General features: G+C 38.1%; 2 protein-coding genes, 1 long non-coding RNA gene and 1 other non-coding gene across 6 annotated transcripts; 1 reads left to right on the top strand and 3 right to left on the bottom strand.

Annotated features, from left to right (window-relative positions):
• Positions 1 to 118,723: 118,723 nt before the first annotated feature.
• Positions 118,724 to 645,730, bottom strand: LOC136792029 (uncharacterized). 2 transcript variants are annotated; one of them, XR_010835137.1, is made up of 8 exons: positions 645,678 to 645,730; positions 476,575 to 476,665; positions 363,954 to 364,066; positions 343,265 to 343,363; positions 341,060 to 341,099; positions 192,439 to 192,533; positions 130,652 to 130,750; positions 118,724 to 118,815 (listed from the first exon to the last, which is right to left on the bottom strand). It is a non-coding gene; the product is annotated as an uncharacterized lncRNA (long non-coding RNA). The 2 variants fall into 2 exon arrangements; XR_010835138.1 differs by having other exon boundaries at positions 192,439 to 192,530.
• A 16,903-nt stretch (positions 645,731 to 662,633) lies between these two features.
• On the bottom strand, positions 662,634 to 662,764 carry LOC131764698 (small nucleolar RNA SNORA70). The gene has a single exon (XR_009337909.1). It is a non-coding gene; the product is annotated as a small nucleolar RNA SNORA70 (small nucleolar RNA).
• Positions 662,765 to 773,910: 111,146 nt separating this feature from the next.
• NRSN1 (neurensin 1) lies at positions 773,911 to 792,677 on the top strand. The gene is made up of 4 exons (XM_059075594.2): positions 773,911 to 774,153; positions 775,935 to 776,007; positions 781,513 to 781,710; positions 791,023 to 792,677. The coding sequence occupies exons 3-4, from the start codon at positions 781,522 to 781,524 to the stop codon at positions 791,419 to 791,421; spliced, it is 588 nt and encodes a 195-aa protein (XP_058931577.1). The 5' UTR covers positions 773,911 to 774,153; positions 775,935 to 776,007; positions 781,513 to 781,521; the 3' UTR covers positions 791,422 to 792,677.
• Positions 792,678 to 804,706: 12,029 nt separating this feature from the next.
• Positions 804,707 to 962,733, bottom strand: DCDC2 (doublecortin domain containing 2). 2 transcript variants are annotated; one of them, XM_067006670.1, is made up of 12 exons: positions 962,656 to 962,733; positions 961,660 to 962,048; positions 957,211 to 957,265; positions 918,648 to 918,724; positions 918,384 to 918,515; positions 913,948 to 914,094; positions 911,573 to 911,627; positions 909,428 to 909,613; positions 901,795 to 901,957; positions 828,989 to 829,089; positions 811,206 to 811,505; positions 804,707 to 810,392 (listed from the first exon to the last, which is right to left on the bottom strand). In XM_067006670.1, the coding sequence occupies exons 2-12, from the start codon at positions 961,950 to 961,952 to the stop codon at positions 810,294 to 810,296; spliced, it is 1,608 nt and encodes a 535-aa protein (XP_066862771.1). In that variant the 5' UTR covers positions 961,953 to 962,048; positions 962,656 to 962,733; the 3' UTR covers positions 804,707 to 810,293. The 2 variants fall into 2 exon arrangements, with proteins under 2 accessions (XP_066862771.1, XP_058933569.1); XM_059077586.2 differs by lacking the exons at positions 909,428 to 909,613; positions 962,656 to 962,733 and having other exon boundaries at positions 961,660 to 962,180.
• Between the last annotated feature and the right edge of the window lie 17,404 nt (positions 962,734 to 980,137).

Below are 980,137 nucleotides of genomic sequence, written 5' to 3'. Positions count from 1 at the left end.
ATGGTTGTACATGTTGATAGGCAGAAAAGAAAAACAGCCATTGACAAATTAGACACACTCAGAGCATATTATTTCACCCCCAGTGATAACTGTACACTTTTCCTCATAGTTTCTGGGTCAGTAGGCTTGCAGTCCAAGAGTATGGAACACAAAGTAATTTAGAAGGTAGTTAAACATAAGAATGTTTTTAAGGAATTTCTGCCTTCTCTGAGATAAAATACATATATACATGTATAAAGAATGCAGCATTGAATATTTATGCTCACTTTTCATAATTACTGTGAAATCATACACAGTCCTACAGTGATCCCAAAGTGAGACTGGGAGATACGGGACACAAAGTCTCTGTATATGTAAATCCTGTTTTAAGCCAGAGGTACAGGGATTGCTTATATATGCCAACAAAATCTCCACATGTAAGCAGAGGAAGCTCTTCACTGTTATAAAATGTAAATCCTCTCTTAAAAAAACAACTGACTTGAAGTGCTTTTGTATCTGTGGATCATGCTGTCAGGATTTTAGTGTTCTAATAACCTAATTCTAATGAGTTCTTATGATTTATTCAATAAGCATGAAAGGTCTTTTATATGATCGTTACCTTGATGGCTAATACAGTAGGATAAGTATTCCAGTTAGTTATACAGTTCTACATAGAGATATTATTTAGCTCTCATCTTTGAGTAATCAAAAAATGTTTTAATTGCAATTCCATATTAAATAAATCAGTTGTCAAAATTATTTTTATTTCTTAGTTTGGAAATCTCTGTTTAAAATTTGCCAGAAAAATCTGTAAAGTATAATCTCTCTTCAGTTAGATAAAAGTCATTTTAACTGTAAAGCGTGGTCACGCAGATCAAGTAATAGTTATGGATTCCATTTCTTTCCAAGGAATTAAGTTAATACCTTTAAATCTACCTAAAAACCTGCCACCAGATTTATAATTAGAACGTTACTTACATAGAGAGCTGTTTCTAACTTACATAGAGAGCTGTTTCTAATATCACATTTTGTTTTATATTCCATAATTAGACAGCCAGTCCCTTATTGACAGGTACGTAGGTGATTTCTAACCTTTGCCATTTCAAACTGTATAACAGTGTCCAAATATTTAAATTTTTCTATCATTTCTTCCTTGATGAAATAGTTGAATTTTATGGTATGTAAGTTGTATCTTAAGTTGTTAAGAAAGAAGACAATAAACAAAAAAAAGTTAAGTCAAGGTTGTTAATAGTCTTGTTTCCCATGTCTTTATCAAGCTTGTCAGCAAGACCTATGGATAACTGACAATATTTTTTAACTTATCCCGATAATTCTATACATTTTTTGCTTTATATATTTGGTTTTATCTTGACTTTTTCTTTTCCTGGTGTTTAATGAACTAGCAAAGGTTAAAAATAAGCTTTAGATCCCTTCCTGTTTTGGAAAGGTCCTAGGAGAGCATTAAGTAGATGAAAGCTGAGATTTCATCCAATTGGCTGGACTGAAAAATCCTAACTGTTCTACAGTATATCCCAGGGATGAGAGTCAGCTGGAAAGTCACAAATGTGGGCCAAAAAATAATGGCAGCAAACAAATAAGGAGAAAAGGAAACTCTCCACACATAAGCCCTAGGGAGATTGATAGAAGAATGGAATGTCTATGGGCGTCTTTGACTTTGAGAGTCAGCACCACTTGCCCCTTGAATCTAATCTGATCCCAGATGGGGAGTTTTACTTATACTTGCTTCCAAGTTGCTAAGAGGAGACACTACAAGTTTCAGTGGTTTTTTTTAAAAAATTACATTGTGTGCTGGATTCTTATCAAAGAATATGTTAAAATATATTGGAATCCAAGAGGTGATGACTCTTGTATTAGTCTCAATTTTCACTATATTTGCAAAAGGCATACCAGTAAATTTTCCTATATTTTAATAAAGTACTTAAGAAAAGTCACTGAATTTGGGGTAAAAACAAGTGAATTCTACCATTGTGTCTGCCAAGAAACATCACTGTAGGCATATTAGGGTATAGTAAAATACGGTATTTAGTTTGATCAGGGTCTCAAAGTAGGGACCAAATCAAATCCACCCACAGAGATGTTTAATTTGGGCAGCATAGGGTTTGTGGAGGAGATATGGGGATATATGTATATGTATAGCTGATTCACTTTGTTATAAAGCAGAAACTAACGCACCATTGTAAAGCAATTCTACTCCAATAAAGATGTTTAAATAAAAAAGAATATATTTAAGCTATTATAAATTTAAATAAGAAATAACATTTTAAAAAATTAAGTTCAATTTGCCCTTAGACTGACATGACATTTCAGCTGACTGTGGGCACTGCTGCTTCCAAAGTGCTTCATAGCTTCTGCCACTTCTGGCCCCTGGTGATATGTGGATTTCCTACCTCCCATTTATGTGCGGGATCTGTTCAAAAGGATAGTGGTAAGAGCACCGGACTCCATGAAACACATAACCAGTACAATTAATGAGGCAGATGAGATTGTTAGCTCTAATTCTTCTTTCCCAGTACGTGTTTTCTGCCCAGAAATGTCTTGATGACATCCCTCTGTGAGTAGGCTTTGAATTTAGGCATATGACACGCTCTCCCAAATAGAATGACACAGTCATGATGGTTTGCTAATGCTCAGCCTAGACCTCAAGAAGCCTTGAGTGTTTTTCTTGCTTTCTTGTACCTCTGTTATTACTATGATAACAGTATGACTGGGCTAATCACCAGTCTTAGGAGGAGGTAGCATACAAATGAATATGTTATGAATGTGTATATAAAAAATATTCACGTGTTCAAACTCACTAGAAGTCAAGCAATGCAGGTTAAATCCCTGAAAGACCACATGTATATCAAATTGGAAATTTAAAAAATGCTGTATGCCCAGTGTGCTTAGGTTTTGGAGATGGGAGTGAGTGAAGATAATTGTGCTAATACATGTTTTTGCAGGAGTGTAGATTACCTCCACCTTTCTGGAAAACAACTTGGAATACAGTATCAAAAGCAGTAAAAAAATTAATTAGAACTTTTTACCTAACAATTCTACATGGAAGAATTTTTTCCTAAAATAGGATTGTACAGACCCCAAGTACACAAATCTTCATCACAGCTTTGTTTGTAGTAGCAAAACATTAGAAACAACAGTAGATAATTGAATTTAAATGACAACGCAAAAGCATAATTTAATTCTATAAAGCTATTAGGAATATTGTTATAGAAGTACATGTACTGACTCAGAAAGAAGTAGAGAAAGAAGTATTTTAATTACAAGGAAAAGAAAGTTAAGAAACAATATCCAGAGTACTATCTCACTTTTGTGCAAAAATATTCAAATACATTTTTATATAAAATAAGTCTATATGCAAAATGTGAAACAGGTGATAGCAATTTTCTGATTTATGCTTATCTGTATGTTCTAGTTTTTTTGTCACTATGGATTGTGTAATTAAAAAGTAAATGACAAATGCATCCCTCCCCGGCCCCCGTTAAAGTAGTTGATTCAATATTTTAGAGAATCTAAAGTACAGATCAAGCCTCCTGTTCACCTGTAAATTAAATCTTGAATTCCATTTCTACACTGTTTTTTCTGTTTTCAGAATCTCTCTTCCTTTGTGGCTGTCTCTATTCTTGATCCTACTCTATTTTATGTTTCACTGGAACTGCCTTGGGTTACTTGGGTCTTGGTTTGCCCTACTGCCATCACGGCTGAAATAAAAAGGTGAAAAAGGCAATGTAGATTTTTAAAATTCACCATTATAATCACAGAAAAAGTTTTCACTTATCATGTTCTTTTTCTAAATACTCATATTTCAACTTTTCCTAAATTATCCATGTTATCCTTACAATAATTTCATCATCTACAAAGAAGAGCCTTAGAATGATCATAAATTTAGCAATAAACTTTTGGCAGTTTTAATCATTGAATACTTTTCACACTTCTTATTGACTGTTGTTAACATTATGAGGTCAAAGGAAAAAATCCGACTCCGCTAATGATCTTGAAAATAAGGAAATTCTTTTCACAGTTATATTTGGATTTCTAATAAGAGGTACTGAGTCAAAAGTTTTCAACAATAAAACAATGAACAAGAAAGGCATAGTGTCTGCCTTCTCAAAGCTTACCTACTGTTAAAAAAATCCAACCCTGAAAACCATTGTAGAACAGTATAAATGGTAGGGTTCCATAAATAAACTGGGGTTCCATGAGAGCACTGAGGAGGGGCAACTGGCCCACTATCTAGGGAGGGCTTCCCGGAGACTCTTGATTAAGAACTTAAGTTGGAGTAGTTATGGCTGGTGCAGAGATGTGATAGTATCTCTCACCAACACTTCTAACAACTCTTCTGAAACAATGATCCCCTAATGGACAAGCAAAACTTAAGTGAACAGGATCATATGGAAGAAAAGCCATATCTATATATACAAAAGATGACATATATCAATTCACAGTACTGTATATAAAATAGGTAATCAACAAGGACCTACTGTACAGCACCAGAAACTATACACAATATTTTGTAATAACCTATAAGGGAAAAGAATCTGAAAAAGAATATATATATATATATATATATATATATATATATATATATACACATATATATATATAAAACTGAATCACTGTGCTGTACATCTGAAACTAACACAACACTGTAAATCAACTATACTTCAAATAAATAAATAAGTTTTTTAAAAAAGAAGAGACACAAGTGAGATCTGTTGCTATCTGTTGCCCATGTGAGGATAGAGCAAGAAGGCAGCTGTCTATAAAGCAAGAAGAAGGCCCTCACCAGAACGTTCCATGCGGTTCCCTGATCACAAACTTCCCAGTCTCCAGAACTGTAGAAATAAATTTCTGTTGTTTAAGCCAAAAAAAAAAGAACTGCCTCCTTGAAATTTTTCTACTTCTATGCCCTTTGCAATGTTAGCTATTGCAACAGATTGGTATCATATAAAATATGATCTAACTTTAGTACAATCTAAAAAAAAATTAGAGTCTCATTTCAAAGGTCTTATTTTAATAAGATTTTCTTTTTGCAAAATAGAAGAATGTACTTCAATATCCCATCTAGCTAAAATAAGATTAAAAGCCATCCCAAACTCTTTGTTACAAATCCATCTACTGAATGTATGTATGTGTGTGTATCATACAAATCTGCATTTATATGCCATAAGTAATTTTCCTGTTAACTCTCTCTCACATAAATTTCTTTCCATTTTTATTTAAACAATTTCTGAAACAGTATAGATCACTCTGTTTCTATTTCTAAGTTAAACGACTTTGTACTGGATTCTGCATACGATTTACTGCTTTTAGTTTAAATATGTGAAGTCATAAGAGAGATTGTTTACCCTCAAGATTTTGCATTTTAAGTCACTGATAATCTAAATTCTAGGAATGGAAGGGAATTGAGAATTCACTACCTTCTCTTTATGTAGACATCTACATTAATGTTCTAGACTGATAGTGTCTTTTTTTCCCTTTTGCCTTTTCCAATTCTCCTGGGAAGACATTTTCATAACACATTAAAATAACATGAAATTATGTTTCAAATACATTACACTGTATTCTGTTATGTCTAACCTAAGTCCCTCCTGATTCATTTCAAATTCGCTTCCTATTCTGGTCTTAATAGTAATATGTCACCTATCTACATCTTCTGAATCATCCTCCTTTACATACTTGAAATTTTTTTTCGTAATCACCATCCTCCAACAATAGTTTTGCCCTTTCCAGGCTTAACAGAGGCTAAAGTGCTTTCCTGAAAGATAAGGGAAAAAAATCAACAATTAATCACATTCATTTTTCTCCCTTGGTTGTACTCCATAGGTCAATCTTGGAACCAAAACAAGGTACTATACATTAATTCAATTGTGATCATTAATGAATTGAATGATATTAAGACATTCCAGTTCATGTCAAATTTCTTACATATCACTATATTAAACACTCATTATCAAATTTCCTATAACAACACCACGTTAAATTTATCTTAATTCATGGCTTCCAAAGCCTGGTATTTTAATCATAATTAAAATCAAAGTTTTTTTCTACCCCCAAATTCTGTAGTTTATTTGCCTTCTATTAAAGAAGAAGTATCATTATAGTCCAAAGACTACTAGACAGAGAAGAAGGAAACAAATTCTACACAAGACCCTTATCTTAGCTGGGCCTTAATTTCTTCTGTAAAATTTTAAAATTTGAACTACATAGATTTATTGTCCCATGTTCCTCCAGCTCCTACCCCTTAGATATTTTTAGCTTAATTGATGTGCATTTATGGGAGTCATAGAACAAAAATATCCAATGGCTTGCTGTGAAGTGCTACTTGATTTTTTTCTCACACAGGAAATTTCTCTTGTCAGTTAAAACTAATGAAACTAGTGAAAGGATCCAAAAATCAATTGTTCTCTAAGCTATCATCTTCTAATGATTTGACAAAATTTTCCAATATGTTTTTAGGGGTGGTAGCTGAGGTAGCAAGCCCCTAATTTTCAAAGCTATTGTTCGGGTAACTTAGAGATAGATTTTATTTTATTTTATTTTTTAATTTTTGTTTTATATTGGAGTATAGTTGAACAACAATGTTGTGTTAGTTTCAGGTGTACAGCAAAGTGATTCAGTTATACATATATGTGTATCTATTCTTTTTCACAGTAAACTCTGCTCAATACTCTATAATAAACTAAATGGGAAAATAATTTGAAAGAGATAGATTTTAGATGTGTTAGTTTTTATATGGGGATATTTATCTGAATTTCCAGAAGTTGCTCAAGAAGATATGGAATGCATATGTACAAATGTCCTAATTGCAAAATTATCTATACTTACCAAAAAAAAAAAATGGAAATCAACCTACTGTCAGATAAAGTGAAATACTAGGCAGGTACTCCTTAAAATAATTTTCAGCAACTCTTAGGAATAAAAAGATATATTTAAGATACAATCTTAAAATGAGCTAAAGTAAGATGGAAGTATCTAAATATTTAAACTGCAAATTTAGAAACATATTAAATACATTTGCTGAATATGTAAAAAGAAAAAAAGACTAATGAATTAAAGTGAAAAAAATAACACTTTTCTAATTGCAAATTTGTCTTTACTCATGCTATATATTTGAAATTATTGTGCTTATATCCTGGAGATACCTAAACAAATTTCTGAAGAACTATAATGAGAAAATATTGCATAATATGAAAATAAGAAATCTCAGAAACTGTAGCTAAGCATACACAGCTTCTTCCTCTTCAGAATGCCCTCTTAGCTGTATTCTATTTAGTAGAATACTTCTAAGTTTGGGGTTAATGAATATATCATGAAATAATTTAAGTTCTATCCCTTTAATGTTTTTGATTATAATTTTTTCTTCCTTTTATATTCCTTTTATGTATATTTCGCAGTCTTTAGAGATGGGGATAGAATGGTAGTTTTCAAACAGTAGCTAGCTAATACAGGCTCCCAATTATAACCCAGAACACAATTCCCTTCAAGGAAAGACGTCTCTCTCGGCAACTGCACTCACTCTCTTTCAAAAAGAAGATGCTGAAGGCTGAATAGGTGTAATTGAAGAGGAATGAAATGTTTTTAACTATTAAAATTTATTTCTGGCTTACAAGGTTTAATTAAATGTTTTTGCACCTCTTCAATAATTTGTTTCCAACATTCAGATAGTCAGTATTTATTCTACTAGCAATTGGCAGCCCAACTGTCCCGAGGTGGGCAAACCGAAAACTTGTATATTCTTCTAGGTATTGGAGAATTGAAATATAAAGAGAACACACACACACACACAGACACACACACACACACACACACACAGAGCTTCCTTTGACCAATGGTGGCTGTATATCCTTTGCTCTCTTCTAATACCTGATATATTAAGAGCCTCTTTTTTGGGGTGTGTTCTCAAATGCATTTGTCACAGAAAATTGGCCAATAAAATACATTAATATCCCTGTGATGAAGCAGCTACTGACAAATTCAGAAGACTTTCTTCCAGGAAATATATAGTTGAGTAATTGAAAGATGTGATAATCTTTTCTCACTCCCAGTTTGCATGAAAATTGTTCCAGGAAAAATGGGTTCAGGTGTAATCATGCCTGTCAGAGTCTTCCCATGGGAAGTGCGGATTCTCAGTGACATTCTGATACATGGGGGGACATGGAGATGGATCGCAGTCAGACCTTGAACTTCAAATTAGGGGACAATGGCTCTGTAGAGATACCAACTAATTTTCTCCCTACAGGAATATTGTGCAGGCTGACAGGCCAAAAGCATCCATTATTTTTAATTGGAGAGAAAAATGACACAGTTAGAGTGACACACCGCATATCCATGGCGCAACTTTGTGATGGAGAGGAAATGTGCTAGCAAAGTGGACTTTCGTTTTGTATTCAGTTCCTTTTCACACCAGTGGGAAGAGGTGAGGGGAGAAATGTCTAGATGTCAGACAGTAAGTGAGAAGGAGACTGCTGTTTCTCCGAAGAGGTAATTAGGTGGACCTTTCTCAACCCTGGACCAGGGAGTGAAGGCGCCTTCCAGGTAACAGTGCCCTTTGTTCTGTTTTCAAGAGTTACAGACCAATGTATGTTCTCAAAAAAGGAACTTCCCCCTCTGTGATTAAATATTTATCACAGCAAGAAGCTAGTAGTCGGACCAAGAACTTCCAATTAGCCACAACAGAGGGTTATAAGAGACTACAGAACAAGTATCAATATTGTAAAAGGGAGGAGCAGGTCAGAGCAGTGAGGTCGCAACTCTATTTCTCTCCATAAACCCATTACAAAGGATATTGTTTGTTGGTAAACATCAACACTCACTAATCTTCTGAAATATTAACAAGCTTTTGGTGGTGTGTGTCAATTAAAATATAACTTATGTATAAACTCTTGGTTTCCAGGTGGTCTTGTGAGTAAAGTGCAAAAAAAAATAAACGCCTTCTAAGATGAGACCCATCAATTTCAATGCTACAATATTTAGATTTGTTCCTCACTAAGAAAAAAGTTGGCTTAATTTCCAGGCAAAGATAAGCTCCCTGAAGGCAGGTGTTATACTTTTTTATGGATTCCAACAAGTACTCAGTGCCCAGATGAACGAGAGTTTTAGACATAGGTATAATGACAACATTATAGTCAACCATCCTGAGTCAAAGAAAAGGCAATATTCATTTTCACAAAAACACCATCTTTACATTCTTCAAGGATACAAAAATAATATAAACAGGACAAAATGACCAGCTAGTGCCCAGAAAAGAAAAGTACCACATAACCACCCAGAAACGAACTGGCAATTTGGTAATATTACATTTCAGAGTTAGAGTACAGCTGCATATACATGATGGAAAGTCACTAAAAACTTATATTTTAAGGGAGAAATCCAGATGTTTCACACCCCACCTGTCAAAAGTTTTAGAATTTAATTTTAGAGTATAATTGCTTGGTACATGTTAAGTAGGTCTATCTAGCATAAGTCACAGTGTATCATCATCTGTAAACATGAGAGTAATATACCCTACCTCACAGAGATAGTCTAAATAATAAAGAAGATTAGATGTGGTCACACTAGTACTATGTCTGAAACATAGGCATTCAATGAATGTTCGTTTACTCCCCATCCTCCTTCCCATAGCACAGATCTTCTTGCTTGGATGTTTCATTTTACAAAACTATTTTTCTATAAAAATGAGTTACATTAATGATCTATTGATATTAGCCTGCCCTCTAATTGCCAAAAATCTGGCATGTCATCTTACACTGATTTGATAACTCAGCAAGTATTTTCTCAATTTTCTGGACTTTTCTATATAATATTGGGCCTAGCATGACCAATTCAGATATAGAAAGTTACATGTTAATAGTAAAATGATGATAATAATAATATCTAATTCATCTAGTTTCAGGCCCCAGTTCCAAATAATGGCTGACACTAGAATTGTGTTCTTCATTCTATTTCCCCATGTTGTAGTTCAGGGTTAATTTTGTTAAATCTCATATGTCACACAGAGAAAACATGAAGTCTTAAGGAAGTTTATTCTATTTATTTTCATTTTAGTATGCTTCTCACAAGTTAGATGGTAACTCCCAGCTATGTTGTCAAACTATGCCCCCGCATGAAAAATTTCAACTTGGAACTGTTATGTCTGTCTGGTTATTTATGTTAAAATAATCGAGTGTTATTTTATATATGTTACTAAATATGTAACTTTCAGAATATATTAAATATATGTATAAAACATATTGCTAATTAAAGCTAATCTATGCCAGTCAGTTATTAGTTATTCTTAGCTGTTAGCGTTGTGTCTAAGGAATAGCCTTTCCCTCAAGGTGAAGTCCCATGCACCAAGGGCAAAGGATTCTCCAAAGTACAGACCAGTTTATATGACTCTTCTGTACCTGTTTACTAATAAATGTTACTACATTTGGTAAAATTTATAATAAGAGCTCCTTTTTTTAATAAGGTACTGCCCTCCTTTTAACTATGGAGTTTACCAGCATCTACCAAAAACATCAGATAAATTTTTTTTTTAAATTGATATTGGCTAAGCAGTCAAATTGACCTAGGTTAGTATACAACAGAGACAGATATATTTCCTACTTCTTTTGCTTTTCTTACTCATCAACATTTTTTATTTTTTCCTGTTTATTTTGTGTAAAGAGCAGCACACATATTATGGTGATGAGGATAAGTTAGCATTTTTCCTGTTTAATTGGCAACACGATGGTTAACACAGTTCCAACAAGCACCCCTGTTAATGTGCAGTTGGCAGTTTTGTTCATCAGCCAGTAAGTCAGTGAGTCAAGGAGGGGGCAGTGGAGCTTAACTGCTGCATTTGGTAAACAATTGGAGGAACAGTACATGTGTTGTGGAATCTGAAATGTCTCTTGTTACCAGTCCTGCGTTCATGTGATTTCTTGCCCTCAGCGCATGGAACTTCACCTTGAACAGTAGATGAGGGTGAAGTTGAGATGCCTTTCAAGAAAGAATGTACAATTTAAATAAATTTAAATAAAAATAGCCTTGAAGTCACAATGCATTCCACTTAACTAACAAGTCACTATTGATCCCCCCCAAAATTTATATACGTAGTATTTCATGGAGTGTATAAACTGAAACTGAACTGACATATTTATCATTACGAAATACTGCAGGTTGGAATAAAGCTCTAATATTTCACCCGTTTCCTGGTTATTTGAAAATGTGAAGGATTTGTATGAGTTATAAGATGAGCTCTCAGGATCTTCACTTAGGAACGAACCACAGTGACTGCCAGAAGATCATTTATACGGCCGCCCTCTCCTTCTGTTACTGCACTTGTCTGTTCTTTATAGTGATTTTATCTGAACAAAATGTTTAAGGTGGGTAGCATTGCTTGAATTTAGGGATGTCGTCAAAGTTATATGAAAAAAAGAATAGCTGGAAGACCCTGATAGAATGTAAAATGTGGAATTTGTTGTGTGTGCATGCATTCTCTGAGTGGGTGGCCCCATAATAAGCCATGCAAGACCCGTGTTAAGCCGGCTCCCAGAGATCAATGCCGTGACTGCAGTCATCCATCATCTCTAACTCAGGCAGGATGCAATCAATGGTAATCCATCTCTCTCCCATTGGATAATTGATTTTTTAAAAAATTTGTGGGATTGATCTTTTTTCATTTTAAGACACTGTCATTGCATAATACAGTAGTTTTAAGGATTGAGGGGGAAAGGGTTTAGTTGTTTCAATAAAATTCTAATGGCACTAGGTTTAATCATACTCTCATTCATGATTAGCCCTGGGAAAAGTTATGAAGCTTGCATCTTGGGTATTTTCCTGTGTTCCCATTTTGGCTACTTCTCCCTCTTATGAAACCATGCATAACCCCTTTTAGATGCTTACTAAGTGTTCTGTTTGTATCAATTAATTCACATTAAGTTTTTTGCTATTAAAGATGTTCCCAATCCTGGCAACTCTCAATTTCCAGACCTGAAGCCACTTATTTCTCTTTACAAACTAATCTAGTCCTCAGCCAAAGACCCAAAGGGTACCTCCGCATAGACTGCCCTGCTCCCCACTTCTCCATTTTCTTTGGTACCATACTCCACAAATTCCATGGCCTTCCACAGTCCTGACCTCAGATTTCTGCCTGCTTAACCTGCTTAACTTAGGTAGACTTAGCTTAGGTACCTTAGTTAGACTCCTGATTTCTGTGTGGGCCCCATCTTCTTGTGCCATGGTCGAGAAAGTTCCCCAAGACAGAAAGTCCTATATTAGTTAACTGTGTTTTTGAAAAAAGATTTATAGCCATAGTAGCTACCATGAGGTGTAAAACTTTCTGCAAGGAAAATGGGCTTTGATTTCCTTTAGCAGTAGGTTTTAAGGGAAAATCTTGTTACCATTTTGGGGATGGAGATATATATATATATATATATATATATATATATATATATGTATCTCAGATATACATATGGATATATAGATTATATATCTCAGATCTCTCTATATCTATCTATCTATCTATAAATATCTCAGATATCTAAATTGTAATATTCTATTTGTAAGTAATTAGTAAAGTAAGGATAATGCAAGTATATCGGTTAGTATATCTTGAATTATCTCAACGGTATCTCCTTCCTTAGCATAAAACAAAAATCCTAATGGCTATGTTGATATAATCAAGCTAAACTGTGTTGGTCAGGGATATCAGATTACCCATAATGATTTGGACCAACCAAGACAAATCTCTGGGGCTGAAGGGGGCCCCACTTCCTCTGAATGTATGTACTCCCTGAATGAGAAATGACATCCGAAGGAGAGTTGAGGTACTGGACGTTGGTTTGGCAATAATGTTTAGTACAAAGAAGTGTGTATATCTTCACGCTGAAGAACTGAAGAAGTAGGAAGTGTTTTCCTGATCTAGAGATGAAGGAGCAAGCATATTATTGTTAGCTTTTGTATTAAAAAAATAAGCATAATGGTACTTAACAGTAAATGTCATGTCATTAAATTGAATGCTTGAGTTGACATATATAAACACTCATTTACTACTACTATGAATCACAGAGGAGAAAGTAATTGTTAATTAAGATGACATTGTTATAGGTGTTACTGAATTCTTGCAAACACGTTTAATGCTTATATTATTATATAGACAATGGCATTTATGCCCTTCTTGTTAGGAAATCCATATTTTTTTCTTCTTTAAGAAATTACTGCCCCAAATTGTGAACTCTACTTCCATTTTAAACCTAGAAGTAGAACACAGATTTATTAGGTTGCAGAACAAGAGATAGACATAGAGTACTGAGGCAAGATGGGTAAGATTTGCAGCATCAAGAAAAGAGACATGGGGGCTTCCCTGATGGCGCAGTGGTTGAGAGTCCGCCTGCCGATGCAGGGGACACGGGTTCGTGCCCCTGTTGGGGAAGATCCCACATGCCGCGGAGCGGCCGGGCCCATGAGCCGTGGCCGCTGAGTCTGCGCGTCCGGAGCCTGTGCTCCGCAACGGGAGAGGCCACAACAGTGAGAGGCCCGCGTACTGCAAAAAAAAAAGAAAGAAAAAGAAAAGAGACATGGAACTTATTCCTAAGGCACGAAGCAAGGCTGGCAGCCAACAAATTACAGACCATTCTAGAGAGAAAACATTACTTTCTGAGAGGTGCAAAGGTGATACATAAAGTAAACTTTTGTTTTTTTTTCCGTACGCGGGCCTCTCACTGTTGTGGCCTCTCCCGTTGCGGAGCACAGGCTCCGGACGCGCAGGCTCAGCAGCCATGGCTCACGGGCCCAGCCGCTCCGCGGCACGTGGGATCTTCCCGGACCGGGGCACGAACCCGCGTCCCCTGCATCGGCAGGTGGACGCTCAACCACTGCGCCACCAGGGAAGCCCCATAAAGTAAACTTTGAACGTATTCATTATCAAAGATTAAGAGTTTGATGTCACTAGAGAAAGGAGGATTGTGACCTGGAAAATTACAGGCCCCAAGGATAAGAACAAACTTGGATAAAATAGTCATGGTCTTGGGATCCCACTGTCGTTTGAACAAATGATTTCATTCTCAATGTGCTACTCATTAAAATTGAATTGAATTGGTACAGTTTTCTAAGGTACGTTTGGCAAGATCGTTCACAGATATGGACATATGTAAATGTACTCAGTGGCAAAAGTCATCCATAAAGAATTGATTGAGCACCTATGAGCACACATCTCATGAGTACATTCCGTGGAGCCAATTATTGCATCTAGAGGAATACCACCACTGCTAATATCTTACAAATACCTACCAGATTCATTTAGGTTAACAGTCACCCAGAAGGGTATGGATATTAACATTTCTTTTCATAAGACAAACTATTCCAAAGTAATTATATGTTTAACGTTCCATTTCTACCTTATTCTGAGTACATTCAAGTACCTGCAGGATGCTGGAGAGCTGTAAGACACTCTAGTATATTGAGGAACAGAGCAAGATGGTGTTGATAGGCTCAGAAGCCATTTTATTAATGCTGGATCTACTCCTCCTCCACCTTTCAACCCCCCTCTTCCGAAGTATTTGTGGTCTTCCTGTGAGAGTATCATAGTGCCTTTATCTAGAAAACATTGTGTGTCATTTACTTCAATATTTATATCTGCTTAGCTCTGCGGAAAATTCTCTAGGCACTCTCTAACTCCCTTCATAACTATTTAACATTAGTTTTACCTCTAGTCTCAAAAATTCTATGTTAGAATTCAGCAAAACCTAGCCTAAATTCTCCAGCTGCTGCCCTGTGCAGCTGCTTTAACCTCCATAGTTGTGTGATCATTTGAAATACCATCCTTGGGCTTCTGTTTCATTTAGAAAGCAAAAATAATTTTACTAATTATCTTATAAGGCTGTTATACAGTTCAAAGAAGTTAATGCATAGAGAATTCAGAATATTACCAGTCATGTAATAAGTGCTCAACAGGGATTAATAAAGCAGTTATATTATTTATCATCCAAATGGAAATAACTTTGAGATTAAAGGGGTACAGTTCATAACATAGAGGGACAACAGGTATAAACTGGAACCATGCAGAGCAAATGTGGATATATGGTCATCTTTTTATTTGCTGTATTTGTCTAAGAAACCATGTCCTTCAATGTAGCATTTATGATTCAGCACTCCCAATTCAACTTGTTTGAATCTATCTAATACCTATTTTCTTTCCCAGTATGAATGCCCATGTATGGTAGTTCTTCTGACTTGCTTGCCAATAAATAGTCACCTACTACTTAATGAAACCCGTACTATTCCTACAGTGGGAGACTTCAGACAGGAGATCACAGAGGTTTGAAGTAGCCATGGTAGAGACTGGGCATAGTCTGGGCCTCCAAGCCTGGATTTGAACATATTGAAATCCAGAATTTGAATTTATTGAAGGAAAAAAGAATTTGAACATATTGAAGGAAAAAAGAGGGCATTTCTAAGGAAACAATGCCTTGGAGTATGTACTGATAACAGTGCACATTGTATAATCACAGAGTAGACTGATAAAAGTAAGTTCTGTGTTAGCAGGGAGATATGTTTTTCCAGGTAAGGTGAAGTTTGATTACAAAGGGACTTAGTAATGAAACAAAGTTTGGGATTTAGTGCAACAAGGAACATATATTTTAGGTGTTTCGATCTGGAGAACGGCATCATGACTGTGTTCTAGAAAGTTGCAGCACTGCAAGAAGACAATGATTGAAACAAGAAGCATGTTTCTTATTAAAAAGGCATTTTGTTACCTCAAATCTGGAATCAAGGGCACTGAAAAGTATTCTTCTTTTGTGCATTTTCTCATAATCTACTTTCAATTAGTTTTTGCCCAATTATTTTGGGGTTATCCTTACTGCTTATTTTCATGTGTCCTGTTAACTGATACAGCACAAACTTTGCCCTTAGATTCTCAGCTCTGCACATTCGTGTCAGGGAAGAGTGCTAGAAAATAAAGATGTTAATTTTATAAGTTCAGTGTAGCTATTTCTTCAATACTCAATTTAGGGAGAGAATTTTACACGAAAGTACTGTTTGAATATCCATCTGGTAAGTCTTTAGCATTATCTAATTTCTTTCCACTGTGTATGGCGCTGCTGAGACACCTCAGGGACTGTTTGTATAACATCGTTGCTACAGGCCATGGAAAATTCTGTGCACTGCTTTCCATACATGTTTGGTTACAGCTGGTTCTGGTTTGTGTGTTTTGGGGTTTTCCAATGCAATTACTGCCAACTTCATATATACCAAATGGATCTGCCTCTTTCTGTTTCAACTAAAGGCTTTTAAACCATAGTTTTAAATGTGAATACACTGATGAAAAAAAAAATGCCCAGATAGACTGAAGGAAACTCAGAAAGACATAGGGAACCAGACATAGGGAACCTCAGAGTAATGTTTTCCCAAGCAGAAACTACCAATAATAATAATAATAATAAGGAAAAGGTAAAAAAAAAATTCTTTTCCAAGTTCAGGGTTCTATTAGACTGTTTTTTTTTGTTTTTTTTTTTTGTTTTTTTTTGTTTTTTTTTATTTTATTTTTTGGTGGTACGCGGGCCTCTCACTGCTGTGGCCTCTCCCTTTGCGGAGCACAGGCTCCGGACGCACAGGCTCAGTGGCCATGGCTCACGGGCCCAGCCGCTCCACAGCATGTGGGATCTTCCCAGACCGGGGCACGAACCCGTGTCCCCTGCATCCGCAGGCGGATTCTTAACCACTGCGCCACCAGGGAAGCCCTAGACTGTTTTTTGAGTGTGTGTACTTTCGTCTCAAGTGTTTCATTGGAGGGAATAATTATTTCCCTTTTCTGCGGAAAGAACTGTCCCACCAGGAGCATGATGTATTCTGCCCCGACCTGACAGATCCATCCAGTTCTTACTAGATCAGTATGGGCCTCAGTCTTGCAGTCACTGTGGCTTTCTTTCGATCTCAGTAATTCTCAGATTGACTCCCCATAAATGCAGTGAGGAGGAGCCAGTTATCCCACACAGCCACTGGCTTGTGATTACGTATACAATTATTATAAGAGAGGTGTGCAGCATAGCCCCAGGGATGGCACTGAAAGAATTGGCTTTTCTCATCATTATAGTCTCAATAAAATCAGATAGGACTCCATCAACTGGCTTTTGAAATGAAGGTTTTATATCACTTTATGGAAAAGATGTGCAAAATGCATGGCCACTGACAGAGAAAGTCTATGCTTTCCATATATGCTAGCACGATATTCCATACATGACTCTATTCTTCCCTAGGCTGAAGAGATTGCTGACAGCAGGTGCAATGCTACTCAAATGTATTGGCCCTTTCAATGCTTTTGAAAGAACACCTGCAGGCATATGACAGATTTGTGCTTGGGACACATTCTGTACTGTTTTTCTTACATGCATGCATGTAGCACAAGCAAATGCTAAACAGTTACACATTACCATCCCAGTTAGTATGCCAATGATACCGTCTCTTTCTTAATAACTATAGAGCAGGCATTAAACCTGCTCACCTCCAGATTTCCAAATAAATATACCAATTGACTATAAAAATAGAAAGAAAAAAACTTTGAAAAGAAAACAGAGAAATCCAAATGCCAAGAAATTTAAAACATTTCTGCGGGATCCACTTTGTTCAAGACAGTGTTGAATTGAGAAGTGGGCTGTGGCTCTTATGGGAAGAACCTGTGTAGCAGGGAAGCGAGAGGAGGAAAACTCAGGAGAATGCTACTGATATTTCTGAACAATGGTTTTTGAAGGCTTGAAGTGTAAGTGTAAGTGTGTGTGTGTGTGTGTGTGTGTGTGTGTGTGTGTGTGTGTGTGAGAGAGAGAGAGAGAGAGAGAGAGAGAGAGAGCGAGAGAGAGAGAGAGATGTCAGAAGAAGCTGTGTCCTGGGGTCAAGAGGAGGCGACCGTTGTGAGGAAGAGTATCTGGGTCCCATCAGGGACTCTGGAAACCAATTCTGGTTCTAGATACATCAGGCCTGGGGGCTACGGAGGCACTTATCGCATGTTTACACCTGCCATGGCTCTTTATTCCAGGCAAACATAATGATTTTAGCAGGGCTGGCTGTGCATGAAGGAAGCATGCCAGGGTAAGAAAGAAAAAAAAAAAAAAAAGACACGGCGCCAGTCCAGAGAAGAAACGTTTCCACACAAGAAATAAAAATTGACAGCATGTGCTTTTCATTAGGCTCTCCCTCCCTCCCTCCCTGCCTCTCCGCTTGCTGGATCACTGACCAGGTACAGGAAATACTGTGTTAATTCTAAACCTCACACTTCTCACATCATTTGGGACTGATTTAGGTTTTATGTAAAACCTAGCTCAAAACTGCATAAGAAAATAATTATTTTTGAAGTTGACTAAATACCTAATTCTGTGCATCTAAAAGCTTCTGAGGTTAACAAATATTAAGCTATTTGGAATCAGCTGATAATTTTAAAAAATTAAAGTTACATTTCACTTACATACTTTCTCAAAAAATAAATTCCAGGGGCTTCCCTGGTAGCGCAGTGGTTGAGAATCCGCCTGCAGATGCAGGGGACATGGGTTCGTGGCCTGGTCTAGGAAGATCCCACATGCCGCAGAGCGGCTGGGCCCGTGGGCCATGGCCGCTGAGCCTGCGCGTCTGGAGCCTGTGCTCCGCAACGGGAGAGGCCACAAAAGGGAAAGGCCCGCGTACCGCAAAAAAATAAAATAAAAATAAATTTTAAAATTCCATACAGGTTAAGACATTAAATACAGAAAAAAACCCAATAAAACAGCAGGGGAAAATGGAGATTAATATTTAACTTGGGGGAGGAAAAAATCCTTTGTAAATATGAAAGTGAAAGGGTTAACCAATTGGAAAATATTGGTAGATAATAACTACATAATTGTAAATACCATAAATCATCTCAATATCTTTCTCCAAACTAGGAAATATTTGCTCATATCTGACGAAAAAAAATAATTGATCCCTTCAATATATAAAGAACTGGTCCAAGGTGAAAAACAGGAAATGCATGAGAAGAAATACTAATGGCCTCTAAACACACACACACATTCTCCTAACATGTAATTAAAGAAACAAACTAGAAGTAAAACACAATATATCATTTCTTAAAGTGGCAAAGATATTTCCTAAATTTCAGTAGGGTTGGACAGAGTGGTAAAGGACCACTTCTGAGGGTACCAATTTTTCTATGGAAAACAAATTGGTCCTATCATGGAGATCATTACAAATGTGTACATCTAATCAGGTACGAGCACAAAATTTTTTGTAGCAGGACTTCACCAAGGCATTGTTTATATATAGAAAATTTATACCAGATGCTAATGGTCACAGATTTTCTATTAAACATTGGTCAAAAATCCATACAGAATATTTAATTATTAAGATCATTTCTTAACACAAGTTTTGATGATGGAACAAAATTAGGCTCAAATTCTGAAATTAAAAAATCAGAATAAAAACATAATTTTACACCAATTTTTTAAAAGAAGAAAAATATGAAAAATAAAATTGCACAAACCTTGCAGGGAAATAGTATAGTACTGTGTGTTAGTAATGATGACATTCTAGATTACTCCTTTGATGTTAGACATACTTATTGATTTATCCCTTCCTTATTGACATACACACTAGGGTTTTTTGTCACTCAGAGTCTTTAGCACCATGTTGTCCAGAGCACCAGTGTGTCCAGGAGTCACAGGTGGTCACTGAGCATTGTAACGGTGACTAGTCAGAAGGAGATGTGCTGTGACTTAAAAATATATGCCAATTCCAACGACAAAGCATAAAAAGTGCAAAGTATCTCTTTCATATAAGTTAATATTGACAATATTAAAATAACATTTTTTTACACGGCAGGTTAACTAAAATATATGATTACAATGAACTTCACCCGCTTCTTATTTCCATCTGGCCATCTGAAAATGTACAATGACTGGTGTGGTTTGTATTGTAATTCTAGTGGACAGCACTGTTAGAGAATTTGATGATGTTTTCTGCTCACCTCCCACCTCTATCCTATACCATCTCCAACATGTTGGCATTCAAAGTAACTTTCGCCTTAGGGTAGGCTCTGCAGCTAAGGAGATAGACACAGGGTGTTGGACAGGCAAGGGTTTTAAAATTAAAATTACTTTTGAGAAGTTGTTACCCCCCCCCACCTCAGTATTAGGAAACGTTGTTTCATGGAGTTGCTCAAGAGAACGCCAAGTAGAAAATCCTGGAACACAAGCATCACTCTGAATTTACCTCCACAGCGATTCATGACTTTATGAATTTTTACTTTTTAATATCTAACTTGTTGTCTGATGCTGGGCAAGTCATATGCCTCTGGAACTCAGGGGTTTTGGGGTTTTTTTTTTTCCCATCTCTAAAAAGAATTTTAAAAGCTCTTCATTTGTAAAACAAAACAATGAAATTCACATAGTTGCTGTGAAAACTAAATGAGCAAATGAATGTGGATGCTTAAAAAGAGTGATTAGCATACAGTTAAAAAAACTTATCTTGTGCTACCTCTTAAATTTTATTAAATATACTGATAGGGGCTTCCCTGGTGGCGCAGTGGTTGCGGAGTCCGCCTGCTGATGCAAGGGACACGGGTTCGTGCCCCGGTCCAGAAAGATCCCACATGCCGCGGAGCGGCTGGGCCCGTGAGCCATGGCCGCTGAGCCTGCGCGTCCGGAGCCTGTGCTCCGCAACGGGAGAGGCCACGACAGTGAGAGGCCCGCGTACCGCAAAAAAAAAAAAAAAAAAAAAAAAAAAAAAAAAAAAATATATATATATATATATATATATATATATATATATATATATATATATATATATATACTGATACACGTTGGGAACAGACTGAACATAGTAAATAAACTGATCAAAAGTTAAGAGTATGTTTGTGGTATCAGAAAGGTAGCCTAAGAGACTTTAACAGTTGCAGGCCAGGGAATTGGACTGCCTAGTTCCGAAACCAACTCTGGATCTTAACAGCTTTCATCTTGAGCAAGTTATGTGAAGTCTGTGTTTCCTCTTCTGTGCGATGGGGTAATGCAACTCACAGGGGAGGTGGAAAAATGAAAAGAATAAATGCTTAGGACAGTTCCTTGGACAGTTAAATAGTTTAACAATTGTTATCTATTATTATCACCATGATGGGGAAATTTGCCAACAAATTCCCACACCTTCAGATAAAACAAACTAACAAAAATCACAAAATATTTGCAAATATCATATACTCTATGCCCAAAGTAAAATTCTTCCTGGGGATTAATGATCCTCACAGTGTTTCTGAAGGCAGGAAGATCCGTAGCCTAGAGCAGTGTTTCTCCTGGGTTACATTGTGCAGATAAATGCCCGCCCGGGGACCTCGTTAGAATGCAGACTCTGATTCAGTAAGTCTGGGTGGAGTCTGATTGAGATTCTGCATATTTAAATCAGCTCCCATGTGATGCTGAGGCTGCCTGTTTTCCCACTGCATTCAGAGTACCAGGGGCTAAAGCAATATTATCTGCTTTGACAGCAAGAGTAATTGAGGTGCAAGATCACAGAACCGATATCAACGTAAGTGCATGAAAAAACAATCCTTTTTGTTTTTTACATTGACTATGAGCATAGGCACAGATTAGTTTCTTTCTCCTTTAATTGAATTCATCTCATTAAGTTTGACAGGGGTCAGACAACATCCCCTTTATAGAGATTATGATTCTGAGCACAGACAGTTTATGACAATTGCTCTGGGTTTCATGACAAATATAAAGAATAAACAGGCCTTTCAAAATGTAGATTTCTAGAATAAACAATTGTCCTAACACTATATTTTGAATGGTTCCTTCTGTACTGAGGTTTTAATAGGTACTAGTTATTTGGTTAAGAAAATTCCCTCTTTTAAAAAAAAATACATCTTTATTGGAGTATAATTGCTTCACAATACTGTGTTAGTTTCTGTTGCACGGCAAAGCAAATCAGCCATATGCATTCACATGTCCCCATATCCCCTCCCTCTTGAGCCTCCCTCCCATCCTCCTTATCCCATCCCTTTAGGTCATCACAAAGCATGGACAGCCCATCTCCTAAACTGCTGCTTCCCACCAGCCAACTATTTTACATCAGTAGTGTATATAGGTCGATGCCACTCTCACTTCGCCCCAGCTTCCCCCTTCCACCCCATGTCCTCAAGTTCATTCTCTATGTCTACCTCTTTATTCCTGCCCCACAACTAGGTTCACCAGAACCTTTTTTTAAAATATATTTTATATATATGTGTTAGCATATGGTATTTGTTTTCCTCTTTCTGACTTACTTCACTCTGTATGACAGACTCTGGGTCCACCCACCTCACTACAAATAACTCAATTTCATTTCTTTTTATGGCTGAGTAATATTCCATTGTATATATGTGCCACATCTTCTTTATCCATTCATCTGTCGATAGACATTTAGGTTGGTTCCATGTCCTGGCTATTGTAAATAGAGCTGCAGTGAACACTGTGATGTTACTATGCAAGTAACTCAAATTACAAATAAGTATTAGATAATATCAGAGGCTCTTTAAGCATCTCCTTTAATCTTTTAATATGGAGAGTATAGATTTTTCTAATGCTTAGCCTCCCTACAATTCTTTGGAAAAACTTAACTTTTCACAACATACATACTGCTGAATTCACCTTGCCAGTATTTTGTTTGACTGGCAAAGTACTTGTTTAGTTTTGCTATCAAGGTTATAAAGACCTTATAAAATTATTTGGAGGTATTTTTCTCTCTCTGGATGAATCTGTACAGGATTACTCTACTGACTGTCATCTTTCTGGTCCTCTTCCCTTGATAGGAATTTCTTCAGTGTCCTAGAATACTCTGAAGTTCACAGACTTTTGTTAAATTCTCTACTTTCAGAAAATTTGCATTTCTAATAAATTTCAGTTACTAGTAAGTATCAGGTACAGTGAAACTTCATGCCAAGGGCTGGCATGATCTCACGGACAATGAACACATATGAATGAACTTTTCGATAAACATACATTTTGTAAAGTAGTAAATTATAATCATATAGTTTTATTTCTCACTATTGCATTGATTTTAATACCTGCATGATTGATCTGTGCCCTTCTGGATGTTACATGTCAGATCTCTTAACTATACCAGAGAAACCGTCACAGACGCAGAATCGTCATATCTCAAAAGGATAAGGGAAGTCAGCTGCTGAAGGGAGAAATAGCCCAGGATTCTCGGCTCCTGGACCTTTTATAACAATTATAATTGCCATTATTTATTAAATTGGCCATGTTCTACAGACTTGATGCTCATTAACAATCTTATTTAATCCTCACAATAACCCTGAAAGAAATGATTGTCCTTCTCATCCTACAATCTGAACTTCTGCACAGTAATTTCCTAGGATCAGGTAATGTATGAATGAAGGAGTCAGGTTTCCACCTCAGGTCTGGCTGACACCAAAATTCAGATACATTGCACAGTGGTGTTCTCGCCCTTATAATTTTAGTTTCCAATTCAGTGCAGACAGCAGTTCAGGATTCTCCCAGAAGCCCAGGAATCTCTATCTTGTCCCAGATTCTGGAGAAAAGGGTCATAAACTAGAATTTTTCCCCAAGTCTCTTAATTCTTCATATCCATCTGCACAGCCTCACAGTTCATCTTATAATTATTGTTTCTTGATCACTTTAAGCCCACAAACAAACAAGTGAATAGATTGCTTAAAATCAGGTCAGTTTGCTCATTCACTAATTCAAGTTCATGTTTGTTCATTTCGCACACATTTCTATCTAACAAATTCTCCATGTTTGAATCCTACAGTCTTCCCTCCTTTATCATACTTAAAATGTTGAAAGCTGACAAATACATTTCTTCTGAAAAGAATAACAACTACATATAAAATGACAAAAGAAGTCGCGTTAGAGAACTAAAATAATTTCAATATGTAAAACTCATTTAGAATACATGCTTGATCAAAATGAAAAAAGGTATTGGTTCTACCAAGAAAAATGGCTTTAAACACCACAAATATTTAACCTGTCTTCTCAGTATTGTGTTTTTTAATTTCAAACGCCACTGCATTTGTATTCCAGCTAATTTCCATACTATAAATGTCAGTCAACATAGGCAGATTATGCCTAAGAATGATTTAAAAAGAATCTTAACAACAGTAAAAGTCATGTCCGTATTTTCATTATGCATCTGAGCCTCCAGATTGTAAATATTCCCTCTGAGCTAATATTTTAGAATTCAAGGTCATATACAGAAGATTTTTTTCCTTGCTAATTAGAAAATAGATTACTCCACTTGAAATTATGTAGGTGGAAATTCTTCCCTGAGGAATTTATCTCTTTCAGATGTGTTTGATCATGTTCAATATTTTTTTAACTATATTATATTTGCTTTTCCCCTCTCACCTACCAAATACGATGCATAGAATGCTTAAGGATTTGACTTATTATTCTGACATTAGTAATAAAGTTATATTAAAAAGAATGCACTAGAAGTCTTTCACCTGCATACAATTTTGCTTATTAGATTTGCTTGTTATTTCACTTGTCAAATTTCACAACATCTAATGTTCCCTCTGTATATTTATAAAAATACTTTACTGCACATGAGCCTAATCACTATGTAAATTAGGTAATTATTTGGTGAATATTAACGTTCTTTCCCATACAAAATAATACATATATTTTGAATCTCCTTTCCTTGCTTTTGGGAGAATATAGCAATTAAAATAGTTATTGAACCCTTATTTGCATGCAAATGAGGCAAGCACAGTAGCATATCAGGATGTGCAAAAGTATATTTAATTTTCAATTTCAAACGTATTTCTTATTATTTAGACTACATCATTTTCAATGCAGTTATCTTCTGGCATGTTAGAATCATGTATCATAAAAAGCTTTTCTGGTAACTACTTGCTAGCATACATGGGCCTTTAATCTTTCTGGATTCTCCTATGGCAAGACAAAATAAATCTCCTTTAAAAGAGAGGAAAAAATCAACATGTTGCTGAATTATATGAATAATAGATGGCATACAGTAGGTATTTAATATTATATTGAATGGATGGTTTGAAAGGTAACTTAAAGTAATAATAAAGTAAGTATAAAGTAATTATAAAGAAATATGCTGATGTTTCTCCTATAAAACAATCATAAAAATATTGTTGAACATAGAACTATATCTGAAAGAAAATAATAGATATGTTCCTGGGTAAGTTGTGAGACCATCAAATAAGCTAAGACTTTTCTGGTAAAAATGAAAACTGATGTTACTGGTATGTCTAAAAAATATACATGATATAGAGACAATAAATAAGTGTTTAGATTCCAAATGTTATAACTGCATAGGAATGAAGGTAACTCTTGATAGTTAAAGAAAACAGTTATGACAGGAAATAAACAAAAGTAGTACAATAGTAAATGAGTGATGATTTGAGAAATGTTATACCCCAAGGTATAGTGAATGTAAATATATTCAAGATGGGTATAACTTTTAGATCGAACTTTCCATAATTAGCTACTAAGGGAAAGTTTTGGGTGTGTCCTTCACTCTTTAAGGCTGATGGCGTGGAGTGAACACACCCACACGCATTCTGTAGCCGTAAATCAGACACCAAAATCTGGCTGTTGAAGTTCCTTGTCTGGATTTAGTGCAATATTCCTTAGATTCTTAGACAGAGACAAAAGAGTAAGAGTTAATAAAAAATAAAAATATGTTTCAAACCATAATTTTTTTTTGGAAATTGGGTGTGTGTTATGATTAACTCTCATTGTAATGGCAATTACTAAAAAGGATAAGAAATTATTTCCAATAATCAGTCATAGATGTGTCCTCTGTTTTGTGTCAAACTAAACATCATTCATTCATTCATTCATTCATTCTACCTCTTACATCATTCTCTGGTCCTCTTCTGTGAATGGAATGCTTTTCTTTGACTTAGCTACTTTGGTCCTCCATATGACCTTATTTCTGCACCCGTTCTTAGTTTCTGTGGCCAATCAAAGCCTGATTGATACCCCTCCTGTTCAGCTTAAAGGTGTCTGTCTTTTTACCAGCTTCTGGAAGACAGGGTTCAATCCAAGCTCTGACTCTTTTTGCTCACTGTTATGTAACCAGAGCCTGGCATGCAGTCAGTGTTGACTGAATTAACTGCTGAATTTCAGTTTAAATAAATTGAAATCAGTTATGTTTAAGTTTGGTTCAAGAGGTTAATAGTTGTGTTATCCTAGCTAAGTCATATAACTATTTAATGTCTGTTTATTGCTTCACAAATGATTATGAGGAACAACAAAAATGCACAACTGAGAACAATATGGAGATGTTACTTTAATCCCACAGTAATAATGCACAACGTAAAGGTTGTTATGAAAGTAATCCAATGCAACTTACTTATTTTCGGTTGGTCTATTTGTTACATATTTTCCTTCTTTTTGCTGCAGTGAATTTGAAATAGAGCCCATACTGTGCTTTTAGCTCTGCATAACTAGCAGAATGTTAGAAACGGTTGTTAACATCAATGCATGCAACCATACTTATTTCTTTCATGTATATAAGACTGTTTCACAGAAAAGATTCAACAAATTGATACTACTAGTGTGCTGGTACAAACAAAAAGTTTCATCTCCTAGAAGGGATATTTCCCAACAGCTCACTCTATAAAACCACAGTTGATCGTCTAATTATTGTGGAAGGACCATGGGCTTGTTAGACAAGTTCAAGGACAGCAGGGGATGCCTTGAAGCAGGATTCCCAATTTGAGAACCTGGAGAAGGACTGGTCTGTGCAAGAAAAAGTCTATGAAAGTTGAAGGTAATGAAAATCTTCAAGACTGTTGTTGGGTCTATTCCCAGAACTTCAGTTTTTCAGTTATAAAATAAGTTTGGAAAGTTTAGAGACAAGAAAGAAAGAGCTAACCTGGGGCAAACTGAAAGAATAGGGATGAAAAAGGAATGTTCTCTGAAACAACAAATGATAGCAGAAAATACCATATAGGAATGGAAATGATTTGCCCTGAATTGTGTCCTCCTCAAAATTCATATGTTGAAGCCCTAACCACCAGTGTGACTGTACTTGGAGATAAGACCTTTAATGACATAATTCAGTTAAATGAGATCATAAGGATGGAGCTCTAATCCAATAGGATTGATATCCTTATAAGAAAAGGAAGGACTATGACACACAGATGAAAGGCCATGTGAGGACACAGCAAGAAGGCAGCCGTCTAGAAGCCAGGAAGAGAGGCCTCACCAGAAACCAACCCCGCCAACATCTTGATCTTGAACTTCTAGCCTCCAGAACTTTGAGAAAATACATTTCCCTTGTTTAAACAACCCAGTCCCTGGTATTTTGTTATGGCAGCTGAAACAGACTAATATAGAAAAATAAAATTTAATTTTTCTAAGTTTAAAAACGAAGAATTCATGTTTCTGGATAATGCACTAAGAATAACAACTTATTGTCAGGTGAAGGTAAGTAAATGAGGTAATACATTTCAAACCATTTTATATAACAGTAGAAAGAAAGAGAATACTGGCGTGCAAGAGGTTTCTCAAAATATTTTTTTTCTCAAAATACGGAGCAAAGACATTTTTTCATTTTTTCTATAGTTTTCCCTGATCTTATATACAGCTCAGTCTTTTCACAAAGTTTTTAGAGCCCCAGGATGCACTAAGTTTGGTAATCCACAGATCTCAGGTCCCGTTTAGGCTATGACAGACAGAATCAGAGAGATCGCTGTCATATCATTTACCTTCTTGGGTCTCAGTTTCCTCATTTTGAAAGAAGTGGGATTAGATTAACATTACTAACGTGTGAATGAATTTTATTTCCACCCGACGACAACAAAAATCTATAACATAGTATATCTGAGGGACGGTGGGCCATGCAAAGTTGAATAGAATTCTCAATTGCAGAACTTCTCAAAGCATTTAAACGCTAATGTGCTTTCCAGACCTCTAAGAAGAGGATCCAGGATGCAGTGTTCCTCAGTGTTCTTTGCTCAGACAACACCAGGAAGTGCTTACCAAGATCTCTCCCAGGTCTCAGATTATAAGGTCCTGTGACCATGGTTAGGTTCACATAAAAAGCCTCCTCGCGGTCTTTAGCTGTCACTCTCTAAGAAAGAGGGAAAATGAAGGCTCTTTTAGGAAGTTGACACCCCAGAAAATATATTTTAAGAGGCTACAAGTATGCTGTACACCCCAGAGAATGATTTCAGGAAGAGTTTGGTAGAGGATTGGAGATGTAGCCCCTAACTCCAGACACTACTCTTTCCAATATCAAGAACTTTTCTGTTAGCCACGAGAAACGTCCCTATTTCAATTTATTAATTTTAACATTTCTTCTTTATAAATATATAATGTGCTATTTCTTTTTATTCTGCTATTGTTGTTCTTTAGCATGGAATAATATATTCAGGTAGACAATGAAATGGACTCCAAAACTATTTGGAAGGAAATGCAAGTAACAGTGGGCAAGTGACAGTTTATAAATAGGACTTCATCAGACAGCTGTGGTACAGCCACAATCCCCAAGCATCATGAACAATGTTCCATTGGAGGAATGATTACTGGCCTGCATCATTATTCTCATCCTGGAGGTATAATAGACAACAGTCAAGTGCTTCCTTAGGATTGATGCTGAGCACTATAATATAGCTCACTTCATTTAATCTACATTAAACGGTGCACAATTTACTAGGTTTTCTTACACTTTCTTTTCTTAGCCTTCGTAGAAATCACCTCAGATGGACTCATTGACCGTCGATCATAAATCAGCCCTTTATTGGTGAAGAGGTGAGGTGGGTTAACAATGGATTTACTTGTAAATTGAGACGAGATAAATCTTTGCTCCCTCAAGGGTAGCGGTGTATTTATAGGTTGGAAGGCAGTACCACTTTTCAAAAAGCGCTTTATTGGAAGTTAAAATCTTCAAGACCTTGGGTGTTTACGATCTCTGAAGCTTGTGTATCTGCAGAATTGTGGTAAAATACACTAATAAAATAAAATAGGTTGTTGCTTTATATTTGCCTGTGTTACCACTTGAAGTACGTGTACAGGTAGAATAGAGGCTCCATAAAATAAACTCATAAGCTGAAACTTAATTCTTTGGGGAAATCTGCCACTTTTATTTACAGGTCTATAAGCCTAGCAGATAAAAATAACTAAGAGAAAATATTGCAAATATACTTCATATCACTCCGCAGTCAAGGTCCCTGTATGATCTGTAAGCATTTCCATCCCATAAACTGTCTGACAATCATTATTGACTTGAATGTGTGAAATTACCTCTTTGTTGCAATAATCTAAACCTACTTAGAGGATAAGAGAAATATGGGATAGGCTGAGTCTTTAAGGTGGTTTATGATTATATTACGACACACTGAAATGTTCTTCTTGACCACAAAATGACAGAATAATTATTTTAGAAATTTGCAATATAGAAAGCAAATAAATTTGGGATATCAAATAATAATAGAGATTTCAGAGCAATATTAAAGTCCACATTACATTAAAAAAAAATAACATGGAGAGTTTCTTCTAACAAGAATCAAGCACTTTAAACATTTTGAAAGAACTGACTAAATCAGTTTTGGACATTCTGATCTATTTCCATTACATCTAAGTTAGCTTTTTGGATATCCTAAGGTATTTCTATTCCACCATAATGCATACAAACAAAAACAACTTTGGTAGAATATCAAGAATTTGAATATTAACTGATCATTAAATACGTAATATGTTCTGCACAAATACACCACACTGAGTCATTTATTCACATACTAATGAGTTGAGCTGTGATATCAGGTGGAAGATTGACAACTTGCTCCATGCTGGCAAATCTCTAGAGGGTCTACTTGAATCTCAAACTTACCATTTAGAGCTGACTTCCTGATGTACATACACTCTTGGTTACCTACTCCACCCACAGACTTCCCATCTCAGCTGATGGAAGTTCCATCTTTCTAATTGTTCAGGCCAAATACCTTGAAGTTACTCTTGACTTTGCTTTTTCCCTCACACACATATTCGATGTGTGTCAGCAAATTCTGTTTCACTTTTAAAACAGGATCATAATGTGCTGCCCCCTTGGTTCAGCCACTGTCATCTCTTACCTTAACTAGCATGGCTTTCTTCTTGGACTCTTTGCCCTCCTCCCTCACCCACAGATAGAGTAACCCTTTCAATGCAACAGATGAAGTGATCTTTATAAAGCCTAAGTCAGCTCATGTCTCTCCTCTACTTAAATGACCCTGGTGACTCCCCACGTCACTCAGAAGAAGCAGCCAGTGAACTGTCACTTCTTTATCACTCTGACCTCATCACCGACTACCCTTCCCTGGTCCCTCTGATCCAGTCACTCTGGTGTTCTTGTTCTATGTCATGTAGTTTCTGGCATTTTGCACTAGATTTTCCCTTTTCCCTCAAATATCTAAATGGTTAAATCCCTCAATCTTTGCTCAACTGTTACCTTCTTAATGTGGTCCATGCTGATAATCATATTTTATTTTATTTTATTTTATTTTTTATTTATTTTTTTTTTGCGGTATGCGGGCCTCTCACTGTTGTGGCCTCTCCCGTTGCGGGGCACAGGCTCCGGACGCACAGGCCTAGCGGCCATGGCTCACGGGCTTAGTTGCTCCGCGGCATGTGGGATCTTCCCGGACCAGGGCACGAACCCGTGTCTCCTGCATCGGCAGGCGGATTCTCAACCACTGCGCCACCAGGGAAGCCCTGATAATCATATTTTAATTACTGTTTATCTTCATGCCAGATTGCTCTTTTAATCTTTGCATAATAATTACCACTTTCAAACATGTTATCCTCATTTATTTATCATTTACTTATTATGTTTACTGTTCATTAGCTTTTTCTTCTCATTAGAACATAAGCCTCTTGAAGGCTCAGATTTCTTTTTCCCCCTCCGCAGGTTGGAGGAGCTTCACTTAACTTGTGCTAAGTATTTAAAACTTCCCTTTGCATATGGTAGGGGTTCAACATATTCTTATTGAAAGATAAAATGAATACTGAAACTATTTAAATCTAAGAGTTGTGCTCCAAAAACAATAGAATTTTTTTACCACTATCTTGCTATAACAAGGTTCAATCCAAAAAATGCCATATACCTCTAGAAGAAAAGTCAGAAGTTTGGATTTTTGAAGATGTTCGCAAACATAGGCTCATAAAAATATTATAAAGGATCAAAAATTGATGTGGTCTCATAAAGACAATGAAATCCCCAAAGGTGTACACAGATCCATGTAATGTAATGGTGCAACCAGAAGAGAGCTCATGTCTTCTGACTCCTTGTTCTTCTGACCATTCCATCACACTGGTGAGGTAGCACTCACAATGTGGCTGTCCTGATCTGTGTTTCTGGGAGTTTTTGTGCAGGTCTGAACCTCAGTTGAGATTAGTTTCTAATCTACACGTCTTCCTAGAGCTCGATAATAATGAATAGCATTACACTCCACCCAAACCTTTTCAAGCCAGAAGTCCTGCTAATCCTGTTTTCTTATTTTATCCATGCATGCATTCCCCCCCAACCAAGAAAACATTTAAATGGTAAAAAAGTCCTGTTAGTATTTTCCAAATTTTTCTTGATTGAACTCACCAATGCCACTCTCTTTGCTAGTTCCCTCATTCAGAAAAGAGGCATCTCTCTCCTAGCTTTCGGGAAAGAATACACATCTTTTTTTCTTCCTTCCTGTTACATGAAAGGGGCCCGTGTGTTTTCCCAATCCAAGGTGACTTCCTCTGTGGACAATATGGATTCCACTCTTCCCTTCCTCTCAAGTACATTTTGCTGTGGTATATCCCTTCCTCTCTTTGGTATCCTCTTCCTCTCAACTGATCTTCCCCACTGGCTTTGAAACAGGTGTCAATCCCTTTTTTACTACAAACTAAAATAAAGTCAAATAACCACCTTTTTCTAAACTACATCCTTTTCCATTTACTACCATATCTCCTTTCTGGAAAAAGTTGTTATGCACCATCTGTGTCTTCATTTTATCACTTTTTGCTCTTTTCTCAACCATCTCCAATCGGGCTTTTACCCTCATCACTTTTACATATAGCTCCTGCTATATCATTACACAATTTATATGTCAAAAATCAAACAGATATTCTCCATTTTTTAACTTACTGGATTTTTCTTATTTAGGATTTTGTTAAATATTGAAAAAATTAAAAATATGTATTAATATGTATGAAAGATATTTAATAGCAATATACCCAACACAGAGTTTATGAAATACAATTCTACCATGATATGTGAAGTCTGCATTGCCTCTCTCCTTACATGCATTATCGAAAAAAATTAAACAAAGCAGATAGTCTAATATTTTTTTTTTATAAAGACTTACTTTCACTGGTCAATTGTAAGGAATTTCTGGTGATTATGTTTTTCTACTAAGTAATCTTACGGTGTTCTTATTTTTAAGCTACTTGTATCAATAATATATTCATCCTGCTTTTTTTGAATTTAATAATACTTAGCATTGCAAAAGCCTCAAATTATATTTTTTATTGACTGCTATTATGTGACTAGTATTTTTTAAAATCCATTTAGTTAACTTGCTTCAGCTGAGCTGAATGAACCTGTCCTCAGACTAGATGACAAATCAGAAGCTTCTTAATAAATGAATGAGGTGCTGCCCTCAGGGAGACAATTCCTATTCTTCCTATTTTAAAATACAGTTTTCTCTAATGAGACTAACATTCTAGTTTAATTTCATTTCAAAACCATTAAAATTCTATTCTGTCTGTATGTTGCCAGACATCTGGGGTGAAAATTGGGGGAAAAAAACCTCATTCATATTTTCCCCTTGAATACAGAAAGAAGATGAGCACTTTAAAAATCAAATTGCCAAATCAAATTCACAACATTCAACCACATATTTGGCAGGGTTTGTAGACATTGCTGCCATGGAAACAAATAGCAAGACAATGCACAAAAAATATATGTAATTCCCTGTATTAATCAGCTTTTACTAGGTTATTCTATAGTAAAAAATGTTATTTCTGTGGTAATAAAGACCCTGAAAATTCAATACCGTACAACAACAATAGTTTCTTTCTTGACCACAATATGTATTCATCATGGGTTAGCTGAGATTCTGCTCCCCGAATTCTTCATTCTGAATACATAAGGCTTGGCCTCTACCAAGTTATGTTGGCTTCACAGAAAAAAGAAAAGAAAAAAGAAGCACACAGTTGCTCTTAAGACTTTCGGTAGAAAGTGATATATGTCAGGTTCATTCACATGTCACTGGCCAAAGCCAGTCTGACATCCATGTCTCAGGGAGATAGACTTCTCTCACAAGAAGGGAAAGAACGTAATGGGGAACAATAACAAAATCTGACACACATTGCCCAGTGTAGAAGATTATGATTACTACTTCATGGACACAAAAAAATTTGAAGTCAGTTTTTTTCCCTGGAGGCTGAATCAAAAAAGTGGGTTCAACTAGCAGTGCTGCTGGTAATATTTAGCTCATTTTTATCAAGTAACGTTTGTTTACTCTGTGCTGGGCACAGTGCTAGTGCATTCCATTTAGTATCAGTCCTGGTAAAATGATATTCCTATTTTTTGGTGAGGACACTGAGACTTTAAGACTTAATTTCCAAGTCAATTGTCTAAGGAAATACAGAAAATAAATGATAGAGTCTGAGATGATACCCAGGCAGCCTATTTTTCTTAACCCATCTGAAACTTAGCAGGTCATAAAGACAAAAAACTAAAGGAATTGAACAAGGTGATTTCTAAGTTATCTTTGGTTCTAAAAATCTATATTGCTGTCACATTGATAACATACATTGCTTTTCAAATGAATGAATTTGGAACTTACCGGGTAAATATATCTTTGACTAATTATAAAAACACAAGCTATCTCTTCTGAATCCACTCTGATGCCCAGAAATAAACTCAGTAGGCCCGGTGAGAAAACAACAGTGATTTACCAAGTCTAGAGCATCTTTCATACATTTCACTCATGGGCACATTTCTAGGCAAAAAAGAGGAACTAAATAAATCTTTACGGAATAGAATGAGAATATGAATTAATAAATTAATTCATGATGGAATGTATCCCTTTCATGTCCCAGATCTATTTCTTTAATTCAGTAGTTATTGATAAACTAATCACTATTTAACAACTTCATTGTTTTTTCTGGTTTTAGGAGTCTTTATTATATTCAGCTTCCTAGGCCAAACTAATACTACTCAATGCCAAAATATGTTCAGAGAAGAAATGAATTATCAGATATGGGAGGTTTGCCAAATACATATATAATTACTATTTCCTTATATCCAAATACATATATACCAATATGCTATATTTAGAACCATAAAACACCAAAATATATGGAAGGATTAATAGCCATTAATAGCAACATCACCATAGTAGTTATTCTCTATCATTTTCTAGCAAATAACTGAGCACTAACAGGCTCAGAAATAGGTCTGAAAAAGAGAATCTTTCAGAAAAGTTATGCCCGAATAGCTGTAATTATTGGAAAACCAAGAGTCAGGTGACAGAAATGTATAAAAGTAAATTAAAAGCTTTATCTATAAGGAAGTTGGATATAAAATTTAAAGAAATAAATATAATTTCTTTAATATTTCATATAAATTATATTTTATATAAATGATATATATTTATACCTAATTTTTATATTTTATGTATCAAATCTGTATTACCTATAAGTATTATACATAGAAAAATAGAAAATATACATAATAGGAAGAAACAAATGGAAAATGTAGTTAAAGAAATTATATCTATTTACAATAGCATCCAAAGATAACAAATATCTAGGAATCTAACAATTTCTTTGAAATGCTTCTACAAATAAAATAAAATATATTAAGATATATAGAGAGATAAATAATATTTAAGAAGAGGACAATATGTTTAATAGTTTGGTCCTTCTGAAAGTCAATGAAATGCAAATCAAGACCAAAATGCAATGCCATTTTATGCCAACCCAACTGGTAAGAATTAAAATTGTGACAATACAACCCTCAGTTAACATAATACTCAACTGTGAAAGCTGAAAGCTTTTCTGAAGAACTGAATAGACATTTTTCCAAAGAAGACATACAGATGGCCAATAGGCACGTGAAAAGATGCTCAGTATCGCTAATCATCAGAGAAATGCAAATCATAATCACAATGAGATATCACTTCACACCTGTCAGAATGGCTGTCATCAGAAAGTCTACAAATAACTAATGTTGGTGAGGCTGTGGGGAAAAGGGAACCTTTGTACACTGTTGGTGCTAAAGTAAATTGGTGCAGCCACTGTGGAAAACAGTATGCAGGTTCTCCAAAAGACTAAAAATAGAGCTATCATATGATCCAGCAATTCCACTCATGGGAACATATCCAAAGAAAACAAAAAAACTAATTCAAAAAGGTACATGCACCCCAATGTTCAAAGCAGCATCATTTATGATAACCAAGATATGGAAGCAACCTAAGTGTCCATTGACGAATGGATAAAGAAGATGAAAAAGAATGAATTTCAGCCACTTATACAGGCCACTGTGGTACATCTATGATATAGAATACCATTCACTAGTAAAAATGAATGGACTATTGATTGACACACACAACATCCTGGATGAATATCCAAATAATTATTTTGCATTAGAAGAGTCAATCTCAAAAAGTAATGGACAGTTTATGTACATATAATCTGTATTTTAAAAACATTTTTTGGAGTATAATTGCTTTACAATGTTGTGTCAGTTTCTGCTGTATAACAAAGTGAAAAATATGTATACATATATCCCCATATCCCCTCCCTCTTGCATCTCCCTCTCACCTTCCCTATCCCACCCCTCTAGGTGGTCACAAAGCACCGAGCTGATCTCCCTGTGTGAAGCTGCTGCTTTCCACTAGCTATCTATTTTACATTTGGTAGTGTATATATGTCAGTGCTACTCTCTCACTTTGTCCCTGCTTACACTTGCCCCTCCCCATGTCCTCAAGTCCATTCTCTACATCTGTGTCTTTATTCCTGACCTGTCCCTAGGTTCATCAGAACGTTTTTTTTAGATTCCATATGTATGTGTTAGCATATGGTATTTGTTTTTCTCTTTCTGACATCATTCTGTATGACAGACTCTACGTTCATCCACCTCACTACAGATAACTCAATTTTATTTCTTTTTATGGTGGAGTAATATTCCATTGTATATATGTGCCACATCTTCTTTATCCATTCGTCTGTCGATGGAGACTTAGGTGGCTTCCATGTCCTGGCTACTGTAAATAGTGCTGCAATGAGCACTGTGATACATGTCTCTTTTGGAATTATAGTTTTCTCGGGGTATATGTCCAGTAGTGGGATTGCTGGGTCATATGGTAGTTCTATTTTTAGTTTTTTAAGGAACCTCCATACTGTTCTCCATAGTGGCTGTATCAATTTACATTCCCACCAACAGTGCAACAGGGTTCCCTTTTCTCCACACCCTCTCTGGCATTTATTGTTTGTAGATTTTTTGATGATGGTCATTCTGACTGGTGTGAGGTTATACCGCATTGTAGTTTTGATTTGCATTTCTCTAATGATTAGTGATGTTGAACATTCTTTCATGCGTTTGTTAACAATCTGTATATCTTCTTTGGAGAAATGTCTATTTAGATCTTCTGCCCATTATTGGATTGGGTTGTTTGGTTTTTTTTTTTTTTTTTTTTTGCGGTATACGGGCCTCTCACTGTTGTGGCCTCTCCCGTTGCGGAGCACAGGCTCCGGACGCGCAGGCCTAGTGGCCATGGCTCACGGGCTTAGTTGCTCCGCGGCATGTGGGATCTTCCCGGACCAGGGCACGAACCCGTGTCTCCTGCATCGGCAGGCGGATTCTCAACCACTGCGCCACCAGGGAAGCCCTGTTTGGTTTTTGATATTGAGCTGCATGAGCTGCTTGTAAATTTTGGAGATTAATCCTTTGTCAGTTGCTTCATTTGCAAATATTTTCTCCCATCCTGAGGGCTGTCTTTTCATCTTGTTTATGGTTTCCTTTGCTGTGCAAAAGCTCTTAAGTTTCATTAGGTCCCATTTGTTTATTTTTGTTTTTATTTCCATTTCTCTAGGAGGTGGGTCAAAAAGGATCTTGCTGTGATTTATGTTAAAGAGTGTTCTTCCTATGTTTTCCTCTATGAGTTTTATAGTGTCTGGCCTTACGTTTAGGTCTTTAATCCATTCTGAGTTTGTGTATGGTGTTGGGAAGTGTTCTTAATTCATTCTATGTACATATAATGTTGAAATGAAAAAAATTACAGAAAGAAAAATGATTAGTGGGTTCCAGTGGTTAAAGAAGAGGCAGACGAGAAATGGTTGTGGCTGTAAAAGGGCAAAATGAGGCTTCCTTGTACTGAAGGAAATGTTCTGTATCTTAAGTATGTTAATATCTGTATCTTGGCTGTAATAGTGTGTTATAATTTTACAAAGTGTTACTGTTGAAGGAAATTCGGTAAAGGGCATAGAATATCTCTCTCTGTTATTTCTTATCAGTGCATGTAAACCTACAACTATCTCAAAAGTTTTAAAGTTTAATTTAAAACAACTGTATTCAAATTAAATAAAAAGTAAATGGTATAGGGGCTACCCAGGTGGCACAGTGGTTGAGAGTCTGCCTGCCGATGCAGGGGACACGGGTTCATGCCCTGGTCCAGGAAGATCCCACATGCCACAGAGCATCTGGGCCTGTGAGCCATGGCTGCTAAGCCTGTGTGTCTGGAGCCTGTGCTCCACAACGGGAGAGGCCACAACAGTGAGAGGCCCGCATACCGCAAAAAAAAAAGTAAACAGTATAATTATCCCAATTAAAAGGAAGATATTGTTAGCTTAGATAATATAGTGAGACTCAACACACGGTACCTATAAGAAACCCAGTTTAAATATAAAGACAGAAATGAGTTAATGTTTTAAAATGGAAAAATGTATGTCATCCTTACTCTAATCAAAGAAAGCTGAAGGTGTTACATTAACATCAGACAAAGTGACTTCAGAAAAAAGAATATTGTCAGAAATAAATTCATTTCATAAGGATCAAGAAGTCAGTTCATCAGGAAGACATAAAAGTTATCAATGCTTATGTAACTAATAACAGACCTTCAAATATAAAGCAAAAGCCGATAGAAATGCAAGGAGAAATAGAAAAATCCATAAATACAATAACATTACAATACACTTCTTTCAATAGGTGATTGAGCAAGTTGTTAGAAAACCAGTAAGGATGTAGAAACTAGAACAATACTCTCAACCCAATTTACTTAATTATTAACTTTAGAATACTCTACTTGATGATAGAAAAATACACATCATTTTCAAGTGAACACTGAATATTTATCAAAAAGAACTTATCTTGGACCATAAAACATGTCTTAAAATATCACACATGATTTGAATTATACAAAATATTTTCATTAACTACAATAGGATCATGTTAGAAATCATTAAGAGAAAGATAGTGAAACACTTCCTACATAATTAGAAACTAAACAATGCAGTTCTAAATAACTCATATGTCAAAGAAGAAATGAAAAGGGAAAGCAGAAAGTATTTTGAATTGAATGAAAATAAAGATACAATACATCAAAATATGTTATGCCACTAAGTCAATACTTAAGGGAAAATTTTATGGTACAAAACGCCTATACTAGGAAAAAAGAGGTGTCAAAACAATTATTTCAGTGTCCACCTTAAGCAAATAGAAGAGAAACAAACTGAACCTAAAGTTAGCAGGAGTGATGAAAAATACAGATCAGAACAAAAATCAATAAAAACAAACAAAAGAAAAGCCACTTGAGAAAATGGATAAACTTCTAGCCATATTGATAAGGGAAAAAATTAAAAATTACCAATATTAGGAATGAGAAAAGTGCCACTACTAAAGATTCTACAGATAATAAAAGAATAATAAGGGAATAGTATGAACAATTTAATGCAAATAAACTTGACAATTTAGAAAAATGGACAAATTTTTGAAAAATGTAAACCGTCAAAGCATATTCAAGAAGAAAGAGATAACCTGAACAGCCATGTATCTATCAGAGAAATTGGAGATGTAGCTAAACCTTCCCACAGAAAATTCCAGGCCCATATGGACCCAACATTGTTTTATCAAATATTTAAAGAAAAAAATAATATTAGCAAAACCAGAGATATTACAAGAAAACTACAGTTTTTATTTTTAGCAAAATTATTAGCAAAATTTTTGCAAATGGAATCATAGAGAAAGAGGGAGAGAGAGAAAGAGAATAATACACCAATATCAAGTGGGATTTATCCCAGGAATGCAGGGTTGATTTGACATTTGAAAATTAATCAATATAATTCTCATATTAATAGACTCAAAAAGAAAACCCATCTATCTCAATAGATGAAGAAAAACCATTTCACAAAATCTAACATCCATTTTCTGATTTAAAAAAAAATCTCAGAAAACTAGGAGTATAAGGAATTTCTTCAACCTCAAAAAGGATATCTATGAAAAACCCATAGCTAACATCATACTTAATCAAGAAACGTTAAATGCCTTCTCCCTAAGATCAGGAACACTAATAAAAAAAATCAGAACTTGAATGTTTAAGAAACACCATTTAAAATAGCAAAAACTATTAAATAGTTAGGAATAAGTCTGGAAACAAAGCACATATCTGAAAAGAGGTTAACATCCAAAGTGTATAAAGAATTCATACAACTGAATAGCAAAAAACAAAAACAAAAAAACCCAAAAACCCAAAACAAAAACAAATAATCTGGTTAAAAATCGGCAAAGGACCTGAATAGACATTTTTTCAAAAAAGATATTCAAATGGCCAAGAGGCACATGAAAGGGTTTCTCTACATCACTGATCATCAGGGAAATGCAAAACCACAAAGTGATTCCACCTCGAATTTGTTAGAATGACTATCATTAAAAAGATAAGAGATAACAAGTGCTGGTGAGGATGTACAGAAAAGAGAACTCTTGTACACTGTTGGTAGGGATGTCAGTTGGTGCAGTCACTATGGAAAAAAGTATGGAGGGTCCTCAAAAAATTAATAGTAGAACTACCATATGATCCAATAATTCCACTTCTGGGTATACAGCCCAAGAAATAAAGTCACTGTCTTAAAGAGATATCTGCTCCCCCATGTTTACTGCAGCATTATTTACAATAGCCAAGTGTCCGTCAATGGATGAATAGATAAAATAAATATGGTATACACATATAATGAAATATTATTCAGCCATCAAAAGAAGGAAATCCTGCCATTTGTGACAGCATGAATGAATCTTGAGAATATTATGCTAGGTAAAATAAATTAGACAATAAAAGATAAATACTATATGATCTCACATGTGGAATCTAAAAAAGCCAAACTTACAGAAACAGAGAAGGTTGGTGGCTGCAAGAAGTTGGGTTTGGGGAGTAATGGGTGATGGTGGTCAAAAGATACCAATATCTAGTTACAAGATAAATAAGTTCTGGGGATGTAATGCACAGCTTGGTGACTATAGATAACAATACTGTATTGTGCATTTGAAAATTGCTAAGAGTAGTAGACCTTAAAGTTCTCATCACAAGAAAAAAATTGTGATTATTTGAGGCGATGGATATTAACTAAACCTACTATGGTAATCATTTTACAACATATACGTATATTAAATCATTATTTTGTACACATTAAAGTTATACAATGTTATAGGTCAATTGCATCTAAATAAAACTTGGAGGGGGGAATGTGCAGTTTATTTTATGTCAATTACATCTCAATAAAGCTGTGAAAAAAATGAAAGTAAGAAAAGGTAAATATATATTTGGGAGGATGCTTACCCCAGTAGAGAGAGTTAGATGTATGCATTGTGAGAAGACCTTAAAGTTAACTGCATTTTATTGGTAAGATCCTAGTTTTTGTGTTAAGTGGTATGTTCATGAGTGCTTGTTATATTATTAAAAATAATATAATGATTAGAAAATACCAGGACAGAATGATTTAATGATAAGATTACATTTTAAAACAATGGTTGTAATGTTTAATCTGATTCTTTCCATGTCCTTTTAAAAGATAATAATAATAATGATTATTATTATTTCCAGAGTCTATTCAAATGTTGTTAAAACTTCACAGTAAATTAAAGCAAGAAATTGTTCTGCATTATCTTGGAGTAGAAGACTATTTTTAATTCTATTTTAAGTTTTGATCTAGAGGGAAATAATAATCCACTCAGTTTCCTCAAGGATATGCTTTTAACTATTTTGGCAGTTATACTCTGGGATATTTTTGTGTTTAAAAATGGTCAAGTCTGGTACAAGGAAAATGTCACATGAAAAATCACTTTTAAAAATGGGTTGCAGGATGCTGTATCTCACCTATGACCTATGCCATTTCTTGTGCATTCAGACATGAAACTTAACAATCTAGTCTGCAAAGAGTAGCTTTAATGCCCTGACTTTTGGGAAAGGTGAAAAGATATTAGCCTTGTATTGCCTTATTTTTTCTTGTGGTGAAGGGTGGAGTGATGTATAGATGTGTGATGTTTTTCCGAGGTTTCTGGCAAGTATCACACCTCTGACCATGATCTCAACTAGGGAACTTGAGCCAAATATTCCCCCATTGGTATTTCTCCTCTAATATATGGGCTTGTAGCAGACCTTAAATCATGATTTGGTAATGTATTTAAAGTTATGACTTTAGTCCTGAAATGCTCAGTTTTTGCTAGAAAGATAATGAAATAAACTAATAGCTATGAATTCTTCAAAACAGATGTTGGTGGAGGGCTTTTCTCATTGCACAAATCCAGGCAGAAATTCACCTAGATTACAATCTGAAAGATGGCCCTGGAGTTGTATAACCATTCAGCCCTCAATGGTTAGAGAAAAGCTTAAGATATATCAGAAGTCAGTATGTAACCTTTAGTAATCAGCATGATTACTAAATTTTACTCTCCAGGAGTAAAATTAATTGTTAGTTATTCAAGAGATCATTCCATGAGTTTTCTGATTTTATGAATCTTTATATTTGGCATTTTTAGTGAAATGATTTGGTAAAATTATTTCCTAACAAGTTTTGAACACATAAAAGTAACTACTGTTCATAATTTTGAAAATACTTAAAATCTTGCACAAGAAATCTTGGAAATAAATTGCCATTTTGTATCCATCAGTGTTGCCACTTCTTTCCACCATTTTTCAAATAACAAGTGACAACCTATGTTTCCAAAACAAACAAATAAATGAAAACAAAACAGAAAAAACCCAGCAGCTGAGAACAGAGCTATGAAATGGGACACAAGAGGTTTTCAACACTCTCTAACCTTGCCTGCTCCCTCCTTATACCATGTATATCCCATCTATCAGATGGCCTTCTGGGGGGAAGAGTGCCTTGATCTTTACAAAAGTCACAGAAAAATATTAGTGGAGCAGATACAGTCTCCTCTGATACAACTGTCCCTGTGCCATATTTGACATTCCTCTGTATGTCTAATGCCTCATCACATTTTTAATTATTTCATTGGGATAAGCAAGGAAATGCTTATTTCTAGAGGCAGAATTACTATATATAATCAAATTTATAATTTTTATGGCATTAGCTTTATGTTGCCCAATTGCCCATCAGAAAAGTTATAGTTCATTGATGGTAAGTGAAAAATCAGTTGTCTTTAACTCTAACCAGCACTGAGCCTTGTCATTTTTCCCACTTCTATTTAATTTCTATAAAATAAAATCCAGAGATGTAGGTTATTAGGTACCTTGGTCATGTGTCTTCCACTACAACGTTCATGAAAAACTCTCTAATTGACTAGCATTTGAATATGAATTTCGGTATTATATATCAAAGTGTAATGGAAATATTTACCCAGAGTGTTCTAACACTAAGCAGAAATTCTTCGTCTAGGAGATCAAGAATTCAGCTCCTTTCTCTCTTTGTCAGCTTGAATTCTCTTATTCTTTAACATGATAACTTCTACTTTCCTTAAGAAATACTTTTCAGTATTGACTGATATGGCATAAGTGAATATGCATTACTTATAGGAAATCTGATAGCATGTGCTCCACCTACTAATCTGATAGCAATACACACTGCCCCACAGTGACGAAAACTCATCAGCATATTGCAGAGAAACTGGTGTTAAAATTCAGCAAGTCTAATAAAAATTCATTAGATTAAATAATAAAAATGAAAATAATATTCAGTAAGAAACTAAACCTTAGTCTTTAAACTTCTCAGCAAGATTGATAAATTAGAATGACATGAGTAGGGGAGAAGCCACAGAAAAGAATGACATTAGTTAGATTCCCTTTCCACTAGAATTTTCACTTAAAAAATATTCAGTGAAAAATTTATTCACATGTACACAGGAATATCTGCCTGTGTACACACACACACATACTTTCTCAAAACTCCAACTATTATCCACATAAGTTTTTTATCTTTTGTTTGACAAAACATATATCCATCTTTTTTCAGTGCAGTTCTAAGTCTTGGTTAGCTTATATACTTGATAAGCACTTTAGATAGGGATGGCTTAAATATTTATATATGTCCATACCATTTATTCTCCCATGTATTTAACATAAATCTTATTTTTGAAATTAATTCCTTTTGCTCCAGCTACCTTTTTTTTTTCTGTGATGTCTAGTTTTTTCAGCAACTAGTTTTACTAATCAATTCTGCAAATTCTATTTATCAGTTAAATTGCTAAGTAAGGTACTATGGATAATTGGCTCAAAAGTATCAGAAGTATCACTATAATCAGAAAGTATGGCTCTAATTATATTCTTGACAGTCCAATCTTTATTTAAGAAAGGCTGTACCATATCTTCTATGATACAGGACCTTGCAGTATTTACCAAACAATTTAGGTGGATGGATGAGAAGTTTAATTCAGAAATATCCATAAACAGGCAAATTTTTCCCCTTCATTTCTCATATTTCTAAAGGGTTCATTATTATTAGAATTAAAGCAAGGATACACCTTGCAATTTCTCTGGTTCCTTGGGTATTTATACATGGCTAAGCATTCGTATTGCCCCAGAGAGACTTTGTTTCTCAGGTTCCATTTATTGATAGAAATTTGGGAAAAAGATAACTAGGCAACTATATTCATTTAGAGAACTAGGTAATCGGCCACCAAAGTTCAAATATTCTTGGATTGTTGGCATTTCTTGTGTTTTAAGAAATAATGATCAGTGTCCCACTTCTGGTATAACCAAGAACACTTCTATAGGATCTAATCCTACTGCAGATAAGCATTATAAACTCTGGGCAATTTTTTAAAATAAATAATGATGCTAAAAGTAAACAACAGCAGACAGATTCAGGAGTAAAATTTTGGAAAAAAGGGATAGCTCATATGATTTTTAATTCTAAGGCTTTTTGTCAAAGTTAGCTGCATACATAGCAGCTAAAATTTTGATAGAAAACCTAGGAATTTTGTGCCTTGAAGAACCAGAGAACAGAATTTGAGGCAACTAACAGCTATTTAAAAGTGAGGGGGCACAGATGTAGAGAACAAATATATGGACACCAAGGAGGGGGAGAGTGGCAGGGGTGGGTGGGTGGGATGAATTGAGAGATTGGGATTGACATATATACACTAATATGTATAAAATAGATAACTAATAAGAACTTGCTATATAATAATAAATAAAATTAAATTAAAAAATAAAAGTGAGAGGGATTCAATAATGTTGAGAACTAGAGAAATATATCCCTATATTTTGTATATAAACTCTGCCTAAATTAGTATCACTCCTGAACTACCTATGCTTCTGATAGCCTCCAGATAAGGATAAAGAGACAAAACTAAACTGAGATTTGAGATACAGAATTTGGAATTGAATTCTAGAAGTAAATCACCTGCTAATATAACAAAATTTTAAATGTTTTCAAATGAATAAAACAGAGTCCTCAACCTTCACAGCATATCAATGCTCAAAATACAATCCAAAATTACTTTGTATATGAAGAAACAAAATGATTTCACCCATTTTGAATAAAAAAGACAATCCTGAGATAATCTATATGTTACAATTAGCAGGCAAGTATTTTTAATAGCAATTATAAAAATATTCATGGATATAAATGAAAGTATGCTCACAATGAAATAGAAGAGAAATAGAAACTATAAAAAGAAACAGATGGGCATTATTTACATGAAAAATACAATATCTGAAAATTTTTAAAAAGAAACCCAACAAATAATATGGATGAGAGAAAGTCAGTGAACTTGGAGAGAAAAAAAAACAGAGAAAAATTGAAAAAAAACAAAGCCTCAAGAGTATGTGGAACTATATCAAAAGATCTAACATACATGTAATTGGAGTCCCAGCAGAAGACAAGAGACAGAATTGAGCAGACAACGTATTTGCAGAAATAATATCCATTATTGTCTTCATTTGGTGAAATATATAAATTTAAAGAGGAATGAGGTTTTGCAAACATCAAGCAGGATAATTATGAAGAAAACCATGACCAAGGCACATCATAGTCAAAACACTAAATGCTAAATATAGACAAAATCTTGAAAGGAGACAAAGAAAAATAACACGTTACCTATAGAGGAACAATAACATGGATTTATCCTCAGAAAATATACAGGTGAGGAAGCAGTGAACCAACATCTTGAAAGTTATTAAAGAAAAAAATGAATTCTATATGCCAAAAATTATCCTTTAAGAATAAATGTGAAATGAAGCCATTTTTAAATAAAGAAGAAAAACTAAGATAATTTATATCCAGCAGCCCAGCACTACGAGAAATGCTAAAGGAATTCTTCAGAACAGTTTAAAGAAAACATTACTACATTGTCCTGTGGGGCTTGTATTTTCATGTGTATGTGATATATATGACAACTATAGCATAAAAGATGGCTGCACAATTTCTCAATTTTACATAAAATGGTATAATATTAACATTAAGTAGAATGAAAAATAAAGAATGTTTACTGTAACATTTACAGCAACCACTAAAAATAATGTAAAAAGTCAAGCCAAAAAGGCCAATAGATACATTAAAATGAAATTCTAATGATTCTTAAATAATCCATAAAATGCAGGAAAGGAAGAACAAAAAAATAGAAGTAACAAACAGAAAACAAATAGCAAAGGATATATATAAATCACAACTATGTCAGTAATTACATTAACTATTAATGGACTAAGCACTCCAATTAAAAGTCAATGATTATCAGAATGGATAAAGAAACAAACAAGATTCAACTACCTGTTATCTACATGAGTTTCCCTTTATATATAAAGACATAGATAAGTTGAAAGCAAATGGATGGGAAAAGGTTATGCCATGCTTACAGTATGCCTAAGAAGGTCGGAGTGGCTATGTTCATATCAGATGATCTAATTTTTAAGAGAAAAGTATTTCTAGAGGTACACAGGGAAATTCTTATAGATAACAGATAATTGTTCATGTGCTTAATAACAGAACTTCAAAACATATGGAGAAATTGACAGAATTAAAGAGACAATTTCACACTTACCATTAGAGATTTCAACACCGTTCTCTCAGGAATTAATAGGACACCTAAACAAAAACAAAAACAAAAACCAATAGGTTGTTTTAGTAACAGTGTCACCTACCTTGCCCTAACTGATATTTCTAGAACACTGCACCCAACAACTAGAGAAACATATTCTTTTCACGAGCACTTAGTATGTTCACCAAGACAGAAATTATGCAAGAAAATAAAGCAAATCCCGATTAATTTAATTAAATCATGCAGAGTATGTTCTCTGGCCACAAGGGGTGTAATTATAAATAAAAAACCATAAAATATTTAGGAGAACCACAAATCTTTTCAAATTAAACAAGACACTTCTAAATAACCCATGGGTCAGAAAAGAAAGCACAGATGAAATTTAGTAGTATTTCAAACTGAATGATAATGATTAAGCATATCAAAATTTGTGGTATACAGCTTAATCAGTGCTAAAGGAAATTACAGTTTAAAGTGTTTATATTAGAGAGGAAATAATAATCACTCTATATCAGAGATAAAGGAGAACTCCAACAGAATGAGATGAATTTTAAAACTAGTATTTGATTGAAGTAAGAACTCTAGAAAGACCAGATTCCACGTGGTGGAAATCAAGATAGCATCTGAACCCTACGGCCAAAATTCAAACAAGGGTATCAAATTGATCCAGGACTCCTTTACCTGCATCATACTTGCCATGGTCATAAGAGATATATCAGTATATATCATACTTGCCATGGTCATAAGAGATATCAGATATATCATAGGATACTAAAAGGATTTTAGTATTCTTTCTCTTTTTCTTTTTCCATTTTTTCTCCTTTGGAGGTCAGTGTTAGTGACCCTGGGAACCACTGCAAGAAAAGGCTGTAACCAAAGAAACAAAATCTCAAGAAGAATAAATCAGAAACTGCTTTTAGACTTGATTTTTCTGACTTGGAAATCTTATTTCTGTAATATTTATTTGCTCAATTAATATGTGTAGACAATTTTGTAAATTTTATTACCGGATGGTCTTTTCATAAGTGAGTATTTTTTGTATTCCTCATTTGCTTATATTCTAAGAAATTAGCATGTAAAAAAATAAAATGGGGCTAACTGGGAGAGGGTAAGGTGGATTATAGTTAACAGTTCCTTTAATAGTAGGCTTATTTTATATTTGTTCTAAGTGTTTTACATGTATTACTTAATCATTCTACACACACACACACACACACAGAAAGCCTGTAATACTATAGAGTTAGGTAATATAAGCCTCCTACTTTTACACATGAGGAAACTGAGGGAGAGATTTAAAAGTGACTTGCCCAAGAATACATAAATATTAGACGGTACCAATGAAATTCCCTCTCAGACAGTTTAGTTCAGAGACCATATTTTAACCACTATAATATTACATTAAAAGGATGTCTGTCATAAGTTTTGACATTTTGTGAAGAGCAAGAGAGTAACATTCAACTATTGGCCTCAATAAACTGAACCAATAAACCAGATCTCAAATTCCTCTGTTTAGAAAATCTCTGTTGTAAGTCTTGGGATGAGTCACCCCACCCTCTACACTGATTTCTTTCCCACCAAAAAGAATTGAGCTATTTCAGTAAATGGTTATTAAATACCTGAGGTGCATAAAATTCTAACATTCTCAAAACAATAATTAGTATATCATTTATCTAGATTTTTCATTTGATTGCTTCTTATTTAACTATTTTGCATTTCTGATTTTGTATTCATACACAGAAGAGTGAACCATGGTAATATAAATATAAAAAGTCTTCTTGTAATGGACTCACAAAACTTTTGTGGGAAAGGAAGCTGAAGATATTAGACAAAAATTATGGTTTAATAATCATTGGTTAATTTATTCTGTTAATCCTATAGTTCTAAATAAAAGTTTCAATATATAAAGTACAATGATAATAATGGAAATGGAAATACAAGAAGCATTTCTAACAGTGACATTGAACAATATGCATTATTTTATTCATGACCAGCATGAATTCAGGCTCAGAGGCCATGGCTCACGGGCCCAGGCGCTCTGCGGCATGTGGGATCCTCCCAGACCGGGGCACGAACCCGTGTCCCCTGCATCGGCAGGCAGATGCTCAACCACTGTGCCACCAGGGAAGCCTGGGAAGCCCTTGCATGAATGTTTTTAGTGCTTATTTCATACTGATTCTTACAGTGAACAGAGAAAAGTCTACCAGAAGCAAATGAAGACAAATTACAGAAGCACATATATTTAAATGCCAAAGCCTACTGCAGTTATTTTCCCAAAGTGAAAATCTGTAACACCTTCACAATGTATGCAGTTTTAAACTGTCTTTGTTTTAGTATGACATAGTGGATTATTTTGACCCATGTGTTTCATTAAATCCAATTGCCTTTGATATTTCAGATTGCAAGATTTCACTTAGGACTATTTGACCTTATACTATTTTATGTTCCCGAATATACTTATATATACTGAATCATGGTAAACTATATAATTTGATATTTTAAAAATGTTTTTTTCTGTCATAAATGCCTCCAGAATCTTATTAACCATAGCAGACCTTCTTTGCTTTTTTGTATATAATTGTTCATATGCTTTTGAAGCAACTTCTGCTACATAGCATTCAAAAGCATGCGGCAAAGTAAGTGATAGGCAAATATTTTGGAAATTGTTTGTTAAGGTTGGGGGAAGTCCCTGATTAACAAAAGAACTTTTGAAGACATTCCAGTAGCCAAGTTCAATTTCAAGTAAAGTCATTGAAGTGCCCAAAATACCAAAACATTTCTTTGCTGATACTGTCTGTTCTGTCTTAGAGTGGGATTTACCTGCTACTTTTTCTGTTATCAGTATCCAGCCATCTTCCCTCCCATTTCCTCTCTGGGCAGTTTGCTGGCCCAGCTCAATTAAAGGACAAATCCATTGCAGTCTGCAGTGTAGGAATTATAATGAAGTCAGCTGTCAAACTCCTATCTCGCAGCTGCCCCTCTGTGGGTAATCTGATGGCCACTTGTCAGCTGTTTCACCCAGTCAAACACAGACAAAGGGTCTCTGATGGCCTGCTTTATTCTAATCAATCTACACAGAGGCAGATGTTGAAATCCCAGCAGGAAAAGGTGTAATTTGATTTAGCATTCAGAACTGCCTTCTCCTATTGATAGATCCCATCTCTCTGAACTCGATATCCTTTTGCAACTATGGGGCAGATAATTTTGTGTTTATTTATTTTCCTCATTCTGTCATTAAAAATAAGGCTTTAGAATGTTATTTCAGAGTATAGGACATCCCCCAATGGAACACAACAGAATACCATAAATTAACTGGTCTCTCAAGGTGGAAGGAATCTAAGTGACTTAGGTTTTGAAGATGTCTCTAATTTTCTAAATATTCTAAAGTGAGCCAGAAGAACCAGTGAGCTATTCATTCACTTGTGCGTGGTTCTTTATTCTCTGTCAACCAGAGTTGATATTAGAAAGAAAAAAATTGACTTTTTTCTTAGAATAATTAGGCAGAAAACATAAAGCAAGACTGTATTAAGAGAAATAAAAATAATACCAATTATAATCGCATTAATACCAATTATAATCTGTTTTCCATTCTCCAACCACAAAGATTGTAGGGAAGTTACCTGTTTTCTTAATGAAGGATTTCTCTTTTTTAAACAATAACTTAAATCAACATACACACTATTAATTGTACCCAAACTTTAAAAAACATGTGATTTTAATTATACAGTTACTACCTCTGTCACTCTCTGTCTAGCCATTGTATTTTCTGACTTCTCGAATAAGATACATATATCTAGGAAAATCTAGCTTCACACAAAATGGTTTGTCGTTTTATTACTGAATATCTACAATTTCCATTTCTTTATTAAAAAGTTTTTTAAATTTTATATTGGAGTATAGCTGATTAACAGTGTTGTGATAGTTTCAGGTGCAGAGCAAAGCGACTCAGCCATACATGTACATGTATCCATTCTCCCCCAGACGCCCTACAATTTCCATTTCTAATGCCTTTCTTAAGGTGGTGAATTCTTCTTAATGTGACTCAAATATTGACTACATGGAAGTAATTTTTTTTTTTTTTTTTTTTTTTTTTTTTTTTTTTTTTTTTTGGTACGCGGGCCTCATCACTGTTGTGGCCTCTCCCGTTGCGGAGCACAGGCTCGGGACGCGCACGCTCAGCGAGCATGGCGCCTGTGGGATCTTCCCGGACCGGGGCACGAACCCGCGTCCCCTGCATTGGCAGGCGGACTCGCAACCACTGCGCCACCAGGGAAGCCCCGGAAGTAATTATTAAAGACATGATCATAAAATAGACTGGGGGAGCCCGGCCATTTATCTTAATATCTGCTTTAAAATGGGAATAGGAATATTTGTGATTTCACATTTGTGTTCTTTTATATTGAGAAAGAATGCCTTCCCTAACCCAAGCCCTGGTATTAATTTATTAAATCAACTTCACCAAGCATTTTGTTTAGATTAATTTTGACTCAAGTTGTCAAGATGTAAACTTTATTTTTATTAGGTCTTTAAAAGTCAGCATAATACCTAAATTCTGATATACAAAAGGAGTATGTATTTTTCCCACATATCAAGTTGCTGAAAGACATTTTTCAGTGACTTGGTATTAACTGTGTAGTGGTTTTTATAATTGTTTAAAACATCAATATCTAAGAACAGAATAATATTCTAGAATGAAGCTCAGCCCCAAGTATTGCAATTGCTGATACTGAAAGAAATACAGAGCGATACTGTAAAATTGTAAGAAAATAGGGCCAAATCTTTGGTGACAAAACATTCAATGACATTTAATAAGAAAAATCACAGCTAGTACTAGACAAAATGAGCTATTACAGAAAGCAGTGTGATTTACAAATTTGGAATTCAATACTACAGGTCTTCTCATATTAAAATAGTTTCAACTAAAGCTTTACTATGTTTGAAGATCAAGATGGTGTGTGTGTGTGTGTGTGTGTGTGTGTGTGTGTTTACATCAAACTTTAAGAATGACAAAAGTTTGATGTCAAAATAGAAAATGAGAATGTAAGCATTCTGCCATTCCTGGTAAAATAACTATCTGTCTGGCCCTGAGCACAGTTCTGAGGTTGCTTTGTTCTGAGGGAAGAGTAGGCTGCCATAAAATAAGAATGAAAACCTATGACTGCCTTTGGGTTTGTGTATGAAAATGGTGGTGGCAGGATGAGGGAAGGGGGTCTGGTCCCATATTTTTTGTGTATTATCCTAATGTTGGGAAAAATAAGGAGATTCTTTGAGATAACTGCCCCCCAAAACACACACAAAATTATATAACACCTTCTCTTTGGAAAATTTATATATTTAAAAAATATCTAGGCAGCTCAACTTTCTTCTATGTGCATGCTTCTCAAGGTTTGTTTGGGACTCCTGGGAATTCTCAAGATCCTTTTAGGGTGCCTGTGAGGTCAAAACTATTTTCATAGCAACACTAAAGTGCTATTAGTCCTTGTCACTCTAATTTCCCATGAGTAAAAGGAGGAGTTTTCTAGATAGCTAATGAAGTGTACACTGTGTATTCTGTTTTTAAAATTCATCAATTTTAATTTCTAATATAGTAAATACCAGTGGATATTACCCAAACAAACAGAAGCTCTTTGGTATTCTCGATAATGTTGAAGAGTTCTGCTAGAGGCTAAATTGTGTCCCCCCCTCATAATTCATATGTTGCAACTTAACCCCCAATGTGACTGTATTTGGAGATAAGGCTTTTTAGAAAGTAATTAAGGTTAAGTGAGCTCCTAAGGGTAGGGTCCTAATCTGATAGTATTAGTGGCCTTGTTAGAAGAGAAAGAGGGAGAGAGCTTCCTTTCTACACACACACACACACACACACACACACACACACACACACACACACACACACACACACACACACCAAGGAAAGGCCATGTGAGGTCACAAGGAGAAGGAGGCCATCTAGAAACCAAAAAGAAAGCCCTCACCAGAACCTGACCATGCTGGCACCCTGATCTCAGACTTCCAGTCTACAGAAATGTGAATAAATACATTGCTGTTGTTTAAGCCACCCAGTCCGAGGTATTTTGTTATGACATCCTGAGCAGACTAAGTGCAAAGTGGCCTTGAAGCCCCAAATCCTGAGAACTGCTGATCTATATTAATAAAGCTATGATATTGGAGCCCCCCTAGGCTCAAAGGAGAAAACCCAAATTCATGATTTTCGTTGCAATTATGTCTTTGAACAAAGTGGGTAACATGTTGTGCTGACAAGTGTTTTAAAATGCTGGAGTCCTTTTGCCGTAATAACGTTATTATGAGAGAAATACTTAATAGTTCCCCACTACTCCAAAATTCTTGACTCTGTATTCAAAGCCCTATGCTTTCGGGACTCTATCTACTCAGTCAACAGTATCTTCTACTTTCCCTCAGCATTGAACCTTTTCTTTTTAGAAAGTAAATCTCAAATTCCCTTGGGTACACATTGCTCATACTAGTCTCTGTCCTTGTCTCATACAATATGCTCACTGTCTATGTCAGATCTTATCTTTTCAACTTGAAGAACTTTCTTCACTACCATCCATTATGTGGATAATCACAAGTTTTCTTCTGAGGAACTCAGGAGTCATAGCACTAAGCATGGAAAGGAGATGTCATCTACCATATTTCAAGAGGATCATATAGACACTATTTTGGGGAAAAAAGAATCTGAGAAGGTGCATCTTTTTCACCAATTTACTATGTATCATACATAGCTTTAAAGTACTACTCCTTGTAATCTAAAACATGTTTTCTCAAAAGTACACAGGCACAATTGGGAAAGTTTTTTAAAATATATGCTTTTCCCTTTTGCATCTGTGTCAATTTTCTCCACAGTAAAGCTTATACCATCCCTCTGCTTGCAGTGATGAGAATAAGGCTATGCAAAGTAAGGTATTCAAATTTGCAGTCAAATAATGAAATTGAATCCCAGAATTCATAAAGGTCAAAAAAAGACTGTCCAAATTGTTTTATTTCCTCTGTGTTATTACACTGTGAGGATAATTTTGTTGTGCCATTGTTACATAACCTAGGTTCTCCCATGATATTGTTCACAGTATATCACTGGACTTACTTGAGGATTCAGTGAAGAAAGCCTGACCATGGCTTACCATAATGATGAATTTGATACTGGTAAACACTCATTATAAAAAAGCATTCAGTTAATAAATGCAAATTTTAGAACATCTCACTTCATTTTTTCTAGATTTTAATTCCTTGTCTATTATGTGTTGCAGACATCTCTGAGACAGAGGCCCAAGGTTGAAGTTAAAAGCAAATTTTTACTTTGTTATGATTATGAGGGTGGAAATAGAGGGGCTACCAAGAAATTTGTTTTATCTGGATAATAAGGTCTTTCACTAGAGGATGTGACATCACATACACACACACACACACACACACACACACACACACAATTAAAGGTGAATTTTGCTGCTGTTTAAATGGTATCATGCAAATGGATCAACTAAATATTTTCATTTCAATTTAATTTATCCAGAAATAAAGTAATCCTGAAAAAATTGAGTGGATCATTTCTCCCATCAGAATGGACATCTATACAAGGTTGGATAAAATAATAACTAATATTTATGATATGCCTTCTAATGCAAGAACATCAAGAAGTTTTCATCATTTCCTTTATTTAATCCTAACAAGAATCTGATGCTATAAGAGGCTAAGCCCAAGGACTGGGTTCAAATCTCAGCTCTTCTACTTACTGGGCCAGTAATCTTAGACAAGTGTATTTAACTTCTCAATGCCTCAATTTTATTTTCTATAAAGTAGGATAATAATGATAATAACCCTGACTTCATTGTGTAGTTGAGAATATTAAATAAATTACTATATCTAAAGAGCTTAAAGCACTACCTAGCTCACAGTAAGATAAGAACATTAGCTCTTATTTTCTCATTTTACTAATAAGAATTTGAGACTTCAAAGGGTTAATTAACTTATCAAAGTCTGAAAACTGATAAATAAATAAATCCTGGAGATCTAATACACAATACAGTGATTATAGACAGCAAAACTCTGTTATAAACATTAAACTTACTAAGAGACTGGATCCTAATTGTGCCTACCACTAAAAGAAATGATAGTTATTGATGCAGTAGAGGTGTTAGCTAATGCTACAATGGTAATCAGATTGCAATATAAAAGTATCAAATCAATATGTTGTACACCTTAAACCTGTACAATGTTACATGCCAATTATACCTCAATAAAAAAATTACTCAACTCATGTGCTTGAATCGGAATTCAAATCCAAACAGTATAATCCAAAATTCATGTTTATTCTCTGACACCTCTATTCTAAAGAGCCTCCCCCAGAAGTGAAACAGAAAGAGGGGAAAAGTTAGAAAAGCGCTCTTACTTAAGGAATCATCAGAAACAGTCAAAAACAAAATTCAGCCACAGGTGTGTGACACTTCACTCTCTCAAGAATTCAGTGAGTCAAAGCAAGTATTATTCTTCTCATCTCACAGATCCTGAAACTGTAACTAAAAAATATTCACAACTTGCTGAATGTCAAATGATAGTGGATAAATCTCACCTAAAACCTGATGGGAAATTCAGGACTATAAATACGTGGAGATCAAGACAGATAGACACTGATCTTGATCTTGCATAGGATGGATTCTTGCTATCTTTAATATTCTTTGCTTGATTGTTAGTTTTAAAAACCAAATTAAAGAAGATTTTCTATTGAAGCAATAATAATGTTGGTATTTTCTAGAGCAGAAGTCAATAAACTTTTTTCTGTGAAGGACCAGAAAACAAACATTTTAGAATTCCCAAGCCAGGACAGATAGTCTCTGTTGCAGCTACTCAACTCTGAGTTTATAGCACCAAAAACAGCCATACATAATATATAAAATAAATAGGCATGGGTGTATTCAACTAAAGTTCTATTTACAAAAACAGGCATCATGCAAGATCTGGCCTTCAGGTTGCAGTGTGCTGATGTCTGATCTAGAAAATGATTGATGTTAATTCCTTACCAACCGTGACGTATAATAAGTTCACATGCAATACATGTGAATGGACATATTAAGGTTAAGTAAAATGTAATGAGAATAGCCTTATTGTACACTTGGTGAATATTTATTGAATACTTACTATGTGACAGGCACTTTCCTAGGTGGTGAGAAAAAAATTGGTAAAAAGATGACAAGGTTCCTGTTCTGGTGGAATTCATAATATGAACGCTCCTATTAGATCAATAAGTAAATTAAACACATGCAAGATAATTACAAAGCAGAATAAATGAGTGCCATGGAGGAAGTAAACATAATGATGTGTTAGAGAATAATCGAGTGGGTGGGGGAGTTTTGCAGATGGGGTATTTTGGGTATTGTAGTGAGGGAACTACTCTGTAAGGAGGTCAGCGGTGAGCTGAGACAAGAAGACAAAGAACCACGGGAAGAACCTTCTAGGCAACAGAATCCTTGGCAGAAAAAAACCCTTGGTATGCTCAAGTTACAGAAAGAAAGTTTGTGTGAGTGGATCGCAGGAAAAGTGGTGAGAGCAATACAAGATACATGGGAAAAGGAATATTCTGAAGTGCCATGTTGGAACTTTGTGTTTTATTCTACAGATATGAGAAGGCATCAAAGAGATTTAAGTTGGAAACCAGTATGTTCTGAATTTTGTGAAAAGCTCACCGTGGTTTTGTAAGAATCATGGCTGGAACGAAGGTCATGGTCAGATATGGATGACCAATAGTAGGATTTGCAGAATCTTAGGTGAGACAGGAGGATGGCATGGACTGGAGAATAAGAAGACTGGCTAAACCTGAGACTTATTTAGGAGGTAAATTTCACTCCTTCTAAAGGGATTCATGGGAAATCTTTTGGATAGAGAAAGTCAGCAAATGGTGGTGCTATTTACTGAAGTGAGGCAGGAAATACTTAGGGAGGTTATAGATGCAAGAGTTCAGATTGGTAAATGGTACGTTTGTGATGTTTATTGGACATCCAAATAGAGTTGCCCAGTAAACAGTTGGGAAATTGAGTCTGAGACTCAGGGAAGAGGTCAGAGCTGGAAATAGAGATTTAGAAGTAAGAAGTCTTTTCAGATAATATTCAAAGCCATGAGGCAGGAGGGAATATAGAAGAATAAAGAGGATCTATTCCAGAGCCCTGGGGACAGTACAACAATTAAGTAATATTTGGGGGGCAGGGGTGCTCTGGTTCAAGATGGCGACATAGGAGGGTCCTGGGTTCACTCCTTCCACAGATATACCAAATCTGCAGCTACATTTGCAACAACTTCCTCTGAAAATAAAATCTAAAAACAGTCTGAGCAATTTCTACTCAACAGGCAAACGAGAGAAGGCCCAACTCCAGGGGGATAAGAGAGCTGGGGATACGATCTCGCCATAAACCCCATCCCCCCACAGACACCCACAATCAGGAGGAAACTCAAAACCTGTAGCTTCTCCCTAAGGAGTGAAGGGTTTGAACCCCACACTGGGCATCCCAACTTTGAAGACCCAAACCTGAGACACAAACCCTCAAAACAACTAGCTTTGGAGACCAATGAGGCTTGTGTCTACAAGACTATAGCAAACTGAGAAATGACTTGTTTGTGGCTTCACCCATCCCAGGACCCAGCACAGAGGCAGCTGGTCCAGAGGTGTCCAGACTTGGTGTGAATAAGGCTCATGTGCTAATCTTAAACCATCGGCAGAGGGCAGGCATCTAATTTAGCACATGTCTGGGACCTGCTGGGCACCATCTTCATGGCCTCCCTCTGCTGTGCTTCAAGGCACCAGTATTTCCCAGAGGGGAGCTTTTACAACTGTCTGGTGCCCAGGTTTTCTGAGGCTACCACTCAGGGGACGCCCTTGATGACCTGGCTCTGTAGGCAGGAGTGTTGGGTGGAGGGCTTGCAATCCTGAAGTCCAAGGAACTGTAACAATCAGAGAAACAGGTCTTGGCCAACTACCACCTCCAGGGCACTGCACAGACAGCAGAGTCAAACACACCCCCGGTCTTTCTGTGAAAGAGGCCTCTTTGCATGGCACATGTCTAGGGATCTACAGAAGTGCTCTCAGGGAGCGGAGGCTGGGAGATGCAGCCTCTGAGCTCTCCCACACTTTGCTCCATTTTACCAGTATCTCCCAGAAAGGAGCTTATACCCTTGTCCTGCTCCTCAATGTTTGCAGCTGCTGCCAGGGAATAGCCCCATACTGTCTCGCTCTGGTGGCCAGCAGGCTCTGCACTCATGGGTCCCACAGGACTGCAACCAATGGAGAAAGAGTCCTTAAATGGCTATCCCCCAGGGCCCAGCAAGAAGCAACAGACCCACGAACTCAGTCTTTCTGTGAAAATAGCCCAGTAGCTTATCAGAGCTACTCCAGAGCACCAGTATCTCCTGGAGGGGAGCTTTTTCATGCATCCCGTAGCCCAGGTTTTGTGGCCACCACCCAGGGGACACCTCCAGATCATCAGGCTCTGGCGGCCAGGCTCACGCTTGCAGTCCCACAAGACTGTTTATATTTGCATACTTTACGAGTTGCTGCCTGAGGGTCTGGCAGTTTCCAGAGGCAACCAGGGCAAGATTGGACCACCAGGCTCATCTCCTACAGGAGGCCATTCCTCCAAGACTGGGAGACATGCTTATTTTGTCTAATACATAAAAACCAACACAGAGAGTCAAGAAAAATGAGGAACCAGAGGAATATGTTCCAGAGGAAGGATCGAGATAAAGCCTCAGGGAAAACAACAACAACGACAACATAATGAAACAGGAATAAGTAATCTAAGAAATATTTTGAGAAAAAACATTAGCTAAGGAGACGGAGAAGGAGATGCTGGAGAGGTAAGAGGGAAGCCAAGAAAGAATGCTTTCATGAAAGACAAAGACAGAAGTGCGTCATGAAAAAGGGATCAGCCCCTATGGCAAAAGCTGCTGAGAGGCCATGCCCAATAAGCATAATGAAATATATAGTTCAATTACGAACCTTAATGGTCTTTGAGATCCTTGAGAAGAACACTGGTATAAGTGGCCGCTGGAAAGTATGGGAGAGAGAATGGAAGATAAGGAAGTGAATTCAGAAGTTCTCTGTAAATAGGGAATTGGCATTTGAAAGGAGGATGCCACAGTCAAGGTTGCTTTGTTTACTTTATGATGGGAAACGCTGGAGCATGGGCGTACCTTGATGAGAATGATCCAGTAGAGAAAGGAACATTAATGACACAGATGAGAGGATCCCAGGGCAGAGACTACAGAGAAATAATGGTATGGCATAGAGAATAAGCTACATTTAGAACACAGCATACAACTTTCTTTTTTTTTTTAAGCTATTTTGAAGTTTATATTTCGAATTGGGATGAGAGAGAGAAAGGAGAATCAGAAGAAAAAAGGTTGACTTGTACAATATTTTAAAATAAATACTGTTCAGTTTCAAACCGTGGGCTAATGGAGTTCTAACCAAGAGAATAACAGCCTTACATGCTTGAATGAGAAAATAAAAATAATCTGTTACTAACATAACACATACTGCCACATTATATTACCTGCCAAGTAATTTTTCACGGTACTATAAAATCAATTTGTTTCCCAAGTAAGCTAGACATCATCTTCCTTTACAAACACAAATGGTGTTCATATGTTTATATATTTTTTTTATATCATGGCATAGACAAACACAGGTCACATCTATATTTGAATTAGGACAAATTTGTGGAAAATATCCAGAGCCACTTAAATGCTTCATAAGGAGGACATTATGCCAATATAAATTACAATTATGGAGATGATCAATATTTATGTTGCCTCTGCCAGTTGCCTGACTACATTCTGTAGCATTCTGAAAGAGGGGGCTTATTTATAAGAATTGCTGTCTGCAGCAGGCTATTGAGTGAATCACAATCATCATATCATGACATTAATGCAGGCTGAGTGATGATGGGTTTTCACTTCAGTGATGATAGAGCTGTGGATGGCCCAGTTTCAACAAGCAGAGGAAACTCATTACCTTTATTTATCAGATGTCCTATGTTGTCACCTTTCTACGTGAAAACTCTGCTTTCCAGGTGAATTGGATAAGAAGACAATTGAAAAATCGACAGGGAAGGCCTTTTTTGTTGTTGCTATTGCTGTTGTTTTATTTCTAACTAACTAGATAAGACACTGTTTGCGTTTTTATTTGCTTTTTGTTTGTTCAAAAAGCTATTTCAACTTGTTTGGTATAAAATCAGACCAGATATATTTTTAATATTACTCACATTTGCCCTAAGAATTTGAAGGTGAGAAAGATCCAGAACCCAAGGTGGTGCCACCCTGTAGCCCTGGAGATGACACAGAAGTAGGGTCTAAAGAAGAAATCAGGTAGGGACTTGCACTAAGCCTAAAGGGATGAAATCAGGCTTTCAGAGCCTCAGGGCAAACCAACCACAAGCATATTTACTTGTTAAAGTTATGGAGTTAGGAATGTTGATAGGGAAATCACTGAGAACATTTTTTCCCTCAGGCTTTTCCCTCACACTTAGGTTGAAAATCCATCTATTGCTGGTAGCTGAAAGGACAGTGTATCCCATGCATACAGACATAATGTAGTGGAGAAAAAGCACAGGATTTAGCATCAGAACACATAGATTTGAAAATCAGCTGCAGCTTTATTAGATGTGTGACATTGTATGTTGGATGTGGTCGCTCAATTTCTTCATGGTTAAGAATCTCGGTTTCTTCATAATTAAGATGGGTACCATCATAATGCATTAGCATAAAGGTATACACCTAAGAGATAATGAGGTTTCAGGTCCAGACCACCACAATAAAACAAATATTGTAATAGCCACCTCAATATTTTGGTTTCCCAGGCATATTAAAGTTATGCTTACACTGTAGTGTAGTGTACATACCTTAATTTAAAATGCTAACCATTATCTGAGTGCATCATAATTTTTTTGCAAAGGTAATATCAAAGGTCAGTGATCATCATAACAAATATGATAATAATGAAAAAGTTTGACATATGAATATTAGCAACATGTGACACGTGACATGAAGTGAACAAATGCTGCTGGGAAAATGGCACCATTAGACTTGCTTGGCTCAGAGTTGCCACAAACCTTCAATATGTATTAAAAAAACACCTGTCTGTGAAGCCCGATAAATGAAGTGCAATAAAATGAGCTGTGCCTGCACTTTCTATAACAGTTTAGGTTATAGATACATGCATTCTGCTTTCAAGTTTCAGGCCTGTCACAGACACGCTGCCTCACCTTGGGAGAGTTTCTTGATGTCTCTGAATTTCAGGCTGTTCAATGTAAAAAGAGGATTAATATCACCTTGCTCACAGAGCTGCTGTTGTTGCAAAGGGCATAAAGAAAATAATGGATGCAAATTGCTGAGCTTTGTATCTTCCAGATACTTAAATCCTCAATAAATGTTCAGCATTCATTTTCCCCCCAATTCTACCCATTTCTACCACTCTAGAAGCTACCAATATAACCAGTATTTTCTCAAGCTTGTGAAGTGGACTCAGTGAGATACTATAAATTAAAGTACTTTGATTAGAATATTAGGGAAGTGGGTATAGCTCCCACATACACAGAATGAGCTGGTACAAGTAGTGTATGTGTTTTAAAAATAAATAAAAATTTCATGTCCATCAACAGATGAATGGATAAAGATATGGTATGTACACATACAATGGAATATTACTCAGCCTCATTAAGAATAAAATCTTGGGCTTCCCTGGTGGCGCAGTGGTTGAGAGTCCGCCTGCCGATGCAGGGGACACGGGTTCGTGTCCCGGTCCAGGAAGATCCCACATGCCATGGAGCGGCTAGGCCCGTGAGCCATGGCCGCTGAGCCTGCGTGTCTGGAGCCTGTGCTCCGCAATGGGAGAGGCCAAAACAAACAAATAATAATAATAAAATCTTGCCATTTGCAAGGACATGGTTGGAGGGTATTATATATAGTGAAATAAATCAGACAAAAACAAATACTGTATGTCTTCCCTTATTTGTGGGATCTAAAAAACAAAAAGAACAAATATAACAAACAGAAACAGACTCACAGATATAGAGAACAAACCTAGTGATTACGAGAAGGGAGAGGGTCAGGGGAGGGGCAAAATAGGTGAAGGGGATTAAGAGGTACACACTACCAGTCATAAAATGTAATAAATAAGTTATAAGGATGTGATATACAGCACAGGGACTATGTCAATATTTTATATATTTTATAATATTTTATAATATTTTATAATAACTTTGGAGTATAATCTATAAAAATATCAAATTACTATATTGTACACTTAAAATGAATATAATATTGTAAGCTAACTATACTTCAATAAAAATAATAAATACAATTTTAAAAAGAATAAATATTTTTCTTACTTTTTAAATAATACATATTTGCTGTCAAAAAGCTTTGTCTTATCCATTTGGGGTTTGTTTTTTGCATTATCTCTACTAATTTTCTGAGCTTAGCATTTTTAATTTTGTGTATCTTGATTATTTTTATTCCCCCATTATTGAGTTTTCTCCCAACATTTGCCATTATAGTAAATATTATTAAGCATAAATTTCTGTATATATATATATATATATATAGAGAGAGAGAGAGAGAGATAGATTATACATATACATCTATATATATACACCTATTAAGGATGAATTCCTAGAATGGACATATTAGATCAAATATACAAATACTTTGAACATCATTAATTTGCCTTTTAGAGAAATGCCAGTATTGCTCCCCTACTAACCTCAGTGTATCTTTCAAGTTCAGACACAAACCTCCAGGGTCAGCTGTAGTCTAAATGTCCAGAACAAAGGGGAGAAAAAGTGGAATAGATGTATGTTAATATCACCTTTCCCTTTACTATCACTTCAGATTAATTTTAGCCATATTTTCAGATTCCACATATAAGCCATATCAAATGATATTTGTCTTTGTCTGGCTTACTTCACTTAGTATGATAATCTCTAGGTCCATCCATGTTGCTGCAAATGGCATTATTTCATTCTTTTTTAATGGCTGAGTAATATTCCATTATATATATATATATATATATATATATATATATACACACACACACACACACACACACACACATCTTCTTTATCCATTCTTCTGTCGATGGATGTTTAGGTTGCTTCCATGTCTTGGCTTTTGTAAATAGTGCTGCAGTGAACATTGGGGTGTGTGTATTTTTTTGAATTAGGGTTTAGGGAGACAGTTCTTTAATGACGTGAAAATTTTCTGGGCTAACTTAGGATTTTGTTTCCTCTCTTTCCACTGTTACCTCAATATCACTCCACAATGTGTTTGAGACCCCCTGTTCCAATAAAGTAGGATACAGTTATACAAAAACATTACAGTATGGAATGACTGGAAATCTGTATTATTTTCCTGCTGCTGCTGTGAGGGATCACCACCTTAGTGGCTTAAAGCAACATGAATTTATTATCTTATAGTTCTAGAAGTCAGAAGTCTGAAATCAGTCTCATGGGGTTAAAATCATGGTATCCTCAAGGCTGCATTCCTTTCTGGAGGTTCTAGAGAAGAATCCATTTCCTGGCTTCTTCTACCTTCTGGAGGCTGCCCATATTCCCTGGCTTCTGGCCCCCTTCAATGCCAGTAATGATGGGCTGGGTTCTTCTTACGTCATATTACTCTGACCTCTTCTTCTGCCTCTCTCTTCCGCTGTTAAGTACTCTTGTGATTATCTTGGGCCCACCTGGATAATGTAGGATTATCTCCCATCTCAAGGTCAGTGATTGGAAATCTTAATTCTACTTGAAACCTTAAAAGTCTTCTGTAGATTCTGGGGAATAGGACATAAGCATCTTTTGTAGGGGGGGAAGCACATTCTTCTACCTACTACAGAGTCAAAATGGCACATACACACACAGAAAATTGAATTCCATTATCTATAAATAAATTTAGAGAGTTTTCTTTGCCTCCTCAACTTTAGATAAGATAGATTTCCCTTTTGCAGTACTTTCTTTGTGTCAAAACTAGGACAGCTGAGTTGCATTTTAGCTAGATCCTCCAATCTCAAGTCACTTGCTAAATGACATACCCAAAGTGAAAGAAAAGAGGAAATTTATATACGTCCTGAAAATGACCCTTTTCTGAACATTGAGTTTCCCTTTTATTTACTGACTTTAAAATGCATTGGAAAGAAAGATGATACTATGGACTAGGAGGGTATGGGAGATTCCAAACAAGTAATACTGTTGTAAAAGTGAAAAACTTCCATCTTATTAAATGTGTTGTGAATTTTTTTATACATGAAGTAAAAGGTCACGAGTCTCACAGAATTAATTATGGAGCAACACACACACACACACACACACACACACACACACACACACACACAAAACCAAGAGAAAAGGAAAAGTGAACGTCTGTGTTCAATTAAAGTACTAGGCAGCGCTACCAGAGTGGTCATCTTTGTGTGAGCGAATGATCGATAATTTGATTCATGGGAAGAGCACTATAAAGAAATAAATATTTTTGGTGGAGATAAAAATAGCCGATCCACTTTTACATTGTGGTTTTCTTGTTTGTTTCACTGGTGATTCCCCAGGCGTCCCATCCAGACTACCACACAGGTTAAAATGCTCTTTAAGTATCTTTGAAAAAGCTTCAGTGCCTTCCCAGTTGCATTTCAGTTGACCGACATGTCATGTCACATGAGATGATGTGACATTTGGACCTCTTATGACTGAGGGCCATTCATTAAATTGCTTAGCAAACTCTATGTTCCTGATTCTCTAAATTAACCAAATATTAAGGCATGGATGGTTCTATGAGTAATTTATTAAACCTGGCTTTAACAAGTAAGATAGTGTCATACTGAGTAGTAAGTAATCTTTCTATAGTCCACGTCAGAACATCCTAGATGGTACCATTCTTTAGCATTCTAGGATAGCACCTATCCCAGCATTCTTAAATCCAAATGCAGACCCATTGTCAGTTTCCTTTGAAAATTCTACAGCAGTCAAGACAATTTTTGAGTGTTCTATAAAATCAAATAGATTCAGGATCAGAGGGCTTTTTTCCCTCCATATCCAAAGAAAGATATAGTTATGCCCAATGGCTTAGACCATGTTATTCTCTTTTATGACCTCCAGAGAAGTTGACATTTCTAAAACTATTTACAGATATTACATAGTGTACATTTCTCCCATTCTCCTTAACTCGTTATTGACCTATATTCAGCGTGTACGTAAGATGCAGATCATTTTTTATATGTGTGTTGCTCTTTATGAAGGACATCCAAAAACTAATGTTTAAAGTGATATTGATGTACAGTCTAAGAAATAGTGGCAATTACAGAGTTGAGGCAAAAGTCACATATCTGTACTCTGAATAGTAATTTTTGTACAAGATTTACATTTCTATTTGTAAAGTTTAAATTCTAGAACAAACAGTAAAATTTGGTGAGCAGTATACTTTCAGTAATTCCACAAATTCATCCAATGACATGTTCTCAGGTAAAGAAGGATGTCAGTGTTTCTTTCATGTGGAAAATACTTGGGGGCATAGGCTATCAGGAGCATAGAAAAACATAGCAAACTTGTGTTCATATTGTTTTGTTTCGTTTTCTTTACCATATAATGAAAATGTCTTGGCATTTAAATCTAAGACAGATTGATAATTTAAAAGTGCCTTAAAGTAGTTATTTAACATTTAGCATCTGCATAAGCTCCAGAGTAAAGTCTGTATTCAGAAGCATCCTATGTTTCTTGAGAGGGGGGCTTGCATTTCCTGAATGTATCCCACCAGCTAAACAAAAACCCACCTTGTTTTCAGAAAAGATGTATTGAACAGTAGTAAAAATTAGTGACGGGCCAAGATAAATTCTGGATGTGCTTTTTTTCATTGCAAATTACTCCTGACTTTCCTCCCTTGCAGTAAATTCAGGGTATAGTTAAAGAAACCCTGTGTGGACTTTGGTTTTGTCCACTGCACTCACCATCTTGTGTTGGGAAGTCCCACGTCTTTAGCATGTCAGACATTTATTACCGAGGTAAGGTCTGTCCATGAACATGGGCCTGTACAATCTAAAGGGGCAAGACCTTGGAGTTATGCCCTTCCACTGGACTGAAAATGCAGCGGTGAGATGCAAATACAGTCTGAACTCTTGCTCAAGAAACCATTTGATTGTGTTGAGTATGGCAGTAACTTGGTCCAGGTTTCAAAGGTCACCCTGGTTGGTAAATTCCACGTACTGAATGTGGGCTGAGTTCCTGCTACTCAGATGTGTTGATTGGATGTCCCTTGGAGAAGTAATAAGGGACAGCATTACCATGTTTTAGTTTTGAGATATTGGGAAGCGAGGAAGGTTAAAGAAATAAAGGGAAAGGAAGACAGAGGAAAAAACACATGCAAATGTCAGTTTTTAAGGTATTTAAAGTGTAAATAATGAATATGGATAATTTGGCTGTTTGCACAGCCTCAGTAGATGCCACATAACTTACTGACATTCAGCCAGTCCCTATCAGTATAAAGTCATAAGAAAAAAATATATATCTTGAGGAGTTAACTGCACAAATGCCTGCAAACTGTAAGCCATACCTTGCACTGAACAGCTTTGCCCATTAATCTTCAGGTTTTGAACGGAGTTATGACTAGCTAAAAATTATCCTTTCATTGAAACATAGGGAGGGCTGCCTTTAACACCTCTTATCCTTCCTGAAATATAGGTATGCTTTCCAGGAAGGATGTCTCACATGTGCAAACCTGGGTCAAAAAAGTAGGTAATTTGAAATGGAAAACTGTACGTGTGTATATTAATAAAATCATACCCTTGAGTTGTGTATGTAAGTTGTGGTTGAAATTCCAAACTGAATCAATATTTTAAATTTCAGTAACAAAAATGCTACAGCCTTTGGATTCTATTCCTTTATGTGTTCATCTATCTATCATCTATATCTGTTTCATCTCTCTCATATCTACTTGCTACTAGATCTAAATATTCTGTGCCTTTAGTATATTAACTTACAAATTAATATCACAAGTTATGTCTGAGCTTCACAACAATCTTGTAAGATAGTTATTTCCTCATTCATGAGGAAACTGAGTCTCAAAGAAGTCAATAACTCGCTGAAGCTCACACAGATAATCAGTCCCATGATTCAAATATTCATTCCAAGCCATGTTGAAAGCCGTCTTCCTTCCACAAAGGACAGCCTGGCCTGAACCAAAAGAATGAAAAGATAAGTCTCTTCATAAATTTACCTAGACTTCAGTTCTCTTAGGGCAAATTCACTTTTTATCTCGATTAATTCAGATCAGCTTTTTGTGAAATCAAAATTCACAATAGAGTTGCCAACTAATTCCTATTTGTGTCATGCTAGGACAATCTGGCCTAAGAGGCTTATGATATAAAATTACTATATTGTTAAAAGACATTTATGAAATAGATTTTCCCTCCTCCCACTCCGAGTGGAGAAAAATGACGTGCCATCAGTATCGACACGCTCTTCCTATATACCATTATTCCTGGACCAGCTTGAAGGGAGGATACAATAAAGGTTCATTTGTTACATGCCTACAACAATAGATAGGTTTAAGTGGCCTTTCTCTGTTATTGCATTCACAGCAGATTTCTTACTGTGTGATGTAACATGATATACACAAGCAAGGAGCAAAATTCCCAATGTGGCTTATCTTTTTTCTGAAAGTGATATTAAGCAGTATTATGTTTCATTACTTGTCTCAGTTTCTTATTGTTTTGATACACTTCATGGTAAATGGTGAGCCATTGTTCATTCCCAACTTGTTTTTAATCTGAACACAGAGAAAAAAATTTGGCAGCCCTTTGTATGCCTTATCAGAATCACTCAGCCATTCAAATGGATTTTTAAGACACTTGTCCCTTTCCATATTGTGTATTATATTAGTTTGTTTTCCTGAATCTGTATTGTGTACAGGTTTAACTCTAGAAAAAAAAATACTCTGGAAACAAATCATTTCCCAAAGAATCAACTGGGAAATCTTTATGAATATTTCATTAAAATTATTTCTATTCTGAAAACCAAAACAACATAAATTATCAAATAGTATGATTTACATCTTAGTACAATCATTTTCTCATGCTGACTGTCAATTTTCTTTTTAGAACCTCTGACTGGTAAATATTGTTAAAAGCACATTTAGTTTAAATCAGAATAGGTGAAGTACAGCTTGACAAACATTTAGAGGAAGTTGATCAATGATACCATCATATATAATGTAGGTAAAAGTCCTTTGCAAGGATAGATCCTTTTTTCCTTTTTTTTAATTGAAGTATAGTTGATTTACAATGTTGTGTTAGCTTCATGTGTACAGCAAAGTGATTCAGTTATACACATATATATTCTTTTTAATGATCTATTCTTGAACTTCAGTTATTATCTAAACTTGCTGCTCAATTTGATTATGTAGAGATGGCAAGAGTAATTGTATTAACAAAACAGTAGACTGTATTTACTGCTGCAACCCTCTGACAATGGGTTTGCTTATATAAATAAGTCCAGACATGCTGGGCTCAGGGGGATCACTGCCCATAAGTGATCAGTCTTCAAGTGGAAAGAGCTGACAACAAATGCCAACCTCTCTTCCCCTCTGTTAAATCAATATTCTCGAATAGAAAGTTAAAACTCTACCGATCTGCCTAGGAAAAACTTCTGCAGCAAAAGCTTTACTGTTGAAAATGATGAAGTATGGGTTAGCAACATTCACACACCCATGCATTTTTCATTTTCAAGGAATCATAAAATGCAGTTTATGATTTTCGTCACCTGGCACTGGGAATTATTCGTGTACTGCATACATGTATATCTAGGAAGTAAAAAAGAGTTTGAAGAACACTGATCAAAATACAGTGTTACAATACTTCTTATACACCAAACTAAATGTCTTCGAACATCGTATTAACCGTCAGCTTCAAAGAAGGATAAAATCAAAGCTATTCACATTGGCATAAAAATGAATATATATTTGCTTGATTGGTGTCTCTCTGGTCAAACAGATGACTCAGCCTAGTGTGCCAGGCACCCAAAGAGGAGGACTGATCAAAGGACTGTGTTTTGGATCGGTTAGCCGGGTGGTGGTGGTAAAAACTTCTACAGTTGGAAGGAGAGTGATCAAAAGTGAATTAAAGAGCTAACAGGCAGGAAATCAAGGCACCAGTTACCAAAGAGCCAAAACGAAGAGAGCTTCAGTACAGAAAGCAGAGAATGAAAACAGAGACCAGAGTCAAGTCCAGGCCACAACAAACGGGTGTTCCCCGCGTCTACTGCACAAGAGAGAGCCATTTGCCTTGTAGACATAGAGTGATTTGTGTGACATGGGTATTTTGAGCCTCCCACCCAAGTCCTGGAAGGGAAGGAGAGAAGCTTCTTCTGCATAAACTCAGTCTGGCAGTCATGGTCACGCGCACATATGGGAGAGGATGCTCAAACACGCTCACTAGTGCTTGCCGGGGCATGGCTGTGCCCTGTCCTCTTACATACTCTCAGTGCTGCCTGTTGTCATCTGTCTACCACTCTCCAAAGCCCAATCTCCACTGGACAATGGGAGGGTAGAGCCAGAAGCATCCTACTACTCATCGTTTGTCTGCCCTGATATCCAAGGTCAGGTGAGCAGGTAAGATCATTTGTGAGAACTTATGGTGGCTATCCCCAAGGTTGGAAGTGACCCCAGCACAGAGCTGTTGAGGATGATCCATAATATACTAACTTAAAAATGTTTTGTTTGAGGAAAGGGGCATCTTATGACTGTATAAACTAGCGGAGACTTGAGTCAAGTTCATGGTCGCTATATCCAGGAATAGGCCAGAGGTCCCGATACTGATAGAAAAGATGGTAGTAATGGAATATTAGGCATACATTGCCAGGAGCAACTTAGATGTGAAAATCCTTCCCTCAAGGGCTTTGCGTCTCAGCTCTGCACACTGCACGACTCTTTATTTGTTTATTGTTGTTTTATTTGCTGCTCTTTAGATGTGCTTTCTCTTACCCCCAGGGCTTTGACACATAGGCTTCTTTCTACTTGGGGAGTTCCCTCTGCAACCCCTCTCCCTTACTTCCCTACATAGATTGTTTTCGTTCTCTACTTAACAAACACATACACATTCTTTAGGCTTCAGCTCAAACAGACTGTTCTTGGGGTGAACCTCCCTGACAGGTCATGGAGGTCTAGGACCCTTCTTATGGGAACACAGAGTCCTATTCCTTTCTTCCTCATCAGTTTGTCACCACATGTGTACTGAGTGGGATGTTCGTGATTGAGATTATAAGGAGTTGCAATTATTCATAATAACAAAGTCAGGGCAAGATCAGGAGACTGCATGGATGGGAGTGGGGGAAGGACAGATATTTGGAAGTCAAAGAATGAAAGGCCAGCCTAAAAGAAGAGTCACCTCTGTGGATATTTAAATCACCAAGTATGATGGCAAGACGTGGGACATAAAGATAATGAGAAAGGAGCTCAACTTTTCATGGATTGAAGTGTAGTAACTTGAGAGGGAGTATATGTCTGCAAAGTAGGGGAATGGTGGGTATTGTCTGATGGCAGGAGAGTCCAAGATGAGCGACTGCATAGAAGAGAGAGGGGAAATGGTCTGAAAGTGGCAACAAGCAGCAAGGAAGACACCTGTCCCACCAGTAGACCCCACAGGTATGAGTGGCATGGGACACAAACCATGAGAAGCTTTGAAAAGGTTGAGGGAAAGTAGCTTTGTAAAGAGGCAGGTATCAGTTAGAGCAAGAAGGTGGAATGAATATTCAGAGAAGAGGTAAAAGATACATGGGATTTTTACTCATGATTGACTTAGGGTTCCAAAAGCTCAGTGAATTGAGTTTACAGTTTGGGAAATGATAGAAGAAGTGGTCAGAAAAGGCTAAGTTTGGAATAATAGGATTCGATTTCAGGGGATGAGGGGTGATCTACAGTCCTGAGCTTCTTTTGGTGACCACTATGAGCAGGACAAGAAGTGTGATGAGATTAATCCATTAAGCCTGCTGTGCCCTGAATTGCCCCTTCCTCTGTATCCCTGTTACATCTTTCACGATCCGCATTTTAATCCTCATCGCATTGTGATGAAATCAGTATGTTTTCTGCCTCTCCATAAAACTGTGGTAACATGAAGATGGGAATCAGGCCTTCCTGATCCTTTGTATCTCTATCATCTGCCATTTTTATTTGCATATTATATGCCCCCACAACCCATTTAAAATAATCAGATAAAATAAGAACTAATACAATTGGATAGACCATTTGATTCATTCTCTTGCCTTTGAGTTGACTAATACCTGAAGTTTCTAGTGGCTAGAAGATTATTTTCCCGAAAGAGGAAAAAAATGGATACATCTTGACTTACTATTTAAGATACTTAAATGTGGAAATGTAAACAGTAATTTGTTTATTCAACAAATATTTATTGAGTGTCTACTGTGTACCAGGCATTGTTCTAGGCTCTAAAAAAATATAATTTGTTAAACAAAAGAAAAACATGGCTTTTACCTTCATGGACCATAGTCAGGAAAACACAAATGTATGAAATAATTATGCAAATAAATGCTGAGTTATAACTATGATAAGAGCTATATAGGATAGTTTATGGAAAATTACTTGGTGTTTGGAAGTATTTATCAGAAGTTATAGGCTTGTTTGAGGATGGCGGGGAAGCATCAGTGAGGAAGTGGTGATTTAATGAGTTTTGAAGGAAGAATAGAAGTTAACAGACCGAGGAGATGGTTGAAGAGCAAGCACCGTGAGGCCCACAGAGCAGAGGAAAGGTCACCAATCAGGCAGACCTTGGTACGACAGTGAGACTTTGGCCCTTTATCCTAAGTGCGGCGACGACCTGTTGAAGCCAACTCTTCATAAAAATATGATCACAGGAGTTAAAATTTATCCCCAGTAAAGATCTACTTGATATAAGTTAAGATGGTAACATGTTCCACATTTTTATGGTACCAAGGACTGTGTTGGGCTCTAGAGGTAAACATGTGAACAGACATGGTCCCTGATATACAGAAGTGCACACTCTTGTGCGAGGGAAGACACGGAAACATTTATAATCACAATATTCACAAGCCTTTGTCATAATAGAAGCCTACGTAAAAATCACAATGAACAGGAAAGATTACGTCTGAGACCCTGAGGTTTGCCAAAGACGACTCTGAGCACTCGGTCTCTGGGGAGGACTTTGACAAATCAACAGGGCGTTTTCCAGACAGAGAGGCTGATGCAGCAAGGGGGCTGCATGAGCAAAGGAATGAGCAGACAGGGCAGCATGGGGTGTGCCTGCGTGGGAGTTGGCAGGAAGTGGCTGGAAGTGACTTAGTATCCCGAGAGCAAGGAGTACACAGTGGGTGATAGCAGATGAGGCTAAAGGGTTGTACGTGGGCAGACCGTGATGGGTGTTACCTGCCATAGCAGGAAGCTTTTCCTAAAACAAGCAAACAGACACAAAAGCAAAAACAAAAAACTGTTGAAGCAACATAGTTGGAAGGAAGAGGCAGGTCAAGCAAGGTGATCAGTTGTAACAGGGCACATGGATAGTATAATGTTCCTTCCCCTTAGGCAAAGTTGCTGCACATAGGACATACGTTTATTTGTTCTGGGAGCTTCAGAGCCTTTCTGTGTCTTATTCTGCCTTCTCTAGCTTCCTCTCTATATTTTTCCCCACTCCATCCTCTCAACGTAATTAACTCCTACTCATCTTTCAAAACCCAGAACTCTCTGGGGCTTTGGAAAGAGGTGTAGAGTGAGAGAGGATACAGCGTCTCTACTTGCGTTTCTTTATCCCCTCTGAATGCTAATTTCACATCCCTAATTTGTTCACAGAACACCTGAAATTCTTCCATTGTACTCCTATAAATAGCCACCCATGGGAATTGTAATGGCTTCGGAACACAAACACTGACTTCTGATTGTCTACCGAATGGGTGTAGGGGCATGTCTGTGATCAAACTGCTTCCCAAAGGTTACAGCGGCTGCCTTCACAAGTGAACAATGAGGCGCAGAGGTATATGGGGAACTCTTGCAATTGTTAAAGGCGTATAAACTATGTTAAAAAAAAATAAAATACAAGCTTTCCGTCTTGAGACGTGTAACTTCCTTAACTTTCAGTTAGCTTCATACCTTAAAGGCAGGAAGGAAGAAATGCAATATTGGCAAAAAATTCACTAGAATTGGCTGGGAATGATGTGTTTCTGGCACTCTGAGATACTTAACACCTTTCAGAATAGAGGAAAAAAATCGCTTTGAAACGTTTCAGCAAGGCGCACATGGAGAATATTCCTGATCAAGACAAGCTGTCAGCACTGTATTTTACCACTGGTGCCCCGCTACCCATTTCCTTCGCTAAATATACTGGGTTATTCTCTCACGCGGGGTCAAAAGTCTAAGAGTCAGCTCTGGTTTCTGCCTGCCTCAAGTAAATTTATTTGCAAATGATATAGGAAAAGAGGTTTATTTTTTTCCCCAAAGAAACAAACATAAAGATATGCTTGGGCTCCTATCAGTATTTAATAAGGCAGGTAAAGATAGCACTACATTGGCATCATTTCAAGGACATACACATCAGCTTAAAAAATAGATTCAAATAAAATGAAATGTTTCTGTTACCTCAGTCAGGCTCACAGTACCTCTCTCTTTTAGAGAAGTATCCTGAAACATTTTGTTCTACTGTAGTAATATTTTGATGTCTTGAGTGTACTGTGATTTCTTTTCAACAGGCATACACCTTAACAGAGTCAGAACTTAAACAGAGTGTGTTGGAGTCCATTCATTGAACTAGACCACATTTGTTAGAATGATTTGTCCAGAGAGTGCGAAGCAGCGCTTCAAATCTGAGCTGATAGATTTAGTCCAAACCATTAATGCCAAACTTTTGGAAAATGATAAGCAGGTCCGAGTAGTCAAATCAGACTGGACACAACTTGATCTGTTTTGATGAGCACTTGCGATTTAAAGTAAAAAGAATGTTGCACATGGTATCAGCAGATCTGGATGTGAGTTTGAAGTTGGTTCACTTATTAGATGCTTAATTTTGAGCAACTCATATAACCTCTCTGAACTCCAGTATTCACAGATGTAAAATGGTATAATAATACCTATCTCAGAGTGGTTTTGTGAAGGTTAAATTGCTTTATTTTATTTTAAAATTTGTTTTATTGAAGTATCATTGATTTACAATGTTGTATTAATTTCTGCCGCACAGCCAAGTGATTCAGTTATACAAATATATACATTCTTCTTCATATTGTTTTCCATTATGGTCTATCACAGGACACTGAATACAGTTCCCTGTGCTATATAGTAGGACCTCCTTGTTTATCCATTCTATATATAATAGTTTGCATCCGCTAATCCCATTAAATTGCTTTAGCATAGGGAAGTGTCTAGCAAAAGCTTGGAGTACGGTAAACTTTCAATAAATGATTGTAGAATCAAAACTGGATGAATTCAACCTGAATGAATGAATATTGGGACAAAACTGAGACAAAAGTGAAGGTCAATGGCTGAGAAGGGTGACCAGCCCAGGCCAAACAAAGTGTTAAAGTCCTGATACAGTGTTTACAGAATGCCCACTCTATCTCCAGGTAAGAAGAGTCTTTCCCAGATCTGACCTTGAGTTCTCTGTGTCATACTGGGTCACTCAGAGCCCAGGGAGCCTCCCCACACTCGTGAAATTATTTGTTTCCATAACCAAGAGAAGAGTTTGCATGGAAAAAAGAATTATTGCTTCAAAGCTTAATCGAATGTAATTCAGTCTTACTAACAATGACTGAATACTTCCTATGTTCAGGGACTATATGAAAACCAAGTGAATATGCATGTCAATAAATGTTTAACATAATGTTGTACAATGCAAAGAAAGTTTATGCTAAAACAGAACAATAAGTAAAGTTTTATTTGTTCATTGAGATAAAGAATGAAAGAGAAAGGTTGGGCTTTTTCTTGGATGCTATTATGTGTGGAGAGCAGAGGTCCACATATAGGGAGATGTTCAAGAGTAATTAGAATTAAGAGTTTGGAGCAACTGAATGGAGACACAACATCACAGAAAAGAGCTTGTCCTAGGCAGTCATTTCCATTGTGTCTTTGGTGCTCCTAGCTCCCATTTTTACTCCGCTTTTCCCTTTTATTTATTTTTTCTCTTTTTCACCTAGAATTCCTAGACAACAAATGCCTGCATTTGTATCCTGCCCAGGTCTCTGCGATCAGAAGGGAAACCTATTCTATAAGGTCAGGAAGATTAGAATTAACCCCAGGGAGAATTTGTACTGCATAAGAAGAACCACTGGAATGGAAAATGAAATGAAACGGTACTTCATAAATCTCCACAAACCCAGTGGTTCTGAGTGAAGGACAGGTTGGAACAGGATGCTTTCTACCATGGCCCATGGGTAACTGGCTGCTTCTGCAGAAGTAGCTCAGCCCTGTGCTTTCCTGTAATGCTGGTTGCTAAAAGGCACTGGCTTTCTTGGAAGGAGAGTAAGGGTCATGCGGAAAATGAAGCCATTGAATGCTCAATGGAATTTGCTTCCACCATTTTTAATCAGCAAGACCCCAGATTGACTTGAAAGCCATAATTGTGAAGAGGTTTCCATAATGGGGTCAGAACACGGTGGGTGTCTGTGGCCTCCTGGGTGTCCTGGAAGGCTATGTATTGGGAGTTGAGGGAGGCAGAGAGAATCCACGTAGACAATCCCTCCTGAACGTTAATTCCACTTTCCAACTTTGTTCACGTAATGCCTAACACAAAAAACCCCTTACGTTTCTATGATAACAGGCTGAGATTCAAACAAGCCTTCACTTCCTGCCCATCACTGCAGTATCCATGTATTTCATTAAACCACTGCCACTTTTTCTCCAGAGGATTCTGGGTGAAGTGACAGCTAAATATAATGGAGCATAAATCAATAGGCAAACATCTGCTCCAGGGGCCTCTGGAAGGAAAGGTGAGGAAGTTTACATACACATGTAGACGCTCTGTAGCAAGACTGAATTTATCGCAATGCTCCCCACATCCATTTGAGAGCCCAAGAAGCGAAAAAGTCACTTCAATGGGAAAGAGGAAACCCTGCTTCTTCAGTGTCGGACCTTCAAATCTTTACAGCAGGGAGCATTTCATTAAAGTGATTCATAGTTATCTAGCAGAAGAAGTAATTTTGTGTTTGGGGTAAAAGAACATAACCTAAGACATATATAAAGAATCCTATTTAACATAAGAATAAGCTATTAAAGATCTGTTCAAACATAATCAAGGTTCTACTAAGGAAAAATAATACATGAGATTGTATGACTACAGCCCGAGCTTGAAACTCAAATCTCAAAGTTTATGTTTTCTTTCCTTCTTTTTCCTTCTCTCCTGGTCTCTCTGCCCCCCCTCTCTCTCAGAAAAGAAGACAATGCAGGTTTTTAAACTACAATCCTCACAATTAATTTATGATTATTTTTCGGTGATATTGTTAAAAATATTGTACATTTAGCTTTTATTTCATTTCATCCGTATGCTAAAAAAAAATCACTCTAAGCATGAGAGATTTTTCTTTCTGGAGTCTTGAAAATGAATGTTAATCCAATGGAAAATTGCAAACATGATACAAGGTAAAGGTAATACATCTTAACGCATGTTGTGCTGGTGTGCTGAACCATATGAATTGGGCCTGCAGTTTTATATACTTCAGGTATAAAAGCCCTCTGTACATTTGCTAGGAAATATGGAGGCAATTCAAGAGGGTGCTTTGCTGCAGAGCATGTATTTTATGTGCTTGTCTCCCTAAATCTTGCCAATAGTTACTGGTTATAAACCTTAGGATGAATTTGCAATAGAATTTTCTGTCTTTACTAGAAAATCAAATTGGCAAAGCTCCTGGCTGGTAAATAGTGTTTGGGGATTACCCAATCTTAGGGTTGGAAATAACTTTGGAGTTCATACCTATGATTATTTATTTTAAAATCAGGAGTATGCCAATATTATAAAGGAGAAAAAATAAAAGTCCTGCAGGCTACATATCATAAACAAGGTAAAAAGCTTTGTTTCACATTCCCAAGTTGAGCGATGCACACCTATTTTTACTATTATAACTGCCTTGACTCTCACAACCATCATATATACGTAGACTCTTTGGTAGAAGCTCAGATTTAGGGGGTACACCTTGGTTCAAATCCAAGGCTGTCAAATCCTGAAGAAGTTATTATTCTCTGATTTGTGAAGTATGAAACTTATCAGCATGATTTTTGTGGTTGGCAAATGTGATATAATACAATATGTGATGTCCTGATCCAATGTGGACCATCAGTAACTGTTGGTTCTTATCTCCTGCTTAGAAATTGTAATTATGTGATGTGGTGGGTGTGTTAACTAACCTTATTGTGTCAATCATTTCACGATATATATGTGCATCAAACCATCACATTGTATATCTTAAATATACACAATGTTATATGTCAGTCATACTTTAGTATGGCTGGGGGGAAAAGACAATAAATAAATAAAAACACCGATTTCACTTTATAAAAAGGAAATTAGTCACACTTGGTCTCAAGTCACAAAAAGGAAACAGTTCAACAAGCAAATGTTGGGCTTGTGCTAGAAAAATGTGCTATGTGCTAGGGATATAACTGTGAAGAAATAAAAATAAAGAAGAATTAACATTTATTTAAGAATGCTGGACAGTAATCTAGACATTCTGCATATATTAAGTCCTTGCCCTTCGGGAACTTACAATTTGGTGGGGATACAGGTGAGAAAATTAGCCCATGTGGTGCAGTATGGCGAGGGCTAAGGGAGAGTTTGCTCAAGGGCCTGGGGCAATTCATCAGAACTCAGGAGGAGCAGGAAGATTTCTTAGAGAAGAGAGCATTAGCGTGACCTACTTACGGGAAAGAGAAGCCCTTACTTTCTGAACTTTTGAGTGATAAGATTAGAAGCCTTAGCATTAGAAGCAGATTGCACACTGCCCAAATAGTCACTGGATCATTAGAGTAAGAAGACAAATTGTGTGTGGGGGGGGGCTGTCTGTGTCTGTGTGCATGTGTGTGTGGTGGAGAAATAGATAGAGAATAGATAGAGAATGCCCGACTGGCAGTCAATGGTATGGCTTCATATGGACGAAATACGTCCTGTATAAACCAACTAAATAACCACTAAATGAATGAATGAATAAGAGAAGCCCTAGTAAACAAAAAATTACAGTTTTGGAAGAGAAAATAGGTAATATATGCCATTTGCAGAATGATCGCCTGTTCTGGAAGCAAGGCCCATAAAGTCATTTAAACATCATGAGAAAGCTAATGAAGCCCATGGTGAATGGTATTGCTTTTCACAATTCTTTTGTTTACTCCCCACCCTTGCCATGGCTTACCTGCCCTATTTTTTTTTTACATCTTTATTGGAGTATAATTGCTTTACAATGGTGTGTTAGTTTCTGCTTTACAACAAAGTGAATCAGTTATACATACACATATGTCCCCATATCTCTTCCCTCTTGTGTCTCCCTCCCTCCCACCCTCCCTATCCCACCCCTCTAGGTTTACCTGCCCTATTGTCTTTGATCTTGACCATGATATGCTTTGGCCGATAGAAGTCATCATACTTAGTACCATGTTTAAAAGTAGAGGTTTTGGAGTCAACCTTCTCTGAGTGATACCTTAATTCTGCCACTTCCCACCAGGTAACCTTGGGCAAATTACTTGACTTCTCTAGACCTACCTTTATTTTTTCTTCCCATTTTCACATAACAATAGTAGTTTTTCATAGGATGATGAAGATTTTGATAATGCAAATAAAATATTTAGTACAGTTCCTGGCAAATAGTAAATTGTTTAAAAATTAGATAATCACAACATGATAACTCTTCTACCTCTACCTCAAGTGAAATTTTCAGAATATTTCATCCAGATTTCTTGAGTCCATTATATTTCTTGTGATATTTTTGTGCCACTATAACTTTTAGTATCCTTGAGATGGTGGCACCCTGAGGAAGTGCCTGGATTTCTACCCTTTAATTTTGGTTAGCCTGTAAGAGCCTGGAAATCCTTGGTAATTTAAACTTATTTAATAAAAACACAGACCTACTAGAGAATGGACTTGAGGATATGGGGAGGGGGAAGGGTAAGCTGTGACGAAGTGAGAGAGTGGCATGGACATAATATACACTACCAAATGTAAAATAGATAGCTAGTGGGAAGCTGCCGCATAGCACAGGGAGATCAACTCGGTGCTTTGTGACCACCTAGAGGGGTGATATAGGGAGGGTGGGAGGGAGGGAGATGCAAGAGGGAGGGGATATGGGGACATATGTATATGTATAACTGATTCACTGTGTTGTAAAGCAGAAACTAACACACCATTGTAAAGCAATTATACTCCAATAAAGATGTTTAAAAATGCTAAAATCAAGTAATAGTTAGATGGACTCTTGAGAAGACCATAATCTCTGAGGTTCATTTTGGATTGCTGCTGCTTTAGAAACTCCGCAAAGGAGAAAAAAGTGGCTATTGCTTTCTCCAATGGAAAATTTTCCTCTGGCAAATATACTCTGGAATTGCATAGCACCATTTAATTTCACACAATGTCAGAGAGAAATAGCACTAGCTCATTTGGCCCTCCATAAGAAACTACTTTTTCTAAGATCAGGTGTCTTAATGATTAAGGCTTTTTATTAATGTATATTTCTAGGCAGCCTCATGGAGCCACTACAAAGTCAGATTATGTTTCAGAAACATGGGTGTCTTATAATAAAGATGTTTCCTTCATGAGGTAATGTTCCTAAATATGTGCTGGCTAATCCGTGATCCACTAAATTCATGAGGTAATGGGTCTGAAATACATTCCATAAACCACAGAAATTTCTTGATGGGAAAACTGGACATAGACTATTACATTTCTCTGTATGTTAGGGCAGTCAGAATGACTAACACTGATTTTATTTTTCTCTTTTCCCATTTTCTTTCACAAAGATAGACAAAATTTACACTACCAATTATTTCAGAAGAAAAAGTCATTTATAAAACTCTTCCCGCAAAAAAAGGAGAAACAACAATTTGACAGTTTGAAATGTGGTACAAAGTATGTTGTGACAACCTCTCCACTCCACATGCACACATTTAAACCATTAATATGAGTTCTTATCTGTTAATTCAATTACAGAAATGAGAAAAAAAATTCTTAACTTTGAAGGAAAAAACATTAATATGAACTCAAGACAACTGATTTAAAAATACATATATTTTTCCTTAGAAAGAGTCACTCCCTTACCAATGAATATTCTTTCTGGAGGCACAAGAATGAAGGTACTTTACACACAAACCTATAAACACGCACACACATATACTTCAAGACTCTTAGTAACCAACTGGTTTAAACCTTTCATTTCATAAATGATGAGATAAAGAGCTATAAATGTTAAGTGCCATCTGTGGTGGTTCTGAAATACATCCATAATTTATTTTTTGTAAGCTTCCCTCAAGAGATGGAGCCTAATTGTTCTGTTATTTGAGAGTAGAACAAACTTAGTGACTTCCTTCTAAAAGAACAGAACGTGGCTGAAGTAACAGTAGAGGAATTTTGAGAGTAGGTCACAAATGGCAGTGAAACTTCCTCTGTGTTTACTCTCCTGGATCGCTTGCTCTGGGAGAAGCCAGCCACTTAGTCTGTGTCAGTGAAAAGTCAATGGAATGTGATGAGCAGAATTCCAAGATGGCCTCCAAGCTTCCCACCCCCCGTGTAACATAGGCTCTGAACTCAGACAGATCTTAGTTTAAATAAAAACTCTACTGCCTATTTTCTTTTTGAGTTTGGTCAAGTTCCCTTAATATTACTGAGGCTCAATTGCCTCATCTTTAAAACTGAAATAATACTTAAATCTTCAGTATTTTACCAGCAAGATAAAGCTTATAAATGGCTTTGCATGGAGTTGAAGTTCAGTGAATACTAGTTCTTTTTTCTAACTGGGTGTTCTCTCCATTGTCGTTGTAAAATCCAGAGTTAATAGTCAATTGCTAATACAAAGACATTTTGTCAGTCCTAAGATCTCTGACAAAATTGCTTTGTGTAAGCAACTCGTATTTGAAGATAATGTTAAAGGACTATGACAGAAATCAGAAGAAGGAAAATTGTAAGAGATCAATATGCATATGAACAAAAAGACAAGTCACCATCACCATCTTGAAACGTTTCAGTATTCCTTTGAGTATCTTTTATAATCCTGGGTTGCTGAAGCGAAAGGAGCCAGGTAGTTCAGGCAGAGCCTAAGCATCACTTGGGCATTGCTTGTGACAGAGCATCACTGTTTCAAAAGGAAAAAATTGTTGCAGAGGAGGTAGAACACTGTGCTCTCATTTTTCCCTGTATCTCCTATCTGTTGCTAAGACCTTCATCCCTATCTTCCTATCTTTTCAGTGATCTACACTTTTCGGAGAGATATCCTGGAACAAAAAAATAGATAAATGCCAGGCAGTCTACTTATATATTCCTTCACCTAATAAATCATGTCAGTAAGATGTATCAAAGATGACCCTCAAGGAGTTTATATCTAGTCGAGAAGGAAGTTATAAATAAAAGTAAAAACCATGAGATTGATGATTAAATCCCAAATGAGTGGTTATTTTGAAATACAATATTCTCTAAAATCTTAATAATTTAGTTATTTGTCTTTTCTTCAATGCTGGAAATATGAAACTCTCTACACTATACATAAAGTCAAATTTTCTCTCTTTTGGTTTATACTATAAAAGAAAATTTTGCTTAACCAAATGCCAAGTTTTATAGTTTTGAATTTAATGTTTAGTCTTATGATCCATTTTGACTTAATTGTTTGCATATAATATAAAGTAAGTGTGAATATCAAATTGTTCCATCACCATTTGTTGAAAAGCTACTTTTTCTCTATTGATTTATTGGGCAACATTGCCAAAAATCAAATGACCGTGTATATTTGGGTCTGTTTTTGAACTATTCGGTTTCATTGATCTATGTGTCTATCCTTATGCTAATACCATATGGTCTTGATTACAGTAGCTTTATTGTAAGTCCTGAAATCAAGTAGTGCAAGACATCTAATTTTATCGATCTTGTTAAAAATTATTTTGGCTCTTCTAGGTTCTTTGTATTATCAAGTAATTTTAGGAATCACATTGTCAATTAATTATGCAAAAATTATGTGTCGATGTTGATTGGTATTTTTTTGAATATAATTATCACCATGGGGAGAACTGTCATCTTAGCAATATAGAGAATTCCAATCCATAAACACAGTCTATATCTTTAATGGTTTGAATCTTCTTTAATTTCTCTCAGCAATACTTTAAAATTGTAAGATACATGTATCACACATTTTTTAAAGGTATCCCCAAATTTTTATGTAGTGATGCCATGATAAATGCTTTTAACTTTAGTTTCCAATTTTTCATTGCTAGTAAATAGAACTGCAGTTGATTTTTATATAAAGAGCTTATATCCTGTGACATAGCTAAACGTACTTATAAGTTCTAGTAGCTTTTATTTAGTAGATGATTAGGTTCTTTGCAAATAAATACAGCTTTATTTCTCTTTAGAATCTGTATACCTTTTATTTCATCTTCTTCTCTTATTGCCTTGGCTAGCCCCCCAGTACAAAGTTAAAAAGAAATAGTAAGAGTGGACACCTCTGCCTTCTTCTCAGTTGTTGGTGGAAAATATACAATTTATCACCTTTGGGAACGGAGTTAGCTGTAGATTTTTTTCATAGATACCCTTTATAATGTTGATGGAGTTCCCTATTCCTAGTATAGATATTGAATTTTATCAAGGCTTTCTGCATATTTATTGAAATAATCATATGATTTTTCCTTTTAGTCTATTGATATGGTGAACTACATTGGCTGACTTTTCAAATATTGAACAAACTTTGTTCTCCTGGGATAAACTCCATCTGATCATTTTATGTTATCATTTTATTACATGATTTATTACATGATGTATTATATTATCATTTTATTTATTCTGCATGCAATTTAACTGTATTTTCTTAAAATATTTTTTTCTTTATTTCTGAGAGATATCTAGTTTTATTGCAATGTATTTGATTTTGTCAGAATAATTCTGTCTCATTAAATAATTTGAGAAGTGTTCTATTTTTTTCCAATGTTTTATTTTTTTTAGAAAGAGTTTGTTTAGAAGTACAGTGTAGTGTTGTTTCTCCCTTAAATTTTTGGTAGGAATTACTAGTGAAGCCAGATGCCCCTGTATATTTTTTGTAGGCAGCATTTGTTTGTTTGTATTATGAATTATATTCCTTTAGTAACTATAGGACTATTCAGATCATCTATTTCTTCTTGAATGAAATTTGATAGCTTGTTTCTTTTACAGAATTTGTCTATTTTTTCTAAATTACTGTATTGTCTCAATTGTTCATAATGTTGTTCATAATATTCCTTTATTGTCTTTTAATGTCTGTAGAATCTATAGTGATACCTTTCATTTCATTTCTGATATTAGTAATTTTTGTCCTCTCTCTTTTTCTCTTGATTTGTCCAGCCAGAAGTTTATCAGTTCCACTGATTTTTTCAAAAATAAGTTTTGCTCTCATTGATTTATTCTATTTAGTCTAGAAAGCAGAAGTTTTCATTTAATTAATTTCTCATTTAATCTTCATTATTTTCTCCATTCTGCTTGCTTTGAGTTAAATTTTTTCATTTATTTCTACCTTCTTAAGGTAATCTCTTAGGTAATTATTTTCAGATCATTATTTTCTGTTCTCAGGAAACATTTGATGATGTAAATTTCTCTCCTCTTTTTTTGGATTTCCTTCCCATTTAGGTCACCACAGAACATTGAGTAGAGTTCCCTGAGCTATACAGTAAGTTCTCATTAGTTATCTATTTTATACATAGTATCAATAGTGTATATATGTCAATCCCAATCTCCCAATTCATCCCACCCTCCCTTTCCCGCCTTGCTGTCCACATGTTTGTTCTCTATGTCTGTGTCTCTATTTCTGCTTTGCAGATAAAATCATCTATACCATTTTTGTAGATTCCACATATATGCATTAATATATGATATATGTTTTTCTCTTTCTGACTTACTTCACTCTGTATGACAGTCTCTATTTTTATTTGGTTCAAATTTTTTCTTAATTACCCTGTGATTTCTACTTTGTCTTATAGGTTATTTAAATTGAATTAGTTGATTACCAAACAGTAGATGATTTTCTAAATATCTTTTCTGTTATTGATTTCTAATTTCATTGTGATCAGAGAGCATATTTTTTGTGTTTGTGTAACTACCATCTTATTGAATAGATTGACACTTGTTTTATGACCAAGTATATGGTTTATTCTAGAGAATATTCCATGTGCACTTGAAAGGTGTGTGTCTTTTCAACTGAATGTTAATATTTGAGTTTAGTTTTTGAGACAGCTACTCTTCCCATCCCTAATGCTTACTGAAACATTAAAAAAGGATGGAGTGAGATGGAGTATCTGGGGAAAGAAGAATTTTATAACTTTAAAACAGGAGCTGATGTACTGTTAAAAAAAAATCCACTGGCTAATTTAAATGGGACAATCCCTGACTAAAAGTTAGGTGGGTAGGTGGGGATATTTTTTCATCACTTAATATTACAGGAGAGAGATATATGAAAGAAGACTTGATGGAAGAACATTGGAAATTGTCATTGATAACATATGAAGGTCATTCTATTATATGCTCTATTAGTTTTCTATTGGTGATGTAACAAATTATCATAATTTGGTGGCTTAAAACAACAAAAATGGAAACAGTTCTATAGGTTAGAACTCTGACTTGGGTCTTGCTAGTTGAAAATCAAGGTGTCAGCAGGGCTATGTTCTTTCCTGGAGGCTTTAGGGAAGAATGTATTTCCTTTCCACCCAGGAGGGCCCCCTACATTCCTTGGTTTGTGGCTCCATTTCTCCATCTTTAAGGCCAAAAACATAATATCTCTTTGACCATTCTTCCATCGTTACATGTCCTTCTGACCACAGCCAGGAAAGGTTCTCCACTTTCAAGAACTCCTGTGATTAGACATTGGGGATGCTCAGGTGATGCAAGAAAATCTCTCCATCACAAGATTCTTCACTTAATCACATCTGCAAAGTCTCTTTGCCATCATATGCACAGGTTCCATGATTAGAAGTGAACATGTTTGGAGAGTCTGTTATTCCTCTTACCATGCACTTTTTATATTTTTTTCAAGATATAGAGTGTTTTAAAATGGTGCTTCTAAATCTGGTTTGTTGTCAAATCTGTGCCTCCATGCAGGAATGCCAAAACCAGTTAAGCAAATGGATTTCCTTGGACTGTAAATGTGATGTCAAAGAATGCAAAACGTGACAGATTGAAAGGAATTCCTAGATCCTTTGGCCATAGGTGCTCCTGACATAAGGCTTCACATATAAATAAAAAAGGAGGAACTGTGCTGGAAAATAGCTATTACAGATAAGCTAGGGACGTGTAGCTGGGCTGCTGTAAAGCCTGCCATGAAGAAAGGCTGTTGACACTCACACAAGAGGCTCTGTCCCAATAAACTCTGTTTAATCCCTGGTTTCTGTGGCTCTCCTTCTCTTCTCCTCTTCTCCTAAGCATCATTTTGTAATAGGGGAGGGAACTGAAAGAGAAATGTCTAGAAAGTCACAGGGAAGGTGACTAGCACACTCTGCATTTTGAATCCCTTCACAATGTTTTTATTCTTCTTTAGAATGCGTTCTCATTGTGGGAAGTCTGGTCAAAAATCTTCCACAATGTTTTTGTCCTTTTCCTACCTCCATAATCTGCCCAGTTCAGTAATTCATCTCCATATGGGCAAGACCATTACTTCCTAACTAATTTTTTGTATATTTTTCTGAAGATAGAGTGAATACAATGTTGTAACTCATGGAAAATACATTAATATCCTCCTATATGAGCATGTTTATATGACTGAGATAGAAATAGTAGGAAAATATTTCATTCCCCACAGTTTCTTCATATCATTTATGTATTCGGACTCACCTTTCCTTACAGTAAAAATAATTAGAAGTGTTCATAAAAGCTCAAAAGTGTCTGTTATAACAGAAGCTGTTGTTTGTTGTCTGCCAGCGGAAAGTGTGTTTTCAGGGACATGCATATATAGGGAAATCTGTTCTTGCTCATAAGTGCAATCTTGGATATATGCAAATAGAATCATGAACCAATGGCTCAGTGCCTCATGTGGTTTTGTGTGTCCCACTTTGACTGCCAGTCTTCACAATTACAGTCCAGCAGGACCAATGATTTTCTGCTGTTCTACAAAAAGTTCATCAGTTATGTGCTTACATCCATCAAAACTTAATCTGATTATGGAATAGTATATTTTCTGTTATTACTCTTTTCATGTGTATTGGGCTATTTAGTGCCTATACTTCTTACTCTTCATGCCCATCCCATATCCCCTAACACATGTACACATGTTTAGAGACAAATACACTTAATAAATGCAGCTGTTTTCAGATTGGAATTGTAAAGGAAAATCAGATGGTTTAATAATCACAGTGTTGAAAGGACATTGCCAGGGAGAGACCTTCAAGATGTTGGAGGACTAAGATGTGGAGATCACCTTCCTCTCCAAAATACATCAGAAATACATCTGCATGTGGAACAACTCCTACAGAACACCTACTGAAGGCTGGCAGAAGACCTCAGACCTCCCCAAAGGCAAGAAACTCCCCCACGTACCTGGGTAGGGCAAAGGAAAAAAGAGTAAACAGAGGCAAAAGAATAGGGATGGGACCTGAACCGGTGGGAGGGAGCCGTGAAGGAGGAAAGGTTTCCACACACTAGAAGCCCCTTTGGGGGCGGAGACTATGGGTGGTGGAGGGCTAAGCTTCGGAGCCATGGAGGAGAGCACAGCCACAGGGGTGCAGGGGGCAGAGCAGAGAGGTTCCCGCACGGAGAATCAGTGCCAACCAGCACTCACCAGCCCGAGAGGCTTGTCTGCTCACACGCCGGGGCGGGCGGGGCCTGGGAGCTGAGGCTCGGGCTTTGGTCGGATCCCAGGGAGAGGACTGGGGTTGGCGGCATGAACAGAGCCTGAAGGGGGCTAGTGGACCACAACTAGCTGGGATGGGGAGTCTGGGAAAAGGTTTGGAACTGCCGAAGAGGCAAGAGACTTTTTCTTGCCTCTTTGTTTCCTGGTGCACGAGGAGAAGGGATTCAGAGGGCTGCTTAAAGGAGCTCCAGAGACAGGCGCGAGCCGCGGCTATCAGTGCAGACCCCAGAGATGGGCATAAGACACTAAGGCTGCTGCTGCTGCCACCAAGAAGCCTGTGTGCAAGCACAGGTCACTGTCCACACCTCCCCTCCCGGGAGCCCGTGCAGCCCACCACTGCCAGGGTCCTGTGATCCAGGGACAACTTCCCCGGGAGAACACACGTCGTGCCTCTGGCTGGTGCAACGTCACCCTGGCCTCTGCCACCGCAGGCTCACCCCACATCCATATCCCTCCCTCCCCCTGGCCTGAGTGAGCCAGAGCCCCCGAAGCAGCTACTCCTTTAACCCTGTCCTGTCTGAGCAAAGAACAGATGCCCTCAGGTTACCTACATGCAGAGGCGGGGCCAGATCCAAAGCTGAACCCTGGTAGCTGTGCAAACAAAGAAAAGAAAGGGAAATCTCTCCCGGCAGCCTCAGGAGCATCGGATTAAATCTCCACAATCAACTTCATGTACCCTGCATCTGTGGAATACCTGAATAGACAACGAATCATTCCAAATTGAGGAGGTGGACTTTGGGAGCAAATGTAGACTTGGGGGTTGCTTTCTGCATCTAATTTGTTTCTGGTCTTATGTTTATCTTAGTTTAGTATTTACAGTTTATTATCTTTGGTAGATTTGTTTATTGATTTGTTTGCTCTCTTCCTCCTTTTTAAAATATATATAGATATATATTTTTTATTCCTTTTTCTTTTTTTGTGAGTGTGTAGGTGATTTTGTCTGTATTGCTTTGCTTTTACCATTTATTCTGTGGCTCTGTCAGTACGTTTTTTTTTTGTTTGTTTGTTTGTTTTAGTATAGTTTGTAGAGCTTGTTATCATTGGTGGATTTGTTTTTTGGTTTGGCTGCTCTCTTTTTTTATTATTACGTTTTAATTTTTTAATACTTATTTTTATTTCTTATTTTAATAACTTTATTTTATTATTATTATTTTTTCTTTCCTTCTTCCTTTTTTTCTCCTATTGTTCTGAGCCATGTGGCTGATAGGGTCTTGGTGCTCCAGCCGGGTGTCAGGTCTGTGCCTCTGAGGTGGGAGAGCCCAGTTCAGGACACTGGTCCATCAGAGATCTCCTGGCTCCACATAATATCAAATGGCAAAAGCTCTCCCAGAGATCTCCATCTCAACACTAAGACCCAGCTCCACTCAACAACCAGCAAGCTACAGGGCTGGATGCCCTATGCCAAACAACTAGGAAGACAGGAACACAACCACACCCCTTAGTAGACTTGTAGCCTCAAATCATAATAAGGTCACAGACACCCCAAAACACACCACTGGATGCAGTCCTGCCCACTAAAAAGACAAGATCTAGCCTCATCCAACAGAACACAGGTACTAGTCCCCTCCACCAGCAAGCCAAAACAACCCACTGAACAAAACTTAGCCACTGGGGGCAGACACCAGAAACAACGGGAACTACGAACCTGAAGCCTGCAAAAAGGAGACCCCAAACACAGTGAGTTAAGCAAAATGAGAAGACAAACACACAGCAGATGAAGGAGCAAGGTAAAAACCCACCAGACCAAACAAATGAAGAAGAAATAGTCTACCTGAAAAAGAATTCAGGGTAGTGATAGTAAAGATAATCCAAAATCTTGGAAATAGAATGGAGAAAATACAAGAAACGTTTAACAAGGACCTAGAAGAACTAAAGAACAAACAAAAAATGATGCACATCACATTAAATGAAATTAAAAATTCTCTAGAAGTAATCTATAGCAGAGTAACTGAGGCAGAAGAACGGAAAAGTGACCTGGAAGATAAAATAGTGGAAATAACTACTGCAGAGTAGAATAAAGACAAAAGAAGGAAAGAATTGAGAACGGCCTTAGAGACCACTGGGACAACATTAAACACACCAATATTCGAATTATAGGGGTCCCAGAAGATGAAGAGAAAAAGAAAGGGACTGAGAAAATATTTGAAGATATTATAGTTGAAAACTTCCCCAGTATGGGAAAGGAAATAGTCAATCAAGTCCAGGAAGCACAGAGAGTCCCGTACAGGATAAATCCAAGGAGAAACACACCAAGACATATATTAATCAAACTATCAAAAATTAAATACAAACAAAAAATATTAAAAGCAGCAAGGGAAAAACAAAAAAATAACATACAAGGGAATTCCCATAAGGTTAACAGCTGATCTTTCAGCAGAAACACTGCAAGCCTGAAGGGAGTGGCATGACATTTTTACAGTGATGAAAGGGAAAAACATACAACCAAGATTACTCTACCCAGCAAGGATCTCATTCAGATTCAATGGAGAAATTAAAACATTAACAGACAAGCAAAAGCTAAGAGAATTCAGCACCACCAAACCAGCTTTACAACAAATGCTAAAGGAACTTCTCTAGGCAGGAAACACAAGAGAAGGAAAAGACCTACAATAACACAAAACAATTAAGAAAATTGTAATAGGAGCATACATATCGATAATTACTTTAAATGTAAATGGATTAAATGCTCCAACTAAAAGACACAGACTGGCTGAATGGATAGAAAAACAAGACCCATATATATGCTGTCTACAAGAGACCTACTTGAGACCTAGGGACACATACAGACTGAAAGTGAGGGGATGGAAAAAGATATTCCATGCAAATGGAAATCAAAAGAAAAAATAGACTGCAAAATAAAGACTATTACAAGAGACAAAGAAGGACACTACATAATGATCAAGGGATCAATCCAAGAAGAAGATATAACAATTGTAAATATTCATGCACCCACCATAAGAACTTAGGAGCACCTCAATACATAAGGCAAATGCTAACAGCCATAAAAGGGGAAATCAAAAGTAACACACTCATAGTAGGTGACTTTAACACCCTACTTTTACCAATGGACAGATCATCCAAAAAGAAGATAAATGAGGAAATACAAGCTTTAAATGATACATTAATCAAGATAGACTTAATTAATATTTATAGGACACTCCATCCAAAAGCAACAGAATATACTTTCTTCTCAAGTGCTCAGGAACATTCTCCAGGATAGATAATATCTTGGGTCACAAATCAAACCTTGGTAAATTTAATAAAATTGAAATCATATCAAATATCTTTTCAGACCACAACACTATGAGAATAGATATCAATTACAGGGAAAAATCTGTAAAAAATACAAACACATGGGGCTAAACTACTTAATAACCAACAGATAACTGAAGAAACCACAGAGGAAATTTTAAAAATACCTAGAAACAAATGACAATGAAAACACAATGACCCCAAACCTATGAGATGCAGCAAAAGCAGTTCTAAAAGGGAAGTTTATAGCAATACAATCCTACCTCAAGAAACAAGAAACATCTCAAATAATCAACCAAACATTACACCTAAGGCAATTAGAGAGAGAAGAACAACAACAAAAAAAAACCCCAAAGTTAGCAGAAGAAAAGGAATCATAAATATCAGATCAGAAAAAAGAAAAAGAAATGAGGGAAACAATAGCAAAGATCAATAAAACTAAAAGCTGGTTTTTTGAGAAGATAAACAAAATTGAAAAAACATTAGCCAGACTCATCAAGAAAAAAAGGGAGAAGACTCAAATCAATAGGATTAAAACTGAGAAAAGAGAAGTAACAACTGACACTGCATAAATAAAAAGGATCATGAGAGATTACAACAAGCAACTATATGCCAATAAAGTGGACAACCTGGAAGAAATGGACAAGTTCTTAGAAAAGCACAACCTTCCGAGACGGAACCAGGAAGAAATAGAAAATATAAACAGGCCAATCACAAGCACTGAAATTGAAACTGTGATTAAATCTTCCAACAAACAAAAGCTCAGGACCAGATGGCTTCACAGGCGAATTCTATCAGCAGTTTAGAGAAGAGCTAACACCTATACTTCTCAAACTCTTCCAAAATATAGCAGAGGGAGTAATACTCCCAAACTCATTCTACAAGGCCACCATCACCCTGATAACAAAACCAAAGATGTCACAAAGAAAGAAAACTACAGGCCAACATCACTGATGAACATAGATGCAAAAATCCTCATCAAAATACTAGCAAACAGAATCCAACAGCACATTAAAAGGTTCATACACTATGATCAAGTGGGGTTTATCCCAGGAACATAAGGATTCTTCAGTATATGCAAGTCAATCAATGTGATAAATCATATTAACAAACTGAAGGAGAAAAAAACATATGACTATGTCAATAGATGCAGAAAAAGCTTTTGACAAAATTCAACACCCATTTATGACAAAAACCCCCCAGAAAGTAGGCATAGAGGAAATTTACCTCAACATAATAAAGGCCATATATAACAAACCTACAGCCAACATTGTTCTCCATGGTGAAAAACTGAAAGCATTTCCACTAAGGTCAGGAACAAGACAAGTTTGTCCACTCTCACCAATATTATTCAACATAGTTTTGGAAGTTTTAGCCACAGCAATCAGAGAAGAAAAAGAAATAAAAGGAATCCAAATCGGAAAAGAAGAAGTAAAGCTGTCACTGTTTGCAGATGATGATACTATACATAAAGAATCCTAAACACTGTACCAGAACACTACTAGAGCTAATCAATGAATTTGGTAAAGTAGCAGGATACAAAATTAATGCACAGAAATCTCTTGCTTTTCTATACACTAATGATGAAAAAAATGAAAGAGAAATTAAGGAAACACGCCCATTTACCATTGCAACAAAGAGAATAAAATACCTAGGAATAAACCTACCTAAGGAGACAAAAGACTTGCATGCACAAAATTATAAGACACTGATGAAAGAAATTAAAGATGATACAAACAGATGGAGAGATATACCATGTTCTTGGATTGGAACAATCAACATTGTGAAAATGACTATACTACCCAAAGCAATCTACAGAATCAATGCAATCCTTATCAAACTACCAATGGCATTTTTCACAGAACTAGAACAAAAAATTTCACAATTTGTATGGAAACACAAAAGACCTTGAATATCCAAAGCAATCTTGAGAGAGAAAAATGGAGGTGGAGGAATCAAGCTCTTGGAATTCAGACTACACTACAACACTCCAGTAATCAAGGCAGTATGGTACTGGCACAGAAACAGAAATATAGATAAATGAAACAGAATAGAAAGCCCAGAGATAATCCCACACACATATGATCACCTTATTTTTGATAAAGGAGGCAAGAATATACAATGGAGAAAAGACAGCCTGTTCAATAAATGGTGCTGGGAAAACTGGACAGCTACATGTAGAAGGAATGAAATTAGAACACTTCCTAAACACCATACAGAAAAATAAACTCAAAATGGATTAAAGATCTAAAGGTAAGGCCAGACACTATAAAAGTCTTAGAGGAAAACATAGGCAGAACACTATGACATAAGTCACAGCATGATCCTTTTTGGCCCAGCTCCTAGAGAAATGGAAATACAAACAAAAATAAACAAATGGGACCTAATGAAACTTAAAAGCTTTTGCACAGTAAAGGAAACCGTAAAGAAGGTGAAAAGACAACCCTCAGAATGGGAGAAAATATTTGCAAATGAAGCAACTGACAAAGGATTAATCTCCAAAATTTACAAGCAGTTCATGCAAGCTCAATATCAAAAACACAAACAACCCAATCCAAAAGTGGACCAAAGACCTAAACAGACATTTCTCCAAAGAAGATATACAGATTGCCAACAAACACATGAAAGAATGCTCAACATCACTAATCATTAGAGAAATGCAAATCAAAACTACCATGAGAGGGCTTTCCTGGTGGCGCAGTGGTGGAGAGTCCGCCTGCCGATGCAGGGGACACGGGTTCGTGCCCCGGTCCGGGAAGATCCCACATGCCGCGGAGCGGCTGGGCCCGTGAGCCATGGCCGCTGAGCCTGCGCGTCCAGAGCCTGTGCTCCGCAGCGGGAGAGGCCACAACAGTGAGAGGCCCGCATAACGCAAAAAAAAAAAAAAAAACTACCATGAGGTATCACCTCACACCAGTCAGAATGGCCATCATCAAAAAATCTACATACAATAAATGCTGGAGAGGGTATGCGGAACAGGGAAACTTCTTGCACTGGTGGTGGGAATGTAAATTGATACAGCCACTATGGAGAACAGTATTGAGGTTCCTTAATAAACTAAAAATAGAACTACCATACGACCTCGCAATCCCACTACTGGGCATGTACCCTGAGAAAACCATAATTCAAAAAGAGTCATGTACCACAATGTTCATTGCAACTCTATTTACAATAGCCAGGACATGGAAGCAACCTAAATGCCCATCGACAGACAAATGGATAAAGAAGATGTGGCACATATATACAATGGAATATAACTCAGCCATAAAAAGAAACGAAATTGAGTTACTTGTAGTGAGGTGGATGGACCTACAGTCTGTCATACAGAGTGAAGTAAGTCAGAAGGAGAAAAACAAATACCATATGCTAACACAAATATATGGAATCAAAAAAAATGGTTCTGAAGAACCTAGGGGCAAGAAAGGAATAAAGACGCAGATGTAGAGAATGGATTTGAGGACACGGGGAGGGGGAAGGGTAAGCTGGGACGAAGTGAGAGAGTGGCATGGACTTACATATACTGCCCAATGTAAAATAGATAGCTAGTGGGAAGCAGCAGCATAGCACAGGGAGATCACCTCGGTGCTTTTGACCACCTAGAGGGGTGGGATAGGGAGGATGGGAAGGAAACGCAAGAGGGAGGAGATATGAGGATATATGTATATGTATAGCTGATTCACTTTGTTATAAAGCAGAAACTAACACACCATTGTAAAGCAAATATACTCCAATAAAGATGTTAAAAAAAAAAAAGGACATTGCCAGGACATAAGTTGAATTCCTATAGTTCAACACTATAGAAAATTAGAGGCTACGTGTTTAAAAGCTAACTGGTTGCCAATGATCTTTGTTCTGTAAGCTTGTTCAGATGTGGTGCATTAAAAGGAACAAAAGTTTGAGAACTATTTGTAAAAACTCAAACCAACTGTAATTAAAATTAATTGAGAAAGTATATGTCATTTTGTACTCTACTCTTTACTAGAGCTTCTAGGTGCAGGTAGTAAAATTAATATATGATTTTATTTTTCTTTCTACCCCCATGCCTTTTGCGGAAATTCTGATTCGTGGACATTGCCATAAGACGGGAATAGAGGGAGGAAGGAAAGTTGTTGACAAATGCTAAATCTATTGAAACTAATCCACAGAAATAAGGTGATGTGTATTTAAATATGTCTTTCCCTCTGAAGAACACTTTATACCATCATCTTTGAGATGGATAGATTTGTGTTAATGACCTGGTGCCTGGATCCAACAGGTAAAATGAGATGAGCACATTTACTTAGGGGGCCAGAGTGTATTTCCAACGGTATTAAAAGTCCATATGTTTCTTCTCAGGGAAAAAGACATCATCTATCTACCTCTAATTTATCTGTCCCTCTACCTATCTATATCTAGTTATCTATCTAGATATAGATAAGATTATATAGTCCAAATATATACAAAGTTAGAGATATGTAAATAATTAGAGATAATAGACACACACATATGTAGATAGACAGATAGAATAAACACACACACACATACACATGCCTTTTTAAAATATAATTAATTTGCTTACATATGGGACATGCCTAGACTAGGGGAATGTGTATATGTATATGTGTACTTGGTGTGTGTGTGTAGTGAAACATAGATGACAATTTTATTTCTGTAGGTTTAAAACCTATTTCTGAATAATAAAATGAATTAGTCACCCCTGTCCTTGAAAGACTAGCCACTCACTCATTATGGCTTCACATTGGAATTTGATCAAAGAAAGAAATGTTACCATAATTTCAGTTAATTGAAATAGCTAGTGAGTGTCTCTGTGTTGAGGAAATACCATCAGAACTCAGGAGTCCAACAACACTGGTCTTTGTAAAATGGTTTTGAAAGATGGATCACATGTCTTAATATAGAAGCATACCTAAAAACAATTGCACAGAGCTTTGAATCAATAAGAAACAAGGACAAAATATAAACGATAAATTTGGGGTGGATAAACTGCTGAGACCCATCTCCAGAGGGCAATATAAATAAAGCAACACAAAATTTCCCTGAAAGTTGACAGAATCAGGGCAAAATACAGATTTTTGAAATTTATAAATTTGGTAAAAAATAATTCAGTGGAATGCATAGACACACAAACACAAGAAGTGTGACTATAAAGTAATGAGATCTATTTAACCAATCTCACATACAAATGCTTTTCCATTCAGATGCTATAAATTGAAAAGTGTCAGTTTTCCTATGGACCATTATGGCACCTACCTATAAACAGGCACTTTCTATATTGACTTGGCTATAAAGGATGTTGACTTGCTCTACTTTCTGGTTTCAAATGGAACAATTATGTATTTTTCAGTCAAGCTTAAAATAGGTCACACTGAAAGTTTAATGAGATTTCTTCTCATGAAGAACTTCTCCCTCAAAACTTCAAAGCCATTTTTCTAAACAAAGAAGAGGAAGTATTCTTTATACCTAGACATTTGTATTCATTTTCTTAATGAATCAATTATCCAAATGTTGTTCTCCATATGAGGCCAAATACTTGGATGCTATTCTTTCTTTTTTTATGCTTCACAGAAGCAAACCATTTCTAGTGATAGTTGTGGGTATAGATTGTGAGTCTTATATGGTTTAAAAAAAAAAAAAACCTTTGGATTTTCTTCCCTTAAGCAAAGCTTTAACATTTCTGAAATTCAGTTTATTTGAATGTCATAACAACCTTTGACATTTGACTTTTACCTGAAAAGAATCGTGTGAGTCTGCATTTTGAGTCATTCACTTCTGGATAAATGGCAAGACAATATCCCTGGTAAATCTAATACAAGAAAGTCATATTCCACCACCTGTGATTATATTCAGGAAGTCTGGTATTTAAACAGTTCGAAAACTAATGTCCACTATCAAATAATCAGATAACTAGGCAAATTAACAATATCCTCTAAATTACCTCCTAAAGCAACTGTAATATTTATTATCACTTAAATTTGCAGAAGAGATGTTCCTACATTTGCTTTTTGATGTTTATCCCAATATCCAGGATCACTAGTGTTAATAAGTGGAAATCTCTCATAATCTATTAGTTCTTTTCAACTGTTTGGTTTGAGAGTAGGTACCAAACTTTTAATGTTCCAGTTATTTTTGCATATTTTTAAATTTTATTGATTTTAATACTACAAGCCTTTCTGTATGTTTCTTTACTAAAGGCAGAGATATTATATGTTAAAATCGATGTAGGAAAGAACCAAGAGGATTTATTTCAATGGGATATCTTCACTGAAAACCACTGACCATCATTGTGGTATTTGCTATTATTCAGTTGGATCACTTTTTTTCTAAATTTTGCTTTGGAAAAATACTGGATGTTTTAGAAGAAGGATGGAGTTATTATCGAGAAATTGCTAAGATACATATTCAGCAAGTGTCAGTAGCCTAACAAGGGTTGTACTTCTTCAATGATACAGGAATCCTCAGGAAAGGTGCAAAGCAATCTGCAGATGCATCTGTGAAGAGAGACAGGGAACCCTTTCTTCTTTAAATAGGAAATGAGTTGACTAACTATTAAAAGTCCAGCAATTTTGGTCAAAGCTTTTAATCATATCAGTCATATATGGTCTGAAAATCAATTCAAGTAGTAATGCCCAAAAGTCTGTGGACTGTTTCTTAACACACATTAGTAATCCCAAGTATTGTGCAATTAAACCAGAATCAACGTTGGTATAGGGCTTGGGTAATACACATTATTGCTTGCTTCATGGTTTAAATCTTGGATCCATCATTTACTGCTGTGTGGCCTTATTCAACTACTACACTTCTCTGTACTTCATTTTCCTCATCTATAAAATGGGTAATAATATCCATTTTGCTAGAAGGATTCAATGAGATAACATGTTTTTCAGTGCCTTAGTGACTATGATCTAATACAATCTTCCTACAGAGTATTCTTAACATGACAAGCACACATCTGCTGTAAAAACCTAAGTCATTTCGTCTCATGCCACTCAAGATTCCTCAGTAGTCCCCCATTACTTTTAGAGTGAAAGCTAAAGTCCTTAAAATGGCCGACAAGATCCTCTGTTCTCATTCCTGGTCTGCTATTTCTTTATCTTCATTTCCTACAACACTCTTCTGGCTCAAGCTACTCCAGACACCCGCTGTTCTTCTTGATTCTTATAAACATTATAGCCATGCTTCTGCCTCAGGGCCTTTGCACTCTCTGTTCCCCCAACACACCCCCCATGAGATAATCTTCCTCCAAATAGCCACATAGTTCACTTCCTCTCCTCCTTCAACACTTGGCTCAATTGTCACTTTCTCACTGTGGCTCCATTTAAAAGGACACACTCACCCATACCCCTCTTGATTCCCTTTATCCTGTTCTATTTGTTTCTGTAATACCTGATACTCTCTAACATACTATATAATTGATTCATTATGTTTATTATCTGTTGTATTTTCCCTCACTTGAGTGTTAAATCATGAAAGTGGATTTTTTTTGTCATCTTTGTTTACCGATTCATCCTAGAACAGTGCTCAGCATAAAGTAAGTACTCAAAAAAATTTCGATGAATGAATATAAATGAATAAGTGGTAGTGCGTTTTTGTATTATTATATGGCTTATTTTACCTTCTTATGACTTGGTTCACTGCCATCTCCACTGCCATTTTTTTTCCAGGCTGTGGCATATGGCAGGTTAATCATTCTCCCGAAGTTGGAGCAGGCTGGTCAGGAGTCCATGCAGGCACTGACCTTGGAACATAATCAGTCCCCATTTATCTGCATTTACAAAATAGCTGCGCAGCAGTATGCCTTTGAGTGAGCATTCAGGAGGCTTCCAAAGAACACTGCTTTCTTTTGTCTCGCTGCAGGGAGAAAAGGTCTCAACAAAACTCAGTCTTGCCAAGTGCCACAAGTCCCCTCCTTTTCATGCCCTGGGATATAAAGTCAGCTCAAGATCCACTTTCAGCCACAGCTGACAGTGCCTGGGTCCCTGTGTCTCCACCAGACACAGTGACCATTGCCTGTGAGTAGAGCTTCTGATGGACTAAGCCCAGCTTAACTGCTAATGAGTAGAATTGCATCATGGTTGCAAAAAAAATGCTCCCGAATGCGTCTGGACATGCAAAACATGTTAGAGCATAGGGTAAATAGTGAAGAGTTTTAAGAGTACTTTCTCTGAAATAAAATTCTATAATTTACCTCTCTCTTCCTCTTTCTTTATCCTATAAATACAAAGAGTGTAAATTAGCTTGAGGGAGATGACAGATGGTCTCAGAGAGAAAATGTGAACAACAGTTGCTTTGTTTTTGTTAGGGCAAACAGAATGAGAGACGCTAACACCACAGCATGTGAAGGACAGGTACGTATGGTTGCTGAAGAATGATTTACAATATTCTAATAAGTTTCTTTGGGATTAAAAATAGATGGTTGTACATGGAATCTAAATAGCTCTGCTCTTAAGTAAAACTGAAGAATAAGCAAAGACACCTTACCCAGCAAGTGGGTTGGAGAACATACCTCCCTAAGTTACCACTTTACCACATTTAAAAGCATGGAAGAGAACATGACTGTGTATGAATAACAATATATGAAATTAGTCCAATAGGATAATTCCCGTAAGTAGGTGGAACTATAAGTATAAGATAGGTACAGCTCAGTGACTGGCATGTCAAATTTGTGACTAACACACCGAACCCATCCATATGGCAAACTGTTTATTAAGCTTCCTCTATGGGTGGCACTGGGCTAAACTTGGGGGAAAATAGGAAAACAGCCTTTGCCATTAAGGGAGTCATAGTTGAATGTGTGAGAAAGACAAGAAATGTAATGATTTACCATATACAGTCGATGTTTGAGTGACATGAGCTTGAACGTGCAGTTCCACTTATATGCCTATTTTTTTTTGAATAGTAAGTACTACAGTACTACACCATCTATGGTTGGTTTAATCCTTGGATGCTAAACCCTGGATACAGAGGAATCACAAATAGGGAAGGCCAACTCTAAGTTGTACTCCAATTTTTGACTGCATGGAGTGGCGAGAGGGAGGGCACACATGACCCTGCCTCTCCCCACCCGCCTCAGATGTTCAAGGGTCAACTGTGATGTGGTTATGGTCAATGAGAAAGGAATGTTAAGGGAACATAAAGAGACATTGAGGGCACCAATCTCAAGCATGAAGGCAAGCACAGTAAATATTTCCAAGAGGATGCTATAGGGCAGCAAAATCTTGAGAAATGATAAACTAGAGTTGGCTAGATGGAGAAGGGATTGAATGAGAGAGAATAGGATTAGCCAAAGGAGTTTGAGCACAAAGGGGTGAGGGCAAGAGAGGGTAAGCTAGAAGGTACACAAAAGGACAGGAGGCAGGCAACAGACTGGAAGATTTTTACCTCTATTCTAAAGAGTTTGGATTCTCATGGAGAGCTACTAGGAGAATTTACACAAGGGCAAGACGCAACTATTACTGTTTCAGAAAATAATACCGCTGACAATACCGAAAATTCAAGCAACAGGATAGATGATGGCTTAATTCACTGAGAATGAGAACTAAAGAGAGAATACTTCCTTGGGAATGGCAAAGCAGAAGCAAACTGATGCTGAGTTCAGTTGGTGTCATGTTGAGTTTAAGTACAAAGGGGAATGTTTAATAGAATTGGAAAGGTTGAGTTTGAGCTTAAGAGAGAAATAAAAATGTGAGAAAGAGAGTCGAGATCATTAAGTACTTCTTCACAGCACATATGGTCTCTTGACACATTATTTCCTGTCTTCCCCCACTAGAAGTAAAATCCATGAGGACAAGAACTTTGCTTATTTATTTCTGGATTCTCAGCATCTAGAACCATACATGAATTACAATGGGTACTCAGGGAATATTTTCTGAAAAGATTATTATTCGGAATTGTAGTTGAAGAAGATGTGTGTGGCTACGATCACATCTTATCTGGAGTGGAAATGAACGTGGACATAGAATGGAATTCTAAGTCAAACACTGGGTGAGCACCAAGGAATTAGGAGAATTAGGAAATGATGGTGTTATAGAGGCCAATAAAAGAGACTGTGGAAAACTGTTTTAAATGTCATAGAGCATTAAGAAGGAATCTATTAATGGCTTTCTAAAGAGGTCCAGTGTGGCTCCAATGCAATAATTCCTAAAATTGAGGAATTAAATGAGGTGAAAGTATCACTACTCTAAACAGACACACGAGATAGAGAAGGGAGAGAGCAAGATGGCCCGGAAATATTGGGTCAAGGAAAAATTCCATGTCTACCTATTTACATTTTTATTGGGAACTGTTTAGTTACAGTTAAGGGCTTAGTAGTGAAGTAGCGATTGAAGATAGGCAGAGTAGCCACTAGAGGAAGAGATCCATAGAGGGTTTAAAAACAGGTCTGTCTTGCTGCTGGCTGTATCCTGGGTTCCCTGCAAGCACTAGCTACATATAAAACACTCTGTTAATCCTCATCAATTGAGTGACTATACTATTGAGTGACGTAAGTGAACGTACGAGGGTCCGGATCAGGAAGTAGACAGAATAGTAGCTTTTGGATAGGAAGGGGGCTCATCTGTCTCTTTGTCTTACTTCTTCCAGGTGATCATGGCTTGACTCCTACATACATTTGTTCCTTTTTTTCCTGGATATTAAGGGGCTAATCGCTTTTTGAGACTTCATCTCCCCTCCTTCTCCTAAACTCATAGTTTTGGTTCTTTCTTTACACAAAATCACCTGTTTCCACCTTCCTTCTCCTCCAGCTTAATTTCTTCAGTTCCACTAGGCTCCACCAGGCTTTGCATCACCCATTTTATTTTACTTACATGTGAACATGTAAGCAAAACACATCTTCCTCACCTCGAGGAAGACAAACTCACCCACACTCTACTGGCTTCCCTACCCCACTTCTGAACACTGAATTGATTATCTGAGATTTCTAGGCAACCTTTCTTGTTGTTTTGCAATCAAACCCCTCCCTGTCTCTTGTAAATGCACATGAAACCCTCACCCTCCTTTATGAAGTTATCAAAGACTCCTCACAAAACACCCACTCGATGCTATAACTCATCTGCTGTTTTTATGAGTGGATTAACTTCAATTTTTTTTTCCATGGAGACACACAGGACTATGACATTTACTAGCAGACATACTAGCAAGGGTACACCTGGGAATGTTGCTCGTTTTCTTGAACACATGCAGTAACTTCTCCCTTTTTCTCCCACTCATCATGGATGTCAATAAGAACAATGCTATGGAGACAACGCTAAATTATCTCTAATCAAATACTTTTCACAAGCCTCAACATAACTATTAGTAACAAATACTTTTGAAAAACAACACCAACATTCCAGACTCTGTGAGTAGGTGAGAGCACAATTAAGGCAGACTTGAGTATTTTAAAGAGTAGACAACTTTACTCTGTATGGCTATAGATTATACCCTAAATCCTGCCCAACCATCTTATCTATTTGAATTTCTAGCAATGAGACAATTTCGAATAAATTGATCACTAATCTCATAAGCAATTCAAAGCTTATGCCTTGTTCTTGACTGAAGTACAGTGTGGATAATGTTGATTTATATTACAGAAGTTATATTGGTTATCTATTATTGCATAATAAATTACCCTAAGACATAGACATTTAAATCACCTTTTTCAATTGCCTTGCTCGGTTTCCGTGTATCAGAAGGAATCTAGGAACGGCTCAGGGCTTTAGTTCAGATGAGGTTTTAGCTAAGCTGTCAGCTGGGACAGTGGTCACGTAAAGGGTTGACAGAGGCTGAAGATGTGCTTCAAAGTGGATCACTCCCAGGCCTGGTGAGTTGGTGCTTGTTAGCAGTAAGAGGCCTCAGTGCCTCATGGTGCGGACCTCCCCTTTAAGACAGCTGGAGTTCCTGGAGTGAGTGGTACATGAGAGAAAGGCAGAAGCCTCTATGTCCTTCATGTCTGGCCTGAGGTCCCATCTCATCATTTCTGCAATGTCTCATTAGTTACCCAGATTGGCCTTATTCCCTGTGGAAGAGGGTTCCACAAAGGCATCAATACCAGGAACTGAAAATTGTTGGGAATCCTCTTGACTGTCATGGAAGAGGTCTCCCTGCATTTCATTTATCTGCTTTTCCTACTAGGATTTCCCTTATAATAAAGATGCCTTGTTTACCTCAAACTCTTTTCACTCTCATAATTCTTACCTTACTGCATTTACAATAATTAAGCTCAATAAAGACTTGTCAATAATAAGAAAAAATATACATATATATGTACACATATTTTTTAGATTTGCCTTGAAGTATTTTAGAGAGAGCTAAAAGTCCAGACTGGTTTTCATTTCAGCCAAGTCAGAAGGCTGTATTTACTCCAAATGCCCATGCATTATTTCAAGGGCATAATGGATATTGCAGAGACTTCTAGTCCTCCTCCAAAAAAACTGGAACCCCTGCTGGGATGGGGCCAGCAGATGTGCGATCCTGACAGGAGGGACTGCGTTGTCTTTCTGGATTAGATGTTCGTTAAGGGAAAGCGGGGTAGATGAGCTATACACTCAGGATTTACCACGAATGCCTTCCAGACCCACAGGAATCTTCTCCACTTGTTTTTCTCCACTAACCTTAAGAGACTTAACAACTGTCCTGGGAAGTCTGACATCAGTTCTGAATCTCATGATGGAGAGATTTTTGTCATTTAATTTTCTAACCGACTTGAAGCAGCACAATGGCCTCACAAAATCTTTTTTGAACACCTGGTTACGTGAGTTCATCTGCCCTGAACACAGACATGTAATCCAGAAGAATGGCTGCAAGCACATTAGAGCAGGGTTCAGCATTACCCCCACCCCCATCCCATTGCAGTGACACTGTACTGTAACAGGCCAGCAAGGACTTGGAGCCCAGGGGCAAATCATTTAATGCAGGGAGTCTCTGTTTCCCCCTGCCTTGTAAAACTAGAAAGATGATGGCTGACATGTCTCACAGAACTCTTGTGACAAATGACTAATAAAAACCCAAGCAAAAGCACTCTATAAGTACAAAACGGTATTACATGAAGCATGCTGTGACATGATGAGATGATCTAAGGGACCTAAATGCTTTCAGGATATTTAGTAGATTTTGGCAATGTCCTCAATGTCATTAAGACCTGAGTAACCATGTCTTCAAGAAATACGTCCTGTGGTTGACTCGGGTGCAAGGCTCTTCTACCTCATCAGGATCTACCTTGACACTTTTCTGTGGCAGGATGAACACTGATTGGGCTGGGTTACATGCCGCCAATGCCAATGAAACATGGTGAGTCAGGTAATCAAAAGAAAAAATCCAGGCCAATGTAGTCACACTGATAGACTTTGGTTCTGATATCATTTTACTCTGCCCACATGACCCCTTCTGAATTCTGTTTTGTGAATAATGACACTTTGGATTTGCCTAGTAGAGAAGACTACCGGCTCTCAACCAGAATGTTTTCTAAACTCTTCTGTATACAAGGTAACTCTTGGGTGACTTGGTCATGCACCTTTATCCCCCATAAACAAGGGCATATTTATTGAGTGAAGATATCAAAACAATTTCTATTGAGCAAGCAGAATGGAAGTGGGAATCTATAATCATATTTGATTTTGTAACACCTTAACATTTGCTTATAAATATACTTTTTGACAACACATTTTTACTAAATTGAAATTTATTTCATTCTGAAGGATTGGAAGAGGATTAGGAAGACGGGAAGGGATTGTGTTAAATCTTCTACAATAAAAGGAAATTGTTTGAAAAGAAGCCCAGTTACATGAAGGGACATCAAAATTGGAATCCCTGTTATGTCAACTATTAACTGTGCAAAATGGACAGGTGGTTTATCATTCTAATTCCATCAATAAGAAAAATTAGACATGAATATTAACACCTACCTGTGTATAAGGATTGAGTGAGATAAATCTGGGTCTCTGTTTTGTGCATTTTGAGGTCAGCAGTGGATTACGGCTGTTTAAAAAAATTACGTGGGCCTATCTAAATGTGTGATTAAAATTTCTCAGAGGTATATTGTGTGGTATTTACAGTAAGACAAGAATGTATTCTAAATTGATCCTTGATCACATTTTCATTCTTTTAAACTTGTTCTACGTCATTTTCTCTGTGATAATAACTATAATTATATCCATTCCTCATTATAAAGCGACTCCTTTTTCTTTCTTGACATTCTGCCCTCACTGGCTAATAATGGTGAAACTATCCTTGAGATTATTTATAAAATTCAGGAGAGCACAAAGGAATGTCATATGCAGTCTGCATTGTATGCATTATTCTAGTTTTCTTACCTACAAAATAAATTTGCCAAAATTAGCATTTGTAACATACGCTAAGTCCCTATTTCTACATGTGTTGGCTTCTGAGGCTCAAGTCAAAACTCTTAATTTTGACCAATGCTTCATTGTCTGTCCTTAAAACATCTGGGAAAATTTTACCATTCTTCTTTCTTCTGTCCCCTTAACCTTTTCAGTTATTACTGGAATATATTTTTAATCCCTTTCCCTTCCTTTTGTTCTCATGCCTGGAATCCTTCGTAGAGACTTTAGATGGAAAACATTCCACTTACAGTCTAGCTTTTCATAGTTAAAATTAAATTTTTCATCAATGGGAGAAGTGTTGGAGATTATTCAGACTTTTAGGGCTTTGGAGAGTGAATTTGTAGAAAAAAATGCTTCATATTTGCTGATAGATTAAAAAAAATGTGTCTGTAATCAACAGATCTTCTATACGTAATTTATCTTTTTCTTATGCATTGTCTGTGAAAGATGATTTTGTGTTTACTGACACATTTTCAAGTGAAGGATTTTATAAGAATGTTCCTCTATTCTTCCATTATTTTACCAAATTGCATGTCAGTTTGGCATTTTCTCTCTTATAATCTTAACGTTTCCTTTATTTGAAGTGATTGTCTAGTTCATGTAAAACTATTTACTTTGTTTATTTTAATTACTTCAAAGAGAAAGAAATTCTAACGTAAAATGATCTTTTTCTATATCTCTTACAGACTTAAAATGTACTCCACTACTATGAATACCTTCCCCTACCTAGCTCATATCACCTCCCCACTCCTACACCATGGTCCCCTAGCTTATTGAATGCACTTATAGCATTCTTTTTCAGTCTGTATTGTAATCACGTTGTTTTTCTAATCTGCTTTCCATAGTAACCATGCATTCTTTGAGAACATGAGCTCTTATTCAACTCAATTGCCAGCACATAGCTTTGTGAATGGCCATAATTACTTCAATAGATATCAATGTATAGATAAATAAATATCAGCTAATTTTTACTTATATTCCAAGATAAAGTTTTATTTATTGCCATCATTGTCTTTACTCAATCTAAATAACTACATAAACAAAAAAGTGGTAATATACAAGTTCATCCTTAGACTGATACCCAATACCCAAAGTTTAGAACAAGTTCCACTATATAGTTTATTTTTTAATTCAAAACATTTGTTCCTGTATTATTTAACAGTCTTTCCAAAGAAACCTATGAATTAAATGTCAATTTGTCACATTTCTATTTAGGTATCTTTAAGATACTCTTTAAATCCCAGCAACTAACCTTGGTGAAAATTAATTAAATTACATCCAAAACATTATAAAATCCTACCATTTAAAGGCACCTTAGAGTTCATCTAATACTCTTTTTTAAAAAAACTGCTAATGAAACGTATTTAGATTGATCAATGTTTATGCAAACAAGAAAGATAGGCAGAACATTAGTTCACTTCACTCACTTCAAAGAGAAGATGTGGAAATAAACTAGAACACATCTGAGTTTTCAGAACTGAGTTCATGTTTACAAGACTAAGAAGTCTGGGCCCTAATGTGATTTAGTGGTGATATATTAGTCTGGATAACAATTAAATCTCAGTAAGTCACTTACCGTACCGGAAGTTTATTCTGGTTCACACAAATCTGATGTATTTGGCAGTGGCTTTTCTCCATTTCAGGCTTTGATCCAACATGCATCTTCCAGCATGGATATGACAGTGTAAGCAAACGGTATAGGAGGCATACCAGCTATTAATCACCTTGGACCAAAATTATGTCCGTCATTTTTGGTTCCCCGTATTTCGCTAAATCTAGTCACATGGGCCTGCCAGACCTTACCCTACCAAGTCATTCGTTCAAGTCACACCACACTTTAAATTCATTATCTTCCTGTATACATAATAGACTGACCTTTCTCCAAGAAGCCAGTACAAACACCATCCACTCTCTGCATCCAGTTCAAAGAGCAGGGTCACTAATTGTGCCCAGTAAGGAGAAAGAGACCAGAAATGAGAACTCACAGGTAGTCTTTACTATAGATTGTTTTGATCAAGTATGCTACATTGAATGCCTTTCATGATCAAACACTATACTAGGTGGTGAATCAAAATTTTATAAATGGCAATTCAATTATCTGTGGAGACTAAGAACAAACAAACAAAACCAACCATGGCATTTTTTTAAAAATCAGTTCTCATAAGGAACGTCAGTATTGTTGCTCTGTACCCTTAGAAGGACTAGATATAGTCAATCAAGGTTTAATATCTGTTGAGTGAGGACTTCTGGCTTGCTTAACTGCTTTATTTTTAAATTTTTTTCAATTAAAAAAAGGTGTACATTTTTATGAACAAGAAAAGAGTGAGGTCAGTTCACTAGCCATGAAATGATCCTTTCATCTCCCATTCGAGTGCTGCTATCCAAAATATGAGAATGAAAGAAGCACAATTAAAATTCATACCTTTTTATGAAAACTTTGAAATAATAAAATTATACAAAGTAGCCTAAAGATAATTTGCTATGTGGTTTTTGCTTCCCTTCTCTTTCCATTGGATCCTCAGAATATCTGTATAAAAACCACAGGCTGCAAAATGTAGCAAAAGATGGCCCTCCAGCAGTGAATGTTTTAAGGTTTATCTTCTCTGAGCTCTTTGAGGCTAAGTAAACATGGTTAGCAATGGAACATTTCTAAGCTTACATTTGACTAAGACCTAGGCTTAAACCAATTAGCAAAATCATCTATACAACAGTAGGATCAGGAAAAATGATTATAGGGCCATTTGACACCTCTTTAGGAAAACAACAGTTATTAGCCCAAATCCATCACTTAGAATTTTTCTAAGGATAACATGTAACACCAAATAGCTCAATCAGAATTTTCAGTCTAACTGTTTCTTATTTAAGGCATAAACTATATTTTTAAATGTAAAAAGGACTCCAGTATTGACTTGAGAAAGTGCTTAGTTAATTCAGGTGATTATAGTGGCCTTTTATACAACCCAAGAAAATTTTTTTGTCACTGCCTTTGTTTACCTATATGTAAAAAGGAATTCTTTTAGTATAATTTTTTATTTTTTTGAAAGCATAATTGGGAAAAATATATAGGGCTTAATTTCTAATAGCACAAAGTTCTAAGGACTTTGAAAATAAAAATAAATTAATTTAGTAATTTATGCTTTGTCTCATTCTACAAAAAAATCACATAAAATAGAATGGAGGGAGCTTATGACAGAAACATTCTGAAGAAATATTCAGAACCAAAAAAGATAAGAAAATGAGGATAAAAGTAAAACATAATATACCCAGGGATTATGTTAGTGAACCATCACAGCCTCAAATTTGGGTCTGTGCTTTGCAGCAGCCAACAAAAAGAAAAAAACATATACAGTTAGTGCATGTAAGTAAATTATTTAATTCAAAATGAAAGAAAGTAAGGAAGAAACAAGAAAGAAAATCAGTCTTCTCAGTCCTAAAGTATTTTCTGGAACTGACAGCTGGAAGAATTTTCTCCTTTGGATGTATGTACATGCAGGAGGATTGGATTAAGTCTTTTGAATACACAGATGCAGAAAACGGATTTACAGATACAGCGGTGGAAGGGGAAGCTGGGACGAAGTGAGAGAGTGGTATTGACCCTACCAAATGTAAAATAGCTAGCTAGTGGGAAGCAGCCTCATAGCACAGGGCGATCAACTCCATGCTTTGTGACCACCTAGAGGGGTGGGATAGGGAGGGTGGGAGGGAGACGCAAGAGGGAAGAGATATGGGGATATATGTATACATATAGCTGCTGTACAACTTTGTTGTACAGCAGAAACTAACACAACATTGTAAAGCAATTATATTCCAATAAAGATATATTTTTAAAAAGTCTTCTGAGGGCTTCCCTGGTGGCACAGTGGTTGAGAGACCGCCTGCCGATGCAGGGGACGCGGGTTCGTGCCCCGGTCCGGGAAGATCCCACGTGCCGCGGAGCGGCTGGGCCTGTGAACCATGGCCGCTGAGCCTGCGTGCCCGGAGCCTGTGCTCCATGGCAGGAGAGGCCACAGCAGTGACAGGCCCGCATACCGCAAAAAAAAAAAAAAAAAAAGTCTTTTGAAACTTTTTGGTAATACATGTGATGTTAAGTTTCCCATGACTTTTCCTTTTAATGTTTCATGATTATAGTTATAATGTCTTATACCGTCCCATAATCCATTTATTTAACAACCATTGATTGCCTATATAATTAGGGCTCAGTGTTAAGGGAGAAACGGTGAGACACACCGTCCCTGTCCTCATGGTGCTCACAGCCGAGTAGAGATATGGAAATATAGGCAATTAAATCCTATAATGGGAGAAGCCAATCAAAGAGGAAAAAGGAGGAGAGTGGTGATGGGAAGTATCTTCTAAGCCTCTGGGCAAAACCTGCAAAGGCGCTGACGGGAGAAAGTCATGGCCATTGCCAGCAACTGCAAGTCTGCACAGGGGGCGTGGAGAATAGATAGAGATAAGACTACAGACATGAGCAGGTAATTATGAAAGACCTTGTAAACTATGTTTAGTCATCTGGCCTTAGTCATGAGGACAGTGAGCCAAAGTGAAATTTAATCAAAGTGATTCTGTGATTTACAAAAAAGGAAAAGAAAAGAGAAAAACCAACCAAACAACAAAACATCACTACAACAACACTGAACACCAATCACGCCATTATGATGACTTTTAATTTTTAAAAATGCTTATGAAGTGTCAGGGGGACAGGGGAATTTAATGCACGTTCCATGTGACAGTGTGTCCTTTTATCAGCCTTAACTGAGCAGTTGGTTCCTACTCCAGGAGAGACTGGATTGCAAGGGACACAGCCAGTTCCCTTGCAGTCCTGAGTCCCTTACAAGAGATACACAGTCTACCATCCTAGCAAAGGTCACACGTCTGGCATGGCTGCTTATGTCAGCAAGACCGGTAAAAATGCCCCATGGGCCAAGAGCATCTGTTTGTCTTCATGACTTGTGGTAATGTCAGATGCTTCATATTCCCTGCCTTCCCGTGAAGAAAGACAGTTCTCTGCTATTTAAATTATAGCAACAGCTTTACAAATGTTCTGCAAGTTCTTTGTCATAGGTGCGTTCTCAATGAACCGAGGAGAGAGCTGTGCTTTCCTTAGAAGACGTGGACTTACAAACTTCTCTGTGTGTCAGAAGAAAGGAAGAAGACATGTCTTCTAAATGCAAGCTTTCACTTTTTCCAACAAGACACCCAGGTCTCCTCGACATGGCAACCCCATCCCTGCCTAGACACATCTACCCACGAGAGAAAATTCTCTCTCGGAGAGCTGGAATTTAATTTCTTTACCCAAAGAAAAATTAAACTACTTAAGTAATAACATTCAATAACATTGTCTGCCGTCTGATACTACACAGAAACAGGGCAATTATGCTTCGCCTTGGGTGGCTGATGAGGCCACTTCCAATTTCAGGCATTATCTAACGATATCCTTGCCTGTAACTAAGTGCATTGTTATAATTATTAACCATAAAGAAAATGGAGTGTATGTATGGGGGAAATAGTTTTAATTATTTAATATGATGGTATAACAACACAGCCTTGCTGTTCCCATTCCTGCAAATTCACATCAAGCAACAAACACGCTGTACATCCATAGCTTGGTACCTCTCTGCATGGCCTCTAAAGTCTGGAAAACCATATAATTATCACTTCAAGTGAAGAGGGCTTCAGAGTGTAACTGCTAGCAAGGACGTGCTAAAATGAAAGTTAAAACATTCTGAGGGACCAGAGAGAGGATTGTGAAGTGTCGGGCAATGGAACCACATCACGAATTTCAACGCTTAAATCATTCACTAATGATCTATTTTGGTAGCTTTCTTTTCTTTTATAGACACTGTTTCAGAAAAGTCTTAATTTCTTTTTTGGCTGATAGAGTGTGGGGAAGTAGTCATCGTTAATAAGGTGGTTGTGTGTGCTAAAGAGAACAGGAAATAGTGTAGAAGCACTTAACTTTGAAACCGGTAAGCATGGTTCAAACTCTACTACAATCCTCTCGATGACCTCATAAGTCACAAAGCTTGAGAATATCTCTCCAGGACAGCGGATTTCCAAATACAGTCTGTCCCACAGATATGTGACGTTAAGCTATTTTGCTCATGCAAAACAACTGCAAATAACAAAGCTGTGCATGTTAGAAAAGGCAAACTTAGAGGATGTCCTTGTTGTCCTCCATTACTGCCAGGTATGTCAAAAAGAAATTAGGATTTGATTTGTTGATCTTCATTGCTCCAGTGGGCAAACTATCTCCAAGAGGTAAAAGGTACTGCAAAGCAAATTTTCCCTCAATATATGATTGATTTTATGTTTTAATTTGAGCCTGTGATAACCATTTATCATAAATATTTTGTAGAGAAGTTTTCTGTGCCGGGTGGGAAGCTGCATAGAACACTTGTAGGGCCTCTTCTAATTTTATACAATCTAAAATTGTGTAGAATGGAGAGGGGACAAAGAGAAGGACTAGCATAATAATCTCTTAGTGAGTTGAAGTCTATTTCATTGCAATGAGTCTTTGAAGGATGATAACTTGACTTCCCCCTCTGTACCTCTGCTCCTTCCTCCTATTACACACTCGCTAATGGTTTCCAGTGGCAGAAATCCAAGATACAGTAATCCTGTTTGTTTGATGACTAAACATCCTTTTATGCCTGGAGGATCAACTCTAACAGTCAAACAAACTAAATTAGTGCCTAATGCCCAAACCAGGGCACTCTCTGGACTTTAAAGAGTGGCCCAAATCACCGACATTCCCAGCTTGATTGGTGTCTCCCTGGAGGAAAAAAATCACTTTTGTTTCATTTTAGTTCATTCTGACAAACTTTGGGGGATTTAATTGACCAAAAGGGCACTGAATTTAAGATGCATGTTGAGGTTCTTGGGTAGCATGAATCCACAACAAGTGTCCATACAGGCCATGAGCTGACATATGTTTCTGAAAATGTTTTGATTTGACTTGATTTGCATTTGGGGTAAGTGAAGTTGAAACAAAGATGAAAGTGTAAGCTGTTTGGAAAGAAGGAACTAGGTCTGATCTGATTTTACCTAATGTAAATGAGCCCTTCAGGGAGAATATTTTAGTGTTATTTATTTGTCCTGCTCATGGCCTAGCTAGAACTTATGCTGGCCAAGCTAATGTTATTTCATGAAATCTCCCTCATACTATATGCAAACCTTTCATTCATTCAGATTGCTGTCCCTCCAAACCTACACGAGATAACTTTCTCTCTAGAAATGTGACTTTGCAGGGAAGGCCTGACCTTAAAAGGGATTCTGTTGCTGCTATTTATTATGAGAAAATAATACCAGACTCGTTGGTTGTCGGTGGGTCTAGTAGATGAAAATAAACTCCAGAATTACAGAAGAGAGGATGAGAGGAAGCCAAAGACAGACAATTTCTGCTTCACAATATGGTTTCAGGCAGACTTTCATGATTCAATCCTAATACGGAGAGTAATGATTTATGAAGTGGCAGCATATTGAATGGTATCCCTTTCCCTGCTCTTAGGTGTTTTGCAAATTCCCATAACTCTAACCACAACTGACTTTTTAAATAATGAAGACCACGTAGACAGGAATAATAGTATCATGGCTATTAACATAGTAAGACCAATATTCAAGGAAAACTTGTATTTCATATATCAGACTTTAATTATTGTTCTTCTTAATATGGAATCACCAATATTTAGAAGAGTATTCTAGGTCATTTCTTGCTCTACAGACTCAGTACTTCACTGCTATTAAAAATGGGGACTCCAATTGAACTTGTTCTAAATTAATCTGAAATTTTTATTGAAATGGAAAACAATGCCTGATAATGAACTTCTGGTTCTCTTGCCAAGAATAGAGCATGACCAGGAAGTCCCATTTTTATCACAGGTAGCCCCGAATGTCACTTCCTACCCACATTATGTCATATATTATGTATGGAATATAACTTCTTTCAATAACCTCAACTCTCACTGTGCCGTGAACCATCTTTAACACTCTAGAAACACATAGCATCCAAAACAGCGCAGGTCTATTTTGTTTTGTTTGTCTCCTTCTATGCTGGTCTGAATAATTTATTCATTTTATAAAAGAAGAGGGAGGTAAAAATTAAGTCAGAGTAATTTATCTAAGCATCACATTCACCCATAATATGTGGCTTCTTAATTTCCAGCCCAACATTTGTCTTTAATTGAGAAGAAAGAATACATATGTTACATTACCAGATCAAGTTACTCTTTTTGTTTTTTCTTTATCCCCATCCATTTTGGAATAAATGTTATTCTCTATTCATTCTGATATTAGATTAAGTGGACAAATATAAAAACCTACTAGAAATTCTTCTCTGACCTAGGAGATTGAGATAGGGAACTCATAGAAAGATGGAGTGCAAAAGAGAAGAATTGAAATTCTGAGCAACTTTTTTATCTCTTTAAACTGTAGGAAATATTTATTCTAAGTACATAAGATTGTTAAACAATTATAAATATCATTTGATTATTACCACTTGCAATAGAAGCCAAACTGAATTACATCAGTCCCTTTCTCTATTTAGGTATCTTCTCTATTATCTTACAGGCAGCTTCAGCATATGTGGATGTATCTGGTTGAAGACCATTTACCCAGTCAGATCCTGGAGTTAATGGAACCATAAACTACTATTTTCCTTTATTTTAAAAATATTTTTTAAAATATCTTATTTTAAAAAGTAATGTTTCTCATAGCATAGCCTTCTTGATTCTCCTTCTTAAGAAATAATATTAAAATTTGGACTGGTTAAGTGCATGTAAGTTAATTTTAACCATTAGTTGGAATTCAGATATTGAGTTTCTAGTAAGTGATTCCTTATGTTCATATGCAACCTGCAATGCCGTTTCAATTTTGGTTGTTGCACAATCCTGTTTTTGTGTATTTGGAAAGCAGAAATGTCCTCAAATCTTTTAGATGATCAACCAAAATAGGAGAGCGTTTTTAAACTATGACCTGACATTTCAAACTATTAAGTAGCAACACAATAATCCTAATTATTCAAATAATATCAATAATAAATATTGAGTATAAAGAGAATTTTAGAAATTCAAGAACACCTATAGCAAAGACATTATGCCTAAGTCATAATCTATTCATTTTCAGAGACAGAAGGATAAAATCATAGTTCTTCCTTACCTATGATGGCTAAATACAATTGAAGTAAAAAGATATTCAGAGTTGTTCATCAGATTAAAAAACAAACAAACAAAAACAAAAAAAAAACCCTCACTCTGAAATGTGTCCAGTCTCCCATGATTTACTTCGAGAAGTTTTCTGACAAAGTAAATCACCCAGGTCAAAAAGTCAAACTGTTGCCTGGACTCTGAAGAAATATGTCATAGTAAAGAAATGATGGCCTGATTTGTTTCTTTTCCTTAATCAGTTTGAGTAATCTGAAGACAGGTGGTGTTGCCAATAGGGAATTTCCTAAGCCAGGTTCTCAAAAAAATATCCAGTTTAGTTTTTCGCTGCTGTTGTTGTTGTTTTCTCTTTTTAAAAGAAGGACCCCCAACAAGGGCAGATATTTTCATTGGATTCCTATTCATGTGCTACGTTTTTGGGCCCCATTACCCTTCTTGTCTCCTTTCCAGGCCATACACCCTCAATCTCATTTCTTGACCTTATTTAACGAAGAGAAGAAGAGAGGAGTCAAGGTAGACAGAAAAAAGCATCATTTGCATAGATGGAGCGATGCCTCTGAGAAAGGCAAAAGAAAAGTGTATGAATTTCACTTTCCAGAGCAGGTCTTGAAAGATGCTGTGTACTTCTAGCCAATAAATAGAAGATTGATGGTAAAAAACCACAAACCAGTTGTGGTTTTTGAGGGAAACAGGTAATGGGCAAAGAAATTTTTGATATTGTCATGGTCTGTACATTTGAGAAATTCAAGAGTTTTCTTTATTTTGAAATTAGCTGTTAAACTATTGAACTGTGTTTCTTGAATGTGATACAGAGATTAAAATAATAGAATATCATTTATTAGCATTACAATTGTAAAAGAAGACTCTGAAAAGGTCTATTTTTTAGTAATATCAAAGCTCATTTGTTACATGGCACAGATCTTATTTTTTAAAGGAATACTTTGTATTGTATATTATATAATTGCTTGATTTTTTTCATTCAGAATTTTGTTTCATTTTTTAATACCTTGAACAATGCCTTTTACATTACGTTCAATAATTACATATTACTCTACATTTTAACATTTTTTATGAGAAAGCTTTAAAAAAAGCATGGACCTCAGTGAGTCTTCTTTATTTCTACTAAAAGCTACCAAAATAACTTAAATCAGCACCATCCATTTATATAAAATAAAACATAAAGTCCTTTCTTGTTTTCTTGGTCCTCATCCAAAGATTTGGGTTTTTGTCAAAACAATATTAAGGAAAAAAAAAAACCACACACACAATAATGTATCTTCTGTCATTGTACAAAATATATAAGTACTATAAGTTCAAATTAAATTTAATAAGCAGGCATACAATAAAATGGACAACCTGCAAGATATGGACAAATTATCAGAAAAGCACAACCTTCTGAGACTGAACCAGGAAGAAATAGAAAATATAAGCAGGCTAATCACAAGCACTGAAATTGAAACTGTGATTTAAAATCTTCCAACAAACAAAAGCCCAGGACCAGATGGCTTCACAGGCAAATTCTGTCAAACATTTACAGAAGAGCTAACACCTATCCTTCTCAAACTCTTCCAAAATATAGCAGAGGGAGGAACACTCCCAAACTCATTCTACGAGGCCGCCATCACCCTGATAACAAAACCAGACAAAGATGTCACAAAGAAAGAAAACTACAGGCCAATATCACTGACGAACATAGATGCAAAAATCCTCATCAAAATACTAGCAAACAGAATCCAACAGCACGTTAAAAGGATCATGCAACATGATCAAGTGGGGTTTATCCCAGAAATGCAAGGATTCTTCAATAAGCACAAATCAATCAATGTGATAAACATATTAACAAATTCAAGGAGAAAAACCATATGATCATCTCAATAGATGCAGAAAAAGATTTCGACAAAATTCAACACCCATTTATGACAAAAACCCTCCACAAAGTAGGCATAGAGGGAACTTACCTCAACATAATAAAGGCCATATATAACAAACCCACAGCCAACATCATTCTCCAGGGTGAAAAACTGAAATAATTTCTACTAAGATCAGGAACAAGACAGGTTGTCCACTCTCATCACTATTATTCAACATAGTTTTGGAAGTTTTAGCCACAGCAATCAGAGAAAAACAAGAAATAAAAGGAATCCAAATCAGAAAACAAGAAGTAAAGCTGTTAATGTTTGCAGATGATGATACTATACATAGAGAATCCTAAAGACTCTACTATAAAACTGCTAGAGCTAGTCAATGAATTTGGTAAAGTAGCAGGATACAAAATAAATGCACAGAAATCTCTTGCATTCCTATACACTAATGCTGAAAAATCTGAAAGAGAAATTAAGGAAACATTCCCATCTACCATTGCAACAAAGAGAACAAAATACCTAGGAATAAACCTACCAAAGGAGACAAAAGACCTGTACGCAGAAAACTATGACACTGATGAAAGAAATTAAAGTTGATACAAACAGATAGAGAGATGTACCATGTTCTTGGATTGGAAGAATCAACATTGTGAAAATGACTACTACCCAAAGCAATCTACAAATTCAATGCAATCCCTATCAAACTGCCGATGGCATTTTTCACAGAACTAGGAAAAAATTTTTTTAATTTGTATGGAAACACCAAAGACCCCAAATAGGCAAAGCAATCTTGAGAGAGAAAAACGGAGCTGGAGGAATCAGGCTCCCAGACTTCCGACTGTACTACAATGCTACAGTAATCAAGACAGTATGGTACTGGCACAAAAACAGAAATATAGATCAATGGAACAGAATACAAAGCTCAGAGATAAACCCACGCACATATGGTCACATTATTTTTGATAAAGGAGGCAAGAATATACAATGGAGAAAAGACAGCCTCTTCAAAAACTGGTGCTGGGAAAACTGAAAAGCTACATGTAAAAGAATGAAATTAGAACAATTCCTAACACCATACAGAAAAATCAACTCAAAATGGATTAAAGGCCTAAATGTAACACCAGACACTATAAAACTCTTAGAGGAAAACATAGGCAGAACATTCTATGACATAAATCACAGCAAGATCCTTTTTGACCCACATCCTAGAGAAATGGAAATACAAACAAAAATAAATAAATGGGACCTAATGAAACTTAAAAGCTTCTGCACAGCAAACGAAACCATAAACAAGATGGAAAGACAACCCTCAGAATGGGAGAAAATATTTGCAAATGAAGCAACCAACAAAGGATTAATCTCCAAAATTTACAAGCAGCTCATGCAGCTGAATACCAAAAGCACAAACAACCCAATCCCAAAATGGGCAGAAGACCCAAGTAGACATTTCTCCAAAGAAGATATACTTGCCAACAAACATATGAAAGAATGTTCAACATCACTAATCATTAGAGAAATCCAAATCAAAACTACAATGCAGTATAACCTCACACCAGTTAGAATAGCCATCATCAAAAAATCTACAAACAGTAAATGCTGGAGAGGGTGTGGAGATAAGGGAACCCTCTTGCACTGCTGGTGGGAATGTAAATTGATACAGCCACTATGGAGAACAGTATGGAGGTTCCTTAAATAACTAAAATAGAACTACCATACAACCCAGCAATCCCACTACTGGGCATATACCCTAAGAAAACCATAATTCAAAAAGAGTCATGTACCACAATGTTCATTGCAGCTCTGTTTACAATAGCCAGGACATGGAAGCAACCTAACTTTCCATCGACAGATGAATGGGTAAAGAAGATACGGCACATATATACAATGGAATATTATTCTGCCATAAAAAGAAATGAAATTGTGTTATTTGCAGAGAGGTGGATGGACTTATAGTCTGTTATACAGAGTGAAGTAAGTCAGAAAGAGAAAAACAAATACCATATGCTAACACATATATATGGAATCAAAAAAAAATGGTTCTGAAGAACCTAGGGGCAGGACAGGAATAAAGACACAGACATAGAGAATGGACTTGAGGACACGGGGAGAGGGAAGGGTAAGCTGGGAAGAAGTGAGGGAGTGGCATGGACATATATACACTATCAAACGTAGAATAGATAGCTAGTGGGAAGTAGCCACATAGCACAAGGAGATCAGCTCAGTGCTTTGTGTCCACCTAGTGGAGTTGGATAGGGAGGGTGGGAGGGAGGGAGACGCAAGAGGGAGGAGATATGGGGATATATCTATATGTATAGCGGATTCACTTTGTTATAAAGCAGAAACTAACACACTGTTGTAAAGCAATTATACTCCAATAAATATGTTAATTAATAAATAAATAAATAAATAAATTTAATAAGCAGGCATATATATATCTAATATGTATACAACAATATTCTGGATATTGTTATGGTTGTAGGAAATATGCACTTTCAGCAAATATTGTACTTTTTTAAAAGACATTGAACAGTTAAAAGGAGAAGCTATATGGTACCTTACATTTTATATAAGCTCTATTATTTGTGGTTTGTTAAAAGTGTCAAGACTATAAATTGCTTAGGAGTATGAACACATATATATAAACAGATATTCATTTTATGTATATTTTAACATATATGTGCAGATATATACTCATATATATATATCTTATGTATGAAATATTTTCTATAAGATATATTTTATATATATGATTTTAACACAATACTGAAAACTAATACTTTCAAAAAGCATTTAAATGAAATATTTGTAAAAATCTGCACGTAAAACTGTTATTAGTTTACCAGGTGCTCATCTACATAAATTGGGATAAAACAAATGTCTTGACCTGACATGTTTATTTCATTCAAGGAGGTCTAATAATTGAGCTGTGAAAACTTAGAACCATTTGGTTTACTCTATTTACTTTCTGTCCTTTAAAGTCTGACACTGTCCTTCATCTGAATGAAAGTTCTATTGAACTTATCTTTCTTTTAAAATATCCTGGCATCTTAGAAGCGTGCTTCACAAGCAAGTTTTCTATTACAGTACTTTTTTAGTATCAGCAACAATATGAAAGGTACTCTCCATGATTGAAATGAATTAAGCCATAATTGTCCTTGGTTTTCATGTTTTGATAAAACCATTGAATCAAATACCTTGGAGATTTCCTTAGACGTGAGTTTGTGTTTCTACTTCAAGTGTCTGAAGTTAATAGAAGCAAACACAAAGAAAATTAAGGGCAACTGCAGAAAAAGCAATAAAAAGTGAGTTTAAAGGGCGCCTGAATTTGCTGATAAAAAGTGAAAATATCAATCATCTATATTTTTGTGTAATGCTAAATATCAGTAAGTTAGTTCCAACCTGGAGTCACAAATTATTGAGCATTAAGTGATCATTGAATCTTCTTAAATATGTGGATATTTGATATTATATAAACATGTAACGTACTTTCCACCTAAATAGATTGGAGTGTAGCAATTATTCATCGTACTGTTACACTTTCCACTAATTTCACTGCATTGAATATAAAGTGCTTTACTGCTATTTCTGTAAGAGGGTCTCAGTTAAAAACTGCACTTATAAATTTGTTTGAGATGACTTTTAAAGTGGTTTTGAAACTACTGAAGTACATATCTAAACATCTTACCTCTTGGGACTTCCCTGGTGGTCCAGTGGTTCAGACTCTGTGCTTCCAGTGCAAGGGGTGTGGGCTCGATACCTGGTCGGAAAACTAAGATCCCACATGCTGCAGAGGCAAAGAAAAACAGGAAGAAACATCTTACCTCTTGGTCCTTCTCATCACTACTCCTTGTCACCTGGATTAAACTTACAGATTTATACTACCCACAGACACAAAACTCTGACAAGAAGTCATTACTCTAGTTTTTTTTTTAAGTACTCTATGAATGTATCAACTGGTGTAAATGAGTTATGACTTTAAAATCTCATTTAATGATGAGCTCTGTTGTTCAATGCTAAATAATAATTTTAAACAAATTCTGTACTTTTAAATCCATGATTTTTGCATCAGGTAAATACTTTTAAGACGAATGAAAATTTGTTTATGCATCATGAAGATTATAAATTAATGATAAGAGAATACTTGGAATTGATAGGATATTGACTGAATTAGTAAAAATTAACCACTCTTTTTAATAAGAGAACAAACATCAAGGCTGTATGTTCATACTGCCCATGCTAATAGTTCTAGATGTTGAAAGGGGAGTGTGAGTGCATGAGAGAGCAGGGGGATGGAGAGAGGGTTAAAACACTTGTATACTATGTAATGGTAAAAGGTTAAAACTAAAGTTTTCATTTATTCACCAGTGTTTTGATACATATGGTTACAAGTATGCATTTCTAGTTTCTATATATCTACCTTTCATCAGGTCCAAAACATGAATCTGAAATTCATTTCAGTGTTTGGCTTCCTAGCAAAATGTCTCGGTGATCTCTGCCGGGCCACACAGAATGCTCTCTAGGGATCATTGTACCTGTTAATGGGCTGAATTGCACCCTCACCCCCAAATTCATATGTTGAAGTTTGAAACCCCAGTCTCTCAGCACGTGACTCGATTTGAAGATAGAGTATTTACAGTGGAAATTAGGTTAAATGAGGTCTCTAGGGTGGGACCCAATCCAATATGACTAATGTCTTTATAAGAAGAAGATATTAGGAGACAGATACACAGAGAGGAGACCTTGTAAAGACACAGGGAGGAGAAAATGGTTGTCTATAAGCCGAGGAGAGAGGGCTCTGAAGAAACCAACCCTCGTTACACTTTGGTCTTTGGACTTCTAGCCTCCAGAATTGTGAGAAAACAAATTTCTGTTGTTTAAGCCACCCCATCTGGTACTTTGTAATGGCAGCCCTAGAAAACTAATACAGTACCAACTCCAAATCTAAACCAAGGCAGGTAGAATTATGCAGGAAAAGAAGAGTAGAATCTTAATAAAATCGTCCCTATGACATAAGTTTTTCTGAGCGTTAAGACATGAATAATTTTCTTTTTGGTTTATGTTATGTCTTCTCTATGATATTGTACTAAAATTGTAAACCTACCAAGGTTCTCTAATTATTGCTTCTAAAGTATTCTTCTACTTGTATATTAAGGTTTCGGTAAGAAATGTCCTGATATTGATTGCTTTGCACCACTATAGCTTCAAAGCTTGGAATGATGCTTAATATAATGATTTTTTTCCTGACTCTACTATAATGCAAAAGAAATAGGAATACCTGCCATGAAATCAAAGGAAGACATTGATTTATGCTCTGGGAAGAATGAATTGAAAATTAAATAAAGAGAAAATAAAATTTCCTAGACCAGGAGCAAATGGAAATTGATTTAATTTAGTGAAAAGAAGTCACTGCTTTGAGTAGTCAAGCAAAGCATTAGGATCTTGCTGACTACCAGGAAAGGACAAATTAGAATTGGAAGAAACTATGAGTATGTAGCCTCCAAATTACCATAGTACTTTTCTGGTAAATTTCCCTGTTTTACACAAAACATTATGTAACATTTCAGGGAATCATGATGTTTCCACCAGTAAAGTATAATGATATTAAAATATTTTCCTTGTCTTGTCTTTTAAAGAAAGATTAAATTATATTCTATCTTGCAGGCATATAACCCATGCGTTTTTGATAGTGGTGTGTGGAACCTACGGACATTTCAGCTGTCTATGGTTTTCCTCATACCTTTTGACTCCCCTTAAACAAAGCTTCATTCTTAGAGCCATGGATTGAAATATTTAGAGAGTGAGAGATGGAGATAGTCATAGGTAGGGGACAGACTTCTTGCTAGTAGAAGACTGACACCATGCACCACTTTTAGATTGACAACAAAAAAGGGTCAGAGCAACCTGGAAGTCTGCCAGCTGTAAGAAAGTGACACCACTGGAGGCTGAAGAAATTTATATTTAAATACCCTCAGTTCTGAAGAATTATGTGGTAGAATCAGAAGGGAAGTATAGCAGGTAAAATCCTGACGACTTGAACTTTTAAAATCTCATCTTGGAGGAAAATTGCAAAAAGAAACTCTATGGGACTTAGCATAGCACAAAATGTATTGAAGAGTTGGCATCAGGTGTGTGGTGTAATTTCAGACGGAATAGGGCAGATGTTGGAAAATATACATGTGTTTCTATTTGAAAGCCACCTCCAAACTCTTTGTTTTGCAGTAATTCCCCCTGAGGGGAAATGGCTAGTCTCATATCAATCATTTCAGGCAGGAAAGGAGGGAGGAAGGCTTGAAGTGGTGGATAGGAGGATTGCCTCCTGCCCTAGCTAGACCCAGAAGACACATCCCAACAGTTGAAGTCACTTCTATATTTTACTTTTGTTATTCCCCAGCCTCCTTTAAAGTGGTCTTACAGATTAGCTTAGTGGAAGCTATGCTTTGGGCAATTAAGAGACTAGTTGTGTCCATACCTGGGGTAAAGCAATTTCTGGCAGACCAAGTGGCAGAAATATCGAAAAATTAATCTACAAGGGTTCAAAGTTAAATGCTTTTGCAGATTAGGAGTCTAAAGTGACAACTGACCACCATCATGGCCTTTGAGAGCTCACAGTAGTCACTTCTCGAGAGGACTTGGTAGAAGAATGGGCTTCCAAAATCTATGGGACAGAAGCTTGCAGCATTACTCTTTGGGTATTACAGGAAGAACTTCCTAAAGGCCTCAGAGAGACCAAACCTCATCAGCTTAAACTTTTTATCTGTACATGCAGATCATCCAGCTCCCCAAGAACTTAGAGAACAGAAAACAATTTACCCTCCATTAAAATGTAAAAGCAAAGCACAGTCAGTTTGAGCCAAGTGTCCTGGAACAATGAGACATCATAATAACTTTAGTAGAGTTATTATTTGTTTGTAAATGAAGAAACTGTTAAAACAGGGATGGTCAGCCTGATGGAAGCATGGAAAAAATGCTCGAAATGAATTGACAATAGTTCCCATCTGAGGACTATCTCAGTTACAGAAAATCTAAGTCAAGATTAATCTTATTATGGTGTCATTGACAAGATAATTTCTACTGTGAAATGAGTATATCTGGTTATGTTAGCCTGATTTACTCAGGCTGTTTATTAATATTTAATACACTCAGAGCTCTTTGTTCCAAACATATGCTCACCAAGCAACATTTTCATTATATTTTGGCTTCTCATACACACTCACTTCATCAGCAGCTTCAAAACTTCTTTATATGGGAAGATATTAGGGGGTAGTGAAGTAGTTGAAAGTATGGAATTGACAATGAAAATCAGGCTGGGCTTACATAATGGGCACATCTGAAGAAATTTATTGTGTTTCTAATTGGGGAAGTTTGCAGAATGACTAATAGCAACTGTTGGATAAAGCTGTCCAACCTGCCCTTATACATGGCATTTTTTTTTTTTTTTTTTGCGGTACGCAGGCCTCTCACCACCGTGGTCTCTCCCGTTGCGGAGCGCAGGCTCAGCGACCATGGCTCACGGGCCCAGCCGCTCGGCAGCATGTGGGATCTTCCCGGACCAGGACACGAACCCGTGTCCCCTGCATCGGCAGGCGGACTCTCAACCACTGCACCACCAGGGAAGCCCTATACATGGCATTTTTGGCACTGAAATTATTTATAAAGAGAGAATGGTTGGTCCTGTCCCTTGACACTACATATCTTATTTAGTTTTACTTTTTTCTTCTTGGTGCTTATTACTCTTTAGCATACTATACATTTTACTTAATAATCTGGCATTTTTGATCTCCTGCATTAGAACACTGGCTCTATTAAGTCAAGGACATAGTAGATATTCATAAATATTTTTAGTTAATCTTGTAACCATATACCTATTAGCAATAGGTGTTATCTTTGCTATGGGGAGCCTAGGACAAGGGATTCCAAATATTTTGTTTTCAAATAGGATCTATCCTATTGTGAGATGTGCTGTTGTCCAGAATGACCTTAAAACCTTTGCTATTCAATGACCTTAACAGCTTGGGCTGTTACAACCCATCTTTTGATTATATAGACATATGTTTAATTTTGTAACTCCAAATACTATATTTATTTACTGACATGTCTTAATTTCTTCAAGCCGAAGTTTTTTTTCCGCTTTTTCTCTGTTTCATTCTTATTTTTATTTCCTTTAAAGGCATTATTATTCCATATTATATTTGGAAGTATATCTCTTCTCAACCAAATCTCATTTTTCCTAATAATTTTGAGGGATAATGTTTCTGTTATAATTTCTCAGACACTTCTTATTCTTTTTGCCTTCTAATTAGCCAGGAGTTTAGTTTGTTTAATCTCACAGGAGGTTCTCAGAATCTGTATATCTCAATCTTAATCTGTAACTGCTAATTTAGTATTTAAAGAACAAGAAGTTCTGATGGAAATGTATAGGAATATAAACATAATCCCTAAGTCTTCTCTAGTTCGCATAAAGTGGCCGTTTCTCCAAAGAATTCAGATATTAAAATAGCATCTCCTTTTTCACCTCCCCACAGGAGCTTAAATCCATGTTAAAACATCCTTAAAAACTGAAAATCACCTTGAGCATTTCTGTTGACTGGAAACACAATATCTCCTAAGTAGTCCATTTCATTGTCAGTTCTGAAAGATAGGAAGTTCTCAATATCGAAACCAACTCTGTCTCTTCACTCCTCAAGCAACTCTAGTCTGGCTCTTGCCCTCACCATTCCTCCAAATTGGCCACCTATGACGCTTATGACAGTAAGTCCAGTGGATCTAGGCCAGGATCATCTTACTCTCTCAGCAGCATTTGACCCAGTTGGCATTCATGACTTCTGGAGGGCTTTCTCTGTTTTTCACTCTCACTGTGCCACTTTCTCTTGGACATTTGCCTATGTCTCTGGGCATTGTTTCTCAGTCTCCTTTGCCAATGTATCTAACTTAATTCCCCCCCAAAATAATTTCCAGAAATGCTTTGAACCACCTGAAATATATACCTAAATGTTAGAGTTTTCTTTTGGGTTAGAAGTAATTTACTTAGAAAAGCATCTAGTATTGAGCCTGGGACATACAAAGCACTCAATAAATTAAAATGACTCATTTTTCCACTTTGAAAGGTAACATTCATTAGGATGCATATTCTATGTTTGTTTTTGGACTTGATTGAGTGATATTTAATATCTGCAAAATTCTGAAGTGTCTTTTTGGCTAACTGATGCTTAAGGAAGGATATCATTGCTGGTTAATGTTTGAAACAGATTCAAGATACACTTACTTAATAGTTTTCTCAATTTTCAATTATACTCACACTTTAACCTGTAGTAATTAAAAGGAAAACAAATTCTTCTGTAATGAAGAAAAACTATACAAGCTTTGTAATCTACAATTGTAACCAGATTTGCTTTAATGGGTTATATGTCTTGAGAAGATAGCTTAATGCAAAGTATGTGAAAGATTTAAAGGTGAAGCAAGTTCCCTTGTCCTTTTCTTTAATAAACACCATCACAATTGACCTTTAAAGCTTATAAAGCTATAAGGAAACACAAGGGCAGATACAATAATCTGCCAGACCTATTCGAAAATATTTAACAGATGGCCAAGGCAATCACTCTTCCTTTATCCAAAGAAATTTCAAGTTGATTTTAATTCTTGTGCTGGTACTTCATAATATCAAGGTTTTTCTTATACAATAAATTGAAATAGGAAATGAACTGGAAAATAAAAGAACCATTTCCTTTGCTGGTCTTGCAGAGGGTTTGAGGTAAATAGGACAGGAGCTTCCTGTGCCATAAAGAGGTGAAATATGCAAGCAAGCGTCCATGTTTGCTGGTTCTGTAACGTGCCCAAGAAATGATCTCAGCACTGTTCACAAAGGTGTGGGAATTAGGGCTGCCTTTTATTTGACCTCAACGTTTTTGATTTGCTATATTGTCATTTAGTCTGTGAAAACGTTCAAGCTAATCTTTCCAGGCTCTTATAATCAACTAGAGTGGTATTGATTTTCCTATCATTCCCCTGCCTTTGGAAATCATGAACGGGTATGAATGTGCACACTCTTATAGATGATCTAAAGCTATTCAATATGTCCTTAATTATAAATAGCTCTTTCTAAATTTACTACAGTTATAAACATCATATACTGATATATACTACATATTCTCTCTCTTATCCACCCATGTGCATTTATATTCATAGTTTTATAGTCACATATGCTACAAATTTCACTCCCAGATGTCTCACTGCCATATCTATTTGGTGCTTACCCTCTACACAATCTGAAGCCATTAATAGACACCTGGCTATAAATGAATTGCACACACAGCTCCCTGAGAAACCGTGAAAGGAAGTAAGAGTCCCTAAGCTGGCTTCAGCTCATTTGTTTTCAAATCTTTCAGCTATGGGTAGGAGATATCACTCAGCATCTACTAAATGCAAAGTTGAAATACAGCACAATGAACATTCATCTGCCCTTCACTATTTTCACTAACAACAAATATTTTGCCATTATTGCTCTCCTTCTATCTGTATGTTTTAATACTTTTGTTGTTAATGGTGGAGGTCAACCATTTGGAAGTAATTTGCAGACATGATGACAATTCACCTCTAAATACTTTATTATGCATTTCTTGAGAATAAGAACATTTTCCTACAAACCCACAATACAAAGAAAACACCATTAAAATTAATTTAACTATATCTATGTTATTCCACAGTGTTGAGACATGACATGACTTTTTTGAAGACTTCAGGCCAACTTTCATGCAGATTTTCCCATAGTCTGGCTCTCTTTGACTGTTTTCTCATGACTGACTACATTTATACTAACTTTTTTTTTTTACGAAAACACCATATAGGGTATGCTGTGTATTTTTTGTTTGTTTGTATTGCCTTACATCACATGACACTTAAGTTTTATTTCCCGATTGGTGAAGATAAATTTGATCACTTGGTTAAGGTGGCACTACAAGATCTGTCCATTGTAAAGGTATCCATTCAATTTATAATAAATCCTCCAGAACTTGGTTTTATTTGATGTACCCAAGTCTTAAGTTTTTCAATAAAGAAAAAAATCTCCATAAAAAATTGTGAGTGATATTTTTAAACCCAATGAATATGCAGTATCCTAACATCATTTACCCAATGAATTTAGCATCAACTGATTATCTTTATCAAAAGATAATTCAATTTACAAAGTTAATTCATTTGCTACAGTTCAGCACCAACTGTATATATATACATATATATATATGCCAAATAAAATGATTAAATATGAAGTTCTTAATCTAAATCTCTCCATAAAATTATCCACTCCAGGATCATCTAAAATACCGAGGCCAACAAACACATTTAGACACATTTAGTTGTTTGTTGGCATATAAACGATAGGTTGGGTAAAGCTTTGGGGACCAGAGCTACATTGTTTATGGACCAGTGCTAATTAGAAATTAAGCATCTGCAAAATACCAGTTTATCAATGGGAAAATACTGTTAACATTTTGAAATTGCTCAGAAATTACCTGGATTGTTTTTCTATCTCTCTGACTTTCTCAAGCCCTGTCCGGATTGTTTATTTAATTGGATAGCAAATGAAAGCAGAAGGGGGCATTTGGAAAGCAGAATTATGATATCAAAACCCATCTATAAATCTTTTATTTTCTTTCACTTTTTTTGTTACACCCAGTGTGACCCAGTAATCTATTTGGAATCAGAATTAAAAGAGCATTTGACAGTTGTGAAATGTATATTTAAGTTGATACTTCTGATTAGTTGTACAACTTGTCTTGGACAAATTACCAGATTAACTACATTATATCTTCAATACTGAGGTTTTTCCACGATTTCAAAATTGGGGTCTTCTTCAAATACAAAGTTAGGAAATGCAGGCATGTCTCCCTTACTGTACACTTGCTTAAGCTTAAAAAAGCTCCCTCTCCACCTCTGGCTGATACTCCAGGCCAATGTCAACAGATCCTCCAGATGCCTATTGCTTGGATTTGTATTCTCTAATCTTGTCCATGAAGATGAATCTTCTATATAGGATCATTTTTTTAATTAAATGCCATGCTCTAACACCAATGTCACTCTGCAAATGGACTGACAACGCCAAGGGAATGACAGAAGACACTTGAAGAGGCTCTGAGGAACAATGGTGCCTCTATTACCTGCACTCAGTCCCCGGCTGCCAGAGCCACTGCAGCTGCCCTGGATCACCCCACCCGCCTACCTACCGAGGCAATGCATTATGGGCCGCCACTTTGGTTTGTAGATTCTCATAGGAAAGGAAACGTCTGGGAAACAATCAACTTGAATTTTTTCACTGAGGCATTTTTAAGAGAGGCATTAGAAATAATACCAGAGGGCTTCCCTGGTGGCGCAGTGGTTGAGAGTCCGCCTGCCGATGCAGGGGATACGGGTTCGTGCCCCGGTCCGGGAAGATCCCACATGCCGCGGAGCGGCTGGGCCCGTGAGCCATGGCCGCTGAGCCTGTGCGTCCGGAGCCTGTGCTCCGCAACGGGAGAGGCCACAACAGTGAGAGGCCCGCGTACCACAAAAAAAAAAAAAAAAAAAAGAAATAATACCAGATGCACTCTCTTACCCAAATTTGAAAAAATGAGAGACACAGTGGAAAAACACTTCTTACACAGGTCTGGTCAGCACTCCTACTAGGGAGGTTTAACAGTCTTAGAGAAAGCAAGTAAAATTATGAAGGAATTTGAGCAATAGGAAATTACACTGAAAAATGAAAGTGACACCTACGATTTTGGAAAGTCAAAGACAAAGTGACGTTATAAGAGCAACACAAAACATTATGGAGGGTACCAAAGTCAAGAATACTAAAAACATTTGCAACATGGCAAAGGAGGTAATTTTAGGGTCTGTAAAATTTCACATAGTTGCAAATAAAAAACTGAGAACACATTTCCATCTAAAGACTTATAGGCTGAAAATATAAATTTAAGAAGTTTGACATAAATTAATGGGTGACATATTCATATCTGAGGGTAAATACAAGCTAAGAATATTTGAGAAGAACTAAGTGAAGGGCAACTACCTTTTTTTCTCATTAAAATAAAAATTTTCTTCTATTTGCAGAGATAGGCTCCTAAAAAAGTAACACCAGGGAGCAATGTAACAAACCTTATAGTTCTATATTTTAGACCATGCAATTTCTTATTTTTGAGATTTATATTACTTCTGCTTTCAAAAACACCACAATAAAGAAAAACCACAATTATACTTCTGTGCGTTGATTTCCAAATTATTATTTTTCTAATTTAAAAATAAAACATTCATTTCTGAGAATAATAATAAAGAGGATTAATGCATTATCTCACATCTAAGTGGTTGCTACTAACATTTAATGTACTTTTTTCCATTTTTTTTTTCTAATTACTTACTTTTATACTTGGTTCACACTGTATTTACTATATTTGTAGTTGTATACGCTATCTCATATATATTTTTTTTAATTTGTGAGGTTGGAGTCTATTAGAAGAGGAACATCTATCTATATCACATACTTGGGCTCTTGACAGTAAAATGAAATAATGTAACAAAAACTTTACTAGGCCAATAAAATAGGTCTCCTGGTAAGGTGAGCTTTCAAAATCCTGCCAGAGCTTCTCCGTTTAGCATCATAGATAAAAGGTCATTTGTGTGCAATTTTTTTTTGACTCATTCTAAACCTGCTGAATGATCTTTTTAAATTAATGTAAATCTGTAAGGCGTCACTTTTCTGTAGCTTAGCCAATGTCACCATTCCTAATTGTCCTTAGGTGGCATACCTCTCAGCAGGCACAAGGTAGTTTTTCTTTGGCTTTGGGGACCTTCTGGGAAGGAAGCTGTAAAACTGACTCTGAGATTTGGTGACTGGGTTGGGGTGGCCATGACTGAAATCTGGGGGCAGGAAAGAACAATAATGGTCCCAGAGAAGAACTCACTGTGAGGAGAGCAGAGCCATCTGGGTTTTCTAACAGGTTCTGGAATTTCATGGAGAAGACTTGATAACAGGGTGTGTCTGAAGCTGGTACAAACAGAGGGCTCAGCTACGCTACCACAGGATCATGTTTGGGAGATACCAGCCAAGCCTAAGTGTGAACCAGAAATTCTCTTTCTCTCACCCAATTTTGCAGCACCACCAGGGCCTGTGCAGAGATCTGGGCTGCCAAGGGCATTTTAGTACACCCTGCCCCACACACAGCACCAGGATGGGAGCTGTGTAAGCAAGACCACTGTCATTGATTCCAATTTCATTTTCTCCTTCTCTTCTCATTTTTGAAAACAGGTCTTTAAATTGAATATGACTCTAAGAATCTTTAGACATTTCAGATAGTGGCTTGAGATGCACATCTTGGACTGTCTGTTATAACAGCCAATTATTAAAGGTGGAAAAACAAATGCAAACAATTCAAAAAAACAATGTCACTGATATATCCAGTGATGCAGATTACACAATTCTCCTCAGGCGTGAAGGAGAGACAAGAAGGCCGATGGCCCTAAAGTGTTGCCTTTGTCCAAATTACTATTGTTCCTGATACAGAGGAGACTAACCAGGTAGAACCATCTGACATCATGAAAGATGTACCCATTCCCCAGCTGATATTTGCAATTTTTTAATTTTGATTTTTTAAACAAAAGTTTAACCTTTAAATGCACAGAGGTAAAACTGTCTTTTAATCCTATTTTCTCAGCATTGTTAACTAATTAATATAATTCCATATGAGGAGGAAGTCCTTATATTTTAGTTTTTAAAGGCATAAGCAATTATTGCTACCGTGGTCTCTATTTTTACTACTATGCTCTTCAAGTCTGCTTGAATGAGAATACATATTTGCCAAAATCTGAACACTGTTAATTTTTAATATTCACTTGACTTATTCACACATTATTGGTCACAGCTTGACCAATGATCTGTTTATGTTTTATTTAAGGGTAAGATTATAATCCACCAAATAGCTCATTGTGACCTTTGCTTACTGAATTATTGCTTTGGTAAATGTAACTCTCACTTTTCAGACAATTAAGCAAAGGTTTCAGAAATATAGAATCTCCCCAATCAATAAGGCTTTGAACATTAACTAAATTTTAACTGTGACAAGTAAAAGATTAATATGTTCCAAGGTCCACCTCCCCACTAGTCTATATGAATAATTATTTTTTTAAGGAAAAAGAAAAGAAACTCCTTATGCATTTAATCAGGGTAGACTAGCCTATTTGGAAGCTGTCACTTGAAACAGATGTGGTGTCACTTTTCTTGAATGGATGAAAATGTACCCCCTAAATAAATGATAAACAGGAACCAGCAGCCGCAAAGTGTAAAGAAGAGGGTGAGGGGGTGGGGTAGCCATAATATAAATAAATAAGTAAATAATCCAAAGGGGTTTTTACCAAGTGCAATGATAAATCTCTCTGGGCTATTGTTGTTGGGTTTATTTGGAAGACAGGAGGCATCATTTGGGGTGCTCCTTGAACCATGTTATCTTTACCTGTACTCAGTTTGGCAATTGCGTTTTTACTTCAAGGACAGGGAAAAGGATGGAAGAAATCAAAACAAAAGAGGGCCATAAAAAAGGAGACAGTGCTCACAAGCTTGAGTTATTGCTAGCATCATAATAATGTCCTTTTCAGCTAACCTTTTCACCAGGCGAGGATCCAGGAACCGAGAGTCTGGGAATTTTGCATCCATTGCTTCTTCAACTTGCAAAGATGGAACAGTCAGGATGAGTTACTACCTAGATAGAAAGAAAAATGAAATATTGAAAGCTGCAGAAAGTGGTAAAACTAATAAATTATATTATATCCCTGTCAGCTATTTTCTTACTATAAACTCTGGGATTGAAGTAGATGTGTTTAAAGGATAAGTGAACAAAAGGGACTTCAAAGAGTTGAAAATGTTTATTGGGAATGTGATAGCATCACATATGGGGAGAGATCTCTTTTCATTTGTGAAAGCATCCGAAAGATCATGTTCATTTTTTTCCAAAATAAGGATTAGTTTAGAGCATTAATATCATTTCTCTTGTCTTTGTTGGGACTGTAACTCAGTACCAAAAGTAGACAAGTCAGGGAGCAGCAGAATGGGAAGTACATTAAAGTGGGATCTTAGCACTAGTGCTGTCAATGAGAATGCTATTTTCCCAGTAACCATTACATAACATCCAAACTTCCATCTTCTGGTCTACCATCGAGTCAGGAAGCACTTCAAGACATGATCACAACCAGGACTCTTGTGAGTTCTTGGTTATTAATCTGGGCTGTGAGTACGAAGAGACAGGGCAGACTCTCCAAGGTCCTCCCAACTTCGGGATGCCACTTGGCTCTCAACCATGGCCATACTTTTAGGTTTTGTAACGGCAAGACCCCTTGGTACTTCCATGCTCCAAAATCTCTTCCAGTTACGGTGGCTGCATAACAAACTATCCCCAAGCTTAATGTCATAAAGTAACCATTTCTTATGCTCATGGATTGTGTGGTTCGGGAGTTCAGACAAGGTACAGCAGAGATAACCTCCTCTGCTCCATTATGTGTGCCTCAGTGGAAGACCCAAGACTGGAATTAGAATCATCGGAAGGCTTGCAAATTCCCTGGTGGGGTCCAGTGGTTAAGACTTGGGCACTTTCACTGTGGTGACCTAGTTTCAATCCCTGGTCAGAGAACTAAGATCCCGCAAAACGCAGAGCACAGCCAAAAAAAAAAAAAAAAAAAAAAAACCCATCAAATCATCTGAAGGCTCATTCACTCAGTGTCTGGCTGTTAATGTTGACTGTGGGCCAGGAGCCTGGGTTCCTGTCCCTGTGGGCCTCTCCATTTGACCTCTCTAAGTGAACTAGTCTGGGCTTCCTATCAGGATAGTGGCTGGATTTCAAGGGCAAACATTCCAAGAGAAACAGAGAGAGCCAAGAGGAAGTCATATTGCCCTTTCTAATCTAGCTGTGCAAGTCATGTATTGTATTTGTAACATGCTCTATTTAATGGAAAAGTCGGAAGCCTGCCTGGGTTCAAGCAGGTGAAGGGGAGGGGGAAAGGAGGCTTCACCTCTTCGTAAGGAGTAGCAAAGTTCTGGAAGAGCATGAGAGAACAGAAATATTGCTGTGACACTTGGGGGAAATTCAATCTGCCCCAATGAGGAAACTAAAGTGCAAAATAGTTGAGATGTACTCAACGGATGCATATCTGGGAGGTGGTGGGGCAGAGAACCAATTTCTCTTTCTTAGACTCCAAAACCTTTCTTCTTTCGAATACACAGCAGTGAGGAAATACAAAGCCCAGCTGAATGGGAATTGTTCTCATTGGGGAAGTGACATCTTCAGGGAAATAAATGTTCATAAAGAGACAAAACTGAAAACACACTGAGCTACTTCACAAAATTGACATCATACCTGCCTGGCCTGAAGGAATTAAATATTATTTGAATGTGTTCTTGTAAATTTTAGCCATGAAGCTTTTAACTTTAAAACTCTTGCATTTGAAATTGGTAGATATTATAGCTAAGGAATCTGAAGATGTAAACTGTATTATTGACTTTAATATGTAAATACGAAAGGACTACTCAAGGTATATATAATAACGAATCAGGACCTGAACAAAATAATGTGACTTATGAGATATTTGCCAGTATCAAAGGGATGCCATTGGACAGAACAAATATTTCTGCTGTTACTCTAACAAGCTCAAATATAAAGCATGCTGAATTAAATCTGACCTTTAAAAAACTGTTAGTGATTATAACTGTTAATATTATATATGTTGAAAGACATAAAATGTTTTAATCAAGTTAGTCTACATAAATGTTATACTATGAGGGCAATCACTCTATTGAAAGTACTATAGCTAAAGAAAGAATCAGTATTAAGAAAAAATATATTTTTTAATATATATTTATATATTATATATAATTATTATAATTATATAATTATAATTATATAATTATTATATATAATATATGTAATTATATATAACATATATATATATATATATATATAACCAGGGAATAAGAGATACATTTAATAGAATGACATCTTAGCCTGGCTTTTCCCCAAGCAGAGCAGGAGTCAAATTCTTGTATGCAGTTAGTTTATTTGGGAGTGTGTTGCAAGGAAGCAAGGATGCAGAGAGGGAAGTAAAAGAGCTAGCAGGAAAAAAGAACACACGGGTGAGTTTCTGCGTTAGTCACCCAATCCCAACAGAAGCTTCTGAGGACTCTAACAGACCAGATCTCTCATCTCTATGCCTGGAGAATGAAAGTCCATCCCTCTGTGGACAATGATGCAAACGGCAATCACTCCTGGGTTGCACATGCTGAGAGCAGAGCAAGTCCCACCAGTGTCCCGCCCCCTTTATATCCGAGGAGCCACAGGGCAGGGAGTGAGAGGGAAGCAGCAGAGGACGGAGGCAATGTTTACACGGTCCAAACATCCCCGTGCAAGACTAGAGTATTAAAGTGTAATTGATATAAAATGAAATGCACAGACCTTAACTTTTCAGTTCAAGGAGTGTTGACTGTTTTATATACAAGTGAAATCATCATTCTAAACAAGAAATGATTGTTACCATCACCCTAGAAAATCTCCTCAAGTCTCTTTCTCATCAGTTCTCTCAAACGCAAGGCAAACACTTTATGATTTCTATCACATAATATTGAGAGATTAACTTAAATTTGTTAGTCTGCTTTATAACAATATAAATGTAATAAAAATATATAATCCAATGTATGACATTTTTCACTCAACATGTTTTTGAAGTTCATCCCTGTTTTTATGTGCATAAGTTGTACATTTCTTTTTATGGTTGGGTAATATATTTTTTGTTGGAATATGCCACAATTTGTTTTTCCATATTTTTTTTGAATTTTGAATTTTTTTAAATTTATTGTTTATACAACAGATTCTTATTAGTTATTTATTTTATACATATTAGTGTATGTATGTCAATCCCAATCTCCCAATTCATCCCACCACCACCCCCATACCACTTTCCCCCCTTTGTGTCCATATGTTTGTTCTCTACATCTGTGTCTCTATTTCTGCCCTGCAAACCAGTTCATCTGTAACATTTTTCTAGGTTCCACATATATGCGTTAATATACGATATTTGTTTTTCTCTTTCTGACTTACTTCACTCTGTATGACAGTCTCTAGATCCATCCACATCTCTACAAATGACCCAATTTTGTTCCTTTTTATGGCTGAGTAATAGTCCATTATATATATGTACCATTTCTGCTTTATTCATTCATCTGTCGATGGGCATTTAAGTTGCTTCCATGACCTGGCTATTGTAAATAGTGCTGCAATGAACATTGAGGTGCATGTGTCATTTTGAATTATGGCTTTCTCTGGGTATATGCCCAGTAGTGGGATTGCTGGATCATATGGTAGTTCTATTTTTAGTTTTTTAAGGAACCTCCATACTGTTCTCCATAGTGGCTGTATCAATTTACATTCCCACCAACAGTGCAAGAGGGTTCCCTTTTCTCCACACCCTCTCCAGCATTTGTTGTTTGTACATTTTCTGATGATGCCCATTCTAACTGGTGTGAGGTGATACCTCATTGTAGTTTTGATTTGCATTCTCTAATAACCAGTGATGCTGAGCAGCTTTTCATGTGCTTCTTGGCCATCTGTATGCCTTCTTTGGAGAAATGTCTATTGAGGTCTTCTGCCCATTTTTTGATTGGGTTGTTTGTTTCTTTAATATTGAGCTGCATGAGCTGTTTATATATTTTGGAGATTAATCCTTTGTCCGTTGATTCATTTGCAAATATTTTCTCTCATTCTGAGGGTTGTCTTTTCGTTTTGTTTGTAGTTTCATTTGCTTTACAAAAGTTTTTAAGTTTCATTAGGTCCCATTTGTTTATTTTTGTTTTTGTTTCCATTACTCTAGGAGGTGGACCAAAAAAAATCTTGCTGTGATTTGGGCCAAAGAGTGTTCTTCCTATGTTTTCCTCTAAGAGTTTTATACTGTCTGGTCTTACATTTAGGTTTCTAATCCATTTTGAGTTTATTTTTGTGTATGGTGTTAGAGAGTGTTGTAATTTCATTCTTTTACATGTAGCTGTCCAGTTTTCCCAGCACCACTTATTGAAGAGACTGTCTTTTCTCCATTGTATATCCTTGCCTCCTTTGTCATAGATTAGTTGACCATAGGTGCATGGGTTTATCTCTGGGCTTTCTATTCTCTTCCATTGATCTATATTTCTGTTTCTGTGCCAGTACTATACTGTCTTGATTACTGTGGCATTGTAGTATAGTCTGAAGTCAGGGAGTGTGATTCCTCCAGATCTGTTTTTCTTTCTCAAGATTGCTTTGGCTATTCAGGGTCTTTTGGTTCTCCATACAAATTTTAAGATTTTTTGTTCTAGTTCTGTAAAAAATGCCACTGGTAATTTGATAGGGATTGTAGTGAATCTGTAGATTGCTTTGGGTAGTATAGTCATTTTCACAATATTAATTCTCCCAATCCAAGAACATGGTATATCTCTCTATCTGTTTGTGTAATCTTTGATTTCTTTCATCAGTGTCTTATAGTTTCTGAGTACAGGTCTTTTACCTCCTGAGATAAGTTTATTCCTTGGTATTTTATTCTTTTTCTTGCGACGGTGAATGGGATCATTCCTTAATTCTCTTTTTGATCTTTCATTCTTAGTGTATAGGAATGCAAGAGATTTTTGTGTATTAATTTTGTGTCCTGCAACTTTACCAAACTTATTGATTAGCTCTAGTAGTTTTCTGGTGTCATCTTTAGGATTCTCTATGTATAGTATCATGTCATCTGCAAACAGTGACAGTTTTACTTCTTCTTTTCCAATTTGTATTCCTTTTATTTCTTGTTCTTCTCTGATTGCCATGGCTAGGACTTCCAAAACTATGTTGAATAATAGTGGCGAGAGTGGATATCCTTGTCTTGTTTCTGATCTTAGAGGAAATGCTTTCAGTTTTTCACCATTGAGAGTGATGTTTCCTGTGGGTTTCTCATATATAGCCTTTATTACATTGATATAGGTTCCCTCTATGCCCATTTTCTGGTGAATTTTTATCATAAATGGGTGTTAAATTTTGTCAAAAGCTTTTTCTGCATCTATTGAGTTGATCATATGGTTTTTATTCTTCAATTTGTTAATATGGTGTATCACATTGATTGATTTGTGTATATTGAAGAATCCTTGCATCCCTGGGATAAATCCCACTTGATCATGGTGTGTAATTCTGTTAATGTGTTGTTGGATTCTGTTTGCTAGTATTTTGTTGAGGATTTCTGCATCTATATTCATCAGTGATATTGGTCTGTAATTTTCTTTTTTTTTAGTATCTTTGTCTGGTTTTGGTGTATGGTGGCCTCATAGAATGTGTTTGGGAGTGTTCCTTCCTCTGCAAATTTTTGGAAGAGTTTGAGAAGGATGGGTGTTAGCTCTTCTCTAAATGTTTGATAGAATTGACCTATGAAGCCATCTGGTCCTGGACTTTTGTTTGTTGGAAGATTTTTAATCACAGTTTCAATTTCATTACTTGTGATTGGTCTGTTCATGTTTTCTATTTTTTCCTGGTTCAGTCCTGGAAGGTTATACCTTTCTAAGAATTTGTCCATTCCTTCCAGGTTGTCCATTTTATTGGCATAGAGTTGCTTGTAGTAATCTCTAATAATCTTTTGTATTTCTGCAGTGTCCATTGTTACTTCTCCTTTTTCATTTCTAATTCTATTGATTTGAGTCTTCTCCCTTTTTTTTCTTGATGAGTCTGGCTAAAGGTTTATCAATTTTGTTTATCTTCTCAAAAAACAACCTTTAGTTTTATTGATTTGGGTATTGTTTTCTTTGTTTCTATTTCATTTATTTCTGCTCTGATCTTTATGATTTCTTTCCTTCTACTAACTTTGGGTTTTGTTTTTTCTTCTTTTTCTTGTTCCTTTAGGTGTAAGGTTAGATTCTTTGAGATTTTTCTTGTTTCTTGAGGTAGGATTGTATTGCTATAAACTTCCCTCTTAAAACTACTTTTGCTGCATCACATAGGTTTTGGATTTTGTGTTTTCTTTGTAATTTGTCTCTAGGTATTTTTTGATTTCCTCTTTGATTTCTTCAGTGATGTCTTTGTTATTTAGTAATGTATTTTTTAGCTTCCATGTGTTTGGGTTCTTTACATTTTTTTCCCTGTAATTGATTTCTAATCTCATAACGTTGTGGTCAGAAAAGATGCTTGATATGATTTCAATTTTCTTAAATTTACCAAGGCTTGATTTGTGACTCAAGATGTGATCTATCCTGGAGAATGTTCCATGTGCACTTGAGAAGAAAGTGTAATCTGCTGTTTTGGGATGGAATGTCCTCCAAATAGCAATTAAATCTATCTGGTCTATTGTGTCATTTAAAGCTTGTGTTTCCTTATAAATTTTCTGTCTGGATGATCTGTCCATTGGCACAAGTGAGGTGTTAAAATCCTCCACTATTATTGTGTTATTGTCAATTTCGTCTTTTATAACTGTTAGCAGTTGCCTTATGTATTGAGGTGTTCCTAGGTTGGGTGCATACATATTTATAATTGTTATATCTTCTTCTTGGATTGATCTCTTGATCATTATGTAGTAATCTTCCTTGTCTCTTGTAACATTCTTTATTTTAAAGTTTATTTTGTCTGATATGAGTATTGCTACTCCAGCTTTCTTTTGATTTCCATTTTCATGGACTATCTTTTTCCATCCCCTCACTTTCAGTCTGTATATGTCCTTAGGTCTCAAGTGGGTCTCTTGTAGACAGCATATATATGGGTCTTGTTTTTGTATCCATTCAGCAAGCCTGTGTCCTTTGGTTGGAGCATTTAATCCATTCACAGTTAAGGTAATTATTGATATGTATGTCCCTATTAACATTTTCTTAATTGTTATGGGTTTGTTTTTGTAGGTCCTTTCTTTTCCTATGTTTCCCACTTAGAGAAGTTCCTTTAGCATTTGTTGTAGAGCTGGTTTGGTGGTGCTGAATTTTCTTAGCTTGTGCTTGTCTGTAAAGCTTTTGATTTCTCCATCGAATCCGAATGAGATCCTTGCTGGTTAGTGTAATCTTGGTTGTAGTTCTTGCCTTTCATCCCTTTAAATATATTGTGCCACTCCCTTCTGGCTTGTAGAGTTTCTGTTGAGAAATCAGCTGTTAACCTTATGGGAGTTCCCTTATACGTTACTTGTCATTTTTCCCTGTTGCTGTCAATAATTTTTCTTTGCCATTAATTTTTGTCAATTTGATTACTATGTGTCTCGGTGTGTTTCTCCTTGGGTTTATCCTGCCTGGGACTCTCTGCGCTTCCTGGACTTGGGTGGCCCTTTCCTTTCCCATGTTAGGGAAGTTTTTGATTATAATCTCTTCAAATATTTTCTTGGGTCCTTTCTCTCTCTCTTCTCCTTCTGGGACCCCTATAATGTGAATGTTGTTGCATTTAATGTTGTCCCAGAGGTCTCTTAGGCTGTCTTCATTTCTTTTCATTCTGTTTTCTTTATTCTGTTCTGCATCAGTGAATTCCACCATCTGTCTTCCAGGTCACTTATCCATTCTTCTGACTCAGTTATTCTGCTTTTGATTCCTTCTAGTGTATTTTCATTTCAGTTATTGTATTATTCATCTCTGTTTGTTTGTTCTTTAATTCTTCTAGGTGTTTGTTCTTTAATTCTTCTAGGTCTTTGTTAAACATTTCTTGCATCTTCTTGATCTTTGCCTCCATTCTTTTTCCAAGGTCCTGGATCATCTTCACTATCATTATTCTGAATTCCTTTTCTGGAAGGGTGCCTATCTCCACTTCATTTAGTTTTTTTTCTGGGGTTTTATCTTGTTCCTTCATCTGGTAAAAAATCCTCTGCCTTTTCATTTTGTCTGTCTTTCTATGTATGTGTTTTTCCTTCCACAGGCTGCAGAACTGTGGTTCTTCTTCCATAATTTATTTATATATTCCCTCATTGATGGCATTGCATTTTCCACTTTTTAGGAATCAATGAATAAGGTTGCTATGCAAATCTTTGTACAAGCCTTTTTGTGGACATTTGAGGAGTTTTACATGTGATGATGCCATTTTATAGTCCTACTAGTTGTTCCACATTCTTGCCAATTATCTAACTGTAGGCTGCTATGGAAAATACCATAGACTGAGTGGATTAAACAACAAACATTTACTTCTCACAGTTCTGGAGGCTAGGAAGTCCAAAATCAAGGGGCCAGCATTTAGTGTTTGGTGAGAGCTCTCTTCCTGGTTTGCAGACTGATGCCTTCTTGCTGTATCTTGACATGTATCTTCCCTGTCTGTTCTTATAAGGGCACTAATCTAGTTCATGAGGGCTCCACCCTCATGACCTAATTACCTCCCAAGGGGCTCCACCACCAAATATCATCACATTAGGGATCAGGGCTTCTACATACACATTTTGGTGGAACACAAATATTTAATTCATGGCATCAATGTTGTGTATTATCTGTTTTGTTTCATTTTGTAACAATACTCATTCTAGTAGGCTTAGAATGGTATATCCTTCTGGGATTAGTTTGCATTTCCCTAAAGAATAACAAAGTCAAACACCTTTGTAGGTGTTAAATGGCTATTCCTTTATCTTTTGTGTCATATCTGTTCAAGTCTTTGCCCATTTTTAATTGACTTGTGTATTAGTTTTCTATTGCTGCTATAACGAATTATCAATACCATAAAACTTAGTGACTTAAAACAATGCAAATTATTACCTTTCTAAACTCTGTAGGTTAGAAATCTGACACAGGTCTCATTGGGCTAAAATCAAAGTATTGCAGAGTTTTGTTCCCTTCTGGAGGCTCTAGGGGAGAATCCCTTTCTTTGCTGTTCCAGCTTCTAGAGGCTGCTCATATTCCCTATCTTATGGTCCTTCCTCCATCTTCAAAGCCAGGAATGTTGTGTCCCTCTGACCATTCTTTGAAGTCACATCTCCCTTTCTCTCTGAACTCAGTACTGAAAAGATTCTCTGATTTTAAGAACACTTGTGATGAGATTGAGCCACCCCAGATAATCCAGAATAATCTCCTCCTCTCAAAATCCTTAATTTTTATCACACATTCATTTTGCCATGCAAAGTAACATACAGGTTCCAGAAATTAGGAAGTGGGTATCTTTTGGGGGACTCATTATTCTGCCTACCACAAGTCACTTGTTTCCTCATTATTGATCTGTAGGAGTGTTCTATATTTTCTGGATACACACACACACAAATACACATGCAAACACACACACACACACTGTTTTTCCTCATCTGTAGTCTCTTTTGGTGAGCAGAGAATTTTGATTTTGATGAAGTCTAATTGATAGATTTTCCTTTCATGTCCTTTTCATTTTTGTACTTTTCACATCTTTAAAAAAATTTACTTACTGCAATATTGTGAGGATATTCTCCTATGTTTCCTTCTAGGAGCTTTATTATTCCAGCTTTGATGGTTAGGTTTATGATTCTCCTTGAATTAGTGTATGAAGTGATACACACTTCATAGTTCTTGTCTTTCATAAAAATATCTAGTTGTCCCACTACTGTTTATTAAAAGATTTCCCACTAAATTGAATTGGTGCTATGGCCATAATTTAGTTCTGTAGGTCTCTCCGTGGTCTGTAGGTCTGTTACATTGATCTCTTTGTCTATGCTGATTCCATTGTCCCACTCTCACGTGACTGCAGCAGTGCAGTAAGGTTTTTTGTTTTGTTTTGTTTTGTTTTGTTTTTTTTGTGGTACGTGGGCCTCTCACTGTTGTGGCCTCTCCCATTGTGGAGCACAGGTTCCGGATGCGCAGCCTCAGCAGCCATGGCTCACGGGCCCAGCCACTCTGTAGCATGTGGGATCTTCCTGGACCGAGGCATGAACCCGTGTCCCCTGCATCAGCAGGCGGACTCTCAGCCACTGTGCCACCAGGGAAGCCCTGCAATAAGTTTTGAAATCAGGTATGAAAAGCCCTCAAGTTTGTCCTTCCTTCAACAATTGTAGTTATTCTAGGTTGTTTACATTTTGATGTAGATTTTAGAATCAGCTTGTCAATTTCTACCAAAATCACACTGAAATTTTGATTGGGATTACAATGTTTCTGTAAAGAAATGTGAGAAGGGATATATTGAAAATATTGAGTCTACAGATCCTTGGATATAGTATTTCTCTCCATTATTTAAGCCTAAGAGCAAACATCCACTCTTTTTACCAAATTTGGGAAAACACTTCCGATATTTCACTATTATAAAGTTAGCTGTAGGTTTTTCATAAATGTCCTTTCTATTAAGGAATTTTACCTAATTCTGTAATTTGCTGAGAGGTTTTAGTATAAATGGGTGTTGGATTTTATCAAGGGCTTCTTAAAGCATCAGTTGAGATAATCATAGGGTTTTTCTCTTCTGTTCATATGGTGAATTACATCAATTTATTTTTATAATGTTAAACAAACCATACACTTCTGATGTAAACCCCCCTGGGAATGATACATTATGCTTTTTTTTCCGTATTGGGGGATTTGATTTGCTGTTATTTCTTATAGAATTTTGCATCTGTATCATGAGACTTTCTGATCTGAAAGCCTGAAATACTTTTCTTTGCCTGAATTGTCATTATCAGGCTTTGTTTCACAGTTACACAAACCTCATAAAAATGAGCTGGGAAGTTTTTCTGTCTCCTCCTAAAATTGGTATCGTTTTTCACTTCTTAAAGTAGAAACTGAGATAGTTGTTTTTACATTTGTCCTCTTTGCTAGTAAATATACTTATAGCTATAAATTTCCTTCAAAGCATTGTTTTATTATCATTCTACAATTTTTGATATGTTGTATTCTCATATTCATTCCATTTGAAATCATTTTGAATATCTCTTGTGATGTCTGTTCTTGACCATAAATTATTTAGAAGTAATTTTGCTTTAATTCCAAATATTTGGGTATCATCTGCATCAGTGTTTATACAATGTAAATATATTTTGAGCCACAGATATAAATTTATATTTTCAAATATTCATATTAAAAAGTTCAAACAAAACAAAATTAAATCTAGTAATATGTTTTATTTAAGTTAATATCTCTAGCATAAATCATTTCTACATGTATTAAGTGTAAAATTATTTAAAAGATAATTTACATTTTTTGTACTAGGTCTGTAATATTTAATGTGCATTTTACCCTTACAACACATCTCAATTTAGCTTAACCACATTTTAAGTGCTCAAGAGGCACATGTGGCCACACGTTACCATATTAGACAGCATAACCCTAGCAAGGTGGAATTCTGCTTTTTCCTAGGAGTCCCCATCTTAGGTCTCTGTCTCTGCTAACGTACTTGATTTAGAAATATTAAAAGAGAAACTAAGGTCTGCACAGATCCAATTTCCTATTACAATATCTGTACAATACACAATTTAGTAATCTTAGACCTGGGTTCTATTTGTGAGTGTAGAAAATTGAGTAGTAACTTCAAGTGGTCATTTAACTTTTCTGTTCTCAGTTACTTTAGCTGTTAAAAGATAAGCCACCTTCTTATGTTTCAAGGCATTGCTGGACAGATTAAATAGAATAGCAGATGTGAAAGCAACTTCTAAATGTATAAATATATCTTATATTCGCACATGTATTATTAATATTTTTTCAAGTTCTTAGACGATGAGTGTTTGATAACCAAAACATCACTCTCCCATGCAAATGCTCACTCCTTTGGCTAAAGTCTGTATCAGTATATGGGTAGTAAAGTGAGAAAGCACTGACATAACATGTATACCTCACTTCAGGGATAAAAGACATTTTCATGTTTTGCTTTCTTTGTGCAACTGAGCTCAATATTCAGTATGCATTTCTCTTTGATGTTGTTGTCTTTATATATATATATATATATATATATATATATATGTATTACACATTCTCAGGAAATATCAACAACTTAACCGATTCCTGGTTTATCATTTCTTTGAGGAGGATTTATCCTAAATGAATACTTGAAATGAGCTACTTTCTAACTGTATAAGAGAAAAAGAAACAGGGAGTCTCATATATAATGTTTGCACATGATTAAAACAAATTCTTCACTTCCTTAGGCCTCATGACTTTCAACCCATCACTCTTCATTACACTGAGTTCCATTTTTATGTGCTTTTATATTAGAAAAAGAAAGAGTTAGCGATTCCAGTAGCTCAGTATCACTTTCTGCCTTCTTCTTTCATCTTGGTGGAGAGCAAAAACATTTGAGGGTCGTGTTTATTGAGTCACCCTACATAAGGCATAAGAGGCTCCAACAAGTCATATTTGCAAGTAACATGCATATTGTTCTGGGGCAGCATTCATTTGTTTCAACCTCCTCACCTTCCACTCTCTGTCCTCACCACACTCACATAGCCCTTGGGTTTTATTGAGTTTAATGACTGCTCTTAAATGTTATGGGAAAGAGAGCAGAGTCAGGAAAAAATAGGTGCCATAAAAAATGTGCAAGCAAAGTAGCGTTGTCACTAGTACTGCTGGAGTGCAGATCACAGCGCGATGGCCTCCGTGTAAGTCTTTCCTGGGCCCAGTAAAAAATGAAAACAACATTGTAATAAATTAGCTGGAACTACACTTCCCTAGGGTTCAGTGACAGCATGATAAATAACCCTATGCATGTACGATCTGGCTTTCCCTCTGCCAAGGTTTTCTACCATAATATTTTCAGGCCTTAAGTCATGGTCATCAACATTTGATTAATACAAGGAGGGAAAGTTAAGATAACACTAGGGTGTATTTCCTTGGACAATGCAAGATATTAACAGCATAATATTGTATCTGGGTTAAGTTTTTATTGGTCATTATAAGGATGATCATTTTCATATATAATTAGTAGTTGAAATGTTCCAACCTTTCTCATAAAGTAAATACCTTGAATAAACCTAGAGGCACCTCTTAAGTTTGTTTATCTCTGATTTTTGAGGTATATTTCCTGGACCTTATTTTCTAATTTTTGTGAAGAAGGTACTTAAACCTCGCAGCATGATTTGTGTGCAAAATTTATTCCTCAGTACATTTTCCATTACATATATATGGAATATATATGTGTATAAATATATAAATTATGTATATAATACAACTGTGTTTTATAAATATATATATCACATTCACTTAACCCGAATCCATCAAATAAATTCAGTTATATTTGTATAACTTTCACAGGGAAGGAATAACTTAGCATGTAACTTTTCTAGCTAAACTACTATTGTTAGAAATAAATCTGTATTTACTAATTCTAGTCCAGTCATTTTTTCTTCTGATGAATAAAAGGTAAGCCAGAAACATTTCTTTGCCATTAATTATTGCACTAGAGAAAATGAATGATCAAGTAAATAAAAATAAAACTGACTTTTACTGAATGCAAAGCTGGATAAAACAAGAATACAGGGCTTCCCTGGTGGCTCAGTGGTTAAGAATCTGCCTGCCAATGCAGGGGACACGGGTTTGAGTCCTAGTCTGGGAAGATCCCACATGCTGTGGAACAACTAAGCCCATGTGCCACAACTACTGAGCCTGCGTTCTAGAGCCCACGAGCCACAACTACTGAGCCCACACACCGCAACTACTAAAGCCCGCGTGCCTAGAGCCCGTGTTCCGCAACAAGAGAAGCCACCGCAATGAGAAGCCCACGCACCGCAATGAAGAGTAGCCCCCACTTGCCACAACTAGAGAAAGCCCGCATGCAGCAACGAAGACCCAACACAGCCAAAAATAAATTAATTAGTTTTTAAAAAGAATACAAATTTTGTTTTCATTTCTTGAGAGATGGCTTCCATAATTAACTCCAATATACTGAGGTAAGTTAATCACTATATGTACATGTAATTTTTGTCTTATTTGGTCTCCTCTTTTAGGCCTTAAAGAATATCATGAAATCAGATTCTCATGATTCTTTCTACTTAGACTGAACGTGTTTGTATATGTGTGTGCACAGCTGTGCTGTGTGTTTCTGTATTTAAAGAGAGTAATAAAGGCATCTATTATGTTTTCAATACTTACTATATACCAGGTACTGTTTTAAGAGTTCTGTGTTTTTTAAATCTTATTTAATTTTCAAAATGACTATATGGGTAAATACTATTATACCTTCTTTTTAAAAACGAGGAAACAGGAGCAAGTAATAAGTTTGCTGAAACCATTCAGTGAGAAAATGGTAAGACCAGAATTCAAAACCTGTAAGTTTGTCTCGGGAGCTTCATCTCCTAACCAGTGTGCTATACTTCAAAAAGAAAGCAAAGGCAGAGAAAACAGCATAATTATATCACATGGCCTTTCCCCTGAAATATACTTTCTTTATTCTCAAAGCTAGGTATAACTGGATTTCATGGAACTCTTATAAATCATGCTCAAGGAGAGATCCTTCTGATTAAATTCACCACATTTCCATCACTCCTTTACGATGCCCATTCCATTTTATTTAAATAAAAAGTCAAATTAAAATTGGACAGATCTGAATGATCATAAAAATTGCCACAGTACATCCAAGTTTTATTAACATGGAAACCCATTGTATACTGAAAATTTATTTAGTATAAGAAATGATCAGCAAAGGGGAGTTTCTTTTGTCTGACCCAAAGCAGGATCTGCGTTTATTCATCTTGCAGAAAAACAATACTTCACCAGATAGGAACCGCATCTTATTCATCTTTATAGCTCCAGGACCCAGTTCTGAGTATGACACCTAACAGGCACTCATTAGATATTTGTTACATCAGACATGCCTAATTGGCTCCAACATATTCATCAAAATATTTTATTTCATAATTTGGGTCATAGGAGATTTCACATGGAATAAGTAGTCTTCAAAAGACTTTGGGTTGCAAATGACAAAAAAAATTCTTGCTCTATCTAAAATAGGAATTTATTAGAAAGGACACATGGGACTCAAGATCAAAATATACTGGATTTTACCAGGCACTAGAAACAAACCAGAGTGGCCCCAGGAAGCCCAGTTGATTCTTTCTTTGATCACATGATCTATCACTGCTGGTTCTTTCCTCAGAATCCCTTCCTTCATCTCTTTCTTCAAAGCCTATATTTTTCTGCTACTTCATACACATGACAGAAAACTGTAATCCAACCCTATCCCTACATGAGCTCCCAGCTTTAGTGCCACCAACTAACTGACTCAATCTCTCCATGGTCCAATTCTAAATTCCTGGGAGCAAGAATTCAGTTGATCTAGCTTGGGTCAAGAATCCACCTCATGGTTCCCTGGTTTCCTGCTACTCAACAAGAGGCCATGAAAAACAGGTTCTGAAAGGTGAGGGCAGGCAGCTGCTCCAAAAAAAAGACAAGTGTGAGGGTGTGAAGATCATATATGGTGGAGAAAAAAATATCATTTTTAATACCTTTGTAATCACCTCAATAGGAAAGTACTAGGCTGGGATCTTTACTAAGTCATAAATGTGAAGTCATTTTGCAAGGAAATACAATTATATCCTCACCTGTAATTTCCATTTTCAAACATTCATACATTGGAATCTACACAATACCTAACTTCAGAAAATTTAGGGAAGACTCAACTAAATATTTATTTGAAGAACAAATATTCTAAATTCAGTGACGTAGTAGTGTGTTGCTTCCATTTTCATCCGTTTATCTATGTGAAACAAAATAAATATAAGACACCAAAACACTTTGGTCATTCAGTTTGGACCTCAGGTGTCGTTATTCAATATAGATCAAGCCAGCGTATTCACATGAAGAAGAAAATTATGCAAATATTAAATCAAGATGCAACCTTTTAAATCTGTATTTTAATTTCAATAAAACTTGAGATAACAGGATAGAGATAGCTAAAGATTGTGTTTGCCATTCTAATTTCTTTGAAAGACATGCCTCTTATTCTGTGATCATGTCCATCCTCCATTTTATGTGTGAGTTAAAATGGATATGCTCTTAGTTCTGTCTTTTCATATCACTACTTGGTAATTAAAAGACTGCAGGGGCTTCCCTGGTGGCACAGTGGTTGGGAGTCCGCCTGCCGATGCAGGGGACACGGGTTCATGCTCCGGTCCGGGAGGATCCCACGTGCCGCGGAGCGGCTGGGCCCGTGAGCCATGGCCACTGAGCCTGTGCTGTCCGGAGCCTGTGCTCCGCAACGGGAGAGGCCACAGCAGTGAGAGGCCCGCGTACCGCAAAATAAATAAATTTAAAAATAAAAAAATACAAGATTGCAGTATTAAGTAGGCATTGCATATGTTATTTTTGTTGAATTTACTTGTTAGTGATGGGAAAAATAAAACAACTATAGTTATAGCACAGGTACATTAAGTTATAGCACAGGTTCCTGTGTACCTGTACACAGGTACATTAACACAATAAAATCAGAAAATAGATAGTAAAGGGGTAATGGCAGAGAAAAAGTCAAGAAGGGAAAGCATAATTTGAAATGATGACAACTGAGTATATATTTTGTAGCTCTGAAGTTTGTAGGAGTCAGAAGAAACCTGTTTTCTCACTCTCATTGTCACACTCTGGTAGGCAGGATAATGTTCCCCAAAGATACCCAGGCCCTAATTCTTGGAACCTGAGCACATGTTACCTTACATGGCAAAAGGGACTTTGCAGTTGTCATTAAGATTAAGGATCTTGAGATGTGGATAGTCTGGATGGGCCTGATCTAATGAGTCCTTAAAAGTAGAGAAACTTCGCCAGCTGCAGAAAATAAAAGCAATGACAGCATAAGAATTCAAAGCCCTTTTGCTGGTTCTGACATGCAGAGGGATACATGCAAGGGCTAGAAAGAGGCCTCTAGAAGTTAAAAAAGGCAAACAGATTCTCCCCGCGATTCTTCAGAAGGAATGGAGGCCTGCCGACACCTTCGTTGTAGGACTTCTGACTTCCAGAACCAAGAGATAAATAATTTATGTTGTTTTAAGCCACTAAGTTTGTTGTTATTAATTACAGCAACAATAGGAAACTCATACAGACACACAGTTGCAAACTTGTTCATAGAAAAAAAAAGTTTTCAGTTTCCCTGGTCCTGAACTCCAAAAGAAAACATTATACCTAGAAGCTTTATAACAGGATAATGATCCCAATTGCAATATTGAAAAAAAAGTTTTGCAGAAGTAGTCTTCATATGGCATTCTTATTTATTTATTAATTTTAATATTTTTACTTTATTATTTTTATTTTTAACAATAGCTTTTTAGGAAAAAAAAACACAGTAAGAAGAGCAAGGGATTTGGTTCATAGGAGAACCTTTAGCAACGAATAGTTAACACCCCTAACTTAAAAACAAAAACAAAAACAAGCAAACAAACAAAAACCCTACATAGGAAAATACCATTCATTTGTTACAATAAAAATAACCAAAAAATAATGGAAAGACTGTACTCTCCAGAAGGATCATGATTTTGACATCTGGATGGTGCCTTTTTTTATTTGAATTCCCTGGAACATCAATTACAAAGAACACGTTTGCAAAATGGCTTCAATACAAGGCATACTCAGATTTGTATCAGCCAGTGTGCCATTAAGTATATGCGACACTAAGATACAGGAAGTGTTGTAAATCTCGATCTAAGAGACTAAATTGACAGAACTACAACTTTTCTATTCTTTAAATTTTTAAGTGCAGGCAGCCCTCGCTTTGCACAAGAGTGAGGTGCTGTATAAATGGCGGTACGAGCTGAAACCATGCAATGTGATCCTGATTAGCAATGGGAAAAAACACAACTGTTCTATTCCCTCTAAAAATTGTGCCAAAACATTAAAACTCAATGTCAGTTATAAGTATTTAGAGGAATAAAAAACAGTAAAACTAGGGCTTCCCTCGTGGCGCAGTGGTTGAGAATCCGCCTGCCGATGCAGGAGACACGGGTTCGTGCCCCGGTCCGGGAAGATCCCACATGCCGCGGAGCAACTAAGCCCATGAGCCATGGCCGCTGGGCCTGCGCATCCGGAGCCTGTGCTCCGCAACGGGAGAGGCCACAACAGTGAGAGGCCCGCGTACCGCAAAAAAAGAAAAAAAAAAAAAAAAAAAAAAAAACCAGTAAAACTAATATTTACTTACTACATTATAATTTCACACATTAGAAACACTGAAAATTAGTGCTTTAGTTCTTTGTAAAAAGCTTATCAAGTTAGGCTTCGTGGACCATACAGTTTCTGTTGCAATCACTCAGTAGTTATGTTTCATTGTAATGTGAAGCAGCCATAAACAGTATGTAACATATGTGGGTGTGTGCCAATAAAACTTTACTTACAAAATACAGGCAGTGGACCTAGACCATATGTGATCTGGTCTACGCCTCTGACTGATAACTTGGAAAGAGCAGACACACAAAGCTACAGAGAAGTTACTTTAGGAGTTAATCAAATAAACTTCATTCTGTAGATGAATTAGATGAGGTCCTGAGAGGTTGAATGATTAGCTTAAAGTAACAAACTAGGGGCAAAACCAAGACTCAAACCTGTAGCTCCTGACTCCTAATATATATTCTTTTTGCTTCACTGTATTGCCTTTACTGTGCTGGGAGTAATAGAATTTATTATTAAATTGTTGAAATATGTTAAAAAAAAGGAGTCATTTGAACAGTGCTTGCTTTCTTCTCATAGTATAAATTACAGTAAGGAGTAAGGAGAGAGCATCTTTTCTAAGCTTTAGCAAATTATCACACTCGTTTCCATGTTTTCATCAGCTTTCAACATTTTATCTTTTGCTTACAGCAGCAGGAAATAGCTCTGAGTTCCTTTTCTGTGAAGTTTTATGTTGGTGTCATTTGCTCTGGGACATTTTTACCCTTTTTGTCACAGTCACTTTTCTTATTTATATCAATGAGTTTGCCTTCATGAAGATTTTCTTGTTGTGCATCTAGAGCCTAGGCAGCTTATCTAGAGTCTACAGCAGCAAGGTCAACATCCCTCGGATCTGTGTCTTCAAGTACATCACTTATGTTTGATTCAAATTTCACTCCCAATAATATCACGTTTTTTTCTTTACTGAACCTTCATTTTTGTTGGCAAATTTTCAACTTCAGGTACCAATATTTGTACCTTGTCACTTGGTTTTAGCACTGAGAGATAAGAAAGAAACACAGCTACATGCTTTGCTGTCTGTGTATGAACCGAACAATACCTGTGCAGGGACCAATCAATAGACTTTTAAAGAAGTGATGCAATCGGTCATTACCAATGATGCTCATCTGTTGTTTACATACGAGTGATCTGTGGGCTGAAGAGCTATCAGCAAAGTTTGTACCTTATGCAATTGCTTACAGTTAATATACTGTGGTAGTTGATACTTGAATATGCCATTCAAGTACTGGTGTTATTTAGCTAAACCCAACTAACTGAAATCCATGCATATCACAACCAGGCAAAGCAAGGATTGTCTGTATTGGGATCTGAGGACATAAAGAAGCTGAACAATGAAAACTGTTCAATTTTAAAAAGACAAGAGGGAGAGGAGAAATGACTTTTTAAAACAACAAATAATAAAGTTTTTAAAAAGACATTAAAGAAAGTAAACTTGTTATTGAACAAATATAGATAAGTCCATTCAAAATGTGATTGAGAAGTACTAGGAAATAGGAGATAATGTAAAAGAAACATTCTTTTCTTGAATATAAGTGACAAAAGGAGATCCTTAAAGAAATCAATACAGCAGGCTACAGAGAAAAGGATTGGGAGATAATGCAGCCAACAGATGCACATAGAACATAAAGACAGTTTTATAAAGGCAAAACATGCTAGAATTTTTTCCATAAAGCCCTTGAATTATGATAAATGTGAGTGCTGTGTATATATATATATATTTGGAAAACCAACTGTGCCTTCTGCTTTAGTTGCCTTTTTTGCACCGATAATTTCTTAAACAATATTCTATTTCTAGAGCATAACTCTGTCACCATAGTGTAGCCAAGCTTTTCTTTGACAAATCAAGTACTAAATAATTCATTGGTGCTCTGAGGGGAAAAATATCCACAGCATACTGCTACAGAAAGTTCTCCTTCCTATAAATAGAAGAGCTTAACAGAGATATGCAGAGGCATGTCCTCTGTGAGTACACGCGCCTTCAAAATGAACCAGGGTGGAGTACTTACAGTAGGGAGGAGCTAGACTTCCTGGGCAGCTGTCTGTTCATCTTATTATAATATTTTGCTGCCATTGTTGTTTACCTGTGGTTAATGGCATTACACTGGCTTAATTAGCTGGGCATAAAATATATTCTTTCACTAAAGAAAACTTAATGGTTTTTCTAAGAACCAATAGTAATTCATAGGGCTTATTTTATGCATTTCCAATCTTTTATTTCAGATAGTTTCCTTATTTTTTTAATTGAAGTATAGTTGGTTTACAATGTTGTGTTAGTTTCAGGTGTACCGCAAAGTGATTCAGTTATATATATATATATATATATATATATATATATATATATACACACACACATATATATTATATACCTATATGTACACACATATATTATATACATATATATATAATATATTCATTTTCAGATTCTTCTCCCTTATAGGTTATCACAAATTATTGAGTATAGTTCCCTGTGTTGTACAGTAGGTCTTTGTTGGTTATCTATTTTATATATAGTAGTGTGTATGTGTTAATCCCAAACTCCTAATTTATCCCTCCCTCCCTTTTCCACTTTGGTAACCATAAGTTTCTTTTCTATGTCTGTGGGTCTATTTCTGTTTTGTAAATAAGTTCATTTATATCATTATTATACATTCTTAAAAGAGATGGGAGACTAAAGGATGGTAGGGAGAGAACACATGTGCGTGAATCAAAAAATAACTGTGAGACAGGATGGTTGTGATGGCTCTTTCCAAGGATGAAAATATATTAGCTATGGGAATATGCAGTAAAAATATGGATATCATATATAAATCACTGATGAGGACATGAAAAAAGTAAAAACCTTTTTAAAAAAGATTTATCTTTTCTCAAAATCTGAAGAATGGAGTCAGTAAAATCTAATTTTATTTTAAAAGAAATATCAATGTTTGTTAGACAAATGCATCTATCTTCCTCTCCCATACCAGGTACAAAACAAATTGAAGGAATAATGTAAACACTCATAAGGTATTTATGTTGCATATCTCTAGGGATCTTGGCATGCTTGACAAAATTCATACAATTAATTCTTCCTCTATCCCTATGAGATAGGAAGCTAACAGATATTATTAGACAGTAACACAACTAATGTGCCTATGTGGAAGGAGGGAGTGAGTCTTCAGAGGAGCCTGGGCCTGCTGGTTTTCTGCCTTTGGGGGAAGGAGAATGGATGCAGGGAAACTACTCTTTCCGAAGCCACCAGTCCCTTCCCCTGCACAGGGAGTTCTTTTGCCTCTAGTTCTTCAATCACTAAATTTATTTGAGTAACTCCCTAAACTGAATACAAAGTCTTCAAGTAAGTAAACTTTCTGGCTCTCTTCTACTCACTTTCTCCCACTTCCTAAGAGCAGATTGTCCCGTAGTTTTGAGTCCCTTTGTCTGTAACCAATTTCCAAGCATTAACTGTTACTAAATTGTACATCTCAAGCTCTGTCTCCACAGGCTCAGAAGGAAATCCAGACCCTCTTAATTTTATCTGCACTATTTCTGCAAACCCACAGCAGGTGTCCCTCTCATGTTGATTCCTTGCAAGTTCAAGTCTTTTCGATATTCTATTGAAGAACTCTTTTAAGTTTCTATACATTTGTATTGCTACTCCCTCACCAATGGACCATGGAAATTTGGCTGTAATAAGGAACATCTGCATATAATACGTTATGTGATACTCAGAATCACCTCTGCCTTGACTTTGGCCTTGAAAGAATGGTGGTGTTAATTATCTTAACAACTGAATCTCTCTGGTAATAATATGTAATCTAGAGCTTACGTTACATTTACCATGTGTTTTGCAATGTACTAAGCGCTTTACATTCACTACCATATGAAATATCAATATTTATGAGGACGGTTTTTTTATTACATGCATTTCCAGCTTAAAGAGACTTTGAGTTCAGATTGTAAATTGTCCACAATCCCACAAAAGCAAATGTGGACTAGAACTCAAGCCCATGATTCTTTCACTGTAAGTCGTGTGTTCTGAACCACTAAAATTTAATACTACTAAAATTGTGTGCTAAACAATTATTTATTAGATTACTAATAAATAATCTCAAGGGGACAAGAGAGAGAGATTCAAAGTTGAGGTGTTGGGATTAGCTGAGTTATATGCCATATTTCTCATAGTTTTTCTTTGTTCATTTTCATGAAAAAGTTATATTTTTACAATGTAACAGAATGAACTTAAGTTTCACAGTTTGTGTAGCTGCTTGAGTATATTTTTGATAGTCCTATCACATTTCCGACAGATACATTTGCTCCCTACCCCACCTGCAACTCAAGGCCTTGAAATATTAGAAACAGGTTTTACCTCGTTGCAATGTGTTTGAGGTGACAGAGGGCACATAATGAATAAGTAGAAAATGTAGGAATATGGCCCCATCTTCCTGTCATTCTGAAGAGGGCACAATAAGCTCCTAATGCTCTCCTATCAAGAAAAGTACACCATACTTGTGTGGTAGCATTGTTCCAGCAATACATAAGGGAGTATGTGTTGTTTTGCTCTTTTCTTCCAATACTGAAGTTGAAGCTTTAGGTAAAATATGAGAATGATATTATCATTATGTGAGGAAAAAGAGTATAGTTGATATCAAGGTTTCTCTCACCATTTAAGTCATGAATAGAATATAAGCTAGGTGAATTTTGACTGTGCTCTATAATTTATTTAAATATACTTTTACTCTTCTGGAAGTCTTAGGGGTTTATTTGCAGAATTATTGTTTTGTAATATATACAGGTAATGCTGGGGTATTAAGAACTCTTCGTTTAGAGCTTTACAGAAGTTTAATTTCATATAACAAGAATATGAAGGATCACAGACCTGCTGGGTTCCAGTTTTCAGGTGTACATTACAATAAATCAAACCAAGGATGGGTAAAGTAGGCTGCAGGGTGTTTGCCAAAATACCCACAGCCATTTTTCAAACACTATGAGATTAACTCAAACAGAAAGATGTTTACCAATTTCCCTTTTGCTCTATCTTTTATGTCCTTCTGAACTTTATTGAAAAATGATCTGTGTGTTGCTGGTTCTTTTTGACTTTATTCATCTCAATTTCATTGGTTTATTTATAATTTTAAAGAGCTCAATTTTGTCTGAAAAAATAGCAAGTTATTATATGCCTCAAAACATAATTTTACATATTCAACTACATAATTTTCATGGTGTTTCCTCTTACAAGATTTTTATGTTGCAGGATCCCCTTCTTTTTTAAGGCTAAATAATATTCCATAATATGTATATACCACATTTTATGTCCATTCATCTGCTGATGGACATTAAGGTTGTTTTCACATTTTGACTATTGTAAATAGTGCTGGGATCAACATGCAAATGCTAGTACTTATGTGAGATCCTGATTTCATAAAAAGGAAAATCCTGCAATATGCTGCAACATGGATGAACCTGGAGGACATTGTGCTAAATGAAATAAGCCAGCCACCAAAGGACAAATAGTGCATGATTCTACTAATATGAGGAATCTAAAATAATCAAACTCATGGAAGCAAAGAAGAGCATTGTGTTTCCAGGAGCTGAGAGGAGGGGGAAATGAGGAGTTGCTAATTGATGGGTATAAAATTTCAGTTCTGCAGATGAATAAATTCTAGCAGTCTCCTGTACAATGTCATACCTATATATTTTTAAACTGTATTATACACTTACAAATCTGCGAGGTAGGTCTCATGTTAACTGTTCTTATCACAATCAAACATTTTTTAGAAAGATTTTTGTAACACAAGAAGAGCAGGTCAAGTAGGTCAAACTAATCTACTAATTACTAATTAATACTAATTACTAATGAGTAATCATACATGAAAATAAATAATAAGGCATCACTGACAGTATAATATAAATTATTTTAAATTTATTCAAATAAAATTTACTGATCAATTACTATGTGTTCTTTGTAAGACACTAGAAATATGAAGATGAAAAATTAGTCATTGGTTTAAGAAGTTTAAGGTGATACACAAATCACAGCAGATCTTCAAGGAACGAAGTCATCAGTTATGCTTGGTCAGAGCCAGGGAAAGATGACAGTGTTGTTGATAATTGAGTCTTAAAAGCAAAGAATAGCTTATCAGATGAAAGAGGGATTGGAAAGTAAAGAGATTTCTAAACTAACTAAAAAGACTTTTAAAGGGATGAAGACATGAGATGAGTAGGGGTCTTCAAATGATTTAGTATGCTTGGAACAGGTGTAACTGAGACAGTAGGAAATGAGGGTGAGGGAAGCAATAGCCATGACTCCTAAGTGATGAATGAATGGGAACATGCTAGATCTTAAATTATTACGGCAGGCCAAGGAATTTAGTATTTATTCTGTGGTGATAAAAAGGCACTGAAAGATTAAAACAGGGGTATGTTATATTAAGGTTTTTTTATCAGTAATAAAATTACAGCAGCAATATGAAGGGTAGATAGATGGCAAAAATGACCAGATCTAGGGATACCCTTCAACTAACCTTTGCAATAGTCTAGACAAGAGATGATAGAGGCTTGCATGAAAGTAGCAGGAGTCCAGATGGAGGGAAAAAGTAAGAAATCAAAATTATTTAGTAGTATAATTTGAGAGGAATTAATAACAAATTATATGTAGCTCATGAAAAAGGGAAAAAGATGAATAATGGCTGAATTAACTGCTTTATAAAAAAAGCAATAGAGAATCAAGGACAAACATGAGTAGGAACTATCATTTTAAAGGACATATAAAAGGGGAAGAATAATGGAATAATGGCCAGAAAAACAGAGGTAGAGACAGAGAGAGGAGAATCATGAAAGAAAACATGTTCAAAAATCCAGGAAAAGGTAAAAAAAAAAAAAAAAAAATCCAAGACTTAAGAAAACTAAGTAAGAATTCAAAAGTATCCATTGGTTTTAGCAATTAAGAGATCATAGATCATCGATTTAGCAGCATTGGTGAGGATAGAAACCAGATAAAATGATGGGAGACATATGAGATTTACACTTGTGGAGAGAGCAAGCATAAAGGTAGGAGAATCTTGTCTGTGGAGGGGGAGAGGGAGGCGATACCAGGAGGAGAAATACCATTTAGACAGTAAGAGTGACTTCATCATGTTCAGCATTTGAGAACTGAGCCAGAAGAAAGGTAATAGATTAAGATGGGGAGACAGAATATGAGAAATAGTCCAGGAGAAGCTGGATAGGAATGAAATAGAGTGTAGTTGGAAGAATCAGCCTTGAAGAGGGTGGGGGAGAGACTGAAGAGGAAGTCACAGGGCTCTCTTGATGTGTAAAGGCAAGAAGGTGAGAGAGCTCTTGCCTAAAGGCCTCTGTCCTCTGCCAAGGTGTTTCCAGGTTGTCAGATGAAGGGAGGTGAGGAGGGGAGAAGGTCTGATCAGAATGGTTGAGGTTTAGAACAACCACTGCGAGAGAAAGCAGGGAAAATTAATGAAGGAAGCACTGGCGGCCTGACTGAAATCTGCTTTAATGAAAGTATAGTAATATTTGTTCATCCATGTATATATTAACATATTCAACAAATACTGACTGAGCATCTACTATGCCCAGGGATTGTCTGGGTGTTAAGGAATTAGCAATGAATAAAAATGAATTTTCAATCGCATGGAATTGGAGGGGTAAATGAGAAACACAGTACCTAAGTAAACTATATACTATTACATACTCTGTCATAATTCTCTGGCTTTTTCCTAATTGGGATCACAGTTTCTGTCTTTGCAGGTTGATGTTAGCTCTAAGTGAGCTAATTTATTGTGAATGCACTTTTTAAAAAGGGTTTCACAAATGATGACCCATGACCCAGATCCTGAAAACACATGCTGTCATTGATGAGCGGACCATATGGATACAAGAAAAATAACAGAAGAGAAAAAAATGCATTTTCACCACAGGATAAAACATGTACAGTATTAAATTATGAATGTGTTTTAATATCAATAGGGTGTTTTGTGTGTGCACACTAAGCTTTGCATGTGCCTGCAAGAGATATGACTATAGCTCAGCCACTGTGGAATAGGAGAACCAGGATCTGGTCAGGGATACAGGCGCCTGAACAGATAATTCTAACACAATGTGACGTGTGTTTTGGGAGGGACCCAGAGAAAGTACTATGGGGCCATAGAGGGGTGACTTGTTCTCCCTGGTGTAGCCAGTGAAGGCCTTCTAGCTAACAATACGAAGGCTCCTGCTTGAGTAATGAAAGGAGTTTCACAGAGAAGAAGTAAGTCAAGAGACAACAGAAACAATTCACATGCTCTTTTTCCACAGTAATATTATGCAAAGATAGGACATTAAAGTCCTCGGTGATAAAACTGACATTTCTTGCAACAGTCTTGGTCCAAAAGAAAATGCAGTTCAGTGGTGAATGTCAGTTTCATCAACATGCCTCAGGCCCCGTGGGTGTTAGTTTCTTACTTGACTACATAAAAGGGAGGGGACCAAATAAAATAGTATGAAGGACCATCCATCAAGAGCACAGTTCTGTTAGGAGACAAATTTTGATTGAATTTCCTCAGCAGACTATTCAGGTCTCCATGTTCATCAAAGGATTTCATTTAAGTTACCATTAAAGTAAAATTAAGTTGGTATTAACCTTGTCTATTCAAATGATGCCACTGCAAGGTAAACACACCATTCTGACGTGCACGAAAATGAAATGATAAATTGATCCACGTACCACTTGGAATGGATGGAGTCCTTCTAGTGAGTGATTACCTGTGGTATAACTATATTGATTGTGTTTGTACATGTCAAATGAGGCTGGCAAGGATGAACTTGAAGAAATCAATCTTGGAAACTGCTAGGATAGCAGCCTCCTACATTCACAGGTACTAAATCATGAACTTAAAAAAAAAAAATGAGCCAAAAACCTGCAAAAGTTTGTAATCTCTTCCCCAAACTATTTGACTTAGCAAAGGATCCCTTTTCAACATAAAAGACAAATATGTGCTCAAATAATGATTTACGGAGGACAAATAATTACAAGAGTTCATTTGAAGACTCACACTCTTCAACTCGTGTCCCCTTGATGTTATGAGAAGGAGTTATTTATTTCTATTTTTATTTATTTTCTTATAATTACAAAAAGTACATTTGGATACCCACATTCTTCTGTCCAGTTCTCCTGGTATAACAACGAGTTATTTCTACACTTCTTCCTATATGCTGGACTTCATATTTATGAAAAGAAATGTGTGAAAACAAAGGTGGCAACGTTTATATTTTTATATTTTATTGGGACCACTCCAGAGTAGGTGGGGATAGCCACGCATGTGTACACATGGGCGTGGACACACATCCACACACAAACCACATCCACGCACAAACGTTCATGTGTGATAATGTGTGTTATTCAGTAATAGTCTGCTGGCAGAATAAAGTGTCACTCCCCACCTGCCCTCTTACAATGTTGGAATTCACATTAAGAGAGTCTGAGAACCTGGGGGACGCCCACCCACGTGAAATAAGTTTGCATGTATTCTGGAGGAAAACTTCCTAAGGACAGGTTTGGAGTGAGGACTGATATCAGAGCAGATACAACAACACAAGGCCCCGGTCCTGAATACCCTCCACCACTACTGAAGCATGCCATCCCCTTGGTTTCTGAAGAAAGGCTTATGAAATCTGGGGTTAGAATGCCCAGACAGGAACTTACTGACCCAAATCTCTCCCTTATGCTAGAGAATGATGTTTTCATGTTTCCTTAAAAAGGAAAGACATGCATAATGTCTAGATCATCTGACACAGCAGCCTGGCAGCGGCGATTCTTCTTCCCCAGGGTGGTGAAACAATGGGCCAGTTCAGGGATGAGAAGGACTTTACATCACAAAGAGAACATCACCTATTGGCATGTCACTTTCATTGCTTTTAACTCATTGCTTTTAGACGCTTTAGAAAAACACTTATCTCATGAATCTCTGGTTAAAAAGAGTTCACTCCTTTTATCCTCCTTTACCAGTTATTAATATAACTGTAGCAGTAGTTATAGAAAAATGTAGAGAATAGGATGTTTTTATATAATGAACTTGCCAGTGATTCCTGTTTGTCAACATCATGTCATCTGACGCAACATTGGCTTAAAAAGCCAAATCATAGAATAGTCACTCTTCTGTGAACCAGCCTTTGAGGAAGCTGACACACAGAGACTTTGCTGGTGGCTACATGGACCACCTGCCTTTAGTGGGCCACGGATGTTAGGGACTGTAATATAAATACAGGACGTTAGCATGTTCATCTCCTTAGCTATATATCTCAATTCCTACCATGATTTTATAATCATATCTTTCTCAACTTTGGCGCTGAAACCGATGAAGTACGTGTAGCTCATCACGGGAGTAGACGTTTTTCTCAGGAGTGATACAGAGTCTGAGATACAGGGATTCTGATTCTGTAACTTAACACAGGGCTTTTAGCCAAGGATATCTTAAAGGCAAATTACAGGAGATACACCTTCTCCTTACTCTCTCAAATACTGTATGTATGAAATCCAGATGAAATGAAATTTGAGAGCTTCCCTAAAGGGGAAAATTTAACAAAAAGACATTGCTGCATATGTGAGGATAGAGGGAGGATGAATCTTTCACCACAATAGAGGATGTCTTGCAACATTCTCCCCTGACTAACTTAGAAAAAAGAAAGAAAGAGATGTATATTACTTGGTTTTACCAATTTACAGGCCTACTGATTAATCCTAACTTAATAAATAATATTGCAATGTAAAATAATGGTTTGAACGCTTAGAGGCTTAAAGATTTTTCTCTCTCTTCTTTTCCCTTTCACCTTAATGAATATTATAGATACTTTAAAAGATGACAGCTTCCTCAATGAAGCAATGCTCATATGGGCCAGATATCAGGTACATTTTAAAAAATCATGTTATCAATAAAATTCAGCCAAACAGCTGAACCAAAGTTTTCCAATTTCAATTTTTAGATCAACAAGGGTGTGAGACTCATTTTTGTTTTTTAGGTAGTAATGTATATAATTAAATTATTGTGACTATGGATTTTTAATTTGGTCCAGCATGTTGGTATGCTTAAAATGGGGTTGGTTTATTTTTAAAAGTATAGTAGAATGGTAGCTTTAAGAGAATAGTCTGTGTCTGAATCTGTACACATTTTGTAAGTGAAATTAGTACTGAAGCCTAACCTTCTTGAAGGCTGCTAGAGAGAACTGATCCATCTTGGAGGCATTGTTGATTCACCTCTAGGATAAAATCTTGGGCTGGGCAAAAAGAAAATAAAATAAAAATTGAGAACCCACACTGAGCAGTAAGGTCAAAGAGCCCTAAGAAGCAGTCAGTGTGGCATGAAATGGAGGTTTCACTTTCCTTTCCACTTGGATAAGGATAACAACACCAGCAATATATTCTCATTAAATAATGATATATTGTAAAAGTAATTTCCAAATTGTAGAAAATTTGCAAAATGCATAGAAGCATTAAGAAAAAAATGAAAATCACCTCTAACCCATTGCCTACCAGACAGGGAATGTGAACATTATGCATTCTATATCTGCCTCCAGTGTTTCTCTATGCTTAACTTCCACAGAATTGTAAAAACTGTGGAGTGTTATATTCTGCTCATTCACTAAAAGTATTATGGAAGCATTTCCCATACCACTGAAGATTAGATAACTGAACGCTGAATCTCAAAAATAAAGAGAGAGAGAGGTGATTAAGGGCACTGCTTTATTAAGTAGTGAATTTTGCATGTGTTTGTAGTGCATTTTGTGTGTGTTTGCGTGTTTGTGTGATGTTTAGGGAAAGTGTCATATTTAAGGCAGGCATTGTGTGAATCTTGTATTTCATTTTTAGTAGAACCTCAGCATTAACTCAAAAATAGATTTAGGACCATAGAGGTCAGTCATGTGGAGTATAGGATAATCCTTTTGTAAACAGAGGTCCCATAAAAATCCATTTCACTATTATAACATACCACATCTAAATTAGAAATATCGATAGTTACCAAACACTTTTTGGTACTGTTGCATCTATAAAGTCCTTTCTGCACATGAGTATAGGTATTTTTCCCCACTTGGCCATCCCCACCTCCTTGTTCTGTATACTCCCATGTCATATTTTTACATATAGAAAATAGCTCTGGATTGTCCTTACATGCTGAAGCTCAAATTGCTTGTCCTAAAAACCAAAATGGACCATTAACATTAATTGCATAGCTACATCTTTTCCAATAATCACGTCTATTGCCATGAGTAACTGTAAAACCAACTTTACTGTTAAAAACTTGAATTCCACAACTCAGTGTCATTATAGTTGAATCGGCCATAGGTTCAACGGCTTCCATAGAAAACCCACTGTTTCTACCCTCTTCTTTAGTTCTTCTCTAGATCTCTTCCTCACTTTTTTCTGCCACACTTAGTCCTCCTACCTTTTTCATACCTCCTGCCTTTCTTGTTACCTTCATTTTTCATTTATTCCTTTTCTCTTTCCATTTTTTCCTTTTTTGCACCATTAGTCCGTTAACGTAGTTGCACTTTCAAATTTATGGAGGTGCACTGAATGCTCACTCCATCCGCACAGCTGTGTCTTCTTCTGCAACCGAGAGGCAGCCACTTATTTCACCAGAGTTACAGACATGACTCTGACCTTATGAATGGCCATATCAGTGCACCAAAGTCTCTATTACAAACTCAACTTCTCTTATCTGGACAGAACAACAGATGAACCGAAAACCCTACCAACCTTGGAGAGCCTTCAAGGTGCTAATGTTTGACAGCAATAAAAGCTTTAAATGGTTTGGGGACCATCGGTCCCCACTTTGTAAAGTACTCATGAGGTGGAATTACGATGACCTGCTACTTTGATATGATTTCCAGTTGCCTCAAGCTCTCTGCACTCAGTTTGACCTCCTTTGCTATCTTTGACACTGATCTATTCCTGAGATTGTAGCTATAGGCTTTATGTGTGAACCTGAGATTAAAGGTGGAAATAAAAGTCACCATAATGCCACTACCTATAAATTTAGGGGCTGGTATTGCAGTCCTTTGTACTAATCAGGGTGGCCACTGATGTGTCCATTTGGAAAACAAGATCTTCAGGGACTCAAATTGTGATGAAACTACTGCAGAAGATTGTGGGGAGAGGAGGAAGAGACGGAATGGTTGTGACATGAAAGACTGCTCCTGAATCGTAGAAGGAAATCAGAGGGAGATGCTAAAAATGACCACAAGCACTTTGTATTTGATACTGGCTTCTCCAATACATTCAGCTTGAAACGACCAGATCCATTTTTTTCCTTCTCCTATGGGACTTGCTAAGATGCCTGCCTGAGTTTCATTTCCATGACTCTTTCCAGTCTACTTGCTTTAGCTTTTTCCTTCTATACCCCAGACACGGTATAGTCTGGCATATTTTTATTTCCCTGTGTGTCATCATAATTTATTACTTTCTCCTGTGCCCTCTGTGCTTTTTTTTTTTTAACCATGATTAGCAGTTTGCAAAAGGTAGTAAATTTTTCTTGTTTTTTATTCTCTTGCTTTCTTCATCTTTCACCCTTTCTTCCTCTTCGCCTTTTTCTGAGACTTCCTTCAGCTTCTCAGAATAAAGGGAAAACTGCATAATTAAGAATGTGATGCCAGTAGGAAAATACTATTATACCTTCCAGATTCGAAAAGGAGGAGAGAGGAAGGCAGCACAGCAAGTCTGATAACATGGGAGCCCTATGTTTCAGGCAAAGTGGCTCCTTTCTCTAGCTAATTTCTACTTAGAAACAAAAGTTTTTTCAGAGAATGGGGAGAGAGAGATGACTGAATGATGCTCCAATTTGCATTTCTGTTCAGTAATATTCTTGTTCAACTGACTAGAGAAAGGTTTTTTTTCCTTGTTACAAATGGGAGTACCTGTTTAAAAATAGTTGGATCAAATTTTATTCACAATTACTATTTTTCTCAAACTTGTCTCATAACCAGAGAAATAAATTCTAAAACTTATTAGGTTTCTTTTCTTTTCCCCAAATCTGCACTAAATAACTTGAGGTAAGAAAGAAGATGGTAAGAAAGAACATTCTTTCCAATGTCAGAAGATGTAGGTTATAATCTAAACTCTGTCATGAACTGCATGATATTAAGTAAATCATTTAAAGTTCTAAGTCTCTATTTCTTTTCTTACAAAATTAGGAGTTTGTATTAGATAATCTGTACTATCCCTTCCAGTTAAAGAAAAAAAAGTCTTCTTTTACATTTACAATTCAAAACCCTTATATCAGGAGCTGAAAGTGGACTCCATCTGTCTTAGGAAAGCCACCCGACCCCCTCTGGGACAACAGTGCCTAGAGAAGCTTCATCACAGGGGCTTTTTGATGTTTTTGCTGACCTGAATGAATTGGAATAGAGAGACTGTGATTTTGCCACAGAAATCCTAAGGGGATTTCTGTAAATTATCCATAGGCTTTGTAAGCACCATCATCTAAGAACCACACTGTCAAAGGCTTATGTTTCTCAGACTCTTTGGGCTGCCATCTGCAGTGGCCGAGGGAAGTCTAGAACAATCACTGGTGGTTTGAAAATATTCTGGTTCTTTACTGCCAAATTCTGCTGCATCATTCCATAAGGAGTTGCCACTGTGGCAGGGGACTGGAAAGGAGGATTATGTTAGTAATGATTTTAAAAAGAGGAAATTTTTTTGAACATCCAGTTAAAGTAGTGATTCCTCATGAAACTAGAGGAATCACTAGTTTCTTTCACGCCTCCTTGAAGGCATGAAAATAATTTTGTTGTCTGTATCTCCTGATGGGTAAATTCAGCATCAGGCACACATATTGATGACTGGGAAATGCTGAACATTCTGACATTAAAAATATATATATTTCAAAGTAATGGTGTCCTGAAAGTGTTAATCTTTTTGTCTTCAAATATTCAATATACCATTCATTCTGTGGAAAAGAATAAAGTCTGCTAAGCATTTGCTTATTACTTTGATTTAACTTTCTTCTTCCCTTTCTCTCTCCCTCCACCCTTTCCTTTCTTTCTTCGTTCCTCCATTGTGAAAGGATTCAGGACAGATCTAAGTGAGATGGTCCGGGCTGAAACGTCCTCTCTTTGAGACATCCTACCGCCTCCTGCACGCCCCTCCCCCTTCCTCTTCCCCTCTTCCCCCCTCCAGTTTTTTCTTTGTTACTGAGTTCTGGCTTTGCCTCTTCCTGGAAACCTTCATTGACAACCTCACCTGCTAAGACGTCTTTCTGTGTGTTAACACAACATCCCAAGCTTACCTTTTCCGGTAGCACTAATCAGACTCACAACTAATATTATGGCTTCATTTGTAAAAACTGGGGACCTATATCCCTATACAAAAGTGGCTTCTGGAATCTGCTTGATATGACTTCTGACAACACTGGTAACATTGTAGTAGAAAGACTTCAGCCTGGTCCACTCATTTTCCCGTTTTCTCCTCTATCAGGAACACCATTTTCCATGCTCCACAATGTATGTGTTAATGCATAGTCTTGCTAGTATCCAAACATTTTTATAGGACTTCCCTGGTGGCGCAGTGGTTGAGAGTCCGCCTGCCAAGGCAGGGGACACGGGTTCCCGCCCCGTTCCGGGAAGATCCCACATGCCGCGGAGCGGCTGGGCCGTTGAGCCTGCGTGTCTGGAGCCTGTGCTTCGCAACGGGAGAGGCCACAATAGTGAGAGGCCCGCGTACCGCAAAAAAAAAAAAAAAAATTTATAGCAAAACAGAAACTTCACATTTTCCTCCCAATTCCCTTATTCAATTCTCCTTTTTCTATCTGGCTCATAAGAGATAGTGAAGATGCTGCAGAGCTGTCTGCCCTTTCAACCTTTATGCAAGACAGGTCACTAATTGTCCTGAAGATGAAACACAAATTTCTATGCCTGGATTTCTGGGGGTATATTATTTAGGGTCATGCTACTGACTTCTCCTGCTATAAATAACTGCTCTTTCCTTTCTAGGTACATAAGCATTCAAGCTTCCCTCTCCCATGTCAAGATGTTTACATTCTTTTGTTTCTTCCCATCGTTTAAACCTCAAGTCCTGAGAAACTTTCAGCAGTCTATTCAAGAAAGTAATTAGAAACACACACACACACACACACACACACACACACACACACACACACACACACACATAAACCCTGAAGTCTCTCTGATGGACAGGTTTCTGATATACTGGAAAACTGCATTAAAGACTTACTGAAGCCTGTGCAGAAGAAAATAAAATAACAATAGCCAAAAGGAAATCACCTCGTTGGGTAGTTTAGGCATATACTTATCGAAAGGATGGAATAAAACAAGGTTTTTTAAATCTTTCTTTTATATTTATTTTTGCACTGTAACGTGACTCACATTTCCCTTTTGAATTCACTGATAATTGTGAAATATATTCTCACATCAGATCCTGCCACAGTAAAACACACAGCTGGAAGAAAACATTTATACAAGCTACTAGAAGGATTCTGCTTATTCAAGTCATGTGGTATTGCATAATGAATTCATTTCTAAGTATTCTAATATTGTATAATAAAATGCACCTGTAATATAAGTTAAAACATTTATAATAAGATATACATTGCAAGAACCCCTTGACATTTCAAGTAAACAAAAGATACACATTTGCCACTTTTTTAACAAATGGATGTTCAAACCGTGTATTTTCATGGATATGCTAATTATTGTACTGTGAATAGCCAAAAATTGGTTAAAAGATACTTTTCAGATGTTAAATCTGTGCAAATACATGATCGATCGCCCAGAGAATTTTAAAAACCCAATGGCCAAAGGCAGAGATAGGAAAAATATCACACTCTAATTACTTTAATAATGAACTGAAGATATATATGTCCTGTGAAACACTAATACAAAACGTGTTTTTTATTACATTTCATGAGCCTATTCTGATATTATTGGAATCTCATGTGGGCAAACTGCCTTTAATTCACAAATGTGGGAGCACGTCTGCTTATTGAAACACTGTCAAGAAAGGTAAGTGGGTGAATGTATGTAGTACCAAAAGCGAGATAGTCTTGAAATTTACAAAGTAGCTGTAAAAATATGGAGTAGTGTTAAAAACAAATATCTGTATCATCTATGGAAAAATATTACTGAGTACTTTTAATCTTTTATTTTATATGTTGAAGTGTTTTACATTAACCAAGCTGTAGGATTAGGTGAAGGAAGTCTTTATGGAGCATTCATGATGCAAAATGTTATCACATAGAAGATCTATCTATCTATCTATCTATCTATCTATATCTATCATGTACCATCTATCTAGTAGTCTTTTTATTCACCCATCTATACATCTATCTATTCCCTCATACCTGTTCTTAATTGCAGGGGTTGTAATATATTTATTAAATTCATATTCACTGGCAACATGCCTGTCACACAGAAGGCCCTCAACAAATATGTGTTGAATTGAACTGGAAACATGCTTCCTGTGCTGGTTTAACTAAATTATAATCCCAGATATTCCAACAGGCTCCATCTTGTATGAGACACTAAAATGGAAATGCGGACTGGTATGAATTGACCTAATACTACTTGACCAGTTATTTTCCAATGTCCTCATGGTTAAGTTAAACATCACCTGATATTAACTCAATTTACATGAGAACAAAGGGAACTTTCACCTCATGACTTTCATTTTGGCAAGTGCAATTTCCACATCCTTTTTTTCCCACCCCATCATTTGTTTCTCCAACACTCAGGAAAATTTCGCTTCTCCTATTTTCAAAACAATGACAGTCACTGGTTTGGCTTGTTACAATTTTATATCTTCACTGTGTGCCTGAAATTCAACACAAAGTAAATAAATTCTATTAGCACAGGGTTATGTTTATCATCCTAGTCATACATGTAGGGAAGTGTTACAACTCACAGTGAATGTTGCTGGCATGAATACAGACACTACAGGAAAGAGATGTATTTAAAGTGACAGGTGCTTTACACCTTAAGCTTTATCAGGACATACTGGGGAAAGTCCCCTTTTAATTGCGTTCATTGTCCTGACTTGCACAATAATTATTTTCCCTATAGCTACCCCTGCAGGCCACTAAAGCAAAACTTTATATCAAGTAAAAATCACCAAGGGCTTCCTGGGATCTTCGAATACTATAATTCTTGGGTCCCATGAATCACTGGTCTACAGCTGGATAGCACAGCAGTCAGAGCAACAGAAAAACTGGAGAATAAATATCTTTCTCCTCTTCCACTTAACTAAGAAACCCCATTCTTTTAACATAAGTTGTGGGTATTAGATAGTTTTTATACTTGCTAATAAAAGAAACTCCACTATGTCTGTTGAGATTGAAGTGTAGAAGATAACTTCATCTCCATAGTGAGTGAACAGCCAGGAATAGGCATCAGCAAACTATGGCTCGGGGCCAAATCCATCCCTCCACCTCCTTTTGTATGGCTCACAGACTAGAATTTTTTTCTTTTCATTTGTAAAAGGTTAGTCAAAAAAAATATATGCGCCTTTAGAACTTTTAGATGATTACATTTAATCTGGCTCTAATCTACGGTTTAGACTCTTGACTAGGGATTAGCACATTTTATTTTTTTATGTAAAGGGCTAAATGTTGAATATTTTAGGTTTTATAAACCAGGTACATTTGCATATTCTTCTTTTTTTTCTCACAACTCCTTAAAATGTAAAATAACCAAACAAAAATTTTTACAAGGAGGCCGTACTAAAATAGAAATTACATTTGTAGGCCACATTTGGCCACCAGGCAGGCCCTGACCCTAGTGGATGGTTGACCCATAAGATAGAATGAATCATCACATAGAGAAAAGTACTCCACCAAGAATTCTTCCCACCAAGATCACCTGCCTTGGACGATTGTGAGAAATAAATGTCTACTATATTTGAGTCAGGATACATGTTTAAATCTACGTATTACAGTAGCTAGCTTACCCTAACTAATACAGAAAGGACATCTAAGGCAACACTTCCCAAGAGGTGACAGTTAACATAGATTTGAAGGAAAGAAGGTCCTGCAGATATTTGGAGGAAGACTTGCAGGACATTTGGTCCTGTCCAAAATGTTCATAAGACATTTGACCCATGCCAAAAGGTCTTTGATATTTGATCTTGTCCAAAACTATTTGTCATGGACCAAATATGCTCATGGACATTTTGGATAGGACCAAATGTCTGCTAACCAGAAGAGCATTCCCCCTGAGTCAGGAACACAACTTAAAGTTTGAGAAGCAGAAAGGAGGTAAGTGAGTTTGCACTCAAATGATCAAGAAGGAAAATATTAAGATTTGAGGTCAAAGAATAAAGGGACAACTACATTTTGTAGGTCCTCGTGTATCATTGTTTGGTTTTTACTCAGAGACAAATGGGAAGCCCACTGGAGACTTTCAACTTGTGTAGTGACATTAAAAGACTCTCATTTTGGGCTTCCCTGGTGGCACAGTGGTTGAGAATCCACCTGCCAATGCAGGGGACACAGGTTCAATCCCCGGTCCCGGAAGATCCCACATGCAGTGGAGCAACTAAGCCCATGCGCCACAACTACTGAGCCTGCGCTCTAGAGCCCACAAGCCACAACTACTGAGCCTGTGCATCACAACTACTGAGCCCACATGCCACACGTCACAACTACTGAAGTCCATGTGCTCTAGGGCCTGAATGCCACTACTACGGAGCCCACGTGCTGCAACTACTGAAGCCCATGTGCCTAGAGACCATGATCCGCAACAAGAGAAGCCACCGCAATGAGAAGCCTGCTCACTGCAACGAAGAGTAGCCCCCGCTCGCCGCAACTAGAGAAAGCCTGCACGCAGCAACTTAGACCCAATGCAGCCAAAAAATAAAAAATTTTAAAAATTAAAAACAATTTTTAAAAAGGCTTTCATTTTAACAGCTTCACCCTGGCTGCTGTACTGAAAACACACAAAGGGGATTAATGGTGGAAATGGGAGACTAGTTAGGAGACTATTGCGATCATTCAAGTGAAAGATGATGGAAAGTTGGAATAAAATTGCAGCAATGGATAAGGTAGAGCCCACAAGATTTGCCAGGATTGATGGGGCATATGAGAGAAAGAAAGAAGCTTGACATGACTTCATATATTTTGTACTGGGTGAAGTTGATATTTACTGAATTGAGGAAGACTAGAGAAGGAGTAGTTTTGAAAAATATTAGGGGCTGAGATTTCTACATGTTAAGAGTGAGATGTCTATTAGACATCAGATGGAGATGTCACATTAGCAGCTGTATATATCTATAAAAATCTGCGGCTCAGAGGAGAGGTTCACAGGATGCCTCTCTAATCTACTGCTTTTCCTGAAGTACTCCTATGACAGTTTTTAATGCATAGGAATATAACGTTTTGTTCGCATTATTTTCTTCTACTTCCAGTTTGGTTACTCATTGAAGAAAAGACTGATTTATTTTTAAACAATTTTGGGTCCTGTATAGCGTGCAGCACAATCAATGAATGTTTTTCAAATGAATAAATGAGTGTATCTAGCTGAGTCTACAAACACCACAGACAGTGGGTTCCTAAGTAACTTTCCATACTTGTGAAATATAGTAATTGTCTACACTGCTTCTATTCTGAAACATAAAACACTTAAATGTTTTTGTGTGTGTGTGTGTGTGTGGTACGTGGGCCTCTCACTGTCATGGCCTCTCTCGCCGCGGAGCACAGGCTCCGGACACGCAGGCCCAGTGGCCATGGCTCACGGGCCCAGCCGCTCCGCGGCATGTGGGATCTTCCCGGACCAGGGCACGATCCCGTGGCCCCTGCATCGGCAGGCAGACTTCCAACCACTGCGCCACCAGGGAAGCCCAAACACTTTATTTTTTAATGGGGAATATCTAAGATCTTTAGAAAATACTGAAGAGCATATGTCTAAAATAGTCATAAGCTCTCTAGGTAACTGTAATGCTAACTAGAGTTTAGGACTATTACTACAGAATTGTGAGTACAATCATACATTTTCCTTTGTGAAAGTATTAATAAAGATTATATTCAATATCCTAAGTTTCATAGGTAACTACCAACAATTAAGCATTTTATTCCCACTCCCAGCCTAGAGATCTATTTGTGAAGGTTACGTCTACTTAAATATAGAAAAATAGCCTGAGTTATGTTATTTTCAAAGAAAAATAATAACAAATTGAAAAGCAGAAATCGTCATCATGCAATGTCACATAAGCCTTAGTATCTGCTGAAATAAGTTCACAAAGTGTGTGGGTTACCTATGGGATATATTTGTTTTGTCAGGGACAAAATCGACGCTGTGTTTCACAAATGAATTATATATGACTTATAGCTTTCTTCAGAAAAATAAATTATAACAGATATTAGATGATACATTTGGATTCACAGATTCATTTCAGCAAGCTTTTTTTCCCTAGCTTCCTAGAAAACACTGCCAGGGGCCTTTGTGATGTTTGTTGCCATTTGCACCTGTAAGAATATTGTAGTAGGTGGAAATGAAGCTTCTTGTTTTAAATAGATTAAGGAGTAAGAAGGGATCTTTAGCAGGTTAAAGCAATTACTTAGTTTTCCTGGTTGTGACAGATTTTCATTGTTCCCAAACTTAACCCTCCATGCAGAAGGGAAGAGCATGATTATTTATTTTTTGGCTTGAGCAACGTACTCATCTTTCTTTCCCACCCTCCACACCCCCCAGAGGTGTGCGCACACCCACACCCACATCCCCACACCCCCCGACACGCGAAAAATCCAAACAGCTTGCAAACTAGCCATTCTTCAAATCTATTTGTAGTTTGTAATTTTAAAATACTTTTTTTTTTTTTTTTTTTTTTCCGCATTACGCGTACCTCTCACTGTTATGGCCTCTGCCATTGCGGAGCACAGGCTCCGGACGCGCAGGCTCAGCGGCCATGGCTCACGGGCCCAGCCGCTCCGCGGCATGTGGGATCTTCCCGGACCGGGGCACGAACCCGTATCCCCTGCATCGTCAGGCGGACTCTCAACCACTGTGCCACCAGGGAAGCCCTAAAATACTTCTGAGGTAAAAAAAAAATGTTTTTCTTTTGGCCTCGTCGCACATCTTGTGGGGTCTTAGTTCCCCAAGCAGCGATCGAACCTGGGCCCTCGGCAGTGAAAGCGCAGAGGCCTAACCACTGGACCACCAGGGAATTCCCAAGGCAAAAAATTTTTAAATCATTGATTATTTACTTATATCCTTAACTTATGGTTCCCACTCATCACAAAGAAAGGAATCTATCTCAAAGAATACTGACAATAAATAGAAATTCTACCAATTTATTCATATTCCTAGAGTTTTAAGCTAAACGGTACTAGTAGGTCTAGCATATGAATTTACTGTATTTCACTTCTAACATACAGAAGTTTCAGAGTTACCCATCCAGATGAGTGATGCTTTAAATTTAGAAATTAAAAAAATGAATTGATTAGATCATAAATGAAACAAAGGGCAGGATAAATAAATAAATAAATGGCAGGAAATAAAAATTGAATATAAAAATCCAATGAATATGACAATGATAACTCAAGACATTAATATCCCAATCTTCCCTAAACTGAATTTTAAAAAAGTATTTTTTTCTTCATTGCCAGTGGTCTGAGCAGAGCATAGTGACAGAATAACATTTTCCTTTTCATTTAGTTAGCCACATTAAGTTTGCGACAAGGCAGATGGCGAGGGCACAACACACACTCAAAAACATCCTGCAGTTCCCTGTCAAACTAACAGGTGAACAAAAGAAGGTAAGGGTAATTCTTTTCCAATTTTATTGAGAAATAATTGACATACATCCCTGTATAAGTTTAAGGCATACAGTAAATTGTTAGATTTACATATATTGTGAAATGATCACTACAAAAGGTTCAAATAACATCCATCATCTAATAGAGAAACAATAAAAAGAAACGAAAAAAAAAGAAAAAAGAGAAGAATAGTTCTTGTGATGAGAATTCAACAGTGTTAGGTATAGTCATCATGTTGTACGTTACATTTCCAGTACTTAGTTATCTTATAACTGGAAGTTTATACCTTTTGTCCACCTTCCTCCAACTCCTCCTCCCCACATCCTTCACCTCTGGTAACCACAAGTCTAATTACTTTTTCTGTGAGGCTATTTTTTTTTTTTTTTGGTTTGGTTATTTTAGATTCTACACATAAGTGAAATCATACAGTATTTTTCTTTCTCTTCCTGACTTATTTCACTTAGCACAATGCCTTCAAGGTCCATCCATGTTTTTGCAAATGGTAGGATTTCCTCATTTGTTATGGCTGAATAATATTCCATTGTATATATATTTCACAACTTCTTTATCCATTCATCCATAAAAGGACACTTAGGTTTTGCCCATGCTTGGCAACTGTAAATAATGCTGCTATAAAATGGGGGTGTAGATATCTTTTTGAGTGTTTTCATCTCCTTTGGACCCCTTTATCATTATGTAATGACCTTCTTTAAACCATTTTTAGTTTAAATTCTCTTTTGTCTGAGAGACAGAGTATAGCTACTCTTGGAAGGGGGGTTGTTTTTGTTTTGTTTTGTTTTGTTTTTGGTTACCATTTGTTTGGAAATGTCTTTTTTTCATCCCTATGTGCATCTTTAAGGCTAAAGCAAGTCTCTTGTAGGCAGTATATCATTGGATCTTGTTTTTTTATCCATTCAGCCATTCTAGGTCTTATGATTAGAGAATTTAATCCATTTTTGTTTAAAGTAATTATTAATGTGTAAGGACTTATTTTTGCCGTTCTGTTCATTGTTTTACTGTTGCTTTATAGATACATTGTTCCTTCTTTCTTATCTTGCTGTTTTTTTCCGTGTTTTCTGTCTTTTTGGTATCAGCTTTGACTTCTTTATCATTTTATTTTTAATTGTGGCAGGTTTTTCCCTTGTGGTTACCATGAGGCTTGAGGCTAACATTAAAAAATCTTAAAATCATAGCACCCTACTTTACGCTGATAATGATTTCAATAGAATTTCTAAACTTTGCACATTTTTTCTCCTGTCCCTGAAATTTTAGGTTATTGCTGTTACAATTTTCATATTTTTATATTGTGGAACTAGTAATAGATTATTATAGTTATGGTTATTTTCACTACTTAATTTAAAAAAAATTTTAAACTAGAGTTTAGTGTACCACCATTGCTGAATTATAGAATCTAACTTTGAATATATATTTACCATTACCAGTTAGTCTTACATTACCTTTTTATGTTTTTATGATGTTAATTAACACGTTTTCACTTCAACTCAAAGAACTCCCTTTAGCATTTCCTATAAGGCAGCTCTACAGTAATGAACTCCCTCAGATTTTTTTTTTTTTTTTTTTTTTTTTTGCGGTATGCAGGCCTCTCACTGTTGTGGCCTCTCCTGTTGCGGAGCACAGGCTCCGGACACGCAGGCTCAATGGCCATGGCTCCTGGGCCTAGCCACTCTGTGGCATGTGGGATCTTCCCAGACCAGGGCACAAACCGTATCCCCTGCATCGGCAGGTGGACTCTCAACCACTGTGCCACCAGGGAAGCCCTCCCTCAGTTTTTGATTGTTTAGGAAAGTTTTTATCTCTCCTTTATTTATGAAGAACAGCTTACCCAGGTATAGTATTCTTGGTCAACAGTGTTTTCCCTTCAATATTTTAAATGTGTTATCTCATTTTCTAATGACCTGAAATGTTTGTGTTGAGAAATCCATCAATAATCTTAGGGAGTTCCCATGTATGTAACTTCTCTCTTTTCTCTTGATGCTTTTAAAATTCTTTCTTTGTGTTTGTCTTATGACAATTTCATTATAATGTGTTTCCATATAGCCCTATTTGGGTTCACCATACTTGGGGTCCTTTGGGCCTCATGGATCTGGATGTTCATTTTTTTCTCCCAGGTCTGGAAAGTTTTTAGCCATTACTTTAAATATACTTTGTCTCTTCCTTCCTTCCTTCTTCCCTTCCTCCCTCCCTCCCTTCCTCCCTTCCTCTCTCTCTCTCTCTCTCTCTCTCTCTCCTTTCCTCTCTCCTTTCCTTTCCTTCTTTCTTCCTTCCTTCCTTTCCTTCTTTCTTTTATCTTTCTTCCTTCCTTTCTTCCTTCCTTCCTTCCTTTCTTTCTTTCCTTTCTTTCTTCCTTCCTTTCCCTTTCCTTCTTTCTTCCTTCCTTCCTTCTTTCTTTTCTCCCTTTCTTTCTTTCTTTTTTTCTTCCTTTCTTTCTTTCATCTCTTTCTTGAATTCCCATAATGCAAATATTGTTTCTATTAAGCGTATTCCATAAGTCTCACAGACTTTCTTCACTCCTTTTGTGGTTATTGTTCCTTTGACTGTATAATTTTAATGTTCTATCCTACAGGTCACCAATTCTTCCTTCGCTTGGTTGAGTCTCCTTTTGAAACTTGCTACTAAATTGTTCAGTTCAGTTACTATGTTTTCTAACTCTAGGATTTCTGAATTTTTTTGATGGTTTCTATTGCTTTGTCATATTTCTCATTTTCTTCATGCATTATTTTCTTAATTTCATTTAGTTGTCTGTGTGTTCTTGTAGTTCATTAAACTTCTTTAAGAGAATTATTTTGAATTATTTGAGTGACAATTCATAGATATCCATTTCTTTAGGGCTTTATTAGTTTCCTTTGGTGGTGTCATATTGTTTTTTCTTTTCTTTTTTTTTTTTTTTTTTTTTAATCTTTGTTTCCTCAAGTTGGTATCTGCACATTTGAGTAACATGGTTCCTCTTCCAAATTTTACCGGTTTGCTTTGGCAGAGACAGATCTTTACCAGTCAGCTCAGTTTGGGTTTCTGGATGTGCTTGAGGGTAATATCCTTGGGCAGGTGGGGCCTACTATTATAGTCTAATTTTGGGTGAGGCAACTGTTTGAGCTTTGAGTATGGGAACGGGGGTGTGTGCACCTGACTGAGAACTGTTGGATAAGACTGCTGGCTTTGTTCCCTATCCAACTGAGGCTGTAGGATGGGCCCCATGCTTGCCTGGATTCTCTGGTCAGTCTTATTAGATGACCTAGATTAACTAGTAAATGGACCTATGAATTAGCTTCCCTTCCTGATAGGACAGCAGGACAAGACCCGAGGCCTATACAGCTCATTGTTTGAGGCCTTGAATTAGGCGAGAATGTGTGGTGGACTCCCTGGTTTTGCTCTGCAGATGAGTAAAGCCAAAGGCTGTGCTTTCTGTTCAAGTGTCATTGTAAGCAGAGCTGTCGAATGGGTTATACAGCTTCCTCTGTGCTCTTTAGGTTCCTTGGTCAGGCAGGCTGAAGGCTACATTCAGTAATAAAAAGAGCTGGAAACTAATTTCCTTGCCTGGGTGCAGTGTGAGAAGCAGCTCTAAAGCCTGTAAAGCTCTTTGTTGTGTTAACTCAGGCCAACCTGCGCACCAAATTCCCTGGCCAAAGAGGTCCACTGGCTTTGCTCTGCAAACTCTTGGCTCTGCCTGACCTTCTCTTAGCTCAAGTGCCACTGGGCAACACAGCTTCCAGGTGTTCTTGCCAGCCCTTTTGGTCAGATGGGACTGGGAGCCACAGAAGGTGTGGCTTTATCTTAGATTCCCTTGCCCAGGCAGGAAGGGGAGGGGTCGCTCCAGGTAACTCTCAATTTTCTGAACAGGCTCTCTGTTTAGGAGAGGCCAGGCACTATCCTCAGCCTGTTCTATGAATTAATTCCTCTGCCTGGAGTAGCATGAGAACCCTCCACTCCAGTTACCAGCTTTGCTCCGGAGGCGATCAACCCTGCCGGCCTACCTCTTGGCTCAAGCATTTCTGGACTACACAGCTTCCATGTGCTCCGCCAACACCTCTGGTCAGATGTGTCTGGGAGACACTTTCCACAGCAGTCAGGGCTATGACTCAGCTTTTTGCCTGGGTGTGGGCAAACCAGGCTCTAGGGTTGGCAAAACCCCTTCTTTGAGAATCCCTGAGTTCCTTGGTCAAAGTGCACCACGAACTTGGTTCTGTAGGTGAGCAAAGCCGCTGGCTGGGATTACTGCTTAGGCCCTGAAGGTATGAAGTCAGTCTCTCAAGATGTGTATGCTGGTTGCTGTAAACTCATGCCTCCTTCTCTGTCACAGTCAGATTCCCAGTGATTGAGCCCTAAGAATGCCCCTGAAATCCCCACAGGGTCAGATCAGAGTAGGGGCTCCCACAAAGAGACCCACAATGTTGGTGGAGGGAGCTGGTTGTCCCCACTAGGCTATCTTTTCCCACAGGAGGAACAGGAGTTTTAGCAGAGCTCTCCATGGGGTGCTGAGTTGCTCTTGGGGAGATGCAATGTGGTCAACATGTAGTTGCTTCTCTTACCCTCTAATGCAGTCTGTCTTGGTCTCTGCTCTGCATGGGGGGAGGGTGCTTCAGCCTCACCCTAACATTCTAGGATTCTCTCAGTGGTATCTTGTTCTTGAATAGTTTTAGTTGTTCTTCTTTGAGAGGTAGCAAAATCAAGAATGACCTATGTTGCTATCTTCGTCAGAGTTAAAGTTTTAAGGACAGTGAGATAAATGACATTTAATGGGCAGGATGTCTCATTGCCCACACAGCTTCTCTTTGAAACTGGAAGATGTTCAAGTGTCTCTAAAATATTTCTTCACATCTGAGAAATGACTTACGTGATTAAAACCTGGATCAGTTTTGTCTCTTAAGCTACCAATAAGCTTACTCTTTTTCAGATGCACAAATTTTACCCATGGTAACTGAATTACTGTGATATTTCTTAGTTTACATTTTAAATGTAAAAAGGACTAAAGAGTGAGAATGCACTCCAAAAAATGAACAGAATCCATGATTCTGATTCAAGCCTAGATATGATACAACTCTATTTTCTATGAACATCACCTTGATAGATATGGATGTTCATAGAAAATAGAACAAAATTCACTTATAACAAATCACACAGTATATTTAAATGTATGAATGAAGGCTTGTAGCTAACAATCATTTCTCTTCATTCATATTACAAACTGATCTAGAGATTTAGAAGAGTCTTTTTACACATTCTCTTCTAAAATGCAAGGGCTAGGAAAAAAGGAGACACAAATTGGTCACATGATTAAGATTGAACCACAAATATTTTGGCCCTTGATTCTTAGCCTCTTTTTTGATACTGTCATTCAATCTAAAAGCAATTTAAAAAGCCATGTCTAGGGCTTCCCTGGTGGCGCAGTGGTTGAGAGTCTGCCTGCCAATGCAGGGGACGCGGGTTCATGCCCCGGTCTGGGAGGATCCCGCGTGCCGCAGAGCGGCTGGGCCCGTGAGCCGCGGCCGCTGGGCCTGCGCGTCCGGAGCCTGTGCTCCGCAACCGGAGAGGCCGCAGCGGTGAGAGGCCCACGTACCGCAAAAAAAAAAAAAAAAAAAAAAAAAAAAAGCCATGTCTAGAACAAAAACTGAAAATTGCCAATGCAAATCAGTGGTAGGAAACCTAGAAATTATTTTCAGCTCAGTTCATCTAAGTGTATAAAAATATTTTTTCAAACATTAATCAACAAAAAGTGACTTTGATTCACAAAAGACTTGAAAAATGTAAAATATAATCAACAAAGACCATGAATAACATGGGGCTTTCCCCCTCTTTTCATAATTAATTTTACAATGATGAGTATATAGTTGATAAATGATATTATATAATTTTATAGCAATCTATGTCATAGCCCTTGGCTCAATATGACTTTATCACAATGTAGAAAACTCACATGCCTTAAAGTGCTCTGCAACCCTTTCCATGTTCTTGGTCAATCCATGCATCTAAGCAAGACAATATCATCCCAAAAGATGTGAGCTTCAAGGAGGTATTTCTCTGCACCTGAAGCAATATCAGCAGACACTGCCAGCCAAGCGCAGTGGGGCCACAAGTCCTTCCTTGAAGGGGGTCTGCATGGCACAGCTCTAAGCCTATTACCAGCAATGTATTATTTTATTATTTAAAAAAATTATTGAATGCCAACTATGAGCTAGATACTCTGTGTTCTACATGCACTATCTCATTTAACACTTATAAAAACTCTATGATCTACAATAATTTTTTGCTCCACTTTACAGATAAGGAAACTTTGACACATTAGACTTCTAAAGGACACATGAATGGAACTGGGACCTAGGGACTCTTGCTGTAGATGCAGAACTTTTTAACCCTACAGTACAATTACTTTCCAAAAAGAATGCAAAACATCATGTAAGTCAATAAATCATCCAGAATGTCCCAAATCTATTTTGGTTCAGTGTGCTTGTTTCCATTTAGAATGTATTAAGGTGAGTTACATTTGTATGAAAAAGAAAATTTTCCCTAATTGTGCTATTTAACACGAGAGGGTGACCCTTGTAGTGGTTAATGTTTGATGTCAAAGATAGGACAAATACAAATAAATACATAGAACCTCATGTGAAAACAAGAAGCCAATATCTCCATCCAAATGTACTACGCATGTAATGAGAGCTTTAGAAGGCAGAATGATGGACGGTCCCTGAAGTAATGTTTTATACTTTTACCTCACCAGGTGATTGATAGGAGATATGATACTCTGAGTAACAAAACAAATATATCCTAATAAAATTGAGCTTTAAGGATCTAACGCTCAATGAGATATCATGTTTTAATGTAATAATTTAAAGCATATTGCCATGTATTTTGTAGGTGCTCAGAAATATAAATCCAAAATGTACTATACATTTATTCCCATTGAGAATATTTTGTACAAACTTCAACCAACATATTTTGTTATAAATATTAAGGGCTAATTTCTAATGTTATTAGAAAATAAATTATCTAGACATTGAGAACCAACAGTGTGTGGACTACTTTCTCACATAATATGACAAATGAACCAACACTAAAGTTATTGAAACCAAGAATGAACAAAATACATGTATTGGGTATAGAGAAAGCAGAAAGGGACAGGTTACCTTAATGGTTCATTACTCTTTCTGAATTTCTAGAATAAATGGTTATAAATGATATTAAATAGATAGAAAAAGTATGAAGTAGACAAAGCTTATTAGATCATTATCACCCATCAACAACCACTAAAATGCACTTATTTCATCATAAATGGTTTTACAAACTTACCTAAAGAATTTAATATAACAAGCAATTTTTAAAAATAGAATAAAATAAATGCATTTGAAAAGACTTGATATGTTATAACCACCATATTCCCAAATAAATTATTTTCAAGATTTTTACATACAACTCTACTCACACCATCCTTAAAATATATTTTTACATCATCATAACTCATTCATATACAACAATAAAATAAGTAACATAGTTACTCCAAAAAAATTAAAAATAGAGGTTGAAGGTGATATAGACTTAGAAGGATCTCTTAGACTCTGTGGGTGTATGTGTGTGTGTGTGTGTGTATCTCACATACACTTCCTTGGATGCCTACAAACACTACTCTTCTGAAAAGATTCATAATATTGTAATGTGCTAATGCCAAGTGTATTGAGAAATCAAAAACAGCCAGGAGATGATGATGGTTAAAAGGTACTTTGGCACCCAAGTGATTTTTTTTTTTCTCGGTATGCGGGCCTCTCTCTGTTGTGGCCTCTCCCATTGCGGAGCACAGGCTCCGGACGCGCAGGCTCAGCGGGCATGGCTCACGGGCCCAGCCGCTCCACGGCATGTGGGATCTTCGCGGACCGGGGAACGAACCCGTGTCCCCTGCATTGGCAGGTAGACTCTCAACCACTGCGCCACCAGGGAAGCCCTCACCCAAGTGATTTTAATGAAAGCATGAAAGTTTTACTTCTAACCTTCCCATCAGGACTTGCTCCTAAACATTTTAGCACATGTCTATGACCACCTTGTACTTCTCCTTCGAACATTTGTTAAATACATAATATGAGCATTATTTTAAGAGAGAGAGTGAAGAAGACCGGATACTTTCGTCTTTTATGTGCACATCCATTCTCTTCCCCTTACTCATTTTCCAGTCCTTGATGTACATCTTCCAAGCTTCCTTTCTGTTTCCACCATAATCCTGCAATGCTCCACTCTCTTCTGTGCATTCAATTCCTATTCTTGTACATCTAGGTATCACCTGAATTACTTCCAAATCAAATCCTATCAAAAGAATATTTGGTAATTTCTCAGGAACCTTCCAGTCTAAACACATTACTTCAACTTGCTCTCTCCCTTGAGTATCTACCTAACAAGTGACATCCTATCCTCTGTGTTTCTTTCTGAATCAATGTCCTTCATCATAAGTTTCCCAAGGATAGAGGCTTTTTTATTTAATTCATTTTGCATTACATTTAATTCAGTGGTGCTAATTCTTACTGTGAATAGTAGAAAGTATACTGAAGTTCTATTTCCTAAGAGATCTGAATTTGGGTCTCAGTTATACATTTTTAAAAATAGTAATTCAGTAGTGAGCCAAAGAATTCCTTTGAGATCAGAAACATCCTATTTGTCAATTTAGAATAAAATACCTAAGTTCTTTTCCCCCTCTCCATGAGCTCATATTTTCTGCTGCATGGTATGCCTCCAATTTGCAGCCAGGCCTATGAAAATGCCACATTCATATTTCTAAACACACCCAAAGATTAGAATAGAAGAGATTTGTGGATGACAAAACACTGCTGTGTGGATTAAGCTCTGTGGGCATGACTCCACAGAAGCCTGCACAGCTGATAAGGGTGGAAATTTAATTTCTGCCTAAATAGAGCCTTAGTGGGAGAGCATATCTCTGAAAACTTCAGAGGTAAAAAGCTGGTGATTATAATTTTACCAAGATGGCCTTTTTATTTTGTATTCCAACTAATGTAGAGTAAAATGTCTTTAAATGGGTTATTTTCATTGTAGGTGTCCATCCGGAATGTATCACGTCTCCAGTATTGATCTGTATTGTTGAAGAAAACTCCCAATTTTCTCAGAAATACACTTTTTGCAATTTGGCAACCAGAAGCTACAGAAAAGAAGGTTGTAAACAGAAGTATAGAAGTCAGTTAAACTTTCCATCTCAGAGTATCATCTATCCCATCACCACCATGACAATTTCATTCTCCTAATACTGAGTGACCTTTTTCTTTACATCAAAGAATAAGATATATGAAATGTATAAGAATATGAAGCAGGTAACAGTAGAGTGAGGGTGCTTCATTTTCTTCTTTCTTTTTAAGAATTCTCTTCCAGCCTAATTGCAAGCAATTTCATGCAATGAAAAACAATTTTATCTCTAACATGCACTGATTCATGTACCAAAAAGGTGGTCAGATAAATGGTTCCAACATCACAGTAAATGAAGCTAAAAGAATAGGTAAATGGATGGGGTTGAAAGACTTAGAAAGTCTGCCCTGAGCTTAGCTATTTATTTATATGCTCACAGTGTGAAATTAATGAAGATACGTTTGATGGCCAATTTTCCTATTACTCTGAAATACTGTAATGTAGGTAAGTATATAAAAGTGTTTTAAAACACTCTTACTGTAATTCATATCTTGTCTTTTCAGGAAATAAATTCAGATTTATTTGTTTCATTAATGAGAAACCCCTAATTCCATTTAAAACTGTGCAAAGCATATTCCAATGATAAGGTGTATATGGCAGTTTTGCTCCACAGAAGTTTAATTCCACCTCTTAAATGGAAGAATACTTAAAATGCGATTGTTCCAACATTTCGTGGCAAACAGTTTTCCTAAGCATTGGCCCTGTTTCTTCATCACTGCATTTAAGTAAGTTCCCAACTTTATTAAGACTTCTGGCTCTTTGTTGCCAAGAAGAAAACCCACTGAAATGGCAAACAATGAGCGTTGGGTTTTAAAATAAATTTGGGTTTGCTTATTAGGCTATTTAAAATTTGGTTTGGAACAAATCAAACATTATTCAAGCTTCGAGACAGATGAACTGTGTCACAGTATCCCTTTTTATGAGCTTTTCAATTGAATTATTGCCTTTGGATTGGAAAAATTTATTTTCATAATCATTGCATTAACTATTCCTTTTATTTTGATGAGTAAGAAGTAAAACAGTGAAATTCAGCCTGATTACTTCATTTTTTTTTCTCTAAAAATCTTTTTGGAGATACTAAATGTAGGGTAAATTGTTATCCGTGAGGAAGTAATTGATATTGCCTATCTGGTTTCATATGCCAGAAGACTGTACATTAGCTACCAATGAACTGTGAAATACTTCCTAAGGAAAATGAACAGTGCATTCCTTTGTGATAGTTTGGTGTGCCTCATTGTAAGTGGATACAAAGTACCAAGCACTTAAAATTTCACTCTGTAGAGATAATTAGTGTCATGTAAAAATTAAAGATGAGAGGGTAAGGTGCAGGATGTTCTGTTCAAAATTGTCACTAAACCTATCGTAAAACTCGGCAAATGCTGCGTAAGGTCCAAGGGTCACATACCTGTAAGATGTTTTGAGAAGTCATCCAGTGTTTGAGCCTTAAAAAAATGACTTATTTTCACTCTCTGCACATTAGCTATATGAATCTCTTCTCTATTTTAAAAAATTAAATAAACCAAAAAGAAAACATTGTATCATACTTTGACCAACCATTCTATCTTTAGTCTTTGAAATCTCCGCGTTACCGTATATTTAACCCAAATCTCTCAGGTAGCATATTTTGTCCATTTCTTCTCATGCTGGAAAATAGTTAGTCACCACCATCAATTAGCTAACATAAAGCTATTATGAAACCACTTTTTAAATAACCTTGTTTCCAAACTAAATAATCCCAATTCTTTTAATCTATCCTTAAAGGTCCCATTTTACACACTCTAATCATCTCTGTGGCTCTTCTCTGGATTCCCTGCGAGTTCCCAATGTCCTTAAGAGGCTTTGGAACCCAAAACTCAGTAATAATTTGTCTCTCTTTCATCTGTTGTCAAGCGGTGGGAGCTGTGGGTTTGGCTTCTCCTATGACCTAGATTGTAGACAACTTAAGGGTAAATACTATGTTTCTTTGCTGAAGGAGCATTTTTGCTGATAGTAATTTCTTACAGAATTAAGTATCACGAAGCTAACACGTTTATTTTTTGTTTTGTCTTATTTTGTTTACTGTAGTACTCTATCATTATGAAGAGAAGAATCATATCATGGATCTTATATTATATAAACTTATTTAGGTAGTCTGAGCCCTTTGCTTATTTTGATCTGCCATATAAAAGTCAAAGACTATCCAGTCTGTTTATAAGATTCCAGACACAAGTTCTTTATAACAATTGTCAATTATGACCTTAAGTTTTATATTTGTCTTTGAATTTATTAAAAAGGAAAGACGTATTTGGAGTAAATATTTGGCAACTTCTTCTTAAAATGGAAATGCATGATCTTGTCAAGATCTATGTGATCTTGTCAAAGCTATAATAAAGATATTTAAATGGGAAAAAAATTCAAAACATTGATTTCTTCTTGAATTATGTACACTTGTATTAAAACTGGCTAGTTGGAACACATGGCAAAAACCAGCACACAACCAGAAGTAGCATTTAATAATTTTTGAAAAAAGACTAAGAAAGAAATAGATGGCCTATTGAGCATGGAATCTAGTCTCTAAGTGTAATAACGGCAAATCATAGAAGATAAAATGATGAACAATGAATTACAGAGTTTCATAAAGAATTTACTCCAGAAAGAACTTTGGAGGAATGGACCAAAAAATATTGGCTTGTGTTAAAGGCATGAAAGGAACAATGATAGCAATACTTTATGCAACCTAAATTGTTTATTAAAAGTACTTTCAGGGCTTCCCTGGTGGCGCAGTGGTTGAGAATCCGCCTGCCGATGCACGGGACACGGGTTCGTGCCCCGGTCCGGGAAGGTCCCACATGCCGCGGAGCGGCTGGGCCCGTGAGCCATGGTTGCTGTGCCTGCGCGTCCAGAGCCTGTGCTCCGCAGTGGGAGAGGCCACGGCAGTGAGAGGCCCGCGTACCGCAAAAAAAAAAAAAAAAAAAAAAAGTACTTTCAAAACATATTCACAGAAAGCAGAGCTTCATTGTTTATCGAGGATATTTATAGATTCTGAATTACATCAAGGCTATGCAATTTATTCATTAAACATTTAAGTATTGAGTACCAATGGTATGGCAGGAACTATACTAGATTTTGGAGATATAGCAATAAACAAACAAAACAGACAAAATCTCTGCCATCATGAAAGTTAAGTTCTACTTACAGAATAATTTAATAAAGGAGGAAAAAATAAAATTCATTAGTAGGTTGTATATATCAAGAAGAAAGGAAAAGATAAAGCAGGTAGGAGAAGTTAGGAATGCCAGGGATGGGCAGGTTGTTTTTTTATATAAGGTGGTTAGGAAAGGTCTCTCTACTATGATACCATATTAGCAGAGACCTGAAGGAAGTGAAGGGAATAATTTTTTTTTGAGCTCTGGGAAAAGACAGTTTCTAGCACCGGAAACAGCAAGTGCAAAAACTATGAGGCTAGAATATAATTGGCATGTTCAAGAATCATCGAGAAATGCAGTGGGACTGGAGAAGAGTCAGTAAGAGAAAGAGAGAGAAAGAGAGAGAGAGAGAGAGAGAGAGAGAGAGAGAGAGAGGATTCGAGAGCAGAGTGAGAGTGGAGTCCAGATCAGACTGTGCAGGATTTTTTAATCCCGTGATGATGATTTGGGTTTATACTCTTAGTGAGATGAAAAGCCATTTGAAGACTTTGAGTCAAGGATTGATACAATGTCTTAACTGTCAAAATAACTCCTTTGGCAACTGTATGGATTATAGACTATAGTGGGAAAGTGTAGAAGCATTGAGGCCAGTTTCTATGACAACAGTTTAGATAAGAGGTGATGATGCTCCAGACTGTGGTTCTAACAGCAAAAGATGTGAGAAATAGATCCTGGAGATGCTTTGACAGGGTTTTCTAACAAATTAGGCAAAGGTGCGAGAGAAAGAGCAAAATCAAGGATGACTCTAGTTTGGGGCTTGACCAATAGTATGCCAGTCTCAGCCTATGGATGGTAATGCTCTCGCCTAGGAACGCCTGGGTCCGTATTACTCATAGTGAGTCCCCACAGACATTTCCCCTATTGGGGCCAATATTGTTGTTATGATCACAAGAAGCACTTCTGCAAAAATTCTTCGGGGAACTTTGAGGAACAATCTTTATTACTCACAGGTTCTGGAGGGTACAGACATGCTCAAGGGTCATACAGTGATCCCATGGGCAGAGACAGAGATTGTGAACCTGAAGCTCTGCCTTAATTAGGGTGTGAGGCTGGGAAGTCTGGGGTTTCTCAAAGTCATTCATTATTGGCTAATTTGAAGCAGACGAGAAGGAATTAGGGTGTGGGAGAGTGGAGGCAGGGTCACTTGAGCAGTCAGTTATTTAGGACAACCAGCGTTTTCTGAAAGGAGAACTTCATGGGTGGAGGCAGCCTGGTTCCTTATCTGGTTGTTTTATTAGTAGCTGTGTCATACAGATGGAAATATGTTTATTCAAGATGGATATCTTTTGGAATGGGTGCCTTGATAATCAAAAACTTAATATCAGGCTCTTATACTGTGATCAACTTAAAGGATGAAGGTTCGATTCACTGTCATAAGGAAGACTGGGTGAAGATCGGTCCTTCCTTGTTGTAAATCAGCTGTAGCTACTTGTATTAATTTGTTCCATTCCATTGATCTACCTGTCTATCCCTCTGCTAGTACCACAGTTTTGGCTGCCGTAGTCATAAATGTCTTAACATTGTGCTTTCTGATTTCTCCAACATTATTCTCCTTTTCCAAAATTGCTTTAGCTATCCTAGTTCCTTTGCCTTTCCAACTTCATTTTAGAATAAGTTTATGTATATCTTCAAAAAACCCTGTTGGGATTGTGTTAACAATTGCATTAAACCTATAGATCCACTTGAGATGTATTATCATGTGTATCACATTGAGTCTTTCAGCCCCTGACTATATTACTTCTCTCAATTTATTTAGGTCTTTGATTTTCCTCATCATTGTTGTATAGTTTTTACTATACAGATCCTATACATATTTTGTTAGATTTATACCTAAGTATTTCACTTTCTTGAAAGCTATTCTGAATAATATTTTAATATCAGTTTATAACTGTGCATTGCTAGAATATGGAAATATGATTGTCATCTTCAAATAGTGACAGAAAAGTTTTTCTTTCTGATCAACGTACCTTTTATTTTATTTTATTGCCTTATTGTATTGGCTAGGATTCCAGTTTTATGATCAATACGAGTGGGGGGAAGAGACATCCTTAACTTGTTCCCTATCTAAGGAAGAAAGCATTCATTCTTCAAACATTAAGTTTGATGTTAGCTGTAGGGTTTTTGTAGATGCTTTTTATTGGGTTGAAGATGTTTTCTTCCATTCCAAATTTACTGAGAGATTGTATAATGAATGGGTGTTACGTTCTGTAAAATACTCTTTCTGCATCAATTGATATGATCAAGTGCTTTTGCTCCTTTTGAATCTTAATTTGTAGGTTACTTTGTATGATTTTTAAAATACTGATACATCCTTGCATTCTTGAAGTAAGTTCCACTTGATATTAGTGTATTACTCTTTATACATATTATTAAATTCAATTTGCTAATATTTTGTTAATAATTTCTGTGTCTATTCTAATGTGGGGTATTGTTCTGTAGTTTTCCTACGTTTACTGTCTTTGTCTGGTTTTGATATCAGAGTAATGCGGATCTTATACCATGAACTGGGTGCTGACCCCTTCTCTTCTGTCTTCTGGAAGAGATTGTATACAATCAGTGTTATTCTTTCTTTAAACATTTGGCATGAAAATCACTTTAATAACCTTGTCCTTGATTTGCTTTGCCTGTACACCTCCTCAATTCAGTCTGCCAGAGTGATCTTGTATGTTCAACATTAGTAGAAAAAAAATTTGGCATGACTATGTTTTTAAAAACCATTCTGGCAGAATGAATTAAGTGTACAAGCAAAGCAGAATTAGGGACGAGGATACTGAAGTTATTTTCCTGAGAGATAAAACTGTCTTGGACAAGTCTCTAATAATAGGAATGGGAATAGATAAGTGTGTGTATATATAAAGCCTAGGACACATTCTGGTACATAATAGTCAATCGATGTTAGTTTCTTCTACATTTCCCCTTAGCTTAACTTTCCTGGAAGAAATATAAAGAAATCAGACTAATCTCCTAAGTTACAGATTAGCAAACTAGCCTGTGGGCTGCTTGCCTGCTTTTGTAAATAAAATTTTATTTACTCTCATTTTATGTGCATTGCCTATGGCTGCTTTTTTGTTACAGTAGTGAAGTTGAGTTACCACAGATACCACATGGCCCATGAACCTAAAATATTTATTATCTAGCTCTTTATGAAAAGAAGTATCATCTCTGCTATAGATCTAAGTCTAAGGATGTGAATGACATGATTTTGGTAACTTATTTGCAGTGGGTTTTAGCAGAAAATGTCCTCCAAAATAAAAGCCAACATCCTTATGATTTCTCACAATGGCATACTCCAACACACTATCTCACTCCCACCCTTTGACTTCATTGCTTATTACTCTAGCATCATTCACTCTATGTCAGCTTCCTTGTCCTTCAAACATCCAGACACATTTCCTTTCTTGGGACCTTCCTCTGGCGATTCCTTCTGGCTGGCATCTTCTTCCCTCAAATGTTCCCATGACTCGTCCCCCATTTCCCTCAATTCTCTGCTCAAATCACCTTCTTCATTTCTTCTTGAGTTTCATCCTGACCACCCTATTTTCGTTAGATTGAGGAAACTCTGGCTTAATCCCTAACACTTTGAGACCCAAATCTCCAGAACATTTAAGTTTCCATAAACCCATTAACAAATTACAATAAAAATGCTATGTACAATGGATGCCTAGATTTTATTATCTTCCAGTATAAATCTAGTCATTTCAAATTGTTTAAACTTCCCCCTTTGCTGCACAGAACATAAATTCTGCAAGTAGTATGAAACTGTTCAAATATGAACTGATACTAGTGAGAGAACAATTAAGACATGGTCTTGAATTTTCCCTAGCCATATTTTCTAAAACTCTTCTATTGGTAGTTCTAAAATATGAATTGAACTTGTAGTGAAGGAAAAACTAGGATAAAAAGGCCAAAGGGATCCATGATGTCTTTTATGTACCAAAGGACTATTCTTTCATGTGACACCTGACACATAGTTGACTTACTTAAACAGTTAGTTTTCTTCTTCAAAAATCACCACATTAGGAAAAAATCATTCCCACCCCTACATCATCCCCGAACTCTACACATGTACTATCTCCTTTAGTTAAATGTCAGTCTTATTCTGCAAAGTGTAGCAATGCCATGATGTTTCTATCTGAGAATCCCAGTTGAGGAATAACAAGAAGGGAGAATGGAAGATTTGAACAAAAATAAATCATAATTTCATTATCTCAGTTTGGACTTGTTAATATTTCTTGATTTCACCAAACCACCTATTACAATGTTGGCCTCAAAAAATGATACAGTGAAATGTTTTTATGAGGACATCACTTTTTCTACAACCTAGTCTATTTTGTTTCAATGGTGATTTAAAATAGGGTAACCATGTCCTGATGGGAAAAGAGATAGTCATGGGGGTTGATATCATTGAAGCAAGTCAGTCTGTAGCTGGGTTTTCTCTCTCCTTTGCTTGAAAACAAGAGGAAGACAAAGTCGGAGAAGGGCTGGAAGGATATTATCTAAGGCAGATCACACAGCAGAGGATAATGTGCAGCAGGAAGTCAAGTATGCTTTTTGCAGAACTGCACGGATAGGTAAAATAATATAATAACATCTCACATTAATAACTACACTGCAGTTTACAAACATTTCATTACCTCTCTTGTTCTGGTAGCTCCCAAAGTTATTAAATTTACAAACACCTCCCAATGTTTCTTCTCTAAAAACCCTTCCACCTGGTCTCTTTCAAAGTGATATCATGTCTCCCTTTCTAATATTTTTCATGTTTTCCTCTTCCTTTCCTTTCCTACTTCTATTTACCATACTCCAGAGCTTCATCAATTCAAACGCGGATTTTGGCAACAGCTAGTTAGCTGGTTTCCTTGATCCCAGTCTCCTTTCCACCCCAACTGTAATCGCTCTTTTCCATTTCCATTAGGTTTAAATTAAATTAGATAACTTACATGAAGTGTTTAGCACTGTGCCTGAACTTAATAAATGTTAGTTATTTTTTATCATTCAGTTTAGCACAAAAATAGACAGCTATAATAGGATCAGTCACTGCTTTGCCTATATGTATACATATATTGTATTCATCTTTATATCTATATAGACACATAAATACATATATCCATACACATAACTACATATATATACACATACATATATACATATATATATACATATACATATATAAAGAGAGAGAGCGAGAGAGAGGCTCTTAAACAGAAATCCATTGCTTAGCTTCAAGGGCTTTGCACCCTCTGAAATTTATGCATGCATCCATGTATATATTTTCACTTTTATGCATGAGTGGCCCCCAGACCTAACCCCAATCACAGCTGCATTTGCCAACTCTAACCAGAACTTCTAGCTCCAACACTAGCCTCAGTTCCCACACTGCATCTCAGCCCAAAATATGAATTTCAAATCCCAAGTGGCTTCCTGCTTTAAGTCAATAGCATTCTGTCCAGTAATAAAGGGTCTGTGTGATCAGCCTTGCCTCCCTAGCCAACCTGATTTACATGACACATCTCCCCACACCAAGGATGCTGGTTCCCTTCTCATTCGGTGCACAACCTCTCCCTCCCTCCATTTCTTTGTTCATGCTCTTCCTCTAACCCTGAGTAGAACCATTTTTCTGCTCCCCTCTCTTCAAACCCAATCTATTCTGTGAGACTGACCTCAAAGTGCTTCCCTCTCATAGGAACTTCTCTTACTTCAGTCCATACTGATCTTTTTCTGGTGAAAATTCACCACCCATATTAGGAGTATAATATTATTTATACACTGGTGAGAGGGCCTGGTATGCCTTCTAAATAACTAGAGCTGGACTAAATAATTGGGACTGATGTGTGAGAAAGTAAGTAAATATAGAAGGATAAGATGAGGAGCTGGAGTGATCATTTGCTTAAAGCCTTACAAATGCACGACTGACTGTATTGGTAGCTAGTCTAGGCCAAAGTGAAATATTATTCTATCACCCACTATGCATATAAAATTCTATATGGAATCAAATAACTGAGAAGAATAGAAACTTTTCTCTGTGCTGAGAATGGAACATTTTACTTACATCATATCCTTTAAACCTAATGGTGATCCCATAGTATATTATTATTATTATACTATTTTTATACCAATTTAGGAGGTGAGAAAACCAAGTCTTAAAGAGAGACCTAAGCAATGTCATACATTTTGTAAGCAGTGGGGCCGGGACTAAAACTCTAGATTTTCTAACTTTAAAATCTATGCTTCTAATAGTGGATCTTATCCACATACCTTTCCAGGATGCACAAATGATTGCAACACTGCATTCCGTTCATACATTGGTTTACTATAAATTCAATCACTGATCTTTTTAATTGGTCTGGAAACATCTCGATGTAGAGGTGTTTACTCAAAACAGAGATGTCCTGAGATGCTTGCTTAGTACCATCCTGATTCCCATGGGCTTTGGTGATAAGTTCCTGCCAGATGTCCTCTCACAGAGGCCCTTTGCCACCTTTTATTATCCTGAATTCTATTGCCTATTCAATAGGGACACTTCCTCCTGAATGTTTTGACTTTGTAGTATTTTGTTAAAATGAAGGATTTCTGTTATTTTGACTGATTTCTGATCTACTGTTCCGGGATGCAGGGAAAGATAGAAAGGAGTAAAGATTTCAAGGAAAGCCCAGATCAATCTAAAAATGTTCAGTATTCATGGAAAGTAATAATTACCACAAAATCCTTCGTTTTCACAAGAATAATATGTGAAAACTTCAAATCAAAATTGAAGGAAATAGAGGAGACTAGAATAGGGAAAGATTATTAAAAGGAAGAATGAGAGAACTTTTTTGCTTTTGTTTTGTTTTGTTTTACGTTGTGCTTATATGATGGCATCAAGAATTTCCCCTTTTTCAGCATCCTTCAAGGGGAGACAGGGAGAAGGAAGGATCTGCTTGGCACATAGGGTTATTTTATTACTGACATTGTTTAGAATTGCTGGTGCATGATGATAATAAAAACAGATCTATTTTTAGTAAGGTTTCCTATTGTTTTTAAATTTTCTGCAGACAACGTTACCCCCTTATTGCCTACACTGGGGTGGCTCACTGCCCCTAATCTTCCCACCATATGCCACTGCCTGTTTAATGCTAGAAGAGGTCAGCACCTCACTATCATGTCTCAAGATTACTTGAACAAGCAGGTCTACATCTTTTGTATAATACAGGAGAATCCAAGGGACACACATATAACAAAATGGCCCAATACAGGTAACCACTTAAAGGTACGGAATTCTATAATATTTTACATATATATATATATATATATATATATGCATTTAGAAATATTTAGAAGTAATTTTCCATTGGAAATTTTAAGGTAAATGCCCTAGGATTCCAGTATTTTCTTATAATTCACACTATCATTGAGTCTGCTTTACTCTGGACGCTGGAATATATGGAAACAACTTTGGCAAAGGGCAGAAGACAAGGTTAATTGCGTATTTCTCTTAGTAGAATGATTCATAGAATTTAGGGAGAGAAAATGTGAACATAGCAACACCCTCCAACCCCACGCACTGTTTCTGATCAAAATTAATGAGTTGTGATCAAGTTGGATAAATGAGTAGCTAGCTAATTAAAAAAAAAAAAAAAAAAGAAGTTTTCACTGTTCCTTCCAAGTTGGAAAATACATCTACTCAAAGTTCACCAACTCTATCCAAGAAACTGTCAGCCAGGATTATCAGAATGGCCTCTCAAGACTTAACCCATTGCCTGGGAGTCCAATGCATGACCTTGATCTCCGTGGTAAAACAACATCTATAAATAATGCATTAAGCATTTTCACATGCAGGCTGAGTAACATTCTCCATATTTGCTCATGAGTTCACGCTGCTCTTCAGGATGCTGCCTCAGTTTTAAAGGTTACTAAACCTTTAAAAGGTGATTACATGTTTTTTTAAAAAACGAGAGCATAGTGCCTATGAATCCCACAGCCTAGGGAACTGTGAGAGGGAAAAAAATAACATTCCTGTAACATCAAGTTAAACGTTTGCCAAGTCTGTTTTGATAAAAAAACATTTTACCTTTTTACTACATTATATGCAAAATGAATTAGTGGAATCAGAGTAGGGCCATTTCTCGCACAATTTCCCTCAGATGGTTTCCACTTGGTGTAGGGTATTCTGGGGCTCTGGATTAGCTGACCAAGAATATTTTACAGAAACTGAATTTGTCTCCCTCCAAATCCTCGGCACATCTCCAGATTTACACAAGCACAATGAAAAGGGGTCTTCATTGTATCAGGAGCTTTTGCTTTGGTTTTGTTTTCCTTCCAATCATTCTACTCACTGTTAGTGGGCGATTCACAGAGGGCTCTGAGCTTGCATCTGATGGTCTCTTCTAGAAAATCCAGGTTAATGTTGCATAAAAGCATAGACAGTCTGCTGGAAGAAGCACAGGATTTGAGAAAACATAAGCAACTGGCATGGCTGAATTTTCTTTTCTCAGAAATACATTTTTACCTTCTCACATAAGCTTAGATTTTTTAGCTCAAGAAATTTCCTTTTGTAATTAAACTAAATCTGAAAAATGGTAACAAACAAAGAAACAAACCAGAGGATCCCCACCCCCCAGAAAACCCCCCCAATGTGTGAGCTTTCAATATCGTTTAACATATTTTTTTTTTCCTTACCAGCTCTAATTGTATACCAGCTTTTCTGAATGAACCCTGAACAAAATGAACAGATTTTATTTGCATGTTTTATTCCATATTATTTGGGACAAGAAAAGGTTGTGTGTGTGGGAGATGTAAAATGGACTCCCAAACTGGGGTGTGACTGCCATCTAGTGTGATGTACTGTAACCCAGAAGGGAACAGGAAGAGTATCTGTGGGACAAGCCTATTGGAAATTGTCGAGGTTAGAGGAGGGGCGAGACCGCTGCATGGAAGAAATATCGCCCACACCAGTGGTGCAGTCACCATACAATGAATTCTTTTGCTGCAAAAGCATTAGTATGTGGTCAAACAATACAAAGTAGTCTATTTCTTCCAGCAAAATGGAAAAACTCTGGTCAATTTTAAAAGCAAGTTCTTTATGAGAAGGCACGTCCCAATTGTAAAGGTTGTTAAACAGCAGGAAAGATTTATTCAAGGGAGAAGCATCCCCATCCTTTGAAAACAGTCCAGATACTCATGTGTCCACAGCTTTCTGTAAGGATGGTCACGTTTGCACACAGCTAGGTAGACAGTTTTAATGACACCTGAGTTTCCCTTCAAGCCCTCTGATTATATGAAATGAAAATGTTTGTCATTCATGCCCATAAGCAATTCATAAGGTATTTGTTGCTGACAGATGTATGGCATTGGTAAAGACTTGCTGTACAGGATTCCAAACGTTAAACCTAACCGCAAAAAAGCATAGGACATGGTACGTGAAACCCTGGTTAAATATTTTTATTTATTTTTGCTTCACATGGCTCAAGAATACACATAAAAAGACAGAAAGATGAGGGAACAAACATTATCCTTCTATAATGTTTTACAATTCTCCTCCCTTTTCAAAATCTTGTCCTGTTCTGACACAGATTCAATCAGGTATTAGCTGGTGCCTTTGTAGCTGATACTCAGCTACATGGTGCTGATACTCAGCACCATTTCTTCTACTCATCATAGGACAATTCTTCAAGGCTTTATTTCACTAACTATAACTCCCCCCCCAACCCTACTAACATACACACATATCCCCTCCCACCCTGTCCTACAACGGTTTGTGACCTTATAAGCTAAGGACTTTAGTGCCCTGGTTATATTAGAAATTTAAGACTCTAAAAGCTCAAAAGGCAGAAACCTGTGGGGTACGAGAGCTAATTCGGAGAACAGTAAGCGTAAAATCTAAGCTCAGAGGAATTACCTATGTCAAAGTAACCTAGAACTGCAGGGTATTTTTGCTGGTTAAAAAATGTGACCTGTAACTCCAGGTATCTTGAACTAAAAACAAAACAAAACAATACGAAACAAAACAAAAAACACTGCTATCCCACACTGGACCCAGAAATGCTGAAGGAGGAAATAACATTGCCAGCCATGTGCTTGGTAGATAAAACGTATCCAGGAGGACATGCTGACATCATAGCCCAGACTGACAGAATCTCCAACTTCTCAGGCCATCTTTTAGATAGAAGAATGTAGAGGGGATTGCCCAGATAACCATTCTCAAGTTTTTGTAGCCACCTGTGTTTAAGAGGGGAATTCAGGTAAATTTCCTGTTGGTGTTCTCTGCCTGTGAAACAGGAAAGCAATAGAGAGAGGCGGAGCTACCTAGTGAAAGGGGACACAGAGATACTACAGAGTGAGTTGAATGTACATCCGATAGCATTTATAAAAATCAGGGAGCAGATTTAACTGCCCTACATATTTTTTATAGGAGTGGTATAAAGGTTAAGCTCCTTTTCATCCGGCAAGTAGAGAGAGGCACAAATAAATGGTGTGTCTTGGATGATAACTTAATGATCTGCCCCTTGCTTAGATTAAACATAATATACAGTTGATTATAAAGGTAAATCTGTTAATTCATCATTAAACATAGATCAGAAATAAATAACATCATAATCCTAGTTAGCACAGGGTTAAAATCTACCTGTTTCATCAGAGACCCTCAAGTTGAAAACTGAGCTCCCCTGAAAGAAATCTACCCCTTGTCTTCTAGCACCATAGCCCAGATTCCCTGTTTCCCTGCCTCATTTTTTCCTGCCGCTCTGTATTTGTCCTTTAGCATATGACGTGAATAATGCCACAACCTGGAGAATACACAGCCCTCTGGTAAGGACTCGCCCAGCTTTTCTAGGATTAATCACAGACTAAAACCCTAAATAACATACTGATATATTAATTCCATTAAAATCTAATTCAGTGGCAATAACTTTTAGAAAACCAACAAAGGGCTTATGAAGAACAAAGTGAGAAGAGACCAAAAAAAGTAAATCAATGCTCTGACTGGAAGTAAATCAGAATTAGAGACAAGAGTATGAAATAAAATAAAGCAGGCTAGAGTCCCAACCTTTGCTACAAAACTCATATATTCTTGTGAGGTCTACCTTTGAATCTATACATATATACTTAAGCAAATAATACTTGAGAGCTCTTAGCTGATGAGAGGCTTTCAAGTGTTAGGATGCCCAATTCAATATTTTGGAGCTCCAATAACACCAAAGAGATTCCATTTGTGCTTTCGAAGACCTTACGTAAGAGTTTCACTGTGGATATTCACTAATTCAATTCCTTTGAACTCTTCTACATGGGCAGCACTCTTCTAGATTGGGGCGTGAAGGAATGAAGAAAACAGACCATCTCCCAGCTCTCACCAAAGTTGTAGGGATAGAGAATACATGGAATAGCATTGAAAAACACCGAGGCGGCAGAGACCAAGGCATTCCTTTGAGAAGGTACAAAGGGAAGATGATGTTAAGACAGAGGGAGAAGACAGCCATCTACTAGCCAAGGAGAGAGGCTTGGACCAGATTTTTCCCTCGCAGCCCTCAGAAGGAACCAACACTGCTGCTACCCTGATCTCAAACTTCTAGCCCCCAGAACTGTGGACAATAAAGTTGTGTTGTTTAAGCCACTCATTTTGTAGAACTTAGTCGCAGCAGCCCTAGATTGAATCTGGTATCTGATGCATAAAATACAGTCCAAGACTACCCCAGTAACCCGGAGAAAGACATCCCAGGAGGCTGGGACAAGATGAGCCAAGGGCCCTAGGCGGGGACTCACGGAGGACTTGTGAAGGCTGACTCAAGATGGCCAGAAATACTACCCACATCATTCCTATATCCCCAAAGTTCCCATTCCACTGGCTTCTATCCTGATTTTACACGAGACAGAAAACCTTCAATCCCAAATTGTTTCCCACTGGAAATCATCCCCCCACACACACACACTGTACACATACAAATTTGATATTTAAAAGAGTTTGGGACATGGACAAAAACAAAAATGAAAAAAGAAATGGGTGAGATAAGATATTTCTGAAAAGGTTTTTTTTTTTTCCCCCATTATATATGGCATTTGGCTACCTCTAGTTAATGCCAAGGTTCTAGATAAAAAATGGGAAATTCTGTAAAATAGGCAGCAGCAGCATTTGATTTCATTTAGCTGCTGCCTCTGTTTTGACATTTCACCAAGAAACAAATCTTAACATAAATATTAAATGTAGCAAAATTTTAAAACTAGAAGAAAAATGTTGTCCTTTTTTGGTCCCATAAATTGCCTATGTCTCCTCTGTGTGTGTGTGTGTGTGTACATGTAAAAACCGGCACTAATTTTCCCTGGTCTGATTAACTTAGTCTGTGATACTACCAATCACAAGTTTGTAAATCTGCTGCACAATGCATTGAAAGAGTGTTTGTGTAAGACACACATGTTCAAGTTCTCACGGAACCATCCACTAATATTGTGACTTTGGGCCACTTTTTCCTTCTGAGCCTCAGTTACTTCATCTGTACAAGTGTGAATTTAAAATGCACACCCTGCTTATCTTAAAAGTTGATTGTGAGATCCAGATGGTACTCTGTAATTGAAAGTGTTTGGTAATAGCAATAATGTGATATTGATAGCAAGTCACTGGGTCACTATCCTTTAGAAGCATATTAAAAAATGCTGCCAGTTTCAATTTTCAAGCAGCAGTGCATTTCAATATCCTTCTTATTGATGGTATCAGAACAACTGTTTGTGCTGAGCTCTGCGTTCTTCAAGAAATGTCATGATGTAAAATAAAAAAGCATTATCTCGATACATATAGTGCTCCATGCTATTCAAGAGTGGATCAGTAGATTTGGGTAAGTATCAGAAAGCTCTGCATTTATCAAAAAACAAAAACAAACCCCAAAACAACCCTCCAGGGTTTTATACATTCAAGAACACCAGTTACCTGACATCACATCTCCCCCAGGGGATGTATGAGTGAAGAGCAGAGAGAAGATGACAGTGTCAGCCTGACTGGAAGTCCCTCCACAGGGAAACAGGAAAGGGGAGGTGTTTCCCCTGTTCCCAGATAGAAACCATAATCTTTATTTGCAATGGATGCAACATAAAGAAAATGGCCAAAGACAAATCCTTCATTATCACTCAGACCTGTTTCTCTCCCAGCTCTCCCCATCTCAGTCATTGTCACCCCTACGTACTCAAGTACTCAAGCCAGAGATCTGGAAGTGGTTCTCAGCACTCTCTCCTTTATCTGACAGGTTCGATCTATCATCCCAAACTGTGATTTAATCTTAAAATCACGTCTTGATCTGGCTCTCTCTGTCCATCTCCATGCCACTGTCACGGTCCAGGTCCAGCCCACTGTCATGTCTCACCTGATCTACTGAAGTAGCGTCCTAACCAACCTATGGCTCCTATTCTTGCTTCTCTACAATCTATTCACCACACGACAGCGAGGATGATTTTCTAAAATATAAATCAGATTATGTTACCTCCTGATTAAAATCCTCCAAGGGCGTACTGCAAATCCTAACCACAGCTTGCCAAGCCCTCAGTCACTCATGACAAAGCCATGCCTATCTGTGTTTTTGTCTCCTACCACACTCCCTATTACTCATTGTAACACAGCCACACTGGCCTCCTTTCTCTTCTCAGAGCCAACCTCCTGCTGGCCTTATGGGTCTGGCACTTCCTACTCCCTTTGCCTTAAGTGCTTTTACATTCATGCATCTCTATGAGACAGGATCTTTCCTGTAATTTCTAGTTTCTGTTCTAACGCCATTTCCTCAGAAACACCTTCCTCATGATCTCAAGTAGTCCCCCTCCCACCTCTCATTCACTGTCTAGCCTATCACCTAATTTTATTGTCTTTAAAGACCTTATTCTATTAAAGTTTCTTGTTTATGAACATGCTTATCATTTATCATTCTCACCCTGGAATCCCTTCTCCACCCCCATGGCATATTAGAAATTAAATTGCACGAGAGCAAGGACCTTTGCTGTCCTGTCCCATGTTCTGTTCCTAACATGTTGATGCATAAATGAAAAGAACAATATAAGATGGAAAGATCTGGGTAGAGCTACCTGGGTAAAGGCGTAGCCAAGGGAGACCAAGGGGAGACATCCAGTGCAGAAGAAGAGAATGAAGGTACATTGGTGGATGAGGTTTCATACATGTAAGGAGATAAAAACTTAATAGGAGTCGGGATTTATCCTGAGAGGACAAGATCCAGTTCTTTCTCTCAGATAGAAGACATGGCTGCAGCCCCAAAGAAATCTGCTTTCCGTAAGAAGAAGTGATTAAATTTTGCTACACTTGAAAAGAACACTTTAACCAAAAGGAAGTTTCTTATTGATTGGGATATTTAGATGTCCCTGACACTGGCCCCTGAATTCTCAATGTGTGGTCAAGAACGAATCATAGCAGAGAAGATGATTTTACCTTTTCCTTGATGACACCTTTAAACAGGACCTAGGCGAAGAGAACAGCTGTGTCAGCGGGGAGTTCACCAGCCTAGTCCAGCTGTTAAGGCCAGGGATGTGAATTCAATCAGTGAATTATAGGATTTTATGTTAGAAGGAGCCGTAAAAATCATCTGGGCCAACCCCTGCCCATACTACAAATAAATCAACCAACCCATAATTCTAACGAGGAAAAGAGCCCAAGAGGTTGACTAAATCTCTTCTTTCTGCTTGCTAATTTAAGACTGTTCCCACACTTCATTCCATGAAGAAAAAGCCAAAAACCTTGCTCATCTTCCTTCTCTACCTAACAAGGTCCCAAAGTGTGACATAAGCTGGCACACGGCACGGTGGAAATCACTTCTGCGGAGATCTGCCAAATGACTTTTGAGTGTCTCACTCTAAATTCAGCCAAACCCAAGGAAGTTCTTTGACAGGTTTCTCAGGCCTCAGGCCCTTTTGTGCTGCACCCTTTCAAAGGCTCCTCAGAATACATCCGTGAAGGCACAAAACATTGGCAGGATGGAGTAGCCAATCTGTCCGTATATACCAGGTGGTAATAACACTCTCTGATTCGTTTTTCATGCTTAATCCAGCTTTAAGGGTTTTCAGATACAACAATTCCTCTTTGTTCCCAGCAGTTGAGGTTGTGCATACAATAGATTCAACATTAAAAAATATCCCTCAGACACTTCCTGTGTCACCTGCACAGAGTCTTCGGGAGATCAAGGCTTCTGTCTGAGCCCTGGGGAATGTCTCCTCTCTCCAAGGAAACACATCAAAGGTAAAAGCTCCCTCCTCCACAAATAATCAAAGAAATCCAAATATAAGCAGAAAGTGAAATGGGAAAGTGAGATGCTGCTCAATGCATGAATCACACGTGTGCTTGCAGAGCATTCCATCTCCCGCTTTGTCTTCTCTCCCGTGGCTTCTGCCCACAAGGTTGACTAACACTGAATAGTGACCCTGGCGTGTGATGCATGGGGCTGTCTGATTCGTCAGTTTTCAACTGCCTGGTGGAAAAGCTGAGCTCTTCGTCTCTACCACCATTCTCCTCCCTCTATCTCTTTCTGCTCTTCTCAGAATATAAGAAATGCAAGAATTTCTTATTATCTTAAGGATCCTTGTTGCCTCTTTCTCGTGGTGTTTTGTCTGCTAGAATCTGACTGAGAAATGCTTCTGTTCCTCCTCCCCATTGGAGCCCCCAGAAAACTGGCAGTCTTGACACTTTTCTGACATTTCTAAACAACTCAGGCTCTTCCGGCCAACTCCCAGTGGCTCTCTAAACCTTTTTAATCCTGTAGAATGCAAACTAATCTACAGAGAGAAAGGTGCCAGGCCTGGTCTGGCAGCTGGAGTTACGAATGTCAGAGTGGGGAAAATGATAAATACACCTGCCACAGAGAAAGGGAGAGACGTGGCCAGGCTCAGCACCACAATAGGGTTATTTAATGTACAGAGATAGGCAGGACACTCTCCAGTACCCTCGAGTGCAAACTGTATGGAGACGATTTGTTCAGAAAGAAAAATGACAGCTATTAATAATGCGCACAGTCTGGAGGTGGCTGTGTTTGGGAGGACAGGGAGATAAGGAGCAGAAATCCTGTGTCCCCTCAGATCACTCTTAGCTTTTCTCTGTTTAATCCAGGGCTACAGAAATCACTAGTGCCTCATGATCTATACATCCATGCTGTGGAAGAAGAGGCATGGTTGCCTCTCACATAGAAGCAACTGGATTAAGTTAATATCAGGCTGGTCCAGAAGCAAAAAGTTGACATTGGGAAAGAAGGTGTCTTTCTGTATTCCCGACTTCTCCCTGGTCAGGAGTGGTGTGCTGGGCAAAGCCTTGAGTTTAGAGTTAGATGTGAACTGCAAATTGTGAAAATGTTTCTACCATCTTTTTTTTTTTTTTTTTTTAAGTCAATCAAGCATGCCAGGTCTGTGGACTAATAAAATATTTCCACTTAAGGTATGGATGCAAGACTTTATGTGTGCATACATACACACACACACACACACACACACACTCACACACACACACACACACACACACACTACTCTACCAATAAAAGGCAAATCTGGAGATAGAGACTTAGGTCTCAGGAAAAAAAATCGCAAATGGAGGTCTGCAAGCTTGCCTTAACCAATTTTTCCTAAGATTATAATCTCCTAGAGGACAGAGACCATATCACTTTACTTAATTTTAGACCCCCAAACATGGAACCATATACAGTTAAATAGTTGTGAAATTATTTGGATGACAATGACACTAGTGACAATATAGCTTAAACTGTTAAACTCAAATGAAATTATGACATAGGCAATTTAATCAGTTTCTTAGAGCAAAATGAGATTGACTGATACCAAAACGAATAATGACAGATGGAATACTGGGAACTAGACTCTTAGGCACCACAGGAATATTGAACTTAAATAAAAAGCCAGTCTTTCCTTTCCCCTCAACACAGACAAATCAACTAGATCTTCATAAGGAATCAGAGAATTCCTGATTCTCTCATTCAGGAAGGAATATGATAAGGAAACAATAAGGAAGGAATTGTTTTCCTTCTTTTCTTATAAAGGGACTATGGCCCCAATCTTATCAAATTTACCGAGGTTGAAAATAATGTAGTCTAATGAATAATATGCATCCATTTTCTTTCAAAATGTTAGCCTCACAGGAAGCTAATAAAAAAAAAAAAAGGTCAACTGATTTCCTATAATACTATTTCTCATAGAAAAATCACAAGCATGTCCTAAGGTTCAAAAGCATAACTGCAAGCTATTCTGAAGCTTACACTACAATCTTAAAGTAATACATCTTATAGAACATTTTGTAATAATGTAAATATTGGCCACCGATAAAATTTTCATTTGATAATTATTTTTCTTTGACATTAAGGTCAATATTTGTCAATGTTACAGCCACAAACCTCAAAGGAAATATGTGTCTGACACTTTATATTTCTTATCTAAGCATCCAATGGAACAGCCAACTGACCAGTGAGTTCAATATAAACCAACATCTGAGGTCGTATGTTTGTAATTATTACAATTTTTAGAACCAGACGTTGGTGAGTTTTGATCAATGTTAGACCACAGGCAACTGAGTTCTTTCCAGACCTTTCCATCTTTGAACTCTTTCCAGAGATAGTTGGGAAAAAAAAGATCATATTGACTTCATGCAAGGGAGAGAGAAAATCTTGGAAAAAAAATACATTTAAAATAAATAATATTTTATAAATATGTATAAAATTTATGTCTCTATATATACAGTAGATAGGTATATAGATAGGTAGAGATATACTCATATATAACTACTATGGAAAATGACACTTAGTGCTTCCCAAGTCAGGCTTGATTTTATAAGTTTCTGAAAAAACAGACTGAGCTTGAGAATTAAACAAGAAATGCTATCTTATCATAATAACATTTTATCCCCCATGATCCAGAAAAGATGAAAGCCATCAAGTAATATACAGGACTCTGCCTTTAAAAAGTCAGTTAAGACAGCCTATGAGAACTCTTATCTCCGAAGATGATTCTGTGAGATTTTCAGGGCATTGTATCAGATTTATATGAGATATTTATTAAGGAAATATTATAAAGTTCATCAAACTCGATTTAGAGTTATTGAGCACTTATTAAACACCCAAATTAAGTACCCAGAACACCTGCATTAAGCCTTGAAAACAAAATTACACCAGAATACTTTAGAATCATCTTGATACCTCAGATACATGTCTGATGCGTTGATATTTAAATGTCCAAACAATATATACTAACCTTAAACAAATCTATCTCAGTAATATTATTTGAAAATTAAACAGAAAAAATGCACTTGAGGTCATCTGAATAGCTCAGTGGCCCTCTGTCTACTGAGACAAATTTTTTAAAGTAATTAACAAAATTTTAAATCCAAGTTAGAAGTACATGACTTTCACTGCAGAAATGATAGTGTTCTAGGAACTCAGAACTGACAATTAGCAGTACCAAATACTTAGTTTTGATTTATGAGTAATAACATTCTTGAAAAGAATGTGTTATTATTTCCCTACCTGCTTCTTGAGTTTTATATCTCCTGCAGACTCCATATATTTCTACTGTACTTTTTTTTTTTTCCTTTCCGGTACGCAGGCCTCTCACTGTTGTGGCCTCTCCCGTTGCGGAGCACAGGCTCCGGACGCGCAGGCTCAGCGGCCACGGCTCACGGGCCCAGCTGCTTCGCAGCATGTGGGATCTTCCCGGACCAGGGCACGAACCCGTGTCCCCTGCATCGGCAGGCAGACTCTCAACCACTGCGCCACCAGGGAAGCCCTCTACTGTACTTTTATTAAAGTGATTCTTTTCTCTTTTTTTGGCTGCTCTGGGTCTTCGTTGCTGCATGGAGGCTTTCTCTAGTTGCAGCGAGCGGGGGCTACTACTCTTCGTTTCAGTGAACGGGCTTCTCATTGCAGTGGCTTCTCTTGTTGTGGAACACAGGCTCTAGGCATGCAGGCTTCAGTAGTTGCAGCATACAGGTTCAGTAGTTGCGACTCGTGGGCTCTAGAGCATGGGCTCAGTAGTCGTGGCGTAAGGGCATAGTTGCCCTGCAGCATGGGGGATCGTCCTGCACCAGGGATCGAACCCATTTCCCCTGCATTGGCAGGCAGATTCTTAACCACTGGACCACAAGGGAAGTCCCTATTGAAGTGATTCTGATTAATGAAATCTTGTGAAAAAGATCGGAGCAAATAATCGTAAGACAAAGTGGTATTTTAATAGAGTCACTACTTCCTCCTAACAACATATGAATTTGAGTATAAACTTATTTCTTCGTATTAAAAATAAATCATCCCGGGCTTCCCTGGTGGCGCAGTGGTTGAGAATCCACCTGCCGATGCAGGGGACACGGGTTCGTGACCCGGTCCGGGAAGATCCCACGTGCCGCGGAGAGGCTGGGCCCGTGAGCCATGGCCACTGAGCCTGCGCATCCGGAGCCTGTGCTCCGCAACGGGAGAGGCCACAACAGTGAGAGGCCCGCGTATCACAAAAATAAATAAATAAATAAATAAAATAATAATAATAAATAAATCAATCATCCCTCATGTAAGATACAAAAGTTTAAGTAGAAGCAACAACAATCCATGTCAACTGTTTGAAATTTACAAAACATCTGATCTTGGAATGTCCACTACAATAAGCAAGTATTACATGAATTTGGTTGAAGTTCATTCATATTCATAAAATATGGTTCTGTGAAACCTGAGATTATACTGAAATAGTCTATTCAATTCAGTCTAGCATCATAGTCATTAAGCAAACATATTATCCTTAGTAACACATTATAGGAAGCAACAATAACCATCTGTATGAAATTAATAATTTTATAAGACCAGGAACATAATTATAAACATTTTCTATTAAAGGCACGGGTCAATAATTCAAAGACCATTTTCCATATGTAGATAATACTACGATAGCAGCAATTATTTGCTTGGCCATTAATCGACTCTGACCTAGGGTTATTAATCTTTCATTTACCCTCCACTCTTACTTACGTAAACGTGTTATTTTAAATGTATGAGAGACCACTTTCAAGCATTAGAACACTCACAATTGTTACTTCCCAAGTGTTGATCTGCATTTGTAGGTATGTAATCACTTTTTAACCTACCTTGTCATTAAACTGGGATGACCTTGGAATGGGCTGCTGAGGCTCTAAAGAGGTTTAAGAGAAAGCAGTACCATGGGAAGATGCCTTTGGTTTAATACTAAGTGCAAAAGGAAAGTACAACTTGCATGAATTATTATTATAACTATAGTAACATCTTAGGCATGGGAAATATCTGAAATACCTAAGAACTGCTTCATTGTTGTGTTGTTAAAACTGTATAATTTCCATTTTCTTCATTCTGCTTTTCAATATTGCCAGTTTTTCTTACTTAGTGTTTATTACTTTATATATTTACTCTCTTTTTTGGAAACGCAAAAGTAAAAGGGCTTCCCTGGTGGCACAGTGGTTAAGAATCTGCCTGCCAATGCAGGGGACATGGGTTCGAACCCTGGTCCAGGAAGATCTCACACGCCGCAGGGCAACTAAGCCCGTGCACCACAACTACTGAACCTCATGTGCTCTAGGGCCTACGTGCCACTACTACTGAGCCCACATGCTGAAACTACTGAAGCCCGCACGCCTAGAGCCCGTGCTCCGCAACAAGAAGCCACTGCAATGAGAAGCCCGTGCACCACAACAAAGAGTAGCCCCTGCTCGCCGCAGCTAGAGAAAGCCCGTGTGCAGCAACAAAGACCCAATGCAGCCAAAAATAAATAAATAAATAAAATAAAAATTTAAAAAAGTATATAGTGGGGGCTTCCCTGGTGGCGCAGTGGTTAGGAGTCCGCCTGCCGATGCAGGGGACGTGGGTTCGTGCCCCGGCCCAGGAGGATCCCGCGTGCCGCAGAGCGGCTGGGCCCGTGGGCCGTGTCCGCTGGGCCTGTGCGTCCGGAGCCTGTGCTCCACGACGGGAGAGGCCGCGTCAGTGAGAGGCCCGCGTACCACAAAAAAAAAAAAAAAAAAGTATATAGTAAGGATATATCATTTATATTATATATACTATGTAATATATATATATGTATTTTTAAGTATAAAGTAGTTTACTGTGTTTCAGTTTTCCTGGTTTCTGGACGATTTTATTTTCGACCTTCAGAAAACCTCATTTAAAGTAACAGTTAAAGCAGTTGGTTTCAAACATCTCCTTAAACTGGAATAACAACAAAATGTTTCATAGAATTCAACAAATGAGAAGAATTTAAATACCTCAAACATCAGAACCAAATGGTACAAATAAAAATGTCTAAATTAGTTCCTGAAACCAAAGGACAAGATAATAAAGGAAGAACATCACCTTTTCTATGGAATCATCAGACCCCGAGAGAGATGGTCCACTTTTCCATAGAAACAGTTAAAGAATAAATAAGCAATCATAGCAGCATGATGGAGAGTCAGTTATGTGCTTTAAAATCTATGGAGTGATAATGCTAATTCAATATGAAAATCTTCCCAATTAGCCATTTCAGTAAAATAGCAAATTAACCAATCTCTTATTATAGAAAGTGCCATTTTCACAATTTAATAAAACACAAATCTATTATGGCAAATCAGGTTAATGTGGAAAAATGCCATAGACATTTTAAAAATGAGACTTTGTAATGTGCTAACGAGCCCTCCTAAAAAAGTAGGTCATTTTGGCTCTGCTGTGCCATTGTTCTAAAACTAGTCTAGGAAGAAATATAGAGTAATAACATCTAAAACATAGAAATAAACACTAATTTGTGAAGTCATTTAGACTCACAAACCTCTTTGCATATTCTTATAAAATATTTCTTTCAACAACAAAAATGTTGCTCACAGCCTAGGACTTCGAAGGAGAGAGGATGGAAAAAGTGTCCTGTCTCCTCTGTAACAAGGCGATCACACAGCAAGTATCCTCATCCTTCTCCCATGTCCCCAACTATCTTGCTATCTCGTCATCTGTTAACTATGCACTCTTAACAAATTTGTTTTATGTGCCCATAAAGGCAAGATATATGTTTGGGGCACCAGCAATGCAGGGGTTAACAAAAACAACAAAAAACAGGAGGTAAATTTCAGCTTTGATTAACCTGTCAAAGCTTTTGTGATCTAAAATAAGGCTACTTTTATGTTACCTCATAGATTTGGTGCTATATAGTTTAATGTTATTTGTTTCATATTGGAAGAAAGAGGATTAGCATGTACTCATTGTACTTGGCCTTTAAGGTGGTGACAAGTCTGTATGGAGAAACAAGAGAGAATCAGAGATATTTGGACAGAAGTTATAACAGGCTTTGTGATAGACTAATATAAAAGGTGGAGAAGAATACAAAGTGAAAGATAGTTCTAAGGTTTTGAGCTGGGCAAAATAGTGGAAGTGTCTCCAGAAATAAGATGGAAGAAAGGATCAGAGCAGAACAAAAGATAAGTTACTTTTGAGCCCTGTTTAGTTTGAAGAGACCACTAAGTAGTATTAAATGATTTGGTCCCAAAGAATAAATGTAGGACACCCCAAATTCTGAGTCTGATGGTGAGACAGAGGGGGTCATTTTTATGTGTACACGGCCAATCAAAACATATAATTATGACTTGTCCATGACTAACTCAAATCTTTCCAAGCCTCTGTGCCGAATGATCTGACAGTATAATATTAAATAAAACAATCATGGAGACCAACATATTGCATTTTGTTTATGATGGTGTTGTTTGGTTTGGTGTCTCTTTCATTATCCTAGAGATATTAACCTCTAATCTTAGACACTTGTGAGGATAAGTGATCATCTCAGGTAATTAGGCCAAGTCACTGAACCCTTCTGTCATACAAATAAGCAAAGAAAAACTTGTTTGGCTTTTTTGTTTTATTTTTCTTTAGTAACTTTGACCATTTTTATCATAAGAGTAGCATAACCTTCTAATTAATTAATTGAATGTACCGTATTGGTTGATAGTGAGAAGGTAAGGAATAAAGAGTGAATTCATGGGTGGTTAGTAAATTTTAATTATTGGAGTAAGTTTTTAACCTCCATTTTGAATTCTGACTTGATCAGTAGATTTCAGGCCTCCAGTAGGTAAAGTATGAAAAACAGAATGCTCAGGAGTCATGAAAATGCATTTTAATACTGACAGTAGCTTACCAATGTTCAGTTAAATCTCTATACCCTGTCAGGGGCTCTAAAATACCAGTGTTGCTGAGGCCAGTCTTTAGGTTTTCATGTCCATTAATCCTTTGTAGTCCTACTGTACTCGCTTGAAGGGAATTTAGAGTGCATAATCCAATCTTATTTTTTTAAAGACATGATGAAACTGATGGTCAGAGGCTAAATAGTAAGTCCAGGACTACACGGCTAATTAAAAGCATGGAGCAGGGCTTTCAGTTTGAGCTCCAGCGTATAAAGAGCTTGTAAATTGTCACTTCCAATCTATCAACAAGAAAAAAGGTGAACTAACTGAAAATCAATGACTTTTCTTGAACAAATCTGATAACTGTGGTTCCAGGACAAACCATCACCCCGAAATCTAAAGAGACAGATACGTCAAGAGAGATACGGCTTCTGAGCTTGGCTTAATCTGGAGCAGAAGCCACTGGAATCCTCATTTGGTAGGAACATTTGAATGACTATGACTATTTTGTTAAATCGGTAGAGATCGAATTCAGACTAGTGTGAGAGTGAGACATTCCTGGGGGTAGCAGTCTTAGGGAGGTCCTAAATTTATGTGAGCTTTTATTTCAAAAACTCCACTGAGGTTTCATGGTAAGGAACTGAGAAGGATCCCCTTATGGCCCAGGCTGGGGGAAGGGAGGAGTAGTAATCTTAAAATCCACATATTCTATGCCCTAACAAAAGTCTAGTCTCCAGAGGGAAGGGATTCACCACAGGGCAAGCTTGCAACCTTAACCCCAGTTCAGAAAAGGGAATCCTGCTCCAATTCCAGCCTTCCTGTCTCACTCAGAGAACAAAAATGTCAACAGGGTACCAGATGTTGAGGAAATAGAGACACTGCAGTCAGAGAAAGGGGTAGGAGAATGGGGGGAATAAAAAGCTACATTCCTGGAGGAGGAACAGCAATACTTGCGAAGGTTTCACCTCTGAGACACAAGCTCACGAAAAGGTTGAGACTTAATAAGATTATAGCATGCCCCTCCCCCCTCCACATTTTAGAACATCAACAAGACTCTAATATCATAACAGAGGATTATAGCGGAAAGATACATAGTTATAGTTGGAGGTTTCAACATCCCTTTGTCAGTAATTGAAAGATCAAGCAGGCAGAAAATCAGTAAGGTTCTAGATAACCTGAATAAAACTATCAATCAACTTGATCTAATTGACATTTATAAAATACTCTAAACAACAACAGAATACACATTCTTCTCAAGCTCACATGGCATATTCATCAAGATAGACCACATTCTGGTCCATAAAATGTAACTTAATAAGTTTAAAACAAGAGAAATCATACAGAATACGTTCTCAGATGAAAACAAACATAAACCAGAAAGGCTTCAAGGACCTACAAGAGTTTCTTCTAGGCCCTTTGTTCTTCTGAAAGAGAATAAAGTTGGAGGACTCAACTTGCCCAATTTCATGACTTACAAAGCTACCAGAAACAAGACAGCATAGTATGGGCAAAATAAAAGACATATTGGTAAATGGAACAGAATATAGAGCCCAGAGAGAGACCCACCCAAGTATAGTCCACTGATTTTTGACAAAGGCACAGTCAATGCAATGAAGAAAGGATCGTCTTTTCAACAAACCTCCCATGCAGAAAAATTCCAAATAATTTTGGTAAATGCTCACGCCTCAAAGTGTTGGCACATAACTCCCCACCGCTTCAGATGCACTCCAGGTAGTGACTTCCTTCCAAAGAGTACATTATGGAAAGGGCGCAAGAAGGGACTTTACAGTGGAGGAACCTGACAAATACTACTTCAGCCAAGTGATCAAGGTTAATATCAACAGTGACAAGTCATGCTGAGAACAAGTACCATTGATATGCTGTAGGAAGGACAGCCTTCCTCTGTGATCTTTGTTCTCTTGTTTAAAAATGAGAAACATCAGGAAAAAAAATTGAGATATTTCACAAAACACCTGACCAGTAATCCCCAGAACTGTCAAGGCGTTCAAAAACAAAGTATGTCTGACAAATTTTTACAGGCTATTGGAGCTTAAGAAACATGATGACTAAAGGTAATTTGATATCCTGGAATAGAAAAGGGACATTCAAGAAAAAATAGTGATATTGGAATAAACTATGGGTTTTAGTTATAAAGATATAGCAAAACTGGTACATTAGCTGCAACAAATGTACCATAGAAATATTAACAACAGAGAAAACTGGCAGCTGGGTATACAGAAACTCTGTAATATTTTTGCAACTTTACTAACACAAACAAACAAACAAACAAAAAAAGGTATAGCCAATTGCCTGATTCAGCTCATTTGTTTTTTTGGAAAATACTAGCCTGACTCACACTAGTCTGCTCTACTCATCCAGGTTTGTTTTTTTTTTTTTTTTGCTAATGTGACACATTGCTTATGTGTCAATGTAGCAATTTGTATTTGTTTGATATTACATTTTATTCTTTCCTGAGTGCTGGGTACCTATTGAGTGACTACTCAATAAATATTTCTTGAATGCTAGCAGATTGTCCTTCCTTAAGTTCCCAGGGAAAAATATTATTTTAAGGAAAAAAAGCTATAGGCATCAATAAAATGAAACCTGTTCACCTCTGCATCCATTTAAAAGCAGTTTTTTAAAAAAGATTCCTCTTATTTGACAAAAGAGAAAGAACGAAATTAATCTCTATTAAAGATAAATTCCATAGAGGACAGAAACCATCATTTTCTTTCACAAAACTTTTTGGTCTTTTCAGAATTAAAAAAAAAATGCATGGGACATTTTAAAAGAGAAGAAAGCAGAAGAACAATCCATGTAAGTTTATAAATTTGCTGAGTTGTAGAGTTCTTGAAAGCCTTTCCATTACAAAATTAATCCTGGGGCAGAAAAGAATTCCAGATTCTGGAGCTCATGTCTGAGAAACTTATTTTTCCCTGGGGCTTAATTCTTTTTTTTTTTTTTTTTTTTGCTGTACGCGGGCCTCTCACTGTTGTGGCCTCTCGCATTGCGGAGCACAGGCTCCGGACACGCAGGCTCAGCGGCCATGGCTCACGGGCTTAGTTGCTCCGCGGCATGTGGGATCTTCCCGGACCAGGGCACGAACCCGTGTCTCCTGCATCGGCAGGCGGATTCTCAACCACTGCGCCACCAGGGAAGCCCCCTGGGGCTTAATTCTTAAGGGGTCTCAAAGAAATAGGACTTCAGGGCATACAAACACAGAATTATTGAATAATTCAAGTTTCAAAGCTCAATATGCAGATGACATTTCAGGATTATCTGGCCCCAAATTTCATATGGACAAGAGACTAATCATCTGTTGCTAAGTCTCACTTAACAATAATAAATTCATGAAGAGTTTCTATTTTGCCAATCTGGAAAAAAAATAGAAAAATGACCTTCACTATCCTTCATCTGCAATAAAATGTGGGAATACTGCCCTTTGGAAGGGGCAGGAGTAAGAAAGAAACCACGAATCTCTTTGTATCACTAATGATATTAGAACAGCTTGCTTCTATTTTAAATCCCCAGAGATCTTGCTGGGATCTTTTTCCTCCATAGCTTACTTCCTTTTATCACCATTTCCTTTATGAGAATAGGATATGTACTGAATGGACCCAAGCATGAAAGGTAGTTTTCAGAATGGATTAGAAAATTCCCAGTCTATATGATACATTGTTATTTTTATTTCCTAGTTATATACTTAACATGCTTATATTTAAACATTTTATAACTTCCTCTTTTAAAGCCCTCTCTTTTAGTGGTTAAGTACCTTGAAGCCAAGATCTTACATTAAAGGAGAATCTAATTAGACCTTTCAATTCAGACAGGCTGCTGAACTCTTTTAGCTCCACTATAGAAATGTACAGTAAGACCTTTTTTTGGTCTCCGTGGTGAAAATAGTAGTTATCTTCAAGGAAAAAAAAAAGGAAAAGACATGAATTATCCCCCCTCAATCTAAGCACAAGGAGCAGGCAGGTGACCCTGCCTCTTTGTCCTTCTACATAAGAAGGAAGGTGGTTTTCAAATTTTGAAGACAACTACTAGGAGTGGGGGTGGGGAAAAAGTGTGTTGTTGCTGCATTTAAACCCTTAAATACATCACATCTAAAATGCCTTCACACTGAAAGCATGAAAATTGCAGTAACTACTTCAATAAGCAAGTAGTTTAAATATAATTTCTGGCACCATGTATATGTTCACAGAGAAAATGAGTTAAGAAAGACAGAACGTAGTTTTACAAAAATGAAAGCATAAAATGCTAAATATGCTTGCAAATGTGTATCCATGAAAGTAATGTCATTTAAGAAAAAGAATTAGCTATTGACAAGGAAGCATATTTCTTCCTAACCGACATTTGGCATTAAGCTAGCTTTGAGAAAGAGGGTAGAAAAACCTTATAAGAGAAATTGCTATCATCAATATCAAATGAAGCATGTCAAGCTTGCAGCCAGGAACTAGAAAGGACTTGGGATGCAAAGAGGGTAGGGATGAGGGGAGAGAAGACACCCTCTCTAAGGTTAAATCAGAATGGCTTACATCACTTCTGAATGAAATAAACGTGAAGATGACACTCAGAAAGCTGATATGGTGGATAATGAAGAGTATAGAGAATGCCCCCCCAAACACAGACTCAAAGAGTACCGGAGCTACCATACAAACTTTGCACCTTACCCTGTGACCCTTGGCATTATTTGGGAAAAAATACAAAAGGCCAGATTCTGTCTTTACTCAGGGTGACTACTGTAGGATGTTAATAGACTAGGAGTCTCACACAACAACTCTGTAGTCATTACCTCCATTACTGTGTTGGGCAGTGAAATCCTGGCAGAGTGTTGACAAGTTATGTTTCTCTTCATCATATACTTGAATGCTGGAGAATCATGCTTTTAAAAGTTATCCATAATTGTTTCAAAGCAATAGTGTACTTTAAAAGGGCAAAACTACCCCTCATTATCTAAGCCAGATACTCATAAAATTCTGAGAATCAAATTGCTTTCAGTGCTTGATGATCACCCTTTGAAAAGTAGTTATATGCCTTTGGATTAAAAGCCCTCACTTTGGCAAATCATTTCTCTATTTTCTTACCTCCCTAGAAATTAGAGGATGAACTAAAGAGATAAGGAGGAATCTAGTGTTAGAACATAGATCTATCATGGGCAAAAGGAAAAGCCAAGTCAGGAGGATACCAGGAATTCTTGAATGATCCCTCAACCCATTCCTTAATCCTCATGGTTTACAAACTTAAAGCAGAGACTTTATAAAAATAAATCTTACTGGAAGCTTGTCATATAGAACAGATAAATAAGAAATTCAATTGAGTCAGGTGAAATGGAATATTTAGAGGGTGGGGTGCTGTGCTGAGGTGAAAAGACACTTCTAAAGATCTGGAGACTAGTAGGAGCATATTTGAAAACCACCTCCAAGTTCCACCCTAGCAACACATCTCTACCTTTCCATTTCCTGTTGGAAATTAGCACCTACACTGGCACCACAGGTTCCTTGTGATAGGATGGTCTGTGGAAAAAAGCTCATTGACAAACTCCAAATACATCCCAAAGTATTTTGTTCTGGTCCCAAAGCATTTTGTCTGGATATTAAAAGATGCTGAAGCCCTAAAATAAGATTCTTCAAACAGCAGTATACCAATGTAGACAATCAAGATATGTCCATTGTCTGTAGCCAGCTCCCCTCCTAGAACTCTGACATTTATGACTAACATATGATTTGAATTCAATAGTGAATATTGGAGTCAGGAAATTCAGACAAAACAGAAGAGGAGGAGACAATAGTCATTTCCAGTGGGGGCTAAAAAGGTGCCCAATTTTTAAGTTGTCTTGGCACAATAGAAAGAGCACAGGATTTAGTCAAAACACCATGGTTCATGTCCTGATGTCAACACACAATGGCTGAGTGATTATTTACAACTTATTTATTCACTCTGAATTTCAGAGTCCTTATTCACATGAAAACAAGAGTAGCACCAACCTTTTAGCATTGTTTCAAGGAAAGGTGAGATAGCATAACCAGGGTCTAGGATTCTATGCAAAGTACACATTCCTGAGAACCTCACATCCTTTACCCCTCACATCATATAAGACTAATACTTACAAAGATAGTCTCTATTTTGAGTTGCCTACTAGTGTGCTGACCTGATGATGCAATACTACAAAACACAGTTTAAAATTCACTTGATCCAAAGATTTGGAACTTCTGATACTTACTGGATTTTCAATTTGGAGAGGTTTGCAAAATTTCAAAATTTTTTTATAAGACTTAATTAGTAGTAATTAATTATTACTGTTATAACAATACATCAATTTTTCACAAAGTTTAATCACACAGAACCTACTCATGCTTTTTTAATTGTGGTTGCCATCATCACTATTATTATAAGTATGAATTCAGGTGAGTGAATGCTATTTTCACTTGCTCACTTTCCTCTAGACTCAACATGTCATGGTTTCTAGTATTATGGGGAAAGAGGATTAGGCTATGTAGGGGTGGCTTCATGATAAACATTAACGCTTGTGGACATACTATTTCTTACATTAGTTCAATCCATTTAAAAAAATTCTTTCCAAAGGTAGAATTTTCCTGTACAAAGCATAAAGTGGGCAAACTAGTGTTATTGGAGATGTAAGTAGGGTAAGACAAACAGCATGTAAGCTCAAATGTTCTCCTTGAGGTGTTACAGAAGTGTCTTGTTTCAATGTGTCTGCTTAAGCTGTTGGTTTGGAAGACCACCTGTGGAAGACCTTGCCTTAAGCAAGGAATCTTTAAGAAACCAGAAAAACTTTGCTTGTTTTTCCACGTGTTTATTTTTGTTTTTGCTGTCATGGTTATCTCTCCTCCATGGCATTATAAGACACTTCCAGAATGGAAGCGGATATATAGAAGAATAAACTAAAAAGGACGTGCTGTTCTCAGAAGTAAGAAGTTAAACAGCTTTCTTTGTCACATGGCCATAATTTAAGCACCACAAAGATTGTTCTGTTTAGCAACTTTTTTGGCAATGATCAAAAACTCTGAAAAAGGTCTAAATCATGTAAAAGAGAAAACACTAGAAAGACAATGCTCAGGTGAACCAGAAAATTATTTTTAAATGTGTCATTTAATTTTATAAGGTCAGTGACAAAATCTTTACATTCTTTCAGAAAACACAATTTATTGCTTCAAAAATGTTCATGTGATTCCTGAAAAGAAATTATTAATGCATTCATCCAAATACCAACAATGCCATTTCATCCCATAGAACAAACAAAAAAAATGTACAATCTATTTCAGCAGAATCTGGGAAAACTTGATGTCTTTTTTCTTTCAAATGAGGAAATTTGGAAGGGACCTTCAAGATGGTGGAGGAGTAAGACGTGGAGATTATCTTCCTCTCCACAAATACATCAGAAATACATCTACATGTGGAACAACTCCTACAGAACACCTACTGAATGCTGGCAAAAGACCTCAGACTTCCCAAAAGGCAAGGAACTCCCCACATACCAGGCCATGTGGCTGACAGGGTCTTGGTACTCTGCCCAGATGTCAGGCCTGAGCCTCTGAGGTGGGAGAGCTGAGTTCAGGACATTGGTCCGACAGAGACCTCCCGGCCTCAAGTAATATCAATCAGCGAGAGAGCTCTCCCAGATATCTCCATTTCAATGCTAAGACCCAGATCCACTCAATGACCAGCAAGCTACAGTGCTCGACACCTTATGCTAAACAACTAGCAGGACAAGAATACAACACCACCCATTAGCAGAGAGGCTGCCTAAAATCATAATAAGGCCACAGACACCCCAGAAACACACCATAGGATGATGTCTTGCTCACCAGAAAGACAAGATCCAGCTTCATCCACCAAAACACAGGCACAAGTCCCCTCCACCAGGAAGCCTACAAAACCCACTGAACCAACATTACCCACTGGGAGCAGACACCAAAAATAACAGGAACTACGAACCTGCAGCCTGCAAAAAGGAGACCCCAAACACAGTAAGTTAAGCAAAATGAGAACACAGAGAAACACACAGCAGATGAAGCAGCAAGGTAAAAGCCCACCAGACCAAATAAATGAAGAGGAAATAGGCAGTCTACCTGAAAAAGAATTCAGAGTGATGATAGTAAAGATGATCCAAAATCTTGGAAATAGAATGGAGAAAATACAAAAAACGTTTAACAAGGACCTAGAAGAACCAAAGAGCAAACAAACAATGAAGAACAACACAATAAATGAAATTAAAAATTCTCTAGAAGGAATCAATAGCAGAATAACTGAGGCAGAAAAATGGATAAGTGACCTGGAAGATAAAATAGTGGAAATAACTACTGCAGAGCAGAATAAAGAAAAAAGAATGAAAAAATTTGAGGACAGACTCAGAGATGTCTGGGATAACATTAAATGCACCAACATTCCAATTATAGGGGTCCCAGAAGAAGAAGAGAAAAAGAAAGGGACTGAGAAAATATTTGAGGAGATTATAGTTGAAAACTTCCCTAATATGGGAAAGGAAACAGTCAGTCAATTCCAGAAAGCACACAGAGTCTCATACAGGGTAAATCCAAATGCCAAGACACATATTAACCAAACTATCAAAAATTAAATACAAAGAAAAATATTGAAAGCAGCAAGGGAAAAACAACAAATAACATACAAGGGAATCCCCATAAGGTTAACAGCTGATCTTTCAGCAGAAACTCTGAAAGCTAAAAGGGAGGGGCAGGACATATTTAAAGTGATGAAAGGGAAAAACCTACAACCAAGATTACCCAGCAAGGATCTTATTCAGATTCAATGGAGAAATTAAAATATTTACAGACAAGCAAAAGCTAAGAGAATTCAGCACCACCAAACTGGCTTTACAACAAATGCTAAAAGAACTTCTCTAGTCAGGAAACACAAGAATGGAAAAGACCTAATATAACAAACCCCAAACTTTTAAGAAAATGGTAATAGGAACATACATATCGATAACTACCTTAAATGTAAATGGATTAAATGCTCCAACCAAAAGACATAGACTGGTTGAATGGATACAAAAACAAGACTGCCTACAAGAGACCCACTTGAGACCTAGGGACACATACAGACTGAAAGTGAGGGGATGGAAAAAGATATTCCATGCAAATGGAAATGAAAAGTAAGCTGCAGTAGCAATTCTCATATCAGAAAAAATAGACTTTAAAATAAAGACTATTACATGAGACAAACAAGGACACTACATAATGATCAAGGGATCAATCCAAGAAGAAGATATAACAATTGTAAGTATTTATGCACCCAATATAGGAGCACTACAATACATAAGGTAAATGCTAACAGCCACAAAACAGGGAATCGACAGTAACACAATCATAGTAGGGGACCTTAACACCCCACTTTCATCAATGGACAGATCATCCAAAAAGAAAATAAGTAAGGAAATACAAGCTTTAAATGATACATTAATGGACAAATTCTTAGAAAAGCACAATCTACCAAGACTGAACCGGGAAGAAATAGAAAATATAAACAGACCAATAACAAGCACTGAAATTGAAACTGTGATTAAAAATCTTCCAACAAACCAAAGTCCAGGATCAGATGGCTTCACAGGCAAATTCTATCAGACATTCAAAGAGCTAACACCTACCCTTCTTAAATTCTTCCAAGATATAGAAGAGGGAGGAACACTCCGAAACTCATTCTACGAGGCCACCATCACCCTGGTACCAAAACCAGACACAGATGTCACAAAGAAAGAAAACTACAGGCCCATATCACTGATGAACATAGATGTAAAATTCCTCAACAAAATACTAGCAAACAGAATCCAACAACGCATTAAAAGGATCATCACCACGATCAAGTGGGGTATATCTCAGGAATGCAAGGATTCCTAAATATATACAAATAAATCAATGTGACACACCATATTAACAAACTGAAGGAGAAAAACCATTTGACCATCTCAATAGATGCAGAAAAAGCTTTCTACAAAATTCAACACCCATTTAGGATAAAAACCCTCCAGAAAGTGTGCACAGAGGTAACCTACCTCAACATAATTAAGGCCATATATGACAAACCCATAGCGAACATTGTTCTCAATGGTGAAAAAATGAAACCATTTCCACTAAGATCAGGAAGGAGACAAGGTTGCCCACACTAACCACAATTATTCAACATAGTTTTGGAAGTTTTAGCCACAGCGATCAGAGTAGAACAAGAAATAAAAGGAATCCAAATCAGAAAGAAGTAAAACTGTCACTGTTGGCAGATGACATGATACTAGACATAGAGAATCCTAAAGATGTTACCAGAAAACTTTTAGAGCTAATCAATGGATTTGGTGAATAGCAGGACACAAAATTAATGCACAGAAATCTCGCATTCCTATACTCTAATGGTGAAAAATCTGAAAGAGAAATTAAGGAAACACTCCCATTTACCATTGCAACAAAAAGAATTAAATACCTAGGAATAAACCTACCTAAGGAGACAAAAGACCTGTATGCAGAAAACTATAAGGCACTGATGAAAAAAATTAAAGATGATACAAACAGATGGAGAGAAATACCATGTTCTTGGATTGGAAGAATCAACGTTGTGAAAACGACTATACTACCCAAAGCAATCTACAGATTCAATGCAATCCCTATCAAACTACCAAAGGCATTTTTCACAGAACTAGAACAAAAAATTCACAATTTGTATAGAAACACAAAAGATCCTGAATAGCCAAAGAGATCTTGAGAAACAAAAACAGAGCTGGAAGAATCAGACTCCTGGGCTTCAGAGTATACTACAAAGTGACAGTAATCAAGACAGTATGGTGCTGGCACAAAAATAGAAATATAGATCAGTTGAACAGGATAGAAAGCCCAGAGATAAACCCACGCACATATGGTCACCTTATCTTTGATAAAGGAGGCAAGAATATACAATGGAGAAAACACAGCCTCTTCAATAAGTGGTGCTGGGAAAACTGGATAGCTACATGTCAAAGAATGAAATTAGAACACTCTCTAACACTATACACAAAAATAAACTCAAAATGGATTAAAGACCTAAGTGTAAAGCCAGACACTATAAAACTCTTAGAGGAAAACATAGGAAGAACACTCTATGACCTTAATCACAGCAATATCCATTTTGATCAACCTCCTAGAGAAATGGAAATAAAAACAAAAATAAACAAATGGGACCTAATGAAACTTAAAATATTTTGCACAGCAAAGGAAACCATAAACAAGATGAAAAGACAACCCTCAGAATGAGAGAAAATATTTGCAAATGAAGCAACTGACAAAGGATTAATCTCCAAAATTTACAAGCAGCTCATGCAGCTCAATATTAAAAAACAAACAACCCAATCCAAAAATGGGCAGAAGACCTAAACAGACATTTCTCCAAAGAAGATATACAGATTGCCAACAAACACATGAAAGCATGCTGAACATCACTAATCATTAGAGAAATGCAAATCAAAACTACAATGAGGTATCACCTCACACCAGTCAGAATGGTCATCATCAAAAATCTACAAACAATAAATGCTGGAGAGGGTGTGGAGAAAAGGGAATCCTCTTGCACTGTTGGTGGGAATGTAAATTGACACAGCAACTATGGAGAACAATGAGGTTCCTTAAAAAACTAAAAATAGAAGTACCATACGACCCAGCAATCCCAGTACTGGGCACATACCCTGAGAAAACCATAATTCAAAAAGAGTCATGTACTACAATGTTCACTGCAGCTCTGTTTACAATAGTTAGGACATAGAAGCAACCTAAGTGTTCATTGACAGATGAATGGATACAGAAGATGTGGCACATATACACAATGGAATATTACTCAGCCATAAAAAGAAATGAAATTGAGTTATTTGTAGTGACGTGGATGGACCTAGAGACTGTCATACAGAGTGAAGTAAGTCAGAAAGAGAAACACAAATACCTTATGCTAACACATATATATGGAATCTAAGAAAAAAAACAAAAGGTTCTAAAGAACCTAGGGGCAGGAGAGGAATAAAGATGCAGATGTAGAGAATGGACTTGAGGACCTGGGGAGGGGGAAGAGTAAGCTGGGATGAAGTGAGAGAGTAGTATGGACATATATTCACTACCAAATGTAAATTAGATAACTAGTGGGAAGCAGCCACAAAGCACAGGGAGATCAGTTCAGTGCCTTGTTTCCACCTAGAGGGGTGTGATAGGGAAGGTGGGAGGGAGAGGCAAGAGAGAGGAGATATGGGGATATATGTACATGTATAGGTGATTCAGTTTGTTATAAAGCAGAAACTAACACACCATTGTATAGCAATTATACTCCAATAAAGGTGTTAAAAAATAAATAACTAAAATAAAAATTTTTTAAACTGTAGAAATTTATTTACCCTAGGAAGCCAAAACATAATGCCACATGAAGGCTATGGTTCAGTCAGAAGGGATAGTAAAAATGAGAGGAGCCAGGCTGAGTGGTAAAATTATAAATATATTATGGTTAATATCAATAGAGATATATGGCATTTTTCAGCTTTTTTCAGTTTTGTGCAATGCATATCCATTTTCCTCCCATTTTAGGTCTGAGTTGTAAAGCCAGCTCTATAGAAGATGATTATATCCTTCAAGGGTCTATCTGAAAAATGAGTATAGTAGAACCAGTTCGAATATTATTCATGGAGAAAATACATATTCTATTCTCTAAAAGGACCCTCCTCATTCACCCTCTGACCCCTCTCCTATGCCTCTGGTTCCTCCCTTACTCTCCAGCCATACTGGCCTCCTTGCTCTTTCTCAAACACTCATGTTATGTGTCATTTTAGAACTTCTTGCATTGGTTCTTCCATCTTCCTGGAAATATCTTTCCCCAGGAATATGCAGGCCTAAATCTCTAATTCTTTTACCTCCTTGAAGTCATCTTTCAACGACGTCTAAACTGAACACCCTGTTGAAAACTGAACCCCTAGCCCAAGGACAATGCTCTTAGTCAATTTTAACAACCCTCAATATTGTTTTCTTTTTTCCATAGGTTTTCTAACCTTCTGATATATTGTATAATTTGTTATGTGTTGTGTTTTTTGTGTCTGGTTCTCTCATGTAGAATGAAAGGTCTATGAAAAAATTAAGGTCACTGTAATTCACCATATTAACCAACTAAAGAAGAGAAAATGTATATCGCTGAAATAGATGCAAAAACGATTTGACAAAATCCAACATCAATTCTGATTTTTAGGAAACTTGGAATAGAAAGGAATATCCTCAACATGAAAAAGGGACATCTATGAAAAGCCTACAGCTTATATGTTATTTAATGACAAAAGATCTAATTTCCCCCCATCATCAGGAAAAAGACAGGAGTATCCACTTCTATTCAACATTGTGTTGAAGGTTCTAGCCAGTTCAATAAGGCAAGAAAAAGAAACAAAAGGCATCTATATTGGAAAGGAAGTTGGAAAATATTTTTTATAAAGAATAAAATCTTAGGATCTGTAGAAGAATAGCAAAACAACTAATGTCTGAGTGAATGGAATCCCAAGAAGAAAGAAGAGAACGGGGCAGTAAAATATTTAAAGTAATAATGGCCAAAAACTTCCAAATTTGGGGAGAGACATAGATTTACAGATTTAAGATGCCCATCAAATTATAAACAAAACAAATAAAATGAAAATGACACTTAGATATATCATCTGCAAACTGCTACAACCAAATCAAACAGAAGATATTAAAGTTGCCAGAAACACATAATAACAGGTGACCAGTGATGTAAATAATCACAGCCTTCTTTATTGAAACACTGAAGACCAGACATCTTCAAGAGCAGAAAGACAAAGAAAAAAAGAAAAAACCCTGACAATCCAGAATTCTATACCCAGAAAAAAACTTCAAATATTAAGATAAAATAAAGATATTTTTATACATTAAAACTAGGATAATTTATTGCCAACAGATCTGCAGAGCAAGATGTGATAAAGGGAGCTCTTCAAGCTGATAACAGATCTCCTGGAATGAATGAAAAGCACTGGAAATAAATGTATGGATAAATATAAGGTATTATTGTTTTCCTCTTAATTTTAAAAAATATATGTCATAGTTTATTCATATTATGATTATTATGAATAAACTTCTATTTCACAGGATGGCCTTTCTGCTTATTTGTACAGCCCATAATGCCAGGAGTAGCAGTTTGCACTTTAAAACACTTTTTTTTTTTATGAAAAGCCCATTCCTAGACCAGTCTAGGAATGATTGATAATTCCCAATAAGACAAACAAACAAGCAAACAAATAGCATCCCTAGGGGAATTCCCTTGCTATCCAGTGGTTAGGACTCCACGCTTCCACTGCAGGGGCACGGGTTTGATCCCTGGTCAGGGAACTAGGATCTCATATGCCGGGCAGCGTGGTTGCAAAAAAAAAAAAAAAATTAGCATCCCCATTCAAAGTTATATATGTTTGTTTGTTTAAGTCTCTTTAGCAACATAGTTTTCCCAGAAATGCTTAAAGGCTTTTTTAAATGGACTTTAAAAGAAAAAATAGCTTTAAAAAAACCCCAGAGAGATATATGTTTGTACTATCTAGTATCTAGTGGTTTGTAATGCTGGCTGCTGTAATAAATAAGCCATTAAATCTCCATGCCTTAACACAACACAACTTCATTACTCAGTCACTTAAAGTCTGATTGTTTGGGATAGGGAAGATCTACCCAATCATTCAGGAAAGTAGGCTGACAAAGGCTCTTTCATTTTCAGCTAGAAGCTTCTAAGGTCACCTTTGCCTTCACATTCAGCTGGAAAATAACATGACAAAATTCAGGTTGTTCTTCCTCTAAAGTGTCCACAAAGTCATGATTTTTTTAAAGAGACTAAGGAAAAGAAAAGAAAAGAAAAAAAGGCATGGGAAAGTTTTGTTTATAAACGACGAAGAATGTCAAGCTTTATAAGCTGCTCTAGGCCAGAATTTCCATAATAACCCATCTCATTCATATCCATTTTTAATACCAACAATGCTTTCCCAATCCAATTAGTCTATATAATTGAAAGTGCTCATATATATGAGGTAAGCAAATAGTCATTGGACAGTGGGGAAGCCAGAATGATTAAAATGAAGGGCATAACATGAACTAAGCAATAAGTAAAAGACAAATTAGACCAGGTCTCAGATATAAAGACAAATAATAAATGTGATAAAGAAGAAAATAAAGCATGAATATATTAAATAACTGTGAGATTTTAGAAACAGGAGACTCTTTCATTAGGGTAAAGATCAGCTAAGTCTTTGAAACTTAGGAGTCAGTAGATTTTTTTTTAATATAAAATAGGGTGTAATGTAAAATTGGCCTGTATCAGCTATGTTCAGTCTTCAAACTCTTTTTTTTATCTCTCTTTCCCTTTAGGCAAAGTCTTTTTTGGTAGCCTCTGAAGTCCTCAGGGAAAATCTAAGCCTTCAGGGGCTCCATTTAAAAAACACTGACTGGTATGTAACCTGAGGTCATCTCTGTAAATAATGGCTACCAATCATTTTATTTTTGGTAAAATCCCACTCATATTACAAGAACCCACTTTAAAATGTACCTTGTCTCTGACGCAGCTCCAAAACCCAGGTAGAATTCACCACTCTCCTTCTGTCATCCTATTGCACCAGGTGTGACCACTAGTGTGACAACATCGTTTTGTGTATCTGTCGCTGGTCTAATAGAATTTTAGCTCCTTTACCAACTCTATTTCCTCCATGACAAGCACAGTCTATAGATCTGTAAGTGTTAACTGAAATGTCTGAAACTTAATTGAATTGATTTGAATTGACTTGAATTGCACTGAGTAGAACTGAGTTGACTAACTGGAACAGAATATAAAGAAGAACTAGAAAAAGAATACCGATTTGCCTAAGAAAGGGTGTAAGCTCAGCTACAGCAGAAGCAGTGCAGAACTGCAGTGATAGAGGGTTCTGGATTTCCTTGATAATCTAGTAATGAAGCACTTAGATGACAGGAGGAAAGGGACAGGATTTTAAATATCACAAATCCCAACCTGTGCCTAACTGGTTTCAGTATTAATAGTCTGAGCTGATGATTGGATATTTGTATATAATTTTTATGCAATAAAAACCACACAATGAGAACTAAAGTTCATTCTATGCATTGAGAATTACAGATCTCAGAATACAGTAAGATTGGTGCCTTAATATTAGGGAGAGTGGGAAAGTGATGAGAAATTTGTGTCAAAAGTGGGGAAAGACCATATTTCCAACACAGAAACGTGAAAAAAAGGAATACTCCAGATAATGTAGTATAGCAATGAAACTGCAGGGAAGGAAAAAGAAAACGGTAAATTATAGAACATTTTTGAACACCCCCTATGCCAGGCAGTTTTCTGAGGGTTGCAGCAACAAATTACCCCAAATCTGGTGACGTAAAATAACAGAGATTAATTCTCTCAAAGTTCTGAAAGCCAGGTGTCTGAAATATTGAACCTATTTTGTATTCTTGGCATAAGTGACACTGGGTCATCGTGTATTATTATCATTAATGTGGTATTGAGTGTGTTTGCTAATATTTTCTTTAGAATTACTGAATTAATATTTGATTCTGTTTGCTAATATTTTCTTTAGAGTGTTTGGATTAATATTAAGGAGTAATATCAGTTTGCAGTTTTGTCTTTGTACTGTTTTTATCTGGTTTGGGTATCAGATTTATTCTTGTCGCAAAAGAAATTTTTTTAATTGGGTAATTTTCCCTTTATTTCCCCCCAGTGCTCTGGAATAATTTATAGAGTATTGGGAATATCTTTTTTTTTCTGGAAGAATTTGGTAGAATTTCCCTGTGAAACCATCTTGTCTTTTTTTTTACAGCATATTTTCTTAACAACCTTTTGTCTTTTTACTTATTTTCTGTGAATTTTCTGTGTCTTATATTGAGAGTGGTGTATTACAATCTTCTATTAGCAAGACAGACAAAGGGGAGGTGACCGAGGTACCTTAGACACAAAGTGTCATGGAGCACCAAAAAATTTAGTAATCAAGATAAATAATATTTAATGCAATATTTTAAAAAATCAAATCAGCAAACTGAAGCCTATGGGACAGACTTCCATTTTTATGAATAAAGTTTTATTGGAATCTGGGCCAGGATTATGGTGATGTGAGTGACTCAGGGTTGTAAAAGTAAAGAGTTAGGTCTTGTCTTTATTTAGCATTTTATATTTAGTCATCATAGATTTTAAAAATTCATTTTGATTATACTAGTGTAGATCTTATAGACGTTTACTGAACTCTACTACACTCTCACGTGATTCACCCTAGTCTAGCTAGGTCTTCTAATCTCTCTACATCTCCTGAAATTTTTGCTTCATAAAGGTGGTAAATGTTTTATTTAATTTTTGAATAAAAATTTTTTTCCCTTTAAGACTCTTGTACTTTGAAATCCCTTCTGCAGTTTTTGCTCTGATCTTCCCAGTTACTTTTTTCCCCAAGATTCAGACTGCATTTATTTTTTCTGGTGATCACACCAGGTCACACTCAGGCCCCATAACTAGTATTTCTTCTCTGATCTCCTTGGGTTTTTTCTCAATCTGTTCTGCTGGCCATACAGAGGGCAAAGATATGGAACTTGTCTTTCTTTTCCTCTTTTTACATGTAATTATTTTGCTGTTTCCACTTTCTATGTCTTCAAATAATTTTAAGAGTGTAGTTTTGTTTTGAATTTTCATATATGTGAAATTATTTCATATTGTTGGGAAGGAGATTTGGGGAAGTTGTTTATTATACATCCAGTATGGCCTGAAGCTACCTGGATTATATTTATAATCCTTTATATTCATAATCCCTTATAATGGAATATGTTCCCAAGTGATATACAAACTAATCAACAACTTCAAAAAAATATCAAGAATTGTTAACCTGAAACAGCTAAAGCTAACTGAAAAATGTAGCTAAGATCCTGGTGTCTGAAACTATGCAGTACAGGTACCATTTCCCTATAACAGAATAATGAAGAGACATGCAGATTGATGTTTGATTTTCTGGTTAGGGCATGGATTTTGAAGGTGAATATATTATTAAATTTTTCTAAAAATTTAAATTAAAAAAAATTTACAACACCCAAGATAGATGAAAATGATACAGCTTCCTGAACAGTTGTTTTACAACACACTTATCAAATCAAATCAATAATGCTAGATGGTGAAGTTTCACTCCCTTCTACCCTCCTTTCTTTCTGTCTTTCTCCCTTCTTCTCTCTTTTCCTCCCTCCTTCCCTCCCTCCCTTCCTCTCTCCCTCCCTTCCTTCTTTCTCTCTCTCTCTCTCCCTCCCTGCTCCTTTCTCTTTTCTTTTATGCTTGATGAAGAAACACATCCCATAGCAAAACATTTGTTCAACCTTGTCATGGTTTCAGAACCCTTTTGATGGCCTCATTACAAGGGTTCTAGAAACAATTGTCTGATTAAAATCAGGCCTGGAAGTAATTTGTTTCCATTGGGTGAACAATATTTTTTTCTCTGAGCCTGGTTTAACTCTGCTGCTCAGAGTGTTTGGGGCAACTGTAATCAATAACTATCTACTTCCACTATGCGGAAGAAAATAGGAAAGTAACAGAAAAATAGAACATTGAAATGGAGACAGGTTTTCGAGAAAGGAAGAAAAGAGATAAGGTCAGTAAAATTTATTTTCAGAAGCTTTTTTGTTCTGGTATTTGCTTATCAAAAAATGGACAATTTGTAATAATTATCTTAGATTGGCTTTCTATTGTGTATGGTTTTTAAAATGTACTATCTCTGAAATAAATATTACTAACTTTTTTTGTCTTATTTAACTTACAAGATTTAGAACAATATCCATTATTCCTTTTTGGCTGTGGGTGTATCTGTTTTGTGGGAAACACTGAGGTCAATTATCAGTGTATTCCTACCCCTTCTAAAATTTTTCAACCACATCACCATCACCACTATCTTCAAAAAAAATTCTATATATGTCATTACCTCACCATCCACACCACTCTAACCACAATCAAATAAGCAGGACAATGCCATGGTCATTAAAAAAAAAAAAAAAAAAGAGGAGACTGTTTTTCATCTTGAAGAAAAGAAGAATCTATTGCCAAATGGAATATTAAGAACTAATCTATCATATCATACAATTACAAGGTAATGTCAGGCATTTTTCATGAAGGGGAGCAAACTAGATAAAAGACATAATAGAAAATGATTTGAAGGTCATGTGCCATGTAGTGAAGGAAAAGCGTTGTGCAAATAACCAGAGCACAAGGTCCTTAGACAAGTTGACTTTTTCACATTTCATTTTCCCCCCTCTAAAATTAGGAAGTATAATTACTTTGGTAAATATTGTCCAGACCTGTAAATTTGTGTAATTTCAATAAGTCTGTTGAATTTGACTTCATATTTTGCGATAATTTACTAATTCACTCAATTCTTCTTCCCCCCAAAGCTTTTTTTATGTCTATGATTCAGTTCACATATATATATATATATATTTTTCTTTCTCTACCCATCACACTGTAGTTGATAAATTCTAAGTATAGCGAGAGCACATATTATATATAGTGCACTTACCTAAGTATTCTCAAGAGTACAAATTATATGCTTAGAGTTATGTTCTTAAAGATCAGAAATCATAGCTTTTGATGAGTTTTATCTGAGGAATCTGAGAAAAGAAAAGATCACTAGGGAAAACTGATATCCATAAACATTCTCTAACTTGGCTTGGGATTCTACCATATCCATGAAACACTTTGTTAATGTCATTAGCAACAACTTCATTTTACAAGTCAGTGGACACCTTTTCAGTCCTTATTGTAACGGATGTGGTTAACAACTATCTTTATTTGAAAATGATGATGCTAATAAGGCCTAGCTCTCCTGGTACTTCTCTTGTTAATTCTATTCCCTGACGCTCTGATGACCCCTATTCCCCAGGCTTCTATTTTTGACCGATGCTTGCTTCTCACCTCCTCATGGACTGCTTGTTTCAAGATTTATACATGGGATTTGTTTTAATCGGTTAGATGACAAACATGGAGACAACTGCCTCTGAAGGAAGAGTTTATTACTTACATTTCCAAATAGAAAGGGGCAGGACCACATAGGGAGGCACCAGAATTTGCAAGGGGGGAGAGGCAGGAGTGAGGAGATCAGAGTTTTACTGGGGTTAGTCATGGGCTAAACAGCTTAGGATTGGTTAGTTTCAGTTATTCTGATGGGCTTTTGGGCATCAGGCTCTTTGTCCCTAGTTGTCTATATGTGGCCCTGGGTTGATTTAGGGCAAGGGAAATACTGCCTTGGTGTGTGAGTTAGCTAAGGAAGTGGTTCAGAATATGGACTATAGAATACAGGAGATGTAAACATCTTTAGCTATTAGCTTGGACCTGTAATTAATTAATGGATACCAAGTAGACAAATATAGAAGCTAAGAAAGCACAGGTAGAACACTGCTATCTTGTCTACTTCACTTTTTGTTAATTTTTTTTTTTTTTTTTTTTTTCGGTACGCGGGCCTCTCACTGCTGTGGCCTCTCCCGTTGTGGAGCACAGGCTCCGGACGTGCAGGCTCAGCGGCCATGGCTCACGGGCCCAGCCGCTCCGCAGCATGTGGGATCTTCCCGGACCGGGGCATGAACCCGTGTCCCCTGCATCGGCAGGCGGACTCTCAACCACTGCACCACCAGGGAAGCCCTGTTAAATTTTTTAACACTTATATTCATCTCTTAAATCTACTAGATTTTGCAAGCCCCCCCCTCTCTCTTTCTCCATATATATATATATGGAGACATATGTTAGATACATATTTTAGATATCTGCTTGTGAATGTAAATGAACACCTTAATGCCAAGAATTCAAAATTGAAGTTGTTATCCATGCCCTCCAAACCTGAGCTTTGTCCTCTATTCCTTACTTTGGTTGTTGCCATCATTATGCATCCAATCACCCAAATCATAAATCTGAAAGACAGCATTGCCTTTTCAATCTTCCTTATATGTATGAGAAATCATCAATCCCTTCTGTCTTTATCTCTTAAATATTTTTGGATTCTATACAATGCTTCCAATTCATGATCCTTTAATTTATCAGCCTGACTGTTACTGTGTAACCTTGTCAAAGGTCTCTCTCCTTCTGGTCCCAGAGGCTATGGACCCTGTTATGTCCCTACTGACCATTTTTAGTGGCTCCTCATTACCTCCAGGCAAGTCCAATCTTCTTAGCATAACACAGCTTTTCCTGGTAACACATGTAATTATTTTTCCCAGTCTTATTTTCAACTAACTTTCCTTTTGTACTTTATGCTCAATGGCTAAATACTTCTGGTTCCTTAAAAATAAAACAAAAACAAAAAAATCGCTATGCTATGTTATACCTGGCTACTGCTAGCCATTCCACCCCTCCTTGCTTTAAATGTCTCCTACTCCCACCCATCTGTTTAGCAAGTTCTTTTATTTAAACCTCCTTCAAAACCAGCTCAGGCATTAACTTCTTTTGAGAAACATCCCTAACTCACTGTTTTCCTCTGTACTACTTCATCGTTTTGTGCTTTTTATTGCAATTCTCCTAATGTGTGGTAAACATGCTTACTGCTTTCCACCCCTAGCTCACTTACCTGAATCTTCTTAAGGGCAGGACTGTTATATTGATACATCTATATCTTACTGACTCCTAGCCATAGTTTGTTTCCTGAATTAAACTAAACTGTATTTGAAAAATTCCAGAACACGCCTCTGATTGGGGCTTTCAAAAATAAAATTTATGGAGCTGTTTTGGTCCCATTGAGAAGCAATTTTTCCTGGTAAGTCTATAGTTAGCAGTCAAGTTCAAATATTTTTCTACCTTATATGGTTTTTTTCTTTCTTTTCTGGTTCTACTATTAGACAACTGTGGGATCATGTACAGTTTCTCCAAAGTAAAGTTCTGCTTATTAATATGTAGTACATTTTACACTAAACCAACAGTACCCAAACATCTCCCTCTTACAAAATGTATACAGAATGAGAAAAAATGCTAAAAAATCAGTGTATATGAATAATACAAACAAGAATTGAAGAATAGGGTGTTATAATGGACTCTAAAATCCTCTCAAAACATGATTTTATGATTTAAGAATCCCCTTTAGAAAAAAAATAAGGAAAAATTCACATATAAAAAGTAATCAGGTTTGAAAAAATACCACAATAATGTACTTATTTATTTATTAAATACATTCAATAATGTATTTTAAACTATGGGCATCAGTTACCATGTACTTACTTCTTTGGAGTATAACTAAATTTGCTTTTTATCTTAAGTTTTATTATTAGGTAAACAAGTCAAATATTCTTACCAACAATAAATTCCTTGACCCAGTATTCCAAAAGTTGCCTTTCTTATTTATTCTCTCGTTAGGTAATCTGTCATCCCCTCAAGCTGGATATTTCTAAAAAAGGTTTCACTGCAGTGAGCAATGTGTTTTCTTTAAATGTATATAGGACAAAATCATGACAGATAAATTGACATCTGATAATAAAAATAAAGTTGGATAGTCTTAATATTAAGGTTTCTTAATATTACATGGAAAACATGGTAGTAAATCATGTTTCCTGGATTCCTAATTCCACTAGATATTAAAAATAAGAGAATCAGTGTTCAGTATTTATAGTATAAAAACAAATGGAAACATAATAGTTCTAATTTTTATTTAAAGATATCCCCCCCCATATATCATAATATTGATTCTGGAGTAAGGCAGTTGAATTATGCTAACTACAATGCTACCTTAAAATATATTCATTTCACTAAAAATCAAATGACCAGTTAAAATTATTTTAAAATTTAACAGACTTCTTAAGAGTAAGAACATTAAATGCTCAATGATACAGCTAGGCAAAGACTTACATTCTGTAAAATTATAAAAAAAATAAGTCACTAGATTTTGGTAATAACAAACCAGTCCAGAAGGTCTAATATCTGAATGGTAACAGTTCCCTAAGAGAGAACAACAGAAAAAAAAAAAAACCAAAACATGAAGTGGAAAAATCATTCAAGAACTTTTCTTACCAGTAGCAAATCATTGAAATTTTAGAATTCCAGGAGTAAAGGGAATAGATTTCATAAAGTTTTACAAACAAAGTCATGATCTAATGATCAAGAATCAGAATGACTAGTTTTTACTGGCACCACTGAAAGCAAGAAAACTCTCCAAAATGAGGGAGTAAACCAAGAACCAGTGTAAAATGGAACAATGACAACAAAAAAAGAAGGATGCAACCAAGAAAAAAAAGGAAGAGAAGAAAATATCCAGTACACTAAAGATGGGAGAGCCTCGGGTGAGCACTGAGTACTAGGTGTAGAAGACAACCAGTTGCAATTGGAGCAGTATAACCCAAAAGATAGGCGTCATGATGTCCTCTGCTTGTCGTAGTCTTTTTAACTTGATAATGCTACTGCGGAATAGGCTTGGCCAATATACTAAACTAGACCAATAAAGAGGAGGGCGTGAAAGCCCTTCATTTAGGGACACCAACAGAGTATGGTGAAGTATGGGAGCAAAAAAAGTCTTCAGATGTTGCTATACAGTAGTTCTGAAGAGCAACCAGTCCAAATAAAAGGATAATTGATGTTGCCAGGAAAGACATTTTCACTGAAAAAAATTATGAAATAATTGTCTAGCTGGTAAAATTAAAATTGTGGTAAATTACAGTGACAGGCTAAGCTGTGAGAAAATATACAACACAATATCAAAAGACAATGGTTTAGTGTCTCCCAAGCAACGATCCAAGAATACTCATCACTATAAGTATAGAAAGGCAATAGGCGAACTTTCTTAAATAAGAAAAACTCTCAGGGAATATAGCATACATAAGCACTTTGCAGAAAATTTGGAAGGGGGAGATAATGAAATTCATCCAAGCAATAGCTAAATAAAAGCATAAAGAAAAACATAAAAAACTGAGAAGCTGGTAGGGAACGTGAAATCTTTTAACTATACAATCATACTGAACAAGTATAAGATTTATGACTACAGAATAGAATGTTACAAATACAAGTAGAAAAGTAATTTAAAAACACTAAATGTGAAACTACCTTCAAGATGGCAGAGGAGTAAGACGTGGAGATCACCTTCCTCCCCACAAACACATCAGAAATACATCTGCATGTGGAAACACTCCTACAGAATACCTACTGAACGCTGGCAAAAGACCTCAGACCTCCCCAAAGGCAAGAAACTCCCCCACATATACCTGGGTAGGGCAAAAGAAAAAAGAAAAACTGAGAAAAAAGAATAGGGACGGAACCTGCACGTCTGGGAGGGAGCTGGGAAGGAGGAAGTTTCCACACACTAGGAAGCCCTTTCACCGGCCGAGCCAGCGGGGTGGTGGGGGCGGGGGGAAGGCCGGGTGGGGGGAAGCTTCGGAGCCACGGAGGAGAGCACAGCCACAGGAGTGCGGAGGGCAAAGCGGAGAGATTCCCGCACAGAGGATCACTGCCGGGGCGGACTGGGGCTGGGAGCTGAGGCTTGGGGTTCGGTCCGATCGCAGGGAGAGGACTGGGGTTGGCAGCTTGAACACAGCCTGAAGGGGTTAGTGCACCACGGCTAGCCGGGAGGGAGTACGGGAAAAAGTCTGGACCTGCCTAAGAGGCGAGAGACCATTGTTGTGGGGTGCACGAGGAGAGGGGATTCAGAGCACTGCCTAAACAAGCTTCAGAGACGGGAGCAAGCTGCAGCTATCAGCACAAACCCCCGAGACAGGAATGAGACACTAAGGCTTCTGCTGCAGCCACCAAAAATCCTGTCTGCAAGCACAGGTAACTGTGCTCCCCTCCCAGGAGCCTGTGCAACCCGCCACTGCCAGGGTCCTGTGATCCAGGGACAACTTCCCCAGGAGAACACACGTCGCGCCTCTGGCTGGTGCAACGTCATGCCGGCCTCTGCCGCCACAGGCTCACCCCGCATCCTTACCTCTCCCTCCCCACAGCCAGAATGAGCCAGAGACCCCTAGTCAGCTGCTACTTTAACCCCATCCTGTCTGAGCAAAGAACAGATGCTGTCAGGTGACCTAAATGCAGAGGTGGGGCCAAATCCAAAGCTGAACCCCAGGAGCTGTGAGAACAAAGAAGAGAAAGGGAAATCTCTCCCGGCAGCCTCAGGAGCAGCGGATTAAATCTCCACAATCAACTAGATGTACCCTGCATCGGTGGAATACCTGAATAGACAACGAATCATCCCAAATTGAGGAGGTGGACTTTGGGAGCAACTGTAGACTTGAGGTCTGCATCTAATTAGCTTCTGGTCTTAATGTTTCACTTAGTTTAGTATTTAGAGTTTATTATCATTGGTAGATTTGTTTATTGATTTGATTGCTCTCTTCCTTTTTTTTTATATATATAGATGTATATATATATTTTTTCCTTTTTCTCTGTTTGTGTGTATGTGTAAGCTTTTTATGTGAGATTTTGTCTGTATAGCTTTGCTTTTACCATTTTTCCTAGGGGTCTATCTTTTTTTGTTTGTTTGTTTGTTTTTTAGTATAGTTTTTAGCACTTCTTTATCATTGGTAGATTTGCTTTTTGGTTGGGTGGCTCTCTTCTTTCTTTTCTATTATTGTTTTTCTTTTTTAATTATTTTTTATTTTAGTAACTTTATTTCATTTTTTTCTTTCTTTCTTTTTTGCTCCCTCTTCTTCTGAGCCATGTGGCTGAAAAGGTCATGGTGGTCCAGCAGGGTGCTATGCCTCTGAGGTGGGAGACCAGAGTTCAGGACATTGGTCCACCAGAGACCTCCCAGCTCCACATAATATGAAATGGCAAAAGCTCTCCTAGACATGTCCATCTCAACGCTAAGACCCAGCTCCACTCAATGACCAGCAACCTACAGTGCTGGAAACCCTATGCCAAACAACCAGCAATACAGGAACACAACCCCACCCATTAGCAGAGAGGCTGCCTCAAATCAAAATAAGGTCACAGACACACCAAAACACACCACCAGTGTGGTCCTGCCCACCAGAAAGACAAGACTCAGCCTCACACACCAGAACATAGGAAGCAGTCCCCTCCACCAGGAAGCCTACACAACCCACTGAACCAACCTTAGCCACTGGGGGAAGACACCAAAAACAATGGGAAATACGAACCTGCAGCCTGAGAAAAGGAGACCCCAAACACAGTAAGTTAAGCAAAATGAGAAGACAGAGAAACACAGCAGATAAAGGAGTAAAGTAAAAACCCACCAGACCAAATAAATGAAAAGCAAATGGGCAGTCTACCCGAAAAAGAATTCAGAATAATGATAGTAAAGATGATCCAAAATCTTGGAAATAGAATGGAGAAAATACAAAAAAAAAAAAAAAAACAACGTTTAACAAGGACCTAGAAGAACAAAAGAGCAAACAAACAGAGATGAACAACACAATAAATGAAATTAAAAATTCTCTAGAAGGGATCAATAGCAGAATAACTGAGGCAGAAGGATGGATAAGTGACCTGGAAGATAAAATAGTGGAAATAACAACTGCAGAGCAGAATAAAGAAAAAAGAATGAAAAAATTTGAGGACAGTCTCAGAGACCTCTGGGACAACATTAAACACACTAACATTCGAATTATAGGGGTCCCAGAAGAAGAAAAGTACAAGAAAGGGACTAAGAAAATATTTGAAGAGATTATAGTTGAAAACTTCCTTAATATGGGTAAGGAAATAGTCAATCAAATCCAGGAAGCACAGAGTCCTGTTACAGGATAAATATAAGGAGAAACACGCCAAGACACATATTAATCAAACTATCAAAAATTAAATACAAAGAAAAACTATTAAAAGCAGCAAGGGAAAAACAACAAATAACATACAAGGGAATCCCCACAAGGTTAACAGCTGATCTTTCAGCAGTAACTCTGCAAGCCAGAAGGGAGTGGTAGGACATATTTAAAGTGATGAAAGGGAAAAACCTACAACCAAGATTACTCTACCCAGCAAGGATTTCATTCAGATTCAATGGAGAAAGTAAAACTTTACAGACAAACAAAAGCTAAGAGAATTCAGCAACACGAAACCACCCTACAACAAATGCTAAAGGAACTTCTCTAGGGAGGAAACACAAGAGAAGGAAAAGACCTACAATAACAAACCCATAACAATTAAGAAAATGGTAATAGGCACATACATACTGATAACTACCTTAAATGTAAATGGATTAAATGCTCCAACCAAAAGACATAAACTGGCTGAAAGGATACAAAAACAAGACCTGTATATACGCTGTTTATAAGAGACCCACTTCAGACCTAGGGGCACATACAGACTAAAAGTGAGGGGATGGAAAAAGATATTCCACGCAAATGGAAATGAAAAGAAAGCTGCAGTAGCAATTCTCGTATCAGACAAAATAGACTTTAAAATAAAGACTATTACATGAGACAAACAAGCATACTACATAATGATCAAGGGATCAATCCAAGAAGAAGATGTAACAATTGTAAATATATATGCACCCAACATAGGAGCACCTCAATATGTAAGGCAAATGATAACAGCCATAAAAGGGGAAATCGACAGTAACACAATCATAGTAGGGGACTTTAACACCCCACTTTCACCAATGGACAGATCATCCAAAATGAAAATAAACATGGAAACGCAAGCTTTCAGTGGTACATTAAAGAAGATGGACTTAATTGATATTCATAGGACATACCACCCAAAAACAACACAATACACTTTCTTCGCAAGCGCTCATGAAACATTCCCCAGGATAGATCATATCTTAGGTCACAAATCAAGTCATGGTAAATTTAAGAAAACTGAAATCATATCAAGTATCTTTTCCGACCACAACACTATGAGACTCGATATCAATTACAGGAAAAATCTGTAAAAAATACAAAAACATGGAGGCTAAACAATACACTACTAAATAACCAAGAGATCACTGAGGAAATCAATGAGGAAACTGAATACTACCTAGAAAGAAATGACAATGGAAATACGATGACCCAAAACCTATGGGATGCAGCAAAAGCAGTTCTAACAGGGAAGCTTACAGCAATACAATCTTACCTCAAGAAACAACAAACATCTCAAATAAACAACCTAACCTTACACCTAAAGCAATTAGAGACAGAAGAACAAAGAAACCCCAAAGTTAGCAGAAGGAAAGAAATAATAAAGACCAGATCAGAAATAAATGAAAAAGATATGAAGGAAACTACAGCAAAGATCAATAACACTAAAAGCGGGTTCTTTGAGAAGATAAACAAAATTGATAAACCATTAGCCAGATCCTTCAAGAAAAAAAGAGAGAAGACTCAAATCAATAGAATTAGAAATGAAAAAGGAGAAGTAACAACTGACACTGCAGAAATACAAAGGATCATGAGAGATTACTACAAGCAACTATATGCCAATAAAATGGACAACCTGGAAGAAATGGGCAAATTCCTAGAAATGCACAATCCTTCCAAGACTGAACCAGGAAGAAATAGAAAATATGAACAGACCAATCACAAGGACTGAAATTAAAACTGTGATTAAAAATCTTCCAACAAACAAAAGCCCAGGACCAGATGGCTTCACAAGCAAACTCGATCAAACATTTAGAGAAGAGCTAACACCTTTCTTTCTCAAACTCTTCCAAGATATAGCAGAGGGAGGAACACTCTCAAACTCATTCTACAAGGCCATCACCACCCTGATACCAAAACCAGGCAAAGATGTAAAAAAAAAAGAAAACTACAGGCCAGTATCACTGATGAACATAGATGCAAAAATCCTCAACAAAATACTAGCAAACAATCCAACAGCACATTAAAAGGATCATACACCATGATCAAGTGGGGTTTATCCCAAGGATGCAAGGATTTTTCAATATAGGCAAATCAATCAATGTGATACACCATATTAACAAATTGAAGGAGAAAAGCCATGTGATCATCTAAATAGGTTTAAAAAAAGCTTTTGACAAAATTTAACAGCCATATATGATAAACACCCTCCAGAAAGTGGCATAGAGGGAACTTTCCTCAACATAGTAAAGGCCCTATATGACAAACCCACAGCCAACATCGTTCTCAATGGTGAAAAACTGACACCATTTCCACTAAGATAAGGAACAAGACAAGGTTGCCCACTCTCACCACTAATATTCAGTATAGTTTTGGAAGTTTTAGGCACAGCAATCAGAGAAGAAAAAGAAATAAAAGAATCCAAATTGGAGATGAAGTAAAGCTGTCACTGCTTGGAGATGACATGATACTATACATAGATAATCCTAAAGAGGCTACCAGGAAACTAACCAATGAGCTAATCAATGAACTACTAGAGCAGGATACAAAATTAATGCACAGAAATCTCTTGCATTCCTATATACCAATGATGAAAAATCTGAAAGAGAAATTAAGGAAACACTCCCATTCACCACTGCTACAAAAAGAATAAAATACCTAGGAATAAACCTACCTAAGGAGACAAAAGACCTGCATGCAGAAAACTATAAGACACTGATGAAAGAAATTAAAGATGATACAAACAGATGGAGAGATATGCTATGTTCTTGGATTGGAAGAATCACCAATGTGAAAATGACTATACTACCCAAAGCAATCTACAGATTCAATGCAATCCGTATCAAACTACAAATGGCATTTTTCACAGAACTAGAACAGAAAATTTCACAATTTGTATGGAAGCACAAAAGATCCTGAATAGCCAAAGCAATCTTGAGGGGAAAAAAACGGAGTTGGAGGAATCAGGCGCCCATATTTCAGACTATATTACAAAGCTACAGTAATCAAGACAGTATGGTACTGGCACAAAAACAGAAATATAGATCAATGGAACAGGATAGAAAGCCCAGAGACAAACCCATGCACATATGGTCACCTTATTTTTGATAAAGGAGGCAAGAATATACAATGGAGAAAAGACAGCATTTTCAATAAGTGGTGCTGGGAAAATTGGACAGCTACAAGTAAAAGAATGAAATTAGAACACTTCCTAACACCACACACAAAAATAAACTCAAAATGGATTAAAGACCTAAATTTAAAGCCAGACACTATAAAACTCTTAGAGGAAAACATAAGAAGAACACTGTATGACATAAATCACAGCAAGATCCTTTTTGTCCCAGCACTTAGAGAAATGGAAATTAAAACAAAAATAAACAAATGGGACCTAATGAAAATGAAAATCTTTTACACAGCAAAATAAAACATAAACAAGATGAAAAGCAGCCGTTAGAATGGGAGAAAATATTTGCAAGTGAAATAACTGACAAAGGATTATTCTCCAAAGTTTACAAGCAGCTCATGCGGCTCAATATCAAAAAAACAAACAACCCAATCCAAAAATGGGCAGAAGACCTAAACAGATATTTCTCCAAAGAAGAGATACAGATTGCCAACAAACACATGAAAGGATGCTCAACATCATTAATCATTAGAGAAATGCAAATCAAAACTACAATGAGGTATCACCTCACATCAGTCAAAATGGCTATCATCAAAAAATCTACAAACAGTAAATGCTGGAGAGGGTATGGGGAAAAGGGAACCTTCTTGCACTGGTGGTGGGAATGTAAATTGATACAGCCACTATGGAGAACAGTATGGAGATTTCTTTAAAAACTAAGAATAGAACTACCATATAACCCAGCAACCCCACTACTGGGCCTATACTCTGAGAAAACCATAATTCAAAAAGACACATGCACCCCAATGTTCATTGCAACTCTATTTACAGTAGCCAGGACATGGAAGCAACCTAAGTGTCCATCAACAGATCAGTGGATAAAGAAGATGTGGCACATATATACAATGGAATATGACTCAGCCCTTAAAAGAAACAAAATTGAGTTATTTGTAGTGAGGTAAATGGACCTAGAGTCTGTCATGCAGAGTGAAGAATGTCAGAAAGAAAAACACAAATACCGTATGCTAATACATATATATGGAATCTAAAAAAAAATGGTTATGAAGAACCTCAGGGCAGGACGGGAATCAAGATGCAGACATAGAGAATGGACTTGAGGACACAGGGAGGGGGAAGGGGAAGTTGGGACAAAGTGAGAGTGTGGCATGGACATATATACACTACGAAATGTAAAATAGATAGCTAGTGGGAAGCAGCCGCACAGCACAGGGAGATCAGCTCAATGCTTTGTGACCACCTTGGGGGTGGGATAGGGAGGGTGGGAGGGAGATGTAAGAGGGAGGGGATATGGGGATATATGTGTAACTCATTCACTTTGTTATAAAGCAGAAACTAACACACCATGGTAAAGCAATTATAATCCAATAAGGATGTTAAAAAATAAAAAAACTAAATGTAAGAGTGCTGATGTCCCAGTCCTTAATTTTATTTCACTTCTGCTAATTAAAACTAAATAATGTGTAAAAACATAATATGACTTCAATTTCTTAATATTTTTCATGATCTTTCACCTTTACACTTTATACAAATAATATCTCTTGTAGCAAAAAGGGAAAAAACGGTTATTTGGAAATTGGAGATCCTAGCCCTTTTATTATACCTTATTTTTGTTGTTGATGTTAAAGGCAAGTAAACTGATATATACCACATTTTATTTTTTTAAGGCATGTTTATTATCATTTGTTTTTTTTGAAATTATTTCTATTTATCACTGCAGCCAACTATTTAGCAAAACTCTCTTTCTGGAATCACATGTTAGCAGTGATTACTCCTAGAAACCTGAGGAAATTTATTGGTTTCTTTGTGTTTTTACATATTTTTTAATACAGGGATCATGGGTCTGGGTCATTGTCATAAAAAGTTAAGCCACTATTTAAAATTTTTATTTTACAAGTCTGAGCTTGCAGAATATAGTGTAAAAAGTAGACTCTTAAAACTTAAAGCAGAAAACTCATATACTCCATTTTTTGAACAGTGATAAAAAATTGTGTGATATATGACAAAGAGCAGACAACACAAATTTCAATGAAACTGATCACTTTGGAATGGAAGTCTGTGTAATCAGGCAGGACTTGAAAATAAGAAGACAGCATTGGTTAGGATATTAGTTTTTCTCCAAGAACGCTTCTCTGGAGTATATGTGGGGTGCCCACCTTGAGCTATGTTTTGAAATATTCAGAGTTTGATGGAATCTAATTTAATAGGTCCCCACTGGCATCAGGAGCTGTCAACACAAAACCTATTCACTAGTAAGGGAGAATATTTTTGACCTTCTCTACGGAGAATGAAATGTTTCTGGAATGGCAAAAGGGCACCTATTCTTAGAGAAGCCCTGTCAATTAGAGTCCTCCTCTGACAGTGTTGAGAATATGTGAATTCAACGAAGTTCCTCAAGACCTTATTCTGAGTAAGTGTGTCCATATGGTGAGGTCATATCAGCCACACAGATAAGAGACACAGCTCCTCATTTCCATATGTTCCTTCAGGGAGATAGAGAAAGTTGACCAACAACCACCGAAATACCTACCTGTCATTAATTTGAAACAAATTTCACTCGTGTTGACAAGGACTGAGAAAACTTTAACAGAATTGCATATCCCTAAGCAGAAATGCATTATCAGTGTGTCTGATAGGGCACTGTTTCCAGTTATCAAATGCATCGTTTATATAGTTGATATATTATGCTGTAGCTTACTTGCCTTGCCTAGAGCCTGTTTTATAAATTCAGCCACTGCGTTCTCTTTTCCACCTGTAATATGTTGCTCAGATAGCATCATTCCATCCCCCCAACATGTAATATACTCCGCCTCTCTGCTGCCTATTTAAATTCTTTCCACCTTCAAGGGTCTGCTTGAACCCTAGGAAATTATGCCATTTCCCGATTCCAGCTTAGACTTATACCTTCCCCTTTCCGACCCCACATTATATCGGCTGTCAAATGGGTTAAGTGTTTGGGCTCTGAAGTTAGATGGTCTAGATTTAAATGCCAGCACCTTATTTACCATCTTGGTGACTTCCTCAAGTTATTTAATGTATTTGTGTTTGTTTCCTCATCTGTAAAATGTAGCCCAGAGTTGTCATGATTAAATGAGATTATATCTGGAAAGCATTGCTGTTGTTAACCACCATTTGTAAACTGAGATACAATTGACATATACCATTGTCAAAGTTTAACATGTACAATGTATTGATTTGCTACATCTATATATTGCAATATGATTAGCTAACACCTCCATCACATCACACAATTATCATTTCATTTGGGGGAACTTAGGAACTTAGGAACTTAGGAACTTTGAAGTTTATAATAAAGTAGTGTTGACTATAATCACTATGCTGTGCATTAGATCTCCAGATCTTATTTATCTTCTAGTTGCAAGCTTGTACCCTTAAAGATTTACTCAGTTCTCCCACCACCCAGCCCTGGTAGCCACCATTCTGTTCTGTTTCTATCACTTCTGCTGTTTTTTATTCCATATATAAGTAATCATACAGTATTTGTCTTTCTTCGTCTGACTTATGTCACTTACCATAATGACCTGAAGGTCTATCCATGTTCTTGCAAATGCAAGACTACCTTCTTTCTCATAGCTAAATAATATTGCATTTTATATATATATATATATATATATATATATATATATATATATATATATATATAATGCATGCCACATCTTCTTTATCCATTCATCAGCTTATTGACACTTAGTTTGTTTCCATACCTTGGCTATTGTGAATAATACTGCAATAAACATGGGAGTGCAGACATCTTTTTGATATCCTGTTTTTATTTCCTTTGATATATACTCCAAAATGCGATTTCTGGATCATATGGCAGTTCTATTTTTCATTTTTGAAGAACATCCACCCTGTTTTCCATAGTGGCTGCATCAATTTACATTCCCATCAACAGTTCCCCAGGGTTCCTCTTTCTCCATATCCTTGTCAAAACTTATCTCTTGTCTTCTTGATAATAGTCATTCTAAAATGTGTGAGGTGATATCTCATGGTTTTGATTTGCATTTCTCTGATGATTAGTGACGTTGAGCATAATTTCGTGTGTGCCAGCTTAGTTTTCCAAAAAGGATTACAAAGTTCCTGGTGTCAAAGTCATTTCTGATGTCTAGCACAATGATAGGCACTAAGGAGGTATTAAATAAATATTGATTCATTTGTTTTAGCATGATGTTTCAAAAAAAGTACTGAACCAGAAAAGAGAAAAACAAGCCTTATTTTTCCCCTAGATTGCCACCAATCAGTGGCAAGAATCAATGATCTTAAAAGAGTGCCTTCTTTTCTGTACTTCAATGCCCTCACTGATAAAAATAAAGGAAGTCTAAAATTTTAAGATTCTGTACACCACAAGTCTTCTTTTATGGATGATAGTTTACATACAGAGGGAAGATACCAGAGAGAAGTCTTTTTGGTATCTCTTTTGTCTAAATGTAAAACTGTACCCTTCTTTTTTACAGTAAAAAAAAAAGTAAACAATCTTTAGGTACTCAATATCAAAGGAACACCTACCCCCCAAAGACGACTCTTCCTCATCAAGTAGGGCTGAGTGTAAAAAGTTTAACATATGTCAAAACATGTCTTGGAGACTGTCCAGAGCAGTCTGTAAAATTCTGTGAGCTTTCAGACTCTAGGCAGCAGCTTCTAACATGGTATGTCCTGGCTATGTACATATGCATTTTTTAAAGCTCTGCTTTAAAGGCAGGTTTATCAATAAAATTTCTACCAGAAAACAGTTTTGAAATTTTAATCTCTTCCTGAAATAAAAGGTTTCCTCAAGGCAGGCCTGGAATTGATTGTGTCTGAATGCCATCCACTTTCATCATAGAAGAAATTGTATTACAGCTGCTAAATCCTAATTTTGCAAAAGTTAAAAAAATACAGCTCTGCATCTCTCATCATCAAAAGCAGCATAATTTAAGCCTTTATTGTGTCAGTCATGAATTGTCTCTCCTGTAAGCTCACAATGTCAAAATATTCTTTCAGATTAATGAGGATCCTCACAATTACAGAGTAGGAACCGTGATGGTGCACGGTACAGCCTATGCATGGCAGAAATTACCCTGAATGTTAATGCATTAGTCAACAATTACAGAGGAATTACTGCTGTCATCAAATCCAAACAGGCCTACAACTGGAAGATGGACAGTTTTGCCATCTCTCAAAGTGATTCTGGGTAGAAGGTGAACTACCACAGGGGGATCCTTTTATTTCTTTTTTACATACTGTATGTAATACCTTAGACTGCCTAGGGAATTAGCAAAAAAGTTTTGTTTGGTTTTTTTTTAAGACTTTACTCCTCTACAGAATGCAATGTTTTTACTAACTAGTTTGTACATACAGAATTGAAACATGTATCCGATTCTCTTATGTAAACTCAGCACAGTTTCCTCATCTCTCTCATTTGGATACTTGTAGTGTTTGGCACATGCCATATAGATTCTTAGTGGGGAACTAGAACAAGAAACAGTTCTGGACTTTCCCTGCTTCAACTCATCCTCCATTCTGTTTCCAGGTAAGGCTACCTTTTAAAAATAAGTATGATTTCACTTATATGTGGAATCCAGAAAGGTCATACTCATAAAACCAGAAAGTAGAATGGTGGTTGCCAGGGGCTGAGAGTAGGGGAAATGGAGAGATGTTGGTCAAAGGGTATAAAGTTTCAGTTATACAGAATAAATACATTCTGGGGATCTATTGTACAGCATGGTGACTATAGTTAATAACACTCTATTGTATATTTGAAATTTGCCAAGAGAGTAGATCTTAAGTGTTCTAACCACACACTCAAAAATGGTAAGTATGTGAAGTGATGGATATATTAATCAGCTTGATTGCTCTAATCATTTCACAATGTATATTATTATTAAACCATCATGTTGTACACCTTAAACATACACCACGTTTTTTCACCAATTACACCTCAATAAAGATGGAAAAAAAATAATATGAACTTTTCATTTTCCTGTTTTACACCATGGGCAAAGTTCAAATTCTCCAACATGATAACTGAGTAATCTATAAGTCACCTCTGCAGCCTCCCTTCTTTTAGGAACGTGTACTCGATGTTGCATGACATTTCCTTCTATCCTGTGCCTTCATGCATGTTATTTTGATAGTTGAAAACCCCTTTCCAACCTGGCAAAGCCCCATTCTTATGTTATTGCGTTTGTGACTATATCTCTGACTACTTTCCCCCAAATGTGCACTCTCCTAACACTCACTACATTGAATTAATGTGATTGGCATCTGTCACTTTTTCCCTATAGAACTGCTCTGTCCAATGCAATAGCTTGCAGACACATATAACTATTTAAATTTAAATTAAGATGAAAAAATTAAAAATTTGGTTTCTCACTTGCACTAACAACATTACAAGTACTCAATAGGCACACGTGTCTAATGATTACCAAATTGGATGGTGCAGACAGAAAACATTTCCATCATCATAGAAAACTCTATTGGACAGTGCCATTTTAGAATGTGAGAGTGGGGACCATTCTGTTTCTCTTACTGTCTAAACAGAAAAATGGGAAAATCTATAGTGAGTTGAATGGTGACCCCAAAAAGATATGTCCAAGTCCTAACTCCTGGTTTCTATGGATGTGACCTTATTTGAAAATAGAGTCTTTGCAAATGCAATTAATTTAAGGATCTCAAGAGGAGATCATCCTGGATTTATGATAGACCCTTAAGCCAATGACTATTGTCCTTATAGAAAGAAAGGAGAGGAAGAGTTGAGACAGAAAAACACGGAGAAGAAGGCCTTGTGAAGATGGAGGCAGAGATTGGAGACATGCACCTACAAGCCAAAGAACGCCAAGGATTGTGGGCAATCACTAGAAGCTAGGAGAGAAGCATGGAACAGATTCTAGCTCAGAGCCTCCAGAAGGAACCAACTCTACTGACATCTTGGTTTCAGACTTGTGATATCTTAAACTGTCAGAGAATAAACATCTGTTGTTTAAAACCACCCAGATTGTGGCAATTTGTTACAGCAGCCCTAGAAAACTAATGCATCTAGTCTCCTCATAACAAAGGAAAGTGTTAAGGACACTGCAATTGCAGCAGAGGGAATCAAATGCAGGAAATCATTTATAAGAGTGGCTGAGAGTCAACAGAAAGCAGTGAGGAACTGTAGATCAGCAGTAGCAGGAAGCCATCACCACACCAGACTGAAGAGATGAAGGGGAGAGAAGAATTACTGAGAAGTTTCTGGAGCTCAGGGGCTAAGGGTACCTGCCTCAAGCAGGCACACAGCAATCCTGAAGCCATGGAGGACATGTATTGGCCTTATTAAAATATGGCAAACTCAAGGTAAACTTATATAATTACATATCATTTCAGTTGACTTGATACAGAATAGATTATCATAATAACAATTTTCAAATTCATTTGTTCTTTTCTTTGTCCCTCCTTCTTAATAACACAGTAATTAAGGATAAAATATATTTTATTTTTTACACTAATTTCTCCAGGTACTCTCCAAAGTTCAGATCAAAGGACATTCCCCATACCTTTGAACATTCAGAGTATGGTGTTTAGAGTGTGGTATAGTTCTGATATTCTTTTCCAAAAATTCCTCTAAAAGCAAACAAGCAAACTTTCTCTTCCTGCACACTCAGTGCCTAGCCAGGTCTTCTGTGGCCTGCCTGACGTCATGGCTTTGGAACTTGATTGACCATCATTGACCATCATTGCCTTTTTGTTCCCCATACAGTCCCTTCAGTCTATATCAAATCACCTTACTTTTCCACCACTGTGGTCCCCTTAATATCACCATGTTCACACATTGAAAATGCTTTTCATGCTTTTCTGTCAGAGATCTTTGCTTCCGCTCCAAGATATTCTTCTAATTATTGACCTTGCCTTGCAACTTTAAATTCCCCAAAGCTCTTATTTCTATTTAAAATGTCTTCTGTGACTATGGACCAGTGCTTATTTAGGTAAGTGTGTGTTTAGGGGAGAGAATGATTTTTCTTCCAACCTTCTATCACCCAGTCTACTTTAATTGTCTAACTTTGAGGATCATTTGTATGTGTATGTGTAAGAATTTTAAACTCATGGGATGTTGTGGGATCTAGACATATCCTTGAGTAATGACAACAGAAGTAAGTGGTGAACACAGTTATGAAGGATATGGGGTCTGCAGATAGATTACCCTGGATTCCAATCTAGCTCTGCCATTTACTTGCCATAGAATCATGGACAATTATATAAGCTCTCTCTGTCCTAGTTTTCTCATCTCTAAATATGGATAATTAAACTATTTTTCACGCAGATTGCTTAGATTAATCTAGATAATATTTGTATAATATATAGAACACAGTAAGTGTTTAATTAATGTCACCTATGGCAGGGAACCCCAACCCCGGTACTGGCCCACGGCCTGTTAGGAACTGGGCTGCAGAGCAGGAGGTGAGTGGTGGGCGAGCGAGCAGAGCTTCATTTGTATTTATAGCAGCTCCCCATCGCTCTCATTACCGCCTGAGCTCCGGCTCCTGTCAGATCAGCAGCGGCATTAGATTCTAATAGGAGCGCGAACCCTACCGTGAACTGCGCACGCGAGGGATCCAGGTTGTGCGCTCCTTATGGGAATCTGATGCCTGATGATCTGAGGTGGAGCTGAGACAGTGATGCTGGCGCTGGGGAGCGGCTGCAAATACAGATTGTCGTTAGCAGAGAGGTTTGACTGCACAGACACCATAATAAATCAATCGCTTGCAGACTCATATCAAAACCCTATCAATGAGTAGAAAGTAACAATTAAGCTGCATCTCATGGCAGGCTTTATAGTGGGAATTGAGTTGATGTACTTCAATTGTACAGCTGCATCTGGTGGCAGGCCTTAAGTCAGAGTCCGACACTTATTTTAGTCTGCGCATGGCCCGCCTATTATTTTATTTACCACTTCCATCTGCACCTCTTTCCAGCACTGTGCACTTGTCTCAGTCACAGTTTTGGTAAGCCCACAAGCTAACCCTAGCCAAAATGAGTAAAAAACAAATGTCACTGAAGAGTTTCTTTGAAAAGGGGGAAAGACCAAATGATGAGACAACAGAAGACTCTAAGACTGCCCACAAAAAGAAAGCTGCATTTAAAAGAAAATACCAAGAGTCCTACTTAAATTAGGGGTTCATTCCTACCGGTGAGTCACATTCTCCAAGCCCATTTTGTATAATATGTGTTGACTGGCTATCCAACGAAGCCATGAAACCTTCAAAACTGCTTCACCACATGGAGACCAAGCACCCTGCATTAAAAGACAAGCCTTTGGAGTTTTTCAAAAGATAAAAAAACTTGAACACAAAGAACAGGAGCAATTATTGAAGGCCACCACTTCATCACATGTGTCTGCCCTGAGAGCATCATTCTTACTGCCTAACCACATTGCTAAAGCTAAGAAGCCCTTTACTGTCGGTGAAGAGTTGATCCTTCCTGCTGCTAAGGACATTTGTCGTGAACTTTTAGGAGAGGCTGCAGTTCAGAAGGTGGCATGTGCTCCTCTTTCGGCTAGCACCATAACTAGATGAACTGATGAAACAGCAGAGGATACTGAGGCACAATTGTTAGACAGGATTAATGAATCACCGTGGTATGTAGTCCAGGTTGACGAGTCTACCGATGTTGACAAAAAGGCAACAGTGCTTGTTTTTGTGTGATATATTTTTCAGGAGGATGGGCCTGAGGATATGTTATGTGCACTTTTGCTGCCAACTAACACCACAGCTGCAGAACTATTCAAGTCTTTGAATGATTACATACCAGGAAAATGGAACTGGTCGTTTTCTGTCGGTATATGCACGGACAGAGCAGCTGCCACGACTGGATGGCTTTGTGGTTTCATTACTCAGGTCAAAGGGGTCACTTCTGAATATGAGTCTATGCATTGTGTCATCCATAGAGAAATGCTGGTTAGCCAAAAAACGTCACCTGAACTTAACAACGTTTTGCAGGATGTGATTAAAATGATCATGCCCTTAACCCACATCTGTTCGTGCAGCTCTGTGAGGAGGTGGACGCAGAGCGCACACGTCTTCGCTTATACACAGAAGTGAGAAGGCTTTCTAAGGTAGATCACTGGCCAGAGTTTTTGAGTTACGAGAGCCGCTCCAGAGATTTCTTTCAGAAAAACAGTCACCACTGGCAGCACATTTCAGTGACACAGAATGGGTCACAAAACGTTGCTTACTTTTGTGACATATTCAGCCTGTTCAACAAACTCAATCTGTCACTTCAGGGGAGAACGACAGCTGTGTTCAAGTCGGCAGATAAAGTGGCTGCATTCAAAGCCAAACTGGAATTATGGGGGTGAGGAGTAAGCATTGAGATTTCTGACATGTTTCAAACATTAGCAGAGATTTTGAAAGCGACTGAGCCAGGGCCTTCTTTCTCCCAGCTGGTGCATGATTGCCTATCTCAGCTTTCAAAAGAGTTTGAGCATTACTTCCCAACCACAAAAGCACCTTGAACTGGGAAGGAATGGATCCGCCACCCATTTGTGAATAAGCCAGTTGAATTGGCTTTGTCTGTGCTAGAAGAGGATCAACTGCTTGAGATCACAAATGACGGTGGCCTTCAAAGTATGTTTGAGACAACTTCAAATCTCCATACGTTCTGGATTACAGTCAGGGCGGAATATCCTGAGATTGCCACAAAAGGACTGAAAAGCCTGCTTCCATTTCCAACATCCCATCTTTGTGAAACAGGGTTTCCTGCAGTGATAGCAACCAAAACGAGATTACGGAGTAGACTGGACTTAAGCAACACACTTCTGGTGTCATTGTCTCCCATCACCCCAGATGGGACCATCTAGTTGCAGGAAAACAAGCTCAGGGCTCCCACTGACTCTGCATTATGGTGAGTTGTACAATTATTTCATTATGCATTACAATGTAATAATAATAGAAATAAAGTGCACCGTAAATGCAATGGCCCTTGAATCATCCCCAAATCATCCCCCTCCCCAGTCCATGGAAAAATTGTCTTCCACAAAACCGGTCCCTGGTGCCGAAAAAGTTGGGAATTGCTGCTCTATGGTACTATTCTTCCTATTATTATTATCATTACTATTATTATTAGGAATTAGGACAAGAACCACGGATGATCATGGAAAGAGGTAAGCTGCAGAAACATGATGAGGGCTACCATTTGAAAGATGGAAAACTCATGAAAGGTGTGAAGGAAAATACCCCAGAATACCTTGGTTCTGAGATGTAGACATCAAAGAGGTTTAGGAGATCTAACCTAATCATGTGTAAGGCCCTATAACAGGCTTTTAAAAAAATATATGTTATCACAAGCAATCTTCACTACAAGCCCATGAGGCAGAGATTCACACCCTCATTTTACACATGAATAAACTGAGGTTCAGAAAAAATAAATATGGCACAACAGAAAACATGGGGCTTTCTATCCAGGCAGACACACGTTTTTATCCTAGCTCTGCTACTTACCAGTCATGTGGTGTTGCGGACATCACAATAACTCTGAGTCATAAATTTTTCATTTGTAATTTGTCAATAATACTACACATACCGCAGAGTTTTGCAAGAATTCAATGTGCTTATACGAGTCTTTGAACAGTGCTTCACGTATTACATATAGCCTCTCAATAAATGATAGTTATTTTTATTGTTGTATTATTACAACCATTAATACATAAGCTAGTTTACCCGCTGTCCTGGCTAAGAGGAATCACCTAATTACATGCTGCCGCAGAATCCTGCACAGCTCCAAGTGGGCAGGAACTGTATTTATCCTACTCACGATGCCCATCTTGCACTTCATGGGCTGAAAACTTATTGCATATCTGGCTGGCTGGCTTTCAGAACTGCGATCTGATCAGAGAAGAATGCCATTTTATATGGCCATAAAATGAGTCATAGAATGGAGCCGTGCTCACCATGAGCGTCAGTGTCATTGGGGACTGCCATACATCTTCCACCATGAGCAAAATGCAGAGATTTCAGAGGAAGAAACTGAGCATATAAATGTCAAGGAAATTGGACCTAAGAGATCCATCTGGAAGTGTCAGTGTATATTTTAAGACATTTTTAGAATTGTTTACAGTTCTTGATTTCTTCCATCTTTCTTCTCTGTGTGTCTGTCTAGCTCAATAGTTTATCACTCTTTCCACATCATGTTTCTACTCTCAGGGAGGTCTTCTGTTCCCTTAGGTATAATTAGCAATCCCACAAAGGAAATATCTGCTTTATAACAAATGCCACATTGTATGTTTGTGTCTGTAGGGAGTTGACCGTGAGAGAACTAACATTCAGAGCAGACCCATTCCAAGCAGGCTCCACTTTCACAACCTAAATAAAGGCTTTGCAACTTCAACCTATGATTCATTAGTTTCCACATGTACAAGGGAAAGAAGTGCACTCCTTATAAGCAGGTGAGCATCTACTCTAGTTTAACTGGGATAGTCCCAGTTTTCTGAAATAGTTCCAGTTATACCTATTGTTCTAGAGCAATTATTAATGGTGCCTCTTTTTACTCTTTGTATCGTATTCAGGATGACGTATTTAGGATGACAAAATTTATGGTCTCCCTATTTATATGGAAATTCATAACCAGGTCCTTCTAAATCCATTCTAATTTATCTCCTCCACACCACGATATAAAACCCTGTGATTATCCCTCTGCTGATCTCCATCCCAGCTTGTGTTATTCGTAGGTCGGCACTGAATCTGCACCCACTGGAATATCCCTTTACTTCCCTCATGGCTGCACACCTTTTGTCCATCCTTCATTGTCCTTCTTTTTCCTTCATCCTTTCCCACATCTTCCCTAGTTTTACTACACCGACTCTCTCTGACAATGTGTTACAGTAATTTTTGTTGGTACCACACAATTTGCTTTTGATTGCACGTGGTTTTCCATTTTTCTACCTTTTTGTTTCTTTACAGAGTGGTTTCTGAAGTAGCAGAAGTTACAGAATCAGAGAAAGTAGAAGGGCATTTGAGATTTTTCAGTTTAGCTCCTCCAATTGAAGAATGAGGAAATGCATTCAGGGATGCTGAAAGATTAGCTCGAAGTCTTAGAGTTTACCACAGAAAGAGTTTAGCTTAGAACACTGTTCTCCCAATTTTCAGTCCAAAACGTTTTCCTCTTTACAGTCCTGTCCTATTTACTACTGTTAACTGATTTAATTATCTCATACATGTTTTTAAATATAAAAGTATGTTTTGTCTTTCAGTTTCTCAGAAAGAGATTCGATGCATCACCCCCAGGGCAAATGCGACAATCAGGCTAGCCTCACAAGTAAATGAAAAAAAATACATGGTGTGAGGTCAATAGTTTCAGCTCCTTCCACACAGTCCAAGCACATTCTCAATGGCTTCCTGGCACTTAGAATTCTACAATTTAGAGAAACCTTTTTTTCATGTAAGATGTGCTAGCCAACAGAAGTACACATGAGAAAGATAGCTAATTAAAACTTACTCTGCATTTATATGTGGAAATTCTGCTTTATTTAATTCTTTATTGAAATTTTGAAGGATTGGTGAAAGAAGAGATCAAAATAACATTAGGGCTCTGTGAGAGTAGGAAAAACAGGCTTCCCTAAGGAATCAAAGAGTACCAAAAGGAGAAATCTGGGCACATGTATAACAACGCAAGAAATTTATAATAAAGTCCAACTCTGAAGATAACTATCCATGTAATTTAAAGAGAAACTATCCATTTTCTGCATTGATTTCTAGGTTAAGCATGTTTCTCTCTTGTTAGAATGGGTTTTCTTATTTGTATAACTCCCTTCTTAAAAAGGAAGAATGCATTAAATTTGAAGTATCTTTTAGACCAATTTAGAATTAGCAAAGGATAACCCAATAACAAAATGCCTGAAGTTAAGTAAATAAACAAACATTTTACACTTGCAGATTTAGAAAGCCCTGCAAACCAAATGACTTGGGAAATGACTTGGGAAACATTAATTAATAACTTTGGGAACAGCAGATTTCTGCGATGCTTAATAACCATGGAAGACTATACAAAGCCACAGAATCAGGATGTGGGGAAAAGTGAAGAGAGAAAGGGCTTAAGTAATAGGCAACATTTGTTTGTAGCCTTCTCCTTTTATGGAATGCATTCGGGCTCTAAATAAGTTTTCTCTTTCCTTCATCTATTCAGTAACTACTGGTCTCTCTTTAGTTCTATGAGAGACACTGCTGTTTGCCTACTCAAAATCTTTTCTTTACCAATAGAATTAAAATTCTGTTCAATTAGTAGAAAGTGGGGGATGCATTATGTTCAAAAATGGCAGGCTCAAGAGATGAACATATTTAATCTAAGTCAGTCATGTGAGTCCTGTTTCCCTTTTCCAGTTTTGGGTTTGAAGTGGGCACATGGCTGGGTTTTAGTAATGTGACCGCAGGTTATATGCTATGAAGATTCTCTGGGAAAGATTTTCTGCCCCAACTGAAAGAGAAAAGCCCCTTTCTTTCTCTCCCTCCCTCCCTCCCTCCCTCCTCTACCTGACTGCATGAGCAGAGAACATTGATCTCCACTTACCTTCGGTGCTCAGGCCTTTAAATTACACCACTGGCCTTCCTGGGTCTCTAGTTTGTCCACAGTAGATCGTGGAACTTCTCAGCCTCCATAATCATGTGAGCCAGTTCCTTTTAATAAATCTCTTTCTAGATATGTGTGTGTATGTGTGTTTGGGTATGTACATATATACATACAGAGAGATATAAATATAGACATAGATATAGATGTGGATGTGGATGTGGAGATGGAGATAAAGACAGAGATAAGAGATATACTATTACTTCTTTTCCCCAGAGAATCCTAATACAGATTTTTGGTATCAGGATTCGTTCCAGAGGAACAGAATTTTAAGGATGTTTTCTTAATTGGTTTTGGGGTTTCTAGAATTAGCTCTCTTATCTGATTAGATTTAAAGATGCTAATGACTCTATTTCCAGTAGTAGAGAGAGCACTGAAAAAAAAACAAAAAAGAGAGAGACAGAGAGAGAAAAGCACTGGAAGGAGTCCCTCTTTCCTTCCTGCATTTGGACTTTGACATGAGGTGATGTGATGCTTGGTGCTCTGGTGACCACGTTGTAATTGTGAGGAAAAAGCCAAGAGAATGACTTCTTCCAAAAAAATTTTGACTTGGGATACAGTAATTCTAATTCAACATGGCTAGTTTTTGGTTGACAAAAATATCAACCCTGGAACTGCTGGCCACATTAGGCAAATGCCACTCTTCTGCATAAAATCTTTAGTGGTTTCCTAACTCATATGGAGTAAAAACCAAAGTTTCACCATGACCTGAAAGACCCTACATGATCTGGTCCCAGTTATCCATTTAACCTCAGCTCTCATTTGCTTTTCCCTTGATTACACTAGTTGACTCATACAGAATTCCTTGCAGTCCCAGAAAGCAAGCCTTAGTGCTTGTTTATTTACTCTTACAGATACCTGTGTGGCTTGCTTCTTCACTTACTGAAGTAGAGACATTTCCCTTAATGATCATAGATAAATAATCACTTCACTTACTACTCTCTTATACTGATGTATTTTTCTTTTTAAAATTCATCATCAATTGGCATTGTATATGTGGATATATTTATTTCTTTTTTAAAAAAATTTATTTTTTAAAATCTTTATTAGAGTATAATTGCTTTACAGTGGTGTGTCAGTTTCTGCTTTATAACAAAGTGAGTCAGTTATACATATACCTATGTCCTCATATCTCTTCCGTTGTGGATCTCCCTCCTTCCCACCCTCCCTATCCCACCCCTCTAGGTGGTCACAAAGCACCAAGCTGATCTTCCTGTGCTATGCGGCTGCTTCCCACTAGCCAGCTATTTTACGTTTGGTAGTGTATATATGTCCATGCCACTCTCTCACATTGTCCCAGCTTACCTTCCCCTTGCCCGTATCCTCAAGTCCATTCTCTAGTAGGTCTGCGCCTTTATTCCCATCTTGCCCCTAGGTTCTTCATGACCATTTTTGTTGTTGTTTTTTAGATTCCATATATATGTGTTAGCATACGGTATTTGTTTTTCTCTTTCTGACTTACTTCACTCTGTATGGCAGCCTCTAGGTCCATCCACCTCACTACAAATAACTCAGTTTCGTTCCTTTTTATGGCTGAGTAATATTCCATTGTATATGTGCACCACATCTTCTTTATCCATTCAGCTGTCGATGGACACTTAGGTTGCTTCCATGTCCTGGCTATTGTAAATAGAGCTGCAATGAACATTTTGGTACATGACTCTTTTTGAATTATGGTTTTCTCAGGGTATACGCCCAGTAGTGGGATTGCTGGGTCGTATGGTACTTCTATTTTTAGTTTTTTTAAGGAACCTCCATACTGTTCTCCATAGTGGCTGTATCAATTTACATTCCCACCAATAGTGCAAGAGGGTTCCCTTATCTCCACACCCTCTTCAGCATTTATTGTTTGTAGATTTTTTGATGATGGCCATTCTGACCAGTGTGAGAAGATAATCTCATTATAGTTTCGATTTGCATTTCTCTAATGATTAATGTTTGGGGCATTCTTTCATATGTTTGTTGGCAATCTGTATATCTTCTTTGGAGAAATGTTTATTTAGGTCTTCTGCCCATTTTTGGATTGGGTTGTTGGTTTTTTTTTTTTGATATTGAGCTGCATGAGTTGCTTGTATGTTTTGGAGATTAATCCGTTGTCAGTCGCTTCATTTGCAAATATTTTCTCCCATTCTGAGGGTTGTCTTTTCATCTTGTTTACAGTTTCCTTTACTGTGCAAAAGCTTTTAAGTTTCATTAGGTCCCATTTGTTTATTTTTATTTTTATTTCCATTTCTCTAGGAGGTGGGTCAAAAAGGATCTTGCTGTGACTTATGCCATGGAGTGTTCTGCCTATGTTTTCCTCTAGAGTTTGATGGGGTCTGGCCTTACATTGAGGTCTTTAATCCATTTTGAATTTATTTTTGTGTATTAGGGAGTGTTAGGGAGTGTTCTAATTTCATTCTTTTACATGTAGCTGTCCAGTTTTCCCAGCACCACTTATTGAAGAGGCTGTCTTTTCTCCACTGTATACTCTTGTCTCCTTTATCAAAGATAAGGTGACCAGATGTGCGTGGGTTTATCTCTGGGCTTTCTATCCTGTTCAACTGATCTATATTTCTATTTTTGTGCCAGCACCATACTGTCTTGATTACTGTCACTTTTTAGTATACTCTGAAGTCAGGGAGCCTGATGTCTCCAGCTCCGTTTTTCTTTCTCAAGATTGCTTTGGCTATTCGGGGTCTTTTGTGTTTCCATACACATCGTGAAATTTTTTGTTCTAGTTCTGTGGAAAATGCCAGTGGTAGTTTGATAGGGATTACATTGAATCTGTAGATTGCTTTGGGTGGTGGAGTCATTATCACAATGTTGATTCTTCCAATCCAAGAACATGGTATATCTCTCCATCTGTTTGTATCATCTTTAATTTCTTTTATCAGTGTCTTATAGTTTTCTGCATACAGGTCTTTTCTGTCCTTAGGTAGGCTTATTCTTAGATATTTTATTTTATTTTTTGTTGCAGTGGTAACTTGGAGTGCTTTCTTAATTTCCCCTTCAGATTTTTCATCATTAGTGATAGGAATGCAAGAGATTTCTGTGCATTAATTTTGTATCCTGCTACTTTACCGAATTCATTGAATAGCTGTAGTAGTTTTCTGGTAGCATCTTTAGGATTCTCTATGTATAGTATCATGACATCTCCAAACAGTGACAGCTTTACTTCTTTTCCAATTTGGATTCCTTATATATCTTTTTCTTCTCTGATTGATGTGGCTAAAACTTCCAAAACTATGTTGAATAATAATGGTGAGAGTGGGCAACCTTGTCTTGTCCCTGATCTTAAAGGAAATGGTTTCAGTTTTTCACCATTAAGGATGGTGTTGGCTGTCGGTTTCTCATATATGGCCTTTATTATGTTGAGGAAAGTTCCCTTTATGCCTACCTTCTGGAGGGTCTTTATCATAAATTGCTGTTGAATTTTGTCAAAAGCTTTCTCTGCATCTATTGAGATGATCATATGGTTTTTCTCCTTCAATTTGTTAATATGGTGTATCATGTTGATTGATTTGCATATATTGAAGAATCCTTGCATTCCTGGGATAAACCCCACTTGATCATAATGTATGATCCTTTTAATGTGCTGTTGGATTTTGTTTGCTAGTATTTTGTTGAGGATTTTTGCATCTACGTTCATCAGTGATAATTGGCCTGTAGTTTTCTTTCTTTGTGACATCTTTTTCTGGTTTTAGTATCAGAGGAATGGTGGCCTTGTAGAATGAGTCGGGGAGTTTTCCTCCCTCTGCTATACTTGGAAGAGTTTGAGAAGGACAGGTGTTAGCTCTTCTGTAAATGTTTGATAGAATTCGCCTGTGAAGCCATCTGGTCCTGGGCTTTTGTTTGTTGGAAGATTTTTAATCACAGTTTCAATTTCAGTGCTTGTGATTGGACTGTTTATATTTTCTATTTCTTCCTGGTTCAGTCTCAGAAGGTTGTGCATTTCTAAGAATTTGTCCATTTCTTCCAGGTTGTCCATTTTATTGGCATATAGTTGCTTGTAGTAATCTCTCATAATCATTAGTATTTCTGCAGTGTCAGTTGTTATTTCTCCTTGTTTTGTTCTAATTCTATTGATTGGAGTTGTCTCCCCTTTTTGCCTGATAAGTCTGGCTAATGGTTTATCAATTTTGTTTATCTTCTCAAAGAACTAGCTTTTAGTGTTATTGATCTTTGCTATTGTTTCCTTCATTTCTTTTTTATTTATTTCTGATCTAATCTTTTGATTCCTTTCTTTCTGCTAACTTTGGGGTTTTTTTTCTTCTTCTTTCTCTAATTGCTTTAGGTGTAAGATTAGGTTGTTTATTTTAGATGTTTCTTGAGGTAGGGTTGTATTGCTATAGCCTTCCCTCATAGAAATGCTTTTGCTGCATCCCATAGGTTTTGGGGTCATCGTGTTTTCATTCTCATTTGTTTCTAGGTATTGTTGATTTCTTCAGTGATCTCTTGTTTATTTAGTAGTGTATTGTTTAGCTTCCAAGTGTTTGTATTTTTTACACTTTTTTTCCTTGTAATTGGCATCTAGTCTCATAATGTTGTGTTTGGCAAAGATACTTGATACAATTTCAATTTTCTTAAATTTACCAAGGCTTGATTTTTTACCTAAGGTATGATCTATCCTGGGGAATGTTCCATGAGCACTTGAGAATAAAGTGTATTCTGTTGTTTTGGGATGGAATGTCCTATAAATATCAATTAAGTCCATCTTGTTTAATGTATCATTTAAAACTTGTGTTTCCTTATTTACTTTCATTTTGGATGATCTGTCCATTGGTGAAAGTGGGGGGTTAAAGTCCCCTATTCTGATTGTGTTACTGTCGATTTCTTCTTTCATGGCTGTTAGCATTTGCCTCATGTACTGAGGTGCTCCTATGTTGGGTGCATATAAATATTTACAATTGTTATATCTTCTTCTTGGATTGATCCCTTGATCATTATGTAGTGTCCTTCTTTGTCTCTTGTAATAGGCTTTGTTTTAAAGTCTATTTTGTTTCATATGAGCCTTGATACTGCAGCTTTCTTTTCATTTCCATTTGCACAGAATATCTTTTTCCATCCCCTCACTTTTGGTCTCTATGTGTCCCTAGGTCTCAAGTGGGTCTCTTGTAGACAGCATATATACAGGTCTTGTTTTTGTATTCATCCAGCTAGTGTATATCTTTTGGTTGGAGCATTTAATCCATTTACATTTAAGGTAGTTATCTATATGTATGTTCCTATTACCATTTTCTTAATTGCTTTGGGTTTGTTATTGCAGGTCTTTTCCTTCTCTTGTGTTTCCTGCCTAGGAAAGTTCCTTTAGCATTTGTTGTAAAGCTGGTTTGGTGGTGCTAAATTCTCTTAGCCTTTGCTTGTCTGTAAAGGTTTTAAAATCTCTGTCAAATGGAAATGAGATCCTTGCTAGGTAGAGCAATCTTGGTTGTAGGTTTTTCCCTTTCATCACTTTAAATATGTCCTGCCACTCCCTTTGGCTTGCAGAGTTTCTGCTGAAAGATCAGCTGTTAACCTTATGGGGGTTCCCTTTTATGTTATTTACTGTTTTCCCCTTGCTTTTAATATTTTTTCTTTGTGTTTAATTTTTGATAGTTTGATTAATATGTGTCTTGGCGTGATTCTCCTTGGATTTATCCTGTATGGGACTCTCTGCGCTTCCTGGACTTGACTATTTCCTTTCCCATATTAGAGCAGTTTTCAACTATAATCTCCTCAAATATTTTCTCAGTACCTTTCTTTTTCTCTTCGTCTTCTGAGACCCCTATAATTTGAATATTGGTGTGTTTAATATTGTCCCAGAGGTCTCTGAGACTGTCCTCAATTCTTTTCATTATTTTTTTTCTTTATTCTGCTCTGCCTTAGTTATTTCTACTATTTTAACTTCCGGATCACTTATCCATTCTTCTTCCTCAGTTATTCTGCTATTGATTCCTTCTAGAGAAATTTTAATTTCATTTATTTTGTTGTGCATCATTTTTTGCTTGTTCTTTAGTTCTTCTAGGTCCTTGTTAAATGTTTCTTGTATTTTCTCCATTCTATTTCCAAGATTTTGGATCATCTTTACTATCATTACTCTGAATTCTTTTTCAGGTAGACTGCCAATTTCCTTTTCATTTATTTCGTCTGGTGTGTTTTTACCTTGCTCCTTCATCTGCTGCATATTTCTCTGTCTTCTCATTTTGCTTAACTTACTGAGTTTGGGGTCTCGTTTTCACAGGCTGCAGGCTCGTAGTTCCTGTTGTTTTTGGTGTCTTCCCCAAGTGGGTAATGTTGGTTCAGTGGGTTGTGTAGGCTTCCTGCTGGAAGGGACTGGTGCCTTTGTTCTGGTTGATGAGGCTGGATCATCTCTCTGGTGGGCAGGACTGCATCTGAGGTTGTGTTTTGGGGTGTCTGTATCTTTATTATGATTTGAGGCAGCCTGTCTGTTAATGGTGGGATTGTGTTCCTGTCTTGCTAGTTGTTTGGCATAGGGTGTCCAGCACTGTATCTTGCTGGTCATTGAGTCGAGCTGGGTCTTAGTGTTGAGATGGTGATCTCTGGGAGAGCTTTCAGCAATAGATATTACATGGAGCCAGGAGGTCTCCCATGGACCAATGTTCCGATCTCCACTCTCCCACCTCAGAGACTCAGGCCTGACACCCAGCCAGAGCACCACAATGCTGCTAGTGTTGGATAGTCTCTTGCAGAAGCGGGGGTGGATGTAGCTCACCGTGGGGACAAGGACACTGGCAGCAGAAGTTCTGGGAAGTACTCCTTGGTGTGAGACCTCCTGGAGTCCGCCATTAGCCTCACCAAAGAGACCCCCCCACCGAACTCTTGACATGTTATTTATTTTTAGGTGAACTGTATTTTCTTTGTCCCAGGAAAGTACATTTTACATATATTATCTGGGAATAGTTATTGACAACATCCCACTTAACTCTCAAGAATACATTGGTTTGATCAGTGAATTGTATGGTTACCTTTCTTATTTTGAGAGAACTCCAGTTAAGCATATACTACACAGAGAAAGCACCTGGAACTTCAAAGGGGTTCAGTTACTTTCCCTGTGCCCCAGGGAAATGGGATACAACTAGGAAGGATGAAGATGGTAAGTTTCTAAGCCTCAACTGTCTACGTTCATTTCAGATCATATTGACACTGAGGAAGAGTCCAGCTATTCCTATACAGTTAAATGGTCAACACTGCTCTATTGCCATCCTCATCTGAGATGAAGAGTTTGTTTTGGGTCCACAAGGTTGGCAATAAGTAGTTCTCATACCTCATTTTAAGAACAAGAAAAAAGTCATCAAGCTTTGGTCATTGTAACAGGTCAGGGACAAGTTTTCATTAAACAAGTGGCCATTAAGTCATCTTCATGCTTTCTGAGGGGAAGGAAAGTGACTTAGGTAAGTGGACATGGTTTTATGAAGTGATGAAATTCTGGGAGGAGAAAGAGGTAAGTTATGAGAGCAGAGTAAGCAGATGAAGACTTAGTTGAAGGAACTGAATAAACAATATAAGGTCCAAACCAGAGGGGTTAATATTTTGAATATTTAATAAACCAGAGTAACTTGAGCTCATATGATATTGTGAATGGATTATCTAGAATGATATCTCTACAATATGTAAAAATAGTTGTGCTCTTGGACAAGCAGAGAAATAGTGGAGAATGTGAATGAAGGTTGCTGATAAAGAAGGAAAAAGTCATGAGGAGTAGTTTTCACACTAGCAAACCACCCCTTTTTAAAAAAAAATCTGGGGAGGAGAGATGGTGGCTGTGAAAAATGGTACAAGGCAAGCCAACAAGCTGAGAACCAGCTGGGGCAGTCCCATTTCAAGGTAGCCCTAGAGGTGCCATTTAATTACAGCTCATTACACAAATAAATGCTAACTGGAGGGAGCTAACATTTCATTTTTTCCTCATGTTAACCAAACCAAATGCTCGGCACAGCTGGAAGGTGACTGTCATCCAGGAGGGATTCTTTTACTTAGTCTTTAAATACTACCACAGTAGATTGCTCAAGTAACAGTTAATAGCGACAATTCTAGAAAATTCCTAGACTGTAGATAGTGCCTGATTCTTCCACCTCCTGAGATATATACTAGTGGCCTAATTAAGTACATTAGAAAGTCAATTAGTAGAATTCTTAAGAGCATGAGCTTCAGCAATAGAGACCTAAATTCTAATTTCAGCCCTGCCAGTTTCTGGCAACCTGATTCCAGTAAAAACAGCATAAGTTCTAAGATTCTCTTTTTCCCCATTTAGGAAGTGATTCTAGGGGTGTTGTAAATATGAATTAAATACAGATAAAATCCTTAGCCCAAAGCCTGATCTATAACACAAACTCAAGAAATGATAGCTATTACTATAAAAACTAACTTCAATTATGATACTTCATTACATGAGTCACTTCAGTGATTTGCTATTATACTTGGGAAATATCCAAAATCCTTAATAAGTCCCTTCATGCCTGGCACACCACATATCTCCCACTCTCCCTCAATGAGCTGCATTATTTTTTTTTCCCATTCATTTGGTGTAACAACTTCTTTCCCCATGTCAGTGTTTTTGCATAATTCCGTTTTTCTTTCCAGATCAGTTTCCTGCCATTCGTCTCTGGAAAGCTGATCTTCCTCCTTCAATTCTCATCTAAATGTCACTTCCTCACAGAGGTCTTGATTCTCCCAGCAACAGTTTCTCATCACCCATCGCAGCATTTATCGTTATGTAAAAATACATGTAATATTTGTAGTCTTTTAAAAAAATATACACCTATCCTGTCAGCCTGTAAGTTCTGAGAAATCCAGGACTTGCTTCTCTGTGCACCAGTGCAGCCATGGTGCCAAGCACAGTGCCTGATGTACAGCAGGTACTCCACAAATGTTTGCTAAATCAACAAGCTCACAGACCTGGGTCACTAGAGCATAATTCAGGGAAACATTAGTTCTAACTTTTATGGTCTGAAGGCTTACTACAGTTTCTGAGTGCCTGAGTATATTATAGGTGGGTTCAGAGGGGAAAATGCATTTTATTATGCTTTGGACAAGGTACATCCCAAGCATCCAATTATTAAAACTTTGGTCACTGTCGCTTCTGTGTGTTTACTATGATCTTATCATTCTAAAACTACTAAAATATTTTTGTTTTATATATTTTACTCAATAGTTCTCCTGTTCATATATGTACATGTACCTTTTTGCATATATGTATGGAGAAAAAGAGAAAGAAAGAGAGAGAATGTGTGTATATGTAAAACTCTCAAAAAGCCACAGAAATAAACAAGAAAGTTAGTGGTTCCCATCACGGTTATTTTTATTCTAAAGGGTATGGAATATCTCCTTTCTCTGTTCTGCTCAAAACACACTGTGGCTCTCTGTAAACACTATTTAGGCAGCATTAGAATCTTATGACACATTCAAAGCTGTAATACACTTTCATATAGCTTCACTTTCTTGGCTTTATATGAATGGCCCATGTGGGAGGGGGGTGTTCTTATTTTCCATTACTAGATGCCACATACATTGTAACAAAGAACACAATTTTGAACACATTTCCAGAGAGACCCTCTCATCTCCTATTTTTTCTATTGCGTAGTCAAAGAAAATTGCACACCCAGTTGAAAAGTGTCGGTGATTCTCATCCTCATTCATTAACGACGGTATATCGCAAAGAAAGCAATATATTATTCCTTTAATATTGAGCGGAACCACTCCCAAAAGCGAGAACAGGAGGAGAGACAAGAGAATAATAATGTTCACCCAAAGGCATATTCGCCATGAAGCAGAAATCATACATGCAGAGATGGTGAACAATAAGAGGGACAAAGCAGTGGTTAGTTCTGAGAAAGGAATCAAAAGGATCACACCATTTCAAAGTACTGTCACAGAATTAATCATTGAAGATTGTTAAAGATGCTGGCTAAGAACCCAAAGCCCCCAGTCCACTGGGTCACTAACAATCCTTGTCAAAACTGAGACAAGAGAAGACTGAACTTGGTACATTTCCATCCCACTCCAGTGGAGTAAATTAATCCTCCCGGTGAAACCAGTTCTCTTTTTTAAAACATCCTTGTTGGAGTATAATTGCTTTACAATGGTGTGTCAGTTTCTGTTTTATAACACAGTGAATCAGTTATACATATACATATATCCCCAAATCTCTTCCCTCTTGCATCACCCTCCCTCCCTCCCACCCTTCCTATCCCACCCCTCTAGGTGGTCACAAAGCACCAAGCTGATCTTCCTGTGCTATGCGGCTGCTTCCCACTAGCTAGCTATTTTACGTTTGGTAGTGTATATATGTCCATGCCACTCTCTCACATTGTCCCAGCTTACCTTCCCCTTGCCCGTATCCTCAAGTCCATTCTCTAGTAGGTCTGCGCCTTTATTCCCGTCTTGCCCCTAGGTTCTTCATGACCATTTTTGTTGTTGTTTTTTAGATTCCATATATATGTGTTAGCATACAGTATTTGTTTTTCTCTTTCTGACTTACTTCACTCTGTATGACAGACTCTAGGTCCATCCACCTCACTACAAATAAGTCAATTTCGTTTCATTTTATGGCTGAGTAATATTCCATTGTATATATGTGCCACATCTTCTTTATCCATTCATCTGTCGATGGACACTTAAGTTGCTTCCATGTCCTGGCTATTGTAAATAGAGCTGCAATGAACATTGTGGTACATGACTCTTTTTGAATTATGGTTTTCTCGGGGTATATGCCCAGTTCTGGGATTGCTGGGTCATATGGTAGTTCTAATTTTAGTTTTTTAAGGAACCTCCATACTGTTCTCCATAGTGGCTGTATCAATTTACATTCCCACCAATAGTGCAAGAGGGTTCCCTTATCTCCACACCCTCTTCAGCATTTATTGTTTGTAGATTTTGTGATGATGGCCATTCTGACCGTTGTGAGATGATATCTCATTGTAGGAAACTAGTTCTTAAAAGCACTTTATTTATTCTGAGCAAATAACTTAGCAGCTTAAATGTCACTATGTGTTACTACTTCTATCAGTACTGTATTACTAGATTTCTACCACTGGTACTACAACTACTTCTACTACCAGTACTACAGCCACCATGTAGTGGCACGTACATAAAAGGTACTCAATGCATGAAAGTGATACACACACACACACACACACACACACACACACACACACACACAGATATTTGTATGTATATAACTAACAGTATTTCTCTTGTCCACTTTCTAAAAAGGCATTTATATGATAATAATAATAACTAGTATTAGCATAATGAATTACAGAGCATAATTATTACCTTATTTGAGGTAATACTCCATAAAGCAGGCAATGCTGATTTTATGCAAACAGAAAGGATGTCCAAAAAAAAATACCAAGATATTCTGGTTCCAAGTTCAATTCTGTGTTCCTGTTCTGATTACCCCTTTTTAAAGAGGCTTCCTTTATGAAGTAGGGAGGAATTGAGGAAACAACATAATATCTTCCCACTACCAAATACCTATGAAAGTGTAAACACAAATACTTTTAAATTTGCCCTTTATCTCCATCTCTAAAATTGCAAAAATAAATGTCAGCCTGAGAATTGTGTTTCCTGACATACTTTTAACCCCAGTCAGATAAAAACATTAGTAGACATAATAAATAAGAAATTAAGTGTGGGGAGCGAAAACAGCATGTGAAACAAAATATGAAGGAAAGAAACATTCACATACATTATGCAAAAACTTGATATATAATTGAAGTGAAATTAGAAAGCAATAGGAAAAAGATACATGTTGCCAGGACAACTAGTCCTACAGATGGAACAATTAAAATTTGATTCTTACCTCAACCATACAAAAATTGTAATATACGTGGTGCTAAAACTAAATGTGAAAAGCAGTTATTCAGCTTTTATCAGAAAATAGAAAAAATATTGTATATATGTGGCCAGGAAATGATTTTCTGTTAAAAAAAGACATAAAAATTAAAACTATAAAGAAATACATTTGACTGCCTTAACAGTAAAAACATTGGTGCATTTTAAAAAGTAGAAAAAAGATAAGCTACCATTTAGAAGAATGGATCTGCAGCTGCCTAATCAACAAAAGATTAGCATTCAGATTACATAATTATCTTCTCCAAATCTGTAATAAATAGACAATCACTCCAATTGGAAATGGGAAATCTTTAAGAATAAGGAATACCTGGCTGAGGAAACCTAAATGGTCAAAAGAAACAAAAACATGCTCAATTCCATTAGTAATCAGAGAAATGCTAATTAAAATACTTAAAAATAATTTAGCATCTACCAGAATGACAAAAATTAAAAATATGTTGAGAAGATATAGAGAAAGGGAGGTTTCATACTGTGATAGTGGGAGTATATACCAGTTTAACTTTCCTGGAGAACAATTTTTCAGTATTTAGTAAAGTTAATGATATGAATGCTCTGCTCCTATATTCTACATCTTCATATGTATCTTCTAGAAACATGTATATATGCACAAGGAGACATGTATAAGAATATCTACAGCAGCATGGCTTATAATAGGAAAAGTAATGGAAATAATTTTAAATAATCAGTGATAATTTTAAAATCTCTGATACACATACATAGTGAAATGCTAAATAAAATTTAAATGATTGAAAAAATACAGGTATTAATATGAGTAATATCAAAAATATAATATTGAGTAAAAAATGTACAGGAATTCATACAGTATATATTTATTTTTATAAATTTTGCCAACCAATACTGTGTGTTATATGTGGATACTTATTTATGTAATAGTAGTTTGGAGAAATGTATGACAATAATGAGCACCAAATTTAAGGTGGTCATATCTCTGAGTAGGGAAGAAGAGATTCTTACTGGATATATAAGGATCTTCAAATGTTTCTGGAGTATTTTGATTCTTAAATATAAATTGAGCAACCATGGCAAAACATTAGATTTTGATAGATCTGGGTAATAGGTATATAGATGTCATTTTTAAAATTCCCTATAATTTTCATATATATGAAATAAATCCAAATATAAAATGGAACAAAGATTTAAAATATCATAAAATAAGTTGAACTGATATCACAATAAAATAGAATGCTCTTTTATATTATTAAATATTAAAGTATCTAAATTGTACTGTGCCTGTCTAATCCTTAAATATTTCATAAGGAAATGCATTGTGTAAATTTGAATTACATTAAATATATGGTTATTTGGTTTCTAGGGGTAAAATTCCATTAACTTGATGTAGGAATGTCAACATGCAAACTAGTGAATTACCCATGGCTTACAGTACTGCAGATGAAACCTAATGGCCATAACAGGCAACCAGTATACCACCTATATCCCAAAACTTGGGTTGATGAATTGGAAACCACTATCAAAATAATCATAATAATTCTTACTAGATCAAAGGACAAGTGTATGAATCACATTGTGCTGCTAGTCCCTTTAATAACCTGTATTCGAATTTCACCCAGGAGCTCTGAATTCTTCTTCTTCAGTGATGTGGATCCCTTTCTTTTGTCCACAGCCTTGGAGCTGGTGGTACCTGGCCAGTGGCATTCCATATGGGTTATCTCAGGGAATCCATGCAATTTCATTTTCTTGAAAACTTTCAGAGTGGCTTTGAAGAAGTATGGCCACAGCTCTTCAGAAAATAGTATTTATCTATCTCATTGACAATATACCAGCTCTTAGTTTTCAATTTGATCTTTAAATCATCATATCTAATCCTCTGAGCAACATCCTATGTATTTTTATTGCCATCACTTAATATAAGAAAAAACTGTGGCTCAGTCATATTACATGACTTGCTGAAGAAATGACAGAGTTTTGATTCAAATGCAGATGTTATAATATTGTTATCCAGAGATTCCCTTATACTAGACCACTCTCCTTAAGGGTGAGGGATAACAAACTGTTATATCAATCTGCTTGGGCTTTTAGGAGACTCGTAGGCCAAACTCATACAATATTATATATAATGAGAATCATCAAAATTGTGTATTTTAATCATCTAGTATTTTCTCATCTTACCCTTATATTTTCATTTTAAGATTGCAAATATTACGCAAAGCCTAAATACAGGTGTTACATAAACATAATTTAAAATAAAAGCCTCTGAAAATTCCCCTGATCAGAAATAACCACTCTAAGTAATGTGATGCATGTAACTACAAAGCTTTTCATGAGTATTAACATATTTATCATTACTATTACTGTCATATTTTACATATGAATCAAAAACATTATTTTTCAACTTGGTATTTTTTCAGTTATCTTGGGCATATTTCACTTGTTCACACATTACCTACTTTTTTTTTTATTTTCAAGGACTGTGTAGGTTTTCATTATTTAACCAGTTTCATATTGATTTATATTTAGATTTTTCTCATTGGTTCCTTTACAAAGGAAACTACAACAAACTTTCATGTAGATGTCTCCTCAAACACTTGTGGGAATGTTTATATAGAATAAAATCCCAAAAGTAGAAATGCTAAGTATGAGGGTGTAAACAGTTTAAATTTTTATAAATACTACTAAATCACCCTAAGAAAAGACTAGCCCGTCTCATGAGTATTATACTTCTAAGTAAGTTTTAAAATGCTTCAGGTCTTGTGAAATCAAAGCACTAAACAATTTTGCAGCTCATGATCCTCAATTATAAAATGGGGAAAAGAAGTTTGACACATCTATTTCACAACATTACTATAAAGACAGATAGAATATTATGCATGAAAGCATTTTATATAAGTTTTTATTTCAAAACTCAGTCTTTTAATTAAAATAGAGTTCCTGCATATGGTAAAAAGTACCTGCATATGTGTAAACAATACAAACGAGTTTTATAATTAAAAGTAAATATTCCTTCCACACCAGATGCCCCGTCCATTCTGTGAAGGCACAGAAATGTTCTGTTTAAACACAACATAATCATGTATATGTTTATGTATATGTATATGTATATATGTATCTCTCTGTGTATGTATGCATAGAGAGAGAGAACAAATTAGATGATGTTTTTGATGAGTGTGGCAGATTGTTCAACATCCATTTTAAATTCCTGATGTGCAGATGTGCAGAAGCTACGAAGTGAAAGCTTATATTCCCTAGAACTCCTTACAACTAGCATTTCAGATCTGTTTTATTCCCCAAGAGAATGATGCAGTGGGGTGAGACTTCCAAGGAGAAAATGGGGCAGAGGTGAAGCTTTTATGCTTTTGTGTTTGTGGAGCAGGGTCATGGAGGCCTTTGGTTTTTCTTGGCATCTTTAGCAGAGATTTCAGTACTGTACTAAGTAACTATTTCATAATCGTCAAGAGTCAGGGCACGGGCCAGCTGTCTTATTGATGTGGCGTGTAGTCCTGGAACTGGTAATAAAAATGGAATGCCATTCTCTTCACCTTACCCTGATCATGGTGGGGACAGAGTAATATGGGTGCACCATTGACTTCCAGGGTAACAAGCCAATGGAACTTTTTAAGTTCTTATCTTTTTTTCATCATGTGTACCACATATAACCTCACTCAGTGTTTATCACTACTCACTGTTCTACATGACATTTTTTTCACAATTTTAATAGCCTAATCTGCTTTAATTTAATCTGCACTGATGTAACTCTCTCCATCTTTTCATCTCCATAGTTATAGAGTCATTTGGGTGTTAAGAACATATTTTTATAAATATGTTATAGTTCAAGATGGTTTGTTTGAATTATACCTAGTATTAATTTTCTATTACCTCTGTTATTCTTCTATTCAGTCTATGTACCGATTTTACAAATCAACAATTGTTATTTTTATTCTAAGATCTCTAAGAACTGCTTGTTCTTTTTTTATAGTAATTTTAAATTAAATATTATTAATTTATCTATAAGCTACATTACATTTGCAATTTTCTTCCTTACCTCCCTAAGATGTTTGTTTTATTTTATTAAATTGTAGTTTACATTTGGTAAAACCATCCCTTTTTATAGTTCAATTCGACAAGTTTTGACTAATACTTACGTCATTTAAGACATCCATCACTTCAATTAAGGTACTCATTACCTGAAAAAATTCCTTCTTCTGTTTCTGAAACTCTTATCCTCACTCTAGTTACCTGATGACCACTGATAGTTTTGCCTTTGCAAGAACATCATAAAAGTGAAATCATACAATATGTACCTTTGAGTCAGGCTTCACTCACTCAGCATAATGCATTTGAGATCGCTTTATGTTTTTTAATGTATCAGAGATCTGTCACTTTTTATTGCTGAGTAGCAGTTCATTGGATGGATGTATCACAGTTTGTTTATTCAGTCCCCTGTTATGGGACATTGGAATTGTTTCCAGTTTGTCTTATATGAGTAAAGCTGCTATCAATATTTTGGAGGCAGGTGTCTGTGTGGACATAAATCTTAATCTCTCTTGGGTAAGTACACAGGATTGAGATTGCTGGGTCATATGGTAAGTGTATGTTTAACTTTCTAAGAAGGGTTGAATGTTTTCCAAAGTGTTTGTACCTTTTTACACTTCCATCAGCAATATATGAGCATTCTAGTTGCTCCACATCCTTATTAGCTCCTGGCAATGTTGGTTTCTCACTGTGGTTTTAATTTGTACTTTTCTAATGACTAGTGATGTTCAGCATCTTTTTATAGATTATTTATCATCCACATATCCTTTATAGTAAGTGACTACTTAAATCTTTTGTCCATTATATTATTAGGTTTTTTTTGTTTTTCTTTTTATACAGAAGGTTTTTATTAGTTATCCATTTTATACATATCAGTATATATATGTCAATCCCAATCTCCCAATTCATCACACCACCACCCCCATACCACTTTTCCCCCTTTGTGTCCATAGGTTTGTTCTCTACATCTGTGTCTCAAATTCTGCCCTGCAAACTGGTTCATCTGTAACATTCTTCTAGGTTTCACATACATACATTAATATACGATATTTGTTTTTCTCTTTCTGACTTACTTCACTCCGTATGACAGTCTCCAGATCCATCCACATCTCTGCAAATGACCCAATTTCGTTCCTTTTAATGGCTGAATAATATTCCATTGTATATAAATACCACATCTTCTTTATCCATTTGTCTGTCGATGGACACTTATGTTGCTTCCATGACTGGGCTATTGTAAATAGTGCTGCAATGAACACTGGGGTGCATGTGTCATTTTGAATTATGGTTTTCTCTGGGTATATGCCCAGTACTGGGATTGCCGGGTCATATGGTAATTCTATTTTTAGTTTTTTCAGGAAACTCCATATTGTTCTCCATAGTGGCTGTATCAATTTAATTCCTACCAACAGTGCAAGAGGGTTCCCTTTTCTCCACACCCTCTCCAGCATTTCTTCTTTGTAGATTTTCTGATGATGCCCATTCTAACTGGTGTGAGGTGATACCTCACTGTAGTTTTGATTTGCATTTCTCTAATAATTAGTGATGCTGAGCAGCTTTTCATGTGCTTCTTGGCCATTTGTATGTATTCTTTGGAGAAATGGGACTCTCTGCACTTCCTGGACTTAGGTGGCTATTTCCTTTCCCATGTTAGGGAAGTTTCTGACTATAATCTCTTCAATATTTTCTCGGGTTCTTTCTCTCTCCTCCTTCTGGGACCCCTATAATGCGAATGTTGTTGCGTTTAATGTTGCCTCAGAGGTCTCTTAGGCTGTCTTCATTTCTTTTCATTCTTTTTCCTTTATTCCATTCTGTGGCAGTGAATTCCACCATTCTGTCTTCCAGGTCACATATCCATTCTTTTGCCTCAGTTATTCTGCTATTGATTCCATCTAGTGTATTTTTCATTTCAGTTATTTTATTGTTCAGCTCTGTTTGTTCTTTAATTCTTCTAGGTGTTCGTTCTTTAATTCTTCCAGGTCTCTGTTAAACATTTCTTGCATCTTCTTGATCTTTGCCTCCATTCTTTTTTGAGGTCCTGGATCATCTTCACTATCATTATTCTAAATTCTTTTTCTGGAAGGGTGCCTATCTCTACGTCATTTAGTTGTTTTCTGGGGTTTTATCTTGTTCCTTCATCTGGTACATAGTTCTCTGCCTTTTCGTCTTGTCTCTCTTTCTGTGAATGTGGTTTTTGTTCCACGGGCTGCAGGATTGTAGTTCTTCTTGCTTTTGCTGTCTAGGTTGTTTTTCTTATTGAGTTTTGAGAGTCCTGTATATATTCTGAATACTAATCTTTTAATCAACGTGTGATTTGTATACATAGGATTTGTCTTTCCTATAACTTGTCTTTAATTATATTAGAGTACTTCAAAAAGCAGACATTCATATATTTGACAAAATCCAATTAGCAATTTATTTCCTTTATGGTTTCTGCTTGTGGTGTCACACCTACGAAATATTTGCACAGCCCCAAATGACACGATTTTCTCCTTTGTATTCTTATGGCTTAGATTTTACATTTACATCTATGATCCACTTTAAGTTAATCATTCTTTTATGATGCAAGGTATGAATTGAGTATAGTTTTCAATATGGTTATACAATCTCTCTAGTGCCCTTTGTTATTTCTTCTTCATTGAATGTATATTTGTTGAAATCAGACTTCTCCCTAATATTTTAACATCTTGTTCTTATTTTCTTAATAATTGTTTCCTCCAGTGTAAAACACTCTTTTTAGTAAGTTTGACATTCTCTTTATTTGTTCTGGCTTTTCATTAATATTTGGTGAATTTTGGTTATGTTTTTATCTCTGCATTGAGATTTTTCACTAGATTGTCTGCTGCCATATCTGTACAGCCTAATTTGATGAGGTAAGTATCTCAGCAGCAGGTCTCCAGCTGTGTCTATTTATCTCAGACATTGCCGTCCTCCTTCGGGTTTTTTTTTTTTTTTTTTTTTTTCATTTTTCCACCACAAGCTTCCTCACTGAGCACTTTCCCTTGATGAAAGACATTCTAATCATTGCTGATTAACCCTGCCTCATGTTCCCCTGGGTTTCCCTGGTTCTCCTCCTAATGCCAGCTTCCAGTGCCTCTAGGCATAGGCAACACTGATGCTGCCTATACTTTGGTGACTGTATTCTCCTGTCTTCACCTCCACATGTTCCCTCTATGAGAAGAAAGTGTATATACTCTTACAACAAACTAATCCTGGAGAATTTCATAATGCCCAGTAGACTGGTGCAAATCCATGTGTCTCTAAAAGAGGATGAGGAATAACTATACAGAGATCTGAAAGAAAACCTGACACCAGAAACTCATTCACACATACCGTCAACAGATAATCTAGAAGCCACAAAACCCCTTGTGCTTCATAATTCCCTTTTGGTTTTATTTATCAAATTTGATGATACTATATCAAAAGCAGATAACTATTATTGCTTTAAATTGCATGTAAATTTGTGTAGTAATTATCAGTGCTGACCTAAATAATTAATATCTGCTCATCCTGAGCTATGTTAAATTACTGCACAGATGACATAATTTATAAACTTAATTTCTAGTAATAAGATTATAATTAAATACTTATTGATCATGTAATGTTAAGCTCTTTACTAAGAAACATTGTACACGTGTTTTCAATTCTTATTGTCTTTAATTAACATAATCAAATACTTATTTAATCAAAAAGCAACTTATTTAAAAGTGTTTGTTAGAAAGAGAATCAATATATTAAGAAATAAAATTACATGAAACTGTGTATTCCTGATAATTGTGATATAACTAAAGTAAAATGCTTATATTCTGAAACTGTAAGAAAATGTTTGACAAGAAACTCTTTCCTCATTTTTTGCTGGAAAATCAACAGATTTTCTGCAGTGACATACTATTCAAGAGTTATTTAGGTGATGTTAAACTCATGAATAAGGTTAATCATACAAGAAAATGTGATTACATAGCATTATGATGTTTGTACATACTAAAATAATTAAAAGCTAAAGAAAATTTAAAACAGATTTTATTTCTACAAGAGACTAAACATTTAGCTAAAAGAAAAATACCTGAACACTTGATTTTTGTAGCTTTCATTTAAATGAATGGAGAAAAAACTGGATTATCATTTAATAGTTCTGTATAGAAAATGGAATTTTCTGTACATTAGAGCACTCAAAAGAAGTTTTGCAATCTCAGTACAGGCCTAACTAGATTTGCTAACATTACCAAACCCATGCATTATATCCTGAGGTGTTCATACACATGAACACTTCACATTTGCTGGGACAGTTAAGAAAGCTTGCAGAACATATAGCACCGAGTTTCTGACTTTACTTTCAAAATTTTACTTTCTCAGGAAAATTGCAATCACTTGAATTAAGAAACAGAAATGGAGACCAATTAAGATTTCTTTCCAAAAGAGCTCGAAAGTCAACAAGTTCAAATAAAGAGGAAGTCAGAGGGCTCAGAGGGCTTCCCTGGTGGCGCAGTGGTTGAGAGTCCGCCTGCCGATGCAGGGACATGGGTTTGTGCCCCGGTCCGGGAAGATCCCACATGCCACAGAGCGGCTGGGCCCGTGAGCCATGGCGGCTGAGCCTGCGCATCCGGAGCCTGTGCTCTGCAAAGGGAGAGGCCATAGTAGCGAGAGGCCCGCGTACGGCAAAAAAAAAAAAAGAGGGAGTCAGAGAGACTGTGACAGCAACACATTGAGATGATGATCTCTCTCTTCTGGCCTGAGGGCCTGTTCCACAAAGCCATGTATCAAGGACCTCATATTCTGAGTGAAAGATGAGAGAATTCCTCCAATACACCGCAAAGAACAGACCTGAATTACCTTCCTCCAAGCAAAGAGTACAAGTGAGGGATCTGGAGAAATATATTCCTGGTCCTGAACTGCAAGAAGAAATTATAAATCCTCTTATTGGTGATGGAAATAACCCAGACCTCCTAGCTTGATTAATTCCATGTCAGCCCTATGCATAAATGTTTTTCACTTACTTAAAAAAAAATCTGGTCTTTGATGTCAAAGCAAATTTCAGCTCAGAAAAATGCTGAAGGGACTAATCCTGATGTTTGCCAGTTATTTGAGATAGCTCCATTTTTAATAGAAATGGCGTTTAAAAATTATGAGTTAAACACTTCAAAAACATGTCACCCTGAATCTCAAACCCTCCCTTTTAATTTCTTTTTCCATGCTTTCTAGATCATACAAGCAACAGTAGTTATGAGTGCTCTTTGTAGTTAGTTTCAAATGGTAACAATTATTATTGCTTAATACAAATTACTAGTCTCCCTGCAACTATCTTGTCCTTCAGCAAAGTTGTCTTGCTTAAATCTACATTTAGGTTTACACTTTAGAAAACTAATAACTTCCATGAAAATTTGTTGGCCCTATATTATTATTTTTCTTTCAAAACAATGACCTAATTCTTTATTCAAGTTCATCAGAAGATGAATACTAAAGATATATTAATTTCATAGTTAGAAAGAAATGTGTTTTCTCTGCATTTCTATGAAATGAGAATGAACATACAAATTCGTCAAATAAAAGCAGAAAAATGGCTTTGAATTAACAGAAAGATGCAACTTTGTTTTATAAGCTTTAACCTCCAATTACTGTTATGGGCATGCACTGGTAAATAGATGAAGAAGTAAGATTCACAGTGACAGACTGGGAAAAGAGGAATAATCCTACTAATTCAGAAGACATCTGGGCTTATTCAGACAACAGCAGTCAACATTTAGAAAATGTGTATGAATTTCTTACAGATTTGTCCAGCTCTATCAGAGTACTCATTTTATTGAAGACATTTTAGACTTTAAACTGTAGAGTAAGCTTCTCAAGAGTCAAATTCTCTTTGTAATTGACAAAATCTATTCATCTAGATTGTATTTTTAAAAGGAAATAAAGAATTATAATATAAGGATCAACTGGTGTTTGAATAGCAAGCAAGTTCCTCAAGATATGCTAAATGAGTATGAATTAAAATCAGGTAAGTTCTAATTCTCTTCAAAATTATATTTAAAGTTAATCTTTTTTCTCAACAATAAACTTGTTTTATTATTTGGAACCTGGACACTTGACAATTAATATTGCGATATATACCATAGCTAAATGACTTAATATTTTGACAAATTCTAAAAGAACATCTACTCTATCTCATGCCATATTCATTGAAAAACTAATCACTATCCCTGCACTATCTTCCCCATACTCTCCAAGCCAGAGTGAAGGTGGGTAGGGCTCTGAGAGGAAAGGGGCAGTTCTAATATTCTATTTAGGTCCTAGGTTTGATCCAAGTATTCCATCCCATGCCAGGAAGTCACAAAGCTTTCCAGTCTCCTTCTTCTGTCTTTTTTTTTCTTTTTTTTTTATTAGGTCCAGTTTATTCTTAACTTCCCCTAGTTAGGCTAATTTGGCTGTCCTGTGTGATTAATTACTGTACTCATAAGTAAATATCCTGTGCCACATCAAATTTCTTCATATGTACTGTGTGTGGTCCCCCTGCATTCAAGTAGAGATATGTATGTGTGGTGACTGAGTAAAAACATACTCTCTCCCACCCCCTCATTTTTTTATCACACAAAACAATTCCAAGTGAAGATGTATTCCTGGAACAGCAAAGAGGAAAGATTCAGTGTGTTACAAAAGCATCACAATTAATGGCATTTTATACTCCCCCAAAGTGTTTTTATTTGAAAACGTTCCTTTTGTGTGTTGTCAAAATACCTAATTAGAAGTTGAAAATAAGAGAATAACCTGGCAACCTTTCTTGTCCTTTCCCATTTTTAGCCAGACTTTTGAACACTCAGTGACTGCCGAAAAAATATTTTAAACTAAATGGACGGAATTAGACCGTTGCGAAATATTGACACCAATGCCAATACCGACGATTACATTAATATCCATACAGTTCAGGGGACTATAATAAACTGAGAAGGACAGGATCATCTTAATAATTCTGGATTGACTCAATGGGAAAGGAAATCCAAGTTGGTGTCTTGACCATAAGTTATCATTCATCGCAGAATAGAATAAATTAAAAGCATACAGAAGTAATTCCCCCTATATCTAGTTACAGGTGTGAGTCTTACCTGTCGAGAATGAAATGCACCTGTTTCTTTGCACAAAAAAACTTCTAGTTGCACAATAAGTGATGTGACAGCAGCCAGAACTCTGACAAACTAACTATTGTTAGACAAAGAACCATCATTCTGGAAAAATAGCAAGTCCAAATTCTCTCCCAAGTGTACCCAAACAGTCTAATCTTCAGTTAAAAAATAAAGAAAAGGTTTGTCGTTGGGAAGTGTTGGTCTATATTCTTTCCAAGTCTACCAAAATATGTGTGTGTGTGTGTGTGTGTGTGTAGTCTATAGTCTTCAGTTAAAAAAGATTTGCCAATGGGAAGTGTTAGTCCATATTTGAAATAAAAGAATAAATAGTAAAGTATGAATTTAAACATTTCACAGACTGTATAATCCTATCAAAATGGAGAGATGGAGAATTTATCCTGGGCCTCAAAAATTTTAAGGGTGCAAAATCATATTTATTAGCTGTCCACAAAGACTGCATCCAGCATTTGAAAACTTGAGGCTCTACTTCACTGGTCTGTAGAGACTATTTTTCTTCCAACATCCTAGAGACTACATACAGCAAAAGAACTGCAGTAGTAAACGATGCCATCAGATATCAAGTTCCAGGGGAAAGGGAGAGATTTTTGGCAATAATTTTGAGTAAAGGAAGTGACATAAGCCTAAACCTTAGATCAAATGAGTATCCTAAAATACTGAGAGATTGATAGCAATGCATAATCCACCTTAAACTGTTAACGATCAGTTAATCCTAAAGAGCTGAAACAGAGCTATAAAGAACCAAAAAAACAGATCTTTTATGAGAGTGGGAATATGAGATTGTAAGTAGCAATAGCAGGGGTATCAGTTTAAGACATACTTTTTGTTTGGTTTTGTTTTCATTTATTTTTCACTTTAATGATATAAAGTAGCCCAAGTAATCGCATTCTGATAGGATAAATTAGCCATGGAAACTAAACCACAGTTATCACTTCCTTATTGGTTACACGAACAGCAATGTCTCTCAGAGGACGGGGTGAGTGGCGGAAGCAGGAATAAAATACGGGGCCCAGCCTTTGAAGTGCGCATAGGAAGTGTCAAATAGAAACCCCAGCTGAGTTCAGAGAAGTTGGCATCTAAGCAGAAAAGAAAGGAGGGAAAAAAGCAGATTTAAAACCATGTTTCAGAAAGAATTTTGTGCATGCTTACTGACCCATAAAACTGACTGGATGAAAATAGGTCAGAAACCTACTACATTTCTGGGAGGAAATACACTAGTTTGCCAAAGAAATCACAAGCCTTAGTATACATACATGCATACATCCATACATACATAGAATCCCTTTGACACTTTGAGAACTGAAACAATCCATAGGCTCCTACCATTCCACATGGGAGAAACAGGCTGAGAAAGTTGTGCAATGTGCAAAGAGGTCATATTCCCCAACATCTATTTCACATATTGCCAAAGAAGATAATGGAAAAATAAAAACATCTGAGAGTATACAGCCAGGGTTCCTGGAAAGAAATGGACCAGGGAAGGAGCTCTTCCAAGAGAGAAAAACAGGACAGAACCAAGATACATCGCATGCTCACTGGGAAGGGGTCTTTACAGTTTCTGCCCAGTGTGATTTCATAATTGCCACGGGGCACTGACAACTCTATCTCATTTGTCCTCCTTCCCAGTGGGATTTTTGGCTTTTTGTTGCATCCACCTCATCCCTATTTTAAAATTATATACATTTTATTATGTAACAGGGAGAAGCACAGATATTTTGCCATATTTTACCCACGGGCCTCAGGAGCAAAGGTACAACATGTGGACATGATGACGAAGCTATGGGACTACCCGGAGATCTGGGACTTGAGCTAATCACAGTTACTGAATGAGACTGGGTTATCTCCCTTTAGGGCGGGGGGTGTATGTGTTCCATGTGTGGGAACGGAAAGTGAATGAGTACTGAGTAACCAAAGGACAGACTGCCAGAGACTTAAGATTTATCAAATATCTCTATGCTTCTCTACATTCCCAGCCCTTCTGGAAGTTAGGCTGGAAATATGAAATTCTGGCCAAGGTAATATGAAGGAAGTAAGTGATTTCTGATCTCAGACACTTAAGATATAGTTTGTCCCTTCCTCTCCATCTTCCCTTGCCACAGTTAATTGCTTTGGAGGCTGTGCGTTCTGTCCGATGTGGCCCAAGTCCCCTCTTGGAAGAGAGCTACCCAAGGGAGGGGCTGCGCCAGCATCTAATTCTGACATGACTGAGAATTAAACTTTTATTGTGTCAAACTCCTGAGATTTGAGTGCATGTCTGTTGCATTAATTACCCTGACTAATATAATAAGGGGACACAAACCCCCAAATTTTAATGTGAAATCCCCTAATTTTTCAGGCATAGCAAAGCATCACAATTCATAATTGAAATTAGACATCTATCATCCATCTATCCATTCTTCTATGTATCTGCATTTCAATCAGACCTTATTCAAAGGCCAAATTTCTACTATGTCCATATAATCTTGGCCAAAGTGCAGTTGAGTCTCAGTTAAGGTTAGCAAGAGTAGCTCAAGAATAATTCTATTATTGACACCATTCTTCCCTCAGGAGAAATGACCAGTCTTGGGTTCCTCGCTGCCCACCTAATCTGAAATAAGAGAAACCAGCTCTAGCTAGCTTACTCAGAAAAATTATATATTAAAGTATATTGGGCAGCTTATGGATCCTTTGGGGAGACAGAACAGTTATAGACATTTCACAGCAGAGACCAATGCCCCAAATCACATGGTAGAACTAGTTCAATAGAGATATCACTGCTCCTCCCTTGAGCACAGACCTTTCAGCTTCTACTACCAACACTGAGAATGTTGAACACGTAAAGGTACTTACTCCATGACTCTCTGCTGCTCTGGAGCTTAGAGCTGCCACCACTCACACAATACCTGATTCTTTGCTTTACTGGCTTTGTCTCCGAAATCTAGCCTGTTATCATCCCTGAAACGTGAGGCTGGAAAAGTGAGTAAATGCCTTCCCCAAAGAGCAGCAGAGACCCGACACTGGGGGAATTTCCCAAACACATGAAAGATGTTCAGGCGCAGGTAGCCAAAAGGAATGACCAATTTCTACTATAGCCTCATACATACCGCTACTGTGGACTATAAGAGGGATATAATAGACACTTAATAAATATCTGTAAATGGATGAAATAACAAAGAGTGACCAGGATTGAAGTATTCGTTTATTGCTATTCACACAGCATCATTTTAAATGACACAGGAGTGATTGGATGGTATAGCATGACCACACAGCTCCCCTGAGTTCAACAGAATTATTCTTTCAGTCCCATCCAGTTCAAGAGTGGTCAAAGCAAAGCTCCAGAGAACAAACCCCAACTGACACACTCAGCGCCATCCTACAGACTAACTAAGAAGAGGAGCTCAGAGCTTAATAGGACACTGAAGAAAACTGACTAGGCTTCCACTATCAAAGTGAAGTGGGGAATTAGAGCAATTTTCCTGACACTCCAGGCAAAAGTGGGCAGTTTGCCTGGATGATCTAGGTCACTGCTTCAAACTCTAAGATTCATTTTGCCCGTGGAGAACTGTCCTATTAGCTCCAGTTACCACAGAGTAACTAACTGAGAATTATGCTCAGGGTAAAAACAGCCTCATTCCTAACAGCCTCCTTTCAACTATGCTTAAGTGTCCATGATTTTTGGTTATATTGATCTAGGCTGGATTTAAACGAGCAGCTCTTTGAAGATGGACTACAAATGCCACACGCTCTTAACTTGCTATTATATTTAAGGCAGAATGTGTCAAATCAAACGATAAAAAACGAGGGGCCAATTCTCTTTCGGGCTGCCTTGAAGGGTTCCCCCGTGATTATGGTAGGAATGAATCACCCACAATGCTATTTAGGTTAGTAACGCCATTATAATAAAGTGTGTAATTTAGGTTAGTCTCCATTATGTCAGGAGAATTGCCACATATTCACCTCCTTCTCCGACTTCTCAGCTTTGCCCCTGTGGCTTACTCAGGGCACTGTTAATTGACACAATTAAGAGTGAAGACCGATTTAAAGGACCCAGAGGAGCCGCTGGGAGAGGGAGGTTTATGTACTCAGGAGAAGGTTTTATATACTCTGTAATAACTTCCTTCCGGATGCCCCAATTCTTCTCTCGATCAGTGAAAAGGCCAGGATGGGGGGTGACCAACAATATTAGCATTACAATTTGGTTTCACTCATTTTATTTGTATTTATTTAAATCAAGGACCAACTTGGGTCTGGTTCCCTTTTAGAGGTAAGGATGTGGCTATAGACCTGTCTAGTTCTCATCCACTTTCCCATTAGTTTTCTTTCTCATTATTTTTTGATACTATAATAACTTATAATAAAGTGTCAACCCAAACCAGAGCATTTTCAAAAAGAGTTTTCCCATGCTGAGGAAGGAAAAAGATACAATGGGCTAAATAAAGTTTCTTCATTAGGTAAGGAAAATTCATGTCCATTCCCATTAAGAGAATTTAGCTCACTGTTGAAATTCTTATTTACCAAGCAACCACTTGATCCATCTAGCTTAACATCTTAACTACAGAAATGAAAAGTGCCCGGAATTAAGTGGTTGTTTTTCACATGCAGAGTCAGAGAACAAAAACAGGGACCCACATCTGTACTTATTTTAGTTCTGTAAGTCTTGCATCTCTTCTTAGGAGATCAGCACTAGCAAATTGCTGTTAACTGGGATAATTATACAGTTCTCTGAGCAGCGAACATAATAACACTATGAGTGTCCAAGCGTTTGAACAATTTGGACTGATTTTGTATGGTGTATAATTTACAGTAGAGATTTGGAATGTCTTCTTTTTTTTTTTCCTTTTAAGAACAGCTTTCATCCTTTTGCTCTGGATCATTATACATGGAGACACGTATTCACAGTCAAATTTGATACAAATAAATCTAAACATCTGCAAAACTAGGATAATTTTATTGGCATTTACACAGTGCTGTCTCGGGCCATTTCTGGTTGTGATTGGCAGGGCCCTGGAAGTTAGCTGAAACTCACCCATGTCAAAATACGATGTTTAAGTGGGTAAACTGACATCAAGCTCTTAATGTAATTGTTAAGAAATAAGTCAGTTAGGAAATGTGAATGAGAAAGATCATCTAAAAATGGTATAAAGAAATGCTCCAGTGTATAAAGTACTTAAATGCATGTAACATACTGAGCTATACATAAGATGTGATTATAGGGTGTGGTGGCTCGCACTGCAGTCCCAGCTACTCCAGTGTCTGAGGCAGCAGGATGCTTGCGCCAGGAGTTCTGGGCTGTAGTGCTCTCTGCCAATCAGGTGTCCCCACCAAGTTCAGCATCAATCTGTCACCTCCCTGGAGAAGGGGAGCACTAAGTGGCCTAGGGACAGGTGAACTGGCCCATGTCGAAAACGGAGCAGGCCTCAAGATGTGATTGTAGTTGCAGTAAAAAACAAGGCAACTGAAAATTTTTAAAGTACATTTCAATAAGCTTCTTTCACTTGCTTATTCGTTCAGTCATTCAGCAAAAAAACATTTGCTTTGGGGAAAGAGGGGGAACCCTAGAGAGCGCTGGAGTCTACATGGCTGAACCAGACCTTCTGTCCTCAGGAAGTGCAAAGATTAGTTTCTTGGCAAATAACACATAAAAGGCAAACACAGTAGCAATCAATATTTCTAGGATAAAGTAGAATTTCACCCCTTCCATAGCTAATCAATTTATATTAATTGTTCTATTAGGTAATGATGCTCAAAGAAATCCAAGTCACATAGAAAGTATAGTATACAGATAAAGAAAATGACAAGAATATCACACTGTCTGCAATTAATTCACTATACCATTGTGTTAATCATAGCAACTGTTCTAATGGCCTAGCCTACTTACTAATAAAAAACTAGCTAACCAAGAATTTAGGCATAATTGTAATGAACTTATTGAATATTGAGTTATTGAAAACTTATTTTTCACACTGGATTTATCATTTCAATTTCATGAAGATTAACTTCAAAAGTTAATTTCTTAGAATTATTGTTTGTTGCTTTCTAAATCCAAAAATAAATTTCTGGAAATAAAGAATATCATCAGCCTTAGAAATTGTAATCAATATCTAATGCCTCCTTTTTTCCAAAGCAATTCTAAGATTTAGAGACTTAAATGGAGTATAATAGAAGAACATAGAGTTGAAATTGATTGCATCACTCAATGAACATGAAAAAAAGCTGATAGCGCAAGAAAAGGATGGGATGGTATTTCCAAATCTTTTACTAAACATTTCAGATAAGCAAAAAAGGCATAAAGAATTATGTAATAAATATTTGTGTATCTACCACTGAGCTTAAGAAATATTACAGTTGTAGAAACCCCTGATATAATAGTCTATGATTGCATTTTCCTACCTTCCTACCAATTACTAACATTTATTTACTTCTTTAAGGTAAACAAACTTGATTTTTTTAGAGCAGTTTTAGGTTCACAGAAACATTGGGTAGATAGTACAGAGAGGTTTTCATATATCCCATCCCCACACATGCACAACCTCTTTCCCCACCAGAGTGGTACATATGTTATAGTTGATGAACCTACACTGATACAACGTTTACACCCCAAATCCATAACTCACATTAGTGTTCACTCTCGGTTTCATACATTCTGTGTTTTGACAAAGGTATAATGGCATGTATCCACCATTGTAGTTTCACACAGAGTAGTTTCACTTTTCTGTGTAAATATATGTATATTTATTTACCTCTGTGTTCTGCCTATTCATCCTTTCTCCCCTCAACCCCTGGCAACTACTGATTTTTTAAACCCTCTCTATTGTTTTGCCTTTTCCAGAACGCCATACAGTTGGAATCATATAGCATGGAGACTTCTCAGACTGGCTTTTTGCAATTAATAATACACATTTAAGTTTCCTCCATGTCTTTTGGATTTTCTCCATAGAAGATCATGTCATCTGTGAACAAAGACATTATTTTCTTACTTCCCAATAAGCAGAACTTTTATTTCCTTTTAGTTCCACTGCATTAACTAGGACTTCCATTATGATGTTGAAAAGGGGTGGCGAGAGAGGACATCCCTGTCTTATTCCTTATCTTAGTGGGAAAACTTGGCATTCTCACCATTAAGTATATTAGCTGTAGGTTTTGGTAGAAGTTTTTTGTCAAGTTAAGGAAGTGTGCTATATTCCTAGTTTGCTGAGAGTTATCATCATGAGTGGGTGTTGGGTTTTGCTAATAGTTTGCTTCTATTGATAGAATCATTGATCTCTCTTCTTTAGCCCTGTTAATATGATGAATTAAATTAAATAATGTTTGAATGTTGGTCCAGCCTTGCATACCTGGGATAAATCCCACTTGGTCATGGTACATAATTTTTTTTTTTTTTAGAAGATGTTGGGGGTAGGAGTTTATTAATTTATTTACTTATTTTTGCTGTGTTAGGTCTTCGTTTCTGTGCGAGGGCTTTCTCTAGTTGTGGCAAGCGGGGGCCACTCTTCATCGCGATGCGTGGGCCTCTCTCTATCGCGGCCTCTCTTGTTGTGGAGCACAGGCTCCAGATGCGCAAGCTCAGTAGTTGTGGCTCACGGGCCTAGCTGCTCCGCAGCATGTGGGATCCTCCCAGACCAGGGCTCGAACCCATGTCCCCTACATTAGCAGGCAGATTCTCAACCACTGCGCCACCAGGGAAGCCCCATAATTTTTATTATACATTGTTGGTTGGATCTGATTTGTTGATATTTTGTTGAGAATTTTTATATCAATGGTCATGGGAAATATTTCTTGTCTTGTAATGTCTTTTTCTGGTTTTGGTATCAGGGTAATGCTGATCTCATAGAATGAGGTAAAAGGATTCCTTCTGCTACTATGTTCTGAAAGAGATTGTGTAGAATTAGTGTAATTTCTTCCTTAAATATTTGGTAGAATTCAACGGTGAACTTACCTGGGCCTGAATCTTTTTCTTTTGAAAGACTGTTAATTATTGATTCAATTTCTTTAACAGATATAGCCTTATTCATGTTGTCTATTTCTTCTTGTGTGAGTTTTGGCAGGTTGTGTCTTTCAAAAAAATCGGTCCATTTCATCTAGGTTATCAAATGTGTGGACATAGAATTGTTCATATATTCCTTTACTATCCTTTTAAAGTCAATGGGATCCTTGGTGATATCCCCTCTCTCATTTCTGATATTAGTAATTTGTGTATTCTTTTTTTTTTTTCTTAGTTGGCTTGGCTAGGTGCTTATTGATTTTACTGATCTTTTCAATGCTGCAGTTTTTGTTTTTATTTATTTTTTCTATTGATTTCCTGTTTTCAGTTTCATCGATTTCTGTTCTAATTTTTATTATTTTTCTTCTGCTTATTTTGGATTTAGTTTGTTCTTCTTTTTCTAGGTTCCTAAGGTGAAAGCTTAGATTAATGATTTTATATCTTTCTTCTTCTCCAATATATGCATTCAATGCTGCAAATTTCTAAGCACTGCTTTCACTGTATCCCACAAATTTTTATAAGTTGTATTTTCATTTTCATTTTGTCCAAAATATTTTTAACCCTCTTGAGATTTCTTATTTGAACTTGTTAGAGGTATGTTTTTTAATGTCCAAGTATATTAGGATTTCCCATCTATCTGTCTGTTATTAATTTTTGGTATAAGTCCATTGTGTTCTGAGAGCAGGCACTGTATGATTTCTATTTCTTTAAGTGTGTTAAGGTGTGTTTCCTGGCTAAAAATGCAGTCAAACTTGGTGAATGTTCCATGTGAGCTTGAGAAGAATGTGTACTCTGCAGCTACTGGATGAAGTACTCTATAGATGCCAATTATGTCCAGTTCATCGATGGTGCTGTGGGCTCAGCTGTGTCCTTAGATTTTCTCCCTTCTAGATCTGTCCATTTCTGACAAACATGGGTTGAAGTGTCCCACCATAATGGTGGATTCATCTGTTTCTCCTTGCAGTTCTATTGTTTTCTGCCTCACATATTTTGACTCTCTGTCATTAGGTGCATACATGTTAAGGATTGTTATGCCTTCTTGGAGTACTGGCTCCTTTATCATTATGTTACACACCTCTTATCTCTTCAGAGCAGAGCTCCGAAGTCTGCTCTATCTGAAATTAATATAGCTCTTCCTTTTTACTTTTGACTAGTGTTAGTATAGTATAATTTTTTCCATTTTTTTTTTTTTTTTTACTTTTAATTGTTATATCTTTAGATTTAAAGTGGGTTTCTTGTAGACAATCTATAGTTTGGGCTCGCTCTTTGATTTGAACCATTCTGACAATCTCTCTTAATTGGTATATTTAGACCATTGATATTTAAAGTAATTATTGATATAATTGGAGTAACATCTACTATATTCATTACTGTTTTCTATTTGTTGCCCTTGTTCTTATTTTTGTCTGGCACACTTTTTCTGCCTTTTGTGGTTTTAATTGAGAATTTTATATGATTTTGTTTTCCTGCTTTCTTAATATATCAATTATAATACTTTTTTGAAAAACTGTTTTAGTGGTTGCTCTAGAGTTTGCAATATACATTAACAGATGGTCCCTGACTGACGATGGTAGGGCTTATGATTTTTTTGACTTTATAATGGTGCAAAAGCGATACGCATTCAGTAGAAACTGTACTTCAAATTTTGAATTGTGATATTTTCCCTGGTCTGGTGATATGTTGTACAATACTTTCTCATGATGCTGGGCAATGGCAGCAAATCACAGCTCCCAGTCAGCCACGTGATCATGAGGGTAAACAACTGATACACTTACAACCAGTCTGTACCCATAACCACCATTCTGTTTTTCACTTTCAGCCATTACAGCATTCGTAATATTCATATTAGTTCTAGTTTTTTTTTTTAGTTCTAGTTTTTTGCTATTACAATACTGCAATGACCATTCCTGTCTGACGATCTTTATATATAGAGAAATGAACAGTTTTCTATGAGCTGCTCTTTAAACTTTGGTAAAGGTACCCTTAGGGTTAGATATAATGTCTCCATGAGGCATGTGTGCATAAGTGCTTTAAATGGAAGCAATTCATTTCACCTTCCACGTTATTTTTCTCCTAAAGTGACCTGCCTGAGAAGGTGCTTATGGTTGAGGTGTGGTGCTGTTTCCCCTTTCGAGTATCTCCTTTCAAAATCACCCTTTTCTCATTTTACATAAACCTATTAGAATTGGTAAGATAAACAACACAGACAATATCAAGTGCTATTGAGACTGGAACAGTGGAAACTCTCATAAATTGCTGATAAATATGAAATTGTATTGTCACTCTGAAATATGGCTTGGCAGTTTCTTAAAACATCAAACATATCCTTAACATGAGGCCCAGCAATCCCACTCCTATGTATTTATCTTAGAGAAATAAAAATGTATGTTCACACAGAAACCTACACAAAAGAGTTTATGGCAGCTCTATTCATGATTGCCCCAAATTGAACAGAACCCAAATGTCCTTCAATGGATGAATGGATAAACAACTGTGGTACATCATACAACTGAGTACTACTCAGCAACAAGAAAGAATGAACTTATATAAATCTCAAAGGCATTATGTTAAGTGAAAAAATATCTCAAAATGTTACATATTATATGAATCATTTATATAACATTCTGCCAGACAAATATGTAGCGATGGAGACCAGATCACCATTTGCCAAAGGTGATGTGAGGTATGGGAGGAAGAGTGTGACACAAGGCATCAAGGTAACACAGAGATGCTTTTGTGGGGGAAGGGCTGATGCAACTATTCTGGTTCCTCACTGCCGTGGTGTTTACATAAATTCATACCTGTGTTAAAATTCACAGAGCTGTATGCACAGATGTTTCTGTATGTTAATTTACAGTAAAATAAACTAAAATAAAAACCTGTGTATTCATTCAGAATCTCACCATGGAACATGGCTCTAAAACATTGCTCTAAAATATAAAAGTCCCTTGAGTACCAGAAGGACAGTTTGAAACATTGTGGTTTATTTAGAGGAAATCAATAACTCTAAAGACTATATTACATAACTTTATGCAGGTTATGTGGTTCATGATGCTTTACTTTCAACAAAATTTTAGGGGAATCGAATCCTTTTGTTAGTTAATTTCTGTCTAAAAAAATCAGTGGTAGATCTCCATGTGGTTTTTGATATGTAATAGAGGGAGTTCAAGTAATTAAGAGCTACAAGGAAATTGTTTTCATTCTCATCTATTTATTTAGGTGGACAAAGTTTCTTAGCTCTTAGATCTATAAAAATGAAACAGAAAAAAACCCACATAGGAATAGAACTGATGCTAAACCCTGGCTTAATTAGAACACCTGCTCTTGTTTGCCACTGTCTTCTCATATCTATCTGAGAATTTGTTTCTTGATTTCCTTCATCCTTTATGTTTGTTTCCTCAAAGTTATTTTCTCAGTGTTTTTCTCTACTTATAGTTAAAAGTGAGGCATTAAGAAGACTGGAAGCTTTGTGTATGTTCATGGATCGTGGAGATTTTATTGGCGTAATGAGTTGTATCATGTTAACTCCAGCATAGGTATGTTGTAGCCTTAAATTAACCTCCAGTACTTCACGATATGACCTCATTTGGAAATAGGATCTTTACAGAGGTAATCAAGTTAAAATGAGGTCATTAGGGTAGGACCAGATCCAATATGATTGATTTCCTTATGAAACAGGAAAATATGGACACAGAGACATACACAGAAGATGTACAAAGACACAGGGCCATCCGTAAGCCATGGAGAAAGGCCTGGAATAGAGTTCTCTCACAGACCTCAGAAGAACCCAACCCTGCCAGCACCTTGAGTTCAGACTCCTAGACTAAATAAATGTGAGACAAGAAATGTCTTCTGTTTAAACCACCCAGTTTGTGGTATTTTACGGTCCTACTGCCAAAGTGTGGGAAGAAGTTTGGGGCTTCTGCTTCTCATGCAAATTTCAATAACTCTCTATATATTTATTCCCAAATTTATCCTAGTTAATAGGTACCTGGTACTGTTAAGTCCTGAGCCTTTTGGGGGCAGGATTCTGTGATGTAAATAAAGTGATTTCTTGGCTTTCCCCACTGCCAGCTTAGAATTCAGCTTTTTTGGAGCTGCTAATTCCATTATCACAAGTGTGATGCTTCCTGGCTTTCAAAATGTTAATGCTATTTTTCCCTCTCCCATTTTCCTCATCCTAGTAGGTTTATGCCTTCTTTCAAAACACACTTTTAATTAGAAGTATCAAGTTCCATTATTTCATATGACCTCAGCTACACATTAGATAAGATATTTGATATATTTTGGTGGATGTTTTGAGTCAGGAGACATTTTTAGGATGACTACTCAGGCGTATGGCTGGAAAAGGCATATTGTAACCATAATACTTGCTTATGTTGATTAGAAGATATTAAATCATCTCTGTTCCAGAATCTGTTCTTTTTTAAGGGGCTAAGGTTGACCTAATGATAATTACATTAAGCAGGGTTTGCAATCAGATGTGCTTATTTTACTGCAATACAGGTTGAATTACTAGATAGTTACATATCTAGACATCCACATGGAGTTACACTGATTTCGTAGAATAGTTTATACTTATATCTTTAGCAATAGATGGAAACTGAGTGTTGAAATGTGACTTCTATTGCAGGTTCTGCCGTTTACTAGATGTGTGCTGTTATTACATGCACTTTATCTAAAGTTTGTTTCTTCTTCCATAAGCTATATGTATATTAGTTACCAAAATAATTCTATACTTCTGTACTTTTAATTGAAACAACAGCCACCCTTCATACCTAAATTATTCTCTAGCGTCTAAAATATAAATATGTGTACCTACATCAGTTAGAAAGTAGCTTCCTATATAATTCTGGTTAGTTTATTTCATTTTAGAAAAAATAGAACACTCTAACTCAAGATCCCTTCTCTAACAAAGAAATCTTTTCAAGTTTCTTCTTCTTTTGCAAAGAACTCTTATTGTGGAAGCATACAGATAAAAAATGGCGAGTTTTACAATTTTAAAGCGTATAATTCAGTGATTTGAAGCACATTCACAATGTTGTGCAACAATCATAGAATGGGCCCATACGCTGGCAACCTAAATCCGACAGAACTGCCAATCAGTTCTTTGGCGAGACGGGGCTACCAGCTGTGATCTGCAGAGAGACAGGGCTGCTGGCTAGGGTCTCTGCTTTGGTGCAGCTGCAAACAGAAAGGCAGTCTGGCAAGATCTGAGCACTGGTTGCAAGAAGCCCTGCCCTGCTTCTCCACCCCTATCTGATCGCCAGTGTTGAGTGTGGCAGATTCCCTCAGTGTGAACACCATGAATCTTGACAGAGTGGGTCTTCCAAGAAGCATCCTGCAATGATGGGAAAGTTTATGTCCACCTTGGACCATCTTTCCCACTGGAGAAATCACAGGTCTAGGGGTGGGGCTCTTAGTGTGGGGTTGCGCCAGCCTGGGGGAGGGGCCATGCAGGCAAAGTGAAACAGCTTCTCTTACCCTCAAGTCCTCCTCAGTCTCTGTGGTCCAGGGATGTGCTTCAGGCTCACCCCCAGGGTCCCGGGATTTTCTCAGTAGTGGCTTACATATGGATAGCTGCTAATCATTCTTCTTGTGAGGGATACTGAAGTCAGGAACAAGCTATGTCATCTCCACCTTAATTCTCACCACCCTTGCATAGCTATATACTTGTTCTGCCACAATGACTCCCCTCACTCCACTGTGTCTATGCTTTCACATGGCTCCACTGACGTTATGTTTAAAAAGATCATGTCACCTTTCTGCTAAAAATCCTGAAGGGCCTCACATATTACCCTGAGAAAAAACCATGACCCTTGTTACAGCTTGCAGGACCATATGTGATCTGACCCACACAGTTTCTCTGACCTCACTTCCTACTACTTTGTGGCTTGATCACTGTACTCCAGGCACACTTGCCTTCTTGATTTTTCCTAAACACTCCAGCCCAGGTTCTGTCTCCGTAGTGCACGACCTCCAGATATCCATGTGATTTACTGCTGTAGTTCCTTCATATATCAACCTAGATGTCACCACATAGAGGACTTTACTGACCAAGTTATCTAAGATAGCACTCTCTTCATTCTCTGTTCCCTGCTTTCGTCTTCTCCATAGTACTTATTATCTTACAGACTGTTCCTCTGTTATCCACCTACCTCCATGAGATGGGACTAATCCATGAGAGTAACGCTCTAAAGATATTCTTGGAAATAATTAATATAAGAGTAGAAAATTTGACAAGGAATGATACATAGGTTTAGTTTCAATCGCGTTGAACGGGACACGAGCACTGCATACATTTTTTTCTTTTCTGGAGCTCAGGAAAAGACCAGCTGGATACAGATTTAGAAGATATTAACATAGGTGACAGTGAAGCCATAAATGTGGACATAGAGTACATAGTTTGTCATTGATAAAACCATTAGCTCAAAGTTAAACAATTGTAGACCTTGGCATTGACCCTAAGCAGTACGACGCCTCTGATGGACATGCCCGATTAACTTGGCAATTGAGAACATAGAGGCTACGGGACCCACAGTCAAGAGCGCTTGGGGTCATTTAGACTGAACTTCAAAAAATGTGTATCTTGTTAATGTCTGCTAGCAGTGACAGAACACAGAGAAATTTAGAATTCTCAAGAATGCTAAACCATTTGTCTCTTATCTTGTTCCACCTTCCAAATACGAAAAAAAAAAAAAAAAGAGAGATTTAAAAAAAAAAGAATTGGATCTTATACGTAGGAGATTTTGATCTGTACAATTGGGACAGAATGCTGAGTTCTGCTTCCTGTTGCCCCAGAATTAGTGAACAGGGTCCAAAGATGAATACAAAGAGATGATGATTACTTCTACATTCTGAAAGCAGTCAACATTAAAAGGTTCAGACAGTTCCCTACGACTTAAACACAGGCAGTCAAAATTATTCTGCCTTTGCAGTCATTTCCCCATTAATCTCTTCTAGCAAAAGTTCTAAAATAGGAGGAAATTCAAGGATATATAAGGAGTGGTGAGATATTGGCTTAGAGGGGCAGTCCTGCAGCTTTTCTCTCTTTTCCTGCATGGCTGTAGGATGGAGATGTATTTTTATCCTCTCCTTACAGCCAAGTAAGAAGGCTTAAAAGAAAGACTAGCATCTCATTCCTGATTGTTCATTCACTTAGGAGGAGACTTCTGATCTGTCTTCTGTCCTTTTGAATGGAGGAAGAGGTAAGGAGTGAGGATGAATGGCTGAGCAGAGAAAGCGGGCCACAGTGAAATAACCTGCAATTTTACAAGTTTTGAGTAGTCAGGTAGAGATTCTTTGTGGCTTAAATAGACATAGACGAAAGAAGACAGTCTTGAGCAGCCCAGCCAAGTCTAGACATGTTCAGTCCTATATTTTATAACCTGGGCAAACAGTGTTTCCCAGAAGTATGCAGCTATAGAACACCTGGCTAGAAAAGGTAGGTGAGGAGGTATTGCTGAACATCAAAAATGAAGAGTTTTCTTAAAAGCCCATCACAGACCAGTCCATGAGATGCACCGCAAGATGGCTCAAAGATCCCAGGAAATGGTCAGGCTCTGGATACGCAGAGTCTGCATACCTGTGTCAGGAGCAACCAAACAAGATAATCACAGCACTTGCTAGTAAAAAGATATTTTATGCTTTTATTTAATTATCTACCTTTCCTTCACAACATAAGAAAAAGGGACACAGAAAAGAGAAAGAAGGGAAGTGATAGAACAGGCCACACATTTACCCACTGCTAGTCGTCTGCTAAAATTTTATCAGCAGGCGTGGAAGGGGAAGAGTGAGTGTTAACTAGACATGAGATTGAGTCAAGTAGATTGAAAGAACTTTTTTAACTGTGAAAGAGTGGCTGAGATGTCTTAGGGTCAATAGGATAGATTTTTTTCAATCACAGTTGAAAACAGTGATGGAGAAAAAAATTAAAACATTTTATTTTTGTATCTGGTTGTATAGATTTTTCAAATATTGTATTATTGTGGGTTTTAAAAACATTTTGGGGGCTCTTTATTCCTTCCTGAAAATCAGTTTCCATCTGGCATACTTTTTCTTAAATCTGAAAAACTTCCTTTAGAAGGTCATGTAGTGCAAATCTTTTGGCAACAAATTCTTATAGTTTTCTTTTATATGAAAGTGTATTTTTGCCTTCATTCTTTAGAGATGTTTTCACCCTAAAGGCGGCATTCCACTAGCTTCAGGACTCCATTTTCTTGAGGATAAATCAGAGATCATTTGAATCACTGCTTCCTTTTATGTAATGTTTTGTTTTTCTCTGGAATCTTTTAAGACTTTTTCTCTATCTTTAGTTTTTAGCAGTTGACTGAGATTGCCTGGGTATTTTTTGCTTTGTATTTATCCTACTTGGGCTTTGCTGAACTCCTTGAATGTTTAAATTTATGTCTTTCAGCATACCAGTACCAACACTACCAATACACTTTCCTGTCAAGCATTGCCTAATATTGAGTTTTAAATATTTACTTTTTGGATTACTAATTAAAATATCTGTGAGAGAATAGGACTAAAAAGGCTGTCTGGCCATGTCCTAAAGAAGGATACTTTATTGATTTTTACATTCTCTCAATATTATAATACCAAAGAACAAATATTTAAAACTCAATACTGGACAAGGCTGGATAAGGAAGTATATTGTTACTGTATCTAATAAAGATTATTTCAAAGCTCTCCTTTCAAAATAATAATAATGATTAATTATAATAATAGTAGTTAATTCCCACTGTATACTTTGATTTGCCAAGTAGTGTTCTAAATGCTTTATATGTATCAATTTGTTGAATACACAAAAATATCACAAACAGGCATATATTATTATTGACTCAGTTTTGGAAATGAGAAAACTAAAGTATAGAGATCCCAGGCCCAAGTCCACCAGGTAGTAGAAGAGCAGAAATTTACACTCAGGGAGTCTATATTTACAGGGTCTATATTTAACCAAAAGCTTACATTGCCCTGATATTTTCCTAGCAAGTGATTAAACATCTAATCTCAGTAAAAGGAAGTTTAGCTCATATTGTTTCCAGCATAATTTGACAGTTTTAAAGATTCTCCCCCTCGAGTTCCCACTGAGAACACTAATTTGAGACAAAGAGAAGTGGGGAAATAGAGGCTGTGTGCATGTGTATATTTTCCGAATGGCGGGATAAATGGCTTGTCAAGAGTTAAAAACAAAATCAGAACGTTCTTACTTTAAAGATCACTTCCATCATCAGATCTTACTTTATATGAACATCAGTTCACTGGTATAAGCCCTTAAACCAAAAGAATCGCTTAGACCTCAACAGATATTGTTGTGTAAGAGCTGTTATAGACAGTGTGCTCCTGGATGGGGAGCCAGTGACTGCAATTTTAAATGGTGATGTGATTTTGGTGACTAATCTTGAAGTGTGTGTGGTGGTGACAAAGAAACAGGTTAGTAAAACTCTAACAAAATAGAAACACCACCTTGTGCACTATGTTTTACAAATAAGAAATTCAGTCTAGAAGGCAACTTAAATCTAAGGACTCTGATTTGATTTAGATTCAACCCTTTTCCAACCTGAGACTTATGGCAAAATAGTTTTTAGAGAAAATGCCTTTATCATTAAGAATGTGGAAAATGCAAGTCATGTATAAGCCCTCATTTCTCCAAAGATGAATAGCCACTGATGAATGGCGAATATACACCTTAAATAATAACAAAAAAGTAGCCCACTTTGCTCTACTCTAAAATACTTTGAGATTTATATTTGTAGCAACTTGGGAAAGGGCTTATTTTAGAATCATAGAGCGAGAAAGGAACTTGACCATCACTGTATTTACTTTAGAGATGAGGAAATCTTGGTCAAAGTCACATTAAGCATGAATTAATCTATTCAACAAACACTGGCTAAGCTTCAATTATGTGCCAGATGCATATAATCATATACGTTAGACTGTGAATACATGAAAAAAGTAAACAATGAATTCACAGAATAACACAGAGATAGGCTGAGAATTCAGATCTCTGGGTGCCTAGTCCAGTGCTTTATCCAGAATAAAAGTGGCTAAGATAAACAAATGGGTATCCAGAGCTTTCCATAGAAAGCTATCTGGTAGGACTTGATTTTCTTTTACTATCTCAGTTAAACGTCAGTATTACTTTTTGAAAGCAGCACAGAAAAAGGCAACCATTTGACTTTTAGGGAATACATCTAGGGTTTCAAATATCCTTGGTTCAGAAAAAGCAGTTACTTCCTACCACATAATCATGTTTTATCACTTCCATTAATTCTGGGGGCTTGTATTATTAGGTTTCAGAAAACTGTTTAACATGCTAATCGTTGTTTTTAAAATGTCGGATAAATGGCAAACATTCTATATATTCTACGCAATAAGAAATAACATTTTCCACAGAGCAAATGAGAGGTATTATCTGAATTAAATGATCAAACCACAAAAGGCAACAGAGGTTAACTTTGCACAGTGTGTTTCCAATACCATTTGAAAGCTAACACAAATTCAAAGGACCAACTTCAACCTGAAAATGTTCCCAAATACTCCATTCCCCAAATATACACGCAAAGTTATTGAAATCAAAATAATTATTAATGCTGAAACTTTTTAAAAGTAAGGATATTGACTCTTTAATAAATTAATAAGTACATAATAAAACATATTTAATAATGCTTGTTCAATAGAACCTAAGATTATTTAATTATTCTGTTATAGTTGAACAAGTAAGAAAACTAACATTTTTCTCAAAGTTGGTAGAATGGTAAGACCAACACGGAGTAAAGTTTTAACTATAGAAAGAGGCTACAGAAAGTCACATTGTACTCTCTAAAGTTATGAATATGAGTTTTACTTCATTCCATCAGTAACTTAACCCATATTTATTTACCTCTATCTCTAAAATATAGTGGAAGGTGCTGTGGAGGGTAAATGGATGACTCAAATATAAATATTTCCTTCAAGATATTTAGAGATTAATAGTAAAGATAGAAAATATATGTAAATTAAAATACCAGTATACTTGGGGAGGGGGGAGGCATTGCTATGTAAACAGCAACAAATCAATGGTAAACAACTATGTTAGGATTCTGCCAGGAGCTATCAGTTACTGAGTACAGAATGCGCTTCCTAATTGTTACTGAAGGGAAGAGGAATTTTTTAGGGGAGAGGAAATTGTTACCCTTTTTTTTTTAAAGAAACCTTTGTAGGGGAATAAAATTGAGAGAGAATGCAATAAAACTTACCTGACAGCAATACATTCAGGTAAGTAAGAGGGTGTCTGACTTCCCTGCCAAGCACTGGTAACGCTTGAGAATAACCATGGGTCAACTCTAATATAGGTCTGAGGGAAGACTCCAGTGGCCTTTATTAAAACCCAGCACGTGGGGCTTCCCTGGTGGCGCAGTGGTTGAGGGTCCGCCTGCCGATGCAGGGGACACGGGTTCGTGCCCCGGTCCGGGAAGATCCCACATGCCGCGGAGCGGCTGGGCCCATGAGCCATGGCCGCTGAGCCTGCGCATCTGGAGCCTGTGCTCCACAAAGGGAGAGGCCACAACAGTGAGAGGCCCGCGTACTGCAAACAAACAAAAAACTCAGCATGTGATAATGGAAAAGGACTCTCTTCAATGAGGGTCTCACTCAATGCTCAAGAATTACCCAGAGCTCTTGGTTAAGAATTATCTAGAAGGATTTCTTCTTTTCTAGTACCCAAATATTCTTGACTGGACTGAGTATTCTGTCTTTTCAATGATTCTTCTCTACTTGGTGAAGGTATGTATGTGACTGAGATAAGAACAGGGAGTAGACTCTTGATTGAACAAGGATTCCACAGTACCTCAAAGCAAGTCCAATATGGGTTGCTCTCGATTAGCAGCTTACTTGAGTTTGAGAAAGACCATCATTTTCACTGCCATAAAGAGAAAACAAAAAGAAAAACAAACAAACAAAACCACACATGTCTCTTGGCATTCTAGGAACTGACCAAATTAATGACAGAAACCAGAAGTTTCAGCAGACTGCTCTATTCTATCCGCCGTTCTTGCTCTAGACTCTCCCCTCAGGATCAAACTCTCTGGAAAGCCCTTCAGAGCAGATCAGGAACAGAATCAGGAATTCATTCATTACTTTAACTCTCTTTTTATCCCTTCATTTATTCTACAAGCATTTACTTGGCAGCAGTTCCCAGAGAAAGTGGGCCTTCAGCTGACTTTTCAAGAATGTGTGAAAGGCAGCTGGATTTTGTAGTGAAGAATTTCATACAGGGTATGGTCATGTGAAATGCATGATAAATTTAAGAGACCACAGGTAATCTGATATGTTTTAAACCACAGCCATGTTGTATGTGTTGGGAGTTATGTATCAGGTTGCAGCAACACCGAGCTGTTATGGGCCTTACTGCTGTGTTAGAGCGTGGGCTTTCTCTTGAAACTTAGAGACTCATTGAAAGATGTTAACAAGAGAGAGGCAGGAACAATCTTCCTTTTTTGAAAGAATTCCTCTAGAAAAGCCTGAACAATAACTAGTCCTCAATAAATAATTCTTGAATGAATTAATGAATGATGAGGGTCATAACTAATTCAATGACAAAGAGATAAAAAGACAATTATAAAGATAACAGAACAACACATTCTTTGAAACTTGAAAAAAGACTGAAGTGTGGCTTGAAAAAATGAGAGAAATCAAATACAGTAAGTCCCCTACATATGAACGAGTTCCATTCCAAGAACACTTTTCTAAGTCCAATTTGTTCGTATGTCTGACAAAGTTAGCCTAGGTACCCAACTAACACAATTGGCTATGTGGTACTGTACTGTAGTAGGTTTATAATACTTTTCACACAAGTAATACATTAAAAACAAACACAAAAAATAAAGAAAACATTTTTAATCGTACAGTACAATACCTTGAAAAGTACAGTAGTACAGTCCAACAGCTGGCATACGGGGTTGGCATCGAGTGAACAGGCAAGAAGAGTTACTGACTGGAGGAGGAAGAGGAGGTGGGAGATGGTGGAGCTGAAGGATCGTCAGCAATAGGGGACAGAGGGCAAGCTGCAATTTCACTAATGCCTGACGCTGATGGCACAGGTTCTGGTTCCTTGCTGGATTCGATTCTATCTACCCTCTTGAAAAAGAGATCCAGTGATGTCTGGGTAGTAGCTCCTTTTTACTCATCATAGATGACACGTAACACTGGATTGCATTCTGAATGGCTGCTGCAGGCTTCCTGTACCATTCTACGTGCCGGTGCTGTGCCTCAAAAACTAACAGTGCCTCCTCAAACAAAGAACCCCCCTTGCCATTGCCTGCATCGTGAATCTCTTCAGTTCTTCAGTTACTTCTTCTTCCTCTTTTCTCTCTTCGTCCAATCTCTGGTCCTCCAGTTTCATCAGGTCTTCATTAGTAAGCTCCTCGTGTCTCACAACAAAAAGTTCAATGAAGTCGTCCTCTTGCGAACTAGCTTGAAATAAAGATACTATACTACTGTACTCTATACAGTACTGTACAGTAAAGTACACAAAAGCACAACCACTTGTAGAGGATGCACGCACGTAACAATGCATGCCAGACACGTGAACTAACTTATGTGATTGGACATATGAACGCACGTTCGCATCTTTGAAAGTTCGCAACTTGAAGGTTCGTATGTAGGGGACTTACTGTATGTCTATGTGAAAAATAAAAGAAACAAACAAACCGTGGACTTACTGTTTAGGGCTTTTTAACCATACTCACCCATATGGACACATACGTGTGTATTTTGGACACACAAATGCTGATGCTATGCATTTTTTGAAGCTACAGGGGGATCTTGGGTACTATAGGACCTATTTAATTTAGCCTACATAGCCTTTCTACAACACCTTACATGGATTTGACATTTGAATCGTGTCCCCAAAATTTCTAGCAAAATTGGCATATTGTCCCAGCAAAAACAGCTGCTTTGACTCAAACAGTTCATATAAAAAGCAGCAACACAAACTTAGTAATAGCAGTTAAAAAAAAAAAAAAGCCACAAACAACCCACAAATGGTAAGCAAGGCTCAGTCTATTTTTAACATTTGTTTTAATATCAATGGCAACACATTTTTAAACAAATAATATTCTTGTTTTCCCTAAGTTATTTTCAAATGCAAATCTCTAGAAACACTCTGAGGCAAGCCTTTGGGATCTTTCAACTTATAAACTCCAGCTGCCTTTAAAAAAAGTGATTTAATCTTACACTATTTGCCTGAACCTCTTCTGATTTTAAGATGTAATTATATTGGACCAGAGTCATATTACAAAAGAAAAACTCTAAGAGGATTTTGGGAAAGGGAGATGAAATGTTTAAAATTAATTTTTTAGTTCATTTGGAGGACAGCTATATAGACTGAAACTGTCATAGCACTAAACTCTGAACAAGTAATCTCACAGTATATTTGCAAACCTGAAAAAAAATTCCTACTGTAATTCATTTTTAGTTTTGGAGGAGATGGGAATGGAACATGTTCAGTTATTTATTAAACTGTTTTTTAAACATTTTACCTCGGTATCAAATGTTGCATTCCTATATTTTATATGGCCAGGTTTTATCTAGTGTAGTAGAGAATGCTAAGCATGTATATAGAGAAATTTCAACCAACATTTGGTTAGATAGAAATTTATTACTTACTGATAGATTATAAGACTCCTCAATCACCTTCCTTGTAATATTTTGCATTGTTTAAAACTTTTTACTGTGAAATAATTTCAGAATTACAGAAAAATTGCAGACGTAGTACAAGAAGATCTTTTAGACCCTTCAACCTGTTTCACCTTATGTTAAAATCTTATATAACCATATCACAATTATTAAGAAAAGGAAATTAATGTTAATACAAATCTTATTCAAATTTCACTAATTCTCCACTAATGTTCCTTTACTGTTCCAGTATCCCATATTGTGTTTAGTTGTAAACATCATCAATAATATCAGTATACATCATGTATCCCTTGATATGATGTACTGCAAAGGCCACCATATCATTTTTGTGCTTTTTTTTTTTCTTTTGAGAAAAATGCATAAGCTCAATCCAGTCAGGAGAATACATCATTCTTACCCAAACTGAGGGACATTTGAAAAGAATAATTCTGCAGTGCTCTTCAGAAGCAACAAGGTCATGAAATACAGACTTTTATGCCAGTTGCTTTATAATATTATCTCCCCTAACTTCCTTAAAAGTCTGAGAGTTATAACTATCTGTGTTGCAGTTTGAAAAACTGAGGTCAAAAAAGGTTAATTTCATTCCTGAAGTATAAAGCTAATAAGAGGTAAAGCCACAATTAGCAACCAGGTCTATAAGATTCCTAAACCACTTACTTTTAAATTATATCAAGCTATTCTTTGAGACAATATTTTATTGAAATTCTGTTTAAATAAAAATAAAACAACACCCCACACTTTATATTATAAAAATTTTATTTTTCAGTGATTCTAGTAAATTTGGGGAAGTTGTCTATTTGCCTGGTAGCTGTGAATAAAACAGATGTATTTCAACAGCCAGCCTAGAAGGAAACTGACCAGTTTTCATAGTTATAAATTTTCCAGCTTCCTCATGTGGAACGGTGATACAATCCTTTATTATCTAAGTTCTTCTGTTGTACAAATTCTATCGATGTAACTACTTGAGATCAGCTACTAAATCTGCTTGGGGACAGGCTGACCAATTGCCAATACCGCTGAAGCCCTGGGCATGCTTTTGTCTAAGAAGTGCTGTGTTCCTGAATTCAAATAAACTCTTCTACTGCATCATTATGAAGTTTTATTTACAGTGAATTGCCTTAAAAATTTACATTCTAAAAAATAATCTAAATTTTGAAAAAAAATCAATAAGATGGTAGATGCACAGAAAGAGAAACTAGAAATAAGAGTATTTGCAATCAATTCTTATTCCTAAATCAAATTATTATTCATTTACCCTAATCCAGTGTTAGACCCATGATCATATTTGTTTAATTAATAAACTTTATTTTTAGAGTAGCTTTAGGTTCATAGCAAAATTAAGTGGAATGTATAGAGATTTCCCCCACACATGCAAACCTCCCCAACTATGATGGTATATTTCTTATAATCAGTGAACCTACATCAATATATCATTATTACCTAAAGTCCATACTTTATATTAGGGTTCATTCTTGGTGTCATACATCCTATGTGTTCGAACCAATGCTTAATGAAATGTATCCACCACTGTAGTACAGGACAGAAGAGTTTCACCATCCTAAAAATTCTGTGCTATGCCCGTTCGTTCTTCCCCCAGCCACTAATAACCACTAATTTTTACTATCTTTGCTGTTTTGCCCTTAAGAATGTATTATAGTTGGAATTATACAGTATGTAGCTTTTTAAGATTGGCTTCTTTCACTTAGTAATATGCATTCCAGGTTTCTTCATGTCTTTTCATGACTTGATAGCTCATTTCTTTTTAGCACTGAAAAATATTCTATTGTCTGGAGGTACCACAGTTTATTTATCCACTCCCCTACTGTAGGACATCTTGGTTACTTCTAAGTTTTGGCAGTTATGAATAAAGCTGCTATAAATGTCTGTGTGCAGGCTTTTGTATGGACATAAGTTTTCAATTCATTTGGGGTAAATACCAGGGAGCACTATTGCTGGGTCATACGGTGAGAGCATGTTTAGTTTTGTAAGAAATTTCCAAAGTGTCTTCCAAGGTGACTGTACCACCCATGATCATATTTTAAAATAACGAAAGCTCTCTATGATAATTATTTTCCCATTTTTAAGATAATCCAAAAACTCACTATAAATGTATGGGTTGTTTTTATTTAAAACATATAAACACCCAGCTCCACTCAAAATCAATTGGATCAGAATCTTTAAAGGGTGACATCTAGGCACTGATGTATATTTTAGAAGTTCCTTGATTCTATTAGGCAGCCAGGACTGAGAATCCTCGATGTTTATTATCTGGGCAGCCACCTAATCATCCCACAGCACTACATGAATGCAGTGCTGTCATTGCATTTGTATTTATACTTATATTTGTGACAAATGACCTATTAACATGATGATATTTAACTTTTCATGCATTGGTAAGTGTAACTGGCTATCATTAAGCTGCTCTGTTCTATTATAAAAATGACAATTGCATAAAGGCAGCCATTTACTCATGTTGAATTATTTTTCCAGTTGTAAAAACAAAACTTCTTTTGCGCTAGTCATTCACAACTAAAAAATATTTTCATGGAAACCACACTGTAGTTTAACAAATGACTTTTTTAAAAAATTAGACTTGTAATCACAAGAACAGCACAAAGGAAATATATTGCTCTTTAATTGTTCCTGGCAACTGAGAAAGAAACAGAGAAAGATTTAATGTGAAAATGAAGAAATTGTGGCAAGTGAAGCCCAAATGACCTTTTGAACATGCTGTATCAATAATATTTCACAATATATGAAAGTGGAGGAGAACTAAATCATTGAACATCCCGTGGTTATACAGACATCTCCATCTAAAAAGATCTTGTTTGTTAGCAGTTAGTACTATCTAACTTGAATGTAACCTATCTATATACTAACTTGTAATAATCTGTTACTAGTGAGTGCAAGAGTATACAACAAAGACACTAGCAGGGATAGTACGGCGCGTTCCTTCCTGTGACATCAGGAATTCTCTGATGACCACCGTTAGCTCACAGACTCCCCAATGGCCTCGAAAATACTTCCTTAAGCGCCCAGCAGTTTAGAATACCCAACCAAACTTCCTTTTGTCCTTCCTTCACAAAGGGCCAAACTTCAATCACGCTTCCTGGCTCTCTCCCCATTCTTTCTCACAGGTGTTTCTCTTAAAATTCTTTCATGTTCATCTTGGCTTCTGCCCCTTAGAGGACCCAGACTAACACATGAGCCAAAAAGAAACAAAACACAGCTTGATGGTTGAAAATGAAGATTTTTTTCCTTCAGCAGACATCATTGATCACATTAATTGGATGACAGTTTTAATAGCAGGCTGTTGATTTTCTTTGTAAGTAAACATGTTTTTAAACCATCTTACTCACTACTAAAAATAAGGAAGGGTTTTGTTTTTCCTTTAAAACTGGTGTGTATGCCATTCAAGTCTGCAAAGCTGCCCCAAGGAAACATTAACTTGCTACAATTCTCTGTAGCTGAGGGGACTAGGGGGAATAAACTTCCATAAGTTTATCAAACTGACTTCAAGCAAATTGCTTTCCAGTTCAGCTACATTACCTCTAGAGACAAAGCCACGGATCAGGCTGAATTCTCTCTAGGAGCATTACTGTGAGCTGTGCATGCTCATTACGACTAGGAAACACAATCACTACCAACTGCTAATGTGTGCTTTTACTAAATGCACCAACTCCACCCAGTCTTGCCCATTCACCACAACCATCCCAGACCAATTAAAAGAGAATCTCTGGTGGGGAGTATCCAAGCATCTGTCAGCCCAGGTGACTGAAATTTTCAACCACCTTTAAGGTCCATTACCCTAGGTCGAAGACATCTGTTCTCAAACTTTATCAAGCATCAAAATCATCTGGACACTTTTAATACAAAGATTGCTGGGACTTGGCACCCATTTCTGAGTAACAATCTAGGTAAAGAATTTTGCATTTCCAGAATTATCTTAAAAAAGAAGGGGAGAATAGATATCTGGGAGGTGAGTACTTCCGTAATGTCATATGAACATAAAAATGATATTGTTTTGTGTATTTTGTGGCACACTGGAATAACTGAACATTTATGGGGCCTGGGTGGTGGCCAGCATCTACTGGTACAGGCTCTTCAGCCATCCAGGCTCTGTCCATGCACGAGGGGATCTGAGTTCTGTCCATGCAGATAGATGATGAAGCTCTGGATTGACAACTGGAAATGTCTGCTACAAAAATGTGCCAAGGCGAACCACTATACCCTAATTTGTATGACCAGTCCATCCTTTAAAGGAAAAAGAGGTTCATATTCAGCAACTTTAGCAAATGTCAATTTATGTGGGAGCTGGTATGATAAAGAGTTAACTCCTAATGGCTGAGCTGCCTCTTCTCTCAGCAAACTTCATTTCAGAGGGTCACTAGTGAATTGTCTACACACATATTGGCTATGTTAGCATTTTAATCTGATCTGACTTCAATCATTCTTTCTTATATACTATTTCCTTCAGATTTTTTTTTCCTATGAAGAGATCTCACACAATTCCCAGCTCACACCATGTGGCATTAGAGTTTTAGAATCACTGCCAGTAGATTAGCTGAGTGACTGACCAAGGGAACACATACCAGTATAAAGCATTCTAATACCCCTAATTCTCCTCTTACCTTCTGCACACGGTGCCCATTTGGAATGATTGCAATGTTTCCCATTTTTGTAATGGTTGAATCTGAAAGGGAAGTGGGCCCTGAAATACCTTAGCGCAGAGCAATTTTAAAAGATTTGAAAGCTTTCCCCTTCAAGCCACAAAATGTTCTGAAAGCTTCTGATCACTTGACTCTATTCTATCCCACATAGATCTGACCAAGCTGCCATTCCATAAGCCCCCATATACACTGAAAAATATCTGTCTTTAATCATTAAGACGTTCCCTATTGCTTCAATGACTCTACTGCTCCTATAAAAGCTTAAATTGTTTTCACTTGAGAAGGTCCAGGCCTGTGAGTTCCTTTGCCAAAAGAATGGGGTCCATCAGTAAAAATTACATAAAAGCAATGGTTTGCATTCAAAATATGTCTTATTGTATATAAATAAAATATAAAGATCTCCTACGTATACTGGTCTCCTTTGTTGGGAAAAAAAAAAAAGAGCCATAGTAGTTGCCATAATCTTTATGACATTATTGCTGTTACTCTCTCAGTGACAGTAGAAGGCTCATTGCTGGGATGACAAAGTCACAAAGCCACACACTCAACACCCTTTGGTCTGTGGCTACCACTGCAATTCCCAAGGCCTATCATAGGGTGAAGTGCTATGTCTTTGTTTCTCAGGCTGCTTACATCTTTGCCCAAAATTGGCCACCCTGGCTCTAACTGCCATCTACCGAGAGGGCTCCTCCAACTTCTCTGGGCTTTTATAGGGTATCAGGAGCTTTTTAGTAAACGTACTCATAATCAAGGATTAGCACATTCTGTATTAGCTAGGATTGTTAGATCTCCATGACCACACAAAGTTTAAAAGCATATATACTCGTGTCATCATTCTCTTCCTGATTTCATAAAAGTGAAGTTATAATGTTTTGTTGTTCATGAATCAGACTAATTCCTTTCATACACATTGGCATAACAGTTCTTTTATTTAATGATTGATAAAGAAAACATCACACTCCTTCAATTAGAATTAGTTCAAGTTCGTTCATCCAATCGCCACTCAGCAAGTATTTATTGAGTGTCCACTGAATGCAGACTCTGCCTCATGTAGCGGGTACAGCAGTGAATAAAAGAGTCACAGTTCTAGTACTCAACAAGCTCACATTTAGCTAGTAAATTGATTTATAAAGTGCATATTTAATCATCTATGTTTCTCAATGAGGCTCCTGCTATTATGGAATGAATTTATTTCTGACAGTTTTCTAACTGTGGTGGGGAAAAGCAAGCAAGTGAAAAGAATCTTCCCCTAGCATTCCGAGGGTCCAAAGACTCTTGTTTTGAGTCTTCTTTACTTTAGCCTCATTACTCTCCTTTAATTTCTGATCCTTGGTCCTCAATTCAGCAACAGGAAGATAGTCAATTCATCCCCTATTTCTGCCTATCCCCTCACTAGATGGTGAGCTCCATTCTTGAGCACAGAGAAACGATGCCTCACGCATTGTCCCTTCCCATCCCTGACATTCCTCCCTTCTCACACAGCACATACAGGAGTCCCCGCCACTGTGAGCGTCTAAGACATGCTGGATGAATAGACAGATAGATGGTTGAGTGGGTGGATGCCCGGCTGTGCCCTGGGAGGGTGTCTATTGGACTCTGGCACTTCATTGAAGTGACTACCGCAGCTTACTTAGTCCACATGGCTTCCTCATAAATCCAAACTTATTTCTTCAGGCTTTGAAGGATTCTGTCAAAGCAGAGTACTCAGGCTCTGTGCCAGGTTACAGGGAAGGGAGGTCATATTTTGCCATGAAACAAGACTCTTCACAGAATCTGGAAGGCAACTCAGAGAACATCCAGTTCAATCCCATAATTTATAGATGAGAAAAGGAACCATGAAAGGTGAAGTGTTCTACCTGAGATTATGTTGCTGGTTAGACACAAAGCAATGACCAGAACCTGGGCTTCTTCACTTGCAGCCCAGGGATCCTCCTAGTGCACAATATGGACCACATCTGTAAACAAGACAAAGTGAGGCAACCTCACAATTGTCTTCAACAACTCGCTATAGACATGAATGGACAGATGGTTCACCACGACTCCCGGATGCCAGCCAGGGGTCTGGGCGGAAGGAGAGGGTACCTTGAGTTTATATTTGCTTAAAAGGCTACAGTATGTTTACCCAGAATGTGTAGCACGTGCTGCATCTTTCTATCAGCCTTGGTTATGCAACTGAGACTGAAATTCTGGGTGGCCATGTCCTCGGTAGTTGTGTTTGGTGCCCACCCATAGAAAATTTTTAAAAATAGAACAAAATAACAGCCCTAAGAAAAACTTGAGGTTTGGGAGAATCAAGATGTTCCTGAAACCATGCCAGATATTCCTTAATTAAAAAATAAGCACAAGTTTTAACACAGTGGGGCGCTTGAAATAAAGGGAGCAATGGTACAGAAGAGCATTAAGAAGAATCATTGCTTCTGTTAATGAATGGCATTCCCTTTGTTATCTAAATTGATAGCGAAGTTGTATTGTATTTTTTGTTGTTGTTCACTCAACATGTGTCACCCACAGATGGAGTAGTTTGTATGATTTGAGAGACAAATAGCAAACTCTGCCAGCCTACAAACTAACTTACTACAGCAAAAGAAAATAACTCCCTTGTGCTTAACAGGCCGACCTTAAAAGTGCAAATAATTTGGAAGAGTTATGTCATAAAATTGCATCATTATACCATCAGAGTTTATAACTTAGTGAACACACCTTTCATGAGATGACACAAAACAAAATTGCCAATTCTCTCATTGGTACAGTGGGCTTCTTCTGTTTTCTTTTTTTTTGTGGTACGCAGGCCTCTCACTGTTGTGGCCTCTCCCGTTGCGGAGCACAGGCTCCAGACGCGAAGGCTCAGCGGCCATGGCTCACGGGCCCAGCCGCTCCGCGGCATGTGGGATCCTCCCGGACCAGGGCACGAACCCGCGTTCCCCTGCATCGGCAGGCGGACTCTCAAGCACTGTGCCACCAGGGAAGCCCCAGTGGGCTTCTTCTTGTTCTGGGCCTGCCTGACATCCCCAGATCAGCGAGTTCCATATTGTATATGTAATATGTTACAACACACTCTTTTCCCAGATAACTCTTAAAATGCTTCCAGTTATAAGTGAAAGGATGATATCTAACTCAAACTGGCTTCTTGCCTCTGTATTCATCTCAGAATTTGGTCTTTGTAACTGAAAGGTGAAAAGGGCAAGCAAGCATCTTGCCCCCTGTTCTATCCCTGAACAAAGTCATAAGTGACTCTTATTGGACCAAATTCCAATACATGACCTTCCCTAAACCAATTACTGTGGGCCCGGAGGATGGACTGTTCTGATCGGCTAGAACCGATTGTGGCCAACAACCAGAACTGAGGTGATATGACTGCATGGAGGCAGAGATGGATGTTCGCTGCCATGAGCACCACAGAGTGCACTATACTCTATGCTGTAAAGAGACAGGAGTTAGCATGGTGGATGGGGGAATAAGAGAAAAGAGAATCAGTTCAGAACATGGGGCAGTGCCTGTAGGGGATGGATACAGTCAGATCCAAAATGGGAGTTCTGGGGACTTCCCTGGTGGTCCGGTGGCTAAGACTTCGCACTCCCAATGAAAGGGCCCAGGTTCGATCCATGGTCAGGGAACTAGATCCCACATGTGGCAACTAAGAGTTTGCATGCCGCAACTAAAGATCCCACATGCTGCAGTTAGAGATCCCACACAAGCAACGAAGATCCCGTGTGGCACAACTAAGACCCAGCACAGCCAAATAAATAAATATATAAATAAATATTTTTTAAAATAAATAAAATGGGAGTTCTGTAGTGCCAGATTAATGTATCTCTCAGTGGCAGAGGAAGGGTAAATAGTTGCTTTTAGTTGAGAGAGTTTCAGAAAGAGGGTTGACGAGGTCATGCATTTTCTTAGGGCACAAATGCAATAATTTACAGATATGTTCTGCAAATCTCTTGCTCGAAGTTATCAGTAGTGGATGCAAAACATTCATATTCTCCTTCCTGCTTTCTTTCCATATGACCACAGCTCAAACTGAATAGGAATAGGATTCTACAGGATATTCACAATATTCTGGGTGGGAAAAAAAAACATAAAGAAAAAGAATTAAGTTCTTTTCAACCTATTGACATTACTCTGATGCCTATTTTACTCTTCAAATATAACCGTTTAAGATCATAGTCATAATTTTCTTTAAAATTAGATGTTCATTTGTTTGTTTTGTATCCAAAATTTTTAGAGGTTGAGCTTAAAAATTACTGCTTCTTTTCTTTCTTTTTGTCTTGTAAGGTGATCATGTATCCTCCCTTCCCAAGTCTCTCTACAGTGGATCTCAATATACCATAATGTGATAGCATTTTTATGAGGCTAATTCAGTGTAAGAAATGCTGCAGATGGAAATTAGCAGCACAAAATAGTAACAAGTGCACTGCATTTGGAAAATGTAAAACCTAGAATTCCACCATTAACCGTGAACTTTGGTCAAGTCATTCATTTCTCGGGGCTTCAGCAGTGGTTTCTTTCTAAGATGAGGTAAGAATAATATCTTTACCTGTCTAAAAGAGGAGAAGTACTAGACAAGATGATCTCTTGATTCCCACTTAAAATGAAAATATCTATATTCTTGGGGAAAAGTCAACAAATGACACTTGCGAATGACATGGTAATAATCCTATGATATTTTGAAATGTTAGTATTAACATAAGTGGGCTATTGGTGTATTCATTGACGGTAAACAAATATGACAGCAATGTAAGTTAGCAAAAGGGCAGCTTTCATTTTGAGATTTTGTGTCCTGTGTCTCAATCAATCATTCTTCAGTTTGGAGATCAGTTTTAGTTGTAACTTTTTTGTGATATGTCAGTATATAAGATAAAAAATGTAGTTGTTACCAGGACCAAAAACTTACACCAAACTGATAACCTCTCCACTACTCTATAAATGCACTGAATATTTAAAATTAATATATTAGAGGGCATTGCTATTAGCTTGATTACTCTTCCTAGAAAACTGCTTTTGTATTTAACTGTTTCCTTCATAGTCCTAAAACATGTTTTCAGTGTTAGGACCTATTGTAGTAATCATAGTTTCAAGCAGATTTTTTAAAAACAAATTGCATGGAAAGCCGTTTATTGGAGAAGCGTTGAGGGCAAGGGAACTAAACAAGTGTGTTTCATAAAGTTGCAGGGATTCAGCTAGTGAGACTTGTGGATTGCATTAAATGGCCACCACTAATTAAATTAGTGCCTGCACTAAAAGCTAATTTATAACACATGTATATGTAGATAAACATTCATTCATATATGAGTGCATTATTTCTATACACTGAATACTCATTATGTGCCAGGCACTGTGCTAGGAACTGGTTACAAAAGAATGAGTGAACAGAGCTTCATGGAGCTATGAGCAAATGTCAGTGACAGTACAAAGAAGGATGAGAGGGCTTCCCTGGTGGCGCAGTGGTTGAGAGTCCGCCTGCCAATGCAGGGGACACGGGTTCGTGCCCCGGTCCGGGAAGATCCCACATGCCGTGGAGCAGCTGGGCCCATGAGCCATGGCCGCTGAGCCTGTGCTCCACAACGGGCGACGCCACAACAGTGAGAGGCCCACGTACAAAAAAAAAAAAAAAAAAAAAAGAAGGATGAGAGTATTCTACCTAGAGAAGCCTGAAAGACTTCATAGACTTGGGTGGGCATCTTCCGTACATCTGTGCTAGCTAAGTGGTGACATTTCCCAGGAAACAGTGCAGAGCTGGAGGATAAGAAAACAGAGTGCAGAATATAGGGGATAACCTAATTTTAAGGAGCTAGTGGAAGAAAAGAGTTAGGAAAAAAATTAGTGAAAAAAAGTACTTTTGGAGAGGTACAAAAAGAATCAGGAGGCAGCATTGCTCAGTGACCAGGATGGACAGAATTTCAGGAAACTGGTCAACTTGTAGAAAAGTCCAGTAAGATAATGTCACAGAACAGTCCTCAGGGATTAGCACTCAGGTGGGCATTGGTGACGTCTGAGGACAGATTCCACAGAGCGGCTATTTCACTGAATGCCATTCTGGGCAGCTCTCAGGAAAAGGCCACATTGAGGTCATCAAAATATTTTCAAACATTGTAGTACTCGGGCTTCCCTGGTGGCGCAGTGGTTGAGAGTCCGCCTGCTGATGCAGGGGACGCGGGTTCGTGCCCCGGTCCGGGAGGATCCCACATGCCGCGGAGCGGCTGGGCCCGTGGGCCACGGCCGCTGAGCCTGCGCGTCCGGAGCCTGTGCTCCGCAATGGGAGAGGCCACAACGGTGGGAGGCCCGCATACCACAAAAAAAATAATAAATAAAAATTGTAGTACTCAATGTCCCACCACCAGCTGATCCTGTCTGTCTCTTTGCGTCATAGGGTCTTGACTGTTTGCACTAGTCAGTGGAACATCTATGATACACAGTATCTTCCTTTTCGCCTTTCAACTCAATTTTTTCCTTCTCTTATAAGATACTGAAAGACACTTCTATTCCCTGACAAGGCCTCCCGAGACTCCTCTTCATCTTCAGAGGAAGGAAACGGATTGTATTGATCTACCTGTCTATTTCTTCATAGGCTTGCATGGTTGGTAGTTTGTAGCCTCTCTTCTCTCAGTTTCATCAACCTGTGAAAAGACAACTAAAACTACTGGCCACAATGAGAACAAAGATAGTTTTGTTCCTCATTCCCTGCCAAGGAATGGACTTTGGTGGAGGCTGAAAGAAAATCACTGGCTGTGTCAGCCACATCTTCAGCTGCTCTAACTAAGAGACTCCACATGAAATCAACAGCTTGAAGAAGGTAGACGTTTATTTTTCTCACAATAACCAAAGGAAAAAGTTCTAGGTGGAGAGAGGTCTGTTCTGGACAGTCAGTTAGGGACCCAGGTCTGTTCCTCTTTGCACGAGCAAGAATGTTTAGTAAAGCTGAGTCTCAAGCATGTCCAGATTCCAATTCATGGGGCGGGGAATGGGCATGCAAGGTATTAGAGAGCAGGTCTGTAAAATGAAACATCATATTGAATCTGAATCAATCACCTAAAACTTAGTCATATGACAGAGAGCAGCAAGGAATATCCCAAGCTGGGCTACTACATTCCAGCTACAATTCCATGGATTTGTGGAAGTAGCAATCAACTGCTAAGAAACAAGGGCAGAATAGATTCTAGTGGGCAATTATCAACCTCTGCCAAAGTATGTCCCTTTCCCTTTATAGTTTACATGCTTATTGGAGAAGCACGCAAGGTTAAGAGGTAGTTATAAACAGTCTGTTAAAGGCTATGACAGCTGTAAACACAACATGGATGTTAAGAACAAAGTAATGGATCCAACTTGGCCTTTGGGGACCCGGAAGGCTTCTAAGAAGAGGCATTTATATATATAAAAAGAGAATCCGGAAGGGTAAGTAATAGTGATTCTAATTGCGGGGTGGGGCATTGTCAAGGGTTTTAGGAAAACAGCTCAGCCGGAAGACAAGTCATGGTGAGCACTGTGGGAAAAACACAAAGAGTGTCACATGACTAACATAGAACATTTTACTTAAAGAAGGAATTGCTGGACTATAGACAGCACAGGGGAAATGGTGTCAGATGAGATTGAGAAGCTAGATTACAAGGGATGTTATAGTACCTGTAACCTTATAACCAGGCAATCAAGATTTCACTTGAAAGACTATGGGGAAACATATATAGGCCAGACAGCCTCAATCCCTGAAGGAAGGGAGCACAATGTCTTTCTTTTACCTCCAGACTATGATATCATTCTTCAGGTCTCCTACCCTCACTAGCCTCAGGTCACACTGCACACAGGTAAATCATCTTATGCTCATTTGGCCCATAAGAGAGGAAATCCTCATATTTTCTCATTTATAGCTCTACACTTACCCCTGTTGAAGCAGAACCCATATAATTTGATTCCAAGTAGGAGAAGAAATAAATCCAGTTCTACTGGACTTCACTTTGAATGATAATAATCACATAATATCTCAGTAAAGTGTATTCTTTTTGTTACATCCATAGAAAGTTGATATTCATAATCTGAGTGGTAAGCCTCCTTTGTATATACCCCTTGCTTCCGGCTACATTCTCATAAAACCTATTTTAATGCATTTCCTCAGGGCTATAGGCAAACAATACAACGCCAGCTTTTGATAGGGCTATGAAAGCGGGAAGAAATTATGCTGTATAAAACCAGAGGGCAAAGTGAAAAGCAGCAGAATGAAAATAAATACTCGGTTGTATAACCATCAAGGTGTTTTTACGTTGTTGCGTTATCTTTTAATCTTTGACTTATCTATTTAAAGAGGAGGACTGCCGTATTAGATTGGCTTATTCTCTCATTATTTTTATTAAAGCACAATATATTTTCCATTTTTATCCTTCTTTACACCTACTGCTATAGGGAATGTTGAAGGTAACCTTGAATTCTGTTTTGTCCCTTTAAGGAGAGATAGTTAACTTCCTGTGGAGGTTTTGTAAGGGAGAATAACAAAGTTTGCTTTGGTTCCTTGAGCAGTCGTAACAAACGCACACATAGGTGACACTAGACCTCACTATGCCTAACTCACATAAGCCCCTTACACATCCCATCCTCTAGAACACCCCTCCCTTCCCTCTGCTTGCTGCTTGGGCTTCCGTCTCATCAAGTAGCAGCCTTTTGAGCTGTAAGTCACTCCTTTGAGCTTCCTGACCGTGCGCCATTCTCAGTCACACCTGGACCTACTTCAGGTCCAGAGTGAGGTCTTACACTTGGGTCTCCCTAGAGCCTAGGTACCCTAAACTCAACATCTGCAGAATGGACCACATCCTTCCATCCACCACTTCCACCAAACAACCAATTCTGCTTCTCATTGGCTACATATTCATTAAGCCTAAGATAGCCAACCTTCTCATTTAAAAAATCTTGTAGTCAGAATCTGCCTGACAATGGATGGCATCTTAAAAATACTGCTGCAGGGCAGAAGTCTTAATAAAGTTGACCTTTGAATAGAAGATTTTAGTCCTAAACGGTCATATTGTTGAAGAATCTTAACTGGCATAATATCTCTGTATATAAAGTAGATAACATTCCTCAAAAACTGACTCTAAACTTTAGGATAATATACTCCTGTTACCTGCTAATTTATTTGACAAAAATAAAGTCACATTCAATAATAAGTCAAAATCATTCTAAGTATATTTCTAATGCAAAACCAATTTTAAAATTAAATGTTAACATCCCACGAAAAGTCAGAAGATAAAAATACTAAAACTAAAAATATGATGATCAGCAGATGAGGAGGTGGAAGTAACACATCATAAGCTTTCGTGATTTGACTTTAGTTTTCCACCTGCTTACAAACCTCATTTACACTTCCAATTTTAGTAATTATTTTGCATTCTTGTTTTTCACTGTCTGCTATCATTGCCATTCGGCTTTCCTCAGACTATTTTGACCTCAGTCAATCAATCAATCATTCAATGTCTTTTAAAATGTCTCAACAGCTAAACGGGGCATTACACGAGAGGCCCAAATAGATCCAAGAAACTAATTACTCCTATGCTCAAGATGTATTTTAGAGTCTTTGAGAGATAAGTTATAAACACATTCACATTTAGCATCCTAGCCCACACATGCAAATGCTCAGTAAATGTCTATTTCATAATAGAAATTTTATTGGTAGATAATGACAGCAATAAATTAATACTAACAATAAAATACATCATATGATAATGTCTCATGAGCAGTGCAGATCTCAAGAACTGTTGGCTTCCATAAGAGGGAGAGATGTCTGTAGGCTGATCTTATCTGAGGTTACCTGGGCTTGAAGGTGAAGTGCTATGATAGCCTAAATGATGTCTTTTTGCTCATTTGGAAAAGGCAACCCTTCCAGTAGGCAGATGCAACCCTAGACTGTCTGGCTTGCCAAACAAAGCATAGGCTGGATTTTAGCTCCTTTCCCACATGCTGGTCCAGATGATCTTGTTCAGTAAGCATCCTGAACAACTATAAATGTCAGCTCTGGAAAGAGGAGAATGTGTGCCTGAGAAGACACTTAATACTTTTCCTTGATTAAAAATTTGCTTTTCCAAATTCCTCTCCCGTTTCTGCAATTGGGCATAATCCTTATGTGCTTAAAATGTTAGTCTCTTCATGCTTGGATCTATCTTACTCATGACCCAGCAAAATGCTTTAGATGTTATTTCCACTTGGAAGTCATATTTTGCCCCCTACTTTCTGCCTATTTAACTTACAAAGTCATTGTTGTCTCTCCAGGGAGAATATAAAATTAGAGTAAAATATGTCTTAAAGCATGCACTTCATATCCAATCATTCACTATGTGCACAGGTATTCATTATTATCTCCTTTAATCTTTTCAGCCACCTGTGAGGTAAGTGTGACCAGGAGCTCCATTTTACAGAAGAGGAAGTTGAGAACCTGGGAGGTTCTGTGACTGTTTAGACTCCTTGTAGGAGGAAAAGAGGACTGGACGTGAACCCTAAGGTTCTGAATCCAAGTTCCTGAAGGTTAAGTCCATGAGACTAGACCCTTTGTTTGTCTCCTTTACTTTTGAATTCGTATGTCCTGAAATATTTATCAAATTCATATTTAATAAAAATGCAATGCATTCAACACCTAGTTTTTAGTCCCTACTATCTGGCAGTTATCATTTTAGACACTAGGGATATAGCTGTAAGCAAAACCAATAAAACTCCTTAACCCTCCAGTAGGGAAGATAATAAATAAATTAGCAAGTAAAGTGTCTGGCATGCCGGACGTTGACAGATGTTATGGCGATAAATCAGAAAAGAGGGACAGTGAATGTGGCTGTGTTGGCTCTTTGTTGCTCCGCACAGGCTTTCTCTAGTTGCGGCGAGTGGGGGCTACTTTTCGTTGCAGTACACCGACTTCTCATTGCGGTGGCTTCTCGTTGTGGAGCATGGGCTTCAGTAGTTGTGACACATGGGCTCAGTTGTTGTGGTTCGTGGGCTGTAGAGCACAGGCTCAGTAGTTGTGGCACACGGGCTTAGCTGCTCTGTGGCATGTGGGATCTTCCCGGACAAGGGCTCGGACCCATGTCCCCTGCATTGGCAGGCAGATTCTTAACCACTGCGCCACCAGGGAAGTCCATTTGTATTAGAAGCATTTAATGCTCTAAATTTTCCTTTCATTACTACTTTAGCTGCATCTTACAAAATTGTAGTATTTTCATTTTAATTCAGTTTGCAATAATTTATAATTTCCCTTGAGTCTTTTTTCACCCTTGGATTATTCTGAAGTGTATTATTTAATTTTCATGTGTTTGGAGATTTCCCTGGTAACTTTGTTATTGTTTTAATTCCATTAGAATCTGAGAACATAGTTGGTACGATTTAAATTTCTTTTACATTTCTTAAGTTTTATTTTATGACATAAGTTATGTTCTATGTTGGTGCATGCTCCACATATGCACTTAAAAATATGTATTCTGATATTTTTGAGTAGTGTCTGTAAATGTCAATTATATACAGTAGGTTGATGGTGTTGTTCAGTTTTTCTCTATTCTTGATGGTTTTTTGTCTACTGGTTCTATTACTGAGAAAGGAGTGTTAAAACCTCCAACCATAGTTGTGGGTTTATCTATTCCTCCTTTCAGTTTTGTCAGTTTTTGCTTCATGCATTTTGAGGGTCTCAGGTGCAAACACATTTGGAATTGTTTTGTCTTCATAGAGAATTGATTCTTCAAGTATTACATAATATCTCCCTTTGTCTGGAGGACACAGTGAGAGTACAAATGTAACCAGTGACAACCTCACCAGTGCTCTTAAAGCCATAGCTCTACCCAACAAAGAGGAAAGTTCACTTTTCTTGGAGTTTTGGTTCTTGGGGTTTCCTGTAACTATCACTGCCATTTCTGACACACATAATGGAGGAAAGAAAATAAAAGAAGAAGTGGGTTTCTTCACTATGAGAGGAATCTTCTTTTCCATTTCTTAAGCCACAGCTAAAGGGCTTTCCTAGTTCTCTCTGCACCATTGTTAACTTCTGGTTTTCCAGTTGATTTATCTTTAGGGCAGAAGATACCAGAGTAACAAAAATTGGTAAATTCACCAATCTGGTGGTCCTTCAAATTCTGGCATTCTTCCTAATCTGCCTGCTGCTATTTACTTTTCACAGTCCTCAAATAACTCTTCCATGCATTTTGTCTATGTTTTATAGTTGTACTCAGTAGGTTGACAGGAAAAAGTGTGCTTACTCCATCTTACCTGGAACCAGAGCCCTATGTGTTTCCTTTACAATTATATGATTACTCCTGGAAGGCAAGACCAATGTGTTATTCCCTTTTCATTCCCCTGGTATCTAGACTAGCTCCTGGGACATGGTAGTGTTCCCTGTAATATGTGTTGAATAAAAAATATATATTTCATTAACGGTAAATAATGTATAGTCTAGAATATCAGGCAAATGTCAACTCAAATTAAATTTTCCTTGTAAAATTATGATTTCTTTGAAAACTCTCCAAGCCAGCCAACAAATGCATTTATTTATTCAAAATGTAAAATAACTCCTCTTACCGAATGAAAAGGAGAATGGGCAGACTTCCCACAATCTTGGAAGATTACATGGGAGTCTAAATATGCAAAGTTGAATCTAAGAACTAACTAACATGATTTTGAATGCATAGAGCAGTGGTTTTGTCAGAAAGGGGGAAAAAGTAATATACCAGAAGAGAAAGAGATAGCTGATATCACTGGTTAGGAGGGCAGAGTCATATTAAATCAGCTTACCATAAAGTTGAAAATACATTCTTACTAAGTGTTGTAGAAGAGCATGTCATCTTAAATGTGGGTTAACTGTTGCCTAACCAAGTCAATGAGGTTGGAATCTTTCTGATTGTATAAGCTACGTCATGAACAGCAGACCAATTCTCTATGGTTATTTCTATTATGGTGTAGTCCAGAAAGAGTTTTTATGGTGACTCATTTAGAATTAAACTAAAGTTCACTAAATATGATGATCATATGGGACATGTATTTTATTTTATTTATTTATTTTTGGCTGCGTTGGGTTTTTGTTGCTGCGCGCAGGCTTTCTCTAGTCGCGGCGAGCGGGGGCTACTCTTCGTTGTGGTGCACGGGCTTCTCATTGCAGTGGCTTCTCTTGTTGCAGAGCACGGGCTCTAGGTGCATGGGCTTTAGTAGTTGTGGTGCGTGGGCTCAGTAGTTGTGGCTCGTGGGCTTAGTTGCTCTGCGGCATGTGGGATCTTCCCAGACCAGGGCTCAAACCTGTGCCCTCTGCGTTGGCGGATGGATTCTTAACCACTCTGCCACCAGGGAAGCCCCAGGACATATATTTTAAAATGTCTAAAACTAAAGTCCTGACATAACTTCATAAATTCCTATTTACCTGGTGCACATCATTATTTGTGTCTCTGATGACATTGTTATTTATCTGACTATAAATACTGAGCTTACAGAATAATTCAGAGTGATTTTTTTAAATTAAAAATAAAATTCAATAATTATTCATTTGTGGGCTTACTGGAAGTTCCAGATTACTCTATGAAAAACCACTAATAATAAAATGAATTAAACATACTGTCCCTGAAATTGTCTATTCATATATTATATATTATTTAATATAATTGTCATTCATATATTCAATAATTTTAAGTACCACACATGTACCAAGAAAAGCATGAGGTATAGTTCCTTTTAGGATAAAAATAAACAAAACCAACCTATGTTCTTGAACCCCTCTGTAGGAGTGTATGTCACCTTCCCACAAGTGATATACACAGAATGCAAAACACTCTCCACCCCTCTCCTCCAGGACGATCATCTTGTAAGAGAGGCTGGAATAACAGATGCATCAGCCCAACCAACAAGGTTTAGTTCTTCACTCTCCCTCAGATTAAATAGAAAAGTAAGATTATACATGTGTGTGCATGGGTGTCAGGCATGCACATCGCCCAACCCTTCCTCCATTGAGTAATAGGCACCACATCAAATATTCAACTTTGTTCTGTAGCTCTCATTACCAGTCACTTTCATATTTTTTTGGTCAAACCAAATGCAAGGAAGATTACATGAGAGGGAAATAAGATTAGGGGCGAGGTTTGGTGGTTTGGAGAGCCAGAATCATTATTTTTTCATGTTTGCTGCATAAGAGATTTAACTGCAATTTCAAGTTTAAAGTACAGTGGCATAAATTACATAACAGAAATTTGATGTGTTAAATGAAACACATAGAGAAAGATACTGTTATTGCTCAAACTCCTTGATTATCTTTTAAGTGTCCAAAAAAAACCATCCTCACCTCATCTAGAGATTGGGAACTTAAAATAACCTTAAAATAACCTAACAAAATTAACTCTAGAAAAAAAATGTGCTGAATCTAAGTGGATTTGTTGAGTAATGGAAGAACAGCATTAGAATCAGGTTGGGTTTAAATTCCTACTTTGCTACCTCACCAGCATCTATCTCTTCAGCTTCTTCATAGAGAAACTGAGAATAACTATACCTCCATCAGCTGTCCTTAGGTCCTTTCAAGGTTTAAATGAGATAATGCAAATAAAGCTATTTTCACCTTATATGTCACATAAAAGCATTCAGTAATGCAAATTGCCAAGACAGTGTCTAAGAAAAGAAAGGGAAGAAAAAGGAAGATATTTCTAAAAAAAAAAAAAACAGAATTAAAATGTCCCCGTTTACAAGAGGGTGGAGTGTTAAGCACCCTCATCTCTGATATGTAAGGTGGCTTAATCCCTTCTGTTTAGAAATAAATATGGGTTCAGACTCTATGAAATGCATTGGTAAGCTCAAAAAGAAGTTCTGACCACAAAAATAAAAATTTTTCCCTTAAAGTTAGGAAAATAAGTGAGCCGGCACTGGTAAACACACATATTTTTAGAGTCAGCTTTAAGGTTTAGCTGTGGGATTAGCATTCCTATTTGGTGGCAGATGCAAATAACAAAATAATAGCACAAATCTCTGGAGTTGGGATGGGCGACAGTTCTAGTTCCATTTTTCAATCTATAAACAGAAGTATGAAAGGCATCTAAATTATTCCACTTTAAATCACTAATTTCGAAGTGCAAGTCATCAAACTAAGATTTGAACTAAATCTACACACCCCTCAAGAAGAGATTTCCATTTCAGAAGTGAATATAAAACGCGGCACTGCCCTAGGACGTTTCCCTTCCCTGAAACGTCTAGTATTCATCTTCCACAACCACAAAGTACCAAAGAAGTTGCTAGCTTATTCTCTGCAAGATTTTTGGAAGAATTTCCTGGCACATCGTGTCCTATCTTGAGGTTTGCAGAAGGGAAAGGACAGCTTGACAAAACCATGTCAGGGAAATGTCATTTCACCAGCAAGCCAAAGGTCAGATTATAATTTAAGCAGCAGTTGGCTTGTCAAGGGTTAGAACACTCCCTGGCTTCATCTCATAAGCAGAGAGAAAATCAATCCATTAGCAATATTCAAATAGAAAGTTTAAGTCAAGACAGAAACAAGTCAACTTGTTGTGCCTTCTTTTTTTTTCTGATTGGTCAGCAGACATCTTTGTAAATGTTCTGTTGATGACATAAGATTTTTTAATGTTAGTTTTTTTTAATGTTAGCAACTTTAGACATCTGATTTTTTTAATGTCGTTTTTTCTCTCTCTGATTTCAAAATATATGGAAATCTGGGAAACTGAATGTACACCTGGACCCCAGGAAACTCCCTAGCAATGACTATCCAGATGTTGATTTTAATGACTCCAAAGTTCAAAAACAACCCAAATGATTTGCATACAAAAACAAAGCCCATAATTGCTTACATAAAGATAACTTCATAGTTGACTGCTTGGTTTGATTAAGAATCCATGGTTCTTGATGCTAGGACTCTGAGACCCACCTCTGGTTCCTAGAATCTGAGCTGACCTAACTTTCAACTTTAACCCCACTGAAGAGAGCTGCACCTTTGCCTACCAGTTTATTATTAGAATTCTCTTTTGGCCTACGTGTTTTTGTTGTTGTTACTGCTGTTATTTCATATGCTATTAACCTGACTTCGCTAGTCAGCTTAGTATTTAGCAATGTTAAAATATTACTCAGGTTTGTTGACCTAAATTATAAGAATAATACATTCCTATTGCAAAGAAAAGAATCTAACCAACCAGTAGAGTCAAATCCCCAGACAGCAAATCTTAGTTACACTGAATTCAATCTCATTTTAACCCCTCGCCCACTAGTGCCACATCTCCCACGGACTGCTTCACAGCTTCCTACCTACGTCCCTGGGGCCTTGGGGAGCCCAGGCTTTTTGTTTTCCACACAGCAGCCAGAGGGATCTGTTCAAATCTAAGTCAGATCGTGCTACTGTCGTGCTCAAACACTCCCATAGCTTCCCACCGCGTTGAGATGGAATCTAAGCAATCCTTAGAGAACCAGCGCCCTCCTACGCTCTCTGCTCACTTGACTCCAATCATACTCACCTTCTTGCATTTCCTTGAGCTCGCCCACACTTTCCTGGCCCAGGGTCACCACCCTCGCTAACCTCTCGCCTGGGACATCTTCCCATTCAGGTCCCTGCTCACAGAGGCCTGCTTATCCAAAATATCAATCCCCGTCACCCTTTCTTCTCTTATCTTGCTTAACGTTTTCCTAACAGCATTCATTACGGAGACTGTATTTCATATTTGTTTGTTATTCGCCTCCTTCCTGAATATGAATTCTACAAGAGCCAAGACTTGTTTATAATTATATCCCCAGCACTGGGCTACCCAGCACCTTACAGGTGGAGGCATTAAATATTGACTGAATGAAACTCACTCCACAAGATAACCACTATTAACACTTTCGTGTAGATCCTTCCAGATGTTTTCTACATACACGCAAACTGTTTTTCAGAAACAAATGCTTTCGATGCCATTGCTTTCAGAATGCCTGTGTATATGCATGTGTATTTTCACACACACTCTTTACATAGATTTCCAGGAGCAGAAGTCCCCAAGTTCCCCTCTGGCCATTTCAGACTGTCTTGTATCTCTGCCCATGTTCCAACCTTTCACCTGCCATATTCCTTCAGACCCGCTCCATCTCCTTTTGATGTTCAGCTTCGTCAATATTCATTGTCTCTTTTCTATTTCCTGTTGATATGCCTTGATCTTAGTTTTCTTTAAGAAAAAACAGTACATTTTTCCTCAGATCTCTTCTCCTCTCTGCTGTTTTATTACTTTTCGTCCTGTAACTACAAGCACTTGAGACAGTGTATCCTACATTTTTGGTCTCCTGTTTCCCACAGCTCAATTGCTCCACAGGCCCCCCTAAACTCTGCCTTCTGCCCACAGGAGTCTAATAAAGCTGTTTTCCAAGCTCACCAATCACTTTCTAATTGCGAAACCCAAAAGCTTTCCCCAGTATAACTTCCTAGATCTCTGATGAGCACCTAAAAATAATTACTATGACAATCCTTTTCTGGCCTCATGGCAGGCTTTGCACTCTAGGATGGCCATGATTGAATGAGCCTCACCACACCCCACTTCTTCAAAATGAGTATTCAATTGCCTGCAAGTTGGTTCACCCTTTTCCTGGAAAAGTAGCAGAATTTAGCTGATCATATATCAAAACCATTTGACCCACAATTCCCTGGAATTTGGAAATAGTTCTAGTCTGTCTTATACCCAAAAGGACAAGTATCAGGTACTCGAACAAAACTATATAAGCAGTAACTTTCCCATTTCTAATTAAATAGTCTTGTGATAAAAACGGATCTAATTGATCCCTCTAGTTCAAGTCTTTAGGGTTTTGGAGTTTCTCTGTCCCCATCCCATAAATCGATGTCTAGTAGTAAGCCCTAACTTGTATCCTAGCTACTTGGGCCCAGCTTCCTGTTTTGTTTCTATTGGCCCCTGTTTGCTGTGGAACTGGGTTCTATTCCCCTTCTGGCTTTTTCATTTAAGTGGATTCCACTATTACACGCAGTATGCTACTAATTGTTAACACTAATTCTGAATCTGTGTCCGCTTAGTATGTCCCCAGAGTGAATCTCTTTGATCTAGATGCCTGTACACATTTGAATCTCCAACTACATGTTTCTCGAGTACATGGAACTTGACTATATTATTCATGACTGTATCCCCTTTGCATCACTGCTATCTGGCCTTTAATAGATGATAAATTGACAGTTCTAAATGAGTAAATAAATGAATGCTCTAAAGGGAATGTGCCATATTTCTGTTGGGATTTTGTTCTGCTTTTCAGCTCCCTCTTAGAAAGCAACACCTCATTCTCAGCTTCGCTAAGCTTCTGCTCACGTCTGGCTTATTTTCCTTCCCTTGTTTCATTTCTGCTTTTGTTCCCCATGTTCAGCATGGACAGCTTCATCCCGTGAGGTCTTCTAACTCCCCTTCAATGCTGCTTCTCTGTCAATAAGACTGGAAACAATTAGAAAGAGTCACACCTATTGCTACTAGGGACATCAGGAAAGGGATGGTTTCTTGCATTACTGGTGGAAATACGTAGTGTTACTGCTATGGAAAACAATCCGATCAGACAGCATCAATTAAAATTAAAAAACATACTCTCAAACCAGCAGTTCCAAAGTGGGAAACTCTGCCACAGCAATAAAAGTAGCAATACATAAGATGTCTGTATAAAGGGGCATTTATCGCAGCACTGTTTATAATGGTTTAGAAAACTGGAAATAAATGCCCATCGTAGGACAAATGATTTAATACACGATCCTATGTCCATATCACGGTATGACCAGGAATTCATGCTATTGCAGATTACTTGAAAGGATTGTTGAATGAGAGAAGCAAGCTGTAGAAAAACTTGCATAGGATGATATCACTTCTGTAAAATGAAACAATTACCAACTCTTTCCTATATATATATATATATATATATATATATATATGCATGTATATATGCATGTGCATATATATGCATATTTTTATTGAATTATATGAGTACAGAGAAAAATACAGATAAATTCCTCTAAGATGTGAACACTGAAGCATGGGTTACCTGGGTATGAATGGGCTTGAGGACAGTGGCATTGATGTGAGTGGAGGAGGAAAGTAAGATAAAGAAAGGAACAAAGTCCTCCCCACAAAAAAGACTGCTTTTTAAAAAAACAGATAAATGTTCACATTCATCCATTTCTATTAAAAAAATAGCAAATATTTTGATAGTTCCTACTCTATACTAGGCATTGTCTTAGTGCAAAATATATTACATTTATTTAATCTTCTACCAACTCCATGAGGGAGATACTATTATAAACCTCATTTTTACAGGTGATGAAACTGGAGCACAGGAAAATTAAGAGACAAGCTAAAGTCACACAGTGAGAAAGTGGTGGTTTGAATCTGAATCCAGACAGTCTGACTCCAGAGACCATATTCTTAACCATATGTGATGATGCCTCTTAGGATATGTGCAGTGTATAAAGAAAAGAAATTAAAAGTAATTCTTAAAGATGCACACACAAAGTGGAAACTAAAGGACTAATATTGCTTTTAAATTGAGCATTTCAATAAACCAGACTAATCTTTTCCTTTATTTGGAACTGACTGCATTTTTGTAAGTTTTATATTTAGCTATTGTTTTTAATTTTTGCATCTTATTTTATTTATTTTTTATACAGCAGGTTCTTATTAGTTCTCCATTTTAACTATCTTTAATATGAGCTAATATTACTTTGCAGCTTGTGAGTTCTGTTCTGAAAGGATTACCTCCTCCTGGATTGTATCAGTTACACCTAAAATGATCTTGGTCCTGATACTCATCAAAAAAATGAAGTATCGAGGATCTCATTTCAAGAGCTGTCGATGGAAGAGATTAAGTACTTGTTACAAGTGCTTTTTAGATATGATTCTCTTCCGCAGTGAAATATGGATTATCTAAAAGGTCTTTTTGGTTGGAACGAAAGAAACTTCTTGTGATTGATGCAAGTGTCTATAATATGTTACCCTCCATTTGATGGGGAGGGACCAAGGTGAAGGAAATATTACTCTCTGAAATTGAAATTGGTAAAAATCAACATACATAACCATCACAAGAAATGACTTACTACAAGAAAAGAGTTTGAGGCTTGAGGTCCAGGTACAAACTTGACTCTAGTTTACTATGCAGAGTCTGAGTTCTTCCCATGCAGGACCTGCCTACAAAGTGATACTCCTCAAGTTCTCAATTCAGTCAAGTAAGCTTCAGAGCTCTGTTTGTTTTTGTTTTTGTCCTACTGAACTTATTTAAGCAGCAGTTTCTTCTTAACCAGAGGAAATTCCTGATTTGGCTCATATTGTGAGACCCATCTTCCACTTCAAATTTATACTTTGACATTCTGTTCCAAATCATTTTTCGTGTGTGTGAGTTTGTTTGGCCTGAATTTGTGCTCCGAAGTTTAGTCACCTCTGAGTAAGCTGACTAATGGAGATTCTGGACTTGCAGAGAGGGGAAAACATCATTCCTGTGTCACCTCCCACGCCTTGTCCTGTATCCAGCCTTCTTCCCACAATTTGACATCTGTGAGCTGCAATGCCTCACAGCGAAAGGCCTCTGACCACGGAACTGTCTGTCTTTAAAGATACATCTTGATCTTGACATGCATCAAAATGCATATTCAGGCTTTAGAAGAGTGATGCCTAAGGTTATTCTAAGTGATGGAAAGGAAGAGGGACAAAATGAAAGATTCTTTCATTCTTAAATAGATTGAGTATGCATCTGAATGCCTGGAGGTGAACTCTGATTGACAGAGAAGATATATATTGGGACAGAGGTTAAAGGTGGACAGAGAGGTTTCAGAATTGTCAATGTAGTCATTGTCACTAAAGCATTCAGCCAAAAGAGGCCACTAAGATGTGTGGAGAAAGGGAAGGAAGCTAGTGGGTCAAGGACAGACTTTTCTGAAAGAAGAAGAAAGATTTGCTCAAAGAAAGAAAGATGAATAGAAAGAAGTAGCCTCTATAATGAATGCTATTGCTAAATAGGAAGGAGTGGGATTTGCAGGATAATTGGAAGAATGGGAGGATTGACATTAGGTGACAATCAATGGTTCTTAATTAACACTACACTGAAGAGTAAGGATGATGGAGGCAGAGAAAGAGATGATTTATACAAAATAAGGTCAATCCCGTTAAAAGAAATTATAGACGTTGTAGATGGTCAGGCACACTGTGCTAGTTTTTAGTTTTTTTTAATTTCTAAGTATTGAGTTTATGTGTAGAGGAGCATATACGCACAGAACAGAAGCTATTTACATCCAACCAATAATCTGCCTTCATAAACAAAGCAAGCTGCCATTACTAAAACATGAAACAATGGATAGGTGGCCTTATGCCCACGATCCAGAGGTCATCTCACTGAAAGGCTCTTCAGATTACAGACACTTACTGTAGCCTGACCCTGTCCCATCTGTCATGACTTTACTCTGCACACTGGGTTTTCCCCTACAAGTGGAAATAACAAACCTGAAAATCTCAGTTTATAAATCCATGGATAAAAACAGATTAAAAACATAAAGAAGAGAAAGGTTAAGCCTGTTTAAGAAGAGAATTATCATAGATGTTAAAAAAAAAACTTCACATATGCAATGGGAAGAATATGAATCAGCTCTTTATGAAAAGGCAGAATAGTGAGAGGTATAAGAAATAAAAAATGACAGTGGAGTTTGCACCACTACATTAAGCTAGCAATTTAGGCACTCAGATAGCAGGATGGAGACAGGATGATGAGGTCATCTGAGGGACTGCTATCTGACAGAACCAAGAAAGAGGGAAGAAAAAAAAAATGAGATTGTCTGCAGAATATATGGTGTTTTCCTCTTCTGATCATCAAAAAAGGATAAAGAGATGCTGAACATTGAACTTCCTAGGAAAGATAGTATAAGGTAGAAAAGACCCAATCTCAATGTATTTAATAACCTTTGAGTGTTTTGTGAGTTTCAAGGCAAAGTACTGAAGACACTTAGAAAGGTTAAAATTTAAAATCACAGAACTACTAAGCTATGTGAATTGTCCTATTAAAGCGTAGAAATATTCAGGTATGAAAATGAAAATCAGAATTAGATGAACTTACATGGTAATTGATGACAAAGGAATTGGTATTTATTTTGTGCCTTGTTAGTATATTATTTCATAGCTCACTCTTCGTTAGCAGTGAGCTAATCAGTATTTTCTCCAGTGCAATAAACAGCTCACAGAAGCATTCTGATATTTCTATTAGCATTTTGGCAGCATAATATTGGATAAGAAAGGACTTTGATGTGTAGAAAGAGGTTGGGTTTTTTTCCATAATTTTTCTGGTTTGGGTTTTGTTTTTTTAATCTCCATGACCTCAGTATCTACTTCTGGGTCAAGTTCCCTCTTTACTCAAGCACCCTGCTATCACTCCATCCCGACCACCAATACTATCTAGTGATAGTTTCCAAATTTTAGGCACAGATTTTCAGCAAGAAGGAACCAAGTAATGAGAACTATACCTAGGAATTCCTATTTCAAGAGTTATACCCTAGCACACAACCAAAAAATAGAAATTAATGTTAGAAATATTTACTGGAAAGGGCCTTGAAAAAACAATGGTGCCTTTACACATCCAGAGCAAACTCTTGTTGCAGGAAAGCCACAGTATAAGATTAAGAAAGCCACCGTATAACATTAAAAAGGCAATTAGAAAAAATAAATCATCAGTGGCCAATGTAGAGCCAGAATTTCTTTAAAGTTGGTTTCCTCAAGAAATAGACTTGGAGATGGGATAACAGGCTTATTAGGGCAGAACTCAGGAATAACACCTACAAGGGAGTGAGAAGAGAAGAATGAGGAAGAAGGAAAGGATAACAATGATGCAGTTGAATCAGAGTCTTCACTTTATCCCATGGGAACATTCAACCTGGGACAGCCCTTTCAAGATGGCCTGAATTGAGGGGGTAGGAACACTGAATGCCTGCACTGAGCAGTCACTGGATGTAAAGTGTTCTCGGGCAGGACAAGGCAGCTCTTTTTGGACCTAAGGTAATTCCTGCAATGGACTCAGATGTGAACAGTCTGTGGAAAACACTCCCAGAAGCTAAGGACATGTGTGCTTCGTCACACGTTCATTGGCAGACAGCAATGTTCACTTAGTCCACCCCTGTGCCTCTCCAACCAACTTTTGTATAAGCTCAATACATCTGGAAATAACTCCTCCCGGATTTATGTCCCTCTCTCTTCCTGGAGATTCTCACAAGGGGGAATTTAGTAGAAGGAAGTAAAGTCCTTGCTGCTGCACCTGATCTCGGCGCCATAATTAATACACATCATCTCCCTCTTCTACCACCCATTCTAGAGTCTCTTCACCCTTGACCAACACCTCTGTTGGCTTAAGGTTGCTTGATGCTCCAGACTGTCATCCTTGCAAGGTCTACGACGGGTCACAATGTCCTTCTCAGTGTGGCTGCTGCACTGTCCATTTACTTTCAGAATTGGTCAGGGGGATACGCTGAGATGCTCCTGTAGATTACTTTGATGGCAAGCATTTCTTCTTACCCCAGTTGTGTTGCAGCAGCCTTGACTCTTCCCAATAAATGGAGTCAACCACCCCTACTAGGGTGGTAACTCACTCTCTCACTTGCTGGCCTCTCAGCACAAGGGCTCTGAGGGACAGGTGGCAGCCTAGCCTATAGTTGATGCATTTCCTGGTAGCAGTTTCCTATCTGGGAGCAAGGACCTTTCCCTCGAAGCACAGCTGCAGCGAAGGGAAGCACAAGCTACCCAGGTGGCTCACGGAGACTGATGGCGAGTGAGGCCACTCCTACCTCCAACTCTCGGTTCCTGGACCCATATATACTACCTAGTGGGGACATGGCACCGTATAATTGTTGTTGATTTAACTTGTATACTGTGCCCAGACGGCACTCTATTGTTTTAGGGTATCTTCTCATCTGAACTGCACATCCAGATAGCTGTTACTTCACCCCATCAGACTAATGGCTTCTAGTTGGTGTGGTATGTCATGGAACCAGCGCCCCACCTCCTTTTCTGAAAAGTGAGTTCCTTGGTCCCAATATAATGCTGGGAACCCATGTTAGTGGAAGGAACACTCAGTAAGCCCTTGAACAGTGGTGCTGAGACCCTATGGGTAGTCAATGAAAACCCATATTTAGAATATGTGCCAATTCCAGTCAAGATGAAACACTTTCCCTTCCACCTTGGAAGAGCTCTAGGTGATCAACTTGCCACCCAGTGGCTGGTGGTCACCTTAATAGATGATGCCATATTAGGGGTTCAAAATTACTGAACTGTTGAACATTCAGAAATAGGATTAACAGATCAGCCTTAATGAGGGGACTCCCATGCCGTAGGGCTCATGCACAGCCTTACTCTCTATTGCCCTGAAGTACTCTGGTCATGCATTCATGTCCCAGCATTCCCCAGTATGGCAGCTTCTACTCCAAAGACCAAGAAATCAACACGATGGTTCTGCCACACCCAAATATGAACATGCCTATTATAAATTTGGGTGCTGGGAAAATGAACACTGTCTGTTTCTATGAATCCAGTGAACTTCCTATGACCTGAACCTAAGCCAGGACTCCACTTATTACCCAGCCCCCACCCCCTCATAGTCAACCATTTCTCAAAATGTTTTCCCCCGTTACTTGAGTATATGACCATAGGTACCTTTGGGGAATATCTGGTACTGTATTTACAAGCTGAGATTTTGCAGGGTTCCCCTCCTGGGAATCTGGACTCTCTTTCAGTCAATGGGCTCTGGATTTAAGAACTGGATACTTACAGGAGGCAAGGGATCTTGACTTTTTATTGGAATGGCTGCCCTAAGTCTCCTGATCACCCTTCCTTTACCTTTTTTGATTGTATACACTGAACAATACTTATGCTGGCTGATCATCTAGTTCACCCTCAGAAACGCTATGTTTTACTAACCACCTCTCTAGCTTTCTGCAGGACGTTTCTTTATGGCTACCACTCCAACCTCATTGCTGTTTATGATAAATGGACCCGCCTCACTTACAACAGATAAACACTGCTACCTGGCCCCTCATTTGGGGATCCTATCATCGTCATTGCTGTCAGGGAGCCCAGTTCTTTAACAGTATCTCCTATCGTATCATCCCTATGGACAGCCACCACTGGGCTGCTCAGTGACACTGATGCTTCTCTCAGAAGCTCATTCCTTGTTGCTCTGGAAAATGGAGTAGACTGTGGGCCCTTCCACAGAACATTATCAGCTGATGAGTCATCTGCTCCTACATAGTATGCACATTCTGGAATGCCCACTACTGTGTGCCTTTTAATCCCTTCTTTTGCTGTCTGCCACAGCAATACTGGAACTTTTATTTTGCTTCCTTAGGCCATCACCTTCTTAAAATATCCAAAAGCCATTCTAGCAGCATATCAGCACTGTCTCCTGGTACCCCTGTCTTAAAAGAAAGTGCTCACTTTGATCAAATACTCAGAATGCAACCCCATATGCACTCTCTTGGCACATCCTGGTATATGCTAGCTCCATCCTGCAGGTCCTTCAGAGCATGGACCACTTATCAGATCAGCATTGCCTCAGTTAGGTAATTTTTGACTTAATCCTAGTCAATGGTGGCCAAGAGGAACTGTGTGGGCAGATCCCGAGGGGGTATACCTTGGCTTAAAAGGCAGAAGTCATTGCATTGTCTTCAAGAGAAGAGGGAGAGGCACTAGTCTTAAAAAACACGAAATGGGCCATTTCTGCAGGCCTAAAAGATTCAGAAGTATCTGAAGAGTCAGAAGTTTGAGTGCACTGGCCCATACATTCCCATCTCAAATCTCAGGTTGCTGCCCCTGCCCAGTCAGGGCCCTCACTTGGCATAGCAGACTTCTTGGGATTTAGAATTCAACTTTCTCTAAGACACAGTTACTCTTATAATTGCATCCTGGATCTGATCTTCAGTTTTTCCTGCCCCTTTCTCCAGAATATGAGAATCTTCTAATATATTGCCAAGGAGCTCCCCTAGCTATCACTCTTTGCTTTAAGCTGATAAATCTCCCTCATCCTTGTTTCTTCAATGCATTCATAGTCTCCAGAAACAGCCATCTAACCTTATAATTCCTGATTCCCTGGAATCTCTCAAATGCCTGGGATATTTTACATGTCCATGCATCTCTTCCACTAGTCTCCCATCCGAGTTCACCAGTTCGGCACTGGTGAAAGTTTGTAGAATACATCACTACTTTCTAGGAGTGGTCGATATTCTATTTACCTGGAGTAAGAGAGTCCCTGTTATCAGCAGGCTGGCAGACAATCGAGCTCCAAAATCTCCTTTAGATTCTGTTTCCTAGGACCACTCCTGGCACTATGTGTCTTAAGTCGGTTTCTGGAGAAACACACACTGAGATGCAGATTTGCATTCAGGTGGTGTATTGGGGTGTGCTTTCAGAAACACTTGTAACAGGAGGAGGGAAGCAGGATTGCCCAGAGAAAGGACTTGCACTTAGATGTAACTGCAACAGCAGATTCAGGTGATCTCACAAGAGGCTCTGATGCTGGGTGGTCCTACTGAGATGTTTCTAATAGAGGCAATGAGTCCCAGAATTATAGTCCTACACTGACCAGTTACTGAATGGGGCCTGCTCTTGAGTGAAGGTGCAATATTAGGCAAAACTGCTTCTTTTGGCTGAGGGCAAGTCCCAGGGTAGGAGTCAACTGTGAACTGACTGCAGCAGGGGTGTCAGCAGCGCCATTCTTCAGCCGCAGGGGAAATGAGTGCCTCATACCTCAAGAATGGACCTCGGAAGCACAGCAGATTATCCACTATAGCGTCAAAGCCACAGGTAACATCCTGAAATAAGGAACACCAAGTAATCTGTGCAGACCGTGCCCCAGACTGATGGCTGTAGCCTGAAAGAATTTTCCCACTGAGATCCTATTTGACATCCCTCTAGGTCAAACAGTCAGGCAGAGCTGCCTTGACTGACACCTTTTCATAGAAGAAAGTTGCCAATAACTTGCCAGAACAGGGTATATTTTCTTCTGTAGCAAGGTTCTTCCACAATAATTAGAGTCAGCATGGCATAAATCACAGCTGAACAATGGTTCTGAACACATCTTTATATGTTAGGAGCAACCACCTGGTATATTGCAGGACTAGTGAACGTCCTTGCTTCCTCTGATCTGGGAGATTTAATGAATTCCAGGGGCTTCTGGTAGAGTTGTAAGCCTTTAGCAAGCCAAATGCTCCACATAATTAAATGTAGATTGAGGAGAGTTCTGCCTAAAAATCAGAGTGAAACAGCATAACATATGGCCTGCGTGTCAAATTTAAAAGGATATTTGTAGAAAGAAGTGTGCCTATCTGGAGGCAAATGGCCATAAAGCCCATGAAAAGAAAATTCTGGAATAGTTTCAAGGTTAAAACTCAATGCTGCAAAGGTGATCCAGAGTATTAATGCTGAAATTTCTCTCTTCCTTTTCGATCACTTTTGCGAATCTACATAAGCTTCATATGTCGATTCCGTGAGTTTAAAATTTGAAATTTGGAATGAGTACCCCATAAGGAAAGGGGAAGAAGAGCCAAGTTTTCAACTCAAGGTTAAGTATGTGCTTATTTGCAATGCAAAATAATTGATAACAGAAGACAGAGAAGTGAAGAGAAAAAAGTATCTCACTTAGATTTAGTGCAGACATTTTCACTCATGTAAAAGTATACTTATCACACATCTCTGATTAAGGAACATGCAAACAAACAAACCAAACAAAAACTTTCAAAACGTTAAGTAAAAACTCTCAAGTACAAATGGTTTTTTTCTCATCACTGCAAGCAGGGCGAACCTTCTTGTGTGATGTAGAACGGAAGTCCGCTGTCTATCCGTTCCTGAAGCTCCTCAATCCAATGCCTCCTCGCTTACTCTCAGAAGATGACGTCAAGCGTATACAGCACTTTTAGGGGAAAAAAACCGAACCTACTGACTGGAGTTCCCTCAACTTCTTGTTGCTAAACCTCTTTCCCACCTGTTATAGTAAAGGAGAGTTCCTTCAGCTGTATACCGCCAATCTTTCAACCTGCAGTCCTATCCCATCCCCTACAAAATTCTCAGAAAGTTTCTGCTAGTGATTATGCCTTTTCTTTCCTGTGCTCTTGTTTTTCTCTTCTTTCTCCACTGGAACATTTCAATCAGCAAGGTAACATGTGTTACTTGCACTATGCTAGCTGCTTCTATATTTTCATCCTAAATAAGACTCTCCAGTTTAACTCATACAGTTTCCATTCTCACCACTGAAAATGCTCTTGTTGATATTACCAATAATTTCAATGTTGCTAAATTATCTTTTCTGAATTTGCAGTAGATATTTTTTCCCTGTTGACTAATCCCTACTATACGGCCAGGCCACGCAAGATGGCTGTTCTCTTGCTCTCTGTACATCCCCTACTTGACCAGTCCCTGCTTCATCTACCTCCTACTCACATAACTGACTTTCCCTCTTAATTCTAGAGCCTGGCCCAGGCTAGTGGTTGTTGTAATCTTTAGATCAGAACTATCTCTACTATGACAGTTTATCAAAGGGACATGCCCCCCAGCCCCTCCCCCCGCTGATTATCCTGGTAACCAATGAGCCAACCTGGCACCAATTCCCTCTATAATTCGTAATCTCCTTCCCCCGACTCCACCCCTGCGAAGACTGCCGCCATGCCCTGCCCACCATCTGATGCATATGGTGGGGTGTCACTCCAGAACCTGGCTTCAGACTTGTAAGATCCCCAATATCCATTAAACCATTAATGTCTCTGTCACTGACTCCTGGCTCTTTCTTCGGTTTCCAGGATGGGCAAGTACGGGGCTTGCAGGCCTGCAGGGTGCAGCCCAACATCTATTTCTTTGACTATCATGTCTCTCCACGCTCTTGATCCCTTTCTTCTCTGGCCACTCCTCGTCTACCCAACCTTTAAGTGTTGGCATTCCCCAAGATTTGTCACTAGTCACTTTTCCTGTCTTACCTTTTATCATCTCCTTAAGTGAGTTTATTGTCTTAGATAGCTATTTCTGCATAATATATAATAATAAAATATTAGTGGCATACATCTTGCCAATGAATCTGTAAATCAGTTGGATTCCAGATAATCTGGACTGGACTTGACTTGGTTTATCTTCAAGGGGCAAGTTAGGTCCAGGTCTGCTCACATCTTTCACACTCCTTGTACCAGCAGCACACCAAGGCTAGTGAAAGGCTATTGCACAATAGGGCAAGCCCAACTGCCTAAGCACATGTGCCTGTGTCACATTTGTTAACATGCCATTGGCCAAAGCAAGTCACATGGCAAGCCCTAAGTCTGGGAACAAGGAAGTAAACTCTTTTTGTGGTGGTGCGGAGGGGAGGAAGTAGCTGAATAGAGACTTAATCTCCTACATTAATCATGTATTTATGACCAATGACTCTCAATATATATATCTTCAGCTCAGAATTTCCTCTTAACTTCTGAGCTGTATATGGAGTTGTCTACTTGACATCTTCAACTGGTTTTTCCACAGATACTTCAACATTAACATATTCAAAATTCATTAGCTCCCTTGTCAAATTTTATCTTCCTTCATGATTCCCTAACTTAAAGAATAGCACCATCATTCACCAAGTTGTATGATCCAGGCAACTAGGAGTATCTTTAACACCTTCTTCTTAACTACGCCCAAGAAAATAGAATTAATCAACAATTGACATTTATTTTAAACCCAAAATATCCTTTTTTTTTAAATCTCCAGGCCCACATACAACTTAAAGATACTATCGTCTATTGCCTAGAGTATAGCAATAGCTTCCTGACTATCCAACCCCACATCAAATTTGTCCCACCAAACTCAAATCCATTCTCAACAATACACCCTGATATTTTTTCAAACAGGACTTATTTTCACTGATCTTGCCCACTGACCATACACACACACACACACACACACACACACACACACACACACACACACACACTTAAATACCTTCAATAACTTCAACAGCCTTCTCTTATGTCTCTTCGTTTTACTTTGTGTCCCAGCCATACTAATCTTTCTTCTATTTCTCAAAAAGTTCATGTTTCTTCTCCTTCAGGCCCGTCATCCATATTATTTCATCTTTTAGAATGACTTTTTTTCACTGTTTTTCCCAGCTATTTGTTCAACCTTCACACGTCATCTCAGAAGTCATTCTACTTACTGTATAATCTCATAGCATTCTGAACTTCTTCAGACTCTTAAGAAAATTATGACTAAATTACCGATTGTGGTGTTTATTCCACCCCTACCCATCTACACCCTTCTCCCAGAATTAGAATCTAAGCTTCATGTGAGCAAAGACCATGTCTTACTTGTTCATTTCTGTAACCTTAACACCCAGTTCCTGGTACTTAATACATAATTAATAAATAAGTATTTGTTGATTTATTGACTAAGTAAATAAATCCTAGATTATCACTGAACATTAGTGTTAAAATGATCCTTAAGAGGACCTTAAAATAATCTCCTTTAACCCTCAGGCTTATGCCTGAATTCTCTGTGAATTCTTCCTCTGCATAATTCTGAGATTAAAGAAAGTTTCCAATATCCTTGAATCAGTTAGTTTTTGCACATTTAGAGTCATGAAACACTTTTTAAAAAAAAGTTTTTTGTCCATACTATCTACAGAAAATTGAAACCCATACTTCCTCAGAATGTAAAAGTTAAAATCAGTGTTATTAAGCATAAGTCCTTATGTCCGTGATATTCTTAGAGTAGCAGTGCTATGTAAATTAAATGAAAAAGTAATATCACTAAGAGAATCAGAAGACAAGCCACAGACCGGGAGAAAAATAATTGCAAAACACATAACTGATAAAGGACTGGTATTCACAATATACAAAGAACACTTAAAACTCAATAATGAAGAAATTCCCTGGTGGTCCAGTGGTTAGGACAGGGCGCTTTCACTTCGGTGGCCCAGGTTCAATCCCTTGTCAGGGAACTAAGATCCCCCAAGCCATGCCGTGGGGCCAAAAAAACAAGAAACAAAAAAACCTCAATAATAAGAAAATAAACAACCCTATCAAAAAAGGGATAAAAGACCTGAGCAGAAACCCCACCAAAGAAGATAAACAGATGGAAAATAAGCATATAAAAAGAGGCTCAACAGAATATGTGATCAGGGGATTCCTGATTAAAACAGCAATAAGATACCACTACATACCTATTAGAATGGCCAAAATTCAAAACAGTGACAGTAGTAAATGTAGGCAAGTATGTGGAGCAACAAGAACTCCCATTTATTGTTGCTGGGAATGTAAAATGACACAGCCACTATGGAAGACAGTGACATTTTTTTAATGAAGCAAAACATATATTAACCATACAATCCAACAATCATGCTACTTAGTATTTACCTGAATGAGATGAAAACTTATGTCCACACAAAAACCTGCACACAAATGTTTATAGCAGCTTTACTCAGAATTGCCAGAACATGGAAGACTTCAATCAATAAATCAATACACAAACTGTGGTACATCCATAAAATGGAATATCATTCAGTGACAAAAACAAATGTGCTATCAAGCCACAGAAAGAAATGGATAAAACTTAAATGCATATAAGTAAAAGAAGCCAATCTGAAAAAGCGGCATCCTATATGATTCCAACTATATAACATCTGGAAAAGGCCAAACTATGAAAACAGTCAAAAGATCAGTGGTTGCCAGGGGTTTTCTGGAAGGGGGAAAGGAATGATTAGGTGAAACATAGATGATTTTCAGGGTGGTGAGTTTATTATGTATAACACTATAATGGTGGATATATACCATTATACATTTGCCTGAACCTGCAGAATGTACAACACTGAGTGAACCCTTATGCAAATTATGAACTTTAGTTAAAAATAATGTATCTGTGTTGGCTCATCAATTGTAATAAATATACCACATTAGATGTTAATAATGGAGAAAACTGTGTGAAGATGGCAGTTGAGAGGGTATATGGGAATTCTCTACTGTCAGCTCAATTTTTCTATAAACCTAAAACTGTTCTAAAAAATTTCCTATTAATTCTTAAAAGAAAAAGGATACAGAAAACACTCATATTGTAAATAATCTGTAGTTAACATAGGAAAATAAAATATATTCTTTAGCTCCTAGCACCTTGATTGCTGTGTTCCAAATGGACTTTATAATTCGTAGTGTATTGGGCATGAACACTGGATGTGGGAAAACACAGTGTTTGTTGAAGTTGGTTAAAAACAAAAGTAATACAATCTTCATTCTCTACTGTTGACAAATAAATTAAGGATAGGATGCTGAGAATTTGGTCATTAATTTACTTTTCAGATGACTGTTTAGTTTCCTAGTAGCAGTCTTCACCCAGTTTTTTCTTGCTCCCATTGAATTCTTCCATAAGAGAGTGGACAGATGCTTAGCAGCTGTTGCTGCATGTCAGGAAGCAGCTTTATAACTCTATCTCCCAGTGAAATAAATACAAAGTGTAGGTTATAGAAGTTCCAGTTCTCACATCAGTGGTATGTGCTGGGAATGCTATAATGGCTACCACCTGATACATGCAGAGGAAAGCAAGTACAAAAAATGTTCCATGCACCTCATGCTTTTCTGAAAAATGATAGCTTTCCCCCAAGACATACGGAAACAACTGCTTTCCTGAATGTGTAATGTCTCAGGGTACAGACGAAGCCAGTAGGCTTGACAGATAACAGCAAGGAGAGAAATATATGAACATTTCTCTTTGGGCCAAGAAGCAATAATGTGTCTTACTAGAGTTACTGCCTCTATTAAAATGAGATACAATATATTAATTGTATGACTACAGGAGATAGAAACAAGGGCTGGAGCAAAGCTCCAAAACAGCATGGAAACTGTCACTTCCCCAGTTCAGCCTTCTCTAATTAAGCCCCAATGGGGTCGCCTGTTCATTTCAGCAATGGGCACTTCTCAGGATAAATGATATTTAAATACACAGAAAAATTCCTGTGTCCACATTGGTTATCAATTCAAATTCTTCAGATGGCAGTGACTGCAAATTGGTACACACTCCTCCAATGTCTGTTTACCAGCAAGCAATTGTGAGTTAATGAGCAATTGTGAGTTAATGCCTCTTCAGAGCAGACCATGGCTGTAGTTAAGACCCAAGTCATCAAAGGGCAAGAGAAACCCAAGCACCAACAATACGGAGCAATAGAGACAATTCAGTTTGGCAGGAACTAATACCAGAACTAGAATGGCAGCTCTCTGTTTGCCATTTTTGTAGTTTTCAATTCAGCTGATTTAGGGAGTTTCTCTTTTCCTAGAAAACCCGCAGCCACGTCTAATGTCTTTTCTGTGAGGACTCACGGAATGTTGAGAATATGCACGCGCACATTGTACTGGCTCCCGTGTGGCCGTACCTCTTTGCTCATCCGCATCTACATTTGTCTCCTGTCCTTGCATTTCTCTACCTGCTTCCAGGGTGAATCTAGTCTTCCTCCTCAACACCAGTGCTCAAACACATTTTAGTGCTCATTTCTCTTTTCCTTTCTATGACCTTATTAAGTTTCCAAAGACAGGAAACAAACAAAACTGTGTCTCAAATTGAAAACCACAAAAACTGGCAAAGCATGTCATAATGGATACTTATTTTGTCCCATTTTTTTTCAAATCTTGAATTCTTAAAGGTAGAAATTATTTTTTCCAAATGAAAAGTCCATGAACATACAGATACAGAGTTAAAACTAGCTAATTAGATGATAAAGAAAGGCTACCAGTTCCAGCAGAAAACAATCTTACGAGGATTGATTCAATAACTGTGATGTACAACTGGGGCCATATCTGACTTCAGCCAGAGGTGAGCTGCTGATGGAGAAGAAAAACCCACACACCCCATTCACCTGGTCATTTTCATTCCCCAGAGCTTTGCATACTTCCCTCTGCATTATTAATAAAACAAGTGAGTCCTAGGAGGACATCTATTTTACTACGCTATTATTCCATAGGGTGGTGTCCTAGGTTAATAAAGCCTCATTAACAGTTGCTAGCAGAGCCCCTCAAGCTTTTCAAGAATTCATTTTACAATAATGGAAAGAACATCACAATTTCCCCCCATATCCAATTTCAAATGCCCTAAAGCAAAGAGTAAGAAGTTAGAAACACAAAAAGGTGTATGCTATCTTTTGCAATGTCAAAAACAATCATTCTAGGGGTCACTGTTAGTTACTGAACAACCAGTGTAGGCTTAAAACGGCTGCCATTTTAAAAATGCATATTATTTTTTTCTTTGTCCCGCACAGCACGGCACTATATCAGACAGCTTATGGGAAGAATCCACTGCTTTTGCCTTGGATTTTCTAAATTTCCCACAAAGGTAACAAGACACTTTTTCTTGAAGCCTCCTAACATATGCACAGTGGGGTTGTTGTGCTATATAATATTGTTGCCATTTTTTAACGCCGGTACCATATTTGTTAGGGTGAATAAAATGCATATTTGCATATGTTTGAAACTTTCATCAAGAGAGACTGATGATTATTAACACATGTTGACTCAGTAATTAAGAGGTAACTAGGTCATTAAGAACTCATTAATCTTCAGTTTTTTTTATCCCACAGGATCATGTGAGAGGGTGGAACAGGCAAAAAATATGCTTTGCCTTTCCATTGGAAATGAAATAAAACACTATGATAAAGAGTCTGGAACGTGTGGTACTGGCACAAGAACAGAAATATGGATCAATGGAACAGGATCGAAAGCCCAGAGATGAACCCACGCACATGTGGTCACCTTATATTTGATAAAAGAGGCAAGAATATACAATGGAGAAAAGACAGCCTCTTAAATAAGTGGTGCTGGGAAAACCGGACAGCTACATGTAAAAGAATGAAATTCAAACAGTTCCTAACACCATACACAAAAATAAACTCAAGGGACTTTCCTGGTGGCACAATGGTTAAAAATCTGCCTGCTAATGCAGGGGACATGGGTTTGATCCCTGGTCCAGGAAGATGTCACATGCCACGGAGCAACTAAGCCTGTGAGCCACAACTACTGAAGCATGACTGCCTAGAGCCCATGCTCCACTACAAAAGAAGCCACCACAATGAGAAGCCCGTACATCGCAACAAAGAGTAGCCCCTGCTTGCCGCAACTAGAGAAAGCCCGCGTGCAGCACCAAAGACCCAATGCAGCCAAAAATAAATAAAAATTTAAAAAAAAAAGAATAAAACCTCAAAGTGGATTAAAGACCTAAATGTAAGGCCAGACACTATAAAACTCTTAGAGGAAAACATAGGAAGAACACCCTATGACATAAATCACAGCAAGATCCTTTTTGACCCACCTCCTAGAGAAATGGAAATAAAAACAAAAATAAACAAATGGGACATAATGAAACTTAAAAGCTTTTGCACAGCAAAGGAAACCATAAACAAGATGAAAAGACAACCCTCAGAATGGGAGAAAATATTTGCAAACGAAGCAACTGGCAAAGGATTAATCCCCCAAATACACAAGCAGCTCATGCAGCTCAATATCAAAAAAACAAACAACCCAATCCAAAAATGGGCAGAAGACCTAAGCAGACATTTCTCCAAAGAAGATATACAGATTGCCAACAAACACATGAAAGCATGCTCAACATCACTAATCATTAGAGAAAGGCAAATCAAAACTACAATGAGGTATCACCTCACACCAGTCAGAATGGGCATCATCAGAAAATCTACAAACAATAAATGCTGGAGAGGGTCTGGAGAAAAGGGAACCCTCTTGCACTGTTGGTGGGAATGTAAATTGATACAGCCACTATGGAGAACAGTATGGAGGTTCCTTAAAAAACTAAAAATAGAACTACCATACGACCCAGCAATCCCACTACTGGGCACATACCCTGAGAAAACCATAATTCAAAAAGAGTCATGTACCACAATGTTTACTCTGATGAACCTAGGTGCAGAACAGGAATAAAGACGCAGGCATAGAGAATGGACTTGAGGACATGGGGAGGGGGAGGGGGAAGGGTAAGCTGGGACGAAGTGAGAGAGTAGCATGGACATATATACACTACCAAATGTAAAATAGATAGCTAGTGGGAAGCAGCCGCATAGCACAGGGAGATAAGCTCGGGGCTTTATGACCACCTAGCGGGGTGGGATAGGGAGGGTGGGAGGGAGATGCAAGAGGGAGGGGATATGGGGATATATGTATACATATAGCTGATTCAGTTTGTTATACAGCAGAAACTATCACAACATTGCAAAGCAATTATATTCCAATAAAGATGTTAAAAAAAAGAGTCTGGAATGTGGATGTCTGTTTCGTTCAGTTTATATTTCAACTGCAGAACTACTTATTACTTTAGACTATGTACTTTCATTTTGTTTAAAAAGATACATCTTCTAACAGTGGACCAGATATAAATGTTTTGTTAAATATGTGTTAGACTTGGCAAAAAAGTTATAATTTTTCTTGGTTTCATCCGTACTTGAGTAATAATATCACTCTATTTTTTGTCAACTCCTTGTCCTTCTTCGAATGCTCTTCACCCTTGCATGCTTTTTGCCTCTTTTCCCATTTTATGGAAGTCCTTTCCTCTTCCAATCTCTCTCTCTCTTTTTTTAAATTCCTGACTACCTCCAACTTCTCACCCAAAATGTAAGGTCATTGTATTGCTTTAAAGTATAAAATCTTATTTCCTGGAGCCTTGCACAACTAAGTCAGAGATTTCTTAGTGTCAAGAACAAAGACTTTCATTTTGTAAAATAGTCCTGAGTGATCCTCTTTCTTAAAGGAGAGTTACAGCATTTTGCTGAAGGCTCAAAGCCATTTAAGCCAGACAGTGCAGTAGAAAGAAAAACTCCCAGTATTTTCCTGTCGAATGTTTTTTAATGAAGTAATGATTTTGGAAGATGAGAGCCTGACAGCTCAGGAGACAGAGATATTCTGATTAGCCAAAGGGTGAGCATCACATGGGTCAGCGGCAGGACACCAGGCTTACTTCTGTGGCTTGAGGCAAGTCGGCCCGAGTGAAAGTGCACTCTGTCTCTTCACCCAGCTGCGTAGCCCAGGCTGCCCAGCCACGATTAGTACCAGCTGTGAGGGCGAGCTTTCCGACGGAGAGGTGGCTCGAGTCAAAGTTGCACCGACTCCCCAGCCTGATGCCACAAAGCACCATTCGCTTATAAAATCCCTGCGTTCCTACCGTCCTAATCAAGCCCCAATCAAAGATACACCCAGCAGCACGTTACTTACTTCCTTGTCATCTCTTTTGCCCAGCATCAACAATGAAACCACAAATCAAGTCTGCCCAATGTGCTATTTTGATCAAGCCAAAAAAAAAAAAAAATTCATTGTGATCTTTTACTTCGTAGCTCAAATTTGATTTCTGATGGAGACAATGTTCTCTAATAAACAGACATGATTTTACAAACATTATTAAAAAAAGCAATGCCTAGTGGTTTCTTAATTCACACATTAGACAGTAGTCTATGGAAATAATTAATTTTTACAGAAAATTTATCAAAAGCCCCTGTATCTCCCACCTCCATCTGAACTTCCATGAAACGCCAATGAAAAGACACACAAGGACAGTCAAATACAAGGTCTTCGTTCTACTACAATGTGGATCGCACCACCTGCAAAATCATATACAGCAGCAGCCACTTTTCCGGAACAAGACCAAATTTGGTATCACCACTGTTTCCTTAGGGTGAGAAGTCCTGGTCTGAGTGTTAAATAACCAATGAGTATATCTCATTTGGAAGAAAACCTGAGGCTGTGTCAGGATGGCAAGCAGGAACTTCGGTGTACGTGAAAGTGACTGTAAACCACATAAATACATCCCAAGAAATCCACCACAAATGTATTCCTAAATTAATTCCTCCTTAGCTGGATCTTCCCAATACGTTTATAGGTACCCCAACACCAGCCAACATGATGGGAAATGTGATGGAAGGAGAGTCAGAATAGAATATCACACTTTTTCAAATGTTATGTGATTATGTGACCATGTAAAATTTCCAGGGCCCTTCTCAAGGCTATAGAAAGTTTGGTGTAAGAGAAGGCCCTAAAGATTAAGCTTCTTAATTTTACAGCAGATTTCCTTCCAGTTCTATGATATGTTGGGAAGTTCTATACTGAGGTCATTCTAAAAATTTCAACCCAAATGTGACATACCCGTTGACCTTTCAGTTGTACCAGAAATGCTTGTTAAGCCAGGCTCTGTTCTAGTTATAAAATCCCTAACACTTATATTTTATAATCTAGTGAAAAAGCATCCAAATATGAATAAACAAAATAAATCATTTCAGATGGTGTTAAGTGCTGTGAAGACAACAACAGCAAGAACATGAGGCACATTCTCAGTGGGGGGATTAATTTCTCCAGGATGATGATCAGGAAAGATGTCTGTGAGGAGAAGAGTGTAGAGAAGGAGGCATGGCATCACATTACCTAGAACTTTAGAGGCCACGTTAAGAAATCGGCACTTTAACTGCCTAGGAAGTTGTATATTTTAAAGCAGGACGGTGATGCAAACTGATTGCTCTAACTTCAGCATGAAAAACATCAATATACCTCTATTTCTTATGTCTGGGTGTTTCCCCTTGATTTCAATTATAATCCTTCTAGATAACATCCTTCAACCAAAGGAGCCCACTCAGCCCTTTGAGTCCAGCTGTCTCTAGTTTGGATTTTAGTCCTATTGCAAAACCAGGCCCTGTTCTGACACTGCTGAGAAATTCCTGGGTGGCCAGAGAACCAGTAGATGAAGAAGGACATGGCAGGGTACAGTGCTGGCTGGCATCTGTTCCCCATCAAGAATTTTGGCAAACCCAAATTTGTTTGGAGGGAAAAAGCAGTAATTGCTGTTCAGACTTCCAGACAAATGTGACATACCCAGAGATCCTTACCTAACGCCAGAGGAGGGGTCAGTGGTTTCCATATATAAATTTTCTGTTAAAAAATCAAAATGTAACAAAACCTACAGAACAACACAACTACAATACACAACACTGTGTATTCTTCATTTCAAAAGATGTCTCAGAATCTCGCAACAGCACACAGTTATCTTTATAAACATTAGTGTCAACTAAAAGAATGCTGGGTTCATGGAAATGCATAGGTGTAGAGTTCACAATCTCAGTGTAACTGTAATGACAGCCAACCAAACAACTCCTAGACATTTGTATAAATAAACTGAGCTTTTCCAAACTTACAGTTCCGGGATTCGTGGGAAATCAACAGTTCTGCTGATAACTGCAAGGGAGAGAAAATGAAACGTTTTAATCTGCAAATTGCATATGGAAACAAAATAGACTCTGAAACCTTAAAATATCTAGATTTTGGGGAGTGGCAGTGGTGGAGCATGAGTTGGTCTTAACAAATTGCACCCTTAGTAATACAACAGGAAAGATCACATTGAGTATATATTAACGAGACGTAAAATTTGTTCAGGGATAGAATATTCAGCTCCAGCCAACAAAAACCCAAGGCCAGATTAGAGCTGAAGGCCAAAAAGGCAAAATGCAGGCTCCCTAAAGCCAGAGTGGAGAATTGGGCTGAACAATATGTATAAAGAATTGATGTTTTATACTCTCTGTACGGCAAGTTAATCCTATCAGGAGTAAGTATTGATTTACATTTCACATCTAACTTTCCTAGCTTCTGTCAAATTTAATGAATGTTGATGCAGATATTGATTTCTCTAGCAAAAGGAAATTAACAGGACAATGTCCAATTTTGACCTTTATTTAATGAGCCATGTATACATCAAAAGCCTTTTAGAACATGTTGTTGATCAGCCAAGGAGCTGCAAAAGCAGTCTTACGTACCAAAAAAAAAGAAAAAAATTCAGGCTTTTTAACGATCCCTCAAACTCATAATTACTGTAGAGACAGGGCTCAACAGAAATACAAAAGGGGGCAGTTCCCTTGCCACAATCTCAGCAATGAGAAATCTTCAGTGGCTTGCAGAACGTGGAAAATGGGATATGTCTACTTATAATTCAAATACCATCTTTTACAAGGCCCTGAGGGGAGTTTATTTAATGGCAATCCTGAATAAAACCTCTGGCTGTGTACCTTGATGTCTAAAAATAAGTCCCAGTGCATGTTTGTTTAAATCAGTGCTACTGGAAAAGGTTGACTTTAGTTTTGATGTTCTTTTGGGCAAAAATTCAATTGCAGATCACTGAAAAGAAATCACATATATTCTGTTGATCTGCTGCCTGTAATTATTTCATTTCTTTTCTCTCCAGTGTGTGCTTTGTCTAGAGGATTGGGATGCATGGAAATAAGCAAATAAATGTCTAGATCCTCTGAATAAATGTCCTTAACTAGGTATAGAAACTAGAGTTTTGATCAAATGTTCCATTTAAGGTCATATCTTGTTCATGTGAACTTTAAGAAATGTCCATACTTTGTAGTATATTGTAGAATTGTAGTTTTTTTGGTATCAAACTGCTCAAAAGCAATAGCTATTACTAAATCTTGAATATGGTTTGCTAGGAAAATATGTGTGATAATGGTGTTTGTTGTAAAAAGATCCTGATAGCCCAAAGTGTAAGTTATTGGTATAGGACTGTAAGGAGGTCTATACTTTTTGTTGAATTTATAAAGTTTGAAGCTCTTTGCAACTGTCTAAACAACTCTCCTTGTTTAAATTATGGATTTCTCAAACTCAGCAGGTTCAAGGAAGGGCAAATGGAGCTCAGAGACATGATGAAACTGGCCAAAGAGAAAAGAAATAGGAAGTAGAAAGGAGACCAGATCCAAGTGAACTAGTCACGCATAATGCAGGGACACACCCGGCATCTTATGAAAGGAGGGCCCCTGTTACTTGCTTAGCGGAAGTGTTCAAATGAATTCCTTGACTACTGAACAACTCTAGTTTCTTTAAAAGTTAGAAGAAAAATATTCAAATTGTATATGGTTTACAGATATATATCACCTGAAATACTACATACTTGTAAATTAAACTGTGCATAAACATGTCCTTTCTTTCAATAAATCCATTTGGTCAGTATATATATATATTATTCTGAATACCAAGCTACAGTAGAAAGTGGCCTAGTGAGCCTTTTATAAATATTTCTGATTATACTGTAAGCCTGATTATATTAAGGAAACTATTGAGAAAATCCCTGCTTTATTAGGTTCTCTCAAGTATTTTTTTCCTAATATTTTAGCTGAAGCCCAATCACAACATTTTAAATCTGATTTTTGGACTATAATCCATATAATACATGTAGATACAATGGAAAACAGAACGGAAGAGAAGGACATTTTTTGCAACTTCATGTAGCAAATAAATTTTTTAAATGTTATAAGAAATTTCTCTTAAATAAAAGATTTATAATCAAGACATTGACCTGATTTCAGGATCAAATCCCATCTCTGTCCTCTCTCATATCCAATACTTACTTTAGCTGTGTAAAAGAGTTGAGGTCAGTGATTCTTGACGAAGAAATTCCAGTCTGTATCTTGAATCATATTCTCTTCAATTAGATTCTATTACATTTCCTAAAATGGAGATTAAAACAATATTTCTATGTGGGTGAGAGATATTAAGCAAATTATCAAATGAAGTTGTGGAATGTTTCTCTTTAGTCATATTAAAAACAGGTTAGGAAGTCATAGGGTATGGTAGAATTGGTCTCTCCTGAATCAGGGAGTGGGCCACATGACTTCTTGAGATTCTTTCCAGTTCAGTGAATCCATAATTTTATTTCTTAAAAGCACTAGCAATGTGTAAAGACCCTTTTAGAGCTATGGGATTGGGAATGATTTTATTTTTATACTAATGATATATTGTAGTCACATGATGTTCTTCCCTCTAAGGATCTGGGAGAGCTTTCTTGACATTTTCTAATTAACTTTTTTTGCATTTCTCAGAAGCATGCATAAGGCATATGTTATTATCCACTTTGTAGGCACAGCAAAGTTGAGTGCCTAGGGATTAAAAAAAAAAAATAGAGTGAACCTATACTTGTAAAACTTGAATACTCAAATTAACAAAAGACTTGCTGTACTTCTACTAAGAAAGAATTTACAGAGAAGGTAGCTGCTCATAATCCTATTTTTTTAACAGGAAAATTAAAAACTCACATTTTTGAAGAGAGTATCTAGAATTGTATGCATGATACTGGCTCACTATATGTAGCACAAGGATTTGAGAGTGGTTCTGAAAGCAGCTTTCAGGAGAAAAACCCAAATCAAAACCAATGGATGATCCAAGTTATATGTAGTAAGGATTCCACTTATTTCAACTAGTCATTTTGTTGTAACTATAAAGCTATATTTTTTAAAAGTCCTATCAAAATGTATTAATGAGAAATGAATGCATGGAAAAATGAATGACAACATAAGGCTGAATTCTGGTGAACAAGGTCTATTTTTACCTGGATGTGCCATACATTGTAACTCGAATGATGCATTGGGTTGGCCAAAAAGTTCATTTGGTTTTAAGTAAAAAACACATTTTTCATTTTAACAAAGAACTTTATTGAACAACGTATTCACTGACCAAATAAAATTTTTTGCCAACCTAATAACTCATCCTCACAAATAACCCTAATGGATGTAGAAATTGAAGTTCAAACAGTCAAATAATTCTTCAAAAATCATGAGTGTTTATAGACAGAGATGGTTTTTGCCTAATTTTCTTTCTGTCTTCCAAATCAAACATAAAATTTTCAAATTTTTTGTTCCGTGGTGTAGCATGTAGTCATTAAGAAATATGTGTGTTTTTAGTTATATTCCATAAAATTTGAGGTAAAAATGCTACAAAAATATAAGACAAAAAGGAAATTCTCCCATTTTTCCATCTCATTTTGTCTACTTGTTTTATGTATTTTGTCTTAAAGAATGGAGCAAACTTCTGATTGAAGAAGTGTATAATAAGCAACTAAGAATTATCTGGGCTTGAATCCAACAGAATCATAAATCTTCTATCCAAAATCAAAAGGGCCTAGATTTTGTATTTTTGTTGTGGTGAAAGAGGGAAAGACACACACATGCACACAGATCAACTGAGACAGAAAGGAGATAGATAGATAGATAGATAGATAATAGATAGGTAGATAGATAGATAGATAAATAGATAGATAGATATGGACAGGGTGGGGGGCATAGCAGTAAGGAAGGAAAGTTCCACTACAAGTATGGTTTAATAGCTTCTATAAAACCAACCCTGCTTGAGATAACAATTATAAATTCTGGAAAAAACAGAAATCAACTGCTTGAAGGTACCAGAGAGTGAACAGAAAGAGACAAAGAATGGGAGCAGAACATTTGAAAGAAGGGAATTATAGTCAGTAGAAATGTGTCCCCCCCCCAAAAAAATATGTTCAAGTTCTAATCTCCATACCTATGAATGTGACCTTATTTAGAATTAGGGTCTTTGGAGATGCAATCAAGGTAGAATGAGGTCATACAGCAATGACTGATTTCCTTGAAAGAAGAGGGAAATTTGAACATGAAGACACACATGGAGAATGGCATGTGATGATAGAGGCAGCAATTGGAGTGATGCATCTACAAGCCAAGGAACATCGAGGTTTGCTGGCAACAACCAGAGCTAGGAAAAGGTAAAGAAGGATCCTCCCCTAGAACCTTCAGAGAAAGCAAGGCCCTCCTCACACCTAGATTTCTGACTTCTGGCTTCCAAAGTAAGTTTCTTTTTTAAGATACCATGTTTAAGGTAATTTATGTGACAATAAAAGTAAACTAAAACAGGAATGATACTGTCTGAATTTCTTATTTTACATCTTTCATCCTGAGAGTAGTCTCCAGTACTCAATGTTGGATAGCTCTAATTCCAGTAGTAAAACCTCAACATTGCTGGACTGACAAATCAGAATAGTGCTTGAGGCAACCACATCGCTTGAAAGTGAAGGCATTAATTCTAGAAAAGAAAAAGTCAGAGAAGGGGAGCCTCAAATTATATATATATATATATATATATACTCTAAGTCTCTGACTGACCCTTGTATGATTCAAATACATGCACTGTGCAAGCAACAAGCAGACCTGGCAAGACTAAAAAAAAAAACTGCAAGGAAAACAAAACAAAATCTTCAGTTTGAGTTAAGCCAAGCTAACAGTCTGCAAAAACAAACACAGAACTCTTTAAAGGAACATATAATAGGCCCAGAGTTTCAATGACATGTCATTCATAATGTACAGATACAATCCAAAATGTCTCAACATAAGAAGAAATAGGAAAATATAAGCCATTCTGTACAGAAAAGACAATGAATAGAGACCAACTCTATTTGTAGATGTTGGAATAGCACATAAGTAGCTATTATTAGTATGCTTAAGACTACAGTATAAAAGAAAATCTGCTCATATTGACAGAGAATCTCAGCAGAGATATAGAAAGTATAAAAAAAGAATCTGATGGAAATTACAGAACTGAGAAATATAATATTTAAAATTAAAATTTCACCAAATTAACAGCAAAATGGAGATTACATAGGAAAGATTTCCATTTGAAGTCAGTACAATAGAAATGAAGAACATAAAGGGGGGGGGAGACCAAAAATGAGCAGCACTTAAGTGACTTATGAGATGATTCAAAAGAAAAGAAGAGAGAAATAATGGAGTAAAAAATGTTAGAAGAAATAATGGCTGAAAATTTATAAAATTCAATGAAAGACATAAAATTACAGATTCAAAAAGCTTAGCAAACACCAAGCAGAATCAACACAAGGAAAATCTCATTTAAATACATCCTAGTCAAACTGCTGTATTTATTTTCATATAAATTTAAAATAAATATTTCAATTTCTATAAAAATATCTGCCTGGATTTTGATTGTATACTTTGAATTTTTAGAGATAATTGAGAAGAAATTAAATTATAACAATTTTGAGACTCAACACATGAACATAGTACACAATTTCATTTATTTAGATTCTCTTTAATTTCTCTCAGCAATATTTTGGAGTTTTCAGTTTATAGGTCTTTCATGTGTTCTGTTAAATTTAGTCTTAAATACTTTATATTTTTATATATTTCAAAGTTTTTATTTTCACTTCAATTTCCAGGACATTGGACATTGCAGGCATATTGAAATGTGATTATATTTGTGTGAACTGGTGTCCTGTCACCTTGCTAAAATACATATTACCTCCAGAAAGCTTTTTGTAGGTATTTTATGATTTTTCTAATTAGAGAATAATATTGCTGCAAATAAAATATTTTCCAAATTGGGTGCCTTTTTTTTTTCTTGCTTTACAGAACTAGATAGGACTTCCAATACAGTGGTGAATACAAGTGGTGAGTGAGATATCTTTGCTTTGTTCCTGATATTAGGGTGAAAGCATTCTGTCTTTCACCATTATATATGATGTTAGCTCTAGGTTTTCATACGTGCACTCTTTCAAGTTAAGGAAGTTCACTTCTATTGTTTGTCTGCTGAGAGTTATTACTTTTTAATCACAAATGTATATTGAATTTTGTCAAATACTTTTGCTGTCTCTACTAATACAAGTATTTTTTTCTTTTTTAGTCTCTGAATGTGATGAATTAAACTAATTAATTTTCATATGTTGAACTTTGCATTTCTAGGATAAATCCTATTTGGACATAAAGAGGCATCACTTTTATATATGGCTGATTATGATTTGATAATTTTAAAATAATTTTTAAAATCTTTTAAAAGATGGGATATAGGTCTGTTGTTTTCTTTTCTAGTAATATCTTGGGTCTCATTTTGTTTGCTGGGTAATTCTAAACTCATAAAATGAGTTGGAAAATTTGCCATTATCTTTTATATCCAGGAAAACTTAGTATAGAATTATAATTTTTTATTTTAAAATATTAGGTAGAATTCAACAGTGTAATTATATAGGCCTGAAATTTTCTTTTTGAAAAAGTTTTAAATTACTAATTCAGTTTACTTAATTTATATAGAGCTATTAGTGCTATTTCTTTTTTTTAAATTTATGCTATTTCTTCTTGAGTAAACTCTTTTGGTTTGTGTCTTTCAGTTAATTCATCTTTTCATCTTAATTGTGGAATTTATGGGCACAAGATTGCTTACAATACTCCAGTTTCACCCTTTTAATATTTGTGTTTTCTGTAATTATTCCTTTCATTCCTTATATTGGTTGTTTATGTTTCTCCCCTTTTTTTCCCTTCATTAATTCAGGTAAAGTTTTCCAGTTGTATTGATTATTTTCTCAGAACAAATTTGGCTCACTTTGATTTTTCTCTATTGTCTTTCTGTACCATTCCATTGTGTTTTGTTTGTTGTTTGCTTTTACCTTTATTATTACCTTCCTTCTGCTTAATTTGAATTTAAGCAATTTGCAAATTTCTAATTACCTTAATTAACGAATTTCTGGACCAGTAAATGTCACCTTATATGGCAAAGACTTTGCAGATGTAATTAAGTTAAGAATCTTAAGAGAGAGGGAGATTATCCTGGATTATCTGTATGAGTCCTAACACAATCACAATTGTCCTTATGAGAGAGAGGCAGAGGAAATTTTACACAGACAGAAGAGGTGAATGTAATATGACCTGGAGGCAGTGATTAGAGTGATGCAGCCACAAATCTATGAATGCTGGAAGTCACCATAAGCTGAAAAAGGCAAGAAGCAGATTCTCCCCTAGAGCCTCTGGAGGGACTACACTGATGCTGACATTGATTCTTGGTTCAGTGATATGATACTGATTTCAGACTTTTGGTCTCCAAAACTGTGAGAAAATAAATTGCTATTGTTTTAAGCCACCAACTTTGCGTTAATTTGCCGTAGCAGCCACAGGGAGCTAATACACATGGTATATCTTCTTTCATTTTACTTGTAATCTATCTATGTCTCTTTTTAAAAAAAACTGGGTTTCCACTAGGTGGCACAGAGTAAGGTCTTTATCATTCATCTAGTCTTGCTTTTTAATTGTGCTATTTACAACATTTATATTTAATGTAATTACAAATATAGTTGGGTTAAATCTACTACATGCTGTGTTCTATTTGTTCCATTTATTATGTATCCTAGTTTTGCTCTTCCATGCCATAGAATAACTTTATGATCTATTTTTTCTTCTTCTTGCTTGTAAACTATATCCCTTTGTTTCATTCCCTTCAGTAGTTGCTCTAAACATGTGCAATCTATCATTTTAATTTTTTAGTTTACTTTCAGATGTTATTTTACATTATTTCACATAAGATGTCAGAACCACTACTGACTTCCATTCTTTGTGAGATTATTGTCACATTTCATTTCTATATAGCTTATAAAATTCCATTGTTATTAATTTTACATTGGATTATTAAGTCTGTTTTAAAAGATTAAAAATAATGTCTTTATATTTACTTGCATTTTTTAATATTTCAAGTGTACTTTAATTTATTGTGTACACTCAAATTTTCATCTGGATATCATTTATCTTCTACTGAATAACTTTCCTTAATATTTTTTGCAGGTTAAGCCTACTGGCAGGAACTCTTCTCAGCTTGTTTTCCAAAACTATTTTCTTTTATCCTAATTTATGGAACATATTTTAAGTGGACATAGATTTTTCATTTTTTTCTTTTAGTAATTTCATTATATTGTTCTATTTTCTTCTGGATTAAGAAGACTTGTGGTTCTTATCTTTTAAATTGTGTCTGTAATGTCTCTTTTTTTCCTTGGCCACTTTCATGATTTTCTCCTTACCTTTTGTTTTCTTCTTCCCCATTCTCTTTATTGTCTTTTGCAACTTCAAGTCTCTAAATTTGTCCACTATTCTACAGCTCTTTGAAGCTCTGCTCTATTTTTTTTCCTGACATTCCTCTGTGTGTGTGCGTGTGTGTGTGTTATAGTTATTAAAATTCCTATAACCATTTTCAAGTTGACTGATTTGTTTTGCTGTGCTGTGTTCAGTCTAGTTGTAAGCTAACTGAGGAAATTATTCATCTCTAATATTGTTTTTCATTTCTAGCATTTCCATTTGACTCCTTTGTATAATTGTAATCTCTCAGGTGAAATTCCTCACCCGTTATGCATATCGTTTATCTTTTCTACTATATTATATAACATATTATTATGTCATTTTAAATCACTGTTCCAACAACTCGGTCATTTCTAAATATGTTCCTGTTGATACGAGGGGGTTTTGCTTGCCTTTTTTGTTTTGTATTTCTCCTAAGTTTTTGTTGGATGCTAGACTTGATGTGTGGAACAAGCACAGCAGCAGAGACTGAGAAAAATAGCATTTATTCTTGAAAATGAGCATGCCACTTCTTTTGTCAAGTCATTAGTGTACTTGATTGAGTCATTCTAGTCTGTAGTTGGGGATACGTACAGTTTTATTATCGCCCTAGTTACTTTTAGTCTTCCACAGACTTTAATTCCTCTAGTGATAGACTACTGCTACTTCTGCTTACCATGAGGCCTGGAGTGTTAAAGAATTTTCTTTGTATTCCTTCTCTACCCTCAGATTTCAGCAAGGTCTTGTCTCCACACTCTTGCCCTTTCCTCGGGATATATTTCTGTTGATTTTTACTTGGTGTAGGTCTGTGGTAGGAGTAGGGTATTTCTCCATTCTTCTGTTCTACCTTCAGCCTTCAGCATGCCATATACACCTGAACATCAAAAGGAGAGCTTTCTCAGCATTTCTGTTCCTTCCCTACTGGCAAACAACCTCTTCCTCAAATGCAGGGTCTAGAGAGTGGACATTCTACTCACAACCCATGTCAGTCAAACTCTGCTCTGTAGTGGTGGGAATCTTTAATGAGAGTGATTTTCCTGCCCTCTCCTAGCAACAGAAGATCTCTGCCTTGTACCAATGCAGGATCCTGGGTACCAGCTGTTTTCCTGTTACTCCAGAGTAGCAGATGTTTTTGCATCACATCAGCACACTGTGGAGATTGGTTTCCTACATTTCCCTCAATGATAGCATACCTATGCCTAAAACCAAGGTAGAAACTGGGAAGGTAAGAGGATATCTTTCCCATCCTCCAACAGCAAATAGTCTTTTTCTCATGTCCAAGCAGTGTCCAGGGATGGGTTGCAGCAGCTGATCATCATCCTGTAATCATGTAAGCATAGAAAGCTTCTCCAGGTAGTACTTTTACATCCTTAAACCTACACAGGACCTGCACATTTGTACTATAAAAGATGTTTCTCTCAAGTCTCCTGACTGTAACCCAATTATCTTATATGATCACTCAGTGGAAGCCTGTGGTTAACGGCTGGCAGTGGGTACAGACTCCCCTTTTGAGTGGTGTTTCTGGTGATTTTAAAGTAACATTTTAACCCATACTCAGTCTTTAATAATTAGTTGACATTTTATTTGTAGTTTCCTTGCCCACTTTTGTTCCAGTTCCCCCATCTTCCCATGCTTGCCAAAGGTAAAATATTCATGTGACCCATCTCTCCTTGGAGGGTCTTAACACCTTTTAGAATTTAGTCTACCTGGTTGTCTTGTGATTTGGGCTCTATGATGAGCTAAACAATATGAATGTTCAAGATTAGATAGGTTTTTCTTATCATTAAGATAAGAGTGATGCTCTCATGTGGCTTTCTACACCCTTAGTGTAAGTGGGAATCTGTGTAACTATTAAACATACACATTTAGGCTTATATTTTTTTTTTCTGTTTGCATCGAAAGTAATCTATAACTGTATCAGCAAGAATGGGCTGTATGCCCAAAATATCAATATAAAGACTATTGTCTTTAAACAACAATCACACTACATGTCCATTTTAGGAAGGCAACAGATAGGCTCAAATTTATTTTCACACTGGGATTCAGGCTGTCAGGGCAGACTCTATATGGAATTTTTAAAATTTATTGTGACAGAGAAAGTTGATTTGAATATGAATAGTAAAGTGAACATAACTTTCATCACTAGACAATGGACTCAATCATTTTTTCATAAATCCTGTTATAATCTTCATAAATCTCCAAGTTCTTCTGAAACTATAGCTAAAAATCTTAGTCAAGGTTCTGGTACTTAGAAGGGATTAAACTAGATTAACATACTTCTTACAGAACTTGGTCTAAAATCAAGACTCATTTACATCTGGGTGTGTGTTACAAACTTAACTATATTATTGAGTTTACTAAGGGGAGTACAGACTCTAGTTCTAATTAGATGATGTTTTAACTGGATACTTAGTTGGGTGTATATTAGGTTCGGTTCTTTTCTCTGAGGATAAAGTTGATTAGGGAAATCATAAGAATCAAAGAAGATTCTCAGGACGTAAAATAGCCCATTTGGGGAAAAAAATTAAACTTCATTATTTTACTTAGAAAAGAAAAAACTGAGGAAAAATTTAGTGAAAGTCACTTTAGGATCAGAAGGGTCTTTACTCATCTATTCTCCCATTTCCGGTGAGGAGACTTTACTTTGTGAAAAGATAAAATGGGCTCCTAAGAAAAGATCAGAAATTTAGGTTAGAAGTGAGAAAAATCTGTCAGTAAGGGCTTTTAATCCTTGCAGTGAATTTCCCATTTCTGGAGTTTTTAATGCTAAGATATTATCTCATCTGTTTGATTCTTTTAAGTATTATCTGCAAGGGTGGATTCTAGCTTCATAAGATCCTCTTTTATTCAAATATTTTATTTTCTTATTGGAAAAAATAATGCACAGCTTGCTTTTTAATAATGCTTTAAGATTTTTTTTAATTTTAAACATTCATGTTCTAATTTGATTATTACAAACTTTAGACAATAGGTTTAAAAGTTATTTCTTCTCCCCTTTTGCAGATAAGGAAACGTAAGACAGAGTTTATATAGCCAGTAAGTGACACAAATGGGACGAGAATATGTTCTCTTTGAGAACAACGACCTTAACTCAGTCCTTTACTGTAGTACATTTACAGTCTAATGTTAAATCTTGGAAACTAAAAAGAATGATATCTATATGAAGAATTCTAGTAGAGTGTGTGTGTGTGTGTGTGTGTGTGTGTGTGTGTGTGTGTGTGTGTGTGTTGACCAAAAGAAATACTGGATTTACAAAGTATTATCCCAAATATCCTTTCCATCTCATGGGTTCTACTGTGAAATGTATCTCAGATTCTGTATTCAAGAGTCTTCCATTCCAACCTCATAGATTTCTATCCCATGTATTTCAACAAGGGATAAGAGGTTAAGCTTGGAAGTAGTGCTTATACCGCCATTGCTAATGTTTTTCTCAGGACTCAATCAGACAATTTTCGTGGATCAGGCAAGCCCTGAAAGCCCATCACCGCTTAAAATATCTCAGTCCATTACTTTAAATCCTACTGTGATTTATGTATTTGCAACCTCCTAAACCCAAATATTGTTGAATTAAACCACAGGAGATCAAAATATTCAGTATTCTGGCAATGAATTTTAAGATTTTTCCTTTTTTCCACGGGGTTTACAACCTTAAAATAACAACTCCCCTCTATTTTTTTATTTGCTTTACCTAAAAACAAGAAACCTACAAAAAAGAAAAAAGAAAAAGCTCTTGAATATAAGACTTTGTGTCCTAGCAGAGTGACTGAGTGTGGCTGGACTGGAAATATTGCCTTTGCTCTTATGGTGTTTGTGTATTGAGTTCCTGGCAGTATAATCCTGGCATTAGAAAAAAAGAATTCCATCTACAGAGTATTTTTTCAGGAATTATCAGTGCCAGCCATGGTTTTAAGTTACACGTTAACAGTGAAGAGGGGAGACGTTGCCCCAGATGGTGGATGTAAAATGTGCCATAAATTTTAATGAAGCAAATAAGTCACTAATAACCCTACTGCTAACACTGCTATGTTTGGGGCCGACCTTAATATAGGAAAATTAAAAAGGCACATGCAGCCCTTAAACAAGTGCCTAAGAAGCCTAATATGATTTACTAATTCAGCTATTCACACTCTGATTGCACAGCCTCTGGTCATCTGCTCAAGTACAGCTGCTTCATGTAAAATAAATAAATAAATAAATAAGTTTATTGACCACCAGATGTCCCAGCCTGTAATGTGTGCTGGTAGATTTCAGGTCACCCAAAGTTCAAGCAGATTTCCTAAATATACATATGTTTTTGGTAGCAACACTACCTTGGAAACCATACATGTATAATTTTCTTTTTCAGTCAGAGCCTGGAGATAACTTCATGCTTCCTTTAAGTTGTGAGATCTCAACCCATGGATTTCTTTTGGTGAAGCAAAGTCTAACAGATAGACTGTTGGTGAAGGATTCTGGGAAAGGGCATATGGGACTTTTTTACTTTTCATTAAAACCCTGGCAGAGATTCCTGAAGCTAGGCATCATTAAGTTTTTACCAACCCAAACAATTAACTTGGACATGGTAACTGCGTATCATTTTCTAGTTGAGGTAACTGATGCCCAGGGAGGTTTATATGATTCAGCCAACAACACATGGAGCATAGAGGACAATCCACAATCAAATGCAAATCTCTTAGACCAGATAATGTTATAATGTACGTATGTAGGATGCAGATCTAATAAGGTACTAATCCATCTATGCATTATTATCTGCACACACAAATAGGAAAAATAAAGCATGAGATAAAAATGAAATAATAATATTTTAAAATATCTTGCTAAGTGTTACAGCTTCACTATTCTTAGTTAAAATCTTGAGGCAAAATGTATAGTTAAGGCAAAGCTCATACACCATTAACCATGGTGGATAAGTATATTTTAAATAATCTTCTTTGTAATATTAATTCTGAGGTACCGATTTCTCATCGGATATAATTATATCATCCTTTCCTCCTTCTGAAGCAGTTGGTGAAGAGCTCATAGGAAATAGAGAAGTGTCAGCACTACCATCTCTTACTGTTTGCTGCAATTATGTCATCTGTATTATTTTTGACCCATACTTCCTCCTCAGGACTCTTTTTATGCCACTTGCCCATTCCATGAGGATTTAGTTCAGTTAAAAGACGATAATATCATTTAAAATCCCACTTAACTAAAGGCATGCAAATTGCAATATATCACACAGTTTTGAAAGCCAACACCTGCATGAAGAAACCACCGGTAGTTCCTCTGTGGGGGTGGATGCTTCCTCCTGGTACATCGCCTACTCTGAAATACACGAGGCACTCAGCAGACGGATGGAATGGGGGATCCAGAGTAAATATGTTCATATATTGAGTACATTTCCACTGTCTCACCTTATTCCTTTCTTATTTTTAAATAAAAATATACACTGAAGCTCTATTTTTTCTCACATTCAACATGAAATATTATCACCTCAGATCATAAACTATCTCAAGGCACCATTACATTCATTAAGACATTCACAGTCCTTAATATAATGCCTCGTATCTGATGTTCTGCCTCTTCTAATAAAATATTCTTGTTTGCCAACATGTTCCAGTTACTCTCCCAAAATATTCCAAAATGTCATGTGATGTTTAATGACATATTCCTGAGCTATTTAATACAGATGAGAAACAACATACACCCAGAAAAACATGAGCATTATTATGGCAGATTTATGTAGAGTTTGGTCATTTATGTAATTTATGTAGATTTATGTAGACTAAGATTTTAGTGAAATATGAATGAAGAAGATTTTAGCGAAATATGAAAAGGAAAGCTCAAGTGCATAAATGCATAGGTTTGTATGCTTGAACTTTGAATTCTGTACTAGGAGACTCCAATAGAATGTTTGTTTTTTAAGCAGGACTTTTTTTTAGCCCATATGACTTCGTATTTTGACTGTAAACTTGTTTATGTATTTAAATTATTTTTCCTTTACCTTTGGTCCTAAACAAGAGAAAAAGTCATTTCTCCCACACAAGAGGATGATCCAAACTGATGCCCTGTTCTACCCACATCTATCCATAAACTCTGAGACTAAAGAAAGGCTGCTCCTCAATAAGACTTTTACCAAAATTTAGAACCATGTCCCATGGAATTTAAAGTGTCATGCTTCAGACTTCTGTCAGGTTTTCTATTGATTACATTAACCCTCAGTGTGGAAAGCAAAAGGAAATTCCTATTGTTCAGTAACTATTTTGTATATTAAGATATTATTTTCAATTATTTACAATCTTTCACATCCCCCAACCCGTCTCTCCAAACTTTTTTTCCCTTAAATATTTTAGTTAAATTTCACCAAAGCACAAATGTCCCAGGATCCTTCGTAACTGTTTAAAGATAAAAATATTGCTTGTTTCTGTATAGTATGCCAATGAATACTCAGAACTATGCAGTTTTCTAAAATGTTTTACTTCAAACACAAATATTTCAAAGGATGACAGATGAAGATTTATGCTATATTTTCAAAGTAAAAATAATTTGTAATGTAAAAGTTATTTTTAAATAATTTTAATAAAATTAATTCTAAATCTGGGTGATGGGGGGTTGAAAAACATGTTAAAAAGAAAACTCTCCTATTCTGAGATATGAAATTTTCAAGTTAATGTTTCAATAACAGATTATCTAGTCTGTCATTTACCTGCCTTATCCTCAGTCAAGAAAGTGAGGAATACAATGCATTTCAAATAAAACTGTGCTGAAAATCCAGTCATTGCAGATCTAAGTAGAACTGCTATCAGAAGCTGCAGGGATAGAAGGTTTTAAATATGGTTTAGAAATTTTTCTGAATTTGGAGCCAGGCGAAGATGACCCCACAGAATTGGAGGAGAGTATGCACTCCGGCTTATTCATGGGGGGTTTCTCACACCTTCCCCTTAGACATGTTTAATTAGCCAAGGCCTGTTGTGTTTATTTGGTAGATTTGGATACAAATGGAAAAAAGGTCTTTTCATCTCTTTTTATCAGCAGTCCCCCAGAGCCAAGGCAGGTGTCTGTGGGATTAAACATAATTACAAAGGGAGAGGGTGAGAGAAGAAGGGAGCTAGATAATAATTCCCAACAGAGCTGGAATTTGAGAATGGGAGCAGGTGCTGCAAGAGGCCCCATGTATCCAACTAATTTAAGCCACGATGTTGTGTAAAGGCCCACATATTCATCCTTTCAACAGGGAGGGCACTGGCAGTCTGTGAGTACAAAGACAACCCAGTCGGAGCGATGCCAAGATGGCCGGCTTCAGCACCATGGCTACCAGGGTAACCAGACCCTGCTTCTCACTGCTGCCTTTGTTGGGTGGCAGCCACAGGAAACAAAGTGCCACTTCTTACCATTGTACAGGCACATGCATAATCATCCTCCTTTTGGCTTATCATCGTGAATTAGCAATTACTCTATTATTAAATGGAAGAGCAGCAGCAGGTGACAAAGCACCACAACTTCTAGTTTATATTTCTGAACCACTTCATTTAGTTTTTTTCAGTTTTGGATTGACCTCTTCAGCTAGTGTATTCCTACTGTGCAGAAAATTCTATGATCCCATAGAAAATCAGTTTTCTTTCTCCATTTGGAGGGTCTGACCCATGATTCTACTGAAGGGGGAAAGAAAGCACTGAAAGAAATATGCACAAAAAGGTCCTTCTTCAACTAAGAGAACACCTGGACCATATGAAGGAGACACAAACCCTAGAGCTCTCACCGCCTCACTGTGCCAGGGCAGCTTCCCATCACAGGCTGGCTCATCCAAGCCACCGTGACTCTGTCTGGACTCTTCATTTAAGATCCATTATTTACTGAAACCTTTGAGATAATGCCACTTTTTATCTGGTTGTACCCACAGTTCTCTAGCATTTACAGAATGAGAGCGGAACTAGGCGATTTTAGTTCTTATGATTCTGTGCTTTCCAAACCCAATGAATGGAGAAGAATTTTAATAGTAACTGATAAATTATTTCAATCAGTCTTGAGAGAAGGAAGTTTTTTGTAGACTTCAAAAAGAAGAAGGAAGACCTATTTTTAAAGCTGGGTACAATTTTTTTTCAGACCTGGGAGGAATTCTTGAATGTTAGTATTCCAAACTGTAATAATAAAACAGAGGGAATAAAGTTATTTTTCCAACGTGTCACTGGGTACCATTTATTTCATAGTGGTATATATTACTATGTAATAGGAATATTTTACTTATACAAGCAAAATACCTGTTTTGATATTTTGTTTCCTGTCAGCTAGGAAAAATAAAATCAAAGGATTGATATTTTCAATGTATACAATTATAAAATGACTTTATTGTCTAATTATACATTTCATATAGGCACCCAGGTACAGTCTTTTTCTTTTTATATGTCATCTAGTACACTGTTAATTACCTGAAAACACAGTTCGTGGCTGCTCTAAGCCCAATGGTAATGTCAGAACTTATAGTTTGATGAACATATATATTTCGGACACCAGGAGGGAGTCTCAATCTGGGCTCATTATTAGCACTTTGGCATCTCAGAATACATCAGGGCATGCTAGGAAAAGTGAGGATAAATCTCTGAAGGATTAAAGAGCCTTTTTTGAGGGTACTGAGTAAAGGCAGACATTTCTGGAAAGCAGGTTCTGAGAATACAGAGTAAATTAAGGGTATCTTTGCACTTCTAAAACAAAGTCAATGGAGAAAAAAATTCACTCTGAGGGAACTGTTAGAATGTACTGATTCTATTCAAGGATACTAATTGGGTATCTGTGGGAAGAGAGGGAGACAGAGAAGAGATTATCAAGGAGGAAATTGTTTTTCAAATTAGCCCCTGGGAGATTTGGTACCAGGATTCTAAGCAGTACTCTATGCAATAAAATTAAAATGAGTAAAATCATAGAGCTCATGAGCTACTTGGAGTTCTAAAAGAAATAGAATGAAAGGCATCTCAGTGTGGGACCTGATAAAACGTTGTAATAATGTTGGGAGAGGGTCCTTCTGCTATTTTAGTGATGCCGTCATTAGGGGCTGGATTAGGCCATCTGTGATAAGGTTAACAGCAGCGATGAAGAGAAGAATGAAATCTTAGGGCAGTGTGATTGGAGCAGCAGCCAAGACTATGAAAGGTCAATTAACACAAAGCTTGGAGAAGCCCCATGAGAAACTGAAGTAGCAACAGAGAGGAAAATACCAGAAACCTAGTACAAAGAGGCTGGCCACAATGGGGTTTTTTCAAGAAGGGTTGGCTTAAGGTTCCAGAAATTAATCTAGAGGGGCTTAAAGACAGGGCAATTTTGGTTATTAATTTTACCCTAATTGTACCTACCGCTTGGTCAGCTCTGAGAAATTCTGGTATCTAAAACAGTAATATGCATGGCTTGTCTATGCTTATATAAAGTATAAATTATTTATGAATGCTTTCAAAAGGAAAAGGAAAGATTTGACAGAATGAGCCCTATCTTATTCCAGGAGAAAAAAATTTGATATGCTTAATATTTAAATATCATGAACAGTGATCATTTTATTTAGAGTCTCTGTAAAGCATTTATCTCAACCTTGGGACCAGATTGAGGGCTCTTCAGAAACCTACCTACTGAAGGAGATGGCATTGTTAAATTATTTCAGCCCTTATCACTGAGGTGAACTGAATCTGGGAGTGAGTCTCAGACTGGATCAGCTGGCAGGCAGCTAAAGAGAAAGTTGGACTTTCAAACGGGAGGGATGAGGATTTTTAGAGGTATTTATCCACCCTCAATTCACCCACTTAAATCAAAAACTTGAATTTAGTAACAGTTTCAAGCTTCTTGGGTAAGCGGCTATCAGGTGTGGGTATGGAAAGCATAAGCAATGATGAGAAGTGGAGGAAAAGAATGACCTGGGGCCACGGCTGTAGGAGTCAGCTCTGGGAACATTCTAAAATAACTCTGTTCATTTGAAACACCTCAGAGTCTGGATCTGGGTACAAATGTGTGCATCCGTGACGTAAGATGGCACTTGCAGGGAAAGCAGGGGGACAAAGCATGTCTAGTCACCAAATGGAATCATGAAAGGGGATTCAGGGAGGGCCCCGTGTAAAGCTTTTGCCACTGAGTAGCTCCGCCTTTATGGATCTGTAGCAGGTATCTGGGGGTGGACCTAAGGCTGCCATTACACAACAGAGCCTGCAGCCTGGAAGGTGATCCAGAGGTGAGGCAGAGGAGACTGAAGGCAAGCTGGGATCTGCTGGCTACTGCCTATCTGCTCACCACCGGATCTCAATGAAATAACCTTGCTTGAGTGATAGCTCCTTCCAAACCTGGAGTAACATTCCCTTTTTACTTTTTACTTCTAAAATAGAACCAAGAAGGAAAAAGGATTCTAGAAAATAAAGTTCACAGCTTAACCACACTGATATACCACAATCTAGCAGAGTCCATTCCCTGGCAGCATGACACATACACACCTCTTTTAATCATACTTAACTTACAAATAAAGAGAACAGCAAAATCCGTCTAACATGGTGTCTTCCTATTACAACCAAAACGCATTTATCTTCTACCCAAAAGCATAGACAAAGTCAATTCATCCATATTTGGATGATGTTCATTTCTCTTCCAGCTGAGTCACACACCAGTTTTGATATCTTGTAAATTAAATATTGAGATATATGTTATCTGCTAACATACCTTAGATTAGATAGTCACCATTTCTACAACTGATCGTGTGGTCATATTTGGTACTTACGATGTTCTTTCAACACCCATTCCTTATTCTCTTTGGCCTCAGAAAACAGCTTAGCTGGTCATGCTTTCTTTGCTGTGTGGGATGATCTAAACCTTCATTGCTAATGAATCTGGCCATTTGCAGTACTGCCTGCATTGGGCTGTGCTTTACAATTAACTTTTGTCACAAAGCATGGTAATAATAACAGGTGTTCCAGAAGTATTCCTCTGTTGCAAACATATTCCTCCCTGTGTCTACTGTGTACTAGCAACTGAGTTCCCCCTTAATAAGATCAGTGGTCCCAGCCTCACACCTCATAGCTTGTGGTATGAGGAGCCCAAAAGAGCCAGGTGGCAGACTCAGCTTCCAGTTTAATGGAAACAGTATGTGCCCTCTGGTGAAAGCATTTCTTCCTTGAAAACTAAGACCTTTAAATCAGCACAGCCCAAAACGGTGGGAACAGGAGACAAAAATTTTGCTAGTGGCTGATCATCAGTAAAAGTGAGAAGAATCACTCGCATTCCAGTTGATTCCCAGGCCAAGGCTACTGGCTACTGGAGAGAGAGCACCATAAATAGGCTGCCTATTCAGAACATGTTCTGCAGCCTTGAGGACATTACCCAAAACAGCTGGCACTGTAACCCAGTCTTTAAAAAGCCATTTCATAATTCTAACTCTTCAGCTGATCCAGGTGATGGAAGACATGGAAAAATCAATGCATTCCATCAGCATAAACCCATTGCTGCACTTAAGTCTTCTGGCTGGTCAGACTCAATATTTGTGGAATATGATGACAGCAAATAAGGTATTCTGTAAGTCCACAGACAGTTTCTTTGGGAGGAGTGTTTGAACATGAACAGGAAAGGCAAATCCATATTCACAGTAAGGATCTAGTCTAGTAAGAACAAATGCTGCCCCTTCCATGGTAGAAATCAACCAATACAACCAACCTTCAAACAGATGGCTGGCTTACACTCTGTGTGCCATACTGGGGGCTCAGGGCTGATCTTTGCTGTTGGCAGTTTGGAAACTCACCAGTGCCTGTAGCCAGAACAGCATAGTGGAATAGCTGTTTGTGTTGCAGAGTTTATACAGTCTTCATCCCTGCTTCCATGGCCACTTTTTTCACAAGCTCACTGTACAAGGATAGGGGTGACTGAGGAAAGATGCTAACTGACACTCACAGGATGAGTCGCTTTGTCCAGAATGTTCAAGCATCTTTTGTTGATGTTTCTCTTTATGAGCAATTACAAGGGAACAGATACCTTCAGAGTCTGTGCCCATTTGAAAAGACCTAGTCATAGACTTCTTCCCTAGACCTCTTATTACTGATTTTCCAATCATGTTCCTTCCTAATTTTTTTTAACCATTTGGCCAAATGGTTAAATACTGCCCATGAATTAATGTGGATCTGGACATCTGGATATCTCCCCTACCAAGAGAAACCATGTGAATTGCTAGAAATTTTGCCCACTGGAAGAACTTACCTTCTTCACTGTCTTTTAAGACCTCCCTAGTATACGGCTATATTGCTTCAAACACCTACTTTAGGACAGATTCAGCATATCATGTAAAATCATGTATAAACCAGGACCCAGGTTTTTCTTCTTTAGTCAGCTCATCCCAGGGAACTATCCATGAGGCCATAGGTGGCTGCTGAGACACAGAAGGCAAAGCAGCACCAGTAGAAGCCTCGGGAATCTGAACCACTTCAGCGCCTTCAGGGACTGTTTGAGCCCCGTCTCACTATCAACCTGACAGTGGGGCAATTCTATGCACACCCGACTCTATCCCTCAGTGAGTCACGCAATTCCACTTCATTCTGGACATCTAGGTTACAGGAAAACTTAGGGGCCCTTGGAAAAATGTCTATTTTCTGATGGGTCCCAGTGATAAGCCACAAGCTCTTTCTCAAAAGAATAGTTATCTGCTAAAGACGACATGGTTTTGTTCTAAAATTTTAAGCTTGTACAGAGTCATCTATAGGGACTTTCCATACATCATACCTCTCTTCTACAGACACTTCGAGAACCACTGAGTTGGCTGGGTCACACAGTCCAAGAGACAGAGTGGCTTACATAGCAAGGGGAACCTGTGAAGAAGCCCTTTCTTGCTTTGTCACACTCAAAACTGGCATTCTTTCTATTATTCCCCAAAGCGTATGTGGCTTCCAAAATCCAGAGGCTCACTAAGCATTACATCTTTTTCTTAGTTTTAAGAAGAGTCAGACGTGGAAACTTTTCCTTCATCTTGGAAAGAATATTAAAACATGCCCCAGATATTTCACCAAGCTGCCAAACACTTGAATTTCAGTGGGATTTATTTCTCAGCATCTGACACACATGCTTCTTTCCTTCCAAAATATCCAAGATAGTTGCTACTTCCTAATTTTGATTCCTATCAACCTGATATCAATGGAGGGTCTAATATGAAGTCTTGTATGGAGAAGTGATCAGTGCTCTTTTGGGTGAGATTACAAGAGAGGGCTGGAGTATTGATGTAGCTCTAAGATAAAACAGTGAAAGTTTATTTCTGGTTTTGTAAATGAAAAGCAATATGCTTTTTATGGTCTTTTACTAACATAAAAAAATCCAACAATTCAATAATTGGCTACCCGATATCAGGAGGTGTGTTCCTTTGCTTCAGTAAAGAAACCACATATGCCTTAAAAATCTAAAAATAGAGTTACCATATGATCCATCAATCCCACTCCTGGGCATATATCCAGAAAAGATGAAAACAATGTTCATAGCAGCACTATTTACAGTAGTCAAGATATGGAAGCTACCTAAGTGCCCAGCAACAGATGAACAGATAAAGAAGATATGGTGTATATTTATACAATGGAATATTACTCAGCCATAAAAAATGAAATAATGCCATTTGCAGCAAAATGGATGGATGGACATAGATATTATCATACTAAGTGAAGTCAGAGAAAGATAAATATCATATGATATCACTTATCTGTGAAATCTTAAAAAAATGATACAAATGAACTTATTTATGAAGCAGAAATAGACTTACAGACACTGAAAACAAACTTACAGTTACCAAAGGAGAAAGGGGGGGGTGGTGGGTAAGGGTTAAATTAGGAGTTTGGGATTAACAGATACAGACTACTATATATAAAATGGATAAAGAACAAGGACCTACTGTATAGCACAGGGAACTATATTCAATATCTTATAATAACTTATAGTGGAAAATAATCTGAAAAAGAATATGTATAATATATATTATATTAAATATATATTATATTTTATATATATTACAAAATATATATAATATATATAATATATAATATATAACTGAATCACTTTGCTGTACACCTGAAACTAACACAACATTGTAAATTAACTATACGTCAGTAAAAATTTTTTTAAAAAAGAAAAAAATAGAAACCACATATGGAACAGAGATGAAATTAGAGTCACAGCTTGATTAAATTTAAAAGAATCCACTGTAATTCTCTAAGATCAGTCTGGGTTTTGCTCAAGATGAACAGGTGAGGTTCAATGGAGATGCGATAGGAATCACAACATCCGCACGCTTCAAATCTTCAATGGTGGCCTCTTTGTCCTGATTTGTAAACTTCGATTTTGTTTCTGCCTTCACACCCTCCATTGCTGCTTCTCTTGTATGTACTCATTCTAACACAGCCCTTCCATGCTCAATATGCCCCTGATTGTTCTAAACACTTACCCCACTGTCTGAGCATGACCTTCTTGTACGGAGCATACTTCTTGTACTCAGTCTTGAGACTTTTGTTGGTTCGTAAACTTGGTAGCTTCCCAGGTGAAATCTGAAACTGGTCCCTGTAAGGAAGGCAAGGAGAGACTGAAGAAAGAGGCAGACCACTCTGGATTTGTAGGTGGCATGTGTAACAAGCAAGGGAACTTACATATGAGGTTAGTCTTGGGTGGCTGCAAGGTGAGTAGATCTCCACACCCACGTGTGAGAATCTTAAAGTTTATGTAGAGGCCCTAACTGCACTCAGGCACTTACACCGTCCAGATGGTCTCAACAATACCTTACTCTCTCAAGGCTGCGTCCCTGGAACAGTTCCCACTGTGGGAATGGTGGACAGAATGTACATTCCAAGCAGAGGGGGAGGGGTGAGGAGACTCTGATTGACCAGGTTTAGCTCACAGGTCAACCAGCGGGCACTCACATCCTCCAGATTACCTCCTCCAACAATTCAATAGGAAACAGAGGACCTATATTGTTACCTTCCAGGTTTACCATTTATTGTGTACATAACTTGCTTGAATTTGTTTTGTGTTACTTTCTTTAAAAAGAACTATGTTATCAAGACTTCAGCTTGTACCTGCAACATAATGTGCTCAATAAGTATTTATTAAATTAAGACATTTGTGAAGAGGAAGGATAAATTGTGTCTATATTGGGGCAAATTCAGAGAGTAGATCAAAATACACTGATGGTCGCCTACTTATTAAGATACAGTGAGACAGGGTTAGTTCCAGAGTCAGGGTAGATGGCAAACGAGCCAAGCAGAAACGAAGTAATTCTGGCTTTACAAGCTCGATCCCTTTTCCTATCTGGGCCATTCCTACATAGAAGTCACAAAAACATGAGAAATGCAATGAGATCAAGTAATAAGATAAAACAATATTTTCAGGGATAAGTTAAGAACATTTGACTTGTTTCCTCCTTACACACACATACAGACACACTGAACAATGTAAAAAACAATGAAGTAGCACAGACTAATCATGTAATCATTATGAAGAAACTTTTAAGAGTGGCAATTAATAATTATGTTGGGACAACATGCATAAACCTAGCTGCCCCAGGCAACCAGGACATAAGATCAGGAGGTAACAATCACCTGTGATAACACCTAGCATTCTCAGAGCTTATCAGGTTATATTTGCAAGATAGGCCCAGAGGGCTCAGAGTCAGGAAATAATCTATTACAAGTGATTAACATATTTACCCACATCCCTCAAGATGTACTTGCCTGTATTGTTTTTGAGAACTGCACCCCTTTTCCTCTTTACTTTCCCGTCACTTTCATGTGTATCTCTCAATTTATTTCATATTAATTTTCCTTTATTCACTATTGTTTCATTTTGTTCCTATACTTCCACAAACTCAATTTTCTTCTCCATCCCTCCAGGTATTCCTTAGAGCTAACACTGAGACTCTTGGGGTAGAATTTCTTATCATCTGAAATATAAATTTGCATCTTAAAAAGCAGAAATAAGTTCAGGATCTTTTACTTCTCAGGTATAAGACTATGAAGAAATGGTATATATAAGTCCTCCAATTACACAAAAGGGAAATAAAACCACCAGACGTCTTGATATTTTCAGCAAGTTGGATTCCTTAATGAAACATACTTTTGGAGCTAAAATAAACCTTAGAACTTACCTTGTGCATCTTTATTTTCAAATTTCACCCTTCTAGTATCTCACCTTAGAAATGTCATTCCAAAAGGAAGCACAGTTTAAAAGAGCAGCTTTTAACTGACATAGCATATTTGGAGGAATTGCTGAGCTGTGTAACATGGACTGTTTGCTTAGGGATTGCCTTGGTGTTTCATTACCAGGGGACTGAAATTCAGCTCAGACTTGGAGCACAGAAAATAACAGAATTGTACCATTATGGGGATGCAATCACTTAAGGGAACGTGCAAAGGTAAAATTTAGTTCAGGGATTCTCTGCATATCAATCACATTCATCTGTCATTCTGCTGTTTAGCCTGGGATGATTGCTTAATCTTCAAATTGCAAGCTAGCAGTGACATGGCAATAGCAGAGCTAAAAGGCAAAATGTAGGAGTATGAATGTGCAAAACTTCAGAAAATGCATCATTTCATCTTCTCTATTACTGAGATTTTTTACTGCAGGGTATTTTAACAACCCTATGATATGTGATCATCAAAGTCTGAAAGTTGACTTTTTAATTAAAGTCACCACCAAAGACAATTAAGCTCCAATTAGTAAACTTTCCGGGCTTCCCTGGTGGGGCAGTGGTTGAGAGTCCGCCTGCCGATGCAGGGGACGCGGGTTCGTGCCCCGGTCCGGGAGGATCCCACGTGCCGCGGAGCGGCTGGGCCCGTGAGCCGTGGCCGCTGAGCCTGCGCGTCCGGAGCCTGCGCTCCGCGACGGGAGAGGCCACAACAGTGAGAGGCCCGCGTACCGCAAAAAAAAAAAAAAAAGCTACGTAAACTTTCCTTTTAAAGTAAAGAATATTATAGGCTTTTGTTCCACTTAAGTTTTTGTGAATGCCTTTTTCTTTTTTTTGCACGTTTTGATTAATTTGCTTTATCTGCTATTGTTTAAGGAGTTCCATGAGTAAGCAAATATTTACCTTCTACCTCCTTTTGCCTAATCACTCTGATAACAGTGATTCCATTTGAAGCATTATCTATAAATGTAAGATGCAAATACTGACTTCTGTTTTTCTTGACATATTAGATTTTTTTCCCACACTTATGGTAATGAAACTGCAAGGTTTTGTGAAATGTCAGAGCATTTGAATTGGGTTTGATTCACTGAGAGATCACTGGATCTTTCTATCACTTACAGATGTCCACTGAAAACCCTAACAAATATTTTCATTAGTACGCCCCGCTATTTCCTAGATTAAAAAAATATATAGATGATACAGCTCAAACGCATCCATGTACTGAAAAATCAATCCACAATACATGTTCTACTAATATTGTATTATCAGCATTTTAGTCTACAAATTTAACAGTTAAATCTGTTTCTAGACTCTATTCTCTGCTACCACGGCAGTCCTATGTGGAAATCATAACCATTTTGATTTAAAATATATTTATAAATTGTTATAAAAACTATATAATAAATTGAGTATATTATCAAGCTCTATAATTGTTTATAGATACATGTATTTCTTCCATACCTGAAGAAAATTCTTCAGAATCTGCAACTTAACTAACTACTGTATGTAATGTATCAAAAGAATCTGATTTTTAGGATTCTCTTTCTCTCAAAATGTTTTTCCCTCCAAAGGGAAACTCTTAATTTGAAAAGCTATATTTAAAAATAATATTAATTGGTTATAATTTTAAGGCTAAACCGATAAACCATTTGAACATTTAACTATTTCTCTGAAACAGTATTTTTAAGAATGTTTTATTACTGAAAATTTTTAACATATACCAAAGTAAATAGAATAGTATAAAGAACTTTCTGGCATACTAAATATTCCATCCCTATATTGTACCATTCCTGCCCTAGCCCTGGAATAAGCCTTTTGTCGAAGGAGCACTGGTTCCTTTTATTCCTTTAATCGTAGACTATAACCTAGAAATCAAAATACTACATTTCATATGCAAATGGGACTAATTTTAGACTTTCTATTCTGATCCAATGGTTTCTCTGTCTATTCCCACACCAATACCAAACTGTTTTAATTATAGAGGCTTTACCGTATGTCTTAATTTCTGGTAGGTCTAGATGCCACCTATCAGTAGCTCTTCTTTTTAAAGGTTTCCCCAGATATTCTTGTATATTTGCTTTCCCAAGTAAATTTTAAAATTAACTTTCCTGTCTCCAGAAAAATAAGTGTCATTTTTATCGGGATTACATTCAATTAGTTCATTAATTTATGCAGACAAATAAGCATCTTTATGATAATGTTTTATCTTCCTATATTACACAAACTCCTATGGAATATACGCTATTCTCCTATATTCTTTCTTATATTGTCATTCACACAGCAATGGTCATGTGTTGCCCATAGTGTTCTATTTTAATCATAATTAAATTCTTATTTATAAGTGTTACTCAACTCCCCAAAATAATCAATGTTTTGCTAAACTTGTAGGCAAATTAACTTTGTTAAGCCTATCTTCATCTTTCTAAACATGTATTTTCTTTCTGTTGCTAGAAATAAAGTTAGTCTTGACATATTTAAAAAATACTAATGAGGCAAGGTTTTGATATTTTTTATGCTTGTATTACACCAATAAGCTATCATTCCTTAGTTCCTAGCAGCCTGACCATTTCATCTCATAGAAATTGTACAGTTATTTTCTCCTTGATAAGAAAAATCCACTTTGGTAACAACAATGTTAAGTTCCATCAAGAGGAAATTAAGGACTTCTCTGGTGGCGCAGTGGTTAAGAATCCACCTGCCAATGCAGGGGACACTGATTTGAGGCCTGGTCCCAGAAGATCCCACATGCCGCAGAGCAACTAAGCCCATGCGCCACAACTACTGAGCCAGCTCTCTAGAGCCCGTGAGCCACAATTACTGAAGTCTGTGAGCCTAGAGCCCATGCTCCGCAACAAGAGAAGCCACTGCAACTAGAGAAAGCCCACACACAGCAACGAAGACCCAATGCAGCCAAAAATAAATAAATAAATTTGTTTAAAAAAAATTTTATAAAGGAAATAAAAACTAAAAAGAAAAAATATTTTTCTTTATTAAGTTTAATAAAATTTAAGAATTAATCAACTTTCACCTCTCCTTTTCTACTTCTTAGTAAATAGTGCCAAAGAACTCTTTGAATTGGATGTATCAACTGCATGGTTTCTCCTAATTGTTACCATAAACGCAAAGTTTTTTGTTGTTGTCGATTACTTGCCTTGTTTCCACGAAATTATCATGTCCTTCACTATTACAATGTGCCACACATTATTTTGTGACAAATAAAATCAATAGTCACTACATATTTTTTAAACTTCTGTTTTGTGCCTACCTATATATATAGGAGGAACCAAGATGGCCTACAATATGTTTACTATATGAAATTGCCAATACTTTATCATATGAATTTACTATTACACCATAGTTTACCTAAAAACATGAAAATATCATAGGCTTTGGATTAATACATATATATAAATGAGTTCATAAAATATCTAAAAGGAAAATATGAGGTTACATGGAAAAGAAGGGAGAGAGTTGCTCTAGGAACCAGAGCTAAGTTATTTATTGAAATAGAGTGTTCAATTTGGCTCTGAGCTTTCATGAAGTTAGAGCATATAGGGAAAAAAAAAAAAAAGCCATCTAAAAAACCCCCTCACTGTCAGAACTCTGAACTATACATTGTCAGATGCCCTTTGCAACACTAATCAGCACAGAAATTTTTCATTAATCAGAATGTTCAGTAAGATTATTTATCCCATTTAATTCTACTTTTAACAGAGGGGTGAAAGAGATAAAAATAGTGTTAGTTATTATTGTTGAAAATATTTCTAAACCATTTTAGTTCCTTGACCTAAAATTAATTAAACAGTTTGAAAATTTTAAATCTTTGTTAAATTACTGACGGTCATATACAAACACCAATTCTCTTTGTAGAGTAATAATTTCATGGAAAGACATGTCAAAAGACTTTTTCATCTTTATTATTAAAAAGCATAATTACTGCTTATAGACTTGTTACATTAAAATTGCATGTTAAATTGCATTTTTGGAACTATTTAAATGAAACAAAATATTATCTGGGTCCAGAATGTACATATCACTGCAGCTCTCTGGCTTATTGCGAGTTCATAGAATGAAGGTGAACTTATAGCAAGCTCTTCCTAGACAGTCCACATTGCTCGCTTCATTTCTATTGTCTTCCATATCTCAAAATACGTGTGTAACTGAGGTTTCTGATTAATTTACTCTGGTTATTTGATGTCTTAGAAGATATTTCATCAAGATAGGATAACGAACTGTCTTCTTCTAAGTATGATCTTGCAGTGATTCTTGTAAAATTTATGGTAATAGACAACCTTCATGTCCATTCCACCATACATAATAAACTCAGATTGCCTTTAATGTATGTCAAATACATTTAAATTTTATGTATGTATGTATTCTGAACAATGAAAATATACTGATGAGAAGGCTGCAGTTTCTGCCAAAAAGAGAACTTCTTTTCTACTGGGACAAACAGTAATACAAACATTAGTCACAATCAAAGTGCTTAGTATTTTAATAAAAACAACAATAATAGCTTTACCTCTAGGAGTGAAGAAAACTTCCCAGAGTAGGCGATATTTGATCTGTTTTTATAGGACTATTAGAAATTTACCGGGTGGAAAAACATAGGGAAAGATATTTGAGTTAGAAGTCGTGAAAAATAAAAAGAAGTAATAACAAGAAAGAGTATGAATTGGAGCGAACTACAAGCAATATGGTGACTTCTCAGATACGGAGTTTAAGGCAAGGTGGAAACTGAGTCTCAAAACATCATCACTGCTTGCGTTGGTTTTGTACTGTGTCAGCTGAACTAGACTGGAACGGCATATGCTGCAGTTCCTCTCTCTGATGGCTGTGGGTTAAGGTTGACCACAAGAGAAACGTGCATGAGATTTGGAATGAAGAAGTGAGGAGGAGGATATTGGGCTCTGCGGTTGGGTTGGGGTGAGAGCTGCTGCTGCAGGTCAAGTATGAAGTTGCTGATTTGTTTGATTGTCTGACTGCCATGAGGCAGCATCCACATCTGCTCCCACCTGATCGCCTCCTTTAAGACCTCAAGCCCTAAATCAGGCACATGTGCAAAGCGCTTTGGCCTCTTCTAGAAGCCATCTTTGTTGTTGGGACTGGATGCGTTAAGAAACACCTGCAGGTTTCAGTTTCTCCTTGTGAGTTCCAGTTCATCTCTTATCTACCCCAGTTGTTTTTTTTTTTTTTTTCCACTGCTGGCTTCATTGACCTACAAACTCTTCAATCGCACTGCCACAGACAGAGCCAACAGCTTTTCATAAACTTCTTCACAGGCTCCCAGTATTACATAAGATCTAAAATAAAGCCTTTATATCACATCACTCATAGTAATTTTGCTTCCCTGGTTGAACCCCAGGTGATGCACAGCACTTCCTATTATTTAAAATTTACAAATAAGGTACCAAATGTCACTTTTCTTTCTGAAAAAGTCATAGAAATCAGAGTGATTTTTTGTGCATATTTTTCAATCTGTGGGGGGAGTAGTGAAGAAACATCAGAATTCATTCTAGTTGGAGAAATAAAGTGCTTGATTATAACTAGAAGAACATCTCCATGAAAAAACCCATTCCTCCTTGCAAAGAAAGCAAAGGGGAACAGCTTGGAATCAGATTTGTTCACACAGATTAAGACTGGAAATGCTATCTTTATTCTGGGGTTAGTACAGAACTGGGGTTTTAGAGTTGAGGGCTAATTCTCTTTTCATGAGTATATCTCTTCACATGTACAAAGTAATAAATCATGCTATTAATGATGCTCTTAAAAGTTCATTTTTTGATCCCATCTACTGTGAGGTCCCACAATATTCTGCCATATTGGTTGCCTCAATCCAAGGGTAACTAGCAAACTGCTGTGCAAATGTTTAATAAATCTGATAAATTAGTTTGTTTAATGTAGCAGTTGAGTACTGAGGATGGGGTATCTTTGATACTGGATCAAAACATCTGCCTTTCTGATACACAAACTTAGCTAATAACTAACCTCAAAACCTACCTTTCTGTTTCACAGGTTTATTTAGCCCAAGAGTGAAAGACGAGAAGTACTACTTTAAGACATCTGTCTCAGATTTAGAACAATATTTACCCACACTTGTTGTTTTATACCTTGAGAAATAAATAACTATTTGAACTAGAAAAAGATAGAAGACTGGCTAAGCCTTACTCCTGATAAGACCATATGATCGTGTGTGGAGGACGAGGGCAGTGGACGACAGCCTCAGGAGGTTCAACTATTTGTCCTTGGCCTGCATACTGGCAAGGAAGAAACTGCTTGTATTGACAGTAGACATACAGACAACCTAGCTAAAATGATTCCAATCAAATTCACTGCCTTATTTTGCTAAGAAAGAATCAAGAACACAATTAAGAAATCAATGATGATTATTGTATGACAAAACAGTGTCTGGCCAAAAAAACAATCTCTGAGGAAAGAAAAACTTAATCTACGAATGGGCATAACTCCCCTAAAGCTAAATAACTTAACAAAATACAATTTTAAGGCCTCTCTTACAAATAACTAATTTCACTCATTCCCAGTAGAATAATGACTCTGTTGTAGAGATAACAATGTCTAGCTTCTTTTAAGATAAATATTTCCAAGCAGAGCATAGGGAATTTCAAACTTAAATGATGTGCCCAAGACTTTCTTCATTAGCAGTCCATACTTTCTCCCCCAAAGAATGGGATCCACAGCAGATAAGGTATTGATACACCACTGTGAATATAGCACTGAACTAATAATCATGAAACAATGGAATCAGAGGTGGAAATATATATTGACTGCATGAATATATTCCAGAATAAGCACATGAAAGCATTTTCTTTTTTGTACTCTCTGTGCAGAATAGTTTAAGGATAGGTTGATGAAGTTGCATTAGGACTAATAGGGTATAAGAATAGTTCTGTTCATCCAGTATAGTCTCTGTGAAGAACATGAGGTTTGGTGCTTTTCTAAAGGGATATATATGAAGGAGAAATGATTTCCCTAGATCACGATAAACATCAAAAAATTTTGAAATTTACACTGTCTTTTACTTAAAAAACTTCTACTTCTATTCCGTTGCCATAAAAATTTGGGATGTAGCTGCAAATATTTCCATTGAAATGTTATTTATAACATCTAAAAATTTTTTATATCCACAAATCTCACCTATAGGGGATTGTTTCAATAAATTATGATAGATAATATAAAATTATAGTCATATATTAATACCTGTTACTAATAAAGTGATAAAATATTTTCATAATATACTGTTAAAGAAAAATGTCATTTACTCATCAAACTATATTGTGTGTATATATGTGTATGTGTGAGAACAAGAGAGAGAAAGAGAAATCTTGAATTATACACCCCCAAATTGCAGGATTTTTCATTTTCTTTTACTTTCAGTTTTTAAAAAATGTTTCACAATAAATGTGTTGCTTTCCTAATCAGAAATTTAAAAATTATAAATACGCTATGTGGTCTTCCCTGGTGGCACAGTGGTTGAGAGTCCGCCTGCCGATGCAGAGGACACGGGTTCGTGCCCCGGTCCGGGAAGATCCCACATGCCGCGGAGCGGCTGGGCCCGTGAGCCATGGCCGCTGGGCCTGCGCGTCCGGAGCCTGTGCTCCGCGACGGGAGAGGCAACAGCAGTGAGAGGCCCACGTACTGCAAAAAAAAAAAATAAATAAAAAAATAAATAAATAAATAAATGAAAAGAAAGAAATACGTTATGTAATTTTTTTTTTTTTAATGAGTAATAAGCATAGAGGATGACCCATGCAGAATTTTAGATTTGGGAGGAATTTCACATCTAGAGGTAATGTCTTTAATGTCCCCTCTTTTAAAGAGAATGCCTCTCAATTACGCCTTGTCAGTTTATTGTCCCCATTCTCCTCTCCAGAGCGTTCTTCAGTTTGTTTATGTCCAGGTACTTTGTTTCATATTGACTGTGTGCTTCTTACTGCAACATACAGTGAAGTGGCTCTGGGATGGATATGGAACAGAATCAGGGATGGCTCAAACTAGTGACATCTTTTTCAAAGGTAACGAGGCTGACCAGGTAGATAAGGCAGTTCTTTGGGGTGAGGGGCTGGAGGGGGAAGGTGAAGAGGGAACTCTTGAGGGCTTGGAGAGAAGCTAATCAAGAATAAAATTACCAATGAAAATAAAAAATTTCAAAGAATGAAGGAAAACTGATTTAAAATAATATTGTCCCTTAGCTCTGCCTAATGGGTCCTGCTGTTCTGGGTGGCACTCTCATCTAACCACCAGGGAACTGGGGTTCAAGGAGCGATCAGATTGAAGACAATCGGCATTCAGCCTTGGCGAGGAGCAGGGACAGAAGGTTCTTTGTTGAGTGAGGCAGCCAGAGAGTACCTTGTGCTGAGCAAGATCTGGATTAGGGGCGTGCATGCTCGCTTGTCACAAATGTTTTATTGTGTGTCTGGGCAAGTCATTCTCACTTGTTAAGGAACAGCGAGGGTTTTGTTCCGCATGGGCTTAAAATAAACCAGAAAAATCAGAGGGGCTTAGGGTAAGGGGGGAAAGAGGAGGAAGAGTTCATGTTTATGGTTTATTTTTGTTTGGTTAGCTCTTTAAGCTTTTGGAATAGGCAACTTCCTGGGGATTTTAAGTCTTAAAGTCTTCATTCTTCATTAGCTCCAATTTTAAAGTAACTTGTATGTTGATCATTTAAAAACCAAATTGGAATAAGAAATGTACTTGTTATCTCAGTATAAATGTCGTGTTGGTAAAGTGCATCGCATACCATCAATGTGTCTTTACCCTGGCATACTGCGTGAGCTCAGTGAACACAATGGGACTAGTGACAGACAGTATTTTGAGTATGTTTTTCCTTAGGTTTTTTATTATTTCTTTTTTGCCCATACCTTCTTTTGAAAATATAAAAATCTCACAGACTCCTTTGTCTGAAATACCATGAATGCAATGAAAAACATATCAAAATACTGGAAAACTATGTTTTTTTTTTCAAACGTCCTATTTCCCTTCCTCCATTCTATCATTTCCCCACATCCACCACCTCTCCCCAGAGCTGTGTGATCCCTATTGAAAACCATTCATTGTTTGCACATAATCAGAAAACCTAGTTTCTAGCCCCGGCCCTGTTTTCACTTAACTGCCATCTGTACTTGTGCAAGTTACTTATTCTCTCTGGGCCTTGATACCCTTCTTTGTCAAATGTGAATAGTCTAACCCGCCTTCCTGTCTAAAAGAGTTACTGAGATTCAAAAGTGATAACACATTTTAAGACACTTTGTAAATAAAGAATAAGTAATAGTAGTAGTAGTATGAAAAGGCTTCAGCTTTGCTATTGCAGTATAGCTAATATACACAAAAGCACACACATCATTAAAAAAATGTCAGAGGGAAAAATTTGTGAAGATAATTACTTTAGAAGAAGACTTTGGTTTGCTGTGAGTCTACCTCCCACCCCAGGAAGGAACAGGGGATAGTGAGGCGTACTATCTCCTTTATCTCTGGGCAGGTAAGAAGAGCATCTAGGGGACAACTCAGAACAGCTTAAATGTGTTTATTGCTTTTGGGAGAATCACAGGATCTGATGCCAGGCTTAAGCCTAAGAAAACTAAAGCAGGCTGCGGAAGGGGAAAGAGATGCCTGCGTTAAGTTTGGTGAAAGTTGGGCAGGTGTTTGCAATGATCAGACATAGGCCAGCCGTGAAGAAGAGACAGACCAGGTGGGCTGCTCTTGCTTCCAATACAATAAGATCACTTAGAGGGATGGTGTGCAGGAAGTGCTTGGTACGTCACTGGAGGTTCGTATATGTTAATTTGCTACGAGCTGTTGAAAGAACCAAAGGATCCACTGGAACAGAGATGTACTTTCCAAATCAAGGCTTTCCTTGACTCACAAGGCTCCCAGTAATGACCATTGCCAACAACCAACGAAAGTACATCAAGAGGGAAGAGATTAGTTTTCACCACCTATGAGACCCAGAGAAAAGAAAACCATCTAGCCAAGTGTTATAAGATTGTCCTGTTTATCCCAATCCTCTCTTCCCAAATTTGACACTGGAGGGATCTGTTATGTCTACTAGCCAGAGTCAGTGAGAAAGGGAACAGAAGGCTGAAATCTATCCCAGTGCCTTTCCTGAAGCCAGGCAGCCACCAATCAAATGTTAACAGAGGGGAGATAGCTCTTTTAAAATAAAGACCAGGGGCTTCCCTGGTGGCGCAGTGGTTGAGAATCCGCCTGCCGATGCAGGAGACACGGGTTCGTGCCCTGGTCCGGGAAGATCCCACATGCCGCGGAGCAACTAAGCCCGTGAGCCATGGCCGCTAGGCCTGCGCGTCCGGAGCCTGTGCTCTGCAACGGGAGAGGCCACAACAGTGAGAGGCCCGCGTACCGCAAAAAAAAAAAAAATAAAAAAAAAAAAAAATAAATAAAATAAAGACCAAAGCATTTATTAATATTTTGGCCTGGACATATTTCACTTACTGAAGCAACACTGTGTCATATATATATATGTGTGTATATATATGTCTAGCTAAGACTGAGGACAGAAGTCACAGGGTTCCCCAAGTTTCCATCCATGGACAGTGGATAACCATCCCTCTGCTCTTCTCACCCTCAATAAATGTTAAAAGGGCAAAAGGAAGACAAAATAAAATTGTATCTTGATTATATTTCTAATTATCCATATCCCATGTACTGCTTATAATGTGACCTTCCCAGTACATCAACTAGTATTAGAAATTTTTAATAAACTGTGAACCTCAAGAAACTTAGGCTGGGTCAAATGTCAAGCTCTCAAACTCAAAACTATTAATAAGCAATCACTGAGCACCTGCCTTATACGAAGAACTCTATTAAATATTGTCAAGAAGCAAAGAAAGAAAGGAGAAGACAAATCCTCTGTCCTTGGATGAGTTCATAGTACAACTGTATTGTTAACACATATAACAATATTGCATGTTGAGAACAATTGCACAGTGACCTATTAGTTTTCTCAAAATAATAGACTTCGGTAAATCTGTTGTAAAAATCAATCAGTGAAATGAACTTGGTGTTCCTTGGAAGGCCCAAGTTTGACTTTTCTATGCTCTGCAGATCAGAGAATAAGGATCTTGGAGCAGCACCATGTTCACTTTCTGTCTGACCCTTTTATTTCAGGCACACTTACGTGCACATCCTGAAACCAAACCTCTGCTTCCCAGGAGTCATCTCATGCAATTCCCCGTAGTTGTTCCAGAAAATGAAGATGGACATCCTGAGAGTCACGAAAGGTGGACAGGTGGGAGCAGGGAAATGGAAAATACAGACTCTGTCTTTACCTACAGACCTTTTCTAGAATGGGCATCACTATGTGGCTTTGTAAAAAATGCTAGCTAGGCATCTCATACAGAAAGATGGCATAAATGTGGGACCTGCTTAAGACAATGGTGAACCAGTTCAAAGAAGAATTCTTCAGAGGAACAAAAGACTGTCAGTACATCAGGGAAGAAATGATGCCCTTTGTTAGGGGTTGAATTGTGCACCCCCCCAAAAAAATTAGTATGTTGAACTCCTAGTCCCCAGTACTTCAGACTATGACCTTTTGGGAAATAGTCATTGAAAATGTAATTAGTTAAGTTAAAATGAGGTCATATTAGAGTAGGATGCCTAATCCAAAGGCTGCTGTCCTTTTTAAAAAGTGAAATCTGGACATGGAGACACACAGTTGGGAATATTGGAATTATGCTGCTGCAAGCCAAGGAATTACCAGAAGCTAGGAGACAGGCCCAGAACAGAGGCTTTTCTAGAACCTCCAGAGGCAGCATGGCCTTTCGGTTGTCTTGATTTTGGACTTCTAGCCTCCAGAAAAATAACACAATACATTTCTGTTGTTTAAGCCACTCAGTGTGTGGTACTTTGTTACAGCAGTCCCAGTAAATTAATACACCCTGTTTTTAGAATGAGCTCACAAAAGTAATGAAAGCATTTCAACATATAGGCTACAAGGGCATAAAAATAATACTTTAACACAATAATAGAATCTAATCCCCAAGGAAAAGGCAGACATATTTAACATATATTAGTACTTCAAACTCAGATGTCAATAGAAACTAAAATAAAAAGGATGTGTTCAGCTCTGAAGTGCTATGTGCTTGTGACATCACATTCAAATGTTCTATTCACTTATCTGTCTCCCCACCTAGTCTGAATATGCCTTAATAGAAATCCTGCCTAATTTGTCTTTATAATCCTTGCACCTTGCACAGAACCCAAAACAGTTCAGTCAGAATTGAACTAGAGGGAATAATCATTATCAGTAACCTGACCACCAACAAGAAAAACATTATTTCAGTTAATCTGTGACGTTAAACCATGCCTGTGTATGCATTTCCTTGTTGTCATTTAAATTCGAAATACGTACAGTGGGTATGGATTTTAATCTACCATACTCAGGTGCAAAATAATATCACATTACATACTTTATTTTCTAACTAAACGTATTTCTGACTCTAAAATCCTGTCTCGATGAAGGAAAATTCAATCATGTGCAGCTTAGAAGAGTGCTTCCTCTATCCTAGGCTCACTAAAGACGGGGCTGGGCGTGGCCCACCCTGAGCACGGGGCCCGGGCATCTGACTGTTACGGTTGCCTTTGTGTTGCTCATTGGCTGGTTCCTCAGGTGGCCTGTGAAGAAGGAAACTCCGCACCTGTGTCAGTGCTGAACACCACAGACTCATGGCAGGCTTGCCGCCCAGGGGCTTGGGATCCAACCTCCATGAGCGCACCCCCAAACATTCTCTGTCTCAGGGTGCCAGGCTTCCTTGCATGACCTTGTCAGAAAACCCTTTCCAGCTTCAGCATCCCTCCTCTCCTGCAGGGCCAGGCAGCCGCTTCTGCTCTCACCTCCAAGCCCTTTCCCATCTTTGCCCTAAATGGCCAATCCTGGGCTTCCCTGGTGGCGCAGTGGTTGGGAGTCAGGGGACGCGGGCTCGTGCCCCGGTCCGGGAGGATCCCGCATGACGCGGAGCGGCTGGGCCCTTGAGCCATGGCCGCTGGGCCTGCGCATTCGGAGCCTGTGCTCCGCAACGGGAGAGGCCACAGCAGTGAGAAGCCCGCGTACCGCCAAAAAAATAAATTAATTAAATAAAATTAAATTTAAAATAGAGGTGTGGGGCTTACCTGGTGGCACAGTGGTTGAGAGTCCGCCTGCCAATGCACGGGACGCGGGTTCAAGCCGCCGTCCGAGAAGATCCCACATGCCTTGGAGCGGCTGGGCCCGTGAGCCATGGCCGCTGCGCCTGCGCGTCCGGAGCCTGTGCTCCGCAACGGGAGAGGCCACAGCAGTGAGAAGCCCGCGTATCGCAAAATAAATAAATTAATTAAATAAAATTAAATTTAAAATAGAGGTGTGGGGCTTCCCTGGTGGCGCAGTGGTTGAGAGTCCGCCTGCCAATGCAGGCGACGCGGGTTCAAGCCGCGGTCCGAGAAGATCCCACATGCCGCGGAGCAGCTAGGCCCGTGAGCCATGGCCGCTGCGCCTGCGCGTCCGGAGCCTGTGCTCCGCAACGGGAGAGGCCACAACAGTGAGAGGCCCGCGTACCGCGGGAAAAAAAAGGGCAATCCTGCGGAATCCTCACCTCTTATAGATACCAAACCAAAGTCAGTTTCATTTTCTCTAAGAGAGAAGTCAAAAGAAAAGGCTGGTTCTCATCAATTAGTTTCCTATTAATTCACCGTGTTACATACTTTGTATATATGTGCAGCTTTCACCACTAAACAAATCAACATTTTCACAGACATTCAAGTGGTTAGCAGTTAGACTGTCATGTATGGCCTTGTTTAATATACTCCCTTCTCCCTTGTAAAAAAATAAGTCAAGCTTTCCTGCATATATAATGGTAGCTAGGAAAACCAATGACAGCGTCTGGACTATCGTACTGGACAGTGAGATGGATTTACCTTAAGAAGAAGTGGAGACTTAAAGACCCCTCCTCAGTCATTCTAGTCTGCAGTTTCCCTGAACGAGGCCCATGTATGTATTTCCTTGTTTCTGTCACACACTTTGGAGGAACACGGGTGCATGTTCCTGGGGGACACACATTGGGAGCACCTTTCATGGCCCAGACCAAAAGCTGCTCTCCAGATATGTGCAGCTCTACCTGCACCATATCCATGAACATACCCCGTATAAACTGCAGTTGCCTCGAGTTCACATGAAGTAGGAAAATCAATGAAAGGAAAGCCAAAGCATAACTTGGAGAAACCCCTCCAGTCTCCACTTACTATTTCTAAACTTTTCCTTCTAATGTAATCAAACATTGATGAATCCGGCTAGTGTTTCCATACCACTTTACTGTCCCTGCCCATGTGGTCAACCCAGGGAGAAAAGAAAAGTACAAAATCCCTCAGTTGCTTCATTTCTCAAATGAGCCCAGCATTGCGGCAATGTTCATTACACCTTGACAGCTGACCCTCATCATACATCTATGACCTATTAGAGAGTTTTCAAGAATGACCTCCAGGCTCTTTTTAAAATCTGTAAAATCGTGTGTGTATGTGTGGGTGTACACACATGCATTCATACGTATAGGCACACGCACACAGACTCCATTTCAAGAGTGATGTGCAAAGAATCGGCCCCCATCGACCATTTTATTACTGTTTGCACATTTGGTACGGAACAACCATGAAGGCCCCAGCGTCTGCAGCAGCTCCGGCAATTAGCTCCGAATGAAACAGTCATAAATAGTAATTAGCCATTCCCTCAGTCATGTCCTAAAGCCTTTAAAAAATCCACAGAGAAATAAATGCATTCTTTTCTAAAGACCTATTATAGGCGCACCACCCCCTCACTCCACCATCATTTCACAGAAGCTGACAGCAAGAGTGGGACTCCTGCCGCTCCCCAAATGACCGTGGATGTGATGGGGTCCAGTGAGGAAAAGCAAGCAAAAAGGGGCAGAGAAAAGAGATGTTACAGAACCAAAGGTCTGTAGAATATTCACCAACGTAGGGAGATGTGGGTCTGCGGGAACCCAGAATATTCAACACAGGAGGACAGGATCCTAACTAGAATTATGTCCTACGTGGCTCTACCTCTGCCTCCACTGTGAATCTAAATGCTGCAGGAGAGCTTCATGAATCCTCCCTTCACTCAGTGGTGAAATCTCTCAGCCCTAAAATGAAGCTGATAGTGGCACACCGCTCCTTTAGTCAGGACACTAGCTCAGAGAACCTAAGAGGAGGTCTCATATTAGTGAAGCTCCGTCTCCTGTCTTAAAAGCGTGGATTCTGAGGCCTGAATCTGTGTGTTGTTAGGGAGTTTACGATCGTGACAATTAAGCCCCGTCATCCAATAAGCAGACACAGTCCATTCTGTGATGTGCTGTGTAGCCTGGATGGGATCATTCTAATTCTCATAGTTGGAGGTCTGAAATGGGCCTGGAAAGTTTATCTGGCTTATTCCCTTAGCTTATTCAGTTATGTCTCTTCTCTTCCATTTCAGACAGATTTGTGTACAGAAAAACTATGAGCTCAGCCTCTTAGTACAAGCCATCTAGACCCTGGACTGATCATCCATGGAGGACTTAATCCGAGTGGAGAACCTTGGTTCAGGCATTACCAGTGGCCTGAACAAAGACTTGCAGTGTTTCTTCCATTCCTGAGATGCTACAGTGTTGCCTACCATGAAGACTTTTTTCCCACCTTACACTGTTAGTTCTCCAGTTAACCAAACTGGAGTACTCAGTATCCCCTGGACACATCTTTTCTGAGTGTCCCCCCCCATACGCATACATACCAATCGTTCACAGCGCTCTCGGCTGTAGAGCTACTCCACCCTTCTAGGGGCAACCTGATGGAATTATAGAGGTTCCAGACAGGCCCGTGTGCTTGAACCCTTGCTACTTACTAGATGTAGGAACTTGGAACTCTTCTTTGGTTCCTCTAAGCCAGGAATCCTCAAGCCTGGCTGCACATTGATACAACATGTCAGGTCTAAATAACCGTAATCATAACCACAACTACACCCCCAATACTCAGACCCTAAAGCAGACTCCTAAAATCAGAAGGGGTGTAGGGCTGGGTCCTGGCGCAGATACTTTTCAAAAAGTACTTTATGTGATTCTCTTCTTACGTACACTTAAGGTCCTGACCACAGTTTGAAAGCTCAATTTTGCTCCCTTGTAAATCAGTGATAACACTGACCTATTTCTGAGGGTTACTGTGAATTTTTAATTCTGCAACATGGGTACAATGCCCATGTTAAATATATGATCAGAGAACTGCGATTATGTTACTATTATCCGCTTTGCTTCTAACGCATTTTATCCAGGACCCCTGCAAACTGTTGCAGTGCAGTGTAAGTTACGGGTGTATTTGACTCTGAATTTGACAGCGTACCTGCCTGCCTAGCGCTAGGCCAATATTAAGCCTAGGCTCCATGAATGAACCATTCTATCATCTGGAATGTTGCCTACCTTGGCTCCTAATACCCAAATCCACCTATCCCTCAAGACCTACATCAAATTCCACTTCTCTCCTCAGCAGATTTTTTCCCATCAGAACTCAGAGCTTTACTACTATAGATCATTCACCTGGCAACTAGTTATCACTATCCTTCCTCGTGATCTTATGTTATTTTAACTTGTTTGGCTATTTTTTGTTTATATCTTGTCTCTCTAGACAGACATTCTATTTTATCTTTTTTATATCCCTCACAGGGCCTAATATATACAATATGTGGCACATATTAAGATAAATAAATAAATCCTCTGGTACGGGGGAAAAGAAGTTTAATTTTAGTACAAATTGAAATGGGATAGAAATGGCAATATTAAAAAAAAAAACTTGAGCAAACATTTTAATTTCATGGTAAGTAATTATACTTTCTTTGTTGGTAAACACATTACGGGTGCCAGCTGCCAAAGATAGTAAAACCATACAGCAAAAGCTACAGAATTTGGAGACATGGATTCTAGACCCAATGCTATTAATATGTAATTTGAGACCTTGAGCAAGTCAAGTCATCTTTATGGTTTTCAGACTCTGTAAGAGGCAAGGGTTATATGCCAATCTGTAACGGAGCTTTCAGCCCTTACATTCTAAATTCGTGACCCTAAGATTTTTAAATACAAGTGGTGTGCTAAGTTACAGACATTGAGGACCTTCCAATAGATAACATTATTCCCCTGAGGATGGAGGATAGAATTTTGTGAAAGTAAGAATTCAGGGAAATAATGAAAGCCCAGCCTGAATAAAGAAAAGGAAACAAAGAGCTTGGAATGAAGCATGATTTGTGGGTCTCTACTGCCCTCCTCAGAGAAAAGCATGGCAGTGGGACTGCAGGCACTTCGACGTGGGGAGGGAGAAAGAAGCCTTTTCTGCAGTCAAGATACACCGAGGAAGACTTTCTTGGAAAAACAGTATTCAGGATGGATTAAGCCATTTCTGAGATAACAACATGCCTGAGAGTCAGATGTACTCATTTGAAAGCTAATCAAATCATCTTGATAATTATTCAAACCAACATTGATGAAGCAATTGCTATGCTGCTGTCAAAAGTAAAAGGGACTCTATTTAGGAACCCTCTGTAACCTTATTTCTCCCCCTCAGATTAGCTGCCCCATTTCCCCATCTGGTGACTCTTCTAATAAGTGCTTTAAATTTTTGATTAAAGCCACCATTGGCTCCTCACATTTTTTTTTTCAAATGTAGTGTATAATTTAATGGTTTTTAGTATAATTCACAGATATGTGCCACCATCACCACTGTACTGGGTCATTAAAGTTCCTCCCTGGTGGAAGTGAGCCCACAGATGCATCCTTATCTCTGCGAGTCTCTCTTTCTCCTCCACAGGAGGAAGGGAGGCCAGGCCATTTCCTCCATCCTGCCTTTGTGTCTGTCATACTCTTTGAGTGGATTTTCTTCTCATCCCACCTCTGTGTACAAATGTAAGTCATCTACAAAGAGCCACCTCTAAAGTCACTTGTCTGTGAAATCTTCTCCAACCCTTCCTGTCAAAATCAGCTTTGGAGATATTCAGTTAAACCATTAAATGTGGAGGACTGAATAAAAATATTCACCTCCTTTCCAGCGCGATCCCTAAACCACACTAAAATGAAAGTAAAGGAATAAAAAGTCAAAACCCCAAAGAAGAAAGAGAACAGGACAGAAGATAGTATCATTGGAGAAATTCTGACTTCAATAAAAAGAAGAGAGCTCTGTCAGAGAATTTAGTGGAAGAAACAATGATAAGGAGAACATATGTGGGGGGAGGGTTGCTGTCTACAGGGAAAAAATATAAAGAAACTAAACTAAATATAAAGAAACTAAATATAAAAAATATAACGTAACCAAAGAATATATTAAATGGTGACAGCATGTGAGAATGCAAGAATAATAAATCCTAAAATATCATAATAGGTGGCTTAATATTTTTAAAGTAAATGAAGAAATAGCTGTTATACATATATTTTAAAAGATACAAAATAAATGCCAGAAAATAAGTAGCTAACAAAACAAAGGGATTGCCTCGGGGGAGCCAGATGTTGATGTTGCTTTTCTTGTATGGCGTTATATGAGATTGTATTAAACTAGCTGCCTGTAATACCTAAGTAAAAAAAATTTCATGTTAAAAGGCAGGTAGAACATCTACTCATCACTCCCTTCTATCCTATTAGACACTACTAGACCTTTGTTGGTACCTTCCTTTATAAGTGTCTACTTTGTAACACTAACACTCACTAAATGAGTATACGTTCTTTAAAAAGAAGTGTCCTGCTTTTATTCTGTGTTCCTTCCATGCCTCCTCCCAACTGGCTATTGGAAAAGCAAGCATCCATTTTGGGGAGTTGTCATATTGGGAACGTACCTGTTATTGAAGGTGTTGCGATTCTAGACATCCTGCAACATGTGGGGTATTCCTACACAACAAAGAATTACTCTGCTCCACTTTGAGAAATAGCAGGTAGTATGATATTAGACTTAGTTTCCAGTCAACATGCCAATGATGCTGAAAAGGCTGTCATCTGTAATTTACTGTGAATGAGTTGAATAGCTCTTTTAGATAGGGTAATACATATATTTTATTGGAACTCAGGGTAACAAGAAAATAATGAAAGTACTGTGTAATATTTCACTCCCACCCCCAGAAGATTCTGAGTCAGTAGTTCTGAGTTACAACCACAGAATCTATATTTGTGTAAAGGTCATCAGAATATTCTAGTGCTGTCAGGTCTGGAAATCAATACCAATTTAGAATTCACTGCTAAAGGAGGATGAGAATAGGAAATGGGATAAAGAAGAGAATTTAGAGTCCCGAAAAGAAAAACTGCCATCCTATTCCATTTGTCTAGAGGTAATACTCACTGTCATCTCAATTTGCCAACAGGTATTCTTTTTCAGCATTTGAGTTTTCCTCAGTTACACTTACAACAGTCGTCATACATACAGGGCCTATAGCAAGTTTCATAGTTGAACTTAGCTAGAGCTATATTTGATATAAACACCCCCCCCATCTATTGAGACAATAAATTTACTTTCAAATTGCTAAGAAAACATGAGTTTTGCCACTAGCCTACAGATTTTACAGACATCTGGGGACATGGACACTGTTAATCCATGAATAATTATGTCTCTCTTTTAAGTAAGCTGTTCCTTAGAGTTCTATAATAAAATCTGTAACTTCCAGCCTTAAAGTATTTGCCCACAGGTAATATTAAAATACAGCTCAAAATGAACTCCAGCCTCAGCTGTGAGGACCTATGTGGTGTTATTAAATATTATGCTGTCTAGTCACCAAATAGCGACGGCATGGCCAAATATCTGAATGACTACTCCGTTGCTCTATCAATCAAACTAGCAAAAGTTAAACAGCAATCTAATATTTTCACCTAGCAAAATAGCCAATATTATTAAAATTAGAATATCTTGTGTCAATTACATACACAAAAAAGATTATACAAAAGGATTTTTCCTATTAGCAAACAATCTAAATATTCCACAATAGGAGGATGATTAAATGAGTAGGCAGACAATTATTTCGCCATTAAAACCATGTTTTCAGGGCTTCCCTGGTGGCGCAGTGGTTGAGAGTCCGCCTGCCAATGCAGGGGACGCGGGTTCGTGCCCTGGTCCGGGAAGATCCCACATGCCGCAGAGCGGCTGGGCCCGTGAGCTATGGCCGCTGAGCCCGCACGTCCGGAGCCTGTGCACTGCAAAGGGAGAGGCCACAACAGTGAGAGGCCCACGTAGCGAAAAAAAAAAAAAAAAAAAAAAAATCCATGTTTTCAAAGATTGTATATAGACTTGGGGAAATAGTCATTATAAAATAATTTTATAATGCAAGGTATGAAAATCCATATATTGTATCAGTCAGTTTCATAACACATATATAAGCATTCATATATATAGATGTGTATATATATATATATATATATATATACACAAACATATATTACAATGTAGCAATCAAGCAGTATTTCTGGATGGTGAGACTATGAGCATTTTTTAAAAATATTTTTAAAAATAAATTTATTTTATTTATTTATTTTTGGCTGCTTTGGGTCTTTGTTGCTGCGCACGGTCTCTTCTCTAGTCTCGGTGAGCGGGGGCTACTCTTCACTGCGGTGAGCGGGCCTCTCATTGCAGTGGCTTCTCTTGTTGTGGAGCACGGGCTCCAGGTGCGTGGGCTCCGTAGTTGTGGCTCGCGGGCTCTAGAGCACAGGCTCAGTAGTGGCACATGGGCTTAGTTGCTCCGCGGCATGTGGGATCTTCCCTGACCGGGGCTCAAACCCATGTCCCCTGCATTGAGCAGGAGGATTCTTAACCACTGAGCCACCAGGGAAGCCCTGAGCATTTTTAATTTTCTTTATACTTTCTTTCTGCTTTTATATTTTGTACCATGACAATTCTTTATATATATATATATATATGTGTGTGTGTGTGTATATATATATATATATGTATATAGATAGTTGACTTACAATATTGCATTAGTTTCCAGTATACAGCAACGTGATTCAGTTATACGTGTATATGTGTATAACAATATTCTTTTTTTTTGTTCCATTCTTTTCCATTTCAGTTTATTATAAGATATTGAATATAGTTCCCTGTGCTACACAGTAAATCCTTGTTGTTTATCTATTTTATATATGATAGTGTACATCTGTTACTCCCATGCACCCAATTTATCCCTCCCCCTCCTTCCCCTTTGGTAACCATGGGTTTGTTTTCTATGTCTGTGAGTCTGTTTCTGTTTTGTAAATAAGTTCATTTATACTATTTTTTAGATTCCACATATAACGGATATCATACAATATTTGTGTCTGACTCACTTCACTTAATATGATAATCTCTAGGTCCATCCGTGTTGCTGCAAATGACATCATTTCATTCTTTTTTTAATGTTACATATATTTTTTAATCATAAAAAATAAACTGAGTCGTGTTACTTGCTCAGCAACACTTGCAACCCCATGGGCAACACTCACCGAGTGGGGGAAGGCAGTTGCTTAGGGCAAAGGCTGCAATTCCAGAGAGACTGAAGGGCTGATTCAATTAGAAAAGAAAGAAAAAAATCATTACTTTTCTTTTTCCTCTCTGAGATGTTTTTTATGTTTATATGTTCAGGATAGAATAAAATATACCATGTGGAATACTAAATCAAGAAGAAATAGAACCATTTTACAAGGGTGTGTTTTGAAATTATTATTATAAGTGAACTTGTTCTCAGTGCATTGAGCTTTGCAATAAAACAGCACCCTTCTCTCTCTGTGTCTCATGGTTCCCCTGCTATCTTGCCACACTTCTGAACAGTAAAATAAATCAAATTATCCCAACAAAAAGCAGAGTATTCTCCAAAGAGAGGCCCTGTGTCCCTCTCTTTATTCCATACTGTGCTTGAATAAAGCACAAGAGACGCTCGCATTGAATCCGTTTAAATATTAAGCCTTTGGAAATACCAGGCATCTTCCCCTTTCCAAAATCACGTACAATTCCCATTAATGTTAATAAGAGCTATGTGAAGGGATGAGGAAAAACCATTCCCATTATGTTTTATTACATTTTTATTTTATGAACTGGTCTCTTGGATGATAAATCAGTGCTACTGCAAAACCATAATTCTTTGGGGAAAACCTCCATGAAATTTCCCTTCTTTGTGCTATTCTGATGCTGTCAAAAAGAAAAATCTCAAAGACTAAACACAAGCTGAATGCTTTTGACCTGTAGTGACTATTATACTGTGGATGACACTCCAATAAAATGCCAACTGCATTGTTCATAATTAGCAGCAACTGCAGTTTTGCTAAAAAGAAAAAGAAAAAAGCTGCCTGAGATAATTATTGCATTTTACAAATATCCACTCAGCAGCTGGCAATTAGATAACCCAGAATCAAATTGTGCCCACCAATAGATAAATCTCAGGCACCTAAATGCTTTAGAGTCAGCATTTGGCGGAAGTCTAATTATGGTGACACGGCCCAGCCCCGTGGCTGGCCACACTGGAATGGCCTTATCTGCCTTTGCTCAAAGAGGACTCATACCTCAGTTCACTAATCTTTATCATTTCCAGGTGGCAGATACTCCACTGGATTCATCCATTTCTGTACATTTCTTTGAATTTCATGCCCAGCCTTACCTCTGCCCAAGGAGCTACCTGAACTTAAAAAAAAAAAAACAACTTCCTTTCCTTTTTTCTTACCCTGGCCCCTTTTCTCCATAAACACTTTTTCCTAAAGTTCTGGTCCACATGGTTCCCCCTCTTTTTAAAAAAAAAAATAAACTTTATTTTTTAGAGCAGTTTGGGATTCACAGCAAACTTGAGCAGAAAGTAGAGTTCCCACATACCCACTGCCCCACACAGCACAGCCTCTTCCAAGCCAGAGCGGTACATTTTTTACAATTGACGAACCTACACTGACACATTATTATCACCCCAAGTCTATAGTTTACAGTAAGTAGTAGGGTTTACTCTTGGTGTACATTCTATGGATTCTGGCAAATGCATAATGGCATGTATCCGCCATTATAGTATCATAAAGAATAGTGCCACTGTCTTAACAGTCCCTTACGCTCTGCCTATTCATTCTCCCTTAAACCCTGGCATCCACTGATCCCTTAACTGTCTCCGTAAGTTTTGCCTTTTCCAGAATGTCGCATAGTTAGAATCATAGTGTGTAGCCTTTACAGATTGACTTCTTTCAATTCATAAGACCCTTCTAAGTTTTCTTCATGTATATTCATGGTTTGATAGCTCATTTCTTTTTAGTGTTGAATAATATTCCATTGCCTGGAATGATTTTTCCAGCTCTATTGAAATATGATTGACATACAACATTTTGTAAGTTTAAGGTGTACAACATGGTGATTTAATGCACATATATATTGCAAAATGATTATCAAGATCAAGTTAGTTAACACATACGTCACCTCACATAAATACAATTGTGTGTTCGGAGGTAAGAAAATTTAAGATCTTAGCGACTTTCTTAAGAGTTAAGATCTTAAGACTCTTAGCGACTTTCAAGTGTATAACACAGTATTGTAACTATGGTCTCTACACTGTATATTAGATTCCCCAGTGTACCACCGTTTACTTATCTATTTACCTACTGAAAAATACCTTGGTTGCTTGTAAGTTTTGGCAATTATAGAGTATCTGTAAACATTCATGTGCAGGTTTTTGTATGGACATACCTTTTCAATTCATTTGAGTAAATACCAAGAAGTATGACTGGTGAGTTGTTCAGTATGCCTAGTTTTCTAAGAAACTGCTGAATTGTCCCTCAAAGTGGCAGTACCACTTTTGCATTTCCTCTCTTTGAATGAGTTCCTGCAGCTCCACACCCTCCCCAACACTTTGTGTCGTCTGTGTTTTGGATATTGGCTATTCTAATAGGTGTGTAGTTGTAACTCGTTGTTTTAATTTGCAATTCCCTAATGACGCATAATGAGGTGTCTGTTCAGATCTTTTGCTCATTTTTAATTTTTCAGGTTACTTTCTTATTGTCGAGTTTTAAGTGTTTTTTTGTGTATTTTTAAAAACAGTCCTTTATTGGATATTTCTTCGCATATATTTTCTCTCAGTCTGTGGCTTGTCTTCTCTCTCTTTTGTAGAGCAATTTTAATTTTTAATGAAGCTCAGTTTATCAATTATTTCTTTCATGCATTGTGCCTTTGGTGTTGTATCTAAAAAGTTATCACCATAACAAAGGTCATCTAGGTTTTCCCCTATGTCATCTTCAGGGGTTTTCATGGTTTACATTTTACATTAAAGTCTATGATCCATTTTGAGTTAAGTTTTGTGAAAAGTGTAAGATCTGTGTCTAGATTCATTTTTTCTCGTGTAGATGTCCAGTTATTCCAGTACCATTTGTATCTTTGCTTCATTGTGCTGCCTTTACTCCTTTATCAAAGATCGGTTGACTATATTTAAGTACGTCTATTTCTGAACTCTCTACTTTATTCCATTAATCTATTTGTCTACTCTTTCACAATGCCACATTGTCTTGATTGCTGGAGCTTTATGGTAAGTCTTAAAGTCCAGTAGTGTCAGTAATCCATCTTCATTCCTCTCCTTAAATATTGTGTTGGCTATTCTGGGTCTTTTGTCTCCCCACATAAACTTTATTTGTTTTATTAATTCTTATTGGAGTATGGTTGCTTTACAATGTTGTGTTAGCCTCCACTGCACAACAAAATGAATCAGCCATACACATACAGATAACCCCTCCCTTTTGGACTCCCTCCCATTTAGGTTACCACAGTGCATTAGGTAGAGTTCCCTGTGCTATACAGTATGTCCCCATCAGTTGTCTATTTTATACATAGTATCAATAATGTATATGTGTCAATCCCAGTCTCCCAATTCCTCCCACCCCACCCCTTTTCCCCTTGGTATCCATACATTTGTTCTCTATGTCTGTGTCTCTATTTCTGCTTTCAGATAAGATCATCTATACCATTTTTCTAGATTCCACATATATGTGTTATTATACGATATTTGCTTTTCTCTTTCTTACTTCACTCTATATGACACTCTCTAGGTCCATCCACATCTCTACAAATGACCCAGTTTCATTCTTTTTTATGGCTAAGTAATATTACATTATATATATATATACACCACATCTTCTTTATCCATTCCTCATTGATGGACATTTAGGCTGCTTCCATGTCCTGGCTATCATAAATAGTGCTGCTATGAACACTGGGGTGCATGTGTTCTTTTGAATTATGGTTTTCTCTGGGTATATGCCCAGTAGTGGGATTGTTGGGTCATATGGTAGTTCTATTTTTAGTTTTTTAAGGAACCTCCATACTGTTTTCCATAGTGGCTGTATCAACTTACATTCCCACCAACAGTGTATGAGGGTTCCCTTTGCTCCACACCCTCTCCAGAATTTACTGTTTGTAGGGTTTTTGATGATGGCCATTTTGACCAGTGTGAGGTGACACCTCATTGTAGTTTTGATTTGCATTTCTCTAATAATTAGCGATGTTGAGCATTTTTTCACATGATTGTTGGCCATCTGTACCCACATAAACTTTAGATCACTTTGTTAATATCCACAAAATAATTTTCTGAGATTTTGATAGAGATTGCATTGAATCAACAGATCAAGTTGGGAAGAAATTACTTCTTGAAAATAGTAAGTCTTCCTATCCATGAGTATGGAATATCTTTCTAGTATTTAGGTCTTTGATTTCATTCATCAGAGTTTTATAGTTTTCCTCATGTAGATCTTGAACAAATTTTGCTACCTTTATACCTAAGTGTTTAATTTTTAAGGGTGCTAATGTAAATGGTATTGTGTTTTATATTTCAAATTCCTCCTGTTCACTGCTGGTATATAGGAAAACAATTGACTTATGCATATTAATCTTGTATTCTGTGACCTTGTTATAATTGCTGTTAGTTTCAGGAGTTTTTTTTGTTGCTGTTGATTCTTTCTGATTTTTTTTCAAAAGCTCTTTCTATATCTATTTATATGATGATGTAATTTTTCTTCTTTAGCCTGTTTATGTGATTGATTATGTTAATTAATTTTCAAGTGTTGAAACAGCCTCACACAGCTGATAAAATTATACTTCGTCATAATGTATAATTCTTTTTATACATTGTTAGATTTAATTTGCTAATTTTGTTGAGGATTTTGGCATCTGTGTTCATGCCAAATATTGGTCTGCATTTTTTGGTAATATCTTTTCTGATTTTCATAATAGAGTAATTCTGGTCTCATAAAATGAGTTAGGAAGTATTCCCTCTTCTTCTGTCTTATGAAAGAGATTGTAGAGTACTGGTATAATTTCTTCTTTAAATGTTTGGTAGAATTCACCAGTTAAATCCATCTGAGCTTGGTGCTTTCTGTTTTTCAAGATTATTCATTATTAATTCAATTGTTTTAAGAGATATAGTACATATATTTGTAAGACATAAAATTTATTTTGTACATAAATAGAAAATACTTTTGAACAAATTGATCTTATAGAGAACTCCTTTTAAAAAACTTCACAGTACCTAATTACCTCCTCTCTTTCCCATAATCCACCTGAGGACAGTGGAGTCCAAATCATGGCTTTCCCACTTACTAGTGATGGGGATTAGTAGGTGTTGAGGGGCAGAAACTGGCAATTAATTTAACCTCTCTGAGGCTTAATTTCTTCATATGTAAAACTGCAATTATACTTTCCCTGCAGGGTGTTTATGAAAATTAAGTGAGATGGCATACATAGAGTAGCTAATATAATCCCTGGAAGATAATTGGTGCTCTGAAAATACTAGTTCTCCTTCCACTTTTCTTATGTCTTCCACTTTGAATTCACTTTCAAGAAATTAAATTGTCTCTTTAGATGACTGTGTAGGTTCTTTGTTTCAGAAAATAGAAACACTGTAATTCAATGTCGTTTCCATCTCAGGTTTAACTACTGATAAACTTGGAGCCAAATCTATTGCCCAAGTGTTTTAATCTACTCAATTCTTATTCCTGCAAGACTCCACTTCTTCTGCATCATTTATATGGATGAGAATTAGTTTTCCATTAAATAATCTCACTCATCTCAAAATGTTAAATACAAAAATGCACGTATCAATTTAGGTACAAATCATATATTATGCAGAAAGCATTGCATTAAAGCAAAAGAAAATTTGAGGTTTACTCCCAGCTCTAAAACTAACTAGTTTATATGCTTAGGTACATAATTTAATATGAATCGGCCTTAGTAAAATTAAATGATTTGTGGGACCGTTTAAAATTATAATATGCAATTATTCTGATCTTTAAATACAGACACACTCAGAATAGACATTATGCTCTATATAATTTTCTTACTATGTCAAATTTTGAAGACAAAAATTTAATGTACATCTCAAGAAAATGTCTACTAATATTTCTTTCTTGAGCATGCTTTTACATAGATGAAACTAGGGTAGTAAAGACATTTAAGTCTCCACAACTAATAGGACTTGATCTTTGAATGAAGAAAAAACATTCTTAAAAATCTTTTTTTTGAGAAGATTTGAATTCCTATTTAATCTGTCCAACATCTGTGTTTTGTTAAAAAACATTGTCCAATGGAAGGAACAGTGGATTAAGCAACAAATAAGAAAGTACACCTGTAGTTAGAACAAAAAAAAGAAACCTACATAAGGCTAAGGTATTATTTTTACAAGGTCTCTCAGTAAACTGCCAAACATTTTTACACACTTAAATAACTTCATATTTTAAAACCTAAGCTATTTAAATCTTAAATTATAATACTATTTTAATTATTTTGTGAAAATATGTAATAATTATTTTCATAAAAATGGTAGTAAAATGAAACCATTTTAGCATTAACTGATGTATGTTTCTAATGCAGTGATAATTCATGAAAATTTATCCATAGTCTTTTTCTATATTAATGTATAATATATTTTCATGTATTGGCATAGTTTACTTAGACACTTACTAATCCCATCTTGTTAATATAGGTTTCTTTGTCTTGTTATTTTGTCCTGTAGTCATTTTCCTTTGTTATTATTGTTGTTAGTTATGCAGGCAAAAATGAAATAAACTTATCAGGGTAAAAATGCATGTATTTATTCAATTCCCTGTGTCAGCTCCCCTAATTTAGTAAGGAAAGCAAGCATTTGCGAATATTGTACATTAAGCTACAGATTTTTATTTGTTCATAACGTGTTAAGTGTCTTCTATGAGCAGTGTAATACTATGTGCCCACACATCACTTCTTCCCCTTAAACTGAGACCAGTACATGGTAGTCCTTTAAACAGACCATCCATCTGATAATATGGCTCTCCCCATCCTTTCTAGTGTACATTTTTCTGGCTATAAAAGCAAAGTATCCATTCATGCCTATAATATATTTTCTCTTACTAGAATCTATTTTTTCATTAGGTGGCTATTTACAGGGAATGAAATATTTCAATAGCCAGAGAGTCCTCATAAATTCTTAAAGACAGTGGCCTTTCTAATATGCCACCTTAATTGCATAACTTTTGTCTTTTTTAATCATTATACTTGTCTCATCTTCTCAAAATGTCCTCTAATACCTTTTTTTTTTTTTTTTTTTTTTTTTTTTTTTTTTTTTTTTGCGGTATGCGGGCCTCTCACTGCTGCGGCCTCTCCCGCCGCGGAGCACAGGCTCCGGACGCGCAGGCCCAGCGGCCATGGCTCACGGGCTTAGTTGCTCCGCGGCATGTGGGATCCTCCCGGACCAGGGCACGAACCCGTGACCCCTGCATCGGCAGGCGGACTCCCAACCACTGCGCCACCAGGGAAGCCCCCTCTAATACCTTTTTAAAAACTTTGTCAGAATAACTGGAATTAAAAGCACAGAAAACACCAGACAGCATATCATGTTTTACCAGAATAGGCTAACTTCAAATCTGACTTTCTGAGAGAAAAAAAAAAAAGATAAAAAATATTTTAAATAGTGATCCTTCTTCTCTGATATGTATTATGCTAACCATATTTCAAGACACTTGAACTGTTTCAAATATAAATGAAATGCTGGCATCGTTAAAGTATGCAAATTTAGAAAAAAGGAAACCCAGGGTTAATTCATAATCCACCCCAAAATAATGTTTTTAAGGGGTCCATATGCTACTTCCTATGCTAAATGTCTTGCTTCACATGTGTTAACATCCTGTTTTCATTGCAGGATATCAAATGCAGGCAGTGAACTGTATCCATTTTCTTCCTCATTTGATATTAAGAAATTTAGAAAAAGCGTGTTGGAGAACGCTGGCTTAGACAGCCAGAAACTTGGCTCTACCAGGACTCTGGCATTAACTGGCTTTATAATGTTAACATGTCACTTCACTTTTCTGTACAATTATAATATACTCAATGCTCTGTGCTTGTAAAATATAAGCAGTGCTTGAAAAAAGTAAAGGACAAACAGGATAGTTTCTTCCAGATGAGAAAGAGAAGCTCTAATGAAAAACTATTTCAGTTACATAATTTTTTGGAAAGTCAAAGGCCCTCAACAGCAAGGAAAGACAACCCTAAAAAATCCTTAGAATTCTCAGCACAGATGGCAAACCACAAGAACCTAGCCTGACATAGGTTTTGCATGAGAACTTCAGATCTGATTCCCTCAAGCTGATGTTCCCAAATCAAAATGTATGACTGAGTTGTCCTTGTTCTTCACAAAATCAGGGAACTCTAAAACCTGGAGGTTTTTAGGAAGTTATTAAAAAGTGGGTAGTGAGAAGGGTAAACAATTTGTCTCAATTTGCCCAGTGACTCTCCCGGTTTTTGGACTGAATGTCCTATATTTCAGGAAACCTAATTTCCTGAGGTTTTTCATTTTCATTTTGGGGTTTTTTTTTTTTTTGTATTTTACTATGTAACCCGGAAGAGCAAGGACCTAGATCATTTAAATTTTATTGTTAATTTGCATATCAACATCCAATTCTGTATATGCTAGTGTCATGTGGCTCCTCTCAGGCTCAATACCTAATTTTCTGCCACTAAGAATACTCTGCCCCATTCTGCCTGCTCCTCCCCCCACATATACACATCACAACCCTGCATGTGCATTCCTAGTTGACCATGAATATACAAAATAACCAGGATTCTTAATTGAGGAGGAACCTAGCACCCTGGCTGAACATACCGAACCTAATTTTCAGTATTAGGTAATAATGGAGTTAGAAACAACAACATTGAAAGGTAATACTTATTATTTTAACTTTTTCAAGCCTATTCCAGGGCATTTTGAAATTATAAGATATTATATCTGAAAACAGAACAAAATAGCTGGCTCCACATAAGATGAAAAGGTGAAATGAAGGTATCATTAACAATTTTTACTACTACAAGTTTGAGGCTTCTTACAGTGGCTTTACTACCTTGTTAGAGCAAAGCACACTGAAAGGATTGCTACAAACTGTGATGGCAAGGGGAAGAACTGGAACCATTGTCCTGGTAGGTTGAATAATGGTACCCCCCCAAAATATTCAGGTCCTAAGGCCTAGAAACTGTAAATGTTACTTTATACAGCAGAAGGGACTTTGCAAATGTGAATAAATTAAGGATTTTGAGATGGGAGGATTATTCTGGATTATTCAGGTGGGGCTTAAATGCAGTAACAAATGTCTTTATAAGAGAGAAGCAGTAGATTTGACACACAGAAAAACAATGTGACACTTCCGGCTCTGAAGATAAAGGGTCCAGGGGAAAGGAGTGCAAAGAATGTGGCTTTAGAAGATGGAAAAGGCAAGAAAACACTATCTCCCCAAGAACTACCAAGGGAATACCTTGATTTTAGCTCAGAAAAAAACTGATTTCAGTCCTCCAGAACTGTAAACACACAATAAATACATGTTATCTTAAGCAACCAAGTTTGTGGTAATTTGTTACAGCAGCAATAAGAAATTAATACAGAACATGCGATTAAAGCAGGTTATAATGTGACAGGGCTTATGAGGAGGATAATGAAATAGGCCAAGAGTTTTCAGGCTGAATAAGAGTAAGACACCAAAATCTATTTTTTGGACAATGCTGAATTGAATACAATAGTAAAGTGAATAAATCAACTTCCAGTTGATTCTTTTGAGCAAAGAAATTAACAACAGAAAAGCAATGGTCCATGCCACAGAGATATTGGCAGTTAAACTTTATTTGAAAGTATCTTAAATGTCTAGACCATGAATATAAATGAATCAGACATTCATGATACAGAAAATATATATAACAACTGTAATGAATAATTTTGCAGAAAATCATTAAAGACCAGGAAAAACCATCTTTTTCATAGATTCTGGGCAAATCCCTTGTAAAAAATAAAGAAACAAACAAATAGCAGAGCTCCTTTTCCTTGAAGTACTCACCAAAAACAAAGCACACACACAAAATATTAACAATCATAAAAACAACAGACCTGATGGCAACAGAATTCTCTTTACTGGCAATACTATACTCTATTAGCTAGAACTCTTGCCCCTTTCTAGAAGGTTTGTGCTCTTTTGATTAATGGATCAAAGGCAAACATGAGGAAGGCTAAAAGTAAACTTGGGCTATATGTGTGCTTAAGCAAATGAAACAAAGTTGAATAAGAAATTTAAGAAAAGTCCTCCTTATTGCTGGCCAATATAGATGGACACATTTGTCTAGGGCCCCTTCTATGCTAATAAAAATGCTTCCATTCTCAATTATATATGATAATGCAGGATTAAGAAGAGAAAAGATATGAAATCACCAATGAAATGCAAATTTCTATTTCAGTAAAATGACACCTTTTCATCTGCTACCTTCCTTTTTCCCAGCCTGGTTAGTTTCAATATGACTGGTTAGATACATCCTTCTGCTAAAGACAATGAAAATCCCAGATTAGCAAAAATATATATGATTTCTTTTTAAAGCTTAAAAGGGTTGCCAAAAATAAAGAATTACTAGTACAATATAAAAGTAAAGCTGAAAACTCAGGGAAATAAACAGAGTTCTGAAGTCAGATATAGTCTAAAAGCATTTTTCAAATCTAGGTAAATTTAGTTTGTATTTCTATAGTCTTTCATAGTACTTGAGAGAGAAGACAAAGCTTAGTGCCCTCCAAATGGTGGTTCTAATAAGAGGTACTCTATTATAAAGTTGAGATCACAAAGAGCTATACCCTCAGTGTAAGTGTGAAGCAGAAGTAAACCTAGATGGCAGTCCATTTTCAGGAAACAGCAAGAAAATTGCCTTGGAACTAGAACCTGGAGTGGGGTCTTGGAGTCAAGTTACAACCTGAAAGGTCATAATTACAAGTTGGCCCTCAAAAGGATTTGCAGTTTTAAATCACATAGCCTGTATCATCCAAGATAATCTCAAGTCATTAGGTAAATCAAGGATATCCCATAACGTTTACCACCCCAAAGTACCAGGCAGAAACAAATGCAATAAATCATCTGCAGAAAATATAACACTTTAGCTATCAAAAAGACTCAAAAAAATTTTTCCTAGAAAAATGAGTGCCTCAATCAAAAATTAGAAAGCCAAGAAGAAAAAGTTGCCTTGACTGATAGCCCACAGAAACAATAGACAAAGGGAGGCCCTGCAAAGATTTTAAATATTGAAATAATCAAGGATAAAATACACAATTATTTTACTTGATAACCTCTAAAGAAGTAAAAGACAAGTTTAAGATAATGTTTAATGAATTAAAAATATTCAGAACATAACAAAATAGATCCTCTAGAAAGAAAAAGTATAATAACTGAAATTTAAAAGTGAATGGACAAATGTATAGCTGTTAGATAGAATTGAAGAGACAATAAATTATAATGTGGGCTTAGTAGGAAGTTATCCAATGAGCAACATTAAAAAAGCAGAAAAATGAAAAAGAGAACAGAAGTTAAGACACGAAAGTTGAAAGACAAAGGTGTAGCATATATTTAATTGAAGTCTAGATGAAAATGAACAGTAAGTACAGCAGAGGCAATATTTAGATACTGGATACTAATTTATGAAAGACATGGACCCATGGATTTGGAAAAACCAACGAATCCCAAGTAGGGTATTTAAAAAGAAATCTACATCAAGATTTATTATAATACAGTTTAAGAACAATAAAGAAAACAAGAAAATCTGAAAAGCTCCCAAGTGAACAGACAGATTTCCTTTAAAAAAGTGACAGGGCTTCCCTGGTGGCGCAGTGGTTGAGAGTCTGCCTGCCGATGCAGGGGACATGGGTTGGTGCCCCGGTCCGGGAAGATCCCACACGCCGTGGAGTGGCTGGGCCCGTGAGCCATGGCCGCTGAGCCTGCGCGTCCGGAGCCTGTGCTCCGCAACGGGAGAGGCCACAACAGGGAGAGGCCCACGTACCGCAGGAAAAAAAAAAAACATCTAGTGTGAATTTAAAAGCAACAAAATAGGTTTATAATACACAAAAGCAGTAGCATATAATATGGGAAGAAATAAATGGATTCAAAGTGTAATAAGGTCCTTGTTATTATTAACATTAGACTCTGATGTGTTAAATTTGTGTGTGTGATTTTAGGATAACAACTGAATGAAGAAAAAGTATGTAAAACCTCCGAACTAGTAGAGAAGGGAAATGGAACAAGAATAATTAATATAAAGAAAGTAGAGAAAAAAGAACCATAGCATAATTTGGACAAAGAGAAAGGTATATATGATGGAATATAGAGTAATACCTTATATGGGACTCTAAATAAACCAGTAATTTTATATATATATATAAAATTTATATAATTACAATCTTAATTATATAAGCAGACTAAATGCTCCAATTAAAAGATAAAAATTGTCTGATTATATTTTTAAAATCTAGCTATAGGCTGTTATGAGAAACACAACTAATACTGAAGAAAACATAAAGTTGAAAATAAAAGGACAAAAAAATATGCTAGACAAATTTTGACCCCCCCCCAAAAAAAATTAGTGCAGCTATCGATATATTGTTAAGAGATAAAATATATTTTAAAAAGCAGTAAACATTGCTATAGGTAAAGATATTCACTGAATAATAAAATGTTCAATTCACCACAAAGATAGAACCATTATAAGTAAGTGTGCACACAATAATGTTGTTTAAAAGTATATAGAGAAAAAACTGACAGAAGTCTAAAGAGAAATAGAAAAATCCACAATCATAGTAAAAGACAGAATTTAACACACTTCTCTCAGTAATTGGTAAAATAAGCAGAAAAAAAAAGTTTATAAGGCTATAGAAGATTTGAAAACAATCACCAAATGATTCAATGTAATTGATAATTAAATAGACAGTATTTTTTAAATGAAAAAAAAAAGCTAGAGCTACTGTACAATCTGGGGCAAAACATTTTCTATACAGGAAATCACTAAGAAATTAATATCCATATTATTTTTTAAACTTCTACAAGTAAAATTTTAAAAGAAAGATAATACAATAGAAAAATAGGTGAAAGCCTTGAACAGCTAGGTTGCAAAAGAGATGGCCGCAGTGGTGTCTCCCCGGAAGCAATTCTGATATCTGCTTTGGGCATCGTTCCTGATGGGATAGACTCCAAGCCAGGTATTCTGGCCTTATTGGAGATTCTATGAACCTAATGTTCTTTAATAAATTCCTTTTATGCTTCAACTAGCTAAAGTAGGTATCTGTTTTGGGTTTGTTTGTTTGAATACAAACTCTGAATGGCAGAGATGTCAACACGTGATCTGTACAGCAAAGATGAGGCACCACTGACTCTATAAACTTACTTAAGGTGCAAGTTTTACCTTTAAGTTTTATGACCACTAGCTGATACCCACCTTGCCATCACCTTTCCAAGTGCCAGCAGGCACTAGTTCCATTATTTTGTCTGATTTGACTCTTCCCTTGCCACTCTTTCTAACATTAGTGCTCCAGTTTCTCCAGTATGCCAACAAATTCAGAACTGAGCACCTCACAAGTCACTTTGTGGAGACATTAACCCTTGTTGAAGCAAAGATTGTATTTGCTAAATCCCACTGATCAGCCTTCATGGTGGCCAGAGAGGCATCAAAGTATGGGAAAAGGAATTGCTAAGATCTATTAAACAGAGACCATTTCAGAATAGAAAAACATCTGAAAGTCCCATCTTTTCCAGAGTATTATATTTATATTTCCTGAAAGATAAGAACCATAAGAATCACCCTATTTCTTTTAATAACTCATTTTTTCCAGACACAAACTTGATCTTTTGACCCCAAATCCATGTTCCCCAGAAATACTACGATTGACTATAATAATAGAATGTTTGTCCTAAAAATTCCATGCTCTGCACTATGGCCTTACCTATTTTGTTCAACCCAGAAAGCCTACGATCTTGCCTACAATTAAATCTCATTGACTATTGACAGTACTGTTCTCTAAACATGATGAAATGATAGTTTAAATATAGTGGTTAAATTGACCCACTAGAGTATACAGGTCCTCATTAAAGCGTGAGGTAGGCAGAACTAAATTCACATATGACAAGCCCCTCAATCAGTGACATCTTTCCTACCTCCAAGGCTATACAGGCACTTAGATCTGCGACCACATAAGGTGCTGTGCCAGCCTCCTTCCATTCATCTTCCATCAAGTGTATGAACCCTGTTCCCGATTCCTTCAGAGCTCCGTCCTAATTGCTGTCAGCTAATTCAAATCACAATATGTGCAATAACTCTCTACTATATATATGACACATTCATTCTGGAAGCTTCAAAGTTAAGCAAGATGTAGTTTCTGTGTAATCTCTTTTCTATGCTCAGGAAATTCCCTGGCAGACTCAGTCCTGCTGGCCAAAACAGGCTGTTATTATACCTCTGGTCCTGGATCAAGTGAATGAACAGAAATCTTGTTTTCTCAGTCCAGCTGTCTTTCTAGGTATAGATATTGGCTAGCAGACAAGATAGAACAATGTGACCTCACAGGTACATGGAGATTTTGACCTTGTCTGTGAGGGACAACTTGTATTTATGTAGACTCAAGTTACACTCTCAGATTCTTTCTGAGTACATACTTGGATTATGTATACACTGGGATTCTTTCCTTCATGTCTGCACATTTTGTCTGTGGCACAAATCTTTCCCAAACACCAACTTGGACTTCTGCTCAGGTGGGTTTCAGGAGACCATTTGGATTCTACCTCTAATTAAAGTTTGCAGGGACTTCCCTGGTGGTCCAGTGGTAAAGAATCGCTTTCCAATGCAGGGGACGCAGGTTCAATCCCTGGTAGGGGAACTAAGATCCCACATGCCGCGGGGCAGCTAAGCCCACATGCCACAACTATTGAGCTCGCGTGCCTCAACAGAGAGGCTGCGTGCCGAAACTAAGACCCGACGCAGCCAAAAAAATAAAAATAAAAGAAAGAAAATAAATAAATTAAATACATAAATATCTAAAGTTTGCATATGGTTTTCCTCATTATAATGGCATTACTACAGGGAAGACTCCTTTTGCTCTGTTTTTTGGGGGGGTTTGTTTTTTTTAATTTTTATTGGAGTATGGTTGATTTACAATATTGTGTTCGTTTCTGCTGTACAGCAAAGTGAGTCAGTTATACCTAGACATATATCCCCTCTTTCTGAGATTCTTTTCTCACGTGGGTCATTACAGAGTATTGAGTGGAGCTCCCTGTGCTGTACAGTAGCTCCTCCTGTTGCCCTGTTGACAGTCCAGCAGATCCTGCCCAGTGCAGTCACTGCTGAAACCTTCATCTTACTAAACTTTCCCTGTGTTGTCAAATTCATAAAATGGTTTGATCAAAAGAACAGAAATATTCTACCCTTGCCAGGTGGTTTCTGTCTTGCTTTTCTCTTGTTATTATTGTTCTTGATGTATTTTTGTTGTTTAAGTTGGAGTTTCCCCCTTCTATTTTTCCTTAAGGTGGGGCTGAACAGTATAGTTCCCTTGAATGTATTAATGATCTTTTAACTTTTGTTTATTTCCACCAGATAGTCTGTATGCCTTTCACTCCCTACAAAGTATATTTCCCTTCTGAGTTTCACTTCTGATCAATTCTCTCAGTTCAACAAACCTCAGTCTCTGAAAGCATCTTTTTATTCTTTATTGTCTCTCCATTAGAAAAGAGTATACGGTGGTTTTTCTCTGCATGTCCTTGCCTCATTTCTTTTTTCACAATATTATTTTGATACATTAGTTCAATGCTAGTAGAAAAAAGATACCTTATTATTGTAATCCACTTATTAAACTACATAAACTATCAACTCCCCAATTTATTCTTCCAAAATATAGTATACTCTTAACAAGCCCCATGTCTTTCATCAGGAAGGAATACTTTCTAACCCCCATCTACTGTTTCTGGTTTCTAAATGTGTCATGTTCCTTTCAGGGTTTTCCACTGTCTTTTCCATTGCTGTGTCAGAATAAATTCAAGCTTTCTTGCTGTTTGGTGGCTGAAGTGCTCTACTTGGGAATGTTCTCTGGGTAGGATCAAAAATATCCTGCAGATTAAACACTTTGGCTTCTTCTTTAATTAGGATTTTACTCAATTTTTGTTTTTTCTTTTTTTACATATCTGTTAGAATCCGCTGGACCCCAAAAAGAGCAGCCTTTTTTTCCTACCCAGGATCTGAACAAATTATGAAATAAGACAAAGATATGATAGATGAAAGAGCAAAGTACTATATTTCCCCAAATCGAATACCTCATGGTTTGTAAGGCATTTTGCAATTTCAGAAATGACAAGTATGACAAGTACATAATAATTGTTGAAATATGTGGGCACCTGTATTCCCAATAAAGGATAGGCTGTAGAACGTGATTTCTATCTTTGGGAAGTTGTCCCCACTAATAATGAATCATGGAATCAAACTCCTGTGCAGTCACAGGCCAGGCTGGCCTAGAGCAGGCATCCTCCATGGAGAAGGAGGATTGGTACAGCCCAGGGAAGACTTGTGCATAAGGAGCAGGTGACACTCATCCCTTACTGACAATCTACTCCTTAGAGTAGAATGCAAGCAGAAGAGGCTGGGCTCTGCATGCCCATTTTCTCCTTTCCATCTCAGCAATCTAATTCCTCCCATCCCTGGGCCCAGGCAAAGAATGACTGAAGTACAAGCGAGGCCAGGGGTGTCCCAGCAAGAATCGCCCCTTCCATATGGAAGAAAATATAAGGAATGAGGAATAAGCATTTCTGCCCTGTCCCACCACACTTCTCTCCCCCCACCAAAAATCCTGTAATTTTCCATACAAACCGCCCCCAAAGAGTCTCAGCAACAAGGCAGACACAAACCAAACAAGCCCCTAAAAGAAGTCCTGAGGCTGCAGTGACCAAAGATTGTTATTTAGAGACACAACTCCAACTCCCCATAGAAATGTATGAAAGGCAGTTACTCTTTCCCCAAAAGGGGGCATATATTACCACCACCTTCCCTGATTATTATGTCCTTGCCACACCACAATCTTGGACTCAGTTCTCTGTATAAGCTTTCATTTCCAGACAACCACATGACATTTCACAACAGTATTAAATTTTGTCTCATGGAAGACTACCACAATTTTACAGGCTGAGTAACAAAAGTATAAGTTACTATACTAGTCCACAGAAAGAGTTATGATGATTTTGTTACAAGAAACACAGGGAAAGCCAAACTCTTCATGCAAAATTCTTTCATATTTTATATGTCTTTCTGCATTTCCATTTTCTATTTAAAAATCCATCTATGTATTTTATAATCTTTTGACTGACTACAATCAAAACTATAGAGTATAATACGTCATTTGATTACACAATAAATAGCATCTCCTATAGATGACATTAGAAACTCAAGGACATTACAAATACTTTTTATCATTTTGTGTTAGTTTCCCCATTTTAGTATAATCATAGCCATATAGCTTCTTTAAATCCTTATTTGTTCCAATTGGCTGTAATTTTCATTTTTCTGATGCTCAAATTTTGAGTTTGGCCACGAATAGACGTCTTTTTTTGCTAGCCTCTTTGCCCTTTTCAACACAACACACACCAAACATCTCTGAAAATATCTTTGCTTTCTTGCAATAAAGTATTTCAGGTCCATATGTATTTATTCTGCCTGAAGATATAGTATTACCTATTCTCCCAGAAGTTCTAGTTGCCTTAGTAAGTGAAATTAGTGCTCAAAAACTGAGGGTCAAGTGTGGCATGAAGTTGGAGTTTCCTCAAAAGACTAAAAACAGAACTACCATATGATCCAGCAGTTCCACTCCTGGGTATATACCCAGAAAAAATGAAAACACTAATTTGAAAAGTTACATGCACCCCAAGGTTCATAGCAGCACTATTTACAATAGCCAAGATACAGAAGCATCATAAGTGTCCATCAACTGATGAATGGATAAAGAAGATGTGGTGTATGTATATGCAGTGGAATATTACTCAGCCATAAAAAAGAATGAAATTTTGCCATTTGTAGCAACATGGATGGACCTAGAGAATATTATGCTTAGTGAGGTAAGTCAGACAAAGACAAATACTGTATGATATCACCTATACGGAAAATCTAAAAAAATAAAGCATATAAATGTATATAATAGCAAAACACACACAGATATAGAGAACAAACTATGGTTACCAATGGGGAGAGGAAAGAGGGGAAAGGGCAAGACAGGGGTCTGGGATTAAAAGATACAAACTACTAAAACATTTCTCCTGACTTGGAAAGGAAACGAACCCTGGGGACACGAGATAATTTGAAAGCAAAAGTGCCTAATAATGTACATGGAGTTCCTCTATTCACTTAATGAACGACAGCAAGAAATCACAGAATACACTACAATACCAGCTCTGAAAGTTTTCTCCTTGAAGCTCCGCTGTCTTTCCCTTCCTTTTTTTCTTCTTTTACTACTTTGTCATAGGCATTTTGATTATTGATGTCAGTCCAGTTACAATTACATATTTGTCTTTTATTTAGATATCTGCCATTTCCATTGCAAGTCATTTCAGATATTTTTAATGCATCCCCAAAGTTTTCTTTCTTCATGTGTACAAGCAAAAAGAATTTAGAATGTTACAGAAGTAGATTTTAGTGTAAACATATAAAAATTGTAATGGATTAAAACATGCTAAATCAGGGGTTACTGCATACTTGCTGCAGAAATAAAATATTCAGTCATCTCAGAAAAGTTAAAACTATTGAAATACAACCTAATTTATCAGGAAGGATACACTGGAAAGATTCTGAATTGTAGCATCAGATAAAGAAGCGTGATGTTCCCTCTTAAGTAAACACTGACATCTCTGAGAGCTGATTATTTTTGCACCAAGTAACTTGAATATATTTGGAAAAATCATAGTCCCACAAGGTCAGAACATATTACGATAAGGAAAACAATTTAGCATGTATATTTCAAAACAGAGATACTTCTCCCAAGCCTCTCCTTGGTGTGGAAATGTACCAAAGTTATGAATTTGGGCTGAAAAAGGGGTGCCTCTTGTCAGGTATGTTTTTTCACATGTGCAAATTGTCCAATGGCCTCTGCCCTGGGAGAGGGCATTAACTCAGGCCATCGTGCATTCTATGTTACAACAGATGCGGTGAACCGGATGTATTCCTGAGTTATATATATATATATATATATATATATATATATATATATATATATATATATATATATACATATATATATATATATATATATATATATATATATAGAGAGAGAGAGAGAGAGAGAGAGAGAGAGGGAGTATGGGTGGTGATTTAACACTTAACTATTTCTCTTCACCTTCTGCTCAGCAGTGCAAAGTTGATTGGCTCTTATGATTTCTCTTCTTTGCCATGTTGGGGGATGGCATGCCCTTCCCTCATGCAGCTCCACCACTCTTAACATGATCTGTATGTAGGAAATCTCAGTATACTCCAGAAGTTACGCTAAAACTCTAAACCTTGCCACTTTGAGTAAAAGATCATGTGTTAGGGACTTCAAACTCCTGCCACATCATTTCAGTGACATAGTTTGAAGGAGCAAAAAGCAAAGGAATACAAAAAAGGATTTTCCTCCTACTTGAGTGCAATTAAGTAAAAAGGGCATATGATGCTATTAAAAACTAGAGTCCATTTATTTGACAAACGTTTGTTGATCACTTTCTAGGTTCTGAGGATACACTGCTAAAGCAAACAAATGAAGATCTCTCTCACGAAACTCACATCACATAATGGCAACAATGGATCCCTAGTTTTACTAAAGGAGGGTTTTTTCTTATGCTTTTTTTTTTTTTTAACTGTTTTTTAGCTTGTTTCAGATAGGATACGAGGTAGAAATATTTTTATTTTGCTATCTTTAATACGTCACTTGTGATATGTTTGTTTTTCTGCTTCCTTTTAATACAATGTCATGCTAAGTGGATTATAAAGCAGCCCAGCTTATCTGGGTTATGTTAGCGGACTGCATTCACTGTACAACTGTGGGTATCTGTGGGCACACACTGGTTTACTGTACTCAACCCCCAGCCCTACACATATACACATCTCCTCATATGTGTAGACAATACCTAGGACTTGTCTGGGCAAATGATAAGAGTTTAATGTAAATTCCTAGGCTTGATACAATTAGTATATTGTCTCTTGACTAAATTTTTGTATTACCCAAATCCTTTTCCATAATTTCTAATGTCTATCCAGGCTGCCAAATCAAGGAAAAGAATTAGTACCAGGATTTTTATTAATAGAATATCAGTCTTCATGGTCTCTGTTCTCTCTCCTCTAATGCAAAAAAAAAAATTTTTTTTTTTTTTTTTTTTTTTTGCGGTACGCAGGCCTCTCACTGTTGTGGCCTCTCGCGTTGCGGAGCACAGGCTCCGGACACGCAGGCTCAGCAGCCATGGCTCACAGGCCCAGCTGCTCCGTGGCATGTGGGATCTTCCCAGACAGGGGCACGAACCCGTGTCCCCTGCATCGGCAGGTGGACTCTCAACCACTGCGCCACCAGGGAAGCCCCCCCCCCGCCAATTTTTTTTCAATTCAGAAAGAGATATTATATTTTTACCATATGAATTCCTCTAAGCATCCATTTCTAAAATTGCTCTGAGACCTGCTTTCCAGGCAGAGAAGCTAGGAGCTCACTGTGAATGACACAGCAACTGTCATTTATTATAGTCTTTGAGGCTAACTACACATGCCCCTTCTTTATCAGAACAGTGGCCATATCTACTATAAAATTCTTATGGTCCTTGTCCATTTCTGCCCTGATTGTTTTCAACAGCAATATGTGCTCTGCTTCTGCCACCATCTTCTATGACTTTACCACACCCAAAGTTTGAATCACCATGCTGAACAAGCACAAGCCTGTATTTCTTTCATAATTGCCTTTCATTCTGTAAACTGTGGGATAAATAAGACCACGATAGGTCATAAAGAATATTTAGGACTCCTACTGAGATAAAACATTTCTGATAGGAACATATTTTGCATTCTCTCCACTTAGACCATGAATTACTCCTGAATACATTCCTGTTACTAAAGTAATTGATTTACAAAATAGCTTTTATGTAGCACATACAAACTCACTCTTTTGCCAAATATGAAAGATTTTCAAATGCAACAATTTGGTGCAACAGAGAGCCTGCTGAGCTGATAAGCAAATACAGCTATCTGATTAATTGACTCTGACCTCATAAATATTATACTTTGGGGGCTTTAATGGAACTTCCTGAGGATAAATTGTATGGTTCACCTCATTCATTTATATCTCTGGCTGACAGATGTACATTATAAAATGTCACTGAATACGCTGGCAATAAACGAGGTATAACATTAGCATCTTGATTCTGTGGTGGGATTTTTATGGAACACTTTTGTTAAATGATTCCAACAGTAGTAAAAATATTACAATATTATTCACTATACATCGTCCTTTCTATTTTAATCAGTCTTCCAGCAATTCACATTGATCTTCTTTGCTTATAAGTAAAATTTCGGCATTTAGAAAGTAGGTTTCTCTTGTATTGTGTGCTATCTCTCCCACATAATTAACAAGTGTCGACTGCTGGTAGCAAGAAGTTTTAGGCATACTGGTTGTTGTACTATTAAGAGTCTTCATTAATAAATAATAAATTACATAAGTAAAGAATATGATATAAAATTTCAAGTTTCAATATGAGGCAAAAACTCAAGAAATATACCACAAATTGATTATCTTGCTGAGAATTTAAAATTTCAATCTCATAATAATTATGATGGTATTAAAAACACAAATGCTAAAAATATAGATAATAAAAGCAAGGCAATTTTACACAATAATATGACATTTTTCAGTTTTATTGAGAAATATTTGACATACATCACTGTATAAATTTAAGGTGTACGGTGTGATGGTTTGATTTACATATAGTCTGTAATAATTACAATAGATTTACCTAACATCCAGATTCTCCCCAAATGATGAGAACTCTTAGCCTTTACTCTCTTAACACCTCTCCTATATATCATATGGCTGTGTTAGCTATAGTCATCATGCTGTGCGTTACATCCCTAGTACTTATTTATCTTATATGTGGAAGCCTATACCTTTTGACCACCTTCCTCCAAGTCTCCCTTCCCCCACCTTCCACCACCTCTGGTAACTATAAGTTTGATGTCTTTTTCTGTGAGTTTGGTTGTTTGTTTGTTTGTTTTAGTTTCCTTATATAAGTGAGATCATAGAGCATTTGTCTTTCTCCGATTTATATGTTCTTATCATAACGCCTTCAAGTTCTATCCATGTTGTCGTAACCAGTCGGATTTCCTCATTTTTTATGAGGAAATCATAAAATTATATATATATATATCTCACAACTTCTTTATCCATTCATACATCAATGGACACTTAGGTTGTTTCCATGAATTGGCTATTGTAAATAATGCTGCTATGAAGATGATGTTACAGATATCTTCTCCATTTAGTATTTTGATTCCTTTAGATATATTCCAGAAGTGGAATTGCTGGTAATATGGTAGTTCTATTTTTAATTTTTTGAGGATCATACTGTTTTCCATAGTGGATGCACCAATTTACAATCCCACCAACAGTGCACAATGATTCCCTTTTCTCCACATCCAGGTCAGCCCTTGTTATCTCGTGTGTGTGAGTGTGTGTGTGTGTGTGTGTGTGTGTGTGTGTGTGTGTGTGTGTTTTCTCTTGTGTTTTTGATGATAGTCATTCTAACAGGTGTGAGGTGATATCTTTTTGTGTTTTTAATTTTCATTTCCCCTAATGACTCGCATGTTGAGCATCTTTTCATGTACTTCTTGGCCTTTCCTATATTTTCTTTGGTGAAATGTCTGTTCCAGTCATTTACACATTTTTAGTTAGGTTATTTGTGTGGTTTTCTTAATTGAGTTGTTTGAGTTCTTTGTATAATTTGGATATTAGCCCCTTATGAGATGTATGGTTTGCAAATATTTTTTTTTCCATTCCATAGGTTGTCTTTTCACCCTGGGGATGGTTATTTTTGCTAAGCAGAAGCTTTTTGGTTTGATGTTGTCCCACTTACTTATTTTTCATTTTGTTGCTTATGCTTTAGGTATCATATCCAAAGCATCAGTATTAAGACCTACGTCAAGGAGCTTTTCTCCTGTGTTTTCTTCCAGGAGTCTCCCCATTTGAGGATCCAAAGCAGGCAGATCTGAACCCACCAAGTTTCTTCATCAGAGTTACCCACTACTTGGTTCTGCAGGTGAGCAAAGCCACTAACTGAGATTACTACTCGGTAATGCGGGTGGGAACTCTGCCAAGACCCAAGCGCTCGTTGTTGTAGCCCCTCCCCGCCTTCTCTGTCATGCTCAGATTCACAGTGGCTGAACCCTGCAGACTCCCCCCACCCCCATAATCTCTGTGGCAAGAGATTAGGACAGGGGTTCCCCACAAAGCAACCCCAATACTGGTGGGACCCTGGTTGTTCCCCCCGGGTTCTCTTTTCTCACTGTAGGACTCAGAGGCTCAGCAGAAACCTCTCTGCATGAAGTTGCACTGGCCTGGGGGACGGGCAAAACAGTCAATGTGTAGCTGCTTCTCTTACCCTCAAATGCCAACTGTCTTGGTCTCTGTGGTGCAGAGGGGTGCTTCAGACTCACCCCCAGGTTCAAGGATTCTTTCAGTCATATCTTGCTATTAAATAGTTGTTAGTTGATCTCCTTATGAGGGGGAGCAAAGTCAGGAATGACCTACTTTGCCATCTTGATGATGTCACTCCAATAATACAACATACTTCAATGTAACAGTATATTTTCCGTTATTGTACGAACATCTCCAACGTTAGTACATGTTTCTCCCTGAGAAAAATGTATTTTACATGTGCTGTGTACCTATAAAATATGCAAATTACAGTGAACATTAATCTTGCCAATGAAAGGATGATTATTTTAAAGACAACTTAGCTTCAGGAAAAGGCTAAAAAGAGAACTAGCGTATCCGTCAAATGGAGCAATTTAATAGTGTACTTGAGATGTCATTATTCTTTTTTGTTTTGGGTTCTTGAAACCCAGGGAAATAAAAGAAATTCATTTTCCAAAAGTAAAATAGGAAAGACATTCAGTCCTTTTCATGAGTAAAAATATTTATGAATTTGAATATTATAGACAAAATTTCTATTTGCTAACATGGTTATCACCATTCTTTAAAGGCCTCAATTTCCTTTATTTTGTCATAGTTGCCTATATATTATTTCATTTTTTACAAATCTGGGTTAAAAACATATTTAACCCTATTCTTCAAGTGAGAGGCAGGTATATAGGAAAGTTATGAAGCTTGAGTATGGTTTAAAGAAACCAGTGATTGAACTGGTTATTATCAAATTCAGGATCTAATTCAGTCAACTGAATATGTTCAGTCCACTCTTTTATGTTAACTGAAGCCCAGCTAAACAAGTTAGTACAAGCCTCTGAAAAACTTACAAGTTGAAATGTAAATAATTTCTAACAATATCATTAGTGAATCTGCATTTGGATCCTTCATAAAAAGAAAATGGAAAAGCATGTAGTGCTGGCCACAGTAGAAACAACTACATTCATTATAAGTCCAAATAAATGTGGCAATGAAGCTCCCAGACCCTGCTAATGTAAAGATTTAAAAGTAACTAAAATTTATGCTAGGGATGTATTTCCAGACTTCCTCAATTAACTTTTATACATTCTTCAGATCTTTATTTCTGTCCCTTCTGCAGGGAAAACTTCCTTGATCCTCTCTTCTCTTTATGTTACTGTTACTTCCCTTTTTTTCCATGTATGCTTTTACATTCATGAGTGTGACTATTTGATTAAAATCTACCTTACCCACTGGACTGTTAGGCAATGAAAGTGGGGACTAAGCCCGTTTATTGTATTTCCAGAGTGCTGGGCTAATCTTTTGAAAATTTAAATGTATGTTACATTTAAGTAAAAACTGATTTCTCTCAGATATTTGTGAATATAAGTTCTGTGCTCTATAATTATATTTGGTTTTAATTTGCTAGAAATAACTCAGATATTTTCATTCCCTAAGGTTTCCAGGTGGGAAAAATAGTATTCGATGTAGGAAATTTTTATTTTTTATGAAATTCTGTTATGTCAATATGTTCATATTTTTTACAACCCTTTGACTGATTTCTCTCATGACATACAAGCAAAATTTTTGTTAATATTTTTAAAAATGTATTTTATATTTTGACTTCATTCGTTTTAAAGCTTTTAGGTGAAAAGCACATATTTGACATATTTGATGAAAATCAGCAAATTGATCATTAGGCAAATTGACTTTCAATGAATGGATTTGAGGAAAATTAACCTGCTTCTTATTTCTAGTATCTAGCACAAATCCTAGCAAAATAAGTGTGGTTTTATTTTGACTTGTGAAGTTATATTTAAACAATAGTTTTTACGACATAGGAGAGATCTTTGTCGAGCTCCTTTAGATAGGTACTAGCTGAGTCACTTTGGAATGATCTATTAACCTCCCTCAATCTCTCTTTCTTTGCTTGAAAAGGTATACTACCAACTCCCTTTATCTCTCTCAAGAAGTTTGGGGGGATTAAATAATGCATATGCAGGACTTTTATAAACTGTAGAGTAATATAAAAATATAAGGGAGTCACAAAGCAGCTGAATCTAAAGGGTCATTTTTATGACCCATCTATGTATGTAAAATTTTTCCACACGAGTTATCTCTAAGTCTGAATGGCACATTCATTCTTGAGGGCTTTGGGAGCTAATCCACCAGAGGTCCAAGGTTATGATGGTTTCATGGGTATTTCCAGAGCGTTCATCAAACTCCTTTTTCTTTAGAAAAGCAAACATACCATTTTTTTTCTAGAATTCCTCTAGGATTGTAATCTACAGAGGGTACCCACTGCAAATCAGGACCAGCCGATTTGCAATCGGGAGGAATCAATTTGTCAAGCAGTAGGAGGAATGTCTAGAGCCAAATTAACTAGAGGAGCAGAGCTCAAGAAGAAAAAAAGAAGGGTGTTTTTCCTTATACATTCCTGTTTTTTTAACACTCACAAGGAGGGAAATGGCATCTAGGGATTCCTCCCCTTCTTAAAGTTGCAGACAACCTGCTTGCCTTCTGTTAGGCCTCTTAATTGGTCTAGAAATTTGAACTTAAACAGCAAGATAACAGTTATTTTCTTATCTCAAAATATGGCAATGAAATAAAGGATGTCCCAATTCCTTGACCTCCTTTGTGGGTGGATGTTGTTGGTGGCCTTATGTCACTATGACTGGAAAAAAAGTCAATTTAGTCCATTTAATCCCCATTTTACAGATGAAAACAACGGAAGTTAGTGAGCTTAAGCACTTGGTCAATGGTTGAACAGCTAGTAAACTTCGGCGATGGGATTCAGCCCCAGGGCTATGCGGCTTAGAAGGCTGTGCCCTAACTCACTATAAGAGGTAGGTGGTTGGTAGCCTCCCCACAAATTCTTTCCTCTTCAAAACCAATAAAAGAATTTCTCAACCATTAATTCACATGTAACTTAACATACTTCCAAATTATTCTTTTCTATTAACAGCCACCCATAAAAGGTAAAATTTACTCTTCCTTTCAATATAATACAAAGATACAGTACAAACAGACACTGTAAAGGCAAACATCAAATACACAACTGACTCCTGATTATTTATTTAACATCTCTATTGGAGTATAATTGCTTTACAGTGGTGTGTTATTTTCTGCTGTATAACAGAGTGAATCAGCCATATATATACATATATCCCCATATCTCCTCCCTCTTGAGCCTCCCTCCCACCCCTCTAGGTGGTCACAAAGCACCCAGCTGATCTCCCTGTGCTATGTGGCTGCTTCCCACTAGCTATCTATTTTACGTTTGGTAGTGTATATATGTCAGTGTTACTCTCTCACTTCGTCCTAGCTTACCCTTCCCCCTCCCCGTGTTCTCAAGTCCATTCTCCACGTCTGTGTCTTTATTTCTGTCCTGCCCCTAGGTTCATGGGTATATACCCTGAGAAAACTGTAATTCAAAAAGAGTCATGTACCACAATGTTCACTGCAGCTCTATTTACAGTAGCCAGGACATGGAAGCAACCTAAGTGTCCATTGACAGATGAATGGATAAAGAAGATGTGGCACATATATATACAGTGGAATATTACTCAGCCATAAAAAGGAATGAAATTGAGTTATTTGTAACGAGGTGGATGGACCTAGAGTCTGTCATTCAGAGTGAAGTAAGTCAGAAAGAGAAAAACAAATACCGTATGCTAACACATATATATGGAATCCAGCGCCATGTTTTGATTTCCACTGTGACCTATTAAGTCAGATGGAAGGGGAAGCAAGGGAGAAAGGAGAATGGTTTTGATCCCAATGGCAAGACAGTGAACTACTGCTACTCCCCCTCCCCTCCCAAAGCTCTTCATTTACCTAGGCCACTTTGCCTAATTTCTGAGTCCACACTGGAGTCCCCTAACACTTGTATCACCTTACTCAGTTCTACTTTTTATTAGATCTGTGTCCTTGGGCTTCTGGTTTCTCATACATAAGATGAGAATGATAATATTATATAATGTTAGGATTGTTGTGAGGATTAAATTGATCAGATAATAGTGACTGGCATTTAGAAACAGCCCCCCCAAAAAGCTACTACTATTATTATTGTCATTGTTAATAACCTAATTATTATAATCAATCAATCAAGAGACGGAAGAGGGAAAAATGAGAGCAAATAAAAGGAAAAGAAAGAAATCTGTGTGTTTTAATAGATAAATAAGAGACAGAAGATAAAAGACAATACTTGGTGTTCTAGGTATTGCCCCTTTCCAAGCTTATCCCCTGCCATTCTCTTCTTTGATCCCTTTACTCTAGCCATACTGACCTAACTGCTTTTCCAAATACGCCTTGCTTTCTAATACTATTAATCCATTCCTTCTCTTTGAAACAATATAATTGTACATTTTATAATTCATGGAACAATTATTGACAGGCTTGACAAAGTTTATACAGAAGTGTGGTTATTTATGTGTACATTTTATATACTCTACTATGTTTTAATCCATTAAAGAAAGAGACTCATTGTGTTTTTTTGTATCCTCTATGGCACCCACAAACATTTATCGGATTGAATCAAATTTCCACAATCTTGCTTTATTTCTTTTTATGGGGAAGCAACTAATCAATAACATGGTTTTTCAAAATTTCTCTTAGAGTTAAAAACAAATACAATCTTTTTTCATTCTTTTACCCAATTTTTATTTGCCAATACAATCGCTTTGGAATAAGACAGGGCACTTACTCATGTAATGGAAAAATCAGTTCCCAATGCTGGATACATTTTAGAGCCATGTAGGAAGCTTAGAAAAGAATACTGATGCCCAGTATATACCCCAGAATAAATAAATCAGAATCTGCTTTTGTGTTTGTTTGGAGGGGGCAGGCAATGTGCAGACATGGATTTTTCTTTTTTTTTAAGTTTCGCAGATCATTTTAAGGTTAAGCCAGAGTGAATCACTGGCTTAAGGCCACGATCTTATAACTTGAAGAGAAACAGGTAACCAAGCGTTGCCAATCTGTATTCAGAAAATCAACTTCTTTAACCTCACCAAAAGAATGACTTGGAGCCTATCCCATCAGCAGGGCAAGGTGGTAGAGCCAATAAGCTGAACACTGATGTGATTAACAATTTGTAGGCTTTGTGGTCAATGACACATTTTGCCTAGACACAGAGATCACCACTGAAACCAGAGTAAGCAACCTGAGGGACAAATCCCTTCTAGTCAAATGATTATTAATGGTGTGGGATAAAGAATTTGGCTTTGAGGTCAGGTGGCGTAGAATTTGAATTATAAGCCTGCCACTTATTTTATGGGCAGTCTCTTTGCCTACATGAACCTTAACTTTCTCACATATAAAATGAGAACAATAATACTAACTTTAAAGAGTGGTATATTTTTAAGAAAATATATATAATTTGGTGACGAGTCCTAGCATATTAATTTCCTAAAACTCTGGCCATGGCCTCTGAGAATCAGCTTCCTTCAAATCCTAAAACACAGTAGACGATTCTTAAGAAATACATTTACTCAGGGCTACAGTGAAATCATGCTGACCTTATTTTATAAAGGCAACAAATCATGGCTTGCTATTAGTGAGTTTCATCCTTGAACTATAGTTCTATCTGTTAGCCAGAAACTCCTGTGTTTATAGGTTGGCCTTTAAAAGACACAGAATTACTCATGTCCTTAAAAATCCTGGACTTGCATCAGCCAGAAACTTTGAGATTCATTTCTTCCCACACGCACACCCATCCTCATTTTCAGTCTTTTATCCCATATTCCCTTATCCATGACACCTCTGGCAGGATGCCTGGAAGGAAACTCATGACCCATTAAGTTAACTTACCTCAGGAGTAGTAGACAAACAGGCTTAATTTAACCCAGAAGATTCCAAGAAAGAATAACTTGGAAACAGAGACCAGGCTGAGCTAATACACAGGCTGCCTTGAGAACTATCATTTATAGCAGGTTGTACAGCATTCAAGCACAGATTAGCTCACTCTGAAGGCAATGAGCCGGGAGCCAAGTTAATTATAAGATAACCGGTAAGTCTCTGCTGTACATATTGCAGGGAAATTGGTCAGCCATAAAAGTGTATTTCCACTTTGCTCCCCCGCAAGCCATGATGAGCAAATCTGTGACTCAAAGGTGATGAACATGTGCAGCTATACTTGCAAGACCTCCCCGCCAACTTCCCCTCAAAAGAGAAAGTCATAAAATTTTATCACCTTTACGTAAATCTGAATCCTTAATTATCTCCAATCTTTATGCATCGTTTTGGTATGGGTGAGCATCTGTAAATGTACTTTTAAGAAAATAGGAAGGAAATCAGGTTCTTCCTCAAATATGTTGCTCCAATGACTTATTTCTGCGGCCCAATTTAACACAAAAGCAGAAAATGAGAAAATTAAGAAATATGAGTGAAGTGGAATCTAAGAGAAATCACAGAATCTGGTGTTACTAACAGGCTGTCTGTTTCAAATCTTTCCATGTCACACATCTGCATCCATCACTCCAGAGCTGGAAGGGAATTACTGTGAGAAAGAACCACTTGGGAATTTTATTTTGTTCGTTTAACAAGGAAAACCAGTGTCTAGTAATAAGCACGATCGTAACTGACCTATTGCTTTCTTTATCTTCAAACTTCCTGGTACAGTAATTAAGTTTTCTTTCATTCCTTCTTGCTCCTAAACAGTTCCTAGGTCAGTAGTGAAGCAAGGTTGGAGGCACAATCACTTTGAAGGGAAAAATGTCCTTTCCTGAACCAAAAAAGGCTGCCATGGGGCTACAGAAAGGCAGGGGTGGGAAGAGAAGGACACATAATTTCTTCTTTCTACTGTTAACTTACAGTTAACTATCATTTTTCACAGTCTTTTCAATAACTTCCATGGGTCTAAGATGAAGCATTGCCCATAAATATACAACAGTTTTCAATTGTGAGTTGTAACTGTAAAAAGAGGTAGAGAATAGTCATTCATTCTTTCATTTAGCAAGTATTTGTTCAGTCCGTGTTATGAGCCAAGGATTCTGTTAGATGCAATATGAAGACACAGAACACATAGACCCCCAAAGAGCTCATCGTCCAGAATGTAACATAGAGATGCATAAAAATGATTTCGAGATCATGTGACATTTTTATAGCCATGTGGTATTATGTCTAATTTCATCAAGACCACACTAAAGTAGAAGAGAATGTAAATCTAGCCACAGGCATGAAGGGATTCAAATATAAAAGTTAAATATATTGAGCACTTGAATTGAGATTTGAAACAGGAGTTTGCCAGACAGCTTGGGGGAAGGTATTATAGGCCAACAAAGATTATGGAAATGAGTAGATGAGTAGTAGCAGCAAGATAAAACTTGAGGGTTAAAACATGAGGCTAACAGCAGAGACAGGGGCTAGGATTTGGATTTTCTCCTCTAGATGATGGAGAGTCACTAAAGAATTTGGAGCAAGATATAGCAAAGGCAGATTCAAGGTTGTCAGGGTTAAGCTGGAAGCACAGGAGAATGTTGATTGGAGGGGAGCAAAATGGAGGTGGGAAAAGTGTTGCAGTGGTCCAGGTGGGAGGATGCTCGCAGTGCCACTGGAGATGGAGAGGAGGGTAGGAATATGAAAGGATGCAGGAACATAGGAAACATTGGGTATGAGGGCAAAGCTTTTTGATTTGGGCAAATCTAAGAGAAAATTCATTAAGTAGTTTCCAGGAGCATGTGGTTCAACTATTGACTAGCACTAACTGAAAGAGTACACGATATCTTACAAACCACATGGTGGTATTATGAGATATACATATATATCCAAATATACAAATTTAAATATTAAATTTTCTCATCATCTAAATTCCAAATCATAAGATAATTCCAGATGGAATTTGCGTTGAAGATAATGGAGCAAAGGGGGTGCAAAAATGTGAGGCTAGTTTGACTCTCTCCTTTTTTTCCCCTACAGCCCCTGATATTCCCTGTAATAGAAAGTGTTTGTGGGTGGGGAGATTACAATCAGAAAACCTAAGTCAAGAACACTGCTTTGTACAAATGAGCTCTCTTCTTTCCCACACATACTTTTTAAAGTTTATAATGAAGTGAATGAGTCTCTCTTGCAAGAAAGAAATTGTCATTAAACTGTCAAACATTGTAAATTATAGTATACTCAAAATGTAACCAACATGGACTTAATCTAGGCCCCGTGGAAAGAAACATAAGCAAAACATGACTAGCATTAAAAATATAAAAGTAAAGACACTGGAATTCAAAGTAAAGTATAGCACTTGATAGATCTTAAAGACTACTTGTATCACATGGAGAATCTCCCCAGGTACTGATATGCTTGTTAACATTTTCCACCATCAGGACTGTACTTCATCAAACCAAGATGCCTTCCTCACAGCCTACCCATAGGACATGTTTCTATTCCTAAAATATTCCTCACTCTTCCTGGAACCTAAAATAATCTCCATTTCTATATCTTTACAGCTTCTGACTGTGATGGTTAATTTTATGTGTCAACTTCTCAGGAGTTTTCAGATGAGATTAACATCTAAATTGGTAAACTTTGAGTAAAGCAGATTGCCCTCCATAATGTGGTTGGGTTTCACCCAATCAATTGAAAGCCTAATTGAACAAAAAGACTGGCCTCCTTGAGCAAGAGGCAATTCTCCAGAAGACTGTCTTCAGACTTCATCTGTACCATTGGCTCTCCTGGATCTCCAGGCTGCTGGTCTTCCAACTGGAACTTTACCATTGGCTCTGAGCCTGCTGGCCCACTTTGCATATTTTGGAACTGCCAGCCTCCATAGTTGTATGAGCCAATTCCTTATAATAAATCTCTTTCCATATATAGATACATCCTATTTGCTCTGTTTCTCTGGAGAAAACTGACTAATATACCACCCCAAATTCATTTTTCTTCCTAAAACATCCCTTTTCTTTTGTTTATCACATAGTTAGCAAGATATACCTACATCATCAGAATAGTAAACAACATGTTAAAGATAGTTGTCATGAAAACACACACACACATTTATACATGACAAAATATGCAAATATCTGATCAACTTAATTTGCAATCAGATTACTGATATTACATATAAGAGGCAAAGTCATTCCTAGTCAGATTCCTAGTCATTCCTAGTCAGAGTGCAAAATAAAGTTTTCTTCAGCTTTCTTCCATTTTTCTCCTTCAACCTACCTCACTAACCACTACTGTTCGTGCCTTTAGGTTCCTGCCAGCCCCTAACTGTGAAACTTCAGCCAGTTCTCCTCTATAATAAGAACTTCTTATCAGGCCTTCCTAATCCATAATCCTGAGTCATCTTTTCCTCTCCACTCAGTACATCCAAAAAGTCATCAAATCCCACTGATTCCTTCTCACTCCTCGGTTTGTCCCTTCTTTGTATAGCACTTTAAATCCAGCAACATTTAATCCCAGGCTCTGAGTCCACCACTAGAGATGACACTAGTTTTGATAAAACTGAAGACCCTTTATGGCCTGGTTTTGGTTTAATTGAGTAGTGTGTACATAAGAGTATGAATATGAATGTGACTATGTATTTGTATATTTGCTATATGCATGGTGAACTTGAATTTCATATCACAAGTGGGTGAAGAGGAGAATTATAACCTGGCTTGTTCAGATAAAGCAAATAAGAAAACATTTATATAAGTCTGTTAGGGGCTATTCATACAGAAGAAGAACCCGTGAAGAATTCATGCAAAAGTGAGAACAGCTTTGGTCAGGATCATGGATGTTCTTTCAAATGTTGTTGTAATTGTGTCTGGAAGGAGAGCATTTTAGATCTTGAGAGACTTTCTCAGGTTAACACAGAAAAACCCTACAAAAGGCCCCCTGGTATCTTTTCATAACACAGAAATGGTGGCATACGAATCCCATGCCTTGCTTTAGGCAACACCATAAATCAATGTCAACTTCAGGAAAACAAAACCAAAGAAGCATCTTGCCTCCCTGTCCCCAGACTGTTTTCTTAACAGTGCCACCTGCATTGCTTCCTTAACTACAGCTGACCTCTGCGATCCAGACCACACAGAAAAATGTATTACATGATGTGGAGCAAAAGGAGGGAGGGAGAGCCAACTAAATCCCTGGAAAATAAAGCTGGCAATAGTCTTTGTACCGTGAAACGCAGAGCATTACTTTTCCCAGAGACCTCGGGAGTCCTACTCGTGTTCAGGGAGGGCTGTGTGGAACCCCAGACCCTTCACCCCAACCCAACCATAGAGGCTCCACTTTTTCTGTTTTTAAACATTGTGATTCCATTTAATTATTATCTAAAGAGAGAATTCACCCATTTTTTAATGGAAAATATTGATACAACACATAACATACTGAGTCAGGACAGGTGGGTGCTAGTCTCGTCATTGAGACTTAATCTTTCAGCACCTGCGTTTCCCATTTATAGGTGGAGGTAACATTAGGTTCCTTGCTTTCCATGAAGGTCAAATGAGCCAATGCTCATTAAAGGTCTTTGAAAAACTGGAAGATACTATACCAACATAAATGCAATATTTTTAGCATTAAGCTGACTATATGTTACCTATTTAACAAAAACTATTCCACAGCGAAGCTGCAAGCTAACCCTTAGCTCATTCTCCTTCACAATATCAAAGACATTGTAGACTATGCAGACCCCCTATCTAGAATGTTAGCCCCCTTGTTCTGCAGTTTTGCAAAATTTCTGTTCTCCTTGTTCCAATATGTTTGTTTTAGCAGCAGAACTCTTTTTTTTAAAAAGTGAAGCTCATGTGGAACATCATTACATTAAAAAAATAAGAACAAAACAGGCTAAGCCAGTTAAAATAGGAGGTGAGGCCCAGTGGCTCCAGCTGACCCTCCTGCCCAAGCCACCGTGGGGCACATCTGAGGGATCCCAGGGCTCCGCTAGTCAGCATTGAATGACTCCCTTGGCGCGTATTTGTGATGACAGCACACCTCTCAGCTGTCTACTTTGACACGGAAGCTTCATCTTGTCCCCTAGATAATTTTATTCAATGCTTTCCCATTTTGTTCGAGAGGCAGTGTGGGTCACTTGGAAATTTGTAGTGACATTTTAATTTCAATGAATTTATTTTAAGTATTTACTTGTCAATTAATTAATTTAAATTTTGCCCTTCTTCTTACAGCTTGAGCTTTGATCTGAGGAATTACTTTTTCTCCTTTGCAAGAAATATTGACAGGTCCAAAAATAGAGGTGCCCAACTCCTACAGATAAAAGATGTTCAGGTAACTCAAGCTAAGCCAATCAGACTTTTTCTCTTAAATCTCAAAATTTTGAGCTGAGTTGCATGAGACAGATAAAAAAGTAACGGTAAAATGCATTCATCTGGGTGATGAATCCAAATAAGTCTCTTGAATCTCGGGTTCTTGAGGCCAGAAATCTTGGGCCAAATTGGCTCCTGCTGTGTCTGACTTATTTCCAAGGCTGTTCTCCAGCATTCATAACCATCCTATAAGATTCTTATTATCCCTCTGAGTAAATCCCTTTTGTTTAACTTAACCAGACTTTTTGCTTGCAAAACAAACAAGCAAAAACCCTAGCTTAAATTTACATCCTTAGAAGCAGCCGCATAGCACAGAGAGGTCAGCTCGGTGCTTTGTGACCCCCTAGAGGGGTGGAATAGGGAAGGTGGGAGGGAGGGAGATGCAAGAGGGAAGAGATATGGGGATATATGTATATGTATAGCTGATTCACTTTGTTATGAAGCAGAAACTAACACACCATTGTAAAGCAATTATACTCCAGTAAAGATGTTAAAAAAATAAAAATAAAGTATAGAGGAGGAAAAAAAATGTACACCCTTAATAACCTTCCAATTACACTAGACTACATTTAACTAAATAAACTCTTAAAGAACCATCCATGTACCTACAGTATTCTGCCATGTGCTTATTAATATGCTGATGTTGTATGGGGTATTCTCCATATATTTTCTAATTTAGTTGCCACACAATACTATGAACAGATATTATTTTCTCAGTTTTACAGATAACAAAGTCAGGTTTGGACAAGTCGTATAATTTTTCTAAGCTCATATAGCTAGAGAGCAGCCTAGAAGTTCAAAGACAGATTTATTTGGTTTCTCAACTCTGGTTCTTTCAACTTACATACTCCATCATGAGTTGAATTATTTGGCTGAAGAAACGTTTCACTCAGTGCCTTGACTATACTTTGGGGTTCTTACAGTATCCATTCTAGTTATAGGAATAATAAAATATTAATTAGTGTATAAATTTGTTTGCGTTTCTCTGTGGAGAAGGATATGTGAATGTAAATGCATATTTAAAGCAACAGTGTTGTGGACAGAGTACGAACAACAGCTAGGATACATCACATCTTACGTTACCTCCTATATATGTTCCTAGTCAAAATGCACTTCAGCTAGACGCTTATTGATTGACCTTCATTCACCTCTCCTGGAGGTCAGGAAGCACCTTGGTGTTTTCTTAGTAATTCTGCTGGTATGGATCAGATCCTGTTTGGTCTCAGCCTTCAGACAGGAATATTTCATCTATTTCCTTCAAGGTTTTGGCAAATATGTAGCATTTCAGGTCCAGTTTAATTTTAACTCGATCTTTTCTTTACTTATTGTTATTTAGGAAATGTAATACTGTAGACAGAAAGAAGTCATCAAAAATGTTAGGGAATGTTTCTTCCCTCTGACCTTTGAGAGCTGCAATGACATGTATTAAAATTTGATCTGAAATTTCTCTAACCTACTGTCTTACCTCATAGACAAACAAGGCCATATAGCATTCACCTTACAAATATGAAAAAAATCCCCATTTCGTGAAAAATGCATCTGCATGTAACACATTTTTAGGTTAAACCTAGCAGAATTACCTCCATACACACAAAACACAACAGAATATTTGTATGTGTCTGTGTGTATACATACACTCATATAGCTTCAGGGATTACAATTCATTTAAAATATTCCTAAGTTCTGTTAATATGAAAATATTTCTCTCTTCACTCACCAATTTGTTCATTTTTTCCAATCAATATTTATTTGTATATATTCAAATAAATACAAATATATCACATACTATGTGCCAAGAATTGTATTAGGTACTGGGTAAAGGGGAGAGATACTGTCCCTGAACTCTAGAGTTTGTAGTCTAGTGGCAGAATAGGCAATGTGTAAACAAACAAGTGAAATAGCGTTTACAAATAGCTGACATGTCCTGTGAAGGAAACAAAGTGGTAGAGGACACTGCAGGAAGGAAGGTTGGCTCAGCTAGGTTGCTCATTTTACACTACTTGTTCCCTCATATATTTGTTCTGCAAATTGTTCCCTAATATATCAAAACCACAATGTTTTGGCAGAGAAGTACACTGAAATGAACCAGCGAAGGGTGCAAAGAGGAGCATTCCAGGAGAGACAGAAAAGACCTCATCATTTTCAAAACTCCCATTAGTCACTAGGGCTGGAATAGTGAGCAAATGGAGAAGGCAGCACGAGTGGAGTTGGGCAGGAGCTAGGTCATCCAGGGCCTTGATCAGGTGCTTGGATTTAATTATAAGGGAAGGCTAATCAGGAAAGTGAGAAGGGATGATTTATGTTTTTATGTTTACTCTAGCTTCTGGGTGGAGAATGGATGGCAAAAGATACCAGGTTATTTCAGTAGACCTGACAAAAACAGTGCGGCCTTGGATAAGGTGGAAGTGATAGAGATGGAGAAAAATGGCAGGAGGGATGGAGAGAGGAAGGGAGAGGAGAGGAGAAGAAAGGCTTTTCCTTGTTTTTTTTTAATAAGTAAAATAACTTTTGTGAAAATTTATGTGAATAATTCATTCTTCTGTGTGTGTATCAGATAAAAGAATAAGGGAGTAAAAACATAACCCAAATTCTACCACCCTGAATCAGATACGTTTCTCCATACTCAAACAATCACACAGAAACATTTGCAAATACTCACAAAGACACACAACTTAATGTTAGATACACCTTTTCCCACTTTGCTTTATTCACTGTGAAAATCCCTCCAAATTACCTTCTGTACTTTTTACTCATTTTTAATTGGGTATATGATAATTGTATGATATGGTTGTATTGCAGTTGATTTATTCCTTCCCCATAGATGGCTTTTAACTTTGTTGATAGGTTTTTTAAAATAAATTTATTTATTTATTTATTTTTGGCTGCGTTGGGTCTTCGTTCCTGCACACGGGCTTTCTATAGCTGCAGAGAGCGGGGGCTACTCTTCGTTGCGGTGCGTGGGCTTCTCATTGTGGTGGCTTCTCTTTATTGCGGAGCACAGGCTCTAGGCGTGCAGGCTTCAGTAGTTGTGGCTCGCGGGCTCTAGAGCGCAGGCTCAGTAGTTGTGGCGCACGGGCTTAGTTGCTCTGCAGCATGTGGGATCTTCCCCCACCAGGGCTCAGCCTCGTGTCCCCTGCATTGGCAGATGGATTCTTAACCACTGCACCACCAGGGAAGTGCTATTCATAGTTTTTTGCCACTATAAACAATGCTGTTTGAAATATCTTTATTATATATTGGTGTTTTTATTTCTATGTTGGAGATTCTAAAGAGTAGAATTGATGGGCAAATAGTTCCATATTGCTTTGCAAAAAAACTGTTAAAATTCCCATTTCTATTAGCAATATATGAGAATAAACTTCTCTCCACAAATCCGCCAATCATCACTATTATTTGTTATTCTCTCAGCCATCTACACCGTCTTCATATGTGGAAAAACTTCATATAACAGCCTCTGTACACCAAATACCCCAAAGCCAGGCTTTCAATGAGAACCTAGTGACATAAAGACTGGATTATGTAAAGACTCCTTGCTGGCAAGGGTGGAAAGAATTCTGGCTAATTTGGAGAGAGAGTAATTCAGTGAAACTCAACTCTGGTTTTGGATATGTTAAATTTAAGAGGTCTTTGTCATTTCCAAGTAGAGATTACCAGTAGGCAAGTTGGATATATGTCTAGAGCTGAGAGGAAAGGTGTGGGCTAGAGGTGAGAAAGCCAGCAGATGGATGATATCTAAAGCTAAGATAATAGAGGATATCATTTAAAAAGTGTGTTGAAGACAGAGAAGAGGTAGATATCAAGCCTGAACCTTGAGGAACCCCAAATTTAGAAGTCAGTCTTGGGGGAGAGTCTGCGAAGCAAACTTTGGAAGAACCACCAGGGAGGTGAGAGGTAAAAGGCCACTTGAAAATTAGGAAAGATAACCACTGCATATTCTTTTAGCAGATCCCATCAAATGAAGTTTGAAAAGTGTTCACTGCCTATGGCCAAGGGAAGGTCTTGGAGACACTGGCAAAGAGCAGTTTCAGGTAAACCTTGGGGGAGAAAACAGAGTGACATGTATTGATCAGGGGATAGGGATGAAAGTGAAACACTGGAGGAAGGATTCATTGAAGGCTTGAGCCTTTATCTCCTCATCCCGAATCTTCAAAGTCCAGAAGGGAGGATGTGCATAGAGTAAGTTTAGAGGAAGGTTCACGTTAAAGGGACTCTCATTCTTTCCCCTGTCTGCGTTTTTGGAGAAGGCTACTGTGACAGGTGACCATGTGGTTAATGGCGTTGTGATAAAGCGAGGGTCTAGTTAATGGTGTTGTGATCAAGAGAGGTTAATGGCATGGTTAATGGAGTTGTGATAAAGAGAGGGTCTAGTTGGCCTCCTGGGCCTTTTTTAGTCCCACTGTGTTGGACAAAATGAATTTAGGGCTTGCAAACCTGCCATGCAGTCAGTGAGGTTGAAAGAACAGAAAAGCATGAAAGGTTCCTGTAGGGTGAAACATCTAGACCAGGATTTGGATAAAAAATAAGGCAGAAACTTTAAGAGATCTGTAATCTCAATGAGAGCTGAAAAAAGGCAAGTTAGAAGGAAAGGTAAGCTGGACTCTGGCCCGGCCTAAATAGTTTATATAGTCAGCTTTGCTACAGGAGACATACATGTTCCTAATAATCACCATGCAATAAAAATCTCAGGGCTTACTGGGAAAATGAGGTTTGGAGTGACACTCAAAAAATTTTATCACTGATACATAAAAATAAATACCGGGACCTAGTTAAAATGAAGGTATAGTTTACACATGTTAAATAGTTAAGAAATAGATAAATACTACAATAAATATGAAAGTTTACCTTGAAAAATACCTGAAATTTGCCTTTGGAAGTGGGCATTGGAAGAGTTACAGCTGTGAGTTATTGGAAAATAGTGGAAAAACAAAAAGTTGCAATAGCAGATGAGGATGGGAGTGGCTCCTAACACATGGGGTAAACTGAGGCAGCTGCGACCTGCTTGAGGTGTGCGCATATATGTGTGTTGTATACTCCTCTAAGGGCTCAGTTCTGCTTGGTGCAGTTTTCAGAATTCCCCTAGTCCTTCCTGCTCAAGAACTTGAGCATAAGCAAATGGAAGCAGGATTTATGCTCAAATTATTCCCTAATATATCAATTGTGCTTTTAAAACAAGCATTATAGCAGAACTGACTATACCATGAATTTCTCAGCTACAGACAGTAGCACATGTCAACAAAACAATTAGAGACAGGAATGGCTTACCCAGGCATTAGCAGTTGTCAAGTGGGCACATTCCAGGACCAGCAGTAGAGTCTGGGGCCTTTTCCCCATAATAAGGCCATGTAGACATTTTTGGTTTGTTTCTTTGTTTGTTTGTGGGCGATAAGATTTATTTCTATGTTTTTCAATTTTTCTAGAATGATCCTTGTATACAGAATAAAATTGAAATATAATTGACATATAACATTGCTTTATTGAGATATAATTGATATATAATATTGAGTAAATTTAAGGTGTACAACATGACGATTTGATATATGTATACACTGTAAAATGATTATACCACAGTAAGTTTAGTTAGTACATCTATCACCTCATATAACTAAAATATGTGTGTGTGCAGTGAGAAATTTTAAGACCTACTCTCTTAGTAACTTTCAAATATACAATGCAGTATTGTAAACTATAGCCACCATGATGTACATTACATCTCCAGAACTTATTCATTTTATAACTTGAAGTTTGCCAACCTTTGCCAACCTTCACTCGTTTCCCCCTTACTGTGCCCCATCCCTAGCAACCACCTTTCTACTCTTCCCTTCTTTGAGTTTACTTTTTTGTGTGAGATCATAGAGTTATCTGTCCTAAAAGTCATTCAGACTTAAAAGGTTTTTCATACAACCATTTTCTATCTTAGAGAGGAGCAGGAGGAGGGGAGAAATTAGAAGTTTGAGTAATTATGTAAAGGGATCCAAAGTGACTGTAGTAGAATTTATTAGACCATTTATACTTTTGATCCAAATATAATCTCATTACCCCACTCGGTGGGGAGTAGGTGTTGGGGGCCTGAATAAAATTAGGTCATTATAGAGAAATAAAGGAACTACAATATTACTATGTGCTTTCTTTTTTTCAAAAGCATGAATGGGGGTAATTAAGTATAGGCAACAGTTTTGCTAATTTGCTATAAAGAGAAGTTGAGAAATGGACAGATGATTGCAATGAAACATGACTTCTATGGTAGCATTTTGAGGATAGTTGTTTGTACTTTTCAAAGGAAGACTATCCATGTGACTGTTTTTTTCTTTTTCAGCAACTCCAATAGAAGCAAGGGGATGATTTCCAAGTAGCAAAAGATTTTGAAAGCGAATCCAACCCCACTTCCTGGTCCTGACAGATACAGGGTGTGAAAACAAACAAACAAAAACACTCCTTGAAAGGATTCAGAGGACAGGAAAGGGAAAGAGATTGTTTCAAGAAGTAAATGACCGTAAAAAGGACTTTGCTGTTCACTGATGACCCAGAGGCGGCTATGAGAGGGCGGTCGAGGAGTGGAGGCGATGAGCCGAGAATTGGGTCAGATTCCATCATGAAGCGCTACAGAGGGAGAGGGTGCAGGAGCTAAGTCTGGGAAACCTGGCACTTGTGGTGGTGATTATGGTGAACACAGGTCCAAGACTTCATGAGGTGTACTGTGTTACGGTGCTGCAGTCTTAAGTGCTCTGCTCAATGATACGGCAGCTTCCATTCAGGAAGGAGAAAGAACTAATGTTCTTGAACACTTATGTCCTCCAGGTCATGGTCTTCGCTTGTCATTTTTTCCCCTCTGATTCTAACAACTCTATGAAGGGGGGATTATCTCCAGTTTACCAAATGAGACATCTGAGACTTAGAAAATTTAAATATCTTGTCTTGATTCACTCAGTCAATAAACAGAAGAGCTGATATTCAATTTCAACTATAATAACCAAAGTCCATGGTATTGCTTGAACATTCATTATGCCCTTTGTCCCTCCTCCATCACATAACCTCCATTAACAAAGACCTTGTTAAACATGAAAACTGTTGCAAATTCATGGAGGAAAAAAAAGCAAATGAAATATATTTCTTGCTTTGATCTAGTATTTACCACTGTGTTTTATACATAGAAAACAATTTATTTGTTTTTTTTTTCTTTATGGTGAATGAACAACTGGATAATATGAAAAAGAATTAATATTCATTCAGACATCATAGATTAGAAGATCCTTATTGGGAAGACTGTGATCCATTTTGGGGAATGTAGTGCAATGAGAAGTTTTACAACCACTAGAATGTTAGTTGTCAGGGCTTAAGACAGCAGCTGTGATAGAGTTGATTCTTAAATATTATTTGAGTTCATGAACTAGTAAATAAACAGGATTGAGTCCACCCATTTCTACTTATAGGTTATTAGACTTTCAGGCTCTCTGAACCTTTAATTTCTTAAACTTGTGGAATAAAGATAGAGAATGCCTTACATAGTGTTCAAGTGCATTCTACAAAAACAGGTAAAGAAGAAAAGGACAGAAACTAGCATTTATTTAATTGATATTTCAGACTCTTTGACAGGCAATTTTCCCTACTTTATATCAATGAGGTATGAATATAAAAGACTTCCCCAAAGTTTGTACAAGCAATCATTTATTAAATCATTTGTACCTGAGCTTCTATTGAATAGTTATCTGCCTGAATGACATGAGAGGATACTCTTCAAACTCGAATGACATATTTAGGATGAGTAAGAGAAAACATCATAAAAACTAAACCTGGGTACATATTACATCAAGAAGTGGAATAGGAAGTCCATACTACTGCATTAAGAAAGGTGATAAGAAATTACTAATGACGGAATCACAAAGCATCTACCATGAGTAGCTGATCCCAGTGAATCTTTATGGTTAGTGAATAAGAAGAGAGCCATGTCCTCTCACGGCTATTCAAGCAATAGAATCCTGGGTTGAATAGCCAGAGGTCTGAACCAGTGGCACTACAGCAGAGCACACAGGTAATTTTTTCCAAGGTTGTACAGAAAGTCAAAGATAAAACAAGAAATGTAATTTAACCCTCCTTAGCTACAATCTAATTTTATATCCTTCTATATGCATTACCAAATTCATATTCTCCCAGGAGGTTTTGGGTTATTTCTATCCTGCACTCCTGTTTTTAGCATTCAGTTTTGCTAGAATTCTATAACCAGTGCACAAAAGTAGGACAAATTGTGCCAAAAAAAAAAAAAAAAAAAAAAAAATCTCTGTTCCAAGGAGCATATCACCTAAAGGCACAAATAATTCAGGGGAAGAAAAATGAAATAGCTATGTAGTAGCAAATAGTATAAACGTAATTATATTTAGACTGGGCACTTGAAAGACAATTTCTCAGGAGAGGAAGTAAATGATTAGCAAATACTAACTGAAGACTTGTGCTGTGTCCAGAGGATGGTACTCACATGTTTAAGGCAAACGCTCTTGCATATAAAGAGATGATTGCAGCAGCACAGAATCAGTAGTCCTTTTCTCTCTCTCCTTTCCCCCAGCTTTGGAATACTCAGCCTGGGTCTGGTTCTAGCACTAAGAAACTTCAAGATTCAATGGAACTATCAGTACTGGTATGAATACCAGAGAGAATGATGATAATCTATAGTATTTGCATCATGCTTTACAGTTTCAAGATTTTCTCACTTCCATTTTTTAATGCGAGTGTCACAAAAACATTGTGAGTTAGATAAGGTATATTATGGATCTTGCCTAAAAATATAATTGAGATTTGCCTCTGTGTAATGAATTCTGAATTGCAAAACCAGAGGTTAATTCTAGGAGCCCTCATTGACCCCCTCTCACTTTCTAAACCACACCACCCACTGTGACTATTCATAAAGCTCGTCTTGGGTACTTACCTTCTCAGCATCCATCTGAATTTATAAAACCTCCAGCCTACAAAACTATTATCTTTTGTATGGCCTTCTAGTATATTTAATTATTTTATATAGTTATAATTGTACAGTATATATCTATTGATTCTCATTTTTTATGTAATATATTGTATGCATTTTCTGTGTTCTACACAGTATTCACAGTTTTCTTTCTAATGCCTCCATCATATTGAAGCTGGCACATTTTCTTGCATATTTCTCTATTGTTAGACATTATGGCTACTTCTATTCGTTACAGCTTTTTTTATTTTTTCATTTTCAAAAGCTTCTGTGACTAGTTTCACAAATAGTACTCTTTTCTTTTTTTTTTTTATTATCTCCTTAGGAATTTGCCTAGAAGTTGGGTTTTAATAACTTAAAACAGCACATGTAATTTTTATAGCTCTTATATCTATTGCTAAATATCTTTCCAAAAGTACTGAACCAATTTACATCATGAACAGGAAATATGAAATTCCAATGTATTGTTCATTCTGTGTGTGCCTTTATTCCATAACCCAATGGATAAAAATTAACTTAATTCAATCCATCAAACATTTATTCAAAACCAACTAAATATTTTTTAAATATTCAAAACCAACCAAATATTTTGCTAGACCCTGGTAATGCAAAGGTGAGTAATAAAGGCACAAAGCCTACTCTCAAGGAGTTTTGGATAATTTGCTGCAAATAATTCCAGAGTACACAGGAGGCAGGAATTATGTCCAACCAGAACACATATGTATTTAGTGAACAAATTATTTTAATAGGATTTGAGTGGTGATGTATCTTACAGCTTTGTGTGATTCCATCTTGAGTATGTCATTCTGACTCAGTTGTCAACACTCTCATGAACAAGCCATAATCATTCGTTTATGTTCCACATCAAACTTAAAAAAACAGATTCATCAGCTCTTCCTTGTGTATTTCCCAGATGAATCCATTGATTTGGAGCCCAGGCAGTACATCTTTTCAAAATTTCAGGTAACACATGTCATAATTCTTTTATGGCTCTTCCTTTACACCAAAAAAAAAAGTGTGTCTATGAGGAAGAAACACTGGAGCAGAATTAGGAAACTTTGCTTTAGTCCCATATCTGCCACTAAGTATGTGACCTATGGCAAGATATATAATTCGTTTGTATCTCATGAAAAAAGTGATTAAAAAAGACTTCCTGTCTACTCCATGACTATCCTAATTTGACTATTACCCCATTTTAAGATTTCTCTACTACCATATCTTAATCCAGATTTAATCCCAATTATGGAGCCCCAGTTCTTCAGTCAAGATTCAGCTCTGATAGCACCAACTTCAAGAAGTCTATCCTCTACAATTCCAGGCAGCAGTGATATTTTTCCCCTTCCATCCCACCCTCGGCATTTGGTAATGTTATCAATAAACTCGGCATTTTCTTGTGAACTACTTTAAATCATTCTTAAACTGTTTACTAATTTTATTGCTCCTCTTCCTTGTCCATATCTACTTCCTCTACCCCAAAGATCGAAGCAGACGATAAAATTTTGTTAGGCCTACAAGATGTGCCGTAGTACCAGAAACATAGTAGGTACTCAAATAACATTTGTCAAAAGTGATTGAAAGAAACCAAAGGACTCAAAATTTAAATGAACTCGATGCTGAAGAAGGAACTCCAGAAAAGGGAGGCTAACATTCTGCCTACAATCTCCCCTCTTGGTATTCTGAGATCCTCAAAACTATGCATATATGAGGGAAGCAGAAAAAATCAAGCAGAAAGCACCAGAGGGAGAATTAAGAAGTGAGCGGCAATCTGGGCAGAGCTGGGCAGATCAGGTTGGAATTCTCAGCCAGCCAAGATGAAGGGTCAACACTTAGGGCTCTAAATTGAAACATCCCAAGAGGGCAACAAAGTACGATTAAGGGCTATGCTTTAGAAGTAAGGGCACACTAGAGAAAAAACAGCCATGACAAATCCTGAAACTCAGCCTTGGTTGGATTAAGGTGATTTTGCATTAGAACTAGAATGCTGAGAAAGAGGGTGAAAACAAATATTATAATACTTCTTAAGAAGGGGAACATTATTCCCAGAAACCAATGCTTTTTTCTTAAATCCAATCGTTGATAATTAACTAGTTACATTGAATTAAACTTAAATAATCGAAGTCTAATTTATATAACAATAAAATACACAATTTAAACTATACCATTTGACGAGTTTATAAATGCATATTCCTATATAAACATCATGGTGACCATGAAAGAGAACATTTCTGTTTCTTCATAAAATTCCTTTGTTATGCTTTGTAGAAAATTCCACCCATCCCCACTTCCAGGCAACCACTGAAATAATTCCTTCCATTACAGTTTAGTTTGATCTGTTCTATAATTTCATATACAGAATAATATGGTGTGCACTGTTTTGTTTCCTATCTTTGCCGTCATGTTCCTTTTTATCACTGAGGAGCATGTATCATCTGAGTATTGCACAATTTGTTTTCCATTTAGTTATTTTTGAACATTTCGGTTGTTTCAAGTTTGGAGCTGTAATAAGTAAAGATACTGTGAACATTCATATTCAAGTCTTTTTATGAGTTTTTTTTTTTAAATTTCTCTTTGATAAATACCTGGGAGTGGAACTGCTGTCACCGGTAAGAATATGTTTACTATATAAGAAAGTAGTAAAATATTTTCCAGAGTAGCTTCTAGCCCCAACTAGCAACAGCTGCTCTATACTCGTGCCTAAACTTGGTATATCAATCTGTTTTTGTATTTTATTTCAGTCATTCCAGTGAGTGTACACTGATATCTCATTTTGATCTTACTTTGCATTTACCTAGTGGGCATTTTTCAGGGACCAATTGGCCATTCACAGAGCTTCTTTTCTGAAGAACTCCCCTTCCCATTTTTTATTGGATTGTTTGACTCCTTATTATTGAATTGTGGAGGTTCCTTGTGAGATACATGTATTGGGAATGTTTTCTTCCAATATGTTGCTTATCTTTTCATTTCCTTAAGGTTGTCTTTCAAAGAACAACATCACTAATCATCAGGAAAATGCAAGCCAAAACCATGATGAGTTATCAGCTCACACATGTTAGAATGGATATTATCAAACAAAACAAAACAAGAAATAGCAAGTGTTGATGAAGATGTGGAGAAAAGGAAATCCTTGCGCACTGCTGGTAGGAATGTAAATTGGTGCAGCCATTATGGAAACAGTATGGAGGCTCCTCAAAAAATGAAAAATAAAACTACCATATGATCCAGCAATTCCACTTCTGGGTATTTGTCCAAAGGAAATGAAAACACTAACCTTAAAAAATATATGCATCCTCATGCTTCCTGCAGCATTGTTTATAATATCCAAGACATGGAACCAAACTAAGTGTTCACACCTATGGATGAATGGATAAAGAAAATGTGGTATACAGATGTACAAAAGAATATTATTCAGCCATAAAAATAGAAGAAAATTATGTCATTTGCAACAACATGGATGGACCCTGAGGGCATTATGCTAAGTGAAATATGTCAGACAGAGAAAAATAAATTTTGGCTAATTTCACTTCTACATGGAATCTAAAAAATCTGAACTCATAGATACAGAGAAGAGAGTGGTGGTTGCCAGAGGTGGGGATTGGGGGAGTGGCCAAAATGGGTGAAAGTGGTCAAAAAGTAAAAGTTATAGTTATAAGGTAAATACGTTCTGGGGGAGTAATGTACAGCATGGTGACTATAGTTTACAACACTGTATTGTATATTTTTTAATTGCTAAGAGAATAGATATTAAAAGTTATCACAGGAAAAAAATTTGTAGCTATGTGAGGTAATGGATGATAAGTAAACTGTTGTGGTACTCATTTTGCAAGACGTTGATTATGAAATCATTATGCTGTACACCTTAAATGAATACAATGTTAATACAATTATATCTCAATAAAACCAAGGACAAATGAAATATCCTTTTAAAACACAGCAATTTTAAAATAAAGATCTAGGTAATATAGATATAGATTTAGATGTAGATATAGATTAGAAAGCATACAAGTGAGTATAAGCAACAGGAGGAACAGAGGAAAATATCTACGTTTAATTGAAGAGGTAAAAGGGAGCAATATATGAAGAAATACTAGCTGACAATTTTTCAAAATCATCTGAAGACCTTAAGTCACCATTTCAAAAACCTTTATAAATCTCAAGCAGGAAAAATACAAGGGGAACCACATGAAAGCACATCATACTCAGAATGGTGAAAAAGAAAAAAGAGAAAAGAAAAGCACAACCAGAGATAAAGGAAACAATTCCTTCAGAGGAGTACTTATCAGGCACAGAGTGGACTTTCCACCTGAAACCATGGAAGCCAAAAGCAGTAGAATGGTATTGTTAAAAGTGCTGTAATAAAATCTTACCAAATGAAAATTCTATACCAGCTAATATATATCCTTTAAAAGATAGGAAATATGAAAGGTAAAACAAAGTTTGTATTATACAAGAAAATCATCATGTTCTTGGGGTAAGCAAGGATTTTTTTAAACAAGGCTGCAAAGCACTAACCATAAATAAAAGGACTATGAATTGGACTACATTAAAATGAAGACTTCTGTTCATCACAGATACCATTAATGAGTAAAGATGCAAGACATGGAATGGGAGAAGGTATTTCCAACACATTTACTCAACTAACATTTATACCCAAGATTTATATCCAAACTCAAAAATCAACAAAAAGGCACACAAATCAATTTTTTAAATGGGCAAGGATCTAAATAGGCAATTCACTGAAGAGAACACAGGATTATCCAATAAATATAAGAAAATATTATCCTCCCATTAAACATTAGGAAAATGCAAATTAAAATCACAGTGTGATACCACTACACACACTCAGCAGAATCCTTGAATGGATAAATAAATTTTGGCATACTTATGCAACAAACTACTACGCAGCAACTAAAATGAGCAATATATTGCAATATACAACAATCTGGATAATTCTCACAGGATTAATGTTGAGTAAAAGAAGTCAAACAAAAAAGAGTGTTAATGATTCCATATATAAACTTAAAAATCAGGCAAAACCAATCCACAATAATGTAAGGCAGATTAGTGGTGATTATGGCAGAGAGGAGTATTGACTGAGTCCTGGAACAAGGATGACTTCTGGGGATCTGGTCTTGTTCTATATTCTTCTCTGGATGTTTATTTTGTGGGTGTAGACATATGCAAAGTTAATCAAGCTGTACATTATGATCTATTCCCAACATGTGTGTTTTGTTTTAATAAAAATGGCAACAAAAAGTGTAAAATATCCAATTTTAATGTATCGTAATCCAACACAGGCATGTAGCAGGGAAAGATTAAAAGAAGTAAAAGGAACTTGTCAAACACACATTTATTTTCCCTATGAAGATAAAATGAAGGAAATATATCACAATAATAGAAGAGAATGTGGTGAAAGTACTTTGGAAAATATTTCAAATTATTTGTGAATACCATCTATTATCACTGTTATCACAATGCAAATGTTATTTCTATTAGAAAGATAATTCTTCACCCTCCCAAGCACAGACTGTGTAAATTTTCTGAGACTAATATTGATCTATTGAGTGCTTAGAATACATCAGACTCTATGATAAGCATTTTCAGTACATTACCCCAATTTAAAGTCTCAAAAACCCCATGAAGTAGGTACAGGTACTATTATCAGTGCCATTTAACATGTGAGTAAATTGAAGTTTAAACAGGCTTAGTAATTTGAGCACAGTCATGCATTAACATGCAGCAGACCTAGGTCCTTAGGGCAGTGCTTGTCAATGAGTGTATTGAAAGCACTCAGCCAATAGATGTCAAAAACATGAAAAGGTTTTGAACTATCATCTATGCCATGCATTTAAAACAAAGTGCCTTGCTTCTCAAAGGGAACCCTTAAAAATCTAATGCAAAATTGGGATGAACTTGAAGTTGAGGATGATTATTATATAGTTCATTATTTTATATATACATATATACTTATATATATATAATGCAGTATATGTTAGACTATTGAGCTCAGTAACCATTTTGTTTTCATAATCTGTTGACTCATTCATGCTGCATCTATCTATTGTGCATCTGCCATGTACCAGAACAGGGAATATGATGGCAAACAACAGAGACAAAATTTCTGCTCTCATGGAGCTAACAGTTGGGGGGAGGAGACAAATAAGTAAGTAAATAAATAAGATGAGTTTAGAAAGTGATAAATGCTATTAGCATATTGAAGGATTAGAGACTACAAGCTTATTTTGTTTTGTTTTTGCGGTACACGGACCTCTCACTGTTGTGGCTTCTCCCGTTGCGGAGCACAGGCTCCAGACACGGAGGCTCAGCGGCCACGGCTCACGGGCCCAGCCACTCCGCGGCATGTGGGATCTTCCCGGACCGGGGCACGAACCCGTATCCCCTGCATCGGCAGGCGGATTCTCAACCACTGAGCCACCAGTGAAGCCCTACAAGCCTATTTTAATGAGGATGCCTAAGGAGAAACTCTCCAATGGGGCAACCTAAATGACAAGATAGAGCCAGCCAAGCAAAGACCTGGAGGATATGCATCCCAAGAGAAAGGAGCAGTGGGTGCAAAGTGTCCCTGTTGTGCTAGGTGACTGTGAAGAACTCTGAGAAGTCCAGGATGCCTAACACATAATGAGCAGAAGTGCCCTTTAATATTCACATTTTAAAAATATTTGTTTTGAAATGTACATAGAAGGTTATCTGTATTCATTCTGACTTGAAAGTCAAGTTTGCTAGTATTACTAGCAATACTCAGGCTCTGCTGTGTTATGAGCAGCTTATCTCTGGCCCTAAACTTGTATACTTCACTTAGCAAAGCAAAAGCCCTGAAATTTGCTGTACTCATGGGTCCAGAAAGTCAGCTTAGTGAGCAACTATTTTTATTGGAGGATGTCTCTTGGAGTATAACTCCCCCTAAGCAGTTTATAAAAGTAGTACCTCTAACCACATAAATACTATCCCTGAGCCTATTTTTCAAACTTCAGTGTGGTACCTGGTATCGTGTTAAAATGCAAATAAATTCTGGTTCAGCAGGTCTGGGTGGAGCCTGACATTTGACATTTCTGACAAACTCCCAGGTTATGCCTGTCCTGCTGGTTCTTGAAACACAATTTGAGTAAGAAGACCTTAGAAGACTTCTAATAAATAAAAATTCCTTTGTCTTCCGGCGATATTTAAGTGCCATAGATATTTTAATACCTATCAGAATGGGGCTCTAGGCAATGGCACAGATGGTCTCCTTCTTAATCTGGCTCTGGTTGTGATAATTAAGTTAAATAACATAAGTAAAAACATTCTCCACATGATAAATGCACAATTAATGTTATTTTTATCTAGTGGAAAGTTAACTGCCTCAAATAAAAACTAAATTACTTATGATGGAACTATTAAAATCATGTCTCTTAAACGCACTGGACTTCTCATGTCTTTATGTACAAAATGGGATCTGTTAACATACGGTGCACTTTCTTTGTGTTCAGCACTATGTTAAACACTGAGAGGACAAAAACAGTTCTGCAGAACAGTCTCTGCCCTCCAGGATCTCCAATACAGTTGAAAGACTGAGAAAAATAGAGAAAATAATTAGCTGCTAATTAGGATGATAACACATTAATTACTATAGGGGATCAGAGGCAAGTGAGATCAATGAGGTCTGGTGTTGACTCCCTGTTCTACATCCCACTATGGGCAGACCTGACGAGGGCAAGGAGACTATGCTAAGCCTCTGGCTACTTTGATTTCTTTATTCCAGCCCAACTCACAGAGCACAAGGACTCCGAGCTTCCATCTTTCCCCAGAGTGTGGTTTCCTGCTTGCAGCAATGTCTGGGGAAAAGATGAGGCAATGCAGATGTGTAGCTACACAATCCATTGACCAAACAGACCTCCCAGAAGGCAGTGGAAGAAGCTACAGGGCTGCAGTTCTGCGCATACACACACACACACACACACACACACACACACACACACACACACGTAAACATATTAAGACTCTTCATTATTTTGCTCCCTTTCTGCTTCCATCCAGGTTTCCACCCAGAACTGATCTTGGGGCACATTCAATGCTTCATATTTCAGATCATCTTTTAGTAAAAAAAGAGGTTTGATAGTCTACCCTGTTTAGCATCCCTACAGTTCCTCTTTGACGACAATGCAAATACTAGTTATTTTCCTTCCAAGGGTGAGCACACTGTAATATTGTCAAAGTTATGCAAAAAGAGAAGTCCAATAATTACTTTTCATCTATTGTTTGGTTTAAACTGGCTTTTCTAATGTTCTTTTACTTTTATGGGGTGTGTGTGTGTGTGTGTGTGTGTGTGTGCGCGCGTGTGTGCGTATATGCACACATGTATGTACACACATATTTTCTCCTTGGATTTTTAAAGTGGGTCTACCTATTTCTAGAATACTATTTGAACTTGAATATAATCATACCTTTTATCAATAATATATATTATTGCTTATCATCTTACCTTCCAGTACCTGGACTAGTCAAGAAAGTCTCCATGAAAGATACAGACCTTGAACTAAGACTTAAAAGATAGGTAAGACTTCATGGGGCTTCGCTGGTGGTGCAGTGGTTGAGAGTCCACCTGCCAATGCAGGGGACACGGGTTCGTGCCCCGATCCGGGAGAATCCCCCATGCCGCGGAGTGGCTGGGCTCGTGCGGCATGGCCACTGAGCCTGCGCGTCCGGAGCCTGTGCTCCGCAACGGTAGAGGCCACAAGTGAGAGGCCCGCGTACCGCAAAAAAAAAATAGGTAAGACTTCAGAGGGCCAAACTGGGGAAGGGAGGTGTGACAACATTCCAGCTAAGTAGAACAGCAGGTGTTCAGCTAGAAAAGGACATCTAATTAAAGCATGTAATACATATTGAGATCAAATAAAGTATAGGTTTAATAAAATATATGAGGCTATGAAGGGGAAGATTTTAATTGCTGGCAACAGTTTGGACTTGACTCAGGAAAAAAAAATATCCTGAGTGTTTGATTTCAGGGAGTGACATGACATAAATGTTTATGAAAAATAAAACCTGAATTTATTAAAACTTAAATTTTGGGAGTTAATTTAGGTATGATATAACTTGGACCCAGAGTAGAGTTTAAAATTAGATAAGGGGATAATAAAGCAGAATGAAATGAATTACTATACATCCTTACCTATTTCATACAACTGGTATGCAATGTCGCTATGTGGATGTTGCACTTGAGATATCCAGCAACTTCATAGGTACTTCTAGGATACCTTACTTTCCATATTTCTAGAGTGAAATAAGTTAAATTTATAAGTTGCTCAAATCTTCAACAGACAACCCTTGAGTGCATGCATGCCTTTGGGACTAGAATGTCACAAACATCTCAGTTCTGAAGAATCCAAGACAAATCTGTAGTTTGGGATAGTTAGATAGCCAGATAGCCAGATTCTTTGAAACACTAGATGCAGAACTTGGACTAAATGCATTCTCAGCACCTTTTGGCTATACATCCTTCCATCTCCCATTGCCAGAAGACCCTCTGCGAGAACCTTGATTTTTTTGTACACTACCTTTAAATGTAAGATATTTAACAAAAACTCTTAGAAATGTGTTTCCAGGGCTTCCCTGGTGGCACAGTGGTTGAGAGTCCGCCTGCCGATGCAGGGGACACGGGTTCGTGTCCCGGTCTGGGAAGATCCCACGTGCCGCAGAGCGGCTGGGCCCGTGAGCCATGGCCGCTGAGCCTGCGCGTCCGGAGCCTGTGCTCCGCAACGGGAGAGGCTACAACAGTGAGAGGCCCGCGTACCGCAAAAACAAAAACAAAAACAAAAACAAAAACAAAAAAAAAATGTGTTTCCAATTTAGCGTTTATCTGCCACATCAAGTGGTGAATCTAACTCTTGCCACTTCCTCCCTTAAACTTTTCATACAACACCACCAAACCATTTGCAATTCACTACATACTCTTCTAGACTCTTTCTCCTCCATACTTTCTATCCTCCTCACCCATTTGCCTGGAATTTCCTTCCCCATCGGCTTTATGTCTCTAGTTCCTATTGAATAATTCATCTTTCCTAAGATAAAACACACTCCTTTTTAATCTTTTTTTTTTTTTTTTTTTTACCTTCTAACTCCTATTGGTCAATTCATCCTTTGGAATTCATCTTAGCCCTGACATCCTCTGACCTTCCCCACTGCATTGCAGGCTACAGATGTTGCTCTCTCATATCTATGCCTGCATATATATATACCCATGAAAGCATGGAACCACAACAATTGAAATTACCTCCTTGTGAATCTCCTCCATTGTGAATTCCTTAAGGGAACAGTTTCTTTGTATTCCCAGCATATAATTGAGTACCAAGCAAATAGTCAGTGCTCAATGAAGATTTGATGATTGAAAGCCTAAATGAGTGCTTGTGTTCATTGTTATTACTAAAAATCATTACCATTGTAAATATGAATAGCAGTCCCATCTAGCCTCTTGAGTCAAAATTTGGAACTTCAATCTCATAGTGAAATTGCTTTAATTCTTATAACACCTTCATATACAAACTGTAGAGTTCCAGCAGAAGTTCCATCCCCTGGGATTTTGGACAACTATGTAAAATAAGGTGATCTAAGTATGAATTTCTCCCCAGGAATACTTTCCAATAATCTATGAACATATATCAATCCCCAAGAATAATTTCAAAAACTAGAAACTTCAGATAGATACATAGATTAGCACATACATTTCTGAAGATACTAGAGAGGCAATACAGTGCAGTGGTTAAGATTCAGACTGTCTTAGACTCGTGACTGTCTGGATTAAAACTGTCATTCTCATAATCACTATATAACATAGCCAACAAGTAACCTAATTTTTCTATGTCTCAGTTTTTTCCTCTCCAAAATGGAAGTAGTAATAATATCTAACTCCTGGGATTGTTATGATTCAATGTGTTAATACCTAGTCAAGGCATTTAGAATATCATCTGATCAAGAGTAATCATTCAGTCAACATTTTGGGGAGAGATAGTGGTGGTGGTTGCAGTATTATTATTCTTCATGTAGAAAAGTACATTGAAAACCCAGCAATTTGGAAAGCAGAGTATACCTGTGGGTCCAGGGTCAAAAGGAAATGAAGTTAAATACACTGACATTTAATTATCTTAAGACTATATTGTGACAGGTTATTGATGCTCATCATTATTGATTATCTCCTCATAGATAAGTGTGAAACAAGAGAAGCAAGCATTTTGCCTAATAGGAACATATTCTTAATGTATCCAAAGGCTATTAAATATAGCAAAAATATATAAATATAGTCTTAAATGCTGTGAGTCATTTTCAAGGTTTGAAGCCAGAAGAATAGCAATATCATGAATTAATGAGCTTTCATAGTAAAAAAAAAGTGTTGTAATAAGTTGTAAGTGAGATATCTGAAACAATTTTGAGATAGGACAACATTCAGAGTAGAGGTAATGAGCAAACTATAAACAACCAACTATCTTCAGGACTTGCATTTCTGACCTTTCTCCATTTCACCAAAAGGCCTGTTCTCCACCTAGCCTTAGTATGCTGAAAACTGCTTATAATTAGTCCAGCATTTTCCAGAGATATCATGCTCATGTTCCTCTCCTCTACTTGAAGCATGTAGTCTGGGGCCATAATGATTTTGCTGAATTCTTCTACCAAATGTTGATCTCTCTGAGGTCAAGGACCTTGGCTTATTTACTTTGCATCCTCAACTACTATAAAGATTTTAAAAACTATGTATTTGTACTTAGAGTTTTCCTCAGGGCTACATTTCACACTACTTTTTATACATTTTAATTGAGTTGTTTAGCTGTGTGGTGCTATCATCAAGGATTTACTGACTATATTGATATTTGTGCTATAAATCATGGTGTCTTCCCTTGAGGCTTTTAAAATAATTGAGAAGACAGAACGTACACAGAAAAACAACTTTGGATCTTCATATAAAAGTTCTAATTATATTATGGTCATTTAGTAAGTCATTGATTTATCCAATAAAAATTTAGAAAATACTAACCATTTGCTAGGCACTGTGAGATCTGAGAATAAAGAACAACAAGCAGGATTCCTGTTTTCATAGAATTTATATCCTAGTGAGTGAGGAAAACAATGAAATGAGAACTTCCCATAAAATATGAAAAGTGCCACAATAGGGAAAATACAGTATGCTAAGAGGACACATAGAAGGCACAACTAAGCAAACCCAAGGGCAGATCTTGGTTTTGTTAGGATTAGATTTGCTGCATGCAGCAGAGACCTAAAAGAATAGTGATGTAAACCAGAAAGTAATATATTTCTCTCTCATGTAAGCATCTGAAGGTAGGCAGCTGTGCAGCAATGCTCTATGAATCTGTCGTGGAGTCAGCCTACCTTGTCTTGCTACTACCATTCTTAGTGTCCTATCTCAAGGACCAAGATGGCCGCTCAGGTGATAGCAATCATGTGCACATTCCAGCCAATGGGAAGGATAAAGGAAATAGAGGGTGGTTTTTAGAAGTAATATAACACTTGCATTGGGCAGTAACATGACCCCACTGAGCTCCAAGAGAGATTTACAAGTATCAGTTCAATTTTGACCAGTTAATATTAGGGTTTCTATCACAAAGGTACAGTCAAGACAAATGTGATTTGAAGGGTATTTAAAATATATTTGGAGGTCATATAAATGTAATAAAATATCTCAAAATACAATCTGCAATGAAATATTACCTTTTTTAGTTTAAAATGTTAAATATTAAAATTCAACTATAAGAAAATAAACAACCCAATTTATTTATTTATGCGGGCCTCTCACTGTTGTGGCCTCTCCCGTTGCGGAGCACAGGCTCCAGACACGCAGGCTCAGCGGCCATGGCTCACAGGCCCAGCCGCTCCGCGGCATGTGGGATCTTCCCAGACCGGGGTACGAACCTGTGTCCCCTGCATTGGCAGGCGGATTCTCAACCACTGCGCCACCAGGGAAGCCCCAGCAACCCAATTTAGAAAGGGGTAAAAGATTGAACACCTTACCAAAGAAGATATGCAGATGGAAAATTAGCATATTAATATATGCTCAATTATTTGTCACTGGGGAAATGCAAATTAAACCAATGAGATACCACTACGCATCTATTAGAGTGGTCAAAATCCAAAAATATAGCAATACTGATTGCTGGCAGGACACAGAGCAACATAAACTCTCATTTATTGCTGGCAGGAATGAAAAATGATATAGCCATTTTTGAAGACAGCTTGGCAAACTCTTGTAAAGCTATACAGTCTTACAATATGACCCCTCAATCACACTTCTGGACTGATTGAAAATTTATATCATACAGAAATATTCATGTAAAAGTTTATAGCCATTTTATTCATAATCACCAAAATAGGAAGCAAGTAAATGTTCTTCAACAAGTGAATGAATAAACAAAGTATGGTACGTCCATACAATGAAATACTACTCAATGATGCAAGGATTGTGCTGTAAAACTATGCAAAGACATGATGAATCATAAATACATGTTTCTTTGTGAAAGAAGCCAGTCCGAAAAAGCTACATACTTTATGAGCTTATTTATATGACATTCTGGAAAAGATAAAACCATAGAGATAGAAAAGAGATCAGTCTCCTTTGTTGGCCATCCCAATTATGACAAATGGATAGACCTCACCTTTCATAGCCCCTTCCTCCACGATCTCAATCATTCCTTGGTACTCAGTCTGTGTTGGGTCAACACTCCCAAGGGGTGATGGACTTTACTGTCGTAGACGGCGGGTCCAGCTTTCTCAGTAATGCCATTCACTGAGTGTGCTTTGTTCACTTTTTCTGTGCTTACTTTGTTGCCTTTGCCTTTGGACAAACTATACTCAACTATGTGCCCCAGTTCCAGGCTATCAACATCACCAGAGAACTCACTGTATTGGAAAAGATTTCCTTATCATGATTGGCTGGCTGTTTCAATAAATCCAAAGTTATCCTTCAAAGTTGCCACATAAGCCTCTTGGAGTTAGAATTATGACCTAAAAGTCGCACACAAGTTGTAATCTCCTATCCAAGCCTCTGTTTCATATAATATAAAAAAATATATGACATATAATATGTTTACATATTATCATATAACTATAATATATATAATTATATGCACATAGTTATATAAACAAATGAATGAATAATTAAATAAATGGGAGAAGACAGACAAATCGCCCATGCACAAGAATTCTAAACTATTTATGTAGATACTCTGCCCTCAGGGAGGTTGGGATTAATCCCCCACTCTTTAAATGTGGCTGTGCACAGTGACTCTCTTCCAAAGAGTACAGTATGGAAAGAGGGGAGAAAAGAGTAATTTTACAATGGAGAAATCTAACAAACATGACCTCACCCAAATAATTAAGGTTAATATCAACATTGTTAAGGATGTTGATAGTATATATACTTGGTATGATGTGACAAGAAGGACACTCTATCTCTGTGCTCTTTCTCCTAAAAACCCATAAACATCATCCACTCTAATCATGAGAAAAACAACAGACAAATTCCAGTTGAGAGACATTCTGCAAAATACCTGACCAGTACTCCTCAAAACTGTCTAGGTCATCAAAAATAAGGAAAAACTGAGAAAAATCACAGCAAAGAGTTTACTAAGGATACATGAGGACTAAATGTATTGTTGTATCCTGAATGGGTTCCTAAAACAGAAAAGGTACATTAGGTGAAAACGAAAGAAATCTGAATAGAGTATGGAATCTAGTTAATAATAAAGTATCAATATAGTTTTATTAATTGTGACAAATGTGCCATATGGGTAAGATATTAATAATAAGGGAAACTGAGCATAGAGTGTACAAGAACCCTTTGTACTATCTTTGCAATTTTTATGTAAATTTAAAATAATTTTTAAATTAAAAGTTTATTTTTTAAAAAGATAACTAACAACCTTAAATAAACTACTACTTAAAAGTAATTTAAATATTTATACCACTAAAAAGTGAAATAATTTTGAGTTTTCTATATATCTATGACTCCTATTAAACACTCAAAAATGTTTATGAAGTTTCATAATAAGTAGTTATGTACTGTTTCATTAAATTCTATTTAGGAAACTATTACATTAATAAATACAGTTAACAATGATAGCAGTGATATAACCTTGAAGATAATTAGAGAAATTTGGCCAAACTGCCCAAAGGTTTAGGATTAGCTTCATGAATGGTTATGTAGCTTACCACATAGCGTGTAATGATTTCTATTATCACTGGTTGAGGTGTGGGTACTCATATAACCATAATGTGATATTTTATTACAGTCCTTAATGGAAACATATTTTTTATAATTGAACCGTTTTGTCTGCGTGAGAATATCACACAGCAGAGGAACTGAATATTTCAAGAATCCAATGAAAGTTCAGTATAAGATTTTACAAGGGACTGCACGTTTGAAACACAGAAAGGGAAGCATGCTAACTGGGAAATGAATTGCCAATTGGTTTTCTCTCCTGCTGGTCTCATAGGACATACAGCAAGCTGAGAAAATCCAGTTGTACTCTTGCCAAAGAATCTCATATGTCAGAGAAAAGAAGCTCTGTAGGATTCTGTTTCAATGGCAGAGGTCAAAGTATGCTTTCATTATAAGCATGTGTATATATATGCAGTATAAGGAGGGAAATGTTAAAATGAAAGCATAAACTCAGAACTCTTTCATCTCAGGATATTTTTCTATATTACACCCTAAAAATAAAATGCTCCCATATAAAAATGTGAAATCAAGACTTTAGTACATCTGCTTTAACAAGATTTATATCTACTATTAATTGTATGCCACACAAATATCCAAACTTTCATACAAGTCTGAATATAAGCCCATTTTAAATATGAGTATTACTATTGGATTACTTACCTTACCCACTGGGGATATTGATTTAAAGATGTAAAATTCTTCAAAGTGATCTACACACTTAAGAAATTCTTTTGTAAAATCAAATTTGAATTCAATTAGGACCTGACATATTGGTGATGACGGAAAGTGCACAGATGCATAGGAATCGTCTATTCAGAGGTATTAAGTGAAAATCTAGGATTGGATGCCATCATATCGGGAGGAACCATAGCTAAAAGAAAGCCAAGTACAGATCCTTAGCAAAATTCATCTTTAAATGATAGGAGAAAAAATAAAACCAGAAAAGTAAAGAGAGCTGTAACTTTGAGAGTGGAAAGAACAGTCAAAATTTAAAACTCAGTTCCACTATTTCCTGAGTGTGAACATTGACCCTTTGACTCTGTTTGCTCATCTGAAAATAAGGAAAATAATTCTTATTTCACCAGCTCAAATATAACGTTAATATAACATATGTAAAGTGCTTAGCTCAGTTCATTTGTTAGTTTCCTTCCTCATGAACACTTATTTTCTTGAAAATAAAAGTGAATCATGGAAACCAATACAAACCAATAAAATTTTTTTAAGTCATTGAATAACAGAATTCAGGGAAACAACATTGATTCTCTAAGAAATGCATGTTGTTTCCATGGTGCATTTTATGCAGGACCAACTTTACTCACAGCCCACAAATTTTGACTCTATACCAGTTTTCTCAGGGTTAGCTTTGATCTCACTGATTGAGAGTTACATTTAATGAGGAAGGTGTCGTTGTAAACAGGGAAAGGATATTATACTTTAAATTCAGAAATTCCTCAGAGGGGCATCTTTGTTGCCAATGATTTCTGGTCATTTTGTTGGTCCTATCTGAAAATATATATCCAAAACTAAAACCAACTTGGCAAAATTCAGGAAATCTAAATATATTAAAAGAATCAAACTAAAGGAACTGGAAAAGAAGTTAAGTAACACAATATGTCTCTGTAAAGGATGTAAAAATTCAGCTGCTCTTGGATTTGTTAAATGCCTGTTTTTCTTTTAAAATACTTTTGGGAATAGGCAAAACCCAAAAGGTGTTTTACTAAGCACTTTTTCCGTTCATGTAGAAATGTCCCAGAGGAAATTTAATCTCCATGTTTCTAATACTTTCACACTTAACATCAAAGAATTGTTTTGTAAGAGTTATTTGATATATTAAGAGGATTTTTTGAGCTTTTTTCCAAGGCTTTCAAATTGTTTTTCTTGGAAAAAAATGTAGTCACATTTAAGCAAGGGGATACTAATTCATACACCACTAAGTTCAAATTCAGTTCAAAGCTCTGATGCCAAATTATGCAAAGAAAAGTCTTTCCTAGTTAAAAAATAATAATTCCTTTATTATAACATTTCAGCTAGACACCTCTACTTTATAGCAGATACATTTTCTTTATTACTTTATTACTATACTAATTTCATATACATCATTACAAAAAGAGCTAACTCCTAGTATAATGGAAGTGAGAACATTGCATGTTCTGCTATGTTGTTCTCATGAATTGAAGATGCATGAATGACTTCACACAAATTTGCAGAAAGTTCAAAAGGGTGAATGGAAGAGAATGGGAACTTTATTAGTAAATACCTGGTTAAATACCTGAAAGTTACTAAAGTTCTCTTCACCGGGAGCAAAGAGATTTAATCCTTGTTTTAAAAAATCATTATGACATTGGAATTTTCTAATCTTTAACCCAGAAATATCCAGACACCATCACCTGCTATTTAGACTACAGAAATAACCTACTGGTTAGTCTCTACAATTTTTATTTCCTCTGTTCAGTTCATTTTTCATACAGCCACCAGCTCTCTTACCCACCACAACCTTTAGTCCATTCTTCATAGAACAGCCAGCATTATTTCCTTAAAATTAAAATCCAATCATACATCTGATCCACTTGAAGACAATCAGAGACTGCTGTAGACTGATATTTGTGTTCCCCCAAAATGCATATGTTGAAGCCTAATCCCCCATATGATGGTATTTGGAGGTGGGGCTTTGGGGAGGTGATTAGATCATAAGGGTGGAGCCCTTATGAATGGGATTAGTGCCCTTATAAAAGAGAATCCACAGAGTTCTCTCACACCTTCCTTCATGTGAGGACAATGTGAACCGTCACCAGACACCAAATCTTCAGGTGCCTTCATTTTGAACTTTCCAGCCTCCAGAATTTTGACAAATAAATTCCTGTTGTTTATAAACCACCTAGCTAGCCTATGGTATTCTGTTACAGCAGCCCAAACAGACTAAGATAGTGACTATACAGTTTCAAAAAAGCTAATACAAACACTGAATTCCTTGATGTAGTATACCCCTCTATTACAAATCCAAAGCCTTGCTGAGCTTCTTTGGGATGAGCCAGGAAGAAAGCCACTTCCCAAATCAATGCCTTTGCACACGCTTTTCCCTCTGCCTGGACTGTGCCTCCCCACCCTTTTGCCCCAGTCAACCTCTACTTGTTATTTGAGCTTTCTTACCAATGTCTGCTAAAGAGCAGGCACCATCATGCATACTGCTTCACACTCACTGAGCATGTCTTCATAATACCTTAAAAAATTGTGAATCAAATTTGGAGCTTTTTCAGTGTTTAAACAATTGAACTGAGTTTAGCTCCTGAGCTCCATTTTGATTCACTGAAGAAAACTTAATCTAATAATATCCAGATTAACCAAAGTTATTTCTCCATCTCTTTTAAGTAAATCCCTAGGCCTGTAAACCCCATTCTTCTTCACCTGTGCCTATGATCAAACTCCCAGGGGCTTACCTTATATTCAGGTATTGATGGCAGAGGATGTCCACTTCATCTTTTTGGTGAAGAAATTCATCTTATTGACTGTTTCTTTAGCAACTACTATTCCCTCTGTACCAGTTCCACATGGTCATGCAGACTATTCTGAGCTTCCTCCTGGTCTCTATGGCTAACCATCTGGAGAAGTCTCTCTGCTTCCTGTCAAGATCTGTTTCTGAATAATACAGCAAATACAGCCACTGTTATTATAGTGTGTGTGTAGGAGGAGGATGTCTCACATATCTGTCCAATAACATCATGTAGCCATTTTACTCTACCCATATTGCCACAGAATGGACATAACTTTTCTTTGAAAATTACAGTCTTCTTGGCCTTCTCCCTGAGAGGAAAGGTCACTTGTGTTCTGGGATATCTGCTAATTTATATGAAATATTATCCTTACTTCCAAAACATAGGGCTGTACCCAAATAGGTCTACTAGAATTGTGCCCCTTTCTAAGTGATAGGAGAGTTACCTAAAACAAATTGTTCTTCATGTTGGAAAAAAAATATGACATACTCAAGACCACTGGATCTTTTAAAAATTTCACGAGGATGACAGACCCCAGAATTTCTTTGTAGTATTTATTTCCCAACCCCTAGTGTACAAATATCTAGAGCAGTTGCCACTTGCTCCTTATTGGGTATTACGCTGTATTATCAACAACATAATACAGTGAACCAACATGATGTCCTGTGGAATAGAAAAGTGACCGTGGTCCCAGGACCAGATTATGACACAGGGTTGGAAAGCTGACATAGCCTTGTAGGATAGGTATTGTTGGTCCTATCAGCTGGAAGCAATCCCCTCCCTAAGATCTTTATTAACAGATATAAAGAGAAAAATCATTCACTAAATCAATAGCTGCAACAACTGGTCATAACCATATACAAGGGGTTATATTGATTTGATCCAACAACAAAACCACAACTGAAGCAGCAGCTGTAATTGAAGTAACCAACTAAGTAAGTTTACAACAATCCACCATAATTTTCTAAGATTGATCTGTCTTCTCCACAGGCCAAATAGGTGGGTTGAATGGGGATATGATAGGGATCACTATTACTATTTCTTGATGATGGCACAATCTCTACCATTTCTGCAGAAATGTGGTTTTATGTTGGGTTTAGAACTTTAAGGGTAGAGGCAGTTCTAGTTGCTTCTACTTGGTCATTCCTATCCAAATAGCCCACATTCCATGTTTCAGGGAACCAACATGGGGATTCTGCTAGTTTCTGTGCATGACTATTCCAATTATACATTATGGAACTGAAGAATTAACCACAGAGTAGAACAGGGGACCCACTGGACCCACTCTGAGATGGCCACGAGCCAAAATTCCAATGATAACTTGACCTCCATAAATCACTATTGTGACTAGTGTAACACAGTGATTTCTAGCAATTGTTGAAAAGTTAGATTATTTTCCCTTCACCCTAGTAAGTAACTACAGGTCCCTTTGTGGAAGTCTAGGAGTAAGATAAACATCAAAATTTTGGCAGTGTAGTGAGGTTCTTCCTCAATGAGATCTGGTGTCCCCTTCATTTAAAAAGCTCTCAGGCACCAACTGGCTCAAGCTATTATTAGAACTAATAAGTGAGTTTGTCAAGGTTGCAAGGTATAAGAATGGTACACAGAAATCAATTGTATTAAAATATATTAGCAACACAACATTTAAAAATGATTCTTATATCCTTCAGATCCATTCACACACTTATCTCCCAGATTTTCTTGATATAAATTGGCAAAACCATGCAATTCTTATGGTGTATATAATACTTTTTTTTCTTTTTTAAATCTTGCCCTCTGGGCTTTGTTGTACCTCAGTCTACTTATCGGTCTACAAGCAAGGAGAGAAAATGAAGGTCGGTACTGAAGACAACCAGCAGTTCCTTGCAAGGCAACTACCATAGGGGAGGTCACTATAAGTTCTTTAGGCAAGGATTGACTAATTAATTGATAAATTGATTCATTCAATTTGTGTGGTATACAGCCATCTCTAGGAATAGACTTGAGTTGGTTTTCAGAAATCTCAACCTTGTGATTGTAGAGGAAAAAGGTTTCTTTTTTTTTTTAATTTATTATTATTTTTTTTTTTTTCGGTATGCGGGCCTCTCACTACTGTGGCCTCTCCCGTTGCGGAGCACAGGCTCCGGACGCGCAGGCCCAGCGGCCATGGCTCACGGGCTTAGCCGCTCCGCGGCACGTGGGATCCTCCCGGACCAGGGCAGGAACCCGCGTCCCCTGCATCGGCAGGCAGATTCCCAACCACTGCGCCACCAGGGAAGCCCCGGAAAAAGGTTTCTTGAAGGGCAATCACAGAAGCTTTCAAGTCTCTTATGGGAATCTTGAGCTGGGAATTAAAAGCACTGAGCTCATCATTTTCCCCTAAGTTTCCCAGCACACTTAGAACCAATCAATTTACCCCATCATACTTCTTGTTTTCACACACACACACACACACACACACACACACACACACACACACACACAAATATTCTATAACATCAAATACCTAGCCAACCAAAGATTTTCCTTCAATAGGCACATGATTACAGTGTCTAGAGATAATAATAATTTGTATAACTGCTTTGCCACTGAATGTCATGAGCTAGCAATGCCTCCTTCATCTATTTACAAATAGAGTCATGAATGTTTAAGTTTAATCTGACTAAAGAACTAATTCCACATGGAAACAACCTAAAAGCCCATTGACAGATGAATGGATAAAGAAGATGCGGCATATGTGTACAATGAAATATTACTCAGCCATAAAAAAGAATGGAATAGTGCCATTTGCAGCAACATGGATGAACCTAAAGATTATCATACTAAGTGAAGTAAGTCAGAAAGAGAAAGACAAATATCATATGGTATCACTTAAATGTGGAATCTAAAACACAACACAAATTAACATACCTATGAAACACAAACAGACTCACAGGCATAGAGAACAGACTTGTGGTTGCCAAGGGGTAAGAGAGTGGTGGGGGAAGGATTGGGAGTTTGGGATTAGCAGATGCAAACTAGTATATATATCGGATGGATAGACAACAAGGTCCTACTCTGCAACATATTGAACTATTTTCAATATCCTGTGATAAACCATAATGGAAAAGAATATGAAAATGAACACACACATATATGTATAACTGAATCACTTTGCTGTGCAGCAGATATTAATACAACATTGTAACTCAACTATACTTCAATAAAATTTTAAAAAGAAACAATTCCAAATAACCCAGAAACAATTCATAGAACTTATGCTTCAGATCTGTCCCTTTGGAACCACTCTTGTTAACAAATTCTGTATCAGTCAGAGTACAATTAGAGAAGCAAACCACTAGAACAATTTGATCTTCTGCAAATGTGGGAGCTGGTTAAACAATCTCTGTAACGTTTTTGTCTTCAAGCTTAAGTCTATAAGGCAGATAATTAAGAAGGGAAGATGAATGTAAAATGAAAGAGAACAAGGTCAAGCTGGAAACCATAAGTAACAAAATCTGTATTAGTTATTTATCACTTCGTATAAAACTGCTCAACACATAATGGCTTAAAGCAAAGTGGATAATTATTTCTTATCTCACACAGTTTCTATGGGTCAGAAATTCAGGGACGGCTTAGCTGGGTCTCTTGTGAAGTTTTGGTCAGATGTGAACTGGGGCTTCTGTCATCTGAAGGCCTGAGGGGGCTGTAGTACCCACTTCCAAGATGGCTCACTCATATGATTCAGTTGCTTTCAAGCTGTTGGAAAAGAGAACTTATTTTTCTCACCACAAGATTCTCTTATAGGGCTTCCTGAGTGTCTTTACAATACATCAGCTGGCTTTCCTTAGAGTGAGTGATTCCAGAGAGAAAGTAGGAGAAAGTCAAAATACCTTTTATGACTTAGTCTCTGAATCCATGCATTAACAGTCCTTCCGTACTCTACAATATTTATTAGAAGAATCCAAGTCCTGCCCACATTTAAGGGGAGTGGAATTAGGCTCTCAATTTTGAAGAAAAGGGTGTCGAAGAATTTGGAGAATATTTTAAATCATCACATAAACTTACTAGCAATTCCTCTCATATGTTTACTAAAATGAAAGAAAACATATGTTCACAAAAAGAGATCTATGAAAATGATCATGGCCGTTTTATTCAAAATAGTGAAAAACTGGAAAGAGTTCACACATCCATCAACAGGAGAATGAATAAACACAGCTTCATGCAATGTAATACCACTCAGCACTAAAAAGAAACTATTGATTATGCAAACATATAAGAATGCTCAAAATATTATGCTAAATAAAACAAGCCTTATACATTTGATTTCCTGTGTATGAATCCATGCATATGAAGTTCTAGAACAGGCTAAAATATACTATGTAAACAAATTCAGAACAGTGGTTGCTTCTGAAGATTGGAATATGAGGACATACCGTGAAGTGGCAGCGAGGGAATTTTCTGTGATCATTATGATGCTCTTGAACTTGACAGTCAAGTGTCTTACACTAGTGTCTGCATTTATCTACACACATAGAAAGGAATGCTTAATATTCAATATTTCACCATATAAAAATTGTACTTAAAATATAAATAAATATTAAACTCTTGATAATGATATTCATTCATACATGTTTAGATGTGAAATATTCTGCTGTCTGTAACTTTCTTTGACATACATAAAAATAAGATGGAGTAATGGATGGAGAGATATAGGGCTGGACATATATGTGGTAAAACAAACATCGCAAAATATTAATAGTAGAATTGTCATGTGGAGCAGACCTGACCCCAACCTGCAGCTTGGAGGACAAGCTAGCCAAGCCAGGACTAAATTAGCCAAACTTCATCTGCACTCCAAGTGAGAATGATTATTAAGTCTCCGAATTTTTGGATAGTTTGTTACATAATGTTATTGCGGTAAGAATTAACCAAATTGCCAAAGTAACAGTTTTCCCACATTATCACTCTATAGAGAAGTGCTTGTACAAAACTTTCTTTGTTATGTGCTGTGCAGAGAAAATTAACAGCCATAAACCATGCTTCATAGGACCTTAAGTCACGGAGACATAAAACAAGCGCATGGACAAATGAGTAGCAGGTATGAAGCTAAGGATATGAACACATTGGATATATTCCTAAGTGACAGAAGATTTAAGCTACTTACTTTACTGCAGAGGAAAATCAGCATCTGATAAGGTTTGATTGAATTTGAAAGCAACCTATAATCAGTTTGGGGATGGTTAGGTAAGAATGAACGTATGACCTCCCTATTGTCTTCATTATGATTTTGTAATTCTATGGCTATATTGTTGCTCAACCCAGAGACAGCCTGCCTTAGGGAGTGCGATATTAAATTATCTTCAGCTCCATGAGCTGCAATGGTCAAGATGTATCCAAACTGGAGGAGAACCTCTGAGGAGTTTTAGAGAAAAAAAGGAAAAGGAAAAGCTTTTGATTTTGATTCATGTCCAGAAACACATCCAATTATATTTAATTAGCCCTTCAAATTAATTTTGAAAAATTTTTCAATTATTTTATGTGCTGCCTCCTCTTTCTATATATTATCCTTCTTCTTCTAAGATAGAACCCCATAAATAGACTTTGGGCTGAAAAGTTGCAAAGTGCGTTTCTCTCTCATTGTCCTTTGAAACCAACACTCATTTGAAGGCTTTTAAGGAGTCTGTGAGGACTCTTGACCCTGGCCCGCAGGCATCACCTCCAAGGCACGTCCATCTAAATGGACTCCTTTTCCTCAAGGGCAATCAATCATTCATTATCACTGGCAGTCTCTCAGCCAACTAACTGAAAATAAAGAGGAGCATTTTTACTGCTACAATAAAGGCTGACTTCCTATCTCAGACCTCTTTCAGTTTGGGGGAAAAGTAAGATTTTTTAAAAGTCTCTATGCTTTACGGTCCACATCCCCTACTATGAATTCAACTGAGGGTCTCCTGAGAAGAGAAGATCACGCAGTTTGTCAATCCTTTGACAAGAGGAGGAATTAAACCATAAAGTGCAAGACTGAGGCAGGGTTGGGTCCTAGGCCAAATTACGAAGTTGAATTTGAGTGTCTTTTCCTTTGACTTTCCAGTTTCTGCTGTTCTCCTTAAGCTCTCATCCCCATGGCTCCTGGTATCCTTGCACATGGTCGATGATCTCTTGTGCTCCCTTTTCTCTAGGAGTCAGGCAAGCCCCTCCACTGCTAAGACTCCTTCCATATCAATGCATCTATGAGGTTTCTCTTTCCTACTTAACCTTACACTACACATTTTATTGTTTCTTTTATTATCTACTGTTGCGCATAATTTACAAATTAAAACACACGTATTTATTTTATCTCTAAATAAATCCATATATGTGGTGTAGAGGAAAGAATAGCTTAGACATCAGATACACCTGGGATTGAATTTGGGTTTTACTAGTAGCTGTGTGATTTTGAACAAATAACTTTTTTGAACCATGTCTAAAAAAGATCACTTTCTATACACTTTGGGATTACAATCTCTTTCCAAGTTTTCTATGAATTCCCAGCAGGCTGATACACTAGTTGATTACCTTACCTGTAATTCTGAATTCTCCCTTTACTAAAATAATTCAGTTCATAACATGTGCATCACAAAAAAGCTTCATGTGTTAACTGACACATCATATGCAAATTGCAAAAAAAAAAAAAAACTGGAAAGCAACACAATGTTTAAAAGACCACTTTCAAGTCACAAATAACAGGAGGCCAAACAGTACTGTTTAGAATACTGAAAACAAAGGACCACGGTTTGACAGGAGATGCCCTATTAACATTTAATAAATATTTAGATTACAATAAAAAAAGAAATGGTCATCTTTGAAGACATTTGCAGACCCTTTCAGTGTTATATAATCTTAGCTAATACATGCATTAAAGTTTGCTCAAAAGTGTTTCTTCAAATTCTAATTAAACTGTCAGTGCAATAAATGATAGAAGGGGCATAAGGCCCCTTCTCAGCTCCATTGATTTTATAAGCACTAAATTAAAACACCACTATCATTTTTGCCTTATGCTTATGAAGGTCATTACAAATTCAGTCTCATAAAGTAGAATTTAATTAAAGATAATGAGACAAAATATTTGAACAAATCACATTTTGTTCAATCAAACATAATAGATTGGTGGAATTAAATTTGTAAATTGAAATTTCTTTTTACCTAAAATGTATGTACTACCCATCATACCTGGAAGAAATATCATAACCTATGGGATGATTTCCTTCTGCTACATGTGAGTTATCTTTTCCAACTGCTAATTATATTTTGGCAAAGTATGAATCATGCATAAATCCTACACTGACTAGTTTTTAACAGAAGTTAAATCTGACTGGATTATCAATCTTCATGCAATTTAATATCAGAACAAAACCTAGGAGGAAAACATCATGAAAATAAATATTTTAGATTCTCTTCTCTCTCTAGGTGCAGAGCCTTCATCCAAAATGCTTTACTCAAAACACAGGAGGGTTAATATACCATTCAATCCTGAGGAATATTATAATATAGTTTTTTAGAGTCTCATAAGTATTTTTCATAGCTTGCAATATATTTAGAAAGTCACGCTTTTTTAAAAAATTCAATTTATTCTGGCATTTTTTTGGAAATATTTCTCTATAGTTATGTAATCTATATGTCATGTTACTGTTGTGTACTCTAATAAATTAAAGCACTTATTTGATATATTCTTACGACATTCTATTGTTTTTGATTGATAAGGAATATCAAGGTATAGAATCATACCACTGAGACAAAGCAAAGAATTCTAACTAGACAATTTCTAGAGAAGTCATTCCACACAAATCCCTTCCTGCTTCACCCAATAAAAAATAATAAAGTAATAAAATAAGCCTCAATTCTTGGAAATTTCAGGAGAATTAGATATGAATGAAGTTTCCAGCTATCTGAGCTTGTTTTGAAGTCAAATAAATTAAATGTCTCTTTTTGGTAAAACACTATGTTAAACATACACACACAAAAGATGAGTAAGATATAGACCCTGCCCTTAGCCATCAGAGATATATAAACAAATATTCAAAGTAAAAAGCAGACAAAATTTCGCCTTGAAGTTCAACTATACAATAGGAGGTAAAGAGGCTGCAGAGTAAATTACAACTCTGGGGAGTAATTTGAAAGTTTATCTTATTTTATTTTTTTATTCATGCTGGTGGCTTTTGTTTTTATAAGGATCTTTGGAAATGTATTATAAAGTATTCTGGAAACAAATGACTCAGTGGAATCAGTATGAATGGCAACGACTGTAATGTGAATTAAAATAATTCTTAAGGACCACAGGCAGTTACAGAAATAATTGCCCATACACTAAATGGTCCCCCGATTGTATAACTTATAAATTATCACGTCTGCTTTTCCTATCTCTTTCTTGTCTCTCACCCAGTTCAAAGTATCTTTCTTTTGCTACCAAACAATTCTCCTACTTCCTTCTAACATACCATTTATAATAGGAAAAATTTAATACATTTAATAAAACATTCTAATAGTTTAGAGTCTCAATTCCAGCTGAGACAGAGAATCAGGTGAGGTGGTTTAGGTTGTTTCTTGTTTTGCAATATGGATCTCCCTTCTTACTCCTTAAGTATTTCCGATTCAGAAGGTCCAAGGTAAGGCAAAATGATCTTTTGGGGTTTTTTTTCGAACTTTTGTGCAATTCAGATCTGAGCCACATGTGAGAGTTACTGCTCTATTAATTTTAAGGCATCTGCTTTAAAACAATTATACAATATTTAACTGAAAAAAGGAAGGTGACCTTTTTTGACAAATCTGAATTAATGTTTTCTACCTATCCCTAAATTATTTCACCCTAACCAGAAATGCAGCAAGGGTATTTTCCTTTCAGAAGTCCTTGTTCATAGAATAGCAACCCCATCATGTGGTATTTTGCTGAAATTGCTTCTAGAGGCATCTTAGGTTTAAGCATATTTTCATATCCAAAAGCAAATTTTTTTAAATTATTTATTTACTCATTCAACATTTATTGAGCAGACATTATACAGTAGGCATAATACTAGATGCTCAACAAAAAAAGTTCAAAATCAATACTTTAATCTATTTACATCTGTGTTGAAATCTATACAGTGTCAAAAATAAAGCTGTTTGACCCCATGATATTAATACAATCCTATTCAAATTACCAATCAGATTCTTTTCATTAAAATCGATGGTTTGTGGCAGTTTGAACTCCCTAAAAAGTTTGTTTAATCAGAGCTAGGGCAAGACTAGTTGATTAGTCTACCAAGATGACTTATTACACTAATTATGGGGTCTCATCCACTCCTCTGTCAGAATATATTTGGTCATTACCCAGGAAACTTCCAGAGAACCCATCAGAACAACAACTTTCAAAACTGTATTAACTGACACTGAAACCCAAATCAAAACTGGGTTTGGTTCCTTTTTAACTGAGTTTTTCTCCAGTGCATCCAAACATTTAAAAATAAATATTTTTTTAGATAAATGACTTTACTACTACCAAAAGTTAGAAATGCATTGAGGTTTGAGTCTGATGTACAGATCATAAATGAAAAAGGATTACTCTTTAAAATTAGGCATTTGTGCTCTTTACTAATGCAACATTATCATGGTCTTCTATGCACAATGACTATTGACCACAATGCTCTTTATTAATGATAACCAGAGCTCACAGAAAAGACCATTGTCCTAGGAAAGAATTTTTGCACATTTTTGTAAGTGCACTCCTTGGTTTTCTTTCTAAAACAAGATCATTCCATAAAAATTGATATTCTGAGACATACAGTTACTTTAAGAATTTTAAGGGGGTTTAAAATTAGAAAGCTGAAGATGCGAATTTTAAAATTCCCTTTTGTTGGTAACCACAACTACAAATTCCCAATAACACTGTTGAATTTATGGTTACATGTATCTCTTTACTAGCCAGTACTTTTATGGTTTAAAGCAAGAGTGCCTTTCTAAAAAGTTGTCTGTAAATTGCATTTTACAGTCAACTCAGAAAATTGAAAAAAAGATCATGTCATTCTTATTTAAATTTTACAAGGGTAGATTTTGTGAATTTAGCAGATACAGGAATAAATGATTGAGGACTAGAAATTTTAGCTACAAGGATATGTTACCAAAATGTTCACTAAGTATCTGGCATTGAAGCCCAGGATCTTCCAAAATAATTATATATTCTAAATGTGCAAAGTATATGACTAGACCTGCCCTGTGAAATACAGTGACTACTAGCCACAAATAGATATTGAGTGCTTGAAATGTGGCCACTGTAGCTGATAAATTGCATTTTAATTTTATTTAATTTCAATTAATATAAATTTTAATAGCCACATGTGACCAGCTGCTGCCATATTGGATACTGCAGGTCTAGAATCACATACTGTATTTAGTTGCCATTTTATCTTTAATATCCTCTAATGTCAGACTTTCTCAGCCTTTTTCTCCTTATGATATTCATATTTTTGGAGAATATATTTGGTGGACTATCTTTATAGCTCCTTATCCTGACCTAAAAACTCTTTTCTGGAACTTATCTTCAAACCAAATTTGTAGGAAATGTTTACATCTGTGAATCCTGAGACCTTTAATACCAGTCAAATGGGCAACCAATCCATAATGGATGTTACAAGAGGTACAAGCATAAATAAAAGGATGTCTCTGAATACTGAGAACTCCTGAAGTCAAGGAAAAGCAGACAGAGTGTCAATTTGAAGTGTACACTCCAAGGTCATGGGAGACTGTGGAGTAGCTGTTGATACAGAAGACAGACAAAGAAAGGAGCTGTGAGATCTAATAAAGCCTCATCATATGGGTAGGAAGGATTGGTAGTAAGGAAATGATACAGTGCTTAATTTCAACAGTTTATAACCTTAATAATGAAGCTGTAAGGACCACAACTCTGTTATATGACCAGCTAAGATAGGGAGCTAAAACAGACATATAAAAGCCATCAAAGAAAATGATATCATTAATCATTTTTAATAGTCTAGAAAAGGCAATTGGTATTTCTGTAAAAAGCTAGAAAGTAGATGAAAAAATCAGGATATGTTTCATAGAGTAACACTAGGTGTGACTTCAAACAAAATATATTGTATATATTCCTATATCTGATTCTAACTACTATTGTAAGAGGTTGCATTATGTTATTTGTACAACTCTGTGAATATACTAAAAACCATTGAATTGTACATTTTAAAAGAGTGAATTTTGTGGTATATAAGTAATATCTTAATAAAGTTGCAACAGGATAATATATAAAAATAAAAAAATAAATCTGCAGGGGAAAAGAAGCCTCTCTTCTCAAGGGAGGATGGTTTGGGGACTGCAGGTTGAAGTAGATATTTGGGAGAGCCAAATTTCTCTGTTCAATGAATGGAGAAGAAATAGAAAAGTTAGCAGAAGGAGTCATCACGAAGATGACTTTGGAGAAAGAGGTGAGAGAGAGGGATGAGACAAGGCCTTGCACAGGTGTAACGGTGGGATTTGAGAGCCCTCAAGGACAGGGTATCCCAAAAGGACTTTGCTGCATAAGGAATACAAAGAGGGGATTTTTAAGTTGTTTACCATGATGTTTTCTATGCACCTGTCTCTATCTTTTTCAGTCTTGCAGTGCTCTAGTAAATGTTACATTTCTCACGAATCCTTTTCCATCAATGTGGATTCTTTGGGGGGAAATAATAAGGGGACTATGTCTGGGTTAAGGCGAATACATACAACGTGGGGAAGCTGGAGCTGAGGACAAAGGAGATGCTGGAGTGTAAGTATCTGGGAATTAGCAGAAATTCCAGGGAGATTTAAGACTTTTGAAAGCTGTAGAATTAGGGAGGTTCAAGTTGATATCCCCAAGTGGTAAACGGGAACTAGGATCATACCTGGGATACAGATGGAATGAACAGAAAAGTGCATTAAGGTACATATATGATACAGTGAAAGGATGAAGTTGGAAAATAGTAAAGCCCAGAGATGATCTAGACCCAAGAAGAGTAGATGGAGCTGCTTGGCTGCTGGCAGATGGAAAGACTATAGACTCACCTTCCTCTTAATCTCCCCTGACCCTTGTGAGTGTCCTATAGCTCAGTGATGAGGGGCTAGAACTATTGACTAGAGTGCATGAGGTGCTTCAGGTGATAGAGGGCTATCTTCTTTTTTTGTATTGTGGTATAATATATATAACATAACATTTACCATTTTAACTCTCTTTAAGTGTACAATTGAGTGACATTAAGTACATTCAGATTGTTACGCACCTATTACCACTATTCATTACCAGAACTTATTTCTAATAATCCGATACTGAAATCCTGTACCTGAAAAATAATAACTCTCCATTCCTTCCTCCCCTCAGCCTGCTGGTAACATCTATTTTACTTTCTGTCTCTATAAACTTGCCTATTGTAGGTACCTCATATAAGTGGAATCACACAGCATTTACCCTTTTGTGGCTAGCTCATTTCACTTAGCTTAGTGTTGTCAAGGTTCATCCATATTGTAGGGTATATCAGAATTTCATTCCTTTCTAAGACTGAATAATAATATTCAGCCTATCTTTTTAAATGAGGCTCTACCATGGCTGAGTTCAAGCTCTACTGCTTGGCTCATTGATCCATTTTCTACTTTTTCCTGTGAATGGGACTCCTCCTTATGTTACTCTACTGCCTACACAGGAATCAATGTTACTTTAGGAAAATCAAGTCACAAATCAGGTAGGGCCATCCTAGACACATGCCCATCAGAGACTAACTCTATTTCTTGTTCCTCTTCCTATATTTCTCAATCAATTACTTTTACACAGAGAGACATCTGATATGTGAACTCTCAAGAAAGAATAGAAGGTTCTAACAGAACCTGTCTCATTGAATTTAAGCTACTTTGCCTCAAGGAGATTAACTCCTAATGCCCTACAGTCCATGCTCAGAGCACACCTAGTGAGGACACATCAGTTTCTCAGGTGCCGAAAGTCTACACAGGGTCCACAGGGAGCAGCCTGTGGCAGTTGGAGCTCTAGATCCTGAACTCCAGAAAAGAAAAGAATTTAGTCTCAATTCAAGAAGGAAAAGACCCTAAAGGACCCAAAGCAGGAACACGTGGAGGAACTGATGCAGGGTTGAGGATGCCTCAAACTCAAGGGAAAAACAACCTGCCCCAAGGGGCTCAGTAGACACCCTGTGAACAAGTTCCTTCAGGACCTGCCACAGAAGTAAAGGCTTCTTGAGAGAGTCACTTTGGAAAGTGGATGGGGGAGCTTTTTCTTTAGCTATATACCAGGTAAAAAGCAAATGAAAGGAGGGTCCTCTTCAGGAAACCAGTTAAAGGTCATTCTTTGAGCAAAACCCAAGCCCCAAAGAAAGCAGAGCTGTGTTTTTGCACAGTAGAGGACAAAAGTTCAGGAACCCTTGACAACCATTGACTAGATCCCAAGAGAAGAAACTGGGACTTAGCCTGGACTTCATACCTGGGAGGAAATCAGTACAAGGGGAAACTCCAGGCCCAGGAAGAGCCTCTAGAGGGGCATTCTTGAGACTACAGGGATCTCTCCCATGCAGAGCAAAGGAGAGTGATGAGTGCCCTATCATGTATACAATAAACTGTCTCTGATGGCCACAAATATACAAGCAGGGGCAGAGACAGGGACAGAACCCTCACAAAATCATAAGATTCAAGGATCAGCAGATATATCCAAGCTATCTCTTTTTAGGCGCCATGTCTCTGCCAGGATAAGGCAAGCACACCAAGTACCTTCAGCCTGCCTCAATCCTGCTCAAGGTGCTGCCTTCAAGAGAGATGTGTCTTCTATTCAGTCAGGAAACATTTCTAGGAAAGAGTCCTTCCAGGAAGCAACATTTTTAACTAAGAAAAAAATCTAGTCCCTGCTAAGAAAACATATTATCTCTCATGTAAGTAAATGAAACAGCACTCAATTTCAGCAGTTCATCATTTTAATAATTAAGCTTTATGATCATAGTTGTTTGTTACATGACTGGCTTATGAGAATATTACATATGAATGTATATGTGTGTAGATATGTGTGTATCATATTTACATATACATGAACCTTTAATTATAAATATAAAATATTTAAATTTCTTTCTATATCATGTATATAAATCAATATTTAAATATACTTATGTACATAGAGATTCTATATGTGTATATATAGAGAGAGCAAAAGATTCAAATATAGTATGTGTGAATTCAACAAAAATAACTACATTAACTATGTTTTTTTTTAATATAGCGAGATCAATTGAATTTTAATGAAATGTTACAAACTGGATGGGAAAAATCAAGAATCCCTAACTATTGCTATGCAAAAGTTATAAATGCTTTGGTTAGAGAATGGATTATGTTAGAGAAGTCCTCTCCTCACTTTCCAATTCCAGATGATTTGGAGGTGCAGGGTGGGTTAGAGACCTGGGAGAGTTGAGTTGCTCTGTATATTAAAGATGATGAAAGGCTATTTGTTTCTGAGGGAGCTTAGTGTGCCATGGCTGAGCTCAAGCTCAACTTCCTGTGGCACGAATTCCATCTTCATCTTCCTAGGTGAGCTGGTCCTCACTTTCTGTTACTGGACTACTGACAGGAGAATCTATTCTTATTTCCAAAATGGAGGCATGATCAGGTAAGGAAATCCTAGGCTCACATCCAGTAAAAATTGACTCTATTCTCCTGTTCCTCTTTTGACACTTCCAAATCAGTTTTGTTGTCTCAGAAATACACCTGAGATAAGATAGAGTATGACTAATGTGATCAGTCATAATTGAGATATATTGTGTCAAATACAGAGAAGATTTCAAATAGTATGAAAAATGTTTTAATTTCTCATTAATAATGTTTATATTGATTACATGTTGAAATGGTAACTGGGCTAAGTAGACTAAATACCTTAGATAAATTTTCCATATTTCTTTTTTAAAATTTTTGCCTGCATTGGGTCTTCGTTGCTGCGTTGCGTCTTAGTTGCAGAGAGTGAGGGCTACTCTTCGTTGAGGTGCACGGGCTTCTCATTGTGGTAGCTTCTCTTGTTGCGCAGCATGGGCTCTAGGAACGTGGGCTTCAGTAGTTGTGGCACACGGGCTCAGTAGTTGTGGTGCATGGGCTTAGTTGCTCAACAGCATATGGGATCTTCCCAGGCCAGGGATCGAACTAGTGTCCCCTGCATTGGCAGGCAGATTCTTAACCACTGTGCAACCAGGGAAGCCCCTTCCATACTTCTTTATATATATATATTTTGTGTGTGTGTGTGTGTGTGTGGTACGCGGGCCTCTCACTGTTGTGGCCTCTCCCGTTGCAGAGCACAGGCTCTGGACGCGCAGGCTCAGCGCGCGGGCCCAGCCGCTCCGTGGCATGTGGGATCTTCCCGGACCGGGGCACGAACCCGTGTCCCCTGAATCGGCAGGCGGATTCTCAACCACTGCGCCACCAGGGAAGCCCTATATTTTTTTAATGTGACTGCTGGAAAAATTTTAAATTAAATAGTAGCTCTGTTTTTATTTCTATAGGACAGCACTGCAATAGATGATTTATAAAGTAAAAACTACAAATAGCATAACATAACAAAAATATATCTTCACAGCTAATCTAATTAATGAAAACTTACATAACCTTTAGCTTTTAGGCTAACAAGATACAAAAAAATGTTAATGCACGTTATTAGCAAGGACAAGGTAAAATAAATGTTCTTACATATTAGTGATGAGATTATGAATTGTTAAAATCTTCTGAAAAAAATGGAAATACATTTAAAAGCCTTTAAAATATTGGTTCCCTTTTAATAACTAACTCTACTTCTAGAAGGTACTACAAGGAAATGATCAGACTGATATACACAAATTTATGTACAATGTTGGTTACAGTATTATTTATTTAGTGATGTATTACAATAATCTGTATGGTGAAAATAAGGAACTATTTAAATAAAATAGAGTTTGTTCACATGATAGAAATATTGTTCATATTCTGGTCATAGCACCTTTGTAATACTAATTTAATAGCAGATGTTCATGCATTGATATACAAAGATATAATCATGCTGATATGTTAGTGTGATTAACATTTGGTTTTTTATAGAACATACATTTTTGTTGTTACAGATTTTCTAAAAAAAAATAATTAGCATGAATTACAGGAAGTAAAGAAAAAAGAAAACAAGATGGGTTAGGTATTCGCTAGTTTCATTCATCCCCCATATTTTCTCTTCCAAATGTCCTAAACTTAGAAATGTCTTAAACAGGTATGTAGATGATTTCCATCATTTCCTTTAAACTCATTTCCTTTTTCCCTCTCACTTTTAACCTACCAAACCAAATTATTACTGAATAACATTTTAGCCTCAGATAAGCTCTCAAATATTTCTTTGAAAACATGAATGTTAATTTTAAAATGAATGTTTTTCACCTCTCTTATCTAGATGTTAACATTTTCTATTTTTTATATAAAAAAAATCACCTCACTAAATTTACATATTTATCTCCAACTTTCATCTTAATTCATATTCATTTTATTTATTACTCACTGTATACCTGATAAAATTTAACTAACATGTTTTAAAATCTCTCACTAAAAGAAAAAAAAAATCCCTGTGGCTTTAGATAAGTGTTTGAACATAAAAACTGATTTAATTGACTAAATATAAAAACTCGGTTCAATCAATATTGGCATTGAGAAACAGGTCAGGATTTTTCTGACTTGTCGCTGGTGTTGACCATGAATAAGCTTACATTTCTGGTTCTTGTTTTTTAATTGATCATTGTTTAAGAGTGGAAAGAAATGTTTATAGTCATCTGGGTTGTCCCTCCCATTTTGCTGACGTTGGTTCTAGCAGAGTTGATCATCACGGCCATACCACACAAGCCCAGACTTAGAATCAACTTACTGAGGCAGAGGGCTTATGGACTCAAAGGATTATTTCAAAATCACTAAGATTCAGGGCTTCCCTGGTGGTGCAGTGGTTGAGAGTCCGCCTGCCGATGCAGGGGACACGGGTTCATGCCCTGGTCCAGGAGAATCCCACATGCCGCGGAGCGGCTGGGCCCGTGAGCCATGGCCGCTGGGCCTGTGCATCCGGAGCCTGTGCTCCGCAACGGGAAAGGCCACAACAGTGAGAGGCCCGCGTACCGCAAAAAAAAAAAAAAAAAAAAAAAAAAAAAAAAATCATAAAGATTCAAATTTTCTACGTGAGATGACCAAAGGAGGGGTATGAGTTGATTCTCAGGATCCCCAAAGCAGCTTAGAATGAATAAAAATTGGAAAAGCACAGATGAACGTGTATTTGCAGACTTTTTTGATTGTTGTGATGATAAGTACTCGCCTACAACTTTGTGCACAATTTTGTTTATGAATGACATTGCTCTTGAGGAATACACAGTGTGGGCTTTGGTACCATCTGGCACTGAATGGCCAAAGACAGCTCCAGCCCTGCAAGGGATGTCAAGCAGTAAAGCAGCAGAGACCGATGTTAGTCATACTGGCATCCTTGACAGTTGGCAGTGTGTTTGTAAAATATTAGGCACTCAACAAATGCTGTTATTATTCCTTAATACATAATGAACAGTCCTATATATAGTCACATAATAAACAGTACTATACATAGTCAACAAAAGTATGATATTCAGGAAAGTATTCCTGAGCCCTCAAATTGGTGGAATGAGTGTTTACCCCAATAATTAATAGCTATATTTCTTAATTAGTTGAGGCACTTTACATAAAATAAAATCCACTCATTTTAAGAGTATAGTTCAATGGGATTTGACAATGTATATACCTATGCTGAGGATATGGGGAGGGGGAAGGGTAAGCTGTGACGAAGTGAGAGAGTGGCATGGACATATATACACTACCAAATGTAAAATAGCTAGCTAGTGGGAAGCAGCGGCATAGCACAGGGAGATCAGCTCGATGCTTTGTGACCACCTAGAGGGGTGGGATAGGGAGGGTGGGAGGCAGGGAGACGCAAGAGGGAAGAGATATGGGAACATATGTATATGTATAACTGATTCACTTTGTTGTAAAGCAGAAACTAACACACCATTGTAAAACAGTTATACTCCAATAAAGATGTTAAAAAAATTTTTTCTTCAAAGCACCAACTAAATTTCACCCCAATTATTTTGTTGGGTTATGATTTAACTCCATTCAATTCAAACTGTTTTCTAATTTGTCTTGTCATTTTCTCTTTAACCTATGGGTTATTTAAAAGACTGTTTTTTACTTTCCAAACATTTTGTGGTTTTCCAGATAGCTTTCTGTTTTTCATTTCTAATTGAATTTTCTTGTGGACAGTATATACTCTGTGTGATTTAAGTTCTTGTAAATTTAGTGAATTTTTTTTTATTGTCCTGAACTGAGTCTAGTTTCCCTAATGTTCCATGTCCCTTGAAAAACATGTGTTTTCTGCTCTTGTTGTACTTTTCTATAAATATCAGTTAGATCATGTTGGTAGTGTTGTTTAAGTTTTCTATACCCTTACTGATTTTTCTGTTGACTCAAACCTCTGTTACTGAGAAGGAGCATTTAAATCTCCAAATATAATTGTGGTTTCATCTCTTTCTCCTTTCAGTCTTCCTAGTACTAGTTTCAGAGTGACTGTACCGTCTTTGTTCCCATCAGCAATGTATGAGAGTTACAGGTGTTCTCTATCCTTGCCAGCATCTGGTATTGTCAGTATTGTTTATTTTAACCACTTTAAACACATACAATAGTACTTCAGTTTGGACTGAAGTGGTTTCAATTTGGATTTCCTGAAAGGCTAATGTTATTGAACATATTTTCAGGTGTTTATTTGCCATCTTTATATCCTCTTTAGTGAAGTGTCTATTCATGTTTTCTGCTTATTTTTAAAATTAGGTTGTATATTTTCTTATTACTGAGTTTTGAGAATTCTTTAAATACTCTGAATGCAAACTCTTTGTCACATATGAGATTTTAAAATATTTTCCCCCAGTCCCTAGCTTGTCTTTTCATTCTCTTAACAGTGTTTATCAAGAGCAAAAGATATTAAATACTGATGATGTATAATTAATTAAATTTTTATTGGTTATGCTTTTGATGTCATGATGGGATAAAATCATTTTTTAAAATAAAAATGTATAATGATAAATGAAATAAAAAGAAAAAGGAAAGAAATTCTTCTATATTTACTTATCTTGACACACTACATTCTTATATGTAAGTGCAGGTTTTTACATAGTATCATTTTCCTTCAGCAGGAAGAATTTCCTCTGACATCTTTTGTAATACACATCTACTGGTGATAAATTCTCTGAGCTTTTATTTTCCTGAAAAGTTTTTATTTAAACTTCACTCTTTAAGACTATTTTCACTGAAACAGAAAATTGTAGATTGTTGGTTTTTTTTTTTTTTTTTTTTTACTGTTCTACTACTTTCTGCCTTGAATTTTAAAATAAAATGTTTACAGGCATTCTTATCTATTTTCCCTTGTATGTGATGTGTTTTTTTTTTTTCTCTGATTGCTATTAAAAGTTTCATCTTATTACTGATTTTAAACAATTTAATTGTTATGTGCCTTTGGTTTCCTCTGTGTTTATGCTGCTTAGGTTTGGTGAGTTCCTCAGATGTGTGGCTTGGTAATTTACACTAAATTTAGAATGATTTTAAGTCAATATTTTAAAATGTTTGACCCTCTTCTCTTTCTACAATTCCAATTCCAATTATATGTATTTTGGCTTCCTTCACATTTCCCATACATCACTGAGCTCTATTTTTTTCCCCTTTTCTTCTCCCTGTGCTTCCTTTTGCATACTATTCTCAATGACACTGTTCTCAAACTCACTGATCTTTTCTTTTTTCTTTAGTAGCTAACTTTTTCTTAAAAACATCCAGATTATGCATTTCACATACTGCATTTTTCATTTCTAGAAACTCCAATTGGGTGTTTCTACTACTTTTAATTTCTATCTTCATAACATTTGTGTTTAACTTTATACTTAATTAAAATAACTGTTTTAATGCTAATTCCATAATCTCTGTCATTTCCAGGTCTGTTTCTACTGACTAGTTTTTCCCTACTTTATGGAAAACTTTTCCTGCTTCTCTGCATCTCTATTTTTCATTAGATACTAGAAATTGTGAACATTACACTGTTAAGTGTTTGGACTTTCTTTCTTTATTTTAGCGAGCATGGCACTTTGTCCTGGTAGTCAGGTTTTAAAGTTTGTTTTCATGATTTGTTTTGGAATTTTTTTTTTTTTTAACATCTTTATTGGAGTATAATTGCTTTACAATGGTGTTAGTTTCTGCTTTACAACAAAGTTAATCAGCTATACATATACATATATCCCCATATGTCCTCCCTCTTGAGTCTCCACCCTCCCTATCGCACCCCTCTGGGTGGTCACAAAGCAATAAGCTGATCTCCCTGTGCTATGCCGCTGCTTCCCACTAGCTATCTATTTTACATTTGGTAGTATATGTAAGTCCATGCCACTCTCTCACTTCGTCCCAGCTTACCCTTCCCCCTCCCCATGTCCTCAAGTCCATTCTCTATGTCTGCATCTGTATTCCTGTCCTGCCCTTAGGTTCTTCATAACCATTTTTTTCTTTTTTTAAGATTTCATATATATGTGTTAGCATACGGTATTTGTTTTTCTCTTTCTGACTTACTTCACTCTGTATGACAGACTCTAGGTTCATCCACCTCACTACAAATAACTCAATTTCATTTCTTTTTATGACTGAGTAATATTCCATTGTATATATGTGCCACATCTTCTTTATCCATTCATCCATTGATGGACACTTAGGTTGCTTCCATGTCCTGGCTATTGTAAATAGAGCTGCAATGAACATTGTGGTACATGACTCTTTTTGAATTATGGTTTTCTCAGGGTATATGCCTAATAGTGGGATTGCTGGGTATGGTAATGATACCATATGGTATGATAGTTGATACCAAACTATCATATCGTAGTTCTACTTTTAGTCTTTTAAGAAATCTCCATACTGTTCTCCATAGTGGCTGTATCAATTTACATTCCCACCAACAGTGCAAGAGGGTTCCCTTTTCTCAAAACCCTCTCCAGCATTTATTGTCTGTAGATTATTTTGTTGTTGTTGTTTTTTGTAGTACGCGGGCCTCTCACTGTTGTGGCCTCTCCCGCTGCGGAGCACAGGCTCCAGACGTGCAGGCCCAGTGGCCATGGCTCACGGGCCCAGCCGCTCCGCGGCATGTGGGATCCTCCCGGACCAGGGCACGAACCCGTGTCACCTGCATTGGCAGGCGGACTCTCAACCACTGCGCCACCAGGGAAGCCCTGTCTGTAGATTTTTTGATGATGGCCATTGTGTTGGCAGTCAGTTTTTAAGACCAGTTAAAATAAGGTAAAAGTAACCTTTACTCTAGGGATAGTTTGGCCCCGTGACCAGGGTGTAACCCTCCGTTGTCTCTAGTGAATGCCCCAAGTGTTCAGTGAGGTGTCTCCACTCTGGCTAGTTGGAACTCAAGGCTCTTCTAGCCCTGTGTAAGCCTTAGGAATGTTTCAACTTATTCCTTCCTAGTACTTGTTTTTTTGTATGGTTTTGTAAAGTTTCAGTCTGCAGATGTGTAATGAGGTATCCTGGAACATTTTCTCTGCAAAGCTCCCTCCTCTTCAATACTCGGAGCCATCTCAACCTCCTCAAACAGAACTGCCTGGTGTCCAGTATCTGCCAATAGCTGGTTCAGATATTTTGCTCAATTTTCTAGCTGTTTATGGCAGAAAGACAAGCGGAGTGACACCAGCTACTCTAACCTGGCTGGAAGTGGCTTCCATAGATGGTTATTTTTGGTGCAAGAAAAATATAAGGGTTTGAGGAGTGCAAGAAAGCATGATACAGTTTTTTAAAAGTAAGACATATAACTCCATAACCACAGCAAATGAGTCAGTCTCCTAAAACTAAAACTGGAAAAAAACCTAGTTAATTTATTTGCCTATTCAGATTAAAAGAAATAATATAGCAATTTTGAAGTTTTTTCAAGAGTTTACCCTTGAAATATGGTATTCCATCTGGTATCATTGAAAAGAGAGCCTTTGTTAAGCAGTATCAAATTCCAGGAACAAAATTTATTTCACTCTGAAGGCACGTAATTTAGAACTCCTCTTATGAAGTGATTTTTGGGCTTGTGTGGTAACTGTCTAAAAGCATTTACACAGTCAAGGTTTGCAAAAATCCTGCACGGCATGGCAGTCTCCCTCTCTCCACTCCCAGCAAGAATGGGATTCTGAGTGATCACAGACACATGGCATGGATGCATTTCAAGTAACAAAATGGACACCGTATTTATTTGGTTATGAAGCATTTGTCCTGCTACATGTTCTATCTAAGAAAATAAACACATCAGTGATCATATTTCAGTCTCCTTAGGGTGAAGATTGGAGAGAGGACATAAATGTGCAGACCTTCAGGCTTTTAAAATGAATGTCATTTATTGCCCAAAATATAAAAGTATTTACTCTTACCAAATTATTTCATTCTTAAAAAATATCCTGTACAAACTGCCTCTAAAAATAGAATATATTTTCAAATAAAACTGCAAGACTGTGTTGGACAGTCTACTTACAAATCACTAGCATATTTAAGATGTTTGCTTCAAAGTGTTTCCACTGATTTTTCATTTCACCTTTTCTTAATGGTAAATTATTAATATTTTTATAAAAATGGTTAATGCTTTCTGGCCTCATAACTTTTTGTATGGTTATCTTTTCCTCGTATTTCAAAAATGCATTAAAATTTAATTTCACATTTGCCATGTCATTGTTCAAGCTGACATGCCATTAAACACAGTTTTTATTTATTTGTATTACAGGATTTAATCTGGCTTTCCATTGTGAACACGAAGAAAAAAATAAATGAAATGATTTTCTTACTCCCCTCAAGAAAATAAAATTTCATATGAAACAGTATTTAAGTAAAACAAGCATTGTGTTTCTCTCAAATATACCAGCTGAATAGGAATAAATACTGTGTCCTCAGTATAATCTACAATAACCTTAGAACCATTTTCCATTGTCTGAATACTAAAAATGGATTAGTCACAGCTTGGAACTTGGCTAAGTATAGCCCAGTTAAGTGTCACAGCATGAGGAGGTCTGAGAAAAGCCAGGACCTGGGACTGGCCCAGCCCACTGGAGAAGACAAATTATAAAAAGATAGTCTCACTACAGATGCTGAGAGAAAGCCCACTCTGGCAGGAAGTACTATGTTCACCAGAGGCTATGGAATGCAGTGGAATCAGGAAATCTCACATAAAGCCATGCAGCTGCCAATGCAGGAGGCATGTACAGGTAGAGACATCAAAGTCAAGGAATACGAGAGCAGATTAAACAAATGAGAGCACACATGCCATTATCACTGACTTCCTTTTGGAAACTGCATTTGCTAGCACCACCAAGAGAAATGCAGAGGCAGAGTTGTAAAGATAAAAACCCAGTTATGTGACCCGGGGCACAGAGTAAGCCTGGAGCCCAAGTTGGAACTGCAGCAGCTATAAAAGGTAACTTTATGTTGCACCCTACAGTGGAGGTTAATTAAGTTGTTAAAATTACTGCCATGTAACGTGGGAATTAACCCTACAGACTGGGACAATTCAAGGTGTTGTGGCCCTGCTGTCACGAAGTAGAGTGCACCAGGATAAATACAGTCAGTGTTCTACTACTGACCTGAAATAAACAGACTGCCAGATATTTCCCCAGCAAAGATGGGTTTATTGAGGATTGACAGAGAATTGCAATTTGGGGTCTGCCATGCGATCCACATGCAAATCCCCACGCTGCAAGGAAAGAAAAATGCTTTTATAGAGAAGTAAAGGAAGTTGAAAGGAGTATAATAAACAAACAGTCCATGGCTTTTCATTGGCTGAGTCCTTGATGGGAAAAACGAGTCTTGTTCCTGCTGGGCTCTGCTACCATCAAGATATGAGAACTCTCCCAACTCTATTTAATTGAGTTTTCTGTTTATAAACTTTTTACACTATTACTTATTAATATGTGTTACCCAGGCCAGGGATATATAATATCTTTCATTCAGATCCATACAATCAACTGCAAAAGTAACTTACTGTAAAATAAGATGGCTCATCATCCTTTTATGATGTCCCTTCATAAATTAGGTTTGTATGCTACAGAGACAGTACCAGCTAGCGGAGGTAGTTGCTATCAGTAAACTGCCATCTAGCTCGGTTGCACAGACAAATAGTGGGGCTTTTCCCAGGAACAAAAATTATATTATATAAAAACAACAATAACTTTCATATATGGAGCACTGATTTGAAAAGCCACACACAATGCCACAGAATTTATATTTCAATATCATTTCAATCCTCATAGCTACTTTTGAAAGAGGTAGTACTCCTAATTTAGAGCATGCAAATGGGACCTAGGAAAGTTAAAATCCTGTCAATGGTGACAAAACCATCAAAAGGAGACTCAGGATTTAAAGTTGACCTTATGTTTAAAATCCAAAGTTGATTCTCTTAAAATCTATGCTCTTCACTCCTTCAAAATAAATGAATAAGAGAATGAATGCATAGAGTCTATCACATATTAATGTCTACTGAATGTCTTGTCCTTAACACAATCTAAATGAATTTTAGATTAGAGCCAGAGCAAATAAACGGTGCCTTGAATATAACTATTAAAATAATATATATTACCTGGTCAGTAATTTAAAACACTTAAAATATTATGAGCCATGAATGGTTCAACCCAGAAATAGCAGCACTATCCATTCTCATGTTAAGTAGAACTAAGAGTCAACTCTCTAAGAATTTTGGATTTATTGTCACTAAATTCAAAGGTTCTGAAACTGTACTGAAAGGTCAATGAATGCAGCATCCATGCTATGTCACCACAAACAGAAAAAGCCAGTTCATCTGGAAGTAGATAGAAATAACTCTTCATCACATTCTTAGGAAGGTACCCACCAAAACATTAAACTCTGTCCCTAAAATGCATGTTATTTTTTGTGGCAGCCAGAGTCCCTCCATCATCAACCCCTTTCTTTATTGATTTAGAAACATCAATGCTCAGAGAAACAATTAGGTAAGAAATTTGGGAGGTCAACAGTGGTATATTTCATTCTGAAAAGTGTCATCTCCCAAGACAAAGTGCTGTAATGGGAGTAGAACAGGAAGAGTTGTAGTAGCATAGTGCACTAAGAATTATAGTATTACAAGTCCTTTATTGCATCAATGTTCAGAAATCCCAACAATGGAATGAAATAATCCAACTTAAAATTTAGAGAACCTCACTTGATGGAAGCCTTCTGGAAACTAAGGATTAGATGAAGCTATACAACTTGGTCTATTGTACAGTTTGACCAACACAGAGTGGAATAAAGCATGACTACATACTCTTTATTGGCGTACACTAAGTCTAGAAAGCTATTTTCTCATGCAAGTTTAAGGTGAGTAAAAAAGAATAATAACAACATGTGGTCAGTGAAAGTTTGAAGAAGAGCAAAAGTGGGATTATGAAAAAATAGGAGAAAGCATAACACTGCAGGTTATTTCTTTAAAAAAAAACACCAAACCTTTTTTCCATTCTCAGTAAAATGCAAAAAGCAAAGGTAGATGACAATGAAAATAGTGTCATATTGCAATGTATAGTAAGAAATATATATTTGGTCTTCATCTCCATTTCTGGCACAAGAGCTCCTAAAACACTTGGATTTCCTAAGGGAAGAGGGCAGTAAGGTATATTTTATTACATCAACAGGTGACTTTGGGTAGCTTATATAGGGGAGCTGGTTACCGGGGTAGCCAATATGTGATTATAGAGAGTTAAAACTTTCAGTCCCACACCCACCCCCACCAAACCCAGACCTCCTGGGAAGGGGGAGGGGATGGAGATTGAGTTCAACCTTCAATAGCCCCTCCATAAAAACCCAAAGGACAGAATTCAGAGAACTTCCAGGTGGATGAATACTTGGAGATTTGGGGAGAGTGCCACTCTCAGAGAGCATGGAAGCTCTGTGCCCCTTGACCATAGCTTGCCCTATGTATCTCTTCCATCTGGCTGTTCCTGAGTTACATCCTTCTATAATAAACTGGTAAGTAAAATGTTTTCTCTGAGTTCTGTAAGTCACCCTAGCAAATTAACTGAACCCAAGGAGGGAATCATTGGAACTTCTGGTCTATAGCAAGCAGATCTTCAGAAGCACAGGTGATAATGGACTTTCATCTGGCACCTGAAGTGGTGGGAGGGGGGACAGTCTTACAGACCTAAGCCCTTAACCTTTGGAATCTGACAGTATTTGGAGGTACATAGTGTCAGAATTGAATTGAATTGTAGGACACTCAGCTGTTATTGGAGCATTGCTTCTTCTTTGGAAATCCCCCTCCATACACACATACACTGAAATTTTAAATAAATAGATGATAGATAGAAATACACATGCATATGCACACACATACACACACACACACACACACAAGGAGGGGGAGAAGAACTATAAGAACTGATGAATCTGAGTGAGTACCTGACGTTCAGGGGCTCCTTGTATTATTATGTTAGCAACTTGTCTGAAAGCATGAAATTACTTTCAATTACAAGTGTTTTGGTTTGATTTTTAGTTATAAATGAAGTTGTGGAAACATGCTTAACAAACATTTGTGGAAACAAATTATTAAAAATACCTTCCCAAAGTGAACAGATGTTTCAAATGTCTAAAAATAAAACAAGAAAGGGAACCAAAAGATTAAAATGTCAGATGTAGTTCCAGTAAAAGCAAACCTGATTCAGTGCAAGAAAATATTTTAAGAGATGGACTAGTGGCTGTTCCTTATAAGAGTACGTTCAGGACGTTTATCCCATCCAACACAAATTTTTAAATAATAAGTTTAATTACTTGTAAGACAAATAAAAGAGGTTCATATAAAACAAATGAAATATGAAAGAAGATGTGGAGAAAGCTCATACGGTTGAAAGAAATAGACCCTCAAATTTAATTTTACAGCAAGAACTTCAGGAGGGTAGATAGTGTCATCCCAGATCAGACTGAAGATCTGTAGAGCATATACGAGACACCGGAACAAACAGAAGCATATTGAAAACAGATGTCAAAGCACAGTGTTCTCAGTGAAAGAATAGCTATTATTTGGGATAAATAGATAGAAAAAAAACTTCATACCCTGGGTCATCCAGGAAGCCAGAGCTGATGGTATAATGGAATTTTCTTCATTGGCATTCTGCATCCATCTGGTGTTAACTTCTTGTATTTGCTGAAACGATCCAGGGTTGATCTATCACAAACTTTATCTCAAGCAAAATAAGAACTATTACTACCTAAAGTATTCTACCACGCACACACCCATGTCACAGTGGAGAACAACAGAATATTATACGTTAACTAAGCACCTTAATTTTAATAATCACTTTTGTATTCACTTCCAGATCCTCTAATATTGATAGCACCGCTCACTATTAAAGAAGTCAATTAAAGATTAATGGAGCTAAGAATGGGCATTAGCTTTTCTATTTTCTGAATATTTATCTATCTTCCATTTACTGTTTTTTGATTTTCCCTTAACATGAAGAGTATAGATCCTCTATGAAAATTTAAAGATCAAGTCTTAGTATAAAATCCTGAGGATCAAATCATCAAAACATTCACACAAAGGAGAGGATCTGATCAAGCTCTATATGGAGATTGCTTTTGTTCAGATGAAGGATAAAGAGTTAAGGGTCGAGTTCTTAAACAGTATTTAAGGTAGGTGTTGTGATGACTTATATCTTGAATTTTTAATGCATCCATTCTTTCTCTTAGGAATTCAGAACGGTAATATCTAAGTGAAAGAATGAAACAATATTGGCTTTATTCAGGGAAGCAGAGTTCTTGTTGCTATTTTTAGGGTATTTCTTTAAGAGTTTTGCTTGCCCTTTTGAAATGAATGGAAATAGCATGAGGTATCAACATGAGGTAGGGAAAAGTGAGTAGACATTGGAATCAGACACATCTGGGCTTCAAAATCCCAGCTGCAATGTTATTAGTGGGAGCCTTCATACATGCTATGCAAGACTCAGTTTTCTTATCTGTAAAGGAGTGATACAGTATTTTTTTCCAGAGGAGTGATATTAGAATTAAAATAAGTAAAATTCTAAAGTGTCTAGCACACTGCCTAAGGTTGCCAAATAAACAATGAATATTTTTAAAATATGTTTGTCCCATACAATATTTGTTAATCTGAAGTTCAAATTTAACTAGATTTCCTGTGTTTTCATTTGCTAAATCTGGCAACCCTACTCCTGGCACAAGTAGATACCTAAAGAACATTGCTCCTTTCCCATTACTCTAATGGCCCTTTAAACATAGGTCTGTGAATTCCTCCTCTACAGAGCATCTGAAGACAGCACAATCAAAAGAATCCTTGGCTTACATGCTTGGGAATGGGCATAAAATAACAAGAGAATCAGTTACACTGATGAATAGTGATAGATTCTGCTTCCAAAATTGTAGGGACCTAAAGTTCAGATTGAAGAATAGCACCATCTTAAACCCCCAGCTTCCCCAAAGTAAAATATAAGCAAATGTTCTGATACAGTACAATCATGAAATAATAAAAGATAGAAATATAAAATATTTCAATTTAAATTCATAACACTGATATTGTAGAACACATATGCTTATTTGCCCCAAATAACTTCAAGATCTAAAGTAGCTAAAATGTTCAAGGAGTTTGATAAGACACATTCAGTCACATTCCTAAAGTGGACATTCAGTTTTGAACTTAAAGAAGCAATAACTTTTCTCTTTTTTTCTTTACTAAGATAATCAATATAGTCAAAAACTCAAGTTTCCTATGCTTTTCCAGCTTTGAAAATTCTGCCAAATCTCAAGAAAGTAGTGTCTCCAAGATATAAAAATGCTTAATGACTTATCTTAGACAATTGAACAAAAACTTCCGGTCATGAAACTCTTTTCCACCAACACTTAACAACAAAGTGTTGTTGCTTGCGTATCACATGCCAGACTCTGTTCTCAGCTTTTAAACTGTTGAGAACACCTTCTTCACAAGGGTAATTGTCAGTATTAACTAGCATATCTTAGGTGAAGTACATAGGCCAGAGATGGCCCCCAATAAACATTGGTTCCCTCTTCACTTGATCTACCTTAAGCTCTACCTAGATGCTGCATATAAAAAGATAAATAAGACATAGTTCCTCAGCTATATATTTGTATATGCTGTGTTATTTTGTGATACATTTTTTCGCTGACAAGCCATGGAAAAACATTATTGGACTTATCTTGTGGAAGAGAGAGCAAAGTTTTCAACCATGAAAGAAGTTTAGGTATGATTTCCTTGAGAATTGTGTAGGAGTATAATAATTCCCTGAGTTAGCAAACTAAAAATGGAAAAACAAATGTTCTTTAGATTTGGAAAATAATGCATCAAAAGAGAATATAATCTTATGGGAGGATAAACTTGCAAAGACAGCAAAACAGCCATCTAATGCAACCTGTCAACTCCTCCTATTTTCTCATAGCCTGAAACCCTAAGTTCACTCTCATGCCTTCTCCCAGAGGTCATATTACTACTGCCCAAAACCAACCAAACAAAAAAGCCCAACAACAACCACCTCCCAGAAGTCTGCAGCTACAGATGAACAGAAGGCAATTTTGGTCCGTGTGATAATTAATGATGTTTTGAATGAATTCCATATAAGACCAACTGTACTAAAGAGTACTCTGAAGATATAACTAAATTCTATGACTTGTTAAGAGCCCTGACATTAGTAAATATGACTGAGAGTGGCTCTTCCCTGGAGAAGGAACCAAAAAGCAGAATAGAACCAATGTAAGAGGAAAGGAAAGAGCACATAAGAACTAGATTTCTATCCTAGTTTACACAAGAAGATTTCTGATATGAACAGACTGCTAAAATAACAAATTGCTTTGCCTGGAATCACTGTCTGTATACTTTCTTTGACTAATCTGTTTTAATGAAGTCCTTATTCCCACAATAATAGCAAGACATAACAACTTCTTGGGAACCCTCCCTCTATTGTCTCAAGCAAGATTCCAGGACCGCTGAGGTAAAAATCCATAGATATAAGCAGAAAAAAGCCCTGTCTCAAGCTCTGCGTTATCAGTCTGTTTCTCATAAACAAGCTCCTGAATTCTACCACGTACTCTGAAAAAAAATAATATACATAGGCTATGTCTGCAAGCTAAACTGATGAGCCCATTAAGAAGGCCAGGTTCAGTAAAAGTAAGTCAAGCCAAAAGAGAAAAATTGACTCTTGTAAAGGTTGAACCAGATGTTTATAAAGATGTAGTCCAATCACACAGCATAGTTTAGAAGCTTATATGAAGCTTATATGAAGCAGATGGCCAAAATCCTGTCCTGGTGTGCTCTGGGTTTTCTGCTTATATTCCTAGGTCTGACTTTCATATTTTATATTTTGTTTGTTTTGGGGTTCTTGTTGTTGTTGAACTGACAATCATTTTAAAAGCCAAATCAGTTGTGTTTATGAATCTAGCCTTCGGAGAAGACAAAGATGCTAGGTCTGGTAGAAATAGGCATGCTTTGGATTTCCTCCTGGCTTTAGTTACAGGAACTTAAAGATTGTAAGAGACTACAGAGAAAATGGAATGTTTGGGAACACCTCCTAAGATGGATGAGGGAGTCTTGTGGCAACCCCCTCTCAATGTTCTCACAGGTAGAAAATACTCACCTGAAAGGAAGGAGGGAGAATGAAGGAGAGACCTGGAGATCAGCCTAGACTTGGTGTGTTATTTTCCCTGGGCGCTACATGTGCTACCCTCATTCCTTTCCTGATCCACAGGAAAAGTCCTACTTACTCTAAATCTCAACTCAAGGGTTATTTTCTGGTTGACTTACAAAGCACTCTTTCTGGATATCTTCCATTTATTTCACACTGCCTGATAAGAAAACACCTTTTCTTTTTAAAATTCTGAGCCCAAGGATCTCCTAGTCTGCAAAGACCTTTCTGACACACAACACAGAGTTAACTATTGCTTCTTCATGCCACTGTTGTCCCTAATCCTTACTTCTATTATAGCCCTAATCACATGGTAGTGTAAGGTTTCGGTTTGTTTTCTATATTTCTGTCTCTCCTAGAACATTGAGAGTTGCTTGAGGGAAGGAATTGTTTCTTATTAAACTTTGTGTCTGCAACCTCTTACACAGAGCCTGCATTTTAAAAAAGCACTCAAGGAGTTGGGCTTCTGGCAAAGTCAGGCTAATCTGCTTTGGTCCTAATGTCCCTCAGGGAACAAGTAGATAAAGAAACACAATTTTTTTTTCATGTTTGAATGCACTGGAGGACTAAGACAATGAGAATTTTCAGGGTCTAGGATACAGAAAAATAAGAAATCAAAGGAGGTGAGCCCAGCATTTGAAAGAGCATTTGCCTGGGTTGGGGTGGGTTACGAGTGATGACTGATTTCTAAAGTAGCTGAGTGTCTGGGAATCTATCAGAGTTGTCACCACTTCTGGGGAGACTAGCGACAGACATTTGAAATCATGGCCTCCCAAGAACAAGAAGGCCAGTTAAACCTCCCCAGTTTGGGGCTGAAAAGCAGCAAGACTGTATCCCAGGAATGAGTGAACTGAAAATAAATAGCTTTCATAAGGTCTGAAGCCCAGTTACAAATCATCTCATTCTGACTGAGTTACTGTGATGAGTCAACAGCAGAGCTGCCTGTCTGAAGCAAAAGTAAATCATCTCTGGAGGAAGAGAGCCTCAAATTATTTCTATGCATTTCCATGTACAATGCTTAGCTCTCAATCAAAAATAATCAGGCATAGGAGAATATAAGAATTTACAGAAAAGTTAGGAGAACAGACAATAGACTGACCCTTAAAAGGTGAATAAACTCAAAAGAAATGCTTAGATATGTGCACCAAGCACACATATGTAAGAATGTTCAAAGTAACATTATTCTTAATATCCCCAAAATGGGAATATCCCCTGTAGAATGGCTGAATTCACTGTGGTTTATCCTGACAATGGAATAACACAGTAATAAAAACCAGTGACATAATGTTTTACACAACTTGCATAAATCTCCAAAAATAACATTGAATGAGAATCCAGACACAGAAAAAATATATCCAGGATGATTCCATGTGTATATAGTCTGAAACAGGTGAGAGGTCAAGATAGTAGTTACCTTTGGGAGGAGATAGTGATTAGCAGTATGCACAAAGGGGATTTGGAGATGCTGAAAATTTTCTGTTTCCTGAGTTGGGTCATGGTGAGTCCATGAGTATATTTATTTTATGATAATTCCCTGAGCCATATTTTATGATTTGTGTACCTTTATATATGTAAGTTTTATTGCATTAAAAACTTACATAAAAATTATAAATAAAGATAGGTGTTCAATAATGTTGTGGAATGAATTAATGAATAGATCAATGAATCTTGTTTCAAGGATTTACAGCCACTAGAGAGAAAAGGTAACGAGCACAGGTACTAAGAAATGAATAACCTAACAACTTCACCTGGATTTATTGGGCTTTATGTCACTGTTAAAATGAGGTAGACTATTGGGCACTTGAGATAAATGTCTTTCAGGATATTACCTAATATTTGACTTAGCAATAAATTCTTTCTGTTACTCTGACCTAAATTACTCTTGCAGTTAACATTCTATTTGTCTTAGGTCATATTTTACTTCTCTATTTCTAAAAACCATTCTCAACATAGGCCACACTGAATAAATAGATATTTGACAAGGGAGAGCAGTAGGAAGGCTGATTGCTAAAACAGCAGAAAACCAATCTGTTCTGTAGTATTTCTGTACTTTCTGAATGAGTCCTGAGATTAACAAGTACAGATATTCAATTAACTCTTTTAGCTAACCTTGGTACCAATTAAAATATTAAGTGGCAATTTACCAAGTGGTTTTCTGAAATTTCTGGAAAGCCTAAGGGTGTTGTCCCAAAGAGTTATTCTTTGCTTATAAACAATACAATAGGAGCATGTGGTTCCATATATCTTTGGTGGCATTTGATTTGATTTTCCACCACCTTACTGTGAATATTGGTTAATTTCTGGCATTCTCCTTCAACTGTTTTATTAGCCACATCTATTATTTGACATCTCGTGCAAATATAGATTCCAGATTGTCTTACAGAGGGTATGGTAGGGCTCTGTGTTCTACAAGCCTATGAAGAACATCACTGGGTGCAATCCCCACGTGATCTAGATAACATATCAAATATGTGTGTGCATGTGTCCACGCCCGTGCCCGTGCAGCACGGATGGAGGGGCAGGGAGAGGATGGGCTGGGAGGTACTGAGCGTCAGGGGTGGCCCTGAGAACACAGGAATCCGGTCGGAGTCCCTGCCTCTTTGACCATTTCTCCCAGAGGAAGCCAGACCCGGGAGGAGGATCTCAAGAGCTCCATGGGGTGAGAAACACCTGGGTGCCCTGGGTGCCCAAGGCCCTATCTCGAACTCAGCGTAAGGAGTATGGTTCATACCACCTATCACCCAAGCCCCAGTCCTCTTCCATGCCCCGTTTCACACCACTCAGAGTCCCAGTGTTGTGGCACTTCACCCAAGGGACTTGAACGGATGATAGGGAACCGTTTCTGGCCCAAATTCTGTGCACAGGCGATCGGGTCCTCAGGCCAGATGCGGGAGTGAACTGCGCATGTGCAGACAGCAAATCTACAGCCTTCCACGAAGCTAGAGGCCAAAGTCCCCAGGGGCAGCCACTGGACCTGGGGCCCCAATCCGACTTCTGCCAAGGTCCAGGCTTCAACAACCCTAATGGTCTGCTCCACAGCACATTCTAGGGGCCAGCTATTCCTCCTGGCAGCTGCGTGGTGTCCAGAATTTGTCCCAGGAACCCATCCCTTCCGGCTCGCCGAGCCCTTCCCCTGAAGGAAAGCCTCAGGTACTTTGATACATATCAAGTAATTTGATATGCTACCCTGAGTCCCTGAGTGTTTTAAGGAAAAATTAAGTAGCAATTCTAAGACATGAAACTGTCACTGATTATTGTGTTCTCCAAACACCCTTTGGAAGTGAACTCTCTTGATCACTGAAGACCCAAGCATCTGGCAAAAGCCAATGGTCCAGGGAAGTGGCCCAGGCTGTGTTTGTGTAAGAGCCGCTTGGTCTAAAAACAGCCTTGGTGCCCTCCTTATGGGACTTCAGAAATAAAGACTGCCCTTTGTGACGAACCAAAGGAAGCATGAGCCTTCCTTTCCAAAGGTTTCTGAGTTTCATAACTGTGACAGTTCCTGGTCAAGGGCAAGGGAGATTAAAATCATTGAAGTGTTTGTAGTATTGAAGGGGATTTAGGTGGAAACCAAATGCCAGTCTGCAGCGCAGCTTACTAGTTGTCTCACAAAGACAGGAGAAATTATTTCCCCTTCCCCTCCAAGGGTCACATCTTTGGGAGAGAATAAAAAAATACGTAACGGGTTCTTCACAGTATTTTGGAAGTAGATTCCAACTAAAGCACATTTTAGTGGATTAATCCTAATTAGTGTAGCCCTTTGTATGACCTACCACCCTCAGAATTTTTGTCCTATCAACCTATAAAAACTTAATAAACAGAAACCTCCATCAGATAGAGTCAGGAGACCAGAAGGGGCGCTCTCATGCCTGCGATGAGACTTCTCTCCTTGCCTGATAAAGACGCAGCTATTGACCAGCCATAGACTCCTGGTTTGCTACAGCCCTCCCAGCTTCCTTTTCCTCTCTATAAAACATTCTGCTTTGCTTGCCATGGGGCACTTGCAAGTGGCTCACCACAGTTGCAGAACCCAAATTGCAGTTCTCTGCTGATCCTGGAAAAAAAAACCATCTTTGCCAGAGAAATATCTGGGAATCTATTGTTCCAGGTCAACAATATCACTACAATTATTATTAATATTTTTCTTTTGATTGACTCAACTTGTTTACCTGAAATGCATCAACTTCATCTTAAACAATAATATTTTCAGAATCATGAGCTTGATACTAGGTATATTTTGTCTAATATATTTAAAATAACAAGTTAAAAAGTTTAAAAACATTGATCAATTCTTTTGCCATTGAAAATTTGCTTATTTAGCACTGGTATAATGTGTACTATATTTCGGAAAATGCTGTTGTACATCCCACCTCAGCTCTGTTGCACTTTCAAACCCTCCTTATGAGAATTTGAGACCATGAGGGATAGGGAAATAATTCATATTCAAAATCAGCTGTGGGGTTTTAATCCCAGCTGGGCCACCAAGTAGCTGTAACTTACACTCTTGACTTTTCTGTATAGGTTTTATCATCTGTCAGATGTGAATAAAAAGACTTTCTTCGCAGGAATATGAAACTTAAATTGAGATTGTTTTGAGAACACTGACCAGTGACTGTACATAATAGGAGTTCAATAAACGCAAGTTTTCTTTTCATTCCCCTTTTCCTTCTTTAGCAGGGACCAAACCCTAGATTTCCTAGTATTTGCAATTCACTTTGAGCTTTCTTCAGTTCATAGCCAAGAGGCATTAGGAGATATTACGCAAATCAACAACACACACATCTATGATTATATTGTTCTCACTTGTACGTCACTCTACTTTTAAATTAATTGTTCATATGTCTCCCTGTCCCATTAGACTTCCTTCAATGTCTTGAAGGTAAATTCTGGGGATTTAAGTCTACCATCTAAACATCTCCAGAATCTTGTCACTTTTTTCCATTTACACTGTCACTGCCTAGGCCGAACCACCATAATTTCTAACTGAGACCACTGTGATAGTCTCTTCTTGGCCTCTCTCACTATATGCCCTTGCTCTGATCAATCTATCCTTTCAAAGTGCAAGCAGGAGAGCTTTCTTTGAAGACACAAATCAATCCCATTTAAAAACCCTTCAGTTACATAACATTAGTCTTGGAATAAAATCTCTAAATCTTAAACTCAACACAAAACCCTTGTATAACCAAGCCCCTGCCCATACACATTGCCTCAAATGGCATTACTGGCCGTTACATTCTACGGTTCAAATATTGGGTTGGCCAAAAAGTTCATTCAGGTTTTCCATAACATCTTACAGAAAACCCAAATGAACTTTTTGGCCAACCCAATATAAGGGTCACTTTTCTATTTCACAAGTTACAATATTCTCTGTCACTATGAGGCCACTGAACCCGCTGTATCTTTCTGTCTTGGATGCTTTTCCTCAGCACAGCTAAATGCTTATGGCACCAAAGTGAAATTCAGTTCCATAGGAGGTCTCCTGACCAACTCAGGGTTCCCTGTTGTCAGTTTCAAAGTATCTTGTACTTGGACACTCTCGCACCGTGAGGACAGGGACCTCTCCTGTCTTGTCACTATTGTGTCTTCAGCAACTAGACAGTCTTGGGACATGAATATACATTTAATGAATACATGAACATATTTGAATGAACCCATTCATGTATGAAGGTACAATATTAATTCCTTACTTTTACTTACTGACCTAAAAATGCACATATATTTAATGACTTCATTTTACTCTAGATAGAATATAATCCTGAATACCCATTTTTACAGTCCCCTCTGTCATGCTATCCCCCCTCCCAAGATAAATCTACTACTACAGTTCTATGCATATTTCTGCATCAAATCTTCACAAAGGAGGCAGAGGACCCTCAGATGAACAGAGAGCTCCTGACCCCCATACATGTGAACCGGCTGACCTCCCCGCCTGGGTCCTAACTGGAGCACTCCTTTCTAATGTGTGAAGCTGACGAGACCAAAATGATAAATCTGCCTGTCCGCTACTCAGAGGAGGCTGAGGTGCTAGTTCCAAACCCACTGATAAGGAAATCCTCTGATGATAACAGCAGGTTTGACATTGATGAAGCCTCCCCATCTGGTGTGTTTAGGGAGCAATAATGAATAAGGGGTGGCAAATTGTGTATTCCTGGCTCCCGGCCACCACCATATTGTGTTAAGGTTTCTCTTTTGCACTGTTCCGCCATCCCCGTCTCAGTGTGACTTGAAAGAAGAACTGTTCTAGAAATATTTGGCTGCTTTTGAAAGCTTTCCTTTCCTCTTTTTGACTAAGTCAGGCTATTCCATTTGCTGTGTAAAAAATGTCTTTCCTTTGGATGTACTCACAAAGTTCTTTCATAGAGAAGAAAGTCTTATATGCAGCTTGTCACCTAAACTTTCCCCTGGAGGCCAATATGGTATCTAATGGAGTTGCTAGTTATATTTTAAAAGTCAGCAACATTCCTACATTACTGTTGATGCTCTGTTCAGTGATTGTTAGATGCTTTCCTTTCTCCATTTGGATACACTGGATGGGCAGTGGCACACATAGGTAACCCAAGTTGATCTAATCTACTCCATGTATTTCCTGGTATCACTTCTCTATTAAAATGATTTGCAGATTCTGTGTTTCATCACTACTAAGGAAAACACAAACACATATTGGTATACGTATAATTATTTCTGGATAGCTGTAAAACAGTCATGGACTATTTCAGTGTAGTTAGCTACCTAGCCACAACTAGCATGGACTCATGTTAAACAAGAAATAAAGAAATCTTTTTCACTGATGTTACCATCTGTGTATCTCTTGACAAAAAAAACAGAAATATCTTTTCACTTATATGCAAGATTTTGTGTGGTATTAACACAGGAGTATATACTTTTCCCTAAATATGGCTAGAAATGTACAGAGCAATTAATTTGCCTTGCACCTAACAGGCACTAAAATATAATCATTAAATTTTAGAATTAAAGGTCTTTAACTGAGGTCTGAGAAATAAATATCCTTGCTGGGGACAAAAGCTAGTTAGTGAGAGAATCTGAAATAGAACCCAATTGTCCTAACTCCTGATTATTTCTTGGTCTAACACAATAGCCTGAATCATTTGTTTATTGAATGAATTAGTGAATTAACTTTTTTTCTTTAGCATGATCAGTAGCCCTGAAAATAACAGTCAAACCTTGATGCAAGAGGGAAGAGATATGGGAACATATGTATATGTATAACTGATTCACTTTGTTGTAAAGGAGAAACTAACACACTATTGTAAAACAGTTATACTCAAATAAAGATGTTAAAAAAAATAGTCAAACCTTGAAAAAATTGTTAAGAATTGTCTATATGTGTACCACTTTTGAGTATAGTGATCCATATTCTGTGATTACTTTTGTTGAAGTTATGATCTAAATCTATAAATGGCATTTTTAGTTTCACTATTATAAAGGATTTGTTTTATTATCTTTCAAAGAAATAGATATAGTAACATTTATATAGTGTAAACTTTCAGTGAACTGCATGATGGTTATTATTTGAGAATTACTCACCCACAGCTAATTTTTAGTTAGATTGATAATGACCTGTCACCACACACTCCTCAGATGCTACTCTTTAGATGATATATGTGTGCAGATACAAGTCTTTTTAACATAGTTGTAAGCAAAATATATTTGTGACTTACATGTGGTATGTCTTTATTAATATTGTAACTCTTCCTATAAAAGAGATAAGATATACTCCAAAAGCATGCTGTAATTAACTTCAACTTTCCCCTGCCTCTGGACTACCTCTCCCACTACTTCTTTCCAACAAGAACAAAAAAAAAAACATGTTACAAATCCAGTTGGAATATGGTATTTCTTACAGAGATTTATATGGGCGTGTTACTGACAACACAGATATGATAAAGTGTTCTTCACTCTCTATGTATATTCAAAAACTAATTTTGTGTTTCAAATACTTTTGATAAATTTATAAAGCTTAACTATAGTGTGTCTCCTTGAATAGATGTACTATTTATAATGGAATCAGAGGATCTTAGGTTTGGAGTAGCATCACATGCACAGCAGCCGAATGCATCAGTGTTGTGTCAACACCTGGATTGTATTCTCAGCTCTTCAACCTGACAAGTCTGTAATATTAAACTGTATCATTAAGCGATGCTAAGAAACTGCCTAACATTAAGCAATTCTAAAATGTAGGCAATAATATTACGTAAGTCAAAAGATTTTGGGGCTTCCCTGGTGGCGCAGTGGTTGAGAGTCCGCCTGCCAATGCAGAGGACACGGGTTCATGCCCCGGTCCGGGAGGATCCCACATGCCGCGGAGCAGCTGGGCCCGTGCGCCATGGCCACTGAGCCTGGGCGTCCGGAGCCTGTGCTCCGCAACGGGAAGAAGCCACAACAGTGAGAGGCCTGCATACCACCAAAAAAAAAAAAAAAGGATTTTTGATTAGGGCTTCCCTGGTGGCGGCGTGGTTGAGAATCTGCCTGCCGATGCAGGGGACCCGGGTTCGAGCCCTGGTCCGGGAAGATCCCACATTCCGCGGAGCGGCTGGGCCCGTGAGCCGTGGCCGCTGAGCCTGCGCGTCCGGAGCCTGTGCTCCGCAACGGGAGAGGCCACAACAGTGAGAGGCCCGCGCACCGCAAACAAACAAAACAAAAAAAAAAGATCTTTGATTAAATGAGATTGATGTACTTAGAGTATCTAGAACATGGTACTCAAGAAGTCTCAGCTATTATTTTTGGAATGAAGTTCATCAATCAGTCAACTTCATTTCCTTTCAATGAAGACATTCCATGTGAAAACTTCCCAGTAGGTAGTAATCCAGATTCTGGTAAAATACTTCCAATGTTAGCAGACTTGATAAAATTTTCCTCCTCTATTACTTGATAACACTAAGGGCAGAAAGTCCACCATTGTACTGAGCTAATAATACCTGCTTCCTCATAACCACTTCGGCTTTATCTTAGTCGTATACTGTTGGAAAATCTACGTAAACCCAATGGCAGCCCTTTAAATATTATGAGAATTTGTCCTATACCTTATTAAATTATCCTTTATGCTACTCTTACATTCTTATTGATATATACAGTTAATTAAATTGTTAGGCTAATTACAACCAACTTTTCAAGGTAAACTGAAAGGCATTTGAAAAAATTTTCCGTTTACCCACAAACTATTCATTTCCATTGAGTAGATGGTATTGGGAAAGTAGCTTAGCAATAATAACATTGTGGCCATAATAAGTATTTTTTAAACTTTTGTTCCCAAAGTTATTGCCTTTTCCAAACAAAATGATAAATTAATAATAGTTCATTTACATCATCCTATTGTTTCTTCAAACTAGCATTGCTTGTATTTGCTGGCAGTCATACAATTACAAAGATGTGTTGCCTAGATATTTAGTTCTCAAAATCTTAAAACAATTATTGTTTGTATGTTTTCTATTTTTCTTGTTTCTGTAATTCTGATTAACAATATATTCATGCATTTTTTAAAAAATCTGGTAGGAGGTTTTATATAACATTTAACCATATTTTCTTCACATTTTTCCCTCAGTATATTGATGGAAATAACATCCACTTTTGAAGGTAAGGGAAAATACTTCCTAAATTATAAATTGAAAATTTATATAAAAGCTTTATATTATTTCAATTTTCACTTTATTATTATTATTTTTTGCGGTACGCGGGCCTCTCACTGTTGTGGCCTCTCCTGTTGCGGAGCACAGGCTCCGGACGCGCAGGCCCAGCGGCCATGGCTCACGGGCCCAGCCACTCCGCAGCATGTGGGATCCTCCCGGACCGGGGCACGAACCCATGTCCCCTGCATCGGCAGGCAGATTCTCAACCACTCCGCCACCAGGGAAGCCCGACTTTTATTTTTTGATGTACCTATTCAATAGTTAATTTTTTTCTTTTCCTACTATTTCCACTTTAAATTTTCCTTAAGCTATAAATCTTTTAGAATTCTTAAGGGAAACGCTATTAGATACTCCTTTTTACGGTCTATCTTCTCAAAGACGTTCAATTGTCTGAGCTTTTATTCAGCATATCCCTAAAGACAATTTTTTGGATCCATGGAGCTTAACACATTTTTCTCCAACACACTATAATCTCTAGTTCTCTTTGTTCATACAGATTTGAAATCTACAGTCTTTGTAGTACAGAGAATCGCAAGTCCATTTTCTATTGTGCTGATTTAAGTAGCTCATAGTTATTACCAATGCCAATCTTGATTTTTTTTTCTTGAAGAAAATAATAACCATCTCTTATAAAAATACCAGAGCTATTTATATTATGCTAAAGTTCTTTTTATTCTATTTGCTAATAACGTATTGCTGCAGTGCTTTTTTCATAGATTGCTGTAACTTGCAGTTTACACCAGCCATCATACATGAAATGTTGCACTGTTGCAATTTTGAACGTATTTTTAATAATGTGTAAAATATTGAGCTTTCATTTTTAAGTGGTATATAATAAGTTCGTAATTATTTTCACTAATGAAAAGGAACAAAGCTGAGGATAATACTAAATACCAGATCAATCCTAGCACCTAAATGATGCTTAAGAATATCTGGAATTCTGAAAACTGCATAATAAGATATAATCAAATCAGACATTGATAATATATTACTGGGATCAGAATTTGAAAATGCACATTTTCCTTATCTTGCTCACCTAGATTTCTCTATCTCTCAATGTGGAAATATATCATCTATCTCTCAGACTGATAAAAAGAAATCACCTCAAAAGAGATAACTTCTTTCAAAATTTTCTACAGAACAAGATATAGGTAATCTGGGAATGCAGGAGATAAATATCTCCGCAAAAGAAATAAAGTCAAGTATTAGATAATTGTCCCAATGTGTAGCAAAAGAGACTTGTTACAACCTGCTGGTTTGATTATATGCAAATAATCTTGTAATCTTCATTATCATGTATTGAACATCTATTGTGTACTAGACATCTTGCCTCTGTTACATCACTTAATACCCATGGTAACTCTCTAAGTGTACATTATAATCCTAAATTTACACTGATAAAGATTTACTCACCCAGAGAGAGCAAGTAAATTGCCAAGCATGTATAGATATTATCTATGTAAATTGCTGAATGAAGGATTTAAAATAAATTAAATTTAGTCCAAGTTCATGGATTACTGCTATGGATTTCCATAGTAAGCTATCCTATCCCTCCACTATTAGAAATTTAGTCTTACCACATCTATAAGCAGGGTTCATGTCTTTTCTCTGATGGGGCATTTTCTCCTCTTTTCTCTGATACTGGTAAAAACAATGTCTACTGCTCTGTGCCATCCTCCGAAACACCTTTGAGAGATGCTCAGAATTTTCATTTGAATGCAAATGATGTTTAAAAATTTACTCCCTTTAGCCTAAGAATGAGAGCAGGCATTTTATGTTCTCTGAAGAAGTCAGATTTATCACATATGCCACTGTCCAGGGACCTGCTGTCTTGTCTGTTGGGGCTGGGCAGGGGCACCAATTGGCACCTGTAATCAGTCATGCATTGTGTATGCTCAGCACCCTTCTTACTGTTAGGTCTGGCCATATTTCCCACAGTCTGAAATTTATTCCCATCAGCCTGTTCCCTAGCAGCAGAGAATTTGTCTCTTTGATATGTTATTGGCTTCTAGAAGCCTGACGGTTTTCCCTGTGTAGTTTTAATACATACTGATGAGTTTCCTGAACTATTATGTACTCTCAAAAATCCTTACAGTACCTCAAAGGCATTTCACTTTATCTACTAGTTCCTAATATGGGGGTCTCTGTACCACTAGCGATTCTTCAAGGTACCAAAAGGGTTTGGGGGGGGGGCTTACTTTCAAAACTAAAAAAACTTAGGGGAAATGGTACTTTTAGAAAACGTGAAGCTGTAGAGGTTCCACCCAACATTGAATTCTTTGATGGTACTAAGATCATGTTAACTCATTCTGATTACCTAGTTAATCAATGCTCATTAGAATCTCTGTTTAACAGCTGTGAATAATATTGACTTTTAAATATTAAAAATTAATCAGTTAGTACTTCATAAAAGTAGTTTTTATTGACAAAATCCCAAACCACAGAGTCCAAGAGAAGGTAATTCAATAGCTCCTTGGAGAAGACAAGTTTGAGAACTACTGTTTTAATAGTAATGGTAATTATTATGATTAGCACATTAAATAATGTAATCAGTTACCCTGGAGTGCCTACTATAAACCATACAATGTGTTAAGTGTCCCTTCCTGCACTAATTTTTTAAAACTTGGAGCATGTGAAAAATAGATAACATTGCCTCCTTTTTATAGATTGTCAAAGTGTAAAAGCTGATTTATACACATTTTCAATGCTAGAAAATCCTTGTTCTTTGTACCGCCTTACAGAAACCTCTACTCTAAAGAAAAGTAGTAATCTATTTAAGTGTAGACAGTCAGGCTGAATAAATTCATTTTAAGAAATTATCCACTTTAAGAATTTACCTAATTAATTCAATATGAACTTTTCTGATTATATGATAAAGTGAACCTTGCAATTGTTATTCACCACTCTGCTGTATAGATACAGACACACTTAGTATAAGTAATTCAGTATTTTCTGTCCATATTCAGAGCCAGTTTCTCTATTTTTTATTTTTATTACATTGAAGAGACAGGCAAATGAAGAGGCTACTTCTTCCTGAGTAGCAACATGGAATTAGAGTCATGGCTGAAGTGATTTGAAAAGGCATCTGAGTATAAGGAAAATTGCTCTAAGGTGAGGATTCTTGAAAGATTAGCAGACTCTTAAATTTCCCAAACAACAGAGTTATATAACCAAAACCTAATCTTATGCATTTATTTATTAGTGCAGTACTCACCAAATGAAGCATATTGTTTCTAAGTTTTCTTCTTTTTAATCTATATTTATCTGATTCCCTGGGGTGTTTGCTGGTCTTTTTCCCCCTATAACTCATTCTCCAGTAGTTTCCCAAGAGTTATGGATTTTTAGGGATAGTATTTTTTAATCTTACTCATCAGCATATTATGTTCTGTTAAATAATTTTTAGTGACCACCTCATTTTCCCAATGACACGTTAAAATTTCACTCTTTTTTTCTAATTATTCTTTAATCAGTTTACTAGTATATTAAAGTCTTACACTGAGTTTTTCCCAATTTTGTGATCCTCTCCCAAATAATCAAATACTCAGCCTGTCAAAAAATTCATAATCTGTATCTAAGTTCATAAATGCTAACATTTACATGAAATGTTATGACAAGGAAAGAGCTCCCTGTCACAGATGGACTTCACACTGAGAGGCTAAGAATGAGTCTGTCATGCAAATAATTATCCCCTAATTTATGTGTTTCATAATTAGATTTGCTTTTCTATATTGGATTTTGTGAAATCTGATTCCAGTTTGAAGAAAGTGGGCAAAAAATAACACCAAGGTGATAGCAGAATATTTTACAAACTTCACTGTGAAATACAGGAGCCTGGCTCACCTTGCTGAATTTTAAAGTCCTCCCCCAAGTCAAAGATATCTCACTAAAAGTCTGGAACCAAATGCTGGGTTGGTGTCAGCTCTGCCTCAACCTTTCACATCCGAATTTTCAGCAATTTCATGAGCATAATTTATAATCATATAGCATAAACGATGAGGCAGGATTTCTGAAAATGTAGTAATGAACACCAATTATTCTATACACCCCAAATAATGCTTTTTGAATAAAACAATTTCATCAAAACTGGACAAGTACAGGGAATAAATAAGAGCTTTATACTTAAGCAATACCTATTCCAAGGAAAGGCTGACATGGGGAAGTAACATGAGGAGACCTGAATCATGCACTCTGTTGGTCTAATGGAAAAACTTCAAGCAATACGGCATCATTCTGAAGCTTTGGTATAACCAATGCACCAATTCAGTGAGTAGTTACCAGAAAAGGGGTTTTACCACTTGAAGAAATGATTCTCACAGCCTATAAAGCAATGCATGGCACACTGAGAACATCTACAACAACAAAGAATATGTCTACTTTATACTACAGTATCAAGAAATCTATCATGCATCAGTAAATTTAACCATATATTAGCAATTGAATAATAATATCAACACTATGTGTAATCAGAATCCTCGATCTTTTAGGTTATTAAAAAACATATATCTTGGCATCAGAGTGTACTGGAAGTAACTGAGTTGAATTGGGACTAGGCTTGATCCTGCCCCATACTAGTTATGTAACTGTTGCCAAAGGATCTCTGCTTTCTTATTTTTTAATTTGTTAAATTATGGAATACAATTTAACTAGATGATCTCTATGGTCCTTTCACTCTATAATTCTATCACCTCTATAACAAATATGTATGTGTGAATATGGGGGAAACAAAACTAAGCCTCAGTTATTAGAGAAGTAATCCTTCAAAGTACCATTCCTAAATTAGAGATATTTCATGAGCTAGTTAACAAAGTTATAATAAAAGAAAATTTTTATAGTGACCATCTACATCTACAAATGAGTCAATACAATCATCTAATGATCTTAATACAATCATTGGCAGTTACTCAAGCAAAAGTTTAAAAAGATTTTCTACTAATAGAGCATAAGCAGATGGATTTGGAAGTTTGGAGGGTCTGTAGGATAGTTATTATGTTCCATAAATGAAAGGAATTTGGGGTATCTCTCTGTTCATGCACAAGATATCACATCACATCCCTCCTAGTAATTAGTGATCCTTAACTATGCCATTCAATACTTAAAGGTCTCACCAGCCTATCAGTAGAAATAGGGACTCATTAGGTAATAATACACATTTGTTTGGTCTTTGCTCTACCAGTCCATATAGAGCAAAGACTTGCAAATCTTCAACTCAAAACATTTCTCTCTGGTCCCTAGGACTTTCTATCCAATTCACATCATTCTTAGTTTCAACCTGATATTTTTGTTTTACTTCCTTTCACAGTTCTACATAACTCCTTAAATTCCTAGATTTTTAAACATTTTAGCATGCTCTATCTTATCTCCTGCTCCTAATCTCTACCAATTTAGGAATGGAAATATATATTTAGTTTGACAGCCATTCCAATAAGTCAATCTCTTAATCACTCTTCATGCTCCTTGCCTGGTTGCTTCCATTTATCAACTCTTGAAGACTTGAATGCCAGACCTCAAATACAGTGGCAGAAGTTGAGCTGTATGCTCATGAGATTAAATAGAGAAAAATTGACAACTCCAGGAAATGAAACTTGGATCAAACCGTCACTGCTTGACACTAATTCCCTAGGATTGAGAAAGACCAATAATTTAGTTTTATCACTTGAACATGAAACTAAAAGAAAAATCAACTAAAAAAATTAAGATCCATGATGGATCTTTGAACTGATAATTTAACACCTGAAAGACTACTGAAAAACAGAGATTCATAGGTAAATATGAAAATACAAGCATATGTAGAGGATCACTGATCCCTTCCTTTCAGTCTAAGCAGACATGCAACTAAGTTGATCCTAAAAGGGAGTCGGCACAGAGTTCATTTGTCATATGTATGGCTGAGAATCATTTTTTGATATAGCCTTTCTATATTAATAATGCCCTACATTATGAGTTCTCCTTCCTCAAAATTAGAATTAAGAATTCAAATGTTCTGCCTTTCTTTTTTTCTTGGGGAGGAGGGTGAGTGGAGGGAGTGTGACTTGACCAATCAAAATCCTCCAGAAGAGATTTTGACTCAGGAGTGAATAATGTGTACAACTAGGCTAGATGTAGATTTTTAATTTTGCTTACATAGATGGCAAAGATGGCAAAGAGATATCTACATTTTGAAAACAACTATAGCTGCAAGGTTGAAACCTTGATGCTTCGCAGAAATAGTTTCAACAAAGGTGAATTCCTGGCATTATTTGAAATGGTAGCAGCAGTAATGGTGCTTTTCTTCAGATTTGGGGCATTTTTTTCTGGACCCTTAATCATAAATCAACTTCTTCAGCCCCCACCCCTCACCAGCAATGGTTTTAGGAACTATTGAATATATTCCAATGAGAAACAGCTCTACTTATATTAGCCTGAGCAAATCTTTTTTCAACTAAGAACATTGACTTAAAAGCTATTCAGAAAACTCTGGTCTGAAGTACAGGGGGCAAGGCATCTGAACACGGCCCCCTATGAGCAAGTGGAAATAGACTGAGCACAGAGGAAAAGAAAAAAAGGGTCTTGGTGCTCAGGCCTGAGCCTATGAGGTGGGACAGCCGAGTTCAGGACACTGGCCTACCAGAGACCTCCTGACCTCACGTAATATCAATCAGCGAGAGCTCTCCCAGAGATCTACGAATCAACGCTAAGACCCAGCTCCACGGATAGCCAGCAAGCTCCAGTGCTGGACACCCCATGACAAACAACTAGCAAGACAGGAACACAACCCCACCCATTAGCAGATACTCTGCCTAAAATCACACTAAGTACACAGACACCCCAAAATACACTGCACATGGCCCTGCCCACAAGAAAGACAAGATCCAGCCTCATTCACCAGAACCAAGGTACCAGTCACTTCCACCAGGAAGCCTACACAAGCCAACGAACCAATCTCATCCACTGCAGACATCAAAAACAATGGGAAATACAAACATGCAGCCTGCAAAACAGGAGACCCCAAACACAGTAAGTTAAACAAAATGAGAAGACAGAGAAATATGCAGCAGATGAGGGAGCAAGGTACAAACCCACTAGACCAGACAAATGAAGAGGAAATAGGCAGTCTACCTGAAAAAGAATTCAGAGTAATTATAGTAAAGATGATCCAAAATCTTGGAAATAGAATGGAGAAAATTAAAGAAACGTTTAACAAGCAGCTAGAAGAACTAAAGAGCAAACAAACAGTGATGAACAACATAATAAATGAAATTAAAAATTCTTTAAAAGGGATCAATAGCAGAATAACTGAGGCAGAAGAACCGATACGTGACCTGGAAGATAAAAGAGTGGAAATAACTACTGCAGAGCAGAATAAAGAAAAAAGAATGAAAAGAATTGAACACAGTCTCAGAGACCTAAGGGAAAACATTAAACACACCAACATTCAAATGATAGGGGTCCCAGAAGAAGAGAAAAAGAAAGGGACTGAGAAAACATTTGAAGAGATTATAGTTGAAAACTTCCCTAAAATGGAAAAGGAAATAGTCAAGTCCAGGAAGCACAGAGAGTCCCATACAGGATAAATCCAAGGAGAAACATGCCAAGACACATATTAATCAAACCATCAAAAAATTAAATATAAAGAAAAAATATTGAAGGCAGCAAGGGAAAAGCAACAAATAAAATACAAGGGAATCCCCATAAGGTTAACAGCTGAACTTTCAGCAGAAACGCTGCAAGCCAGAAGGGTGAGGAAGGACATATTTAAAGTGACCAAAGGGAAAAACCTACACCCAAGATTACTCTACCCAGCAAGGATCTCATTCAGATTCAACAGAGAAATTAACACCTTTAATGACAAGCAAAAGCTAAGAGAATTCAGCACCACCAAACCAGCTTTACAGAAAATGCTAAAGGAACTTGTCTAGGGAGAAAACACAAGAGAAGAAAAGACATACAATAACAAACCCAAAACAATTAAGAAAATGGTAATAGGAACATACATATCAATAATTACCTTAAAGGTAAATGGATTAAATGCTCTGACCAAAAGACACAGACTGGCTGAATAGATACCAAAGCAAGACATGTATATATGCTGTCTACAAGATACCCACTTCAGACCTAGGGACACACACAGACTGAAAGTGAGGGGATGGAAAAAGATATTATGTGCAAATGGAAATCAAAAGACAGCTGGAGTAGCAATTCTCATAACAGACAAAGAGACTTAAAAATAAAGACCATTACAAGAGACAAAGAAGGACACTACCTAATCAAGGGGATCAATCCAAGAAGAAGATATGCCAACTGTAAATATTTATGCACCCAACATAGGAGCACCTCAATATATAAGGTAAATGCTAACAGCGATAAAAGCAGAAATTGACAGCAACACAATAATAGTTGGGGACTTTAACACCCCACTTTCACCAATGGACAGATCATCCAAAATGAAAATAAGTAAGGAAACACAAGCTTTAAATGACACATTAAACAACATGGACTTAATGGATATTTATAGGACATTCCATCCAAAAACAACAGAATACACTTTCTTCTCAAGTGCTCATGGAAGATTCTCCAAGATAGATCATATCTTGGGTCACAAATCAAGCCTTGGTAAATTTAAGAAAACTGAAATTCTATCAAGTATCATTTCCAACCACAATGCTATGAGACTACATATCAATTACAGGAAAAAAAAACTGTAAAAAATACAAACACATGGAGGCTAAACAATACACTACTAAGTAACCAAGAGATAACAGAAGAAATCAAAGAGGAAATCAACAAAAGCCTAAGAAAAAGGGAAAATGAAAACACGATGACCCAAAACCTATGGGATGCAGCAGAAGCAGTTCTAAGAGGGAAGTTTATAGAAATACAATACTTCCTCAAGAAACAAGAAAAATCTGAAATACACAAACTAACCTTATACCTAAAACAATTAGAGGAAGAACAAAAAATCCCCGAAGTTAGCAGAAGGAAAGACATCATAAAGATCAGAACAGAAATAAATGAAAAAGAAATGAAGAAAATGAGAGCAAAGATTAATAAAACTAAAAGCTGGTTCTTTGAGAAGATAAACAAAATTGATAAACCATTAGCCAGACTTACCAAGAAAAAAAGGGAGAAGACTCAAATCAATAGAATTAGAAATGAAAAAGGAGACGTAACAACTGACACTGCAGAAATACAAAGGATCATGAGAGATTACTACAAGCAACTATATGCCAATAAAATGGACAACTTGGAATAAATGGAAAAATCCTTAGAAAAGCACAAACTTCCAAGGCTGAACCAGGAAGAAACAGAAAATATAAACAGACCAATCACAAGCACTGAAGTTGAAACTGTGATTAAAAATCTTCCAACAAAGAAAAGCCCAGGACCAGACGGCTTCACAAGCAAATTCTATCAAACATTTAGAGAAGACCTAACACCTATCCTTCTCAAACTCTTCCAACATATAGCAGAGGGAGGAACACTCCCAAAGTCACTCTACAAGGCCATCATCACCCGGATACCAAAACCAACAAAGATGTCACGAAAAAAGGAAAACTACAGGCCAATATCACTGATGAACACAGATGCAGAAATCCTCAACAAAATACTAGCAAACATAATCCAATAGCACATTAAAGGATCACACACCATAATCAAATGGGGTTTATCCCAGGAATGCAAGGATTCTTCAATATACAAATATCAATCAATGTGATACACCATATTCACAAGCTGAAAGATGAAAACTATATGATCATTGCAGTATATGCAGAAAAAGCTTTTGACAAAATTCAACATCCATTTAGGAAAAAACCCTCCAGAAAGTAGGCATAGAAGGACTTACCTCAACATAATGAAGGCCATATATGACAAAACCCACAACCAATATCTTTCTCAATGGTAAAAAACTGAAACCATTTCCTCTAAGATCAGGAAAAAGACAAGGTGGTCCACTCTCACCACTTATTATTCAACATAGTTTTGGAAGACTTTGCCACAGCAATCAGAGAAGAAAAAGAAATAAAAGGAGTCCAAACCAGAAAAGAAGTAAAGCTGTCACTGTTTGCAGATGACATGATATTGTACATAGAGAACCCTAAACATGCTACCAGAAAACTACTAGAGCTAATCAATGAATTTGGTAAAGCAGCAAGATACAAAATTAATGCACAGAAATCTTTTGCATTCCTATACACTAATGATGAAAAATCTGAAAGAGAAGTTAAGGAAACAGGGACTTCCTTGGTGGCACAGTTGTTAAGAATCCGCCTGCCAATGCAGGGGACATGGGTTTGAGCCCTGGTCTGGGAAGATCCCACATGCCACAGAGCAACTAAGCCCGTGCACCACAACTACTGAGCCTGCGCTCTAGAGTCCACGAGCCACAGCCCATGATCCCCGCACCTAGAGCCCATGCTCTGAAACAAGAGAAGCCACTGCAATGAGAAGCCTGCACACCACAACGAAGAGTAGCTCCCGCTCACCATAACTAGACAAAGCCTGCGTGCAGCAACAAACACCAAACGCTGTGAAAAATAAATAAATAAATTTATTTATTTAAAAAAAATAAAGAAATTAAGGAAACACTCCCATTTACCACTGCAACAAAAAGAATAAAATACCTAGGAATAAACTAGGTATTTTTTTCTTCTAAGGAGAAAAAAGACCTGTATGCAGAAAATTATAAGAGACTGATGGAAGAAATTAAAGATGATACGAATAGATGGAGAGATATACCATGTTCTTGGATTGGAAGAATCAACATTGTGAAAATGACTCTACTACCCAAAGCAATCTACAGATTCAATGCAATCCCTATCAAACAACCACTGGCATTTTTCACAGAACTAGAACAAATAATTTCACAATTTGTATGGAAACACAAAAGACCCCGAATAGCCAAAGCAATCTTGAGAAAGAAAAATGGAGCTGGAGGAATCAGGCTCCCTGACTTCAGACTATACTACAAAGCTACAGTAATCAAGACAGTATGGTACTGGCACAAAAACAGAAATATAGATAAATGGAACAGCATAGAAAGCCCAGAGATAAACCCACGCACATATCGTCACCTTATCTTTGATAAAGGATGCAAGAATATACAGTGGAGAAAAGACAGCCTCTTCAATAAGTGGTGCTGGAAAAACTGGACAGCTACATGTAAAAGAATGAAATTAGAACACTCTCTAACACCATACACAAAAATAAACACAAAACGGACTAACGACCTAAATGTAAGGCCAGAAACTATCAAACTCTTAGAGGAAAACATAAGAAGAACAACACTTTATGACATAAATCACAGCAAGATCATTTTTTACCCACCTCCTAGAGAAATGGAAATAAAAACAAAAATAAACAAATGAGACCTAATGTAACATAAAAGTTTTGCACAGCAAAGGAAACCATAAACAAGACCAAAAGACAACCCTCAGAATGGGAGAAAATATTTGCAAATGAAGCAACTGACAAAGGACCAACCTATAAAATTTACAAGCAGCACATGCAGCTCAATATCAAAAATACAAACAACCCAGTCCAAAAATGGGCAGAAGACCTAAATAGACATTTCTCCAAAGAAGATATACAGATTGCCAACAAACACATGAAAGGATGCTCAACATCACTAATCATCAGAGAACTGCAAATCAAAACTACAATGAGGTATCACCTCACACCAGTCAGAATGGCCATCATCAAAAAATCTAGACAATAATTGCTGAAGAGGGTGTGGAGAAAAGGGAACCCTCTTGCACTGTTGGTGGGAATGGAGAACAGTATGGAGGCTTTCCTTAAAAAACTAAAAATAGAACTACCATACAACCCAGCAATCCCACTACTGGGCATATACCCTGAGAAAACCATAATTCAACAAGAGTCACGTACCATAATGTTCACTGCAGCTCTATTTACAATAGCCAGCATATGGAAGCAACCTAAGTGTCCATCAACAGATGAATGGATAAAGAAGATGTGGCAAATATATACAATAGAATATTACTCAGCCATAAAAAGAAATGAAATTGAGTTATTTGGAGTGAGGTGGATGGACCTAGAGTCTGTCATACAGGGTGAAGTAAGTCAGAAAGAGAAAAGGAAATACCGTATGCTAACACACATATATAGAGAATCTTAAAAAAAAAAAAAAATGGTCATGAAGAACCTAGGGGAAAGATGGGAATAAAGACACAGACCTACTAGAGAATGGACTTGAGGATATGGGGAGCAGGAAGGGTAAGCTGGGACAAAGTGAGAGAGTGGCATGGACATGTATACACTACCAAACGTAAAATAGAGAGCTAGTGGGAAGCAGCCGCATAGCACAGGGAGATCATCTTGGTGCTTTGTGACCACCTAGAAGGATGGGATAGGGAGGGTGGGAGGGAGGGAGACACAAGAGGGAAGAGATATGGGGACATATGTATATGTATAACTGATTCACTTTGCTATAAAGCAGAAACTAACACATCATTGTAAAGCAATTATACTCCAATAAAGATGTTTAAATAAATAAATAAATAAATAAAGGGAAGGGACTTCCCTAACTGTCCAGTGGTTAAGACTTCACTTTTCCATGCAGGGAGTGTGGGTTCAATCCCTGGTCGGGGAGCTAAGATCCTGCATGCCTCACGGCCAAAAACCCAAAACATAAAACAGAAGCAATATTGTAACAAATTCAATAAAGACTTTAAAAATGGTCCATATCAAAAAAAATCTAATAAAATAAAATAAAGGGAAAATAATGATTTTTCAGAACAACAGAAGTTTAAGAGCTGAGAGAATTTACTATCAGAATACTTGAGTGACAAGTGTTAAAGTTCTTGAAGCAAAAGAAGTAAAATATCAGACAGTAGCTTGGATCTACATAAAGAAATGAAGAGTTTCAGAAATGGTAAAGGTAAAGATAAATAGAAAACACTTTTTTTCCTAAATTTAATTTCTCTAAAATAAAACTGAGGGCTTCCCTGGTGGCGCAGCAGTTGAGAGTCCGCCTGCCGATGCAGGGGACACGGGTTCGTGCCCCGGTCCGGGAAGATCCCACATGCCACGGAGCGGCTGGGCCCGTGAGCCATGGCCACTGAACCTGTGCGTCCAGAGCCTGTGTTCCGCAACGGGAGAGGCCACAACAGTGAGAGGCCCGCCTACCGCCAAAAAAATAAATAAATAAATAAAATAAAACTGAGTGTTTAAAACAAAAATTATAACAAGTACTAAGGGGATAATATATATATGTAAAAGTAAAATGTATGACAAAAGACAATGGATGAGGGGAAATGGAACTATAATATTGTAAGCTTCATACATTATATGAGAAATGGTTATTATATTATTTTCAGGTAGACAATGAGAAGTTAGATATATATTTTGTAAAAGCTAGAGCTACTACTAAAAATGGTAGCCTAAAAATAATAAAAATACTAGCATAAAAATAAGATAATAGTGGAATACTGAAAAACAATTTAAATAAGAGAAAGCCAGAAAAGACTGAAAAAAAGTAACAAAGAACAGATGGTACAATGAGAAGACAAATAGCAAGAGGCAGATAAAATAGCAACCATATTGATAGTAAAATTAAATATAAATATTTGAACACACCAATACAAAGGCAGAATAAGCCTGTCTACAATAAAACTTTTTTTTTTTTTTTTTAATGGTACGCGGGCGTCTCACTGTTGTGGCCTCTCCCGTTGCAGAGCACAGGCTCCGGACGCGCAGGCCCAGCGGCCATGGCTCACAGGCCCAGCCGCTCCGCGGCATGTGGGATCTTCCCGGACCGGGGCACGAACCCGTGTCCGCTGCATCCGCAGGCAGATTCTCAACCACTGCGCCACCAGGAAAGCCCAAACATTTTAAATATAAAGACAGAGGTAGATTAAAGTAAAATTATGAGAAAAGTGCTACTCTGCAAACACTAATCATAACAAAGCTGAAATGACAATACTGACATCAGGCAAAGAATACTTCAGAACTAAAACTATTACCAGGAATAAAGAGAGACATTTTATAATGATTATGGGGTTAATTCATTAAGAAGACATAACAATCTCCACAGCACATGTGTTTAACAATAGTGCTTCAAAGTATTGAAACAAAAACTGGTAGAATTGACTGAAGAAATAAACTAATCCACAATTATAATGGGAGACTTCAACAACTCCTCCCTGAGTAATTGATAGAAAAAAATAGGCAGAAAAAAAAAAAAAAAAAAAAAATAGGCAGAAAATCAGTGAGAAGATAGAGATGCAAACAATACCATCAACCAAATTTACCTAATAGACATTTATAGAACTATATGCACAATAACAACAATTCCATATTATTTTCAAGTGCATATGTATGTTTACTAGAAATTTCTAAAATTAAAAAAAGAATTATACGTTGAACTCAAGAAATGAGGAAAACAACAGTAACGTGGAGTAGAAAAAATATATTTTTATAATATAATGTTTAGAAAACAATTGTTTTAATAATTAAACTAAAAAGCAAGTCTTTGAAATGCTCTCAGTTTAAAGGGGTTAGCAAAATCAAGAAAGAGAATAAAGTCAAATAAAAAATGTAAACAAAGTTTAAAATGAGTTAATAAACTAAACAAATAACATGAAAAATTATGAGGATATTTTCCTCACCTCTCTGTACTTCTCTTTGGAAATCTGTATGAATAAGATATATTTAAGAAAGTTATAAATTATCAAATTTGCTTTAAAACAAACACACAAACAAATATTCTAAAGAGTTTTATCAAAGAATATCACCAGCTCTAGATGACCGCAAAGCTGATAACTTTTAAACTTTCAAAGAATATATATTTCCGGTGTTATTTAAACTACTCAGTAGCAGAGAGGAAAAAAGATATTTTCATAGAAAAATAAGCTTGGAAGTATAGACAGGAAAATCCTGGAAATGAAGAATAACAAGGAAGGACAAGCCTTGAAAAACATTAAAATACTTTTACAAAGTTACATTACTTCAAACAATCTAAAACTGACAAGGAAATAGGTAAAGAGATGAAAAAAACAAAGAGAGAATCCAGACCCAAAGATATAGGGAATCTAGTTGTATATAATAAAGATGGATCTCAAATCAGGGGGAAAAATTATATAAATACATACTTCGGGAATGACCATCTAGTCATTTAGAAGAAAAATTAAGTGGTATTTCTATGTTAATGCTTTATAAAAACTCGATTCCAAATGGATCAAACTCTACTTGTTAAAATAGAAACCATTCAAATTCCAGAAGGAATCTTGGGATATATTTTAAAATAAAAAATTTTGAATCAAAATAATTAAAATGGCATCCTAAAGCATGACTTTATTAAAATATTTAATAAAATGGAACATTTATAGTGAAAAACATCATTAACAAAGTTAAAAGATGAATGACTTTCTTGGGAAAAGTTTTCGAATTCCAATGCTTTGTACATGAAAAATATCCAGTAAGCTGATGAACTGACACAGAGTATGCATCAATAAGAACAATAGTATATAATATTATGGAATGCTGTGGTAATCCATCATAATTTAAAATTATGACCTAGTCATTCCAATTCTGAGATTTATCTTCAGAGATAATCATACAAGTGGCAAAAATGTTTAATTATAGCATTGTAATAGGAAAAAGACTAAAAAAATAAAATTTCATAGAGATTAAATGAATTATGCTATATTGATACAATGGAATGTTAGGCAAATAAATTTCCTTGTAGAAAACTTTTATATATACATACAAATACATATGTACTACACACACACACAAATACATATATATACACATACACCATATACATATACACACAACACACAAACACATGCACACCACATTATACCGTAATTTTTTAATACAAGCAAGTATAAAGTTAAATAAATCAATTTTCTCCTATGCTGGGAATATAGATTACTAGATAAACAAATGAGGAAACTTTATGCAAATTCTGTTTAATTACTGCACAGTAAGTTATTTATTTATTTATTTATGGCAGCGCAGGTCTTTGCTGCGGTGCGCGGGCTTTCTCTAGTTGCGGTGAGCGGGGGCTACACTTCGTGGCGGCGTGTGGGCTTCTCATTGCGGTGGCTTCTCTTTTTGCTCCGCGCAACTACAGCCCGGGCTTCAGTAGTTGTGGCTCGCGGGCTCTAGAGCACAGGCTCAGTAGTTATAGTGTACGGGCTTAGTTGTTCCGTGACATGTGGGATCTTTCCGGCCCAGGGCTCGAACCCGTGTCCCCTGAATTGGCAGGCATATTCTTAACCACTGTGCTACCAGGGAAGCCCCGCACAGTAATTTAAAATATACATTTTATAGTTATGGGTCTCACTATCTTGACGGATACATTCGTTTAAAGGTCAAATTCCTTCTGCTTCTACAAGCACAATATATTCTGTAAGCATATATTTTAACTTTATGACTATTTTTCTATTTAAGATAATCATAAGTGAAATTAAATCCCATGTATTTTCTGTAAGTTAAGTATGTAGAAAGGCTTTTATATTTCTTATATTTCATAAGTGATTCAACTCCAACAGGTAGCATTTCCTGTTCAGGAAAAAAAGAGAGCACATAGTGAGCCTATTACTATATTTAAAACCTCAAAGATGTTTATCATGTTGCTGACAAGCCACTAAGTGGAATTCTTCAGTACCTTCTCAATAACGGAAACTGGGAAGATGTAGAAGAAGACTGACCACAGAAATCTACTCTGGTCCCACTCCCAGAGGATTCTGTAGCCCTGTGAAGCAAGTTCCATTTCCCCAACATCTATGTTCGTGACATTTGGGCTATATATATTAAATTAGATTAAAACTGTCCCACTTTGCTGTGAATCAATTGAAAATGAACGAGAGCCTGAATCATAACTACTCTTTCTTCTGAAAATGTCTAGGATTTGTTCTATACAATTCTTGTCAATGGTAAAATGTTTAGGGAATTTTCCACCTATCATATATGATATATCACTACAAAGGTGAAATTTTGAGGGTCTTAAATGCTAATCCTCAAACTTTGACCAAATTCTTGTAAGTGGAACATAAATTTCCTCAAAAGACACATGTAACTATCTCAAATCCATTCTGCTCAACTATTTCTTATCTTAAAATTGATAGTACAAGACAACAGTTTATAGAAGAAGGAAACGGGAGCCAATACAATGAAAAATGTTCTTTTCACAGTTACATATGCCCCCATTTTATTTTGATATTATCAAAAGAGTATTTCAAGAATCTTACTTTTTAAAATGTAAATACATATATATCTTTCTGAGGTCTTTAAAAGCCTATGATTGCTTTCATAAGCACTCAAAACAAGAAGAAATAATTAATTTTTCTTAACCACAAAAGGAACTACTATAATAGCTATTTAGTCCAAAAGCAAACCCCGGGAATGAGCAAAACCCTTTCAGTAGAAGTGGTTTCAGGAACTTATTATAGCTCTCTGTCATCTACTATAATCAGGGAAAGGGCATTTGGTTAATCAAATTTATTTTGATGTTGAGAAATTATCTAAGTACATAAGACGTGGCACATGAGCTCTGACTTTTACAATAGGAGACAATGACATGATTAAATGAGACGCCTCTCTAGGGAAAGTGATTGGAGAAACTGTGATTATAGGCTTTGGAGTGATTTGCATGTAAAATCTAAGAAACTAGGAGAGTTGGTTACTTGATACACACTTAGGAAGCTGGCTTCTTATATTTAGGGGATTAAGTATCTGGAAGAGCAAGGATGGATTTCTGTAACAGTCAAGCCTGGAGATAGAAACCTGTGCATTTATTTTAATAAAGAAAATTTAATATTAACAAATCTCAAGCAGGCATCAGAGAACAGAAAATGTACTACTACTGCTACTACTATTACTACTAGTACTAACAATAAAAGATACTGAGGAATCACAGAGGCAGTGCTGAGGTTGAAGCTGAGGCAATGGAGGGGCCTGAGCAACTAGGACTTGCACCCCTGAGGCAGAGATGTTGTCTGGTAACTAACTGGTAGCTCAGGAGATGGTCCCTTGGAGCTGGGACACAGACTTCTAAAAAAGGAGCTTCAGCCAACTGGTACTGGCATTTCTCAGGAGAGGGGTTCTAGCAAGTGGAAAAACTGCAACCTGAAATCAACTGTTACTATTTGAATGAACTGCCACTGCCAAGGTGAAGAGCCATTAATGTGATGACACTGACAGGCACAGGCAGAAAACAGGAAGTATCAAGTCCCCTCCCTCCTCAAATCACTGGTTTCAACTTAGCAGCCCCTATTGGCAGAGCCTAAGGGGAAACCAACAGGCAAAGGAGAAATGTGGTTTGGGAAGAGTACCAGCCCCAGAATCAAAAAACAGATAATGGATTTGAAACTGAGAGACAAAGCTCAATAACCAGCACAACTCACCTATTTGAATACTAAAGATTAATACTTGCCCTTCTCTACACATTGTTGAATGTCCAACAGTAACAAAAAACTATACTGATGCTTAAACATTCTCACTTTCTTCCTAACACAAGGAGGTGCAAAATCCCAATAGTTCTTAGGCATAGAATTAGTCCTCCTCAAATTTAATTACAGTCTAATCCTTGTGGAAAATAATAAAGGGGAGGAGAAAAAGAAATTAATTAAGTCAATTTCCCAGTGGTTTTTGGTTTCCAGTTTCTATATTTTTTATCAATTTGTTTTTTAATAGTTAAATAATGGGGTCTCTTTTTAATTCTTGAGAAGTTTTTTAGGTAGTTTTGTGGGTGTGCCTTACTATATAGTCATTGTGAAGTGTTCTTGAGTGCTTGAAAGAAGGTATACTCTCTATAAGGTTCAGTACTGTGTGTATATATGTATGTATATTGACACATACTTGTACACACATATACAGATGTATAAACATAATACATTATACATGTGAGTGTATATCTGGGCTTTTTTGTAAATGTATGTATTTGTTTATATCTATTTATGGCCAAATCCATGAAAAATAAATTATAATCAAATAGATGTGTATGCACTTAATTTAGATACACCTATTTATACTACTTAGCTCCTCTGTATACTCATTTCTTGCCTGGACTGAGAGATACAAGATAAAATCTCCTAATACATTTGTCTATTTCTGTTGTGATCATCCTGTAGAAACTGGATGAACCCCCCACACACACACATCCAAAATTTTTGTTCAGATATTGATACTAGTGATACCACACATGCACCAAGAGGGTATGAAAAGGTTTATTCCTCACATGATGAGGCTTTCTTGAGAGAGCAGGGCAGGATCCCAAGCAGGTCCAAAAATGTCTTGGGAGAAAGGGAGAAGAGACTCTCTTGGTTTTTAATGTGGTTAGGGAACGAGACTGGGGAGAGCTGAGGCTTACATAGTTTGAGTGTTCCATCAGTACCAAAGGAGAGAGTACCAGGCTTTCTTACTGGCTTGGGACAGAAGTGGAAAGAAGATGGGAGACCTGAAAGTTGTCAGGAATCAAATATCAAAAATGGAGTCAGATATTTTATTACAATTTCTTATTGAATGTCTTGTTTTTTGGCAACAAATGTTTTGATGCTGTGTTATTTGGTGTATGAAGATTCAGGACGATTAGATTTTCAGTTTGGGTTGTAGCCTTTGCCATTTAAAAGTGCCCCCTCTCTTTCATGATTAATGATTTTGCCCCCAATTCAACCTTCTCTTCCATGGTTTGCTTTGTTTCCTCCCATGATTTTATTTTGGCATTTCTGAAGAACAATGATTTAAAGTTTAGAAAACTGTTTAATTCAGTGTGAAATTCGATATTATTTTTGATGCAATTTAATTTTTCTAGTTAAATGTATTTATGTATATATTATCAAAGCATTTTATTTTATATTTTGTTCTGTTATAAATATGTCATAAAGATTTCTACATGGTTGTTGTTTGTTTTTTGTATGCCTTTTTTTTTCTTCTAATAGTAATTTGGAAATATATAAGTAGCATGGTTTTCCTAGTTTACCTTTAGAAATTATGAAACTATAAGTGCATTAACTTTCACTTTTTTAACTTAGAAACTTTAGGTAGAATCTACCAACTCTTCTATTTACTAAATAAAGAATTTAGCATTTTTAAACATTTTGGCACCTGTTTGTCATCATAACCATCTGAGTTTCATAAGATTATATTTTAATATTAAAGTGATTATACACAAACATAGATCCTCTGATCATATTTTAACAGCTTTTGTCATTTGCACTATAAAAATAGATGATGTACTAACAAGTTCTGTTAAACCACATCTTTTCACTTTGTTTTGAGTCATCCTTTGGCTGAATGTGGTCATCAAATATCTTTCAATGACGAGGTTATATTGAGTCATGCATCCATGGAGAATGTTTATTTTATTGCCTTTAAACTTGATTATTAAATCTGTATTTTAAATTCTCAGATCATTGCTGCATTGTTTAGCAATATACTGGAATTTAATAAACTCCATTAAATTATGAAGCCATTCTGATTTTTCACTCCTTATGGATGACTTACGTCTCCCTAGAGCCTTGTAGGATTCTTCTTTGAAGTTAAGTAACTTTACTGCTATGCCCCACTGCTTATCAATTTATGTCAATTTTGAAAATTCAGATATTCCTAGATTTAATACAACATAAAGTTGATTGGTACTTTCACATTCTTCTGATAACACGTTTTTAGAAAGTATACATTTAAGCCTCCCAGCTTATATACCATGATTTCTAGTTTATAAATTCTACCTGAAACTCAAAAAATTACTATTATTTTATTAAATTGATTCACCTAAAGGTTTTATTATTTTATACCATAAGATTTACATATTTATCATTTTCATCCTCCTGATTAAACTCAAAAATACTCTGATTGTTTAATATATTATTATTTAAGAGTTGATTTATCTAAAGAAATTTTTGTCTTAGTTTAGATTTACATTAAAAAATATACTCTGTTCATTGCTTTTTATTTCTTGCACATCAATGCTTCCATTAGGATCATCTTTTACATGATAACTACCTGTTAACTGTAATTAATGCCTTCAGTTTGTTTTTATTTCAAAATATCTTTGTTTCATATTTATTTTTATGACAACTTTTACTGAGATTTTATTCACATACCTTAAAATTCACCCAATTAAAATGTAAAATTCAGTGGATTTAGTATAGAATTGTGCAATGATCATACATTACTATGTAATGTAGCAATATTTCATCATCCCCAAAAGAAGCCTCATACCCATCAGTACTCATTTCCCATTCCCCCTCTCCATAGTCCCTAGAAATCACTAATCTCTTTTCTGTCTCTATGAATTTGTCTAATCTGACATTTCAAATACATGGAATAATACATATTATGTCCCTTTGTGTCTAGCTTCTTTCACTTAACATAATGTTCTCAAAGTTGAAGATTTCATGCTATAGCCTCTATGAGTATCTCAGTCCTTTTTTATTTTTAAGTGAAAGCGGGTTTATTCAGAGCAATAACACATTCCGTAGGCAGAATGCAGAATGTCTCAGAAAGTGAGAGCAGCCTATTTCATTCCTTTTTACAACAAATATTCCATTTTATTTAACTGTTCTTTAGCTGATGGGCATTTGGGTTGTCACCACTTTCTGACTATTATGAATTATGCTGCTATAAGCATCTGTGAGCAATTTTTTGTGTAGACATATCCCTTCAGTTCTCTTAGGTATATGCTGAAGAGAGGAATTACTGAGTCATAAGGTAACTCTATGTTACGTTTTTGAGGAACTGCCAAACCATTTCCCAAAGTGATTACACTGTTCTACAATCCCACGACCAATGTACATGGGTCCAACTTCTGCACATTCTCACCAACACTTGTTATTGTCTATCTTTTTTTTAAAAACATCTTTATTGGAGTTTAATTGCTTTACAATGGTGTGTTAGTTTCTGCTTTATAACAAAGTGAATCAGTTATACATATACATATGTCCCCATATCTCTTCCCTCTTGTGTCTCCCTCCCTCCCACCCTCCCTATCCCATCCCTCTAGGTGGTCACAAAGCACCAAGCTGATCTCCCTGTGCTATGTGGCTGCTTCCCACTAGCTCTCTATTTTACGTTTGGTAGTGTATACACGTCCATGCCACTCTCTCACTTTGTCCCAGCTTAACCCTCCCCATCCCCGTATCCTGAAGTCCATTCTCTAGTAGGTCTGCGTCTTTATTCTCATCTTGTCCCTAGGTTCTTCATGACCTGTCTATCTTTTTTATTTTAGCTCTCCTAGTGAATGTGAAAAGGTATTTATTGTAGTTTTGATTTGCATTCCTATAATGACTCATAGTGTTGAGCATCCTTTCATGTACTTACTGGCCATTTTAATATAATCCTAGAAGAAATATCTATTCAAATCCTTTGCTCATTTTTCAATTTGGGTCATTTGTCTTTTTATTGTTGAGTTGTAAGAATACTTTATATATTCTAGATACATTCCTTTATCACATATATGATTTGCAAGTATCTTCTTCCCTTCCATGGATTATCTTTTCACTTTCTTGACAGTGTCCTTTAAAGCATAAAGGTTTTAAATTTTGATCAAATCAAATTTGTCTATTTCTATTTTGTTGCTTGTGCTTTGGTATGATATCAAAGAAAACATTGCCAACTCAAAAGTAATGAAGGTTTATTTACTCCTATGACTTTTTTCTAACAATTTTGTAGTTTAGCCTTTTAATTTAGGTCTATGATCCATTTTCAGTTAATGTCTATATATGGTATGAGGTATCAATCCAACATCATTCCTTTACATGTGTCTATCTAGTTATTCCAGTATTGTTTGTTGAAAAACTATTTTTTCCCATTGAACTGTCTTGGAACCCTTGTCAAAAATCAATTGGCCATAAATTTAAACATATAGTTTTGGATTCTTGAATCTATCCCGTTGATCTATATGTCTATCATTATGCAAGTACCACACTTTTTGATTACTGTAGCTTTGTAGTAAGTTTTTAAATTGAGGAGTGTGAACCCTCTGGTTTTGTTCTTTTTCAAGATTGTTTTAGCTATTCTAGGTCCTTTGGGTTTTACATTACTATTAATATATATTTATTTTTAAAATAAACCTGGAACTTTGATAGGGATGAACTGAATCTGTAAATCAGTTTGGGAAGCATGTCCATCTTAATACTGTTAACTCACACAACCCATAATCATGGTATATCCTTCCATTTATTTAGTTTTTAAATTTCTTTCAAATATGTTTTGTAGTTTTCAACATGCAAGTCTTGAACTTCTTTAGTTAAATTTGTTCTTAAGTTTTTATTCTTTTTGATGTTATTGTAAATGTTATTGCTCTTAATTTTATTTTCATATTTTTATGCTAGTATATAAAAATACAATTGATTATTGTATGTTGATCTTGTATTCTGAACCCTTGATGAACTTACTTATTAGTTCTATTTGTGTGTGTGTGTGTGTGTGTGTGTGTGTGTGTGTTCTCGTTGGGATTTTCTATATACAAGCTTATGTGATCTCTGTATGGACAGTTATAGTTTTACTTCTTCCTTTACAAACTATATGCCTTTAAACTCTTTCTATGGCTTAATTTCCATGGTTAAACCCTTCCATAAAATGTTGACTAGAAGTGGATTTATGTCTGTCATTTTGTCATTTCTTACCATATATTTTATTTGTTCTTGTTTCTTTTGACCTCCATTACTGCCTTACTTCATGTTAAATTGATATTTTCTATTATACCATCTTAATTTTCTTACTATCTTTTTCTATATTTTTTAGTTGCTTTCTAGTGGTTTCCTTGGAGATTTCAATTAGCACCTTAAAATAATATAGCTTGGACTTAATACCAATCTAAATCCATAGTACACAAAAACTTTGCACCAGTATGGCTCAATCCCTTCTTCCATCCTAGTGCTATTGTCATACAAATTACATCTTATACACTATAAGCACATTAACATGGATTTTTAATAATTGTTCTATGCAGGTTTTTTTTAAGTAAAAGAGAAGAAAAAAGCCACAAACAAAAATACCTTTATAATGTCTTTTATATTTACCTATGTAATTACTTTACCAGTACTCTTTAATTCTTCATGTGGATTCAAGTTACTGTCTAGTGTCCCTTGATTTTTAACCTGAAGGACTGTTTTTAGTATTTCTTGTAGGGAAGTTTGCTAGCAATGGTCTCTCATTCTATAGTGAATTTTTCATTTCAGTTATTGTACTCTCAACTCCAGAATTTCTATTTGGTTCTTTTTTATTAATTTATATTTTTATTGATATTTTATATTTGTGAAACATCATTCTCATACTTTTCTTTAATTGTTTAGATGTGTTCTGCTTTAATTCTCTGAACACATTTATAATAGCTAATTAAAAATTTTTGTCTAGTAAATCCAGTGTCTAAGCTTTTTCTGGCAAAATTTCTATTGACTGCTTCTCCCTCACCTTTTTATCAGCCATACTTTCCTGTTTCTTTTCATATCTCATTTTTGGGGGTTGTAAACTATTCATTTTAAATAATGTAGTGTGGAAGCTCTAGAAATTAGAATTCCCTCCCACACAGAATTTGTTGGTGTTTATGGTTTACTGCTGGTAGTGGTAATTGTTTGTATAGTAACTTTCCTGTATGAATTCTGTAAAGACTTCATTCTTTGTCATGTGCAGTCACTGAAGTCTTTTCTCAGTTAGCTTAATGGTCAGTTAATATATGGACAGAGATCTCCCTAAATAGCTTGAATCAGTAAGTCTTATATTCTCTTCTGTATTTTCCATCCATCTCTCCATATTTCAATCTAGGTATTTCCTTAAACTTAGTTGCCTTTTCATGCACAATCTCTGCAGCTGTATCTAATGTGCTGTTAAGCTTATCCACTGTGTTTTTAATTTCTATTTTATTTTTAGTTCTATAATTTTGATATTTTTGTATTCAAATATATTTTTCCTCTTATTTTAGATATTACTTCCCTGCTATATTTCTCAGTCTTGGCTTTTTTCTTCCCCTATCCCTGAGAGGCAATGGAAACTGTTCAACTTTGGCTCTCAATTGCCTTTTTCATAATTAGTAAGTATTCCCAGTAAAAATACAACCCCAAGTATAGTACTCAAGTTCCTGGGTTTCCATCTCCTATGGATCTTGGCTTGGAAGCTCATATAGTAAATATTCCCAGTAAAAATACAACCCCAAGTAGAGTACTCAAGTTCTTGGATTTCCATCTCCTATGGATCTTGGCCTGGAAGCTCGTATTTGTCAAGAGCTATAGTATTTTAATGTCCAATAACTATAGTTCTGGGCATTCATCCTGGGGAAATAACCTGAATATGGATAGATTTAAACATAAAGATGTTCAAAGTAAAACAGTTTGTAATAGAAAATGTTTAGAGAAAACCTAAGTGTTCAACAATCAGAAAAGTATGCATCAATTTGGTGGCACGTCATGTAGTCATTGTTAATGATATTTTTTTCAAAAATATTTGTAACCTAACAGTGTTCATAACTTAATATCAAATAAATTTTCCGGAAAAATATGGCTTATATAACTACTTCCTAAAATAAAATCATTTATTTGTAACACATGACAAAACAGGAGAAAGAAAACATCTTCAGAGATATGGGAATAGAGGTAATTTTAAATTTCTTCTTTATACTTTCCTAAAATTTCTGCACTAAAAATTTGGTAGAGAAACCAACCATAATTTAAATTAAAAATGAATTTGAACTAAAAGAAGACAGTGACTTTAATTTTTTATGTGTTTGACAGGAGAGCAATTCGTCTCACTATCCCTTTCTCCAATACAGTTGTGATGTTCTTTTTCCCCCTTACTCTCACCTGTGTTACTGACATATTTGTTTTCATGGCTGTTAGATTGTTACAACATTTGCTTTAGAAATGCATCTTATATCTTTTCATATATCTAAGTACAATCACAAGGTGAACTCATGATGAATATTTAAGCTCTGGGAAAGGTTACAACACCTCACCTTCTGGGTCATGACAACTCACAGCCTGTACTGTACTGTAATGAAAGTGATGACAAATGTCTGGCATACTCTCAATGTAGACTTAGTCTTCTGACATCATTTACATATATCAATGATATCTGAATATGAGCTCTTTCCAGAATTGTTAAAATTACTACTGTGTAATGAGATAATAATTGAGACCAACTCTTTTTTAAAATTTGTATCTGGATAACATCTATGAATACTGTCATCACTACCTTCTACTATATTTTGATGTTTGGGCAAAGTATCATTCATTATCATTCTTTCTTATAGAAGCACATTTTTTGTTCATTACATTCATAATGTAATGACTTCTGGTTGGCAAGTCAAATAATTAATCTTCTATGAGTAGATCTGGCTTAATTTAAACATGCTAATCTTTTTGCACTTTTCAAGTAGGCAATGTGAGACACCACCTAACAGATAATTAGTTTTAGCAGCTCCATATATTATCTCACAAATGATGGGAAAACACTGACTGTGTACCAGCCAGAAAATATTTCAAAGATTGTGTTGTAAAGAGACATTATGTCAAGTCATATGGCATAGCTATATTCGGGCAAAGGAGAACCTAAAATGGTTGAACAAATTTAAGGGCTAAAAATTAAGACTTAGAAAGATATTATAATCCCAGGATTCTTTAATTTTGAAGCCAGATGGAGTATTTAATAAACACATTTAGGTGAAAAACAAGTTGTACGTTAAGTAAATTATTTCATTGGTCAATTGTGTTTTGCTTTCATTTAGGAAGAAACCTCAGATCAGAGAAGCAAAATGGGATGTGGAAGGTACATTCCTTTTTTTTTTTATACCATCTTTATTGGAGTATAATTGCTTTACAATGGTGTGTTATTTTCTGATTTATAATAAAGTGAATCAGCTATACATATACATACGTATATCCCCATATCCCCTCCCTCTTGCTTCTCCCTCCCACCCTCCCTATCTCACCCCTCTAGGTGGTCACAAAGCACCAAGTTGATCTCCCTGTGCTATGCGGCTGCTTCCCACTAGCTATCTATTTTACGTTTGGTAGTGTATATATGTCCATGGCACTCTCTCACTTCATCCCAGCTTCCCTTCCCCATCCCTGTGTACTCAAGTCCATTCTCTACGTCTGCATCTTTATTTCTGTCCTGCCCCTAGGTTCTCCAGAACTTTTTTTTTAGATTCCATATATACGTGTTAGCACATGGTATTTGTTTTTCTCTTTCTGACTTACTTCACTCTGTATGACAGATTCTAGGTCCATCCACCTTACTCAAAATAACTCAATTTCATTTCTTTTTGTGGCTGAGTAATATTCCATTGCATATATGTGCCACATCTTCTGTATCCATTCATCTGTCGATGGAAACTTAGGTTGCTTCCATTTCATGGTAATTGTAAATAGTGTGGCAATGAACATTGTGGCACATGACTCTTTCTGAATTATGGTTTTTTCAGCGTACATGCCCAGTAGTAGGATTGCTGGGTCATGTGGTAGTTCTATTTTTAGTTTTTTAAGGAACATCCATACAGTTCTCCATAGTGGCTGTATCAATTTACATTCCCACCAACAGTGCAATAGGGTTCCCTTTTCTCCACACCCTCTTCAGCATTTATTGTTTGTAGATTTTGTGATGGCCATTCTGATAGCTGTGAGGTGATACCTCATTGTAGTTTTGATTTGCAATTCTCTAATGATTAGTGATGTTGAGCATGCTTTCATGTGTTTGTTGGCAATCTGTATATCTTCTTTGGAGAAATGTCTATTTAGGTCATCTGCCCATTTTTGGATTGGGCTGTTTGCTTTTTGGTATTGAGCTGCATGAGCCACTTGTATATTTTGGAGATTAATCCTTTGTCAGTTGCTTCATTTACAAATATTTTCTCCCATTCTGAGGGTTATCTTTTCATCATGTTTATTGTTTCCTTTGCTGTGCAAAAGCTTTTAAGTTTCATTAGGTCCCATTTGTTTATTTTTGTGTTTATTTCCATTTCTCTAGGAGGTGGGTCAAAAAGGATCTTGCTGTGATTTATATCATAGAGTGTTCTGCCTGTTTTCCTCTACGAGTTTTATAGTGTCTGGCCTTACATTTAGGTCTTTAATCCATTTTGAGTTTATTTTTGTGTATGGTGTTAGGGAGTGTTCTAATTTCATTCTTTAATATGTAGCTATCCAGTTTTCTCAGCACCACTTATTGAAGGGGCTCTCTTTTCCCCATTGTATACGCTTGCCTCCTTTATCAAAGAAAAGGTGACCATATGTGTGTGGGTTCATCTCTGGGCTTTCTCTCCTGTTCCACTGATTTATATTTCTGTTTTTGTGCCAGTACCACACTGTCTTGATTACTGTAGCTTTGTAGTATAGTCTGAAGTCAGGGAGCCTGATTTCTCCAGCTCTGGTTTTCTTTCTCAAGATTGCTTTGGCTATTCGGGGTCTTTAGTGTTTCCATACGAATTGTGAAATTTTTTGTTCTAATTCTGTGAAAAATGCCATTGGTAGTTTGATAGGGCTTGCATTGAATCTGTAGATTGCTTTGGGTAGTAGAGTCATTTTCACAATGTTGATTCATCCAATCCAAGAACATGGTATATCTCTCCATCTGTTTGTATCATCTTTAATTTCTTTCATCAGTGTCTTATAGTTTTCTGCAAACAGGTCTTTTGTCTCCTTAGGTAGATTTATTCCTAAGTATTTTATTCTTTCATCATTAGTGTATAGGAATGCAAGAGATTTCTGTGCATTAATTTTCTATCCTGCTACTTTACCAAATTCACTGATTAGCTCTAGTAGTTTTCTGGTAGCCTCTTTAGGATTCTCTATGTATAGTATCATGTCATCTCCAAACAGTGACAGCTTTACTTCTTCTTTTCCAATTTGGATTCCTTTTAAAAGTGAAATTTTAAAGTTCCATGGGAAATGGAACTCACCCATTTAGGAGTTCTTGGCCAGGCTGAGCATGATATTTTAGTTAGGCAGATGTTAAAAGGCTTTTCATACAAGGAAATGGTTGTCTAAAACAGTCCACAGAGCTACAACCTTTGTACAAATAGTGTATTCCAGGAGAAAAGAGAAATAGAAAATTTTTGGAAAGGTAAAACACTTCCAGACCTTGGCCATTTTAGTCAACTTAGACCATTTAGTCATTCACGTACAAAGCGTATTAGCAAAGCAATACTGATACTTATTCTTACCAAATCTTAGTTGTTCTGGTAATGCAACTATGATGCTAGCCTTCATAGTTGTCAACCTCATATTTTCAAGAGAGAAAAACATTGTTTACTTGATGGCTGTCTTTTGAAAATACTATCATGTTCTTTTTTCAAAGGGAGAAAGCAATTCTGAATGTTGTCATTCAACCAATTGTACTTAGACTCGTTGGGCTTGCATGGAATATTATGGAGACAACAATTCTTGTTACATGAATCCCAACTTTATGTGCCATCCATCAGTAACAATTACTCTGACAACATTCTGCCTGTAACACACACTGTTGATACCTGTCGCTGTGACACACACAGGTACTTTTTGAAAGGAATCAAAAGGAAGTACAGTTGCCAGCATTTTTATTGTTATGGCCATACCTGACTGAAAAATATAATAAGTAACCAGTTTGTAGAACTAATTTTGATCTACATAATAGAAGGAAGCCTTTTAGATTCCAGTTAATGTTCATTAAGATCGATGAAAGAATTGTCACTAGGTTTAATCTCTAATCGGAGTGTCTCAATCATATCTCACAACACTAAGAGAAATGTATTCTCTTCAGTTTTTACTAAAGCTTAGAAAAATTAAATTTTCCAAAGTCACATGGCTATCAAAGCACTGAGTAAGGGCAGGCAAACTCAAGTCTATCTGACCCCACAAGATGTAACCTTAAACACAGTGCTTGGGCTTCCTTCCTTCCTCCTATACTGACATCCACTTGTTTGAACTCTTTAGAATTTTTTTTTTTCAAAACTATAGTGTCTTAAAGTAAACTTTAAAAATATTTTTGGTTCTACTCTATTTGTGTTAACTATATTAGTTTTGAGCAAATATTTGAAGTTATCTTTTGTCTTAACTGTAGAATTTTATAATGGGAGTAAATTTGCAAGACTATCTAAACTACCCTTACTTTTACTAAAAAGAAAAATGAAGCCATAAAAATGTGAGATTTGCCCTAGGTCACTTAATTTGTCTGTGGTAGAGACAAGAACAGGATCAGAATCCAGTTTTTACAAATCCTGCCAGTCCTTTCTCCAAGAGTTGATGATGACTTGTTAGAAAAACTTCTTATTCTCGAACATTTGCAATCTGTTCATGACCACTTCATACGCCATCCAAACATTGTTTTCTGTAAAAGTAGTCATAAATTTAAACCTTCTTTTTTTTTTTGCTTTCTATCAACATGGGCAGTGTAGTGTTCAGCTGTCTATAATCTTGATGCCTTCATGCTCCAGTCAAATTAGCATCATGCCAATGATCCCTATATATCTTTGCTCTTAAGCATGAAAAATTTTCTCCTGCATCAAAAACAAGAAGACAATTCTCCATGCTGCAACCTATTTTAGGTGGTGTGGTGGCATTTACTTTCCAATTTATATTTTTTTTAAAAGGGAAAGAAAATATACAATATATAAAAGGGTTAGTTGCGATTGTCTTCCTATCAAAACTTTTACCTCATGAGTACACTGAGAAGACTGAAATCAATTATTAATATTAGAAGGCAGATCAAATCATGTGGAAGGTCATTCTTTCAGTAAGTACAAAAACAAGTTTTAGTAAAAGTATAACACAAACTATGTATGTTTATGTATTTTCATTATGAAATAGTTCTCTTTAGTAATGCAAATGTTAATATTCATACAATTGGAAAGTATTTTAAAAGATTATATTTGTAAAGTCTTTACAGTGAAGAACGAAGTCTAAATATCAGTAAGGAGATAGAAATTTGCTATAAAGATCATTTTTTATTAAAAGAAATATCTAAAGAAGCTGGAACGGTGTTCTGTAAGCTTCTGGTCAGTGAATTTAGTCAAGTGGTCTCCAGACTCAGTTATTTCTGCAATAACCAGTATTAAAAAAAATGGTAGGGCTTCCCTGGTGGCGCAGTGGTTGAGAATCCGCCTGCCGATGCAGGGGTCACGGGTTCGTGCCCTGGTCCGGGAAGATCCCACATGCCGCGGAGCAACTAAGCCCGTGAGCCATGGCCGCTGGGCCTGCGCGTCCGGAGCCTGTGCTCCGCAACGGGAGAGGCCACAGCAGTGAGAGGCCCGCATACCACAAAAAAAAAAAAAAAAAAAAAAGGTAAACTCCCATTCAGGCTTGCTTCCCTTTGCTGTTATTAAGCAGTAAACCCAGGGCAAAGGTGCCATTGTTAAAGTTTTATGTGAAATAAGATCTTCCTATTATCAAACTTCAGGCACTGAATACGATTTATGAAAAATCTTAATGCCTCCCTTGTAGCATTTTGGGAAACTTGGTTCCAGTTTTGTCTCTGTCATTTTACATGAGAAACTTCAGGTTTATTTTTATTACTTTTAAAAATCCTTTCATCTGTAGCATGGAGAAAAATATTGCTAACATTCTTCAAAAGATTGTTGTGAGAATAAAATCTGATAATAGCTATAAAACTACTTTGTAAAGTGCAGAATAAAAAAGTATTAGTTTTTATCCACTAATCACTACTGGTAGAAATATTAAATGGTATAAGGTATATAAAAAGTGATTTTAAATGCGCAGCAAGTGCCTTAAACATATATCATGCCCTTTGATTTAACATCTACACTTCTAAGATTCTACCCTAAAGAAATAATCAAAGATGTGGCAGAAGGGTACACATAAGGTCATGATGGTAAATTTGTTGATAATAAATAGCAAAAACAAATAAGCAAGTAAATAAACTTGGAAACAACCTAAATTACCAAAATAAAAAAAAATAGTCTAATAATTGTCATCCAGTGATTAAAAAATCACGTCCTTGAAAATTAATGATATTATCACAAACGTGCATAATAATAGGTGAAAAAATCAAAATAGGAAACTGGATTTACAAGACCATCATATATATGCATTATAATTATTAATATGTGTGTGCACGAGTTCACGTGTGTGTTGAGAAAGATTCTTTGCTTGACCAAACTTGAGTCAGAGTCAGTCTCCTAAACCTTCTTCTAAGACCATCTGACCATTTCCTTGTAAAATCTAGTTTTAGCAAGAACCCTGCTAAGTAGTATAACCAGAATCCCAGACCCTTGGTATCCGATCTCCTTTAATATCTGATCAGGTTCTTCATCCTCCATCATCCCTCAGGTGATGGCTGATCACCCTGGCTGGTCTTCAGCAAAGAATTCTGTTAGGTCAGTTTAGCCAGAATCCCCTTTATATTTGATGTTTCCTCTTAGTAATTTTCCACTGATCCCCACCCTGCTCCTTGGCTATATGTTCCCACTTGCCGAGGTTGTATTCAGAATTAAGCCTGGTTCTATATTGAGGTCTTTTTTCTCTATTGTAAGAATCCAGCTATAGGGTTTTTTTGACCATGTGTATGTGAAGGAAATAATCAAAATGGTAGCAAAGTTTCCCTACTTATCTCTGGGTATTGAAATTATACATGATCTGCATTTTCTTTACACTTGTCACTCTTTTCTAAACTTTTCTACAATAAACTTGCTTTATTTTTATAGTCAGAAATAGATTATTAAATTATGATAAAAATATCAGAAGTATCATATGCATTTATAATAACACTCTGAAGCACTGTAAGCGCAATTATAACCACCACTAACTGAGCACCATTAAGTTTGTGCCAACCATCGTGCTCACCACTTCATGTATGTCATTTTGCAAAGTCTATGAGGTAGGCATTATTATTTCCATTACCAAGTTGAGAAAACCATGCCTCAGGTTAAATATCTTGCCAAAAGACACAGGGTTTTTTTTTTGTTTTTTTTTTTTTTTTTTGTGGTACGCGGTCCTCTCACTGTTGTGGCCTCTCCCGTTGCGGGGCACAGGCTCCGGACGCGCAGGCTCAGCGGCCACGGCTCACGGGCCCAGCCGCTCCACGGCATGTGGGATCTTCCCGGACCGGGGCACGAACCCGTATCCCCTGCATTGGCAGGCGGATTCTCAACCACTGCGCCACCAGGGAAGCCCAAGACACAGGGTTATTAAATGGTAGATACTTCATTCAAACTCTGTTATGTATGATTTGAAAGCACATCTGTTTAACCACTATCTTCCCTCAAATAGCTAAGTATAATCTGCATGCTCTTCTCAATAACTTACCTAGCAAAGTATAAACAGGGTATAGGAAAAGAAATTACAGAGCCCCTACCTTCATGGTCTAGTATAGGAGAAAATATATGTGCAAATAAATAACCTAAATACTTATATAGTATATAGAAATGGGAGGCAATAGAGCATTACATTGAAAGTATGAATTTTGGAGTTAGGTGATCATAGATTATAATCCTAATTGGGCTATTTAGTTGTAAAACGTTGGGCAAGTTGCTTAACCTCTCCTTGAAAAGCTTCTGGATCATCTAAGAGGGTGATGATCACAATAAGAATAGTTCATAGGAATGTAAGAATATTAATATTAAATGATAATAGATATACAAGAGTTAGTATCAGATGAACATAGATGCAAATATTCTCAACAAAATACTAGCAAACAGAATCCAACAGCATATTCAAAGGATCATACACCATGATCAAGTGGGGTTTATCCCAGGATTGCAACGATTCTTCAATATATGCAAATCAATCAATGTGATACACCATATTAACAAACAGAAGGAAAAAAACCATATGATCATCTCAATAGATGCAGAGAAAGCTTTTGACAAAATTCAACACCAATTTATGATAAAAACCCTCCAGAAAGTAGGCATAGAGGGAACTTACCTCAACATAATAAAGGCCATATATGACAAACCCACTGCCAACATCGTCCTCAATGGTGAAAAACTGAAACCATTTCCACTAAGATCAGGAACAATACGAAGTTGCCCACTCTCACCATTATTATTCAACATAGTTTTGGAAGTTTTAGTCACAGCAATCAGAGAAGAAAAAGAAATAAAAGGAATTCAAATCAGAAAAGAAGTAAAGCAGTCACTGTTTGGAGATGACATGTCACTATACATAGAGAATGCTAAAGATGCTACCAGAAAACTATTAGAGCTAATCAATGAATTTGGTAAAGTAGCAGGATACAAAATTAATGCACATAAATCTCTTGCATTCCTATATGCTAATGATGAAAAATCCTAAAGTGAAATTAAGAAAACACTACCATTTACCACTGCAACGAAAATAATAAAATACCTAGGAATAAACCTACCTAAGGAGACAAAAGACCTGTATGCAGAAAATTATAGGACACTGATGAAAGAAATCAAAGATGATACAAAGAGGTGGAGAGATATACCATGTTCTTGGATTGGAAGAATCAACATTGTGAAAATGACTCTACTACCCAAAGCAATCTACAGACTTAATGCAATCCCTATCAAACTACCACTGGCATTTATCACAGAACTAGAACAAAAAATTTCACAATTTGTATAGAAACACAGAAGACCCCGAATAGCCAAAGCAATCTTGAGAACGAAAAACAGAGCTGGAGGAATCAGGCTCCCTGACTTCAGACTATACTACAAAGCTACAGTAATCAAGATAGTATGGTACTGGCACAAAAACAGAAATATAGATAAATGGAACAGGATAGAAAGCCCAGAGATAAAACCATGCACATATGGTGACCTTATCTTTGATAAAGGAAGCAAGAATATGCAATGGAGAAAAGAGAGCCTCTTCAATAAGTGATGCTGGGAAAAGAATGAAATTAGAACACTCCCTAACACCACACACAAAAATAAACTCAAAATGGATTAAAGACCTAAATGTAAGGCCAGACACCATAAAACTCTTAGAGGAAAACATAAGCAGAACACTCTATGACATACATCACAGCAAGATCCTTTCTGACCTACCTCCCAGAGAAATGGAAATAAAAACAAAAATAAACAAATGGGACCGAATGAATCTTAAAAGCTTTTGCACAGCAAAGGAAACCAAAAACAAGATGAAAAGACAACCTTCAGAATGGGAGAAAATATTTGCAAATGAAGCATCTGACAAACGATTAATCTCCAAAACTTACAAGCAGCTCAATATCAAAAAAACAAACAACACAATCCAAAAATGGGCAGAAGACCTAAATAGACATTTCTCCAAAGAAGATATACAGATTGCCAACAAACACGTGAAAGAATGCTCAACATCATTAATAATTAGAGAAATGTAAATCAAAACTACAATGAGGTATCATCTCACACCAGTCAGAATGGCCATCATCAAAAAATCAGAAACAATAAATGCTGGAGAGGGCGTGGAGAAAAGGGAACCCTCTTGCACTGTTGGTGGGAATGTAAATTGATACAGCCACTATGGAGAACAGTATGGAGGTTCCTTAAAAAACTAACAATAGAACTACCATACGACCCAGCAAGCCCACTACTGAGCATATACCCTGAGAAAACCATAATTCAACAAGAGTCATTTACCAAAATGTTCATTGCAGCTCTATTTTCAATAGCCAGGACATGGAAGCAACCTAAGTGTCCATCAATGGATGAATGGATAAAGATGTGGCACATACATACAATGGAATATTACTCAGCCATAAAAAGAAATGAAATTGAGTTATTTGGAGTGAGGTGGATGGACCTAGAGTCTGTCATACAGAGTGAAGTAGTAAGTCAGAAAGAGAAAAACAAATACCATATGCTAACACATATATATGGAATCTAAAAAAAGAAAAAAAAAGGTCATGAAGAACCTAGGGGCAAGACGGGAATAAAGACACAGACCTACTAGAGAATGGACTTGAGGATACGGGGAGGGGGAAGGGTAAGCTGTGACAAAGTGAGAGAGTGGCATGGACATGTATACACTATCAAATGTAAAATAAATAGCTAGTGGGAAGCTGCCATATAGCACAGGGAGATCAGTTCAGTGCTTTGTGACCACATAGAGGGGTGGGATAGGGAGGGTGGGAGGGAGGGAGACGCAAGAGGGAAGAGATATGGGAACATATGTATATGTACAGCTGATTCACTGTGTTATAAAGCAGAAACTAACACACCATTGTAAAGCAATTATACTCCAATAAAGATGTTTAAAAAAAAAAAAGTATCAGAAACAGAGTGACTTGTGTACTGTTTAGGATGTTTTGTTTAACACTGAGTAGAATTTTCATTTGTTTCCCTTTTGTTATTGAATTTTCCATATTTATCTTATATTGTTTCTATTATTACTATCTTATCATGTTAGAAATGCCCTCGCTGTAAGTATGAATAGTCATCTGTCTTCTCCTCTACCCCATGCCTAAAGACAGCACCAATTAGATAAAATGGGGATTCAGACAAGTATGAACTAATGTAACTGAGAACCATTTAATCTCTAAATATTAGTATGGGTCATAAAAGATAACAGAATAGAGCAATTCAGGTTGGCACCAACATCAAGGAGCATGGCAGCAGCTATAAAGAGTCAGGTGCAAATCTAATAGCTGTGGTGCGGCTGGGAAACTTTCCAAAGCACAGGAAGTTTCCAAAGTCGGCCATGTTGAACGCAGAAACCTAGGGGAGCAGAGGCTGGTCTGTGTGTTTTGTGGCTGGAGGTGATTGTTCCCCCAAGTTGCTGCTGACAGTGTCTGCCATTGTTCTCAGGACAATGCGTGTAGCCACACCCACATACTCAACCTGCTACGACAGAGACAGCCTTCACTTATTTCTACTAGTTTTGTGAGGCAAGGTTAGTGCCATGGACAGGTAAGAGGGACTACAAGGCAAACGTAAGAAGAGGAACAGAATCTAAGTGTTTGTCCTATTTTACCCAAACGATTGTTTCCCCGAACACTACTATAGGGGTCTTGATTAAAATGAACCTGAAGTCTTATAAAATATGGTAAATTTTATTATTTAGGGACTTCAGGGGAAGGGAGAGTTGATAGTGCCACACTTCTTAAAGAATTACTTCTTCACTAATTCTAAATTTTGGGGTGGGAAACTTAGGTACCCAGGACAAATGGGTAAATAATTCAAATGAGAAAATGTTTTCAAATAAATAAGATTTATCTCTCTGTGTGATTTTTTAAACTATATTTTAACGGAATTTTAAAAATAAATTACATATATATTTCATTGTTTAAATTCTTAAGTAGAACCTAGTAAACATATAACAGGTTTTACACAGAAGAAATAAAATAAATTGTTCTTTTCTTAATTCAAAATTATCATTATGAAATCATCATGATCCACCTGTTATTATTCTGTGCATTAAAAAGTAATGTCCTCAAGAGGTGTTACATTGTTTCGTGTCATTTGTCCCTGTACTAAATGATCTCAAATTGCTCCTGTTGGCGACTGATGTTTTTTGTAACCTCTCTTTGATTCCCTCGCCATTCAAATACCAGTTCTTAACTAGCTGTTACTCTTTTCATATTTGTTTCTAGCATCTATCATTTTATGTGTCTAAATTGTCTGCTTCTGATCGAAAATGACTAAGCCATCTGGGTTTTCAGAAAGCATAAATGGAGAACAGAGTCTGAGCAAGAACTTGAAGGGTTTGCTTTAATGCCTGGGGTTTATGATATCCATTGTTTCCATACATATTTTAAACTCATTTATCGATTCTCAATTATGTTCCCAGTGGTTCTAAATGGTTGAAATTACTAATTAGTGACCTCTAAATTAATAAAAGTCTACTGAATTAGAATAAAATTCTGTGATGATGAGGAAAGAGAAGAAGAAAGTAACGCACTGTGATGTTTGTATTAGGAACTGCAAAAACTTTCCAGACAAGCACTGAGTACGCAGAAATACCAGTTCCTTTAACTATATTACCAAGCTGTTGTGTAAAGATTTAAGGAAGAAATGGCTGGCCCAAACATTAGATTCAACTTCTAAGGATATGTGGTTTTAAGTCATTCCGTTGAGATCCTTTCCTCTTATCCTATCATCCCACTGTTATCCAAGCTCATGAGCAAAAAGACAGCTGGTGGCAGGCCTTTGCAAATGTGTTTCTCCCCATATATTACATCTAGTCCCCTAGGAATTATTCTGTCTTCAAGTTACAAGGATATTCTTTGGTGGAATCCCTGGAGGTATGGAAATGAGAAATTTTTAAAAATAGAAATCTTTGAACTGATGCTGGGAAGAAAGGCCCTTCTTGAAATTCTGGAGTCAGAAAACAGTAAAATAATATGTATACTTCATGTATTTCAGAGGTTTACACAGTAAATGAAACACTGCCCAATGATTAGAGTGTAGTTTTACATTCAGACACCAGTCTCTGATTTTAAAGAATTGTCAAGGTCTGTATTGCTTTCTGGGCAAGGATAGAATTACCCTAAAACTCAACAAAAGTAATTCACCTATGAATATGGAATCTTTCACATATTTGGCAACCTAAGATTTCTAAAAAATGACACAGGGAAAAGTTACTCTCCAAAAATGACTTTTATGCTTATTCAACTGTAGTTGCAAAAAGAAAAGGCACATGTTCATCACTCATTCCCCCAGAGATGCCTTCACCTGTTCATGTCTCTCAGGCCTCTTCCCATGATGCCATGTGGAGGTGCTAAGTAAAAGCAGCTTTTGCAGAGGATGTATTTCATAGAGACAGACTATAGAGAGCAGCCCAGGCAGATGCACAAAGGCCATAATTCAACAGAGAGGTTCTGTGTCCATGCACAGGGGACTTAAGCTTCTTCCTCCAGTTCATGAATTCATAGATATCAAACTTTATCATGGCCAAAAGCAAATCAGATGGAAATACTAGGAAGAAGTTGAAAGGTGAAAATAAAGCTCTCAGTGGGAAATACTAGATTAAATCTCTAATGACAGACAGAGACTATGCAGATTCTTCAGAGGATGAAAATGTAAAGGGTTGCCAGATTTTAGAAGTTAAAGTTTCACTACTGCTTCAGAGACTTGTCACATCTGATTGAGAACACATTGAACATGCAGGCAAATACTCTTTTTAGTAGTTACAAGAAGCCTAATCCTCAAGAAAGAGTTCCTTTCTTTGGATGCTTATTAGTTGACTTAACCCAATCAAGCAATTTGCAGTGGAGGAAATCAACTGAACATTGAAGAAACAAACTACAGTCCCTCTGTTGTCACAGCTTACTTCCCCATCAGAACATTATTTCTGGTATTATTATGGAATCCTACCTTAGATAATATCTGATTGATGTTCATCTGACTGAAATACAGAGCACTGATTATAATATACAGATTTCCAAAACCACATAGGTAATTACAGGCCTGCATAACAAACTCTGTTCTTTATCCCCTCCAAAGGAAGTTTCATTATCCCTGTATTATCTTGCACACAGAATTTCCTGAAGGTGACCTTTTTATAGGTGGTAACCATAGTAACAGATTTCCAGCCGCTAACACTCTGACACCACTTGCACACTGCAAATGTTACAGGGATGCTGAGGATTGATGTTTTGTGTTGCTCTCCAGAGACAGAAGCTGCATAAATACTTACCAATTTGAGAGTTAAGACGTTAAAAGAAATTCAAAGCCATATTTCTTGCTAATCAGACAACAATCTGTTTTTCTCCAAGATTTCCGCAATACTCTCACTTAGAGACTATCAAAGTATAAATGAAAGGTATGGATCTTTAAGAGATTCGAGAGAAAAAAAATTTTAAGTGTTCCTTACTTTATTATTAAATAGGACATTCAAGGGATAAAGGAGTGAGAAACAAACACTCCTTTGGGAACCTATTCTATTTTAAAGTACCTCCTGGAGTCCCCATGAGCTATAATGGGAGGTATAAGCTTTCATCAACAGGGAACTGGCTTGGCTGTGTCCCTAGGAAACTGCAGCTTCAGCACTTGATTCCAAGAGAAAACTTTCAAGGCAGTAGGAAAGTTGGAAGGTATATCTGCCAATTAGAAGCCAGCCAAGAATATGCCAGAAAGGAGAGTGGAAGTGTCTGGTAGATAGAGGCCAAGTGAAAATTCAGGCACTCTTGACACATGAGTGGTGAGAAAACACCTTTAATATTTAAACAACTGAAACATTGTACAGTCTCTGCTTCCTTCTAAAAAAATGAATTCACTTATATGGCTTGTTTCCCTGTTTTTGGAGACATTCATTTTTATGTTTTCAATAAATATGCTCACCTCTGGGCTTGTTCTCTAAGATATAAGAAAAGTGATTCTTCTCATTTCTTTTGTATGAGACATTTATTGATGCCAAGTAAGCTTTAAATTGAATAAATGTCATCGCTTAAAAATTCAGTTGTTATTCAAATTTTTGGTACTTCTATACTTCCTGTCATGGTCTTATTCATTTTTTGCTCTATTTTACTTAATATATTTGTCTGTGTGTTGTCATTTTTATCTTTTAAAAATTTTTTGACATGATTCTCATTTTGCCTATCATAGTCATTTATCAAGCTACATTTGCTTTCTAATCATTGATCACTATTGTATCATACAGACTCTCAGTTCTATCTCACTCTTTTGTTTGGCTGCTGTCCAGTCAATGTTTCTCAAAATTTGAGTCATCTGGGAATCCATATAAAAAAAAAAAAAATAGGAAAAAGACATCTACTAAGATCCTCCTTGGTCTACATCTTTCTTAGCCTAGCCCTCAAATATATAACTTGTCTCTAGTTGACTAATTATCACTTTTTAAACATCCCTATACCCCTTGCCTCTGCGCCTTTTCACAGACTTACCCCATGCCTGGAGTGTCTCCACCATTTCCTCCTATTCACAGTGTACTCTCATTTTAAGACCCCTCCCCAAATATCTCCTCCATCATGAATTCCTTCCAACAGGGTTGGATTTCTCTCTTCCTTGAGTTCTCTCTCCCTTTATTCCTTTTATGGTACTTTCATATTCTGCTTTTTAATAATTATTATGTTCTTCTCTCATTATAAAGTTTCTTGCATGGGAAGCTATGACATTCTTGCATCTCCTATAGTATCTTACAAGTATATGTATAAATAAACTCAAAGAGTTACTCAATGGAATAGAACTTGTATTTGTCCTTTATGTTGTTTCTCTTATCCTAATTTCTAATATCCTAAGCCACATGCTTTTTAAGTTACTTTGAAACTGCTATCTTCCCCTATTTAAAATCCCAAATGTTTTCTTCAATCACTTTTGATGACTCCAGTCCACAATACTTCGGGGTGTTTTGTTGTTGTTCTTGTTTATTTATCTAATAGTTCTTCCCCCAATGTCCTAAGATATCCTGTGTTTTTGCCAAATTAATGTCATTTCTGTCACTCTTTTTTAGAAACCCTGACATGATCTTCATTTCTGTCCCACTAATATGTCTCTTCTTTACTCATTAAACACTTCCCTTTCCATGAGTTTGTGTCCCTCACTCTTCACTACCTGTCACCACCCACATTCCCTCCTTCCTTAAGTATGCATCTCCTGCTCCTCTTTTACCTGCCTTCCCTTTGAGCCTTCCGTTATTCGTTTGTCATTTTTAATCAAGGCTCCTCATAATTGTCTTACCTCTTCTGAATCTTCCTCACGATTTTCACTCTATTCTTTCTCCTCTCAATTATTTGCTTCACAATTTAAGTATTCCCTAATGTACCTGTTTATAAGAACTTAGGCAACTTTACAAGTTAACAACTAAAATTCTACTGATATAACTCAGTAGAATTATGGGTATTATACATAGAAATTTTCTGTTAAGCCTTTCAGAGTCCCTTTAACATTCTATAGAAATTATGCCATATAATTAGATAGATTGATAGATCGATAGACAGATAGGAGAGAGACAGAGAGAGGCCACATGTCTTCCTAAAGTCACACCATGATTTTAGGCAGTTCTCACTGCCCGATTCCACAAAGGATCTGGTTTGAAACTCAGAGCCTCACAACGGTTGAAGAAATGACACAAGGATTGAGAACAAACATTTTTTTCCTATGGCCTCCCTTTATTGAACCACGAAAACTGAGTGTTCACCCTAGCTTCAATGGCAAACAGAAAACCAGAATCCCGCACAAATTGTAAGACTAAGAAATGTATTATAAAATCAAATTTGCTATTCCACTTCTGAGAAGATATGGTAGAAATACTTTTTATATTCCTCCTCCTAGGCACAAGCACAAACTCTGGGCATTATATATAAAACAAATATAAGAAACTCTGAAAGTTGGAGAGGAGGCATACTGGCTACAGAACTTAGGACCCAAGTGGGAAAAAAATGATGAATAAAATTAACAAACATTTAGTAAGACTGAGAAAGAAAAAGAGAGAGAGAGAAGACACAAATTACCAATCACCATGCAAAGTGAGGTTTATTCCAGGGATGCAAAGTTGTTTTAATACTTGAAAATCAATCAATTTAACCCAGCATATTAAAAGGATAAAGAAAAAAATGTATATGATCAATCAATACAGGAAAAAGTATCTGATAAAATTCAGCATCCATTCATGATAGAACAAAAAACTGAAATAGAGAGAAATTTCCTCAACTAATTAAAGATCATTTTTTAAAAACCTAATGGCAACAATATTATTAATAAAGAAAGGCTGAATGCCTTTCCCCTCCCCCAAACTGGGAATAAGGCAAGGTTGTCCACTCTCAACATTCTTATTCAACAGTGCTGGAAGCTCTAACCAATGCAAGAGGGCAAGAAAAGGAAATAAGAAGAATAGAAATTGGAAAGGAAAAAGTAAAAATAACCCTATCTGCAGATGACATAATTGCCTAGATAGAAAAATCCCAAAGAGTCTATAAAAAAAATCCTTTTAGAATCAGTAAGTTCAGCAAGATTACAAGATATATAAGACGCACATACAAAAACATATGCATTTCCATATACTAGCAGTGAATACATGGACACAGAAATTAAAAATACAATACTATTTACAATTATTTTAAAAATTAAATACTTAGGAATAAATCTAACAAAACATGTACAAGACATATGTTAAAAATTAAACAACATTGTTGAAAGAAATTAAGGTCTAAATAAACAGAAAGACATAACATATTCATGCATTCGAAGACCCAACATAGAAAAGATGTCAATTCTCCCCAACTTGACATACAGATTTAATGCACTTTCTATCAAAATAAAAATAAGATTTTTGTAGATATTGAGAAAAGTATTTAAAAGTTGAATGGAAAGGAAGAGAAGCTGGAACAGCTAAAATCATTCTGAAAAAAAAGAATAAAGTGGGAGAAATCAGTCTACTCAACTTAAAGGTTTATTATATAATAGCTATAGTGATTGAAACACTATGTGTACTATCAGAGGAATAGATAACTTAGATCAGTGGGACAGGACAGAGAACCCAGAAGTACATCCACACTAATATTTTTGTGTACAACTTATTTTTGACAAAGACACAAAATCAATTCAAGGGAGGAAAGAAAACTTCCCTTGAGAAAACAAGTGATGCTGTAGCAATTAGATATACATAAACAAGCAACAGAAGAAATTGGACCCCAAACTAAGTCTTATACCTCATGCAAAAATTAATTCTAAATGGATAACAAACTTAAATATAAGGTGTAAAGCTCTAAAACATTTAGAAAAAAATGCAGGATAAAAATCCTTGGGATCTAGGGCTAAGTAAAGAGTTCTTAGACTCTTGACAGCAAAGACATAATCCATAAGAGGAAAAATTGATAAATTGAAGTTTATTAAAATAAATTTTTTTCTCTGTGAAAGACTCTGTTAAGAGAATGAAAAGACAAGTTATGGATTGGAAGAAAATATTTGCAAACCATACATTTGACAAAGAACTGGTATCTAGAGTACAGAAAGTCTCAGAACTCAATAGCAAAAGACAAAAACAAAAACAAAACAAAAAAAACCCAACATGCAATCCAATTAAAATACCGGCAAAAAACATGAAGTGACATTTCTCTGAAGATATACAGATGGCAAATAAGCATATGAAAAGATTTTCAAGATAACCATAAGGGAATGCAAATTAAAACTACAATTTAATACCACTACATACTATCAAAATGGCTAAAAAAAAAAAAAGTAACATCAAATGCTAGCAAGGATATGGAGAACATATGCATTGCTAGCAATATCATACATTGTTGGTGGAATGTAAAATAGTAATATCACTCTGGAAACAGTTTGGCAGTTTTTTACAAAACTAAACAGGTAACTCAGCAGTTATACTCCTGAGCATTTATCCTAGAGAAATGAAGACTTATGTTCACACAAAAACCTGTACATGAATGTTTACAGAAACTTTATTCTTTTTTTTTAACATCTTTATTGGAGTATAATTGCTTTACAATTGAGTTAGTTTCTGCTTTATAATAAAGTGAATCAGTTATACATATACATATGTCCCCATATCTCTTCCCTCTTGTGTCTCCCTCCCTCCCACCCTCCCTATCCCATCCCTCTAGGTGTTCACAAAGCACTGAGCTGATCTCCCTGTGCTGTGCTGCTTCCCACCACCTATCTATTTTACGTTTGGTAGTGTATATATGTCCATGCCACTCTCTCACTTTGTCACAGCTTACCCTTCCCCCTCACCATATCCTCAAGTCCATTCTCTAGTAGGTCTGCGTATTATTCCCGTCTTGCCCCTAGGTTCTTCATGACCTTTTATTTTTTCTTAGATTCCATATATATGTGTTCGCATACAGTATTTGTTTTTCTCTTTCTGACTTACTTCGCTCTGTATGACAGACTCTAGGTCCATCCACCTCACTACAAATAACTCAATTTCATTTCTTTTAATGGCTGAGTAATATTCCATTGTATATATGTGCCACATCTTCTTTATCCATTCATCTGTTGATGGACACTTAGGTTGCTTTCATGTCCTGGCTATTGTAAATAAAGTAGAAACTTTATTCTTAATAGCCAAAAACTGGAAACAACAAAGATGTCCTTCAATGGATAAACTGTTAAACTATGGTACACCTATACCATGGAATAATATTTAACAATAAAAAACTATTATTACATGTAATAACTTGGATTAATCTCCAGAGAATTATGTTGGGTGAAAAAAAGTCAATCCCCAAACATTACATATTATATGATTCTTGAACCATATATAATATTTATAACATTTAATATTATTATTTAAATATTAAATATTTAGTATTGTTAACATTTAAATATTAAATGTTTGAACCATATATAACATTTTTGAAATTTAAAAAATTACAGAAAAGGAGGACAGATTAGTGATTGCCAGTGGTTAAGGAGGGGTTAGGAATGGGAAGGAAGTAGATGTGGTTATTATAAAAGGGCAGCATGAGGGATACTTGCAGTGATGGAAATGTTCTGCATCTTGATTGTATCAAGGTCAATACCCCAGTCGTGATATTATAATATAGTTTTGCTGGATGTGTTCTATTAGGAATCACGGGGTAAAGGGTACATGAGATTTCTTTGTATTATTTCTTACAACTGCATGTGAATCTACAATTATCTCAAAAAATTCAATTAAGAAATAAAATTTGTATAACTAAAACAAAACAGTTTCTATTCAAAAGAATAAAAAGTTCATGAACTAAGTATAAAAAACTCATATTGCTTCAGATACAGGAGTTCACTTCATTTAAGCCTTCCCCAAATAATTCAAATGTTCAATAACAAAAGTACCAACCTAGAGAAAATGTGCATTTCGGCAGAAAGTCAGGCTCTTGCCACTTCAGTGGTTTGATGGGGAAAAAAATTAACAAGCTTTATGATTTGAAAACCTTTTGAATACTTCTCAAAAACAAAGAGGTGTTTCCTGATGCCCAAATTGAGCAATTCTATAGTGTTTTGTTTGTTTTGTTTCTCCTGAGAAAGGTATGCAGTCTTACCCAGAACAGCAGGTCAATTAAAAAGACCTTAAAAAGATGATTTTCTCTTTTTAGCAACTTTGTGAAATGAAATTTTCAACACATCTGCAAATCTATTTTTTAATTATTATTTAGAGAGATAGTCCTATTTGATAATGCTTTATGCTTGGATAAAAGACTTCTCAAAGCTACAGAACAGGATGCTATTATGTAACTGTCCCAATGATGCTATTATGTAACTGTCCCAAAACATCTCTATCATTTTGTTCTTCATTATCTGTTGTTTTTTTCCCTTTTAACACCTCAGTGAGAAACATTTATCTGGGCCATTTGCTTGCTCATATGGAGATTTTAGGAAGAGGGAAAAAGCCAACAATCTAAGTAAATTCAGCATCATATCTTCAATCCCTGAACACCATCTTCTTTAGAAAACTTATTAGCTTATTATTTTTCATGAAAGCTGAAAGCACATTATGGAGCTCTAGTCTGTCAAGCATTTCCACCACATTTGGACTTAGTAGGCCTAAGAGTTACCATAGTTACTAATTAACTCTGTCCTGAATGCATTAGACTCCATAGCAGAGATTGTTACATTATGTAAAAATGCTTTTGCTCTAAATAAATTAAGAGAATATGCTAGATGAATTAAATCTTACTGCAAATAAAATCAACTCACCTCTTATTAAACTATTCAAGTTTTTAAATCTAATAAGCCTCAGAATTTGCAGTATTTTTACCTTTGACTAGCTCAGTCTAAAATACAGCTAAAATGTTGTCTCTCTCCCTCATTTTTGTTTTTAAAATAGAATATATTATCCTTATAAACATAATCTGTATTCTTCTGGATCCAAGGTCATGTTCATAGTAAATTTTAATGCATTGTACTATTAAAATAAGATTTAAATATAAGTATTTTCCAAGTTATTTTATTGTAACAATTTTTTAAAGTGTATGCAAACCATTACAATGGTACAGTTTTTCCTAGAAAGCAATGTACAGTTTCTAACTATATAGTTAGGAATCAATAGACAGTAGGAATCAATAAAGCTTGTCTTTTTTCTAGTTTTCACACAATATTTTGAATTCTCACGTCAATTTATTTGAAATTTAAAAAATTAATTTGTTTTTGAATTCCGTATTTTGTATCTATAGACATTTTAAATGCTTATATTTCAGTATAAAGTTATAAAAATAGAAAAAATTTAAATATACTTAAGCCTTATGATAGTTATACCAATTTAACAGAAGAAAACAATCCTAAATGTCAACAAATAACGTGTTTATGAGGAAATTAATTTTACAATGATTTTTATCCATTTAAATTTGGTTAATAAATTATCCGAATAATCATATACTTTTGTAACACTGATGTAATATAAATTAAAAAGAATAAATTAATGTTTTCAGTATCTAATATACATCTTGTAAAACAAATTCTACATCCATCTCTGAGGAGTGTAAAGTTCACATGATAATATTGGGACAAACAACAAGAAGAAGTGTTTAATAGAAAAAAACATCTGTGGAGCTCTTCACCTGAATATCTTACAGTGGAAGATGTCAAAGCACCTCAAATCCATATAACCACACCATTACCTTTCCCATTAAACCTGTTACTCTTGTGGTATTTCCTTATTAATTTATGGAACCTCACCTACCCATTTAAGTCAGAATTTAGAAATGATTTCTTCTATCTAACCACCCCATCTCACACATATAACACATATCCAGTGGGTCACAAATGCCTTAAAGGTTTTCTTCTGTCACTTTCTCTCCATTTCCTGTTCCCATTGTCTTTTTTTTAAAGATTTTTTAATATGGACCTTTTTTTTTTTTTTTTTTTTTTGTCTTACGCGGGCCTCTCACTGTCGTGGCCTCTCCCGTTGCGGAGCACAGGCTCCGGACGCGCAGGCTCAGCGGCCATGGCTCACGGGCCCAGCCGCTCTGCGGCATGTGGGATCCTCCCGGACCGGGGCTCGAACCCATGACCCCTGCATCGGCAGGCGGATTCTCAACCACTGCGCCACCAGGGAAGCCCAATATGGACCATTTTTAAAGTCTATATTGAATTTGTTACAATACTGCTCTGTTTTATGTTTTGTTTTCTTGGCTAGCTCCCCAACACAGGGATAGAACCCGCATCCCCTGCACTGGAAGGCGAAGTCTTAACCACTGGACCACCAGGGAAGTCCCCCTCCATTGTCTTGATTCAGGTTTTAGTCTCTCTCTCTCTCAAATAAAATAGTCTCCTAACTGTTCTCCCCACCACCAAATTTGTCCTTTACAAATTCATTCTCCATATTACTCTCCAGTCTCCTTCTAAACTGAAAAAAATATACATATCATATTACTTCTCTGCTAAGATCCTTCTATTCATTGGTTGCATTTATTAAATCAATACTTACTGAGACCTATAATACTCTACACCTATAGTTGCTGAGTATACAATGAGTATGACACGAGTGTATGTCCTTATAATCCTCAGGCACATTTAAAGAGTCCCTCTGTGTTCCCACAAAGCCTCCCTCTGTGCAGCCTCATAAAAGTGAAGAATAGCCAAAAGGAATTCCTTTCCAAAGCCCTGGGTAATTCCAACGCCTGGTGATCTGGGGGAAACCTTAGAAGAAACTCTGATCTACAAGACAAAGACTAAAAACCTTATGATGAAACAAATGGCCTTTTATTCCCTAGTATTGGTCTCTATTGCATCCCTTTCCACTGCCCTCCCTTTACCTAAGAATCTACATACTCTGATACATAACCCCCAAATTCCATGATTTCTCCAGACCCTACTTTTTTCACATGCCATTTGTTTTCTCAGCCTCAGCACCTTACTCCTTATGTGCCCAGAGATTTCCCTTTCCCTTTCAAGATTCAGCTCAAATGTCATCTCTCTAGGGAAGACTTCCTTGATCAGTTGCCTATCCCCTAAACTCCTTCTGCACTCTCATGTCTTACATATAAAATTGACTTTTCAAATACATAATAGAATTCAGAATTACTGAAGCTATGGGGAGACAGGTACTCTCATGCACTGCTGGTGGGAGTATAAATTAGCATGATCTCACTGGAAGGCAATTTGGAAGTGTCTCATGAAAATGCACATGCTAGTTGATTTATTTTCCTCTTTCTCTTGAATGCTCCCTCTCTAACAGAAAATATGACCAGTGAGAAGACAAAGATATAAGTAGATAAGTGTTATTTCAGTCTCACTAATAATATTAAAATTGGAAATAACCCAAATAGTCAACTATACAGGAATGCTTGAATAAAATATGATCAAGTGGAAAAAAACAAGCCAATCAAAGAATGCTCAATTGCCTGGGGAAAATATCATTATCATTAAGGGAGTAACTCAGAATATAAAATTTTATGAACAATTTTCTTTTTAAATATTACAAATATGCATACTAAAAAGAATGAAATAGAAATATAATAAAATGATAAGGTGATTATCACTGGATAACAGTTTTGTGGGTAAATTGTATTTTTCCTCTTTCTATATTCTCCAATAATTGTGTGTCAGGTTTAATAATAAAAATAGTATATTTCAAATGAATTAGCAGATTGCTAACGTGAACTAATCTGTCCATCTATCCATTCATCCATCATTGAAAAAGGTCATTCCAAAGGTTTTGTGCAAACATATTCTTAGTTACACCTTGTTTCTGTCCCTAATCACTGAAATGAACAGTGCCAGGGTCTTCAATTCTGTCTTATCAGCTAGAGAAAGACTGTCTCCAGATAGCATGCTTTCAGAAATCGGACACACTATAATAGAGAGATGTGAGCTCTCGTAAGTGAATGCACACTGCATAGACTTTGAATGCTTGCCCTACCATAGAAGTGGGATTGTGACTGCTAATGACCTTCAAAAAACAAGATATTCATTATATCCAGGTCATACTGACATTTTCCTTATTACTGGGGAAAAAAAAAAAAGTCACTTTCAAAGAGCCACTGAAAAGTCACAGAAAAACTTTCCAAAACTGTATGTAAAACCAATTCTCCTTAATTCATATTGATTTTTTTCTTTCTTTTTCACCTTGTTTATTGTTCTTAGGGACATTTGGCGATAGAGGCTGGTATGTTTAGAGCACAGTAGAGGATGCTGCAAAGTCCCTTGAGTGCTGATCTTGGGTAAGAATTCTTTTCATTTGATATCTGGAGTTCTCAAGCTGTAAATGAGGATAATACCCTAAGCCCTTGCCATTTTGATAAGAGAATCATAAAGATTACAGAATTGTAAAAATGAATGAGATACAGGTAAAATTTGTCATTGGATTTTACCAATAACCAGATTATAATCATCATGTCTGGAGGAGAAGAGAAAGTAACAACGAGCATCATCCACATTACACAGAGAGCATCATTCCTGTGGACTTTCCAGACGTTAGTCATCTGAGAACATATTTTTTAAGTACTGAACTTTTAGTCACTTGGATGCAAAGAGGTTTGAAGAACGATCACTGCTTTGAATGGAATTGTTCTTTCTTTTTCCTTGAGGCTGTCAGCAAATGCCCTCAATAATCCATACCCTCAATAGAGAGATCTTGAAGAAAAACTTCCAAAGAGATGCACAGAAAAATTCTCACTAAAAAGCAGCAGAGCAGTCAACTATTTCCAATAACAGCTCCATTATCACACTGATTGATTGTAAAAAAAATAAAATAAAAATTTAAAAAAGAGAGAGACAAAAGGAAAAACAAAGAAAATCTCTCTTTTTTTTAACAGGCCGAGCAACTTCTAAACAGAGTTCGTTAGAAAGCTTACCAAGAGGCAGAATAATAACTTTGCAAGTCTTGGTGTCACTCATAAAGAAATTGAAATCCATGCGTTTTTCAGCATTTTATCACTTAAAGACGGTTGAAAGTTTTTGCACTGCTCTAGACATTATTTTCTTTTGCTAGCTGTCATTTTCCGTAGGTAGAGCACTGATCTGTTCTATCTGAGGGAAAAAAAAATCCACACAACCCCCGCCTGCAGCCAACAAACGTCGCAAATCTCCAAACTGATTTTCAGAATAAAGTGGTCTATTTCCCAAAGATTCATTCTCCAAAAATGAAGCCTCAAGTCAGCTTCTGTGAAAGAGCATAGACCCATGCAGATAGAGCATGGCTCTTGTCCTCCCACCTGTGCAGCTCCTCTGAAGATACAAGTTCAAAGCTTTGGTAAAGTGAAATGCACACTACCACTGGAATCGTTGGTCTTCCAAGAAAAGGGCAAAAGGATAGAGATAGAAACAATATACCATAATAGTCAATACGGAAAGTTACAACACTTGCTTGCTGTGTGACAGCTATTCTCTCACCTTCTCTGTTAGCATTTCCCCATTTATAAAATAAAGGATATGCTGTGGCCTAATGCTTTCCAAACTCGATAGAAAATCATATCAAATAGCAAATTCCATTTCATGGAGCCCTTTGAGATCTTTCAGAATAGTAAATCTCTAAGTACAAAAATATCATGAAAAGCAGAATGAAAGCTTAGCAGTCAACTGGAAAGGTACAGAAGGAATAAGTGTGTGGTTTACTTTTTCTGAGAATGTTCTATGAACTGAGGCTTTAAGCAGAGACAACATGTATGCCTTTGTAGAGAGAATACCAAAAGTGAAGGTAGGGCTTCCCTGGTGACACAGTGGTTGAGAATCCGCCTGCCGATGCAAGAGACACAGGTTCGTGCCCCGGTCCAGGAAGATCCCACATGCCGCGGAGCAAATAAGCTCGTGAGCCACGGCCGCTAGGCCTGCGCGTCCGGAGCCTGTGCTCCGCAACAGGAGAGGCCACAACAGTGAGAGGCCCGCATACCGCAAAAAAAAAAAAAAAAAAAGTGAAGGTAAAGAATTTTAATTTTATAAATCACAAAAAAGGCATCAGCAGAGCTTCAGGCATTAGAGAAAAACAAAGGGAAGCACACAAATTCCAAAATTTCTTACACTGGAATGGAGACTTTTTTTGTGCAAATGGCTTTTACTAGGTTTTTGAGCTTTAAGAGGTTTTTATTTTTTAAGATATATTTTGTTTTATTTTTAATTTTTTTAATTGAATGATTCTTTTAATTCTGTAGTGCTTTACAAGTTTCAAAAGTCTCACACCCATGATTTCATATAATCCCATTAGTAACTCCTTTTTCCCCCACCCATCTTTGCCCCTCCCCACTGGTAACCACTGGTTTGTTCTCTATATTGGTGAGTCTGCTTCTTTTTTGTTTTTTTCATTAGTTTGTTGTATTTTTTAGATTCCACATATGAGTGATATGATACAGTATTTGTCTTTCTCTGTCTGACTGATTCCACTGAGCATAATGCCCTAAGAAGTTTTTAATTGAAGAAAATACGTCACCGTGGGCAAAAGCTTGCTTTCTTTACCGTACACACACACACACACACACACACACACACACACACACACACACACACACACACAGACACACACACACACACACACAACTTAGCTTTATTTCCCCCTACATATGATACATCTCACATTTCATTCTGGAGATATCTACTATATGACTGTCAAAAATAGGTTTGAGGTCACAGTTCTGTGTAGATCAGAGATGATAATTCATAATAAGTGTCAACCGCTGCCTCTTCCAGAACCCATGACAAACATTACTAAACAATCAGGGAAAGTACGGCCAGGCAACTACTGTCAATGGTCCAGATTGGTACACAGTTGAAACATGTTTTCCTTTCCTATTATAATGAAAAGAGCACTGGGATAAGGTCAGAAGTCCTGATTTCTAATGCTAAGTCTGTACTATCCTTTAGCAAGCCACGTAATTCCCCAGGCCTTGGTAGTTCCTGTAAAAATGAGAGTTTAACTAGGTAACCTCCGAACTACAACCCATTCCAGTTATTAGTGATTCCAATGTATACCAATGTTTTTGTCACACTACCAAACACTCCACCACCGCTACTAATACGTATATTCACATTAATGAATGATATTCCACGACTATAGTTTCAGCGTTTGTCCCATACAACACTCCCCCCCAAAAGAAGAACACTTCATATAGGTAATATGTTAAAGTTAACTGGTCATTTATAGCCCCATTTGAATGAGTTTATCAGGTTCTTTCTAATCAAGGAGCATAACTACACCTCTCTTTCACACTCTCTCTTATTTTCTTACTAATTAAAAAAGTAATTAGAACAATTAATTGTTTTAGTTACAAAATCAAAAATTCCTGTGTATTTATAGCAAGCCTGGTTATTGGGGAGATTTCTTTCAGAAAATTATGAAATCTTTATGTTCTAATGACTATTTTCTCCCCATAATTTAGTGCTCACTCTCTCTGAAAGTAATGATAATTGGCATGGAAAGAAACACTAGCACTCTACTGTAATAGCCTACATGATTAGAATGTGGTGTGTCAATGTTAGAGCATTCCATTTTTAGTATTGGTCCTTATCTCCATGGAGCAACTGAAAAAAATCAGATTTTACATTACATAAGAAAAATGAATAAGATACAGAACAGTGAAGAGAGATGACAATTTTAAGTATTAAAGAAATAGTGGTATGAGGAAAAGTATTAAAGAAGGGCACTCATGACTGCCAACTCAATCTTCAAGGAGGAAATGAATTAGTCAGGGAGATGAAACCATGGACATGGTTACTCAGTCTCACCTTCAGTTGGGAATCAGACTAGCAATCAGGAATCTTATTCTTTGTATGATGTTGGGCAAGTTTCATCACTGAGGCTTACTGCATGCATTTCAAAACAACATGAGGGATACTGTCATATAATCCACAAATATATGTATCATTTAATATTATAAATTATTATATATAGATATATATTAATGAAATTGATCTTTTTCTCAATGTGGGGAAAGTAAGTGATTTTAAAGCTTAGATATTTATACTCGAAGACACTAAACCCCTTTACATCAGGTGAAAGAACTGATTAGTTCTCTTATTTACAAATAATAAAAAATTATGATTGTATCCGTATCCTAAAGCTTTCATAACAAAGTACCACAAACCTTGTAGTTACAACAACAGAAATATATTTTCTCACTGTTATAAAGACAGACAGTCTGAAAGTCGGAAATTTACATGTCAGCAGGGCTGTTTCCTTCTTGGGTGAATTCACTCAGAAGGTGAATCTGTCCCATGAGTCTCTCCTAGCTTCTATTGTTTATTGGCAAGCTTTGGTGTTCCTTGGTTAACAGCAACAGAACCTAGTCTCTGTTGTTATACAGTGTTCTCCCTGTGTGTGTATATGAGTCTGTATCTCTTCTTTGTATTTTAGTCTGTCTGTAATAGCAAAAACCTGATAGATTAGTGAGACAACTATCCTGAGATCATACAGCTAATAAGTGGGGGAGCTTAGTCTCAACACAAATCTGTCTGATTGCAAAGGTTGTGTTTTTAACCACCACTAGATAGTTCTGTATTTGTCTAGTCAGTCACAGTGCCAAGTATAGCCAAAAAAAGAAGGGGAAATAGAATGTACTGAAATTGGAAGATAATGGAAATTTAACCACTTGCATAGCAACTCTTACAACAAGTGTGGATTCAATTAAATTATAGTCAAAGTGTTCCCTTTCTGGTTTGAAACATTAACACCAGAAAATAGGCTAAGGGTCATTACCAGCATAAGTAAAGCTTACTCTTTGCTAGCAAACATCATGGAAGCAACTAGCCAAAGAACAGACTTAAAGCTCCATGAGTACAGGGACTATTGAGTTTATTACCCTAGCTTCAGGTTCTGGCACTGGATCTTCAATTCTGCCACATAACAGCTAAATACCTAATATTTCAATGGGCCAGGTAGTGTAATAAATGTTTTCCTTACTTTATTTTATCTTTCACATGAATGTTCTGAGGGCTATTATCCCCATTTATACATTAGGAAACTGAGGCTTAGAAAAAGGTTATGAAGCTTATGAGTGGTGCCATGCGAACATCAATGCTAGCCTAATAAGTTACTAACCTTCACACTTTGGATAACATAAAGGGCAATATACATTCACCAGCTGTCCAGACATACCACTAGCATCTATATAATTAAATCCTTCCAGAATAGCTGCAAATCTTGGATATAACAGTAACTGTTGACAACTGCCTAGTATCATAATTGAGAATGACAGGACGTAGAAAGCTAATGACTTTAGGCCTAGATTTTTCTCCACAGAGCCATTAAACCTGCAAGCAACCCACGAAAGTCAGGTATTGTTGGCATAAGCATTTTTAATTCCTAAGAGAACCATCAACCTAGAAAACACAACCAAAAATGTAGATTTTGTTTCACTAATAAGAACATTTTTTGAGACTTATCAAGTAAACAAATTCTTCAGCTTTGCTATGTGCAAGTAGATGGCTTTCTCAGCAAATTGGCTCTTCACATTTGGGAAGCATGCCTTGAAGAAGGTTGATTAAAACAGAAATAAAAGAACAACTGGTAACATCAGTAATGCTGATGATCAAACACCAGATGGTAGCCTCTTATCGGAGACAGACAAAACAGCATGCCGCATGTCCTCCAGACCATCTTAAACAAAGCGGAACCAACTACCACAAGGAAAGAGGCTATGATCAGAGCAGCATCCATTTCTAACATTTCATACCTAGTTCATCTTCATCCACACGTTCTGCTAACAAAGCCACACCATCCATGTTATATGTGACGATGATGGGCAAATTCTGTCTATTCAACCAATCCACTGATTATACACATTCCCTCTAAGTATCACTGTATTTGTAGCTGGGAAATACATAATCATGACGATAAAATGTATTGAGTGCTTATTATGTACTAGCTACCTGCAGACTGTGCACAAGTACCATGTGATGTGCTAAGAGTTCTACATGTATTATCCCATTTAGTCTCAAAAGAACCAGTGATGTTAATAAAATTACAATCCCCATCTTACAGAGGAGGAAAGTGGCGATTGCAGTGGTGAAGTTACCTGCACAAAATCAAACCCAAGTCTCTCTTATTCCCTTCCATTTGCTCTTAAACCCTGCATTCTGCTTAATTATATTTGTTAGTCAGGGACTAGTCAGTAACAGATAATTCTATAGTCACAGAGGAGTGGCACAGAACAAATCCTGCAATCTCGACATCATACAACTCTTGTATCAGACACAGTTAGAAACAGGAAACAGTATTGAGCCCAGACAAAGAGACTTGAATGAAGAGATTGTTTGCAGAGGTGTTGGCAAGGTTAATGGAGAGAGAAAGGAGGTAGGCTGATGTTCACAGAGATTAGCAACAAAGGGAAACCAAGGCCAAAAGAAGATGGGAAGAAAACAGTATTAGTGGAGCCAATGAAAATAAAACCACAGGAGTTGTACTGTATAATAAGGTCAAGGCACTAGAGCAAGGAATGAGAAGGGACAAAATACCCTGACACCTCCCCTTCCTTTTTCTAATATTTGCCAGTGCTTCCCATTGGCAGACCCAACTGAGAGTCATTCAGCAAGAGAGCCCAGATGATTCAGTCTTTAGAAGCCAAGGAACACAGCACAGACAGTAGAGGATGAATCCAGGGAGCCACACCAACACACTTGTTATAAAGGATCTGGAGACCATGCTGAGACTGACGTCAAGGTTAAAAGTCTGAAACTAACCTGATAAATAAGCAAAAGCAGTTATCATTTTTCAGTTTGTGGCCTTTAAAAATTACCATACCCTACTGCCCTACACAATTTCTGCCCCCTTAGGTATGCCCTTATGTTTGCCAAATGCCACAGGTTAGCATTATTTCAGAAAAATCAAAAATCTGCTTACAGCAGAAGGAATCTTCCTGCCTTGAAACTGTCACCCGATAGTCATTGGGCTGGGTTCTTCCTGATACTGGCTGTGCATTGGTTCCACATTTCCCTATAGAACTCACCCAGTTTTCATTTTTCAGAATCCCCAGAAATCTAGCTCTACAAAAATATGTGGGATAGAGTGATGCAATCATAGCAGAAACATGAAGGCTATGAGGAAATAAAAAGTTGTACAAGGAGGTGTGGGTTGGTAGAAGCTAAGAGGGAGGATTTATGTTATAAGCAGACTAAAGAAAGCGATGCTTATTAATTGTGACTTGACTGAGTGTGACTCCCTTGATACTCTAGAGACAAAGATAAACCAAATGAGAATGACAAAAGAATGTTTTAGGAATTGGTCCACCAAGATTCAAATCAATTAATATTAAAATAGTACTCCCATTTTCAAAAGATTTAAAACTAGTTCAAATTGGTATTTAGTTTTTGCTTAGTAGTTCTAATATTTTAAGTTAAAAGAACCAATAAATCAGTCCCTGGGATAGGTATTCAATTAAGTTGTGTATTTCTAGAATATCCTCAACAGCAATAGATTAAGAAAAAATAATGTCACCTTATTTGACTATATCAGGCTATTCTTTTTTAATCTTGGGAATGGCCCAAAGTTAGTTTTCATTGGTAAACTGAGAAACACAGTGCATGAAGCAACAAAGCTGGGAAAATAAACAATGCAAAGCAAATTGCTATTTGTAATATTACTTACTTCATTAGGTGAACACCTTTTGGGAAACACTAAGAACCATGCATTGAAGTTACACATGCCAACTAGGACATTTTCTATGATCCATTAAGCTTCCTGCAATAGAAAAATTAATTACGTTGCCATTTCATACTTGTCTCCTGAAACATTTATGCAGGTGTCAAGGATGCATTTGACACAATTCAGCGCCCCATGATGCCTTTAACGAAAACATTTAAAATGTGGTGTATAAGTGAAGAATTTCTGTAGATTGAAATGCATAATAGAAGTGAAAGTGGTAACTTTTGAGAAACAAAACATTAAATATACTTGGGGGACTTAGAGCTTTGCCAAGGATGTATTTGTTGTTGCTTTTTTTTCCCTCTGGATTTAGATTTGCCCTAAGATCCTGAGATCTTTTCTGATAGATCTTTGAGAGAAAATTTGAAGACTAATGTGCCAATGTTCTCTTCTACTCTGAGGTCCTATAGAAAACCCACAGCAGTATAATTTGTTGCCCCCACAATACATATCTAGTTATTTTTTATAAACTCCCTCCGAGTAGAAAACATCCACTTTTAATTTTCAAATTATTATTCACAATCCAATGTCTTTCCTTTTGGACTTGTTTCTCTTGATACAAATCCCTATGTAGTTTCCCAAGTCAAGATGGTAAAGGAAAACAATTTATAGGAATTTGTTAACTCCCCTGTAACAACTAATTTTGAAATGTAGTATCATTTTTAGCTGCAATTATTCTAGCATATATGATTGAGAATCACCAGAAAAAAGTTCCCTGGTTCCATTGTTACACCCTTCTCAGATCTTTGTATTAGCAAATTTGGAGTCCCAAATCTTCCATTAAAAATGCATATTTTCAATCTCATGTTATTTTAGAAAGCCTTAAAACAGTATGTCAGGTACAGTGTTTAATGTTTTATGAAGCATCTATTGCCTTACAGGATCCTTCCAGCAACTTTATGGGACAGAAAGGACAGGTGGTGTGATCTCATTCCGCAGTTGAAGAACTGAAGCTTAGTGATGTTACTGACTTGTCCATTTATTCAACCAAGTTGTGGAGAGGACAGGAGACACAACATGGGGCACCTAACTCTTTGCTCCTTGATCATATTGATACCACATGGCTTCCTAGCAGGATGGAACTCAATTTAGAGGAGTAGAGGGCTCCAATCACCCCAGTCTCCTCAAAGCATGGAGAAACTCAGCAGTCAAACTATACCTCTCTAATGCCCTCCATAGTGGTCACCTCGATCTCCTAGGCCAAGATAATAAGGAACCCTTTGGGGGACTGTACTTCCCAGGTGCTCAGAAAGCCATGGAGTCTGCTACCAGTTAATTCCCTTTCTTTTTAAATCAACTGTTTTTTATTGTAGACTGTAAATTAGTACCCTAGGTTTTATGTCTGGCTGGGCCACTGACTTGCTATCTTATCCTGAGAAATGAACTTGACCTCTCTGCTTAACTAGCTGCAAAATGACTATAATAAGGGTCATCTCTCAGGAGTGGTGTGCAAATTCTTTTATTATAATTACTATATTCCATCATGCAGAGGAAAATGCTATGCCAATTAGAGATTAGGACTAGGTTAGATGCCAGTAAATCTTAAGCAGGAGAGTAAAGATATTTATCAAGAATGACTTTCTTAAAAAGATGTATAGCATCAAATATTTATAGCATTAGAAAATGCATTTCAAGGACTGTCATCAGTACGATAGCCTTCTCTCTGGAAATGTTAACACCTAACAATGACGGAAAAAATTCAAAGTTGTTTCTGAGCCTACTGATTTCATTCAAAAACAAAAACAAAATGCAAAACTGCAAAGCAATCTAGGGGGGGAAAAAAGCAGTAGGAAAGATTTCAAAGGATATTCCAATTGCCCAAATCAATGCTTCCTGCTCAGCTTGGCTAACCATGTGGGTTGGTCATTATCATCTCTTCTTATTATCTTCTCCCCACCAACCAATTATTTACCGGATGAAACAATCTCTATTATACATCAAGTAAAAGCATTTGGATGCCCTGTGCTTTGTCTAATTCTAGGCAGGCAGAGTTATGAAGAAACAATTTAATATGTGGGGATAAAGTTCATTTCCAATGGGTTATAAAGGTACTGCAGAGCCTTTGCCAATAATAGAGTGTGGATAATTTTGCTGCAGACCATAGGGAATGATTTATGAATGATGCCTGCAGAAAAGACCAGGGCTGGCCTCCCAATTAATCAAATTCTAAAGCACCTTAACAAAGAATGCCGTTCTGGTCACTGGAAGCTCATTAGTTGAAGATGACCCCCTAGTCTTAAAAGAAACCATGTAATGAAACTAATCTATCAGCTAGGAAATGATGAGTACTATCTCTCAATGAGACAAATCCAGTGGTATGTTTAATATAAATAAATAAATAAAGTCTACCCTAAATTTGTATAATTTGTGGAGGAACTTCAATATATGTTTATAAAATAAGAAATGACCTCCCCTAAAGAAATACTAAAACTAAATAATCAGTTTCCTAGTGACTCTCCACGTCATTACCCAATCTAAGAAGCATTTATTCTTACCTTTTGCTATAAAAATTAGTTTCACTGTGTGGAGACAATATAGACAGTCTTTTTGGTTTACTGTGTATACCATAAACAAAACCCAATCCAGAGTGCTGATTGGTTAACAGGGTGCTATAATTCATCAATGAAGGTGGCAGAGGAGGTGCCTACAAAGAAAGCTGGCAAAAGAGCTACTCACATAGATAACACAGCAATCATGTACTGTACCACCCATGGCTCATGTGGTTTAACCCTGAACATTTTAACACATATCCACTTTCTTCTTTTGACCTCCAATACAATAAATTGATACATTACCATCACTGTCTCAAATAACTCAAAGCACATCTATGGAGAGCACTGGGTCTCTCTGTGGCCATTACTAAATGGCATCCAAGCCCAGAGGAGATGATCTCCAAAGTTCTTTTTATCAGAGGGAGAAGGTCTGGTACAAATCACCCAAGTGAGAAAAAGCTCCAAGGGAAAACAGGAGGGCTGTGAAGTGCAACAAAGTACCGAACAACAAAGTGAGCATTCCTGAAGACCTCCACTATGGCAGACTTCAGGAATTCTGCAGTGAACATCCCCCCCATCCTCTGATACATTTCTCTTTAACGATGTCAGATAAACTAAAACCCGCACTATGCATTCCACAGTGAGTCCCCTTGTGAGTAGAGCAACTAAAAGCAGCTTTGGAAAACTGTGAAATGAATTGAATCTCAAACTGTTCCTGGGCAATAATCATATTTTGTGCTACATTCTGTTGTAATTAAACAATTCCCCACCAGTGTCACACTGAGCTAATATGCTCTTTTACCAATAGGCTGCTAAAGGCTTATATTAAATACCCAGTAATGAGATAGCTTTGCCCTATTACCATCAGAGTTATTTTTAATATGTCAGATAAGATGAACCCATTATGAAAATATTTCATCTTTGAATCCTTCCAGAAAAATTCACAGTACGTCCAAATATATTCTCCCAAGTTCTTCCCACATTCTTTTCGGAAGGATGGGTGGGATTAGTGCCGTTCCAATTGACATCTAGGTAAAAGGGGAGTCTCGGCTGTTTGGGACTGATCCAACTGTTTTGGCAGTATTGCCTGGTCAGTTCAATGAAGCAAGCAGTTGAATTGACATGTCGGCCAAATCAAATCTATGTGACAACTGTTAGTAAATCAGTTCTTGGTCCTGGTAAAGACATATAGGGATGTGTCATCATCATTTGTGAGGAGTATTACAAGAAATGTGTTACTTACAAGAATTAAAATATAAAAGATATAAAGTATAAAATGATTTGCTTTTTTCATTAATTAGGGCAGATTCAGATTCTCTTTAACACTGACCCTGTCACTCACTGAATATCTGATGTCTCCCCTTGAGAGAAAAGGGTGGTAGTAGAGCTGGAATAATAGGAATTTATACAGTATACAAACTGAATTATCAACAGCTACTTTCAAATGTGTGAAGGTTAGAGGAAAAAAGTGAAAACTCATGAATCTCAACTAAATTATTAGGCTGTATTTTGTCTTCTTACATGACTAACGCAACAAGGTGTTCATTTGAAAAACCCCAGACTCTATCACAATTCTTACAGGCTTTGCCACAAGGCAAAGTAAAATCCCAGTAGTAGCTGATGATATGCCCAAAGTCACAGAATGTCAACATGGTGGACCCCAAGTAAAGGAAGACTTTTTTCACAGTGACATGCTCTAAACTAAAGTAGAATGTGCTGCTTAGTAGCTCAGAATCTGGAGTCAAATTTCCTGGTCTTAAATCCCATCACTACCTCTTACTAGCTTTATAACTTTAGGCATGTTACTTTGCCTCTCTGTTCCTCAGTTTTCACATCTGTAAATTGGGCATTATAAGATAATGTTTGTTTCACAGGGTTTTATGGATATTAATCCAGTCAGTATTTGTTAAGTGTTATGCAGTGTCTAGACCACAGTATACACTCAATAAAGCTCAATAAATTCAAGTCATCACTATTATTTCCTAATCTAGTTAGTCATCAGAATCACCAAGGACCTTTGGAAACTTTCTTCCTGCCCCACTCACATTTACTGAATCAGTACATCAGGTGTAACTTAAGAAATTTGATTAATAAAAGCTCTCTAGTGATCTCCTGATCAACTGAGCTTTAACACTATTTTAGCACTAACAAATCCTAATAATCACCTCAAATGGTTACAAACTTCTCAGAAACAATCCATTTGTTCAAAACTAATTGCTTTCATATGCATTACTTCACTCATTTGCATTTATTTATACGCATATATGTCTGTCCACAACCTCTAATTTATATAATTATTCACCATGATGGTTTATTATAATTATTTCCATTTTGCTATAAGAAATTATGTTAAATGAGCAGACAATATATCTTACTGAAACTTAAGTACAGTTGATGATAACAGACCTAAATTTTCATCTCCCCACCTATGGGATGTTGATTTACTAATGTTCATTATTATCTCTATGATTTGCCTGCCTTCTTGCTAATGAGATTGTGTCCTTCCCTATTAATGGTAACTGCTAGCTCATTTAACTATATATATAAATGTGGAAAATTTCATCAGCAATGATGTATTCAATAATAGGTCATCTTAGAGAGATATATAAAGAAAAGCAGAGAAGTGATCTCCTTATTAAAAACTGGGCTTTAAGATACCAAATCAAGTAACAGGCAATGTTCTCCCTCAACGTAGGACTTTTTGTTACCCACAGGCCCCAGCCACATTTGCACCACCAATTGCTTTCTAAAAGTAGTAACACAGAAGACAAACATTATTCATTTGGACCTAAAATCTGTCGGGGACTTTCAGAGATTTAGATGCTGTAGCCTGCAGCAGACAAGATAAGAAATACTTCAATAAAGATGCACTCAAAGGACTGTTTCCCCTTTTACTAGGAGAAAGGATTATATGAAATAGTATCTAAAGTTGTCTAAGAACATTCTTTTAACATGCACAGACAGACACATATAGACGATGACCTCTTTTTTTTTTTTTTTTTTACAAACACTATAATTAGAGATCTTATCAGAATAGTTACTCCTCTCTGCAAATTTTGATGGAAAGAGAATAGGTTTAGAATGAGTGACACCTTCTCCCAATCTGTAGGTCCTTCATGACCCTCAAGTGACCTCCTGAAAGGTGATTAATCTCTCCTAACTTGAGTTTTTTCACATGCAAAACAGGGAATTATTGCAAGGATTAAATTTGATAATGTGAAATTGACTTATTCCTTATCTAATGCAGAGTAGGTATTCAGTAAATATAAGAGTTTTAAAAATTTTCTTCTATTAATATTAACCATACTTGAGTGTTGGTTGTTACTGCATGTGTATAGCCTGTTATTCCATTTCAGAAGAGAAAATTGCATCCTTTTTCAATACCTATTGTATTTTGTAATCAGTCCTCAACTGAAATTTTCAAGTTGCAGTATTTATACTACATAAACATGAAATTATCTGAGAGGGCTTATAATTTCTACTGAGCCCAGAGTCCACCCAAAACTTCAAGATTTATTTACTTTTAATCATTAAGACTATTTCTGTTTGAAAATAAAAAGACAAGAAGGGACCCCAGAGAAGGGGAGGAGATGAGAAGTGAGGAAAGGAGGAAGGAGAAGAGAATGGGAGAGGGATTGGTAGAAGGTAAAGAGCAGAGAAAGATAAAAGATGGACTGATACATAGTAAAAAATATTTACATCATCTTTTAGACAAAAAATGGCACAATTACTCAACATTACTGTAGATAAATTCTCTTTTTATATATTAGTTACCAAGCTCTGAAACTAAATGAATATTAACTTCATTTGTTCATCCAAAAAAAATTAGACAATGCATTAGGGTAAGAATTTAGGTTATGGAAACACACAGAGAGACAAATATATGTATATATAAGCTGTACATTAGGAAAAGACCAAACAATATCTAGAAATAAAATGACCATAGAACATACAATGGCAAATGTCTCACTGTGGTTATTTAGTATATAGAAATTTAAAATCATGAACTTACTGTAGAGAGAAAGAATTGAGCTAGAAAATCACTTAATACAGAACCTGGACCCAAATGTAATGCCAAATAACTACATGAATTTAAGCAAGTCATTTAAATTTTCTGGCATTTGATCTATAATTGTAAAATGGAATGATAAAAATACCTCTCCCACCTATAGTGCATTGTATTTTTTTAAAAAGTGAATGACTATCTCACTACGTTGTTTTGAAATCAACGAATATCAATATTTATTGTAAATTGCTATCAAATATCAATTAGATATTTGTGACATTTCACATGTGATCACTATCAATAACATATATATCCCTTTACAATGAAAATAAATAAAAATTAAACAAATGATGAGCCATTCATGTTCCTACAAAGATTTAATATTGTAAAAATATTATTTTTCGGGCTTCCCTGGTGGCGCAGTGGTTGAGAATCTGCCTGCTGATGCAGGGGACACGATGGAGGCTAAACAATACACTACTTAATAACGAAGTGATCACTGAAGAAATCAAAGAGGAAATCAAAAAATACCTAGAAACAAATGACAATGGAGACACGATGACCCAAAACCTATGGGATGCAACAAAAGCAGTTCTAGAGGGTAGTTTATAGCAATACAATCCTACCTTAAGAAAAAAAAAAATCTCGAATAAACAACCTAACCTTGCACCTAAAGCAATTACAGAAACAACAAAAAAACCCCAAAGTTAGCAGAAGGAAATAAATCATAAAGATCAGATCAGAAATAAATGAAAAAGAAATGAAGGAAACGATAACAAAGATCAATAAAACTAAAAGCTGCTTCTTTGAAAAGATAAACAAAATTGATAAACCATTAGCCAGACTCATCAAGAAAAAAAGGAAGGGCTTCCCTGGTGGCGCAGTGGTTGAGAATCCGCCTGCCGATGCAGGGGTCACGGGTTCGTGCCCTGGTCCGGGAGGATCCCACATGCCGCGGAGCAACTAAGCCCGTGAGCCATGGCCGCTAGGCCTGCGCGTCCGGAGCCTGTGCTCCGCAACGGGAGAGGCCACAGCAGTGAGAGGCCCGCATACCGAAAAAAAAAAAAAAAAAAAAAAAAAGAAAAAAAGGAAGAAGACTCAAATCAATAGAATTAGAAATGAAAAAGGAGAAGTAACAACTGACACTGCAGAAATACAAAAGATCATGAGAGATTACTACAATCAACTTTATGCCAATCAAATGGAAAACCTGGAAGAAATGGACAAATTCTTAGATATGCACAACCTGCCAAGAGTGAATCAGGAAGCAATAGAAAATATGAACAGACCAATCACAAGCACTGAAATTGGAACAGTGATTAAAAATCTTCCAACAAACAAAAGCCCAGGACCAGATGGCTTCACAGGTGAATTCTATCAAACATTTAGAGGAGAGCTAACACCTATCTTTCTCAAACTCTTCCAAAATATAGCAGAGGGAGGAACACTCCCAAACTCATTCTACGTGACCACCATCACCCTGATACCAAAAACAGACAAAGATGTCACAAAGAAAGAAAACTACAAGCCAATATCACTGATGAACAAAGATGCAGAAATCCTCAACAAAATACTAGCAAACAGAATCCAACAGCACATTAAAAGGATCATAAACCATGATCAAGTAGGGTTTATTCCAGGAATGCAAGGATTCTTCAATATACGCAAATCAATCAACGTGATACACCATATTAACAAAGTGAAGGAGAAAAACCATATGATCATCTCAATAGATGCAGAGAAAGCTTTCAACAAAATTCAACACCCATTTATGATAAACAAAAAACTACAGAAAGTAGGTGTAGAGGGAACTTTCCTCAACATAATAAAGACCATATACGATAAACCCATAGCCAACATCGTCCTCAATGGTGAAAACCTGAAACCATTTCCACTAAAATCAGAAACCTGACAAGGTTGCCCACTCTCATCACTATTATTCAACATAGTTTTGGAAGTCCTACCCACAGCAATCAGAGAAGAAAAAGAAATAAAAGGAATTCAAATCGGAAAAGAAGAAGTAAAGCTGTCATTGTTTGCAGATGACATGATACTATACATAGAGAATCCTAAAGAGGCTACCAGAAAACTACTAGAGCTAATCAATGAATTTGGTAAAGTAGCAGGATACAAAATTAATGCACAGAAATCTATGACATTCCTATACACTAATTATGAAAAATCTGAAAGTGAAATTAAGAAAACACTCCCATTTACCACTGCAACAAAAAGAATAAAATACCTAGGAATAAACCTACCTAAGGAGACAAAAGACCTGTATGCAGAAAATTATAAGACACTGATGAAAGAAATTAAAGATGACACAAGTAGACAGAAAGATATACCATGTTCTCGGATTGGAAGAATCAACATTGTGAAAATGACTCTACTATCCAAAGTCATCTACAGATTCATGCAATCCCTATCAAACTACCACTGTCATTTTTCACAGAACTAGAACAAAAAATTTCACAATTTGTATGGAAACACAAAAGACCCCGAATAGCTAAAGCAATCTTGAGAAAGAAAAATGGAGCTGGAGGAATCAGGCTCCGTGACTTCAGACTATACTACAAAGCTACAGTAATCAAGATAGTATGGTACTGGCACAAAAACAGAAATACAGATCAATGGAACAGGATAGAAAGCCCAGAGATAAAGCCACACACATATGGTCACTATATTTTTGGTAAAGGAGGCAAGAATATACCATGGAGAAAAGACAGCCTCTTCAATACATGGTACTGGGAAAACTGGACAGGTACATGTAAAAGAATGAAATTAGAACACTCCTGACAGCATACACAAAAATAAACTCAAAATGGGTTAAAGACCTAAATGTAAGGCCAGACACTGTTGAACTCTTAGAGGAAAACATAGGCAGAACACTATGACATAAATCACAGCAAGATCCTTTTTGACCCACCTCCTAGAGAAATGGAAATAAAAATAAACAAATGGGACCTAATGAAACTTAAAAGCTTTTGCACATCAAAGGAAACTATAAACAAGACCTAAAGACAACCCTCAGAATGGGAAAAAATATTTGCAAATGAAGCAACTGAAAAAGGATTAATCTCTAAAATTTACAAGCAGTTCATGCAGGTCAATATCAAAAAAACAAACAACCCAATCCAAACATGGGCCGAAGACCTAAATAGACATTTCTCCGAAGATGTACAGATTGCCAAAAAAACACATGAAAGAATGCTCAACATCATTAATCATTAGAGAAATGCAAATCAAAACTACAATGAGGTATCATCTCACACAGGTCAGAATGACCATCATCAAAAAATCTTGAAACAATAAATGCTGGAGAGGGTGTGGAGAAAAGGGAATGCTCTTGCACTGCTGGTGGGAATGTAAACTGATATAGCCGCTATGGAGAACAGTATGAAGGTTCCTTAAAAAACTAAAAATATGGGCTTCCCTGGTGGCGCAGTGGTTGAGAGTCCGCCTGTCAATGCAGGTGAGACGGGTTCGTGCCCCGGCCTGGGAAGATCCCACATGCCATGGAGCGGCTAGGCCCGTGACCCATGGCCGCTGAGCCTGCACGTCCAGAGCCTGTGCTCTGCAACGGGAGAAGCCACAACAGTGAGAGGCCCGCGTACCACAAAGAAAGAAATAAATAAAAAAAAATAAAAACTAAAAATAGAACTACCATATGACCCACCAATCCCACTACTGGGCATATACCCTGAGAAAACCATAATTCAAAAGGAGTCATGTACCACAACGTTCATTGCATCTCTATTTACAATAGCCAGGACATGGAAGCAACCTAAGTGTCCATCAATGGATGAATGGATAAAGAAGATGTGGCACATATATACAATGGAATATTACTCAGTCATAAAAAGAAATGAAATTGAGTTATCTGTAGTGAGGTGGATGAACCTAGAGTCTGTCATACAGAGTGAAGTAAGTCAGAAAGAGAAAAACAAATACCATATGCTAACACATATATATGGAATCTAAGCAAAAAAAAAAAAAAGGTCATGAAGAACCTAGGGGTAAGACGGAATGGAGACGCAGACCTACTAGAGAATGGACTTGAGGATGTGGGGAGGGAGAATGGTAGGCTGTGACAAAGTGAGAGAGTGGCAAGAACATATATGCACGACCCATTATAGAATAGATAGCTAGTGGGAAGCAGGCGCACAGCACAGGGAGATCAGCTCGGTGCTTTGTGACCATCTAGAGGGGTGGGATAGGGAGGGTGGGAGGGAGGGGGATGCAAGAGGGAAGAGATATGGGAACATGTGTATATGTATAACTGATTCACTTTGTTATAAAGGAGAAACTAACATACCATTGTAAAGCAATTATACTCCAATAAAGATGTTAAAAAGTAAATATATAAATAAATAAAGCAGTGTTCCTCAACTTGAACATGCAAATGAATCTGATGCATTACTCTGTGTTAAAACTTGAGATTCTTCATTTTCAACCAGCATTCATATGATGCTGCTGATCCATGAGTCACATTTCAAGTAGGAAAGATTTATAGTCCAGAGCCTCAGATCTATTTCAGAGGCCACCATCCTAGAGCAGACCAAAAACTTCAAGAGTGTATAACCATGAATAGCGACAGAACTGGGGAGGAAAGTACAAAGTATAAAATTCAGACTCCTGAGAAAATAAACAAGATTTCTTTTATTGAAAAACTCTATTGCTCAGCCTCTAGCATGAGATCATCAGGTCATGTAACATGTCCTATTTATTCACAGTTTCCAGGGATTAGGACATGGACATCTGGGGGGCCATTATTCTGCCTACTCCAATATACCCTTTGGTTTTCAAGATTCATGAGCAAAATGCATTCACCTTATCCCAGCATCCCCAAAGTCTCAATCTGTTATAACTACATTATGATGTGATAAATGCCTCCTTTATTTTAATTGACATTTAGTTTAAAGTAGCTACTTTCCTCTCTAAAGCAACCAAAAATCAGACTGTTGACTGATGGAAGAGGAGACAGAATGGAAGAGGAGAACAAATTTTTTAGATTTTGAATTTAGGCTTTTTAAAGGATAATGGACTGAAACCATCTCTGGTTTTCTCCACAACATTGAAATATTTTATTAAGAGTGTTTTTCTCTTATATTCAAGAGTATGTGGCATCCTGGCAGGTCCTGAGCACCTTCACTCTTACAGAGGCATCAATATGAGTCCTTTTAAACCTGTAGGAGCCATACCAGTTAAAAAACGTGAAATTACCAAATCATCCCCTTCAATAAACACTTCAAAATTCAAAGAAGATAAACCACTCTTCCTCCAATGTTTAGTTGATTATAATTTCAGCTAATATTTTAACTTTAGATCAAATTTTGTTGTTAAATTGTGTGTTGCTTATATTTCCCTCTCCTTTCTTTTTTAAATCTCCTTTTTCCCTCCTATTTCATATTACAAGATCTCTACTTATTTTGTCTTTTAGTTCTAAATCTCCATGGCTCTGTTCTCATATTCATTTAATGGCTGTCATATAAACTTTTGTCAGTAAATAAGCCTACATGTATACTTGGATCTGAGCTAATGACATTTCCAGTCTAGTTATATTAAGAAAAACACTGGCAAAGGCAGGAATGAAGTTGAGTATAATTTTTCTTTAGAACATATTGGCAGACCGTAAGTTTTTTTAACTTGCCTACAATTACAAATATGCTTGCTACACATGTGCTATACAAAACTTATCTAGGTTGTTCCAATTTTTTAAAAAAAGAATGTATAAAATCCCAAATGAGAAAGATTTATAGCAGCACTGCTAAGTGTCCAAACACATCCAGAAATTAGCATTATAAAATAGCTTACACTTCTAAAGCATTTTTGCAGCTTACAAAATGGTGAGCACAATTGCAATCTGGCATTAGTTCCCTCTGGACATGTCAGATGTGCAACTGTTAGCTTTTTCTTTAGTGGGACTCTTTTCTCCCTAGAGTTCCTCCTTGCTGGAGACTCCTGAAAAAACCACCCCTGAATACTTTGGTGATTCTTCCCATCCAGTGGTTGCTTAAAATCAACTTAGTTACCAGGTTTGGGTGGTCAACCCCAGACCTTTTGTGTTAGGCTAGCTTTTTCCTCTCCAGGTAATCCCCTTGGAAAGGATTCCTTCTAAAATTATTCCAGACAGTTCCCATTTGAAAGTGCTTTAAACCCATGGGAAAATTCACACACCCCTACACCATTATCAGTAGAAGCACAGTTCTCTTTTCTTTGCTCTGCTGCTTCAAGCCCAAACTCCAGGAGAAACATATCCAGTCCTCCAAATAGTCCCCTTGAAACTCCTCTGACTTGCATTGGTTAAGAAAATGCTACTTGTTCTGGACAGCGGAATATGAGTGAAAATGTTTGCCTTTTGCATTTCTACACCTTAAACTATCTTCCACATTCCTTCATAGTCTCTCTTCCCTTTCACCCCTGAATACACAGGCCACATGTTATAGGAGACAGAACTACATGATGGAAGAATCCTGGCTTCCTAAGTCATCACTTGGAGAGGAATCTCCCAGGATAACCAGTCCATTATGAACATGCACGTTAGACACTATATGGGTGAACCGTACAATTTTAGTATTTGTTAACAAGCAGGTAATCTACCCAAACTAATATAGACCTATACCCAGAAGTAGAAAGATGCTGTAAGAAAAACCTGAGACTCGTGGTTTTCGTTTATTAGGCACTCAGAAGGGAGGCAAGACTACTGACATAAGGGATATAAAAGTGATCATTTAAGTTATGCAGTGACAAAAAAGTTGGTAAAAAATGTTGTTTAAGATACCTTAAAAGGCACACTATGTGCCTACTGAGCTTCCAACTCTAGGTCAAGAAGATGTACAAAAGAAAATTATAAGGGTTTACTGATTGGTATTGGTTGTTTATAGCAAATATTTCATGAAAAGGGTAAGCCCCATAAAATAAATGGGTTCTTTGAAAGGAGAAAGGAAATACAGTGAAGAAATTTAAATCTTTGAATCATTGAAAAATCTAATTTTAGGGCTCAAACAAGGGATGGAATTTTAAAAAGCTTTGAGTGAAAAGGTCTCAGACTCTTTAGTAGAAGAGAATGATTCAACCTACTAGTAAACCTCAGATTAAGAGTATGACTTTCCCAGGCGTTATTTTATTTTATTTTTTAACATCTTTATTGGAGTATAATTGCTTTACAATGGTGTGTTAGTTTCTACTTTATAACAAAGTGAATCAGCTATACATATACATATATCCCCATATCTCCTCCCTCCTGCATCTCCCTCCCTCCCACCCTCCTTATCCCACCCCTCTAGGTAGTCACAAAGCACCAAGCTGATCTCCCTGTGCTATATAACTGCTTCCCACTAGTTATCGATTTTACATTTGGTAGTGTAAATATGTCAGTGCCACTCTTGCACTTCATCCCAGCTTGACCTTGCCCTTCCCCATGTTCTCAAGTCCATTCTCTGCATCTGCGTCTTTACCCCTGTCCTGCCAGTAGGTTCTTCAGAACATTTTTTTAAAATTCCATATACATGTGTTAGCATACGGTATTTGTTTTTCTCTTTCTGACTTACTTCACTCTGTGTGACAGACTCTAGGTCCATCCACCTCACTACAAATAACGCAATTGCATTCCTTTTTATGGCTGAGTAATATTCCATTGTATATATGTGCCACATCTTCTTTATCCATTCATCTGTCAATGGACACTTAGCTTGCTTCCATGTCCTGGCTATTGTAAATGGAGCTGCAATGAACATTGTGGAACATGACTCTTTTTGAATTATGGTTTTCTCAGAGTATATGCCCAGTAGTGGGATTGCTGGGTCATATGGTACTTCCTTTTTTAGTTTTTTAAGGAACCTCCATACTGTTCTCCATAGTGGCATTATCAATTTACAGTCCCACCAACAGTAAAAGAGGGTTCCCTTTTCTCCAGACCTTCTCCAGCATTTACTGTTTGTAGATTTTTTGATGATGGCCATTCTGATTGGTGTGAGGTGATACCTCATTGTAGTTTTGATGTGCATTTCTCTAATGATTGGTGATGTTGAGCATACTTTCATGTGTTTGTTGGCAATCTATATCTCCTTTGGAGAAATGTCTACTTAGGTCTTTGGCCCATCTTTGGATTGGGTTGTTTGATTTTTTGACATTGAGCTGCATGAGCTGCCTGTATATTTTGAGGATGAATCCTTTTTCAGTTGCTTCATTTACAAATATTTTCTCCCATTCTGAGGGGTGTCTTTTCATCTTGTTTATGGTTTCGTTTGCTGTGCAAAAAGCTTTTAAATTTATTAGGTCCCATTTGTTTATTTTGTTTTATTTCCATTTCCCTAGGAGGTGGGTCAAAAAGGATCTTGCTGTGATTTATGTCATACAGTGTTCTGCTTATGTTTTCCCCTAAGAGTTTGATACTGTCTGGCCTTACATTTAGGTCTTTAATCCATTTTGAGTTTATTTTTGTGTATGCTGTCAAGAGTGTTCTAATTTCATTCTTTTACATGTACCTGTCCAGTTTTCCCAGTACCACGTATTGAAGAGGCTGTCTTTTCTCCATGGTATATTCTTGCCTCCTTTACCAAAAATATAGTGACCATATGTGTATGGCTTTATCTCTGGGCTTTCTATCCTGTTCCATTTATCTATATTTCTGTTTTAGTGCCAGTACCATACTATCTTGATTACTGTAGCTTTGTAGTACAGTCTGAGGTCAGGGAGCCTGATTCCTCCAGCTCCGTTTTTCTTTCTCAAGATTGCTTTGGCTATTCGGGGTCTTTTGTGTTTCCATACAAATTGTGAAATTTTTTGTTCTAGTTCTGTGAAAAATGCCATTGGTAGTTTGATAGGGATTGCATTGAATCTGTAGATTGCTCTGGATAGTATAGTCATTTTCACAATGTTGATTCTTCCAATCCAAGAACATGGTATATCTCTCCAGCTGTTTTTATCGTCTTTAATTTCTTTCATCAGTGTCTTATAGTTTTCTGCATATAGGTCTTTTGTCTCCCTAGGTAGGTTTATTCCTTGGTATTTTATTCTTTTTGTTGCAATGTTAAAAGGGAGTGTTGCCTTAATTTCTCTTTCAGGTTTTTCATCACTAGTGTATAGGAATGCAAGAGATTGCTATGCATTAATTTTGTATCCTGCTACTTTACCAAATTCATTGATTAGCTCTAGTAGTTTTCTGGTAGCATCCTTAGGATTCTCTATGTATAGTATCATGTCATCTGCAAACAATGACAGCTTTACTTCTTCTTTTCCGATTTGGATTCCTTTTATTTCTTTTTCTTCTCTGATTGCTGTGGGTAGGACTTCCAAAACTATGTTGAATAATAGTGGCGAGAGTGGACATCCTTGTCTTGTTCCTGATCTTACAGGAAATGCTTTCAGTTTTTCACCATTGAGAATGATGTTTGCTGTGGATTTGTTGTATATGCCCTTTATTATGTTGAGGTAGGTTCCTTCTATGCCTACTTTCTGGAGAGTTTTTATCATAAATGGGTGTTGAATTTTGTCAAAAGCTTTTTCTGCATCTATTGAGATGATCATATGGTTTTTATTCTTCAATTTGTTAATATGGTGTATTACATTGTTTGATTTGCATATATTGAAGAATCCTTGCATCCCTGGGATAAATTCTATTTGGTCATGGTGTATGATCCTTTTAATGTGTTGTTGGATTCTGTTTGCTAGTATTTTGTTGAGGATTTTTACATCTATATTCATGAATGATATTGCTGTGTAATTTTCTTTTTTTGTAGTATCTTTATCTGGTTTTGGTATCATGGTGATGGTCGCCTCATAGAATGAGTTTGGGAGTGTTCCTTCCACCACAATGTTTTGGAAGGGTTTGAGAAGGATGGGTATTAGGTCTTCTCTAAATGATTGATACAATTCACCTGTGCAGCCATCTGGTCCTAGGCTTTTGTTTGTTGGAAGATTTTTCATCACAGTCTCAATTTCAGTGCTTGTGATTGGCTCAGTCTCCGAAGTTTTTGCTTTTCTAAGAATTTGTCCATTTCTTCCAGGTTGTCCATTTTATTGGCATATAGTTGCTTGTAGTAATCGCTCATGATCCTTTGTATTTCTGCAGTGTCATTTGTTACTTCTCCTTTTTCATTTCTAATTCTGTGGATTTGAGTTGTCTCCCTGTTTTTCTTGATGAGTCTGGCTAATGATTTATCAATTTTTTTTATCTTCTCAGAGAACCAGCTTTTAGTTTTATTGATCTTTGCTACTGTTTCCTTCATTTCTTTTTCATTTCATTCTTTTTTAAAAAATTGTTTTATTATATTTATTTATATTTGGCTGCGTTGGGTCTGTTAGTGCGCGCGGCCTTTCTCTAGTTGCAGTGAGCAAGGGGTACTCTTTATTGTGATGCATGGCCTTGTCATTGTGGTGGCTTCTCTTTTTGCAGCACGTGGGCTGTAGGCAGGCACATGGGCTTCAATAGTTGTTGCTCACAGGCTCTAGAGCGCAGGCTCAGTAGTTATGGTGCACAGGATTAGTTGCTACGCGGCACGTGGGATCATCCTGGAGCAGGGCTCAAACCCGTGTCCCTGCGTTGGCAGGCAGATTCTTAACCACTGCTCCACCAGGGAAGTCCTTTTTCATTTATTTCTGATCTGATCTTTATGATTTCTTTCCTTCTGCTAACTTTGGGGTTTTTTCATTCTTTCTCTAATTGCTTTAGGTGTAATGTTAGTTTGTTTATTTGAGATGTTTCTTGTTTCTTGAGGTAGGATTGTATTGCTATAAACTTCCCTCTTAGAATTGCTTTTGCTTCATCCCAAAGCTTCTGGGTCATTGTGTTTTCATTGTCATTTGTTTCTAGGTATTTTTTGATTTCCTCTTTGATTTCTTCAGTGATCTCTTGGTTATTAAGTAGTGTATTGTCTAGCCTCCATGTGTTTGTATTTTTTACAGATTTTATCCTGTAGTTGATATCTAGTCTCATAGCATTGCAGTCAGAAAGCACAGTTGATATGATTTCAATTTTCTTAAATTTACCAAGGCTTGATTTTTGACCCAAGATATGATCTATCCTGGAGAATGTTCCATGAGCACTTGAGAAGAAAGTGCATTCTGTTGTTTTTGGATGGAATGTCCTATAAATATCAATTAAGTCCATCTTGTTTAATGTGTTATTTAAAGCTTGTGTTTCCTTACTTATTTTCATTTTGGATGATCTGTCCATTGATGAAAGTGGGGTGTTAAAGCCCCCTACTATGATTGTGTTACTGTTGATTTCCCCTTTTATGGATGTTAGCATTTGCCTTATGTATTGAGGTGGTCCTATGCTGGGTGCATAAATATTTACAATTGTTATATCTTCTTCTTGGATTGATCCCTTGATCATTATGTACTGTCCTTCTTTGTCTCTTGTAATAGTCTTTATTTTAAAGTCTATTTTGTCTGATATGAGAATTGCTACTCCAGCTTTCTTTTGATTTCCATTTGCATGGAATACCTTTTTCCATCCCCTCACTTTCAGTCTGTATGTGTCCCTAAGTCTCAGGTGGGTCTCTTGTAGACAGCATATATATGGGTCTTGTTTTTGTATACATTCAGCCAGTCTATGTCTTTTGTTGGGAGCATTTAACCCATTTACATTTAAGGTAATTATCGATATGTATGTTCCTATTACCATTTTCTTAATTGTTTTGGGTTTGTTATTGTAGGTCTTTTCCTTCTCTTGTGTTTCTTCTCTAGAGAAGTTCCTTTAGCATTTGTTGTAAAGTTGGTTTAGTGGTGCTGAATTCTCTTAGATTTTGCTTGTCTGTAAAAGTTTTAATTTTTCCGTTGAATCTGAATGAGATCCTTGCTGTGCAGAATAATCTTGGTTGTAGGTTTCTCCCTTTCATCACTTTAAATATGTCCTGCCACTCCCTTCTGGCTTGCATGCAGAGTTTCTGCTGAAAGATCAGCTGTTAATATTATGGGGATTCCCTTGTATGTTATTTGTTGATTTTCCCTTGCTGCTTTTAGTATTTGTTCTATTTAATTTTTGATAGTTTGATTAATATGTGTCTTGGCATGTTTCTCCTTGGATTTATCCTGTATGGGAGTCCACGCTTCCTGGACTTCATTAACTATTTCCTTTCCCATATTGCGGAAGTTTTCAACTATAATCTCTTTAAATATTTTCTCAGTCCCTTTCTTTTTCTCTTCTTCATTTGGGACCCTTGTAATTCAAATGTTGGTGCATTTAATGTTGTCCCAGAGGTCCCTGAGACTGTCCTCAATTCTTTTCATTCTTTTTCTTTATTCTGCTCTGCAGTAGTTATTTCCACTATTTTATCTTCCAAGTCACTTATCTGTTCTTCTGCCTCAGTTATTCTGGTATTGATTTCCTCTAGAATTTTTAAAATTTCATTTATTGTGTTGTTCATCATTGTTTGCTTGCTCTTTAGTTTTTCTAGGTCCTTGTTAAACGTTTCTTGTATTTTCTCTATTCTGTTTCCAAGATTCTGGTTCATCTTTACTATCTTTACTCTGAATCCTTTTTCAGGTAGACCACCTATTTCCTCTTCATTTGTTTGGTCTGGTGGGTTTTTACAATGCTCCTTCATCTGCTGTGTGTTTCTCTGTCTTTTCATTTTGCTTAACTTACTGCCACACGTTATATTACATAGCCCCAAAGTAGCTGCCATTTAGTTGAGAAAGAGACATGAGGAATAGACAACAAGGAAATCAAGTAGGTTTTCACACTGTGTCCTTGAAAGAACTTTGGGTGTAGTTATCAGCCCATGTAACTGGCTACTTATAAAGAGATCAGAACCAAGTATGTTTTTGAGGAAATTACATTGCCAAGGATACCACACGCTTAGATTTTTTAAAACTTTTGATTGTTTAAACTTCAGACAACTTCAGCCCTCCAAGGTTTCTCTACCAGCAAGCAGGCAGCAGAGTGATGCAATCCCTAGGTAGGTCATACACTCCAACCCCTAAGTTGAATGATAGATGGGCAAGAACAAAGCAAAGGGTAGAGTTAGGGACTGCAAAGAACAATGAACAAAACAGTTCCTCTTAGAGAGTGGTAGCAGAGTCTAATTAAAAGAAATTCCCACCCTCAAATGAGAGGACCTTCATAAGAGCTACCCAGTAGCATTTCAGTATTGCTAAGATCACTGACAGTTACATGTCTCATTCTTCACCTCCTAAATTAGTGTGTTTATTGGAGTCATTCTGTCCCTATTCCATCCTTATACAGTGAAGATTGAGGATAATGTGACCTGTAATTTTAGTTCTGAGGTCACACCATAAGGACCCACATCCAGATCTAAAGGAGGAGGCTACATGTCACCCAAGAATCCTGGACTTCACTCCTGATGCAGGAAGTGGATGGGATATGGGGTTGTCTTCCTGGGGAAGTGAGTGTGCTCCCTGGTGGAAGAAACAGCAAAGGCAAGAATTAGTGAACATATGAACATATTTTGACAAATTTGAGGCAGCATGATCACCAAAATATTTCATTGTCCTTCCAAATAAATAGTGAACATGTCCCAGAATCCACTGTAGTTAGATGGGCTATGCATATTATTGAGTTCTGGCCGATAAAATGTGGGTGAAAGAGATGCAAGCCACTTCTAGGCTGGGCCCTTAAAAAGTCACTTATAATCCTCTTTCTCTTTCAGAAAGACCTTTGAAGTCATGTGCTAACTATGATGGAACTATGAGCATGGAGTCATCCTGGACCCCTGGCTTGAGAGAGAGCACCTGATTAGACACATCTCCACTGAATTCTTGTGTGAGTGAAAAATAAACTTTCTTATATCAACCCACTGAGATGTGGGGTTTATCAAAGCAGATTAATACAATGGCTTGAAATAAAAGAGAAAAGCTATTTGCCCCAACCATGATGAAGAAGAAGAAGAAACACAGCAGTGCTTTTCAAAGAAATCCTCTCGTTCAACCCCGTTCTTCTGACTACAGCTTGGGTTTTAAAAAAGAAGAGAAAATAGTTTCTTGCTATGGAGAAGAGAAGGGAAATGCAGCACTCAAGTAAGTCTGTCCAATTTAATTCTCTTGACCTCTTAAGTCAATTTTATATAAAAAACCTTAAAGATTATATATGTTGGAAGTGGATGACTGGCTAATGTTGTCAGAGTCTGTTTTATAATTTCTTAGCATGTCTTGAATAGGTAGTCCTTACTTTAGGATGTGGAAGTATGTGGCACGTATTATTATTTGTTAAACTCTTAGAATTGTGTGTATGTGTGTGTGTGTAAATTACTTAGGATTTTCGGTTTACAGGATCCAATCTAGAGTGTGTTATGCTCTAGCTAGAATTTCCAGTATAATTTTGCATAGGACTGGCAAAAGTGGACATCTTTGTCTTACACCCAATCTTCTGGGCATTCAGTCATTCACCACTAAGTATGATGTTAGCTGTCTGAGTTTTTTAGTGCAATTTATAAGATCGAGAATATTCTCTTATATAACTAGTTTTTCACATATTGCTAGATTTGATTTACTAATATTTTGTTGAGAATTCTTGGGTCTGTGTTCACAAGGAACATTGGTATGTTTGGTCTGTAGCTTTCTTTTATTGTACTATCTTTGTCTAGTTTGAGTAGTAGGATGACACTAGCCTCATAATAAAACAAGTTGAGAACAGTGACCTCCTCTTCTACTTTTTCAAAGTGATAATGTAAAATTGGTGTTATTTCCTCTTGAAAATGATAGAATTCACCAATAAAATCACTTTTCCATGACAATTTCTTTTTCAGAAGTTTTAAAACTATGAACAATTACTGTAATTGTTTTAAAACTATGAACAATTACTGTAATAATAGTAATAATAACTATTACAGTAATTTTGGTATAAACTACCAAGAGTTTTGGTAGTTTAGTATATTACATCAAAGTTTTTGAATTTATATGTGTAGCATTACTCATCGTACTCCGATATTTCTCCCTTTAATATCTCTGGTGTCTATAATGATATTCTCTCATTCCCGCTGTTGGTAATTTGTGTCTTCTCTCAGTTTCTCTGTGTCAGCATTCCTAGAGGTTAATCAATTTTATTGATCTTTTCAAAGAACCAATTTTTCCTTTCATTGAAATTCTCTCTTGTTTTTAGTTTTCAATTTCATTTATTTCTACTCCCACTTTTATTATTTCCTTCCTTCTGCTTGGGTTTATTTTGCATTTCTTTTTACTTTTTTTTGATGGAGGCATAAATATTTATTTTAGGCTTTTCTATTTTCTAATATAAATATTTATTACTACACATTTCCCTCTGCACACTCCTTTAGCTGCATCCCACTTATTTTGGTAAGATCAGTTCAAAATATTTTCTAATTCCCCTTAAGACTTCCTCCTTGACTTCAGGATTATTTTAAAGTTTGTTAATTTCCAAGTGTTTGGAGATTTTCCTGTTATTCTGTTATTAATTTCCAGTTTAATTCCTTTATTGTCTGAAAGCAAATTTTCATTTCAATTCTTTTAAATTTATGAGGGTTTCTTTTGTGACCCAGGATATTGGTGAATTCCACCTGCACTTGAAAGAATGTTGTTGTTGAGTGATGTGTTCTGTATATTTCAATTAGATCAAACTGGTTGATGGTGTTGTTCAGTTCTCTCATATCATTCCTGATTTTCTATCTATTAGGTCTATCTGCTACTTAGAGAGTAGTAAAGTACACAAACATGATTAAGGATTTTCCCATTTCTCCTTCCAGTGCTGTCAGTCTTTGCTTCATGTATTTTTACTCTATGTTGTTAGATGTATATACATTTAGGATTATGTCTTCTTGATGAACTGATCCCTTTATCATTATATAATGTCCTACTTTAAGTCTAGCAATTTTCTTTTTTCTGAAATCTACTCTGTATAATCATAATATAATCATGTCAGCTTTCTTAACATTAGGGTTTTCTTGACATATCCTTTTATTTTTAATTTATGTGTCATTACATTATAAATGAGTTTCTTGTGCACAACATATGCTTTGGTTATTTTTTTTCTTTAAATCCATTCTGACAATTCCTAGTGTTCTTATACTATTTGCATTTCATATAATTATTGATATGTTGGAATAGGGCTACCATTTTGTTGTTTGTTTTTTGCTTGTTTCCTCTGCTTTTGTTTTTCTTACATCCTGTTGGGTTATTGGAACATTTATTGTAATCCACTTTAATTTATCTATTGTTGTTTTAACTATATCTCTGTGCATACTTTTGTTTAGTGGTCTCTCTGGGATTTTTTTTTTTTTTACAATAAACTTAGAATCAGTAGTTTAACACTTCATATGAAATGAAGAGACATTACCATTATATATGTATATCCTTTTATTCTTCATCTTCTGCTATAGTTATCTTATAGATTACATCTACACATATTCAAAAACCAATCAACCCATGCTTTCAATTTTGCTTTCAGTAATCATATGTATTTTAAAGAACTTAAAAGAAGAAGAATCTATTATATTAACCTAAATATTTGTCATTTCTATTGTTCTTTCTTCATTCTTGGTGTTCCAAATTTCTTTATGGTATCACATTCCTTCCATCTGAATCTTACTTAGCAATTCTTTAAAGTAGGTCAGCAGGCAACAAACTCTATTAGTTTCTCTTCACCTGAGAATGTCTTTATTTCCTCTCAATCCCTAAAGGATATTTTCACTGAACATAAAATTCTAGGTTAACTGTTCTTTTCTTTCAGCCTTTTAAAAAACTTCTGCAACACTTTCTCTGGCTTCCATGGTTTCCAATAAGAAGTCTGTAATCATTTAAATTGCTGTTCATGCCTACAGATAATGTATCATTTTTTCCTCTGGCTGCTTTCAACATTTTTTATTATCTTTAGTTTTTAGAAGTTTGATTATAATGTGGCTGGGTATGGATTTTTGTAGATTACCCTGATTGGGGTTTATTCAGTTTCTTGAACCTGTAGATGTATGTCTTTCTTCAAATTTGTAATTTTTTCAGCCATTATTTCTTTAAATATATTTTTTCCAGCAATAAATTCTCCTTTCCTTCTGGGATTCCAATCTCATGAATGTTATACCTGTTGCTATTTTCCCACAGGACCCTGTTGTTCAGATTAGATCATTTTATGATCTATCTTCAAGGTCACTGACATCTTTCTTTGTCATTTCCATTCTGCTATTGAGCATATCTAATTAGTTTTTATTTGTTATTGTATTTTTTCAGTTCTAAAATTTTCATTTAATTCTTTGTATTTTTTGCTAAGCCTTTCTATTCTTTTCAGGTGTTTCAAGAGTGTTTGTTGAAGCATTTATGAAACTTTAAAGTCTTTATCAGATAACTTTAACCTCTGTGTTATTTTAGTGTTGATTGTTTTAGACTTTCCTGGTTATATATAAGCTGACTATTTTCAATTCATGTTTTTGAGATTCTTCAATTTTGTTGAGCGGAACAGTAGTTAATTCTTTTGTTTTTTTTTTGTTGTTTTTTTTTTTCTTTTCTTTGCTAAGAACCTTTCCTGGCCACCCTCCCAACTCAGGACATCTTATTTCATTACCTTATTTAATGTTCTTTATTACTTGTATCACTAACTGAAATCATCAACTTATTTTTAAATTTTCAAATAGAACTGATTATTTAGAACAGTTTTAGACTTACAGAAAAAAAATGAGAAGATAGTACAGAGAGTTCCCATATACCCATTTTACTGATCAGTGTCTTCCATTGTGCGACTATAATTTGGTAACCCATTCTCCTGATGACCAATATTTGATATCTCATTCCTTTTTGTGTGTGTGTGTGTGTGGTACGTGGGCCCCTCACTGTTGTGGCCTCTCCCATTTCAGAGCACAGGCTCCGGACACACAGACCCAGTGGCCATGGCTCATGGTCCCAGCCGCTTCACGGCATGTGGAGCCTCCCAGACCGGGGCACGAACCCATGTCCCCTGCACTGGCAGGCGGACTCTCAACCACTGTGCCACCAGGGAAGCCCTCCTCATTCCTTTTTTATTGCTGATTGTATTCCACTGTATAAATGTACCACAGTTTATTTTTCCATTTACATATTGAAGGATATCCTGGTTGCTCCAGTTTTTAACAATTATGAAGAAAGTTACTATAAACATTCATGTGAAGTTTTTTTTTTTTTTTTCGCGGTATGCGGGCCTCTCACTGTTGTGGCCTCTCCCGTTGCGGAGCACAGGCTCCGGACGCGCAGGCCTAGCGGCCATGGCTCACGGGCTTAGTTGCTCCGCGGCATGTGGGATCTTCCCGGACCAGGGCACGAACCCGTGTCTCCTGCATCGGCAGGAGGATTCTCAACCACTGCGCCACCAGGGAAACCCCATGTGAAGATTTTTGTGTGGCTATACATTGTCTTGACTATTCTAGATCTTTTTCCTTTTCATACCCACTTTAGAATCAATTTGTTGATATTCACAAAATAGCCTGCCAGGATTTCGTTTAGGATTATATTGAATCAATAAATAAAGTTGGGAATAACTGTCATCTTTACAGTATTGATTCATCCAATCAATGAAGACAATATATCTCTCCATTTATTTAGATATTTTGGTTTCTTTCATTAGTCTCTTGTAGTTTTCTGCAAACAAATCCTATAGGTATTATGTTAGATTTACACCTAAATATTTCATTTTTTTTCGGTATTATTGTAAATAGTACTTTTTTTGTGTGTGATATGCAGGCCTCTCACTGTTGTGGCCTCTCCCGTTGCAGAGCACAGGCTCCAGACGTGCAGGCTCAGAGGCCATGGCTCACGGGCCCAGCTGCTCCACGGCACGTGGGCTCTTCCCAGACTGGAGCACAAACCCGTGTCCCCTGCATCAGCAGGCAGACTCTCAACCACTGTGCCACCAGGGAAGCCCTAAATAGTATTTTTTTATTCAAATATTTTAGTGCTAGAATATTGAAAAGCAATGAACACCTGTATATAGACCTTGTATTCTATGACCTTCCTATAATTATTTATTATTTCTAGAAGTTTTTTAAAAGATTCTTTGAGATTTTTCTACATAGACAATCAGATGTCATGTGCAGATAAAGATGGTTTATTTCCTAATCTTGTTTCTTCCCTTCCAATCTATATTTTACTTCTTTTTCCCCTTCCTCTCCTCCTCCTCCTCCTCCTCTTCTTCTTCTTTTATTTTTAAATTTTTGTCTTGCTACTCCATCTATGACTTCCAGTACGATGTTGAATGGGAGTAGGGAGACAGAACATACTTGCTTTCTTCCCAATCTTAGGCAGAAAACATTGAATCTATAATCTGTATCAATTTGAGGAAGTGCCTTGCTATTCCTAGTTTGCTAAGATTTTTTTTTATCATGAATGTGTTGCATTTTGTCAAATGTTCTGTGTTAACTGAAATTATCATATGACTTTTCTTCTTTAGCCTGTTCATTTGGTGGATTACTGATTTTCAAACCTTGATCCAGCCCAGCCATACATACCTGAAATAAATCCCACTTAGTAGCAGTATATAATTCTTTTAATACATTATTGGATATAATTTGCTAATATTTTGCTCAGGATTTTTATGTCCATGTTCATTAGATCTATTTGTTTTTAGTTTCTCTTTCTCATAATATTTTTATCTGGTTTTGGTACTAGAAGAATGCAGGTTTCATGGAAGGAATTGGGAGGTTTTCCTTCTGTTTCTATTTTTTGGAGGAGATTATGGAGAACTGGTATGATTTCTTCCTTAAATGTTTGGCAAACTTCATCAGTGATACCATCTGGGCCTTGAGATTTCCTTTTTGGAAATTTAGTAATTATTGATTAAATTTCTTTAATTGATGAAGGGTTATCTCTTCCTCCTTTTGTAAGTATTGGCAGTTTGACACTCTCAAGGAATCTGTCCATTTAATCTAAGTTATCAAATTTCTGAGCATAAAGTTGTTCATATTATTTCTTTATTACCCTTTTAACGTCCATGGGATCAGTAGTGATGATTCTCTTTCATTTCTGATGTTTCTAATGTCTATTCTACTTTTTCTTGATTAGTCTGGCTAGAGGATTATCAATTTTATTGATCTTTTTGAAGAGTCAATTTTGGTTTTGTTGATTTTTTCTTTTATTTGTCTGTTTTCAATTTCATTTATTTCTGCTCTATTATTTATTTTTCTTCTGCTTGAGTTAGGCTTAAGTTGCTTTTATCTCTCTAGTTTCCTAGTAGGTTATTGACTTTAGATCTCTCTGCTTTTCTAACATATGCATTTAATGCTATAAAATTCTAAGCACTGATTTCACTGCATCCCACAATTTTTGAAAAGTTAGATTTTTATTTTCATTTAGTTCACAATATTTTTACATTTTTCTTGAGATTTCTTCTTTGACTCATGACTTAGTTAGCGTATGTTGTTTAGTTTCCAAACATGCCTGCCCCTAACATTCTTAAAAGATGTTATCCTTTATCAGAATATAATTCCTCCTTTAAATAAAAGATCAATCTTTCTTTAATGGCCCTGGATATCCCTTATATTGTTCTACCTGCCTCGGTGGCCTTGATACATTCTCTTTTTATCTAATATTTCTGAATGTCTGCAACTCAAAATTCTTTAATCCCCAGGAACACTTAAGAGACCTTTAAATCAACCTTATTCACCTAATTTCTCAAGAGGTTCTCCATTTTTCAAGTTCGTAAGTAACTGAATTCATATAGCTATTCACCAAACTAACTTTAAGAAGTAGATTACTAAGATTTCAAAGACTAAATTCCATGCTCCTACCCACCCCAACTCCCAGGGCAGACTGTAAGACATGGCACTCTGGTCCAGCATATTTCCCCAAGGAATGTAAGATATTTTACAGGTACCCACAGCACCAGAGTTTAGTCCAGAGTATGTTAGATGAGGACAGAGAATGTCAGATGAGGCAGTTCTAATTCTGTTGTTTGCAGAGGGCACCCAGCTATGGCAAAGCAGAGAAGTGAGCCTGGTAGGTTTGTTCTATGGCCAAGACTTGCAATAAACAGATCTAACAAACCTTGCAGCCTCTTTCACTCAGAAGACAAGGAATGATTCATGAGCCAATTGTAGGTTGTGCATATTCCTTCTTGTCTTTCACATTCTTAAAAACAATGTACCCTTCTGCAGAGAACAGTACACACTGTCATTTAAGCCCTGTTCCTCTTGCAACACAGTGGAAGTCTAGTGGATATGGCTTTTCAGGACACTACGTACAAAACTATCAGCTTACAAATGACAAACGAATAGAACAAAGATAAAGACTGAATAAAAGGAGAACCTTTGCAACCAAGAGATTCTGAGATAAAGATTACTATTCCAGAATTTTAATGAATTGGTTTCATCACTGACCCCTGGAAAATGTCAAATTCCACATTTATATGGAAATGTAGGACACACTGAGGCTTGTTAGCAGCAGTTTATCACACTGAGATTGCTATGTTATTGTGCTCCTTCTCTCTCTCTTCCTCCCTCCCTCTCTATTTATCTGTCTATCTATCTGTCTATCTGTCTATCTATACACATACACACACATACAACCTTTTCCCCTCGGATCTATTTCCTCTGAAGCCTGGCAGATGACAACGGAGTTGAAAAAATGTGACCAAGCTGGGCTTTAGAAGAGGCCCTGTGCTAAATTAACACAAATATGAACCAGCCAAAGACCCACAGTGAGATATAAATTTGGACACAAGATTTACCATTTCCTTTTAAGTGCACCCAGTAAGAACAGTTCAATGAGTCCTTCAAGCAGTTATCAAACAGGACCTTGAAATACGTTAAGCTATCCACTGCCTGTTTTCAAATATCCATTGGAGCCTTATTGTATAAAAATACAAATATTAATAATAATACCAATGTTATCAATAATACAAGCAGAAATTGTCCCAGTAGCCAGCTCCTAGGTGCTGGTCAGCTAGCAGTGGCTCACCACACTAATTTTCTCTCTCTGTTTAGACACCTATCTCTTTCTCTCTCTAAGTTTTCTTTTTATATCTTGCTTTTTTCCCCATTCTTTGAAGGCTTCTTTTTTTTTTTTGTGGTACGCGGGCCTCTCAGTGCTGTGGCCTCTCCCGCTATGGAGCACAGGCTCCGGACGCGCAGGCCCAGCGGCCATGGCCCACGGGCCCAGCCGCTCTGCGGCACGTGGGATCCTCCCAGACCGGGGCACGAACCCGCGTCCCCTGCATCGGCAGGCGGACCCTCAACCACTGCGCCACCAGGGAAGCCCCCTTGCAGGCTTCTTAATGAAGATTTTACAAGTGTAATAAGGATGTTATGAAGAGGCAAGATGTTTAAAATGAAAGTTTTAAAGCCTGTTTCCATATGCCTGGGCATTTGCATTTAATCCAGACAAAAATCAGCAGTAGTAATAGCTACATGTAAAAGCAGGGAATCTTTCACTATCATTTTGCCTTTTAGGGGCTTTTAAGATTCCACTTGCTAAGGCAATCTCCATCACAATGGCATCACAATGGCAGAAGTTGTAACCAGAGCTTGGTCAGTCTAAACATTGTATTGTAACCCCAGCTGACAATCTCTATCACCTAAGGAGGGAAAGAAACCAAAGAGTAAGGTAACACACCCTTGGCATCTTGGGGACACTGTACAGGCCCTTGAGATAAAGTAACAGGTGAGATGAACGTGGGTGACTCAGAGACCTCCAAGTGAGATGTGGGCAAAGCTATAAAGCAGCCCACCCAGGTCCATTATCATTAAGATCATTAAGAAAACATTATGGTTGAAGAATAAAAATATACTATCCCCAGCCTAGCTTCACCAGCTGCCACGTTCACAGGGACAGACACTGTGGCTTGTAAGTGGCCATTCAAATTATTTAAGGGAAGAGAGGTCTCCACTTGTTAATAGGAACATCACTTTAAGAGATATCTGGCAAGAAATAGACCCAGAATTTAAAACAACAGTGACGATTAAAAAAACCTATAGGCACAAAAAGGCAATATCCCCCAATCTCGCTCGTGAATGTTAATCTCAGAATAGCAGAATGGAAAGACTTTTCAAATTTATCTATCACTTATTTTATGTTCCAATAAAGCTGAGGCATGGAGAACAGAAGTAATTTGCCCAAGGATGTAAGGCCAAACCAAGTTTAGAATCTAAGTTTCCTAATTTGAAGGCCAAGTATTTTCATATTTGATGATGAACCATATTTGAAGAATCAGCATGCTGATTCTTCTGGGTTAGAAATAAAAGTATCTTCTGCACGCCTAAAGCCCGTGCTCTGCAACAAGAGAAGCCACTGCAAAGAGAAGCCCATGCGCCGCAAAGAAGAGTAGCCCCCACTCGCCACAACTAGAGAAAGCCTGCGTGCAGCAACAAAGACTCAACTCAACCAAAAAAAAAAAAAAAAAAGTATATTGACCTCATGCCCACCTACAGACAATCTGGGGATATCTCAGGGACAGGGAAGGACATTAGTTCCCAAACAGTATAAATTTTCTTCCTCATATATCTAAAATCTCCAGGACACTGGGATTCAAAGTTATTAAGAGTCATATGGTAACTACTGGTGGTGGGAAAGGCCCACCATACAAATAATGGCAATACCAAATTTGTATTCCACCCTCCCACTATCCATTCCCAACTGTATAGAAGGTATAGAAAGACTTCTGATATGATGGTGTTTTTAATCACTTTCCAGATCACATAGCTCCCTTTGGACTCCCAAACAACAAAACCTTCAAACCATTTTTTAAATGCATCAAAGCAACTGTATCCACCACTGTAATTCACCTGAGATTTCCCAAAGAGTAGTCTATATGTACTAGAGCATCAAACTGCCTATTTTCTCAGGGACTGTACAGGGCCACATATGTCCAATGCCTTCCTCTGTGCTCATACACCAACCTTTCCCAGTCCTCTTATTACTGTAACAATCTACAGTCTATAATACTCACAGAGCATCACAGCTCAAATGTGTCATAATATGTCTAAGAGACATTACCGTAAGCCCAGGAGCCTAGTTATATCCCTCTCAATCTCATCTCCATGCTCTTTGTACATATTTCAATAGTATATCCCACTACATAACTCCCACAGTTAATTTCAGCATTTAGAAATAATTTTTTCTGTTATCATTGGTTCTTTCTTACCTTCTTATTAGTCCAGATCTCTTCTGCTTTGCACTGAGGCTTTGCCTTACTTACATTGAGCCTTCTCTTCCCCATAAACCAACCCCAAACAAAAGGGGTAATTGTTGGTCTCCTAATGAGTCTCTGTATGCCCCAAAGTGGTTACGTGACTCTGGTTTGGGAAAAACATAAAAATAAAACAAACAAACAAACAAAAAAGACCTTGGGTTTCAGACTAAAAATGCGAGGAAAAAGAGTTTAGAGAGAAGGAAAACATTTAGAGTGGGAATACTTTGACGATGAAAAGCTGTAGTGTAAATGCTGACAGCTGGTTTCTCTTTTTTGTAATGCAAGTGCCTAACTACAGAGGCATCCACTTAAAGCCTACTGTCTTGAATAAACACTTTGCCAGCCACAGATCAGACAAAAGCCCGGCCAACCCCTTCCACTCCCATCCCTGGGCTCTTTTGTTTTAGAGATGTTGTTTGATTTCTAAAACTGACCATTTGGGCCACTTGTTTTTTCTCTTCCCACTCTTATGTTTTAAATTCACCAATCAAGAGTGAGACCGTGAAACCTAGGACCCCACCCTCTACCCCAGTGAAAGCAAACCCCAGGCCCATGTGCACTCTCTCTTTCTATCCTTGTGTAATGTGTGCCATGTAATTTCCAGGACCTGCAATACAGATATATTTTCAACGGTTTCCTGATGGTTATTGCTGAGGGTATCTTGCAGTCATAATAAGAAACACAAGGGCCAGTGCAGTCACAACACTGGTTACCAATAGGCTGAGACCAGAATAAAACAAAAGCACAACCAAAGTAGCTCAAATCAAGAGAAACTGATAGCAGATTTCTCAGGAAGCCAAGAAATCATGAACAAAGAATTACTGGCCTGGGATTACTGGCCACTTAAACACAAATATCCAGACTGAGAGATCTCCCAGGAATATACAAACTGAGTTATCTTTCAAATGTAAAAGGCCAACATTCATCTCTTCTCCTGTACCTCTTAGCTACCTACTCATGTAGGTTTCTCACCTGTTTAAATATAATTTATATACTGATCCAGCCTTACTGGATCAGAGAATGGGGAAGTTATGACCTACTAGAAAATGGGGCTTAGGAAGGTTATGTGCAAGACACATTACTTACCTCCACCTACAAAAGGTAGAGCTTAAATCTCTAGAGAATGGAAGAGAAATTAGCTGTCAGATGGTGCCAAGTTGATCACATAAACAAAGGCAAAACAAATCTTCCGTTGTCACTGTAGATGTTGGCCAAGCTCAAAGCCAAGGCTGAAGATGCAATGAAGTGGGCAGCCCATTCCAATGAAAAGCTTTATAATATATCCAAACAAAAGGACTGTCTCTATTAATGTCACTGGTTACTAAGGTAAGAGGCTATGAGTCGGGTTTTTAAAAATCTTGCTGGAGTGTGAAATGCTGACATATTTTTTAACGTTGATATCTTTACTGCTAAGAGTACTGTACCCTACTTGCCGTTTACTGGCTATTTTGAGCCCTACTGAATTAATGGGCATTATGCAACAAAGGAGCAGAAAGAGAACATAGAAATTTTCACTATTTCCCCTAGAAGTTTGGTGCAGGAAATCACCACATTACTAAAAGGGAGGGTGGTCATTAAAAACATGAGATAGGAGATATCTAATACCACAAAATAGTTCAAGGCAAAGATAAAAATACCTGAATTTTTTCTAATAATTTCTAAAATCATAATTTGTATACAAAGAGACATAATATCGCCAAAAAGGTATTTTCAGATCTTAAAACCCAAGGGAAAAAAATTTCTCTTTAAACTAAGCCAGCCCTGAAAATGGACACTCAGCCAAAATCTAGGACCCTGGAATCATGACGTTTCTAAAACAAATGCACTTGGGGCAGGGGTAGTAGATCTATGTTAAATACTGTTTTCTGTTTCAATATAAAAACACTGAATAATTTTCACTGTTGTATGTTTTCCTCTAATTCTCACCCATTGGCACACAAATATTTAATAGTTGTATAGGCCTATTTTTATTTATGCTTTTCCCCTATATTTATTATCAGACATTATTCCATACCCCTGCATTGCTTCCATGAGTATTGTTTTAATGGTATTACAAAATTTCATCATATTGTTATGTCATAATTTATACAACCAGTCTAGAAATGAGGTATCTTTTGAGTTTTGAATGGTTATTCAACTCTTGGAAAGAGTAAAAATTGGGGTTTGTTTTAGAAATTTTTCAGCATGGACATAGGGTTGGCAGAGGGGAGGTCAGGGCAAACTTCAGTGAACAATCTATTCTAACAGATCTTAGAGAGGTCCCAGAACTGCAAAGAGTTTGTGCTCCATCTGTGTTTCTATATCTCAGCTTTTCTCAGGGATGCTGGTGAGTGTGGCTCAAATCATTTGTAAGTTTCATTGCATGTAACCTATTACTAATATTAAAGTCTGAAATTTTGAGAAATCCTTTTTTTAAATTAAATAAGAATAGATTTAAGATTGTCCTATAACAATACCTTGAAAACTACATTCCAGTGAGCAGTTTGAATTGGAAAGAGGGGAGGGGGGTACACTCAGAAAAGTACTGCACATCTCAATGTCATATCACACATAACACACAACAACAAAGATTTTTAGGGAGTGGACAGCACTACCCTAGATTTCTGCCTTAGTGTTGAACTCACTGATGTCTCCTGGGATTGCTGGTTTCCAAGTAAAAGCAGGAGTGTCTTTCCCTATGCAAAGCTCTAGAAATTTACTAGGAAATGGTCTGGCTGCCACAATAAACAGCAATGCTGTAAGCATAGAGTGCCTCCAAGTATTCTCCAGAATCTTCACTATTTTCAGTCTAGGAAAAATAAATTGGAAAGGAGGGTTGGAGATACCATTATAACAAAGGTTCTTTCTGACACTGGCCAGATACATTTCTCCTTCTAATGGCTGTTTGTAGGGGGAAAAAAGCATAAGCATAAGAAAACATTAAAATGTAGAAGTGGTTTCCAAACTTGGCAATGCACTGGAATCATTTGGAGAGGCTTTCCCCCCCCCAATGCCTGGATCCCCAAAACAGAGATTCTTAACTGGTCAGACCTGGGCATTCAGATATTTAGAAGCTCCACAGTGACGCTAATATGAAGCAAAATTTGAAAACCACTGAGATACTGGACCCAGGAAGTTAGTAGAAGCTTTGATAGGACCAGCTTGCTGACCCCTAATGATTAAGATACTTTCTGCCCTTGAGAACTGTGATCAAACTAATGCTTCTAAATCTGAAGTAGGTAACTAAAGCTCATAGAAAACAGAGAAGTACAAAGTTCAACAGCACCTTTTTTGGTGAAGTATCCAAAGGGAGGACTCTGTTTTAGAAAGATTCAGCCCTAAAATTGATGACTTGAGATACCAAAAGGTAATTTTTAATTTAAGTTTCTCCAAATCTTTTCCTTTGATTTTGTAGGGGAGGAAAAAATTATTTTCCCCTCCACCCTCCTTGGTTCTCCAGCTAGGACCCTATAAATTACACTGATGAAAGACAGCTTAACAAGAGAAAAACTACAGAAGTTTTTCTGTAGTTTTAACATAGGCATCACACGCACACATGGGAGAACTCAATGTTGTGCTCAAAGGGGTGTTTAGAACTAGGGCATCTTAACAAAATAATAAATTTTTTAGAGAAGTAAGGAGATAAAGGAAAAGGACTTTGAACTTCCAGGGGTGGCAAATTGTGGGAAGGCAAATGTATAGGGAAAGTAATGGTAGATAAGGGCTAACTAGCAAGGTTTGTTATGTAGATTCCTCTGATGTTGTACGTGGGCTGATAAGCATCTAGACTTATCTCTGGTGATTAACTTCTGTCCTTCCAGGTAGAGAGGGGTAAGAGGGATACATTTACAAATTTGTGTCCTGCTTTTAGGCATATAGGGAGGGGGCAGAGAGCTTTTCTTCTGTCTACTTCTTCTCAAATACCTTTGGCTCAAATAATCCTTATGCCAAGTGGCATAGTTGGGGGTGGCATATTCTGCTACTCTTAAATTTCTTATCTCTCATTGCTCCTAAATAGAACAAAATCTATGGCTGTGTTTTTATTTTTTGCTCTGAATTCCAGTAGAGTATATAACAATGAAATAAGGCCCTAGCTTTAAAGATCATAATGAAGTATCTGTTAAGAAAAAAAAAAAAATGCAAATCTTGAAAATAAGGCAAATGGAGCATTTTATGTTCTTTTAATGTGATACAGGAGCATGAACTAACAGATCTACCCACTGATTTTTAAACTATATCAGGGGATATAGCAGTGTTTGACTTGCCATTTATTATTTATTAGAGCCAATATTCTATGAAGTTACATATTAAGTTATAGATTTTTGTATGATGGAAATACAAATTATTTATTTCCAGTAGGAAAAAATAGCCTCAAAGGTTATGGTTTTATCTTCCTGTAAGACATTAACCAGATTAGGCTCCAACTTAGTACGTCTATCTCATTATAACTTCCCTGAGGGAATCACTAATACTTTTCTTCTATTTATCTTTTGAATCAGGCTTATCAGCATACTGGTTTCCTTGAAAATGAATTAAATAAATCTTTGACATGTTTATATTTGTATGAAAGTCAGGATTTAAATATTTTGAAAATTATACTTTGACAGTTAGTGGCATTTTTCTTTAAGTTCTCATCTATCCCTACAACTTTTGCAATTCTGTGTAAATATCAGCCTTACATGAGCCATAGTTGCATAGGGAGTTAAGATAAAAGACAACAGAAAGTTGAAAATGTAGCCAAAAAATAAATAAAATACTGTACTTCTAGCCACTCTAACATGTGTCCCACTCCGATGTACAGAAATGTTATTTTCTTACTGAACTCAACTTGCTCACAAGCCTCCAGTCCCTCTCAGTAGCTGAAAACACTTCACCTTGCCACTTCAAGTTAACTAAGTATCTTTCAGTTGAAAACAATCTTTGGGGAAATTATTCAGTCTGTTTAGGATTTAAACTCAGACAACTCAAACTTCAATCACCTTAACAAGGTCATTCTCAAGTCTCAAGCAACTTCCCTTTCCCATTCTCTGAGTTGGTGTGAGACGAAGGAAACACTTATACCAGGGATGCAAGGAAGGCATTTCTAGTCCAAATCTCGCCTCCGAGACCTTGATGGACTCAGTTCAGTTCACCACAGATATAAACAGTCCCACCAAAGGGTTTGACCAAATCTCATTATGAGAGGTTTGAGGCCTTGACCCCAACCCTTATGGCTGATATCCTAAATTTTAAGACTTTCAACTAATAAGTTGAAAATCAAATGTAAAAATTGAAAGTGAAGGAGATAATAAGTTGTCATGATGTAGTGATGACATGGGATTTGGTGTTGCCATGAGGTACTGGGGAATTGTGTTTCCCCAAAAGATATGTCCACACCCTAATCCCTTAAGCCTGTATATATGACCTTATTTGGAAAAAGAGTTTTTGCAAGTTTCATTAAATTAAGGTTCTTGAGATGGGGTGATCATTCAGAATTTGGGGTGGAACCTAAATCCAATGGCCGATGTCCTTACAAGAGAAAAGCAGAAGGAGATTTGAGGTGCAGAGACAAAGGGAGGGTCCTTATGAAGACAGAGGCAGAGATTGGAGTCAGGCTGCCAAGAAGAAAAACAACACTTGGAGTTACCAGAAGCCGGAAGAAATCTTCCCTAGATCTTTCTTCCCCCTCCCTATATCCTTCACACAAGGAGTATGGCCCTGCTGATACTTTGATTCAGATTTCTGATCTCCAGAACTGTGAGAGAATAAATTTCTGTTGTTTTAAGCCACCATATTTGTGGTACTTCGTAATGGAAGACCCAGGAAACTAATATACATGGTATGGTTTTATTTTGTTTCATTTTGATTAGAAGGGCATGTTGGGAGTGCTATAAGCAGACAGGAAAAGAATCCTGCAGAAGGCAGTAAATTCCAGAGCTGCTTGTATCACTTTGGACTTGATGCATAAAGAAAGGAGACATGTGCCTCCAGAAGACTGCCCTCTTAATCATATAAAGAGAACATTTGAAGGACCATTCGAGCAACTGTGTGGCTGACAGGGTCTTGGTGCTCTGGCCAGGTGTCAGGCCTGAGCCTCTGAGGTGAGAGAGCTGAGTTCAGGACATTGGACCACCACAGGCTCCTGGCCCCACATAATATTAATCTGCGAGAACTCTCCCAGAGATCTTCATCTCAACACTAAGACCCAGCTCCACTCAATGACCAGCAGCTCCAGTGCTAGACACACCATGCCAAACAACTGAAAAAACAGGAACACAACCCCTCCCATTAGCAGAGAGGCTGCTTAAAATCAAAATAATGTCACAGACACCCCAAAACACACCACTGGACGTGGTCCTACCCACCAGAAAGGAAGATCCAACCTCATCCACCAGAACACAGGCATCAGTCTCCTACACCAGGAAGTTTACACAACCCACTGTACCTTACCCACTGGAGGCAGACACCAAAAATGACAGGAACTACAAACCTGCAGCCTGCAAAAAGGAAATCTCAAACACAGTAAGTTAAGCAAAATGAGAAGACAGAGAAAAATGCAGCAGATGAAGGAGCAAGGTAAAAACCCACCAGACCAAATAAATGAAAAGGAAATAGGCAGTCAACCTGAAAAAGAATTCAGAGTAATGATAGTAAAGATGACCCCAAAACTTGGAAACAGAATGGAAAAAAATACAAAAAACGTTTAAAAAGGACCTTGAAGAACTAAAAAGTAAACAAACAATGATGAACAACACAATAAAAGAAATTTAAAATTCTCCAGAAGGAATCAATAGCAGAATAACTGAGGCAGAAAAACGGATAAGTGACCTGGAAGACAAAATAGAAGAAATAAATACCGCAGAGCAGAAGAAAGAAAACAGAATGAAAATAATTGAGAACAGTCTCAAGAGACCTCTGGGATGACATTAAACGCACCAACATTCGAATTATAGAGGTCCCAGAAGAAGAGAAAATGAAAGAGACTGAGAAAATATTTAAAGAGATTATACTCTAATATGGGAAAAGAAATAGTCAATCAAGTCCAGGTAGTGCAGAGAGTCCCATACAGGATAAATCCAAGGAGAAACACGCCAAGACACATATTAATCAAACTATCAAAAATTAAATAGAAAAAGTAGTAAAAGCAGCAAAGGAAAATCAACAAATAACATACAAGGGAATCCCCATAAGGTTAACAGCTGATCTTTCAGCAGAAACTCTGCAAGGCAGAAGGGAGTGGCAAGACATATTTAAAGTGATGAAAGAGAAAAACCTACAACCAAGATTACTCTACCCAGAAAGGATCTCATTCAGATTCGACATAGAAATTAAAACCTTTACAGACAAGCAAAAGCTAAGAGAATTCAGCACCAGCAAACCAGCTTTACAACAAATGCTAAAGGAACTTCTCTAGGGAGGAAACACAACAAAAGGAATAGACCTACCATAACAAACCCAAGACACTTAAGAAAATGGTAATAGAAACATACATATCAATATCTACCTTAAAGGTAAATGGATTAAAAGCACCCACCAAAAGACACAGACTGGCTGAATGGATACCAAACAAGACCCATATATGCTATCTACAAGAGACCCACCTGAGACCTAGGGACACATACAGACTGAAAGTAGGGGATGGAAAAAGATATTCCATGCAACTGGAAATCAAAAGAAAGCTGGAGTAGCAATTCCCATATCAGACAAAATAGACTTTAAATAAAGACTATTACAAGAGACAAAGAAGGACACTACATAACGATCAAGGGATCAATCCAAGAAGAAGATATAATAATTATAAATATTTATGGACAACCTGGAAGAAATGGACAAATTCTTAGAAAAGCACAATCTTCCAAGACTGAACCAGGAAGAAATAGAAAATATAAACAGACCAATCACAAGCACTGAAATTGAAACTGTAATTAAAAATCTTCCAACAAACAAAAGCCCAGGACCTGATGGCTTCACAGGCGAACTCTATCAAACATTTAGAGAAGAGACAACATCTATCCTTCTCAAACTCTTCCAAAACATAGCAGAAGTAGGAACACTCTCAAACTCATTCTATGAGGCCACCAAAATCAGACAAAGATATCACAGAAAAAGAAAACTACAGGCCAATATCACTGATGAACACAGATGCAAAAATCCTCAACAAAACACTAGCAAACAGAATCCAACAGCACATTCAAAGGATCATACACCATGATCAAGTGGGGTTTATCCCAGGAATGCAAGGATTCTTCAATATACACAAATCAATCAATGTGATACACCATATTAACAAATTGAAGAATAAAAACCATATGATCATCTCAATAAATGCAGAAAAGCTTTCGACAAAATTCAACACCCATTTATGATAAAAACTCTCCAGAAAGTAGGAACTTACCTCAACATGATAAAGGCCATATATGACAAACCCACAGCCAACATCTTTCTCAATGGTGAAAAACTGAAACCATTTCCACTAAGATCAGGAACAAGACAAAGTTGCCTACTCTTACCACTATTACTGAACATAGTTTTGGAAGTTTTAGCCACAGCAATCAGAGAAGAAAAAGAAATAAAAGGAATGCAAATCAGAAAAGAAGAAGTAAAACTGTCACTGTTTGTAGATGACATGATACTATACATAGAGAATCCTAAAGAGGCTACCAGAAAACTACTAGAGCTAATCAATGAATTGGGTAAAGTAGCAGAATACAAAATTAATGCACAGAAATCTCTTGCATTCCTATACACTAATGATGAAAAACCTGAAAGAGAAATTAAGGAAACACTCCCTTTACCATTGCAACAAAAAGAATAAAATACCTAAGAATAAACCTACCTAAGGAGACAAAAGACCTGTATGCAGAAAACTATAAGACACTGATGAAAGAAATTAAAGATGATACAAACAGATGGAGAGATATACCACGTTCTTGGATTGGAAGACTCAACATTGTGAAAATGACTCTATTACCCAAAGTAATCTACAGATTCAATGCAATACCTATCAAACTACAAATGGCATTTTTCACAGAACAAGAACAAAAAATTTCACAATTTGTATGGAAACACAAAAGACATAGCCAAAGCAATCTTGAGAAAGAACAATGCAGCTGGATGCATAAGGCTCTGAGACTTCAGACTATACTACAAAGCTACAGTAATCAAGAGAGTATGGTACTGGCACAAAAACAGAAATACAGATCAATGGAACAGGATAGAAAGCCCAGAGATAAAACCACACACATATGGTCACCTTATCTTTGATAAAGGAGGCAAGAGTATACAGTGGAGAAAAAACAGCCTCTTTAATAAGTGGTGCTGGGAACAGTGGACAGCTACATGTAAAAGAATGCAATTAGAACATTCCCTAACACCATACACAAAAATAAACTCAAAATGGATTAAAGACCTAAAGGTAAGGCCTGACCCTATAAAACTCTTAGAGGAATACATAGGCAGAACACTCTATGATATAAATCACAGCAAGATCCTTTTTGACCCACTTCCTAGAGAAATGGAAATAAAAGCAAAAACAAACAAATGGAAACTAATGAAACTTAAAAGTTTTTGCACAGCAAACGAAACCATAAACAAGACGAAAAGACAACCCTCAGAATGGGAGAAAATAGTTGCAAACGAAGCAACTGACAAAGGATTAACCTTCAAAGTATACAAGCAGCTCATGCAGCTCAATATCTAAAAGCAAACAACCCAATCCAAAAATGGGCAGAAGACCTAAATAGACATTTCTCCAAAGAATATATACAGATTTCCAACAAACACATTAAAGCATGCTCAACATCACTAATCACTAGAGAAACGCAAATCAAAAGTACAATGAGGTATCACCTCATACCAGTCAGAATGGTCATCATCAAAAAATCTACAAACGATAAATGCTGGAGAGGGTGTGGAGAAAAGGGAACCCTATTGCACTGTTGGTGGGAATGTAAATTGATACAGCCAATATAGAGAACAGTATGGAGGTTCCTTAAAAAACTAAAAATAGAACTACCATATGACCCAGCAATCCCACTACTGGGCATATACCCTGAGAAAACCATAATTCAAAAGGAGTCATGTACCACAACGTTCATTACAGCTCTATTTACAGTAGCCAGGACATGGAAGCAAGCTAAGTGTCCATTGACAGATGAATGGATAAAGAAGATGTGGCACATATATACAATGGTATATTACTCAGCCATAAAGAGAAACAAAATTGAGTTATTTGTAGTGAGGGGGATGGACCTAGAATCTGTCATACAGAGTGAAGTAGGTCAGAAAGAGAAAAAAAAATACTGTATGCTAACACATATATATGGAATCAAAAAAAAAAAAAAAAGGGTTCTGAAGAACCTACTCGCAGGACAGGAATAAAGACACGGATGCAGAGAATAGACTTGAGGACATGGGGAGGGGTAAGGGTAAGCTGGGACAAAGTGTGAGAATGGCATTGACATATATACACTACCAAGTGTAAAATCGATAGCTAGTGGGAAGCAGCTATATAGCACAGGGAGATCAGCTCGGTGCTTTGTGACCACCTAGAGGGGTGGGATAAGGAGGGTGGGAGGGAGGTGCAAGATGGAGGGTATATGGGGATATACGTATACATATAGCTGATTCACTCTGTTATACAGCAGAAACTAACACATCATTGTAAAGCAATTATATTCCAATAAAGATGTTAAAATATATATATCAGTAATCAAATGAAAGGACACCCACAGATTGGATTGAGAAATATTCGAAAGTTATATATCTCATAAGGGATTTATGTCTAGAACATGAACAAAAATGAAACTCTTGTGTCTCAATAATAAAACAAACAACGTAGTTAATAAATGAACACAATACTTGAATAGACTTTTCACTAGAGAATATACATAAAGGGCTAATAAGTACATGAAAAGATGCTCCACATCATTAGTCATTAGGGATATGCAAATTAAAACCACAAGAGATACCACTTCCTATGCAGTCGAAGGGCTATAATAAAATGGAGAGAAATGCAAGTGTTAGGGAGAATGTGGAGAAACTGGAACTCACACATTGCTGGTAGAGATGTAAACTGGTGCAACTGCTTCAGAATACAGGTTTTCAGTTTCTTAAAAAACTACCATATACCCCAGCAATTCCACACCTATGTATCTACCCAAGAAAAATGAAAATATTTACACAAAAGGACTTTTAAATGAATGTTCATAGCATTTTTATAACACAAAAGCCCCAACCTAAATTCAAATATGCATCAATTTATGAGTACATAAACAAAATGTCGTCTATCTATATACTGGAATACTCTTCAGTTTTAAAAATAATTGAAGTACTTATATATGCTACAACATGGATGAACCTCCAAAATATTATGCTAAGTGGAAAAAACAAAAGATTACATATTGTATAATTCTCCATATATGAAACATCCAGAAGAGGCAAGTCTATGGAGACATAAAGCAGATCAATGGTTGCCTGGAGCTCAGGTTGGGAGCAGGAATTGACTATAAACAGGCAATGGGAGTGGGGAGGAGGGGGTCCATGGGGACTTATTGGGGTGATGAAAATGTTTTAAAACAAGATTGTGGTAATTTTTGAACATCTGTATAAATTTACTAAAAATCATCGTCTTGTACTCTTACAATGGGTGAATTCTATGAATCTTGTATCTCAGTAAAGCTGTTAAATAAAAGTAACCAGCATAGAATGGAAATGGGAGGTATAGATGAATCAAGTTTGGCAACATATTGATAATTTTTGCCACTGGATGAAGGGTAATGAAGGATCATTATATTTTTCCTTTTCACTCTTTGTGTACATTCGAAGTTTTCAAATAAAAAATGAAAAAGAAACGATTAAAAAGGGGGAAGAAAAGAGAATGCTTTGGGCATAGTTGTACGATGATAATTTTTTTCATTCAGTCACATTAAACATAAGCATGATTTTTTGGTGGGGAAAATTCATGATTTAAACCAAAATAAGATTTGAGCATGAAGGCTGAAAAGCATGTTTCAAAGAGCAAATTTTATTTGAAGCCAGTTACAGCAACAAAAAGTGAAACATAGCTGTATGATGGCAGTGATATCAGATGGCAAGGAGCAATATTCAAAGGAAATCAACAGAGCATGGATAATGGAAACAGAAAATTCTCCATCTCTTATTCCAGCGGTCAGCAAAGCCTAGCACATTTGCCCTCACGATATTTCTGGTCTTAAGGACTTTCCTCTCATAGTCTGGTTTATGCAAAAGCAAGTGAAGGATGGCCCCTAGCCAGACCACCGGAGGGTGATGTAGACTCTGACAAGTGAGCAGAAAAGGTTTCTGAGGCCACGAAAAGAATCTACTAGATAGTGATTTAACCAGTCACCTCTTTTCTCAGTGCAGAAAGACACTGGTTAGAGAAATATAATGAAGATTATCCACCAAAAGAGGAAACATAAAATGGATTCATTGAGTTAGATCTCTATTTCTTTTTTCAATCACAATTAAAGAGATGGGTGGGAGGGGATGATAAGATCCATAAATGAAGGTCTAAGCATGTAGCTTTATTTTGCTTTTCATTAATGAAGGAAAGAGAAATGTGTCATATGGATGAAAATATAATTTCTTGAGGGGCAAAGTGAAGTATTAAAAGATTTTCCCATTGCAAATAAGGCAATTAAAACTATTCAATTCGACAAAGCACCGGACCCAGTTGAATTGCACCATAATTCATGAGGAAAAAAATAGTAGCAAGGGAAACAGAGAAGCCTTTGGCAAAACTGTTTGATAGCTCAATAAGAAAAGAATAAAGGGAACAACTGCACTGAGTCACTAATAAGCATTCTTAGATTTAAGCAAAAGAAAATCATTAAAGGAACTAGTTTTCTCAACTTCAATTATTAAGCACAAGAATAAAGATCCACTTAAATCTATGCATTTGTGATTTACCTAAGAGAACTGGTCTGAATTTAAAATTTATTTTTATTCAGATTTCAAGAAAACACTGACAATTTTACTAGCACGTCACCTAGTAATAATAAAGGCTCACTAATAAAGCACCCCAAATCATCCTGGATATGAGAACTAATGATACCACATTTCAAAAGCTAATAAAAACTAGCCAGCATACATAAATAGTATTGCTTAAAAACATTTTTTTATAGAAATGTTTTTTTTCCCACAGAAACATCTTATAACCATTAATACAACTAGTACATTTTTTACAGAGTATGATAAAAATTGTAATCCTACACCCTCACTCTACACATAGATAATTTCTCCTTCACCGTTGCCCACTGTCCCTGATTGGTGCCCCCTGGAATGTGTGTCACTCCCTATGATTCTGTAGGGACAAAACCCAGCCTCGTCCCAGCTATGCCACTGAAATGACTGAATCCAGTCAGGCATGTAGAGCAAAAGGGTCCTTTTATCTAAGTTCTCCCCAATAGCCCTATCTTTGTTTCTCTTCATCTATGTGGTTTTTGTCACCCAGACCTCAGGGGTCTCTCTGCTTCCGAACACAAAAATGTTTAAGCACTTGAAAAGCATGAATGTGTGTAACTGCACCATTCTCGTGGGAATTTTTATTACACCTTGAGCAAAAAGCATGGGCAGCCACATGAAGCCAGGCCTACCACGGTCAGACACTCTGGCTAAAAGGGAACACAGTATAGAAACCTAAAAGAAAAGCCTTTAAAAATAAAAAAGAAAGAAAGAGAGAGAGAAAGGAAGGAAGGAAGGAAAGAAGGGAGGGACGGAGGGAGGGATGGAGGGGGGAGGGAAGGCGGGAGGAAAGAAGAAAAGAAAACGTAAAAGAAAAGGTTAAGTTAAAGAAACATGGAGCCAGATCTACCAGAAGAAAACATTTAATGGTCCCTCCCTTCAAAGAAGAACTGTCTTAAAAATAGTGCCATCTGCAGTGATCCACCAGGTGGGATGTCCAAGGGTGGATGACCCTTTAGAAGAGAAAAAACATGATTTGGTAGACACCTATAAAACCTCCTCCTGCTCTGAGAGTCAATGGTTCTTCGATTTTCTTATTCAAAGTCAAGGCCATGTTCAGACACTGTCTATGAACAACTATTACTATGTATGTTATCCACTTCAAGTACTTTTGCCAATAACCTCAGTGGATGGTTGAAGCTCCTCAAAGAAACTTTTAAACTTCTCTTCGCCTTTTAGAAATGTTATAAAAAGAGTAGAGGACTGAATTTTGCCTCTAGAAAGGACTGCATGTATAATACCTTAGCACTGATTTATTATCAAGCACCACAAGCATTCCTTGACAACATATTGCTACACTGTTATTTTATATAACAATTCACCCCTGAATTGTCATTAACAGTGAACTAAGTCTTTTTCTTTTAATTTGACTCAAGCAAGAACAGAGGTGTATTAATCCTATTAGATTAGATTATGCCACAATAATCAACAGCCCCAAAACCTCAGTAGCTTAAACATAACAAGGCTTTATTTCTCATGCACAAGAGTCTACTGTAGTACTAGGGGGCTCTCCAGAACAACAGTCTTTCATGCAGTAACTCAGAGATCTTGGATTAATGGTGGTGTCCCATTGTCTAGCTTTTCTATGTAGAATACATGCCTTCTTCTGTTGCTACGGCAGGAAACAAAAGAGAAATGGAGGATTGAGCAGCAGTTCTTCTATCTTTTGATCCAGGAGTGAAAGACATCATGTCCAGCTCTCACTCATTGGACAAATCTAGCCATGTAGCCCCAACTGCCTGCAAGATAGCGGGGAAATGTGGATGAGTAGATGGAATGTTGGGTGATCACCTATCTCAGTTGCAATAAAATAAGGGAAGTGGAAGATTAAGGAAATTAACCTGAGGTTCAAGAAACAAACAGCCATCTACCTGAGGCAAGCTTACTGGGAGACTGAATTCATGGAGGTTGCCATTATTGCTGAAGCAATAATAATAGCTAACATTTATTGAATACTTGAAATAAATACTGGAAAAGTGCCATGTATTGTTCTGTTTTGCCTGTATTAACTCATTCACGCTTTACAACAGTTATATGACAAAAGTAATATTATTATCCACATATTACCAATTTCGTATTACCAATAAGAAATGTGAAACAAACAGGTAGAGTAACTTGACCAAGGTTTACACAGTTAACAAGAGGCAGTGGCAGAATTTGAACCCAAGCAATCTGGTCCCCGAGCCCATTCTCTCAATGGTCCATGATGAGGTAGAAAAGAAATGAACTTTAATTAAATTGAATTCTATTAGGATTTACTTCTAATTTCTTTTTTATGCATGGAGAAAATGAGATCTGGTGGAAAGAAGATGGATTCGGTGCCAGAAGATCTAAGCTCCAGTACCAACTTCACCAGACACAGATGGGATATTGAACAACATACTTAACTTTCCCAAGGCCATTCCTCCAAATGGAAAATGGGGCTTTTATGGAGACGGGCTTCTTGTCCAGAGAAGAAATATGATAAATGTGGAAAACATTTTATAAACTCGAAAGTTCTATCAAATGATGCCTCAGCTATCGAAGCACTATACAAGATAGATAGAACTTTACTGACAAACTACCTTTAACTTTATTGTTATATTTTTTTACCGTACCTTTCTAGCAAATTCTAAACCTGGATCAATCCAGCTATTTATTCTTTCCACTTCTGTACCAAACTGCTGAGTGCTGCCAGAGAAAAAACATGTAGAGCCAAGCTCTTCATTGCTTCTACAAATTCAGTTTCCAACTCCAGCTGGGCACCAACATGTCTTGGCAATCTTAGATTTCCTTGGGCAGCTCCCTCATCTACCCTCCACAGAAGCCATATCTATACCTTCCATGTTTTCACCAAACCTCTTATCCCATAACTCCTGTCTTATACTCCCAGTAGATGACCTCACTTCCTAGTTCATAAAGAAAATAAAAAATAATCAGATAGGAATTCCCTCAAATTCTGGCACCAAGCCTTCCTATAAACTCATCCTTTCCTCCCCTCCTTCTGTGACAAAGAAGTGTGTTGTCCCCCCCAGATTCTCCCTGTACTAGGCCAATGTCTCCATCTCTCCTCTACTTTCCATTCCTTCTTAGATTCTCATAGAGCTAAGCCCATCAATCTACTCTGTTATTTTTCTACACCATTGACCTCTCCATTTCTAAGTGGTTTCTTACCAAACCATTAAGTTGTGATAAGGTACTTCGCTCTACCTCATTCTCCCTCCAGTTACAACCCCAATCTTATCTCCTTTCTCAAAATTAAGCTTCTTGAAATAATTGTCTCCACTTCTCACTTGCCATTAGTTCCTCAATCTACTACAGTATGGCTTTTACCACATCATCCCACTAGATCACACATCCACCAGATCTCTCTCTTCCTCTGCCTCTCTCTCATGCACACACACAGATGCACACACACATACACACACACACACACACACACACACACACACACAACTTCTTGTTGATAAATATAATAAGCGATTTGCAGTTCTTTTTTTATTTATCTGTAGCACTTGACAATTATGAACATTCCTTCCTTCCTTAAAAGCTTTCTTCCCGTGCTTTTCAGGACACTGCATTCTCTCCACTTCACCCCTTCTTTTTTGGCTTCTCCACTTGGTCAGCTTTGCCGAACTATTTATTTTGCCCATTCCTTACACCTTCATGTCCCTCAGGATTTCATCTTTTCCTTTGACTTTTTCCACCCTAACAATTCTCAATTGATATTTGCAGGCACACACATGGCTTCAGATACAAACTTTTGCCTGATGATTTCAAAATTAATCTTCTCTTGGGCTCCAACCTATATATCATACTGCCTACTGGATAGCTTCTCTTGGATGTCCCACAGGAACTATATACCCAACATGTCCCAAACGTTCATGGAGCCTTGACTACGTGCCTTTTCTGTGCCGTATATTTAGACTAAGGAGATAAAAGATACGGAGGCTGAACCTCCAAGCAAAATTTCTGTAAATTGTGGCAAGGGCTGTGATGGATGGAGGTTCCAGGTGTGCGATCAGACTATGGATGTTACCCTCCAAAATAAGAATGGATAACATGTTGAATAGATATCTCACTTTGATTATGGGCATATCAAGTAGTACATCAAAACTATTTTGCATTCAGTCAATTGAAATTTAGAAGCAATGTTTCAGAGTCTTCTCCTTTAGAAGCAACCTTGTAATAACAGACAGCATCATACTTAACAGTGACATGAAAGATTCAATTAGGCACATTCTGGGAAGCACATGACACTATACACATTTGGAGAAAAGGCAACAGCAAGTAAAGAATATTGGAGATTTCTATTTTTCGATTATGTCATTATTCTGATCTCCAAAAATCTATTCCTTTGGGAAATATACTTTGATCAAAACCAGAAATAATTTATCACCTAAGTTGCCATAATATCTTCTTACATAGGATTTAAACAGTATAAGACCTCAGTTGAGCATAAATTATTTATCTGCTCCTGAATTTTACATATATTTATATTTCATGTATATTATATTATTCAGGAGCATGTATTATATTAAACATATTATCGATTTATAAGTAAATATTCTTCAATGAAAAATTATAGATATTTTCAGTAGGAATGATTTAATTGTTACACAATTATAAGTAGGTTCAAACACAGTTTTTGCTTGAACGATGAACTATAATCTTAAAAATTCAGAAGTTATTGAGAAAGTTCAGATATTAACCTTTTTTTCCTTTGCCAGGATAGAATATTTACAGCTGAAAACTTATCTCCCTTTAGACTGCCACCTCTGCCAACAGTGATTTAATCTGCCCTTTGATAACAGCATTAATATACTGACATTTTAAATCTAGGAGGAAAAGAACTACTGAGTTGATTTACAAAGATAGCACATCAGTAAGAAAAATGAATATCCCTGATCTTCCTCCCCTCCTAGTCTCTCTGTCCTCCTCTTCACATTTTTCTTCAGATGCAGGTAAGTATAATGGCCAGATATTCCCTGACCTGGGACTTTTTCTGTGACCCTGCCCCAAGCTAGATCAAACCAAATTTATAGAGGGACAAAGTGTTCTCTACCAGTGACCCCTACAGTCCACCTTGAAGCCTTCCCTTAAGGAGTACCCCTTGTCTTAGAGATTTTTCTTTCATTCTCTAACCAAACTTTCATTTTTCTGGCTTTAAAGCACTCTCCTCAACCACCACCATGGAAACGTTTTACATACTGATATACAAAATGTAATGTTAACTGAGCCAATCCCCTTCAAGAGAGCAGCAGTGGTAACTGTTAATTACCAAGGGCCTAATATGCACTAGGTACACTGAGCTAGGTACTCTATCACAGAATCTTGTTTAATGCTTTAAAAGAGTGTAGGTAGGTACTGCAATGTAGGGACTATTCATTCTTTTCACAGTTGAAGAAGCTGAGCCTCAGAGAGATGAGGAGACCACTCAAGATCCAATGCTACTGCTGGGATTCCAACCCAGGTAAATCTGACCCCCAAATATAAGCTCTTTTTATTGTATTTTAACAGAAAACAATGGTTTTACTAAATATTCTTGGATTTCTAATCATTGAAATTAGAAGACCATAGAAGACCATTTAAAGAGACTTCTTCTTGCCCTTTTGGGTTTTTTTGTATTTTGTTTGGGGTGGTTTTTTTGGGGTGGTAGGGGTAGGGGAGGGCCTTGAATATCAAGTACACTACCGGAGGTCAGGTACACTACCTGTGGTCAGAGGTCAGGTCTTCCTAAACCCAACAGACCAGATATCAGAACGAAATGTGAACGCAACAATTTCTTCTTTTTCTCTGAGTTGTAAAAGATTTTTTTTTCCCAAAAATCACTTACAGAAGTTAAATGATGGCATTCATGAATAAGACATTTATATGTTAGCAATTAGCACAAGCAGAACCACAAAACAGTGCACAGACAACCTTGCCTCACTTCCCCAGGGACTATCTTGCACTCACCTCTGCTCTCTAGGTAGTCAATGCACCTGAGTTGTCAGACAGACCCTGCTGTGGGCTGTGATTTCTAATAACCAGATAGGGCTCTATCTTTAACTACAAGGGCTTTCATGTTGAGTATCATTTGTTTCAAGAAAGCATCTGAGAAGGAATTCTCAGATCCAAGCAGATATTTATTATGCAAACATTTTCATACATTTACAATCTCAGTGAAAAATGTTATATCCTATTCTGAGATCACTATGAAGACACAACAACCAACAAAAAGGAGTGTTATAAGACTATTTCCAGCAATAGCTTCCTTGTTTTCATTTACAAGATGGGAAGAAAAAGAATACACATGAAAATGCATGTTTGGGAAATTAGAGATATATTTGAATACCTTCGTCTCAAGGACAACCTGACCTAGAATGAACAGTATGTAAAGATCGGCCTCAGGAAGAACACCAATCAGGAAGAGGTATAATGGCTGTTGTTGCTGAGAAGTCACTATGTCCTGGCCACTGTGACAAATGCCTTACATAATTTACCTCTTTCCAACTTCACAACTACCCTATGAAACAGGTAGTAATAGTCTCATTTGACAGGTGAGGAAACCAAAGCTCAAAGAAGTCCAGTCTCTGGCCTAAGTACACATAAATGATAGAACTAAGATCCAACTTTCTACAATAGTCAATGCACCCAACTTTGATCAATCATTCATTTACCACTTCCAGCAATTTTCCTGTATCATCACCTGAACAGTATCAACTGTACAGTATATATAGAGAGATTTCAATATAATTTGATATAAAATATATATTACATGTATTATATATTGTATAATTATATAAGCAATTAATTGTGTACATATGTTAAGTAACATAATTAAGTATATTAATATATAAATATATGATATAAACAACATAATTATGTTATTAGATTTAGCTAACCATTATTGCCTCCAGAAAGCTCTCTTTTTCTTTGTCTTAAAGAGAAAACAAGTATTAGAGAAGTGTTAAAGACCAAATTAAAACAATCTTTTACACATTCAGAAGAATTGAAAGAGGACAGAAAAGAGAATCACTTTCTAAGTATGTGAATTTTTGTGGTCTAATGTTGTATTCTTGCACCTGAAGTGGTCACTCCAAACACCACTGATAGGTGGGAAACATGGCATTATGATGAGCACTTAAGAGCAAGTTAGACACACTGAGAATTAATGGCAGGGTAAGGAGAGGGAACAAACTCTTCCAGATCTAAAAGAGAATTGTGCGATCCATAATGGAAGCATTTTACGTATTTAGCAGAGACAGAACAGCATGATTTGGGATAATCACGGTAGACTCCAAGAAAATAGGTGGGGTTTGAGCTGAAGGTTTTAGGACATAAAAGAAGAAAAGAGGGAGAGTGCCTTCCACACAAGGCAAAGCTTTAATGGGTGAAATTAAAGAAATGAGAATAGTCACAAGACTCTAAAAGAAAACTTGCCTTACGAGATCAGAAGAGACTGGTGTGGCATATTGGATAGAAGAAACGGATAGGATCACTAATACACTATTAGATTACAGAGAATATTATGATCAAGATTTAAATGTGACATGGCAGCTTTTAGAAAGCCAGTGAGATTTATTAGCACACTGGGCTTTAGAAAACATCTTCTGCTTAAACCTCACAATTGCCCTGTGGGGAAGGCATGAATATCAAGATTTTATATACAGGCATACACTGTTTTATTGTGCTTTGCTTTACAGTGCTTCACAGATATTGTGATTTTTACCAATTGAAAGTTTGTGACAACCCTGCATTGAGCAAGTTTATCGATGCCACTTTTTCCAACAGCATTTGTTCACTTCATGTCTCTGTTTCACATTTTGGTAATTCTCACAAAATTTCAAACTTTTTGTTATTATTATATTTATTATGGTGATCTGTGATTAGTGATCTTTGATGTTACTACTACAATTTACTGAAGCCTCAGATGATGGTTAGCATGTTTCAGCAATAATATATTTTTTAATTAAGGACAATGCTATTGCACACTCAATAGTCTATAGTATAGTGTAACCATAACTTTTACATGCACTGGGACACTAAAGAAATTCATGTGACTTTCTTTACTGCAATATTCACTTTATTGCAGTGGTCTAGAACTGAACCCACAATATCTCAAGGTGTGCCTGTACAAAAAATCAGTGTGGCAAATGGAATAGCAGGCCCCAAAGATGTCCACATCCTAATCCCTGGAATTTGTGATTATTTTACATTACATGGTAATGTACTTTGTAATTATGTTTGTCATGAAAATGTAATTAAGGTTATAGACCTCAAAATAGAGAGATTATCCTGGATTATCCAGGGGAGCCCAATCTAATCATCTGAGTCCTTCAAAGCAGGCAATTTTCTCTGACTAGAAGGAGAAAAGTCATAGCAGAAGAGGAAGTCAAAGAGATTACAAGCCTGAGAAAGATGTGATGCACCACTGCTGGCTTTGAGGTGTAGGGGTTGATATGCAAGGACCACAGAGGGCCCTCTAGGAGTTTAAGGGCACACCCAGCTGACAGCCAACAAGGAAATAGGACCTCAGTCTTACAACCACAAGGAACAAGATTCTGCCAACAACCTGAATGAGCTTGGAACCTGATTCTTCCCAGAACCTGCCATAAGAGTCCAGCCAGCACTTTGATTTTAAACTTGTTAGACCTGGAGCAGAGAAACCAGATGAGCTGGAAGAACCAGTCCCTACCTACAAAACTGTGAGATAATAAATCTGTGTTGTTTTAAGCCACTAAATGTTTGCTGTTTGTTACAACAGCGATAGGAACTGAATATATTTAGGTTACACAACTTGCCCAAGGTCATAGCGCTGCTGAAGGACAAAACTGTAACTCAAACTCAGGTACATCAAACTCCAAAATCCATCTCTTTAACTGTTATGCTATCACATTTCTAGCCGAACAAAATCGCAAAAGCAATATTTAAGACAACAGAAGCCAATTTGCCATTGTGTGTGGAGCTGTTTGGAAAAGGATGAACTATGTGAGAAGGACTCAAACTGACATATTCCACTCCTCAGAGCAAGAGCCTTGTCTCTTCTCTCTTTTGTGTCTTCCCTTAGTAAGCAATGAAACATGAAAAAAGTGAGCTTTCTCTACCAGTCGACTTCTTAGGGGAATTTTGAAAATGATAAACTTAATTTTAGAGTGTTGGAGTTCACTTGAGCTTCTAAAAGGAACGATGATACTTGCTAATTTTCACTTCAAGAGCAGGCAGATGTGGAAAAGTTGAGAGTTATTATCCTCAGAATAAAAATGAAATGTATCATGCACAGTTAACAGTAATAGCAGTGGCTAAATCAAAACTCACAAATGACAGTAATATGACTTTAAAAAATTTTAAGCCCATGAATGCTTTATCATTGGGAAATTATTTCAAATATATCTAATGCAATTTACAATCATTCTATGAAATAGAAAGTATTATCCCAGGTTTGCTACTGAGGGAAAAGAAAGAGAGAGAAAGAGACTCAAAACTGTTAAGTGGCTTGTCCAAAGTCACAGTTAGCACATAACCAACATAAGACTTAAATCAAGTTTCCTAACCTCTAGACCCCATACTATTTCTATGGCGTCAACCTATAGCACTGAGGAAAAGAAAATATGATTGTTAAGTGACTTCTCAGAGTTGTCTTCAAAATCAACTGAAATGTTATAAGGCAACAGGTTGTGTAAAGATAAACCTGTCGTCAATATGCAACATGAACTTGGTCCTAGCTGGACTCATTCATTGTGCACCAACAGGGTGAGACCCTATGGGGGCATCCCTTCATTTTTCAGTGTGACCCAAAAATCCAGGATCACAAAATAATTTTAGTTTTAGTATCCAATTCTCATTTTAAAAATTCTTAAACATATGTGCATCTTAATAGTGAAACATTATGTTAGTGAATAAGAATAGTAGGAAAAGAAGAAGGAGGAATTGGGGGTGGTTTTCTTTTTTAAAATCCTGGTCCTCCTCCAACCTTGCATTCATCTGAACAGAGCCAGCGCCTCCTCGGGGACTGTGGCTCTGAAGTGGATGGCAGACACACATGTCCAACTCAAAATCATTGGGAGCAGCTGTTCCGCCAACTGTGTTTATCCTTTCCTGGGGCTCCTTGCTCAGAGTAAGAAATGGTGTGGACAGATGAAAAAATGCTGCCCTGGCACTACTGAAATGTGCTGAATTGCACTAGATAAAAAGCAGCTAAACTGTTGGAGTCAACTCACCAGAGAAAATATAACTCTCGGCCCTGGAAAATGGAAAGCAATGTGAAAGCCAGGCAGGAGAAACTCTCCTGGCCTAACAGTAACATTTGATACATAGGTTCTGTGGATGTTTGCTAAACAGAAATGGAATAATTTTCTATTCATACTGTTGCTATCTCAGCAACTGACATACAGGAAGAGAACTACAGTGATGGAGATTTCTAGAAAACAGAATTGGGTAGGATGCATTGTTAACGGGGCAGACTACAGAGCAGGGTCACAGCCCAGAGGAGGAAAGGGTAAGTCAAAAAGAATTATTCCAAGCTTGTCAGCCTATCCTGGGCCATCCAACCTTTCCTATTCTTTCCTGTGAATGGCTCCCTACATCAGCTGTGTTCAAAGTTTTTGTCTCAGGCTACATTTAAACTCTCAAAAATTATTAAGGACCTGCAAAGAGCTTCAGTTTATGTGGGTTATATCAGTTTACATTTAACATTAGAAATTATAGCATTTTAATATATTTAGTTATTAATTCATTTAAAAATAACAACACTAAACTCATGTTAAAAAAGTGTATTTAAGAAAAAAATCATTATATTATTTTCCTAAACAAAAAATAGCAAGAAGAGTGGCAATAATTTACATTTTTGCAAATCTCTTTAACGTTCAGCATAATAGAAGATAGCAGGATTCTAATATCTGCTTCTATATTCAGTCTGTTACAGTATCATATGTCATGTGGCCTCTGGAAAGCTCCACTGTATACTCATGAGATAATAAGAGTCATAACTACAAATAATGTCTTAGCATTATTATAATAATAGTTTTAACCTCATGGACTCCTAAAAGAGCTGTTGGAACCCCCAGGTGCTCCATGCTTTGAGAACCACTGTCTTATACTTTACCTTTATTCTGATTCTGGAATGAGAAATTTCATAACTCATGAGTCCCTTCTGGACCTGAAAAGTCATTTGTGCAATGTTAGAGTTCCAGAAAATTACAGCTAGAAAGAGCCTGGGTAATCTAGTCCAGCTTTTTCATTCATTAAATACATTATTTTTCCACCACGTGCCATGCACTGTTTTCTAGCACTAGAAAGACAGCAATGAATAAAACAGAGAGTTAAGGAACTTTTGAGACAGAGGGAATCTGAAAATAAATAAAAAACAAGAAGAAAAAAAAAGATAATCTCAGATAGTAACAAGTGCTTTAACTGTAACAAAAAGTCAAGGTAATCAAGTTTGGGGTTTGAGTTGTCTGGAGAGATTTTATGACTTGCTCAAGGTCATGCATAGTTAATTAGTAAGAATCAAGAACAGAACATAGTGCACAAAAATGTAAAGTTGATAATTATTTGGGATATTGGGCAGTGCAGATGGCTTTTCTAATCATTACCAAATTATCGAAAGTAATTGTTATTGATGTTTTGCTCTAAATTGTATCACTTGACTTTTCTCAAAGGACCCGGTCACCAGGTAGTTAACTCACACATCATTTAAGTTGCACCAAATCTTTTGTAAAGATGAAAACCAGGATAGAAATAAATATTTTAAATCTTGAATATTATATTTGAATCATGTCAGAGAATAAAGGTCATATAACATAGACCTATATGCCCATAAAATCACCCCCAGAAAACAGAGTTTGCTATATACATAACTGGCCCAAAATTTATCTTGGGTATATCCTGCAGTTACTTCCTTTTTGCATAATCCCATCTCCCCCAGCAACCCTAGGTCCCAGCCTGACCACTCTTTTTGTATGTGCATTCTTTAATCTTTTATAATAGGACAACACTCATACAGAAAATTGCACAGTTAGCTCAATGAATTTTCCCAAACCAAACACTCCCGTACAATGAGCACTTAGATTGTGAAGCAGAATCCTATTACCCCAGAAGCTCCTTTTGTACTTTCTTCCAGAAAATACAACTCACCAATGGTAAACAGTATTCTGGCTTCTAACAACATAGATTGCTCTTTTGTACTTTGTATAAATGGAATCATATAGCATGAACTCTTTTGTGTCCAGCTTCTTGAGTTCAACATTTTGTTAGTGACATTCATTTACATTGTTCCATGATTGTAGATCATTTATTTTCATTTTTATAAACACACAACTCATTGTGTGAATATGCTACAATTTATTCATCCAAATGGACATGTGGATAGCTTCCAGCTTGGGGTTATTATGACTTGCCCTGCTATGGACACTCTAATTCATGTCTTTTAGTAAACATATGTATATATTTAGTTTTATATATATTTGTTACCTATCTATGTTTACTAAAATATATTAATATATTTTTAAAATTTGGGTCATAACATATACTTATGTTCATCCTTAGTAAATACTGTCAAACAGTTTCCAAAATGGTTATTTCAATTTATACTTTCACCAGCAGAATATGAGACTTCTTGAAAATCTCTTCTTTTTTCCATTAAAATTGGAGAAGCTTGTCTACTATTTTCTCAGGGCCATGTTCTCTACCATTGAACGTCACAAGCAACTCAATGGTTAGTTTCTAATGACTATGATGCCCACCACTCCAGGAGTACTGACATCCTAATATGGAGTTACTGGATTCATCATGTCTTAACCAAAAAGATTCTTAAATAACAAGATGTCAAATATTAATTAACAAGCCAGTAGTAAAAGAATGGCTTAAAGTTCTAGCTCCCATATCATACAGTCAGATCTCCTATTACTCTGCAACAAATGTAAGCGTGGTTCAGATACTCCGAATGGGGACAGAGCCACTGCACCACAGCGACGCAGTCTGGCCTGGAGCCTGGTGCTCAGGTAGTTCTCAGCCCAACAGCACTCACATCACCTGGGCACATGCTAACAATCAATACAGGATCTCATCAGCATGCCACTCCAGACCCACTGAATCAGACTCTTCATTTAGCAAGATCCTCATTAAAATTTGAGAAGCACTGCTGGAAACCTGTACTAAAAGGAGGAGCCTCAGATGCCAAATTTCACTGATTATGAGTTAGTAGAGCTTGTGTGGGCAGTTCACAGCCTAGGTACATATGCCTACAGAAGTCAGTCAGCCCGTTTCTCAGACCATCTTTTCACCTTGTACTTGGACTAAGGCCTTAGTGCCCAAAGAGACAAGCCATGTTTATTGGGAGAGCAGACATACAAACATTCTTAATATAATGTTGTTGCAGTTGTTGACAAGATTTATAGCAAATATGATAGAATTACAAAAAAAAGAGACAATATTAATTCTGCTTGCAGCGACAGGAGAAGGCTTCAGAGAAACACAGAAGTTTTGCCTGGTCTGGAATAAGTGAGAGTTCCCTTGCCAGTTGGAGAAGTAGTGATCCAAATCAAGGAAAGAGAAAAGAGACAGAAAGAGAGAAAAAAAAATATTCATAAAATTTTCCTTTGTAGCTTTTCTTGTCTTTACTTCCTGGGCCCTGTTCCCCAACTCTGTGGCTCTCACTTTCAGTGTAGCATCAGTGTGAATTTTTTCTCCTCCATGTCACCTCTAGATATGCAACCCTACCTCTACGCCTTCAGTCCTGTGACTGCTATTTCCTGAGCTGCAGCTGCACAGGCTGTGCACACGTCAAGCCAAGTCTTACTCTTGATACTAAAAGAATACTGATTATAGAAATTACACTATTGAATACTCCTCAAGAAATACTCTCTTCCTTTGGTTTCTGTGATACTCTACAATCATCTGATTCCTGTCCCACAATTTGCAAACATGACTTTTCTGGCCCTTTAACCTTTTTCCACTGAATGACAGCCAGCATACTCAAGATTCCCAAAGCTTCAGACTTCAGCACAATTAAAAAAAACAAAAAACAAAAAAAACACTTTTTTCACTTTTTTTCTTAAGTAATATCCAGTGGTATTGGCTAAATTGAATCCCAAAGCCCCAAATCTCCCTATTTGCTCTCTCAATCATCTGTTCTGTATCATCAGATGCGTACAGGACTTTTATTTGCCTCAAACCCTTATTATAAATAACTCATCAGACACACACACTCCTCCACTATCTAAAAAGTTCCCCCAAAACAATGTCCCTACCTTTCAAAATCTTGGAATTACCACCAACTCATTCTTCTACTTCTGTTCCATATCAACCATCCAGTTTCTTTTTTATCTCTGATATGTCTTCATCTTCCTTTGTAACCTCACCAACTGGCAAACAAGGTCATGTACACTTCTAGGAGTACATGCTTAGCTATGGGGGGGCCAGCAGCAGGCGCCTTGTAGTGGCAGAGGCCAGCTGATCACACAGGTAGTGGTGGGAGCCAGGAAAGGCAACAAGTGCCAGAACCAACTGAATGCCCACTGGTAGCTATGGGGACCCTGGCTGTCAGTTTGCACTACCGTGGCTACTGGGTCTCCCTTTGGGAACATGGCAGTGGAGGCCCGTGATGGGGCTCAGGTCAGGGGCCTGCAGGTGCATAGGAGAGGCTAGCTACAGGTGAGCACAGTGGTGCAAGCCAGTGACAGAAGACATGGGCTCGTCTGGGCCCACGAGCAGAGTGGGGGCCCTGGCTGTGAACACGGTCTCCCACCACATAGTCTCCTCTAAGCCTGTGCGTGGCACTGGAGGCTGGTGTGAGGGGCTGGGCCGGGGCATGCAGGTGGACAACCGGAGGGGTTCACCCTGAGTGCACACATGTTGATGAAGTCAGCTATGGAGGTCTAGGCTGGCTTCTTGCACTTGCTCAGCCACAGAGACCTGAGCTGGCTGCTGGGGTGATTCCTGGGCCCCAGCAGGAGTCAAGTGGGAGGATGTGGGGAGGCATTCGGGCAACTGACATCAGCCAATGTGAATACCTGTCGTGTGAAGGCTGGTGAAGTCTGCAGCAGGTCGCTGCTGGCTGTGCTGGCCCTTGGTTTCTCCAGTGTCAAAAGCTGCTGGGCTAATCTGCAGAGCAGGTCACTGGGAACTGAGGTCACTCTTGCTGTGTGGCTGATACTGGTAGCTCCTGCTTTTCTTCCTTGTTCTTAGCTATCTCTGTAAGTCTCAATGTGGCCAGTCTCTGGGTGGCGTGAAAATGAAGCAGGTCCTTCCTGCAGTGCACTGAAAGGCTGGGGAAGCTGCTGGCTTGCCCTTCTCTTTCTCTCCCGGAGAGGGGAACTCTTTCTAGCTAGAGAGTTCCTTTTCGGCACCGAGCAGTGCTGGTTTGGGGAATGGGATGATGCAGGCAAGATGAAGCTGTTCTTCCTTCCCTTTTAGTGTGGTTATTCTCAGGTTTTCTTGGTCCCAATGTGTTGCTGATGCTTCTTAAGTGGACCCCAAAGCTCTCCCAGAGCTGCTTTTATTCGTGGCTAGATGTCTAATTGTTGATCTTTGTGGCGTGACCGAGGCTAGGGTCTTCTACTCTGCCACTTAAATTACTCATCAAGACACTAATTTTGACATTTTAAAATTCTCCATCTGAGGTATAAAAATCTCCCTACACATACTGTCGTCTGTCTTAGGGGAGTTTGAGACATTCAACCATTTTTAGAAGTTTTTAGAAATTTCAGTAGCTAGCAACCCCAGTCATATGACCTTATTTAATGTGTCTTCCCAGAGTAGCATATTTAAACCTTCTTAATTTTTATTTTGCATCTGAGCTCCACATTCTGGCGCACCAGTACTGCATTCGGGTTGGCTCTATCTAGTGACCCAGGCTGCACAATCTGCCATAAGCAGCCCATTTTCAGTGCTGTCTCACAGCACCTCACTAGCACTAACTTGAACTGCTCTTTACTATGACTTAGTGTTAGCCTGCGAAGTCGCCTCCCTCCCTGCACTTACTATTTTCAGCTGGAGAACTATCCTAAGTAAACTTCTGATTTTCTTTATTGGGGGCCCCTGGGGCTAATAGTCAGGACTACTACCTCTGGCTCATTCTGCTCAAGGTTTTCCCTAGCTTTGGAAAATCCCTACCCTGAATAGCATTTGCTTTTGCTACAGCTTCATCTGCAGTCTTTCAGTTTACAACGCTGGTCCCCTATTCTTTTCAGAAAGGCTAAACAGGAAGTAAAAACTACGCCTTAAACTGAATACTTTCCTTCCTAACACATCTAGGGCTAGCACCCTCTATGGTGCCTTTCTTCCTTTTATTTGAATTGGATCTCTTCCCCAGCCATTGCTTTCCTAATACAGTCTCCTCAAATCTGTTCTGTGGAATCTCCCCATAGTGAAAAAAGTCAGTAATTTCTCAGAATGTCAAAGGAATCAGCTGTTCAAACGAATCCTGTCTACTGTCACACAACCTAGCCATGATGCTCGCCGAGGCACCTGTGCTTACAGAAGGCTTCCACGACCACCACCACCCGAACTCTGTATAGGCTCAGGTCTGCAAGAACTCAGTCAAGGCCCATATAAAAACAGATACCCACCTGTGAACTCAGCAGTCCTAAGCTGCAATCACCACCCAAGGAAAATACATCATGGCCTGAGACGTTCAATCTTCCAGTCAGGCTATAACTATAAAAGGCCAAGGATGAGACCTTCAAGATGGCGGAGGAGTAAGATGTGGAGATCACCTTCCTCCCCACAAAGACATCAGAAATACATCTACATATGGAACAACTACAGAACACCCACTGAACGCTGACAGAAGACCTCAGACTTCCCAGAAGGCAAAAAAAGAAAAAAGAAAAAACAGAGACAAAAGAATAGGGACGGAACCTGTACCAGTGGGAGGGAGCTGTGAAGCAGGAAAGGTTTCCACACACTAGAAGCACCTTCACGGGCGGAGACTGCAGGTGGCGGGGGCGGGGAGCTTCGGAGCCGCGAAGGAGAGCACAGCCACAGGGGTGTGCAGGGCAGAGCGGAGAGATTCCTGCACAAAGGATCGGTGCCAACCAGCACTCACCAGCCCAAGAGGCTTGTCTGCTCACCCGCTGGGGCGGGCGGGGGATGGGAGCTGAGGCGCGGGCTTCAGAGGTCAGATCCCAGGGAGAGGACTGGGGTTGGCGGCGTGAACACAGCCTGCAGGGGGCTACTGCACCACGGCTAGGCGGGAGGGAGTCCGGGAAAAGTCTGGAGCTGCCAAAGAGGCAAGAGACCTTTTCTTCCCTCTTTGCTTCCTGGTGCGCGAGGAGAGGGGTTTAAGCACGCCGCTTAAAAGAGCTCCAGAAACGGGCGCGGAGCTACCGAAGAGACAAGAGACTTTCCTGCCTCTTTGCTTCCTGGGACCATTTCCACTGAGATCAGGAACAAGACAAGGTTGTCCACTCTCATCACTATTATTCAACATAGTTTTGGAAGTTTTAGCCACAGCAGTCAGAGAAGGAGAAGAAATAAAAGGAATCCAAATCAGAAAAGAAGAAGTAAAGCTGTCACTGTTTGCAGATGACATGATGTTATACATAGAGAATCCTAAAGAGGCTACCAGAAAACTACTAGAGCTAATCAATGCATTTGGTATATTAGCAGGATACACAGTTAATGCACAGAAATCTCTTGCATTCCTATACACTAATGATGAAAAATCTGAAAGAGAAATTAAGGAAACACTCCCATTTACCACTGCAACAAAAAGAATAAAATACCTACGAATAAACCTACCTAAGTAGACAAAAGACCTGTATGCAGAAAACTATAAGACACTGATGAAAGAAATTAAAGAGGATACAAACATATGGAGAGATATACCATGTTCTTGGATTGGAAGAATCAACATTGGGAAAATGACTATACTACGCAAAGCAATCTACAAATTCAATGCAATCATTACCCAACTACCCATAGCATTTTTCACAGAACTAGAACAAAAAATTTCACAATTTGTATGGAAACACAAAAGACCCCAAATAGCCAAAGCAATCTTGAGAAAGAAAAACGGAGCTGGAGGAATCAGGCTCCTGAACTTCAGACTATACTACAAAGCTACAGTAATCAAGACAGTATGGTACTGGCACAAAAACAGAAATATAGATCAGTGGAACAGGATAGAAAGCCCAGAGATAAACCCATGCACATATGGTCACATTATTTTTCATAAAGGAGGGAAGAATATACAATGGAGAAAAGACAGCCTCTTCAATAAGTGGCACAGGGAAAACTGGACAGCAACATGTAAAAGAATGCAATTAGACCATTCCCTAACACCATACACAAAAATAAACTCAAAATGGATCAAGGACCTAAATGTGAGGCCAGACACTCTAAAACTCTTAGAGGAAAACACAAGCAGAACACTGTATGACATAAATCACAGCAAGATCCTTTTTGACCCACCTCCTAGAGAAATGGAAATAAAAATAAACAAATGGGACCTAATGAAACTTAAATGCTTTTGCACAGCAAAGGATAACATAAACAAGACGAAAAGACAACCCTCAGAATGGGAGAAAATATTTGCAAATGAAGCAACTGACAAAGGATTAATCTCCAAAATTTACAAGCAGCTCATGCAGTTCAATATCAAAAAACCAAACAACCCAATCCAAAAATGGGCAGAAGACGTAAATAGACATTTCTCCAAAGAAGATATACAGATTGCCAACAAACACATTAAAGCATGCTCAACATTACTAATCACTAGAGAGATGCAAATCAAAACTACAATGAGGTATCACCTCACACCAGTCAGAATGGCCATCATCAAAAAATGTACAAACAATAAATGCTGGAGAGGGTCTGGCGAAAAAGGAGCCCTCTTGCACTGTTGGTGGGAATGTAAATTAATACAGCCACTATGCAGAACAGTATGGAGGTTCCTTAAAAAACTAAAAATAGAACTACCCGATGACCCAGCAATCCCACTACCGGGCATATACACTGAGAAAACCATAATTCAAAAAGAGTCATGTACCACAATGTTCATTGCAGCTCTATTTAAAATAGCCAGGACATGGAAGCAACCTAAGTGTCCATTGACTGATGAATGGATAACAAAGATGTGGTACATATATACAATGGAATATTACTCAGCCATAAAAAGAAACAAAATTGAATTATTTTTTGTGAGGGGCATGCACCTAGAGTCTGTCATACAGACTGAAGTAAGTCAGAAGGAGAAAAACAAATACCGTATGCTAACACATATATATAGAATCTAACAACAACAAAACAAATGGTTATGGAGAACCTAGGGGCAGGACAGGAATAAAGATGCAGACATAGAGAATGGACTTGAGGACACACAGAGGGCGAAGGGTAAGCTGGGACGAAGTGAGAGAGTGGCATGGACTTATATATGCTACCAAATGTAAAATAGATAGCTAGTGGGAAGCAGCCTCATAGCACAGGGAGATCAGCTCGGTGCTTTGTGACCACCTAAAAGGGTGGGATAGGGAGTGTGTGAGGGAGACGCAAGAGAGAGGAGATACAGGGATATATGTATATGTATAGCTGATTCACTTTGTTATAAAGCAGAAACTAACACATCATTGTAAAGCAATTATACTCCAATAAAGGTGTTAAAATTTTTTTTAAAAAAAAACAGAAAATGGCCAAGGATGGATGCAAAACCAGCTATACTGCAAACCATCAAGATTTAACTTCACATAGTCTGGTCCCAACAAAAATCTCAATCTTTAAGTTTTACTGTACTCACTAAATCCCAGTGTATCTCAATTCCTATAGGTTCCCAAAAGGTACAAACGATTTAGTTACAAGAAGGCTTAGTAAATAACAGCCCAAATTGTGAGTAAAATGAGAAATCAGACAAAAGAGGAAGGCAGTTGCAATATGTGAGAGCCCAGGGGACCTGCTTATCCCTGCCCTTCTCATTTCCCAAGGAAGTCTGAGTCTTGTATCAGCCTGCCCCAAGAGGACCCCATCTGGGGAACAAACACATTCGTACTTATTTCACTCTAGTCTGGGGTGGAGGGAGATCCAGAGTGATGTTTGGGAAATTAAATCCACCAAATAGCAAAATGTGTGCCAATAACTGCTGCTCACCACCTACACAAATAGTTCCACTTTGGTAGGGAGGAATAAAGGTGGAACAGGAAGCCAGAAGTGCTATAGGAAACAGATGTGTGTGAGGGAGGCGTTTATTGTATGGAATAATGAGATAATGATGAAGGTACTGAAATATGGTCAAAAGTCAAATTCTATTATTATCATTATCATGTTATTATTATTATTGACTAGGTCGAGAGATGCAAAGTCTAAGTAGAGAGAAATGAGTTATCTGCAATCTTGAGTAAACGCATATTCACTTTCTCCTCTACTCCAACAAAAGGGTAAGAACCTACATAAGAGTTAACATTTCATAGCAACAGTAATAGTACTCACCTTGGCAAGTGCAATATGGATTATATCATTGCCTATTTTTCCTTTGGAGGTTTTTATTGTGTTGCCAGAAATCCTAAGGCTCAGTGAATAAAGCCCTCTCTCTTTGATTGAGTTTTCCTATTAGAAGCCAATTCCCACAGTTACGCACATGGGAGCAATTTCTCTACTCAGTATTTTGATCTGAGTGTGAAAAAGCTAAAATGCACTGCTTTGGGGGCAGGAGAGTAAACACAAGAACTTCAGAGAGGAGCTATAGATCAGGGTGCATAATATGGATAGAAGACCAACAGCTGTTGGGAAGCTAATCTTTTTGTATAGAATTTGGATTCACAACACAAGACGTGAGAAAAAGAAAAGTAGTTTGGAATGGGTAGGTTCTTGAATTTGCATTCAGAACTAAGGAATTTTCACTGAGACCAGATTCCACAAGAGAAGAAAGGAGGCTTCTGAAGGTCAAGATGTAGAAGAGACCAAAATGACTGAATCTGCTGTGTAAAAAATTGACATTATTCATTTCAATCCCAATTTAGAATGATATTCTTTCACAGCTTCACTAAAGCTGTGGGTATTTAAAACAATTAAGTATTTTCTCCAAACTCATTCCATCAATCAAACTAATGTAGTCCATTTCAGGACTTAAAGGAGATATTTAAACAATATCTATATCAAACTTAATATCTACATCAAGTAACTTGTTTCTTAAGTAAAATGAAGTATTAAAACTCATGTGACACATCACAGCTTAATAAAGAAAAATACTAACTGGCCATTTGCTTCAGCTGAGTCATGACTTCCTGGGACTCCGACTGCCTCTGTAAATGGCATGATCACATTCAGTGATCTCTAAAGCCCAGGCCAGAGCCCTAATTCTTTAATGTTGAACATGTATACATGACCTTCCCTGGTCTCCAGCTGCTCCTTCGCACAGGATACATTTCAAGTCTCTGAGAAGCAAAGCCCAGTGGACAGGACCCCTGAAACAGCATCCTTTCAGGGCTCATCACTGAGACCAGGACAGTAAAAAGTACTCAATTTTGTAGGTGACCCATGGATACTTCTAACTCCCTTTCTACCGCCTGCCCCTCCCAAGTCATCCCAACTCAATTTAACTTCTAAGCCCTTTATTTCATGGCCATAATATAGTAAACGTGAATTGTTCAGTTGAATTTCACATTCTACTGAAAGATGCATTCTAAAAGGGATACAGATGGGCAAATATGCACATATTCTTAAGTCTGTGATGGTGGAATCAAACAGTTTGAAGCCAACTTTCCGAGGCCTGTAAGTATCTCCCAGAATTAAATCTTTAGGGGTAAAGTAAGCTAAACCACGAATTAATAATCCAATATTAACGGGAGACACCTTTTCAGGAGTTACTTAAAATTAGACTGCAAGATACGTCCCCAAAGTGGTATCCCAGTTCCAACCATCCTAAATCTTTTTCTGTATATCGTCTTTATTTACTCTTTTCTCCTATGTAACTTTTTTCCCTTAATATTTAACATACATTTCTTGTCTCTTTGTAGAGAATTTTTACCAGTCAAGTATACATTCTATGTCCTTATCTTTTAAATTTTATACTCACTGGAACTGTTTTGTGATTCATTCAATAAAAATTGTTATCTACTCCCATGGGTTCTAAAGTTTAGCTCACTCACTTATTTAGCAAATAATTTTTAGTGTCTGTATGTGCTAGACACCATTTGTGCCACTTGGGGATAGGAGAGGATATATTTACAAGAAAGGAGCCACTTGAGTTTCTGTAGCTGCTTGCTTCTGAGATTTCCTTTAACATCAGTATTATGAAATAAAACAAGCCAACAGAAAAGTGCATGAAACATGAAAGTACCATTTCACAAATAATTACAAAGCCAGCACCCAGTGTGACCGACAGCTTTTAAAATGGCTCCCAGTGAGCCCCGTCTCCTGGTATCCACACTCTTGAGTAATCCCCTTACCTTGGGTGTGAGGTGGATCTAGTGACTTGCTTCTAATAAATATATCATAGCAAAAGTGATAGGATATCAATTCTGAAATTAGGTCATAAATAACTATAACTTCCATCCTGCTAATATTCTGTGTCTCTTTTTGCATGTTTGCTTTGATGGACAGGACCGCCTGAGAGTGGCATAGATCAACAGCCACCAAGGAACTGAATTTTCTCAATTATCACTAAATGAACTTGGCAGAAGATCTTACCCTAGTTGAACCTTGAGATAGACGGCTGCAGCCCCAGCCAACACTGTGATTTCAGCCTGTGGAAAACCTGAAGCCGAGGACCTAATTAAGTTGTGCCTGTATTTCTGACCCACACAAGCTGTTAGTTAATAAATTTGTGCTGTTTTAAATCACTAAGTTTTGAAATAATTTGTTATATAGCAATAGACAAGTAATACACCAGAAACTGCAAAAAGTCAAGAAATAGAACATTGGCAGCACCCCCAGAAGCCTCATCTTTGTCCCTTTCCAATTACAAATTCCTCCATCCCCACCAGAGATAAGCACTATATTTAGAAGACAATCACCTCCTTGCTTTTCTTTATAGTCATACTACCCATTCATGAATGCATCCTAAATGACATAGTTTGGCTGAGTTTTGGGCCTTTATATGAATGAAATATTACTGTATTACTCTTTTAAGTCTTATTCCTTTTGTTCCACATTATATTTGCAAGATAAATCCAAGTTGTTGTGTGTACCAGAGATTTATTCATTTTCATTGCTCTATGATATATTTCTGTGAGAATATAATATAACTTTTTACCCATTCTACTGCTGACGGACATTTGGATTGTTTTCAATTTGGGGCCATTACAACAATGGTGCTATCAAGACTGATGTACATGTATATGTACTCGGAAACATATGTGCACACATCTAGTTATTTGTGAAATAGCCAAGTTGTAGAATGTACTTATCTTCCCAGTATTACAAAATGCCCTAAGGCTTTGTTTGCCAAAGGGGTAGTACCAATGCCATAGTGAATTTAGAGGGAGCAAGAAGAGAAAGAAGAGAAGAAGAATGATAGGAGCTATTCATTTATATTTTCTGGTAATGAAATTCTGCACGGTTAAAAAAAATCCTGGTTTGGGGTTTTAAGTGTGTGTGAATTGCTGGTTTTTTTAACTGCCCACTATTATTAGCAATCCAAATGAGAGCAGTTCCTCCTACAACTGGTCCACTCCCATGTGTCCAGGAATTCAAGTCTATTGGAGTCTAATGAATTTATTTATTAGTTATGGTATCTTGATATTCAAACTATTCAAGCCCAAGACACAAAAGCATACATTCTCTAATCTTTTAAAATTTCTACATACTCTAACTAAGCTTTTTGCAGGTACCACGTTTTAGGATCTGTCCCAAATCAGGGAAGACTGCCTTCTCTGTGTTTGTTCATACTTTAATTTCTTTAACTGTAATGAGGTAGAAATTTCAGGACACTGTGAAAGAATCCTACCAAAGGGTTTCAGATGTCCTCTTAGTCCCTATCAAGTATACCCAAATAATACATTCCTTTCTGCTCATTGCCAATCGTTGGAAAAATGTAGTCCAAGCAATCCAGATCTCTAAATTGGCCCAAGAGAGGGAGATGATGCAAGAAATTTCAATATGAAGGAAGCATAGTCCGCTGCTCCAGGAAAAGTGAGGGTGTGCCCTTCACTCTGTTGTATAACCTTTCACATCACAGAAATTAACAGTATTCATAGCCTCCTCCAGTGTTTGACCCTATTAGACTTCTTGCAGATGAATCTCAATAATGTTGAAGCAAAAGGACCTTCTTTTCAGTTGGGGTAAACAGGGTAAAGGCTAAGACACTTTAACAAAAAGACCCCAAAATGTAGTGGCTTAAGAAATAGAATTTTTTTCCTTACTCATACAAAGATGAAGAGTCTTAGTTGGTAGGGTGGCTAGACTTCCTATAGTTATTCAAGGATATAGATTTCTTCCTTCTCATTTCTTCACTATTCCAGACTGTTGTCCATTTCTGCACGCTCAAAACTGGATTGTAGGCATGTCCATGCTCTAGCTCAGATGGACTGGAAAGGGAAAAAACATCAAAGGCAACAATTCCTTTCAAGCAAGTAAAGCTAAGTTGGAATGTATGTAGTAGGGTTTCCATGCTTTAAGTGAAGGGGAGAAAACTGAATGTTTAATGAAAAAATTATAACAATTCTACAATCTCTTCCAGAAAATAGAAAATGAACAACTTTTCCCAACTAATTTTATGAGACTTGCATTACTCTAGTACCAAAGACAGACAAACACATTATAAGAAAACTCTAGAGCAATATCCCTTGTGAATATAGAGACAATAATCCTCAAGAAAATATTAGCAAATCAAAATCCAGCATTATATAAAAGCGGATAACATCACAACCAAGTGAAATTCATCTAAGGAAGAAAAGTCTGATTCAACATTCAAAAATCAGTGTAACTCACTATATTAGCAGACTGAGAAAAACTGTATTAACATCTCAACAGATGCATAAAAAGCATTTGATAAAATTCAACATCCCTTTATGATAAACACTATCACCAAACTAGAAATAAGAGAACTTAAAAAAGGATATACCAAAAAAAAAGTAAAATAAAATACAGTTAACACCATATTTAATGATTTCCACCAAAGATCTGGAAAAAGGCAAGGATGTTGTCTCTCACCACTGCTATTCAACATCATACTGTAAGTCCTGGCCAATACAATAAAATAGTAAAAAGAAATAAAAGGCATACAGATTGGAAAGAAATAAAACCCTGTATTCACAGATATAATTGTGTATGTAAAAGATACAATATAGCTCCCTGATCAAATTAGTGAGTTTAGAAAGACTGCAGGATACCAGGTCAATATACAAAAGTTTACCATATCCTATATATCAGTAATAAATAATTGGAATTTGAATTTAAAAAAAAACCACTTAAAATAGCACTCCAAAAATGAAGCTTAGGTATAAATCCAAAAAAATATGCACAGGATCTATATGCTGAAACTATCAAACGCTGATGAAACAAATGAAAGAAGATCTAAATAAAAGGATGGATCATATTGATAGATTGGAAAATATTATTATTAAAATATTATTAAGATGTCATTGGCTCCCACTCGGTGCATAGATCTAATGCAATCTCAATCTAAATCAGCAAATTTTTTGCAGATATTGGCAAACTGATTCCAAAGGAACTCAAATACCAAAAACAGTTTCAAAAAGGTGAACAGGGGCTTCCCTGGTGGCGCAGTGGTTGAGAGTCCGCCTGCCGATGCAGGGGATACGGGTTCGTGCCCCGGTCCGGGAAGATCCCACGTGCTGCAAAGCGGCTGGGCCCGTGAGCCATGGCCGCTGAGCCTGCGCGTCCGGAGCCTGTGCTCCGCAACAGGAGAGGCCACAACAGTGAGAGGCCCGCGTACCGAAAAAAAAAAAAAGGTGAACAAATTAGAATACTCATAATATCCTACCCCAAGACTTACTATAAAGCTACAGTAATCAAAACAGTTTAGGGGCTTCCCTGCTGGCGCAGTGGTTGAGAGTCCGCCTGCCGATGCAGGGGTCACGGGTTCGTGCCCTGGTCCGGGAAGATCCCACATGCCGCGGAGCAACTAAGCCCGTGAGCCATGGCCGCTGGGCCTGCGCGTCCGGAGCCTGTGCTCTGCAACGGGAGAGGCCACAGCAGTGAGAGGCCCGCATACAGCAAAAAAAAAAAAAAAAAAAAAACAGTTTAGTTTTGGTGAAAGAAGAGATAAATAAATCAATGGGATAGAATAGAGAGTCTAGACCAAGAAACTCAAAATGATGGTCAATCGATTTCTGACCCAGGTGCAAAGGCAATTAAATGGAGAGAGAACAGTGTTTTTAACAAATGCCGTTAGAATAACTGGACATCCATTTTCAAAACAAGAATCTCAACCTATGCCTCACCTAGTTTACAAAACTTAATTTAAAAATAGATTATAGTTCTAAATGTAAAGTCTTGAAATCATAAATCTTTTAGAAGAAATTATGAGAGAAAATCTTTGTAACCTTGGGTTAATAAAAAGATCTTATATTTGACACTGAAAGCGTTATCTATAAAAGAAAAAAATTGATAAACTGATCTCATCAAAATTCAAAACTTTTATTCTGTGAAAGAATTTTTTGTAAAGTCACAGACTGGGGGGAAATATATGCAAATTATATATCTGAAAAAGGAATTGTATCAAGGGTTTAAGGGTCAGGGGAGGGTACAAACTACAAAAGGGCAACATGAGAGCTTTTTTTAGGCTAATGGAACTAGTATGCTTTATCTTGGTTATGGTGGTAGTTACACAGCTGTGTGTATTTGTCAAAACTCACAGACTTACATCAAAATGAATGAATTTCAGTGTATGTAAATTTAAAAGTAAAGAAGAAAAAGATGATGTGAGCCAACAATAGTTTTAACTACTGGTTCAGCTATTTGGATACATACCAGCTGAACAACAGCTCTGATTAAGACCAATACTTATGAGGAAAAAATTTAAATAGTCAAATAAACCATGGTTTTAAGGCTATTGTCTATTTGGGGAAATGCTTGATTTCTTAGCTGTCTTATCTCTTTAGGGCTGTGGCACTTCCGGGAGAAATTCTGGAAATGAACTGAGTTCGTCTCCAGAGAAAAACAAAGTACTACCTTAGACATCTCATAGGGTGATAGCCCCCTAGGTAGAGACATTGGCATTGACAGAAAACCAAGGTTAAAATTTCTAAAGGGATCACAGAGCCTGTGTTGACTAAAAAATAAACATCTCTTGTCCCCAGATACCCAGAGACACATTGCATGGCTTTTCACTTCTCAGAGAGAGAAAATGGGAGTTGCTGGGGAGAAATGGAACTTCATCTATCTTTTAATCTTCAGGCCCTGCGTTTCACACTTGCACCTTGCAGGTCAGAACCCCTGGAGAAATTTGCTCTCAGTAGGCTGGCTGACCTTATAACCTTGAGTGTGGGTAAATTTTGCAAATGTAGAGGGTTAAATCTCAAGCAACACAGTGCAACAATGCAGCAGCTTTTAGAGCCTTAAAGTTCCCTGATCAGGAAACCTGCAATCAGGAAAACTACCGCATACTACATTCTGCTCCCTCCCACCCCACCCCACTGGCTTCCTTCCCCCTACACAGCATCCTTCTCCCCTCAACCCTCCCTGACAGCTCTCCACTTTGCAAATTAGTTCCTATATACATCAGTGTTCATTTAAATCAATCTATTACTATCCCAAAGGCCCATGCATGTTAAAACCTCATCTAATTAAGAAATGGCAGATATGTTACACCTGTTAAAACACCTAAGCTGGTGAGAGAAGTTTAAGAAGTTTGGGAATGCACCGTGGGTGCCAGGGGTGCTTATAAACAACTCCACGTGGACAATTTTCCTTAAAAATGAGGACAGCTTCGTTGGTTCACACCGTTAAATACTCCTTATTTAAGTAGCAGAAAGTTTCAAACATCAGAGGATTTCCCAGCCATGCAAAGGCTGTTTGGGAAGCAATTTGCCAGATGTCTGTGAGAGTTAACTCACTTTAGGTCCCTATGCAATCAGGCCCCTAGGTAACAGCTTCAGAGCCATTAAAATCTTAGTATTAGTTGTCTGGTGCAATATCCTTTATCCAGAAATGGTCCCTGTATGACATTAGACAGGAAAACAATGAGCGCCCTGGCACATGGTGCTAATAAACTCAAATCTTATCTCCAATTGTAAAGCCTCTAAATGGGAGAAATGATTCCCCATCATAAGTGGGCCATTAATATACGTTTACTGCAATTTATTGTCAGAACTTTTCATTAAAAAGAAACATGTCAGAAATCAGTCGGAAAAATGAGTCAAGGCTAAGGATGTTGTGATTTTTTAGAACTTTAAAGAACAGGGTTAGGCTTCTGCAGTGTCACTGAGCCTATTCGGCCCCATCTTCTTCCAAGGAGCGAAATGAATAAATAAAAGCAAAACATTCACCATCTGGGAAAAAAATTACTAGAAAGACATATGACAAGGATCAGTATTGGAAGGGACTGCATATTTTAATTATGTATACAAATGACTTGGTACTGCGGACAAGATTTGCAGATTACATTAAACAGGGAGGGAGGCACAGCACAGTAAATAATAAGGTACCCAAATGCCAAGCAGCAGCCAAGGATTTACATTATTATGTATTATATATGTGGGCTTAGAAGATGGAAAATGCAGATAAGTGTAAATAAATGTCAAGTAATGTACCTGGTGGCCAAGAAATACAGAAAGTGAATTTGAGATCAGGGAAACAGTGCTGTAGCATAATGATCAGGAAGTGAACCAAACACAGGCTTGTCACCCCCAAGAAAGCCAGAAATGTTTCTGTGCAAATTAGGATGGAAGGGAAAATCTGCTGCACGTTGTACACAAACATCCAACTAATACCTTCCAAGCACAAAGGCACTGGCTTCTCCAACTAATTCATCAGTCATGTGCAGGTACCATTTATTTGGTACTAAAAAGGAACATGGGGTTATGGGGCTGGTTTTAGTTCTATGTCTGTCACTGGCCAGTTGGTCAACCTTGGTCAGTCTCTTCATATCTCTAGGCCTCAATTTTCTCATCTCTAAAATGATAAGATAAACTGATTGACTGCCCTCACATTTATTAGAGGACCTCTTAGCCAACCTTTATGACAAATGGTCATGGAGAGTTTTGTCAGGGTTGAGACCCCTCTTTGTTTGTGGTGGTCCCAGCATATGCCAGTGCCTGAGCGTCTTGGGTACTCAGCACACTAAGGAAACATTTATTATCCACTGAATTATTTATTGAATAATAAACATTTATTATCTTGGATACTTAGCACACTAAGGAAACATTTATTATCCATTGAATGCATGCTTGAATGCTGTGACACATTCAGTTCATTCCTTGTTCAAATTCCTTTTGAAAAAGAGTCTTTACAGTTTCAAATATATATTTTCAAATTGAAATCTGGCAGTCAAAGAAAGATCTGATTTATGATTTATTCAAGAGGGAAAACTGATTTTAGCTGTCAGGGTGTTTCTTGCCAAAATACCTCAAAGTTCAGGATGATTTAAAAGCCACTTGCTTAGAATCCCTGCTTGGAAGGCAATGTGCTTTGCTGTTGGTTTCTAAGGCATTCTTACATTCATTATTTCAATCTTCACTACAGTCACTTGAATTAAGAATTGTTAACAAACTACCCATTGTATAGATGAGAAATTCAAGGCTCAGGGAAGTGAAATGACTTATATAGAAGGTCAGATGGCCATTTTCTTAATTATGCCTTAATTAACGTTTCTTAAATATGTTTTTATATTTCATATAAAAGCAGTAAGAATGAGGAATCTCTATAACACAACTTACATAGACAATGGCCTGAATACTATACAGTCATTGCTTAGAGTAGTTGCTAAGGACCGATGATCTAGATTCAGATATCCTGTGTGTGGATCCTGGCTTCCCCACTTACTAGCTGGGTGGCTTTAGGAAAGTTACTTAAGTTTTTTAACACTTAGTTGCCAGGTCTGTAAAATGGCAATAATCATAATACCTACTTCATAACATTATTGTGAATACGAAAGAGATCACACATTTAAAGTAACTGGCAGGTAGAAAGTACTCAGTGAATCCAAGCCATTGAGTATGAAGAAAAACATCTAAAAAATGGACTAAAACAGACCTGAAATATACATTTTAACATATGTACAATGAGGCTCAAAGAAGAAATATTTTGAAAAATTTTAATAACGTAATCCAAAGATGAGATACATAAATCTACAATGAGTATTATTTTGTTTATAAACAACATAAATGATGAAAAGATTATAAAGATAACTTCTAAGTATTTGCAATACTCATTCCCTTTCTGGAGAAATTACTGATGATATATTGATGAATACTGATTTCCTATTTCAAGGACCTTGCCAGAAAAGATGAGCCCTTCTGGCAATTCATCTCATTTATTTAACTACAGAAATACTGTAAATTACCTCAAGTTCGTTTGCCTCACACTTTAAGAATGAGCTGACCTAGCCTGGGCATCGTGAAGGGATGAGTGTGCTTAATTAGTGAACTCTGCAAACTGCTCAGCATTACAAGAACACCATGCCACTCAAAAGGTTCTTTACTCGCTTGTGTCCTATTAGCACTTCTATGAACACTGGATATGTAAAACAAGAAATCAAGACTTGAGAACTGAAACACAACTTTAAAAGCACCTTATAGGACTTCTTCAATGTATGATTGAGAGAACAGAGGTCCAGAGAAGTTATGTGGCTGGACATGGTCCAGCAGCTGGCTAAGGCACAGCCTGGTCAAGAGTCCAAATCTTGCAATTTGCAAGCCCCTGAATTTTCCCAAGCATCTTGATGTCCAAGTGGAAGTACACTGATGTATTCAGCCAAGATCACCTTAACCATAAATTAATGGGGAAAAGGATACAGGTTTCAGCATAGGGACCAAAAACAAGGTATTTAAATCCAGAACAGTTTTGCAATAAATCATCGAAGTTGCTTTGCCTTTTTATTCAAATGAAAACAATATTTAAAACAAACCAAAAAAAAAAAACCAAACAACCAAAAAAACCAAATCCCTTATAATGCAGTTTATGCATAGGTAACAATTACATTCTTATCTTTGAAGGTCATAAATATCCATAGTGTCATTCAGTCATCAAAAAATTGGAATGGAAAGAGGATAAATATTGTTTCACATAACAATTACATTTTTCTGAAGGCCAAAGTAATAAAACTTGCATAACCTCAGAGATTTTTTTTAATTACAAAGGTAAGAACTCCAAATCCCCTTTTCATGAACTTTTCAAATAATAAAAGATAGGTTCATAGGCAGATAGACAAGCCAATGTGGGCAAATAATTACGATTCATGACTATAAAGAGCTAGGAAGGACCCAGTCTTCTAGCAGTGAGGACTAATAGAGTAATTGTGAAAAAACAGGGACAGTGCCCTGGAAGGGAGAGGGAAAGGACTGAGGTCTAATGGCTTCGGTCACTGAAGAGCAAAACAATTCTGCCTATATATTTCATGTGCAGAGCCCACTTCTCCACTACAGATTGCCATGCTGCTGACAGGAAAGGTGCACTCTGCATTTAAGGAATAACCCCAGTTCTGAAATTCGAGCAGCAATTAAGATTTAATAGCTTCTTGGGGCTTCCCTGGTGGCGCAGTGGTTGAGAGTCCGCCTGCCGATGCAGGGGACACGGGTTCGTGCCCCGGTCCGGGAAGATCCCACGTGCCGCGGAGCGGCTGGGCCCGTGAGCCGTGGCTGCTGAGCCTGCGCGTCCGGAGCCTGTGCTCCGCAACGGGAGAGGCCACAACAGTAAGAGGCCCGCATACCGCAAAAAAAGAAAAAAAAAAAAAAAAAAAAAGATTTAATAGCTTCTAGGAAGGTCACTTCGGCATCTTGCTTGTCTTCCCAAGAAGAACTTGCCTTCACAGCTCCCAAATTCTCTACCCAAGGCTGCTGTTCAATCTTAGAAACAGAGATCTGAGCATCTGAGAGTCACATCAAGTATATTAAAAGTGAGCGAGTCCCTTTTCCACCTTGATAGCAAGCCACGTAAGTACAGATGATGTGGCCACCCAATAATTCACCTCTTCATCAGAGAGAATGAAAATCTTAAAGAATGAAGGACATAGCTTAGAAGATTACAAGGAATAGTAACTGCAAGCTATACAGGTTTTATAAACGGGCAGCATAAATACAAGTTGAAAGAAACAGACCCAAGAAAGTATTTTACACATTAAAAAAAAAAATCCCTAATTGCCTTCCATGCAAGATTGTTAAAGGCAAAAACCAGGACCATTTACAAAGCAATTAGGTATTATCCTAGGGAAAACATAACATTAAAAAGAAGATTACACTGAACTGTTCAAAGCCTTTTCTTGTGCCCTGTAAGGTCCTGTTCTTTAAATGTGCAGTTGAGGAGTTGACCTATTAGGGATATCTGATGATATTCCACAAGCCAAGCCACTGATGGCAGAGGACAGCGTCATTACAGAATGATAACAGCCGAACTCTGCTGCCTATTGCAGACATGAAGTGCCCCCAAATATAATTGCATAGTTTTCCCCATCTGAATTCCAACATTATTGCCTGTCACTGACAAGTGACAAACAGAGGATAAATTCAACGTTGAACAGAAATTCCAAGGATACGTAAATAAGTTGAGGAGAGTTGATTCTAAAATATGAAGGATGAGGGAAGGTAAAGAAAAAAAGAGAGGTGAATGGCAGAGACATTGCCTGACTCTACTAACCTTCCAATCATCTGTTTTCCTTAGGGCACTCTTCGCTATCAGCTGAAGCCTCTCACTCCATAGTTTTTTCACATTTGAGCCATTAAATAAAATCCAGGGTCTAGTGGTCAGAATGTTTACTGATACGTCTCACTTGGGGCTTTACAACTGGAAAGTCCAGTCATGAATGCCACCATTCTAACAAGGATGCTGTGCTTGGTATTCTTATTCCCTGAAGTATGTATTGGCATTATTTGCTCTCTTATCTGCCCCCATTTCCAAGTTCCCAGGTTTCCCTGAATCACTGTTTTCTCCTCTCTGTTTTATCTTGTACTAATCTGCTAAGTCAACACGTGCTACTGTTCTCCAAGAAGTAAAATATCTGTATTACATGCACATTTGTTCTGAGCATGGAGCCAAAGCAAAATTCCATTGGCCGGTACATTTTTAAGGTTATTACCAGCTCCAACTTTTGCGGGAATGTCAATTTGAATTACTACTGCTAGTACAAATGGAAACTAAAATGAAGGCAGTTCCAGAATGTCATCGTTCATTTTAGATTATGGTTGGACAGATCAAGTGTAAGGGGGAATCTAATAGATTTATCAGCACAGGTTTTCTAGGTAGCTTTAGATATACTATAATCATTCAATAACAAAGAGCTTTTTTTGTTATACAGCAGGTTCTTATTAGTCACGCATTGTATACACATCAGTGTATATATGTCAGTCCCAATCTCCCAATTCATCACACCACCACCCCCACCCGCCACTGCTTTCCCCCCTTGGTGTCCATACGTTTGTTCTCTACATCTGTGTCTCAATTTCTGCCCTGCAAACCGGTTCATCTGTACCATTTTTCTAGGTTCCACATATATGACTTAATATACGACATTTGTTTTTCTCTTTCAGACTTACTTCACTCTGTATGACACTCTCTAGATTCACCCACATCTCTAAAATGACCCAATTTCATTCCTTTTTATGGCTGAGTAATATTCCATTGTATATATGTACCACATCTTCTTTATACATTCATCTGTTGATGGGCATTTAGGATGCTTCCATGACCTGGCTATTGTAAATAGTACTGCAATGAACATTGGGGTGCATGTGTCTTTTTGAATTATGGTTTTCTCTGGGTTTATGACCAGGAGTGGGATTGCTGGGTCATATGGTAATTCTATTTTTAGTTTTTTGAGAAACCTCCATACTGTTCTCCACAGTGGCTGTATCAATTTACATTCCCACCAACAGTGCAAGAGGGTTCCCTTTTCTCCCCACCCTCTCCAGCATTTGTTTGTAGATTTTCTGCTGATGCCCATTCTAACTGGTGTGAGGTGATACCTCATTGTAGTTGTGATTTGCATTTCTCTAATAATTAGGGATGTTGAGCAGCTTTTCATGTGCTTTTTAGCCATCTGTATGTCCTCCTTGGAGAAATGTCTATTTAGGTCTTCTGCCCATTTTTTGATTGGGTTGTTTGTTTTTTGAATATTGAGCAGCATGAGCTGTTTATATATTTTGGAGATTAACTCTTTGTCCGTTGATTCATTTGCAAATATTTTCTCCCATTCTGAGGGTTGTCTTTGTGTCTTGTTTGTAGTTTCCTTTGTTGTGCAAAAGCGTTTAAGCTTCATTAGGTTCCATTTGTTTATTTTTGTTTTTATTTCCATTACTCTAGGAGGTGGATCAAAAAAGATCTTGCTGTGATTTATGTCATAGAGTGTTCTGCCTCTGTTTCCTCTATGAGTTTTATAGTGTCAAGTCTTAAATTTAGGTCTGTAATCCATTTTGAGTTTATTTTTGTGTATGGTGTTAGGGAGTGTTCTAATTTCATTCTCTTACATGTAGCTGTCCAGTGTTCCCAGCACCACTTACTGAAGAGACTGTCTTTTCTCCATTGTATATCCTTGCCTCCTTTGTCAGTGATTCGTTGACCATAGGTGCATGGGTTTATCTCTGGGCTTTCTATCCTGTTCCATTGATCTATACTTCCGTTTTTGTGCCAGTACCATATTGTCTTGATTACTGTAGCTTTGTAGTATAGTCTGAAGTCAGGGAGTCTGATTCCTCCAGCTCCGATTTTTTCCCTCAAAACTGCTTTGGCTATTCAGGGGCTTTGGCGTCTCCATACGAATTTTAAGATTTTTTTGTTCTAGTTCTGTAAAAAATGCCATTGGTAATTTGATAGGAATTGCATTGACTCTGTAGATTGCTTTGGGTAGTATAGTCATTTTCACAATATTGATTCTTCCAATCCAAGAACATGGTATATCTCTCCATCTGTTGGTATCATCTTTAATTTCTTTCAACAGTGTCTTATAGTTTTCTGCATACAGGCCTTTTGTCTCCCTAGGTAGGTTTATTCCTAGGTATTTTATTCTTTTGGTTGCAATGGTAAATGGGAGTGTTTCCTTAATTTCTCTTTCACATTTTTCATCATTAGTATATAGGAATGCAAGAGATTTCTGTGTATTAATTTTGTATCCTGCAACTTTACCAAATTCATTGATTAGCTCTAGTAGTTTTCTGGTGGCATCTTTAGGATTCTCTATGTATAGTATCATGTCATCTGCAAACAGGGACAGTTTTACGTCTTCTTTTCCAATTTGTATTTCTTTTTCTTCTCTGGTTGCCGTGGCTGGGACTTCCAACACTATGTTGAATAATAGTGGTGAGAGTGGCCATCCTTGTCTTGTTCATGATCTTAGAGGAAATACTTTCAGTTTTTCACCACTGAGAATGATGTTTGCTGGGGTTTGTCGTATATGGCCTTTATTATGTTGAGATAGGTTCCCTCTATGCCCACTTTCTGAAGAGTACTTATCAAAAACACGTGTTGAATTTTGTCAAAAGCTTTTTCTGCATCTATTGAGATGATCATATGGTTTTTATTCTTCAATTTGTTAATATGGTATATCACACTGATTGATTTGCGTATATTGAAGAATCCTTGAATCCTTGGGATAAATCCCACATGGTTATGGTGTATGATCCTTTTAACGTGTTGTTGGATTCTATTTGCTAGTATTTTGTTGAGGATTTTTGCATCTATATTCATCAGTGATACTGCTCTGTAATTTTCTTTTTTTGTAGTATCTTTATCTGGTTTTTGTATCAGGGTGATGGTGGCCTCATAGAATGAGTTTGGGAGTGTTCCTTCCTCTGCAATGTTTTGGAAGAGTTTGAGAAGGATGGGTGTTAGCTCTTCTCTAAATGTTTGATAGAATTCACCTGTGAAGCCATCTGGTCCTGGGCTTTCATTTGGTGGAAGATTTTTAATCACAGTTTCAATTTCAATACTTGTGATAGGTCTGTTCATATTTTCTATTTCTTTCTGGTTCAGTCTTGGAAGTTTATACCTTTCTAAGAATTTGTCCATTTCTTCCAGGTTGTCCATTTTATTGGCAGAGTCACTTGTAGTAGTCTCTTAGGATGCTTTGTATTTCTGCGGTGTCTGTTGTAACTTCTCCTTCATTTCTAATTTTACTGATTTGAGTCTTCTCCCTCTTTTTCTTGATGAGTCTGGCTAATGGTTTATCAATTTGGTTTATCTTCTCAAAGAACCAGCTTTTAGTTTTATTGATCTTTGCTATTATTTTCTTTGTTTCTACTTCATTTATTTCTGCTCTGATCTTTATGATTTCTTTCCTTCTGCTAACTTTGGGTTTTGTGTGTTCTTCTTTCTCTAGTTCCTTTAGGTGTAAAGTTAGATTGTTTATTTGTGATTTTTCTTGTTCCTTGATGTAGGTTTTGTAGAGCTATAAAGTTCCCTCTTAGAATTGCTTTTGCTGCATCCCACAGGATTTGCATCGATGTGTTTTCATTATCATTTCTCTCTAGGTTTTTTTAATTTCCTCTTTGATTTCTTCAGTGATCTCTGGTTATTTAGTAACATATTGTTTAGCCTCCATGTGTTTGTGTCTTTTATGTTTTTTTCCCTGTGATTGATTTCTAATCTCATAGCACTGTGGTTAGAAAAGATGCTTGATATGATTTAAATTTTCTTAAATTTACTGAGGCTTGATTTGTGATCCAAGATGTGATCTATCCTGGAGAATGTTCCGTGTGCACTAGAGAAGAAAGTGTAAACTGCTGTTTTTGAATGGAATGTCCTATAAATATCAATTAAATCTATCTGGTCTATTGTGTCATTTAAAGCTTGTTTCCTTATTAATTTTCTGGTTGGATGACCTGTACATTGGTGTAAGTGAGGTGTTAAAGTCCCCCACTACTATTGTGTTACTGTCAATTTCCTCTTTTATAGCTGTTAGCAGTTGCCTTCCGTATTGAGGTGCTCCTATGTTGGGTGCGTATATATTTATAATTGTTATACCTTCTTCTTGGATTGATCCCTTCATCATTATGTAGTGTCCTTCCTTGCCTCTTGTAACATTGTTTATTTTAAAGTCTATTTTATCTGATATGAGTATTGCTATGCCAGCTTTCTTTTGATTTCCCTTTGCATGGAATATCTTTTTCCATCCCCTCACTTTCAGTCTGAATGTGTCCCTAGGTCTGAAGTGGGTCTCTTGTAGACAGCATATATATGGGTCTTGTTTTTGTAACCATTCAGCAAGCCTTTGTCTTTCGGTTGGAGCATTTAATCCATTCACGTTTAACGTAATTATTGATATGTATGTTCCTATGACCATTTTCTTAATTGTTTTGGGTTTGTATTTGTAGGTCCTTTTCTTCTCGTGTGTTTCCCACTTAGAGAAGTTCCTTTAGCATTTGTTGTAGAGCTGGTTTGGTGGTGCTGAATTCTCTTAGCTTTTGCTTGTCTGTAAAGCTTTTAATTTCTCCATCAAATCTGAATGAGATCCTTGCTAGGTAGAGTAATCTTGGTTGTAGGCTCTTCCCTTTCATCACTTTAAGTATATCATGCCACTCCCTTCTGGCTTGTAGAGTTTTTTGCTGAGAAATCAGCTGTTAACCTTATGGGAGCTCCCTTGTATATTATTTGTCATTTTTCCCTTGCTGCTTTCAGTAATTTTTCTTTGTCTTTAATTTTTGCCAATTTGAATACTATGTGTCTCGGTGTGTTTCTCCTTGGGTTTATCCTATATGGGACTCTATGCACTTCCTGGACTTGGGTGGCTATTTCCTTTCCCATGTTAGGAAGTTTTTGACTATAATCTCTTCAAACATTTTCTCGGGTCTTTTCTCTCTCTCTTCTCCTTCTGTGACCCCCTATAATGTGAATGTTGTTGCGTTTAATGTTGTCCCAGAGGTCTCTTAAGCTGTCTTCATTTCTTTTCATTCTTTTTTATTTATTCTGTTCCGCAGCAGTGAATTCCACCATTCTGTCTTCCAAGTCACTTATCCGTTCTTCTGCCTCAGTTATTCTGCTATTGATTCCTTCTAGTATATTTTTCACTTCAGTTATTGTGTTGTTCATCTGTTTGTTTGTTCTTTAATTCTTCTAGGTCTTTGTTAAACATTTCTTGCATCTTCTGGATCTTTGCCTCCATCCTTTTTCCAGGTCCTGGATCATCTTCACTATCATTATTCTGAATTCTTTTTCTGGAAGACTGCCTATCTCTACTTCATTTAGTTGTTTTTCTGGGGTTTTATCTTGTTCCTTCATCTGGTACACAGCCCTTTGCCTTTTCATCTTGTCTATCTGTCTGTGAATGTGGTTTCTGTTCCACAGGCTGCAGGACTGTAGTTCTTCTTGCTTCTGCTGTCCACCCTCTAGTGGATGAGGCTATTTAAGAGGCTTGTGCGGGCTTCCCTGGTGGCGCAGTGGTTGAGAATCCGCCTGCCGATGCAGGAGACACGGGTTCGTGCCCTGGTCTGGGAAGATCCCACATGCCGCGGAGCAATTAAGCCCGTGAGCCATGGCCACTGGGCCTGCGCGTCCGGAGCCTGTGCTCCGCAACGGGAGAGGCCACAACAGTGAGAGGCCCGCATAACGCAAAAAAAAAAAAAAAAAAAAAAAAAAAGAGGCTTGTGCAAGTTTCATGATGGGAGAGACTGGTGGTGGGTAGAGCTGGCTGTTGCTTTGGTTGGCAGAGCTCAGTAAAACTTTAATCCACTTGTCTGCTGATGGGTGGGGCTGGGTTCCCTCCCTGTTGGTTGTTTGGCCTGAGGTGACCCAACACTGGAGCCTACCCGGGCTCTTTGGTGGGGCTAATGGCGGACTCTGGGAGGGCTCATGCCAAGGAGTACTTCCCAGAACTTCTGCTGCCAGTGTCCTTGTCCTCACAGTGAGACACAGCCATCCCCCGCCTCTGCAGGAGACCCTTCAACACTATCAGGTAGGTCTGGTTCAATCTCCTATGGGGTCACTGTTCCTTCTCCCGCGTCCTGATGTGCACACTACTTTGTGTGTGCCCTCCAAGAGTGGAGTCTCTGTTTCCCCCAGTCCTGTTGAAGTCCTGCAATCAAATCCCGCTAGCCTTCAAAGTCTGATTCTCTAGGAATTCCTCCTCCTGTTGCCGGACCCCCAGGTTGGGAAGCCTGACGTGGGGCTCAGAACCTTCACTCCATTGGGTGGACTTCTGTGGTATAAGTGTTCTCCGGTTCGTGAGTCACCCACCCAGCAGTTATGGGATTTGATTTTATTGTGATTGTGCCCCTCCTACCATCTCATTGTGGCTTCTCCTTTGTCTTTGGATGTGGGGTATATTTTTTGGTGAGTTCCAGTGTCTTCCTGTCAATGACTGTTCAGCAGTTAGTTGTAATTCTGGTGTTCTTGCAATAGGCAGTGAGAGCACATCCTTCTACTTCACCATCTTGAACAAATCACCTCCAATAACGACGAGTTTTATAGAGCAATGATGAAGATCAACTATCAGACAACATAGATTTCAATCCCAGCATCCTTTATCAACTATGTGACCTTCAGCACCTATTTAACTTCTTAAAGTCCGTTTTCCCATCTCAGAAATGACCATAATAGTAGTATATTGTGTAATGATTAAATGAGATAATCTCTTAAAAGGCAAGCACAATGCAGATACATTGTTAAGAACTCAGCAAATGTTAGCTGTGTAGTAAAGTGTTAAAGAGAAAATAAGCAGAATTAAGGTTCATTTTTCTTAACAGATATCCTAGAAAATTACTGAAAGCTCAATACATTTAAATTTCTAGAGCAGATATTCTCCAACTTTAGCATGCATCAGAATTTTCTGGAAGGCTTGTTAAAACTTGGATTGCTGGACCCCAGCTCCATAGTACCTAATTTAGTAAATCTAGGGTGGGGCCTGAGACTTTGCATTTCTAACAAGTTCCCAGATGATGCTTATGCTGCTGGTCTGGGAACTACATATTGAGAGCTACAGCTATAGCAAAAGTAGTGAGAGCTGATTACCTATTAGGCACCCTCCATGTGTCAGCCATTGTGTACACCTATGATATTTAGTTCATTGAAAAGCACTGATCTTGCTCTCCGGATACAAAAGCTGTATTCCTAAGTCAGTCATAAATATTGCCATTCGGTTCTAAAAAGTTGGCTACTATGGACATAATCTCCTGGGCAAGAAAATGATTTGCAGTTACATACAGATTTTTTTAATCAATCCTAGTCAATTTTGAGTCAGTCACTATACTTAATAAACAGATTTTTTAATCTATTAGTATGCTTTGGGGGTTAAGTAATACTCTAACCCTACACTCCAAAATTTATGTGCCAAAGGATTTGTCATACCTAAATTAAAAAGGAACACAGGGGAGGGAGATAAGTAATAGGTCGGGAAATTAAGCTCATAATAGAAGTATCATTTTTTCAACATTCTCTATTTTGGTGTTATTCCAAATTTAGATATCAGTAACAGTCAGTAGTTATTAGGAAAATTTTCATAAGAATTTTAAAATTACATTAATTACTCTCTGATCATTATCAGCACTTTAAAAAAATACAATTTGCATAATAAAATAACACCGTGAAATAACTGAAAGAATTTACGTTTAAAAATTTTCATGAGATATGTATAGCTGATTCACTTTGTCATACAGCAGAAACTAACACACCATTGTAAAGCAATTATACTCCAATAAAGATGTTAAAAATTTTCAAAAATTAAAATTAAAAAATTAATAAATAAAAAATTTTTTCATGAGTACTTGATAGAGTATGTTAAATAAAGAGAAAAGTTGTCTAAAATAAAAATGCAATAGAGGGCTTTTTAAACCCTTGAAACTCCATGTTCAAGATGACAAATGAGGACATTTCTTACCACTTCTACCTTTCATTTAAAATATTATACAGAGTATAATTTCTAAAGTCAATCAAATCAATAAATGCCATGCAAAAGCCTGGTATAAACCAGGTGACCTCATTAAAGCCAGTTTCACAGTTTAATGACATTCTATCATACTGAGAGTTAAGAAGTAAAGTACAAATTAAAAATGGCAACAGGAGCATGCAATTCCATTTTATCTTGTTAGAATGCATTTCTTCACTATAGTTAATCTGACCTTCATAGCAATTACCAAGTGAAACAAGTTTTAAAATAAATGTGTAACAAGGCTTTATTTGGTGAATTTTAATACTTTCTGCTTTCAAATCACTAGAGACTAGCTTCTAGAGCAAACTTTCTTACAAAATGCTTCAGTCTCACTACTACTGAAATTTAAAAACTCAATTGCATGTCCCTACTTACTACTGGTACCTAAACCTATTGGATTTCCCCCCATTCTTCTTAAATCTTTAAATCACCAAGAACATGTTCAAAGAACTGCAAACTCACAAATAAAATGAAATGCATGACTTACAAGGAAAGCATCTGAATCAGCATTGTGAAAATGACTATATTACCCAAAGCAATCTACAGATTCAATGAAATCCCTATTAAACTACCCATGGCATTTTTCACAGAACTAGAAAAAAATTTCATAATTTGTATGGAAACACAAAAGGCCCCAAATAACCAAAGAAATCTTGAGAAAGAAAAAGGGAGCTGGAGGAATCAGGATCCCAGACTTCAGACTATACTACAAAGCTACAGTAATCAAGACAGTATGGTACTGGCACAAAAAGAGAAATATAGATCAATGGAACAGCATAGAAAGCCCAGAGATAAACCAACGCACATATGGTCACCTTATTTTTCATAAAGGAGGCAAGAACATACAATGGAGAAAAGACAGCCTCTTCAATAAGTGGTGCTGGGAACACTGGACAGTTACATGTAAAAGAACGAAATTAGAACACTCCCTAACACCATACACAAAAATAAACTCAAAATGGATTAAAGACCTAAATGTAAGGCCAGACACTATAAAACTCGTAGAGGAAAACATAGGAAGAACACTCTATGACATAAATCACAGCAAGATCCTTTTTGACCCACCTCCTAGAGAAATGGAAATAAACACAAAAATAAACAAATGGAACCTAATGAAACTTAAAAGCTTTTGCACAGCAATGGAAAACATAAACAAGATGAAAAGACAACCCTCAGAACGGGAGAAAATATTTGCAAATGAAGCAACTGACAAAGGATTAATCTCCAAAATTTACAAGCAGCTCATGCAGCTCAATATCAAAAAAACAAACAACCCAATCCAAAAATGGGCAGAGATGTAAATAGACATTTCTCCAAAAAAGATATACAAATTGCCAACAAACACATGAAAGCATGCTCAACATCACTAATCATTAGAGAAATGCAAACCAAAACTACAATGAGGTATCACCTCACACCAGTCAGAATGGCCATCATCAAAAAATCTACAAACAATAAATGCTGGAAAGGGTGTGGAGAAAAGGGAACCTTCCTGCACTGTTGGTGGGAATGTAAATTGATACAGACATTATGGAGAACAGTATGGAAGTTCCTTTAAAAACTAAAAATAGAACTACGATACGACCCAGCAATCCCACTACTGGGCATATACCCTGAGAAAACCATAATTCAAAAAGAGTCATGTTGAACAATGTTCACTGCAGCACTATTTGCAATAGCCAGGACATAGAAGCAACCTAAGTGTCCATCAACATATGAATGTATAAAACTGTGGCACATATATACAATGGAATATTACTCAGCCATAAAAAGAAATGAAATTGAGTTATTTGTAGTGGATAGATGGACCTAGAGTCTGTCATACAGAGTGAAGGAAGTCAGAACGAGAAAAACAAATACTATATGCTAACACATATATATATATGGAATCTAAAAAAGAAAAAAACATGGTTCTGATGAACCAAGGGGCAGGACAGGAGTAAAGATGCAGACATAGAGAATGGACTTGAGGATATGGGGAGGGGAAAGGGTAAGCTGGGACTAAGTGAGAGAGTGGCATGGACTTATATATGCTACCAAATGTAAAATAGATAGCTAGTGGGAAGCAGCCTCATAGCACAGGGCGTTCAACTCCGTGCTTTGTGACCGCTTAGAGGGGTGGATAGGGAGGGTAGGAGGGTGATGCAAGAGGGAGGGGATATGGGGATATACATATACATATAGCTGATTCACTTTGTTATACAGCAGAAACTAACACAACACTGTAAAGCAATTATACTCCAATAAAGATGTTTAAAAAAATAGAATGAGGAATTGTCCCACATTAGAGGAGAATGACAATTAAGTGCTTTATGGGATCCTGGATTAAATCCCAGTAATATATATAGTCTGTCCTCCTTTGTTGGCTGTCTTCTGCTGGTGCCTTGAATGCCAGCACTTTGGGCTTCTTTTAGGTCGCTGAATGAGTCATGCTACTGCCTATCCCAGGGCTTGAGCACATGCTCCTCCCTCTCACTTGAAAAGTGCTCTCTGCCTTTACTATGGTACACATTACTCATTCTTCAGGTGTCAGAATAAACATTGCTTTCTCAGGGAAGCCATCCCTAATTCTTTGTTATATATCCTCAAAGCTCTGAGATTTTTGCTTTAAAGCATGTAGCACAGTTGATAACCATGTATTAGTAGAAATATTTGATCCATATCCCATATTCTCTATGTGTCAACAACATCACATGTTCTTGATTGCTTACCATGTGCCATGTACTGTGTTGGGAATATAATAGGAAACAAGAAAGAGTCCCTATCCTCATGGAACTGTATGCTAATTGAGAGGCACATTCATCAAACAAAGATCATAATAAAATATTATGAAAAATAGGCACGATTTTGTAATTGATAAAAGCCTGTTTGATATCATGGAGTTAGGGAAGCTGATGCTTCAAGGATGAGATAGTGCCAAGAGAAAATGTATTCCAGGCACAGGGAAAGACCAGGGAAAACGGCCTTATGGATGGAAGAGCTTCCTCTGGTGGAAACTATGAAAGAAGGCAGCAGGGCTGGGACTTAGTGAGCAATGGGGAGAGAACTATGAGACAAGGGGGGAGTGGTAAATTAGGCAATAGATCCTGTAAGCCCCCACAGTCAAGGAAAGAATATTTTTTCACTCTAAATTAAAGAGTGAAATTTTAGTACAATCAGGTAAGTAGCAGCACAAAAAGATAGCAAGTAATTCTACTGAAAGAGAAGAGTAGTATGGTACAAAAAGCATCCAAAGTAATATTTGAGCCAGGCCTTAATGGAATTGCCAAGAGAAAAATAAGACTATTAAGTCTACACATGTGGTCTTTGCAACTGGAGATTTCACAGCAAACTGTATTGAGGAGCTAAGGTCCTTTTATACACAAACAAATCCTCTCCACAGTCCAGTTAAACAACTCTAATGCTATCAAAGACTGCTATGATCAGAAATAAATATTTACTGTCAACCCAAGTCAAAGGTGTGTTCAGTTGTGTAGATCAAGGAATTGCTAGCCAAGTGCTCAAGATACTGGACTGCCACCTGCCTGGCTACATAGTCAGACCAAGGATGAAATCAAAAGGTGGGAATCCCTGGGGCAGGAGAGGGAGATGAGCTACACAAGTCACTGAATGCTTGCTTCTGGAGTCCTCAACCCAAAAACATCAGGAAGTTCATACTTTCCCTCACCAGAAGAGTGGGGTGTCCCAATAGACATCACGAAAAATACACAATTGTCCTCAGGTGATGTAGCTATGTAAAAGACCACCCAACTAATGGGATCACAAGGAAAAAGCTGCCATTTTTTGACCTGCCCCCTTCCCCACTCTAGACTGTACCAAAGAAATTTGCATTATCTTTTGAGTAGGTTAGTGCTAACAGGTGAGATTAACATTACCACAATCTGTCCAGAAGTAAATTAAGCCACTAAACTGAAAACTCTATGAGAACAGGGATCACACGGTTTGTTCATCAAGATTAGCATAGTGTTTGGTTCATAGGAGGTGCTCAATTAATAGCTGTTGAATGAAATACCATGCACATGATAAAAATACCCAACAACACTAACCCAAATAAACACAAACCATACATACCATAGTAGTTGAAGTAGAGAAATATTATTTCCCACTAGGGTGTTTAGAAAGGCTAGCCAGAGTAAAAGGGGTCTGAGCTAGACATTGAAGGATCATGATGATGATGATGATGACACATATCTGGCATTATCCTAAGCACTTTCATACATTAACTCATTAATCCTTATAATAAGACTGTGAAGCAAGACCTATTATCCTAATTTTTCAGATGATGAAACTAAGAAACATATTAGATGTGCTTTTGATAAACAGAAAAGCACATTAAAAACAAGAAGTTCAGTAAACTCAATAAATTTGAAATTAAAATGCACATTACCCAACTCTTCATGGTGTACAGTCACCTCCCTTATGACAGCCAGAGACAGGGTAAATAATGATGTCCTTCCAAAGAACATCAATAGAACCTATTTATTAAATGACCTGAACTCAAATAGTTTTACTTTTATCCCATCCCAGCCTTCAAACATGTTTGGTTTTTGAAGGCAACTTGACAGCTCTCATAGTTTTCTCTCACTCAAATAAATAATTTCTTTCTAAATCAAACAAAATCCAGTCAAATCCAGTTCATAGCTCTTCTACTGGATGGGGTGGAGCAGTTGGGCAGTAGGTTTACTCTGATGATTCCATGGTGAACTGGGAATTGAGGAAGTACATCTGTGTTCATCAAGGAGAGGAAACTGAAGCTTCTGCATCTTCCTGGAAAAGAGGACTGGCTGTCTCAACAACAAGAATCCCACAAATTATTAGTTATACCTATTTTGCAACTTTATCCCTGACACTGAGCCTGATATAATGCAAGTGTGTGGCAACCCTCCTTCTCCTTCCTCATGAAGTTATTAGGACTTTTATTTCATTTCAGTGAATTAAGAAGCTAGTTCCATATCCAGTATTAGCTGTTTTTTAAAAAGCCATTAAAAAAAAAAAAGTCACAGAGGTCACTGATGCTGACACCAGCATCTGTGCATGACCAGCCATCCTAGGTAAGTGCATGAAGTCGGTGGTTTATGATATACCAACAGCTAAGCAAGGTGAGGCACACTTCGATGACACTGAAGCTTAAGTTATTAGACCTTACTAACCAAACAGGGACAGTCAGTGGACAACTACAAGTACTGGGTTGGCAACTATAATTATTGGGTTGGCCAAAAAGTTCGTTCGGGTTTTTCCATAACATCTTAGAGAAAAACCCGAACGAACTTTTTGGCCAAACCAATAATTATTCTGAGAAGTTTAAGAATTTGTTTCATTTTAAAATTATTACTTAGTATCCATGAAAAAAATGGTCATCTGGATTCAGGATATCTGAGTTCTGATACTGGCCCTGCCACAAGTTACTTAACCCTCACCAAGCCTCAGTTTCCTCATTGGCGTACTAAACGAGCTGAACTGGGCCATCATTCAAAGACACAAGTGTCACTCTACCAGGCACCAGGGACACAAGAACGAATACCAGTCCCTGATATCATGTAGTTCTCTGTGTAATGGGAGCAAAAGGTGACTAACTGAACAAAACTGATCACAGGCAAACTCATACTCAACGCTCTTTTCAAACCCACAAGAGCTGTCTTTGGAGATACTATTCCTTGAATTGCTGGCGACATGTGCTACACTTGTTTTCTCCATTCATTCATCATCCAAAGTCCTCCTTCCCTTCAAAGACACAGAAAGAAGAAAATAAATATTGCTCAGAGATTGTTTGACATGTTTCTTCCTTGATCACATATTCGGATTCCTCAAGAAGTTCTCTTTGGATTCCTAGTTCATTCAGTGACCGGGTGCTGAGCATCAGCAATGTGTAGAGCAACCCAGGAAGATACAGGTATAGAAGATAGAGTCCCCATCTTCAGAAACTCACAGGTTATTTAGAGACCAACACAAAACAGTATGCTGAGTGTAATAACAGAGGACCACAAAGTGCAATGGAAGCCTTTGCACAGGAATTGTACTTTCCCTGGAGTAGAGAAAGCAAGGAGTGAAAGAAGACTTCAGGGAGCAAGTAAAACTCTTACCACATTATCTTGCTTATTGTATCCTCTTTGTAGAATTTATAGAAGCGAAAATAATCCTATTTCATTTATCATCTGTCGATCTATTTATTTATATGTTTATTTTCTTTCTTCCCTATAGTAATTTTCTATTACAAATTGCTTACCTTTCAGTTCTAATAATAAAAAGTCGAAAATGGTTCAACCCGCTAAAATCAAGATATTGGAAGAACTGTGCTCCTTTTGGGAGACTCTAGGTCTCTTTCCTTGCCTTTTCCAGCTTCTAGGGGCCACCCACATTCCTTGCCTCATGGCCCCTTCCTCCATCTTAATACTAAAAACAGCACATCTTTCTGTCCCTTCCTTCTGTAGTCATCTTCCTCTGATTGATTCTTATCTTCTGCTGCCCTCCTCTACTTTTAAGGAACACGTTGGGCCCACCTAGATAATACAGGCCAATTGACAATAGCTACACCAACACCAAAAATAAAAGTTATTTACAGAGTGCTTACTATATTCCATGTACTTCTCTAGTCTCACTCTCTTTTCATCTCTCTGTGTGTGTGCACACGCGCACACAATACAGCCATTACCCAATTTTAAAGATGTATGACACTGGAAAGAGCTTTCTCAATGGAAAGCCCAGGCGGTATAACTTTGAGCTGTCGGGAGCCTATGGCACTAGATGGTTGATGTACCCATCTTTCCACTACCCTCTTAAATTTGGTGGCTATAGCTTTAAAGAATTAAAGCTAAAATAAAGATTTTTTCTATATTGTGATATTCTAGCCCTAGAACACTTAAATACTACAGCAAAAAACAAAAAAGTGAAGGAGGAAGGTCAAGACGTTTCCTTAGAAGAGCATGCCTGGATGTAGGATGCTGTACTTTTTCTCTAGGGCTGCCATAAGAAATTGCCACAGATTGGGTGATTTTAAACAAGAAAACATTTTTTCTCACATTTCAGGAGACCAGAGGCCCCAAATCAAGGGACTGGTTCCTTCTGAAGGCTCTGAGGGAGAAACTGCCCTATGCCTCTCTTTCTTAGCTTCTGGCGGCTGTCAGGGATCCTTGGCATTCCTAGGCTTGAAGATGCATCATTCTTATCTCTGCCTCCATCTCCACAGTGCCTTCTCTGTGTCTCCCTGTGTCTTCTTTCCTTCTTATAAAGACATCAGTGTTCTTATAAGGACTCTAAATTCAGGATGATTTCATCTTGAGATCCTTAACATCTGCCAAAGACTCTATTTCCAAATATGGTCACATTCTGAGTTTCCGTGTAGACATGAATTTTGGGAGGACACTATTCAACCCCCTCCAGATGCTACTCTTGCTGCATGACTTACACAGCTTCTCTAGGCTGTAAATGGCAACAGAGGGGGGGGTGCCTTTGGGCCTAGAATGGTAACAGAACGCTTTCTACTATGAAGTAAACAGAGACTTTGCAGACATTTCTCTCTTTGTCTCCTGCACAATGACTTTTGACATGCTTCTTTGTTTTTTGTGGGGGTTTTTTTGCGGTATGCGGGGCTCTCACTGTTGTGGCCTCTCCCGTTGCGGAGCACAGGCTCCGGACGCGCAGGCTCAGCGGCCACGGCTCACCGGCCCAGCCGCTCCGCGGCATGTGGGATCTTCCCGGACCGGGGCACCAACCCGTATTCCCTGAATCGGCAGGCGGACTCTTAACCACTGCGCCACCAGGGAAGCCCTGACATGCTTCTTTGGAAAAATATTCTGCACTAATATAGCTCTTCATATAGTTTATCCTTATCAATAAAAACAAAGGAAAATTAAACCATAAAGAAATTTCCAAAAAGCACTATCAGTTTGAATGAAATCCACAAAGATTCCAAAGCAAGAAAAAAGACTGGGGTTTGTGCCCTCTCCATTCATGAGGCTTTTCAGTCTTTTGAAAAAGTATGCCAGGCACCAGTGGACTGCTGGCCTAGATTTGGATGTGCATGATTGTAAATTACTGTTGGCTTATAGTAGTGGAAACCACAAATGCTTATTGTTGCTTTCATTCAGGTGGGATTTTTTTATGTGGCTCAGTTTTTTCTATAGTTGATAATGGGAGACGCACCTTTTGTTTAGCTTAGCACAGGAAGAAGAGCCCCGGTCTCTCATCAGAATAGGGAGTGAATGGATGGAGCCCCAGGTGGCACAGACCTGAAGGTCCTTTCCTAATATAAAACTTAGGGCTTTACTGTTACAAAATATCAGAGAAGTATAAGTGTTACCTTTAAAGAAAGAAAAACCGAAGTCAGATTCTGCAGTTCTTTCTTTGGCAACAATCCCCGATACTCCGTTACTCTCTTTGTTCCTTCCAGCGGGATGGAGGGCTTCATTTACAAAGCATTACAGGAGAATGAAATGGTAAATGATACTAAAAGTTCCTGGATTACACTTAGAAATTTGATGGGACTCTGTAAACCTTCTTCCTGTATAATTCTATGGCTTTCCACACAAGGAAGTTTGGGGAAGATTCCCATAAAATAGATATTAAGGAAGCAAATGCTACCTCTTTTCTTTTGCTACCATATTTTTTTGGTACCATTTCCTTAAGTTGGATTAATGGGTATATTCTCTATTGAAGAGTCAAGACTTTGAAGTCTTGTTGGTTTATTACTTTCTATTCATTAACAACATCCTCAAAACTAATATTTTATAATTTTTATTTCTGAAATGCAGAAGATGAGAGTTCTTACCTCCATATCAATGCACAAAGCTTTGCACCTGCTAGGCAAACTATAAAAACTGGTTGGAATAAAATGAGACAAGAGACAGGAATCACACTTCAGAAATTCACTGATCAGATATTGACATAAAAGTGATGAAAAGAAGTTTTATTCAGGATTGGGAGAGTTCTAGCTCTTGATGCAGAAACAGTCCTTTCTCTCCTGAAACGCTGATTGCCACACAGGTGTATCCCTTTGGAGTGAGAAAAGTAGAATTGTTCAGACTCTGGAATTTTATAAAATACAGCCCAGAAAAAAAAACAAACAAAAAAAACCCACTGGTCTATTTCACTTCAAAGCTGCACACTTCCAAGCCACTTCATACGTGTTAAATTTCTTAGAGTTATGATATGTCATTCTTTGGCCTCACAGGAAATTTGAACAACCACATTGAGCAATCAATAATAATCCTCTTCCTTTTCACAACACCCAAGCAATATTTCCTAACTTTGTTTTGAATCAAAGAAAGCTTTTTATAGTTCCTTTGATATGTACTTCCATAAAGAAACAATTCTGTGTTTCTTTTTCAAAAATCTAATGCATTTTTGAAATATATTTCTAAAATTATGTTCTGGTAATCCTGGGTCATAAGATAAAGCATGCTGAGGTATGTGCAAGCTTGGAAAGAGACGGCATTTGAGAGGTAACTGGAGCCATATTCCAGTTAGGATAACAAGAGACTGATTTGGGGAACCAGTCAAGGAGTGTTGAATGTGTAAATCTAACAACTGTTTGTCAATTAGTAAAAACTGCAGTCCTGGCTTTAAAAGACCTAGATGCTAACATACACGAAAACTGGGTGGGAAGTAAAGTAGTGGAAGGTGATATATATTTTTTAATACATTTTTTTAAAGGCTCAACCAGCTGTGTAATCATGCTATGTCAATCTCTTCTTTGTAATTCTTTTTTGAAATTTTTTTCCAGAATATTAGCAAAGCTAATACAAGTGTATGTGTACCCATCACTCAGAGTTAAACCAGATCTTTGTTTTTATAAAAGATCAAAAATACTGCCGTTATAATACTCTTCCCTGAAAACCTCCTCAATCCTATACTTCTCTCTCTATCCCCAGCCTCAATCACTATCCTATATTTGTTGAGTATGCATTTTATATTTTTATGTATTTGTAATTAATATGCATTTGAAAATAATATATACATATAGTGCTGCATCTTTAATTTATCTAAAGGTTATATTTTGTGCAACTTTATACAATTTGCTCTTGTTTTCACTCGACCTTAGGTGTTGTGAAATCCATCCATATACATTCATATATTTCATTCACTTTGCTGTATTATATCCTGAATAAACAATTTATTTTTCCATTTCCCTATGGATGAGAAATTGAAGATTTTTTTTCTTCTTACAAATAATGCTGTCAATTGCACAGTTTGTACCCTAGAATATTCTAGGACATATACCCAGAAATGGAATTGTCAGGTCATAGTGTATATGCATTTTCAACTATAATAGACATTGTCATGAGGCTTTACAAAATACTCATTCCAGTTTACACTATCACTAGCATTGTTCGAGACTTCCTGTTTCCTACACATTCCCCAACACTTGATTTTTTGTACTTCTGTAATGTGTTGCTCTGACTGGGTTTAAAATAAAATCTCATTAGTTCTTTGCTTTCATAGATTATTAGTGAAGTCAACAATCTTTTCATTTGTTTGTTGTCTCTTTCAATTTCCTCTTCTACAGTTACCTGTTCATATATCTTGTCCACTTTTCTATTGAGTTGTTTATATTTTTCTTTCAAATTTGTAGCACATAATTACATTTCTGTGGCTCGTGATTACTGATCTGTTGTGTATGTTGCAAATATCTTCTGTTGCTCATCTTTTAACAATGTGGTATATTTTTTGAGCTGAAGTTTTTAATCTTTATAAAATGTATTGAAGTTTATCTTTCTTTGTAGCTTCTTGAGGTACCTGGTTTAAGAAATCCTTTCCTATCTTGTGACTGTAAATATATTTGTGATATTTTATTCTAACATTTTGAATGTTTAGAACTTTAACATATATTAAAGTTTTTAATGTATATTTAGGACTTCCATAAATTTTGTAAAGTATCAACTTATACAAATTAAATTTTACATATATTTAAATAACATTAAATATTACACATTAATGTATTTTACATTAAAATATCAAGATAGTTTTACTGCTTGGGGTTTTAATGTATTTATTTAATGTATAGTTAGAACAAATAAATTTCATAAATATTTTTTCTTTCTTTATCACTTCTTAAGGTATCTGGTTAAAGAAATCCTTTCCTATCTTGTAGTCATATTTTACTGTATTCTATTCTAATATTTTGAAAATGTTATTTTATTTTTTATTATGGAAAGTCAAGCACCTCAAAACCATTGGTTGAAATGATTATGGTCCTATGCAGGCTTGGGTCTATTTGAGGGCTCTCTATCTGTTCTATTTATTCTGTAATATGCAAAAACTTTTAACATAAATACATGCTAAGTTTCATTGATCACTGCTTATTCTATAACCACAGAAAATTACTGTACTTTTTTTCTTTAATTGGTAAATCAGGTGGATTAAATTAGTAAATCTTTGTGAATGTGAACTAGACTTCCATTTTTAGTATAAAACCTATTTTACTTTTTGTTCATTTCTTTTAAACTTCTATATTTTGTAGCTAATATTTTATTTAAGATTTCTGCATATAAGTTTATAAGTAATATTGCAGTATAATTTTATTTTCATGTATTGTCCTTAATCACTTTTGTTATCAAATTTATACTAACCTAAGAAAATAAATTAAGTATATCTTCACCCTCTTCCCTTTTTCAAAACAGGAAATATCTATTTCTTAAAACTCTAGCAAAATTCACCTATAAAACTTTCTGGACCAGAACCCTTTTTTTTATGGGGGAGATTTTTGACTAGCAAACTAATTTCTTTGCTGTGGATTTTTTCATTCATATTTTTCTATTTCTTCTTGAGCTTGTTTTGGTAAGCATATATTTCATTTAAAAATGCCCATTTAGCCAAGCTTCCAAATGTGTTTATATGTTATGTATTCACAGTGCTCGCTTATGATTTACAGACTCTCTTTTCTAACCTAATTGTTCTCTTTTCAACTAAGAGAGACAGACGCAGGCTAGATTTCTTATGTGGTCAGCATTTCCATTCAATCATTAATTCGTCAAATATGGATTAACATTGAAGGGTTCAGAGAAAACAACTAATCAACCCCATAAGCCTAGGAACCAAAATCAGAGTTAAAGTAGAGCTTAAGTTTTTTAATAAAAAGCATTTACCTTTTGTAGTTGTTGATCTGTAGTTATATCATAATCTATCTATTATCTATTTGCATAATACATTAATGTAAGTTTTATAAGCATACGTATTTCAATAAAGTATTCTTATTAATAGGAAAAACAATCATTAGGTAAAAATATGTGATACTTTCTTTTCTCTCTTAATAACAACATCAATCATGAATAAATAACCAAGGCACCACCTCCATCTGGAGGAAACTTAGGATAATTCCAGAATATAGGAAGCAATAGCCTTTGAAAAAACAATACATAAAATGTAAGCCTGTAGCACAGTGCATGAAAAGTCACCAATAATTTTTTTTCAAATGCTAAGAAAACAAGCTATTTTTTCTACAAAATTAAACAGAGCACCCAAATGGATTTATTCAGCTGACTTTTGTTTTACGGCAACATTTTCTGAAGAGGTGACTCACAAACAATGACTCTTGAAGAATAGAAGAACAAAGGACAGATTTCTTAGGTCAAAAAGACTGCACATAATGCCCTCTTTTGGAGACTTAAATTGAAAATAAACAAATACATTTTGAGTAATTTCACAGTAAAGAAATCTGTTCAACTTTATTTAACCCAATTTTTCGATGGTATTTGATCACAGACCCCCTTTTCCCATGCAGCATCTAGTTGGGGTCATGGAATGTGCTTTGGGAAACACTACTAAGGTGCCATTTAATAAGAGTGGAACTTTAGAGGGGAAAATAGAAAACACACATACAAATCAATGTGATAACTCACAGACAGGTTTGCCCTTCACATATAAAATACAACCGAAGTCCAAAGCACTAGCCCTTAATAGTAGCCAAATTAGCAGGACTCACTTTCAGAGAACATGGAGTTAAAAGTCTTAACCATGTGCATTTCCAAAATGCTGCTTCTCACAAACACTGGGCTAATGCCCTATCCATGGATAAGAAGAATCATACAAGTTTTTTCTCTCTCTTTACACACACACGCGCGCATGCACACACGCGCACACACATGCACACACACACACCCCCACACACACACTCTGGGTTGGGGTACAAGGGGTGTAACATTATTCCTCTTTTAGAATACAAAAAGGCAATAGTATTGAGTCATCCCAACACTGGCCACCTTTAGATACCCATTAATACAACCAAATTCCTGTATTAGGCTCTGTCGATGTGACTCGCCTCTTTTTTATTGAATTTAGAGTACTAGCTAAATAGACTTTTATTTATTTAAGTACTGCTGGAGATATGAGGAAATAAAGATAAAGAAAAAAAAAAAAAAACAACCTTGCCAGGATCTAAGGAATGCTGACCTGCCTGAATGCCTCTCTCCTTTCTCTTGATCATCTATCTTTACACTCTGGAGGGCCAAAAGTAACTGAATAAACATTATCTTGGCCTTGGCCTTCACCAAGCAAAATTGTTTGTATCTGAGACCATTTCCCTTTAGAGTCTGAGATCATTATTTTAAAGTAAATCGTCAAATGCTCCACAGTTGATCTCAGTTCAGTTCTGCCATTTGTTGCTCTGTGAACCAAGTCCAGGGCATGACGTTAAGCCTGTGACTACATAATACAAGAAAAATGTTTTAAGACAGAATAAAACATCACGTACAGTTCCTGGCAGTGAATCTTAACAACTGAAATATCCCTGTCAAAGCAAACACTTCAAGATACTGTTTCATAAAATGACAATCATGCCTACCTCACGTAGGGTTGTAAGACTCTAATGAGATAATGGATGTGAAAGAACACAATACTCAAACACATACAGCCCATTTTCAATAAACCTTAGTTGAATCAGAATTTATTGAAATGTATTATTATCCCTGATGGACGAAGGTGAAATTTAAACCAAATTAAGTGGTATCCATTGCAGGAAATGCTTTGGCCAACTGCCTGCTCATTCTGTCAACCATGCATTGCCTGATGTATAGCCAAGAATTTTTATCTCTCCCCATTCTTATACACTATCCTACAACCTGGATCGGTCTTACATATAGTGAGAAAAGGAAGCTGCCTGTGTAATGTTGCCTGATGCATACAAAATAAATTCCCTAATTCTGAAACCTCTCCTTTATAATGGTGATGCAAAATTAAAATGTTAGCATCCACATCTTAGGTTAACAGAACATTATAATATATAAAGCAGGTTCCACTTCTTACCTTACTTGATCTCTTCAATCATGTTAGTTAGGCAGGTCAAGTTTTTTTGTACCCATTGTTCAGCTGAGTGAAATGACATCTGAGGTTGTATCCAGGCTGAATGGCTCCTTTAACCACCAAACCAACCTCCAAAATATCAGAATGGCAGCACAGCAAAAGTTGGTCCAGTAAACTCTCCATTCAGTCTTTGGTTCTGAACTACTCTCCCCCGTTTCTCTCACCTGACTCCAACCTCTTTCTGGCACTTCGACTGCCGATAGACTCCTCACTTTTTCATTTTATCGCCTTCAGAATCTCCATTTAAATGTGCAGCACTATTTCTGGATCTCCACTCAAGTTATGTAGACTTATTTACTCTTCTCATTTCCTCCAGAATGCTCTGCATTTGGCCTCCCTGCCCTGAATCTCATTTTCCTCAAGAGACAGAGCTTCCACTAGGCTTTTCAGGAGTTGAAGAGGGAACAAGTACGTGGCATATTGAGTGTCTTGCCCAAAGTTACATGTCATTTGCAGCAAAGCTGAGATTTAGAACCAAAATCAACATAGTTCTGTGCTAACCAATTCTAAGACAAAGCAGACTCTCCTGTCCCTGTGTGAAACCATTCTGGGACCAAACATTCTTTCCAATTTCCTAAAGGTCCTAATTTCTTAAATAATTTCCTATTTCCAATTTCCTAAACAATAACTGGTCCAGGGAAAAATAACAGTTATTTGTTCTAGGAAATACTCATTCCTGAGTGGTAAGACTGTCAACCAACTAACTTGTCAAAATTAGCATCCCACATATTAATGCTGACTTCAAGATCATTACCTCACTATGCCCACCAATCCAAAGTCTTATGTCATAAATTCTGTCCAATCCCAACTGGTAAAAGTACCCAGCCCATGCCCCCAAATCCCTATAAATATCCTTCCCTGATTTTCTCCTAGTGAGACATAACTAAGAAACAATCTTGCGTAGCATCCCACTTCAGACTTGAAATAAGTCTAATAAGCTTAGCTTTGCTTGGTAAACAGCTTTTTCTGATGGCTTTTCCACAACCAACAGACACAAAGTGATCCCAAATTCAGTGTTTGTTTTTTTGTTTACTCTACCACCCTGATTCTTCATCATATGGTTTTTTGTATTCAAGAATAAAAGTTTCCCTTTAAAATATGAACTTTATTCATTGCCACTGACATCTAGCCTAAGTCTATTTATATATATAATATACTTGTCTGAATGGCACATGGCACAGATTTATTAATAATAGCACTAACAATAATAGTACAAACCACCTTTTATGCACCTTCCAAGTTCCAGACACTTTACACACCATCTCATTTATTCCTAACACCATGTCAGCAAGGTAAGTTATTTTCCCCACTTCACATGAGCAAACTGAGGTTCAAAGAGGTGAAGTAACTATCCTAAGCTCACATAGATAGAAAGTACTGGAGTTGGGATTTAAATCCATGCAAACTTGCCTTGAGAGCGCAGATTTTTAAATGCTATGTACTATTTAGAACTTTCAGGTAGCTCTGATTTTGAAAACCCCTACTTTTCTACTGTGTAAAAATATCCTAAAGGGGCAAAAATATAGGCAAAGGCATAGGACATCTAGAGGGAAGACTTGGGTAAGATCTGCTGTCTGGGCGTTAAGTGGGGGCCGGCTAGTAAGGGAACAACAAAGGCAGAATGCTATGCTGGCCAGCCAAAGGGTAATATAAATTTGGTAAGGGTGCTACTGTAAATTGGTACACACTTTGGAGAGTGCTTTGGCAATGTCTAACAAAATTATACACATCAACACACAAATATTCTTATATACATATAAAACATAGCTGAAAAAGTACAAGAAAGAGAACATGGGAGACTGGGGAAAGGGGTTAGGAGGGAAATGTTTTTACTGAATAACTTTTACAATTTTTGAATATTAAACCATGTAAATGTTTCCTTATTCAAATGCAAAAGTAATTTTAAAATAAATAAACAAAAGAGACACTGCACTGACTGTTTAAAAAGGCCTCTATGCTAGCCAGTTTAGACTCAAAAATTTTAATCCATTGCCTTCCCAGATGCCCTCAACATTTCTAAAGAACAGGAACTGGTGGAAGACTAGTGGTAGCATTCCCTTACTTGAGAGGTAAATTTTTAATGTATCTGAAATTCAAACTGTTTTTGAAGTGGAGGGAAATAATTTGCAAAGCCTGCAGAGGCTCTAAATTTGTGTGTGTGAATAAATGTAAGAGGATGACTCAACTTCAGTAAAAGGTGGGACAGAATCTCCTCCGTCAGCTCTGAACTGTATGTGTGGGAGGCAGCCACCCGTGGAGCAGCCACATACGACAACTTCACTTCTTCGTTAATGTGGGAGACGCCTCACAGAAGTTAGATGAGTGAGGAGAAGACATTTTTATATTTCCTCCCATACGTGGGCACATGCCCTCTAAACAGCTGAACCAGAACTGAATTATAGAAGGAGACAAGCAGGTTCCTGTGAGCAACTCCTGAATGCCCACCACGGTTCTGCTATTCCGAATCCACGCGCACGCCATGTGCCACAGATGAGAAAGTGCATGGTGGGGCTCTGATACTGAGGGACCTCTAAGTTACAGGACCTGAGATTCTCTGTGAGAGAGCACATGTCACTAGTTCAAAGTCTACAGCCTAGAAAAATAGACCATCACCAACCCACTTGATGGCATTATTATCATCATCTCCATTGTCGTTATTTTCTAACAGATGTTGTGTGCTTCTTTGTGTCATCCACACCAGTGGGCATTTTGCACACATTTTTTTCTAACCATCACAATGACCTTAGAAGACAAATGTAATCTCTACTTTTTAAATGAAGAGAAATTGAGGCTCAGAAAGATTAAGTGGCCTATTAAGATTACCTGGTAGAGCCAGAAGGGAACTCAGGTCATTCTGACTCCTTGTCCTACAAGATCTCCTTATAAATACTTAGAATGGAATTATTTACCAAAAAAGTCAACAAATCAAAGTAGCATCAGACATAACTGAGGTCTATAAATGGTGTTGGTGGGTCATACAATCACTCACTTCCCACACGTAACATCATCCTACCTCACTGAATCATCTGGCAAAGAGCAAGGGTTCTCTGTGTCTCACCCATCACCCCCACCTCCTTGTGTCTTGACACGTTCACTACTCTCCAGTCTAAAAGAAGGATGAGGAGCTATCTTCTAGCCAGTTGCCTTTCTGTTTCATCCACAGTACCTCAGCTCCTCTGAAGCCCGACCTCCTTTGAAGGAATTCAGGTATGTCTCCAGAGCATGGACTCTTCCTGGAGTATGATTATTTTAGAAAAGCAGGAGGAGAAAAGCGTCTAATCTCAAGCAGACCTGCTCTGCACAGCATTTCAAGTTTGTAGGTCTCCGGTATCTGACTTCCTCTCTTTTCATACGCACCTTCTGAACATCAGTCAGGCTTTCTAAAAGGAAGATTGTACGTTTTCTAGATTTCTCTCACAACTCATTAGGACTTCCCTCTTTTCACCAATATGTCTTATACTGGTTTAGCAAGAACTGGTAGGAAGAATGTGAATGTATCATTGAGGGACCTGGCCTCCTCCCTCACATTCAGGGATGAACAATAGGGCAGCCACCAGAACTGTGGCATGGAGCAGTTCAGCTCCCTCAAGATCCAGAAGGACACAGGGGTCGTGCCTAAAAGGAAGATTCATCCTTATACACACACACACACACACACACACACACACACACACATCATATCTTACTTTTTTATTTATTTTATTTTTTTCTAATTTTCTCGGTGGCCGGCTCTCCCCCTCGAGGCGCCGGCACGGCGGTGTGCTTGTTGGCACTTAATGCACACAACATGATTTCCATGCAAACCATCATTACTTTCTTAAACTACACTATAAGTTCCTTGAGAACAGGAGCTAAATTTGTCCCATGACACACAAGACTGTGCTTTGCCCAGAACAGACACAGGTGAAGAAGTTTAAGCATAAAACAGTATTTTCTTAACAGACATTTTAAAACATAAACTGTCATGAATATTGTATCCCTTTAGGATGGTAAACTTGAGTGTCACACACGTAATTAAAGATATTTCTATTATTTAATACACGCATAATAATCCTCTCATTTCATTACCCTATTATTTTAAACTTGTTTGTTTTGAATTTGTCAAAGATCTTTACAATAGATAGAATAGTCGATAAACTCTTGATAAAACCATCTGAGCGTTAAGTGTGGGTCATGCTCTTGGGGAGTGTCTAAGATAGAATTTACAGATTTGAAAAATAGCGATGCAAATAATTACTTAGAGTATAAAGCTCTCTTCAATACATATATTTTGGTGTGTTTAAAAATTAATCTTAACTTCTTTCAATCCAAGCTCCTTATTTATTGTTCAACTAAAGAATTAGTGATTTTTCAAAAGTAGAAGCTAACAAAATCCTGACTTCAAATTACTATGAAGAGAGAAGTCCGTGGCGTTAGGTTAAACAGTGGAAACGATTAGAAATAGGAGCACATCTTTCCTTTGATCTCAAACTATTAACTACAGCTTACAGGCAAATAAATAAAATATTTACAACTTTTTCTAGAATTATTTGTAAGGTTTTATCTCATGCTATACTTTTAGGGATTTTACTAGATCTTCTCAAAAAAATAAGCAAATTATTGTCAAAAGCTTGTCAAAAAGCCAAAGATTGATTAGCAGATAACTAGTCTTTTGATTAGCAGATAACTAAATGTTTATGGTAGAAGCTGTGGAAAACACTGGAAAGCCCAAAGAAAAAGAACAAAAAGTACCCATGACTCTTACTGCCATCACTATTTTGATAAGTGTTTTCTCCTTATTTCTCTATTCATTTGCATTTTTTTCAAAATTGTAATCATTACATAGATGTTTTGTGTCTTAATTATTTTGCTTAATAATATACTATGACGGGCTTCCCTGGTGGCGCAGCAGTTGAGAGTCCGCCTGCCCATGCAGGGGACGCGGGTTCGTGCCCCGGTCCGGGAGGATCCCACGTGCCACGGGGAGGCTGGGCCCATGAGCCATGGCCGCTGAGCCTGCGCGTCCGGAGCCTGTGCTCCGCAACGGGAGAGGCCACAACAGTGAGAGGCCCGCGTACCGAAAAAAAAATAATAACAAAAATATACTATGACTATTGACCACTAGAAATTTTAATTTAGCTTTTTCCAAATCGGAAGGCAAAAGAAAAAAGTGGTCAGCTTGGCATAGAGTATCATTTTTTTTTTCTATACTGAGGAATAACCAACATGCTTCATTAACCATGATGTCCTTCTTGGCAAGACTCTTTGTGGGGACAGCTTATTTGGCAAGACTCATTGCAGATTAAAGATAACCAACTCCAAATGGATCCTTCGTTTTACTCCATAAAGACAAAAGCTTTCTACTTTTAATAGCATGTGGATTTAATTTCTTCCATGCTGCCTTTCTCTGGAATACCATCCAGTAAAATGGGCAAAATGATCACCAGCTCACATCTGGCCTTTGTTCAGGTAAGTCCTATTTTGTTGCTGAAAGGTAAATTTCCCTGTAAATTCTGTTTTATGTCATTGGAATGAAAAAACAGCAAACAAATATTAAAGCATTATTGGAAAATAATAATTTTATGGAATTAGCCAACATTTGAAGAATTTTCAAGAGAGGAAAAAAATCAGGAATAAAGTTTAAATTCACTGAACAGAGAAAGAAATTAATTGACACACTGAATGAAGTGCACTGATTGTCAAATAACTGTTTACGTTAGAACGTGTGTATGATACCTGAAGGCCCAAAGAGAAGGAATAAAAAAATCAACCATGACTTTGTAGCCATTATTTTGGTAAACACCCTTGCAATCACACAGGTAAGAATCCATCTTTCATTACTAGTTTAGTGCAGTGTTTTTCACACTGCCTATCATGACCTCTCAGTAGATTGTAAAATAGATTTAGTGTATCACAACTGGTGTTTTAAAATTTGAAATAGAATTGAATCGAAAATATTAGAAGGCATTACATAATGTAAGAGTAAATATAATTTCTAAAACATTTGTTTCAGGCATGTGTGCTGGTGGGTAAGTAGGTCCTGAGTAGAACTGTGGGTCATGATTTTAAATGTTCAAAAGTCCCTGCTCGGAGCAGAGCTTTCCAAGTACTGTTTTACTGATGAGCTGAGAATGCATTAGAATTAAATGAGACATACTGCTTTCATCATCTCTCAGGGCAGCCTGCCAGGGCCTGGGTTTGTGGAAGCCCCCAGACCAGTCCCCTGTAGCTGTGGTAAGCCTTGTCTGGGATTCTCAGATGGCATCCTGAATGCAAAAGGACTGATGGTCAGACGACAGTCCTTTCAGGCAACACATACAACGAGAGCCATCCCAGACATGCTACTCACCCCACAATGTTCTGGCTCTGGACAAGATAGCCATATGGATATCTAGCTCTGTAGCCAGCTGAGATCGCACCACTACCATTGTGGACAAGGAACACTGAAGAAGTTAAACCTTCAGTTAACATAATACCTGATATGAAGTGGTAATGTTCAGAGAAGCAAGCTCAAATTTATCATTAAAATTTTTGAGCAGAAATTATACACAATTTCAATAATCAGCATTTTTAGTTTTGTTTTATACCATAATAATATACAATATAAATGAAATGCAATATGCTTTTTAAGGAAAACCCCATCAAGCATCAAATCCCTTCCAGTTTATCTGAATATGCAGTACTAATGATATATATATCCATTCCCACATGCTCTGCAAAGTAGGCTACCCACCATTTTACTTAAGAACTGGGAATGGTTTCCCTCTAATTTATTTTACATCCTTGCTCTTTGTCATCAAGCATATTCAGATCATAAGCTCCAAGAGAAGGGACTGTTTTACCTAGTTTACCAGGCAGCCAAACAGCTAATAGATGCACAATAAACATGTATGAATAATCTAATTAAAGGGAAGATATATGTCATCCACTTTAGTAAAAAGAATAACTCCCTAACTGGCATCCAAGCTAGAAATTAATTCTCACCCAGCAAAAATATTTGGCAGAAACATGAAAAGTTTGACAATTCGTGTGACACCAAGAAACATCAATCTGCCACAGCCATAGAGATGTTAGTGATTAATCCGTTCACACCTTACATTATAGGAACTACAACAATAATCATTATTTTCATAGACTCAACCAGAACTTATGGTAGCAGATGACAGAAAGTGAAGAGATAGGTTCTGTCCTTTATTCCACCTTGACTGCAAACTCTGGACTCCCAATTTGCCTTTTCTCTTCCACCCACTATAGTTCTGGGTAAACAACTATGCAGCAGGTAAGGAAAAAATCCAGTATAATTTGAAGACATTGGGCCTCAGTGTCTCTTGACTAAGAGAACCACATTATAAGTTTCCGGGGACTTCCCTGGTGGCGCAGTGGGTGAGAGTTCGCCTGCCGATGCCGGGGACACGGGTTCGTGCCCTGGGCCGGGAAGATCCCACACGCCGCGGAGTGGCTGGGCCCGTGAGCTGTGGCCGCTGAGCCTGCGCGTCCGGAGCCTGTGCTCCGCAACGGGAGAGGCCACAGCAGCGAGAGGCCCGCGTACCGCAAAAAAAAAAAAAAGAAAAAAAAAGTTTCCGGAGGACAATGACCGTGGTTTTTAAAATTTCTCTCCCCATCCCATTAGCACCTAATATAATATAGATAAAGAAAGGACACTCAAAAATGTATCACGGAGTCAGACTATACAACTAAAAAAAGTATTGGAACCAAATATCAGTTAAATCACTAGCGAATTCCAGAAGACTGTCCTAGCAGTTACGGTAAGACGGGGCTGCCTTCTCGGGAGGCCTATAGACTGGAGATGCTTCAAAGCAAAGTTCCAAAACTTTGTCTTACATGGTATAATACTCTTTAAAGGAGATAAAAGTCACCCCTCTCTTCCTGCTCTTTATGCCTTTTTACAGTATTTTGGAAACAGCACAGGAAGTGACTCGCAATTGAAAAGCCATTTGTAGCATCACTGAGCCACTAATGGCAGTCCACTCCCAGCAGGCTTATTTGTAAAAATATGACTTTAAAGTTTAACCTAGCAAGCTGCATGCTCCTAATAACATCCAGCAGTCCACAGCTGATTTTGAATATACCCTGGGTTCCGAGTGGATCATGGAGCTAAATCATCTCTTATTTCAGCCTGCTCATTTTGAACCAGCTCATTTTACGGTATGGTTAGCATAGCCTTTCCAGTTAAGGATGATTGCTCAAAGCACTTAGGGCAATGTTGGCTTAGCACAGCATCTAGAGTGAGGCAGTTGACACAAATTGCATCGTATGCTGCTTGAGATTTAATGTTGTTACTGCCAGGAGAATATTTTTGCAAAGGTTACTGATGTATAGCAAAATAAAACATGCATCAAAACCAAACCCTCAATCAGCATTCCTCTTTAGTCCAAGGTTCCAATTATATCTCTTTTCTTAAATGTAGGCTATTAACAAAGAAGACAATAAACAAAATCTTCATTTCTTAATATCAAAAGTCTTTGGTATAATAACAACATGAAAAAAGAAATACTGTCCACTGTGCAAATCCTTTGGTTCCAAAATAAACACAATTGACACTTCTAAGATTTCATACCAAAAATGCATTTGTTCATTGTGTACTCTTTATACTAAACCTAACTGTTAATTGTAGAGTTCAAAAAACAATGGCAATGATTAATTTATTCTTTCTATATTCTGTATTAAAGGAAAAGAAGGCTAATATAAGAAGGAAAGTTACTATAAATATATGGAGGATATACCGGGTATCCTGTAAAATGACTGAGTAACGGAACACTCCACTTTCATTTCCTCGAAGCATACTGTGCTGAAGGTCATAAACTTTAAAACTGCCCAATTAGGTTTTATATTAAGCAATACAATTTAGCCTTCTGTGGATCCATGAACTCTGGCTCACCATGCATTAAACAGTCCCGCAAATCACTACATACAAGATGACTTGCATAGTCTGCACATATTCCTATTAATTACTTCTTTAATGCTAATGTAATTAAGAACTGGTCCTAATATGTTGGGTCCTTATTTTAATTACAGTTCTACATCCTGTAATAAGCTCAAAGAAAGCCCCATTTGAGCTTACCTGGCTTTAAGATCAGAAATTTCCTTTCTATTTCTGTGATTTCCATTTAATTGGCCTGCTCTTCACAGCTCTAATTTTAGATTTAGCTGTGATTAGGTGTAGCTAAAGAGCCTTTATTCTCTTCTAGAAAGTTCTACCTATTCACTATTTGTCTCAGGTATGTACCTGGGAAGAACACAGATAAAAGTGGATGAAACTACAAATAAATAGATTGCATTTGTTCTCATAAACTATCAGCAGTACTATGTTGGTTATTTGTTGTCTACAGTCATTTAATCGCACTGTTGAAAATGACATAACAGTCTTCCAAAATTGGTAAGTGTACCAATACACCCAAACAATTTAGGTCTTTCTTCAAGGTCTGAGGTCATTAAAATTATCAAGTCCTTTGTGCACCACAGCCATCCTCCAGGTGAGGGATGAAGTCAAGGAATCCACAAAAAGAGATATGATATGCCACTAGAAGAGAAAATTATTCTTAGCTCCAAACTATGCTTTTGGCATAACTGTCTTTCTTTCTTTGAAAAGAGAGCCCCAGGGCTTCCCTGGTGGCGCAGTGGTTGAGAATCCGCCTGCCGATGCAGGGGATACGGGTTCGTGCCCCGGTCCGGGAAGATCCCACATGCCGCGGAGCGGCTGGGCCCGTGAGCCATGGCCGCTGAGCCTGTGCGTCCGGAGCCTGTGCTCCGCAACGGGAGAGGCCACAACAGTGAGAGGCCCGCGTACCACAAAAGCCAAAAAAAAAAAAAAAGAGAGCCCCAAAAAACTTTCAAATGAATAGGTTTTAAATGGTTCCAGGAGTCTGCTCTGTTAAGGTAATCTATCCAAATTTGGAAAACTATTCAATTTTACCTAAACCAATGACGCTTCTAAAGTAACCAAAGCATATAAACACTCCTCTGGGAAGTTAAGTGTTTCTAATTCAAATTTTAACCTTAAAAAGATAGACGTGCGGGGAAAAAATGACAATGGGGGAATAAATCCACAATTTTTTTTTTTTTTTTTTTTGCGGTACGCGGGCCTCTCGCTGTTGTGGCCTCCCACGTTGCGGAGCACAGGCTTCGGACGCACAGGCTCAGCGGCCATGGCTCACGGGCCCAGCCGCTCCGCGGCATGTGGGATCTTCCCAGACCGGGGCACAAGCCCCTGTCCCCTGCATCGGCAGGTGGACTCTCAAACACTGAGCCATCAGGGAAGCCCCACAAAAAAATTTTAAATTATTATTTTCATATTGAATATCTAAGGGTAACTCTGGGATCACTATGATTTTTTTATCTTGCTTTCAAAATTTTCAAGATAAATAATGTTTTCAAGCATTTTTTAAAAGAGCTAAACAATCTTACAGAAGGCTAGTATAGACAGGATTATTTATATGAGATTGTATGGAACTAAAAATTTAATGTGAATATTTAAGATGATCCAGTGAAAATTAAGTAAAAGGTATAAATACATGCTACAAAATAGGTGAACCTTGAAAACATTATACCATGTGGAAAAAGTCACAAAAGATCACATCCTATGTGATTCCATTTATTACAGATGTCCAGAATAGGCAAATCCATAGAGATAGAAAGCAGATCAGTGTTGCCAGGGGCTGGGGTGGTGGTAGAATGGGGCAAATGGAGAGTAACTGTTAATGGACACAGGGTTACTTTTCAGGGTGAAGAAAACATTCTAAAATCTATGGTGGTGATGGTTCCACAACTCTGCAAATATACTAAAAGCAACTGAATTGTACACTTAAAGTGGGTGAACTGTATAGTATTTAAAATATATATCACTAAAGCTGTTATATTAAAAAAGAAACGTCACAAAATTCAGTGTTAATCTCTGCTATGAATAGGAAAAACAATCACCTTGTATCAGGACCCTGACAGTAATGGTCAATGAATTCCCTTTCTAAACCTCTTTAGATTACTCACAGAGATTTGAGTTACTAACATTTAGAATTTATTTTTTAAAGAGGAGGTGACCATCTTATGCACTGTACCAGGAAAGGTGAAGTTGAACAGTGGAAATAATTACCTAAATCCTAGACAATTACCTTTGCATCCTGCTGTTGCAAAGGCAAGACAGCTGCTTAGCATCTACATTAAACAGATTATCCCCTTGATCAGACTGTCCATTTCAGATTGATCATAACGACTCAACTATTGCTCACCTCTCTGGCTAGCTCTCTGTGATCCTAAACATCAATTTGTTTCTAGGTCCTCAGACACATGGCAATAAACTAACAACACATTCTGGCATGTGTTGTGTGGATACTATCCCTGCCCATCTCATTGCATTTATAAAAACAGACATTTACAATTCAACACACAACTGAAATAAAACTAAAGAACTCAAAAGGATGGATCTTTCACTCATATCAGAGAATTGTGTCTAGAAAATACAAAACAAAATTAAATGAAACACCTATGAACAGAGCCGGGAGCTGGTTTTACCAGCTGGTCCCCAATCCAACGTAGGCCACAGGTGACAGGGAACAATTCACAGAAGTCAGTTTTATTCCTCTTGATAAATTCTTCAGGCATCATCTGTTTCATTTATGAGTCAGGGGAGCCAGGTCACAGAGGGCCTGAGCAAAGAATTTACTGTTCTGTGAAACTAGAAATTAAGGCTCCTGCCTCAACTTCTTTTAATAAGAAAACAATTTTTTAAAGCTCTCAGATCAAGCCTACTTGTTTACTATACTTTAATTTTGGGGGTGAATTTACAAAAATCCAGTAATGCATTTAAAAATAGATGGAGAAATAGATAAATAACTAAGACTTGAAAAAAACATATTAAAGGTGAAATGCAAGATCAGTTGAAAAGTGAACCATCCAAAGCCAGGGCTGCTCATGTCACTGACTCTTGGGGAGGAGAGATGTGTGTCAAAGACAGTATATGTCAAATGTACTGGGACACATCAATCTTTTCTTAACCATAAGGGAATATTCACCGTTGACTTAGACTAAGTCACTCGTCTAGTGATCCTGGCAGCAAATGTCAGAAAATGTTGCCCTTCACTTTATCTGTCACTGACACTTGACCACAGTGTTTTTCTTTCTTCACCAAAGAGAAAGTCAACTCAGTAGAGGAGGTGGGGCTGTCAGGGGAATGATGGGAAAAGATACACATTTTAAAGGTGATGGATTGCCCCCACTGAGTCCATACACTCACTGTTCAGAACATTTGGGACAGGTTATTATTATCCTAGCATGATTCAGAGAGGACTCACTCCTTCCCCTAACTTGGAAACAACTCGAAAGCCTATGACATCCCATCCAGGGGAGATGTATCTGGCTCTGCCCATCCAGGGGTCTCTCTGATATTTGGATGAGCATTTCTTCATTTCTGCAGCCTGAGAGATGCAACCAGAGAGCTATTTATAGAGGAAGGGGAGTTTTGATTGTCACTGAGTTGGGTTAAATTTTGCAGGCGTCCCTATGATACTGAGTAGGAAGAGAATAAAGTAGAGATTCTTCTCCACTGCAAAGCAGTCTTTGGGAATTTAGGAAGATGGAGAAAATATGCACAGGACCTATGATGTTCCACGGAGAAGGGACAGGTATTAAGAGTAATGCCCACATATCCTAAGCTTCATTTCCCCCAGTAAAAATAAGGGCCAAACATAGAGATAGCAATTGCCACTGGAGCTCGGAAAGAGCACCCCCTATGTGGGGCATGAGCAAGAAGGGTTTCACATAGTCTTGAAGGCTGTAAATTATTCCGTTAGATAAACAAAGGTACTGCAGTTTGGAGGCACAAGCTGAGCAAAAGGTACATTTGGAGAAGAGTGAGCCAATCAGTCTGGCCCCATCAGAGAGTCTGTGTTCTCAGACCGTACTTTGTCCCTTTCGTCGGAAGAAAGAGACGTAGGCAGAGGAAAAGTGAGGGAACACATAAGACATTGGTGTTCTGGCATTAACGATAAAGTGTGCTCACTCAGAGACAGCTAGCAGTAATGAGCTACAGTCCCTGGAGTGCACTTAAGCTATGAACATCCTTTCTATGAGAGATCCCTTCATGTTATATATCACCAAGAGTCCCACCTATGACCACAAGTTCTGCTTGCCATGTCTCTAGGCATTCTGAAAAGGACAAAAAAAAGACCTAGCTGAAAGAAGTTACAATTATTCTTGACATTTTAGAATGCACCTCTGCTGAGTTCAGAATGTTCCGTCATAGGCTTTAAAATGTGAACTAGTATATAGGAGAAAGTCTGGCCTGAGGTCTTCTTCTGAAACAAGAGCTCACCTGTATCCATCTTTGCCCCAAATTCAAACAGATTTTAGCAACTAATTGAAAGGTCTTCATCTTTCCCCAGCGAAAACCATCAGTAACTCCTTTTACCTTTATACTGGTTAATTTATGGTTAAGAAGTGAAATGGGGAAATATGGATTTTTAAAATTTGTTTTGTTAAGAGGCTGTAATGAAACGTGCCGCTCAGGCTAGCTCTGGGTGCAAGCTTAATAATGATCCATGTTCTTCTTTATAGTTGCTTTCGTTCTCCAATTTTTCTTTAAAGGGCATATATTACTTTTCAAAAAAAAGTGGTCAAGAAAAGAGAAAGAAAGAAAAATATTACCATTAGTCTTTACCTTGAAAAAGGAATGAGATTAAAACAGAAAGGCAAAATACCAGTGTTAACAGTGATTGGCTTCAACAAGAAAGTAAGTGATGACTTTTTCTTTTTTCTTTCAACTCTTCTGGTATTTTTCAAATTTTCTACGAAGAATAAGTATTTTTAATTAAAAAGTACTTTGAGGAACAGAGAAAATCTGGAAAGAAAATGTTGCCTTATTCAATTTTAGTTACCTGGAAATCAAGGAAAAGACTGTAATTATTTAACTGGAAGAAAGCTGGGTAGACAGGTCCCCCAAAGCGTATTGGAGACAAATGGCAACAACTAAGAAGCATCTACATGTGGCCAGCCTTCGTTGTTAGGCAGATCTCGGCATATCACCAAATAGTGTGCATTTGAAGGCATCCAAAAGACTGGTCTCCAAATTATCTGTTCTTACCTAAAAGAGCACTCACACCAGCCTGCTACTGTCTCTCGTGTTCTTACCAGTAGAGTCATTTCTTCAGCTTCTTGCACTGTGTTCTCTGGAATTGCCATTTTAATCAAAATGACCTTGGGACTGGGACTAGCAGCCACTGGTAAATCAGAAAGGTTGAAGTTGCCATGCAAAGACCCCAGACCTGGACCCCCACTACCATGCCAGGACTTTCTCTAAGTCATAGTGAAATCTTTCACACAATCTTTGACTACATTTGGAACCAATTCCCACTTCTGTAAAATGAAGGGGTGAGCTTCGAATTCCTTATGAGATGTCATAGACCTAAATTCTGTCATCATAATTTCTCAGTTTAGATGGCTGTCACCTTGAAAAAACAAAGAACAGTGCTGAGGGAATAGATAATAAGATGGACGTGTTCAAGAGGGGGAATAGAGGGAAAAGGAAAGATTCAGGAGCCTGGGATATTTCTGAGGATCCTGGTCAGCACAAGAACACTAGACCTGGGACTTCTCTGGTGGTCCAGTGGCTAAGATCCACACTCCCAATGCAGGGGGCCCAGGTCCGATCCCTGTCAGGGAACTAGATCCCACATGCCACAACTAAGAGTTTGCACGCCACAACTAAAGATCCCTCATGCAGCATCAAAGTCCTGCATGCCACAACTAAGACCTGGCACAGCCAAATAAATAAATAAGTATTTTTTTAAAAAAAGAAAACTAGACCCTACCACGTGCCCCCAAAGGAGATCATCTCCCCAAAGAAAAACTCTACCCACTTAAATTTTTTTTCTGATTCAGTCTTGATGCTGAGTCACAAGCCTCAGCTTAATATCTAATCTCAAGAGACCACTGAATGATATGGGGGGGGGGGTTTAAGTGACTTATTTTCTCAAGAACCTACTGAGAGTGATCATCCTATTAATATTCCTATAAAATGCAGATATTAAAAATATGTGGCCATTCTCCTGCAAGTTTACATGAGTGAACTCCCAGCTCCCCTTCAGTTGATTGACAGAACAGGGCAATGTGGGGTTCTTTCTAACCACAAATTCATCACAAATGAGAGTGAGTAGAAAACATACACATAAAATACAGGCTTTTCTGTGAGGAGAAAGGAAGGATTTATGTATTCTCCTCTGTAGGAAACAAAAAGATTTATTAATGAGGAAGGAGAAAGGCAGTACCAGTTTAAAGAGGAATGAACCAAGGACAGGAGGAAAAGAAACAAGTGTTTCCCTACCAGATGACCTTATTATTTCAGAAAGTAATATGTTCATGTTTTGAATGTATTTTATGCCGCTACACAGTTATCTTTCTGGAGAACTAATTCTGATAACCTGAAATGATCAACATGGCATAAAATAAATCCTGCAGCTTTTAACTAGCTTTGGACCACTCTCTCGGACTTACATCCAGCCTCTTACTGTGTGAATGGCAGCACGTTTTGCCCAAACAAACATTTAAAGTTTGATAGTACCAAGTCCTCCTTTTCATTATCAAGTTTCCGGCCCTGATTTGTCACAGTCCCACTGGTTAGGCTTCTCCCCAGCTAGATGAATTTTAAAAATTACTCAGTGGAAATGGAAAGCCTAAAATGAATTGAGATGATTCATTCTGGAGCCCCTTACTATTTTCGGACTTTGGGACAGAATTGCTGGCTTTCAGAAGTAATAAGCCAGCCTGACTTGACACCTTGATTTGTTAACTCAGAAAAATCCACAGTCAGTCCCACTCTGGATTCATGCGGAATTCAATGATGCAAAGGTGATCAAGAGGGAAAAAAGTTGCCACATCACTTTTAAAGTTTTATAAGACAATTTATCATCTGTGCTTTGACACAGCTAGCCCAGCAATATTCTTAAAGGATTCCCAAAGCAGACTACTAAGAATAATAGAATCAGTAACTCATATAGCCAGAATTTCTTTTAATTTATTACACATTTTAAAAATAGGCAAGCCAACCATTCCTCTGAAAGTGAAGTCTGAATAACAGATCAGTGAGCACCTGACCCAACAACTGAGCTATAAGGTCAAAATCATAGTCAATCCTTAAAGGGATAAAACTGATCAACCACTTACAGGATACAGTTTGAGTAGTTCTTCCAGCTGTACTGGTGACTTCAGACTGTTTTGTCCGTACTGTCAACAGTGTCTTCCCTTGACCAACCTGAATATTTATAAGATGGTAAAACAAGACCCAGTATAAGGTGTTGGCCACCATGAACTGACTGACAGAAGTGCTAATCCACAGACCACAGGTGATTATAAGCCCTCAACAATTCTTCAGTGTGCCACCAAACCTGTAAGCCCAAACCTCCAAGTTCGCAGCACCATTTAAATGCCCTCTGAAGAGAGCAGTGCTGGAAATTTTATTTGTTTGAATAAAACATTATTTATTTATTTATTTAACAGCAGAGTAGGATTTATTGGTGGACATGAGTAAGGAGGAGACATCACCAAAGCTCTGATGAGTGCAGGGCCCAACATCTGTCCAGGGGGCCACAATTAGGAATGCATTTGACCCCATAGCCATCTGGGATGAGCCGCCTTTCTGCCACCATGTTTTCAAATTCATCCACATTACATTCAGTAAATGCCCATTTCTTAGAGATGTGGATCTTCCTGTGGCCAGGGAACTTGAACTTAGCCCTTATATAGGGCCTCAATCACATGCTCCTTGTTCTGTAGCTTGGTGTGGATGGACATTACACCTTGGCCAATGTGGACCCTGGCCACTGTGCCCTAGGGCTTTCCAAATGCACCGTGCATACCTGTCTGGAACCTACACTGGGGACAGCGTGAGGCCATACATGAATGTCCACTGGAAAGGGCTGTCTCCAAGGTCCCTAAGGGCAACCCATAAAGGCAACAGGCTGCATACACTACTGAGGAGGTTGCTGTTTGTAGACACTGCACACCAGACCCCCAACAGGGTAGAATTTTTTTTTTAATTTTTTCTTTTTTCAAGTGATCTCTGTTTTTTGAAGTGTACCCAAAACATACCAAGAGCCAAAACTTGGGTTGGTTTTCTCAGCACTCATAACAGTATAGATAGCTGACACCTATAGAGTGTCTACATGTGCCAGGTACTCTTCTCAGTGGTTTGTGCATGTTTAACTCATGCCAACTACATCTGTCTCATTTCAACCACATTCTGGCACCGGGTTGATTGTTAAGACAAGTAGGTAAAGGAGTCCCTTCTCTCTGGTCTCTGGCCTTTAAAGGGCTTTACTCTGTCCTTCTTCCAGCAGTGCCCCTCCCCATTTAGGCCACAGAGTCCAAAGAGCCAAGAGAATATGCCCTCCTGGAGCCCACATTCCCCCTCTAGACAACACTCCTGGTGTTGAGACTTTAGACTCTCAGCCTAGAGAGCATGGAGCCTAGAAGAAGTAAGAGCTTCATCTTGCCTGGGAACGGGTCCTCACTGAATGGATGTGTTGAAATGGATGTGAAGAAATTCATGATTTAATTGATCAATTAACACAGAAACCTTAACGCATGGGTTTTTGGAGATCTCTTCTGATTGCCAAGAGAATTGTTTTAACCTCCTGATTTCATATTCATTTCCTGGAAAGGTGAAGCTGTCAGTTAAATTCCAGTTAGGTAAGGTGTCTGATAAATTACACTACAGAAAATTGCAGTCAATGGACACAGGTGTGTGACAGTGGCATTTTCTTTGAGGAAAAGAAAAAGGATTTTAAATTCTTAAACACTTGGTTTCTTTCAGGAAAAATATCCTCTTCCAATAACGTTTAATTTTGCTTTTCAAAAAAATATACCCAGCATTTTCAGGTGGCAGACAGAATAATTAACCAAATCCAAATACCTTTCTGTTCTCTGGCCTCCTGTGGTAGATGTAATATTTCATCTCTTAGTTATTTCAGCCAGGGTCCTTCCTGATTGTTTTATGGAACAATGATTACATCATGTTTATAGACTATGCCAGCCCAGCACAGTGCAAACTTTTTCTATCACATCCTGCATATAGGAAGAATCAATGGGTATGCTTGTTGGATACAAAACCAGCTAATGGGCTGCAACTGTGAAGCAGGAAGTTTTTCCAAGAAAACATATAAATAACATCATTAGTAGAGGAGACTGTATCTCCTACAGCAAGGCTGGGTGTCTGCTTTTCAATCCATAGACTTTAAATAGACCCAACGTTCCCTCAGTCTTCAACTAAGAAAAGCTCAGGGTGCAGAGGCCAGCATCCCTTGTTTGTTCTACCACTATGAGAGGCAGCAGCAATCCAGTGGGGGAAAATGCCAGCAGACTATCATGTAACTAGCTGTACTCAAATATTAAAAATGGGACTTTTTTTTTTTTGCTTTCTTCAATTTGCTTCAAACCTTGGAAGCTACCAGCTAGTTTATATAAGCACCAGCCTAGGCCAGATTCAAGCACAACCCCCATCTCAAGTTGCTGGGATGACTACCCAAGCACATTTGAGAGGAGAGTTTCTCAACTGGGCAATTTTGCACCCTAGAGGATATTTGGCAATGTCTGGAGACATTTTTGCTTGTCACAACTCAGGGAAGGAGGGGAAGGTGATACTGGTATCTAGTAAATAGTCTACAATGCACAGGACAGCTCCTCACAGCCAAGAATTATTCATCCCCAAATGTCAATAGTGCCAAAGCTAGAAACCCTGTTCTAGTGGGACAGGGGCATGGAAAAAAATGGTATCTAATGCTTCAAATTTTGAAATTTAAATGGCCTCCTCTCTCAAGTGTTATTACCTACACACACAGAGAAACACTTAGCTTGCTTATCAGCCAGGCTGGGACCACACACACTGAACTTGTGGATGGTACAGAATCAAATATAATTCTGTGCTGCCATATGACACCTTTCCCTATGGAGACCAAAATGCTTTTCAGAAAGAGTTATTCTACCGGGAGAGGGAACTGGGTGTCAGAGGGAATCCTCATTTCACAGATGAGAAAACAAGAGGTTAGGAGAGGTCGTCATTTGCTCAAAGTTATTCAATGAATCAGGTTCAGAGCTCAGGAAACTAAGAGAGACTTGACATTGGAGAGAATTCTGAAAGAATGTAAAAGGACAGAAAAGTACTTTCCGCTGGAGACTGTCTTGGTGGCACAAATTTTTTCCACATCCTGAGCCCCTAGTGTCAAGAAAGGCAGGGTCTCCTATGATGGGCAGCTAGTGGTTCTCCCCAGAATCAGCAGCCCCAGAAGAATCCCACAACCCCTCCCTGCCAGCCAAAGAGCCCTCACCTGACAAACACAATTCCCAGGGCTATTCTCCAGATGTTTATACTGTCAAATGATTTAACAGACTGCAGAAATGAGTTGGTCTGTTCGTTAAAATAGTCATCATAATGAAAAAGATGGACGGCTTCTGCCCTAATCCTCTGTCAGTCTGTCACATCTATGGACCTCTTTCCTATCAATCACCGTAGTATACATTATGTAAATTCCAAAGATGAAATGTCAGCCTATGTATCTAATTGTTCTTGTGTGCCATATGGGAAAATGACTGGTGGGCCCTGCTGTTCCCCTTTACAACCAACATTAATTGGCATCTTTGTTATCTAGCCATGGAGATCCTGATTGGAATGATTTTAAGGCTCTAGTAACCCCTTCAACAGGAAACGTGATTCAGGCTGATTCTTACTGCATGAAAAAAAACACAGAGGAATCTCAGAAACTTTATGACCCTAGTAACATTCGATCAAGAACTTTCACGAACACAGAGTCATGTATTATATTTGTTGACCAGGTAAGAGAGGAATCCAAAAGGCTTGGAAATGAACATTTCTGTATTACCCTGCCCACCCCACCCCCACCCCCCCGCCAAAACAGAGGAGCCCTATAGGAAGAGATGAAGCATATTCCCAGATAAATGTAGAAAATGAAGTGCAGGGGTCATTTTCTCCCACTAATTACTGGGCTACTTTGGGGAACACACATTTTGTCCATCTTCAGGGACAAGATCATGAAATATCAGTGTAAGAACGGATTTTAGAAGTCATGAAATTGAGCGTTCTACTGGGGCATGATTCCCACTTAAGATGTCTCCAACAGTAAGCTTTATGTCTCTGCTTTGATATGTTCTATGAACAGGCATCCACTGCCTTACAAGGTTCCATTTAGATGAGACTAACTTAAAAGCATAAAAGATGCAAACACTGAAGAATCCCAGTGCACCCACCATAGTATAGACAATAGTATCAAAAATTCCCAATTCCTAAATACAAACTCTCTGTCCAACTTCTTAAAGTGAAAATGATATTGAAGCTACCTTCAAGTCCCCATAGAAGTAATCAATCTTCTTGTCTCATTTTCAAATATACACAGTATATAAATTAACTTACATTCATCCCAGAGGACAAGGAATTCTTAACATATCCTGTACTGGGAGAAAAGATCTCCCCTACCTCAAATTATGTTCCATCCTATCCTACATACAAAAAGCTGTGAGTGCAATGGTAAGTGCAAAGCCAACTGCCAACATAAAACTCAGTCCCCAAAATTTCAAAGTTCTAGTTGATTCCATGTTCAAAATGGTCCATGTAGTTATTGGAGGAAAATGGCTACATGAAGTCGCCACAACTAATGAAGTGAGATAAACAGCAAATGAGACTACCTATGATATCTAAAATAAAAGTTTATTTTCTCATGCAAGATAAACTGGAATCATTGTATGTACAGCTGGAGGATCTCCTGCTCCATTTAAACATGACTTCAGATATGAAAAGAGTTGTCTCTCTCTATCCTATATTGACTCTAAAGATGGATAACAAGAAGCTACCATATTGCCCCTAGGTTTTCCCTCCTTGTTTATTTTAAAAAGTGCAAGCAATCCATTAAGGTTAAAGAGATAACATAAGGAATGCAGCTGCAATGGTTGTAGAGTAGATGACTCTGGTTTGTGCTTACTCTAGGGCCCCGTTTAAAAAGAGCTTTTCAATTTTAATTACAATAAAATGGGCCCTGGAAGAAAATGCATCTCCTCCAGCGAGGATTGTATTCAGCTTGTTCTCTGTAATTTTGCCCATCACACTGTTGGCTGTTGCTTTTTCCGCAGCTCTTTAATGGTGTCTAAATTGACCAGCTCTGTTGCCAAGGAAACGGACAGGACAATGCTAATAGAAGCTACTTAGGACACAGTGTGAAAAGCTTAGAAATAAAATGGTTTGACATGAAAGGCACCGTGTCAGCAGCCAGGCAACTCTGTTAAAGGCTGCATAAGCAGAAGATGGTTATATGTCTCCCCCTACTCTGTCCCCTCAAAAGCTCTTCTAGAAAATGGAGTCTGCCCTGGGAGCTTGGACAGCTTTTTCTATCAGAATCACTTTGTCTTTCTAACTCAAAGCAGAGAAAAATCTTCATGTTGTGGTTTCGAAGCACCCAGAATAGACTTCAATTTGTACCCATGGAAATGAGCTGCTTTTTTTTTCTTTCTAGCAACCAAGTCCTTTCCCCTCATGAATAAACTGCAAATATTCTTCTGAATTTTCTAAGATTGTTAATTAAAATCCACTTGATTTAAGCTGCTTCTCCCATTTTGCACTCACAAACTATAAATTATGGAAGAGGTCAAAGAATGAATGGCAATTTGACATGAAGAAGTTGATTTATTGCTTCAGAAGGAGTTTTTTACCAGATGTGGCAGGAGTCATAAATTAAATGCTAAATGTTATGTATTATTATGCTTTCAGGAATATAAATGTGTCTAAAATGCTATGCAGGTGGAATGATAAAAATATGAATCTACTCTCCTGGCAATTTTAAAAGGCTGTTTAAAGCTGTCAAAAGGAAAATAAGCTGAAAAACTATCTAGATGAGGCCCTCAAATGCCTTTTACAGCACCCCCCTGGTTTAAAAAAGTAACTCTTTCCTGTGATATACTGGACATTGGCTTGTGGTGGCTTGGGTGGGAAAAGAGATAAAGAATTCTTTCATCTGGAAAAAAGAGAGAAAGAGAGAAAGAAAGAAAGAAGAAAAAAAATGATCCAGAGAGCTCTGTGCTGCTGTGACATTATGACATGAATCCAAATCATTATTTCTCATCCACTCCTCTATAGATGACCATAATTTAATTTATCAAACCTCGTTTCAAAGCCAATCTGGACACAGATAGAAAATTTGCCTAACTTCACCTAGCAGCTGTAGTGGTTATAGTCATTGAGCTTAAAATATAAAAACAGGAGAAGATTCAGGTATATGAACGCTTGGAGCAGAAAGAACAGCAGGAGAAAATTTCACTAGGGAGCAGAAATCTTAAAGGTAAAAAGACTCAACTTTGGGTGGCATTCCTTTCTGACTTGGAGCTGAATGGCAGCACTGAAGGCAATGGCTCATTATCAGCTAACGCCTGGGCTTACAGTCCTTTTGGACACAAAAGCGAAAAAGGTGGTTGGTCTGACTCCTGCTTCCCTATCTTAGCACTCCGTCCCCTTCTCCCAATTCCCCACCCATCCAAGGGCAAGACAAGCATAGTCTCCATTCATTCAGGACTTCAGCTGAGACATTCCATTCAGGCATGCTTTTCCCAAATTTGAAGATCACCTCCCTGTCTAATATGGATTTCAGCCCCACGGAGAATATACAGGCAATTGCATCCTTGACTTGCCAGTGTTATCCACCATGGTTCATCACTAGATACACTTGCTGTCTGTATCCTGCAGGGCACTGGTGTGAGAGACAGAAGCCAGCTGCATCACGCATGGAACAAAGCCACACAGACAGGCAGTGCATTCACTGAACAATGCTCTGAAGAAAAAAAAGGGTCTCACAAGCATTTGGTGTTCTGAGGAAGGTTGCCAGATTTTTAACAAATAAAAACACAGAATGTATAGTTAAATGTGAATTTCTGACAAACAATGAAAAATTTTTTAGTATAAGTGTGTCCCTTGCAATACTTGGGACATACTCATACTAAAAGAAGTATTCATTGTTTATCTAAATATAAATATTTTTAAAATCCTCTATTTTATCTGGCAACTCTAGTTCTAAGGCAATACCAACTAACTTAAGTTGATCACTAAATTATGTCAGCCATAGTTGACAGCATCTTGATAAAGAAGGTCTCCATTCCATGGCCATGATGCAGCCATCACACTTCTGTTCCAAAGAGAATAGTAATTATAGTTGTTCCCACCACCAAATCAACAGAATCATGGCTCAGAAACAGTGTGGAAAAAACTGAGTCAGAAAATTAAGATAATGCTCAAAGAGTGCAGGAATAAAAAAAGATCAACTTATACCACAAGATTTCCAGATGGCGAGCACATTCTTCTGCTCCTGAACAACATGGCAGTAAATGACCAGGCACAAAAGGCAAACACCAGGTGGGACCAGGAAATACAATGGCAGTCACTCTCAGCCTGTGTCCTGGTATCTTTTCTCACCATCTTAAATAAAGGTCATTATGACAGACCTTGCTCAGCTGAGACCTTCTTGTCAATTCCAATTATATTCTATATAAATAATGCCATTTCAGCAAAACCTAACAATAGCCAAATGTTCAAAAAGAAACTTTTTGAAAGCTGAGGAATGCCTGCCAAGACAACTTCACAAAATCCCATCGTTTTAGTGTCCCAATAAGAAAAAGATAAACTTCATTCTCAAAAGCTCTTCTCTGTTTCTCAAAACAGAATTTCCAGATGACCCAGCCATTTTGTTCCCAGGTTTATACTCAAAAATTTTGAAAGCAGGAACTCAGATAGATATTTGTACCCCAATTTTTATAGCAGCATTATTAACAACAGTCAAGAGGTGGAAACAACCCAGGTGTTCATCAACAGATGAATGGATAAACAAAATGTGGTATATCTATACAATGGAATAGTATTCATCCATAAAGAAGGAATAAAGTTCTGATACATGCTACAACACAGATAAACCTTAAAAATGTTATGCTAAGTGAAAGAAGCCAGACATGAAAGGACAAATAGTGTATGACTCCACTTATATAAGGTATCTAGAACAGACAAATTCATAGAGACAGAAAGAAGTTACCAGGGATTGGGGGAAGGACAATATGGGGGGGTTATTGCCAAATGGGTACAGAGTGTCTTTGGGGGATGATGAAAAGGTTCTGGAAATAGATAGAGGTGATGGCAAAACATTGTTGCTTTAAAAAAAGTGCCTCTGCTTTTGGCCTCCTCAGCATCTTCAAACCCCTCCTCCTTTCTATACCCCTATCTTACACTCAAGGGCTCTGGCCACATCTGACCACTGCCATAGCAACTGTGGTCTCCCTATTGGTAAATACAGAACAAGACTGAGTATTTAATTGAACTAAAACAGTTATATCACAGGACTCCCTTTCCCACAACCAGAACCAATAGAAAAAGACAAAAGATAGGTCCCCAGGTCCCTGTTAAGGGAACTTGAGAATATAATGGGAGCAAAGTGTCCATGAGCTCTCCTATCTATGCCTACTTGTACCCTAGACTGTGACAGCACCTCATGCTCTCAACTGGCTGGGACTCTGTCCCATGTATCTCTTCCCTTGGCTGACTATATTCTGTATCCTTTCACTGTAATAAACCATAACTGTGAGTATAATAGCTTCCAATGAGTTCTGTGAGTCCTTCTAGCAAAGTATCAAACTTGAGGCTGGCCTTGGGAACACTCAAATTTGAAGCTGCTATCAAAAGTGAAGTAGGTCTGGGAATTCCCTGGTGGCCCAGTGGTTAGGGGTTTGTGCTTCCAGTGCAGGGGGCATGGGTTTGATCCCTGGTCAGGGAACTAAGATCCCGCATGCTGCACAGTGAGGCCAAAAAAGAAAAATAAATAAATATATATTTTTTTTAAAGTGAGGTAGGTCTTGTGTTAAGTACCTAACCTTACACATGAAAAATACATTTTTTTAAAAAACCCTCTTATTAATCCCTCAGAGAGATAAAGAAGATATTGTATCCATGAAAGAGTAAAAAGATCCATAAAAGGGGTATTCAAAGAACATATAATATGATTTTTGAAATTAAAATTAATGACATAAAAATAGAAAATCCCAATAAAAGAAAATCCCAGTAGAAGAGATTGCTTTGAGGAAAATTCCCAGAAAATAAAGCAAAAAGACAAAGACTGAAAAAGATAGGAGAGGAAAAATAAGAAAAGTAAAGGATTAAACATCTAAATAATAAAAGTACTAGAAGGAGAGACAGAGAAGATGGAGGGAAAATAGTCACCAAAGTGAAAGGGACGGCACACATTTTCAGACTGAAAGAGCTAACTAAGGAAACAAGCAGTTGAGGAATATGGATGAAAACAATTACATCATATGAAATTTCAGAACACTGGGAACAAGAAAAAAATGATTCTACAAACTTTCAGAGTGAAAAGAAGTAGTTTTCATTAAAATTATGTATAAATCAGCAGTTTTAAGAAACCTTTAAGTTTCTTAGGGAAAGGGTCTTCTACTAGTCAATAAAGCATCATACTCATAATGACAGCAATTGCTAAACAATTAGCTATAAAAATTTCATTATTTCATAATGATACACAAATAAAAGGAGAGAGATAACATTTGATAATAGAAGAGGTTTCCAAGGCACCACTCATAACTATGAAAACTACAGATGGTTCTCAACTAAAGACGGTTCGATTTACAATTTCTTGACTTTACACTGGTGTGAAAGCAGTAAGCATTCAGTAGAAACTGTACTTCAAATTTTTTATTTTGACCTTGTCCTGGGCTGGCAATATGTGGTACAATAATCTCTCACGAGGCTGGTCAGCAGGAGTCAGCTCAAAGTCAACCACATGATCATGAGGGTAAATAACTAATACACTTAGAACCATTCTGTTTTTCACTTTCAGTACAGTATTCAATAATTTACATGAGATATTCAATACTTTATTATAAAAATAGGCCTTGCCCAACTGTAGGTTAATGTAAGTCTTTTGAGCATGTTTCCGGTAGGCTGTGCTATGCTACGATCTTTAGTACCTTAGTTGTAGTAAGTACATTTAGACATATGATGTTTTCAAGGTACAATGGGCTTATCAGGACATAACCCCATTGTAAATTGAGAAAAATCTGTAGTAATTAAGTGGAAACGATTATCTTATTCTTCTGGTATGAACTGTATAGCCCTCCTGAATGAGGAAGAGTTCACCAATCAGATTTTCAACTAATATAAGAGTAGGAACGATAGAATTAGAAAAATCACCATCTTACAACTTCTATAATGAGAATACTGATTTAGACAATCATCATTAATGGATATTAAAACCTCTAGGTGAAAAATTATGGAGAACTTTACAAAGAAGAGAGGGTACTTTCACTACTTCAGTCACTGCTCCGCCTTAGAATAACTAAAAGTGGCAAACTCTTATCACTTTTGGAACACTGTTGGAAAAACAATTGATCCAGAATCTAATCAAGGATTTAAACCTAACTTCTGGTCTATAAGAAATATGAGAAATAGAGAAACCTACTACAAGAAGGCAATCAACCAAATCCAGAACAAGGGACATTCTTGTTATTTTAATAAAAGTCAATGGTATGGGAGAGTGGGAGAAACAGGGAGGGATATGGGAGAAGAGGAAACTTTGGGGCTCAAAAGAGACTTCCAAAATATAACCACCAAATGCAATGAGTAGAAATATTTTGGATCTTGATTCAAACAAAGCATCTATAAAAGGTATTTATAGCCAACAAGAAAACATTGATTATAGATTGTTTTAGTGAGATATAAAGGAATTACTGCTAATTTTGTTAAGTGTGATAATGACATTGTAAAGAAATGCCCTTTATTTTATTTTGAATCAGTTAGATGTGAAATGAGATAATGTCTGGAACTTGTTTTAAAATAACTCCAGCAAAACAAACAAAAAAGTAGGTGGAGAGATGAATGGAACAAGTTGGCAACATGTTGACAACTGCTGAAGCTGTTAGTTTTTTGATGAGTACATGGAATTTCCCTGAAATTTTCATATGTTCAGAAATTTTCATAAAAAATTTTTGTCTAAAATTCTGAAGGAAATTATATCCAACTGAGAATTCTAACCTGGCCAATTTTTTTATTAAGTGCAACAATAAAATAAAGACATTTTCAGTCATGTACGGTATAAAACAAATCATCTTTCATACAGTTTTCTACTTTTTTCAGGAAGCTACTGGAGGCTATACCCAGTCAAAATGAGGGAATAAATCAATAAAGACGAAGATCTTGGATCCAGGGAACAGGGAATTCAACACATAAGAAAGTCAAAGGTGAAAATGAGGGAGGTAAAGTAAAATCTCTGGATGATACTAGAAATAGTAATTAATCCAGATGAGTAGGTACCCGAGGGCTCTAGGAGATGTTTGTTCCAGAGACAAACAAAAATACCAGATGTGAAAAAACGTATACAGCATAGATTTACATACTGGTGTGGCAGAGTTTGGGATGGAATTAGTGCGGAGTCCAAAGAAAATCGGCAAATGTATTTTTAAAAGATAATCTAAAACTATTTTTTAAATGTTATGCAGGATAGCAAAAATAATCAAAGTATGTTACATGTCTCAGGCATGAATAGTTTTAATATAGTCATAATGTAAATACAGAATATTGATCTATCCAAAATTATGATTAAACTATATTGGGAGGATGGAAAATAGGAAGGATCCATGTACAGAATGGGACTGGAATTTAGAAAACTAAATTCTCATGTTCCAGAGTGCAGTCAATAGATCATTTTCAAAGCTAAAAGTCAAGAAATAGTAATAATATCATGTTAAATAGAATTATGATAGTAAATGCAAAAAGCGATGTCCTCTAGGAAGGTGAGAAACAGAAGGTGTGCCATGGATATGCTGGTTTTACTAACAGGTAATGTAGAAATAGATGACTCTTTTAACTGTATACATGTATGCAACTTTGATTTTAAAAACTTAAAGAACTTATTTTAAAAGAGTAATATAAACCTATTATTAGAGATATGGTGATAAGTACCAAAATAATCAACTAAGAGTTGAAAGTGATTATCTCAGGGGAATAAGAAATGTGCAAGTCTAGCTTTGATTTTAAAAATTAAAATTTAATAATAAAAATACTAATGAGTCCTTCTGGAGACACCTTGGTCTGATGAAGTAAAAATGGATCTGATCAGGAGGGAAAGGGTTTTATCCTCTTTCAATGTAACAGCACAAGCTAATTATTCCTACAACCAAAGTAGTGTTTTCCCCTTCAGGGAGAGCCTTTTTATTTCAATTACACATATATTCACTAACAGGCCCATAAATATTTCTAATTACCCTGTTTGCTTCCATTTTATGAGACTGCTTTCAAATTAGCACCCACATTCTATAGAAATGGAAGGAGTCTTGGAAGATTGTAATTTCCCTCTCAAGGAAGGAAGAAGGAAAACAGATTGCATGACCAAAAAGAACTACTTATTAGATTCAAGCCATTTATAATGCATGTTACATGAAGCAACATACTTGTCAAATGTGGATAGAAAGATAAAAGTGAATAGCAGTTTCAACCAATTATTTTCAGGTCTTCAAGCAAATGTGATAGAAAGGTATAGGAAAAGCATTAGGAGAGAAATAACATGGTGTTCACAGCCCTCCTTCCTTAGGCTGTGATCTCATCTGGGCTTTCCTATTGAAGAAACACCACAGGGAGCTCTAACATGACCCAAGAATGGTCCCAGAAATCAAGGACTCAAAAGTGCATTAGAGTCTCGAAAGTCAGATGAAGTTAGCATTAACCATATTAGACCACACAGGAAATATGCTTCATCTAGAGATGCCTATAACCTAAAAACTGTTCAATAAGTTACTATCATCATCATCATCATCTTCTTCATCAATACCAGTATCTTCATTACGATTTTGGAACACTGCTGAGTGGATATGGCTTTAAAACTGTAAAAATAAAACACAAAAAAACTCCAAAATTTTGACACTACAGGAGGTGAATGGAGGTAAATAATCTGAGGCACGTGTCAAAGTAAAGATGCATAGAAGCTTTGACATGGAATGTGATTGTTCAAAAAATAATAACTGCATTTTTTACTAAATGCTAACTATGAACCAGGTACTGTGCTCAACAGTTTACACACATTATCTTAACAATTACCATTCTGAAGAGGTGGTGTTATTAGCCCCAAATAAGCTCTGAGACTCAAAGAGAAGCAATGAATTCTGCAAGGCCCCATAAATGATAATCGTGGAAGCTGGGTTAAGTCCTTTCCATCTGGGTACAAAGCCCTACCACCTTGCAATTCTTCTTCACTTCCACATGGATAACACTTGACAAATAATTTTCCCCGTGAACTTTTACAAACATCATTCTATTATACTCACATAGCCCTTATTATATAGGAAGGACCTATTACTCTCAATTTTCAAGGAAAGAAATCCTGACTTGGAGAAAATGGACAATTAGCCCAAGTCCACATGGCTAATAAGGAGCAAAGGCAGGATTCCACTCCAGATGGTGGTGTTCTCAACCCATCACACCATCTACAAAAGGTTAGGACCAATGTCTATCCCTATGTGGAAGTTCTAAAATGAACCCATTTTTAGGTTTAAAATAAGACGACCATATATAACTTATCCCAATAGGGAAACTTGTGAGGATGAAAGGAGTGCTATTAGTTATAATGTTGAGCAACAGATATAAAGCAGCCTATCCCAGGTAAGCAGGACCTATGTTCACTCTCTCTAGAGAAAGTGCCCTAGTCATTATTCCCATGGAATCATTCTTCCTTGACAGAGTGGGGAAAATAATTGCTATATGCCTCAATTTAATCATCAGGTGAGGAAGACCTTTTGGAAGAAGCAATGCATGTCTCATGCTCTATTTGCCTTCAAAGTTTAGTGGTTCAACATTTTCTACAATAAGGGTCAGCAAATAATAGCCCATTGTCCAAATTCTGCTCACTTGCCACCTGTTTTTGTAAATAAAGTTTTATTGGAACACAGCCATGCCCACATTTACATATTGTCTGTGGCTACTTTTGTGCTACAGCAGCAAAGCTGAGAAGTTGCAACAAAGACCAAGTGGCCAACAAAGCCAAAAACATTTACCATCTGGCTCTCTACAAAAAGCATTTGTCTATCCCTGTTTTAGAAGATAAAATCCAAACTCTGCAGCAGGTATATGAGGCCCTCCATGATCTGGTCCTGCTACTGTTTCAGCTTCATCCCTCCTCCACTTTGAACACTATTCTCATTCTCAGCACCTGCCTACTTGTTTAAAAGCTCTTTTCACACTCTTCTCCCTGTGTTTGGAGTGCCCCAGTTCTCACCTATTGCTTCTGATGAACACTTATAGGTTGTGGTGAGGATTAAGTATTATGAGGATTAAGGGCTTAGAATAACATCTAACACACAAGGAAGCACTCAGTCAGTGTACTTTGTTACTGTTATTGTCTTATTTTTTGCAACATAATTTTTAAAAAGTCATCTGACTTTTCCAATTTTTCATTTTGCCATCCATAAAAAAATAATAAATCTATTACTGTGTCCTACAGAAAGACTGGCACTCAAAAGTGTTAGCAAACTGTAAAGTGCAGAACATACAGGTTTTAATATTAAAAGATTTAGCTGTTCAGGATTTTCCCTCATTGTTTGTTCACACAACCCAAACACAGACTACCCATACAAAAAAAAGGAAGATAAGTCAAAAAGCTAAAACCAGAGTCTGAAGAGCTATTTAGGATTATTTTTGACACTGGTATTAACAGTCTCAAACAGAACATCAGTAAGCCCAGTAGTAGCTCAAAAGATGGTACCTGGAAACAGCAGAGTAACCTCCTTTACAAACTATTGCAGCATCTTCATTATTTATAGAATCTCTAGATTAATGAATGGGTTTTTTTACCATCTTGTTTTACACTAATTCCAACTTTTCTCTCTATATTTGTGCAACTGGATACACTATTAGTCATCAAGTTTACTGATAGCAGGGGGAAAAGAACCACATGTTAAAAACACACACCACGCACACCAAACGGATCTTTAATTTTAGGCTGCCATTCCTTTCGTTGAGCTCTTCTCAGTGTTTCCTGCAATGTGAATAATAACAGAGTATCTGGCCTGCTTTTTTCTTACAGATGCATGAACTGGCACTGGAAGCATTCATCAGAAGGAAAAGGTTTCCTCAAAAGAGCTCACTGAGGAAAGGGCTATAGAAGTCTGCACAGGAAGCCATATCACACAAATGTTTATGCCAAACTGGTCTTAGGCACCAAGCACTTAATACTTAATTTTGTAGTTAATAACACTGAAACCTAAAAATGTATAGCGATGTGTTCAAAACCAGAATCTAATTTTATGCTAAGCTCAATTGTCTAACTGCAAATCCATGCAGTGACCATGAGATTAATAACATTGTTATGGGCAGCAGTAGTGCCTAAAATTATTTTCGTTTTACAGATAACAATACAGAGATTCAGAGAAATTAGGTAATTTATTCAAATACAAAGTTGGCCAGTTTTTAAACCCAGGTCTTTTGTAAAAGAGATATGTTCTGGGATGCTAGCAGGGGCCCACTCAGAGATATAAGACTGCCTTGAGAACCCAAAGCAGCCAACTCTTACCTTGCTTAACTTCAAAAATGTAACATAAACTTGTCATTTATCACTTTAAAGTTTTTTTTTACACCAACATGATTGATTTTTAACCAAATTAACATAAAGCCAATTAACATTAAAACCAAAAGAGGTTACATTCCACGTCTAAAGGTCACACAGTCAAATCAGATTTTTCCAACTCAAAGCCCAGTATTCCAGTCAGAATACACACACCTATGTTACAGAGATTTCCTATTGTTTCTGACATTCAAAGACAGATTTAGGTAAATGCCTCATTTGTTTAACTGTCCTGGGTTCATCTTTTGTTTTGTTTTCCAGCTAGGCATTTTATAAATAAATCTCTCTCAAGATTTAGAGTGACTGAAATTATATAAATCCTACCAGTGAAAGTAGGGTCATCTTGCTGATTCGTAGCTATGAAGTTATGATCCTCCCCTCCTTTTTTTTATAACGTGACTTCTGATCTTTCAGAAAAGCCACAGCTTGAATCACATTTATAAAAAGTATCACTAAATTATACCATTTCGGCAAGAAAATCAGTTTAGTTACTTATGATCTCAGTCTCTCCAACTTTTCAGTGCCCATTAATTCTATAATTTCATAATTTTTCCCTGCATTGGGAGAGATAAGGAAAGGAAAAGGAGAGAGAGAGAACACAAACCATACCATGATTTTCTGAGTAAACTGAACAAAATAATGTCATGAAACTGGGTTACATCCCATTAAAGAGACTATCCAGAGCAATAAAACAGTCTATGAAGCTAAAAAGCTCCTCCATGGTGGTCAAAGGGGAAAGCACAGTTACAAGCAGCCAAAGTGTTGGAACACTGTTAAGTGCCAAATCTGCAGTGCAGGCAACATAAGAGCAGCCTTCAATTTCTGAGTGGCAAACGTTATCTTTATAGCCCAGATATACATCTCTTGCCTCTTTCTCTCTCTCTCTCTCTCTCTCTCTCTCTCTCTCTCTCTCTCTCTCTCTCTCTCTCACACACACACACACACACACACACACACACACAAATGGAATGCTGCTGCATCACCAACAACCAGAGTTATTTGGTGACTATTTTGTTGATTGCTTCACAATATTTTAAATTACGTAAAATTCATTTGGAATATCATTTTTGTCATCCTTTATGAATAACTGAAAAGGGAATTTGGAAGGAAACAACACAACCCCTATATCTTTTTTGTGCCCTAGGCTTCCCTCATCCCCCCCAATCAATCTGCTTTAGTCAAGAATTGAAGTGACAGTTTGTACTATCTGATCCTAAGTAGTAAAGAACACAATGAATTTTTACTGAACATCACCAGGCTACATCCTACTTCTCTACCTTAGGAAGGGGGACCAGGAGTGGGGGTGGGAAAGGGATAGATAGAGGAGTTATGGCCCTCTCCCAATCAACAACGAAATGCAGTACATATATTGGGGTTTTTTTCTCAGCATGTAGTCCGGCAATGGTGCTTTTACAGCAGCACTAAGAAAGTTGCTTGCTGTGGACTACCACTACTACCAATTACCTCCACAATTTACTCACATGTGCTCTGATGTTCAGGCCACAGTTCTGAATTCTACATCTATCAGCAATGGGTAACATCCCTTCACGGAGCTACTCTGCTTCCAGACACACACAGTTAACTAGACAAAATTCCATATGGTCCAAAATTTAAAAATCACATATCATCCTACTTTGGAGACATTGAACTTTGCATTTTCAGGAGTAGTCTTAACATCTAATAAAATTGAAACAAGGGGTATTTGTATGGACTAGGTTTGGAAAAATTTGTCAAACACCAAGTTAATTATTGCCTTCTTCTTAGTAGGGCCTGGCTTGTTCTGTTTCAAATATAAACTCCAAGTTTCAAGTTTATGGGTAGCTAGTAAGCATCAAAACTATTTCTTAACCCTCTTTGAATAAGGTCATCATTTAACTCTGGGTATTTGACAAAATTAACAAACTTTCCCTTATTTCTAACTTTCTTCCCAGAGTATACTCTAGAAAGAATTGAGCATAGGACTTTTATCTTTTTAAATTGTTTTTGAGGTTATTTCAGAGCTTGAACAAGGGGCATTATTTTAACCGTGCCCAATATGGACAAATGTTAAGAAAAACACACAGATGTCTGTCCTTGGATCCTTTTGGCCTCCCTCTTCAGTGCCCTTGTGGAATGAAATGCCCCATCCTTGAGGCAGAGGATCTGAAGGTAGCCTTTGGCACCTATGCCATGCCCCATTTTGTTATTATCTATCTACTAATTATCTCTAAATTTTATTGGTTGATAAGGCTTCACAGCTCTCAAGAGTGTTTACATTTTAGTTGGTGGTAGAGGAATGTTGCCTCACTGAAGTAAACCACCTATGGTATGTTCTTAAGTATGAACACTGGAAAGATCTTAAGCAAAAATCTCCATGTGGCAGCCATGGATTGAACAATCAACTTATCTTGCTCTACCAAGAGAAGGTCTTCCTTCTTTTCTTTCTCTTTTTTCTCTATTTTTTCAACACATTTTTATCATTCTTTTAGTGTCTACATCATGCTAGGCGTTGAAACAAAGTTGAAGAGGTCAACACTGGAGAATGTGCAGAACCATTCACTGGAGGATTGTTGTGTAAATGAGAAAGCTCCTCTACTCAGGTGTCTGGTCATTCCAATATCCTTAAACCAATATTTAAAATAAATTCTTGAACTTTATCAACCAGGTTTTGAAAACAATGAACTAACAGCCACTGACTATAAAAACTGTTTACTTAGTTCTGAAAATAAACTTATTTGATACAGTTTTGGTTTTCCCCTGAAAAACAGTTTGTGTTACAGGTGACAAATGTATCTTCCTAACAATCGATCAGCTTTACCAGCAGGTGTTTAATTTTCTTCATTTTTCTTAGTAAAAAAGGCAATCTGGATCATACTGTTCTTTGTGAATGAGTGACGTGGCAAGCAAGCAAAGTCTTTCAAATGTGACTCCAGCCACTGTCCCAGCCCCATCTCGCATCACTTCTTTCCCCCAGATCCACACCTTGCAACCACACTCTCAGCCACACGTGTTAAAGCCACTTAAGATTACCTGTGCAAACAGCTCAGGCATTTAATACCTTCATGATTTTGATCAAGTGAAACTTCTGCTTTAAAGGGCTTTTCCTCTCCCTTTCCTGTTTACTTTGAAAAAAATCCAGCTTACTTTTTAAGTTTGATGTCAAATATCACCTTCTCTATGAGACTTTCACTGATCCCCACACATCCTAGCAGAGTCTGTCACACAGTCAGGGTGAGGTACATGTTCTATACTGCATGGGGCCCAGCATCAGCCTAAACTAGCATCCAGAGGTATCTGAGCATTTCTGAACTTGTGGGTGAGACTGGCATGTGGGTTTTGAACTGGAGGGGTTTCTTTAATTGTTGTTGTCTGCTTTTCTGTGCTGTGCTTCTATATTTTGGTGTAGTGTTTTGTCTGAAGCTTACAAAGGAACCAATTTTGTACATATCCCTGAAAGGAGATGACGGGGAAAGCAGATACAACTTGGCATCTGAGTAATTTCTCCAGTTTCATAAACAGAGCTCAAACAAATTATTTCAGAGCCCATCAAAAGAGAAACTGCGGGCAAAATCCAAAGGGACAATATTAATGAGGGACACAGTGGTTAAGAGTGCTGGTTCTGGAAGTCAAGGTAACCACAGCTACCTAAATATGAATCCTACCACACATCCTCTAAGAAAATGACACATATCAACAAACACAAATAAATCCGTACAATTATCACACTTTCAGAATATATAAAAGATAAAAATCACTATAAATTTAAATTGTCTGTATTTAGAAAAATAAATACCGATTTCCAGCAAAGTTTTCTCTAAAACTGCCACCTATTCAGAAAACTGGGAGTTCGAGGGCAGCAGAAGGAGAGAGAGAATAATATTGAGAAAAAGTATGCAGAGCATAGAAGAGGCAATTAATTAAGCTAAAATCATCCTAAGTGATAAAATACTGATAAAGACTACTGGAAGATCACAGCCCTAACTACAGGGAAAGGACTTAAAATTGGATGCAGTGTTTAAGGAGACAATCTTGAAAAGAAACATTCTAGAAGAAAACAGAATAAAAGGGAAGGAAAGACATGCCCATTGGAGACTGATGGGGAAAAAAAAAAATGAAGACAGTTACTTTAGGATCCTTCCAGACAATATTTTAAAAGAAGAAATCTTACACACAACTCTTCACCCTACAGCCCCTCCCAGCCATGCCCCCAAGCCACCTATTAAAGAAACTGCAATCTTCTACTCTGACAGAAGATGGCAAACTTGGACAAGAAATATGGGGGAAAAAAAACCTAAATATAATCTGTCAAGTCAATCAAACAAATATATAGATATGTGTGGTTTTCTTCTATACAAAACTACTATAAAAAGAAAACAGCAATTTAAATTTAAAATTTCAGCTGATAAAATTCTCCCAAATAAATGATCACGAATTTGAAGAAAAGTGTAACATAACAAGCAAAACTGAATTATTTACCCTCAAACTATTGGATATACAAAAAGACACATAAAATTAAAAACCCAAAATCTAAGAACCAAAATGGAGACTAAAACAAGAAGAAATGAAACAAGAGTTAGTTGACTTCAGGAAAGCAATAGAAGGTAATACCATATCATAAAGTAAGTTCAATTACATGGTGCATACATCATACTCAAAACGGATCTGAATGAAAATTTAATGAGAAGCATTAAAGAAAACAACAAAGAGAATTTGAAAGTTTTTTAAAAAGAAGTAAAAGGAGTCAGGGAGAAATTGGCTAAAGTTTAAAAATTGGCAATGAAAAGTCAACATAGGTATAAGTGGAGATCCTAAAGAAGGAAAACCATACAGTAAAACAGAACTATTATTTTTTACTATAATTCAAGAAAACCTTCCAAAAATAAAAGAAGATCTGAATCTACATAAGAGCTAACTAAGTTCTGAGAACTTTGACCTAGAAAGATTAATTCTAAAATTTCTCCTAGTAAAACTATTCAAATTTAGAAATTAAAAAATCCTCAGGGCCTCCAGAAAAAAATAATTTACAAGGGCAAGAGAACTTGACTAGCATCATATTTTTCAAAATCAATATGCAAAGCAAGGACAGAATAAAGTAACCTTTATAAGAAGATCAAGAAAAGAAAGTTTGAACCAATAATTTTGTACTCAACCATGCTATCTGTTAAGTATCAAGACTACAGAATTAGAATTTACATTTGAAAGAACTCAGAAAATGCAATATCCATGATCCTTTCTTACAGATGAGTTTCATCCAACCAAAAAATGCCTGAAGAAACCTAGTCCAAAGTCTCCAAATTTTTAAAGAATGAGAATAATGAATATTCTATATATCAGACTCTGATTACATTTAAAGCAATGATCAGAGGGAAATTCATAGCCTAAAACACTTCTACAAATAAAACAATGTATATAAATTCATTACATTGGTAAAAAGACCATACAGATTTAATAGTAGATCTAATAATAAAGATAAAAACAAGAGTGACAGAGTAATATAAATATGTTCTGACAAAATAGAATTTTACAATTATTATTTTTATAAAGGGTTAAACGAAACAGGGAAAAAAGGATTTTTTTTAATGTTTAAAAGAAGTACAAGTACAAAGATAACTAGAAATACAAAGTTTTCTAGATTTCAAGTGAAACTAGAGTTAAATGTCTGTTAAGTACATCTGGGAAATGTGTAGTTTAAGTCCAATATTTCCTTATTGATTTTCTATCTGGATGATCTATCCATGGTTTAGAGTGGAGTTTTGAAGTCACCTACTATTATGTTGCTGTTCATTTCTCCCTTCAGGTCTGTTAACATTTGCTTTATATATTTAGATGCGCCTATGTTGGGTGCACAAATTTTTACAAATGTTGTCTTCTCTTGGTGAATTGATCTCTTTATCATTATATAATGACCTTCTTCACTGCTTTGTACAGTCTTTGATAAAAGTCTGCTTTGTCTGACATAAGTATGGCTACCTGCTTTCTTTTGCCTTCCATTTGCCTGGTATATCTTTTTCCATCCCTGTACTTTCAGTCTATCCATTTCCTTAAAGCTGAAGCTAAAGTGAGTATCTTGTATGCAGCATGCAGTTGGGTCTTGTTTTTTGTTTTGTTTTGGTTTTTTATCCATTCAGCCACTTTGATCACATAATTTCATACATTTACATTCAAAGTAATTATCAATAGATATGGACATACTATTCCCATTTTATTAACTGTTTTCTGGCAGACATGTAATTTATTTTTTCCTTTCTTCCTCTCTTGTTCTCTAACTTTGTGATTTGATGATTTTCTGTAATGGCATGTGTAGATTTCTTTCTCTTTGTCTTTTGTGTATCTACTATAGGTTTTTGCTTTGTAGTTACCAGGCAGCTTATGTAAATCAACTTATATTTATAATAGTCTATTTTAAGCTAATAACTTTAACTTTGAATGTATACAAAAGCTTTACATTTATATACTCCCCTGCATATTATGTTTTTGATGTCACAATTTACATCTTTTATTCACTGTATCCATTAACAAATTATTGTGGTTATTTAAAATATATATATGTATATATGTCTTAGAAATAGCTTAAAATAGTCTGGTGAGATTGGTTAATATTCTAACTTTTACAGGATGATTATGTATTGTTTCCATAACCTGGGAGAACTTTCAATGCTCACGAGTGATAGAGAAATCCACCTTATAAATGAACTACTGAAGCAGTTACAAACAGAATACTAAAACAGAATATCACCCCAAAAGTTCTGGAAGGAAAGAATAAACTAATAGTATTTTAAATCAAAACAATCCAAATTTTCAGATAAATTTAAGCTACTTAGCCTAAATTCTACCCATAGTCCTAATGATATACAATTTACATAAAATAAATTCTCACATGAGTTCTTATAAATTTGTTGCAAGAAAACCTATGAATCTTGAATATATTTATCCACTGACAGAATATACACTGTCATCGAGGCGAGAAGATGGCGGAAGAGTAAGACGCGGGGATCACCTTCCTCCTCACAGATACATCAGAAATATATCTACATGTGGAACTTCGCCTATAGAACACCCACCGAACGCTGGCAGAAGACCTCAAACCTCCCAAAAGGCAAGAAACTCCCCACGTACCTGGGTAGGGCAAAAGAAAAAAGAATAAACAGAGACAACGAATAGGGATGGGACCTGCACCAGTGGGAGGGAGCCGTGAAGGAGGAAAGACTCCCACACACTAGACGCCCCTTCGCGGGCGGAGACTGCGGGTGGCAGAGGGGGGAAGCTTCGGAGCCGCGGAGGAGAGCGCAGCCACAGGGTGCGGAGGGCAAAGCGGAGAGATTCCTGCAGAGGATCGGTGCCGACCAGCCCGAGAGGCTTGTCTGCTCACCCGCCGGGGCAGGCGGGGCTGGGAGCTGAGCCTCGGCTTTGGTCGGATCGGATCCCAGGGAAAGGTCTGGAGTTGGCAGAGTGAAAACAGCCTGAAGGGGTTAGTGCACCACGGCTGGCCGGGAGGGAGTCCGGGAGAAGTCTGAAGCTGCCGAACAGGCAAGAGACCTTTTCTTCCCTCTTTGCTTCCTGGTGTGCGAGGAGAGGGGTTTAAGCGCGCCGCTTAAAGGAGCTCCAGAAACGGGCGCGGAGCTGCCGAAGAGACAAGAGACTTTTTCTTGCCTCTTTGCTTCCTGGGACGTGAGGAGAGAGGATTAAGAGCCCCGCGTAGAGGAGCTCCAGAAACGGGTGCGAACCGCGGCTGTCGGCACGGACAACAGAGACGGGTGTGGGACGCTAGGGTTGCTGCTGCCGCCACCAAGAGGCCTGTGTGTGAGCACAGGTCACTCTCCACACCGCGCCTCCCGGGAGCCCGTGCACCCCGCCACTGCCAGGGCCCCGTGATCCAGGGACAGCTTCCCCGGGAAAACGCGCGGTGCGCCTCGGGCCAATGCAGTGTCACGCCGGTCTCTGCCGTCGCAGGCTCGCCCCGCATCTGTGCCCCTCCCTCCCCCTGGCCTGTGCCAGAGCCCCCAAATCAGGTGCTCCTTGAACCCCATCCTGTCTGAGCGAAGGGCAGACGCCCTCGGACGACCTACACGCAGAGGCGGGGCCAAGTCCAAAACTGAACCCCAGGAGCTGTGCAAACAAAGAGGAGCGGGGGAGGTCTCTCCCAGCAGCCTCAAAAGCAGCGTATTAAAGCTTCACAGTCAACTTGAAGTGCCCTGCATCTGTGGAAAACCTGAATAGACAGCGAAATATCCCAAGTTGAGGAGGTGGACTTTGGGAGCAAGATATACTATTATTTTCCCCTTTTTTCTTTTTGTGTGTATGTGTGTGCTGCTGTGTGAGATTTTGTCTGTATAGCTTTGTTTTCATCATTTGTCCTAGGGTTAGACCGACCCGTTTTTTTGTTTTTTTTTAATAGAAATTTTTCTTCTTAATAATTATTTTTTTATTTTAATAACTATATTTTATCCTACTTTATTTTGTCTTCTCCCTTTCTTTCTTCCTTTCTTCCGTCCCTTCTTCCCTACTTCCCTCCTTCCTTCCTTCCTTCCTTCCTTCCTTCCTCCCTTCTTTCCTCCCTTCCTTCCTCCCTTTCTTCCTCCCTCCTTCCTTCCTTCCTTTCTTTCCTATTTTTTTCTCCCTTTTATTTTGAGCCATGTGTATTAAAGGCTCTTGGCACTCCAGCCAGGTGTCAAGGCCGTGTCTCTGAGGTGGGAGAACCAACCTCAGGACACTGGTCCACAAGAGACCTCCCAGCTCCACGCAATATCAAACGGCAAAAATCTCCCAGAGATCTCCATCTCAACACCAAGACCCAGCTTCACTCAAGGACCAGCAAGCTACAGGGCTGGACACCCTATGCCAAACAACTAGCAAAACAGGAACACAACCCCACCCATTAGCAGACAGGTTGCCTAAAATCATAATAAGGCCACAGACGCCCCAAAACACACCAGCAAAGGTGGACCTGCCCACCAGAAAGACAAGATCCAGCCTCATCCACCAGAACAGAGGCACTAGACCCCCAACCAGGAAACCTACTCAACCCACTGAACCAACCTCAGCCACTGGGGACAGCCACCAAAAACAGAGGGAACTACGAACCTGCAGCCTGCAAAAAGGAGACCCCAAACACAGTAAGATAAGCAAAATGAGAAGACAGAAAACCACACAGCAGATGAAGGAGCAAGATAAAAACACACCAGACCTAACAAATGAAGAGGAAATAGGCAGTCTACCTGAAAAAAAATTCAGAATAATGATAGTAAAGATGATTCAAAATCTTGGAAATAGAATAGACAAATTGCAAGAACCAGTTAACAAGGACCTAGAAGAAATAAAGAGGAAGCAAGCAACGATGAGCAACACAATAAATGAAATGAAAAATACTCTAGATGGGATCAATAGCAGAATAACTGAGGCAGAAGGACGGATAAGTGACCTGGAAGATAAAATAGTGGAAATAACTACTGCAGAGCAGAAGAAAGAAAAAAGAATGAAAAGAACTGAGGACAGTCTCAGAGCCCTCTGGGACAACATTAAATGCACCAACATTCGAATTATAGGGGTCCCAGAAGAAGAAGAGAAAAAGAAAGGGACTGAGAAAATATTTGAAGAGATTATAGTTGAAAACTTCCCTAATATAGGAAAGGAAACAGTCAATCAAGTCCAGGAAGCACAGAGAGTCCCATACAGGATAAACCCAAGGATAAACATGCCAAGACACATAATAATCAAACTGTCAAATATTAAATACAAAGAAAACATATTAAAAGCAGCAAGGGAAAAACAACAAATAACACACAAGGGAATCCCCATAAGGTTAACATCTGATCTTTCAGCAGAAACTCTACAAGCCAGAAGGGAATGGCAGGACATACTTAAAGTGATGAAGGAAAAAAACCTACAAGCAAGATTACTCTAACCAGCAAGGATCTCATTCAGATTTGATGGAGAAATTAAAACCTTTACAGACAAGCAAAAGCTGAGAGAGTTCAGCACCACCAAACCAGCTTTACAACAAATGCTAAAGGAACTTCTCTAGGCAGGAAACACAAGAGAAGGAAAAGACCTACCACAAACCCAAAGCAATTAAGAAAATGGTAATAGGAACATACATATCAATAGCTACCCTAAATATAAATGGATTAAATGTTCCCACCAAAAGACACAGACTGGCTGAATGGATACAAAAACAAGACCCATACATATGCTGTCTACAAGAGACCCACTTCAGACCTAGGGACACTTACAGACTGAAAGTGAGGGGATGGAAAAAGATATTCCATGCAAAGGGAAATCAGAAGAAAGCTGGAGTAGCAATTCTCATATCAGACAAAATAGACTTTAAAATAAAGACTATTACAAGAGACAAAGAAGGACACTACACAATGATTGAGGGATTGATCCATGAAGAAGATATAACAATTGTAAATATTTATGCACCCAACATAGGAGCACCTCAATACATAAGGCAAATACTAACAGCCTTAAAAGGGGAAATCGACAGTAACACAGTTATAGTAGGGGACTTTAACACCCCACTTTCACCAATGGACAGATCATCCAAAATGAAAATAAATAAGGAAACACAAGCTTTAAATGATACATGACACAAGATGGACTTAATTAATATTTATAGGACATTCCATCCAAAAACAACAAAATACACATTTTTCTCAAGTGCTCATGGAACGTTCTCCAGGATCGATCATATACTGGGTCACAAATCTAGCCTTGGCAAATTTAAGAAAATTGAAATCGTATCAAGTATCTTTTCCGACCACAACGCTATGAGACTAGATATCAATTACAGGAAAAGATCTGTAAAAAATACAAACACATGGAGGCTAAACAATACACTACTTAATAACGAAGTGATCACTGAAGAAATCAAAGAGGAAATCAAAAAATACTTAGAAACAAATGACAATGGAGACACGACGACCCAAAACCTATGGGATACAGCAAAAGCAGTTCTAAGAGGCAAGTTTATAGCAATACAATCATACCTTAAGAAACAGGAAACATCTCGAATAAACAACCTAACTTTGCACTTAAAGCAATTAGAGAAAGAAGAACAAAAAAACCCCAAATTTAGCAGAAGGAAAGAAATTATAAAGATCAGATCAGAAATAAATGAAAAAGAAGTAAAGGAAACAATAGCAAAGATCAATAAAACTAAAAGATGGTTCTTTGAGAAGATAAATAAAATTGATAAACCATTAGCCAGACTCATCAAGAATAAAAGGGAGAAGACTCAAATCAATAGAATTAGAAATGAAAAAGGAGATGTAACAACTGACACTGCAGAAATATAAAAGATTATTAGAGATTACTACAAGCAACTGTATGCCAATAAAATGGACAACCTGGAAGAAATGGACAAATTCTTAGAAATGCACAACCTGCCGAGACTGAACCAGGAAGAAATAGAAAATATGAACAGACCAATCACAAGCACTGAAATTGAAACTGTGATTAAAAATCCTCCAACAAACAAAAGCCTAGGACCACATGGCTCCACAGGCGAATTCTATCAAACATTTAGAGAAGAGCTAACACCTATCCTTCTCAAACTCTTCCAAAATATAGCAGAGGGAGGAACACTCCCAAACTCATTCTATGAGGCCAACATCACCCTGATACCAAAACCAGACAAAGACGTCACAAAGAAAGAAAACTACAGGCCAATATCACTGATGAACATAGATGCAAAAATCCTCAACAAAATATTAGCAAACAGAATCCAACAGCACATTAAAAGGATCATACACCATGATCAAGTGGGGTTTATTCCAGGAATGCAAGGATTCTTCAATATACGCAAATCAATCAACGTGATACACCATATCAACAAACTGAAGGAGAAAAACCATATGATCATCTCAATAGATGCAGAGAAAGCTTTTGACAAAATTCAACACTCATTTATGATAAAAACCCTGCAGAAAGCAGGCATACAGGGAACTTTCCTCAACATAATAAAGGCCATATATGACAAACCCACAGCTAGCATCATTCTCAATGGTGAAAAACTGAAACCATTTCCACTAAGATCAGGAACAAGACAAGGTTGCCCACTCTCACCACTCTTATTCAACATAGTTTTGGAAGTTCTAGCCACAGCAATCAGAGAAGAAAAAGAAATAAAAGAAATACAAATTGGAAAAGAAGAAGTAAAACTGTCCCTGTTTGCAGATGACATGATACTATACAAAAAGAATCCTAAAAATGGTACCAGAAAACTACTAGAGCTAATCAATGAATTTGGTAAAGTTGCAGGATACAAAATTAATGCACAGAAATCTCTGGCATTCCTATACACTAATGATGAAAAATCTGAGAGTGAAATTAAGAAAACACTCCCATTTACCATTGCAACACAAAGAATAAAATATCTAGGAATAAACCTACCTAAGGAGACAAAAGACTTGTATGCAGAAAACTATAAGACACTGATGAAAGAAATTAAAGATGATACAAATAGGTGGAGAAATATACCATGTTCTTGGATTGGAAGAATCAACATTGTGAAAATGACTATACTACCCAAAGCAATCTACAGATTCAATGCTATCCCTATCAAATTACCACTGGCATTTTTTACAGAACTAGAACAAAAAATTTCACAATTTGTATGGAAACACAAAAGACCCCGAATAGCCAAAGCAATCTTGAGAACGAAAAATGGAGCTGGAGGAATCAGGCTCCCTGACTTCAGACTATACTACAAGGCCACAGTAATCAAGACAGTATGGTACTGGCACAAAAACAGAAATATAGATCAATGGAACAGGATAGAAAGCCCAGAGATAAACCCACACACATATGGTCACCTTATCTTTGATAAAGGAGGGAAGGATATACAGTGGAGAAAAGACAGCCTCTTCAATAAGTGGTGCTGGGAAAACTGGACAGCTACATGTAAAAGTATGAAATTAGAACACTCCCTAACACCACACACAAAAATAAACTCAAAATGGGTTAAAGACCTAAATGTAAGGCCAGACACTATCAAACTCTTAGAGTAAAACGTAGGCAGAACACTCTATAATATAAATCACAGCAAGATCCTTTTTGACCCATCTCCTAGAGAAATGGAAATAAAAACAAAAATAAACAAATGGGATCTAATGAAACTTAAAAGCTTTTGCACAGCAAAGGAAACTGTAAACAAGACGAAAAGACAACCCTCGGAATGGGAAAAAATATTTGCAAATGAAGCAACTGAAAAAGGATTAATATCCAAAATTTATAAGCAACTCATGCAGCTCAATAACAAAAAAACAAACAACCCAATCCAAAAATGGGCAGAAGAACTAAATAGACATTTCTCCAAAGAAGATATACAGATTGCCAACAAACACATGAAAGAATGCTCAACATCATTAATCATTAGAGAAATGCAAATCAAAACTACAATGAGGTATCATCTCACACTGGTAAGATTGGCCATCATCAAAAACTCTAGAAACAATAAATGCTGGAGAGGGTGTGGAGAAAAGCGACCACTCTTGCACTGCTGGTGGGAATGTGAATTGATACAGCCACTATGGAGAACAGTATGGAGGTTCCTTAGAAAACTAAAAATAGAACTATCCTATGACCCAGCAATCCCATTACTGGGCATATATCTTGAAAAAAGCATACTTCAAAAAGAGTCATGTAGCACAATGTTCACTGAAGCTCTATTTACAATAGCCAGAACATGGAAGCAACCTAACTGTCCATCGACAGATGAATGGATAAAGAAGATGTGGCACATATATACAATGGAATATTACTCAGCCATAAAAAAACAAAATTGAGTTATTTGTAGTGAGCTGGATGGACCTAGAGTCTGTCATATATGCAGAGTGAAGTAAGTCAGAAAGAGAAAAACAAATACCGTATGCTAACACATGTACATGGAATCTAAAAAAAAAAAAAATGTTTCTGAAGACCCTAGGGGCAGGGGAGCAGTAAAGACGCAGAGGTAGAGAATGGACTTGAGAATATGGGGAGGGGGAAGGGTAAGCTGGGATGAAGTGAGAGAGTGATATGTACTTGTATATACTATCAAATGTAAAACAGCTAGCTAGTGGGAAGCAGCCTCCTAGCACAGGGAGATCAGCTCAGTGCTTTGTGACCACCTAGAGGGGTGGGATAGGGAGGGTGGGAAGGAGACGCAAGAGGGAGGAGATATGGGGATATATGTACATGTATAACTGATTCACTTTGTTATAAGGCAGAAACTAACACACCATTGTAAAGCAAATATACTCCAATAAAAATGTTTAAATTATATATTTATAATATATAAAACTATATTAATATATATTATAAATATATATATAATATATAAATATATATATATTTATATATAAAGGGGGAAACTCCAAGAGTGAAATTCCTCCAGGGGAAGGATTCAAGATTTGGTCAGCATCTCTCTGCCACTAAGGAAAAAAATGCTCTCATAGGCTATTGCTCACCCAACTCTACCCATGCTTCCTCAAGATTCTCAGTGAAAGACTTACACTTTGGTGCCAATTTTTCATATCTGAAATAGGAACTGAAGAACTTCATAAGGCACAATATCTTTTCCCAGCACAGGAAGTTCCCAATGCAGCAATCTGCCACATTCCAATGCTTTGTGAGTTGGATTTTGGAACTGAGACTACATTTCCCTGTAGTAACAATGATATTAATTGCAAATTAGACCCCTAAGCAAGTCTACAAAAGCCTGCCCAATTTAAAATGCTGCTGATACTCTGTAAACTAGCAATGGAAAACAGAATTCTGTCACACAACTAGGGAATAAATTTTTTAAAATGTTGAGTAAGAAGTAATTTACCTTGAATGGCACTGCATAAAGAAAGCAAGGTTTAAGAAGGATCATTATGAAGGAAGATTTTGAAGAGGCTTTCTGGTAACTTTAAAAATTCTGATGGATGATAGAATAGGTTAATTAGCTATTGTCTAATTTTAGTTCATAAATTTTGGCTCTTCTTATTCTTAGTATAGCTGCAATACTGTTGTTGGTGGGGTTTTGTTTTTGTTTTGTTTTGTTTTGTTTTCCCTGAGGCATAACCACCCATAGAGATAGTTGACTCGGGGCTCTTTTCAAGGTTGTGATGGTGTTGAGAACTCATACACTGTATAGACAGAGTGGGGAGATGGTGGTGAGTGAAAAAGAAAGAGGTCTAAAGTAGAAGTTCTCCAAGTTCAGCGTGCATCAGAATTCCTTGGTGGACTTGCCGAAACACAGATTTCTGCACCTCATGCCAGATCGTGTAATCAATAGGTCTGGGATTGGGCAGAGAATTTTCATTTCTAACAAGTTCCCAGGTAATGTTGATGCTGCCAATCCAGGAACAACACTTTGAAAACAAAAAAGTCAAAACACAGAAGATTCAAACCAGAAACAACACTAAAATCTTGCAGCAGGCACTGCTGTTGGCCGGGCTAATTGTACATTATCATGATGCCTAAGGATGTCGTGTCACCGACTGACTGCTAATGATAACGAGTGAATGGGTTGGGAAGGACCACTATGTCAAGCCTTTTCCAGTGTTTTGAGATGTCTGAAAGCAGGTAAAAGGATTAATCGTTCTTCCCAGATTTTTATTCTTCTTCTTACACTATAAGGAACAATTTCTGGGACTATCTGAGATAATTTTAGAAGCTGATTTAACCCTTTTAGACCACAAACACACTCTTTAAAAGGTGTTATTTTATAGCTTACTCAGCAAGTATGGATTAAGTGACTACTACTTGTAAAACACTGTGATAAATAGGAGGTGTGGGGTGGGGGGTAGAAAATGATTTCATCTAAAGGCAGAGCAGTCACATATACGAATAACTGAAGTCAAAGTATCCTAAACACATCCTAAGACTGATACAGGTTAAATGCAACAAGAGTTTAAAGGTAGGAAGGATGCTCTCTACCTGGAGAAACAAGTCAAGAAAAAAGCAACATTTGGGCATAAACTTGACTAGAGATAAGGATATGGATTTAAGGAATTGGGAGTAAAAAGGGGAAATGACAGAAGAAAAATATGTGCCCAGGAAGAGATAACCATGTGAAAAAAGTTATACCAATGAGGGTAGGACATATGTAGAAGAACAGCAAGAAGTTCCAGTTGGCTGGAGTTCAGGAAGACTAGAAAGGTAAGCTAGTGTTAGATCATGAGGCCCTTAAATAGCAGCAAAAGAGTTTGGAATTAACTAGGTATCAGGAGAGCTCTGAAAGTTTTTGAGTATAGAAGTGATCATTTGGAATGATATTTTAGGATAATTTATTGGGCAGCATAAATTAGTTTGGAGGTGGTAAGAAACCAGGGTGGGGCAATAAGGAGAGAGAGCAGGGGAAAGCTGTAATGGATAATGTAGGGTAGAATCATCACTACCCAGATTTGAGGTCAAGAATGAAAGAGAGAGATGAGAAAAAAAGGACCCTAATGTTTTGAAACTTAGTGACTAGTCAAATGGTAGCATATTCAACAGGAATGTGGAAAGTTCTGAGAAATACTCCAATGCTAAGAGAATAGCTGTACTTTATGGGTATCATGGATTCTCACACCATAAGTGAGATGAAAATTTTGTTATAAAATCCTAACTTTGCCTGGTTCCATTATTCAGCCCCACTTGCCTTGGACTACAACCCTGAAGTCAATGGCTATCAATTTTTTTACCTCAATTCACATGTGAGAGTGTAAATACATAACTAAAGCAACATGTCAAGAAGTACTTGTATTTAACCTTCGCACATATAATGCACTCTGATATTTTCTATCCTGTTCCATTTCACTTTTTAAAAATAGTCCTTGCAATCCCCAAATTGATTCCATGGCTCATTAATGGATTGCATCCCAAAGTTTAAAAAACAATGTCATAAGCTATAAGATTCAGCAATTATGTAGATGGTATTGAAAGGGAAGAGCAACTTCTACCATATATAAGGGGAAAACATATGTAGATGGAATGCATTCTTCTTACTCTCCAGAATATTTTACATTACTTGTCCACAAATGTAAGATACCTATAACTATCAAGGTTTAAAATAATGGACAACTACCCCCCGTACAGAGGACTATATTCTGTGTCTAATTTAACAAAATGCTCAGAGTATTAGACACTGCTCATTTGTGTACCTTATGAAAACTTAGTACTGTATATGAAAAAACATAACCTAAAAAAATTGAGATGGGGAAGCTGAGCATTACATTTCAAAGGCAACCTTCACTCTATGAAAGAATTATTTCAATAAGTTTAAACAGAAATAATTCTCCTAATGCACTTAAGTCGCTAATAAAATTAAATAACCACTTGACAGAACCAGCTAAAGGGAAACTAGGTTAAATACCACTGTCAATTTTCTTTTAATCAGAGAAGAAAATAGAGCATTGAAACAGGAAAGATGTTCTAAGGAAAGATGTCTCCATTTATAAAACTGTTCTTTATACTCAACTTTTTAAGGCAGGGATGTTGTAGCCAGCGGTGATAGAGTATGCCTTGCTCCTCAGCTAGGCCTGGCCAGAGGGTAAGAATTGTCCATGGATAAGCTGGGGGTATAGTTTGTTCACTCACTAGCTTTTCTCAGCCATAATATTGGGTTGGCCAAAAAGTTCGGGTTTTTCCATAAGATGCTACGGAAAAATCCGAATGAACTTTTTGGCCAACCCAATACATCACTTTAGTGAAACAGATTCCACATATGCACTTCCCTGAAGGAAGACTGGGGAAAAAACAGACAAGTGGATTGTCTTGTCACAACCAGTTCTTACTCTATAAGGAACAGAATAAAAACTAACTCAAAGTGGGCCTTACCAATCATAGTACACACATGTTATTCTCTAAAAACACAAAGAGCCTACTATGTTACACGCCATTTTACAGGTACACTGGAATTCCAAGAAGTTAAATACCTTGGTCAAAGCCAAACAGCTGGAAAGTGCGGAGCTGAGGTTCGAAGGTAAATTCCTTACTTTCTTACAGTCCCCAATACGAAATAAAAGGAAGCTGCACAAGAGCAAGTCAATTGATTTCTAGCATAGTCCTTCATGGAGCTTTATTCAAAAATATAATTGGCTTCAGAGTGGATGTTTGAATATACAGTATACGCAGTGGGATCTGCAATCAAGACCTTCAACAATAAATCTTCCCAGATGCTTGGATGGTGAGATTGTTTTCCCTGTTTCTTCCTCCCACTAATCTGTCTACTTCCCTCCACCTTTGAGTTTTCATTTCTTTCATCAGTAGCCATGGTAACACCCAAAGATAAAACACAGGCAGAAGAGTCTCACAAGCATCTTGAAAGGCAGAAGCTTGCCAGCATTTTTCATCAGGGTAATACTGTGTACCACACAAACAAAGCAGCACCCTTCTCATTCTTCCCCATTCATTTCCCACCCACTTAGTGGCAGCCAAGGCCATTTGTGAAGCTTAGGGGATGACTGTCTGGTACATTTGTATTCATAAACTTGCAGATCAGTCTTTCAATGTTTAAAAAAATGCTTGAGCTGGAAATGGTTGGATGTGCCTCACCCTTCCCTATTAACCCTTTCCTAAGAACTAGGAATTAGCCAGAAATGAGCTTTTCTGTGAGATGGTCTGTTCATTGTTTACCTTAATCGGAGGTAATTTTAAATCATAACACTCCTTCTGGCCTCCCATATAGAGTGGGTATTCAATGACCTTTTACCACAAAGAGGCTCTTCTGAATTTTCTGCTAGATTGTGAATGGTGAAAGATAGGAGAGTAGAATCTGAAAACAGGCTTGGTTCAATGTGCTTTACTTAAAAACAGCCTTGATTAGACTCATGAATATCTGGTTCACCCAGCCAGAATACCTAATTTTTTATTGCATTGCCATGAATCAGAGGAGATTACAAAATTATGATCATCTGTCTGGAACACATTAATACATGGAGAGTTTGTAGGCATGAATGCAGTGTGGATGGGCACACTGTATGTATGCTTGAGGATAGGTGTGAAAACAATAGTCTTTTTCTTTAAGCTTTATTATATATCCAATTGCCTGATTTGGCACTGATGATTATTATTTAGAGTTCTTCATTATTTTTTATGGGCTTTCTCTACAAAATGCTGATGACTTTCTAATGGACAAAATCCTTAAACAAACAGCTTATCTCTTTAGGATGCAAGACACACTGACCTCATGTTTCCCTGACCACCTCAATTCTAGCAATAGATGTTTTGTAAGAGCCTAATAAGTCACAGCCACGATGCTTCATATACATACAATAGCTCATTCATTCTCCCCACAACCTTTTGTGGTATGGATTTTTCCCCCCTGGGTCACACAGCAAAGTAGTAGCAAAGTGGGAGTGAGATGAAGACCCTGTGACTGCTCACACTCTCTTCTTCCAGCTTCAAATCAATCACCCAGATCTGCAGCACTTCATTGGCATTTGAAGATATTCCCCTGACTGTGAGCCCTCCTTCTAACCACCGTATTTCTTATCTTTGCATGTCTTCCACTGAGTTCTTTGGCCCATTATCCCTTCTTCGTCAGAGTCCATCAGCATCTTTAGCACAAAATCCTTCCGAGCTCGACCAGTTCAGCCTTTTGTTCAGCTGCACACTTGATTCCTACAAATCTGTTTCCAATTCTTCAACTGTACTCACCTTGGCACTTACCCACCCTGAGTAAATCCTACACCTGGAGGTCACTGGCCAACAATGGATAAAGGCAAGAAAACAAGTGGATTGTTTTCACATAAAGCAATGCTAATCAACCTCAGTTTAGTTCTCATCATTGCTTGGTAAGCCTTGACTACATCTCAATTTGATCCCCAGTCATGTTCCTCAAACTCTACTCCAAATCTTTTGCCCTCCACCTCCTAGCCACAGTCCCTCATATCTTTATCTTAACAATAGGTTCACATTCCATTTTACCAAAGTGATTGAAGCCCTTTAACACAAAATGCACAGCTTTCTCCTCTTCATCTCAATCATTTTTTTTTCTCTTTCTTCCACCTTAGAGGGAGCAAAATGATTCATCTCAGAATCTCAACCATCAAGTATCGCCTTTCAACAAACTAAATGATACAAGAAGAAAATAATCCGTCAAATGCAGAATATGAGACATTTTACAATATAAATGGCTCCACATTTTTAAATGGCATGGGAGAAAAGGATTATGGGGGAAAGACTGTTACAAATTGAAAGAGGCCTAAAAGAAATCATTACCAATGCAATGGACAGACCTTACATTGATGCCAACGCAAACAAGGTGTATATAAAAAGACACTTGGAGACAACTGACAACAATTAAATAGGGGCTGGGTATTAGATGACAGTGAGAAATTGATGTTAATTTTTAGGTCTGATAATAGCGTTATGGGTGTGAAAACAAAGGTACTTATTAGTTTAGAGACACATACAAAATTATTATGAGTGAAATGATACATGTTACCTTGAATGTGTTTCAAAAGACTTTGGTGACTCTTTTTTTCCAGGGTGGGGAATAGATGAAACAAATTTTTGAAAATGTTGACAATTGTCAAAGCTGGGTGATGGGTACCTGGGGAATTATAGATTGACCCTACTCTTGTGTATGTTTGAGAATATATATATTGAACAATTTGAAAAAAAAATGTGTAGGGGAGCAAAATTTGCCACCCCAAAATGTGTCTCTCTGGCATGAGTATTATTTTAGGCTGATTATTTTTAAGAAACAAACTACACAGAAAGTCTTTCTTTTCACACCCCCCTTAGCTGCCTAAAGAATTTAGATAAAGGGCCTGTTCCCTAAATACAGCTATCACCAGAGGTATCTGCAAAGAATATGGGCTCCATGGGGTGGAGGAAACTCAGCAGGACCTAAAGAGCAGGGTCCACTCTGTGTCCCATTGTCTTTACATGGCCCAGAAAACATTTTTTTTACCAAACATTTGCTTTTCTATCTCCATGTGAATTGCTTTCCTCCCCTTTAAAGTCCCAAACCACTACCCACAATGTCCCCTTTTGTCTTTAGCTGAAGAGGGTATTTAAGGTGAACGCTTCAGCCATTTTGGCGAATTACTCAGTTCTCCTGGGTCTCTCCCATGTACCCACGTTATTAAACTTTTGTTTGACCTTCTCCTGTTAACCTGTCTCATGTCAATTTAATTCTTAGAATAGTCAGAAGAACCTAGAGGAAAATTTATTCCTCTCAGACAAAAGCAACTAAAAATCTTTTTTAAATCATTATTTAAAACTCATTCTTTTTTTCTAACATCTTATATCTCCCTCTATTTGGTTGTTCACCCACCCTCCGCCTTCAAACAAGCTGGCCTCTTCTGTCCTAATCTTCTCTGAATAGTACTGTTTCCGGAAGCTATAACTATCTCCCTATCTTTCTTGAAACCCTGAAATTTTAAGAAAGGAGTCCAGATCACTTCTGCCTTTCCCAAAATTGCATTCACTCCTTATCCCCCCCATTTCCTCTCACCCCTGGCGATCTGATTTCTGCTCTCATGACCACTTTGCCAGTTCTAAAAATCTAAGGTGCTACAGGACTAACCTTTACACAAACAGAAGTGTGTCTCTCTGTCTCTGCAGCCACCGTCTCTTCTCTTCTAGACCATTCTAAATGCTTTATTTACATTTATTAACTCACATAATCATAATCATCCTAACAATCCTATGAGGTAGGTACTATTATTATCCCCATTTTAGAAAAGGGAAAAATTGAGGCTGAGGAAGGTTGAATAACTTGTCCATGGTCACACAGGTAGTAACTGGTAGGGCTGACAGCCTGGGCATTCTGACCTTTTGCCCATGTGCTTGACTGTCATGCCAAATGCCTTTTATTGGAGGTTAGCATAGGACTCCTTCTTCTCCACAAGCCTGTGTGTGTGACATACAATGTCACAAGGAGATAAGTACATTCAGGACTGTGAAAAATTAATAAACAGAAACCTCAATTAAGTAGAGTCTGGAGACCAGAAGGGTAAGCTTTCATGCCCTGTGATGACAGCAGAACCCAACAGGAAGAAGAAAAGCTCCTCTTCTTTCCTGGCAAGGACTCAGCCAATGAAAAGCCATGGACTCTGTTTTCTAAAACCCTCCCAAATTCCTTTGCCTCCCTATAAAAGTGTTCTCCATCCCTTGCCATGCAGAGACTTGCACATATCTCGCCATGGTTGCAGACTCCAAACTGTAATTCTCTGCTGATGCCAAATAAACTCACATTTGCTAGAGAAATATCTGGCAGTCTATTTATTTCAGGTCAACATTTTGGTGGCCCTTACAGGAACCAGAGAAGATCCCCGAAGGCTCCAGGGCTGGTGAGCAAACAAATGCTTTACCCACAAATTGAGCTCCTTGAGCTCACTGCTTTTCTCGCCAGCCTTGGAGTTTGAAGGTACCTCTTTCTCCTGAATCCAAGATCACACTCTTTGCCTTTGAAGCTCTCCAGGTTTTATTCAGGATCTGCTTAAAGGCTTTGTCCTTCTGAGTAAGGCCTTGTTCTGTATGTGAATACTCATTTGACACTTTGGTCTGATTTTGAGATTAGACTGTTTTAATCAAAGCTGGCTGAAAATGTCTTCAGCCCATTTTTCAGAAACAGAGGTTGCATCTCTGAAGCTGCCAGTTTTTCAGCCTTCAGCCTATTCCTCCGGAAGGGATATTCTTGGGAAAATGGCTTAGAAAGAGTTTGGTATGGCTCCTCCAGGACCAAGCTGTCTCCTTAGAACTGGCTGGGATTAGCCTACAAGCAGTTTGAATTGAGTTGCTTGAGCTGTTTGAGTTGTTTGAAAATTGTTCTTTTACTCCAGAGAAAAACCTATGAGAAATGGGACCCTGGTTATCTAAATCTTCACACACACACACACACACACACACACACACACACACACACACACACACACAGAGTTGCTCTGGACAATTTTATGTTGAAAAAGCACAGTGCTTCCTCAGGCACGTTTCTAGCTAAATGAACAGACCTGACCAAAGGCATTTTAGAATATCAATGGCCATTATAGGGAACTTTTGAAATCCCAAACTTAATTTCCTTAAAACTGAATTAGACTACAATAGCTCAAAAATTTCAAAAATTGAGTGGAATGCTTATTACTTCAATTGGTACTTTGAGGTCTCCCTCCCAACATTATCAGCGGTATAAAATTGTGTCCCTGCCAAATAAGATTTAAAGATTAACTGAGGCAAACAAACAATTGAGGAAAGATAAAATGGCTCCCAGAGCCTCAGGCTCTTCTTCTTTGGCTACTTTGTCTCAGGCTCCATCTCTTTGCTGCATCTTATCTCTCTCCTTTGGCTCCTGTGGACCAAACTCCACCTCCAGTGGCCTCTTCCTCCTTCCCTTCTGTATTGCCTATACCTCCTCTATACCCTCAATTCCCCCACACAAACTTCCCCTTTGCACTGAAACTCTCCCCACTCTCTTTTCCTCTGAACTTGTCAGAACCTGTCCCTATAAAATGAAGCCTTCTGAGGATACAGAAGCTAAACCCTTAATTTCTCATATTCCTTGGACTAACCTTGGACTAAAGCTGAACTGCAAGCCATAGTCAAGGATTTTCCCCTAAGTAATGAAGATTCTCACAGATTTGCTGAGGAATTCAACATAGCCATTCACACTTATCAACCTGGTTTCTCTGACATATACCAGCTAGTTTTTAATGCTTCTCAGTGAAGGCCAGGCCAGCACTGGGTGAAAACCGCTACCTGGGAGAATCCTGAAAGATTTCTAGAATTACAGCTGAGAGACCAGCCTGCTAACTTTTTGTGGATCAGGCTCAGGCAATTGCTAGGCAACTTCATGGAGCAATTCCCAGGGCTTTTTCAAAGTCTGTTGACTGGAACGAAATTCAGCCTTGCACACAAAATTCTAATGAACCTGTTCATGACGATTACAATTGACTTCAGATTATTTTTAAAGAAAATCTTGGTCTTCCTTCAGATGCTGATTCTGCCAGGTAGTTTTTAACTCTACATTTATTAATGGACTGAACTGGGAGTCTTTCCTTTCTAGTAAAAAAGGACCAGGATGGAATTGGAAACTGTCCATTCCAGATGTAGTTAATCTGGCAAACCAGCTCTCTCACAATCTAGATAAATCACCTAAAAGTAAGACTGCAAAGATTCTTAATCTTCACCTCCAGAAAATAAAGGCTCCTAAATGAAACCAAAATCCTCCTAGTTTCTGCTATTTTTGCAAAGATCCAGGACACTGGAAAAGAGATTGTTACAAATTTAAATTTACTTTTAGACGCCTTCAGTCCTCTAACCTGCCTTCCAGCTGCTCCCAGTTCCCAATGACAGGGCTCCAAGGAGCTACAGGAGGTCTTTCCCAATCCTCCCTCTTAATCAGCTTGGAGAAGCATTTCTCCAGATTGGGGATGAATCTCTTCCAGTCCTAAATGACACTGGAGCCACTCTCAGTGCTCAACCTCACTGCTGTCAAACAGCCCCTGCCTCAGAGTCCTAAAACAGTTCAAATAATGGGGATTTCTAATGAACCTCAAGAGGTTCCTATCTCTGAACCTGTTCCCTTCTGATTAGGCCCTCTGAGAGATACACACCATTTTCTCCTTATTCCCTCAGCTCCTACTCATGTATTAAGCCAAAACTTCCTAGAGAAGTATCATGCCAGAATTTTTCTCCCCAAAAAGGGAAATAATTGTAGAATTTGACAGTCATCATAAAAGTACCCAAGAAGGTGAATTAAACAACCCTCTGACATCTTTTATTTGTTCCATCTCTGATGGTACTACAGCTGATTCTGGAAACACTGATCATTTGTCCTTACTGAATCAGCTACCACCTTTCTTATGGGTAAAATCACCAACTCATGCTGGTAAAATTCACAGCATACCTCTCATCAAGATTCAAATACATCCCTCAAAACCTCTTCCCAGAGTTAACCAATAACCTATAAGTAAAGAAGCCCTTCAAGGCATAAAACCCCTAACAGAGATTACAAGGCTCAAGGCCTCATTATCTCTGGTACTAGCCCCTGTAAGACTCCAATTTTACCCATAAGAAAATCTAAGGGTCAAGGTTGGAGATTTGTCCAGGACCTCCCAGCAATAAATGACACTGTAATCCCTCAACACCCTGCTTTTCATAACCTTCATACCTTACCAACATCCATTCCCACCAGAAGTAAATTATTTACTGCAACTGATTTATGCAGTGCATTCTTTAGTACTCCAGCTAATGAAGCTAGCCAATACCTTTTTTGCCTTCACTCAGGAAGAAAAACAATTCACCTGGACAATAATGCCTCAGGGTTTTACTGAGAGTCCGTGGATGATTTGCTTCTTTGCTCTCCTTCTCAAGCCTCCTCACAGGAAAGCAGCATCCACTTGCTAAAGCTTTTAGTCTTAAAGGAATGTAAGGTTGCCAAAGAAAACTTGCAGTTTGTCCAAACCCAGGCTCAATCTTAGGGCATCTGATATCAGAACAAGGGCTACACCTACATCCAGGTAGACTTCACGGTGTCCTAAGTTTCCCCAAACCCAAAACTAAGTACCAATTGCAAGGTTTTCTCAGACTAGTTGGTTATTACCAAAACTGGATTCTAATTTATCTCTTATGGCCAAACCTCTATATGTTTTACGAAACAATAACAATCCTGACCCAATTTTATAGGAAGCACCAGAAGACATAGCCTTCAAGGCCTGAAAAGAGAGTTTGAGAATTCCACCTGCCCTCAACATCTCAATTAGTAGATTCCCTTTTTGCCTTTTGTATATGAAAAGGAAGGGAATGTCCTTGAGGTACTCAGCCAAAAACAAGGGCACCCCATCTACTCATGGGGTATTAGAACCAGCAACTTGCCCAGTGGCACTGGGATACCCCCTTTGCCTTACAGCCATTATGGCCACTGCCTTTTTGGTTAATACCATTGAGAAAATCATTGCGGGGACCCCTATAGCCATTTTTATATCTCATGAATTTGTTGAGGTTCTCCTGAATTCTCCTGACACTCAGCATTTCTTAGCCAGATGCCTCACCTCCTATAAAGTCCTTTTGTTAACTGCTCCTCACATAACTCTTTTACACTGTAGTAACCTTAACCCTGCTGCTCCTCTCCCCTCCATCACGGACAAAGTCCTTCACGACTGCTTAACACTGATGACTGATGGACTACCTCCTAACTCCTCCTGATGATCTGCAAGAAGCTCCCTTGGGTAATGTTGACTTCTCAAGGTTCACTGATGGGTCTTATTTAAAAGGTAGCAGTGGCAAATATTGTGCTGGGTATGCTATTGCAACTCTGATGTTGTTGAAGCAGCATCTTTACCTATGGCTACTTCAGCCTAACAGGCTGAATTACACACCCTTACATGGTCTTGTACTTTAGCCAAGGACAAAACTGACAATATCCATACTAATAGTAGATACGCTTTTGAAGTAATTCATGATTTTGGAATATTGTGAAAGCAATTTGGATTCCTTAATTCCAGTGGAAAAAAAATGTTAAATGGCCCCTATATTCAGAAATTATTTTACGCAATACTTTTGCCTGCTGCTTTACCTGTTATTAAGAGTCTGGGGCATTCTAAAACTTGACTCTCTGGAAACTAAAGGAAACCACCTTGCTGACATTTCCTCAAGGAATGATGGCCTTAAAGGGACCAACAGCAGCCAAACATCTGTCATGGTCCAAAGGGATTTTTTCCCAAGTAATAACTTAGAAAAACTGGCTAGGGAAGCCCAGCAATTGGCCTCAGAAAAGGAAAAACAAGATTGAAAATTCAACAATTTTTGGTTCAATAAAAATAGTTTGGTTTGGACCAAATAACAACCCAGTTCTACAGAAGACTCTAAAATTCCCACTCATCACCACTGTACATGCATTAAACCATTGGTCACTGACAAAATTACAACATTCATAAATCAGTACTGGTGCAGAAACATTAACAAGGCCATAAAAAGTGCCTACCTCACTTGTCCCACTTGTCCAAACTACAATCCAAGAAAGCCTGTTTGTTCTCCTCTCAGACATTTTTTAAACTACCTAATGGACCATTTGAGGTCTGACAAATGGATTTCATACAGTTTCCTCTTCTCATGGATATAAATATGTTTTAGTCATGGTCTGCACGTTTTCATAGTGAGCTGAAGCCTTCCCTTGAAGACAGGCTGCTGCCTGTTTTGTGGCTAAAGTCCTTTTGGAAAAGATTATGCCTACCTGGGGAACTCCTCCATTTACTGGACAAGTACTTCAAAAAGTCTGTGCTGTTTGGCTGGTTTTACAACACTTTCACTGTGCTTATCACCCTCATCCTCTGATTTAATTGAACACATGACAGCATTATTAAGACTCAACTGGAAAAATTTGTAGAGGTCCTCCAAATACCTTGGCCAAAGCATTGTGATTGGTCCTTCCAAATCTCAGATCCACCCCTTGTGAAACTCACAAACTCTCACCCTTTGAGATAGTCACAGAATGCTCAATGCACTTGGCTCCTGCTTCTTTTGACCGACTACCGATAAAAAGTATTGCCAATATTGTTCTTATTAAAATAAAAATTGCCTTTAATAAAAGTAACCATGTTTTGGTAGAGCAATATTTTTACAGTGCATTCTCATGAAACAAAGACCTTAAACATCACACCTTGCAACCTAGAGATTTTGTCTATTGGAAAAGACATCTCCAAAAGAACTCTTGTTAATCTCACCAGAAAGCCCCCTATCAGGTACCTCTAACCAAGCTTTATGCCACCAAACTCCAAGGAGTAGACTCGTGGATGCATGTAACACACCTAAAAAAGCACCAAACACTGACTGGACCCTCACATCATCTGATGACCTAAAGGTAAAGATTTCTCAGAATTGAAGCAAACAGCATCTGATGAGACAGCTTTCCCAAGATATCTGGACCAGGCCTGTTGGAAGTTTGTTGCCAACCCTTGGTGATGACATAACACTTCAGATGATCGCCAGTGTCTATGATCTTAATAACACATGGACTTTAGATAAAAAGTGCCTGAGAGTTCTTCCTCCTATTCCTGTGTTACTCACATGTGATCTCAATAGGTTTGTAATCTGTACTTTATCTATGCCATGAAACACTACACCTAGGAAAGGTCCTTCTCAACACTGAGGGACAAAAAGCTGCTGAAAATAGAAAATCGGACTCTTGATCAGTGATGGCTTTTAGAGACAGATCTTGATCACAAGGGGGAAATGTAAAATATAAATAAACTGAAACCTCAATTAAAGAGAGTCTGGGAACCAGAAAAGGGAACTCTAACACCCTGTGATGACAGCAGAGACCAATAGGAAGAAAAAAGGCTTCTTTCCTGGCAAGGACTCAGCCAATGAAAGGCCATGGACTCTTTGGCTACTACAGTCCTCCCAACTTCCTTTTCCCCTTTATAAAAGTTTCTTTTTCCCTTGCTATGTGGAAACTTGTACGTGGACCACCATGATGGAAAACCCCGAACTGCAATTCTCTGCTAATTCCAAATAAACCCATCTGTGCTGTAGAAATTATCTTTATTTCAGGTCAACAGCACTTGGAGATTCTTTCACAGTGTTCTGAAAAATCACACCTAGGATTTTAACCTGAAATCGGACACCTCATACATCAATCTATCTGCTCTACTGAGTTTTGACTTCTTGAAGGCATCAGTTATGACCTACTTGTCTTTGTTTCTCAATTCAAAGGAGATGTTCAACCACACAAAGATTCTGTCCATTGAATGAATAACTTTCACCTGAGCATATTTACTTGGCTCCAATTGGGAAACTGGGTATGGAATATGCTTGCTCTGGTTGTCTTATCTATCAAATCTTAAAAGGTGAAAATTTAATAAACTTCAACAATGTCATACCAAGATCCACCTGATTCAAATCTGTCCAAATATCAATTACAGTACCTCTTAATAACATGAATAAAATTGTCTCATTTATTACACCCAGAAATTAACACAGAACTGCTACTTGCATTGTCAAGTTCATCTCATGCTGATTGATTCTGTTGCTCATGACAAAGGTTTCAAAAGTATTGAGTTGACCAAAAAGTTTGTTCGGGTTTTTCCGTAACATCTTGTGGAAAAACCCGAACAAACTTTTTGGCCAACCCAATATTACAAATCTGATTCATGATCAGAATCACAACATTTACAGTGATTATTATTTTAACTTCCCTTCATTCATTATTAATGCCAGTTCATCTCAGGAATATCTGATTCTGTTAAGCCTAGTTGTTTTCAGTTGTTTGGATATTGCATATTCCAAATTGTTGGAACTTGCATACCATGCCTTGAAGGTTTCTTTCTTCCCAGGCAATCTGCAGGGGAAGCATGGTATCAACACACCTAAAGGAAGGGCTGTGTCTTATGCCTCTTTCTCTTTCATTATATACTATAGATCCTGTCATACACTAAGGACTAAGTATACATTTGTCAAATTGAATTGACTTACATTCTATCTTGAATGACTGACATTTGAATAATTGTCAGTATTACTTGGTCTTATTTGGAGGGAGAAAGGTTTATTTTAGGGAGCACAATCTTGTAGGGGCAGAAGATTTTTTTTCCCACTTTCCCTTCTAGTTTCTTTTGCTGGCCTAATAATTAAATTGACATAAAAGAGATTAACAGAAGAAAAGCACTTTAATTATGTGCATATAGGATACCCCAAAAGACATGAGACTCAAAGGCATTCAGGCAATTGAGGCTTATATGCCATCCTGAGTGAAGGAGAAGGGGGTAAGGGTCTGGGGCTTCAAAGAGGAAGAAGGCAATTCACAGGAAGATGAGAAGAGCAAATATTTGGTAAACAAATGTTTGCCTTGCCATGCAGATAAGTCTTCCTGATATAAAAAGTTATCTCTGGTAATAGCTCTCTTCTTGGTACAGGCCCCCTATCTAAAAAAGAAAAAAAAATTTTAGGCAGTTAAGGGGAAGGTAAAAAGTTCTTCCTGAGTCTGCTGGGCCTTTATTGCCTTCAACTCAAAATAATCCACAGCCGAAGTGGCATATTTTGGGGTGGCATACTCTGCTCCCCCTTAATCTCTGGGTTATGACTTCCTGGTTTTTCTATTACATTTCTTCACATATATAAATTACATTAATAGAGTCTTAACAAACCATAAGAACATTTCATATTTTATCATCTAGTGCCACCAGTCTTGCTTTTGACAAAATTAGATATTAACTTTTGATCACACATATTTGCAGAATATTAAGCTTTAATAAAGTTGAAGATAATGTTATTAAGTTATATTAATCATTTGCAAACTGGTGTCCTAGGTATTGTGAAGAGATTGTTACTGCTTCTTCCTTTGTTTATTAACTTTAAACCACAGAGTTTCTTTACTCACATCTGTTCTCTTTTTCATTTTAACATTCTGCCAGGTATTAAGTATCTTTTGTAAAGACTGGAAAAGGAGGGTGTTTTCTTGTGTAGAATGATGGTGCATGCTTGAAAAATATGTTATAGGTACAAAAACATGGCACAAGTAATAAAAGATACTATATGAAAGTCCTCAACCAAGTCATAAGAATAGAAAGACAATGCCAAGTGAACTAAGAAAAAGAGCCAATGCACAGCTTATTTCTTGTGTTACACAAGAAAAAGAAAAGAAAACAAAAAATCCTGTTTCCAGCACTTTGTGAACCTGCTAAGGACGAAATGGAATCGGATATATAGGCATTTCTCTGATAGTTAAAAGTGGTTAGTATCCAAATACTTCATAAAGACATTAATTAAATCCAGTTTCAGTCTGTGCTAAGGCACTGTTCTCTTGAAGTTGTAAATAAATTAGAACTGTTCTAAATAGATTAAGTACACTGCACTCCAAAGAAAAACAGGAGTTTCAGCATGTAGATAAATGCATTGTGAATTAGCTCTTTTAGGAAAAAGAAAAAGGAAAAATAGAAAAACAAAAGTGAGATATTATTAACATCACTGAAGTTCACAGACCACAATGCTACCGTTGGTAGGCCTCTCATACATAAATACATATTAAGCCCCTACTATTTGTGCATCATACAAACATACTGCACCCAAAGGCCTTCATAATCCAGTTGATTAAAAAACACATAGGGCTTCCCTGGTGGCGCAGTGGTTGAGAGTCTTGTCCTGGTCCGGAAAGATCCCACATGCTGCGGAGCGGCTGGGCCCATGAGCCATGGCTGCTGAGCCTGCATGTCCGGAGCCTGTACTCCACAATGGGAGAGACCACAACAGTGAGAGGCCGCATACCGCAAAAAAAAAAAAAAAAAAAAAAAAAAAAAAAAAAAAAAAAAAAAAAAAAAAACACCACACACATAAACACAGAAAAAAGCATTGTCATGATTGTCTACATAGAAAATCACAAGGGATATACCCCAAAAAAGCTCTAGAACTAATACATGGGGTTAGCAAGGTCACAGGATACAAGATCAACACATAAAAATCAATTACATTTCTATTCACTTACAACGACCATGCAGAAAACAAAATTTAAAAACAGAGTGTCATTTAAAATCTCTTCAAAGAAGATGAAATGCTTAGGTATAAACCTAACAAAACAAATACAAGATATATATGGAGAAAATTACAAAATGCTGATGAAAGAAATAAAAGAAGGCCTACATAAAAGGAGAAAAATATTGTTCATGGATTGGAAGACTCAACATCGTAATGATGTCAACCCTCTCTAAATTGATCTATATATAGATTTAATACAATTTCCATCTAAATCTCAGAAACATACTTTGTAGACATAGACAAGTATTCTAAAATTTATATGAAAAGACAGGCTAAAATAGCTGAAATAATCTTGAAAAAGAGGAATAAAATAGGACGAATCATTTTATCCAATGTTAAGGGTTACTATATAGCTACAGTAATCAAGAGAGTGTGGTATTGACACAGAGATAATCACACAGATCAATGAAATAGAACAGAGAACTCAGAAATAGATCCACACAATTATGCTCAACTGATTTTTTTTTTTTTTCTTTCTGGTACGTGGGCCTCTCACTGTGTGGCCTCTCCCGTTGCGGAGCACAGGCTCCGGATGCACAGGCCCAGCTGCTCCGCGGCACGTGGGATCCTCCCAGACCAGGGCACGAACCCGTGTCCCCTGCATCGGCAGGTGGACTCTCAACCACCGCGCCACCAGGGAAGCCCTCAACTGATTTTTGACAAAGGTGCTAAAGCAGTTCAATGGAAAATGTATAGTCTTTTCAACAAATGGTGCTGGAGTAATTGGATATCCATAGGCAAAAAATGAATATCAACCTAAACCTCAAACCTTATGCTAATATTAACTCAAGATCATCACAGACTTAAATGTGAAACAAAAACTATAAAATGTATTAGAAAATACATATGAGCAAATCTTTAGGACCCAGGGTTACGCAAAGAGTTCTTACACTTGACACAACCAACGATATTCATAAAAGAAAAAATGAATTAACTAGACTTCATCAAAATTTAAAAATATTTGTTCTGTGAAATACCCTGTTAAAAGGATGAAAAGATGAGAAAATATGTGCAAACCACATATCAGACAAAGGACTAGTACTTAAAATATATAAAGGACTCTCAAAACTTAACAACAACAAAACAAACAAGCAATCCGGTTAGAAAAAGGACAAAAGAGATAAAGAAATATTTTACTGAAGAGAGGATACAGATGGCTAGTAAGCACATGAAAAACATGTTCACTATCGCCAGCCATTGAAGAAATACAAATTATAACTGATTCACTTTGTTGTAAAACAGAAACTAACACACCATTGTAAAGCAATTATACTCCAATAAAGATGTTTAAAAAAAAAAGAAAAGAAATATAAATTAAGACCATGATGGGATATCACTACATACCCACCAGAACAGCTAAAATAGAAACTCATGATAACACCAAGTGCTGACAAGGATGCAAAGAAAATCAATCTTTCATACATTGGTGACGGGAATATAAAATTGTACAGCCATTCTGGAATACAGTTGGGTAATTTCTCATAAACACTAAACATGCATGTAAACAACAGTGTCCTACTATATAGCACAGGGAACTATAATCAATACCTTGTAATAACCTATAATGGAAAAGAATCTGAAAAAGAATGTATATATACTGTGTTTAAATATACAGTATATACACAATGAATATGTATATCCATATTTATGTATCTGAATCACTTTGCTGTACACCAGAAACTAACAGAACATTGTAAATCAACTATATTTCAATTTGAAAACAAAAACAAAAACACACACAAAAAAACTAAATATGCAGTGACCATATGACCCAGCAGTTGCATTCTTAGGCATCTATCCCAGAGAAATAAAAACTTCTGTTTATACAGAAACTTCTTTAATAGCAGCTTAATTTATTATAGTCAAAAACTGGAGAAAACCCAAATGTCTTTCAAGAGGAGAGTGATTAAACAAATTGTGAAAAAAGACAAAAGGTAAATATGTCAGGTGACGGATGTGTTAACTCAATTGTGGGAATTTTCATAATGTATATGTATATCAAATCATTATATTGTATACTTTAAATATATTAAATTTTATTTATCAATTATATCTCAATAAAGCTGAAAAACAAAAACTATGGTACATCTGTACCATGGAATACTACTCAGCAATAAGTAGGAACAAACTATTTATGCTCATAAAATCTTGAATGAATCTCAAGGGAAATTCATTGAGAGTGAAAAAAAAAAAAGCCAAACTCAAAAGGTTACATACAGTATTCCATTTATATGTCATTCTTGAAATGAAAAAATTAGAGATGGAGAACAGATTAGTGGTTGTCAGGAGTTAGAGATAGGTAGAGGGGGAGATGAGGATGAGGATAAGAGAGCAAGAGGAGAGATTCTTGAGGTGATGGAATTGTTCTGTAGCTTGACCATGGTGGTGACCATATGAATCTACAAATGTGGAAAAATGAATAGAATTAAATACACATACACCCAGGAGGACAGGTACAACTGGTGAAATCTAAGATGGATGGATTATATCAGTGTCAATTTCCTGGTTGTGCTATTATACTATAGTAATGCAAGATGTTATCATTGGAGGAAACTAGGTGAAGGTTACAAGGGATCTCTCTGTATTATTTCTTACAACTGAACATAAATCTACAATTTTTTTCAAAATAAAAAAATTATTTTTAAAAAAGGCATTGTCACTTAATAATCTAGATAATACGTACCATAGGAATTCATAGCAGTAGAGAAAAGTATGGTCTGGAGCTACAAGTCAAAGACAGGACTCTCCTAAGTGAGTTCATGAAGTATGGTAGGACTGCTTTGGCATAAAGGAGAGAAGTGACAGCTTCATTCATAGAGAAAAATAAGGAAGCAAAACTTCCCAGTTTCTGCTAGGAAGATGAGGTAAGCCAAATTTCAATAACATGGTAGGCAAGCAATGGAGTTCCTTTGCCCATTTTTTAATCAGGTTGTTTGTTTGTTTATATTGAGTTGTATGAGTCCTTTATATACTTTGTATATTAACACCTTATCAGACATATAATTTGCAAATATCTTCTCCCATTCAGTGGGTTGCCTTTTCATCTTGTTGATAATTTCCTTCACTGTGCAGATGGTTTTATATTAATTGGACCAGAGGAAGCAAAATCAGCTCAGATTTCATTCCTTCTTCTCTTTTGAAAAAAATGCATCTTTCATTTTAAAAGGGTAGAACAAACATGTTACAAAGGAACAGGGCCTAATATTCATCCATTCCTTCACTGATTCATCAAATAAAATACTAGGCTCATGCAATATGCTTGGTATTTTGCAAGAGGTACAAAAGTGACATAAACATGGTACAGAAATAAAAATGTGACAAGGGTCTGAAAAAGAATGAATGAATGAGCAAAACCAGGTGGCATCTGTTTCCTCAAAAAGTTTACCAATTTAGTGTAGGAGACATGTTAATTCAATTGTCACCCAAACAAATGTAAAATTGTATTTCCAAAGTGTGATGAAGAAGAAGCTTACAGGGCCATGAGAGCATATATTAGGAAGATTTGATTTAGAGGAACAAAGGATTGTGTGAGGAAGTGGTTGGGAAAGGCTTCCTTAGGAACAGATGACTGAGTTTGGATCTGAAGATGCATGGGTGTTAAATTAGGAAAAAAGCATGGCAGAGAAGAGCCTGCCTGGCAGACGAATTATGAATGCAGGAGCCTCTTAATAGGGAAGCAAGGCGTGCCTGCTCAAGTGCTGTAAAGAAGAAGGCAGAGTGCAGTATAGCTGCAGAGGTAGGCAGGGCCCCCCCCCACCGACTTCACTTTCTAAGCCATGGTCGAGATTTTATCCCAGATCAAAGGGTATTTGTTGATGGGATGGTATAATAAGATTTATATCTCAAAAAGACCACCATGCTTATCAGGATTAGACTCCTGGTGCCCAATTAGGAAATACTGCATTAGCCCAGGGGAGAAACGATGTATTTTGAGCTGGTGTGGGAGAAATGGAATTAACAAGAGGGGGGAAAATGCGAAAAGTATTTTTAGAAGGTATAATCAATTGAATTTTCTGATGGATTAGATATGGAGTAAGAAGGTATCTGTATGACTATTTTCTAGTGTCCCAGTTTGCAGAACTGACCAGATGGTGGTGCCCTTCAACAAGCTAAGAAACAGTGAAGACCCCAGCTGGGGCTGGAAATCATAAGTTCAAGATAGTTTGAATTATGTCTGAGACATCCAAGTGAAGATACCAAATTGACAGTTGGATATGTAATTCTGGCACCCAGAGGCAAGGTTTCAATCAGAGAAGAGATTCTAAGAAAGCCTTTTGCTGATTCAAAGATGTTAAAGTCTCCCACATAGATATAGTTGTAGATCTAGAGGTACAGAGAGATAAGAGACATATATTCAGGTATTAAGAGAAATAATAGAAATAAACTTGTATTTATGGTTCCAAATACTTTAAGAATTATGCATTAAAGTATCAAATACCAAAAGAATGCAAATGGACACATATTTTGAAGGGAGAAAGGCTGATTCCACAAACATAAACTGGTGAGTTCAAAGTTAAGCACCAAAGGACCCCAGAACAGATGAATAAGAGGATGATTTGTGAGCTCTTCAGAAAGAAAACCATAATCACTATGTGCCAGAACAGGCCAAAGATTAGTCAAACTCATTCTAATCCTTTTGCTTAAAGAATTATCATTAAAATGTGTCAGACTTAGGATCTGGATTTCAGCAAGGCATTTGACAAACACTCTTAAAATACCCTTATAAACAAAGAACAAGCTAGATGATGACACTGATAGGTGCTAGAGAGTTGACTCCAAAGGTAGATTTGTGGTCCGTCAAGAAGAAGGTAATGGTGATCTGCAGTGCTTTTACTACAGTGCTGTCCTTTTTCTAACATTATTATGACATTTACATTTTAATAACATTTGGCTGTGAGAATGATATTGATCAAATCGGCAGATGATAAGGTTAAAATTTAAAATAAACAAACCCTGAATCCTAATGTTTCCAGAGAAGTCAGTAGTTTATCAACTGGTGCTGATTTTGCACCCCCTCCCAAAGATATCTGGTAATGTCTGGAGACATTTTTTGTTTTCATTACTAGGGGGAAGGGAGGAAAGGGGGTGAAGTGGTGTTACTGACATCTAGTGGGTAGAGGCCAGAGATGCTGATAAACGTCTACAGGATGTAGAGGACAGCCCCACTCCTGCCCCCATAAACCAGAAAATTATCCATTCCAAGTATCAATAGTACCAATGTTGAGAAAACCTGATATAAATGAACAGATTAGAACAAGAATACAAATGTAGCAAAATAAATAAAGGTCATTATAACATCCTTTATTTACTGCCTCCCAATATCAACTGTATAAATCATGGGCGAGGTATTAGAGTCCCTTCCTTCCATTACAGTAAGGGCTGGAACGAGTCTTCTTCTCCAGCTATTCATTCAAAAAAATATAAACCCATTTCCAGAGACTGATTTACTTTCTCAGGGCTTCTTTTTCTTTCTTTGTAGAAAAAGAGGTTGAACATGATGGTATTTATTGTAGGATAGAAAATAAGCCCCCCCCCAAAGATATACACATCCTAATCTCTGGAACCATATTTGGATAAAGGAGGTTATGTGTGAGATACACACATAAAGTAACAGGTTAGATAACAGGTCCCAGGGGTCATTCAAATAGGATTCTATAATTCTACTGCCACTAGGAGGAGTGGAGTAAGTCAAGTTTCTATCCTACATTTGAAGATTTGTTCATTTAATGCTTAGCTTCTTTTCCAGACCAAAACTTGTGACTCCTTTTGCCCTTCCTGATGGTATTATCATCCAACATTAAAGCACTCTTGACCTTCTCTGAATACTCCAAATTCTTTTGGACTTCACAGTTGTAGAATCTCTTATAGAAACCAGCCCTGAATCCAGGTGTGACCAATTATAAGCAGAACTAGATAACAGCTGCCTATATTCTATTTTCCTGCTAAACTACCTACCAACACAAACTCACATTTGCTTTTCTAAAATGGTGAACAGTTCAACCTTTCCATCTTTTCTGAGTATTTTTGAACTTCATTTTGTAAAGATCTTGCTGACCCTCCCCATACGAATAAGATAAACTTGGCAGGAATTGAACTTAGTTCTATTTGTTTCTAACCTCTAATTAAATGCTAATCCTATCCTTCAGAGGGCTGGTGTCCTCAGCCAACTTATAGTGTACTTTCTCTTCCCTTTCTCATGTTCTCCAACCAACTAGATAAATAAGAAAGGACCCAAGAGAGAACTCTGAACCCTCCTCTTTGGCTGTGCCTATAAAAGAGAAAAGCAATGTGGAAATCAAAGAGCCAGTTATTTAAGAAATATAATATCAAACTACTGGGTTTTTTTTTTTTCTAACATTTTAACTGCTTCTAGACCAGCAGAGCAGTTATTATCTCCTCCCAAGCCAAAAGTGCTTCATCAATTACCATTTTCTGGGCATGACCTATTATGCCCATGACTCCAGCCTGTGATATAATTACCTAAGAGAAATCCAAACTTTGTCAGTGGTTTCTAAGTATTCCATGGAAGCCCACAATTCTAATGCAGGTTCCGTTTTTTAGAAAGAGATCCTTGAAAGGTACCATTAATATGCATCATCATTTACAATATCCTCACTGTGATATTATAATTTACAATAAGAAATACATATTTGGCCTTCTTCCCCACTCCTGGCACAGAGCTCTAAAACTTTTGGAATTTTCTAAGTGATGAGAGCAATAATGATGTTCTTTAGTTATGTTAATGAGATGAATTTGGAAAGCCCCTAGGTAACCTAAGGATGGAGGCTGGTTGTCGGAAGGACCAACCGTGTGATCAGACGGTTAGAACTTCCAGTCACACCCCCTCACGCCAACCTCCAGGGAAGGGAGAGGGGCTGGAAGTTGAATCAATCCCCAGTGGTCAATGATTTAATCAATCATGACTCTATAAGGAAGCCTCCATAAAAACCAAGAAAGGACAGGGTTCAGAGAACTTCTGGGTTGGTGAATACATAGAGATTTGGGGAGAAGGGTGTACCCAGAGAGGTCATGGAAGTTCTGAGCCCTTTCCCCATACTTGCCTTATGCATCTGTTCTATCTGGCTGTTCCTGAGCTATAACCTTTTAAAATAAACTTAATATGGTAAGTAAAATGTTTCTCCAAGTTCTGTGAGTCAGGCTAGCAAATTAATGGAATCCAAGAAGCAAGCTATTGGAATCTCCAATCTATAGACGGTGGGTCAGAAGCACAGGTGATAACCTGGATTTTCAACTGGCCTCTGAAGTGGGGTGGGAATGGGGGAGTTTTATAGGACTGAGCTTTTAAACTGTGGGTTCTGAAGGTATCTCCAGGTAGATAGTGTCAAAATTGAGTTGAACTGTAGGACACCCAGCTGGTGACAGAGAACTGCTTGGTGTGGGGGAAAAAAAAAACAACGTACTGGAGATGGGTGCAGAATTGTACCCACCAAAAACATAACAGTAGGTACTAAAGGGCACACTACAAGAAATTATATTCGCAGCTACTTAGACTTGCTTCCACTGAACATAAAAACCTTGTCTAACCTATTTTTGTATGCCATTTTGACTTCAATTGTCCTGTAACAAAATTCATGGAAACCAGTTTTAATCAATATGCCAATTTTATTTCTGAAACATGCAAACAAATCAGTAAAGTTTTATTTGAATCCACTGACAATAATATACAAGTGAATCCTAAAGTCAGGATCTTCAACTTAAATCTAAGCTTGCATCAAAAAATTGGAAAATGGAATGTTATATCCTAAGGTTGTTTCTGTTTTCTTTTATAGAGACAGAGCAATTCACTCATCAACCAACACAAATTCACTGAACTCCCAAAAGGTACATGATCATCACTAATAAAAATGACTGGGTTTGAGATGCATTTTATTCATATAAAAATGCCATGTAAATGCTGAATAATTATAAGTCATTATTTCAAATCTGATTTGTGAGGCAAAGCATTTGTTTGGCAAAGACTTGTTCCTCTGCTCCTAATTACTCAGCAACCATGAAAATGACTACAAATGACTGATACCTTATTTATAAGAAATTTCATATTTTCAGGCTATAACATTTATGGCTTATATTGACAATTCTTATTTAGTCCACCTCATGGGGAGTCACAAAAGTTTAGAAATGTACAGTGAATAGCAAAAATATTTTCTAGGAACTAAAAACTTGGCTTCCACAAGCAAGATAAATAGCATGCCTTCAAAAACATGATCAACTGGTATATTAAAGTGAGTTTACTAAGCCAATTAGGTATAAACTATTTATTAGCACAGAATGTATTAAACTCCATTCTCCCTAAAAGCTAAATGACTACATCTTTCCTTCATCCTATATTCTATCAAGTATTATGGTAGTTTTCAAACTGTGTTCAAAAGGGCCTGAGGCATCCTGCTCTAGGCCAGAATCCTACATGTGATCTTTCAGGCCCAACCATAGGCTTTGCCTGGCAGGCCTCATGTTGAGAAAGCTGCCATTCCCACCTTAGACTTGGTGCAGAGTCAGTGCCCTGCAGTCTCTACTGTGAGTTGCCTTCTACCCACCCCACCCACGCACTGGCCATGCTCATATTGGCATTCCTAGCCTAGGCACCTCCTTTCAGAATCCTCTTTGTGTATGCTGGGGTGGCGGGGGGGTCAGTGTCTCCATTCTCCTAGGCCCCAGGTCCATAAAATGGCAAGAGCCTTTGATTTGGGACTCCCTTAGCAGTGAGACCACCCTCTCTCCTATCTGCACCAATCCATCTGATCTTTGTCCAGTGCTAGACCGTGGGGAAAAATGGGACATTGGGGAAACTAGCACCCTTTCTTTTTGGCTTCTTGCTTACACCATCACAGTAGTGAATGAAGGTTTAATTGTTACGTCCCATTTGATTTGTCCTGATTGAACACTACCATACCTGGAAGCTCCTTAATAAAAGAGTTCCATGGAGGGATCTTGAGGACATCATGAGGGAGGTGAAGTCAGGTAACAACAGTCCTCCCAGCAACACCCCTTCCCAAAATGCACCTGCTCATTTCCATCAGAATAGCTCTGAGTCTACCTGTTTTATATGTTGAGGTTATGAGCAAGATTTCAACTGAGAAAATAATTGTTCAAGGCTTACTGTAGCGCTTGGTACATCAATAAATATTGATAAAAAAGAGATCAATAAATATTAGTTGTTATGATTACTGTGAATTTAGAAAACATTATACTAGTAGTTCTAGTTTCTAGATTCTAAATAGTCCTACCATTTTGGAAAGGAAAGAGCCCAGCGTTAAGTATCAAGGTCAGCATTCATTATGGACATTCACCCTCAGACTAGGGAGGGCTCCACCATCACAGTAAAGAGGGATCTTGAGACCACAATGAAGTCGTAAAGAATATGACAGATGTTAGAGCCTATCATTACTAGAATCTTCCACTCAGAGAGAGGAAAGAGAAACATGCTGTAATTGGGCTCACAGATGAACAGTTGTCATCATACCCTAACAGCTACTGTTCAGTGAATACTTATAAACACACACCAGACAGGAAACTTACCTGTTGTCAAGAGTAATCCTTTCACAAAACCCTGAAGTATAATCTCCATTTTACAGATTAAGAAACTGAAACTTGAAAGGATTGAATAACACTTCAAAGGTCACACAGCAGATGAGGAACTCCAGCTATATTTTAACCAGTTTTATTACAAACCTCACGCTTTTATCCCCTGCCAATAATGCCCCCTCCACCAACGTTCCAACTTGCATAGAGTGAAATAATATCTGTCTTATAACTTATCACTGTATTGGGTGACTTAATAACAAACAACTAATTCTTCTAAACTACCAACAAAGAAACACTCCCAGATCATCAAAACAAACTACCCATCACTTGCTCAGACATATGCAGTTAAAGAAAAGCAAACAAACAAATTAAAAACAAAAATCTAAGAGCCTCACAAAATTTTCAACCAGTCATTGACCCAATCTGTACTTGATCTCTTAACCTTTTCAGGTAACCGTCTTCTCTCCTAGCGTGAATGGTGAACATGAATCTCATCAGCAAACTGCAGAGATATCTGATTGGACTTTTCCCCTAGCTCCTGAGATCACTTTCAGTTGCTCCACCCACACTCTCTCTCTTGTCCCATAATCCAAACTAGTTCTCCCGATTATGACAATAAAATAGAAAGATGTTAAACTGGCCTGTGTGGGATGTGAACACTTTACACCACTGGTTTTATTTACCTATATTTTAATTAATTAATTCACACTTCACAACCCCCCACTCACTCTTAGCCTACTATAAAGTGCATATATTCAAAGAGAGAATGTACATTTCAAAATGTACAACACCTTAAAATTAGCCCACTGCCCAGCTATTTCTCACTTGAATTAATTTGCATCCATGAATAATTAAGCCAACAGGGTGTATTTCTGTGTCCTCATGAATGCCCTGTCTCTCACTAGTCAGTATGACTTTATTGTTAACCACTTCCCAGAAAGGAAATTTCTCCCACAACTTCTCTATGACTTTCATGACCCTTTAAAAGAGCCCTAACTAGCTGCTAATCGATTCACCCAAAATTCAATGAGGTGTCACTATAAGTGATATAAATGGAAAGTTTGCAATCTACTAGGACAGGTGTCACATGGTCTCCATAACTCTACCAAAATATAGATGCTCAGTGCTAGTCAGGGCACAGCTGACTCACTTGGTGAAGGATGCAGATGACTCACTGTGAAATCCAAAGATACCACCGATGAAACTGACTCTGTCTAGTGATGTCTTTCCAATCTGCCAACTTAGTTATAAGATTGAGAGGCTGTATTGCCCATTTCCTGTGTGGTTCTTTTTTCTGCCTGAAAACAATAAAAATATCCAAGTCACTTCTAGCCAGGCTGACCTGTGTCATTTTTTTTTTTTTAAAGACTATTGTCTGTGTTGGCAAATTATGTTCCTTTTTAATATATTTAAATTTATTTATTTATTTATTTATTTTTGGCTGCGCTCGGTCTTTGTTGTTGCACGCGGTCTTTCTCTAGTTGCTGAGAACAGGGTCTACTCTGCCGTGGTGCCCATGCTCCTCATTGAGGTGGCTTCTCTTGTTGCGGAGCACGGGTTCTAGGCACGCAGGCTTCAGTAGATGTGGCACACAGGCTCAGTAGTTGTGGCACTCAGGCTCTAGAGCACAGGCTAAGTAGTTGTGGCACATGGGCTTAGTTGCTCCACGGCATGTCTTCCCGGACCAGGGCTCGAGCCTGTGTCCCCTGCATTGGCAGGCGGAATCTTACCCACTGCGCCACCACGGAAGTCCTGACCTGTGTCTTTTTTTACGTTACTCCAAGACCATAAAGGGTAATGATTATAAGAAAGTGGTACTAGAACCACTAACACACTTGAAGCACAGTGACACTGTGCTCATTACCACCACCTGGCTGAGATGTGATACTGACAGAAACTGCAACTGTTTCCAAGTTGTGTGCACTCATACAGAGAGGAGCTGAGGTCAGTGAGGCAAGGAATGGACTCTGGACAAGGAACATTTGTAGCTTAAAAGGAATCGACTAAGATGCCACTGATTCCAGGTTTCAAAATGTTGGCACCTCTGTAAACCCTTCCACAAAATAATAATAGCAATGATTATTATTTGTGGAGACCTTACTATGTGTTAGGCATTATATTAAATGTTTTAATCACATCATCTCATTTAATCCTTGCAACCCCAGGAAGCAGGTAAGAATGACCCTCTATTCTTACCTGTGAGGCAGCTGAGCAAAGTGGTGATGGGATCTAGAGCCAATTGCTTAGGTTCAAATCTGGCTCTGCCACCCATTAGCTGTATCATCTTGTTCCTACCCCATGGAGTGGTTTGGATGATTCAAGGAATTGACTTATGGAAAATACTCAATGTGCAGGCTAGCTATGATTATTGCCATACCACCAATGGTTAGCTGGAAGCCACAGAGCTGGGAAGGGCACGTGAGGTGTGATACAATAGCTCCCTGGAGATCCAGCTCAAAGCAGCACTGCTAGCGAGGATGGTTGTGTTGACACTTAGGGGCAGCCCTCACCAGGGATGTTAACAAACATCTTCATCCTTCCATCTGCTGCTTGTTTATCCATCTACATACCAGGAAAAGGCAAGATACTATTTCTCTGTTATCACTAAAATCAGATCCCTGTTTCTAGGAAAAGAATGCACCCACAGCTCTAGTCCTTAAGTACAAATTCTGACCCAGTGGCAGTTGTCTACTCAGGATGAATCTCCCCCAGACTAAAGTAAGTATAGTTCTTGTTTTAAGTGGGGTTCCCTAGAAGCTGAGCCTGAGACAGGGATTTACTGAACATGATTTATTGACGAGGTGCTCCTCAGGAAAAATCTCAAAGGGAAAGAGAGAATCAGGATAGGGAATGGAAAAGAATTAAGCGAGGATGTGGTCTCAGGTAAACTGTAGCCTTAGCTTGATCCATGGAGGACTCTAGAACATAAATCACATCAGAAAGTTATTCCCACCTTGCGGCAAGGAATCTGGTACCTTTTTGGGGGTTTTTTTGTTTTTGGTTTTTTTTTGGTATCCTCCTATTAGTGAGTCATTGGCCATGAGATGCTTCCAGGGTGAAGCAGCTGCAATCAGCCAAGGGCAACTCCAGGAGAGGCAGAGGATGCAGGTGGTGAGCCCAGAGGAGCCAATCCCCACATGACCTGGAGGATTTGAGCAGAGCACCAACAGCATCTACTACAGTCCTATCAGGCAGCAGGACTATAAAAACAAAGTCATTGCCCCTCACACCCTTTATACAGGCACATGACTCCATAAAGAGCTTAATCCAATAGATTAAATGACAAATTTGCCTTCTTACTTAAAAAAAAATCAAAATAAAATCTCTGAATCCTAAAGATCTACCCAAGCCAGGCAGATTCTCCAAGACTCTTTGTTTTAGGAGGGGATGAAATAGGCTGGGGCTCCAACGAGAAGTTCCAGTTAACGGACCTCTTGCCCAGCCCCTGAATAAATCTATTCCTCTGACTTAGTTTTGCCAAAATGGACCCAGGCAAATGGAAATCATTCCTAACGCTTATTGGCAGGCTACCATATTTCCTACCTCAGAGAAAGTCAGGGCAGGGGAGGGTGTTCCCAACCTCCTTTCTCTAAGGAAATTACAAGAGTGAGACAGTTCAGTTACAGGAGTGTAATTAATGTCATTAAACCACTGTTGGGGAATGATTATGCCTTAAATTTAGAGGTCACCTCCCTGTAGGGATTCACAAAGGAAAACTCCTCACCCTTACATTGTCTTACTCATCCTGACAGCACCTCCTGTCTGACAGGTAGACAATCTGCTTTGCTCTATGAGGCCTCTCTGGGCAAGAACACACATTTAATTTAGCATCCTCTGGTACTTCCCCTGGAGGTCTTGTCTTCCATATCCCTTCCTGGGATGTACGCAGGTCCAGTGCCCTGGACAGTGGCACAGGGCACCACCCTTAGAACTCTGCCCCATGTTTGGGTTAATGTTCTGATGTCATTCTCTTAGAACTCTTAATAGTTTCTGAAGAAAGAGCCACATATTTTCAGTTTACACTGGGTCCCACAAATCACGTGGCCATCCCTGGATGTATGTTTTGAGCCGAACCTGGGATATGAGGAAATACTGCAGCACCCTGTAACCTCTACAAGGATTGTGTACCCCATGGGTGTGCTAGTCATTAGTCACTGTCGACCAAATATTTTGGATTCTCCTTCCAGACATAGGTAGGATTGAAACAAAACTTGTTGTTGATGAAATGTGAGGAGGAAATGATGATGTCACATCTGGGCAAAAGGTGCAGAGGCCAGTGCTCCATTCACCACATTGCCTTTCTCCTGCCTGGGTCATCAAGATGGAGCATCCCTCAACCAGTCCCCAAGAAAGACAGAGGCCCCAGAAAACCTGTAGTAAACACGTTCTGTGAACAGAATAAACCTTTGTGGTTTTAAGCCACTGAGATTGTGGGACTATTTTCTCCCATAACTTAGCCTATCCTGATGGATGCAGAGGGTCATAAACAGATTCTGAAAGCATCCTTTGCAATACTTAGAGACAGCCTGGGAGAAGAAGCAGCGTGAATGGTGCCAATGTCTGGTAACGGGGAAGAAGACTCCCACACAAAGATATGATGGGTTAGAAGAAACCCACAGCGTATTGTTTAGTCCTGATTTAGTCCAACTATTCACCACTGAACCTCAGAAAATATATACCATTAGCAGGGCTCACTTGTAATGGTCTTAACAGCAAATACGTTTGAATCAGAGGAAAAAAAGTTTGATTAAATTTGTATGTCCTTCCATCCCCACCATTTTGCTCCTCAAATACTCAGCAAATGCAAATTGCTCCTTTCTTAGGATGAGGAAAATAAGGAAAGATAAAATGACCCTAAAAGACCCCCAAAATTTCCTGGGGTTGACTAGTGAAGCTCAGCAAATAAACAGTATTTTAATAAAATGTTTGATGAGCTTGGGAGATGCAGCAGCTTAAAATAAAATCACCCTATTTGATATTTGTCTCTCTCATAAGCAAGGAACCAAGGTCAATGTGAATTTACAGTAGCCCCTGGAACAGCTCTGTAAAGAAGGGTCTTGTCCTTCCTGCAAGTTGGAACATCTGCAGTGTTCTTTTATTCATGACCAAATGTTTCCAGAGTGATTAAACTGGCATTATAAATGTGCAGTCTATACAACTGAGTGACAAGGATTAAGTGAGATTCAGATTAAAATGCTAAGGGAGTTTGTACCAAGATCAAGCCAGATATATAGTTAACATTAAGAAAATACGTGCTGAAGAAGAAGTGTAAAAACAACCACCTAGAGAAAACTTCAGAATAACAAACTGCACCAGAGAAAGTGTCTTGAATGGCAAGTCAGTCAGCGGCGGCTGAAATTACCTTTTTGAAAGTACAATTGCTCAGCAATATTTAAAAAAAAAAAATGCAGCCAAATAAACAACAGGTATATTCACAGTGGATTTGGTTCAAAAAGAAGGTACAATAATAAAGTCCATTTTATTGATACAATAAATGTTGATAAACAAATTTCAGAACAAAATATAAGTTGGGAACCAAAAATTAAGAACTGCTAGATTTATTACTTCAAAAGAATAAAAATGCTTTGAGGCGCTTCCCTGGTGGCGCAGTGGTTGAGAGTCCGCCTGCCGATGCAGGGGACACAGCTTCGTGCCCCAGTCCGGGAAGATCCCACATGCCGCAGAGCGGCTGGGCCCTTGAGCCATGGCCGCTGAGCCTGCGCGTCTGGAGCCTGTGCTCCGCAACAGGAGAGGCCACAACAGTGAGAGGTCCGCGTACCGCAAAAAAAATAAATAAATAAAAATAAAAATGCTTTGAGTCTTACAGAGCTTTTCTCTCCCAGAATCCACACTTGAAAGCCAAAATGAATGGAAATTTATTATTTACCAAATATTACCATAATAGATCGAATTAAAAAAGAAAACACCATTAGAAAAAATCTGTAACCACTATATGAACAATGTCTGAAATTTTTGTTGTGTAACGAATACAGAAATAAAATCACAAATCCTTTGCCAGTGACATTTAAAGTGACCTGCGACACTGATTAATTAACACACAGTCAGCCCTCCATATCTGCAGGTTCTGCATCCTTGGATTCAACCAACTATAGATCAAAAATATATTTTTTTAAATTCCAAAAATTTCCAAAAAGCAAAACTGGATATTGCTGTGCACCCGCAACTATTTAAATACCATTTACATTGTATCTACATCTATTTATATAGCATTTACATTGTATCTACATCTATTTATATAGCATTTACATTGTATTAGGTGTTATAAGTAATGAGATGATTTAAAGTATACAGAAGGATATATGTAGGTTACATGCAAATACTCTGCCATTTTATATAAGGGATTTGAGCATGTGTATTTTGGTATCCACGGGGGTCCTGGAACCACTCCCCCTCAGATACCCAGCAACGACTCTAAGTATGATGTTTGAACTGATCCCCCTCCAACCTCCCTGTCTGTGGATTTCTAACCTTCTCTAAATCAGCTCACATTCCATGGAATTTCTACCCCATTGATCTGCAGGCCTTTGCTACAACCTGCATTTTTGAATCTTCAAAGAGAAAAACAAGGGCAGCAATAGACTGGCATCTGTATAAATTCCAGGTAGCAGAAGTAGGGGAGCAAAATTTGGCATCCCAAAATGTGTCCCTTTGGCATATAGATTATTTTGAGCTAAAAACAATCAAGGCCCAAAAGACTCAGGAAGAAACCTTGACCTTCCCCGTAGCTGCCTAAAAGAATTTAGATAGAGGGCCTGTTCCTGGAAGACAGCTATCACCAGAGCTTTCTGCAATGAATATGGGCCAAGTGTGGTGGGGGAAACTCAGCATAGCCCAGAGAGCAGAGTCAGCTCTGTGTCCCATTGTCTGTGGAGGCCCAGGAAACATTTATTTACCAAACATTTGCTCTTCCATCTCCATGTGAATTGCCTTCCTCCTCCCCCATGAAGTCCCAAACCACTACCAGCAACATTCTCTTTTGTTTTCAGCTGAAGATAGTATTTAAGGTGAGGGTTACTGTCATTTTGGTGAGTTACTCATCTTTTGGGGGTGAGGGCAGGGGGGTATCTCTCCCATGTATACATATTAATGAACTTTTAATTTTCTCCTGTTAATCTGTCTCATGGCAATTTAATTCTTAGGCCAGCCAAAAGAACCTAGAAGGGTAGAGGAAATTTTCTTCTTCCCCAACATGGCCTTCTGCCTGAGAAATTTCCCAAGTTGGCTTCATGGAAACACTCCTTCCCAGACATACACCCCACCCCCTTGATCCTGAAGCACTGAATGGGAACAGTGGAATGGTGATTTCCTGTCCAGCCTCAGTGCCAAATGAGAATGAGGAAGAGGCCAGGATAATGTAAGTTAGAGGCCAAAGCACAGCACACTGGTTAAGAACAGGGCCTCTGAGTCCATCCAGCCTACGTGCAGACAACATCTGTTATTGCTCTAGTTTCCACATCTGTAGCATAGGGATGATAATAATACAAAACAGACCATAAACCAGATCATCTTTATACAGAACTTACAGGTTATCATGCACACACAAGTCAGAAATATATGGTTGTCATTATGATTATAGTGAATTCTCACTCTTCTGGGAAAAATTTAGAGACACTCTGAGCCTCTTGGCTCCTTCCATCCTCTTAGAAAAATCACATATCTCTACTTGTGTGTTATGGATGCTGATTCTATCAAGTACGTGAACAGATGTGGCTGTCCCAAAATTGGACAGAAAGATAAAATACAGACTGTTGAAGAAAGGTCAGGAGGAGGCAGCTGCACAGGAAGAGTTAAGTCGAAAACAACATTCAAGGTCCAACCCCTGAGAGGTGTTAAATGATGGGTGGGAGCAGTCCCTGCTGTAATCCAGTTAACATTTAGCACCTAATTATCACTTTTCAGTGGAGTCCAGACTAAATTATTGTGAACCGCAACCTCCAAGCTACACAGGAAATGTTTGATGCTACTAAGCAACAGATTCAATCATTTAACAGGCACTGGCTATCCAGAAGCAAGTAGCAAGAGATGCAGAGTATTACTCTAGTTAATCAGTGAGACGTCATCCCTTTTCTGGCTCAGCCTGCAGTTCAGCAGATTCTAGCCAAACAAGATGTGGATGATTTAATCCAAGATTTCCTTCTAAAATGCCTTTTATAACCAGCAATCATGAATATAGCAGAAAATACTGTCTGATATTCCAAACCTAGATTTTCCTTCACATAGGGTACAAAGCAATTCTAGTGATTCACCACCTTTGCTTTTAGGAGGTGGGATGATAAATTTCCTAATTCTTTCAGTCTTCAAAAAAACCATTTTCTCAGTCTGTAAGTGGGATAACTTCTAGGGATAGAATGATGACTAAAACACAGGTCCTACCCTTGAGAAGCTCTGATACAGAAGTCTAATATGGAACACAGAGAGGGGGCAAAAGGTTTTCAAAACAGTAATAAGTATAACAAAATCATTGGGAAAAAAAAAAAGAAGATGGTGGGAACCTACAAGACAGAGCACTTAAATCTGCCTAGGAAAGGCTTGGAAGGCTTTCCACATAAGCAATGATATTTATGTTACATCCTGTATTAACAATACAGGCATTGTTCTTACTGACAATTCCTTGGCCAGGGTATTTGAGTACCTGTTCCTCTGCTGGAACTGCCAAATTAGACCTCAAAGTCCATATACCCAAGCTGCTAGATACTATCACGTTTCCATGACACTCCACCAACCTGTGATCAAACAGTGCATATGCACCCTCCAAGAAGCACATTGATTTTTATTCTATAAAACTGAGTTGAATATTTTTGCTACTGAATTACACTAAACCCTCTGGAAAGGTGAAGAAGGACTCACACACAATATATAACACACATACACACAAACACAAATTTATTTTGTAGGTATTTTGGAGAAAGACAGGACTTCAATGTTTTTAAAAGAAAGGCAAAAGATTTAACTCTACATTATAAAATTTTTCAGGTCCTATTAGGGTACCTGAAGAGAGAGGAGAAATTAGGGTAATATATAAGGAGAAAGGATGAAAAAGAGGGGAATATGAAAACACCCTATTTCCTCATTCCTAAGATATCCCTTCACAGACCATTATCTGAAATCAGAATGCATCATACAACTGATAAAGTTTTATGATCATGAGGTAAATGTAATGCCAAAGTTTTGTGAAAATCCTCCCGTGACGATTTCTGAAAAGATCAAAAAAGCAGCAGCATCAGAGCACACTAGAATTGGTGAAATATAACAAGAAATGAGGGAGACACTTGAGGCAGTTCCATAGGCTTCAGATAAGCACTTTTGTAGATGAATTGCTCTTTTCACATTGTAGAGTTCCCCGGAATTTGAGGGACAGCAAACTATGCCCTGCTCATCCTGCTCAACATAGAAACTGTCTTTTGTACCCTAGAAAACACATTCTACTTGTCAACCATTGCAGTGTCAACCAAAAGCAACCATTGTTGGTTTTTTTTTTTCAATTAAGCACCTTTTGAGGGGAAATTTTAGTTTTCCAAAGTATGAAGAAATGACTTAGAATATTAAAATTGAAAAATGAAAGGTATTTAAGTGTTAAATTCTTGGTTTTACAGACTTAGAAAATTGAAAGACAAAAAAATTAAGTGATCTGTGCAAGACTGTATTTAAAGTATATTGAGAACTCAATATTCCAGATAGCATGTAGCTTTTTCTATTATGCCATGCTGCCTGTTCTTAGGTTTTAGTGAGTCCTTCGGAAAGACAAATGTAAATTTGCTACCTATGCCAAAAAGCTGTTACATCATCTTATCCTAATCTTTAGGAGTTATAGCTGCTTTCAACTGGTAATACCTGAAAGTTACACTGAACCTTTCAAATTGAATCCAGACTTATCTAATTGGATCTTAGTTTGTACAATATATACTGTGTTTTCATTGCAAAAAAAGTGCCGATTATTAGAACATTCACCTCAGGGACACTGCGTACAATGCTTGTTTAGTATATAACAAACTCAAATAAAAATAAAATAGAACTCCTTCTGATATAACTGTATGAGAAGCAATATTCATAGATCTTCAAATACTCTTACAAAGTATTAAGAAGTTCTTCTCTCATTACTGTGGCCAACAACAATCCAGTGCTTAGCTGTAGAAATATTACTCTATCTTCTACTGCAGGGTCTCCTACCTAGGGTTGACTTCACCTCTTTCAGGCTCTCTCATCTCTTTCTTCCATTCTTGTTTCTGGTGTTATTTCTTGGGCTTAATTTATTAAGCTTTCAAAAAGAATACCAATCAAACACATACTTTCCCAGTCCCATTCCCACTTTAAGCTTTTCAATTCCCTTCACTATAAGAGGTTCTGAGAGTCTCTCTGGAAAATATTCCCAACTTATTCCTTGTTTTAGACTTAAGCACTGATGACCTACATTAATGCATATGTAAAATGGCAAGGGAAATTTATGAATTGTGCGTTATCAGCCATTACTACTGGACCTTTAATTTGTTTATCAGGTTGAGCTGCCAGTAACCTAACAGGGCACCAAGGGAGGGACTTAGGAGGGATAAATTTTGATTAAAAAATGTCTACATCATGGGTACTCTCAGAGAAGGCAAGCATAGCTAAGCAAGCTCAGGGAGTGGTGTCAGGAAAACACTAGAGGCAAAAAGAAAAACAGTCATAATAGGGCTCCAGGAAGAAATTTTCCTTAGTGACCTGGGGTGAGATCTGACCTCTGAAATACTGTCTTCATCCATCTCTCTCTCTCCCCTTGTCCCCCCCAACCCCACCCCACCCTCTCTGTCTCTCCCTCCGACACACACACGCACACACACAAAACAAATGCTCACACACCATTCCTATAATTTTAGCCCCATATTCAGAGGAGAGATAATATTCTACTTCATGATGACCATTATTGCTAGTGCTATGTGGTTAATGAGTTAATATATGCAAAGCATTTAGAATTGTTCCACATATATGGTAAGTACTAGGTAAACGTTAGCATTTATTATCACTACGTCCATCTATTTATATATTTTTCAAAAAAAAATTACTGAGAATTTCCTAAAAGCCTAGCACTAAAGTAGGTGCTATAGAAGTAAGGGAAACTAAATATAATTCCTGATTTTGAAGATCTTGCTGTGATGAAAATACATTAAAACAGGAGTGGTGCTCAAATCCTCCTGATAACCTTATGAGTCAAGTGTTATTATTCCCATCATACTCATGAAGAATTTGCAATTCAGAGAAGTGTCTTATGAACCCAGATTCATGAAATCAGAAGTTAAAACCAGGTCTGTCAGAGAGACCTTCACGATGGCAGAGAACTAAGACATGGAGATCACCTTCCTCCCCACAAATACATCAGAAATACATATACAAGTGGAACAACTCCTACAGAACACCTACTGAACGCTGGCAGAAGACCTCAGACCCCCCCCAATTTTTTTTTTTCTTTTTCTCTTTCAGTGAGTGTGTATGTGTATGCTTCTTTGTGTGATTTTTGTCTGTATAGCTTTGCTTTTACCATTTGTCCTAGGGTTCTCTCTGTCCGATTTATTTTTTAGTATAGTTTTTAGCGCTGGTTATCATTGCTGGATTTATTTTTTGGTTTGGTTGCTCTCTTCTTTCTTTCTTTCTTCTTCTTTTTTTAATTATTTTTTAATTTTTTATTTTTAATAATTTTTTATTTTAATAACTTTTTATTTTATTTTTTTCTTTCTTTCATTCTTTTTTTCTCCCTTTTCTTCTTCTTTTTATTTTTTTCACACTTTACAAAGAGCATCCTTTATTGTGCATAAAAGTCACTGAGAAAATAAGGATCAGTCACTGGGATTTTCAAAGAGATGAAATGCACATAAACATAAAAAGGAAGAAAAGCCATCAAATATGGTCTAATATTTCTGTTCTTTAGGAACTATTGTTTCTGTCCAAATCAGGAAAAATACTCTAAAAACACTTAAGTAGTAGACACTTTCGTTCCTGTATATATGATGTTCTCAAGGCATTTTGTCTTTTTTAATTTATTTATTTATGGCTGTTTTGGGTCTTCGTTTCTGTGCAAGGGCTTTCTCTAGTTGTGGCAAGCGGGGGTCACTCTTCATCACGGTGCGCGGGCCTCTCACTATCGCAGCCTCTCCCGTTGCAGAGCACAGGCTCCAGACGTGTAGGCTCAGTAATTGTGGCTCACAGGCCCAGTTGCTCCACGGCATGTGGGATCTTCCCAGACCAGGGCTCGAACCCGTGTCCCCTGCATTGGCAGGCAGATTCTCAACCACTGCGCCATCAGGGAAGCCCATTTTGTCTTCTTTGATTCAAATTACATATCATGATGTGGTCAAAAACAGACATATTTCTATTTTGAATTTTGAAAGTTAGAAAGGTCAAATAATTTTCAAAAAGAAACAGGTCAATACCAGAGTCAAGACTCATAATTAACATTACTAATTCTCTATCTTAAAATTTGACCATGAATGTTATCCATTATAAAATTTGAAAAAATACAATTGCCTTAGGTTGTCCTATTTCAAAATTAGATCACAAAACTGACTTGTAAAAATTGAGCATTGAGGATGAAATATAAGATCATTTTATTTCTTCACATTTCTGCTCTTATAAGAGTCATCTAAAGTGAGTATTTCTACAAGTCTCCATTCTGACCAGGGCATGTTTTCTGGATAATGTCTCTATACATATATCCACTGCATGGTTGTATAACTTACTACTGATTTAGAATTTATTTAAATGGAAGTAATAAAGCACTTTAAATTGTTATAGAAAAAAGAAAATCAATACGTAATCACCAAAGAAGAATATCTGTTCTACTTCCTGAAACAATATATTATCTATAAAATGTATTTATGTTAGAAATCGAAAACTTGACATGCTCTGTCTCTTCAAAGCTTCCTGTAAAATAAATGTATTAAATTCTTATTTATATTTCCCAACACATGTGCATGCTCACATACAGATGCACATACAAACATTCAATAAGTAAAGGGAAAAATCACCTAAATAATCACATAAAAAAGATCTTTTTAAAGCCCTCAGAATGTGTACTATCACTATACAGGTTTGAGATTTGTTAAAAATAGATCTAAACTCACCAAGTAAGCAAGATAACTTCATGATCAGTCTTCAGAATAGTTCTTAGAATTTAAAAATTGCCTATAAATGAAATGACTTACAGATCTCTTTGTTACTCACATCACTGTTGTTGGTCAAATCAGTCATACAATCAACTGAGTCATTCCATCATTGGATGACTTGAATAATATATATATATATATATATATATATAATACAGCAGGTTCTTATTAGTCATCAATTTTATACACATCAGTGTATACATGTCAATCCCAATCACAGAATTCATCACACCACCACCCCCACCACCCCGCCGTTTTCCCTGCTTGGTATCCATAAATTTGTTCTCTACATCTGTGTCTCAATTTCTGAAAACCAGTTCATCTGTACCATTTTTCTAAGTTCCACATATATGCGTTAATACATGATATTTGTTTTTCTCTATCTGACTTACTTCACTCTTTATGACACTCTCTAGATCCATCCACATCTCAACAAATGACCCAATTTCGTTCCTTTTTATGGCTGAGTAATATACCATGTATATATGTATCACATCTTCTTTATCCATTCATCTGTCAATGGGCATTTAAGTTGCTTCCATGACCTGGTTATTGTAAACAGTGCTGCAATGAACATTGGGGTGCATGTGTCTTTCTGAATTATGGTTTTCTCTGGGTATATACAGAGTAGTGGGGTTGCTGGATCACAAGTAATTCTATACTTAGTTTTTTAAGAAACCTCCATACTATTATCCATAGTGGCTGTATCAATTTACATTCCCACCAATAGTACAAGAGTGTTCACTTTTCTCCACACCCTCTCCAGCATTTGTTGTTTGTAGATTTTCTGATTATGCTCATTCTAACCGGTATGAGGTGATACCTCATTGTAGTTTTGATTTGCATTTCTCTAATAATTAGGGATGTTGAGCAGCTTTTCATCTGTTCCTGGTCATCTATATGTCTTCTTTGGAGAAATGTCTACTTAGGTCTTCTGCCCATTTTTGGATTCGGTTGTTTGTTTTTTTGATATTGAGCTGCGTGAGCTGTTTATATATTTTGGAGATTAATCCTTTGTCCGTTGATTCATTTGCAAATATGTTCTCCCATTCTGAGGGTCATTCTTTTGTCTTGGTTATGGTTTCCTTTGCTGTGCAAAACATTTTAAGTTTCATTAGGTCCCATTTGTTTATTTTTGTTTTTATTTCCATTACTCTAGAAGGTGGATCAAAAAAGATCTTGCTGTATTTATGTCAAAGAGTGTTCTTCCTATGTTTTCCTCTAACAGTTTTATAGTGTCCAGTCTTATATTTAGGTCTTTAATCCATTTTGAGTTTATTTTTGTGTATGGTGTTATGGAGTGTTCTAATTTCATTCTTTTACATGAAGCTGTCCAGTATTCCCAGCACCACTTATTGAAGACACTGTCTTTTCTCCATTGTATATCCTTGCCTCCTTTGCCATAGATTAGTTGACCATAGGTATGTGGGTTTATCTCTGGGCTTTCTATCTTCTTCCATTGATCTATGTTTCTGTTTTTGTGCCAGTACCATATTGTCTTGATTCCTGTAGCTTTATAGTATAGTCTGAAGTCAGGGAGTCTGATTCCTCCAGCTCCGTTTCTTTCCCTCAATACCACTTTAGCTATTCACAGTCTTTTGTGTCTCCACACAAATTTTAAGATTTTTTGTTCTAGTTCCGTATAAAAGGCCATTGGTAATTTGATAGGGATTGCACTGAATATGTAGATTGCTTTGGGTAGTACAGTCATTTTCACAATATTGATTGTTCCAATACAAGACCATGGTATATATCTCCATCTGAGGGTATCATCTTTAATTTCTTTCATCAGTGTCTTATAGTTCTCTGCATACAGGTCTTTGGTCTCCCTAGGTAGGTTTATTCCTAGGTATTTTATTCTTTTAGTTGCAATGGTAAATGGGAGTGTTTCCTTACTTTCTCTTTCAGATTGTTTATCATTAAGTGTATAGGAATGCAAGAGATTTCTGTGCATTAATTTTTTATCCTGCTACTTTACCAAATTCATTGATTAGCTCTAGTAGTTTTCTGGTACCATTTTTAGGATTCTTTTTGTATAGTATCATGTCATCTGCAAACAGGGACAGTTTTACTTCTTCTTTTCCAATTTGTATTCCTTTTATTTCTTTTTCTTCTCTGATTGCTATGGCTAGGAGTTCCAAAATTATGTTGAATAATAGTGGCAAGAGTGGACATCCATGTCTTGTTCCAGATCTTAGAGGAAACGCCTTCAGTTTTTCACCATTGAGAATGATGTTTGCTATGGGTTTGTCATATATGCCCTTTATTATGTTGAGGTAGGTTCCCTCTATGCCCACTTTCTAGAGTTTTTATCATAAATCGGTGTTGAATTTTGCCAAAAGTTTTTTCTGCATCTATTGAGACAGTCATATGGTTTTTCTCTTTCATTTTGTTAATATGGTGTATCACATTGATTGATTTGCGTATTTTGAAGAATCCTTGCATCCCTGAGATAAATCCCACTTGGTTATGGTGTATGATCCTTTTAATGTGTTGTTGGATTCTGTTTGCTAGTATTTTGTTGAGGATTTTTGTATCTATATTCATCAGTGATATTGGTCTGTAATTTTCTTTTTATGTAGTATCTTTGCCTGGTTTCGGTATCAGGGTGATGGTGGCCTCATAGAAGGAGTTTGGAAGTGTTGCTTCTGTCCCAATTTTTTGGAAGAGTTTGAGAAGGATGGCTATTAGCTCTTCTCTAAATGTTTGATACAATTCACCTGGGCAGCCATCTGGTCCTGGATTTTTGTTTATTGGAAGATTTTTAATCACAGTTTCAATTTCATTGCTTGTGATTGGTCTATTCATGTTTTCTATTTCAACCTGGTTCAGTCTTGGAAGGTTATACATTTCTAAGAATTTGCCCATTTCTTCCAGGTTGTCCATTTTCTTGGCATACAGTTGCTTGTAGTAGTCTATTAGGATGCTTGTATTTCTACCGTGTCTATGGTAACTTCTCCTTTTTCATTTCTAATTTTATTGATTTCAGTCTTCTCCCTAGTTTACTTGATGAGTCCAGCTAATGGTTTATCAATTTTGTTTATCTTCTCAAAAAACCAGCTTTTAGTTTTATTGGTCTTTGCTATTGTTTTGTTTCTATTTCATTTATTTCTGCTCTGATCTTTATGATTTCTTTCCTTCTGCTAACTTTTGTCTTCTTTCTCTAGTTCCTTTAGGTGTAAGCTTATATTGTTTGTGACTTTTCTTGTTTCTTGTAGAGCTATAAACTTCCCTCTTAGAACTGCTTTTCCTGCATCCCATAGGTTTTGGATCATCGTCTTTTCATTGTCATTTGTATCTAGGAATTTTTTGATTTCTTCAGTGGTCTCTTGGTTATTTAGTAATGTATTGTTTAGCCTCCATGTGTTTGTGTTTTTTACGTATTTTTCCCTATAATTGATTTCTAATCTCATAGCGTTGTGGTCAGAAAAGATGCTTGATATGATTTCAATTTTCTTAAATTTAGTGAAGCTTGATTTGTGACCCAAGATGTGATCTATCCTGGAGAATGTTCCGTGTGCACTTGAGAAGAAAATATAATCTGCTGCTTTTGGATGGAATGTCCTATATAAGTCAATTAAATCTATCTGGTCTATTCTGTCATTTAAAGCTTGTGTTTCTTTATTAATTTTCTGTCTGGATGATCTGTCCATTGGTGTAAGTGAGGGTTTAAAGTCCCCCACTATTATTGTGTTACTGTCGATTTCCTCTTTTATAGCTGTTAGCAGTTACCTTACATACTGAGGTGCTCCTATGTTGGATGCATATATATTTATAATTGTTATATCTTCTTCTTGGATTCATCCCCTGATCATTATGTCCTTCCTTGTCTCTTGTAATAGTCTTTATTTTAAAGTCTATTTTATCAGATATGAGTATTGCTACTCCAGCTTTCCTTTTATTTCCATTTGCATGGAATAGCTTTTACCATCCCCTCACTTTCAGTCTGAATGTGTCCCTAGGTCTGAAATGGGTCTCTTGTACACAGCATATATATGGGTCTTGTTTTTGTATCCATTCAGCAAGCCTCTGTCTTTTGGTTGGAGCATTTAATCCATTCACATACAGGGAAATTATCGATATATATGTTCCTATGACCATTTTCTTAATTGCTTTGGGTTTGCTTTTGTAGGTCCTTTTCTCCTGTTGTGTTTCCCACTTAGAGAAGTTCCTTTAGCATTTATTGTAGAGCTGGTTTGGTGGTGCTGAATTCTCTTAGCTTTTGCTTGTCAGTAAAGCTTCTGATTTCTCCAGCGAATCTGAATAACATCCTTGCTGGGTAGAGTAATCTTGGTTGTAGGTTCTTCCCTTTCATCACTTTAAGTATATCACACAACTCACTTCTGGCTTGTAGAGTTTCTGCTAAGGAATTAGCTGTTAACCTTATGGGAGTTCTCTTGTATGTTATTTGTCCTTTTTTTCCTTGCTGCTTTTAATAACTTTTCTTTCTCTTTAATTTTTGCCAATTTGATTACTATGTGTCTCGGCGTGTTTCTCTTTTGGTTTATCCTGTATGGGACTCTGCGCTTCCTGGACTTGGGTGATTAACTCCCTTCCCATGTTAGGGAAGTTTTCGACTGTAAACTCTTCAGATATTTTCTCGGGTCCTTTCTCTCTCTCTTCTCCTTCTGGGACCCCTATAATGCGAATGTTGTTGCATTTAATGTTGTCCCAGAGGTCTCTTAGGCTGTCTTCCATTTGTTTTCATTCATTTTTATCTATTCTGTTCCACAGGAGTGAATTCCACCATTCTGTCTTCCAGGTCACTTATCCGTTCTTCTGCCTCAGTTATTCTGCTATTGATTCCTTCTAATGTAGTTTTCATTTGTTATTGTATTGTTCATCTCTGTTTCTTTGTTCTTTAATTCTTCTAAGTTTTTGTTAAACATTTCTTGCATCTTCTCCATATTTGCCTCCATTCTTTTTCCGACGTCCTGGATCATCTTCACTATCATTATTCTGAATTCCTTTTTTGGAAGGTTGCCTATCTCCACGTCATTTAGTTGTTTTTCTGGGGTTTTATCTTGTTCCTTCATCTGGTACATAGCCCTCTGCCTTTTCATTGTGTCTATCTTTCTGTGAATGTGGTTTTTGTTCCACAGGCTGCAGGATTGTAGTTCTTCTTCCTTCTGCTGTCTTCCCTCTGTCTCCCTTTTCTTCTGAGCCGTGTGGCTGACACAGTCTTGGTGCTCAGGCCGGGTGTCACGCCTGTGCCTCTGAGATGGGAGAGCTGAGTTCAGGACATTGGTCCACCAGACACCTCCCGGCTCCACGTAATATCAAAGGGCGAAAGCTGTCCCAGAAATCTCCATCACTACACTAAGACCAAGCTCCCCTCAACAACCAGCAAGCTACAGTGCTGGACACCCTACGTTGAACAACTAGCAAGACAGGTACATTAACCCACCCATTAGCAGAGAGGCTGTCTAAAATCATAATAATATCACAGACACCACAAAAGACACCACTGGACGTGGTCCTGCTCACCAGAAAGACACAATCCAGCCTCACCCACCAGAACACAGGCACAAGTCCAGTCAACCAAGAAGACTACACAACGCACTGAATCAACCTTACCCACAAAGGGCACACCAAAAACAATGAGAACTACGAACCTGCAGCCTGCGAAAAGGAGACCCCAAACACAGTAAGTTAAGCAAAATGAGAGGACAGAAAAACACACAGTAGATGAAGGAGCAAGGTAAAAACCAACCAGACCAAACAAATGAAGAGGAAATAGGCAGTCTACCTGAAAAAGAATTCAGAGTAATGATAGTAAAGATGATCCAAAATCTAGGAAATAGAATGGAGAAAATACAAGAAACGTTTAACAAGGACCTAGAAGAACTAAAGAGCAAACAAACAATGATGAACAATACAATATATGAAATTAAAAATTCTCTAGAAGGAATCAATAGCAGAATAACTGAGGCAGAAGAATGGATAAGTGAACTGTAAGATAAAAGAGTGGAAATAACTACCACAGAAGAATAAACAAAAAAGAATGAAAAGAATTGAGGACAGTCTCAGAGAACTGTGGGACAACATTAAACGCACCAACATTCGAATTATAGGGGTCCCAGAAGAAGAAGAGAAAAAGAAAGGGACTGAGAAAATATCTGAAGAGATTATAGTTGAAAACTTCCCTAATATGGGAAAAGAAATAGTCAAACAAGTGCAGGAAGCGCAGAGTCCCATACAAGATGAATCCAAGGAGAAACACACGAAGACACATATTAATCAAACTATCAAAAATTAAATACAAAGAAAAAATATTAAAAGCAGCAAGGGAAAAAAAAAAAAATAACATACAAAGGAATCCCCATAAGGTTAACAGCTGATCTTTCAGCAGAAACTCTGCAAGCCAGAAGGGAGTGGCAGGACGTACTTAAAGTGATGAAAGGGAAAAACCTACAATCAAGATCACTCTACCCAGCAAGGACCTCATTCAGATTTGATGGAGAAATTAAAACCTTTACAGACAAACAAAGCCTAAGAAAATTCTGCACCACCAAACCAGCTTTGTAACAAATGCTAAAGGAACTTTACTAGGCAGGAAGCATAGAGAAGGAAAAGACCTACAATAACAAACACAAAACAATTAAGTAAATGGTCATAGGTACATACATATCGATAACTACCTTAAATGTAAATGGATTAAATGCTCCAACCAAAAGACATAGACTGGCTGAATGGATACAAAAACAAGACACATATATATGCTGTCTACAAGAGACACACTTCAGACCGAGGGACACATACAGACTGAAACTGAGGGAAAGGAAAAAGATATTCCATGCAAATGGAAATCAAAAGAAAGCTGGAATAGCAATTCTCATATCAGACAAAATAGACTTTAACATAAAGACTATTACAAGAGACAAAGAAGGACACTACATAATGATCAAGGGATCAATCCAAGAAGATATAACAATTGTAAATATTTATGCATCCAACATAGGAGCACCTCAATACATAAGGCAAATGCTAACAGCCATAAAAGGGGAAATCGACAGTAACAAAATCATAGTAGTGGACTTTCACACCCCACTTTCATCAATGGACACATCATCCAAAATGAAAATAAATAAGGAAACACAAGCTAAAATGATACATTAAACAAGATAGACTTAACTGATATTTATAGGACATTCCATCCAAAAACAACAGAATACACTTTCTTCTCTAGTGCTCACGGAACATTCACCAGGATACATCATATCTTGGTTCACAAATCAAGCCTTGGTAAATTTAAGAAAACTGAAATCATATCAAGTATCTTTTCTGACCATAACACTATGAGACTAGATATCAATTACAGGAAAAAATCTGTAAAAAATACAAACACATGGAGGCTAAACAATATGCTATTAAATAACCAAGAGATCAATGAAAAAATAAAAGAGAAAATCAAAAAATACCTAGAAACAACAAATGAAAATGAAAACACAATGACCCAAAACCTATGGGATGCAGGAAAAGCAGTTCTAAGAGGGAAGTTTATAGGCATACAATCCTACCTCAAGAAACAAGTCACATGTCAAATAAACAACTTAACCTTACACCTAAAGCAATTAGAGAAAGAAGAACAAAAAACCTCCAAAGTTAGCAGAAGGAAAGCAATTATAAAGATCAGATCAGAAATAAATGAAAAAGAGATGAAGGAAACAATAGCAACAGTCAATAAAACTAAAAGCTGGTTCTTTGAGAAGGTAAACAAAATTGATAAACCATTAGCCAGATTCATCAAGAAAAAAAGGGAGAAGACTCAAATCAATAGTATTAGAAATGAAGACGGAGAAGTTACAACTGACACTGCAGAAATACAAAGGATCATGAAAGATTACTACAAGCAATCATATGCCAATAAAATGGACAACCTGGAAGAAATAGACACATTCTTAGATAAGCACAACCTTCTGAGACTTAACCAGGGAGAAACAGAATATATAAACAGACCAATCACAAGCATTGAAATTCAGACTGTGATTAAAAATCTTTCAACAAACAAAAGTCCAGGACCAGATGCCTTCACAGGCAAATTCTATCAAACGCTTAGAGAAGAGCAAACACTTATCCTTCTCAAACTCTTCCAAAATATAGTAGAGCGAGGAACACTACCAAACTCATTCTATGAGGCCACCATTACCCTGACACCAAAAACAGACAAAGATGTCACAAACAAAGAAAACTGCAGGCCAATATCTCTGATGAATATAGATGCAAAAATCCTCAAGAAAATACTAGCAAACAGAATCCAACATCACATTAAAAGGATCATACACCATGATCAAGTGGGGCTTATCCCAGGAAGCAAGGATTCTTCAATATACGTAAATCAATCAATGTGATAAACCATATTAACAAATTGAAGGAGAAAAACCATATGAACATCTCAATAGATGCAGAAAAAGTTTTTGACAAAATTCAACACCATGTTGATAAAAACCCTCCAGAAAGTAGGCACAGAAGGAACTTACCTCAACATAATAAAGGCCATATATGACAAACCCACAGCCAACATCATCCTCAATGGTGAAAAACTGAAATCATTTCCTCTAAGTTCAGGAACAAGACAAGGTTGTCCACTCTCACCACTCTTATTCAACATAGTTTTGGAAGTTTTAGCGACAGCAATCAGAGAAGAAAAATAAGTAAAAGGAATCCAAATCGGAAGTGAAGAAGTAAAGCTGTCATTGTTTGCAGATGACATGAAACTTTACATAGAGAATTCTAAAGATGATCAGAAAACTACTAGAGCTAATCAATAAATTGGGTAAAGTAGCAGGATACAAAATTAATGCACAGAAATCTCTGGCATTCCTACACGATAATGATGAAAAATCTGAAAGAGACATTAAGGAAACACTCTCATTTACCACTGCAACAAAAAGAAAAAAATATGTAGGAATAAACACACCTAAGGAGACAAAAGACCTCTATGTAGAAAACTATAAGACACTGATGAAAGAAATTAAAGATGATACAAACAGATGGAGAGATATAGCTTGTTCTTGGACTGGAAGAATCAACATTGGGAAAATGACTATACTCCCCGAAGCAATCTACAGATTCGGTGCAATCTGTATCCATCTACCACTGGCATTTTTCACAAAACTAGAACAAAAAATTTCACAATTTGTATGGAAACACAAAAGACCCCAAATAGCCAAAGCAATCTTGAGAAAGAAAAACAGAGCTGGAGGAATCAGGCTCCCTGACTTCAGACTATACTACAAAGCTACAGTAATCATGACAGTATGGTACTGGTACAAAAAGAGACATATAGATCAATGGAACAGGACAGAAAGCCCAGAGATAAACCCATGCACATACGGCCATCTTAGTTTTGATAAAGGAGGCAAGAATATACAATGGAGAAAAGACAGCTCTTCAACAAGTGGTGCGGGGAAAACTGGACAGCTTCATCTAAAAGAATGAAATTAGAACACTCCCTAACTCCATACACAAAAGTAAACTCAAAATGGAATAAAGATCTAAATGTAAGGCCAGACACTGTAAAACTCGTAGAGGAAAACAAAGGCAGAACACTCTATGACATAAATCACAGCAAGAGCCTTTTTGACCCACCTCCTACAGAAATGGAAATAAAAACAAAAATAAACAAATGGGACCTAATGAAACTTAAAAGCTTTTGCACAGCAAAGGAAACCGTAAACAAGACCAAAAGACAACCCTCAGAATGGGAGAAAATATTTGCAAATGAAGCAACTGACAAAGGATTAATCTCTAAAATTTACAAGCAGCTAATGCAGCTCAATATCAAAAAAACAAACAACCCAATCCAATAATGGGGCAGAAGACCTAAACAGACATTTCTCCAAAGAAGATATACAGATTGCCAACAAACACATGAAAGAATGCTCCACATCATTAATCATTAGAGAAATGCAGATCAAAACTACAATGAGATATCACCTCACACCAATCAGAATGGCCATCATCAAAAAATCTACAAAGAATAAATGCTGGAGAGGGTGTGGAGAAAAGGGAACCCTCATACACTGTTGGTGGGAATGTAAATTGATACAGCCACTATGGAGAACAGTATGGAGGTTCCTTAAAAAACTAACAATAGAACTACCATACGACCCAGCAATCCCACTACTGGGCATATACCCTGAGAAAACCATAATTCAAAAAGAGTCATGTACCAAAATGTTTATTGCAGCTCTATTTACAATAGCCGGGACATGGAAGCAACCTAAGTGTCCATCCACAGATGAATGGATAAAGAAGACATGGCACATATATACAATGGAATATTACTCAGCCATAAAAAGAAACGAAACTGAGTTATTTGTAGTGAGGTGGATGGACCTAGAGTCTGTCATACAGAGTGAAGTAAGTCAGAAGGAGAAAAACAAATACCGTATGCTAACACATGTATATGGAATCTATTTTTTTAAAATAGTTCTGAAGAACCTCGGGGCAGGACAGGAATAAAGATGCAGACGTAGAGAATGGACTTGAGGACATGGGGAGGGGGAAGGGTAAGCTGGGATGAAGTGAGAGAGTGGCATGGTCTTCTATATACTACGAAATGTAAAATAGATAGCTAGTGAGAAGCAGCTGCATAGCACAGGAAGATCAGCTTGGTGCTTTGTGACCACATAGAGGGGTGAGATAGGGAGGGTGGGAGGGAGAAGCAAGAGGGAGGGAATATGGGGATATATGTATATGTATATGTATAGTTGATTCACTTTATTATAAATCAGAAAATAACACACCATTGTAAAGCAATTATACTCCACTAAAGATGTTTTTAAAAATAGATAAAATAAAATTAATTAATTAAAAAAAAAACAGGTCTGTCCAAACCAAATCAGAGCTATAGCTCACAGTGTAGGATGCATGGTTGCCAGAGCTACAGTAGATGTGTGGTTCAATAGCTTGGGCAAGGTAAGAAAAGAGCAAGGTAGAACTAAATGTACCTGGGGAAACCAGTGTAAGTTTCAGAGAGGAGGTAACACTTGAGCAGAGAGGATTTCAAAAAGAAGAGAGGGTAGGGAGGAAATGAGGCATTTCAACCTAAGGAGCAATCTCCTACTGGGGTTTGAGTGATGGGGATCAAATGAGCTCTGATAGCTATTTAAATCCAATACTTTCCACTTCCTTGTTTGGGACACTTGATCTTTTCACTTCAGTAGCGTTTATCGAGCAACTACTCTGGATAAGGTACCACATTAGGCACTGTCATGGATACAAGGAAGATTCCAAAGCACACTCCCAAGGATCTTCCTCGAGGAAAGAACTGACCAGGTTAGCTCACTCTTTTTTTCTTGGCTGCACTGCACAGCATGTGGGCATCTTGATTCCCCAACCAGGGATCAAACCTGTGCCCCCTGCATTGGAAGCGCTGAGTCTTAACCACTGGACCACCAAGGAAGTCCCGGTTAGCTCACTCTTTATCCCTTTTCTTCCAGTCTCACAATGCATGTGTAGTTCTCCCACCCTGGCATAGAAAGCAGGTATAAAATGTTTCTGATTAGAGCATAATTCCTGTTACTCTAAGATTGACTATCTCAAATAACCAAATACAGGTTATAAAGAATAATTTTATTTTCAGGAGACGCAAAAATGTGTCAGTGTCCAAAATAATAAATTTGAAAAATAATTAGGACTCTAGTTTAACCTACACTATGAATATGAAATGTGATCCAAAAGTGAGTTGACAGAGAGAGTATGACGTTTCCATGGAGCGCACTTACAATGAGGAAATTCCAAGCTGGAAATATGAAGAGGTGAGCTCATGGTGCAGGCTAGGGAGGAGAGTCAGAAATTGAATCCTGGTACAGACCAAACGTTAACGAGCCTTCTTTGAGCCTGGTAAACACGATGAGAGGTTATGTAGATAGAAGGAAAGTGATTAGAAAATCTACTGCATTTTTAATAAATTTGAAAACTTATTACGTTTTCTATGATTGTATGACAAAGCACGATTACACCACTTGTGCACACTCTCTTTGCCCCAGGGAAAGCTCACTGGGTGAACAAGATGTGCCCCCTTTTCCTGTGGGTTCCATAGTCAAAGTTGATAGGAAAACATGTAAATAAGCACTACTGTTACTACTAATGGTAATAATAGTACCTAACATGTAAGGACTGTCTTTTATGTGGCCAGTGCTTTATCTTTATTTTCTCTAATCCGTACACATACTCTGAGGCAGGTATTATTAACTCCATTTTACAGGTAAGTTGACCAAGACTCAGAGAAGTTTAGAAACTTTCCCAAAATGACACAGCTAGTAAGTAGAAAACCCAGACTAACTTCAAACCAAGATTAACTCGAAAGCCCATGGTTACATGCCTCCTCCAAAAGGCTCATATTGCTCAGAGTAAGAGAAGAGATTGCCATCTCGGACGTGGTAACTGGTGGCTGAACAAGATAACAATGCAAGAGACCTGGATTCAAATCTTGGGTGTGCCACTTGCTGACTCTGTGAACCTTGAGCAAGTCACTAAACACATGGACCTTATGTACAGAATGGAAGTGGTTCTTGAGAGAATTTGTATATCTCATTTCATGTTACAAAAGTGCCAGAACAATACATAGCACATAACAGATTCTCATTTAAAGCAAGTTGAACTGAGTAACCAAGTATATTTCACTTTAGGAAACCAAAACTAATACGCCAAAATTAGAGTTAACCGAACTCATACTTCCATTTCCAAAGAAAAGGATTCCTCTAGGATACCATTAACAGAAGGATATTCTTAATGTATGTAAAATATAATTTAGTTTATAAATATTAACTTTATACAGCTTCCCAGGCACATTTATTTCATTTAGCAAAGTGTGCCAGAAGTCTAGTAATTGAGACAACACATTCCCCTTGCATTTCTAGATTTTACAAACTGATCTCAAAACAAATCATTAGAAACATCATAAAACTTAATCACTCTATTATTTAATATTCAAATCAATGATGACTTACAAATGGTGAAGGAAACCAGACTGTACTATGTGCCTCTCACATGCTAGGTTCATTACTTAAGTTTCACTAGGCAGCTTTACTCATAAGGGCCACAAACACTACACTCTTGATAATTCCAGACCCTGGGATCATGTCAGTCATCCAAACTCCCAGAGGAACAATCAGCCTAACTACAGAGATTTCTCTCATCTGTAATTGGAGTGACTTCAAATATTCTCTTATCATCAGACTATGTCTCCCAATTTTGAGTTTGAAAAATGTGTTCATGGTATCTTTAATTTAGAGCCAATTTAAAGCATGGATTTCTCAGGAAGGAAAGAACAGAGGGAGGGAGGAAGGAAAGAAGAGGGAAAGAAAGAGAGAGAAAGGGAGGGAGAGAGAGAGAGAGAGAAAGAAAAAGAAAGAAAGAAAAAGAAAGGAAGGAAGAAAGGAAGAAAGGAAGAAAGGAAGAAAGGAAGAAAGGAAGAAAGAAAGAAAGAAAGAAAGAAAGAGAGAGAGAGAGAAAGAAAGGAAGGAAGGAAGAAAGGAAGGAAGGAGAGAGAGAGAAAGAAGGAAAGAGGGAGGAATGAAGGAAGGAAGGAAGGAAGGAACCTTTCCCTTCGCCCACACATGGACCACATTAGGCATGCAGCACACTCATTTATCCAGATTGATGTGATAGCCACAGGGGATTCATTTACAGGGGGAAACTACAACCCTCAAAGAGGCAAAAAGTTAGCGATAAATCCTCGTGCATTTGCAGGTCTATCTATATCCTACCATCCCCCACCCCAACCTCCCCGCACCTTTTTATTTATTGCATGGTCTTTTGTAGAACTAATGAACTGCTGGATGAGGTGTGAATTTGGGCTCCTTAGCTTGTATTTGGCAAGACTGCTTCCCCTACCCTGACAAATTAATTACCTGTGAATACCTCCTAGCAGCCCCGTTCTCTCTTAGATGAAAGAACAGTGGGTACCCGACCGTGCTCACCATTTCAGAACAAGAGCATAATAAATGAAGTGATCAAAACACAAGGCTCTGACCTGGAGCCAAGGACAGAGAGCCTGCTGAGGGTTCTTTTCGACATTGTTTTCCTCAGCATCAAGTACCACAGAGCACAAGTCCGAGGAATGCCAGCAGAATAGATTTAATATTGCCATGTGGGAGGAAGGAAAAGCCACAGGGGCAAAGGAGCTGTTAGGAGGAGAGAGGCCTCTAGTAACTGGGAGGCTCAGCCTGGAAAGTTCTCCCAGAGAGGGAGAGCTTTTAAAAGATGGAGGAGAAAGAGAAGGTGAAGCAGGAGAAGCTGCCTACGCTAATCGGAGACAGAACAAGGGGAAGCCCCACCTGCACAGGGTGTCAGAGCTGGTTCTGCGAACACCAGCTCCCTGTGTTATATGAGCACTTAGGGCTACATTTTCATTATATTTACAGGAGCTTGCTTCCAAGTTACCTTGCAATTTCTCCTTAATTGTTCCACCTAGATCTGAGCCTCCAGCTGGTGTTAAATGTCTCAAGGGCAAGAACCAAGGTGGCCATTTCATTTATAACTTTCTACAGGGCTGGGCAGCAAAAGACCATTTGTATAATGCTTTCTAGCTTACAGATGGCTTCTTGTACAGCAGCCAGCCCATTTGTTCTTCATCATAACCCTGAGAGGTGGGAACTATTATTATCCTTATTTTATGTGATCAGTGCACACACGAATGCTGCTTTATCTGTGGATGATTAGTCCATTTTGTTAAGAGGCTAATATATATATATACTTTATATACTGGGTACCTATAACATATATATAGAGAAGAGGAAAACACGCACAATTTTGTGAAAGACGAACTATATACAAGTTAAAGGCTTGGAGAATTTTACATATATGCTTTAGTTTCGAATACCTCCCAGGAGTATAAAAGGATGTGACAAAAAAATGAGATTACATAAGATAGGCCTTGGTCTTCAAGTACATCCAGCTGAGAGGCTTGCAGAATTCCCTGGAAGAGAAGTTCCTTATCTGTCAGCACAAGGGGTTCTCCAAACCTTGTAGACACCAAGCACCATCTAAAGCCTGAATAAGTAATATGTCTTATACATACATATCCAGCTTATAAGTGATGCAATCATACTCAAGAATTATTTCACTCACAGTAGCCTTTTATCATATATGTATTCTCAAACAACAGTTCCTAGAAGAATAACTGCTTTCACATGAGAGCCATCATATGGGGTCTCCACACAGTAGATGGTCTTACTGCCCAAGAGCCAGTGTAATATCTTGGAATGGACCCTGGGTTCCTGAGCCCCAGATGACCCTCGGGACATGTGTGAACAGGTCAGATGCCATACTGGAGAACATACCATAAGCATCAGCTACTCCCATAAGCATCAGCTACTCCTGAATGATGCTTGACCTCCTTAATCAAAGGTCTCTTCAGATCTCATCTGTGCTTTGTTCTAAAGAGACTTCAATCAGGGAAAAGGGCTCATCTAAAGAAAGAAACAGTAAAGAGAGAAGATGGCTCATCACCATCACGATCATCTTCACTTGTCCCAGCTGATCCATTTGGAAATCCAGGAAATGCTCTGACAGAAATCAGAATTCCATCTTTCTCTTCCTCATAAACAGTATCAATATCATCATCACTTCCCCCAGAATAAAACTATGCATTCAATATGATATCAATCAAATCCCGGTAAATTTCTTCACAAAACATTCAAACTGATTCTCAAATTCAATTGGAAGAGCAAATGAGCAAGAAGAGCCAAGATAATTTTATAAAAGGGCAGAATTGGAACCAGCCCTCCCACATGTCAAGACATTAAACACTATAGCAATTATATAGTATCGGTGTCTGAATAAATGGATTATTTGAAGAGAATCAAAAATAAAACAGAGCTCTGTATATGTAGGAATTTATTTGATAAAGATGACACTAAATCTATGAAGAAAAAGATTAGTCAATAAGTGATGTTGGGAATAATGGACTTTTTTTTGAAGCAAAAAAAATCTGCTCACATGGAGATTCTATATGAATTAAAGACTTAAATATAAAAAATATACATATAGCTATAAAAGTGCTAAAAAAAATTGGGGAATATCTGTGACTGAGGATAGGGAAAGTTCTTAAACAAGATGCAAAAAAACTGTAAAAAAATCACAAAATCACAAAAAGAATGATAAATATAGGCACATCAAAATTTAAACTTCTATTTATCAAATGACATCATAGACTAATTGAAACATATGGAAAAATTGGAAGAAAATATTTGCAACATAGAGGACAAAGTATCAGTATCCCCTATTAATAGTAGAAAAATGGGCAACATATATTACCAGGCAGTTCACAGAAAAGGAAATATAAATGTCCAATAAAGATGTGAAAGGCTACTCAATCCCACTGGTCATTAGCACATTAAAACCAAAAATGATACATCTTTTTTTTTTTTTTTTTTTTTTTTTTTGTGGTTCGCGGGCCTCTCACTGTTGCGGCCTCTCCCGTTGCGGAGCACAGGCTCCGGACGCGCAGGCTCAGCGGCCATGGCTCAGCGGCCATGGCTCACGGGCCCAGCCGCTCCGCGGCATGTGGGATCTTCCCGGACTGGGGCACGAACCCGCGTCCCCTGCATCGGCAGGCGGACTCTCAACCACTGCGCTACCAGGGAAGCCCCATCTTTTCTTTTTTTATCCACAAGATTAACAAAACTGTTAAAAGTGTTGACAAGTTTGACAAGAGGATAGGGAAAAGAACTACTCTTGTGTGTTGTGGTTTGAAATTTAAACTGGTAGAGTCACTTTGCTGGTCATTGTGCAGAAGTGGTTAAAGCTAAAAATGTGTGCACCTTATGATCCTACACATCTAATTCCTGATGGCTTCCCCTAGAGAAACACTTGCACAAGAGAGCTGGAAGGGTATTTATTGCAACATTGCTTTCATAAGTGAAACACTAGAATTTACCTAGATATATCCATCAATAGGGAAATGGCTTTAAAATATATCATGCACACTTAATAAGGGACTCTGCAGTAGTTAAAAATAATAAAGTTATTTTACATCTATTAACGTGGATAGATTTTGAAAACATAGTGAGTAGAAAAAAAGCTGTAGAATAATACTATTGATATGTACTTTCTCTGGGGCAAAAAAAGAAATTTTATATATTTCAATACACAGCAAAAGACCAGGAAAGACACACCAAAAAATGGCAAGAATTACCTCTCAATAGAGGGGTAGAAGACTAAGAATGAAATTTTTAAAAAATAATTTTTAATAGATTTATTTATTTTTATTTATTTATTTTTGGCTGCGTTGGGTCTTCGTTTCTGCTCACGGGCTTTCTCTGGTTGCGGTGAGTAGGAGCTACTCTTCATTGCGGTGCACGGGCTTCTCTTGTTGCAGAGCACGGGCTCTAAAGCGCAGGCTCAGTAGTTGTGGCGCACAGGCTTAGTTGCTCTGCGGCATGTGGGATCTTCCCAGACCAGGGCTCGAACCCATGTCCCCTGCCTTGGCAGGTGGATTCTTAACCACTGCGCCACCAGGGAAGCCCTAAGAATGAAACTGAGGAGGAGAAATGGCTTGAAGGAAATGGCTTTGTCCTTATCTATAATATCTATAATATCTCAATATTTTTACAAGGGATGACATATCTGTATAAAATTAAAATTTAATTTAAAACTGAAACTGTTAATTGGTGTTTGTTGAAAATTTATGTCAGACACTATGCAAAGTCCTTTATGGGCACTACTTCATCCAAAACCCAAAACAAGCCTCCATGTGTTATTATTCCCATTTTACAGGTGAGAAAGCTGAGCCCAAGAAATAGTAAGTTATGGGTCTGCTGTCTTCTCCTAGAGTGAGTTTAAAGGGTACTTAAAGATAGCATTTCTCCTGGCTCGCATAAGTCTTTCTCTAAAACGGATGTCGGGAACTTGAATTTCTGGGTCATAAAGTACACACAGATTCAGCTTCAACAGATTAAGTCAAATTGACCCCTCAGGGTTGCTATGCCAATTTCTACCAGAGTAACCCTTTCGGCTGTTAGAAGAGGACAGACTCTGGCCCAAGGACCAGAAGGCTAGTTAGTCCCAGTGCCCAGGGTCACCACTTACCCACTATATCCTACCACAGAACTTCATTCCAGTCCCAGACTGACATTTCACACATGTTGAGCTAATGGGGCAATGGTTGACATCCATTAAGTGAGAGTCAAAGGCCAAACAGTGTTAATCTTCCATTGAAGGGGCCCTGCAGCTACTGGCCGTGGGTTTCAATTGAATTTTCTTTTAAAGCAATTTTCTCCTCAGTGATGTATCATAAAGAAATGAGACAAGTCTCATTTGGAAACACTAATGAATTATTTAGCATGGGCCAAGCAAAAAGGAAACACAATCTCTGTTAGACTCACCTGGAGTAAAGGAAGACATTTTGAAGACACAGGTTAAGAAGAGTACAGGACATGGGGGAGCGGAGAGTTATGTATTTATTTTTTTGGGCTGTGTTGGGTCTTCATTGTTGCACACAGGCTTTCTCTAGTTGCAGTGAGCTGGGGCTACTCTTCGTTGTGGTGCGCGGGCTTCTCACTGCAGTGGCTTTTCTTGTTGTGGAGCACAGGCTCTAGGTGTGCAGGCTTCAGTAGCTGTGGCACATGGGCTCAGTAGTTGTGGCTCATGGGCTCTAGAGCACAGGCTCCGTAGTTGTGGTGAACGGGCTTAGTTGCTCCACGGCATGTGGGATTTTCCCGGACCAGGGCTTAGAACCTGTGACCCCTGCGTTGGCAGGCAGATTCGTAACCACCGCGCAACCAGGGAAGCCGAGAGTTATGTATTAAAACAGCTCTCTACATAGTGCCCCTCCCTCCAGGGGACCTCCCATCCAAATCTATCCCGAACCAATTCACAAATCTTGATACAATTCCATTTGACTGACGTTGTCCCTGTCTTTCACTAACCCAGGAAATAAGGATAAAGTCCCTCAGTCTGGCATTCCAATCTCATTCTGCTGTTTCCCCCCTTTCTGGTCTTTGCTTTTATTCTCCCATAGAAACAGGATGTGGCTAAATCTCTGAGCTTCACAAATGCCTTCTTCTTTTTCTAACTGAGGTAACATTGGTTTATAACAATGTTTCATGTGCACAATATTATATTTGACTTCTATATACACCACAGCATGCACACCATGAAGAGTTCAGTTCCATCCATTGACCCTCCTTATCTATCTTGACCTCCCCTCATCCCCCTTTCCCTCTGGTAACCACTACCGTATTCTCTGTATCTATGTGGAATACAAAACAAACAAACAAAAATAAATAAGCCAAACAAAATAAACATGAGTGTCTTTGTAAAGAGCCTATCCCCACTGGTATTAAGCACCCCCTTACCTCTGCACAGAGGAAACCTGACTCGGGAAACTTAGACCCGGTTTGTTCTCACACCAACAGCAGGCCAGACCTGTCCAAATCTAAAATCCTAGCACATTCACTAAAGATTTCAACTAAGCTTGACAGCAGATTCAATCACAAGTATGTGTGATAAAGAGGAAAACGTCACAACTTACAGCAGCCATTTCTGCCAGCAATGGGAACAAAAAGATCTTTCTCCGCAAAGTAAGCTTTTTGAAGAGGCAGTCTGCCGCTAAAATGGCTCTCCAAAAGAACACATAAACAAACCAAAAGCACAACAACAACAAGTTCGTAGCATTTACTAATGTCTATGGTGTAAACACTCCTGCTCTGGCCAATTTCAAACTATCAGTGGGCCCTAGCTTCTTGAATATTTAACGATCACCTCTTTCAAGCCAGCACTGGCAGACACCATCACACAGAAGACTCTGATTGGATTCTTTTAATAGGTAAGGTAAGCCCAAAGGCAGAAAAAGAAATAGCAACTGAATTATCTATCTGTTCACTGAAGCTGGCAGTTGACTCCAGCCACTAAAGCAGTAAAAGGAGGAGCCTGAGGAGGAGAGGAAGCCAATGAGAAACTTGTGATCGCTCCTCTGAGGACTTTTAAATCAGGCAGGTTATGTTCATTTGATTTAAGTGATTTACAATGTTGTAATATAAATTCCCTCTGTAACTCTGAAGCTCTTGGTACAATGGGGCTCCCTCTCAACCCTGTGGAGATAGTATTCTTGGGAGCAAAAGCACACCAGAGGGTTTCTAGAATGGAATAATATTCATTAATTCAACAGGGTGCTGAGGCTGAGACAATCCCAATAAACTGGATGACTTCAGTAGAAGCAAGTAAATAGAGTTAATGAAGGAAAAGAATCCATCTTATCCTATTCATTCAAAAGCCCCCCAGAGAGACTGGGAGCATCCCACTGCCAGAAGAATAAAGGTTCAAGTGAATTCCATTTGACTTTCAAAAGCCAGTGTGACCCCAGTGAACATCTGTATTACAGAGTCAAATTAAATTGCTTTCTTTCATGTTTTGCCTTTATGTATCCTGTCTTAGACAGCAAAAAATAAAATAAAATGAAATAAAAATAGGGCAGACTGGAAGAGTCAGTCCCAGTGTCAGTTGATGTGAGCCTAGCAGAAAATAAAGTTGGTTATGAGCAAAGTATGTCGCCAAGAAATCGTAAGTAGAACGACAGATCTGAATCGAAGTCCAGAAGGCAAGCATGGGTGAGGGAGGAATAGGAGGGAAGGGTTTTCCAAACGGGCAAGTAAGGTTCTGTGTCTAGAAAGTCAATACTGTTGAGTAGGACAAACACTGAGTGAGCCAAAGATAAATGAGCAGCACCTCCAGGACCAGGGACCCAGCAGAAGCAGAAGGGAGAGGCCGGCATCCCAATAGATGGCTCAGAAGCTAAAGGGGCAGCTTTCCCCAGGTGGCTGGACGCTGATCATCAAAACAGCAGCAGATGCTCTGTGTGTGCCCAGGCGTGGGGTCTCCTCCTCCACGTAGGTGAGCCTGGTTGTGGCTGAGATCTGCTAGAAAGAGGCGGGATCACAGCCTGAGGCTACCTACAGCTGACAGTCTCCTCTGGTGGTTTTAATGATCTCTCAGCTCTGCTCGCAGGGCACGTGGCAACACGATAGGCCACAACTTCTTTGATTCAACTACAGGCGGACGACCAGTCGTCATCTTTTGCCATTTATTTCCCTCTCTGTGCGAAGCCAATTCTTAAGGAGAGGCTCCTTCCAGTTGAAGTTTAGTTCATCCCTTGTAATGAGCCTGCTGACTCTAACTGGGCAACTATCTTTCACCTTTGGAAACCATAAAGGAAAACACAACATAACAGCTTTGGTGAGAGGAGGGGAATATTTTAATGGAAAACTTGATCATCAAGAAAATAAAAACCGGGAAGCATTAGTGAACACCAAATACCCCAGGAGCCCCATAGCAGCTGTAATGTAGACCAAGAATGTCAGGTCTAGCTACGTGGAGTCCTTTTTGTCCTCCTTTGCACAGAGAACAATGAACTAAAGGAGCAACAGACCTATGAGAGGGCTGATTATTTTGCAACGCTTGCACATTTTTTTTCCATAGGAATAAATTCTTTTGGTCTTTAGCCCCATGCAGCTCAGAAGAGAAGGAGCTTGGCAATTAGCATGCCACTTGCACACTCAGAAAATCTCACACAGTCAGATACACCCTGGAATTCATCTTGGTGATTTTATTAAGTCTCACTCAGCTCTAAATTACTGATTCTGAGCTCAGAAATGGCACCACAGGGGGCTGAAAGAGGTCATTTGGATTCCCAGCATTTCCACGTCCTCCTAAGTCTTCTGGCCAACACACCATTGCTGAGGAAATTAGGCAAGAATCTAAAGACCTAACCATTTCTCAAAGCCCTCACTTCTCCCCAGCCCCCTGACACCCCCCAGCTCTGACCCCTGTCCTTTCCTGGAGGTCTTCCCACATCCAATCTTACCCCTTCCCAACTTCCACATAGCAACGCAGAGTGATCGTTCTAAAGAGCAAATCTGATTATATGATTGCTCTGTTTAAAAGCAGGTTAAGTTCTGCTTAACATGATCTGGCCTCTGCTTTCATCTGTAGCTTTATCCTTCACCACTGTCCTCACCACATGTCCCCATGCTCCAGAGATATTAAATTTCAGGTCCTGGAGCACCCTTCCTCTCTTCAGTCTCTGGACCTTCCTACTTGCTGTGCCCTTGGGCTGAAACAATGACTCTCTTGCATCTTTGCCTAATTAAGTCTGATTCACTCCTTCCAGGTTGGATGCAGTTTACTCTGGGAAGTGTGTCCTGATCCCAAGGCCTGAATGAGGGACTCAGCAGTGCTGGCCAGCATCTGCCGCAGCCCTTATCACACACTCCTTGGTAATACGCTCTGATTGCTTGTCTGGTCGTCACAGCCACACTGTCAACCAGAATTCTGCAAAGCCACAGGATATGTACATTACTGCACAGAGTACATGTACAATCAATACCTACTGACTATATAAACGAAAACAAGAAGCATTGAGTAGGTATAATACACTGCATCCGCATTATCTCAAGTACATTAAAGAAAGACAGTAACACTTGATAAAACCTTAACATTTTTTTTTCTGATTTTTTTTGTGTGTGCAAATCTCTGAGCCCATCACAAGTGTTAGATTAGGGGGCTGAGAGGCAAGTGTTAGTTTGCAACCTCAGGAATTACTCCAGGTGAAGTCTGGCCCCCATGCAGAGAAGCAAGGAGAGACAGAAGAGACAGGCCATCCAGACTCGTAGGTGGTGGGTTTAATAAGCAAGGGGACTCACCTGCGAGTTTTATCTGGGTGGCTGCAAGACCAGGAGATCTCCGCACCCCCCTCCCCACCAGAATCTTAAAAGCTTACATACAGCCCTTAACTGGGTTCAGTCACATATTCAGTCCAGATGTTGATTCAGTCAACAGCACACTCTCTCTAGGCTGTGTCCTTGAAAACAGCTCCCACTGTGGGAACAGTGGGCACAGTGCATATTCCAAGGATGGAGGAGGGGGCGTGATTGCCTGGCTCCAGCTCAAGGATCAACTGGCAGGCACATCCTCTCGATGGCCTCCTCCAACAGCAAGCCATGAAAGTTGGGAGATTTGCACCTTGCCTAAAGTCCTCGTGCAAGGTCTTCCTAAAACCTGCACTAGATGCCCTCCACTGCACAGGCAACCCATTACTGCACATGGGGGGAAAAATCTGACTTCTGGCAAAGAGAAGAGCCTCAATGGGTTCTTGCATGCAACATTTAGAGAGCAAAAGAAGTCACCATGCAATCTATGATTATCTTCAGAGAATTTTTAGGTTGTCAACTGTTTTCCATTTTCTTCAAAATTCCTGCATGAAAAATAATCACATTGCAAACAATTTCATTTGTCCATTTCATTTTTTAATGGGAATATATTAAGGTGAGAGGAGAAAAAAATCTAAGAATCAAAGAAAGAACCATTTTCATGACACTATCTAGCATCAATCAAAGGGCAAATGCAGGGAGGAGGCCAGCTGAGGTAGGAGAGAGAAGCTGGCCAGTAAGACAGCCCAGCTCGTCTGTTTCTCTGCTCTCTGGAACTTGTTATTGCTGAACAGACCTTGATTCGAGAAAGTGCCACCCACACTCAGAAGCTGCTAAGAAGCCCTGACTAATTACCTGTCAGAGAGACAGAATGAGAGAGAGAGAGGGGGAGAGAGAGAACCACAGCCAGTCGTTCTTAACTGCCTCTAAGGGAACAGCGCAGTTGTAAGGGTTTGAAAGCATTTGGTGGTAACAGCCCTTCCTCATCTGTCCTCCTTACAAAACAGTCTACAAAAGTTTCTTAGCAGCAAGAAATCAACAACAAGACATTAAGCACCCACTATGTCCCTGGCCTTGTGTTTGGCGTAGTCCAGTATTTAAGGAAAGTATAATAGGCAGAGCCTCTGCCCTCACAGAATTTCAAATCTCATTGGAGAGCAAACGCACATGGAAAAGAGAAAGGTACACCATGGACAGAGAGCTTTGTTGAAAACAAAAACATTGAAGTCCAACTTGCCAAACCACAATGAAATACCATTTCACAACCACTAGAAGGACTAAAATCAAAAGGGCTCAGAACACCCAGCTGGTACTCTCTTACTCTGCTGGTGGGACTGTAAAATGGTGCAACCACTTTGGAAATCTGTTTGGTGGTTTCTGATAAAACTAAACATATACTTAACCCAAAGATCCCACTGTGGTACACAAAAGACATGAAACTATATGTCCACCAAAAGGCTTGTATGAGAATGTTTATAGCATTCTTACTCATAAGTAGTCAGAGCTGGAAACAACCTCAAATGCCCACTAACGGGAGAATGGATAAATTGTGGTATATCTTTACAATGGAATGTAACCCAGTGATTAAAAATAGTTATCTACTGATATATGAATGAATCTCAAAACATTATGTTGAATGAAAGAAACCAGTATAAACACAAATGAGTATATACTGTATGATTCCATTTATATGAAACCCAAATACAGGAAAAATGAATACATTGTGAGAGAAATCAGAAAGCTGTGGAGAGTACAAGTTTCCAAAAAGATGCAGAGAACTTTCTGAGGGGGATGGAAATTTTACATATCTTATTTTGGGTGGTAACTATGTACGTGTATGTAACTGTCAATATTCATCAAATTTGTCTTAAATCCATGTTTTATTTTATGTTAATTATTTCTCAATTAAAAAAAGAAAAAAGCCTGATTTGCCAATTTGGCAAAAGGAGCCCTATTCAGAGTTGCCAGATCTTCCTGGTCTGTATAACTTTACTACCAAGTCCTTCCTTCTTAAACCTTTTATATGCCCCAAACCTCCCAGAAGAGGGACTTGTCAACATCTCCAGGTTTTGAGAATAGGTACAGTCTTTGGGGAAGGCAGATATTATTATTCCATTTTACAATAAGAAACAGAAGCTCAGAAAAGTTAAGCAACACTCCCAGTGTCACCAGCTGGTAAATGACAGAACCAACATTCAGTGTCAGACTACCTGTCTTTAAAGTTGATATCCTTTTCAATACCCCTATGACATCATTCTATAGGGTAGATACTTCCCAAAAATTCAGTACCAAGATTCTGCATCTGGTGTTCCAAAAGAAGGAGGAAATTTTATGACCCACGGAGTTTCTCAGGGAAGGGGAGATTAATACCCATTAACAAGGAATAAGAGGAGATTTACTCAAGAACAAGGAAAAGCAGACGCTTGCAATGTATCTAACAAACAAATCTTAACCTCCAAAAGACATAAAGACCTCCTACAACTCAGTGAAGAAAAGCCATTGAAGAATGGCTGAAAGATCTGAAATAGCAATTTACAGAAGAAATAAAAAAGCCAAAAAACATGCTCAATCTTTTTAACAATTAAAGAACCACAAGGTAAATAATGAAATATGAATTTTGTCCATAAGTTTGTCAAATGTTTTTAATCATTGATAACATCCTATGTTGGCAAGAATTTGGAGTATTCATATATGTAGTGTAAGAGAGTTAAATTGGTACAGCCTTCTGGGAAGACAACTTGGCAGTATCTATCAAAATATAAAACATAAATTCTCCCCAACTCGCAATCCCACTTTCATTGTACAGAAATACTAACACAAATCCACAAAGACATACGTCCAAGGATTTTCATTAAAGCATTGTTTGCAATGAGAATAATTAGAAGCAATATAAATGCCCATGAAGAAGGAACTGATTAAACATATGACACTAAGCCATAGTAAAATACTATGCAACTGTTAAAAAGAATCAAGTGGTCTTAAAGTAGCAAAGAAAAGGTTATACTTGTAAAGTTGTCTATGATAAATAACTAAGTGGAAAAAGAAAGCTGCACAGAATATAAGTAAAATGTTGCCATTTTTATTTTAGAGCAAAGTAGGCAAGAGCTAAACTATGCCCTGAGCAATGATTCCTCATTCACTAGACTTTCAGGTATTGAATAAGATTATGTATTTGAGCACAGTAGGAACTCAAATACGATTTGAAATTTAATTTCAAGAATGCTAATTTAAGTAACCAGCAAAGAGGACAGATGCTGATTCTTGGCAGGAATCCTAGGAGTTGAGGAAAGGTCCCATCTTGATAATCCACTAAAATATAAATGACAGCAGTGTTTTTTGTTTCTTCAGTATATCAGAGTTCATGAAGTACTTTCACGAGTATTCTCTCATTTAATTTAATACTCTCATCAATTTCTTGAGGTTGGCATTGTCATCCTCATGGTGTGACAAGGAAATCTTCCAGTAGGTTAAATGAATAACACATGTCAACTCTAGAAAGCCAGAGATCAAATCTGATCAATTCCCCCACAGGATCCCAGACTCCTATCACAGTACATCACAAAAAGGGTGAGGGGACACTCAAAAATTTATTTGATGAATGTGTGAATGAGTGAGTAAAAGTGGGCAAATTTGCCCCCAGGTCTTTAGTTTGTTGATTGAACCTCTTTCTGTTACCGACTCGGGTCCTTGGACTCTTTAACCAATAGAAATTGAGCAGAGGCCAGAAGAGGAACTCAGGCAAGGCTTTACTGGGACTCACGCTGCAGCACCAGGGAGTGGAAACAAGTAACAGGTGCCCTTGCTCGCTCCCCGAAGAGCGCGACCTAGTCCCTTTAATGGGGTGAGGGTGGGGGCAGATCGATGGGTTGGGCAGGTGGGATGGGGTGGCTTAGGTGCTCTGCTGACTCCTTTGCTGGTGCTGTGTGTGGGGATCATGGGCAGTACCCTGCTTTTGCTCCCAGCACCTCAGAAGTGGCTGTCGGGTTTTGGCCTTTTTGTATCTTATTGTTCATAATTTGCATGCAATTATTTTTAGTTCCTTGTAGTTTCTTTGTATTCTGTTGCTCGAGGGAATGCTTGTCTAGGTTTAAGTGCTCCAGTAAAGGGTCCCAGGTCCCGGACTATCTCATTTCCACTCGATGCCACCACAGCCAGGAGGTAGGCAGGCAGGAGGTGATCAATATGAGACAAGGTCTCAAGAACAGAAACCAAAATGTCCAGCAGCCTCACCCCATCTCCTATAGCAGTGAGAGCCAAACTCTCTAGGGCAGAAGCAATGGCACCTAGTTCTGAGTGCCTCTGTGGCACAGACTCAGCAATGCCAACAGATGCCAGCAGGGCAGTCTCTGGGGCTCTCCCATTACTGTGAGTTCTAGCTCCCACAAACTCCCTGATGTCTCTTGCATCAAAATGTGGTAGAGCACGGCAGAGACCTGACTTCACATCTCTACTCTGCCCCTCACTACCTTCGTGGACTGAGGCAAATCATGTAACTTCTCTGAACCTGGACTGAGGCAAATCATGTAACTTCTCTGAACCTGTTAGTTCACCTGCAAAAGAGAGATGCTAATAGTTGCTATCCAGCAGGTATATGAAGGGTTAATGGGATCATGAACAGCATCTGATACCCGGCAAACACTCAATAGTTTGCTATTAGTTTCTAATTATGACATGGTAGGAAAAACATCAAAAGTATGGCCACAGAAAATCTGCAGAGAACACAGGAAGCCAAGACGTATGTGTACAAATGTGTGTGTGCATGTGTACACATTCGCGTGTGTATGTGTGTTTAAGGAGAGTGGGGAGTCTGGGTGGTTTCGTGTTTTGATAACAGAGAAAGGGCTATTTCGAATAAGCTCTCTGAAGAGTGAGGTTCTCAAACTGTGTTAATGCCCTTTTGGAAAACCATTAAGACAGTTCTCAGGCCCAGACTAAAGGTTGGAGTCACCCCAGGCATCTCTCCTCTGTCTGAGTGGCCTCTCTAACATCCTTTCACACACCTGGGTACAATCGGGGCTCCTGTAGAAAGAAGGCATTCTAATTGGAAGCTTGCTGTTCCATCATTCAGCCCCCCCAAGTAGTAATGTTTCATTACCTGATTATGGTAAAGAATGAAAGTGATGCCACAATTTGCTGAGCTTTTGTGATCCAATCGCATTTGTTAATCAAGAGTCTCTATTCCAACATGGAACCAAAGTGTTAGTCCTTCAAATTGGAGATGCCTCCATTAGCAATTTTTTTCAGAGCCTATAAACACTGGGGAAATGAAAAGAAATAGCTTTTCTGTTATCACTCTCATCTCCCACCAGAGATTCTTCACACTCCCATTATTAATAGAGCAGTGCCAATCACAGGGACTCAGCTGTGTTTTTCCCACTGGCAATGTTGCCACGATACTCAGAGCAGGCTGCACCAGAGGGGCAGAGCCTGGGCTGGGCTGTCTCTCTCACTAAAACCCTCTAATACAAGATCTTAAGAAGTGTCATGGAGTGGCACAGGCAGCAAAGAGGAAGGGAAGGCTTTTCAGAACAATCACGTGGCTCCCCACACCACACCAGCCCCTGCTCAAAAACCGAGCGTCTCCCCAGCAAAACTGCCTCTGCTTTCTGTTTCTTTCCACAAAAGAAAAAAAGAGCAGCTGTGGCATACTCCTCACCAGCCTGCCAGAATTCTAATGAGCTCACATGGGGATAGCCTGCAAGGATTGGTGGAGGCCGCCCATGGCACTTAGATACATAGTAATGCAGACAGCCAGAGGGTTGCAGGGGGCAGTGAGGAGGGAGGGAGAGCTGGCTGAGTATTGCTAAGGTAAAAGGAAACTGGGTGGCCCCTTCCAGTAGTCTCTACATGAGCTGTCTTCTAGAGTCTCCAAGTAATATTCCGAAAAAGGCCAACACAGAAGTTTCTGTTTGGGGACATCAACACGTGTACATCACTGTCCTAATGCTGAGTATATAAAAATGAGCATAGCACAGGTCTGGCCCATGAGGAGCTCTCAAGCTAATATTAAAAGGTCCTTGGAAATCCCTGGCAGTCCAGTGGTTAGGACTCCACGCTTCCACCGCAGGGGGCACGGGTTTGATCCCTGCTGGTGGTCAGGGAACTAAGATCCCGCATGCCCTGTGGCACGGCCAAAAAAAAAAAAGAAGGTCCAGCTGCTTACCTGTTGCTCAGATTTTAAAAAAACAATGACAGAATATGATACTGTTACAGCTTGAACTGTGTCCAGAAAAAGATATGTTCTAAGCCCCCAGTACCTGTGAATATGACCTTGTGTGGAAATAAGGTCACTGCAGATGTAATGTAATCAAGTTGAGTTCAGATCAATTAAGGAGGGCTCCAGTCATTATAAGTGTCTTCATAAGAAGAGGAAAATACCAGTGGGGCAATGTTATATGATGAGAGAGGCAGAGATGAGAGTGATACAGCTGCAAGCCAAGGCTTGCCAGCCATCACCAGAAACTAGGAAGAGCCAAGGAAGGATTCTATCCAGAGTCACAGAGGGAGCACGGCCCTGCTGACACCTTGATTTTGGATCTACAGCCTACAAAACTGTAAAAAGAATAAATTTCTATTGCTTTATGCTACCCAGTTTATGGTACTTTGTTACAGCAGCCCTAGGGAACTAATAAACTCACCATATACTGTTAAATGGAAGAACAAAAGAAAAATACTAACTCACTAGTTAGTTATTCGCTAACTAGTGAGTTAGTATTTTTCACTATATGTTTACTGGCCCTCTTAGTTCCTTATGTGACTTATCTGTTCACACACTTCCAGAAAAGGTAATTCTTGAGGTTGAGAATTAGTCAGCTCTGGGTGCTCCAGGACCGAGCCCTTGGCCAGTCCCCTTGAGTCTCCTTTGCTCTACTCAGAACAGGAACTCAATGCTCTGAGGGTGAAAAATCTCCCCGCCGTTGCCCCTTAGTTCCCTTCCAACAGTTGGTCTGGCCACTGACCTGAGCTGCTTCTTTGGCACAGAACAGATTTAATGCAAAATTATTTAGCTTCAATTACTCCTAGTATTTCAAACACATTTCCTGTCCCAGGACTACAGAATTAGTACAATAGCTTAGGAACACTAAACATTGCATACATTGCCTGATCGGACTCTTACTGTTGTCAAGCTTTTGGATGACCTTCCTTGGAGTTTAAGATGGGTCCAACTGGGCAAGATGCATATTCCCTCCTGTCCCTTTCCTTCCTCACCCAAGCCCTCCATTCTCAAAATCCCACACTGTGAGGTGGGAATTCACAGGCATGAGAATCTGCAGACTTGCCCTTCTCCCTCCATGCCTCTCCCCATCTACAGCAAGCCTCAGACTCTCTCCCTCTCCAGAGGAAGCTGGCCACAGGGCAAGGCTGTTAATAGGGGGGCAGGGCATGATCATTTTACAGGACACACTTTATGGCATCAGTTGCTTACTGAGTAGCTTCAAACTATTCACGTTGCTAATATGTAGAGATTTCTAAATATAATCTGCAGTCATTACTGTATAATTTTTCACAAGTAACCTATTATCTTTTTTAATCCCAAAATAATGAGTCTCAAATTGGGACTACTTAAAGTAGCTATCAAGTATAAACCCTGATTCCCTTATAGCCTTTATGTGTTGTTTTATGTACAAGCATGGTTTTATGTACATGTATGGATGGGTTTCCATACCAGACTATGAGCTCTTAAGTTCAGGGTCATGATTTATCTAATTGTGTATCTTCCTAGCTTGTACCTTGTATGGTACATGCTCAATATAGTCAATGTTGTTTTTGTTTTTGTTTTTGAAAGATTGTCAAAAGCTTAATCTGAACATCTTCAGCCCCCAATTGGCACAGGATGGAAGGACATGTAGAGAGAGGTACAGAAATAATCAGGATACCCTTATGGAGTAGTAGTTGGAGCAGTTTAGACAAGGTCTCTCGTATGAGGTGACCTTTTAATTGAGCCTTGAAAGGTGACTATAATTTCATCAAATGGGAAGGGGAAATGATTCAGGAACTAGCACAAGATGGTACACAAGCAAGTCTTTGGAAAACTGTAATTAGCCTGGTATGGCTGGAGATTAAGATGGAGAGAGGACCCAATGGAAACTTGCAAAAAGCTGCAAAGTGTTTTTCCAAATTAGCCCTTCACCAATAATGAGCACAATCATTGTACTATGGTTTCTTCCTTACTTTCAATCCAACCAGTCTTTCTCTCATTCAGCAAGCATATTGAGTATCTACAGAATTGGGGGCACTTTGTTAAGATTCAGTATCTGCGTTAATCCCACCCCTACAGTAGATCATCCATTGCTTCAGAAATGTTATATGGATGTTTAATGTAGTTTGCCTTAGCTCTGATCTTATAGGATAAGCTAGAGATTGCATCTTTAATTCCTTAATATCTTTCCACACAATCTGCATAAACGATTTATAGACTGTTGTTTAATAAATGCTTTCAAATTGAGTTAAGCTAACCTTGAGTGGAAGGATAGTAGAAGGAAGTGGGTTAATAGGCAGAAAGAATAAATGTGAAAAGGAAGACCTAAAAAGGAAAATATTAGTGCAAGGAAGGAAAATTAGAACTGAGAATAAAGGAGAATTAATTAAAAGATGTTAAAGAGCACAGAATCTTAGGTCTAGAAGGGATGAATCCGAGGTTTAGATGGATTTCTAGAAGCCACCACTTAAAGATACCTAAATTTCGTAGAAGGATAAACAGGCCTCTAACATTCACTCTAATGTCAAGGTTCTAGGCAGCATACAGCAATATTACTTTGACTCATATTTGACTAGGCAACTGTAAGACTATTTAAATAACCCTCCCAAAGATGTGGCCCTTATGTCCACATTCTGAGCCATGTGGCAAAAGGTGGAATGGTAGTTACAGCAGCTGAAATAACTCCTCAGTACTGGGAAAATTAGGTTGATACAATTTCAAGGCATTTTTAAGAAATCACAATACTCTTTCTTCATTATTTCAAAATTAGAGTGTTCAAGTTCTGAGCCTGTGAAATCAGAGGACCCTGTCTGGATTGCATTATATATCCACATGCATTATTTCTGACAGGCCAAGTTAACAACACTGTTTCTAACTTGTGCAAATCACACTGCTCTTCAAATTTGCTGCTTCCTAATAGAAGAAACATTCCTCCAAAGTCCTATCTCTCCATTATGGTCTTGGTGGGCATATGGGCATCATAATAGTGAAACATAACTCTCCTGTACTGTTGTTATCACATCAGGTTCAAGGGGACCTTGGGCAAAAGATGACTAATGACACCCCCTCTTCCTTCAGTGTGGCATAAATGAATCAGACACCACACCAGGAAGCAGTGGAAATAGAAGAAGACTATGAATCAGGAGGTGTGGGTCTTAGTTAAAGTTTTGTCACTAGCTAGTGATGAACTCTTAAAAAGTCCCTCTTGGCATCACTGATGACCTCCTCTTTAAAATGTGTCCCGGGCTTCCCTGGTGGCGCAGTGGTTGAGAGTCCGCCTGCCGATGCAGGGGATACGGGTTCGTGCCCCGGTCCGGGAAGATCCCACATGCCGCAGAGCGGCTGGGCCCGTGAGCCATGGCCGCTGAGCCTGCGTGTCCGGAGCCTGTGCTCTGCGCAACAGGAGAGGCCACAACACTGAGAGGCCTGCGTACTGCAAAAAAAAAATGTGTCCCCATTAAACTTTAATATTACTGACTCTTGACTAGTCCCCCCAATCTAACTGAATTGCTATTTATTGTGAAATAGGTTTTATATTTTCATTGTCTGAATATTTTGGAGAACGAAGTACTCTACCCAGGTACTTGGATACCTGCTGAGAAAAACCCAGCTTATGCTTCTTTGTCTCCATGACAGCAATTTAAAACAGAGAAAGGCTTTGGCACTGATTCCTCTGGAACTTAGAGAAGCTACTTCATACGCGGTCTGCCATTTAGTTAGATGGAATTTTTTAGGGCTTGTGCATGAAACCGGCAAAGCTGGACCCAAGGTAAGCTAGGAGAAAGAAGCTATTGCGCATACTTAGTCATTTTACATTATAAAATCATGCTTCCATTTCTTCAAGAATTCAAAGCATTCATTAGACTACCAGGTTATACTATTAGAACCCAGAATGGAAGAAATTCATAGTCACTTACTCCACAAGAGGCAGGGACATCATCAAATTCTTTGATCTACTCCATTCATCTTACAAAATAGTATAAATACACTAATATTGTTACTGATGGTATTTATATTTGCCATGACAACAAAGAGGAAAGTCATCCAGCTTCAACCTAGAGAACATAAAAAACTTCAGAAGGCAGCTATCATCATGATTGCCAAGCATTTATTGAGCATGTGCTAGGAACAGGAATTATAAAAATTTGAGAAGCTTCAAATCAAATTGGAAGAGGTAGGACATACACAGAAAAAAAAAAAAAAAAAAGAACCCAGAAGTAAAAAAACTTACATTTCTAGAGCTATGAGGGTCCACAGTGGGCATCTCACCAGTCCCATCTCTGAATTTCCTCCCTATAGTCATGAGTTTACAGATCTCACTTATGTTTCAAGATCCAGGTCATTCGCAGACGTAGAGAATGGACATGGGGACAGGGAAGGATAAGCTGGGACGAAGTGAGAGAGTGGCATGGACATATATACACTATCAAATGTAAAACAGATAGCTAGTGGGAAGCAGCCACAGAGCACAGGGAGATCAGCTCCGTGCTTTGTGACCACCTAGAGGGGTGGGATAGGGAGGGTGGGAGGGAGACGCAAGAGGGAGGAGATATGGGGATATGTGTATATGTATAGTTGATTCACTTTGTTATAAAGCAGAAACTATCACACCATTGTAAAGCAATTATACTCCATGTTAAAAAAAAAAAAAAGATCCAGGTCATTGACCATACTTTTCTCAAAGGCTTCCCAGATCTATTCCATTTATCCATGTATCAGAAGTAATTTCTCAGCTCTTTTAACTCCAACAGCAGCTAATCTATTTCTCTCCTAGGGTGCCTTCTACCTTGCATCATAATTATTTATGTACGTGTCTTATTTCCAGAGCCTGATTAAATTAGAAGCCTCTAGGAGACAGAATCTTACATATCTGTGAATCTCAACATAACCTAGTACAGAGCATTGGCCGTAACAGGTAATATATATTTGAGGAGTGAATCATTCATTGTAACCTGCTCATTTGACAGTTTAAAGAAGTGAGAACTAGAGAAACTATTAAATATCTTGTCCAGGGTCACACTATCAGGGCTGATGTTCAACTGGGAAGCTCCAGTACGACCTTACAGGATGCCAGAATATTGAAACACATCTGTGTGAGTTCGTAAGTAGCTACTGATCCCAAGTGGCCTCCTGCTGTTCCAGCTGTTCCAGAATATCCCTTGGAATCTCTTGGGTCCCTCATCCAGCATCTACAAAAGTGATAACCAGCAGAGCAGGGGACTTCCAAGACACTGCTAGTTCTACCGCTGACATCCATCTGGATTGTTCCATGCTCCTGCTGAACCAGTTATTAATGTTTTGAATATCACCACGAGCATAAAATAGTGACTTACAGGGCTCTGACAAGAAACAAATGTCTTACTGCTCTCCCCAATACACTGATGCTAATTTAGCATATGATAAACTGAGTTCTACAGAACAGAATTCACAGCAATGAGTTCTCAGTGACTGGACTTTTTAAAAGAAGTTGAACCAGACCTCAATGTTGAAAAAATAAGAAGGAGCTGAATAAGCAGAGTTTTGGGAGGTCACTCTGAGCATGAAAATGAAATCACAGAATGGCTTAGGAGCAGATCTTTGGTATGTTCTGTGTTGGCTACATAAGTTGCAGAACCTGGTATAAAATAAAAGTGAAGAGCCTCTGGTCCAAAAAGCAGGAAAAAGTCTTCTTCCTTTCTGTGGAATCTCTCTCCCAACCGGTCATGTGTTATTTGCTATTTAATGTTGTGCTCCCTTGAGCACAAGATAATCACAGAGCCAAGTACATACCCTCATAGGAGTCCAGGGCCCCATTTATATACATATGACCTCAATTCTCCCAGTGTCCCCACCAAGCCCAGGCCAGAGAGAGCTGAATGAGTGGCTGGAATCTGTCCTGGGAAGGTGGGTGGGGAAGCAGCAGGAGGTGGGACCACATGTAAACTAAGGCTCCAAACCCCCAGCACATGCTCCATTTTCCCATGAGACTTCACTTACAAAACACAAATCAAAATATAAAATTATTAAGAAGTTCAAGATGGCAACCACAGAGCAGCTTTCAAGCACAGAGTCCTGTGTAATTGCACTGGCTGCATGTCCATGAAAGTGGAGCTGGACGTGTCCAGAAGGCAGCGAACAACAGAGTTAGGTGGGAGTGTGAGGCCAGTGTAGGGGAGGAGTAGGATGAGGTGGGGCAGGAGAGGTGTAATCTGTAGGGAAAGCCCACAAACCACGCATTGCAACACACAGCTTAATTTCTATGTCCCACAAATCAGTTACTTTGGGGACCCAAATAAAATCAAGCAATAACAAAGTTTCTGGCTACTCCTTTAAGATCCTCCCCTTGACTTCTTCTCCAAAACACTGAAAATGGTAGTCTAGAAGGAGAGGAGAGGAGAGGAAGGGGGGGGGCAGAAAGCACACTTGAAGAAATAATAGCTGAGAACCTCCCAAATCTGAGACAGATTTGGATATCCAAATTCATGAAGCTCAAAGCTCACCAAATAAAATCAACTTACAGAGATCCTCTCCAAGACACATTATAATGGAACTATCAACAATCAAAGACAAAGAATCTTAAAAGCAGCAAGAGAAATAAAGCTTACAGGGGAACCCCCATAAGGCTATCAGGAAATTTTTCAGCAGAAATCTTACAGGACAAGAGAGATGGGATAATATAGTCAAAGTGTTGAAAGAAATTGCCAACCAAGAATACCTTACCTGGCAAAGCTGTCCTTCAGAAACATTAAAGCGATTAAAAACATTCCCAGACAAACAAAACCTGGGAAAATTTGTCACCCGCAGACCTACTTTACAAGAAATGCTGAAGGAGCTCTTCAAGCTGAAATGGAAGGACACTAATTGATAACATGAAAATATAAAACACACTGGTAAAGGTAAGTAAATAGTCAGAAAACTATAATAATGTAGTATGGTGGAGTGTTAACCACTTAACTCTAGTATAAAGGTTAACAGACAAAAGTGTTACAAATAACTATAGCTATACTAAGTTGTTAATGAATACACAATACAAAAAAGAGGTAAATTGTGACATGAAATAGGAGGGGAAATAGGACATACAAGGAGAGGAGGCAAAGGATAGATTTTGTGTATAATCAGAATGACATTATCAGCATGTAATAGACTATTATATCTATAAAATGTTTTATGTAAGCCTCATGACAACCACAAAGCAAAAATGTATAGTAGATTCACAAAAATACAGAGAAGGGAATCAAAGCATACCACTCTGGAAAATTATCAATTCACAAAGGAATGCAGCATGAAAGCAAGAAGTGAATGAGGGAATACAAAACAGCCAGAAAATAATAAGATGGCATTAGTTAGTCCTTACTTTCCAATAATTACTCTAAATGTAAACAGATTGAACTGTCTCTCAAAAGACAGCAAGTGTCTGGATGCATTCAAAAATAAGATCCAACTCTATGATGCCTGCAAGAGACTCACTTCGGCTTTAAGGACACACATAGGCTCAAAGTGAAGGGATGGTAAAAGATATTCCAGACAAGTGGAAACCAAAAGAAAGCAGGAGTAGCTATACTTTTATTAGACTAAATAGCTGTTAAGTCAAGAACTCTAACAAGAGACAAAGAAGGTCATTATACGTTGATGAGGGATCAATTCATTAAAAAGATACAACAATCTTAAGTATACATGCACCCAACATCAGAGTACCTACATATTTTAAGCAAATGGTAACAGATCTGAAAGGAGTATAAACAACAATACAATAATAGTAGGGGACTTCCATACCCCACTTTCATCAATGGGTAGATCAACCAGAGCAAAAGCAATAAGGAAACAATAGACTTAAACTATACTTTAGACCAGATAAACCTAACAGACATGTACAGAACATTCTACCCAAAAACAGCAGACTACACATTCTTTTCAAGCACACATGGAACATTCTCCAGGATAGATCATATGCTAGACCACAAAAAAAGTCTTGGAAATTTAGGAAGACTGAAATCATACCAAGTATCTTTTCTGACTGAAATGTTATAAAACTAGAAATCAATAATTTAATATTATTATTAAATTATTAATCATAATAATAAATATGAAACTAGAAATCAAGAGAAAAGCTTGAAAATGCAAAAATATATGGAAAGTAAGTATCACACTTCTGAAAATACGAGTCAAAGAAGAAAACAAAAAGGAAAATCAAAAAATACCTTGAAACAAAAAAAAATGGAAACAACATAACAAAAACTGTGGAATGCAGCAAAAGCAGTTCTAAAAAAGAAGGTTATAGTGATAAATGCTTACATTAAGAAAAAAGAAAGATCTCATATAAACAACTTAGTTATCTCGAAGAATAGAAAAAGAATGACAAAATAAGACCGAAGTTAGCAGAAGGAAGGAAATAAAGATCATAGCAGAATAAATAAAATAGAAACAACAACAACAAAAAACAGAAAAGATCAACAAAACTAAGAGGTGGTTTTTGAAAAGATAAACAAAATTGACAAAACTTTACCTAGAATAATCAAGAAAAAAAAAGAGAAGACTCAAGTAAATAAGATCAAAAGTTAAAGAGGAGACATTACAACGAATACAGCAGAAATACAAAGGATCTTAAGAGACTACTGTGAACAATTATAAGCCAACAAATTGGACAACCCAGAATAAATGGATAAATTCCTAGAAACATAAAACTTACTAAGACTGAATCATGAAGAAATAGAAAACCTGAACAGACCAATATGAGTAAGATTGAATTAGTGTTCAAAAACTTCCCAACAAAGAAAAGTCCATGACCAGATGGTTTCACTGGTGAATTCTACCAAGCTTTTAAAGAATTAACACCAGTCCTTCTCAAACAGTTCAAAAAATTGAAGAGAACACTCCCAAACTCATTCTATGAGGCCAGCATTACCCTGATTCCAAAGCACAAGAAAAAAATTACGGACCAATATCTCTGATGCATAGAGATGCAAAAATTCTCAATAAAATATTACCAAACTAAATTCAACAGCACATTAAAAGGATCATACAAATTGATCAAGTGGGATTGTTAGCACTGGGACTCAAGAATGGTTCAACAAATGCAAATCAATAAATGTGATGTACAACATCAACAGAATAAAAGACAAAAATCATATGATCATCTCAATAGATGCAGAAAAAGCTTTTGACAAAATTCAACATCATTTCATGATAAAAATTTCAACAAATTAGGTACAGAAGGAATGTACCTCAGCATGATAAAGGCCATACATGACAAGCCCAAAGCTAACATCATACTCAATGGTGAAAGGTTGAAAGCTTTTCCTCTAAGATCAGGAATAAGACAAGGGTGCCCACTCACCACTTCTAATCTATGTAGTACTGGAAGTCTTAGCCAAAATAATCAGGGAAGGGAGGAAGGAAGGGGGGGGAGGGAGGGAAGGAGGGAAGGAGGGAGGGAGGGAGGGAGGGAGGGAGAAAGGGTATCCAAATTGGAAAGGAAGAAGTAAAGTTGTCTTTGTTTCTGAATGATATGATCTTATATAAAGTCCTAAATACTCCATCAAAAAAAAAAAAAAGTTAGAACTAATCAGTAAATTCAGTAAAGTTTTAGGAGACAAAATTAACACACAAAAGTTAGTTGTGTTTGTATATCGGTATACCTCTCATTTTGTTATACTTCGCTTTATTGCGCTTCACAGACATTACATTTTTTACAAACTGAAGGTCTGTGGCCACCCCGCATCAAGCAAGTCTATCAGCACCATTTTCCAACAACATTTGCTCACTTGGTGTCTCTGTATCACATTTTGGTAATTCTTGCTATATTTCAAACTTTTTCATTATTATTATATGTGTTATGGTGATCTGTTATCAGTGATCTTTGACATTACTATTACAAAAGCTTATAACTTGCTGAAGGCTCAAATGATGGCTAGGACTTTTCAGCAATAAAGCATTTTTAAATTAAGGTATGTACATATTTTAGATATAATGATATTGCACACTTAATACATTACAGTATAATATACTTAATAAATTACAGTAACTTTTGTATGCACTGAGAAACCAAAGAATTCATATGATTCCCATTATTGCAATATTTGCTTTGTTGTGGTAGGCTGGAACCAAATGCACAATATCTCCACAGTGTGACTGTATGCTAACAGTGTAACATCTGAAAGAGGAAAATGTACCCCCTCCAGTCACCTGCTCCACCCGATCAAGGCTAAGTGCCGCTGTCACTTCTGCCCGCTGCACCCTCTGTCCACACTAACCTGCAAAGCAAAGATTTCCTGCAAAGAGGGAGGCTGGGCCTCAGAACTGACCAAACAGAATTCCTCAGCCCAGGATTTCAGAAAATGTGAAATTGGATCTTGATCATTGGGAACCTGCCACCATCATGAAGCAGAAAAAAGCAGACAGACATCTGTTCTATCCAGGAACACAGACAGCATACTAATCACAAGCTACTGCCTGGTACAGAACACTGCGGCCTTGGCATGGCAAGCTCATAGCCAGGCAGGCAGACGCTGACCAGGCTGCAGTAATCCCAGGAGCAATCGAGGCCACCACCAAAGTGTCCAGTGGCTGAAGGCTCTGCCTCTCAACAGTGAGTAAATGACTAACATGGAGTCCCTTCTCCATCCTCCTCTTAGGGACCCTAAATTCCAGGAACAAATCTGAGAACTGAGCCTGCAAGCTGAATCTTGTGCTTTTTTATTCCCTAAGCCTGTCATAATACTCTCTTCTCTCTTCCTTTTATCCAAAACTTATCCACCTGTCTCTCCAGATCCCATCATTCATTTACTAATTTATTCATTTACCATAAATGAGCGCTTAAATTTTACAAAGTGATGTACTAGTCATTGTATAGATTACACAGTGAATTGTAGGTAAATCCTTCCTTCACAATGTTTACAAGCCTAACAAGGGAGAGTAAATAGATATATAAATAATGCCAATAAAAGGCAAAAATAAAAGTGGCAGTACAAGACAGGTAAGGATAGATATATTCATATATATGTATATGTACATATATATATTCAAAATAAAGAACAATGAATCATATTCAAGCATATCAAAGAAGGCTTTATGGAAAAGATACTCGCCATGCTAGGACCAAATGGCCAGCACTTGGAGACATAGATATGAGGGAAGAAGCATAGAGAACCACTGAAGTAAATAAAGGGAAGGAATAAAGTACAAGCTGTGTTTGAAAAACACCGAATATGTTCAGTGTGATGAGAAATGAACTTGGAAGGGGAACAGCATCCCTCTGGAAAACAACTCAGGAATTGGCAATCTCTCCTGACCTCTCTTCTCTGTGACTTTCCAAAATGCTTCTGTTTGTATCTCACCCTTTGTGCTCTAAAATGGCAGACACTAAATAAATGTGTTGAATAACGAATTAATAAGACATTCGCTGGTAAATATTTCTATGTAATATAACTCAGGGAAAATGTGCAGTGTGTTTGAAGTGAAAACTTAACTGCTTCAAAGTGATCTTCTCTGGTCCCTAGTGTTTGCAAAACTCATAAATAAAAACTATGGTTTGTAAAATGCAAGATAATGGTGATAACTCACATTTTAAGGACATCTTGGGGTGTGTAACTCATATCTTACTTTTTCTCACTAATTCATGTTACTTCAGATAGAAAGAAAACCAAAGGCAGATGCTCTAGTGAATTTGGAAGACCCGTATTGCCCCCCAGCTTCCTGGATAGGTATGTCCATCCCTGTGTTACTTCATCAGAAACTTACAGAAAGGCCAGAGATGCCACAGGTTGGAAACAGATCTGGTAAAAGGAGATGAAGCAAGTGGATAGTGCCTAGGAAACTCAGAAGGCTTGAGACTCCAAGCTGAAAATATTCATAGGCTCCCAAAAGGTTTAACTAAATCATCAACATCATCATCATCACCATGGCTAACATTTATTGAGTAATTTCTAAGAACCAAACACTGTGATAAATGCTTTAGAAATATAATTTTATTTAATTCTCATAACTACCATATGAAGTAGATATTACTATAACCAGTTTTTAGATGGAGAAAATGGGGTCTACAGTGGTGAAGCAACTTGACCAGGTTAAACAGTAGGAGGTTGGAGAAGCCAGGATTAAACCCAGGTCCGTCTGATTCCAAGCCCTATTTAGACTAACTCTCTGGATTAATGGATGATAGATTCTTCGTGCACTGTCAAAAGAGACCATCACACTTAGCAGAAACCAACAAGAAGTCAGCCACGCCCTTCCCAAAGATGTACAACTCTGAGCCCCTGAATTTTTCCACATGTGCTGATTCTTTTGGACTTTCAAGGATAGGAAAACACAGTAGCCATGTCACAATCTAAGAATAAATAAATCTTCACCAGATCCACACACTGAATATGGAAAAAAAGCAAGCTACCAAGCCACATGTCAAAACTCCTGAAAGATACACTTTCATGAAGACTGGGAAGGGAGAAAGACATAAGTGGCACCTACAGACTTAAGTGGTGTTGAAACTGGGACCTGAGCTGCGAACCAGAGGAACATGGAAGACACAGCCATCTTTTGGTTCTCCTCGAAGCATTTGCTCGACATTTGCTTTGAAATATCCACTGTTTAATAAAAACAGAGTTGTTTCTTAGTTTTTTAAAGCAAAATATCACTTATACCCTAAATCCTCTCCAGGAGATAACCTTGTAGATTCCAGTGCCCCTCCACCATTTAGCAGCTGTGGGACCCGTGATGAGCAATTGTGAGCCTGTATCACCATGGGGGCAGGTCACTTCTCTCTATGCCTCAGCCCCCTCATTTGTAAAATTGGAATAATAAAGAATAACCCCCACACATAGGGCTGATGTGAGGATTTAATATGCATATAATGAATATATATATATGTACAATACTAAAAGCAACGCCTGGGACATAGTAAACACCATGTAAATATTGGATGTTATTATGTGTAGAATGGCTGTGCAAATATTAACTATTTTAGTAATAATTTTCAGCATTATGCCACTTACCAGGGGTCTGCAGAAAGTCTCCTGAAGCAGGGGTCGTTGTATTTATATGCTAACCTGCCCACACCTACACACATTTTTCTGAGGTGTTCACAGGTAATTTTCTAGTATGTTCTTGCCTTCGTGCATTTGTGTGTTTTTCTTGAATATCATCATTTAATTCATTTTCTCCATCATTCTTCCATCTCACCCATGTAAGTCTAAATGACCTTGGGATCGGGGGCGAGGGGAGACACTGAAAGTGCCCAACGCTGACAGAAGTGAGAAGGTTCTTTCAGTTGGGCACCGCTCTGCCAGGCGAAGTTCCTCACCTCCGGTCTCGTCAAGGACAAAAAACCGGGTCCGGATAAGCCTTTACAAATGGGGGGCTGGGGCGGGGGATATGGAAGAAACACACAGCAGGTCCGTCTGCCTTCTCCATCCATCTAAAAAATACGTGTATGGAGCCTGCTACGGCCAGATACTGTACTGGGCAGGAGAAGAAAACTGGGCAAGGCATAAGGCAGAGAAGATGCCCGTCCCCGTGGAGCTTCCGCTAAGTTACCAGCCTCGCAGAAGGCCAGCCACGCTCCCGTGCGGACCACCAGACTCGGGGCGCCGGAAGCGGGGCTGGCCAATCCGGGCCCCGCCCACTCGCCTCACGTCCGCGCAGCGCCGACCCGGCCCCTTCGGCGGCGGCTGCGCGGGCCTCGGATGCGCGGGCACGCGGGACGCCCAGCTGTCAATCACGCGCAGGTTAAGCTCGGCTAGGTTGGAGCGGCGGCGGCGGCGGCGGCGGCGGCGGCGGCGGCGGTGGCGGCGATGGGACCCCAGCGAGAGATCTGCGGCTAGCTGGCTGCATTTGCTCCACGGGTCAGGGGATCGCAGGGGGCAGGTAAAGCCTTGCGGAGCCCAGGGGTGAGGTTTTTCTAGGCTCGATGTGTCCTTCTCCCGCTTCTCCTTTTTCTTTCCTTCCTCTCTCCACACGCACAAATATTCATATTCTCTCTCTCTCTCTCTCTCTCTCTCTCTCTCTCTCTCTCTCACACACACACACACACACACACACACACACACACACACACACACCACACCCCTAACTCGTTCACGTTTATTATATGGACACAAATCTCTACAAAACCCATGCGTATTAAAATCAACGAACACGTACAAATTAGGAGTAGCCAACTCCATGCTTTTGGCGGTTTGTGGTTTGTGTTATGTAAGAATTTGGAAGGTATAGAGGGAAAACTCAGGAGTTTCTTTCCTGTGAGATAAGAAAAGTTGTAATATTAGATAAGAGTAAAAACGTATGTATTTGGAGTTTGCAAAAGCTGATTTGATTTCTTTTCCAGGCTGAATTTACCCCCTCCTTGCCTTCCCCCACTCCTCTGCCGTATCTAAAGACGTTTGAGTTTTTGATATGATCTCAGCACCTACTTCTTTGTGTCGTTAGAAAGGGGGCTTGGGTGGGGGTCCTACCAAAGCTGATGACCTCAAAGAAAACAGAGCTGGAGTTGAACAGATTATGTTTACTTAATTGGTTCCTGGCTCTGTAGCAGAAATGTTTTCAGCACCTTGAAGAGCTCCTTTGGCTCCAGACCAGGCCAGCCTTTGGTGAAGGGCATGTGTGGAGTGAATTCCCTCAAAGAAAAGGGGGAAGGCGACAGATAAAAAGAAGGGACATTTAATGAGAGACAGGCACAGATGAGAGACAGACAGACTTGTTTTCTTTTACTTATCCAGACCCAGAATCCTAATATAATTTGCTTCTTTGCCCAAATCTGTTCACATACCACCTACAAAATAGAATTTCAGGACAAATAAATGAGTCTTGAAGAAGGTTGGCTTGGCCATGGTACATACAGACTGAACCTGGAAAATACTGAAAACAGTTTTTCAGGGCTCAACTAGGCTTACACACCTCAAGCCTTTGAGATTCTCCTGCATATGGATGGGGAACTGTTCATCAGAAAGAATTCTTAATGCCTCTTGAAAAATATAGCCCCAGTTATTTTATGTCACATGACTACAGTAATGTAGGAAACCAATAGCTCTATAGCTGGCAATGGCTTTTTAATTAAATCTTACATGGGCACCTGCTTTTCTTAGGCAGATGGAAAGTAAAATGATCGTGATAGGAAGAAAATGGATATAGGAGTAAAAATCAACCTAATGAGTAAATCATCCAAAGAGCCTTAGTAAGTCTAAAATGCATGTAAATGGATCAGAAAATACAATGGCTATAAGATTAATTTATTTTACACTATAATGGGACAGGCACCAAAGAGATCAAGTCTGGAGTATCAGGGAAGCAAGTCATCTTTTTCTTTACAATTTGTAAAACACAAATTGGTCAGTCTAGTTGGTATTACTGACTACATGGAATAGAATTATATCAAAATGAGAATATATTTGTATAATGTGTTATAGTTTACATAGCCCCTTTCATTTATATTGTCTCATTGACTATAAACTCTCAGAAGAGCCCATTAAAAAGTTATAAAATATTTTATACTTTTGTAAAAAAGAGAAAACTATCTGCTCTTGAACAGGAAGTCCTTTGTCAACGTTTTTGTCAATATTAAATGATTCTTTACAAGTTATAAAAATGACTTATGAAGTTTAGACTTTTATCTGGATCACATTCTGCAGAGATTTTTTGTTCTTAAATAGGTTTGAAGAATGAGCCATTAAAAGGAAAGGTCAAAGAGTAAACAACAAGAAGAGGAAGAGGAGGATTTCAAAGGTAAGACTCAAATCTTGTCACATGTAAATTCATAAGCACCTTCTGGTCTGCACATCGATAAAGAAGAGGTTTAAAGAGAATATGGGTTCTTTTTCTCTTCTCCTTGCAGGTTTGGACTTTATTTTACCTTACTTAAAAGTACATCTCAAAGGGGCAAAGTAATAAGATAATTTCATATCATTACCCCCTTTTTTAAAAATCATAAAAGTGGCTGCATAGCCACTGACTTAGAGGAAATAAAAACTCATAGTGCAGAGCCACAATCTCTCCCACTATTCCAGGACAATAAAATATCTCTGAAATGGTTCATTGGTAGAAATACATTTTCAGGTTTTAAGGTTATGCTTATATAATTCCAGAATACCTGATTTAAATATGAAAAAGCTGTTAGCAGGCTTTCATGCCTTCCTGCATCCACTCTTGAGTCTAACTGATTCTTTTAAGCGAATTGACCTTTTGGTGTAGTGTTGGATAAATGGTCTAAATCAGCTATGCGCCTATACCTTGCAGCACTGGCCCTGTGGAAAAGTGTCTCTAATGGGAACTTCACTCTCATTATCTCAGAATGATTTTATGGGAGAGAAAAGCAGTATGAAAACTTGAGTGATCTTTCAAAGCGAATAAATAGAACAGGGCCTGTGCCTGGCTTCACAACTTATTCACACGTAGAGCCATATGGGAAAACACTCATCCTTTTTGTGCCTCAGTTTTCTGCCTCTCTTCTCTCAAGGAGACCATGAAGACAAATACTGTAAAATCTCTGGTATTCTTAAGGTTTCATAATGCATAAAGCCTTATTTCTATTTCCATGGCTATGAACATTTTTCAAGTAAAATAAAGAGTAACTGCTTCTATTAGACTGAAATTCAAATTTCCAACAAACTGATACTGTAGTGTAGTAGTACACATATAGATCATGGTAACACACACATGGGTTTGTTGGCTGAAGAATCATTCAAGGGATTCTCAGCATTTATACTTCTTCCTGCTGCAAATACCTCGTTTTGGTGCCCATTCTGTTGCACTTACTGCTTCAGAAGTGTTTCTTCTTCTAACCCAAGATTCAACCGAGAGCAAAACGTGTTCCCCACTCATCTCGGTAAGCACCGTCTCACACAATCTGGCATATAACCAGTGGTTTAAAACACCAAAGGGAGGGAGGAATGAAAAATCAAGGACCCCTCAGGCCGTCATCCACACCAACCCATCTGGAACTCTGTGCCAAGAAATTTCAAAGTGGTAAACAGGACAGAAAATGTCCCTGCCCTGGTGAAATGTACAGTTTATCATGTACAAGGTCTATCAGACCATCAAATAAACCACATAACAGAGGATCAGGTAATAACAAGTTCTATGAAGGGCAACAAATCTAGACAAGGGGATAGAGAGTGATAGAGGGCTGATATTTATTATGCTCATTGTAGAAAGCCTCTCAGAAGAGTCTGGGGGATTGACTATCCATTTAGTGTATAACTGTGCATGCGGTTGAGAGAGACACCATAAACAGATGATAAAAAGAAGAAAACCATGGATGGATCCTCACTTACCAGCACCCGTAGGTCCTTCAGGAAAAATGAAAACAATCCCCTCATAGATGGCCAAGTAACCAGACACTTATGCTGCTTGTGCCCCATCATGACGGCCACGCTGGCAGTGAAGATGCAACAGGCTCCACCAGAGTGTTTATAAAATGAAAACTCACAAGGACTCATTTAAATACAATACTGGAGAATATTTTCACTCACCTCCCCCTATGCATGTACTTCCTAAGATGTTAAGTCTTTCTCTCAAGAAAGGAGCCCCGGCTTCCCTGGTGGCGCAGTGGTTGGGAGTCTGCCTGCCGATGCAGGGGGACAAAGGTTCGTGCCCCGGTCTGGGAAGATCCCACGTGCCGCGGAGCGGCTGGGCCCGTGAGCCATGGCCGCTGAGCCTGAGCGTCTGGAGCCTGTGCTCCGCAACGGGAGAGGCCACAACGGTGAGAGGCCCGCATACTTAAAAAAAAAAAAAAAAAAGAAAGGAGCCCCTTCGGGATCCATCACTAACAGCAGCCATAGGTTTAACATTACTGTTTTTGCTGCCACTATTACACCTATTGAAACACAAACACCACAATTCTCATGAAACCTTACTCATTAAATAAATGCTGAGGCAAGCTGAAACACCTTTGCACATACCTTCCCTTTCTTCTCAACCCTAATTTATCATATACTCATCACCCAGCTTTTAAAGTGGCTTTATGAAATGACCTCATGTATCCTCTTTATGATACTGGAGGTGTCAATCAACCAAGTAGATTCCAAATAACTGTAACATTTTCTATATTGGGACAAAAAGTTACCTATGAGGAATGTAACTCTCTGTTGAGATTTTGCAAGTGCAAAATTTCTACTCTAAAATGTTGTATTTTAAAATACATGTTCTACCAAGTGATCTGTCTCCTCTAACAGTGAATTCCAACAAATTATGTGTTTGGAAAGATGTATGAAACCTCTAAGAACCCCCCGAGGGACTACTATTTTAGGCAACATACACTATACTGAAATAACTTATTGAACAAATAAACAATACACAACCATTCAGTCTACTGAATACCAAGTAACTAACCTAACTAGTAGCTTATGTACTCTTAAACTGAAGCTTCATGCACACTATAATAAAGCAATCTGACAATCAATCATTGAGAGCATGGGAGGAGATGGGAAATCCCTAAACCCAGTTGTTTATCGAACAAAAATAATCAACTCATTCTGTAAATTCATGGCCAAAGACTCTTGAAAAATCTATGTCTAGAAGGAATTAGAGGTTATCTGGTCCAGCCATCTTATTTTAAGGATGATGCAACCATAGCCCAGAGAGGTTACTGAGCTTACCTGAGATGTCAAAACCAGTAAGCTGCAGATCAAGAACTAGCATTAGAGCCCATTCTCTGCTCTGTGTGGTTATCACAGCGCAGTTCGTGTTCTTGTACTTTGTGTGCCTGGAGGAGAGAATAAGACTTGTTGGGATTTCTCTTCTGGAATGTATCTAACATCACTAAAAATCCACTCTGACTTAAGAGTAGAGCCATCTATCACTCAGGCTCAAAAGCATTTGTTTTATGACATTTTCTATCTCTTTTATGATTTTACCTATATTGTGTTTAACCAAGTTGGACTACTGAGTCTCATCGTATAAAGCAGAAACATTTAACCTAGTGTGCTGGAAACAAGCAGTGCAGGGAATGACTACAATATGTCACAAGGTTCTGCTCGGCACCAAAGCTAAATCCTGAGAAAGAGTGATTTTAGCATCTAAGGAAGATAACTCTTACTGTTGCTATGAGGGATTGTTTTCATTCCTATCATATCTATTTTTGTCCTTTTTTCATGTTAAAGTCTCCAATGCTTTATTGAAAACCTGAACGTATATATTTGTATGAGCTGGTTCTGATTATGCAAATATATGATTCAATCTATACTCCTGTTTACTGTATTGTCATCTTTCAGCTGCCCCCTGACTCATGATATAACCGTTAGCAGATGATTTTTCTATGCCTTAGTTTCTTCAGTGACAAAGCAAACTTAGTAATACTAATCCCATTTCCCCTTGACTGAAAGTTTATTAGAATGTCTTAAAAGAAAGTGCCTTTAAAATTATTCTACTTGGATATCACTAGTAATGGGCCCTTATTAATCATCTATATTGTGTAAGCATTAAATAAAAAGTACTGAAGAGATCATCCTAGCATTTAAAATATGAAAACTAGGTTAACAAAAGAATTTGGTCCATCAGACATTGTGGCTCTAATCAGGCAAAGTTCCTTCTGAAATCTTGATTTTTTTATGAAATAATATCCTTCTAAAATGTTAAAAAGCAAAAAGCAAAAAAAAAAATTTCCTTCCCTGATCTCTCCTCCTGGGTGATTTCTTCAGATGGTAGCTGGACCTAAGACAGGAAGAAGTCACTAGGAGGTAGGCACTAAATGTAACACTGACCAACACTTTAAAAGATGAGGTTATCAGTCACCATCAGTTATACCAGTTTGCATCATTTTTCTGAGGTCAGGGCCATATTTTCCTGAATTTGACCACATGTTCTAACCAAAACCCACTTGTGGCTGAGGGCACACATTTACAAGATATTCTTAAGGGTTCACTTTGTGGCTATGGGACAGTGAGTCCCTGGGTTCAACTTTGACTTTAGCCCCATGATTCTATACAACCAAACTAAGTGGCCACACAGGAACACCTGCTAGAATTTTAGATTAAGTTTTTCTTGTAGGTAAACATTACTACTTGGTTTCCTGGCAAGTAATTGGAAACATTTAATATGTCTTCTTATTGCCTGGATTATAGCACAGGTCCTGAGAACCTGGGTCAGTGGGAAAATTATTCTCCTTCTATATTGTTCCTTGCTTTGTCATGTTGAGACAGGGAAAACTGTCTAGAGTTTAAAACTATGTCCACACAGGGAAAACCATCTAGAGGATAACTGAACAATCTAAAAAAGTATTTCACATTCCTAGCTACCTGTTTATCTGCTTATATGGAGATCAGAAAACCAAAGAAGAAACAGAATAACTGAGAATTCTCTTACTCACCAAAATTTCTGTCCTTCAGTAATTCCTTATTTTTTTTACCATGAATTATTAACCATATGCCTCTCTCTAAGGTCAAATTAGATCAGATCAAGTTGAAATTTCCATCTGAAGAAGGCAGAGTCCAAAACAACCCACCCAGAGCTTAGTTTCATTAAACAAGTCTCTACAATTTTTATTTATAGTAGATACTTAATGGAAAATAGTAAAAGGTAGGTCTACCCTCTACATTATGCTCTAGCATCCCACGTGGACAGATGTATCCACAAATAATGCCTGAAATATCTGGAGTTAGAGTTGGTGAGGTATCAATTATTGGCCAAGCCATTTGTGATAAAGCATGAAGCGTAAGTTGCTCAGCAACTTTTTAATAAAGCTTCTGTACAACTTGACAATTGTTAGAGCAAGATACATGAGATCCGAAGGCAAAACTTCAAATAGCTACATAACACCATGGAGTTTCCACAAGGGAACATGGTTAAGCATTGAACAGGACAGTCCAGGACAAATTCCATCTGTAGCATGTGAGAGTGCCTTCCTAATCCTTTAATGTGGAAGTGTAAAGACTACTGGATTCTAAGAGATTAAAGATTTCTTGTCAAGACACTGAAAATCACAGCTTCTTTGTTGCCATTTCTCATGTGCGTCCTGCTTAAATTTTTGCATCATCTAAGTGAGCTGTGCTGTTATGTCTCGCTTTATTTATGGAGAACCAGTTCTAGTCATTGAATGTTTGGGATAATTTTGCATTCAGTAGAGAAGAGCAGCTTGGGTAAAAAAGGCAGGTCTTTAAACATGTCTTTTCTTGCCAGAAAAGAGCACTGTTCAAACAGGCTGACATTATTCAGCCTGGTTCTTACCTTTAATTTGCCTTTTGATCCTGAGGCCAGAGCTCATGTGGTTGATGCCTGTGGGTGCTGTCATTCCAGCTGGGAAGGATGAGTTCCTGCAGCAACGTTTGTGGGTCCAAGCAGGCACAGGCTGCTACCGAGGGCGGGTACCAGCGCTATGGAGTCCGGTCCTACCTGCACCAGTTTTATGAGGACTGTACCACCTCGATCTGGGAGTATGAGGATGATTTCCAGATCCAGAGATCACCTAACAGGTGGAGCTCAGTATTCTGGAAGGTAAGTAAAGAGCATGTGTTTAACTCAGGAAGTGGAGAAGTCATTTGATATGGGAAATAATTCAGCTGTAGAGAACTGAAAAGTCTGGGACTCTGTGTGTGCATCCCTCTCAGTGACACTAAGTGCAGTTTTCTTCCTTAGGAAAGGAGACTATAACCCTTGGGCTGAAGAAAGCCTCTACACACAGAACAATTGTTGATTTGCAGGTTAAACATAAATAGATATAATTGCCATCGTTAATTATTATTTTTGCTATTATTAATGTGCCACTGAATTCACCAACTATGACAGCCATCCAAAGGCAAAACATGCTTTAAGCCTCCCTTAAGGTTTGGTAAGTATCATTTGACAAATTACAATAATTATTAAAAGAAATAGTTGGATACTAAAGAGTTAATACTGAGACATAATACAGTGGTCAATCTGCCGGCTCTGCCTCTCCTGGGTATGTGGTCATGAGGCTTTATGAGCTTCAGCTTCCTCAAATGGAAGGAGCTTCACTAGACAAGAAGTTCAGTCATTCAGCATGTAATCAGTGAGCACCTACTCTGTGCCAAGAAGCTGCAAAGTACCCGAAATTAAAGTGGTAAATGGGAGAAGAAAAAGTCCCTGCCCTCAAGGAACTTACAATCTATTGTGGGAAACAGACCATAAACAAATAAACCACACAACAGAATGGTAGTGGCAAGTGCTATGAAGAGAAATAAATCAGAATAAGAGGATAGGGAAGGATGGAGAACTGTTACTTAGTTATGCTGATCACAGAAAGCCTTTCAAGGAGATGACCTTTGAGCAAATACCAGGGAGTAAACCATAAAATTACCTGGCTGAAGGTCATTGTAGGCTGGGAAAATAGCAAGTCCAAAAGCTCTGAAATGGGAACACTGGTGTATTTGAAAAATAGCAAGAGATCCGATCTGGAGAGGAATGAGAGAGGGGAAAGAACAGGTGATGGATTCAGAAAAATAACAGGACACAGATGATTTGTGTGGAGGCTTGTAGGTGACAGTGAGGACTTTGGCTTTTACCTTGAGATCCATGGGAAGCCACCTGAACATTTTCAAGCAGATGAGTGACATGACCTGACCAGTATTTTAACAAGATCATTCTGGCTACAGCATGGAAAATAAATTATAGGAAGGCAAGGACAGAAGCAGCTAGATTATTTAAGAGGCTGTTAAAGTATCCAGGCAAGAATAATGGTGGCTTAGATTTCGGTGGTGGTAATGGAGATGGTGAGAAGTAGTCAGATTTAGCATAGAGTTTGAAGGCCAAGCTGTCAGGACATGTTGGCAAATTAGAAACGAAAGAAAGAAGAGTCAAGCATGACTTAGAGACTTGCAGCCTGAGCTCTTTAGTGGATGATGTTATAATTCACTGGGATGGAGAACACCAGGAGAGTAGTGGGATGGGTGGGGAGTCACGAGTTTGATTTTGGCATTGCTGCATTGGAGGTGCCTATTAAACAGGCAAGTGGAGATCTCTAGTAGCAATTTAAATATACCAATCTTCAGCTCATGAATTGGGAGTCGCTGATATATACAGAGTATATAAGGTACCAGACTAGATGAGATCACCTAGGAAGAGAGTATAGACATAAGAGAGAAGAGGGCATCGGATGTTCCAACATTTAGAAATCAAGAAAAGGACAAGGATGTAGGAAGGGCTACTGAGAAGGCACAGCTTTAGATGATGCCTCGGATTCCCTCCAGGTCTAATATTCTGTGTTCTGGAGGTTTCTGATCATCCCCAACTTTCTCCCAAAAGATCCCAGAAACTTTGACATTGATACTGACATAAATTTACAATGTACTGGCAATAGAGTTTAACAAGAGGCAATGTAACATAGTGATGATTATGAGCACGGACTCTGTCCTCAGATTACATGGGTTCAAATCTCAGCTCTGTAACTTTGGGCAATTTAATTGACCTTAAATGAGCCTCTAACGGTGATACTTAAGAGTACCTACCACATTAAGTTGTGAGAATTAAATAAGATAATAGATGCAAAGAGCTTAGAACAATGTCTGGTAGGCACTCAATAAGCACTTAATATATTAGCTTCTAGTACCAGATGTCATATGGAACACTGAGTTCTGAAATAGAAATAAAACTGGAAATGCAGTTAATAAATTAAATATTGGTAATATAGTTGTTACTATGGATTACCCAAGACCTGTGTTGATTCAAAATTTTACTAGTGTCAGGCACTCTGTATTAGAATTGGTCAAGTCAGCCTTCTTATTCTGTATAAGTGTCACCTCTGATGACTCCGTACTGGCCTGGACCAATGAAATACATAGCCAAGCTTGGCATATCTTGTATTTACCCAGGTAAGTGGGTGGTTGCTTCTCTATATGTCAAAAAAAACAAATATTTGCCTCACAGGTCTACTGTGCCAAGAGCCTAAAATGCCACTGACATACAGAATATTGCAAATGCTAGTGGTTCCAAAGCACTAGTGGTGATATGAGTTGTGAAGCTATAAATCCATCAAATAATACATGGGTATGGATTTACAATAAAGAAATCTCAGTAAATTACCAAACCTAGAATTCAGATTTCAGTATTTCCTCTCTTCCGTTTTACGCAAACTAGATCCAAAAGTATTTGTTCCCTGTTGTGCTGGACCTACTTCAGAGAATAAAACCAGGCAAAAGTCCATGGCTTCATAGAGATTATATTCCAGCAAAATCCAAATCTTAGACTCACATCCTAACCATAAAACACTAGACTGGGCACTCAGAAGCCTACAATCAACCTGAAAAACCAAAGAATTCACTGTCTTAGAGACCTCACCTCTACCAAGGGAATAAACCAACCATTCTTGGGTTTCCTCCTAGGGAATATAAGGGAACTCATGCCAGCGAGCGTATGAAGTGCTTTGAATCAACACACAGAAAAGCACTGATTATGCACGTGTTTCTATTATGATACTTTCTTATGTTTTTTCTTTCATTTCAATCTGCATCTTGTAAGTGGTTCAAGATGTGGGCTCCCCCTTCCCTCTCTTCCACTACAGCATTGCTGAGGCCACGTGGGTCTCTCACTGGGGGCCACGCTCACAGAGCCTCAGGAGGACTCTGCCGCCGGGCCAGCTCCTTAGCAGTGGGCAGCAAGGAGGGGCTTAATGAGAACAGGGATTGGAATCAAATGGGCCTGAGCTAGAAACTTTGCTCTACCACATGGACCGATGTAACCTCGCCCTCACAATGCTGTTCTTTCTACACGTTTATATGTCCACTGCGCACAAGCCTGTGTGGTGGGCTCCGGGATTCAGCTGTGAACACAACACTGTTCTTCACCTGATGGAGTTCACAGTCAAATAAGGAAGGTAGATGTGTACAGAGATTGTTACAATCCACCGTGCCAGTTGTTGCAGTACTTACTGGACAGACCTGATGCAGCCTGGGGAGGAAGTGACTCCACAGAAGAGTTCACAGGAACAGAAAAGCACTGTAGAAAGAAGAGCATCGCAGAAGCTGTGTCATGAGAGAAGATGGCACGCTCAGGAGATGCCAACAGTTCACTGTGGCTGGGGTAAGAGTCAGGCGTGGAGGACAAAGGCCAAGAGATGAACACGGTAATGTATGCAAGAGCCAGATCACAGAGACTCAGCAAGGCTGTGAAGTAGAAATTTCTCCAGACCCTTCCTGCTTGATTGAGTACAGGGAGAAGGTAAGATAATAAAGCTAGGCTTTCTTGGGAAGGTTGTCTCACAATCAGGTGTAAACAGCCCCAGCACACACACACACACACACACACACACACACACACACACACACACACAGTATTATACACATTCTCTGTGCCTCACAGCTTCTGGATTACTGCATGGTGGCCTCCGCCACTGCTAATTTACCTGCAACTGCTGCCATCTGCAAAAATCTATGTGACATGGTCCCACCTACCCCCTGCCACCCACTGCCTCTGCCCAAGGACCTAACAGGCTGTGGTGGTGTTTTTCTTTCTCATCCTTGCACTTGACCTTGACTGTTGCTACTTGATTGTGCAGCAGATAGCTGAAGTACTGCAGGTATGAACTAATGGGAGCAGACTTCTTACCCCAATCATTCTTTCCTCACCCCAGGGTTATTCTCCTCACCTTTCCCTCAACCAATATTAGAAATCTCCCAAAGGGTGTTTGTTAAATAGCAATGGGCAGGTACAAGGCAAGACCGCCTCCTCCACAGACTTACTAAAAGTGAAAATGATGCTGGTACCTCTCTTTTCTCTCAAGACCCTCCTCCTACCTGTCCCAATCTCTCCAGTTTCCCCCTTAATCTAAGTCAGAGTTTAAACTTACATCTTGGATTTCTCTCCAAGTCTTGCTAGATATTAAGGAGATGGTTTTATTCTAGAAATGAATAAGGAAGTCCCTTAGGAGGAGAAACCATGTGGTATTATTTTTATTTTTAATTTCTCAAATGGCCCTTGAAAAATGGACGAAGGACGAGACTAGCCATGGAGACCATCAGAATGCTGTTGCAATAATCTGGGCAAGAGGTAATAATGCTGTTACCATTCGAGTAGCTATAGTGATGGAGAGACAAGAGTCAAGAGAATTCTATGAGACAGAATCAACAAGATTTAATTATCCATTGACTACGGATGTGAGGAAGGACTCAGTGAATGGGCAGGTGGCAGGAATGCGGAAAAACTGGGAAGGAAAGAAAGGAACACCATCTTGAATATTTGGGTTTTGCAGAGCCTTTGGGACATTTTTGTGTAGCTCCTCCCATTGGCTGTCATGAATGTGGGGCTACAGCCCAGAAGAGAAATCTAGGCTGGAGCTGAACATTTGGAAGTCACTGGTATATAGGTGGGAGCTGAAACTGCAGCCACAAACTAAACCATAGGGAGAACACATTGAGTAAGAGATGTCAGGGCCGGAACCCTGGGGGATACCAGTCATTGAAAAGTGTCTGGCCACGCAGGTTAAGAGTCAGTTGCTAAAGACAGCAGCAGAGAGAGTTGTGGCAGGGACAGCCACTGGGGAGGGCTTTAAGAAAGCCTCAGTACTTAAAGTCAGTGACTTCAGAATATGCAAATGTGGAAAAGAAAAATTGGATTTGACAATTAGGTCATCAGTGACCTCAGAGAGTGGGGTTTCAGTGAAATGGTGGAGGACTAGGCTTGGCTACCAAGGGTAGGAATGAGTTCAAGCAGTAGCTAGTGAGGGACACAGGGCTCTAGAATAGGTTTTGAAGATGGAAGCGACTGAATGTGCTGACAGGCTGGAGGGACAGAGCCTCTGTAAGGCAGCGGAGCCAATGCGCGATCCTGCTACCCAGGTGAAGGAGGGCTGTGGAGACTGCACCAGGGGATGCATATGTGGTAGGACCTGAGCCCAGCCCAGCACTGGTCATTTCTTTGCAAAGCTCAGTTTCCCTACAAGCAGGTCAGGCAAGGTCAGGACAGATGAGTTAGAATCTGCCATCGCTCTGGCAGGTGACAGCACTCCGAGCTCAGGTCCTACTAAGGAGCGGTGGGCAGCAGCCCCCAGGGCTGATGGAGGAGGAGGAGAGCCAGTCTTCACTCTTGCTGCGCTTCTTCTGGATGTCACCGCTAACCCAGAAGGCTTCTTCCCCACTTAGCTCCATCTAGCAAGCCCCCCAGCCGCTCTTCCCCACCATGCTGGTTCTGGCTTCCACCAGTCCTTGCCGCCTCCTCTCCACCAGAACAGCTGCGTCGCTCCTGCTGCCAGCTCCACTCCACTTATTGGACTGAACTGCATTTTCAGATCTCATCAGCTCACAGACAGACCACGAAGGGGATGCTGGTCAAAACAACAGCAGCTTCTCGCTTGTGGCCCCCAGCAGCAGAATTTCTGGAATCCAAGCTCTCCCCCATGTCCAATCCTCCTTTCCAACAGCAGGGACTGGGTTTCCACCCATCCTTTGCACAGTCAAGAGAGTCATCAGAAGTCACAGCACAAAAACTGCTCTTGCTGCTGTCTTTAAAGTGCTTTTCATCACCTGGAGAGGCCCTTCTCTCTCCCTATTGGTGTTGATCTAACATCCCACACCACCAGGCTACTCTGGGAAGCCCTTCACCCAGCAGCATTGCAAATCTTTGCATGGCTCCAAACAGAGCTGGTTTGCTCTTAGAACCTTTAAAAAAAACCTCTGTGTTGCATTTCTTAAACTCTATTTAATAGAACCCCTTTTCTCTTAGACCTGGGACCACTTCAACTTAGAGCTGTGTCCAGAGACAAAGTTTATGATAACATATGGCATCACTCCCAAAATTTTTTTCCATTCAGTACTCCAAGATGGTACCAGGATTAAGCTGATATATCCCAGCATCCCTCCTCACCACTACTACACTCAGGGAAGCATTCCCAGCATTTTCCCTTCATACCTACCATCCCACACTCTCCCTGACATGTTTGAACAGGTTTGGAGTCCCTCTCTGGGCACATCTTTTGGAGATCCTCATTAGACTTGCATTGATGGCACCCTCAGAATCCTGGGCATTACATACTATTCATTACGTCATGCTCCCCTCCACAGATGGCAGGCCTCTCTCTGATCCTCTGATTGAACAGGGAAAAGGGAGAAGGCTTGGGGAGGCCAGCCACTTTCCAGTTCTTGAAATGAGCAGGAGTTCTGCCATCTGCAAGGCAGGGTTTGCCTTTTAGCTTCTGAGTGATATTCCAAGAGTGGATTTTAATCTATAAAGCACTGCTCAAGTGAGGAACAGACTGCTCTGAGAATCAATCACCTGGCTCCGGATTCAGCAGTCTGGTGGTTTAAGTTAGTCAGTCAGGAATATATATTGGACACAGGCTGGACTGACTGCTGCGGAAAGACAGAAATAGAAGATGGAGCACCCTGGCCTCCCTTGCTCTTAAGAACCTTAGAAACGAAGATGGATACATTTTTGCTGCCCTCAATTTTTGAGAATCTGTACCTATTCTTGAGGAGGGAGGGAATTTAGTGACATATGAAGCATGTCACCATGGATATTTAAGTTAATTTAGTTTGTGCATTCAGAATATTCCAACATGAGTCATCTTTTAAATATTATAAATAACAGTTAGTCTTTGAAGGTGAATTTATTTGACACCATTCTTCAAAAAATGTAGAAAGCCATCCAAAGTGTGATATTTTACAACCCAATTTTTTCTGCAGTACTTACATCTTATGTACAATAGTTTCTTTTTTTTTTTTCAGAAGACATTATACTGACTCTTTCTGTTGGTTTCTCAGTTTCTTTACACTATTACATAATGGAAATTTGTTCATATATGGTGACTAAAACTTTATTGTAATTTTTTTAAAATTATAGAGGTAATGTACAAAATAATAATTGGTGAAGTATCATGGGAGAATGAAAGTGGGGAGTGGGGCTTACAAGTCATGCAGACCTGGCTTAGAGACCACGTGCTTAAAGAGTGGACTTTGAACTATGTTTCTTCAATCCAATAAACCTCAGTTCCTTATAGGTGACATGGGGATAAAAATATCTACATCTCATAAGATGCTGGTGAGGATTAAGTGAAAAGCACAGTGCCTAGGTCATAATCGATGCTCAGTAATACCAGCTCTCTTCCCCCCTTTGTTAGAGTGATGGATTTGCGAATGTTTTCTATTATCCAAACCTTCTACTAAAGGAGTATCTAATAAAGTGTATTACCCTGAAACATAGAAAATAAATAGATAAATATACTTTAGATGTTCAAGATTAAATGGTGTTATACATTTTGTTATTTTTCCAACCTTGTTATTTTAACTAAAAGCAATTAGGAACAGGAGGAAATGAAAAATGTGTTTAAAAAATAAGCTGTATTAGCTGTTCTTTATTCCAAGTACTGAGTGACTGCTGCAATGCTCTTGCCAATGCAGCATAATTTTACAAGAGGCACATTTCCAAATAATAATATCTACTTATTACAACATATGACTTAGGCAGGCACGGCTGAGTGCCCTCATGCATGGTCTCGTTTTGTCCTCACAGCTTTATGAGGTAGGTACTATTATCATTTATCATTTTATAAATGGGAAAATTAACGAGAGTATTTAGGTAACTTTCCTTCTATGATTCAAGTACTAGTTGGCAGTGCTAGAATCCAAGCCTCAGTCTGCTAATTCCAAACCCCTGAGCTTAAACTGCCAAATGGTGTATTACATTCCATTTCCAGTGGCTTACATTTTATTAGAACTTGAGCTAATGCAGTTTCATCTCCACCTGCTGCTCTTAACATTTCTCAACATCTGCACAAGTAAAGCCCAAACAGCTACATGTTAGAAGAGAAAGAACACTGGCCTGGAGGTCAGATCTGTGGCTTCTGGCCCATCCTCTGCTACTTGCCAGCTGTCTATCCTTGGGGCAGTGACCTACCCTCCACGAGGCTACATTTCCTTGCCTATAAACTGGTAATGATGGTTCCCTCTTCACTTGCTCGGGGAAGGGGTGAGTAGTTACACAGACTGTCGATGGCCACCTGCCGAAATCACCTCTATGTTGAACAAGATGAGTATATTACTCATCACAGTGAGACAGAATGACACCATAGGGGCTCCTGGGCATTTCAGTAAGACAGTGTAAGAAAGGATGTATTATAGGATGTGGGCTTTAGTTGGGTGACTTGGGGTTGCAGGGATTTGGGAAGTCTACAGGAGCCAGAGTTCACTCTGGATTATCAGGAATAATCCTATGATTGGGTATCTTAATAAATCTTATCTATAGAGAGGGTGGACTAGAGTGAGACTAAGACTTTAACTGTAAAGAAGCAGCAGTCATTTATATTGGGTGGGGTGGGAGGTGCGCAGAATCTTGTGGTTTGCACAATGACCTTGTTTTTGTCTGCGCTTAGACAAAATTATGAAGTGGCCTTGGTTTGTCACATTTCATCATGGGTGCAGAATGAGCTTATCTGATGTTAAGGTTCTGCAAGATTGACTGTGCCCACAAAACAACATGGTATCAATGGGGGCCCCAGGCCAGCTTCTAAGAACATCAAAGCCTAGTGGATAGAGTAAGGCCAGCTCCTGGGTATCTGGGCTGCTTTTTTCTTGCTCAAGACCAAACAAGACAACATAAGCCAAAGGGGCTCTGTTGACTGCAAACCATTGAACAAACAGGAAGCTCAAAGGAAAATATCAAGGCAGTGCTGCAGTTCCTGGCTGGCATCAAAATCAGAAAAGTCCTCCTTCACCTTCTTTTTTAACTACAAAATTATGCAGCCTTCTCATACAAATTAGGTGACTGGGGAAAGTCTCTTCTCTCAGAAAACAAGGCCAGTCCTGCCCTGGAGACCTGAAGTACCAGGTTTACTCTGTCTTATGTCATTGTGTCTTTCGCTAGGTTGGACTCATCTCGGGCATAGTCTTCGTGATTCTCGGATTGACTGTCCTGGCAGTGGGCTTTCTTGTGCCCCCCAAAATCGAAGCCTTTGGTGAGGCCAATTTTGTGATGGTGGACACGCACGCTGTCCAGTTTAATGGAGCCCTTGACATGTGCAAGCTGGCGGGCGCCGTGCTCTTCTGCATCGGGGGCACATCCATGGCATGGTGCCTGCTGATGTCGGTGTTTGCAAAAAGCTACTCCAAAGAAGAGAAATTCCTTCAGCAAAAGTTTAAAGAGCGAATCGCAGACATCAAGGCCCACACCCAGCCCATTACAAGAGCTCCAGGCCCAGGAGAAACAAAGATACCAGTCACTTTGTCCAGGGTTCAAAATGTCCAGCCCATAGCGGCAACCTGAAACGTTTTCCAGCCCAGTCCTCCCCTCTGTAATTTATGCCCAGTGTTACCAGGGAGCAGGCCAGTTTGGGAAATGATAAGGGTCTGGCATTGACCTGCCCCAGGGCTGTGCCGGGCTGTGGGCAGTGTGGTGGGTGAGCTCACACTCATTCCATTCAGTGGCCCTGGGGACCATTGATGCCATGGGTCAGCCTGGGCACATGCACCCAGCTGCTTAAAGAGGTGCTGCTGGGTGCCTACCAGGAGCTCTCTGGAACTCCCCTCTTATATAGTGTGACTTTGTGTCATTTTCCGTGTTCTTGGAAAGCGCTGAACAGTTTAGACCAGCCTACCAATGGCTGACATGGTCCGTTTTACTTTCTACTATTGGTTTTTCTAATCTTTCCTGTGTGGTGCTGCCTTCCATTCCTTGTCTCACTACATGTAAGATATTGTCGTGTGTTCACAGAAAAATCTAGTTCCCTGATTTTGACCCAAACTTTGGTCTTTTAACTCTAACTTAACGTGAGGTTCTTGAAATCAGACACAAACGTATCAGAATTCTCCATAAGTCTTTTTTTGTTTTCTCTAGTTTTTTCCCACTTAAAGAGCTCAAATTGCCAACTTTAGAATCTTGGGAAGGAAATTAATATTAGGAGAATCTATTTATGCAGTGTACGAAAGCACTGAATTAGAAGCCAAGAAATCTGAGTTTCTATTACTAACTAGCTGTGTGATCTTGGGGAAAGCACTTAACCTCCCAGGCCTCAGTTTCCCCACCTGTAGAACAGGCATCCTGGTCTGTGACGTCTGAGATTCCGTTTTTGCCGTGCGTCATTGTGTGTCCGTGACCAAGGATGTTTACAGCATTCTTGTGGCTCTCACCACAGTGGGATTCTTCCAGACCTGGACTCCCAGAAAGTCACCAAATCAGCAGCCTCCATGCCACCTACTTCTAAATATCCAACTCCAGCAGTTTAAACAATGCAGTCATATTTTTATAAAAACAAAACTAAGCCATCCTCCAGTAAGAAACCCCTGAGTAGATATTAACCTTAAAGAGGGTTTTCTTTCTCAAAGAAGACATTTTCTTCTCCAGTAAAATGTTCACCTCGTCCCTTTACACTTTTCTTTCATCTGTGGATTTAAACTAGCCTGAGGGAAATGGAACACGTGACCTTGGTATCCTCTCAGAATCTGTGCCACCTTCAAAGTCTGTCTTTTTTTTTTTTTCTTCCTTTCCTTCACTGGATAAATAAAATATGTGAACAAGCAGAACTCAAATTGCATTGTCATTCCTTTGGTGTGGCTGTTTTCTCTCCAACATGTAATTTTCCATTCTGAGGCTGAGTGAGCTCTGCTGGTCCCCTGGCAAAATGGAAGAATAAACGAAGCAATTAGTGCTTTTGTGCACATGGTTTGTTTTGCACCGTCCAGCATAAAACACGGGGCAAATCAGCATCCTTAACAGGGATCATTAGCTAGGTTTGGGAGAAGTTGTTCTAGTTTCCTCAGGTGCTTACATTCCTGTGGCAATGCCATTTTATTTTTGTTCTTTGAAGCCTTATTCAAGTCCCCAGGCACCTGTTCAAGGCAACATCGTGAGGCTTTCCATGTTGGCTTGTGTTGTGTACCAAGAAATCTTTGAGGATGAGATGACTTTTAAAAGCCTCCAGAATTAAAAATAATGACTGTAGGGCTTGGGGATTTTTAGGTGCAGGCATGTGAGCAGCCATAAAAAAATCAGCTCTGTGCCTCAGGTAAAGGCCTCAAAGGAACAGAGATGGAGGAAGTAGGAGCTGAGTCTGAAAGAGGGATTCGGCATGCCCTGTCTTTCCTGTCCTGCCTAAGCTTTGTAGAAACAGGTACTTGTAAGGACCCTCCCAGTCTGTGGAGCAGGGATTGAGGAATATTGAAGGAAAGCAGAGGAAGGAGGCTGAATGGTATTAGGAAATACAGCTTGATCTTTGCAAAGAGTACAGGCCTGTGTAATCAGAGGGTGGGGAGCGGCCAACTAAAGACTTCACAAAGCCATTTTCAGGCCTGTTTGGGCAGATGTCAGGGGTATGGCAAACTGCAACAGTCCTAGAGCCTTGGTCTCAGCCTGCTTGCTGGCACTGAACCAATCCATCCCTTCAGTACTGAAACTTCTAAAGCAAAGTAAAACCACACCCCTATAGTTGGGGAAAGAGGTGGACAGAAGATGCTGGGACTGCAACGGAAGAAACTCAGAAATGAGTTCTGGCCTAGAGATCACGCAGCTGAGGCACGTGGAGTCAGTAAAACCTCGAATGATGTAGGACCAACCCAGGCAGAAAACCCCACACCCACCCCACATCAGCTCTGATCTAGCGACCTCCATTCGCTCAGGCACTTCCAGTGACTGAAGCCCTCGTTCCTCACAGGACAAGCTACTACATCTTCTGATGGCTCTAGATGGTTAGAAAGCTTATCTTCACATCTTCCCCAAATCTGCTTTCTAACCCTTCCACGTCTTGGGCCAAATTCTCTAATTCAAGGTTACCTAGAGGCCTAACCCCTCTTACAAAGGACCACCTAACCTCCAGTCCATCACCACCACCCCAGGCTACAAACGTTTCCATTCAATTATTTTCAATCCTGTCACCTCTTTGATTGTCTTCTTCGGGGAGACATTTCTATAAAATCTCAATGTTCCCCGTTTGTCCATGTGATACTGAGCAGGACCCTGTGGGGCTCCTGGACACAAGAGCCTTCCTGTGTCCCCTTCCCTGAGTTCCAAAGGGCAGTTTCAAACAGTTATAATCAGGGAAAGGAGGAAATGCAGAGATAAGGGAGGAAGTCAAAAAACAATAGAATAGCCTTGGGGGCAGGGTCCTGGTTCCCCATCAAGGGATACACATCACAACATCTTAGAGCCGTTTTGCAGATACTGAAGCCCCCCACCAGGTGGGAGAAGTTAACGGTATGCCACCCACTAGCAGGTAGACCCCAGACCAGTTGGAACCAGAAGGTTGATGATGCTGACTCCCACTTACCTCACCACCAACCAGTCAGAAGAATATCCATGAGCTGATCACACCCTCTTTGAACCCTTGCCATAAAACTTCTCACTACCCCTTCCAAGTTGGGACACACAGTTTTGATAGCATTAGCCCACTGTGGCCCCCTTTGCCTGGCAAAGCAATAAAGCTATTCATTTCCACCTCACACCAAACTGAGATTTAATTCAGTGTCGGGGTACAGAGGCCGGATTCAGGTTCACATGCCACCTATTAAATGGAGTCCCTAGAAGTTTTCAATTTGACATAGGTTGTAGATTCCCTGACTTCATTAATTGCCTTGCTTACTATGTACACAGTACCTCAAGCCAGAAAACTGATTGTGTAAGCAGCAACTCCGTGTGCTTCCAAGGCCTCCTGTCATCGGATCCAGCTCCTTTCTAGTTTTATTCTGACACATGCCCCGGAACCCTGCACCCTACTTGTACTCAACCTCTCTCCTCTCTAAATGTGACTGCACTTTCATGCCACTGCGCCTTCACTCACCATGCTTATTTTACCAGCAATAACCATCTGCCCATTCTCTGCCTGTTGAACTCTTCATTCAAGGCCACGTCAAGATACGATAGCAATAAAGGGAAGAACTAGTATGTACTGAATGGGAAGCACCACTGAAGCATTTTGTGTATAGTAATACATTGAACACTCATGTTAGGGGAAACACTGACTGAAACAGCCCGCCCTGGCCAGGCAAAGACAGTAACAATTTGCATGAGTTATTTTATGACAGGAGATCCTGGTAAAGAACACGGAACTAACAAGCCACCGTCAAGCAGAAGAATACGGGAAAGGTCAAAAGGAGAGAGGAGACACCAGTCCACATGTCCTACCAACCTCCCAGAATCCTCCTTGCTGGAATCCATCTCGGCTGAGCGGTTCCGCTCGCCACCAGAAAGGACCTGAGTCAGAATGACTGGCCAGAGACAACCCGGAAACTAATCCCATCACCATAAAACTCGAGACTGCAAGCCACGTGGCAGAGCAGTCCTCCTGGGTTCCCTTACCCTCCTGCTCTCCACCCGGGTGCCCCTTGCAATAAAGTCTGTTGCTTTTCAGCACGTGTGTCTCCTCAGACAATTCATTTCCAAGTGTTAGACAAGAGCCCACTCTCGGCCCCTGGAAGGGGTCCCCCTTCCTGCAACACTCACAAAAACCCTATGAGGTTGGGGCTATTACCATATGTCCACGATACAGGGGAGAAAACAGGCAAAGAGAGGATAACTTGGCCAAGGAGAACTAGTGACAGAAGCAGGATTCAAATCTAGGCAGCCTGGCTCCAGAGGCAGCAGGCTACACTTTCATCCAACATTCTCTTCTGCCTCTACAAGGTCACCTTCTGTCTGCAGCTCTCTCTGTCTCTCTCTCTGTCTGCCTCTCTCTGTCTCTCTGTCTCTCTCTCTCTTACTCTCCCCATGGTTCAGACTTAATTTCTCTTCCTCAAGTGCCAGCATGTTGTACAAACATATTCTATTGCACTTATATTATAGTGATTTGTTTCCATATCTGTTTCTTCCATTAGAAGCTAGACTATTAGCTGCTTGGGTACAGGGAGTGTATCTTAATGAGTGGTGAACCCTCAGAAATGAATATATAAAAAGCTATGTGCTATTATATGGTCATTTAAAACAATTATTGCATTTTACTTAGAGCCAGGCATTGTGCTGGCACTACAGAAAACAAAGAGATGATTAACAGGAGCATTAAAGTTTTTTCATATCTAACGTGTGTGTGTGTGTGTGTGTGTGTGTGTGTGTGTGTGTGTGTGTGTGTGTGTATGTGTGTGTGTGTGTGTGTATGGGTAAAAAAATGGATTTTTGGAGAGGACTAAAGACTGAAAGCATAGATTTGGGTACCCCTGAGCAAAGCTCTCCTCAATCTAACATTTGGGGTCGGGGAAGCCTGGTCTAATGGCTAGCTGGCCATTACTATACGTAAAAGCAAAATTCTCCAGCCAACCAGCCCTGCTCTGGGGTGCAGAGCTACCAGCTGTACTTCCCAGTCCTGGAAGAAACTGATGGAAGAGATAGACTTGCCTAGTCATGAGCAAAGTAAGTTGTCTCCAGCAGTCCTAAATTAACAACCAGATCTTCATCCTTAAATATGAAAGTAAAATCAGAATCATCAGACATCTGAGGGAAAACCAGCACCTTGAAAGAGTGTATACGTATAATAGACTTCATAGGAAACATAAGTGTTTCAGAAATCACAGGAGAACTCTAAAAAAAAATCCAATTAGTCTTCAGGAAGAAATTGCATCCATACGATAAAAACAGAATACTATGAAAGGGAACATCATATAGTTTTAAAATAACAAATGAATAAAAGAATAAGTTGAAGAAGTTTTTCAGAATGTAAAATCTCCCTCACCCATTAAAAAAAATTTTTTTAATGAGACAAAAGGTAAAAGACATAGAAACTAAGTCAAAGAGAAAAATATAGGAAAAAAGATTAGAAGTTTTAAATGAATTAACAGAAGAAAATTTCTCAAGGCTATAGAATACAAAAATCTTCATATTGTAAGTATCTGCTGAAGATTCAGCAGTGTGAACGGTTAAAAAAGGTCTCATGTTTTTGTGAAATTTTAGGACAGAAAAGATAAAAAGGATCCAAGAAGCTTCCAGAGAAAACAACCAACATCTATTAAAAAAAAAAAAAATCAGACTGGGAAAAGAGAAGGGCTGTGATTTCATGCAACAGATGGTAAGGTAACTTTTAGTCTATGGAAAATACATTTACTCTTATCAACAAGGGGGAAAAAAAGCAATAGAAACTCCAAAAGGAAAATTTAGAAATTTACAAAGCCAAAATAATGCAAACTGTTTACTTGTTTTTAACTTTCAGAATCAAACTATAGACAAAAGTCTAAATTATGATTATGAAACTGACTGCATATGTGATAAATCTGATGATGTTAGAATAAAGGTAAAGCTAGCAAAAATCTGTAAGCAGAAGGGAAAAGATAATAGGAGATAATGGTAGGAATACTAATGTCCTCACCTAATCTACTGAGAAGTCAAGAGTAACTGTTCAGTGTTTATGGAAAGAAATAATGGTCTAAGTTTATAATTTGCAATTATAAAGATAACCCAACTAAAGAACTAAAAATGAAACATAAACATGGGAAAGGAGAGATGAAATAACATGAGATGTAGAGAGAGTAAATTAATCCCTCATCTTTCATTACAGGAAATCAATCATTACTGTGTCAGTTAATAAATCAAGATATTATAAATAAGTGCATTATTTAGGGTCATGGAAGAAGTCACTAGAAGAATTTCAAACAGGAAACATTAAAAGAAGTTGCCCTGAGAAAGGCTGGGGGAGGCCAGGGGTAAGGTCAGACTGTATTTATTCACATAATGAAGACAAGACAGATGCAGTTCCTGCCCCTGTGGTCTTTATATAGACTGTAAGCAAATCACTGTTGTATTAGAAGCTATAAAAAGGAGTATCAAGGGATCTTGCTTAAACAAAGGGATTTTTCCTAGATTAAGGTTCTGGGAAGGACTCTCTGAAGTAATGATGTTAATCTGTGTCTTGAAATATGAGTAGAAGTTAACCAGAATGATCCTGGCCTAAGGAGAAATTTGTTCTTCTGGTGTTGGGGGGTGGGGGCAGTGGACTATGGGAAGAGAGATGAGCTTTCAAGGTAGAGGCAACGGCACCTACCAACTCACAGAGCCAAGAGTGAGCATGGCACGGTGAAGGAACTGTATTTAGTACCTTCTAGATGAAGCGACCACATGCCCTGGGAAGAGCATCTGGGATGCCAAGGCATCTGGGATGCCAAGGCCACCCAGCCACACGACCCCAACCTCCAACATGAACAACACCCCCTAGAGTTGTGCAACAGGCTGTATGGACAATGAAGGTGAGCAACAGTGTAGGGTAAGGTTTTCTACAGAAGACAAAGATTAGGCCAGAGGAGACAAGAGAAGCTTGGGGACAGCAGAGGACGGCTGGGAGCAGCCACTGTAGGGACAGCAGCTGGGAGCCAATCAGAAGTGAATACAGGGCTGATGGAGGAGAGGAGACGCCCAGTGCCCCAGTGCTTGAGTGCTCTGGCTTCCTCTCCAGGTCCCTGTCTCCAGCACATCCTCAACCTCAGAGTCTAATCCAGAGGACTCACTTCCTTGTCACGTCCTTTGCCTTCTGAGAAATGAAAAATGCCAGCAAGAAATTCTGAGCTTGTCACTCCCATATCTTGCCCCTGGATAAATTTACTATCTGCTCTAGGGGGTAAAAACAGAAGAAAGAATCTATCAACTTTGTTTTGCTAGACAGCCTCTTCCAGAGTACTGCATGATACCATGGAACTCAGAAATGAAACAATGCCCAGAAAATAATCAAAACAGCGTATGCTTATCGAGAGCTTTCTCTGTTGCATGCGATGTGACAAAATTCTTATGCATTTTTGCATTTTATTTAATCTGTTCTTGAAAGAATCCTAAGGCTGACTACTACTAATTCTTCCATTTTACAGATGAGAAAGTCCAGGCTGAGAAAGATGAAGCACTGATAATTCACCCAAGAACATGCAGCCAGAAAGTGATCAAACCAGCATTTACTCTCAGGTAGCGCCTCAATGATCTCCCTCCCTATGAACAGACTCTTCTGGAAAGGATGAGAAAGTAGGTGCATCTCGACTCTGTTCAAAATGTCCCAGATTAAACATGTCCTTTATCACAGAGCTCTGCACTTCTATGGAGCATTTAAAAATGGGCGGGAAATATTACATATGTATGTTACCACTACATGGGAATTCAGTCTAAACCAGTGCAAGGCAAGGCTCCCTCTGAACTCAAGTGCAAAGTTAACAAAAAAATCAGTCAGATTGCTATTTCAGTTTTCCCAGAAATTTGATAAAGGGAAAATCTGCTAATCTGTGAGCTCCTTGAGGTCAACACCTTGTCTTACTTGTATTTCTCCCCAACACCTAGCACAGTATCTGGTTCCCAGCAGAAACTCAATTAATGTTTGCTGAAGCTACGTATTTTAGTTCAAAAAAACTGCAAAACTTGTTCTCTCCAACCCAACCTCCTGGTGACCTCCACCACTCCAGATGGCATTGGTAAGAATCATGCTTCCCCTGCAGCACCCAAGTGCCTCGCGTTATTTGATCTGTCCTAAAACGCATTTGCGGGAACTCCCAGAAGGTATCAGTGCCTCAAAACTCACAGGAGGCTTGTGCATTTTTAACTATGTGAGCACAGCCCAACCCCTAATTGAGGGAGGCAGCAGGGCCTACAGGTTCTGAAGGTTCTGGACACAGGCTATGGAGTCAGACCTTGTCAAATCTTGGCCCTGTCACTTTGTAGACTACAGAACTCTGGCAAATCACTACAAATCTCTGTGCTCAGTTTCCTCCACTATCAAGGACGATAACAGCATGCATCCACAAGGGTTGTTGTTGAGGATTAAATGAGTTAATGCAGCTAAAGCAATTCAGAGCAATGACTTACACAGAGCTGGCACTTAATAAGAGCTAGTTGTTATTTACAGGGGGTGGCTCATTTAAAAGGCACCACTTAAGGCTACAACAGAAGGCAGGTGTCTCCTGCACACATTTGCAGACACCCCTACAATCACCCCTACTGTCGGTCTGAAGTGATTTGGAACACGCCAGACAGGGAACTGACCTTTTCAACATCAAGTTTAATTAAGGTTGGTGAGGAGCTAACATGAAATGTTTCATGTCTTTCCATGTAGTTCAGTGAGAAAGATTTATTAACTCATTAAAATGTCTTGTTAGTTATTTTCAGCTGCTCAAAATGACTGCTCTTTCCAGCCAGCAACTTCTCCCAGAAAAAGCCAAGAATAGATTCTGACCATGTTGACTTCCTAGGCTGGCATTTGCGTCACTAGACCATGTTTCTCCAACGTATCTAAAGCTTAAACACGTGTGGTGCTTGATTAAAACTCACCTGCCTCTGGTAACATGCAGAAGGCTGTGGATGTGTCATGGTGAGGCCACATCAGGCTAGAACCTTCTCCTGCTTCTCCTTGCTATGGAGTGTTGCACTGGCCAGAGGAACCTGGTTCCAGGGAGCCAGGTCTCTGTGATGTGTTGACCTTGCTTCCTGAAGACCAACTATCTGAGCCCATCAAACTCAAGCTAATTCACCCCACTCTCCATTTAGCCCATCAGACTGTGCCCATTTCTACAATAAAACCACCCCAACTACTGCCCCAGCTGCCTCACCCTACCTCTTTGTCAAGTTGCAGATGTCTCCTGTTTTTTTTTTGAAGAGAGCAGAAATTCTGTTCAATACACAACTCCCGAAATTTCTTTCTCACCTCCATCCCACAAAATGTGCTTAACTCAAGTGGACAATAATAAATCCCCGCTTACATTGTTTGTGAATATATGCTTCCTCTCTGCTCTTCATAGTGTTTTCTGGTTAGATTAGAAGCAGTAAAACATAGTGGTTAATAATGTGAGCTGAGAAGGGAGAAATCCAGACGCTAGTTGTGTGATTTTGAGCAAATTATTTAATTCATGTCTCACACACTTTGTCAATAGCATGAAAGTCATAATAGTACCTTCCTCATATGGCTGTTGTATTAGATTTTTTAAAAACCAAATAAGATGCTCAGAAGAGTGTTTATCGACAGTTATGTATCAAATTAATACTATCATTTTTGTTGTTGCAGTTTTGTTGCTGTTGCTATTATTGTTACAAGCTGCTAGTGGGCAGGGGTCGGATCACCCAGTCACAGTGCCAAGCAGAGATAGATATTTAATAAACTTCTTTTGATAATGGCTATTGATGAGGATAAGAATGAGGGGAGAAAGTGCCAAATAAGGTCTGGGTTTTTAATAAAGTAGGCAAAAATGATTTCCCTAGCAACCAAATTTCTGAATGCATTTCCACCATCTTCTCAAGCTTCCTATTTATTATGACAATTTCCTGCTTTCAAATATTGAACACTAAACAGGAAATTAGTTTGAGGATGATGGTCTCCAGCCAAGGAGAGTAAAACAATTTCCGTGGCAAAAGTAACCAGACACTCTTCCTAGGACATGTTCTTCAGAAAATGGATATAATGAACATGGACCTCATGAAATAATCTCAGTGCACTTAAAAGTTTCACTCCTAGAAATGAAGGGCAAAGTTCCACTTCATCTGAATAGCCCAAACTGTCATCACAATTATGGTTAATTTTCTAACTGGAGAGTGCCTTTCATAAACGCAAAGAAGGATCTGATGCGGCAAGTTGGAAAGTGGGTGGCCCCCTGGCGACACCCTCACCGTGTCAGGGTCACTTACGTGTACAGGAGCCGAGAGGCCAGGATGCAGAGCCTGGAGGCACGGTGCTAAAAGTGCAGGTGTTACCAACGTAGGGGCCTTGGACACTTTAACCAATAGAAATTGGTAAGAAGCCAGACGAACTCAGGCAAAGCTTTACTGGGACTCATGCTGCAGCACGAGGGAGTGGAAACAAGTAACAGGTGCGCTTGCTTGCTCACGCCCCAAGGAGGGCGAGCTGGTCCCTCAAGTGGGGTAAGGGTGGGGGCAGATAGGGGGGTGGGGCTGCAGGGGTGGCATAGGCAGTCTGCCCACCCCCTTGGTGGTACTGTGTGCAGGCAGCATGCACAGGACCCTGTTTTTCGCTCCCCACACCTCAGAAGTGGCAGTTGGTTTTTGGCCTTTTTATATCTTATTGTTCATAATCTGCCCCAAATGGTGCATGGGCATGCCTGCGTTATTTTTGTCCCTTATAGTAACTTTGTATTCCACTGCTCAATAAACATTTCATTTAAATATTAACCTTGTGATTAATCCTTACACCATTAAAACAAAACTCCTTGAGCAACATCATAATTTATATCTATATCTGTATCTGTATTTGCATATAGTAAACACATTGAAAAGGATAAATAAATAAAAATAAACATTTCATTAATGATGAAGATGATAATTTTTAAAACTTCACACTAACTTGATGTCCAAACCAGTATCTGGTTACCTACTAGTATTTCATAGAAAGTCTACCACTTTGGTCATTTCACATTCACAGAATAGAAACTTTCCAATATGCATCCAGATTATCTGTGGCTTTTCACTTGGGCTGCATGGGTTGAGATTAACAGTAATTAAGGCTCTAAGGTAAATACAAAGACAAAATCCGTGAATTTTACATGTAAACAGCTTGTGTGATCAATGTAAAACTTACCAAAACTAATGCCAAGATGATAATTCGTCAAGCAGTATGGGTCTGATCCACCCCACTCTCATCCATACACATACTCACACACCAGCATCACCATCAACACCATCTCCCCCTTAAGATTTTTTTTTTTTTTTTTTTTTTTTGCGGTACGCGGGCCTCTCACTGTTGTGGCCTCTCGCGTTGCAGAGCACAGACTACGGACGCGCAGGCTCAGCGGCCATGGCTCACGGGCCCAGCCGCTCCGCAGCACGTGGGATCTTCCCGGACCGGGGCACGAACCAGTGTCCCCTGCATCGGCAGGCGGACTCTCAACCACTGCGCCACCAAGGGAAGCCCCCCCCTTAAGATTAATCAGCAACTTTAGTAACAGACAAAAGTTGTGATCCTAGCCGGTCCAAGCTAATATAGGTACAGCAAGACCGAAACTATGAGCTTTGGAGAGTATTTTTTGTCAATAATGGAAAAGCACCAATAAAGAATCAATTCTGGCTCAAAGGTGGATAGAAAAGAGGCGGTAAGAAGCCAGGGAAAGTTGGCAGGAGTCTCAAAAGAAGATGCCAAAAACCAAGTCAGAAAGCTAATAATCCTAATATCTAACAGCTGCGGAATGCTTACTCTGTGCTGACTACCGTACATTAGTTCTGTCTTCATGGCCTCCCAGGTCAAACACTTCTAAACTAATATCTTCTCATGTATATTCACTGACACACACAAAAAAAATCCCATTACATAATTTAGGACTCGGCAAAGAGAAGGAATTTATATTAGTCTGCTCAGCCGCCATAACAAAATACCACAGACTGAGTGGCTTAAACAACAGGCCATTATTTTTCTCACAGTTCTGGAGCTAGAAGTCCATAATCAAGGTACTGGCAGATTTCGTTTCTGGTGAGGCCTCCCTTCTTGGCTTACAGATAGATGCCTACCTTCTTGCTGTGTCCTCCCAGAGCCTTTCCTTTGCGCCTGTCCAGTGAGCGAACACGAGCTCCTCCGGTGTCTCTTCCTCTTCTTATAAGGACAGCCTTATAAGCATATTCTTATAGAATAGAACCCCACCCTCATGACGACATCTAACCTGAATTGCCTCCATAAAGGCCCTGTCTCCAAATACAGTCACACTGTGGGTTGGGAGCTTCAACCTACAAATTTGGAGGAATGTGATTCAGTCCATAATAGTATTGTCCTCCAATCTTGAGAATTTGGTATATAGTTCCCACCACAAATTAATGGGGAAAAACTGCGTGTTCAATAAACGTTGCTAGTGTAATGGCGGGTGAGGCGGGCGGGCGCGCAGCCTTCAGCGCTCAACCTTCGGCCGGAGACCTGGATACCGCGAGACTGTCGGCGCGAGACCGGGAGCAAGGCGGGTCGAGGTCCCGCTCCGCCAGTGGTCAGCGGGGCAGGGGACCTCCCGGTGAGAGGCGGAGCGCGGCCCTCTCCCCGGAGCCCTCCAGGCCTTCAGGCCTCGGGCCGGCGGGTGAGCTGGGGGACCCAGGAACAGACTGGGAGCTGTGTTCCTGCAGAGCTCCAGAGCCCTCTCCACGGCCACCCTCTGGCCAGGGCCCAAGCCTTGAGGCGGCGGCGAACCTCTCCCCCATCCCCGCCTCCGCGACCTGACGGCGGCCGCGGTCTCCACGGGTCGAAGTTCGCGGGACCCGGAGGCCTGAGGAACAAATACAGTGAAACCAAGGGGAGTATCTCATTGAATTTTAAACTCTGTGGGTGTTTTATGCAATTTAAAATCATTTTTGGGCTTCCCTGGTGGCGCAGTGGTTGAGAGTCCGCCTGCCGATGCAGGGGACACGGGTTCGTGCCCCGGTCCGGGAGGATCCCACGTGCCGCGGAGCGGCTGGGCCCGTGGGCCGTGGCCGCTGAGCCTGCGCGTCCGGAGCCTGTGCTTCGCAACGGGAGAGGCCACAGCAGTGAGAGGCCCGCATATCACAAAAATAAAATCATTTTTGTTATTACTAAACCCATAATAAACGAAAAGAGAACTGCGGGACATCCTTGCATCATTGTCTCTTTAATAGAAGATTGAGTTTGTGAGGGCATTTGAGAGACCTGTACGATGATTTAATAGATTAATGTCACATTCCGGGGAGAAAAAACACTTAGAAACCTGCAGAAAAGCTGTACGTTTAGTCTCATAAATAAGAGTTTGATAACCAATGCATGCTGGCCATTTTACAGCACCTTGTAGAAATTACAGTCCTTGTTGGTTACGGAAGTTTTTAATGTCAGTTAGCCACGTGGTCTAAAGAGATTTGACTTTGGCAATCTAGATGCCTCCTCAGTTGCCCAGGTTTAAATATGAAATAACAAAGATACAGGGGTCACCTGCACAAGAGATGCATTAATGAGATCTCAGTGACGGTACCTGAATCACACACATTTTGTTATTACATATTAAGAAGGCAAAATGCTTTTGCTTAACTTTTTGCTTCTCAAACATGAAAGGAAAACACAAAACTTTTAATTCAATAGAATGAAGGCAGTGAATATCTTACAAACTGAAGCAGAATTTTAACCAATCTCTTTGTAAAACTGTAAATTTATTCTTATAGCTATATCTACACTAAATGTGCATAATTTGTTCTGTTTTTACCTTTATCATAACAAAAATTCTGAACCTGTGTTTCTCTAATACCATTTAATAAAAGAAAAAATAGTGAGTTTTTTTAAAATATCCCTCAAATTTTTATCAACTAAACAACATGTATATGAAGCTGTAAAAAAAAATTTATTTACATAATGAAGTTTATGCCGAATAGAAACAGAAATATCTTTTAATGTGCTGAATTTCCACATGATTTAAATCAAAAGTATCTATTATGCTTGTGAAAAAAAGTCATAAAAACAATTAATACATGAAATATTAGCAACACAACATCATAAACAAACAATAAACTATCCAAACACATTTTAATTATATAAAACACAGATCTATTTGCTAAAAAAAATACAGCAAACTTACAGTGAGCACTGATACAGAAGTAAAAGCTCATAATTTGATCAAAACAAATAATTGTCCTTACAAAGAAGAGTTCTAAACATAAATCATACAAAAATGATGAGCTCAACTTAATCTTTACCTACAACTTCAATAATCACCCATTATCACTGTACATATTAAGGATTTAAGACACAAGGAAAACACTGAAGCAAAAAGAGAATAGGTTTTCTTCAATATTCTTCTAAAATTGACTACTGTCATTCCTTCTTCCCGTATGCCATTACATTTGTGACAGTAACTCAACCCCTCAATTAAACTATGTGGTTTAAGTGGATTAAGCAACAGAGAACACATTTGGTTCCATTCATAGATTAAAGCTAAGTCGTTGTTGGCTTAAGTCAGCAGAGCTCCATTAGTTACCTCCTGATTTTATAAATGCTTTACTGTTATCCAGACATTTTTTAATTCCCCATCTCCTACAGTATGCTGTGCCTCTTCAAAAATAATATTTTTCTTCCTCATCAACATGTAGGGGCACACATTCATTCTCCATCCAAGTCACTTAGACTTCATGGTAGGAAATATACAAATTTCATGTGGTAAGAACAAAAATCAGACCCATCTAAATACCAGGATAGTTTCTGAAAAGCAAAAATTGTACACTACTTACAAAAATGATATTTAATAATGAAGAACTGTATGTGCTCATCACCTTAGAAAAACAGAATAACCTTAAAAAACAAATCCATTCCAAGTTATTACACTCATACAAGGAAGCTAAAAAGCTCTGCACTGAACTTGAACATTAGATAAACTAATAGACTAATAAGTCATACTTTTATTCTGTTTGTGGTGAACTTGGCTACTTGGTACCAAAAAGAGTCCTCTCTACATGTTCATGGAAATCACACACATTCACAAGCAGTAATGACCTTTTGACAGAGCCTGTGTGTGGTTGGTACAAAATATTCTGTGCCTAAAGTATATGGTACTTAAGACTGATGACACAGGACTAAAGAACTGTATTCTGTAGTTACTTCAGGAAAAAAAAGATTTTATATATTAATATATATCTCACCCCTCCCTAGAATAAATTTTCCATTAAAATGCTGGTAGCTTTTTTATTTTGAGAAGAATTTTAAACCTCTTAAAGTCTTTGGGAACCATGTTTTAAAGCACCGTTGATATACATCATTTCTTAGCATTTCCTTACCAACAGTTTTTGTCCATTGCTTCTCTCAAAAGAGCCTTATTCCATTAATAACGCTGTGCCTGAGGAAGGCTTTTCAACATTTTAAAGTGTGTGTTTGTTATGTGTCTGTGTATATCTACATAGTCTATTTCTGTTCAGATTGGCAACAGTTCAGATGTGATGCTTTCTGCTTAGCAATTAATCTACTTTATAAACTTTTGCCTTGGCTCCTTGTTGAGCAAAAAATGAAAGGATAGAGCTAATTCTTTAGGAGAGTCAGTTAACAAGATAAAGAAGCCTTCCTGTTGTTCTGTGGCCACAATTTTAACTAGGTGAATTAGCTTTATCCTTTGTGTAGAAGGTAGATATTTAGTGAAATTTTCAAGGATGTTGGTTTTTGAGGTATAACTGGAAGAGTTAACATGAATAAGCTCACATTAATATGGCTTCACGATCGAGAGCCTACAGAGAGACCAGACTGACCCTGAGCCACACATATATATAGGATGGGTCTGTGCTTAAAGACGACAGCAGGAATCAACACTCTCATCATAAAACGGGAGGCACGAGAGGGTATCATACTCTTCCTATGAGTCTGGCTTTCTAATATTCCCCCCAAAAATGTCTTAGTAAACAAAAAGTCATCCTATGTCCATAGAGAAATATAATGAGTAAAAAGTTATCTTATGGCCAGAGTATCTTGTTTTATAATTAGAAATCCATGGATGCTCAAATGCAATTTTAACAGAAGCTAAACCAGGTAAATACGTCCTTTGCATGAAAATGACTTTAGTTAAAAATCTTCTTTATTTGTGCTGCAAAACTCCTAATGTTCCATTTCAGCTAACAAACGAGTTGCTGACAAATGTGTTAAAACCCAATTAAATTTAAGAAAAGCATTTCATTAAAATTAAAACTATGAAAATCTATCACAAAGAAAGAACAGGTGAAAGCACTCTGTGATTGGTTACCACATAAAAGCGCCATGAGTTTTTCTTATTAACACCCTCTATAAAACAGTACCTGAAGCCTAACCAAGATCTCTTCTGCTTACTCACATAAATGTTCTCCAAATCTGTCAGTGTCTCACTTAATTTGTGGAGCTACTCTGCCACAGAGGCCACCATTCCCACAAGAAAAACATCCACATTTGGAAGGTGAATTAACTTTCATCATGTGTGTTAAAGTCATATCCAAAATGACATTTACAATTTTAATCATCTGTCAATGATTTCTTCCTTGGTTGGACGACATAGTTCTTTTTTTTTTTTTTTTTTTTTAGTAACATATGCTTGCAAAGTGTTTTAAAGTTATTAGTGACTATTCATCCCTCAAGTTAAGTCACAATTATATCCTACAGACAGGTGGTGAAATATGCACATAAAAGATAAGTATTACATCCCAATTTTTAAATTTTTTGCTACAGGTATTATGGCCGATCACCTTCCTGAAGTATACTTAAAATACCAAACTTTGTTTTTTCATTTAAAGTAACATTGTGCTTCACTAAGATGACTCTTAAAAAGTTCCTGAAAACCTAAATATTAAGTATGATGAAGCAAAGAACAGGGAAAAAAAGAGACAGAATATCTTTATTGAAGAAGGAAGAAAGAGAGAGAGAGAGAGAGAAAATCATCATTAAAGAAAGAAAAGAGAATCACCTTGATAATCAGTTATAATTTCTTATATGTAATCCCATATTTTTATAAACTATTTGAAATCATTAACCCCAGGCCCAGTAATAGTGTGGGAATTTAACATTAAAAGACCAGGTAGTCTATTTCCCTAGCAACAAGAATTATTAAGATTGTTTCTTATAGCCTGCAATGCTCTATATTGTCCCATTTGAAACAATAAGCCTATTAGTAGAAAGCACAATCTAGAGCTTATATTAGAAATATAGGACCCCATTTATAATCATCCTCCCAGATTAATATACCATTATATCAGTATCTCTTTCCAATACTGTTACATTATAGTCTCTGCATATACTTCCTATTTGTGGAAAATATTAAAATAGCTTCTAGGAAAAATACATCAGTTTTCTATAGTATTATTAAGTGCTTTATGTAACTACTTTGATTCCAAGTGATTGGTTTTGAAACCTGGAAAGGAAAAAAAAATCTTTTAAACTTATCATTAATAATGAATTCTATGAAAGCACAAGAAGTTAAAATTTCAAATTTATACATAATTAACAAAAATATTCTTTAATATGAGAAAAACATATTTGTATTTAAGGAAGAACTGCATCATCCCTTAAGAATTCAAAAAACTAATACGATTATTTTTTTCTTCATGTATGCCTAACAAGGCAATTTGAGTTAATTTAATTAACCCCTAAAACTGTAATCAGGAACTGGTTTCATTATGACAATTTTTAAACTTTTTTCAACAATTTCTATCCTATAGCTTCTAATTATATAGAAAGGAATCTACTTGAAAGTCTAAATATAACTGACCATGAAAATAAATATTTGCTGATACCCCTAGGGGAAAAAATATGACAAGGTGGTCCTAATAGAAATAAGGCAAAAAGCAAGAGAAATTGAGGAGTAACAAACTCTTTATATAGCCTACTTTTTTTCTACTATGCTATCTTGTTCTTTTTGTTAAAAAACTGTTTGGAGAAAATTCAATCTTCGGAGTAGCCAATATTGAGTTTTCTAATATTGAATAATAATGCAAAGGAGAAGAGAGGAGTACTATTGGTAATGGTAGACTGGATCAACGAAAATCCACAGGATGCGAGAATTTGCAAAACACCCAGCCAGGCTCAGTGATATAATTGGGTGTTCCTTTATAATTCCTTCCTGAGTATGTGTCATTAAAGCCAATAAGGATTAAAACCTGCAGCAGTTAAGGGAGGGGCATGACAATATTTGTCAGGAATACACTGAATGAATACTTCCTCCCTCCAAAATGAATACCTTGCATTTTCCTTTTTGTTCTCTTAAGGTGGATTTTAGCTAAGGATGAAGAAAAAAAGGAGAGTCAACAAGACACGGAAACATTTCAATCTATTGCCATCTTCAAATTATCTCTGAAACTAAATTGCAATTTGTTTATTCAAGAGTTTATTGCTTTAAAAATAGTACATGCTTTCCTATTATCATTTTTTAAAATTTCCTATTATCATTTTTTTAAAATTCTCTGCCTTCTTAGATAAGTACTTTAGCATAAGCTGCCATCTAGTAATCTCACTTACCAAGAACAGGAATGATCTTGTTCTTTTTCATCTTTACAAAGACAAGTGGCCAATTGTCTTCCAGTGCAAATTCCCCTCTATCACTCTTGTTTAATTTTTCTAAATGACTTTTTAAAACACATCTCAAATAGTCACTCTGCTTTAGCAGCTATTCAAAGTTATCTAGTCTTTCCCATTAGTTTGGCCTCAATTTTAAATTTCAGTAGGTAGTATTCAACCATATTGTCACATTATGTTTAGCAATAACTACATGCTTATTATTCGAGTATTATAACCCTTAATTTTTCTTATACTCAATGTACTCTCTTTTTAAAAATCATCCATGCTATGACAGATTATCCTTGTTTCGTTCATTGTTATCATTTTCTTGTGAGCTGGTGATTTTTACTTCTGGCTTTGGTGGTCTTTGAGGGTCCAAGTCAGCCTGGAGGAAAACAGATGAAAACAAAGATATTTAGCTCTTTAGTTACAGAGGCAAAAAAATTTACAAAGGAGAAATGACTCAATATTGCCTTTAATCTTATAAATATTCAACTAAAAATAGTTCCTTGGGTTCCCTATGTTGTTTAGTCTATCATCACCCAGTGGACATGACAATCTCAAACTTTACTTGTTCAGAAGCCCTTTCTGGGACCATAATCCACCATGTGCTTAAAGGGCACAGACTCACCTCTTGAGCTTCAGGTGTTATTTTTCTCGATTTTTTTCTTTGTTTCCTTTTGAGCTTTTCTTTTCAACAACATACCTATACTTTTCATTTTAGCATTTTCAGAGAAGAGGGAAGAGTAAAATGCAGCAGTTCTCCTCTCATGTCACATTAATAATCCAGCCCCATACCAAATGTCTTTTATTAGTTTTCTACTAGAATTCACAAATTCTTTGTGACTGGTACCAAGCACCATCAAGTAGATAAGAGCAGGACAGAAAAGAGCAGGAAAATATAAAGGCAGCTTCTGGAACAGCATCCCTGCCCCTTGGATTTCTCATACATTAATGATATCTCATTACAGTTTGTCTTTTAGCCACTGGACTGAAAACTAAGGGGGTAAGAGTAGAATTAGCTGGTTTTCAAACTCTGCTCCTTGGAATCCTGGAAGTGCCATAGCTTTCAAGTCCTAAGTGCTTGAATAATTCCCTAAGTGTGAGCACAGATGCACACTCATGCATGCACACACACGCACACACACACACACACACTTCATGCATGCACACAAGTGAGCAAAAGCAACAGAAATACCTCTTCACATCCACTGCCAGCTCCTTGAGACTTTATTTCCTCGTCCACTGCTTCTTGAAGCTCATTATTAACCTGGTCCAGTTCCTCGCCATTTTCTTCATTGGTGCCTCTGTTCACACGAGCAGGACCTGCCTGCTCCTCCCTGTGATCCAGGATCTCCTCTGCTTGCTCTGGAGCTTCAGTAGCCTCCCTGCCTCCTTCCTCTTCAACTCCACCATTCATTCCTGAAAAGTCTTCCTTCTGTCCCACTTCCTTATTTTCTTTCTCTCTGTCTTCCTCATCTACTATTTCTGCTGGCCTCTGATGGATCAAAAGGAATAATGGATAAAAATATGAAGTATAACAGAGATTTTCCATGGCACATTATAATAATGTAATAATTATAATAATTATTACTGTCAAGTAAAACTTCCTTAACATTTGCATATATACAGTATATCTTGTGTTAACCTTTACAAATATACCACTCTTCACAAATATTTTCTCATTTAATTCTCACAATCATCCTGTGAGGTTGGTATTATCCCCATTTTACAGGTGAGAAAACTAAGGTCTAGGGAGACCAAGTATCTAGCCCAAGATTCCACTGTTTGTAAGTGGAACAGCCAGAATGAAAATGAAGCATGTGACTCCAAAATCAATGTTCTCAATCCCCATGGCAAAGAGAAAACTAAACTGCAGGATACTTGGCCAATGTCTAGTGGCCCAAAGGAGGAGGTAAAACAAAATTCTTTGTGGAGAGATTATCATCCCCAGCACTAGTGTCTGGTATGTATTTAAATCTCTAAGTATGAAAAAGGGCAATGGCGATGGCCAGGATGTGAACCCTCGTTTTCTAAAAATAAACATGGACAGCTTTCCACACAATGCCTAAGAGAGTTGACTGTATATCTCTAAATACAAAAAGTGATTGTCGTGCAGATCCAAGGCCAAGAAACTATATATTCTTTCTATAAAAATAATAAACGCTCAAGCATTTTATAAACTAGGCATTTTTACTGTTATTTGGACACATATAAGTCTGTTTTAAAAGAGAACAGGAGGCCAAGTTCCAGAGCCAAGACTTTGGAGAGAGAAAGACCCAGGTTCAAGTCCTGGCCAGGCACTTACTGGCTGTTACCTAACTTCTTTGAACTTCATATTCCCCACTTGTAAAATGAGAATATAATAAAACTTCCACGGAGATTAAGTAAGTTACATACAGTGCCTAGCAAAGCACCTGGCACATCATGATCCTAAAAATAAATAAATAAATAAAATATCTTCCTATTTGTTATAATACATTCTTTCCTGGACCTACCATATTTCTTCATTGGCCTTAATAAAATAAGACTTTTTTAAAGGATAGGGTAGAAACAATTTGTTTTACATTAGGACACCACGCCTGCCTCTTTCTAGTCATCTGACACTGGACAGGTCAGTTAATCCCCTGGTATCTGTTAAACAAAGGTTTGAGATGCAATTAACTCTGACCTCCCTTCTCCTCTAACTACCCAAATTCTTATTATGGGACTATTAATGGTCTTCTTATAAAAGGTATCATAATGCTCTCAGTTTAGGAAGTAAAAAAGGAAGGAAATGGAGCAGAGTAGACTAAAAACTCAGGATAAAATTCAACACAACATTATTTCGAAGAGGAAAGAGGCAGAACCATGAATTCTTATACTCTGTCCAAAATAAAGTCTCAGATTTGATTACATGATATCAAAGATGCCCTTTAAAAAAATGAAGGTTAAAAAATGAATTCTTAAAATATTCCGATAACCATCATCTTTGTCATCATACAAATTAAATAATAGGGCTTCCCTGGTGGCGCAGTGGTTGAGAATCCGCCTGCCGATGCAGGGGACACGGGTTCGTGCCCCGGTCCGGGAAGATCCCACATGCCGTGGAGCGGCTGGGCCCGTGAGCCATGGCCGCTGAGCCTGCGCGTCCGGAGCCTGTGCTCCGCAACGGGAGAGGCCGCAACAGTGAGAGGCCCGCGTACCGCAGAAAATAATAATAATAATAATAATAATAGTACAGTGCTTCTGTATCTTTCAAATTTCCATTCAGTTGCTTAATGTCAAACTGCGTAGAGCCCTAGTGATCCCTAAGCATGCTGCCCAGGGGGAGGCCCTTAGGAAGGACAAATGCTGGACAGAAACTAAAGGTGGGAGGGGATGGATCTGCCAGATGATGTGGAAAGAAAAGGCAAGAGATTTATAAAACGAAACCCACAGCGCTTGGTAAGGATTTCTGGTTTTTATGCCTAAGACCTAAATGAATGAAAGTGAGACAAATTTTCAATTTCCAAAGGAGAAAACACTATGTTCCCATCTCCACACGCTTGTCCCACCCTCTCAATGCAGAGAACAAACACGGCAGAGCATTGTCGCAGACGCACTAGAAGTGATGACAGGAGAGTGCGGCGAGGGACAGGGTGGGCTCTGTCATTGTGAAAACAGAGCAGAGGGAATGTCTGGGGCCAAAGATGACATTTATGTCACTGAGGAGAAAGGGCTTCTGAGGGACCCAGGGAAGGAGACGGCAACACCAGGAGGTCCAGAGGCTTCCTCAATAAGACACTGGGACAGAGAGGGGACTCTGGGTGGGAGAGAGTTAGAATAAAGAGCCAGATGTAGAATAGATAGCTAGTGGGAAGCAGCCGCATAGCACAGGGAGATGAGCTCGGTGCTTTGTGACCACCTAGAGGGGTGGGATAGGGAGGGTGGGAGGGAGACGCAAGAGGGAGGAGATATGGGGATCTATGTATATGTATAGCTGATTCACTTTGTTATACAGCAGAAAATAACACACCATTGTAAAGCAATTATACTCCAATAAAGACGTTAAAATAAAATTTACAGAGGAAAAAAGAAAAGCCAACTCAGAGAAACACGGCGGGTGGCTCCCCACTAAACTATCCAAAGAGGCCATGAAAAGGCTCAGGGGTCTTGGACCAAGAGACAGCAAGTTCCCTTGCTGGTGACTCTGAGGGATTTTTTAGGGGATACTCACAGGGGGACTCTAAGAGACACTGGAGGGCTCTCAGGCACCATGACTCGAGCTAATGGGCCTGGAGCAGCTGTTTGTGCTGGGCTAGATGCCAGCCATTCAGAGACAAATACGACTGCGACATCAAAGAGCCCAGAGCCGTGCAGTAGCACATCACGTGATCGTGGGGCAGGAGGAAAGAGCAGTAACTCAGGGTGGGGTGTGGCAGCCTGGGGCCACATCCCACACAGTCTGGGCACGGAGGTTTCTACAGCACTGCGTGAATGGCGTTCACAGGTGGAGAGCAAAGGACAGGCAGCAAATACACCAAGCACCCGTCACCCATATGTGCTGAATGTCACTCTCAGCATTCATACATTCATCATTTCCTAAAACCCTCACAAGAACCCTACGAAATGGGCTTCTGATGCCCATTATACGAATGAGGAAAATGAGAAATCCCTCAACACTGCCCGCATCACACCGCAGGTGAACAAACAGGGTTAAGATGGAACCCAAGGTGGTCTTGTCCGAAAGTCCTGTATTCTTTCTCAGAGTAATAACACAAGCAGTTGCTAATGTACCCTAGCACTGCTGCAAGCACACTCAAGTATACTTTCAATGGCCAGAAAATATGACGTCTGCAGTAGGCAACATTACTTTTACCGTTTAAAGAAGTACTGACCTGAAAACAAAACATTTCTGGATTTCTATTAAAGACTGGTAGATCTAGGGAAGGAACATTGTAAACACTGTTAGGCAGAGTACTTGAAGCAGGACATAACGAAAATCCAGAAATACTACAGCGCTAACGGCCAATGAGAGCAAAAAGATTTCTGTGCAAGTTACCTCTGAAAATTGGATAATCATGTATTGCAGTTCTAGAAATTGTAATCCTTACTGTGCCTAAAGTTGCCTTATTCAAAGCAACTTTGGGTTTTGGTTTTAAAGAGAAGTTATACAGCATTTTTAATACACAATCTTTAATAATGATACCAGAAAACTCAAATTTTAGTGTAACCATTCAGGAATCTAGATATGTCCCTTGCCTCTGAGAATCTATTACAAGAGCTTGCTAAAGTCTGCTAAGGTGACTACAGCTGTCTAAATGGGAAAAAGTCTGTTTTCCTTTACTGATATCTGGATTTATACCTAAAAGTTACAGAATGATAGAGTGCTGGTTTCTAGTTTTTAGTTTTAAGTCTCTCATCCTACCCCTTTCTTTGCTCCCAATCCCCAAACGCATATACATTTTTTTCCCCCTTTAATGAAAAGAGCTGGGCTGGGATATACCCTAATCTCTTTTTAAGGATGGAGACACCTAGCCCTAAATTCAGCTCTGTTCTCTTTGCTGTTATTACCACCACTACTAACAAGCAGTATTATGCTTTCATCCCATTATTTCTATTAGACTTTCCCAGCAAAGCTATTTTAGTAGTCATCAAATGAAGCCATTTCTGGTTGGCTCAACTTTAAGAAATGCTGGATTATGGGGCTGAAATACCAATTTGATCAATTTAAATAAGATGGTAACATTAGTTAAAAGGCTTATAATCCTTTAAAATATTCAGAGTGTAGTACGAAATTTATTATTACTACAACACAATTCAGGACAAAAAAAAAAAGAAAGAAAGAAAATAATGCTTCTATGACAGATCTATAATGAATAAATGAAAAGCAATGCGCTTTTTGGTGTAATCTCCTTTGAAGCAAGCATTAAATTATTAAAGATGTTTCTAGTGTATACATCAATCAAATCATCCCCAGAAGGAACACTGAGTTTTACACCCATACATACTCACACAGATAAAATCTATACCGTGGTAAGGACCTACAAAGAAGTAAAGAGAAAAAAAACAGCACTCCTTCTATAAGAGAGTGGGTGTCCGTTATTAGATAGCCACACTGTATTTGAATAATGTGTTCCCACTCCACCCCGCCAAAAAACAAAACAAAACAAAACTTTGCAACTATTTAATTTCTTCAAAATTCCCCAGTAGTTCTCAGCCTCTGCCCGTTTAGCTGGCCCTGCCTGATTGCCCAGCTAAGCAGGGACAGTCACAGCCAGCCAGACGCCAGCGTTAGCGCAGTGAGCCAGGGGTGACATGTACACAGAACCCACGTTCCACCCGCACCTCAAAGAACCTTATAAGATTCCGATGATGTTTACAATTTTGACAGAGAAAAGTGGACACAGGAGGCAAAAGGGCGAGGGTGGAGGGTGTGGGGAGAAAGGGACAGGGACATGGATGGAAAAAGTAAGAGTTAGACATCGCAAGTTCAGCTTGAGAGAGTGAGGAAGGAGGAAGAGAAGCAGGAAGGGAAGAATCCTCTTTCCCAGGTCCAATCACACTGTCCCTTTTACACTGAAGGGAAGCAGAGCTCCCACATGTGACGCTGCCTCTCCTTCCTGCAGAAGCCAGTTCTCATGTGATCCCAAGAGACTGTGTTCATAACTGAAGAAGCTCGCCAGGCAGGGGTGGGGGTTCCTGGACAAAATTTCTGCCTGCTGATGTTGTCTACAATGGTGATGTTAACTGCACGAAATGAAGCAGCCATGGTTTGTTGGGAAGGCAGAGGTCACTCTGCAGCTTCAGGCCAGTGAACCCACCTCACCCTTTGGAAACTGAGGATAATAATGACCTCACAGAAGTGCAGTAAGGACCAAACGAGATCATGCACATGAAAGACCACTATAGACTGAAAAAGCTACAAATATATATATACATATATGTGTGTGTGTATATCTGTTTATTATTGTTACCACTCCATTCTTCTTGCCCTTGGATAGAAAGAGTTGAGAGGTTGTCTGATGAAATAGTATAATACAGGATTTGCACTACAGTAATGAAATCGTATTCTAGTGGGCCACTTAGAGCAGTCTCCCTTCTAAATCTCATTCACATGAAAACAAACAAACAAAATATATCAAGACACTTAGCAATTATCTTGCCCTTTTTAGTTAATACAGTTAATATGCGGGCTGATGTTCAACTTCTGGTCCAATGAGACCGTTAGGTGTGATTTTCATAAACTAATCACCCTTGCTTTTAGTTACTTACGTTTATTCTTTGTTTCTGAGTTCCCTGGTATGCACTTCTCACAACAAATTTACCATCCAATAGCTTTTATTTTTTCTGAACTCTATTCACACTTAAAAGTAATACAAATGTGCCAGCAGTAAATACCAAAAGAGGATGACCTCCATAAATTAGTATATGCATTTAGGTAATGCACGACTTTGTCTTCAGTTTTAATGACCAGTTATTCATCCTGTTCCTCCTACCTTTACCCGGAAGGCTCTTCCTTCCCTTCGTTAGACCCACCTTCTCTTGAAGCCTTGCTGGTCCCCTCAGGCAGTTGTCACTCCTGATTTGCGCCCTCAGAACACCTGTCAAACTCTAACCACAGTGTGCCATTACCCCCTACTTATGTTTGATATGAAAATAGTGAACGTGGGGCACTTCCCTGGCAGTCCAGTGGTTAAGGCTTCGCCTTCCAATGCAGGGGGTGTGGGTTTGATCCCTGGTCAGGGAGCTAATATCCCACATGCCTCTCGGCCAGAAAACCAAAACAGAAGCAATATTGGAACAAATTCAATAAAGACTTTAAAAATGGTTCGTTCACGTCAAAAAAAAATCTTAAAAAAAAAAAAAAGGAAAATTGTTAATGTGAATTGCTATCGAGTACGTAGATGCCTCAGACGATGTTTGGAATGATTGTGGAATAACGAGGAAATAACCTCGGCTCTAGGGAGGCCCTCTGGAAGTTTCTGGAAGCAAGGGTTCTTTCTTCTTCATCTTTGTGTCCATCACCACATTTCCCACAGGATTGTAATTCATTGTCTTGAATTAAACCCAAATGTGCCTCCCACAGAGAAAAGCCAACAGAGCATGTGCCTTCAAGAAAGGACACATGATGGTGACAAGGCTCATGTCTGTTGGGCGCTCTCCAGGGACCTGGTCCTATGTTCCATGCACCTCATATGCTTAATCGTATTTAAACTAACCTCACCACCATTTGAGGAAAATACTATTCTCATCCCAACTTGCAGATAAGCAAACTGAAGCATAAACAGTTAGGTAAACTTGTCCAAAAGCCCACCAATAGTGACAGAGGGACGTGAATGCTTTTTTGACCATAGGACTGTACTATTTCCCCAAGATAATGTACAGAACAACATCCCAAACTCAACACGATGTTACATAGTTACTCCCAGCCTCGTGTCTTCTAAGCCAATGCCTCTCCATCACCGAGCATCTTGTTAAATGCAGATTCTGAGTCAGCAGTTCTGAGCCTCTGCATTTCCAGCAGCTCAGGTGCTACTGATGCTGCTGGTCCCCAGGTGACACTTGATGAGGCTCTAAACCACATGTAACACAGGTATGGTCATAAATACACCACCACCCCTAAAAGACATCTTTGGTTAAAATTTCTAATTGTAATTATGCCTCATTAGATGAAGGTCATATTTTAACTTAAAAAATATGAATTTTATTGAAAACTGGGAGAAAATAGTACTGACTGTTGACAGAATGATATTTAGCCATAAAGACAGTTCTACAAGATTTATTCTAATTACATCACCCTGCCACTCTCTCTTAGGAGTCACTTTATAAAAAAGAAACACATCATTGCCAAGGCGATAAACCAGAAAGATATTTTTGCCTGTGCTTAAAGGTCTTCTCCCCTGGTGTTTATGTCGAATTTAGTCAATTTTTGACTAAAATTTTAAGAGAACCAGTTTTCAGGTAGATACTGTTTCTCCATCCTGAACTTTCAGGACTAGCTCATTCCTGTGAGTAATTGTGTAATACTATATTCTGTATAAAGCACAATTCTTACGTTTCACTGGAGTCAAGAGAGGGTATTCATTATACTCTCCCCTATATACTCACTAAACTGACGTATATAATGATGGCACAAATCATTTAGATGGTTCCAGTCTCAAAGCCTCACTGACATCAAGAACATCCAGAGTGCAGCTAGATTAACAGACATATTACACATATGTGTACAATTACAGATAATACATACCCTTAAACATAGAAGTCTTTGTAAGAAAGGTGAGACTTTTACCTTTTAAAAAGCACTTTATCGGGCTTCCCTGGTGGCACAGTGGTTGAGAATCTGCCTGCTAATGCAGGGGACACGGGTTCGAGCCCTGGTCTGGGAAGATCCCACATGCCGCGGAACAACTAGGCCCGTGAGCCACAACTACTGAGCCTGCGCTCCTGGAGCCTGTGCTCCGCAACAGGAGATGCGGCGATAGTGAAAGGCCCGCGCACCGCGATGAAGAGTGGCCCCCGCTTGCCACAACTAGAGAAAGCCCTCGCACAGAAACGAAGACACAACACAGCCAAAAGTAAATAAATAAATAAATAAATTTTAAAAAAATAATAAAATAAAATAAAAAGCACTTTATCATAAGCAATTGCTCTTGATATTGGTACTAGAAAAGTGACACCAGATTTTCTCCTTAACATGACACCAGCACTGATATTCCAAGTGCCTTTTTGCCTGCATTTGCCTACATGCATATCTTACTATTTATTCTGTAAGGGACATCCTGGGAAAATGGTTGATTTGTATGGCAAGACAGAAAAGGTCTGGTAGTTATTACTGCTGTCTGCATCCTAGCAGGGACGGCTCAGGGGAAACCATAAGTATTCAGGTTTTCTAGAGAATATGCATGCAGTTACAAAGGTTAACTCAGGATTTCTGAGTGGTAAGAGGAAAGAAGATGGAATATGGAAATCATATGGAAATGAGCCACAAAATATCAGAAGCATCAATTACTTAGAAGGTATTTTCACAGGCAGATGAGGTTGCTCAAGTGACTTACACTTTAAACTCACATCACACCTTTTTTTTTTTTTGGCGGCACGCGGGCCTCTCACTGTTGTGGCCTCTCCCATTGTGGGGCACAGGCAGGCGGACTCTCAACCACTGCACCACCAGGGAAGCCCCACACCTTTGACAGTAACAGCGGCACCAAAATTTAGAAATGGGAAAAGGCAACTAAACAGGCACTACAGCTGATGTCCCACCCACTTTAGAAGTAAATGTGGGGACTTCCCTGGTGGTGCAGTGGTTAAGAATCCACCTGACAATGCAGGGGACATGGGTTCTGAGCCCTGGCCAGGGAAGATCCCACATGCCACGGAGCAACTATGCCCACGCGCCACAACCACTGAAGCCCACACGCCCAGAGCCCGTGCTCCACAACAAGAGAAGCCACCGCAGTGAGTAGCCCCTGCTCGCAGCAACTAGAGAAAGCCCACGTGCAGCAACAAAGACCCAATGCAGCCAAAAATAAATAAGTAAAATTTTAAAAAATAAATTTTAAAAAAAGTAAATGTTGCTTTTTCTTATCTTTATATCAGAATTCCCTGAGGAGTATATTTGAATTTTAAAACCCTCGCTATCTGAGATAACAGCACACGCTACAACTTTCTAGGCAAGAGAGCCTACTTAACCACCCAACTGTCCTCCTCATTCTTACCTGTCAGGTCTCCCTCCATGAAATACCCTAGACCTAGAAACTGGAGCTCAGAACGCCCCACCCCACAAATGAAAATACTACCTTAAATGTCCATTTCTCCATGAAGCATTTGCTACCTTTGAAACTTGGGAGTAGGATTTGTTACAGGCTTTGGATAGAGGAAGGTGTTTCTGTGGATTTGATGGCAGAATTCAGGCAGAGATGTTGAAAGTAAAGAAGTTACTACACTTGTTTTTATTTCTGTTCCCATAGAGACTAAAATCATCTCCTACCTAAGCTGAAAGAGGTGCTTGGAAATAATCAGTTTCCATTTTTCATGACAGCAAAGTACCGCTTTCCGCTTTCAGCTTTCAGAGGTTTACTTTCACAGAAGGGAAAAAACGGTTTCCATGTCGTTTGAAGGACAGTGGCCTATAGAAAAGGGTGGTTCTGTTTACAGATGGACCCTCTAAGGACACAGGGAGAGGGAAGCTTTGGCCAGGCGCCTGCTGAGAGCTGGCTCGCCCAGGCCCGCTGAACTCCGCAAGTTCCCACAACACTCATAGGATAAGATATAATACCTTGAAAACTCATATTTATATAGCTCTTTAGTCATCTTAGAGAAAAACCTTTCCCATTAAGTTTTCTCACTTTAGAAGTAAATGTTGATTTTTCTTTTGCTTACATCAGAAATTGCTGAAGGCTATGTTTTAATGTTTGACACCATTTCCATCAATTAGACACAACTCAACAAAGGTGATGTCACAGAAGGCCTTGTTGATGACGCACAGGGCATTTCAGAAGCCGGGGCGCATCCTCATCTTAACTCTTCCCACTGTGTGTGTGATGCTTACAGCACCAACCGTGACTATGAGTCACTAAGAGGAGGTGACCTGAAGGTAGAGAGTGGTGAAAACACTGTTTGCACGCAATTCCTTTCATTTCAGGGAAGGCAGTGAAGGCCGAGTAGCCCTCCACACGGATGGAAGCTGTTTCTGTTTGTGAGATCATTAGAAGCCCCTAATCTCCCCACTTCCCTTCCTTGAAGTATTGAGACAGAGGCACCAAACTAGAAGCCAGGAGCCCTGGGCGCCTGTGTAGGACTCCCCAACCCCCAGCAGGCTGTGTGTTTGTGGGAAAATGGCTTTCCCCACTATGGTATGGGGCTTTGTTTCTTCAATGGCAAAGCAAGGAGTTTATTCCAGCCTCCTTTCTGGTTCTGAACATTTCCTAATTCTTATTTTAATAAATACATTTCACTGAAATAGATTTAGGGGTCTGGTCAAAAGAAGCAGCCTCCTTTATCTTTCTGTGTATTGTACACATGAACATGAGCAAGTAACACAAACAAGCTCTCCATTGAGCTTACCCTTCATAAGAGAAGCTGTCAGTGACTGCTGATTCTCCAGAAGGGACAAAATATGTCAATGGGCATACTTGGACTTCAAACCTCCTGTTTCTGGTTATAGCCTCTAGGCTGCAGATTCTTTAAGAGAGCATTGTGTTCTATATGTGTAGATCAATCCTCACAAACTTAAAAAGCCCCCAGGGGCTGGGTAAATAACATAAATGTGTAATTCAGGACAGGTGTGAGGTAATAGGGAGTGCTGAGGTCTGCAGTAAACTGAAGAGTACACGCCCACTAGAGATTCCATATTGTAAGCCCTGGGCCAGCCAAAAAGATTCTCTCATAGGAGATTTGGTCACAGGCTGACAGTTTGTCATCCCTACTGCAGATTCTATGAAGACAGTTTATTTTCACAGTGATGAATTAGTGTGAAAGAGATTTCTGGTTAAACACAGCAGACTGAACAAATGTGTGTGGGGGGGGGTTGTAGCTTCCTTCCAATTCCCCTCTAAATTTTAGGTAAGGGCAACTTTAAAAGGGATGAAGCTATCTATAGAGGCACAGAAGACTGGAATTCGGGAAACAGCCACAGAATTTGGGAAACTGTAAAGCCATTGGACATGGGGCCGATAACAGCAGAACCGAGTAAGCTAAAATTTGAGTCTGTAGGGAGGGGAAGCCAAGAAGCACACTTTGCACGTTGAAAAAACCTATAGAAGGCTTGGGGATTGGAGGCACCATCTGTCTCTGGAAGAAGGGGCATAGGTATTGATATAACTAAAAACAGGTGGATTGGCTTAGAGTCTTTAAATGAAGGAGGTAGACTCCCAAGATCCCCTTTGCTGACCTTGGAGAAATAAATGAGGATTATTCTTTAAAGATACTGAACTATAAGGAAGCTGGACTCAAGCACAGTGAGAACAAGGGCACCATACTGAAACCCAGAAGGATACATCTCTCTACTTAAAGTCTTTTACTTAAGGTCCCCAAGCCACCTTCCCACAGTCAGATCCCAAAGTTCTCACAGTCAGGCTTACACCATTAAGGCAAGAGGTTGAAAGACTCCACTCAAAAGAAATAGACATGCCAATGAAATGGCAAAACCAATCACCCTACAGTGAAACATCCCCAGCCTGATGAGCTCTGCCTGTGCACACAGAGTTTCCTTAATGCTTCCCTCTAAAATCTAACCAGACATACACCTTAAATTTATACAATGTTACATGTCAGATATATTGCAATTAAAAAAAAATCTAACCAGACAACCAAGGAGAGCCTCTAACGTGGAGACGGAGATCATGGAGATAGAAAGGTAGAAAGAAAAAAGAAACAGAAGAAACAAACATAGTTCTGGAAAAGAAAGTTTAAAATAATAGGTTAATCCTTGGAGATAAGGGAAGAGACCATATACATAAAATAAGAATAGGATGCTATAAAAAGGAACATTCAGAGAATATGAAAGAGCTCTTAAAAATTAAAACCACAATGGCTAGAAAAAAATCAATAGATGGAAAATAAACGCTGAAGCTTGTTGATTTTTTTTTTTTTAAGTTGAGAAAATAGAAAAAAATCCATAGAGGTGGAAAGTAGGAGAGATAAGTAGAGGATCAGTCTAGGAGGTCCTATATCTGAATACTTGGAGTTCCAGAAGGAAAGTAGAGAAATAGAGAGAAGAAAATTATCTAAGACATAATTCAACAATTTTTTCCAGAACTGAAAAACAAACATTTTCAGAATAAAAAAGCCCATTGAGGGACTTCCCTGGTAGTCCAGTGGTAAAGAATCTGCCTTACAATGCAGGGGACGTGGGTTCGATTCCTCGTCAGGGAACTAAGATCCCACATACTGCAGGGCAACTAAGCCCATGAGCCACAACTACTGAGCTCGCCACTCAACTAGAGAGGTTGCGTGCCACAAACTACAGAGCCCATGTGCCCTGGAGCCTGCGCACCACAACTAGAGAAGAGAAAACCCGCACACCACAACTAGAAAGAAGCCCACGCGCTGCAACGAAAGATCCCACATGTCTCAACGAAGATCCCATGTGCTGCAACTAAGACCTGATGCAGCCAAAAATAAATTTAATAAATAAATAAATAATAAATAAATCTTAAAAAAAACACAAAAAGCCCATTGAGTACCCAGTCGAATAAGTAAAAAGACCTGCACCAAGGCACATAACTGGACATTTTCAGAACACCAGGAGCAAAGGAAAAAGCTTAAAAGCTTCCAGAGAGAGAAAAAGGATTATTTAACAAAGGATCAGGAAACAGAATGACATCAAACTTCCCAACTGCAAATCTGGATGGGAAGGCCAACTGAGCAACACATTCAGAATTCTGAGAGAAATTATATCTAACCTAGAATTTTATATCTAGTCACGCTTACAGTCAAGTTTGGTAGAGGAAAAAAAAAAAAAAAAGACATTTTCAGACATGCAGAGTCTCAAAAAATAAAATTTCCTCCCGTTAAGCTTTTCTGAGGCAGCTGCTAGAGGTGAGCTCCACAAAAACAACGACGGTATAACCAAGAAAGGCGAAGATGTAGAACCCAGGAAATAGGGAATCCATCCACGGGAGAAGCAAAAGAAATTCCCAAAATAATGGTGAAGAAAAATACCAGGATGACTCTGAAAAGTAGATCCAAAGAACAACTAACCAGCCTGAGGCAGATGATCGAAAGCCTTGAGAAAAAGATGAAATTGAGATTTATTATCACTGTGTACATCTGAGTACATCAAGAGGAGATCAACAGTTCTGGCAGAGTTTGGAGATGGCTTAGTAATGACTACAGAGAATAGAAAACTAATCAAATGGAAACTTAGAAAACTAAGCAAATGAAAAAAACATAGGCAATTACTAAAATAGGGAGGAGGAAAAAATATTACCCAAGAATATTTTTCTGTCCCATGAGAAACAGCTAATAGATCAAATCGGTTAGGTCTATAGAGCAGGAAGAATCCAGGTGCGGAAAGCTGGGGCAAGTGGTTGCTATTTTGGTCATAATTTTTGTTGGATTGGTTGACTTTTTAAAAGAGTACATGTGTAACTTTGTTATGAAGGCTTTATTAAGTTTTAAATCAATCAACAAATAAGAAAATAATATATATCACAACCTCCAATTTAAAAAAAAAAAAAAGAAAGCTTTCACTGCTCCTGTGTTCATGATGCTGGTTTAAATGCTATTTAATGAAACTACTTAGCATAAAAACATCTTGCAATTCTCACTTTATTACTACTCAAAATCAACTACAAATGGATGGAAAAAACTATAAAACAATCCAAAACCACGCTGAAGTTACAATCCACATCTTCTGCTCTCATCTCTCAAATGGAACAAAATCCAAAATATAATTGCTTCTTTGCCTATTTTATAGGTATGTATTTGCCTGCGTCTTTGAGATGGTGGCTTCTCCTGCCTGACCTTTACTTACTAGAGGCAGTTTACTTAACTATAATGGAACAGTCTCATTTCTTGCCTCCTTAGCTTGGAAAAGCATCAGTTTATAAATGGAACATAATGACACATAAGTCATTGGTGCCAGGTATAGCCATAGATATTGGTTAATCAGGCACTTGCTTCACTGCTTATGGGAAACCAGATTGATTTAGAACGTGCATGCAAAAAAATTAATTTTTAAAAGAGTACTTTATTCTTATGAGACCTAAACTCTCCCCTGAGAAAAGGTATTTGTTCTGGTCTCCCCTAATCTATAAAAGGATGTGACATTCTTCAGTTTCCCATGGGTTTGGAAGTAGTATTAGATCCAGGATCATTAATTTGTCTCTAAAAAACTAAGAGTCTAGACCTTGGGACAGAGCTCAAACATGTTTTTAGCTGAAATTAGTCCACAGTGCCCCATTACACACACATAAACACAATGCCAGGTGGGATCAGTAGAGGCTATGAAAGACTGGAAAATCTGAAATTTTTCCATACTTAACAAGCTAACACATTAGCCTGCTATCTCTTCATGGATGCTGGCAGAAGACAAGAGACTACTGGGTCAGAGACAAAGGACTTTACTGCTCACAGCAATAACAGTAGCCAGAAGATCAGCATTTGCACCCACTCCCTGAGGCCCCATTTCCACCGGGCAATGTGAAGGGGGTGATACACATGGTGGCTTACATTACGGGGGAAGGACCCCATGCTTAGAGAACCCAAACCTTTTTTCTCCAAATATTTTCATTGTGATAAAATAAACATAGCAAAAAATTTTACCATTTTAACTAGTTTTAAGTATACAATTCAATGGCACATCTTTTATAATGGATAGTAAACGTGCCTGACCTTTGCACTATAGGGAGACATTATCTTTATTATACTGGACCATCAACAAACCTAGACTTTGCTCCACACCAGGATTTCTCAGTCTCAGCACTATTGACATTTTGCACTGCTGTGAGGACAGTCGTGTGCATTACAAGATATTTAGCAGATTCCCTGACCACTACCCACTAGATGTCAGTAGCACTCCCTCACTTTTAATGATCAAAAATGTCTCCAGAAATTGCCAAATATCCCCTCGCAGGCAAATCACCTCCAGCTGAGAATGACTGCTCCAGAGGAAGTCACTATCTCTGTCTTTTGAGGCTGTTCACTATACAAACATCCTTGAAAAAACAGTCCAGAACGAAAGCAATCTGTGCCTCTACTCACAAAACATGCAAAACACAAGAAATCCATGGAGAACTGCCTCTCAACAGAGGCCTTAATATTTACTTCTGAAACTTGATCTGCTTTTCAGGCAGAGATAAAGTACTTGGCCAATTTGCACATGATATTACATGCACACACACCCTTCTTCGTGGTACTTTGACTAAAGTTACAACATGAACCATTTAGATGATGGGAAACAAGTTCAAAGAAGTTAAGTAGGTATGGCCCAAAAGGAAATGTATGTATCATTTACAGCTGAGCCAAGTAGTATATAACAGTTCTTTTCTTATGCAGGAATTTTTTCCCTCCTTGGGTTAATAATTGGCTTTTGTTGGGGAGGAGGGCATTTAATACTCTTCCCCAGATCACTCCTGTGCTTTGAAGTTAAACAGACCTGCATTCAAATCCCAATTCCTCTACTTAACAGTACAAACCTGGACATGTAATTCCACCTATAGGAGCTCACTTTATTTCCATACATAGAGTGAAGGTGATAAGACCTATCTTACAGGATTGTCATAACAATCATATGAGGTAAAAGTGCCTAGTACAGTGCCTGGCACTCAGTAGGTACTGAATAAAGAGTAGCTATTGCGACTATTACAGGTCCTCAGAGTTGTTCTTACTATAATGGAGCCTTACACTAATTTCTCCACACTCTCACTTGGCTTTTCACAAAATTTATAACATAGCTGCTTAGGATATGGAGCAAAAGACCACCAGGCCACAGAGAGAATGACTCTAAGACCTGACTTCATAAGCATCTCATGCCAACCCCATGAGCTAAACAATCCTAACTCTATTACTAATAGGGTCAAGGAAGAAAGCAATTCTGACCTTTTGTTACCTGGTTTTCTTTTCTTCAAACTGACCTCAATTTGTTGATATTGCCCAGCTTTTACCAAACTGTTTAATCTGTCTCTCCTGCATACTTGTATTTTAATAAGCTAGCACTCTTGTGTCAAATAAGAAATCAAGCTCTGCAGACACTTTTCATGGCTGTTCAAGTATTATCAGAGATCAATTCCTCTTGTGCCCTCCCCTTCCTGGTGATCATCAAACTCGCAAGTAAAGAAATACCTATCACAGATTTCAAAACTAAGTGATTAACAAAGAGTTCTCCTTTTTGGTAATAATGCTATGACTTTCTCTTGATATTTGGCATTTTTGACTTTGGGATATAAATTAGTCTTGGTTTCTGCTGCTATTAGGTGTTGTACATACGTGATAATTTCTCTTCTTTGTCTTAAAATATAATATTTTATTATAGCTTCACCGAAGACTTAAAATTCCAATTTCCCTCAGGGGAAAAAAAAAATACCTATAACTGGAACTTATGAAAAATTGTTAGTTGCAGCTAATCCTGGATAATAAATTGGATTTTTGAAATCTGTGTGATTTTTAACACATTAAGCTTTTCATCAGGATGGTGATGCTAACAGAAAATGCCTGTGGAATAATCAGGCATCAATTTCACTGCTGCAAGGTTTAGACAAATACAACTGAGAACATCATCTATGGAATTTGCTGGATTGTGACATTTGCTCTTTGAAAAGGAAATATCACATAATAGTCAGGAAACAAGTGGCAATTCCTGGTGACTTTGTATTCCCTTGAGCCTGGGATTATGAATTCCCCCTCCTCACCTAAATTCCAATCCTCCGCTTGGAATTGTAAGAAACTTGATTGAATTCTATTGAAAAGCCTAAACAACTTTTATTTCGTGTCTCATTTAGCCAGAATGAACACTACTTAGTTCCTTCTACAAGCACATGTGTGTACACACACACTCCTAAAAGTACAGTGTCCCACTGGCCTAAAAAGAAAATCAATACACACTTAGCAAATATTTGAGCTGCATTTATATAAGCAATTCCTTTACGAAAAACAAATTCCAACCATCGCCATTTCAAGGACCCTAAAGGAGAGAAAATAACGGCACTTTTAAACTGCTTTTCTAAATGGAGGACTTTTTTTCTAGATTAAAAACGCCCAAGCCAATACTCTTTTTTGTATCAAACTTTCACCCTCTGTATCTCATACCTAACTCCAACCCACCTCATTCTTCAATGCTCTTTATTAAAGATATACCATTTTCTGTAACAACAAAGACTGTCCAAATGGCTCCTCTTTGTGGGAACACGAGGAAGAACTGAAGGTGTTTTGTGTTATTTTTAAGGTCGTTCAGCCACATAGCTAGCACCTGAGAGCGTTTAACTCGCATCTGCATAAGAACAGCACAGGGCAGGTAACACAAAACTTGAAAGAAAAATAGCATTTGGTTTACACATATTTTTAAGGCATGGAGACTACCTGGTCAACTGGAATCTCAACTTGAGTATCTTCATCTTCTTGGACTTCTGCAGCCCCCCGCGTTTCTGATCTTTCCTCTCCAGCTTTGAAAACGCCTTCATCTATTATTTGAGACAAATACACAGTGAGAATCAAAATCCAATTGTGACATCGTGTGGCTGAATGTTGAAATTACATTCAAATACCTAATGAAGATTATTTTTCGTAGGTATTCTGGTTCCCCTTGTATTGACAAGATTTTTGTAGCCCCCAATTCTTCTATATTTTCATTGGGAAACGGTTCAGTGACCCAAAAAACAAGGCTGACCCAGAAGAGCAGGGCTATTTCCCAGCCTCTCCTCACTCCCTGGCTACTGATTTAATAACACAGCCCTTGGGAAAACTGGACAGCTACATGTAAAACAATGAAATTAGAACACTCCCTAACACCATACACAAAAATAAACTCAAAATGGATTAAAGAGCTAAATGTAAGCCCAGACACCATCAAACTCTTAGAGGAAAACATAGGCAGAACACTCTATGACATATATCACAGCAAGATCCTTTTTGACCCACCTCCTACAGAAATGGAAATAAACACAAAAATAAACAAATGGGACCTAATGAAACTTAAAAGCTTTTGCACAGCAAAGGAAACCGTAAACAAGACCAAAAGACAACCCTCAGAATGGGAGAAAATATTTGCAAATGAAGAAACTGAAAAAGGATTAATCTCCAAAACATACAAGCAACTCATGTAGCTCAATATCAAGAAAACAAACAACCCAATTCAAAAATGGGCAGAAGACCTAAATAGACATTTCTCCAAAGAAGATATACAGATTGCCAACAAACACATGAAAGAATGCTCAACATCATTAATCATTAGAGAAATGCAAATCAAAACTACAATGAGATATCATCTCACACCGGTCAGAATGGTCATCATCAAAAAATCTACAAACAATAAATGCTGGAGAGGGTGTGGAGAAAAGGGAACACTCTTGCACTGTTGGTGGGAATGTAAATTGATACAGCCACTATGGAGAACAGTATGGAGGTTCCTTAAAAAACTAAAAATAGAACTACCACATGACCCAGCAATCCCACTACTGGGCATATATGCTGAGAAAACCATAATTCAAAAAGAGTCATGTACCACAATGTTCATTGCAGCTCTATTTACAATAGCCAGGACATGGAAGCAAACTAAGTGTCCATCGACAGATGAATGGATAAAGAAGATGTGGCACATATATACAATGGAATATTACTCAGTCATAAAAAGGAACGAAACTGAGTTATTTGTAGTGAGGTGGATGGACCTAGAGACTGTCATACAGAGTGAAGTAAGTCAGAAAGAGGAAAACAAATACCATATGCTAACACATATGTATGGAATCTAAAAAAAAAAAAAGAAAGAAAATGGTCAGAAGAACCTAGGGGCAAGATGGGAATAAAGATGCAGACCTACTAGAGAATGGACTTGAAGATATGGGGAGGGGGAAGGGTAAGCTGTGACGAAGTGAGAAAGTGGCAGGGACATATATACACTACCAAATGTAGAATAGATAGCTAGTGGGAAGCAGCCACATAGCACAGGGAGATCAGCTCGGTGCTTTGTGACCACTTAGAGAGGTGGGATAAGGAGGGTGGGAGGGAGGGAGATGCAAGAGGGAAGAGATATGGGGACATATGTATAACTGATTCACTTTGTTATAAAGCAGAAACGGACACACCATTGTAAAGCAATTATACTCTAATAAAGATGTTAAAAAATAATAAATAAATAAATAAATAAAAGAGAATTGGATTGAAAAAAAATAAGCCAGTGTTGGGAAAAAATAAAAATAAAAAATAACACAGCCTCGTACAAGTACTTAGATGGGAAGGATTTCCTACCTATTATCTCTGCTCTCTCCTCCCAGCCCTGAAACAGTGATGATGCTTGGGGCTTGAAAAAACTCCTTTTAGAAGTTTGCCTTTCCCAAAAGAATGCTATACACTGAAATAATGTATTGGAATAATTCTCTCCATTAAGAGTAACATAAAAAAATATTTTTTACTGTAACAGGATCATAGAGCTGACTCCACATCTCACACAAATCAATCTTTTACTTTGAAGGTGTCCACAGTATTTTCTCAACCTATGTCTTAAAACCCTTAACTATAACATATAACCCAAATTTCTAAGACTTTAGGTTAAGCTCCTTCGACTTGTTCTCCCACGGGAAGCAATAAGAGCTGTTTTCCACATTTGAAGTAGTTTTAATGTCTTCCCTCCGTCTTCTCTTCTCCAGGCCAAGTAATCAAAGAATCACAGGACCATTTGTCATTCTCTCCATCTATTTGCCTCAAGACAGGTCTAATGCTTCAGTCATTCCCATGGATGTTTTCTCTGCCCAATCATTTAAAATCCCGGGGGATGGAGATTTCACCTTCTTCTCTGATCATCTATTCCAGTATTTGGTTACCCTTACAGTCTAGAAAATGTTTTTATCTTTTGTCTTAAAACCCCGTCTATTTCTCAAATGGAAGCTTGTTTCTCAGAGCACAAATAGTTAACACATTTCACATGATGATACTTCATATTGTTAAAGTTATGAAGTCACTCTTCATTAAGCATAAAATATATCTTTACCTTCACTGAGGATCAATTATATGTAAGGCACAATATGAGCCGATGTGACCACCTAGGATATAAATGAGATGTAGATTTTTTTCCAGTTGCTTACAGACCAATGAGTAGACAGAAATACATACACACCACTAATAAGGTGCCCTGAGGTAAGAGGCATAAGGGCTATGGCAGAGCCCTAGTGGAAGCTTAGAAGGTACAGCCTAGTGAAAAAGGAAGGAAGGAAGAGAGAGAGGAAATATAACCAAACTCAAGCCCTTTTTGTTTCTCCTAGAGAAACAATTTTCCTTTTTAATTACTTTTAATTACTTCTCTACTATCCTTTTTAAAAACCAGGAACAACAGAGCTATCCCCAAAGCTGATTAGACATGTTAGGTTACTTTACATGGATTAATTCCATTTTTTATTGAAGTATAATTTACAATGTTGTGTTAGTTTCAAGTGTACAGCAAAGTGATTCAGTTACACATATATACTATTTTTCATATTCTTTTCTATTATAGGTTATTACAAGGTATTGAATATAGTTCCCTGTGCTATACAGTGGGTCCTTATTGTTTAACTATTTTATATAGTAGTGTGTATATGTTAGTCCCAAACTCCTAATTTATCTCCCCGCCCCCTCCTGCTACTACCCCCTTTGGTAACCATAAGTTTGTTTTCTATGTCTGTGAGTCTTTCTGTTTCGTAAATAAGTTCATTTGTGTCATATTTTAGATTCCACCTATAAATGATATCATATGATATTTGTCTTTCTCTAACTTACTTCACTTAATATGACAATCTCTAGGTCCATCCATGTTGCTGCAACTGGCATTATTCTTTTTTATGGCTAACATTCCATTGTGTATATATACCACGCCTTCTTTATCCATTCACCCGTCATTTTGAGGATTACCTGCAGCAATAATTCAATCCCAGACTGGTTTTTCCTCTCAGCCAACAACCTTGTCACCTGATGATCCTTTCCTTCCACCAGCTCATGTGTGCATAAGCAATCCAAGGTAATTTTTCATTCACTAGCGTTTTCTCAGTTAAATTATCCTGTGTATATATTAATTGAAAATATATATATATATATATATATATACAGGAATCACTACACAATCATCACCAAAATGATGATTTCTGCATAGGCAGCTATTTTGGGTTATCTCTGCAACCCATCTCCCCAAGGACACAGCTCACCTAGCAGGTCTAATGATTCTGTCCTAACTCCATAGCATCTTATAACTCAAGGGCATGGATCCAAATGAAACTGCAGTTCAGCAATATCAGAAAAAAGAATATAGAAAACAAAACAGAATATGTGATGATGTTCTCATGTATTTGGCCTGGAGTAAAAGCAAAGTTATGGTCACAAGCTCAACAAAGCAATCCTTGAGCTAAGAAAAGTGCAGGGAAGGACACTTCAAAGGACAAGGAAAATAGCTTATAATTATTCTGTCCTATTAGAAGTGAAAGGGAGTAATCCAAGTCTATAAAATTGGAGTCAACAAGGATAGGGCAAGCTGATGTTTGTCTCTCCATCAAATTCTGGAACACAGAACTCAAGGAAATAATAAACACTGCATTGATGGGAGAAAACATCAATTAAATGATAGAAAAATAAATTCCACTTTATTCACATGTGGAGTCCGCAATTCTGAGAATGTATAGAGGCAGAATAAACTAATTTCAAATAGGGTTGCACATTTTATCAAATGTTATCTCCAAAATGGTTTAAAAAGGAAAGTTAAGGTGTGTTTGACATTCATTTCTACCTTCTGAAATACCTTAGAAGACAACAATCATACCCACAAAATGTCCCTGCAGTCAACCTTTAGAGATAGATGCTGGTCTCAGTAGACTATGACCTATGTCCATGACTTTTTTGGACAACATTTTTTCATCCAAGTATGGCACCTGCTTTCAAGGGAACCACAAAGAGAAACCTACAGATACCAAAGAAATATATTGTTAATGCTCACATTCAATGAAACGTTTAACTGTATCCAAGTAGAGCTCTGAATGGCTTGCAGATGTGTTTTAGGATAAACATTTCACAAGCAAAGAAGAATGAGGTCAATAATAACAAATAAAATGGAAAGGGCACTGAGAAGGAAAATGGCAACCATAATGATATAAACAGCAAGGAGACAAATCAACAAAGCTCAACATTGAGTATAGTGACAAAAAGAGAAAAATACAAAGATAAAAGTGTTTGGTTGAGGCATGGCGTAGGATTTGTTCACCACTGAATGGAGATGTGTAAGCCACCTCCTTCAGCAGCACAGAGCAAGAAAGTAAGGTTGGAAAGGAATTCACAGAAATAAACAGTGATGGAAAAAAGAAAAGCAAGAAAGTTACTTTGTGATATGAGAAAGGACTTGAATTTTTATTAAAAATGTTATATAAAATTTAAAATAGGGGAATATGACTTTCCATGGGAAATATTTTTAAATAGCATTTTCTGATCATAGATTATTTAATACACATGCATGCATTTTAGAAAACTTGGAAGATGAAGAAAATAAACATCCTAATCTCATGATCCAGAGTTTCTTTCTCTCTCTCTCACAAACTCATAAAACTGAGATCCTAATGTATATATAATTTCAAGAGATTTTTTAACTTTGAAATCATATCATGTGCATTTCCCACATCATTAAATGTTATCTGAACACATAATAAATTGGTGGTACCATGCTGTAATTAATGGACAATGAACCTGGATTCTTGCATCTTCCCATACTTAGAAACGCACTAAAACCATTAACTAAGATGTCTGTTCCTCGCAACTAGCAATAACCTTCTGTCAAGATGAGCGCTTGAACTGGGCGACTGGGATTGACATGTATACACTGATGTGTATAAAACTGATGACTAATAAGAACCTACTGTATAAAAAAGTACATAAAATAAAATTTAAAAATTTTTTTAAAAAAGATGAGCACTTGATTGCATGTACCCCTTTGTCAAAATCACATATGTACTGCCCTCCCCCCTTTACCTCTTCGAACAGTTCTCAGAGCTCTCAGAGACTGTCTTCCAGTTATAATCCACAGATTGGCTTGAATAAAATTCTCCACTTCTCTCTTAGATTGACTATTGACTTATTTTTTCCACTGAAAATACTATCCTTTTTCCTATACGAGCATACTACGATAAAGTTTAATTTCTAAATTAGGCACAGTAAGACAATATCCGAATTGCCAGCATCACTACTCTTGCACTTTGGGGCCATTATTAAGTAAAATAAGGGTTACTTCAAACACAAGCACTGCGATACCTCTACAGTCGATCTAATAACCAAGAGGGTGACTAAAGTGTCTAAAAAGCGGGCTACACCAGACGAAGGGCCGATTCACCTCCCAGGTGGGAAGAGGTGGGAGAGCACAAGATTTCACGGTGCTTCTAAGAACAGCCTGAAATTTAAAATTTATGTCAACATAATAAAGCCCATGTATGGCAAACCCACAGCCAACATCGTTCTCAATGGTGAAAAACTGAAACCACTTCCTCTAATATCGGATAAACCATGGAGAAAAGACAGCCTCTTCAATAAGTGGTGCTGGGAAAACTGGACAGCTACATGTAAAAGAATGAAATTAGAACACTCCCTAACACCATACACAAAAATAAACTCAAAATGGATTAAAGACCTAAATGTAAGCCCAGACACCATCAAACTCTTAGAAGAAAACATAGGCAGAACACTCTATGACATATATCACAGCAAGATCCTTTTTGACCCACCTCCTACAGAAATGGAAATAAACACAAAAATAAACAAATGGGACCTAATGAAACTTAAAAGCTTTTGCACAGCAAAGGAAACTGTAAACAAGACGAAAAGACAACTCTCAGAATGGCAGAAAATATTTGCAAACGAAGCAACCGACAAAGGATTAATCTCCAAAACATACAAGCAACTCATGCAGCTCAATATGAAAAAAACAAACAACCCAATTCAAAAATGGGCAGAAGACCTAAATAGACATTTTTCCAAAGATGATATACAAATTGCCAACAAACACATGAAAGAATGCTCAACATCATTAATCATTAGAGAAATGCAAATCAAAACTACAGTGAGGGGCTTCCCTGCTGGCGCAGTGGTTCAGAGTCTGCCTGCCGATGCAGGGGACACGGGTTCATGCCCCAATCCGGGAAGATCCCACATGCTGCGGAGTGGCTGGGCCCGTGAGCCATGGCCGCTGAGCCTGTGCGTCCGGAGTCTGTGCTCCTCAACGGGAGAGGCCACAACAGTGAGAGGCCCCCGTACCGAAGAAAACAAAAAAAAACTACAGTGAGGTATCACCTCACACTGGTCAGAATGGTCATCGTCCAGAAGTCTATAAACAAATGCTGGAGAGGGTGTGGAGAAAAGGGAACCCTCTTGCACGCTCAAACACACCATTGTGTAGCAATTATACTCCAATAAAGATGTAAAAAAAAAAAAAAAAAAAAACCAAACTAAAAATGTATAAATTGAAGAAGTAAAATAAAATAAAACTTATGAACTGTTGTTTCTGGAATTTTCCATTTACTATTTTCAAACCACGGTTGACTGCAGAAAGCAAAACCACAGGTAAGGGGGAACTACTGTACTTCATCCAGGGCCAAGATCAGTGAGCCAATGTGAATGTTCAAAAATATGATGAACATTCATGATGAGTGTTCAAAGTTATGTGAATGCTCAAGGTGAAAGTCCAAAAGCAGGCCTGAAAACCAGAAAATTAAAATTAACACCAAAGAATTGCCAGCAAGGCCAAAATACAATGGTAAAGAATTTGAACGATACAATATGTTCCCCTTCTGTCAGTGCCACAGTAAAAAGCAACTAAAACGGGGAGGGGGCGGATAAATTGGGAGATTGGGATTGACATATACACACTACTAAATATAAAATAGGTAACTAATAAGAAACTGCTGTATAGCACAGGGAACTCTTCAATACTCTGTAATGACCTATATAGGAAAAGAGTCTAAAAAAGAGTGGGTATATGTATATGTATAACTGATTCACTTTGCTGTACACCTGAAACTAACACAACATTGTAAGTCAACTATACTCACTAAAAATTAATTTTAAAAAAGAAAATCACACATAAAAAAGCAACTAAAGACACACTCCATGGAAGAGGGTAAAGATGAAACATTAAAAACTTTAAATACCTTCTTGCAAAGATAGATTCCACAAGAAATTTAAGTTTTTACAAAAATATTCAGTTTTTTTTCAAGGGCAATATTATGCAAGCACTTCAAAACCTTACACTTTCCCTTTATTACGACTGCTCATTTAAACTTGCACAGTAAATTTAGATCATAAGAGCATTCGTTATGCGCAATGGTTGTATAGTTATTGCTATAAATAGCTCAGACGTCCTAACCACAACTCACTAAGTGTAGATGCCACCTAGGGTAGGGGGTTTAGCCTCTAATGGGACACATGATTAGTTTTAGCATCACTCAGGATTTTCGTAAAAACAGAAATTTAGTCTTACTCGATCCCAATGTCAACAGGCAAGTGCCCCTTTTTGCCATATACCACCCATCTGTGGAATTTTGGTGTGCCAATAACCGTCTGGCACACATTCAGGATTTCTTGTAATCCCCTTATAATAAGCTTTAACATAATTTTCAACTGCTCATGAAATTATTTCTTGTTTGAGTCTTAGCAATTTTGCTTCCTCTAAATTTAATTGTACATTGTAAATGTAATAATAGAATGCCTGTACATCATATAAAGATAAACTTTTCTTCCATAGGTAGGAAAAAGTAGGTTTTTGGAAAAAAGTGATAATGCAATGATTTCTCATCTCAAAATGCCCCGCCCTAGCTGAGCACCTCATGCTAAGCTGTCTAAAATCACTGCCTCCATCCCTTACCCACGCACTTAGCCCCACACCTAGTCCAACCTCTGTAGCAGCATCTCATAAAGACTGCTCTTGTCAATCAAAATCAGTGACCATAATGGTCACCTTTATGTTCTCATCTTACTTGATCTCTTAGCAGCTTTTAATACAGGTGATCTCTCTCTCTCTTTCTGTCTACCTATCTGTTTATCTGTCTGTCTATTTCTCCATTTCACTCTGGTTTCAGCAGAATCAACAGATGCTTCTCTTCAGTCTTCCTGGTCAACCTATCCTCCTCTGTTCAACTTCTAAGTGTTGCAGTACCCCCAGAGCTACATTGTGAGTCTACTTCTCTATTTACACACGCTTCTTAGATAATCTCATCCTGATCATGGCTTGAATACCATCAATATGTCAACGACTCTCTAATCTATTCAATATACACCAGCCTCTTCGTAGGTCCCCAAGCTCATATATCCTATCGCCTAATTTGACAACTTGCCTTGGATGTCTAATGGGCATCTCAACCTTAACATGGTCATAAGAGAACTCCAGGTCCCCACCATAAACTGTTCATCCTCTAGATTCCTCATCCCATGACATGGCACCTCCACTCAACCCCCAAATCTGGAAATTATCCTTATTTCCATCTTGTTCTCACTCCCTATATCCCTTCCATTCTTGGCCTGTCAATTCAATCTCCTTTTAAATATATCCCGAATATGTGAATATTATTTCCAGCTCCACTATTAGCTTGGTTTCATCAGCACTATCTGTTGGATGGGCTATTACAACAGCTTACAAATTAGTGTTCCTCTTCTTCTACTCTTGCTTTCCTCTGAATCTTTCACCACACAAAAGCCAAGTAATATTAATAGATTATAAAAATTACTTGGAAACTCTAACGCTTTCCAACATACGTAGAATCCAGGTGCCTTACCGTGGCTTACAGAAATGTGTTCTGGTCCTGAACTCCCTCTTAGACCACATTTCATACCAATTTCCCTTTGCCATTAAACTCCGGGTACATTTTGTTTCTCCAACAGAAAACTCATTGCTACCTTACGGCTTTGTCCTTTTTACACCTTCTACCTGGAATGTGCTTTCCTCCCTTTTCCCAAGGTAAGCTGCTCTTCCTCATTCAGATCTCAGGAAACCCTCCCCCAGTTCAAGTAGTCACCCAGCCATTCACATTGCTCTGTTTTAATTCTCTCACTAGCATTTTTTACTAGCTGATATTTTTCTTGTTTATTTGGTGTTTTAGTGTTTGTCAGTCTCCACCAAAGTGTAGGCGCCAAGAGAGCAGGTACCACGCCCATATTGTTCACTGCTCTGCAGCTAGCACGTAATAGAGCTCAGCACACAGGTGTTCAAAAGGTGTTTGTTGAAAGAATAAACGGCAGGCACTCAGAAATATTTGCTGCATTGAGATAGAATGTAAGGAGAGTACAATTTAAAAGCCGCTAGCCCAGGCCATTAATTCTCTGTGTTGCTCCAATCTGGCCTCACTTGGCAGTACAGCATTTTGATGAGGAGGACGAGGATAAAGGGGGGTGAAGAGAAAGAAGATTGGAGTACACCTACACAGGGATCAATAAATTAGGCTATGTGTGGTAAGTGAGATAATACCCGCCCCCCCCCCAAGATGTCTGCATCCTAATCCTCAGAAACTGAAAATGTCACATCGCATGGCAGAGGTGAATTAAGGTTGCAGATGGATTTGCTAATCAGCTGACCTTCAGATGGGGAGATTATCCTGGATTATTCAGGTGGACACAATGCAACCACAAAGGTCTTTGTAAGTGAAAGAGAGGGGCGGGGGAATCAGTGTCAGGGTGATGTGGTGTGAGAAGGACTTGACTGGCCAGTGCTGGCTTTGAAGATGGAAGGGGGCCATAAACGAGGGAATTGCAGACAACCTCTAAAAACTGGAAAAAGTCAAGAATAGAAACTTTCCTCTTAGAGATTCTAGAAGGAATAAAGCCTCACCAACACTGTGATTACAGCCCAGTGAGGACCATTTTGGAATTCTGACCTCCAGAACACTAAGAAAATAAGCGTGTGCTGTTTTAAGGCACCATGTTTGTGGTAATTTGTTACAGCAGCAATAGGCAACTAATACACCATGTGTCCAAAAACTATGGTCTAGAAAGAATACTGGGGCAGTAGCCCCTGCAAATCCCCTTTCTGGCTCCTCCAGGTACTTGCTGGGTGAGGGCAGGCAGCTGAGACACCCCTGTTCCTCCTGCTATGAAGGCAGTGGTCCAAAAACCTCCTGCAAATCCTCTGCCTTCTGTTTTCCGTCTCTAAATGTTATTACCTCTCTCTCTCTCTCCCTCCCCTACAATGTACAAAAAACACCACTCCAGATACCCACATCTGCCAGAAAGAAGAAAAGGGATTCAATTTTTTTTAAGTCCTCCCCTATCCTAAAACCTTCGTAATAAAAGCCATTTGCTAACAAACTAAAGAGCGAGGGTAAATTTGATACACAATACTGCTCTCATTCAATTACTACACTGAAGATCAAATTCAATGCTTGGATGCACACTACACTGCAATTCAGCTCTAATCTTTTTTCTTTGAAACAGGAATAGACATTTTAGTGTATATTACACAGCAAAGCAATAACAAACACTCTAGTAAAAATAAAAATGCTCCTCAATTATTTTTCACTTATCCCCTATGAATTTTATTGCCTAAAAAATGAAAGCAGAGCTGCTGAGGTAGGGCAGTCATGTCATTAGTGTGTAGCTCGTAATAAATAAGAATCTGTTTCCTTACAGAAATGGCAAACTAGTGCTTGTGCATTTTTAGCCTTTCTGCAATTAGAATGGCTGAAATGAAAGCATTTCCTAGTTTCAGTACCTCAGTGTGTTAGTTTAGTAACATTAAAATATTTTAATATTTTAAATATGTTAAAATTTTAATGTTAAATAAGAAAAGTTACCAAATAATTAATGAATGATACATTCATGTAATTGCTGATAATCAGTATTTAAGCCCAATGATCTTGTTTAAAGGACACTTTCTCACCAGAATTATTAAAAATTCTTTTAAAGTAATATTATAAACCATATTTGAATGTGTTCAGTGTTTGAAACTGATTGGAACTTATCAGGATAAATAAAAAGAAAAATAACAGAGTTAACGCCCAGTTTTAAATACTTTATGGAAATATTAGATATCTATTAAGTGGAAGCTCTATTTGTAAGCAGGAAGGTTTAGTGTGACTATAAACATTTTACTATGATTTACTACTGAGACTTTCTCATAAAAACGTTAAATTAAAAACAAAATATTGATTTTAAAAAGCAGCTCATTAAATCCAGTAGATTACTGAGAGAAAAATGTGAGCAACAAGGAGCTCATGGCTTTCAGTATATAAAATAATATTCTAAGAAGAAAAAAAGTATATAGATCTGTTTAAAAGGAAGATTATGCTGTCTTTATCTGTGTCACATCAGTTACCAGAGGCAGAATTCAAAGTAAAATTGCTAAGAAAGTGACATACAAATCATTTTCATTAGCTAATGCTAATGTGAACTATATTCATATGTGAAATATATTGAATTTCCAATAAAACTCTTCTTAGATACAGATTGTTGTCATCACAACATCTTAATGAAATTGAAAGAAAGCACTTCCAGAAAGGTAACTCTATGTGAAGTTTAGCAAGTGGGGAGTTGGAGGAGAAGAGGGATTCCCACGTGATAACACTACTTCCTGATGAAAGGGTGCTGGCCAGCCCTCCTCTGATCCTTATAGCAACTTGCACAACACCTTCCTCACACCACTCGCCTGAACTAAAGAATATTACCATTAGGCAGAATGAAAAACGAATCTAATAACAGCTAATATTCTGAGTGTATCTAACTTAGTACAGCCATATTACCCGAATGTTTTTTAATCACTAATTGTCTCCATATGTTTCATTCTGACCCATAAACTCAAATGGAAACTCTTTACAGGAACAAGAATATCACAAGTGATATTTTACTTTGGCAATTTAGAATATTACATGAAAATAACTTTATCCATCCACTTAGATAGGCTGAGTTTACTTAACGGCAGTTTGAAGTGTATCTGGCTTCTTTCTATTTCCTGACCCCCACCACTCCAGGTATTAAATATCATCTGCTATGCAACTGATGTTTAAATTTCACTATTAACTCTTTGCATAGACTTGATCTTAACCACCATGGTTAGTTCACCTTGACTTTAAATGGGTGTAACAAAATTTTCTAAGTGTAGACAGAAAGTAAAAGTAGGATTATTATCATTGATTTCCCCAGATCAAAGGTAATTTTCTTCTTATCCCTTCATTTCTAGTTTATTCTTTTCAGATACAGATGTTTTAGATTTTCATCAAAATCAGAAATATTCAAAGTACAAAGACTAAAACACATATATATATATATAATATGTAGAATTCATGACAAAATTATTTTATAATCTATATAAATTTTGATATACTTTATAAAGTCCATAACAGATAGGGATCTGAGAAAAATAAAATACTTCTGAGTTGGTTTACCTAAGCCAACAAGCATATATAGCATTTTTTTTTTCATTTCTAATTTTGTAACCTTATAAAAATTACACTGCAAATTAGTTTTAGTTTATCAGAAGAATTGAATTGTTCCTCATTGGACCCCAGTGACTTGAAGTTACTTAATAAGTGGCCAAAAAATCATGATTCCTATTCTTAATTCTGGCTGGTCCAACTACCTCCAAATGACCTTGCATATTTCAGTCTGTAAAAGAGCTAGCCATACTCAAATTACTTCTCTACCGTAGAAAATGTATCAAGGTAACAAATGGCATACTTGCATATAACAGAAATACACAGTACTCTTAAATTCCTCAATTTTTTGTTCATTCATTCATTCATTCATTTACTGTGCCAATATTTACCAAACCTCCTCATGCCCAGGCATGTGCTGGATACCAGCCACGGAAGAGATGAACAAGGCACTGGTCTCAAGATGCTTACTGTCTACTAGGAAATTTAAATGGAAAAATCAGTAGAACAGAACAATATGTGTAACTATTGCTACACAGGCTGTCAAGAGTTCAGAGAGGTAGGCAAGGGTGACAGGTGGGCGTGGTGATTAGTCAAAGAAGGCTTCTGAGAGACAGAAGCTACAAATCAAAAGACAAGTAGAATTAGTTATTAAGGAGCAGAAGAAGGGCATTCTAGACATCAAGATCAGTATATGCAAAGACTCAGAGGCACCGGAATGCATGGTCTGTTCCAGGGACTGCAGTCAGATGAGCATGGCTGCAGCAAGGAGGCAGGGAAGATTCAGAAAACCTTGACTGATAAAACCAAGAATTTGAACTTGAGCCTGAAGATGATGAAGAGCAACTGAAGGACTTGGTGCAGGGAGCATCGGGCTGGGGGAGTGCCCTGGAAAGAGGGCTGCCTAGGAGGAAGGAAGTGCGGATTCATGGCAGGGTGGGTGTGGAGGGGACGATAAGGAAGGAAGGTATTACTCAAGAGTCTCTAGGACGATATTGCTGATGTGGAGATAACGGGTCAGAGTGAGAAGATAAGCCAGGATTGTAGAAAGGAAAGCCTGTAATATGGGTCAGACTGAAGTGACAGAAGGCTGGTATCCTGGAGAGTTCAAAGAAATGGAATGGGAAATAAAGTATGGAACGATGGGTCATGAGGTTCTGAAGCACAGAACCCACAGCCCCCACTGGGGTAGTGGGACAGGCACTGCTCTGTGGGGCTGTGGAGACATACTAGACATTGCAGGTCCTGAATGAAGGCATTGGCAGCGGGATGAACAGGATGGGACATGAGAGACACGTAAAGGTACTGATAGGACTCCGTGAACGCCTGGATGTGTGAGGTGAGAGAGACGAGAGTCAAAGGGGGAATCTAAGGTTTATGGCTTGGGTGTCTCAGTGGTCAGGAGAGCTATTTATCAAGAGAAGGGATGGAAAAGGAACGGGGTGGGGCGGGGTTAAGAAGGGAGAGTAGGAGTTCTGATTTTTGTGTGCTGCTTTGAGTCCCCTGTTAGTCATCTTGAAAGACATGTCAATTAAGAGGTTGGAAATATAAATCTGTTAACTATGAGGAAGTTCTAGGTTAAGGATACAGATTTGGAAACTGTCAGAGTACAGTTGGTAAGTAAAGCCAAGGGTCTGGGAGACAACTTGGAATGAGAATAGAAGATGGCTGGGGGCAGAATTCTAGAAAAATAAAAACCTGAAGGGATGGGAAGAAGAGGAACTCACAAAGATTGAAAAGAAATAAGGAAAGAACAAGAAAAAATAAGAGTGAGATGTTATGGAAGGCATGGGAAAAGCAAAAGTCCAGTGCAAAGGAATAATCAGTATTAAAAAGTGTCCTACGGCTTTAGCACCCTGATGATCTGGTCAACTAGGTGAGAGTTATTTTAGCAGAGCATAAAATATCAGATTATATTGGGGTGCAGTATAAAAGGGTGGTGCCTATCACAGAACACAGGAAATACGGGCCACTCTTTCAAGACGATGGGCTGTGAAGTGGAGAAGAGAGACCATAGTCCTGTAAAACCTAACTCAGGCCTGATGCCATGGACATAGTAAGGGCTGAACAGGGTTAAATCCCATCTCTTCTGACTCCTGCCTTCCAAAGAATTTGTCACAGATGTCAGCACCATGAAGCTGTTGCTAAATTTATGTCCCTAACGCACAAGCATGTCTAATGAAATCCAAGCACTCTTGCAAACTCAAACAATCCCCATTCACACATGGCCAAGTTAAACCAAAACGGATTATCCTCATCTTGATAATATAAATGCAGCTGGAATTGTATTTCATGAAAATATTATCCTTACTACACAGACATTTATTGGAGTTTGAACCTTAGCCAAAAATCCTAAATGGATTACAACATGGTAGTGTGGCTGCAGGGTGTAGGGGGATATGCAGAGATAGAGCAAGAAGGAGAGAAGCCTATGGGCAGCACCCATCCCAGGAAACAAGGCACCTTCAACTTGCACACCTGAGTTAAAGCATTCTATTAGCATGGTCATTCACAATCATTTCAGACAAAGAAATAAAAGACGCCTTGGCTTCAGAAGACTCCTAAGAATTCATGCAAGGAACCTAAAAACGAAAGGCTAAAAGAGAAACCAGGATTGTAAATTTTCAAAATCTATCTGCAGTTGTTCAACTTGAGATGGAAGGCTGAGATACTTCTCAAAAAATTGTTTCCAAATTATATACACAGCATATACTTAAGGGATTAAATACCTGGCTCAAATATGAAAATAAAAATGAATTTAACGTGCATTTTAAAAAAATTGGTTATTAATCCCAATTATTACAAAATTACTCTTTCACCATCTAAGGCTCCAACATTCTCTCAACTTACTAGAATAATATGCTTTAAAATAATATGTTTAACAATGCCAATCCTACTAGAAGTATAAAACAAGTATCACCACTTTCAAAGCTAATCTAATCCTGAGACAGGTACTAGTGATTCTGTGAACTGTGGTCCTCACTCAGGGTAAGGTGACAGGTAGTGCAAATGTGCAAATCAGTACAAATCAGTCATCCTGAATAAAGGAACTGGATAATTTTTCATCATACCTAATTGGCACAGGTAATAGACCTGAATTATTCTTTAAATCTGAGTGGGGCTGTTTTCAGTTTAACTCAGCATTTTACAGATTTGTATGCTTCTATTTGCTTTAGACAATCAAAGTGATATCTCTTTAAATGCTTAGCATTTCAGGTGTTTTAACCTGCTCCACAGCAATTTTTGAAGAGGATGCTAAATTGCTATCAGAGCTGATGCCTTGCTAAAGACATAACTTAGCTTTGATTGGTAGTTAATCTTCCATCTTAACATAAAATGGGAAGTTAAAATATACTCAATTTAGCATATCTTTGAAGACACATAAAGTCTACAATTCAAGAAACTGCTGTCAATAAATAGTAGATAAAAACAAGTTTTTTCATAAGATATTTTGCTCTGCAGTGTCTGCTATGTCCCAAATTTTATTTAAAATAGCCTGGGGCTTCCCTGGTGGCGCAGTGGTTGAGAATCCGCCTGCCGATGCAGGGGTCACGGGTTCGTGCCCTGGTCCGGGAAGATCCCACATGCCGCGGAGCAACTAAGCCCGTGAGCCATGGCCGCTAGGCCTGCGCGTCCAGAGCCTGTGCTCCGCAACGGGAGAGGCCACAGCAGTGAGAGGCCCACGTACAGCAAAAAAAAAATAAATAAAATAAAATAAAATAGCCTGAAATAAATCCATTTAAATGAGTCTATTGAACTCCATGTTAAGATGATTATCTAATCATAAATATGTCCATATATTTATGTCCATGTATCAGCAATTGATAGACAATCAGATATAAAGTGACTGTCACTTTATACAGATATAAACTTAGTACCAAATTTAAGAGAATCAAGTAAACATAAAATGTCCAGGCATCAATGGGAAGAGATCTCAACAGCTTCAGATGATAATGGGAAATATGCAAATTAGCTACAAAATAGTACTATTTATTATGAAACTATCAAGGAGTCAAAACAGATCAAAGCAAATCAGTCAGCATTTTGCTCACTTTGATTTAATGTTGTTCCAACAACAGGTATTGATGGGATATCCACCAGATTCTGCATTCTTTTCATTTAATGTGATGACTTAGGGATTTAGTTTTGGTCTATAACAAAAATTGATGTTTGCTGTATGTTTGCAAAGATAGAAAACATTCTCCTCTAGCATTTTAACCTATGATTGAAGTTCATCATCTGAGAATTTCATTACAGAAGGAATAATTCTTGTTCCTTAAGCTAAGGAATAGTATCTTTCAGATATCCTTGCTTCTTTTTTAACTGATAATTGACAAATACCAGTAATCTATCTGTTTTAATCTTGGAGAGGAGGAACAGAAATAAAGCAACCTTTCATTGAATTTTTCATTAAACTGTAATTTTTAAGTATTTTCATTGCATTAAGGGTGGTAAGAATTAACTTTCATTTGAATATTATACTATTTCCCATACTTGCAGTCAAGATAAAACACAAGTATTGGTAAATCTATTTACCAATATCTATTTTAGAATAAGTGGAGATGCGTACTGTTCAGTAAAGAAACACTTTTTTCTTCAGCATTTACCTAGAGCAGAATGTAAATTAATAATAATGGTAACAATATTAATGATGACGATCATCTAATACTTATTGGATGCTTATTATGCGACATACATCATTCTAAGCATATTACATGTATTAACTCATTTAATACCATAACAGCTTTATGAAGTAATTAATAATATTTCCTGCATTTTATATATGAAAAACGGAGGTCCCCTAAAGGTCGTAAGCAGTGAGTGGTGAAGCGGGATTCAGACCTAACAATCTGACACTAGAGTCTACGTTTTTAATGGTGGGTTTCCTAACCTGCCAGTCATGACCCATTAGTGGATTGTAACATCAATTTAATGGGTTGCAACTATGTTTTTTTTTAATAAGACAGAAGAAAACAAAATATTGTTATGCCAGGGTCAGCTTCATGGGCATGTGACCTATACAGTCTCATAGGGCCCCGTTCTATGAAAAGTCCCCAACTTGGCTTAATGATCTGCTGCCACCATCTTGAAGTCCTTAATAATTTTATCTTCGAACCTGTGTTTCGTAAGTGAAGTCCAATAAGACAATGGAGCACATTCATGAGGGGAGGATGTATGCATAATATGTGTGCCCATGGTTCCTCGCCTTAGGGTTTGTGATGGCTGGTGAGTATAGAACTCAGGTGGACCCATCAATCGCATAGGCGACTGTCAAGACTCAAATGAGTATAGGATAAGCATGTTACGTCTGCATCTGAGAAAGGTGTGGTGGGGCCACACTTTCCAATAAAACCAGAACTTGCTTCCAAGGAAGAAAGAAGCCAATGGCACTGTAAGAAATAAGAAAGACCAAGGATAACCCTAGCCTACTCTTTCTTACTTATGTTACTTCTCTGTAGCAGTCAATCACTTCTGCTGAAAATGATGACATAGAAGGAAAGGGAAACATAAGGCAACCCATGGTCCCTTTTCTTTTCAGTCCTTCCTTACTCATCAGTACACCTAAGGTAGACAGCGTTGACAGAATGTGCATATTAAAAGTGAAATAAATAGCTGAGCTAGCTTTATATACAGTATTTCCACTATTCTGAATAGAACAAAATGCATATGCAAATATGAGCTAAGAAATACAAATTGTGCAATTTTGGTGATTCCATACATGAGTTAAGTGGTCTTATACTATAACATTATGGCATTGCATGTTATAGAGACAAATGGTATGATTCATCTTAGTAATTCTATTTTTTGGTGGAAAGGAACGCTTGCTTTCTTTTTTTTTAATAGATCTTTACTGGAGTATAATTGCTTCACAATACTGTGTTAGTTTCTGTTATACACCAAAGAGAATCAGCCATAGGCATACATATTCCCCATATCCCTTCCCTCTTGAGCCTCCCTCCCATCCTCCCTATCCCACCCCTCTAGGTGGTCACAAAGCACCGAGCTGATCTCCCTGTGCTATGCTGCTGCTTCCCACTAGCTGACTATTTTACATTTGGTAGTATATATATGTCAATGTTACTCTCACTTCGCCCCAGCTTCCTCCTCCCACCCTGTTTCCTCAAGTCCATTCTCTATGTCTACATCTTTATTCCTGCCCTGCAACTAGGTTCATCAGTACCATTTTTTTTCTTTTTAGATTCCATATATATGCGTTAGCATATGGTACTTGTTTTTCTCTTTCTGACTTACTTCACTCTGTATGACAGACTCTAGGTCCACCCACCTCACTACAAATAACTCAGTTTCGTTCCTTTTTATGGCTGAGTAATATTCCATTGTATATATGTGCCACATCTTCTTTATCCATTCATCTGTTGATGGACACTTAGGTTGCTTCCATGTCCTGGCTATTGTAAATAGTGCTTCAATGAACATTGTGGTACATGACTCTTCTTGAATTATGTTTTTCTTAGGCTATATGCCCAGTAGTGGGATTGCTGGGTCGTATGGTAGTTCTATTTTTAGTTTTTTAAGGAACTTCCATACTGTTTTCCATAGTGGTTGCATCAGTTTACATTCTCACCAACAGTGCAGGAGTGTTCCCTTTTTACCACACCCTTTCCGGCATTTAATGTTTTTAGATTTTTTGATGATGGCCATTCTGACCGGCATGAGGCGATACCTCATGGTAGTTTTGATTTGCATTTCTCTAATAATTAGTGATGTTGAGCATCTTTTCATGTGCCTCTTGTCCATCTGTATATCTTCCTTGATGAAATGTCTATTTAGGTCTTCCACCCATTTTTTAATTGGATTATTTGTTTTTTTTGATATTGAGCTCCATGAGCTGTTTGTATATTTTGGAGATTAATCCTTTGTCTTTTGTTTCATTGGCAAATATTTTCTCCCATTCTGAGGGTTGTCTTTTCATCTTGTTTATGGTTTCCTTTGCTGTGCAAAAGCTTTAAGTTTCATTAGGTCCCCTTTTTTGTTGTTGTTTTTATTTCCATTTCTCTAGGAGGTGGGTCAAAAAAGATCTTGCTGTGGTTTATATTTATGTCAGAGAGTGCTTTTCCTAAGTTTTCCTCTAAGAGTTTTATACTGTCTGGCCTTACATTTAGGTCTTTAATCCATTTTGAGTTTATTTTTGTGTATGGTGTTAGGGAGTGTTCTAATTTCATTCTTTTACATGTAACTGTCCAGTTTTCCCAGCACCACCTATTGAAGAGGCTGTCTTTTCTCCATTATATGTTCTTGCCTCCTTTGTCATCAATTAGGTGACCATATGTGCATGGGTTTATCTCTGGGCATTCTATGCTGTACCATTGATCTGTATTTCTGTTTTTGCACCAGTACCATACTGTCTTGATTACTGTAGCTTTGTGGTATAGTATGAAGTCGGGGAGCCTGATTCCTCCAACACCATTTTTCTTTCTCAAGATTGCTTTGGCTATTCAGGGTCTTTTGTGTTTCCATACGAATTGTAAAATTTTTTGTTCTAATTCTGTAAAGAATGCCATTGGTAGTTTGATAGGCATTGCATTGAATGTGCAGATTGCTTTGGGTAGTACAGTCAATTTCACAATATTGATTTTTCCAATCCAAGAATATGGTATATTTCTCCACCTGTTTATGTCACCTTTGATTTCTTTCATCAGTGTTTTATAGTTTTCTGAGTCTTTTGCCTCCTTAGGCAGGTTTATTCCTAGGTATTTTATTCTTTTTGTTGCAATGGTAAATGGGATTGTTGCCTTAATTTCTCTTTCTGATTTTTCGTTGCTGGTGTATAGGAATGCCAGAGATTTCTGTGCATTAATTTTGTATCCTGTAACCTTACCAAATTCATTGATTAGTTATAGTAGTTTTCTGTTGGTATCTTTAGGATTTTCTATGTATAGTAGCATGTCATCTGCAAACAGTGACAGTTTTACTTCTTCTTTTCCAATTTGTATTCCTTTTATGTCTTTTTCTTCTCTGATTGCCATGGCTAGGACTTCCAAAACTATGTTGAATAAGAGTGGTGAGAGTGGACATCCTTGTCTTGTTCCTGACCTTAGTGGAAATGCTTTCAGTTTTTCACCACTGAGTATGATGCTTGCTGTGGGTTTGTCATATATGGCCTTTATTATGTTGAGGTAGGTTCCCTCTGCACCCATTTTCTGGAGAGTTTTTTATCATAAATCGGTATTGAATTTTGTCAAAAGCTTTTTCTGCCTCTATTGAGATGATCATATGGTTTTTTTTTTTTTTTTGCGGTATGCGGGCCTCTCACTGTTGTGGCCTCTCCCGTTGCGGAGCACAGGCTCCGGACGCGCAGGCCTAGCAGCCATGGCTCACGGGCTTAGTTGCTCCGCGGCATGTGGGATCTTCCCGGACCAGGGCACGAACCCGTGTCTCCTGCATCGGCAGGCGGATTCTCAACCACTGCGCCACCAGGGAAGCCCGATCATATGGTTTTTATTCCTTAATTTGTTAATATGGTGTATCACACTGATTGATTTGCATATATTGAAGAATCCCTGCATCCCTGGGATAAATCCCACTTGATCATGGTGTATGATCCTTTTAATGTGTTGTTGGATTCTGTTTGCTAGTATTTTGTTCAGGATTTTTGCATCTATGTTCATCAGTGATATTGGTCTATAATTTTCTTTTTTTGATATCTTTTTTCAGTTTTGGTATCAGGGTGATGGTGGCTCCGGAGAATGAATTTGGGAGTGTTTCTCCCTCTGCAATTTTTTAGAAGAGTTTGAGAAGGATCGGTGTTAGCTCTTCTCTAAATGTTTGGTAGAATTCACCTGTGAAACCATCTGGCCCTGGACTTTCGTTTGTTGGAAGATTTTTAATTACTATTTCAATTTCATTACTTGTGATAGGTCTGTTTATATTTTCTAATTCTCCTGATTCAGTCTTGGAAAACTGTACCTTTCCAAGAATTTGTCCATTTCTTCGTGGTTGTCCATTTTATTGGCATATAGTTGTTTGTAGTAGTCTCTTATAATCCTTTGCATTTCTTCAGTGTCAGTTGTGATTTCTCCTTTTTCATTCCTAAATCTTAATAATCTAAACTTCCAATTTAAATTTTCTTTACTTAGAATGACAATAAAAGCAAAATAAAAAGACACCATGACAAGCTGAGAAAGAAAGAGACCACAGAAGAAAGGAAAAAGTATAAATTTAAGCACCTTTAACAGCACTTTTTACCTGCATTTTGAACAAAAGGTCCCACATCTCCATTTTGCACAAGACCCTGCAAATTACATAGTCAGCCCTGTGCAGTACACATAACCAGGGTAACTACTGTTTCACAAAACTTTTATTTCATGAAACAAACATACATAAGCATATGCAGGTGTCCTGTATCATGATGTAAATATTTTTGTATGATGAGTCACAGAGAGTTTAAAAATCACTTCACTACATTGGAGAAAATAAAAGGCATAAAAACCCTCTCTTCTTGCCACCCTGGAAGATAATCCAGTTAACGAGGGCAATGCAATTACTTGAACTCCAGCTCCCTGTTACGTTCTATTTCAAGTCTAAAGTCCTCTGTTCAATTCCTAAAGACCATCATACTATGGACTGACTTTCCAACACGCCCCACAGCTCTGCAGCTAGACCCCTCACCCCCAGGGGAATGTGATGGCTCTCGCTTCCCTGTCTTCCTCACCTCCTGGCCTCTCCTCAAGCAATCTCCTCCCGGCCACAGCACTTCTCCATCCTTCCCTTCAGGACACAACTCAAGGGCCCCTTCCCCCAATGTCTTTCAAGTCTCTGAAATTTTTATACTTACCCTCTGTACCGTAAGAGATACCACATTATAGGCAATTTAGATATTGCCAGAGAAAGGATATTGAGATTGTCTCATACTCATTTCTCCCAAAGCCCATGACATGCAACCTGGCTGGGCTACATGTAGCACTCAATATGGAGCCAGGAGAGGGACAAGGGACCTAGTTTTTTTTGAACAACTACTATGTATGCTAAGCACATTCCTCACGATTACCCTGTGAAGTAGGTGTTTTTATCCTACTTCATAAAGGATCTGAGGATTAAATAACTTGTCTAAGGCTGCACAGAGCCAGGACCTCAGCTTCTCCCAGGCTTCCGCCTTTTAAATGATACCTTGGAAGAAGCATCACCAACATTAAGGTAATGAACTACATGCTAATTAGACCAAACCTGAGCCAGTGCTGTAAGAGTCACAGGGGAGAGCTATTTTACTTTTGAACATTCAGGCTGCCTTTAAGTTACGGATGAGAAGAAGCAAATTCAAAAATTGAAAATGGAAATAGCAGGTCTGAGTGGAGGGACATGTGAGGAAGGGTGAGTAGTTTTGAGATTATTTTGGGAAAACAAATGAGAAAAGGGGAGACAATACCCTTTAAAATAAGTAAAAATTATAGGACAGTGTGAGAAATAAAACTCTGTAGGAATAATGGAGAACTGTCAATTTTTAAAAATTGATGGCTCGGGCATAGAGCTCAAGGCATGAGCTTGAGTCTGGCACGTGCTTTGGACAGAGCGGGAGGAAGAAAAAAGTTTCCTGTGTGTTTTGTTTAATGAATGGAAAGTGGAGGACTCTCTCTGTGAGCTTTTCTTTAAAAATTTTAACCTCCGATTGAATCTTCTAACCATATTTTAGGATAACTCTTCTTCCAGATGAGGTAAAAACAATCTTTTTTCCTAACTTAGGGTTTAACTGTTAGAATCCTTCCATAAAAGGTATAATTGCCAAAATAAGCACCGGTTTAACACCTGATTATATCAGAAATCCCAGTGGAAATAAAAATGTTAATGTGGAATATGAGTGGAACAGGCATTAATATGCAGTCTGAGGACATCCATAACAATTTTATTCTTAGCTCAAAAGTGAAAGGCAAGAGACTTAATTTCAGGGTTAAAGAAATTCTGAAAAGCCATCTGTTTTCTTTAGATGTTCCTAAAGCTTACGTATATTCTTTTTCATTGAAAGAAGAGCTAAAAATAAGGAAAGAATAATGCGTTGAGCTCCAGGTATAACAATAGTACATCCATAAGGCAGTGGAACAAACTAGAATGCAAAATAAAAATAATCAAAAAATTGAATAACTGTTTAAACAGTGAAGTCACTAAGTTTCATCATAATCAAAGTTATTTTTATTTCCAATCACATTTGCTTATTTGAATATGTTTTCCTTTGTGGGGGGCAAAAGCTGAACTTTCATGAAAAAACGGACTGACTAAAATGTATATTTTCATATGGGGATGTGTGGATAAAATAATTGTTATGTCCCTTTTCAGAAAGTCCGTGGTCAAATGAATTGAGCACAGATTAATGAATTCCATCCTTGGGTATAAATGTAATCTGGCAATCCTCTATCAGAAAACTTTTGGAAAAAGCTTTTAAGCAAAGAGGGAGCTCATGAAATCATTGCAACTGTGTCTAAGTGAATTGACTTCTTTATGAATGCTATTCTAAGAATATTCACACAGTCCAATTTTACATTTAAATATGTTACACGTTGTTCTTAAGTATATTTTAAGCTGCACATTTTAAAACCAGATGATAAAACCATATGCAGTGGTCTTGAGTGGTCACAAAGGAAGCAGAGACAAGGTTGATATTTCTGTACATACCAACCTTGTGTGAGTTGGGCTAACTCTCCCCCAACACAGACAGTTCTTCACCGTTCCTGTTAACTCAGCAACCGCAAAACTACCTTTTGTGTATCAAGCATCCCCTCTCACTTTCTCAATCCATCTGTTTTACAAAATTCATGCCGTTTGCAACAATTTTACCTTAACTTTGGAAAGGGCTTTGAATTGTTAGAGATGGTACACATTGGCAAATTAACAACTAAAGAAATAAATGCATAAAGAAAAATTTTTACATTAAATAAACAATACCTGTCAATGTGTTGCACACCTGACATACTTCCTTGAATTGATTCACTTGCAAAAAGAAGCTGTAAGTTGCATCGCATAGGGATCATGAGAACCAGGCTTATTATAAATTATCCTGTGTCTGGGGATTTGCAGCCAATAGTTGCCATCCTTGCCTATGTAGCCACCAAGCTGGCACTTACAAAGAAGAGGAAAACTGCCAGAGAGAAAATGGTTAAGACTACTATTCATTTGAAAGAGGTTAAGAGTAGAGACTGTTCTTAAATGTCGCTGTACTGAGCTTTCCCACCAGTGGGAAAGAAAGGTAAAAAGTTGCTTTTCCTAATGCATTGATGACCTTGACCTCACCCTTGACCTCCCTTTTAACACAGAGGATTGAGACAATCTGGATCATCTGCAGATGCCCACCAGGCACTCAGATTCCCACCACCCCTCTCAGGAAAGAGAAAAAGAAAGAGTTCGGGAAGGTCTCTCTCCCTGACCAGCAGAGGCAGCAGGGAACTGGCATCACCAGAGCCCACTGGGTCCAGCTTCACAGTTTATCGGCCCTTCCATTTGTTTGTCCCATTCATTTGTTCATCGTCTGAGCGCCACCTCTGTACCAACCACAGCAGCTGCTCTTTAGGTGCAGGGGATACAAAGAATAAGACAGCCCTTGCCCTTGAGGGAAATGGCAATGACTGCCAATCAGCACAGCAGCTGTCCTAGGGGTCTGATGGGCCACAGCTTGGGGTACGGTGGTGCACCGAGGAGAGAGTCGCTGAGTATCCAGGGAGAAGAATACCCAAGGAAATCATGCCTAAGCTGGTGTGAAAGAAGGAAAAGCATGAACAAGACCATGCAAGTTACAGAGCCCACTTGGCCAGTACCTAAGAGGAACTGCCTAGAGGCACTGGAAGTGAGGGGTCAGGGTGGTGAGAGCTAAGATCTGCAGGGTGGGCTGAGGCCAGCTGGTGGAAAGAGCTTTGTAAGCCAAGTAAAGGGGTTTGGTCCTGCATAGGGGAGCCTCTGCAGCGGAAGAACATGCTGAGATTTGAGTTTTACACAGACCACTCGGGAAGTGGTTAGATTTGAGCTGTCGAAGGGGCAAGTGGGGGGCAGGAGAGCCCTGGGGGTGGACCAGTGTGTTAGCCTGGGATGTCGGGACAAATCCTGAGACCTTACTATTTAAGGGGAGGCAGAATAAATAAGAGAGGTCAATGAAGAAGGCTGAAGGACACAAAGAGGTGGGGGGGACAACCAAAGAGTGCTGTCAAAGTTACCAGCATAGAGATTGTTTTTTAGAGACTGAGCAGGAGAGTTAAGTAACAGTAGCATTTAACTGTGCTTGCTTTATACCAGGCACTTTGCATATATCAACTCAATCAATACTCGTAGGGTTGTGATAATAATAATCGTATTCTTATCTCATTTTATAATTGAGGAAATCGAGGCAGAGATCATTTAATGAACTTGTCCAAGATGACAGAGTGCTAAGTGACAGGGTCACCCACATGGAGCAAAGGGGCCAAGTAAAAGGAAGCTGTAAAAAGGTCATTGGATTTAACCTTCCAGAGGTCAAGGACAACCTTGGCCAGTGTGTTTTCATTAGAAGGTCGAGAACTGAAAAATGATTCCAATAGGCTGAAGCATGAATTGTAGGTGAACAGTCAGAGATATCAAGGGTGAAGTATTCTTTTACATAAGCCAATGAGATCTGAGTCTTGACTAATAGGATCTGCTCAGTTCTTATTAGCCAGAGCATTCGGTGAGTGTGTGTGTATGTGTGTGTAAGCACATGTACGTATGTGTACACACACGTGTGCTATATATTGATGCTTGAAAATGAGGAGGTGATAGAAACCAGAAGGTGAAAGAGCTTATGAGACGCTCTCGGGAGTGTCGTCCTGAGGATGACAGGGGGCTGCTGACAATGACCTGACCCGCATCTTTCCCGAAGACTTCCACCTCCAGGAAGCTCGCCCTGGCCTCTCAGTCTGGTTTTGGCCGTCCCTCTTCTGTGATCCCCCAGTACCCCGGCCCTGCCCCTGTCGTGGGTGGCACCCACCTCCACTCCTGGACTGTGAAGACGAACTCATCTGACTGTGAATGCCTCCAGGGAGGGGTCCATGTCTTGTTCATCTTTGTATCCTTAGCCTCTAACAGAGTTATGACATCGATCAATAAAAAAAGAAATGTGTGGATAAATGTTTCTGCCAAATTATGTGCTTTGAAATATTCCTCTTGGAGCCATGTAGATGATGGCATGGAGAACGTGCGAGCGAAGACATTTCTTTTAAACACCTTCTCTGCTCTTAGGTCTCCTCCGATTTGGCGGGGCGAGGGAGGGGGGATTTTTATAAATGGTTGCTGTGTCCGTGCTCCAACGAAAATTTGGAAACGCAGAGCAGCTGTGGGACTCTGCGTGCTTTTCAAAAAGTTTGCAACGGAACTAAATGTTTGCATCATTCCTGTTAGATATACAAACAAAATTAGGTTGTCAGTAAGTAACTGTTGAGTGTCTGCTACATGTTGGGCAACTTATTAGGTGTAATCAATCTAGAGTAGGAAGTAGACAAGTAAATGAGCAAGTTTGTCCCTGACCTGGACAAGCATGAAGCTTAACTGGATAAACATACACACACACACACACACACACACACACACACACACACACACACAAATGGGTGTGCATATATACATTATAATATATACACATATATACATATGTATACAGGCATATTCACAGGAAGATGGATGGAAAGTTCACAAAGGAGCATGAAAAAATGAAGTAGTGGGCTTCCCTGGTGGCGCAGTGGTTGAGAGTCCGCCTGCCGATGCAGGGGACTCGGGTTCGTGCCCCGGCCCGGGAGGACCCCACGTGCCGCGGAGCGGCTGGGCCCGTGAGCCATGGCCGCTGAGCCTGCGCGTCCGGAGCCTGTGCTCTGCAACGGGAGAGGCCGCAACGGTGAGAGGCCCGCGTACCGCAAAAAAACAAAAATGAACAAGACTGGAGTCTGAGAACCCCTCAGGCTCTGCTCAGGTCGGACTGCTCAAAGGTAGAGAGGATATGACCCAGGGAAGTGCAGTGGGGTCTAAAGGCAGACACTCATTCCAGAGATGTTAGAAATAGAGCGAACAGCAGCCTGTGGGATGCAGCAAGGGAGGAACACAGCTGACAGATGACTCTGAGGCTTCTCACTTAGGCATCGGAGGAGAATACACGAGGAAGACATAACTGGAGGGGATCCACGAAGAACGGGTTTAATTTAGAATCTAATTTAAGTTTGAAAGTTCTGTAATATCGGCGAAGGCATGCAGGAGGGAGCTGGGATGCAGGACTCGTGTTCCAAGGAGACGTGGATGCAGAAGAAGACAGAGCCTGTGACCTAACTCTGAGGGACACTACACTTGAAGATAGATAGGTAGACAAAGGGGTTACCTTTCTTCTCGGACTGAGGAGGAACAGAAAGGGAAAGGGAAAAGCAACAGACAGGATTTTTCACCCAAACAAGGGAAGAGCAGCGGAGAAGACAGCAGGGTGCCCACAAAACATCAGCTTGATCTACTGATTTAATGAAGCACTAAATAACACAGATACCTTTTTGCGAACAAACGTCTATGTAAGATGCCAGTTTTGTGACTCAGTAAGGTCACAAACGTGAAAGGTTAAGATCAGTGTGAGCGAGGGTCATAAAGTCTTCCCTGGGGGAAGCTGTACCACTTCCTCTGGACTTTCAGAGAATGTAGGCTATGCAAAAGAGATATGGTGGCGCAGAACACACCAGTCAAGAATTAAAAATAAGGACAGAGCATTGGAGGGGCAGGGATCATCAAGGGGCCTAATTAAAGAGACCAGTCCTCCTGGATTCATGGTGAGGGGCTGTGGGAGAAGAGAGGTACCAGTCCAGCGGGCTATTGTGGAGAGCCTTGAGGGGCAAGGAAAGACGCTGGACCATCCTAGGTTAAGCCATAGATCTGCCTTCAGTCTTGTCTGCCAGGAACTCCCTGCTCTGTACTAGTAACTGACCACAACAGCCCCAGATGATTCTTGGCAACTCTTTCCATCCTAGCTTCTGCCCTGATAACTGGCTGGGCAAGAAAACAGCATGACAGAAACGGCCTGCTGGTTTTGTTCACAGGCTGCAAATGACCCCTCCTGCCCATTTTTTAGCTGACCCTGCCTGCCCAGTGTTCACAGCTGACTGTCCCTTGATCTGTAAACAGAAGGGGGCATTTCAAAGATGTCCAGTGGCTCACCCCTCGGAAATTCTCATTAACCTGACTATCAGGGTGGGAAAGAGAGATAAAAGGCCTGCACTTTCTCGTTGCTTAAAAACTGCTCAAAGGTGGTGATTTTCACACCTGCTGATCTGGTCTTTAAAGAGCCTTGGGACATATATACACTACCAAATGTAAATTAGATAGCTAGTGGGAAGCTGCCGCATAGCACAGGGAGATCAGCTCAGTGCTTTGTGACCACCTAGAGGGGTGGGATAGGGAGGGTGACACAAGAGGGAAGAGATATGGGAACATATGTATATGTATAACTGATTCATTTTGTTGTAAAGCAGAAACTAACACACTATTGTAAAACAGTTATACTCCAATAAAGATGTTAAAAAAAAAAAAAAAAAAGAGCCTTGTGAGACGAGAAAGATCGCTGTTCGTTTTTTCTTCCAGGCTCTTCCTTCTCTTCTGTGGTTCGTGCCAAAACACCCTTATTTTAATTCCTCGGTGGAATGTTGGCAAGCTTCGATAATCTTCTTTCACAATGTCTACTAAACACGCATAGCAGCAGATTATATGTGAATTATCAGTATCTTAAATAACTGAACCCGATGAACAGAAATGGGTTTCACTCTTAAGTAATTAGGTGAAAATCAGGTCTGGCTTCTCTTTGGAATCTGGAAGCCTCTTTCTACTGCAGACAGGAGCAAAAGGTTACGGTAAATTTGAAGAAATGTCTGCACCCAGCTTGGAGAAATTTACACATTGGCTTTTTAAATGAAGGTACTTTTTATAGCATTAATTGGAGATTTTAAGCAGCAGGTGGTGGTATTTCATTTTATCTTGTAAGGAAAAGTCTAACAGTGACTTATTTTGAGTTTTTTCTCAAGCTCTCTGAAATGAAGCTTTTACTGCCTGCCGCGTAATGGCCTTCTTTTGCCATGTAAACATGAGATCAATATAGCTTTAAACAGAAAGGCTTTTCCTAATGCACTTTTGGTATTTTTCAAGCTGTGATACAGCTGATAGGAGTTCTTATAAAATGTGAATTACAGGAAATTCATATTTATAAGCTTCTGCAAGTAATTTTAGAGCGCTGACTTTTAAACGTCTGCTAATGAAGAGTTCCGAGAGTAGCACTGCACACTAACTTTTAATATCCCCCCATATACATCTCTTTCCCTAACCCGGGCCATGGTGGAGGAACCACGGCTTGAGGCCTTGCCAGCGTGGGTCTCTTTTTGTGAGCTTCAGGTCACTGTCCTGAAGTGAGGGTATGACTCCAGTCCCCTGAGGGAGGTTCATCGTGGCCACTGCCAGGTCTGGCCGTCACAGTCTCCTAAAGTGCTTTGTGGTTCTGTCTCTGTCTTGTCATTCTCCCCGGAAGAATACTGAAAATACCACAGCACTGGGAAGGAGGCATGTGGCAAAAACACAAAGACAGGTTTCCCCTTACTCTTTCTGTACTGGTTTCCAATTGCAGCTGTAACGAATTGCCACAAACTTGATGGCTTAAAACTACACACGTGGGCTTCCCTGGTGGCGCAGTGGTTGAGAATCCGCCTGCCAATGCAGGAGACACGGGTTCGTGCCCTGGTCTGGGAAGATCCCACATGCCGCGGAGCAAGTAAGCCCGTGAGCCATGGCCGCTGGGCCTGCGCGTCCGGAGCCTGTGCTCCGCAACGGGAGAGGCCACAGCAGTGAGAGGCCCGCGTACCGCAAAAAAAAAAAAAAAAAAAAAACTACACACGTTTGCTATCCTACAGTTCTGGAGGTCAGAGTCTGAAATGTGTCTCACCAGGCTCAAAAATCAAGGGGTTAGCAGGGCTGCGTTCCCTTCTGCAGGCTCTAGGGGAGAATCCGTCTTTGTGCCGTTTCCAGCTTCCTGGAGCCACCTGCATGCCTTGGCTCGTGGCCTCCTTCCATCTTCAAAGCCAGCAATGGCCCATCATTGAGTCTTTCTTACGCCGTCATCTCTCTGGTTCTGACGCTTCTGCCTCCCTCTTTCACATTTAAAGGACCCTTTGGAGTCCATTGGACCCACCAAGGTAAGTGAGGACCATCTCCCTGTTTTAAGGTCAGCTCATTAGCAACCTTAACTCCCCTGTTGCCCTGTAACATAATGTATTCACAGGTGCCGGGGATTAGGACATGGATTTTGGAGGGCCTTTATTCTGCTTATCACGATCTCACTAAATCTTTCAGGAAAGGAGCACAAAAGGTTTTCAAGACACTTTTAAAGAAAGTCAGCTGGTCAAATAGAAAGGTTGGTTTAGTCCGTGGGAGCAGTCTCTTCAGAACACATTCTAATACGATTAAAAAAAAAAAAAAAAAAAACCCGAACACTTATGACCATGTCTTCATACAACTTGTTAAATGAAGGTCAATTGTTAATGTGTCTCAGTTCCACTATATTACACTCATGTCCTTCAGAACCAAACTACAGACGGATGAGTCCCTATGTCCACACTTAGACCTGACTACTCTCAGGATAGGACGACAAGTCAGAGGGTCGCAAGCCCAGCTCCCACTCCTGCCATTTTCCCTTTGAGAGGCCTGGGGTTGGGCTGCTGGCGTCCCTGACCCCCTACCTCCGCCCATACCCCCCACCCTGCTTGGATAACGAGCCCTCTCCTACCTGGGCCAGGACAGGGCTAGCACTTGCTTCCAACCCCTAAGTCCCCCAAACAAACAAACAGCCCCTGTGAGATTTTCCTAAGGGATGTTACAGGTTGCCGTTGTTGTTGTCGTGTTTTGGGTTTTTTAACCTTTCGTCTCTTTGAGGAAGAGGTGTAGCGGAGTGCAGGTCTGCCTGCACCTGCCCCCTGCCTCATCGCATGTCTTTGAAAGATACCGGAAAGACACGTGTGGAACCAGAGGTGGCAGTTCACCGAATTACAGCAGCAACATAAAATCTTTGGAGAAAGTGTGTGATGATTTGATCAGAGGCGTGAAGGGAAAGAATCTCAAAGTGAAAGGACCAGTTGGGACGCCTACCAAGACTCTGAGAATCGTTACCAAAAAACAATCCTTGTAGTCGAGGTTCTAAGCCTTGGGGTCATTTTCAGAGGAGGACCCACCAGTGACTCACTGACACACATGGTCCTTCCAAGATTGTTAAGGTGACTTCTATCAGCATTGAGCCCCGGTGGAGGCTGAAGTCACCACTGCAGATGCTTAAATCAAACTTTTGAAAGTTGATTATAAGTTGTTAAAAAAAAATAAACTTTTGTAATTCAACAATATTTATTGAGCACCTACTATGTGCCAGGCCTTGTTCTAAGAACTAGGAATTCACATAAGCAGAAATCTAATGGCCTTGTGGAGGCTGGGAGCAGGAGGGACAGTGGAGATTCAATAGACACAATAATCATGACTATTACGTCATATAAGTGCCATGGAGTGCTAGAGAGAGGGAGCAATGTTCGTGCAGTAAGGGCAGGCCTCATTTTAAAAATAGCATGTAGGGCTTCCCTGGTGGCGCAGTGGTTGAGAGTCCGCCTGCCGATGCAGGGGACACGGGTTCGTGCCCCGGTCCGGGAAGATCCCACATGCCGCGGAGCAACTGGGCCCGTGAGCCATGGCCACTGAGCCTGCGCGTCTGGAGCCTGTGCTCCGCAACGGGAGAGGCCACAACAGTGAGAGGCCCACGTGCCACAAAAAAAAAAAAAAAAAAAAAAAAAGCATGAGGAATGGATATCTGAGGGGGGATGCTCCAGGGAGAGGGAATGGCTGGGTCAAAGGTCCTCAGGAGGGAAAGAACACAGAAGTTACCAAGTATTAGGAGGGTATAGATTTTTCACAACAAAAGCTAAAGTTCATTTGAATGCAAAAAAAACTAGATCTGATTTTTAAAAAAATTCTCCTCTACAACTGTCTTCAATTTTTTTTATCTGAAGACTGTCTATTCTTTTGATCACCAAATATTTTGCCATTTCCATTCAATAATGGCAGGGCCCAACCAAGGACCTAAGAGAAACTGGAAGACGTCATCACTGAGGGGCAAAAATGATACAGAAAAGGGGGGTTTGTGGAAGACACCCTTGCCTGACCTGTGACTTGCTCTCCAGATGCAGAAATGGAGCCGTGAGGAGGTGTGCGCTCAGGGCACCTCCACCCCCATGACCTCGACAGCATCCCTGCTCTCTGACCTGCTTTACTTCTTTGTTTCCTGGTTCGTCGTCTCTCTCCCTCATGAGAAGGTGAGAATATTCGCTGCCCGAGAGCAGGGATGGTGCCTGACACCCCTGATCACCAAGGGGACTCTGGCCCAGTCTAGCCCTCAGTAGCAGGATACGTGGGCTGTCCATTCTGAGACCAGGCCAGGAGCCCTGGTTATGGAAGCAGGCCCGTGTGAAAGGGAAAGATACCAGGCCGGAAGCTGAATCTTTCTCTGGAAAAATACTGCAGTTACTACATGCAAGAAAAGTTTAGTTTGAAAAGAACAAGCTCCTGTTTCCTGGTACACTCCTTTCCAGCCAGCTCAGACCTGGGTCGTGTTGAGGCAGAGAAACGACCCTTCTCCTCTCCCCCACCACTCCAACCAAGTGTCAGTACTTGGGGAAACCTTTATCTGAGAAGAGAGACATTCTCTTCACTCAGATGGAAAGCGACTGACATGGAGAAGCAAGTAATGGCAGGAGGCATTAAAAAAATCAGAACTGTAATTATTTACGTGATGAAAAGGTTGTACTGTACAGAGACACCATGTGATGGAAATATTCCCATCACATTAATAATAATAATAAAAAGGCCTTCACCTCCCATGACAAGAAGCTGCAAATCTAAATAATTTTATCTTCTCCTCTGAATATTTCCCAGGGTACAACAGTAGCTCTCAGGCAGAAAGAAATTATTCACTGAGAACATGAAAATACTCCCTTTTCAGAAATGACTTCACGATAATATTTGCTATGTGACTTTGGTAATTTTATACACACACGTATAAGTTTCTTTTACTAAAATGCTCGATTTCGTTGATGGAGCAGTTTAAACTTTATACAGCAATTTCATCCACTGTAACAGATATAAAAAGATCTATGTCTCTGCCACGTCTGAAACATCAGTACTATCCATAAAGTCAAGCAGTGCATTTAAAAATTTGTTCATATAAAATGCCATAAAATCAAAGCACCACATCTCAGTTAACCAGGCACGGAAATATTTTAACTATTCTCATATAGCATAATAAATATTAACTCATTAGGTTTTCAAATACCTAAGCAATGGAAGTTTATACCTGCTCTGCGAACAGGTTTTCTCGTTTAAATGAACACACTATTGTCGTATTTCAGAACTTTGTCTTCTGTGCAAGTTCACAAAGTTAACTCAATCAGCATGTTCAGGTACTAAACACACTCACAAATACTAAAATGTAAGCCAGAAGACCATCAAAATTAATTAGATCATTATATTTTAGAGCCCCAAAGGACTCAAGAAAGCAAATGGTTCAACCCTTTCATTTTCCAATTGAGAACAGAATTGTTGGATAATTTGCCCAAGGCATGACTAGACCTATATTTCTCACTTAACACAGGCAATGCTCTTTAATTTACACGAGGCTATATCTGGTTGATAGACAAAATATTATTGGGGGGAGAGGGGTGTTAAACATGGGAAATCAATTCATGGTGTCGCTTTAGCAACCATGGAATTCTCTCTATAGCTTAACACAGTGCCTTTTGGAGAGTCAGTAAATAGTTGCTAAATGTGAATGAATGGATGGAGTTCTTGGAAAAAGAATATTTGCTTCAAAGTATACTTCCTTCTGGCCATGGGAAAACCTGGCAAACTTTCCTTTCTCCATTTGCCTAGAAGCAGCCTGGGAAACAGCTTTCCCCAGTCTGAAGACATTAGAGCATGACTATCCCAGGTAGCACTTGATGGTTTTCCCTATGTTTAATTCATTTTTTTCCCGTTTCTAATGTGTTTTCAAGTGGATGTAAGCTCAGTAGGCAAGAAGTTCTTATCTGATTACAGTGGTATCAGACTTCATAAGAAAGTTCTGATAAAACAGCCCCTATTCCAAACATTACACATTTTTTCAATTTAGGTGTACTAATGTGCTCGTTTCTAGAATAACCCTAGTAGCCTCACAATTCGCTCAACATAAAATCACAGGAGGTCCTGTTTCCCAGACCTTCACCCGATTGCCTTCCTAAATAATCTATACTTTTTGTAAATTAAGCCTTTGCCCATTCAAATGTGGTGCAGCTGGTTGTTTGCTTTTTGTTTGTTTAAATCGCCACTGTTTCCAAAAATGCCAAACATTTATCATCTGTGCCATTCTTTTTTGATACTGGACCACTTGCTGAATTCACTGTTACCTGTTTCATGTGTATGTCTCCTTCTGTCAATAAATTATAAACTGCTTAGTGTCAAGAGGCACATTTACAATATCACAGGGAATAGTCAATAAATTCGTGTTATTTCACCCCCAGGTTAATTGTCTGAAGCTACTGGAAAGAAAGAACCATGTAAAAAGTGACCTCCAATCAGGCAGTTTAATTAGAAATCTACTCCTTCCAGAACTATTTGTGTGCACTTAGGAAAGGAGGCAATAATGGAAGGAAGTCCAAAATAAGTTCACTTAGCATGTCATTAATGAGGAAATTTCCTTATTTCTTTTTTACAGGGCTGCCAGTTTGATAGATGAAGAAAGCATCAAACATAGAATATTTATATTTCAACATAACAGTTAATGGATTCACGAATCCACATATCTTTGTGTATATGATGGTAAAATTTGGGTTGGAAAATAACATGAGTATGTGTATATAAGTGGGTTGATTCATCCATTATATTACTTAACAAATATTTACTAAGTATCTACTAAAGACCAGATTAAATGCAAATTATGGTCACCCTTCCTTCAGTATCCACAGGGGAATACCTCCAAGACCCCTGTAAATACCAAAATCGGTGGATGCTCACGTCCCTTATATAAAATGACATAGTATTTGCATATAACTTACCCTAGATTACTTACAGTACCTAATACAATGTAAATGATATGTAAATAGTTGCCAGTGTGCACAAATTCAAATTTTGCTTTATGGAACTTTCTGGAAAATTTTTTTCACATATTTTCGATCCGCAATTGGTTGAGTACACAGATGCAGAACTCACGAAGGAGCATACCTAAGCTGAATCTTAAAAACAAGTAAGTTTTCACTAAAAAAGTTTGGGTGGCAGTATGAATGAGGAGAATTTCAGACAAAGAAGCCAGTAAAAACCAAGAGGGAGTACAGGGCATGGAGGAAATCCCAAGCCATTTAATGCTGTAAGAGCATCAAGCCCAGTTTAGGGGGTATAGGAGCACGATGCGAAACAGTCATGAACTTGAAGACCTTCAGCTTTGTCTGTGGGTGATGGGGAGCAGCTGGAGGGTTTTAAGCACGTGAACCACACATAGTCAAATTTTGGTCCAGACAGGTGACATTGGAAATGAGGACAGAACAAAACTCAGGGGGAAAGACCAGAAAAAAAGGACACCTGTTAAGAAGTTACTGTTGCCTGTTGAGAGCAAAGGCGAGCCTAAACAAGGGCTGTGGTAGAGAGAGGAAAATTGGGAAACTGTCCTAATATTTAGCAAGCAAAGTCAGCAGGATGTGGTGAACAGTTGGGAATATGAGGTAAGGGGAAGAAAGAAGTCAAGATTGTACATAAATTTTAGGCACAGATAGTGATGGCACTGATCGAGGTAGAAAGTGTTGCGGTGGGAGATGGTTAGTGTAATTTTAGGAATGTTGGGTACAAAGTCTTCGAACCACAAAAAAATGCTCATCAGCATCCAGGTGTCAACTTGAAGAAGAGTCTCTCTCATGGACCCTATTTGCTTCAAAAAACTTATAAAAATAGTTGGATACCATGTAGAGAGCACACTGCCAAATATCCAGATTATGGTAAGACGGAAAAGATAACAAGTTACATAACCAAGACCCAAAATTAGGTGAGCAGGTTGAAATATAGACCAACAAGATTAAATTTAATAGGAAAACATGAAAAATCCTGCATTATAGGATGGGAGGATGTAACTTGACAGCTCTCCATGTGAGTGTAAATGGAAATTTTAGTAGCACTTAAACTTAATATAACCTATATTGAGTCTGAAAACGTGGACTCCATTCACAGAAATATGTAATACATTTTAATAATACATTTTTCAGATTGAGGTGGGTCACAAAATCCTGAGTTCCATTAAAATGTTTCAGCGGCCACCACAGTACATGAGGAGGAAAATCATGAGCAGGTAGGTGGGCCTCCCAAACTATCCAGAAAACTCCCTGCAACCAGAAAAGATCTCTGTTTATGTATTACACAAAGGGGACTTTTTGTAAAATTTCCTCTCACGAAAGGCTTCCACTTCCCCAACCACTGACTGTGATCTTAGGGTGTAATCAACGCATGCTAAATTCTGCACAAGTCAAACCACATCTTGGATGTTTGTGTTCGGTTCCAGGCATCTCATATTAAGGTGGCCAGTGAAACACTCCAGAGTTTGCAGGTAGAATGTAACCGGGATAGGAAGATGAAGCAATCCTTCTCACTGAGGAGTGGCTGAAAGAATTTGGGGCGTTTTAGGTGTAGAAAGACTGAAATGAACATCAGCACCTGTCTCCAAATTTCTAAAGGGCTACCAACTGGAAGAGTCATAGTCTCCACGCCGTCCTTCTGATGGCTTCGCTGGGAGCAGAGCGGAGATTACAAGCAAGTAGATTACGGGCCAACACAGAAAAGGATTTACATTTAGAGTAAGAGAAACGGTTGCCCTGTGAGGACAAGAGCTCCCTGAATATATGCAGGCAATTCTATTGGCTGGAGGAACCATTATTAGCTTTAACAGCTATTGTCTTGCAATTCTAGAATAAAAGACATGTGTAATCCAACTATATTTTCATTCGATGCCTCACCTCTGCAGGAGACTGCTATACTTCCCATATTCATTCATTCTGCCAGCACCAAGCATTCACTGGAAACATGAATATTTTCAAACATGAATTAGATGTGATCCCAGCCCACAAGTCCAGTGCAAGAGGTGGATTTGTCAAGAAATTATTTCAGGTGCATGTGGTAAGTACAACTGCAGTAAGGAAAAGCTACGAAACCCACCTGGAGAAGGAGTAACATGAATGGCATTCCCTTCACGTCAAACGAAAGGACAGGATACTAGCCTCCTGCTAGTCTCAAGTCCCTTTTAGAAACACATTTCTCCCCAGCACCACCATCTTATTTTCAATAACAGGTGGACCACCTCATGCAAAGTCTTTTCTCACTTTATTTGGTAAGTCTGCTTCACCCAACTGTTGTAGGCACCAATTAGGATGACTGTCTGGCTCACAGACAACCCTTTTTCCTTCTTGTAACAGCACTACTCCTCCAAACACTGACGTGGTCATGTGACCCAGCTCATCATAAATCATTATTCCCCAGCCCTGATAGGCTCCAGGGGTGGACACATGCTTGTAAGCTGGGCCAATCAGAATCCTTCCCTGTGATTTTTTTTCCCCCCTAATCTGAAGTTGAAAGTTCTCTTTACTCTCATGTTCCTGGGCTAAAAGGATATATAATCCAGGGGCTTTCCTGGTGGCGCAGTGGTTGAGAGTCCACCTGCCGATGCAGGGGACACGGGTTCGTGTCCCGGTCCGGGAAGATCCCACATGCCGCGGAGCGGCTGGGCCCGTGAGCCATGGCCGCTGAGCCTGCACGTCTGGAGCCTGTGCTCCGCAGCGGGAGAGGCCACAACAGTGAGAGGCCTGCGTACCACCAAAAAAAAAAAAAAAAGGATATAAGGAGCTGTCTACATCCACATTCCCCTCACAGGAGGAAAGTCTGTGTGCAATAAGGGAGAATGAAGCCAGGGGGCTAGAAGAATCAGAGCTGAAAGATACAGAGAGAATATTGTGGATTTTCGTGTCCCTGGTTCCAGGTTCTGAGGTCCCTGGCTTTGCCCTGGACTTTAAAATTCTTTTTTCAATTCTGCAAATTATCTATTTCTGTATTCAAAGTCACTTTCAACAAAAAAATACATGTAATGAGATTATTCTACAAAACAAAACTTAGGAAATAACACACCAACCCAAATGGGTGTGAGATGCACAAAAATAGAAACAATATGTATTTCCATTTTCCAACTAAGAACATTTCTGAGCACTAACAATGTGACAGGTGATGTGTAGGTGCTGGAGACAGAGAAAACAGATATGCAAACCAGTCAGTACAGGTATGGACAATGTAAGTGTGTATAGATTTGGGTGTAGACGTAAGGTAATAGTTAAAATATGCATAAAGATCATACATGGCATAATTCACAGGTTAAAAAATCAAAATATTTGAGAACCAATGAACAGCGGCACTGACCAGTTAGAAATCATATAAACAACTAGTGTGGCTATTGGCCATAGTAACAAGTACAAGCTGAAAATCAGCTCTTATTATCGTCAGATTACTTCTTTTAATTTACCCTAAAAATTAATTATCCTCCATAACTCCTCAGTGGCTTTAAGGGGATACGTCAGAAAGTAGGAAGAGGTTAGAGGTAGTAACTGAACATTGAGTTCATGCCAGTTTTTCCGATTACAGGCATCATGCAATTTATCTCCCTCTAATTGAACTGTAAAGTTTTTTCCTTGGGGGTTTTGGGCTACATTTGAAATGGGTGGACTTTTATAAACTCCTTTGGTCAACAAGATAAGAAAAGACCTGTTCAGTTGTATTGCTTTTCAAGCTCTTTCCATGAGCTAATTTACACTGTGGGCCTCAGTGGTGGAAAATCATTAATGTTATTATTTTGATTACTAGGTATCTTGGAATAAATGACTTAAAGACTAGAGGACTAGTCAGTTTCAAAATCAAGGTAATCCAAAGAGGCTAATCAGCACTCTGCCATCACATATGGGCTGGATTGATTGTTTAATAGCATCATGCTGGGGGCAGAAACAAGAGATAGCCCACAGGCAAGTACCTGATAAAGATGGGAAGACAAAGAACCAATCCCTTAGCAGCTGAGAGTTTAGGATATTCATAAAGCTTCCACTACCCAAAAGCAGCAGGGGCAACTTCATTTCCATTAAGAGAATGGGAAGGAAATTGAATATTATAACAAGATAATGGGCTCCTGCTGGCGCACAACTACTTGTATAAAGTCAGAATGTCTGCTGACAAAGTGCTTGTTACTGGTATCGAGACAACCAGGAACAATGAACGTCATTTGTACATGCTTCCTCCGGTGAAATTCTTTTTCCCTAGTTGTGGGATGCAAGTACTTTTCAATCTCAGTAACAGAATACAGGCTGAAGTTTCACCATCAGTTTAGAAGACCTGTGACCTTCAGCCAGCTGGGGTTGGAAAGGAAGCAGTTTGATGATCCATGATAGATAGCTATGCATAGGGAACAGAAACATTTAAAGGGGAAAAGAAAATTGCTCTTGTATTTTACTTTGTAGTTCTCCTACAGGAGGCCTTTCCAAGACTATGACCAAAAAGGATAGAAAGAACTCTGAGTCTTAAGCTTGTACAATGCTAGCATTTTCTACATGGAGCTTCCAGGATGGCAGGACATTTTACTTAAAATATATTTCATGTCATTTTACACTAAAGCTTGACTATATCTCAAATCACAAAAATATCTCACAGGTCACAGTAAAAGGTACAGTCACCAGCTTTCTTCATATTTTGATGGGAAGGTTTCAATGAAGAAGTGAAAATTAAAAGATCTGCAGAAAAAGTATGCAGTGAATCATATTTTTAAAATACCATATGTCCTCTGGAATTTTAAAATAATTTCTAAAATATTCCCGAACTACAGAAACTCTACGGCAAAAACAAAAAAACCCACTACTTTTCCATATTCGTGAAAAGTTCACTGGGGAGAATATTTAAATATCTTTTGGCAGTGTTTTTAAAGACTTACAAAGCACTCAGAGAATCATCTCAAGAGAGCATATTTAAATAGTCCACCCTCCCCAAAGTTCCTCCAACCTGTGATTATTTACTGTATGTCTTTCTATATTTTAATGCCTTATTCCTAAAAGATCATCGGATATGCGTATGCCTCGTATTTCACTGGCTTTACAAATGGAAAATACAATTTTCTCGAAAAAAAGTCCCAATTTTGCTAATTAATATTTTGTTATTATTTAATGGTTCCTGTATCACCTGCAAAATAAAATCCCAACTCCTTATCCAGGTCCCCAGGGCCTTTTGAGTTCTACGTGTGGTCTCCTTTTCCAGCTTCACGTCATTCCATCCCCTCCCATCACCTTACTGACCAGCCCCTAACCCACTGTATTCACCCGCGTCGCAGAGCCTGGGCACGTGCCGGTTCTCTGCCTGGAATATCTTCCTTCTGTTTTTCTACCTGGAGAGGGTCTATTTCAGCCTCAATTCTAGAGTCTTCCGTGACCTATCCTCGTCCTCACCCATCCCCCAGTCAGAGCCAACCAAGCCTCTGTGACAGCACTGACCACAGTACAGGAGCCACAGCTGATTCCTCCTAGGGGACCCTCAGCTCCCTGAGGACAGACACTGCCCTTTGTCCACCCAGCACAGAGCATGATGAGGCAGGCAATCACGAGATGAATGAATGAATGAGTGAATGACTGAGTGAATAAATGCATTCCATTGAGAAGGGACTGGAGATTTCCAGTCAAGACACCCTTGGAGTCTATCCTCTGAGTTATCTCCTTTGTCTAAACACATAGCAATGAGAGAGAAGATAAGAGGAGAAAAATTTTAAAGATTGCCAGACTCAGAAATAAGCTAAGTCTCTTGGTAATCAAAAACCGAACAGAGAATTAAACTGGTAAGTAGGGCCGAAACCCTGGGCTTATGAATTGCTCTTCTAGAAAAAAGAATTAGTGCGGGAAACTCCACACCTGCAGGGTAACCAAGTCTTATCCCACTTATGATAGGAACCTGGTGGGAGGCTACCCACCTCTGCAGACTCAGACAGACTACATTTATTGGGTTTTTTTTTGTTTGTTTTTTTTTTTTTTTTGCTATACGCGGGCCTCTCCTGTTGCGGAGCACTGGCTCCGGACGCGCAGGCCCAGCGGCCACGGCCCACGGGCCCAGCCGCTCCGCGGCACGAGGGATCCTCCCGGACCGGGGCACGAGCCCGCGTTCCCTGCATCAGCAGGCAGACTCCCAACCACTGCGCCACCGGGGAAGCCCAGACAGACTACATTTAATCCAGGCTCTTCCACCTGCTAGCTGTGTTATTCTGGGCAAGTTACCAAACCTACCTGTACCTCACTTTTCTTATTTGTAAGATGAGGCTAATAAGAGTCCTACCTCATGGGGCTGTTTGGACTAAATAAGTTAATGTATTTCAAGTGCTCAGGACAATACCTGGCACTTTACAAGTATTGAATATTATTAGTACTACTATTATTGTTATTATTATCATTATCGTTGTTAAGAGAATGACAAATTCCTCTTGCCTATTGCTACAGCTTACGTGGGGCTGAGGACTAGTTTGGAAAGAAGGCGCAGGCATGGCCTGCGGCCAGAAGCTGGACCAAGTCGTCACTGGATCCATGATTGATTCTGCTGTGAGTTGGAGATCTTACGGGGCAGGAACCCTAGACTCCTGAAAGCAGACGGAGGCATCCCAAAAGACTGAGGAACCTGAGTGGGAGTGAAGAGAGGTCAGGAGAGAGACAGAGCAGAGAGACAGACGAAGGTCTAGAGATAAAACTCAATATGTCCTCGCCACCTGTTTCACAATTTGAGTTAATAGTTACTTCCTATCTCAGTGCCTGTTCTTCATTTCAGAACTCACACCTATAAGAATCACTAATAAGGCTTATAATGCAGCTTCCTGCTAAGGAGAACTCATCTTCTCATCAACATATATAAGTATCATCCAAAAGACCTCCGAACAGACAACCAAGGTTTCCGCTTTAGAAGCAAATAGTTGCCATAAACAGAGCATTTTCAACCTAGAAAGTAAAATCCAGAAGACTTCAAAAGGGATCATGTTGCTGCTAACAATGAAAATTTAATTCTGTTCCTAAAATCTCTAAAGGAAAATCCAGAAATGGTGACCGTCTGTGTTTACTTCTAACAGTCCAGATAAAAACACAAGTAAGTGCAAAATGATTTGGAACCAGGAAGCCTAATCAAAAGACCTTCCTTAAAAATAAGTATGTGGGATGGTCTTAAGAGTAAATCAAGGGTGGTGGGGGAAAAGACAGAAAACTTACCCACCGTAAAGTTACATGAGATGAGCTGTAATCACCCTGACCTTTCATCACACCGGTGCCTCTGACACATTCTGACACATTTCATCACATTCTGCCTCCGGCAGAATCACCCTTAAGCAGAGTAGGAAGCTGGTCTCCCCACCTGCCCGTCTCCCTTTCTGTGTCCTTGCCTACACTTCCTGTCTAGTCTCTACCTGGACACCAATGCTCCGTGTCCTCCTTCTCTGGCTCCTGTTACTCCCCTCAGGGTGCTCAAAGCCCGACCTTTCCTGGCAATGCTCCGTGTCCCAAATCATTCTTTCCTCCACCTGCAAACCCCAGCAAAACCCCTCAAGGCAAACTCATGTACCAGAAACTTAAAGCAACATGATGGACTGAGGTGACCCAGGTTCTCTCCCGCTACAAATACATAAAATGACAGATAAAATGTGAACACAAAAGTTTCATTCATTGCTGAGCTCTAAAGAAAGGGCCGTCCCCAGCTACTCTACATAGAGAAGGGTGCCTCAGGGATTCAAGGGGAGATGGACAGGGATTTAGGCTCTAGGGTCTGGGAGCTAGGATTTTTTTGGTTTTTTAACATCTTTATTGGAGTATAATTGCTTTACAATGGTGCGTTAGTTTCTGCTTTATAACAATGTGAATCAGCTATACATATACATATGTCCCCATATCTCCTCCCTCCTGCGTCTCCCTCCCACCCTCCCTATCCCACCCCTCTAGGTGGTCACAAAGCACTGAGCTGATCTCCCTGTGCTATGCGGCTGCTCCCCACTAGCTATCGGTTTTATATTTGGTAGTGTCCACACGGTGGAGGGCTGGAACCAAGACCACAGCATAAACCTGGAACCATTTCAGGGGTTCCAAATCTCTGACAAGTGGACTTTAAAACCAGGCACAAGACTAGAAAGCAGCAAGAAAGCTTAGCATCTCCCTGGGGTCCTTGAGGAATCAAAATTCCAACCACAAACTACGCAAAAGGCTGTAAGATCTAAAGTTGTACTATCCAAGTACTGAAGAAACCTCCAGCCAAGAAACTAACCATAAAACTGGCCCCAAATCAGGAAAATTCCCATGGTCTTAGCAGAAGCAAATGCACTCTGAAGGGATGCTGCCTCAATCCTAGGCACACAGTTTAGCAAAACAAACAAGCTTCCTGTGGAAGATTAGCTCACTGTTAAAATTTGCAGATGAAGTACAGAAACTAATCACCATGAGGGAGAGTCAGACAACACAACAAAGAGAATTAGCACTCCCAAGGGCAGGAGATAATAGAACAATTTTAAAAGTGATCACTGAAAAGTGCATTCAAATGATTAGAGAAATAAAAGAGAATAGAAACAACGCTGAAGGAAAGGAACAGTACAAATAAAAACTAGCAGGTTTGGAAAAGTGTCAAATAAAACTTCTAGAAATGAAAAACATTGTCATTAAAGTTAAAAATTCAATGGACAAAATTAAATACCAAATAGATTAAACAGATTATCCCAGTTGAAGAGAGTATTTGTGATCTGGCAGATAGAGCTAAGGAAATCACCACAATGCAACACAAAGAGTAAAAATCATGAGAGATCAAATTCCATCTAACCAAATTCTAACATAGCAAGTTGAATATTTTTCCATAAAATGGTTATAAATCAGGAAACTAGGTAATGTTTACTCTCAAAGGATTATTTATATTTCTTTTAAAAGTTTATTGTTCCAAGTGACTAGATTTTTAGCTGTAAAAGTTCAGAGAATATTAATTCCCTAACCGATTTAATTATGTGCCATCTTACAGGTATTTACTTGATGAACCTTAGTGTAAGATCTGTCTTAGTTAATGATGAACAGTCTCAAGTTGGTAAATGGAAGAGAGCCAGTTTTTGGTTTTTTGGTTGGTTTGTTTGTTTTTAAGTAACTCTTGTCTTTCCTATATGCATATATATGTGCTTCCTGTTGCCTTGCTTCATAGAGCACATATAATGAAGAGAAATTGTTGTGAAATGAGTCCCACTTTCTCACTAATTTTCATTATAAAATCAGAAGTGTATATCTGTAGGAGAAGGTAACCCCAAAAGAGATTAAAACATCCTGTAAAACAGCTTATTGAGGATCAGGTTGGTCTTAATATACATAAAGGGAGTCAACTACAGTCATGTTTTGAAGAATCCCAAGAAAAATCTTTTCCAGCCAGTGCCTACTACCTGAGATTCCACTAAAATAATCTCAGCAAATGCCAAACAACAAGACATTATTATTTTTAACTTGGTGCAACTGAGCTTCTTGTAGTCTTTTCAACAGGTAATTTTATTGGGAAGGGGGAGAAACAAGAGCTGGTTGGAGGGCTCTAGTCATCTAAAGATGAGGTACTCTAAACTAAAGATGGATGTGCTAAAGAAGGGAAACAGATACTGAAAGAGAGGAAGAAGAACGCTCCAAACTTTCCAAATAAAGCTCCATTCAGTCTCTCTAAATACATGCTGGGCTGTCTTTAATTCAAGTAAGGACTGGTTATGGATCATTATCACACACAAAAGGAAAGTGGTTTGAAGGAGTGCTGTTTGGAACGTAGGTACAGCAATGGGCTCTGAAGCCAGAGTGACCTGTTTTGAAACTCAGCTATGTCCCTTAATAGCTGTGTGATCTTCAGTCTGTTCTTCAACCTTTCTTCAGCTCAGTTTCTGCACTGGCAAGTTGGAAATGAAATGCCTTCACAGTTGTTGTGGGTATTCAATGAAAATGTGTTGAAAAGCACTTAGTAGAACACCAGCACTAAGTAGCTGCTCAAAAAATTTAGCCATCCTTGTTACTGCAAGACATGGCATGATGTAGCTCCAGGGAGCCGGGCTTTGGATGCAAACCTGGACCCCTTCACTTACCAGATCCAAGACTTCACACACAAGTTACATGGTTTGAACCTCGTCAAGTCTCGGGTTCCTTATCCATAAAACCGAGATAGTAGCTGCCTTGTGGCACTGTTATGAAAATTAAATTATACCGCATGCATAGAGAATTTATTATAGCGCCTGGCACAGAGAAGTCCTTAATCAGTGGTAGGCACAATTTGCTAAAACCAGTTTAAGTGGCAGGGGATGTGTGATTAAGCAAAGGCCACTATATGACCTTTGGAATATTAAGACACTAAGAGGCAAATTTTAATCTGTAATTCCCTTGAGGGCAGAAACATCTGTCTACTATATGCCTGATCCTCCACATATTGATGGCTAGCCCATACAAAAAGATGTGCTGGGCTTCCCTGGTGGCGCAGCGGTTGAGAGCCCGCCTGCCGATGCAGGGGACGCGGGTTCGTGCCCCGGTCCGGGAAGATCCCACATGCCGCGGAGCAGCTGGGCCTGTGATCCATGGCCACTGCGCCTGCGCGTCCGGAGCCTGTGCCCCGCAACGGGAGAAGCCACAGCAGTGAGAGGCCCGCGTACCGCTAAAAAAAGGTGTGCTGATCCACCTCACATAAAAAACACAACAAATTAAAATGACTATAAACATTTTCAAAATATGAACCTCTGCATAGGTGTTAAATTAGAATGGGAGCTCAATAGGGAAAAGCTAATAAGATGTTTGAAAATATAAAACATCTGTCTTCACATTATGCCAATTAACCTAATGCCCTTACTCCTTTAAAACTGTAACGGCCAATGACCAATGTGCCATCCAGTGAAAAGCTTTTGTTTCTTTTTTGCGTTTAATCATTTTAGGTATTTGTTTTCAGAAATTAAATAGAAAGGTGTAAAATGAGGTGGCCGTAATCTCGAAGGTTCCTTCTACTTTGATTTCTGTTATTCTAATTCAATATATTAAAACTCAATCCTACAACAGACCATTCATTCTGAAGTGACTCACTTAAGAATAGTGGGTGATTCCCTAAACAAAGGAATTAGCAGAGTGAAAGGCTCTGCTTTATGATTCTATTTAAAAGAAGGTTAATGTGAGCTGATTGCTTTCAATGCCTCCATAATTAAAAATATACTACAATCATAGCTTCTTGGAGATGGGTTAGACTTGCTGAAACCTATTTAACTACTATAAATTACTAAAATTCTACTTAGGGATCTTACGGTTTGAGTTCCGTGGAGGAAGACAATTCTCTATTCACTACGGTACCTTTTTAAAAATGTATTCTTTTGAGAAGTTCAATACAGCTTCTCTTCTAAAATTTTCAAAGAGTAAAGCCTAACTTTGCTCACAGCCGTGCTGCTATAATATACAGTAATAGAGCCTTTCCCGAATGAATAAGTTCAGAAGTTTCAAGATAAGGAGTGGACGTGTGAGTTGCAAAATGCCTATATTTTAAGTATCTATCTCCATTACCCTGTGCGTATTTTATCCAAACCTAAATAAACCCAACCCAAAGTGTTCAATTAAAAACCAAAACTGTGGGCTTCCCTGGTGGCGCAGTGGTTGGGTGTCTTCCTGCCGATGCAGGGAACACGGATTCGTGCCCCGGTCCGGGGAGATCCCACGTGCCGCGGAGCGGCTGGGCCCGTGAGCCATGGCTGCTGAGCCTGCGCGTCCGGAGCCTGTGCTCCGCAACGGGAGAGGCCACAACAGTGAGAGGCCCGCGTACCACAAAAAAAAAAAAAAAAAAAAAAAAAAAAATTAAGGGATGGAGACTGAGGAGAGACTTCATTGAAAGGACTGCCAGTTATTTGGAGAACCACATTCCTCAGGCATATTGTACACTTAGCCCAGTGCTTTGAGATAGACTTAGACTTGCTGAGTCAGTGATTCTGGTCCCTCCCTGATCCTGTTCCCCCTCAATATTACATTTAAGCTGCAATAGTATTTGAATTGTAATTTTAAGAGTTAAAGCTCTTTTTTTTTTTTTCTGTTTCTGAATGAGATCACTAATAATAGTCTAACAGGATGAAATATGTTACATAGGGAGGAAAAATTACTTTTACTCTGCCCTCTGCCAACTAAAAAATTGTCACTTGCCATCTGGTTCTGGAGGAATGAAGTCACTAGCCACTGCAGTCACTGACCTTCAACACCCCCTGAAAGGATTTCAGGGTGGAGAGGAGGAATGAGGCCCTCTGTGCTCTGGGAAAAACTGGCAGAAGAGGCCTTCAGATAGTTAGATACTTTCAGGAGAAGACTTTATGAGCCCAATTTCTTGCATCTCCTTATATCTAGAAAAGCACTAAAATCATTACCAGAGACATCTGCTCCTTGGGAGTAGCAGCAAGCCTCTGCCAAAATGTGTGCTTGACTACACGTACTCCCTTCCCTAAAATCGATGTAGTACTGACCTTCCCCCCTACCTCTTCAGAACAGTTCCTCAGAGCTATCTGTGAGGCCAGCTCCCAGGCTACAGTCCTCATTTTGCCCCCAATAACACTTAACTCACAACTCTCACACTGTGCTTTTTTTTAATTTCAGTCAACACCTCTCATGTTTAGTGACTGGGGTTTGTGAATTAAACTGACAAAAAATTAACAGGAGAAAAGGTTTATTCACATGCACATGGAGGCTTCACAGAAAAGAAGTGAAAACCCAAAAAAGTGGCTAGGACTGAGGGCTTATATACCACTTTAACAAAGGGTGATAATCTGTAGCAAAGTGAGTAGGCTAAGGGGAGGAGGAGTTGGGGCTTCTAGGGGAGGTAAATTGCCGGATGGTAAATATGTGGGCTAAACTAATGGAAGATAAGGGTTATTTTGGCGAGGTTTGTTTATACAGTCTTAAGTCAGTGCCATCTCCAGTGGTAAGAGCCTTCCCCGTGATTAAGATTTGTTCTCTTCCTGGTATGGGAGGGGGAGACAACTTTACAAATGAAAACTTATGCTCTGCTTTTAGGCAGAAAGGGAGAGGAAGGAGAGTTCCTCCGATGTCTGCTGTTTCCCAATGGTCTTCAGCTCAAAATAAGTCCTGTGTCAAAATGGCATATATTGGCGCAGCACACTCACTTTAAGAACAGCTGTGTAGCAGTAAGTGAAGATAGTAGTGGGTTCACTCATTAGCCACTGGTCTGTGCTTTAAGCACAAGTATCATTTGAGAGGCTTAATTAGTAGGCTCAAGTCCTTTGTGATTCGCTAGGTTTTGACCCCAGTTTCTGGCAGCCTCCCTCTCTCCCATCCTCTTGACTTCATCTGATAATCTCTCACCTGAGGGAGTAAGGGGTGGGGGGGGGGGCGTGCGATGATGAGATGATGAGTGGTGAAAGATACCAACTGGCAAAAAGAACCTCCAGGCAAGTTGGAATCCACTGAGCTAGAGGTGAGTGTAAACAGGTAACCAAGAGGAAAGAGGCCAGTATCAGATTGTCAAGTCCAGGTTACAGGGCCAAAGGAGAAGAGAACAAGGCCAAAGGTCAACAGAGGGTAGACTGAATCACAGGCCCTTGTCTGCTGCCAGTATTGATGGCTGACTAAGGTATAAGTGGCCCCACTGTGCTTAAAAGACAAGGACCAAATGAACCCCACAGAGGTAACAGGTTTGCAAGTATTATACACTCCCTCCTTATGGCAATAAAAAATATGTTCTGAATATACATATATTCTATGCATTAAATTTTTAAAGGCATGTTGTGCCTTCTAGTGCTACAAGGCAAAAGTTATTGGTGGTACAATTATCACACACACAATATGCATACGCAGATATATATAAAATATGTGAACAATTCTTTAAAAAGACTGCTTTAGAATGGAAATAATACAAATTATTCTGCAAAATGTCATTTTCCAACTTACATTCCAATCCTTACACCTATCCTATTAATTCAGCACTAAGAAAAAAACCCAGAAAATATAAATCATACCCCTAAAGCCCTACTATACCAGACATCCAAGTTACATAGCATGATGATGCATAATTATGGCACTTTCAAACAGCATTTGAGAGTGTGTCACAAGTGATGAAAAATGTAATTTATTTCTACTGACAGATATTAATTGCTCTGTGTTAGAAAATGTTTGAACCATTACTGATAAGGAAAAATGGTAACATAAATGCCTCAAAAATAACGGCAAGGGAAGAGGTATAGTTCTAATCATAAAAACTCCCATAGCGTAAGGAAAGGCAATTTCTCAAAGAGGACATCTATTATTAAAATTTGTAAGTCACTGCCATGACACAGTAGAAAGAGGCTCAAATGTGAAGTCGCTTCCAGCAGGTCTAAAGTGTTATTAATCTCTGATATAGCACTGGCTAATTGGGGTTTAGCATTCTGCCCTGTTTCCTCAGCAAATTGTCTTTGTTAAGGCGAAACTGGATGGTTGCAGGGGAACTTTCAGAACGAACAGGAGCGTATGTACAGAACAGATTATTCCTTTAAAACTGAAACCGAAATGGTCACAAATGAATTTCACTTGGGTTTAGCAGGGCTGTGCTTTTCCCCTTGTTACTACTAGGGCTACTATTACTGTTCATTGGTTTCAGTCTGTTACTTTAGAGATTATGGAATTGGGGCAGCAATGTTAGGTTATGCTGGCTTCCATAGCTTGTGTGGCAAACAGAAGTCATCAGAAATCTCATGAAACTCTGCTATCTTCAAGAGAATTCTAGGTGAGCTCCTTTGGTCCACCAATTCCACTGCCTCCCAAAACCTATGTCAACACCCACACCCTTTTCATTATTAGAGTCTGTCTAATCTAATCCACACCTGTACAGCATTGCTTCCAACTCTCTGGCCTTGGGCACCATTCTGACACCTTGCGTCTAAATTCCGCCCCACATCCTTACATCTCTATTTCTGTCAACAGCACCACTAGTCTCTTAAAAAGCTAGGATGGATTTGTTGAATTATCATTGAATCCACCTTAACCCACCCTCTAAGACTCCTGATGAATCTGTTACCACCTTGCTATGCACATTATCATCTCAAAGCACATAATTTTTTCCAGGGCCTTTCCAGACTCCTTCCAATCCCATCCTGTACACAGACATCAGATCATTCTCCCTAAAACACTGCTTTCACCACATCAGAACACTGTGTGCATACTCATACTCTCCAATGCTTTGCCTCTGTAGCTGCAGAATAATTTCTAAATGCATTAGCTTGACATGTAAGGCCCTTTATGATCTGACCTCAGCCTACCTCTATGGACCAGGCTACCATCACTTTGCTAACTAATATTGTTCCCTCTAGCTAGTGTGATCTGTGAAATACAAACACAGAGTAGTTAAGCTTTCTTGCCTTTGGATTTTCACTCAGGCAAATTCCCTGTGAACTCACATCCTTGTTGCCCATTTTTTTTGAATTTCAGATCAAATTCCAGGTTCTCTGCAAAACCACCCCAACCCATAATGACTGTCTTTTTCTCCCTACTGCACTCATGCAGTTTGTATTCTATCCTTCCTTGTACTGTCCAATCTCTGTAAGTGGGGCGTCCTGATTCCAACCAGATCACAAGCCCCCAAGGGCATGGACTATGTCAAATGTTTCCAGAATCCCATAACCTATGCTCAATGAATGCCTGCTGACAGAGCTGTCTGATCAACTTCTTTAACAAGTAGAATCCAAAGGAAAGGGAGAATGCCATGCTGGCCTACGGAGCAAAGCCACAGAACCAAAGGGATAAGGGACAATGACTGGAACCAGAATTTTAAGTGGAGGATAAGACAGAGCTGAATGAAACCATGTGGAAACATATACAAATTCAAATACAGCTAGACCAAAAGAGGAAGCCATGGTAAAAGCAAACAAGAGAGCAACAGGATTTAATGGGCAAGAAAGTGGTGGAGTGGTGACCATTTTGCAGTGTATACAAGCACTGTATCATTATATTGTACACCTGAAACTGATACAATATTAGCTGTCAATTATATCTCAATTAAAAAAAATTTAATGAGCAAGAAAATAGAAAGCAGATGGTAAGGGTAGGATGAACCTGGAGCCATTCCAAAGTCAAAGTACAAAATTAAGAAATGTCACCTACCTGACAAATACAGGTCATGGCTCTCAGCAGTGACAGCACAGAAACATTTTTCAAGGACCTCGGGAATTGTTACCAAGTTTGGCCCTATGCTGAGTCACTAAGCAAGTCTCAACAATTTAAAGAGATTGAAATTATTTAAGTATGTTCTTTGACCACAGTGGAATTAAGCTAGAAATCAAAAAAGATACTAGGAAATCCAAAAATTTACTGTTTTGAAATTAAGTAGTACCATTTTAAATAACCCTGGGTCAAAGACAAAATGATCATGGAAATTTTTTAATATTTTCTATAAATAATGAAAATAAGACAAAGTAAAACATGTTGGATACAGCTAAAGCTCTGCTTAGAAGGAAATTTATGATTTTACATGTATATATTAGAAAAAGGACTGAAAATCAATGTTCTAAATAGCCATCTCAAGAACTTAGTAAAAGAATAAGTTAAACTCAAAGAAAGGTGAAGAAAGGAAATAACAAATATGAGGGCAAAAATTAAATGAAAAATAAACAACATATAATAGAGAAAAATCAACAGAGTCAAAATTAGTTATTTTAAAAGAATAGTTAACTTGAAGGACCATTAGCAAGATTGATTGAACAAAATTTACCAATATGGGGGAGTGATAAATAGCACATTAGTATAGATCCTATAGACGTTTTTTAAAGACGATATGAGAAATAACTTTATACCAATAAATTTTAAAATTTAAGTGAAATTAACTTTTAAAACGTAACTTACCAAAACTAACACTAAAAAAGATTAAGAAGCATAAATATCCCTAAAGCTATTAAAGAATTTTAAAATTCACATAAAGAAAATTCCAGGTCTAAGTAAGTACAGCAACGAGATACAAAAAGGACAAAACATCATAGACAATTTGTTTATTCCAAAAATACAGTTAGTTTGATATCTAAAATCAATATAATTCACCACATTAGAAGAATAAAGGGGGAAAAAGCATAAATATTTCAACAGGTACAGAAAAGCACTTAATATGATTCAAAACCCATTCCAATTTTAAAAAAATCTCAGCAAACAAAAAAGGAAACTTCTCTAATTAATAGAACCTCCTAAATCTGATAAAATATATGAAAACTTAGACTAAACATCATTCTTAATGGTGAAATGCTGAAGGCTTTCCCTTTGGGATTAAGAACGGAATAAAGTTTTCTGCTATCACTAATTCTATTCTATTTTGTACCAGAAGTATAAAAAAGTAAGGAAAAGGGCTATAAGAGTGAAAAGAAAGAAATAAAACTCATTATTTGCAAGCAAAATGACACTGTATTTAGAAAATCCAAAAGAAATCACTAAAACTATTTTAAGTGTTAGGGGAACCACTGACCAAAACCACTCACCCTGGCCAGGCAAAGACAGTAACAATTTGCATGAGTTATTTTATGACAGGAGATCCTGGTAAAGAACATGGAACTAACAAGCCACCATCAAGCAGAATACTGGAAAGGTCAAAAGGAGAGAGGAGACACCAGTCCACGTGTCCTACCAACCTCCCAGAATCCTCCTTGCTGGAATCCATCTTGGCTGAGCGGTTCCACTCGCCACCAGAAAGGACCCTGAGTCAGAATGACTGGCCAGAGACAACCCGGAAACTAATCCCATCACCATAAAACTCGAGACTGCAAGCCACGTGGCAGGGCAGTCCTCCTGGGTTCCCTTACCCTCCTGCTCTCCACCCGGGTGCTCCTTCCCAATAAAGTCTCTTGCTTTTCAGCACGTGTGTCTCCTCAGACAATTGATTTCCAAGTGTTAGACAAGAGCCCACTCTCGGCCCCTGGAAGGGGTCCCCCTTCCTACAACATAAGTAACTGTTAAATTTAATACTGTTACAGAAAACAATGTCAAATATATAAAGATCAATTGTATTTCTAATAAGTCAGCAACAAATAATTATAAAATTTAAAACAACAGTATTTAGAACATCACCAAAAAAGCATAAAATACCTATGAATAAATCTAATGAGGGATATGCAAAACATAATACATATAAAACATAAGTGAGAAAAATTAAGAAACACAAAAAAGGAGGGACACACCATGCTTATGTACTGACTCAATATTTTAAAGATTGGTTTATAGGGCCTGCCGATGCAGTGGACATGGGTTCGTGCCCCAGTCCGGGAAGATCCCACATGTCGCGGAGCGGCTGGACCCGTGAGCCATGGCCGCTGAGCTTGTGCTTCCAGAGCCTGTGCTCCACAACGGGAGAGGCCACAACAGTGAGGGGCCCGCGTACCACAAAAAAAAAAAAAAAAAAAAAAAAAAGATTGGTCTATAGATTTAATTCTATCCCAATTAAAATCCCACCAGGTGATTTTGTGGAAATTGGGAAGTGGATTCTAAAATGTACAGACAGTCTTAAAGAAGAACAAAATAAGCTGAAAGCTTTATCTTAACTGATGTCAAGACTTATGATAAAACTAAAATAAAGACAGTGTGTCACAAGGATAACAGACCAATGCAACAGAATAGAGCAGGCATAACTGGATTCACACATAGATAAACATCAAATTTAAGACAGAGGAAAATGATGAAATTTTCAAGAAATGGTACAGCATCAACTAGATATCCACATGGAGAAAAACTAATCTTGACTCCTACCTCATACCATACACAAAAATCAATTACAGATGGATTGTAGCTTTAATAGCAGAAAATAAAACAATGAAGCTTCCAAAAGAAAACATGAGTCCTCGGGAGAGACAAAGGTATTTTTTAAACAGGACACAGAAAACACTAACGCTAAAGAAAAAAGTTAATAAATTGGACTTGAAGATTACAGACTTCTATAATTCAAAAGAAATCTTTAAGAGAGTGACAAGACAAGCCACAAAAGAAGAGAAGATATTCTGATATTCAACAAATGAGTCATTTATAAAGAACTACAAATCCATATGAAAAAAGGCAGACAATCCAACAGAAAAATGGACACAAGACTTACATAGGAACTTTACTAAAAAACACATCAAAATGGCTAAAAGACATATGAAAAGGCACTCAACTTCATGAGTCATCAGGAAAATGAAAATTAAAATTGCAATGAAATACCATTACTCACCTACTAGAATGGCTAAAATTCTTTAAACTGACAAGAATGCATGTTGGGGAGGCTTGTAGCAACTGGAATTTTCATACATCATTGGTGAGAATGTGAAGTGGCACAAGCATTTTGGAACATTGTTTGGCAAAATATCTATTAAAGACGAAATACATATCTCATACAACCCAACAATTCAACTGAAGTACTTGCATATGTTCACTAACAGATACATAGCAAAATGTTTATAGCAGCACTACTCACTAAAGCCCCAAACTGGGAACAACACAAAAGTCCACCAACCGTGGAATGCATAAATAATGCTAGAGCAACACAATGGAATACTATACTGCAGTGAGAATAACAAACTACTGTTATACGCAACAGAATGAATGAATCCCACAAACATAATTTTCAATGAGAGCCAAACATAAATAGGTTGCAATATAGTGTATAATTCTATTTTTAAAAGTTCAAAACTAAGAAAGACTAACCTATGATGGTAGAAGTCAGGATAATGGTTTTCTTCAGGGGGGTGATGTCTGGAAGGGTAAAGGGGGCGGGTCTTCTGAGTTGCTGGTCGTGGTATAATCTACACTAGGTCTTTGTCCCCAGGTCCTAGGTTCCTGACACAGAGCTCCTAAAACCCTTGGAATTTCCTGAGTGACGAGGGTGACAGGAGAGTCTTTTGTTCTAATGAGGTGACTCTTGTCAGGCACCTGGTTAGCTCCAACCTGAAGGAGCTGGGTGACAGGAAAACCAAACCTCGATTAAAATTTTGGAACTTCAAGCTGCCCTCCCTCCAGCCTCCAGGGAGGGGAGAGGGGCTGAACATTGAGTTAATCATGAATGGCCAGTGATTTCATCCATCATACCTACATAACGCAACCGTAAATGACCAGGTATGGAGAGCCTCGGGGGTGGTGGCCACAGCATGATGCTGGGAGGGTGGTGCACCTGGAGAAGGCATGGAGGCTCCGTGCTCCTCCCCCCCTACCTTGCCCTGTGCATCTCTCCCACCTGTGGTTCTTGAGTTGTACCCTATATGAAAAACCAGTAATAGTAAGTGAAAGCACTTTCCTGAGTTCTGGAAGGGGGTGTAGGGGTGTGGTGTAGAAACCCCCGACTTTGTAGCAAGGTCAGACAGAAGTGAGGGTAACCTGGGGACCTGGTACTTGCAGTTGTCACCTGAAATCAGATCTGCCTTGCGGGACATCCCTTGAACCTATGGAGTCTGATGCTAGCTGCGGGCAGTCAGGGCCAGAATTGAATTGAACTGTAGGGCACCTAGTTGGTGTTGGTGAATTGGAGAGATGGAGTGGAAGAGACACCACGGATTTGGTGTCAGGGAAAAAAAAACAAAAAACAAAAAACCTCGCACAGATAATGTTCTATTTCTTGATCCGGCTGCTGGTTACGTGGGTCTAGTCAATTTGTAAGATTCATCAAGATGTCAACTTAAGATTTGAGCACTCTTCTATATATATGCTATGTGTCCATAAAAAGGTTTTTTTTTTTAATGTGCCCAGTGTATACCAGTGTGTGTGTCTGCGTAGCCACTCACTCTTCTGGGAGACACTGGGATGCTCAAGGGAAGAAAAGGATTTCCAAAGATTCAGACATTTCTGCTGCTTGGAGCTTAAGGGAATAGAGTGAGTAGCCTGGGTCTGTGTATGAACAAGAGAGGGATTCGTCAGGAGGCTGACGGAGCCTTTGTAAAATTTCGTTTGGTGGGAGGGTAAGGGGGGACTCAACGGATAGTTATGCCCCACCATTTAACGTGAGAAATTAGAAATGTAAATAATCTCTAATCCAAAGTGGCTTTTAAATCCTCTATTAATGGAAAATCCAATATCATGCAGACAGCACTACACAACGAATAATTTCACATTATAAACTGAGGAAAATTCATCAACGCAGTTTGGTTTTAAGAGCCTCCATTTCTTTTTTTTTTTTTTTTTTTTTTTTTTTGGTGGTACGCGGGCCTCTCACTGTTGTGGCCTCTCCCTTTGCAGAGCACAGGCTCCGGACGCACAGGCTCAGCGGCCATGGGTCACGGGCCCAGCCGCTCTGCAGCACGTGGGATCTTCCCGGACCGGGGCACGAACCCGTGTCCCCTGCATCGGCAGGCGGACTCTCAACCACTGCGCCACCAGGAAAGCCCTAGAGCCTCCATTTCTTAGTGGTATCTTCGTAAGGCACAGTGCACCAATTCAGGGGCCATCCGACCATGCTGATTTTTTTTAAATTAAATTTTAACAAGATTAATTTTTCAGTTTTCCCCACATAGAGCCATATATATTGCACCTCGGCTTTAATACTGATTTCTTAAGTCAAGTGAGCAGTCTTTTCCCTAACCTATTAACCTCTCCTTGAATTTGAACAAAATGTCTCCATTTACATGGATGTATATCTCCTTTGCCTGGGCACTGTAGCAGGCAGAGACCTTGTTAATCTCTATGCCACTGGGAGGTGTTTGGTTAGAAAATCTGTTTCAATCAAGCTAACATTGATTAAGAAATATCATCATAAATAATGGCAAGGCCTAAATTCAAATAAAAGCACAGCAAAAAAAAAAAAAAAAAAGTCACACAGTGTTTGGAAAAATTCCGTCATTCTCTCATCACACTTTACAGGGAGCTAACTACGTGTAAGAAACTGAGCCAGATGCTGGAGTCACGAAGATGAATAAGGCAGTGATAAGGAGGAGTCCTGGCTCGCAAATTGTTCAGGGACCAGTGGAGAAGGGCGATGTAACACGCACTGTGGCAAAGTCACGTACTGCTATTGCAGCCCGAGAGAGGGAAGGCGCGACGCTGAGAGTGTCAGGACCAATTTGACAGAAGGGAGGATGCCACTGTGAGTCTTAAAGAGAATAAAGTTGATGGGAACCAGGAGGGTATTTTAGGCACATACAAATGATGTGGCAACAGCTCATGCCATCAAGAAAACTCTAAAAAGTTCTGTACGCCCGATGTGCACGCAGGAGGCTGGTGGAAGATGAAGTTGGAAAGAAAGGCCATGAAAGTGAGAAGCTCCTGAAGGAATTTCATTAGAAACAGTTTCGCGGTTTTAGGACATTGCTGGCAGAGTTATGAAGGGCAGGCTGGGAGGGCGCTCGGGAGACCTAATCTAGAAGGCTGCAGGGGTCTGCGTGAAACATGCGGAGCTTAAACCAGGAATGACCAGGCGAGGAGGAGCAGATTCAAGAGAAGGTCAAATCTGTGCAAAGTATCCCTGATTGAGTGTGGAGAATGAGGGACATGGAAAAGTCTAGGCTGACTCTAACGTTAACGGGATTAAAATGATGGGAGAGGCAATGTGGAGGGGATTAGAAAGGAATGGGGCAGGGACGGGGTCGTGTCCCGAACTTCCACGCCAGCTGGCAGAAGCCACAGACTCCTCCTCTGACCCCCACCCACCAACACACATCACTCCTGGGTTTCTGGCTCCATGGGACACTGAGACAAGGAATGAGTGAGGAAAACTAAGCATTCAGAGGCAATTCAGAGTTTGGGGAATTTTTGTTAACATGTGCATGTAGGGCGCCTGTGAGAAATCAAGGTAGAAATTGCAAGTAGTCAGAAATAGGACCCTTAGTCTAAGAAAAGTGGTTGAACCTGGAGACAAATTCCAATGTCCTGTCCGTAAGGATGCGTTAAGGGCGTTTCCTAGCAAGGGATACATAATAATGAAAAATGAAAGCCCTTCGGTCACTTTAAGGAAAAGTCACAATTTTTGTTGTTTTTATGGGCAATGGCCTTTAGCGTAAACTGTGATGTCCACGGTCACCATTATGATTTTTAAGAAGAGTACACAGGAGCTTCTGAGTTAATCTGAGAAAGGATATAAAAATAACACTATAAGATTATACCATCAAGGAAAAGCCCCCTCCTCCACCAAACAAACAAAAAACTACAGCAATTCTCCACTGTCCAATAAACAAATTTGTGAAATCCCTGTCCTTTCCTGCTCATGTTAAATAAATTACTATTCAAATTTGGAGGATTCATTAACATTTAACTACTCTGGGTTTAAAACGCATCAGGGATTTAAATGCTGAGCTGTCCTGGTTTTCCTTCCGCCCCGCCGCCCCCCCACCCCCAACACACAACAATTCTATGCCCAGAACTTTCTCTCTCAAATAAATGTCAATTCCCAATCTCAGCAGTCAGATTTAACCTCCCTCCCCTGCTCTCAAAGCCTTTTCCATGAACTCTATTCTGCTACTTGCCATATCCGACCTCGATCTAGAGGTGCTTTTGAGTCTCCAACTCAATTTTAATCTTCATGAGAAGAAAACCATGTTTTTTCCCCATTTTTATGCCTCTCCTCCAAGGAGAGGACTCACCATGCAGACAATAAAGTGCAATGGAGCAAGGTAGAGTAAGGAGATTAACCTAGAAACTAACTGGAGTGAAAGAGAATGACTGTGTAAGGTTATTTTTAGTTTTTTTAAATGTTTTTAGAAGGAATGATATTTGTCCACCCACCTGACCTTTTTCTTCTTCTCTTTCCTTCTACTCCTTCCTTCTACTGACTTTCTTTAACTTTTTTGTCATTCTGCAAAGACTTTGTCAGCTTTGAGCTTCAGACTAGGGTGGCAACTGAGTCTTGGAAGGGAGAAGCGCAGCAGTAAGAAGGCAGCTACCTGGGGCAACATGAATTAATCATGGGTACCCTCCCGAATGCAAATTGGTGCAGCCACTATGGAAAACATATGTAGGCTCCTCAAAAAACTAAAAATAGAGTTGCCATATGATCCAGCAATCCCACTCCTGGGCATATATCCAGACCGAACTATAATCGAAAAGATACATGTACCCCTAGGTTCATAGCAGCACTATTCACAATAGCGAAGGCATGGAAACAACATCAATGTCCATTGACAGATGAATGGATAAAGAAGATGTGGTACTATGTATATATAATGGAATATTACTCAGCCATAAAAAGGAATGAAATAATGCCATGTGCAGCAACATGGATGGGCCTAGAGATTATCATACTAAGCAAAGTCAGTCAGAAAGAGAAAGACAAATACCATATGATCTCACTCATATGTGGAATCTAAGGTAGGATGCAAATGAACCTATCTACAAAACAGAAACAAACTCACAGATATAGAGAACAGACTTGTGGTTGCCAAGGGGGAGGGGTGTGGAGGAGAGAAGGACTGGGAGCTTGGGCTTAGCAGATACAAACTATTATATTCAATATATGGGATGGATAAACAACAAGGCCCTACTGTATAGCACAGGGAACTATAGTCAATATCCTGTGATAAACCAAAATGGAAAAGAATATGAAAAAGAATATATATATTTGTATAACTGAATCACTTTGCTGTACAGCAGAAATTAACACAACATTGTAAATCAACTATACTACAATAAAATTTAAAAATTTTAAAAGTAATGGGTACCTTCCTCACTTCCCCGTCTCCAGGCTCCCTAATTCCTGGTACTAAATAAAGTTCCTCATTTCTGACTTGGAGATCGTCTCAAACTAATTCCTGTCTCCTTACATAGATATTGCTATTAACCACTAGCCTCTTCAGGCACTTTGTACTTTATAGAAGTGTTTTCATATTCATTTTCATTAATGTTCCATTATGATGAAAATGCTAAATAACCATAATCGTGCTTTTAAATTATAACCTAAGGGTGAACCTGGGAATAAAGTCTAAAGAGAATTTGATGATTCTCTCAACTAATTTCTAAAAATTAAACAGCCAACCTGCCTCACAAATGAAAAATTGCCTTATATCCATCTACCTACTACAGAAACTTTTTATTCCTTTGTCCCTTCTGTCTGAGGCTTGCTCAGAAAATAAAAACTCCTGAGGGGTGAACGCATCCATCTAAATGCTATCGAGTGCTGTCGTAGTTAGATCTGGAACTCTGTTTAAGTTAGCAAACGTTTCCAAATTGAAAATGTAATAAATCTCAAACAGGCGAGGATGGAAAGCACCAGAGAAAACATGGAGACCATTTGTTAGTAATGGTGCTTATTGGTTACTTTTAAGTTTTTGTCCTGGGTGGCTAATCTTCTTGTCTCCTAGAACAACGACAGCCCACCCCATTCATTCCCAAATTAGATGAAATCATTGAGAACTTTGGTGCCAGTGAGGGGTAAAAGATGGTATTTTTTAATTTAATTAAGAAAAACAGGCATTGTTCCCTTTTGCTCCTAATACATTCCTGGGCTAGTCTGACATGGGAACTGTCTACACATTCAATTGGATTTTTCTGGTAGTTTTACAGTTACAGAGGAATAGTCATTCATTTTCAGACGGCACAATTTTCACCTCATACGAAAAACAATTTTAGAATTCTGAACTATCATTTCCTTCGAATCCCTCCCTAAGTACAGTCTAAATCAATTTTCTTGCTATGATTTTTTGGTGTTCAATTTCTCTACAGAATGACTCTGCCTCCGTTTTTGATCTGAGATGTTAATGCATTTTTACCTTTCCTGCTGCTGTGCACACAAGGTTTATAACACTGCGCTGGGGACAATGCCTGGAGGAAGATCACTGTGCTGATGTGAGTTCAGTGCCTTGCATTTGGCCTTAGCTTTTTGTTGGTGGTGGTGGTGGTGGCTTTTTTTGTCTTATAAATGAATTTCTTTCTTTTCTTTTTTTTTTTTTTTTGCAGTATGCGGGCCTCTCACTGCTGTGGCCTCTCCCGTTGCGGAGCACAGGCTCCGGATGCACAGGCTCAGCGGCCATGGCTCACGGGCCCAGCCACTCCGCAGCATGCAGGATCTTCCCAGACCGGGGCACGAACCCGTGTCCCCTGCATCGGCAGGCGGACTCTCAACCACTGCACCACCAGGGAAGCCCTATTTCTTAAATTTATATAACATTGCGGCCCTGTAGGCAGTTTTTTTTTTCTTACTAGTTATCTATTTTATACATATTAGTGTATATATGTCAATCCCAATCTCCCAGTTCATCCCACCACCACCCCACCCCCTCCCCTGCTTTCCCCCCTTGGTGTCCATATGTTTGTTCTCTACATCTGTGTCTCTATTTCCGCCTTACAAACAGGTTCATCTGTACCATTTTTCTAGATTCCACATATATGTGTTAATATGGCCTTAGCCTTATATAAAATAGACACAGAATCACTCCAACACATTTAGGCTGTAGGCAGCTGTAAAGTCTGATTAGGGAAAACATAATCATGGGGAAAACTCTCAACCTGGAGGCAAAGGACCTTGTTCACAGGCTGTGATACCTTGGAAAGAAATCGCTGTCATTTATTAAATGCCTTCTGGCTTGCTGAAGACTGCAAGACACGAACCCTTTCTGCACTTTGATCTCTGGCTCTGTAAAATGGAAATTATAATTTCTATTTATGAATAATATGATTTCCACTTACGAATAATACCTACTCCTCAGTGTCTGTTCCATGTAACAAGTGAGGTAATTAGAGGTACAGGTGCTAACCAAAGGTTTTTTCATTTCTACTTCTTCGTGTCCTCTTCCTGTACTTGCTCCTTAAGAGTCAGGTTTAGCCCTTCTCTTCGCAATCTGTGGGTCCTTCCTGGGCATCTTCTCCTTTACCTTGGCTTCAGCTCTCACCTATTGGCTGATGACCCCCAGATCTCCATCTGCAAGGGGAGCCTTCCCCTTTCCAGATGATCCATGCCCACCTCCACCAAATGCCAGGTAGGTCCCTCCGACTCACCGGGTACAGCCTTTCTCTCCTCCTGAGCACATTCCCTGAGAGTTAGGGACACCAACCATCCCCCCTGTTACCCAGGCCAGATACTCAGCATCCCCTTGGATCCCAATGACTCTCTCCCACCTTCCCAGATGCTCTCAGGTCGTACTGCCTATCTCCTACGTATTTCTCGAATTTGTTCTCCTCTCCTCTCTAGCCCGCTGCCAAAGGCTAGCAAGTCCACCATCATTTCTCTCCTTGTCTACAGCAGGCCTTCTAGATTCCCCTACTTCCAAGAAATCCTCCTCTGATGTCCTGCCCATAACCTCGTAGCCCAGCCCAGAGGTCTAGGGCAGCGTCGCTGGACAGTTCCCATACACTCCCAGGTCTTCCTGCCTCAAGTTCCTGAGTCTCTGCCCTAGGCCTTTCTCTCGCCACAGAAGCTTATTCAGCCTGAGTGTGAGACAGGCCAGAGTACTCAGTGAAAAGTGGTTTTTATTATGGCATTTTAAAGGGAATGAAACCTTGCCCAACTTCACAGAAACAATTTGGTATTATCACCTACTTGTATAAATTCAGAATAGATGGGGGCTTCCCTGGTGGCGCAGTGGTTGAGAGTCCGCCTGCCGATGCAGGGGACGCGGGCTCGTGCCCCGATCCGGGAAGATCCCACGTGCCGCGGAGCGGCTGGGCCCGTGAGTCATGGTCACTGAGCCTGCGCGTCCGGAGTCTGTGCTCCGCAACGGGAGAGGCCACAACAGTGAGAGGCCCGCGTACCGCAAAAAAAAAAAAAAAAAAAAAAAAAAAAAAAAAAAAAAAAAAAAGAATAGATGGATAGCTTTAAACCAACAAAGCTCAAAAGTACTCTATACGTATTTTCTCTTTATCTTTATCCCCATTGTGATAGCATGCTGCATGGTGATGTGCAATAAAGATTATATCTTCTTTCAAGAACAACTAGGATAACTGAGAAGAATAAAAGTAGAGTTCATGTAAAAAATAGCCACAGTGTACAAAGGAGTCACAGCATATTATATGAGTGGAGAAGTATCTCTCCCCTGTCTGGTAGTACCAAGTAGTATTAGTAATTCTTCCAGACACCGTATTAAACACATTTAAGCAGAAACGGCCTTGTTCTCGGGTACTGTGCTGCTACTTGCTAATTCAGCAAAATTGACATGGAGCCCTAGGAGATGACTTAGTACCAAGGAGGAACAAATTGTCAATGCTCACAACATAAACACATTTGGCATTTATGTGCAGTAAATAGAGTTTGGTCATGGAAATGGAGAAGGAAATTTTTCTACTTCCTCGAGGAAAATGTCTTGATAAAGATATAATTACAATTAGCCGAAGAAAATGTGTAAGTGCTAAGCTATTAGTATACAAGAGAGAAAACAGAGTTGCCCCACTGATTAGCAAAGTGTGGTACATAGTAAGGGCTCAGTAAATGTTTACTGAAGAAATGAAAGTGGTGTTCTAGAAAAGGAGGTGGGTTCATAAGTCTAAGGATTCATGAAACTTGGGGAAGGAAATTCAGACGCAGTGACGGGCTTGGGATGCAAGAGCTTAAGAACTAGGATATTCAAATAACTATTAAAAAATGGGATTTGGCCATTTGATAAATAAACTAAAGGTCAATCTCAAAAATATCCACCTTCTTCAAGGTTCCCAAACCCTGAAAAATGTAGGTTTGGTTGCTGAAGACTCATCCCAGCCTGGTATATACTAAAGACTCATTATTATACCACATTGCGGAAGAGGAACATCTCCTTGCTAGTAATGATAACTCCTACCACCCACAAAACAAAAAGAACTCAAATCAACCATTCTCATTTACAAAGAGAATACGAAGTCCTGAAAAATGGAAGAGGGAAAAACGGAACGCCTCAAAATCTCTCAGATGAGCTTCAGCATTGACTATGATACGTCAACACTCTTCACTAAAGGAAGACAGGTCGAAGCACTTACACACGAAAGCCTCCCTCCCCCTGGACTCTTGGCATCAGTGCCCTACAATCGCATGAGGGTGTCACCTCTTAGCCAGTGTAGGTCAGCATGGCAATTTCTAGAAATCATTAGCCATTGATATGCCCTTTGACTCTGGGAAAACTGGTTTCTCCTCTTTTTCCCCCTTTTGTAAAACTAGGGAAATGCTGTTTACCTAATTCTGAGGATCTGTAGATGAAGCTTATAAAATATCAGATTAAAATCCATAGTTGAGATGTTCTAAAGCATGGGTATCAGAATCGTACCATTACTCAGTGTTTGGAATTTGTCACCCTTAATTTCAATTGTCACCACAAATGTAGGCATAATGGACCTACACACACACACATACACACACACACACACACACACACACACACACACACACACACACTCAACACTGAGTGCTACTCTGAGCAGGATACTCTGCTGGGTGCTTATCTGTGTATCACGTGTGAATAATGGCCAAGGAGCTGCTGATAGTCTAATGGACCAAGTCCCCATCTGGTTTTATTTCACCACAGGGCTGGCAATAGGAAGAGGAAGTTGGGGAGGGAGGAAGGGTAATAAATTCCACGGCTACTTCTTCCTGTCACACTGTCACCTCCCACCATCAGCATCTCACAGACATTCCTGGTATCAGACCCCTCTCGAACCAAGTCTAGGTCTGGGCCCTACTTCAGAACCCATGAAACACCCGGCTGGGGTAACCCAATTGTAGTTTCTTCCTGAAAAGTGGAAGAATTACACTTCAGAAACTCACCATTGCTATGGGTCCACATTTCTCTATGATAAAGTGTAGAGAAGTTCAGAGCTAACTTCAGAGGCAGCAGAATCAAGGGAATGCTGTGAAATTTGTCTGGGTCCTTGATGGGCACGGAAGGAGAGAGGACCTACTTAGAAGTAATAGGTAGGGCTTCCCTGGTGGCGCAGTGGTTGAGAGTCCGCCTGCCAATGCAGGGAACACGGGTTCATGCCCCGGTCCGGGAAGATCCCATATGCCGCGGAGCGGCTGGGCCCGTGAGCCGCGGCCAATGAGCCTGTGCGTCCGGAGCCTGTGCTCCGCAATGGGAGAGGCCACAGCAGTGAGAGGCCCGCGTACCGCAAAAAAAAAAAAAAAAAAAAAAGAAGAAGTAATAGGTAGCATCTATGAAAGGGAGTTTGGCAAGCCAGAGCCTGAAGCCAGGGAAAAAAAATCAAGATGAGACACTCCGTGCATCATTCTCTTTCAGAGGATCAACTGCTCCAAGAACCTCAGTCTGGACCTCAGTGTCCCTCAACCTCTGCCTTTCTCCTCAGACCCAAACCCCATGGGATCCCCCAACCTCAAGGCTCTGGCCAACACCAAGAATTTGACCTGGGGTAGCTCTGCATCCCTGGGCACCAGGGTAACGCGAGTTCCTGGCACTCATTATGGAACTTCTAGTTCATTTCCCACCAGAAACATTACGGTACGCGGCCGCTACCTCCATGGCACCACGAGTACAATGTGAGAATTAAGACGCATTATGGGTTATATAGAACTGTACGGGCTACTTGTACGGAAAATGTGATGCAATTACCAAAATACCTACTTAAAACAAATTTCTGCAATAAAATCTTCCAAAGGTTTGGAAATATCTACACAATTCAACAGCTCACTAACTTCTCCTTTTGAAAACAAAGAGTATCTTCACATCCCAACCCTCAGCTACATGAAAAACAGCCCCCAAAAGAAATTCACTGCCTCAGCCTGACATCAGCTGGAAAAGAATACCTTTCTCACAATGCTGTTCCATCCAATGTACAAAGTGTGTAAGAGGGCGGGATATGAAAAGAGTCTTTTCTAAAAAGGGTAGGATCTTACTCCTCTCAAACTGAGATAAACATCTTACTGGTATTCAGCCAGCCTCTAATTTTTCAATCTCTCAGCTGAAAGTGAGAGTATATACAGGCATACCTCATTTCATTGCGCTTTGCAGATATCGCACTTTTTACAAATTGAAGGTTAGTGGCAACCCTGCGTTGTCAGACGATGGTTAGCATCTTTTGGACAATAAAGTATTTTTTAATTAAGGCTTATACATTGGATTTTTTTAGACATAATGGTATTGCACCCTTCGTAGACCATAGTATAATGTAAACGTAACTTTTATGTGCACTGAGAAATCAAAATATTTGTGTGACTTGCTTTATTGTGTTATTTGCTTCATTGTGGTAATCTGGAACAAAACCCACAATGCTCCAAAGTATGCCTGTATTCCTAAACTAATTTTTATTACTAGAATTTGAATAGCACAATAAAACTTCAAGGGATTACTAAGACCCCTTGCTGTACTAGATTTTGCTGTATAATATGTCACTCTAAAAAGGGTTATTGAGGCATGGGAAAGTGCTTATTTTGCAAATTTTTATCATACTGGTACTCATCATAGTCAAATTGGACCCATATCCCACAATACACATAGCCACTGAGATGAGAAGTTAAGATCAAGGAAGGAATAGAAAACCTGTATTTCCCCATTTTGTGGTGAGTATGGCGGAAACAGACACCAAGGAATCATAAATCTTTCCTCAGTTTATCAAAAAAAAACCAGTGCCCTGCTTTGTGAAGTCACCTTGGTGCCTTCTTATATACTTTCCCCCGGTACATGACATCCTTAGTGGGTGAGACTTGGGAGAGCACATTTGGAAAACATGCTTCCTGTTTTTATCTTGAGTCTCTTGTGAGTGCGAACCACGCAAGCGCCTGAGCTGGCTCATCAGCTGAACCAAAGAAGCTCAAGTTTCCATGTCCCCTGATCTGACTCTGAGGATGGAGCGCAGTAATGCTTCATGCTTGGGGCGACGCAGCAAACCGTGCGCAGTTTGTAGCTATTAGAAAAACTCAAGAGCGTGACTGCCCGAGGGCAGTCACCCAGCAAGGTCATAATATTCAGACACCCTTTCCTGGCACCGCACCTGCTCCCTATCATTCATCAGGAGTCTAAACATCACACGTTCTTTGGAAACAATCAGTGAACGATACTAGGAGCAAGCTAGGAACTGCATCCAGGGTACTAACCCGTGTGTGCACACGTGCACGCCCACACATGGAAACAGAAAGAGAATCACATCCTTCAAAATAAAAGGAGTCTTGGGAATTCACTGGTGATCCAGTGGTTAGGACTCTGCCCTTTCACTGCAGGGGGCACGGGTTTGAAAAGAAAACAGGTCTTGTTTTTGCTTACATTTTAATACTCTGCTTTTAAAAAGTATTTATAATTATCAATACCACATAAACCATAGCAATAACAGACTGATAACAGTTTTCCCAATATTCTAAGGAGCCCTAAACCCACTATACTTCCTGTGTTCCAAGGGGTCTAAAAAACACTAATTTTTTTCAGGTAAAAAATTATTGAAAATATCAACGAATACAATCAATCCCAAAATACTATATGATATTTCAAAGCAATCATCATTACAACTTTGCTCAGAGAGGAGAGAATAGCTAGGTAACAGCCTCTAAAACCTATCTCAAGGCACCGCTCGGGTGGAAAGTGCAAGGAAAACATAACGCCGGTCAGTTAAGCTGGCATTTAAATGCAGCACTAAAAATGCATTTCACGCCCAACTTCATCAATCACCAACCAATCTTACTTTGCATCTTGGCTACCAAAAGAAAATGGGATTTGTTTCCCTGAAGAAATATGTCACTGCTCTGCTTGAATTATTAAGCTTTATTATTACAGAGAGAAACTGAGTCGGAAAAAAAGACGAAACAAGAAAAAGAAATAAAATTAGACCCAGGTTGCCACCTACAGACTGTTATCAGCACTGCTCACTCATGAAGCATTAGATATCAGAGTATCAGTAACTATCAGCAGTAATATAAAAGGATAAATGTATGACTACAATCGTAATGATTAAAAATCAAGATAGCCTACAAAGTCTCCTTTTTTGTAATTAACGTGAGAACACTAAAAAACACTGGTCAAAAATTTGCACAATTTAACATGCTAGAAAGGAATCACCGCTATGCATCCTAACTTAAAATTTAACACTTAGAAATAAAACTGAATAGATTACTTAATTCCAAATTTAAAATATTTTTAAGCAGCAAAAACTGTTTCATCTCTATAATCAAATTCTTGCATTTTTTATGCCACATTTGTATATACTGAGAAATGATCACCACAGTAAGTCTAGTCAACATCTGTCCCCACACATGGTAACAAAAAGCTTTTTCTTGTAATAACTTCTAAGCTCTACTCTCAGCAACTTTCAAATGTGCAATACAGTATTAAATGCTTGCACTTTTGACCCACTGACTCACCATACACCTTCCCTTTCATTTTGCTTCAAGTCCTTATTGCTTTTCCCTTTCTAAGGAATAAGAGCCCTCTGGAGGCATGAATGTCCAAAATCGCGCACTTGGTTCTAATTACTAAAACAGATGTCATTAAAGCAAAAAGCAACTGCAATAATAAACGAATATGGAGGCTAAAGGAGTAATAAAAAAGAGAGAGAGATAAAGACAGATAACTTTTGATAACATAACATAGAAAATTTCTATAGCCAAAGACACCTGGAGGGAGATCTGATAAGGAGAAATAGCTCAATTTTCAAAAGTAGGGATTTAAGCTAATAAACTTATCAAGTGATTTAATCTCATAAACTACACAAAACCTTTTTTTCACTTTCCCTGGGAAAATTGTTTTTGGAAACCAAGATTCATTTTCCAGGTCATATATTCTCTCCATCAAGATGAAAAGATACAAAATGCTTCGTCTAAACTCTTATATATGCTTCTAGATCTGTGGTATAAGCCTCTTACTGGGAAAAAAAAATCCCCCAAACCTTCATGTGAAAGACAGCAGCCGTAGTTCTATGTTAACACTGAGATACAGCAGTGAAAAACCTATCACCAGATTGCAAAATGTACACTTAACATGGACAATTAAAACAACTGCAGGATTCTCTAAAGACCCCGTAAGAACAGCTGAGGGCTTCTACTTTTTCTTAGCACTTTAAAAATGTGACTTGTTTCCGTGGTCAACATGTTTTTGTTACTTTGACCCCCACAGATACAACTATTGTTGAAAACTATTTGTGAATTTCTATAAAAACAAAAACACTGATGGGGATGGTAGTGAGGGGATGAATTGGGAGATTGGGATTGACATACATACACTATTAGGTATAAAATAGATAACCAATAAGAACCTGCTGTATAAAAAATAAAATAAAATTCAAAAAGAAATAGAGAAAATAAAGTAAGTAAAAAGAGTGGATATATGTATAACTGATAAACTTTGCTGTACGGCAGAAACTAATGCAACATTGTAAATCAACTATAGTCTAATAAAAATTTTTTTAAAAACACTGATAATTCGACTTTTTAATAAAGTTTATTTTCCTGGGAAACACGGAAATGCTGATTCAGCCTCTTGTGTTTCCAAGTTTCCACGAACAAAATAACCTGAAGAGATGATGGTCCCCTTTCTTTTGAGGGACAACTACTGAATCTAAAGACTTTCAGAAAATATACTGGAAGTAGGAGTTGGTATTTTCATAAGCTAATAAGAGCCTTGCAGAAAATAAAAACGTAGCACTTTATAAGAGCCTTTAATCAAAAATAATTCATGAAGAGTTTAACATGAGTCCTGTTTCTTGGTGGGTTTTAAAGTATTACAGAGACTTATCTATTTTGTAACTTCCATCATTCATCCATCAATATTTATTAAGCATCTCATCAGTCAGACCTGTGCTAATTGTTGGAGACTGAAAACAAACAAACCAGTAAGACATAGTTCACGGCCTTGGTAGTTTCACAGTCTAGTATATACTGATTAAAATAAACCCTCTATTATTTTTTTAAATATTTATTTATTTATTTATTTGGCTGCACTGGGTCTTTGCTGTGGCATGCAGGACCTAGTTCCCTGACCAGGGATCGAACCCAGGTCTCCAGCATTGGGAATGCTGAGTCTTAACCACTGGACCACCAGGTTAGCCCCAACCCTTTATTATTTTTAACGCTCATGGCATGGCATGCTTTTCCAGGCTAGCTTTTTCCTTTGGTGCCTACCATACAACAAGCATTCAATAAACATCCTTTGACTGCATTTTACTGGCCTCTGTGTTTCAGAGTCACCGGAAAGGGCTGCACAAACTTAAAGATAAAAGCAAAACTTTGAAGATAAATCTTAATATGAGCCCACATGTTGAAGAATGCTAATGGGGCTAAAAGGAGTTAAGTGACTTGCCCGAAGTCAAGAGCAGACCTGGGACAAGAATCTAGGACTCTCAGCTTCCAGCAAATCTCCACCATTCAAATCTCTGAAGATTTAAAAACCCCTCCACTTTCTTCTCTATGGAATTGACTCCTTTCATTTCACCTGTTCTTTTAACTTAGTCTCACACATCTTTCTTCTGAAACTTTAATCATCTGAGCAGCGTCTTCTAAACACTCACACAAGTTCATGCTGTCTCCTCAGCTGTAAAGCCCACTTGAGCTGTAATTCGAATGTGACACTTCATATGGACTTTGAAGTGAGCTGGAGCTCCCAGCTGGAAGCCAAGCTGCGGCCATGAATCTGAAACTTGATCCCATTCATCCTTTTCCAGGGCAGCCTGGCATGTCTTCCAGTGGGGCTAAGTGGATCCCAGGGGGAGGGAGAAGCCGCCACCCCTCCAGCCTTGTCCCAGCCAGCCCTCCCCCCACCCCACTCCACCCCACACCCCCACCCCCCACCCCCGGCCACAGCATCACTCCACTCTCGTGCGCTCGCCCCACTGAGACCACGCTCCGAGTGAAGCCAAAAAGAGCTTGTCTTCACAAAAAACTAACATGAAAAATTCACAATTCTGACGGCACTCATCCTTAGTTTATCACACTTTTATCTTGAAATCTTGTACTAATGCAAAATGTTTTAAATTATTTTATACCGTCTCTCTCCTGGTCATGCAAGACACATAACTAACTTGGTACATATTGTTTATTGGTAAAGTTGTGTGTGTGTGTGTTCTCTTGGATATCAGTAAAATCGGTGAAAGATCTTTTTGGGAAAAGTGATCTGTGACTAAAAGCAATTCGTAATGAATGTGAACAAGGGTTGTAGACACACAAATAAGAGAGATCAACAGCGGCTGGCAAAAATGTTAATCGAGCCCTTTTAGCTGGAACACAGGATGGTAAAAGTTACCTTTTCCAATACAACCACTCAAGACATATTTTACCTCAAAACACATGTCCTTGGGACTTCCCTGGTGGTGCAGTGGTTAAGAATCCGCCTGCCAATGCAGGGGACATGGGTTCGATCCCTGATCCAGGAAGATCCCACATGCCACGGAGCAACTAAACCCACGTGCCACAACTACTGAGCCTGCACTCTAGAGCCTGGAAGCCACAACTACTGAGCCCGTGTGCCACAACTACTGAAGCCTGTGCACCTAGAGCCCACTCTCTACAACAAGAGAAGCCACTGCAATGAGAAGCCCACGCACCGCAACGAAGAGTAGCCCCCGCTCACCACAACTAGAGAAAGTCCATGCGCAGCAACAAAGACCCGAAGCAGCCCCCCAAAATTTTTTTTGATAAAAAATTAGAAAAACACGTGTCCTCGTAGCAGAATCTCTCATTACAAATAGAAATTAAGCATGAAAAACAGCAGCATCAGGCTTCCCTGGTGGCGCAGTGGTTGAGAGTCCGCCTGCCGATGCAGGGGACGCGGGTTCGTGCCCCGGTCCGGGAAGATCCCACATGCCGCGGAGCGGCTGGGCCCGTGAGCCATGGCCGCTGAGCCTGCGCATCCGGAGCCTGTGCTCCGCAACGGGAGAGGCCACAACAGTGAGAGGCCCATGTACCACCAAAAAAAAATAAAATAAAATTGTATCACAGCCTTAAGAATAATGATAATCAATAATGACAATATAATAATAATAACAACAAACTTACCACTGTTTGGAATTGTTTGCGGCGAACTCTTTAACTTTACATTCTGTTTCCCTTTCGTGGGTTTTTCTGAATTCACATCTTCTTTTTTCCCTTTCCTCTTTGGGGGCTGAGGAGATGAGTTGTCGCTGGATCCGACTGTTGACTTAGATTGGCGATCATTTCCCTACATGGCAAAAGATTAGACCCTTACTATCGGCTGATGAACTCCCTAAGCGATTACTATTCAGTGCAAGTCACTAACTAGTGGTAAAAAGGGCAGGGGCGGGAGATGGGGGTATTGTACTGATTCTGCTGCTGTCCACTACCTACATTAACTCTTCCTGGTGACAGAGGAAGGGTCTACCAGAATAAGGAGAATAAAAATAATAGCACTTGACAATTGTTGAGTACTTAATTGTACCAGGTGTTCTATGAAATTGTCTCACTCAGTCCTCATAACCTGAGAGACAGGTACTGTTGTTATCACCCCATTATACAGACAAGCAAATGAGGCTTAGTGGTTAAGTCTGCCCAAGGTCAGACAGGCAGCAAGGAGCAGAGCGGGACCGCTGTCTTAACCTTCCTCTCCCTCCCGCCCCTTTCGGAAGAATCAGCAGCCAGCTATTGGATGAGGAATAATGACAAACCCGTTTGATCAGTTAATCTAGAAATGCCTTCTCAACTGGTCGTCACTCTGAGTATGTCGGTATCATCACACAAGCACTGTGCTTGTAGAAATCCTCTGATATTGACTCATCTGTGGGTGACTGCCATGGTCTCTATGAATCACAGATCCAGAGCAACACGGACACAAGCAGCTCAAGACCACATGCCCTTCCTTCCTGCAAGGCAGCCCCCAAGGATCACACCTTTGGTGGTTGCCTCTGATTCCCGTGTGCCTCTCGAAAAGGAGACCTTGCATCTGCAAAGTGAGCTTCTCAGCATGAAGGTGAGGTTGAGTTCAGTGGCTCCTGTCGCTGGCCCACACACAGGTCCTGGGGGGCCACATAAGAATCACTACAGTGGTGGCTACTGTACCCAAGGGACAGCTGTGCTGATACTCAGCCACTGCTTGGCCATTGCGAGAAACACCCTCCTAACAAGACAGCCTTGGCCTTCAGACGCTCAGCTGCTACACTTACCTGAGTGTTGTAAGGTGTGAGGCTGCAGGTCGTAGGAAGAATGCACGTTTTAGAGACCCAAAATACCCGTCTCGGAGCCACTGCACTGCCACTAACCACCCATGGGACCTTGAGGTAACTAACTCCTACCTTCTTTGAACCTGGATCCTTATCAATTGAATGGGGTTGATGTGCCTGCCCTTAGGTCTATCATTAGGATGAAATGGTAACGTTTATAAAGTAGTGAGTACAGTGCCTGGCATGCAGTTTTGTTCAAAGACTATCAGAGTGCTTCCTTCAAGAGCAGAGAGTCAGTATCTTTTTCTTAAAAATCACACCAAACTCACACAATATTGGGTGCAATCTTTATGCAACATCTGTACCATGCTAGTATCTGAAAATAAGTGTAGCAATATTAAACAAACAAATCTGCCTAGAAACCTACTATAACAGCCCATTTTAAACATTTATATATTCAGTCATCCAGAAGCATTTAAATAGTTTTAGCTATCACCCAATTAAGAACAGAAAAATTCACAGCCTTACAAATGAAGTTATTTATGCTATTTTGTCATAGCCTACAAGAAAATGAATTATGCATAAATTTATTAACATTATGAAAACTTGTCCAAACCTATAACATTTTTTTTTGCATAAGTTAATTTCCTATTCCAACTGCAATTTAAACATACAGTTTCCATTTAATTATTGCATTAACTGCAACCAGAGTTGGGTTTTTTTCTTTCCTTTTCTTTAATGATTCTTCCTCACAAGGCCAAAAACTGCCAGGCAGGAAAAATGGCTAATGTGATTATAGTAGAGATTCCAAAACCATCGTGTGAGAAGAAACCAACAGCCAGGTGTCACATTCTAGTCTATTTGCAAACAAGTCTATCCGTCCCAAGATTCTAAAACTTTAAAAGCCTTGAATGAGAGGAGTAAACCTTCTAGCAAGCCTACTAGAATGTTCAGAGATGCTGTTGAACTTTCAAGGACTGAAATGAAACTTAAAGAATGAGAAACTCTGGATCTCAGCATAATAGTTTTTTACCGCTCTCTGGGAAAACTCTTATTCACAAAGGGGTAAAACAAAGGAGCAGCAGATGCCCCATCCTGGAGTGTCTGGGGATTCATATAATTTAAAAAATCAACTCTGTTGCTGAATATACAGGAAGTTCTAATTTACTATACCTCTATTAGGGACACTCAAAAGGGCAATTGGGGAGCATCAAGAAAGACTAGTTGATTCCAATAACTATATGAGGCATGGCTTTGGTAACTGACACTCATGCATTCAAATATTGATTAATGACTAACTGCCAGGAACTTGGTGAGTAAGAACTAAATTAAACTGAGAAAAAAGGAAGAACGGTTTTGTAATTAGAAGACGGGAGAGAATTTAAATGCTTTTCTTTTTAAAAAAGAAAACATGTCGTATAGCACGGGGAACTCTACTCAATATTCTGTAATAACCTAAATGGGAAAAGAATCTGAAAAAGAATAGACATAGGTATATGTATAACTGAATCACTTTGCTGTACACCTGAAACTAATACATTATAAATCAACTATACTGCAATATAAAATAAAAATTAGAAAAAAATATTGATTCATCTAAAAAAATGAAATAGATATATAATAAATACAGATATAAACAAATTATATAATATAAATTATATATACTCATTTATTTATATAGTTAATTATATAAATTATAAATAATATGTAAATAAATTATAGAGAAAGGGAAGGGTAAAGGAATGGAGAGATGGATTTTCCTTTCTTTTCTGAGACTTCTGCATGTGACTCATAACTTGGATACATGGATAGTCATTGCTATTTGTGGGGCATAGGAAATAGGGACGTTTTGCAATCTCATAAGAGCTATGCTAGTTGATAAAACAGAATTACTAAGTACCTCTTGTGTGCTAAATACTCATAACCACAAATATTTACCAAATGTATAGATAGGTATTATTATCACTATTTTACAGATAAAGGAATTAACTTTCTCAAGGTTACCCAGGTCTGATTTTTCTGCTACACTGAACCTTCCTAATACCCAAGACACTAGAAACAGCTATTATATAGAATGGTTCCCTAAAAAAGCTACCTGGAAGTAATAGATTATGACTTTTCCCCAAAGTGGAAGAAATCAAGAAGCAGCCAAATTTTACAGCGTGTCCCATTCAAAAATCAGACCCCATGTGACACTTCAACCACTGTCCTGCCTTTGCCTCACACACATACCAAAATATCTGATAGGAATAGCAAACCTCCGGCCCAAACAAACAAAAAACTAAAAAGAGCCCTTTGATCACCCCTCACTCTACTGAAACTGGGATTTTTTTTCAGTAATTCCCTAGGCTCTTTGCAACAAGATCCAATCAACTCAGGCTTCTTTCATTACCGAGGTAGACTCATTTTCAGCCCCCATGAACACGTGTCAAAGACATACGGGCCATAAAGCATCAAGTTTAAAATAATTTTGTGAGGGATTTGCCACACATAGAGCCTTCACAGTGTGTGTACTTCAGCGATGCACCCAGGAGACCTTCTGAGCAGGGGACCAGACCCAGACTTAGGCTGGCATTTCTCTCACTGTGCATATAGGGATGGGAAGTGTGAGAAACCCTTTTATCCAAATTGGACTCCGTTTCCCAAAAGGCAAAATGGAATTTGGGAAGCATTTGGAATTGACCTTGCTCCGCCGTGACTTTCAGCATGCCGTTTTCTTTCCAAAACCTTAGCAATTACACTATGTGAACCTGTAAATTGCTGATCACAAGATACATCAGCCACATGGTGATAAGGACAACTAAAGACAATTTAACGTCGTCTTTGGCTCCTTCAAATACGTCCCTGATTTTACATCTCTTCCACTAGAGGGTGCTCGGATCCTGTGTGGTGAGACCTCACAGCTAGAGAACAGCCTCCCACCGGTGGGTTACTTTTTCAAACTTCATAGGACTTCAGAGGATTCACTTCTATCTTCCTTTTGTTTTCAAGGCTAGAATCACAAGGTAAAATTATTCTCCATGTGCTCATTTCTGTGACTCCCCGGTCTGAACAGGGGCAACTTCTGGCGTTCCCTGGCTGTTTTGAAAGGGTCTGGTGGACCCCCGGAACCCCCCAGCCCTGTTACCCACACTCCCTACCACAAGGGTGGGGCCTCGCGGACACATCACCCCTGCACAGCAGGGTCCTCTGTGCAGACTATGGCAGCTTTCTCTCTCTCTCTCTCTCTCTCCCCCCACCCCCCCCCTCTCTCTCTCTTTTTTTTCTTGAAGTTCTATCAGGCCCCCACCCACACTCTCCTTCATGCTGCAATACAGCCATTCCTAGAAGGCGGTGTGGAGAAATGATTTCCTGAAAATCCAGTTCTGTGTCCCCTTTGATTTGCATCCCGAGTTCGGGGATGCCTTCCCTTTGATGGGACAGTAGTTTCGAAAGTCTTACGCCTGCTCGTCCACAGTCCCATACACTCACAGCCCCACTCAGTGCCAGGCGGTTAACGATCTTAAAAACGCGCACATTCTCCAGGGAACCAATTAATTAAAGGAAAGGAGCAAACTGCTCCTTCTCTTAAAAACCAAGTTCGTGCTTTTGGAACGCCTGACATAGAATATTCTCTCTGTGCGGCTCACAGCACTCACTCACACATCCACTAGACGGGTTACCTGAGAACCTACTGTGTGCCAGGCGGGTTACTCCCCTCGGCTGAATACAACCTCCTAAAGGAGGCTCACCCTGGCCACCCAAAGGATACTGCACCCTCTCTCACTTTCTCTTTCCATATATCCTCACGCATTTCTCTTCAAGCTTATCCCTGATTAATATCACACGTGTATTTGTTTGTCTTTTTCCCCTCCAGAATGGAAGCTTCATACATTTACAGTTTTCTCTGGAATCTCTGCCTCCCCTTCCCCACAAGCACTAAAACAGTGCTCAGGACATAATATGAACTCAATAAACGGCTATTAGATGAACGGGTCTATCAGTGACAGCAGTTACAATATGCTCCAAGAAGAAGTAGGATAGGTGTCCCTCTGCCCTGCCGCCTCCTGTCCAAGTCACCTGCGTCACTCACCTGGATGCCAGCCGTCCCACTGCCTCCTGTTTCTGTTCTTGCCCCGCCCCCCCTTCTCTGTAGACAACACATCCAGAATGATCCTTTAAAACTGCAAATCAAGTGATACCACTCTCTACTTGTATCCCTCAAACGGTGTCCTGGTAAGGAATAACACCCAGACTCCATGCATGGCCTACGTGATCGGGCCCTGCCCGCCCCTCCAATTTAATCGCAGACCACTCTAGCCTTCTTTCTGCCCCACTCTTTTACGCCAAGCTCTTTACCAAGGGCCCTTGTGACTGTTTCTCCTGTACCCACCTTGTATGACAGGTTCCTTTACATAATTAAGGTCCCAATCTCAGAGAATCTTATATCAATTAGTGTCCTAATTAGTGCCCACATTGTATTGTCCTCATAGCACTTATCACCATCTGAAATTGTTTATATATTTGTGTATTATTTATTTATTTTATTTATTTTTGCCTGTGTCAGGTCTTAGTTGCAGCTCACAGGATCTTCATTGAGGCACGCGTGATCTTTTGTTGCGGCATGTGGGCTCTTTGTTGCGGCCTGCAGGCTTCTCCCTAGTTGTGGCATGCGGGGTTTTCTCTTCTCTAGTTGTGGCGCCCGGGCCCCAGGGCACATGGGCTCTGCAGTTTGCGGCACACGGGCTCTAGTTGAGGCGCGCAAGCTCAGTAGTTGTGGCGTGCCGGCTTGGTTGCCCCGTGGCATGCGGGATCCTAGTTCCCCGATCAGGGATCGAACCCACGTCCCCTGCATTGGAAGGTGGATTCTTTACCACTGGACCACCAGGGAAGTCCCGATATTCGTTTAGAGATTGATAGTCTGTCTACCCCCATTCTGGACCCTCCCTACTCCCACACAGATACAGACACTAGAACAAAAGTTCCTTGAGGTCTGAAACCTTGCTTGGAGCAATTCCTGGCACTCAATAAGTGCTCACTAAACACACATTGGATGGATGGCTGGACGAGCAGATGTATGGATGGATAAATCTATAGAATACTTAGGGAGCATTGTGGAAAGAGAGGTAGACTCTGCTATCAATGTATTTTTCTAAGTCATAGCATGGCAATATAATTTTGAGCCTTTGCTGTGTATGAGATGGAAATTCATCTCAAAATATAACTTGGAGTCTTCAAAGGCCACTTCCTCAAAGAGGTCTTTTCCTGACACACATACCTAAGTTCTCCTTTTATCTTCTTGCGTATTGTTCTATACTTTTCCTTCATTTTAGTCACACTTTGTAATTACATATTGCTTTGTGGCATCGCCTACGTAACCCTTGTCTCCCTGAGTAAGCCAGGGCTAAGAGAGAGTGTTGTGTCTTTTTGCTCAGTACCATCTCCCTGGTGCTTAGTTCCATGCCAGACACACAGAAGACTTCACCAGTCATCATTAGATGACCCAGTATTCACAGCACAGATCTTCCAAACAAGTGAGCAAGAAAGAGGCATGTATGTGCTTCCTGTGTATGAATTTTTAAATGGGAAACACATTACACATTTTTAATAAAAAATCAGACATTCTAAATTTCAGAAGAGTAAGCACCTAATCCTGAAGTTCAGTAATTGTGAATGTGAAGAGCTGAGTCCTGATCTTGGTTCTGACATGAACTTTCCCTATGACCTAGGTCAGTTATTCAACTACACTTGGTCTCTGTTTAACCATCACCTTTCCAGCTGTACTATGAGAGTTAATGAGCTCATGTGCGCATGGTACGTGGAAGAGAATCCACTCCAAAGTCCTGAAGAAGAGCAAGAGGACAAAATTCCCAAACCCTAAATTCCTGGGTTTTCTTTAGCTTTATAGTGGCTAAAACATAGTTTTCAGTTACTGGAATTCTCTCTCTCCCCTTGCTCTCCACACGCATGAAGATTTGGGTCCTCTGTGGTTCTCACTGCTCTGTCTCTCTGGGGGTCTGTCTGTCTGTCTCTCTCCCTCTGAGCTCTCACTCCCCCATCCTCTCACTCAACAGCGTGAACAACGCTGCTCCCTGCCAGGCTGCGCTGGGTGCGAGGAAAGACCCCCACCGCGACACGTCTCTCTTCTTCCACCGTGACCATCCTGTGGATGAACTTGCCAATCAACATCTGATGTCCTCAGCCTCTGCCATTTACAACTACCAGCTGAACAGTTTTCAACTAGATTCCATGATATCACAACTCAATGCACTGGAAAGTAAGCAGGTCACTCTTTCCTCCAGTTGCCCTCTTCTTAGCCATAGTACCACCATTTTCTCGGGCATCCAAGCTTCAGAAACTTGCAGTTATCTTTGGCTCCAGCTGCTCCATTAATCCCCTGTATCCAATCACCTAACAAGTCCTTTGTTTCCTCATGAGCAATAATCACCTACTGCTGCCCCCACACCACCTACCTGGTCTAGGCTCTTACCACCTTACACCAAGGTTATGGAAGTTGCTTTTCGATGGCCTCTCACCATGTTAAGGTTTTCTCCACATAAAAGATCTGGCCTTGGGCTTCCCTGGTGGCGCAGTGGTTGAGAGTCCGCCTGCCGATGGAGGGGACATGGGTTCGTGCCCCGGTCTGGGAAGATCCCACGTGCCGCGGAGCGGCTGGGCCCGTGAGCCATGGCTGCTGAGCCTGCGCGTCCGGAGCCTGTGCTCTGCAACGGGAGAGGCCACAGCAGTGAGAGGCTCGCATACCGAAAAAAAAAAAAAAAAAAAAAAAAGGAAAAAAGATCTGCCCTTTCTAGATTGGACTTGGATCAACATTCTCACTTCTCTGAAGCCTTCAAGGCCTTTCCTTAACTCAAGGCTAAAGACTAAACTTTACATTTTGACATTCGAGGTCATCTAAAACGGCCACCACCTACCAAGTGAGGCATGTCAGCCTCCACACCATGAGGGGCCCTCTGTTCCGGCTGGCCTGAGGGACTCACTGTCCCCCTGGGGTCAAAAGCATTAGCTCCCTCCGAGCGGGCCATCTAGACTCAATCCTTCCCCTCCATTAACTCAATGGAGTCTTTGGAGATGCTACTTCTACTATCTGTGTTTCCTTTTCTCGTTTTAAAATTCAATAACAGCAGTACCTGCCTCATGGGGGTTAAATAAATCACATATGTAAAGACCTTGGCATGGTGTTGAACCCTCGAGTGTTCCCTAAATATCAGCCAAAATTATTGTTTCTCCATGTGCTCATCTCTGCTCCTTTCTTCACACTGTCCTTTCTATCTCCCTTTCCTCTCACTAACCTTCACCTGAATCTTAAACAGTCCTCAAAGGCACAGCTCAGGGCTTCCCTGGTGGCGCAGTGGTGGAGAGTCCGCCTGCCGATGCGGGGGACACGGGTTGGTGCCCCGGTCCGGGAAGATCCCACATGCCGCGGAGCGGCTGGGCCCGTGAGCCATGGCCTCTGAGCCTGCGCGTCCGGAGCCTGTGCCCCGCAACGGGAGAGGCCACAACAGTGAGAGGCCCGCGTACCGCAAAAAAAAAAAAAAAAAAAAGGCACAGTTCAAATTCAACTTCCTCCATGTACTTTGGCCAATGCACATTGATTCCTTTTGTCTCATTCCTTCTATATAGCTATCTCAGCACATTTTTTATATTTAGCTTTAGCTTGTTAATTACCTTTTCAAACCATTTTCTCTATTTCAATTAGACTGTAAGTTTCTTGAGGGCAAGAGCTTTGTCATAAATAGTGCAATAGTTACAGCGAATGAGTGGGTATGTCTGTTTGTTATACTGAGATCAGCACTATTTCGTCACACAAAATTATTTTTCTTTTTCAAGAATTTCACATGATATTACAGAAAGGGGGGAGGGGAAGAAATATCTAAATCATCATCAGGAGACAGCATCATTGTCCAGCAGCCACTTATTTTACAAAACACCAGTATAAGCGTTTTGCTTATTTAATTCAGAAAGGGGAAATGTCAGATCAATTCTGACCCCTACAGGTCAGGAAGTTCAACTAAAAGAGTAGAAAGAGAAGTTTCAGCCAAGAAGACCTGTCAAAGCAATACTCCAGCATGACATGAAACTCATCTCCATGAGGGGGTACAGACAAAAAATACAAATAGGTTAAGAAGTTACCTACTAAATACTTGTCACAGTTCCCATGAAATGGGTATTTAGTAGACATTTGCTGAATTAACAAATGAATGAATGAATGATGGATGGAAACGATTCTGATAAGGAGCTAAATATTTGGAATGATTCTCAATCTTTTAAAGGAACATAACTGAGGATTACTATTCTGTTACAAAAACTTTCTTTTCAGTCTTGGTCAGTGACAGAAAACAAGACTGGGCAGACCACTGGTGTGACCTAATACAGCATTTCTTCTCATTCGTGTGTCACTGTCTAGATTTCAACCATGCTATACATTTTATCAGGTCTGTATATTGGGAAAAAGATATTTGGAAATCCGTATTTTTTAAATGTTAGCTCTCCTTTAGAAACTTAGCTGCAACATTAATGTTCTAGTGTTGTTTCACATAATTGCTTATATACCACAAGGTGGCTAAGTTTCAGTTCTTCGAATTTAATTGAAACCCAAAGCACAGTCTCTCTGTATCACACAGAAATATAGAACATTAATGAGTAAAGCATCTGATACTTACACTCCCTTTAGACTTTCTGGATCCTACAATAGGAGGTAGTGAAGAGGCTTTCTGACTGCGGAAACAAATTGCAATTTAGAAATCTGAGCATTATTCACAAATAATATATAAGGCAAGATAATCGTCATCTCAATTTGTCATCCTGACATGGAACTCAACTACTTACTGACATCAGTATTTCACAAAAAGTCCCATAGACTTTCCCAGTTTCACAAAGACCACCATAACATTTCCAAATTCCACTCCAAAAGACCTTTAATGTTTTCTTGTATAGTATTTTTCATATAAACTTATTATTTATTTATTTATTTATTTTTGGCCGTGTTGGGTCTGCGCTGCTGCACACGGGCTTTCTCTAGTTGCAGTGAGCAGGGGCTACTCTTCGTTGCGGTGCGAGGGCCTCTCATTGTGGTGGCTTCTCTTGTTGAGAAGCACCAGCTCTAGGCACACGGGCTTCAGTAGTTGTGGCTCGCGGGCTCAGAAATTGTGGCTCGAGGGCTCTAGAGTGCAAACTCAGTAGTTGTGGTACACGGGCTTAGTTGCTCCAAGGCACGTGGGATCTTCCTGGACCAGGGCTCGAACCTGTGTCCCCTGTCTTGGCAGATGGAGTCTTAACCACTGCGCCACCAGGGAAGTCCCTCTTGTATAGTATTTTAATTGATGCTTACAAATAAATTTAGTACTGTCTTAAATTTTTTCATAGCATTTAAAATCAGACCTCTAAATTTTCTATTTGCATTTCAAAAAATCATTTCCCAAGCCGAGTGATGATTTTGCCAGATGGCATTTAAAACTATAAATTTCCATAGTTTTTATCATGTCTATAATGTCTACCTCTGATAGAAGCATAGAATAGTAATACACTGGCATGTCTATTCAGGGAGTTTCTAAACCAGTCATTCTCACCAAAAAGTAAAAAAAAATCTCTTCAGCTCTAAGAGTAAGTTATTTCCCAGGTGTTTCTATTATAGGAAAAGATCCATCTTGAAACCCAACCCATCTTGAAACCTAACCCTCTCTGAAAATAAGGAGGCCACAGCGATAAAGGTAAATCTTACTAACCTGAGAAAGGCCACCATGAGCTAGTTTTCTCACTGCCTTCAAGTACAAGCTCTTACTGCAGTGTGTACTGCGACACCCAGCAGCCTAACCCAGTATTGTTTAGCAAAGGTTGTGAAGGATTTGATTTCATGGATGGGTAAGGATGGTTAAGCAGTAAGTCTGCCTGCATACTTCAAACACCACCCTTGAAATTCCATTTCATCTATTACTTATGAAACCCTTGGCTAGCCTCTCCATCAAGCTACACAGATTGCAAATTAATGGAGAACAAATTGGTGACATTCTGCTCAATCTCTGCCACAAATCACCCACCCTAGCAGAGGACAACTACAAAAAGTCAGTTTTCTAGCAAAGTGGACACAGAAAAGCAGCAGAGATGGATTGCAGGGCACATGAGCAAGCCAAACAGTCCCTGCATCCAGGGCTGGGGCTCTTCATGAAAATGCATGCCTCGGCGTCCATCCACTGGGCTGAAATAAGGCATTTTTCACAAATATATGACATCTCATAGAGGTGTCATATGGTCCGCTGTGCACTGTGTGTAGTTAAAAGTGTAATCTTTAAAATTCTGCATGTAATAATTACACACCCAGCCGTTCTACTTATTTGTACAAAAGGAACTATATCATTTTTATATTTTACTGTTTTTATTTTTTTAAGTAGAAAATATTCATTTTTAATCACCTTTAGAAGTTTCTCTACGCACCAACTGGTAAGTTATTCGGTCTAGCTAACCAGTTAAGATGCTATTAAAACTTCTAATAACGTATGCTGTTTAGAAGCTCACTGCCCTGTATCTTTTTTTTTTTTTTTTTTTTTTTTTTTTTTTTTTTTTGCGGTATGCGGGCCTCTCACTGTTGTGGCCTCTCCCGTTGCGGAGCACAGGCTCCGGACGCACAGGCTCAGCGGCCATGGCTCACGGGCCTAGTTGCTCCGCGGCATGTGGGATCCTCCCGGACCAGGGCACGAACCCGTGTCTCCTGCATCGGCAGGCGGACTCTCAACCACTGCGCCACCAGGGAAGCCCCTGCCCTGTATCTTTTTCACAAAAATGTCTTTATTATAAATTCGTAAGTGAATGGTAAAAAAAAATACTATATAGTCTATCATGGATTCCTCAAAATTATATTTTCATGCAATAGTTCTCAATCTCCAATCACGGCAAAATAAACACCCATCTATTTGTTTCATACGTGCTTTCCATTTTAACTGATAAACAAGATTCTATAAAATAGACCAGTGGTCAGCATAAGACTCAATGCTATTTCAAGTGATAATTAAAATGTGAGAAGTGAATGAGGATGCAAACTTACCCGTAAGACCTTCTCATTGTTGACTTGTCAAAAAGTAATCCACTGTAAGGCAATTTCTTAAACTTATCTCTGCCGACAGCCACGTAAAACTGCCCATTCTCCAACTCTGCCCCACTCTCAATCAGTTTTCCTTCTAAAGTATAAAGTCTGCCAAAATATGAATGCCAGCGATTAAAATTTTAACAAGCATTGCAAGAACTGCTTAAAATCACAGAGTCAATTAAAAACTCTGTTCTTAAGTTGGCTCATTCGTTACTATGCTAATTACTGAATTCAAAATGCTTCAAAGTCATTAGACTCAGCTAAATGCCATTGCTATCATGCAGATGCAGTTACTCTCTAGCTGTACAGTGTTTCATCCGAAGAAACCTGACAATCTAACATAATGATCCCCTATTGCTGCCCTATTTATTTATTTATTTATTTATTTATTTATTTCATTGCTGCCCTATTTAGATTTTAGAGGGAAAGAATTAACTTGTAGAGAACGTCATGCTTTAAATGAAGCTCGGCTTCCACTGAAGTTTGATTCTTCTACTTATATTCTGTGAGCACCTTTAAAATTAATTTTCTTAATGCATTGGTCAGGTTGACAAGCCCCTTACTGCATTCCATGCAAGAGCAGCCCTCAGCCAAAAGTTTACATCCAAGCACACAGAACTGGGTCAGAAAACAAGTGGTGAGAGGGCAGGAGGTAAAAGAACCCATTGCTAGTATTAATGATGCAGAACTGCATAGCGTTCATGCTTCCTTTCTTTTTTCTTTTGCCTTCCCTCATCTTCCCAGAATCAAGGGATTTCACAAGAACTTCCCTTTACTGTAAAACTGCTGCTGCAAACTACAATATGTTACTTATTAAAAGAACAGTGATAACTTTGCTAGACGATTTAAAGTGTCCACAGAACTTGTTTAAAGAACAAGAAAAAACAGACTATTAGAAAACTACACCACAAAGACAATGCATGTTTTTGAAGGTGATAAACAAGAGTTAGTAACTAGAAGGGTTTTAAGATAATAACTTTTAAGATTCCCAGACTTCTTATATAATTAAGGGCAGTGATAGTTGCCATTGACCTACTTGTTTACCGATTATGTAAATGGCCATATCATATGGAGTCAAGATGTAAAACAAAAACAGCCACCAAACCCCCTAAAATGTGTTAGCACTGAGTTAGTATAAAGATGCTAAAGTCTTTCTTTATAATGTAATTCTATCCCTCAAAGTCTAAATACCAACACTCAACCCAGATATCTGGATTTCCTGCCTTGACCTACACCAGGGTTGCTGAACTTTATGGACATTTTGGACCTGATAATTGTAGGAGAGGTGGGGAGGCTGTCCTGGGAATTGTAAGATGTCAACAGCACCTTTGGCCTCTACCCACTAGACGGTAGATGATAGCTGCCCCTATTCCCTATGACTCCGGACACTGCAAGCATCCCCTAGTGGCAAAATTGCCCTGGTTGAGAACCACTGGCCTAGATCCAGATATTCTTCTTCTTTCATCTTCCTTCAAAATAGGAATATCTGAATCAGGAGTTAACTTTTACAGCTAGAAATTAAAAGGCAGCAAAGCTGTGACTCTGGAAACAGCCAAAATGTGACTGGTTTCCTCAACAGGTAGGTAAAAGACACTGAATAAATTGTAGCCTGTGATTTTAGCCTTTTTTATATGACTCTTGTTGACCTGCTTTCTTACTTTGCTACAAAACACAAGAATCATAAACAAGGAGTTGAACCAATTTGTGTGGGATGCTTCTGATATGTATACTGATGCATAGGGAGGGTCCAGCCCTCCCAGTCCTGTTCTGTTAAGGGAGGGTAGGCGTGTCCCAAGTGAGCGGCAACCAAACCTCATTCATGTCTGGCATTACAGTAAGAATTAAGCCTCTCCAAGTATTCAGGTGTTCAGGGGACATATAACTATATTCTCATTTCCGTATTTGTTCTGGAATATATTTTATTTCTATGTATCAATTTGTTCGTATCAATATATGTATGAATGGGTGTATCTGGGCATGCAATTGTGTGTATGTATCTTTGTGTGCTTCATATTATTTATTGAGTGGGTTTACATCTATGTATGTATCAAAAGACAAAACTATATATCTTTTTTAAAAAAATCAGTGTATAACTGTTGAGATCTGCCTTTACTCCTGATGCCAAAATGAAATCCAAAAGGATCAAAGGTTTAAATGAAATTTAAAAGTTGAAAGACGAAAACATGGGAGAATATTTTTATAATCTCAGAGTGAAGAAGACCTAAGCTAATCATAGAACCTAATGATCATAATGAAAGATTGAAAATTTGACTGCATCAAAATTCATCATATCTGTGTGCAAAAAGAAACATAAAGAGTTATAAAAATACAAATTGGAAAAAAAAATAAAAATTGGAAACATATTTAAACATATTTAAATATGGAAACATATTTAAAACTCATATATGAGAAAGGGCTAATTTCTGTAATATATAAAGAGTCCCTATAAATCAATAAAATAAATGTGCAAAGGCCATGAGAGATATATATTCATATTCATATGTAATGAATATGTTCATTCATATATAATGGGAGATAAATGTATGGCATTTATTTACAGACTAGTTTGGTAGTTAACAGCACAGGCTCTGGAGGAGACTGCCTACTAGGTTTGAATTCCAGCCCTTCTACTCATTACCTGAATAATCTTGGGCAAGTAAATTTCCCCCTCTATGTCTCATGTTTCATGTCTATTAAAAGAGAATAATAGAACTAGTCACCTCATAGGTTGCTGAGTTAATTAAGTTAAAAATGTAAAACACTTGGAATAATGACTCCCACACAAGAAGTGATCAGTGATGTTGTTGTTGTAGTATATTAAATAAATAAAATTCAAGAAACAATGAAATGCTACTTTTACCAAGACAAAATGTTTGTTAGTTTTATAGTATAGATGAGAGCATGAAAAACAGGCCCTCTCATGCACTTTTGGTAAATTAGTACAGACTCTGGAAGCAGTTGGCAGTATCTATCAAAATTTAATAGCATTCACCACTTGATACAGCAATTCAACTTCTACACTTTCATCTCTTAATAAACTCTGCTTAGATACAAAAATATATACTGTAATAGCAAAGTTGAAAATGACTGAAATTTCCATCAAGAGGAGACTGTTAAATAGATTAAGGTACGCCCATTAAAATGGAATATTTTGTAGTAGTTAAACATAATAAGATAGACCAATTTGTGCTAATAAGAAAACTGTCCAAGATTTTTTGTTACAGGGAAAAAAGCAAGGTGTATTTACATATTTATTCATGTGTGTGTGTGTTCCCATTTGTGTTTCTATGAATTCCAGTTTCCATCCTGCAATGATGCAGAAAAGTACTGGAAAGAAAGACTGGGGAACCTGAGGTGGGATAAATAGTTTTTATTTATATTTTTGTCCTATTTGAATTTTTTATGCATGTGAAGTATTATACTTTCAATTAAAACAATTATATTTAAAATCACAATGGTTGTGAAACTATATATACTAATATATGTAAATATGCATACATTAATCTGTACCCACATTTAACTAAAAAACATACAACCATCTGAGAGCTTATTTTACCCTATATGTCTATAGTGTTCTCTACCAGTAGAGTATGTTAGAGAGACTGGGTGAGGATAATATTCAAGAATAACTACCAGAAAACTCTTCATTGGATTTCAAATATTTGTGTGTCACATATTATATATAATCTCTGTACATGTCTATATTATTTGTAACCCTCCCACTTATGAGACAATAAATAAGTGAGCCTCCATCAAGGTATAGTTTCATAGGCTTCACAAATCAAAAGCCATGATTTTAATCTTCACTTAAATATTAGAATTTGAGAAAAAGGTTTTTGATTTCTCAAGTTTAGGCAACCCCACTTAATTATCCTCTCTAACTTGCCTCCTTCCTAAACCCACTAATACCCCCTGATGTCTGATTTTTTTACCTGAGGCAAATAATTTGGACCATCAGATAATTATAAATATCTCCTAAAGAAAGGGACAGTTAATTAAGAGTCAAGAAGCTGGCTCACTCAAAAAAAAAAAAAAAGTCCTTCTCAAATAAAACAATGCTGATGCTTGCCTACTTGCTGTAATTCAAAAGAAAAAAATAGTTAATATTTGTTGATGTGCTCTATGTGCCAAAGAATATAAACAGTTAATATTTGTTGAAAAGTTACTATGTGCCAAGTACTGTTCTAAGCTCTTTATGCAGATTAACTCCTTCCTAAAACAACTCTACAAGGTACGAACAATTATATACCCATTTTACAGACAGAGAAACTGAGGCATATAGAGCCTAACTGGTGAGCTGAAATTCAAATCTAGAGACCAGTGACTCCAGAGCCTCTTGGGAATATCCTCAGCAATTTTGAAACCCATCCACTTGCAAGATTACTTTGACATACCTGTGGACAGCCCCACTCCTCAGAGTTATTTTTTCCGTGACCATTTGTAGTACATGATCCCACTGATTCAAGGCTTTTCTAGGGATGAGGAGTCGAGAAGCTGGGTTTATAAGGTCTCCATTTGCAATCAAGCTGGAAAAAAAGCAAAGCCAGTGAGCCAAACTGTTTGACACAGTTATGCCTTTAAAACTACAAAATAAATCCCAACCCAAAAGGAAACCACCACATCAATTTTAACTCAAAATGTAAAGGGCTCCAACTTACAAGATAGCGCAGGGTTCCAGAAGTGGTTTTCTAAAGCGAGATGACACATTGATCCTGCTGTGGATGACTGGTTTCACCTTCAAAAGCAAAGAAATACAAATCACCGAGCTTATGAAATACAAAGCACCGAGTGCTTTTTTTTTCCCCTATGAGGAAAAATGACAGGTTTCCAGGGAACCGGCTGAGACCTGTGTTGCCTCTGTTAAAACCTTGTGCTTTTTTCCACTTACATAAACACTCTGGGCTCACCCTCTATCGATGGCATGTTGCCTTAACAGAGCTCTCAGGAAAAATTTCACTTAAGCCCTGGGCATACTGTTCACGATCTGTGCCAACAACAGAAACTGTTGAGCTATTAGGAGAATTTTAAGGCAACTTTTTTAAGCAATTACCTTCTGTAAAACAAAAATAAAATAATCCTATAAAATCTTGAACTCCCAAGTGTCCTCCCCCTCCAGCCACAACATAGTGTTTGGTCATCTCTCCTCACCCGCCTGCTGCCTAGAGTTTCTGGGTCCCCACCAGGCACGTGACCCCATCCTATTTGCTTGAGACTGACTTCATCAACTTTTCTCGACTTCACTTCTTCCTCTATCCACCAGCCAGACTCTGACCACCACCCTCCATTCCCGAGCCCCTTGCATCTGGGTAGGTCTGGTCATCTTTCCGGCTCCTTTTGCTTCCAGGGTCCAGGCTGTTGTACCAAGAACCACATGGCCCCTCGGGCACCTTGGCCTGAGACAAGGCTTTGGCATCGGCCAACCCTGTCCCCCTCCCAAATCAACTACTTCTTACATTTCCCACAGTGAACTGTCCAAATCCCTACCTTTCATCCTAAATCCTAAAACCACACTCCAGGCACACTCACTCTCAGCACATCATTTCCCTCCGCACTTCAAGAAAATAAAGGCCAACAGGCGTGAAGGCTTTCAACCTCCCTTCCCTCCATAACCCACTTCATCTACGTCTTCGCCACTTTTCTCCTTGGCTGCCTGTCTCAGGAGAAGGATCCTTATCCCTTTACAAAGCCAAGCCCCCATCTTGATTTTATCCCCTGCTGCCTCTACTGGTTCCATTAAATAGCTAGGACCCTTCACCCCCATCTGGTGTCTTCAATTTCTCCCTTGACCCTTCGGCCCTTTCTCTCCTCTTCACCATCCCTCTTCCTAACTCCTCCCACACTATCCTCTCCTCAGTCTTCTGCTATCTGGTTTCCGCTGAAAGATATATCCCAACTCTTAAGTTTGGCCTACAAGGACCCCCATGACCAACCACTGCTTCCTCGGTTCCCTCATCTCCCACCAACACTCCTTCCTCCCCAGCCCCTAGTTGTGACTTTAGGTCAAACCAGCCTACCTTCCTCCATTCCCCAAACACACCCTGAATCCTCTTCCATGCCTTTGCTCATCACGCTCCTCTGCCCAAAACGCCCTCCCCCTTCCTCCACCTGCTGAAATTCCATTTGCTAATCAACACCCAGCTCAGTCATCACCAGTCCTTCCCTGTTCACCCTTCTTTACTTTTCTGTCTCAAACTGCTACGGCTACTATAGTATTGATGAACCCACTTCTCTTTTTAGGGCGTTTTTTTTTTTTTTTTTTCCTTCCTGATTTGAAACGGAGCTGATTAATAAAAATAGCAAAGGGAACTGATAAATAAAAATAGCCAACATTTATTTCACTATATTTAATGACAAGCGCTATACTGAGCAATTCACATGCTCATTTAATCATCAGAACTATGCCCTGAATAAGTACTTACTATTTAACCCCGTTTTACAAATGAAGAAACTGGAGCTTAATTAATTAATTTGCCTCAAATCACACATACTAAGGGGTAGGGCTGTCCATACACGTGAACCACTATTTGCTTTGCACGTTGGTAGTTATTTTAGAGATAAATATTAACCCTAAATAATGTATGGGACTCTCTCTTCAATCAAATTATGCCATTTTGAGAAGAACAAGGGGTAGAATTCTTCTTGACTCTCCAGTGCCTAAAACAATATTTGGCAATGCCTGCTAGTTGAACAATAAATGTTTATTGAAATTTAATTAAAAGAGACTCTAATTTAGAATAAAAAATTTTTAATCTATCTCAATAAATTTTTTTTTGCATTTTAAACCCAGAGATTCTTGGCCCTAAGCTAATATTTGCAGTGATGTTGACTTTAAAAAAAAAAAAAAAGTTTAACAGATAATGTATGCACCTGACCAAAATTCAAGTGGTAAAATGGGGCATACAGTGAAAAGGAAGAATCTTTCCCATTCCTGTCCCCCAACCACAAAGTTGCATCCAGAATTAGCAATATTCATTCAAAGGCAGCCTATACCTACATATATACGTTGTCTTATGTGGACATTTTATACATGTAATTTTTAAACATAGGGATAACCTGCTGTACCCATTCTTCTGCACCTTGCTTTTTTCATTTAACAATTACCATGGCACTTGTTCCATACCGGTATTTACAGTAAGGGTTGCTTCATTCTTTGTAATAGCTGTGTATATTCCACACCGTGGATATGCCATAATTTATTTAACCTGTCCCTCAATGACAATCCTGTTGGTTGTTTCTCAATTTTGCTGTTGCAAATAATGCCATGATAGACTTCCTCATAAATATTTATTTGCATAAATATGTAAGCATTTCTGTAGAATAAATTATTAGAATTGAGAATTTGCTGAAATAAAGAAGAGGCAGTTTTTTTCAGTTTAATGGAATGTATTGCAAGCTTACTCTTGACTGATCCCAAGGGTCCCTTGATTTATTTAGTTCATACTACAGCAGAAGAAAATAGATGCGATTTCCAAGGAATAAAGTTTTGTGGCCAGGGTTGTAGTTGACAGCACCTTGGATGACTTCAAATCCCTCTCCCGGCAGATTTGCTTCCTCTTAAGACTTAGCTTGTTTAACTGCAAACGAGTCTTTGCCTGTGTGAAGGACAGGCCTTTCTGATTCTGCGTCTATGCTGACAGTATCTGCTTCGTGAAATCCTCCGCATCTCTTAATACTGACTCCCTGGCCACTGAACTGAAAGCTTCTGCCACATCCTTGGTTCTCTGTTGCCCTTCCCTGCCTTTTTGGTTTTTTTAATAGCACTTACCATCATCTAACATATCGTACATTTCACTTATCTGGTTTTTAATTTATTGTCCTTACCGTTACTTTGTAGTTACCCTCAATATTAACTAGTAACTGTACTGAGCACATACGTCATACCAATTGTTATTTTTTCAGATGTCTTTCCTTCCAAACTTGATTGCTTAATACCCTGTTAGATTGTTGAATTAAAGATGAAGGTGAATACACTAGATAAACAAATAACTTGGACACTCCTGTTGAGCTGCCTGCTATATGCTATTTTTATGTAGCGCATACATGTCTATAGTTATTATATACAGAAATTCACAAATGGATGGTTTTTTGAAATAATTATATAACTTTATTCTGAGTCTGTAAGTTGTTGCTTGAATTCAATTAAACCATCTGTCTTGAATAAGTTGTTTTCCTCATTCAGTATGACAAAAATACTCTCCAAATGTTCATGATTAACCAGCTGAATTGAAGATTAATCCTAAATATATATTTCTTTGAGTCATTTTAGTTAAAATAACTAAATCAGTCTGTTTCCAGATATACTAATAAAAGAATTTGAAAAAATAATCCAAGTAATATGTTTGAATTGAAAAAAAACATGTAAGACCATTGTATAAAACAATTAGGACTTTTGAGGGGAAAAAGTACCATTTTTCATTAAAAATGCATTTTTCTAATGGGTATTTTAAATAATAACTTAAATCACCAAAGAATTAAGGAAATCAACTACATATAAGGGGAGCTTTCCCAGAGCCCTTATCAGAGATTAAGTGTTGGTCACTTGGTCACTTGGTGCTAATCTAGAGACACTGTGGCTTAGACATGGGAAACATAATAATCAATTAGAATATATTTTTAAAACACATACATTTTCTTATTAGGCTGTACACTTTCCCTTGCCCTTTGAAAATAAACAGGGTTTGAAATATGAGAATAATGTTAAGTATCAGCACACCTGGTTATGGAGGGATGGACCCCAGAGCATTGAGTATGAGGTACTCCACTCTGTACCAGGAACGTCTTGCTGGTGAGAGCATCCTGACCACTGTTAGGTGTAATCTGTGACTATGGAACCAAATCAGCTGAAAAGGCATCAATGCAAAACTCGAACATTCATTGTGGACTCAGCAGAGATCATACTCCTGGTTGGCTTTTGTCAGTTAGTGAGGGAACCACCACCAGGCAAAAGCAAAACATGCTTGTGGCTGACCTCTTACCTTGATTCTGCACTGGGTTCAACGTTGTCTTGGAAAACCCAGCTTATTTGGATATTGAGAAGTAGGTTAGCCTGGTGAATCAGAGAGGAGTCACTCCCTGAGTAGAAATTAGACAGCTGGATGGACAGATAGATAGATTAAATATTTGGCTAACATTTTTCTTGGAAATATTTCAAAGTCAAAGAGGGCAAAAGTGACTTAAGCATGTTCATTCTGCTAGAACGGGATGAGCCGGGTCTTTGAATATAAATCACATGCACCTTTCAATATATCACTCCGCCTCTGGTATCTTATTTAGATTGCGTTTATGTCACAGATGGCTATACCAGAAACAAACAAACAAACAAAACCCAACAACAAACAGGAAAAAAACATTATGTGAATTTGACAAGTCTAAGTATATAATTTAACTCAAGTTCACAAATTCCACGTGACACTTGGACAATATCACGGCTGGGTCAAATTCAAGTTAAAACCTACATGACTTAAAAACATGAATTTTTATTAAAAAAAATAAACTCAATGAAACTAAAATTGTTGTTGTGAAAATACATATTTGGATTAATAAGAACAAGATCTACAAACTGAGGAACTGACTAAAGGTCTGAAATTCTGAACTCCAGGACTGATTGCCAATTCAACACCTCACACCTCATTTTCTTGCTCTGTAAAAATAGGGATAATCCTGCTAAACTAGCCCAAAGGGATGCTCCATGAACTAATTAATGAAGTGGCAATGCCATTCCCTGGGGCTGCTAGGCTGAAAGCTTCAGGTCTACCTGCCTCAAATCTCAGCACTCACCACCTCTTGAAACCCTAGGCCAAGTAAACCAAAGTCGGTCTAAGAACCTGAGGAAATGATGCCTTTCAACGACACCATCATGAAAATCTAATGACCACTGATCTCTTGTAAAAACTCCTGATACATTTTTAAAATTCAATTTTAAATTGCTTTAAAAAAAAAATCACATGGGCTTCCCTGGTGGCACAGTGGTTAAGAATCCACCTGCCAATGCAGGGGATATGGGTTTGAGCCCTGGTCCAGGAAGATCCCACGTGCCACAGAGCAACTAAGCCCATGCGTCACATGCTGAGCCCACGAGCCACAACTACTGAAGCCCGGGCACCTAGAGCCCGTGCTCCACAACAAGAGGAGCCACCGCAACGAGAAACCCGCACACCGCAGCGAAGAGTAGCCCCCTGCTCGCCGCAACTAGAGAAGACCGCGCACAGCAATGAAGACCCAATGCAGCCAAAAATAAATAAACAAAACAAATAAATTCTTTTTAAATCACGTTTTTGTAACTGTCCATATGACAGACTTAGGCATTTAGGAAAAAAACATACTGAAGCTATTTATTTGCAAAATATAGCCCAACCTACACAAAGAGGCTTCAACTCTATTTCCCTTCACTGACTTCAGATGAAGTCCACATGTCCTGGACTTGGGTATTTGAGATCACATCTGAGCTGGCCCCATCTTTTCACACTCTAACCTCATTTCTCACTATTCTATCGCCTACCCTTCGCTCATCTGGATATAATTCTCCTCAGAAATTCCATATCGGGGCTTCCCTGGTGGCGCAGTGGTTGAGAATCCACCTGCCGATGCAGGGGACGCGGGTTCGTGCCCCGGTCCGGGAAGATCCCACATGCCGCGGAGCGGCTGGGCCCGTGAGCCATGGCCGCTGAGCCTGTGCGTCCGGAGCTTGTGCTCCACAACACGAGAGGCCGCAACAGTGAGAGGCCCGCGTACCACAAAAAAAAAAGAAAAAAAAATTCCATATCATTTTGTCTGAATCTCCATACAACATTTTTCATCGGTATAACATATTCCCCTTATGTTATCAATATTTTCATGGACTGCATCTTTCTTTTCTTTTTTTTAGTAACGAGCCTCATCTATAACTCAAAGATCCATTCATGGTGCTTTGGACATAGAATTCACTCAGTAAATACTTTTTTTTAATTGAAGTATAGTTAATTTACAATGCTGTTAGTTTCAAGTGTACAGCAAAGTGATTCATAGATAGATAGATAGATAGATAGATACTTTTTCAGATTCCTTTCCATTACAGGTTATTATAAAATATTGAGTATAGCTCCTTGTGCTATACAGTAGGTCCTTGTTGTTTATCTATTTGATATATAGTAGTGTGTGTATGTTAATCCCAAACTCCTAATTTGTTTACCCTCCTCTCCTCTATGGTAACCATAAGTTTGTTTTCTATGTCTGTGAGTCTGTTTCTCTTTTGTAAATATGTTCATTTGTATCATTTTTTTTAGATTTCACATATAAGTGATATCATATGATATTCATCTTTCTCTGTCTGACTTAATATGATAACCACTTAATATGATAATCTCTAGGTCCATCCATGTTGCTGCAAATGGCATTATTTCATTCTTTTTTATGGCTGAGTAATATTCCTCTCTGTGTGTGTGTGTGTGTGTGTGTGTGTGTGTGTGTGTGACCTTCAGTAAATACTTTAATTAAACAAAATTGGGACCAATTTTTCTGAGCACATACCATGCCCAGAATTGTATCAAACACTTTCCACATGTTACCTTGACTTTTTGTAATATCTTTATGTTAGTTATTTTCAAATAAGTTTACAATTGTAAAACACAACAGAATTTATAAAATGCTTTCACACTTATAGTGATGTTTATTCCTCAAAATAATATTATAAGGTTAGTATTATTCCAGTTGTATAGAGAGGAAAAGATGAGCCTCTCCACCCCTCAAGGTCACACAGTAAGCAAAGAAGCAGTCATATGAGTCCACTTCTGATTCCCAGTGCAGGGTTCATTCCTACTGCTAATGTTGTTCAAGACAGAAATTGGCCACTAGCAGAAATAGTAGACACATATTTGTACCCATTTAAGTAAGCACTTTCTTGAATTATATACAACTGAATATCTGTAAACATTTTTATATATTGGCATATCTAGACCACTCTTATTCAATGGTTCCAGTATCTTCTCAAGACCACCCAAGTTTCTCTCCCCTTCACTGCTACCTGCCAACTATTCTTTACATGATCATATCAGTATAATTTATGGAACTCCAATGGAATGAAAATTGAAATCTGTTAACCCTCTGAAATTTTAGAAATTCCAGAAAGGCATGGTGGCAAAATCAGCCCAGACACTGAAATATTTTCATCAGCATTGTTATATAGTAATAAAAAATTCCAACCACTCTAACTTCAGCGACAACCTAGTTATAAGAGATGTGTCTAATTATAATGAACCAGCTGTTTAGAACATTCCCAGAAGGGTCCAAGTAGTTTCTATGAGCTGATGCAACCACTTATCTCTACCTGGGTCCTCTACAGGTCCCTGTGTTGTTGTACCCAGTCCAGGGGCTGATACCCAAAGGAAGGGGTAGGATTCATCTATCAGGTGTGAATTATCATCTCTTATTCAGAGGGTAATTTTTCTGACAATAATGGATATCTTAGCATCAGTTTGCATATTTGGCTTTTGAACTGTTCTCTAAATGAACGTCTCCCCCTTCATTGAAGCAGGAAAACAAGTCAAAACAAATTCACAAAATGACATGGTTATTCAAAACAGCAAGGTAAAAGATTTCTTTTTAGCTTAAAAGTGACCCAAAAGTTACATGTCATCCTACATTTGTCTAAACCCACCACAAGTGAACCCTAATGTAAACTATGGACTGTGGGTGTGTCAGTGTAGGTTCATTAACTGTAACAAAGTTACCACTCTTGTGAGACTATGCATGTCTGGGGGCAAGGGCTATATGGGAGATCTCTGTACCTTCCCCTCAATTTTGCTGTGAACCTAAAACGGCTTTAAAGCATAATGTCTAAAAAAAAATTTTTAACTTTTATAAAAGTGACCCAAAAGATAATATACCCATCATTAGTAATACCTTCCTTGAAAAATTCTTAAGTGTAAGCATATATTTAAATGTGTCCATACTGCTAAATCTTTTTGTCTTAAAAAACAAAATGCCCACTAATTTTCATCAAATTTTGAACCATCAAATCAATTTCCCAGCATACCACAAAGTTTTAAACTATTGGCTTTCTGGTTTAATTTTCTCTCTCTTGCACTTTGTGGAATATTTTAAAAGATCAGATAATCCCAAGCATTCTGAATATATAATGTTAAACCTCCCATTTATTAACTTTATTCTAAAATAATTATTTGCAATGGACACTCTATCTTAGAGCAAAACTAAACAGGACTTGAGTCATTTTTAAGGCATTCATAAGTCTGCATGGGTTTCCCTAATGCTATGCTGAAGAGAATAACATGACCCTCATAAAGTTAAAAAATAACCAATTAACCCAAGAGAACTCTTAGGAGTAATTACAGAAACCACTACTAACAAAGCATTGAAAAGAAAAAATTTTTTTGGATTGTTTGTCTTCTCTTTAATATTCTTCTGCACTTACTACAACTCGCTTTCTATTTCACCATTGTCATTTTTGTTTGGTTTGTCTTCCCCAACGGGATTCTGGTTACCCAACCAATCTAGGCAGTGGAATGTAAAATTTCCACTAAGAATGCAGAGCAGCTGGAAGTGTGTACATAACGATGCAAGATGAAAGGTTAGCAATGCCGAGCATGCGGGGGGGGGGGGGCGCGGGGCAGAGAACAGCCTCCACCTGCATTTAATTAAGTCATTTAGTCCCCAGGATTCCCACTGAAGAATGTGCCAACTGCAGGGGCTCTAAATGCTGTCTTTCATAAATACTAAGAAAGCTATATTAACATGTCAACGGATGGCAAGAGAAAGTACACTAACACACTCTGCGACTATTAGTGGTTCATCCACAACGCACTCAGTGCTCTGTGTGGAGGATTCAGAACTGTGCCCGAAGGGCAGAGAGGGCCTCCATTCTCAGTGACTGAGCTTCCGCATAGGGTGGGATGCAGGAGTGAGAGAACCATGTGATTAGAAGGTTGGAACTTTCCGTCTCACTTCCCAGACCAATAGGAAGGGAAAAGGAACTGTAGGTTGAATCAATCACCAATGGCCAATGATATAACCAACCATGGCTATGTAATAAAAAAAAAAAAAAAGCCAAAGGACAGGGCTCTGAGAGCTTCTGGATTGGTGAACACATGGAGATTCCGGGAGAGTGGGCAGCTCAGAGGCATGGAAGCTCGGTGCCCTTCTCTAGGCATCTCGCCCTAGGCATCTCGCCCATCTGGTTACCCTTTTATAACAAACCAGTAATCTAGTAGGTAAAATGTTTCTCTGAGTTCTGAAAGCCACTCTAGCAAACAAAAATAGGGGGTCACTGGAACCTCTGATCTATAGCTGGCTCTTGAGAAGCACAGGTAACAACCTGGACTTGAGATTAGCAAGTGGGGGCAGGGGAACAGTCTACCTATCAGATGGTGTCAGAATTGAGTTGAATTGTAGGACACCCATCTGGTGTCAGAGAACTGCTTGGTGTGTGTGTGTCGGGGGCGGGGGGGGGCGGAACCACACATTGTAACTGGAATCAGATCGTTAGGAATATTTTTTGTAATTATAAAATATTAGAAACCATCTAAATGCCCACACATAGGAGAATGGTTGAGAAAAGCATGGTACATCCATACAATGAAGAGCTCTGAAGTTGCAATTAAGAATGAGAATGACCTGTATGTAGATTCCCAGGATATATTGTTAAGTGAAAAACAGCAAGGTGCCAAAGGATATCTATAGCGTAGGTCCTTCATATAGAAAAGAAAGGAATATAGTGATAGAGATAGAGACAGAGGTAGAGATACATATCTGCTCATTTGTGGAAAAGGATAGGATAAAGACAGGATAAATAAACCAGAAACTAAGGAGAATGGTTTCTTATGGGGAATGGACAAGAACCAGGTATAAAGAATGCAGGACTAGGAACTAAGCAGTAGGAATGGGAGTGGGGCAGAGGGTGAGAGACACTTCTCTCAGTGTATCTTTTTGTATAGCTTATGACTTTCAGGACAGGGCAAATAATTAAAATCAACCACAGTGCTGTGTACCCAAAATAGAACATAAACAGTAACAAATGAACCTAACTGTATTATAATAAATAACACAACCACACTAAAAGTTAAAAGAGGGCAGTCATCAGTTAGATCCCTTAAACTATAACTTTCTTAATAAATAATACCCTGTAACCTGCCTTCACTAACCAAGCTTTCTATAATTGTTCCTGCAAAGTGCATACCTTCCAAGTTTCGCGTAGCTTAGACATACATCACAAGACTTCTTTGACCTCCCCCTATAGATAATACCTCTGACATATAATAACTGTTGCTTAAAATGTTTTTCAGGAACATGGAGCTAGTCTTGCCCAGCTCAAACCTGTCAAGACCACCAACCATTCAATGGGGCCTGTACAAGTGTCCGATGGATGACCTTTTGACATCAGAGGGCCAAAAACTCCACCCTCAGATCATGTTAACACTGCCATTTTCTGAACATACATCCCATGAAAAAGTATGTTCAGCCTCCGCAGAACACCAATTATTTCACCTTTTTCTTTCCTCCAATCATCTTTCCTCACACCTCAGACCACCCTGCTCCCTTATCCCATCAATATCCCAAGCCCCTTGCCTTCAGGGAAGTGGATTTGAGATTTGTTCTTGGATCTCCCCCCTTGGCTGCCTTGTGAGTAAAACTTTTCTCTGCTGCAGACCTCAGTGTCTCAGTGTTTGGCTTGCTGTGCATCGGGCAAACGAACCTGGTTCCATAACAAAAGGGATGAGGAAGAAAAAAACTAACCTAAGTAATAACTTGGGACAATAGTGTCCTTACTGTATACTGGAAAGCTAAAGACAAAAAGAACTACACAAATACTGACTCTAGTCAATTAAATGTTTCTCTTAGGAGTATGAGTTAGCAATTTTAAAACTATTTTGTAGGTACATTAAAACTGAACAAATACATGAATATATTGTGGATAATGAGAGTGGGGTTTCCCAGTTTAGAGAAGTAAGGTTCATATAAGGAATGGAAAATGACAGAATGAACCCTGTGCTGCTGGTGTGGAATTGGAGGTATCAGTATGCACTTAGTTTTTTAAATATATATCTGCATATATACACAGATGGATAGATATAGAAATAAATGTCGATGTGTGTACTTGCATATATACATATATTTTCTAGCTCTGTCTATTGAGAGGCCCTAAAAGCCATGACATCTCAGTAGCAAGGAGCACCCCTGATGTCCAGATATTGGTTTCTAAATACCACTCTCCACTAAAATGAACTAGGTTTCTTTGGAGAAGCAGTTGATTCTAAGGGCCAGAGAAGGAAAAATACAAAATGAGCCTGGAACATCTTGTGGTGCAAGAAAGTAATGAAGTGCTCAAAAAAATGTTAGAACCATGTCAAAAAGACACAGAAGCCATCTGGAAAGAGTCCCCAATGGGCAAAGCAGGAATAATTTAAGTAACAAATTGAATAATGATGGTACTGGATTTTAACCCAGAGAATAAAATAAATATCCATGAGTCCATACTGATATAAAGAAATAACTGAATGAATGAATGAACAAATAAATAAATGTGAGAGAAAGGACAACTCTCCCATACAGTAGAATTCCAACTAATAAATGTAGAAAGCACAATGGAAACAGGAAACTTATCATTAGGTAAACACCACTGTAATAACTGTTGCAGCCAAGAACCATCCATGGATAATAAAATTTGTGAGTGATATCCTGAATGAGGAAAAAAAGTATATTTGCATAGGTTCAAAGTATCTCCCCTCAGGATACTTGTTAATTACAAAGGAAACACAGTAACTTTACAGTGGAGACGCTGTTAGATTCCACCTTAACCAAGAGATCGAAGCTAGTATCACCAGTAAGAAGACATATCAGCATTATTTACTCCAAGGACAAATACAGATTGAAAGAGGATTAATTCTCCCTGATGAAATCAAGAGATTTCCCTTCCCAACTTTTTCTCAAGAGCATTTACTTTAGAAAACTTGCAACTGTGAGCACCTTCTCCTATCTTTGAAAGGTATGTATAACCTCTCTGAAGATTAAGATAGGCCTTCGTCAACTTTATCACCTGGTAATGTCTTTCTCAAAGACCTAGGATGTAAACATCAAGGGAGATAGCACCCCTATTTCCCACTTTCTGTTGGAGGACAGAAGCCTAATTTCAATGGACACCTTGCTCCAAGTGGCAAAACTGCCTCCTTTCATAAAGATATGAATACTATAGTTTGTTTTTCTTCTGGATAAAGCCAACTAGCTAACACAGATGGTCACCCCAATTACCAGGTGAACTGATGATGAACTGTGTGTGACCAATGGTCCTCTCAAGTCCTCACACTTCAGGGCTAGTTACTGTTTATCTTGAAAACATGTATGTATGTTGTGGGTGGCACCTGCTTGACTATATAAAAGAGTAAAATTTCTTTCTGTCGCTGCAATTTCTTAGTTGATTGCCTGTGATTCACATCATATTTTGATTTAATGCATATTCAGTAATAAAAGTGCTTTCTTTCTCTACTACCTTTGAGGAGAGGATTTCGGGATTGAGAGGTTCTGTTTTAAATTTCTGGATTGAGGGATTTTGTTTTTAATTATATTTCCCCAACAGTACCTTCTGACATGACGCATTGAGCAGGGCACAAGATCATCTCCTGGTATTCTTGCCAAAAAATAAATAACCTCAAACCCAAGCACAAGAAAACATCAGGTAAACCCAAACTAAAGGACATCCTGCAAAATAACTGACCTTCAGAGTTGTGAAGGTCATGAGAAACTGAGGAGCAGTAACAGGTTAGTGGGGACGAAGGTAACCTGATAAACTAAATGCAGTGTGGGGCTCTGCACTGAATACGGGACCTGAAAAAAAGACATGAGCGTGAACACTGGCAAAATTTGTATAACATCTATAAATTGAGTCATTGTGTCAGTGTTGATTTCCGGCTTTCAGTAATGATACTAATGTTATGTAAGATGTTAAAAGAAGCTGGGCGAAGTAAGGTGTACATAAATTCTCTGTACTCTTTTTCTGGTCTAAAATTATTTCAAAATAAAAAGCTAAACATGGGCTTCCCTGGTGGTGCAGTGGTTGGGAGTCCGCCTGCCGATGCCGGGGACACGGGCTCGTGCCCCGGTCCGGGAAGATCCCACGTGCCGCGGAGCGGCTGGGTCCGTGAGCCATGGCCGCTGAGCCTGCGCGTCCGGAGCCTGTACTCCGCAACGGGAGAGGCCACAACAGTGAGAGGCCCGCGTACCGCAAAAAAAAATAATAATAATAATATTAGCTAAACAAATAGAATCTTTAACACCCCTAACCATAACTAAAGATCTGATACATAGGAGGCCTCCTTTGCTCTGTCTTCACCTCCCTCACCCTATCGTCTCTCAATAATCATACACAACTCTGCACTAAAAATGTAAAAAAAACAAAAAACAAAAAAAACTTCCTGAGATAACCGACAATCGTTTCCACTTGTAACTAGAATAAACTTAGGCACTTCTGTCATGTGATTACATTTGGGTTTTGGTGTAGTTTCAAAGAAACTTGACCTTCTATTACTTTGTTAAGGCAAGAGACAACTTGGAAAGAACAAAAAAATAGTCATCCTAAATTCGACACTAAATTAATAATTTCTTGCACCGCTAAAACAGAGAAGAAAGCACCGTTATCTCCCAAAGATCAGTCATGAGTTTTGTCACAAATACACACAAAGTGGTGGGGGAGATTTTTTTCACATACCAGGCCTACTAGCTCAGAACAATAAGAAACAATGATTTGTTGTTAACCAGTGAACCTAGCCTAATTGGGAAAATATCTGCAATCCCTTAGGGGAGAACTAGGTCAAAAGAACCTCACCTCCACATCAAAATTGCACCATCCAGGAGGTCAAAGCACATGATGTAGATAAAAAAGAATGTTCAAGGTTCAGTGAGGTTTTATTTCTCAGAAAGCAACAGTTCAAGACTATCTATAGCCCAGTGACCCTCCCTTCTGTAAGTAGCTCTCCCTCCGGTGAGATTATCTCCAGCCCTTCCCACCCCACACCCCCAAGCCCCGCAAACAAATACCTTCACCTGAGAACCAAAGACGAATGACAGCACAACTCTTTTAAGTAAAACACACAAAGAAGTAAAATCTGTATTTGGTCCAGACCCTGCATTAGGACCTTCAAAAAACCCAACAGTTTATAATTACTTTGTGTCTCGCTTGTAAATCATTGTTAGCAAGAAAATCAAAGTCTATTCCCTCTTTGTTCCATCTTTTTCATACTTCATTTCCTTCTCTATCTGGATTGCTTGGATGAGGGTCACCCATTCAAGAGCAATGGCATTTGGGTCATTTTGGTATCTAAACTATTTGGGCTGCAACACAAGAGATAGAAGAAAGGGCTTCACATCAAGGCAATTAAGTAAGGCCAAGTTCATTCTATTCCCAATCTGACTATTGCAGGGAAAGCCTTGGAATCAGGAGGTCCTTGAAGTGAACTGAATTGGAATAATCCAAAACCAAAATCTTCAGAGAACCCACATGGTTCAAACTCAAACACTCCATTTAGAGTAAGGGAACAAGACATCCACTTCCTCATATACTGCCTCTTTCCTTCTCAGGTAAAGGCACGCACTCACAGACCACCATCTTTAATTATTCCATGAACAGTTTTTGCATTACTGTAAATAAGAAACCATAAAGTCCTCCTGGTGGTTGGAAAAGCAGCATGGAATGTAGGTTCTTATGCCCTATGGGGGCATAAGAAAGTACTGAAAGTACTGAAAGTACTGAAAGTTTCAGTACTGAAAGTACTGAAGCCTCAAACTATCCACCTTGGAAGAATAACTTAGACCTTGGCTCCCACCTGCAAAGACAGAGGGGGTTTTGTCCTCTACCCTGAGAGACTAGATGTCCCTCACATCCTGAAGACATCACAGAGGAGTCCTGGTATCACAAAGAATGAATCAAAGATTTCAGTTACATTAGCACTCCTAGTCCAGAAATTTTAAACAAATGTGTTCCACAAAATTTTCCATCATTCCAAGTAACATTTAGCAGATAGAGTGGATTTTTATTATTTTTTAAAATAAGTTACTAGAGAAAATTCAAAACATTTTTGTCACTATGTCTCTCTCTTAAAGCTTCGTCACCACACTCACATCTCAGCCTACAGCAGGGCTTAGTCCTTAGCATAATATCAAGGCCTGTTTACATAAAACAAATACTATACATGTAAGTGGGAGATGAGTCACATTTACTTTACCACATCTCTGATTTTTAAATAATAAAATTTAAAAGACTGAAAACTGTTTGTCAGTCTCACAACCTCTGTATTCTTAATACCATAATATTTACTTGCTATGACTTCAGGTCTCCCTTCCCCACTGCCATGGTGAATCCCAGGCCATAAACTAGTATAATTTCTCTTTACTACCATCATACATGGGAATGTGGAATTTGAATTGTTGATCAAGTTTCATGCAAAGTTCCAAAGCCAAAAAAGAAGGAAAAAGAAGGAAAGAAAGAAGAGAAAATTTCTGTTCTGTTCAACAACTGAGGTAATGGATGAAGCATATGTACCTGTGTATAATTTGCAATTTTGTTAGTAAGCACACCTACACAAAACTTCCGATTCTCCCTGTTGATAGAGAAGAGATACAGAAAATCAAAGCACTAGCTAATCCAAAAGTCATTTAGAATTAAAATTTACTCAGTCAGCCCTTTTCATTTTGCCAATATATTAATTACCTCCCCTTTTGACTCAAACTAATGTTTAAATGAATCTTTATTCTTAGAACACATCAACCAGCAAAAAGATATCCCCTCATAGCTCCCGGATAGTAGAAAAACCAGTCCAAATTTTAAAATTTACTGTAGATGATCCATAAAATCAAAAATCACACAAAGATTAAGAGCTGTTAAAAGGACTGACACATATCTTAGCTATAAAAAGAACAGATGTAGAAAAAAAAAGTTTAGCTGGGGGAAAAAAACACCATCATTCATATCAATAAAAACCAAGAATGGGGCTTTCCTGGTGGCACAGTGGTTACAAATCTGCCTGCCAATGCAGGGGACACAGGTTCGAGCCCGGGTCAGTGAAGATCCCACATGCCGCGGAGCAACTAAGCCCATGTGCCACAACTGCTAAGCCTGTGCTCTAGAGCCCATGAGCCACAACTGCTGAGCCTGAGCTCTAGAGCCTGAAAGCCACAACTACTGAGACTGTCAGCCACAACTACTGAAGCCCACGTGCCTAGAGCCCGTGCTCCACAACAAGAGAAGCCACTGCAGTGAGAAGCCCGTGAACCACAACAAAGAGTAGCCCCTGCTCGCCACCACTAGAGAAAGCCTGCGCACAGCAACAAAGACCCAACGCAGCCAAAAATAAAATAAATTTATTAAAAATAAACAAGAATGTATGAAGAACTTTCACTTACATTCTTCTTTAACCCATCCTGTATTCTGGTTACAGGATTTGTTGGCCACTGTCTCCTCAGATAGATGGTTCACTCTGTGAGCCCAGGGACTCTGTTTTTTTCATATTTCTAATTCCTCCAGCACAGCCCGGGGCCTGGCACAACAGCAAACTTCTGTGGAGCCCTCCATGAACCAGCCAGTCAGGGTTCCTAGACTATCAGGGCTTACCATTAACGGGACAGTATGTGTTTGTTGAGTTGAGTTGAATTGAATTACAAGGAAACCTAGGTTAGAACAGTTACTATTGTCATCACCAACTCACCGCTGAGGAAACCGAGGCCATAAAGCAACCGAGCCAGGACTTTCCGCTCTAACTCCTGAGATCTCTCTGCTTTACATAACAAGCATTTTGTTTTCATTTCTATTGACACTTTCTCTGTGAACCCTACTTACTTAAAACTAATCTCTTCTAATATCTTCAGTGTCTTTTAGCATGTGATGTGTGTGAACTTCACACATATCATTAGTTTTCATTGCAGCGATCCACTTTTAATCAATCTCTTAACATTATAAACATAATGAAGACATGAGATGTTACAAGAAAACAAAATGAATATTCTTTAAACAACAAAGTTTTATAGTCCAGTGAATGTACTAATATGTCTTTCCCCGTGCATTTATTTGTCTCTGCTTAAGATATATTAGCTTGATTTACACTTTAATGCCCCACATTTGTTACTCTCCAACAGATGGCTAAGACGGCAAGCACAAGGAAATGAGGTCTAAATTAACGTCCTTCCATTTTCAAGGAAAAAAATATAGACTGCTTTCTTAGTATAAATTCCCTGACAATGAACAAGAATAGTTAGCACATCAGAAGATGTCAATAAATAGTATTTGTTTAGGAAGCAAAGAGGAATACTTTCTCCAAGGGCATATGTCTCCTCCACATATACAGAAACTTGACAAGCTCTCCTGCTCAGTCACAGAGTAATTCTAAATCTCCTGCCTATTGGCACTGAGTTGTTGACAACTGAGGATTTTCAAGTGGATTCCCCTGTGTAGACTTACCTTTACAGTTATTAGATCTCAAGGTAATAAAGAGTTTAGATTCCTGTAAAGTTCACTACCAGGGATATTAAACTAGCTGTGCTTTGGACATCTGAATATGCGATGCTTATGAATTCGACTAATTGAGGCCACAACTTGTGTATCTGAATTACCTTCAGGCAGAGGGGTAACTTGTATAGCTAGAATAACCCAAGAGTTGAGAATCACTGCTTTGGGGACTTGATACAGCCAAAGCACACTTCTGTTAAGTGTGAGGCCCATGGCCTACCATACCTCAGAGGTCATTGCTCAAACTATTGGCCAACACAGCTACGAAATTTTATGCCTCTGTGTCCTTGCTCATGGCCTGCTTACCTCACCCTCAATATGTCTACTGAACTACTGGTTTTTCAAGACCCAGCTCCTCTCTGAAGTGTCCTTTCTCTGACCCCACTTGCCATGCAATATTAATTGCACTCCCCTTGGTACGTCCATCCACATCAGGCTTACACACTGCGTGCATTTGTCACACTTTACTGCTGTTATCTGCGTGCACATCTATCATTCCCATGAGACAACAAGCTCTTCCCTGGAAAACAGGGGTCACGTTTTCTCATTTTTCACCCCAATCATCTGGTTCAGAGTCTGACACATGGTAGATATTCACTTAATATTTCTTTTTTTTAATATAAATTTATTTTTTTAATGTATTTATTTTTGGCTGCGTTGGGTCTTCATTGCTGCGCACAGGCTTTCTCTAGTTGCTGTGAGCAGGGGCTACTCTTTGCTGCAGTGCGCGGGCTACTCTTTGCTGCAGTGCGCGGGCTTCTCATTGCGGTGGCTTCTCTTGCTGTGGAGCACGGGCTCTAGGTGTGCAGGCTGCAGTAGTTGTGGCTCGCAGGCTCTAGAGCGCAGGCTCAGTAGTTGTGGCGCACGGGCTTAGTTGCTCTGCGGCATGTGGGATCTTCCCAGACCAGGGTTCGAACCCGTGTCCCCTGAATTGGCAGGCTGATTCTTAACCACTGTGCCACCAGGGAAGCACACACTTAATGTTTCTTGATCACTACAACTTCAAGACAGAGATAACTTTTTCCGGTTCCCAATGAGAAAACAGTACTTTAGGTCCCAGGATCAGCGTTGAAACTCGGGCCTATTTAGTTCCAAAATCCATGCTGTTTCCACTAAGCCCTGCCCTCTCTCAGTGATAAACGATGCTAAACTGAAGCATGCAGATAAAAATGGATGGGAACTCACCTACTGACGGAAGCATACAAATTAAAGTTTGGAGATAATTCAGGCTCAGTAAGCTTGGTTACCCAAAATGCATGTAGATGTGTAGTGAGCAGGGGCCATGTACAAAATAATAAATAACACAACTGAAGAAAAGTGTTTACCCACATTCCCATTCCATGTAAGATAGACTTCTTGGAAAGCCTTTACCATGTTTGTTTGTTTCTTTGTCTTCCTGAGCATAAACTGTCATAGTAAGAAGAAAAACAAGTGCAAAGAAATCTTTTATCAACTCAGGTTTGTTGAAAGATTAGTTTGAAAAAATATCACTGCATTTTTGCTTCACTTCAACTCCTCACTTCTACCCTGCAATCCCAACATTATAAAGGTAAGGTAAGGGAGAATGGTGACAGCTTGGAACTAAGGATACAGTGGAGACAGACGAGCAACATTAGCCACGTAATGTCCCAAACAGAATGGGAAATCGGAGAGGGATTCCTTCTATCACCCCAAAATTGGAACCAATCTATTTCTGTGATTAATCTAGGTTTTACAAGAAGAGGCCTAGCGAAATCCAAGCGATGACACAAAATCATTTCCACGTGAAACAATGAGTCTTCCCTGGGCTATCTTCCATTCCACCTGCGTTTATATTTATAGTGTCAAAATGAAGACATGAATGAATAAAATGGTCAGAGGGGTGTTCAAATTTCCACGCTGTGTTCCTTTCCATTTTGTTGTAGTGTTTATATAATGTGAAATACTGAAGGGGAAAAAAAGCACATTTATTTAAGAAAGCAAATCTCTTACACTTGCTTGGATATGGAGGAAAAGACAGCTATTTTAACCTGCAAATGAGAAAGAATGATAGTTCATCCAGTAAGTTTTCAGTGAACACATTACCAGGAACTGTGGAATTTTTCTTTTTTTAAAAATTCTACTAAACGTGCTTCAGAATTACCATACCCCAATTAGCAATAACCATAAACTAGAAGCAAGTTTTGTTTGCAAGGGCTGTCTAGCCCATTCCTGGCTGATCCCTCCCAGTGTTACTTTCATTATGGGCACTCAGAAGAATAACTGTGTTTGGATGGCTTGTTGTTGCAATTAGGTTTCCAGGTTTCCAGTTACCAAACAACCCTGGACTAAATGTAACTTCTAGACATACTGTTCCAGAGATTCTGAAACCTGCCATATGCACTCAAAGATAAATTGCAATCTTCACACCTGTGGGGAGTAGAATAATAAATCAAAGTAAAGGGTCATCCTGTATAAACAGTATTGGTTGGGCAACCTTGCAGTAAAGTCATTCTGTCTAGCTTCAAAAGAGGAGGAATTTAGCCTCCCAAACTATCTGAGAACTTGGCCTTTTAAAATGGACCACCACAAAGAACACTTAGGAATCTTGTAAATTTGCTTTGTGGGGCGTGTAAGGCAGGCTGTCTTCTTGATTCAACATTGGTCCATCTTTTTCTAGATTGCTGGGGGCAGGTAGGATCCCACAACTCAAGAAGGACAGAGAGAACTTGGAGAGGAAAGAGCCACAGCCACTGAGGGGCAGGAAAATAGGATCCCAGAGGAATGATGTTTTTTTGTTTTGTTTTGTTTTTAAACATCTTTATTGGAATATAATTGCTTTACAATGGTGTGTTAGTTTCTGCTTTACAAAACTACAATGAGATATCATCTCACACCGGTCAGAATGGCCATCATCAAAAAATCTAGAAACAATAAATGCTGGAGAGGGTGTGGAGAAAAGGGAACACTCTTGCAGTGCTGGTGGGAATGTAAATTGATACAGTCACTATGGAGAACAGTATGGAGGTTCCTTAAAAAACTACAAATAGAACTACCATACGACCCAGCAATCCCACTACTGGGCATATACGCTGAGAAAACCATAATTCAAAAAGAGTCACGTACCACAATGTTCATTGCAGCACTATTTACAATAGCCAGGTCATGGAAGCAACCTAAGCGTCCATCCACAGATGAATGGAGAAAGAAGATGTGGCACATATATACAACGGAATACTATTCAGCCATAAAAAGAAATGAAACTGAGTTATTTGTAGTGAGGTGGATGGACCTGGAGTCTGTCATACAGAGTGAAGTAAGTCAGAAGGAGAAAAACAAATACCGTATGCTAACATATATATATGGAATCTAAAAAAAAAAAAAAAAATGTCATGAAGAGCCTAGGGGTAGGATGGGAATAAAACACAGACCTACTAGAGCATGGACTTGAGGAATGATGTTTTAAACGGACACTATTCATCTGAATAAGAGGGGGTTAGGCTGTGGTTTAATCGTATTTTTCAACTTTGTGATGAATCTTTCCCTAAGACAGGGGTGCCTGTTTGTGCTCCCAAAACGCTTGAATTGCAATTTTAAAAACTTGAAGGAGTCCCTGGTGGCGCAGTGGTTGAGAGTCTGCCTGCCGATGCAGGCGACACGGGTTCGAGCCCCGGTCCGGGAAGATCCCACATGCCGCGGAGCGGCTGGGCCCGTGAGCCATGGCCACTGAGCCTGCGCGTCTGGAGCCTGTGCTCCGCAACGGGAGAGGCCACAGCAGCGAGACGCCTGCGTACCGCAAAAAAACAAAACAACAACAACAAAAAAACTTGAGTATTTTCATCATTAAAATGAATTAGAATGAAAAGCAGTCGGAGCATTTTCTCTACTCTAAAAACACAATATTGGGGGAGAAAAGGAATACTGAAATAAAAGAAAGGCAAAAATTGAATGCCTTTTCCCTGTCCTTTCCGGCATGATAAGGACACATACTGTTATGCATCAGCTTGCCGTCTTGTACTCCCAGCTCTTCCAGATGTCTCCCTTCTTTCACTCAAACAGCTACTGAAACCTCACCCGTTCTATAAAATCTCTCCTATCTAACCGGAGATGGGCAGAGAATTCTCCCTGGTGACATAGACTTCCCTCAGCTCTCCTTCACTCACAGTCCTATAATATGCCTTGAGCCACTGCTTATACACAATGTTAATAAATCAATCTAAGCCCCCGTTCAATGTTTCTTAAGTTGTCCTATACTTTTGTCAGCACTACCTGTCTTGTATTGCAAGCTCCTAAATGACTGCCACCCTCTCTTTTTTGATAGGCTTCCTGGCTCAGTAGCTTGATGACTTGGAAACATCAAAAGAAAGCAGCAGATTCACCCTCATGCAGTGCAAATAGTTTGATATGAACCGCTTTATCTTGTAATTTTATGTGAAGTCTTTTTAAATTTCTTTAAATAACAAAGAAATCACAAAGTTGACAGGTATTTGCTTCTGAAAAAGAAAATGTACCTCAGATCAATTACAGAAAAAAAACCCTTATGTGGTTTAAAGAACAAACAAAACTGACACATGCTTGTTGGCAGTTACACTTCCACTAAACACATGAGGCCCTTTAATTTTGATTAACTGCTAAATCATATACATCATTTATCCTCTCTGAAAGAAACAGGTATTACTTTTGCCAAATTACTAGTAAATTCTTTACGTCTTCGGGTTAGACAGGAAAGATTCCGTATCATCTTCTACCTGACGTCAAACATTTTTAGCAAAACAGTCTTCAAAACTTCGCAACAGAAAACTCTATTTCCTCTAATGAGAATGGATGATACATTATATATAAAATGGTAATATTTTAAACCCAATCCTTTATTTGACAACAGTCACTAAAATTATCTAAGCATGGTGCAGACTCAGTGACATTCAGATGACAGCTCAGACTGGTATTGTAAGGAGTTACCTCATCACTCATTCACTCACTTCTTAAGCAGCTCTTTCATTTATTAAATTTTGCTAATCATAATTTGTTTTTATCTTACCTATAGCTTTGACTCCCTGGTATTTCAATCCCTCTCCTATGCTAATCATATTAAGCCAAGTCAACCGCAAATACCAATTGCAGAAATGATCTGGAGTATTTTTCACTGAAATTAACATGTTAATAAAAATGTTATCAAGAAATAAAAGTCGAGACTGCCCTGGTGGCGCAGTGGTTAAGAATCCACCTGCCAACACAGGGGACACGGGTTCGATCCCTGGTCCTGGAATATCCCACACGCCACGGAGCAACTAAGCCTGTGCACCACAACTACTGAGCCTGCGCTCTAGAGCCCGCGAGCCACAACTACTGAAGCCCGCATGCCTAGAGCCCGTGCTCCGCAACAAGAGAAGCCACTGCAATGAGAAGCCCGCGCACCACAAGGAAGAGTAGCCCCTTACTCGCCACAACTAGAGAAAGCCCGTGCGCAGCAAGGAAGACCCAACACAGCCAAAAATAAATAAATAAAATAAATAAATTTTTTAAGAAAGAAATAAAAGTCAATTGGTGTGGGGAGGGGAGGTAGTAGCCAACAACGCATGCACTTGATCAAAAATATCTTCACTTAAAAATATCTTCACTTGGGCTTCCCTGGTGGCGCAGTGGTTGAGAATCCGCCTGCCGATGCAGGGGACACGGGTTCGTGCCCCGGTCCGGGAAGATCCCACATGCCGCAGAGCGGCTGGGCCCGTGAGCCATGGCTGCTGAGCCTGTGCGTCCGGAGCCTGTGCTCCGCAACGGGAGAGGCCACAACAGTGAGAGGCCTGCGTACCACAAAAAAAAAAAAAAAAAAAAAAAAAAAAATCTTCACTTAATGAACACACTGGAAAGAGAGAAGCTGGAAGCTGAAGTTTTCTTTTTTAATCATGTTTAATAAGCACAGTAAAGGCTAGAAGCTGAACATGGGAAGAGTTTAAAGAATAGTGAATAAAGTAAGAAGATAAAGAAATGAAAAAAATTAAGAGAGCAACGATGAGGATATCCAAAATGCTAGATATAAGTCACTTAGAAAGAAGAGAAAAAAAAAATTTGGAAAAAATGTAAATGTGACCTAATTTTTAAAAATTAAGCACAAAAGTTATTATATAATTATATTTAGAATTAACTTCTCTCTATTACTTATATCTAAGTATATATATTTGATTACAATAAAAATATTTGATATAGTTAGAAATATCTAAATTCTTTCAAATATTTCATCATAATTACATGAAGTCACTTTTTTAGATTATCTGCATGTGAATGTTCAAATTTATCAGATTAAATTCTACATGTTAATAGAATGTTTCTACTCAGTTCTACTGACAAATTATATTTCAGAAGATCAAACTAAATGGTTCCCACATGTTCTGTTTTCTGTGTTGTCAATACTCTACAGGAAAAATGTCCCAGAACAGAGTGGTGCTTCCTGAGCAACCAGAAAACTAAGGAGAAGTTGTTTATATTGGGATAAATCATATATATACAGTGTAGTTAATTCTATAAGCAATTACATGAAAAATCAGTTTGTTTCAGGATACTCAAAAATAAGAGATAGAAAAAGGAGGAGAGTCTTTGTACTAATTCACGAAGTAATCATCAAAATATTGACATCTGGGCTTCCCTGGTGGCACAGTGGTTGAGAATCCACCTGCTGATGCAGGGGACGTGGGTTCGTGCCCTGGTCCGGGAAGATCCCACATGCCGCAGAGTGGCTGGGCCCATGCTTCCGGAGCCTGTGCTCCGCAACGGGAGAGGCCACAGCAGTGAGAGGCCCGCGTACCGACAAAAAAAAAAAAGAAAAAAAAAAAAAAAAGGTAGGAAGGAGGGTAGAAAAGGAAATCATGAATACTATCTCTAGTCCCATGATTCTCTGAAGAAATACCCTATTTCCTTTCCTGTGATGTCTTGTATATCTTGGATATTGTCTATAACTAATATCCTCTCCCCCCATCTCATTGACTTATATGAGGTAATAATAATTACATTTATATCAAAATATTGAGTTGGGATAGCAGCAGAACTGGAAAAAGAATAGACATCACCCAGAGATCCTGACTTGGAACAAGATACAATAACTAAGGTGACAAGGGGTAACCAACCTCCTTCTGAGGAAGAGGATGAGTATGTCTTCAGAGGTATCAGAAACGTTAGCATTGACTTTGGCAGAAAGATGTGTAATAAATATTTGTCAGATTTTGGCTTTCCAGCATCTGAATGCATCTTCCATAAGAATAGAGTTCCCATCACATGAAGCCTGGGGAGAAGCAGATCCTACAACTAGTCACAGAAGGTTAGAAAGGCCGATGTCCACTTTATCAGCCCTACCGTAAGCTAAACCATCAGAACATGACCTTTGCTTGGCCCAGTAGTCCCACCCAGGGCTTTAACACCAGTTCCAGTGACACAACAAAGCAAAGAAGGTAAAAGTGGTACCATCAGTAGCAATGAAGCCCAGTTTCTAGGGGTAGTAGATGTAGTGTTTACTACATCTACTGTGAAAAGTTTGGGGCAGTGGCCTGAGAAGCTGAATGTCTCCATTCATCAATGATGGTGGCAGTACCATCCTTAATGGCCTGGTCCTGTGGCATAATGTGGTCTGGATTCTAGCTGCTACAATTCCCTTGGAACTACTCATTCTCTGAGCTCAGTTCTGCAGCTCTATCAGAGGTTTTAAAGGATATCCAATATACTTTTAAAAATTCCTTTTCCACTAAAATAAGACACAGACATTTTCTTTTCCTTCCTGACAATATCCTAAGTCAAGTGTATATTTTTCACTCTCTATATATCTCAGTCTTGGTGAAATAACGTAAACCCTCAATATTTGAAGAACAACTCCAAGATTCAGTCTCATGCCCAAGTTTACTGTATGCTACTTTATTTACTAATGTATTTCCTCTTTCATGTATTTATATAATAATAAGCTCAACCATTTATTAAACATCTCATCGATGGTCACCCCAGTCGGAAGGAGTGATAAGTATCACCTAGCATCCGTAGAGGGTTTTGTACTCCATCAAGCATTTACATTTACATTTTCTCCTTTTGGACACAGCCAGTAAATGCAATACAATGTCAGTGATCCATCTCTTATTTCACTTACCACAGGGCTCTTGTAAACGTCAGCAGCAATGGGGCATAATTTCCATTAATTGAGCTCTAACTATTAGCACAGCACTGGAAGTTTAGTGTGTGTCATTCCGTTAAGCTCCAAACCCTCCCACATGCAAGAAGGTCTAAAATAATAACAGAAACACAGAGCACCCCATTGCCAGCCTCCCCTTCTCCACACACAGCAACAAAGCTTTCTTCTATAATCGTTTAGGATCACTTAGATGGAGTACTGGAAGACTGCCGTTATGATTCTATAATTCCATCTATATACTCAGAATAAACCCATGGTGTCTGGGACACAAGCTAAACTGACATTGCTACAGATTAAAATGCAGATATCTAACCAAGATTGTCTTTCTAGGATAATTTCATTTATAATAAGCATTGGACAGGTTCTCTTGGCACCAAATCTGATGCACACATCTCCACTAACTTGACACCATAAGCTAGAGCAAAGGGAATTCATAAACGGAGAATTACAGTTTGAATATTGTTCTATATAAGCAAGTGAATTAGGGAAGTGGAAGAGAGGAAGAGAGTTTAGGAATAAATAAGAGTCACTAAGTAAAAATGGTGAAAAATCCCAATGACAAATCACATTGCCTGCCTATACTTCATTACATACATATCCATGTATACATGTTTAGATAATAGGTAAGAAGAGTCAGACAAAGTTAAAATTATTGATAAAATAATTGAAACAGGAATAACACAAGGGAATAGCAACCTGATTAGAAGAAGTGCCAGCTAGAGGAAAGTCAATTCAATCCAACTTCCATATACTATTTGACTAATTTAAATATTAGCCAATTGAGAGTTCATGAGAAACAGCGACATTGCAAAAGCCATACTAAAAGAATCTCTGTGCTATAGTAAATATATATATTTGTAATTTTTAAATTGATATTTCAAATCTTTTGTTGTTGTTTTTGCTTTGGGGTTTTTTTTTGGTTTTGTTGTTGTTTTGGCCACACCTCGCAGCATATGGGATCTTAGTTCCCAGACCAGGGATCGAACCCGTGGCCCTGCAGTGGAAGCGTGGCGTCCTAACCACTGGACCACCAGGGAAGTCCTCAAATCACTTTTTTAATCCAGCTTTTTTCTTTTTTTAATTTATTTTTGGCTGCGTCGGGTCTTCATTGCTGCGTGTGGGCTTTCTCTAGTTGCAGCAAGTGGGGGCTACTCCTTGTTGTGGTGCACGGGCTTCTCATTGCAGTAGCTTCTCTTGTTGCAGAGCACAGGCTCGAGGCACGTGAGCTTCAGTAATCGTGGCCCGTGGGCTCAGTAGTTGTGGCTCGCAGGCTCTAGAGCACAGGCTCAGCAGCTGTGGCGCATGGGCTCAGTTGCTCTGCGGCATGTGGGATCCTCCCAGGCCAGGGCTCAAACCCGTGTCCCCTGCATTGGCAAGCAGATTCTTAACCACTGCACCACCAGGGAAGTCCCTTTAATCCAACTTTTAAAAACCAGCTGTGGGAGATGCCACAGCACACAAGCTAATGCAAAACTCATAGTACTGGAAATTGAGTTATCTGTTCACTTCTAGAAAAACAAGCTGTGACTATGGAGTTTTATCAATCACCATTAAGTTACAAAATGGAACTTGGGTAATATTAGATGACTTCTTTTATAAATATTGGCAGAAGTTGGCAGCCCAGTTACATTAGGTTGTATAATTTGAAACAGTAAGATGGCCATGGAGGTTCATAAATCTTTGAAACTCAAAAATACTACCAGAAGGTGAGGAAAAAAACACAAAGCAGCATGGACTGACTGCCACTAGAAGTTTCCTAGAGAGAAATGTCCCAGGTTAAACATTAGACATTGCAAATATACCAGGTCCATTTAGTTTTCACTCTCCCACAGTCCCTTACCACTTAAGTTTTGTCCCCAGCTAACAGGTGGGCTGAAATCAACCTTATTTCAACAAACCAAACATCCAAACTATGTAATCATGGGATGACATCTGAGCCGGATCTGGCTGGCTGCTTAAAAAGGAGTCTTTCACAATAATAAATGGGAATTTTCATTGTTGACCAAGCTAGATACTAAGGCACACCACCTTTATACTTCAGGCTAAAATAAACCAAATGTAAATAAATCGCCCTACCTTTAAAAAATGCCTCTGTGCATCCATTTTGAAGTACACAGAAATATGTTCTATTTTGTACCCAAAGATAAGATTATTGGCCTACTACCTGTGGGACACAGACCTTCTCAGTTGTTCTCCAATATGGTGATAGATGTAAGCTGAATTTCACATACCTTATCATCTATGCCTTAAACAATGCCACACTTGAGAGGATGGCGAGATGTTTGGGGGACAGTCTGGGGCCAGGGACCTAGTAGAACTGAGAGTCCCATGGGGTGCCAGTCCAAGCCCCTGCCTTCGTTAGCATGGTGTTCTCACCATCTTGTTCCATGGGGAACAGTCTAAGGATTTATTGCTGCTCTGTGCTACTCTGGATCTCTGAAACAAAGTTGCCACAAGCTAGGCATTTAAGATTACCCCAGGCACACACACACACAAATCTGTTCTTAATTAAAGAGAAATATAATTCAGACTGTTTCTGTATCCTAATAAAAAATGAATGCATCATCATAGATGACCTTATATGCTTGTTTATTACTACCGATGCCTTTGAGTTTCACTTCCCTTTTTCCTTTAACACCTCACTCTCTTGGGTTTTCTTTTCTGAATGTACAACGTGTGGGGAGAAAAGCCTGACACATCTCTTTAGATGGTTGCTGTATCTGTCGAGGAGGCTACGCTACAGTTCCAAATACAAAAACCACATTCCAAAACATGAATTTTCTCCAAACCCTTTACTTGCATGGTGTGCCTTCAAATGTTGTTGCTTTTTAAAAATTCTGATGGGAAGTACCAGCAAATCACAGCACCGCCTGCTTATTTACACAGAAGAACTCTCTGAAACGTGAGACCTCACAGCAGAAGGTACCAGCACAGATTGCTGCCCGTCACCTGGGCAGTGTCCTCCCACACACTGCTCCCTCCATGAGGGACTGTCATGACAACCTGGGCAGTGGTCCTTCTGGGCTTTCCAGGAAGACTCTGACAGCACCCTAACCCACAAAACCTTAGGTTAGAGGGAAACCTCAATTCACCTCTGCCATTTTGGTATGCAACTGAAATACGCAAGTCAAAGGAATGGATTTATATTTTAAAACAGATGAAAAGACGATACGACACTTTCTTTCAATAAATGCTTAGTAGTCTTAACCAAGTTTTTTAAAGTTTTCTTTCAATCTGACTGAAATTCTTCAAACTTCACACCACAGCTTAATTTTTTTTCCCCCTTTTGGGTACCCAGCTGTGATGGAGAAGACCTAGTCACCATATTCTTCATAAGCATTGAAGCCAATTATTAATTAGGTCTAAATAAAAAATTCTCTCCCCTTGGATTAACAATCTCTGGTATTATTTTTCCCATCGTTTACACTTTTTCACATAGCTTTTCTTTGAAAACTTTTTTCAGCATCCTCTGATGACAATTACCTTGTTATAATTTCTGATGGGCACATACTCAGGGTCTTTTTATATCTGTGTGGCTAGAATCTAGCCCACTGCCTGGCATTCAGCAGGCTCTGGATAAATATTCTCAAGAAACTGTGAAATCATACATGAGCAGCATTCAATAAATGGTTGAGCATAATTTGTCTTCCTTGACTATACTTTGCTATTTGGTCATTTTCCTATTATTCCTACCATGTGGAAATAATCATACTTCCATCATAAATTGTCCCTTTGACTCACAAGAAAATGCAATAAGCTCATTCTAAAAATTATCCTAAAATGTGAACCTAAGTATTGATTTTCCAGTAGATGCACAGTATCCAACAATGAAAAGTTTGGTATATCTTGGCAGAACTTCAAATCACACTAAATATGCCTAAAATTTCATCTTCTGTGTTTCCAAATCTCATTCACTGTAAGAACAAGAAGTTCTGTTGGTGTTGCCAAAAGGGCTTTATTTTAGTGGGGCCGATGAAATGTCTTACTGAGAATAGTTCAATACTTAGATTAAGTGATATTTTTAAACACACACAATTAGGTAGCAACTCATTTTATTGGATACTTTTCCTATTTTTTTCTTAAAAGGTTGATAATTATTTTATAACTTTATTAAACGTCTGTCTTTGCTTAGAACAGCTTGTTACTATAAATAAAAAAAGATATACATACTCTAATTTGCACATCTTCCAATTTCACAGACATTCTAAAATCATGTCTAAATGCCAAATAGAAAATGCAAGATATTTGGAACAAATGCCATGGCACATGTTAATGGACAAACTAAATCACCAGTCTCTTAGCTTTTGATCAGAGTTGAATAGGGTTATTAATGGATATTTTTCATTAGACCAATATTTTCCAGGTTGACATAAACACTTCTCTCTTTCTTTCTCTTGTTCACACACACACACACACACACACACACACACACACACACACACAGTTCAATACTGAGAAAAGCGAAAAGACAAGAAAGTGTGAAAGAAAAATGAGGGACTTCCCTGGTGGTCCAGTGGTTAAGAATCCGCCTTCCAATGCAGGGGACATGAGTTTAATCCCTGGTCAGGGAACTAAGATCCCACATAACACGGGGCAACTAAGCAACTAAGTTGCGTGCCGCAACTACAGAGCCCTCGCACCACAACTAGAGAGAAGCCCTCGCACCACAGCGGAGGATCCTGCATGCTGCAATGAAGATCCCATGTGCCGCAACTAAGACCAGACACAGCCAAAAATTAAATAAATAAATAAATAAATATTTTTTAAAAAGAAGAAAGAAAAATGAAATATGGCCAGTTTTGTTCTTCAACAGAAAACTCTGTCTTCCTAGAGCCTTGGCAAGGTCATAGACACCTTGGAATCACCATGACCACTGATGTGAACTGGCTGCCCTTAAAAGAATGCTTCTCACTTAGCAGATACACTAGAGAGATGGGGGAAAGGTGTAAAATAAAAGATTGGAAAGGGACTTCAATTATTGTTGGAAGAACTCACAAAAGTGGGTTTCATTTTCTTTGATTCTTCAATAAATTAGTAAACTTGACTAACATAATCTGGAAATCTTTCCCCAAGTTAAAGAAAGAAATATTTAGGAGTTTAACTATTTTGTAGTTCCCCCTTTGAACTCAGAATTCCCAGGCTAAAGATTAGTTAGTGAAACCACAGAGCCCCATGCCTTCCTGCAGTAAGGTTAATAATTACACCCAATTTAATGTCTAGAAATCCATTCCCAACCCAAAGCCTTTAAGTAGCAAATCTCATAGTATGTTTCACTGGAGATGATGCCTAATGATTAAACTGAAACGTGAAGTTTTGATAATGATATTCAAAATCTTAAAGACATTCACTGGAGTGACTGACCAGAAGTACAACCCATGTTCCCACAACCTTTTCAGACCAGGCCAAGTTCTGAGGTTTCAAAAACTTGCTTCCTTTCTTTCCTCCTCTCCAAGGTACTCCTACAATACTCTACCCCATTAAGAAGAAACAACAGTTATCCAAATTCTCCACAAATGAAAATGTAAACTGAGAGAGGTGTATTCAAGAGGATCCAATATGATGTTTATCCAACGAGGAAGCTTCCACTCCTTGGGAAGACATTCATTGGTGTCTTTGGATTTTAATTTGAAGATTTCTTTTTAAGACAGCAGTTCGGGACTTCCTTGGTGGCGCAGTGGTTAAGAATCCGCCTGCCAATGCAGGGGATATGGGTTCAATCCCTGATCCAGGAAGATCCCACATGCCGCGGAGCAACTAAGCCCGTGCACCACAACTACTGATCCTGCGCTCTAGAGTTCACGAGCCACAACTACTGAGCCTGCGTGCCACAGCTACTGAAGCCCGTGTGCCTAGAGCCTGTGCTCCACAACAAGAGAAGCCACTGCAAAGAGAAGCCCGCACACCATAACGAAGAGTAGCCCCTGCTCGCCACAACTAGAGAAAGCCTGCGCGCAGCAATGAAGACCCAACGCAGCCAAAAATAAATAAATAAATAAATGTATAAAAAAGAAAGAAAGAAAAGAAACTTGGAGTGGGAGTAGAACAGAGAAGAGAATGGCAGAGGGGGAAAAAAAGAAAGAGGAGGTCAAGAAGCAAGGTCAAAGACTAGAACCTGAACTGGCATATAAGACCAAGCTATTTTTAAGAATGAGGAAGTCTGATATTAAGTTTTGAGTTGTTGGCACTTCTAGATTACCTATAAAACCCACTCCATTTCTACAAACATTGGTAAATTTCACCACACACAAACTTGTGGGAACGGGGTATTTGTGTGGACATCAATGAGAGGATTTCACCTCTGAGTTGGTGGGGCCTTAAACAAATACAACCTGTAGAGGAACAAAGACAGTCCATGAACTCAGCTAATACTTTGGAAGCAGAAGCTCAGGCAAAGAGGTGAGCATGAGGTAATAATCCCTGCAGGAATTCACAGAAGTCTTGGGAAGAATGTAGGACATTCCAAAGGCTAAGTAATGGAGGTTCAAGCCAATTTTATCTCGACCATAGGAGATGGACAACTCCAGCCATTATTCAGGTTACAACTAGCAGCTTAGGTGTTTATAACTCCAGGAAAATGGAACAAATTTTCCAGAAATTAGGAGTTTATTGCTCCTCAAAAATTAGTCCCATTATTTCCTGACCCATTATTGATAAAATTCAAACACTGTTTAGCCCTTAAAATGTGGGCTTTTAAGCCCAAGAAATCTACAAGTTCTAAAACAAAGATCAATGTTGGTAGAGTTAAAAGTAAGGCATGGCAGGCAAGGAAGGCTAAAGAGCAGTCAACTCCATGAGGACAGGGACCATATTATTTGGTCCTCAGGTGACAAGCACAATGCCTGGCACATAGCAGTCACACAATAAATCTATGTTAAATAAATAACATTCATTTAATATAGCTCCAAATTATACTAGAGACAATAAATGAATCACACAAAGGTTTAACTAAACTAATTTTAACCCTGAAACAAAAGCTAGATAGATAGTGGCCATGAAGACTTTTAAGTTATTTGAGACATCCCACCCAAATGTGAAATGCAGAATCACCAGGCACACTTGAGGCAAACAGATGTCTCCCTTAACTATGATAAGGAACATTCAACACTATAGAGAATTAAAACGACTACCAGCCTATTAATGCTAGGTACTATACAGAATTAGCAGACCTCCTAGGGACGTACAGTCTAACAGGCAGCTCTGACACATGTGTTAAAGCCTCATCAGTTGATGACTACCAGCAACAGCAACAAATTTGTAGTCAGACAAAATCAGATTTATTGATTTGGTGCAGCGAGGGATGGCACTCAGAGAAAGCACAAAATGATGCTGAGAAAGACGGAGAAGGGAATCATCTTTTGTAAGGTTTGGGTTCTCACTGAAGGATTCCAAGGAGGGTCTAAGGGAAGCCAATTCAGTTCTGGAGTGACTGCAGTTTTGAGGTGAAATTAGATGTGGGGATTAACTCGGGGTTGTCATGAGGTGAGGGTGATTTAGCCACTAAAGATGTCCAGTAGGGAATTCCCTGGTGGTCCAGTGGTTAGGATTCCACGCTTTCACTGCTGTGGCCCAGGTTCAATCCCTGGTCGGGGAACTAAGTTCCCACAAGCTGCGCGGTGCAGCTAAAAAATGAAAATAAAATATGAGAACAGCAAAACAGGTCTGGAGTGTCAGCCGCAAGTAAGCATTAATCACTGAAAGGGAGGCCCTTATGGCATCTTACAGCTGCTGCATAACTGGGAGAAGCAGTGTTCTATGAGAACTTTGCAGCTGGCCTGCTATGTGTCTGTCCTCCAAGCCTGACTAGTGGCAAGGCTGCCTTTGTTGCTTCTCCATCCAGCTGATTTTCACTCTGTCAGAGACAGGCTTTGATCTTTACACAGATACAAGTATTAAATAATCCTCCTTAATCAAGGAGTAGAAAGGGACATTCTCAAAACCTTAATCTAAGAGAAATGGGCCGAAAATAAAAGGTTCTGTTATATTTAAAATCTTTTCAAAACTGACTGACCCATAAACCTAATCCCATCTACCCTTCTTCAGTCCTCCAAGCACCCCTCTAGCCCAGCACATGTGCCCTTGGTTTACTTCCCTGTCTTCTCGCCTGGACTCCAAACTCCTAAAAGAGAGGGGAAGTACTCATTTTATACCTGGTGACTCACAGCTCCCAGCGCATCCTAATTGCAAGCTGTCTGCTTGTCTCCTCCTCTGTCCAGAATGGCCCTATCCAAGGCTTCTTAAGACAGTGAAACAGATTTTTCTCTCTAAATAAGTATTAAAGAATGTCATAATCTAAAGGATTCACTACATGGATGAGACAGGGAAGAGCTGATCAGCCGATCAGCAACATCTGCAACTCTAGGTCAAAGAAGAAGGAAGCTTCCCTTTGAAGAGTTCACTGATGGCTTTGTTGCCACCTGATAAAGTCAAAAGCACTTAAAATAAACAGCTCAACACAAATGGAGTTGAACTCCTACCAACCTGAATCGCTTATTATGCAGTACTGGAGATTTTCGTATATCTGTTTTTTTATCAAGACTGTAAATTCCTGGAGGTGAGAGGTTATACACGTCTTGTTCATTTTGCTCCCCTGCTCTCTGCCTACCATGCTGCACAGTATGGGTGTTCAATCTTGTGAAAACAAAGTGGATAAAGCAGAAAAATAAGAAGACCCTCCTTCAGTTAAAGGGAAAGGGTAAAAGCACAATGCGGGCTCGTAAGCAAGAGGAAAGGTATCCCACATGCGGATCAGAGGCTCCCGGTGCGTGAGGACAGAGGGCTCCATAGACGGCTTCCCTGAGAGGGGAAAGGAAGAAGCTGGTGAGTGGACTTGGAACATGGAAACATAGAATGAGATCTGCAACTGGGCAGAGAGGAGGGGGGAAAGGAAGCAGAGAGAGGACTGGGAAGACAAAAATAAGGAGATGAACTACCAAGGTCAGAAGACGAGAACACTGTCTTTATTAAAACCACCACCGATGCGGGGAAAGCGGGAAGAAAGATGAAAATACAGCTCAACACAATGACTGGGGAATAGAGGCAGGAGTCCAAGGGGGGCCTAGAAGGTCTCTTTATCTGGATGTTATTAAAAGCAAGACCTGGTGTCGAGAGGTAAGGAAGGGCTCAGAGCCCACAGCGCAGCCCAACATTGGAGCAGGTGCAAACCACAGTCACCATTTTGCTTTTCTTTCTCCCATCTCCTTTTTCTCCTCTGTCTTTCCTCCACTTCCCCTCCCCCTTCCTCCTGCTGCAAAAAGTGTTGGCCACATAAGACCACGTACTTCTTTCAGGTTAGTGGAACAGGTGCATTCGAGTTCTGCCTTTGTCTGTCCTGATGACATGGCTACAAAGAAGAAGAATAGGACTAGCTGTCCTTTCAGCGTCTCTTCAAAGATGAGTTTCATGGCACAGAAGGGCAATGACAGAAACCACAGCAGAACCTGGAATGTCAAGATGACATGGCCATTCTCATGTGACCTGCAGTCAGCAAGTGGATACCACTGTGTCTAAACTGTTCACTGTCTAAAGAACAAGCAAACTGTATTATGGACTTGGGTGGGAGGTGCTCCGGGAGGAGGAAAGGAATGCTGCTGACCCCCAGCACCCACTGGCTGGGTTTCCCACCACATGCGAAAACCCAGCCACAGCTGTGGGACCCAACACCACACGTCCTACAAGACCCCAACAAACGGCAAAAGTCCTTCTGTTATAACGTGCACTGTGAATAATCAGAAAATGCTTCAAGCAATTAGAAAAATGGAATCATCTACCTCCATGTGGTGACTTTTATTAGGTAACCCCAACACTGAAAACTTAAACATATGAAATATGTCAGATTTGAGGGCAATGCCCCCAGTTTTGATGAATAGGTAATTTTACTAACTCTTCATATTGAAACATCTTTGAATAGACATTGTTTGTGCTACGCCTGCATTGAATCTTCTTCTCTGAAACGACTCTAAACTCTCCAATTCTATGTATTTATGTTCCCACTTCAAAATTATTTCTGGGAATCCCTCCCTGTGATTGAGAGAAAGATGTGTTATCTTCCTCCAAAGAATAGCAGTCATCAACAGTATTTGACCAGGTGGGCACTCTTTTCTCAGCAGACACAAATGTTGAAAGGAAGTCACCACCTTAGATCAAGAAACTAAAATCTATAATATTGTGAAAGGCCAGTGTCTGTCAAGTTTGTTCTCAAATTTTGAACATAGATTGTCCTCTAACGTAAACTTGTGGAATTCTGAAAGTCTGACGGTTGATCACTTGTGAAAAAGAGAGAGGTATTTCTGCCCAGTAAGAATCACACACACAAAAGTGTGGCTCTCGGCTCAGCCTGCAAAAGCCTTTCTGAGTTGTGCTCCACCTAAAACAGCATCAATAAGACTGCAGAACCAACAGTGAAAGTGGTATCTCTATGGGCACATGCATTCAGAGTTCCTATCTTGGATGCCCGGAACCCAAAACTCTCCCTTGCTGGCAATGAAAACAGGGGTCCCCTGGCTCAAAGCAGGCTTTGCGTGTGGTCATGGTGTGGACTTTGGGGAGGAGGGTGTCTGTGGAAGATCAAGACTGGAAATGCAAGGGACTTCCCTGGTCCAGTAGTTAGGACTCCGCACTTCCACTGCAAGGGGCGCGGGTTTGATGCCTGGTTGGGGGACTAAGATTCTGCATGCCGCAGCGTGGCCAGGAGGGAAGGTTGAGGGGGACAAAAGTGGGAGAGTGGGGCTTGGGTGGGTGAGGGAAAGTGCTGAAGGTCACGGACAGACAGAACAGCTTCTCACCACCTCTTCCCACCTGCTCTGCATCCCCAAAATGACCCCCTTTGGAAGACCGCGAGGGGAAGGGCTGAGAAGAAATGAAAGGCTACAGCAGGACCCATGCAGTTAGAGCAAACAAGAAGGGGCAGGAATCACCAGTAAGAAGTGGGAGAGATACAGTGTTCTAGAAGAGGGAGAGATGCTGTCTTCTAGTTGGAGATAAGGGGTGGATTTGTCACAGGTAAGACGTGCATTCATAAATCAGAACCTTGTCTGTGTGGCCCGTGCACAGGCCCCATGTAAAGAGAAATCAACAGTTACGGCTCCAAAGCGGAAGAACAATTAGCAAATTAAATTCACTAGAGTCCTTGTGAATGCTTCTTTTGTTAAGGATAATCTTTTTTTTTAAGTATATTCCCAAAATTTTTTGCACACCTCTTGCAATTTGCCAGACCCAATGTCTTCAACAAAGACACTGGAATCCAGAGTAAATATACACTCATAATTTTGGGGGGAATTCACACATTTCAAATCCTACAGCAGAAATTCAGCTTCAGTCACTAACTTCAAGCAAGGTATTGATAACTTACTTCAAGCGATTGTGTGTCCTTCAAACAATACTATATCCAGAACTAATACACTAATGTCTTTTCTTACTACGTGCTACAGATATGAACTCACAGTCATTCTTTACCTGTAACATAAGCACCACCTGAAAAATTTATATTTTTGTCTACGTTAAGCTATAAATCTTATCACTTTCATAAACAATCAACTTTTCTTACATTGAAAATCAAAAATACAAACAATATTATTTTAAATAATGTCTGGGATTACCACGTTTCCCCACAAATTATTTGAATAATGAATTTAACCTCGCGTTATTAAAAATACTGCACAATTAAAATTTTTTCTTACGCAGTGTTTTGTTTTTTTTTTTCCTAGAGAGACCAATTTGATTCTGTTGGGGCATAAACCCAACACGTGAGGAAATGGCCAGAGCCGAGGAGTCTCCCTGGGGCTCTGCACTACAAATGAGGAAAAACTCCTTTTCCTGTTAGTCATTTCTTCACTGCAGGACACACCCACTGGGAGCACTTGACTCTTTGGGGTCCAGATGGGAGGAGGGCAAGTCTGGCTGGTGAACAGAATCCCAATCCGGGTTTAACTATCATTTTCCCTGTCTCACTGGGACGTTTAAGGCTGTTGCCTTAATTTTGTTTTTAATCTGTTTTTTCATCCATAAACTAAGGAATACATCCTACAGAATACCCACTAGAGATGATTCCACTAGGGATCCAGATGCTATGTGGAACATAGTGGAAGGAATATCTATGTCACAAGACTCATTGCCAGTCTTCACGCAAGCTTCTGGTGACCGCGCTCAAGTGGTGGTACTTTAATGCAAGTTAACACGGAGGTGTTTTCCTGACATCACAGGAAGTCTTAACAGGCTCCTTTGAAAGTCTCAGGGCCAGTCAGAGTGATCCTGGCCATTTCAGACATTGGACTGTCAGAAGCAAGTCAGGACAGGGGATGTAGCTTTGGCAAAGGTTGATATCACGGTGCTCAGAATCTCTTCTCACTTGACAGGGAAAATTCCTATGGGTTTCAACCAGAGAACACGCAGCCAGGAAATGGGAGAATAAGAGCATGTTGTGTTTAGTCCTACACATCTGAGGACACCTACTCGGTCTGTTTGTTTCTGATAATGATCCACAGAAAGGGTTATCTATCTTTGCCTTAAGACATCTAATGTCCTGTTTATATACATTAGACAATTTATCTCGATTAGAATGTCATCCAAATCTCTAAGACATACCATAAGAAACACAGAGCAGCATTGTTACTATTATTTGCATTACCTCTGTATTCACAACTTCCATTGGTCTTTTCTTGATTTCTCCTATGTCCAAGTAACTGGGGGGAAAAAAAAAACAATAAGGGCTTCTTTTATTACTTTTGAATCAGCTATGTAAATTGTCTTTTTAAAAATTATTAAAAAGTAAAGCTAGCCGTAGGAAATACTTAAGCCTAAAGCAAAAATCAATAGCTACTGATTAAAAGCCATTATAACAGGAACTGCTTTCAGGGCTGACACATGTCCACGCTAAACTTCAATGAAATTGAAGTCTTAGAAATACATACTTCCATTGGGGAACATTTTTCCCCACAATGGTCAGCTACTTACTATATATCTGGTATTTCTTATTTTTATATCAATTTTGATATAAAGAGTGGTTTGTGTATAAAGCTGCTTAACAGTTAGTTCTATTAATCACAGACTTTAGGCCAAAGAAAGTAGTACTGATCCCATGCCTTAGAGTAACAACTCTGAAAAGCTGGGAAATCTTTTTTCCTAGGAAAGCACTTTAATGATCCAGAAATGCTCAGCCACGTGGGACGGATGATTTAGGCACTGGTTCGGCTAAAATACAGATGGGTAAACTAGTTAACCTCTGGAGACCCCTATTCTTCCATTACTATTTGCTATATATATTAACTAGTGATCATTCTTTAGCTATAGCATAAGCACAACCTAAAAACTTTATACTTTGTCCACTTCAAGCTATCTGTCCATCACTGTGATCTCATTCCACTGTGCTTCATACATAGAAGGTGCTAAATAAATGTTTTAATATTAAATATAAATATAAATCTAGGATTTAATTTATAACCACAGATAGAAAGATAGATACATTCTCTACCTCAGCTACCATAATTGCTGAGTTGCCAAAAAAGTTCATATTGGATTAATTTTGGCTGTTTTATTTTGTTGTTTTTTGGATAGAACGCTTTACTTAATCCATACCTCTGGAAATTATCATGTAGTTCTCTTACATAAACAATATTATACAAGACAGTGAAAATTCTCCCTCTGCTTAACATTAAAACAGGTTTTTCAGAAATCTTCAGGGACTGATTTCTGACATAACAATAAAACATTCTAATTGTTATGTGCGGGAAAGTGATTTCAGATCCACATGTAGTAGAGTCAATGTCCCAAAATGCATAAGGAAAACTCTGGGGAAAATAACAATCTCTAGAATTCTCTGCTATAAAATAAAGGTGTAATAGCTACCTGAAGTTTAATCACCGTTTCAAAAACATTAGAAGAAACATGAATAAAAGATATGCAAGAACAAAGTTGATCATTTTCATTTGAAAAATATTTTTCCACCATTGCGATCTTCCCCAACATCAATTAGGGTCTACATGGCATGAATTATCCTCAATATCTTTTGGGCTTTCTTTTGTTCTGCCAGTTTCTTCATTTGCTTTGTAAACTTAAAACTGCAAAGCTTCGAATATATTCAGCATTTAAATCTTCTTGGCTTCTAACATTATAACCATAGATACTACCACTTTAACACAAACAAATATTCATATGTCAGCATGGAAAATTAACCATGGACACTGTTATAACAAAATCAGCGTTTTTGTGTGTGAGTTAAAAGCAAAAATAACCATGCAAATCTCTTTTATTTATATATATATGTATACATATATATACATATACATATATATGTATATATATAAAGAGTGATTTGAAGTGCACTTTCTATTTGGTTTGGAACTGTACCTGTTTTTATCTTTTGAGTTGGTAGCACTAAATAAACAAAAGAGAATACTAATTATTAAAGTGAGTCCGGAATTGCAGATTTACATTCCCATGAAATTGCTTCATATGAAAATTATTTAATTTTAAAAATTAACGAAGTATATGATGAAAGGAACTGGACACAGAGATGCTTTGCATTTATAACACTTCGTTGTTTACAAAACATATTCACATCTATACCATTTACTTTCTACAACAAGACTGTGAGGTAGGAATGGTTATGTTCCTTTTCTGCGTTAGGAAACTGACTAGCTGTGTCAAGTGAATTGCACAAGGATGCAGAGTTAATAAACAGTTCGAACACACGTCTCCTGACTCTCAGCTTTAAGTTCTAAGTTATTTTGAAGTAGAGTTTCATTTGGCTCTTTTCTAAGGAAGTTAGACAAAGTATACTAAAGGAGGTCTCAGGGAAGGGAAACTAAATCCAAATGTATCCCTCACCTCCCATAAAAAGAACATCTGGCATAACAAAAAAGCAGAACACCTAGAACTCAATTTAAACAAACTTACACAAACTAGGATGATATTAGATAACTTCAGTGATACTTGGGAAAATAGTTCGACACAATCAGAACTCACAAGCATAGATTTCATGGTAAAGGTTTTTTTTTTCCCATCCTGAGGCCCAAGCTAAATTTTAATTAAAATATTATATTAAAAACCATGGGGGGAAAAAAAAAAACCGATGGAATACAGACTTACCATACAATCCAGCAATTCCACTCCTAGGTATATACCCAAAGAGAAATGAAAACTTATACATACCCAAATAATGAAAACTTGTATATACCCAAAGAGAAATGAAAATGTTCATAGCAGCATTATTCATATTAGCCAAAAGTGAAGCAATCCAAATATCCATCAACTGATTAACAGATAAACACAACATGGTATAGCCATATCATGGAATATTATTCAACAAAAAAAGAATGAAGTACTGATACATACTATAACATGACAAGCCTTGAAAACATTATGTTAAGTGAAAGAAGACAGAAACACAAAAGGTGATATATTGTATGGTCCCTTTTACAGGCATACCTCATTTTATTGCACTTAACAGATATCACATTTTTTTACAAATTGAATCAGGTTTGTGGCCACCCTGCAAGGAGCAAATCTATCAGCGCCATTTTTTCCAACAGCATTTGCTCACTTCATGTCTCTGCGTCACATTTTGGTAATTCTTGCAATATTTCACACTTGTTCATTATATTATATTTGTTATGGTAATCTGTGATCAGTGATCTTTGATGTTACTACTATGACTTGCTAAGGGCTCAAAGGATGATTAGCATTTTTTAGCAATAAAGTATTTTTAAAATAAGGCATGTACTTTTTTTTAGACATAATGTTATTATTGCATACATAATAGACTACAGCATAGTGTAAACATAACTTTTATATACACTGGGAAACCAAAAACCTCCTGTGACTTGCTTTATTGCAATATTCACTTTATTGCAGTGGTGTGGATCAGAACTTGAAATATCTCCGAGGTATGCCTGTATATAAAATGTCCAGAATAGACAAATCCATAGAGACAGAGAAACTAACCATTACTGATTAGTGGTTACTAGAGCATGGGGAGAAGGGGAAACTGGGAAGGTACAGGGTTTCTTTTTGGAGTGATGGAAATGTTCTAATATTAGCTTGTGGTGATGGCGGCAAAACTCTACGAATATAATAAAAACCACTGTGGTTTATGCTTTGTGAAATATATCTCAGTAAAGCTATTAAAAAATAACCCTATGGAATATTAAATTCTACCTGTCCTACAGTACCCACCCCCAAGAGGAATAATTTCTCTCAACTCCCATATAACTTTAACTATCTTTCTAATTGCACTCATTCTTTTGTACTTTGCATTAAAATTATTGGTGTGCATGTAGTCTGTCTCCTGTTAGATTGTGAACTCCAAAACACAAGGAGTCCTGTCTTTGTTCCCTTCAGAGACCTAAGCACAGTTTGCTGATTCACTGAACGCCCACAATAAGTGAGCGCCCTGCCAGGAACTGGGGATAAGCACCACTAACGACCTCTGTCCTTGAAGGTTTAACCATCAAGTACCTGGTGACAGACATGTAGACAAATACAGTAAGCCAGTAAACTTTTCCAAGCATTAAGGAAATAACATAAACGTGCAGGAGGTGGGAGGAGGGTCACAAAGTGGGGTGTGGTCATTTCTACTTGGAACTGAAAGGTTGAAAGCACTTTTCTTCACGGGTGACAATACTTCCAAGTGATTTTTAAGAAGTCTTTATTTAAACTCAAATGATAGGCTCCAACATTGTAAATCAACTATACTCCAACAAAAATTAAAATGAAATAAAATGACAGGTTCCAAGCAAAAGTGGAAAGAGAAAAAGCAGAACTGAAAACGCCAAATATCTAACATGACTTTTGTGTTAACGCTTTCCAAATAGCTAGTCACGGAATACTTTTTTTTTTTTTTTTTTGATTCCCGCTCCTTCTACACACTTTTAAAGTCTGTTCGTACTGCTCCGTACGTGAACTTTCTTTCCCAATCACACTTTTAACCTCTGACCCCAGCCGCAGCGGGAGCCTTGAGAGGCATCAACCCGCACAGTCACAGCCCCTGAGCGTACCGAGGTGTGGGGTGAGGCGGGGGTTATTCCATTCCACCTTAGAACCCTCTGAAATGACGGGCGGTGGGGATAGAAGGACTCACTTGAGTTTCTTGAAGGCTTCCTGGCCCCCAGCCACGTAGTTGCCCCCGGTCTGGATCTGGTCTAGCTTCCGGATGCGGTGCCCGGTCCGCGGGGTGTAGATGTTCCTGACGGCCCCAAAGGGCGCCTGAACGCCTCCCGTCACCTCCTTGAGGAAGACGTCGAAGCTGGACACCTTTTTCTCGTGGAAGACGAAGCGGCGCCCCGCGAAGAAGGGGTCCCCGTTGCGGTACACCAGCACGCTCTTCACGACCGGCTGAGACAGGTGGCTGGACCTGGCGCCAGTGCCGCTCATCTTCCCCACGGGACGCCGCTCCGGCTCGCTTCTCAGCGGGGAGGCACCTCCGCTGCCCCAGCCGGCCTCACGGCACTCGCGGCGCCGGGTCGCGTCCTGAAACGAACGGGCAACAGACAAGCTCACGGGTAAAGGCGAAGCAACTGCGTACGCCCGGCGTTCACCCCGCGAAGACCCTGCAGCTGCGGGACACGTTCAAGTATTTCACCAGAGTCTGCACAGCCAATCAGCAATCGCGGTGCAGGCACGACACCTGTTTCGCTCGCTACCGGCAGAATCGAGGTGTAACCACCTCTGCACAGGAAGCGCGCGGGGGGCTTGAAACGGGCAAACTTCGTGCGCCCGGGAGGGAGGTGGGAACACACACACACACACACACACACACACAAATTATAAAATTATAAATGTGATGAAACTTCTTTCTTCGCCTGGCTCTCTCCCCTCTCAATCTTCTGTTTGTTCCCAAAGTAATTAGGTTTCCGTCTGGAATTGCCCAGATTTTTCTTTGCCGAGAAGTAAATGCCTAAAGTGCATTAAAAGAGTTTCCCAGACCCCTCCACCCTCCCCAGATGACCTGCACCGCCCCGCAGCGAAGCTCCCATGGGCATCGTTTGAACACATAGGGCAGAGGCAGGCAATCGAGTCCCAAGGCGGAGGGGTAGTGGGTGGGGTCCCGGGAGGCGCCCGCGGCCGCAGTACCTACCGACGCCCGAGGCCCAGTGCGGGGAGGGGCGGCTCGGGCCGGGCCGGGCCGGGCGGGGCGGGGGTGGGGCAGGGGCGCCGCGGTGAAGTCGGCGGCGGCGGCGCGTCGCTCCCGCTGTTCCTCTAGCTGCCGTTGCCTCTGCCGGCCTCCCTCACCCGGGGCGGCGGGGGGAACGGAGTTATTTCTCGCCGTTTCCATAGCAACTGCAGCCACGCGCAGGGCGCGGAATCAAAGAACTAGGCCTGGCGCGCTCCTGGATCCCTCGGGCTTTGCCTGCAGCCTCCGGCAGAGACTCTAGAAGTGAGTGTTTTGCGGGGAAGAAGGGGAAGCCTGGGAGTTATTATCATGCAGTCACTCTATAAATGGACGCCTACTGGGTGCCAGGCGCTGTGTTAAAAGTTGGGGGATACAGCGGCATATCCCCCAAGAGATAATAAAAATCTAATATTTTGAAGTGCCTACCATATGCGTAGCTGTATGCGGAGATAAGGTTGCCTCAAGAAGTCTTAAGTGGCTCTCGGTGCCCAAGAGCCCACATCCATGCTGCTTGTATAGATTGGATCGGTGTACGGTAATATGGGGGAGAGGAGCTTTGAGAACTTCAGTGAAGAGGTGCTTTGTCCAAGCTACTCTGGGACACATATTATGGAAGCAGGAAAATTCTCTTTAAAAAGTTGAAATCTTCCAGCTCATCCCTCCCAGTGTTCCCTTTGTTCCTCCTAAGACGTCCCTACTATGTGTCAGGTGCAAATTTCATTACGGCTGTTCCTAATTCTTCATCTATGAATAAACATAATGTTAATATAAAAACTACCATTATGGTAGTTAACTACCATAATGGTAGTTAATAACTACCATTAACTGAACACTTACCATGTGCATTGTATTAAGCACTTTAGATTATCTAATTTATTGTTCACAGCCTTCAGGGGTAAATAAATACTCTCTCCTCAGATGAGGAAACTGAGGCATAGAGAAACAGAAGAAATTCACCTCAGGTCGTGTGGGAAAAAGACCCAGTTTTCTGTGATTCCAGGACCACCTTAAGCACCATGCCATGCCAATCTGAGAGATGAATGTATGGGACATTGCAATCTGGGGCAGAAGTGTTATTATTAAAGTTACTTAATACATCAATGCCTTCAAAGTTAACAGTCTTCAAAAGAAGACTAAAGAGGAGAGAACAATAAAGAGGGGAAATAGAAGAAGGAAATTTTGTGAGCTGGTTGTGAAGAATACACAAGTTGAGGGAATGGATGGGGAAAATATCTGTGGGGATGTGCTAACAAGTAGGTGAATAGGACAGAAAACCTGTTTTGAGGGATGAAAGGCAGTAAATCAAGCCACCCCCAGACCACCTAAACCTCCCTACCATCCATACCCATAGCAGCCCAGAACAAAATAAAAACATGTGGCCTCTTGTTCAAAAATTACAAATTTCAAGATGGTGGCCACAGAACAATAAACTAAGCATGAGGATCTTCTGAGTGTGAAGCCTTGTCATCAGCCCATGAAGCAGCCCCGTATCTGTATTCTGATGCCTCCCCCAACACTGTCTCCAGTCCAGATTTGTCTCCTGAGCCCAGACTCATTTATCCATTTGCCTCTTAGACAGTGATAGGGTGATAAATGTTCAACTACTGGTTTGCAGGGTGGGGAAAGCCTTGATTCACAGCACTTGCCAACTTTTGTAAATAGTGCAAACAAGGCCAATTTCCAGCTCCAATCTGACATCACTGAAAGCATGAGATGTGCACTAGCATGTATGGTATTTCCACCATTCAGATACAATAGATATATAACCTCAGAAATAATAGTAAAATGGAGGTGGTGATGAGTTTTGAGTCGTTATTATCTTTATTTTTAATGTAATTTATTTAATTGTATATTTACGCAATGACCATGTTTAAAATGCCTGGAAATATAACAATTGAGTCAGGGCTTCCCTGGTGGCGCAGTGGTTAAGAATCCGCCTGCCAATGCAGGGGACACGGTTCAAGCCCTGGTCCGGGAGGATCCCACATGCCGTGGAGCAGCTAAGCCCGTGTGCCACAACTACTGAGCCTGTGTGCCACAACTACTGAGCCTGTGTGCCACAATTACTGAAACCCTCGCACCTAGAGCCCGTGCTCCACAAGAGAAGCCACCACAATGAGAAGCCTGCACACCAGGCTTAACTATATTTAACTATGGCGGAGAAACAACAACAGAAATAGTCATATATTTGCAGTCTTACTCTCTGCTCCTTTTGCTTGCTGAATTTGTGTTAGAGCTCTTCTCTGTTATACAGAATCCCAACACAGCAAAGGGAAAAGGATTTCAGAAGATAGAAAAGTTAGATAAACACTGATCATGGTTATCATTAAAAAGACCACAAATAGGGCTTCCCTGGTGGTGCAGTGGTTGGGAGTCCACCTGCCGATGCAAGGGACATGGATTTGTGCCCCGTCCAGGAGGATCCCACATGCCGTGGAGCGGCTGGGCCCATGAGCCATGGCCGCTGAGCCTGTGCATCTGGTGCCTGTGCTCCGCAACACGAGAGGCCACAACAGTGAGAGGCCCGCGTACCGCAAAAAAAAAAAGAAAAGACTACAAATAACAAATGTTGGTGAGGATGTGGAGAAAAGGGACCCCTTGTCCATTGTTGGTAGGAAAGTAAATTGGTGCAGCCACTGGAGAAAACAGTATGGAGATTTCTCAAAACACTAAAAAAAACACTAATTCGAAAGATACACGCACCCCAATGTTCACAGCAGCATTGTATACAGTAACGCTCTAGAAGCAACCCAAGTGTCCACCAACAGACAGCTGGATTAAGAAAAGATGATCAACAAAGCCAAATGTTGGTTCTTTGAAAAGATTTATAAAATCAACAGAACTCTGGTGACATTAATTAAAAGAATGATAGAGGGTTTCCCTGGTGGCGCAGTGGTTGAGAGTCCGCCTGCCGATGCATGGCCGCTGAGCCTGCGCGTCCGGAGTCTGTGCTCCGCAACGGGAGCGGCCACAGCAGTGAGAGGCCCGCGTACCGCAAAATAAATAAATAAATAAATAAAAATTTAAAAATAAAAGAATGATAGAATAAAGAACAATGGCAAAAAAGGAAAAGGTGGGACATACTATATATGCCACAGACCTTTAAAAGATAATAAGATTGATACCATGTACAACTTTATGCCAATAAACTTGAAAAAGAATGAAATGGACATAGTCTTAAACATAAATAACTTACCAAATCTGATTAAAACAAAAACAACTAACAGGACCCAAATGACTTCACTGGCGATTTCACTGGTGACTTCTGCCAAACATTTAAGGAACTATAATTTCAGTCTAATGTCAAATCTTTCAGAAGCTAGCATAACTTTTATACCAAAATCTTGCAAGAACAATATAAAATGAAAATTACATAAATGCAAAAATTCTAAGCTAAATACTAGGAAATAATAACCATGAAGATATACTATAACTAAATTGGATTTATGCCAGGAAAGCAAAATTGGTTTGACATTAGAAAGAGCCATTAATTTAATTCCACATGTTATAGATTAAGGGAGAAAATCAGATGATTATGATTTTGGATTTAATATGGATTAAGGGGACTCCCCTGGCGGTCCAGTGGTTGAGACTCTGTGCTTCCACTGCAGGGGGCATGGGTTCGATCCCTGGTCAGGGAACTAAGATCCTGCATGCTGTACAGCGCAGCCAAACATAAATAAATAAATAACTATAGATTAAAATTAAGAATTTATGTTCAAAGAAAGAAACCAAAAACAGAGAAAGAAAGCCACAAACTAGGAGGTGATATTTATAAAATATATAACCAATAAAGGACTACTTACTGAGAATATATGAACTATTCAGTATCCAAAAAGGTAAAGAAAAACACCCTAACTCAACTTTTTACTTTTTATTTATTTTTATTTATTTATTTATTTTTGTGGTACGCGGGCCTCCCACCACTGTGGCCTCTCCCTTTGCGGAGCACAGGCTCCGGACGCTCAGGCTCAGCGGCCATGGCTCACAGGCCCAGCCGCTCCGCGGCATGTGGGATCTTCCCGGACCGGGGCACGAACCCGTGTTCCCTGCATCGGCAGGCGGATTCTCAACCACTGCGCCACCAGGGAAGCCCTCAACTTTTTAAATGGGCAAAAGATTCAGACAGCCTCTTAACAAAGGAGGAAATCTAAATTAGCAATAAACATATGAAAAGATGTTTAGCTTTCATTAGAAATCAGAGAAATTCTAATTAAAACCTCCAAGATTTTGCCCCCAGATTGGCAAAAATTAAGATATGACAAACCAAAGTCATCGAGGATGGAAAGCAACAGGAACTGTCATCCACCACTGGTGAGACTATAACTTAGAACAACCACTTAGAAACAGCATTTCTTCTACTTTGTAAATACCCTAGAAAAACTACTGCACATGGTTCATCAAGAGACATCTACAAGAAAGTGTGTAGAAGTATGTCTCATATTAAGAAAAGAGACAATCCAAATGTGGAAGAACGATAGAATGGATAAATAAATAGATAACAGACAGTAGAACACCCTATACAGCAGTGAAAATGAACTCAACAGCATACACCAACATGTACCAACATGAAAGACTATCCACAAACATAATGCTGAGTCAAAAAAGCAAGGCACAGAAGAATAAATATAGTATATTTTTACTAGTATAAAATTCAAACGCATGCGGAACTAAAGAATTCACTGTTGAAGGATCCAAAATGGTAAAACTATAAAGAAGAGTAAGGGAGAGTGATAGACACAACATTCAGATTAGTGGTTACCTGTTGGCATGGGGGGTGGGGTGGGGGATACAGGGGATGGGATCTGGCAGGAGCATTATGATCTATCGTTAGGAAAATGGTAATATCTCATTCTTGGACTGGTGGGGGTGAGGGTGTGGTGCACACATGTCTTTGTATTATTGTTCATATTTTCTATCCCTCATATACCTTATAAATATTTTGTTATATATTCAAAATTTAGGGTTTTTTCCCAAAAAAGAGTTGGGATAAATAAGCTAATTCTTATTTAGAAGGAAGGAGGAGAGGGAGGGAAGTAAGAGAAGGGAGAAGAAGTGGGGAGGGAGGGAGAGGAAGAATTGGAATGCTTGTGGGCATTCAGCAAAGGAGAGATTAATGGGAGCAACAGCAACTGGGTAGGGCCCCCCAGAGGAGGTGGGCCTTGAAGCATTGATTGGATGTGATACAGCAAAGAGATGGAGGAGAAATTAAAGGAGGCTTCATGAGGAAAGGATGGTGAGCAAAGACACTATGGAGGAATAAGCCTGGGAAGAACCCAAAAGGCAAATAGCCGTCTCTGACCCAGGCCTGGCTCAGGAGACAATGGGAGGCCTGTGTCTGCTGGGGGAGCCTGTGGTGAAAGACAGTGAGGCTGGATGGCGGAGACCCAGCAGAGAGGGCCCCGGAAGCCAGCTAAAACCAGAGGCCGCCCGAGGAGGCCCAGCCTGTGGTGACCAATGTCCCTCCCCTCTGAGGAGCTGAAAGGGAGAACCTGACCCCCTTGGGCATGCGAGAGCCTCCTGAGTCCCTTAGCCATCTTTTTTTTTTTTTTTTTTTTTAATGTTTATTTATTTATTTTGGCTGTGTTGGGTCTTCGTTTAGGTGAGAGGGCTTTTTCTCTAGTTGCGGAGAGCGGGGACCACTCTTCATCGAGGTGCGCGGGCCTCTCACTATCGCGGCCTCTCCCGTTGCGGAGCACAGGCTCCAGACGCGCAGGCTCAGTAGTTGTGGCTCACGGGCCTAGTTGCTCCGCGGCATGTGGGATCCTGCCAGACCAGGGCTCGAACCTGTGTCCTCTGCATCGGCAGGCAGACTCTCACCCACGGAGCCACCAGGGAAGTCCCCCTTAGCCATCTTGAGGAATCCAGGTTTTATGCTCCTGCGCTATCAGAAATGCCCCACGGTGACTGGAGAAATCCCTACTCTTCATCTTCTAGGGCTTAACTATGTGGAACCTGGAATTCCCTGAGAATAAGGAGGATGCGGGCTTCCACTGCCTTCTCCTCACTGTGATCCTAAACCTGGGCTGGGATTTCCCTGAAGCTCCCCTCCCTGTGGAATGAGGTTAGAAACCCTGAAAACCATATGCCCAGAGGCCGCGTTGGAGTGTGTGGTGAGTTGGGAATACGGCTGTACCCCGAGAGGGGTCTACGGAGGATCCCTCCAGCTGAGGGCCCTGTGAGACAGGGTCACTCATGTGGGTGACCCCAACATCAAGACAGACCCTAACATGATACCTGGGCAAGTGGAACAAGTCAACCAGGGGTGGGTTCAGTGTAAAGTCCCACTTCGTACATCTTTAGGGGCAAGGGATGCTCTCTCTCTAAGGCAGAGTATAACATATAATATAATGTAAATAAAGGTATAAGCACTGCCATTTTCTCTGAATGGAATGCTTAAGTACCAGGTTGAGTCCTTCTTGTCATTCAGCTCTCAGCTGAATGTTTACCTCATCAGAAAGGCCTTCCCTAATAACCTTATGTAAAGTGTCCCCTAGTCACTGTAGGTCACAACACCCTGTTCTGTTTCTTGTTTGTGGCACTTGCCACTCTGTAGAATGTCCAGGAGAGTGGGACATTGTCGGATCTGTCACTGCTCTATATGAAGTACTGAGAACACTGCCTGGCATATAGTCTAGCAAATGAATATTGTGTGTGTGTGTAAAAAGAGAGAAAAGGGAGTAGGAGAGAAGGAGGGAAGGAAGGAAGGGAGGAAAAGGGTAAAGGAGGGAAGCTGTCCTAGCTCAGGTCTCCACTATGTCCCCTACAGTATTCATGTATGTCTGAGCGTGTCTGCCAGACTGTTAGATAGACCCACCAGGAATGTGTTTTTATGAAAAACTAAGGCATCACTGGAAAAAAAAAAAAAAAACTCATCCTAAAGTAAAATGCTGTAAGAGAAGTAAACCCAGTAACAAAGGCTAGTTCATGGGAGAGGGGCAATCTGAAGTTTAGCATCTCACCTGTCAGGTTCCAATCCCCATGTACTCATTACGGGGAATTGGATGCGGCTATCAGCAAAATTTGAAATAAATATTTCACTATAAATTCTATAAAGCATTGAGCACAAACAGCTCTTCTTCTATACTGTGTGTGAAATATAATGTGGAAGGGAGATGGAGAAGAGAGGCTTTCTGGTGCAGGGAGCAGAGTCACCGTGGCGGTGCCTCCCTGGACCCTACGGACTGCAACGTAGCATCCAGGGCGCTGGGACCTGGCAAGAGACAGCATCACCTCACAGAGGCGACAGTACACAGGTGGCAGTAGCTGGCTTCACAAGCAGTAGAGGCCTCAGTAGGAAATAGCACCAAAAGGAGCTAGAGCAGGGAATAAGGAACATGCAGAAGCTGGGCAGACTTAAGAGCTCACTCCCTGGGAACTCTTCGAAGTAACTGGGGGAAGTTTCAGGGGGACAGTTATGGGATGCACACGTACGCTTCATAGGAAGCAAGAACCTGCCAAGCTGTGCCTTAATAATTTTGACCAGTTTTACCCACTGGCCTGATATGACCTGAGAAAATATCGGGGTTTGAGATCCTGAAAGTGAGAGAGGTATACGCCAAAAAAAATTTAATAGAACCTAGTGATGTTGAAAAAGACAAGAGAGTAACTATTTTAAATATCAGTGTGGGTTTTTTAAAGATAAGAAACGCCTCTGTATTAGAGAGTTTCATCCAGAGATTCTGAAATGCAGCATCACATCTGCTTCACGATTGCTTCACAGACAGGCCACTTCTGTAGATGCCATTTTAAGAGGTATGATTAATGAGATTCTTTGGCCAATAAGGCCACTTATAAACTACGGAAATCCTCAGAGGGATTTATCAATGCCCTATGCCTTCTGGAGTCATTTAACTAGCCACCAGAAGGATTCCCTTGTCTCTAGACAATTATTTCACGGCAAGGAAGAAAAAAACTGCCTGAGGTTTCCAACCACAGTCAAATTCATTGGAGTCAATAAATATGTCAGATGGTCCATGAGGATGCCACAGGATGGTTAAACACAAAACTTTACTCTTGGGGCTTCCCTGGTCGCGCAGTGGTTGAGAGTCCGCCTGCCAATGCAGGGGACGCAGGTTCGTGCCCCGGTCCGGGAAGATCCCACATGCCGCGGAGCGGCTGGGCCCGTGAGCCATGGCCGCTGAGCCTGTGCGTCCGGAGCCTGTGCTCCGCAACGGGAGAGGCCACAACAGTGAGAGGCCCGCATACCGCAAAAAAAAAAAACCCACTACAATGAGGTATCACCTCACATCAGTCAGAATGGCCATCATCAAAAAATCTGCAAACAATAAATGCTGGAGAGGGTGTGGAAAAAAGAGAACCCTTTTGCACTGTTGGTGGGAATGTAAATTGAAACAGCCACTATGGAGAACAGTACGGAGGTTCCTTAAAAAACTAAAAATAGAACTACCATACAACCCAGCAATCCCATTACTGGGCATATACCCTGAGAAAACCATAATTCAATAAGAGTTATGTACCAAACTGTTCATTGCATCTCTATTTACAATAGCCAGGACAAGGAAGCAACCTAAGTGTCCATCGACAGATGAATGGATAAAGAAGATGTAGCACATATATACAATGGAATATTACTCAGTCATAAAAAGGAACGAAACTGAGTTATTTGTAGTGAGGTGGATGGACCTAGAGACTGTCATACAGAGTGAAGTAAGACAGAAAGAGAAAAACAAATACCGTATGCTAACACATATATATGGAATCTAAAATATATATATATATATATATATATATATATATATATATATGGTTATGAAGAACCTAGGGGCAGGACAGGAATAAAGACGCAGACATAGAGAATGGACTTAAGGACACGGGGAGGGGGAAGGGTAAGCTGGGACGAAATGAGAGAGTGCCATGTACATATATACACTACCAAATGTAAAATAGATAGCTAGTGGGAAGCAGCCACATAGCACAGGGAGATCAGCTCAGTGCTTTGTGACCACCTAGAAAGGTAGAATAGGGCGGGTGGGAGGGAGACGCAAGAGGGAGGAGATATAGGGATATATGTATATGTATAGCTGATTCACTTTGTTATAAAACAGAAACTAATGCAACATTGTAAAGCAATTATACTCCAATAAAGATGTTAAAAAATAAAGAAAAGTCCCTTCCTAGCCAAAAAAAAAATTGTCACCCTCAACAGAAGCAAGATTTTCTTTGATGCTGAGTTAATAAAATAGTTAACTCATCTTCTTCAGCTTGACTCTACAAACTGGCCAGTACTTTTGGAATGGTTTCACTATGCCAAACAAAGTTCTGTTTTTCTACCTCCCAGTTCTCTATTTATATGCATAATCATTAAGTAAGTAGGTATAACTATCTTATTTACGTTAAGGAAATAAATTAATATATAAATATAATAATATATTATATATATTTATATAATATATATAATATATTATTATATTTATATATATAAATATGTAAAATATATTAATATAATAAATATAAGGAAATAAATTTAAAAGAAATAAAGCCAAAGCTTAGTAGTCAGTTGATACCTCCCCCCAGACCCCACAGCCCAAAGAATTCAAGGTCCTCTGGTCCCTGATGGGCTCACTGCCTCTCCAGATTATTATCAGATTTCATTAAAGTGAAAATTAGAGTATTGCATATCTGAGGTTGATTTTTTTGTTGTTGGTAAACTGTGCTAATCCTTTTGTAATTCAGATTTGGAGCAATAGAACCACACAATGAATGTGGATTGGGCCTGTCTCCAACATTCCAGGGGCTTCTTTCATATTTTCACACTACTAACAGGCTACATTTCTCCACAGACCTTAATTCTACACAACCTCAGAAGAGAGTCTTTCTTTTCTTTCCTTTTTTAAATTCCAAAATGAAAATCACTCTCCTTTAACACCAACAAGTATGCTTCCATGGCTAATTCTCTGCCTCTGCCGTCATTAAAAGGTTACTTCTGTGAAAACCTTAGATGTCCCGTTTGGACTAAGAATTTTTGAGTAAGTGTTTTAAAGGATTTTCTTTACATCACTGATAATTACTGAGGTAAAACAGTATTACCTCTTAGTACCTGGGGGGGGGGGGTTGGTTTTGTTTTCAGGTCCAGTGTGGTAAGCCACAGTGAATTTATTATAAATAGAAGACTTCCATGAAAGAAAACTACCCCCTGCTGTGAACAAGCCAAGAGAGAAGTTAACCATTACAAAGTAACAATTTTGCAGGAAATTATGTCACTAATACAGAAGTTATTGGTTAACTGCAGTCCAGTTTCTGGATTAATGGAGGGAGCTGCTTTAGGGAACTAGGATGTTCTGATGTTATTTAAAGTTTGGGAATTCTAATTTAAAAAATTTTTGTCAGTCAATAAGACCACGACCAACATAGGAGATGGTATTATTAAGGCTAGACACCCTAATGTTTGCTCCTCACATATATCGATTTCTAACTTAGTTATAAACTACAGAAGTTTCAGTGATTGCACAAGATAACATTTTTTTCAACCTTCTGATTTATGACCTATTTGATCACTTCCCAATGACATGTTCAAATAGTGCAGCAAAACCATACTGAGAGCAGATTTGAAAAGCACTTCTTAAAACATCTATGTGAGTGGATGACAAGGTTTAAATACCATATAAGTTAAAATGCAGTAAAACCTTTCCTGATAAGAACCCAGGGAATTCCCTGGCGATCCAGTGGTTAGGACTCTGCGCTCTCCCTGCTAAGGGCCCGGGTTCAATCCCTGGTCGGGGAACTAAGATCCAACAAGCCACGCGGCGCAGCCAAAAACTAAAAAAAAGAACCCAGCACACCCTGAACCCTGCCTAACTGACTTTTTCCCACGATTAACTCAAATTTAATCTGGAACAGACAAATGACAAAACAATATCAGAAACTTACTTAAGCCAGAAGGAAGAGAGGAAAAAAAGAAATAAATAACTACATTACATTTATTTAAGATGCACATTTTTTCCCACCACCTTAACATCTCTGAAATCGGGATGTGCCTTACAAAGCCCTACACTTGTCCTTGACCAGGTGGTGTATTGTGTGAGCGGATAAGAACCTGGCCTTACTGTTCACAGTGTCACCACTTGAGATACGTTTATGGTTGGTACCTCATATGTTAGGTTTAACTGACTTTTAAAATGAATTATTTTTTAAAGATTTTTTTTAAGATTAATTTTTTTAAAGATCATACCATGATTTAGCATTGAAACAAAAAAGTTTTAGAAATGCCATATTTTGCTTACATTTTCCCATTTATATACAAGAATGTCATGTGATAAGCTATGTCTAAATGTCTAAAAGAGCACTTTCAATTAGTATATAATTTTTAAAATCTATGTTATAAGTAAGCATTGTATCATCATTTAATTGAATTTAATATTTTTCTTTGTTAGGGGTACATAAAATAACGGTGCATCTTGCAGTCATGTTACCGAATTGGTCTTACGGACCCTGATTTGGGCCATAGCCCAGCCAAGGCCTCCTGTTTCTTTTCCTATTCAGATTCACACAGCCAATAATGAAACTGATGCTGAGACTGAAACAGCACAAGCTTTATTGAATGGCCATTCAGTGGCTGAGAATGGAAGTGGAAACTTAGTTCACAAATCAACCTCTCCTCGGGGAGGATCAGGGCAAGATTTTTGAAGGTAAGGTTAATGAGGGGGAGGCCTATGCATTGGTTTTCTGGGAATGGGTGGGGTTCTTCCTGCAACTGGACTGCCATCTCTGTTTCTTCCTTCTATGGTCCTTCCTGTCTTGGCTGCCAGTAGGTGTGTCATTTAAAATGCTAATGTAGGGAGTTCCCTGGTGGTGCAGTGGTTAAGAATCTGCCTGCCAACGCAGGGGACATGGGTTTGAGCTCTGGTCCGGGAAGATCCTACATGCCGCGGAGCAGCTAAATTTGTGAGCCACAACTACTGAGCCTGTGCTCTAGAGCCTGCGAGCCACAACTACTGAGCCCACCTGCCACAACTATTGAAGCCCGCGTGCCTGGAGCCCGTGCTCTGCAATAAGAGAAGCCACCACAATGAGAAGCCCATGCACCACAACAAAGAGTAGCCCCTGCTTGCTGCAATTAGAGAAAGCCCATGCAGCAACGAAGACCCAACACAGCCAAAAATAAATAAATTATAAAAAACAAAGTAAATAAGAAATGAAATAAAATAAATGCTAATGTAGTACAATGAACGTATAACAGGGCTCAGGGCCTGCTGGAGTTTGGGTCTTCTGCCATCTTGGATTTGGCCGGTTGTTCTAATCAATTCTGGTGGCCTCTTGTTTTTCTCTTCTGGTGGTTTCCCATAAGACAAAGATAACACTTGCCCACAGCTTACCTTCCCTCAAGGAAGGGAGAGGGTTAGAGCCCGAGGCTAACAGCCATGGTAACAATCCCAAGTGTCTTAGATTGCAAGAAGTAGTGCCATTCCAGCCCGTAGGGTCACTACTCATAAATCTCTCCAACAGCTTTACATGTACAGCTGCAATGCCCCCACCCCAGGATCTTCCCTGACAAGTCTCTGCCCTAGTTGCCACCATCATTTCTCCACCACCAAAATCAGAGTTTCCCAGGAAAGGAGGAAGCAAAGCTGGCAGCGCTTTTTCAGGATCCAGCCATCACCTTTTACTCTCATCAGTCAACTTTGCTTATAAGATATTATGGAACTCAAAAGTAAGTCTACCTGGTATAAAACCTAGTGCTAGGGTATTAATCAGTAAGAAATTACATTTAGAATCATGACCCAGATTACCAAAGATGCATTTACTGTTGCAGAAAATAATAATATAGCTTAGAGGGCTTCCCTGGTGAGGCAGTGGTTAAGAATCCTCGTGCCAATGCAGGGGACACAGGTTCGAGCCCTGGTCCCAGAAGATTCCACATGCCACGGAACAACTAAGCCCATGCACCACAACTACCGAGCCTGTGCTCTAGAGCCCGCGAGCCACAACTACTGAGCCGGCGTGCCGCAACTACTGAAGCCCACGCACCTAGAGCCCGTGCTCCGCAACAAGAGAAGCCACTGCAGTGAGAAGCCCGCATACCACAACGAAGAGTAGCCCCTGCTCACCGCAACTAGAGAAAGCCCGCATGCAGCAACGAAGACCCAACACAGCCATAAATAAATAAATAAATGTATAAAAAATAATAATAATATAGCTTAGAAACATTCCCAATAAGAAGGGTTGAAACAAAAATGAGGTTTAGCTAACTCACCATCCGCTAAATCTTTACTTTCTGGTAAACTAAAATTATGCCATTCTGCATTATAATCAGGCTCCTATGAGAACTTCCCTTAGGCATTAGGGTTATATTAAAAACGTATGGATAAACAAACAAACAAACAAACATGTATCGATGTACCTCTGTCAGTTTCAAAACTTCACTTCCAGGTCTGGTAAACTGGGGAAGGTCTAGAACATTTCCAACCTTCCTGAAAAAGTGAACTTAAATTCTTCATCTTCCTAGATGATCATATCTGAACATGGCTTCCCTTTGTGTTGGCAGAGGGTGTAAAAAGTACAGTGGCATATCCATATGCTAAGCTCGGTTTTTAAAAGAGTAAAATGGTAAAATTTAATAAATTACATACCATGTCATACAAGGTTTTATTCTATTTATTTAACTCTATCTCGCCCACTCTAAATTTCTTGAAAGTAATTTTTCACCACGTTTGCCATATCTTGGCTGTTGCCTGGAGCCAATTCCAGCGCATTACAGTATGAAGTACATGTACATTTATTTTTTTAAAGCATACAGATGTACTTCTATTAAGGTCTATTATCTTCACACACCAAAACCTTCACACACACACATTTTGACAGCTGCTAAATTTTTATAAAAATTTCTAAAATGCTGCTTTATATTAAACACCTTCTCAGTACACCTGTGTTTGGTACATAATGGTGGAGACTGCACCAGTTATCAGATGTCACCATATACCCCGTGTTTTCTCCAAAGGGGAGGATATTAGTTCTAATACTTTTATTCTGAGAAATTCTTTAAACCATCTATATGGTGCAGCAATCTTTCATCTACAGGTACGTATGGTCAGGCCACTCAAGATGGCTGCTCTCTTGCTCTCTGTACCCCCCCTGCCCGACCAGGGCCTGCTTCACCTACACCCTACTCACAAGACTGACCTTCCTACATACTTGCCCCAGTTGTTGAGAGCTTATCAAAGGGGCGGTGAGGGGACCTTCCCCTCTGCTGGTTTCCCTGGTTACTAATGAGCCCACCTGACATCAGTTCCCCTATAATTGGTAACCCGCCCCCACCTCCCCAGGAGCAAGACTGCCTGCAACTCCTGCCCGCCTGGTGGCCTGTCGCTCCAGGACCTGGCTTCAGAAGTGTAAGCTCCCCCATCCATTAAGCCGTGGAGGTTTCTGATTGCTCCCTCCAGGCTCTTTCTTCCATCCTGAAGCTGGGCAAGCACCGCCCTTGTAGGCCTATGGGGCACAGCCCAACAAGGTGCTGTCTTACACTACTGGTTTCAAAAAATGTAACTGAAAAAAATAAATGTAGTGGCAAGTGTTCAGATTATAAAGATGGAGATGTGGTTAGATTCTCGATGTGTAAACTAGTTGTGATGGTTGATTTTATATGTCATCTTGACTGGGCAGCGCAAGTTAAACATTATTTCTGGGCGTCCGTGAAGGTACTTCCAGATGAAATTAGCATTTGGATCCATGAATTCAGTAAATTGTTCTCCCCAGTGTGGGTGGGTGTCATCCAATCCACTGAGGGCCTGATTAGAAAAAAAGGCAGAGAAAAAAAAAAAGGAAAAGAGGGGGCTTCTCTGGTGGCGCAGTGGTTGAGAGTCCGCCTGCCGATGCAGGGGACACGGGTTCGTGCCCCGGTCCGGGAGGATCCCACGTGCCGCGGAGCGGCTGGGCCCGTGAGCCATGGCCGCTGAGCCTGCGCGTCCGGAGCCCGTGCTCCGCAACGGGAGAGGCCACAACAGTGAGAGGCCCGCGTACCACAAAAAAAAGAAAAAAAGGCAGAGGAATTCTCCACCTTTTTTATTTTTCCTGCCTTCCTGTTTGAGCGGGAATGCCTCATCTTCTCCTGCCCTCAGACTGGTATTTACACCATCAGCTCCCTTGGTTCTCAGGCCTCGGACTCAGGCTGAACTACTCCGCCACTTTGCCGGGCCTCCAGCTTGCAGGTGGCAGATCAAGAGACTTCTCAGCCTTCATCATCGTGTGGGCCAATTCCTCGTAATAAATCTCCTTTTATCCTCTTGGCTCGAGTTCCCTGGAAAATCCTGACTAGTATACTAGCAGTGTTTCTGATTTCTGTATTAGGAATTCCCTGCATCATTGAACTCTGTGGGACAAGCATGTATTAAAATAGTTAATAAATAAATAAGCAAGCATAGGAATAGTGCTCCCTCTTGTGGCCAAATTCCTTGAAAATTTTCCAACAAGGGAAACCTATCTCTTGCAGACACCAGGGGTTGTCACGGACCCAGACCCCAGAGAAGCCCACTTACCATTGTAGGTGCTGTATGTAAACAGGAACATGATTTTAAAAGCTGGGATTTGGGTTTGGGATAACGGACACAAATAAATAAGCACACACATTTAAGCCATAAAAACAGGAAAAATAATATTTTACTGGAGTCTGGTAACATTCGATTTTCACTTTTTAATGCCTACCACGTGTGAAGAATATGTCTAGAAACATCGAAAGGGATATATCTTCTAAAGGCAAAAATGGTCTTGGGGTTTTGTGGAGTCTTCTCCTTGTTATAAAATACAGTAGTTCTCAATCAGGAGTGATTTTGCTCCCCAGGAGAGAGTGGTGATGTCTGGAGACATTGTCACAACTCAGGGAAGGGGTGCTACTGGGACCTAGGGGGCAGAGGACAGGGTTGCTGCTAAACATCCTACAACACACAGGACAGCCCTCACCCCCAAATTATCTGGTTCAAAATGTCAATAGAGCTGAGGTTAAAAAAACCTGATATAAGAATTCTTGGGCTTCCCTGGTGGCGCAGTGGTTGAGAATCCGCCTGCCGATGCAGGGGACACGGGTTGGTGCCCCGGTCCGGGAAGATCCCACATGCCGCGGAGCGGCTGGGCCCGTGAGCCATGGCCACTGAGCCTGCGCGTCCGGAGCCTGCGCGTCCGGAGCCTGTGCTCCGCAACGGGAGAGGCCACAACAGTGAGAGGCCCGCGTAGCACAAAAAAAAAAAAAAAAAAAAAAAGAATTCTTTAATCCTTTTCATTCATTTGTAATATATAAACCTTCAACTTACTAGTAGTAGTTATTCATCTCTTGTGTATTTTTCAACTTAACCACAATATTTCTATCACACCTTAAATGCAAGGGAGATTTCTTAGTCTCTTCAAATAAACATTCAATGTTAAAATTTCCAAAAAAAAAAAAAAGTAGTAGTTATTAACTGCAAAGCCAAATACAAGCTGTTAGAATTCCAGCAATAAAGTTAAAAATTCAGGAAGGATGATTCTTTTGAACTCAGTCTGATGTCTGACTACATACTTTTGGATTATATATTTTGCCTTATAATGTAATATATTTACAATGTTTAACCATTATTCTTCAAAATAGAAAATGTATTTGGATGTTTTGGTTGCCAGCTACCGTGAAATAGAAATTCAGTTATTCTTCTCCCTTAGCGAAATACTAGGAGAGTGAAGTTTTTAAATTAACTCCAGGTGGATCTGAAATGTTTTCATTAGGAAAACATGCCTGCTAGCGACAGGTGCGTTGAGAGTGGGAGAAAAGAGAAAAGATTTGACTGTGACATTGTCATCCCTCTGGCAACCAAGGAAAAGCAATTCTTTTAGGACCTGGAGCCCCAGCCTGGGATCTCTGAATCCTCAGGCTCTGTGAAAATAAGAGGAGTCTGAAAGCTATTTTCAACATTTTAAAAATGCTCCAATAACAACTGAACATTTATCTACAAGAAAATTTCTTAGATTAACTAAAATAAAGATCTCGGTGTGTAGACACTTACTACATACAAGTTCATTTCATCTGATGAAATATTGTAGGAATTTATAGATCCTTTGGGACAAAATAATACGAGGAGTCTTTTGTGCTTAAATAAAAAGTTCGAAACTACTGCCCTAAGGAAACCCAGCAGTTAAGTGTGGAAAAGTGTAATCATGATACTACAATATTGCGTCAACTTTTTTCCTCTAGTTTACTACTTGCAGTGCTTCAGCACAGTGCCTGGTATATAATGATAAACTCAAATATTCTGGCTTAACCCAGGACTTTAAAAAGGAGTAGAACCTCAACCTCAGAACGGTCGTGACGACAGTAAGAAAGCTACAAGGGAAACAATAGAGGGACGGTGGGCCCGACTCCTAAACCCATCACAGAGAGGCCTCCTCTCACATCAACCCAAGGGATCTGCATTTGTTTTTATCAAGAAGACCCATGGGTTGTTTCCTTATGGATCTTAGTGAAATTTAG

Source organism: Kogia breviceps, chromosome 10 (assembly GCF_026419965.1).
Source record: "Kogia breviceps isolate mKogBre1 chromosome 10, mKogBre1 haplotype 1, whole genome shotgun sequence".
NCBI classification, from domain to species: domain Eukaryota; kingdom Metazoa; phylum Chordata; class Mammalia; order Artiodactyla; family Physeteridae; genus Kogia; species Kogia breviceps.
This window is presented reverse-complemented; position numbering and strand designations above follow the sequence as displayed.

Coding starts and splice junctions, on each gene's coding strand:
- NRSN1 (XM_059075594.2), top strand. CDS start 781,522: ATGAGTTCCTGCAGCAACGTTTGTGGGTCCAAGCAGGCACAGGCTGCT. Junction 781,711..791,022: donor GGAGCTCAGTATTCTGGAAG/GTAAGTAAAGAG, acceptor GTCTTTCGCTAG/GTTGGACTCATCTCGGGCAT.
- DCDC2 (XM_067006670.1), bottom strand. CDS start 961,952: ATGAGCGGCACTGGCGCCAGGTCCAGCCACCTGTCTCAGCCGGTCGTG. Junction 911,628..913,947: donor ACAATGAGAAGGTCTTACGG/GTAAGTTTGCAT, acceptor TTGTTTCCGCAG/TCAGAAAGCCTCTTCACTAC. Junction 901,958..909,427: donor GTGGAGAAAACCTTAACATG/GTGAGAGGCCAT, acceptor TTTGCCATGTAG/GGAAATGATCGCCAATCTAA.